This window comes from Scyliorhinus canicula, chromosome 2, assembly GCF_902713615.1.
Source record: "Scyliorhinus canicula chromosome 2, sScyCan1.1, whole genome shotgun sequence".
Classification (NCBI taxonomy): Eukaryota; Metazoa; Chordata; class Chondrichthyes; order Carcharhiniformes; family Scyliorhinidae; genus Scyliorhinus; species Scyliorhinus canicula.
Genome location: NC_052147.1, coordinates 153136393 through 154289825, shown reverse-complemented (window position 1 = coordinate 154289825; position 1153433 = coordinate 153136393). Strand labels below are relative to the sequence as shown.

Here is a 1153433-nt window from a genome sequence, read left to right as displayed (position 1 = left end):
TGTTTTGGTCGTGGGTTTGGAAGGTGATTGCAGATGGTACACACTGCTGCCACTGTTCGTCAGTGGTGGAGAGTTTGAGTGTTTGTGGAAGGAGGAACAATCAAGCAGGCTGCTTTTTCCTGGATGGTGTTGAGCTTCTTGGGTGTTGTTGGAGTTGCACTCATCCAGGCAAGTGGGGAGTATTCCATTACACTCCTGACTTGTGCCTTGTCAATGGCAGACAGGCTTTTGGGGGTCAGGAGGTGAGTTGCCAGTCTTTGACCTGCCTTGGAGCTAAGTATTAGTGTGGCTAGTTCAGCTTCTGATCAATGGTAACCCCCAGGACATTGATTGTGGGGGATTCAGCAATGGTAATGCCATTTAAGGACAAGGGGCGGTGGTTAGATCCTCTCTTGTAGGAGATGGTCATTGCCTGACACTTGTGTGATGCAAATGTAACTCTTGTGTGACGCAAAGTTAACTGTGAACTTAATTAATTTCCCACATTTCTATCAGTAAATAGTTCCAAGAGTCAATGAAGACTTGCAGTTAACCCCTATATGACTACGAAGACTTGTTCAGACCGACTAAATTGTATCCAACACCCTACAATACTTGCAACCCCTTCTGTATGCCCCCACACAGCCTCGCCTGCACCTACACCAGCCCAACCCCTCCCTAATACATCCTGCCTTCCCTCTCTGGCTTTGAACTCCTTCCCTCAAACTGAGACCTCCACTGAAATGCACCACAATCTCAGCTCATGTGATGGTTATGTTTGTGGTGGGGAGCAAGAATGAATTGAGAATCACCCGGTGGGGAAATTCCACCATCAACTTTGTTTCTGTTTCCCAGCTGGACCATAGAAACATACAAACTAGGAGTAGGGCATTCGGCCAACCACGCCTGTTCTGCCATTCAGTAAGGTCAAGGTTGGTCTGATTATGGTCTCAACTCCACTTTTCTGTTTACCCCCAAACCCTTTGAATCTCTTGTAAATCGAGACTTTGATTCAGTTGTTGTGTCCTGCTGCCCTCTGGGGAAGAGATTGCCACAGACTCATGACCCTCTGAGAGAAAAAAAACTCTGTTTAAACTGTTTAATTTGTCATCATTTTAAAACTGTGCCCCCTAGTTCTAGTCTGTCCCACAAAGGGAAATGTCCATTCAGCACCCACCCTGTCAAATCCTCACAGAAACTTTTCTGTTTCAAAATGGTCAACTCTCATTCTCCACGCCAATGGATACAGGCCTGACCAGTCCAAACTTTACTCATAACATAACCCCCTCGTTGCAGGAATCGGTCAAGTAAGCCTTCTCAGAACTGATTCTAGTGCAGTTATGTCCTTTCTTAAATAAGGAGACCAAAACTACCCAGTACTCTAGATGTAGTCTCACCAATGCCCTGCACAACTGAAGCAAAGCCCCCATCAACTGGGAAATGTCCCTGGGTCCAAAGACCAAGGCTTCCCCAGCCCTAATCCTCTTATTACTCATGATACACTGAGGTCCCTCACCCAGCCAAAGCCATTCCTCCGAGACTGGACAGTAACAGTGACGACTACAGTTGGGGGCCCAGTCACTCTTCGCCTCGCCCAATATCCACATTCTTGGATTTCCAGTGGGATGATCACCATCAGTGTTCCCACCGGCGGCTCAGCTGAGATCTGGTAACAGCGAGCAGAACAGAGTCCAGAGCTGGCACCATGCTGCGCTGAATGACTTTATGTCTTGCTACACGGATTGGGAGCAGGGCAGTGACTGATCCTTAGACCGAGTTGAGTTGACTTGTGAAGTTGAGGTGAGTCGTGGCAGAGCAGGAGCTAGGGTCCCGTGCCAGAGTCCACTTTCAATTTCAACTACGCCAGTGTCAAGTTCGATTTCCGGCTTGGGTCACTGTTTGTGTGGAGTCTGCATGTTCTCCCCGTGTCTACGTGGCTTTCCTCCGGGTGCTCTGGTTTCCTCCCCCAAGTCCTGAATGACGAGCTTTTCGGTAATTTGGACATTCTGAATTCTCCCTCTGTGTACCCGAACAGGCGCCGGAATGTGGCGACTAGGGGATTTTCACAGTAACTTCATTGCAGTGGTAATGTAAGGCTATTTGTGACAATAAAGATTATTATTATGTTCCAGCTTAGAGAGAGAGAGCTGCCAACTCTGGTTGCCGGTAATCCTGGAGGTTTCTGCTCCTACATCCAATCTGCTGATCCCTCCAACAGGCCACTTGTCAGACATTGTTCAGCCACATCTCCAATACTTTTGTAACTAAGTGTTCAGGAGGAAATGAACAGACCAACTCTGTATTAATGCCCCTACGATTCTGTTCTGCAGGTTTTATTTAAGTATTTTTATTAAGGCATTTATGAATATATACATAAAACACTATCCAAAACCAAGAAAAGGAGAACAAACAGGAAATCACATAGCCAATAAATGATATTATATTACTACTTCTGATAGTAATCTATTGCTTTCTGCAATATCTGATAATGACTTGCTTCTAGGATGATCTTTAACTCGATGTTGAATAACACTCGTAGTATTCCAATTAGAGCAAATTCCTCATTGAGTCACATTCATAAATTAACTGTGAGTTTGTTCTCTGTCCAATGCTTAAACTAGATGTTACATGAACATGATTAAATAAGAAATGCTTATGATTAGCTGCCTCTGTATGGACCCACTTAAGCCCTCACTTCCACCCTATCCCCGTAACCCAATAACCCCTTCTCACCTTTTTGGTCACGAAGGGTAATTTATCATGGCTAATCCACCTAACCCGCACGTCTTTGGACTGTGGGAGGAAACCGGAGCACCCGAAGGAAACCCACGCACACACGGGGAAAGCATGCAGACTCCTCACAGACAGTGACCCAGCAGGGAATAGAACCTGGGACCCTGCGCTGTGAAGCCACAGTGCTATCCACTTGTGTTACCGTGCTGCCCTGTCCATTATGGAGCCCTGTCCATTCCCTCGCTACCTGAATCCCGAAATATGGAAATCCTGTTCTGCAGATTTTGCTCCAAGCAGTAGTATCTCCGAGGAGATAGGAGAGGCGCTAAATTAATATTTTTATTCGGTATTCACACAGGAAAAAGACAATGTTGTCGAGGAGAATACTGTGATACAGGTTACTAGACTAGATGGGATTGAGGTTCATAAGGAGGAGGTATTAGTAATTCTGGAAAGTGTGAAAATAGATAAATCCCCTGGGCCGGATGGGATTTATCCTAGGATTCTCTGGGAAGCTAGGGAGGAGATTGCAGAGCCTTTGGCTTTGATCTTTATGTCGTCATTGTCTCCAGGAATAGTGCCAGAAGACTGGAGGATAGCAAATGTCCCCTTGTTCAAGAAGGGGAGTCAAGACAACCCCGGTAACTATAGACCAGTGAGCCTTACTTCTGTTGTGGGCAAAGTCTTGGAAATGATTATAAGAGATAGGATTTATAATCATCTGGAAAGGAATAATTTGATTAGGGATAGTCAGCACTGTTTTGTGAAGGGTAGGTCGTGCCTCACAAACCTTATTGAGTTCTTTGAGAAGGTGACCAAACAGGTGGATGAGGGTAAAGCAGTTGATGTGGTGTATATGGATTTCAGTAAAGCATTTGATCAGGTTCCCCATGGTAGGCTATCGCAGAAAATACAGAGGCAGGGGATTGAGGGTGATTTCGCGGTTTGTATCAGAAATTGGCTCGCTGTAAGAATACAGAGGGTGATGGGAAATGTTCAGCCTGGAGTTCAGTTATTAGTGGTGTACCATAAGGATCTGTTTTGGGGCCACTGCTGTTTGTCATTTTTATAAATGACCTGGAGGAGGGCGTAGAAGGATGGGTGAGTAAATTTGCGGATGACAGTAAAGTCGGTGGAGTTGTGGGCAGTGCGGAACGATGTTGCAGGTTACAGAGGGACATAGATAAGCTGCAGAGCTGGGCGGAGAAGTGGCAAACGGAGTTTAATGCAGAAAAGTGTGAGATGATTCATTTTGGAAGGAGTAACAGGAATACAGAGTACTGGGCTAATGGTAAAATTCTTGGTAGTGTGGGTGAGCAGAGAGATCTCGGTGTCCATGTACATAGATCCCTGAAAGTTGCCACACAGGTTGATAGGGTTGTTAAGAAGATGTACGGTATGTTAGCTTTTATTGGTAGAGGGATTGAGTTTCGGAGCCATGAGGTCATGTTGCAGCTGTACAAAACTCTGGTGCGGCCGCATTTGGAGTATTGCGTGCAGTTCTGGTCGCCGCATTATAGGAAGGCTGTGGAAGCATTGGAAAGGGTGCAGAGGAGATTTACCAGGATGTTGCCTGGTATGGAGGGAAGATCTTATGAGGAAAGGCTGAGGGACTTGAGGCTGTTTTCGTTAGAGAGAAGAAGGTTAAGAGGTGACTTAATAGAGGCATACAAGATGATCAGAGGATTAGATAGGGTGGACAGTGAGAGGCACTGTGAGGCAGAAGTGCTAACCACTGTGCCACTGTGCTGCCCTTCCAGTTAATGATTCATGATGCCTCTTTACTTAAGTGGGGAAAAAGAAAAGATAATTAAAGTACTAGCTTCCACAATTTATGGAATGCCACACTCCCCTTACATTTCATACCCGAGCTTAGTTTTGTTTATGTTACTTAGCTTGCCTTTGGAGTATTGCGTGCAGTTCTGGTCGCCGCATTATAGAAAGGATGTGGAAGCATTGGAAAGGGTACAGAGGAAATTTACCAGGTATGGAGGGAAGATCTTCTGAGGGACTGGAGGCTGTTTTCGTTAGAGAGAAGAAGGTTGAGGTGACTTAATAGAGGCATACAAGATGATCAGAGGATTAGATAGGGTGGACAGTGAGAGCCCTTTTCCTCGGATGGTGATGGCTAGCATGAAGGGACATAGCTTTAAATTGAGGGTAGATAGATATAGGACAGATGTCAAAGGTAGGTTCTTTACTCAGATAGCAGTAAGGGCGTGGAATGCCCTGCCTGCAACAGTAGTGGACTCAACATTAAAGGCATTTAAATGGTCATTGGATAAACATATGGAGGATAATGGAATCGTGTAGATGGGCTTTAGAGTGGTTTCACAGGTCGGCGCAACATCGAGTGCCGAAGGGCCTGTACTGCGCTGTAATGTTCTATCTGTCTATACAGTATTAGTGAGGGGGATGCAAGTTCATCTTTAATCCAGCAACTCCGATGTGGCTTCAGCCCTGCCCCTAATAGATATTCCCTCAACCAGGAGCGCCACAAGTCCCCAACATTCAGTCTAAAATGTCTGGATCCTGTGATTCTCGCGGTCACTGACGATGATGTCCCCTTCACAGAAAGCTACACCCTCAAGACCTTTGACCTGCCCATTCCCAGTCCCCCAGCTCCCAAATGCCTGCAGGAATGTTCCATCAGGCTGGAAGAGCTGAACCCGGTTGTTACCGCTGTCTCCCACCAGGATGTTCCCCTCGTGGTCCAGTGCCACACCGCGGGGGTACTTGAACTGTCCCAAGGCCGTGCCCTCAGAGCCAAACTTGCCAAGGAATCTGCCAGATGTGTCGAAGATCTGGATGCGGTGGTTGCCACTGTCGCTGACCACCACCCTGTTCAGTGGGCCAACGGCCACATAGTGGGGCTGGTCCAGCTGACCATCACCTGCGCCGCGACAGCCAAACTTACGGACAAATTGGCCACCTGGGGTGAAGAGCTGTATCCGGTTGTTGTCCTTGTCACAGACGTAGATGAGGCCCAGTTGATCAACTGCCACTCCCCAGGGGTAGCTCAACTGCCCATCTCCCGAACCTTCACGGCCAAAGTCCCGGACAAAGCGGCCGGAGCTATGGAAGAGCTGCAGCCGATGGTTGTAACGGTCAGCAGTTACAATCCAGCCCTGGTTACTGACAGCCACACCAGCCAGGCAATCAAACTCCCCCACGGCGCTACCGTACGACCCAAAACTTCGGAGGAAGCGGCCTCTCCTGTCAAATACCTGTTTGAGAGAATAACAAGAGATTCAAGCGTGACAACCATTCGGTTGAAGTGGCAGAGAGCTGCCCGGGGTGTGGGTTAGTTGGAGGGGGTGGCTTGGAATTATAAACAATCTCAAACTTTATTACAATACTTGATTTTTTTTGTCAAAAGATCACAGGCTAAAGGGCTACATAGTGGTGCAGTGGTTAGCACTGCTGCCTCACAGTGTCGAGGCCCCGGGTTTGATCCCAGCCCCGGGTCACTGTCCGTGTGGAGTTTGCACATTCTCCCCGTGTCTATGTGGGTCTCACCCCCACAACCCAAAGATGTGCAGGGTAGGTGGATTGGCCGCACTAAATTGGCCCTTAATGGGAAAAAATAAATTGGGTACTCAAAATTTATTTTAAAAAAGGATCACAAAATCAAATTCATGTCTGCAGGCTGAATTTCCATTGGATTACATGGAGGTATTTAAGAGGAAGCTGCCCAAGGCAGTGAGGGGGAAGATAATCACCAGTTATACAGGGAGGTTCAGATGAGAAAAGATGGGAGGGAGGCTCAAGTGACGCATAAACGGCAGTGTACCACATACTGGATTCACCGTGTGTACCACATACTGGATTCACCGTGTGTACCACTGATACTGGATTCAGCGTGTGTACCACTGATACTGGATTCACCGTGTGTACCACTGATACTGGATTCACCGTGTGTACCACTGATACTGGATTTACCGTGTGTACCACTGATACTGGATTCACCGTGTGGCCCACTGATACTGGATTCACCGTGTGGCCCACTGATGCTGGATTCACCCTGTGTACCACATACTGGATTCACCGTGTGTACCACTGATACTGGATTCAGCGTGTGTACCACTGAGACTGGATTCACCGTGTGTACCACTGATACTGGATTCACCGTGTGTACCACTGATACTAGGTTCACTGTGTGTGTACCATTGGGACTGGACACAAGGATGAGCCGGTTTTGTGGGACCAAGGACAGGTGCTCAGGGAGCCCAGCAAACCATGTCCACATGTTCTGGGCATGCCCACGCTGGTGGAATTTTGGAAGGGTGTAACAAGGACGGTATCGAGGGTGGTAGGATCCAGGGTCAATCCAGGCTGGGGACTCGCTATATTTGGGGTTGCAGTGGAGCCGAGAATGCAGGAGGTGAAAGAGGCCGGTGTTCTGGCCTTTGCGTCCCTAGTAGCCCGGTGGAGGATTCTTCTTCAGTGGAAGAATGCGAGGCCCCCAAGCGTGGAGGCCTGGGTCAACGATATGGTGGGGTTTATTAAATTGGAGAGGGTGAAATTTGCCCTAAGGAGGTCAGTGCAGGGTTTTTTCAGGTAAAAACAAAAGGTCAGCAGCAGCAGCAACCCGAGGGGGGGGGGGGGGGTTGTCTCTTTGTTTTTGTTTTGGGTTGAATATCTGTTTTTTGCCAATGACGGGCATTAATTTATTGTTTCCCTTTTGTGGGTGGGGGGGGGGGGGGGTTCTGGTTTTTTTTTTTCTTCTGTTCTTAGAATTTTCTGCTATTTTCTTTTTTGTGAAAATTTGAATTAAAATTATTTTTTTAAAAAACCATTGGGACTGGACTCACTGTGTGTACCACCAATTCTCAATTTACTCCGAATTCCATATCTCACATTATGTGATCATTGGGGCTGTTTAGCACAATGGGCTAAATCGCTGGCTTTGAAAGCAGACCAAGGCAGGCTAGCAGCACGGTTCAGTTCCCGTACCAGCCTCCCTGAACAGGTGTCGGAATGTGGCGACTAGGGGCTTTTCACAGTAACTTCATTTGAAGCCTACTTGTGACAATAAGCGATTTTCATTTCATTTCATTTCATTGTGAACCGTACGTCTCCATTCTACATATACGCAAGAACACAAGATATAGGATTCGGAATTGGCCATACATCCTTTCAAGTGAGCACCACCATTCAATAAGAATTGACCCTCCAAACCATCTCCTCTTGCCCACCCAGTCCCTTTAAGTGTCTGCCTCTGGTGTACAGTCTGCCAACTGGTTGTTTCACTGATTCCTTACCTGAACTCTGTGGTTACTGCTGTCTGCCACCACCAGCTCACCTTCCAGGGTTGCAGCCACCCCTCGGGGCCAGGTGAAATGTCCCACGTCACTCCCCTTCGATCCTATCTTGCGTTTCATGCAGCCTTTCTCTTGATAATGGAGCAGGAGGCTGCGGCCAGTCAGTCTGAAACCCGCCAGATTATTACAAATGTCCTGAGGTTCAATCACCAGAGTCGGGGTGTCTGTGGGGCAAAGAGTGTTGGGCCTTTGTCCTAACTGTGGCCTTGAGGTTACAATGTTAGTTGGTGCCTTGAGGAGGAGGCTAGATGAGTTGATAAGAGGCAGTGGGGGGTACATTTCAGTACTGTTTGGTGTTGAGGTGATTCTTGGGTATGACCTCTGAACCACCTGACCACTAGACAAAGGGGAAGAGATGATTGGCGATGGTGTGAAGTCTTTTATAACCCAGGTTACAGTTCCAAAGTTAATGCCATTATTGTAGATATCAGTGCTGGGCACAAACGTCAGAATTTGCGGCCGCTCCTGTTGGGGCTTCTCCAACTGTCTCACCTGGTCAATCAGCTCTTTGGACTGTTGGTACAGCTGCCAGAGTTTGGTGCTCGGAAGGCTACTGTTTTTGGCCAAGCTGCTATTGACGCAGTCACAGTGGCTGGACACAGTGGCCAACCCAAGTTCAAGGTCCTCCTGCTTGCTGCGGAGAGTCCTACCCGAGCTCCATATCATGCTCTCCACCTCCAGAAGTAATGCCTGTTCCCTCTCCTTTAACTCGGCCATGTGCCGTTCTGTACTGTGGCGAATCTTGGCTCGTACTGATTCTCCGTTCTCCCGGACTGACGCGGACCTCTGCTCGAGAGACCGGAGGGCATCGGAGAGTTTAGGGATGGACCTTCTCAACTGGGATACCAAACTCCTCAGGTCCCACCGCACTCGCTCCATGTGTATGCGGTGGCAGGAATTGCAAAGTTGATTCTGGCAGTGGTGGCATGTGCCAAGCTCTTTCTCCAGGCCGCACGAACCGCAGGTCAAACCGATATTGATTTGACCACTAATTTGCCCCATGGAGATGTCCAGAAAGCCGAGAATGGTTCTGTTGCTTGGGAACCCGGCGACGCCTTCCCTGGGGATGGCATGGAGCCCACGGCATTCAGGGCATTTCACCTCCCGGGCATCTTGGTCCACTAGGCTGCTCAAGCAGGGTTCTTGGCAGAAGGTGTGCTGGCAAGGCAGGAGTTTGGGCCTGGTGTAACGCTCGAGGCAAACTGAGCAGGACAGCAGCTGTTCCACCAGGTGAGGGTTCATTTCCTACTCTTTGCATCCTGTGGAGGACAGAAGCAGAGTTACAGAATCTTCGCCTCCCTTGCATTGTAACTCCCATCACACACACAATGTCCAATTGAACTGATAGACTGGGAGACACCCAGGAAGCTGTACCTAAGGAGCAGATCTCTTCCAGGTCAACAACTGGGGGCTGTATTTAATCTCAGCACCTTCAGGTTGGGTGAGGGACCTGCAAGGGTTCCTCCAGTGGATTGATACCCAAGAATCCAGATAATATAGGTGTACATATCAGCTGAGCACAGGATTGCATCAACTGCGATGCTCTCCTGGTTGAATATCTCAGTGAGAGCACTGTCAGTAGAGTCAGGGACTTGAACCCCAAGCAATGCCAGAACTTTCATGAGAGCAGACAACATTGCACAAAACTTGTTCTTCAAAACTTATTTTTTGTTTCTCGAGATTCCCATCAAACAGTCCCAGGACAGGTATGGCACAAATTGGGCGGCACGGTGGCGCAGTGGTTAGCACTGCTGCCAACGGCACTGAGGACCCGCGTTCAATCCCAGCCCCAGGTCACTGTCCGTGTGGAGTTTGCACATTCTCTCCGTGTCTGCGTGGATTTCATCCCCACAACCCAAAGATGTACAGGGAAGGTGGATTGGCCACACTAAATTGACCCTTAATTGGGAAAACAGTATTGGGTACTTAAAATTTATTTAAAAAAAAGGTATGGCACAGGTTAGATACAGAGTAAAGCTCACTCCACACTGATCCCATCAAACACTCCCAGGAGAGGTACAGCACAGGTTTAGATATAGAGTGATGCGACCATCAATTCACTCGAGACAAGAGTAGAATTAAACTGTGGCTTTAATCAACTTAGAACAGTGCCTGCCTGCGACTGATCCAATACTGAGAACCGCCGACAGGTCGACTGGTCTTTATACCTCCCTTCAAGGGGTGGAGCCATGGGCGGAGCCCATACATGCCCCAACATGTTACCCTATGGATAATGCCATACAATGGCCCATAGGAGGAGCCCACAAGGGCAACAGCATAGCACAGATACAAATACAAGGGCAACAGCACAGATACAAATACACTGGTAGATTATTGGCATGATACATTCACCACACAGAGTAAAGCTCCCTCTATACTGTCCCCATCAAACACTCCCAGGACAGGTACAGCACGGGGTTAGATACAGAGTAAAGCTCCCTCTACACTGTCCCCATCAAACACTCCCAGGACAGGTACAGCACGGGGTAAGATACAGAGTAAAGCTCCCTCTACACTGTCCCCATCAAACACTCCCAGGACAGGTACAGCACGGGGTTAGATACAGAGTAAAGCTCCCTCTACACTGTCCCCATCAAACACTCCCAGGACAGGTACAGCATGGGGTTAGATACAGAGTAAAGCTCCCTTTACACTGTCCCCATCAAACACTCCCAGGACAGGTACAGCACGGGGTAAGATACAGAGTAAAGCTCCCTCTACACTGTCCCCATCAAACACTCCCAGGACAGGTACAGCATGGGGTAGATACAGAGTAAATCTCCCTCTACACTGTCCCCATCAAACACTCCCAGGACAGGTACAGCACGGGGTTAGATACAGAGTAAAGCTCCCTCTACACTGTCCCCATCAAACACTCCCAGGACAGGTACAGCATGGGGTAGATACAGAGTAAAGCTCCCTCTACACTGTCCCCATCAAACACTCCCAGGACAGGTACAGCACGGGGTTAGATACAGAGTAAAGCTCCCTCTACACTGTCCCCATCAAACACTCCCAGGACAGGTACAGCATGGGGTAGATACAGAGTAAAGCTCCCACTACACTGTCCCCATCAAACACTCCCAGGACATGTGCAGGTACCTGGAATAAAACCTAATGAGAATGTTCTCATCCTTTGGTCTTCTGGGTTCTAATTGCCATTTCCCAGGTAAATCCTGAACTAAAGCATTGGAAAAACATGAAGCAGGAAATGAGGAACAATTAAAATTGTTCATTGGCCTTGAGCTTCACAATTTGACCCGAGTGGGTTTTAAACTCGCAGATTCTGAGCTACCGCTCCTGCTTTAGCCATGGGCCAGCCTCACAGGGTTACCCAATTGAACTTGTGGACTTCTGCAGCTTAAGGTGCAGCAGCCACATGGCTCAATGGGGTACCATAGGTCCATGCAGTACAAGCGGGCACAGACCCAGAGGTGTTCTACCATGGAAGGCGCACAGAAACACAGTGGTTGTCCCCATGTCTGCGTGGGTTTCCTCCAGGTGCTCCAGTTTCCTCCCACTAGACCTGAAAGACATGCTGTTAGGTAAATTGGACATTCTGAACTCTCCCTGTGTACCCGAACAGGCGTTGGAACGTGGTGACTAGGGGATTTTCACAGTAACTTCATTGCAGTGTTAATGTAAGCCTACTTGTGACAATAAAGATTATTACAATTTCGTCCATCAATCCAGCAAGGACTTGATTTTAAAACTCACATCCTTGTTTTCCAATCCCTCCAGGACCTCTCCCTCCTCTATCTCTGTAATCGCCTCCAAATCCACAACCCTAGGATATCTGTGCATCTCTATTCTGGTCTCTTAGCTTGTTCCTGAATTTAATGACTCCAGCATTGATGGCTGTGCATTCAGCTGCTGAGCCTGAAGCTGTGGAATTCCCTGCCTGAACATCTCTCCCTCTCTCTCACTTCCCTTCTTTAATACGCTCCTTAAAACCCCCCTCACTGACCTGGCGTTAGGCCATCTGCCCAAATGTCTCTTTACCAGACTCAGTGTCAAATTTCAGGCCTATGAAGCATCTTGAGATGCTTTATTATGTTAAAAACGCAATATAAATGCAAATTGTTGATGCTCATTCTCACCAGGAATTTAAATAATAGTCACTGGCATCTTTACCAGGCTGGCAGAGAGTAATTTCCTGGAGTTGTCACAGACAACAGAAAGTTGTTTGTCGTAGATACTGTAGAAGAGAGCTGTAAGCTCCAAAATGATAACGATGGGTTGGTGGAGGGGGGAGGAAAGTGGCAGGTGCCACATGACAGTGGCCCAGATAAGCAGATTCTTTGGGGTGGAAGACAGGTGTGCAAAGTGTGTGGGAGGACCAGTGAACCATATCCACATGTTCTGGGCATGTCCAAAGCTGAGGGGATTTTGTCAGGGGTTTGCTGATGTCATGTCCAAGGTATTAAAAACAAGGGTGGCGCTGTGTCCAGAGGTGGCGACTTTCGGGGTGTCGGAAGATCCGGGAATCCAGGAAGAGAAAGAGGCAGCTGTTCTGGCCTTTGCTTCCCTGGTAGCCCGGAGACGGATACTATTAGCTTGGAGGGACTCAAAGCCCCCGAAGTCGGAGACCTCGCTATCAGACATGGCTAGCTTTCTCTGTTTGGAGAAAATCAAGTTTGCCTTAGAACATAGAACATAGACCAGTACAGCACAGAACAGGCCCTTCGGCCCTCGATGTTGGGCCGAGCAATGATCACCCTACTCAAACCCACGTATCCACCCTATACCCGTAACCCAACAACCCCCCCTTAACCTTACTTTTAAGGACACTACGGGCAATTTAGCATGGCCAATCCACCTAACCCGCACATCTTTGGACTGTGGGAGGAAACCGGAGCACCCGGAGGAAACCCACGCACACAGGGGGACGACGTGCAGACTCCGCACAGACAGTGACCCAGCCGGGAACCGAACCTGGGACCCTGGAGCTGTGAAGCATTTATGCTAACCACCATGCTACCGTGCTGCCCCTAAGAGGGTCATTGTTAGGGTTCGTACCGAGGTGGCAACCGTTCGTCGACTTCTTCGCGGAAAATTAATCGTCAGCGGAGGGGGGGGGGGGGGGGGGGGGGGGATTAGGTTAGCATAGATTAGGGGCATTAATTAATGGTGGGACCTGTTAGAGAGGGAGGTGGTATTTACACTATGTTTATCGTCTCATGTACATTGTTTATTTTGCTGCTGTTACAATGCCAAAAAATACCTCAATAAAATTTTTATTAAAAAAAAAAGGAAAGTGGCAGATGGAGTTCAACCCTGATAAGTGTGAGGTAATGTATTTAGGGAGGTCAAAGGAAATACACAATAAATGGGAATATACTGAGAGGGTAGACCAAGTGTGAGATCTTGGAGTGCACATGCACAACTCCCTAAAGGTGGATAGGTTGTAAAAGAAGCGTATGGAATGCCCTCTTTCATTTTCAGAGTTGTAGAATACAAACGCAGGGAAATAATTTGGAATTGTATAAAACCCTGGTGAGGCCACAACTGGTGTATTGTGCACAGTTCTGGGCACATAGGAAGGATGTAATTGCTCTGAAGAGAGTGCAGAGAAGATTTACCAGAATGTTGCCGGGGCTGGAGAATTATAGCTGCGACGAGAGATCAGAGAGGTTGGGGCTGTTTTCCTTGAACAGAGAAGGCTGAGGGGCGACATGATTGAGGTGGACAAAATTGTCAGAGGGAGAGATAGAGAAATAGGAGAAACCTGTTTCCCTCAGCAAACAGTTCAAAAACCGTGGGTCATAGATTCAAGATAAGTGGCAGAAAGATTCAAGGGGACATGAGGAAAATCTTTTTTACGCAGAGGGTAGTGGGAGTCTGGAATTTGCTGCCTGAGTCCTTGGTGAGCAGATACCCTAAACTCTTTTAAGAAATACCTGGATCTGCACTTTAAATGCTGTACATTGCAGGGCGACAGGCCGTGCGCAGGAAGAGGATGGGCCGAACGACCCCATTCTGTGCTGTACCATTTCTATGGTTCATTGCCCCATTTGGGTGCAGTGGTGCTACGATTATGTTAAAAGGACTTGTGACCGGACTTCCGATGGCGGCCATGGAGTGAGCGGTCGCACATTTGGTGGCTCCCACTCAGAGTGGCATTTTTCGGGCCTCTCCACATCTGTAGGGTGAAGTTTTGGATGGAAGAGATGTAGGAGTACCTGGAGAAGGTGCAACTCCTCTGGTGGCTGGTGGATGGATACACAAACTAGGAATGGGTGGAGAAGAGAGGAGCTGTTGGTGCAGGAGAGTCTTCGTGGTTTGCCACAGGATAAGATGGCGGAGGGCAAAGGGCCTGGTCTTTCCACCCAGTGGTCAACGGAGCAGTTGGTGGAATTTCTGAATGTTAAGTTCAGCCAGCAGGGGAAGGAGGCCCTGGTCGACCTGGTCAAAATGATGGAGTTGGTTAAAGCAAGTATCGAGGGAGTGGATCAGAGGCTGGAGTCCCAGGGCCGGGTGATCCAGAAAGTGGAGGAGGCGATGCTGGAGCATGAGGAGCAGTTGGCCTCGTTGGTGATGAGGTGGGGGTGATGCAGGAGACCCAGAAGAGGCTGAAAGAAAAGGTGGAGGATCTGGAGAACCGCTCCAGAAGACAGAGTTTGAGGATTGTGGGGATGCCCGAGGCATCGAAGGTGCGGAGGCCGGCGTGTATGTGGCCAAAATGTTGGAGCAATTGATGGGGGAGGGGCCTTTGATCAGTCCCTGTAGATCGACCAAGCGCACAGGGCGCTGGTGAGGAGGCCACAAGTGGGCGAGCTGCCAAAAGCAATGGTGGTGCAGTCACACCGCTTTCTGGATAAGCAGAAGATCCTTCGGTGGGCGAAGCAGAAGAGGAGGTACACCTGGGAAGGGAGTTTGGGCGTAGAACTGGTGAAGAGGAGGGCCGGGTTTAATCAGGCTGCCCTCTTCAAGAAGTGGGTGAAGCTTGGAGTGATGTACCTCGCCAGCCTCTGGATGACTTTTCAGAATCGAGAATATTATTTTAGTACACCGGAGGAGATGGAGTTGATGAGAGACGCTGGACTCACAAGAGAAGGAGGACGTTGAGCTTTGGAGGTTTTCTGAGAAGGTTTCTTTGTTCTCAGGAACCATTTCCTCTTGAAATGCTATTTTGGATTTGATGGTGGGGTGTTTGGAGGGCAGGTGCCTCCGTTGGGGGGAATATCAAGGGTAATGGCACCTTTCCTGCTTTCTGGGAGAGTGTGGACGGGGGATGAGGTGGGGGCGGTGGTGGGGGGCTAAGGGGTTCGGAGGCCTTGGGCGGGGGCCACCATGCTAGCTGGGTGGGCTAGTTAACGGGAGTGCAGTGGGGTGATGTCAGGAGGTAGGGGAGGGGGATGGGGTTGTTGTATTTTGGGGAGGGGGGATAGGTTTGCTGTATTTTGGGGAGGGGTGATAGGGTTGTTGTATTTTGGGGAAGGGGATAGGGTTGTTGTATTTTGGGGAGGGGGATAGGGTTGTTGTATTTTGGGGAGGGGGATGGGGTTGTTGTATTTGGGGAGGGGGATGGGGTTGTTGTATTTTGGGAGGGGGATGGGGTTGTTGTATTTTGGGGGGATGGGCTTGTTGTATTTTGGGGAGGGGGGTGGGGTTGTTGTATTTTGGGGAGGGGGATAGGGTTGTAGTATTTTGGGGAGGGGGATGGGGTTGTTGTATTTTGGGGAGGGGGATGGGGTTGTTGTATTTTGGGGAGGGGGAGGGGTTGTTGTATTTTGGGGGGGATGGGCTTGTTGTATTTTGGGGAGGGGGATAGGGTTGTTGTATTTTGGGGAGGGGTGATAGGGTTGTTGTATTTTGGGGAAGGGGATAGGGTTGTTGTATTTTGGGGAGGGGGATAGGGTTGTTGTATTTTGGGGAGGGGGATGGGGTTGTTGTATTTGGGGAGGGGGATGGGGTTGTTGTATTTTGGGAGGGGGATGGGGTTGTTGTATTTTGGGGGGATGGGCTTGTTGTATTTTGGGGAGGGGGTGGGGTTGTTGTATTTTGGGGAGGGGGATAGGGTTGTAGTATTTTGGGGAGGGGGATGGGGTTGTTGTATTTCGGGGAGGGGGATGGGGTTGTTGTATTTTGGGGAGGGGGAGGGGTTGTTGTATTTTGGGGGGGATGGGCTTGTTGTATTTTGGGGAGGGGGATGGGGTTGTTGTATTTTGGGGAGGGGGATAGGGTTGTAGTATTTTGGGGAAGGGGATGGGGTTGTTGTATTTTGGGGAGGGGGATCGGGTTGTTGTATTTTGGGGAGGGGGATAGGGTTGTAGTATTTTGGGGAGGGGGAGGGGTTGTTGTATTTTGGGGAGGGGGATAGGGTTGTAGTATTTTGGGGAGGGGGGTGGGGTTGTTGTATTTTGGGGAGGGGGATGGGGTTGTTGTATTTTGGGGAGGGGGAGGGGTTGTTGTATTTTGGGGGGGATGGGCTTGCTGTATTTTGGGGAGGGGGATGGGGTTGTTGTATTTTGGGGAGGGGGAGGGGTTGTTGTATCTTGGGGAGGGGGGGTGGGGTTGTTGTATTTTAGGGAGGGGGATAGGGTTGTTGTATTTTGGGGGTGGGGGTGGGGTTGTTGTATTTTGGGGGGGATGGGTTGTTGTATTTTGGGGAGGGGGAGGGGTTGTTGTATTTTGGGGGGTTGGGGTTGTTGTATTTTGGGGAGGGGGATGGGGTTGTTGTATTTTGGGAGGGGGATGGGGTTGTTGTATTTTGGGGAGGGGGAGGGGTTGTTGTATTTTGGGGAGGGGGATGGGGTTGTTGTATTTTGGGAGGGTGATGGGGTTGTAGTATTTTGGGGAGGGGGATGGGGTTGTTGTATTTTGGGGAGGGGAGGGGTTGTTGTATTTTGGGGAGGAGGAGGGGTTGTTGTATTTTGGGGAGGGGAGGGGTTGTTGTATTTTGGGGAGGGGGATGGGGTTGTTGTATTTTGGGGAGGGGGATGGGGTTGTTGTATTTTGGGGTGGGGGATGGGGTTGTTGTATTTTGGGGAGGAGGAGGGGTTGTTGTATTTTGGGGAGGGGAGGGGTTGTATTTTGGGGAGGGGGATGGGGTTGTTGTATTTTGGGGTGGGGGGTGGGGTTGTTGTATTTTGGGGAGGGGAAGGGCTGTTGTATTGTTTGGGGGGGGGATGGGGTTGTTGTATTGTTTGGGGTGGGATGGGGTTGTTGTATTTTGGGGGGAGGGGGTTGTTGTATTTTGGGGAGGGGAGGGGTTGTTGTATTTTGGGGAGGGGGATGGTGTTGTTGTATTTTGGGGGGGGAGGGGGTTGTTGTATTTTGGGGAGGGGGACGGGTTGTTGTATTTTGGGGAGGGGGAGGGGTTGTTGTATTTTGGGGAGGGGGATCGGGTTGTTGTATTTTGGGGAGGGGGAAGGGTTGTTGTATTTTGGGGAGGGGGGTGGGGTTGTTGTATTGTTTGGGGTGGGATGGGGTTGTTGTATTTTGGGGGGGAGGGGGTTGTTGTATTTTGGGGAGGGGGAGGGGTTGTTGTATTTTGGGGAGGGGGATGGGGTTGTTGTATTGTTTGGGGGGGGGGGTGTTGCTGACAGGGGTGTGGTTGCTGATGTGCAGTTGGAAAGGGAGTGATGATGGTGGACATCCCGGGGTGGGTCTGGAGGGTCGCGTGACACGGGCCGGGGGCTGGCCGAAAAAGAGATACGGTTGATCGGCAGGGGAGGGGGCGGGGTGCCCCCTGACCAGGCTGGTCACATGGAACATGCGGGGGTTGAATGGGCCGGTCAAATGGTCACTTGTGTTCACGGTCCTGAGGAGTCTGAAGACAGAGTGGCCTTTTTTGCAGGAGACGCATCTAAAGATAGAGGACCAGACAAGGTTGAGGAAGGGATGGGTGGGTCAGGGGTTCCACTCGGGATTGGACATGAAGACGAGGGGCTGCTGGTGAATAAGCAGGCGGCGTTCGAGGTGGGGAGCATTGTGGCAGATCTGGGAGGAAGTTTGTGATGGTGCATGGGATGCTGGAGGGGATGCCGGTGGTCTTGGTAAACGTTTATTCCCCAATTTGGGATGGTATAGATTTCATGAGACGGGTTCTAGGGAGGATTCCTGACCAGGATTCGCACCAGTTGATCATGTGGGGGGGGTGTTAATACGGTTATAGAGCCAAGCTTGGACCAGTCAAGCCTGAGACTGGGGAAGGTGTCAGCAGTGGCAAAGGAGCTGAAGGGGTTTATGGAGCGTATGGGGGTGGTGGATCCGCAGAGGTTTGGGAGGCCGAGGGTGAAGGAATTTTCATATTTTTCCCATGTCCACCGGGTGTGCTCCCAGATTGATTTTTTTGTGGACAGGGCATTGTTGGCGGGGTTGGGCGATTCAGAGTATTCGGCGATCATGATCTCCGAAGTGGAGGCTGGTTGTGAGGTTCTTGGCGGATGAGGAGGTGTGCGAGTTGGTGAGGGCAGCCATTCAGGGGTATGTGGAGCTCAATGACACGGGGGAGGTGACGGTCACCACGCTGTGGGAGGCACTCAAGGTGGTGGTTCGGGGGGGAAGTTTATTTCAATTTGAGCGCGTAGGGAGAAGGAAGAATGGGCAGAGATGGCAAGGCTGCTAGATGAGATCATGAGGGTAGACAGGAGGTATTCAGAGGCAGGACTGTTGAAGGAGAAGCAGAGGCTCCAGCTGGAGTTTGGATTAGTGCCCATGGAGAAGGCAGTGGGGCAGTCGCGGAGGGCCAGTGTATGATTACGGTGAGAAGGCGAGCAGGATGCTGGCCCACCAACTGAGGAAGCAGGAAGGTGGTGAGGGGAATTAGCAGTAAAGGACGAGTCGGGAAGAGTGGTGTTGGACTCAACCTGGTGAGGATGAATGGGGTGTTTGAGGCTTTCTACAGAAGGTTGTATGAATCAGAGCCCCCGGCCGGTGGGGGAGTGGCGGTTCCTGGATGGGAGTTTCCCAGGGTGGATAAGGAGTTGGTGCAGGGATTGGGAGACCCTATCTGGTTGAGGGAGATAAGGGCTGCAGCACAGGAAGAGGCAGGGTGCCCGCTCTCCCCGTTGCTTTTTGCCTTGGCTGTAGAGCCATTGGCAATGGCGCTTAGAGCGTCGAGGGACTGGAAAAGGATTGTGCAGTGGTGTCAAGCACAGGGTTTCGCTGTACGTGGATAGCCTGTTGTTATATTGTTCAGACCTATTGGGTGGTATTGGGGGCATTATAGGGACTTTGGAGGAATTTGGCCGGTTCTCCGGGTACAAGTTGAATATGGGAAAGATTGAGAAGAGGTGAGGGGAGCTGCCGTTCAAAATAGTGGGGGCCAGTTTTACATACCTGGGCATCCAGGTGACGTGGGGTTGGGCACAGCTGCATAAGTTGAATTTGACTCGGTTGGTGGAGCAGATGAAGGGGGATTTTAAGAGGTGGGATGTGTTGCCATTGTCGCTGGCTGGACGGGTGCAGACAGTAAAGATGACGGTGCTGCCAAGGTTCCTGTTTATATTTCACAATCTCTCGATCTTTGTCCCAAATCCTTCTTTAAAAAGGTCAATGCGCTGATCTCTGGGTTTGTATGGGTGGGGAAGACTCCACGGGTCAAAAGAGCTTTTGCATAGCAATACTGCCTCACGGCACCAAGGTCCCAGGTTCGATCCCGGCTCTGGGTCACTGACTGTGTGGAGTTTGCACATTCTCCCCGTGCTTGCGTGGGTCTCACCCCCACAACCCAAAGATGTGCAGGCCAGGTGGATTGGCCAAGCTAAATTGCCCCTTAATTGGAAAATATGAATTGGGTGCTCTAAATTTACAAAGAAAAGAGCTTTTGCAGCGGGGGCGAGGAATGGGGGTGTTGGCCTTGTTGAACATAATGAACTACTACTGGGCAGCAAACATCACAATGGTTAGGAAATGGGTAGTGGGGGAGGGGTCGATGTGGGGCAGATGTAGGCAGCTTCTTGTAGGGGAACGAGCTTAAGGGCATTGTTAACAGCGTTTCTGCCATTCTCGCCAGCCAGGCACTCAGTGAGCCCAGTGGTGTCGGCCTTGAGGGTATGGGGGCAGAGGAGGCAGCATTTGGGACTGGAAGGTGCCTCAGTGTGGGCACCGATCCGTGATAATCACAGGTTTGCACCAGGGGCTGGGATGTGAGGTTTTGGGGGTGGCGGCAGGCAGGGATTGAGCGATTTGGAGACCTGTTTATAGGGGGTAGTTTCATAAAATTGGAGGACCTGGGGGAAGAGTATGAGCTGCCGAGGGGAAACGGTTTCAGGTACCTGCAGGTTTGGGATTTTGTGGAGAGAGAAGTACCATCCTTTCCTGGGTTACTGTCCTTGGGGTTGCAGGATAAGGTACTTCGAAGGAGGAGATGGGGGAGGGAAAGGTGTCTGAGGTATAATAATAATAATCTTTATTGTCACCATTAGGCTGACATTAACACTGCAATGTAACACCACTGTTTAAGAAGGGAGGGAAGCAGAAGACGGGAAATTATCGGCCGTTTAGCCTGACTTCGGTCATTGGTAAGATTTTAGAGTCTGTTATTAAAGATGAGATCGCGAAGCACTTGGAAGTGCATGATAACATAGGACTGAGTCAGCACGGCTTTGTCAAAGGGAGGTTGTGTCTGAAAATCTGTTAGAGTTCTTTGAGGAGGTAACAAGGAAGTTAGATAAAGGAGATCCAGTGGACATAATTTATTTAGATTTCCAGAAGGCCTTTGACAAGGTGCCGCATAGGAGACTGTTAAATAAGTTAAAAGCCCATGGTGTTAAGGGTAAAATCCTGGCACGGATAGAGGATTGGCTGACTGGCAGAAGGCAGAGAGTGGGGATAAAGGGGTATTTTTCAGGATGGCAGCCGGTGACTAGTGGTGTGCCTCAGGGTCTGTGCTGGGACCACAACTTTTCACAATATACATTAATGGTCTGGAAGAAGGAACTTAAGGCACTGTTGCTAAATTTGCAGATGATACAAAGATCTGTAGAGGGACAGGTAGTATTAAGGAAGCAAGGGGGCTGAAGAAGGATTTGGACAGGCTAGGAGAATGGGCAATGAAGTGCAAATGAAATACACTGTGGAAAAGTGTGAGGTTATGCACTTTGGAAGGAGGAATTTAGGCACTGACTATTTTCTAAATGGGGAAATGCTTAGGCAATCAGAAGCACAAAGGGACTTGGGAGTCCTTGTTCATGATTCTCGTGCAGGTTCACGTGCAGGTTCAGTTGGCAGTTAGGAAGGCAAATGCAATGTTAGCATTCATGTCAAGAGGACTAGAATACAAGAGCAGGGATGTACTTCTGAGGCTATATAAGGCTCTGGTCAGACCCCATTTAAAGTACTGTGAGCAGTTTTGGGCCCCGTATCTGAGGAAGGATGTGTTGGCCTTGGAAAGGGTCCAGAGGAGGTTCAGACCTGTGTGAAGGTGTGTAAGGGGCTGGTTTAGCACAGGGCTAAATAACTGGCTTTTAAAGCAGACCAAGGCAGGCCAGCAGTGCGGGTTCAATTCCCATACCAGCCTCCCCAAACAGGTGCCGGAATATGGCGACTAGGGGCTTTTTACACTAACTTCATTTAAAGCCTACTTGTGACAATAAGTGATTTTCATTTCCTTTCACAAGAATGATCCCTGGAATGAATAGCTTGTCGTTTGAGGAACGGTTGCGGACTCTGGGTCTGTGCTCGTTGGAGTTTAAAAGGATAAGGGGGGATCTTATTGAAACTTACAGGATACTGCGAGGCCTGGATAGAGTGGACGTGGAGAGGATGTTTCCACTTGTAGGAGAAACTAGAACCAGAGGATACCATTTCAGCCTAAAGGGACGATCCTTTAAAACAGAGATGAGGAGGAATTTCTTCAGCCAGAGAGTGATTAATCTGTGGAACTCATTGCTGCAAAAGGCTGTGGAGCCCAAATAACTGAGTGTCTTTAAGACAGAGATAGATAGGTTCTTGATTAAAAGGGGATCGGGGGTAATGGGGAGAAGGCAGGAGAATGGGGATGAGAAAATATCAGCCATGATTGAATGGTGGAGCAGACTTGAGGGGCAGAGTGGCCTAATTCTGCTCCTATGTCTTATGGTCTAATGAAGTTACTGTGAAAAGCCTCTAGTCGCCACATTCCGGCACCTGTTTGGGTACACTGGCCAGCACAGACACGATGGGCCGAAGGGCCTCTTTGTGTGCTGTGAAAATCTAAGGCTCTAGATGTCCACATTACCGAGGGTGAATTTAAGCAGAGTAAAAACCCATCTAAACAACTTCAGAGTGCTCAGCAGGGGCCCTGGTCCCTTTAAGAGCAAAACGAGGAGGTGTAATACAACAAGCTGCTCTGAAGAAAACAGACGTCAGCACATAACACCAGGCTCTAAATTAAAAGTGTGGAATCCAGCCGAACTCTGCTAATCCCTCCCACACACAGATACACATAAACATGAGTACAAAACCGACTCAGAAATGAATAATATATTCACCAACCGAAGGAAAAATCCTTTCTTCAAATTGAAATCTAAATGCCTCTCGCAGCTCCCCTCGGGCTGATTGTGCTGTTGCTCCAGGTGTCAGCTCCGGCACTGTAAGTGTGGGAGCGCCGAGGTTGCTCCAATGCTTTACCTCCTGCCTGTTGTTGCTGTTTACCATCACCTGCTCCCAATATCGAAGCACCGGTTGGTGAGCCTGCTCTGTAAAGAGAGAAGCTTTACACCTGATCCGACCAACAGATACTGGATCTGCTCCCTCCACGGATCACCTCCCCCGGAGAGGGGGCCAAGAGAAACAGAGGGCGAGGGAGGGCACACCGACACAGAAAGAGAGAGAGGAAATCAAGAAGGAACACACATAGATAGTGACACAGATAGAAAGACAGAGACACACAGATAGAAACACAGGAAGACTGAGACAGAGAGAGAGAGAAACACAGACAGATATGAAACAGAGAGAAATTCGTAGAAACACAGAATTGTAATGATGCAGAAGGAGGCTGTTTAGCCCCTTGTGCTTGTACCAGCTCTCCGAATGATAACTCACCTAGTATTTCCCCCCCACCTTCTCCTTGTAACCCTGCACATTAGAATATATAGAATCCCTATAGTGCAGAAGAAGGCCATTCAACTCATCGAGTCTGCACAACTCTGGTGACCTTTGTGAGGGGTTTCCACGATGGAAGGCGGAGTGATCACAAAGAGACACAAAACTCTTTTGAAGAACTAAACTAATTTTATTAACGCTACTAAATTTGGTTTGACACTTATTCTGAATAGCAAACATACATGTAGGAATTAAACTACACTCACTAACACTCTCTCTATCTATTAATTATAACTATTATATCTTAACTAACTCTGCAATACACTACGAATCTTATCTTCTTCAGCTCCAGTCTAATCTCCTCCCCTTAGCTTAAGAGCCAGTGCAATTTATAGTACTGTCCTTTAGCTCCCTCTAGTGGCTAGGCTTAACATAACATTAACTCTTCACATGCTGTACATTTTATAATGTCACATGGCCCTCCGAATGAGCACCACACCTAGGCCCATTCCCCTGTCCTATGCCCAGAGCCTAATCTAACCTACACATCTTTGGACACATAGGAGCAATTTTTTACAGCAAACCACCTAACCTGCACATCTTTCGACTGTGGGAGGAAACCGGAGAACCCAGATGAAATCCACACAGAGACGGAGTGAAAATGCAAACTCCACACAGACAGTCACCCAAGGTCGGAATATAAACCAGGTCCCTGGTGCAGTGAGGCAATAGTACTAACCACTGTGCCACAATGCCAGATAACACTCTAATTCTCTTTTGAAAGCCTCGATTGAACCTGCGTCCACCACACTCTCAGGCAGTGCATTCCAGACCCCAACCACTCGTGAGTAAAGGTTTTTCCTCATGTCACCATTGCTTCTTTTGCCAATTACTTTATATCGATGTATTCTCGGTCTTGATTCTTTCACAAGTGGGAATTTCTCCCTATTTATTCTGTCCAGACCCCTTATTATGTTGAACACCTCTATCAATTCCCCTTTCAGCCTTCTCTTTTCAAAAGGAAAACAGTCCTAACTTCAACAATCTATCTTCATAACTGAAGTTCCTCATTCCAGGAGCCATTCTCATGATTTTTTTCTGTACTCTTTCCACTCCCTACATATCCTTCCTAAAATGCGTTGCCCAGAACTGGACGCAATACTCCATCTGAGGCCAAACCAGTGAGTTTACAAGTTCAAGATAACCCCCTCGCTTTTGTAATCTGTGCCCCTATTAATTAAGCCAAGAATACTATATGTTTTATTAACTGCTTTATTAATCTGACCTGTAACCTTCAATGATTGATACACATCCACACATGGTCCCTCTGCTCCTGTACCCCTTTTAGAATTTACCCCTTTTTTATATTGTCTCTCCGTGTTCTTTCTACAAATTAAATCACCTCACATTTCTCTGTATTGAACTTCATCTGCCACCTATCCGCCATTCCACCAACGTGTCCATGTCCTTTTGAAGTTCGACACTGTCCTCCTTACAATTCACAATGCTTCCAAGCTTTGTATTGTCCACAGAGAGAAACACAGAAATACGGAGGGATTTACACAAAGAGAATGGCAGAGACACAAATAGAAATTTGGGATGGGTCAGGGGCCCAGGGAGCAAGTCTAACAAGCGATATCAGAGATTACAGAAAGAGGTACCATAGAGAAAGCTCGGAAATAGAGGAGTTCCCAAGAGGGATTGCAGAGTAAAATCTCAGAAACAATCAACCGATGTCCAAGGACCAGCTCTATTTATTGACATCAGGGCTATGAAAGGCTCTTGAATTCACAAGGGACAGAACAGTAGCACAGTGGTTAGCACTATGGCTTTTCAGCGGCAGGGTCCCAGGTTCGATTACTGACTTGGGTCACTGTCTGTACAGAGTTGGACGTTCTCCCCGTGTCTGCGTGGGTTTCCTCCGAGTACTCCGGTTTCCTCCCACAAGTCCCGAAAGACGTGCTGTTAGGTAAATTGGACATTCTGAATTTTCCCTGTGTAGCCGAACAGGCGCCGAAATGTGACGACTAGGGGCTTTTCACAGTAACTTCATTGCAGTGTTAATGTAAGCCTACATGTGACAATAAAGATTATCATTATTATACGTTTTTAAAAATAAATTTAAAGTGCCCAATTCATTTTTTGCAATTCAGGAATCATTTAGCATGTCAGAAGTCCTGGAAGGAAGGGTAACTCTGAGCCAAGGGGGCGAGGGAAGCCGATGTTCTGGCCTTCTCCTCCCTGGTGGCCTAGAGATGGACTTTGCTGGGATGGAGGGACTCGGAGCCCCCAAAGTCAGGAATGTGGGTCAGCGACATGGCAGGGTTTCTCAGTATGCAGAAAATCAAATTTGCTTTGAAAGGGTCAATTCAAGGGTTTGACCAGAGATGGCAGCCGTTCATAGACTACTTCAAGGAAAATTGAACGTCAGCAGTAAGGGGGGGGGGGGGGAAGGTGGGGTGGAGGAAAACAGGAGACATGGCAATGTTACAATGGGACAGAGAACTTAGTTAACGGGCAGTTAGGGAATAGAGCGGGGGGAGTAGGGGGAGTTGTTCTGTCGGGTGTTTTTTCTTTCTTTGCGTGTGTCGGCCCGTGAGGTTGTTGAAGAGACGTTAATGTTAAACTGTGAAAATGACAACTGCTTCAATAAAACATTTTCTAAAAAAAAAGGAGTAATTTAGCGTGGGCATCCACCTACCCTGCACATCATTGGGTTGTGGGGGCCAAACCCACACAAGCATGGGGAGAATGTGTAAACCCCACATGGACAGTGATCCAGGGCCGGGATCAAACCTGGCACCTCAGTGCCGTGAGGCAGCAGTGCTAAACACTACGCCACCGTGCTGCCCTATTATATGTTTTCTAATAGCTGTCCAAGGGTAGGGTCCTCCCAGTGTGGTAGTATGACTAGAGGTACTACGGTACCTGGGAGTGTGAGCTGCTATTGGTGTAGAAGGCTCGCTGCCCATTGGCCCAAGTGTTGTCTTCTCATTGGTTGAGAGGAAGGTAGCTCCGCCTATGAGGCGGAGTATAAGAACCTGTGTTTCCCAGCAGCCATCGTTCTTTCTGTACTCAAGCTGCTGGGCACACTTCCTGTAGATTAAAGCCTTCGATTCAGACTACTCCTTCGTTTCTGTGTTCATTGATCGCGCATCAATTTAATCAACAAGATTTTCAATATTGGAGCTCCGCATCAAGCCGGAGAGTTTACGACTCAGCTCCCACGCAGTGAATGCAACAGCCACATTCAAGCACTGGCTGGCTTGTTTCAACAGCTACTTCAGTACGGCGGAAAACGTACCGACGAAGGAGCAGAAACTACACATCCTCCACTCGTGCGTCGGCACCGCCATCTACACGCTCATCGAGGACATGACCGACTACGACTCGGCCATGGACCTGCTCAAAGGACACTTCATCCGGCCGGTAAATCAAATCTACGCTCTGCACTTACTGGCCACGAGGCAGCAGATCCCTGGTGAGTCACTGGACGATTTTTACCGTGCTCTCCTTGTACTGGGGAGGAACTGCGGCTGCCCACAAATGTCTGCTAATGAGCACACGGAACCTCTCATCCGAGATGCCTTTGTTGCGGGCATGGAGTCCCCACAGATCCGCCAGAGACTATTAGAAAGAGAAACCTTGAGCCTCACGGAGGCACGGGCCCTCACTACCTCCCTAGATGTCGCGAACAGAAACGCACGCTCATACGCCCCTGACCGCGCGGCGGCCCCCTGGGCAGCGTGGAACTCAGCGTCTCTCTCCCCCTCGGACTTGGACACCCCCAGGCCTGCACCGCAGGGCACCCCAAAAAACCCACGGGGCCCCGCTGCTATTTTTGCGGCCAGGCGAAGCACCCCCGTCAACGTTGCCCAGCCCATTCTGCAACCTGCAAGGGCTGCGGGAAGAAAGGCCACTTTGTGGGCATCTGCCAGGCCAAGGCGGTCGCTGCTGTCCCGGGCAGTGACCACGGGCTCCCTCTTCTCTCCCTCCAGGGGCCCCGTGCGGCCCGCGGACCTCGCTGCCCCCATTCCCCAACGCCACGTTCGTCCTCCGGGCGCCGCCACTTTACGCCTCTGACGCCACGTGCGACCCCGAGGTGCCGCCATTTTGTGCCTCCGATGCCACGTGCGGGGGACGAGCGCCGCCATTTTGTTCACCCCCCCCACCATGTGCGACTGAAAAGCGCCGCCATCTTGGATCAGCTCCGAGGACCCCGCGGGTGACTACTCACTGCCCGATGAAGACTCCGACTATCTGCCACGACTCGCTTCAGTCACTCTGGACCAGTCTCGACCCCGCACCCTCTCTACGGCAACAACAAGGATACTGCTCAACGGGCACGAGACGACCTGCCTGCTGGACTCCGGGAGCATGGAGAGTTTTGTCCACCCCACCACGGTAAGACGCTGCGCTCTCCCTGTCTACCCGGTCAACCAAAAAGCGCCCTGGCCTCTGGCTCCCATTCAGTGCAGATCACGGGGTGTTGTATAGCGTGTTGGAACCAACAATTCTACGGACACGTGCTTGTAGGTTTAGAATAGCGGTTTTAATATACTCACAACAGAGCCAGCCTATTAGCCATTGAACTTTCGGTGAACTGGCCGGCTGACCATGTGGCACTGACCTTTATACAGCAGCTTCCGGGGGAGGAGTCCTGGGCAGAGCCAAGGGAGAAGCCCCGTACAACTCGAGCATTCCCAGAGCCACTCCCCCTGGAGGACAGGTAGTGCAACTGCACTTACAATATAGACACATGTATATACAGATTAGAATCCGGTGTGAATCACATTCACCACATAGCGGACCTCACGGTCCAGGAGAGGGAGTTTAAAAATTACAGACTCTATGTCCTCCCCCACCTCTGCGCGGCCGCACTCCTGGGGTCAGACTTCCAATGTAACCTCCAGAGTCTAACATTTAAATTCAGCGGCCCTATGCCTCCCCTCACTGTCTGCAGCCTCACGACCCTCAAGGTCGATCCCCCGTCCTTGTTTGCAAACCTCACCCCGGACTGCAAACCTGTCGCCACCAGGAGCCGACAGTACAATGCCCAGGACCGGACCTTCATCAGGTCCGAGGTCCAACGGCTTATGAAGGAAGGGGTGATCGAGGCTAGTAACAGCCCCTGGCGAGCACAAGTTCTGGTGGTAAAGACCGGAGAGAAGAATAGGATAGTTATAGACTACAGTCAGACCATCAACAGGTTTACGCAGCTGGACGCGTACCCACTCCACCGTATATCCGACCTGGTCAACAGGATCGCAGAGTACAAAGTCTTCTCCACGGTGGACCTCAAGTCTGCCTACCACCAGCTCCCCATCCGCGCAAGCGATCGCAAGTACACTGCGTTCGAAGCGGACGGGCAGCTCTACCACTTTTTAAGGGTTCCCTTCGGTGTCACAAACGGGGTCTCGGTCTTTCAAAGGGAGATGGACCGAATGGTCGACAGATATGGTTTGCGGGCAACTTTCCCGTATCTCGATAATGTCACCATCTGCGGCCACGATCAGCAGGACCACGACACCAATCTCCGCAAATTCATCCAAACCGCAAAGCTCCTGAATCTGACTTACAACAAGGACAAATGCGTGTTTAGCACCGACTGCCTAGCCATCCTCGGCTACGTAGTGCGAAATGGAGTGATAGGTCGAGAGCGACGTGTCCGATGTAGCTCTGGCAGCCACCCTCAATCAAGCGGGCAGACCCGTGGCCTTCTTCACCCGTACCCTCCATGCTTCCGAAATCCGCCACCCCTCGGTCGAGAAGGAAGCTCAGGCCATAGTAGAAGCTGTGCGACACTGGAGGCACTATCTGGCCGGCAGGAGGTTCACCCTCCTCACAAACCAACGGTCGGTGGCCTTCATGTTTGACAATGCACAGAGGGGCAAGATAAAGAACAACAAGATCTTGTGGTGGAGGATCAAGTTGTCCACCTACAACTACGACTTCTTGTATCGTCCTGGGAAGCTGAACGAACCTCCTGACGCCCTGTCCCGCGGCACCTGTGCCAACGCACAAGTGGACCGCCTTCGAGCCCTCCACGTGGACCTCTGCCACCCGGGGGTCACCCGCTTCTTTCACTTTGTAATTACCCGCAACCTGCCCTACTCCATCGAGGAGGTCAGGACAGTCACTAGGGACTGCCACATCTGTGCGGAGTGCAAGCCGCACTTCTACCGTCTCGAAAAAGCACATCTGATAAAAGCTTCCCATCCCTTTGAATGCCTCAGCATGGATTTCAAAGGTCCCCTCCCCACTACCAACCGCAACACGTACTTCCTCAACGTGATTGACGAGTACTCCCGCTTCCCGTTCACCATCCCCTGCCCCGACATGACCACACCCACCATCATTAAAGCCCTCCACACCATTTCCTCCCTGTTCGGATTCCCCGCTTACATTCACAGCGATAGCGTCCTTTATAAGTGACGAACTGCGTCAATTCCTGCTCAGCAGGGGCATCGCCTCCAGCAGGACGACCAGTTACAACCCCCGGGGTAATGGACAGGTCGAGAGGGAGAACGGTACGGTCTGGAAGACCGTCCTGCTGGCCCTACGGTCCAGAAATCTCCCAGTCTCCCACTGGCAAGAGGTCCTCCCAGACGCCCTCCACTCCATCCGGTCACTACTTTGCACATCTACCAATCAAACACCTCATGAATGCCTTCTTGACTTCCCCAGGAAGTCTTCCTCAGGTACCCCGCTCCCGACCTGGCTGGCTGCCCCCGGGTCCATCCTGCTCTGGAAACACGTGCGGGCGTACAATTTGGACCCGTTGGTCGAGAGGGTCCAGCTGCTCCACGCGAACCCGCAATACGCATATGTGGAGTACCCCGACGGGCGACAGGGCACGGTCTCTCTACGGGACCTGGTGCCCGCCGGATTCCTGCCATCACCCCCAGCACCAGCCCAACCCTCCCCCCTCCAACCGCAGCTGTTCCCCGCAGGCGCTCCCTTCCCTGACCCGCCAACCCCCTCACCCGCGCCGCCTAGAGGACTAGACGCATCCCCCATGGCCCGGCCCTCACCAGCTTTGTCTAGGGGTATGGAAACATCCACGAGGACCGGATCATCGCTCCCGGAGTCATGGACGCCCGCATCTCCAATATCTCCAGCGAAGCTCCGCAGGTCACAGAGGATGGCCAAGGCCCCCGATTGAGTCAATATGAATTTTTAATGGACTGTTTTTGTTTGTTCTCTCATTTTCCAACTCTGTAAATAATTACCGTGTGCTAACACGTCCCTGTATATAGTTAGGGGCCAGTGGGCAGCCACCGTTGGAGAGGTATGATCCCATATCACTAGTCAGACTACCAGTATCTTATCCCACCCGCACGGGATGCCCCCCCCCCTTCCCCGGCTTCTCAAAAAGCACATGCCTTCCCCCCCCCCCCCCCCGGTTCCTTTCTCAACAAGGGGTGAATGTGGTAGTATGACTAGAGGTACTACGATACCTGAGAGTGTGAGCTGCTATTGGTGTAGAAGGCTCGCTGCCCATTGGCCCAAGTGTTGTCTTCTCATTGGTCGAGAGGAAGGTAGCGCCGCCTACGAGGCGGAGTATAAGAACCTGTGTTTCCCAGCAGCCATCGTTCTTTCTGTACTCCTGCTGCTGGGCACACTTCCTGTAGATTAAAGCCTTCAATTTGGACTACTCCTTCGTTTCTGTGTTCATTGATCGCGCATCACCCTGCATGCAGAGTCAGTGCATTGGATCAAACACTGGCCTCAACCCCAAACACCCCCCCCCCCCCCCCCCTCCCCATGCCCCTCCACCACCCCCGGGTCAGATAAATTCCCAGGCCTGAGGTTGTAGGGATTGTGCATGGACTGACACCTCAATGCAGCTCGGTGCTGCCTGCTGAGGCCTTGATCCACTCAGATTCAGAGTTCAGACCACTTCTCCATGGATTTCAACAGTGGGGCAGCAGAGATATATGTTGCTGACTTGGTCACCAGCCTATGTATGAGGCGTAGGCATGAGTGAAGATGGCTGTGCTCGAACACAATTGCAGAAACTTACTCAGAATCTAGTGTATGAAGATTAATTATGAGAGGAAGCAACTGACACACTGGACAGCAGTGTAACGCAATGCAGAACACTGAGGGGAAATAAAGATGCACAAATATTTTAAAGTAAAAACTAAAAGTGCTGGAAAAACTCAGTGGGTTGGTAGCGTCATTTTTAAAATTCATTTTTGGGACATTTTCGTCCGTGGTTGGGCCAGTATTTATTTCCCGTCCCTAACTGACTCCACTTCAGAATCAACCACATTGCTCTGGGCCAGACCAGTTCAGGCTTTGGGTGAAACGGTGGCAAAGTGGCACAGGAGTAAAGCTCCCCCTACACTGTCCCCATCAAACATTCCCAGACAGGTACAGCATGGGGTGAGATACAGAGTAAAGCTTCCTCTACACTGTCCTCATCAAACATTCCCAGACAGGTACAGCACAGGGTTAGATGCAGAGTAAAGTTCCCTCTACATTGTCCTCATCAAACACTCCCAGGACAGGTACAACATGGAGTTAGATACAGAGTAAAGCTCCCTCTACACTGTCCCCATCAAACACTCCCAGACAGGTACAGCACTGGGTTAGATACAGTGTAAAGCTCCCCCTACACTGTCCCCATCAAACACTCCCAGACAGGTACAGCACGGGGTTAGATACAGAGTAAAGCTCCCTCTACATTGGCCCCATCAAACATTCCCAGACAGGTACAGCATGGGGTTAGATACAGAGTAAAGCTTCCTCTACATTGTCCTCATCAAACACTCCCAGACAGGTACAGCACAGGGTTAGATACAGAGTAAAGTTCCCTCTACATTGTCCTCATCAAACACTCCCAGACAGGTACAGCACGGGGTTAGATACAGAGTAAAGCTCCCTCTACATTGTCCCCATCAAACATTCCCAGACAGGTACAGCATGGGGTTAGATACAGAGTAAAGCTCCCTCTACACTGTCCCCATCAAACACTCCCAGGACAGGTACAGCACAGTGTTAGATACAGAGTAAAGCTCCCTCTACACTGTCCCCATCAAACACTCCCAGGACAGGTACAGCACGGGGTTAGATACAGAGTAAAGCTCCCTCTACACTGTCCCCATCAAACCCTCCCAGGACAGGTACAGCACAGGGTTAGATACAGAGAAAGCTCCCTCTACACTGTCCCCATCAAACACTCCCAGGACAGGTACAGCACAGGGTTAGATACAGAGTAAAGCTCCCTCTACACTGTCCCCATCAAACACTCCCAGGACAGGTACAGCACAGTGTTAGATACAGAGCAAATCTCCCTCTACATTGTCCCCATCTAACATTCCCAGACAGATACAGTAAGAGGTTAGATACAGAGTAAAGCTGTATAATGATGCACTTTCACAGACTTCATTAAAACACAAAAGGTAATTATTATCAAGTCACTCTGCTCAGCAGGCACATTGCTACTCTAATCCCCTGTCATATTATTCACCCTGGGGTAAACCGACTGCAACACGATGCAGATAAACAATAACGCATACACCAAACGTAGGCATTGGTTCAAGAAGATTTATTGAACTTCTGTAACAAAACACACAGCTGTCTGTGGGCTAACTCTCTACTACTCTAAGAAAACTAACTCTAACTATCTAGACCAGGCTAGCTCTGATCCACGTGTAGAAGGCGTTGAATGATTTGTACACCCTGACTGTCACTACAGTTGTCACCAGTGGAAAGAGGTGGAGTGCTGATGCCTCGTGTGTTTTATAGTTGGAAGCCCCCGTCTGGTGTCCTGTCTGGTGATTGGTTGTGTTCTGTTCTGTATGTTGATTGGCTCACCTGGGGGTCTGCCACTGCCTGCTTTTACCTCATGATGTGCATGGGTGCATATTATGACATCCCCAACATGTCTTCTGCCTAAAAGAGGCCTTCAACCCCTGGGGTGGTTACCAACTCTCACTGCCAATTGGGCCCCCAAGCCAGTTGACCATTACTCTGCTCTGTTTCCCTAAAAGGGGCAATAACCACAAATCACCACTAGCTCGCTGAACACTGTCCCCATCTAACACTCCCAGGTTAAGTACAGGTTGGATGTTGTGTAACAATGGTACGGCTTGAACCTCAGCCATGGGGCTGTTCCTCATACTGCATTATAAACTTTAGAGTATTTATTCTCAGCATGCTGACCTCCCTTGTAGAATTAGAGTATAGGAGTCTGTTAGTTTTATGTTGTAATGACTTGCTGCGGGTCAATGTTGGATGCGTATTTGAGAAAGGATTGCTGAGGATCCTGAGAGCATTAAGGGATTACAGTATCCCTGCAGTAACTGGCAGCTGTGGTGAAAGCAGTGTGGAGGGACACTGCAAGTGAGCAACAGCAGATATGGAATGCTTCAGATTCCAGGCCTGATTCAATCAGGTTCACCTAACTAGGAGCCTGTCAGTGGTAAGTAAGCTCGAGCTTTCAGTCAAAAATCTGTGATGTGTGCGAAACGGAGAGAGTGTGGGGAGGGAACATCTCGATAATCTGATAGTCCAGCTGCTTCAGAGTTTGTTTGTCTCCGTATCCGTCTACTTATATTTTTCCTAATCTGGCACAATTAAATTGGTGGCAGTTTAACAGGAGAGGGGCAACAGTCTGGAAGTTTGAAGGGAAACTCCATCATAAATAGCTCTTGCGGTTATGTTTGGGGCAGCACGGTGGTGCAGTGCGTTAGCCCTGTTGCCTCACGGTGCCAAGATCCCAGGTTCGATCCCGGCTCTGGGTCATATCCGTGTGGAGTTGGCACATTCTCCCCGTGTTTGCGTGGGTTTTGCCACCACAACCCAAAGATGTGCAGGGTAGGTGGATTGGCCAGGCTAAATTGCCCCTTAATTGGAAAAAATGAATTGGGTACTCTAAATTTAAAAATATAAATAAATAGCTCTTGCTCTGCTCTCCACGTTAACTGATCTCTGTTAGCCAGGTTGGGGCTCTGTCTACTTTGGGAATGGAAGGATGTTCTTTGATGCCGGCGCTAGGGAGACGTTTGGGTGGATTGAGTGGCCTATTCTCGATATTGAATTGTCCTGATTCTCTTTCATTCCAGCTGCAGCTAAGAAAAAGACCCAGTCAGTACTGGCTGTGTCGCTCTCGTTGACAATTATCACCACCTCATTGCCCAGCCTTTTAAAGTCTGACTTATTTCTGATGTAAAACCCATTTTCCTGCTCTGATAGACTCTCATTTTCTGGTGTGTAATGATTTCCCCCAATGGAATTCCATGACTTCAGTAAAAGTTAGGAATTTGGTGAAAGAGATGGGGAGATACAATAGAAAAATCCTGAAAAAGAAACACAGAAGGGTGCAGGTTGTGATGGCAAAAGCAAGTGTATCTCTGCAGGGTGGAAACACACAGCAATACAACCGTGTAAAATGTCCTCCATCACCTCCGTCACACTACCTGATGTGCTTAATTCTATGTTGTGATGCTCCTTCCCTTCAAGACCAGCACTTTAATCCCAGATTCTTACACTGAATTCAGATTTTCAGATTGTTACAGTGAGATTTGAACCCGTGTAATGGTCCAGCAACACAACTACACTAACATAACCTCTAGATCAGAAGGTCTTGCACCCTTCACCATGTCAGTTTGCACTGTTTGCTGATTATATAATTCCTTTAGTCCGAGGGCTCTCTGGCAAGCATTGAACCACCTTAACACCCAGCGGCATTAGCTCATCGATGAGAGCCCTGAGAGATTGAGTTGATTAACTGAGTTGAGGCTGTGTCAGGATTAATTACTCAAAGGATTAGAGCAGATGCACTGTCAAACAGAGCTTGTACATGGTTGCTGTGGCAACTAGATTTCACCAACCTGGTTGGTCGGTGTTAGTCATCAGGGGTCGTCCTTCTGGTGTCACCGAATCAATGACAAAATGATTGATGCTCCCTCAAGAATGTACACTGAGCTGACCCATTCCACCCCTCATAGTACATTCATGGAGCCCAATCCCAACTCAACCTGTGACTGCTCAGTAGATCTCTGGGCCTTCCTTGAGAACCCTTAGGGATAAAGGGTCATGTTGGTGTAGTGTGAGTCATTAGGAATACATGTCCCAGCTTAGATGCCACTGATGACCACAAGGGGAATCATCCTCTCAGCATCCTCACTGTCAAGTCCCCTCAGGATCATATATATATATATTTTTTAAATTTAGATGATCCAATTATTTTTTCCAATTAAGGGGCAATTTAGCGTGGCCAATCCACCTATCCTGCACATTTTAGGGTTGTGGGGGCGAAACCCACGCAGACACGGGGAGAATGTGCAAACTCCACACGGACAGTGACCCAGAGCCGGGATCGAACCTGGGACCTCAGCGCCGTGGGGCAGCTGTGCTAACCACTAGGCCACCGTGCTGCCCCAGGATCATATATTTTTTAAATGCATTCATGGGAATGTGGATGCCACTCGCTAGGCCAGCATTTATTGCCCATCCCCAAATTCCCTTGAGAAGATGGTGGTGAGCTGCCTCCTTGACTGCGGCAGTCACTGTATTGTAGGTATACCCACAGTGCTGTTAGGGAGGGAGTTCCAGGATTTTCACCCCAGTGACAGTGAAGGAACGGCGATATATTTCCAGGTCAGGATGGTGAGTCACTTGGATGGGACCTTCCAGGTGGTGGTGTTCCCATGTGGCTGCTGCCCTTGGCCTTCAAGATGGTAGTGGTCATGGGTTTTGAAGGTGCTGCTAAGGAGCCTCAGTGAGTTCCTCTGCAGTGCATCTAGATGGTACACACTGCACCTACTGTGTGTTGGTGGTGGAGGGTGTGTATGTTTATGGATGGGGTGCCCATTAAGTGGGCTGCTTTATCCTCTATGGTGTCGAGCTTCTTGAGTTGTTGGAGCTGCACTCATCCAGGCAAGTGTGAGAGTATTCCATCACCCTCCTGACTTGTGCCTTGTGGATAAGGTTTCAATAAGATCACCTCCCCTTCGTCTAAACTCCAATGAGTACAGGCCCAACCTGCTCAACCTTTCCTCATAGGACAAATACCTTCATCCCAGGAATCAGCCCAGTGAACCTTCTCTGAAACGCTTTCAATGTAAATATATCTGTAGTGAATGTGATTCACACTATATACAGTAGTCCCCCTTTATAACGCGGGTGTTGGGGTCCAAGACAGCCACCCGCGTTGTATCCGAGCCGCGGATATCCATGATGGGGGTTTTAAATTTATTTAAAAATCTATGCTAGCGCTTCCCATTGAGAGTCTACGGGGGGCGGGGGGAGAGGTCAGACCCCCGTAGACTCACAATGGGAAGCGCTAGCATAGATTTTTAAATAAATTTAAAACCCCCATCGTGGATCCAATTAAAATTTCAGCGGCCGGCTCACTTTGATCCGGAGAAGGAAGCTGCTCTCACTGAAATCAGCCAGCCGCTGAAATTGACACTGCCCGCTGCTCTCTCCCTCCAATCCAACTTTTAAGTTTTAATGTTTCTGATTGGAGGGAGAGAGCAGCCGGCAGTGTCAATTTCTTTTTTTTCCCTCCGGCTTGCCCCCTCTCCCCCCACATCCTCCAACTAGACCCCTCTCCCCCCACACCCTCCGGCTCGCCCCCTCTCCCCCCACACCCTCCGGCTCGCCCCCTCTCCCCCCACACCCTCCGGCTCGCCCCCTCTCCCCCCACATCCTCCGGCTCGCCCCCTGTCCCCCCACACCCTCCGGCTCGCCCCCTCTCCCCCCACATCCTCCAACTAGACACCTCTCCCCCCCACACCCTCCAGCTCGCCCCCTCTCCCCCACACCCTCCGGCTCGCCCCCTCTCCCCCCACACCCTCCGGCTCGCCCCCTCTCCCCCCACATCCTCCGGCTCGCCCCCTCCCCACACCCTCCGGCTTGCCCCCTCTCCCTCCACATCCTCCAACTAGACCCCTCTCCCCCCTACACCCTCCGGCTCGCCCCCTCTCCCCCACACCCTCCTGCTCTCCCCCACAGCGTCCAGCTCGCCCCCTGTCCCCCCACACCCTCCGGCTCGCCCCCTCCCCACACCCTCCGGCTCGCCCCCTCCCCCCCCTCCTCCCCCCTCTCCTCCCCCGTCCCCCAACACCCACAGGGCCCCCCTCTCTCCCCCAACACCCGCCGGGCCCTCCTCTCTCCCCCAACACCCGCAGGTCCACCCTCTCTCCCCCACACCCCCAGGGGGGTCTCCCCCACACCCACAGGGGGGTCTCCCCCACACCCGCCCCCCTCCTCTCCCCCCCAACACCCGTCCCCCTCCTCTCCCCCCCAACACCTATCCCCCTCCTCTCCCCCCAACACCCGCTCCCCTCCTCTCCCCCCCCAACACCCGTCCCCCTCCTCTCCCCCCAACACCCGCCCCCCTCTTCTCCCCCCCCCAACACCCACCCCCCCTCTTCTCCCCCCCCCAACACCCGTCCCCCTCCTCTCCCCCCCAACACCCGCCCCCCTCTTCTCCCCCCCCCACCCCCCCCCCCCCTCTTCTCCCCCCCCCAACACCCGCCCCCCCTCTTCTCCCCCCCAACACCCACCCCCCCCTCGGCAGTGTCAATTTCAGCGGCCGGCTGATTTCAGTGAGAGAGCAGCTTCCCTCTCCGGATCAAAGTGAGCCGGCCGCTGAAATTGACACTGCCCGCTGCTCTCTCCCTCCAATCCAACTTTTAAGTTTTAATGTTTCTGATTGGAGGGAGAGAGCAGCCGGCAGTGTCAATTTCAGCGGCCGGCTCACTTTGATCCGGAGAGGGAAGCTGCTCTCTCACTGAAGCAATCAGCCGGCCGCTGAAATTGACACAACTGGCAGTTGGGGTCCATAAGCCCCCCCCGCGGTATATCGCGAACCGCGGTATTGCGGAGCGCGGTATAACGGGGGACTACTGTAGTTGCCAATATCACTCCATGTATATATGTTCGTTATCTACCCGTTGTAAGATCAATGCTGTATATAGTTGCCAATATAACTCCGTGTATATATGTTCATTATCCACCATTGTAAGTGCAATTGCACTATCCGAACACCAGGGGGAGTCGCTCTGGGAGTACGCGAGAGTTTGTACTGGGTTCCTCCCTTGGCTCCGCCCAGGAGTCCTCCCCCTGGGACCGATGTATAAAGATCAGTGCCTTAGAGCCAGCCTGCCAGTCATCTGGAGTTCAACGACGAATAGGCTGGCTCTGTTGTAAGTGTATTAAAGCCTCTGTTCAGATCCAACTACACGTGTTCGCTGAATTGATGGTTCCATCAATTTAATACACTTAAGAAGCTGCCGAAGTAAAGCATGGAATCCGCTCTAAAACCAGGATGTCTAGAACGCGATCTGCAGGATGCAGAGGCGAAAGAAACCTTCTGCCACTGGCTGAAATGTTTTAAGGCCTACCTGGCCGAAATCAGCACCGCTGAAACTACGGAGGAACAAAAGCTCAGCCTACTGCACGCGAGGGTAAGCCACAGAATTTCTACACAACTAAATCCAGCCGGTTCCTACACCGCAACGCTGGCGATTTTGGACAAAATGTATATTAGGCCCATGAACGAGGTCTTTGCCCGCCATGTGTTTGCGACTCGCCGACAACGGTCTACTGAAACTTTAGCTGAATTAGCACGCGAGTTGAACAATCTCTCAAATGACTGCAATTACCAGGCCGTAACCGCGGGCGAACATAGGGAGCTTGCTGTGCGGGATGTTTTTGTAGCGGGCCTTCGATCTAGCTATGTAGGCCAAAGACTATTAGAAAATGGGGCCCAGGGCTTAGAGACTACCGTAGAGGCTGCTATCACAATGGAAGTTCCCTTCCGCAGCCTCAACTCGTTTCCCGCGGACTCCGCTAACCCCGCATGGGCCCCTGACCTGAGGACCCCCCAAGCCTGTGCCGCAAGGCCCCCCCAGCTATCGCGCTGCCACAGCCGGCCGTCCTACTGTCCCAGTCAACTACTCAAACTATCCAGCTGCTCCAGCTAATTACTCAGCTCCCCCAGCCAGCTAATCAGCTCGCCAAACCAGTTATTCAACTGCTCCAGCCTGTCACTATTCAGCTCCCCAAACCATTATTCAACTGCTCCAGCCTGCCACTTCTGTGGACAAAGCCAGCACCAGCGGCAGCACTGCTCAGCCCGATCCGCGACCTGCAGCAGCTGCGGGAAGAAAGGCCACTAGGCTAAAGTGTGCCTCGGCAGAAGGGCCCCAGCCCTCAACACCCCAACAGTCCAAAAACATCGTCCCCAGCACCAGCAGGCCCGCGGGGCCCGAAACGCTGCGGCCTACGCTCAGGCTCCGCCCCCTCCCACCACGTACGATCCATGGGGGCCGCCATCTTGGCAAATCTCCACCATGCGGCCGGCCACGTGCGATTCATGGGGGCCGCCATCTTGGACGCCATCTTCATCACCACCCTCCACGTGCGATCCACGGGCCCTAGCTGCATCCCCAGACTCAAACAGCTCATCGGAGGAGTACGACCTCCCAGGGCAGTCACCACATGGCCCGCAACTCAGCGCAGTGTTCCTGCATCAAGCTCGCCAGAACGCAGCGGCATCTACTCGACAGGACGCCCGATCGGAAGAATTCGACTCCCCCGGGCACCACCACGCGGCCCGCAACTCAACACGGTCACCCTCGACCAATCTCTCCCCAAGCATCTGAGAAATTCGATGACGGAGGTCCAGATCAACGGGTACAACACGTTATGCCTCTTCGACTCCGGGAGCACAGAGAGCTTCATACACCCAGAGCTGGTAAGACGCTGTTCCCTCCCTATTTATCCCGTCAACCAAACTATCGCCCTCGCTTCGGGCTCCCATTCCATCCAAATCCCAGGCCGCACTACAGCAACACTAACGATTCGAGGCGCTAGCTATTCCAAATGTAAACTGTATGTCTTGCCCGACCTCTGCGCGCCACTCCTCTTAGGCTTGGATTTCTAATATAATCTCAAGAGTCTCACCCTCAGCTTCGGCGGGCCCCTGCCCCCACTCACTATCTGCAGCCTCGCCACGCTGCGCATCGCCCCCCCCCTCCTCTCTTCACCAACCTCACCCCGGATTGCAAACCGATAGCCACGCGCAGCAGGCGGTACAGCCTGCAGGATAGGGTATTTATCAGAACGGAGGTCCGAAGGTTGCACAGTGAGGGGATCATAGAGGCCAGTAACAGCCCCTGGAGAGCTCAGGTGGTGGTCGTCAAGACCGGGGAAATATTCCGCATGGTCGTCGATTATAGCCAGACCATCAATCGCTTTACGCTCCGAGATGCGTATCCCCTCCCCAGAATTGCAGACATGGTTAACCAGATCGCCCAATATCGGGTATTTTCCACGGTGGATCTGAAGTCTGCATACCACCAGCTCCCAATCCGCCCGGAGGACTGCCACTACACGGCGTTCGAGGCCGATGGCCGCCTCTTCCATTTCCTCCGGGTTCCCTTCGGCGTCACTAATGGGGTCTCGGTGTTCCAACGAACAATGGACCGAATGGTAGACCAGTACGGGCTGCGGCCACGTTTCCGTATCTGGATAATGTTACCATCTGCGGCTATGACCAGCAGGACCACGATGCCAACCTCCACCGTTTTCTCCAGACGGCCCAAAAATTAAACCTTACATATAACAAGGAGAAATGTGTGTTCCGCACAAACAGACTAGCCATCCTCGGCTACGTTGTGGAGAACGGAGTCCTGGGCCCAGACCCGGACCACATGCGCCCCCTCTTAGAACTCCCCCTCCCCCATGGCCCCAAGGCCCTCAAACGGTGCTTGGGGCTCTTTTTGTACTACGCCCAGTGGGTCCCCCAATATGCGGACAAAGCCCGCCCACTCTTCAAGGTCACACTATTTCCCCTGTCTGCTGAGGCGCGCCAGGCCTTCAGCTGCATCAGGGACGACATCGCCAAAGCAGCCATGCGGGCGGTGGATGAATCCACTCCCTTTCAGGTTGAGAGCAACACCTCAGAGGTAGCGCTAGCAGCCACTTTAAACCAAGCAGGGCGGCCCGTTGCATTTTTCTCCCGTACCCTATCCGCTTCAGAACTCCGACACTCCTCAGTCGAGAAGGAAGCACAAGCCATCGTGGAGGCTGTCCGACACTGGAGGCACTACCTCGCAGGTAGGAGGTTCACCCTCATTACCGACCAACGGTCGGTCACCTTCATGTTCGACAACTCGCAAAGGGGCAAAATTAAAAATGACAAAATTCTTCGGTGGAGGATTGAACTCTCCACCTACAATTACGATATCAAATATCGACGGGGAAGCTAAACGAGCCCTCGGATGCCCTATCCCGCGGGACATGCGCCAGCGCGCAAATCAGCCGCCTAAAAGCCATCCACGATGACCTCTACCACCCAGGGGTCACCCGGCTCGCCCACTACATCAGAGCCCGAAACCTGTCTTTCTCCAACGAGGAGGTAAAAGCGGTCACCAGGGACTGCCCGATCTGTGCGGAGTGCAAACCGCACTTCTATAGACCAGACAGGGCCCACCTAGTCAAGGCTTCTAGGCCCTTTGAACGCCTTGCGATCGATTTCAAAGGGCCACTCCCCTCCACTAACAAAAACATTTACTTCCTTAACATTATTGACGAGTTCTTCCGATTCCCCTTCGCCATCCCATGCCCCGATATGACCTCCCACACAGTCATTAGGGCCCTGCATAGTGTCTTCACCCTGTTCGGTTTCCCCAGCTACGTGCACAGCGACCGGGGTGCGTCCTTTATGAGTGACGAGCTGCGTCAGTACCCGCTCGACAAGGCCATCGCCTCGAGCAGGACTACCAGCTACAACCCCAGGGGGAACGGACAGGTGCAGAGGGAGAACACGACGGTCTGGAAGACCGTCCTACTGACCCTCAGGTCCAGAAAGCTCCAAGTTTGCCAATGGCAGGAAGTCCTCCCTGACGCACTCCATGCAATCAGATCCCTCCTGTGTACAGCTACCAACCAAACCCCTCACGAGCAGCTCTTCATTTTTTCCAGGGGCACTACCACAGGGGTCTCACTTCCGGCATGGCTGAGGACGCCAGGCCCGGTTCTCCTAAGGAAGCACGTCAGGGCGCACGGAACCGACCCCATTGTTGAAAAGGTGCACCTGCTTCATTCCAACCCACGGTACGCATTTGTTGAGTTCCCAGACGGTCGCCAGGACACAATATCCCTCCGGGACCTGGCACCCGCTGGATCCAGCCCCCCATCTACCCCACCGAGGAACTCCTTTCCCCGTTCCCTATGCAGCCACCCCCTTGCGCCCCCGATTCTGCGAGCTCACCCCACCAGTGCCGCCCCCTGCGCCCCAAGTCTCCATTCGACCAGGAGGTGTATGAGGCTCGGACAAGACTCGCCCCGGAGCCGGCAACCGTACCCCAGACCTCGACGCCCGCCCAGCCACCGCAAGAGGCTGCAACCCCGGTGCTCCGCAGATCAAAACGGACAATTCGTCCACCAGACAGACTGACTCTTTGAGCCATCACCCCCGCCGGACTTGATTTTTTTAACAGGGGGTGAATGTGGTGAATGTCATTCACACTATATATAGTTGCCAATATCACTCCATGTATATATGTTCGTTATCTACCCGTTGTAAGATCAATGCTGTATATAGTTGCCAATATAACTCCGTGTATATATGTTCACTATCCACCGTTGTAAGTGCAGTTGCACGATCCGATCACCAGGGGGAGTCGCTCTGGGAGTACGCGAGAGTTTGTACTGGGCTCCTCCCTTGGCTCCCCCCAGGACTCCTCCCCCTGGGACCGATGTATAATGATCAGTGCCTTAGAGCCAGCCTGCCAGTCATCTGGAGTTCAACGACGAATAGGCTGGCTCTGTTGTAAGTGTATTAAAGCCTCTGTTCAGATCCAACTACACGTGTTCGCTGAATTGATGGTTCCATCAATATCCTTCCTTAAATAAGGAGACCAAATCTGTACACAGTACTCCAGATGTGGTCTGGCTAATGGCCTGTACAGTTGGAAAATGACTTTCCTACTTTTATACTCCATTCCACCTTAAAACAAAAGCCTAATTACTTGCTGGACCTTTGAGCTGTATTTTACGCAGTGAGTTTTCGGAGTTCTGAATACTTCATCTCAGGGAGTGGATGGCGATGAGACTTGCATCTTTTAAGGGAATATTGACAACAACAAGAAATAGAAGCAGAGGCAGGTACGGGAATAGCAAGAGAACACGACTAATTTTGGATTTTTCTAGGATTGACACGATTGGCTGAATTATTTAATTAAGTTCCGTGAGAGGATAGAGGACTGTGTCCAGGGGTTGATAGGGGAAGACCAGACAGAATTTGCAAAGGGCAGGCAACTCAAGGCCAATGTTCGAAGGCTGCTCAATGTTATTATGATGCCCTCAGAAGGAGAGGAGGTGGAGGTGGTGGTAGCGATGGATGCGGAGAAGGCTTTTGATTGGGTGGAGTGGGATTATCTGTGGGAGGCGCTGGGAAGGTTTGGGTTTGGTGAGGGCTTTATTGACTGGGTGCGGTTGCTCTATCAGGCACCAGTAGCAAGTGTGTGTACGAACCGGCTGAGGCCGGCGTATTTTAAACGACACCGAGGGACGAGGAAAGGGTGCCCTCTCTCCCCATTGCTGTTTGCTCTGGCCGTAGAGCCATCGGCCATGGTGTTAAGAGCCTCCAGGAACTGGAAAGGGCTGGTTCGGGGAGGGGAGGGGGGGGGGGGGGGGAGCACTGGGTCTCGCTTTGCGCAGATGACCTGCTCTTGCATATTTCAGACCCGTTGGAGGGAATGGGGGAGGTAATGCGAATCTTGGGGGAATTTGGCAATTTTGGGGGGTTTAAGTTGAACATGGGGAAAAGCGAGATGTTCACGATCCAGGCAAGAGGACAGGAGAAGAGACTGGGAGAGCTGCAGCTTAGAATGGTCGGAAAGAGCTTTCGATATCTGGGAATCCAGGTGGCCCGGGAATGGGAGACACTGAACAAGTTAAACCTATCCCAGTTGGTAGAACAAATGGAAGGGGACTTTAAGAGATGGGACATGCTCCCGCTATCACTGGCGGGGAGGGTACAGACTGTGAAAATTATGGTCCTCCCTAGCTTTCTGTTTTTTTCCCAGTGCCTCCCCATCTTCATCCCTAAGGCATTTTTCAAGCGGGTGAATAAGGTTATTTCAGGCTTTGTGTGGGCAGGTAAAACCCCGCGAGTGAAGAAAGTGTCGCTGGAGCGCAGTCGGGGGGAGGGTGGGTTGGCGCTGCCGAACTTCTGCAATTACTACTGAGCGGCTAATATAGCCATGATTAGGAACTGGGTAGCGTGGGAGGGGTTGGTGTGGGAGCGGATGAAGGCGGCGCCATGCAAAGACACAAGTTTGGGAGCACTGATAACGGCACCTCTTCCGTTCTCAACAGCCCGATACTCCACAAGTCCGGTGGTGGTGGCGGCTCTGAGAATCTGGGAGCAGTGGAGGAGATATAAGAGAGTGGAGGGAGCATCGAATTGGACCCCGATTTATAATAATCATCAGTTTGTACCGGGTAGGCTGGATGGTGGGTTCCGGAGTTGACAAAGGGCAGGAATTAGAAGGATGGGGAATCTATTTATAGATGGGAGCTTTCCCAGCTTGAAAGCTTTGGAGGATAAATTTAAATTGCCAGCAGGGAATGGGTTTAGATATTTGCAGGTGCGAAACTTCCTGAGAGAACAGGTTCCAGCCTTCCCATTGCTGCTTCCACGGGGGATACAGGATAGAGTAGCTTCCAGTACCTGGGTGGGAGAGGGGAAGGTTTCAGATCTTTACCAGGAGTTTTTGGAGGCAGAGGAAACTCCGGTGGAGGATCTTAAGGGCAAGTTGGAGGACGAGCTAGGAGGAGAGATAGAGGCGGGTCTATGGGCGGAGGCCCTAAGTAGGGTTAATACACCCTCATCATGTGCCAGGCTTAGCCTGATACAGTTTAAGGTAGTCCACTGGGCACACATGACAGTGGCTCGGATGAGCAAGTTTTTCGAGGTAGAGGACAGGTGTGCGAGGTGCACGGGAAGCCCAGCAAATCATGTCCACATGTTTTGGGCATGCCCGAAGCTTAGAGGGTTTTGCTAAGGCAATGTCCACGGTACTAAAAAAACCTTTGCCTCCCTGGTAGCCCAGAGACGGATTTTGCTAATGTGGAGGGACTCGAAGCCCCCGAGTGAAGAGACCTGGGTTAGTGACCCAGGCTCTGACAGGGTTGGCTGGATTTCTCAGTCTCGAGAAGATAAAGTTCGCCTTAAGAGGGTCAATGGTCGGGTTCAGCCGTTCGTCGACTGTCTTGGTGGAAAATTAAAATGTCAGCAGAAGTAGTATTCCAAGCATGGGGGGGTGGGTGGGAGAGGGCTGGATTGTTGTTTTATGGTTGGGGTGTGTGAAGGTTGGATTGGGGGTGGTAATGTTTATTATACCATGTTTATGCCATTGTTATTGTTATTATTATAAAAATGTTCAAATACCTTAATAAAAATATTTTTAAAAATTAATTATCCGTGAGCTTGGCTTGAAGATTTAGCTGAACAGACTCATTGGGAAACTGTGATTGGTCACTGTCTCTTGAATGAAGTGGAAAGGCAGGAATGTTCAGGGAGGGATCCTGCCCCTTGTGCACTCCAACTGGAAAGTTCAAGAATTAGAAGAAGGTGAGATGTGGAAAATTGAGAATCAACACTACAAGCTAAATAATGGGAGCAAGTGGATGGTTAAACTGTGCTGTGAGGGTACAGTTATAATGTAGCCAAATCTAGACTTCCCGAAGCAGTTTTTATTTCTTGACTAGAAAGGTGATGCATTGACAAGCTAATGGTTGATGCTGCTCCTCGTTACCTGTATGCTCGCCAAGGCGATTGAACACCTGGCTGGTCAGATGTGCATCACTGACCTGCCAGGACTTTCTCCATGAACTCAGGAAGCTGCACAAACAGAAACCTATAATCTCCTATGATTTGGAAGTGGCTGAAGCTATCTTGCTGTTGTCTCTGCAACCTCTGGTTTTCCACTCGATCTTTGTAACCTCAGTGTGAGGGATAATTCCATAGAGAGGAACTGTTTCCCAATGAGGAAAGGTTCCGGGGTGAAAAACAGTTCCAGAATGAGAGATGATCCCATTGAAACATATCAAATTCTTAGTGGCTTTGACAGGGTAGATGCTTAGAGGCTGTATCCCCCTGACAGGGAAGTCTGGAACTTGGGTTTATAGCCTCAGAACATGGAGTCAGCCATTTCACACCGAGATGAAGAGAAATGTCTGTGGTTTTTGAATTCCCTTTTCCAGAGGAATGTGGCTGCATATTCATTGAATAAATTTGATCAGGGATTAATAGATTTTTAGACACTAAGGAATCGAAGAATATGGAGAAAGTGCAGGATTGGTGAGCTGGTGTCAATCAGTTATAATCCGATCACAATTATGAACCAACATTTTCTAGGATACGGAGCAGAAACCCCAATACTTTTTCTTAATTTGTAAGACTGTGAGGAAAGGATATTTCGTTCCAGAAGTGATTCCCTGCACAACCAGGGTTATGGTATATTCCAACAAACTTTATTATTAAAACTGTAAAGTCACTATAACCATAGTTCCCGATAACCATAGGCTGCTTTCCCCTTTGAGGGGAGAGCTGACTGGTGGTGATTTAACCTGAGGATCACCACACCTCAGGCGAGGAGCAAGGTTGAGAAGGTGGGGGCTTAATAAATAACCTCAACCAGTACGGGAATAGAACCCACGCTGCTGGCCTTGCTCTGAATCATGAACCAGCTGTCCAGCCAACTGAACTAAATCGATTAAAACTACCCTAACATTCCAGAAATAGAGCTTACAATTACCAGTTAAACAATGCTTAACAATAAATAGAAGCACTCAGGTCTGGATTCTTCGAGCCCTGCGCCGGGCCGGAGAATCAGCACAACCGCACCACGCCACACCGACGCCGGCACACGATTCTCCGAGGAGCGAAGAATCGGTGCAGTTTGCGCCGGCGCGTTTGGTGCGGCGCCAGTCGCGGGCCGCTGTCTGCGGCTGGGCCGCTGATTCTCCGGCCTTGATGGGCCGAGTAGCAGCGCGGAAACGGCAGAGACCCGCCGATCCTTCGTCGGGCTACTAGGGACGCAAAGGTCAGGACACCGGCCTCTTTCGCCTCCTGCACTCCCGGCTCTGCCGCAACTCCAAAAATCGCGAGTCCCCACCCTGGATTGACCCTGGATCCAACCACCCTCGACACCGTCCCCGCCACCCCCTTCCAGAATTCTTCCAGTGCTGGGCATGCCCAGAACATATGGGCATGACTCGCTGGACTCCCCGAACATCTGGTGCACCTGTCCTCACCCCCAAAGAACCTACTCATCCTAGTCGCGGACATGTGGGCCCGGTGCAGCACCTTAAATTGGATGAGACTAAGCCTCGCACATGAAGAGGAAGAGTTGACTCTCTCCAAGGCCTCCGCCCAAGTCCCGTCCTCTATCTGCTCCCCTAGTTCCCCCTCCCATTTAGCCTTCAGCTCCTCCACTGACGACTCCTCCACCTCCTGCATTACCTTATAAATGTCAGACACCTTCCCCTCTCCGACCCACACCCCCAAAAGCACTCTGTCCATCATCCCCCGCGAGGGCAGCAAAGGGAATCCCTCTACCTGTCGCCTAGCAAACGCCGTTACCTGCAGGTATCTGAACATGTTCCCTTGGGGAAGGCCAAATTTATCTTCCAGTTCCCCCAGGCCCGCAAACCTCCCTCCAATAAACAGGTCCCTCAATTTACTGATGCCCACCCTTTGCCACCCCCTAAATTCCCCATCACTGTTCACTGGGATGAACCGATGATTGCCACCCAATGGAGCCTCCATCGAGCCCCCTGTTTCCCCCCGATGCCGTCTCCACTGTCCCCAGATTCTTAGGGTCGCCGCCACCACCGGGCTCGTGGTAAACCTCTTAGGGGAGAGCGGCAACGGCGTCGTTACCATGGCACCCAGGCTCGTACCTCTGCATGACGCCATCTCCATTCTTTTCCACGCCGCCCCTCCCCCCTCCATCACCCATTTACGCACCATTGACACATTGGCCGCCCAATAGTACCCCAGAAGGTTGGGCAGCGCCAGCCCGCCTCTATCCCTCCCTCGCTCCAGGAACACCCTCTTCACTCTCGGAGTCCCATGTGCCCACACAAAGCTCAAAATACTGCTAGTCACTCTCCTAAAGAAGGCCCTGGGGATAAAGATGGGCAGGCGCTGAAAGAGGAACAAGAACCTCGGAAGCACCGTCATTTTGATGGACTGCACCCTCCCCGCCAACGACAATGGCAGCATGTCCCACCTCTTGAACTCCTCCTCCATCTGATCTACAAGTCTGGTGAAATTATGTTTGTGAAGAGTCCCCCAGTCCCTGGCCACCTGCACCCCCAGGTACCTAAAACTCTCCCCTGCCCGCCTAAGCGGGAGCCTACCAATTCCTTCCTCCTGGTCTCCAGGATGCACCACAAACACCTCACTCTTGCCTAAATTTAGTTTATAACCTGAAAAGGTCCCAAACTCAGCTAGCAACACCATCACCCCCGGCATCCCTCCCGCCGGGTCCGCCACATACAGTAACAGGTCATCGGCATACAACGACACCCTATGTTCCTCCCCACCTCGCACCAAACCTCTCCACCTCTCTGAATCCCTCAACGCCATCGCCAGCGGCTCGATTGCCAATGCAAACAACAAGGGGGACAGGGGGCAACCCTGCCTGGTCCTTCGGTAAAGCCGGAAGTACTCCGACCTCCTCCCATTCGTGGCCACGCACGCCATCGGGGCCTCATATAGCAGCCTTACCCATCTAATGAACCCTTCACCAAATCCAAACCTCCCCAACACCTCCCATAAGTACCCCCACTCCACTCTATCGAAGGCCTTCTCTGCATCCAGCGCCACCACTATCTCTGCCTCCCCTTCAATCGCCGGCATCATGGTGACATTCAGCAATCTCCGCACATTCGTGTTCAGCTGCCTTCCCTTCACAAAACCTGTCTAGTCATCGTGTACAGCCCCTGGCACACAGTCCTCTATCCTGGTGGCCAGGATCTTTGCCAGCACCTTGGCATCTACGTTGAGGAGAGATATGGGCCTGTATGAACCACACTGCTGGGGGTCCTTGTCCTTCTTTAAGATTAACGAGATCAGCGCCCGCGACATCGTCGGGGGCAAAGTCCCCCCTTCCCACGCTTCATTAAGTGTCCGCGCTAGCAAGGGGCCCAGTAGGTCCACAAACTTTTTATAAAATTCCACCGGGAATCCATCCGGCCCCGGTGCCTTCCCTGACTGCATCTGCCCGATCCCCTTAACTAGCTCCTCCAGCTCAATCGGCGCACCCAACCCCTCCACCTGCTCCTCCTGCACCTTCGGGAAAGAAAGCCCGTCGAGGAACCTCTCCATTCCCCTCCTCTCCCCCGTTGGCTCCGACCGGTACAGTTCCCCGTAAAAGTCCTTGAAGACCTCATTCACCTCTACCCCCTTCCGCACCACATTCCCACTCTTGTCTCTCACTCCAGCAATTTCCTTAGCCGCATCCCGCTTGCGGAGCTGATGAGCCAGCATCCTACTCGCCTTTTCACCATGTTCGTACACTGCCCCTTGTGCATTTCTCCACTGTGCCTCTGCCTTTCTAGTTGTCAGCAAATCAAATTTAGCCTGCAGGCTGCGCCTCTCCCCCAACAGTCCCTCCTCTGGTGCCTCTGCGTACCGCCTGTCTACCTCCAGCATCTTTCCCACCAGTCTATCCCTCTCATTCCTCTCGATCCTCTCCCTATGTGCCCTGATGGATATCAGCTCCCCACGAATCACTGCCTTCAGAGCTTCCCAGACCACCCCCACCTGAACCTCCCCCGTATCATTCACCTCGAGGTACCCCTCAATACTTGCCCGGACCCACCTACATACCTCCTCCTCCGCCAACAACCCCACATCCAACCGCCACAATGGGCGCTGGTCCCGCACCTCCCCCATCTCCAACTCTATCCAATGCGGAGCGTGGTCGGAGATTGCAATGGCCGAATACTCGGCCTCCTCCACTCTCAGAATCAGTCCCCTACTCACCACGAAGAAGTCTATCTGAGAGTAGACCCTATGTACGTGGGAGAAGAAAGAGTACTCCCGTGCCCTCGGCCTCACAAACCTCCATGGATCCACCCCACCCATCTGGTCCATAAACCCTCTCAATACCTTGGCCGCCGCCGGCCTCCTACCCGTCCTAGAGCTGGACTGATCCAGTGAAGGATCCAACACCGTATTGAAGTCCCCCCCCATAATCAGACCTCCCGCCTCCAGATCCGGGACCCGTCCCAACATACGCCTCATAAAGCCCGCATCATCCCAATTTGGGGCATACACACTAGCAAGTTCCACCTTCTCTCCTTGTAGCCTGCCCCTAACCATAACATACCTACCCCCCTCATCCGCCACCACCTCCGATGCCTCAAACAACACATTTTTCCCCACCAGAATCGCCACTCCCCGGTTCTTCACATCCAACCCAGAGTGGAAAACCTGCCCCACCCATCCCTTCCTCAGACGGACCTGGTCCGCCACCTTCAGGTGGGTCTCCTGAAGTATTGCCACATCTGCCTTTAGCCCCCTCAGATGAGCAAGTACCCTCGACCGCTTCACCGGTCCATTCAATCCTCTCGCATTCCAGGTGACCAACCGGATCAGAGGGCGCCCCGCCCCCCCCTCCCCCGTCGACTAGCCATAGCCCATCGACTGCCCGCCCCAGGCCAGCACCCCCTGCCCGACCCAGTCCCCACAGCGACAACACCTCTCCTCTGTCCCCTCAGCCCCCACCAGCTCCTTCCTGACCCTACCAGCAGCAACCCGGTATTCCCCTTTCCCCCCCTCCCTTCCCCCCCCAGGCTAGGAACCCTCCTAGCCGCGAACCATCCTCCATTGTACTTCTGTGGGTCAGCTCACTTTTTAAAAAAGTTAGCAAACATAAGTGGCGGGATTCTCCCATCGCAGGGCTATGTGTTGACGTTGGTGTAAAAACAGGAGTGTTTTACTCTGGCGTCAATAGGCCTTTTGACGCCCGATTCTCCGGACCACAGGGGGCCAGCACGGTGCTGGAGCAGCCAACGTATGCATGTGCAGTGGCTTCCTTCTCCGCGCCGGCCCCGACGCCAAATGGCGCAGGGCTACAGGGGCTGGCGTGGAAGAACGGAGGCCCCCAGCCCGTGAGGCCAGGCAACCGATTATTTAGCCCTGATTCCAGGCAGGCCACAACGGAGGCCCCCCTGGTGTCGGACAGCCCCCACCCTCCCCCCCCACCCCCCCACCCCCCCACCCCCCACAACCCCCCCCCCCCCACCCCCCCCCCCCCCCACCCCCCCCCCCCCCCCCCCCCACCACCACCACCCCCCCCCCCCCCCCCCCCCCCCCCCCCCCACAGGCCGCCCCGGACCCGTCAATGCCGAGGTCCCGCCGGCTCAGAGCATGTTAGAAATGCGCAGGCGTGACTCGGGTTTTTTGTCACGGCTGTAGTGATCCTTACATGGGTATGTACAGAAGGGGCTGATGGGTAATGGAAAGACCACCAGTGGGCAGCACTGGCATGTATAAAAGTGGGACGCAGACAGCCCTCCCCCTCTCTTTGGCTGACTTGACTGTGAGGAGAACAGGAACAGAAATTTAGCTCAGGGCTGCTAGTGTGGTCAGGCCTAGTTGCAGAGCATAGAAAAGTTGTAACCTTTTTACTCGTGCAGTTCTTTAAGTAAGAGCTCACGCAGTTATTTAAGTTGTGTTGCTCAATAAACCTTCTATAAAACTTCGGGACGACTTTGAGCCTTCTTCCAGAGCGTCTACTGTGACTGAGTTGAGCAGCACAGATTCCCGTCTCTACAGGTAACAAAACAACGGCCACTCAGCCCATCCTGGCAGGAGAATCGCCTCCCGGCATCAGGGCGCGATTCGCATAGCCCCCCGGTGATTCTCTGACCCGGCGTGTGGTCGGAGAATCCCGCCCAAGGTTACCCACTCTACACTTGAACAGGGAATTCCCTGGATTGGCAGTGACAGCGGGTCTGGTCCATGGGATGGAGGATGATGACAATGCGCTCTGCGATGGGCTCTGGTGCTCCACATCGTATGATGCGATCTGACTCCTACCCATGGTAACACTTCCACTATCTACCTGGGTAATCCCTGCATACCAGCTGGACATTCTGTCACACGGTCCCATCGGATCCCTGGGGTGACGGTGGTAGGAACGTCAGGGTGGGGGGGTGGGAGGGGGGGCAGTGAGGGTGGGGAGCACGGGTCACCCACAACGTCAACCCATTCCCTCCCAGCACCCCCTCTCTGACCAACCCTACCAGCCCACCCTCACACCCATCTGACAGAGCACTGAGGCAGGTTCTAACAGTGGTAACAGATGTGTAATGTGCACAAATATTTACAGATACGTGCCCCAGCCCCATAATTAAGTTGTACCCTGCACCCGTGCCATTTTGGTGTCTAACTTTCCGGCCTTATGGACCCCAACGCTGTGTCTAAGTGGATCCCCAGATGGTACAGCAGGGGTGGAGGCGGCCTGCTGTGATTCCCACCATGCAACCTGGATCCCCATTGGCAGCTGTCTCCTGGGGCGACCCGGCCTGGATGGGCCCGGCTGCTGGTCGGGTGTCCCAGGTAGCATGGTGCCACCCTGTTCCACCCGCTGCCCACCTGATGCACCAGGGACAGGAGGGGAAGGAGTCCGAGGTGATGCAGTGTTCCAGCATCGCCCCTGCAGGCGTCACCGACACGCGCCCCATCACCTTCTCCTCCCTTGTGTGTGTCCGATGGGCCCCGGGATACTCCATGGACGGGGGTGCGATTGGAGCTATCCCTGAGGCTCCCTTGCCACCTGGCGCTGCCAGTCCTGGAGGCCCGCTCTGGTCTTGGCCATGGAGCACAGGGAGTGGACCATCTCCGTCTGAGACTGCGCCACATCACCCATTGACTGTGCCACCACCTTCTGGGTTTGCATAACATCAGCCAGTGACTGCGCCAGCTCCCTCTGGGACTGGGCCACCTCCTTCTCTCCCTGCGCCATGTCCGCCAGCACCTGGGCAATGCCACCGACGTTCCTAGCCATGACCTGCTGTGACTGAGCCACGCTCAGGAGCGCCGCTATAATCTTTAGGTGGGGTGGCTCTGGCACATGGTTGCCTTTGAGGTGGCAACTTTGTCCTGGGCACAGAATGCCCCTGGCCTTGGATATGCTAATCCATAGCCAAAACCATTGCTGTCAATGCCTCCACCATGGATGCCACCCATGCCACCACGGATGTGGCACGCATTGTCGGCTCCACCTTCTGCTCCTGCACGTGGTTGGACTCCTCCAACTGCACCTGCAGGTGCTGGGTGCTCGTTGACATCCCCTCATGTAGTCCCTGGCTCTGAGACTGCATCTCCACAATCGATGGGACTCCGTTCCGGAAGCTCGGAACCAATCTGGATGGCAGCACGTCCCTGAGGTCGACCTGCCCTCCGACCATCGACCCCCTCGGGTGTTCCTACCTCCACCTGATGTACCAGATCAGCTGTGTGGCGAACACCAGATAGTGCCCCAAGAGCCTCTTCAGTAAAGTGCCAACCGAGGTGAATGTCTCTGGGATGGTGGACAATGTTGGAGACAGCTGTGACGGGATATCCGTGTCATCCTCCGACCTGAGCTCCGGGGTCTCCTGAGTCTCGGGCGAAGGGCTGGTGTCCGAGCTGCTCTCAGCGTCAGTGCTCAGTTCACGGGGGGGACGGGGGGGGGGGGGGGGGGGGGGGGGGGGGGGAACGGGGGACTCCAGCTGTGGCACTGGCCTGGGAGCAGGGGGCACCAAATGGACCCTCACCATCCCCAGCAGCTCCTGCAAGACATAAGACAAGACGCATGATTAGACCGTGGGCCGGGGCTGGTGGGGGTGAGGGTGGGGTGGTGTAGGGTGAGGGGCTGGTGTGGGGGTGAAGGTGGTGAGGGGCTGAGGGTGGTGGCAGGGTGAGTGGGGATGGTGTTGGGGAGATTTGACATGTGTCATGAGGAATTGCAACTCAGCAGGGTCTCATTTCCTCGCCTGTGTCTGAACTTCACCTCGGCAACCTCCCTTTGCTCCGGGCCGACGACCACATCCAGGGCGCTGTGCTCTGCCCTGGTGAGGGGCCGCGGGTCCAGTGGTCCCCTTCCTATCTTCTTCCGCTCACCGGTTGTGGGGGCTTTCTCCTGGGGGAGGGGGGGGGGGCGCAGACAGAAAATGACAGTGCTAGACAGTCCAACGCATACAGGGCAAGGGATGGGTAGCTGGTTCAGTGGCCATGATGGCTGGTAGGGGTTCCGACATGTGGTGCAGGGTGGGGGCTCGGACGCCCTTATGCGGGCGCCAAATGCGCAGTTGGGCCGCGTCATCCTGCGCATGCACAAGGAACTTCTTACGCGCGTCGGCCCCTCACCAACATGGCGCCGGGGTTCTGGGGCTCGCCGCGGAAGGAGGTAGGCCCAGGGGAGGAGAGGCCGGCCCGCCGATCAGTGGGCCCCGCGGGCCAGACCTCATCGGAGGCACCCCCGGTGAAGAAGCTCCCTCCCCCCCCCCCTTCCCAGCGTTCCCACATAATTCCTACCGGCAGCGACCAGGGGTGAACGGCGCCAGCAGGAGTGTCATTTTTTTCGCCGGCCGCTCGGCCCATCTGGGCCGGAGAATCACCGCTCACCGTTTGCGCCGATTCTCCGAGTGGCCCGGCAGGATTCTCGCGGCGCTGGTTTCGGGGGGGGGGGAGGGGGTGGGAGAATCACGCGCGGGTGTCGGGGCAGCGTGGCGCCCTGGCGATTCTCCCACCCGGCGTGGGGGGGGGGGGGGGGTAGAATACCCCCCAAAATCTATATATGAAATTCCTACACCAATCACTATCCTAATGTAAGTGGAGGAGGCTCGAAGGGTCTATGGCCTTCTCCTGTTCTCATTTCTTCTGATCTTATATTAATAAGAAACCTCCAAATATGGCAGAGACCAAGAGTAGCCAGACATCCGTCATTCTTGGGAGTGGGGGTCAGTCAGTCTCCCATCAGAGTTACAGTGGTAGTCCCTGTGTATGAAGAGTCCCTCTCGCTTACTGGCAGTCACAAAGGACAATGGAAACATCTGATTAAAGTGCATAAGGCAGAACAGTTAAAACAATACAAATTCGATCATCCAATGTCTCGACAATGAACATCAACTTGTTCCCTTTCAGATCCTTGTCTGCTCCTGAGGACAGAAGTTGAGAAACAAATCATATCTCTGGACAGTAACAATAGTGTAATGGATGTCTTGCACGGATTGCTAAACACACGATGGCTGCAGTCACTACTGAAGGTAAAAGATATACTGAAACACGGTGGGCGGGTTTCTCCGGCCCGCCAGCATCATTTTCCTGCTCCGCACCCTGCCAGCAGCAGGATTCTCTGTTCCCACAGGGCCAATGGAGTTTCCCATTGTGGCCGTCGGGAAACCCATAGGCATGGGTGCACTGCCAGCGAACTGGAGGGTCCCACCGACAGAGTTCCGCAGCATAGTTTTGGAGAATCTCTTTTGAGCTTCCCCACTTACACTGTCCCATTATCTGGGGGGGAGAGGGTGGCACAATGGTAATTTCGCTGGACTACAAGTGCAGAAGTCCAGGCTAATCTTCAAGGGGCATGGGATCAAATCGCACGTTATGATGAACCATCAATTGTTGTAAAAACCCATCTGGTTAACTAATGCCCTTTAGGGAAGGAATCTGCTGCCCTTACCCTGTCTGGCCTACATGTGACACAGCAATGTGGTTGACTCTTAACTGCCCTCTGAAATGGCCCAACAAGCCACTCAGTTTAAGGACAATTAGAGATGGGTAACAAATGCTGGCACAGCCATGATACCCACATGAAGGAATGATTTAAATAATGAGCAGCTCCACTGCAGAGTTAATGATGCTACCCCTTACCTGATCCAATAGATAATTTAATCATGTCACCATAAAACTTGCTATTGTTTTGAATGTTTACTTTAGTTTACACCCTCATCTTGGCTATATACTGGTTATATACTGAGAAAAAATAGCGGCTGACAAAATATTTCAGAAAGTACTTCTTTAGCGGTATAAGAGAATTCAAGCTGGACAACCTCAGTAATGTTTCAGAACTATTCACAGTTCTGAATACAAACTTGGCCAAGGGATATAAAGTTGTGAGTATGATAGGGCTGCCCTTCAGACTGAGGTGGGTAGACCGCAGAGTTCCCCACTGCTTTTCATTTTTTAAATTTAAAAAATATTCTCCTCCTTTTTAACATTTTCTCCCAAATTTACACCCAGTGGCGGACTGGGTTTAAAAATATTGGTTGCCAGGAGGCAAAGGGGGCCCACCCACAACTACAATGCTATCATTTAATTTTCATAACGAATAAATAACTTTTTCAAAAAATACATATGGAAAAAAGGGTACAATTAAAATTTTTGTGGAAAAAAATGTGTATTTCTTAGTAATTACAGTGTACATGTACTGTACATATTACTGGCAGTAGATACCAAATGTAAATACAGAATGTTATAATTGAATTTTTTACTTATTTTTATTTTAAGTAATTGGTTGATATTTTTAAATAGTTTACTGCACAATTTACACATTAACAGATAGTTCAAAAGCACAATAGAGCATTGCATGCAGTCCACTATATTAAGAGCAATCGTTTGTGTTCGCTAGATGATTGTGCGAATCTGCCAATAATTGCTTCTGCATCCAATTCATCTAACAATTCCTTTTCAATGGATAGCAACATGTATGATTCCAAATTCTCCTCAGACAGCGAATTTCTTAACCTTGTCTTTATGATCTTTAGGTTTGAAAATGTCCTCTCACATTGGACTTGAGTAACTGATAGTGTGCAGATGACTTTATAAAGTTCATAAAGGTTATCATATGCCTTGTCATGAAGTCTGTTGGATGCCAGAATTTTTAGTACACACGATAGGCAAGTGCTGCAAATTTTACAATTGTTGCAACTGGAATCCACATTCTCACCATCATTAAGCAATAGCTTTAATACATCAAAGTTTGAAGCAAAAGAAAACAATTCCAATATTACTTGATCTTTGCTGACTTGTGGAAACAGCTTAATAATAATACCTTCCAATGCTTCATCTTCAAGGCCCTTCTCTGCAATAGTTTTAAACTTTGCTGGGTCCAAGCAGGACAAATCTTTATACAACTGTTTGACATATAGAACATATAGAACAGTACAGCACAGAACAGGCCCTTCGGCCCTCAATGTTGTGCCGAGCCATGATCACCCTATTCAAACCCACGTATCCACCCTATACCCGTAACCCAACAACCACCCCCTTAACCTTAGGACACTACGGGCAATTTAGCATGGCCAATCCACCTAACCCGCACATCTTTGGACTTTGGGAGGAAACCGGAGCACCCGGAGGAAACCCACGCACACAGGGGGAGGACGTGCAGACTCCACGCAGACAGTGACCCAGCCGGGAATCGAACCTGGGACCCTGGTGCTGTGAAGCATTTATGCTAACCACCATGCTACCCTGCTGCCCCTTTGTGTTGTACAAAGCGTGACTCTAGTGACTGGACAATGCGATCCATTATTAGGTTAAACACATTTACTCGAAAATCAGCTAGAGAATCTGAGGAATTTCTTTCATCATCAATAAGCTCATCTGCCATTCTTTTCTTCTTCCTCTGCCTCTTAACTGGCAATGCTGTTTCCAACGCATCAATTTCCAATGTTTGATTTTCATCTATATTCATCTGTGAAATCCTGTCATTACATTTATTTACAAATTCCAAAGCCTTGCTGTGAACGTTATCAAATGTTCTTGTCTGTTCCTTCAACTTTGTTGTAGCTGAATCTACCAAACTCCATGCAGTAAACATATCTAAACCACTTGTCTGTAGATAACTTGATAACGGGATTTAGTTTCAAATATATACAAGTATGTAAATGCTGTCAATATGGTTTCAAACTTTAGAAGACTTTGAAGTAAAACATTTGCTTCATGTTTTGTTTTTGCTTCAAACTTTTCTGAATCTTGTATCATTGATAAGCATGTCAATAGATTTACGAAAGTACTGGCAGCGGCATCATCAAAACGTCCAAATATAGTTGTTGCCGCATTGGATTTTCCTGACCATCTGGTCTCACCAATTAGCTTTAATCGTTTCATTTTTTCTTGTCCTAGATGTTTTCCAACAACTTCTATCCATACAGCCATTCTCTTATATGATGCTTTCACAAAAGTTGCTATATTCTGGAGCAAATTGAAAAAAGAAACTTCAGTTATCACCAAATTCAAGACATGGGCATAGCACCATATATGAACATGTTGATCAGCCACATCAGCAATTTTACTTTGTAAACCATTATACTGGCCATGGTAGCTTGCAGCGCCATCTGTGCTATCAGATAAACATTTTTGGGGGTCAATTTTAAGATGCTGTAATGTTTCAATCAATAGATCAAAAAGTCCCTGTCCTGTACCATCATTACTTGGCACAACTGAAAGTAGTCGCTCACAGATAATACCTTTAAGCACATACCGAATAATAATGATAAACTGATCGATGGATGAATTATCTTGTGTTGAATCAACCTGAATAGAATAATATTTTGCTTGAGAAACTTCATGACTAATTCTTTCTTGTATCATATTCTTCATAATTTTGATTAACATGTTTATAGTTGTTTTACTCAGGTATGTAACAAGTCCACCACGGCCTTTACTTTGAGCCTTTCCTTGTTGCTCTAATCGTTTGATTCTTTGTTTAGACTTGTTTTGCACTGCAGAAACGTGAGCTGCCATAATGGGGTCATATTTTGCCATCAACTGCACTGTAGCTTAAAAATTGCCATGATTCAGAACCTCATTATCTAGAGTGTAGGCTGATTCATTTCTGTGACCTCGAAAAGGAAGAGCTTGCTTGCCTAACATCTTTATGATGTCTATAATCCTCATGACAATACTTCTCTGCTTCAATACTTCTTCTTTCCTTTTAATTAGTGATGCTGCAAAAAATGTATCTATGGTGCCATCATTAACAACACTGATATATTGCTGAGCATTTCTGACATGTGTTGTTGTCGATTCATGTAAAGTCAAGCTCTGGCTAATACGCCTGTAGTCACTAAAGCCATGTACAGAGGGTGATGGATTACAAGTGTTGGGAAACTCAAAGGCTAAGCAGTATGAACAATATAAGCATCTATTTTCTTTGTTATATGTTAGCCATTTTCTTGGAACTGAGTCATTCATAATTTTCCTCTCATACAAACGAGCATCAAATGGCAGATTATCAAGTGGCTGAAGTGGATGTTCAGCAAAAAACTGTTTTAGCTTTGCTCGTGATGGATATTGGAAGATTCCAGTAATTGATCTTTAATTTTCTTGCGTAGGTTCATTTACAGGATGTGCTTCAGAAACCAAGTCATTTATGCTTGAAGGAATATCTGATTCCCTGTCACTAGTTGAAGCTATGTGTTCAGATGTTGCAACTACAGGCAGTACAGATACCGGAACAAGGAAGCCAGAAGAAATATTGGGCCTTGCTTGATTAGTAATGGATGCACTTGTATTTGTCTCTACATTCAAAGTAGTTCTTCTCTGTTCTTGTAACTCGCATTTCATTGCATTATCACCATGAGCATTGTTTCTTGCTTCTTGATTATTTGTTGCAGAACTGGATATTGATGTGGATTGTGCTTGTGGTATTACAAACTCTGTAATAGGTCTGCATCGCTTGGCTGATTCCTTCCTTTCTGCTTCTTTTTGTTCTTTGCGTTTTAGTGACCCAGATTTATGCTTTTTCTTTTCCATGCTGGTAGGGGTAATATTCCTGAAATAAAAACTTAATTAAAAATAGCCCACATTGGGAAAAATGAATATTGATAATTGTAAGAATAACTTGAAGGAACGCCAGATAAACCCCTACTTGATAAAAAATATAAAATAACTTACTTACACTTCAATAGGCTATGTTCATTAGTCAATATTACTGTGGCCTATGCAGCTTCAGAAGAGGTGACAATCCACTGTCCAGTGTTCACACCAGCAAGCAACTGAGACAACTTTTGAAACTTAGAGTGACCTCACGACCCTATGTACTGCTTGATATCCTTTCAAGTTGCCGACCATCTCAAATCACGAACTGTAACTTTATCTTTAAATCCACACACTCTTGCTGAAAACGTGGATTTCCAACTATGTCCGACCCGGGTGAACCAGCCCCCCCCACTCCTTTTCACACCCGTTTAACACTGCTTCGTTCCTTCATACACTGAGTGATTATTTGTTTGTTTCTTTATTGCATTTTTATTTGGTATTGCTCTTTTTAAAAACAATTATATTTTATTAAGTTAGAATACAGATCTCAGGAAAGAAGTTGGAGATTTATTTATCTAATTAATTATAATTTTTAAGGGCCCTTCAGAGATTCACGGGCTTCTTCTTGGCTCTCCGGGCCCCGGACCGATGTACCGGCTGAACCAAGACTACTGCTTGATATCCTTTGAAGTTGCCGACCATCTCAAATCACGAATTGTAACTTTATCTTTAAATTCACACACTCTTGCTGAAAACATGGAATTTCCTTAATTATGCCCGACCCGGGCCCCTCTATTCCACATCCTTCCACTACCTCCCCTGCTTCGTTCCTTTTCATGCACTGCTTATTTGTGTCCTGTTCTCTTCTTTCTCTTATTCCTTTTTATTACTAAAACAGTTGTCTGTGTTTGTTTCTTTATTGCATTTTTATTTGATTTAGGGGGCCCACTTCATCAGGGGCCCACTTGCCATCAGGCAAGCTGACACCCTGGCCAGTCCGCCACTGTTTACACCCAACAATAAACAATAATCAGTAACGAATATAATGTCAATCCCATATCAATAACAACGATCCCATCCTCCCACCAAACCCCAAACATGAGCCCGCAAGTTAACATAAACAAATAACAAAAAGGAATCAGGAATGACCCATAGTCACCATTAACACACACAGCCCCCCCCCCCCCAACCCTCCCAACTCCACCCCCCCCCCCACTAATATTCAATGTTACCCAATTCTTGAAAGTGCATAATGAATAACACCCATGAATTGTAGAACCCCTCCAACCTTCCCCTCAGTTCAAACTTAACCTTCTCAAGAGTCAAGTATTTCAACGGGTCCCTCTGCCACGCCAGGGCACAGGGTGGAGAGGTTGCTCTTCATTCCAACAGGATCCACCTTTGGGCAATCAACGCAGCTGTGGTCAATCAGAATAGCATAATTCACACTGTTATCACACATGTTGTACCATGCCTCTGTAAGCTTGGCACACGAGCAGTTGCGCGGCTCTGCCCCTAGGGGGAGGGGTACTGGGAATGTATGGAAGTTTGTACTGGGTTCCACCCTTGGCTCCGACCATGACTCCTCCCCCCCACTGGTTGTATAAAGCTTGGCAGTCGGAGCCTGCCTGCCAGTTCATCTACAGTTCATCTCGTCACAGGCAGGCTCTGTTGTAAGACGATTAGAACCACTGTTCACTTCTAACCACGTGTCGCGTGAATTGATGGTCTCATCAATTTAATCGCCTTAAGAAACAGTAAGGAACGACTATGGAATCAGCCCTCAAGCCTGATCGACTGGAACTCGACCCACAAGATGCAGAGGCGAAATAATTCTTTTCACATTGGCTCCGATGTTTTAAGGCCTACCTGGCTGAAGCAAGCACCACAGAAACGACGGAGGAGCAGAAACTCAGCCTACTGCACGCAAGGGTGAGCCATCGTATATCTACTCAGTTAAATTGTACCGGCTCATATACAGAGGCCCTGGCCCTACTCGACAAAATGTACATGAGGCCCGTCAATGAGGTCTACGCGCGCCACGTTTTTACTACTCGCCGCCAGCGCCCCACAGAATCGCTAGAAGAATTTCTTTTGTTTTTAAATAATTTTTATTAAGGTTTTCACAAAATATAAACAACAAAACAATATTAACAGAATAACCATTGTAAAAACCCAAGAACAACACCCACCCCCCCTACAAAAGCAACTACTAAATCGGAAAAAAAAAGCAAACAACAGAAAGGAAAGAGAAAACACCCGCCACATCCCACAAACCCATGTACACACTTCTCGCTCCCCCCAAACCCAATCCCCCCTTCCCCCCGGTTGCTGCTGCTGCCGGCCTATTTCCCTACCGTTCCGCCAGGAAGTCCAGGAAAGGCTGCCACCGCCTAAAGAACCCTTGTACTGATCCCCTCAGGGCAAATTTCACCTTCTCCAATTTGATAAACCCCGCCATATCATTGATCCAGGCCTCCACGCTTGGGGACCTCGCATCCTTCCATTGAAGCAAGATCCTCTACCGGGCTACTAGGGACACAAAGGCCAGAACACCGGCCTCTTTCGCCTCCTGCACTCCCGGCTCCACTGCAACCCCAAAAATTGCGAGTCCCCAGCCTGGCTTGACCCTGGATCCCACCACCCTCGACACCATCCTTGCTACCCCCTTCCAAAATTCCCCCAGCGCTGGGCACGCCCAAAACATATGGGCGTGGTTCGCTGGGCTCCCCGAGCACCTAGCACACCTGCCTTCGCCCCCGAAAAACCTACTCATCCTCGTCCCAGTCATGTGGGCCCTATGTAGCATCTTGAACTGTATAAGAACAAAGAACAAAGAACAAAGAAAATTACAGCACAGGAACAGGCCCTTCGGCCCTCCCAGCTTGCGCCGATCCAGATCCTTTATCTAAACCTGTCTCCTATTTTCCAAGGTCTACTTCCCTCTGTTCCCACCCATTCATATACCTGTCTAGATGCTTCTTAAATGATGCTATCGTGCCCGCCTCTACCACCTCCGCTGGTAAAGCATTCCGGGCACCCACCAGCCTCTGCGTAAAAAACTTTCCACGCACATCTCCCTTAAACTTTCCCCCTCTCACTTTGAAATCGTGACCCCTTGTAACTGACACCCCCACTCTTGGGAAAAGCTTGTTGCCATCCACCCTGTCCATACCTCTCATAATTTAGTAGACCTCAATCAGGTCCCCCCTCAACCTCCGTCTTTCCAACAAAAACAATCCTAATCTACTCAACCTTTCTTCATAGCTAGCACCTTACATACCAGGCAACATCCTGGTGAACCTCCTCTGCACCCTCTCCAAGGCATCCACATCCTTCTGGTAATGTGGCGACCAGAACTGCACGCAGTATTCCAAATGTGGCCGAACCAAAGTCCTATACAACTGTAACATGACCTGCCAACTCTTGTACTCAATACCCCGTCTGATGAAGGCAAGCATGCTGTAAGCCTTCTTGACCACTCTATCAACCTGCGTTGCCACCTTCAGGGTACAATGGACCTGAACTCCCAGATCTCTCTGCACATCAATTTTCCCCAAGACCCTTCCATTGACCATATAGTCCGCTCTTGAATTTGATCTTCCAAAATGCATCACCTCGCATTTGCCTGGATTGAACTCCATCTGCCATTTCTCTGCCCAACTCTCCAATCTATCTATATTTTGTTGTATTCTCTGACAGTCCTCCTCGCTATCTGCAACTCCACAAATCTTAGTATCATCTGCAAACTTGCTAATCAGACCACCTATACCTTCCTCCAGGTCATTTATGTAGATCACAAACAACAGTGGTCCGAGCACGGATCCCTGTGGAACACCACTAGTCACCCTTCTCCATTTTGAGACACTCCCTTCCACCACTACTCTCTGTCTCCTGTTGCCCAACCAGTTCTTTATCCATCTGGCTAGTACACCCTGAACCCCATACGACTTCACTTTTTCCATCAACCTGCCATGGGAAACCTTATCAAACGCCTTACTAAAGTCCATGTATACGACATCTACAGCCCTTCCCTCATCAATTAACTTTGTCACTTCCTCAAAGAATTCTATTAGGTTTGTAAGACATGACCTTCCCTGCACAAAACCATGCTGCCTATCACTGATAAGTCTATTTTCTTCCAGATGTGAATAGATCCTATCCCTCAGCATCTTCTCCAACAGTTTGCCTACCACTGACGTCAAGCTCACAGTCTATAATTCCCTGGATTATCCCTGCTACCTTTCTTAAACAAAGGGACAACATTAGCAATTCTCCAGTCCTCCGGGACCTCACCCGTGCTCAAGGATGCTGCAAAGATATCTGTTAAGGCCGCAGCTATTTCGACCCTCGCTTCCCTCAGTAACCTGGGATAGATCCCATCCGGTCCTGGGGACTTGTCCACCTTAATGTCTTTTAGAATACCCAAAACTTCCCTCTTCCGTATGACAACTTGACCGAGAGTATTTAAACATCCATCCCTAGCCTCAACATCCGTCTTGTCCCTCTCCTTTGTGAATACCGATGCAAAGTACTCATTAAGAATCTCACCCATTTCCTCTGAGTCCACGCATAAATTTCCTCTTTTGTCTTTAAGTGGGCCAATCCTTTCTCTAGTTACCCTCTTGCTCCTTACATACGAATAAAAGGCCTTGGGATTTTCCTTAACCCTGTTAGCCAAAGATATTTCATGACCCCTTTTAGCCCTCTTTATTGCGCATTTGAGATTCGTCCTACTTTCCCGATATTCCTCCAAAGCTTCATCAGTTTTGAGTTGCCTCGATCCTATGTATGCTTCCTTTTTCATCTTAGCTAGTCTCACAATTTCACCCGTCATCCATGGTTCCCTAATCTTGCCATTTCTATCTTTCATTTTCACAGGAACATGTCTGTCCTGCACTCTAATCAACCTTTCCTTAAAAGACTTCCATATTTCAAATGTGGATTTACCCTTAAACAGCTGCTCCCAATCCACATTCCCGAGCTCCTGCCGAATTTTGTTATACTCTGCCTTTCCCCAATTTAGCACTCTTCCTTTCGGGCCCCTCCTGTCCTTGTCCATGAGTATTCTAAAACTTACGGAATTGTGATCGCTATTCCCAAAGTAATCACCGACTGAAACATCAACCACCTGGCCGGGATCATTCCCCAATACCAGGTCCAGTATGGCCCCTTCCCGAGTTGGACAATTTACATACTGATCTAAAAAGCTTTCCTGGATGCTCCTTACAAACTCTGCTCCGTCTACGCCTCCAACACTACACAAATCCCATTCAATGTTGGGGAAGTTAAAATCTCCCATCACAACCACCCTATTGCTCCTACATTTTTCTATAATCTGTCTGCATATTTGCACCTCTACTTCATGCTCGCTTTTGGGAGGCCTGTAGTAAAGTCCCAACAATGTTACTGCACCCTTCCTATTTCTCAGCTCCACCCATATTGCCTCAGTGCTCGAATCCTCCATCGTGCCCTCCTTAATCACAGCTGTGATATCATCTCTGACGAGTAATGCAACTCCTCCACCCCTTCTACCTCCCTCTCTATCCTTGCACAGGAAGAGGAGGAATTCACCTTTTCCAGGGCATCCGCCCACGTCCCCTCCTCCATCTCCTCACCCAGCTCCTCTTCCCATTTACCCTTTAGCTCCTCCACCGAGGCCTCGTCTACCTCCTGCATTACCCGGTATATGTCCGAAATCCTCCCTCCTCCAACCCACATCCCCGAGAGCACCCTGTCCCATACCCCACGTGGGGGCAGCAAGGGGAACCCCTCCACCTGCCGCCTGGCAAACGCCCTAACCTGCATGTACCTAAACATGTTCCCCGGGGGAGCCCAAACTTCCCTTCTAACTCCCCCAAGCTCGCGAACCTCCCATCCACAAACAGGTTCCTCAACCTCCCAATACCTACCCTGTGCCAGCCCAGAAATCCGCCATCGATGCTCCCTGGAACAAACCAATGGTCCCCCGTATCGGGGACTCCATCGAGCCCCCCACCTCTCCCCTATGCCATCTCCATTGCCCCCAAATTTTGAGGGTAGCCACCACCACCGGGCTCGTGGTATACCTCGTTGGAGGGAGCGGCAACGGCGCCGTTACCAGCGCCTCCAGGCTCGTGCCCACACAGGACGCCATCTCCATCCTCTTCCATGCTGCCCCTTCCCCGTCCATTACCCACTTACCCACCATCGCTGCATTGGCAGCCCAATAGTACCCACAGAGATAGGGCAGCGCCAGCCCCCTCCTATCCCTGCCCCGCTCCAAGAACACCCTTCTCACCCTCGGAGTCCCATGCGCCCACACAAATCCCGTAATACTCCTGTTAATTCGCCTAAAAAAGGCCTCAGGATAAGGATTGGAAGGCACTGGAACAGGAACAAAAACCTCGGGAGCACCGTCATCTTGACGGACTGCACCCTACCCGCCAGTGACAGTGGTAACATATCCCACCTTTTGAACTCCTCCTCCATCTGCTCCACCAACCTTGTGAGGTTAAGCTTATGCAGGGCCCCCCAACTCCTAGCCACCTGGACCCTAGGTACCTAAAGCTCCTCCCTGCCTGCTTCAGTGGAAGCCTACCAATCCCCTTCCCCTGATCCTCCGGGTGCACCACGAACAACTCGCTCTTGCCCAGGTTGAGCTTATACCCAGAGAAGCCCCCAAATTCGCTTAGAATCCTCATCAACTCCGGCATCCCTTCCACCGGGTCCGTCACATACAGCAACAGGTCGTCCGCATAAAGCGACACTCGATGCTCCTCCCCACCCCGCACCAGGCCCCTCCAGTTCCCTGACTCCCTCAACGCCATGGCCAGGGGCTCAATTGCCAACGCAAAGAGCAAGGGGGACAGGGGACACCCCTGTCTCATCCCCTGGTACAGCCGAAAGTACTCCAACCTCCTCCTATTGGTGGCTACACTCGCCATCGGGGCCTCATAAAGCAGCCTCACCCAACGGGCAAACCCCTCCCCAAACCCAAACCTTTCCACCACCTCCCACAAATACCCCCACTCAACCCTATCAAAGGCCTTCTCCGCATCTAATGCCACCACTATCTCCGCCTCTCCTTCCACAGCCAGCATCATAATGACATTGAGGAGCCTTCGTATGTTGGTGTTCAACTGCCTTCCCTTCACAAACCCCGTCTGGTCCTCATGAATGACCCCCGGCACACAATCCTCTATTCTTGTAGCTAAGATCTTTGCCAGCAGCTTGGCGTCGACATTTAGCAGCGAGGTCGGCCTATATGACCCGCACTGCTGAGGGTCCTTGTCCCGCTTAAGGATCAAGGAAATCAGCGCCCGTGACATAGTTGGGGGCAAAGCCCCCCCCCCCCCCCCCCCCCCCCTTGCCTCATTAAAGGTCCGGACCAACAGGGGGCCCAACAGGTCCGCATACCTTTTATAAAATTCGGCCGGAAACCCATCCGGCCCCGGCGCCTTCCCTGACTGCATGCTCCTTATCCCTTTAACCAGCTCCTCCAGCTCAATCGGCGCCCCCAGTCCCTCCACCTGCCCCTCCTCCACCTTCGGAAATTGCAACTTGTCCAAGAAGCGCCCCATTCCCCCCCCCCCCCCCCCCCTCCACCGGGGGTTCAGACCGGTACAGTTCCCCATAAAAGTCCCTAAAGACCCCATTAACGTCTACCCCCCTCCGCACCACCTTCCCAACTCTGTCCGTCACTCCCCCAATCTCCCTGGCCGCGTCTCGCTTTTGGAGCTGGTGTGCCAGCATCCTGCTCGCCTTCTCCCCATATTCATTCACTGCCCCCTGTGCTTTCCTCCACTGAGCTTCCGCCTTTCTGGTGGTCAGTAGATCGAACCTGGCCTGAAGGCTACGCCGCTCCCCCAGCAATCCCTCCTCCGGAGCCTCCGCATATCTCCTGTCCACCCTCACCATCTCCCCCACCAATCTCTCCCTCTGCTCTCCCCTCTCCCTATAGGTTCGGATGTAAATAAACTCCCCTCTAATCACAGCCTTCAATGCCTCCCAGACCGTCCCCACTCGGACCTCCCCGTTATCGTTGGCCTCAAGGTACCTCTCAATACACCCCGAACCCTCCCGGCCACCTCCTCGTCTGTCAGCATCCCCACCTCCAAGCGCCAGAGCGGGCGCTGGTCCCTCTCCTTCCCCCAGCCCGAGGTCCACCCAGTGCGGGGCATGATCCGAAATGGCTATGGCAGAGTATTCGGCATCCTCCACCCTCTCTACCAGCCCCCTGCTCAGGACAAAAAAATCAATTCTAGAATAGGCCTTATGTACGTGGGAGAAAAACGAGTATTCCCTAACCCTTGGCCTCGCAAACCTCCAGGGATCCACCCCTCCCATCTGATCCATAAACCCCCTCAACACCTTAGCCGCCGCCGGCCTCCTACCCATCCGGGACCTGGTTCGATCTAATGGGGGATCCAGCACCGTGTTGAAGTCGCCCCCCCACCTCCAGATCCGGAATGCGGCCCAACATGCGCCACACAAACCCCGCATCGTCCCAGTTTGGGGCGTAAACATTCACCAGCACCACCCGCTCCCCCTGCAGCTTACCACTCACCATCACGTACCTCCCGCCACTGTCAGCCACCACATTTAACGCCTCAAACGACACCTTCTTCCCCACCAGGATCGCCACCCCCCGATTCTTCTCATCCAGCCCAGAATTAAATACTTGGCCCACCCATCCCTTCCTCAGTCGAACCTGGTCCGCCACCTTCAGGTGCGTCTCTTGGAGCATGGCCACATCCGCCTTCAGCCCCTTCAAGTGCGCAAACACCCGGGCCCGCTTGCCCGTTCAGCCCCCTCACATTCCAGGTTATCAGCTGGATCAGAGGGCTCCCTGCCCCCCTCCCCTGCCGACTAGCCATAACCCATCCCCTGCCCGCCACTGGCCAGCATCCCCCGCTCGGCCTGTTCCCCACCGCGGCAAATCCCCCCCCCCCCCCCCCAGCACCCCCTGCATACTCCAGCTCCTTCCTGACCATTTCAGCAGCAACCCGGTACACCCCCCCCCCCCCCCCCCACCCCCCCCACCCCCCAGGCTAGGACCCCTCCTAGCTGCGCCCTCCCCTCTGCAACACTCCCGTGAGCCAGCTAACTTCTGCTGACCCCGGCGACTCCCGCCACACCTCTGACCCCTCCCCACGTGGGACTACTCCTCCTCCTTCGTGCCCATCAACTGGCCCTCCCCCCCCCCCAGCAAAGGCCCGCGCTTCTCAGCCCTGACCCCGCCCCCCATCATCCCGCAGCGTGGGAAATCAGAGAAAAGCCCGTGCTTTCACCCTGCCCAATCCCGCCTCCTCTAGGGCAACTCCCATTGCCAGTCCCCACCACCAGCTCCCCGCACTCCCAGTTTACCTCCCTGCCCGAACCCGTCCACCAGACCCATAGAAAAAGACATGAAGACATCGCCCCACCCACCCTAAAGCCAACACACGTCCTGCATTAAACAGAGAACCACCCCCTCCAGAGAAAAAGTTAAACACAGTTACATTTTCATACAAAACCCCATCCTTGACCCTCAGTTTGAGTCCAGTTTCTCGGCCTGCAAAAAGGCCCACGCCTCCTCTGGGGACTCAAAATAATGGAGACGGTCCTTGTAGGTGACCCACAGACGCACCGGCTGCAACATGCCAAACTTCACACACTGTCTGTGGAGAACCGCCTTCGTCCGGTTGTACCCGGCCGTCCGCTTAGCCACCTCCGCACTCCAGTCCTGGAAGATCCGCACCACCGTGTTCTCCTACTCGCTGCTCCGCTCCCTCTTGGCCCACTGGAGCATGCACTCCCGGTCAACGAACCGGTGAAACCGCACCAGCACCGCCCGCGGCGGCTCATTCGGCTTGGGCCTCCTAGCCAGTATTCTGTGGGCCCCCTCCAGCTCCAGGGGCCCCTGGAAGGACCCAGCTCCCATCAACAAGTTAAACAAAACGACCACATAGGCCGCCAGGTCTGACCCCTCCAGCCCCTCCGTGAGGCCCAGGATCTGTAAATTCTTCCACCTCGACCGGTTGTCCTGCTCCTCGAAACGCTCCTGCCACTTTTTATGGAGCGCCTCATGCATCTCCACCTTCCCCGCGACGGCCGCGGCCTCATCCTCCCTTTCGGAGGCCTGCTGCTGCAGCTCCCGGATTGCAGCCCCCTGGGCTGTCTGAGTCTCCATCAGCTCTCTGATGGTAGCCTTCAGCGACTCCAGCAGCTCCACCTTCAGCTCCTGGAAGCAGCGCAGAAGAGTCGCCTGTTGCTCCTGCGTCCACTGCCTCAACTCCTCGAAGGCTCCGCCGGCCGCCATTTTGTTTCCCTTCCCCCGCTTTTCCAGGGGCGCTGCCACCACTTTTCTGCTCACCCCTCCTGGTCCGGACCATAGAACCCTGGGGATCTACTGCAGACCCCTTCCCACGTCGGGAATCGTCGAAAAAGCTCCCTTGAAAAGAGCCCCAAAGTCCGTTTTTAGCGGGAGTTGCCGAACGTGCGGCTTAGCTCCACATAGCCGCAACCGGAAGTCGCTAGAAGAATTTCTAAGAGACTTAAAAGCCTTATCCCGGGACTGTAATTACCAGGCAGTAAATGCTGCTGAACATAGAGAACTTGCTGTCCGCGATGTCTTTGCTGCAAGCCTTAGATCGAATTACGTGCACCAGCGACTGCTGGAGAAAGGGGCTCAAAATTTAGAAGATACTGTTGAACTCACTACAACTATTGAGGTCTCGTTTCGTAGCCTCACCTCGTTTCCTGCGGACTCCGCGACCCCATCATGGGCCCCCGACCAGTGACTGCCCCAGGCCTGCGCTGCACGGCCGCCCAGCCACCATGCTGCCCCAGCCTGCCACTTTTGTGGCCAGTCCCAGCACCCGCAGCAGCACTGCCCGGCCCACAACGTGACCTGCAGCAGCTGCGGGCGAAAAGGTCACTACACCAGAGTGTGTCTGGCAAGGAACGCCCCAGCCCCTAACCCTCCCGCAGCACAAAGCAACCGCTCTCCGCACTCGCAGGCCCGCAGGCCCCGGAACGCTGAGGCCTATACCCCGACTCCGCCCCCACCCGCCACGTGCGACTCATGGGGGCCACCATCTTGGACGCCATCTTCCTCGCCGCCCGCCACGTGCGACCAACGGGGGCGGTCATCTTGGGCTCCATCCTCTCCAAACTCAGAAAGTTTGATTGAAGACTGCAACTTCAGCGGGCACTCATCGTGGGGCCACCTCAGCGCAGCCGACCGAGCCGCCGACTACCCGCAACTCAACGCAGTCACACTGGACCAATCGCGTCCAAAACATCTCCACAACTCTATGACGACAGTCCAAATCAACGGGTACAGTACACCGTGCCTTTTCGACTCCGGGAGCACCGAGAGCTTCGTACACCCAGATCTGGTAAGACGCTGTTCGCTCCCTGTTTTTCCTGCACGGCAAACTATCTCCCTCGCTTCGGGCTCCCACTCTGTCCACATCCAAGGACACACTGTCGCGACTCTAACGATCCAAGGCGCTAGTTACTCTAATTTTCAACTATACGTCCTGCCTGAACTCTGCGCCCCACTCTTACTGGGACTCGATTTTCAGTGTAATCTCAAGAGTCTCACCCTCAGCTTCGGCGGAACCCCTACCCCCACTCACTATCTGCAGCCTAGCCACGCTGCGAATCGCCCCTCCCCCCTCCTCTCTTTGCCAATCTCACTCCGGACAGTAAACCCGTAGCCACTCACAGCAGGCGGTACAGCCTGCAGGACAGGGTGTTCATTCGAACCGAGGTCCGGAGGCTCCTACGTGAGGGGATCATAGAGGCCAGTAACAGTCCCTGGAGAGCTCAGGTGGTGGTCGTAGACTATAGTCAGACTATTAATCGGTTTACGCTCCTCGATGCGTACCCTCTCCCCAGGATTGCAGACATGGTGAATCAGATAGCCCAGTATCGGATTTTCTCCACGGTGGATCTGAAGTCTGCATACCACCAGCTCCCAATCCGCCCGGAGGACCGCCACTTCACGGCGTTCGAGGCCGATGGCCGCCTCTTCCACTTTCCTCCGGGTTCCCTTTGGCGTCACTAATGGGGTTTCAGTGTTCCAATGAGCAATGGACTGAATGGTGGACCAGTACGGGCTGAGGGCCACGTTTCCGTACTTGGATAACGTCACCATCTGCGACTATGACCAGCAGGACCACGATGCCAACCTCCATCGATTTCTCCAGACGGCCCAGAAGCTTAATCTCACGTACAACAAGGGGAAATGCGTTTTCCGCACAACCAGACTAGCCATCCTCGGCTATGTCATGGAAAACGGAGTCCTGGGTCCCGACCTGGACTGTATGTGCCCCCTCTTAGAACTCCCTCTCCCTCATTGTCCCAGTGCCCTCAAACGGTGCCTGGGGTTCTTTTCATATTATGCCCAGTGGGTCCCTCAGTATGCAGACAAAGCCCGCCCACTATTTAAGGCCACACTTTTCCCCCTGTCAGCTGAGGCCCGTCAGGCCTTCAACTGCATCAAGGAGGACATCGCCAAAGCGGCCATGCGGGCGGTGGATGAATCCGTCCCCTTTCAGGTAGAGAGCGATGCCTCAGAGGTAGCTCTCGCAGCCACACTAAATCAGGCAGGGTGACCAGTCGCCTTTTTCTCCCGAACCCTCTCCGCTTCGGAACTTCGACACTCCTCGGTCGAAAAGGAAGCCCAAGCCATTGTGGAAGCTATACGTCACTGGAGGCACTACCTCGCAGGTAGGAGGTTCACCCTCATCACCGACCAAAGATCGGTTGCCTTCATGTTCGACAACTTGCAAAGGGGCAAAATTAAAAATGATAAAATTCTGAGGTGGAGGATCGAGCTCTCCACCTACAAATACGATATTATGTATCGACCGGGGAAGCTCAACGAGCCCCCAGATGCCCTGTCCCGCGGGACGTGCACCAGCACGCAGAGCGACTGCTTAAAAGCCATCCACAATGACCTCTGCCACCTGGGGGTCACCCGGCTCGCCCACTACATTAAAGCCCGAAATCTGCCTTTCTCCAACGAGGAGGTAAAAGCGGTCACCAGGGATTGCCCGATCTGCGCGGAGTGCAAACCGCACATCTACAGACCTGACAGGGCCCACCTGATCAACGCTTCTAGGCCCTTTGAACGCCTCGCTATCGATTTCAAAGGGCCACTCCCCTCGACTAACCGGAATGTGTACTTCCTAAATGTCATCGACGAGATCTCCCGATTCCCATTTGCTATCCCGTGCCCTGACATGACCTCCCACTCAGTCATCAGGGCCCTGCATAGTATCTTCACCCTGTTTGGTTTCCGCAGCTATGTACACAACGACCAGGGGTTCGTCCTTCATGAGCGACGAGCTGCGTCAGTACCTGCTCGACAAGGGCATCGCCTCGAGCAGGACTACCAGCTATAACCCCAGGGGGAACGGGCAGGTGGAGAGGGAGAATGCGACGGTCTGGAAGACCGTCCTACTGGCCCTCCGGTCCAGGAATCTCCCGATCTCCCATTGGCAAGAAGTCCTCCCAGACGCGCTCCACGCTATTAGGTCCCTCTTGTGTACCGCCACCAATCAGACCCCTCACGAGCGGCTCTTTACCTTTTCCAGGGGCACCACCACGGGGGCTTCACTCCCGGCATGGTTGAAGACACCGGGCCCAGTGCTCCTCAGGAAGCACGTCAGGGCACACAAAACTGACCCGCTTGTGGAAAACGTGCTCCCACTACACTCAAACCCCCAATACGCCTTCATAGAGTTCCCTGACGGCCGTCAGGACACCGTATCCCTCCAGGACCTAGCGCCTGCAGGATCAAACCCCACCACTACTACCGCCGAGGTACCCCTCACACTACACCCCATACAACTCGCAGCGCCCCACGCCCCCGCGCCTACCAGTTCACTACACATGTTCTGCACACCCGCACCCGCAAGCTCCCAGCGCCCCCACTCCCCAGTCGAACCAGACGGGTACGAAGCTCAGACAGAATCACCCCCGGAGTCCGCCATCGTACCCCAACCGACCGTGATCATTCAGCCACCAGAAGAGACTGCTACCCCGGTGCTCCGCCGATCACAACGGACAACTCGACCACCGGATAAGCTCAATCTGTAAACCATCACCCCCGCCGGACTTGATTTTTTTACAGGGGGTGAATGTGGTGAATCATAATAGCATAATTCACACTGTTATCACACATGTTGTACCATGCCTGTGTAAGCTCGGCACACGAGCAGTTGCGCGGCTCTGCCCCTAGGGTGAGGTGTACTGGGAATGTACGGAAGTTTGTACTGGGCTCCACCCTTAGCTCCGCCCATGACTCCTGCCCCCCACTGGTTGTATAAAGCTTGGCAGTCGGAGCCTGCCTGCCAGTTCATCTAGAGTTCATCTCATCACAGGCAGGCTCTGTTGTAAGACGATTAAAACCACTGTTCACTTCTAACCACGTGTCGCGTGAATTGTTGGTCTCATCAGCGGCGAAGGCTACAACATCTGCCCCCTCACCCGTTTCCAATCCCGGCTGGTCCGACACCCCGAATATGGCCTCCCGAGGCCCGGGTCCAGTTTCACGTGCACCACTTTTGTGATTACCCCAAACACCTCCTTCCAGTAATCCTCCAGCTTTAGACAGGACCAAAACACATGAACGTGATTTGTGGGGCCTCCCCCGCAATGTTCACACACATCTTCTACCCCTCAAAGAGCCGTGGATCTGGGGTCACATGTAGACCAGACCGAGTAAGGGTGGCTGATTTCCTTCCCCAAAGGGCATTTGTGAACCCGATGGAGTTTTACAGCAATCGATGATAGTTTCATAGTCACCGACACTGACATTAGTTTTATAATTCCAGATTTATTAATTTAATCCAAATTAGAACAGCTGCCATGGTGAGATTTTAACCCATGTCCCCAGGCCATTGGCCTCAAGATTAGTAGCCCAGTGACACGGCTGCCACGCCACCATCTCCCCCAGTGTAACAAACACTGGGGAGGATAGTGATCAACTTCAAGACGAAACTGAGAAGCTAGTGGAATGAATAGACACATGGCAGGTTAAATCAAAGCCGGAAATTGTGAGATGATATATTTGGTAGGAAGAACAAGGGGAGAAAGCACAGTAATGGCTGAACAAGACAATTTTAAAGAGATATGAGGCTGCTTGTACACAATTATTTGAAATCCTTGGAGATTCAATGGTTTCTGCTTGTTTATCCAGGTCTACGAGAGCCTGCATCAGTATCGGAGAAGGAAACCTCCCCCAGTCATGCCCCAGGCCTCTGTACTTTGTCGAGAGGTGAGGAAAAGTTCTCTTCATTCACAAAAAGGCCTGGATTCAAATGTCTTCATCTCATCAAATAAATTCTGTTGAACAAATTGCCCATGACTTCCACACAATGAAGCTACTGCCCAATATCACTGAATAATATTTCCATTTGGGGCAGTCACACACTACTAACTAAGGGTTAACTCACAGTGGAAACTGTGCCTGGTTTTGCACTATTGACAATAATCTCACTCAGACAGTCAAAGGTGGGGGAGTGGGGGATGGGAAATTGTCAGATTGATGATGCAGACGCTGAGGCATCATCATGGGACATTATAAGGGAGCTTTACTCTGTGTCTACTCTCCATGCTGAACCTGTCCTGGGAGTGTTTTATGAGACAGTGTAGAGGGAACTTTACTCTGCATCTAACTCCATGCTGTACCCGTCCTGGGAGTATTTGATGGGAACTGATGCACTATCAATTACGCAAAGCCGAGACTAGAATGTAATCGAGGCTTTATTACACTGAGATGTGTGGCCTCCTACAGCAGCTGACGAAATGGCTGCTGTACGGGGAGCACACATATTTATACTCCGCCTACTGGGCGGAGCCAGCAGGCAGGGATCTACCCCCGTATCTGTAGTACAGGGGCCTTACTGTAAAACACATATATATACAGTATATACATCAGTGGTGACTACCACAGGAACAATGTATTTTTGTATCTAATTTTAATTTGTGACCATGTGATCAGTATGTGTACATGTGTGCTTGTGTGTGTGTGTCTGCGTGAGTGTGCATGCGGTCAGTGTGCATGTAAGGGTCAGTGTTTGTGTATGTGTCTCAGTATGTATTTAGGTCAGTGTGCATTTATGGGTCAATGTGTGTTTGTTATGTGCGTGGGTGTGTGTGTGTGTACGTTTGAGTGTGTTTCAGGTCTGTGTGTTTGGGTCTGTGTATGTACAGATCTGTTTGGGTTTCTACATGTATCAGTTAGTGTCTGTGTTCACCTTTATAGGTGACAGAGATGCTTCGTGAAACGTCTCGTTCAATGGATTTCCGAGAACTACAGTGGCTACTTGGAAAACCTGATTTTCAGGCAAGAATTTTGGCATTAATTTGTTGTCTTTAAATGATTTATTATTCAACCAGTTTGGACCAAGCGGAATGACTCCTGTCAGTCATGGTGTATAGATTATTTTAATTCTCAATTATTCATTCTTGCACAAATTCACTTCCATACTCATGTACACTCTTAAACAAACTCACATCCATAGAATTACACAGAATTAAAACAGGGGGGGCGGGATTCTCTAATGGTGTCTAAGAGTGTCCATGCCGTCGTAAACACCGTCACGTTTTACGATGGCGTGAATGGGCCGCTCCGAGGACGGATTCTGGCCTGCAAATTGGGCCATCACGGGCCCTGCGGGAAACGCGGGGGGGTGTGGCACCAGACCAGCGTCAGATTCGCGCGACGCCCTGATGATGCGGCGCCGCGTCGCTCAAGGTGCACGAGCGGTGACAGCCCCGAGACCGGAGAGATAGCCGCCCTCCGCCTTACCGCCCCGAGGTACAGGGACCATGACCTCGACACGCTGCTGGACGCGGTCGAGAAGAGGAGGGCGATCCTGTGCCCTAGACGTGGCCACCGGCACCCGGGCAGCACAGTCCGACCTAATTGGAGGGAGGTGGGCAATGCCGTTAATTGCGGTGGGGCACACCCCACGGACCTGTGAACAGTGCTGGAAAAAGATGCACGACCTGACGAGGACAGCCAGGGTGAGTAAAAGAACAAACAAAGAACAAACAAAGAAAATTACAGCACAGGAACAGGCCCTTCGGCCTTCCCAGCCTGCGCCGATCCAGATCCTTTATCTAAACCTGTTGCCTATTTTCCAAGGATCTACTTCCCTCTGTTCCCCGCCCATTCATATATCTGTCTCGATGCATCTTTAATGATGCTATCGTGCCTGCCTCTACCACCTCCGCTGGCAAGGCGTTCCAGGCACCCACCACCCTCTGCGTAAAAAACTTTCCACGCACATCTCCCTTAAACTTTCCCCCTCTCACCTTGAAATCGTGACCCCTTGTAATTACATAGAATTTACAGTGCAGAAGGAGGCCATTCGGCCCATCGAGTCTGCGCCGGCTCTTGGAAAGAGCACCTTACTCCCTATCCAAGGTCAACACCTCCACCCTATCCCCATTACCCAGTAACCCCACCCAACACTAAGGGCAATTTTGGACACTAAGGGCAATTTATCATGGCCAATCCACCTAACCCGCACATCTTTGGACTGTGGGAGGAAACCGGAGCACCCGGAGGAAACCCACGCACACACGGGGAGGACGTGCAGACTCCGCACAGACAGTGACCCAAGCCGGAATCGAACCTGGGACCCTGGAGCTATGAAGCGATTGTGCTATCCACAATGCTACCATGCTGCCCTTTGACACCCCTACTCTTGGAAAAGAACAAAAAGTACACCAAGACGTGCCCCTGGCACCACCCACACATGTGACAGCCACCCCTCGCCCCCCAGGAGGGGGGCAAGACCCTGCACCTGACCCGCATGGGCTGCACACACCCCTGAGAGCCGCCTTGGCCGAGTGCCCAGTGCTCCCATGCCAGCATCCAGCCAACATCTGTGCGGAATGCTGCGGACCGCCTAACTCTGATGCTTTCACCCACCTGCAGGATAAGACCACCCACAACCACAGAGAGCGTGACAGAACTGGAGGGGGTCCACCTGTACTGCATCCCCTCACAGGCCACGAGCAGAGGGCACTGGACCTCGTTGGCAGAGCCAGGGACCTGGAGGTTGCCCCTTGCCAGATCGGAGGCACATCAGCAAGTGAGACTCCACTGCCTGGGTCCACACCCTCACACCAACCCCCCCCCTGCCCACACCATCACCCCATTCCCACCCCCACTCCACCCCCTCACCCCATTTCCCCCCCTGATCCACACCATCACCCCATTCCCACCCATTCCACACCTTCATCCCATTGCCCCCCCCACTCCACCCCCTCACCCCATTCCCCCCCAAATCCACACCATCACCCCATTCCCCCCCAAATCCACCCCCTCACCCCATTCCCCCCCCCACTCCACCCCCTCACCCCAGTCCGTATGCCTAACGATACATGTTGTCTTCTGTCTCCCAGGAGCTGCCGCCGGTCGTCCCAGCCCGTCTGGCGTACCTCGCCCATGACCAGGTCCAGAGGCCCCCAGGGATGCAGGACACGGCGGGGAGGGCAGACAGCAAGGAAGGCCTTCCATCAACACTGGGTCCCAGGACACGGACACACAGAGGACAGACACCCAGGACACTGATGAACAGAGGACGGACACCCAGGACAGCGACAGCCAGGGCACGGAGCCGCTGGATACTGATGCACCCAACAGCCAGGACAGTGACACACAGAGGACGGCGGCACTGTTGACGGACAGACCGAACAGTGGCCCTCAGATGGTGGTGACACAAGGAACAACGGGCCAAGGCTCGCGCAGGAGACCCCTGACTTTGGGTCCGATGAGGACATAGACTTGGCGTCACCCTCCACCATTGCAGAGACCCTCACCTCGGTTGGGCACGTCAGCGAAGAGGCTTCTGGGACACTGACTGGTGCACACCACACAGCCGCTCCAGTACAACAGGTGGAGGTAGGAGCAGCCGAGGGGCCAGGGCGGTTGGAGGGTGGCCCAGCCCCAGCAACCAACTGCCGCCCAGACGGTTCCTGTACTTTCCAGACCCACCAACAGATCCGATGCATTTGGACACCCAGGGACTAGACAACGGGATGACGGCCGACTTCCAGCAGTTGCAGACGCAGGTGGAGGAGTCCATCCGCGTCCAGGAGAAGGGAGTGGTGCCGGTCATGGCTGCCACCCACGGGTAGCATCCGCGGTGGAGGTCAGGGGTGCAACGGTTTCGGCCATTGGTCAGGTAATGCAAGGCTCGAGGCTTCATGTGCATGATCCGTGACCCAGGACAGGGCTGCCCTCTCACAGACAGCCATGTGCCAGAGCCAGTTGGACATCTCAGCCGTTTGTTTGGCCGAGTTTCAGCAGGCCATGGGCCAGTCTCAGTAGGCTATCGCCCAGTCTCAACAGGCTATCGCCCAGTCTCAGCAGGCTATCGCCCAGTCTCAGTAGGCTATCGCCCAGTCTCAGCAGGCTATCGCCCAGTCTCAGCAGGCTATCGCCCAGTCTCAGCAGGCTATCGCCCAGTCTCAGTAGGCTATCGCCCAGTCTCAGCAGGCCATCGCTGAGAGCATCGGCGGCCTTGCCCAGATGCTGGATGGCGTCACACAAGCCCAGAGGGAGGTGGCGCAGTCCCAGACTGGGATGGCCCACACCCTGAGCTCCATCGCTGCTAACTTTCAGACCCTGGTTGATACTACAGCGGGCCTCCAAGACTAGCAGTGCCAGGTGTCGATGGTGCATCGGGGCTGGTTTCCGCTCGCAGCCCCGTCCCATAGAGAGGCCCGGGGGCCACCAGGCACCCCGAGGGAGGTGGTGGTTCTGGGGCCCATCCCGGTGATTCCTGCAAGGGAGGTCCCGGAACACCGCGGATCCTCGGACTCCCCACGTTCCGTCCCTAGTGCTTCTGGTGGGCTGCAGGCAGAACGGGGTGGCACCACATCATCCAGCACTCCCGCGGCGCAGCCTGGCCCACCCAAGCTGGGCAGCCCCAGGAAACGTGTGCCAATGGGGAGCCAGGTCGCAGGGCAAGAATCTCAGCAGTCGGCCTCCACTCCTGCTGTACCGTCTAGGGAAACACCAAGATGTAGTGGTTGGGCCCGTAAGGTCAAGAGGTTTGACACCTAGTAAGTTGGCACGGGTGCAGGGCACAGTTTAGTTATAGGGGCTAGGGCCCTTGTATGTTCCCGTTCCAATTAAACTCACTGTTACACCAATGCAGGATGCCTCTGTGCTATGTCCGGTGCCTGTGGGGTGAAGGGGACTGAGTGGCACTCTGGTCGATGGTCGGTGGAACGGTGAGCTCAGGTGTGTGCAAATCCCCCCCCCCCCTCGTCCCCGTCCCCGGAACAACGCCGCCAGCTACTCAACATGGCCATGTGATGGAGTATCCATAAGGCATACAGGGACCAACCTGGTGGAGGGTGTAGCTGTGGCCATGAGTCAGACATTGGCTAACGATTTGGAGCTCACAGCTCATCGCAGAGCGGGTTGTCATCATTCACGATGGCATTGATCACATCCACTTCCACAAGCAATCGTGTGAGACCAGCCCATTGTGCCGCAGGTGGAGGGTGCTGTGCATGTGGTGGTGTGGGAGCTAAGGTTGTCGGGTGTTGTGGGAGGTGAGGGTGCTGGGTGGCGAGGTGGGGCGGTACGGTGGATAGGGGCCCCAGCTCAGAGAGCCCCTATCCTCCTAGTTGGTGAAACATGCGGCGATCAACGCCTCGCATGCTCGCTGTCCAAGCTGGTGGTGTCGTGCAGCCTCCCGTCCATATCCAGCCCCCATGCCGCATCTGTTGCCCCCCCCTCGTCCCCATCTTCCTCATCTGGAGAGGTGTACCCTTCTGCAGGCTCCCCCTCTGCCTCCTCCCCCTCCAGCACATCGCCCCTCTGCTGGGCTATATTGTGGAGGACGCAGCAGACAACAACAATGCGGCCGACCCTCTCGGAATTGTACTGGAGGGTCCCTCCAGAATGGTCCAGGCACCTGAAGCGCATCTTCAACAGACCAAAGCATCTGTCGATCACATCCCTGGTTGCTGTATGAGCCTCATTGTATCGGGTCTCCGCGTCAGTCTGTGCCCTCGAACATGGTGGGGATGAACGGTTGTGCCAGGATAAATGCGTCATGTACACTGCCCAGGTACTGGGCACAGACGTGCATGATCTTCATGCGGTAGTCACAGACCACCTGAATGTTCATGGAGTGGGTCCCCTTACTGTTCATGAACACATCCCTGTTCTCTGCTGGTGGCCGCATGGCGACGTGCGCCCCCTGTACCATGGGTATCCTGGCCACGGCTGTGAATCCCGCTGCCCGGGCATTCTGTTGGGCGCGGTCCACTGGGAACTGGATGTAGCGGTCCGCGATGTCATACAGGGCGTCCGTCACTGTACGGATGCACCAGTGCGCCGATGGCTGGGGGATGTCAGACAGGTCCCCACTCGGCGACTGGAATGACCCTGTTGCATAAAAGTTCAGAGCCACCGTAATCTTGATGGCTACCGGGATAGCATGTCCTCCCCCAGTGCCACGCGGTACCAGGTGTGCCATCAGGTGGCAGATATGAGCGACGGTTTTCCGACTCATCCCGAGTCTCCTCCTGCATGCCCTGTCCAGCAGGTCCTCGAAGGACATGCGGCGACGGTAAACATTAGGCCTCATGGGGCGCGTCCGGCGCCTTGGCACCACCACCACCTCCTCCCTCCTCCACCTCATCCACATTGGTATCCTCATCCTGTGCCTCCCCCTCGTTGTTATGGTCATTGTCCGCCTCCTCCTGCACCTGTCGAGCGGGCGGCCCTACAGCCTGAGCGGGTGCCACCTGCCCCTCTGCAGCTCGTTCCTCTGCTGCAGCCGCCGCTACCACAGCTGCTCTGAGCCACCTGCGCCAACGCTGCCACAGGGCCACATGTAGGGCAGCGGCTCCCGCCACTGCGGCCAACATCGCTGGTTGGTGCCCAAACATTCTAATCTGCAGGGGTGGGGGTATACAACATGTTTAGGGATGGCCCATGGCCCCCTCTACAGCCAGGTGCCATGGGCTACATGTCTTCCCCGGTTGACTGGTTGCGCCACAGCCACACATGCACCCAGACCCCTGCCCACACCCTCAATGCTCCGCCCACTATTGCCCGTGCCTCCTGATAGCGCCATCAATGGATGGCTATGCCCTCACAGGGGGCTGCCTGACAATAGTTGCTGTCTGCTGGGAGATCCAGCCCCTGGGGCGTCCGGCACCCATGGGCACGGCCCGGAGCCTTACGGGCAGCCAGCTACTGGAGTCAGTGTCCATCAGCCCCAACGCCCCCGAACATGGAGGCCCTCCCCCTCACACCCTCGACCCCCAGCCTCCCCCGAACATGGATGCCCCCCACCCCCCCCCGAACATGGAGGCCCTTGTCCCCCCTCTTCCCCCCCCACTCCCCAAACATGGATGCCCCCCCTCACCCCCCCAGCTACCCCTAACATGGAGGCCCTCCCCCACACATCCCCCCACCCCCCTGAACATGGAGGCCCTCGTCCCCCCTCTTCCCCCCCCACCCCCAAACATGGAGGCCCTCCCCCTCGCCCCTTTGCCCCCAGCACCGGTCGTGGCTGTCCCGACAGACGCAGGAACCCCCAAACGCCGGCTGCTCACCTCCTCTCCCGTATCGTCAGCCAGCACGACTGGCTGGCAATTTTTATTAGCACATGTGAACGCCACCAGCGTGAGTTCGGGTCACGCCGTCGGGACTTCGGCTCATCCGGGCCGCAGAATCCACGGGAGCCCGGAGAATCACGGAACTTGCCCCCTCGGGCGATTCTGCGGGCGGCGGAGCGCCGATCCCGATGATGTCGTTCTCGCTGGTTGAGGGAATGGTGGAACGCCGTTGGCCGGCGTTGCGTAAAAAAACGGTGTGATTGCCGATTCTCTGACCCAGCCCGGGGTGAGAGAATCCCACCCAGGCTCTTCCATTCAACCAGTCTCTGCTGATGTTAGATGTTTTTTGCTTATAGTTCTCGGTGTCTATCTTGATCGGTGGTCGCTAATTTTCCCTTTCATAGAGGGGTTAATAACCCGGGGGGGGGGGGGGGGGGCCATAGATTTAAGGAAAAGGGCAGGAGATTTTGAGGGGATTTGAGTAAAAACCTTTTTACCCAGAGGGTGGGAATCTGGAACTCACTACCTGAGAGGGTGGTAGAGGCTGGAACTCTCACAATATTTAAGGAGCATTTAGATGAACATTGGAAACGCCATAGCATACAAGGCTATAGATCAAGTGCTGGAAAATGGGAGTAGGATAGGTGTTGATGGCTGGAGCAGACATGCTGGGCCGAAGGGCCTCTGTTTGTGCTGTATGACTCTGTATAAGGGAACTGGGTTGGGAATCCTGGTATCGGATCTTGCCCACCATTTCTAAATAGCATCCCAATGCCTGAATCCATGAAAATCTGGGCCTTTGCATCCACACTATCAAAACTTTTCAGAATTTTAATGCTGTCAACTAGATTGTGCCTCAGCCTTCTCTTCTTGACAGAAAAGAGCCTCAACTATTCATCCCTTCCTAATTGGTATAAACTCATGGCTTTGGTATGATGGGGATATGATGGTGTAGTCGTAATGTCACTAAATCAGCAAGCGAGAGGCCTAGGTTAATGTTCTGGGGGCACAGGTTCAAATCCCATCTTTTTAAATTTTATTTCTATAAATTTAGAGTACTCAATTCTGTTTTCCAATTAAGGGGCAATTTAGCGTGGCCAATTCACCTACCCTGCAGATCTTTGGGTTGTGGGGGTGAGACCCACGCAGACGTGGGGAGAATGTGCAAACTCCACATGGACATTGACCTAGGGACTGGGATCGAACCTGGGTCTTGGCGCGTGAGGCAGCAGTGCCAACCAATGCGCCGCCATGCCGCTCAAATCCCATCTTCATAGAATTTGTTTGACGTTGTTCATAGAATTTACAGTGCAGAAGGAGGCCATTCGGCCCATCGCGTCTCCACCAGCTCTTGAAAAGAGCACCCTACCCAAGGTCAACACCTCCACCCTATCCCCCTAACCCAGTAACTCGACCCAACACTAAGGGCAATTTTGGACACTGAGGACAATTTATCATGGCCAATCCACCTAACCTGTACATCTTTGGACTGTGGGAGGAAACCGGAGCACCCGGAGGAAACCCACGCACACACGGGGAGGATGTGCAAACTCCACACAGACAGTGAACCAAGCCGGGAATCAAACCTGGGACCCTGAAGCTGTGAAGCAATTGTGCTACCCACTATGCTACCGTGCTGCAGCTTGTGGAATTTGAATTTAATTAATTAAATCTGGATTGTTGTAAAAATCCATCTGGCTCTCCAATGTCCTTCAGGGAAGGAAATCTGCCATCCTTACCCTGTCTGGCCTGCTTATGACTCCAGACCAACAGCAATGTGGTTGACTCTTAACTGCCCTCTGAAATGGCCTCGCCAGTTCAAGGACAATTAGGGATGGACAACAGATGCTATATTCTTTTTATAATACAGCGACCAGAACTGCATGCAGTACTCCAAGTATGGAAGTATGGTCAAATCGACGTTCAATACAAGTTTAACATGACCTCTTCTATGTTTCAATTCAATTCCTTGTGTTGAGCATGGTAGGGTATTGGTGATGTTGTTGGACGTGTAATAATATGAGTTTTATTCCCACCATGTTAGTTTGAGAAATTGAATATACTGGAAATAAAAGGCTGTTATCAGTAAAAATGGACAATTGGATTGTCGTAAAAGCTCACCTGGCTGACTAATGCCCTTCTAAGAGGAAAACCTGCCGTCCTTACCTGGTTTGGTCGCTATTTGATTCTAGCCCCCACCCCAGATTGGGTGGGCATTTAACATGACTCTATAGTGGTCCATTCTGTTTGCCCACAGCCTCCATTTTTGATTCCTCAGTTGGCAAGAGGAATGAGTTCACCCCAGATTCTCACCAACCAGGAATGAGGCATGAGGTATCAGAGTAGGATAGATGCCACAGTCTAAACTGATATGTTATTTTGACTCAGGGTGTTTGCCAATTGAACTGCAGATCTTGCACAGAACCAAATTCTCCAAAGGTGACAGATCAGTGCCTAAACCATTGCCATTCGTGCTGGCAAGAGGTCTTGCCGAAATAAAGGATATTATTAATAATATTATTATCACAATATATAGAAGGATACATGTGTACACGCACAAGAGCATTGCACAAAAGAACATATATAACACCAGCAAGGACTCATATTGATGTAATCAAGAACATGTATACACACATATGCACCTGTATGCACATAAGGGTGTGAATGTGTACAGAAACACATGTATTCAGAATTACGTATTATCACATTAGTCTAAGATGTTGATGTGACCATCAATTCACAAGACACGTGATTGGAAGTGAACAGTGGTTTTAATAGTCTTACAACTGAGCCTGCCTGCAACGAGATGAACTGGCAGCGGGTTCACAACTGTAGATCTTTATACTTCCGGTTAGTGGGAGGAGCCATGGGCAGAGCCATGGGCGGAGCCAAGGGTGGAGCCTAGTACAAACTCCTCATCTCCCCCTATGGGCAGAGCCGCGCAACTGCTCGTATACCGAGCTTACAAAGACACAACACATATAATATAACACCGTGTGAATTACTAGGATTATGATTCACCACAGATGTATAATCAGACAAAGACATGTACCTATGCACATGACATCTATGAGCACATATATATAAGCTCAGAAGAATACATGTGTTGTTTCACAAGAGTGTATGTGTACACACACAAGGCCATGTCTGAAGGTGCATGTGCATGTGCTTTCATACAGCCCACATACCACTTGAGGAGTTTAAATGGGTTCAACATTAAATCATCAAAATCTCCATTTTGCTGCAAGAGTTTAACAGCTGCTGGTTTGATGATTGACAGGCCCTCCTCTCTGCTCACGACAGTGTGGCCCAGAAAGACTATGAGCCTCTCCTGCCTCCATTGCCAGGTTACATCCCTGAAGATGAGGAAGCCTTGAGGATAGTGTGCCTGGTGAAAAACAAGCACCCTTTGGTAAGGTGATGTAAAGGACATACAGGACTGTGCTGCTTTCATTCATTGCTCTGTGCCAACAAGAACAAAATGTTTTTAAATGCTCAAATTCCATACTTTAAGTTCTCTTATTTTCCCACTCTGCTTTAATTACATGTATGGGATGTTACATGAATGTGTTATCCACATGTGTGGGTTAGTCACGTGATTGTTTTAATCATACGTATGTGTTAAGTCACATGTGTGGGTTAGTCACGTGATTGTTTTAATCATACGTATGTGTTAAGTCACATGTATGGGTTAGTCACGTGATTATTTTAATCATATGTATGTGTTAAGTCACATGTGTGGGTTTGTCACTGTCATGATATGCAAACATGCAACCAATGAACACTCAGAATAGGACACAACCAATGGGCAGTCAGGACACTCAGAGGTGGCATCACCACAAGGGGGCATGACATAAACACTATAAAAGGGATGAGGCACTCACACCCAGCCTCTTTCCACAGACAGACATTTAGAGGGTTAGACAGGGTTGATCAGCAGCATCATACCCCAGCACGTGGCTTAGAGCAAGCTGGTACAGTTAGACTGAGTTACTACAGTTAGATTAGCAGAGAGTCGAAGTCATTTGAGAACTGTGTTAATAGTTCAATAAACACGTTGAACTCATTTCAGAGTCTGGAGCATCCTTTAGTTAAGACTGCATCAAGTAGCAGCCTGTGTTATCTGAAGCAGCATAACACAACAATCAAATGTTTGGATTGGTCATGTGTGGGTTGGTTAATCGTAGGGCAGCCAGTTGTCTGGAACACAAAAGCCCATGATTTCTTCAGATTGGCAATCTCCATCGGATTTCCACTCTGGATGGGTTTATCCTCGTTAAAATTCCAAACCCCCTAACCCCTGTGTCACCCAACCTTCGCAACCTTCCTCACTCAGACTGGGTGAGACAGGAGCAGTGAAGTGTGACCCCGGCTGCTGAGGAATAACTGAGGTGCAGGGAAGAAAGGAATGCCCCAATTTTACTGTACAAGCTGCCATAAAGGAGACCTTTAAAGAGAGAGTTTAAAGGAGAAGGTGAGTTTCAATGTTAAGTGGTTCAGACAATCGGAGGGGAGGCTGGGAGGGGTTGAGGGGGGGGAGGGGGGGGTTGTGGGTGGGGGCGGGGAGGGAGGGGGCGGGTGGAGACCGGGAGGGAGGGTCAGGAGTGGGAGTGGCATAGGGGATCTGCGGGGGGAAGAGTGTGTGTGGGGGGGTGTCCCATCATAGGCTGGATCTGGATGTTTAAATAGTTACTCTGGAGTGTGAAGTGAATTTTTTTTTCTTCCAACTCTTTCAGAGCATCTATCAGGGTAAAATTGGCAGAACCATCTCAGGTTAGCAATTTAAATCGCCTCTGTCAGATGGTTTCCGGCCCGGTGCGAAAGTCCAGAGGAGGTTAGTGCTTCTGGTCAATTATTGGGTAAATCCTACATGGGAACTTCTGAGAGGGATTTCCAGCACATCTTTGGGGTATCCCCTAAAAGCAATGCTGGGAAACCAGGAAGTAATGGGCCAATGTGGTCTATCAAAGCCAGGCTGTTCCCCACCTGAGGTAGAGGTAGTGATAGGGAGAGTAGGCCAAAGCCTCAGCTATTCACGTACCCATTGTCTCAATGGGACTTTAGGGTATTGGCAAGATCCTGAGCAAAGGATGGCTCTTGGTATCTAGATATATGAGCAATCCACAGTGCTGTGATGCATCAGAGGCAGCAAGGTAGCAAAGCAAACTGGTTATTGATTTCATCCCGCTGTGCGTGATGTCACATCACTCACCCATCCCAAGCCTATATACTCAAACTTCATACTAAATCAAGAAGAGGCATGAGAGGCATGGATAGGGTGAATGCACTCAGTCTTTTTCCCAGGGTTGGGGAATTGAGAACTAGAGGGCATAGGTCTAAGTTAAGAGGGGAAATAATTAATGGGAACCTGAGGAGCAACACAGAGGGTGGTACATATGTGGAATGACCTGCCGGAAGAAGTGGTTGAGGCAGGGACACTGACAACATTTAAACGGCATTTAGACAGATACATGGGTAGGATAGGTTTAGAGAGATATGGGCCAAATGCAGGTAAATGGGGTTAGCTTAGATGGGCTTTTTGGTTGGCATGGACCAGTTTGAGCCGAAGGGCCTGTCGCCGTGCTGTCGATTCTATGAAGTGGCAGCTAAAGTCATTACGGAGCTCTTGATAATTGTACTGCTAATTAAGGCTGCCTTTTCATCCTGTACATTAGATATTACAACAACCGCATGGTGTTTTTTTTTAAAAAAAATTTTATTGAGATTTTTAAAAAATGTATAACAACAGAACAATAATAATAATAACAATAACAATAATAAACACCCCCCCCCGGCACCCATAACAACACATATAACGAACACCCCCACCCCCCCAAACCCAATAAACAACAAAATAGATTAACAATAAATTAAATTAACATAAACAATGCCCCCCTGAAACCCCCCCCCCTCCCCCCCGGGTTGCTGCTGCTGCTGACCTAGTTCCCTATCTTTGAGCCAGAAAGTCGAGGAAAGGCTGCCACCGCCTAAAGAACCCTTGTACCGACCTCCTCAGGGCGAATTTGACCTTCTCCAGCTTAATGAATCCCGCCATGTCATTGATCCAGGTCTCCACGCTTGGGGGTCTCGCATCTTTCCATTGCAACAAGATCCTCCGCCGGGCTACTAGGGACGCAAAGGCCAAAACACCGGTCTCTTTCACCTCCTGCACTCCCGGCTCCACCCCAACCCCAAATATCGCGAGCCCCCAGCCTGGCTTGACCCTGGATCCCACCACCCTCGACACCGTCCCTGCTACCCACTTCCAAAACTCCCCCAGCGCCGGGCATGCCCAAAACATATGGGCGTGGTTCGCTGGGCTCCCCGAGCACCTAGCACACCTGTCTTCGCCCCCGAAAAACCTACTCATCCTCGTCCCAGTCATGTGGGCCCTATGCAGCACCTTGAACTGTATGAGGTTAAGCATCGCACATGAAGAGGAGGAGTTCACCCTCTCCAGGGCATCCGCCCATGTCCCCTCCTCAAACTGCTCCCCCAGCTCCACTTCCCACTTAGCCTTCAGCTCCTCTACCGAGGCCTCCTCCACCTCCTGCATCACCTGGTAGATGTCAGACACCTTCCCATCCCCGACCCACACCCCCGAAAGCACCCTATCCCTTACCCCCCCGCGGGGGCAGCGAAGGGAACCCCTCCACCTGCCGCCTAGCAAACGCCTTGACCTGAACAACCGCATGGTGTTAATTGGCTACAGTGAAACTGGGAGAGATTCATAACAAGCACCAAATTTCTAACCTGTTTTCCTGAACGCAGGGTGCTACTATTAAACGTCATGAAGTGACAGGATCCATAGTAATAGCTCGAGTGATTCGTGGTGGTCTCGCTGATCGCAGTGGTGAGTAAATCCTGAGTGCTAGTGGGTGGAGGTCGGTTTATTGTTCGACAGTGTGCGGGCAGTGCAGAGGCTCGACAGCTGCCTGCGTCCTTCAGTGGGTGAGGGCCAACTACCAGCTCGTGAGGTGGAAATATTGATCATACAATATCCTGAGGGGAATTGACAGGGCAAATACTGAGAGGGGGCAGAGTTTAAAAATTAGGGATCTCCCAGTTAAGACTGAGATGAGAATTTTTTTCCCTCAGAGGGTTGTCAGTCTGTGGAATTCTCTTCCCCAGGGAGCAGTGGGGACTGGGCCAATGAATATATTCAAGGGTGAGTTAGACAGAGTTTTGATCAACAAGGGAGTTGAGGGTTATGGGAGTCAGGCAGGAAAGTGGAATTAAGGCCACAATCAGATCAGGCGTGATCTTACTGAATGATGGAGCAGGCCCAAGGTGTTGGTTGGCCTACTCCTGCTCCTATTTCTTGACTTCTTTATGGGTTTAGACATTGAGTTAGTTCACGGTTTCCCATCCCAGCAACAAGCAGGAGCCGGAATATTAATGCGTAGCCGGATCCAGGCGAGCAGAGGGAGTGAATGCTGAATACTCCAACTACCTGTCAGCTGACCCCCCCAATCCAAGGTAAGAGTGGAAGCTGAAGTGTAAAGATCTGGGGCGGGATTCTCCGACCCCCCGCCGGGTCGGAGAATCGGTAGGGGGCGGCGTGAATCCCGCCCCTGCCGGCCTCCTAATTCGGCGGCGCTAGAGAATTGGCGGGGACAGGAATCGCGCCGTGCCAGTCGGCGGCCGCTCGCAGCGCCCCCCCCCCCCCCCCCCCCCCGGTGATTCTCTGGCTCGCGATGGGCCGAAGACCCGCTCGTTCTATGCAGGTCCCACCGGCATAAATTGGACTAGGCCCCTTAACGGCAGGACCTGGCGGCATGGGCGGGCTCTGGGGTCCTGGGGCGGGCACGGGGCAATCTGGCCCCGGGGGGGTTCCCCCACGGTGGCCTGGCCCGCGATCGGGGCCCACCGATCCGCGGGGAGGGGGGGCGGCCTGTGCCATGGGGGCACTCTTTTCCTATAAGCCGGCCTTGTAGGCCTCTGCAATGGCCGGCGAGAAGATGAACCCCCCCTTGCGCATGCGCGGGGATGACGTCAGCAGCCGCTGCATGCGCGGATCCACGCCGGCCGGCGGGGCGCAAATCACTCCGGCGCTGGCCTAGCCCCTGAAGGTGCGGACGCCACTCTGTCCTGCCGGGACCCCCCGCCCCGCCGGGTACGGGAGAATCCCGCCCATGTTGTGTTGTGTTCTGTACCCAATTAATTTATTTCCAATTAAGGGGCAATTTAGTGTGGCCAATCCACCCATCCTGCACATCTTCGGGTTGTGGGGGCGAAACCCACGCAAACACGGGGAGAATTGACCTAGAGCCTGGATCGAACCTGGGACCTCGGTGCCGTGAGGCAGCAGTGCTAACCACTGCGCCACCGTGTTGCGCCCTGTGTCTGTTATCTAACTGCCTTTGCCTTTCATCAATAAATCCTTTTGTTGACTACTGGAAGCCTCCAGTGTATGTCTTCAACCATCACAACTACCTACACCTCCTACTGACATGTTAGTGCTTCCACTCTACCAGAAGATCAGAAGTGGAGATGTTCACTGATGATTGAGCAATCTTTGACATTCATAATTCCTCAGATACTGAAGCAGCTCATGCCCATATTCAGCAAGACCTGCACAATGTACAGGCTTGGGCTGACAAGTGACAAGTAACATTTGTGCCACATAAGTGTCAGGTAAGGACCTTCTCCAACAAGAGAGAGACTATCACCCCATGACATTCAATGGCATTATGTTAAGAACCCCACTGATGTTAAATGTGAGGGTATCCCAAAACCCAGAAGGGTAACTTGGAAAACCCGTTCTTTGTGGTGTGTGTATTCAATTTGGTAAAATGCGAGGAAAGTTTAAAAAATATATATTTATTCTCCTCATTTTCCGCTTTTTCATCAAATATACACCCAACAAAAGATAACCAACAATAACATAACAAATACAATTAAATCCGCCAACCAGCATCTCCTTCAACATTTAAACCCAAACCTCTCCCATACATCCAAAATACAAAATAAGAAAGACCAAAAGAGAATCCACGGTCATCCCATACATGGTAAACAATAAACAATATACTCAATACACTCCCCCAACCCCCCTAATGTTCGATGGCATGCAATTCTTGAAAGTGCAGGATAAACAATGCCCATGAATCGTAGAACAATTCCATCCTCCCCCTTAACTCAAACTTCACCTTCTCGAGCGTTAAATATTTTTAAAAAATAAATTTAGAGTACCCAATTAAATTTTTTTTTCAATTAAGGGGCAATTTAGAATGTTCAATCCACTATCTTGCACATCTTTGGGTTGTGGGAGCGAAACCCACGCAAACATGGGGAGAATGTGCAAACTCCACACAGACAGTGACCCAGAGCCGGGATTGAACCTGGGACCTCGGCGCCGAGATGCAGCAGTGCACCACCGTGCTGCCCTCCCGAACGTCAAATATTCCAGCAGGTCCCCCTGCCAAACCGAGGCACAGGGCGGAGAAACGGACCGCCACCCCAACAGGATCCACCTTTGTGTAATCAGCGAGGCGAAGGCTAAGACAACTGCCCCCGTACATGCCTGTAGCCCAAGCTGGTCTGACACCCCGAATATGGAAGGGGTGGGCGGGAGGGGGGGGGGGGCTCCTCATGGACCCTCTCCAGCTAAACAAACCCCCAACTGCACCCCCAGACCCTATCCAATTGAACAATTCCCCAACCTCTTCCCACGGACCCTATCCAGCTGAACAATTCCCCACCTCTCCCCACAGACCCTATCCAGCTGAACAATTCCCCACCGCTCCCTTGGATGTTCTCCAGCTGCTCCAGCTGAACAATCCTCCACCTACTCCCCTGGACCCTCTCCAGCTGAACAATCCCCTTCCCGCTCCCCATTGATCCTCTCTAGCTGTTTTCATCTGTCCCTGGGATAAGAGGTGAAGGTGTTTGTGTGGCTGATATTACTGACTGTTCGACAACAGCTCTGTTGGAGGGGTTGGAAGCAGGAGATGGTCTGAGATGGGGGCTGTGGTGTGAGGTGGGGCCCATGGTGTGATGTTAGCTGTAGCTACTTGGTACAGTGCTAATAAACTCAATCCACTGCAACACACTGATAGACATTCGTGATCTGTTGTTTCAGGGTTGCTGTTTGCTGGGGATCAACTGGTCGAAGTCAACGGGATGCCGGTCGCTGGGTTGGAGCCTGAACACATCATCCAGTTCCTGGTAACAGTTTCTTGCAAGTTGAACAGCCACTTCCTCTCTGTTTTGATGGCTATCCTTGCTGCTCCCAGAATGACTCCTACAAAAGGCACTTCCTGAACTCCCCATAGCACTGACTGTCATCACTCAGGCCTTCATATGTCGAACTAGTAAGGCTGGATTTACGACTGTAAAGACCCTGCCAATCCTCTCCTTATGCCACATCCACACATTTCCAACAGGCGTCACTGGGGAGGTGACCAGGAGTCCTGGCCCAGCCTGAGGCCTGTTAACTCCTCTGAGTTCTGCCCTTACTTTGCAGATAAATCATTGCAGTCCTACTGAGTATGGCCTGGTCTCCGTGTCTCAATGACCCACTACCTTAAAAATATACCTCACTGGGGTTGATTATAACACCTGTACCCACTAGGCACAACTCGAGCCGGGGTCGAGGGATTGGGGGAATTTATACTCAGTTCCCAAACCAATCTGGGCAAATTAAACCAAGGTCCAAGTCAACAAAGACCTCCTTCATCGTGTGGAACAAACACCTTTGGTGTAATCAGACTTTAATCTATCAGTTCAATCTGATTAATGAGTTAGGAAGCATTATCAGTTTCCCTGCCAAGCCAAATTTGTCATGAATGGCTTCCTGAGAGGCATAATGACACAGAAGAAGGCCACTCGGCCTATCAATTTCATGCTGTCTCTCTAACCTAATTAGTCCCATTCCCCTAACCTAATCCCACACCCTGTAAGTCTATTCACCTCAAGTGCCCATACGATCTCCTTTTGAAATTATTGATTGTCTCCACTTCCACAACTCTCGTGGGCAGCAAGTTCTCCACTGCCCCCTCGCTGCATCTCTGCGACTGTCCCCTGGTCCTTGTACCATCAGCCAATGGAAACAGCTTTTCTTTGTCTACTCAATTTGTCACAATCTATCAAATCTCCCCTCAATCTCCTTTGCTCCCAGGAGAATAACACCAGATTCTCCAACCTAACCTTGTAACTAAAATCCCCTTATCCCTGGAACCAGTCTGGTAAATCTCCAAACCTTCTCAAGGACCCTCACATCCTTCCTAAAGTGCTGTGACCAGACCTCAGCACAATACTCTAGCTTAACCACAGCTTTATAACATCCCTGCTTTTGTATTCAATACCTGAAGCCCAGATTCCATAAGCTTTGCTGACAGCTCTTTCGATATGTGCTGCCATCTTCAAAGATCCATGCATATGAACCCACAGGTTCCTCTGTTCCTGAACAGTCTTTAGGCCTGTGCCATTAAGTTTATATTGTCTCGCCCTATTCCTTCAGCCAAATGCATCACCTCACACTTTTTAAAATTCCATCTGCTGCTTGTCTGTCCATTCTGCAAGCCCTTGGCTTCAGGAAGAACTGTGCCCCAGTGAGTCAGCACCTTCAGGAGAGGAGGGGATACCTGTACCCCAATGAGAATCAGCACCTTCAGGAGCGGAGGGTGACTGGTACCCCAATGAGAGTCAGCACCTTCAGGAGAGTAGGGGTCCTGTACCCCAATGAGGGTCAGCACCTTCAGGAGAGGACGGGGACCGGTACCCCAATGAGAGTCAGCACCTTCAGGAGAGGAAGGGGTACCTGTACCCCAATGAGAGTCAGCACCTTCAGGAGAGGAGGGGGACTGGTAACCCAATGAGAGTCAGCACCTTCAGGAGAGGAGGGGGACTGGTACCCCAATGAGGGTCAGCACCTTCAGGCGAGGAGGGGGTACCTATACCCCAATGAGAGTCAGCACCTTCAGGAGAGGAGGGTACCAGAGACTGCTGTTTTGTTTTATTATCTGTTTGGGTGGAGGGTTGGGGTGAAAAACTGGAAAAGGAGGGTGGATGCCAAAGGGATGAGTGAGGGGTGTTTGTTGGATGTGGCTGATGTGGCTTTTGTACATCTTGGTTATGTATTTGGCTTTTTCAAAACTTTGCTCTAAACAGTGGGCGGCACGGTAGCACAGTGGTTAGCTCTGCTGCCTCACAGCCCCAGGGACCTGGGTTCAATTCCGGCCTCGGGTCACTGTCTGTGTGGAGTTTGCATGTTCTCCCCGTGCCTGCATGTGTTCCTCCGGGTGCTCCGGTTTCCTCCCACAGCCCAAAGGTGTGCAGGTCAGGTGGATTGGCCATGCTAAATTGCCCCTTAGCATCCAAAAGGTTAGTTGGGGTCACTGGGTTATGGGGCTAGGGTGGAGGTGTGGGCTTAAGTAGGTTGCTCTTTCCAATGGCTGGTGCAGACTTGATGGGCTTAGACTTAGAACAGTACAGCACAGAACAGGCCCTTCGGCCCTCGATGTTGTGCCGAGCAATGATCACCCTACTTAAACCCACGTAACCCAACAATCCCCCCATTAACCTTACACTACGGGCAATTTAGCATGGCCAATCCACCTAACCCGCACATCTTTGGACTGTGGGAGGAAACCGGAGCACCCGGAGGAAACCCACGCACACACAGGGAGGACGTGCAGACTCCACACAGACAGTGACCCAGCCGGGAATCGAACCTGGGACCCTGGAGCTGTGAAGCATTTATGCTAACCACCATGCTACCGTGAGGCCCTCCTTCTGCACTGTAAATTCTATGATTCTACAATATACCTGTACCAGCCTCCTCGAACAGGCGCCGGAATGTGGCGACTAGGGGCTTTTCACAGTAACTTCATTTGAAGCCTACTTGTGACAATAAGCGATTTTCATTTCATTTCATTTCATTCATATACCCAAGTGAGAATCAAAATCTTTGACGACTTGATGGGGGGGGGGGGGAGAGGTCTGAGTCGCCTAAGTAGTTGATCAGGGCACTGGAAACAAGAAAGTAGGCTTTATTTTACGCAGATAGATATTGTTGGTACTCGCTCTGCAGCTTAAGGTGAAGACTGGATAGCTGTGGCAGCTTCAGGTCTCCCTATCTATCTTAATCTGCCATCAGTTAGATTGTGGATCATCAAATGTTTAGATAAATGCTGGTTCGAGATTTTGCCAGAAAGGAGATACGGGGCTTCCCAGTGGAGCCGGCCTCTACATTGCTGGAGGAGGTGCTGACGATAGGGGGACTGGAGAAGGGGTAGTATCAGCAGTTTATGGGGCTATTTTGGAAGAGGAGAAGGCACCACCGGAAGGGATCAAAGCAAAGTGGGAGGAAGAGTTGGGAGAGTATATGGAGGAGGGGGTCTGGTGTGAGGTACTCCGGAGAGTGAATGCCTCCACCTCGTGCGCGAGGTTGGGGCTGATACAGCTGAAGGTGGGGTATAGAGCACACGTCACGAGGGCGAGGATGAGCCGATTCTTTGAAGGGGTAGAAGATGTGTGTGAACATTGCGGGGGGGGGGGGGACCCCGCTAATCACATTCATATGTTTTGGTCCTGTCCAAAGCTTGGGGAGTACTGGAAGGAGGTTTTTAGGATAATTTCTAAAGTGGTGCATGTGAAACAGGATCCGGGCCCCCGGGGGGCCATATTCGGGGTGTCGGACCAGCCGGGGTTGGAAACGGGTGCGGAGGCAGATATTGTAGCCTTCGCCTCGTTGATCGCCCGAAGGTGGATCCTGCTGGGATGGAGAGCAGCCTCTCCACCCTGTGCCATGGAGGGGCGGAGGGATCTGTTGGAATACTTGACTCTTGAGAAGGTTAAGTTTGAACTGAGGGGAAGGATGGAGGGGTTCTACAATTCATGGGCATTATTCATTATGCACTTTCAAGAACTGGATAACATCGAACATTAGTTGGGAGGGGGGCGGGTAGGAGAGTGGGGGGGTGGGGGGGCTGTGTGTGTTAATGGCGACTATGGGTGATTCCTGATTCCTTTTTGTCATTTGTTTATGTGAACATGCGGGCTACTGTTTGGGGTTTGGTGGGAGGATGGGATCGTTGTTATTGTGGGGATTGACATATTTGTTACTGATTATTGTTTATTGTTGGTGGGTGTAAATTTGGGAGAAAAAGTGAAAAAGGAGAATAAAAAATATTTAAAAAAAGAAGATTGTGGATCATCACAATATAGCCAAGCAACAGTTAGTTATACAGTGGGACCGGGACAGAAAGAAAGATTTGTATTTATATAGCACCCATCACATCCACTGGACATCCCAGAGCACTCTGCAGCCAATGAAGTATCTTTTATGCATAGTCACTACTGTAGTGTAGGAAACGTAGCAGCCAATGTACACAGCAATCTCCCACAGACAGCAATTTGATAATGACCAGATCATCTGTTCTGTGAGGTTTATGAAGGGATTAATATTGGCCAAGATAGAGGGGATAACTCTTCTGTGAGAGGATTTTTACACCCACCTGTAAGAGCAGATGGGGGCCTAATGTCTCATCTGAAGGGTGTTACCTCCAACAGTGCAGCACTCCCTCTGTAGTGTACCGGAGTGTCAGCCAAGATTTTTGTGCTCAGGTTTCTGGAGTGGGACCTGAACACACCTCCTCCTGTCTCAGAGGTGAGAGTGCTAACCACTGACCTCAGCTAATAGCAGCACTCAATTAGCAGATAGAGTTGGAAAATGTCCCCCCCTCCAAAACTCACTGAGGAACTGTTATGCTCATATTGTGTATTATTTGTACCATGTGTTTGATAAAAGTGACCATTAATCCATTGTCAATTCAAATAGGCCAAGTCTGAAGCCAGCGTTGTGTTCAAGCTTATTCCAGTGTCACATCGGCCAACAAGCTCCTCTCAAAACATGGTAAGGCCTCTGTCATACCGATTATCCCTCAGAGACGAGTTTATATTTCAGGGTAGCACGGTGGTGCAGTGGTTAGCATTGCTGTCTACGGCGCTGAGGACCCGGGTTCGATCCTGGCCCCGGGTCTGTGTGGAGTTCGCACGTTCTCCCCGTGTCTGCGTGGGTCTTACCCCCACAACCCAAAGATGTGCAGGGTAGGTGGATTGGCCACACTAAATTGCCCCTTAATTGGAAAAAAAAATAGTTGGGTACTATAATTTTTTAAAAAAGAGGCAAGTTTATTTTACCGTACCCAGTGTTGAGGTGGGATTTTCGTCATCCTTGACCCTATACCCTGAATCTTTGGCTGTCTGCTATCCGACGTCCACTGTATCCCAGCACCACACATAGTCCCTTCCCGTCCACACCAATAGCTACCTGCTTCCATGCCTTGTCTTTCGCTACCCAAACTCTCTGACACTTTCATGTCCACATATTCTCACTCTATGGGTGCAGTTCAGGGAGAATGGTTCTTTGGGGAGACGAGTAGTAGTTTTGTTATTTCTGTGTATACCATTAGCCCTGCTGCCTCACGGCGCCGAGGTCCCAGGTTCGATCCCGACTCTGGGTCACTGTCCGTGTGGAGTTTGCACATTCTCCCCGTGTTTGCGTGGGTTTCACCCCCACAACCTAAAAAAAATGTGCAAGCTAGGTGGATTGAACACGTTAAATTGTCCTTTAATTGGAAAAAATGAATTGGGTACTCTAAATTGAAAAAAAAACACATTTCTGTGTATACCATAATAAATCAGTTGTTCAATTCTACCCAACCATGTGTTCCTGTTATCTCTTCCATTCAGGTTCTTCAGAAGCATTAGAGGGAACATGAGGGAAATCCTTTTACCCAGAGGGTAGTGGGAGCCTTCCTAAGTTAGTGGTTGAAGCTGAAACACTCAACTCATTTAAAAAGTACCTGGGTCTGCATCTAAAGTGTGGTAACCAGCAAGGCCACGGACCAGGTTGATCCAGGGAAATGTGACGGAAATTTTCAGAGATGGGAGGAGAAAGGAATTAGGACACTAAAAGATTTGCTTATCGGGGGTCGGTTTGCAGGATTGAAGGAGATGGGAACGAAGTATGGGCTGGAGCAGGGGGAAATATTTTGATGCATTCAGGTTTGAGACTTTGCCAGAAAGGAGATACAGACCTTCCCAGTAGAGCCGGCTTCCACATTGCTGGAGGAGGTGCTGACGACAGATGGACTGGAGATGGGGATAGTATCGGCGGTTTACGGGGCTATTTTGGAGGAGGAGAAGGTGCCACTAGAAGGGATCAATGCAAAGTGGGAGAAAGAGTTGGGAGAGGATATGGAGGAGGGGTTCTGGTGTGAGGTGCTCCGGAGTGTGAACGCCTCCACCTTGTGTACGAGGTTGGGGCTGATACAGCTGAAGGTGGTGTATCGAGCGCACCTTACAAGGGCGAGGATGAGCCGGCTCTTTGAGGGGGTAGAAGATGAGTGTGAATGTTGCGGGGAGGCCCCGCAAACCACGTTTATTTGTTTTGGTCCTGTCCAAAGCTGGAGGATTACTGGAAGGAGGTGTTTAGGGTAATCGCTAAAGTGGTGCACGTGAAACTGGATGTGGGCCCTCAGGAGGCCATTTTCGGGTTGTCGGACCAGCCAGGGTTGGAAATGGGTGCGGAGGCAGATGTTGTAGCCTTCACCTCGTTGATCGCCCAAAGGCGGATCCTGTTGGGGTGGAGATCAACTTCTCCACCCTGTGCCCTGGCGTGGCGGGGGTCCTGCTGGAATTCTTGAGGCTTGAGAAGGTCAAATTTGAACTGAGGGGAAGGATGGAAGGGTTCTACAATTCATGGGCGTTATTCATTATGCACTTTCGAGAATTGGATTACTTCGAACATTTGGGGGGGCTACTGGGAGGGTTGGGGGAGGGGGACTATATGTGTTAATGGTGACTATGGGTGATTCCTTTTTGTCATTTGTTTATGTTAACATGCTGGCTAATGTTTGTGGGGTTTGGTGGGAGGATGGGATCATTGTTATTGTTTATTGTTGGGTGTAAATTGGAAGAAAAGGAGGAGAATAAAAATACTTTATAAAAAAAAGGCTACGGACCAAGTGCTGGAAAGTTGATTAAAAGGAGGGGCTAGTTTCTCATGGCGCAGACAGAATGGGCTGAACGGCTTCTTTCTGCACGATAATGTTTCCAAAGCTTTGTGGTTCCAGATGGAAGAAGACAGACTTTGTGAAGGAGATGATTTTTCAGAAGATAAGCTCAAGAATTCACAGAATTCCTACAGCACAGAGTCTCCAGAAAAGTACCTCACCCCTCCACTACCACGCCGTATCCCAGTAACCCCACCTAACCTGCACATCTTTGGACACGAAGGAGCAATTTAGCATGGCTAATCTACCTAACCTGCACATCTTGCACTGTGGGAGGAAACCGGAACACCCGGAGTAAATCCTCGCAGACACGGGGAGAAATTGCAAACTCCACACAGAATATATTCAAGGCTGAGTTAGACAGATTTTATTTTTATAAATTTAGAGTACCCAATTCATTTTTCCAATTAAGGGACAATTTAGTATGGCCAATCCATCTACCCTGAATATCTTTGGGTTGTGGGGGCAAAACCCACAGGAGAATGTGAAAACTCCACATGGACAGTGACCCAGAGCCGGGATTGAACCTGGGACCTCAGTGCCATGATACAGCAGTGCTAACCACTGCGTCACCGTGCTGCCCCAAGAGAGACAGATCTTTGATTGACAGGAAAGTCAATGTCTATGGTGGGGTGGAGGTGTATGGGGGATGTGGGAAAATGGAGTCAAGATCACAATCAGGTCAGTCGTGATCTTATTTAATTGTGGAGCAGGTTTGAAGGGCCAAATGCCATTTGAATCCAAGTCCCTGGTGCTGTGAGGCAGCAGTGCTAACCAATATGCCACCGTGCCATCTTAACGATATCACCAGGAACCAATAGTTAATTGATGGATAACGGGGCGGCATGTGGCGCAGTGGTTAGCACTGGGACTGCGGTCCCGAGGTCCCAGGTTTGAATCCCGGCCCTGGGTCACTGTCCGTGTGGAGTTTGCATATTCTCCCCGTGTCTGCGTGGGTTTCACCCCCACAACCCAAAGATGTGCTGGTTAGATGGATTGGCCATGCTAAATTGACGTTGCCCCTTAATTGGAAAAGAAAAATAATTGGCTACTCTAATATTTTTTAAAAAAGAAAGAAAATTATTATTTTAAAAAATTGATGATGATAACATCATCTGTCCTCCCTCCGGCTGTCTCGGCTCTGGAATTCCTGGGCTCTGAAATTTCTTCCCTCTCCATCTCTCTCTTCCTTTAAGACACTCCTCAAAACCTACTTCTGTGACCAAGTCTTCAAATTAGTTATTCTCCTAGGTTGGGATTATCCAGTCCCAATGCTGCAGGTCCCACATTGACCAAGTCAGCCAAACGTTTATTGACTTTGATGAGACCAAAAGATGCTCCCGGTGGACCGGGTCAGAAAATCCCATCCTTAGATATTCTTTTTTTTAAATAAATTTGGAGTGTCCAATTCATTTTCCCAATTAAGGGGCAATTTAGTGTGTTCAATCCACCTACCCTGCACATCTTTGGGTTGTGGGGGTGAAACCCACGCAAACACGGGGCGAATGTGCATACCCTTAGATATTTGGAGAGTTAACATGGCAACTCTAGTTTTTTTACTTACACTCAACATTATCTTCTTTCTCCAAATTATATTCGTTCCCTGGAATGGGTGGTGAACTCTGAAGTGCCAATCGCTGTTCAATAATCTCATGTCGTTATCTGAAGATTGTTCACGCAATTTACACAGTCAGTCTTCAAAAGTTAATGGCACAGAGGGAAGAAGAGAATGTCTGAGCATTGTATGTGATCTTGTTGGATGGGAATCATCGGTAACAGAAGAGGAAAGAGGGGAGTGCAAGATAGGGTTGTCTCTGGAATTTAATTTGTACATCATTGGTTGGTTCAGATGTGAACGTTTGTGCGATGGCTGATGACTTGGAACAACCTTTGTATTTCAGTCAATATTTTCCCCTTTGCTAAATACTCATTATCAATATTCTGCTTCTGTTGTTCCCCAGTTCGATCCAATACCCACCTTACCCACTACCAAAAGGGAGATCAACTGCCGCTATCTTTCCTAATTAAACTTAGGAACATAAATAAGAGCAGGCATAACCACAGATCTGAACCAGAGAAGTGGGACAGAAATTTTCGGAAATGGGAGGAGAAGGGGATTAAGACACTAAAAGATTTGTTTCTTCGGGGTCGGTTTGCAGGATTGACGGAGCTGGGAGGGAAGTTTGGGCTGGAGCAAGGAGAATGTTTAGATACATGCAGGTTCGAGATTTTGCCATGAAGAAGATACTGAGCTTCCCAGTGGAGCCGGCTTCCACATTGCTGGAGGAGGTGCTGACGACAGGGGAACTGGAGAAGGGGGTTGTGTCAGCGGTTTACGGGGCTCTTTTGGAAGAGGAGTAGGCACCACTGGAAAGGATCAAAGCAAAGTGGGAGGAAGAGTTGGGAGAGGGTATGGAGGAGGGGTGCTGGTGTGAGGTGCTCCGGAGAGTGAACGCCTCCACCCCGTGCACGAGGTGGGGGCTGATACAACTGAAGGTGGTGGATAGAGCACACCTCGCAAGGGCGAGGATGAGTCGGCTCTTTGAGGGGGTAGAAAATGTGTGTGAACGTTGAGGGCGGCCCCCCCGCAAATCACGTTCGGATGTTTTGGTCCTGCCCAAAGCTGGAGGATTACTGGAAGGAGGTTTTTAGGGTAATCTCTAAAGTGGTGAAACTGGACCCGGGCCCCGGGGAGGCCATATTCGGGGTGTCGGACCAGCTAGAGTTGGAAACGGGTGCGGGGGCAGATGTTGTAGTCTTTGCCTCGTTGTTCGCCCAAAGGCTGATCCTGTTGGGGTGCAGAACAACCTCTCCACCCTGTCCCTGGCGTGGCGGGGGGACGTGTTGGAATTCCTGACTCTTGAGAAGGTTACGTTTGAACTGAGGGGAGGAATGGAGGGGTTCTACAATTCATGGGCATTATTCATCATGCACTTTCAAGAATTGGATAACATCGAACATTAGTTGGGGGGGGGTGTTGGGAGTTGGGGTAGGGACTGTATGTGTTAATGGTGTCTATGGGGAATTCAGGATTCCTTTTTGTAATTTGTTTATGTTAACATACGGGCAGTTGTTTGGGGGTTTGATGGGAGGATGGGATTGTTGTTATTGATATGGGGATTGACATTATATTAGTTACTGCTTATTGTTTAATGTTGGTGGGTGCAAATTTGGGAGAAAATGTGAAAAAGGAGAATAAAAATGTTTTTAAAAAATAGGAGCAGGCATTTGGCCCTTCGAGCCTGCTCCACAGTTCAATAAGATCATGAGTGACCTGATTGTAGTCTTGACTCTATTTTCCCGCGTCCTCCATACACCCCCCCACCCCGCCATAAATCTTGACTCTCCTGTCAGTCAAAGATCTGTCTAACTCAGCCTTGAATATATTCTATGACGCACAGCCTCTACAGCTCAGGGTGTGAGAGAATTCCAAAGCCCAGCAACTCTGAGGGAGGAAATTCCTCCTCATCTCCATCTTTACATCTCCATCTTTAATGGGAGACCCCTTATTTTGGTACTGTGCTCCTGAGTTCTAGTTTCCCCCATAAGAGGAAACAATATCAGCATCTATCCTGTCAATAAGATCGCCTCCCATTCTTTCATTTAATTTCATTTCATTTTAATTTAATTTCGTTTCATTTTAAACTCCGATGAGTAAAGGCCCACCGCTAGACCTATGCTCAGAAGCTAACCGAGTATGAGCCATGACTGTCTCTTTTAGAATTCGACTGACCTGTTGTGTATTCCCAGCATCCTCTCTTTCTTGTTCAGATATAACAGTTTCTTCTATTTCATTCTTGGTATAATTTATTTTCAACCGTTGACTGCACACTATGCACAGTTGATAACACCTGATGTAGGGCTGTTTGCAATCCCTTCTTTCCTGCAGCTTTATGTCAGAGCCCTGGTGGATTACTGCCCGCAGTATGATCCTGCCATCCCCTGTTCGGAAGCCGGCCTGACCTTCAGGAGAGGAGACATCCTGCAGATTGTCGACCAGAATGATGCACAGTGGTGGCAGGCCAAGAATATCACAACCCTCTCGAGGTGCGCAGGACTGGTTCCCTCCAACAACCTGCTGAAGAGGTGAGACGACTGTCTTTGAATGTGTAGCAACAGGACTGTGTGAAGGCACAAGTGATGCAGTATGCAGGCCAGTCCCTCTCACTGAATTACTGATAAATATAAGCAGAGATGGAGATCTTGTGGCGCAATGGAGAACATACCTCTCTTTGAGCCAGAAATCCGAGGTCAAGTCCAACTCAGGATTTGATGGCCAAGGACCATAACAGGACCAAACAGATTGAGTAACACACTGATGGCAGACGGGAAGAGTGGGAAAGATTCCTGATCAGCTATGTGATGGAAATAAAATTGGAGCCTCTACCATCACTATCCATAGCTCCAGGCCACAACATGCATGTAAAAGCATGGGATTCCACAGCAACTTGTCGCTCATAAAGCAACATGCCCCATTCTGGCTGGAAGGATTTGGGACCTGCCTCCTTGCCCTCCCCATAACGCTGTGGGTCAGATAGGCCTTCGGACAGGGCACTCCAAAAGAAAAATGAGCAGAGATGGTGGTGGCTCCCTGTCAACCCTACGACCAGGATAAGAAGGGCTGACTCACAATATCCTATCTTTAAGATGCAACAAGGACCCACCTGCACTGGAAGGTGGACCTAAAACATCATGTGGCCCTATTTCAAAAAAGAGGTGGTGAGTTCTCCCCGGGTTCAGGGCAAATATTTATCTCTCAATCAATATTGCTCCAAAAAACTTTATCAGTCAGTAAAACATTGTTTTGTGGAGCTTGCAGTGCGCCAATTGGCATTTTCTACATTATTACAATAACTACATTTTATTGGATTTAAAATGCTTTTGGACATCCTGTGGTTGTGGAAGGTTATATCAGCTGCTTGTAATCAGGCAAACAAATATATAAATACCAAGCCAAAGAAGGACATATTGGGAAGGCATCTAAGTTTAGCTGAGAGACAATAGACAACAGAACATTACAGCGCAGTACAGGCCCTTCGGCCCTCGATGTTGCACCGACCTGTGAAACCAATCTAAAGCCCATCTACACTATTCCATTATCATCCATATGTTTATCCAATGACCATTTGAATGCGTTTAGTGTTGGCGAGTCCACTACTGTTGCAGGCAGGGCATTCCACGCCCTTACTACTCTCTGAGTAAAGAACCTACCTCTGACATCTGTCCTACATCTATCTCCCCTCAAGTTAAAGCTATGCCCCCTCATGTTAGCCATCACCATCCGAGGAAAAGGGCTCTCACTGTCCACCCTATCTAATCCTCTGATCATCTTGTATGCCTCTATTATGTCACCTCGAAATTAGGACGGGTCTTCAAGGAGTTTAGTTTGGGAATTCCAGAGAGTAGACTATTTTCATTTCAGCAACCATCAAAAGAAGACTTTGAGAACGTTAACTCTGTTTCTCTCTTCACAGGTGCTGCCAGACCTACTGTGTTTATTCAGCATTCTCTGTTTGGATTTCAGATTTGCAGCATCCACTATTCCACTGTATTTTGCTTTTATTATATTTTTAGAGCACTGCTCTCATCTCTCAGAAGTTGCCAAAAGTCTTTGGAATACAGACATTTCTTTGAAATGTAGTTACTACTTATTCAACTTCCATAGCAGCCGCTTTGCCAGATACCGACATTAGCAGGGTGATGAATGACCAGTTAATCTGGGTTTCCAGAGAGCGTGGCCAAGGAACTGGAGAACATGCTACTCTTCCTCACATCGGGCTGGGCTATCTTTAACACTCACCTAATCAAAGGAAATCATCGCAATGATGGTCTTATAGGATGAACCAAACTGGTGCAGTACGGTGTTAGATACAGAGTAAAGCTCCCTCTACACTGTCCCCATCAAACACTCCCAGGACAGGTACAACATGGGGTTAGATACAGAGTAAAGCTCCCTCTACACTGTCCCCATCAAACACTCCCAGGACAGGTACAGCACAGGGTCAGATGCAGAGTAAAGCTCCCTCTACACTGTCCCCATCAAACACTCCCAGGACAGGTACAGCACAGGGTTAGATACAGAGTAAAGCTCCCTCTACACTGTCCCCATCAAAACACTCCCAGGACAGGTACTGCACAGGGTTAGATACAGAGTAAAGCTCCCTTTACACTGTCCCCATCAAACACTCCCAGGGCAGGTACAGCACGGGGTTAGATACAGAGTAAAGCTCCCTCTACACTGTCCCCATCAAACACTCCCAGGGCAGGTACAGCACGGGGTTAGATACAGAGTAAAGCTCCCTCTACACTGTCCCCATCAAACACTCCCAGGGCAGGTTCAGCACGGGGTTAGATACAGAGTAAAGCTCCCACTGCACTGTCCCCAATGAACACTCCCAGGACAGGTGCAGTACGGGGTCAGATACAGAGTAAAGCTCCCTCTAAACTTTTCCCATCAAACACTCCCAGGACAGGTACAGCACGGGGTTAGATACAGAGAGAAGCTCCCTCTACACTGTCCCCATCAAACACTCCCAGGGCAGGTACAGCACAGGGTTAGATACAGATCTGGTAAAGCTCCCTCTACACTGTCCCCATCAAACACTCCCAGGACAGGTACAGCACGCGGTTAGATATAGAGTGAAGCTCCCTCTACACTGTCTCCATCAAACTTTCCCAGGACAGGGACAGCACGGGGTTAGATACAGAGTGAAGCTCCCTCTACGCTGTTCTCATCAAATACTTCCAGGACAGATACAGTATTGGGTTAGATACAGAGTGAAGCTCCCTCTTCACTGTCCCCATCAAACACTCCCAGGACAGGTACTGCACGGGGTTAGATACAGAGTAAAGCTCCTTCTACACTGTCCCCATCAAACACTCCCAGGACAGGTACAGCATGGGGTTAGATACATAGTAAATCTCCTTCTACTGTCATGAATCTGTCTAGCAAGAGCAGGAACAAAACAAAATAGGATGCGAGATATCCAGCAACAGGTAAAAATCTGCCTAGAGACAGCAGCAGACAGTATTCAAAAGGCCCCATTGATATGCGACCCTCCCAATAACGAGATTAGAAGACTGTTTCGATAATAATCATCATGTGGAGATGCCGGCGTTGGACTGGGGTGGGCACAGTAAGAAGTCTCACAAGATCAGGTTAAAGTCCAGCAGGTTTGTTTCGAATCACTGGCTTTCGGAGTGCAGCTAATGAAGGAGCTGCGCTCTGAAAGCTAGTGATTTGAAACAAACCTGTTGGACGTTAATCTGGTGTAAGATAATAATCAGGTGTTAATAGCTTATGAGGAGAAACATCTTATAGTTTGAGAAGATCACTGAGGTAGACACAAGTTAATATATAGTCAAGGAAGTTGATAAGGACAGACAGCCAAAGACATAGAAGGCCTAATCAAAGAGGAACAAAGTATAATGGGCTGCACAATCAGACACCAGGGAGGCAGTTAACAACGAGCAGGCTCAGAAACCAGACAGGCCAGTTTCCAGCCACCAAGCATGAAGGCCAAAGTTTTTCACCTAGCAGCCTACAGGTTAAGTTTACATGAAGCAAACCTCTAAGTCTTAGAGCCAAGGCAGTGGTGAAAAGTTCCATAAAGGCAGTTTTAAATATTTTTGCTGGACCAGGAAAGGTTGTTTCCCAGGCCTGAATAGCATCCCTTTATTGTGAGGTAACTATAAGCTGGTTATTTAATTTGGATGTTGTTTAGGGAAACGGGAAAGCCTTACAGAGTTCAGGTATCATGTATATATTTTGGAACAAAATACATACAAGGCTAAATTGCTGGCTTTTAAAGCAGACCAAGGCAGGCCAGCAGCACGGTTCAATTCCCGTACCAGCCTCCCAAACAGGCGCCAGAATGTGGCGACTCAGGGCTTTTCACAGTAACTTCATTTGAAGCTTACTTGTGACAATAAGCGATTTTCATTTCATTTCATACAGCCAATTCCATAAAAACTGGCTGTAAGTTTCGCAATTCATATATCTTAATTTTGTTTGTGTATATTTGTCTTTTCTTTACTTTAATAAATAGTCTTTAATAATTATAACACAATGACTGGGCTGTTTATTCTCACTGGAGTTTCACTTGTCTCCTCACACAAAAACAAAAAAAACTATACACCCCCACAAACTGCTATTCTAAGCTGGATACACTCACAGATCACATCAGCGTGCTTCTTAGGTTAGAGGGAGAAAGAAGGGATTGAAGAAGTCATTCAGTTGATTAAAGCCCATCCCTTTGGTACATTAACTCTCACATCAAAGCTCATCCTCTCTGACCTTCACTCGCCTGCAGTCGCCTGATGCTTAGGAGTTTGGAATTATTTTATAAAAGAATTTGCCTTACTTAGGTTTAACAGCTTGTTCATTTTCTAAAACTTCCACTGCTCTTCCCTATGTATGTTGAAATTCTGTTCTCCATCCATGAAGATATTTACTGTATGCACTGTCTTGTATCCCCAGGAAACAGAGGGAGCTCTGGTGGTCACATTCTTTCTCATTGCACACTTGTAACAAATCGACACTCCGTAAGTAACACCAGTGGAGGGATGCTACAGTCAGCATGAGAGTGTTATAGTCAGTGAGGGGATATTACAGTTCGATCGAGAATGTTACAGTGCAGGGATTTCATAGTCAGCACAAGGGTATTCCAGTCAGTGAGGGGATGTTAGTCAATGTAAGCGTGCTACAGCCAGTGTGAGGGTGTCACAGTCAGCATGAGGGTGTTACAGTCAGCAGAAGGGTGTTATAGTTAGTGTGAGGGTGTTACAGTCAATGAGGAGGTGTTACAGCCAGTGTGAGAATGTTGCAGTCAGTATCAGGGTGCTACAGTCAGTGCGAGGGTGTTACAATCAGTGTAAATTTGCTCCAGTAAGTGAGAGAATGTTACAGTCGGTGTGAATGTGTTACTGCAAGAATGTTACAGTCAGTGCGAGTGTGTTACTGCGAGGATGTTACGGTCAGCACAGGGATATTACAGTCAGCAGAGGGTGTTACAGTCAATATAAGGGTGTTCAAGTCAGTGCGAGGATATTACAGTCATTGCAGGAATGTTACAGTCTCAGTGTGACGGTGTTACAATCAGTGTGAGGGTGTTAGTCAGTGAGAGATATTACCATCAGTTAGGGGATGTCAGTGTGAGCGTGTTGCAGTCAGTACAAGTGTGTGTAGTTAGCACGAGCATGTTACAGTCAACCCAGGCATATTACAGTCAGCGCAAGGGTGTTATAGTCATGTTACAGTCAGTGCAATCATTTTACAGTCAGTGCAATCATTTTACAGTCAGTACAATCGTGTTGCAGTCAGTGTGGGATGCTACAATCAGTGCGGGATGTCACAGTCAGTGAGGGGATGTTGCAGTCAGTGCAAAAGTGCTGCAGTCAACGCTAGGGAGATACAGTCAGCACAAAGGTATTAGTCAGCACGAGGATATGACAGTCAACGTGAGGGTGTTACAGTCGACGTGAGGGCATTACCCTTGTGCTGACTGTAATATGCTTGGGTTGACTGTAACATGCTCACGCTGACTGTAACATGCTCGCGCTAACTAACACAGTTGTGCAAGGGTGTTACAGTCAGCATGAGGGCATTATAGTCAGTGCAAAAATGTTACAGTCTGTGAGGGGAAATTACAGTCAGTGAAGGGATGTTACAGTCAGTGCGAGGATGTCATCATAGTGCAAGGGTGTTACTGTCAGTTTGGGAATGTTACAGCACTGACTCTTACTTGTGCATTGGATTCTCTCCTGTCTATGATGAAGGACATTCCTATTGTGTCTGCTCTCACCTTCCATCTCTCGATTATACCCTGCCTTTGCTGTTTTCAGATATTTTGATCCCTACACAGACCTTGCACTGACCATAAAAATTTCCTTTAAGATTGAGGAGTGGGTCTTGGCTATAGCATCACCATCTCCTTTAAAGATGCTGAGGACAGTGTTGACTTTACACCTTGTTGTTCTCACTATCTGTAAAAAGTTGTGTACTGAATGTGAGCTCTTTAACTTTCTGCTGCTGACGGGGTTTGTGCAGTGAGTCCAGTGGAAGAGGGTGAGTACACCGATCACATGCTGACCTGTTACATTGTCATTGTGTTTCCTGACCTGAAGATCTCAACTGATTTATGTTTCATTTATGTGGTTTTCAGAAGAGGACATGGCAATTGCTGAGAAGTTTGTTGAAACAGGTAATAAAAAGATGGTTAGGTGGGGTTGAGGGAAATGGGGAGAATGTGAATTGGTGGGATTCATCTATGAAAAGGATTTGGATCTGGGGAACATTTCATATTCCATTTTGAGTGACGGAAGTGATGCTAAGTAGAGACTCCTGTTGAAAACTATCCACAAGATTTTAATGAGTTTTTCACGTCTGAGGAAGTTTATCTTAGATGTTTGCGAATGTGCTATCACACACCTCCAGGTCAGGGTGAACCAAAATAGGTATGCTTTGAGAGTATGGGGGTGTGGGGAGGGTGTTGTGGAGGGGGTGGCGCACACAGGCTGGCCATTTTACATCACAGAGGGGCAAGGTGTGATGACAGGAGAATGTCCAATCTCATTCATGCTCGAGTGTCAGCTCCTCGTGCTGTTCAGTATCGATAAGGTGAAAGGCGAACAAACCTGTAGGATGAGCCTGTGAGTCAATTGGGTGCCCACCTAATCGGAGGACCACCAGTTAAGAGCAGTTGGCCAATCATCGCAGTTGGGGGGGAAGAGTGAGTTGGGGTTTTTTCAGGCAGACTTTTCGACTTTGTGTTCCCCTGCATTGATTACTCTGTGGGTTTGAATATCAGAAACACAGGCATAAATTCCAAAGCTTCCAAGGCAGTCTTCTTGCCAGCAGCCCCTAGTTATAACATCATCAAAATATCTACATTTCCAAATGTTGTGTTAAGATTCTTTTTCTTATGTCCACAGATGAAGAAACCTTTGAATCAGGTAACTGAGCCTCCTGTGTTTAATTTATCCTGCAAACAATACTTCCTATAAACTGCAAACTTCTCAAATACCCAACATCCCCCATCATGGCCCATATTTTGAGGATGGGGGTGGGAGTTGCAGTTAGTGTCCCTATTTTATGGCCAGAAACCACACCAGATTCCCGACTCCTCTTCCCACTCTGTCCTCTCACCCTTCTTCGTTCTCCTCCTGTGCTACTGGCCCAGGGATAAGAAATAGAAGCAGGAGTAGGAGTCCATGCAGCCGCTAAAGCCCATTCCACCATTCAATCAGATCATGGCTGATCTGATTGTGGTCTTAATTCTATTTTCCTGCTTGCTTCCCCCACCCCCATAACCCTTGACCCCGAAAGACCTGCTTGTTAGGTGAATTGGACATTCTGAATTCTCCCTCCGTGTACCTGAACAGGCGCCGTAGTGTGGCGGTTGGGGGATTTTCAGTGACTTCATTGCAGTGTTAATGTAAGCCTACTTGTGACACTAATAAAGATTATTATTTTGATATAAAATCTGTCTAACTCAGCTTTGAATATATTTAGTGACCCAATCTGCACTTTTCCCTAGGGAGAAGAAATTCCTCCTCGACTCCATCTTAAATGGGAAACGTCTTGGGTGGGATTCTCTGTCCCGTGACACTCAGATGGCATTCCCCAAAGGAATGGAAAATCGGGTATCGGGGCAAAATGGGGATTGACACCGAGTACTGACCCAATCGTGATGCTTTGACACCCCCCGCTGGCGGTGGAATCGAGGTCCACGACCATGCACCAGCGGGAACATGCAAATGAATGTAAATGGGTCTTAATGATGCATTTGCATCCAATTAGCGGGCCCAACACCCTATGCTCCGGCCCTTCATGATTCTCCGGTCCCTGCAGCCGGGAATCACGTTGGTGCAAATCACTCGTGGTCTCTCCCAGCGTGGCCCTGATGTGCTCGACCTCACTGGGGGGTAAAGCTGAATTCTGCTGCTCATTGTAGTAACTGCCTGATCTCTCCATTGATAGTCTTTTACCATTAAGTGCTTGGAATAATTTAGTTCATTCACCAGAACTGAAAAACCACGACATTGAAATGTTTACATATGATCTACCCATGATAAAAAACTTATTGAGAATTCCATATAAATATTTGCATTGCAAGATTCCACCATAGATCTTAATATAAAAAGTGTTACAGGAAGTAATGATGAGCAAATAGGAAATGTGAATTGTGTGCAATATTATTAGCAAGAGCCAGCTTATTTTTGTGGGACCCAAACTAAATTGAAATCTTTTTCACATGTTCTCTGCTGCTCAATACTAAACATAAGTTACTCAAACCGTATGGCTACTGTTGATGCTGGGAAGGAACAGCATTTATAAATGGCCTTTGGTTGGTGGGCAGATGGCAGAAGAGGTACTGTCAACTAATTTATTATTTTTCCTAATTTTCTCCTCTTGTTTGCTTTCTGAAGAGGAACTAAGAGAAGGTAAATGTACAAAACTCTATCTGTGTCCTGTGGCCAAATCATAACCACACTCTCATTCCAAGAAGGTAAAAAACAGTAATGTTAAAGTTCCAATTCTGACAGCCATCACTGACCAGTCTGACACACAGAGGATCAGTTGCATGACTGCACGCGATAGGGTCCAATACCTATAGGAAGGGCAAGTGGGGGTAGTGGATGGAGAGGAGGTGGAGAGGTGACAGTGTGGCAATAGACCAAGAATAAAAACCTTTGGTTCCTTCGTGGAGCGAATCAATATTGAGATGGGGACAGCCGATCCGAACCTCTACAGTCCAAATTACTCATGTTGACTCTTGATTCTAGCTGAGTCACCACATATGTAATTTAGGTTCTTATATATGTAATTTGAGATCTAATTTAGTATCTGTGATTTAGTATCTAATTTAACGTTTATCTTGTTCTGTGCTCTCTCCTGGTGTTATCTCCCTGGTGTACAGAAGATGCTGAATTCAATGGATATAAACAAGGATTGTACATTGGTGGGTCCTAGCTCGCTCACTCCCCTCTGTGGCTGCTTTCTATTTGTTTCCCATTCTGCTCCCTGTCTTCAGTTCCCTCTTTCTGCAGCCGGACAGTGTGTTCCCGGCATAGGGATCAAACATTCACCCTGACCACTGGTCTTTCTCTCTTGCCTCAACATGCACACCCCAGTTTCTTCAACCAAAGCTTTTTTTAAATCTCAAATTTGCCCTTTCTCAACACAACCTCAAACAAATATTGGCTGGGAGAAGAAGCGGTGGTGGGAGAGAATGATGCCCCTCCCAAATATTGTCTGGGAAAGGTGCAGGAGGAGAACGGTTGGTGAGAGAATGATGCCCCTCCCAAATATTGTCTGGGAAAGGTGCGGGAGGAGGAATGGTGGGTGAGAGAATGATGCCCCTCCCAAATATTGTCTGGGAAAGGTGCGGGAGGAGGAATGGTGGGTGAGAGAATGATGCCCCTCCCAAATATTGTCTGGGAAAGGTGTGGGAGGAGGAATGGTGGGTGAGAGAATGATTCCCTCTCCCAAATATTGTCTGAGAAAGGGGAAAATGTGAAAGGAGACCATTTTCTCTGTCTCCCAAAATTCTGAGGGAAATGAAGTAGTGGTTATCATTCCATTGGCTGAGATTGGAGTTTGCAGTGGTGGATGTATGTTTGAGACTCACCCCATTACCTGGAGCTGTCACCAAAGATACGATGATTAACTTGTATTTCTAGCGAGTCTTTAACAACTTTCTGTTGGACTTATCCTCCTTCTCATCAATCCGTTGCTATCCCTACCTCACAGCTGGATTCAGGAGGAGCATGCGACTCTGCCGCAGGAAGTCAAGGAGCAGCCAGTTGGTGGGCTCCACTCGCTGCCCAAGCAGTTGTTACATAAGCACAGTGTCACCATATGAGGAGGTGATGAGATACCAGCGCAAACCCACTGACAGACACAGACTGATCATCCTGGTGGGTGAGTAACTGATCATTCAGATCAACCAGATTAAACCTTCTCAGGTGGCGGGTTCCTAAACCTATGCGGGCTGATGGCTAGCCACTTCCTCACAGACACTAGGTGCCAGGCCCAGTCCTAGTTGGAGGACACTGGGTAAAGGGCCCATTCCCACAGGGTATCAGGAGAAGGACACAGTCCCATTGGGCAAGGCACCAGAGGAAGGGCCCAGTCACAAAGGACACCAGGATAAAGGTCCAGGGTACAGATTGGACAAGGATGAAGGGTCAATACGTCATGATGTTGGATAGAATATGGGCAGCAGAGTTTTGGATGAGCTGCAATCCGTAGCGATTGGAGGACATGAAGCCAGCCAGGAGAGCTGGAATGGTTGAGGAGGTAACAAAGACATAAATGAGGGTTTCAGCAGTAGACAAGCTGAAGCACAGGTGGAGAAAGGCAATGTTACAGAGGTGGAAGCAGGTCATCATTCAAATGGAGAGGATATGGGGTCAGAGGCTCAGCTTTGAGTTGAATATGATGTTGAGGTAATGAACAATCTGATTCAGCCTGAGGCAACATCCAGAGACTATACATTGGATCAGTGGTGAAAGAACAGAACCTGCGATGGGGCCTGAAGGCAACTATCTTTTATCTTCCTAATGTTTAATTGGGGGAAATTGTGACTCATTGAAGACTGGATAAGCAGTGTGACAACTCTGAGGCAGAGATGGGCTGGAGAAAGACGGTGGAGTGAATGTTGTGAACATATAATGTGAAACCTGACTCCCATGTTCGAGTTGCTGTGACTAAAATTGGAAAGGCAAGAGTGGAACCAAGAGAGCCCAGTCCCATTAAGCTGGACAATGGAGAAGAAAGTAGTCGCTTGGCAGTACAGGACTTGAGAATTGCTGAAAAGAGAGACAAGCTGTCAAAGCTTTTTATCTTGCACTCACCAGGGCATACACAAGAATGCCAAATTTTGAAGAGAGCAACAATTTATACTGCATGAGAAACAGGAGCTGATTGGCTGGCAAGTCAACTCTGGTTGGCTGAGGTGTTCCAATGGAGAATGCATCAGGGGGTAGGTGTCCTCACGAGAATGCATCAGGGAACTATTGTCTCCCACACTTGTTTAATTCAAAAAAGCACTAATGCCTGAACATGTTCCTTTTGCCTGCACATTTTTAAAAAACAAATATTTTTATTAAGGCATTTATATAAACAGTAAATACATAAACAAGAGCCAGAACAAACAGAAACATCATAATAAATAACTAGCTAATCAACACACAAACCCCTTAACCCCCTGTCCTTCCCCTCCTCCCATCCTCCTTCCTCATTTTAACCCCTTTATCTGCCCCACCCCCATTCCTCCGCCGACAGCTCAATCCTCCTTGAAGAAGTCGATGGAGTTTAATCCGGACAAATGTGAGGTAATGCATTTTGGAAGGTCAAATACCAGGTAGGGAATATACAGTGAATGGTAGAACGCTCAAGGGTATTGACAGTCAGAGAGATCTAGGTGTACAGGTCCACAGGTCACTGAAAGGGGCAACACAGGTGGAGAAAGTAGTCAAGAAGGCACACGGCATGCTTGCCTTCATTGGCCGGGGCATTGGGTATAAAAATTGGCAAGTCATGTTGCAACTGTATAGAACCTTAGTTAGTCCACACTTGGAGTATGGTGTTCAATTCTGGTCACCACACTATCAGAAGGATGTGGAGGCTTTAGAGAGAGTGCAGAAGAGATTTACCAGGATGTTGCCTGGTATGGAGGGCATTAGCTATGAGGAGAGGTTGAATAAACTCGGTTTGTTCTCACTGTAACGGCACAGGTTGAGCGGCGACCTGATAGAGGTCTACAAAATTATGAGGGGCACAGACAGAGTGGATAGTCAGACTTTTACCCAGGGTAGAGGTGTAAATTACTCGGGGACATAGGTTTAAGGTGCAAGGGGCAAGGTTTAGAGATGTATGAGGCAGGTTTTTTACACAGAGGGTAGTGGGTGCCTGGAACTTGCTGCCAGAGGAGGTGGTGGGAGCAGGGACGATAGTGACATTTAAGGGGCATCTTGACAAATACATGAATAGGATGGGAATAGAGGGATACGGACCCTGGAAGTGTAGAAGATTTTAGTTTAGACGGGCAGCATGGTCGGCGCAGGCTTGGAGTTCCTGTGCTGTACTTTTCCTTTGTTCTTTGATTCCCCCAATGCCCCCCAGTGTGTCCGAGATAATCAGCAATAGGTTGTCTGCATACAGCGAGACCCTGTCCTCAATCACCCCTCCGCGCACAATCATTCTCCAACTCCTCGATGCTCTCAGCGCCATCGCCACTGTCTCTATTGCCAAGGCAAAAAGCAACGGGGAGAGTGGGCACCCCTGCCTTGTCCCACGATGTAGCCCAAAGTACTCCGAGCTCACCTGGTTTGTCTGCACGCTCGCTACTGCCGCCTTGTACAGCAGCTGGAGCCAGTCCACAAACCCCTGCCTGAACCCGAACTGCCCTAACATTTACCACAAATACTCCCACTCCACCCGATTGAAAGCCATCTCTGCATCCTCAGGGGGCATTATTATCACGCTCAATAACCTCCTAACATTCGCCGACAATTGTCTCCCCCTATCATCCCGGCACACAGTCCTCGAGGCCAGGATCTTCGCCAGCAACTTAGCGTCCACATTTAATAACAATATCAGGCGATAGACCCCGCACTGTTCCGGATCTTTACCTTTCTTCAGTATTAGGGAAATGGATGCTTGCGATAGTGTAGGGGGAGCTCGCCCTTATCCCTCACCAACAGAAGCCCTAGGTCCCCCCCAAACTTCTCCTAAAATTCTACAGGGAACCCATCCGGGCCAAGGCCTTCCCTACCTGCATCGCCCCCAAACTCTCCATCACCTCCACCAGTGCAATGGGGGCCACAGCCCCTCCACCAGCTCCTTCTCCACCCTGGGGAACTCCATCTCATCCAGGAACCACCACACTCCCTCCTTCCCTGACCGGGGGCTCCGATTCATAAAGTCTCCTGTACAACTCCGCAAAACCCCATTCACTCCCACCTGCATCCTGCTAGCCTTCTCCCCATACTCATACACTGCCCCTCTGGCCCTGCGCAGCTACTCGACTGCCTTCCCTGTGGACACCAGCCCGAACTCCATTTGGACCTTCTGCCTCTCCTTCAACAATCCTGCCTCCAGGGCCTCCGAGTACCTCCTGTCCACCCGCAGAATCTCGTCCTCCAGCTTTGCCATTTCTGCTCGTCCCTCCTTTTACCTGTGCACCCGGATCAAAATGAACTCCCCCCTAACCACTGCCTTGAGTGCCTCTCACAGCGTGGCGGCCGAGGTCTCCTCGGTATCATTAAGTTCTGCCCATCTCAAGATCTTTTCCTCATCGAGGAATCGGTGAAGACACACCACCATCACCCTCAGCAGCTCGTTCGCCTGTGCCCCCCCCCCCCCCCCCCCCCCAACCCACTGCTGACAGCTTAACCTTTCCCAAAGAAGTCAATAAACGGTTGCCACCTCCAGGCAAACCCTCGCACCGACCCCCTCAGGGTGAACTTGATGTTCTCAAGCCTGAGAAACCTAACCCTGTCACTAACCCACACCCCCGACTTTGGGGGCTCCGAGTCCCTCCATGCTAACGAGAGCCATCTCCGGGCTACCAGGGCAGAAAAGGCCAAGACATTGGCTTCTCTCGCCCTCTGAACTCCCGGGTCTTCTGACACACCAGAAATCGGAACCATCCTTACCTTCAGCACCTTCGACATGATGTCAGCAAACACCTGCCAGAATCCCCTAAGCTTCAGACATGCCAAAAACATATGGACATGATTTGCAGGCCCACCAGCACATCACCCACGCCTATCCACTCCCCCTTCAAAGAACCTGCTCATCCGGGCCACAGTCATGTGCGCCCTGTGGACCACCGTAAATTGTATTAGGCTGAGCCTGGCACATGATGAGGACGGATTGACTCACCTCAGGATGTCCTCACATAACCCAGCCTCCAACTCCCAACCCAACACTTCCTCCCACTTCCGCTTCACCTCCCCTATCAGGGCTCCCTCACAGTCCATAGCTTTTTATAGATTTCCGAAACTTTCCCCTTCCCCACTCTCGCTTTCCACACTACCTTACCCAGGGGCTGGTTTAGGTCGCTGAGCTAAATCGCTGGCTTTTAAAGCAGACCAAGCAGGCCGGCAGCACATTTCGATTCCCGTACCAGCCTCCCCGGACAGGCGCCGGAATGTGGCGACTAGGGGCTTTTCACAGTAACTTCATTGAAGCCTACTCGTAACAATAAGCGATTTTCTTTCTTTCTTTTCTTTCTTACCCTGTAGTCCCTGTAGGGCGGAAGGTGAGGGAAAGTCGATACCTGTTTCCGCACAAAGTCCCTCACCTGCAAGTAGCAAAACCCATTCCCACTGGGCAGCTCAAACTCCGCCTCTAACTCTTCCAAATACGGAAAACACCCATCTATAAACAAATCCCCAAACCGCTCAATCCCCGCCCGCTGTCATCCCCGAAACAACCCTCCGCCATCTTGACCTGTGGCGGACAAAAATTCTCTTGCTCCAACTGCTCCCTTCTTTTCGACCCACTTCTGGTCCATGGATCCATCCACGAGCCACATTTGTGGAGTTTCGCTTTCTCCAGTCACTCTTGTACCTTTTTCCACCAAATCGCCCATCCTATGAGAGGGGAAAAGGTCCAAAAGAAATGTTTCGAGCAGAGCTGCCAAATATGCGACCATTCACTCCATGGCCACCACCGGAAGTCCATTCCTGCATATCTTTTATAAGCAGAAGTGAGTCACATTGCAAGCCCAACTGATAATCTTAAATTTGTTGTTAGTGTAATTCCTTATGCACCAGGATTGTTCAGCAAGCAGAAAGAACATGCCCAAGCATTTCATTTTCTTTGAATTAAACAAAAGCACAGGGGACAATAGACCCTGGTACATTTTCCATGCCAACAACTTGACCAATCAGAGTCGACTTGCCATCAATTAGCACCTTTTTCTCATGCAGTATAAATTGTTGCTCCCTTTGAAATTTGGCATTCTGTCATGATGAGTGCAAGATGAAAAGCTTCAAAAGCATGCCTCTTTTTTCAGCAGTACTAGAGAAGAGAATTGTTTTTCCAGAGTTCTTGTGATTCTTTAACCAAAGTTATGATGATGAGCTGGAGTTTGAATGTTTTTCCCTAAGGCTTCTGAATTTCTGAAGGTAGTTGGAATAGTGTTCCTCAGCCAGTTCAAACAACTGGGGCAAAGGTCCTGTGATAATTGGGAACATTGCGTTGCGAACTAAGACCCAGAGACTAGCTTGGTTTCCTTGTTTTCCTGAAACTCTAGGTCCCTCAGGAGTTGGAGTGAATGAACTGAGAAGAAGACTGATTGAGTCCGATCCACGTCTCTTCCAAAGTCCAGTACCACGTAAGTCAGGATATCTCTTGTGGTAGCACAATCTGAAGCAGTTGTTAAGATCCCAGACCAGACCCCAACATTTCTTCAGATCTTCTATGTTTAATCTCATAATTATGCGCTGATAGGAGGGACCATCTCTGTAAACGACTTGCAGCTAGAGAGTGTATTCCTTTGTCTCGACCAAAAATCATTGTCAAAGGCCTGTGATCTGTTAACAAGGTAAAATGTCTTCCAAACAAGTAATGATGAAATTGTCTGATTCCAAATATTATACTCAAGGCTTCTTTTTCCAATTGAGCTTATGAGAGATAGCTGCACCCACCCCATAGGGTGACGCGTAACATGTGAGTTGTATTTTCAACTTAGGGTCAAAATGAACCAAGACATCCGGGGCAAGAAGTTATCTTCAAGGATCTTTGTTAATTCCTCGTAGGTTATTGTGTCAGGCTTTGCAGAATGGATAAGACTTTGTAATAAGTTGAAGGTTTTCCATCCGATTACACTCAAGAAAGTTGCTACTTTAATTTCATCCAGTATCTTGTTTGCAGCAAGGAAGTACCGGAATCTCCCTTCATAGCAACTCTATGATTCCACATTCTCATTGAATGATTTAGAAAAATGATGGGGGATCTCATAGAAGTCTGTAAAATTCAAACAGGACTAGTCAGGATTGATGCAGGAAGGATGTTCCTGATGGTGGGTGTGTCCAGTGTGGTGATTGTATATCTGGGTAGATGCAATACAAGTGAGCAAGCACTAGAGGGAGCACGGGAGAGATATAAATACACACGAACAGGAAGTCAGGACACTTCACAGGAACAGGAACTGGTAGCAAGACACAGACTAGCAGCATGGATGTAACCTTAAGTTAAGCACTGATGAGAGAACGAACTTACAATAAAGCATCTGCTTCAACTTTAAACTACGAGCTTTATTAAGACACAAGGAACAACACATTTTCCTTCAAAATTTACACCCCACCCACAGACAGTAAACGGTAACAAATACAAAATCAATCCCCTTAACAATAACAACAATCCCATCCTCCCACCACCCCAAACAATGCCCACCTGTCAATATATGCATCCAATAAAATAAACCCTCCCACGATGGAAACAAAAAACAAAGGAGAAAAGAAAAAGGAGTCCACGACCGCCCGTGGTCACAATAGAGTCCACTCCCACCACCACCCCCCTCCCAAACACTCAACGGCATCAAACTTCTGAAAGAGTACCGTACATGATACCCAAGAGTTGTAAACACCCTCCCCCTCCAACTCCACCCGCCCACTGCCTCTTGTAAAAACTCCTCCCCCCAACCTTGGTTCCTTCCCCCCAACATTCCACCCCGGCTAGACCACTCGGACCCTGTTCTGCCAGGCTCCGATGGTCGCAGCCCCTCCCCCCCACCTCACTCCCATTCACTGGCCGGCTTAAACCGGCCAGCATGGAGGCCCCCGTCCAGGTCCCTTGCTCCCTTGCCCGGCCCTAGGAAAGCCCAGAAATACCCTTTTAGCACACAAACCCCGCATATGTCAACGGGATTTCTCGGTGACAGCACCCCTCGTTGCCGGGAAACCCATGTACCAGCGTGGGACCCACCGAAGTGAACAACCAGCAAATCCCGCCCTGTATGTTTTCAAGAAGCAGATCGATACAGCACTGAGGGGAAGGGATTCAAAGATTATGGGAGGAAAGTGGGATTAGGCTACTGAGTTGGATGATCAACCATGATCATAATGAATAGCGGAGCGGGCTCCAAGGGCCAAATGGCCTCCTCCTGCTCCTATTTTCTATGTTTCCATTCCATAGCGCCTCCTTTTCCTGGCATCATAGTTACCGGTACTTAAGTTGTAGTACTTTCTTTAACTTTTCCTCCCCTCTAATTTCTTTCTCTTCCAATTTAAGTTGTATTATTTCTTTTGTTGTTTCTTTAAAAAACTTTTTTTTTCTTGATTGGATTGTGGCTTTAAGAATTTTTTTTAATACAAACACAAATGCTTTATCTTGGTTTCTATTGCATTATTTTTCCTTTTTGAGCAGCTGCTTCTCTCCGAGTTGAAGGATCTGACACTGCAGTCCGCCACATGTGAAGGTGTGCAGGTGGAAAGACTCCCCAGTGCGATAAATAACTTGTTTCTTCACAGCTTAACCCCTTATTTCCCATGTTTCTCTTTTCTAGATTCTTTTTTTTCTGAGCCCACCAATTGTGCAAATCTACTGGTACAACAGTCGATGATCTGGCTGAAAATATTTTCTCCTTTCCTGCCTCTTGACTCTCCGAGCACTTCCGGGTTGGTCGTGTAGAAAAAATTTAAGAACAGTCCTTAATGCTTTCTATCACTTCTAAAATTAACATGCATTCTTAGCAAAGACTAAAAACCCCGTTCCCGATGGCTGGTTTTACTGCACATTTATGGATGGTTGAGTGGTCTCCTGAAAATCGATCCTCACCTCGAGGTCCAGGTCTGAGTTGTTTTCTTTTCTCCTGACTATTTCACTGTGAAAATATCCTCATTGCCAGCTTTGTTTTATACTGACATGCTTTCTGGGGGTTTACTTTTACTCACAGTATAAACAAAGGATAACCAGGTTGCCACACTTAACCAGTTGTCAAGAGTTTATTTATAGAGGTGTTGCTTGCTCAAAGTCTAAAATGGAGGAGAGGGAAAATCTCCCAAGTGACTCTGCGATGTCACCACATAATCATATGACATACTACACAGAGAGGCATTGGTTACAGTACATAACACCCTCCAATATATGCCTCAGCCTGTACCCTTCCAAATTCCTTCAGTTCTCCTGTGGAAGGCAGCTGCAAAATGGCTGACCATCCACCTCGGAAAGACACCTCACTCCAACACCTCCAGCTTCCACAAGTTGGGGATCTGTCAGCTCGTGATAAACACTCACCACGCCACTCACTTGATCTCAAGCGGTGCATGCATCTGTTGAACAATCTTAATTGGCTTTCCATCATGTCCACACCAGTACACTACCTCCTCAGCCATTTAAATCGGACATCAGTTTTGGTTGTTGGGATTCCGACTTGTTTGCTCATGCACGTTCTGGATGGCCTCTCCCGCCCACGACTCCCACTTCAGCAGGTTGCAATAAATTCTGCCCAGCGGAGGGGGTTGGATAATGGGAGGTGGAAGACTATTAAATCAGTGAGCAGAATCTATGGTAGGGGACACTGTACCATGAATTGTGCAAGGAGGTTAAATGGGGGAGTAATGTCTAAGATGGGAGTGGGATGGACATGAGCTGTATGAGGAGATGAAGTGCATGGGTAGTTGAGGATAGCAGATGGGCGAAATGAAAATGTGTGGATTGGGGGCAACACAGCGGTGCAGTGGTTAGCACTGGGACTGCGGCGCTGAGGACCTGGGTTTGAATTGCGGCACTGGGTCACTGTCTGTGTGGATAAACATATGAGATAGAAAGGAATAGACCAATATGTTGGGGCTATGATGGGATTTTGTGCAAGATATATGGGCTACTCCAATTCTGACTAGTTGAGCATCTCTGATTTTAATCACCAAAACACAGGCAGCCGTGCCTTCAGCTGCCAAGCCCCTAAGCTCCAGAATTCCTTCCCTGACCCTCTCACCCTCTCTATCCAAGCTTTTAGTCAGCTGCTTCATGTGACTCAATGTCAAATTCTGCTTAAATTGTTCCTGTGGTTTCTTCGGGGTTGATTTGCAGGATTGAGGGAGCTGGAAGCAAACTATGGGCTGGAGCAGGGAGAAGTGTTTAGGTATATGCAGGTTCGGGACTTTGCCAGGATGGAGATACAGAGCTACCCAAAGGAACCGGCCTCCACGTTGTTGGAGGAGGTGCTGCCGGCAAGGGGACTGGAGAAGGGGACAGTGTCAGCGGTGTACGGAGCTATGTTGGAAAAGGATAAGGCACCACTGAAGGGGATCAAAGCAAAGTGGGAGGAAGAATTGGGAGAGGTTATAGAGGAGGGGGTCTGGTGTGAGGTGCCCCGGAGAGTGAATGCCTCCACCTCGTGTGCGAGGTTGGGGCTGATATAGCTGAAGGTGGTGTACAGAGCACACCTCACGAGGGCGAGGATGAGCCGATTCTTTGAAGGGGCAATGTGTGTGAACGTTGCGGGGGGGGGGGGGGGGGGGGGGGGGGGGCTAATCACGTTCATATGTTATGGTCCTGTCCAAAGCTTGGGGAGTACTGGAAGGAGGTGTTTAGGGTAATTTCCAAGGTGGTGATGTGAAGCTGGACCCGGGTCCCCGGGAGGCCATATTCGGGGTGTCGGACCAGCCAGGGTTGGAAACGGGTGCGGAGGCATTTATCGTAGCCTTCGCCTCGTTGATCGCCCGAAAGTGGATCCTGCTGGGATGGAGAGCGGCCTCTCCACCCTGCGCCCTGGCGTGGCGGGGGGACCTGTTGGAATACTTGACCCTTGAGAAGGTTAAGTTCAAACTGAGGGGCAGCTCGGAGGGGTTCTACAAGTCATGGGCACTATTTATTATGCACTTTCAGGAACTGGATAACATTGAACATTAGTTGGGGGGGATGGGTGGGTGGGTTGGGGGGGGAGGGGGCTATGTATGTTAAAGATGGCTATGGGTAATCCCTGATTCCTTTTTTGTCATTTGTTTATGTTAACATGTGGCTGATGTCTGGGCATGGTGGGAGGATGGGATCATTGTTATTGTTATGGGGTTTGAGATGTTTGTTGTTGGTTATTGGTTGCTGTTGGTGGGTGTAAATTCGGGAGAAAAATTGTGAAAAAGGAGGAAAATTTAAAAAAAAATTTTTTTTTAAATTGTTCCTGTGAAGCATTCTTTCTGGTTGTATCACAGTGTGAATAAAGTTGTTGTGGCTGGGAAAGAAACTCGTGTGGGCAATAAACACCTGCATTGTCCTGGAGGGGCCGAATGGCCTGTTTCTGTGCTGTAAATTACGTGGGGAAAAGGCAGCTTCAGAAAATTACTGAAACAGGCAATAAGAAACAGACGGTCAACAAATCTGTGAAGATTGTAACTGTCAGCGTGTAAAATATACTTGGACAGTTCTGATGATCTCCCGGATACATGTAAATGTTTATTTGTTTCTGTACGTGTCAGCAGATGGTTTATGCTGTGTCCTGAGATTATATTGTGGAGCTGTTTTGGTGTGTTGAGGTAATAATATTAAATTTGATGCCAAGAATGAAGATCTTGGTGGAAGTGGTGTGCTGGCCTATTACCTGGTTTTAAAAGCAAGGCTAGGGGCTGGTTTAGCACAGTGGGCTGAACAGCTGGCTTGTAATGCAGAATAAGGCCAGAAGCGCAGGTTCAATTCCCGTACTGGCCTTCCCAAACAGGTGCTGGACTGTGGTGACTAGGGGCTTTTCACAGTAACTTCATTGAAGCCTACTTGTGACAATAAGTGATTATTATTATTATTATTATTATTAAGTTGGAAGATGAGTGGAAGAGCAAACTGGAGAATGGTGAGCTCAATGACTGTGTCATGTGAAGCATGTCTTCACCCAGACTTTCATGAAAGGATTGACTTCACTTCTAGAAACTGGGTTCGGGGCTGGTTAAGGGGGTTTGTTTTTGCGATGGTGGGCTTGTTATTTTCTTCTTTCTTGTATTGTTGTTTGTTATTATTTATTATTCTGTTTTGGGGGGGGGGGGAGTTCTTTTCTTGTTTCGGTGCAGAACCACACCTGTGGGGAGAAAATTTGTTGTTGAAAAACTTGAATAAAAATTATTTTTAAAAAAGAAACCTCAGGTGAAATCTTGTGCCTTCCCCTGAGGCCAGTTTGGATGGGGGAGGGACTTTTAATCAGGCAGGAGGTCACAGTTGGGGGCCCCACCAGCTTTTAGCTCCACCCATGAACGATGTTCCCACCCATCTGGCAATTGAGACAAAGTGAGCAATCAATGCCCGCTTAAGGACCTTAACCTGTCTGTCGTGCTAACAATTATACTCAAAGCCGAGAGACTAGTATAATAGAGGCTTTATTGTTGTACGATGCTGTCCCTCCATCTTCAACTGTAGACTAGGGTCTGAGTGACTCACATGCATATTTATACACAAGCTCCCTGTGGGCGGAGCTAGCCGGCAGGGGCTGACCGGAGGAACCTGTATTACAGGTACAGGCATACATCCCCCTACTGCAAGTACGCATAACTACAGTGGTTATATCACCACATTCACCCCCTGTAAAAAAAATTAGTCCGGTGGGGGTGACATGTAACTCTAATACAAAGGATGCTATTTACAAGAGGGTCCAAACAAGGAAAAATCAAGAGTCCATCTGGTTAGCAGGTTACAGGTTGAGCCGAATCGGTGGTCGAACGTTCCGCTGTGATCGGCGTAGCTGTGGTGGTGACGTCAGCACAGGCGGTGATGGCAACGGTGGTGCAGGTGTTGGCGGTGTTGGTGCTGGCTGCTGGCGAGATGACTCCGAGAGCGAGCCGAAATCTTCCGTGTCCTCCAGGGTGGGCAGGGGGATGAGGGATGGACCTGGTGGGGACGAATAGGGGGGCGCTGGGGTTGGCGTGGGGGAGAAAGGGGCGTGGGCATGGGATCGGCACCTGAGGGAGCCAGGTCCCGGAGCGAGACTGTGTCCTGGCGGCCGTCGGGGAACTCCACGTAGGCATACTGAGGGTTGGCGTGGAGGAGGCGTACTTTGTCCACCAGGGGTTCCGCCTTGTGGTGCTGTACATGCCTACGGAGAAGGACCGGGCCCGGAGTCGTGAGCCACATCGGGAGCGACACCCCGGATGTGGACTTCCTAGGGAAGGCAAAAACATGTTCATGGGGTGTACTGTTAGTTGCGGTGCACAGTAGCGACCGAATGGAATGGAGCGCATCAGGGAGGACCTGCTGCCAGCGAGTGGCTGGGAGGTTCCTGGACTGTAGGGCCAGCTGGACGGCCCTCCATACCGTCCCGTTCTCCCTCTCCACCTGCCCGTTTCCCCGGGGGTTGTAGCTGGTCGTCCTGCTGGAGGCGATACCCCTGCTGAGCAGGAAATGACGCAGCTCATCGCTCATGAATGAGGATCCCCTGTCACTGTGGATGTAGTCTGGGAAACCGAACAGGGCGAAAATGGAATCCAGGGCCTTGATGACGGTGGCAGACGTCATATCGGGCATGGGATGGCGAATGGGAACCTAGAAAATTCATCGACCACACTAAGGATGTAGGTGTTGCGGTCGGTGGAGGGAAGGGGCCCTTTGAAGTCCACGCTGAAGCGTTCAAAGGGGCGGGACGCTTTCACCAGGCGCGCGCGATCTGGCCGGTAGAAGTGCGGCTTGCACTCGGCACAGATCTGGCAGTCTCTGGTGACTGTCCGTACTTCCTCGACGGAGTAGGGCGGATTGCGGGCTTTGATCAGATGGTACAAGCGAGTGACCCCCGGATGGCAAAGGCTCTCGTGCAAGGCACGGAGCTGGTTCACTTGTGCGCTGGCACATGTACCTCGGGAGAGGGCGTCTGGGGGCTCATTGAGCTTGCCGGGGCGATACAGGATCTCGTAGTTAAAGGTGGAGAGCTCGATTCTCCACCGCAAGATTTTGTCATTCTTGATCTTGCTCCGCAGCGTGTTGTTGAACATGAGGGCTACCGACCGTTGGTCAGTGAGGAGAGTGAATCTCCTGCTGGCCAGGCAATGCCTCCACTGCCGCACTGCTTCAACGATTGCCTGGGCCTCCTTTTCAACAGAGGAATGCCGACTTTCAGAGGCATGGAGGGTGCGGGAAAAGAATGCCACGGGTCTTCCTGCCTGATTCAGCGTGGCGGCAAGTGCAACATCTGAAGCGTCGCTTTCTACTTGGAAAGGCAGTGTCTCGTCTACTGCGTGCATCCCCGTCCTGGCTATGTCAGATCGAATGCGGGCGAAGGCCTGTTGTGCCTCGGCTGAGAGGGGAAAATGTGTGGACTGGATAAGAAGGCGGGCCTTGTCCGCATATTGTGGGACCCACTGGGCGTAATAAGAAAAAAAACCCAAGGCAGCGTTTGAGGCCCTGGGGCAGTGGGGGATTGGGAGCTCCATGAGGGGGCGCATGCGGTCAGGATCGGGCCCCAGTAGTTCGTTTTGGACTACGTAGCCAAGGATGGCTAAGCGGTCTGTGCGGAACACGTATTTCTCCTTGTTGTACGTGAGATTAAGGAGAGATGCGGTGTGGAGGAATTTATAAAGGTTGGCATCATGGTCCTGCTGGTCATGGCCGCAGATGGTGACATTGTCGAGGTACGGGAGGTGGCCTGCAGTCCGTACCGGTCAACCATTCGGTCTATTTCTCGCTGAAATACCGAGACTCCATTCGTGACGCCGAAGGGAACCCTAAGAAATTGGTACAGACGACCGTCTGCCTCGAAGGCAGTGTAGGGACGGTCTGATTTACGGATGGGGAGCTGGTGGTAGGCGGATTTCAGGTCAATAGTAGAGAAGATCCGGTACTGTGCAATCTGAGTGACCATCTCAGAAATGCGGGGGAGGGGGTACGCGTCGAGCTGCGTGTACCGGTTGATGGTCTGGCTGTAGTCCACGATCATCCTGTGCTTCTCCCCGGTCTTAACCACTACCACTTGGGCTCTCCAAGGGCTGTTGCTGGCCTCGATGATACCCTCCCGAAGCAGCCGCTGGACTTCGGACCCGATGAAGGCCTTATCCTGGGTGCTGTACCGTCTGCTCCTGGTGGCGACGGGCTTGCAATCTGTGGTCAGATTGGCAAAGAGTGAGGGAGGCTTGACCTTGAGGGTCGCGAGGCCGCAAACGGTGAGGGGAGGTAGGGGTCCGCCGAATTTGAGGGTGAGGCTCTGGAGATTGCACTGGAAATCCAGGCCTAGTAAAAGTGACGCACAGAGGTTGGGGAGAATGTACAGACGGAAACGGTTGAATTCCACGCCCTGTACAGTAATTTAACCAGGCAGAAACCCCTGATCGGGACAGAGTGGGACCCGGAGGCGAGAGAGATCTGCCGGTTGGCGGGATGGACCGCAAGGGAATAGCGCCTTACCGTGTCCGGGTGGACGAAGCTCTCGGTGCTACCAGAGTCGATGAGGCAAGAGGTCACGTGGCCGTTGACCAGCACCGATGTGGAAGAGGGTGCTAGGTTGCGAGGACGGGACTGGTCGAGTGTAACGGAGGCGAGCAGCGGTCGATCGGTGGTTGAGTCCGACAAGGAGCGGTAGTGACCCGTGTCCCGTGGCCCCCTCCCGGGGAGAGGACAAAATGGCGGCACCTGGAGACAAGATGGCGGCATCTGCAGTACCTGTGGGTAAAATGGCGGCGCCCATGGAGCGCACGTTGTGGGGTCGGAACAAAATGGCGGCGCCCATGGAACGCACATGGCGGTGGTGGATGAAGATGGCGGCGCCCATGGAGCGCACGTGGCGGGGGCAGCGAAAGATGCCGGCGCCCACTGATCGCATGTGGGGTCGGGGGAAGCGGACGGCGGGGCCCATTGAGCGAGCGGCTGAGGCGAGGGGACAAGGGGCGCGATAGCAGCGACCGTCCGGGACTGACACACCGCTGCAAAGTGACCTTTCTTGCCACAAGCTTTGCAGGTCGCGGTGCGGGCCGGGTAGCGTTGGCGGGGGTGCTTCGGCTGACCGCAGAAGTAACAGTGGGGACCCCCAGGGGGTGCGTTGCGGCGGGCAGCGCAGGCATAGTGCGCGGGGGCGGCTGCTGGGTGGGCCGTTTGCGTGGTCCACGGGGGGTAGGACGGGTGGGCCTGGGGGGCCATTTGCGGGGTCCACGAGGGGTAGGATGGGTGGGCCGAGTGGCTAGCGGAGTAAGTTCACGCACTACGGGAGGCGGCCGTCATGGAAAGCGCTAGGGCCTTTGCGGCCGCAAGGTCGGGGGCGGCCCCTTCCAGCAGTCGTTGCCGGATGGGGTCCGATGCAATGCCTGTAACAAAGGCATCGCGCATAAGTCAGAGTGTTCCGTGGCTGTGAGGGCCCGGCAGTCGCAGTCTCGTACCAGAGGTATAAGCGCCCTCCAGAAGTCCTCAATCGACTCACCCGGATGCTGGACGCGAGTAGAGAGTTGATGCCTCGCAAACAGGGTGTTCGCCGACTGTGCATAGTTCTCCTTGAGCAGTTCCATAGCTGTGGTGTAGTCAGTCGCATCTCAAATTAGCGGAAAGACACTGGAGCTAAGTCTGGAGTACAGGAGTTGCTTTTTCTGAGCCTCCGTCGGGGGAGGGTCCGCTGAAGAGATGTAGGCCTCGAAGACTGCAAGCCAGTGAACAAAGTCTTTCCTGGCGTGAGGCGACTGCGGATCCAGCTGCAGACGGTCAGGCTTGATTCTGATGGCCATGGTGAATGGGAAATCGTACAACAATAAATTGTAGCGCTAACAATTATACTCAAAGCCGAGAGACTAGTACAATAGAGGCTTTATTGTTGTACGATGCTGTCCCTCCATCTGCAACTGTAGTCTAAAGGTCTGAGTGGCTCACATGCATATTTATACACAAGCTCCCTGTGGGCGGAGCTATCCGCAGGGGCTTACTGGAGGAACCTGTATTACAGGTACAGGCATACATCCCCCTACTGCAAGTACACATAACTACAGTGGTTATATCACCACACTGTCGCTGCTGCTATTCACTCAGTGACGGACAGGGGAACTCACAAAGTGGGGAGCATGATAAGCCAACCCCAACGTGTTTACTTGAAGGTTCTCAGGGAGATGGGGGTGGGTGGCCCTTTTTCAAAAGGTTCAGTTTGGGCCCTGATCAAGGGACCTGACATTGTGAAGTGGGGGACCCACTGAGAGCCACCCTGTGCCCTTGCTATTGACTCCCAAGCCCCTCCTCCGCGACCCATCTCCCACCATCACTCACCTATGCTTGGGTCCCTGCTCGATCCAATTTTTGGGTGAGTGTAGTATCGGCAACAGCCACCACCTCCCCCGTTCTGCTGCTGATATACATAAGAGCCTCTTTCTGATTGGCTGGCAGCTCAGCCGGCAGGGCTTCTGCTTCGGGGGTCTTTGATCCCCGGGAAGGACCGCCACTTTCCTATTATTCTCCCTATTGGCACAAAATGTGGTGGGCTTTCTTGAAAAGAGGCAACACAAGGTACTCATTGGCTCTCCAACCAAGGGCTGAGACCCTATTGCCTCCACAAGATTCAACCCCTAGTTTCTGGTCGATTGACAAGGTACAAACTACATTTTCTAAATTGCATTATCGAGACGATGACACGTTTGGGATTTACAAATCTGTAGATTGTAGAAGGGGCCAACGTCCGAGTGAGGGGAGGAGAAGCACAGAGTTTAGGTCAGAACTAGGAACAGAAATAGGCCTTTCAAGTTCTTGAGCTGCTGAGCCATTCAGTAAGATCATGGCTGATCCTGTCCATTATTTTCCTACTCCCTCTCCATTTACATTGATTCTCTTAATACCCAAAGGACTAGCGACCTTAATCAAGCCAATATACTTGACAATTTAGCATCAGTTGCTTTGTGTTGTAGAGAATTACAAAATTGATGACCCCATAGGTGAAGAAATATCTCCTTATCTCATCCTAAATAGCCAACTCCTTACCCTGAGAATATAATCCCGAGTTCCAGTTTTTCGAGCTGAGGAGACTGCCTCTCAGCACCTATCCTGTCAGGCCCACTAGGAATTTTAGTTTCAATGAGATCACCCCCCATTCTTCTAAATAGAGGTTTACAAGATGATGAGGGGGTTAGATAGAGTAGACATTCAGAGACTATTTCTTCGGGTGGGTGTCGGACACTTTAGGAACTTTCAAGCTGTTATTGGATAGGCACATGGAGCACACCAGAATGACAGGGAATGGGATAGCTTGATCTTGGTTTCGGACAATGATCGGCACAACATTGAGGGCCGAAGGGCCTGTTCTGTGCTGTACTGTCCTATGTTCTAAACACTGGAGAATATCATTTCATTCTGCTCAATATCTCCTCACAGGGCAGTCGATAGACTATAGACCTTAAGACCAAAAGATGTAGGAGTCTGCTCTGCTATTCAAAGAGCTCATGACTGACCTGATATGACAATTCTCAACCCACTTTCCCTTCTTATCCCCATAACTCTTGATTCCCACACTGATTAAAAATCTGTCTATCTCAGCCTTGAACACACTTAACGACCCCGCCTTTACATCCCTCCGCAGTAAAGAATTCCAAAGATTCACTACACTCTGAGAGAAGAAATTCCTCCTCATCTCTGCCTTAAATGGGCGACCCCTGGGGGCGGGGGCTATTGTTTCATTGTTGGGGGTGCGAAGAACGTGATAGGAATGGAAATGTTTTATGTACCATGTTTATGTTGCTGTTATCGTTATTATTAGAAAAACTACTAATACCCTAATAAAATGTCTTATAAAAAAAAATGGGCGACCCCTTACTCTGAGATCACACCCTCTGGTCATAAACTCTCCCACAAGGGAAACAACCGCTTAGCATCAGCCCTGACAAACCCCCCTGAGAATCCTATATGTCTCAATAAGGTTGCCTCTCATTCTTCTAAACTCCAATGACTACAGGCCCAACCTACTCAACCTCTCCTCATAAGAAAATCCCTCCATACCCAGGATCCACCTTGAACCTTCCAGTGAATTACGTTCTCAGGAAAGTATATCCTTTGTGATGAAATTAAGAATTTCAGATATATTGTATTAAATGTATTTGGTGCTGTAAGGGTTAAAAGCCTGGGTTAGTGTGTGTGTAACTGCTGCAGTAACATTTTTTTGAAAGCCTGGTTCAAAAGGCAGACACTTTGGCTACAAGGAATAATTACACAGACCACAATCAGTAAGGATAGGCAACAACACCTCCTCCAGGATCATCCTCAATACGGGTGCCCCACAAGGCTGTGTCCTCAGCCCCCTACTGTACTCCTTATACACCTCTGACTGTGTGGCTAAATTCCCCTCCAACTGGATTTTCAAATTTGCTGATGACACCACCGTAGTGGGTCGGATTTCAAACAATGACGAGACACGAGTACAGGAATGAGATAGAGAATCTGGCGAACTGGTGCAACGACAATAATCTCTCCCTCAATGTCAACAAAACGAAGGAGTTTGTCATTGACTTCAAGAAGTGTAGAGGAGAACATGCCCCGGTCTGCATCAATGGGAACGAGTTTTTAGGTGTCAAGTTTTAAGGTGTCCAGATCACCAACAACCTATCCTGGTCCCCCCATGCCGACACTAGAGTTAAGAAAGCCCACCAACGACTACTTTCTCAAAAGACTAAGGAAATTTGGCATGTCAGCTACAACTCGCACCAACTTTTACAGATGCACCATTGAAAGCATTCTTTCTGGTTGTATCACAGCTTGGTGTGGTTCCTGCTCTGTCCAAGAGCGCAGGAAACTACAAACGGTCGTGAATGCAGCCCAGTCCATCACGCAAACCAGCCTCCCATCCATTGACTCTGTTTATAATTCCCGCTGCCTCGGAAAGGTAACCAGCATAATTAAGTACCCCACGCATCCCGGACATACTCTCTTCCACCTTCTTCCATCAGGAAAAAGATACAAAAGTTTGAGGTCATGTACCAACCGACTCAAGAACAGCTTCTTCTCTACTGCCATCAGACTTTTGAATGGACCTACCTCGTATTAAGTTGATCTTTTCTCTACACCCAGGTTATGACTGTAACATTACATTCAGTAGTCTCTCCTTTCTTCCCTATGTACGGTATGCATTGTCTGTACAGCATGCAAGAAATTATACTTTTCATTGTATACTAATACATATGACAATAATAAATCAAATCAAATCAAAGCAAATAATTAAAACATCGTAAAAGTTTGGGCTAATGGAATTTTGTTTATGTAAAGAAGGTTCCCTGGGGAGTTGTGTTTATACTTAAGTAAACAGGTAATGGAATTTGAGTGGGATAAGGGTGATGTAACTAATAGGAAGAGCTAGGGTTGTACCGGGTCTCCAGCAGGCAGGCAGAGTTAAGTTATTGGCTGGAAGGCGAACTGAGAAGCTGTTTCTGAAGAATCCAGCCAGAGATTCTGCATTATTCTGACAGCGTGTCAGGTCTCTCTCTTTCAAGAAGTCTCAAAAGATCTCTTTCTCTCAAAGTGATTTATCCAAGACATCTCTTTACAGCAAGTATTTCTGGATCCGCTAACTGTATTTAAAAGTATATTTTAAGCAGAGATGGGTTCTGCTTGAGTGGAGATAAAAGATAGCAGTTAGAATTTATTTTCTCATGTTATTGTTAAGCATTGCTTAATTGGTAATTGTAAGCTATTTTCTTTATGACATTGAAGTTAGTAATACTGTGTTAGTAATAAAGTTTGTAGCCTGAAAGGATGAATGCGAGGTTTCGGGGTTGGGAGGAACGAGGGCTGGTGGAAGCAAAGGATTTGTTTTTAGTAGGTCGATTTGTGACCTTGGAGGAGCTATGGACAAAGTATGGGGTCCGCTGGGGGGAGGGCTTCAGATATATGCAGGTGTGGGGTATTTTAATAAAGGTCTGCCTGACCTTTCTGGTGACACCACCCTCGTCTTGTTGGAGGGGGTGTTGTCGGTGGAGGGGTTGAAAGAGGGGGTTGTCTCGGGGATCCATGGGAGGATACTGGAGGAGGGCAGGACGTCTCTGGAGGGAGTCGAAGCCAAGTGGGAGAGTTGGGGATGGAGCTGGAGGATGGATTGTGGTATGAGGTGCTGTGCAGGGTGAATGCCTCAATCTCCAGGGAGCCATATTCGGGGCGCGGACTTGCCGGAGTTGCAGACGGGAGCGGGGGCAGATGTGTTAGCCCTCGCCTTGCTGATCACTCTCAGGCAGGTCCTATTGGGGTGGAGGTCAGCTTCTCTACCCTCTGCCCTGTGTATGAAAAGGTGAAATTCGTGTTGAGGGGGACAAGTGAGGGGTTCCACAAGTGATGGGGTCTGTTTATATTACATTTTGGAGAGCTAGTTGTCGCTATCAGGTAGAGAGAGGGAGTGGGTGGGGGGGGTTTGTGGAGTTGCTTTGAGGCTATTTCAGTTGTAAATGTTGTGTTGTGTAACTGTAAAAATTTGAATAAAAATATGTATTTTTTTAAAGTAATAAAGTTTGTTTTAATATACCATATCCTGATTTGTGCATGGAGTCCCTCCTGGAGTGAAGTATCCTTTCCTCAGTCTTATGAATTAAGTTTTTGTCCGGTATCCTGACAAATGTTGGGGTCTTATCCAGGATTGTAAGACCTTCCTTAGTTCAGGAGAGCAAGTTGGTCCACAATACTCCAGGTCCAGGTAAAGAATAAGTGAAAGCCAGAGGATGTGAGTCTGGGAGAGAGTGTCTGTGATGACTTTAGACAGATTCTGGGTTTACTAGTCCACCAGTGTACAACGTGAATCCTGCTCAAGAGGCTCTAGTTCAGCTTGGTGACTCACCTCCCTCTGTCCTTGCAGATACCACCCGGCCACCAAACAGCTACGAGGAAGATGGGCAGGAGTATTACTTTGTTTCCAGGGAAACGTTTGAAGCCATGGCACTGAGCCACAGGTGAGGTGACACATCAGTGATTGGGGTTGGGCTCAAAATGGAGGAGGGGTGGTGGTGAGGTGGGGGAATAGGTGCAATGCTGGTTCAAACAAAACATTTGCAGTCCTATTGGGTGACAACCAGTGGAATATATCAAGTCCATTGCAATTGCATCCAAAACAGGAGGGTGGCAGGGGTGGGGGAAAAACAGATGAAGTGGGCAAAATGATCACTCTTGGGGCTTACCGGTAGAGACAGGAGCGAAATTGATTGGTTAATACCCAGAGGGATAAACCTCAAAACTACCCAGAAGCAACAGTTTCAAAGTAGCGGCAGCTGATTGAGGCCGCCACTATGACGGTTTGGTTCCAGCTGTCCATCCTGGGGTGTAAGTTACGACAAATCCCCAGGATCCAAAGCTTTCCACCCCAGGGTTTAAAGGAAGCTTGTGAGCAAATTTCAGATTCTTCAGCAATAATCTTCTAAATCTCTCTTGAAGGCTGTGGAGTCTAAGTCACTGAGTGCCTTTAAGACAGAGATAAATAGGTTCTTGATTAATAATGGAGTCAAGGGTTATGGGGAGAAGGCAGGGGAATGGGGGATGAGAAACATATCAGCCATGTGTTATGGGCCAGGGTTTAGAGAACCCCAAAGTGTATCATGGAGTTCACCTGACCCACAACTTTTCATAGATTGTGGTATGGGAGAGCACACGGCCCACTCTACATGTGGTACAGCAGAAATGGAAATGTTTTTTTCAAAAAGCAAAACAATGGTTATTCTATGAACTCAAGTTAACCTTTCTAAAACATACAGTGAACATCTTAGCAACCATTAATTCAAATACAACCCCCAAAGAATACAACACAAGTAATCCTTTAAGCTTTCCTTTCAACATTCATAAGACTTAAAACACCGTTTACCAGAAGCACATCAGGTTAAAGTCACTACTGTTATTAGTTTTAAATCACCAAGATCAATTTACAGTCTTTAGATTACAAAGAGAAACTCATACACCTTCTGGCTGTGACTGCAGCTATCCAGCTCTGAAAACGAAACTAAAACACACCCTGCAGCCTGCTCAAAAACAAAAGTAAAAAGCTGACAGACAGCCCAACTCCACCCACTCTCTGACATCACTGCAGTAGTAAACACATATTTCTTAAAGGTACTCTCACTACAGAACTTTATATACACACCCATTTATAAACACCCATTTCTTAAAGGTACTCTCACATGACACATGATTGAATGGCGGAGCAGACACGATGGGCCGAATGGCCTAATTCTGCTCCTATGTCTTATGGTCCCTTTAGAATGGAAAATGTAACTTCCTATTTATGAAAGATGACAGAGAGAGAAATTGGACCTTTCAGTCCAACATCTGTTCAGGGAATGTGGTTGGAATCTATAATTAAGGACTCAGTGACTGAGCACTGAGAGGAATTTGAGTTTGTTAGAGTTAAAATGGGCCAGAATTTTACACACCCCCAACCCCCGGCGGATTTTGAGGCATGGGGGTGGGAGGAGCGTAAAATTGCATGGAAGGGTGCTGGTCACCCTGATGCAACTTTACAGTTGGGGGGGGGGGGGGGGGGGGGGGGGGATGGGAACCCCGCTCACGTCCCTATTAAAGTCCTTAAGTAGCCACATAATGGCCACTTGATGACCTTTTCCCATCCAGCCTCAATTTTTAGGCTGGTGGACGCCAGTTGTATCAGGTTGCCAACAGAGAAAGTTTTCACCCTTAATCTCGGATTGGAAGGGATAGCTCAATTTGAAGGCCCCTTCAGATTTGAGGCACCCTCCCTTCAGGGTCCTGCGAGCTCTGGCCCTCCCACCCACCCCACCTATCCCCTGGCATCGAGATCGCCCCCACACCCGACACCCGAACGCATACCCTACCCTCCCACCCCGAACCCTTGGTACTTACTTAAGGTGTGGTCCCGGGATTTTGGCTGAGGCACAGGACTGCAGTACCTCTTCCAGCCACCGCAGCACTGTGCCTGGTGTGCTGGAGAGCTGGAGGGAAGGTCCCCCTGCTCCCAATCAATGCTGAATTGAATGTAAAATGGCAGTGGACCTGTCAAAGTCAACGGGATTGCGTTCCCTCTAATTCTCAGGATGGCGGGGACCAAGCGCTCTCCATCCTGAAAATTCAGGCCATGGATTTGTAAATGGCTGATCATGTGCAACTCATCTAATTGAATTAAAGTATGTTGAATTGAATTGGCCTGGTTAGACGATTAGTTAGGCAGTAGAAGACGAAGCAGAGATGTTTTCTTTCTAAAGTTTTTTTCCAATTAAGGGTCAATTTAGCGTGGCCAATCCATCTATCCTGCACATCCTTTTGTGTTGTGGGGGTGAGACCCTCGCGGACACAAGGGGAATGTGCAAATTCCACATGGACAGTGACCTAGGGCCGGGATCGAACACAGGTCCTCGGCGCCATGAGTCAGCAGTGCTAACCACTGAGCCACAGTGCCGCCCTAAAACAGAGAAAATGGGTATGCACTGAAATTAGAAAGAAGTGATTAATTAGGTCCCACAAGGATCTATTCCAGGGACTCGATTACTCACTAGAACCTTCAAGTTCTAGTATACGCACCTTCTCCCAGCAGCTTCTCGAACATATGCGCCAAATATGCCCCTGCATCCGATCCCTCACTATCCTGCGGGAGGCCAACAATCCTCAGGTTCTGCCTGCACGACCTGTTCTCCAGATCCTCCACTTTCTCTCGCAGCCTTTTCTGGTGGTCCTCCATCAGCCCCATCACCGCCGCCATTGCGGTGAGCTGGTCATCATGCTCAGCAACCGCCTCTTCCACCTTCTGGATCGCCTGGCCCTGGGCTTCCATTCTCTGCTCCACCGGTCAATTCCCGACTTAATCGGATCTAGGTATTCTTTTCTTTGCTTAGCAAAGCTCTCCTAGAGAAAGTCCACCAGCTGTTCCGTTGACCACTGGGCCAGCAATTCAGGTCACTGAGCCCCCACCATATTTTTCTGTGCTGCAGACTCCATTCCCTTCTTCGACCAACGGTCTCTCCTTTTCAGACCACTTCTGGTCCACGAATCCATACACTGGTGGGGAATCCTTCTCCTCTACCTCCCCAATCTCCTGTTTTATCGATCAAATCCCCCATAAGCCAGGGAAAATAGGGCCCAAAGGTCCACCATGAGCGGGAGCTACCAAATAAGCAAACACTTACTCCATGGACGCCACTGGAAGTTGCATGCAAATTTAAAAAAAAAGATTCATGGAATGTTCTCCTTTATACCTAGAGGGCCAAAATATGAAAGGGAGGGCCTCTACTGCTTCCGAGTGCCAGCATTATCTCAAAATCCACTTCTGGCTCTGCAACACTAGGGCAATGACATTGAGCCCTTTAAAGAGCTCCAACTCAAGAGAGAGTGAGAATTACAGAGATCTTGATCTGGCATTTATTTCTTTTTGGAACAGGTCCTATCTAGACGTCTTGTAGTCTAGTGGGTAGCATCCCTGCCTCTGGGCCAGAAGCTCTAGGTTCAAGACGTACGTCAGGACTTGTTAGCCCATGGAAGGTGTGTGCATAGCATAGCCAAACAGACTGATTATCAAAAAAGGCTGGATAAGCTCAGCAGGTCTGACATCATCTGGCGAGAGAAGCAGAGTTAATGTTTTGAGTCTGTATGACTCTTCTACAGAGCTGAGGAGGGGTAGAAATGTGATGAATTATATAGTTGGAGAACGGGGTGGAGGAGGTGGGCAGAATAGAAGGTTGTGGAAAGGTCAGAGCTAAGGAGAAATTGACAAAGATGTTATGGACACAAGACAAAGGGAGTGTTAATGAATGGCAGCATTACGGATTAAAGAAGTGCTGACATAAAGGTAAGATACAGAATGTGTTACTAGGTGAACAAAGATCAGTGCTTCGTAAAAACAAAACTGAAGAACAAGTGACAGCTGGCTCTGAGGGGGAGGAGGGAGGTGGTGGGAGACAGCGGGGAGAGGGGGGGGGGGGGGGGGGGCTTGTTTGCATTGAGACAAACCAAAGGGGAAAAAAAGCAAAAAAGGGGGTCAAGGTTGAGGGGAAGGTTCACAGTCTAAAGTTGTTGAACTCAATGTTGCTTCCAGAAGGGTGTAACATGTCTAATTGGGAGATAAGATTTTGTTCCACCAGTTAGCCTTGAGCTTCACTGGAGCCCTCTTCAGTGGACAAAGAACAATGGAATATGGCAACCCAACACATGGGCAACAGTCAGCAAAATGTCTTGCAGGCCCACTCAGACCCCGATGAGCCACATGTGGCCCAAAGGACTCAACCTGCCTACCACTGTATCAGAGGGATAGGCTCCATTGGGAGTGTTAATGTACCAGAGGAAAGTGTTTCACTGGGAGGGTTGATGTACCAGAGGGATAGATTGAGTGCATCAAAGAGAAGAAGTCTCGGATCTCTTCCATTCTGGTTATCAGACATTGATTGTGAAAGATAAATGAAAGCTGAAACCGAAATCATTCTGTTTGTGAAGGATCTCCTTCTCACTGCAGGTTTCTGGAGTATGGGGAGTACAAAGGTCATCTATATGGTACCAGCAGGGAGGCTGTGCGCTTCATTCTGGACTTGGGGTTAAGTTGTGTCATTGACCTGGAAGCACAGGTAAGTGTTCATGTACCAATGGTAGGGCAGAGAACTACTGGATTATTCTGCAACAATCATCTTGGTCAGTTGGCCCTCTGATGGTCAAAACTTGAAATAAAAGCCCCCCTCCCCCCTTGGGGCAGAACGCGGCGCAGTGGTTAGCATTGCTGCCTCATGGCGCCGGGGTCCCAGGTTCAATCCCAGCTCTGGGTCACTGTCTGTGTGGAGTTTGCCCCTTCTCCCCGTGTTTGCGTGGGTTTCGCCCCCACAACCCAAAGATGCGCAGGGTAGGTGGATTGGCCACACTAAATTGCCACTTTATTGGAAAAAAATAATTGGGCACTCTAAGTTTATTAAAAAAAAGAAATAAAAGCCCCCAGTGTGAAGGACTTTACTGGAACTCATGAGTACTTCACAGCAATTTAATTACAATGACTATAAAAGCAGTCAAATACACAATCTACATGCCCACCCTTAACTTATGATGGGTGGTCTTATTTTTTATCACCAGGTCTCACATCAACTCACCCCCTTAATCTTCAGTTAGAATCTATATTTAAACCTTTACCTTTATATTGAATTACATTTTACCTATTTAGGGCACTTGGCTAGACAGCTGGTTAATGCAGAGTAAGGCCAGCAGCGCGGGTTCAATTAGAGTGATAGATGTTTGCAGCATGGAAACAGGCCCTTCGGCCCAACTTGTCCATGCCGCCCAGTTTTTATCACTAAGCCAGTCCCGCTTGCTCGCATTTGACCCATATCCCTCTATACCCACCCTGCCTATGTAACTGTCTAACTGCTTTTTCCTGTACCGGCTGAGGTTATTCATGAAATTCATCTCAACCTTGCCCCTCACCTGAGGTGTGGTGATCCTCAGATTAAATCACCACCAGTCAGATTTCTCTCTCAAAGGGGAAAGTAGCCATTGGTCATCTGGGACTATGGCGACTTTATCTTTACTTATAGAACAGACGGACCACTCAGCCCATTTGGTCCATGAGCCTCCTCCCAACCGTTTGATCAAATCTCTCCAACCTCCATTGGAGAGTTCTTGGGATCTTGAACTCAATCCGAAGCTGATGATGTGAATCATTTTTAAATGATTCATATAATCAGATACTTGAGGTTAAGAATTTGCAGGGTTATGGACAAAAAGTGAAGGTGTAAGATGAAGCACAATCATTCTTTCAAAGAGATAGCACAGGCCCGATGGGCCAAGTAGTCTCCTTCTGTGCTGTAAGCTTTTTTCACTCTATGAACATATCACTTCATTCCTTTCTCTCTCACGTGGTTATCTATGTTCCCCTTAAATTCATCTGTGCTACTTTCCTCAATTACCCCCTATGGCAAATTCCACATTCCCACTACTCTTTGGGAATATAGGTTTCTCCCGACTTCCTATTGGATTGATCGGCAACAAATCCTATATTTATGATCCCTTGTTCTAGTCTCTCCTGGGAGTGGAAACATCTTCTCTATGTCTACTTTATTATCAAACCCTTTAATAATCTTTTTTTAATGTATTTTATTCCAAACATATTCAAAAACGCAAAAACGTAAATAAATCGGAGAACATTCTCCACATCTCACAGTTTGTATATGTCCCCTGCAACCCCCCCCCCCCCCCCCCCCCCCCCCCCCACCCACCACACCCTCTCATAATCTTACAGGCCTCTGTCAGATCATCCTTTATCTTTGCTTTTCATAGAAATCATAGAATCCCTACAATGCAGGAAGCCATTCAGCCCATCTAGTCTGTAGCAGACCTTTGAATGAGCACTCTCATTCCCCCATCTATCCTGCCCTATCCCCGTAATATCGTACCCTAACCTGCACATCCCTGGTCATTAAGGATCAATTGATCATGGCCAATCCACCTAACCTGCGCATCTTTTATTCAGTTTTTCCTGGTGGTACTGGTGTCATTCCAGAAAATATTTTTTGTACCTTCTCCATTGCCTCTATACACTTTTTACAACATGTGGGTAGATGGTATTGAAGCAGTAATGACATTGGACTAGTAATTACCACTGTGTTCATACACTGAGGTTAATACTGTGGGGGACATGGGTTCAAATCCCACCATGGCAGCAAATCTGGAATTGAAAGCTAGTCTCAGTGGTGGTGACCATGAACTATCGTCGATTGTTGTAAAAACCCATCTGGTTCTCTGGTGCCATTTAAGGAAGGAAATCTGCCGTCCTTACCTGGTCTGGCCTACATGTAGCTCCAGACACACAGCAATGTGGTTGACTCTTAACTGTCTTGGCCTCTGAGCAAGCCTGTTGAAGGGCAGTTAGGGATGGAAAACAAATACTGGCCTTTACAGCATTGCTCACATCGCATGAAAGAATAAAGAAAATCAAGAAATGTTCATAGTGCTCCAAAAGTGTGCTGCGTTGAACAAAATGTTTTTTTAATGCTTTCCCCAAGGAATGAATGCCAGTGCTATGTTTGCTATTTTAAATGACCTTGTTAGAGGTGGCACAGTTCTTAGCACTGCTGCCTCAAGGCGCCGAGGACCCGGGTTCAATCCCAGCCCCAAGTCACTGTCCGTGTGGAGTTTGCACATTCTTCCCGTGTCTGCATGGGTCTTACCCCACAACCTAAAGATATGCAGAATAGGTGGATTGGCCACGCTAAATTGCCCCTTAATTGGAAACATTTTAAAAAACATTTGTTTATTGAATGACCTTGTTAAGTTGCTTCACTACTTTTGGTGATTTGTGTATCGACCCCCAAGATCAGTGATGGTCAACCTAGACTCATGAGTGGGCTGCATGAGTGGCTCTCTTTCATCTCAGTGGGCCGGAAGATTGAAATCAGGTTTGTTCACTCACCATGACCCCATCAATAAGATTGAATACATTTAATACACGTCACATATTTCATAACGAGTCACAGAAAATGCTTAATCGTCAACTTCAAATGGTGAAAACAAAACAAATATTTACACTGTGGTCACAGAGGGAGCGCATGGCTCTCACAGTCAATGTTGTGGACAATCAGCGCACAGCTCACTTCATTTGCCCTCACTTTACGTGTGAATCACTTCAGTCAAACCGGCAGGAAACAAACTACGTGAACAGGAATCAGCAGAATGTGGCAACCCCGCACGTGGGCAATGGTCAACAAAATGTCTTGTGGGCCACACTCAGAATCCTGATTGGCTGCAAGTAGATCCCAGGCTGGAGCCCTCTGCTCCTCCACCCTATTTACCAAAATTCACTGGACTCGAGGGTGGTCCCGGCGGATTGGAAAATAGCAAACGTGACACCGCTGTTTAAAAACGGAGGTAGGAAGAAAGCGGGTAATTATACATAAGAACTAGGAGCAGGAGTAGGCCATCTGGCCCCTCGAGCCTGCTCCGCCATTCAATTAGATCATGGCTGATCTTTTGTGGACTAGCTCCACTTTCCGGCCCGAACACCATAACCCTTAATCCCTTTATTCTTCAAAAAACTATCTATCTTTACCTTAAAAACATGTAATGAAGGAGCCTCAACTGCTTCACTGGGCAAGGAATTCCATAGATTCACAACCCTTTGGGTGAAGAAGTTCCTCCTAAACTCAGTTCTAAATCTACTTCCCCTTATTTTGAGGCTATGCCCCCTAGTTCTGCTGTCACCCGCCAGTGGAAACAACCTGCCCGCATCTATCCTATCTATTCCCTTCATAATTTTAAATGTTTCTATAAGATCCCCCCTCATCCTTCTAAATTCCAACGAGTACAGTCCCAGTCTACTCAACCTCTCCTCATAATCCAACCCCTTCAGCTCTGGGATTAACATAGTGAATCTCCTCTGCACACCCTCCAGCGCCAGTACGTCCTTTCTCAAGTAAGGAGACCAAAACTGAACACAATACTCCAGGTGTGGCCGCACTAACACCTTATACAATTGCAACATAACCTCCCTAGTCTTAAACTCCATCCCTCTAGCAATGAAGGACAAAATTCCATTTGCCTTCTTAATCACCTGTTGCACTTGTAAACCAACCTTCTGTGACTCATGCACTAGCACACCCAAGTCTCTCTGAACAGCGGCATGCTTTAATATTTTATCGTTTAAATAATAATCCCGTTTGCTGTTATTCCTACCAAAATGGATAACCTCACATTTGTCAACATTGTATTCCATCTGCCAGACCCGAGCCCATTCACTTAACCTATCCAAATCCCTCTGCAGACTTCCAGTATCCTCTGCACTTTTCGCTTTACCACTCATCTTAGTGTCATCTGCAAACTTGGACACATTGCCCTTGGTCCCCAACTCCAAATCATCAATGTAAATTGTGAACAATTGTGGGCCCAACACGGATCCCTGAGGGACACCACTAGCCACTGACTGCCAACCAGAGAAACACCCATTTATCCCAACTCTTTGCTTTCTATTAAATAACCAATCCTCTATCCATGCTACTACTTTACCCTTAATGCCATGCATCTTTATCTTATGCAGCAACCTTTTGTGTGGCACCTTGTCAAAGGCTTTCTGGAAATCCAGGTATACCACATCCATCGGCTCCCCGTTATCTACTGCACTGGTAATGTCCTCAAAAAATTCCACTAAATTAGTTAGGCACGACCTGCCTTTTACGAACCCATGCTGCGTCTGCCCAATGGGACAATTTCTATCCAGATGCCTCGCAATTTCTTCCTTGATGATAGATTCCAGCATCTTCCCTATTACCGAAGTTAAACTCACTGGCCTATAATTTCCTGCTTTCTGCCTACCTCCTTTTTTAAACAGTGGCGTCACGTTTGCTAATTTCCAATCCAACGGGACCACCCCAGAGTCTAGTGAATTTCGGTAAATTATCACTAGTGCATCTGCAATTTCCCTAGCCATCTCTTTTAGCACTCTGGGATGCATTCCATCAGGGCCAGGAGACTTGTCTACCTTTAGCCCCATTAGCTTGCCCATCACTCCCTCCTTAGTGATAACAATCCTCTCAAGGTCCTCACCTGTCATAGCCTCATTTCTATCAGTCGCTGGCATGTTATTTGTGTCTTCCACTGTGAAGACCGACCCAAAAAACCTGTTCAGTTCCTCAGCCATTTCCTCATTTCCCATTATTAAAACTCCCTTCTCATCCTCTAAAGGACAAATATTTACCTTAGCCACTCTTTTTTGTTTTATATATTTGTAAAAACTTTTACTTTCTGTTTTTATATTCTGAGCAAGTTTACTCTCATACTCTATCTTACTCTTCTTTATAGCTTTTTTAGTAGCTTTCTGTTGCCCCCTAAAGATTTCCCAGTCCTCTAATCTCCCAGCAATCTTTGCCACTTTATATGCTTTTTCCTTCAATTTGATACTCTCCCTTATTTCCTTAGATATCCACGGTCGATTTTCCCTCTTTCTTCCGTCCTTCCTTTTTGTTGGTATAAACCTTTGCTGAGCACTGTGAAAAATCGCTTGGAAGGTTCTCCACTGTTCCTCAACTGTTCCACCATAAAGCCTTAGCTCCCAGTCTACCTTAGCTAGTTCTTCTCTCATCCCCTTGTAATCTCCTTTGTTTAAACACAAAACACTAGTATTTGATTTTACTTTCTCACCCTCCATCTGTATTTTAAATTCCACCATATTGTGATCGCTCCTTCCGAGAGGATCCCTAACTATGAGATCATGAATCAATCCTGTCTCATTACACAGGACAAGATCTAGGACCGCTTGTTCCCTCGTAGGTTCCATTACATACTGTTCTAGGAAACTATCGCGGATACATTCTATAAACTCCTCCTCACGGTTGCCTTGACCGACCTGGTTAAACCAATCGACATGTAGATTAAAATCCCCCATGATAACTGCTGTACCATTTCTACGTGCATCAGTTATTTCTTTGTTTATTGCCTGCCCCACCATCTCTTTACTATTTGGTGGCCGATAGACTACTCCTATCAGTGACTTTTTCGCCTTACTATTCCTGATTTCCACCCAAATGGATTCAACCTTATCCTCCATAGCACCGATGTCATCCCTTACTATTGCCCGGATGTCATCCTTAAATAACAGAGCAACACCACCTCCCTTACCATCCACTCTGTCCTTCCGAATAGTTTGATACCCTCGGATATTTAACTCCCAGTCGTGACCATCCTTTAACCATGTTTCAGTAATGGCCACTAAATCATAGTCATTTACGATGATTTGTGCCACCAACTCATTTACTTTATTCCGAATACTACGAGCATTCAGGTAAAGTACACTTATGTTGGTTTTTTTACCTCTGTTTTGAATCTTAACATCTCCAGTTTTATTCCTTTTGTTATTACTGGGCCTATTCACTGTGCTCCCCTCAGTCACTGTACCTTGTACTGTCGCCCTTATGGATTTCTGACTATGTCTTCTCTGCCTTGCACTTTTCCCCTTACTTCCTTTTGTTTCTGTCCCTGTTTTACTACCTTCCAACTTCCAGCATTGGTTCCCATCCCCCTGCCACATTAGTTTAAACCCTCCCCAACAGCTCTAGAAAACACCCCCCCTAGGACATCGGTTCCAGTCCTGCCCAAGTGCAGACCGTCCGGTTTGTACTGGTCCCACCTCCCCCAGAAGCTGTCCCAATGCCCCAGGAATTTGAATCCCTCCCTCTTGCACCATCTCTCGAGCCACGCATTCATCCTATCTATCCTGACATTCCTACTCTGACTAGCTCGTGGCACTGGTAGCAATCCTGAGATTACTACCTTTGAGGTCCTACTTTTTAGTTTAACTCCTAACTCCCTGAATTCCGCTTGTAGGACCTCATCCCGTTTTTTACCTATATCGTTGGTGCCTATGTGCACCACGACAGCTGGCTGTTCACCCTCCCCCCCCAGAATGTCCTGCAGCCGCTCCGAGACATCCTTGACCCTTGCACCAGGGAGGCAACATACCATCCTGGAGTCTCGATTGCGTCCACAGAACCGCCTGTCTATTCCCCTTACGATCGAGTCCCCTATCACTATAGCCCTGCCATTTTTCTTCCTGCCCTGCTGTGCAGCAGAGCCAGCCACGGTGCCATGAACCTGGCTGCTGCTGCCTTCCTCTGGTGAGCCATCTTCCTCAACAGCATCCAAAGCGGTATATCTGTTTTGCAGGGAGATGACCGCAGGGGACACCTGCACTGCCTTCCTACTCTTGCTCTTTCTTTTGGTCACCCATTTTCTATCTCCCTCAGTAACCTTCACCTGCGGTGTGACCAACTCGCTAAACGTGCTATCCACGACCTCCTCAGCATCGCGGATGCTCCAAAGTGAGTCCATCCGCAGCTCCAGAGCCGTCAAGCGGTCTAACAAGAGCTGCAACTGAACACACTTCTTGCACGTGAAGGAGCCAGGGACAGTGGACGTGTCCCTGAGCTCCCACATCGCACACGAGGAGCATGACACGGGTCTGGGATCTCCTGCCATGTCTTAAACCCTTGGTAAACTTAAACAACTACAATTTCAAAATAAAATAAATAAATTAGACAATGAAAAGAAAAAAAAAGACTACTTACCAGTCACTTACCAGGGTTAAAAAGCACCTCCTCACACTCTGCACCGAATTACCTCACTGCACCAAATTACCAAGTTTCAATCCTCCACTCTGTATGAGTCTCACTCCGGATGAGTCTCCTGGAAAGTGCTCACTTATAGCTCAGTTAGCTTAACTTCGGTAGTAGGGAAGATGCTGGAATCTATCATCAAGGCAAAAATAGCGAGGCATCTGGATAGAAATTGTCCCATTGGGCAGACGCAGCATGGGTTCATAAAGGGCAGGTCGTGACGAACTAATTTTGTGGAATTTGTTGAGGACATTACTAGTGCTGTAGATAACGGGGAGACAATGGATGTGGTATATCTGGATTTCCAGAAAGCTTTTGACAAGGTGCCACACAAGAGGTTGCTGCATAAGATAAAGATGCATGGCATTAAGGGTAAAGTAGTAGCATGGATAGATGATTGGTTAATTAATAGAAAGCAAAGAGTGGGGATCAATGGGTGTTTCTCTGGTTGGCAATCAGTAGTTAGTGGTGTCCCTCAGGGATCAGTATTGGGCCTTCAATTGTTCACAATTTATATAGATGATTTGGAGTTGGGGACCAAGTGCAATATGTCCAAGTTTGCAGATGACACTAAGATGAGTGGTAAAGCAAAAAGTGCGGAGGATACCGGAAGTCTGCAGAGGGATTTGGATAGGTTAAGTGAATGGGCTAGGATCTGTCAGATGGAGTACAATGTTGACAAATGTGAGGTTATCCATTTTGGTAGGAATAACATCAAAAGAGATTATTATCTAAATGATAAAATATTAAAACATGCTGCTGTGCAGAGGGACCTGGGTGTCACAGTGCATGAATTGCAAAAAGTTGGTTTACAGGTGCAATAGGTGATTAATTGCTAGAGGGATGGAGTTTAAGACTGGGGAGGTAATGTTGCAACTGTATAAGGTGTTAGTGAGGCCACATCTGGAGTATTGTGTTCAGTTTTGGTCTCCTTACCTGAGAAATGATGTACTGGTGCTGGAGGGTGTGTAGATTCACTAGGTTAATCCCAGAGTTGAGGGGGTTGGATTACGAGGAGAGGTTGCGTAGTCTGGGACTGTACTCGTTGGAAATTTGAAGGATGCTAAATTCGTTGGGATCTTATAGAAATATATAAAATTATGAAGGGAATAGTTGGGTTAGAAGCATGAGGTTTTTTTCCACTGGCGGTTGAAAGCAGAACTAGGGGGCATAGCCTCAAAATAAGGGGAAGTAGATTTAGGTCTGAGTTTAGGAGGAACTTCTTCACCCAAAGGGTTGTGAATCTATGGAATTCCTTGCCCAGTGAAGCAGTTGAGGCTCCTTCATTACATGTTTTTAAGGTAAAGATTGATAGTTTTTTGAAGAATAAAGGGATTAAGGGTTATGGTGTTCGGGCCGGAAAGTGGAGCTGAGTCCACAAAAGATCAGCCATGATCTCATTGAATGGCGGAGCAGGCTCGAGGGGCCAGATGGCCTACTCCTGCTCCAAGTTCTAGCCTGTATCCCCCGTGGCGGCAGCAGCGGAAAGGCCGGCACCTGTTTTCTCAGGAAGTAGCGCATCTGCAAATATCTAAAACCATTCCCTGCTGGCAATTTAAATTTATCCTCCAAAGCTTTCAAGCTGGGAAAGCTCCCATCTATAAATAGATCCCCCACCCTTCTAATTCCTGCCCTTTGCCAACTCCGGAACCTGCCATTTAGCCTACCCGGTGGCTGTTATAAATCGGGGTCCAAATCGATGCTCCCTCCACTCTCTTATATCTCCTCCACTGCCCCCAGATCCTCTGAGCCGCCACTACCACCGGACTTGTGGAGTATTGGGCTGGCATGAATGGCAGTGGTGCCGTTACCAATGCTCCCAGACTGGTGTTTTTACATGACGCCGCCTCCATCTGCTCCCATGCCGACCCCTCCCCCAATACCCATTTCCTGATCATGGCTATATTAGCCCCCAGGAGTAATTGCAGAAGTTCGGCAGCGCCAACCCACCCTCTCCCAACTGTGCTCCAGCCACACCTTCCTCACTCGCGGGGTTTTACCCGCCCACACAAAGCCCAAAATAATCTTATTCACCCGCTTGAAAAAGGCCTTTAGGATGAAAATGGGGAGGCACTGAAAGACAAACAGAAATCTAGGGAGGACCATCGTTTTCACGATCTGTACCCTCCCTGCCAGTGATAGCGGGAGAATGTCCCATCTCTTAAAGTCCACTTCCATTCGTTCTACCAACCGGGATAGGTTTAACTTGTGCAGTGCCTCCCATTCTCGGGCCACCTGGATTCCCAGGTACTGAAAGCTCTTCCCTACCGTTCTAAGCGGCAGCTCTCCCAGTCTCTTCTCCTGTCCTCTTGCCTGGATCGCGAACATCTCCCTTTTCCCCATGTTCAACTTAAACCCCGAAAAATTGCCAAATTTCCCCAAGACTCGCATTACTTCCTCCATCCCCTCTAATGGGTCCGAAATGTACAAGAGCAGGTCATCTGCGTAGAGCGAGACCCGGTGCTCCACTCCCCCCCCCCCCCCCCCCCCCCCCACCTCCCTCCCGAACCAGCCCTTTCCAGTTCCCAGAGGCTCTTAACGCCATGGTCAATGGCTCTATGGCCAGAGCAAACAGTAACGGGGAGAGGGGGCACCCTTACCTCGGTGTAGTTCAAAATACCCCGACCTCAGCTGGTTCGTGCGCACATTCGCTACTGGTGCCTGATAGAGCAACCACACCCAGTCAATAAAACCCTCACCAAACCCAAACCTTCCCAGCACCTCCCACAGGTAATTCAACTCCACCTGATCAAACGCCTTCTCCGCATCCATTGTTACCACAACCTCCGCCTCCTCTCCTTCTGAGGGCATCATAATAACATTTAGAAGCCTTCGTACATTGGCCTTGAGTTGCCTGCTCTTAACAAATCCTGTCTGGTCTTCCCCTATCACCCCCGGGACACAGTCCTCTATCCTTGTGGCCAGTATCTTAGCCAGCAGTTTGGCATCCACATTCAGTAGACAAATTGGCGTGTATGACACGCATTACTCCGGATCCTTCTCCCGTTTCAGGATCAATGAAATCGAGGTCTGGGACATTGTTGGAGGGAGGACTCCCTTCTCTCTTGCTTTGTTAAATGTCCTCACCAGCAGTGGACTCAATATCTCTGAAAACGTCTTATAGAATACCACCGAGTAGCAGTCAGGCCCCGGGGCCTTGCCCGACTGCATGCCCTCCAGCCCGTTGATTATTTCCTCAATCTCAATTGGGGCTCCCAGCCCCTCCACCAGGTCCTCCTCCACCCTCGGGAACCTCAACTGATCCAGAAATTGCCTCATCCCCTCCACTCCAGCCGGGGGTTCCGACTCATATAATTGACTATAAAAGTCCTTAAATGCCTTGTTCACCCCCACTGGGGCCAGGACCGTATTACCGTCTCGACTCTTTACTTTACCCATCTCCGTAGCCGCCTCTCTTTTCCTGAGCTGGTGCGCCAACATTCTGCTTGCCTTTTCCCCGTACTCACAGATTGCCCCCCTTGCCTTCCTCAACTGTTCCACTGCTTTCCCTGTGGTCAACAGCCCAAACTCCACCTGTAACCTCTGCTACTTCCTCAGTAGCCCCGCAACCGGGGCCTCCGAGTATCTCCTGTCCACCTGGAGTATCTCCTCCACTAATCCATCCCTCTCAGCCACCTTTTCTCTGTGGGCCTGTATCGAGATTAATTCCCCTCTGACTACTGCCTTCAAATCTTCCCAGACTGTTGCTGCATAGACCTCCCCCGTATCATTTGTTTCCCGGTAGTTCCGGATGGACTTGTTAACCCGCCCACAGACCGCCTCGTCCACTAGCAGCCCCATATCCAGTCTCCAGAACGGGCGTTGCCCTCTCTTCACACTAACCCGTAGATCCACCCAATGCCGGGCATGATCCGACACTGCAATTGCCGAGTACTCAGTATCCACCACCTTCGGTATTAGCGACCTGCTCAGAACAAAAAAGTCGATACGAGAGTATACCTTGTGGACATGTGAAAAAAAGAAAACTCCATCGGCCTCTGCCGTGCGAACTTCCATGGGTCTACTCCCCCCATCTGTTCCATAAAACCCTTCAATTCCTTTGCCGCAGCCGGCCTCCTCCCTGTCCTGGATTTTGACCGGTCCAATTCCGGATCAATGACTGTGTTAAAGTCTCCTCCCATGATGAGGTTATGTGACTCTAAGTCTGGGATCTTACCTAACACCCGCCTCACAAATTCCACGTCGTCCCAATTCAGAGCATATATATATGTTCACGAGTACCACTCGCACCCCCTCCAGCTTCCTACTCACCATTATGTACCTATCCCACTTATCTGACACGATTCTCCCTGCCTCGAATGCCACTCGTTTGCTGATCAAGATCTTTCAGTCCAGTCCTGAGTGGAACACTTGGCTAATCCATCCATCCCTTCCTCAATCTCGTCTGGTCTGTAACCTTTAGGTGTGTCCCTTGTAGCATTGCTACATCCGCCTTCAGTTCCCTCAAATGCACAAACACGTGAGCCCTCTTGACCAGAACATTTAGTCCTCTCACGTTCCATGTAATCAGCCTGGATGGTGGGGTTCCAACCCCCCCCCCCCCCCCCCCCCCCCCCCCGACTAGCCATCACCCTTTTTAGGCCAGCCTCAAGCTCGCGCCCTCCACTTCCTCGAGTCTCCACTCGGGCTGTCGCGTTCCCGACCTCCCATTTGTCCCCTAGTAACAGTTCCTTCCCTGTCAGCAAAGCAGCTCCCCTCCTCCTCCCTGCCCCCTTAGCAACAACACTAAAAACCCAATCCCCCAAGTCAAGCTCCAGTTTAACACCTGTCCACCCCCTACTGCGCTTCCGAGTCAGCTGACCCATGCTGACTCGATAGCTCCCGCCCCTGGCACCAAGCAGTCTGTCTCCCTGTTGTACTCTCCTCTCCCCCCCACATGAATAAACATTTTTAAAGCATCACATTCCCCAGTAAACAAACAGGAAACAAAACAGTGAAGAAACAATCACTTTAGAAACATAGTCACCCAAAAAGCAGAACTAAATTCAAAGCCCATCCCCCCTCTCAAACAAGGTCCCTGCAAGACAGATCAACCTTTGACCGTCCACACAGCCCATTATTTCACATAGAGCTACTTAAATTTTTACAATCCAGCACCACAAATCGCTGCCACAGTACTTCTCCAAGGCTTAAGTGTCTTTTAATTCGCCTCCAGGTTCATTTCTTTAATAAAGGTCCATACTTCGTCTGACGTTTCAAAGTAGAAGTCCCGTTCCTCATGTGTGACCCACAGGCGGGCTGGGTACAGCATCCCAAACTTCACCCCCTTCTTAAAGAGGGTAATTTTTGCCCGATTGAACCCAGCTCGCCTCTTGGCCAAATCCGCTCCCAGGTCCTGATAAATGCGCAGCTCACAGTTCTCCCACTTGCTGCTCCGTTCTTTCTTGGCCCACCGTGTTCCTTGTCCATGAAACGGTGAAAATGTACCACCATGGCCCTCGGCGGCTCGTTCGCTCGGGGCTTCCTCGCGAGGGCTCTGTGCACTCAGTCCAATTCCAGGGGCCGAGGGAACGCCCCAGCCCCATCAACTTCTCCAACATGTCCATTACAAAGGCCCTCTTATCTGATCCCTCACTGCCTTCAGGGAGGCCAACAATTCTAAGATTCTGCTTCCTGGACCTATTCTTCAGGTCCTCCAGCTTCTCCTGCATTCTTTTCTGGCGGTCGTTCATCACCCCCACCTTGCTTTCCAGCACGGTTATATACTCCTCGTGCTCGGACAACTTTTGTTCGACTTCCTGGATCGCTCTCCCGTGGGTTTCCTGATTCTGAACCAATCGAAGCCTTAATCGGGTCCAGCATGTCCTTCTTCAGCTTGGCGAAGCAATCCTTGAAAAACTTCACCAGCTGCTCCGTCGATCACTGTGCCGTCTCCCCGCGGCCCTTGCCCTCCACCATGGTGTCCTGTGTTACCAGCTCTGCTTGCATCTCCCTTATAGGACTTTGTCGTCTCACACGGCCACTTCTGGTCCAATTCTCCATACACCGGAGGGGGATTTCTCCTTACTGTCTCACACTTCACCGATTTATCCCATAAAATCCAAAAAAACCGGGGGGAAAAGGTCCAAAAGTCCATTACAGGCGGGAGCTATCAAATGTGCGACCTACCCCTCCATGGCCACCACCGGAAACAGCTTTCAAAAGTTTTCAACTTGAAATGCAACTCCAGAAAAGGTGATAGAAACAGATCCAACCAGAAGTTTCAAAAGGGATTTGGATAAATACTTTAAAAGAAAAAAAATTTCAGGCTACAGAAAGCAGCAGATAATTGGACAGATCTTTCAAAGAGCTAGCACAGGCACAATGAGCTGAATGGCCTCCTTTTGTGCTGTATGATGTATCTAGAAAGAGCGCAATATAGTGCAGTGCAATTTGCAGAGGTTATGGTGAGGCTTTATAAAGCACAGACCTCACATGTGTTTCTATGTACAGTACGGTGTGAGTAAGATGGTGGGTTGATTGTGTCATTGGCAGGCTGCTTGTGTTGAGGTATTGATTTACCAGTACTGGGCTGTTTGCTGCTACATGGTAGATTCACCAGTACATTGATAAATGTTTTCTTCACAGAGAATTCCAGAAGCACGAACAAAGGAATTAAAACCCTTCATCATATTTATCAAACCTCCAAGCATCAGGCGCCTGCAGCAAACACGAGCAAAAAGCCACATCATCACCGAATATTATGTAAACAGGTCTTTCAAGGTAGGCTCTTCCAATATCCCTAGTGGTGTGACTACCGCAGCATTTAAATAAACTTTCCATGTTGCAAGTCCAATTAACCCTAATGATTAAGGGATAATGGGAGATTTTGAAACCAACTCTCCAAATATAGAAAATGATCCTGGGCATTTGACTATACTCAAAGATTAGGCCTTTACACACCCGACATTCAGTCAGCCAGGAAACCGAGACTGGGAATGTTAATTAAGGTCTGCAATTAAATTTGGCAGGACCTGGGGAATATCTATTCTTCCATGTTTCCAAATGCAAATTAAACCTTACCAGCAGCCCCCCCCCCCCCCCCCCCATGCCATCAACACTGCCATCCTGTAAATATCATTGCCACTGACTGTGGTGAATGTGATTCACACCGGATTGTAATCTGTATATACATGTGTCTGTATTGTAAGTGCAGTTGCACTACCTGTCCTCCAGGGGAGTAGCTCTGGGAATGCTCGAGTTGTATGGGGCTTCTCCCTTGGCTCTGCTCAGGACTCCTCCTCCGGAAGCTGCTGTATAAAAGCTCAGCGCCACATGGTCAGCCGGCCAGTTCACCGAAAGTTAACCGGCTGGCTCTGTTGTGAGTATATTAAAACCGCTATTCTAATCCTACAAGCATGTGTCCGTAGAATTGTTGGTTCCAACACTCTCTCTCAGTATTTATCTTTCGGTCTCTTTTGCACTCTCTCTCTCCATGTCTCTCCCTCTCTATAATCTTTCATTTCCCCCCAAAACTCCCTCTCTTCCTGTATAACTCTCAGTTGCTTTATATCTCTCCCCCTGTATCACTCTCGTGCTTTTTATCTCTCTCCCGCGCTCTCCATGTATCACTCTCCCTGTATCTCCTTCTCCCTCTCTTCCTGTATCACTCTCATTCTGTATCTGTCTCCCCCGCTCTTCCTATAGGTCCTCCCCCTCCCCCTTCTTATAACTGTTTTGCTCTCTCTCTATACCTATTATATACAGATATAGATAATATATCTTACTTTGTGTTGCCAGGAAGAAGAATTACAAGAGATGGAGGATATATCTGAGAAGATGCTGGACTACTTTGGACACCTGTTTGACTGTGTGATTGTGAATGATGAGCTTCAGGACACCCAAATGCAGCTACTCTGTGTTGTAAAGCGAGCTCAGGCTGAGCCACATTGGGTACCAGCAGCTTGGCTCGATTCAGACATGGGCGATTAATCCCTTCTCCATGAGATGTCAGGAGTGAATAAGTACTTTTGTAGAAAATAGACCGTACCTGCCATAGGAGTGTTTGATGGGGACAGTGTAGCGAGGAATTTACTCTGTATCTAACCCCGTGCTGTATCTGTCCTGGGAGTGTTTGATGGGACAGTGTAGAGGGAGCTTTACTCTGTATCTAACCCCGTGCTGTACCTGTCCTGGGAGTGTTTGATGGGATAGTGAAGAGGGAGCTTTACTCTGTACCTAACCTCATGCTAGTTTCTGCCCTGGGACGGTTTGATGGGGACAATGTAGCTCGAGATTAATTCTGTATTTAACCCTGCGCAGTATTTGATCTGGGAATGTTTAATGTGGACAGTTTAGAGGGAACTTTACTCTGTATCTAATGTTGTGCTGGACCTGCCCTGGGAGTGTTTGATGGGAACAGTGAAGAGGGAACTTTACTCTGTATCTAACCCCGTGCTGTACCTGACCTTTGGGTGTTTGATGGGGCAGTTTAGATGGAACTTTACTCTGTATCTAACCCTGTGCTGTACCTGCCCTGGCAGTGACTGGTGGGACAATGCAGCAGAAGCTTTACTCTTGGAACTTATTGATGGTGACACTGGTTGATCAAATGGAAATTTTCCAGAGCTGAGTGACCTTCCCTGATGAGTAAAAGAAAATTCAGACCAAAATGTAATGTAGAAACCTAGATGCAGAACATTGTTACAGAGAGCTGTATGTTATAATGAAAATGATCCTGTAAGTGTTAAAGATGCTGGATAAAAGTTGCATGGTAAATAACAAAGTTATGTTGTTGGTTGTCTGTTCTACTTGTGATGAGTTGTGGGTCTATAATTGTTGTTCTTTCCCCTTTCCTTCACTTCCAACAATCATCACTGTTTCACTGCTTTTCCTAGTGCTTTCCTTTCCCAAAGTCGCAGACCTTTACCGTAAGTGATCAAACAGAAATGATTGAGTGAACACCAGTCACAACACACGGGACTGAAATAAAAACAGAACATGCTGGAATACTCAGCAAGCCTGGCAGCATCTAAGGAGAAAGAAACAGGGTTACCATTCTGGAAGAAACATATTTGATTTGAAACATTAATGTTGTTTCTCCCTCCACAGATGCTGCCAGATCTGCGGATTATTTCCAGCAACAAAATGTTTTTATTTTGGGATTCCAGCATCTGCAGTATTTTGCTTTTATTATGTCTTCCATCTCGATGGCAGGAGGGGGGTGATCTTTCACCTCCTTTGCTCGGGGCTTTCTCTCAAGCGCGCTTGTTCTGGGTTTGGACAGGTGTAACGAACAGGGGAGCGACGTTTACGGGACTAATGCCTGGATGGTTACACTGTGTTTGGCCCGGCGGTCACTCTGGATCCTTTTCAACTATTGTTGGCAAAGTCTCCATTTCTTATTTTGTGTCGGATGAGTCGACCTCCTGCATTTACAAGTCGAGGGGCTCATCCGCCTCACTGGGTATCACAGGTGGCTGCTCCGGAGGAAGGGACACCACCGGTCGTGGGGCTTTGATCTGTCCTTGAGGACCTGTAGGGCACGACTGCGGAAAAGGTCCACGCGCCTGTTCAATTCTTTTCCCGTTATAAGTCTGGCCCTGATCACTTTACTTATGTCCCGTTGATCCACAACGCCGCTTTGGTGAAATTCCAGACGTACCTCGTCGGCCACTACAAATTCCCTGATGGGTCTGGATCGTCGTGTTTCAGCGTGTTCCTGCCGGTCACAAGGGGCTGTTTAGCACTGGGCTAAATCGCTGGCTTTAAAAGCAGACCAAGGCAGGCCAGCAGCACGGTTCAATTCCCGTACCAGCCTCCCTGAACAGGCGCCGGAATGTGGTGACTAGGGGCTTTTCACAGTAACTTCAGTTGAAGCCTACTTGTGACAATAAGCGATTTTCATTTCATTTCATGGACCTTTTCCCTGATATCTGGCAGGACAAGGCTCAACCGAATGTGTAGCCAACGACCCATTAACAATTCCAAGGGCGCCACTCCGGTTGTGGCCTGTGTCATGGTCTCGAAATAGAACAGGAAACGGGTGAGACGGGTCTCCAGGGAGCCGGAGGTTTGTTTTTGCATGCCGAGCTGAAACGTCAGTACTGCCATTTCAGCCAATCAATTAGATGATGGGTGGTAAGGTAAATAATAATAATCATTATTAGTGTCACAAGTAGGTTTACATTAACACTGCAATGACGTTACTGTGAAAATCTCCTAGTTCGTGTACACTGAGGGAGAATTCAGAATGTCCAATTCACCTAACAAGCATGTATTTCGAGAGGAAACCGGAGCACCCGGAGGAAACCCACATAGACACTGGGACAACGTGCAGACACCGCACAGACAGTAACCCAAGCCAGGAATTGACTCCGGCACCTGTTTTGGTACACTGAGGGAGAATTCAGAATGTCCAAATTACCTAACAGCACGTCTTTCGGGACATGTGGGAGAAACCGGAGCACCCGGAGAAAACCCACGCAGACACGGGGAGAATGTGCAGACTCCACAGACAGTGACCCAAGCCTTGAATTGAACCTGGGACCCCGACACTGTAAAGCAGCCCCACACTATCCTCCTGTGGCCTAGTCAAGGTGGGCATGGTCCAGAAAGTGGCGTCTCCTGCAGCTTTACTTTACTCTCATCACCAGTCTAAAATTCCAGGCGAGCAACCACATGGCAGTGATGACTGTTAGGAAAACTCAAGTTTATTTTACCTACTATATTACAACTCCAAGTCCCCAAAGGGTCTGCCATGCCGGTCTACACTTTGGCCAGGGTTTTTATGTCCCACGAGGCCCTTGGGAAAGGTTCTTCACCCAATCCTATGTAATACAGGGATTGGGCAGTAAATATGGTCATGTCAACAGAGTCCACATGCCAAGAAATGAAAATGAATATTCCAGGGCTTGAGATTATGGGTAAGTGCAACCCATTCCCAGTACTAATAGGAGGGCGATGTCTCCCTCAATCCTGATATTTAACAAAGGGGATACTGCACCATTGCAATGAAAGCTTTCACTCACCACATATATACAGCCAGACACATATTATGTTGAGAAATTCATAGACGATGTTGTGGTTCTCTGTGATTGATTCAGCCACAAAGGCAATTGGAGTTAAATGTATGGGTTTGTTCCTCCATCCTGTGGTTGACCGACTTGCATTAAGCAGGGGCACGGGCAAAAGTAGATCCTGAAATGGTCTGATATTTCCCAATTCCAGAGGGTGCGTTACATCCCATTCATTACAGTGCATTAACCCTCAAGAGATTACACCACATTAGTCCCAGTCTTTCCAGTGCTTTACACTCCAGGCATTAGACTAAATTATCCCCCAGCAATTACAATACATAACACAGTATGTTACTCTGAGAGATTAACCCAATCATTACAATATATTACCCCCAAATATTACAGTACATTGCTAAGATTTACAGTATATTCCCTAATCATTACAGTACATTACTCCCAGCGATTACAGGATATTACTCCCAAATATTACAGTACATTACCTCAAAGAATACAGTAAATTACTCCTAGAGATTACAGTACATTACCCCAGAGATTACACTAAATTACTCTCTGAGATTACAGTACATTATCACAGAGATTACAGTTCATTACTCCCAGAATTACAGTACATTACCGCAGATATTACAGTAAATTACTCCCAGGGATTACATTATATTACCACAGAGGTTACAGTAAATTACTCCCAGAGATTACAGTACATTACCATAGAGATTATAAAATATCACCCCAGAGATTACAGTAACCTACCCCCAGGGGTTACAGTACATTACCCCAGGTATTACAGTGCATTATTCTCAGAGATTGCAGTACATTACCCCAGAGATTACAGTAAATTACTCCCAGGGATTACAGTACATTACTCCCAGGAATTACAGTACATTACCCCAGAGATTGCAGTATGTTACCCCAGAAATTATAGTAAATTACTTTCAGAGATTACAGTACATTACCCCAGGGATTACAGTAAATTACACCCAGGGATTACAGTACATTAACCCAGGGATTACAGTGCTTTACTCCCTAAGATTGCACTAGATTACCCTCAAGATTACAATAAATCACTCACAGTAAATGACTCCCAAGGATTAAAGTACATTACTCCCAGGAATTACAGTACATTACCCCAGAGATTACAGTACATTATGCCCAGAAATTACAGTACATTACCCCAGAGATTACAGTGCATTACTCCCAGGAATTACAGTACATTACTCCCAGGAATTACAGTACATTACCCTTGGAGATTACAGTACATTACTCCCAGGAATTACAGTACATTACTCCCAGGGATTACAGTACATTACCCTGGAGATTACAGTACATTAGTCCCAGAGATAACAGTGCATTACCCCAGGAATTATAGTACATTTCCCCAGGAATGAAAGTGCATTAGTCCCAGCTATTACAGTACATTACGCCCAGGGATTACAGTACATTTCCCCAGGAATGAAAGTGCATTAGTCCCAGCTATTATAGTATATTACCCCGGAGATTACAGTACATTTCCCCAGGAATGAAAGTGCATTAGTCCCAGCTATTACAGTACATTAAGCCGGAGATTACAGTACATTTCCCCAGGAATGAAAGTGCATTAGTCCCAGCTATTACAGTACATTACCCCGGAGATTACAGTACATTAGTCCCAGAGATAACAGTACATTACCCCAGGAATTAGTACATTACACCAGAGATTACAGTATATTACTCCCAGGAATTACAGGACATCACCCCAGGGATTACAGTACATTACCCCAGAGATTACAGTACATTACCTCAGAGATTACAGTATATTACTCCCAGGAATTACAGGACATCACCCCAGGGATTACAGTACATTACCCCAGAGATTACAGTACATTTCCCCAGGAATGAAAGTGCATTAGTCTCAGCTATTACAGTACATTACTTCCAGAGATGACATTGCCTCAATCAGATGTAGACCCGCCCTGTCACAATGATTGACGTTCCATGGAGCAATCCGCGGCTCGGGGCCCGCCCCCTCCCGGTGATCGAATTGGCGATTGTGACCCGGAAGTGGACGGCGGTGACACTGACCTCGGGTGTCGGGGCTGCCACGGCAACGGGAAAGCCGAATGGCGAGCGGGGAGGAGGCGGTGAGTGGCCGGCACCCAGTTAGTGACTTTTCCTGGGTTTGCAGGGATTGATTTATACTATCCATATTGGCCTCAGTACTCTGGGGTGAGGGTATGAGGGCCGCACTCGGCCTTAATACCCGGGGTGAAGGGGCTGCTGTTGACCTCCCCTTTCCGTGCTATTGTTTGCATAACTTTGCTGTGCACCACTAAACCCCTCTCTCCGGTCTTCCTCAAATATTGCCATGAGGTCTTTCACATCCACCTAATGCAGATCTGCCTTCAGTTTAACATTTAATTTGAAAGACTGTGGGCGGATTCTCTGTTGGCTGACGCTGAAATCAGGAAACGCGATTGGACGGAGAATCGGTTCCAACGACAAAATCGCGGCAGACACCAATTTGATGTCAAATCGCGATTCTGCGTCACCTCGCAGCGTCAATACATTCCGGAAAGCATGTACAGTAAATACTGTTTGCATATCATTAGTGGGCCTGACCTGGTGTTCTTGGGGCCTCCATTAATCTCCGCCTCCGATGGGCCGAGTTCCCGACGGCGGGGTTCACTTGTGTTTTCAAAAATCATAAAACCGGCATCGTGGCTGAGGGAAAGAGAGAGGAGGTAGGACTTGGAGCGGTGTGACTGCGGGCTGACAGGTCGGACAGGCTGCGGCGGAGAGGGCACTGCAAGGACCGGGGGGGGGGGGGGGGGGGGGGCGGGAGGTGGAGGTGTCGGTACAGGCCGAGTGGCTGGGGTGATGCCCCCACAGTACTGGGGCGGTGTCAGGCACGGACTGCCATTGCTTCATCCTGCAAGGCAGCCATCTTGCTGTGCACCACACTGACCACTTGGCCCCTGGTTCAGCAGAGTGACACCGGCCGTATGGGTGCCCCCACCCTCGCATCCCACCCAGCCCACACCCATCAGCGGGGCATCAGATGGCCCACTGAGGACAACGTCCTCTAGTCCCTATGGAGGTGCTGTGTGGTGGCCATGGAGCTTACCGCTGGCAAGGGCACTGCCAGCCAATAGTACCTCTGGCATCAGGGATGGGCACCGGGACGAAGGCCCCACGATACCGGTCACAAATGGAGCTAGGGGTGTGGGAATGTGGGGGTTGGGGAAGGCATGAAGGTACAGAGTCCACAGTGCCAAAATAGGGCCACCATGTAGCCCGTTGGACCAGATTGGGCGCAGGGGTGTGCACCATGCCAACATGTCGGCCTTTCAGTCCCTGCAGACAATGGATATTGGAATTTAACCAGCAATGGTGGCCTTCCTGCTAGTTGCTGCAGCCCTGGGGAATGCTCTGTGGCTGTACGAGGCGGTGCTGCTTGAGGAGGAGGAGGAAGCTGCAGCAGCAGAGCACAGGGACAGGAGGCAGCCACTTAGGATGGACAGCTGCCTGCCCAACAGGCCGAGGAAGAGGAGGTGCTAAAGAGTCGCTGCATAAGGCCTCGTATGTATTGGCACCGCCTGTCATTTGAGGACCTGCCCGGACTGGGCATGCCGTCGAAGACTCAGGCTGAGCAGAGAGACAGTGCGACATATCTGACAGCTCATGGCATTCCTGGCACCGTGGGGATTTGGGAGAGGACACCCGCTCCCTGTGCCCGTCAAAGTGACGGTCGCCCTGAACTATTACACCACATGGTCCTCCCCGGCACCGAGTGGAGACCTGTCCAGGATCTCACAGACGTTGGTGCACAGGTTCATCCGCGCCGTCACGGAGGCCCTTTATGCCAGGCAGCTCAAGACATCCACTTCAATGTGGACTGAGCCCACCAGGATACCTGGGCAGTAGGGATCGTCACCATCGGGATGCTCCAGGGGGTGATCGACGGGATGCATGTCCCCATACAAGCACCTGAAGATGACTGCCCGCTCTACACAAACCAAAAGAGGTTCTACTTGATGAACGTGCAGCTGATATGTGACCATCAGCTGCGCATCATACACGTCTGCGCTGGATACTCGTGTTCGAGAGACCCACCTCCCCCCAGCTGTGGATTGGCTCCTGAGTGACGGGGGTTCTCCGCAGCGGGCTTGACTGATGACACCTATCCGGAGGCTGCATGCATCGACCAGGTTCATGATCGGTCGCCTGAAGATGCGGTTCAGGTGCCTGGAATACTGCCCCCTCAACAACGTCGCACACCAGAGGGGCGACGTGCTCTGGCGGAGAAGTAGGAAAGCCAGGCCTCATCCAACGAGGAGGATGTGGGGGAGGATGGGCAGGACATGGAGCCCAGGCAGCTACGGGAGGCCGCACGGCATGTGCATCAGGGCCAACGTGCACGGGAGACTCTGATTGCCTCCAAATTCACCAACTAGGGAGAGGGGAACAGGCCAGGGGCAAGGACACTGCAACCCCCCTCCACCCTCGCCTGCAACTCCCTCTGTGATTCACACTTGACATACTATGGGGGTGTCTGCACTGGGTTGGCAGTAACAGCGGGTCTGGTCCGTGAGATGGAGGATGTTGACAACACGATCTGCGATAAGCTCTGGTATGGCAAGGTCTGACACCTGCCCACGGTAGCACTTTCCACCATCCACCTGGGTAATCCCTGCATGCGAGCTGGTCATTCCATCACTCAGTCCCATCTGATTCCTGGGATGATGAAGGTGGAGGCGGGGTGTGGGGGGGGGGGGGGGGGGGCGGTGTGTGTGTGGAAGCACAGGCCACCAACAACGTCCACCCATCATTCCCTCCCCACACTCCCTCTCTGGCCAGCCCAGACCTGGGTCCCCGTTGACGGTCGTCTTCTGGGGTGACTGGGCTAATCCATGGGATGGAGTGACTGGGCTAATCCATGGGATGGAGGTCTGAGCAGAGCTAACCCCTGAGGTTCCCCTCCCACCAGGCACTTCCAGTCCTGGAGACCTGCTCTGGTCTCGACCAGGGTCTGCATGCTCGCGGCCATGGAGCACGATGTGTTGACCTTCTCCGCCTGGATCTGCGCCACATTGCCCATTGACAGTGCCACCACCTACTGGCCTACAACACACCAGCCAGTGACTGCCCCATCTCCCTCTGGAACTGGGCCACCTCCCTCTGCATCTGTGCCACATCGGCCAGCACCTGGACGTTCCCAGCCTGGCCTGCTGTGACTGGGCCACGCTTAAGAGCGCTGCTGCGATTTCCATTTGGCTCTGGCACATGGACGCCTGTGAGTCGGCAACCCTCCTGGGCCACGGCCAGCACCTGTACAGAATGCCTCCGGCCTTGGACATGCTGATCCATGGCCAAGGCATTTGTCCCCCCAAGGCCTCCATCGCGGAGATTCTCCCCCAGAGCACGTTGCCCCTCTGCTGTGCGACATTGTTGGTGGCCTGTGCTTCCCCACACACACCGTGCAGAGTTGCCCTTGGCAGCACACATTTTCGGCACCACCTCCTGCTGCTACATGTGGTTGGACGCCTCCAACTGCACCTGCAGGTACTGAATTCTCACCGAGCGGCATGATAGCACAGTGGTGAGCATTGTTGCTTCACAGCTCCAGGATCCTGGGTTCAGTTCCGGCTTGGTCACTGCATGGGTTTCCTCTGGGTGCTCTGGTTTCCTTCCAGATGTCCCGAAAGACATGCTGTTAGGTAATTTGGACATTCTGAGTTCTCCCTCTGTGTACCCGAACAGGTGCCGGAATGTGGCGACAAGGGAATTTTGACAGGAACTTCATTGCAGTGTGTGAATGTAAACTTATTTGTGTTAATAAAGATTGTAAAATTATCATGTAGTTCTTGGTTCTACGACTGCATCTCCACAATCGATGGGACTGCCTGTTCCAGAAGCCCAAAACCTGTCTGATGCAGTATATTGTTCTAGTTCCTGGGTTCGGCCAGCCCTCCAACCGTCCACTCCTTCGGGTGTTCATATCTCCACTTGCTGTACCCGATCAGCTGTTTGCTGCGCACGAGAGAGTGTCCCTGGAGCCTCTTCACTAAAGTGTCCAACTGAGGTGTGTGTCTCTCTCTCTGGGATGGTGGAGAGTGTAGGAGGCAGCTGTGACGGAATGTCAGTGTCATCCTCTGACTCAGGCTCCTGGGTGTCCTGAGACTCGGGTCGAAGGCTGCCATCCGAGCTGCTCTCCTCATCGCTGCTCGGTTCACATGGTGGCTCCGACTCTGGCACTGGCTGGGGGTGGGGGACACCAGATGGACAATGTCTATCTCCAGCAGCTCCTGCAAGACACAAGACAAGAAGCGTGATTAGACCGCGGGTCAGGCCGTGTTGGTGCTGGGTGAGGGTGGTGTAGGGTGAGGGTGTGTTGCAGGATGGGGAGGGGGGGTTGACACACGGATCATGGGGAACCTCAGCTAAGTGGGGTCTCACTTCCTTGCCCCCAGCCGAACCCCACCCCAGCGACCTTCCTTTCCTCCGGGCTGCCGACCACGTCCAGGACCTTCTGCTCTGATTTCCCCCGCTCTTGGTAGTTGCAGGCGGCCTTTTCCAGGAGAAGGGGACAGAAAACGACAAGTGTTAGACAGCCGTGACGCATGCAGCACAGGGGGTGGGTAGCTGGTGGCCTGTGTGACCAGGCCATCCCGCCATGGTGGCCAGCATGGGTGCTGGCCTGCGGTGCAGGGTGAGAGTTCGGCCGCCCTCCAATTGGGGGCATAGTGTCAGGTTACATGTGTATGGGACGGAATTCGGTGCCCGGGGTGCAGTGCTGCCTACTCAACCTGGCCGCCCTGAGGAGGTGGTGCCGTTTTTTTTCGGTACTGCTGGCCGGTCTGGACAGTAGTGCCATCGGCGCTGACTGCCTCTACCACCTGTGCCCAGGCACAGTGAATGGCAGCAGCTGGCAACCTCCTTCCCAGGCCGGAGTACAGGGTCATCCGCCTCTCCTCCAACGTGTCCAGCATGGTAACAAGCTCGGCGTCCGTGAAACGTGGGGTCGTGCGTCTTGCTGTGATCTTGTTGGCTGTGATGGTGTGTGTGGGGAGTGAAGTGTGTATATGCAGTTGCAGCTTGGCAGGCTCCTGAGTGTCAATCTCAAAACTGGTGAATCCCGCACTGTTTCTCATTGGAATTGATTGTGTTCCATGAGTCGCCAATGCTAGCTCCTAAATAGGAGCTGAATCGGTCCAGGTGGTTTTGCTGTCGTGGAAGTTCATGAGATCTGCATTGGCATCAACATTTAATCTCAGAAACGGAAGATCCCACCCAGTATCTTTGACAGTGCAGCACTCCCTCAGTCCTGCTGTCATGTGTCAACTCCGATTATGCATTCAAATCTTGCCTTTGTCAGCTTGAATTTAAAGTTCGGAGTGGGAACTACTAATGGCCACCACAATTAATTTCTTTGTTTTCTGTGGGAGCACGCTGTGTGGAAATTTGATTACCCGCATTGCAACAGTGTCTTCAATTGTAATTATTATTAGTTATAAAGCCTCTATCACAATGTCCTCCCCCAGCTGAATCGTCATCAATGTAATATTGTTCTGGAGGAAACAATTTCCTCCAAGGCAAGCTAGCTCTCTTGGAGCTTGAACCCAACACTTATCTGCTCCGACACCCAACCAGCTGAGCTGCCCAACCACTACTCATTACCTCTGGTTCATGCATCAAGGATTGGAACCCAAGTGATCTGCTGGAGGATTCTGATATGAAGAACAGCAGACTAACAAGGCTAGGGGGAGGCAAATCTTATGGGTATATATTACCATTCAATTTTCATTAAGATCTGTTGATCTGACCACCAACATGTTTATTTGGATCTTCCTGCGTTTTCTCCATTCCTGAACATAAGAACTAGGAGCAGGAGTAGGCCATCTGGCCCCTCGAGCCTGCTCCGCCATTCAATGAGATCATGGCTGATCTTTTGTGGACTCAGCTCCACTTTCCGGCCCGAACACCATAACCCTTAATCCCTTTATTCTTCAAAAAACTATCTATCTTTACCTTAAAAACATTTAATGAAGGAGCCTCAACTACTTCACTGGGCAAAGAATTCCATAGATTCACAACCCTTTGGGTGAAGAAGTTCCTCCTAAACTCAGTCCTAAATCTACTTCCCCTTATTTTGAGGCTATGTCCCCTAGTTCTGCTTTCACACGCCAGTGGAAAAAACCTGCCCGCATCTATCCTATCTATTCCCTTCATAATTTTAAATGTTTCTATAAGATCCCCCCCTCATCCTTCTAAATTCCAACGAGTACAGTCCCAGTCTACTCAACCTCTCCTCGTAATCCAACCCCTTCAGCTCTGGGATTAACCTAGTGAATCTCCTCTGCACACCCTCCAGTGCCAGTACGTCCTTTCTCAAGTAAGGAGACCAAAACTGAACACAATACTCCAGGTGTGGCCTCACTAACACCTTATACAATTGCAACATAACCTCCCTAGTCTTAAACTCCATCCCTCCAGCAATGGAGGACAAACTTCCATTTGCCTTCTTAATCACCTGTCGCACCTGTAAACCAACTTTCTGTGACTCATGCACTAGCACATCCAGGTCTCTCTGCACAGCGGCATGCTTTAATATTTTATCGTTTAAATAATAATTCTGTTTGTTGTTATTCCTACCAAAATGGATAACCTCACATTTGTCAACATTGTATTTCATCTGCCAGACCCTAGCCCATTCACTTAACCTATCCAAATCCCTCTGCAGACTTCCAGTATCCTCTGCACTTTTCGCTTTACCACTCATCTTAGTGTCATCTGCAAACTTGGACACATCGCCCTTGGTCCCCAACTCCAAATCATCTATGTAAATTGTGAACAATTGTGGGCCCAATACTGATCCCTGAGGGACACCACTAACTACTGATTGCCAACCAGAGAAACACCCATTGATCCCCACTCTTTGCTTTCTATTAATTAACCAATCATCTATCCATGCTACTACTTCACCCTTCACCCATGCATCTTTATCTTATGCAGCAACCTCTTGTGTGGCACCTTGTCAAAAGCTTTCTGGAAATCCAGATATACCACATCCATTGTCTCCCCGTTATCTACAGCACTGGTAATGTCCTCAACAAATTCCACAAAATTAGTTCGTCACGACCTGCCCTTTATGAACCCATGCTGCGTCTGCCCAATGGGACAATTTCTATTCAGATGCCTCGCTATTTCGTCCTTGATGATAGATTCCAGCATCTTCCCGACTACTGAAGTTAAGCTCACTGGCCTATAATTTCCTGCTCTCTGCCTACCTCCTTTTTTAAACAGTGGTGTCACGTTTGCTAATTTCCAATTCACCGGGACCACCCCAGAGTCTAGTGAATTTTGGTAAATCATCATTAGTGCATCTGCAATTTCCCTAGCCATCTCTTTCAGCACTCTGGGATGCATTCCATCAGGGCCAGGAGACTTGTCTACCTTTAGTCCCATTAGCTTGCCCATCGCTACCTCCTTAGTGATAACAATCCTCTCAAGGTCCTCACCTGTCATAGCCTAATTTCTATCAGTCGCTGGCATGTTATTTGTGTCTTCCACTGTGAAGACTGACCCAAAAAACCTGTTCAGTTCCTCAGCCATTTCCTCATCTCCCATTATTAAAACTCCCTTCTCATCCTCTAAAGGACTAATATTTACCTTAGCCACTCTTTTTTGTTTTATATATTTGTAAAAACTTTTACTGTCTTTTTATATTCTGAGCAAGTTTACTCTCATACTCTATCTTACTCTTCTTTATAGCTTTTTTAGTAGCTTTCTGTTGCCCCCTAAAGATTTCCCAGTCCTCTAGTCACCCACCAATCTTTGCCACTTTATATGCTTTTTCCTTCAATTTGATACTCTCCCTTATTTCCTTAGATATCCACGGTCGATTTTCCCTCTTTCTACCGTCCTTCCTTTTTGTTGGTATAAACCTTTGCTGAGCACTGTGAAAAATCGCTTGGAAGGTTCTCCACTGTTCCTCAACTGTTCCACCATAGAATTCCAATAAAAATTATATTTTAAAAAAAGGATAGTCACAGGTCTTTAGTTAAATCTAACATTGTGTTAACCTACAGTGAAAGTATGTTCAACAGTTTATTGTTTAATAAAATAGTGTTGTACTATTTTTAAAAAAAACTGTTCGACCATAAAGTCTTTGCTCCCAGTCTACCTTAGCTAGTTCTTCTCTCATCCTATTGTAATCTCCTTTGTTTAAACAGAAAACACTAGTATTTGATTACACCTTCTCACCCTCCATCTGTATTTTAAATTCCACCATATTGTGATCGCTCCTTCCGAGAGGATCCCTAACTGTGAGATCATTAATCAATCCTGTCTCATTACATAGGACAAGATCTAGGACCGCTTGTTCCCTCGTAGGTTCCATTACATACTGTTCTAGGAAACTATCGCGAATACATTCTATAAACTCCTCCTCAAGTTTGCCTTGACCGACCTGGTTAAACCAATCGACATGTAGATTAAAATCCCCCATGATAACTGCTGCACCATTTCTACATCCATCAGTTATTTCTTTGTTTATTGGATTGGATTGGATTTGTTTATTGTCACGTGTACCGAGGTACAGTGAAAAGTATTTTTCTACAAGCAGCTCAACAGATCATTCAGTACATGGGAAGAAAAGGGAATTAAACAGAATTCAAGAAAATACAAGAAACTACATGAGAATACATAATAGGGCAACACAATATATACAATGTAACTACATAAGCATTGGCATCGGATGAAGCATACATGGGTGTAGTGTTAATGAGGTCAGTCCATAAGAGGGTCATTTAGGAGTCTGGTGACAGTGGGGAAGAAGCTGTTTTTGAGTCTGTTTGTGCGTGTTCTCAGACTTCTGAATCTCCTGCCCGATGGAAGAAGTTGGAAAAGTGAGTAAGCCGGGTGGGGGGGATCCTTGATTATGCTGCCTGCTTTCCCCCGGCAGCGGGAGGTGTAGATGGAATCAATGGATGGGAGGCAGGTTTGTGTGATGGACTGGGCGGTATTCACGACTCTCTGAAGTTCCTTGCGGTCCTGGGCCGAGCAGTTGCCATACCAGGCTGTGATGCAGCCCGATAGGATTCTCTCTATAGTGCATCTGTAAAAGTTGGTAAGGGTTAATGTGGACATGCCGAATTTCCTTAGTTTCCTGAGGAAGTATAGGCGCTGTTGTGCTTTCTTGGTGATAGCGTCGACGTGAGTGGACCAGGATAGATTTTTGGTGATGTGCACCCCTAGGAATTTGAAACTGCTCACCATCTCTACCTCGGCTCCGTTGATGCTGACAGGGGTATGTACAGTACTTTGCTTCCTGAAGTCGATGACCAGCTCTTTAGTTTTGCTGACATTGAGGGAAAGATTATTGTTGTTACACCACTCCGCTAGGTTCTCTATCTCCCTCCTGTATTCGGACTCGTCGTTATTTGAGATCCGGTCCACTATGGTCGTATCGTCAGCAAACTTGTAGATGGAGTTGGAACCAAGTTTTGCCATGCAGTCGTGTGTGTACAGGGAGTAGAGTAGGGGGCTAAGTACGCAGCCTTGCGGGGCACCGGTATTGAGGACTATTGTGGAGGAGGTATTGGTGTTCATTCTTACTGACTGTCGTCTGTTGGTCAGAAAGTCAAGGATCCAGTTGCAGAGTGCAGAGCCAAGTCCTAGGTTTTGGAGCTTTGATATGAGCTTGGCTGGGATTATGGTGTTGAAGGCGGAGCTGTAGTCAATAAATAGGAGTCTGATGTAGGAGTCCTTGTTTTCGAGATGCTCTAGGGATGAGTGTAGGGCCAGGGAAATGGCGTCTGATGTGGACCGGTTGCGATGGTATGCGAATTGAAGTGGGTCAAGGCGTTCCCGGAGTATGGAGGTGATGCGCTTCATGGTCAGCGTCTCGAAGCACTTCATTACAACTGACGTCAGGGCCACCGGGCGGTAGTCATTGAGGCACGTTGCCTGGTTCTTCTTTGGTACCGGTATGATGGTGGTCTTCTTGAAGCAGATGGGGAACTCGGAGTGGAGTAGGGATAGGTTAAAGATGTCTGTGAATACCTCTGCCAGCTGGTATGCGCAGGCTCTGAGTGCACGACCAGGGATCCCATCCGGGCCCATCGCCTTCCGTGGGTTCACTTTCAGGAAGGCCGATCTGACTTCGGAAACTGTGATGGTGGGTATGGGTGAATTATGGGTTGCTGGGGCACTCGATAGCGGATTGTTGGTTACCTGCTCAAACCGAGCATAGAATGCATTAAGTTCATCGGGGAGGGGTGCGCTGCTGCCAGAGATACTGCTCGGCTTCGCTTTGTAACCCGTGATGTTGTTTAGTCCTTGCCACAACCGCCGAGAGTCTGTCTGTGACTCTAGCTTAGTTTGATATTCTCTCTTGGCATCTCAGATGGCTTTGCGGAGGTCGTACCTGGATTTCTTGTATAGGACAGGGTCGTCTGCCTTGAACGCCTCAGATCTGTCCTTCAGTAGGGAGTCAATCTTGCGGTTGAGCCATGGTTTCCGGTTGGGGAACATACGTACTGCTTTCTTTGGCACGCAGTCGTCCACACATTTGCTGATGAAGTCTGTGACGGTGGTGACATACTCATTTAAGTTAGTCGCTGAGTTCTTAAATATGGACCAGTCCACTGTCTCCAAGCAGTCACGTAAGAGCTCTTCTGTCTCCTCGGACCAGCACTGCACAACCTTCTTAGCTGGATTCTCCTGCTTGAGTTTCTGCTTGTAAGCCGGGAGAAGGAGCACAGTCTTATGGTCTGATTTCCCAAAGTGCGGTCGGGGGATGGAACGGTAGGCGCCCTTGATTTTTAAGTAGCAGTGGTCAAGAGTGTTGTCGCCCCTGGTGGGACAGGAGATGTGCTGGTGGAATTTTGGCAGTACACTCTTGAAGTTGGCTTTGTTGAAGTCTCCGGCCACAATGAACAAGGCCTCCGGGTGTTCTGTTTCATTGTTGTTTATGACTGTGCACAGTTCATCCAGCGCCTTCCTCACTTCTGCCTGGGGTGGGATGTAGACCGCTGTGATAATGGCTGAAGTGAACTCGCGTGGAAGATAGTATGGGCGGCACTTTACGGTCAAGTATTCCAGGTCTGGGGAGCAGTAGGTCGCCAGGGTCACCACATCCAAGCACCAGGAGGAGTTGATGAGGAGGCAAACCCCTCCACCCTTCGCTTTGCCTGAAGATGCTGTGCGGTCCACCCCGGTGAATAGAGAAGCCTTCAGGTTGTATGGCACAGTCCGGTGAGGCAGGGGTGAGCCATGTCTCTGTGAAACAGAGCACACAGCAGTCTCTTACTTCCCTCTGAGAGGTAAATCTGGCGTTAAGTTCATCCAGCTTGTTTTCAATCGCTTGCACGTTTGCCAGGAGTATGCTGGGGAGAGGGGTCTTGAAACCGCGTTCCTTCAGTCTAACCTGCAGACCGCTGCGTTTCCCTCGCTTTCTCGGTCGGCGGCTGCTGCTGGATGATCCTAGGATCCGATGAGAGATGTCCGCCCTTGTGGAAGGTAGGTGGTTGCATCTGGCGGGGTCCAGGATGCTGGCGGGGTCCAGGGCGCTAGCGAGGTCCAGGGCGCTGTTTACATTTCCGGGGTCGCGTCTGGCAGGGCCCCGGGCGCTGGTTGAGGTAGTGGGGTTGCTGGGGGGGTGAGTTTGCGATCCGGATGGGTCCCGGCGTTCTGCGGGCGCGGGAATACCTTGCAGCGTGTTTGGGTCCTCGCGCGCGGTCTCCGTTGTTTTTGGGGTCCTGGGTCGTGGGCAGGGGCTTCCTGGGGCAGATTGGGCTAGGTCCCATGGTCTGTTCCCTTCCTGGGCGCTCCTGGGATCGGATCTTGAAGTCAGCACGGTGGGGCCTCCATGTGGATTTTTCTTTCTTCCATCACCAGGTAGGTTGGGTTGCTGGGCGAGCCTCTCCGGGTCGGGTCGCTGGGCGGGTCTCTCGGGGTCACGTTGAGCCGTGTCTTGCCGTCGGGGGTCGGGTCGGGAGCTCCGGGGACAAGGCCGGGCGATCCGGGGGCTGGCGTCGGTTGTTAGGCCGAGTTTGGAGCTCCGAGGCCCGGGTCGGCTCCAAATCGAGGTCGGGGCTTCACTTCCGGTTTGGGCCCAATCTTCTTCCAGGTCACGGAGGTCAGGTCGGGTCGGGTCAAAAGGTCTCCAAGGGACTCGGAGGATCTTCAAGCCTGCAAGAGAAGATAAAAGAGAGAGGTTAGTAATAATGTTAGCTTTAGAATTAATTTTTAGAAGGTTAGAACGAGTATAAATAAAGTTAAAAGTGGATCCGTTGGGGAGAGCTTGCAGAGAGTCGCCTCGCTCCGGCGCCATCCTCTTGCAATCCCCACCATTGCCTGCCCCACCATAACGTTACTATTTAGTGGTCGATAGACTACTCCTATCAGTGACTTTTTCGCCTTACTATCCCTGATTTCCACCCAAATGGACTCAACCTTATCCTCCATAGCACCGATGTCATCCCTTACTATTGCCCGGATATCATCCTTAAATAACAGAGCAACACCACCTCCCTTACCATCCACTCTGTCCTTCCGAATAGTTTGATACCCTCGGATATTTAACTCCCAATCGTGACCATCCTTTAACCATGTTTCAGTAATGGCCACTAAATCATAGTCATTCACGATGATTTGTGCCATCAGCTCATTTACTTTATTCCGAATACTACGAGCATTCAGGTAAAGTACACTTATGTTGGTTTTTTTACCTCTGTTTTGAATCTTAACATCTCCAGTTTTATTCCTTTTAGTATTAATGGGTTCTATTCACTGAGCTCCCCTCAGTCACTGTACCTTGTACTGTCGCCCTTTTTGATTTTTGACTATGTCTTCTCTGCATTGCACTGTTCCCCATACTTCCTTTTGCTTCTGTCCCTGTTTTACTACCTTCCAACTTCCTGCATCGGTTCCCATCCCCCTGCCACATTAGTTTAAACCCTCCCCAACAGCTCTAGCAAACACTAGCTCTAGCCCCTAGGGGGGCTAGGACATCGGTTCCAGTCCTGCCCAGGTGCAGACCGTCCGGTTTGTACTGGTCCCACCTCCCCCAGAACCGCTCCCAATGCCCCAGGAATTTGAATCCCTCCCTCTTGCACCATCTCTCGAGCCACGCATTCATCCTATCTATCCTGACATTCCTACTCTGACTAGCTCGTGGCACTGGTAGTAATCCTGAGATTACAACCTTTGAGGTCCTACTTTTTAGTTTAACTCCTAACTCCCTGAATTCCGCTTGTAGGACCTCATCCCGTTTTTTACCTATATTGTTGGTGCCTATGTGCCCCTATGTCCCCCCCCCCAAGAATGTCCTGCAGCCGCTCACGACATCCTTGACCCTTGCACCAGGCAGGCAACATACCATCCTGGAGTCTCGATTGCGTCCACAGAACTGCCTGTCTATTCCCCTTACGATCGAGTCCCCTATGATTATAGCCCTGCCATTTTTCTTCCTGCCCTGCTGTGCAGCAGAGCCAGCCACGGTGCCATGAACCTTGCTGCTGCCTTCCCCTGGTGAACTATCTTCCCCAACAGTATCCAAAGCGGTATATCTGTTTTGCAGGGAGATGACTGCAGGGGACACCTGCTCTGCCTTCCTACTCTTGCTCTGTCTTTTGGTCACCCATTTGCTATCTCCCTCAGTAACTTTCACCTGCGGTGTGACCAACTCGCTAAACGTGCTATCCACGACCTTCTCAGCATCGCGGATGCTCCAAAGTGAGTCCATCCGCAGCTCCAGAGCCGTCAAGTGGTCTAACAGGAGCTGCAACTGAACACACTTCTTGCACGTGAAAGAGCCAGGGACAGTGGACGTGTCCCTGAGCTCCCACATCGCACACGAGGAGCATGACACAGGTCTGGGATCTCCTGCCAGGTCTTAAACCTTGGGTAAACTTATTCAACTACAATTTCAAAATAAAAATAAATAAATTAGACAATGAAAAGAAAAACTACTTACCAGTCACTTACCAGGATTAAAAAGCACCTCCGAAAAAGCACCTTCTCTCACTCTGCACCGAATTATCTCACTGCACCAAATTACCAAGTTGCAATTCCCACTCTGGATGTGCATCACTCACTCTGGCTGTGATTCCTTGAAAAGCACAAGCTTTTCTCGCACATGATTTCTCGCACAAATTGTTGCACTGGTCTGACAATTTAAATATTACTTATTCTAACTTTTATCGGGATCTGTGCACAAGTCATGGCCCTGAGCTAACTTCTAGGTCAATTGCACTGTTCGCAGTGTTAGGAGTTGAACTACTGCTATTGTCTGCTGCCCTGTGTTTTTTAAAAAAACGTGCATTTGTGCTGACACCGTTGGAGATCAGAGTGGACAGTCTGGTCACCAAGTAGCTCAAGAATCAGGAAAGCTATGGACCTGACAGTCAGAACAGTGAGGATTTTAATGAGAGTTTTAAATCATAGAATAGCATAGTACTTTAGGTGACCATTCAGCCCTTCAGATTTGTGCCATCTCTTTTGGAAAACAATCCCTGCTCTTTCCTCATATTCTATCACTGACAAAGATCAGTCCTGAACCCAATCTTGTCAGCGTCTCTAAAGTGGTGAGATTGCGACCAGAGAGCAGGAGGAAAGGAATGCAGGAGAGTTTGGCTATAACTGCAGTGTGAATACTCTTGTACCGCAGCTCAATAGTGAATTAAGGGGTTCCCGAGCCAGTTCTGTGCTGCTTTTAGTGTGATCCTATTCTGCCGCTCGCCAGCCCATGTGGGGTTTGGATTCCTGGACCTTTCTTCCCCTCTTTTTCGCCATTCATTTTCTGAAGAAATCAATTCATTCTCAACTCCACTCCCTGAGAGAGTGATTGCTCTGCTGCTCTGTGCTCCTGTGACCGTTCTTCACTGTTGATTCTATAATCAGTGAGCATTAACCGTCTCCCCCAGACAACCCAATCCAGTCGTCATCCCACGTTGAGTGGGAACCCTGACTGTTTCCCGCACTCCCAGATCCTCCCAATGCCAGGGGTGCTGAGGGCAAATGGAACCAACTGCTCTCCTGACTAAAATGACTAACGTCAACACCTGGGGGTCTGCAACTTTCTGGTCTCTAATTTGTAAATTATACCCTGTCATTACCAACTGAGTTACCAGGAAAGCAGCCCAAAACGCTCAACATGCCACTGGATTATGAAAGCGCCAGTGTAGCACTGCTGTCTCACAGCACCAGGGACCCCAGTTCGACTCCGACCTCAGGTGACTGTGTGGGGTTTGCGTGTTCTCCCCGAGTCTATGAAAGTGATCAGAATCAAATAAGAGTTGATTTTGGTGACCAAATCAATTTAGTATCATTAAGACCTTGGTGAGATTCTGACCACCTGGTAGGAGAATGGTTGTACACCTTTCTCCCTTAGAAGATATCTTTCAGTGGGCAGTGCCGTGCAGGCCCAAAAAGGGAGAATATGCAATGTGCTGCATTTTATGTTTAGTCACAAGATCTCCAAATCCCTCCGTCACAGATAGCTGTCACATGGATACTCACCCAGCTAATCCTGTGGGTCCAAATCTTTCTGAAGGTGGATTTAGCGGAGGATTAGTTTGAGGTAAGGTAGCTGCTGACCCACTTACCAAGGCTCGAGGATCACAGACACCATGAAGAAGAAACAAGTGGTGAGGAGGTAGAATTTAAGTTGAATCTGTTCGAAATAATGGGTACTGGGAATAAGCAGCAGGTCCACCTGCAGCAAGAAAGGGAAAGACAGGTTAATATTTTAATGCCACAGGAAATATTAACCTTTCTTTGCATGGTAATGGGGTTTCTATAGGTTCCTTTAGTATTTTTATTTCTATTGTTGGTGTGAGAAACATTTACAGCAGAAACTAGAGAGTTTGTATGAACAATATTCTGTAACCTATCCTTTTCACACCAGGAGATCCCAATCATTACCAGCACATTGCTGGAACCACAACTATCTAGTCTGCTAACTGGTCCATAAGATTAGTCATTCATTTCTTAAAAGGATTGTGAGATCACGGGCTAGTGGAATTGCTCAGCCAATGGTCTCACTAGTTAGATTTATTACAAGTCAGTCATTGTATAAACTGGGGTACAGTATGAGTGGGTACAAATTGTCGCTGTACAGCACGGGTGTAGTATTAGCAGGTGCAGGTCTGCCACTGTATAACTGGGATACAGTATTCTAGGGACCAGGGCTTTAATTTATGTGGTTCCTTTCATAACCAACTAACTATTGTACTTTTGAAATACAAGGTCCTGCAAACAACAGTAAGAGAGATGATCAGTTAAAATGCTTTTGGAGTGGTTGAGGGATAAATTTTGGTGAGAACATAAGGTGCTCTCTGTTCTTATTCAAATATTCCATCGAGTTATTTTAGTTCACCTAAGAGGGCAGACAAAGATGCTGTTTAAGGTTGCGTCTGAAAACAACACCCTCGACATTGTCAGCCCGAATAATTGTATCAGGAACTGTAACAGTATGTTCCTGCCACCCTACAGATGCCATAATGATGGTATCTATCAGGAACTGAGACTGGCATGCCAACAGCGTAACTGAGTCACCCTTGTGATAATGATTCTCTGTGATTTTCTTTCAGCGCCCGCCACGCGCCCTTCCACCAGTGCCAAGGTAAAACTGCTTAATCAGAAGCTCCAATTGTGTCAGAAGATACTGTAGTATATCACTGCACTGTGCTACTGGGGAGTAACAGACAATAACTGGGGCTGTGGTGGTAAATATTTGGAAAATCATGGATTAATGACTAGTGGCTAATGTGAGAGGAGCTTGAGTAGTGGGGTAGAATGCTAGTCCGATGAATGGTGATGCCAGTGGCTAGTGCTAGATTGTCTGAATGGTGGGCAGGTGGTTGGGCATGGCGCTGGGGGTTGGGTGTGGGTTGGTGGGGCTGGGTATCCGGCCTTTGTGTATTGGTGCAGGGTGTTGGATAGGTGGGTAGTGGGCTGGTATTGGAGAGGTGGGTGGCGGGCTGGTATTGGATAGGTGGGTAGTGGGCTGGTATTGGAGAGGTGGGTAGTGGGCTGGTATTGGAGAGGTGGGTAGTGGGCTGGTATTGGAGAGGTGGGAAGCAGGCTGGTATTGGATAGGTGGGTAGTGGGCTGGTATTGGAGAGATGGGTAGTGGGCTAGTATTGGAGAGGTGGGTAGTGGGCTGGTTTGGAGAGATGGGTAGTGGGCTGGTATTGGAGAGGTTGGTAGTGAGCTGGTATTGGATAGGTGGGTAGCGGGCTGGTGTTGGATAGGTGGGTAGTGGGCTGGTATTGGATAGGTGGGTAGCGGGCTGGTATTGGATAGGTGGGTAGCGGGCTGGTATTGGATATGTGGGTAGTGGGCTGGTATTGGATAGGTGGGTAGCGGGCTGGTATTGGATAGGTGGGTAGTGAGCTGGTATTGGATAGGTGGGTAGCGGGCTGGTATTGGATAGGTGGGTAGCGGGCTGGTATTGGATAGGTGGATAGTGGGCTGGTATTGAAGAGGTGGGAAGCGTGCTGGTATTGGAGAGGTGCATAGTGGGCTGGCATTGGAGAAGTGGGTGGTGGGCTGGTATCGGAGAGGTGGGTGGAGGGCCGGGTGTTGGAGAGGTGGGTGGCGGGCTGGGTATCGGAGAGGTGGGTGGCGCGTCCGGGAGGTGGGTGTCGGGCCGATTGTCAGGTAGTGGTGGAGGGGTGGGTCGGGGGCCGAGTGTGGGAGAGTTGGGCAGATGACCATTTGGCTGGACACCTGGCGTGGATTAGATTGCTTTGAACTGCATAGGTTCTGCCCCCGTTCCGGTAGGATTCACCTTTGCCTGCCCATAGAGGGAAAGGAACTGCAGAAGAATACAATAACCCATGGTTAATTAACAATGAATGAGGGGTCAATAATGACTGATTGTAGCACGTGTGAAGATTCTCTTTCCTTTTGCTATGGCTTCCTTTCAGATAAGTAATGTTATAGGCTACATTAGCAGAGACAGCAGGCAAATGTAAGGAGGGTAATATTGTTGTTTTGTAAGGTGCTGACCTGAATTCATTTGGGGCTTCTGTCTAATTCAGGAAATGGGCGGCACGGTAGCACAGTGGTTAGCACTGTTGCTTCACAGTGCCAGGGATCCAGGTTCAATTCCCGGCTTGGGTCACTGTCTATGCGGAGTCTGCACGTTCTCCCTATGTCTGTGTGGGTTTCCTCCAGGTGCTCCAATTTTATCCCACAAGTCCCGAAAGATGTACTTGTTAGATGAATTGGACATTCTGAATTCCCCCTCAGTGTACCCGAACAGGCGCCGGAATGTGGCAACTAGGGGATTTCCGCAATAACTTCATTGCAGTGTTCATGTAAGCTGACTTGTGACACTAATAAAGATTATTATTAAGTGGAGGGCAGCACGGTGGTGCAGTGGTTAGCACTGCTGCCTCACAGCACCAAGGTCCCAGGTTCGATCCCGGCTCTGGGTCACTGTCTGTGTGGAGTTTGAACATTTTCCCTAGGCTGGCATGTGGCGCAGTGGTTAGCACTGGGACTGCAGCGCTGAGGGCCCGGGTTTGAATCCCGGCCCTGGGTCACTGTCCATATGGAGTTTGCACATTCCCCCCATGTCTGCGTGGGTTTCACCCCCACAGCCCAAAGATGTGTAGGGTAGGTGGATTGGCCACGTTAAATCGACCCTTAATTGGAAAAAATGAATTGGGTACTCTAAATTTTTTTAAAAATATTATTAAGTGAAATATTACTTTTCAAAGGGGGCAGACAAAGAGTTTTGCAGATCTGAGCAATTTCAATTGTGAGGAATGTCAATCAAGTTGAACTTGATCTCTTTGCAAAAGAGAACATTTTGAGATGATCTGGTTGAAATTTTCAAGATTGTGAATGTAATTAAGAAAGGTGCTGGAAGGGAATTGTTCCCTATGCTGAAGGATTCAAATCCCAGAAGTCAGGTTAGAAAATGACTAAGTTAGAAGTAAGCAGAGAGTCAGGGGAGCTTGTTCACTCAGTGGAAGAGCATTGACCTGGTCAGTATAGGATGAGGTCAAGGACCAATTAGATGGGTGCCTGGAGGGAGGAGGGATTGAAGGATATGGAGAGGTTCTGGATAGTGGGGTTGAGGGATATGGTCAGAGTATGCTTGTGCTCTGATAAAGCAGGGGGCTTGTTGGTTCTTTTGTTGAACAATGTTTTACAATGTATGTTTACCTTGTTTATTTTTCCTTTTTTGGCCTGATTGGAATGAAGCACCACAACCAAAGGTAGGCCTTTGTTACAACTCATCCCTCCCAGTGACATCACAATTTATTGTATCTTCAGTCCTTACTTTTTAATTTTTCCAATTAAGAGGTAGTTTAGCATGGCCAGTCAGCCTACCCTGCACAACTTTGGGTTGTGGACGGTGGAAATCCACGCAGACACGGGGAGAACATGCAAACTCCACATGGACAGTGACCCGGGGCTGGGATTAAACCCAGGTCCTCGGCGCTGTGAGGCAGCAGGTCTAACCACTGCGCCACCGTGCTGCCCTATTTGCAGTCCTTGTTGAGTGAATTATTGATTTTAATTACTGGTGAACAAATTACCCTCGGAGGAGTTGGGGCCTCCTAGAACATTACAGCGCAGTACAGGCCCTTTGGCCCTCGATGTTGCGCCTCCTAACAGATGAAGAGATAAGTTGTTGACTGGAACTGCTGCTCCCATTTGCTGTCCAGTTTCTACATGGGCAACAAGAAGGAATAGAATTGGATGCAGCGGTCACGGTTGAAATGTTTACTTATGTTCATGGTCAGTTTATACATGATCTACCAGAGATCAGCTGGTATTTGTGTACCTGTACGCCAGCTAGTGGTCTCCTTGGTGAAGTAGGTGACAAATTGGCCAATAATAACATTTAGTGTGTTAGGTTAGAGATTTACTTGGGTCCAATTGCCGATTGTGGCACACATTGTACCCATTTTAAATAATTTATTTTCTCCCGTCTGATTTTCAGCTTCCTGCTTAAGACAACATCTGTTATGAATGAGTGCAATTTGAAGGTGTTAAAATGTAATTTTAAAGAAAATTGCTTTAAAAATATCCACGAGCTATGGTGGGGTTGTGCGGAATTCGGTGGGAGAGGAGAACTTTATTCTAATGTTGAAATGTTCGAATATTATACTTTTGTCCTCGATTGCTAAAGTCATTGTCCATTTTTAGATGGGTTGAGTCTTAAATTGTTCCTTTTGGTAGTTAGTAACTAGCTGCCTTGTTTTTGTGTTGCCTCCATTACAGATGTACCTATAAACAAACCTAGAAAGAAAAAATCCAGAACAAGCAATGGAGTAGGTAAGCTGCAACACATGTGCATCTTACATCTGGTCCGTCTGTATCACGGATTCAAACACCTAACTGGTTGTTCCAGTTTTTATTTCCAAGACCCAAGTCTCAATCTCATTCCTTCATTATTAGTGTTTTACCCAACCTATTACGTCTGTCTCTGTCAATCATTACTTTAAACCTTATTGGGTTGTGATCGCTACTACCTAGCTGTTCCCCTGTACTTACCCCCTTTATCTGCTGGGGTTCATTTCCCAATCCTAATTGAGCAATAATTCCTCCCTTGTTTGGCTTCTTACATACTGGGTGAAAAAGGAGTCCTCTTTGTGCTATAGAAGCTCCATTGCCGTTTCCTCTTTTTCTTCTTTCTCAATGTCATATTTTATCTTATTTTGGAAGAGTTGAAATCTCCAATGATTATCATGCTGGGTCTTGACGAATTTCATTTGCTTATATTTTTTTCACTGCAGTTACTATTCCGAAGTCCATTGTCTGCAGGAGGTGAAAGTCAGACGTGTTAGCGTGGTGCATACCCACATGCCCATCCAGGTCCATCAGGCTACACAGTGGCCCCAGTTTGCACTGCAACCCTTGGCCCTTTCGGTGTCCAGCACCGTGGGGGCCTCTGGCCCTGGTGCCCATCCCTGCTGCTAGGTGTACCATTAGCTGCTGCAACCCATGTCAGCAGTACGCTCCACGGCCCCTGCCGGGCTCCCTCCTTCAGCGGCTATAGTGGCCCAGGGTGGTCCGTGCGCTGCCCCACAGGCAGGTGACGGCCGTCGTTGGTTTGGGAGGATGGGTTGGGTTAGTTGGGGGGGGTGGTGAGGCAATGGCGGTCCGTGTATGGATGCCGGTCACATGGGGGAGTCACCCCGACCACACGGCCCATCCCCTGGTTATTCCCCATTGTCCCCCTGCCGTTTCTGGAGGAGCCCCCCCCCCCCCCCCCCCCAGACCCCCAAGGTCATGCTCCTGCTGGTCCTACCTCATTTCTCTCCCTCATCAGCCACTCCACCTGTCTCCCGATTTTTAAAACCGCAAGTGAAACTCGCCATCGGTAATTCCCCAGCGGCATATCGCGGAGGTCCTGGAGGATACCAGGTCGGGCATGCTAATGATATGCAAACTGCATTTACTGCATGTGCGGAGTAGAACGCATCGATGCCGCTTTTGAGGTACCGGAGCATGGCAATCTGGCGGCCGCCACAATTTTGGCTTCACGACCAATTCTCCACCCAATCACCGATTTGGCGAAGATGAAGACCACAAAACCATTGTCAGTTGTTGTGAGGGTGGCATGGTAATACAGTGGATAGCACTGTTGCTTCACAGCGCCAAGGAGCTGGGTTCGATTCCTGGCTTGGGTCACTATCTCTGTTGAGTCTGCACATTCTCCCCGTGTCTGCGTGGGTTTCCTCCGCAGGCTGTTTCCTCCAACAAGTCCCGAAAGAAGTTAGGTGAATTGGATATTCTGAATTCTCCCTCAGTGTACCTGAATAGCGCCGTAGTGTGCCGACTGGGGGATTTTCACAGTAACTTCATTGCAATGTTAATGTAAGCCTACTGTTAACACTAATAAAATTATTATTAAAACCCATGTGGTTCACTTTAATGTAGGAAATCTGCCATCCTTACCTGGTCTGGCCTACGTGTGACTCCAGATCCACAGCAATGTGGTTGACTCTTAAATGCCTTCTGGAATGGCCACTCCGTTCAAGGGCAGTTAGGGATGAGTAATAAATGCAGGCCAAGCCAGCAATGCCCATATTCCCATGAATGAATTTATTAAAACTGGCCAGTTCGCTGTCAAGCTGCATAGAGGAGGAGGTCCTAGATTTGATCCGTAGCCTATGCTGAGGTAGCTGATCTCTGGTGGGAACAGCATTGGCAACAGTAAATCCTTAAGGAGAAATTACCAGCTAGGATGGCCACACGTTGTCAGGAAGTGTACATGTGCAAATCTTGGGTGAAAACGTGGGTGTGATTTCCCAAAGTCGTGTCTTTGAACACAGTATTGCTGAAAAGAGACACGCTGCCATGTCTTGCACTTATCAGGACAAACGCAGTAATGCCAGATTTCAAAGAATCACAACAAGAGAAAAGGGTGCTGATTAGCCGGCAAGTCAACTTTGGTTGAGCATTGCCATGGAGAAAGCAACAGCAAGCTATATGCTGCCGGGTAATCCAAAAAGCATAAGGCTTGACCATATCCTTCTAATTTGTAGAGAACCAGTCTTGTGTATGAATGTATGTCGCTTATCGAAAGCATAAACGGGCAAGACTGATTATCTAAATTGATTGTTTGCATAGGTATTAATTTACTCAAGTTTGTTCCACAAGAGGGCAACACTGTTGCGCAGTGGGTTAGCCCTGAAGCCTCATGGCGCCGAGGTCCCAGGTTCGATCCCGACTCTGGGTCACTGACCGTGTGGAGTTTGCACATTCTCCATGTGCTTGCGTGGGTTTCGCCCCCACAACTCAAAGCTGTGCAGGGTAGGTGGATTGGCCATGCTAAATTGCCCCTTAATTGGAAAAAATGAATTGGGTACTCTAAATTTAAAAAAAAAGTTTGTTCCAGAAGTGCTGCCCAATCATGGGATCACATCTAACAGGAGATGTTTCGTTTTGGGCTGGTTGAGTACAGTCTGCACTCTGCCTATTAAGAACAGTCGAAGGAACATATTGTTTGATTCGGTCAGTAACAGATGAGCTGCTGAGGTGTTTCAATGGGTTTCTGGGGCACTGCAGAGGGCATTCGCTGAATAGTCCATAGACTTCACAGAACTGGCTGTAATGATGATTACTTGCATTACTTATTTTGTCTTTGAAATCTTCCTGCACTGGGGCGCTGAATCTTTCTGGAGGGGCGGTTTCATAGATACATGAAAGTCATCCATGCCGCCAACCCTATCCATTGTCCATCGGAGAGCATATGGGTACTCAGTTTTGGAGAGCTAAGCTCAATTCTGCTGACAGGAGCGAGGGCCCTGCCTGATTTGACTTCCCTTAGCTGAACTGAAGACAGTTGTTGAGCCCTCACTGTCATCACAGCTGAGAATGGATAATTCAGCACAGACCACAAGTCAATCTAGGCTTTCCTGATCTGTGCAACTCAGATACACGCTGCCCTACTGAACACAATCATCAGGTTGTGAAAAAGAGCTCTTGTATCTTCTTGACGCTTGTCTGTCACTCCTTGTCCCTCAGAGACGCTAGTGAGTTCAACAGGACGGCGCTATTCTGACAGCATAGAAAGCCTTACCCCAGATCTTCAGGATGCTGCTCCTCAGAAGAAAAAGAAGAAGAAGAAAAAACTACTGGCAGAAGCTGGTGAGTAGAGTCAAACTGCTCTGAACTGCAGGACATGTACGTTCTTGGAGCATAGAGTTTGGTTTGTGCTGAAACAATCCCTAATGTATAGAGACCCTAAAGAACAGGCTTCAAGCTGAGCATCGTGAAGTCCATGCCCATGCACCTGTTAATTGGACATCAGTGAAGTGCAGTTTTCCTGACTTTGTAGCTAACTCAACATTAAATCTATTCTAGCTTAAAACAAGAGCACAGATTTATTTTCAGAATATGACTGGTCCACTGTGCTATTCCACACAAACAAAATATTCCCAAGTAATGAGAACTAATCACTGTGGACATGCCCACCAAGATTTTGGTAATCATGAGCAAGTGTCCGATTAATCTGTCGCAACACCATTAGGTAACAGTCTGAGCAGTAGGTGCTGACCCTGATGCTTGCATCCTGTTATAAATTTCGATTGTTAAATCCAGGAGCTTACAGACAATCAAGATGGCCACTGCCACTCCATACTCCAATCACTTATGTTATTCCAAATGCATTTCCTTGTGTGGATACTTTGTTCTTTCTTGCAGCAAAGTGCTCGGGTTTGTTCTTAGGTGGATTGGCCATGCTAAATTGCCCGTAGTGTCCTAAAAGTAAGGTTAAGGGGAGATTGTTGGGTTACGGGTATAGGGTGGATACGTGGGTTTGAGTAGGGTGATCATTGCTCGGCACAACATCGAGGGCCGAAGGGCCTGTTCTGTGCTGTACTGTTCTATGTTCTATGTTCTAGGTGTTGAGCACGATAGGAACATAGGACTTAGGATAAAGAATAGGCCTTTTGGCTCTTTGAGTCTGCTCCACCATTCAATAAGTTCAAGGCTGATAAAATCTGTTCCATCTTTGCTCCTGTTTCAGTACTGTTTTTCTGTTCTGGGGGTCTGAGATGAAGTGAATATTGAGTGATTTCCCAATGGTTTCCCAAACCTAACTTCAGATTCATCAAAATGCTGGCTGTATGAAGGCTTGCTGAACAACCATTTAAAAAAAGTATAGGGTCACTTTGGCGTCTCTGCTTCCGAGGGGGTCACTTTGGTTCTCTGCTTCCGAGTGTCACTTTGGCGTTTCTGCTTCCGAGGGGTCACTTTGACCTCTCCACTCCCAAGGTTGTCACTCTGGCCTCTCTGCACCTGAGGGGCTCACTCTGAGCATTATAGCATTTTGCAACTCCTCTCCCAGAAAGGGAATGCCCTTCAACCAGGAACATGATGCCACTACCCAATCTGGCCTATATGTGACTTGAGTCCCAGACGATGTGATTGCTCAGTACCAACTCCTGATGAGCAACAAATGCTGCATCTCCAGAATTTCCTTCATTCCAAGATCAATTTTAAAAAATGTATTCATGGGATGTGGGTAGGCCAGCATTTATCGCCACCCCTAATTGCCTTTAAGTTGCCATCTTGAACCGCTGCAGTTCCTGTGATGTAGGTACACCCGTAGTGCTGTTCGGGAGGGAATTCCAGGATTTTGACCCAACAACAGTGAAAGAACGGAAATATAGTTCCAAGTCAGGATGGTGAGTGGCTTGGAGGGAAAGATGGTGGTGCCATTCACCTGTTGCCCTTGTCCTATATGGTAGCATTCGTGGGTTTGGAAGGTGCTGTATGGGGAGCCTTGCTGAGTTGCTGCAGTGCATCTTGTAGATGGTACATACTGCTGTCACTATAGTGGAAAGAGTGAATATTTAAGATGGTTGATAGGGTGCCAATCAAGTTAGCTGCTTTCTGGATGGTGTGGAGCATCTTGAGTGTTGTTGGAGCTGCACTAATCCAGGCAAGCGGGGAGTATTCCATCACACTCCTGATTTGTATCTTGTAGATGGTAGATAGGCTTTGGGGAGTCAGGCGATGAGTTACCCTCCACAAGTTTCCTAACCTGGAAGGCTACTGGAAGAACCTTTTTAAACTCAAGAATTAAACTCGCTCAACGCCCCCGCCTCCCCCCAACCAAAGGGGCAGCACGGTGGCAAAGTGGTTAACACTGCTGCCTCACAGGTTCGATTCCAACCCCGTGTGACTGTGGAGTTTGCACGCTCTCCCCATGTATGCGTGGGTTTCCTCCGGGTGCACCGGTTCCCTCCCACAGTCCAAAGATGTGCAAGTTAGGTGGATTGGATATGCTATATTGCCCCTAGGTGGGGTTACGGGGATATTGTGAGGGTTTGGGCCCAGGTAAGGTGCTCTTTCAGAGGGTTGGTACAGACCTGATGGGCCGAATGGCCTTCTTCTGCACTAAAGGGATTTTACGATAGTCCTAGAGGACCATAGCCTGCGCTTCCTTTGATAGAGAGCTTACTGGTGGTGGTTTAACCACCCCTCAGATGAGGGACAAAGTTGAGAAGGGCCTTCATGGTAACCTCAGCATGTGCAGCAATTGAACCCGCATTTTTGGCATCATTCTCATCATAAACCAGCATTCCAGCCAACTGGGCTAACCAAACGTCCTCTGACAAATCACAGCTGAATGTAAAGCCCAATTCAAGGGGTGTATTTAGCTGCCAATAAAGTCATGCATTTAAAAGCAACTCCATTTAAAGCAAATTCTCTGAAACAGTTAGAGTGAAGGCAATCAAGATATAGCTAAAGACAAAGTTAGATTATTTTCCCTGGGGAACATGAGACTTTGAAGTGATGCATTTGATCTCAAAATGGTAAAGGTACCTGATAAAACTGACAAGTGTGAACTGTTCCCTGTTGATTGACCTCAGACCCCAAAGGATGTGGGTTTAAAAAATGAGTAAAATATGAGCTCAAAGCAAAGCCTTGCAAGAAGTTGGGGAGGTGGGCGGTTATTCATCCAATTGGGATAGGGATGTGGAATAAGTTGCAATGGAAGGGTAGTGGCAGTGGAATGTAAAATTGGGCCATGAGATCTGCTGGAATGAAAGGGATATGTTCAGATGGTGGCAGGTGGTGTTGAAGGATGTAGTCAGAGGGTTGGCAGGTTAGGTGTTATCAGCTCTCTATCAAAGGAAGCACAGCCTATGGTCCCCTGGGACTATCGTAAAATCCCTTTAGTGCAGCAGAAGGCCATTTGGTCCATCAAGTCTGCACCAACCCTCTGAAAGAGCACCCTAAATGAGGTGAACTGGTTGGCTTGTGTGATATGAGGCGCGATTCTCCGATTTCACGCCGGTTGCAAGAACAGCGGGCCACACCAGTTTTTTCATGTGACGCCGGTCCAACGCGCTCCCGCTATTCTCCCAACCGGCCAAATTTGTCTCATCGTGTTTCGCGCGCAAAAACACAGAGAATTGCCCGATGCAGCCAAAATGGCGATTCTCCGGCACTCCTGCTATTCTCCGGCCCGTACCTGCTTTTTAAAGTCGCCAGCCGGGGGGGGGGGGGGGGGGGGGGGGGGGGGGAGAGCAAGAGAAGTCGGGGGGGGGGGGAGAAGTGGGAGGGGGGGGAGCGCGAGTAGTGGAGGGGAGAGGGAGTGAGTGGAGTGGGTTGTCCACCCCCGGATGCAACATCTCAGCCCCCGTGCCATGGCAGGACGGTCACGAGGACACGGCCGCTGGTTGCTCTGTGGCTGATGGGCACAGCCCACTGACGCACCGGTGAGGAGGACGTGTTGTTAACGGCCCGTTGGACGCAGAAAGTGACCAGGGGTTAGGCTGGCCGCGTGTCAGCAGCGCGACCAGGCCACCGGGACACACAGGTATCCCGTAGCAGGCGGCTACCGAGGTGTCGATTAACGTCCGTCTAACATGTCCCGTTTCTCTGCCCCCCACCACCCTTCTGTAGGTGACGATAATGTATTCTAACCGAACAGCTATGTTCTGCGCAGTGGTTGGGGCCGCTGCACTGCAGTTGGACATCCAGCAGCGTTCACAGCGACATCCCACAGTGGATGCAGGGGCAGCTGCAGCAGCAGAGGGAATGGCCGCGGAGTGGCCCGTCGTCGAGCAGCATGGGGGGGAGGAGGAGGAGGAGGAGGAGACATTGATGGTGGAGCGAGGGTGCCAGAGGCGACGACCGAGGCCTAGGGTGTACCGTGGCCGGATCTCATTCGAGACAATGCCCGACATCACCTGCAGGAGGAGACTCCGGTTGAGCAGAGAGACGGTGACACATATCTGTCACCTCGTGGTGCACCTCGCCCCACGTGGAACGGGAGGAGGACACGCGATCCCGGTTGCTGTCAAGGTGACGGTGGCACTTAACTTTTATGCTACCGGCTCCTTCCAGTCTCCGAGTGGGGACCTATCCAAGATCTTGCAGTCATCGGTGCACAGGTGCATCTGGGATGTGACCGACGCCCTGTATTCCATCGCCAACCGCTACCTCACCTTTCCCGAGGACAGAGCAAATCAAGAAGCACGAGCCCGTGGATTTGCCAACGTGGCCGGGATACCGATGGTCCAGGGGGGTCATTGATTGTGTTTACATCCCCATGCGCCCGCCTGCAGGCAACAGGGAAGTGTTCACAAACAGGAAGGGGACATACTCATGAACATCCAGGTGGTATGCGACCCCCACATGAAGATCATGCACGTGTGCGCAAGGGTCCCTGGAAGTGTGCATGATGCGTACATTCTTGCACAGTCATTCATCCCTGCTATGTTTGAGGGACGGCATCCCCGGCTGAGGGGCTGGTTGCTGGGCGACAGGGTTATCCACTGAGGTCTTGGCTGATGACTCCCATATGGAGGCCTCAGACCAACAATGAGGCCCATGCAGCAACCAGGGGTGTGGTGGAGCGCTGCTTTGGTCTGCTGAAAATGCGATTCAGGTGCCTGGACCGCTCCGGAGGGGCCCTGCAGTACCAGCCTGAGAGGGCCGCTCGCATTGTCGTGGTCTGCTGTGCGCTGCACAACATCGCGATGCAGAGGGGAGATGCCTTGGTGGAGGAGTCGGAGGGAGAAGCCACTGGCAGTGGTGCCAACACGGAAATGGTGGAGGAGGTTGGTGGTGTGTCGGGCGCAGCTCACAGACACGACCCGGGTGCTGGTAATATCCAGGAGGCTGCACGACGGCACCGACGAGGGACACTCCATCACGTGCCCGCGTGGGGTAGCTGTGGGAGGGGGTGGTGGGGAAGGGACTGCACACCCGGCACCGAAGTTTCACCGCTCGTCAACCCCAGCGACACTCGGTCACCATCACGATCCCCGTGGCAACGGAAAAATCACACAGTCTTACAAGTTAGGTGCAACAGTGAGTTTAATGGTGAATATTATGTACAGATGCCCTAGCCCCTACAGCTAAACTGTGCCATTCACCCGTGCCAACTTACTATGTGTCCCTCTTCATTGCCTTACGGACGCTACCACTACGTCTAAATGAATCCCCAGATGGTACAGCAGGAGTGGAGGCGGACTGCTGAGAATCACACCCTGCGACATGTCTCCCCGTCGGCACTCGTTTCCTGGGGCGACCCGGCCTTGATGGGCCAGGCTGCTCTGCGGGCGTTTCGGATGACGTGGTGCCACCCTGCTCTGCCCGCAGCCCACCCATAAGACCATAAGACATAGGAGTGGAAGTAAGGCCATTCGGCCCATCGAGTCCACTCCACCATTCAATCATGGTTGATTTCAACTCCATTTACCCGCTCTCTCCCCATAGCCCTTAATTCCTCGAGAAATCAAGATAAGACCATAAGTGCACGTGTCATCCGAGAGCGCTGCACCAGCGCTGCTCCCGATGCACCATGGATGGGACGGGGGGAGGCCGAGCATACAGGATGTCCCGTGATGGTCTTAATGGGACGGGCCCCAGAACCACCTCCTCCCTCGGGGAGCCCGGTGGCCCCCGGGCCTCACTGTGGGATGGAGGTGCGAGCGGGGAGGTACCCCTTCACCCCACCGACACCTGGCGCTGCCAGTCCTGGAGGCCTGCAACCGTATCGAACAGGGTCCGAAGGTTCGCTGAGATGGAGTCCAGGGAGTGAGACATTCCCACCAGGGACTGTGCGACCTCAACCTGTGAGTGCGTGATGCCATCCAGCACGTGTGCCAGGCGGTCGATGCTGTCCGCGACTGACTGCTGGGAGTGTGCCATGGCCTGCTGGGACTGTGCCATGGCGTGCTGGGACTGGGCCATGGCCTGATGAGACTCGGCCAGGGCCCGTAGCGCGCCGGCAATGTCATTTCTCCAGGGCCGAGGATGACACGTGCACATTAAGCCCAACGCCTTGCAGAACCTGACCCATGGCCGAAACCGTTTCACCCATTGCCTCGACTGCGGACGCCACCCGTGCGGTGTCGGCCTGGGTGGCTGCCATGAGCGGCACCACTCCCTGCTCCTGGACCGGTTTGACTCCTCTAACTGCATCTGCAGCTGCTGGAAGACGGCCCTCATCCCGTCATTGTGTCCCTGGGTTTCAAAATGCATCGGCTGTCCACGTGGGTCGAGTAAATCCAGGAACCCGGGAAACGTCTGGGAGCCAGCTGAATGCTGGGCCTGGGCTGCCCTCCGACCGTCCAGCCCCTCGGCTGCTCCGACTTCCACCTGCTGTACCGGCTCAGCTGTGTGGTGCACACCAGACCGTGACCCAGGAGCCTCATCACTTAATTGGCCAACCGAGGTGAGTGTTTCTGGGATGGTGGATGGTGTGGGAGACAGCAGTGCCGCAAGCTCTAGGTCCTCGTCTGTCATAAAACCAGCAGTGTCCTCGTCCCAGTCATATCCGAGCGCAGGGCGCACGTGGCCCATGTCTGGTTGTGTGTCAGGTGACTCTGTTGACTACGTCGACGTCCTTTGTGTGTCCTTCTCGACGGTCCCGGGTTGGGAGGATGGCACTCCTGGCTGACCTCCTGCCACCCTCTGGAGTGCGGCCCTGGGTGCAGTGGTTGTGGCAGATGGGCGCCTGGGAACAGAATAATACGGGGTTAGTTAGACACGCTCGGCCGGGCATAGGATGGTCCAGTGGGTAGAGTGTGAGGGGACAGAGGATGGGGGGTCCAGTGGTAGAGTGTGAGGGGACAGAGGATGGGGGGTCCAGTGGGTAGAGTGTGAGGGGACAGAGGATGGGGGGTCCAGTGGGTAGAGTGTGAGGGGACAGAGGATGGGGGGTCCAGTGGGTAGAGTGTGAGGGGACAGAGGATGGGGGGTCCAGTGGGTAGAGTGTGAGGGGACAGAGGATGGGGGGTCCAGTGGGCAGAGTGTGAGGGGACAGAGGATGACCTGGGGGGGAGGGGGGTCATGCAGGGTTGTCTCACTTGGTTCTGCACCTCCAACCTCGCATTGCGCGACCTCCCAGGTGGCAGATCCCCCAGCAAGGTCCAGTGCCCTCTGTTCAAAGACTGTCAGGGGGTGCAGAATGGGTGAATCCCCTCCGTTCCTGTTCCGCCCCAGGTTGTTGTGAGCAGTCTTGTCCTGTTTGGGGGGGGGGGGGGGGGGGGGGGCATGGATAGATCATCACAATTCGGCAGGGAACATCAGGGCGTTCAGATATTGGCACAGGTTGGGGGGAAAGTTGCAGCTACACCATGGCATTTCTCCAGGGGGTCGCAGCGCTCATGTGGGTCTGTGACAACTTCGTTAACCACCCTCCACTCACTCTTGCCCCCCCTCCCCCTCGTGCCCGGGGTGAGGTGGGTGATGAGGGCATGGGGGGCGATGGTTGTGACCCGGGGGCACCCTCTTGGCACTTACCCTGGCAGCCCTGGTGAGGTCGTGGAGCTTCTTGCGGCACTGCTCCCCAGACCGAGGGGTCTGTCCCACAGCACTGACTGCCGTGCCCACCTCATGCCAGGCCCATCGCACGGTGCTGGAAGGGTGGCAATGCCCTCGTCTTGGGCATACGATGCCCCTCCGCTGCTCCACCTCATCGAGGAGGGTCTCGAGGTCAGTCTCACCGAACCTCGGGGCGGCCCTCCGTGGCTCCGACATTTTCACCCCCTCCCTTGTTGTCGCCGCTCGCGCCCTTTTACGACGCGGAGCTCTAGTCGTCATCCCCCACGTGTTTCCCGCGGCCCCGCTCCTAGCCATTTCCGGGGCCGGAATCGATCGGGAACGGGGCCGTTTCGCGCCGTCGTGGAACTCGGCTGAGTTCACGACGGCCTTCCCGATGCCGCGCGGCATCAGAGAATTGCACCCATGGTGTGAAATTGGGGGTTGAGGACAGTAGATTGGGCCGATGTGGTTCAAAGATATGATGAAAAAGTGTTCCATTAGTTTCCTCTTATGGCTGTTCAAGGCGTAGGTTGCTGTATGCCTGTCTGTGCCCATGCCTGTTGCCACAATCCTGCCCATTCCTGTTTGTTTGCACATGTTCCTGCACCTCTGTGCCAGGTACAGGTTCTGATGACTATTCTGAACCCAAAACCTGCAACATATTTATTGGTGTTGCACCAGCCAGTGTCTTCCTCCACTCGGTCATCTGCTGGACTGGAACTGCTTCAGATTAGATGTGGAAAAATAAAACCAGGCCACAGCAACATCTAATTGTAAACCTACTGTTTGTTATAGAATTGGAAACCTCCTTCAGCCAACATAATGCCTCTGACGTGTGCAATTTATACAGTGGACCAGATGATGAAGTTTCCCGGAAAATCAAGAAGAAAACCAAGTGAGTTTCGATAATCGTAACAGGCCTGTGGCAGCACGGCTGCGCAGTGGTTAGCACTCCTGCCTCACAGCGCCGAGGTCCCAGGTTTGATCCCAGCCCTGGGTCGTTGTCTGTGTGGAGTTTGCACGTTCTTCCGTGTTTGCATGGGATTCGGCCCCACAAGCCAAAGATGTGCAGGATTGGCCACCCTGATGGGCCGAGTTCCCGACGGCAATAGTCACGTGTGGTACATATTTCGGGAACCTAGCATGGCGGTTGTGGACTGAGTCCAGCGCCGCTATAGTCAGAGGGGGAGCCGATCTGTGGGCAGGGGGTACATTGGTGAGGACACTGGTGGGGGGTGGTCCGGGGCTGGCGAGCCTGGCCAAAGAGGGTCACTATTTGGCAGGCCAGGCCCGCGAACGGCCGGCGCCACGTTGCACAGCGCGGCCATGGCAGTGCGCATGCGCATGCGTGGCCACGGACCCCACAATTCCCCGCCATATCCGCAGATAGAGCTGGAGGCTTTATTCTGCGTGCCTGCTAGTCCCCATCATATGGAGAATCGGTGGCCGTTTTGCGCCATTTTCTCAGTCGTAAAACACCACCGTTCCCACGCCGGCGTCAGCATTTAGTCTCAAAATCGGAGAATCCAGCCCCTTGTGTTTCAGCATGTTCCAGTACTGCTTAGTATCTGATAAATAGGCAGTTTAATCCTAAACTATTAGCATTTAAACCCCTTGCAATCAAACTTATTTTATATAATCGTAAAAAGGACTTGTGCCAAGAAAATGCTGTAATTCACACACAAGTGGATATACAGAGTAATGGTTACTTTATTCAGTTTTCGCTTCAGAAACCAGGAGCACTGTTGTGGACTGATTTACTTTTTTTTGTAAATTTAGAGTACCCAATTTCTTTTTTCCAATTAAGGGGCAATTAAGCGTGGCCAATCCTCCTAGCCTGCACATCTTTGGGTTGTGGGGGCGAAACCCATGCAAACACGGGGAGAATGTGCAAACTCCACACGGACAGTGACCCAGAGCTGGGATCGAACCTGGGACCTCAGTGCCGTGAGGCAGCAGGGCTAACCCACTGCGCCACCGTGCTGCCTATGGACTGATTTACTTTGATGTTCCATTACGTTTCTTGCTGGGCGACTACTAATTGTAAAAAAAAAACTGGCTTCCGGTATCTTAGCTTTCAGCTCCAATCATAGACCTGCACCTCACAGTTTCTGTATAAAACCTGCCTGCCCACTTTTTTATTCTCTCCATTTAATTTGGTACCATGTAGCAGAAGGGAGTATCCCAGGCTCATCAACCAAACCAAGAACCTGCTCTCCTCTTGAATGTAGTCTGATCAGACACCTCAAGCAGTGTCCATGCAAATCAGACTGCCCATGCAATAATGGATATGGTATTGGTTGGCCCTCTGTTATGAGATGACATGACTTTTTTTTAATATAATATATAATTTAATATAAACATTTTATTGAGATAAACAGAATAAACAATGTACATAAAAATATAAACATAGTGCAAAAGCCATCTTCCTCCCTTACAGGTCCCATTTTTACTAACCCCCTACTCTAAACTAAGCTAAACCCTAAACCCCCCCCCCCCCCCCCCCCCCCCCCCCCCTTCTGCTGACGGTTAATTTTCCCCAAAGAAGTTGAAGAACGGTTGCCACCTCCGGGCGAACCCTAACATTGACCCTCTCAAGGCGAACTTGATTTTATCCAAACAGAGAAAGCTAGCCATGTCCGATAGCCAGGACTCCGTCTTCGGGGCTCTGGATCCCTCCAAGCTAATAGTATCCGTCTCCGGGCTACCAGGGAAGCAAAGGCTAGAACATCTGCCTCTTTCTCCTCCTGGATTCCCGGGTCTTCCGACACTCTGAAAATTCCAACCTCTGGACTCGGTGCCACCCTTGTTTTCAACACTTTGGATATGACATCCGCAAACCCCTGCCAGAATCCGCTAAGCTTCGGACATGCTCAGAACATATGAATATGGTTCGCTGGTCCTCCCGCGCACCTTGCGCACCTATCTTCTAGCCCAAAGAACCTGCTCATCCGGGCCACTGTCATGTTAGCCCGGTGAACGACCTTAAACTCTATCAGGCTAAGCCTGGCAGATGATGTGGACGCATTGACTCTACTCAACCCGTCCGCCCAGAGACCGTTCTCTATCTCTCCTCCTAACTCTTCCCATTTGTTTTTCAGCTCCTCAGTTTGCGTCTCCTCTGACCCCCATAAGCTCCTTGTAAATGTCAGAAACGCGCCCTTCTCCCGCCCACATTCTGGAAACTACCCTGTCCTGTATCCCTTGGCGGCAGGAGCGGGAAGGTTGAGACCTGCCTGCGTAGGAAGTCCCGCGCCTGCAGGTACCTAAACTCATTTCTTCTCATCAATCCAATTTCTCCGCCAGCTCCCTCAGGCTAGAAAAGCTCCCCTCTATAAACATATCTCCCATCCTCTCAATCCCTGCTCTCTGCCATCTCCGGAACCCTCCATCCAGCCTTCCTGGGCCAAACCAGTGATTATTACAGATTGGAGACCAGATCTATGCTCCCTCTGCTCCCACATGTCTCCTGCATTACCCTCAGACTCTCAGGGCTGCCTCCACCTTGGTGGAGTACCTTGCCGGCGGGAACGTTACCAATTCCCCCAAACCAGTGCCCTTGCATGATGCCGCCTCCACACGCTACCACACCGACGCACCACCCACTTCCCAATCATGGCTATATTCGCCGCCCAGTAATAATTACTCACGTTCGGGAGTGCCAGCCCGCCCTCCTCCCCGGCTTCGCTCCAGCATCCCCTTTTTTTTTAACAAACAATTTTATTGAGGTATTTTTCGGCATTATAAACAGTTACAGATAACAAAAGAAGAAAAAAAGGCAAAAATGTGCAAACATCAACGTAAAATCAATACTTCAATCAAACCATACTGTACAAGCCCACTCCTCTTCCACAAACACTACCCGCCTATTTATCCCTCCTACTCTACGCTAATCCCCCCCCCCCCGCTGACGTTCACTCTCCCGGGAAGAAGTCGATGAATGGTTTCCACCTTCGGGCGAACCCCAGTACAGATCCCCTCAAGGCGAACTTAATTTTTTCCATACCCAGAAAACTTGACATGTCCAAGAGCCATAGTTCGGTCTTCGGGGGTTTTGAGTCCCTCCATGCCATCGGTATTCGCCGCCGGGCTATTAGGGAAGCAAAGGCCACAACATCAGCCTCTTTCTCCCCTTGTACTCCTGGGTCTTCCGAAACCCCGGAAATTGCCACCCCTGGACTCATCACCACCTTTGTTTTTAGCACCCGGGACATGATCCCCGTAAATCCCTCCAAGTACCCCCTAAGCTTAGGACATGCCCAAAACATGTGAACGTGGTTCGCTGGTCCTCCCGCGCATCTAGCGCATTTGTCCTCTACCCCAAAGAATTTGCTCATCCGAGCCACCGTCACGTGGGCCCGGTGAACGACCTTAAATTGAATCAGGCCGAGCCTGGCACATGTTGCGGTTGAGTTTACCCTACTCAGGGCTTCTGCCCACAGCCCATCCTCCATCTCCCCACCAAGCTTCTCCTCCCATTTGAGTTTCTGTTCCTCCGTCTGGGTCTCTTCCCCTTTCGTGAGCACCTTATAAATATCCGAGACTCTACCCTGTCCTCCTTCTCCTCTAGAGACTATTCTGTCCTGGATCCCTATTGGCGGGAGGCGTGGGAAAGATGGGACCTGTCTGCGGACAAAGTCCCGCATCTGCAAGTACCTAAAGTCGTTTCCCCTTACCAGCCCAAATTTCTCCTCCAAGCCCCTCAAACTCGCAAAGCTCCCCTCCAGGAACATATCGCCCACCCTCCTCACCCCCGCCCGCCACCATGTTCGAAACCCCCCCATCCATGTTCCGGGGGCAAATCGATGGTTATCACATATAGGAGCCCAGACAGACGCACCCACCTCCCCTACATGCCTCTTCCACTGGCCCCATATCCGCAGGGCGCCCCCACTACTGGCTGGTGGAGTACCTGGCCGGCGACAGCGGTAGAGGAGCCGTGACCAGGGCTTCCAAGCTGGTGCCCCTGCACGAAGCTGCCTCCACCCGCTCCCAGATAGACCCCGTACCCACCATCCACTTCCTTATCATGGCTATGTTAGCCGCCCAGTAGTAGTTAATCAGACTCGGCAATGCCAGCCCTCCGTCGCTGCGGCTCCTTTCAAGCATCGCCTTCTTCACCCGCGGGGATTTCCCGGCCCAGACAAAGCTCATGATGATTTTGCCAGTACTCTTGAAGAAGGACTGTGGGATAAAGATCGGGAGGCACTGGAAGATTAACAGGAATCTAGGGAGGATTGTCATCTTTACAGTCTGCACCCTCCCCGCCAGTGACAGCGGGAGTGCATCCCATCTCCGAAACTCCGTCTTCATTTGTTCCACCACTCTGGTCAAATTTAACTTGTGCAACCTGCCCCAGTCTCGTGCCACCTGTATCCCCAAGAACCGGAAACTTTCATCAACCAGCCTAAATGGCAGCTACTTCAGTCTGTTCTCTTGGCCCCTTGCCTGCACCACAAACATCCCGCGATGTAGTCTGAAATAATCTGACATTACCCTGTTCGTCCTAACGCTAGCTTTTGGGGCCTGGTACAATAGTCTGACCCAATTCACCAGTCCCTCCCCGAACCCAAACCGTCCAAGCACCTCCCACACCTCCGACTGCATGGCCTTTAGGCCCCCCAATACCTCCTCCACTCTAATCGGGGGCCCTAGCCCGTCCACTAGTCCCCCGCCTACTTTTGGGAATGTTAGCCCATCTAGGAACCTTTTCATCTCCTCCGGCGCTTCCGGGGGTTCTGAAGTACACAGCTTACTATAGAAGTCCCGGAATACCTTATTCAGTCCTGCCGGGCCCTCCACTCTGCTCCCCTCCCCATCAATCACTCTACTTATTTCCCTGGCCGCCTCCCTCTTCCTGAGTTGCTGCGCTGGCAATCTGCTGGCCTTCTCCCCGTACTCATACACCACTCCCCTCGCCTTCCTAAATTGTTCCACGGCCCTACTCGTGGATAGCACCCCCAGTTCCGCCTGTAATCCCCGTCTCTCCCTGAGTAGGTCCTCCCCCGGGGAACCCGCATGCTCCTCGTCTATCCGATAAATTTCCCTAACCAATCTGTCCATTTCTGCTCTGTCCGCCCTGACCCTGTGAGCCCTCCACCGCCTCTCCCAGCTCCTTAACTTTTTCGTCCTGGGCATCCAGCCTCTGGTTCAGCTGATCCACTGCCTTCTGAAGTGGGTCCAAGTTATCCCGCTTCAACGACTCAAAACTGCTCTTAATAACCTGCAGCATGTTTTCCAGCGATTGCTGGGTGTGAAGTCCGCAGGTCCGCCATCTTGGCTCCCGGGTCAGCTTCCCCTGCACCTTGTCTTTCCTTCCTCTCCTGTTTTCGCTGCTTCCTGCTCTCCCGCGGTTCCATGCAGCTCTGCCCGCTCCTGCGCAACTCCGTGGCCATCCTTTCTCTGCTCCACTGTCCCGCAAAACCGGGGAACCAGATCCTCCAGTCCCGCCAGAGTGAGAGCCCCCGAATGTGCGGCTCACTCACTCATTGCCGCAACTGGAACTCCAGCATCTCTTTTTTTTACTCGCAGGGTCTTACCCGCCCATACAAATCCAGTGATCACCTTATTGACCCGTTTAAAGAAGGACCGTGGAATAGAGATGGGGTGACATTGAAACACAAACAGGAATCTCGGCAGGACCGTCATTTTCACTGTCTGCACCCTCCCAACTAGTGACAACGGGAGCGCGTCCCACCTTCGGTCCAAAGGTCCGACCTGAGCAGGAGCAACCAAATGTGCGGCCTACTCCTTCATAGCCACCACCAGAAGTCAGAGATGACATTACTTAATATCCCTCGACACCCAGGCCTCCCTAGTTTTACTGCAGATTCACTGTTAATGAGTGTAATTTTGAATACAGAGTGTAAGTCTTTCTCCGATATAATTGTCTTTTTGGTGACTGTTGAGGGTTCTGAACATGTGAGGGCTTTTCATTCTGCAAGAGGGTGACCTGTAAGCAAGACCTGTTTTACCAGTGCCCTTGTTTCCGTGGTTATCACTATTACTATTTTGTTTGTGTCAAGCTTCATTATTTATTTATATAAAGAAATTCCTTCTTATAAACAATGCATTTGACTACCTTCTTTGTGGTCTCAGGTTACCACGTTCACCAATGACTGCAGCCTCTTTTTTTCTTTTAAACACATGATGAATGCCCGTTTAAACATATGCAGTCACACAATCCTTCTCTTGAAGGGAAAAAAAACTTACCAAAAATATGAAAATTTGCTGGAGAAATTAGTTAGAATGGGTAGCATCAGCTGAAGATGTTGCATTATGGATAGGCTATTGGCCTTCTGTGCCATAATTTATATTGTTATGGGCCAGGGTTTAGAGAACTCCAAAGTATATCATGGAGATCACCTGACCCACGACTTTTAATAGATTGTGGTATGGGGACCACATGGCCCACTCAACAGTTGTGGTGCAGCGGAAATTTAAAAGTAATTTTTAAAGCAAAACAATGTTTATTCTATGATTCAGGTAACCTTTTTAAAACATACAGTGAACATCTTAGCAACCATCTATTCAAATACATCCCCCAAAGAATAGAACACTATAAGTAATCCTTAAACATTCCTTTTAACATCCATAAGACAAAAACCCTTTTTTCAGAAGCACATCAGGTTTAAATTCTCTACTGAAAGCAGTTATCACTCTGAATTCACCAGAGTTCAGATGGCAGAGATGGCAGAGAGATCGAAATTACACCTTTTTTGGCTGGCTTCAGCTCCAACACTAAAACGAAACCAAAAAATACAGACACACCCAAGCTTTTCCTCAAAGCAAAACTAAAAAGCAGAGCCCGAGCTCAGCTCCACACCCACTCTGACATCAATGCAGCCACTTGAGCAGACAAACATATTTCTTAAAGCGACATTCCCATGACAATATTATCTCTAAACTAGCTTTCTTTTGTTTAAAGTAATCTGCCTTAGAAACTTTGTCAGAATCCAAATCTAAATTCCTTAACTCTACGCTTTTCTCTGACCCCCTTCGAAGTAACATTTAGCCCAGTAGCAACATTTTGAACCTATGCTATTACGAACATCAGCAATGATCGGATGGAATGGCAGAGCAGACTCGATGGTCAATATTGGCTGTTGCTCCTATTTTTTATATTCGGGGTCCTCCATGGAGACACAGTTCGAATGATGGTGTACCTAGATAGCCCAACCTCAACATCCTGCTTCCCTTAAAACCTGGATCGCTACACATGTAAGGATTCAAACGGATATTTCCCCAACTATTGTTTAGTCATTCTGGTTGCAAACCCTTTGCAAATGAAATAAAAGGATATGAAGAATACTCCAGAAATGACAAGAAGTCAAAACGTAACAAAAAACGCACCAGCTGAGAAAGCAGATAGCCATGAGGGAGATAGCACAGGTGAAGGACAGGAACGGTAAACTAGTCACGGCACCAGATAAGATCAATGAGGCCGTTGCAACCTTTTACCAGAAGCTGTACACCTCTGAGCACCTGGAAGGGGACTTGAAGATGAGGCATTTCTCAACTGGCTGAGACACTATCACTTCCACCATGCCATCTCTCTCAGACCCAGGCGGTCCACAACCTAGGCCTCAGCCGGGGGGAACAACCCCTCGACCATTCCCATCCCAGCCCCTCACGACAAGCATCGAGAACAGGGCAACAAGGGACCAGCAATCGATAGGCCAGACCAACCACCGGCCTCGAAGACGGGATATGTTGTGCTTCTTCGAATCTGATGCACCCAAGTTCCAAATCAGGATTAACAAAGCATGGCAGCTAATTCTCGAACATAATCAGGAACTTGCCTCTCACGTCTTGCCAGGTGCTGGGCTCTGCGACGCACCACGCCCGGCTCCCCTCTCCCAAACAGACAAGATGGACAGCATACCATAAAACAGGATTTCAACAACACACAGACGTACCCCTCACCAGGGAAAGTGATCTTCAAGTGTAAGAACCTTCCTGTGCGTCTCCATTGCTCTCATGAAAGTACCCCACAATTCCTCAAACTGAGTGATAACAATCTGCACCACAGAGCTGAGATCCTCAGCCAAGACAACAGGCTAGGAAGGGCTATGTCCCCACGCAGCGTGGAAACAGTGGCATTTAGGCCAGAAAAAATGGTGGCAAGTAGGCACCGATTTCCCCGTTTTGCTGGGGGCTAGAATGCCGGCAGCATAGAGCACCCGGCTCTAGCTGCCGATATGGCCCAGAGAATTGCCGAGTCCGTGGGCGCGAATGCGCACGGCGGCGGCATACAGCGGTCATGCTATGCAACATGACGGCGGCCGTTTGCAGACCCGGCACGCATAATATTCGCCCCCTTTGGCCGGCCGGCTCCGGACCCCCTTCGCCCCTCAGTGCCCCAGCCCCGATGAAGTGTCGTCCCCCCCCCCGCCCGCGGATCAGCCTTCCCACGACTGTGGCACCGCTGGACCGAGTCCGCAGCCGCCATGCCGAGTTCCCGACGGATGAGACCACACACGACCGACGCTGTTGGGAACTCGTTCAGTCGGGGCCGGACCATCAGGGCGAGCATCAGTCAATGTCCTGAGGCCGTCGATACATGGTGCGGCCTCCTAGAGTTCGCTGCTTTGGAGGGGGCGAAGCATCGCAAAAGCGGCACCGCCCCCAATTTGGTCGGGAACTATGATTCTCCGGCCGATCGGCAACTCTGATTCTCCGGCCGAACGCAATTTCGGTGTCGGTGACCAGAGAATCCAGCCTAACATCTTTGAATGCAACCATCATCCAGATACATGCAGCCCAATCACACCGAGACCCGGCTCAGCAACAACTATGCCACTGCAAACTAGGTCCCAACCCGGTCCTCTCCAAATACCACAAACAAATGAGGCTTTCTGTATTTTATCTTCTTACTACCTCACAGAAACACCATTCAGGAACTTCCAGCACGCGCTGTGTAACCTAGCAAAAGACAACTTGAACTATACACCAGGGTGAAAACACCCCTCAGGATCTTTAAGGTTTCAATCAAGTCGCCTCTTATCTTCTGAACTCCAGTGAATATATGCCTAACTTCTTCAACCTTTCCTCATAAGACAACTTGCCTATTCCTGGGGTTAGTCTAGTAAACCTTCTTTGAACTGCTAATGCATTTACACATTTCCTTATAAGGAGAAGAATACTGTACACAGTGCTCCAGATTCCAATGCCTTGTACTACTGAAGCATCACCTCCCTACTTTTATAATCTATCACAGTGGTTAGCCCTGTGGTCCCAGGGCCCCAGGTTCGATTCCCAGCTTGGTTCACTGTGCGGCGTCTGCACGTTCTCACCATGTCCATAGGTTTCCTCCAGGTTTTCCGGTTTCCTCCCACAAGTTCCGAAAGACATAGTTGTTAGGTGAATTGGACATTCTGAATTCTCCCGCAGTGTACCTTAAGAGGCGCCAGATGTGGCGACTGGGGGATTTTCACAGTAACTTCATTGCAGTGTTAATGTAGCCTACTTATGACAAAATAATAAAGATTATAATTATAATAATCAAGTCCTCTCACAAACAGTAACATTCGATTAGCTTCCCTAATTCTGTCTCCTTCCTTTTTTGAACAAAGGAGTTCGATTTCCTATTTTCCAATCTAATGGGACCTTCCCCGAATCTAAGGAATTTTGGAAAATTGAAATCACCTATCAACTACCTCCCTAGCCACTTCTTTCAAACCCTAAGATGAAGTCCATCCAGACCCAAAAATTTCTTAGCCCACAAACCAAACAATTTGCTTAATAGCTCTTCACTGGTGATTGTAATTTCTCTGAGTTCATCCTTCCCTCCCCCTTCAATTTCCTGATTTGCAGTTATTTCTGGGATGGTAGTTGTATCCTCTGTTGTGAAGATTGATGCAAAATAACTGTTCAATTCATCACCATCTCCTTACTTTCCATCATCAATTGTCCAGACGCAATTGTCAGATCAATGCTAACAATGCAGACCGGGTTGGGCCAAGACCTTCTGATCAATGTTGCTTGGCTCCTCGTTAACCAATTCATTTATTCTCACAAGTGATTGAGAAGTTGAAAACCTTTCATTAAATGATCTTCCCTTATGAGTTCAGATAATGGTTCTAACACCACTTAATTTTTTTTAAAAACAGAAGAACTCGGCTGGCTAATCACAGCAATGAGCTTGAAGTAGAGGAAGAGGACATTATCGGTGATGAGCAGGCTCCCCGACCCCAAGGCCCTATTTTTTCCATATCAGCTGGTTCCAGCCAGCCTGTGGACAAAGTGTTTCTTGAACGAAGTCGTAAGTAATTGCACTGGTTCTCAGTGGCATAGTATTGGTATTCAAGGAGAATGCGTTGTCATGGGAGGTTGCTGGGGGAGTTTAAGGAATCAAAGGCATTGCGGAGTGAGTCCAGAGAAGGAACAAGGTATTCGTAGTATTTAAGCACAGAAACAGGCCATTCAACCTAACTGGTCCATTTTGTTTAAACTCTACAGAACCCCACCCCACTTCTTCATCTAACCAGCATATACATAAATTCCTTTCTCCTCCGTGTTTTTTAAGTTGCCCCTTGAATGCATCTCTGCTCTTCACTTCAACCACTCCTTATGGTAGCAAATTCCACATTCTTACCGCTCTCTGGGAACATAGGAACGGGAGTAGGCCACCCATAGAATCCCTACAATGCAGAAGTAGGCCATTCGGCCCATTGAGTCTGCACTGACCCTCCGTAAGAGCACCCCACCAAGGCCCACCCCCACACTATCCCTGTAACCCCACTAACCTGCACATCTTTGAACACAAAGGGGAAATTTAGCATGGCTAATCCACCTAACTTGCACATCTTGGGACTTTTGTCATCCTCTTTGTGATTTGTATGATTCCTCCCATAATGATGTAGTAGATTGCAATATTGAGAACAGCAATACACAGGGCAACAGATCCAGTGAGGGATTAATTCATTAGTATTGTTATTAGAAAGAGCAGATCTTGAGAAAGGAATTCAAGGGACTGGTGGGCTTGAAGAGAGTATGTTTTTAAGTAGCCATATCCTATCTAGAGGAGTGAGTTTAATCCCATCCTTGTGTTTAACTCTCTCAATGGCCTAACATCTCCCTATTACTAACCTTCATTCCTTTGCATTCCTCCAACACTGGCCTCTTCATGTTCCTGGCTTCTGTTGTCTCCCCATTGGTGACAGTGCCTTCAGTTATCCAGCCTCTTAGCTTTGGAATTGCCTCTCTTTTTTTTATAGTCCTGAATTTTGTTTCCCCTCATACTTAAAGAAAAAGGGACTGTTTTAATCCCTCTTAAAAAGGAGGTGTACTCTCCTCTTCTCCTTTACGATGCACTTTAAAACCTATCACTTTGATACCCTCAGTGTTGATTTGTGTTAGAAAGCATTCATGTGAAACGCCTTGGGATGGTTTATTATGTTAAAGGTGCTATTAGCTCTTCACATCTGTATCACAGGGGGTAACTGGCATCAAAAACCTCTGTGCAATTAATGCAGTAGGTTATGGAATAAATCATGCTCTTGTTTGCCTATTTTGCCTAAAACCTCAGATTTATGCTGTGTATTCTCTGTGAGGCTGTCAACAGCTCCTCTGCCTCATTGTAACATTTCTTCCACAGGTCGCTTTCAGGCCACAGACAGGACAGAGATGCAGAAACTTCCCGAGCCGGTGGATGTGTACATGGAGGTCAAGTCCACCATAACAACCAGAGATGTTGCTTTGCAGGCACACCGTGGATTCAGGTAAGGAGAATTAACTCACAGTTCCTCATTCCCCGCAGCATGAGTTGTACTTGGAAATCAAAGCTCTGTTGTTGTAAATCCTTCCACCTATGATTATTTTAACTCTTTAGCTTAGGTCACTCTCACTGTCCCAATTGTCCAGACATTTCATAGTGTTTAACTTTACCTCAGTAGGTTTTTGATTGTGCCCAAGAAAATTAATGGCAGATCATGGTTGGCAATTGCCTTTAGGTACTGGATTATCTAATGCTTCCATCCATTCTTTAAAAAAAAGCTTGCATTTATATAGTGCCTTGCACAACCTCAGGATGTCCAAAGACTTTTGAAATGTAGTCACTGTTGTAACATCAGAAATGTGACATCCAATTTGCACACTGTTAGATCCCACAAGCAACGTGATAAATGATATGAATATAGTGGTTTAATGATTCGTTCGGAATTCAAGACCAATATATCCTTTCCAAAGTGTTGAACACAGAACTGAATGCAAAACCACAAATGAGGTCGGGCCAGAGCTCTATATGGCTGAAACATAATTTCCACCCGTTTGTATTCCAGCCCTCTTGAGATAAAGTCCAACATCTCATTAACCATTTTAATTGTTGATTTCAGCTGTCTATTAACTTTGAGATTTTCGGGGGCGGCATGGTGGCGCAGTGGTTAGCACTGCTGCCTCATGGCGCTGAGAACCTGGGTTCAATCCCTGTTCCGGGTCATTGTCTGTATGGAGTTTGCACATTCTCTCGGTGTCTGCGTGGGCCTCACCCCCACAACACAAAGATATGCAGAGTAGGTGGATTGGTCACACTAAATTGCCCCTTAATTGGAACAAAAAATGAATTGGGTACTCTAAATTTATAAAAATGAAACTTTGAGCTTTCCATACTTGTACCCCTAAATCTCTCTGATCCTCTACAGTTCCTAGCTCCCAAGCTCCCTCCCCATTTTGGAAAAAAAAAGAACCATGTATTTTACTTGGGTCCAGAGTGAATGGCTTTGTATTTCCCCATATTAAATTCCATCTGCCACAATATTTCACCCACACTGAATCCATCATGGGTTACATATAGACTAAAGCTCCCTTGACACTGCCCCATCAAATACGATGTGGAGATGCCGGCGTTGGACTGGGGTGAGCACAGTAAGAAGTCTTACAACACCAGGTTAAAGTCCAACAGGTTTGTTTCAAACACGAGCTTTCGGAGCACGGCTCCTTCTTCAGGTGAATGGAAAGGCTTGTTCCAGAAATGTTTATATAGACACAGTCAGAGATGCCCCGGAATGCGAGCACCTGCAGGCAATCAAATCATCAAAGATGCAGAGAGAGAGGTAACTCCAGGTTAAAGAGGTGTGAATTGTCCCAAGCCAGTTCAGTCGGTAGGCCTCTGCAAGTCCAGGCTTGTTGGTGGGGGCCGAATGTAATGCGACATGAATCCCAGATCCCGGTTGAGTCCGCATTCATGCATGCGGAACTTAGCTATAAGTTTTTGCTCAGCAATTTTGCATTGTCGCGTCTCCTGAAGGCCTCCTTGTAGAATGCTGACCCGGAGATCAGAGGCTGAATGTCCTTGACTGCTGAAGTGTTCCCCAACTGGAAGGGAACAGTCCTGCCTGTTGATAGTCGCACGATGCCCGTTTATTCGTTGTCGCAGTGTCTGCATGGTCTCGCCAATGTACCACGCTTCGGGACATCCTTTCCTGCAGCGTATGAGGTAGACTACATTGGTCGAGTCGCACGAGTATGCGCCGCGTACCTGGTGGGTGGTGTTTCCACGTGTAATGGTGGTGTCCATGTCGATGATCTGGCATGTCTTGCAGAGATTACCCTGGCAGGGTTTTGTGGTGTTGTGGTTGCTGTTCTGAAGGCTGGGTAATTTGCTGCAAACAATGGTTTGTTTGAGGTTGCGCGGTTGTTTGAAGGCCAGTAGTGGGGGTGTGGGGATGACCTTGGCAAGATGTCCATCCTCGCTGATGATGTGTTGGAGGCTGCGAAGAAGATGTCGTAGTTTCTCCGCCCCAGGAAAGTACTGGACGACGAAGGGTACTCTGTCAGTGGTGTCCCGTGTTTGTCTTCTGAGGAGGTCGGTGCGGTTTTTTGCTGTGGCGCGGTGGAACTGTCGATCAATGAGTCGAGCGCCATATCCCGTTCGTACGAGGGCATCTTTCAGCATCTGTAGGTGTCCATTCTTGGACACACTCGTCTCCATCAAGGACGGTCACCTCAGCACCTCGCTTTACCGCAAGCCCACAGATAATCTCACGATGCTCCACTTCTCCAGCTTTCACCCGAAACACATTAAAGAAGCCATCCCCTATGGACAAGCCCTCCGTATACACAGGATCTGCTCAGACAAGGAGGAGCGCAACAGACACCTACAGATGCTGAAAGATGCCCTCGTACGAACGGGATATGGCGCTCGACTCATTGATCGACAGTTCCACCGCGCCACAGCAAAAAACCGCACCGACCTCCTCAGAAGACAAACACGGGACACCACTGACAGAGTACCCTTCGTCGTCCAGTACTTTCCTGGGGCGGAGAAACTACGACATCTTCTTCGCAGCCTCCAACACATCATCAGCGAGGATGGACATCTTGCCAAGGTCATCCCCACACCCCCACTACTGGCCTTCAAACAACCGCGCAACCTCAAACAAACCATTGTTTGCAGCAAATTACCCAGCCTTCAGAACAGCAACCACAACACCACAAAACCCTGCCAGGGTAATCTCTGCAAGACATGCCAGATCATCGACATGGACACCACCATTACACGTGGAAACACCACCCACCAGGTACGCGGCGCATACTCGTGCGACTCGACCAATGTAGTCTACCTCATACGCTGCAGGAAAGGATGTCCCGAAGCGTGGTACATTGGCGAGACCATGCAGACACTGCGACAACGAATAAACGGGCATCGTGCGACTATCAACAGGCAGGACTGTTCCCTTCCAGTTGGGGAACACTTCAGCAGTCAAGGACATTCAGCCTCTGATCTCCGGGTCAGCATTCTACAAGGAGGCCTTCAGGAGACGCGACAACGCAAAATTGCTGAGCAAAAATTTATAGCTAAGTTCCGCACGCATGAATGCGGACTCAACCGGGATCTGGGATTCATGTCGCATTACATTCGGCCCCCACCAACAAGCCTGGACTTGCAGAGGCCTACCGACTGAACTGGCTTGGGACAATTCACACCTCTTTAACCTGGAGTTACCTCTCTCTCTGCATCTTTGATGATTTGATTGCCTGCAGGTGCTCGCATTCCGGGGCATCTCTGACTGTGTCTATATAAACATTTCTGGAACAAGCCTTTCCATTCACCTGAAGAAGGAGCCGTGCTCCGAAAGCTCGTGTTTGAAACAAACCTGTTGGACTTTAACCTGGTGTTGTAAGACTTCTTACTGCCATCAAATACATGCAGAGCAGGTACAACACTATGCAGTGTAAGGCTCCCCCTGTCTTGTTCCCAATGGTGGAAGAATGTTTAGAATTTTCAAGTTCCCACTTTGGGCACTCTAGCCTCTTTGATATTTGTAGTTAGGTCCGGATTTTGTGCCACATTCCCAACTTGTCAACAAAAGAAAAATACTGTAGGTGCTGGAAATCTGAAAAAAGAACAGAAAATACTAGAAATGCTCTGCAGATTTAGCAGCATCCGTCCTGAAGGTCATATTCTACTCAATGTAAACTGTTTCCTTCACCACAGATGCTGCCTGACCTGCTGAGTATTTCAGATATTTTCCGCTTGTATGCTCAAGCTGGAACTAGATCCCAAAATTCTGGAATGGAGATACCCACAATTTACCTGGAGAACACTGGCTCCATTCACTGGGCCATCTCAGTGTTTCTGATTTCTCTTTAATGATTTTTCTTCGAAATGTGATGAAGTCTTGCTGCATATGCAATGGAAGGCATCATATTGCAGATGGTCCATTTCTTGGAGCTAAACCCACTTTGTTCCCTCTTCTTTTCAGGATAATTGGGCTCTTCTCACAAGGGTTTCTGGCCGGATACACGGTGTGGAATATCATCGTAGTTTATGTGCTGTCTGGTAACGATTTCTCTATGCTGCCAAATCTACTGAAACAGTACACCATGCTAGTCTACCCAAGCCAGTGCCTCCTGTACATGCTGCTCACCATCAGCACTGTCTCTGCATTTGACAGGTAACCAGGGAAGGATAGATATTTGTCAGTAGTTAAAGGCACCCGAAGGATTCCCTGAAATATGGGCCCAACCGCATAGGGTTCAGCTTCCATTGCTGTATTTGTGCAATTCATTCATCGATTGTATGTCAGCTAAAATTTTGTTGGGTGGTTCAAATGCTGTCCGAGACAATGCTGCTAGGGTTTACTGAATAAAGAGGTACTTCCACTCCATTGTCTTCCTTCTGGCACCATCAGGACTGTTGCACCATTTGTGCATTGCAGAATGATAAAATGCGGGCCTACCTTTAATTTCCCCACACTGTGACCAGATCTGCAGAAAATTATTAGGAAAGCTATTAGAATGTCATAATTTATTACGAGAGGAATTGATTATAAATGTAGGAAGATTATACTTCAGTAGGGCACTAATGAGTCTACATTTAGAGTACTGTATACAGTGTTGGTCACCTTATTTAAAGAGGGATGGAAATGCTGAGGAAGCAGTTCAAAGAAAGTTTATCAGGTTATTACCAGTAATGGGTGGTTTGTCTCATGAAGAAACGTTGGACAGGCTAGACTTGCATCCATTGGAGTTTAGACGAATAAGAGGTGACTTTTAAGACAGAGATGAGGTGAAACTTTTTCGCTTGATCACCGTGAACCTTTGGAACGCTCCTCCTCATAAGGCAGTGGAAGCAGAGTCTTTGAATATATATATTTTTTAATGTTTTTATTCTCCATTTTCACATTTTCCTTCAAAATTTACACCCCACCAACAAGCAGTAAACGGTAACAGATATAAAGTCAATACCCTTAACATCAACAACGATCCCATCCTCCCACCACCCCAATCAACGGCCCACCTGTCAATATATGCATCAAATAAAACAAACCCTCCCACGGTGGAAATAAAAACAAAGGCGAAAAAGAGAAAGGAGTCCGGAATCGCCCATGGTCACCATTAACCTTTAGAGTCCGCCCCCCCCCCCCCATGACACTCAATGCCATCCAACCTCCAAAAGACTACCGTAAATGACACCTAAGAGTTGTAAACCCCCCCCAACTCCTCCCCTCCACTTCCTCTTGTAAAAATCCTCCCCCCCAAACCTCCGTTCCTTACCCCCAACTTTCCACCCCGGCTAGACCCCTCAGACCCTGTTTTGCCAGGCTCCGATAGCCGCAGCGCCGCCCCCCCCCACCACCTCACCCCCGTTCACTGGTCAGCTTAAACCGGCCAGCGTGGAGGCCCCCGCCCGGGTCTATTTCCCCCTTGCCCGGCCCCAGGAAAAACCCAGGAGCCCCCTTTAGCACACAAACCCCGCATACACATCCACACCCCAAAGAACCCTCATTACAACTGAAAGTCCCATTTCTTCCCTTGTCCAAATATATACAACGTTGGCTCCTATAGCCCATACACCAGCACGCAATGAAACGATAAAAAAAAGAAAAAATGCAGTCATGAGGCTACATTTACATGACCATTTCTCAATTCTGCCACAGTCCTTCTGCCGTCATAAACTCCTCTGCTGCTTCCGCCGTCCCAAAATAAAAGTCCTTGAGCTTGTAAGTCACCCTCAGCTTCGCTGGATATACAATGCCGCACTGCACCTTGATAATGAACAGTGCCCTCTTCACCTGGTTGAAGGTAGCCCGCTTCTCGCCAGCTCCACCGTAAAGTCCTGGTATACGCGTATACCAGCTCCAGCCCACTGCACTACCCACTTCTGCTTAGCCCAGCACAGGACCTTCTCCTTTACACTGTACCTACAGAAGCAGAGTCACTACCCGTGGCGGCTCACTCGCCTTTGGTACAGGCCTCCACGACCGATGAGCCCGATCCAGCTCATATCGGGAGGGATCCTCCCCCTCCCCCAATAGTTTCCCAACATCGCAGCAAAATACTCAGTCGGCCTCGGTCCTTCCACTCCTTCGGGCAGCCCCACAATCCTCAAATTCTGTCGCCTGGATCTGTTTTCCAGGTCTTCCATTTTGCCTCGCAGATCCTTGTTCATCTCTATCACCTTCCGCATCCCCTTTCCCATCCAGGTAAGTTGATCGCTGTGCTGCAGTAATGTCTCTTCCACTTCCTTCAGAGCCTCACCTTGCTCCCGCACCTCAGCCATTACGCTCGCCATCGCCGTCCTCACCGGGGTAATCGCCTCCTCCACCAGCGTTTTCAAATCTGCCCCCATCTCTTTCCTCATTGCCTCCGTTTTTTGTAAACTGCTTCTCGACTTCCACGGCCATCACCTTAGCTATTTCTTCAGCCGTAAGCAATTCAGCCTCCCCGGGTGCTCCAGCCTCCATTTTCTTTACTGACCCCGCGGTGACCTTTCCACTCTCCGACGGACTTTCAGCCGCTTTATTCACAGCCCTTTTTTTGCTGATCTTCGACATTTCCCCTCCTTGTGCTGTCTCCCGACTTTTGCTGCCTCCGCTGCCCTTAGGACCGTCTTTAAATATTTTTAAGGTAGAGATGGATAGATTCATGGTAAGCAAGGGGATGAGAGGTTATCGGGGTAGGCAGGGTGCAGAGTTGAGGTTTTAATTAACCATGATCTTATATAGCAGAGCAATCTCGAAGATCTGAATGCCTACTCCTGCTCCTTTTTCATATGTTGAATGTCCCTGTTGTTCCCATTCCTCAGTAACCGGATGTGCCTCAGTGTATTGTATCAGAGAATACATCCCTGCTGGTGAAGTGTCAGGTGATTTGTAGTGACGTCAGCAGTGAGTGTTTGCGCGTGCTTCAGTTCTCCATCTTGGGTTGTATGAGCAACATCCGTAATAAACCTCTCATCGTGTTTGTGGGAATTCTGAGGGTGGACACCTCCATACCTTTTCTCTTTGTTCAAACATTGAAAAATTCCATCAGGGTACCGAAGGACCAACATACATTGGCAAAAAGAGTAATCAAATTCTTAATGTCTGACCAGAACACCGCACACGCAACAACACAGAGTTCACCAGCAATGCGGCTGTTCAGAAGGAAGCTGCGCACATAGTTTGATTTGGTACTACCACCTGACACTTCAGCGATTGTCAAACAACAACAAGCACAGATTGCTAGCAGAGAGCAGAAGTATTCGATCAAGGGGAGAGAGTACTAGTAAAGACTACACCACCAACGAGAAATGGGCACCTGCTGTGATCCTAGCAAATGCAGGTCTAATATCATACACCGTACAGATAGATGATAAAAGAGTTTGGCAACGTCATGCTGACCAACCACTGGCTTCACAAAGTGAAATTGAGGAAAGTTCTCAAGACATATTTCCTTTGGACAACGAACAGCAATAGTTCAGAACAGAGGCCAGACTCAGATACAAGTTCAGATTTTGTTTCTGAGGACTTCCCAGCACTTATAGAGATTGACACGGGAGTAACTTCCCAGGAAGTACCACCTACTGAAGGAAAAGAGGACAGTTCCAAGGTCTTGAGTAGCCAGGTTCCAGAATGTCGAATACAACCTAAAAGGAATAGACATCCACCTGATCAACTGTCTTATTGATTTGTGTATATATGTACAGAGATAATGCATAGGTATGTTTGTAGTAAAAATGTTCAGCAGAGGGACAGCACGGTGGCACAATGGTTAGCACTGCTGCCTCACGGCGCCGAGGCCCCGGATTCGATCCCACCCCCGGGTCACTGTCCGTGTGGAGTTTGCACATTCTCCCCATATTTGTGTGGGTCTCACCCCCACAACCCAAAGATGTGCAGGCTAGGTGGATTGGCCACACTAAATTGCCCCTTAATTGGAAAAAATTAATTGGGTACTCTAAAAAATGTTTTTTTAAATGTTAAGCAGTTGTCATTGCACTAAAGAAGTAAGGGGGGAGAGGTGTTAGGATCAGAGAATATTACCCTGCTAGTGAAGTGTCACATGATCAATAGTAATGTTAACAGTTAGTGTTTGCACGGGCTTCAGTTCTCCATTTTAGATTGTGTGAGCAACATCCTTAATAAAACCTCTCATCGTGTTTGTAAGAATCCAGAGTGTGGGCATCTCCATACCTTTTCTCTTTGCGGAAAACTCAAAGATATAACCTTGTGGTTCCCACTTCAAGGTGACCGGATGTGCCTGTGGTTCCCAGCCCACGGTGACGGGACGTGCCTGTGGTTCCCACCCCACGTTGGCGGGACGTGCCTGTGGTTCCCACCCCATGGTGGCGAGACGTGCCTGTGGTTCCCACCCCACGGTGACGGGACATGCCTGTGGTTCCCACCCCACGGTGACGGGACATGCCTGTGGTTCCCACCATCACGGTGGCGGGACATGCCTGTGGTTCCCAGCCCACGGTGACGGGACAGGCCTGTGGTTCCCAGCCCACGGTGACGGGACATGCCTGTGGTTCCCACCCCACGGTGGTGGGACGTGCCTGTGGTTCCCACCATCACGGTGGCGGGACATGCCTGTGGTTCCCAGCCCACGGTGACGGGACATGCCTGTGGTTCCCAGCCCACGGTGACGGGACATGCCTGTGGTTCCCACCCCACGGTGGTGGGACGTGCCTGTGGTTCCCACCATCACGGTGGCGGGACGTGCCTGTGGTTCCCAGCCCACGGTGGCGGGACGTGCCTGTGGTTCCCACCCCACGGTGGTGGGACGTGCCTGTGGTTCCCACCCCACGGTGGTGGGACGTGCCTGTGGTTCCCACCATCACGGTGGCGGGACGTGCCTGTGGTTCCCAGCCCACGGTGGCGGGACGTGCCTGTGAGTTTGTCTATATTTTGGGAGCAAAACTCACAGAGGAGCACAGTTTAAATAGATTGAAATTGATCAATTCTGAGGGGTTGGAGTTTCCGAAGGTGAAGGAAGGGTTGGTGGAGGGGTTGGGAGCCTGGATCCGGATTGTAGAGGGATTGGAGGCCATGCAGTTGGGTAAGGTTCCAGGACCAGACGGCTACCCGGTGGAATATTGCAAGAAGTTTTCTGGGTTGCTGGGCCCGCTGCTGGTGAGGACATTTAATGAGGCAAGGGAGTGGGGTGTTCTTCCCCCAACAATGTCACCAAGCTTCGATCTCATTGATCCTGAAGCAGGAGAAGGATCTGGAGCAATGCGGGTCATACAGACCAATCTCCCTACTGAATTTTTACGCCAAATTGCTGTCCAAGATTTTGGCCTCAGGAACAGAGGACTGTGTTCCGGGGGTTCCGGGGCAGGCCAGACGGGGTTTGTCAAAGGCAGGCAGTTAACGGCCAACGCTAGCAAGCTCTTGAATGTAATCATGCCCTCTGAGGGGAGGGAGGTGGAGGTAGTGGTCGCTATGGACACGGAGAAGGCCTTTGACCAGATGGATTGGAATTATCTGTGGGAGGTCCTGGGTTTGGGCAGGGCTTTGTTGACTGGGTCCGGTTGCTGTACCAGGCACCAGTGACGCACATGTGGACGAACCGGGTGAGTTTGGGCTACTTTAGACTGCACCGGGGGACAAGGCAGGCATGTCCCCTCTCCCCACTGTTGTTTGTCTTGGCTATAGAGCCATTGGCGATGGCGCTGAGAGCATCGAATGACTGGAAGGGGCTAGTCCGTTGGGGTGGGGGGGGGGGGGGGGGGATGGAACACAGGGTCTCGTATGCAAACAACCTACTCCTGTATATTTCTGACCCGTTAGGGAGGATGAGAGAGATTATGCGGATATTAGGGGAATTTGGCCGGTTTTCGGAGTAAAAATTGAACATGGGCAAGAGCGAGGTTTTTGTGATCCAGGCGAGGGGGCAGGAGAGGAGACTGGGGGAGTTGCCGTTTAAAGTGGTGGGAGAAAGTTTTCCATACTTGGGTATCCAGGTGGCACGGAGATGGGAGCAGCTACATAAATTAAATTTGAGCTGGTTAGTTGAGCAAATGAAGGAAGACTTCGGGAGGTGGGACATGCTCCCATTGTCACTGGCAGGTAGGGTACAGACCGTAAAGATGACAGTTCTCCTGAGATTTTTGTTTGTTTTCCAGTGTCTCCCTATTCTTATACCAAAGGCCTTTTTTAAGCGGGTAAATGCGGTGATCTCTGGGTTTGTGTGGACGGGTGAAACCCGCGAGTAAGGGAAGTGCTGCTGGAGCGGAGTCGAGGGGAGGGATGGTTGACCCTGCTGAACTTTAGGAACTATTACTGGACGGCAAATATAGCCATGATCAGGAAGTGGGTAGTGGGGGAGGGGTCGGTGTGGGAGTGGGTAGAGGCACAAGTTTAGGAGCACTGGTAACGGCAACTCTGCCATTCTCGCCGGCCCGGTACTCTACAAGCCCGGTGGTCGTGGTGGCTCTGAGAGTTTGGGGGCAGTGGCTGAAGCATATGGGAGTGGAGGAAACGTCGGTGTGGCCTCCCAATTTGTTACAATCACAGGTTTGTGCCAGAGAGGTTAGATGGGGGGTTTTGGAGGTTGCGGAGAGCAGGTATTGGGAGGCTGGGGGATCTGTTTATTGATGGCAGCTTTCCCTGTTTGGAGGGTCTGGAAGAGGTGTTTGAATTGCCAGGAGGGAATGGGTTTTGTTATCTGCAGGTGAGGGATTTTGTGCAAAGGTTTTGACTTTTCTACTTCTACCGCCACAGGGGATGCAGGACAAGGTAGTTTCTACAACGGGAGTGGGGGAGGGGAAGGTGAAGGTATTGGAAATCTATAAAGAACTTATGGAGTGGGAGGAAACCCAGATAGGTAAGCTAAAGCGTCAATGGGAAGAAGAGTTGCGAAAGGAGTTGGAGGCGGGTCTGTGGGAGGATGCTCTGAGCACAGTCAACGCGTCCTCATCATGTGCCAGGCACAGCCTGACAGAATTCAAGGTGGTCCACTGAGCATACATGACGGTGGCCTGGATGAGCAGGTTTTTTGGGATGGAGGACAGTTGTGTGAGATGTGCAGGAGGGCTAGCAAACCATGTCCACATCTTTTGGTCATGTCCGAAGCTGGGGGATTCTGGCAGGGTGTCATGTCCACAGTGCTAAAAATGAGGGTGGCGGCGAGTCCAAAGGTGGCGATTTTTGGAGTGTCGGAAGAGCCGGGAGTCTAGGGAGCGAGAGAGGCCGATGTTTTGGCCTTTGCTTGGTAGCCTGGAGACGGATCTTATTTGTGTGGAGGTACTCGGAGCATCCGAAACCGGGGGTATGGGTTAGCGACATGGCTGGGTTTCTCAGGCTTGAGAAAATTAAGTTTGCCCTGAGAGGATCAATGTTAGGGTTCGTTCAGAGGTGGCAGCAGTTTATTGACTTCTTCGGGGAAAACTAAACTGTTAGTAGATTCAATAATGGGGGGGTTTCGGGGTTATGGGTGGCAGGGCGAGTTAGTTTAGTTTAGTTTAGGCAGGAAGAGTGAGAAGATATGGAGGGGGATGTTACGTACTGAATTATGTTTACATTTGTATTTGTAACTTTTGTTGTATTAAAACCATAAATGCCTTCATAAAATGTTTGTTTTTAAAAAAAAGAAATAGAGTGATTCTGGCTCAACCCCTGGAAAACTCAGGGAATCACTTTAACCTAACCTATACATCCCTGGACTCTAAGGGCAATTTAGCATGGCCAATCCACTTAACCTGCACACTTTTGGACTGTGGGAGGAAACTGGAGCACCCGGAGGAAATGCACGCAGATACGAGGAGAAAGTACAAATTCCACACAGTCACCCAAGATGGGAATTGAGCCCGCGTCCCTGGCGTTTAAGGCAGCAGTGCTAACCAGTGTGCCACAGTCTCCCCCCAAAACAATGGCACCCAATATGGGACCATATAAACTTGACCATCTCTGATCCAAAACAAAACTCTTGTGTCCATGAGGTTTCTGCCACCCTGCCCCCTCCCTGAAACTTGGCACAAGGTGGGGATAGTTCCAAAGGGGCAGAACACCCTCCCACCATAATGAAGCATTTAATGGGGCAGCACGGTAGCATTGTGGATAGCTCAATTGCTTCACAGTTCCAGGGTCTCAGGTTCGATTCCGGCTTGGGTCACTGTCTGTGGGGAGTCTGCACATCCTCCCCGTGTGTGCGTGGGTTTCCTCCGGGTGCTCCGGTTTCCTCCCACAGTCCAAAGATGTGCAGGTTAGGTGAATTGGCCCCGATAAATTGTCCTTAGTGTCCAAAATTGCCCTTAGTGTTGGGTGGGGTTACTGGGTTATGGGGATAGGGTGGAGGTGTTGACCTTGGGTGGGGTGCTCTTTCCAAGAGCCGGTGCAGACTCGATGGGCCGAATGGCCTCCTTCTGCACTGTAAATTCTATAATAATCTATGGTGCTCTTTCCAAGAGCGGGTGCAGACTCGATGGGCCGAATGGCCTCCTTCTGCACTGTAAATTCTATGATCTATCATCTATAATCAAAGGCAGCTTCATTTGGATTTGAGCTATTTTAAACCACCAGAAGTATCAAAGTCACAGATTCCCCATTTACCAAACTTTGCTTTCATTAGGTGCAAGATTGGATTGGGGAAGAGTAGATTTGAACAAAATAAAGCAGGATCTGGCCAAGGTAGATGGGAAAGAGTAACTTGTGGGGAAACCTACAGAATGACGGGGGGGGGGGGGGGGGGGGGTTTCAAACATCGAATGGGGAGGGTACAGGCCTAATATGTTCCATCTAGGTAAATACGGAGGTATAACAAACCCAGAGAACCATGGATGGCCAGAGATACAATGAGAAAGAAAAAATAAGCTTTTAACAAGTATAAGGGAGCAAGCCTGCAGAGGCATTAGTGGAGCACAGAAAGTGCAGGGTGGAACTTTAGAAATCTATTCGGAGAGCAAAGTGGGGACATGAGAAAGCTCTGGTTGGTAAAAGTAGAGAAAATACCAAGATAGTCTCTAAGTAAATGAATGGAAAGAGGATAACAAGGGAAAGAGTAGGGCCCATTAAGGATCAAGGGGTAAATCTGTGGGTGGACATTGGTCGGGTGTTGAATAAATATTTCATATCTGTCTTCACCCAAGAGAATTAGGAGGTAGTTATGGAACTCTGAGAGAGATATTGTGAGGTTCTTGAGCAAATTGACGTAAGGAGTGACGAGGTATTGGAGGTATTGGCGGGCTTAAAAGCAGACAAATCTCCAGGTCCTGATGAATTGTGTCCCAGGCTGCTGTGGGAGGTGAGGGAAGAGTTTGTCGGTGCTCTGACCCAAATTATTTATTTATTTTTAATAAATTTAGAATGCCCAATTCTTTTTTCCAATTAAGGGGCAATTTAGCATGGCCAATCCACCTAGATTGCGCATCTTTTTATTTGTTGTGGAATGAGGCCCACGCAGTAACGGGGAGAATGTGCAAACTCCACATGGACAGTGACCCGGGATTGAACCCGGGTCCTTGGTGCCATGAGGTATCAGTGCTAACTACTGCGCCACCGTACTGCCCCTGTAACCCAAATTATTAATTTCTCTATGGCCACGGTGGAGGTGCCAGAGGACTGGAGAACAGCTAATGTGGTCCCACTATTTAAGAAAGGTTATCGAGACAAGCCAGAGAACTACAGACTAGTGAGTCTCACGTCAGTGGTTGGGAAACTACAGAAGATTCTGAAGGAGAGAATCTATCTCCACTTGGACAGACAAGGTTTGATGAGGGATAGTTAGCATTAGTTTGTCAGAGGGAGGTCATGCCTAACAAATTTGATTGAATTTTTTGAGCATGTGACCAGGTGTATAGATGAAGGTAGTGCAGTTGATGTAGTTTACATGGATTTCAGCAAAGCCTTTGACGAGGTCCCACATGGGAGACTTATTAAGAGGGCAAATGCACATGGAATACAGGGTAATTTGATAAGGTGGATTCATAATTGGGTTAGCGGTAGGAGATAGACGGCTGCTTTCGTGATTGGAAGCCAGTGACCTGTGACGTATCACAGGGATCCATGCTGGGCCCCCTACTGTTTTTCAATTATATAAATGACATAGATGACTATGTGGGGGGTAGGAGCAGTAAGTTTGTGGATGTCACAAAGATTGGCCGCCTGGTAATAGTGAAGTTGAGTGTCTTGGGTTACAGGAAGATATAGCTGGGATGGTCAAATAGGCAGATAAGTGGCAGATGGAATTTAACCCTGAAAAGTGTGAGGTGATACACTTTGGAAAGAGTAATTTAACAAGGAAATATACTATAAAAGGTCTGACACTGGGAAGTTCCGAAGAACAAAGGGACCTTGGAATGTTTGTCCATAGATCTCGGAAGCCAGAAGGGCAGGTTAATAGAGTGGTGAAAAAGGCATATGGGACACTCACTTTTATCAATCGGGGCATAGATTACAAAAGCACAGAGGTCATGATGGAGCTGTATAGAACTTTGGTGAGGCCACAACTAGAGTCCTGTGTGCAAATCTGTTTGCCACATTATAGGAAGGATGTAATTGCACTGGAGGGGTTGAAGAGAAGATTCACCAGAATGTTGCCTGGGATGGAACATTTAAGTTATGAAGAGAGGTTGGATAGGCTTGGGTTGTTTTCTCTGGAGCAGAGAAGACTGAGGGGTGACCTGATTGAGGTGTACAAGATTATGACGGGCATGGACAGGGTGGATAGGGAGCAGCTGTTCCCCTTAGTTGAAGGGCCAGTTATGAGGGCCCCAAGTTCAAAGTGAGGGGTGGGAAGTTTACGGGTGATTTGAGGAAATCTTTTAACTTGGAGACAGTCTGAAATTCACTGCCTGGGAGGGTGGTAGAGGCGGGATGCCTAACACCCTTTCAAAAGTACCTGGATGAGTACTTGGCACGCCATAACATTCAAGGCCAAGTATTGGCAAGTGGGATTAGGTGGGAAGGTTAGGGCCTTACATGCGTTGGTGCAGACTCAATGGGCTGAGGGCCTTTTCGGCACTGTGGTATTCTGTGATCTGCAGAGTGCGGCTGCTTTGTGGATGTTTTCTCAATAATCTGCACTATATGCTCGACGGCCATTTGTGGATGATTTGAGGTTCAGCTCTGTCAGCTTATCTTGCTGTAGACATTGGTACCTACACCACATGACTGTAGCGGTTCAAGAGGGCAGTTCACCACGCCTTCTCAGTGGCCCACTGGTGGGGTTAATAAACACTGACTTAGCCAGTGACACTTGCATCGCAGGAATCAATAAGAAAGGTTGCTTGGTTAACATTGCCTGGTTGTCCAGTGCTGAAACCATGGACCCTGCTTTGATTGGTGACTCCACTGGAAAATGAAGGCAGATATGGAATAAGTTAAAGTCAAACCTGGTTGCAATGACCCTAATGGACAAATGACTTGCCAATATCAACTGCTTGGATAAATACAAAGAGAAGTGGCAAGAATCAAAGGGCGGCGACGCCCATTTGTCTGGATGCTGGGTTTAGAGAGGAAGGATGTAAGTTTTAATCTGGCCCTTGTAGTCAGTGGCGATTAGGGTCTGAGACTGGATGCTGCAGTTTGATTGAGCGTATAAACTGAACAATAATGAGATTCATTCATCGACATTTGGCTTTGTTTATCTTATTGTTCCGCTCTCTCCAGGTTTAACGTAGCTGATGCACCAATGGCAATGCGTAGAATTGTGACACTGGATCCTGCTGCACTGGCCTCTTTGTGTAAGTACTCACTACGCTCTCAGTTGGAAAAGCTCTTGTTTTCCCACATTTGTTGGTTTGCATGTTTTGTGTGTCAATATTTGTGCATCGATGACCCGTTGCCGTTCTGTGTCGCCGCCCCATTGCCTGCTGGTGTCGCTGGCCTATTGCCTGCCAGTGTCGCCAGCCTATTGGTATTGCCGACCTCTTGCCTGCCGGTGTCGCCAGCCTGTTGCCCACCGGTGACGTCGGCCCATTGCCCATTGGTGTCCCCAGTCCGCTACCCGCCAGTGCCATCAGCCCATTGGCCACCGGTGTCATCGGCCCATTGCCCACCTGTGTGGCCAGCCTGTTGCCCGCTAGCCCATTGCTCGCTGGTGTCGCTGGCCCATTGGTCACTGGTATCGCCGGCCTATTGCCTGCCGGTGTCGCCAGCCTTTTGCCTGCCTATGTCGTCAGCCTATTGCCTGCCGGTGTTGCCAGTCTATTGCCTGCCGGTGTCGTCGGCCTATTGCCTGCCGGTGTCGCCGGCCTATTGTCTGCCGGTGTCGCCGGCCTATTGTCTGCCGGTGTCGCCGGCCTATTGTCTGCCGGTGTCGCCGGCCTATTGTCTGCCGGTGTCGCCGGCCTATTGTCTGCCGGTGTCGCCGGCCTATTGTCTGCCGGTGTCGCCGGCCTATTGTCTGCCGGTGTCGCCGGCCTATTGTCTGCCGGTGTCGCCGGCCTATTGTCTGCCGGTGTCGCCGGCCCGTTGCTCGCCGGTGTCGCCGGCCTATTGTCTGCCGGTGTCGCCAGCCTATTGCCCGCAGGTGTCGCCGGCCTGTTGCTCGCCGGCCCGTTGCCCACTGGTGTCGCTGGCCCGCCAACTGCTGGTGTCATCGGTCCGCTGCCCACCAGTGTCATCGGCTCATTTCCCATCGGTGTCACCAATCCACTACCCGCCTGCTGGCCTATTGCACGCTGGTGTCGCCGGCCTGTTGCTCGCAGACCTGTTGCCCGCCGATTTTGCCAGCCCGTTGCCCACCGGTGTCACTGGCCTGCTACCCGCCGGTGCCATCGATCCATTGCCCACCGATGTCGTTGGCCCATTGCCCACATTGTTGTCGGCCCGCTAACCGCCAATGTCGTCAGCCCATTGCCCACCCGTGTCGCCGGCCCGCTACCCGCCGGTGTTGTCGGCCTTATGCCCACCAGTGTGGTCGGCCCGCTGCCCACCAGTGTCGCTGGCCCAGAAACTGGCTGGAAAATTCCGGCCGAAGTGTCCAGATTATTGTTTGAGAACAGGAGATCAGTTTAATGACTTGCTTTCCCCCTCCCACCCTGCTGCACAGGCATTGAGCTATTATAGACCTGATTACACACTGCCAGAGGTCAGCTAACTGAACACAGACTGAGAATCAAACCTGTCTTTCTTCCTTTTAAAAAAAATTTATGTTCCACAGTATCTGTAATGGTGAAGTTTGTTTTGTTTGATTGTTTACATTTATACTGTTCTCTGTCTGAGTGCAGTGTACTTCACAGCTCTGTTGCTGTCACTGAGCCAGCAAATGCCTAGTGACAGGCTTAACAGATACCGGTTCAAAAGTACAAAAGGCTCCAATGTCACCCTTTGGTAAGTTGCGGGCCATGCCTGTTCTATCGTAATAGGACTCTAATGAAATAATAAAATGCAAAGGAGTTTCACCCCAGATGTGCTATTTATATTTCAGTCCATGAGCAGCACTGTGCAAACCAGTAATTACCCTGTGTCTATCAGACTAGTCCTTATTATAATAATCTTTATTAGTCTCACAAGTAGACTTACGTTAACACTGTAATGAAGTTACTGTGAAAAGCCCCTAGTCGCCATACCACGGCACCTGTTCGGTACACTGAGGGAAAAATTCAGAATGTCCAATTCACCTAACAGTGCGTCTTTCGGGACTTGTGGGAGGAAACCGGAGCACACGGAGGAAACCCACGCAGACACTGGGAGAACGTACAGACTCCACATAGTGACCCATACGCACTGTCATATACGTACTGTACTTTTTTATTTCAAGCCTTATACTGTTTATGCCAGGCACTTGTGAAAGGAGGAGCGGTATCGGTGTGGAGTACTTTCGTGAGAGGGTTAATTTGTGCTCACCTCACTGAGCCTTGATCCATAAGTGTGAAACTTTGTACATTGTTGACAGCCCTAATGTGCTGGTGAGCTCCGCCTTTTGATAAAATATGGCTGATCGATTGGTGGCCTCAACTCTACTTTTCTGTCTGTCCCTCATAACTCTCGATTCCCTTGCTGACCATAAATCTATCTAACTCAGCCTCCTTATGTCCAGTGACCCAGTCTCCACTGCTCTCTGAGAAGAGAATTTCACAGACCAACAACCCTTTGAGAGAAACCAGCTAATTTGGCAGGAACTTTCTCATTCTTTCATTTGGGAAACAGGTGAAGGACAAACATGAGCAAGGACCTATTCCTGTAACTACATTTGGGTTGCAGTATTACAGCGCCTGTGTGAAGCATTGGACCTCCTGCACCTTTTGATGTTCAAGTCCACCTCCCTCCCTCGAGAGCAGCATTGGATCTCCAGCCCAAGTGCTGTAGTAGACCCGTCCTGGTCACTATTGGACCCCTAATAACAGCATTGATCTTCCTCCCAATTCAGAGGCAGACTCCCAGCCTTAAACGTACCATTGGATCTCCCAAAACATCAAATTGGTCTCCCACCAACCCCTTGTGATTTTTAGATGTGGTAACACTATAAATCTGCGTTTATTACCCAAGCTACTATGCCCCAAGAGCATTTGCAATCAACTGTGTAATGTAGGACTGGAGTCACTTGGAGGCCAGGCAGGATAAAGATGGCAGGCTGATCCTTGAGTATTTTCAACAATCCTTCAGATTTTAGCTATTTTTTTTGCAATATCAGAACCATATATCACATTTTGCAAGGCTGAAATAAACTCCTAACCTCTAGGATTTTAGTCCAGGACCATAACCACTGTCCATTAAGCGGAGCGCAGTGACCTCCTGAGTATTGATCTGAGTGCGTTTCAGTGTCTTGTTCCAGTTGCAGCGCAGAACCTGTGACTAAATGAGTCTCTGGCTCTCTCTCTCTAACAGGCCTTCCGGATCGGAGTTTCGGATTCTGCACCCTTGGATTGTAGTGAACCTTGTAGTGACCATTTTGGTTGGACTGGCCTGGTTCTTCCTGTCATATAACCCAATGCTTGACTACACAGAAGGTACATGAGCAAAGATTATGATTAATGGTAACAGACCGGTGAACGGCCAAGATTCATAATGCGGATTATCACCCCGTGGTGAGCAGGATAAAAGAGGAGAGAGGGGGGAGTAAATTGGAAAGTGGTGAATCAATAACTCTTGAGTTTGAATGTAGAATGGAGGGAAGATGTTATTTTTAAAATATTTTAATTCTCCTTTTTCACATTTTCTCCCAAATTAACACCCAACAATAAACAATAATCAGTAACTGCAGGGAAGATGTTTATTTGTATTTCCAAGTTCAGGAAATGTGGGGGGAAAAGCAAGATGCTTTATTAGGTCCTCATCATGTGAAAATAAAAGGCAAGATGGGTCCTTTCCACCATGCTGTCACTTCACTCTGTGGATGCTGATGGACTTGCTATGTATTAAGATTTCTCTGTCACATACTGGGTACATCTTGGTGAAGTGCAGACCTGTGTTCTGAAAGTAAAATAACATTGTAAACTGTTCCCTTCGGTGGAAGGATTGAAAATGAAAGGGCACTTGAAAAAAATTGAAAATGAAAGGTAATTGGCAAAAGAATAGCAATGGAGACACAAGGAGAAACATTTTAAAACAGTGAGTGGTGAGGATTTGGCATGCACTGGGAGTGTGGTGGCGACAGATTTATACAGCGAGTGGTTGGAGGAATGTACTGACTGTGAGTGTGGTGGAGACAGATTCACACAGCGAGCGGCTAGGATCTGGAATGTACTGTCTGTGAGTATGGTGGAGACAGATTCACACAGCGAGTGGTTATGATCTGGAACGTACTGTCTGTGAGTGTGGTGGAGGCAGATTCACACGGCGAGTGGTTAGGATCTGCGTTGTACTGTCTGAGAGTGTGGTGGCTACAGATTCACACAGCGAATGGTTTGGGGAATGTACTATCTGAGAGTGTGTTGGACAGTTTCACACGGCGAGTGGTGAGGATCTGCAGTGTACTGTCTGAGAGTGTGGTAGGGACAGAGTCACACAGCAAATGGTTAGGATCTGAAATGTACTTGAAATGTATCAAATGTTGCATTGCTCATTCAGAGATCTGACGCAGACATGATGGAACAAATGGCCTCCTATGCTGAACCGATTCTGTGAAGGTGGAACCTGTGATCGTTTTTCTATCTGTTTACTATGAGTGTGGGTTGTGTCCGTCCTGTTCCATTGAAGGTGCATTAGGCTGGAGTTGGTAATATTTGTGCTCATTATATTGTTGGTGGTACACTGGGCCAAAGAGCCTCACAGAACATTCCCTCAACATTAATTAATCATTGGCAGCGAATTACAAATTGTCTGTGGATACTTGATCTTATTTGACCCTGACTGAGCTTCAGATCCCATGTCCTCTCTCAGTGCTTGGTGATGCAATGCATAGTGCATTGAGCTTCTAATGAATCACTTTGTTAAAACGAGTTCAAATGTTGTGAGTTCAAATTCTACTGAAATTGGATTATTATCTGAAAATTAACAATATGCAGGGTTACAGAGAGAAGGCTAGGGAACGATACTAGTTGCATTGCTCACTCAAAGAGCTGGCACAGACACGATGGGCCAAAAGGCCTCCTGCACTGTAACAATTCTGTGATTTTGTGGGTTTGGCAATTATGGTACTGGAACTGGAAATTTTAGCGTGGCTTCCATGGTGTAATGGTGAGCACTCTGGACTCTGAATCCAACTTATACTAGCTGAAATCTCACTGGAACATATATTTTTAGAATGAGGGCCATAGTCTTGGGATTTAGTACTGAGATGAGAAAATCTTTCACTCAGAGACATGTGAATCTTCGCAACCCTCCAACCCAGAGGGCTGTGAAGCTCTATCATTGAATAAATTCAAGGACGAGATAGACAGATTTCAGTCTCTCTGAATCAAGGGAGTGAACATGCAAGGGAGTTGAGGCAAAGGATCAGCCATGGTTATATTGAACAGTTTGCAGGCCCGTGGGGCCTTACAGATTCATCTTGCTTAGATTTTTGCCTACTTCCACCACTATAATAATGCCCACCTCTGCACCCTGCCTTAGCCCATCGAATCCTGAAACAAAGGTCCATAATTTTCTTAACTCCAGACTGAATTATTCCAGTTTCTTCGATCTTCCACCCTCAGTAAACTTGAATTCAACCAAACGCAAATTCAACCCTTATCCTAACACGAACCAGGTCTTGTTCATCTATCACCCCGTGCTCAATGAACTACATTGGCTCCCAGTCAAGCAACGGTTCTAATTTGTCCACAGCCTCACCCCCCCCCCCCCCCCCCCCCCCCCCACCTTTGCTACAACCCGACAGTCCTCGAAGAATTTTGCATTCCTCCAATTTTGGCCTCTTGAGTGTTGCTGGCTTCCTTCGCTGCCCTATTGGCAAATTTAGGAATTCAGGAGAAACGCCTTTATCTGGAGAGCGTGACTTGCTGCCACAGGGTTGTGGTGATTAGTATAGATGCTTTAAGGGGAAGCTCGATAAAGATGTGAGGGAGAAAGGAATACAAGGATATATTGTTAGAATTGGATAAAGAGGATGAGAGGAGACGAGTGGAGCATAAATCCTGGCATTGGGCCACATGACCTGTTTCTGTGGTGTAGGTTTCCTCGACAGTCCAATGGATCGGCCCCACAGAAATGTAGATATCTATGGACAACATTTGTGTATTGCTTTAGCCCAAGCACTCAAAAAATCTGCAATTAAAAACTCGTGTACTGGAAAAACTCAGCAGACTCTGTGTAGAGAGAAGCAGTGAGTTAACGGTTCAAGCCAAATATGACTTCTTTGCCACTGAAGGCCGATAGAAATGCGATGGTTTTTATACTGTTTAAGTAATGGAACAAAAGGAAAGTTCTGGGATAGGTTAGAGAGCGGAGGAGATGAAATGATAAAGATGTCCTGAAACAAAAGACAAAGGGAGTGGTAGTAGTGAAGAGGCAAAGCTTAGGTCCAGAGTAAGCATTAATAGGAAAATAATGAACAGCTCAATCTGAAAAACATGAAAAAAAGGTACAGATTGCCCCTTAGCAAAGAAACAAATCAAAATGAAGGAAAGTGTTTGTGGTGTAAAGTTGTTGAATTCATTGTTGTGTGCAGAATCTGTAAAATGCCTAATCAAAGATTGAGGCACTGTTCATCCAGCTTGCGTTGAGCTGCACTGGAACATTACAACAGGACATTGACCAAAATGTGAGAGCAAGGATGTGAATTTAAATGGCAAGTGACTGGAAGGCTGGTGTTATGTTTGCAAACTGAGCAGAGGTGTTCTGTAAAGTGCTCACCACGTCTGCATTTGGTCTTCCCAATGTAGAGGAGAGCGCATTGTGAGCAGTAATACAGTAGACTAAATTGAAAGAAATGTACAAGTAAATCGCTGCTTCACCTAGAAAGAGTGTTTGGGATCATGGCCGATGAAGAGGTCAGAGGTAAATGGGCAGGTGCTACACCTCCTGTGATTGCACGGGAAGGTACTGTGGGTAGGGGGGACGAGATGTCGGGGGTGATAGAGGAGTGGACCAAGGTGTCGTGTAGGGAACGGGATTTTGGCATGCTGATGGGGGAGTGAGGGAAAGTTGTGTTTGGTGGTAGCATCATGAAATGAAATGAAAATCGCTTATTGTCACAAGTAGGCTTCAAATGAAGTTACTGTGAAAAGCCCCTAGTCACCACATTCCGGCGCCTGTTCGGGGAGGCTGTTACGGGAATCTAACCATGCTGCTGGCATATCTTGGTCTGCTTTCAAAGCCAGCTATTTAGCACAGTGTGCTAAACAGCCCAATATGCAGGTGGTGGCGGAAATAGCAGAGGATGAAACTTTGAATGGGGAGGCTGGTGAAGCCAAAAGTGAGGACACGTTGAACCCTATCGCTGTTCTAGGGGGGAGGAGAAGGATTGAGCACAGACATGCAAAAAATGGGCCGGACACAATTGAGGACCCTGTCAACCACTGTGGGAGGGAATTCCTCAGTTGAGGAAAAGTAAGACATTGTCAGAGGTGTCGTTGTGGAAGCTAGCATCATCAGAACAGATACAATGGAGACAGAAAAACTGGGAGACAGGAATAAAAATAATGACAAAGTCAATTCTAGAAATCACATTACCTTGAACTACCTAATGTTTCATAAATATGCTACAGGAATATTATGATATGAGGTTTGGGACTTTGCCTCCATAAAGTTTACTATAATCAATGAACAGAGGAAAATATAGCCCAGAATGTCAGGTTATCATCTGAGTCTTTGTTACTGAAATGGAAGCTCCTTGTGAGCAGCTCACATTGCACTAAAGTTCTCACTTTCCTTTGCAGAATCGGAGTTTGGATCACACATAAACGTCGTGATCGAACCTGATGAGAAAATCAAAGCACAAGCATAAAATGGTTTATGGAACATTAGATCTGAATGGTCTGGCTGCAGGGTTCCTTTTGTGTAGCTGTGCGTGATGAAATTATATAGTGCAGATGTCCATTCTTATATTTTGACCCGGAGACCATCTCCAGTCATGTTGGGCAAAAGTTGAAAGCATGTCCACATCAAACATTATGCCTCTGTTGTCTAATATGGGAAGTGGTATCTTAGATGTCCGGGTATAAGTCGATTTTTGAAGCCTCAAACAGTCACTCCAAAAAAGAGGTTGACATTTACGCCGAATATGAAAGAGAACAACTGACGTGGGTGCGGGTGGTCACCATCTTTGTTGTTCACTACGCGGTGTCTGTTGTGCGTGTGCGGCATGTCTTAAACTCCCACACATCTTTTCAACACAGTCTGTATCATATGCTTGATTCCTTACACCATTTAGTAAAATATTCATTTATGTTGAAGCATTGAGGCTGACTACTAATGCACGTACAGTATTTTGCTGAGAAGGGAGGGTAATCGACTGAAACTCTGAGTTTATGCAAAAACATGACTTTGGGGCTATCTTGTATGCTGGTCACCTTATACACTACGATTTATGGTAATATTATTGGCTTGGGTGTCAGGTAGAACCACTTGCTGTCATTAGTACCGAGCATTCAGGTTCAGATGCATCTCTGGATGCTTTTCTGGTAACAGTCCAATATCTTCCAGATCAGTGCTCCTATTCACATTGCCCCTGATTTAAGACCATTTGCCACCACCTTTTTAGCTTAGAGAAGATGTCAAAATGTCCCTGCACTGGGAGTGTTTCGTGGGCACAGTGCAGAGGGAGCTTTACTCTGTATCTAACCCTGTGCTGTACCTGTCCTGGGAGTGTTTGATGGGGACAGCGTAGAGGGAGCTTTACTCTGTATCTAACCCCGTGCTGCACCCGTCCTGGGACACTGTAGAGGGAGCTTTACCCTGTATCTAACCCCCCATGCTGTACCTGGTCTGGAAGTGTTTGTCAGCAAAGTTACCAGAAGATAGAACTCAATGCTGAGTGATAGTTTTTTTAGAAATTCCAATTAAGGGTCAATTTAGCATGGACAATCCACCTCCCCTGCACATCTTTGGTTGTGGAGGTGAGACCCACGTAGACATGGGGAGAATGCGCAAACTCCACAAGGACAGTGACTCAGGGCCATGATTGAACCCAGGTCCTTGGCACCATGAGGCAGCAGTGCTAACCACTATGCCACCATGCCGCCACATTAAAACCTAAGATGACCATGAAACCATTGTTGATTGTCATAAAAACCCATCTGATTCGTTATTGTACTTTAGGGAAGGAAATCTGCCATCCTTACTTGGTTTGGCCTACATGTAACTCCAGATCCACAGCAATATGGTTGCTCTTTCAAAGTCAGTCAGTTCGAGGGCAATTAGGGGGACAATAAATGCTGGCCTTGCCTGCGCCACCCACATCCCATGAAATATATTTTTTTAAATATCCCCATTCGTTCCCATATACCTCAAGTTACTGATATCAACAGTGCTTGTGATTCTAGAATTTATTCACCAGTGTTAGGAACAGCCCCTTCCAAACTTCCAAGATCACTAAACAATAGGACTCCAGCCATCTGGCTGAATAGTCTGTAGATTTAGTCCACAAGTTTCTCTAGGATTTCTGTTAAAAAGTGTTAGTTGTGGCTCGGTTCTTTGTACATTTGCCTCTGAGTCAGAGGCCATGGATTTGAATCTCACCCCAGAAACCTGAGTACAAAATTTAAGCTGACACTTTGGTGCAGTACTCCGAGATCACTGCACTGTCAGGGGTGCCTGTTTTTGGAATATATGTGAAACAGTCCTCTTAGGTGGACATGAAAGATCCCACGTACTACAGGAAGAGGAGCAGCAAGTTCTCCTGGTATCTCAGCCAGTATTTCCCTCCCAACTGACATCACTGAAATAGATTGATCATTTATCTTGTTGATTTTTGTGGATTCTTGCTGTGCACCAATTGCCTGTTGTATTTCTTCCACAACTACAGTGAATTCACTTCAAAAGTACTTCATTGGCTGTAAAGCTCTATGACTTCCTTAGACTAGAAATGCAAGTTCTCAAGTTTCTCCAATTTCTTTTTGAAATATGCACTGTTTCCCGCCTACATCCGTGATTCCTCCAATGTCCCTACATCGCGGTTATTGGATAGGCACGTGGAGCACACCAGAATGACAGGGAGTGGGATAGCTGGATCTTGATTTCGGACAAAGCTCGGCACAACATCGGGGGCCGAATGGCCTGTTCTGTGCTGTACTGTTCTTTGTTCTATGTTCTATGTACTATCATGATAAACCAAAATGTTTGAATTAAAATATTAGCCCTTTTTCTTTCTTCATGCTTCAAATGACTACTTCTTTCTCCAACATTCTCCCTCTTGTCCTGAACAAGAGATTAGAATTCTTGCCAGAGTTCAGTTCTGGGGTTGTTAGTAATATGCCACTATGTGAAAGAGGACACTCTGCATCTGTAAGCAGGACAGAGAGTGTCTGCACTCTGACCCTGATCCCGTCATCTGGGTCACTGTCTGAGCGGAGTCTGCATGTTCTCCCTGTATCTGCGTGGGTTTCCTCCCATAGTCGAAAGATGTGCGGGTTAGGTGGATTGGTCATGCTAAATTGCCCCGTAGTGTCCAAAAATTAGGTGGGGTTGCTGGGTTACGGGAATAGGGTGAAGGTATGGGCTTTGGTAGGGTGCTCTTTCAGGGGCCAGTGTAGACACGATGGGCTGAATGGCCTTTTTCTGCATTGTAGAATCTATGACATTATCTAAAAGGGGTCACCAGTAGAAATCCTAGTTCATCATTTAATTACAGAAGAGTGAGGGGTGACTTGATTGAAATATATAAGATCCTGAATGGTCTTGACAAGGTGGACTTGGAAAGGATGTTTCCCCTTGTGGGTAAGTCCAGAAACAGGGCACTGTTTTAAAATTAGGGCTCACCCTTTTAGACATTTTTTTCTCTCTGAGGATTGTTCAACTTTGGAACTCTCTCAGAAGGAGCTGGAGGCGGGGTCATTGAATATTTTTAAGGCGGAGGTAGATTGATTTGCTTGCCTAACAAGAATCTAGGTTATCGGGGGTAGATAGGATTGTAGAACTTGAAATACAAATGCATCAGTCACGATCTTATCGTATGACGGAACAGGCTCAAGGGGCCAAATGGCCTACTCCTGTTTTGTATGCCTGTAGCACAGTTGCAAAAGCCAATATTTGTCACCCATCCCTACCTGTCCCCAAGAAGGTGATGGTGAATCCAACTGAGTGGCTTGCTCAGCCATTTCATAGGGAAGTTAAGGGTTAACCACATTTCTGTGGATCTGGAGTCATAAGTTAAGGAATTTTCTTTGTTCTTTAAATTCTCTAGTGCAATGGTGGGATATGACCTCAACCCACTGGATCACTCATCCAGGCCTCTGAACTACCAGTTGAGTAACATATCGACTAAGCTACTTATACCCCAGTGCTGACACTAGTGGTGGCTCTCTGTGATTGCACTCTCATCTCTGGGTTATGGCTGTGGGTTGGTGACTTAGCCTAAAGCACAGAAGGAAGTAAGGTCAGAATAAAGGGATCATAATTTAAACAGAATGATCATAGAATCGTTACAGCACAGAAGGCAGCCATTGTGGCACGCCCTAGGAGAATGAACTGCTACTCCCTGCCCTCTCCCCCCACATCCCTGCACATTCCTCGTTTTAAGATGTTTAGAAAGTGTAGAAAGAATTATGACACAGAAGGAGGCCATTCTGCCCATCGTTGTATGCTAGACGAAAAATGAGCCACCCAGCCTAATACCATTTTCTGGCAGTTGGTCCATAGTCCTGCAGGTTACGGGACTGCAGGTGCAAATTCAGACACTTTTTAAAAATGAGTTGAGGGTTTCTGCCTTTACTACCCTTTTAGGCATTGAGTTCCAGACTCCTACAACCCTCTGAGTAAAGAAACCTTTTCCTCACCTCCCCTCTAATCCTTCCACCCGACACTTTAAACCTATGTGCCCCAGTCACTTACCTCTCTGCTGAGGGAAATTGTATTTCCCCACCCGCTCTCTCCATAGAATCATAGAATTTACAGTGCAGAACGAGGCTATTCAGCCCATCGAGACTGCACTGGCCCTTGGAAAGAGCACCTTCCACCCTATCCCCGTAACCCCACCCAACCCTTTTGGACACTAAGGTCAATTTAGCATGCCAATCCATCTAACCTGCACATATTTGGAGTGCGGGAGGAAACCGGAGCTTCCGGAGGAATTCCACGCCGACACGAGAACGTGCAGACTCCACACAGACAGTGACCCAAGCCGGGAATCGAACCTGGGACCTTGGAGCTGTGAAGCAACTGTGCTAACCACTGAGATACCGTGCTGCCCCCTCCAGACCCCTCAACCTATTACACCTCAGTCAAAGGTCCCCTCATCCTCTTCTGTTGCAAGGAAAACAGCCCCCGACTATCCAATCTTTCCTCCTAGCTGCAATTTTCCAGTTCTGGCAACATCTTCATAATTCCCTTCTGTATTCTCTCTGGGGCTTGCATGACCCTGTTTCAAAAACCTGTAATCACACCGACACGTGAACTGAATTCAGAACAAGAAAGCTTGCATCTCAAAATTAGAACTGGGCCGTTCAGAAGTGAAATCGGGAAGTATTTTTTCACAAAGGATGGAGGGATTCTGTAACCCACTGTCAATTGTAATTTTCAAGCCTGTGATCGGGTTGTGTCAGATGCAGTTGAGGTACAGATCAGCCGTGATCAGATTGAATGATAAATCAGGATCAAGGGGCTGAATATTTGACTCCTGTTCCTAATTTCCAGGAGCGGTGAAGTCACACAAAATGAAAAATATATTCTCCACTATGAGCCTGTCAAGAATATCGATATGAACAAGGAAATAAATCTGGAGAGGAGCCAATGCTGCTGAGTGACATTACAGATAAAAGGGAAAGCTTTCAGTGCCACCCACCCTGGGAATGAGGGTGTTCACAGAGGAGAGGTAAATGATGAAGATTATGCGGATTTTGGAGGCATAGAGGGGTGCTTTCACCCCACCCCACCCCATGGCCTTGGTGGACTTTCCATTCATTCACCTCTACTGTGTTGACATTCCCTCACCCCGAACCCACTTTGCCTACCAGCAACACTTCATAATAACTCACCAATTTTCACTGATGGGCTGGGCACCCGAGAGTGTGGGAATGGGAAATTGCCAGACTCGGATTGAGAAATGGATAGACATAGGATTGGGAAACTGGAAGAAGGGAGTTGGGATGTGGAGAGATATGATATTGAGACAGTGAGAAACTGAGATTGGGACATTATTATATTTTTACTGCAGATGCTGGAATCTGAACTAAAAATAGAAAATGCTGGGAAAGAAGGGTGCTGATGGTGGCACATTAAGCGATCAGATTGTGTTAATGGCAGATAAAGGTAAGTGGCATGTCAAAGGACAACCTGAACGGGGAACAAATGGCCCCAGTGGGGTAGGGCAGGGGAGATGGTGGGAAGGGAAAACCAATATAGAAAGCAGGATGAAGGGGGATGGAAAAATTAATCAATGGAAGAAATAAAATAAATTGAGAAACAAAATAGGGTGAAGGTGGAGGAGAGAATTCACAGTCTCAATGTTAAGTCCAGAAGGCTGTAACTGCCTAATCGGAAAATGAGGTGCTGTTCTTCCAGTTTATGTTGGGCTTCACCAGAACATTGCAGCAGGCCAAGAACGGACATGTGGACATGAGAGCAGGATGGTGTGTTAAAATGGCAAGCAACAAAAAGGTTGGGGTCCTGCTTACTGACGGACTAAAAGTGTTCTGCCAATCTACGATGAAGAGTCATCCAGACTGGAAACATTAGCTCTGTTATCCCTGCACAGATGCTGTCAGAGCTGCTGAGACCCAGCATTTTCTGTTTATGTTGCAAATATTTGGGCTGTGGAGAATTTCATAATCACCATCTCTGACCAAGTTCTGTGGCCACGACTCATCTTTCATTCTCACTCCACAGTATAAATATTTCCCACTTTATCTGCCTTTTAGCTTTGACAAAGGGTCATCTGGACTCGAAACGTTAGCTCTTTTCTCTCCCTACAGATGCTGCCAGACTTGCTGAGATTTTCCAGCATTTTCTCTTTGGTTTCAAATTCCAGCATCTGCAGTAATTTGCTTTTATCATAGGGTGATGCGCTGCAAGCGCATTATAACTACAGTCTGGGATTGTAATGAACCAATGGCGTTACTTCTTTTACCTCTTTATAAGCACTTACACATTCTTTTGTCCAGTACCATGCCTGTTTGGCCCATAACAAAGTGCGCAATGGCTTCAATAGCATTGCTAAATTTGGAACTAATTTACTGTAATAGTTTATTAATCCCAGAAACGACCTCCTTTGCGATACATTTTGAGGACTTGGCACTTCTAAGATTTGTGTACGAAAAGCCATCAGGAACGCCAAAAGACAATACAGGATCAAACTAGAGTCCCAGGCCAACAACACAAACCCACAATGTCTGTGGCAGGATTTACACGAGATCACAGGCTACAAAGCAAGGCCAGGCCGAATCTCTGGGGCTGGAGCATCCCTCAGCTTTGAGCAGTCAGCCAATCAATCAGTGCCACCTGCCCCAAAAGCCCTGGATACATCCCTACCCACTATTACAGCCTCGGAGGTAAGAACTGCCTTCTTGAAAGTGAACCCGCGGAAAGTGACAGGCCTGACGGATTTGCTGGGCGAGCACTCAGAGCCTGCACAGACCAGCTGGCGAGTGTATTCGCAGATATCTTCAACACCTCACTTCTCCGCTCCGAGGTCCCCACCTGCCTCATGAAGACCACCATAATACCAGTACCAAAGAAGAACAAGGTAGTGTGCCTCAACGACTACCGAGCGGTGGTCCTGATGTCTGTTATCATGAAATGTTTCGAGCGGCTAGTCATAAGACGGATCAACGGCAGTCTCCCAGATTGTCTTGATCCATTTCAGTTCCCTATCGCTGCAATCGGTCCACAGCAGATGCTATCTTCCTGGTCCTACAATCAACACTCAAACACCTCGACAAAAAGGACACTTACATCAGACTGCTGTTCATAGACTACAGCTCCGCCTTCAACACCATTATCCCAGTAAAACTAATAACCAAACTCTGCAATCTTGGACTTGACCCTCCCTGTGCAGCTGGATCCTTGACTTCCTCACTAACAGACCGCAATCTGTCAGGGTAATTAACAACACCTCCTCCACAATAGTCCTCAACGCCGGGGCTCAGTCCTCTACTGTACTCTTTATACACACACGACTGTGTGGCAAGATTTAACTCCAATTCGATCTCTAAGTTTGCGGATGATACGACTGTGATGAGTTGGATCTCAAACAATGATGAATCAGACTACAGAAGGGAGATAGATCACTTGGTTGCTTGGTGTACTGAAAACAACCTCTCTCTAAATGTCAGAACGAGCAACGATCATGGACTTCAGGAAGCATAGCACAACCCACCCCCCACACCGTCTACATCAATGGCTCCGGAGTGGAAATGATCGATAGCTTTAAGTTCCTCGAGGTCACAATCACCAACAGTCTGTCCTGGTCCACTCACATTGATGCAACAGTCAAGAAAGCCAAACAACAACTCTACTTCGGCATGTCTGCATCGACTCTCACAAACATCTACAGATGTGCCATAGAGAGCATCACAGCTTGGTATGGCAACCTCTCGGCCGGCCCAAGATCGCAAGAAACTGCAGAGTGTGGTGAACTCAACCCAACGCATCACACAAGCTTTCCACCCTCCCATTGATTCTGTATACACCTCCCGCTGCCTCAGGAAGGCAAATAGCATTGTCAGAGACCCTTCCCACCCAGGCTTTGTCCTCTTCCAGACCCTTCCATCAGGCAGAAGATACAGAAGTCTGAAGACCCACACATCCAGACAGAGGAACAGCTTCTTCCCCACAGCTACAAGACTCCTCAACGACTCCCCCTCGGACTGATTTGATCCCTGTAACATTATTCACGATGCCCTATGCTGCTCTTGCTCATGTATTTGCTTTGTTTGACCCTTGTTCCACACTGTTACCAATCACTATTTGTCGATGTACTATTTGTCAATGTACTCTGTTGATTATTCTTTTTGTTTATAATGTACAAACTGTGTACGTTCCCTTGGCCGCAGAAAAATACTTTACACTATACTTCGGTGCATGTGACAATAAATCAATAAAGATTTCTATCATCTTTTTTGGTTCCTTTGCAAGCCACCTTTATCAATGATGTGACCCAAGTAGTTTATGGATGTCTTGAAAAAAAATCACATTTTTCTTTTTTTACTCAGAGATTATCATTTTGTAGACGTTCCAGTGTAGCTTCCAAGTTTTTCAACTGTTCCTGTTCTGACATCTAGGTAACATTGTACACCATTTAGCCTATTCAGAATTTGACCTGTACACCTCTGAAATAGAGCAGGTGCAGATGTCATCCTAAATGGAAGTCTCCTGTATCAGAATAGTGCGACGTGATAGTGAGTAATGGTTGTAATTTTGCAGCCACATTTGTATGTACGCCTGTGATAGATCTATTTTACTGAATTTATGACAGAGAGGACATAGAGGGACCAGGATTGGGACATGCACAGACCTGGGATTGGGACAGGAACAGTCCAGGATTGGGCCACGGACAGTACAGGGTTGGGACATGGAGAGACAAGGATTGGAAGATGGAGAGTTTTGAGTTTGGGACAGGGACAGTCCGGGTTTGGGACATGGACAGTCTGGGATTAGGACTTGGACAGTATGGGATTTAGACATGGAGAGACCCGAGATTGGGAGATGGACAGTGCAGGATTGGGACATAGAGAGATCCGTGATTGGACATGGGGATACCTGGGACCCAAGAGTGAACATGGACAGTCCAGGATTGGGACTTTGGGAGATCGGGATTGGTATGTAGCCATCTAAGATGGCCACCTGCAAAGGACCATGGGAATTATAGCCAACCCAGGACTCAGACAGATACAGAGCCTATGTGTATGTGAAACACAGATAACCAGACCTGATCGAAACCCCTGCTCGTTTGCATTTTAATGGCCCATTTTCCCAGGACAATAGAACTCCAATCAAGCAACCGGTCCAGCCACAGACTGATCGGCACCACTCCCCTTACTCAGAAAGCCCAACTGTCAAGGTCAATGACCACCAAGGCACCCCACCCTATCTTGGCCGAAATCGAAGACAGTGATCAGAGCCCTGTCAAACTATTGGGTCCAAGGTTAAGGACCGTCCCTAAGAGCGCAAAATCCCAGAGGGATAAAAGAGGACACAGCCATGTGTTCTGTCTCTTTTGGATCCGGTCTGTGCCAACCCAATCGTAGCAGGAACAGCCAGTCAAGTTCAAGACCGCTACCTGACGGATGAGCCCAGCAGAGACAAAGCCACTCTCTTCGAACCAGCCAAGTGAAATCCAGATAAAGACCGTAACCATTTGCACAGTGCCAGTCGCCCTGAAGTTAAGTATAGGTTATTGTAGTTGATAGGTGTAGTTTAACTCATAGTAGATATTGTGTTTACATGTCGAGATAACTCTTGTGTATGTAAATAAACCATCTTTTGAACTAACTAACTGGTTGTGTGGTAATTTGATCGATATAAGAGAAGGCTTGTGGTTCACCAACATTATTAATAGAGCAACAGGTATATGGAGAGGCCCAAGATTGGGTCGCACCAGTCAAGGATTTGGACCTAAACAGTCCAGAACTGGGACATTGGGAGATCTGGGATTGGTACATGGACAGTCCATGATTGGGACATGGAGAGGCCTGGGATTGGGACAGGAATGGTCCGAGATTGGAACTTGGGGAGAGCCGATTTAGGACAGCGACAGTCTGGGACTAGGATATGGATTGGAACAAGGGCAGACTGAGATTGGGACATGGAGATACTCCAGATTGGGGCATGGACAGAGCAGTGCCAGGAACAGGAACAATTTGGGAATGGGACATGGAGAGACCTGGGATTGGGACATGGATGACCCAGGATTAGCACATGGATAATCTGGGATTGGGACATGGAGAGACCGGGATTGAGATTTGGAGAGACTGGGTTTGGGACAGGGACAATATGGGATTGGGACATGAAGCAACCTGGGATTGGGACATGGACAGAATGGGATTAGGACATTGAGGGACCTAGGATTGGGACATTGAGGGCCAAGATTGGGACATGTACAGTCCAGGATTGGTTAATGGAGATATCCGGGATTTGGCATGGACAGTCCAGGATTGGGACAGGGAGAAACTGGGTTTGAGATGGGGACAATATGCGATTGATACATAGACAACCCCAGATTGAGACAGGGACAGATCGGGATTGGGATATGTACAGACCCGGGATTGAAACAGGATCAGTCCGAGATTGGGACATGGCAAGATTGATAATTGAAACATGGAAAGCCCGAGATAGGGACATGGACAGATGGCGATACAAGGATGGGATTTGGAATGACTGGAAGTGGGACAGGGACAGTCCAGGATTTTGTACATGAAGAGAACAGGATTGGGACATGGACATTCCGGGATTGGGACAGTGATAGTTCGGGATTGGGACATGGAGAGACCGGTAATTGGGACATGGCAACACCGGAAATTGGGACATGGACAGACCTGGTATTGGATAGGAAAGATTGGGGCTTGGACAGAAGATAAAAGAAAATTACTGCGGATGCTGGAATCTGAAACCAGAGAAAATGCTGGAAAATCTCAGCAAGTCTGTCAGCATCTATAGGGCAAGAAAAGAGCTAACGTTTCGAGTCCAGATAACCCTTTGTCAAAGCTAAAGACAGAGAAAGTGGGAAATATTTGTACTCTGGAGTGAGAATGAAAGATGAGTCATAGCCACAGAAACTCAGGGAAATGGGGTGCTAATAGCCACAGAAAGCAAGGGGAAAGAGTGCTAATGGCCGTCCCCAGAGAGAACAAAAGGTGTGAAAGGCCAAACTGTAGAGAAACTAACATCAGAGGGTAAACTGTGACAGATGTAGATGTGGGGGAAGGGAAAGGGGAAGCAAAGGGGAGAAAGGAAAGGTGGATAAGATGGGGGGATGGTGGTAAATATATATAAAGAAAGGCCAGAGAGAAAGAAATGGTAAAAGACAGGTAAAATGAAATGGGATGAAAACAATTGGGTCGAGGTGAGGCTGATCATCTGAAGTTGTTGAATTCGATGTTCAGGCCGGAAGGCTGTAGTGTGCCTAACCGGAAGATGAGATGTTGTTCCTCCAGTTTGCGTTGAGCTTCACTGGAACATTGCAGCAGGCCAAGAACAGACATGTGGACATGGGAGCAGGGTCTTTTGTTAAAATGGCAAGCAACAGGAAGGTCAGGGTCCTGAATATGCATAGACCGAAGATGCTCAGCAACGATCACCCAGTCTGCGTTTGGTCTCTCCGATATAGAGGAGACCACATTGGGAGCAGCGAATGCAATAGACAAAATTGGAAGAGATGCAAGTGAAACGCTGCTTAACCTGGAGTGTTTTGGGCCTGGGATGTTAAGCATGGAAGAGGTAAAGGGGCAGGTGTTGCACCGTCTGCGATTGCATGGGAAGGTGCCATGGGTGATGGGAGAGGTGCTGGGTATGGTGGAGGAGTGGACTATATTATCTCAGAGGGAACGGCATCTGCGGAATTCTGACAGAGGGAGTGAAGGGAAGATATGTTTGGTAGTGACATCACACTGGAGTTGGCGAAAATGGGGGAGTAGTACAGAGACTACTGGGGTGAAATGTGAGAACAAGGGAGACTCTACCCTTGTTCTGGGCCTAAGGTGGGCAGTGGTGTTGATAAGTTGCTGAAGCTTGGGACAGTCCAGTATTGGGACAGGGACAGTTCGAGATTGGGTCAGGAACAGACCTGGGATTGGGACAGGGATAGTCCGGAATTGGGACATGGAGAGACAAGGATTGGAAGATGGAGACACTTGAGTTTGGGACAGGGATAGTCCGGGATTGGGACATGGACAGTCTGGGATTGGAATTTGGACAGTCTGGGATTAGGACATGGAGAGACCTGAGATTGAGAGATGGACAGTCCAGGATTGGGACATGGAGAGACCGTGATTGGACATGGAGATATCCGGGACCTGAGAGTGAATGTGGGCAGTCCAGGATTGGGACATTAACAGTTCAGGATTGGGACTTTGGGAGATCGGGATTGGAACATGGAGAGGCCCGAGATTGGGACGTGGACAGTCAGGGATTTGGACCTAAACAGCCCAGGACTGGGGCATTGGGAGATCTAGTATTGGTACATGGACAGTCCATGATTGGGGCATGGCGAGGCCTAGCATTGGGACATGGACAGTCCAGGATTGCCATGATGTGGAGATGCTGCCGTTGGACTGGGATGAGCACAGTAAGAAGTCTTACAACACCAGGTTAAAGTCCAACATGTTTGTTTCAAACACTAGCTTTCAGAGCACTGCTCCTTCCTCAGTTGAATGAAGAGGTTTGTTCCAGAAACATATATATATAGACAAATTCAAAGATGCCAGACAATGCTTAGAATGCGAGCATTTGCAGGTAATTGAATCTTTACAGATCCAGAGATAGGGGTAACCCCAGGTTAAAGAGGTGTGAATTGTCTCAAGCCAGGACAGTTGGTAGGATTTCGCAAGTCCAGGCCAGATGGTGGGGGCTGAATGTAATGCGACATGAATCCCAGATCCTGGTTTAGGCCGTACTCATGTGTGCGGAACTTGGCTATAAGTTTCTGCTCAGCGATTCTGCGTTGTCGCGCATCCTAAAGGCCGCCTTGGAGAACGCTTACCCGGAGATCAGAGGCTGAATGCCCTTGACTGCTAAAGTGTTCTCCGACTCGAAGGGAACATTCCTGCCTAGTGATTGTCGCACGATGCCCGTTCATTTATTGTCGCAATGTCTGCATGGTCTCGCCAATGTACCACGCTTCGGAACATCCTATCCTGCAGCGTATGAGGTAGACAACGTTGGCCGAGTCGCACGAGTATGTACCGTGTACCTGGTGGGTGGTGTTCTCACATTTAATGGTGGTCTCCGTGCCAATGATCTGGCATGTCTTGCAGAGATTGCCATGGCAGGGTTGTGTGGTGTCGTGGTTGTTCTTCTGAAGGCTGAGTAGTTTGTTTGAGGTTGCGCGGTTGTTTGAAGGAAAATAATGGGGGTGTGGGGATGACCTTGGCAAGATGTTCATCTTCATCAATGACGTGTTGGAGGCTGCGAAGAAGATGCCGTAGTTTCTCCGCTCCAGGAAAGTACTGGACGACGAAGGGTACTCTGACGGTTGTGTCCTGTGTTTGTCTTCTGAGGAGGTCGGTGCAGTTTTTTGCTGTGGCGCGTTGGAACTGTCGATCGACGAGTCGAGCGCCATATCCCGTTCGTACGAGGGCATCTTTCAGCGTCTGTAGATGTCTGTTACGCTCCTCCTCATCTGAGCAGATCCTGTGTATAGGGAGGGCTTGTCCATAGGGGATGGCTTCTTTAATGTGTTTAGGGTGGAAGCTGGAGAAGTGGAGTATCGTGAGGTTATCGTGGGCTTGCGGTAAAGCGAAGTGCTGAGGTGACGGTCCTTGATGGAGACGAGTGTGTCCAAGAATGCAACTGATTTTGGAGAGTGGTCCATGGTGAGTCTGATGTTGGGATGGAATTTATTGATGTCATCATGTAGTCGTTTCAGTGATTCTTCGCCATGGGTCCAAAGGAAAAAAATGTCATCGATGTATCTGGTGTATAACGTCAGTTGAAGGTCCTGTGCGGTGAGGAGGTCTTGTTCAAACTTGTGCATGAAGATGTTGGCGTATTGAGGTGCAAATTTGGTCCCCATGGCTGTTCCGTGCGTCTGGATGAAGGACTTGTTGTCGAAGGTGAAGACGTTGTGCTCCAGAATGAAGCGGAGGAGTTGCAGAATTGCATCTGGAGATTGGCAGTTGTCGGTGTTGAGTACTGAGGCTGTTGCAGCAATGCCGTCGTCATGGGGGATGCTGGTGTAGAGTGCCGAGACGTCCATTGTGACGAGGAATGTTCCTGGTTCAACGGGTCCATGGGTGCTGAGTTTCTGTAGGAAGTCTGTTGTGTCGCGACAGAAGATGGGCGTACCTTGAATGATGGGTTTTAAGATGCCCTCGATGTAGCCAGAGAGGTTCTCACACAGGGTCCCATTGCCTGAAACGATAGGAAGGCCTGGTGTGTTGGCCTTGTATATTTTCGGGAGGCAGTAGAGATCGCCAATGCGGGGAATACGTGGGATGAGAGCACGTTCCGCGCTCTCAAGACCGACCGCAACATCGTCATCAAACCAGCAAACCACCGTCATACTGAACAGAACAGACTACTGCAAAGAAGTATACTGACAACTCAACAACCAGGAACACTATAGACAGTTACCCGCAGATCCGACCAAGGAACACATTCGCCAACTCAACAGACTGATCAAGACCTTGGATCCTGTCCTTCAGAGCACCCTACGTGCTCTCATCCCACAGGACAATTCGGGATTGGGGCTCATAGAGACCTGGGTTTGGGACATGGAGAGACCCAGGATCAGGACATGGACAATCCAGGATTGGAACATGGAATGACTGGAATTGAGATTTGGAGATACCGGGATTGGGGCAGGGACACAACGGGATTAGGACTTTGAGAGACATGGGATTTGGACAAAATCAGTGCAAGATTGCGACATGGAGAGACCAGGATTGGTGCATGAACAGTCCAGAATTGGGATATGGAGAGACCAGGGATTGAGCATGGACAATCTGGGATTAGGACAGGGACAGTTTGGGATTGGAACATGGAGAGACCGTGATTGGACATGGAGATACCCGGGACCTGGAGGGAATGTGGGCAGTCCAGGATTGGGACATTAACAGTCCAGGATTGGGACTTTGGGAGATCGGAATTGGAACATGGAGCAGCCCGAGATTGGGACGTGAACAGTCAGGGATTTGGTCCTAAACAGTCCAGGACTGGGGCATTGAGAGATCTGGTATTGGTACATGGACAGTCCAGGATTGGGGCATGGACAGGCCTAGCATTGGGACATGGACAGTCCAGGATTGGACATAGGGAGACCGGGATTGGGACGGGGCAATCTGGGATTGGGACCTAGAGACACTCTGGATTGGGACAGAGACAGTCCGGGATTTGGGCATGGAGAGGTCTAGATCTGGGACAAGGACAGTCTGGGATTGGGACATGGGGAGAGCCGGATTTAGGACAGGGCCAGTCGGGAACAAGGACATGAACAGTCCCAGGCTTGGAACAAGGACAGACTGTGATTGGGACATGGAGAGACTCGGATTGGGGCCTAGACAAACCAATGGTTGTAACAGGGACTATTCGGGATTGGGATTCATAGAGTCCTGGGTTTGGGACATGGAGAGAACCAGGATCAGGACATGGACAATCCAGGATTGGGACATGGAATGACCAGAATTGAGATTTGGAGAAACCGGGATTGGGACAGGGACACATCGGGATTAGGACATTGAGAGACCAGGGATTGGGACAAAATCAGTGCAAGATTGGGACATGGAGAGACCAGGATTGGCACATGAACAATCCAGGATTGGGATATGGAGAGACCAGGGATTGAGCATTGACAGTCTGGGATTGGGACCTGGAGAGACTGGGATTGAGACAGGGGCAGTCTGGGATTGAGACAGGGACAATCCAGGATTAGGACATGGGCAGACCCTGGTTTGAAACAGGGCCAGTTCAGGATTGGGATATGGCAAAACTGGCAATTGGAACATAGACATGGACGGTCCGGGATTGGGACATGGCGAGACAAGGATTGAGACTTGGAGACACCGGGATTGGGACAGGGACAGTCTGGGATCGGGACAGGGTCATTCCGGTATTTGGGCAGGGTCAGTACGAGATTGGGTCAGTCAGGATATTGGATAGTCCGTGATTGAGACAGGATCAGTCTGGGATTGGGACAGGGTCATTCCGGATTGAGACAGTGACAGTCTGGAATTGGGTCAGTCCGGGATTGGGACAGCCTAGGATTGAGACAGGATCAATCCGGGATTGGGACATGATCAGTCCAGGATGGGGACAGTCCAGGATTGGCACAATCTAGAATTAGCACGGTCCGGAATTGGGACAGGATCAGTCAGGTATTGGGTTAAATCAGATTGGTTTAGTCCGGGATTAGGACGGGATCAATCCCCGACTGCGTCAGCCTGGGATTGGGAGAAGATCTGTCCGGGACTGGGTCAGTCCGGGTTTGGGACAAGATCTGTCCGGGACGGGGTCAATCCGGGTTTGGGACAAGATCTGTCCGGGATTTGGTCAATCTGGGAATGGGACAGGATCAATCCAGAATTGGGACTGGGTCAGTCTGGGATTGGGTCAGTCTGGGATTGGGACAGGGATAACCCGGGATTGGGACTGGGTCAGTCCGGGATTAGGTCAGTCTGGGATTGGGAGAGGGATAGTCCGGGATTGCGAGAGGGATAGTCCGGGATTGCGAGAGGGATAGTCCAGGATTGGGATTGGGTCAGTCCGGGATTGGGAGAGGGATAGTCCGGGATTGGGATTATGTCAACCCGGGATTGGGCCAGTCCGGGATTGGGATTGGGTTAGTCCGGGATTGGGATTGGGTTAGTCCGGGATTGGGATTGGGGTCCGGGATTGGGTCAATCTGGGAATGGGACAGGATCAATCCGGGATTTGGCGGTTGCTGTGGGGACGGTGCTGGGGGCGGGGCAGTGTCCAGGAGGGTGAGATCCGGGTCAGACCGGGACCGGGATCCGGATCCATCCCCAATCAGAAACCCGGCACCATGCTGGACTTCGCCATATTCGCCATCACCTTCGTGGTTTTCCTGATCGGGGCCGTGCTGTACCTGTACCCGGTAAGGGAAGCGGCTGGGCCCAGATCCTGGGACTGAGCCCCGGCCTTTCCTGCTCAGATCCCGGAGAGGCCGCAGCGGAAACGGCGCCTCCGTCCCGAGATTGGAGCCTGGGTCTGCGTCAGTAGCAGGGGCAGGAACCCTGACCCTCCTCCAAAGCCCTGCTCCCCATTCCCACCTCCCCCCAAAACACCCCCATTCCCACCTCCCCCCAAGACACCCCCATTCCCACCTCCCCCCAAAACACCCCCATTCCCACCTCCCCCTAAAACACCCCCATTCCCACCTCCCCCCAAAACACCCCCATTCCCACCTCCCCCCAAAACACCCCCATTCCCACCTCCCCCAAAACACCCCCATTCCCACCTCCCCCCAAAACACCCCCATTCCCACCTCCCCCCAAAGCACCCCCATTCCCACCTCCCCCCAAAGCACCCCCATTCCCACCTCCCCCCAAAACACCCCCATTCCCACCTCCCCCCAAAACACCCCCATTCCCACCTCCCCCCAAAACACCCCCATTCCCACCTCCCCCCAAAACACACCCTTTCCCACCTCCCCCCAAAACACCCCCATTCCCACCTCCCCCCAAAACACCCCCATTCCCACCTCCCCCCAAAACACCCCCATTCCCACCTCCCCCCAAAACACCCCCATTCCCACCTCCCCCCAAAACACCCCCATTCCCACCTCCCCCCAAAACACCCCCATTCCCACCTCCCCCCAAAACACCCCCATTCCCACCTCCCCCCAAAACACCCCCATTCCCACCTCCCCCCAAAACACCCCCATTCCCACCTCCCCCCAAAACACCCCCATTCCCACCTCCCCCCAAAACACCCCCATTCCCACCTCCCCCCAAAACACCCCCATTCCCACCTCCCCCCAAAACACCCCCATTCCACCTCCCCCCAAAACACCCCCATTCCCACCCTCTCCCCAAAACACCCCATTCCCCCCTCCCCCAAAACAACCCCATTCCCCCCTCCCCCAAAACACCCCCCATTTCCCCCTCCCCCAAAACACCCCCATTCCCCCTCCCCCAAAACACCCCCATTCCCCCTCCCCCAAAACACCCCACATTCCCCCTCCCCCAAATACCCCCATTCCCCCTCCCCCCAAATACCCCCATTCCCCCTCCCCCAAATACCCCCATTCCCCCTCCCCCCAAATACCCCCATTCCCCCAATACCCCCATTCCCCCAAATACCCCCATTCCCCCAAATACCCCAATTCCCCCAAATACCCCAAATCCCCCAAATACCCCCATTCCCCAAATACCCCCAATCCCCCAAATACCCCAATTCCCCCAAATACCCCCATACCCCCAAATACCCCCAAATACCCCAATTACCCCAAATACCCCAATTACCCCAAATACCCCAATTACCCCCAAATACCCCCATACTCTCCCTCCCCCAAAATACCCCCAACTCCCCCTCCCCCAAATACCCCAAACTCCCCCTCCCCCAAACTCCCCCTCCCCCAAACTCCCCCTCCCCCAAACTCCCCCTCCCCCAAACTCCCCCTCCCCCTAAAACACCCCCCATTCCCCCCCCCCCCCAAAACACCCCCATTCCCACCTCCCCCCAAAACACCCCCATTCCCACCTCCCCCAAAACACCCCCATTCCCACCTCCCCCCAAAACAACCCCCATTCCCACCTCCCCCAAAGCACCCCCCATTCCCACCTCCCCCAAAGCACCCCATTCCCACCTCCCCCCAAAACACCCCCATTCCCACCTCCCCCCAAAACACCCCCATTCCCACCTCCCCCCAAAACACCCCCATTCCCACCTCCCCCCAAAACACACCCTTTCCACCTCCCCCCAAAACACCCCCATTCCCACCTCCCCCCAAAACACCCCCATTCCCACCCCCCCCCCAAAACACCCCCATTCCCACCTCCCCCCAAAACCCCCCCATTCCCACCCCCCCCCAAAACACCCCCATTCCCACCTCCCCCCAAAACACCCCCATTCCCACCTCCCCCCAAAACACCCCCATTCCCACCTCCCCCCAAAACACCCCATTCCCACCTCCCCCCAAAACCCCCCCATTCCCACCTCCCCCCAAAACACCCCCATTCCCACCTCCCCCCAAAACACCCCCATTCCCACCTCCCCCCAAAACACCCCCATTCCCACCGCCCCCAAAACACCCCCATTCCCACCTCTCCCCAAAACACCCCCATTCCCCCCCCCCCCCAAAACACCCCATTCCCCCCTCCCCCAAAACACCCCCATTTCCCCCTCCCCCCAAAACACCCCCATTCCCCCTCCCCCAAAACACCCCCATTCCCCCTCCCCCAAAACACCCCCATTCCCCCTCCCCCAAAACACCCCCATTCCCCCTCCCCCCAAATACCCCCATTCCCCCTCCCCCCAAATACCCCCATTCCCCCTCCCCCCAAATACCCCCATTCCCCCTCCCCCCAAATACCCCCATTCCCCCAAATACCCCCATTCCCCCAAATACCCCCATTCCCCCAAATACCCCCATTCCCCCAAATACCCCCATTCCCCAAATACCCCCATTCCCCCAAATACCCCCATTCCCCCAAATACCCCAAATCCCCCAAATACCCCCAAATACCCCAATTACCCCAAATACCCCAATTACCCCAAATACCCCCATTCCCCCAAATACCCCCAAATCCCCCAAATACCCCCAAACTCCCCCTCCCCCAAACTCCCCCTCCCCCAAACTCCCCCTCCCCCAAACTCCCCCTCCCCCAAACTCCCCCTCCCCCCAAAACACCCCCATTCCCCCTCCCCAAAACACCCCCATTCCCACCGTCCCCAAACACCCCCATTCCCACCGCCCCCAAAACACCCCCATGCCCACCGCCACCCCAAAACACCCCCGTTCCCACCGCCCCCAAAACACCCCCGTTCCCACCACTGCCCCCAAAACGCTCCCATTCCCACCACTGCCCCCAATACAGCCCCATTCCCACCACCGCCCCCAAAATGCTCACATTCCCACCGCCCCCAAAACACCCCCATTCCCACCGCCCCCAAAACACCCCATTCCCACCGCCCCCAAAACACCCCCATGCCCACCACCCCCAAAACACCCCCATTCCCATCACCCCCAAAACACCCCCATTCCCACCGCCCCCAAAACACCCCCATTCCCACCACCCCCAAAACACCCCCATTCCCATCACCCCCAAAACACCCCCATTCCCACCACCCCCAAAACACCCCCATTCCCATCACCCCTAAAACACCCCCATTCCCACCGCCCCCAAAACACCCCCATTCCCACCACCCCCAAAACACCCCCATTCCCATCACCCCCAAAACACCCCCATTCCCACCACCGCCCCCAAAGCATCTCCATTCCCACTGCCCCCAAAACACCCCCGTTCCCACTGCCCCCAAAACACCCCCGTTCCCACTGCCCCCAAAACACCCCCATTCCCACCGCCCCCTAAACACCCCCATTCCCACCGCCCCCAAAACACCCCCATTCCCACCGCCCCCAAAACACCCCCATTCCCACTGCCCCCAAAACACCCCCATTCCCACTGCCCCCAAACACCCCCTCCCCACTGCCCCCAAAACACCCCCATCCCCAACACCCCCATTCCCACCACAGCCCCCAAAACACCCCCATTCCCACCGCCCCCAAAATACCCCCGTTCCCACCGCCCCCAGAGCACCCCCATTCCCACCACCCCCAAAACACCCCCGTTCCCACCGCCCCCAGAGCACCCCCATTCCCACCACCCACAAAACACCCCCATTCCCACCACCGCCCCCAAAACACCCCCATTCCCACCGCCCCCAAAACACCCCCATTCCCACCACCCCCAAAACACCCCCATTCCCACTGCCCCCAAAACACCCCCATTCGCTCCATTCCCAGAACACCCCATTCCCAACACCCCCATTCCCACCACTGCCTCCAAAACACCCCCCTTCCCACCGCCCCCAAAACACCCCCATTCCCACTGCCCCCAAAACACCCCCATTCCCACCGCCCCCAAAACACCCCCATTCCCACCGCCCCCAAAACACCCCCATTCCCACCGCCCCAAAACACCCCCATTCCCACCGCCCCCAAAACACCCCCATTCCCACCGCCCCCAAAACACCCCCATTCCCACCGCCCCCAAAACACCCCCATTCCCACCACCCCCAAAACACCCCCATTCCCACTGCCCCCAAAACACCCCCATTCGCACTGCCCCCAAAACACCCCCATTCGCACCGCCCCAAAACACCCCCATTCGCACTGCCCCCAAACACCCCCATTCGCACCGCCCCAAAACACCCCCATTCCCACCGCCCCCAAAACACCCCCATTCCCACCGCCCCCAAAACACCCCCATTCCCACCGCCCCCTAAACACCCCCATTCCCACTGCCCCCAAAACACCCCCATTCGCACTGCCCCCAAAACACCCCCATTCGCACCGCCCCAAAACACCCCCATTTCCACAGCCCCCAAAACACCCCCATTCCCACCGCCCCCAAAACACCCCCATTCGCACCGCCCCAAAACACCCCCATTTCCACAGCCCCCAAAACACTCCCGTTCCCACTGCCCCCAAAACACCCCCATGCCCACCACTGCCCCAAAACACCCCCATGCCCACCACTGCCCCAAAACACCCCCATTCCCACTGCCCCCAAAACACACCCATTCCCACTGCCCCCAAAACACCCCCATTCCCACTGCACCCAAAACACCCCCATGCCCACCACTGCCCCAAAACACCCCCATTCCCACTGCCCCCAAAACACACCCATTCCCACTGCCCCCAAAACACCCCCATTCCCACTGCACCCAAAACACCCCCATTCCCACCGCCCCCAAAATACCCCCGTTCCCACCGCCCCCAGAGCACCCCCATTCCCACCACCCCCAAAACACCCCCGTTCCCACCGCCCCCAGAGCACCCCCATTCCCACCACCCCCAAAACACCCCCATTCCCACCGCCCCCAAAGCACCCCCATTCCCACCACCCACAAAACACCCCCATTCCCACCACCGCCCCCAAAACACCCCCATTCCCACTGCCCCCAAAACACCCCCATTCCCACCACCCCCAAAACACCCCCATTCCCACTGCCCCCAAAACACCCCCATTCGCTCCATTCCCAGAACACCCCCATTCCCAACACCCCCATTCCCACCACTGCCTCCAAAACACCCCCATTCCCACCGCCCCCAAAACACCCCCATTCCCACTGCCCCCAAAACACCCCCATTCCCACCGCCCCCAAAACACCCCCATTCCCACCGCCCCCAAAACACCCCCATTCCCACCGCCCCCAAAACACCCCCATTCCCACCGCCCCCAAAACACCCCCATTCCCACCGCCCCCAAAACACCCCCATTCCCACCGCCCCCAAAACACCCCCATTCCCACCACCCCCAAAACACCCCCATTCCCACTGCCCCCAAAACACCCCCATTCGCACTGCCCCCAAAACACCCCCATTCGCACCGCCCCAAAACACCCCCATTCGCACTGCCCCCAAAACACCCCCATTCGCACCGCCCCAAAACACCCCCATTTCCACAGCCCCCAAAACACCCCCATTCCCACCGCCCCCAAAACACCCCCATTCCCACCGCCCCCTAAACACCCCCATTCCCACTGCCCCCAAAACACCCCCATTCGCACTGCCCCCAAAACACCCCCATTCGCACCGCCCCAAAACACCCCCATTTCCACAGCCCCCAAAACACCCCCATTCCCACCGCCCCCAAAACACCCCCATTCGCACCGCCCCAAAACACCCCCATTTCCACAGCCCCCAAAACACTCCCGTTCCCACTGCCCCCAAAACACCCCCATGCCCACCACTGCCCCAAAACACCCCCATGCCCACCACTGCCCCAAAACACCCCCATTCCCACTGCCCCCAAAACACACCCATTCCCACTGCCCCCAAAACACCCCCATTCCCACTGCACCCAAAACACCCCCATTCCCACCGCCCCCAAAACACTCGCATTCCCACTGCCCCCAAAGCACCCCCATTCCCACCGCCCCCAAAACACCTCCATTCGCACCATCCCCAGAACACCCCCATTCCCAACACCCCCAGTCACCTTGTTGGGAGTTTTCTATAGGCCCCCCAATAGCAGCAGAGATGTGGAGGAACAGATTGGGAAACAGATTTTGGAAAGGTGCACAAGTCACAGGGTAGTAGTCATGGGTGACTTCAACTTCCCAAACATTGAGTGGAAACTCTTTCGATCAAATAGTTTGGATGGGGTAGTGTTTGTGCAGTGTGTCCAGGAAGCTTTTCTAACACAGTATGTAGATTGTCTGACCAGAGGGGAGGCCATATTGGATTTAGTACTTGGTAATGAACCAGGGCAGGTGATAGATTTGTTCGTGGGGGAGCATTTTGGAGGTAGTGACCACAATTCTGTGACTTTCACTTTAGTTATGGAGAGGGATAGGTGCGTGCAACAGGGCAAGGTTTACAATTGGGGGAAGGGTAAATACAAAGCTGTCAGACAAGAATTGAAGTGCAGAAGTTGGGAACGTAGGCTGTCAGGGAAGGACACAAGTGAAATGTGGAACTTGTTCAAGGAACAGGTACTGCGTGTCTTTGATATGTATGTCCCTGTCGGGCAGGGAAGAGATGGTCGAGTGAGGGAACCATGGGTGACAAGAGAGGTTGAATGTCTTGTTAAGAGGAAGAAGGAGACTTGTGTAAGGCTGAAGAAACAAGGTTCAGACAGGGCGCTGGAGGGATACAAGATAGCCAGGAGGGAACTGAAGAAAGGGATTAGGAGAGCTAAGAGAGGTCATGAAAAATCTTTGGCAGGTAGGATCAAAGAAAACCCCAAGGCCTTTTACACATATGTGAGAAATATGAGAATGACTAGAGCAAGGGTAGGTCCGATCAAGGACAGTAGCGGGAGATTGTGCATTGAGTCTGAAGAGATAGGAGAGGTCTTGAACAAGTATTTTTCTTCAGTATTTACAAACAAGAGGGGCCATATTGTTGGAGAGGACAGTGTGAAACAGACTGATAATCTTGAGGAGATACTTGTCAGGAAGGAAGATGTGTTGCGCGTTTTGAAAAACTTGAGGATAGACAAGTCCCCCGGGCCTGACGGGATATATCCAAGGATTCTATGGGAAGCAAGAAATGAAATTGCAGAGCCGTTGGCAATGATCTTTTCGTCCTCACTGTCAACAGGGGTGGTACCAGAGGATTGGAGAGTGGCGAATGTCATGCCCCTGTTCAAAAAAGGGAATAGGGATAACCCTGGGAATTACAGGCCAGTTAGTCTTACTTCGGTGGTAGGCAAAGTAATGGAAAGGGTACTGAGGGATAGGATTTCTGAGCATCTGGAAACACACTGCTTGATTAGGGATAGTCAGCACAGATTTGTGAGGGGTAGGTCTTGCCTTACAAGTCTTATTGACTTCTTTGAGGAGGTGACCAAGCATGTGGATGAAGGTAAAGCAGTGGATGTAGTGTACATGGATTTTAGTAAGGCATTTGATAAGTTTCCCCATTGTAGGCTTGTGCAGAAAGTAAGGAGGCATGGGTAGTGGGAAATTTGGCCAGTTGGATAACAAACTGGCTAACCGATAGAAGACAGAGAGTGGTGGTGGATGGCAAATATTCAGCCTGGAGCCCAGTTATCAGTGGCGTACCGCAGGGATCAGTTCTGGGTCCTCTGCTGTTCGTGATTTTCATTAACGACTTGGATGAGGGAGTTGAAGGGTGGGTCAGTAAATTTGCAGATGATACGAAGATTGGCGGAGTTGTGGATAGTGAGGAGGGCTGTTGTCGGCTTCAAAGAGACATAGATAGGATGCAGAGCTGGGCTGAGAAGTGGCAGATGGAGTTTAAGCCTGACAAGTGTGAGGTTGTCCATTTTGGAAGGACAAATATGAATACAGGGTTAACGGTAGGGTTCTTGGAAATGTGGAGGAGCAGAGAGATCTTGGGGTCTATGATCATAGATCTTTGAAAGTTGCCACTCAAGTGGATAGAGCTGTGAAGAAGGCCTATGGTGTGCTAGCGTTCATTAGCAGAGGGATTGAATTTAAGAGCCGTGAGGTGATGATGCAGCTGTACAAAACCTTGGTCAGGCCACATTTGGAGTACTGTGTGCAGTTCTGGTCGCCTCATTTTAGGAAGGATGTGGAAGCTTTGGAAAAGGTGCAAAGGAGATTTACCAGGATGTTGCCTGGAATGGAGAGTAGGTCATACGAGGAAAGGTTGAGGGTGCTAGGCCTGTTCTCATTAGAACGGAGAAGGATGAGGGGCGACTTGATAGAGGTTTATAAGATGATCAGGGGAATAGATAGAATAGACAGTCAGAGACTTTTTCCCCGGGTGGAACACACCATTACAAGGGGAATAAATTTAAGATAAATGGTGGAAGATATAGAGGGCATGTCAGAGGTAGGTTATTTACCCAGAGAATAGTGGGGGCATGGAATGCACTGCCTGTGGAAGTAGTTGAGTCGGAAACGTTAGGGACCTTCAAGCGGCTATTGGGTAGGTACATGGATTAGGGTAGAATAATGGAGTGTAGGTTAACTTCTTCTTAAGGGCAGCACGGTAGCATTGTGGATAGTACAATTGCTTCACAGCTCCAGGATCCCAAGTTCGATTTCAACTTGGGTCACTGTCTGTGTGGAGTCTGCACATCCTCTCCGTGTGTGCGTGGGTTTCCTCCGGGTACTCCGGTTTCCTCCCACAGTCCAAAGATGTGCAGGTTGGGTAGATTGGCCATGAAAAATTGCCCTTAGTGTCCAAAATTCTATGATTAACCTAGGACAAAAGTTCGGCACAACATCGTGGGCTGAAGGGCCTGTTCTGTGCTGTATTTCTCTATAATGTGTGTCTGTGTGAATGCGGGTGCAAACTGTGTATGAACGATTGTATGTGAAGTGATTCTACATGTGTGGGAGCCTGTACCATGCCTGTGTATGCAAATATATCTGCCTGTGTGCACACTGCATGCAGATATATCTGCACATACAAAGAATCAGGTTTGTCTTGGATGCCTTCACATTTCTGCGCATGAATTAAACTGTATAGGTGCTGCGGCAGCAAAAGGCTGATATGCTGAGAGCAGTTCCCCATAGGTGAATTGCAGTAAATGCATCTAAATTATTGAATAATGGCTCCTTGTCTGCCTGCATAGGAAGTCATCAATTGCTATTGATTGATGAGCCACCTGACAAGGTTGGGCAATCGAAGATCAGTATCTAGCTTTTTACTACAAGAGCTGTAACAGAAATTTGCTTGTGGAGAAGGGCTATTCTCGTTGAAATGATCATCATTTAAAGAACACAGAAGTGGACCTTTCATCCTGCTGAGCCTGCTCCACCATTCAATTCGATCTTGGCTGACCATCTATCGCAATACCACTTTCCTGCGCTACTCCCACATATAACACCAAAGTACAGTTCAATGGGAACTGGTCTGACATTGTATAACAATAGGGTACAGTACTGCTGGGGACAAGGTCTGCCACTGTATAACACTGGGGTACAGTACTGGTGGGGACAGGTCTGTCACTGTATAACACTGGGGTACAGTACTGGTGGGTACAGGTCTGTCACTGTATAGCACTGGGGTATAATACTGGTGGGGACAGGTCTGTCACTGTATAACACTGAGGTACAGCACTGGTGGGTACAGGTCTGTCATTGCATAACACTGGGGTACAGTACTGGTGAGGACAGGTCTGTCACTGTATAACACTGGGGTACAGTACTGATGGGGACAGATCTGTTATTGTGTAACACGGGTACAGTACTGGTGGGGACAGGTCTGTCACTGTATAACTCTAGGGTACAGTACTGGTGGAGACAGGTCTATCATTGTATAACACTGGGGTACAGTACTGGTGGAGACAGGTCTATCATTGTATAACACCAGGGTGGGGACAGGTCTGTCATTGTATAACACTGAGGTACAGAACTGGTGGGGACACGTCTGTCACTGTATAACACTGGGGCACAGGACTGGTGGGGATGGATCTCACTGTGGAAAATACAGGTCCTGGGGATTTATCTGCCTTCAATCCCATCAATTTCTTCAGACTATTTCTCTACTAATACTGATTTCCTTCAGTTCCTCCGACTCACTAAACCCCGTGTTCCCCAACATTCCTGCAGCATTATTTGTGTCCTCTCTGAAGACAGAACCAGGCCTGTCACTGTGTAACATTGGGGGTATTATACTGGTGGGGGCAGGGATGGGTCTGTCCTGTATAACATTGGGGTGCAGTACTGGTGGAAACAGGTCTGTCACTGTATAGCAATGGGGTACAGTATTGGTGAGAATGGGCTTGTCGCTGTACAATACTGGTGTACAGTACTGGTGGAGACGGGTCTATCACTGTATAACACTGGGAAACAGTATTATTGGGTACCATTCACACTCCACTTATTAAAAATTGCTGCAGAAATATAAGTGCAACCAAAACAGAACTGCACCTCACACTTAGCAATTTGCTTCCATTATCTCCCAAATATGACTGCAATGCCTCTGATGTTTTATATTTGATTTTTTAGCAGGAACATTTCCAGTGCGGCAATAAATAACCTGTCGTAAACTTCAACAGTTGTCTGGTAAATGGGACACTGAGCCTGATAGCTATACAGGGATCACTACTGGATCACATGTGGTTGTCGAATGATAACCAGTTCCACCTGGCCTGCATCCGTATCTCAGGAAGAATTAAACCAAACATTTTTTAACATTTTCAATTAAGGAGCAATTTAGCTTGAGCAGGGTGCTTCGGGGTCGGACGGGACCTGAGAGGGCCCATTCCACCCAGTAATATTTAGCACCCGGACTTGTTCAATTTCTCAGGGGAGGGGGTCAGTGATAATCCCCTCCTTCTTCGGTTCTTCGCGGGTTATGGTTTGGAAAACCCTCTGTTTCAACCGCTGTCTTGGGGCACCTCTGTCACCATCCCGGGACTGTTTCCGGAGTTATTTTCAGGGCCTTCCGGTGACCAGGCAGCGGGGGCAGAGCAGGCATCTGCACCACCACCTCTCGCTGGCACAGGGCCCTAGGAGGAGCCTGAGGAGATCCCGCCTGTCGATGAGCCCGGTGGCGGGATCAAGGCAGCCCCTGGGTTGGTTGGTGGGACCGTGTCGCCCGCCGTACTCAGTGTGGTGGAGGATTCGGGCCCGGAGGGCGACTGTCTGAAGAGTGCCAGCCGGCCAGTGTCGGGAGCGCAAGGTGCACATGAAGCGCTCTGTAGCGGGGTGCGGGTCTCACTCGTGTCTGACACTGTGTCGCCCCTTACCCCCTCTGGGGAACTCCCAGAATCTGGAATATCATAATTGAAGGTTCTTTTGTTTTTCTGCCTCCTCCGTAGATAGTTCAAGCAATGCCCTGTTGCCGCCCCCCCTCCCCTCCACCAACACCGACTCCCTCCCTCCCCACCACCCTCCTTTCCCCTCTCTCCCCACCACCCCTCCATTCTCTTCTGTTGGTACAGAGGCAAGGGTATCCGGTTTAGTGCGTGCACTGTTTGTTTTTTATAGAAACGTGTTGTGAGCTGTTTTAAAGATCAGAGTATCCTGCACCTCCTCCCTGTACATTGGTACTGAGGGGGGGGGGTACCCTGTTTGACCTTATTTAGATGTTTTACTGTTTTAACAAAAAGATATGGCAATATGGGGTGTGGGGGTGAGACCCACGCAGACACTGGGAGAATGGGCAAACTCCACACGGACAGTGAACCAGGGCCGGGAGTCGAATCTGGGTCCTCTACTGCAGTCCCAGTGCTAACCACTGCGCCACATGTGGCCCTCTTAAATTATTTTTCCGTTCATTTAATCAGGTTTGACATGTGCTGGGAGAGTCGTGAGTGTTTGTCCTGTACAGTTTCTGTTCAGTTGCCTTCCTTTGGAAACTCATTCTGTGTTTCTTTTTCCCTAGGCATCCAGGCAAGCATCTGGAATCCCAGGGATGGCCCCCACGGAGGAAAAGTAAAGTCAGCCTAAGTCAATCTTTGTTCTGCTAGCCTGACATTTTGCTTATAAGAATAAAACAAAGACATCAGTGATGGGCAACCTGGGCCAGTGAGTGGACCGCATGAGTGGCCCTTCATCTCAGTGGGCCGCAAGATTGAAATCAGGCTTGTTCACTAACCGTGACCGCATGATACATGTTCAGTATCTCATGTTTTTGAAAATGCTTAATCATTTATATATTCGTAAAACTATCTTCAATTCAAATGATAAAAACAAAATGGTGAGCAACGGTCAACAGAACGTGTCATGAGCCACACTGAGAACCCAAATAGGCCACATGTGGCCCCCAGGCCACAGGTTTCCCATTACTGACTTGCATTTATATAGTGACCTTCATGACCTAAGATTACTCCAAACACTTTATAGCCAATGAAAGACTTTTGAAGTATTGCTACAGTGTAGGGAACGGGCACCCAATTTGTGCACAGCAAGGTGTCACAAACTTCAGTGAGATAATAAGCAGATAATCTGTACTAACGTTCTTTGCAAGATTTTTCAAAGCATTTTCAAGATGGCGCCGGAGCGAGGCAACTTTTTGCAAGCTGTGCCCAGCATACCCTCTAATTCTATCTTTTACTCTCGTTCTATGCTTCTTAACCTTCATTCTAACTCTTTTAAACTCTCTAACAATGTTCTTATTCAATTACCGCCATCAGACTTTTGAATGGACCTACCTTGTATTAAGTTGATCTTTTCTCTACACCTTGCTATAACTAACATTATATTCTGCAGTCTCTCCTTCCTTATGTATGGTATGCATTGTTTGTACAGCATGCAAGAAACTATACTTTTCACTGTATACTAATACATGTGACAATAATAAATCAAATCAAAAAGATAAATATTGACTGATCACCATGAAGAACTCCCCTTCTATCTGTGATTTTGCATCATAAAATTTTTTACATCTGACTTTTTTCCCTTTGTTCAGGGTGTGCGTTTAGCTGGCTAGTCCAACCTTTATTGTCCACTTCTAATTTCCCTGGGGGAGGTAGTGGCGAGATGCCTTCTTGAAGCACTGCAAACTGTTTGATGTAGGTCCACTCACTGCTGTTGGAAAGGGAGTTCCAGGATTTGAACCAAGTGACTGTGAGGGAATAATGGTATTGTTCTAAGTCAAGATGGTGAGTGGTTGGGAGGGGAACTTGCAGGTGGTGGGTATTCCCATGCATCTGCTGCCCTTGTCTTTGTAGGTGATGGAGGTCATGAATTTACGAGATGCTGTCAGAGAAACCATGTCAAGTTGCAGCAGTGGATCTTGTAGATGGTACACACTGTGCGCCAATCATGTGGACTGTTTTGTCCTGGATGGTGTTGAGCTTCTTGTGTTGCTGAAGGCAAGTGAAGAGTTTTCCAAGACAGTCCTGACTTATGCCTTTATTGCCTATCTCCAGTTCCCCTTGAGCAGGTGAAATGCCTTCTTGAGCTACTATCTCAGGCCAGCCAGTGGACAGGCTTTGTGGGGGGAGGGGTTACTCGCTGCAGAATTCCTAGCCTCTGACCTGCTCTTGTAGCCTCGGTATTTAGATGACTAGTCCAGTTCAGTTTCTGGTCAAAGGTAACTGCTAAGATGTTGATAGTGGGGGGATTCAGCAATGGGAATGCCATTGAATGTTAAGGGGTGATAGTTAGATTTTCATGTGGGAGAGTTGCCACTTGTGTGACATGAATTGAGTATTCTGTCTTAAGTTTTGCCTTGGAGATGGTGGATGAAGGTTTTGGAGAGTCAAGTGGTCACTTACTGAAGAATTCTGAGCGCCTGACCTGCTCTTATAGCCACTGTGCACATGGTTACTCCAATTATGTTTTTGGTCAAATGTCTCCCCGTGCTGCCCCTCCCAAAAGTCTGTATCCTCATTCGTCTGGCTGCGACTCTAACTGTAAGTCTCTGTTTTTACCCTGTAGGGATGGAAACCTCCCAGATATTGTGAGCACCGGGAGCCTTAATCAATTCCTAGTCAATCTCCATGAAAAATATGGATCACTGGCATCTTTCTGGTTCGGGCAGCGTCTGGTAGTCAGTTTGGGCTCCATAGATGTCCTGAAAGAACACATCAATCCAAACCGAACCTGTAAGTGCTGTTCATGTGTTATACAAAGTCTGGACAGACCATTGGATGAGAGCTGAATCCTGAATGAATATTCAGGAACCTGTCAACACTTGAAATCATTTAGCAGTTGAGTGATGGAAACCCCGACTCAGTTGCAGGCTGGATCTAATGAAGAGGTGTGGTGGGTTTATATTTAGAATAAAGATACCTAGCAGTGAGTTCTAGGGTTTGAGCGATTTATAAACATACACACTGCCTCAGACTGAACGGGCTTGGGAACATTACCCAGGGTCACCGAAGCCAGTTTTAATGGCCTGATCGCTGTCCTGGAGTTACCTGTTGTCACAGCACAGATCAGGGCTCAAACCATAACTCAGTCCTATAATGGTCTCTGATGAACTTTGGAAAAGCCAGTTTAACGCACCTACATTTTTTTATTCCCCCACCCCTGCTCCTGTCTAGCTGATCCATTTGAGACGATGCTGAAATCCTTACTGGAATATCAGTCTGGATTTGGAGGCAATGCTGCTGAGAGTCACGTGAGGAAGAAAGTTTATGAGACAGGAGTGGACAAAGCCATCCAAAGCAACTTCACTGTCATACTGAAGGTAACCTGCTGTGATCACACTGTCCTTCTCTCCACAGATGCTGCCAGGCCTGCTGAGATTGTCCAAATTTTCTGTTTTTGTTTCAGATTCCAGCATCCGCAGCAATTTGCTTTTACTCAAATGCATTCCTGGCTGGCCTCCCACGTTCCATCCTCTATAAACTTGAGCTGCAGCCTCTGTCCCACCTCTTGTACCAAGTTTGCTTCACCCAACAACCCTTTGCTCTCTGATCTACACCAGCTTCTGTTTTAAAAAAAAAAGTATGTCCAAAAAATGTATGACCTCCCTCAACTCAAATTGAATATTTTCCAACCGGAGAAAGTTGTACAGGCCCCCCAGCCAGGCCACTGTAACCGGCAGCGTAATCTGGCAGCGTAACCGACCTCCAATTCAGCATCTCTTAAAATCCCCCCCCCCCCACAATTGATATCCCATCTCTTAAAATCCCCCGCCCCCCGGGTCATATGTACCCTATGTAATACCATGAATTGAATCAAGCTCATCCTTGCGCAGGAGGAGGTTGAATTCATGCTTCGCATCACCTCACACCACAGTCCCAGCCTCTCTTCCTCCTCCCCCCCCCCCCCCCCCCCCTCCCCCAACCACCACCACACACCCAACTCCTCCTCCTCATTTCCCCTTGATCCTCACCGTTTGCAATTTCCCCCGACTCACCCGGGAGCAGCAGTTCCAACCTGGGAAACGTCCTCTACTCCTTTCTTGCAAAGTCCCTCATCTGCATATATCTAAATTTGCTCCCTCGGCAACTCAAACCTCTCCTGCAACTAATCCAGACCTGCAAACTGCCCTTCCAGATGCAAGTACCTCACCCTCACCTGTCTTGCCTCCCTCCATTTCCCATACATCCCATCCATCTCCCTGGGTTTAAACCTATGGTGCCCGCACAGTGGTGTCAACACTGACATCCTGTCCAATTTAAAGTGTCTCCGCAGCTAACTCTGGAACCTAAACCCTGTGCACCCAACATTCGCTGCCCAATAGCAGGTTCGGGAGCAGCCTATGTAACAGGGCCCTGCCTATGTGACAGGGCCCTGTTTACCCTCAGCATATTCCCTGCCCATATAAACTCCAAAATCACAGTCTCCAATTTCCGGAAGAAGGTCTTCGGGAGATAAATTGGGAGGGTCTGATAAACGAACAAGAACCTTGGCAGCACCTTCATTTTTACAACCTGCCGCTCCCTGCTAGTGTCAGATGTAATGTATCCCATCTCTTTAAAATCCCCCAAAATCTCCTCAACCAACGTTGTCAAATTCCCCCTGTGCATCGTAGCCCATTCCCTCATCACCTGAATCCCCAAGTACCTGAACCTTTCCCGAGCTACCTTAAATGGCAACATCACCAAGTTGACCCCAATCCCCCGCGCTCACCGGAAACACCTCATTCTACCCGACATTTAACTTGTACCTAAAGAGAGCTGCAAATCTCTACAATTTTCCCATGATCCTACCCATACTCTCCAACGTGTCTGACACGAACAACAAAAGGTCATCCACATACAGCGACACCCGGTGCTGCCTGCTCCCCTCACAATCCCCTGCCACACAGCAGACCCCCGAAGGGCCATCGCCAAGTGTTCAATCACCAGCGCGAACAACACTGGCGACAGTGGACACCCTTGTCTCGTACCTCTGTGCAGCCAAAAACTCCGTGAACTCATCTAATTTGTACATACACTTGCCGCCAGGGCTACTTATAACAAACGCACCCCTGCCACAAACATCGGGCTACACCCAAGCCTACCCAAGATTTCAAATAAATACCTTCACTCCACCTGATTAAAAGCCTTCTCTGCATCCAGAGAGACAATGACTTCCAGCACCCACCCCACTGATTGAGTCGAAACCATATTTAATAGTCTCATGATGATACTGGAGAGTTACCTACCCGTTAACGAAACCCCTTTGAATTTCAGCGACCACCCCTGCCACACACCCCCCCCCCCATCCTCTCTGCCACCAACTTAGCCAGCACTTTCACATCTCTGTTCAATAGCGAAATGGGTTGACATGACCCACACTCCCAACGGCTCCTTCCCCTTCTGGATTAGTGTAAATGACGCCTGCATCAATGTCTCTCGCAGCTCCCCCTTCTCCAATGCCTCAATAAACATCCCCAACAAATGCGGTGCCAACTCTGTCATGAATGCCTTCTGAAATTCCGCCCTAAAGCCATCCAGCCCTGGAGCCTCCCCTGACTTCACCCTCCTAATACTGTCAAGCATCTTCCTCAGCCCCAGCGGCTCCTCCAATGCCTGCCTCCTCTCTTCCTCCAACCTTGGAAACTCCATTCCGTCCAGGAACTGTCCCATATCCCCTTCCTTTCCACTCAGCTCCGCCCTGTGTAACTTCTCATAATACCCCCTGAACACCTCATTTATCCTCCCCGGCTCTGACACTACCTGCCCCTTCCCTTTTCGCACCGTAAAATTTCCCTGGACGCAGCCTGCCTCCTCAGCTGGTCGCCTTCTCCCCATATTCATACTGCACCCCCCTTCGCCCTCTGTAACTGTCCCACTGCCCTTCCTGTTGTCAACCTGTCGAACTGCCCCTGCAACCTCTTTCTCTCCGCCAGCAACTCTTTAGTGAGGGCTCCCACGTGTCTTTTGTCCACCTCGACTATCTCCTCCAACAATCATCCATGCTCCTCCCTCCGCCTTCTGTCCCTGTGTGCCTTGAACAAGATTTTTAACAAATAAATTTAGAGTCCCAATTATTTTTTTTCCAATTAAGGGACAATTTAGTGCGGCCAATCCACCTACCTGTACATCGTTTTGGGTTGTGGGGGTGAAACCCACACAGACACAGGAGAATGTTCAAACTCCACACGGACAGTGAACCGGGGCTGGGATCAAACTTGGGTCCTCAGTACCGTGAGGCAGCAGTGCTAACCACTGTGCTGCCCTGCCTTGAACGAGATGATGTCACCTAGGACCTACGCCTTTAATGCCTCCCAGAATGTGGCCGCTGACACCTCCCTGTTCTGATTAATCTCCACATACTCCCTAATCGACGACGCCACCTTTTCACATTGGGCTTCACTAGATTAGAACATTGTGGCAGGCTAAGGACAGAAATGTGAGCATGAGGGCATGATGTCGACTTGAAATGGTAATTGACCGGAAGGTCAAGGTTATGCTTGTTGATTGAGTGAAGGTGTTCTGCAAAGCAGTCACCCCATCTGCATTTGGTCTCTCCAACGTAGAGGAGACCACATCTGTACTGGCTCCTTTTCCCACTCCTGAGGTGTTGTCTGGAGTCCAGGATCTATCCTTGACTCCCTTATCTTTCTTATTTACATGCTTCCCCTTAGCAACATCATCTAAAACACAACATCAGGTGCCACATATATGCTGAAAACCCTCAGCTCGATCTCGCCGTCCTTTCTCTTAAACAGTGCACTGTCCCTGATCTGCCACCCTTCTTGGTTAACAATCCAGTCATGGCTGAGCAGCAATTCCTTCCAATGAAATATTTGGAAGATCTGAAGCCATTGTCTTTGGATCCTGCCAGTAACTTCACTCCCTCTCTTTGGGAGCTGTCTGAAGCATTAGTGTTGTGTCTGATTAACCTCTGAACGAACATCTGTCCCATCATCAGGACTACCTGCTTCCCTTTCCATGATGGAACCTGACTTCATCCTTGCCTCAACTCTCCTGCCACTGAAACACTTGTCCATGCCTGTGTTGCCTCTGGGCTTGACTCGTGCAATCCTCTCCTCTCCTCTCCAGCCTCCCACCTTTCACTCTACATAAACTTGTGGTCATCCAAAATTCCGCTGTGCGTATCTTAACTTGTGCCAAGTCTCATTCGCCCATCATCTTGCCGCATGCTGACCTAAGCTGCTTCTAGACAACAACAATTCCATTTTTAAATCCTCGTCTTTGATTTCAAATCCCTCTTGTTTTCGCCCCACTCAATTTCTGTAAACATCTGCAGGCTTGCAAGATCTCTACGCTCCTCCAATACTGGCATCTGATTTGAAACGCTCCACCATTGGCAACAGGACTAAGCTCTCACTAAGTCTCTCCATCTTTCCTCCTTTAAGATTCTCCTTGAAACATACCACTTTGACCTAGCTTTTGAGAATCTGTTTTTTTTTTTTTAAATTAGAGTTTTTTAAAAATTCATTTCCCCCCCCCCCCCCCCCCCAATTAAGGGGCAATTTAGCGTGGCCAATCCAGCTACCCTGTACATCTTTGGGTTGTGGGGGCGAGACCCATGCAAACACGGGGAGAATTGTCAAACTCCACATGGACAGTGACCCAGAGCCGGGATCAAACCTGGGATCTCGGTGCCATGAGGCAGCAGTGCTAACCACTGCACCACCGTGCTGCCCTTTTGAGAATCTGTTTAAAATACCTCTTTGTGTCTCGGTGTCAACATTTTCCTTGATGTTTCTTAAACTGCATGGGTCCTTTTGCCGCATTGGAGATTCAAAACAAACCAAAGCTGCTGTTGTCAGTTAGATAGGTGGGTTAAAGAAAATTGAATAAAGGTTTATGGGAGCCGGGTGGGCAATAGGACTGTTTGAGACCATCTCCTGATTGCATTTGCAGGAGGTGGAATTAATACCAAACAAGGTGATGTGAGAGCATCACAGAGACCTGTGAACAGGACTCTTTGCATCAATTCAGCAACTCTGCAAACCAGGGCTGAAACAGTATTGTCAGTCCCGCAGCTTCTGATTAACCAGTTGGAGCACAAATTCAGATGGAAACCAACCTTCTATCCATGCTGTTGCATTTCCTCTTGCACCATATGGCTGACTTTTTGTAACAAGCCTTCTGTGCGGTATTTTCGCGAATGTCGAAAATCCATATACGCCCACAACTATCTCATTTTCTTAATCTATCCAGTTGGCCACTTCTCTTGAGAAATGCTTATTAAACTGCGAAACAGTTTGCCATTAATCAATTTGTGCTGGCTTCTCTTGATCCTGCATTTTTTAAATGACCAATTTTATCTCGAACTAAGAATTGTAAGGGTTTGTCCATAAATGATGTCAGACTAGCAACAGCTATCCAGCCCATAGGTGCGAGGTTTATCCTAGTCTAACTCCTTAATCAAGCATCTCACATCATCTACTCCTCAGTCCCAAGGCACAATTTATATACTGAAAGCAAATTGAAAAAATTGTAGCCAGATGGACTTCAGCAGAAACACCACATAATGGCTCCTCGTACAGCTCCCAATCACTGTGCAGTAACCTGCATCAGACTGCACATTTTGAAAATAACAACATATAGCACAGGCGTTGGAAGTCTGACGCACCATCCAGGAGTGCTATTTTCAAAGTACGCCTGCACCTCACCTCACCCTGTAATCCTAAATGTATTGTTCAGTATTGTTCACCCAAACTTTATCATATAACTCCCTTTCCTAGTTCAGTTTAGTATTGATCTTTCACGGAATTCCTTAAATGCAACACATTTTATACTTGGGTTGTAATTTACCTGCCTTCCCAGTGATGTTTCTTTGTTCTGCCTGCTTGCAGAGCTGGTATCTGAGAATGAGATGTCTGTATGTGGGTGATGGAGGAACTGGTACCCGAGAGTAACTGAGGAATTGTAATTTGTTGGTGTTTGCTGTCTCACCATGTAGAAGTCTTAAAACCTTTCCACAACACATGAATCGGAAGGCAGCTGAGAACTTGAGCATATAATCCTCCTCTTTGACAAGTAATAATTTTTCCCTTCCAGGAAGGGAATAGATTAACCAGTAAGTATTATGAATGGAGAGCCTCACTGCTTGAACTGTTCGCAATCTGACAATTCTATTCATTGCTGAATAAGGCAGGCGTCATTTATAACTCCCTGTGTTTTTATGGAATATTTGACATTGAAATTTGATCATTCCCATTGCCATCTCTCCTGAAGTTCCTGGAGGGTAATTCCAAAGCTCCCCATTACCTCTCCCAAGCAGCAGATGGTGATGATTTAACGAAGACTCCGAGCTGTGGCTGAGGATTCAATCCAGGGCAACTGCTGTAGGTTCCAGACCCTATGGTTTCCAACTCATTGCTGCATTTAATTGATAACTGTACAGCCCTCCTTAAAATGTGCCAAATGAATAGTCAATACAAGAGCCAATTGTATCTCCTCTTAAACCAGAAGAGTCAACTAATCAACTACAATATTGTATTTATCAACTGTTTTAGTAAAGTTAGTGCCTATTAGTGGGCTTTCAGTGTAAGGGTCAAGGGCACTGGTGGGCAACCTGCGGCCCGGGGCCACCTCTGACTTCTGAGTGTGGCCCACAAGACATTTTGTTGACCATTGCCCACATACGGGGTTGCCACATTTCGCTGATATCCCTCCACGTAGGTTTTGTTCTTACCAGTATGACTGAAGTGAAATGCATGTAATGCCAGGGCAAGTGAAGTGAGGTGCATGCTGATTGTTCACGACATAGACTGAGAGCTGTGCACTCCTCTGTGTCCAAAGTGTAAATATTTATTTTGTTTTTAGCACCTGAGGTTGATGATTATTCTATTAATATATAAATTATTAAGCATTTTCAATAACTTGTTGCAAAATATTCATGTGTATTAAATGTATTCAATCTTATTCATGGGGTCATGTTGAGTGAACTGATTTCGATCATGCGGCCCACTGAGATGAAAGAGGGCCACTCATGCAGCCCACTCACAAGCCTAGGTTGACCATCACTGATCAAGAGGGGAGGTACAGAGTAACGCTCCCTCAACTCTTTCCCTTTAAACAATCCCAGGGCCGTTACAGTGGAAATTTGACACAGGGTATAGCTCCTTCTACAACAAATCATCCAACACTCCCAGATCAGGCACAGCATCAGTTCAATGAGCATGAAATGATAGTTGCACTGCCCAATCAGTGTAGAACAAAGAACAAAGAAAATTACAGCACAAGAACAGGCCCTTCGGCCTTCCTAGCCTGCGCCCATCCAAATCTTTTATCTAAACCTGTCTCCTATTTTCCAAGGTCTACTTCCCTCTGTTCCCGCCCATTCATATACCTGTCTAGACGCTTCTTAAATGATGCTATCGTGCCCGCCTCTACCGCCTCCACTGGTAAAGCGTTCCAGGCACTCACCACCCTCTGCGTAAAAAAACTTTCCACGTACATCTCCCTTAAACTTTCCCCCTCTCACTTTGAAATCGTGACCCCTTGTAACTGACACCCCCACTCTTGGGAAAAGCTTGTTGCTATCCACCCTGTCCATACCTCTCATAATTTTATAGACCTCAATCAGGTCCCCCCTCAACCTCCGTCTTTCCAACGAAAACAATCCTAATCTACTCAACCTTTCTTCATAGCTAGCCCCCTCCATACCAGGCAACATCCTGGTGAACCTCCTCTGCACCCTCTCCAAGGCATCCACATCCTTCTGGTAATGTGGCGACCAGAACTGCACGCAGTATTCCAAATGTGGCCCTGTGGAACACCACTAGTCACCCGTCTCCATTTTGAGACACTCCCTTCCACCACTACTCTCTGTCTCCTGTTGCCCAACCAGTTCTTTATCCATCTAGCTAGTACACCCTGAACCCCATACGACTTCACTTTTTCCATCAACCTGCCATGGGAAACCTTATCAAACGCCATACTAAAGTCCATGTATACGACATCTACAGCCCTTCCCTCATCAATTAACTTTGTCACTTCCTATAAGAATTCTATTAGGTTTGTAAGACATGACCTTCCCTGCACAAAACCATGCTGCCTATCACTGATAAGTCTATTTTCTTCCAGATGTGAATAGATCCTATCCCTCAGTATCTTCTCCAACAGTTTGCCTACCACTGACGTCAAGTTCACAGGTCTATAATTCCCTGGATTATCCCTGCTACCCTTCTTAAACAAAGGGACAACATTAGCTATTCTCCAGTCCTCCGGGACCTCACCCGTGCTCAAGGATGCTGCAAAGATATCTGTTAAGGCCCCAGCTATTTCGACCCTCACTTCCCTCAGTAACCTGGGATAGATCCCATCCGGTCCTGGGGACTTGTCCACTTTAATGTCTTTTAGAATACCCAAAACTTCCCCCTTCCGTATGACAACATGACCGAGGGTATTTAAACATCCATCCCTAGCCTCAACATCCGTCTTGTCCCTCTCCTTTGTGAATACCGATGCAAAGTACTCATGAAGAATCTCACCCATTGCCTCTGAGTCCACGCATAAATTTCCTCTTTTGTCTTTAAGTGGGCCAATCCTTTCTCTAGTTACCCTCTTGCTCCTTACATACGAATAAAATGCTTTGGGATTTTCCTTAACCCTGTTAGCCAAAGATATTTCATGACCCCTTTTAGCCCTCTTTATTGCGCGTTTGAGATTCGTCCTACTTTCCCGATATTCCTCCAAAGCTTCATCAGTTTTGAGTTGCCTCGATCCTATGTATGCTTCCTTTTTCATCTTAGCTAGTCTCACAATTTCACCCGTCATCCATGGTTCCCTAATCTTGCCATTTCTATCTTTCATTTTCACAGGAACATGTCTGTCCTGCACTCTAATCAACCTTTCCTTAAAAGACTTCCACATTTCAAATGTGGATTTACCCTTAAACAGCTGCTCCCAATCCACATTCCCTAGCTCCTGCCGAATTTTGTTATACTCTGCCTTTCCCCAATTTAGCACTCTTCCTTTCGGACCCCTCCTGTCCTTGTCCATGAGTATTCTAAAACTTACGGAATTGTGATCGCTATTCCCAAAGTAATCACCGACTGAAACATCAACCACCTGGCCGGGATCATTCCCCAATACCAGGTCCAGTATGGCCCCTTCCCGAGTTGGACTATTTACATACTGCTCTAAAAAGCTCTCCTGGATGCTCCTTACAAACTCTGCTCCATCTACGCCTCCAACACTACACAAATCCCATTCAATGTTGGGGAAGTTAAAATCTCCCATCACAACCACCCTATTGCTCCTACATTTTTCTATAATCTGTCTGCATATTTGCACCTCTACTTCATGCTCGCTTTTGGGAGGCCTGTAGTAAAGTCCCAACAATGTTACTGCACCCTTCCTATTTCTTAGCCCCACCCATATTGCCTCAGTGCTCGAATCCTCCATCGTGCCCTCCTTAATCACAGCTGCGATATCATCTCTGACGAGTAATGCAACTCCTCCACCCCTTCTACCTCCCTCTCTATCCCTCCTGAAGCATCTGTACCCTGGGATATTCAGTTGCCAGTCCTGCCCTTCCCTCAACCAAGTCTCAGTAATACCAATAACATCATATTCCCAGGTACTGATCCAAGCCCTAAGTTCATCTGCCTTACCTGCTACACTTCTCGCATTAAAACAAATGCACCTCAGATACCTATTTTTACATTTTGCACGCTGAGTTAAGTTTTATGAGCCAGGGATCTCGAGGAGCAGGCCTGTGCTCCCAGTCTTTAAGCAAACAATTTGATTCCTCCTGACCTTTTCCTTTCTCCTTTCCTTCAGCTGGCCGATGAGCTGGTCACTAAGTGGCTGTCATATCCTGAAGCTCAGCATGTCCCTCTGTGCCAGCACATGTTGGGTTTTGCTATGAAGTCTGTCACGCAGGCTGCAATGGGCCAGCGCTTCGAAAATGATCAAGAAGTAATCCGCTTCCGAAAGAATCATGAATTGGTGAGTGGGTTGGAGTGGAATACAGGGTTGAGCCGTCGCACGCAGTTTTCGGGGGGGAAAGTAATTTTCTACTATGTTGCTGTTGTCATCCTACATATTAATTGTATGCACAGTCACTTTCCATTGAAAGGGAACTGCTAACACAGGAAGTAGCTCTTCTCCAGGCATCGATTTGACCCAAACTGATCAGGAATGTGATGCTCATTTAGTTCTACTCTGCTAGCCTATGCTAGTTTGAAGCCTTCTACCTCAGCTTGGATGAATTAAGAGTCTAGTTAGGTCAAGCAAATCAGTGAGCTGCCTCACGGCGCCAAGGTCCCAGATTTGAACCCGTCTCTGGGTCACTCTCCGAGTGGAGTTTGCACATTCTCCCTGTGTTTGCGTGGGTTTCGCCCCCACAATCTGTAGCCACCGAAGTTGGCCACTTCCCGACCCAAAATGGTGATTTACAAAGCATGCAGGGAAAACTGGACAATTATAAAGAGACAAGCAGTTTGCAGAAGTTCATGTGTATTCTGCCTGCAAAGAAAGCAGACAGCACCGAAACCAGCAGTTTGCATACAAATGAAGCGATCCCCGGGAACAATGGATACAACGATTAGCTACAATTGGCACATTCTATGGCAGGTCAGACTTCCCGGCGCCAACGGGGTCTGAAACAAAAGGAAACAAACCAGTTAGGAAGAACCGCCCCGCGATCGAGGGACAGCCTCAGTATTGGGGGATTCATACGAATCGATTGGGATGAGACCCAATCGATTGACAGTAGGATCGGGGTCCGCCCAAAAGGGCGCAAAGTCTCTGGGACCTATAAAAGTCAGGTCCCAAGTTTAGTTCGCTCTCTCAGCCGGCCCTCCCAGCAGAACACCTTTGCAGCAGCTCTCTAAGAACTTGACTGTGAGAAGGAGAGGCCTGGCCAACAGCTACACCGACAAGTAAGTGTCCAACCAATGCATGCTACGAGAATAGACACTCCTGACCCATTAGCCCGTACTAACTGGGAAGCCTGCAGTCTCAGGACAGAACAAGAGGCCATTGTTCCCTGATCCAGTGCGTTTCCTTATCGAAGATAAGTATTGGCTTAAAGTGGTAGGAATAGTTTAGTCCGTTAGTATTAGTTACATGAGTATCGATTTACTGTGTAAATAATAAACGTGTTTGATTGAACCTTACTAACTGGTGTATTGAGTCATTGATCTGAACTTGAACCTCGTGGCAGTATAAGGATACCTGGCGACTCTAGAGCTAAAGAATAAAACAGAGCCAATTGAGTGTTAAGCACACTCACCAGAACGAGCAACAAATCCAAAGATGTGCAGGCTAGGTGGATTGACCACGCTAAATTGCCCCTTAATTGGAAAAAATGAATTGGGTACAATAAATTTATTTTAAAAAACAGCAGAACCAACAAACTTCTGGTTGTGTTGTTAAAAGAGCTAGAACCTCAAAGGACAGCGACTGCTTATAGCAGTGGATCATTCAGAATCATATACTTATTACTGTGCAGATGGAGGCCATTTGACCCATCGTGTCTGCACCAGCTCTCCAAACAAGCATCATGACTTAGTGCCATCCCCCTGCCTTTCCCCGTACCCTGCATAAACAGTTAATCATCTAATGCCCTCTTGAATGCCTCAATTGAACCTGCCTCCACCACACTTCCAGGCAGTGCATTCCAGACCCAAACCACTCGCTGTGTGAAAAAGTTTATTCTCACATCACATTTGCTTCTTTTGCAAATCACTTTAAATTTATGACCTCACGTTCTCAATCATTTTGCGAGTTGGAACAGCCCCCTCATGATTTTGAGCATCTCTATCAAATCTCCTCTTCAAGAAGAACAGTCCCAATCTGTCCAATCGGGAAGAGGATTTGTGTTTCCTCTTGGCACACATGAGGAAGACAATGGGAAACCACCTCATCGTCTTTTCATCAGTCATATGACTCATTGAATTTGAAGATGGGAGGTCTGAAGAGTGACTGAAGAAAGCACTGAGCCACGAGGCATGGAGAAATAAGCAGAGGACCGTTAGTCCTGGTATATTGAGATGTGTCGCATTACTCTGGTATTCTGAGATGTACACTGTTATCTCTGGTATTCTGAAGATCGGTTTAGCTCACTTAGTTAGCCAGCTGGTTCGTGACCTTATTTATGCCCCTCAGTATTTTATAGATTCTATAAGATCACTCCTAAGCCTCCTACACTCCAGGGAAAAAAGTCCTAATCTATCCAGCCTCTCCTTATAACTCAAACCACCAAGATCCGGGAGCATCCTAGTAAATCTTTTCTGCCCTCTTTCTAGTTTACTAGTATTCTTTCTATAATAGGGTGACCAGAGCTGTACACAATATTCCAAGTGTGGCCTGACAAATGTCTTGTACAACTTCAACAAGACATCCCAAATCCTGTATTCAATGTTCTGACCAATGAAACCAAGCATGCCAAATGCCTCCTTCACCACCATGTCCACTTTCAAGAAGCTATGAACCTGTACCCCTAGATCTCTTTGTTCTAAAACTCTCCCTAACACCCTCCCATTAACTGAGTAGGTCCTGCTCCGATTCGATCTACCAAAATGCATCACCTCACATTTATCTAAATTAAACTCCCATCTGCCATTCATCGGCCCACTGGTCTAATTGATCATGATCCTGTTGCAATCCGAGATAACCTTCTTCACTGCCCACTGTGCCACCAATCTTGGTGACATCTGCTAACTTACTAACCATTCCTCCTAATTTATCATCCAAATTATTAATATGCATAACAAATAACAGTGGACCCAGCACTGATCCCTGAGGCACACTGCTGGCCATAGGCCTCCAGTTTGAAAAGCAAACTGGCAGGGGTAGCATGGTGGTTAGCATAAATGCTTCACAGCTCCAGGGTCCCAGGTTCGATTCCCGGCTGGGTCACTGTCTGTGCGGAGTCTGCACGTCCTCCCCGTGTGTGCGTGGGTTTCCTCCGGTTTCCTCCCACAGTCCAAAGATGTGCGGGTTAGGTGGATTGGCCATGCTAAATTGCCCGTAGTGTCCTAAAAAGTAAGGTTAAGGGCGGGGTTGTTGGGTTACGGGTATAGGGTGGATATGTGGGTTTGAGTAGGGTGATCATTGCTCGGCACAACATCGAGGGCCGAAGGGCCTGTTCTGTGCTGTACTGTTCTATGTTCTATAACCCTCTACAACCAGCCTTTGCCTTAAGTCACCAAGCCAATTTTGTATCCAATTGGCTACCTCACCCTGGACCTTGTGAGATTTAACCTTATGCAACAGCCTACCATGCGGTACCTTGTCAAAGGCCTTGCTAATGTCTATGTAGACAAGGTCGACTGCACTGTCCTCATCTACCTTCTTGGTTACCCCTTCAAAAAACTCATTTTGTGAGACATGATTTTTCACTCACAAACCATGCTAACTGTCCCGAATCAGTCATTGCCTCTCTAAATGCCTGTAGATCCTGTCTCTCAGAATACCTTCTAACAACTTACCCATCACAGACGTTAGGCTCACCGGTCTGTAGTTCCCATGCTTTTCCTTGCGGCCCTTCTTAAACCAATGCACAACATTTGCCCCACTCCAAACTTCAGGCACTTCACCTGTGGCTATCACGATTCGAATATCTCTGTTAGGGGGTTCGCAATTTCCTCCCTAGCCTCCTACAATGTCCTGGGATACATTACATCAGGTCCCAAGGATTTATCTACCTCGATGTGCTTTAAGACTTCCAGAACTTCCTTCTCTGTAATATGTACACTCCTCAAGACATCACTATTTATTTCCCCAAGTTCCCTAACATCTATACCTTTCTCAACAGTAAATACCAATGAGAAATATTCATTTAGGATATCTCTTGTGGGTCAGCACTTAGATGACTTGTAGATCCTTAAGTGGCCCTACTCTCTTCCTAGTTACTCTTTTGCCCTTTATATATTTGTAGAATGTCTTTGGATTCTCCTTTGCCTTATCTCCCAAAGCAACCTCATGTCCCCTTTTTGCCCTCCTGATTTATCTTTTAACTCTAATCCGACAACCTCTATACTCTTCAAGGGATCCACTTGATCACAGTCCCCTATGCATGCCATATGCCGCTTCCTTCTTTTTGACCAAGGCCTCAATATCCCGAGTCACCCAGGGTTCCCTCCTTCTACCAGCCTTGCCCTTAACTCCAAAAGGAACGTGCTTACCCTAAACCCTGGCTAACGCACTTTAGAAAACCTCCCACTTACCAGCTGTCCCTTTGCCTGCCAACAGACCTCCCCAATCAACTTTAAAAGTTCCTGTCTAATACCATTAAAATTGACCTTGCCCCAATTTAGAACTTCTACTTTTGGGCCAGACCTATCATTCTCCATAGCAATCTGAAAACTAATGGAATTATAGCCATTGGTCCCAAAGTGATTCCTCACTAACACTTCTGTCACGTGCCCTTCCCAAGAGGAGGTCATGTTTTGTCCCCTCTCTAGTCGGGCCATCCACATACTAAATGAGAAATTCCTCCTGAATATGTTCAACAAATTTCTCTCCATCCAAGCCCCTAGTGCCATGACTGTCCCAGTCAATGTTGGGAAAGTTAAAGTCCCCCAACTGTTACTACCCTATTTTTCTTGCAGTTATCTGTAATCTCCTTACATATTTGCTCCTCAATTTCCCGCTGACTATTTGGGGGCCTGTAGTGCAATCCTATCAAAATGATATCTCCCTTTTTATTTTTCAGTTCTACCCATACAGGCTCAGTGGGCGAACCCTCAGATATATTCCCTCTCAGTACTGCCGTGATATTTCCCCAAATCAAAAACGCAACTCCTCCTGCTCTCTTACCTCCTGTTCTATATTTCCTATAGCATCTGCACCTGGACCATTGAGCTGCCAGTCCTGCCCCTCCCTTAGCCATGTTTCAGTAATAGCTATAATATCCCAGTCCCATGTACCCATCCATGCTCTGAGTTTATCTGCCTTGCCCATCAGGTCTCTTGCATTGAAATAAATGCTGCTTAATCTACACTTCCCTTGCTCTCTGCCCTGCTTTCTTAGACCATCTGTCCGGTCATATTTTGTACACTCTTCCTGTGTTTTATTTCTGTTAGCGTTACTGGACCCATTCACTGAGCTCTTCACAGTCTCTGTACTCTGTACTGCGGCCCTTTTTGATTTTTGACTTTGGTTTCTCTGCTTTTCATTTTTCCTCTTACTGCCTTTTGTTTCTGTCCCCATTTTACCTCCCTCCGACTTCCTGCACCGGTTCCCATCCCCCTGCCACCTTAGTTCAAATCCTCCCCAACAGCACTAGCAAACATCGGTTCCAGTCCTGCCCAGGTGCAGACCGTCTGGTTTGTACTAGTCCCACCTCACCCAGAACCGGTTCCAATGTTCCAGGAATTTGAACTCCTCCCTCTTGCACCATCTTTCAAGCCATGTAATCATCTTATCTCTCCAGACATTTCTGCTCTGACTAGCTCATGGCAATGGTGGCAATCCTGAGATTACTAACTTTGAGGTCCTGCTTTTTAGTCCAACTCCTAACTCCCTAAATTCAGCTTGTAGGACCTCATCCCGGTTTTTACCTATATTGTTGGTGCCTATATGCACCACGACAGCTGGTTGTTCCCCCTCCCCCTCCAGAATGTCCTGCAGCCGCTCCGAGGCATCCTTGACCGTTGCACCAAGGAGGCAACACACCATCCTGGAGTCTTGTTTGTGTCCACAAAAACACCTGTCTATTCCCTTTACCATTGAATCCCCAATCACTATCGCTCTGCCACTCTTTTACCTGCCCTCCGGTGCAGCAGAACCAGTCACGGTGCCATGAACCTCGCTGCTGCCGCCTTCCCCTAGTGAGCCATCTCTCCCAACAGTATCCAAAATGATATATCTGTTTTGGAGGGAGATGATCGCAGGGGACCCCTGCACTGTCTTCCTACTCTTCCTCTGTCTGATGGTCACCCATTCCCTATCTTCCTCAGTAATTTTAACCAGCAATGTGGCCAATTTACTGAACATGCTATCCATGATTTCCTCAGCATCACAGATGCTCCGAAGTGAATCCACCTGCAGTTCCAGAGCTGTCGAGCGGTCTGACAGGAGCTGCAGTTGGACACACTTCCTGCACGTGAAGGAGTCCGGGACACCGGAAGGGTCCCTGAATTCCCACATTGCACAGGGTGGGGGATGACACAGGTCTGGGATGTGTACCATTACCACGGTACATCGAGATGTGTACCATTGCCCAGCACACCGAACTGTGTACCATTACCTTGGTATTCTGAGATGGGTACAGTTTATCTGGCAGTCTGAGATGTGCACCAATTCTCCTCATATCCTGGAACCTGACCTGTCTTGTGTTTGCTTTCAGATTTGGTCAGAGATTGGAAAAGGATTTTTGGATGGATCTCTGGATAAAAGCTCTCCCAGGAAACAGCATTATGAAGAAGGTAACTTGGCATTGTCGCGGGTTTATGGTTGTTCTTGTTAATGGGAAGTTGCATAAGGAAACAAACTGGAGCATTTCCAAGAATAGGTCTCGGTTTGCTCGCTGGTGTGTGTGTGCACACGTGCATGCTTCGGGTTCTATGGTATAATGGTGTATGCACATGTGCATACTTGCTCGCTGGTGGAATATAAGTTCGATTAATTTTTTTAATTAATTTTACACGCTATGGGTTTCACTGGCTAGGTCAGCATTTATTGCCCATCCCTACTTAAACTTGAGAAAGTGGTGGCGAGATGCCTTTGTAAATCACTGCAGTCTCTGAGGTGTAGGCACCCATAGTGCTGTTAAGGAGGTGACCCAGCAACAGTGAAGGAATGCCGATATATTCCCAAGTCAGGATGGTGTGTGACTTGGAGGGGAACTTCCAGGTGGTGGTGTTCCCATGTATGTGTTGCTCTTGTCCTTCTAGATAGTAGTGGTTGTGGGTTAGGAAGGCACTGCCTAAGGAGCCTTTGTGAATTTCTGCAGTGCATCTTGTGGATGGTACAAATGGCTGCCACTATTCTCGGTGGTGGTGGGATGAATGTTTGTCGAAGGGGTAGCAATCAAGCGGGCTCCTTTGCTCTGGATGTTGTTTCAATTAAGGGGCAATTTAGTGCGGCTAATCCACCTACCCTGCACATCTTTGTGTTGTGAGGGTGAGACCCACACAGACACAGAAAGAATGTGGGTTTTGAGCTTCTTGAGCATTGTTGGAGCTGGAATCATCCAAGCAAGTGGAGAATATTCCATTACACTTCCTGATTTGTGCCTTGTCGATGGTGGATAGGCTTTTCTTTGGGGGGGGGGGGGGGGGGGGGGGCGTTTGTTCAGGAGATGTGTAACTCGCCACAGGATTCCTAGCATTTGACATGCTTTAGTAGCCACAGTATTATATGGCTTGTCCAGTTTAGTTTGTGGTTAGTGGTAATCCCCAGGATCTTGATCTTGATAGTGGGAGATTCAGTGATGGTAATGCCATTGAATGTCATAGGGTGATGGTTTGGTGTTCTCTTATTAGCGATGGTCATTGCCTGGCACTTGTTTGATTAATTAAACAAATCTAGAATAAGCCTGGTATCAGTAAAGGTGACTGTGAAATTACTAGATTGCTGTAGAAACCCATCTAGTTTATGAATGCCTTTTGGGAAGGAAATATTTCTTTACACGTTCTAGCCTAGACATGACTGCAGACCCACAGCAACTGGTTGATTCTTAACTACCCTCTGAAATGGACTAGCAAACCTCTTACGTTGTTATGGGGGCTCATCACCAGTTTTTGAAAGGCAAACGGGGATGGACAATAAATGGTGGCCTTGCCAGCCATGCCCCCATCCCAAGAATTAAGTTTTTTTTTAAAATCCTGACCACAGGGCAGCACAGTGACACAGAGGTTAGCACTTCTGCCTCACAGCGCCGAGGTCCCAGGTTCGAATCCTAGCTCTGGGTCACTGTCCATGTGGAGTTTGCACATTCTCCCCTGTAATTTATACATGTGCAGGGTAGATGGATTGGCCACGCTAAAAAAACTCTTAATTGGGGGGGGGGATAAATTGGATACCTTCCTGACCACGTTCTTTACACTTTTTGATGAGATCATTGGTAATTTTCCAAATCTCTAAGGAATCTAGGCCTTAACCAGTCAATCTCTCCTCATTTGGACAATCCCCTCATTCCAGGAATCAGCCTAGTGAATCTTTGTTCCGCACCCTCTTAAGGGAAGCATATCCTTCCTTGGGTAAGGAGACCAGCCCAGTATAAAGTACTTTCCGGTGTGGTCTCACCAAAACACTATATAATTGTTGGAGGATCCCTTTACTGTTGGACTCCAATTCCTTTGTGATAAATGCAAACATACCATTTGCATTCCTGATTGGTTGCTGTACCTGCAGCAAACTTTCTGTGATTTGTGCACAGGACACCTGGGTTCTTTGTGCTTAAATTCAGTATCAATCGGAAAACCTCAGAGGGGTCCAATTTGTCAATTTCTCATTACATTAAACACTTGTTCTATATCTACTCCCAGGATAGTCAATCTGTCTTGGATGTTGTTCCTTCAGATTCTGGGGATTAGCCGTGTAACCTTGAATAACTAAATATCAGCCTTGGAGAAACAGCTGCAGAAGGTTTCTATTCAAGATGATTTGGAATTCAGAAATGCTAAGGAGCAGCAGCATGGTGTGGAATTTTAGACTGATTCATGAAAAAAAAAGAACTTGCATTTATATTTCACTTTTCATAACCTCGGGACATAACCAAAATGCTTCCCAGTCCTAGTCACCACTCTTGCTGGGAAACTGGTTAAAATAATTAATTTGGGGTTTTGTTCAACTTTTCAATAAGGCACAAATAGATTTTCTTTAACTTGAGATGATTACTCAGGAACAATGTATTGAATAGGACAATGAGAGATGGAATTATTTTTTAAAATAAACTTTGAGTACCCAATTCATTTTTTCCCCCAATTGGATTGGATTGGATTTGTTTATTGTCACGTGTACCGAGGTACAGTGAAAAGTATTTTTCTGCAAGCAGCTCAACAGATCATTCAGTACATGGAAGAAAAGGGAATTAAACAAAATTCAAGAAAATACATGAGAATACATAATAGGGCAACACAAGATATACAATGTAACTACATAAGCATTGGCATCGGTTGAAGCATACATGGTGTAGTGTTAATGAGGTCAGTCAATAAGAGGGTCATTTAGGAGTCTGGTAACTGGGGAAGAAGCTGTTTTTGAGTCTGTTTGTGCGTGTTCTCAGACTTCTGTATCTCCTGCCTGATGGAAGAAGTTGGAAAAGTGAGTAAGCCGGGTAGGAGGGATCCTTGATTATGCTGCCCGCTTTCCCCCGGCAGCGGGAGGTGTCCATGGATGGGAGGCACGTTCGTGGGATGGACTGGGCGGCATTCACGACTCTCTGAAGTTCCTTGCAGTCCTGGGCCGAGCAGTTGCCATACCAGGCTGTGATGCAGCCCTATAGGATGCTTTCTATAGTGCATCTGTGAAATTATGTGACAATTTAGTGTGGCCAATCCATCTACGCTGTTGGGTTGTGGGGGTGAAACCCATGCAGACACGGGGATAATGTGCAAACTCCACATAGACAGTGACCCAGGGCCGGGATTGAACCCGGATCCTCGGTGCTGTGAGGCAGCAGTGCTAACCACTGCCACACTGTGCAGCTGCAATGAGAGATATAATTTGATGCAAGCCAGTTAATGGACATAGGGAAGAAAACTAAGCAGCACACATCTTCTATAAATGCTGTTGAAAGTGTGAGGTTGTAAAAGTCCTTGGCGTTTTAGCAAATGTGAAAGTTAACATGCTGAACCACAGCAGAGCAGCACTAGCAAACCCAACAGAGCGTTAATCTTCAAAGCCAGAATAGACATAATCAAACCACACAGTACCTTGGTCAGACCTGACCCAGACCACTGTCCAGTTTTCATAGATTTCATAGAATTTACAGTGCAGAAGGCGGCCATTCGGCCCGTCGAGTCTGCACTGGCTCTTGGAAAGAGCACCCTACCCAAGCCCATACCTCCACCCTATCCCCATAACCCAGAAACCCCATCTAACACTAAGGGCAATTTGGACCCTAAGGGCAATTTAGTATGGCCAATCCACCTAACCTGCACGTCTTTGGACTGTGGGAGGAAACCGGAGCACCCGGAGGAAACCCACGCACACACGGGGAGAATGTGCAGACTCCACACAGACAGTGACCGAAGCCGGGATTCGAACCTGGACCCTGGAGCTGTGAAGCATTTGTGCTAACCACTATGCTACCGTGCTGCCCTAGGAAACCGGAGCACCTAAGATCACCTAAGATGCAAGAGAGAGGTTCAATCGCAGGAGGCACAAGGAAGGATGCTCCCTGGTATTGTTGAAACTTGTGTGGGAAGGCTGGAGAATCCTGGGCTTTTCAACCTAAGAAGGCATCAACGTAGAAGCATGGAAAATAGGAGCAGGAGTAGTCCATTCCTGCCCATTGAGCCTGCCCAGCCATTCATTTTTTTTTTTGTTTTAGAAATTTAGAGTACCCAATTAATTTTTTCCAATTAAGGGGCAATTTAGTGTGGCCAATCCAGCCACCCTGCACATCTTTGGGTTGTGGGGGTGAAACCCACACAAACATGGGGAGAATGTGAAAACTCCACACGGACAGTGACCCAGAGCTGGGATCGAACTGGGACCTCGACGCCGTGAGGCAACCCTACTAACCACTTGCGCCACCGTGCTGCCCTTTGCTCTGCCATTCATTATGATCATGGCTGATCCTCTATCTCAACACCATACACCTGCGCTTTCCCCACACCGCTTGATGTATTTAGTGTGTAAAAATCTATTTCCTTCTTTAATATATTCAGTGACTACTCCAGTTTCCCGTGGTAGGGAATACCACAGGTTCACCACCCTCTTGAGTGAAGAAGTTTTCCCCATCTCAGTCCTAATAGGCCTACCCTGTATCCTGAGACTGTGACCCCTCGTTCTAGACCTGTCCAGCCCGAGGAAACAACATCCCTCCACCCAGTCTGTCCAGCCCTGTCAGAATTTTATACGTTTCAATGAGATCTCCTCACAGTCTTCTAAATTCCAGTGAATACAGGCCCAGTTGACACAATCTCCACATACGACAATCTGCCATCCCAGGAATAAGCCTGGTAAACCTTCCCTGCACTCCCTCTTTGGCAAGTATGTCCTTTTTTCAGAGAAGGAGAACAAGGCTGCACACACCCCTCCAGGTGTGGTTTCACCAAGGCCCTGTATAGCTGCAATAAAAAACACCCGTGCTCTTGTACTCAAGCCCTCTTTCAATGAAGGCCAACATACCATTTGTGATGTCATCGAAATGGTGATCTTGAAGAGGAATACCTGACAGGAAATAGTGTGGAAAAACATAAACAGGTTGGGGAGGGGGTGAGGGAGAGTGTGATGTTGGGGGGTGGGGGACGACGATGACTAGTAGTTATGGGGTATGGTGTTTGTTAAGAGGCAGAGTGGTCTTGAGACTGATGGTGAAGGGGGTATTATGGGGCAAGTGGCAATGTATGCTACACTACAATGGCAGAAAAATTGAAATCCCTTTACAAAAGGCACCAGTAGAGCTGAGAAAGATTTGAGCCAAGAGCTAACAAGGACTGCTGCTGGCTGTGCCTGCACTGCAATAGATGAATGTACCAGTAGATGGCACAATGCTGCATCTTGTTGTCTGCTGATCCCACCCTGTGCAGATTAATGCTTGACCACTCGTGCCTGCATGTTGTATTGATGGGGGCATGGGGGTGTGGTAGGAGGAGAGGGTGGAGGTGGCATTGTTTTTCCAACAGCTAACAGCTGCTGAAGGCACCTTGTGCTCAGCGGCTCTTCTGAAGTATCTCACTGACAGCATGTTATCCTTCACATAGAATAGCTTCAAGGATAGGCTGGCATGGTGGTAGTCAGCCTGCAAAGCCTGATTGACTGTCACCACCAAGATAGGAACAACCAGACTTTGTCCTTGCTGAAATGAGCAGATCAGGCTCCAGGGATTAAACGACCAACAGTTATTCCTGTCACCTCCAGGCTGCAGTTCTTGTCCTGTTTTACATGATCTGCCAATGTTACAGCTCTCAAGATAATTTTAAATCGGGGGGGTCATTGAATTAATTCCTCCAGAACGGCACCTACAGTTTCTTCTGCTCCATCAGCTACACCAGTTCTATTTTAAGTGATTCTGGGCAGAATGTTTCCATCAGTCTGAACCTTTGAAATGTTTTGCTTCATTATCAGGGGTACCAGCAAAATTCAAATTTATTGCATGTCTCGAGCAGTGGAGTGACCTTTTGAACCAGGTTAGAGGGCAGTTAAGAGTCGACCTTGTGACCTCGCCGTGTCGGTGTGGGTTTCGCCCCCCCCACAACCCAAAGATCAGCAGGGTAGGTGGATTGGCCACTCTAAATTGCCCCTTAATTGGAAAAAATTAATTAGATACTTTTTTAAAAACAATTTTTTTTAAAAAAGAATCAAGCTTGTTGATGTCGGGCTGAAGACACGCACATGTCAAACCATGTAAGGGTGGCAGGTTTTGTTCCTTAAAGGACCGTAAATCCATTGGGTTTGACCATCTGACAGTTTCTTAGAGACGTTTTGCAAATTTAAATCTCTAAACTCCTGTGAAACACTAACAGAACCACAATGATATTGGGAGCCCGTTTGGTGTTCTACGCATTTCTTGTGTGGAAAAACATCCTGACTTCTCTTTTACTTCCTTGAACTTTCACAATCTTTACAATTCAGTTTAATGTTCCATTCCCACAACCTGAAATTGGAAATTGCCCAAATTCAGGTCGGTGTGGATTTTATTTTCTTTGGACTTGTTCAAATTATTTTCCAAACTCGGTTCTCTCCCCAGCCCTCGGAGAAATGGAAGCCACGCTGAGGAGAGTGGCGAAGGAGCGCAAGGAGCAAGGCAACAGTCGGGAAGTGTTCATGGACTCCTTACTTCAGGGTGACCTCAGCGAGAAACAGGTACAGGTGGCTGGGTTGTGAGAGTGTGTGACTGTAGCTGGGCTGCGAGGGTGGCGCGGTAATTAGAACTGCTGCCTCGCGGCGCTGAGGACCCGGGTTCGATCCCTGCTTTGGGTCACTGTCAGTATGGAGTTAGCATTCTCTCCGTGTCTGTGTGGGTCTCGCCACCACAACCCAAAGATGTGCAGGGTAGGTGGATCGGCCACTCTAAATTGTCTCTTAATTGGAAAAACTAAATGTGCTACTGTAGTGATGGACAACCCAGGCGAATGAGAGGCCCTCCTTCATCACAGTGGGCCACAGATTGTAATCAGCTTGATCATGAACCTGACCCCATGAACAAGATTAAATACGTTAATACATGCCCAAAAAATCATAATAAGTTATAGAAAATGCTTAATCAATTATATATTAATAGAGGTATTGTCAACTTTAAATGGCAACACTAAAAAGATTTATGCAATGATTGGACCCAGAGGGCGCGCATGGTTCCTCACCGTCAATGTTGTGAGCGATCAGCATGCACCTCACTTTACTTGCTTTGCGTGCATATCACTTTAGTCAAGGACTTAGACTAAAACCAGTGAAATCTGGCAATCCTGCATGTGATCAGCGGACAAGAGCCGCAGACACGTGGGAACCCCACCACCTGGAGGTTCCGCTCTAAGTCACTCAACAACCTGACTTGGAAATATATCACTGTTCCTTCAATGTCACCGGGGCGATAAACTGCAGTAACTCACCAAGCTTCCTTAGACAGCAGCTTCCAAACCAACAACCACTACCATCTAGAACGACAAGTGCAGAGGATATCTGGGAACCCCACTATCTGGAGATTCCCCTCCAAGACACTCACCACCCTGATGTGGAAAGGTGTTCCCTAATTGTCGCTGGGCAAAATCCTGGAACTCCCTCCCCAACAGCACAGTGGGTGTACCTCCACCTCAAGGACTGCAGCCGTTCAAGAATGCAACTCACCACCACCTTCTGAAGGGCAACTAGGGTTGGGCAATAAATATTGGCCTAACCAGTGACACCCACATCCCGTAAATTATTAAAACAAATTTTAAAAAATGCCTTGTGGGCCGCACTCAGAACCTTGATGGTCTCCTGTGGTCTTGAATGTAGCCTAGATTACAAGCTCCTCTCCTGGAGTGAGGCACCTACATAGAACATAGAACAGTACAGCACAGAACAGGCCCTTCGGCCCTCAACATAGGCCCTTCGGCCCTCAATGTTGTGCCGAGCCATGATCACCCTACTCAAACCCACCTATCCACCCTATACCCGTAACCCAACAACCCCCCCCCCCACTTAACCTTACTTTTATTAGGACACTACGGGCAATTTAGCATGGCCAATCCACCTAACCCGCACATCTTTGGACTGTGGGAGGAAACCGGAGCACCCGGAGGAAACCCACGCACACAGGGGGAGGACGTGCAGACTCCACACAGACAGTGACTCAGCCGGGAATCGAACCTGGGACCCTGGAGCTGTGAAGCATTTATGCTAACCACCATGCTACCCTGCTGCCCCACCTGTTGTATCAGCTGAGTCCTGGACTCCTGTACGTGCAAGGCCACTGACTCTGATTGCTGTGTCCCAATATTCTGTTTACTGCATCCAAGTCCCTGAGCTAGGAGAGTCTTTCCTACCAGCTGAAGCCTGATTTCTATGTGAGGATTCTGGTGTAATCTTTGTTTTGCCAGGTTCTGGAGGACAGTATGATCTTCTCACTGGCTGGGTGTGTGATCACAGCAAATCGTAAGTACAGCTCATTCTAAACACCAAAGCAGTGGGAGCTACAATTATTTGTTCCCAGTTGTTATTCTGTAAATAAAATAAAATCACGATTTCCATTATATAGCACGATTAATGTGTCCAATGTCCCAAAGCCCTTTACAGTAATGTAGCTATTTTGAAAACATATGTGTACACTTATTTTAACCTTGCAAGTCAGTCAGTGAGGCACTCTCTCCCCCTGAAGGGAAGCTGATCCTTAACACTGGAGCCTGCGTAAACTTTGTTTGTACTAAGTCTGCAGTTTAGTTGTCGTAGGTTCTGAAATCCTCTTTAGCTATCATTAAACATTAGACAGTCAGTGCAAAGTCATGACTTGGTTATTACAGAACACATAAATACTGACTGCATAGCAACACTCACAAGCCCGTGACAATGAGCATTACACAGGATGCTCCGTTCCTTCCTTTACTCTGTTCCCACCATCCCCCAGCTCCTCTCCTTCCTCTTGTCACCACAAGCTCCTCTTTGGTATCTTTTCCCAAGCTCCCTTCTTCAGCACACTTCTCTCTCCCACCAGGCATCTGCCATCCACTGCTTCACAACCAAGGATCCTTGCTACGTTCACCCTGACACTGACCAAAGTCCAGCTGCAAATCATTCAGACCACACTGGCCACAACCAAAGAAAGATGACCAAACATGTGGCCAAAAGATGATCAAAGAGGCAGGTTTTGCGACACATCTTAAAAGTGGAGAGAATTAAGGAGGGAATTGCAGAGCTTAGGCCTGCCCAGATATCCCCACATCTCTCTTAGTATTGTGTTATTATTGTGGTTATTATTATTGGCTATCCCTCGCAAGCTAAGTAAGATTGACTTCCTTAAGTCCTAACATGGTTGATGATGAGGATTTAGGATCTCCAGACTGTATGGCTGCACAGTTTCCCCCTCACCGCTCCAGTGTTGCGCAGTTTCCCCCTCACCGCTGCGCTGCTGCACAGTTTCCCCCTCACCGCTGCACTGCTGCGCAGTTGCCCCCTCACCACTCCGCTGCTGCGCAGTTGCCTCCTCACCGCTCCGCTCCTGCGCAGTTGCCCTCTCACCGCTCCGCTCCTGCGCAGTTGCCGCCTTACTGCTCCGCTGCTGCGAAGTTGCCCTCTCGCTGCTGCGCAGTTGCCCTCTCACCACTCCGCTGCTGCGCAGTTGCCCCCTCACCGCTCCGCTGCTGCGCAGTTGCCCCCTCACCGCTCTGCTGCTGCGCAGTTGCCCCCTCACCGCTCCGCTGCTGCGCAGTTGCCTCCTCACCGCTCCGCTCCTGCGCAGTTGCCCCCTCACCGCTCCGCTGCTGCGCAGTTGCCCCCTCACCGCTCTGCTGCTGCGCAGTTGCCCCCTCACCGCTCCGCTGCTGCGCAGTTGCCTCCTCACCGCTCCGCTCCTGCGCAGTTGCCCCCTCACCGCTCCGCTGCTGCGCAGTTGCCCCCTCACCGCTCCGCTGCTGCGCAGTTGCCCCCTCACCGCTCCGCTGCTGCGCAGTTGCCTCCTCACCGCTCCACTCCTGCGCAGTTGCCCTCTCACCGCTCCGCTGCTGCGCAGTTGCCCCCTCACCGCTCCGCTGCTGCGCAGTTGCCTCCTCTCCGCTCCTGCGCAGTTGCCCTCTCACCGCTCCGCTCCTGCGCAGTTGCCGCCTTACTGCTCCGCTGCTGCGAAGTTGCCCTCTCGCCGCTGCGCAGTTGCCCTCTCACCACTCCGCTGCTGCGCAGTTGCCCTCTCACCGCTCCGCTGCTGCGTAGTTGCCCTCTCACCGCTCCGCTGCTGCGCAGTTGCCCCCTCACCGCTCCGCTACTGCGCAGTTGCCCTCTCACCGCTCCGCTGCTGCACAGTTGCACTCTCACCGCTCCGCTGCTGCACAGTTGCCCCTTCACCGCTCCGCTGCTGCACAGTTGCCCCTTCACCGCTCCGCTGCTGCACAGTTGCGCACTCACTGCTCCGCTGCTGCACAGTTGCGCACTCACTGCTCCGCTGCTGCACAGTTGCCCCTTCACCGCTCCGCTGCTGCACAGTTGCGCACTCACTGCTCCGCTGCTGCACAGTTGCGCACTCACTGCTCCGCTGCTGCGCAGTTGCACTCTCACTGCTCCGCTGCTGCACAGTTGCCCTCTCACCTCTCCGCTCCTGCGCCATTGACCTCTCACCTCTCCGCTGCTGCGCCCATATACCTCTATTCCCATTCTATTCATGTATTTGTCAATACACCCTTAAAAGTTACTTTTGTACCTGCTTCCACCACCACCTCCAGCAGCGAGTTTTCGGCACCCACTATCCTCTGTGTAAAAAAACTTCCTTACTGTTCTGTATAGTTATCTATTGTCATTAATGATCACATTTGACTGTGATTTCTCTTTTCCAGTGTGCATTTGGGCCACATATTTTTTGGCCACCTCGCGTTCAGTGCAGGAGAAGCTTTACCGAGAAGTAAACCTGGTTCTGGGAAGGAACTCACTCACTTTTGAGAAGCTGCAGGAACTCAGGTGAGGAATGGTTTTTGCAAGGGCTAAGGTGATTTACCAGCAGAGAAGAGACAGTGTTTCTAATCATGGAGCGCAGTGCGCTGCAAGAACTCTCGCTGTGTCCCCAGGACACACACACACTGTTCCTCAACAGATTCATCTTGTTTAATAATAATCCAAACAGAACAAGGAACTTGCGGACCCGGTCTCTGGTCTGTGCTGAGAAAGCTGAGCATAGCTGGGAATACAGTGCGTGGTGCTGCAGACCTCCCCACTGGCTGTTTGCCTCCTGGGGGCATCACAGCTGACCTCGCCCAACATTCAAGCAGCAATTACTAGACAGTGATTGGAAACAGAATCCCCTGTCGGCTTCCCCCCTTTCTCTCTGACCCATGGAGTCACTGGACAGCAATCAGGAGCAGGAACCACAGGTTATTTCTCGATTTGCTTTCCTCGCCCAAGATCACACACCAGACATTAAACCTGGGATCTCTCCTGTGCTGTGCTGGTTTACATTTACATTGGGTAGTCTCCTGCAGCTTTAGCCAATCTTGTTCTTCCCCGGCACAGGTACTGTCAGCAGGTTCTGAACGAGACCGTCCGAACAGCAAAGCTCACCCCGGTTGCAGCGCAACTTCAGGAGCTGGAAGGGAGTGTCAACCATCATATCATCCCAAAGGAGGTGAGACAGGAGACCTGGGACTGCTGCAGGTCTGTTCGGTCTCTTGCTTTTTATGCATTGATTATCACTCCCTGTGCATCGACAGTTGTCGCTTCACGTACAATTGAGACAATGTTCATATTTCCACACCTCACTTGTGGGACCATTTCATTGTGAGCTGGAATCAGTCGTTCTGGTTGTCCAAGAGAAAAGATTGGTGAAGACAAGTCTGAAACAGGGCAATGTATTATAGGGGACAAAGAAATGGCTGAGCGACTGAATACATACTTTGGTTCTGTCTTCACGAATGAGGACACATATCAGATACCAGAAAATAAAAGCAAATTACAGCAGATGCTGGAATCTGAAACAAAAACAGAAAATACTGGACAACTTCAGCAGGTCTGACAGCATCTGTTAAGAGAGAAGGGAGCTAACGTTGAGTCTGGATGACTGGGGAATGCAGGGTTTAGTGAGAGGGAGGAACTGAAGGAGATCAATATTAGTAGAGAAATTGTTTTGGGGAAATTGAAGGGATTGAAGGCCGATAAATCCCCAGGGCCTGATAATCTCAGGTGAGTCACCTGATGAAGGAGCTACGCTCCGAAAGCTAGTGATTCCAAATAAACTTACATAGAACAGTACAGCACAGAACAGGCCCTTCGGCCCTCAATGTTGTGCCGAGCCATGATCACCCTACTCAAACCCACATATCCACCCTATACCCGTAACCCAACAACCCCCCCCCCCCCCCCCCCCCCCCCCCCCCCCTACATTTATTAGGACACTACGGGCAATTTAGCATGGCCAATCCACCTAACCCGCACATCTTTGGACTGTGGGAGGAAACCGGAGCACCCGGAGGAAACCCACGCACACAGGGGGAGGACGTGCAGACTCCACACAGACAGTGACCCAGCCGGGAATCGAACCTGGGACCCTGTAGCTGTGAAGCATTTATGCTAACCACCATGCTACCCTGCTGGCCCAAACTTATTGGACTTTAACCTGGTGTTGTAAGACTTCTTAATGTGCCCACCCCAATCCAACGCCAGCATCTCCACATCCTGATAATCTACATCCCAGAGTTCTTAAGGAAGTGGATCTAGAAATAGTGGATGCATTGGTGGGCATCTTCTAGGATTCCATAGACTCTGGAACAGTTCGCACAGATTGGAGGGTAGCTAACGTAACCCCATTACTAAAAAGGTAGATGGAGAGAAAACAGGGGATTATAAACCAGAAAGCCTGATAATGTTAGTGAGGAAAACTTTAGAATCCATTATCAAAGATTTTATACCTGAGCACTTAGAGCACGGTAGCATAGTGGTTAGCACAAATGCTTCACAGCTCCAGGGTCCCAGGTTCAAATCCCGGTTTGGGTCACTGTCTGTGTGGAGTCTGCACGTTCTCCCCGTGTGTGCGTGGGTTTCCTCCGGATGCTCCGGTTTCCTCCCACAGTCCAAAGATGTGCAGGTTAGGTGAATTGGCCATGATAAATTGCCCTGAGTGTCCAAATTGCCCTTAGTGTTAGGTGGGGTTACTGGGATAGGGTGGAGGTATGGGCTTCGGTTTGCTCTTTCCAAGAGCCGGTGCAGACTCGATGGGCCGAATGGCCTCCTTCTGCACTGTAAATTCTATGATAATCTATGAAAAACAGTGGCAGGATTGGGCAGAGTCAGCATGCTTGACAAATCTATTGGAATACTTTGAGGATGTAACCAGTAGAGTTGGCGGGGGGGCAGCCAGTGGCATATTTGGACTTTCAGAAGTCTTACAACAAAATCGCACATAAGAGATTAGCGTGTAAAATTAAAATGCAAGGGATTAGGGGTAGTGTATTGAGCTGGATAAAAAACTGGTTGGCAGACAGGAAACAAAGTGTAGGAATTAATGGGTCTATTTCAAATTGGCAGGCAATGACTAGTGGGGTGCTGCAGGAATCGGTGCTAGGACCCCAGCTATTCGCAACATATATTTTGATGAGGGAACAAAATCTGAATGGCAATAAATTAGGAGAGGGGTATGTGCAACAAGACCTGGGTGTACTCATACGCCAGTCAGTGAAGTTAAGCATGCAGGTAAAAAGGTAAATGGTATGCTGGCTTCACTGTGAGAGGATTTGAGTACAGAAGCAGGGATCTCTTGCTGCAATTATACAGAGCCTGGTGAAGCCACACATGGAATATTGAGTGCAGTTTTGGTTCCTTATCTGAGGAAGGATGTTCTTGCTCTAGAGGGAGTGCAGTGAAGGGTTACCAGACTGATTCTTGGGATGGCTTCATAGAAACCTATAAAATTCTACAGGACTAGATAGGATTGGATTGGATTTGTTTATTGTCACGTGTACCCAGGTACAGTGAAAAGTATTTTTCTGTGTGCAGCTCAAACAAATCATTTGTACATGAAAAGAAGTTTTAATAGATTAGTACGGTTATAGGAGATGTAAAAAGAGGATCTGTATGAGAGGGCTAGCAGAAAGTCGCCACGCTCCGGCACCATCTTGGAATCAAGGTAAATCCAGGAAGGATGTTCCCGATGGGGGTGTGTGTCCAGAACCATGGGTCACAGTCTGAGGATACAGGGTAGACCATTTAGGACCGCGATGAGGAGAAATTTCTTCACCCAGGAGTGGTGAGCCTGTGGAATTCATTACCACAGGAAGTAGTTGAGGCCAAAATATTGTATGTTTTCAAGAAACAGTTAGATATAGGACTTAGAGTGAAACGGATCAAAGGATATGGGGGAAAACGGGATCAGACTATTGAATTGGATGATCAGCCATGATCATAATGCATGGCGGAGCAGGTTCGAAGGGCCAAATGGCTTCCTGCTCCTATTTTCTATGTTTCTATATCCAAGGAAGGTACTTCATTCACCCCAAGTGGAATCATTCAAACAATTCTATGACCCATCGACTATGTCATTCACATTCCCTTTTCCTTCTCTTCCTCAGACTCTGGTCATTTACGCCCTGGGTGTCGTGCTTCAGGATGAAACCTCTTGGCAGTTACCTTACAGGTATCTTTACTTCTTGTTTGTTCCTGTTTACTTATTGTTGCGAGATTCTTTGTCCTCAGAAAATTAAATTTCATGGAATTTAATTTCTTCCATGTCAGCAGCAATCGGTCCCAGGGCAGACGCATCACGGGTTAGATACAGAGTAAATCTCCCCGTCAAACACTCCTCGGGCCGGTACAGTACAGGGTAGCATACAGAGTGAAGCTCCTTCCATTATCAAAAATGAGAGAGTAATAATGTACCCAATTTATTTTTTTCTAATCAAGGGGCAATTTAGTGTGACCAATCACCAACCCTTCACATCCTTAGGTTGTGGGGGTGAGACCCTTGCAGACACTGGTGGCGGAATTCTCCGCTCCCGGGAAAAATCAGGAGGGCCGTCATGAACTCGGCCGAGTTTCACGAAGGCCTCGGAGGCCGCTCCTCGCCCCCTATTCTCCCCTCCCTGCAGGGCTAGGAGCAGCGCTCCGTAACACTCGGCTGCCGGGCGGCGCGCCGAGAGTGACGCGACGCGCCACCTATGTGACGTCAGCCGTGCATGCACAGGTTGGCCGGCTCCAACCCGCGCATGCGCAGCTGACGTCACGACGGCTGACAGCTCGAACCCGCGCATGCGTGGTGGCCGTCTTTCCCCTCGGCCGCCCCGCAAGATGTGGCGGCTTGATCTTGCGGGGCGGCGGAGGGGAAATAGTGCGTCCGATTGAGACGCCGGCCCGACGATCGGTGGGCACCGATTGCGGGCCTGTCCCCTCCCGAGCACAGTTGTGGTGCTCATTCCCCACCAGGCCCCCTACAAGCCCCAAAACGGGCATCTCACGGCGATTTCACGACGGCAGCGACCAGGTGTGGTTGCCGCCGTTGTGAAACGGTCGCGAACTGCAGGCCGCTCAGCCCATCTGGGTCGGAGAATCGCCGGTCGCCGTGAAAAACGGCGAGTGGCGATTCTTCGGAGCGGGGAGTGGGAGAATCGCGGGGGGGCGCCAGGGGGTCGTGAAATTAGTCGGAGGGCCCTCCCGCGATTCTCCCACCCGGCGTGGGGAGCGGAGAATCGCACCCTGGGAGAATGTGCAAACTCCTGACTTGGGCCACTGTCTGTCTGGAGTCTGCATGTTTTCCCTGTGTCTATGTGGGTTTCCTCCCACAGTCCAAAGATGTGCAGGTTAGGTGGATTGGCCATGCTAAATTGCTTTAGTGTCCAAAATGTTAGGTGGGGTTACTAGGTTACGGGGATAGGGTGGAGGTACGGCCTTAAGTGGTGTGCTCTTTCCAAGGGCCGGTGCAGACTCGATGGGCCGAACGGCCTCCTTCTGCAATGTAAATTCTATGATACTATGAAACTCCACATGGACAGTGACCTGGGGCCAGGATTGAACCCTGGTCTTCGGCGTCATGAGGCAGCAGTGCTAACCACTGTGCCACCATGCTGCCGCAATGAGAGAGTAATAATAATCTTTATTAGTGACACAAGTAGGCTTACATTAACACTGTAATTAAGTTACTGGGAATATCCCCCAGTCGCCACACTCTGGCGCCTGTTCAGGTACACTGAGGGAGAATTCAGAATGTCCAAATTACCTTTCAGGCACGTCTTTCAGGACTTGTGGGAGGAAATCAGAGCTCCTGGAGGAAACCCACGCAGATACGAGGAGAATGTGCAGACTCCGCACAGACAGTGCCCCAAGCCAGGAATCAAACCCTGGCCCCTGGCACAGTGAAGCAACTGTGCTAACCACTGAGTAGCTATTTGACTTGGGTTGGAAACTGTTTTAGATGTACAAGACGGAGATTGAGGATAAAGGATGTATGTTTACTTTGGCAGGGTGTGACAAGTGGTGTTCCTCAAAGATTTGTTCTGGAGATCAACTTTTAACATATTTATTAAATAATCTTTATTATCAGAAGTAGGCTTACATTAACTCTGCATGAAGTTACTGTGAAAAGTCGCTAGTCGTCACATTCCGGCGCCTGTTCAGGTTCACTGAGGTAGAATTCAGAATGTCCAAATTAACTAACAGCACGTCTTTCGGGACATGTGGGAGGAAACCGGAGCACCCGGAGGAAACCCACGCAGACGCAGGAAGAACATGCAGACTCTGCACAGACAGTGACCCAAGCCGGGAATTGAACCTGGGAGCCTGTCACTGTGAAGCAACTGTGCTAATCACTGTGCTACCGTGCCGCCTAATCAGACTATTAATGAAGGAATAGCGCATTATATATCGAAGTTTGAAGATCACACTAAAGACTAGCTATCCCTGGGAGGGGTAGTAAGTAAAGCAGATTGGGGCTATAAGCTGCAAAGAGACATAGGTTAAGAGAGCGAAGAAAACCATTACAAATGGAGTTCAATGTGGTTTTAAGTTTGAGACCATCCACTTTGGATCCAAAGAAGATAAATCCAATTATTTTCTAAATGGTTAGAAACTAGAGACTGTGGAAGAACAAAGAGATTGGGGAATCCAAATACACAAATCGTTAAAAACCAGTGGAAACTGCAAAAAGTAATCAAACGGGCTAATGGAATGTTTGTCTTTATCGCAAGGAGGCCAAATTACAAAGGGGTTGCAGTTATGCTTCAGTTGTATAGAGCCTTGGTGACAACCTATAAGAATCTTGGGGCAGAATACAGTGCAAAGTCATCAGAATGATACTGGGTTTAGGATTACTATTGCTGAAAAGAGATACACGTTGCCAAAGCTTTTTGTCTTGCACTCATAAGGACAAACGCAAGAATGTCGAAAAATGAAATGAAATGAAAATCGCTTATTGTCACAAGTCAGGCTTCAAATGACGTTACTGTGAAAAGCCCCTAGTTGCCATATTCCGGCGCCTGTTCGGGGAGGCTGGTACGGGAATTGAAACGTGCTGCTGGCTTGCCTGGGTCTGCTTTCAAAGCCAGCGATTTAGCCCTGTGCTAAACCAGCCCCTAAAGTCTACTGTTCGATGTGATTCTGTGATTAGGGAACACTTGCTGAACAATCCTGAGTGCACGAATAGCTACACTAACAATTAATTTCAGATAATCAGTTGAATCATAACGTGGCTCATTTATGCTTGCTGGAAGCGACTAAGTTGACACACAAAAATTCCTTCTCTGGAAATAAAAGGAAGATATTCAAGCCTTGTGCCTTTTTTGAATTACCCAGGAGCTTGGGGAGCCTATAGTTTCCTGGTGCTTTCTCTGTGGCAACTCTCAGCATATCAGAGTTGACTTGCCAACCAATCATCATCCTTTTCTCCTGTAGTATAAATTGCGATCATTTGAAATTTGGCATTCTTGCAATTGGTTTGATGAGCGCAGAACGAAAAACTGTTGACAATTTATCTCTCTTTTCAGCAATATTCAAGTTCTGTACGAACAAATCACTGGTTAAATCATTACATCAATTTTGCATAATTTTAATCTGTTTTCCTAAGAGTATGGGATATTAAAGGGTAATCTAATAGTGTTTAAAATGTTAAAAGTTTTGGACAGGGTGGTTATACAGAATCCATTTCATCTACTGGAGGAACAAGGGAGACATAAAATTAGAGCTAGGTCACTCAGGAGGGAAAGCAGGAGGCACTTCTTCACACAAGAAGAGCTAGTAACCTGGAATTCCTTTCCCCATAAGGATAACCTTCAGTCGCTGAAGGTAAGCGTGCAGGTGCAGCAGACGGTAAAGAAGGCTAATGGTATGTTGGCCTTCATTGCAAGAGATTTTAAGTGTAGAAGCAGGGATGTGTTGCTGCAATTATAGAGGACCTTGGTGAGGCCACACCTGGAGTATTGTGTGCAGTTTTGGTCTCCTTTGAGGAAGGATGTTCTTGCTCTCGAGGGCGTGCAGCAAAGGTTTACCAGACTGATTCCAGGGATGGCGGGACTGTCATCTGAGGAGAGATTGACTAGGTTGGGATTGTTCTCGCTGGAGTTCAGAAGAATGAGGGGGACTCTCACAGAGACTTATAAAATTCTAACAGGACTAGACAGGGTAGATGCAGGGAAGATGTTACCAATGATGGGTGTGTCCAGAACCAGGGTCACAGTCTGAGGATCCAGGATAAACCTTTTTGGACAGATATACGGAAACATTTCTTCACAAAGAGTGGTGAGCCTGTGGAATTCATTACCACAGGAAGTAGTTGATGCTAAAACTTTGAATATTTTCAAGAGGCGGCTAGATCTTGCTCTTGGGGAGAGTGGGATCAAAGGCTATGGGGTGAAAGCAGGATTAGGCTATTGAGTTGGATGATCAGCCATGATTGTGATGAATGGCGGAGCAGGCTCGAAGGGCCAAAAGGCCTCCTCCTGCTCCTATCTTCTATGTACCTATGATAATGGAAACAAATGGAGTTTTCACCACTGCAAGTAGTAGATTTTTATTGGGTATGGGTACCCAGGGACATGGATCAAAGGAGGGTGAATGGAATTGAGGTAGCGATCAGGCATAATCCAATCGAATGACAGAGCAAGTTTAAGGATCGAATGATCTCCTGATGTCCCTGTGTAGTGTTAAGTTAAACTCGTTCACACTAGCTAACCAAAACACATTCCGTCTATACTGGCTTTGAGCACGAGAGTAACAGGACATTACTACCTGGCCTGCTGTGGCCTGCACACTCACTTTCTGGTGTTGTGGCCATGGCCTTTGATGGGGCTTTTATGTTGAGAATTGTCACTATCCTCAAATGCATTGTTCTGACTTTTTAAATCTCAAACACCCTGCTCGCCACCCCACTTCTGTTCTTTTATTGGTGAAGATCCAGCCGAATGCATTTGCAGTGTGTTAAACTGCATGGCTACCTTCCACATTCAGTGCAAGTTGTACAAAAAAATGCTAAATGTATAAGAGTATGTCTGTATATGTCTCCATCCTCTACCTTAAGTTATAAACCTGCATCTAGAAGCATACAGTTTTGAGCCAAACAATATCCCAGTGACGGTAATGTACATTATTCTGACAGGAGATCTGTTTTAACTGAGACACTTGACTCCTTGCCCTGCAGGTTTGATCCCGAAAGGTTCAATGATGAAGCTGCTAGGAAGCAGTTTACATTGCTGGGGTTTTCTGGAAGCCAGGAATGCCCGGAGCTGAGGTAAAACATGTATGATTCCGTGGGTGCTTGACAGGATAGATGCTGGGTGGATGTTCCTCTTGTGAGAGAATTTAGAACTAAGGGGCGCAGTTTAAAAATAAGGGGTCTCCCATTTAAGTCGGAGAGGAGGAGGAATTTTTTCTTCTCGGGATCATTAGGCCGTAGCATTCACTTCCCAAGAGAGCAGTGGTAGCTGGGTCATTGAATATATTGAAGGCTGAGTTAGACAGATCTTCGATCGAAAAAGTAGTCGAGGATTATGGGGACAGACAGGAAAATGGCGTTAAGGCCGCAGTCAGATCAGCTATAATCATATGGAATGGCGGAGCAGGCTTGATGGGCCGAAAGCACTGCTGTTTTGTATGATCAAAGTTGTAAGAAAGATTTACGTGTCACCATTCTCCCCCTCTGATATTCTGTGTTGGGCTGCGAGTTTGTCCAAGTTCCTTATGAAAGATTTTGATTTTTCTGAAATTTCCTGTCAAACTGCATCTGAGAACTGTCTGTTTTTAAGATTTATTTTAGTGGGACCCTCTCTTAATTTGTTTTTGAGAGGGGAAATGTGCATTCAGGTGCTCTGGTCTTGAAGATTTAAAGCCTGCTCATCAATTTCCACGTTTGTGCATTGGAACAATCAAGCAGTGGCCACCAAGGTTTGGCCACGGACTGGTTCACGTTTGACTGTGATGCCCTCCTTAATAAATAGCTGACTGCTGTTCAGCGGCTGGGCTGTCTGTGGAGTATGTGTACTGAAGGGCACATGAGTGCTGGGAAACTCATTTACAGGTGCAAAATGGCTGTGGGCCACTGCAAGTTTCCTCTGCTCCTCTCTGGAATTCTGTAAAAATCCATCTAAGTGCAACTACCCCGCAGTGTCCACAATAAAAAATTCCGAGCAAAGTAAAAATATTGAGGGATGAGTCAAAAACCATTGACATTTGCATTGACACAAATGAATTGTTTCAAAAGCAACTAGTCACCACATGGAATTGTTAGGTTGAATGACATAGGTGTCTTTAGGGGACTTTGAATAGCACATGAGAAGAGGGGTGGGTGGAGGCTAATGTGGAGCATAAATACCAGCATGAACCATTTGGGCAGGATGACATGCTTCACTGCTTTAAAATGTTATTTCCCTCTCTATTTAATTCGCACCCTAGGTCAGGTGCTGCCGCGATGGGTTGGTGCAATTCATCGAGACTCCCATGGAGCATGTCTGCTTGATTGGTCTACTTCTGTCACTCGGTTTTGGGTGCTATTTTCTCCCAATTACCAGCTATGTAACAATAAGGGGAAACCAGCTCCATCTAGGAAAGGTTTTGGTCAGTAATATGGACAGCGCATGGGCTCAGTTAGTTTTTTAATGTTGCTGTACCCCACACCCCCCTCGCTCCCGGTCTCAGCTGTCTGTGTTTTCTTTCCCAATAGGTTTGCTTACACTGTGGCTACAATCATGCTGAGCACATTGATCAGGAAGCTGAGCCTGCATCCTGTGGCAGACCAGGTGGTGGAGATGAAGTATGACCTGGTAACCACCCCGAAAGAGGAGGCTTGGATCACTGTCAGCAAGAAAAGCTAGACCGACCCCAGCCAGCCAGCCTGGGCTGAGTGGGAGCTATGGCAGAGGGAGTCCTGTCAGTCGGACATGGCAATGATTATTCCAACAAGCCGGGCTTGTATTCTTCTCTTCCTCTGAAACAGGGATTCCTGTGGGTTTTGGCTACTCAGCTCCTCCCCCACTTGTTAAAACATGAAGCTAACGTCAAATGGGTGACCTCTCATCATCAGAAGTCTTCACAGCAAAACCTTTGTATGAGCTGAACCATTCCCTCATTGCAGTGACCAACACTGCAGCAATATTGAAATAGGGATGGCCGTTTTTGATTTTACCGGGAACTCAGACACACCCACATCCGTATTGCGAGATAGGCATAACAAGCAACAAACCCGACTTAGATAAAATGGGAGAATGTTTAGCGAGTGAAGGAGGAGAGGAAGTGGTGATAGAGTGAGATAAGAGATCATGGTGACTACAATAACGTCGAACAATGTTGAATTACTGCTCACCTGCTTTTGGGGTCATTGGTTTTGCGGCCTAAGCTTTTGGTGGGATTTTGTGTTGAGATTTGGGAACAAGTCTTGTCACCAGACCACTCCCCTTCAGAATTTGAATCCCACCCATCCCCACTGCTTCCGGTGATAAACCTATGCCTGGAAGCTGCCAAGTTGATCCCAGCCAGGATGACAAAGGGGGTGCTTCAGTATCACTCCCCTCCTTCCCGATGTTAGCTCAAGGAACAGCCAGACCAGGTTCCTACGCCCGATCCAAAACTTCCTGTGGATGCCATCTGAAGGCGGAATCAGAATATCTCGCTCGGCTCTTTGCATCTGCAAGAAGACCAGGCTGTCTCGACCCAGCCAGTTGCCACCATCTGAAAAGGAGAGGAGATTAGACTTTGTTCTTTAACCATTGTGTATGGAGGTTTGGTGCAGTTATCATGTATGAGAGCGGGACCAGTGGTTACCAGAGGCTCTGTAATTGTCATTTATCAATAAAATTTCTTGAAGGACAATGTTTAGGAGTATGTATCCACCTGTGGTTGCTGCTGAGAAATTAAGATGACCTTCAGAGTCTCCCTCAATGAGCCAGTTGTGGTACTTCCTTGCGGCATGGTGCCCTCGTCCAGTCTCAACAATGGATGACTCAGTCAGCATTCTGTTCAAGGATCATAAATCTCTGACCCCCCCACTGGAAATTGCAATGTGTGGATAATGGCCGAGGAAAGGGTCGTGCTTGGCTGTGATGTCTTCCCATTATCCAGACATGAACACAAAAACAGGCACCTGGAAAGGATCCCAGAGGTATAGATAGTCCCAGAGGGTGGGGGAGGATGGTCTCTGAGGGTGAGGGGAATTGTCTCGGAGAAAGGGGATTTTAAAAATACATCCAAACTCGCACTCAATTCAGAGAGCATTTGTAGGACAGACAGATTCAACATGCTTCAACTGGAGTTTACTCCATGTCTTACCTGTTGTGACTCACATCATCATGACCCCCTCAATTCAATTACAGCCTTGTACAATGTGACTCATTAACTAATTTCATTAGGGAGGTGGAATTGTACCTTGTTCATCATCGGCAGGCACAAAACAGAATAATATTCAGAGAAGATGTCAAATAAGCCTCCCCTCTCATAGAGAGTGCATCCCACCCTTTATCATTGTGTACATGCACCTCCTTGAATGTGTGTGCCACACAAACACCAGTACAGCCATGCACATCCACATACTCAAAAGAAAAATGGCACCACTGACAGGGCTGCACTAAAGTGCCGAGCTAGATTTTTGTGCTCCTTTTTTTGCCTCTGCAGATAATTATCCAACTCCCATTTGAAAGCTAGGATTGAATCTGGCTCCTCCACATTTTTGGAAGTGCATTCCAGATTCTAGCCACTTGCTGTGTAAAAATGTTTGTCCTCCTGTCGCTATTGGTTATTTTGTTATTCACCTTAACTGGTGGCCTTTGGTTTTATATCCTTCCATCAGTGGGAGCTGTTTCTCTCCATCTACTCTGTACAGCCCCATCATGATTTTGAACATCTCTTATCAAAATCTCTCGGCTTTCTGTTAAGGAGAACAATTTCATCTTCTCCAATCTATCCAAGTAACTGAAGTTCCTCATGCCCGAATCCATTCTCCTAAGTCTTTTCAGCATTCTCTTCAAAAGCCTCCTTCCTAAAGTGTGGCGCCCAGAATTGGACGCAATACTTCAGTTGAGGCTGGACCAGTGATTTATTAAGAGTCACCATAATTTCCTTCCTTTTGTACTCTATGCCTCTCTATTTATAAAACCCAGAATCATGTTTGCCTTGCTAATCACTTTCCCCAGCAGAGAGACCCAGGCGAATTGAATTTATTTTTGCTCAGTTTCCGAGGCATTAAACCCAGAGTCGGACTCGCCAAATAAGCCTTCTAACAGCACAGGTGAGGCTGGAACAGCTAATGCAATTGCAGTTTTCCATAGAAGCCTCCTTCCAAACATGAGGCTATGGGGGCCCTACTGCAAACCACAGTGCGGAGGGACAGGCAGAAGATATGGGACTGAATGCCGATATTCCCATGCCCACTTACTCAATCGCCTTGTGTAGTAGAAACAGCAGACTGTGTTCCTGCCTCACCTGGAGGATGTGAGGAAGGCATTTGGTAAGGCAAGGCCCAAATCTCATGATACCCCACACCTTCAGGGGGTGGTGGTGTACAATTGAACAACTACATTGCTGCGAATCTGGAGTCACATGTAGGCGAGACTTGATAAAGATGGCAGATTTCCTCCCCTAAGGTTGTTGCTTGGTATGGAGGGCATTAGCTATGAGGAGATGTTAGATAAACTCGGTCTGTTCTCACTGGAACGATGGAGGTGAGAGGTATCCAGATAGAGAGGTCTACAAGATTATGAGTGGCATGGACAGAGTGGATAGTCAGGTGCTCTTTCCTAGGGTAGGACAGTCAAGTACTAGGGGACATAGGGAAAAGTTTAGAATAGATGTGCGAGGCAAGTTTTTTACACAGGATGGTAAATATATGGAACGCGCTGCCTGGGGAGTTGGCAGCAGGTACGATTGCGGCATTTAAGGGGCATCTAGACAAATATATGAATAGGTTGGGTGAAAGGATACGGACTCCGTAAGTGCATGCGGTTTTAGTTTAGGTAGGTACCATGGTTGGCGCAGGCTTGGAGGGCCGAAGGGCCTGTTCCTGTGCTGTATTATTTGTTATGCCAGACCAGGTCTACATGCAGACTGATGCGGGAGCCAATTGAGGATAGCTTTTTGGATGGTTCCATAAATTGTGAATGCCAGTACCATTTGAGGCTACCCTTTCCTCACTGACACCCTAAATGTGCATTTATTCTGTTTTTCCTGAGTGTAAGTCATGAATCCCTATCCTGAGATGTTCTTCGTGCGGGGGGACTGAGGTGATCCTTCTTCCAAGGCATCTGGTCTTGGCAAGGGCCTGCTGTGGGCCATCTGGTCTCCTTTCTTAAGTACTGTCTGTGCAGACCTCTGAGGGAAAGGCTGGGTGTTGATCGTACACTGCAGCCTCCCTGAGAAACATGTTGGTCATTTCCAGTCAGCCATTCTGCTGAGCCTTGGGTCTGGGTGTCCATTGATCAGCAGGTTCAGATGCTGAGAGACACTTTCTGGCATCCGCCTCCTTGAGATCAAGACATATCAAGAGAAACCATTTTATGCAAACTAATTTCTGTTGCGGTGATACAAGTTTTATTTTTAGATTATTTCTGTCTTTTTTAAAAACTAAAATTGGAAGGCTGCGCAGAAGTTGAGATTGGGGTTTCCAGGCCAGATTACCCATTGTTTGCATTTAGATTGACTTTATCATCTTATCTGGAGATTCAGTTCCCTTTTTTTGCCTTGCTAACCACAACATGGATGCTTTATGTGCAGACTCCAGACATATGGAGCAGGCCTCGAGACACCTTGCTGGGAGTTAGAACTGAAAGTGGGCAAAGGCCATGGAACAGCACAGATTAGGAAAAGTGAGGGTGAAAGGGAAAGAGAGCTGGAAAGCTGTGCTGTAACAGACTATTCATATACAATCACAGTATTGGTTGTGAGTTCTTGTAACACTCCATTAACCCTGCAAGTGGTTTTGACAAAACATTTGAATTCATTATTATTACAGAGGACTGCAGCTTTTGACTTTATCAGCTATGACTATGATATACAGCTTTTGACTATATATTGAAGCAAAATACATTCCTAACAACATCCCAGAGGGGTCACAAGTTCTAGAGTGTTGCAAGTTTATTAACATTCCTCACATTGCAGGTTTTTTTTGTGTGCTTTATTCTGCACTAAGGGTATGGAAAATGCTATCAATAGAACTTTTACTGGGCAGAAGGAGGCCATTCGGCCCAGCAAGTCTTCACTGACCCTCCAGAAGTGCACCCTACCTAGACCCACTCCCCCGCCCTATCCCTGTAACCCTGTCTAACGTACATCTTTGGACACTTGAGGGGCAATTTACCATGGCCAATCCACCTAAAGTACACATCTTTGATGGAGAAATTCTTTTGATTGAGAAATATTGAAAGAAAGCATGTCTGTTCATGAGACAGGGCTGGGAAACAGTACTTTTTGCTTTAAAATGAGTTGAGTAAACCAAAATCTTGCCTCCCACAACAGACTTACATGTTGAGAGGTAACAGCAGTGATAATGTAAACAATCAAGCAACGTAAACAATCTACCAATGGCTTGTGGTTATTTTGTCAGATGTTCAATTCTGAAGGATGCAAGCTCCTCAGTTTTTGGTACCCTTCCATTTCTTTTGTCAGTGTACCTATGGTGCTGTCATTTAAAGTAGCAGTATTTGAAATGGAGGGGAAAATGGTGTGGTTTCGCTGGTGATGTTTGAAATTTGGCCTTTTACGTTATTAAAAAAAATGAAAAAATATCTAGTCTGCTCATTTGTTTTGATGTGGAGATGCCGGCGTTGGACTGGTCTATATGCGCAATCTTCCTGGAGATCCTCTCCACTTTGAGCCGGCAGTTTGCGGTGTCGATGGTAGCCATGATGTGGAGATGCCGGCATTGGACTGGCGTTGGAGAATGTTTCTGGAACATACCTCGCCATTCACCTGAGGAAGGAGCTGCGCTCCGAAAGCTCGTGTTTGAATCAAACCTGTTGGACTTTAACCTGGTGTTGTAAGACTTCTTACTGTGCTCATTTGTTTGACAGAGTTCAGACACATGATTGGGGCCAATCATATCCATGACTTTATTATGAATCATTATCTCTGCAAACTTTATAATACATGATGTTTTATAGCACCATTAAATGCACAGAGGTTTTTTAAAAAAGGTGAAGGGGAGTTTGGAGAATTACAGAGTTAGAGTCACAGGTTAATATCTTGAAATCACTGCTTTAAATTTATTTGTGTGCAACAAGTCTGAAACTATAGTTGAAGTAACTGGCTTTATCTCGTAAGGTCTCATTTTAAGGTTTGAACACCCAATACCACCTCCTTTTATTCTACCAAAGTTGTAAAGAATTTAACATCAGATCTTTTTTTTTAATTTTTTTTTTATTTTTAAATTTAGATTACCCAATTATTTTTTCCAATTAAGGGGCAATTTAGCGTGGCCAATCCACCTACTCTGCACATTTTTGGGTTGTGGGGGCGAAACCCACGCAGACACGGGGAGAATGTGCAAACTCCACACAGACAGTGACCCAGAGCCGGGATCGAACCTGGGACCTCAGCGCCGTGAGGCGGTTGTGCTAACCACTAGGCCACCGTGCTGCCCTAACATCAGATCTTAAGGCCTCCTTAAATACTTACTAAGTTTTCCAAGCAGTAGTGCTGCATGTAAATACATCATTTTGGAGGTATTTTTTAAGTTTCAGGACTCGAGTACTTAAAATTTCATTTTGGGCTGAAAATATATTTGTTTCTATAGGCATTGCAATAAAATAATCAAATGTCAAACAGGGATAAGGTGCAAAGCTTAACCATAAAAATACCCAGTTTTAACCCTTTCCACCTCCTTTAACTATCATAGAATTTACAGTGCAGAAGGAGGTCATTCGGCCCATCGAGTCTGCACCGGCCCTTGGAAAGAGCTCCCTACCCTACTCCATCCTATCCCAATAACCACACCTAACATTTTTGGACACTAAGGGCAATTTAGCATGGCCTATCCACCTCACCTGCATCTTTGGGCTGTGGGAGGAAACAGGAGCACCCGGAGGAAACCCACACAGACATGGGGAGAACGTATAGACTCCGCACAGACAGTGACCCAAGCCAGGAGTTGAACCTGGGATCCTGGAGCTGTGAAGCAACAGTGGTAACCACAATGCTACCGTGCTGCCCTGTCCTGACATGGTGGGCTGGCCAAGTTTCAGAGGCAACTTGCCAGTACTTCTGCTCCTGCTGTTAGTCAACTCAACCTGGACACCGGTTGTTTGAAAAGTAGTGTTAAACTAATAACATACAGTAACACAAGTACACTAAGAACACCATAACCTCTCAGAATCAATTATACGACCTGCATAACATATTGAGATGGGAGACTTGATTATGACGTGGATGATATTTTAATGTGGTCAGGGACGGGTTTAATAAGCAAATAAATTACATAGATAGTTCCCTCACAGTTAGATCCAAGCTTTTAATCTGGGAATTCACCTCAGGAAGGAGCTGTGCTCCGAAAGCTAGTGATTCGAAACAAACCTGTTGGACTTTAACCTGGTGTTTTAAGACTTCTTACTGTGCTCACCCCAGACCAACACTGGCATCTCCACATCATTGCAAAGTATGTCCACCCATTGAATTTTATTGTTGGCGAGGTCTCACTGGAATCTAACCCACATGAACGATGCAACTTTACTGTATTTTATAAACTGGCCATCATCTGCAACACTGGGTCCATGCAGGGAGAGATTTGAATCAAAGGCCTCCAGACATCTACCCCCATCCTCCCACCTTATCTTTTGATGGTTTGTATCTGGTGTGATGTGTGACATGACCTCAGGATAAAAGTGTGCACAGATGTGTGCTGCAGAAAACATAATGGCCAAAGACAAGTTGTTACGTTGACAACACCACAATATGAATTTTTTTCTTATTTGTTCATGGAATGTGGGATTTATTGCCCATCCCTGAGGGCATTGAAGAGTCAATCACATTGCTGTGGATCTGGAGTCACATGTAGGCTGGACCAGGTAAGGACAGCAGATTTCCTTCTCTGAAGGACATTAGTGAACCAGATGGGTTTTTACGACAATGGTTCATGGTGACTGCAGGTAAGGTGGGGTTACAGGGAAAGGTTGGGGGAGTGGGCCTAGGTAGGGTGCTCTTTAGGAGAGTTGCTGTAGACCTGATGGGCCGAATGGCCTCTTTCCGCACTTTAGGGATTCTATGGATTCTACCTTTTAGACTTTTAATTCCAGACTTTCATTGAATGATAATTTCACGATCTGGCAAGGCGGGATTTGAACCTGGGTCCCCAGAGCATGACTCTGGGTCTCTGGATTATTAGTCCAGCAATAATACCACTACTCCACTGCCTCCCTTGAAATGCAACATGTGACTCTAGATGGAGAGATTGGGCGGGATTCTCCCAGTCCCGTGCCGGGCCGGAGAATCCCTGCAACTGTGCCACGCTGCCCCGACGCCAGCACACGATTCTCCTTGGAGCGGGGAATTGGCGCCAGCGCATTTGGCACGGCGCCAGTCGCGGGCCGCTCTATTGTTCATCTGACAGATTGAAATGGAAATAGGGGAGGGCATAGAATTTGAAAGGCAAAATTTGATTGTTGGGTTCCCTTGAGTTAATGCTGAAATTGGAGCATTTGAAGGCTGAAGAGAAAAAAAATACTTATTCAGAATTATCCTCAAGGATAAAAGGATCTTCAAGTGCAGAGGATAATTTCTTGATATCATATTTCGAGGGGAGGGGAGTTTAGTTTTTGTTGCTTTCCCTATAATGTATTATGATTTTCCTTTGTCTGTGTCACGCTATCTTACATTAATTAAGAATAGAAGAGAAAATGGCTTGAAAAAGGATTGTGATGCTGAGAAGGTGAAATCTGGATCTTGGGACATTCATTCCCAAAATCCCACACGGGGAACTGATTGATTGAGAAATAGTTTTTTTTAACAAACACTTTATAAGATTGAGAAAGAGTTAACAATGTATTTTGCATGAAATAGTCACTTATATTGCTTTCAAATTATTAGTTTAGTTATGTCGTGGAAACGTTCGAGCTAAAAAACTAAATATAGCTTTTTTTAAAATAAATTTAGAGTACCCAATGCTTTTTTTTTCCAATTAAGGGGCAATTTAGCATGGCCAAGCCACCTGCACATCTTTGGGTTGTTGGGGTGAAACCCACGCAGTCATAGGGAAAACATGGACAGTGACCCAGGGCCGGGATTTGAACTTGGGTCCTCAGCGCCGTAGTTCCAGTGCTGACCACTGCGCCACGTGCCACCCTTAAAAAAAAAACTAAATATAGCTGACCGTGATACCAGTGAATATCAGCAAATCATAAGACCAGTACGATACAGAAGGAGGACCTTCTGTCCATCGTGTCTGTGCCAGCTCATTCAAAGGACAATGCAGTCAGTTCTACACATTATCCACATCCATGCAAATTTTCCTCCTTCAAGTATTTATTTAATTCCCTTTTCAAGGTGACTATTGAGTATGTATCCACCATCCTATTAGACAGTGCATTCCAAATCCTAACCGCGCATTGCGTAGAAATATTTTTCCTCATGTCACTTCTGATTTTGTTTGGCAATCACCTTGAATCTGCGTCCTCTTGTTATTCAACCTTTATCCATTGGAATGTTTCTCTTTATTTACTCTCTCTAAACCCTGCATGATTTTGAACACCTCTATCAAGTTTCCTCTTTAGCTGTCTGTGTCCGCAGGAGAACAATCCCGACCTCTCCAGTCCAGTCACGTTAACTGATCCCTAATGCCTGGAGCCATTTTAGCAAATATTTTTGTACCCTCTTCAAAGCCTTCCTAAAGTATGGTGCAAAGAATTAGATTCCAGCTGGCAACTAATAGTTCTTTTATTTAGGCTTACATAAATGTGTTGCCGGTCTTGTGGCACAGTGGGTAGCATCCCTGCTTCTGAGCCGGAAGTTCCAGGTTAGACTCAATTATCCTACAAAATAGATGGTTCTCATATTCCCAGTTGCATCTAAATCCTGTATGTGGAAGTAGATCATTCATGTTTTGTCCTGAGATATTGCAAAGCTGATTTGAGTCTTTGGTATATTAAGCTAACAGCATTGAATGTTAAACAGAGTGTGAAGATTATGCAGGGGGTGACATCATGGCATTTCAATCACAAAATTGTTACAGAATAGAAGTAGGCTCATCATGTCTGCACCTGGGCGGTACGGTGGCGCTGTGGTTAGCACTGCTGCCTCACTGCGCCAAGGACCCGGGTTCAATCCTGGTCCCAGCTCACTGTCCGTGCACGTGCACATTTTCCCCTTGTTGGAGTGGATCTCACCCTCACAACCCAAAGATGTGCTGGGTAGGTGGATTGGCCACACTAAGTTGCCCCTTAATTGGAAAACTTTTTTAAAAAGTCTGCACCTCTCTCAGAATGGTGAATTCACCAAGTACCATTCCTCTACCTCTCTCTGTAACCCTGCCCACACTTCCTTTTCAGATAACAATCTAAAAGCTTCGATTGAACCTGCCTCCACCACACACTTGGGCTATGCATTCCAGATCTCAACCACTTATTGCCTGAATTTCTTTCTCTCTCATGTCCTTCTTCAAAAACAAGACCATTGTAATGAGGACGGCAGACAATCTAGAACTTTGAGCTCACCAAATGGTAAAGTATTTAATTGCAGCAATAACATATCCTTTATAATCTTAGTGTTGGTTGCCAGTATGGAACATTTAGGTTTTCATAAACAGCGAAAACGTGACGCTGTGTCCAATCAGTTATCCTTGGCAGAGAGGCAAGGTTAATGTATGTCGATCTTTGAACTTATTGAGAGAGTGGTTAACAAAGCATGTGGCATCTTTGGCTTCATAAATAGAAGCACGGAGTACAAAAGCAGGGAAGTTATGATGAACCTTTATAAAATTCTGGTTTGGCCACAACTGTGTCCAGTCCTAGGCACCACACTTTAGGGAGGGTATAGAAGGGATTTACCTGCATGATTCCAGGCATGAGGGACAAGGTTAGGTTGGAGAAGCTGAGGTTGTTCTCCTTGAAACAAAGGAGATTGAGGGGAGATTGGATAGAGAGTGTGCAAGCTTCAGGTGTGACTAAAGTAGACAAAGAAAAGCCTTTCCCATTCACTGATGGCATAAGGACAAGGGGGCTGAGTATTTCGAGCACTTTCAGTTTCATTGCAAATTTATGGCTTTGAACAAGAGATGCATGGGGTGGAGGGGTGAGTGAATGTGAGGAAGAACGTTTTTTTGCAGTGAGTGATAATGACCAAAAACTTGCAGCCTACGAGCGTGGTGGAAGCAGAGAACTAAATGATTTGAAAAGGAAATTGGATGGTGGGCACTTGAAGGAAATAAACTTGCAGAGCAATGGGGATAGCATTGGATAATGGGACTGACTGGATTTCTCTATAGCAAGACAGCATAGATATGATGGGCCGAATGAACTCCTCTGTCTTAAGGACTACAATGATGTGAAGATGCCGGCGTTGGACTGGGGTGAGTACAGTAAGAAGTCTGACAACACCAGGTTAAAGTCCAACAGGTTTGTTTCAAACACGAGCTTTCGGAGCACTTGAGGAAGGAGCAGTGCTCCGAAAGCTCGTGTTTGAAACAAACCTGTTGGACTTTAACCTGGTGTTGTAAGACTTCTTACTTAAGGACTACAAAATTCACATTCACAGGAACATAGAAATGAAGAAAGACCAAGGTCTTCTAGTTTGTTTCCAACCACCTGGTGATCTTGGATGTTATAATGATATAATAGATTTGTCAGTAACCATGGCAATTAATCGCAATTGGTTAGTCTGCAATGGTCCAGTGGTGAAGAGCTTGGGGAATCACTGGTCCAAAGTTACTTTTACCCCAAACACGTGACACTTGTTACAGGTCATCTCGCAATTACTCACAAACCGCATCCCAAAATGTTATTTTCCAGAAAAACGTCTGTTCTACATTTGAATGAATCAATAGCAACTTCTTCCACTGACTTCCAAGGGAACCTATTCCATAAATTAACCAGTCACTCACTGAAATATTGTTTTCGCAGCATAGTTTTGAATTTATCCCCTTCAAGCTCAGGGTGCCTCTACTGTTTTGAGCAAGTTGAAACTGCTCACACAAATCCAGTCCCTTCTCTAATCCTTCTCACTGAAAACGCACCCATTCCTAAAATCACCTCTTCCTACTTGGTACTCGGTTCCATGGTTCCCCATTTCCCGCCCTGTGAACCTCACAGGCAATCTCTTCAGTTCAATTTCATCAGGGAGATTCTGGAAGTTGTGCGTCTGGAGCTTTCTCGACTCTTCTCCTACCACTGTTTTTTAGACCTTCTCTATGATCATTGGAGTGACAAGTAGTAGACGTGAAGACAGTTCGAGGAAAACACAACCTCCTTGGTTAACAAAAACACTAGCTAAACGTGGCAGCAGGAACAGCACGCCGCTACCTAAGAAACTGCTGATGTTTTAAATTGGACAAGTTCTCTGCGACCTGCATCTCCCGAATAACTTACTGCCCTATTACACTGGTGTTACATACCTGACCTTCCATGAATTCCAACAAATCCAAAGATGTGCAGAGATTTAGCATGGTGGATTGGCCATGCTAAATTACCCCTTCGTGTCCAAGAAGGTTAGATGGGGTTACTGGATTACGGCGATAGGGTGGAGGTGTGGCCTTAAGTAGGGTGCTCTTTTCGTTTGGGTGGCAAGACCCCGCGAGTAAGGATGGTAATACTTGAGCAGAGTTGGGGAGAGGGCAGGCTGGTTCTGCCAAATTTTAGTAACTATTACTGGGCGGCGAATATAACCATGATCAGGAAGTGGGTGGTGTGGGAGGGGTCGGCATGAGAGCGTATAGAGGCGGCTTCATGCAAGCGCACAGTCTGGGGCGTTGGTAACTGCGCCTCTGCCGTTCCCGCCAGCACGGTACTCCATCAGCCCCGTGGTGGCGGCCCTGAGAGTCTAGGGGCAATGGAGGAGACATGTGGGAGCAGAGGGAGCATCGGTCTGGTCCCCAATCTGTAATAATCACCGGTTTGTCCTGGGAAGTATGGCTGGGTGTTCCAGATATGGCGGAGAGCAGGGATTGAGAGGATGGGGTATATGTTTATGGAGGGGAGCCTTCCGAGTATGAGGGCGCTGGAGGAGAAGTTTGGGTTGGCGAGGGGAAACAAATTCAGGTATCTGCAGGTGCGTGACTTCCTACGTAAACAGGTGTCAACATTCCCGCTAAGGGGGATTCAGGACAGGGTAGATTCCAGTGGGTGGGTAGGAGAAGGGAGAGTCTCTGACATTTACAAGGAACTTATGGGGTCAGAGGAGACACAGACCGAGGAGCTGAAGCGTAAGTGGGAGGAGGAGCTGGGAGGAGAGATAGAGGATGGTCTTTGGGCGGGCGCATTGAGTAGAGTCAATGCGTCCGCAACATGTGCCAGGCTCAGCCTGATACAATTTAAGGTTGTTCACCGGGCTCACATGACAGTGGCCCGGATGAGCAGATTCTTTGGGGTGGAAGACAGGTGTGCAAAATGGGCGGGAGGACCAGCGAACCATGTCTACATGTTCTGGGCATGTCCAAACCTTAGGGGATTTTGGCAGGGGTTTGCTGATGTCATGTCCACGGTGTTAAAAATAAGGGTGGCACTGAGTCCAGAGGTAGCGATTTTCAGGGCGTCGGAAGACCCGGGAATCCAGGAGGAGAAAGAGGCTGACGTTCTAGCCTTTGCTTCCCTGGTAGCCCGTAGACAGATACTATTAGCTTGGAGGGACTCAAAGCCCCCGAAGTCGGAGACCTGACTATCGGACATGGCTAGCTTTCTTTGTTTGGAGTAAATCAAGTTCGCCTTGAGAGGGTCAATATTAGGGTTCGCCCGGAGGTGGCAACCGTTCGTCGACTTCTTCGGGGAAAATTAATCGTCAGCAGAAGGGGGTGGTGGGGGGGGGGGGGGGGGGGGGGGGGGGGGGGGTTTAGTTTAGCTTAGAGTAGGGGGTTAATAAAGGTGGGACCCGTAAGGAAGGGAGACGGCTTTTGCACTATGTTTATAGTTTCATGTACGTTGTTTATTTTGTTGTTGTTACAATACCAAAAATACCTCAATAAAATGTTTATTAAAAAATAGTAGGGTGCTCTTTCAATGGGCCGATGCAAACTCGATGGGACGAATGGCCTCCTGCACTGTAAATTCCATGATTTTAAGTTCAAAATTCAGCAGGGGGCAGATGCCCTGCCCTGGTGAAAAGCAAATTACTGCGGATGCTGGAATCTGAAACGAAAGGGAAAATGCTGGAAAATCTCAGCAAGCCTGGCAGCATCTGTCTAGAGAGAAAAGAGCTAACGTTTCGAGTCCAATGACGCTTTGTCAAAGCTTTGACAAAGGGTCATTGACAAAAAAAGGAGGTGGAGGACAGATGTGGGTGGTGTGGGGGTAGCCCGGCCAACCATGTTTATATTTTTGGGCATGTCCGAAACGGAGGGAATTCTGTCAGGGATTTGCGGATGTTATGTCAAAAGTGCTGGGAGGTAGGGTAACACCGAATCCAGAAGTGGCAATATTTGGGGCGTCGGAGGATCTGGGGGCAAAGGGTGGGGTGGGGGTGGGAGTGGGGGGGGGGGGGGGGGGGGGGGAGGGAGGCCGATATCTTGGCCTTCTCCTCCCTGGTGGCCCGGAGACGGATCTTGCTGAGATGGAGCGACTCGGAGCCCCCGAAGTGGGGGCACATCACAAGTGCTGTGATGGTGGCAGCCCTAAGAGTGTGGGGGCAATGGAGGTAGCATATGAGATTGGAGGGGGCGTCAGTGTGGTCACCGATCTGTGACAATCACCGGTTTGTCCTGGGGGGGCTGGATGGGGGCTTTAAGGTATGGCAGCGGGCAGGGATTGAGAGGTTTGGGGATCTATTCATCTAGGAGAGCTTTCCGATCTTGGAGACATTAAACACATCTGTCCTCCACCTCCTCGAAGAACCTACTCATCCAGGCTACCATTATGTGGACCTTATGGACTTCCTTGAACTGAATCAAGCTGAGCCTAGCACAGGACGAGGATGCATTCACCCTTTTCAAGGCTTTTTCCCACAGTTCAGTTTCCAGCTCCCCTCCTAGCTCCTCTTCCCACTTCCTCTTCACCTCTCTGATAGGGGCCGCTTCCCACTCTAACAATTCCCTGTATATCTCCGAAACCTTCCCTTCAGGATTGTGGGTCAGCGAAATGGTAGGTTTCTCAGTCTGGAGAAAATTAAGTTCGCTCTGAGAGGATCAATACAGGGACTTGCCCGGAGTTGGCGGCCATTCATCGATTTCTTCAACAGAAATTGAACGTCAGCAGTAAGGTGGGGGGGGAAAAGGGAAAAGGATGGGGGAGGAAAACAGGAGGCATGGTAATGTTAAATAACGACAGGGAATTTAGTATACGGGTAATTGGGGATAGGGCGGATAGAAGTGGGGTACGTGGTTTATTGTTTGTTGTTCTTTTAGGTGGTATTATGTGCGTCGACCCACGTGGTTGCTTTAGAAATGGCAAAATGTTATATTGTGAAAATTACAAATGCTTCAACAAAATATTTTCTAAAAGAAAAAAGAAGTGCTGAGTGGATGATCCACCTCGTTCTCCTCCGGAGGTCCCCAGCATCACAAATGTCAGTCTTCAGCCAATACGATTCACTTCACACGGTATCAAGAAATGGCTGTAGGCACTGGGTACTGCAATGGCTGTAGGCACTGGGTACTGCAATGGCTGTAGGCACTGGGTACTGCAATGGCTGTAGGCACTGGGTACTGCAATGGCTGTAGGCACTGGGTACTGCAATGGCTGTAGGCACTGGGTACTGCAATGGCTGTAGGCACTGGGTACTGCAATGGCTGTAGGCACTGGGTACTGCAATGGCTGTAGGCACTGGGTACTGCAATGGCTGTAGGCACTGGGTACTGCAATGGCTGTAGGCACTGGGTACTGCAATGGCTGTAGGCACTGGGTACTGCAATGGCTGTAGGCACTGGGTACTGCAATGGCTGTAGGCACTGGGTACTGCAATGGCTGTAGGCACTGACAATATTCCAGCAATAGTACTAAAGACTTGTGCTCCAGAACTTGCCACACCCCCTAACCAAGCTGTTCCAGTACAGCTACAACACTGGCATCTACCCGGCAACGTGGAAAATTGTCCAGGTGTGTTCTGTGCACAAGAAACAGGACAAATCCAACCCGGCCAATTCCCGCCTACCAGCCTCCTCTCTATCATCAGCAAAGTGATGGAAAGAGTCTTCAACAGTGCTATAAAGTGGCACTTACTCAGCAATAACCTGCTCACAGATGCTCAGGTTGCGTTTTGCCAGGGTCACTCAGCTCCTGACCTCAATACAGTCTTGGTTCAAATAAAGACAAAAGGCGCTGAATGCCAGGAGTGTGGTGAGAGTCACTGCCCTTGACATCAAGGCAGCATTTGACCTAATATGGCATCAAGGAGCCCTAGCTAAACTGGAGTCAATGGGAATCAAGAGAGAAACTCTCTACTGGTTGGAGTCAACCTGGCACAAAGGAAGATGGTTGTGGTGGTTGGAAGTCAATTATCTCAGCTCCAGGACACCATTGCAGGATAGTGTCATGGACCCAACCATCTTCAGCTGCTTCATCAATGACCTCCATTCCATCATAAGGTCGGAAGTGGGGATGACCGCACAGTTTAGCATCCTCAGATAATGAAGGAGTCCATGTCCAAATTCAGCAAGACCTGGATCATACCCAGGCTTGGGCTGACGAGTGGCTTGTATTATGGGCCACGGTTTAGAGAACACCAAAGTATATCATGGAGTTCACCTGGCCCATAACTTTTAATAGATTTTAGTTATGGGGAGCACGTCACAGGTGTGATGCAACAGAGATCTAAAGTATTTTTAAACAAAAACAATATTTATTCTATGAATCCAGTTAACATTTTATAAACACACAGTAAACATCTTATCAACTACCAACAGTGATAATCCCCACAGGTACAATAATCTATAGGTAACCCTTAATAACTTTCCTAGCAACATCCATAAGTCAAATACCCTTTTTAACAAAGACAGCACATTTGAATTCTCTACAGAAAGCAGGTATCACTTTTAAATTATCAAATGAGCTGAAGACATTCTTTAGATTGCAGAGAGAGAGAGAGAGAGAGAGAGATCAATACACCTTCTTGCTTGAATGCAGCTCCCAACTACCTAAAATGAAAGTAAAACACAAAGCAGCTTCCAGCTCAAAACGAAAGTAAAAGACAGAATCACATTCCAGCTCCACCCCCACAATAACATCACTGCAGCCACTTGAGAAGACAAACATTTCTTAAAGTGACATTCCCATGACACTTGGATCACTGTCTATGCAGAGTCTGGACATTCTCCCTGTGTCTGTGTGGGTTTCCTCCGGGTGCTCCAGTTTCCTCCCACAAATCCCCAAAAATGTGCGGTTTGGTGATTTGGACATTCTGAATTCTCCCTCAGTGTACCCGAACAGGCGCTGGAGTGTGGCGATCAGGCCATTTTCACAGTAACTTAATTTCAGTGTTAACGTAAGCCTACTTGTGAAACTAAAGATTATTATTACGCCAAGTGCCAGGCAATGACCAATGGCACAGTTGGCTAAACAGCTGGCTTGTAATGAAGAACAAGGCAGCAGCGCGGATTCAATTCCCAAGCCGGTCTCCCCGAACAGGCGCCGGAATTTTGCGACTGGGGCGACACAGTAATTTAATTGAAGCCAGGGCAGCACGGTGGCCTAGTGGTTAGCATAGCTGCCTCATGGCGCTGAGGTCCCAGGTTCGATCCCGGCTCTGGGTCACTGTCCGTGTGGAGTTTGCACATTCTCCCTGCGTCTGCGTGGGTTTCACCCCCACAACCCACAAATGTGCAGAGTAGGTGGATTGGCCACGTTAAATTGCCCCTTAATTGGAAAAAAATAATTGGGTGATCTAAAATTTAAAAAAAACTCAATTGAAGCCTACTTGTGACAATAAGTGATTATTATTATTATCTCCTACAAGAGAGGATCTAACCATCGCCCCTTGACATTCAATGGCATAACCATTGCTCAATCCCCTACAATCAACATCCTGGGGGTTACTATTGATCAGAAACTGAACTGGACGAGCCATATTAATACTGTGGCTACCAGGGCAGGTCAAAGACTAGGAATCCTACGGTGGGTAACTCACCTCCTGATCGCCCCAAAGCCTGTCCACCATCTACAAGGCACAAATCAGGAGTGTAATGGAATACTCTCCACTTGACTGGATGAGTGCAGCTCCAACAACACTTTAAAAGCTCAACACCATCCAGGACAAAGCAGCCCGCTTGATTGCTCCCCCTTCCACAAACATTCAAACCCTCCATCACCGAACAGTGGCAGCTGTGTGCATCATCTTCAAGGTGCACTGCAGTAACTCACCAAGGTTCCTTAGACAGCACCTTCCAAACCCACAACACCATCTAGAAGGACAAGAGCAGAGGACAACTGCGAACCCCACCACCTGGAGGTTCCCCTCCAAGTCACTCACCACCCAGATGTGGAACTATATCGTCGTTCCCTAACTCGCTGGGCAAAATCCTGGAACTCCCACCCCAACAGCACAGTGGGTATACTTACAACTCATGGACTACAGCGGGTCAAGAAGGCAACTCAACATCACCTTCTGAAGGGCAACTAGGGATGGGCAAAAATGCTGGTCTAACCAGCGACGCCCACATCCCATAAATGAATTTTTTTAAAGCCTACTTGTGACTCTAGCATGAGCCACCTAATGTGCAACCTCCACCTACATGTTGCCACCAAAAGTCTCCCATCATCCTACCTTTTAAACTAGTTTCTCTGTTCACTTTAGCCAACTCTGCCATCAAATTGTTATAATTACCTTTATTTAGGTTTAACACACTGGGCGTGATTCTCCACCCCCCACGCCGGGTGGGAGAATAGCGGGTGTTCAATATGGAGGAGTACTGATTAATCGGCTGATGGTGGCCGGTAGTTGATAATCAGCAGGAGGTTTCCTTGCCCATGTTTAACTTGAAACCATGAGACTTCATGGGATCCAGAGTCGATGTTGAGAACTCCCAGGGCAACCCCTTCCCCACTGTATACCACTGTGCCGCCATCCCATTGGGTCTGTCCTGCCAGTGAGACAGGACACCCAGGAATGGAAATAGTTGTGTCTGGGACATTGTCTGTAAGGTATGATTCTGTTTCCGGTTTCAGGGGTAATTTGTGAATGAGTTGATGTGGGAAGCCATAAGGAAGACGAGAAATGTTGAGGACCTAGAAGAAGGGTGCTGGAAAGAAGGGGGCAAGCGAAAGTCTGCCAACGAGTGAGGTTGAGAGTCCTGCAGGAAGAAAGATGGCGGGGCCTGGGTTGATAGTTGGGGCCGCTCCCCTCATGGTGGAAACTCTGACCAAGGTGATGCTGGTGGAGTTCGAGAGGCTGTATGCCAAGCATATGGAGGTGTTTCGGAGAGAGATGGTGACTGCAATTAAGGAGTGGGTGGAGGAGGCTCTGTGATGAAGATGTTGATCGAGGTGCGGGAACAAGGAGAGAAGTTGAGGGGGGTGGAGGAGGCTCTGTCACAGCACAGCGACCAGTTCACGTCAATGGGTGAGGAACTGTGGAGGGTGGCGGAGGTAAACAAAGGGCTCAGAGCCAAGGTGGAGGATCTGGAAAACAGGTCAAGGAGGCAAAATCTGAGAATTGTGGGCCTGCATGCGGGTGGGAGGGGGGGGGGGGGGGGGATTGAGGGCCGAGGCCGACCGAGTACTTTGCAAAAATGTTTGCGGCGTTGATGGGGGAGGGGGAAGAATCCTCCCACGGCGAGGGAGATGGTTCGGGTGCACGACAAGATGGGGGAGTTGGTGGAGGCTCCGGAACAGATTAATAAGGTGTTTGAGGAGTTTGATAGGGACCTGTATAAGTCAGAGCCACTGGAGGAGGAGCAGGAGATGAGGGAGTTTTTGAGTGGGCACGAGTGTCCAATGTTGGGGGAGGCGGAGAGGACAGGGCTGGATGAGTCGTTGGGGGAGGTGGAGGTGGAGGTGAAGGTGGTGTTTGGGAGGATGCATGCAGGGAAGGCGGCGGGGCCCGACGGGTTTCCGGTCAAGTTTTATAAATGATTTAAGGATAGGCTGGCGCTGTTGATGGTGGGATTGTTAGAGGACTCGATGGTTCGGGGTGTCTTGCTGCAAACAATGGGGCAGGCCTCCATCTCGCTGTTGCTAAAGGAGGACAAGGATCCGGTGGGGTGTGGGTCGTACAGGCCCATATCTCTGCTGAATGTAGATGCCAAGATACTGGCAAAGGTGTTGCCATTAACGTTGGAGGGGTGCCTCCCCAAGGTGATTGGGGAGGACCAGACGAGGTTCGGAAAGAGAAGGCACTTGTCCTCAAATGTGAGGAGGTTCTTGAACGTGCTGCGTTCTCCAGCCAGGGCAGGGAGGTGGACGTGGTGGTGGCGTTGGATGCGGAGAAGGTGTTCAATCAGATGGAGTGGAGTTATTTGATGGCTCTATTGGAGAAATTTGGGATATGGCCAAAGTTTGTGGCGTGGGTGCAGCTGCTATATAAGGAACCAGTGGCGAGCATGCGCACAAATAGTATGAACTCAGGATATTTAACATTACATGGGGTGTGAGGCAGGGATACACCATACCCCCCCCCCTTCTGTTTGCATTCGCTATTGAGCCCTTGACTATTGCGCTGAGGAGCTCAGGGTTGTGGAAGGGGATAATGAGGGGGGTGGGGGGGGAACATAAGATCTCCTTATATGCTGGTGAGCTGTTACTGGGCATCTAATTTTAGGTATTTGGGGATGCAGGTGGCCTGGGATTTGGAAGTTCAACTTCACTAATTTGGTGAGGAGGGTGAAGCAGATTTGTTGAGGTGGGACAATTTCCCTCTGTCGTTGGCAGCTCGGATGTAGGCAGTAAAGATGAATTTTTGCCGCGATTCCTGTTCTTGTTTCAAGGCCTGTCGGTCTTTTTGCTCGATGCATTTTTTAGTGGGGTGGACGTGCTGACCTTGTTTGTTTGGGTGGGGACGGTGGCTCAGATTAGGACGGTGATACTGCAGAGGGATGGCAGGCAGGGGGATGGGGATAGCGATCAGGGGGAATCATGGGTTCCAGGCGGGGAGGATGGATGAGAGGTTTCGGGGATGGGAAGAGAGGGGGATTAAGGCAATGAAGGATTTGTTTCTGAGAGGGCAATTTGCGAGTTTGGAGGAGTCGGGCGAGTCGTTTGGGCTGGTGTGGGCTAAAGCTTTAGGTCTCTGCAGGTACGGGGACTTTGCGAGGAAGGTCTCCCCGATAGTGCTTCATTGCTGGAGGCGGTGCTGCCAGCGGTGGGTTTGGAGAGTGGATTTGCCTCGGTGATTTACGGGAGGATCTTGGAGGAGGACGGGGTGTCCATGGAGGGGGTCCGGGCGAAATGGGAGCAAGAGTTGCGGACGGTGCTGGAAGAGCGTCTGTGGGGCGAGGTGCTGCGGAGGGTAAATGCTTCGACTTTGTGCGTGAGGCTGGGGCTGATACAGTTGAAGGGAGTGTACAGGACGCCCCTCACAAAGTCTAGGTTGAGCCAGCTGTTCAGAGGGTTGGAGAATGTTGGTGAGCGATATGGGCGGGTCCTGCGAATCATGTAGATGTGTTTTGGTCCTGCCTGAAGCTGGATAGGTTTTGGAGGATGGTGTTCACCACCATTTTGGGGGTTTTACATGTGGATATGGAGCCCGGTCCCCTAGAAGCCATATTCAGAGTGTTGGATGGGCTGGAGCTGCAGGCAGGTGTGGGGGCAGATGCTTTAGCCTTCGCCTTGTAGGCGGGTCTTGTTGGGGTGGAGGTCTGAGCCTCGGCATGGCAAGAGGACCTGCTGGGGTTACTGACCTTGGAAAAGGTGAAATTTGCTCTGAGGGGGCAAGTGATGGGTTCTACAATTGTTGAGCTTTGATCATCAGGGAGTTGGTTACCGTTGACATTTGGGGTGAGGGGCTTGGGAGGGCCTGGTTTTTTTTTGTGGGGTTGTTTTGTCTTGTAAAACTGTTGAAAAATACTTCTAATTCCCGGCTGGATCACTGTCTGTGTGGAGTCTGCACGTCCTCCCCGTGTGTGCGTGGGTTTCCTCCGGGTGCTCCGGTTTCCTCCCACAGTCCAAAGATGTGCGGGTTAGGTGGATTGGCCATGCTAAATTGCCCGTAGTGTAAGGTTAATGGGGGGATTGTTGGGTTGCGGGTATGGGGTGGATACGTGGGTTTGAGTAGGGTGATCATTGCTCGGCACAACATCGAGGGCCGAAGGGCCTGTTCTGTGCTGTACTGTTCTATGTTCTATGTTCTATGTAGGATAGTAGAGATTCAGTGGCAGATGTTTTAAGGAAATATTGAATAACTCTGAGCAAAGATTTATCGCAGTGAAAAAGAAAGGCTCTTTGAGAAGGATCCGTAATTGTCACGACACCCTGGGATAGTGCGCGGTCAATTCCAGCCCCACTTGACCCAGAGTTGCAACACGAGTGAAATTTAATGTCATTTTAAAATACCCAACAATAAACTGCAGTCACCAGGTTTGTAACATTAACACAAGTAAACTTTTATTATGTACAGTATTATAATTCAACTGAGAAAATGTAACTGACTACCTAATACTTCTTTCCAACCCCCACCCTCCCTTTCTAGCTACCTCCACTCTCTATATATATATATACACACACACACACAGACAAACAACACAGAGGTCAAAGGGTGGTGGAAAGATAAAGAACATATTAATAAAATAAAAGGGTGTTTGATGCACTGGTATGACTTTCAGTTAATGTGTTTCTGAAGTTCAGGCTTTCATTGGTGGTAATGGTGTAGTGGTATTGTCGCTAGATTAGTAAACCAGAGACTCGGTGTAATGCCTTGGGGATCCAGGTTCAAATCCTGTCACTGCGGATTGTGAAATTTAATTCAATAAAAAGTCTGGAATTGAAAATCTAATGATGACCATGAAACCATTGCCAATTGTCGCAAAAACCCATCTGGTTCGCTAAAGACCCTTAGGGAAGAAAATCTGCCGTCCTTGCCTTGTGTGGCCTACTGGACGGCAGGGTAGCACAGTGGTTAGCACTGTTGCTTCACAGCGCCAGGGTCACAGGTTCGATTCCCGGCCAGGGTCACTGTCTGTGTGGAGTCTGCACGTTCTCCCTGTGTCTGCGTGAGTTTCCTCCGGGTGCTCCGGTTTCCTCCCACAAGTCCAGAAAGACATGCTGTTAGGTGAATTGGATATTCTGAATTCTCCCTCAGTGTACCCATATAGGCGCTGGAATGTGGCGACTAGGGGATTTTCACAGTAACTTCATTGTAGTGTTAATGTAAACTAATGTTACTTGTGACAATGAAGATTATTATTATACATGTGACTCCAGACCCACAGCAATGTGGTTGACTCTTAACTGCCCCTCAAGGGCAATTAGGGATGGGCAATAAATGCTGGCCCAGCCTGAGACGCACACGTCCCATAAACAAATTTAAATTTAAAAAAATATATATACTTTTATTCAGATTTTAACATTTACATCACATGGACGGCACGGTGACTCAGTGATTAGCACCCGACCCCGGATTACAGTTTGTGAGAAGTTTGCACATTCTTGCAATGTCTGTGTGGGTCTCACGCCACAACCCAAAAAGATGTGCCGGGTAGTTGAATTGGTCATGCTAAATTGCCCCTTAATTGGGAAAAAAAAAGAATTGGGTACTCTACAACACATAACATTACAAAGTAAAACCAACACAAAAGACCGCCCCCCCCCCCCGCCCCCCCCCCCCCCCCCCCCCCCCCGCCCCCCCGCCCCCAGCAGTTGAGGGTAACCAGCTCCTTGAAATGTAATCAACAAACCCCATCTGCTTTGGAACCCCTCACTTGCCCCCATTGAGAGAAAATCTCACCTTTTCTAATTACAAGAACTCCATTAAATCCCTCAGCCACACCGAGGTACAGGGTGGACAAACTGACACCCCAAAATATGGCCCCAGGGGACTGGGCTCCAAATTCAACGTGTAAGATCGCCGACATGGTGCTGAAGAACAACCTCCAAAATTTCTCAATTTTCCTCAACTTCAGGCAGGACCAGAACATGTGTACATAATTGGCTGGGCCCCTTCCACACCTTTCACAAATATCCTCCACCCCCTCAAACAACCGGCTCATCCTCAACTTTATCAGGTGCACTCTGTGTACCACCTTGTTGCCTTCTTTACTTTGGGGTGAACCACAAGCTGTTTCTTATATCAACCAAATGACCACACTTGTAACCAGTATGTTACTTCGAAAACACAGTTTATTAATAACACAAGACTTGTATCTCTATGCAATAACACGCGGCTCCGTACAAAACTACACCTAACGACTAAGATTACCTTTACTTAACTTCGAGTGACCGGCACTGTGCGAGATAAGGCCTCTATTTGGGTCCATGTGGTCGGTTTGGAAGTGGTTGGGCTCGTCTCAGCTGGGCTTGTCTTTCAGGAATGGTCGCGGGTCCTTGAACTTGGTTGTCGCACACAGGCCGGTCCCAAAAGAGATTGATCTCTAGTGCGCAGGGCTTTTTATCCTTCGTCTCTTTTGCCCCCTTTTGGGCGGTCCTTACTCCAGGTCCAATGGATTGATAGGGTTTTCAATCACCCTCATCGATCTCAACCAATTAGGGGATAGATACCTCGATAGCTGGCGGGTCCTAGTGTAGCCACCGAAGTTGGCCATTTCCCTAAATACAAAATGGAGGAACGTAAAGCATACAGGATAAAATGGACAATGTTTGCAGCCCCAGCAGGCTGCACCTAGCAGGTGTGGATTCTGTCTGTTAAGAAAGCAGACAGCGCCGAAACGAACATTCCGCATACTAATGTGGCAATCACAGGGATAATTAGCATGTTAATGGAACGATTCCAGATACAATGGCCACAAATGGGGAAGCAACTGCAACATTGTAAAGGATACCAGACACTCAGGCACCAACAGGGTTCGAAAACAAAGAGCCTGAGAGCCCGCCCAGTAGCTAAGGAACAGCCTCAGTATTGGGGGGATTCAAACATATCGATTGGGAAGAGACCCAATCGATTCCAAGCAGGTAAGGGAGTCCGCCCAAAGGGGCGCGGATCCCTGGGACCTATAAAAGACAGGTCCCACACATGGGACTAGCACTCCTCCGTGGACCAGCACCTCAACCAGCTTTTGCCAAGAAGACACTGAAGGAGAGAGAGAGAGGTTCGGACAGCAGCCGCCAGCGAGTAAGTGTCTCACAACGATCGCTACCAGAGATAGACACTCCTGACCCCTTTTAACTTATACCAACCTGAAGTCTGCAGACCAGAGCAGAGCAAGAGGCCTTGTTCCCTGACCCGGCAGTTCCTTTGAGATAAGTATTAGTTTATTTAGCGGTAGGAATAGCTTAATCCTTTTAGCGTGTGCATGGGTAGTTATTATAATTGTATTATAATAAACTCAGTTGTTTGAACTTACTAATTGGTGTATGGTTTTATTGCTTTGAACTTCACCTTGAACTTGTGGCGGTATCTTAACAATACCTGGCGACTCCAGAGCTAAGTAAAGAAACAGAGCCAAATTGAGTGTTAAGCACACTCACCCAGAACGACCAACACTAGCTATCATTATCCCAGGCACGTAGGCCTTTCCAAATAAGGGGGGGGGGGGGGTGGCGCCAGTTAGACTGCTACCATTGTAACTCCTTGATTCAAACTCTATTGTCCAGCGGGAAATGATGATCAACTCTTAATGGATACACGTTTCAGCCAAGTCTGGTTTATTTGCGCAATACACAGAGGCTGTGTACCTGTTTGTGTCCCAAATTGCCCACAACTCCCATGGTCCTTTGCAGGTGGCCATTTTACATGGCTACAACCTTTAGCTGCATTAACCCCAGCCTCGCGCACGGGGCTGAGGCATTCACCCTCCGCAGTACCTCACACCACAACCCCTCCTCCAGTGACATCCCCAACTCCTCCTCCCAATTAGCTTTCACCCCCTCCTTGTCCTCCTCCAAAATCCTCTCATAAATTGCCGAGGTGACCCCCAACGCCATCACCGACAGCACCCCCTCTAACACCGTGGAGGGAGGTCCACCAGAAAAGTCGAGGGAACCTTTTTGTGAAATCCTGCACCTGCATGTACCTGAAAATCTCCCCTCGTGGGTCCCCAAACTTCTCCCCATCAGGGTCCCACACTTCTCCCCCGCGGGATCCTAAACTTCTCCCAGCGGGATCCCAAACCTCTCCCCTCGTGGGTCCCCAAACTTCTCCCCCGTAGAATCCCAAACTTCTCCCCTGGGGGATCCCAAACTTCTCCCAGCTTGATCCCAAACCTCTCCCTTCGTGGGTCCCCAAACTTCTCCCCCAACTCCTCCAAACTCTCAAACTGCCCTTCTAAAAATAAGTCCTAATTTCCATCATCCCGTGCTCCTCCCATCCCCAAAACCTTGAATCCATCCTCCCAGTGGGGGCTCACACCTATGGTTTCCTCGGATCGGCATCAACTTCGACCCTGCCGGGGGCAGCATGGTGGCTCAATTGCCAGCGCAAACAGGAGGGGGGATATGGGGTATCCCTGCCTCGTTCCCCAAGCAACAGAATGTACCTTGAATTCATCTCATTTGTACGCCCACCACCATCGGATCTTTATACAACAATTTCTTATTTTTTCAGAAAATATTTTATTGAGGCATTAATAATTTTAATAATTTTAAACATCAAATTTCAAAAAAAATCAAAACACAACAATATAACCAACAAACCTCCCCAGGCACAGACCCCAGCCAACATGGCTTACACAAAACAGTGCCACCTTCCCCAACCACCCATCCGTTTGTTCTCCTATCCTTACTTATCTCTCCCATGCCTCCCCCACCATCAATTTTAATACCTCTGACATGACATCACAAAACCCCTGCCAGAAACCCCTCAGCCTCATACATGCCCAAAACATACGGACATGGTTCGCAGGACCCCCCGCACAGCGCCCACACCTATCCTCCACCTCCTCAAAGAACCTGCTCATCTGGGCCACAGTCATGTGCGCCCTGTGGACCACCTTAAACTGTATCAGGTAAGGGTGGCGCAGTGGTTAGCACCAGGATTGCGGCACTGAGGACTCGGGTTCGAATCCCGGCCCTGGGTCACTGTCCGTGTGGAGTTTGCACATTCTCCCCATGTCTGCGTGGGTCTCACCCCTACAACCCAAAAGATGTGCAGGTTAGGTGGATTGGCCACACCAAATTGCCCCTTAATTGGAAAAATGATACTCAAGCTTTTTAGAAAAAAAAGATGTATCAGGCTGAGCCTGGCATACGACAAGGATGCATTAACTCTCCTCAGGGCCTCCTCCCATAACCCGGCTTCCAACTCCCACCCAACTCTTCTTCCCACTTTCTCTTCACCTCCCCTATCGGGGCCCCTCCCACTCCATCAGTTCCTTAGAAATTTCTCACCCCTCTCCTACTCCTGTTCTCGACATCACCTTATCCGTTAACCCCTGGGGCAGCTGGTGTGGGAAGATCGAAACCTGCCTCCGCACAAAGTCCCTCACCTATAGGTACCAGAGCCCATACCCACCTGGCAACTCAAACTCCTCCTCCAGCTCCTCCAAGCTCAGAAAACCCTCATCAATAAAGAGATCCCCAAATCTCTCGATCCCTGCCCCCTGCCACCTCCGAAACCCCCGTCCAGCCACCCCGGGGCGAACCGGTAGTTATCACATATCGATGCCCACACCGTCCCCACCCCCACCCCTTGTGCTGCCTCCACTGTCCCCACACTCTCAGGGCTGCCACTACTACTGGGCTTGTAGAGTACCGAACCGGCGAGAACGGCAGAGGTGCCGTTAACAGTGCCCCCTTTAGATAACAATTTCATCCATGCTACAAACTTAAGCCCGATCCCAAACCTCTCCAACACCGCAAACAAATAGCTCCACTCCACACGATCAAACACCTTCTCCACATCCAGCGCCACCTCCAACTCCCAACTCCCCCTCTTCTGCTGCGGAAAGCACCACATTCAACAGACACCGCACATTTGACGACAACTATCTGCCCTTTATGAACCAGTCTGATCCTCCCCAATCACCTCCAGGAGGCACTCCTCCAACCGGAGCGCCAGAACCTTCGTCATATTGGCCAATATTCGAGATATTGGCCAATGTGACCCACAGTCCACTGAGTACTTGTCCTTGTTAAGCAGCAATAAAATGGATGCCTGTCCCATTGTCTCTGACAACACCCCCTTAGCCACCGCGTTCTCAAACATCTCCACCAACAGCGGCGCCAACTTATCCAGAAATGTTTTATAAAAACCATCCATGATGAGTTACCCATCTGCATCTTCCCTATCGCCACGCACGCTTCTTACACTCCCACTGGCTCCTCCAACCCTACTCTCTCCTCCTCTTCTACTTCAGGACACTCCAACCGCCCCAAAAATTCCCTCATGTACTTAACTCTCTTTTTCCAATTAAGGGGCAATTTAGCATGACCAATCCACCTACCCTGCACATCTTCTGGATGTGGGGCTGAGACCCACGCGGACACTGGGAGAATGTGAAAACTCCACAGATAGTGATCCAGGGCCAGGATCAAACCCTGGTCCTCGGCGCCGTGAGAGAGCAATGCTAACCACTGCACCACCGTTGCGCCCCCAAATTCCCTCATGCCTGAAACATCCCCCGGAGGCTCTGACTTATACAAATTCTTCTCGAACACCTCAAATGTCTTGTTCACCTGCTCTGGTGCTACCACCAGCTGCCCTGTCTCATCCCAGGCCCGAACAATCTCTTTCTCGCAGCCCCTTGCTTGCAGAGCTGACCTGCCAGCAAGCCACTGGGCTTCTCCCCATACTCGTATACAACCCCCTTGCCCGCCTCAACTGCTGAACCACCTTTCCCGTGTACAGAAGGTCAAACCTCACCTGTCATTCTATCCTCCTCACCAGAAGAATTATAGTCGGAACCTCCGCATACCTTCCATCCACTTTCAGAATTTCCTCTACCAGCCGCTGCTGCTCCTCTCTTGCCTTTCTGTCCACCTGAGCCTTAAATGAGATGACCTGGCTCCTCACCACTGCTTTCAACGCCTCCCACACCACTGACAGTGAAACCTCCCTATCCTATGAAACCCTATATAATCCTCAATCACCATTGTGGGTCCACCAACCCCCCCCCCCCCCCCCCCGGGGCGGTCCAAACTCCACGCAGGCTTCTGTGCTAGACCCTTCTCCAAGACCGCATCCACCCAATGTGGAGCACTGCCCGAGATAACAATCGCTGAATATTCTGCTTTCCCCACCCTGGTCAAAAGTGCCATGACAAAAACGTAAATCCTTGAATACAATTGTGCACTGGGAGAAAGAACAAATACACCCTATCCCGTGAATGCAAAAACCTCCATGATCTGCCCCTCCCATCTCCCTCAGAAATGCTGCCACCCCCACCGCACCCCTGCGCCCTCCGAGGGGATCTGCAAACATAGCATCACCAACCTCGCCTCCAAAGCAACTGTCACTATTACGTACCTGCCCCCTGGTTAGCCACCCCCTTCTCCATCAGGAACCTCAACCTCTTACCCACCAGGGCCCTACTACCAAAGCCCGAGTGGAGCACCTGACTCACCCAGACCTTCTGAAGTGTCACCTGGTCTTTTACCCTCGGGTGGGTCACTTGCAACAACACCACGTCAGCTTTCAGGCTCTTCAAATAAAAGAGAAGACTCATGCTCGCTTCACTGGTTCCCCCACCCCTTGCACGTTCTAGGTCACCACCCAGACCAGGGGTCTCTCATTCCCCCCACCCCTCATATCCGTCATAACCGCTACTCCTGGCCCCACCCAACAGGCACGTTACTGCCCTACCTCTAGTTACTGTCAACCATCTATCGTCCCCTCTCTTTCCAGAAACCCCCCAGCCACTTCCTCTTGAAACCATCTCACCAGTATCACCCCCATCCCTCCACCCCCATCTCCCCACACCTCCCGCGCTCATCGAAGTCCATACAGGTTCCAATTACCGTAGCGTCCCCCCCACCCCCACCTCACTCCTGTTCACGAGCCAACTTGTGTTTGTCAGCAAGGTGGCCCCCTGCCAAAGCCACGTCCTCCACACAGAAAAAAACAACATCAACAACCTCTACACCCAAAGCTTCCAGACTCCCAAGCCCCAAATCACATCTCATCCCAAACACAATTTAAGAGAAAAAAAACACGAAAGCCGATCCAGGCTTAGAGGGCCGAAGTGCTGTTCCTGTGCTGTAATTGTTCTTTGTTCTTTCTAGAAAACAAAAGAAAAAAAGAAAAAGGTTAACACCAAACTGATTTCATTCCTAGTCCTTCAGCTTTCACAAATGCCTCTGCCTTCTCAAAGTAGTAGTCTCTGGAGTTGTGTGTGATCTCAGCTACGCCGGGTAGACCACACCACAGCTCTTGGTGGCTCATTCGCCTTTGGTTTCAGCCGGGGTGACCGATGAGCTCTGTCCACCTTGTACAGGGAGGGGTTGTCCTCCTCCTCCCCCATCAACTTGGCGAACATCTCTGCAAAGTACTCCAACAACCTCCGGTCCTCCAACACCTCAGGCAGCCCCACAATCTTTAGATAAAAGCAAGTTACTGCGGATGCTGGAATCTGAAACCAAAGAGAAAATGCTGGAAAATCACAGCAGGACTGGCAGCATCTGTAGGGAGAGAAAAGAGCTAACGTTTCGAGTCCAGATGACCGTTTGTCAAAGCTGTAAGACAGAGACAGTGGGAAAAATTTTTTTATTTATACTGTGGACTGAGAATGAAAGATGAGTAATGACCTAAGAATCGCAGGGAAACAGGGTGCTAATAGCCACAGAAACCACAGGGAAAGAGTGCTAATGGCAGTCCCTCAAGATAACAAAAGGTGTGAAAGGCCAAAAAGCAGAGAAACTAACATCAGAGGGTAAACTGTGACAGATGTAGACAACAACTTCAGATGATTAGCTCCACCCATTGTTTTCATCCTATTTAATTTAACTGTCTTTTATAATTTCTTTCTCTCTTGATTTTCTTTATATATATTTAACCCCATTCCATTTTATCCATCATTCCTTACCCTCCTCCCCTTTGCTCCCCCCCCCCCCCCCCCCCCTACATCTACATCTGTCAGATTTTACCCTCTGATGTTAGTTTCTCTGCAGTTTGGCCTTTCACACCTTTTGTTCTCTCTGGGGACTGCCATTAGCACTCGTTCTCCTTGGTTTCTGTGGCTATTAGCACCCCGTTTCCCTGGGTTTCTGTGGCTATGACTAATCTTTCATTCTCACGCCACAGTATAAATATTTCCCACTTTCTCTGTCTTACAGCTTTGATAAAGGGTCATCGGGACTTGAAACATTAGCTCTTTTCTCTCCCTACAGATGCTGCCAGACCTGCTGAGATTTTCCAGCATTTTCTCTTTGGTTCCATAATCCTTAGATTCTGCCTTTGTGGCCTGTTCTCGAAGTCCTCCACCTTGGCTTTCAGCCCTTTGTTACTTTCCACGACCCACCGCAGCTCCTCACCCATTGAGGTGAACTGGTCACTGTGCTGTGACACTGCCTTTTCCACTCCTTTCAACACCTCCTTGCTCCCGCATCTCTGTCAACATCTTTTCCAGAGTCTCCTTCATCAGGGGAAGAGTATCATCCATTCACTCCTTGCGATACTTGTCAAAGAAAACAGTCACTCAAACTCAACTGCGATCACATTTTAGCCAGCTTATCCACCGTGATGTGCATGGCCCCACATAGTGAGCCTGTTCCCACCATCTTTTCTCCCGCTGAACTCCGACCGCACTCGCCGCCAGACGTTCGTTCGCACCTTTTCCCCCAGATTCTGTTTCTGGGTTTTTGACACCTTTGGTTGCCTTAGACTTTCTAACAGATAATCATGCAAATTTCTCCTCAAAAACTGGGTGCAAAGGCCCAAAAAACAAAAGGAGCCACCTAACGTACGATCTCCAGCTACATGTCACCACTGGAAGTTCCAAATATAGGCTTTCATGTTGGTATATCTTCCTTCTAGGCTTGAGATTGTTTTCTCTGGCAAGGTTGTCTATTTTCTCTAGATTCAGGATTATTTCAATTTACAGAAAAGATGTGCCAGGCACTCACTGGTTTTAGAACATTAAAGCAGTTCTCCTACTTCAGTTATGGTCAACCATTTCTGCCAATTCCTCTCAAAAAGCATCATGCAGGAACCAACCACTGACTGTTGTCAGGCAGAACACTGTCCCTGGCTAACCCACAGGTTGCTAGTTGAATCGAACCAACTTCCTCCAAAGCTGGTTCCTAAGATTCACTCGATGCCAATGAGTTTGCATCTCCTCTCCAAAATACAAAATCTAGGAACACAATGTCCTGACATTCAGGCTGCTTCAGCTTGGGTCTTCTTCTTAAAGAGACATTCCGAGTATGGGTCCATGAACCTAAAATAAAAGAAATGGGAATAAAGGAAGTAAACAGGAAGGACTCTTATATCATCCATGGCTAAATATAGAAGTTAAGCATAGTTTCCAATTGAAACATAAATGGTACAATTCTATAAAGTTAGTGGTAGGTCAGAAGATTGGATGTAATTTAAAAAAAAAAAATCTTTTAGAGTACCCAACTTTTTTTTCCCAATTAAGGGGCAAGTTCATGTGGCCAATTCACCTCACCTGCACATCTTTGGGTTGTAGGGGTGAGACCCACGCAGACATAGGGAGAATGTGCAAACTCCACACGAACAGTGACCCGGGGCCGTGACCCAACCTGGGTCCTCGGTGCCGTGAGGCAGCAGTGCTAACCACTGCACCACCATGCTGCCCGATTGGACATAATTTAATAACCAGCAAAGAAAGACTAAAAAAAGGGAGAAATTAGAAAAGAAAGGGAAAAAATAAACTAGCTAGAAATATAAAAGTGGCTAATAGGAGTTTCTACAGTTATTTAAAAAGGAAAAGAGTTAACTAAAGTGAGTACTAGTCCTTGATAGAGAAAATCTGGACAATTAATGGAAAACAAGTAAATGATGAAGCATTGAACAGTTATTTGATGTTTGTCTTCACTGTGAAAGGCTTTGAAAACTTCCCAAAGGTACTTGAAGATCAAGAGATGAAAGGGAGAGAAGTATTAAACAGTCACCATCACCTGGGAATAGGTACTGAGAAAACTATTAGACCTGAAGGCTGACAAGTCCCCAGGACCTGATAGCTGCACCTTAGGGCCTTAAAAGAAGTTGTCGCAGCAATAGTAGAGGAACTGTTTATAATCTTGCAATATTCCTTAGATTCTGGAAGGGTTGCAGCAGATGGGAAAATAACAATCATAACACCTTTTTTCAAGAAAGGAGAGACAGAGAAAGCAGGAAATTATGGGCCAGTTAGTTAGCCTAACATCTGTTATAAGGAAATTGCTCGAATCCATTGTTAAGGGAATTATAGCAGGATACTTAAAAAATCATAATGGGATCAGGCAGAGCCTATGTGGTTTTGTGAAAGGAAATCATGCTTACATAATTTATTAGAGTTCTCTGAGGAAGAAAGAAGTAATGTGGTTGAAGGAGAACCTTTAGATGTGGTGTACTTGGATTTCCGAAAGGCATTTCAAGCTGCCATATCCAAGGATGTCACACAGAGTAAGAGCTCATAGGTATAAGGGGTAATTTATTCACATGGTGTGTTGCCCTTAAAGGGTCAATCACCACACATGGATAAAGGATTGGTTAGCTAATAGGAAGAGAGTAGGGGTAAATGGGTAATTTTTGGGTTGGCAAGCTGTAATTAGTGGGGTGCCACAGATCAGTGCTGGAGGCTCAGCTATTTACAATCTGTATCAATGAGTTGGATGAGGTAAATTAATGTATGATAGCTAAAGTTGCTGATGACACCAAGATTGATAGGAAAGTAAGTTGTGAAGAGGGCATAGTGTTAAATCAGTGGACAACAAATTGGCAGATTGAGTGTAATGTGGGGAAATGTGAACTTGTCCACTTTGGCAGGAAGAATAGAAAAGCGTGTAATATTTGAACGGAGAAAGATTGTAGAACTCGATGATGCAGAGGGAACTGAGTATCCTAGTACATGAATCACAACATCAAATGCAGGTACAGCAAGTGAAGATAAATAGAATGTTGACATTTATTACAAGGGGAAAGGAATAGAAAATTAGGGATGCTTTACTACTGCTGTACAGGACCTTTGTGCGATCACAACTCGAGTACTGTGTATAGTTTTTGTCTCGTTGTTTGAAAAAAGATGTAACTATATTAGAAGCAGGTCAGTGAAAATTTATTTGACTTGTTCCTTGAATGAAGGGCTTAGTTTATGAAAAACCGTTGAACAGATTAGAGGAAGAATGTGCAGGGCAGAAGGCAGGGGAATGGAAGTACGTGAACTTCTCATTTGGAGAGCTGGTGCAGGCATGATGGGGCTGAATGGCCTCCTTCTGCGCTGTAACAATTCTATGATTTTAATTCTGTTGAGTTGATACCCACTGGAGTTCAGAAGAATGAGAGGTGATCTTATTTTTTTTTTAATTTAGAGTACATAATTCATTTTCTTTCCACTTAAGGGGCAATTTAGGCCAATCCACCCACCCTGCACATCTTTGGGTTGTGGGAGTGAGACCCACGCAGACACAGGGAGAATGTGCACATGGACACTGATCCAGAGCTGGGATCAAACCCGGGTCCTCAGCGCTGTGAAGCAGCAGTGCTAGCCACCATGCCGCCCTGAGAGGTGATCTTATTGAAGCATACAAGATTTAGAGAAGATGTGACTGGGTGGATACCGGGAAGATTTTTCCTCTTGTGGGGGAGACTCGAACTAGGGAACAGATTTTTAAGAGAAGAGGTCTATTTTTTAAAGACTGAAATGAGAAGAATTGTTTTCTCTCAGAGGGCCATGGCTCTGTGGCATTCTCTTCCCAAGAAAGGAGTGGAGGCTGAGTCATTGAATTTATTCAAGGCTGAGTTAGATAGATTTTTGATAGACAATGGGGTTGAGGGTTTTGGGGAACAGACAGGAAAATTGAGTTGAGACCAGAATCAGATCAGCTATGTATGATCTTATCAAATGGCAGAGCTGGCTAGAACGGCAGAATGGCCCTCTCCTGCTGCTAATGCCTATGTAATGAGTAAGATAGAGTATGAGAGTAAACTTGCTCAGAATATAAAAACAGACAGTAAAAGTTTTTACAAATATATAAGACAAAAAAGAGTGGCTAAGGTAAATATTGGTCCTTTAGAGGATGAGAAGGGAGTTTTAATAATGGGAAATGGGGAAATGGCTGAGGAACTGAACAGGTTTTTTGGGTCGGTCTTCACAGTGGAAGACGCAAATAACATGCCAGCGACTGATAGAAATGAGGCTATGACAGGTGAGGACCTTGAGAGGATTGTTATCACTAAGGAGGGAGTGATGGGCAAGCTAATGGGGCTAAAGGTAGACAAGTCTCCTGGCCCTGATGGAATGCATCCCAGAGTGCTAAAAGAGATGGCTAGGGAAATTGCAGATGCACTAGTGATAATTTACCAAAATTCACTAGACTCTGGGGTGGTCCCGGTGGATTGGAAATTAGCAAACGTGACGCCACTGTTTAAAAAAGGAGGTAGGCAGAAAGCAGGAAATTATAGGCCAGTGAGTTTAACTTCGGTAATAGGGAAGATGCTGGAATCTATCATCAAGGAAGAAATTGCGAGGCATCTGGATAGAAATTGTCCCATTGGGCAGACGCAGCATGGGTTCGTAAAAGGCAGGTCGTGCCTAACTAATTTAGTGGAATTTTTTGAGGACATTACCAGTGCAGTAGATAACGGGGAGCCGATGGATGTGGTATATCTGGATTTCCAGAAAGCCTTTGACAAGGTGCCACACAAAAGGTTGCTGCATAAGATAAAGATGCATGGCATTAAGGGTAAAGTAGTAGCATGGATAGAGGATTGGTTAATTAATAGAAAGCAAAGAGTTGGAATAAATGGGTGTTTCTCTGGTTGGCAATCAGTAGCTAGTGGTGTCCCTCAGGGATCCGTGTTGGGCCCACAATTGTTCACAATTTACATTGATGATTTGGAGTTGGGGACCAAGGGCAATGTGTCCAAGTTTGCAGATGACACTAAGATGAGTGGTAAAGCGAAAAGTGCAGAGGATACTGGAAGTCTGCAGAGGGATTTGGATAGGTTAAGTGAATGGGCTAGGGTCTGGCAGATGGAATACAATGTTGACAAATGTGAGGTTATCCATTTTGGTAGGAATAACAGCAAACGGGATTATTATTTAAACGATAAAATATTAAAGCATGCCGCTGTTCAGAGAGACTTGGGTGTACTAGTGCATGAGTCACAGAAGGTTGGTTTACAAGTGCAACAGGTGATTAAGAAGGCAAATGGAATTTTGTTCTTCATTGCTAGAGGGATGGAGTTTAAGACTAGGGAGGTTATGTTGCAATTGTATAAGGTGTTAGTGCGGCCACACCTGGAGTATTGTGTTCAGTTTTGGTCTCCTTACTTGAGAAAGGACGTACTGGCGCTGGAGGGTGTGCAGAGGAGATTCACTAGGTTAATCCCAGAGCTGAAGGGGTTGGATTATGAGGAGAGGTTGAGTAGACTGGGACTGTACTCGTTGGAATTTAGAAGGATGAGGGGGGATCTTATAGAAACATTTAAAATTATGAAGGGAATAGATAGGATAGATGCGGGCAGGTTGTTTCCACTGGCGGGTGACAGCAGAACTAGGGGGCATAGCCTCAAAATAAGGGGAAGTAGATTTAGGACTGAGTTTAGGAGGAACTTCTTCACCCAAAGGATTGTGAATCTATGGAATTCCTTGCCCAGTGAAGCAGTTGAGGCTCCTTCATTACATGTTTTTAAGGTAAAGATAGATAGTTTTTTGAAGAATAAAGGGATTAAGGGTTATGGTGTTCGGGCCGGAAAGTGGAGCTGAGTCCACAAAAGATCAGCCATGATCTAATTGAATGGCGGAGCAGGCTCGAGGGGCCAGATGGCCTACTCCTGCTCCTAGTTCTTATGTTCTTATGTTCTTATGTTCCTATGGTGACTTTTTTTTAAAGGAAATAATTTTGTCAGTAATGCCATTGTTAAAACAAACTTTAACTTGAGATGTGTAGAATTAAGGAAACTTTTTTCAACTATTAATCTTTTTGATAAAAAAGTTGCTCCTGATAGCACATTCAGTGTTAGCAACATATTTTTTTTAATTTGGAGGATCCAATTCTTTTTTTTCCAATTAAGGGGTAATTTAGCGTGGCCAATTCACATACTTTGGCTTGTGGGGGTGAGACCCACGCAAACACGGGGATAATGTGCAAACTTCACGCATTCAGTGACCCGGGTCTGAGATTGTTTAAGCAATAATAGTTGCAACATAAAACCTGCTCCTCAAACCAAAGGTATCATCTATAATCATGCTGTAGATATACCACTCAATCAAGTTTATTTAGAGTCAGAGGATGTTTTTGTTAAAATAATACATTGAAGCCTTAAGTGCAACAAAATGATTAACCTTTTGGTCCTCTTGTAATAAAAACACGGCTCTTACTTTTCTTGACATCATTTGTTTTAAAGCTTTATTCACGTTAACATGATCCATTTGAAAAGGGCTGGAGGCCATTAAAGAACTGCATGTGTCTTCAGCGCTGAAGAGTGCAGACCCCTGACCTAACAAGCACAGTCAGCCTGTTATGAATGGCAATAGATATTACTGTACTGTGGTCTGTGCTTTGCTATTGATGCAGCTTCTCTCTCTATGTAAATTGACCATTTAAATTGCTGAATAATAATATGCTTCTTTCTTCCTGTGGATTAGATTGTGGTTATTTTAGCAGGATTCCTCTTTCACTTGTAGTTATTAGTAATTTATCAGCTTATGGTTGTACCTGTTATCTCAATATTCTAGTACTTGGTTCCTGGAGTGTGTGACTATTGTCAGGGTTTATGCTGGTATAGGTTGCTCAGGTGAGCAATGGTTTTTTGGGCATGTTGGTTGCTAGCGGGAATTATGATTGTTATGGTGAATATAGCTTGTTGGGTTTTGTGCTGGTTGCCAGGGTGCTGCGGGTTTGTCGGGGGATGATTGTTGTAGGGGTGAGTACTGTTTGCTGGGTTGTGTCTAGTTGCTGGGGAATGGTTGCGACGATGAGTGCAGGTTGCTGGGGCGGGGGGACTACGATTGCTGGAGTAATTGCTGGTTGCTAGTAGCTAGGGTGTAGTTACGGGGGAAGATGTTGGTTGCTATGGGGATGTCAGTTGCTAGGGGATGTCAGTTGCTAGGGGATGTCAGTTGCTTAGGGGGATACCGGTTGCTGGGCGATATGCTGGTTGCTGGAGGAGGTGCTGGTTGCTGGAGGAGGTGTTGGTTGCTAGGGGGCGATGCTGGTTGCTAGTGAGTGCCAGTTGCTGGGGGGATGCTGGTTGCTAGGGAAGGGATGCCAGTTGCCGGGGGGGGGGGGGCTGGCTGTCCGGAAGTGGTCCAGCCCCCTCCCCCTGGTCTCCGGTTTCCGGTTCCGCAACCCCAGAGTCGGAAGATGTGGGCAAGATGGCGGAGCTGCAGATGCTGCTGGAGGAGGAGATCCCCGCGGGCCGCCGTGCGCTGTTGGACAGTTACCACAACCTGGACCGGGTGGCCGAATACTGCGAGAGCAACTACATCCAGGTGAGAGGAGGCGATGCCGGGGAGAGGCCCCGCCCCGCCTGCTCGGGGGTCTGGGTGTGAGAGGAGGGAGAGGGGGGTCTCGGCTCGGTTCCCCCACCCCGGGCAGGCCGAGCCGGGGCTTCAGTCCGCTGCCTCTTCGCAGGCTGAGGCAAGCTCGCCGTTGCCCTCGGCCGTTTCCCCGCTGTTTGCTGTGTATCCGACGTCGGGCTGGGGGTCTTCCCGCTTCCCTGACCTGTTGTACCTCCACGAGCCGCTGCCACATTTGTGCTCAGTATTCAATCACTGCCTCTCACTCTTGTGCCTTGTCCTCTCCATCCAGTACCTGTCTCACATTCTCTTGCAGCTATTTTGACGTGTGTGTGTGTGTGTGTGTGTGTGTGTGTTTTTACATCTCTGACTGCGGTTAGATGCTGAATTCCGTGCCTTTTAATTCATGATTCTGAGCTTGGCGAATGATCTTGCAGACGTTCTTTGGTGGCTTTATCTTTTAAAACTGCTGCTGTTGTGCTGATGAGGAGGAATGTTCTGGTTGGCTGGGTTTAGCTTCTGGTCTGCTTGATGAAATCCTAATCCCTGTTTTTACATCTGTTGGAATGATTTGAGGCCAGATCTTTTGCTTGTTCACCCCCCACCCCCATTCTCTCTCTTTCACACACTCCCCAAATAAAGAATTTTGCAAAAAACAAAGAAATGATGGACCTAAAATATGCGGAGAGTGTGCGTGGGAGGCTGCCTGCCATGAACCTTCAAAGACAGCGACTGACCAGTTATGATTCTCATTGGGTGAAACTGGTGGGCACTGTGGGTGATAGCAAATGCCATGGCCGTTCATGCTGCTCCTGAACAGGAGAATGGAATCAAATACTGAACAGGAAACACAGAGCTTGGATTGCAGAAAAACAGCAGGAGAACACGAATGAGGGAGCTGAACAGTGGGAGCTGTTTGCTTTTGAACTTCTAGAGGAGTTCAGATGATTGTATTTAAGTACAAGAGAAGAAACTTTCATATTGGAGATGGATTAGGATGTTTTAATGGGGATTGTGATCAATAAGGCACAGTGATTGTGTCTCTGTTAAATGTTTTCAGGAGTTTGTTAAAAAACATATAGAAACTTCAGGGCAAAATGTTGCATTTACCCATTACAGATTTTGAATGGGCAGTATTGTGGCTGTTCCAGGAATTAAATCTGCCTGAAAATTATAGCTGTTGAATAAATTGTCTCTTTGTTTCCTTTTGAAATGGAGAATTATGTACATTCCGTTATCTCTCCCTGAAGCTGCTGTCTCTTTACCGCGTGAAAGCTCATTTGAATTATAGGTTAAAGGCAAGTAAATGGGTTCAAGGGCAGATCAGCTACGATCTAATTGAATGGGGCTGAATGGAAGTTCTGATGATGCAAGGAGAAGGGGATCAAAAACAATAATAACTTGCATGTATACAGCACCAATTGCATCATAAAGTGCAGGAGTTTTATGAATCAAAATTGGACACTGAGCCACATAACACACAGTTAGAGCAGATAGCTGAAAGCTTGGCCAAAGAAGTAGTTTTATCAGGTGACTTAAAGGAGGAAAGAGACGCGGAGTGATTTAAGAAGGGAATTCCTGAAATTTGGGTCCAGGCAGCTGAAGGCACAATGCCCCATTGTGGAACCATTAAAACCGGGATTTCTTAGGAGGTCGGAATTAGATACGAGGGTTGCGGAACTGGAGAAGATTAGAGATGGCAAATTGCAAGGCCTTGGAGGAATTTGAAAACAATGAAGAGAATTTTAAAATCGAAGTGTTGTTTACTGGGCGCCAATGTAGGCCAGACAACACAGGGATAATCAGATTTGGTGTGAGTAAGGCTATGGGCAGCAGATGCTTGGTTTACAGAGGGTGAAATATGAGACCCACAAAGGAGTGCATTGGAATACTGTAGTTGTGTCTAGAGATAACAAAGGCGTGAATGAGGGTGTCAGCAGCAAATGAGCTGAGGGAGGGGTGAAGTCAGATGATAGGGAGGTGGAAATACATAGATGATCTTCGTGGTGGTACAAATATGCTGTGGGATACTCATCTTAAGATCAACCATGAGCTCAGGTTGTGAGCTCTCTGGTTTAGCCTTGGCCAGTTGCCAGGGAAAGGAATGGGGTTGGTAGCCGAAGAATGGAGTTCATAGCAAGGACGGAAGACGATGGCTTCAGTCTTCCCAGTGTTGGAGGAAATTTCAACTCATCCAGCACTATGTCACTCAAACTGATAGTTTAGCAACAGTGAACGTATCAAGAAAGGTGGATGTGGGGTAGAGCTCAGTGCTATTGGCATACTTGTGAAAACTAATGCAGTTTTTGGATGATTTCACAGAGGACAGCATTAGATGAGAAATAGAGGGAGCCAAGGATAGATCTTTGGGGTAAAGGTGCAGGAGCAGGAAGAGAAGCTATTGCGGCTGATTCTCTGAATCAGATGAGAGCAATCCCACCCAGTGTGAATAAACTGCATATTGGTCGATAAAGTGGAGTGAAAACTTACCTTTGTCTCACACAGGATGTCATTTAGAGCTAAAGCTGAACTTCACAAGTTCACATGGATCACTGCATAGTGATGAATGGAAATTCCAAGAATTTATCTATTCTTCACATCTGTAATCCAAGGTTGCTGATCCTAACTACTGTTCCTAGCCAACAAAGAGACAGAGGATCTAACCTGTTGTGCATCAGTTACATTTTATTTAAACTCACCAACGAACCTGTCAAACGAATATTTCAGTCTGTTTTTAGAACCTTTATTTCAGTTACAAGGATTGGAATTTGCTGTTTGAATTTTTCATGAATATTTTTCTGCCTCAGTGTAATAATGTGCTTGCAGTTGGACTGGGCACTGGAACACATTTCCAATTGCAAAAGGATCCTGAAAGTCATAATCTGAAGTTCTAAGTCCACAAACCTTCAAGATGGCAGGTTACATCTTTTTCGGTGTCATGTTGATTATTTTACATCAATTTTGGGGGGAAATATAGAAAATAGAAGCAGGTGGAGGCCATTCAGCCCTTTGAGCCTGCCCCGTCATATAATATGATCATCGAGTTCAATACCCTGATCCCGTCTTCCCCCTCATGTCCCTTGATCCCTCCAGCCCCAAGAGCTATACCTAATTACTTCTTGAAATTACACAATGTTTTGGCCTCAACTACTTTCTGTGGTAGTGAATTCCACAGATTCACCACTCTCTGGGTGAAGAAATTTCTTCTCACCTCAGTCCTAAAAAGGTTTATCCCTTATCCTCTAACTATGACCCCTAGTTCTGGACTCCCCCATCACCGGGAACATTCTTTCTGCATCTACCCTGTCTAATCCTATTAGAATTTTATAAGTTCTATGAGATCCCCCCTCACTCTCCTAAACTCCAATGAGTATAATCCTCATATGCCTGTCTCACCATTCCAGAACTTTTCCACTAGCTTCAAACTGGGCAGTCTTCCAGCTTCTTCATGTAATCCAAACTGAGATTAAGCCCGACATGCATCTAGTGAATGATGAAGCTAGCCTTTTCTTTCAGTGCAGGCCTAACTAACTCATTTACTTTGTTGTCTTCTCTCAGTAAGCTGCACCACACAATGATTCTAATCTGCAACTACAAAAACTCAGCAAACACCCTAAATTCTATTTGCGTCCATGACAACTTGGCATGCTCTGGGATGTCCTCAAATAATCCTTTGAGTTAATTATCTCCTATAACATGTTTTGAGGAAGAATGAATGTTTTTTACAATCCTTTAGGGTTTACAAATTATTTTAAAACTAACTACCAAAACATCTCTCTAAGCTGCCCTTGCTGCAAGGATTGCAGACATATCTCTACTAAAAGGCCCACTGATTGGTTATCCATGGTTTAAGTTTCTTCATATGCTGTTCTATGACTGTACCTATATAGCTCTTAACCTCTAGTCAACATCGCCCAAACAGTTTAAGTGTAATTGACTCCTAGGTTTATTTGAATTGCATTTACATGAGGATTATCACAAAGTGCTCCACCAGATACCCCAGTTTTCACAGTTAAAATTTAAATCCTAGAACCAAAAGTTGTATTGTAAAACAAATAAATTATGAACTAAATATACCATCTACAGGGCACAAATCACCAGTATGATGGAATATTCTCCCACTTGCCTGGATGAAGGCAGCTCCAACGATACTCCAGAAGCTTGACACCATCCAGAACAAAGCAGTCCGTTTGATTTTCACCAAATCCTCCTTAAATGTTCTCCATCCACTGCCAACGCAGTGGCAGCAGTGTGTATCATCTACAAAATATATATATTTAATATAAATTGAGTACCCAATTCATTTTATTTCAATTAAGGAGCAATTTAGCATGGCCAACCCACCTACCTTGCACATCTTTGGGTTGTGGGGGTGAGACGCACACAGACTCGGGGAGAATGTGCAAACTCCAGATGGACAGTGACCCTGGGCCGGCATTGAATCCAGATCCTTGGCGTTATGAGGCAGCAGTGCATCACCGTGCCACCCTACTATCTACAAGTTAAACTGCAGCAACTCACAAAGACTGCTCAGACAGCATCTTCACCATCTAGAAGGACAATGGTGATATATGGAACAAAGAATAGTACAGCACAGGAAGGGCCCTTCAGCCCTTCAAGCCTGTACAGGTCATGATACCAACCTTTGCCAAAACCCTCAGCACCTCCTTGTGCCGTATCCCTCTATACCGATGCTATCCATGTGTTTGTCAGGATGCCTTTTGAATGCCGTTAATGCATCTGCTTCCGCAACCTCCCCTAGCAACGCGCTCCAGGCACTCACCACCCTATGCGTAAAAAGCCTGCCTCGCACATCTCTAAACTTTGCCCCACGAACCTGAAACCGATGCCCCCTGGTGACTGTCACCTCCACCCTGGGAAAGAGTGCCTGCCCATCCAATCTATTCATTCCCCTCATAATCATGTAGACCTCTATCAGGTCACCCCTCAACCTCTGTCATTCTAATGAAAACAGTGCAAGCCTATTCAGCCTCTCCACATAGCTAACACCCTCCAGACCTGGCAACATCCTGGTAAACCCTCTCTGCACCCTCTCCAAGGCATCCACATCCTTCTGGTATTTTGAGACCAGAATTGTGCGCAATATTCCAAGTACGGCTGTACCAAGCTTCTATACAACTGTAGCTTGATTTGCCAGTTTTTATACTCTAGGCCCGTCCAATGAAGGCAAGAATTCCATATACTTTCTTGACTACCTTGTCCACTTGTGCTGTCACTTTCAAAGATCTGTGGACTTGCATGCCCAGATCTTTCTGACTTTCTATATTCCTTTTTTTAGAAAATATTTTATTGAAGCATTTGTAATTTTCACAGTTTAACACATTAATATTTCTCAAACAACCGCGTGGGCCCACACCCGAAAACACCTAAATAAAAAAACAACCCCTACTACCTCTGCCCTCTTCCTTAATTACCCATATACTAAGTTCCCTGTCCTTATCTAACATTGCCATGCCTCCTATTTCCACTCCCCCCTCCCCCAACTGCTGACGTTCAATTTTCCTTGAAGAAATCGATGAACGGTTGCCATCTCTGGGCGAACCCCTGAATTGATCGACTTTCTATATTCCTAAGAGTTTTGCCATTTACGGTTTCCCCTCTATGTTAGACCTACCAACATGCATTACCTCACATTTGTGCGGATTTAACTCCATTTGCCATTTCTCTGCCCAAGTCTCCAACCTATCTATGTCCTGCTCTATCCTCTGACAATCCTCTACACCATCTGCCACTCACCAATCTTGGTGTAATCCACAAACTTACTAATCAGACCAACTACATTTTCCTCCAAATCATTTCTGTACACTACAAACAACAGAGGCCCCAGCACCGATCCCTGTGGGACACAACATTCCTTTCAGAAAAACATCCTTCTACTGCTACCCTTTGCCTTCTGTGACCGAGCCAGTTCTGTATCCATCTTACCACCTCCCCTCTGATCCCGTGTGACTTCAACTTTCTGCCATGAGGCACCTTGTCAATGGCTTTACTGAGGTCCATGTAAACAGCATCCACTGCCCTTGCCATTTCAATCACCTTTGTCACCTCCTCAAAATTATTTGATCAAGTTAGTGAGGCATGAACTCCCCTTCACAAAACCATGCTGTCTATCGCTAATGAGTGCATTTGTTTCTAAAAATCCTGTTCCTGAGAATTCTCTCCCAATAATTTACCTACTACCGACGTGAGGTTCAACAGCCTATAGTTACCAGGATTATCCCTGCTACCTTTCTTAAATAGCAGTACCACATTAGCTATTCTCCAGTCCTCTGGGATCTCACCTGTAGCCAATGAGGATGTAGAGATGTCAGGCAAGGCCCCAGCAATTTCCTCCCTTGCTTCCCTCAGTATTCTGGGGTAAATCCCATCTGGCTCAGGAGACTTAGCTGCCATAATATCTTTTAAAAGTCCCAGTATCTCCTCCTTTGCGATGTTAACATGATCCAGACTGTCCACACACCCTACCCAAGAATCAACTTCCGCAAAGTCCCTTTCTTTGGTGAACACTGATGCAAAGTACCAATTTAGTACCTCACCCATTTCCTCTGGCTCAACACATAGATTCCCCCCACTGTCCTCAAGTGGTCCAATCCTTTCCCTGGCATCCCTCTTGCTTTTTACATATGAATAAAAAGCTTTGGGCTTCACCTAAATCCTATTTGCCAAGGACTTTTCATGACCCCTCCCAGCCCTCCTAATTTCCCGCTTAAGTACCTTCCTACTTTCTTTATACTCCTCAAGGGTTTCGACTGTCCCCATTCTTCTAGACCGTACAAAAGCTCCTTTTTCTTTTTGACAATATCCCTCGTTAACTAAGGCTCCCTAAACTTCCCATACTTAACCTTTGTTCTCTCAGGACCGTAACTTTCCTGAATCCTAATTAACTGTCACTTGAAAGACTTCCGCATATCCGATGTTGATTTACCATCCAACAGCCGGACCCAATCCGAATTCTTCAATTCCTGTCTAAAGTTATCGTAATTTGCCTTTCCCTAGTTTAGCACCTTAACGCGAGGGTTACCCTCATCCCTATCCAAAAGTACCTTCAAACTTACAGACTTGTGGTCACTACTCACAAAATGTTCCCCATCTGAAATTTAAACCACCTGTCCAGGCTCATTCCCCAATACCAGGTCCAGTACTGTCCTTTCCCTAATTGGACTATCAATATATTGCATCAAGAAACCTTCCTGGATACACCGTACAAACTCTGGACCCCCCCCCCCCCCCCCCCCAAAAAAAACTAAAAACTAAAATGAGCACAAGGAACTGGTGTATACTGTGGACGACCATAGTGGAAAGGCCAAAGCTGATGTCCAAAAGATGTGAAAGTAGTAAAGTGGTGATAACAGGGGCGTCGACCTCTGATGGTGGTCATGGAGTGAGTGATCGCACATTTGGTGGCTCCCGTTAGAGGTAGAATTGCTTTTCACCCAATTTAAGAGATGTTTGCTGGTGTGAGGTGCAAGACCACTGAGAAATAGCCGTGCTCCATTGGTGAGGTTAGTTAAAGGCTTACCAGACATGGAGTGTAATGAGTAAGAGGCAGCAGCCTGGCTGAGAGACTATTTGAGATGCGTTAGAGGAAAAGATAGCGGTGGGTTCTGGGGTGGCATTGTGGTCTACTGAGCAACTGGTGGACCTTTTGAATGCTAAGTTCCAGCAGCAGAGGAGGGAAGCCTCCGAGGAAGGTGGTGGAGCTGCTTAGTGCGGCTATTGAAAGTGGTTCAGAGGCTGGAGGTTCAGGGTCTGGGCTCCAGAATGTAGAGATGGGGGCGGGAGAGCATGAGGACCGGCTGGCCTCGTTGGAGGCAGATATGGTGCTCCTGACACAGAGCCAGAAGAGGTGGAGGACCTGGAGAATCGTTCCAGGAGACATAATCTATGGTTTGTGGGGCAGCCTGAAGGGATTGAGGGAACGCAGGAACAGAGTATGTGGCAGACATGTTCGAGAAGTTGGTGGGGGACTGTCCTCCCGAGGTGGATCGAGTACAAAGGGTGTTGAGGAGGCCGAAGGGGGGGGGGGGGGGGGGGGGGGGGGGAAGAGAGCTGCCGAGGATGATGGCGATGTGTCTGCATCGCTTTCTCGACTAGAAGATACTGAGGTGGGCAAAGAAAACCATGCCTTGGGTACGGAGTTGGCCAAGAGGCGGGCTGGTTTCAGTCGGATCAAGGCGGTCCTCTACAATGAAGGAGTGAGGTTTGGGGTGCATCATGCTTGTCTGTGGGTCACTCACCAGAATCAAGAGTTGGATTTTGACATGCCAGAGAAGGCGAGTTAGTTTATGAGAGAAGGAATTTGTGAGAGTGGAGGTGTGGGCTTAAGTAGGGTGCTCTTTCTAAGGACTGGTGCAGACTTACCATAGAATCATAGAATTTACAGTGCAGAAGAATGCCATTCGGCCCTCGAATCTGCACCGGCCCTTGGAAAGAGCACCCTACTTAAGTCTTCATCCTATCCCCGTAACCCAGTAAACTCACCTAACCTTTTTTAGACACGGGCAATTTAGCATGGCTAATCCACCAAACCTGTACATCTTTGGCCTGTGGGATGAAACCCACGCAGACACCAGGAGAATGTGCAGACTCCGCACAGAGAGTGACCCAAGCCGGGAATCGAATCTGGGACCCTGGAGCTGTGATGCAACTCTGCTGACCACTGTGTTACCTTGCTGCCTGTAATGGACTTGATGGGCCGAGTGGCCTCATTCTGCACTGTAAATTCTATGATATATTGAAAATGCCTTCAATAAAATATTAAAAAAAAAAGATAATGGGGTTTCAATTATCCTAATGTAGAAAAACAATGTAAAGGAAGGGAATTTCAAAGTGCATGCAGAAGAATCTTCTTGACCACTATGTTTCGAATGCAGTGAAGGACCTGGTTTTGGCGAATACATAGAAACACACAAAGAAAATAGAAGCAGGAGGAGGCTAATTGGCTCTTCGAGCCTGTTCCGCCTTTCGTTATGGCTGATCATTGAGTTCAATACCCTGATCCAGTCTTCACTCCATATCCCTTGATCCCTTTAGCCCCAAGAGTTTCATGAAATTTTACAATGTTTTCACCTCAACTACTTTTTGTAGTAGTGAATTTTACAGATTCACCAGTCTCTAGGTGAAGAAATTTCTCCTCGTCTCATCTCAGTTCTAAAAGGTTTACCCCTCATCCTCAAACTAACTCCGATGAATATAATCCTAACTGATTTCATCTCTCCTCATATGACAGTCCCACCATCCCAGGAATCAGCCTGGTAAACCTTTGCTGCACTCCCTCTATAGCAAGAACATTCATCCTCAGACAACGACAGATAATTATGAGGGGCATAGACAGAGTGGATAGTCAGAGGCTTTTCCCCAGGGTAGAGGGGTCAATTACTAGGGGGCATAGGTTTAAGGTGCGAGGGGCAAGGTTTAGTGTAGATGTAAGAGGCAAGTTTTTTACACACAGGATAGTGGGTGCCTGGAACTCGCTGCCGGAGGAGGTTGTGGAAGCAGGGGCGATAGTGACATTTAAGGGGCATCTTGACAAATACATGAATAGGATGGGATTAGAGGGATACGGACCCAGGAAGTGTAGAAGATTGTAGTTTAGTCGGTCAGCATGGTCGGCACGGGCTTGGAGGGCCGAAGGGCCTGTTCCTGTGCTGTACTTTTCTTTGTTCCTTTGTTGTTCTATGACACCAAAACTGCACACAATACTCCAGGTGTGGCCTTAACCAATACCCTATTCAACTGCAGTACAACATCCTTATTCTGATACTCAAATCCTCTCGCTACGAAGGCCAACATACCATTTGGCCTCTTTACTGCCTGCTGTACCTGCTTCCTTACTTTCAACGACTGATGCATGAGGATACAAAGATCTCGCAGAGTATAACCTCTCTCAATTTACACTCATTCACCTAATAATCTACCTTCCTATTTTTGCTACTGAAGTGGATAACTGCACATTTATCCACATCAAAGTACATCTGCCATGCATATACCCACTCACTCTGGCTAAATCCTGCTGAAGCATCTGTGCATCCTCCTCACAGTTCACCCTCCCACCCAACTTTGTATCACCTGCAAATTTGGAAATACTACATTTATTTCCCACATCCAAATCATTGATATATAATATGCACAGCTGGGGGCCTAGCACAGGTCCCTGAGGTACCCCGATTGTCACTGCCTGCGAATCGAAAAAAATACCCACTTTTTCCCCAACTTTTTGCTTCCTGTCTGCGAACCAGCTTTCTTTCCATCACAAGACACAACCCACAATCCCGTGCACTTTAAATTTATAAAGTAATCAGAAGAGGGCTTCTAAGGTACGTTGGAGGCCGTTCATGAAGATATTTGAGGAGCTATTCGTCGTGGTGGGGGGTAGGAATGGGGAGGGAAGGAATTTAAAGGGAAAACATAAAAAGTGTTAACTTTTGTTTGAATGCGGTTTTGTTATTACTGTTTACTGAATCCTTGTTGAAAGCCTTCTGAAAGTCTAAACAAACCACATCCACAAGGTCTCCCGGGAGCGATGTCGCAGCCTTCGCCTCTCGGATTGCCCGGCAATGGATTAGAACATAAAACATAGTGCAGAAGGAGACCATTCGGCCCATTGAGTCTGCACTGACCCACTTAAGCCCTCACTTCCACCCTATCCCCATAATCCAATAACCCCATCTAACCTTTTGGTCTATAAGGGCAATTTATCATGGCCAATCCACCTAACCTGCACGTCTTTGGACTGGGAGGAAACCGGAGCACCCGGAGGAAACCCACGTAGACACGGGGAGAACGTGTAGACTCCGCACAGACAGTGACCCAGCGGGGAATCGAACCTGGGACCGTGGCGCTGTGAAGCCACAGTGCTATCCACTTGTGCTACTGTGCTTCTTTTGAAGTGGAGGTCAGATACGTCACCAGGGGTTGCGGCCTAGCTCGGAGACTTGTACGAGTTTCTCCCGTTGGAAAAGTTTAAGTTTGTTGTAAGAGGGCTTCTAAGGTACGTTGGAGGCCGTTCATGAAGATATTTGAGGAGCTATTCGTCGTGGTGGGGGGTAGGAATGGGGAGGGAAGGAATTTAAAGGGAAAACATAAAAAGTGTTAACTTTTGTTTGAATGCGGTTTTGTTATTACTGTTTACGTTTGTAATAAAATATCTTTTTAAAAAAAAAATGAATTCCCCCGTTTCTGACTGTAAGGGGCCTACATTTGTTTTTATCAATCTTTTTCACTTTACATACTTACAGAAACTTTTTTTTTTTTAAAAGTAATTTTTATTGAAAGAATTTTTTACATGAAGATATTTACCCCAACTAACTCTAAAATATTACAAAATGTTCCCTCTTAACAAATATCCCCCCCGCCCGAACTCGCGCACGCGTTGTCCCTCCCCCCCTCCCCCAAAAACAAACAAAGCAACAATCAACATCAAACATGAACTGCGAGCAAATTTGCCCGCATTTCAACCGTAAATAACCCACCACAACCGTTGTTGCCACCCCCCCCCCCCTCCCCCCCGGGTTGCTGCTGCTACGACCTCTGTACCCTATCTCTGAGCCAAAAAGTCGAGGAAAGGCTGCCACCGCCTGAAGAACCCTTGTACCGACCCTCTCAGGGCGAATTTGACCCTTTCCAACTGAATAAAGCTTGCCATGTCATTAATCCAAGTTTCCACGCTTGGAGGCCTCGCGTCCTTCCACTGTATTAGTATCCTTCTTCGAGCAACTAGGGACGCAAAGGCCAGTACTCCGGCCTCTCTCGCCTCCTGCACCCCCGGCTCCACCCCAACCCCAAAGATCGCAAGTCCCCATCCTGGTTTGACCCTGGATCCCACCACCCTCGACACCGTCCTTGCCACTCCCTTCCAGAACTCCTCCAGTGCCGGACATGCCCAAAACATATGGACATGGTTCGCTGGACTTCCCGAACACCTGACACATCTGTCCTCACCCCCAAAGAACCGACTCATCCTTGTCCCCGTCATATGGGCTCTATGTAGCACCTTAAATTGAATGAGGCTAAGCCTCGCACACGAGGAGGAAGAATTAACCCTCTCCAGGGCATCAGCCCATGTCCCATCCTCTATCTGTTCTCCCAGCTCCCCCTCCCACTTGGCTTTCAGCTCCTCTACTGATGCCTCCTCCGCCTCCTGCATTACTTTGTAGATGTCCGATATCCTCCCCCCTCCGACCCAGACCCCCGAGAGCACCCTATCACTCGCCCCCCTACTGGGGAGCAAGGGAAACCCTTCCACCTGGCGTCTAGCAAATGTCTTCACCTGCAAATGTCTAAACATGTTTCCCGGGGGGAGCCCGAATTTCTCCTCCAGCTCTCTCAGGCTCGCAAACCTCCCATCTACAAACAGATCCTTCAGCTGCCTGATGCCCACCCTGTGCCAGCTCTGAAATCCCCCGTCCATATTCCCCGGGATGAATCTATGGTTCCCTCTTAACGGTGCCTCCATCAGACCTCCCACTTCCCCCCTGTGTCGCCTCCACTGCCCCCAGATCTTGAGGGTGGCCGCCACCACCGGGCTCGTGGTGTACCTCGTGGGAGGGAGCGGCCATGGCGCCGTTACTAGGGCCCCCAGGCTTATGTTGCCACAGGACGCCCTCTCCATTCGTTTCCAAGCTGCCCCCCTCCCCTTCCATCATCCCACTTGCGCACCATCGATACATTTGCCGCCCAGTAATACCCCGAAAGATTGGGTAATGCCAGCCCTCCACTATCCCGACTCCGCTCCAAGAAGACCCTCCTCACCCTTGGGGTGCCGTGCGTCCACACGTAGCTCATGATGCTACTCGTCACCTTTTTGAAGAGGCCCTAGGGAGGAAGATGGGCAAGCACTGAAATAAAAACAAAAACCTCGGGAGGACCGTCATTTTAACGGACTGCACTCTGCCCGCCAGCGACAGCGGCACCATGTCCCACCTTTTTAAATTCCTCCTCCATCTGTTCCACCAGCCTGGAGAAGTTCAGCTTGTGGAGAGTCCCCCAGTTCCTTGCCACCTGCACCCCTAAATATCTAAAACTCTTTCCTGCTCTCTTAAACGGGAGTCTCCCGATTCCCTCTTCCTGGTCCCCTGGGTGTATCACAAATACCTCACTCTTGCCCAAGTTTAGCTTGTACCCCGAAAAGTCCCCAAATTCTGCTAGCAGTTCCATCACCTCCGGCATTCCCCCTTCTGGGTCTGCCACGTATAGCAGCAGGTCGTCCGCGTATAGCGATACCCGGTGCTCCTCCCCGCCCCTTGTCAGCCCTCTCCACCCCCCTGAGCCCCTCAGTGCCATCGCCAACGGTTCAATTGCCAGTGCGAAGAGCAGGGGGGACAAGGGGCACCCCTGTCTGGTCCCCCGGTGGAGCCCAAAATACTCCGATCTCCTACCATTCGTCACTACACTTGCCGTCGGGGCCGAATAGAGCAGCTTCACCCATTTAATAAATCCCTCCCCAAATCCAAACCGTTCCAGCGTCTCCCACAGGTACTTCCACTCCACCCTATCAAATGCTTTCTCCGCGTCCAATGCCACCACTATCTCCGCCTCACCCTCCACTGCCGGCATCATGATGACGTTTAGCAGTCTCCGCACGTTCGTATTAAGCTGCCGCCCTTTCACAAAACCCGTCTGGTCCTCGTGTATCACCCCTGGCACACAATCCTCTATCCTGGTAGCCAGGATCTTTGCCAGCAACTTGGCGTCCACATTCGGGAGCGAGATAGGCCTATATGACCCACACTGCACGGGGTCCTTGTCCCGCTTCAAGATCAGAGAGATCAGTGCCTGCGACATTGTCGGGGGCAGAGCCCCCCCCCTCCCATGCCTCGTTGAAGGCTCGTACCAGCACAGGGCCCACCAAATCCGCATATTTTTTGTAAAATTCCACCGGGAACCCGTCTGGCCCCGGCGCCTTCCCCGTCTGCATATGCCCAATCCCCTTGACTAGCTCCTCTAACCCTATCGGCGCCCCCAGCCCCTCTACCAGCTCCTCTGGACCTTGGGGAACCTCAATTTGTTCAAGAAGCCCTCCATCCCCCCCACCCCTCGTCGGCGGCTCTGACCGATACAGCTCCTTATAGAAGTCTCTGAAGACCCCATTTACTTCTGGCCCCTTCTGCACTACGTTCCCACCCCTCTCCCTCACTCCCCCAATTTCTCTAGCCGCATCCCGCTTGCGGAGCTGATGCGCCAACATCCTACTCGCCTTCTCCCCATATTCATAAATCGCGCCCTGCGCCCTTCTCCACTGTGTCTCTGCCTTTCTGGTGGTCAACAGGTCGAACTTAGCCTGCAAACTGCGCCGTTCCCCCAACAGCCCCTCCTCTGGTGCCTCCGCATATCTCCTATCCACGTCCAAAAGCTCCCCCACCAGCCTCTCCCTCTCCTGTCTCTCCCTCCTTTCCCTATGTGCCCGTATGGAGATCAGCTCCCCCCGGATCACCGCCTTCAGGGCCTCCCAGACCATCCCCACCTGCACCTCCCCCGTGTCATTAGTGTCCAGATATCTTTCAATGCTCTTCCGGACCCTCTTACACACCTCCTCATCCGCCAGCAACCCCACATCCAGGTGCCACAGCGGACGCTGGTCTCGCGCCTCCCCCATTTCCAAATCTACCCAGTGTGGCGCATGGTCTGAGACCGCTATGGCCGAGTACTCCACTTCCCGTACTTTCGGGATCAGTCCCCTGCTCAATACAAAAAAGTCAATTCTAGAATAGACTCTGTGGACATGGGAGAAAAAGGAATACTCCCTCGCCCTCGGCCTCCCAAACCTCCAGGGATCTACCCCTCCCATCTGCTCCATAAACCCCTTTAACACTTCTGCCGCTGCCGGCCTCCTACTCGTCCTTGAACTCGATCTGTCCAGCACGGGGTCCAGCACTGTGTTGAAGCCCCCCCCCCCATGATCAGGCCCCCTGCCTCCAGGTCCGGAATGAGGCCCAGTAGGTGCCTCGTAAAGCCAGCGTCGTCCCAATTCGGGGCATACACATTAACCATCACCACTTTCTCCCCCTGTAGCCTACCCTTCACCATGACATATCTACCCTCTTTATCCGCCACCACCTCCGCCGCCACGAACGGCACCCTCTTCCCTACCAGGATCGCCGCCCCCCGGTTCTTTGCGTCCAGTCCTGAGTGGAACACCTGTCCCACCCACCCCCCTTCTCAGGCGGACCTGGTCCGCCACCTTCAAATGGGTCTCTTGTAGCATTGCTACATCCGCCTTCAGTCCCTTCAAATGCGAGATTACTCTCGTTCTCTTGACCGGCCCATTCAGCCCCCTCACATTCCAAGTGATCAGCCGGGTCGAAGGACAGCCCGCCCCTCTCCCCTGCCGACTAGCCATATCCTGTCACCTGCTCGCCCCGAGTCAGCCCTCCCCTTCTGACCCGCTCCCCATGGCGATGGTGCCCTCCCCCCACCCCTCCGGTCCTCAACTTCTCCTCCCTGGCCTTTTCAGCAGCAACCCGGTAGCCCCCCCCTTCCCCCCCTCCCCCCCCCCCCACCCCCACCCCCCTCCCCCCCCAGGCTAGGACCCTTCCTAGCCGCGATGCACCCTCCATAGTACTTCCGTAAGTCAGCTGGTTTACGCTGACCCGGCTGCCCCTGCCACACTCCGGCTCCTCCCGGCATGGGGGACGTCCCCCCCCTTACCACCCCTCCTTGACCCCGCTCCAGCGTGGGAAAGGGAGCCATTGCTGACCACGCCCCTTCCTCCCACCCTCCTCCCTCCTCTGCCCCGTGCGCGGGAAACCGGAGGAAAGCCCGCGCTTTCGCCCTGCCACTCCCCACCCCTCCATCTTCAGTTCCACCCCCGTCCCCGATCCCACACCGATAAAAAAAAAAAAAACCCCCACAAGAAACACATACCCCCGGCACTCCCCCCCCACCCCGCCCCCCCAACATAACATTATAAATAACAGAAAAAGGAAAAAAAACTGGTAGAGAGAAAAAAAAAAGGGTCCAAAAATACAGCCAAGTGAAAATCCAACCAAAAGAAAGCCACGTGTCCAGCTTAAAGTACCAGAGCGGCAACGACCGCCAAGTATCCCCTGGTTCTAGTTCGAGTCCAGCTTTTCTTCCTGGACAAAGGCCCACGCCTCCTCCGGGGACTCGAAGTAGTGGTGCTGGTCCTTATAGGTCACCCACAAGCGCGCTGGCTGCAGCATCCCGAATCTGATTCTCTTGGCATGCAGCACCGCCTTCGTCCGGTTGAACCGGGCCCGCCGCTTTGCCACCTCCGCACTCCAGTCCTGGTAGATCCTCACCGTCGAGTTCTCCCATTTGCTGCTCCTCTCTCTTTTGGCCCACCTCAGCACCCTCTCCCGGTCACTGAATCGCTGGAACCGAACCAGCACCGCCCTCGGGGGTTCGTTTGCTCTTGGCTTCCTGGCCATTACTCTGTAGGCCTCCTCCAGTTCCAGGGGCGAAGGGACGGCCCCTGCCCCCATCAGTGAGCCCAGCATTTCTGCCACATACCTCGGGAGGTCCGACCCCTCCAGCCCTTCTGCCAGGCCCAGGATCCTCAGGTTTTTCCGCCTCATGCGGGTATCCATCTCCTCCAGTCGGTTTTGCCATTTCAGGTGGAGTGCCTCGTGCACCTCCACCTTTCCCACGAGGACCGTGGCCTCCTCCTCCCTCACAGCCATCTCCTGCTGCAGCTCCCGAATTGACGCCTCTTGGGTCGCCTGGGCTCCCATCAGCCTGGTGGTCGTCGCGTTCATCGACTCCAGCAGCTCCACTTTCAGCTCCGTGAAGAAGCGCAGGAGAACGGCCTGCTGCTCCTCCGCCCATTTCCTCCAGTCCTCGGGTGCGCCGCCGGCCGCCATTTTGGATTTCTTCCCCCGCTTTTTTCGGGGAGCTGCTGCCGCTTTTTTTTCTGCCCCACTTCGGGTGACGACCATAAATTTTGCAGGGTTCTCCTCTGGGAACCTTCCCCCACCGGGAATCGCCGTTCCAGCGCCGTTAGGGGCCCTCCAATCGGCCCGAAAACACCTTCCTCGCAGGAGCAGCCAAACGTGCGACTTAGCTGGTCATAGCCGCAACCGGAAGTCCCTTACAGAAACTTTTATAGTCTGTTTTTATGTTCTCTGCGAGCTTACTTTCATATTGTATTTTCCCCTTCTTAATCAATGTCCTTTTCTGCCTTTGCTGAATTTTAAACTGTTCCCAATCCTGAGGTTGTTTTTTTTGTATCCCTCTTCTTTGAATCTAATATTATCTCTAATATTCCTTGTATGCCATGGTTTGGCTACTGTTCCCTTTCTCTTTATTAAAATAAATTTAGTGTACCCAATTATTTTTTTTCCAATTAAGGGGCTAATTCACTTACCCTGCGCATCTTTGGGTTGTGGGGGTGAGACCCACACAGACCAGGGGGGAATGTGCAAACTCCACACGGCCAGTGACCTGGGGCTTGAATTGAACTCGGGTCCTTGGCACCGTGAGGCAGCAGTGCTAACCATTGCACCACCATGCTGCCCTGCCTTTCTACTCTTGCGCCAAATAGGAATAAACAACTTTGGAGTTCACCCATTTGTTACTTGAATGCCTGCCATTGCCTGTCCACTGTCCTTCCTTTCAGTAATGTTTCCCAATCTATCATAGCCAAACGAATGAAGTTGTTGAGTAGAGGATGCTTCAGTGGAAGAACATCCATGAAACGGTGATAATTAGTTTTAAGCCGTTTTGGAAAGGGATCAGGCGCCGGCACAATCTATGGTGAAGGCACTGGAGGTCTAATTTCAGTTAGCCAAGAAGAAATCTGGTCCAGCTGGATTGGAATCAAAGATTGGCAGGTAAAACAGTAAAGCAGTGCGAGACCTTCGAAGAGGAGATAACTCAGTTACAGACTAAACATGTTCTCGCAAAGGGAAAACAAAAGGCAGGCAAAGATCCCTGCATCACAAAACCATTGAATTTTAAAAAATTACCTGGAGTACTGTGTACAGATTTGGCTTTCTTACTTGAGAAACAATGTAGTGGCACTGGAGAGTGTGCAGAGGAGATTCAATAGGTTGATTCCGGAGTTGAGAGGATTAGACTGAGTAGACTGGGACTATACTCATTGGAACTTAGAAGAATGAGGGGGGGGATCTTATAGAAACGTATAAAATTATGAAAGGAATCGTTAGGGAGTTTGTTTCGATTGGCGGGTGAAACTAGAACTGAAATGAAATAAAATGAAAATCGCTTATTGTCACAAGTAGGCTTCCATGAAGTTACTGTGAAAAACCCCTCGTCACCACATTCCGGCGCCTGTTCGGGGAGACCAGTACGGGAATTGAACTGTGCTGCCTGCCTGCCCTGGTCTGCTTTAAAAGCCAGCTCTTTTTCCTGTGCTGAACCAGCCCCTGGGGGGGCATAGTCTCAAAATAAGGGGGAGCAGGTTTAGGACCGAGTTAAGGAGGAACTTCTTCACCCAAAGGGTCATGAATCTGTGGAATTCCCTGTCCAGTGAAGCAGTTGAGGCTACCTCGGTAAATGTTTTTAAGGCAAAGATAGATAAATTTTTGAACAGTACAGGAATAAAAATGAGCGGCCGGGTAAGTGGAGCTGAGTCGACAAAAAGATCAGCCATGATCTTAACGAATGGCGGAGCTATTCCTGCTCCTAATTCTTACGTTTTTATGTAAAAAGAGGTGTATAATGAACATCAGATTCGTAATAAAATAGAGAATGAGACTGATTAGAAAGAATGCAGAGAACTGAAAAAGGAAGTGGAGGAGATCACGCTTGAGAATAGCTTAGTGAATAACAAAAGGAACACTAAAGTATTTTATGAACATACAAAGAGGAAAAGGTTGCCAAAAGAAAGGTAGATTTGATTCGGGACTGAAAAGGATATCTTGTGGAAGCAGCACCTTCCAAACACTCAACCTCTACCAGCTCGATGGACAAAGCAGATGCATGGGAAGGCCACCACCTCATAGTTTCCCTCCACAGACTATCCTGAGTTGGAAATATATCAATGTTTATTTTTTTTAAATTAAAAAAAAAAAAATTTAGAGTACCCAATTCATTTTTTCCAATTAAGGGGCAATTTAGCGTGGCCAATCCACCTAGCCTGCACATCTTTGGGTTGTGGGGGTGAAACCCACGCAAACACGGGGAGAATGTGCAAACTCCACACGGACAGTGACCCAGAGCCGGGATCGAACCTGGGTCCTCAGCGCCGCAGGCAGCAGGGCTAACCCACTGTGCCACCGTGCTGCACTGGTTTTTTATTCTTTTTTGTAAAATTTGTTTTTATTCAAAATTTTACAAACCACTACAGAAAGAAAACAACAAAAAACATGATAATAAAGAAAAGCGAATTAACAACTTAACAAAGCAAGGTGGGGTATCTGCCCTTTACAAGCAAAATCTATCCACTACCCATAAACCTCCCCCCCCCCACCCCCCACTCCTCTCTGGTTTGCTGCTGCTGCTGACCTCCACTTAACGTTCTGCACGAAAGTCAAGGAACAGTTGCTACCGCCTGGAGAACCCCTGCAAGGACCCTCTTAAGGCAAACTTTATTCTTTCCAAACATAGAAACCCCGCCATGTCACTGACCCAAGTCTCCACTCTTGGGGGTTTTGCGTCCCTCCACATTAACAAGAGCTGCCTCCGGGAGGTAAAGGCCAAGACTCTGGCCTCTTTCGACTCCTGCACTCCCGGATGTCCAATCCACCTGCTCTGCACATCTTTGGGTTGTGGGGGCGAAACCCATGCAAACACGGGGAGAATGTGCAAACTCCACACGGACAGTGACCCGGAGCCGGGATCGAACCTGGGACCTCGGCGCCGTGAGACTGCAGTGCTACCACTGAGCCACCGAGATGCCCTATATCAATGTTTCTTCACTGTTGGGTCAAAATCCTGGCCTTTTTTAAAAATATAAATTTAGAGTACCCAATTAATTTTTTCCAATTAAGGGACAATTTAGCGTGTTCAATCCACCTACCTTGCACAACTTTGGGTTGTGGGGGCGACACCCACCCAAACACGGGGAGAATGTGCAAACTCCACACGGACAGTGACCGAGAGCCGGGATCGAACCTGGGACCTCGGCGCTGTGAGACTGAAGTGCTACCACTGTGCCACCATGCTGTTCTGCGCTCCTTTCCTTACAGCACTTTGGGTGTTCCAGCAGCAATTCAAGACGTTGGCTCATCACCACCTTCTCAAGGGCAATTACTGATAGGCAACTAATGCTGGCTTAGTTGGTGATTCCCACATCACGTAAAAGAGTTAAAAGAAGAAGCTGTGACGAGGTATTGAACGAGAACCCTGCATCTGTCTTTACAAAAGAGGAGGTTGATGCACCAGTGAAATGTAGGAGGTAGTCAGCTATACATAAATAAAGAATAGCAGCTTGTAACGTTAAAGATTCAAATGTCACCCAGTCCTGTTGGGATATATCCTCAATTGCTGAGGGAAGTATGGATGCAAATAGCAGTCTCCAACCATAATCTTATAGACTGCCTTGGATATGGAAGTAGTGCCAGAGGAATGGAGAATTGCAGATATTACACAAGAAAGAGAGGTGTTCATAACTCATAGAATTAATTTGCCAGTGCAACAAGAAATGAGCAAAATTAATAGTATATTAGCTTTTATGACAGCAAGATTGGAGTCTGTCCGTGTGGAGTTTGCACATTCTCCCCGTGTTTGCGTGGGTCTCACCGCCACAACCCAAAGATGTGCAGGCTCGGGAAACATCCACTTACCCAGCCCCTAGTTGCGAAATTCTGGCGCCTGTTCGGGTACACGGCAAGAGAATTCAGAATGTCCAATCCACCTAACAGCACGTCTTCCGGGACTTGTGGGAGGAAACCGGAAACCCACACAGACGCAACGTGCAGACTCCGCACAGACAGTGACCCAAGCCGAGAAACCTAGGACCCTCGCGCTGTGAAGCAACAGTGCTAACCACTGCGCCACTAAGTGTAACTGGCAGTGGAAGAAGGGGGGTATAAGTGTAAATGACCATATATGGGCATACTGTGCTCTCCTCACTGCAGAGCTGTACTAGAGAATGAATTGTACCTCTCATTGGCAGGTTCAGCTATCATAGATGCCCCAGTCTGTATTTGGTTAAACTTTTACTTACACAAGATTGTCTTTATCTCATCTGTCATTTGTGCGACTGTCCTCATTTACATCCACCATTACCTATCTGATTGTAGCCAGCAACTGCTTTTCAAAGTGCATTGAGTCAGCTTTCACCTGTACAGAGATCACATTTAGCTCTACCTCTCGAACCGTCACTGCCTCTGCCCTTTGTAGCATCAAGTCTTGGATGAGTTATAACTTTACAGTTACACATTGAATCCATTGCCCTTAGCCCTTACTGAAAACTCTACCCTCTCCAGTAATTTATTAAAAAAATTTTTTTTTTTTTTAAGAGTACCCAATTTTTTTTCCACTTAAGGGGCAATTTAGCGTGGCCAATCCACCTACCCTGCACATCTTTGGGTTGTGGGGTTGAGACTCACACTGACAAGGGGAGAATGTACAAACTCCACACGGACAGTAACCCGGGGCCGGGATCTGGAAGAAGGAACTGAAGGCACTGTTGCTAAGTTTGAAGATGATACAAAGATCTGTAGAGGGACAGGTAGTATTGAGGAAGCAAGGGGGCTGCAGAAGGATTTGGACAAGCTAGGAAAGTTGGCAATGAAGTGGCAGATGAAATGCAATGTGGAAAAGTGTGAGGTTATGCACTTTGGAAGGAGGAATTTAGGCATAGACTATTTTCTAAATGGAGAAATGCTTAGGAAAGTACAAAGTGACTTGGGTGTCCTTGTTCACGATTCTCTTAAGGTTAATTTGCAGGTTTGGTCGGCAGTTAGGGAGGCAAATGCAATGTTTTAAAAAAAATTTAGATTACCCAATTATTTTTTCCAATTAAGGGGCAATTCAGCATGGCCAATCCACCTACTCTGCACATTTTTGGGTTGTGGGGGCGAAACCCACGCAGACACGGGGAGAATGTGCAAACTCCACACGGGCAGTGACCCAGAGCCGGGATCGAACCTGGGATCTCAGCGCCGTGAGGCGGTTGTGCTAACCACTAGGTCGCCGTGCTGCCTCAAATGCAATGTTAGCATTCATGTCAAGAGGGCTAAAATACAAGACCAGGGATGTACTTCTAAGGCTGTATAAGGATCTGGTCAGACCCCACTTGGAGTATTGTGAGCAGTTTTGGGCCCCGCATCTAAGGAAAGATGTGCTTGCTTTGGAAAGGGTCCCGAGGAGGTTCACAAGAATGATCCCTGGAATGAAGAGCTTGTCGTATGAGGAACGGTTGAGGACTCTGGGTCTGTACTTATTGGAGTTGAGAAGGATGAGGGGGGAATCTTATTGAAAGTTACAGGATACTGCGAGGCCTGGATAGAGTGGACGTGAAGAGGATGTTTCCACTTATAGGAAAAACTAGAACCAGAGGACACAATCTCAGACAACTAAAGGGATGATCCTTTAAAACGGAGATGAGGAGGAATTTCTTCAGTCAGTGTAGTGAATCTGTGGACTATTTGCTGCAGAAGGCTGTGGATGCCAAATCACTGAGTGTCTTTAATACAGAGATAGACAGGTTCTTGATTAATAAGGGGATCAGGGGTTATGGGGAGAAGGCAGGAGAATAGGGATGAGAAAAATATCAGCCATGATTGAATGGCGGAGCAGACTCGATGGTTATAGTCTTATGGTCCTCAGTGCCCTGAGGCAGTAGTGTTAACCACTGTGCCACCCCCAAACTAATTTGATCTCATTCTCTGAACACTGTCCTAGGCTGAACCAGATTATTCATAACCTTCCACATTTCCACCTTCCGAACCTACCTGGCAAAACGACCACCTACCTCTAACTGCATAATATCTTCTTCCACTCCTATCTCAGTCCATCTGTTGCTGAAACTCTCCTTCATTTTCCACATAGCTAGCAAAAAAATCAATTAATAGCATGTTATCTTTTGACTTTTCTACTATGCCATTGGGGATTGCATTTAATGGAGAGAGAGAGAGAGACTTGAGAAGTTGGGCTCTTTCACTAAAGCAACAATGGTGAAGGGGTGAAAAAAAGCAAAAATACTGTAAATGCCAGAAATCTGTAATAACAAAAGAATATTTTGGAAATAATGAGTAAGTCAGGCAGCACTGCAAAGATTTTTTTAAAAAGTCTGTGACCTTACTTTGAAACATAATTAAGGGATAATTTGATTGCACTGTTCAAGGTTATGAAAGGCTATGTTAGAGTAAATAATGATAGATCATTTCCACTGGTCAGTGATAAATTAGAACGTCATTCTTTTCAAGATTTTCAAGGTTTATTACAATGTGGAATTCTCTGTCAAAATTCTTTTAAGAGAGAATTAGATAGTTGCTTGTGTAAGAAAATAATTGGTGGGTAAGAATTGGTGGGTATGTGGAGTGAGCAGGAGTGGGAATATAATTGATGGTTCAAACCTTACTTCAGAATCTTAGGTCCATAATATGAGCGGACACTCCAGTGTAGGTTTGAGGGAATGTTGCTCTTTCAGAGGGACGGTTTTTCAGACAAGATGTTAAACTGCTTTTCGATGGATTTAAAAGATTCCATGGCACTATTTGAAGAGGAGCAGTGAGTTCTGTGACTGATGGAAATGAGGCTATGACAGGTGAGGACCTTGAGATGATTGTTATCACTAAGGAGGTAGTGATGGGCAAGCTAATGGGGCTAAAGGTAGACAAATCTCCTGGCCCTGATGGAATGCACCTCAGAGTGCTAAAAGAGATGGCTAGGGAAATTGCAAATGCACTAGTGATAATTTACCAAAATTTACTAGACACTGGGGTGGTCCCAGCGGATTGGAAATTAGCAAACGTGACACCACTGTTTAAAAAAGGAGGGAGGTAGGCAGAAAGCGGGTAATTATAGGCCAGTGAGCTTAACTTCGGTAGTAGAGAAGATGCTGGAATCTGTCATCAAGGAAGAAATAGCGAGCCATCTGGATGGAAATTATCCCATTGGGCAGACGCAGCATGGGTTCATAAAGGGCAGGTCATGCCTCACTAATTTAGTGGAATGTTTTGAGGACATTACCAGTGCTGTAGATAACGGGGAGCAATGGATGTATATCTGGATTTCCAGAAAGCTTTTGACAAGGTGCCATACAAAAGGTTACTGCATTAGATAAAGATGCATGGCATTAAGGGTAAAGTAGTAGCATGGATAGAGGATTGGTTAATTAATAGAAAGCAAAGAGTGGGGATTAATGGGTGTTTCTCTGGTTGGCAATCAGTAGCTAGTGGTGTCCCTCAGGGATCCGTGTTGGGCCCACAATTGTTCACAATTTACATAGATGATTTGGAGTTGGGGACCAAGTACAATGCGTCCAGGTTTGCAGACAACACTAAGATGAGTGGTAAAGCAAAAAGTGCAGAGGATACCGGAAGTCTGCAGAGGGATTTGGCTAGGTTAAGTGAATGGGCTAGGGTCTGGCAGATGGAATACAATGTTGACAAATGTGAGGTTATCCATTTTGGTAGGATTAATAGCAAAAGGGATTATTATTTGAATGATAAAATATTAAAACATGCTGCTGTGCATAGAGACCTGGGTGTGCTACTGCATGAGTCGTAAAAAGTTGGTTTACAGGTGCAACAGGTGATTAAGAAGGCAAATGGAGTTTTGTCCTTCATTGCTAGCGGAATGGAGTTTAAGACTAGGGAGGTTATGCTGCAATTGTATAAGGTGTTTGTGAGGCCACACCTGGAGTATTGAGTTCAGTTTTGGTCTCCTTATCTGAGAAAGGGTGTACTGGTGCTGGAGGGTGTGCAGAGGAGATTCACAAGGTTAATTTCAGAGTTGAGCGGATTGGATTACGAGGAGAGGTTGAGTAGACTGGGACTGTACTCGTTGGGAATTTAGAAGAATGCGGGGGGATCTTATAGAAACATATAAAATTATGAAGGGAATAGATAGGATAGATGCGCGCAGGTTGTTTCCACTGGCGGGTGAAAGTGGAACTAGGGGGCGTAGCCTCAAAATAAGGGGAAGTAGATTTAGGACTGAGCTTAGGAGGAACTTCTTCACTCAAAGGGTTGTGAATTTATGGAATTCCTTGCCCAGTGAAGCAGTTGAGGCTCCTTCATTAAATGTTTGTAAGATAAAGATAGATCGTTTTTTTGAAGAATAAAGGTATTTAGGGTTATGGTGTTCGGGCCGGAAAGTGGAGCTGAGTCTACAAAAGATCAGCCATGATCTCATTGAATGGCGGAGCAGGCTCGAGGGGTCAGATGGCCTACTCCTGCTCCGAGTTCATATGTTCTTTTGGTGTCCTGGCCTATTTATTTCTCAGCTAATGTCCTGAGAACAATTTCTGATTGTTAAACTATTTGAAAGAAAAAGTGACTACCTTAGTTAGTGCTGCATAAAAACAAATTCTTTCCAACAAACATATTGGTATATTAATACAAGTTTGTTCTTTAATGGATAAAATCTTGATGAGAGTATCACTTTGCTAGAGGGATGGGCTTCATTGGGAGGGTCAGTGTACTAGAGGGATAGCTTTCATAAGAGAGTTTATGTAACAGGGATGAGCAAGCTGTATATCATGACTTTGCTCACCTCGTATTTTGAATTAGAAGGTGGCTGTATTTCTGCTGATGTTTCACAGAGCAGTGCAGATACTGAAGTTACAAAGGGTGCCTGATGCTGACTGTTGATTCACTGCTGTTTGGGCTGGGCCTTTCCACTGCTGATTAGTGACTTCTCTTTACATTATAGGATTACAGAATTAAGGGAGGATGAATAGCACAGTTTAATGCGGGCATTTTGATATCTGCATGTTTACAAAGGGCAGACTGAGTGAAGGGGGGGTTGCAGGCATGATCACTGATCTGTGCTGAGTTAGCTAGGATAACAGGCTGGAATTGACCTCTCGAACATGGGAGTGTAAAGATGGAGGCAGGTTATATCTCTGGATTTCTCATGCTAGTTTTAACTAATGCCTTGCATAAAAGTCTGTTTCTTCGTTTCTTAAATGAGAGTTCAAGCATAGTCACGCCTGAAAGGTTTAAAAATAAGAGGCCGCAACTGAAAAGTAGATAAGATATTTTGCCAGTAGGCCTGAACTCTTTGGTTATCACAGCTTTGAAAAGGCAGAGAACTCACAAACAGAATTATGGGAGTATTTGTGGGTTGGAGGCCAATTGGTGGTTTCTCGTAATTGAAGCATGTGTTTTTGCAGGAGTGTCCTGAATGAGCTGCATTTACCAGAGCTGTTAAAGGTAGAATTGAAGGCGTGTTTAGACTAGATGTGGAACAGGAAGTGGATTAGACTTTAATTATATATGGACAGAGCTTGAAGGGTGGTCAGGAAGGGCGGCAGACCAATAATCGGAAAACCTGGATTACATTAACAAGGAGACAAAAACTTGAAAGAAGCAATCACTGCAATTAAATGTTATGGTCAAATTCAAGATGCTTAAGAGGCTTTTGAAATTACCAAATGTAGCCTCTCTGTCTCTTGCATTCTCTCCTCCCACATGCTGCTTTTAAACACCTACCACTGCTTTTGATCTGATCCACATTGGTTGGTGAAATTAAAACTAAGACACAGCTGCTTTCTTTGCTGGAGGGTTTCTTGACTAAATTCACAATCAACACTAAAAATCCCAGTGTGCTAGCTATCCCCGTTTATATTATTTTGGGTAAAACAAATTAACAGTTAAATAGGACAAATTAACAAAAAATAAATGAATTCAAGGGGCAGCCCTTTTTTTTCCAAGAGGCAGCCCCTTAAAGGTGCACAAATAACCACCACCTGTTTAATAATGTGATTGCTATTAAACCGTAACAATTAATAATATACTGACATCTGCAATCAAGTCACTTATTCTAATATCTCCTTTTGTAGTTTGGTGTCAAATTTTGTTTGATAAACAGTCCTGTGAAGCCACCTTGGGACACTTTACTATGTTGAAGACTGTATAAAATTGGAATAAGTGTTTGTGTTTGTAGCAACTGGAAATTGATGGTATATACCTGACAAGGTTACAATGTCATCAGATTGCATGAATGTAGGGTGTTCAAGAATTCAAGGTCTGGAGAGTTGAGCAAGTGGCTTTACCTGTCCAGGAAAGGCAATTGAGCTAATGTAACAGGGGAAGGAATAAGTTTAGGTTGGCTGAAGGGCTAATTCTTACCATTGGCTTTTCTTGTATAAAGGAACATTAAGGTCAGTTGCCTTGTTATATTTTTTAGTTTGCTTACTCTTTGGCTGCTTGGGCAGCATCGCTTCCTGACATGATTGCTTTCCTTCCCTCTGTTAGTTGAGAGAGGGGTAGGATTGGCAGCTCAACATCCTGGGATATAGAATTTTCAGGCGTGACAGGAGGGGATAAAAGAGGAGGAGGCATTGCATTGGTAGTTAAGGAGTCAGTTATTGCAGTAAGGAGAGATGATACCTTGAAGGGGACATCAAATGAAGCTTTGTAGGTAGAGCTTATGAACAAAAAAAGGGACAGCTACATTGTGAGGTGTTTATTATAGACCCCCCAGATAGTCAGTGAGAAATTGAGGAGCAAATATGTGCGCAATTCGCAAGAGGTGAGTAAAAATAATAATAGGGTAATTATGTTAGTGATTTCTACTTTCCTAACATTAATTGGGATAGTCACTATGTTAGGGGCTTTGATGGGAGTGGAGTTCTTACAATGTATAAAGAAAGACCTTTTTAACTTTTTAGCAGAGGGTCCAACAAGGTGCAATGTTGAACCTAATTCTGGGGAATGAAGCCGGATGGATGGTTGATATGTTGGTGGGGGAGCATTTTGGTGATAGTGACTACAACATGGTACAATTTAAGTTTGTTATGGACAAAGAAATGGTCAAGTTGCAAAAAAGCCTGTGTGTGATTTCTTTGTCCAATTAAGGGACAATCCACCTGTGTGACCAATCCACCTACCGTGCATTTCGTTGCGTTGTGGGGGTGACACCCACACAGACACTGGGAGAATGAGCAAACTCCACATGGTCAGTGACCCAGGACCGGATCGAACCTGGGAATTCGGTGCCATGAGGCAGCAGTGCTGACCTTATTTATTTTAGTAAAATAAGGCAGGCTCTGCCAATGTAGACTGGAAACACTTGCAGATGGGGAAATCTACCGAAGAGCAGTGCAGGGGGTTCAAAAAGGAACATCAGACACATTCAGGATAAGTTGAGAAGGAAAAGAGAGGCTTTTAGCAAGTACAAGGGAAGCAAATCAACGGAGGCATTAGTGGAGAACAGAAAATTCAGGATGGAGTTTAGAAAGCAATTAGGACAGCAAAGAGTGGATAGAGAAAGCTCTGGCTGGTAAAAGTAGGGAAAATCCCAAGATATTCTAATGTATACCAATGGAAAGAGGATAACCGGGGAAAGATAATCGGGACCAACAGGGAAATCTGTGGGTGGAGCCAAACGACATTGGCAGGGTGTTGAACAAATACTTCATAGGGCAGCACGGTAGTACAGTGGTCAGCCATGTGGCTTCACAGCGGCAGGGTCCCAGGTTCAATTCCCGGCTAGGGTCACTGTCTGTGAGGAGTCTGCACGTTCTCACCCTGTCTGCACGGGTTTCCTCCGGATGCTCCAGTTTCCTCCCACTAATCCCGAAAGACGTGCTGTTAGGTAATTTGGACATTCTGAATTCTCCCTCTGTGTACCTGAACAGGTGCTGGAATGTGGCGACTAGCGACTTTTCACAGTAACTTCATTGCAATGTAAGCCTACTTGTGACAATAAAGAATGTTATTATTATTATATCTGTCTTTAGCCAAGAGAATGAGGTAGATATAGAATTGGGGGAGAGAGACTGTGAGGTTCTTGAGCAAATTGTCATGGGGAGTGACAAAGTATTAGAAAAAGAACAGAAGGGGACAGCAAGGTGGCACAGTGGTTAGCACTGCTGTTCATGACGCCAAAGTCCCAGGTTTGATCTCGGTCTATTCCCATCCTATTCCTGTATTTCTCAAGATGCCCCTTAAACATCATGTGTTGGCAGGCTTAAAAGTGGACAAATCTCCAGGTCTGGACGAATTGTGTCCCAGGATACTCTGGGAAGCAAGGGAGGAGATTGCAGGGCTCTGATCCAAATTTTTAATTCCTCTCTAGCCTCGGGGGAGATGCCAGAGGACTGAAAACCAGCTAATATGATCCCACTATTTAAGAAAGGTGGTAAAGATAAGTCAGGGACCTACAGACCATTGAGTCTCACGTCAGTGGTTGTTAAACTATTAGAGAAAATTCTGAAGGAGAGAATCTAACTCCAGGGGAGCCAGTAGCGTGGTGGTTTTGTCACTGGGTGAGTAATCCAGAGATCCAGGATAATTCTCCGGGGACCTGGGTTTGAATCCCACCAGGGCAGATGCTGGAATTTGAATTCAATAAAAATCTGGAATTAAAAGTCTAATGATGACCATGAAACCATTGTCAATTGTCGCAAAATCCCATCTAGTGTCCTTTACGAAGAAAATCTGCCATCCTTACCCGCTCTGGCCTACATGTGACTCCAGACCCACGGCAATGTGGTTGACTGTTAAATACCCTCCGGGATGGGCAATGAATGCTGGCCCAATCAGTGATGCCCACATCCCATGGACAAACAAAAAAAACTTGGAGAGGCAGGGTTTGATCAGGCATAGTCAGCATGCCGAACAAATTTTATTGAATTTTTTGAGCATGTGACCAGGTGTATAGATGAGGGTAGTGCAGTTGATGTAGTTTACATAGCTTTCAGCAAAGCCTTTGACAAGATCCCACTTGGGAGACTTATTAAGAAGGCAAATGCACATGGAATACAGGGTCATTTGATAAGGTGGATTCATAATTGGCTTAGCGGTAGGAGACAGAGGGTGAATATAGATGGCAGCTTTAGTATCTAAAAGCCAGTGGCTGGCAGGGATCCATACTAGGCAATGAATGTCAAAAAATGTAAAGATAGGTAGTCAGGAATAGAGTTAGGGAAGTTGCTGGAAATGATGAGTGCTCTCTTATTTCCGGAGAATAGAGCAAGTTTAAGTTACCTAGGTTTCCTTTAATGGCAAATTATAAACGTTAAAGCTTGAGTCAAATTACAGCTTAGAAATGCTGTGCTGTTGGAGATAGCTCCTTGTTGCTTTATGGCTATATTAGCTGGAAATTAAATTCTACATGTATAACTCTCTCTCTCCTTGCTGTGTTTCCTGAGACTACAACCCATCTGGGTACATGGATCTCCCAATGTCAACCTGGCCTGTTGAAAGCTCCAGTTTAATTATGACCTTGTTGTATCCTGCTGTGACTCAGAATGTGCCAAGCTGTACTTGGCTTTTCTTTCGTGGAAGTTGCTAATTTACAATTCTGGAAGGAAGTGTGAAAAATCTGAATGAAATTATTTGGAAGCAACAATATTCCTCTCCCAGAAGGGGTATTAAGCAATTATATGAAAGTTGCAATGCTCCCTGGATTGCCTGTGAGCTCTCGTATCTTACTGTGCACACAGATTTTCTAATGTCTTGGTTATTTAAATGTTTTCTTCATTCTTCCTCTTCTGTTTTCCTCTTCCCCTTCCCACTCCTCACTCCCTCCCACTTCTTATCTGTCTCCCCATTTATATACAGCCTGCACTTCTGAGTCCGTTATTCCACCAGTTGGTATATGTTCATATGTGCCTGAACTGATTTCCAATAAATGAAGTCATTTAAAGTCCAATCTTCGTTCTGGGCTGAAGTCCAGACTTCACTCCCATTATTCAGCACATGGTTCTTGGAGTTCTGAATTAGTTAAAATTTATGTGGGGTAGAACTCGGGAAGCTAGTGGGTGAAGCATATTGAGAAAAGTTGAGCAGTGAGATAATGTCAGTGTAGGTAAAGATTTCAACAGCAGAGAAGTTAGAAGTAGTTGGACTTAATGGATTGGGGCTTGGAAGTTCAGCTCAGGTTTGAGGAGAAAATGGAGGTTGTATTTGATTCAGCCTGACACAGCAGCTAGGGAGAGAATTAAGTTGGAACAAGAGATGAATTAGGTGGTTTTGGTTTCAATTGGAAAAATCTTGGCTCATTCTTAAATTTCAGATATTCAGTTGGATGAATGTGGTGATGGTGGGCAAAGAGGCAAATGGACTTTTTCCAAATCCCTTCAACATGGAGATGACGATGCAGGTGCTGGGAGTAGGGAGACTACTGTTTTCAGCGGCCGCTTTTGGTCATTTTCTCAAACAATCCTGGAGGTGTCAATGGAAGGGGCTATGATGTTGCTTAGCATAACACAGTCAAATTGGACGTGGGATAATGATGCCAACCCTGAACCAAGTGTGCTTGAGTTGCTGGCTTTTGGACTCCTTTCTGATCTTTGTCTTTTGCTCTCTCCCTTGGGTTTAACAATTGTAAATTGTGCTCTGTGATTGACATCATTCAACTACACCAGGTTAAAGTCCAACCGGTTTATTTGGAATCACTACCTTTCAGAGGATAGCTCCTTCAGGTGATCACCTGATGAAGGAGCTATGCTCCAAAAGCTAGTGATTTCAAATAAACCTGTTGGACTTTAACCTGGTGTTGTAACACTTATTACTGTACCCACCCCAGTCCAATGCCGAATTCTCCACAACATTCAACCAGACATCAGAAAATGTTGAATAATTAATACAGGCTAAAATTGCTTACCTTGACCTAAAAATGTTAGGCATTGGTAAATTGATGGAGGAAGTAATTCATTTGTCATCAAACAGTAAATAATCCCCAGTCACCTGCCCTACCCTCAGTTCAGATTGTATTCAAACTAGACCTTTCACAGTCGTAATGAGCAAGAATTGAATGCCAGAGGAGAGGTGCAAGGAGCTGTACTGAACTTCCAGGTAGCATTTGTTTACACATGGTACGTGGAGGCACCAGTCACGATCAAGGGGGAAAGGCTCCGGTGAACGGAATCGCACTTGCTACAGAGGTTTTCGAAACTATGTGCTTGGTCTAACCATATTCAGCTGTCTTGTCTATGGCCTTCCCTCAGTCATAAGGTCAGAAATAGGTCTGATTGGTGCTAATTACAAATGATCCAACTCCAGTTAAAACTCAGCTAATAATGAAGAAACCTCCAGCCTGTAGAAGGTCTTAAACTTGACTTGACAAATGACACAGCTCCAGGGTCTCGGGTTCTATTTCCGGCTTGGGTCACTGTCTGTGTAGAGTCTGCATGTTCTCCCCTTGTCTGCATGGGTTTACTCAGGGTGCTCCGGTTTCCTCCCACAAGTCCCGAAAGACATGCTGTTAGGTGAATTGGACATTCTGAATTCTCCCTCAGTGTACCCGAACAGGCGACAGAATGTGACGACTAGGGGCTTTTCACAGTAATTTCATTGCAGTGTTAATGTAAGCCCACCTGTGACAATAAATATTATTATTATTGTTCAAGTCATGTTGATACCAGTTGCAAGTGCGATGTAATGACGATCTTGTGCAAGAGATAGCTCCATCAACTCTGTGTTAACCAGACTCATTGACACCACCATCACCGGGTCTTTCCCATCAGTATATTGAGGGGATTCACCATTTACCAATTGTACAAAGCATTGGTGTTACTACAAGAACAAGGTAGAGTTCAGGTGACATGAAATTTCAAATCAGGAGTGAAATGGAATTCTCGCCGCTGGTCCAGTTGTGTGGAGACATAATAGCACACAAAACTCAACACCATCTAGGTCAGAGCAGTTTGCTTGATTGTACTTTATTCTCACTCCACCACTGTACACCACAGCAGCAGTATTCTGGATGTACTGAAGCAGCTTGCCAAGGTTACTTGGATAGTACCTCTCAGCCCTGCGACCTTTATCATTGAGATGTCTGACAAGAATATTATGGGAAAACAATCACCCTGAAGTCACCGATCATTCCCACGTGTCCTGCTATTTTGAAGAAGGGGTCCCACCTGACCATCCCATGTCAAATTGGGAAATAAATATGTGCTTGAGAGCATTGATTAAAGTCCAAATCAAATGGGGAAAAAATTATAACCCAGTTATCTTTTGCACTTAATTGCTCTATCCAGTCCGCAAAGTTTCTTGGGATGAAGCAGTCACTCGGGAGCAATTTTAGGTCCCATTGGCACAGTGGTTAGCACTGCTGCCTCACAGCACCAGGGACCTGGGTTCAATTCCGGCCTTGGGTGACTGGGTGAAATTTGCACATTGTCCCATGTCTCTGTGGGTTTCCTTCGGGTGCTCCAGTTTCCTCTCTCAGTCCAAAGATGTGCAGGTTAGGCGGATTGTCCATGCTATATTGCCCTAGTGCCTAAAGTGTTAGATGGGGTTACAGGGATAGGGTATTGGAGTGGGCCTAGGTAGGGTGCTCTTTTGGAGGGTTGGTATAGATTTGATTGGCTGAATGGCCTCCTGCCATTCTAGGGATTCTATATCTCAACATATGAATTTTTTTTGAAGAAATAAGTGGAACTCTTTATCCTGAATACTTAACAGAAATTTAGTAAAAACAAAAAAAAAGCAACAAGGTACTGACTAACGTTTCCATTAATTCCTCTGATGATTAAAGCAACAGTTACTTAGGCACGTGACAACTGCTCTACCCTTAATTATAATGAGGAAAATCTGCAATGCAAATGAGATAAATACAGACTTGAGCCGTAACACTTTGTCTTCAAAAACTGTGACTATTGAAAAGTCACAATGAAATTCTTAAATCTAGGATGTGTGGCTGTAAGGCAGGCAAATTGTCTCTGAACAACCATTAAAGATTTGCAGGCAAGCAAGTGGAATCCATTTTAAATTCAATTTGCCACAGTTCTGAATCATATATAAAAAGCAACAGGATTGAATTCCTCTACTTGTCACTTAGTTCAATGCACTTCAAGGTATGACATGCTTTTTATGTGGTGCATCAGTCAGGCCAAAGGGAAAAATGGCTGCAAGAATCAGCTTATAATCAGAGGGAATATAAAATTTAAAAAGTTCATTTGAAAGGCAAAGAGCTTGGATTGGGGTGAGTTTTCATTTAATCAAGTGACTCGGTAATTGTTGAGAATAATCTCTACCTAGCACCACTCAGGCTGAGTCCTGCAGAACTATACAAGGACCAGCAACTGTTTATACTGTATAGGAATTCTTACTACAGATGTTTACATGGCAAATTAACATTTAGAAGTTGATGTCGGCTTATTTATAATCACAACAACAGGAGAAGCCTTGTGGGTAAGAATTGTAACATTGGACTAGTGGTAGACACCTCACTATTCAAGTATTTCCAGGCTGTAAAAGATTTCATTGTCTTTTGAAGTCCTCTCATTTCTGAAGAGTCCAATATGAGATTGGCATGGACACCTACTGAACTGACAGTTCATGTTGTTGGTGCTTGGGAGGGATTTCTGCAGCTGTGCCACCCTGGGCACAGTGGATTGTGAGTTTGGCGTAAATGATCCTCAAAGCATGCTGAACCGTATTTCAGTGCTTGCCTCCACAATTGGCCAGTGGACTGCAGTGTTTTCCCCAGTGAGATGTTCTGCAATGCAGAAATTATAAAGCTCTTTCTTTTAAAGTGTCCTTGTGTCGTTTTATACTGACTGTCTTAATGTAATTTGTCCTGAGATAGTTCAGCATGGACATAGATTAGGAAATCTCAAGTATTGTTGTTCATGGTGGGTTAAAAAAGTGCTGTTTAGTGCAGTCCATCAAAATGACGGTTCTCCCGATGTTCTTGTTCCTCTTCCAGTGCTTGCCCATCTTTATCCCTAGGGCCTTTTTAAAAGGGTGACTAGCAGCATAATGGGCTTTGTTTGGGCGCATGGCACCCCGAGGGTGAAGAGGATCTTTTTGGAACGGGGTAGAGATAGGGGGGGGGCTGGCGTTGCCCAATCTCTCGGGGTACTACTGGGCGGCCAATGTGTCGATGGTGCGCAAGTGGGTGATGGAGGGGGAGGGGGCAGCATGGAAACTGATGGAGAGAGCGTCCTGTGGGGATACGAGCCTGGGGGCCCTGGTAACGGCGCAGTGGCTGCTCCCTCCCACAAGGTATACCACGAGTCCGGTGGTGGCGGCTACCCTCAAGATTTGAGGGCAGTGGAGGCGACATAGGGAAGAAGTGGGGGGCTCGATGGAGGCTCGTTGAGGGGGAACCATAGGTTTGTCCCGGGGAACATGGATAGGGGATTTCAGGGTTGGTACAGAGCGGGCATCAGACAGCTGAGGGACCTGTTTATCGACGGGAGGTTTGCGAGCCTGGGGGAGTTGGAGGAGAAATTTGGGCTCCCCCCGGGAAACATGTTCAGGTATCTGCAGGTAAAGGCATTTGCTAGACGGCAGGTGGAGGGATTCCTTTTGCTTCCCGCGAGGGGAGTGAGTGACAGGGTGCTTTCATGGGGTCTGGGTCGGAGAGGGGAAGATATCCGATATCTACAAGGTTATGCAGGAGGTGGAAGAGGCGTCAGTAGAGGAGCTGAAAACTAAGTGGGAAGGGGAACTGGGGGAACAGATCGAAGACGGGACATGGGCTGATGCCCTGGAGAGGGCTAATTCTTCCTCCTCGTGTGCGCGGCTTAGCCTCATTCAATTCAAGGTGCTGCACAGGGCCCACATGACTGGGACGAGGATGAGTAGATTCTTTGGGGGTGAAGATAGGTGTGTCAGGTGCTCGGGGAGTCCAGCGAACCATGCCCATATGTTCTGGGCATGCCTGGCACTGGAGGAGTTCTGGAAGGGGGTGGCGAGGACGGTGTCAAGGGTGGTGGGATCCAGGGTCAAGCCAGGATGGGGACTCGCGATTTTTGGGGTTGGGGTGGAGCCGGGAGTGCAGGAGGCGAAAGAGGCCGGTGTGCTGGCCTTTGCGTCCCTAGTAGCCCGGCGAAGGATTTTGCTACAATGGAAGGATGCGAGGCCCCCGAGTGTGGAGACCTGGATCAATGACATGGCGGGTTTTATTAGACCAGAGAAGGTCAAATTTGCCCTGAGAGGATCGGTACAAGGCGGGGGGGGGGGGGGGGGGGGGGGGGGGGCGCGAGGACTATGCTTGTTTATTTTATTTAAATTTGATTTATTTAATTTTAATTTATGGTTAAGTTCTGTTGTTGGGGTTGGGGGGGGGGGGTGGGGGGGATGGGATACATGTGTTGATACGGTTTGGGGGGGTGTTGCGGTTGTTATGGGGTAGTTTGTTGCATATTATTATTTGTTTTTTTTATATTTTCTGTAAAAAATTCCAATAAAAATTATTTTTTAAAAAAGTGCAGTTTAATAAATGGAACAGCCAGTCATCAAAATGTGACGTTAAAAGTGTTACAGGAAGCAAGTGTGACGTACAGTAAGTATACAAGATCTGTAGTACCGAAAATATAAATAAATGGCAAGTCTCTAGTTTATTCGCTATTTTTTTGGATAATTGAAATAATACCTAGTACTCCATAACCATTTGAAAAGGCTTTCCTCATTACATTGTAATTAATTGCAGAGAAACATTTTTTTTCTTATAAAATAAATTTCCCCAATTCTTTTTTTTCAATTAGCAATTTAGGGTGTCCAATCCACCTACCCTGCACATCTTTGTGTTGTGGAGGTGAGACCCATGCAGACATGGGGAGAATGTGCAGACTCCACACAGATAGTGACCTGGGGCCGGAATCGATCTCGGGTCCTCGGTGCCATGAGGCAGCAGTGCAAACCGATGAGCCACTGTGCCACCCCTAGTGTAGAGAAACATTGAGGGAATATGCATTTATCACAATATGATTTCCTTCAGTTGATATTTTACCTGTTATAAATTGGAACATCAAATCAATGCAACGGTGGCAAAATCATTTTTTTTAACCTGGCAAAATCCATTTTTCTTATTAACCATAAGAGCAGGAGAGTGGTGGAGGTTTGAAAAGAGAGCTGGAATTATTTGAAAATAATTAACTTTGAGGGTTGTGGAGATAGGGCTTGGCAATGGACCAGCTGGGTAGTTCTTTTGGGAGCAGGCGCAGACATGATTGGCCAAATGGCCTCCTCATAGATTCCCTACAGTCAGAAGGAAGCCATTCAGCCCATCAAGTCTGCACTGACCCTTCTAATAAGCACTCGACCTATGTCCATTTCCCCTGTCGACCCCGCCCTATCCCCATAACCTGACTCCTGAATACTATGGGGCAATTTATCATGGCAAAACCACTTAACCTGCACATCTTTTGACTGTGGGAGGAAACCCACGCAGACATGGAGAGAATGTGCAAACTCCACACGGGCAAGGACCCAAGCCCTGTATTGAACCCAGGTCCCTGGTGCTGTGAGGTAACAGTGCTAACTACTGTGCTGCCCAATTCTCTGATTCTAATGTAGACAGTCATAGCTTTATGTCTGATTGCAATGATGGTCAGCTTTTTAGTGTTGCTGTCTTTAAATAAAAAGCTAATTGTGGAGCTAAGACATACAAAGAAGATCCAGGTTCAATTGTGTGTGTGTGTGTGTGTGTGTGTGTGTGTGTGTGTGTGTGTGTGTGTGTGTGTGTGTGTGTAAGCCTACTCTGCCATTTATTATGCTTATTGCTAATCATCCAACTCAATAGCATAATCCCGCCTTTCCCCCATACCTTTTGATCTCCTTTGTCCCAAGTGCTATAACTTTCTTTGAATAAATTTACAGTATCCAATTCGTTTTTTCCACTGAAGGGTAAACTTAGCGTGGACAATTCACCTACCCTGCTCATCTTTTTGAGGGTGGGGGTGAGACATCTCAGACGTATGTACCAAGTTCACACGGACAGTGACCCGGGGCCAGGATCGAACCCAGTTCCTTGGCACTGTAAGGCAGCAGTGCTAACCACTGCACCACCGTGCTGCCCATCAAGTGCTATATCTAACTGCTTCTTGAAAAATTACAATGTTTTTGCCTCAACTACTTTCTGGTAACGAATTCCACAGACTCACCACTCTCGGTGAAGAAATTTTTCCCCATCTCAGTCCTAATTGGTCTGCCCCGTATCCTCTTCTGCACTCCAGTGAATGCAATCCAAACCTAGTCAATCTCTCCTCATGCGTCCTGTCATCCCAGGAAGCAATCTTGTAAAGCTTTGCTGCACACCCTCATGGCCAAGAGCATCTTTCCTCCGATAAGGAGACCAAAACTGCACACAATATTCCAATTGAGGCCTCACCAAGGCTCTATGTAATTGGAACAAGACTCCTGCTCCTGTACTCTAATGTTCTCGCTATAAAGGCCAACATACCATGTACCTTCTTTACCGCCTGTTGCACCGGCATGCTTACCTTCAGTGACTGGTGCACAAGGACACCCAGTCTCATTGCACATTCCCCTCTCCTAATTGATGGCCATTCAGAAAATCGTCAGTCTCACATTTATCCAAATTATACTGCATCTCCATTATTTTTTTCCCACATAAATTTAGTGTACCTAATTCTTTCTTTTCCCAATTTAGCGTGGCCAATCCACTTACCCTGCACATCTTTGGGTTGTGGGGTGAGACCCACGCAGACAAGAGGAGAATGTGCAATCTCCACACATCTAGTGATCTGGGCCTGGGATCGAACCTGGATTCTCAGCGCTATGAGGCAGAAGTGCTAGCCACTGTGCCGGAATGCATCTCCATTGATTTGCCCAATCACTCAACTTGTCTAAATCACGCTGAAGGTGAATAGCTGGGGTCCCAGCACTGATCCCTGTGGTACCCCACCAGTCACTGCCTGCCAGTTGGAAAAAGACCTGTTAATTCCTACTCTTTGTTTCCTGTCTGCCAACCAGTTTTCTTTTTTTTTTTTACAAACATGTTATTAAGTCATTTATGGTTTTAAAACAAATTATACAAATACAAATGTAAACATAGTTCAGTGCATAAACACATCCCTCCATCTCTCATTTTTCCCTCCTAATCTAGACAAAAAATAGCCTAATTCCCCCTACCCCCCACATACCCTCCTCTTATTCAATCTGCTGACAGTTTTGTTTTCTCCAAAGGAGTCGATAAACGGCTGCCACCTCCGAAAGAACCCTAACGTTGATCGTCTCAGGGTGAACTTAATTTTCTCAAGTCTGAGAAACCCAACCATGTCGCTACCCCTGGTTTTGGGGGCTTCGAGTCCCTCCACGCAATAAGATCCGGACTACCAAGGAGGCAAAGGCCAAAACGTTAGCCTCTCTCGCCGCCTGGGCTCCAGGGTCTTCCGACACTCCAAAATTCGCCCCCTCTGGATTCGGTGCCACCCTCGTATTTAGTACCGTGGACATGACATCCACAAATCCCTGCCAGAATCCCCTAAGCTTCGGGCATGCCCAAAACATGTGGACACGATTTGCGGGCGCTCCTGCACACATCACGCAGCTGTCCTCCATCCCAAAAAACCTGCTCTTCTGGGCTACCGTCATGTGTGCCCGTACTGCAACAGTAGTAGACTCGCCAACTTTAAGGGCATTTAAGTGGTCACTGGATAGACATATGGATGAAAATGGAATAGTGTAGGTCAGATAGGCTTCAGATGGTTTCACAGGTCGGCGCAACATCGAGGGCCGAAGGGCCCGTACTGCGCTGTAGTGTTCTATGTTCTATGTTCTATGGACCATCTTGAACTGTATCAGGCTGAGCCTGGCACATGATGAGGACGTGTTGACTCTGCTCAGAGTATCCTCCCACAAGCCCGCCTCTAACTCCTTACCCAGTTCATAAGACCATAAGTCGTAGGAGCAGAATTAGGCCACTCGGCCCATCGAGTCTGCTCCGCCATTCAATCATGGCTGATATTTTCTAATCCCCATTCTTCTACCTTCTCCCCATAACCCCTGATCCCCTTATTAATCAAGAACCCATCTATCTCTGTCTTAAAGACACTCCGTGATTTGGCATCCACAGCCTTCTGTGGCAAAGAGTTCCACAGATTCACCACTCTCTGGCTGAAGAAAGTCCTCCTCATCTCTGTTTTAAAGGATCGTCCCTTTAGTCTGAGATGGTGTCCTCTGGTTCTAGTTATTTCCCACAACTGGAAACATCTCTCCACGTCCACTCTAGCCAGGCCTCTCAGTATCCTGTAAGTTTCAATAAGATCCCCCCTCATTCTTTGAAACTCCAACGAGTACAGACCCAGAGTCCTCAACCACTCCTCCAACGACAAGTTCTTTATTCCAGGGATCATTCTTGTGAACCTCCTCTGGATCCTTTCCATCTTCCTTCATCTTCCTATTTACGTTTTATCTCACCATGACCACTCCATAAATTCTTTATAGATTTCCGATACATGCCCCTCTCCCACCCCCGTTCTAGAAATTACCTTGTCCTGTATCCCCTGTAGCAGTAGAAGCGGAAAAGTCGAAACCTGCTTTCTCACGGAATCCCTTACCTGCAGATACCGAAACCCATTCCCTCCCGGCAATTCAAATTCTCCAAATCCTCCAAAAAGGGAAAGCTCCCATCAATAAATAGATCCCCCAGCCTCTCAATCCCTGCTCCCTGCCACCTCCAAAACCCCACATCCATCCTCCCTGGGACAAACTGGTGGTTACCACAAATTAGAGCCCACACCAACACTCCCACCACTCCCATATGTTTCCGCCACTGTCCCCAAACTCTCAGGGTCGCCACTGCCACGGAACTTGTAGAGTACCCGGCCGGCGAGACGGCAGAAGAGCCGCTACCAATGCTCCCAAACTTGTGCCCTTACATGAGGCTACCTCCACCCGCTCTCACACCGATCTCAGTAATACTGAGATCATTACCTTTTGAGGTCTGACTTCTCAACTTTCTTCCTAACTCCCCATATTCTGCCATTAGGACCTCATCCCTGTTTTTAGTCTTTGTCATTTGTACCAATGTGTACCATGATGGTTGGCTGTTCACCCCCTTGCCCCACCCTCCAGAGTGCTGTGTAACCGCTCTGAGACCTCCTTGATCCAAGTGTTCCTCCAACGACAAGTTCTTTATTCCAGGGATCATTCTTGTGAACCTCCTCTGTATCCTTTCCATCTTCCTTCATCTTCCTATTTATGTTTTATCTCACCATGACCACTCCATAAATTCTTTATAGATTTCCGATACATGCCCCTCTGGAGCCTCGTTTGCGGTCACAGAAACACCTATCTAATCCCTTTACAATTGAATCCCCTGTAATTATTGCATCCCACATTTTTTTATTCCTCCGCTCTGCAGCAGAACCAACCATGGTGCAACAAATTTGTCTGTTGTAGTTTTCCCCTGAGAAGTCATTCCCCTCAACAGGATCCAAAGCGGTTAATCTGTTTTGCAGGGCATTGGCCACAGGAGATCCCTGCACTGTCTGCCTAGCTCTCTCGCTCTGCCTGCCTGTGGAGTCTGAGCCTGCAGTGTGACACTCTAAATGTGCTATCCACAACATACTCCATCTTGTTGATGCTCCACGGTGTCCCGAGCTGCTGCTCCAACTCCGAAGCCCGGGCTTCCAGGAGCTGTATCTAGCGACACTTCCTGAACACAGGCTGGCCCTGAGCACAGGAAATAATCCCAGTTTTCCACATTGAACAAGAGGTGCAAAAACGGCGTTGAGGTCTTCTGCCATGACTTACCCCTTTGAGTTAAACCTTTGGAAGGTGCTTGATATCGGATTATATCTAATTCTCTTGGGCTCATCTTTCCTGGTCCTCGTCATTACCAATTATGGACCTTGCAGATTATGGAACACAAGTATTTACAAACTATAAATGATAAACCTGACTTACCCGCTACTTACCAATCAGCTCTCTCCCTGGTAGCCTCAACTGCTGCAGCAGGGCAAGACCACCCACTGAAGATTTAAAAAGGTACAAAGCAAGGAGAAAAAGCAAAAAAACGAATTTCCACTCTGTTTCAAATTCCCGTTACCCACACTTACTCTGGCTGAGTCTCACTCAGGAACTGTTCTCTCCCACTGCTCGTGTGCAAAGTTCACTGATGCTGCCAATTTGGAGAAAATGTTTTTGGGCCTGTCCCTCGAACTGCTGCAGTCCTTTTCTGATAATGCAGCGAAGATTGTGTTGGGGAAAGGATATCGTCTAGGCAACAATAAAAGAATGGGCAGCACGGTAGCATTGTGGATAGCACAATTGCTTCACAGCTCCAGGGTCCCAGGTTCGATTCCGCTTTGGGTCACTGTCTGTGCGGAGTCTGCACATCCTCCCCGTGTGTGCGTGGGTTTCCTCCGGGTGCTCCGGTTTCCTCCCACAGTCCAAAGATGTGCAGGTTAGATGGATTGGCCATGATAAATTGCCCTTAGTGTCCAAAATTGCCCTTGGTGTTGGGTGGGGTTACTGGGTTATGGGGATAGGGTGGAGGTGTTGACCTTGGGTAGGGTGCTCTTTCCAAGAGCCGGTGCAGACTCGATGTGCCGAGTGGCCTCCTTCTGCACTGTAAATGCTACGACAATAATGGTTACATGAAGCCAAGACAAGATGGCGTGTGTTGTGGAGAAGAACATATAGATGGTATGTTTACATGACATTGCTTCTTGGTGATAGAGGTTGGGGAGGTGTGCATGCGTGTGTTTGTGTTCAAGGTAATAACTATGGTATATTTGTGCAAGTTTGGCTGATGTTTTAGTGTCTTCCTAAGAGAATGCACATTGTCTAAGGCTGAAGCCTTCACGCAGATATTCAATGATCCCCTGTGGGACTATTTTGAGTAACTTCTCACCTCCTGGCCAACATTGTTCCAGCACCTAATACACCAGCAACTAATTCAATCAGGTTCCTCCTATAACTGAAGCATCAGCAATTGATTAATCAGGAATTGGTCTTCCTTAATCGTGGCTTCCCACCCACTATGGTCGCCAGGGCTCTCAACCGTGTCGGACGGACCTCTGCCCTCACTCCCTCCCCTCCCTCCCAGAACCAAATACAGTCACACTTATCCTCAATTTTGACTCCTCCAGCCTCCACATTCAAAGAATCATCCTCTGCCAGTTTCACCCAGGATGATTCCACCACCAAGCATACCTTAACCCCATTACCCTGTCAGCATTTCGCAGGGACCGTTTCCTTTATGGGCAGCACGGTAGCATTGTGGATAGCACAAATGCTTCACAGCTCCAGGGTCCCAGGTTTAATTCCGGCTTGGGTCACTGTCTGTGCGGAGTCTGCACATCCTCCCCGTGTGTGCGTGGGTTTCCTCCAGGTGCTCTGGTTCCTCGCACAGTCCAAAGATGTGCAGGTTAGGTGGATTGGCCATGATAAATTGCCCTTAGTGTCCAAAATTGCCCTTGGTGTTGGGTGGGGTTATGGGGATAGGGTGGAGGTGTTGACCTTGGGTAGGGTGCTCTTTCCAAGAGCCGGTGCAGACTCGATGGGCCGAATGGCCTCCTTCGGCACTGTAAATTCTATGACTCCTCCATCAACCTCAATACCTCACCCTCTTCCCACGGCACCTTCCCATGCAATCGCAGAAGGTGTAACACATGCTTTTTACCTCCTCTCTGCTCACAGGCCCTAAACACACTTTTCAAGTGAGGCAGTGCTTCATGTGCACCTCCTTCAATCTGATCGATTGCATTCGCTGCCTCCAGTGCGGTCTACTCTACATTGTAGAGACTAAACGCTTTGCAGAACACCTCCGGCCCGTCCGCAAGCAGGAGCCAGATTTTTCTGCCACTTGCCATTTCAACTCATCATCCTACATGGGGCAGCGCTGTAGCACAGTGGCTAGCACCGTTGCTTCACCGCACCAGGATCCCAGGTCCGATTCCCCGCTTGCATCACTGTCTGTGTAGAGTTCTCCCTATGTCTGTGTGGGTTTCCTTCGGGTGCTCCGGTTTCCTCCCCCAAGTCCTGAAAGACATTCTGTTAGGTGAATTGGAGATTCTGTATTCTCCCTTAGTGTACCCAAACAGGTGTGGAAATTTGACTGGGGATTTTCACAGTAACTTCATTGCAGTGTTAATGTAAGCCTAATTGTGACAATAAAGATTATTATTATATAACCATCCTTGGCCTCTTGCAATATTCCAGTGAAGCCCAGCACAAACTGGAGGAATAGCATCTCATCTTCTGATTAGGCATGTTACAGCCTTTTGAACTTAACTTTGAGTTCAATAACTTCAAACTGTGAAATCTCTCCACCACCTTCACTCCATTTCTATTTGTCAATTTATTTTTGTTTTCATTTCTTCCACTTCACCATTGTTCCCCTACCCTGCCCCTAGTCCACTTGGGATAACTGTTCCTAGTTGCCCATTAAGAAGTCTTGCAACACCAGGTTAAAGTCCAACGCGTTCATTTGGAATCACTATCTTTCCGAGTGTAGCTCCTTCATCAGGTGAGTGATGAAAGCAACGGCACGGTGGTGCAGTGGTTAGCACTGCTACCTACGGCACTGAGGACCCTGGTTCGATCTCAGCCTTGGGTCACTTGCTTGTGTGGAGTTTGCACATTCTCCCCGAGTCTGCATGGGTTTCACCCCAAATGTGCAGCTTCGGTGGATAGGCCACAATAAATTGGAAAAAGAAGATAATTGGGTACTCTAAATTTATTTTTAAAAATGTGAGTGATGAAGTAGCCTGATGAAGGAGCTACGCTCCGAAAGCTAGTGATTCGGAATAAACTGGTTGCCCATTGCACACTGCTCAGCTTTATTCTGCCATTCACACATTTTAATCTGTTCATGCGCCACTATCAGCACCCTTCTTTGCCTTAATCACCCCCATTTACTTTCCTTTTATCTTTTGTCCTCGACATCTTTGTCTATCTCCACCTATTGCTAGCCCCCTATCCAGCCCCACCGCTACACCCCTCACTACAGTATAAATCTGACCACCAAAAATCTTTGGCGGGCAGGATCAAGGAAAACCCCAAGGCCTTTTACACATAAGTGAGAAATATGAGAATGACTAGAGCGAGGGTAGGTCCGATCAAGGACCGTAGTGGGAGATTGTGTATTGAGCCTGAAGAGATAGGAGAGGTCTTGAACGAGTACTTTTCTTCAGTATTTATAAACGAGAGGGGCCATATTGTTGGAGAGGACAGTGTGAAACAGACTGGTAAGCTCGAGGAGATACTTGTTAGGAAGGAAGATGTGATGGGCGTTTTGAAAAACTTGAGGATAGGCAAGTCCCCCGGGCCTGACGGGATATATCCAAGGATTCTATGGGAAGCAAGGAATTAAATTGCAGAGCCATTGGCAATGATCTTTTCGTCCTCACTGTCAACAGGGGTGGTACCAGGGGATTGGAGAGTGGCGAATGTCGTGCCCCTGTTCAAAAAAGGGAATAGGGATAACCCTGGGAATTACACGCCAGTTAGTCTTTCTTCGGTGGTAGGCAAAATAATGGAAAAGGTACTGAGGGATAGGATTTCTGAGCATCTGGAAAGACACTGCTTGATTAGGGATAGTCAGCACGAATTTGTGAGGGGTAGGTCTTGCCTTACAAATCTTATTAAATTCTTTGAGGAGGTGACCAAGCATGTGGATGAAGGTAAAGCAGTGGATGTAGTGTACATGGATTTTAGTAAGGCATTTGATAAGGTTCCCCATGGTAGACTTATGCAGAAAGTAAGGAGGCATGGGATAGTGGGAAATTTGGCCGGTTGGATAACGAACTGGCTAACCGATAGAAGTCAGAGAGTGGTGGTGGATGGCAAATATTCAGCCTGGAGCCCAGTTACCAGTGGCGTACCGCAGGGATCAGTTCTGGGTCCTCTGCTGTTTGTGATTTTTATTAATGACTTGGATGAGGGAGTTGAAGGGTGGGTCAGTAAATTTGCAGATGATACGAAGATTGGTGGAGTTGTGGATAGTGAGGAGGGCTATTGTATGGTAGCATGGTAGCATAGTGGTTAGCATCAATGCTTCACAGCTCCAGGGTCCCAGGTTCGGTTCCCGGCTGGGTCACTGTCTGTGCGGAGTCTGCACGTCCTCCCCGTGTGTGCGTGGGTTTCCTCCGGGTGCTCCGGTTTCCTCCCACAGTCCAAAGATGTGCGGGGTTAGGTGGATTGGCCATGCTAAATTGCCCGTAGTGTCCTAAAAGGTAAGGTTAAGGGGGAGTTGTTGGGTTACGGGTATAGGGTAGATACGTGAGTTTGAGTAGGGTGATCATTGCTCGGCACAACATCGAGGGCTGAAGGGCCTGTTCTGTGCTGTACTGTTCTAAATTCTAAATTGTCGGCTGCAAAGAGACATAGATAGGATGCAGAGCTGGGCTGAGAAGTGGCAGATGGAGTTTAACCCTGACAAATGTGAGGTTGTCCATTTTGGAAGGACAAATATGAATGCGGAATACAGGGTTAACGGTAGGGTTCTTGGCAATGTGGAGGAGCAGAGAGATCTTGGGGTCTATGTTCATAGATCTTTGAAAGTTGCCACTCAAGTGGATAGAGCTGTGAAGAAGGCCTATGGTATGCCCGCGTACATTAGCAGAGGGATTGAATTGAAGAGCCGTTGGGTGATGATGCAGCTGTACAAAACCTTGGTAAGACCACATTTGGAGTACTGTGTGCAGTTCTGGTCACCTCATTTCAGGAAGGATGTGGAAGCTTTGGAAAAGGTGCAAAGGAGATTTACCAGGATGTTGCCTGGAATGGAGAGTAGGTCTTACGAGGAAAGGTTGAGGGTGCTAGGCCTTTTCTCATTAGAACGGAGAAGGATGAGGGGCGACTTGATAGAGGTTTATAAGACGATCAGGGGAATAGATAGAGTAGACAGTCATAGATTTTTTCCCTGGGTGGAACAAACCATTACAAGGGACAGAAATTTAAGGTGAATGGTGGAAGATATAGGAGGGATGTCAGAGGTAGGTTCTTTACCCAGAGAGTAGTTGGGGCATGGAATGCACTGCCTGTGGAAGTAGTTGAGTCGGAAACATTAGGGACCTTCAGGTGGCTATTGGATAGGTACATGGATTATGGTAGAATAATGGAATGTAGATTAATTTGTTCATAAGGGCTGCACGGTAGCATTGTGGATAGCACAATTGCTTCACAGCTCCAGGGTCCCAGGTTCGATTCCAGCTTGGGTCACTGTCTGTGTGGAGTCTGCACATCCTCCCCGTGTGTGCGTGGGTTTCCTCCTGGTGCTCTGGTTTCCTCCCACAGTCCAAAGATGTGCAGGTTGGGTGGATTGGTCATGCTAAATTGCCCTTAGTGTCCAAAATTCTATGATAATCTATGATTAACCTAGGACAAAAGTTCGGCACAACATCGTGGGCCGAAGGGCCTGTTTTGTGCTGTATTTCTCTATGTTCTATTTACAGTTCTCTCTGCTTTGACAAAGAGTCATCCAGACTCGAAACGTTAGCTCCCTTTTCTCTCCACAGATGCTGTCAGACCTGCTGAGGTTGTCCAGTATTTTCTGTTTTTGTTTCAGATTCCAGCATCTGCAGTAATTTAGTTTCAGCAATTGATTGACATTCATTTCACATAACCACCGCCGTTCATTCACTCATGCCCTCTGCTTATGACGTTACTCTACGCAAAATTGTGGACTTCTGACTTGTGTCAAATAGTCACCATTTTAAAAACGAATTCATTCTCCACAAAGTATTTTGAGGTGATTTTGAGTGATGTGGCAAAACATAAAACACCAGGTTTATTTTGGCATTCCTGCAGTGTTGGCAGCTAGGGTTTCTCTCAGCTTGAATGAACATTGTGAAAACTCAATGCATCTATCCTTACACCAGAGTCTGTTGACATTCTCCCACTATGACCTGTAACTGATTACAATGTCCAGTCTTTTAAATCGGACTGGTTAGCTTCATAGCTCTTGTGAGCTGAGTAGTAAAGTAAGTCCCTACTTCCACTAGAAAAGGTGAATCAAGCACGTTACACAAATATTTTGGTACAGAATTGAAGTATATTCACTAAAATACTTAACAAAAATCTCTTGTGCACTGTGTTGGCACGAACATGTTCAAAACATCCAGAGAGGACACAGACGTTACTCAGTACTGGAATGTTGGACTCCACTTCCAGTTGAACGTTTGTACCATTGTGCATGCTCTGGCAGCCCTTGGGTACCCCACAGCAACGACTACATTTTGGTCAGAACCTAGACAAGGAAGGCATTGCGACCAAAGCCTGTTAAGAGTCCATGTGTGTTTTGTGGGAAGTGACAATTAACAGTTAACAAATCTTACCCTTGTAAAAATGTCATGTTCTCTCCACCCCTGCACTCCAGCCAATTGCAGTGTCTGTTCTTTTTGTCATTTGTTCTAAACTCAGCTCTTGTGCACATAGCTTTGAGAGTGAACCACTTACACACGTTACCAACACTTTTGTGACGTACAATATCTATTACATCAGATCAGTGTGACAGTGTCAAATCTCTCTGAGTGCCATGCGGCACGGTAGCCCAGTTATTAGTACTGCCGCTTCACAACGCTAGGGACCCGAGTTTGATTCCCGGCTTCGGTCACTGTCTGCGGAGTCTGCGCTTTCTCCCCTTGTCACTGTGTGTTTCCTCTGGGTGCTCCGGTTTCCTCCCGCAAGTCCCAAAAGATGCTTGTTAGATGAATTGGACATTCTGAATTCTCCCTCGAGTGTTCCTGAGCAGGCGCTGTAGTGTGGCGACTAGGGGATTTTCACAGTAACTTCATTGCAGTGTTAATGTAAGCCTACTTGTAACACGATTAAAGATTATTGTTATTAAACAAAATTAGCTCACTGCCTCCTTCCTCCTCTCTTGTTCCCATTCATTATTTTCCTGGACCGGAAACCTGTGAAATTTCTCCCTTCCCTCCTGCAGCCAGGGTGTCACCAGCCGGTTAATTTCTATTTGAAGTTTCCATATTGTCTGTGAGCCTTTGTGTCCACTTTCAGCTCTTAACCTTTTCCTGTGGACGACTGAAGCAGTAGTTTGGGGAAACCTAAAAAGTTGATTCGCGAAAGCTTGAAAACAACTCTTCCAGGACTTCTCTTTCACATGAAGTCTGATATAAGGACTCATGGGTTTTACCAACTTTGAAGTTCTTAAATTGAATTTTAATCAGTTTGCATCAATCTTTGTGGTGTGAGATCAATAAAAATTGCCTGTCAGTAGATGATGAGCAAGATGTTGTATTTTGCGAACACCATTCTTTGCCCTGAAATCGGATTACAAGGAATTAAAAGGATAATTTTTTTGGATTGAATCTCCTTGCAATATGGATGATGCAGCCTGCAGCATAGAATCAGATTGGAGCTCCTAGAGTGCTGAGATTCAAATCACAAGGTCTTAGTGCATAATTTATTACAACACCCTCAGCACACAAACCAGGTTGCCATTTTTTTTTAAACACACGGAATACCTGAGCAACTTTGGAGGTAGCTGCTACATTTCTCTCTACTGCACTCATTGCCCAGTTTTTTTATTTTCCAATGTCTCACATCATTCTTTTGCAAAGGGGAAGACATTGATGCTGCCTTACAAGCAGCTACTTTTCAGTAACTGAAACTGGCCTGTGGTCACTTCCGTCCGGTTCAGTCTTTTCCAAACACTGAAACCTGTGGAATTCCTCCCTTCCCTCCTGCAGTCAGGGTATTGCCAGTCTGTTACTTCCCATCTGAAGTTTGCAACTAGAGCAATAAGGTGCCAATCCTGAAGGAGGCTTCTCTTCCCCCATTCCTATGTCCAGTTTTGGTCTCCTTTTTTAAAGAGAGATAGACTTGCAATGGAAGCAGTTCATAGAAGGTCCTATTCCTTATTCCTGGGGTGAAAGGGTTGCATTATGAGGAAAGTTGGGCAGGTATGACCTTTATTCAGTGGAATTTAGAAGAATGAGAGGTGATCTCATATAATATTCTGAGGGCTGCTTGATGAAGTAGATGCTGAGAGGATGTTTAATCTCATGGAGGCATCTAAAACAAGGGCATAGTTTCAGAATAAGGAATCACCCCATTAAGATCGCAATAAGGAAGAATTTCTTCGGCGTCACGAGCCTTTGCATTTCTCTTCCACGGAAATAAATGGAGGCTGGGTCATTGGATATATTCAAGGTTGAGTGAGATATTTCCTTTTTTAAAAATAAATTTAGGGTACCCAATTTTTTTTTCCAATTAAGGGTTAATTTAGTGTGGTCAATTTACCTACCCTGGGGCAGCACGGTGGCCTAGTGGTTAGCACAACCGCCTCACGGCGCTGAGGTCCCAGGTTCGATCCCGGCTCTGGGTCACTGTCCGTGTGGAGTTTGCACGTTCTCCCCGTGTCTGCGTGGGTTTCGCCCCCACAACCCAAAAATGTGCAGAGTAGGTGGATTGGCCACGCTAAATTGCCCCTTAATTGGAAAAAATAATTGGCTAATCTAAATTTAAAAAAAAAATAAAATTTACCTACCCTGCACATCTTTTTGGGTTGTGGGGGTGAGATGTACGCAAACAAGGAAAGAATGTGCAAACTCCTCACAGAAAATGACCCGGGGCCAGGATCGAACCGAAGCCCTTGGCGCCGTGAGGCAGCAGTATTAACCACTGCGCCCCCTTTCTCTTGCTCTTTACACCCTCGTCCTTAAAGTTAGATGTTGATTAAGATTGTGGTTCAGCTTCATGGCCTGCCTTTCAACATCCCACTCGATGGCTAGCCTTTGAGTGTGGATGGTAAGTTTCTGTCAGTACTATTTGACCATGGGTCGATCACATCATAACCTGACCCTGCAAATATGTGCACACCATCTGCAGGCATCCTCACATAATGATGAGATGAATTGGAACGTAATGATTAGGCGACAAAGGGTTTCAGAAGCCTGAGGAATGTGGAAAGAAAAGAGCATTGATTTCAGCTGCTTTTTATTATTCTTATCCACTGTGTAAGAAATAGGGCAGCAGAGGAAGGAATGCACTTGGAATTAAAAAGGAAAGAGCTATTTTGCGCAGCAGCTTTTCACCTGAAGCTCAATTGTACATAACACTTGTCACCAAGTTCTCATCCTGTGCGCGTCAGATTCAATTTAGAAATCACCTCTCTCTGATCAGATCCCATGTTATGAGGAGCTCCGTGTGCTGTGCATTTATTGTATGCTGCATTTTCTTCCTGTTCCTCTCACATCTTGAAGGTGGTGTCTTACTGGGATGCAGTTTTGCAGGGACAGTCAGCTCAGTGGGATCTTCCCAAGCATGCATTTTTCATGTCAGCTGAGACATGTGAGGTTATTTAGGGAACAGGCAAGGTAAAACACAAAAACGCAGCATGGTATAATTTACAGATGTCAAATTCAGTGTTACTTTCTTTGCATCCGGGGTTTTTCAGCTAACTTTTAATATGTAGGTTATTTGAACAGTTCCACATGAGTGTCCTTCACTTTAATTGTTTTGTAATTATCTTAAAATTATGCCCTCACTTTAATGTCCCATTGACAAGTGGAAAGAACTTACTTGTATCTAATAATCTGTATGTCTGTGTCAGGCCATCCATTAAATTCTCTACTGTAATAATAAAAGTCCTCCAACTAATTAACTCTTTAACTAGAACCTTTCAGATCCCTGGTAGAATCACAATAAATCTATACGTAACCATATTTATCGCTTTTATACAGTTCCTGTAAGGTGGTGTCTATTACGGTCCCAGACCAGACCCCAACAGTGGCTAGCATATTGGGCCAAAACCCCAATCTTTTAATTCATTTTTAAGACTCTGCAGGAAGAATGATTCACTCCAGGAGTGATTGTATGAAAAAATAGGGCGTTGGTATTTCTAACCCTTCACACCTGAAAATAACAGCTTACAATTACCCCTTAACACTCGTACTCAATTTCCCATTAAACAAGAAATTAAACCTACAGTTCTCAATTTACCTTAAAATTAGCACAGCACAGAGTAATGCTTGCTTTATAAAACAGGTTTGGCTCCTGTTAGATCCCCTTCAGACTCTGGCTGAATATCTTCAAAAAGTTGGTTCACCTGCTTCTTCATGGTCCCCAGATGGGACTGCTTTGCTTTACATGTTATTTTTTATAAATATCCTACTGCAAGAGAATTGTGGATTCCGGGTCAGGCAGATCAGAATTCAGCTCCTCGGGGCAGCACGGTGGCCTAGTGGTTAGCACAACCGCCTCACGGCGCTGAGGTCCCAGGTTCGATCCCGGCTCTGGGTCACTGTCCGTGTGGAGTTTGCACATTCTCCCCGTGTCTGCGTGGGTTTCGCCCCCACAACCCAAAAATGTGCAGAGTAGGTGGATTGGCCACGCTAAATTGCCCCTTAATTGGAAAAAATAATTGGGTAATCTAAATTTATAAAAAAAAATAAAAACAAAAAAAGAAAGAATTCAGCTCCTCTTTCTCCCAAGAGAGAAGTGTGGATTCCGTCTCTCCTAAAGCTTCTCTAAAACCAAACTACCTCTCTGCATTCCTGAGCTCCACCCTGCAATGACCTCATCCCCCCCCAAACTGAAAAACAAATGATCTCTGCAGGCTGAAAAAGCACATGAACTCCCCAGGGGCATCCCCAGTCAAACCACATTATTCTGGTCAATTTGGCCTGCTGTTTCCCCAGAAGCAAAATTAAATTATTTTAAAAAACATAAACCACTGTAGTCAAACACACTATAACTCCAGGCTTTTAACCCTTGTCCCAACGTTTAGAAGCCAATATTTCTAAAATTGTCCATTCGTCAATTTGACAATGCTTCCTTTTGAAACTTGTTCTTTTGATATGCCAGTTAGGTCTAAGGATTATATCCAGGCTGTACAGTTGAGGCTTCTATAGGAAGAAAATGCACTTGTTAAGAAAGTCCTTAGAATATGTGCTCTTAAGTCTGGGTGTAGAATATGTGCTCTTACGTCTGGGTGTAGAATATGTGCTCTTACGTCTGGGTGTAGAATATGTGCTCTTAAGTCTGGGTGTAAGTTTTGTTGATGTTGGGAAACCTGGCATGAAATGGCTTCTTGTGTGAGGAGCGCAAATGGAAGAATTTGTGCTTAAAAGCATAGTCTTGAAAGTGTCAGACCGGAATAGACCAACTGAACCATCTTGTATTGTCATTGATTCCAAAACTCCCGTGAAGTCAATGTTGAGGATTCTGAGTGCCATTGCCACCCGACAGTATTCCACTATGCTTCCATCTCCGGTAAGTCTGTCCTAACAATGGATATACCATAATTCAGATGGACAAGTCTGATACTTGATAATGGATACAATGTTGTGAATATGAGAGCTAGGTTGTCGCTTAACTCAAACTTTGGCACCCAATCCCCAGATGTTAGTGAGGAGTATTTTGCAATGTTGACTTAAGCTGGTTTTCAGTGTCTAATGGCCTATCTAGTTTTATCCTTTGTAGCAGCTTAATTGGGGATTTCAGTTTGCTGACATTGGTATGGGACTGAAATCAACCTTAGGCCTGATTAGGTTTCCTTTCCTAAAGAATATTAATGAATCAGTTCAGATTTTACCACAAGCTTCAGGAACCACTTTCATAGCAAATATACGAAGGCAGATTGAATGGGTGTAAATTGAGAGAGGTGGATACTCAGTGAGACCTGGGTGTCCTTGTGCATCAGTCGCTGAAAGTAAGCGTGCAAGTCCAGAAGGCAGTAAAGAAGACAAATGGTATGTTGGCCTTCATAGTGAAAGAAGTTGAGTATAGGAGTAGGGATGTTTCACTGCAATTGTATAGGGCGTTGGTGAGGCCACACCTGGAGTATTAGAACATACAACATACAGTGCAGAAGGAGGCCATTTGGCCCATCTGGTCTGTACCAACCCACTTAAGCCCTCACTTCCATCCTATCCTCGGAACCCAATAACTCCTAACCTTTTTTGGTCACTCAGGGCAATTTTACCATGGCCAATCCACCTAACCTGCACGTCTTTGGACTGTGCGAGGAAACTAGAGCACCCAGAGGAAACCCACGCAGACATGGGGAGAACATACAGACTCCGCACAGACAGTGACCCAGCAGGGAATCGAACCTAGGACCCCGGCGCCGCGAAGCCACAGCGCCAACCACTTGTGCTACCATGCCGCTCCGCACTAGGCGAGTGTGCAGTCTTGTTGATTTATCTGAGGCAAGGTGTTCTTGCTATGGAGGGAGTGCAGCTAAAGGTTTACCAGCCTGATTGGGATGGTGAGATGGTCATATGAGGACAGACGAAGATGTTTAGAATTATATTCGTTGGAGTTTAGAAGAGTGAGAGGGAATCTCGTAGAAACATAAGATTCTAACAGGAGTAGATTCAGAAAAAATGTTCTCGATGGTGAGGGCAGCCAAAACTAGGAGTCATAGTTTGAGGTGAAGAGGTAAACCTTTTAGGAATGAGGTGAGGCTATGGGCCAACTGCTGGCAAATGGGATTAGGCAGGTCAGGTATTTTTCATGTTTCAGTGCAGACTCGATGGGACGAAGGGCCTCTTCTGCACTGTATTTTCTGTGGTTCTGAGGAGAAATGTCTTCACCCAGAGAGTGGTGAATCTGTTCACAGAAAGTAGTTGAGGGCAAAACATTGTGTGATTTCAAAGGAATTAGATAGCTCTTCGGGCTAAATGGATCAAGGGATAGGGGTTCATAATCATAATGAATGGTGGAGCAGGCTCGAAGGGCAAAATAGCCTTCACGTGCTCCTATTTTCTGTGTATGTTTCTATGTAAGCTGAAAATTCATGGTCACTTATGGAAGAATTCCTCTCCACAGTCTCTAGACCAGTGAATCTAATCCAGGAAACCACATTGACCCTGACCTTAATACAGCGTGTTTTCCTCATACAAGATGAGCCAGAAACAGTCCCCGTTCTCTATCTTTTGAACGGTTACAGTGAATCACTGTTCATGCAGGAGTCAGGAACCTGCCCCAAAGTACAGTATTCTCAGGGAGAAGAACTGCTGACTATCCAAACTAGTGTTCTGTCCTTGTGTAACTTGTAAGTGGGAAATCTGGTCATCTCTCAGTACTGTACCCCATAACCTACTCAGTTTTTAAAATCTGTGCATTATTTCATAAACCAGCATCAAATCACCCAGTCTGTGCTGCTCAAAGCCAGTTCCATAAGCTTATCTGTATAATGAAGGTATTTTAAACTGGGAAACAGTTCCCACCATCCAGTTTTGACCAAATACAAAGAAACTCCATGGTGCCTCATAATGTACAATAGCTCACAAAGCTATAGAAACCAGGAAGGTGCCAGGTTTGACTGCAACCCCCCAAAAAAAATTAGTGCTGAATTATAATTGATCTTGTGTGCAGTGGAGTTGCTTCCACATGCCTCTTGGCTGGCAGGGAGAAAGATTCAGCCAGGGTTTCCAAGTCTGTCTTTGCAATGACTTCTGTGTTCTCGGGTGTCAGGTGAAGACAGGATCAGGTTCAATTGTACTGCCTTGTATGATGGAACTTGCTGCTGGCACTTGCTGTCTCATTTCACAAGTGAAGAATGTTCAGCTGAAATAAGGCCCAGTGGCGCTGTTGCTTATGGAGCTGAATTTAATAAACCAGCATATCCCGGAGAGGAAGGAAAATGATGGGGGCTGAGGAACCAAATCTTTTCAGTTAAAATGAGACTAATCTTCAAAAACAAAGGTTTGATTTTCTGCCCTGTGTAATGTGCTGTGTATACTTGCATGAGTTTGTTTCCAAAGTACAGTATTACTTGAATTTTGACACTCCATAGCTAGTTCTGTACTTCTGAAAATCATAACTCTCTAAATATAAGATGGAATGCAAGTTATGAATTTGGACTTTGTGCAACTCCCTCCACAATTGTTTTTTAAAAAACTCGAATTTGGTATGACCCTTTTTAAAAGAAGAATCAAAGTTAGAATGCTTGAAGTCAGGATATTGATTAGATATACATATATATTATGGATGAGCAAAAGGGTGTGCAGCTATCAATAAAATTAACTTGGATGCCTTTGGTGGAAAGAACTGACCAGGAATGACAACCGTGGCATTTAGAAATAGGCCTGTGCTGGTCCAGTGGGTCTTATCCTTAACTAGAGCCTGCACTTGTTCAGCACCCACCATTTAATATTGCAGCTCTCTATATTGAAGCTACATTAGCCCCCCTGTGCACACAATGCAAATTTATCACAACAGAACGTTTGGATAAATTTGAAATTATTTACTTTTCTTTCCTATGCCAGTTTTGCTCGAACTTGTCAATCATGATATAATAATCCGGTGTGCTGCATGCAATGGGATTCGCATCAGTGAATTTTTATCGCAGGTAGACCAAAACCTGGGCATTTGAATTTCTGAATGACATTCCGAGAAAATACAGGACAAAATGAATTCAGCTCAGCCACAGGAATCACAATGCAAGAGCCGATTTGAAATTATCATTACAGGTCCGCCTTCTGGGTACTGGGCAGTCACTATATAGCACTGCAGTACAGAACTGTCATTATTTAAAACTGGGAGATGGCATTGATGAATACAGGTCTTTCGCTGTAAAATGCTGGAGTGCAGTACTAGTAGGGGCAGGCCTGACACTGTTTGACACTATTGGTGGGTGCAGGTCTACCACTATAACACTGGGGTTCAGCACTGGTGGGGACAGGTCTGTCACTGTATAACACTGGGGTATAATACTGGTGAGGACAGGTCTGTCACTGTATAACACTGGGGTATAATACTGGTGAGGACAGGTCTGTCACTGTATAACACTGGGGTACAGTACTGTTGGGGACAGGTCTGTCACTGTATAACACTGGGGTTCAGCACTGGTAGGGACAGGTCTGTCACTGTATAACACTGGGGGACAGTACTGGTGAGGACAGGTCTGTCACTGTATAACACTGGGGTACAGTACTGTTGGGGACAGGTCTGTCACTGTATAACACTGGGGTTCAGCACTGGTAGGGACAGGTCTGTCACTGTATAACACTGGGGGACAGTACTGGTGAGGACAGGTCTGTCACTGTATAACATTGGGGTACAGTACTGGTGAGGACAGGTCTGTCACTGTATAACACTGGGGGACAGTACCACAGAACCATAGAATTTACATTACAGAAGGAGGCCATTTGGTCTATCGAGTCTGCACCGGCCCTTGGAAAGAGCACCCTACTTAAGTCCACACCTTCACCCAATCCCAGTAACCCCGCCCAACCTTTTTTGGACACTAAGGGACAATTTAGCATGGCCAATCCACCTAACTTGCACATCTTTGGACAGTGTGAAACTGGAGCACCAGGAGGAAACCCACCGGTCTGTCATTGTATAACACTGGGGTACAGTACTAGTGGGACAAGTCTGTCACTGTGTAACACTGGGGTACAGCACTGGTGGGACAAGTCTGTCACTGTGTAACACTAGGGTACAGTACTGGTGGGGACAGGTCTGTCACTGTATAACACTGGGGTACAGTACGGGTGGGGACAGGTCTGTCACTGTATAACACTGGGGTACAGTACTGGTGGGGACTGGTCTGTCACTGTATAACAGTGTTGTACTATTGTTTTAGAAGCAAATATATGTGAAATGAATTGATATGCCTTGGTTTTTCATCTATAACTACTAGATACCTGGAATACTGCACATACGTAATATTAAAACAAGTGAAAGAAAGTCAGTTGTGATGGTGTTTCCTCTGACTGAGGCAACTGATCATTTTTACTGAATGATGCTGGCCAGCTTGTGTATTTCCAGCACTTCAGGGTTGTGGCTTTTGTCAGCTTCCTTTAAAATTGAACAATTGGGCCACTGTGAATATGTAAATACATTGGGATCTCTGGGTGGAATTACTGCTTGAAGATCTCACTAACGTGACTGCCCGCACTCAACGCTGAAAGATAGTTGGCATTTCGTTTGAGCTATGACTCAGCAATTTATTATTATATGTTCACTTGTAGGTATCAGTAACATCTCTAATTAATGAATACACATGAATAAATCTACAGCTGAAATATTACTTCTAATCTCCTTTCTTATTTGCAAGCCAATCACAGATCAGGAGGGTTCATATGAATTCTTCCACTCACAGACATTGCACAGCAGCATCTACATTTTTCTTGTTCCTGCTTTTTTCTTGCTTCTGTCTTATCTGGGGAAACTGTTCCACCTGTTGTCATTTTGTTTCGAGAAGAATTTTCTGACGTCACACCTAAAATTATCTTGTTCTAGTTTGTACCTGTGTCCCTTGTTCTGCTCCTGAAATTTAAAGCGATATTACTTTCTCCTAATTGTTTGCTGTATCTTATCGCTGAAGGTTGCCTCTCAGATACTCCCTGCCCAAGTTGAAAAGCCGAACTTTCTTGCTTAATTTTTATTATCAGGTGCCTCACATCATGTGACAAAAGGGGTGAATCCAACCTAGCCTGTAATGGGGGTACTATTTGGCATGTATAAGCAAATGAGCACAGACACTTTATCCTCCCACTCTGCGGCATAGTCAGTTGTTCCACAGCAACTCCTTGTTGCCAGAGTTAGGGTATCCTGTTTTGATCAGTACTGTGTATTGAATCAGCTGTTGATCTAAACCCGAGGCTGTGTGGGTCTATTGATTGGGCTGAGGGTTCAAGAGTACAGAGGGGAAAGTCCTGCACCTATCCAAGTCAGAATACAGGAGGGAGATAGAGAACCTAGTGGAGTGGTGCAGCGACACCAATCTCTCTCTCTCAATGCCAGGAAAACTAAAGAGCTGGTCATTGACTTCAGGAAGCAAAGTACTGTACACAGCCCTTCAGCATCAACGGGGCCCAGGTGGAGATGGTTAGCAGTTTCAAATTCCTAGGGGTGCACATCTCCAAAAATCTGTCCTGGTCCACCCACGTTGACGCTACCGCCAAGAAAGCCCAACAGCGCCTATACTTTCTCAGGAAACTAAGGAAATTCAGCATGTCCACATTAACCCGTACCAACTTTTACAGATGCACCATAGAAAGCATCCTATCTGGCTGCATCACAGCCTGGTATGGCAACTGCTCGGCCCAGGACCGCAAGAAACTACAGAGTCGTGAACACTGCCCAGTCCATCACACAAACCTGCCTCCCATCTATTGAGTCCATCTACACCTCCCGCTGCCTGGGAAAAGCGGGCAGCATAATTAAAGACCCCTCCCACCCGGTATACTCACTCTTCCATCGGGCAGGAGATACAGAAGTCTGAGAACACGCACGAACAGACTCAAAAACAGCTTCTTCCCCTCTGTTACCAGACTCCTAAATGACCCTCTTATTGACTGGCCTCATTAACACTAACTACACCCTGTATGCTTCATCTGGTGCCGGTGCTTATGTAGTTACATTGTATACCTTGTGTTGCCCTATTATGTATTTTCTTTTCTTCCCTTTTCTTCCCATGTACTTAATGATCTGCTGAGCTGCTCGCAGAAAAATACTTTTCACGGTACCTCGGTACACGTGACAATAAACAAATCCAATCCTGTTATCTGACCATGTACACAGTTGGTGATGAGCTTAACTAGCAAGTCTTGCCGACAGTCCTGTTCTGCCATTCTTTTCTAATGGAGCTGTTTAGTTATTGGGGTTTTGCCTTGGGCATGTCTGAGCCTAGATGGTAAGTGCTAATTGACGAGTCCACTGCAGAGGGTACCACAGCAGAACCCTAACCTGAACTTGTATAGTATCCACACAGGAACACATTTCCCGGGATCAGGAGTAGTCTCGGGGTGATGAAGGCTGGGAACTGAATGTTCAAGGGTATTCGACATTTAGGAGGAGGAGGCAAAAAAGAAAAGGTGGGATAGTGCCGTTATTGAAGTGTGAGATCAGTACATTTAATGAGAAAATATTTTAGATTGGAAAATCAAGCTATAGAATCAATTTGGGTGGAGTGATGCAAGGAGCAACAAACATTGGAAGAAGTTTTTATAGGCCACCATGAGGAGGCAGTGGCGCAATGGTATTGTCACTGGACTAATAATCCAGCGCTCCAGAATCATGCTGTGGGGACCTGGCTTCGTATCCCACCATGGCAGATGGTGAAATTTTAATATAAAATTACATCATTTTAAAGTCACTCTTCCCTACAGGTACTAATAAACCATTTATCATTGCACGACACAAAATCTAAAGTAGCCCAATCTCTGGTTGGTTCCACAACATACTGTTCTACCAAACCATCTTGTATACATTCAAACAATTCATCCTCCACTAATTTAGTGCAAATTAGGTTTACCCACTCTAAATGTAGATTGAATCCTCCATGATTACTGTATTACCCGTGGTTCATGCACCTCTAATTTTCTGATTTATACCATGGCCTACATCAATACTGTTTTAAAAAAAAAAAATTGTTCATGAGATGTGGGCGCCACTGGCTGGGCCAGCATTTACTGCCCATCCTGAATGCATTTAAGAGTCAACCACATTGCTGTGGGTCTGGAGTCACATGTAGGCCAGATCAAGTAAGGAATACAGATTTCCTTTCCTGAAGGGACGTTAGTGAACCAGAGTTTTTACGATAACCGACAATTTGAAAATGATGTAGTTCAAACTGAAAGGATGGTCTAAAATGTAAACCGAGCAAACCACGAAGGACTGAGGAGCAAGTTGGCTGAGGTAGATTGTAAAACAACATTAAAAGATAGGATGGTAGACTTGCAGTGGCTAGCATTTAAAGAATTCATACATGGTTTGCAACAGATTTGTATTCCTTATAGGCACAGAATTCCAGCAGCAAAGGTGATCCAACTATGGTTTATAAGTGATATTAAAGATTATATTATATTAAAAGAAGGAGAGGCTTCTAAAGTTGCCAAAAGTATGGTATGCTTGAGGATTGGGAGCTTAGTAGAATTCAGCAAAGTAAAACCAAGAAACTAATAAAGAAAGAGGAAATAGAATATCAAAGTGCAGTGGCAAGAAACATAAAAACAGACTATAAAAGCATTTTATAAAGCTTCTATAAAGACTTTATAAAACGGAGAAGAGTGACAAAGAAAAATGTGAGGCCATCATAGGCAGAGACAGGAGAATTTATCATGGGAAACAAGGAATGAACAAAAAACTGGACAAATAATCTGTGTTTGTCTTCATGGAGGAAGATACAGAACATATCTCAGGAATACTAGAGTGCCAAGAGACGAATAAGAATGGAATTGATATAAATTAGATTTAAAAAAAAAGTAATACTGTAAATATTAATGGACCTGAAAGTTGATAAATCCCCTGGACCTGATTATCTACATCCAAAGATATTAAAATAAGTGGCTGTAGAGATATTGGATGCATTGGTAGTCATCTTCCAAATTTTAATATATTCTGAAACGGTTCCTGCAGATCAGAAGGTAGCAGATGTAACCTCACTATTTAATAAAGGAGGGAGAGAGAAAATGGGAACTGTAGACCTGTTAGCCTGACGTCGTTTGGGGGAAAATGTCAAAATTTATTATGAAGGATATGATAACTGGACATTTAGAAAATAACGGTACGATTGGACAGAATCAACATGGATTTATGAAAGGGAAGTTGTGTTTGACAAACTTGTTTGAGCATTTTGAGAGTGTAATTAACATAATAGATAAGGGAGAACCAGTGGATGTGATGTATTTGGATTTTCGGAAAGCTGCCGTTAATGTCCCACAGAGGAGGTTAGTGTGTAAAATTAAATGGGATTGTGGGTAATATGTAGGTAATGTTTTTGAAGAGGTGAATGGACAGAAAATAAATATTCTCAGGTTGGTAGACAGTGACTGGAGGGATCAGTGCCTGGGTCCCAGCTATTCACAATCTATGTCAATGATTTGGATGTGGGAACCAAACGTAATATTTCCAAGTTTGTGGGTGACACAAAGCTAGGTGAGAATGTGAGTTGTGAAGAGGATGCAAAAAGACTTCAACGGAATTTAGACAGAATAAGTGGGATTGGGGGAAGTGTATTGAGGTGGATAGACAACTGGTTGGCAGAGATAAAACAAAGAGTAGAAATTAATGAGTCCGTTTAAAATTGGCAGGCAGTAACTATGTGGGGTGCCACAGGGATCGGTGCTGGGACCCTAGCTATTCACAATAGATATGAATGATTTGGATGAGGGAACAAAATGTAACATCTCAAAGTTTCCAGATGATACCAAGTTGGGTGGGAGTGTGAACTGTGACAAGAATGTAGTGATCCTACAGCATGATCTGGACAGGTTGCACGAGTGGGCAAATCAATGGGACTTGCAGTATGATTTGGATAAGTGTGAGGTCATTCACTTTGGAAGCAAAAACAGGAAGGCAGATTACTACCTAAACAGTTGTAAATTGGGAGAGGGGAGTGTACAGTGGGACCTGGGTGTCCTCGTACAGCAGTCGCTGAACATAAACATGCAGGTCCAGCAGGCGGTAAAGAAGGATAATGGTAAGTTGGCCTTCATTGTGAGAATTTTGAGAACAGAAGCAGGGATGTGTTGCTGCAATTAAACAGGGCCATGATGAGGCCACACCTAGAATATTGTGTGCAGTTTTAGGCACCTTTTCTGAGGAAAGATGTTCTTGCTCTCGAGGGAGTGCAACTAAGGTTTACCAGAGTGATTCCAGGGATGGTGGGACTGTCATATGAGGAGAGATTGACTAGGTTAGGATTGTTCTCGCTGGAGTTCAGAAAAATGAGGGGGGAGTCTCATAGAGACGTAGAAAATTCTTACAGGACTAGACGGGGTAGATGCAGGGAAAGTGTTCCCAATGGTGGGTATGTCCAGAACCAGGATCACAGTCTGAGGATTCAGGGTAAACTATTTCAGACCGAGATGAGGAGACATTTCACCCAAAGAGTGGTGAGCCTGTGGAATTAATTACCACAGGAAGTAGTTGATCCTAAAACATTGAATATATTCAAGAGGCGGCTGGATATAGCACTTGGGGCGAATGGGATCAAAGGTTATGGGGAGAAAGCAAGATTAGGCTATTGAGTTGGATGATCAGCCATGATTGTGATAAATGGCGGAGCAGACTCAAAGGGCCAAAAGGCCTCCTCCTGCTCCTATCTTCTATGTATCTATATATGTAGCAGGCAAATGGAATATAATGTGGAAAAACAAATGCAGTGTTTCTTAAATGGGGAGAGATTGGGAAGTGTAGACGTTCAAAGGGATTTGGTGCCCTTGTTCATAAGTCACTGAAAGCTAACATACAGGCGCAGCAAGCAATTAGGAAGGCAAATGGCATTGTGGCCTTTATTTAGAAGAGGATTGGAGTACAGCAACAAAGAAGTTTTTCTGCTATTGTATAGCGCCTTGGCGAGACCACACATGGAGTATTCTGTACAGCTTTGATCTCCTTATCTCAGGAAGGGTATACTTATCATAGGGAGAATGAAATGAAGGTTCACCAGACTGATTCCTGCGATGGCAGGATTGTCATGAGGAGAGACTGAGGAGACTGGGCCTGTATTCTCTGAGGTTTAAAAGAATGAGAGGTGACCTTATTAAAACATACAAAATTCTTCCAGGGATCAACAGGGTAGATGCAGGAAGGATGTTTCCTGTTACTGGGTGGTTTAGAACTAGGGACTCAGTTTCAAATTTATAAGTAAGCCATTTAAGATTGAGATGAGGGGAAATTTATTCACCCAGAGGTTGATGAATCTTTGGAATTCTCTATCCCAAAGGACTGTGGAGGCTTAGTTTTCAAGATGGAGATTGATAAATTCCCAGATATTAAAGATAGTGAGATCTATGGGGATAATGTGGAAAGGTTGCGTTGATGTGGAAGGTCAGCTGAATAGCGGAGCAGGCTGGAGGGGCTGAATGGCCTACTTCTCCAATTTTCTTTGTCCCTGTGAGCCAGAAATCTTCAGGTGTTCTGTGTATCCCCCGTGTGTCACCTATCACTGCCTTGGTTGAGATTTACCAATAGGGTTTGAACCTGCGATTTTCCTATTCTGGTTTGGTCACATAGTGCAGCTTTTACCAGAGTTACTGGGATGCATCAGTGTCCCCTTAAATACAAATTTAATAAGCAGTTTGAAATTGAACCTATTTTGTTATGTGTTTTATGATACTGCAGAATATGTCTTGAGAATATAGTTCGAGTACTATAGATGGGTCAGTTTTTGTGCAGTGTGTGCAGGAGGGCTTTCTGACACAGTATGTAGACAGGCCAACAAGGGGCGAGGCCACATTGGATTTGGTACTGGGTAATGAACCCGGCCAGGTGTTAGATTTAGATGTAGGTGAGCACTTTGGTGATAGTGATCACAACTCGGTTATGTTTACTTTAGCAATGGGCAGGGATAGGTATATACCGCAAGGCAAGAATTATAGCTGGGGGAAAGGCAATTATGATGCTATTCGGCAAGATTTAGGATGTATAGGATGGGGAAGGAAACTGCAGGGGATGGGTACAATCGAAATGTGGAGCTTTTTCAAGGAACAGCTACTGCCTGTCCTTGATAAGTATGTACCTGTCAGGCAGGGAGGAAGCTGTCGAGCAAGGGAATCGTGGTTTACTAAGGAAGTTGAAGCACTTGTCAAGAGGAAGAAGAAGGCTTATGTTAGGATGAGACATGAAGGCTCAGTTAGGGCACTTGAGAGTTACAAGTTAGCCAGGAAGGACCTAAAGGGAGAGTTAAGAAGAGCGAGGAGAGGACATGAAAAGACGTTGGCGGATAGGATCAAGGAAAACCCTAAGGCTTTCTATAGGTATATCAGGAACAAAAGAATGACTAGAGTAAGATTAGGGCCAATCAAGGATAGTAGTGGAAAGTTGTGTGTGGAATCAGAGGAGATAGGGGAAGCGTTAAATGGATATTTTTCGTCAGTGTTTACACTGGAGAAAGACAATGTTGTCGAGGAGAATACTCAGGTTCAGTCGACCAGGCTAGATGGAATTGAGGTTCACAAGGAGGAGGTGTTAGCAATTTTGGAAAATGGGAAAATAGATAAGTCCCCTGGGCCAGATGGGATTTATCCTAGGATTCTCTGGGAAGCCAAGGAGGAGATTGCAGAGCCTTTGTCCTTGATCTTTATGTCGTCTTTGTCGACAGGAATAGTGCCGGAAGACTGGAGGATAGCAAATGTTGTCCCCTTGTTCAAGAAGGGGAGTAGAGACAACCCTGGTAATTTTAGACCTGTGAGCCTTACTTCGGTTGTGGGTAAAATGTTGGAAAAGGTTATAAGAGATAGGGTTTATAATCATCTTGAAAAGAACAAGTTGATTAGCGATAGTCAGCATGGTTTTGTGAAGGGTAGGTCATGCCTCACAAAACTTATTGAGTTTTTTGAGAAGGTGACCAAACAGGTGGATGAGGGTAAAGCGGTTGATGTGGTGTATATGGATTTCAGTAAGGCGTTTGATAAGGTTCCCCACGGTAGGCTATTGCAGAAAATAAGGAAGTATGGGATTGAAGGTGATTTTGCGGTTTGGATCAGTAATTGGCTAGCTGAAAGAAGACAGAGGGTGGTGGTTGATGGCAAATGTTCATCCTGGAGTTCAGTTACTAGTGGTGTACTGCAAGGATCTGTTTTGGGGCCACTGCTGTTTGTCATTTTTATAAATGACCCGGAAGAGGGTGTAGAAGGATGGGTTAGTAAATTTGCAGATGACACGAAGGTCGGTGGAATTGTGGATAGTGCTGAAGGATGTTATAGGATACAGAGGGACATAGATAAGCTGCAGAGCTGGGCTGAGAGGTGGCAGATGGAGTTTAATGCGGAAAAGTGTGAGGTGGTTCACTTTGGAAGGAGTAACAGGAATGCAGAGTACTGGGCTAATGGCAGGATTCTTGGTAGTGTAGATGAACAGAGAGATCTCGGCATCCAGGTACATAAATCCCTGAAAGTTGCCACCCAGGTTAATAGGGCTGTTAAGAAGGCATATGGTGTGCTAGCCTTTATCAGTAGGGGGATTGAGTTTCGGAGCCACAAGGTCATGCTGCAGCTGTACATAACTCTGGTGCGGCCGCTCCTGGAGTACTGCGTGCAGTTCTGGTCACCACATTATAAGAAGGATGTGGAAGCTTTGAAAAGGGTTCAGAGGAAATTTACTAGGATGTTGCCTGGTATGGAGGGAAGGTCTTACGAGGAAAGGCTCAGGGACTTGAGGTTGTTTTCGTTAGAGAGGAGAAGGCTGAGAGGTGACTTAATAGAGACATATAAGATAGTCAGAGGGTTAGATAGGGTGGACAGTGAGAGTCTCTTTCCTCGGATGGTGATGACCAACACGAGGGGACATAGCTTTAAATTGAGGGGTGGTAGATATAGGACAGATGTCAGAGGCAGTTTCTTTACTCAGAGAGCAGTAGGAGTGTGGAATGCCCTGCCTGCACCAGTAGTAGACTCGCCAACTTTAAAGGCATTTAAGTGGTCACTGGATAGCCATGTGGATGAAAATGGAATAGTGTAGGTCAGATAGGCTTCAGATGGTTTCACAGGTCGGCGCAACATCGAGGGCCGAAGGGCCCATACTGCGCTGTAATGTTCTATATTCTATGTCTCGTGGTTAAACTGAGCAGGAAGAGCTTCTTAACTTCTGTTTCACTGTAAGGTTTGAATAATCTCACTCATTGACCAACCCGAGTTCGAAGCTGTGCCCTTTACTGATCAGTTAGCTGTCTTTCATTCTTTGTATCTCCGCTGCCTGTTCCTACATGCCATCAACGTTTTCAGCTTAACAAAAATAGTCAAAATCAATAGCACTGGAAGGAACTTAACTAGCGTATCTTTCTGATTTCCGCTTTCTCTTCTCTCCTGAAGGTGATGACCTGTGTTGGGATATTATTCAGGAGCCGATGTCACTGTCCCAACAAGCTATTATAAAATGTTTTTCTGCAGACTGTGTGGGGACAGATCAACTGAGCGTGTGAGGCATAATGATCAAACCTGATGCTGCCCTAATCTGACATCACATATTCTTTACAAGCTGGGGTGGAGGAGCAGGTACTGCAGCAGATCTCCTTCCTTTACCTTGTCCCAGCCCAGGAATTGTTGAGCAGTATGGGGCCGAAAATATGAATGAGGACTGCGGAGCCGAGGAACATAGCAACAGGAATAGACTCATCAACCCCAAGAGCCTGTTCTGCCATTCAACTAGATTTTGTTTCATCCTTTTCACAGGATGTGGCCATCATTGGTTAGGCCAGTATTTTTGCTACCCATCCCTAATTGTTCTTGAGAAGGATCCACCTTGAACCATTGCTGTCCAGGTGCTGTAGGAACACCCACAGTGCTGTTAGAGAGGGGGTTCCAGGATTTTGACCCAGTGATAGTGAAGGAACAGCGATATAATTCCAAGTCAGGATGTCAATTTAGATAAGTCATGTGTACAGAGGTACAGTGAAAGGTATTGTTCTGCGTACAGTCCAGGCAAATCGTTCCATGCGTGAAAAAATAGGACATACAATAAATACACGATGCAAGTTAAAAATAAAAGAGAAAGGCTAGAGTTAATATTAGTGAAAGAGTTGAAATTTAAAAGGTTAGTACGGTTATAAGAGATGTAGGAAGAGGATCTGGGGGAGAGAGCTCACAGAGTCGCCACGCTCCATCGCCAACTTGGATTGGATGTTGAGTGGAACTCGGAAGATGTTCCCAAGCATCGTGCATTGTGGATGATCTATATCTTTTTTTTAAATTTAGAGTACCCAATTCATTACTTTTTTCCAATTAAGGGGCAATTTAGTGTGGTCAATCCAGCTAGCCTGCACATCTTTGGGTTGTGGGGGCGAAACCCACACAGACACTAGGAGAATGTGCAAACTCCACATGGACAGTGACCCAGGGCTGGGATTGAAACTCAGGTCCTCGGTACTGTGAGGCAGAAGTGCTAACCACTGTGCCACTGTGCTGCCCTTCCAATTAACAATTCATGATGCCTCTTTAATTATCTTTTCTTTTTACCCACTTAAGTAAAGTACTAGCTTCCACATTTATGCAGTGCCACACTCCCCTTGCATTTCATATCCGAGCTTCATTTTGTTTATGTTACTTAGCTTGCCTTTGGAGTATTGCGTGCAGTTCTGGTCGCCGCATTATAGAAAGGATGTGGAAGCATTGGAAAGGGTACAGAGGAGATTTACCAGGTATGGAGGGAAGATCTTCTGAGGAAAGGCTGAGGGACTGGAGGCTGTTTTCGTTAGAGAGAAGAAGGTTGAGGTGACTTCATAGAGGCATACAAGATGATTAGAGGATTAGATAGGGTGGACAGTGAGAGCCCTTTTCCTCGGATGGTGATGGCTAACATGAGGGGGCATAGCTTTAAATTGAGGGGAGCTAGATATAGGACAGATGTCAGAGGTAGGTTCTTTACTCAGAGAGTAGTATGGGCGTGGAATGCCCTGCCTGCAACAGTAGTGGACTCGCCAACTTTAAGGGCATTTAAATGGTCATTGGATAAACATATGGATGATAATGGAATAGTGTAGATGTGCTTTAGATTGGTTTCACAGGTCGGTGCAACATCGAGGGCCGAAGGGCCTGTACTGCGCTGTAATAGAACATAGAACAGTACAGCACAGAACAGGCCCTTCGGCCCTCAATGTTGTGCCGAGCCATGATCACCCTACTCAAACCCACGTATCCACCCTATACCCGTAACACAACAACATCCCCATTAACCTTACTTTCATTAGGACACTACGGGCAATTTAGCATGGCCAATCCACCTAACCCGCACATCTTTGGACTGTGGGAGGAAACCGGAGCACCCGGAGGAAACCCACGCACACAGGGGGAGGACGTGCAGACTCCACACAGACAGTGACCCAGCCGGGAATCGAACCTGGGACCCTGGAGCTGTGAAGCATTTATGCTAACCACCATGCTACCCTGCTGCCCCAATGTTCTGTTGTCTATTGCCTTATGCCGGTTCTCAGCAATACCAGCACTCCACAGGGTGAGAGGGAAAATCAGAGCAGACACCCCAAAGGCTGCTATTTGACTTAACCAGATCGTGTGGAGCTGGCAGACATTTGCCATCTCATGCCTGGGAATCCGTGTTTAGTAATGGAGATGGAAAAGTAAGGGTAAAAATCTTCTGTAGTGCAGATGGTCCTAGGACCAAGCCCTGATCTTTGCTTATTTAACTGATTTTAAAATGCACCGCAGTTGGCCTTCTGGGCTAGGGATAGGGAAAACGAGCAAGGTTTCCAGTTCCTAACTGCGCTCCAATGAGTCGGGTCAGCAATGAGTTGCACATTTGAACTGTTACCAAAAAGAGTCAGTCACTTCCTTCAGAAAAAATATTGTTTCATGCCAATGTTAAAGTACTTCTATCTTATTCAGCTGCACAGCCTGCATTATGCCCCTCATTGAAATATTGTGAAGCCAAAATGTTGTGGGTTCAAGCCCCATTTGTCGAAGTTTTACATTTTAACAAATGATGCAACAAAACCACAGGAATGGTCCAATCCTACCAGAAAAAGTAACGGCTGAACATACATGATTACAGAGAGGGGAGCAGGAGAACAGCAGTACAGCTGGCTCAATACAATCATTAGACATAACTTGATACCTCTAAACACCCCACCAGAGAAAATGGGAGAAACCAGGTAAAACCATAAAAGCATGGTAAAATTGTGTACACCTTCCCACATAGCACTTGCTTGTAATTACCACCAGAGTTCAGCATAAATATTTAGTGTCATGTTCAGGCTGTGCACCAATATACAACCCTCAACTCCAGCACCAATGACACACCACCACCTCCTTCTCCCAGATACCATACCCTGTCTGTACCACCCGCAGGATCCAATCATGGATTCATTATCCCCACCAATAAAAAAACACAAAGAAAATTTGCAACAATCCTAGTTGTTATATAAGAGGAGTTACATTAATCAGAAAATGCACCACTACCTCACTCTCAGATCCAGTGCAGAACCAACATCACTCCATACATTCCTTCAGCGAGGACCAGCAGCTATTCTGGTTATGATCAATGCTGTCATCACCTCCTAGCAAAAGAGATAGAGAACTACCGAGAGTGGATAACAAAGGATCCGGACCCAATTATGGCTCCATATTTCCTTGTTCATGAAAAAAAAGGGAACAAAAACTGCTCCATTAAATAAGAAGTATACCGACCACAAGCGTAGGCAACAGGATATCAACTAAACTGCAGGACTCAGCCCAAAGCCCTGTGCACAGAAGAGTCCTCTAAGGCTGTCCCTAATAATTGCCTTCGAGAAGGAACATCCCAAGTTCCAGGAAGACAACAGGATACTAACAATAGTACTGGACATGTCCAAGCCTGGCACCCTCTGACGCACACAAATCGGCTCCCCCAAGACCCCCAGCACACCCCAACTGGCCCTGCATATTTTTAACCTACCTTCCCACTGAATAGCACACTGCTCACCAGGGTGAAAAGAAGAAGAAAAAGCTCTGAAGGAAAAAACTCCCAAGTTGGCCGAGTTCAATCAAAGATTTGCTGAACCCACCTTGGTGTGCGCCACTACTAATTTCCAAAGAACACCGACCTCAAAGAACAGTCAGAAGGAACCCTATTTTCACAGGATATATAATCTGCCCGGGTCATCGACGGAGATGGGCATGGATTCCAAAAATAACCAAAAGCTAAATAAAAACTCAATACGATTAGCTCTAACTGGTGGATCTGCAATCTCAGTGAGGACTTAACAAACCCAACTCCCCAACTCCCCACCAACCATCCACCCATCACCCTGCCACGGCTTCACTCATCCTCACTATCAACAAAATAAGGGACAGTCCAAAATACACTCCCCCTTCCCCCATATCCGCAAGCGAACAGTAGAGTGGACAAGGGTGAACCACTGGATATTGTGTATCTGGACTTTCAACAGGCTTGTGACAAATTCCCACACAAGTGATCAGCGAGAAAAATAAAAGCTCATGGTATTGGGGTAATGTATTGACATGGATAAACTGGTTGGCAGACAGGAATCATAGAATTTACAATGCAGAAGGAGGCCATTCGGCCCATCGAGTCTGCAATGGCCCTACTTGAGCCCCACACCTCACCCTATCCCCTTGATCCCAGTAACCCCACCTAACCTTTTTGGACACTAAGGGCAATTTACAATGGTCAATCCACCTAACCTGCACATCTCTGGACTGTGGGAGGAAACCGGAGTACCCAGAGGAAACCCACGTATACACGGGAAGAACATGCAGACTCCGCACATACAGTGACCCAAGCTGGGTATTGAACCTGGGACTCTGGAGCTGTGAAACAAATGTGCTAACCACTGTGCTAATGAGAGTTTAGCTCAAGATAGAATCAGAGCTTGATGGGAAATGGAATGTCAAGGTTTTGTGTGGAGTGACTCAAAAATCAAAAAGGGCGACAGTACAAGGTACAGTGACTGAAGGGAGCTCAGTGAAAAGGCCCAGTAATACTAAAAGGAATAAAACTGGAGATGTTAAGATTCAAAACAGAAGTAAAAAAACCAACATAAGTGTACTTTACCTGAATGCTTGTAGTATTCGGAATAAAGTAAATGAGTTGATGGCGCAAATCATCGTGAATGACTATGATTTAGTGGCCATTACTGAAACATGGTTAAAGGATGGTCACGACTGGGAGTTAAATATCCGAGGGTATCAAACTATTCAGAAGGACAGAGTGGATGGTAAGGGAGGTGGTGTAGCTCTGTTATTTAAGGATGACATCTGGGCAATAGTAAGGGATGACATCGGTGCTATGGAGGATAAGGTTGAATCCATTTGGGTGGAAATCAGGAATAGTAAGGCGAAAAAGTCACTGATAGGAGTAGTCTATCGGTCACCAAATACTAACGTTATGGTGGGGCAGGCAATAAACAAAGAAATAACTGATGCATGTAGAAATGGTACAGCAGTTATCATGGGGGATTTTAATCTACATGTCGATTGGTTTAACCAGGTCGGTCAAGGCAACCTTGAGGAAGAGTTTATAGAATGTATCCGCGATAGTTTCCCAGAACAGCATGTAATGGAACCTATGAGGGAACAAGGGGTCCTAGATCTTGTCCTGTGTAATGAGACAGGATTGATTCATGATCTCATAGTTAGGGATCCTCTCGGAAGGAGTGATCACAATATGGTGGAATTTAAAATACGGATGGAGGGTGAGAAGGTAAAATCAAATACTAGTGTTTTGTGTTTAAACAAAGGAGATTACAATGGGATGAGAGAAGAACTAGCTAAGGTAGACTGGGAGCAAAGACTTTATGGTGGAATAGTTGAGGAACAGTGGAGAACCTTCCAAGCGATTTTTCACAGTGCTCAGCAAAGGTTTATACCAACAAAAAGGAAGGACGGTAGAAAGAGGGAAAATCGACCGTGGATATCTAAGGAAATAAAGGAGAGTATCAAATTGAATGGAAAAGCATACAAAGTGGCAAAGATTGATGGGAGACTAGAGGACTGGGAAATCTTTAGGGGGCAACAGAAAGCTACTAAAAAAGCTATAAAGAAGAGTAAGATAGAGTATGAGAGTAAACTTGCTCAGAATATAAAAACAGACAGTAAAAGTTTTTACAAATATATAAAACAAAAAAGAGTGGCTACGGTAAATATTTGTCCTTTAGAGGACGAGAAGGGAGTTTTAATAATGGGAGATGAGGAAATGGCTGAGGAACTGAACAGGTTTTTTGGGTCGGTCTTTGCAGTGGAAGACACAAATAACATGCCAGTGACTGATAGAAATGAGGCAATGACAGGTGAGGACCTAGAGAGGATTGTTATCACTAAGGAAGTAGTGATGGGCAAGCTAATGGGGCTAAAGATAGACAAGTCTCCTGGCCCTGATGGAATGCATCCCAGAGTGCTAAAAGAGATGACCAGGGAAATTGCAGATGCACTAGTGATAATTTACCAAAATTCACTAGACTCTGGGGTGGTCCCGGTGGATTGGAAATTAGCAAACGTGACACCACTGTTTAAAAAAGGAGGTAGGCAGAGAGCAGGAAATTATAGGCCAGTGAGCTTAACTTCGGTAGTAGGGAAGATGCTGGAATCTATCATCAAGGAAGAAATAGTGAGGCATCTGGATAGAAATTGTCCCATTGGGCAGACACAGCATGGGTTCATAATGGGCAGGTCGTGCCTAACTAATTTAGTGGAATTTTTTGAGGACATTACCAGTGCAGTAGATAACGGGGAGCCAATGGATGTGGTATATCAGGATTTCCAGAAAGCCTTTGACAAGGTGCCACACAAAAGGTTGCTGCATAAGATAAAGATGCATGGCATTAAGGGTAAAGTAGTAGCATGGATAGAGGATTGGTTAATTAATAGAAAGCAAAGAGTGGGGATTAATGGGTGTTTCTCTGGTTGGCAATCAGTAGCTAGTGGTGTCCCTCAGGGATCCGTGTTGGGCCCACAATTGTTCACAATTTACATAGATGATTTGGAGTTGGGGACCAAGGGCAATGTGTCCAAGTTTGCAGATGACACTAATATGAGTGGTAAAGTGAAAAGTGCAGAGGATACTGGAAGTCTGCAGAGGGATTTGGATAGGTTAAGTGAATGGGCTAGGGTCTGGCAGATGGAATACAATGTTGACAAATGTGAGGTTATCCATTTTGGTAGGAATAACAGCAAACGGGATTATTATTTAAACGATAAAATATTAAAGCATGCTGCTGTGCAGAGAGACCTGGGTGTGCTAGTGCACGAGTCACAGAAAGTTGGTTTACAGGTGCAACAGGTGATTAAGAAGCCAAATGGAATTTTGTCCTTCATTGCTAGAGGGTTGGAGTTTAAGACTAGGGAGGTTATGTTGCAATTGTATAAGGTGTTAGTGAGGCCACACCTGGAGTATTGTGTTCAGTTTTGGTCTCCTTACTTGAGAAAGGATGTACTGGCACTGGAGGGTGTGCAGAGGAGATTCACTAGGTTAATCCCAGAGCTGAAGGGGTTGGATTACGAGGAGAGGTTGAGTAGACTGGGACTGTACTCGTTGGAATTTAGAAGGATGAGGGGGGATCTTATAGAAACATTAAAAATTATGAAGGGATAGATAGGATAGATGCGGGCAGGTTGTTTCCACTGGCGGGTGAAAGCAGAACTAGGGGACATAGCCTCAAAATAAGGGGAAGTAGATTTAGGACTGAGTTTAGGAGGAACTTCTTCACCCAAAGGGTTGTGAATCTATTGAATTCCTTGCCCAGTGAAGCAGTTGAGGCTCCTTCATTAAATGTTTTTAAGGTAAAGATAGATATTTCTTTGAAGAATAAAGGGATTAAGGGTTATGGTGTTCGGGCCGGAAAGTGGAGCTGAGTCCACAAAAGATCAGCCATGATCTCATTGAATGGCGGAGCAGGCTCGAGGGGCCAGATGGCCTACTCCTGCTCCAAGTTCTTATGTTCTTATAACTTCTGAGATGAATCGCTCCTGCTTTTGCACTCGGCTTAGTGCGGTCGCTATCGCTAAAAATCCATTCCTGGCAGCAACAGTTTGTAATAATAAGATGCAGCTGGGGGAATGGGTTCCTCCTTCTAAAGATAAAAATGCTGCGGTATATGACTAATGTATTAACTGTGTGATTTGTGCGACAAAGGGGTAAATGTATGGAGGAGGGGTTTGAAGGGTTTTGTACCAGTATATAATTAACTGTAAATAAAAGAAATTGCTTTTCACTTGCTGTAACTTAAGAGTTACTCTGGTGCAGCCCCGCGGTGAATAAAAGAATCATTGAAGTCATCTGGTGTTCAACTGATATTTGCATCCGGACTGAAGTTTAGGAACTCTCACTACCGGATTAAGCAGAGTGGGAATAAACGGTCCTTTTCAGAGTGGCAGGGAGTGATTAGTGGGGTACCGCATGGTTCAGTGCTAGGACCCCAGCTGTTCACAATATACAGTAATGATTTGGACCAAGGAATTGCATGCAATATCTCCAAATTTGCAGATGACACTAAGCTGGGAGGCAGTGCGTACTGTAAGGAGGATGCAAAGAGGCTGCAGGGTGACTTGGACAGGCTGGCTGAGTGGGCAAAGAATTGGGGACTCTAAATTTATAAAACAAAAAAAAAGTGTTCCTATTTGGTGCGAGAGTAGAATGGGAACAGTGGCCAAACTATGGTTCATAAGGGAAATTAGAGATAGTATTAGATACAAAGAAGAGGCATACAAATTAGCAACAAAAATCAATACACCTGGACTTCCGGTAGCGGCGATGATGGAGTGAGCCGCACATTCGGCGTGCTCTCACTCCGGCGGGGCTTTCGGGGTTGATTCCCCGCGATAGCGGGACTGAAGAGCAGCAAAAAGGCGGCCGCGGAAGTGCAGGAGAGCGGGCTGCAGTACATGGAACTGCGGGAGTCCAGGAAGCAGAGGAAGAGAGAGAGAATGGGACAGAGGCAAGGAGCAGAGGAAGCTGACCTTGAACATAAGATGGCGGACACACGGACCTCGGACTCAGCAATCCAGCAGGCACTGGATAACATGCTCCAGGTGATGAAGATCAGTGTTGAGTCGCTGAAGCGGGACAACTTGGACCCACTTCAGAAGGCAGTGGATCAGCTGAATCAGAGGCTGGATTCTCAAGATGTAAAAGTTAAGGAGCTGGGAGAGGCGGTGGACGAGCAGGCGGATGCGCAGACGATTGCGGCATTAGAAATCGACGGGCTGAAGGAGCGGCAAAGAAGATTGCTGGACAGAGTGGAGGAGTTGGAGAATAGAGCCCGCAGGAATAATCTGAGGATCATCGGCCTCCCGGAGGGGGCTGAGGGAGCTGATGCCGCAGCGTTTGTAGCAGAGTGCTGCGGTGGGTGAAGAGCGCCAGGAGCAGCACGTGGAACAACAGTGTTCTCTGTATATACCAGGACCTAAGCCAGGAGGTGGCTCGGCGGCAAGCAGCCTTTAAACAAGTCAAGGAGGTGCTGTTCAAGAAGCACGTGAAGTTTGGTCTGCTGTTCCCGGCCCATCTTTGGGTCACGCATCAGGGTCAACACCACTACTTCTCCGAGCCTGAAGAAGCAATGGACTTTGCGAGGGATCAGGGGCTGGTCCCGAAAGAGGTCCCACGGGCGCGAATTAGGACCCGAGAACCATCGTATGAAGGGACGCCGAATGTGCCTGGACCGCTGTTCAACGGTTTGCTGAGTTAAAGGTGCCAAGCGGGACATTTGGGACTCTTCCCTTTGTTTTTGGTTACTGGTTTTTTCTTTGGGTTATTTTTTGTTCTCCTTCCTCTTTTTTCTGTTTTTTCCTTTTCGTGTGGATTTTTAATTTTTGCGGGGCTTGCTGAATGCACTGGAGCCGGTATTGTAACTAAGAGTGGCCAGTCAGCGAGGGGGGTTAAGGACGTGGGTTGGGGGGTTTTTGTTTTACTGATGTTCATGTCTTCCTGTGCCAGTGAGTTTGCTCCAGCGGGTTGGAGAGGGGGATGGGGCGCCGGGGAGTGGGGATGAGTACGTGTGGAAACAATGGGAATGAGACAGGGGGGCGCCGGAGTGAGGAGTCACCGGGCTAGCAGATTCGCTAATCAAGGGAGTCAGGTGGTGGGGGGGGGGGGGGGGGGGGGGGGAGAGAATACAGCCAATGGGTGGCGGGGGTGGGTGGGGTTACTGGGGGATGTTGCTGGTGGGGGGTTGTTCTGCTGATGTGGGAGGGATTTGAAGTAGGAAGGAGGTTGAGGGTGGAGGCAGCCAAGAGGCGGGCCAAGAATGGCGTGACGCACGGGCCGGGGGCCGGCCCAAGAAAGGCTATGGCTGATCGGCGTTGGAATGGGTGGGTTGTGCCCCACAACCAGGCTGATCACCTGGAATGTCAGAGGACTGAATGGGTCAGTTAAGAGGGCACGGGTGTTCGCGCATTTGCAGGCTCTGAGGGTGGACATAATTATGTTGCAGGAGACACATCTGAAAGTAACTGACCAGACTAGGTTAAGGAAGGGCTGGTTTAGCCAGGTCTTCCACTCGGACTTGGAGTCGAAGTCCAGGGGTGTGGCAATCATGATCAACAAGCTGGTGCAATTTGAGGCGGAGGGTATAGCCGCGGACAGGGGGGGCAGATACCTGATGGTTAGGGGCATACTTGAGGGGAGAAGAATGATGCTGGTGAATATATATGCCCCGAACTGGGACGACGTGGACTTTATTAAAAGAGTGCTGGGGAATATCCTGGACCTGGACTCTCGTAGGCTAATAATGGGGGGGGGGATGAGCTGGGGGCCCTGATTAGAGTGGAAGAGGTATTGGGGGGCCTAAAGGCCATGCAGTCAGGGAAAGCCCCGTGGCCGGATGGATACCCAGTAGAGTTTTATAAGACGTTCTCTGAGTTAGTGGGTCCGGTCTTGGCGAGGGTTTTTAATGAGGCAAGGGACAGAGGGATCCTGCCGCCGCCGATGTCACAAGCTACTATATCACTGATATCGAAGTGGGGTAAGGACCCGGAAGCGTGCGGGCCAATCTCCCTGATCAATATAGATGCCAAGCTCCTGGCAAAGGTACTGGCAATTCGAATTGAGGACTGCGTACCGGAGGTGATTGGGGAGGACCAAACTGGGTTCGTGAAAGGCAGGCAGCTGTCGGCCAACTTGAGAAGATTACTCAATGTGATAATGATACCCCCGACGGGCAAGGAGGTGGAGGTAGTGGTGGCGATGGATGCCGAGAAGGCCTTCGACCGGGTGGTGTGGGGCTATCTATGGGAGGTGCTCGGACGGTTTGGGTTCGGGGAGGGACTGGTGAATTGGATCAAGCTATTATATCAGGCCCCAAAGGCCAGCGTCAGGACAAACAGAGAAGTGTCAGAGTATTTTAGACTATACCGCGGGACCAGACAGGGCTGTCCGCTCTCCCCCGCTGCTGTTTGCGCTGGCCATAGAGCCGCTGGCGATTGCGCTGAGAGCCGCAAAGGGATGGAAGAGGATGGTATGGGGCGGGGTGGAACACAGGGTTTCTCTTTATGCGGACGACCTGCTCCTGTACGTGACGGACCCATTGGCCGGGATGGGATGTATACTGGAAACATTGAGGAAGTTCGGCCAGTTCTCAGGGTACAAATTAAATATGGTGAAGAGTGAAATGTTTGTAGTGCAGGCAAGGGGCCAGGAGAACAGATTGAGAAGGCTACCATTTAGGCTGGTTGAGGAAAATTTTCGGTACTTGGGGATCCAGGTGGCGTGGGACTGGGGCAGGCTGCACAAGTAAAAACAAGGGTGGCGATGGGTCCAGGGGTGGCAATTTTTGGGGTTTCGGAGGACCCGGGAGTCCAGGGTGAGAAAGAGGCCAATGTTTTGGCCTGTGCTTCCCTGATAGCCCGGCGACGAATATTATTGGCATGGAGGGACTCAAAGCCCCCGAAGACTGAGTTGTGGCTTTCGGACATGTCGAGTTTTCTGGGGATGGAAAAAATTAAGTTTGCCTTGAGGGGATCTGTCCAGGGGATCGCCCGAAGGTGGCAACTATTCATTGACTTCTTTGCGGGAGATTGAGCGTCAGCAGGGGGGGAGGGGGGAGGGGGGTAGAGTAGAGTAGGAGAGATAAATTGGCGGGTAGTGCCAATGGGAGAGGAGCTTGCTTGTGCAGTATGTTACGATTGAAGTATTGAATGTACATGGATGTTTGCACATTTTTGCCTTTTTTGCTTTCTTTTTGTTGATGTCTGTAATTGTTTACAATGCCGAAAAACTACCTCAATAAAATTGTTTGTTTAAAAAAAAATCAATACACCTGAGGATTGCAAAAATTCAGCAAAGGCAGACCAAGGGATTGATTAAGAAGGGGGAAATACAATTTGAAAGTAAACTAGCGGGGAACATAAAAACTGACTAAAGGTTTCTAAAGAGAAAAAGACGATAAAAAATAATGTATGCCCCTCACAGTCAGAAACAGGGGAATTCATAACAGGGAACAAAGAAATGGCTGAGGAACTAAATTTGTACTGTGCTTCGGACTTCACAAAGGAAGGCATGAATAATGTATCAGAAGTTCTGCGAAACACAAGTTTTAGTGAGAATCTGAAGGAAATTAGTATTAGTAAAGAAATGGTTTTAGGGAAATTAATTTGATTGAAGGCAGACAAATCTCCAGGGCCTGATGATCTTCATCTCAGCGTACATCAGGAAATGGCCCAAAAAATATTGGATCCATTGGTGGTCATTTTCCAAAATTCTTTAGACTCTAGAATGGTTCCTCCAGTTGGAGGGTCACGAATGTAACCCCACTATTCAAAAAGGGCGGTAGAGAGTTAACAGGGAACTCTTGACCAATGGGAATGAGCCTAATGTCCGTAGTTGGGAAGTTGCTGGAGTCCATTATCAATGATTTCATAGGACAGCTTTGCGAAAGCAGCGGTGTAATCAGACAAAGTCAGAATGGATTTATGAAAGGAAAATCATGCTTTGACTAATCTACTAGCATTAGGATGTAACTGTTAGCGTTGACCAAGGGGAATTGGTGGATGTGGTTTATTTAGACTTTCAGAAGGCTTTCGACAAGGTCTCACATAGCAGGTTAATATGTAAAGTTAAAGCGCTTGAGGTTATTGTCTTGAGATGGATAGAAACTGGTTAGCAGAAAGGAAGCAAACATTTGGAATAAATAGGTCTTTTTCTGATTGGCAGGCAGTGACAAGTGGGATCCTGCAGGGATCTGTGCTGGGACCCCAACTGTTTGGAATGTATATTAATGATTTGGACAAGGGAACTAAATCTCCATATTTGTAGATGAAACAAAGTTGGGTGGGAGGGTGAGCTCTGAGGAGGATGCAGAGATGCTTCAGCAGGATTTGGATAGGGTGAGTGAGTGGGCATATGCTTGGCAGATGCAGTGGAATGTGGATAAATGCAAGGTTATCCACTTCGGTGGCAAAAATAGGAAGGTAGATTATTATTTGAATGAGTGTAAATTGAGAGAGGTTATACTCAGCATGATCTTGGTATTCTCATCCATCAATCGCTGAATGTTAGCGCGCAGGTACAGCAGGCAGTAAAGAAGGCACATGGTATGTTGGCCTTCATAGCGAGAGGATTTCAGTAACCTACAGGAAGAGCTTGAAGATGAAATTGGACTGGATTGTTTTTTTCAGCCAGCACATAGGCTGAATGCCATCCATTGGTCCTGTAAATCTTGGTTTCCAGATTAACTGATCACTTGTTTGTTTGAGGGACAATTTGCTGCTGTATTTACCCACAAAACAACAAAGACTGCACTTAAAGGTAATTGCCTGTAACTGAGAAGTGCTCATTTTAAATATTTACTCTTTTTAGAAACTTTATTTTTCTCCTTCGTGCCGAAGCAATAAAAGCTCTTAGGGATTCTCAACATAATGTTGACCCATGAAACTTGAAGCTAGAGTTACCTCTGCAGTGAGATGGGCTGTCTGATTACAATCTTAGCCCTGGTGGCCTCAGATTGACAAAGCTGAGTGCAGGCAGCCAAATAGAAGTCAATAATCGGAAACTAAAGTCTGAGCTGACCGTCAAAAGTCCTTCCCTATCTGACCACCTGAGCACCAATCACATGGGATTTTGAATTGAAAGGCTTGATCTGTGAGAGTTCCATTGACCTATTCCAATGACTTTGGCCAACCAGTGATTATGGGAAAAGAAACCTCCTCCAGAGCGCTATTAAGACTGTTGCTGGGTAAAGTGACACTAATAGCCCTGCTCTCAACAGAAATTAACATATTTAATTGTCCTTGCTATCGCTGATGCATGTTACTGGTGCTTCAGACTACAATCTATATTCTCTCAAACATGCAGAAAATGTTAGCAGTGAGTTAGCAGTTTTGACAGTGTGCATGGCCAGGAATGAATTTAATATTAATACAGCATAGGCAAAATGCTTGATCTTTGTTCCCTTTTAATCTGATTGTTATATTGTTTCAATTACTGAAACTGCTGCCTCCTCCTCCTCCTCTGTGGGTCCCACAGATGTCAGAGAATCTTTTAAAGAGAAAGTTGTCAGCAGGATATTTGAACAATTATGCTTTTGTTACCAAGTATTAGGTGGGAGGATAGGAAACTGTGATAATCATTCATAAACTACCACATTCTTGCAACATATTACTTACATTTCACAGTGTTCCTGTTTGAAATGAATGATTTTGCTAGCTGTACCTTTGTCCAAAAGTGAATGATGACGTAGTTTGTGTTCCAGAGCTGAATGTGGCTCCTTCTTGTCATCTGGAAGCGGCAAGAATGAAATTACCTGATTTGGATTTGTTGATTGTCATGTGTACCGAGGTACAGTGAAAAGTACTGTTCTGCGTACATAGGACAAATATAAAATACACAATGTAAATACATAGACACAGCCATCGGGTCATAGAATTTACAGTGCAGAAGGAGGCCATATGGCCCATGAAGTCTGCACCGGCTCTTTGAAAGAGCACCCTACCCAAGCACACACCTTCACCCTATCCCCATTACCCAGTAACCGCACCCAACACTAAGGGAAAGCATACAGGAGTGTAGTACTACTTTGTAGAGAAGATGTGTGAAGAGAATCAGATCAGTCCATCAGAGGGTCTTTTCGGAGTCTGGGAACAGCGGGGAAGAAGTTGTTTTTGAATCTATTAGTGCGTGTTCTCAGACTTTTGTATCTCCTGCCCGATGGAAGAAGTTGGAAGGGTGTATAAGGAGGGGTCTTTTATTATGCTGCCTGCTTTCCCAAGGCAGCGGGAGGTATAGACAGAGTTAATGGATGAGAGTGGGTTTGTGTGATGGACTAGGCGGTGTTCACGACTCTTTTTAGTTTCTTCCGGTTTTGGGTCGAGCAGTTGCCATACCAGGCTGTGATGCAGCCAGATAGGATGCTTTTTATGATGCATCTGTAAAAGTTGGTAAGAGTCAATGCCGAATTTCCTTTGTTCCTGAGAAAGTATAGGCGCTGTTGTCCTTTTTGGTTGTCATGTCGACGTGGGGGACCAGGACAGCTTGTTGGTGATGTGCACACCTAGGAATTTGAAGCTGTCAACCACCTCCACCTCGGCCCCGTTGATGCTGACAGGGTGAGGTACAATACTTTGCTTCCTGAAGTCAATGACCAACACGTTAGTTTTGCTGATATTGAGGGAGAGATTGTTATTGTTGTTACACCACCCCACTAGGTTCTCGATCTCCCTCCTGTATTCTGACTCGTCATTATTCGAGATCCGGCCCACTACGGTCGTGTCGTCAGCAAACACTGTAGATGGAGTTGGAACCAAATTTTGCCACACAGTCATGTGTCTATAAGAAGTATGGTAGGGAGATAAATATGCAGCCTTGCGGGGCCCCAGTATTGAAGTCTGTCGTGGAGTCTGTCGTGGAGGAGGTGTTGTTGTTTATCCTTACTCAGTGGTCTATGGATCAGGAAGTCGAGGATCCAGTTGCAGAGGGAGGAGCCAAATTCTAGGTTTTGGAGCTTTGATATGAGCTTGGCTGGGATTATGGTGTTGCAGGCGGAGCTCTAGACAATAAATAGGAGTTTGATGTCGGAGCCCTTGTTATCGAGATGCTCCAGGGATGAGTGTAGGGCCAGGGAGATGGCGTCTGCCGTGGACCACTTGTGGCGGAATGCGAATTACAGTGGATCTAGGCATTCTGGGAGTATGGAGTTGATGTGCCGCCTGACCAACCTCTCGAAGCACTTCATTATGATCGATGTCATGGCACGTTGTTGAGGCACGTTGCCTGGTTCTTTTTTGACACCAGTATGATGGTGGTCTTCTTGAAGCAGGTGGGGACCTCCGAAAGGAGCAGGGAGAGATTGAAGATGTCGGTGAACACGTCTGACAACTGGTCCGCACATGATCTGAGTGCATGACCAGGGACCCCGTCTGGACCCGTCGCCTTCCGAGGATTTACTTTCAAGAAGACCGATCTGACTTCGGAATCTGTGATGGTGGGTATGGGTGTGTTTCTGGGACAGTTGGCAGCAGTTTGATGGTTTCCTGCTTGAACCGAGCATAGAATGCGTCGAGTTAATCGAGGAGGGGTGTGCTGCTGAACACGAGTGTCTGTGACGCTAGTCTGTGACTCTAACTTGATCTGATATTCTCTCTTGGCACCCCTGATGACTTTGATGTGAAGAAGAGGATTCATATACGTGCCGAATCCAGGGATTTCAGATATATTGTGATGCATTTGGTGCAGTAAGGGTTAAAGGCCTGGGTTAGTATGTGAATGACTGCTGCAATAGTGTTTTTAAAAAATCCTGGTTTGCAAGACAGCTCGGCTTTTTGGAGCCGTAGGTGCAATTAAAGCATTGTCTTACAGTGTTTCACATACAATTAAGTAATTTTTGAAGTGCAGTTGCTATTCCCACCCACATTGTGGGTGTACCTACACCCCATGGACTGCAGCGGTTCAAGCAGGCAGCTCACCATCACCATCTCAAGGGCATTTAGGGATGGGCTGGTCTCGCCAGCTACATGCACATCCCATGAACTAATTTAAAAACTTCGGAACGATGGGCGGCATGGTGGCACAGTGGTTAGCACTGCAGCCTCACAGCACCAGGAGCACTGGTTTGAATCCTGCCTTGGGTGACTGTGTGGAGTTTGCATGTTCTCCCCTGTTTGCGTGGGTTTCTTCCAGGTGCCGGATTCTTCCAATCCGCCTAACCTGCATATCTTTGGTCTTTAGGAGGAAACTGGAGGACCCGGAGGAAAGCCACGCAGACACGAGAAGAATGTGCAGTTACCTGAGGTTGGAATCGAACCTGGGTCTCTGGTGTGTGAGGCAGCAGTGCTAACCACAGTTTCGCCCAAGTGTGGGATAAACGGGAGAAACTCTCCAAGGCCGGAGAAAAAGGGCTAAGTGCGGGTGAATATCGATCTGGATCTCACCCAAAATCCGTCGGGAAGCGCCCCGCCAAACTCTCCTAAACTGACACTTGGAAGGTTTTCGGTGGAATCGTGCCCAAAATCTAATCCCACAACAGCCACGATTACAGTTGTGTTTCAGAGTTCTTGCCTTGGCCAATACTCCACGCTCGGGCAATATTCCCCAAAATAAATATAGTGGGAACTGTTCTCTGTTACTGTTCTCTGTCACGTATGGATATATCGGCAAGCAGAAAATGTGGTCTACAATGAACAGAATTTAATTCTCCCAAGTGGTGCAAATGATTATTTTGAGCTCCACATCAATTTCTCCGATCCGTCTCCAATTTGCACAGGTTTATAATCATCTCTTGCCTTCATTGTTTTAGTATCTTTAATGATAGTACTTTTGCTTTCGTGTCAAGTGGCTATAAGTTGCATATGGCTCGAGTCCATTATCCAAACTGATATTCCAGTGCACTACTGAGGGAGTGATGATGAATGCCCTTCCAAGGAGAGATTTAAAAATGACCCACCCCCAGTCCCCCATTTGTCCAGTTTAGGTAGGCACTAATGATCTCATGTCGCGGCAGCACGGTGGCTGAGTGGTCAGCACTGCTGCATCACAATAGTGGAGGAGGAGGTGGATCAGGACCCTTTGGTGGCGATATTTGGGGTTTCAGAGAAGCCAGAGCTCATGGAGAGGAGGAAGGCCGATGTCGTGGCCGTTGCCTCTCTGATTGCACGGCGGTGAATTTTGCTGGAGTGGTTGTCAGCATCGCCACCGGGGTAGCAGTTTGGTTGGGTGACCTGTACGACTTCCTGCGGTTAGGGAAGATAAAGCATGAGTTAAGGGGCTTTTCAGGGGGGTTTGAGGAAATCCGGTGATGCTTGTGATTGTGTTTGAGGGGCTGTTCGTCGCGGAAAGGGGGGGGGGGTGAAAAGGGGAAAAATGTGTATAGACTGTATAGTTGATTGCTGGGAAGTATGTTTCCCGGAACGTTTATTCGCTGTAACCTGTTCTGATACATGTTTGTAATAAAATACATTTAAAAAGAGCACTGCTGCCTCACAGCGCCATGGTCCCAGGTTCGATTCTGGCACTGGGTCACTGTTCGTGTGGAGTTTGCGCATTCTCCCCGTGTTTGTGTGGGTTTCGTCCCACAACCCAAAGATGTGCAGATTAGGTGGATTGACCACGATAAATTGCCCCTTAATTGAAAAAATGAATTGGGTACTCTAAATTTATTTTAAAAAAGAAGGCTTCGCCGAGCCCCCGGAGGTGGATGGCGGCCATGGGTCGCTTCGACAGCGACTCAGAGCCGAGTGATAATTATGAAGTTCCAAAAATACAAGAGAAAGAACAGATCCTGAGATGGGCGAAAAGTGCGAGAGGGTGCAACTAGGAGGGTCTGCATCTGCAGATGCATGTACCAGGTCATTGGGGCGGACCTGGCCAAGCGCTAGACTGAACTTAACAGTGTGTCATGTGAGTGTACCTTTAAGAAAAGTGTGTTTTTCAAATAGCTGCAATGATGTCATTGTGTGGGTGGAGCTGAGTTTTGTTTCTGGCTTTTACTTTCATTTTGAACTGGAAGCTGTTTTGTTCTTGGTGTTTTAGTTTCATTTTCAGTTGGGAACTGCATTCAAACAAAGCAGGTGTATTTGATCTCTCTCTGCATGCTAAAGAATGTCTCCAGACTACTTGATAATTTAAAAGTTATAACTGTTCTCTGTAGAGAATTCAAACCGATTGTCTTTGTTAAGAAGGGTCTTTGGCTTATGGATGGATGCGGGGGGGGGGGGGGGGGGGGGTGCGGGAGACACGTAATGGTTAGCAGGATCCTGGAAGGGGTTCCAGTAATTTTGATAAATACATGTGCCCTGAACTGGGACGACACAGAGCTAATCAAGAAAGCGACAGTTGGAATCACAGATAGACTTTTTTGTGGCAGGGAAGAGAGCGCTTCCAGGGGCAACGAAGGCAGAATACTCTGCCATTGTAATCTCCAACCGTGTGCCACATTACATCGACGTGTGGTTGGAGAAGGGATCAGGATGCAGCTCTCCTCACTGATAAGGAATTCAACACTAAAATATCCCAAGCCATCAACGATTATATACCCTGCAAACAGAATGTGGAGGTCTTGCCCTCCACGTTCTGGGAGGCACTGAAGGCAGTGATCAGGGGGGATATCATCAATTATAGGGCCCTGAGGGACAGGAAGGAAAGGGAAACCAAGCAGTGGCTGATCGACTCCATATTGGAGGTGAATCGATAATACTCCACAGCCCCAACCATGGAACTGCCAGCGGAAAGGAAAAAGCGGCAGATGGAATTTGACCTGCTCTCCACACGGAAGGCAGACTACCAGCTCTGCCAGGCATGGGAGGGGGCTTTTTGCAAACATGGAAACAAAGCCAACCACATGCTGGCACAGCAGCTAAGAAAACAGGCTGCTGCGAAAGAGATAGCTCAGATCAGGGACAGTAACGGAAGGATGGTACGGAGCCTAATCAGACCAAGAAGGCCATTACAAGTTTTTAACAAAGGGTTATACAGAGATGGAACAGTTTCTTCAGGCTGGATATACCGGCAGTGGGGAAGGACAAAAAGACAGGTGCTGGAAGAGCCCCTAGTGCTGGGTGAAATTGTGGAGTCCATCAACTTCATGCAGTCAGGAAAGCGCCGGGATTGAATGGGTTCCCGACAGACCTTGATAAAAAATGTTCAGCAGTGCTGACCTGCACTTGCAGGAGATGTTCAATGACTCACTGTTGAAGGGGGCCCTGCCGCCCACGCTGGCACAGGCCTCCACTTCATTGGTCCCGAAGAACAACAAAGACTCAACAGAGTGTGTGTCATACAGACCCATCTCTGTCCTAAACACTGACACAAAACTCCTGGCGAAAGACTGGCAAGGCAACGGTAGGGCTGCCTACCAAATGTGATTGCGAAAGATCAGACGGGGTATGTGAAATGAAGACAACTAACACCGAACATCAGATACCTGCTGAACGTAATCATGGCCCTATCTATGGAGAGGACACCAGAAATGACCAACTCCCTGGACGCTGAGAAAGCCTTTGATCGAGTAGAATGGAGGTACCTCATGGAGGTGCTTGAAGAGTTTGGGTTCGGAAAGGGATTCACCACATGGGTGAAGCTCCTGTACAACGCTCCTATGGAGCATACGGGCAAACACCACAAACTCTGAATACTTTTGGCTGCGCAGGGGAACGAGGCAAGGGTCCCCACTATGCCCGCTCCTGTTTGCACTTGCAATTGAGCCACTGGCTATCACCCTTAGATCAATGGATTGGTGGATGGGTGTCGATGAGGGGCAGAGAGCATAGAGTCTCGCTGGAGGGGCCTGGCCCGATCACAACTTGTGTTCTACCACTGGGTGGCCAACGTGGGGAGGGTGAGGGGGTGGCAAAAGGAGGAGGCCACCTGCACGGGGACCTGTCCCTGCACGCTAATATCCTCCACCCCCGGTGCGCGTGCACACAGACATACTGACATACTCCAGGAGCCCGGTGGTAGTTGCCAACCTTGGGACGTGGAACCAGTTAAGACGTTATTTTGAAATGAGCAGGATGTCCATGGGGGCTCCCACCTGCAATAACCACAAGTTTGCACCGGCAGGGATGGACGCTATCTTTGGGATGTGGGGAGGGGTCTGAGGAATGCTGACAGTCTAGGGCATGTACGTGGACAACAGACTGGTGACCCTGGGGGAAACTCACTGAGAAGCCCCAACTCCTGAAACGGAACGTGCTCGGATATCTGCAGCTACCTAACTTTCTCTGCAAGGAGATGAAAGAGTTGCTCCAAAGGCGCACGCACACACCCTTGGACACGTTGGTGGGGCTGGATTGGTTAGAGGCTGACAAGTGCGGTGACATATACAGGAGACTTATGGAACAGGTTAGGACTCCATTGGACGAGACCAGACTAAAATGGGGACAGGAATTGGGCTCGGAGAAAGGGAGAGGACTCTGGATCTAGGCACTGCACAGAGTTAACTCCACCTCCTCCTGCACCGGGCTAAGCTTGATGCAGCTCAAGGTAGGTTAGTGTGGTGCCAGGCCAGTGGGTGGTGATATTTGGCGTAGCAGATGAGCCGGGAGTGCCGGAGGGGAGAAAGGCTGATGTGTTGGCCTTTGCCTTCTTGATAGCCTGGAGGAGGATTTTGCTAGGGTGGCGGGCTCTGGACCTGCCGATGGCGGGTGCGGGATATCTTCACAATTTCTGCATCTGGAGAAAAAGAAGTACGCCATTAGGGTGTCGGAAGGGGATTCTGTTCGAGGTAGAGGCTGTTTATCTCATTAGTTCAGTTGGCTGGACAGCTGGTTTGTGATGCAGAGCAAGGCCAATAGTGCGGTTCAATTCCTGTACCGGCTGAGGTTATTCATGAAGGCCCCGCCTTCTCAACCGTGCTCCTCGCCTGAGGTGCGGTGACTCTCGGTTTAAATCACCACCAGCCAGCTCTCCCACTCAAAGGGGAAAGTAGCTAGTGGTTATCTGGGACTATGGTGACTTTACTTACTTTACTTCATGTACACCAAGTGGAGAGATAGCTCCTCTGTTGTTCCTTAATTATACCTAAATGATTTTGTCTTTTGGGCGGCACAATGGTGCAGTGGTTAGCACTGCTGCCTCACAGTGCTGAAGACCCGGGTTAGATCCCGGCCCTGGGTCACTGTCCCTGTGGAGTTTGCACGTTCTCCCTGTGGGTCTCACCCTCACAATCCAAAGATGTGGAGAGAAGGTGGATTGGCCATGCTAAATTGCCCCTTAAATAGAAATAAAATGAATTGGGTGCCATGAACTTATTAAAGTAAAACTTGGGAGTTGTCAGCAAAGGGGGAGTTGCAAAACAGATAATGGGGCACAAGGTGGGATGGTGAGTTGTTTGTTTATTATGAAAATTGTGTAAAGTTATATATTGTAAAAATGGAAAATGTCATGAATAAAAATATTTTTAAAAAGATAATGGATATCAAGGGCCCTGTATGTAAGTACTTTTGGCGCCAAATCAGGAAAAGAGCTTCCATTTCCTAGCTAGCAATGCAAGAGGACTGTGAAGATGGATCATTTTCTTAAGTAAGAGGCGGCCAGAGACTCAAATAGGCAGAGTACCTATTGGCCAGGATCTCTCATCTGAATTTGCCAGAGAGAGAGAGAGAGAGCTGCGCAGGAGAATCCAGGGCAGGACAGAGTAGTGCTAGTGTTATCTCTGGACAGAGCTCCAGGGCCCCTGGTTGACAGTCTACAAAGATTAAACTTAACTTGAACAAAGGAGCATAAAATTGATTTCTTGAGATATGGTTTTGTTAATTGTGTTTATGCAAATAATGATGCAAAACCCATGTGTGTTATGTGCAGAGAAGTACTGGCAAATGAGAGATGTTTCAGCGTTTGAAAGAGAAGTGGTGGTTGAAAAATTCCTTTTGAGGTTGAGATCTCAGAGTCTATTATTAACTTAGATCTGACTCCAAATCTACATGGCTGCACTTGAGCTTTGACAGCACATTAAAATCATGCTAAAAACCCATGGGTGAGGTTGGATTTTCTGTTCACCGCAAAGATGAAGACGGCACAAATGAACTGGCTGAAGTCTGCACCTGATATACGCATTGCATCTCCTCCTGTGAACCTGATTGGAGTGAGATTGCGAGGACCAAGCAAGCTTCCCTTTTGTGTGGGACGCGAAGTTTGGCCGCCGTGGGTCGCGAAGGTTGGCCAGTTGCCAAAACTGGATCCCGGGGAAAAAGGTTTGATAAACACTGCTATAGCAGACAGAGTAAAAGTAGGTAAATGGTGATGAGATACAAGTAAGTCATGAACTAATTGAATGATGAAACAGGCTGTCAGAGTTGAATGGCCTGTTTCTGTTCCTATACTACAAACATTCAATGGTCAGGAATTGAGGAAACATCATTCGGCCTGTGTTCAAGGCAGTTTACATTAGTATTCCTACAGCAGATCAAGGAAAATTTAAATTTGCGATAATCTTGTCCACTTTCACAAAATCGGAAACCTGGAATATATTTGGCAACTGTCAGAGCATGTTACGGTGATAAATTGAATAGTCCATGTCTGTTGTGGCTGCTTATCTGAATTATTGATCAAAGCCCCAGTTCTGATAGAAGCTGTATGGATCCTTGAGAAGATGTAAATATCTGAACCTTAATAGACAGCTTGCAGCGAGTTTCATTGCTTTAATTCAACCATGTCCTCCTAATGAACCCATCAGAATCCCAGGGGTGAATAAGGTTGACTGACAGATCTTTGTTTTAAGTGTCAAATGGGCTGTTAATATTTTTCCCTTGTTGGGGCGCAGTTCCCTGGGTGCTACCCACACTCCATTTAGTGGCTGATCTTAATTTCTGACCTTGGTAATGAACCTTGACTGCGCTATTTTATTGTGTCTCCCAGCTGTGTGGCTGGACATGACCTCCCCTGATACTTACATCCAAATTTTGTCCAATGGGGGGGGGGGTGTGTCACTGAATAGCGATCAGCAGCAGCAATTCAGGGCAATTATCTCTTCACAAACCAAGTATCATGCTGCACTCAAGGGGCGATTATTTAATTCATAGACAATTTATTATCTCTACTAAAAGATTCTAACTCTTGTCTAACTAAAAGCAACTGTTGTATTGTTACACAATAATGGTGCAGATGAAGCGGAGATTGGTGTTGCCTTCAATTCTTTTTCCAGTAGATAAGCTCCATGCTGTAGAAAGTACACTGCATCCGATGTGCCTGAGGCTGTATCCAGTAAACTGGCGATGCACCTGATGTTGAAGCCATTTGTAGAACCAAACGCGAGCTGGAGGGAAATCTGAGGAAGAGAGACATTGTAACTTTGGTGGGTATGCTGGGATAGCTGAGAATGGAGCTGGGTGGTAACAATAAATTTAAAGTAACGAGACATTGAGTTGTTTCTGTACTGGGGACATAGAACATAGAAAAATACAGCACAGAACAGGCCCTTCGGCCCACGATGTTGTGCCGAACATTTGTCCTAGATTAAGAACAAATTAATCTACACCCCATCATTCTACCGTAATCCATGTACCTATCCAATAGCCGCTTGAAGGTCCCTAATTGATTGTATAGAGGGTCGGGGTCTTCTGAGGTTGGGATCACGTGCGATAAATCCAAGCATTTTCTTTAAATAAAGGAAATGGTGTTCACAGTAAACTAATTGAGGTAGAAGATTATATTCACCATCTGGGCAGTGCAAAATTGTCTGCTTTTTATAGAATCTCCCTGATTTTCATTACTTAATGGAATGATAAACTGATGGGTTCCGCAAAGGGTGGATGACTTACTGCACCGTGTTAGTGCCAAGGTGGTCGAAATGTAAATCTATTCCATCGTTTTTATTTTAGATCTCGATTCCTGTCAAGGCAATATTTATTGGCTCAACCACACGTAATTATCCTTAACATCGGCCAATGATGGATTGATGTCCTGGAGTGTTTCCTTTGATATTCCTTGTGAGAAATTAGGAATTCTAAAGAAAGCAACAGTTGCATTTTGCTGCCGCTTTTCATGACCATCTGGACGTCTCCAAGCCCTTGACCGCCACGAAGCACTTTTTGAAGTAACGTCGGACCTGTTGTGATGTAAGAACCATGGAAGATCATTCATGCACAGCTCAGGCAAACACCAACATGGACAATGGACTCTGCTTTCTTGTACATCTTTACCTCCCTTTATCTGGATTGAGCTCAGTTGATTTTGGGATGGAGAGACAAGCCAGGCTCTGCCTCTATAATTCTGCCCCATTTGTGGGATCTTGAATTTGAGAAATGGTTTTGGTTTCTTTTGATTTTTCTAGTGTTGTTTTTGTCAGTGGGCTGCTTATTGACATGGGAAACCTTGGTGGATTTGGGGAGTGTCACAAAGTTGGGCAGCATGGTAGCACAAGTGGATAGCACTGTGGCTTCATAGCGCCAAGGTCCCAGGTTCGATTCCCCGCTGGGTCACTGTCTGTGCAGAGTCTGCACGGTCTCCCTGTTTCTGCGTGGGTTTCCTCCGGGTGCTCCGATTTACTCCCACAGTCCAAAGACATGTGCAGGTTAGATGGATTGGCCATGATAAATTGCCCTGAGTGACCAAAAAGGTCAGGAGGGGTTAATGGGTTATGGGGCTAGGGTGGAAATGAGGGCTTAAGTGGGTCGGTGCAGACTCGATGGGCCAAATGGCCTCTCCTTCTGCACTGTATATTCTATGTTCTAAAATCAGGGAAGTTCAAATAATGCGCAAAGAAATGGGAGTGCGAGTGTGCTAACATCAAGCGGAAGTTCAACCTCTAAAAACTTCAGTCTATATTCCCATTAATTCTGACGGATCTCCAGCTGATGACAAACAGATGTGATTTAGCATTTATCTATCATTGAGGCAATAGAGCTGGGAACCGCCCTTCAGAAACTTTCAGGCCCATGAGGTTCTAACAGGAATAACTATAGAACCAAAGAAACACAAACAGAGCTGAGTTGCTTGAACTTCATGGATGGAAATGTTAAGGAAAAGCCAGTTGTATAAACATTATACAGCATCTGAGGAGGGAAAAGGCAGCATAATGCTTTGGATGTAAACCCTAGAAAGTTTTTCGGTATTGAAACTAAAACCTATTGCCTAGCTAGAATTCAGTTTGAGCCCTGACGTTAAATGATAAATGAGCCTTTTTCCTTGGGATCTTTGTGTGTGAACTGTCTGGTTGAATATTCTTGTGTTGGCAATTTTACCCCTCAAAATGGGGCCCCATGTGTGTGTGCGTGTGTGTGCATGTGGGGATAAAAGGCATCATTGTGAGACTGTCCGCATCCAATCAATTGCTCCTCTTTGTAAGAGAAGGGAAATAGAACCTCCCCCTGTAAACATGTTTACTGCGTGGAAGTATTTTTGAAAACACAAGGAAGGAATTATGTGGTGTTTAGTTTGACTAGGTCAGTGTTCCTAGACTGAGGAGCATTTGAAGTAGGCCAGCTCTCGAACTGGCATAGCGTTGTTCATGAATGTGACTGTTAACAGCTGCATTTCTTTCTTAAATTGGTACGTTTGTAGCCCATGTTAATATTCAGACATCTGGGTAGAATGACATGAACTGTATGCAAAGTGGCCAGCTCATGGACTTTGCATGACCAAACACCATGTGGGAAAGGCAGCAAGACACCAAGGTTTACATCTCTCAGAATAATGCACTAAATATGGTGCTTTACTGACTAATGCCTTTCTTTGAGATAATCACCTGATTTATGAAGCTGACCTTGAGCTCCCTTCATTGTTTTAAATGCATTATGTTCTTTCAACACTCAACTCGAGAAGTTAATCTAATTTGTATTCTTGGCTCATTTTCAGTATGGCGCACATGGTTTTGTGTTTACTGCTACCGGATTCCTTCTCAAGGATCTGTAGACAGATCAGGAGTAGATCAGGTTTGTCAATATTTGTCCCCGGTGTCCAAGTACACCAAAGATAGGCTCAAGTGAGGAATGGATGGGATGCTGCATGGTTACTACTGGCCACTCTGCCTTCTAGGGTGATGGTAACAAGAAAAGGTGACCTGCCTCTGCCTCAAGCAGCTGTACACTCCACTCTGCACTATCCGGTGTACCATCACCGTCTTGCTAAAATTCTTTCCACGTGTGTCTTTGAACAATTTGCTGTTGTTTTAGTGTTGCCTGTCTCCAAGCTCACTCAGTACCCAGTCACTGACAAGAATGAGATGCATACCTTTGGAAGAGCTGGTTGCAGTGATGTTGCTCAGTGAATGATTGTGTTTGGATAGCTTGATCTGACTGGTGACTAGAGCCTTTTGCTCAGAGTGCCTGCTGCAGGATGTGCAGTGAGAAGAATGAGAATTTAAATTTTGATTCAGCTGCAGCTGCCAGTTGAAAATAAAAAGTTCTTTGTTGAGCAGTGTCTGTACAAAAAGTGAACTTACGGAATATCTTCTTTGCTGTCTCCTTTTGCCTGCCTGTGTATCTCTGTCTCCGGCCCGCACTCCAGCTCTCTGACACGCCTGCTCTCTTTGTCTTGCCTTACTTCAGTGAAGGTAGAAGCTAGAAGAGTGCTAATATCAGTGAGTTGAGAAGGAATGTGTCCCAGGTGCATTTGAACCAAAGATTTGCAATAAAACAGTAAATGAACAATGGGGAAGAGCTTCAAAGAGAAAATAGCCCAGGTGCAAACTAGACACATCATATAAAAAGGAAAAGAAAGACATCCAAACTGAGCTTACTGAATGACTAAAGAAATAGAGATTGAAATGAAAATTAAAAATGAGTCTTGTGATAAATATTAGGCTCATAATACAGACTGAAACCGAATACAGAAAGCACAGAGGAGAAATTAAAAAGGAAATAAGGATGTATGAGAATGGATTAGCAGATAACATAAAAGTGGATATGTAACAGTATAATTAAAGGAAGGGTAGAGCCGATTAGGACAGCAGTGTCTGTACAGCAATGTGCACAGTGTCAGTAATAAAACGGGAGCTGAAGGCACACGTGCATCGGGAAGAGCCAGGCATAATGGGAATTACTAAAACTAGGGTGCAGAAAAATAACTGCGAGTTAAACATTGCAGGGTGTAACATATTTAGATTTTGAATACTTGGCAATAATCGTGCCAGATCATGCCCCGCACTGGGTGGACCTGCAGGTGAGCAAAGGGGGGAGGGAGGGCCAGCACTCACAATGGAGGTTGGACATGGGGTTGTTGGTGGAGGAAGAGGTGTGTGAACGGGTGAGGAAGCCCATCCGGGGATATGTGGAGATTAATGATACGGGGGAGGACTCGGCGGGTACAATCTGGGAGGCTCTGAAGGCAGTGGTCAGGGGGGAGTTTATATCAATTCGGGCACATAGAGAGAAGGCGGAGTGGGTGGAGATAGAACAGATAATGGAGGAAATCCCGCTAAAGGAGCGGCAGAGGCTACAGATGGAGTTTGGGCTACTATCTACTGGAAAGGCGGTGGGCAGTTGATAAGTGTGAGAGGGGCGGGGTGTATGAGTATGGTAAGAAGGCCAGCAGGATGCTAGTGCACCAGTTGAGAAAGCAGGAGGCTGTGAGGGAGATCAGGAAAATGATGGACGCAGGAGGGAATACAGTCTTGGACCCGGCAGGGGTGAATGGGGTGTTTAGGGACTATTACAGCAAGTTGTATGTCGGAACCCCCAGCTGGGGGTGGAGACGATGAGACGGTTTTTAGAGGAGTTAAGAGTTCCCTGTAGCCACCTAAAATGGATGCTGAGCTACAAAATAGGTCAACCGCTAAGACTGCTGGGAAACAGACAGTTTAGCCAGAACAGCAGTCTGCAAAGAGCAGTTTGCATTCTGCAGCAGCAGAAACCGGTTTGGGCTCAGGTGAGAAGGCCTTAGCTAGGTGCAAATGGCAAAACGCTTTGCATGCTAATGAGGCGATCAGACTTGAACACCCACACAATAGATACATTTGGTTCTGAATGGACACATTCTAATCAAGGCCCAGACATCGAGGCACCAGAAACCTCCAAACAAAAGGACATAAGAAACGCCCCCTCCATCACGGAGACCCCCTCGCATTGGGGAATTAATCCAGTATCGATAAGAAATTGATCCAATAGGTAGAGCCCGCCCGAGAAGAGGGAAGGACAATGGAACCCCTATAAAAGATAGGGACCTCGTGTTGTCCGGTCTGTTATTCCGTGCTCCGGCCCTGACCAAGAACTTTGAAGATCCACTGACTCCAGCCGTTGAGCACCAGCCGCCGAACCGTAAGTGCCAGTACGACGCTCGCTACGCGAACTAAGCCCGCTAGAACCCCCAGTGACCAGAACGCTTGCTGAAGGTTGCAGCCCAAGACCAGGACGAAGGCCTCGCTCCCTGACCTTGCCTGTTCCTGTTAGATAAGTATTCTGATTACTTTAGTTTAGTCATAGCTTAGTCTCTTAGTGTGTGCATGAATATTTATTATTACTGTATAATAAATATTATCGTTTGGACCTTACTAATCGGTGTATCGTCTTTATTACTTTGAACGTGACCTTGGAATACTAGTGACGTTGTCTATACGGCAACTGGCGACTCCTAAAGCTGAATAAATACATACAACAGAGCCTAGCGGTGTTAAGCACTTGGAAGTTAATACACCCCAATAAACGCGTTTTACGCCCATAGTAAAACGTGCAACATTTAGTGGCGACTTCCTGACGGGACACGGTTGTAAGTGGAAACCCCACACCGTCCAGGACCCTGAAATTTGAATTGGAACTCCAAATTACAGAGAAAGTAAGAAAGTAAAGAAAATCACAAGTATTCAAGGTGTTCAAACTAATAAGCGTAATTCGGAAGTGTGTTTTAGTGCATGCGTACTAACAGGGCTGTAAGGTAAAACTGAAAGCATTTTGTTGCGACAAACTTTCGGCAGTTTTTGAACGGAACATAGCGTAAGCCGTACCCGTTTCTTGAAACACAACCCCAGCAACCCCCTGTTCCAAATTAATAAAAGAGAGTCAGAGAAAATGGCCATGCAGGCAATGGAACGTCTGATGGATCCAGAAAAGTTTGTGGTCGCAGCGACCAGCAACAGCAGCAGGGTAGGCCAGTGTCCCACGTGGGAGCTGGAACTCCGCAAATATTTACAAGGAAAGGGATGGCCCCTTTGGAAAGAGTTTTGTTTGAATGAGGAGACAGGTCCCGGAAGTGTAGGACATACTTGGTGGGAGAACCTCTCTCAAATTCACAAAAAGACCCTCAGTAAAGCACGCAAGCCGATGGCGATTGTGTCCTGTTTGGCACAATTGCGAGGCACAGAGGAGGTCGTCAGGACGCTCCGGGCAGAATTAGAGGAAAGGAACCGCATGAGTAAGGTCGATGTCAGGGACATTGAGAAGGAAAATCTGGATCTAAGAGGGAAGTTGATGGAGAAAGGTAGAGAGGTGGATGATGCCAAGAGGGCACATCAGTCTTGTCTAGCCCATCTCAGCAGTTCCCAGACCCAGTACGAACAGGCTTATCAGGACGTGCAACGTGCCGTTCTGATAAGGGAGGAATCAGAGAAGCAGGTGGAGGCATTGCAGAGGCAATGCTCTGATCTCAAAGCAGCTTTGAGAGCACTCCATGCTGCAACCACAGAGCAAAGGCAAAGTACTGTGGATCAGTTGCAAGCTACGATCTCCCTCATTTTGAAGCGGGTAAAGGACCCGGAACAATGTGGGTCACATAAACTTATTTCCCTGCTAAATGTAGATGCCAAACTATTGGTTAATATCTTTGTCTCGAGAATAGAGGATTGTGTGCCGGGGAGATAGGGGAGTACCAGACAGGGTTCGTGAAGGGGAAGCATTTGGCGGGGCTGGTTTGAAAACCGGCGAGGAACCCTGCCCGGGTGACGGGTGGCTGGTGCTGAGGCGTCAGGCCTAGCGCACGCGGAGGTCGGAGCAGAGGGGGCGGAGCTAAACAGAGGTCAAGACGGCAGGCCCGAAGCCAGGCTGCAATGTGGGTGAGATGTCCCACATCGGATGGTTGAAAGTTTTTTCTTCTTTTTCTGAAGGAAGAATTTTTTGTTTTTCTACAAAAAAAGATTGAAGAAGGAAAGAATGGTGGGGAAAAAAAAGGAAAAAGAATAAGTCGTTAAAGGATGCGCAGCGTCGAAGAAGGGAGGCAACGTGGGCTTGTTGTTGAATGAGAGGACCAGCAAAAGCGCTGACAAGATGGCGGATGCCGAACCGCATGGTGGGGCTGCACTACTTACGGTGGAGAAGGTGACCGAGGTGATGGCGGTGCACCTGGAAAAGCAGTTTGCGAGGCACATGGGGGCTTTGAGGAAGGAGATGGCGGTCGCATTGAAGTCATTGGTGGAGGAGGCAATCGCCCCGGTGAGGGTAGCTGTGGCAAAGACATTGGCCGAGGTGAGAGAGCAGGGCGAGAAGATGAAGGAATTAGAGGAGGCCGTGTCGCAGCACAGAGACCAGTTGATCTCGATTGGGGGAGGGGGGTGAGTGAGCTGCAGAGGGTGGTGGAGGTCAACAGAGGACTCCGAGTAAAGCTTGAGGACTCGGAGAACCGCTCGAGGCGGCACAATCTGAGAATTGTGGGCTTGCCCGAAGGGACAAAGGGCCCAAGGCCAACAGAGTACTTCGCTAAGAAGTTGGCGGAATCGATGGGGGAGGGCGTGAACCCCTCCCGATACGAGCTGGACAGAGCTCATCGGTCATTAAGGCCGAAGCCCAAAGTGAATGAGCCACCAAGAGCAGTAATTATCTGCTTCCATAAGTACTGCATGAAGGAGAAGGTGTTAAGCTGGGCGAAGCAGAAGCGCGTGGTGCAGTGGGATGGTGCTGGAGTTCGAATCTACCAGGACCTGACGGTGAAGTTGGCAAAAAGACGAGCGGCGTTTGGGCGAGTGAAGGCGGCATTTTGGTATGGTATACCGGCGAAGCTGAGGGTGATGGATGATGCCAAAGACTTTTATTTTGATTCAGCGGAGGCGGCTGAGGCGTTCGTGAGGGCAGAAGGCTTGGGAGTGACGTGAGGAGCGGGGCTGGAAGAGAGACTGAACTGTGATTGGGGAGCTGGAAAATGTATAAATGCTATAACTTTCTACTGACGTGTATTTTACTGACTAGTTCAAGTTATTGGTTGGGTTGATTGGCATTCTGTGTTGCGACGGTTATATCTTATTTTAGTGAATCGTATGGGTTGGATTGTTGTTTTTTCTTTCTCTGGAATTCGGGTGGAGCCACCTGCGCAAGCTAACTAAAGTCGCTAGTGAATGGAGATGAGGTGAGAGGAGGGCTGCAGACATTGGAGCCTGGTTAGCAGGTTTCGATGGGCGTACGAGGCGAACGACGGTGGTGGGGGGAAGGGATTGATGCTGGGAGATGTTTTTTTGAGAGAAAATATAGGTGAGGGGGGGGGGGGGGGGGGAGGGGTTTGATGTTAATAATGGATAGGGGCTGTCAGGCTTATGGGGCAGGGCCCGGTGGTATGATGATGGTGGATAAGAAGGGTGGGGGGTTGGTGAGAGACCCCCAGTTAGGATAGTCACATGGAACGTGAGGGGGTTCAGAGGTCTGGTCCAGAGCTCAAGGGTGCTTGCGCATCTTAAAGGTTTGAAAGCCAATATGGCAATGCTGCAGGACACTCTGTTGAGGGTGAAGGACCAAATGAGACTAGGTTAGTCAGGTGTTTCACTCTGAATTTGACGGAAGGGCTCGAGTTGTAGCGGTAATGGTCAGCAAAAGGATACGCTTCCAGATGGAGAAGGTGGTGGCAGATCAGGGGGGTAGATATGTGATTGTGACAGGGGCGCTGGAGGGGAGGTTAGTGGCACTGTTAAGTGTATATGGCCGGAATTGGGACGATGTGGGATTCGCAAATAAGGTGTTTGGGGCCATCCCTGACTTGAACACGAACTGATAGTTGGGGGGGAGGGGGGGGGGGGGGTGATTGGAACTTGATGCAGGAGCCAAGGTTGGACAGGTCCCATCGGGGGGGGCCAAGGCGTTGCCTGAGCTAGGAGGGGTGGACCCTTGGAGGTTTCTGCACCCAAGGGAACGGGAGTACTCGTTTTTCTCAACAGTCCAATAAGGTATACTCGCGGATCGACGTTTTCGTGATGGGGAAGGCGTTGCTGGCTGGGGTTAAGGGGTCGGAATACTCTGCAATTGCAGTGTCAGATCATGCTCCGCATCGGGTGGATATGGTATGGAGAAGGGGGTAGTACAAACGCCGGGGTGTTTGGGATTTTGGGGGACTGAGAGTTCTGTAACCAAATTGAAAAGGTAATTGAGGAATATGTAGGTTTCAACTGTACGGGTGAGGTGTCGAAGGCAGTTGTCTGGGAGGCTCTAAAGGCGGTGGTGAGGGGTGAGGTGATTTAGTTTAAGGCCAGGGTGGACTAAGAGGAGAGGTTGGAGCGGCAGAAGTTGATAGATGAGATGTTGGAGGTAGATAGGAGCTATGCAGAAGGTGGGGACCCAACGAAGTTGGAAAAGAGGAAGGAACTACAGGCGAGCTTTGACCGACTATCTACCAGGAAGGCAGTGCGCCAACTGAGACGAGCAAGGGGTGCAGTTTACGAACATGGAGATAAGGCAGGTCAGCTCCGGAGGGAGGCAGTGGTTAGGGAAATTGTTCCGGTGAGGGATAGGGCAGGGAAGTTGGTGGTGGTTCCGGATCTGATTAACAAGGTCTTTGAGAGGTTGTACAGGTCAGAGCCACCTGAGGGAGACTGGGAGATGCAGGAATTTCTAGATGGGTTGGAGTACCTGAGGTTAGGGGAGGGGGACAGGGCCACATTAGAAGGAGCGATAGTGGCGCAGGAGATAAAGGATGTGATTGGGAGGAGGCAGTCGGGGAAGGTGGCAGGGCCGGATGGGTTGCCGGTGGAATATTATAAAAATTCAAGGATAAGCTGGCATCCCTGATGGTGGGGATGTTTGAAGAGGCGTTAGGGAAGGGGTGTTGCCACAAACCTTGGGGCAGGCATCGATCCCCCTGTTGCTAAAAAAAGAAAAGGATCCGACGGAGTGTGGGTCGTATAGGCCTATATCACTTTTGAATGTGGACGCAAAAGTATTAGTGAAAGTACTGGCGGTAGGCTGGAGGAGTGCCTCTCGAAGGTGAGAGGTGAAGATCAGTCGGGGATCGTGAGAGGGAGGCAGCTCTTTTCAAATGTTACAAGGGTATTGGATGTCATTATGGCACCGGCGGAGGGGAAGGAAACAGGTGGTTGTGGCATTGGACATTGAGAAGGCATTTGACCGAGTAGAATGGGGTACTGGATGGCAGTTCTGGAGCAGTTTGGAATTGGACCAAGATTTGTGATCTGGGTTAAGCTACTATACAAGGAGCCGAGGGTGAGTGTCTGCACAAATAACATCAGCTCCAGATACTTTTCTCTCCACCGTGGGACTAGGCAGCGATGTCCTATATCCCCTGTGCGATTGAGCCGTTGGCCATCGCATTAAGAAGTTCAGGGCATGGAAAGGAATAGTTTGGGGGGGGGAGAGGATAGAGCATAGGGTGTCCTTATATGCCGATGACTTGCTGTTATACGTCGGAACCGAGTGTGCTGATAGGGGGAATATTGGAGCTGCTTAGAGTGTTTGGGTCTTTCTCGGGGTACAAATTAAATCTAGCCAAGAGTGAGTATTTTAGGTGTCTCAGCCGGGGGGGGGGGGGGGGGGGGGGGGGGGGCTGCCATTCCGTAGGGCAGGGACTCACTTTAGGTACCTGGGGGGTGCAGGTTGCCCGGGGGGGGGGGGGGGGGGGGGGGGGGGGGGGGGGGGCTCTGCAGGTACAATATTTCTAGTTTGGTGGGGAGAGTGAAAGCTGATCTGGCAAGGTGGGATGGTCTCCCTCTGTCACTGGCGGGTCGGGTACAGGCGGTTAAACTGAATGTGTTGTTGCGATTTCTGTTTATATTTCAATGCCTGCCGATTGAGGGAAGGATTACTTCGTTCATATGGGGAGGGAAGATGGCCAGAGTTAGAAAGGTGCTGCTACAGAGGGAAAGGCAGGCAGGGGGTTCACGTCTTCCGAACCTGATGTATTACTACTGGGCGACGAATGTGGAGAAGGTGCGGAGCTGGGTAAGAGGGGTTGATTCCCAGTGGTCAGAATGGAGGAGAGTTTGTGCAGGGGGTCGGGATTGAAAGCACCAGCAACAGCACTGCTCCCGATAGCTCCGGGGAAATACTCAGGGGGTCCGGTAATAATAGCTTCATTGAGAATTTGGAGGCAGTTTCGCCAACACTTCGGGTTGGGGGCAGGGTCAGGGGAAATGCCGATTCGGGGGAACCACAGATTTGAGCCAGGGAAGTGGAATGGAAATTTTCGTAAATGGGAGGAGAAGGGAATTAAAGCACTAAAATATTTGTTTCTTTGGGGTCGGTTTGCAGGATTGAAGGAGCTGGAAGCAAAGTATGGGCTGGAGCAGGGAAAATATTTAGATACATGCAGGTTTGAGATTTTGCCAGAAAGAAGATACAGAGCTTCCCAGTGGAGCCAGCCTCCACATTGCTGGAGGTGGTGCTGACGACAGGGGGACTGGAGAAGGGGGTAGTGTCTTTGGTTTACGGAGCTATTTTGGAAGAGGTGAAGGCACCACTGGAAAGGATCAAAGCAAAGTGGGAGGAAGAGTTGGGAGAGGATATGGAGGAGGGGTTCTGGTGTGAGGTGACCCGGAGAGTGAATGCCTCCACCTCGTGTGTGAGGTTTGGGCTGATACAGCTGAAGGTGGTGTACAGAGCACACCTCACGAGGGCGAGGATGAGCCGATTCTTTGAAGAAGTAGAAGATGTGTGTGAACATTGCCGGGGGGGGGGGGGCTGCTAATCACGTTCATATGTTTTGGTCCTGTCCAAAGCTAGTGGATATTACTGGAAGGAGGTTTTTAGGGTGATTTCTAAAGTGGTGCACGTGAAACTGGACCCGGGCCCCCAGGAGCCCATATTCGGGGTGTCGGACCAGCCAGGGTTGGAAACGGGTGCAGAGGCAGATATTGTAGCCTTCGCCTCGTTGATCGCCCGAAGGCGGATCCTGATGGGTTGGAGAGCAACCTCTCCACCCTGTGCCCTGGCGTGGTGGGGGGACCTGTTGGAATTCTTGACTCTTGAGAAAGTTACGTTTGAACTGAGGGGAAGGATGGAGGGGTTCGACAATTCATGGGCATTATTCATTATGCACTTTCAAGAACTGGATAACATTGAACATTAATTGGGGGTGGTGGGTGGGAGGGTTGGGAGGAGGAGGGCTGTGTGTGTTAATGGCGACTATTGGTGCACCCTAATTCCTTTTTGTCATTTGTTTGTGTGAACATGTGGGCTAATGTTTGGGGTTTGGTGGGAGGATGGGATCGTTGTTATTGATATGGGGATTGACATATTTGTAACTGATTATTGTTTATTGTTGGTGGGTGTAAATTTGGGAGAAAATGTGAAAAAGGAGGAAAATAAAAAATATTTTACAAAAAAGAAAAAGAGGACTGGTGGATAGCTAAAATAATAGAGAAGATGTGTGAAGAGATCAGATCAGTCCATAAGAGGGTCATTCAGGAGTCTGGTAACAGTGGGAAATAAGCTGTTTTTGAACCTGTTTGTGCATGTTGTCAGACTTTTGTATCCCCTGCCTGGTGGAAGAAGTTGAAAGAGTGAATAACCTGGGTGGGAAGGGTCTTTGATTACTGCCTGCTTTCCCAAGGCAGCGGGAAGTGTAGACTGAGCCGATGGACAGGAGGCGGGCTTTCGTGATAGATTGGGCTGTATTCACGACTTTCTGTAGTCTCTTACAGTCTTTGGCCAAGCAGTTGCCATACCAGGCTGTGATGCAGCCAGTTAGGATGCTTTCAATGGTGCATCTGTAAAAATTGGTAAGATTCAGTGTGAACATGCTGAATTTCCTGAGTTTCCTGAGAAAGTATAGGCCCTGTTGTGCTTTCTTGGTCGAAGTGACAACATGGGTGGACCAGGACAAATTGTTGGTGATGTGCACACCTAGGAATTTGAAGCTGTCAACCATCTCCACCTCATCACCATTGATGCCGACATGTGTGTATGATACTTTGCTTCCTGAAGTCAGTGACCAGCTCTTTAGTTTTGCTGACATTAAGGGAGAGATTGTTGTCATTACACCACGCCACTAGGTTCTCTATCACCCTCCTGTATTCTGATTTATCGTTGTTCGAGATCTGACCCACTATGATCGTGTTGTCCGCAAACCTGTAGATGGAGTTGGAGTCAAGTTTTGACACACAGTAGCGGGTGTATAAGGAGTATCGTAGGGCACTAAGTATGCAGCCTTGCAGGGCCTCGGCATTGAGGACTATCGTGGAGGAGGTGTTGTTTATCCTTGCTGATTCTGGTCTATGGGTCAGGAAGTCAAGGATCCAGTTGCAGAGGGAGGAATCAAATCCTAGGTTTTGGAGCTTTGATATGAGATTGACTGGGATTATGGTGTTGAAGTAGTTGAAGTGAATGAATAAGTGTCCTACACAAAAGCAATTAACGCTTTTGCTATACTCCCCCGGGATCAGCGATCTCGGCCAAGAACGACCCACCCTTGGGTCTAGCACACAGTTCATGTCCCCATCTATAATAATTTTTTATTTCCAATTAAGAGGCAATTTAGATTGGCCAATCCACCTAACCACATCTTTGGGTCCTCAGCGCCTCAGGCCCAATGCTAACCACTGCGCCACATGATGCCCTAAACAATTGGGTGTTTGGTTTTTTTCTCATTTTGTTTTGATAAATTTAGAGTGCCCAATTATTTTTTTCTCCAATTAAGGGGCAATTTAGCGTGGCCAATCCACCTACCCTGCACATCTTTGGGTTGTGGGGGTGAAACCCACGCCAACACAGGCAGAATGTGCAAGCTCCACACGGACAGTGACCCAGGGTCGGGATTTGAACCTCAGCGCCGTAGTCCCAATGCTAACCACTGCGCCACGTGCCACCCCTCCCTCAATAAGTTGATGGGTGCCCTGATCCGGTTTCACTGCCAGCAGGCGTTCCATGAACATTGTATTGTTCCACTTCGGGGTGTAAACATTCATCAACACCACTTGTTTCCCTTCGAGTACCCCCGTTACTATATCATGCCTCCCATCCGCATCTGCTATTACCTTCTCCGAACAAAACCGGACCCACTTATTAACGAGGATCACCAACCCCCGTGCCTTGCTGTTGAACCCCAAATGGAAAAGAGGCTCACCCAAGTCTTCTGTTCTCGCTCATGCTTGTGGGTCTCCTGGAGAAACAGCGCATCAGCCCCCAGGTTCTTTAAATGATCAAAAACCCACGCTGTTTTGACTGGACTCCCCACCACCCACAAACCCTGCACATTCCAGCTGGTTTCCAGGCCGTAGGCCCACCTGGCGAGATCTAGTAATCTAGAGATCCAGGATAATTATCTGGGGATTGGCAGATCAGGTGCCTTTCATGCGGCGGTGGAGACTCAAAGGGCCTTATCTGCTCTGTATTTTTCTGTGATTCTGTGGCCCAGGTTCGAATTCCACTGCGGCTGGTGATGGAATTTAAACTCAATAAAATATCTGGAATTAAAAGTCTAATGGTGACCATGAATTCATTGTCGATTGTCGTAAAAAAAGGTTCACTAATGACCTTTGGGAAATAAACCTGCCATGCTTACCTGATCTGGCCTCCCAACCCAAAGCAATGTGTTTGATTCTTAAACGCCCCTGAAATGGCCTAGCAAGCCACTCAGTTGAATTCAACTGCTACGCAAACACAAAAAAGGAATGAAATCGGACGGACCAGTCGGCATCGAACCAGGCACCGGCAAGGACAATGGCAAACCTAGCCCTGCTGACCCTGCCAAGCCCTCCTTACTAACATCTGGGGGCTTGTGCCAAAATTGGGAGAGCTGTCTCACTGACTAGTTAAACAACAGCCTGACATAGTCCTGCTCACAGAACACACCTTTCAGACAATGTCCCAGACACCAGAATCACTTGGGTATGTCGTGTCTCACCGGCAGGACAGACCCAGCAGAGGCGGTGGCACAGTGGTATACAGTCAGGAGGGAGTTGCCCTGGGAGTCCTCAACATCAACTTTGTACTCCATGAAGTCTCATGGCACCGGGTCAAACATGGACAAGGAAGCCTCCTGCTGATTACCACATACTGGCCACCAACAGGTGATGAATCAGTACTCCTCCATGTTGAACACCACATGGAGGAAATACTGAGGGTGGCAAGGGTGCAGAATATGCTCTGGGTAGGGACTTCAGTGTCCATCACCAAGAGTGGCTTGGTAGTACCACCACAGACCAAACTGGCCAGGTCCTAAAGGACATAGCTGCTAGACTGGGACTGCAGCAGGTGGTGAGGGAAGCAACAAGAGGGAAAAACACTTTTTCCCCCCCCGTTTTTAAAATTTAGAGTACCCAATTTTATTGTCTCCCAATTAAGGGGCAATTTAGCGTGGCCAATCCACCTAACATGGCATACCTTTGGGTTGTGGGGGTGAAACCCACACAAGCACAGGGAGAATGTGCAAACTCCACGAACAGTGACCCAGGGCCAGGATTCGAACCCAGGCCCTCAGCGCCATAGGCAGCAGTGCTAACCACTGTGCCGCGTGTCACCAAGAGGGAAAAACACTTGACTTCATCCTCACCAATCTGCCTGCTGCAGATGCAGCTGTCCATGACTGTATCGGTAGAAGTGACCACCGCAAATGGGTGGCAGTGGTTAGCACTGCTGCCTCACGGCGTTGAGGAGGACCCAGGTTAGATCCCTGCCCGGGTCACTCTCCGCCTGGAGTTTGCACATTCTCCTCGTGTCTGCGTGGGTCGCACTCCCACAACCTAAAGATGTGCAGGTTAGGTGAATTGGCCACGCTAAATATTCCCTTAATTGGAAAAAAAAGAATTGGGCACTCTAAATTTAAAAAATAGAAGTGACCATCGCACATACCTTGTCGAGACAAACTCATGTCTTCACATTGAGGATACCCTCCACCGTGTTGTGTGGCATTACCACAGTGCTGAATGGGATGTGTTTGAACAGATCTAGCAACTTAAGACTGGGCATCCATGAGATGCTATAGGCCATTAGCAGCAGCAGAATTGTATTCAACCACAATCTGCAACCTTATGGCCCAGCATATCCCCCACTCTACCATTAACACCAAGCCAGGGGACCAACCCTGGTTTAATGAAGAGTGCAGGAGAGCATGCCAGGAGCAACATCAGTCATACCGAAAAATGGGGTGTCAACCTGGTGAAGCTACAACACAGGACTACTTGTGCGCCAAACAGCATAAGCAGCAAGTAACAGACAGAGCTAAGCGATTCCACAACGAACACATCAGATCTAAGCTCTGCAGTCCTGAGTCATCCAGCCGTGAATGATAGCTGACAATTAAACAACTCACTGGAGGAGGAGGCTGCACAAATATCCCCATCCTCAATGATGGAGGAGCCCAGCACATATGTGCAAAAGACAAGGCTGAGGCATTCGCAACAATCTTCAGCCAGAAGTGCCAAGTGGATGATCCACCTTGGTCTCCTCCTGAGGTCCCCGGCATTTCAGATGTCAGTCTACAACCAATACGATTCACTCCACGTGATATTAAGAAATGGCTGAAGGCATTGGATACTTCGAAGGCTATGGGCCCTGACGATATTCCAGCAATAATACTGAAGACTTGTGCTCCAGAATTAGCCACACCCCTAGCCAAGCTGTTCCATTACAGCTACAACACTGGCATATCCTCAGTAATGTGGAAAATTGCCCAAGTGTGTCTTGTGCACAAGAAACAGGACAAATCCAACCCAGCCAATTACCACCCTATCAATCTACTCCCTTCCATCATAAAGCATTTGGGCAGCATGGTGGTTACCATAAATGCTTCACAGCTCCAGGGTCCCAGGTTCGATTCCTGGCTGGGTCACTGTCTGTGCGGAGTCTGCACGTCCTCCCCGTGTGTGTGTGGGTTTCCTCCGGGTGCTCCGGTTTCCTCCCACAGTCCAAAGATGTGCGGGTTAGGTGGATTGGCCATGCTAAATTGCCCGTAGTGTCCTAAAAAAAGTAAGGTAAGGGGGGGGTTGTTGGGTTACAGGTATAGGGTGGATACGTGGGTTTGAGTAGGGTGATCATGGCTCGGCACAACATCGAGGGCCGAAGGGCCTGTTCTGTGCTGTACTGTTCTATGTTCTAAAGTCAAAAGTGGGGACGATTGCGGATGACTGCACAATATTCAGTGCCATTCACGACTCATCAGATAAAGGAACAGTCCATGTCCAATGCAGCAACACCTAGACAGTATCCAGGTTTGGACTGACAAATGGCAAGTTACATTCGTGCCACACAAGTGCCAGGCAATGACCATCTCCTGCGAGAGAGGATCTGACCACCACCCCTTGACATTCAATGGCATAACCATCGCTGAACCCCCACAATCAACATCCTGGGGGTTACTATTGAACAGAAACTGAACTGGACTAGCCATATTAATACTGTTGCTACCAGGGCAGGTCAAAGGCTAGGAACCCGACGATGAGTAACTCCCCACCTGACCCCCAAAGCCTGTTCAGCACCTACAAGGCACAAGCCAGGAGTGTAATGAATACTCTCCACTTGCCTGGATGAGTGCAGCTTCACAACATTCAAGAAGCTCGACACCATCCAGGACAAAGCAGCCCCGCTTCATTGTTCCCTTTCCACAAACATTCAAACCCTCCACCGCTGACGAACAGTGGCAGCCATGTGTACCATCTACAAGTTGCACAGTAGGGACTCACCAAGGTTCCTTAGACAGCACCTTCAAAACCCATGACCACTACCGTCTAGAAGGACAAGAGCAGCAGATACCTGGGAACCCCACGACCTTGAGGTTCCCCTGCAAATCACTGAGCACTCTGACCTGGAAATATATCGCCATTCCTTCACTGTCGCTGGGGTAACATCCTGGAACTCACTCCCTAACAGCACAGTGGGTGCACCTATGCCTCAAGGACTGCAGCAGTTCAAGAAGGCAACTCAACATCACCTTCTGAAGGGCATCTAGCAATGGGCAATAAATGCTGGCCTAACCAGCGACGCCCACATCTTGTAAAATGAATTATTAAAAAAAGATGGCGACCCGTTCCACCTAAATGATGGAATACAGAAAAATACCTGGTGACTGTCAGTGTTCCCCCCCCACCGCCCTCCCCAGACAGAGTCTGCCCTGTTGCTCAGAAGGGAAGGGAGAAGAGGAACAGAGCCCTTGTCATTGGGGACTCTACATTTAGAGGAACAGACAGGAGGTTCTGTGGGAACGAAAGAGACTCACGGTTGGTGTGTTGCCTCCCAGGTGCCAGGGTTCGTGATGTCTCTGATCGTGTTTTTGGGATCCTTAAGGGGGAGAGGGAGCAGCCCCAAGTCGTGGTCCACATAGGTACCAACGACATAGGTAGGAAGAGAGATGGAGATTTGAGAGAGAAATTCAGGGAGCTAGGGTGGAAGCTGAGAGCTAGAACAAACAGAGTTGTTATCTCTGGCTTGTTACCCGTGCCACGTGCTAGCGAAGTGAGAAATAAGGAGAGAGAGGAGTTGAACACGTGGCTACAGGGATGGTGCAGGAGGGAGGGTTTTGGTTTCCTGGATAATTGGGGCTCATTCTGGGGTAGGTGGGACCTCTACAAACAGAATGGTCTTCACCTGAACCAGAGGGGTACCAATATCCTGGGGGGGAGATTTGCTAGTGCTCTTCGGGGGGGTTTAAACTAATTCAGCAGGGGGATGGGAACCTAAATTGTAGTCCCAGTGTACAGGATGTTGAGAGTAGTGAGGTCAGGGATAGGGTTAAAAGTTCGAAAGCGGGCACCGGCAAGCAAGACGCTGGTTTGAAGTGTGTCTACTTCAACGCCAGGAGCATCCGGAATAAGGTGGGTGAGCTTGCAGCATGGGTTGGTACTTGGGATCTCGATGTTGTGGCGATTTCGGAGACATGGGTAGAGCAGGGACAGGAATGGTTGTTGCAGGTTCCAGGATTTAGATGTTTCTGTAAGAACAGAGAAGATGGTAAAAGAGGGGGGGGTGTGGTATTGTTAATCAAGGAAAGTATTACGGCGGTAGAAAGGACGTTTGAGGACTCGTCTACTGAGGTAGTATGGGCCGAGGTTAGGAACAGGAGAGGAGAGGTCACCCTGTTGGGAGTTGTCTATAGACCTCCGAATAGTTCCAGAGATGTAGAGGAAAGGATTGCAAAGATGATTCTTGACAGGAGCGAGAGTAACAGGGTAGTTGTTATGGGGGACTTTAACTTTCCAAATATTGACTGGAAATACTATAGTTCGAGTACTATAGATGGGTCAGTTTTGTACAGTGTGTGCAGGAGGGTTTTCTGACACAGTATGTAGACAGGCCAACAAGGGGCGAGGCCACATTGGATTTGGTACTGGGTAATGAACCCGGCCAGGTGTTAGATTTAGATGTAGGTGAGCACTTTGGTGATAGTGATCACAACTCGGTTATGTTTACTTTAGCAATGGGCAGGGATAGGTATATACTGCAAGGCAAGAATTATAGCTGGGGGAAAGGCAATTATGATGCTATTCGGCAAGATTTAGGATGTATAGGATGGGGAAGGAAACTGCAGGGGATGGGTACAATCGAAATGTGGAGCTTTTTCAAGGAACAGCTACTGCGTGTCCTTGATAAGTATGTACCTGTCAGGCAGGGAGGAAGTTGTCGAGCAAGGGAACCGTGGTTTACTAAGCAAGTTGAAGCACTTGTCAAGAGGAAGAAGAAGGCTTATGTTAGGATCAGACATGAAGGCTCAGTTAGGGCACTTGAGAGTTACAAGTTAGCCAGGAAGGACCTAAAGGGAGAGTTAAGAAGAGCGAGGAGAGGACACGAAAAGTCGTTGGCGGATAGGATCAAGGAAAACCCTAAAGCTTTCTATAGGTATATCAGGAACAAAAGAATGACTAGAGTAAGATTAGGGCCAATCAAGGATAGTAGTGGAAAGTTGTGTGTGGAATCAGAGGAGATAGGGGAAGCGTTAAATGGATATTTTTCGTCAGTGTTTACACTGGAGAAAGACAATGTTGTCGAGGAGAACACTCAGGTTCAGTCGACCAGGCTAGATGGAATTGAGGTTCAAAAGGAGGAGGTGTTAGCAATTTTGGAAAATGTCAAAATAGATAAGTCCCCTGGGCCAGATGGGATTTATCCTAGGATTCTCTGGGAAGCCAGGGAGGAGATTGCAGAGTCTTTGTCCTTGATCTTTATGTCGTCTTTGTCGACAGGAATAGTGCCGGAAGACTGGAGGATAGAAAATGTTGTCCCCTTGTTCAAGAAGGGGAGTAGAGACAACCCTGGTAATTATAGACCTGTGAGCCTTACTTCGGTTGTGGGTAAAATGTTGGAAAAGGTTATAAGAGATAGGGTTTATAATCATCTTGAAAAGAACAAGTTGATTAGCGATAGTCAACACGGTTTTGTGAAGGGTAGGTCATGCCTCACAAACCTTATTGAGTTTTTTGAGAAGGTGACCAAACAGGTGGATGAGGGTAAAGCGGTTGATGTGGTGTATATGGATTTCAGTAAGGCGTTTGGTAAGGTTCCGCACGGTAGGCTATTGCAGAAAATAAGGAAGTATGGGATTGAAGGTGATTTAGCGGTTTGGATCAGTAATTGGCTAGCTGAAAGAAGACAGAGGGTGGTGGTTGATGGCAAATGTTCATCCTGGAGTTCAGTTACTAGTGGTGTACCGCAAGGATCTGTTTTGGGGCCACTACTGTTTGTCATTTTTATAAATGACCCGGAAGAGGGTGTAGAAGGATGGGTTAGTAAATTTGCAGATGACACGAAGGTCGGTGGAGTTGTGGATAGTGCTGAAGGATGTTATAGGATACAGAGGGACATAGATAAGCTGCAGAGCTGGGCTGAGAGGTGGCAGATGGAGTTTAATGCGGAAAAGTATGAGGTGGTTCACTTTGGAAGGAGTAACAGGAATGCAGAGTACTGGGATAATGGCAAGATTCTTGGTAGTGTAGATGAACAGAGAGATCTCGGCATCCAGGTACATAAATCCCTGAAAGTTGCCACCCAGGTTAATAGGGCTGTTAAGAAGGCATATGGTGTGCTAGCCTTTATCAGCAGGGGGATTGAGTTTCGGAGCCACAAGGTCATGCTGCAGCTGTACATAACTCTGGTGCGGCCGCACCTGGAGTACTGCGTGCAGTTCTGGTCACCACATTATAAGAAGGATGTGGAAGCTTTGGAAAGGGTTCAGAGGAGATTTACTAGGATGTTGCCTGGTATGGAGGGAAGGTCTTTTTAGAATTAGAACAGTACAGCACAGAACAGGCCCTTCGGCCCTCAATGTTGTGCCGAGCAATGATCACCCTGCTCAAGCCCACGTATCCACCCTATACCAGTAACCCAACAACCCCCATTAACCTTATTTTTTAGGACACTATGGGCAATTTTAGCCTGGCCAATCCACCTAACCCGCACATCTTTGGACTGTGGGAGGAAACCGGAGCACCCGGAGGAAACCCACGCACACACGGGGAGGACGTGCAGACTCCACACAGACAGTGACCAGTGACTCCACACAGACGGGAATCGAACCTGGGACTCTGGAGCTGTGAAGCATTGATGCTAACCACCATGCTACCGTGCTGCCCTTTACGAGGAAAGGCTCAGGGACTTGAGGTTGTTTTCGTTAGAGAGGAGAAGGCTGAGAGGTGACTTAATAGAGACATATAAGATAGTCAGAGGGTTAGATAGGGTGGACAGTGAGAGTCTTTTTCCTCGGATGGTGATGACCAACACGAGGGGACATAGCTTTAAATTGAGGGGTGATAGATATAGGACAGATGTCAGAGGCAGTTTCTTTACTCAGAGAGTAGTAGGGGTGTGGAATGCCCTGCCTGCAACAGTAGTAGACTCGCCAACTTTAAAGGCATTTAAGTGGTCACTGGATAGACATATGGATGAAAATGGAATAGTGTAGGTCAGATAGGCTTCAGATGGTTTCACAGGTCGGCGCAACATCGAGGGCCGAAGGGCCCGTACTGCGCTGTAGTGTTCTATGTTCTATTGAGCTTAACCTAAATGGCTTGACGTCACAACCCCACACACCCTTGACTTGCATTAACTAGCCTACTTTTTAGTACTAGTAAGGTAGCCCCCCCACCTATTCCTTAACCATAACATTTGTTGCTGCCACAAGATCGTCCCTCCCAGCTGATCCACTTCCCCACCCATATTAAGCAAAAGCTTTAAACTAAGAGTGGACAATCCCCCAGCTATCCCAACTAAGCTATTACTATTAAGCTTGTACAGAAGGATAATCATGAAAATAGAACAGAGGAAACGCCCCCAATCCAAACATCTCTACCATTACCCCAACTCAACTCGTAACAACCTGAACAATAAAAGAGTAAAATAGTAAAACCCCAACCATCCAACAGCCCAACCGCATCCCTCAAACCCTGTCCAGTCTATGATCTCTGATAAAGTCCTCAGCCTGCTCCGGAGTTTCAAAAGAAAAGTGCTTTGAGTCAAATGTACACCACCCCAAACTGCACTCCTCAATTGAACAGGACCGTCTTCACCTTATTGAAGGCCGCCCTTTGCCTCACCAGTTCCATGCCGATGTCTTGGTAAATTCTTACCATATTACAGTTCCAGTTGATGTTTCGGGCTTTCTTGGCCCATTCCAGCCTCTGCTCCTTCCTTTGGAAGCTCTGAAACCGAATGATCGCCGCTCAAGGGCACCACGGTAGCACAAGTGGATAGCACTGTGGCTTCACAGCGCCAGGGTCCCAGGTTCGATTCCCCGCTGGGTCACTGTCTGTGCGGAGTCTGCAATTTCTCCCCGTGTCTGCGTGGTTTTCCTCCGGATGCTCCCCCACAGTTCAAAGACATGCAGGTTAGGTGGATTGGCCATGATAAATTGCCCTGTTTGACCAAAAAGGTTAGGAGGGGTTATTGGGTTACGGGGATAGGGCAGAAGTGAAGGCTTAAGTGGATTGGTGCAGGCTCGATGGGCCGAATGGTCTCCTTCTGCACTGTATGTTCTATGTTCAAGGTGGTTCATTTGGTGACAGTTTCTGCCTCAAAGCCTTGTGTGCCCTGTCCAGCTCCGGTGCAGCAAATACCTCATCACCACTCAACAGCTGAGAGAACTTCACAGCAAAGTATTCGGTCAGTCTTGAGCCCTCAACTTCCTCCGGTATACCCACCAGTCTCAGGTTCATGTACCTGGAGCTGTTCTCCATATCATCCAGTTTCGCCGTGAGGCCTTTATTCCTCTCACAAATGATGCCGTTTTGGCCTACAGTTTGCTTATGTTGGCTGGCTCAGCTGCTGCTTCCTGACCTGGCCCAAAGCTGCCTCCTCCATAGTTTTAAATAATGCCTTCAATTCACGGCCATGTCTCAGGCATCGTTTGTCCGTCAACCCTCGCGGCCCACGCCGGCCGAACTTCGCGACCCAACATTATCTCTTACCTTGTTTGCTTCTGACAAAATGGAGGAATCGCAATCGCGCCCAAAGCTCGTGATGTCAATGTTCGGGGGGCGTGACCTGCTCTCTGCCTCTCTTCAGGCAGGAATATTACATAGAACTTTTTAAAAAATCTGCGTAATCAGGAGCGCCGCAACGGACGGCTCTGTGATTCCCCCCGACACCCACCCGCAACCCACCTGCGGGTCGCGACCCGACTTTGAAAATGCATGGTCTAGAGAATTGTTGACCAGTCAGCTTAACATTGATGGTAGGAAAAATAATGGAATTCTTACTAATGGAGAGAAGAGAAGAACATCTAGAAATAATATAATAAATAGTCAGCAAGGAATTGCTTGCTTCTCTCTGTCCCCGTCCCTCTTGATGGATTTGCTATTTACACTAGTTCATTTGCAGATTTTATTTATTTTTTTATCTTCCTTGTGTCTGAATTAAAAACTTCACTTTAAGGTGCAGGCAACTTGTCTGATTAATTCTGAGCTATTTTTGTACCAAATTGCTAGAAGTGGTAATTGGACTGTAAGTGGATTGCAGTAAAAATGAATGTTCAATCAAATATTCAAATTAATGTAAAATGCATTCCGAACAGTGATTGAAGGCAGGCAACAGTCACATGCTAATTACATGATTTCATGCTCCGTAACTATACCTATTGCTACAGTTCATTGAGAGCATTACTACTTCATCAGAAGCTTATTTTCACTGTATTCAATTATATTTTCAGCTATATTCAATTATAGCTGTGGGGTATTCCTTCCAAAAACCTTTGTCTGTGTGCAATTATACTTAGATCTAATTCACAGTGTGTGCTCCTCGAACAACCTTGGTCATGTGTAAGCCTAATTTGTCTTCACCTGATGTGTACATATGCTTTCAGTGGTGTGGGAGCACAAACCCTGTCCTTGATTACCTTCCCATCTCTCTTTCTCTCTCTTCCTCCTCTTTCTTTTCCCCCCCACCTGCAACAGAGTAAACCAGGACCCTGAGACCAGTCAGTAGTACGCACTGAAACCTTCTGGCCTGACTGGCTATTTTTCACTTACAATCAGCTTATCAGATATATACTTGTTTCTGGTCTATTCTGTAAAACCCTCTTGTAGGGTGAGGATTTTCTGAAGCCAGGCATTCGATCTTGACTGGTAACGAGTACTTCGAAATTTATTGTGGTTGATGTTGGAGATATCCTGAAGGTACTGGAAAATCAGGCTGCCCTTTTCTTCCCCAGATGGTTGAAAGAGTAAACTTGGTGAGTTTTCTGACTTACAAATGAGGAAGGGGTCGAACAGCTTTCTGACCAAAAGACTTGAGCGTGTTTTATTTATATAATGATTTGGATATGGGCACAAGCAGAACTCTGTCAGAGATTGCTATGTTCATTTCAGATCATTGCAAACTATGGGGAAGCATGTAAAAGACTGAACATCAAAAAGTTTAGCAGTGTGCCAGGTGAGTGACAGATGAAGTTCAATGCAGAGAAATGTGAAGTAGGATTTTCTATAGCAGTATGCTTTCAGTCCAAAGTGAAAGGAGGCAGTGCTAGACTTGGTTCTCAGGAATAAACTGACCCAAGTGGATCATATGTTAGCAGGAGAACATTAAGGGACGGTGATCATTCTGTCATTTGGTTTAGGCTGATTATAAAAAGAGACAAAGACCAATTTGGAGCAGGATTGATTAACTTGAAGAAACCCAACTTCAGTGGAAAAGAATGGATTTGAACCGAATAAATTGGAGTCAAAGGTTGATAGAAAAAACTGTAGCTTTTTAAAAAATGTATTTGTTCATGGGATGTGGGCTTCGCTGACTGACCCAACATTTATTGCTCATCCCTAATTTCCCTTGAAAGGGCAGTTAAGAGACAACCACATTACTGTGCATCTGGAGTCACATGTAGGTCAGACCAGGTAAGGACAGCAGATTTCCTTCCTTAAAGGACATTAGTCAACCAGATGGATTTTTGATGACAATCGACAATGGTTTCATGGTCATCATGCGACATTTAATTCCAGATTTTTATTGAATTTAAATTTTGTCATATGCCGTGATGGAATTCGAACCTGGGTCTGTGGTACTAGTCCGCTGAACCATGGTGACCATCAAAGAAGAAGGTGTTCAGGCATAGTCAAGGTATATGCCCTTGAAAGGGAAAGCTCAGGCAAACAAAGCCATTGCTCTAAAGTAAAAGTCAAATACTATGGATGCTGGAGATATAAAATAAAAGCAGCAAGTGCAGGAAAAATTCAACAGGTTTTGGCAGCATCTGTGGGGAGAGAATCAGAGTTAACATTTTGAATGTAATCTGACTCTTCAGAACAGGTTGACATTCCTGAAGAAGCAGAATTCGGAGCTGTTCTGAAGAAGTCATATTGGGCTTAAAACATAACTTTGTTTCTCTCCCCTGGGGAAATACTCAGGGAGTCCGGTAGAAGTGGCGATATTGTAAATCTGGAGGCAGTTGAGCCAGCACTTTAGGTTGGGGGCGGGGTCAAGGGAAATGCCGATTCTGGTGAATCACAGATTTGAGCCAGGGAAGTGGGATGAGAGTTTTCGGAGAAGGGAGTCAGGGCATTGAAGGATTTGTTTCTGGGGGGTCGGTTTGCGGAATTGAAGGAGATGGGGGTGAAATATTGGTAGGGGAAATGTTTAGGTATATGCAGGTCCGAGATTTCGCTAAGAAGGAGAGAGAGAGCTTTCCAGTGGCGCCGGCCTCCACACTGTTGGGAGGAGGTGCTGACGGCAGGGGGAATGGAGAAGAGGGTGGTGTCGGCGATTTATGGAGTGATTCTGGGAGAAGAGAAGGCACCGCTAGAGGGCATTAAGGCAAAGTGGGAGGAAGAGTTGGGAGAGGGCATGGAGAAGGGGTGGTGGTGTGAGGTGCTCCGGAGGGTAAATGCCTCAACTTTGTGTGTGAGGTTGGGGCTGATACAGCTGAAGGTGGTGTGTAGGGCGCACCTCACAATGCGAGGATGACCTGACTCTCTGAGGGGGTAGAGGATGTTTGTGAATGTTGCGGGGAGGAGGCTCGCAAACCATGTTCATATGTTTTGGTTCTGTCCAAAGCTGGAGGGGTATTGGAGGGAAGTGTTCAGGGTAATTTTGAAGGTGGTACATGGTGAGGTTTGAGCCGGGTCCTCTGGAGGCCATATTTGGGGTATCGGATCAGCCGGGGTTGGAAGCGGGTGCGGAAGCAGATGTATTAGCCTTCGGCTAGCTGATCGCCCGAAGACGGATCCTGTTGGGGTAGAGGTCAGTTTCTCCACCCTGTACCCTGGTGTGGTGGGGGAATCTGTTGGGAGTTTTTAACACTCAAGAAGGTGAAGTTTGAGTTGAGGGGAAGTATGGAAGGGTTCTACAAATCATGGGCTTTGTTCATTACACACTTTCAAGAATTGGATGATATCGAACATATGGGGATGGGGGGGGGGGGGGGGGGGGGGGGGGTTGGGACTGTGTATGTTGGATTCCTGATTCCTTTTCTTTGATGTTTGTATTTAAAATGTTGGAGGTGACATTGTATTTGTTACCGTTGATTGTTTGTTGGTGGGTGTAAATTTGGATGAAATGTGAAAAAGGAGAATGAAAAATACTTTTTTAAAAAAAAAACTTTATTTCTCTCTCCATAGATGCTGCTAGAGCTGCTGCATTTTCCCGGCATTTTCTATCTTTATTCAAGCCAGAGCTCCCTAGGTGACAAAAAGATACAAATTAAGATGAGGAAGAAAAAGTGTGCTTGACAGATGTCTGATAGAAAATACAATTGAGAACCAAGCTGAAAATAGAATGTTCAGAAGAGAGGTGAGAAAGCAAGTAAGAGAAGAAAAGAAGGACAATTAAAAGAGACAGACAGTCAGCCTAAAATGGAAAGCCTTCACAGGCATAAAAGAATGGAAAAAGGATAAAAGGGAAGAAAATGTGTGGATTCCAAGGGGGTGGTGGAGGAATGGCACTAAAGGAATTCTTACTGAGTGTCCGTGCAGACACAATGGGCTGAATAATAATAATCTTCATTATTGTCACAAGTAGGCTTACATTAACACTGCAGTAAAAATCCCCTAGTCGCCACAGTCCTGCGCCAGTTTGTGTACACTGAGGGAGAATTCAGAATGTCCAAATTACCTAAAAAGCACATATTTTGGGACTTGTGGGAGGAAAAGGAGCACCCGGAAGAAACCCACGCAGACACGGGGGAAAACATACAAACTCCACACAAACAATAACCCAAGCCAGGAATCGAATCTGGGATCCTGGCGCTCTGAAACAACAGGTTTTTTCTTTAGAAAATATTTTATCGAAGCATTTGTAATTTTCACCATTTAACACATTAACATTTCTTAAACAATTGCGCGGGCTGACAAACGCAAAACGCTTAAAAGAAAAAAAAAACTGAAAATGAAATGAAAATCGCTTATTGCCACACGTAGGCTTCAAATGAAGTTACTGTGAAAAGCCCCTAGTTGCCATATTCCGGTGCTTGTTTCGGGAGGCTGGTACGGGAATTGAACCGGGCTGCTGGCCTGCCTTGGTCTGCTTTCAAAGCCAGCTCTTTAGCCCTGTGCTAAACCAGCCCCAAAACAACGTCCCCTACTACCCCCACCCTATTCCTTAATTACCTGTATACTAAGTTCTCTGTCTCTCTCTCTCTCTCTCTCTCTCTCTCTCTCTCTCTCTCTCTCTCTTTTCTCCCCCCCCCCCCCCACTGCTGATGTTCAATTTTCTTGAAGAAATCGATGAACGGTTGCTATCTCCGGGCGAACCCCTGAATTGATCCCCACTGTGCTACTGTGCCACCCTAGCCCCATCCTGCACGGTAATGATTCTATATTTTGGGATGATGGGCAGTGAAAGGAGGTGTATCCTAAAACCTCAGATTCTCGATTACGTGGAGGAACAGGTGGTAGAAGTATGCAGATCAGTAGCTATTCAAAGATGCAAATGCAGGTGGGTAAAGGATGTTTTGATAAAAGGTGGCTTTTATAGAATTTGTACTTCAGGTTATGTTGAATTTGTATAACACAGTTGAGTTTCTGTTAGTAATATTGTGCACAGATCGGGGCATCTCATTGTGTTCCATATGCCTAGTCAGTTCTCAACAGTGGCAGTGGTTAGCACTGCTGCCTCTTGGCACCGAGGATCCCAGCCCAGGGTCACTGTCCATGTGGAGTTTGCACACTCTCCCTTTGTCTGCGTGGGTCTCACCTCCATAACCCAAAAAGAGTAGGTCGATTGGTGATACTAAGTTGCCCCTTAATTGGAAAGAAAAGAATTGGGTACTCTAAATTTATTGTAAAAATAAGCTCTCAACAGTGGCCAAGAGACTAGACTAGCTGCCATAAGTTTTTAAGACGGTGCAGAAAGATCAATTTGTTCCAGGAGTGATACTATAAGAAATAGGGCGTGGTTATTTTATGAACAAACTTTATTAAAAGAAAAGAAAACAATGTTTAAACTTTTAAACTTCAACCCTAACAATAACAGATTACACGCAGTTTCTTAACCTTAACACACTAGTTCCCATTAAACAGAATATGCAGCTCTCATGCCACTTTCACAAGCAGACAAAGGTAATACTTGCATTTGTGAAGCAATTGTTCTTCTGGTAGGGACATTCATTCTGAACCCTTTTTCCAAAGTCTCCCTTGGTGGCAACCTTCATGACTTTCACGATCGATTTCCAAAGCTTTTTCCTGTACCTGTTCAACACAGCATTCTCTCTCTCTCTCTCTCTCAGCTCCGCGCAGCCCTTAAACAAAGATTGTCTGCTGGGGTTTCCAAGCTTAAAGCCATTAGCGTTATCTTGATTGTTCGATTGTCCACTCCAGTTGTACAAAAGAACAGAGCCATGATATCGATATTCCACTAACCTCCCATTGACGGACAAAGAGGCCATCAGCTAATAGCTGGTTGGACAGGAGTGTCCCAAAGAAAAATGGATTGGGGCGTTCTGCGTATTCCCACTAACGAGTTTAAATCTGACTGGGACAATAAAACTTTGCCAGGTGTGGACATATCCCTCTGACTCTGCTAGCCTGGTTTCCCCGCCTTCATTCTGTTTAACCCTTAAATTGACGGCCACATTGGAGTCTCATTTCTGGATCCAATTCCCTAATATTTCCCTCGTGTGACAATTGTAAGAAGGACATTAGCGGTCATGGAAAGGAGACAGTGAATATTCACTTGATCCTTTGGTCCTTTAGAGGATGAGAAGGGAGTTTTAATAATGGGAGATGAGGAAATGGCTGAGGAACTGAACAGGTTTTTTGGGTCGGTCTTCGCAGTGGAAGACACAAATAACATGCCAATGACTGATAGAAATGAGGCAATGACAGGTGAGGACCTTGAGAGGATTGTTATCACTAAGGAGGTAGTGATGGGCAAGGTAATGGGGCTAAAGGTAGACAAGTCTCCTGGCCCTGATGGAACGCATCCCAGAGTGCTGAAAGAGATGGCTAGGGAAATTACAAATGCACTAGTGATAATTTACCAAAATTCACTAGACTCTGGGGTGGTCCCGGTGGATTGGAAATTAGCAAACGTGACACCACTGTTTAAAAAAGGAGGTAGGCAGAGAGCGGGTAATTATAGGCCAGTGAGCTTAACTTCGGTAGTAGGGAAGATGCTGGAATCTATCGTCAAGGAAGAAATAGCGAGGCATCTGGATAGAAATTGTCCCATTGGGTAGACACAGCATTGGTTCATAAAGGGCATGTCGTGCCTAACTAATTTAGTGGAATTTTTTGAGGACATTACCAGTGCGGTAGATAACGGGGATCCAATGGATGTGGTATATCTGGATTTCCAGAAAGCTTTTGACAAGGTGCCACACAGGTTGCTGCATAAGATAAATATGCATGCCATTAAGGGTAAAGTAATAGCATGGATAGAGGATTGGTTAATTAATAGAAAGCAAAGAGTGGGGATTAATGGGTGTTTCTCTGGTTGGCAGTCAGTAGCTAGTGGTGTCCCTCAGGGATTAGTGTTGGGCCCACAATTGTTCACAATTTACATAGATGATTTGGAGTTGGGGACCAAGGGCAATGTGTCCAAGTTTGCAGACGACACTAAGATGAGTGGTAAAGCGAAAAGTACAGAGGATACTGGAAGTCTGCAGAGGGATTTGGATAGGTTAAGTGAATGGGCTAGGGTCTGGCAGATGGAATACAATGTTGACAAATGTGAGGTTATCCATTTTGGTAGGAATAACAGCAAACGGGATTATTATTTAAATGATAAAATATTAAAACAAGCTGCTGTGCAGAGAGACCTGGGTGTGCTACTGCATGAGTCGCAAAAAGATGGTTTACAGGTGCAACAGGTGATTAAGAAGGCAAATGGAATTTTGTCCTTCATTGCTAGAGGGATGGAGTTTAAGACTAGGGAGGTTATGTTGCAATTGTATAAGGTGTTATAAGACAGATAGTTTTTTGAAAAATAAAGGGATTAAGGGTTATGGTGTTCGTGCCGGAAAGTGGAGCTGAGTCCACAAAAGATCAGCCATGATCTCATTGAATGGCGGAGCAGGCTCGAGGGGCCAGATGGCCTACTCCTGCTCCTAGTTCTTATGTTCTTATGAGTGATACCAGGAATTGGTTAGAGGTTAGATTTATGATGAAAGATTTCACAAATCTTTTTCACTTGAAGGGAGTCTTAAAGAGAAATTTAATTCTAAACATAAAAGGCTTATAGAGAATGAATGGTTCAAAGATTTTTTTCCATTGGTTAGTGAGTCAGAGGGTCATTAAATAGAATACTTGACCACAAGTGCCCATTGAAGATGAAAGTGTAACATTTTTTCCAAAGTATTGGATTATGATTTAAAAAAGGAAGAATACAAAAGAATGTGAGGAAAGTGCAGGGAACTGAGATAGGAATAGTTGAAGACATTGCACCCTATATTTTAAAACGATTACAGTGTAGTGCAAGACTGGGCATGTGGGAAATTAAGCTACGAAAAGCACCTGGCATTACAAAGATACATTCCTTCCAAACTAGGATTATATTTGGAGAGATCAATTTGAACTGTAAATCATAGGGTACTGTACAGATAGATATAGATAGATCACAAGATAACAAAAGATAATTTGTTTTACGATCCCTTTGGGGAAATTAAACCAAAAGAACCAAATTTACTAAATGACACCCCCCCCCCCCCCAACAAAATTCCACTTTTTGTAACTTATGCTTGAAAACAACCAATGCAAATTACTTCTGACCTCTTGGCAAATTATACATCAAATAAAGAGATAAATTTCACTTTACATCGAAGCATAGAAAATAGGAGCAAGGGGGACCATTCGGCCCATCGAGCCTGCTCTGTCATTAATTGCGATCATGGCTCATCCTCTATCTCAACGCCATACTCCCGTGCTCTTCCCATACCCCCTTGATGCCTTTAGAGTCTAGAAATCTATTTCCTTCTAAAATATATTCAGTGACTTGACCTCCACAACCTTCTACGGTTGAGAATACCATAGGTTCACCACTCTGAGTGAAGCAGGTTCTCCTCATCTCAGTCCTAAATGGCCTACCCCGTATTCCGAGATTGTGACCCCTTGTTCTAGACCTGTCCAGCCCGAGGAAACAACATCCCTGCATCCAGTCTGTCCAGCTCTTACAGAATTTTATAAGTTTCCATGAGATCCCCTCTCATTCTTCTAAATTCCAGTGAATACAAGCCTACTTGACACCGCTCCTCATACGACAATCCTGCCATTCCAGGAATTATTGTGGTGAACCTTCGCTGTACTCTCCGTCATATCCTTAGGTAAGGAGACCAAAAGACGCACAGTACTCCAGGTGTGAACTTGCCAAGGCCCTGTACAGCTGCAGTGAGACATCCTTGCTCCTGCACACAACCTCATGTGGGGCCTTATGGGTGATACAAAGACACATTTAACGCCACCACAAGCATTCACAACACACTCTGAACAAATGTAGCACTAGGCAGATAACAGTTCCTGTTATTTATTCATGCAAGGTAGGCTGGAGTCCTATCGGACAATTTTTACCTTCAAGCTTCATGGGTACAATTATCCTCAGCAAGGTACACTTCCAGGAACTCCTCCTTCCTGTCCTGTTGGTGAGCTTTCCAGAATTCCTTTTCAACCAACTAACCAATAACACCCCTGTTTCCTGTTTGGCTTCTTCTGGGAAAACACCCATCTACTTACCATCTTCGAGAGATTCACATAGCTTTCCAGGTTTGAGACCTTTTTAATTCAGCCTCCACATCTTCCTCCTTTTCTCACAAACAAAAAAACGGACCTCTTGCTGAAGTAAAATAAAAACAAATATTGTGGATGCTGGAAATCGGGAATTATAAACAAAGTGCTGGAAAATCTCAGCCATCTCTCCTTATCTATCTCTTTGATCACTGGTGATATTCTGGTGAATCTATGCTTCACACTTTCCAATTTATGCTATCCATGCTGTGATGCCCAGAACTGTATACAGTTACTCCCGATATGGTCTAACCAAGGTTCCAATAAATCAAAGTTTATTTTGGTTGTGGCATGGATCCTCATCTCAAGATTCTCTGTAGTTTAGCAGAGTTGAATAATCTTAAATTAGGTTTCGGATACAAGCCCGTTGTGCCTTATGACCGATCTTGTAAGGGGCCACAAAACCGAGTCTTTGTTCTCGGCTAAGGCTATTTTGAGTGCACTCAAATACTAACATGTCTCCCCTCCTATCCAGGTTGCCTCCAGATCCCCACCACCAATTATAGCTAGAATTTGATGTTACTATGGTTAGTGTTCAGACCAGAGGTGCCCAAGTGAATAATCGAATGTTGCTTCTGGAGCTTGCTTTGTGTTTGGATTGGAACCAGTGAGAAGACTGTGTGGGATTGCTGGACAAGGGCAAGTTGCGAGAGGAGGGAAGACACAAAAGACCAAGTATGCTAAAACTCTGCAATTTTCAGTAAAAACAGTGAAACCTCTGGGTGAAGCCATTGTCTCAGTCAGATCTTTGGTTTGTTTTTTATCACTTCAACCCTCAACCCTCTTAAAGCTAACTTCATCCATTTCCACACCTTGTTTCAAGAACCATCCATCAGTGGAAAGGTAATTGCAGATCTGCTCTTGAGCATCAGCTGCTCTGTCTTCAGCAAGGTGCAAGGCTCACAGCCGTTGGTTTATCCCTGCTTCTGCTGAAGGTACAGGGCTAGATCTTGCTGGAGCAGTGCATCTTGGTGATGCGCCATTAGTTAGAATTTATTTTCTATACCTTCAACTTGAACAGTTTTTATGTTGGAACTCACTGGAAGGAAGTACGAGCTAATAATGATGTATCGAGGACAACTGGGACCGTAGTGATTAATGGGACCCACTGTATCTGTTTAAGCAATGAGAAAGAAACAGAAGAATGACGAAGAAGGCCTAAGTTAGTTGGTAAATTCAGTGTGAATGAGAGAGTGAAAAAGAGGCAGAGGGAACGTTTTATTTTAATGCTATTTTGAAATTTGGCTGCATCCAAGAATGAGACTCCACAGTTTACATTGTTACCCCTCTGGGTCAGAGAGGTTGATTAGTACTGTATTGCATTAACAATTAACACGTGATTTAAATAGGTACTTGCATTTTTAAGCTCCTACTACATTATCCAGAAAATGTAATAGATATTAACCCTCCAATCCAGCAAGTTCTTATGAAGGTTAGGCTAATGGGGAGGTACTATTTGTGTGAAAGCAGTGGTGGAGTTGCATCCTCTCAATTCTGGAGATTAGCAACTTTTACCATATCTCTTAATCTGAACTGTTGACCGTTTGCATATTTATATAGCATGTGTTCCATAGAATCCCGACAGTGCAGGAGGAGACCATTCGACCCATCAAGTCTTCACTGACCCTCAAAAAGAGCACCCCAGCTTCGCCCACTCCCCCGCCCTATCCCCATGCATTGATCATGGCCAATCGACTGAACCTGCACATCATTTAACACTAAGGGGCAATTTAATATGGCCAATCCACCTGACCTGCACATCTTTGGACTGTGTGAGGCAACTGGAGCACCTGGAGGAAATCAATGCAGATCTAGGGAGAACGTGCAAACTCCACAGAGACTGTCAGTCACCCAAGGCCAAGATTGGAGCCAGGTCCCTGGTGCTGTGAGGCAGCAGGGCTAGCCACTGTGTTATTAACATGTTATTTTTCCCAGCAAAATCTGGACTGCTCCCGGCCCTGGTTCACTGTCTAGGTGGAGTTTGCACATTCTTCCTGTGTCTGTGTGGGTCTCACTCCCACACCAAAGATGTGCATTGTAGGTGGATTGGACATGCTAAATTGCCCTTTAATTGGAAAAAAATAATTGGGTACTCCTAAGTTTAAAAAAAAAAGTTCTGGTCTGCAAACGATGTTGGAGTACAGTTCCATGGATGCTTCATCTGAGTGGTTAAGCAAGAGAACTTGAACACTACTCAAAGTATTGCTTTAGCTATTCAAGCTGTTACAGCCAAACCAGAATCTGCCTGTCCTGGTGTACTCCTGCATGTAGACTTCCCAAAAGGAGCTGCTGGGAAACAATCCTTGCTCTCTGGCCAATTTCCACATTTATCTTGCAGCCATTCTGACCTCACTCACTATCCTTTCAGACTAATATCAGATATGTTGGCCGGAACTGGGATTGAGCCTGTCCTGATGTTTCAATTCTACTCTGGATGGTGCAGCTGTCCATCCAACTTCACCCTGTTCACAGAATTCTCTAATTGGGAGCTCCAAGTGAAGGCATGTGTAATATGGTTTTTCCAGTGATACAGTTGTGAATCGTGTATACTGTGGTAAGTCAGCAGTGCGACCCAATGTTAAGCTCATTTTCCACAGACACAGTATTGATACCTGACCTTGCAGAGCAGATTACAGTTTCACCGCTCTCAAACCTCCACATACTGTTACAATGGACAGGGACTAAAGGGAGTTCTTAAAAATAGCTGATCACTGAAACTGATGTATTGCAGTCCTTTTTGGTGTGCTATAATTTGGAAGAATGCAGTGATGGTATAGACAACTGTAATAGATTCTAGAACATAGCATTCTTACAGTGGAGGCCAAGGAGACCATTTGGCCCTTCAAGTCTGCACCGACCATTTGGCCCGTCAAGAGCACCCTACCTAGGCCTACTCCCCCGCCCTATCCCAACAACCCCACCTAACCACATTTTTGTCCTGTGGGAGCTTCTGGGGCAGCTTGTGTCATTCTCTAATTATGTGCTACAAAGAGCCAAATCCACTGAGAATCGTGCCAAAGCAGCACATTTTCTGGGTGCGCCATTAGTTGAACCTTACCTTCTATAACTTTCAGCTTGAACATTTTTTGTGATGTAGCTTGTTACAAGTGTGAGCAAACAGTAGTGCAGCAAGGGCAACTGGGTCCTTCGTGAACAATAGGACCTACTGTATATCTACTTAAGCAATGAGGTTTAAGCATTGAGAAAGAAAAAGAGGGGCATCAGAGAAAGTAGCTAAGTTTTCAGGACTGGCTGCTACAATTTGTAGGGGCTTATTACCCTGCTGCAAAGCTGAACATAACATCAGAACTAGGAGCAGGAGTCGGTAATTCAGCCCCTCGAGCCTGCTCTGCCAGTCAATATGATCATGGCTGGTCACATCTCTGTCTAAAATCCTTTTCCTGCCCTTTACTCATAACCCTTCAACCTATTACTAATTAAAAATCCTCAAATTTATTCAATGTCCAGGCATCCACGACACTCCGGGATAGTGAATTCCACAGATTCCTTGCCCTTTGAGAGAAATTATTTCTTCTCGTCTGTTTTAAATCTGCTACCCCTTATCCTAAAACTATAAATCAAACTGAGAACTCAACGCTAGGAACTATTGATGTCCCTTGTGTATTCCAATGACCCAATATATGCACAACCTGCCTCTGACACTCACTGATGTTGTTGGAAGATTTGTGATTGGTATGATTTTTTTTTGATTTTTTAAAATATAAATTTAGAGTACCCAATTCATTTTTTCCAATTAAAGGGCATTTTGGCTTGGCTAATCCACCTAGCCTGCACATCTTTGGGTTGTGGGGGCGAAACCCACGCAAACACGGGGAGAATATGCAAACTCCACACGGACAGTGACCCAGAGCCGGGATCGAATCTGGGACCTCGGCGTCGTGAGGCAGCAGGGCTAACCCTCTGCAGCACCGTGCTGCCCGGCGACTGGTATGATTGACTGCCCTGGGACATCTGCATACCTTCGGCCTACTTGGACGCTAAGGATCAAAAAGCGCCTTCAAGAATTGGGAACTTGTTTTCTCATATTTAGGGTTATCTTTGAGGGCAGACTGAATGTCCCATCACAGATAATCAAGTATTCCATGCTTTAGTTACCTCTGGACCTGAATATTCCAGTACTTTTCTGGCCAGGCTCCCATCATACATAAACCTGAGAGTTCATCCAAAGTTCTAGCCTCTATCCAAAACAAGTCCTGGAATTCCGCCCGCCCATTGGCCCTGTTGCTGGGATTGCAGCATCTCACCACCACCTTCTGAAGGGCAATGATGGATGGGTAATAATTGCTGGCCTACCCAGCGATACTCACATCCTGTAAATGAATTTTTAAAAAAATCAACACATTGATTTTTAAAAATGTCATCTCCTGTGATCAAATCCCTCTGCTGTCTCGCCCTTCCGGAATGTTCTCCAACCCAACAACCCTCAGAACTCTTGTTCTAAAACTCTGGTCTCTTGTGCATTTCTCACATCCTTTGCCTCACTATCGTCAGCCCTAAGCTTTGGAATTCTATCCCTAAACTTCCCTACTCTCCAGATCACCTCCTTTTAATATCCTCTGTGAACCGTATTTTCTTCTTTGAGGTGCTGCTCGTCTGCACTATTACTTTCTGCTATTTTTGTCTAGTTGCGCCTCTGTGATGGGCCTCTGAATGTGATTAGATGCTATCTAAATGCAAGTCATTGTCCTAGTCCTTCTAGTTTATTTTTCCTCTTTCTCTGTTGCCTGACCTTGGCAATAGCCCGCAGATTTCACCTTGGGGATCCGTAGGCGTTGGCACACTGTTGTGAGTAATCTTTGGACATAAAAGAATAAGAATTACAGATGTTAGCCATAGAATTTGGCGAGTAAAGATATGAGGTGTGAATTGCAGTACACCTTCTTTGGGATTCTCATTCCAAACTCCAACCTGTCTCATCTTAGTGGACAACCCTTAAACCTGTTTCCTATTTTGTTCCACATTTCGAGTATCTGCACTCTTTCTGTATACCTGATATATTTTGATAGATTGATTAAATTGTCTTTTATTTTCCAAAAGGCGGCAGATAAACAAAGAGCTCTCGAGGAAACCAAAGCTTACACGACTCAGTCCTTAGCAAGTGTGGCCTACCTGATCAACACCTTAGCGAACAATGTGCTCCAGATGCTGGACATCCAGGCATCCCAGCTCCGACGCATGGAGTCGTCAATTAATCATATCTCACAGGTAGGCTCAAGTGTGCATTTCACAATCCTCTGATTAAGCCAGTGTTTAGTTGGTTATTCTGTGTGTAATGGGATCCTGACCTGTCTTTAAAAATGCATTTTACTCTTCAGTGTTGTTCACAATCCAAGACTTCAAACTAATCTCTTTTAATATGACTTCATTTTACTCCATTTAATTCACTCTTGCTTGGGGCGTGTTATATTCACGTGACTTGAGCCGGAGTTATGGTACAATCATACAAAACTTTATTCAGTCTTCAATGTTACATGTTGGTGTCACTTCATTCTCATCAATGCCCACAACTTTCGCAACTTTTATAACTCCTTTCAGAGGCGGGGCTAAGAGAGTGTCAGATTCCTACATGGATTGATTGTAATATGCCGTAGTAGGATGTTACCCGCACTGATTGGGCTTATCCTCCATTGATCGGCTTTATATCTTAATCATATGCAAGCTATTGTGTTTTTGGTGATGTCGGTTACTAAGTAATGAACTCGTGTTGTTTTTCTTTTTTTTTTAATATAATTTTTATTGGAATTTTTTACAGAAAATATAAAACATAACGACAAACAATGAAATGCAACAAAATAACCCATAATAACTGTGACACCCCCAGACCGTATCGGCGCTGCTGCTACTGTCCCAGTACCCTATCGTTGAGCCAGAAAGTCGAGAAAAGGCTGCCACCGTCTAAAGAACCCTTGTACCGATCCTCTCAGGGCGAATTTGACCTTCTCTAGCTTAATGAAACCCGCCATGTCATTGATCCAGGTCTCTACGCTTGGGGGCCTCGCATCCTTCCATTGTAGCAAGATCCTTCGCCGGGCTACTAGGGACGCAAAGGCCAGCACACCGGCCTCTTTCGCCTCCTGCACTCCCGGCTCCACCCCAACCCCAAAAACCGCGAGTCCCCATCCTGGCTTGACCCTGGATCCCACCACCCTCGACACCGTCCTCGCCACCCCCTTCCAGAACTCCTCCAGTGCCGGGCATGCCCAGAACATATGGGCATGGTTCGCTGGACTCCCCGAGCACCTGACACACCTGTCCTCACCCCCAAAGAACCTACTCATCCTCGTCCCAGTCATGTGGGCCCGGTGCAGCACCTTGAATTGGATGAGGCTAAGCCGCGCACACGAGGAGGAAGAATTAACCCTCTCCAGGGCATCAGCCCATGTCCCGTCTTCGATCTGTTCCCCCAGTTCCCCCTCCCACTTCGTTTTCAGCTCCTCTACTGACGCCTCCTCCGCCTCCTGCATAACCTTGTAGATATCAGATATCTTCCCCTCTCCAACCCAGACCCCCGAAAGCACCCTGTCGCTCACCCCCCTCGCGGGAAGCGAAGGGAATCCCTCCACCTGCCGCCTAGCAAATGCCTTTACCTGCAGATACCTGAACATGTTCCCCGGGGGGAGCCCAAATTTCTCCTCCAACTCCCCCAGGCTCACAAACCTCCCATCAATAAACAGGTCCCTCAGCTGTCTGATGCCCGCTCTGTGCCAACCCTGAAATCCCCCATCAATGTTCCCCGGGACGAACCTATGGTTCCCCCTTAACGGAGCCTCCATCGAGCCCCCCACTTCTCCCCTATGTCGCCTCCACTGCCCCCAAATCTTGAGGGTAGCCGCCACCACCGGACTCGTGGTATACCTCGTAGGAGGGAACGGCCACGGCGCCGTTACCAGGGCCCCCAGGCTTGTATCGCCACAGGACGCCCTCTCCATCCGTTTCCATGCTGCCCCCTCCCCCTCCATTACCCACTTGTGCACCATCGACACATTGGCCGCCCAATAATACCCCGAGAGATTGGGTAACGCCAGCCCCCCACCATCTCTACCCCGCTCCAAGAAGACCCTCTTCACCCTCGGGGTCCCATGCGCCCAAACAAAGCTCATGATGCTGCTAGTCACCCTTCTAAAAAAGGCCCTAGGGATAAAGATGGGCAAACACTGAAAAAGGAACAAGAACCTCGGGAGAACCGTCATTTTGACGGACTGCACTCTACCCGCCAACGATAGCGGCACCATGTCCCACCTTTTAAATTCCTCTTCCATCTGCTCCACCAGCCTGGTAAAATTATGCTTATGGAGAGTCCCCCAACTCCTGGCCACCTGCACCCCCAGGTATCTGAAACTCTTCACTGCCCTCTTAAATGGGAGTCTCCCAATTCCCTCCTCCTGATCACCCGGGTGTACTACAAATACCTCACTCTTGCCTAAATTTAACTTATAGCCCGAGAAGCCCCCAAATTCCGCTAACAGCTCCATCACCCCCGGCATTCCCCCCTCTGGATCCGCCACATACAACAGCAGGTCGTCCGCATACAGCGATACACGATGTTCCTCCCCACCCCGCACCAGACCCCTCCATCTCCCTGACTCCCTCAACGCCATAGCCAAAGGTTCAATCGCCAGTGCAAAGAGCAAGGGGGACAGGGGGCACCCCTGCCTGGTCCCACGGTAGAGCCTAAAGTACTCCGATCTCCTTCCATTGGTAACTACACTCGCCATCGGAGCCGCGTAGAGCAGCCTCACCCATTTGATGAATCCCTCCCCGAATCCGAACCGCTCCAGCACCTCCCACAGGTACCCCCACTCAACTCTATCAAATGCTTTCTCCGCATCCAGCGCCACCACTATCTCAGCCTCCCCCTCCACTGCCGGCATCATAATAACATTTAGTAGTCTCCGCACATTCGTGTTGAGCTGCCGTCCCTTGACAAATCCTGTCTGATCCTCATGTATCACCCCTGGCACACAGTCCTCTATCCTGGTGGCAAGGATCTTCGCCAGCAACTTGGCGTCAACATTGAGGAGCGAGATAGGCCTGTATGATCCACACTGCAAGGGGTCCTTATCCCGCTTCAGGATCAGAGAGATCAGTGCCCGCGACATCGTCGGGGGCAAAGCCCCCCCCTCCCATGCCTCATTGAAGGCTCGCACCAACAGGGGGCCCACCAGATCCGCATACTCGTGTTGTTTTTCATGTGCACTTTAACTTTGTTCCACAACATCTGCTGCTGACCACAGCAGTTATATACATTTATTTTTGGAAAATATTTTATTGAGGCATTTATAATTTTAACAATTTTCAACAGAAACAAAAACTCAACAATATAATCCGCAAACCCCCCGAGCACAAACCCCAGCCAACATGGCTTACACAAACAGTGCCACCTTCCTCAGCCATCCCTCCGTTGGTTCTCCTGTCCTTACTCGTCTCTCCCATGCAGTTGTATACATTAATAACCATCTACTCCTCCAGGCATAAGGCTCCACAGGTGCTGGATGTTTACAGAGCGGCGCATAACTAGCCGGTGTGAGGGGGGTGGCAGCACTGTCCCGGTTAGCCTCTCGTGTCCCACTGTTTATATTGCTGCTTTGCCTGCCTTGCATTGTTTATGTTGCAGCACTGCAACCATGGACCTGTATTCTGTCACCGTTTTATATTACAATGCTGTATCTATTGCCTTTATTCTTCACGTTTTTAAAAATAAATTTAGAGTACCCAATTATTTAAAAAAAATTTTATTTTCCAATTATGGGGCAATTTTGCGTGGCCAATCCATCTAACTACCACATCTTTGGGTTGTGGGGTGAAACCCACGCGGACACGGGGAGAATGTGCAAACTCCACGTGGGCAGTGACCCAGGGCAGGGATTTGAACCCAGGTCCTCACCGCCATAGGCAGCAATGCTAAGCACTGTGCCATGTGTCGCCCCCATTCTTCTCAATGTTGGCTATATATTGACTACAGCAGTGGTTTTTCAAACTCATTTCTTCCCGGGACCCACTTTTGCCAACCAATGGACCTTCGTGCCTCACGCCGGTCGACCTTCTCGATCTATGCCAAAAGTACCTACCTGGAGGGCGTTTGACGTCGAGTGTGCGTGCACAGCCTCATTTATTTCCATTTAAAAGGCGGCAGCGGCCGCCATTCTTGATGAAAAGGCGGGTAGTGGCTGTTGGCCGCTACTCCTGCGTTTGGGACTACCACAGAAATGGCGCGGCTGATCACTCCGCGACTCTCCTGACACCCATCTGCAGGTCACGACCCACACTTTGAAAAACTCTGCACTGTAGTATTCAAGTGCTGTTTCCAGTATTTATTTAGCCTGCTCCTTTTGGCTCATAACTTCATCATTCTGAAGTGAACAGCAAAGCTTCTAATTTCTGAATCTTTTGTGTTGCTTTAGCAGCTCCCCCTACCACTTCCCAAGATGTGATATCAGCATATGTTTTTAAGTAAACAGTGGAACTCTCTAACTGCTTGAGTTTGGGAGGGAAGGCACACTGTGGCCTTGAGTGGATCCTTGCTGAATGTGTCGAAGCCTGGATATCAGTGATCGCCCAACAATGGACGGGTTTGTCTGCTTTGCTGTTTAGACTTAGACTAGAAGAAGAGTCAATGTCGAGGTTGTGAATACCTTGGGTTCCAATCCAAAGTGCGATTGATTTTGCTCTGTTAGCGTTAACTCCTTTTGCCTGTGTAACTCAGCACCACGCCCCTTCAGTGCATTGACTCAACAAGAACCCAATTGTAATAAGTCCACGGAGGCACAAGTCCCGTCATCAGAATTCCTTTTATTTAAAAAAACAGCAGCTGAACAACCAGGTGTATTCAGCTTGCTGTCTACACAGGGAGTGCAGAGGATCTGACACTCCCTGTTATATACAGAGAAAGAGGTTCCCTGATTAGGCCATTCTTGATGAAAAGGCAGGTAGTGGCTGTTGGCCACTTCTCCCGAGTTGGCCAATCTCAAAGGCCTGAGCTAAGTCATTACACCATCGGAAGCCCTGTCCACTCACAGACTCAAAGAGAATCCGTCAGAAGTATTGACTCAGCAAGAATCTGTCAGAAAATGTGACTATACTTTCGCTTAGATGTTATTGCCTCACTGAGGTGTTATTTGGAAGCCTGTTCTGTGTAATGACTCGGTGCTACATCTGACGGAAGCCCGTTCAGCAGTCTTTAATCATCACTGCTTGTGACTGTTACTGTAAACATCTCTGAGCTTTCTAATCAACCAGGGGGTTTGTTGAGATAAACTGGGATTTCTTAAGGCATGCAAAATCCTCAAAACTATTTCAGGAAATGTCACCTAGTGGGAGTACTCAGTGTGTCATCAAATTTGTGGCGAAATGTACTCTAACCAGCAATGTTTGTGAAGCCTTTCCAGCTCTGGTTCCATTTAAGAAAGAAAATTCCTTTGTTTTAATCATTCTCAACCCAATCCATAAAATCCCTGCAGTGCCATTCTGCCCATCGGGTCTACAATGATCCTCCGCAAGAGCACCCTATTTAGGCCCACTCCCCTGCCCTATCTCCATAACACCCACTAACCGTTGGACACCAATGGGCAATTTAGCATGGCCAATCCACCTAACCTGGAACTGGGGTGGGGCTGGATAGGGGTCAGCGATAGGTGGAGATGCTGTAGGGGGATGGGGGGGGGGGGGGTGCGTGGAGGGTGGGGCTGGATAGGGGCCAGCGATAGGTGGAGATAAGTTTCTGCACCTATCGTTGGCCCCTATCCAGCCCCATCCCCCACTACAGTATAAATCTGACTCCATTTCCAGATCTCTAGCTTTGACAAAGAGTCATCCAGGTCTGCCAGACCTGCTGAGATTGTCCAGTATTTTCTGCTTTTGTTTTAGAGTCCATCATCCGCAGTTATTTGCTTTTATGTACATCTAGAGCACCTTTGCTCCACTTTTGAATTATATGAATCTAACAATATCCAATTGCACGAGTTCCACACCTGCTGCCCTTATCAGTGGCAGAATATCAGCCATCACGCCTCCAAACCCTGGAATTCAGTGCCTGTGAATTCTGCTTTGTGGAACCGTCACCACTTGTGAAAGTCTCCTAGACACCCACCTTTTCAACCATGCTTTATGTGAGCACGCTGAACTTTTCCTCAGTCTCCTGCTCGACCACTTTTGCAAAGCACTTAGGAATGTCTTTCTAGGCTAACTATGCTTCTAGGTGGAGGTTTCTTTATATAAAAATAGAGTGAATCCAACAGATATAATGAAAGCTCATAGGTCTGAAACGTTAACTCTTTTTGTCTCTCCATAGATCCTACAGACCTGCTGAGTGTTTATTTCATATTTCTAACAACTGCAGTATTTTGCTTGTTTTTTCTAACAGATAGGAATCTGTTTGACTAGCCGCATGGTAACCTGCAGCATTTTTTGGTAGTCTCAAACATGAAATATTTTACACCATCTCCATCCCTGCAGCAATGTAGTTCATCGATCTTGTGATTCTTTTATGTTTTGATGTGATGAGAAATGTTTCAGATGTTCAATTCATCAACAGCATCAGCACTAACATTGGCTGTTCTCTTGGGAAAGGGAAAATAGCTTGAACGGGTTCATTTTGAGCTGGGAGATGTCACATGAGAGACTTTTATATAGACTGCTTCTATGCTGTTGATTCTGTTTTCGCCCAACTGACTCTTGCCATGTTTATACTCGACACAAACCTTCTCCTACTAATTGGCTCTTTACAACCTGCTCCTATTCCCTTCTCCATCATGTATTCTTGCCTGCGAGAAAAAACAAACAACAAACCTCCTCTTAAAATGCACCTGCAACCCATTACCTTCACTGGTATTTTGGCCCCAATTGACTTGGTCACCTGGAGGTACTGAAGATAGCTGTACTCTCCAGAAATCTTTGCAGCTGATGAAGTATGGACATTGTTGTAATGTAGGAAATGCAGCCGTCAGTTCATACACAAATGTTCTACATGCAGCAATAGGATAAACATCTGTTTTGGGGGAGATAAATATTGCCCCCAAGACACTGGGAGAACTCTCATATTCTTCAAATGAAGCCATAGGATCTTTGACATCATCTGAGAAGGTAGAGGAGTCTTGAGTTCAGTGTCTCATCTGAAAGATGGCACCATTGACAGAGCAACAAGTCTGTTGTGAAGCTTGATCTCTGAGCCTTCTACCCACTGAAGCAAAGCATACATTTTGAAGTCATGCCTTGCAGTTGAACCAACAGAAGTTAATTGGTGTTGGGAACAAAATAATGGTGAAGTGCCATCTGCATTTAATAGTTTGGAGCCAGGCGTTTTAATAACTGTAATCAATATGTTTGGGCATATCTAGCATCTTTCACATGTAAATGCAATATCTATAAGCAGCCAGCATCACTTGCAAACTGAAGTCATTTTTTATTCTCTCTTCCGACCTAAAGATAGAGATAGAGAAATACAGCACAGAACAGGCCCTTCGGCCCACGATGTTGCGCCGAACTTTTGTCCTAGGTTAATCATAGAATTTTGGACAATTTGTCATGGCCAATCCACCCAACCTGCACATCTTTGGACTGTGGGAGGAAACCGGAGTACCCGGAGGAAACCCACGCAGTCACGGGGAGGATGTGCAGACTCCACACAGACAGTGACTCAAGTCGAAATCGAATTTGGGACCCTGGAGCTGTGAAGCAATTGTGCTATCCACAATGCTACCGTGCTGCCCTTAAGAAGTTAACCTACACTCCCTTATTCTAAAGTTACCCAATTCCACAGTAACACATTTGCTGAATAAATGTATGTCTCGAACATCTTGTGCCAGTTAGGAAAGTGGAAAATAATCACAATGTAGGGCAACATTTAAAAAAAAAAAAATTTTTATATCCTTTTTCACAATTTTTCTCCCGAATTTACACCCACCAACAACAAACAATATCAACAACAAATATATCAAACCCCATAACAATAACAACAATCCCATCCTCCCGCCAACCCCCAAACATCAGCCCGCATGTTAACATAAACAAATGACAAAAACGGAATCAGGGATTACCCATAGCCATCTTTAACATACATAGCCCCCCTCCCCCCAACCCCTCTGTCCCAACATTTGTGGGATGCGGTTTTTCCACTTGCAAACCCCAAATGTCCTACTGATCGTGTATTTGTGCTGAAACTAGAAACTGGCACTTCTCCGATCTCATGGGATGTTGAATAGTTTTTCAAGAAATCAGTTGAATGCTGGTAGGATGATCCAGGGCTGTTGCGTGTGCCACTGCCCATTCCTGTGTTTCCCTCCGACAGAACATGCAATCATAAACCAGAAGTAATTCTACCCCATCATACCACCGTGAACTCCAATAAAATGTTTCAGTGGAGAATCCCAGGAATGTTAACAACAGATAACCGCACATTGTAGGATCTCCAATGCTGGCAGACGTCCCAGTTCAAAATAATTAACAGAACTAGTCTAACACACACCTGGCAGAAAGAACATCTTGCACCTGTCTAGCATCCCATTACACCCCTGGGGCATTCCTGAAAGGCTCAGAACTAATCGCTTTCTTTTGAACTGTAGCTACTCATGATTGTGCTGCCAATATGTGTGTTTAGCAAGGTCCAGCAAACAGCAAATGAGATGACAAACGTAATGGTCAAGACACTCTGAGAACTGCTATTTGAATATTGCCATGCAATTTTACACAGGTGAGGGCCTCAGTTTAGTAGATTATCTGAAAGACAGGGCTTCGGACAATGTGTCACTCCTTTGATGTTTTACTGGTGTATCAATCCAGGTTATTTGCTCATACACTGCAGTGGCGCTTCAATCCTCAACCTTCTGACTTTGAGGTGCAAATGTGACTGACTGAACCAGAAAGCCACTAAGGGAATAAAGGCAAAATACTGCAGATGCTGGAAATCTGAAATAAAAACAGAAAATACTGAGAAACCTCAGGTCTGTCAGCATCTGTGGAGATAGAAAGAGTTAATGGTTCGTGTCTGTATGACTCTTGCTTAAGGCACAAAGGGAATTTCTTAATCTCAGTTTAAAACTACAAAAAAACACAAGGGAATATTTCAGTTCTTGGGTCAAAATTGAATGAAGCCATGCCCAAATGTGGCAATCTTCAGGGTATCAGACCAACCAGAACTACACATGGTGAAGAGGGCAGACTCCCTAGATTTCTCTTCCCTAATCGCACGCCGAAGAATCCTGTTCGGCTGGCGATCAACAGCACAGCTTCAGACTGGTTGGTAGACCTTTTGGAATTTCTCCACCTGATTAAGTGTGCTATCCGAGAGTCAGAGAAAGGCTTCCTAAATGCATAGGGGCAGTTTGTCGGCCTGTTCCAGAAACCGTTTGAGGCCAGCAACAACGAATAGATGGGGAAACTGGAAAGTTAGAAAGAAAAGGGAGAGGAAAAAGAAAAATAGGAACATCCAACCTGGGGGGGATAACCCCTCCCCCTCCCAATCACAGGGGAAACACAGCCAAAGTTGACGGGAGAAGAAAAGAAAGGGGAGAGGAAGGGGGCAACCCCTCCCCGCAAAGACTGGCCTGGGGGACACAAGGAGGGGGAGGGGGCAGGGAAGGGCCCACCGAGGGGAGTGGGGGTCCACACGCTGAGCCAGATGGCAGCTGAATGTAAATTGGGAAACTTAAGGGAAGGGAAAGACAAACCTCGCTGTATTGTACAGTGAATAAAGAAGGCCAACAAAGTATATAATTGTTAAAAAATTTTGAAAATGCCAATAAAACGATTTTTTTTTTCATTTTTAAATTTGATCTGATAAGTCTCGTAAATCAATCTTCCAATTAAACTACACAGTCGTACCAACCAGTACTGTACCCCAGTGTACAGACTTGTCACCACTACACAGTGACAGACCAGTGCTGTTAGCAGTAACAGATCTGTATCACAGTCTGTTACAGCACAGGAACAAACCATTGACTCATTGAGTTTTAAAGCACAAAAAGACCATTTAGTACATCAGTGTGTTTGTCTCCACATGAATTGCCCATTTTGTTCCCAATCTCCTAAATGCTCCAAATAAGTAACTACCTAATTCCCTTTTACAAGTTTTACTGGACTCGACTTCAGCAATTCTTTCTGACAAAATTGCACTTCACACCATCCTTAATCTGGAGAATGTTTTTCTAATCTCCCCTCCAATTCTTTCGTAATTACCTTGAGCCCCATTCTGTGCGAGAAAACCATTTACTTTTTCAAAACTCTCATCGGGTCATGAGTCATAGAATCCCGACAGTGCAGAAGGAGACCATTTGGCCCATCGAGTCTGCACTGACCCTCTGGAAGAGCACCCTACCTAGGCCCAATCCCCCGCCTTATCGCCGGAACCCCATAACCCCACCGAACCGTTGGACACTAAATGTTAATTTAGCATGGCCAATTCACCTAAACTGCACACCTTTGGACCATGGGAGGAAACCGGAGCACCCAGAGGGAACCCATGCAGACACGGGGAGAAAGTTCAAATTCCAAACTGTCACCCAAGGCCAGAATTGAGCCCAGGTCCCCGGCTCTGTAAGGCAGCAATGCTAACCACTGTGCCACCCTCAAACAGATTCAATGAGCTGATCTCGAGCAAAGTGGCGTTAGGAGAGATGCAAAATAAATTTGATTTGATTTATTGTCACGTGTACCGAGTACAGTGAAAAGTACTGTTCTCCATACAGTCCAGGCAGATCGTTCCGTATATTAAAATCATTGGACATACGAAAAATACACAATGTAAATGTATAGACATAATGTTAGAATTAATTTTTAAAAGGTTAGTGTGGTTATAAGAGATGTAAGAAGAGAATATGTGGGAAAGAGCTCGCAGAGAGTCGGCCACGCTTTGGTGGCATCTTGGCTGGGATCAATAGGGAAGGGGGAATGTTAGGGGTTGTGGGGTTAGTGGTTAGAGTATTATGGCTACTGAGTTTAATAGGGGCTTAGGGTTAGGCGATTAGGGTTGAGGTTTAGGATTGATGTTACAGTTAGGGGGTCAGATGGTTTAGGGTTAGGTTTTTAGGGGGTTTAGGGTTCAGGGGGTGTTAGAATTAGGTAGTTAGGCGAGTAGGGTTAGGCAGCGTTAAGATGTTAGGGATTTTAGGGGGGATTGTTACTGGACAATATCAGCAGCTCCAAAAGCATCTGGAAAGAGAAGGGAGCTAATGTTTTGAGTCTGGATGACTCTTCGTCAGAGCTACAGAGAACTGAAAATAGGATTAGATTTATACAGCTTGGGTGGGGCGGGGGAGGAATGGAACAATGGGGGTGACTAGAGGACCAGCGATATGTCGAGACTGACAAAGAGGTCGTGGACAAATCTAAAATCTTCCAGTGTTTTTCAAAGAACTTTGTTTACCCTCTTCCACATTTGGCTTGTATTTTTATGGTATCAGTATGAGTGAACACTGTGCCCACCACTCAATTAGGATCTTGCTCTGACTGAGCTGGACCGTCTGTCTCGGGATTGTCTTTAAGCAATCTGTTGGCATGATTTCAGAATGCATGGTTGCTGAGGACTTGGCAATCTAATTTCAATGGGTGAAACCCATCTTTGGTGATCTAGGCCTGCAGGGGAAGATTAGGGGACCAGCTTTATGTTAATTGACCAACAAGGCCATAAACGAGGGGCGGGCAAGTAACTGCTTTGCTCACTTCGCTAGGTGTGGGATAAAGAAAATGAAGACCTGTGTCTCCAGCAAGCATTTCTGTGCAAGATTTGACAGCAGTCTGAGCCAGGCTCCATCTGTGTTGCTTTGACAACACGTATGCCTGGATGAGCTCTGTGTTACAGAAGAGATGGCACTTCTAGTCTCCATAGTAGCGGAAGCAAATGAGAACAGGGTTTCAGCCAATGTTTGGGTTACTTCATTTTTTTTCTCCTGTATTCAAAGAGAACCTGCCCCCCACATCCCGTCAAAGTTCTTGTTGGCCAGAGAAGAGTACCAATTCTTCCTTGTGACTGCTGATGTTGAGAGCTTGTGGATTGGTCGGCTTCAGGGAACGTCACAACCAGCCTTGATGCTGTCTCCAATTCAGTTTAATACACGTGTGCCAGGTTCATATGGTGAAATATGAATCCAACAAAAATCTGGAATTAAAAGTCTAATGATGACCATGAAACAGGGTCGATTGTCGTAAAAACCCATCTGGTTCACTAATGTCATTTCGGGAAGGAAATCTGCCGTTCTTGCCTGGCCTATATGTGACTCCAGACACACAGCAAAGTCGTTGACTCTTAACTGCCCCATAACGGCAATTAGGAACGGGCAATAAATGCTGGTCCAGCTGGTCCACATCCCATGAACAAATAAAAAAAAATCTTGAACAACCATCCAGCAGGATGGTTAGCAGTTCAGACGAGGGACCCTAATTTGTTTTCTCCTTTTTTACCACCATGGATCTAGAGGCCAATTGTTGCTCTTCTCCTTCGCCATTGAGAGAAACCCAAGAACTTCCTTGCTTCACCATCAACTCCCAAAGAATCAAATATGCTTTTTCCCATGTGATTCACCAGTATAGAATGTCTGTAATTTGGGCCAGTGATGCTCAGATAATGTAGTTGGAGAGAGGCTCGATCAGGCTGTGGTTCACAGGCAGCTTCACAGAATAATTCTATGCTGTCAGGCTTGGAGTGCATATCTTGATTTACAATCTTTTAACAGCATCAATGGCTGTGTTTTAGTCTCACACACTGGCCTTTTCTCTTTCTCAGTTATTCCCACTCTCTGGCAATCTTACCACCCAACCGCTGGACAGCCCTTAAGCAGTATTGAAGTAGGATGGGGCACTTTATCCATCCAACCAAAATACATCACCTCATACTTATTTGTATTTAAAGTCTTTTGCCAAATATAAACACATTCTGCAAATTAGATTTTTTGTTAAATGTATTTTATTACAAACATGTATCAAAACAGGTTATTGCGAATAAACACCCCGGGAAACATACTTCCCAACAATCAACCGTACAAGCCCCCTCCGCGCGGGCGACGAACAGCCCCTCAAACACGGTCACAAGCACCCCCCACCTTTCCTCAAACCCCCCTGAAGAGCACTTTAACTCATACTTTGTCTTCTCTAATCGCAGGAAGTCGTACAGGTCCACCAACCAAGCCGCTACCCCCGGTGGCGATGCCGACCACCACTCCAGCAAGATTTGCCGCCGTGCAATTAGAGAGGCGAAGGCCAAGACATCGGCCTTCCTCCTCTCCACAGGCTCCGGCTTCTCTGAAACCCCAAATAACTCCACCAAAGGGTCCGGGTCCATCTCCTCCTCCACTATCTTGGCTAAGACTGCGAACATTCCCGCCCATAATCTTCCCAATTTTTCGCAACCTCAAAACATGTGCACGTGCTTCGCTGACTCCCGCTCACACCTCTCGCACTCATCTTCTACCCCCTGAAAGAACCCACTCATTCTCGCCCGAGTCATATGCACCCTGTGCACCACCTTAAACTGTATCAGACTCATCCTTGCACAAGAGGAGGTCCCGTTTACCCGTCACTGTGCCTGTCTCCATACTCCCCAATTGATCTCCCCACCCAACTCCGCTTCCCATTCCTCCTTAATCTTCACTCGCTTGCCTTCCTGCTCCCCCAACCACTTCTAAATATCCCCAATTCTTCCATCCCCTTCCACATCTGGAAGCAGCAGTCGCTCCAGCAGGGTGTATCCCGACAACCTAGGGAACCCCCTCCAGACCTTTTGTGCAAAGTCCCGAACCTGCAGATACCTGAACTAATTCCCCTCGGCAGCTCTACTCTCTCCCTTACCTCCTCCACACTGGCTAACCTTTCCTCCAAATACAGATCCCTCTCCTTGACCAGCCCCATTTCCCTCCAACTCCCTAATAGTATACACTATCCTGATACTATGCAGCACCTCCCTCGTCCCCAGGAGTTCCTCCAACGCCTGCCTCTTTGCCTCCTCCACCTGAGGAAATTCCAGCTTGTCCAGAAACAGCCCCATGTCCCCCTCCTCTCTTCTCAGCTGGTGCGCCAGCATGCAGCTCGCCTTCCCCCCCCATACTCATATTGCACCCCCCTTGCCCTACCGCCCTACCTGTTGTTAGCCTGTCAAACTGCCCCTACAACTTTTTCCTCCTTGGCAATCCCTCCACGGTGGGAACCCTTGAATATTCCCTGTCCACCTCCACTATCTTGCTCACAAGGCGGTCATGTTCCTCCCTCCTTTCCCTATCCGCATGAGCCTGAAAACAAAATAATTTCCCCCCCGGACCACTGCCTTCAGTGCTTCCCAAAAAATCGCTGCCTACACTTCCCCATTCTGATTCAACTCCACATACTCCTTAATCGCCACCCGCATCTTATCACAAAAACCTCCATCCGCCAACAACCCAGAGTCAAACCTCCACTCCGGCCTCTGCTCTCGTCCTGATCTAAACCGAATCTCCAGCCAGTGGGGCGCATGGTCCGAGATGACCATCCCCACATACTCTGCCCCTTCCACCTCAACCAAAATCTCCCGACTCACTACAAAATAATCAATCCTCAAATACACCTTATAGATGTGTGAAAAGAAGGAATACTCCCTTCCCCCTGGGTTCTGAAAGCGCCATGGATCCACCATATCCATCCTCTCCATACCCCACCCCCCCAGCTATTGTGCAAATTTGTTAATGTTACTCGGGTTTCTTCATGTTCTTCTTCTGTATTAATGTAATCACCATCAAAACAATTGAATTAAAGACATACTAAAGAGCATGTGCAATTTAAAATATGATGTTTCTTGTTGCCAACAAAGTGCAATATGTCTCGTGGCTCCCATCAGTGAAGCAATGAACCAGCAGGCACCATGTAATCCTGTTTCAGAGACTCTCAGACACACACCCAAGTCCTTCAAAGAGAAACATACAGCTATTAGTGACTGGATTGGGATTTGTGTTGGGTGGGGGTTTGTAGTTACACTGCTGACAAATATCACTGTCCTCTCACTGGTCAGGGATTGGTATGAAAATACATGGCAGAAAAGGCCAGCATTTCAGGAATAGGAAAGGGAAATAGAAAGTGGCATCTGTGAAAGGATGCCACTTGAACACAACAAAGAATGCATATTGGTTGGGTGTCTTCATTTGGTGCAGCTCTGCTGCTGACTGTGAAGGCCAATCCGATAGAGACAGGTTCTGCCACAAGCGCCGCACGTGAAGCTGCCAAGTGTCATTGTGGGTAGTTGTTTTTGGAGTTGGTGCTGTTGCCTAGCCACTGATCATCATGGTGATATATGTCAGCCCATAGTTGGTGTCGCATTTCCCTCTTTCACCAGCTGGAGTGTCCGAGGTGCAATGGTCAATGTTTTAGGACCTTTACGGTGCACTTGCAAGAATCCGTGATGCGGAGCTTGGGCATCCTACTGGTTGTCTGGATGCGGCTACCTCCCCATATAGCAGGCCTTGGGGTAGGCGACTGTCTTCCATTCAGTGGATGTATCTAATCCACTAAAGCTGCTTCCGATCGATTTAGCCCACACACTTGGGAGCTCTGCCTATGAGAACTGCTACATTTGTAAATTTGTCTTGCCAGAATATACCCATAATGCACCATGTATATCGGAGGTGAAAAATGCTGCACTTATTTGCTTGATAACTGTAAGTTGCTCATGTTTCATAGCCATATTGCAAGGTGTTGAGAAATCAGACTTTATAAACAGTAAGCTGGGCGAGGTGGTGGTGCAGTGGTATTGACAGTGGACTAGTAATCCAGAGACTCCAGATAATACTCTGAACACCCAGGCTTGAATCCCACCACAGCAGGTGGTGAAATTTGAATTCAATAAAAATCTGGAAAAAAACAAAAATCTCATGGTGACCACAATATTATTGCCGATTGTCATAAAAACCCATCTGTTTCACTCATGTCCTTTGGGGAAGGAAATCTGCTGTCCTTACTTGGTCTGGCCTACATGTAACTCCAGACCAACAGCAATATGGTTGACTCTTAAATGCCCTCTGAACAAGGGCAATTGGGGATGGGCAATAGATGCTGGCCTAGCCAGCCACTCCCACATCCCATGACCAAATAAATAAACCATCAGCTTGATTCTGAGGGGCAGCTTGGTGTTATCCCATATGTATTTCCCCAGTCAGATAAGGGTATTTGTTGCGTTTTTGTACATATCGAGCTCTACATCAAGGGACAGACTGTCTGTCACTGTAAATCCAAAGTAGCAGAATTTGTTAACTACTTCCAGTGGTGTGATTAGGGTTATTTATTCTTACGCATAGTTTTGCTACTTAATAAATGGAGATCTGCAGCACAGAAGGGGAGCATTCAGCTAGTTCATGGCTAGAGCAATTCGGAATTAATTTCAGTTGCCTTGCATCTTCCTTTGCTTCAGTTCTTGATTTGTCGATATTACTTTTTTTTTAACAGACAATTTTATTGAGGTATTTTTGGCATTGTAAATGGTAACAATATGCATTAGTGTGCAGATATCAATTACAAAAAAACATAGTGCAAATAACAGAACCACTCTCGCAAATAGACCCGCCTATTCTTCCCCCCTATTCTACACTATTCTACCCCCCCCCAACCCCCTCTGCTGACGTTTAGTTCCCTGTGAAGAAGTCGATGAATGGTTGCCACCTCTGGACGAACCCCGATGGTGATCCCCGTAAGGCGAACTTGATTTTTTTCCAAGCCAAGAAAGCTTGCCATGTCCGACAGCCAGACTTCGGTCTTTGGGGGCTTTGAGTCCCTCCAGGCCAACAGTATTCGTCGCCGGGCTATCAGGGAAGCAAAGGCCACAACGTCGGCCTCTATCCCCTCCTGTACACCCGGGTCTTCCGACACCCCAAAAATCGCCACCTCTGGACTGATCGCCACCCTTGTTTTCAGTACCCGGGACATGACGTCCGCAAATCCTTGCCAGTATCCCCTGAGTTTTGGACACGCCCGGAACATGTGGACATGGTTCGCTGGTCCTCCCCCACATCTAGCACACATGTCCTCCAGCCCAAAGAATTTGCTCATCCGGGCCACCGTCATGTGGGTCCGGTGAACCACCTTGAACTGAATCAGGCCGAGCCTGGCACATATTGCGGTTGCATTTACCTTCCTCAGAGCGTCTGCCCATACGCCTCCCACCAAGCTCCTCCTCCCACTTAAGTTTCAGTTCCTTGGTCCCTGTGTCCTCCGCTCCCATAAGTCCCGTATAAATATCTGAGACTCTCCCCTCTCCTACCTCACCCCTGGAAATTACCCTGTCCTGGATCCCCCTTGGTGGAAGGCGTGGAAAGGACGGGACCTGTCTACGTACGAAATCCCGCACCTGCAAGTACCGAAAGTCATTCCCCCTCGCCAGCCCGAACTTCTCCTCCAGCGCCCTCATGTTCGCGAAGCTCCCTTCCAGGAACAAGTCACCCATCCTTCCCACCTCCGCCACGCTCGAAACCCACCATCCATCTTCCCCGGAACAAATCGGTGGTTGTCACATATTGGGGAGCAGACCGATGCTCCCACTTCCCCCGCATGGTTCCTCCATTGGCCCCAAATCCGCAGAGCCGCCACCACTACAGGGCTGGTGGAGTACCTGGCCGGCGGGAACAGCAGGGGAGCCGTGACCAGGGCTGCCAAATTGGTGCCCCTGCACCCGCTCCCAAACTGACCCCGTACCTACCATCCATTTCCTTATCATGGCTATGTTAGTCGCCCAGTAGTAGTTGCTGAGGTTCGGCAATGCCAGCCCCCCCTCGCTATGGTTCCATTCCAGCATCCCCTTCTTTACCCACGGGGACTTCCCCGCCCAAACAAAACCCAGGATGATTTTATTGATTCTTTTAAAGAAGGACCGCGGATTGAGAATAGGGAGACACTGAAAAATAAACAGGAATCTCGGGAGGATCGTGTTCTTCACCGTCTGTACTCTCCCCGCTAGTGACAGCAGGAGTGCATCCCACCTCCGAAACTCGCTCCTCATTTGCTCCACCAGCCTGGACAAGTTCAACCTATGCATCTTACCCCAGTCGCGCGCCAGTTGTATCCATAGATATCTAAAACTTTCCCCAACCAGCCTAAATGGTAGCTCCTTCAGCCCATTCTCCTGACCCCTCGCCTGCACCACAAACATCTCGCTTTTTGCCATGTTCAACTTGTAGCATGAAAACCGGCCAAACTCCCCTAGGATTTCCATAATCCTAGGGGCTGGTTTAGCTCACCAGGCTAAATCACTGGCTTTTAAAGCAGACCAAGCAGGCCAGCAGCACGGTTCGATTCCCGTACCAGCCTCCCCGGACAGGCGCCGGAATGTGGTGACTAGGGGCTTTTCACAGTAACTTCATTGAAGCCTACTCGTGACAATAAGCGATTTTCATTTTTCATTTTCATTTCATAATCCCGTCCATCCCTGCCGCTGGATCTGACACATACAGAACAGGTCATCCGCGTTCTATCCCCCCCACGACCATTCCTTTCCATCTCCTTGTCGCTCTCAGAGCAATTGCCAGCGGTTCTATGGCCAACGCAAACAGCAGTGGAGAGAGGGGGCATCCCTGTCTTGTCCCGCGGTGTAGTCTAAAATACTCAGATGATGTCCTGTTCGTCCTTACACTAGCCTCCGGGGCCTGATATAGCAGTTTAACCCAGTCCACAAAGCCCTCTCCAAACCCAAACCATCCCAACACCTCCCATAAATAGTCCCACTCCACCCGGTCAAAAGCCTTTTCTGCATCCATTGCCACCACTACCTCCACCTCTCTGCCCTCCGGGGGCATCATAATCACATTGAGTAGCCTTCTTAGATTGGCTACCAGCTGCCTGCCCTTAACAAACCCCGTTTGGTCCTCCACAATCACGTCTGGTACGCAGTCTTCGATTCTGGACGCCAGGATCTTGGCCAGCAATTTAGCGTCTACATTAATCAGGGAGATTGGCCTATAGGATCCACAGACCTCCGGATCCTTATCCCGTTTTAATATCAACGGGTTGGTGGCTTGCGACATCGTCGGAGGTAACACCCCATTGTCCCTCGCCTCGTTAAACACCCTAACCAGCACCGGCCCCAGTATACCCGCAAACGTTTTGTAGAACTCCACTGGATATCCATCCGGCCCCGGGGCTTTACCCGACTGCATGGCCTTCAGGCCCCCCATTACTTCTTCAGCTCAAATCGGGGCCCCAGCCCCTCGCCCATCCCCCTGCCCACCTTTGGGAATGTCAGCCCATCTAAGAATCGCCTCATCCCCTCCGGCCCCGTGGGGGGGTTCCGAGGTATACAGCTTACTGTAAAATTCCCTGAATACCCTGTTCAGTCCTGCCGGGTCTCCCACCCGGTTCCCTGCCCCGTCCACTACCGTCCCTATCTCCCTGGCCGCCTCCCTCTTCTTAAGTTGCTGCGCAAGCATTCTGCTGGCTTTCTCCCCATACTCATACACCGTGCCCCTGGCCTTTCTGAGTTGCTCTACGGCCTTCCCAGTGGATAGCGCTCCCAGCTCCGCCTGCAGTCTCCGTCGTTCCCTAAGTAGCTCTGCCCTCGGGGAGTCCGCATATTCCCTATCCGTCCGTGTCATCTCCTGCACCAGTCTGTCCATCTCTGCCCTATCCGTTCTGTCCCTATGGGCTCGGATTGAGATCAGTTCCCCTCTCACCACCGCCTTCAGCGCCTCCCAGAGCACCGCTGCTGAGATTTCCCCTGTATCGTTGACCTGCAGGTAGTCCCGCATGCATTTCCCCACTCTCTCACACACCCTCTCCTTTGCCAACAATCCCATCTCTAACCTCCATTATGGGTGCTGATATGGGTTATGATTATGGGTTCTTTGCAGACCAGCAGGTCGACCCAATGTGGAGCATGGTCAGAAATAGTGATTGCTGAGTATTCTGTATCCCTCACCCCCTCCAAAAAGTCCCTACTGATAATAAAGAAGTCAATACGAGAATAAACCTTGTGAGCATGTGAATAGAACGAGAACTCCTTCCCCGTCGGCCGGCTGATTCTCCAGGGGTTCAACCCCCCCCCCCCCCCCCCCCCCCCCCCCCCCACCACCATTTGTTCCATGAACCCTCTCAGTTCTCTTGCCATTGCCGGGACCCTGCCCGTTCTGGAGCACGACCGGTCCAGGTCGGGGTCGAGGACTGTATTAAAGTCCCCACCCATAATCAACTTTTGCGAATCCAAGTCGGGGATTTTCTCCAGCAGCCTTTTGATGAAATCTACAGCATCCCAGTTTGGAGCGTAAACGCTCAGTAGGTCCACCTTCACCCCCTCAAGCTTGCCCCGGACCATAAGAAATCTACCACCCCCATCCGCAACTGTGCTGTCCGCCTCAAATTTAACCCGTTTGTTAATCATGATCGCGACCCCTCTGGTCTTAGCGTCAAGCCCCGAATGGAAGACCTGGCTAACCCAGCCCTTCCGTAATCTAATCTGGTCCGCCACTTTCAAATGTGTCTCCTGCAGTAACATTACATCCGCCTTCAGAGCCCGTTAATGTGCGAACACACGTTTCCTCTTGACCGGCCCGTTTAATCCTCTAACAATCCAGGTGTTCAGCCTGGTTGGAGGGCACCCCCCCCCCACGTCGATCAGCCATCCCCCTTCTTGGGCCCACCCCCTGCCCATATGCCGCGCCTCCCCTGGTCCACCTCTTGGCAGCTCCCACCCCCGACCCCTTCCCTGTTACCTGGTTCAGTTCCCTCCCTCGTCAGCAGATCATCCCCCCCCCCCCCCCCCCCCTCCCCCTCCCAGCAACAACCCCTTGTAACCTAACCCCTGCTATATACTGGCTGTATACACACCCCCCACCTCGCTCCCATTGACTAGCTCAAAGCAGCTAGCCTGGTGGCTCTCAACTCCGGCGCCACCATGTCTCACACCTATTGTCCCCCCGCTCCTCCCCAACCCCCCTGTCCCCCGTCCCCGTCCCCCTGCCCAGCAACACCACCTCCCCAGGACAGCCCTGTTCGAGCAATCTCTCTGGGACCGAGACAGAGAGAAAACAAACAAAGAACAAAGCAACATTCCCAGAAGAGAAAAAAAGGCAAAGAGAACCCGAACAGCCCCCCAGCACTCATCAACTTAAACTTTATATCACTCTAGCTTTAACTTTCAAACTTTCAAACAGGCAAACACAAACACAAGAACACCCCCAATTTTAAATAAAAGAGCATGCCGAACGACATTGCTAACACGAAGGGCAATCTGTGAACAACTGCAGACATCCCTTAGTACACTCAAACTTAAGTCCATGGGTCCTCAGTTCGGCACCAGTCCATGCCCCTTAGCGAAGTCCATCGCTTCCTCCGGGTTGTCAAAATAATGTTGCTGTTCCCGGTATGTGACCCAAAGCATCGCCGGGTAAAGTAGCCCAAACTTGACCTTTTTAAACAGAATCTCTTTAATTTGTCTGTAGGCTGCCCTCCTTCTGGCCACCTCCCTGCTCAGATCCTAGTAGATGCGCAGGACACTGTTGTTCCATGAGCAGCTCCTCGCGCTCTTGGCCCACTGTAGAACCCGCTCCATGTCCACGAACCTAGGGAACCTGACCACCATCACCCGGGACCCCCCCCCCCCCCCCCCCCGTGTGCCCTGTCCAGCTCCAACGGACGTGGGAAGAAATCATCCCCCACCAGCTTCTGCAGCATGTCTGCCACACATGCCGTGGCATCCACTCCCTTGGCCCCCTCCGGGAGCCCAATGATTCTCAGATTCTGCCAGCGAGACCTGTTTTCCAGGTCCTCCAGCTTGTCCATCAGCCTTGCTTGCTGCTCCTTCAACTTACTAATTTCCACGTCCGCTACCGTTTGGAAATCCGCCTGCTCTTCCACTGTCTTCTCCGGTGCCTGGACCTTCTTATCCTGAGCATCCAGCCTCTGGTCGTCTCTCCACTGCTTTCTGGAGTGGTTCCAAGTTATCCCGCTTCAGTGCTGCGAAGCTCTTTTGCAGCATGTTGTCCAGTGCTGCCTGGACCGTCCTTTCCATGGTCCGTTCATCGGCCATCTTTCCTCCCACTTGAGCTTCCACACCACCTTTGTTCAGCCCCTTCTTCGCCTGTTTTCACTCCCTTCTGCTCCTTAGGTCCATACAACTCTGTATGGATTCAGATCTAGAGTGCTATTGCTTTTCACTCCAGTGCTCAAAAGTTCAAAAAAGTCAGGGGAAAAGGTCTTAAAGTCAGCCACCAAATGTGCGACTTACTCCCGCCACTGGAAGTCCCCGTCGATATTCCTTTTTAAAGGTGCAATGATTCCTGCCTGAACTACTCCCTGTGGCAAAGTACCCCATGCTTCAGGAAATAAATTTCTCCCCAGCTCTGTCTCCACTTGCTGTCTGCTTTCCTTCTCCCTGCACCCCCAAACCTATTTTATCATTTTGCTGCTGATGCTCATTCTATTTGGCAGCTCTCTGATAGCTCACCACGTGGGAATTCTTTTTGAGTTGAACCCGGTGAGTGTTGACTGGCAATTTGTCCAAGGAGGGCATCTCTGCTAAGCCAATCCTAAGGTTTGCCCACATGCATTTTCTAATGGGACCATTTGATTGTGAGCATAGATGTGGACCTTGGCTTATATTTTTCTAAATGATTCCTCCCTCACACACGGGCATTAAGACGATCTATCTGCTGATCTGACTTTTATGAGATAACTGCACGGACAAAGAATGAATCTGGGACGTTCTAGATCTATATGGTTCTCTGCCTTGAACAATGAAACCATCCTCTGGTAGTGCAAAAACTATTCTTTCCACATGTGAAAGGAAAGGAGAAAAATAAGGACTTGCATTTATATAGCAAACTTCAAAACCTCAAGCGTAGTCACTCTTGTAATAATAGAAAATGTGACTTTCAAAATTGCACATATTAAGATCCCTTGAACAGACAAATAAATGGCCAAATATTATTAAATTTCTAAGTGATGTTTACTGAGGGATAAATATTTTCCAGACACCGGGGAGAACAGCTGCTTTTCAAATCGTGCCCATGGGATCTTTTGCATCCACATGAGAAGGATATTTGGTTAAACATCTCACCCAAAAGAGGACATCTAATTTAATAATCATCTGTATTTGTGTCACAAGTAGGCTTACATTAACACTGCAATGAAGTTACTGTGAAAATCCCACAGTCCCCACACTATGGCGCGTGTTCGGGTGCACTGAGGGAGAATTCAGAATGTCCAATTCACCTAAAAAGCATATTGTTCAGAAATTGTGGGAGGAGACGGGAGCATCCAGAGGAAACCCACGCAGACACGGGGAGAATGTGCAGACTCCGCACAGACAGTGACCCAAGCCGGGAATTGAACTGGGTCCCTGGTGCTGTGAAGCAACTCTGCTACCCACTGTGCTACCGTACACCTATCCTGTCATAATCTTAAAGCCATGTATCAGGTCACCCCTTGGTCTTCTCTTTTCTAGTCAGCTTAATCTTTCCTGCTCAATATATCTTCTCATTTCATGATATCATCTTTGTGAATTTTTTTTGCACCTTTTCTCGTGATTCTACACACTTTTTATAAAATGGAGACCAGAATTCCTCAGTGTTGCAAGTTGGTCCAACCAAGGTTAAATACAGGTTTAACATAATCTTTACTTTGTATTTCCATCCCTCTAGAAATAAACTCGTGCTGTATTTGCCTTTTTTCTGTTCACCTGCATTCCTAGTTTTATGATTTGTGTATCTGTACCTGTAAATTCCTTTGTGTCTTTTTAAATTAATTTGTCAATTAAATGCTTATTTTGCCAGTTTATTATGGGTGTCTTGAATTTTTCCCACCATCTTCTTTGCATGTTTTCCCATGCACATTTCTTAGTCATCACCAAACAACTCACATTCTAGAAAAATAAACATGGATCACCAAGCTATTAAGCAAGAACATAATTCAGTCAGGATAAGCTTGACAAAGGCAGAACCTGTCAGACACCACAAGTGACCTTTAGGTACATGTTGTAGAACTGTTCATTGTACATAGACAGTCTTCATAAAGGCAGACTGTCATTCAAATGTTTCATGCATATAAAGATTCAAAACTTAAAAATGTCCAAATTTGATAAGTCATTCCTCCTTCAGCAGGAATCCACACACAACAAGTAAAAAGGGCACTTGGTAGAGCACATACCTCCCCCACACTTTGTTACTCAATGTTATAATAATGATGCAGCTCTTCCTTGATGCTTTTCTCTGCTTGGTTGATGCTCCGCAATACAAAGCTGAAAAATATTTATTTTCATTAAGAGCTTCCATCTCACTGAGGAAGCTTCAGGTCAATCAAATAGTTGATTCATTCAATAACCTGCTCTGGAAGCTCTGTTCACACGTTTGACAGCTGTGACAATTTCCACAGCAGCAGCTGAGACAATCAGCAAGATTTCAATTAAAACAACCAACAATATTCTAATTGAAGTCAATTTTTAAAAATAAATTTAGAGTACCAAATTATATTTTTCCAATTAGGGGGCAATTTTAGTGTGGCCAATCTACCTAACCTCCACATCTTGGGACGGCACAGTAGCACAATGGTTAGCACTGTTGCTTCTCAGCACCAGGGACCTGGGTTCTATTCCCGGTTTGGGTCATTGTCTGTGTGGTCTGCACATTCTTCCCGTGTCTGCGTGGGTTTCCTCCAGGTGCTTCAGTTTCCTCCCACAGTCCGACGATGTGCAGGTTAGGTGGATTGGCTATTCTAAACTGTCCTTAGTATCCAAAAACGTTAGTGGGGTTACTGGGATAGGGTGGAGGTGTGGGCTTAGGTAGGCTGCTCTTTACAAGGGCCAGTGCAGATTCGGTGGGTGAAAGGCCTCTTTCTGCACTGTAAATTCTATGATCTTAGGGTTGTGGGGGTGAAATCGCGCAGACACGGAGAATGTGCGAACCAGGTGACCCAGGGCCAGGATCAAACCCGATCCTCACTACCGTTGGCAGCAATGCTAACTGCTGCACCACTGTGCCGCCCATTGAAAAGTCAATTTGTCCTATCTCTCAATATTTGATTTGATTTATTGTTATATGTACCGAAGTACAGTGAAAAGTTTTTTTCTGGACTTCTGGTGGCGGCAATGTTCGAGTGAGCCGCACATTCGGCGGGCTCTCACTCCGGCGGGGCTTTAGGGCTGATTCCCCGCGATAGCGGGGCCACGGAGCGGCAAAAAGGCAGCCGCGATAGTGCTGGAGAGCGGGCTGCAATCGATGGAACCGTTGGAGTCCAGGAAGTAGAGGAGGAGAGAGAGAAAGAGACAGAGGCAAGGAGCAGAGGAAGCTGACCTGGAACCTAAGATGGCGGACACACGGACCTTTCTTGCACCAAGAGAAGAAAAACAGTTTTGGAGTCGCTGAAGCAGGACAACTTGGACCCACTTCAGATGCTCAAGAGGTAAAAGTTAAGGAGCTGGGAGAAGGAAGGCGGCAGCGAAAGTGCTGAGGAGCGGGCTGCGGCACATGGAACAGCGGGAGTCCAGAAGGCAGGAGAAAAAGGGACAGGCAAGGACCTGAAGAAAATTACCTGGGACCTAAGATGGCGGACACACGGACCCTGGACTCAGCAATCCAGCAGGCGCTGGATAACATGCTCCAGGTAATGAAGTCCAGTTTTGAAGCTCTGAAGCGGGACAGCTTGGATCCAATCCAGAAAGCGGTGGATCAGCTGAACCAGAGGCTGGATGCGCAAGATGTTAAAGTTAAGGAGCTGAGAGAGGCGTTGGAGGAGCAGGCGGATGCGCAGACGGTTGCGGCGCTAGAGGTTGACGGGCTCAAAGAGCGGCAGAGAAGACTGCTGGACAGAGTGGAGGAGCTGGAGAATAGAGTCCGCAGGAACAACCTGAGGATGATCGGCCTCCCGGAGGGGGCTGAGGGAGCTGATGCCGCAGCGTTTGTAGCAGACCTATTGATGCAGCTGATGGGGGCCGAAGCCTTTCCGCGTCCGCCTGAGCTGGAGGGGACACAGAGTGCAGGCGAGGCAGGGGCGGCCGGGCGGACCCCCCCCCCCCCCCCCCCCCCCCCCCCCCCCCCCCCCCCGGCGCCAGGAGCAGCATGTGGAACAACAGTGTTCTCCGTATTTACCAGGACCTAAGGAGGTGGCTCGGCGGCGAGCAGCCTTTAAGAATGTCAAGGAGGTGCTGTTCAAGAAGCACGTGAAGTTTGGTCTGCTGTTCCCGGCTCGCCTATGGGTCACGCACCAGGGTCAACACCACTACTTCTCCGAGCCTGAAGAAGCGATGGATTTTGCGAGGGATCAGTGGCTGGTCCCGAAAAGAGGCCCCACGGACGCGAATTAGGGCCCGAGGATTACCGTGGGAGGGTACGCCGAATGGGCCTGGACTGCTGTTCAACGGTTTGCTGGGAACATTTGGGACTCTTTCCTTTGTTCATGGACTTTGGTTTGGGGGGTTTCTTTTTTTTCTCTTTTTTCTCATGGTTTTTTTTTTGGTTTTTTCCTCTTTTTTCTGTTTTTTCCTTTTTGGGCGGATTTGTACTTTTTGTGCAGCTCGCGGAGGACACTGGAGCCGGCTTGCTCCGGTGGGTTGGAGAGGGGGATGGGGCGCCGGGGAGTGGGGAGGGGGACGGGGAAACAATGGGAATGAGACAGGAAGGCGCCGGAGTGTTGAGTCACCGGGCTAGCAGATTGGCTAGTCAAGGGAGTCAGGTGGGGGGTGAGATCACAGCCAGTGGATGGCAGGGGGGGGGGGGGTTGTTCTGCTGACGTGGGAGGGACTTGAAATAGGCACTGGAAAGGAGGTCGAGGGTGGAGGCAGCCAACGGGCGGGCCAGGAATGGCGCGACGTACGGGCCGGGGGCCGGCCCGAGAAAGGCTATGGCTGACCGGTGTGGTGGTGGTGGGCTGATCACCTGGAACGTCAAAAGGACTGAATGGGCCGGTTAAGAGGGCGCGGGTGTTCGCGCACTTGCGGGCTCTGAGGGCGGATGTAATTATGTTGCAGGAGACACATCTGAAAGTGTCTGACCAGACCAGGCTAAGGAAGGGCTGGATTAGCCAGGTCTTCCACTCGGACTTGGACTCGAAGTCCAAGGGGGTGGCAATCATGATCAACAAGCGGGTGCAATTTGAGGCGGAGGGCATATCCGCAGACAGGGGGGGCAGATACCTGATGGTACGGGGAAGACTGGAGGGGAGAAGAGTGGTGCTGGTGAATATAGATGCCCCGAACTGGGATGACGTGGACTTCATTAAAAGAGTGCTGGGGAAGATCCCGGACCTGGACTCTCGCAGGCTAATAATGGGGGGGGGACTTTAACATGGTCCTTGACCCGGCTTTGGATCGGTCGTGTCCCAGAACGGGTAGACTCTCGGCAATGGCGAGGGAGCTGAAAGGGTTTATGGAGCAAATGGGGGCAGTGGACCCCTGGAGAGATAGACAGCCGACAGGAAGGGGCTACTCGTTTTACTCGCACGTCCATAAAGTATATTCTAGGATAGATTTCTTCCTACTAAGAAAGGAATTGTATAGGGGAGGTAAAGAACACGGAATACTCGGGAATTACTATCTCAGACCATGCCCTGCACTGGGTAGACCTGCAGATCGGGGGAGCGGGCTACCAACGGCCGCAATGGAGGCTAGACGTGGGACTGCTGTCGGAGGAGGGGATCTGTGAGAGGCTTCGGAGGTGTATGCAAAATTACTTGCAGGTGAATGACACGGGGGAGGTCTCAGCGGCGACCCTGTGGGAGGCGCTAAAGGCAGTAGTGCGGGGGGGAGCTGATTTCAATTGGGGCCCACAGAGCCAAGGCAGACAGGGCAGAGATGGATAGATTGGTCAGGGAAATGGGTCGGATAGATGAAGAGCACGCGGAGTCCCCGGGGGAGGTTTTACTCAGGGAGAGGCAGAGACTACAGGCGGAACTGGGGGCACTATCCACGAGTAGGGCCGTGGAACAGCTTAGGAAGGCGAGGGGAGCGGTGTACAAGCATGGGGAAAAGGCTAGCAGACTGTTAGCGCAGCAACTCAGGAGGAGGGAGGCGGCCAGGGAAATAGGTAGAGTGAGGGATGGGGAGGGGCGCAAAGTGGAGGACCCGGCAGGATTGAATAAGGTATTCCGGGACTTCTATCGCAAGCTGTATACTTCGGAGCCGCCGGAAGAACCGGAGGAGATGAAAAGGTTTCTGGACGGGTTAACCTTCCCAACAGTCGGTGGGGGGCGAGTGGATGAGCTGGGGGCCCTGATTAGAGTGGAAGAGGTATTGGGGGGCCTAAAGGCCATGCAGTCGGGGAAAGCCCCGGGGCCGGATGGATACCCAGTAGAGTTCTATAGGAAGTTTTCTGAGCTGGTGGGCCCGGTCTTGGCGAGGGTTTTCAATGAGGCAAGGGACAGAGGGACCCTGCCGCCGACAATGTCGCAAGCCACTATATCACTGATATTGAAGCGGGGTAAAGACCCAGAGGCGTGCGGGTCGTACAGGCCAATCTCCCTGATTAATGTTGACGTCAAGCTCCTGGCAAAGGTACTAGCGGTTAGAATGGAGGACTGTGTACCGGAGGTGATTGGGGAGGACCAAACTGGGTTCGTGAAAGGTAGGCAGCTGGCGGCCAACCTGAGAAGATTACTTAATGTGATAATGATGCCCCCACCGGGTAGGGAGGTGGAGGTAGTGGTGGTGACGGACGCCGAGAAGGCCTTTGACCGGGTGGAGTGGGAATATCTATGGGAGGTGCTCGGACGGTTTGGGTTCGGGGAGGGATTGGTGGATTGGATCAAATTATTATATCAGGCCCCGAGGGCCAGCGTCAGGACTAACAGAGAAGTGTCGGAGTACTTTAAGTTGTACCGAGGGACCAGACAGGGCTGCCCGCTCTCCCCGCTGCTGTTTACGCTGGCCATAGAGCCGCTGGCAATTGCGCTGAGAGCCGCAGAGGGATGGAAGGGGATGGTGAGGGGCGGGGTAGAACATAGGGTCTCTCTTTACGCAGACGACCTGCTCCTGTACGTGTCGGACCCAGTGGCCGGGATGGGAAGTATACTGGGAATGCTGAGGAAGTTCGGCCAGTTCTCAGGATACAAATTAAATATGGCCAAGAGTGAAATGTTTGTGGTACAGGCAAGGGGCCAGAGAACAGATTGAGAGGGCTACCATTTAGGCTGGTTGAGGAAAATTTCCGGTATTTGGGAATCCAGGCGGCACGAGACTGGGGCAGGCTGCACAAGTTACATTTGGCCAGGGTGGTGGAGCAAATGAAGGGAGAGTTTCGGAGATGGGATGCACTCCCGCTGTCGCTGGCAGGGAGGGTGCAGACTGTAAAGATGACAATCCTCCCTAGATTTCTGTTTACTTTTCAGTGCCTCCCGATCTTTATCCCACAGTCTTTCTTCAAAAGAGTTAACAGGATGATCATGAGCTTTGTCTGGGCGGGAAAATCCCCGCGGGTGAAGAAGGTGATGTTGGAGAGGAACCGCAGCGAGGGAGGGCTGGCTTTGCCGAGTCTGATTAATTATTACTGGGCGGCCAACATCGCTATGATAAGGAAGTGGATGGTGGGTACGGGGTCTATTTGGGAGCTGGTGGAGGCGGCTTCGTGCAGGGGCTCCAGCTTGGCAGCCCTGGTCACGGCTCCTCTACCGCTGCCGCCGGCCAAGTACACCACCAGCCCGGTAGTGGTGGCGACCCTGCGGATATGGGGCCAGTGGAGGAGGCATGTAGGGGAGATGGGGGCGTCTGTCTGGGTGCCAATCTGCGACAACCATCGGTTTGCCCCCGGGAGTATGGATGGGGGGGTTCCGAGTATGGCGGCAGGCGGGGGTGGGAAGGGTGGGTGATATGTTCCTGGAAGGGAGCTTTGCCAGTTTGAGGAGCTTGGAGGAGAAATTTGGGCTGGTAAGGGGAAATGATTTTAGGTACCTACAGTTGCGGGACTTTGTTCGTAGACAGGTCCCATCTTTCCCACGCCTCCCGCCAATGGGGATCCTAGACAGAATAGTCTCTAGGGGGGAAGAAGGGGAGGATAGAGTCTCGGGTATTTATAAGGTGCTCATGAGGGAGAAAGGGTCCCAGACAGAGGAACTGAAACTTAAATGGGAGGAGGAGCTAGGCGGGGAAATGGAGGATGGGCTGTGGGCAGAGGCCCTGAGTAGGGTAAATTCGACCGCGACATGTGCTAGGCTCGGGCTGATTCAATTTAAGGTCGTTCACCGGGCCCATATGACGGTGGCTCGGATGAGCAAATTCTTTGGGATAGAGGACAAATGCGCTAGGTGCGCGGGAGGGCCAGCGAATCACGTTCACATGTTTTGGGCATGCCCTAAGCTGAGGGGGTACTGGGAGGGATTTGCGGGGATCATGTCCCGGGTGCTAAAAACAAGGGTGGTGATGAGTCCAGGGGTGGCAATTTTTGGGTTTCGGAGTACCCGGGAGTCCAGGGGGAGAAAGAGGCCGATGTTTTGGTCTTTGCTTCCCTGATAGCCCGGCGACGAATACTATTGGCGTGGAGGGACTCAAAGCCCCCGAAGACTGAGTTGTGGCTTGCGGACATGTCGAGTTTCCTGGGTATGGAAAAAATTAAGTTTGCCTTGAGGGGATCTGTACAGGGGTTCGCCCGGAGGTGGCAACCATTTATTGACTTCTTTGCGGGAGAGTGAGCGTCAGCAGGGGGGGGGGGGGGGGGAGGGGGTAGAGTAGAGTAGGAGGGAGAAAATGGCGAGTAGTACCGGTGGGAGAGGAGCGGGCTTGTGCAGTATGTTACGATTGAAATATTGAAAGTACATGGATGTTTGCACATTTTTGCCTTTTTTGCTTTCTTTCTGTTGATGTTTGTAATTGTTTACAAAGCCAAAAACTACCTCAATAAAATTGTTTATTTAAAAAAAAAAGTATTTTTCTGCGGCCGAGGAACGAACACAGTACATACATAGTAGACACAAGAATAATCAACAGAGAACATCGACAAATGGTACATCGACAAAACAGTGATTGGTTACAGTGCGGAACAAGGGGCCAAACAAAGCAAATACATGAGCAATAGATGGTTTAAATAATTCCAGGTTCCGAAACTGCATACTTCTCAAAAATAAATCAGTTTTTCCTTGGGCCGTACCCTATCTATTTAGAAAGTTTTGTTGAAATCTGCGCCATTAGCTTTTGAGATATGTCGTTTGCAGGCTAACCGGGCTGAAAACATTACCTCTTCTGCCATGATCTCTCCTCTCTCCTCCCCCACCACCCCACTTCAGTGGCAGAGAAGACAACCAACAACATTCTTTAAGGAATAATCCATTTGTCCTGTCTCCAAATGTTAACTGATCCTTTTTTTAAAAATCCAGGATCTGGATGTGCATCTTCACCAAAAACTAATTTGTTCTTTTGTGTACCAGTTTCAATGAAATATATTGTTTCAATGCAAACCAGACTAACAAGTGGGTGAAAACATTACATCCACCCATATTCAGTGGCAGAGGTAATTACAAAAATGCTGTAATCGCTAGGGATCAAATAGCTGCTCCTTTTCTGAGTGTTTCAGGATTTTTCTGAAAGATCTGAACCAAAAGCCATTTGAGGGAAGTTAACTGACAGACAGACTGGGTTGTATGTCCCTTTGATAAACCTACTTCAGGAACTAACTGTTACTGCATCATTATGTGAATGACTTTATCCTTGAATAAGATTTGGCTGACAGAAAAGTGTACAGTGTGAATATCATTCTGAAATGACATGAGCACCTAATGGAAGCCCTATCTCAATAATGCTAAGTTCAATTACAGCCCCATTAAGCTGGCTTTCAATTTCACCCAGAGCACGTGATCTAAAATTAGTTGGTGCAGAGGCTCTCGTGTCAGTTTACAGGAAGTGTGAGCTGCTCTACAGGAGCTGACCTACATACAAGGAAACATTTTGCCTGCAAGATGGTACATTTGGCACTGTAGCCCCTCAGTAATGGCACACTGGCCAAGTCTGCAGGGGGACTTGAACCCCTGACAAATTGAGTCAAATTGGAATTTGGCTCCCATGTGTACACTGGATAATTTAGTGAACATTGATAGAAATATGGAGCAAAGTCACCAAGTTTAACAGATGAACTGTGCAGGGCATGAAGGTGTCAGGAATGCTACATTTGACCTCCGTGAGAAAGATCAGTTTGGATTCTTACCCCAGACCTCTTCTCAGTAACTCTTGCTGGGAAGATTGGTCATTGGGTGAGGGAAGGATGCCTTCCCTGATCTGAATGGTTGCTGACTCCTGAGCTTCAGACTCGAACTCAAAAGACTGGCTGCTTGGTTGAGGTTGTACTCCATGGAGAATCAGCACCTTCAGGAGAGTTGCTAGAGGGTGGTGATGTATGTTGGGCTTTATAGAGCAGTCTTCCTTTAAACAGACAACATTAAACCTTCTTAGTCAGGTCCTCAGGATCAAGGATGACTTGCTTCTAATCTGGTTCGATGGTTCTGAAATGGCTGGCAAGTCCAATGTGCAATCTGCCAGATTCTGCCATATGTGGGGCAACTGGTGCTTGAGCAGTTGGGTCGATGGTCTGTTTATAGGTTTGTCCATTCCCTCCAATGCTTAAACTCCACCTCCGCATATCCCTGACGAGAGTCTCCCAATGTGCTTGGTGCTCTCCCAAACGAGCCTTCTCCATTTAGGTCGGTCACAAGTCAGCGGCTCCCATGTGACAGCAGGTATGTTTGATAAAACAGTTGCCAGTCAAAACGTCAAATGGCATGGAACAAAGTCAAAGCATTGAAAAAGGATTTTTGAAGTAACAACAATTTATAGAACCATAGAATTTACAGTGCAGAAGGAGGCCATTCGGCCCATCGAGTCTGCACTGGCTCTTGGAAAGAGCACCCTACCCAAGGTCAACACCTCCACCCTATCCCCATAACCCAGTAACCCCACCCAACACTAAGGGCAATTTTGGATACTAAGGGCAATTTATCATGGCCAATCCACCTAACCTGCACATCTTTGGACTGTGGGAGGAAACCGGAGCACCCGGAGGAAACCCACGCACACACGGGGAGGATGTGCAGACTCCGCACAGACAGTGACCCAAGCCGGAATCGAACCTGGGACCCTGGAGCTGTGAAGCGATTGTGCTATCCACAATGCTCCCGTGCTGCCATGATATCCATATCATGCTTTTAACACAAAAGTCCCAAGGTGCTTCCACATAAAGAGGTATTAGATCAGACGACTAAAAGCTTGGTTGAAATTAGCTTTTAAGGAGTGCCTGATAGGAGGAAAGAGAGGTCAAAAGGTGTAGGGAGGGGAAATCCCAGAGCTTGGTGCCTCGGCAACTAACAACATGGCCTCTAATGGTTGAGCAATTAAAATTGAAGATGTGTAAGAGGCTGGAATTTAAGGTGCACAGATATCTCTGAGGTCAACAACCTATCTATGATTCCATTTCAAGAGCTTTTCAGTGAAGTTCATAGTGCTACAGGATGCTCAATGTAATGTGGCCATTGGGGACTCTTTGAAACCTGAGCTTTATGGACTAACTTTCAAATAATGAATAGGGGCAATAAATAGATAATGTCTGTTAAAAATATTACATTCCCAAACCAACCCCTTCAGATGAAAGGCAGGAGTGAAGCCTTTGAATTTGTGCATTTCAGTAAGCATTGACTAAGCACCTTGCGGCATGTTGTTTGCTCAAAAGAGGCTTCTGATTGAGGGCATGGGATGCGTTTGATCAGAAGTGTGACTTTTAATGAGTTAATTATTCTCTTCATCAGCAACTGCTTCTGAAAGGAAGGAAAGAAGCAAGATGCAGCCATTCTGTTCATAGAATTTACAGTGCAGAAGGAGACCATTCGGCCCATTGAGTCTGCACCGGCGCTTTGAAAGAGCACCCTCCTTGAGCCCACACCTCCCCGTAACCCAACCTAACCTTTTGGATGCTAAGGGGAATTTTAACATGGCCAATCCACCTGTCCTGCACATCTTTGGACTGTGGGAGGAAACAGGAGCACCCGGAGGAAACCCATGCAGACACGGGGAGAAAGTGCAAACTCCACACAGACAGTCACCCAAGGCCGGAATTGAATCTGAGTTTGGAGCGGTGAGGGTGCTGTGCTAACTATCGTGCCACCGTGTTGCAGCATAAACATTCATCGCATTTTCTTATTGCTTATTGCATTTTGAAGTCACTGATCTGTAGTATGGTTCAAGACGGTGCTTCATAACGTATGGAAAACCTTGGAGCAAGTCACACATTGCGGAGTCTATAAATTTGAGATAGGGATCCCATATTTTTTGGAATGCATCTGATTTAGAATGGAGTATGCAAGTTAGGAACTCCATAAGGATACATAATTTTATGCCAATTCTGAACTGAAGCATAATCCATGAGCAAAGAATATTGTTCTGTTCCACAACGGTTCGGAAGTTATACAACCTTTTTTCATTAGTATCAATTATTCTCCTATCTGGGAGACCCAAAATTAGGAAAAAGGACCAAATTCTAAGGCTGTGGGCAATAACTTTCTCAAGCTTTTTAAGTATACCAGACCAGTAGGGTTGAATTTTACGATTTGAAATCGGACCACACACAGTGAATGTATACACCCTTGACTACCGTGCGGTTTTGGCACAAGGATAGCAGGGTAAAACCTGTGTCTTAAGCTTAGTGGGAGATGCAGAAATATTTTCAATTGAATCTCTTTAATTCTATTTCACAATAAAACTTTATGAGCACATCCCTATATATGACCCGAGGTCTCCTCGTCAATACTGACTGCAAAGCATTTTTCCCAAGACCGTAATATACTCACACAGGATCCAGAGCACAGTGTCATAAAATGAACTAGTTAATTGCTTAGGTGGAGGGAATCTTTTTTTATGCAGTGCAAGATTCTAGTGCTGGGGTGTAGAAGGTTTTTCAACTTTGGTGTCCAGTATTGTGTGTCAGCACGCTATCAGTAGTTAGGTACAACCCTTGGTAGGAAATTCCCTCTGTCTTCACATTTAACTCCTGTTGCATTGCTGTCATATTTTCTTCTCTTGCACAAGCCAGCTCACTAATGTCCTTTAGGAAAGGAAATCTGCCATCCTTCCCTGGTCTGGCCTACATGTGACTCCAGACCCACAGCAATGTGGTTGGCTCTTAACTACACACTCAAGGGCAACTAGGAATGGGCAATAAATGCTGGCCCAGCCGGCAATGTCCACGTTCCGTGAATGAATAAAGAAAACCTTGACACCATAATAAAATGAATTATTGGAGACCGAGTGGTCACATGATGTGGCTACAAAAAAGGGTCATGTGTCAGGAGCGCAGGAGTTTTCCCAAGGAGCACGGAAAGAATACAAGCATGAAGTAGCTGCCGAAGCCCTAGTTTCACAGCTCGAAGAGCCAAGTGGACGCTAAGCGATAATTCTATTTTCCCTGTCCACAGACACTGCCAGACCTGCTGGGTTTTTCCAGCATTTTCTGTTTTTGTTTCCAATTCGGGTTTCTGCAGTGTTTTACTTTTATTTAGGAAAATATAGAGAGACTGGTGAAATGGGCAAACAAATGGCAGACATAATTTAGTACAGAGAAGTGTGAAGTGATGCATTTTGGTAGGAAGGATGAGGAGAGGCAATTTCAACCAAATTATACAATTTTAACAGTGTTGTAGAACACCTGGGGTGTACGTGTATTTGAAGTCGACAGGGTAAGCTGAAAAGTCAGTTCAAAAGGAAAATGATTCTTGGTAATGTGAAACAATTGGGAAGTGCGACTAATTGGACAGCTGCTTCAAAGCACATACCAGGCACAATGGACTGGTGACACGGTAGCACAGTGGTTAGCACTGTTGCTCCAAGCGCCAGGGACCCGAGTTCGATTCCCAGCTTGGGTCACTGTCTGTGTAGAGTCTGCATGTTCTCCGTGTCTGCGTGGATTTCCTCCGGGTGCTCCGGTTTCCTCCCACAAGTCCCGAAAGACATGCTGTTAGGTGAATTAGACATTCTGAATTCTCCCCCAGTGTACCCGAACAAGCGCCAGAATGTGGCGACTAGGGAATTTTCACAGTAACTTCATTGCAGTGTTAATATAAGCCTACTTGTGACACTATTAAAAATTATTATTATGTATGGCTTCTGTGCTGTGTCATTCCACGAGATAATGTTCTGTGATATTGATGCCAAATCGCTTCCATGCCCCTATTCTCATTGAGTTGATAACCACTGGCTCCTCATTGCTGTTGAATATCTGCCTTTTGGCACTGTGACCTACCCCTCATTCTTCCCCATAGTGATGGAACCTTGCCTGCTATTGTCTGTTCGTGCTGTGTAACTGTTGCCTCACTGACCATTGGTCAAGCTGTGCGATTTGCCCTGCACTGCCCACTTGCTTGGCAGTGCCACCAGCCCTTAGTTCCCATTAACTTAGCTCTGTCACCCTCTGGTCACTGGTACATGCCCTAGCGATGCTATTTCACTTGTGCCCATTATTTTATATTCAATGTGACACTTTGCTACTGATTTGACTGAGGCAATATTCCCTTTTCAGACTGTGGACATTCACAAGGAGAAGGTTGCCAGAAGAGAGATTGGTATCTTGACAACCAATAAGAACACCTCCAGGACTCATAAAATCATCGCCCCGTCCAACCCTGAGAGGCCTGTTAGGTACATCAGGAAGCCCATCGATTACGCCATCTTGGATGACATTGGTCATGGAGTGAAGGTATGCTTTGTAGGACTGGGTATTGGTAACAGAGCTCTGCTGGAGATGGAGTTACAGGAGCTACTTGGGTAGAGGCGGGTATATCGGGGCACTTACTGCAAATGCTGTAAATTGGAAATGGTTTGAAATTCATTGTGTTAAAGTAGGCATCACATTTAAGAAAACAATTCACTAATATGCACAAAAAAGCTTACTGGAGAGTTAATGTGTGATTTTATATAACAAATCACCAGTAAGCCATATTTTCAATCTCATTGGTGCACATTTCTGAAGGTAGGACTAATTAAATGGGCCTGGTATTCGGTTATAGAAAACCGCATTTGTAATGTTCTATTTAAGCCATCTCATGGCAGACATTAGCTATTAGAGGCAGCTATGCCTGCTGGCACAGAGATTTATATTGAAGTGTTTTTGTATAGGTGCATACCAGGAACAATATGCTGAAAGGGAAACCCAAGCATCGCTCATCCTCTTTCAGATGACATGTGAGATCTCCAGTTTTGGAAAGTTTGAAGTTTCACACTTTCAGCAACACCCATACTCTGGTTTTGGGTTGGGGTGTCTGTGAAAAATTTGCCCCCCCCCCCCTCAATATTATGAGGTGCATAAATCTGCAGAGGCGTGGCAGATTGTTGGGCCCCAGATCTGGTCTTCATTATGTACTGAGTCAGCTGATTTCCTCCCAGGATGCCAGGGGTCCTGCATTGCAAAAGAGGAAAAGAATGAGCCAGTGCTCCTGCTCTTGATCTGTATCCAGTGACTCCCACTGAGAAGTATATGTGTGGAGTCATGGGAGAACAAAAGGGTGGACTTGGTAAAGATGCTCCCTAATATCCTGCTGCTGCTCACTGTCCTGGTTCACGTTCATGAACAATGATTTATGTGAAAGGTTACCTGTGGAACTGTACCCAAATAAAAGCCATCTTCAGGAGATGAGGGGCAAAATAGGACAGTGATGTAGATATATTGACGAATCACTCGGATTGACACACACAAACTATTTTCTCAAAACAAGCAGGCACAATTTTCAAATTATAGCTAGGCCAGTGAAATCAGGAAGTGCATTTTCACAGAGAGTGGTGGAAATGTCAAACTCTGAATGGAATGAGGCAAGTGTGGAGGCAGTGGTGTTGGTATCGTCACTAGACTAATAACATAGAGACCCCACAGCAAGATCTGGGAACCCGCTTTCGAATCCCACCATGGCAGATGGTGAAATTTGAACTCAATAAAAATCTGGAATTAATGATGACCAATAAACCATTGTCGTAAAGATCCATCTGGCTCACTAATGTCCTTCAGGGAAGGAAGTTTGTTGTGTTACCTGGTCTGGCCTGCACGTGACAAGAGACCCACAGTAATGTGGTTGACTCTTCAGAGATGGGCAATAAATGCTGGCCCAGCCAGCGACACCCACATCCCATTAATAAATGAAAAAAGAACTCTCACTCAGCTGAGCAACAAACGAGATGGAGGAGGGTGGCATGGTTATGTTAAGGCTGCAGACCAGTCACAAAGTTTGAGGAGGGATATCTTACCTTTGTTACAATCACATAGGATGCCATTTGTCACTTGCATGAGATTCACTTCAATGCTGTGGCCTGGTGAACTTGGAAGGATTGAAATCTGGTGTTCCAGCAAAGATTGGTTTGGAATTGGGAGATAGCAACAATACATTCAATGACTTTAAGGAGTTAAGGGAGTTGGAAGTGGAATGGTTGCCTGCAAGGGCTGAGGAATAAAGGTTGGATTTTTTAATGGGTGGTAATGGTAAATGATTTCCTGGTCCCCGATCGCTCAGTATGCATATGCATCACCCACAGTAGCACCAAACGTTACAAGGGCCCAGATCCTATCCCTGATATCTTCTGAGTTAATGGCTGGCAGCCAGGGTTACAGCACCATCAGGTTGAGGGAAGTATAGTCAGCCAGCCGGCCTGTTCCTCATTACTGCCCAGTGGACCCCTATGGGAAGTGCACACTTAAACATCAGATCAGGATTGAGTTGGACAGACTGGCAATGTTTGTGCTAATGTCCCAGGTTCATATATGGCTACATTGTACCAGTGCAACTGCGGAACATCATCAAATCAGCACTCTCAAGACAGAGAGAGTGAAACAAGAGGAAACTGGTTGGTGATTGCTCAACCTGGTTTAGTTCTTGGTGAGTGCAAACCCTGCACCAAGATTTTGAAACTCTTTCAATGAGGGCAGCACGGTGGCACAATGGTTAACATTGCTGCCTCACAGCGCCGAGGTCCCAGGTTCGATCCCGGCTCTGGGTCACTGTCCATGTGGAGTTTGCACATTCTCCCCGTGTTTGCGTGGGTTTCACCCCCACAACCCAACGATGTGCAGAGTAGGTGGATTGATCAGAGTAAATTGCCCCTTAATTGAAAAAATGAATTGGGTACTCTTTCAATGAAAATTAGTCACTACACAAAAGTGGAATCTTGTCTGCATTCAGAATAAAGTTCCCGTACTTATGTCACCATAACAACATTGAAAAATCTCTGCGATATATTGACTCATAACACAACCTTTTATCTTGTAAGCTCTGTGATTTACAGTGCGGTAGATTAGTTAAACGGTTTCAGATTCCCAGTCTGGAGAAATGTCCCTCTGAATTCCCACTGCGAGCTCTGTGCAGGCTGCTGTTCTCAAAAGATTGAAATACTGCTTTATCTGTGATTATCTTGGGATCTCGTGATTGTAAGTTATCCTGGTGGTGAGTACCATCTACTGGCGTGTTTCTGAAATTGTTGTTTACTGTTGAGGTAAAGCTAAGTAGGTTGACCAATCCTGAACTGAAGTAGAATTTAGAAAGGGCATACTGAGTCACCAAGCAACTTCTATTCGTGCAGTGAAGCTCTGTGCATGTAACGAAGCCCTGTGCTATTTCCAAGATCAATACTGCAGTATTCAATAAAATGGCAGCTGGTTTACAAAGCCTGGCAAAGATTTTTGCTTCTGCCTGCCTTAACGTTGAGTCTTCTACAGCCAAGATCTGAAATTCTTGACATTAATCAGGTCTCCTGAGCTATCCTGACCGTGTTAACACAAACGTTGATTCCCTCAATCCGAGCCGACCCATAATCTCACCATATCCCGGGTTCTCATCAGCTGGCATTTCACTCTGTCCCTCAACCTCTCCTACCCACCTTCTCACCATATCGCTGAAACGCACCTTCTCAAAATATCCTTCCGTTTCATCTTCTTTTCGCTATATTCATCAAACCTACCTACCCTCTCACCATAAATACCTACCTTCATCCAGCCACCACCTCAACATATCCTTCAACCATTCCACACACCGTTAAACCATTTTGTTTATAAATTTAGAGTACCCAATTATTTTTTTCCCCAATTGGGGGAAAATCTAGCGTGACCAATCCATCAACCCTGCACACCTTTGGGATGTGGGGATGAAACCCATGCAAACATGGGGAGAATGTGCAAACTCCACACGGACAGTGATGCGGGGCCCGGATAGAACCTGGATCCTCAGCAGCGTGAAGCAGCAGTTCTGACCACTGCGCCACAGTGCCACCCACTCGCCTCCCCATATCCGTCACTCACCCTCTCACCATATCCCTCGCTCCCACCCTCTCACCATATCCCTTGCTCACACCGTCTCACCATATCCCTCGCTCCCACCCTCTCACCATATCCCTCGCTCACACCCTCTCACCATATCCATCGCTCACACCGTCTCACCATATCCCTTGCTCCCACCCTCTCACCATATCCCTCACTCTCACCCTCGCACCCTATCACCATATCCCTCGCTCCCACCCTCTCACCATACCCTCGTTCCCACCCTCGCCATACCCGTTGTTCTCACCCTTTCAGCATATCCTTCATCTCACCCTCTCTCTATAGCCGTCACTTTCACCATATCCTTCGCTCCCTCCCTCTCAACAACTCCCTCACTCCCACTCTCGCTATATCTCTTGCTCCTTCCCTCTCACCCTATCCCTCGCTCCTTCCCTCTCACAATATCCCTCGCTCCTACCCTCTCACCGTATCCCTCATTCCCTCCCTCGCCCCCACCCTCTAAGCATATCCTTCATCTCACCTTCTCACCATATCCCTCGCTCTCACCCTCTCCCCATATCCCTCACTCCCTCCTTCATATTCCTTGATCTCACCCTCTCACCATATTCCTTGGTCCCACTCTCTCATTTACCTCTGGCGGTGCCATTTGTAAGGATCTGCTCTCAGGCCCTGAATGCTGTGGCATTCTGCTCTGTTCAGAGTTTATCTAAGTCAAAGCCAACATGAGGATGGTGCAGGTCATAAAGGACAGGAAGAGGGAGGTTATCAAGCATTAGAAGACACAGGTGATTAGACTTGATTTATTGTCCATTTTCTTCTTCCTCTCCTGAAGATGTTGAACCTTACATTGTTATCCACAGGTAACTGGTCATTCTGCACAATGAGTTTCAGGCAGTTTGACTATGGACCCCCAGAACTGATTAACTTCTCACCAGGTGTATACAGGTGGACTTTCCAGGTGTGGCTGCTGGGTCCTGGTCTAACTCTGGAGGTCTGACCAATTTTCATTCTCTTCCTTAACTCAGGGGAGCTGAGGCCCAATACTTGTCCACCAGTACACCAACTTCCAACCAGTCTCACGCCATCCATCAATCGAGCCTAGTCTGTATGGTGTAAAAGGTTTCCTTACCCACTAAGCATTTGGGGAGAGCTTCCAAATTCAAATGGGGGTGCTGCTTTGTGTTCAGGATGTTTAAAGGCACAGTGTTTCATAAAGCAATCCTTTATCTGTGACCAGCATTAAAGTTTGCTTTTGTTCCCCCCCCCCCCCCCCCCCCAAAGTATTTTAAATAATTGTATGATATGTGGTATAATCATGTGATCCAGAAGGGAGCAAGAGACCCTTATAACAAACAGCCAATGGAGGATTTTGCAGCTGTCTTGATCAAAGTGATCTACACTCCCCCTTCCAACACCCCACCCCGCTCCCTCTCAGAACAGAATAGCGTGGAGAATTTGCACAGTACACATGCTGCACTGTTGCTGCAATCACTGAATTGGAGAACTGTAATCAGAAAACCAAGACTTTTAACACTGGATGATTGAATCACTTGCTATGCAGTTTTCAGCTTACAGTGTAAGTGCAGTGTGGTTAAAGATCTCCTCTTTTGATGGCCAGTCAGCACTTAATGTCTTCTGAGAGGGTGGATTATTCATTAATTCAGGCTGTGACTTGCGTTCTGCTTCACTTGAGAATTGATTTGTAATGTGACTTGGTATCAGATGCTTTAACATTGATTCCTTTTGTACTCCTATCCTGTGGTTTCGACTAACCTGTCAATGCTGTTTTTTTCTTACTTCTTTCATTTGCTTCATTTATGCATTAAGTGGTTGCTTAGATTTAAGGTAAGATATCTCAGTGCTTCTCTGCCATCCTATTGCTATGCTGAGGATATTACAGACTGGGTGGTTAAATACTGCAGAGTTTATGTCCTTTAAAGCAAAGATGTCCCATCAAACTTGAAGGTGTAGATTCAGCCTTTACAATGATTTGTAACATTACCAAAATTTACAGTCACCTCCAACCCTGTATTTTAATAACAATGCCTCTGTCTTAAAAGAGAGCGACAGATCCTGACTAAGGGCATGACCTAAAATCCGGGGTTCACAGAATGTACTCATTTATATATCTAGGCACTGGGGAGGCCAGACAGTGGGTAACCTGGAAATGTGGTGAAGCAGCCCAATAACAGTGACATTGTGCCTGAGTTGCAGACTTTATATAGCTTTCTCATTAACATATTCCTGCAGTCCAAGGCACCTTTGAAATGAGAGATTCCTTTGGACCTCTCAAGTGTACACATGCACAAACACTGGGAAGGGGCTGCCCGTTGATTGACCACAGGTCAACCTCTCAAAACACTGCCAACGAAATATCCTCTAGCACCACCTGATGTTGAAACCCTCCACGTCCATCCCTGAACTTTCTCTTCCTCTGAATCTCGACTCTTCTGTATCCTTTTTTTAAAAAGAATTTTTTTCGTCATATTTTCATCATTTTCAACATACAAAAGATAGACAAAAACAAAACAACCCCAACAATATAACAAGGAAGCGAGAAACCCCCCCCCCCCCCCCCCCCCCAAAAAACAATCAACAGCAACTCACTTGGGAAAGTGCACAATAAATAAATCCCAAGAATTGTAGAACCTCTCCTTCTCCCACCTCAGTTCAAACTTCACCTTCTCCAGGTCAAAAACTCCAGTTGGTTCCCCCGCCATGCTGAAGCACAGGAAGGAGAGACTTATCACCACCCCAGCAGGACCTGCCTGCGAACGATCAGCAAGACGAAGGCTAAAGCATCTGTCCCCGCATTCGCCTGCAGTTCGGGTTGGTCTGACACCCTGAAAATGATTTATAGGGGACCTGGCTCCACATCCATATGCAAGACCCCCGAGATTGTACTGAACACCATCCTCCAAAACCTTTCCAGCTTCGGGCATGACCAAAACATACAAACATGGTTAGCGGGGCCTCTCCCAGATTGCTCACAGACACCCTTCATCCCCTCAAACAGCCGGGACATCTTCGATTTTGTGAGGTCCGTCCTATGCACGACTTTGAGGCATTTCCCTCTGCAACACCCCACACCACAATCCCTCTTCCATTGCCCCCCAAGCTCCTCCTCCTTCTTCGCCTTAATCCCCTCCATAGACACCCTGTCTTCCTCCAAGATCCTCCCATAGATAGCAGAAACTACCCCCCTCTCCAGCCCTCCCACTGACAGCACCGCTCTAGCAACAAGGAGACTGGCACTATCAGGAAGGTCAGGAACACCTTCCTTGCAAAGTCCCAAGTCTGCAGGTACTTAAACTTTTCCCACTGTGCCAGTACATACTTCTCTTCCATCTCTCTCTCTCTCTCTCTCTCTCTCTCTCTCTCTTGCACTCTCTCTCTCTCTCTCCCCCCAAGGGCTCTATAGCCACTGCAAACAACAGGGGGACATAGGGCATCCCTGCCTCATAACCCATTGCATAATACAAGTGCAAACGCTCGCCATCGGCTCCTTGTACAACAGCCATATCCATGTCACATGCCTCCCTTTCAAATACTTTGTTGATCTGCTCCAGGGCCATCACCAGCTTTCCAATCTTATCCTGCACCTGAACTATCTCCCTCGTCACCACCTCATTCCGGAGCTGAGCACCAACATACGCCCTTCCTTCTCCCCGTGCTCATAGACCTCTCCCCTCACTCTTCTCAGCTGATGAACCACTTTCCCTGTGGACAACTGGTTGAACCTTGCCTGAAACGCCTTCCTCTTGGCCAAGAGGGCTGGGTCCGGGTTCCCTGCGTACCTCCCAGAATCTCTTCTATCAGTTTTTAGCATTCCTCCCTCTCCTCCTTATCCAACTTAGCCTTGAACTAAATCACCTACCCCCTCAATACTGCCTTCAGAGCCTCCCACAACACCAACTGCAAAACTTCCCCTGTGCAATTAAACCCCACATATTCCTCGATCACCCTCTCAATCATATCGCAAAAATTCAGGTCCCCTAACAGCCCCACATTGATTCTGCACCCTGGCCTCTGAGCCATTCCCTTATACAAAACCACATCCACCCAATGCTGAGCATGGTCCAGAATCACTATCGCGGAGTACTCCAACCTCCTGACCCCAGCCAATAGCGCCTGCCCCACCATGAATAAGTCTATCCCGAGAACACTTTTATGAACCAGGGAGAAAAATGAATACTCCCGTTCCCTCGGGAGCAAGAACCTCCACGATGCCACTCCTCCCATCACTCTCATGAGCTCAGCCAGCGCCTTTGCCCCTAGGCTGACTGGGCCAGCTAAGACTTGTCCAGATCTGGGATGACACCCAGCACCCTCTTCACAAACGCCTCATTGTCGTAGTTGGGGCCATATACACTCACTAGAGCCACCAACCTCTCCTCTAACGCTCCCCCCCCCCCCCCCCCCCCCCCCCAGTCTGCCACCACCGCCTCCATCTGAAACCTCACCCTCTTGCCCTTCAATACTGCTACCCCCGAGCCCTGCTATCAAATGCTGAATGGAAAACCTGACTCACCCAACCCTTTCTGAGTCTCATCTAATCCTTCACCCTCTGGTGGGTCTCCTGCAGCATCACCACATCGGCCTTTAAGCTCTTTAAATGTGTAAAAATCCTTGACCTCTTCACCGGCCCCACTAACCCGCTCAAGTCAGTTTGAAGGGGAATCTGGATTTATTTTCTCAATAAGCACAACAGTAGCCAGGAGGCCAACTGTTACCAGGATCCAATGATGACTGATAGCCAAGCCTGAATATTGCTATTTTAGCCCCACGAAACCTACTGCCAATATCTGCAATACTTCAGCTCTCAGCTCTTAATATTCACACTAAATACAGAGATAGACTGACAGTTTATTATTAACTTCAGAGATCAATAGGCAGCTTAGACCATTTCAGCCTTTAATCTCTGGCCACTGAAAATCTGGAATATTCAATATTGATAATGGAACTGCACCAAAAGGAAAGTAGCCTGAGTTCCTGGTACTGCTTCAAATCTAAACCTGTGGGGCAGCAGGGTAGCGCAGTGGTTAGCACCTCTGCTTCGCGGTGCTGAGGGCCTGGGTTCGATCCTGACCCGGGTCACTGTCCGTTTGGAGTTTGTACATTCTCCCCGTGTCTGCGTGGGTTTCACCCCCACAAACCCAAAGATGTGCAGAGTAGGTGAATTGGCCACGCTAAATTGCCTCTTAAGTGGGGGAAAAAAAGAGAATTGGATACTCTAAATTTATTTTTAAAAATCTAACCCTGAGACCCGAGCTGGCAAGTGTGCATGATGTCCCCAGATACCCCCTGTAGTTGATTAGTAGACTGCCAAGAGAGGGATTTTAGATACTGGGGTATTGTCCCAGAAGATAATTTTGAGATAGAACAGACCATTCAGCCCAACAACCCTGGACTATTTATAGAATTTACAGGGCAGAAGGAGGCCATTTGGCCCATCGAGTCTGCACCTGCTCTTGGAAAGAGCACCCTATCCAAGGTCAACACCTCCACCCTATCCCCATAACCCAGTAACCCCACCCAACACTAAGGGCAATTTATCATGGCCAACCCACCCAACCTGCACATCTTTGGACTGTGGGAGGAAGCCGGAGCACCCGGAGGAAACCCACGCACACACGGGGAGGATGTGCAGACTCCGCACAGACAGTGACCCAAGCCGGAATCGAACCTGGGACCCTGGAGCTGTGAAGCAATTGTGCTATCCACAACGCTACCGTGCTGCCCCCTCTAATGAGAGACCATGTCCAATTATTCTGTCATTGATTGTCCTTTGACCCCTGCCGTGCCCACCTATCAACTCTGCTTCATCAGCCATGTCCAATTATTCCATCATGGATTTCCCCTCTATTCCATCCCCACCTGCCCCAGTTAATCTCAATCCATTGAGAGCCCATGTCCAGTTATTTTATTGTTCCGTCATGGGCTTCCTGGTCTGCCTGGACTACTTATTATTCTTTAAAGTAGGGAATCAACAAGATCATTCCTTCCCTCAATGAAAATTAAACCAGCAATGCTCTTTGTGTTTTTCAACCTCTAACTCTGATCAGCTAGGGGCTTTTCACAGTATATTCATACTTGTGACAACAAAAGGTTATCATTATTATTATTATTAGATATGGATCCAACCCCTTTTAACGATGTCAGTATAGCTCCTATTCACACTAGTTGGATTGGCAGGAAATAATTACAATGGTGAGGCGTATTGGTCATAAACTAGCACATGAGAAAAAGCCTACAGTCATGAGCACGAGAAAAGGCTGCTGTTAATGTGCTTTCTCTGCTCCTTACTTCCCCCAGCGACCCAATCACGTACTCAGCCATTCATGCCCATCTTGACAATCGCTCTGTTTGAAAGCTCCTTGTGTTTTTGCCCAAAGAATTAAACCGCACAAGACAAAATTAACTTGGGTCATATTTTTTAGCTATGTGGTGTATGCTCATGGTCTGGAATCCCCAGTGTCAGCTGAGTTGGCAGGAATTTATCTCCCTGGTATGTGATATCCTGCTTATTCTATATATGTAAACTTTTATTTAAAAATTAAGTCGAGGTTGGACAATTTCTGCATCATTTCTTGAGTCATCCTGCCCAGCTCATTCTCAGGTATTATAAATAGGAAAGAAATTGTCAAATTAGTTTGGGGCAGCACCTACCCAGCTGCTTGTGAGCAGGGCCCCAGAGCACAGAACTGCTGATTTAGCAGTGAATTGGCAATTTTATTCAGAGATATGGAATAGCTGGTGTGAGAAACATTTAAATGTTACACTGGTGTAATGGGGAGTGTTGTATTAGAGCCAAGGTGGGTGCAAGTGCTTGAAACATTGTAAAGGGAGCTTTACTCTGTATATAACCCTGTTCTGTATCTGTCCTGGGAGTGTTTGATGGGGACAGTGTAGAGGGAGCTTTAATCTGTATCTAACCCCGTGCTGTCCCTGTCCTGGGAGTGTTTGATGGGGACAGTGTAGATGGAGCTTTACTCTGTATCTAACTCTGTGCTGTAGCTGTCCTGGGAGTGTTTGATGGGGACAGTGTCGAGGGAGCTTTACTCTGTATCTAACCCCGTGCTGTCCCTGTCCTGGGAGCGTTTGATGAGGACAGTGTAGAGGGAGCTCTACTCTGTATGTAACCTGTGCAATACCTGTCCTGGAATTGTTTGATGGGGACAGTGTAGATGGAGCTTTACTCTGTATCTAACCCCGTGCTGTACCTGTCCAGGGAGTGTTTGATGGGGATGGTGTAGAGGGAAATTCACTCCGTGTCCACCTATATGCTGTACCTGTCCTGGGAGTGTTTGATGGGGACAATGTAGAGGGAGCTTTATTCTGTATCTAACCCCATGCTGGATTTGTCCTGGGAGTGTTTGATGGGGACAGTGTTAGAGGGAGCTTTACTCTATGTCTAACCCTGTGCTGTACCTGCCCTGGGAGTGTTTGATGGGGACAGTGTAGAGGGAGCTTTACTCTGTATCTAACCCAGTGCTGGACCTGTCCTAGGAGTAAAACAAATTACTGCGGATGCTGGAATCTGAAACGAAAGGGAAAGTGCTGGAAAATCTCAGCAAGTCTGGCAGCATCTGTAGGGAGAGAAAAGAGCTAACGTTTAGAGTCCGATGACTCTTTGCCAAAGCTCAGATGCTGCCAGACTTGCTGAGATTTTCCAGCACTTTCCCTTTCGTTCCTGTTCGAGGAGTATCCGATACTACCAAAATTCTTCAGGATGTCCCTCAACCTGAACAATACAGAATCCACTGTAAGTGCATTTTGAAGTGCTCGTGCGTAAAAACCTTCAGCCCAACCGCACATTAGCACAGCCCTACAGCCCTGTGAGTGTAGCCACAAACCCTTTTTCCATAAATGAAACCCATCTTCCCAGCATTGGGGAGCTGCATACTGAGGCTAGGTGAAATATTATGTGCTCTCATGGAGTCAGTGCATCAGATTGGAGTGTTTAAAGCAGTTAGTACCAATTGAAATCTCCAGTAAGAAAATGTAAACACTGAAACAGACAGGATTGGCTGTGGAGAGCAGACTGAGCTGGTCATGAATAATGAAAGAAACCATTAGACTGTCCAACCTAAACAAATGCAGTTTCTGTGGGAGATAGTTTGATATTGATTAAGAGTGACGGTGTAATTTGACCATTGATCTCTGAAATGTGATTACATATATAGAATAAATCACTTCTTTTTTATCCTGCAAATGTAGTTGTGACCTCTGTAAGTATTACCGTTAGTTCAGTCACTTATAGGACGAGGTGCAAGGTTTGTGTAAATTTAAAATAGAGCTACGTGAGTTTGACACATAATAGGCAGTCACATATATTTTTGACATTGAACGACACAACAGTGTCGACTGTATACGGTCAATTTGCAGCTCCACTGATGACCTCCAAGTGGCATCACACTGTTTAATATGGCGTAAAAATGATGCAGATTTCATCATCGGAGTTTGCCCATTGCAGTTGATGCTTAGAGGATTAGGGTGGTCAGAAATGTTCTTGTTTCTACTCATTGCTCAATGCTTGTTTGTTTGTATGAGAGAATTGGCTGATCATGGGATTGGGTTTGTATGTGTCCTGTCCACAATCTGTTTTTGCAGTGGCTACGGGTAGTTACAGTGATTGACTTCAAAGAAGACTGTGAACACTGGTCTAAGTGTCCTGTCTGCATGGTAATTGGAAGTCACTTGGAGAAAACTGTCTAGATATCTTTCCTGGCTTTAATACTATTAGAATGACAACAATGCTGGTCCTAAACTCCAATTTACAAAATTCCCTTACTGTCCTCCCTGATGTAGGGGAGTCCCTGACCGCACTCCCTGATCCAGGAAAGTCCCTGACCATCCTCCCTGATGTAGGGGAGTCCCTGACCGTCCATCCTGATGTAGGGAGACCCTGACTGCACTCCCTGATGTAGGGGAATCCCTGACCACACTCCCTGATGTAGGGGAGTCCCTGACCATCCTCCCTGATGTAGGGGAATCCCTGACCGCACTCCCTGATGTAGGGGAGTCCCTGACCATCCTCCCTGATGTAGGGCAGCCCCTGACCGCACTCCCTGATGTAGGGGAGTCCCTGACCACACTCCCTGATGTAGGGGAGTCCCTGACCACACTCCCTGATGTAGGGGAGTCCCTGACCGCACTCCCTGATGTAGGGGAGTCCCTGACCACACTCCCTGATGTAGGGGAGTCCCTGACCACACTCCCTGATGTAGGGGAGTCCCTGGCTGCACTCCCTGATCTAGGGGAGTCCCTGGCTGCACTCCCTGATCTAGGGGAGTCCCTGGCCATCTTACCTGATGTAGGGGAGTCCCTGACCGAACTCCCTGATGTGGGGGAGTCCCTGGCTGCACTCCCTGATGTAGGGGAGTCCCTGACCGTCCTTCCTGATGTAGGGGAGTCCCTGACCGTCCTTCCTGATGTAGGGGAGTCCCTGACCACACACCCTGATGTAGGTGAGTCCCTGACCGCACTCCCTGATGTAGGGGAGTCCCTGACCATCCTCCCTGATGTAGGGGAGTCCCTGACTGCACTCTCTGATGTAGGAGAGTCCCTGACCACACACCCTGATGTAGGGGAGTCCCTGACCGTCCTACCTGATGTAGGGGAGTCCCTGACCGTCCTACCTGATGTAGGGGAGTCCCTGACCGCACTCCCTGATGTAGGGGAGTCCCTGACCGAACTCCCTGATGTAGGGGAGTCCCTGACCGAACTCCCTGATGTGGGGGAGTCCCTGACTACACTCCCTGATGTGGGGGAGTCCCTGACCGACCTACCTGATGTAGGGGAGTCCCTGACCGAACTCCCTGATGTAGGGGAGTCCCTGACCGAACTCCCTGATGTGGGGAGTCCCTGGCTGCACTCCCTGATGTAGGGGAGTCCCTGACCGTCCTTCCTGATGTAGGGGAGTCCCTGACCACACACCCTGATGTAGGGGAGTCCCTGACCGTCCTACCTGATGTAGGGGAGTCCCTGACCACACACCCTGATGTAGGGGAGTCCCTGACCGTCCTACCTGATGTAGGGGAATCCCTGACCGCACTCCCTGATGTGGGGGAGTCCCTGACTACACTCCCTGATGTAGGGGAGTCCCTGACCGTCCTACCTGATGTAGGGGAATCCCTGACCGCACTCCCTGATGTAGGGGAGTCCCTGACTACACTCCCTGATGTAGGGGAGTCCCTGACCGCACTCCCTGATGTAGGGGAGTCCCTGACTGCCCTACCTAATTCACTGTACTCTGTGGTGTAGGGGAGTCCCTAACGGTATAACTGGTGGGAGGGAGTGTCTGACCTTACTCTGCCTTGCCTTTGTACCGTCCGCAATACGTCCCCCATACACCATCCCCAGTATACTCTCCACACATTGCACACCTCTCTTTTTCATATCTCTCCATCACCACCTTTCACTTGAAGGAAGCGTGAATGAAGCTGCATAATTTGCTATTTTGACCATCCTTTTTATGATTTGTTTGTAGTTTTTACAATGTCTAATCATTTGGGTGGGAAAAATCTTTGCCATGAATTCTGTAAATCTGAAATGTAACAGCCAATATAGGGAAGACCCAGCAACTCAATCAACATGTCCCAAGAGAGATGAGTTGGTGTCTCAGGTGCAACCTGTTCCTATCATGATTATGGGCCACCAGCAAAAACAAGAGCCGCTGTTTCTCTGTCTATTGCCGAGAGACAATTGCATATTTGCAATTTTCTTGTATTTCTTTTTAAACAATTGCTTTCCTGTTATTTTAAATTGCAAACCCTGTATCTGTTCTGTAAGACAATAGATAATTTAGCCACCTAGAAAGCCTTTAGACAAACACTTTGCATGGCCTTGCTCCCCTTTCCGTTTCTTCCTTTTCTTCCTTCTCTCTTAGTCTAATTAAACCTCTGCATTAGCCTCCCATTGGTGTTGGTGTGATTGGTGCGCCAGCGCGATGTTTGCTGACGTATCCGTTTCTTGCTTGTCGCTTTCCAGGTGAGCACCCAGAATATGAAGATGGGTGGGCTTCCACGGAGCACCCCACCCACACAGAAACCTCCCAGCCCCCCGGTGCCAGGAAAGGGCACCCTCGGGTAAGTGGATAATGCAAGTTGGAATGGAGAGTGACTGGTTGGTCTGCAAGCCTTTTCAACCCATTTCTAACATTAGCCTTTGCTCCTTCAGGAGGTCATTGGGTGTGCGTTGATGGTTAAAGTATTAAATTAATCTCCTGCTATTGACTCACTCTCCTTCTCACTCCCCTGATAGACTGTCTCCAGGTATAGGCAATCTGTTGGCTGCTCCAAGCAGACAGCCATCATATCTGAATCTAGATGACGTGGGCGGCATGGTGACACAGTGATTAGCACTGCTGCCTCACAGCACTAGGTTTAATTCCAACCTTAGGTCACTGTGTGGAATTTGTACTTCTCCCCATGTCTGCGTGAGTTTCATCCGGGTGCACCAGTTTCCTCCCACAGTCCAAAGATGTATGGGGTAGGTGGATTGGCTATGCTAAATTTCCCCTTGGTGTCCAGGGATGTGCAGGTTAGGTTATAGGGTTGCAGGGATGGGGCAGGAGGAGTGCTCATTTGAAGGGTCGGTGCAGACTAGATGGGCCGAATGGCCTTCCTCTGCACTGTAGGGATTCTATGAGCACAGTAAGAAGTCTTACAACACCAGGTTAAAGTCGGCATCTCCACATCAGGGATTCTATGATTCTGAAACAAAGGGAGGATAGAGTCGCAGCTATACTTGATTCCCGTACCAGCCTCCCCGAACAGGCGACTAGGGCTTTTCACAGTAACTTCATTTGAAGCCTACTTGTGACAATAAGAGATTTTCATTTCATTTTTCATTCATACCAGGAGTGGCATGCAGACTTGATTTTTTCCCTACCCAGTGGTGCTTATAGCTTGGAGTCCTGGCTGCAGTGTAATACAGTGAACACAATTGTATCCAGTAGCAAGACTCAATTATATAATTACAATTCACAATGTTTGATCTGCCTGTGATGCTTTAGATGCAAAGTATGTTTTGAATATAAAAAATGGTTTAAAAATATTAGAATTTCCCCTCTGTAGCCCAATGGGTAGCGTGCCAAGTGAGGTTGCAGTTCAAGCCCCACACCAAAAGTTATTTAATAAATAAGCTGACATAGAATTTTTCAGCACAGAAAGAGGCCCTTCAGCCATGGTGTTTGCTCCAGCCATCAAGCACCTGTCTATTTTTAAAAAATTTACAGTGCGTCAATTCATTTTTTCCAATTAAGGGACAATTTAGCGTGGCCATTCCATCTAGCCTGCACATTTTTGGGTTGTGGGGGCGAAACCCACACAAACACGGGGAGAATGTGCAAACTCCACATGGACAGTGACCCAGAGCCGGGATTGAACCTGGGACCTCGGCGCCGTGAGGGAGCAGTGCTAACCCACTGTGCCACTGTTCTGCCCTAGCACCTGTCTATTCTAATCCCTTTTTCCAATACTTGTACGTGCCTTGTACGCTATGGCATTTCAAGTGTTTAGCTAAATGCTCCTTAAATGTTATAAGGGTTCCAGAGCACTGTATTGATGGAAGGGAACCTGTCTGATCAGGTTAAAGTCATAGAGTTTTGCAGCACAAAAAGAGGCCCTTTGGACCATCGTCTCTGCGCCAACCATCTATTCTAATACCATTTTACAGCGCTTGATCTGCCAGCGCTCTGTAGCCTTGTATGCTCTGGTGTTTCAGTGCTCATCTAAATGCTTCTTAAATATTGAAGGTTCCTGTCTCTATCACCCTTTCAGGGACTGAGCTCCAGATTCTCACCATCCTCTGCATTAAAAACCTTTTCCTCAATTCCCCTCTAAATCTCCTGCTCCTGCCCTTAAATTGGTATCTCTGGTCATTGGCCCCTCGACAAAGGGAAAAATTCCTTCCTATCTAACCCATCTCTGTCCCTCATAATTTTGTACAGCTCTGCCAGGCCCCCCTCAGCGTTTTCTGCTCTGAGGAAAACAACTCCAGCCTAACCAGCCTCTTGTCATATGTGTGTGTGTGTGTTGTGTGTGTGCGCGCGTGGGTGTGTGTGTGTACACAGTGTGATAGGTACAGGCTGCTCTGAACTAATTTGTCTTTCCATCTGCAGCCGGCACTCTCCTTATCGTACGCTGGAGCCTGTCCGCCCCCCAGTCGTCCCAAATGACTATGTACCAAGTCCAACTCGTAACATGAGCTCCTCACAGCAACAGAGCCCGGTGCGGACGGCTTCTGTAAATCAGAGAACAAGGACCTACAGGTATAGGGTTCTGCTGTAAAATCCTCCCAATCGAATAACCACTGGCAGGTCGCTTTTGAAAACCGCTTATTCAGAGCGGCCATTGAGCTCAAGCACTGGGAGGCAATTGGTGCCTGTGAGGTTCTACTCAGGCATGAGTTGATACTACCAGGAGGCGAGCAAAAACATTGATATAAATAATTAAATTATCATTTCTCATTTTGTTCCAGTAATGTAACATTCACATTTCGCAATGTTTCCCCTTCATTCTAAATGAATGAATAAAGGTATCAGGGGTTGCAGGGAGAAGGGCTGATAGGCCTGCTCCTGAGCTGTACATTCTAGAGACTTCCATGTAAGTCTTTCCGAAGTGTAGCAACTATTGTTTTGTGGAGGGAAAAACACTAAATTCTGTTCAATACAAGACTTGAAAAGGGAATAATTACACCTTCTTTGGTGCATTAACTGGCAACTGAATGGATCGCAAAGAGATGCAGTATAACTTTCTCAAATTCATTATGAAGCTCCTGCATGTTTGGACTGTGGGAGTAAAGTCAAATGGGGGAGATAAGATGGAAATCTCTTAAGGTCGGTCGGTCCCCACCACCTGTTTGGAGAGAAACAGAATTAACGTTTCGAGTGCTTTGTCAGAATTGAAGAGAGAGAGAAAATGTTAGAACTGTAGAAACTGCAACAAAAAGTAGCAACTTTCTTGTTGCGTTCAGGGAGGCTCTGACTCAACGTAGGTGAGGAACAGGAAGAGAGATGGCATGGGGGAAGCTGTGTGCGAGTGTTGACATATGCTGGGATTTGTGTATTGCAGCAGCAGTGGGAGCAGCGGAGGAAGCCACCCGAGTAGCCGCAGTAGCAGCAGAGAGAACAGCGGCAGTGGCAGTGTTGGGGTACCCATCGTTGTGCCAACTCCTTCTCCGCCCAGTGTCTATCCAGGTAAAGGCTGCACCAGGCGCAGTGCTCATCACTGAAATTCTGTCCAGACATGGCTTTATTTAATCCAGCGCCCAGATCTCACTAACACATCAGCTTCCTCCACATTTCACGACCCCTCCCTCATCTTTGTGATCCCTCAAAATTATCTTATTAACATTAAATACTTCAAAATGTTTATTCGGGGTATTGGCCTTGCTGTGGTTCAGCCAAAGGAAATGAGTTTGAATCCCACACTAGGCTGTTGTGAGGAAAATCTGTGCCAGCTATCTCAATCCAGTTTATAATGGGCATGGAACTACTCTTAATTGACCACGAAACTGGCCGTCTTACTCATTGTGGTCACAAAATGGCTGGTGTACAAAACAGAAAAATGTCATTTGGGATGGTGCGCATGTTTGGTACCAGAGAAAAATGATTGAAAAGTTTAGCTTTACTCTGTATCTAACCCCATGCTGTACCTGCCCTGGGAGTATTTGATGGGGACAGTGCAGAGGGAGCTTTACTCTGTATCTAACCCCGTGCTGTACCTGCCCTGGGAGTATTTGATGGGGACAGTGCAGAGGGAGGTTTACTCTGTATCTGACCCTGTGCTGTACCTGTCTTGGGAGTGTTTGATGGGGACAGTGTACAGGAAGCTTTACTCTGTATCTAACCCTGTGCTGTACCTGTCCTGGGAGTATTTGATGGGGACAGTGTAGAGGGAGCTTTACTCTGTATCTAACACCTGTGCTGTACCTGTCCTGGGAGTGTTTGATGGGGACAGTGTAGAGGGAGCTTTACTCTGTATCTAACCCCATGCTGTACCTGTCCTGGGAGTATTTGATGGGAACAGTGTAGGGGGAGCTTTACTCTGTATCTAACCCCATGCTGTACCTGTCCTGGGAGTGTTTTATGGGGACAGTGTAAAGGGAGCTTTACTCTGTATCCAACCTGTGATGTGGCGGCAGTGTAGCACAGTGGTTATCACTGTTGCTTCACCACGACAGGGACCTGGGTTCGATTCCAGGAGTGGGTCACTGTCTACGTGGACTCTGCACGCTCTCCCTGTGTCTGCGTGGGTTTCCTCCGGGTGCTCCTGTTTCCTTCCACATGTTCCAAAAAACGTTCTTGTTAGGTGAATTGGGCATTCTTAATTCTCCCTCAGTGTAACCAAACAGGCGCTGGAGTGTGGCGACTAGGGGGTTTTCACAGTAACTTCATTGCAGTGTTAATGTAAACCTACTTGTGACACTAATAAAGATTATTATTATTATATACCTGTCCTGGGAGTGTTTGATGGGGATAGTTTAGAGGGAGTTTCATTCTGTACCTAATCCGGTGCTGTATCTGTCCTGGGAGTGGTTGATGTGAACAGTGTAGAGGGAACTTTACTCTGTATCCAGCCCCGTGCTGTACCTGTCCTGGGATCGTTTGATGGGGACAGTTTAAAGGGAGCTTCACTCTTGTGTAATCCCGTGCTGTACCTGCCCTGCCCTCAGCCTTATAAGTGAAGAAAGGCAGCAGTCCTCTGGCACTTCACCCAAATGGCTCAAATCAGCAGAGCAGGAAAAAGCAACATGATATCTACTGCACAGGAGGAGACCCTTCAGGTCATTGCATCTGTGCCAGTAATTAATCATCACTCTTGTGCCCCTTTTTACCGATTCACCAAACAGTGTGACCAATCGTCCGAACCCCCTCAATCCTTTTGTGAAAAATTGGGAAATAAATTTTAACGGGTGAGGAAACATTATGGGTTCAATGATGCGATTATTATAAACTGATTTAAAGATCAACTTTCCTGAACATGCTATGTTTCTGATAAATACAAATTATAGTATCTATAAGATACTATAAGATTATATGTGGTATAAAATTTTATTGCAGTGGATTACCATGAGACAACCTTTGTAATGACCTAATGTAATGCATTTACCATTTCCCAAGATTGCTCCACAGTAGTTGAGTTAATCAAATTCTGTCCTTTTGCAGGGAATTCTGGTGAAAGCCAGTGGTTACACATAAACATCTCTTCCTTGTCACTGCTGGCCCAGGTGTAACCTCCAGCATTGTGGCCACAGCCCAGAAAAGTTGTAGATTTGATCCATGCTCTGTGCTGACGTTGCTGAGTTTGAAGGGGTATTACCGTCTGCCTCAGTCTTCCTTGAGCAGGAGTACAATAGCAGAGTCACAATGCTACAGGACTAGTAATCCAAAGGCCTGGACTAATAATCTGGGCAATTTACATTCAATTAATTGAATAAATATGGAATAAAATGCTAGAATTGGTAGTAGTGATAATGAAACTCGTGGAGTGTCGTAAAAATCCATTTGGTTCGCTAATGTCTTTTTGGGCAGGAGATCAGCCATCCTTAGTCAGTCTGACCTACATGTGACTCCAGACCCACAGTAATATGTTGCCTCTTAATGCACTTTAGAAGTGCAGTAAACCACTCAGTTGTATTCAAGGAGGCAGCTCAACGCCACTTTGTCAACGGCAATTTGGGAAGTGCAATATATGCTGGCCTTGTCAGCAATGGTCAGATCCCGAGGATGAATGAAACAAAGCAAAACAACGCTAGATAGGTGAGCTCCCCATTTCTGGTCATTATTCAGCAACCCTTTCTCGACTGAAAATGACTGTGGAGATCAGCTGATGGCAGGATGGAGTCTGGCTGTGATGCCCCAGCAGTTAAAGTGCATGTTCCTTGGTGTACTGAAGGAGAGCAACAGGCACCAGAAAAAAGATTTGACTGTGTCGAGAGATGGTAAAATATTGATTACTGATCGACATCTGTTTCCAGTTTGAAGCAGGCACTCTCTTGGCACACTCTTCAGATATTGTATCTGAGTTGGTGGTATAAATTCAGAGTGTCTGGACAATGCAGCTTTCACTCAGCTCGCGGCTATTCTCTCCTAGAGCCTTGTATTGCAATGTTATAAGCATTGATCTTGCGTGATTGGAACTTTAACTAACTGCTCAACAGGCTTTCTCGTCCCAGCTAACATTCTCGTTTGTGTTAATCCTTCTTTTACACCCTCCCCTAAGGCTCTGCTGGTACCCCTCCACCACCCACCACGCCTAATCCTCCTTCAGTTCCTGTTCCTCCTACTCCTGCCTCTGCTCCAGTTCCTGCTTCAACTCAAGGTCCTGTTCCTTCTGCAACCCCTACCCATGTTCCAACACTGACCCCAGACTCCGTAGCAGGAGCTCAGCCCTTTGCTGATGGCTTCATCTCACCATCTCTCCCTGCTGTCTCTTCCGCTCCTACTGCAGGTGAGTCTTTTCTTTCTCTCTGACTCTCGCTTTCTCAGCACAGTTGTTTCTCAGGCAGTCTTGCAATAAATTCTACATCTAACTGACTCCGACTTGGTTTAAAAAGGTAATGCAGCAACACCTATTACAAATGAAGATTTACTCGTGATTTATCTTATTCATATAAAATCAGCAAGGATGATTGGAGACAGCAATCAGGGGCCTTGACTTGAACCGTCCCAGTGGCAGTTCAGGTTTCACTGAGCATTAGTCTCTAGCGGTGCCTTCCAGTTCACTGGTTATTTGCACCAGTGTGACACATGGAAACCGTAATGGCCATAAACCAGTTCTGTCTTCATTTTCCCACACATTCCCTGCTCCACATTCATCTCGATTCTTTTGGCAGTGACTCTTGTTGGCCTGTGAATCCAACTTACAGAGCCTTGGCCTTACCCCCTCTGGCGAACTATATGGCTTCTCTAGTTCCTCCAGTTGCTAGAATAGGCATCTCCGTGTTTGAGCCTGTACTGGTGAGACGTCGCTGCCACTGTACAAAGGTCACTGAATGGTAATCAGGTGAGGGATTCATGCCTGATCATTTCCAGCTTAACGCAGGGGCACTGTGTCTGATGGTAAGGACTCGGCTAACTCTGCATTGGCGAGACCACATCTAAAATACTGCACATATTTTGGTCTCCGTATTTAAGGCATTGGAGGCAGTTCAGAAAAGGTTCACCAAGATGATTCCTGGGATGAAGAAGCTTTCTTCTGAGAAAAGGTTGAGCAGATTGGTCTGATACTGATTGGAGTTTAGAAGAATGAGAGGTAATCCTATTGCAACATGTAAGATCCTGAGGGGACTTAACAGGGCGGAGGTTAGGGATTGTTTCCCCTTGTGAGGGAATCGAGAACCAAGAGGCATGGTTTCAAAATAAGGGGTCTCCCAATTTAAGCTCAATGTGAGGAGGAATTTCTTCTCGAAGAGTTGCTAGTCTTTGGAATTCTCTTCCACAGGGAATAGTGGAGATAGGTCATTGAATAAACTCGAGGCTTGGTTAGACAGATTTATAACCTGCAAAGGGGATCAAGAGTTTTGGGGACAGGCAGGAAAGTGAAGTTAAGGCCATGATCAGATCAGACATAGGTTTATTGAATTTCTTAGGTTCTGCACAATCAAAGCTTGGGCCTTTTTGCTTTGTATCTCCGTAGGGGAGTGCATTTAATCACTGTGTGACAGGATGCAAAGGGAAAGCTGGACGTGGCCTGTCTCAGAAATGTTCATGAAAAGTAAAGTGGAAGCAAATTCCTGACCCACTGCAGGATATTTAACATTTAACATTATTTGGTGAATGGGAAGACTGGCGTCGTGGTAATGTCCCAGGACTAGAATTTCTAGAGGCCCAGACTAATCCTCTGGGGACATGGGTGCAAATCCCACCATGGCAGCTGGTGGAATCTACATTCAACTAATAAAATCTGGAATATAAAGTTAGTCTCAAAAATATCGTCAGTTGTTGTAAAAACCCATCTGTTCACTCATTCCTTTCGGGAAGGAAACTGCCAACAACAGTCACATCCCTCAGCAAGATTTTCAGTAATATCTTTCAAAAAGAGTGATAAAGGCTCCCTAATGGCTGAGATATTACTTTCTTCATCCTGAGTTATTCAGGGTAGAACCCTGGTTTTCATTCGATCCTTGGCCTGTGCTGATCTCAGCTGTGGTCACATTAAGGATGGAACAGATTACCGTGGGACAAGGAGGGAGGCACATCAGTCTGAGAACTTGGATTTACAAAACCCATTTTTGTAAGACCCCCTCCCCTCTGTTTAGCTTTCTCTCCATCCTCTCCCCATGCCACCAGTTGTGTGAAGCAGCTTTGGTTGTCTGCCTCACTTACACACGCAAGACCTTGGGGAGCTGCTTTATCATGTTCAATATCTTGAGGCTTGAGTTAGTCTATCATGTCAAAGCTGCCTGCGAAACACCTTTTCCATTGCCTTTATTTGGCTGCATTGCAATGAGTATGAATGAGGTGAGTCTTTCTAAGCAGGTGATAGATTTGCTCGTCTCGCGTGGGAATGCCTCTGTGTCCACCAGGACTTGTCCTCACCTCCATCTGGTGGAATTAGGGAAGGACCCATGTGACTCAGTCGTTTAGAGTCCCGTGAACAATTCAAATGCAGCAGAATAGCCATTCTTTCAGCTGTATTTGATATAACACAGGTTTTAGTTATTTATGTATATAGTGTAAATCAAGCTGATGCTTGGATCTGTTTTTTTCATGATGGGGTGATTAATCTCAGGGAAGGATTCACTTGGGTACGGGTTGATTTCTGAATCTCACTTGGTGTCTGATTGTTTTCTTTCCAGTCCTTGGATTTCCCTCCTGCGTTTGTTATTTATATAAATTATCTAATCAAAGTGGTTCCCAGTAGTGTAAAAATGGTGCATTATAAGCAGTTCCGTTAGAGTTGGTGTGATCATTCTGCATAGAGTGGCCCATTATTGGGCTTCTGCTGAAAAGTCACCCACCTTTCAGATGAGATGTTTAACCGAGGTCCTGTCTGTCCTCTCAGGTGGAACTAAAGTATCCAATGGCACCATTTGAAGAAGAGCAGTGGAGTTCTCTAAGTGTCCTGGCCAAGATTTATCCTTCAGCCAACATCACAAACAGATTACATATAATTTAGAGCAATGAAATAGGCTGTTCGGCACAGTTGCTTTGTGCCCAAAGTGGTGTCAGGCACAGTAATCTGACCAGCACACACTGGTCATTTATTCTTTACTGTTTGTGGAACCTCGCTGTATGTAAATTGGCTACTGTAGTTCCTACATTATAGCAGTGTCTACCTTTCAACGGTTCATTGACATTGTAAACGCGATATAAAGTATCGAGATTGCGAAAGACGCGCTAGAAATACGGGTTCTTATTCATCTATCGGGCTTTGTCGAAACACCACTTACTTATTCAATCTCTTTTTTTTCTCCCTCAAATGTTTCAGGACACACTCCTCAGTTCTACAGCATGAATCGGCCAGTGCAGCGGCAGAATCCTACCACTATAGGAGGATCACTACCTGGCTACAGACGCCCACCATCCATGACCTCACAGGGCAGTGTCCAGAATCAAGTCAACGGAGGCCCGTACTACAGTCAGAACCAGGCAACTGAATCGAGAGGTAAAGACGGCCTCGGCTAGTCCCATTTAAAGCCGTGACACGGGCGGCACAGTGGTTAGCACTGCTGCCTCACAGCTCCAGGGTCCCTGGTTCAATTCTGGCCTTAGGTGACTGTGGAGTTTGCACTTTCTCCCCTTGTCTGCATGGATTTCCTCCGGGTGCTCCGTTTCCTCCCACAGTCCAAAGACCATCAGGTTAGGTGGATTGGGCATGATAAATTGCCCTTAGTGTCCAAAACGTAAGGTGGGTTTACTGGGTTACGGGGATGGGGTGGAGGCATGGGCTTAAGTAGGGTGCTCTTTCCAAGGACAGATGGACTGAATGGCCTCCTTCTGCACTATAAATTCTACGATCCACCAAATGACTGGGAACTGCAATAATAAAGAAAAGTTTCTAAGAAACAGGTGTTCTCCCTCTCATTCCATTCTCAGTACTAGAACTGAATGTGCAAATGGATATTCTGTTCATATTCAGGAAGAACATAAATGTTTCAGAGTTAGTCAATTTAATGTTACGAGTCTCAAAAGTTTCCAATATTTTCCGCAGCTGGCCGCTAACAACCCAGTGGCCTTGCAAACAGGGCAGACAGGAGAGCTGTAATTCTTTTAACTGTTGCTTTGCATCCTCATCCTTATTGCGAAGCTGTTGCATAATCAACTAAACTGTACTTCTTTACAAAGTTGTTATAACTAGGGACGACCCAGAATCTAACTCGTCTTATTATAAAGCTTTGATGTAAACGGGAGCCCCGATATAGGCTGTAACCTATTATAAAGCTGTATAATGATCAAGAATCTAGAGCCTGGCATTACTTTCTTATAAAGTCGTTATAACTAGTGACACACGATTCAGCTGCACCTTATTATAAAGGTGTCACAATCGGAGGCCCCTTGAAATGGCTGTACCCCGACCTTGGCCATAGTCTTTCAATCTACCTTGGATTTGGGAGTGGTGTCAGAGAACTGGACGGTTGGGTGTCATAGAATCATGGATAACCTGCAGTGCAGGAGGCAATTTGGCCATCAAGTCTGCACAGACCCATGCTGTGACAAAGAGGAGAGCTAAGCCTGGTAACCACAGGCCAGTCAGCTGAACTGAGGTGCTGGAAAAACCTGAGGCAATAATCAGGGACAAAATGAATTGTCACTTGGAAAAGCACAGGTTAACAAATGACAACTAACAGCAAATCGTTAAAGGCAATTGATGTCTCACAAACTTAGTTAAGTTCATTCAGGAAATGGCTCAGAGGATGGATGAAGGTAATGTGATTGATGTTGCATAGATCGTTGTGTAGCAAAGAAACATGGTGGTTAGCACTGTTGCTTCGCAGCGCCAGGGACCCAGGTTCAATTCCCAACTTGGGTCACTGCGGAGTCTGCATTTTCTCCCCGTGCCTGCGTGGGTTTCCTCTGGATGCTCCGATTTCCACCCACAAGTCCCGAGAGACGTGCTGTTAGGTAATTTGGATATTCTGAATTCTCTCTGTGTACTCGAACAGGCGCTGGAGTGTGGCAACCAGGAGCTTTTCACAGTGACTTCATTGCAGTGTTAATATAAGCCTACTTGTGACAATAATAAAGATTATTATTATAATTTAACCATTGTAGTCCAGATATTTGCACGCCTGCGTTTCACTCCCTCCAAGACCAATATATAGAATCTTTCCAGAGAATCCCTGCAGTGCAGAAGGAGACCATTCGGTCCATCTAGTCTGCACGACCCTCTGAAAGAGCACCCTACTTAGACCCACTTCCCCGCCCTATCTCCGTGACTGTGCCTAACCTGCACATCTTTGGACACTATCATGGTCAATCCACCTAATCTGCACATCTTTAGACTGAGAGGAAATCGGAGTACCCAGAGTAAACCCATGTAGACACTGGGAGAATGGCAAACTCCACACAGACATCACACAAAGTCAGACATCTCACAAAGTTGAAATCAAACCCGGAATCCTGGCACAGTGAGGCAGTCGTGCTCATCACTGTGCCACCCAAATTTCCTTCCTAAGTTGTGCTGTCAAGAACTGCTCACAGCATTCCATGTGCGGTTTAACTTCCTCCTATCTTTTCCCATCTATATCTATCATCGCAATCCCCTGTTCCCTTCTCTCTCATATGCATGTTTAGTTTTCGTTTGCATCTGTTTGCTTCAACCACTGTTTGGCAGCAAGTTCCACATTTTCACAACTCTGTGAGTAAAGATTTTTCTGCTGAATTCCTGAGTGTATTTCTTGGTGATTATTTTATATTGATGCTACCTAGTTATGCTCTTTCCCACAAGTGTAAACATTCTTTCTAAATTCATGAAAACCTTTAAAAAATGTTCAGATCTCTGTTAGGTCACCCCTCAGCCTTATTGTTTTCAAGAGAAACGAGATCCAGTCTGTGAGAAGTGAGATACATGCCCTCAGAGTTCTGGCATCAATCTTATAAATCTACTTTGCACCCTCCAGTGCCTCTATATTTTTTTATAATATGCAACCAGAACTGCTTGCAGTAATCTTTGTGTAATCTAATTAAGGTTCAATACAGGTTTCAAATAACTTTCCTACTTTTCAATTCTATCTAAGTGCAATGCATGGTTTGCTTTTTTAATGGCCTTTCTAACCTGTGGTGCAACATTTAGTGATCCTTGTATTTGTACTTCAAGGCCCGTTTATTTATACCACTGTGCTCGAACCTTCCAAATAATAAGTGACTTCCCAACTTTTCCAAGGAGAATGTGCTACTTCATAATTATCTGTGCTGAACATAATTTCCCAAATAGTTACCCATTCTCCAAGTTTATTAATATCCTCCTGTAATTTGTTGCAGTCCTCTTCAGTGTTGATTTCTCACTTGCGCCACCCCCTGCCCCCTGCAAGTTTGGTGTGCTTTTGAAGTCCAGGTTGTTGATGTAAATTATGAACCGCAGTGGTCCCAGCACTAATCCTTGTGGAAATATACTATAAACCTAGCATATGGGGTCCTTAGCTGTCTCAACAGAGACATAGGGTACAAAAGTAAGAATATTATGGCTAACCCCTGCTAGGGTTTGGCCTCAGGTGGAATATTGTGTTCAATTCTGGGTATCTAACTTTAGATAGGGTGTAAAATGTTGTGAGGGTGCTGAGGAGATGTATGTGAATGATGCATGGATAAGGGACTTCAGTTAGGTGAAGAGAAGCAGGAGTTGTTCTCCTTGGAGCAAAGAAGGTTCAGGAAAGATTTAGTAGAGGCATTCAAAATCTCATGGTGTTTTGATAGAGTAGAATGTCCAAGGACCCGGGTTTAATTCCCGGCTTGGGTCTGTGCGGAGTCTGAGGTTTCCTCCCCCAAGTCCCGAAAGACGCGCTTGTTAGGTAAATTGGACATTCAAAATTCTCCCTCTGTGTACCCGAACAGGCGTCGGAGTGTGACAGCAGCACGGTAGCATTGTGGATTGCACAATTGCTTCACAGCTCCAGGGTCCCAGGTTCGATTCCGGCTTGGGTCACTGTCTGTGCGAAGTCTGCACATCCACCCCGTGTGTGCGTGGGTTTCCTCCGGGTGCTCCGGTTTTCTCCCACAGTCCAAAGATGTGAAGGTTTGGTGGATTAGCCATGATAAATTACCCGTAGTGTCCAAAATTGCCCTTAGTGTTGGGTGGGGTTACTGGGTTATGGGGATAGGGTGGAGGTGTTGACCTTGGGTAGGGTGCTCTTTCCAAGAGCCGGTGCAGACTGGATGGGCCGATTGGCCTCCTGCACTGTAAATTCTATGACAAAAATCTATGACTAGGGGATTTCCACAGTAACTTCATTGCCGTTTTAATGTAAGCTTACTTGTGACAATAATTTTAAAAAAAATTTAGAGTACCCAATTCATTTTTTTTTCCAATTAAGAGGCAATTTAACGTGTCCAATCCGCCTGCTCTGCACATCTTTGGGTTGTGGGGGCGAAACCCACGCAAACACGGGGAGAATGTGCAAACTCCACTCGGACAGTGACCCAGAGCCGGGATCGAACCTGGGACCTCGGCGCCGTGAGGCACTGTGTCACTGTGCTGCCTCACTTGTGACAATAATGAAGATTATTATAAAGATAGGCAGATAACCAAATGACACACCTCGAAGGAAATGGAGGCATATGAATTTTAATACAAATGGATATGGGCGGCACAGTAGCACAGTCGTTAGTACTGTTGCATCACAAGACCAGGGACCCGCGTTCGTGCTCCGGTTTCCTCCCACAAGTCCCGAAAGAAGTGTTGTTAGGTGAATTGGATATTCTGAATTCTCCCTCTGTGTAGCCGAACAGGCAGTATGTGGTGATGTTGGGATTTTCACAGTAACTTCATTGCAGTGTTAATGTAAGCCTACTTGTGACACTAATAAAGATTATTATTATTTAAACTTAGACACTTTCTGCTACCGTTTATTTTGGTTTATAAATTTAGAGTACCCAATTCGTTTTTTTCCAATTAGTGACAATTTAGCTTGGCCACCTACCATTGACATCTTTTTGGATTGTGTCTGTGAGACCCACACAGACACAAGGAGAATGTGCAAACTCTAAGCGTCGTAGTCCCGTGCTAACCACTGCGCTAGCGTGCCGTCCTGAGTCATCTAGACTTGAAACGTAGCTCCATTCTCTCTCCACAGACTCTGCCAGCCCTGCTGAGACTGTCCAGCATTTTCTGTTTATTGTTCCTTTGAGGTCATTGTTCATTGTACTGAGAAGTGTTGCAAACATTTTGGATGTCATTTAGATGCTAATCCCAATTGTTACTCGTTTCCCAAGATTGGGTGCAACTTTGCTCTGCTCCTCAACAACCCAAATTACCTCTGCTAGTTATTAGGTCATGATCGCCAGCAGACGGGCAGCACGGTGGCGCAATGGTTAGCACTGCTGCCTCATGGCGCTGAGGACCCGGGTTCGAATTCTGGCCTTGGGTCACTGTCCGTGAGGAGTTTGCACATTCTTCCCATGTCTGTATGGGTTTCAGCCCCACAACCCAAAGACGTGCTGGTTAGGTGAATTGGCCACGCTAAATTGCCCTTTAATTGGGAAAGAAAAAGAATTGGATACTCTAAATTTATATTTTTAAAAAGTCTGGATGACTGTCAAAACATTTAAGGGCCTAGCTAGCAAATAAACATTGCACCTCTGCTTCAGATTCCTGAATACCCACAGGGAACTCTGTGGGACATTGGCTAGTATGGAAATAAATGAGCCTATGGGAGGGTAAAGCTGAATTAATATCGCTCTTAAACAGTTGTGAAGTCACTCAGTCCAGGTGCAATGGTTTAATGTGCTCCTGCTCCTGACATTGATCAGTGTGTGTCTGTGAGCAGCATTTCCTTTTGATTACCCCTGGTCAAGAAAGCTTCGCTCTCCTCCTGGCTTTGTGCCTGATGTGGGTATATCGACACAGCTTCGCATTGCAGATGTGTTCTTGTTTTGCTTCTAAATGCTTTCTCTGCTGCTTCTCACTGGTGTTTGTTCCTCTCCTTTTCCTCGTTCCTATGTCTGCTCCTGTGTGCAGCACCACTCGCTCCACCCCCACCTTCTATTCTGCAGGTTACACCACAGCTGCCGTTGATGGGCTTCGTGGCCAGAGTTCAAGATAACAGTAAGTTAATGTTTTCCACGTTCTATCCTGGGCAATCGGGCTCTCTGTACCCACAGATGTTCTTTCATAGAATTTACAGTGCAGAAGGAGACCATTTGGCCTATTGAGTCTGCACCGGCTCTTGGAAAGAGCACCCTACCCAAGGTCAACACTGCCACCCTATCCCCATAAACCAGTAACCCGACCCAACACTAAGGGCAATTTTGGACACTAAGGGCAATTTATCAGGGCCAATCCACCTAACCTGCACATCTTTGGACTGTGGGAGGAAACCGGAGCACCCGGAGGAAACCCACGCACACACGGGGAGGATGTACAGACTCTGCACAGACCCAAGCCGGAATCGAACCTGGGACCCTGGAGCTGTTAAGCAATTGTGCTATCCACAATTTTGTAGATTTCAATGAGATCACCTCTCACTCTTCTAAACTCCAAAGAGTATGAACCCAATTTGCTCACCTGCTCATCAGAGGACAACCCCCTCATCCAGGGACCAATTTAACGAACCAATGCTGTACCACCTACAATGCAAGTACATCCTTTCTTAAATATGGAGACTATAACATCACACAGTATTCCAGGTGTGGTCTCACCAAAACTCTGTAGAACTGAAGCAATTTACTATTGTACTCCAATCTCCTTGCAATAAAGGCCAACATGTCATTTGCCTCCCTAAATTAGGAAGGTTCTTAACAGGACTGACCAAAATAAGGAGATTGGGTGGGGGAGGGTTCCCACCACAAAAAGTCAAGACCCAATATGCTGACCCCTGTCCTAGGGAGGTAGTTAATTATATTCTAAAAATATTTTTAAAAGTTGAAAACTGGTGCACCATGTACAAAGTAAGTGGGGCAATGGAGAGACACAGGAAGGATACAGAATAAAATGGAGAAGAAGGAACTGTATCAGTAGCTGAATGAAACAGGCAAGAAGGTAGGGGAGGTAGTTAACGTCTAATTTGTAGACGTTTATCTCCAGAGCAAAGTACTGCAGACTCAGGCGTTCAGGGGTTGCAGGGAGATTGGTTAGGAAAGTGTTGAAGGACAGAGGTACATGGATCAGAATGTGACCAGGAGAGGTAGTTAAAGAGACAAATCAGGGAGAGATCCCTGGACGGAAATTAAATGTTTTGGCAAAGCAGTAACTCGGAGTATATTATGCCCAACCAGTGTAGAAGAAATGGCACTGTGAATCCATTTAAATGAGATTGAAGCGAGCACTTACATATTATGAGTCACGCGGGCATGTGGGACCCTGGACATGGGATGCGAGAAGGATTGCACCTGTTAGTTTTTTTTTTATAAATGTTTTTTATTCAGTTTTCATGTTTTATATTGAACAAATTACAAATTGTTAGAGAGAGAGAAAAAAAGAACACGCAAAAATTAACATATATATTTACAGGTGAGCATCTTCGTAGTAATAACTGTGGCCTCCCCCTTTTCGCCGGCATACATATTTTACATTCCCCAACATGTTTATTGGCATTTATTTAGTTTGGTTTTGGGCCTTAGCTAGCCATCAAACCCCCGTAACGAGCCCGTAGCCCCCCCCCTCCCCGCCGGCTACCTTCCCCCCGACTATTCTTCCTCTTGTACGTTGGCCACAAACAGGTCCCGGAACAATTGCATGAATGGCTCCCACGTTCTGTGGAAGCCGTCGTCCGACCCTCGGATGGCGAATTTGATTTTCTCCATTTGGAGAGAATCCGAGAGGTCGGACAGCCAGTCTGCAGCTCTGGGCGGTGCTGCTGACCGCCAGCCAAACAGGATTCTACGGCGGGCGATCAGGGAGGCAAAGGCAAGAGCGTCCGCCCTCCTCCCCAGGAATAGATCTGGCTGGTCTGAAACCCCGAAGACCGCCACTATCGGGCATGGCTCCACCCTCACCCCCACCACTTTGGACATAGCCTCGAAGAAGGCTGTCCAGTACTCCACAAGTCTGGGGCAAGACCAGAACATGTGGGCGTGGTTGGCCGGGCCTCTTTGGCACCGCTCACATCTGTCCTCCACCTCCGGGAAGAACCTACTCATACGGTTTCTCGTGTGGGCTCTATGTACCACTTTTAGTTGCGTCAGGCTGAGCCTTGCGCACGTGGAGGTGGAGTTGACCCTATGCAGTGCTTCGCTCCAGAGTCCCCACCCTATCTCCACCCCCAGGTCGTCCTCCCATTTCCTTCTTGTTGCGTCCAGTACGGTGTCGTCCCTATCTACCAGTCGGCCATACATGTCACTACAGTTCCCTTTCTCTAGGATACTTGCGTCCAGTAGGTCTTCCAGTAGTGTCTGTCGTGGCGGTTGTGGGTACGTCCTTGTCTCCTTTCGTAGGAAGTTTTTGAGCTGCAGGTACCGTAGCTCGTTCCCCCCAGCTAGCTGAAATTTCTCTGTCAGTTCGTCCAGTGTTGCGATCCTGTCGTCCGTGTATAGGTCCCTGACTGTCAGTGTCCCCCCGTCCTGTCTCCACCTTTTGAAGGTGGCGTCAGTCAGTGCTGGTTTGAACCTATGGTTGTTGCAGATGGGAGCCTTGTCCGACATTTTGTTCAGGCCAAATTGCTGCCGCAGTTGGTTCCAGGATTGGAGGGTGGCTGTCACCACTGGGCTGCTGGAGTGTTTTTTGGGTGGGGATGGGAGTGCTGCCGTGGCGAGGGCCCGGAGGGAGGTCCCCATGCAGGAGGCCTCCTCCGCACGCACCCACTCGGCTTCTGGCTCCTGGATCCATCCCCTTACTCGCTCGGCTGTTGCCGCCCAGTGGTAGAATTGTAGATTCGGGAGGGCTAGCCCCCCCCCCTGGATTTTGTTTTCTGTAGGACCTTCTTTGGGATCCTAGCATTTTTACCCCCCCCATACGAACGCCATGATAAGTTTGTCCAGCGCTATGAAGAAGGCCTTGGGGATGTAGATCGGAATGGATCTAAACAGGAAGAGGAACCTGGGCAATACGTTCATTTTGATCGTCTGGACTCTTCCTGCGAGGGAGAGTGGGAGTGTGTTCCATCTTTGCAGGTCCTTTTTTACTTCCTCCGCCAGGCTGGTGAGGTTCCATTTGTGGATCCCTTTCCAGTCATGGGCTATTTGGATCCCCAGGTAGCGGAATTTATGTCGGGCTTGTTTGAACGGCAGCCCCTTTAGTGCTGCCCCCCCCCGCCTTGCTGGTGTACTGGGAAGATCTCGCTTTTGTTCATGTTGAGTTTGTAGCCCGAGAAGGCTCCAAACTCTTTCAGGAGCGCGATGATTCCGTCCATGCTGCTTTGTGGGTCCGAGATGTAGAGGAGCAGATCGTCTGCATAGAGTGAGACTCTGTGCTCTCTGCCTCCCCTTCGGATCGCCCTCCAATTTTTTGCTGCCCTGAGCGCAATTGCTAGCGGTTCGATTGCAAGTGCGAACAGCAGTGGGGACAGTGGGCATCCTTGTCTGGTGCCCCTGTGCAGCTGGAAGTATTGGGAGTTGGTATTGTTGGTCCGTACACTCGCCATGGGGGCGTTGTATAGGAGTTTTACCCACGCGGTGAACCCTGTTCCAAGCCCGAACCGCTCCAGTACCTCTATGAGGTATTTCCATTCGACTCTGTCGAAGGCCTTTTCTGCGTCCAGGGAGACGATCACCTCTTGTGTTCTCTCCCCGGAGGGGGTCATTATCACGTTCAGCAGGCGCCTGATGTTCGAGGTGAGCTGTCTACCTTTGACGAAGCCCGTCTGGTCCTCTGTGACCACCTCAGGTACAGTCTTCCAGCCTTTTGGCTAGGATTTTGGCCAGTATTTTGGCGTCTGCGTTCAGCAGAGATATGGGTCTGTATGACCCACATTCCGTTGGGTCTTTGTCTTTCTTAGGTATCAGCGAGATTGAGGCCTGTGCTAACGTGGGTGGCAGTGTGCCCCTAGCTAGCGAGTCTGCGAACATCTCCCGCAGGTGCGGGGCCAGCGCTGTCGCAAATTTTTTGTAGAAGTCCGCCGGGAATCCGTCCGGTCCCGGCGCCTTCCCCGTCTGCATGGAGCTGATACTGTCCATGATCTCTCCCAGTGCTAGTGGTGCTTCCAGGTCCCGTTTCCTGCCCTCTCCCACGACTGGTATGACCAGTCCATCAAGGAACCGGTTCATCCCAGCCTTCCCCGTTGGGGGCTCTGAGGTGTACAGCTCTTGGTAGAAGGCCTTGAAGGTTTTGTTAATCCTCTCTGGTTCTGTTTCCAACATGCCTCTGGTACCCCTGATTTGCCCAATTTCTCTGGTGGCTGCCTGCTTTCTCAGCTGGTGTGCCAACAGGCGGCTGGCTTTGTCTCTGTGTTCGTACAGGGTCCCGCGTGCCTGGCGGAGTTGGTGCACTGCTTTCCTGGTGGAGAGCAGGTCAAAGTTCCTTTGTAGTTCTTTTCTCTCCGCCAGGAGCTCTACGGTCGGGGCCTCGGAGTATTTACGGTCTACCTCCAGTATGGAGTCGACCAGCTTCTGCCCAGCCACCCTTTCCTCCCTATCTCTTTGCGCTTTGAAGGCAATGATTTCCCCTCTTAGTACGGCCTTAAGCGCTTCCCAGAACGTGGAGGATGATACCTCCCCGTTTTGGTTGTTCTCCGTGTACTCCGCTATGGCCCGCGCTATCCTTTCGCTGAAGGCCTTGTCAGCTAGTAAGGCACCATCCAACCTCCATGTGGTGCGCTGGGCCCTTCCCGTCTCCAGCCGCACGTCCATGTAGTGTGGGGCGTGGTCTGATATCACAATTGCGGAATATTCCACCTTGTCTATCCCTGGAAGCACCGTTTTCCCCACCACAAAGAAGTCAATTCTGGTGAACACGTTGTGTACTGGGGAGAAGAAGGAGAATTCTTTCTCCCCCGGGTGGGCGAACCTCCAGGGGTCCACAGCTCCCATCTGCTCCATAAAGTGACCGAGTTCCCTTGCCATGTTTGAGGTTTTCCCCGTTTTGGGGTTTGATCTGTCCGTCTTTGGGTCCTGTACACAGTTGAAGTCCCCTCCCATGATTAGTCGATGCGTCGCTATGTCCGGGATTTCTGCCATGGTCTTTTGGATGAAGCTCGTGTCGTCCCAGTTGGGCGCGTACACGTTGACTAGGACTACCGGCGCCCCATCCAGGACCCCGCTGACCATGACATATTGCCCCCCTGGGTCTGTAACCGTCTTTGTCGCCCTAAACATTGTCCTCTTGCCGATCAGTATCGCCACCCCCCTGGCCCTTGTCCCATAGCAGGAATGGTAGGATTGTCCCACCCAGCCCTTTCTTACCCGCAGTTGGTCCTGCTCCCTCAGATGCGTCTCTTGGAGGAAGACTATGTCGGCCCTCATATTTCTGAGGTGGGTGAGGACTCTGGATCTCTTCACTGGGCCGTTAAGTCCCCTTACGTTCCAGGTGATTATCCTGGTGGGGGGCTTCTGCCCCCTCGTTCCTGTGGGATTAACCATGTTTGTCTGGTGGACGAGCCCCTGCCCTCCGGGGTTTCCCTTTGTTAGGGGGCCGTCCAGGATGGCCGCTACCACTGCTCTCCCCATGCGTTCGGGTCTCTGCACTCCGGGGTTTCCCCTTGTCTTGGGGGCACCCGCCATGGCCATCCACTGTGTGTCCGCCACGCGGGTAGTCCCCTGCACTCTGGGGGGGGCCCCTTTGCCCACAGACCGTACTGGGTGGGTGCTTGCAGCGGTTCCTTGTTCCGAGCCCTTGGTTGTGGTACTTTGTAGCCCTGTTCCTTTTCTGGACTCGTTTGTCCCTTTGACCCTACCTTTCCCCTCCCTATGTGTCCCCCCTGGTCTCTCCCTCTACCCTCCTCCCCTGTATACCCCTCCTTTGCTCCTCTATACCCTATTCCTGTCCCCGTTTGCTCTCCCGACTTTGGTGGGTGATCTCCCCCCTCCCCTGCCTGGCGCCTTCCCCCCTGTTGGGGGTGCGCAGCGGCCCTGCTTTGTTGCGTGCCCCCGGCGCTAGCTTTCCTGCTATTACGGTGGCTCCCCTCTCGGAGGTTGTTGTCTCGCTTCTCCTCTACCTGGCCTCTACGGTTTTCTGCCTGCTCTTCCCCCATCCTACCCATTGGCGTGTCGTTGCTCCTTGCCAGGGGCCCCTCGTCCCTACTTCCCCTGCTGTTCTTCCAGCCCGTGCTCCTCGACGAATCTATTCGCCTCAGCAGGGGCTGTAAAGAAATATTCCTTGTTTTGGTATGTGACCCAGAGCTTCGCTGGGTACAGCATACCAAAACGCACTTTGTTCCTGTAGAGAGCCGCTTTCGCTCTGTTAAACTCAGCCCGTTTCTTAGATATATCCACTCCAAGGTCTTCATATATTCGGATGGTGTGCCCGTCCCATTTGCTGGCTCTATTTTCCTTGGCCCAGCGCAGGATTGCCTCCCTATCCCGGTACCGGTGCAGTTTGGCTATGACTGCTCTCGGTTGATCCCCTTCCTTGGGCTTCGGGCGCAGCGACCGATGTGCTCTGTCCAGATCCGGTGGGGTGGGGAAAGCTTTCCTGCCCACTAAGTTGCCCAGCATTGCAGCCACGTATTCTGTGGGGTTTCTACCCTCGGTCCCCTCTGGCAGGCCCACTATCCTAACATTTTGCCTTCTCGAGCTGTTTTCTTGGTCGTCTACCCTGCCCTTCAGGCTCCCCTGTGTTGCGCCCAGTCTCGCCACTTCCGTTTCTAGGGCCGTGACCCGGTCGCTCATGTCTGTCGCTGCTTTCTCTAGCTCCTTAATGGTTGCCTCATGGGCTTCCAGTTTCCCCCCCTTGAGCTTCCAGTTTCTTCCCTTGAGCTTCCAGTTTCTTCCCTTGGGCATCCACTTTCTCCTCCAATCTGGTCAGAGCCTGCTGCACCCCTGACATGGCCCTGGCCACTGCTGCCTGTACTGCGGCCTCTGCGTCTGCTTTCAACTCTGCCTTGATTGCCTGCAGCTGCTCCCTCACCACCTCAGGAAAGGCTTCCTTCCAATTCACGACCCCCTCTAACCCCAGGGGAGAGGGCACCTGTCTGTCCGGCTCTTTTTGATGCGGCGGTACATCCGTCCCGCCGCTTCGTGTGCTAAGCACCTGTTAGTTTGATTAGGAGCACCATCGGCAGGGCAACCAGAACTCAGTTAAGGAAGAATGAACAATGAGTGTTCAAGAGATAGTGGTCTATCCCAAAACATAGAAAAGAGGGAAAGATATTTGATCTTGTCAATGTGGTCACAAATGAGGATCTTGTGATCCTCATGAGGAGAAATGGAAATGAAGGCACGGGCAGATGAACCTCATGAACTATGACTGAAGTTAATGCAGAACCGAGCTTTGCCCACTCTGTCCCAATTGCACTTCAAACAACAGCACCATCTTGCACCAGTGTGACCGTTTTCTGTTTTTCACCCTTCTGGGGCTGGTTTCGCACAGGGCTAAATAGCTGGCTTTTAAAGCAGACTAAGGCAGGCCCGCAGAGCGGGTTCAATTCCCATACCAGCCTCCCCGAACAGGTGCCGGAATGTGGCGACAAGGGGCTTGTCACAGTAACTTCATTTGAAGCCTACTTGTGACGATAAGCGATTTTCATTTCATTTCATTTCATTTTGAGCTCAGTTGAACCAAGCACCTTTGCCGTTGATGCTGGCAGACAGGTGAGTTTTAGCCTATCGGTACGGGCTGGATTTGAATTAAGAACTGAAAATGAGATCCCCACATCTTGACCCACTGCATTACCTCTTGTGCCATGTGTGTGATTAATTGCATGCACCACAATGAGCTTCATTAATTCAAAATGGCACAAAGCTCAGGTGAAAGACAGTTTGAACCACTATCCATTCATTCGCTTTTTGTTTGATTGGCTCATTTGCGTCTTGTTGCTGAAATTCTGTCTGGCTCTGAAGGAGTGGATGGGTAATTGGAAACCCAGTCTGTCCCTGCGATGTCTTTGCAGCACCTAGACATGTGCAGAGGGTTATTTTTAAGACGTCATTTAGCACTCTTTTTGAGTGCATTGTCTCTGAAAACAAATCGCTGCTGGCAAGGTTGCGTTGTGCAGCACAAATATGCAGATTTTGAATGTTGTAGGGAACTGTAACGACAAAACTCCCCAATTCATAACCTCTTTGCCCAGATACCATTATCTTAACCCTTTTTCCCCTGTCCTTTCCTGAAATGCTCAATGGGCATAGTTGCATTGCCATCAATTATCTTTGAATACCTCACCCAAGAAGTCCTGTCAAATTACCTAACCAGCATTTGATTCAGCATGAAGGTCCATCTAGTCTGCTTCAAACATATGTCTCTGACACAAACTGGGAAGATGTCCTTGAGTGTGCAAGTATAAACTTTCACCATTTTCCCAAATCTAACACCTTCTTAGGTAAAATTACCAACTTAGTGTATTGCTGCCACTCATCCATACTCATTAAGAATTTTAATTGGAGGGCAGCACGGTGGTGCACTGGTAGCACTGCAGTCTCACGGCGCCGAGGTCCCAGGTTCGATCCCGACTTTGAGTAGAGTTTGCACATTCTCCCTGTGTTTGAGTGGGTTTCACCCCCACAACCCAAAGATGTGCAAGGTAGGTGGATTGAACACGCTAAAGTGTCCCTTAATGAATTGGGCACTCTAAAATTTTTTTTAAAGAATTTTAATTGGGGCTAATTAAACTCGTGTAAAATTCTAATTGCCAACAGCAAAGATTTCATCCCGTCAGTCAGTGAGGATTCCGTACCATATCCCATGGGTGTTTAAACACTGTACAATCACGTTCCCATAGCACTCGGCAATTTTGCCTCTCGTCTTCGATGGAAAATATGGCCACTTGACAAGGTTGTCACAAACTGGACACTATGCAGAGCAGTATTCTTTTTTTTTTATTATATAATTTTTATTGGAATTTTTTACAGAAAATATAAAACATAACGACAAACAATGAAATGCAACAAAATAACCCATAATAACTGTGACACCCCCAGACCGTATCGGCGCATGTATCACATCCCCCACCCCCCCCAACCCTAATGAACAACAAAAGAACTTAAAAAATATTAAAATTAAATAAACAAACATAGTCATTGTCGGCCCCCCCCCCCCCCCTTTTCCCTCCCCTTTTCCCTCCCCTTTTCCCTCCCGGGTTGCTGCTGCTGCTGTCCCCGTACCCTATCGTTGAGCCAGAAAGTCGAGAAAAGGCTGCCACCGCCTAAAGAACCCTTGTACCGACCCTCTCAGGGCGAATTTGACCTTCTCTAGCTTAATGAAACCCGCCATGTCATTGATCCAGGTCTCCACGCTTGGGGGCCTCGCATACTTCCATTGTAGCAAGATCCTTCGCCGGGCTACTAGGGACGCAAAGGCCAGCACACCGGCCTCTTTCGCCTCCTGCACTCCCGGCTCCACCCCAACCCCAAAAATCGTGAGTCCCCATCCTGGCTTGACCCTGGATCCCACCACCCTCGACACCTTCCTCGCCACCCCCTTCCAGAACTCCTCCAGTGCCGGGCATGCCCAGAACATATGGGCATGGTTCGCTGGACTCCCCGAGCACCTGACACACCTGTCCTCACCCCCAAAGAACCTACTCATCCTCGTCCCAGTCATGTGGGCCCGGTGCAGCACCTTGAATTGGATGAGGCTAAGCCGCGCACACGAGGAGGAAGAATTAACCCTCTCCAGGGCATCAGCCCATGTCCCGTCTTCGATCTGTTCCCCCAGTTCCCCCTCCCACTTCGTTTTCAGCTCCTCTACTGACGCCTCCTCCGCCTCCTGCATAACCTTGTAGATATCAGATATCTTCCCCTCTCCGACCCAGACCCCCGAAAGCACCCTGTCGCTCACCCCCCTCGCGGGAAGCGAAGGGAATCCCTCCACCTGCCGCCTAGCAAATGCCTTTACCTGCAGATACCTGAACATGTTCCCCGGGGGGAGCCCAAATTTCTCCTCCAACTCCCCCAGGCTCGCAAACCTCCCATCAATAAACAGGTCCCTCAGCTGTCTGATGCCCGCTCTGTGCCAACCCTGAAATCCCCCATCAATGTTCCCCGGGACGAACCTATGGTTCCCCCTTAACGGAGCCTCCATCGAGCCCCCCACTTCTCCCCTATGTCGCCTCCACTGCCCCCAAATCTTGAGGGTAGCCGCCACCACTGGACTCGTGGTATACCTCGTAGGAGGGAACGGCCACGGCGCCGTTACCAGGGCCCCCAGGCTTGTATCGCCACAGGACGCCCTCTCCATCCGTTTCCATGCTGCCCCCTCCCCCTCCATTACCCACTTGCGCACCATCGACACATTGGCCGCCCAATAATACCCCGAGAGATTGGGTAACGCCAGCCCCCCACCATCTCTACCCCGCTCCAAGAAGACCCTCTTCACCCTCGGGGTCCCATGCGCCCAAACAAAGCTCATGATGCTGCTAGTCACCCTTCTAAAAAAGGCCCTAGGGATAAAGATGGGCAAACACTGGAAAAGGAACAAGAACCTCGGGAGAACCGTCATTTTGACGGACTGCACTCTACCCGCCAACGATAGCGGCACCATGTCCCACCTTTTAAATTCCTCTTCCATCTGCTCCACCAGCCTGGTAAAATTAAGCTTATGGAGAGTCCCCCAACTCCTGGCCACCTGCACCCCCAGGTATCTGAAACTCTTCACTGCCCTCTTAAATGGGAGTCTCCCGATTCCCTCCTCCTGATCACCCGGGTGTACTACAAATACCTCACTCTTGCCTAAATTTAACTTATAGCCCGAGAAGCCCCCAAATTCCGCTAACAGCTCCATCACCCCCGGCATTCCCCCTTCTGGATCCGCCACATACAACAGCAGGTCGTCCGCATACAGCGATACACGATGTTCCTCCCCACCCCGCACCAGACCCCTCCATCTCCCTGACTCCCTCAACGCCATAGCCAAAGGTTCAATCGCCAGTGCAAAGAGCAAGGGGGACAGGGGGCACCCCTGCCTGGTCCCACGGTAGAGCCTAAAGTACTCCGATCTCCTTCCATTGGTAACTACACTCGCCATCGGAGCCGCGTAGCGCAGCCTCACCCATTTGATGAATCCCTCCCCGAATCCGAACCGCTCCAGCACCTCCCACAGGTACCCCCACTCAACTCTATCAAATGCTTTCTCCGCATCCAGCGCCACCACTATCTCAGCCTCCCCCTCCACTGCCGGCATCATAATAACATTTAGTAGTCTCCGCACATTTGTGTTGAGCTGCCGTCCCTTGACAAATCCTGTCTGATCCTCATGTATCACCCCTGGCGCACAGTCCTCTATCCTGGTGGCCAGGATCTTCGCCAGCAACTTAGCGTCAACATTGAGGAGCGAGATAGGCCTGTATGATCCACACTGCAAGGGGTCCTTATCCCGCTTCAGGATCAGAGAGATCAGTGCCCGCGACATCGTTGGGGGCAAAGCCCCCCCCCTCCCATGCCTCATTGAAGGCTCGCACCAACAGGGGGCCCACCAGATCCGCATACTTTTTATAAAATTCTACCGGGAACCCGTCCGGCCCCGGCGCCTTACCTGACTGCATTTGCCCGATCCCCCTGACTAGCTCCTCCAACTCTATCGGCGTCCCCAGCCCCTCTACCAGCTCCTCTGCAGAGCAGTATTCATGTTTCAGGATGTTCTGACCCATGTCACTGGAACTATTTTGAGACCAGGGACTTTTAAATTGACGGAAGCAAATTTGCTGTCCAGGTAAAACAAAAATTGCTGAAAATTAGGCATTTTGTTGAAGCTTTTTATCTTGCGCTCATCAGGACAAATGCAAGAATGTCAAATTCCAAATGATCACAAAAATTCATCCTACATAAGGAAAGGGTGCTGACTGGTAAGTAAATTCATTGGCTGAGGCATTGCCATGGAATAAGGCTTCCCAAGCTCCCGGATAATTTTTTAAAAGGCGCCAGGCTTTTTTAAAAAAGTATTTTTATTCAGCTTACAACACAACAAAACAATAACAAACGCCAGGACACCCGCCCATGCCTGCAGCCCTAGTAGATCCGACACCCCAAATATGGACCCTAAGGGACAGGGCTTCAGTTCAATTTGTAGAATCCCTGCTGAAGAAGGAGAGCCAGGACCCCGCAAACTTAGGTCACGACCAGAACGTATGCACATGATTTGCCGGCCCCCTCCCACAACATTCACACTCATCCTCTGCTCCCACAAACAACCTACTCATCCAAGACTTTGTCAAGTGGGCCCTATGCACTACCTTCAACTGTATCAATCCTAATCTCGCATATGAGGTTGTTGCATTCAACCTCCGTGGGCCTTGCACCTCATCCCATCCTTCAATTCCAACCCCAACTCTTCCTTCGACTTGGCCTTAACTCCCTCCATTCACACTGCATTCTTCACCATAATTCTACCATAAATCCCCAATTTCCACCCCTCCTTCATCCCTGCCAGTGACAGACCCTCTCCAAAAATTAGGATGGCAGCACCACAGGGAATGTCGGAAAGATCTATTTCATGAAATTATGAACCTATAGATAACTAAATGGTATCCCTCTGTGGAAGCCCAAATTTTTCCGACAGGCTCGCAAATCGCCCCTCCAAAAACAAATCCCTCATCCTTTCCACCCGTTTCTCCTCCCATCACCTCAACCTGACAACCAGCCCCCAAGGTTCAAACATGTGATTCGTTCAAATCGGCATCAGCTTCAATGTTTCCCCCAATTTAAAGTGCTGCTGAAATTGTCTCCATATCTTCAGTGTACAGACCACCACCAGGTTCGCTGAATGTACCCCAGAGAAAATGGCAGCGTGGCTGTCACAAAAGGCCTTAACCCTGACCCCCGACTCCATCTGCACTCATAGAGCCTCAGGATCCCCAGACCACCCCAATACCTTCTCCACATTCGCCGCCCAGTAATAATATGTCAAGTTCGGGGCAGCACGGTGGCATACTGGATAGCGCTGCTGCCTCACGGCGCCGAGGTCCCAGGTTCGATCCCGGCTCTGGATCACTGTCCGTGTGGAGTTTGCACAATCTCCCCATATCTGCATGGGTTTCACCCCCACAATCCAAAGATGTGTAGGGTCGGTGGATTGGCCACGCTAAATTGCCCCTTAATTGGAAAAATTAATTGGGTACTCGAAATTTAAAGAGAAAAAAAATATCAAGTTCGGCAATGCCAAGCCCCCTGACTGCCGCTCCCTCTGAAGGACCGTCCTCCGAATCCTAGACACTTTACCCACCCAAATAACGTCAATCTCTCCACTCTCCCAACGGAGGATTTTTGCAGAAAACCGGCAAACACTGGAACAGAAATAGAAACCGTGGTAAAACATTCATCTTCGCCAATTGAATTCTGTGCGCCAAGGACAGAGGGAGACTTTCTCACCTCTGTAAATCGGCCTTGACCCTACTCACCAAGGTCCTAAAATTCAATTTACGGAACCAGGCCCAATCCCAAGCTACCCGCACACCCAAGTACCTAAAATGAGAACCTGTTTACTGGAATGGTAAACCCCCCTCCTCCCAAATTAACTCCCCTCCACAGTGGACTGACCAAAAACACTCACTTTTCTCCCAGTTCAGTTTATACCTTGAAAAAGCCCCAAAACGCTTCAACACCCACGATAGCACCCATTGTATCCGTCACATACAAGAGAAGATCATCAGCACGCAAGCACACCCTTGTGTTCCACCCCCCCCGCCCCCAAAGTCCCCCATTATCCTCCTCCACCTATCCGAGGCCCTCGGGACAATCATTTGCCAACGCAAACAAGAGGGGGGTCATAGGGCACTCTTCCCTGTTCCCTTATGCAGCGAGAATATCCCAAATTCACATTATTGTACGGAAACTAGCCTTAAGCGCAATATATAATATCCGGGCCCACGACACAAAATTAGGCCATATCCCAAACCGTCCCAATACCGCAAACAAATACTCCCATTTACCCTATCAAAAAGCCTTCTCAGCATCCAATGCCACAATGACCTCCTGCTCTCTCCCTTCTGCCGGGAACAAAACCACTTTTAAAAGCCACTTCACTTTAGACAACAAATACCGACCCTTCACAAACCCTGACTGATCCTTCCCAATAACCTATGGGAGACACTCCTCCAACTGCAGCGCAAGAACCTCGGCCAAGATCTTCGCATCCATATTCAATAAGGAAAATGGACATATGACCCACACTCTACTGGATCCTTGTCCTTCTTTAGCAAGAGAGAAATAGACGCTCGCATCATTGTCTCCGGGAGAGACCACCGCTCCCGATTCCTCAAACGTTTCCACCAGTTGTGGCACCAGTCGATTGGCAAACTTTTTCTAACATTCCACCGGCAAACCGTCCGGTCCCGGCACCTTACCAGTCTGCATTCGCCCAGTAGCTGCTCACCCAGACCTCTCCACCCTCAACAGCACCTCCAACTCTTCCCGATCCTTCTCATCCACCTTAGGACACTAACCCCTCAGAAACTCTACTACATTCGACTCCTCCCCAGGCAGCTGCGACAGATATAGATTCTTATAAAATGCCTCAAACAGCCCATTAATTATATCCAGCGCAGACAGCCTTCTCCTATACTCATACATTAACCCCCCTCAAGTACCGCAACTGGCGCACTGCCTTATCAGTAAATAATAGTTCAAACTGTGACTGCAGCTTCTTTCTGCTCGCCAGGAGCTCTGGAGTCAGGTCATTCTAATACCATTTCCCTCCAAAATCTCATCCACTAACCGTTGGCGTTCCTCTCTTGCGCCCCTATCCACCTGCACCTTGTGCAAGATTATCTCCCCTCTCACCACCGCCTTCAGGGCCTCCGACAATACCGAGGGCGACACCTCCCCATCTTTATTGAACCCCACATAGTCATCAATCACCCTAGCTAGAACGGCACGGTGCTGCAATGGTTAGCACTGCTGTCTCAAGGTGCTGACGACCCGGGTTCGATCCCAGCCGTGAGTCACTGTCCATGTGGAGTTTGCACATTCTCCCCATGTCTGCGAGGGTCTCAGCCCCACAACCCAAAGATGTAGGAGGATTGGCCACGCTAAACTGCCCTTAATTGGGAAAAAAATGAATTGGGTACTTGAAAAAATGAATTGGGAAATCAACCACCTGGCCACCTTCACCCAAATCCTCAGTCCGCCAACAGCCCCCCATCCAAACTTCACGCAGGATGCTGAATCAGCCCCATCTCCAAAACTGCATCTACCGGGTACTGAGCATGATCCAAAATAACTATCACGGAATAGTCCTCATTCCTCACCGCTGGCAGCAGTGACCTCCTCTTCACAAAAAAATCAATACGCAAATACACGATATGCACCAGAGAAAAAAAGAATTCCCTGCCCCACGGTGCAAAAAACTGCCACAAATTTGCCCTACCCATATCCTTCAGTACCTTCGCTACCCCCGAGGGGGCCAACGGCTTTGGCTTACCGGTCTAACTTGGGAGAACACAATTCAAATCTCCAGCCAAATTCAACTGGTGCGTGTGCATGAATGGTATGGCCACCAACATCCTCTTCATAAACTCTACATCATCTCAATTTGGAGTGTACACACTCGCTAAAACCACCGACTTACCTTCCAACATTGTGTGACATGACATATCAACTGCCTTGGTCTGCTACCACTTTCCCCAACTGAAACCAGCATTTATTAATTAGTATCACCGCCATCCCTCAGGCCCAGCTGTCAAAGCCCGAGTGGAACACCTGGCTCACCCAACCCTTATGGAATCGATCTGGTCCCTCACCCGCAAGTGGATCTCCTGCAAAAGCATCACACCGGCCCTCAAACTCACCAAATGTGAGGAAACTCTTGTGCGCTTCATAGGCACCCCCCCCCCCCCCCCCCCCACCCCACACACACACACACACACACAAAGCCCGCACATTCCATGCAGCCAATCGAATCAGCGGTCTCTCACCACCCTCTTCCCCCCCCCCCCCCCCCCCCCCCCTCCCCTTGAGTCAGCCATTTCCACCGTGAGGGATTATCCCCTTCAATACCCCTGGCCCTGAAACTGGAGCCCACCCAAGATGGCAGCCAGCCCCATCCACCAGATGGGACAAAGAGCCATTCCCAGTCTCGGTTAGCATTCTACACCCTCCCCTATCCCAGAAATCCCCCAACCACTTCCTCTCGAATCGACACCGCTCTCCTCCCATTCCCCCAGCCATTCGCACCTCTAAGGCTCATCGAAACCTACCTAAAGAGGTTCGACAAGCCGCAGTCCATCCCCCCACCTCGCTCCCATTCACTAGCCAATCTCAGCCTGCTAGCGAGGTACCCCGCGAGAACCCGCAAGTAAACAACCAAAGAAAGAGATGAAAATCAGCCTTGCATTGGGATGTTTCAGTTGCTCAGTTCTGTGAAGGGAACAAGGCTCGTTGGAATCTCATTCTACTGAAATGAGCTTTCTGTGTGGTGAAGGCTCAATAGTGTAAAGTTGACTGCCTCTGTAAACATGCAGCTAGTGGTGTCTTTTACTCGAAGTGGATGAATTTTGGTTATAATCACTTTTAATAAATTCATATTAGATTTATTTGTGCCTTTTATAAATAAGTTGTTCTTGGTTTATTAGTTTTTAATTCCTAACAGCAGAGAATGGACACCTGAATACAAATGTATGTTATTTCTAGAAAGCATTACGAATGAGCCAAATTATGAGTTTGACTGATTATCTAAAATTGGTCATTAGTGTTGCCATTAGCACACTTGGAATTGTTCAGTAGGTGCAGCTTATTGCAGAATCACATCTAACAGTACATGTTTTGTTTTGGGTTTTACACGTATGGGCCGGTTGAGTGCAGTCTGTACTCTGCCTATTTATTGTGAACAATCAAAGGAACAAACTGTGTGATATGGCTAGACCATTTTTTAAAAATATATTTTTATTCTCCTCCTTTTTTCATATTTTCTCCCAAATTTACACCCAACAGTAAACAATAATCAGTAACGAATGTAATGTCAATCCCCATTTTCAAGCTTCAAGAACTCCAGCAGGTCCCCCCACCACACCAGGGCACAGGGTGGAGAGGTTGATCTCCATCCTAACAGGATCCGCCTTTGGGCGATCAACGAGGCGAAGGCCACATCTGCCTCCGCGCCCGTTTCCAGCCCCAGCTGGTCCGACACCCCGAATATGGCCTTCCGAGGCCCGGGTCCAGTTTCACGTGCACCACTTTAGAGATTACCCTAAAAACCTCCTTCCAGTAATCCTCCAGCTTTGGACAGGACCAAAACATATGAACGTGGTTTTTGCACCCCCCCCTACCGCAACATACAGACACATCTTCCACCCTCTCAAAGAACCGGCTCATCCTCACCCTTGTACGGTGTAGTCTATACACCACCTTCAGCTGTATCTGTCCCAACCTTGCACATGAGGTGGAGGCTTTCACCCTCCGGAGCACCTCACACCAGAACCCCTCCTCCATACCCTCTCCCAACTCTTCCTTCCACTTTGCCTTGATCCCTTTTCGTGGCGCCTTCTCCTCCTCCAAAATAGCCCCGTAACCGCCGATACTACCCTCTTCTCCAGTCCCCCTCGTATGACCAGCCAATTGTTGGTATGTCCGGCCTACATACCTGGCAAAACACCGGTACTGAAATTCATACACAATGTTGCTGAATTGTGTGGTAGGCAACACATCTTTTGGGGCTGATGGCAGCATTCTGTTTGTGGAAAATGTGAATTGTTGCCACAGCATAGCAACAGCCTGAAAAATCTTCCCTAACCTATTGTTCAAGGGTCATTTAAAATTTGGCATTCTTGCATTTGTCATGATGAGTATAAGATGGAAAACCTTTGGAAACACAACTCCTTTTTCAGCTGTAAAATAAAAATGACTCTGGCAGTGAGAATTTTAATTTCCTTGTTAACAATAGTAAAATATGGTTATGGGTATTGTTGGCTAGAGGATGAGGGAATTGTTGGCTAGGGGATTGCCATTGTATTTATTGTTATTATTAATTATTTGTTGTAAATATGATGAAAATGTGAAAAAGGAGAATAAAAATATTTATTAAAATAAAGTCCCGCCTGAAATTCCAGTTTAAGCACAATGCAGTTATTGTACTTTTAAAATGAAACCAAGTCAGGAATGGACGTACTTGGTTATCAGTGTTAGAAATTCCATTAGGTCTTATGAAAAAAAAACAGTAGTAAAATATTATTTTCTGTAAAACTTGCATTTCTTGGGAGTTGGCAGAGAGTTTAATGTAACAAAGATGCAAATATACAATTAGTACAACCTGTTGCAAAGTGTAGGCTTATTGCACGTTGTAGCCTTGGTTTACAGAGACTTGAGCGAATAATCTATTCCAATACTATAGTGTGCCGCAACGTTGGTGGTGCTGTTTTTTGGATGAGATATTAAACCAAGGTCCTATCTTCCTTCTGTTCTTAAACATATGACACTGCTTGAAGATCAAGGATTACTCTGGTCCCCCAGAACAATATTATCCTCAACCAGCACTTGAAACAGATCACAGAAATATACAGTGCAGAAAAGCCATTCGGCCCATCGAGTCTGCATTGCTGTATGAAAGGTACCTGACCTGCCAATCCTAATTCCATTTGCCAGCACTTGGCCCATATCTTCGAATGTTAAAATGTGCCAAGTGCTCATCCAGGTACTTTTTAAAGGATGTGAGGCAACCCACCTCTACCACCCTCCCAGGCAGTGCATTCCAGACAGTCACCACCCTCTGGGTAAAATGTTTTTTCCTCAAATCCCCCCTGAACCTCCTGCCCCTCACTGTGAACCCTTGTCCCCTTGTAACCCACACTTCAAATGATAAGGTCACTTACCTTATTGCTCTTTGTGGGAACTTTCTGCGGGCATATCGCTGCCACGTTTCTTTCATTACTAAACTTCATAAGTACTTATTTTGCCACGAACAGTACAGGACGTCCTGAGCTCATGAAAGGTGCTAAATAAATGCTAATCCCTTTCCTTTAATGTGACATTAACATTGTAGTTTCAGAGGACTCCACTCCACCACCACCTCCACCAACTGATGATGTGGTATTTGATGAATCACCCCCTCCTCCTCCGCCACCAGAGGATTATGAGGAAGAAGAGACCGCAGTGGTAGAGTATAGTGACCCATATGCAGAGGAGGATCCACCTTGGGCACCCAAGAACTATTTGGAAAAAGGTCAGTGGAACAGGTTACATGGAATTTATGGTTTTGTATTTGATTTTCCCGCAATCCCCTCCTCCCTCGCACCTCCACATCTTGCACTTACTGTGAATTTTCAATGATTCCTAACGCCGGCATGTTTCTCAATGCAAGATACTTTCCAGAATTCAGCTTTACTGATCATTCCCTATGGAGTCTTTTCTGGCCAGCTGTCTGGTTAACTGTTAGTGAGATCCCTGGATCCTTGCTGTGCATCATCACGGGGTGGTACATGCAACATGTCTCTTTGTAAAGTAGATTGAACGTGTTCTATTAAAAGACTGAATAGGCTGTAAACGAACATTTGACTTAATTTATTTCAGATAGGTGAATAAACAGCACACCTTTGTGCTCCTTGTTAAGTAAAATGATGAAAAGTGGCATTCACTTGCTCTAAAATAGTGATTCTCAACCATAAACTAATTTCCAATATCATGGACCAGGCTCCTGCTTGAAAACCAGTTGTTAGCAAATGAAATGTGACTGCTCTCAGGCTGCAGAACTGACTAATTTTTCATTCATTTACTTAAACACATTGAGCTCAACAGAATTTGGGTTGGGGGGGGGGGTCCACATGATGTGAACACAGTAGCGGCTGAGTTTTTGCAAGATCTGGCGATATTCATCCTTTTAAAAATAAATTTAGAGTACCCAATTAATTTTTCCCAATTAAAGGGCAATTTAGCGTGGCCAATCTACCTAACCTGCACATCTTTGGGTTGTGGGGGCAAAACCCACTCAAACACTGGGAGAATGTACAAACCACACGGGCAGTGACCCAGAGCCGGGATATAACCCGGGACCTCTGCGCCATGAGGCAGCAATGCTAACCACTGCACCACTGTGCTGCCCGTATTCATCTTTTAATCCCTTTTATAAAATCTGATGCACAACCCATATTTATTTGTTCCTGGTGTGTACGTCCTGTGTTATGTTCCTGGAAGATCCTCCTAGATTTCGGCGATGGGGAGCCAAGCTAAGCCAAAAAATATTTTTGTCTGATTGAGGTGGTTGCAGACAATCTTTTTGTCTGATTGAGGTGGAAGGCAGCTGGGATGGGGCCCAGTTCGCAGCAGCAGTTTTACTAGTGAGTGAGCCTGCATTTCAGTGATGCAGTCGGCATCTAGATGATGGCTGCCATTGTGAATGATGTTGTAGACAATAGTCTTGACTCCTTGACACGGGTTGTTGGTGCTCGCATTGATGGACTGCAAAATAGCCTTTTGAGAGTGGACAAAGCGGAGAGGAGAATCCTGGCGGTTGATAGGGCAGTCTCCTTTATGGGGACGCACCTCCAGCCCTTGGAAATCATGCAAAGTCAGTTGTGTGACATGAGGACTGCGCAGTTTTCGCCGAGTTTTGATTTTTTTTTGTGCTGTCATCCTTTTGTTGACAAGAAGGGAGTACATTTTACATACCCTTCACTTTGTTTATGAGAAGATGAGTAGCGCCACAGCAAGGTACGGGTAGGTGGTTTGGTGTGGAGGTTGTTGGTATTATGACATAAGTCCTCACTGTGGTTGGAGAATGCTCCCAGTTAGAACTATGTGTTGTCTTTTTCTTTTGTTATTTTGGTGTTATGGAATTCTTGCTTGTCTTCTATGAAGGTGCGGACAGATTATGTATCCCAGAGAGGACTATCTTCCTTCGGATTCTTCTTTGAAGTTGGCATCTCTGGTGTTGTTGGGGTAGGGGGAAATATGTAATGGCGCACGCCCAGGCAAGGTCTGTGCTCCTTCTCTGGATAGGGTTCCACTGGAAAGGTAGTAAGTCAGGTGAGTGTGAGTCTGGGTGCTTTGGATCAGCATTGTTGGCGTCTTTCTTCAATTGGCAGGTAGTCTGGATGGGGGAGTTAGACGCCCTCATCCAAGTGGTCTTAAATAGAGACTTCCAGATTGCCGCCCTCCTTGCACAGGGGAAATAGTGTCCAGTCAGTTTTTGGTGCACCTGTGATGTTCTACCCCAGTATCCTTTTTGCCAATGTATACGGTATTGGAGCTTGTCTGGCGTTCTTTGGTAATCCTGGTGTTCCTCTCTTTTTGGGGTTTCCTTTCTCGTCTTGGGCAAGTAGGGCACAGATCCAGGCTCTGATTTGGTATATTGTGTCTTACGGGGTTTCCCGTATCATGTCGGAGAATCATAACCCTCCCAAGACACCCAGTTGATGGGTGCCTTGACGATTCTTCTTTTCCTTGTGCATGGGGTTTCCTCAGTGGAGGAGGCTGCAAATCCTCTGGTATCGATGGGGCTGGAAAAGTGCCTCTGACGAGGTCTGTTGTGTGGCTAGTCTTGGCATGATGTAAGTATGCTTAGTTTACTGGCTCCTGTATACGGAAGCATACAATGCCAAGCCATGTCTTGTACTGAGGGCCACATCCTGTTGTTCCCCCTTGCTCGGATGTTCCTTCTTGGTCTGGATATCTTGGGAGGTTTTGAATGTGCAACTTTTTCCTTTTTTGTCTTGTGGTGGGGGGTGTGCATGGGACCATGTTTTCATGGCTATATCCTGGCATCCTGAGATCCTCTACTCTTGGTAGTATCTTTTTATCCTGTCATTGTCAGTGTGATGGGAGATGCCGACCACAATGATTACAATCTGAATCTGCCTTGGACTGCAGATTTTTTTTTGTTTTATTTTGGGGTTAAAGAATATTTAAAAAAATATATATATATTTAGAGTACCCAATTCTTTTTAGCACAGTGGGCTAAACAGCTGACTTGTAATGCAGATCAAGGCATCAGCGCGGGTTCAATTCCCGTACCGGCCTCCCTGAACAGGCGCCGGAATGTGGCGACTAGGGGCTTTTCAAAGTAACTTCATTGAAGCCTACTTGTGACAAAAAGCGATTATAGAACATACAGTGCAGAAGTAGGCCATTCGGCCCATCGAGTCTGCATCGACCCACTTAAGCCCTCACTTCCACCCTATTCCCAAAACCCAATACCTCCAAACCTTTTTTGTCATTAAGGGCAATTTATCATGGCCAATCCACATAACCTGCACGTCTTCGGACTGTGGGAGGAAACCGGAACACCCGGAGGAAACCCATGCAGACACGGGGAGAACGTGCAGACTCCGCACAGACAGTGACCCAGAGGGGAATCGAACCTGGGACCCTGGCGCTGTGAAGTCACAGTGCTATTCACTTGTGCTACGGTGCTGCAGTGATTATTATTAATCACTGGCTAGATTGATTGAGTTAAATAGCCTGTTTCCGAGTTTTACTTTCTACGTGTTGGTATACTGGATTTATGTGTGGAAGTTGAACAGGTGAAGAAGCATTGTGATATCCTGAGTGACCTGATATCTGTGATTCCCCTAATTGATTGCAAGATTTAAAAACAATCTCTTGTTTCAGTTCAGAGTTAGACAAATGATTTAAGGCTAACCAATACTGCATCATGCTCCGTCACTGGATGAGGTGTGTAACCCTGCCGGGCAGCATGATAGCATTGTGGATAGCACAATTGCTTCACAGCTCCAGGGTCCCAGGTTCGATTCCCGGCTGGGTCACTGTCTGTGTGGAGTCTGCACATCCTCCCCGTGTGTGCGCGGGTTTCCTCCGGGTGCTCCGGTTTCCTCCCACAGTCCAAAGATGTGCAGGTTGGGTGGATTGGCCATGATAAGTTGCCCTTGGTGTCTAAAATTCTATGATCTATGATTAACCGTGGACAAAAGTTCGGCACAACATCGTGGGCCGAAGGGCCTGTTCTGTGCTGTATTTCTCTATGTTCTCTCACTCCCTTTCGCAGTGAGTTCCTGGTTTCCTTACTTCTGGCCAAAGTTTAGCCACCACTGAAGCACTAACTAAACCCAGCTCCACCACCACACTCATTCCCTCTGTTGCCTCTATTCTGTCTACCTGCTCGTCTGATGCCAACTCTTGGATGAGTTGTAACTTCATCCAGCTCAACAATGGGAATCCCCACAGCCTTTTGTCATAAGTGCCCCCAGAAGACCCTCTCCCTTGCCACCAATTGCACACACCACCCTAGTTGCTCCTCTCTTAGATTGAACCTGGCCACCTGTACTCTTTGGCTTCCAGTTCAACCTGCGCTCAGCTTTAAACGGATAGGAACAGGAGTGAGCCAGCTATTCAATCCCTTTTGCCATTCACAATTGCTCTGTATCTCAACTCTTTATAGACCTGCCTTTGCTCAGTTTCTCCTTGACTTAGGTCATCACCATCTCCAGAAACAATTACTGCACAACGCACTGCTTTCCGGTGTCCCATCCTGCAGCTCTATAAACTTTAATTTGTCCAAAACTAAGACCCGACCTGAAACATACACTGTCCAGCTCACCACCGTCCTATTCCTTAACATATCGAATTTAAATTCCTTGCCCATGTCTATAAATCTGTCTGTGGCTTTACTCCACCCTACCTCTGCAATTCATCTCTTAGGCTATTATTTCCAGAGTGTTCTACTGCCTTGATTCTTCATTTCCCATTTTCTCCCCAATCCCCAGCTCTTTGCCCCACGAATGGTGACAGTGCTTTCATCTGCCTTGGTGCTGCTTATTGGAAAATCCTCCCTAAACCCTTTTCACCTTCACAACTCCATCCTCCTTTAAAAACCTGCTCAAGATCTATCTCTTTGACTACACCTTCAATTAATTCTCCCTGGGCAGTTTGGTGGTGTAGTGGTTATCACTGCTGCCTCACGGCGCCGAGGACCCGGGTTCCATCCCGACCCTGAGTCACTGTCTGTGTGGAGTTTGCACGTCGTCCCCCCCCCCCGTGTCTGCATGGTTCTCACCCCCACAACCCAAAGATGTGCAGCAGAGTGGATTAGCCACACTAAATTGCCCCTTAATTTAAAAAAAATACCTTTTCTTGTCTCTCTTCTCCAGGCTTGATATCCATTTTGTCTACATCTATTTGTGAAGTTCCTTGGGACAGTATTTTACATGACATCTACATTAATACTAATTTTGCATTAAACGCTATATAATGTGAGTTGCTTTCAGTTGGGAAGCTGTGGCCAACTCTAAGACAAAGGTTACAACATAGACGCCTCGTAGGTAAAGGGGAATGAGGGATGGGCAATAAATGCTGCCCTAGCCGCAATGCCCAGATCCTGTGAAAGAATAAAGAACAGAAAACAAAACTCCCTGTCCCAGTAGTTCTACACTAGGTTCATTTTAGTAGGATCCTCCAACTAACTACTGGGATAGCCCCCTCCCCTAAAGACAGGGCCCTCCCCCTCAGAGTAAGAACTGAGATAGCCCCCTCTCCTTATGACAAGACCCTCACTGTGAGAAGTGAGGTACCCCCCCTCCCCTAATGACAGGGTCCTACCCCTCATCATGGTCAGATGTAAAGAGTATCAGATGCAAAATTGACCCATGAGCTTAGGCCATGGCTGTTTAGATTGAACATCTAAGGGAGACCAGAGGCTGCTGAAGAGATCATTTTTCTTGGTTGTTCGCTGTCCAGATTGAACCACTGTGCCAGTGCTAGCTAATTGTTGCTGTTTTCTGTTCACAGTTGTTGCTATCTATGACTATTCAAAAGACAAAGAGGATGAATTGTCCTTCCAAGAGGGCGCCATCATTTATGTGTTGAAGAAGAATGACGATGGCTGGTACGAAGGAGTGATGAATGGCGTAACCGGTCTGTTTCCCGGCAATTACGTGGAATCCATCATGCATTATGCGGAGTGACCCGCTGAAGGCAGCCGACCGGCAGCTGCCTCCCCTCCCACTGGTGCACTGTCGCACTCTGTGACTTCCTGTTGTGCTAGAAAAGGCACAAGCTGAAATGAAGGATTTGAGTAAACGATACACACAAAAAAAACTTTTATTCAACTAGGATGGAGTGAAGTGGCATTGTCTCTCAGGAGTCTGTTATTCCTGCTGCCGGAGTAGGCTCCGATGATCGTTGAATTTGTTGTGAAATGAGCTCTCTGTATCTGTCTCTTACACACACCACACTGTCTATCTTCCTCTCACACAATCTCTCACACACATGCACACTTTCTCTCACGCACACAAACACACAACACAATTTCTCTCACCCACTCTCCATCTTTCACGCATGCACAGTCACACAAACATACCACTTTCTTTTTGCCTTTTTCATAAGCACTTCATACACCACTCTGACGCATGCATGCCCACACACAGTCTCTCACTCTCTCTCTCTCGTTTTCTTTCTTACTCACAAAATCATGTAATGCAGTCATTGAGGTGTTAAGGGTTGACCGATACCACCATTACTACAGGGCAAGTCCCTCGCCAGATAACGGTTCAAACAAAATGCCTTTGTGATGGTGCTTCCATATTCCGAATTAAGCTGTTCACCCACTCTGCATGATATGCAAGGAAAAATTCTCCAAGCAGCCATGCATTCGAGACTCGAGAAGAAAAGTCAGCTGGAGAGTGTATGTTGAAAGCAGTCATACTAGATTACTGTGTTGTGCAGAGTATCCTGGATCACAGTTCATAGCTGTACCCTGCCAATATGGGTACCAAGATTTCACTGAAATTTGGTTTTCATCTGTAACTGCGAGAAACAGCTGCAAGTATAATTCTAGGTTCTACCCTTCCAAATTTGGGTGGTGTCTGGAGAGAGAAATTTGAGCTGTATAATATTTGGATATCGTACTGGTGGGGAAAAGTATATCACTGTATAAACAGGTACGGGGCTGGTGGAGACAGGTCTGAAACTGTATAACACAGAGGAACAGTACTGGTGGGAACAGGTCTGTTACTGTATAACACTGGGGTACAGTACTGTTGGGGACAGGTCTGTCATTGTATAACACGGGTACAGTACTGTTGGGGACAGGTCTGTCATTGTATAACACGGGTACAGTACTGTTGGGGACAGGTCTGTCACTGTATAACACTGGGGTACAGTACTGGTGGGGACAGGTCTGTCACTAACACACTGGGGGACAGTACTATTGGGATAGATCTGCCACCGTATAACACTGGGGACTACTGGCGGGGGATGGGTCTGTCATTATATAACACTGGGGTGCAGTCCTTGAGAGGACAAGTCTGTCGTTGCATAACACTGAGATACAGTGCTGCTGGGAACTGATCTGTCATTGTATAGCACTGGGGTACAGTACTGGTGGGGACAGGTCTGTCACTGTATAACACTGGGGTATGATACTGGTGGGGCCTGGTCTGTCACTGTATAACACTGGGGTACAATACTGGTGGGGCCTGATCTGTCACTGTATAACACTGGGGTACAGTACTGGAGGGGACAGGTCTGTCACTGTATAACACGGGGATACAGTACTGGTGGGGACGGGTCTGACACTGTATAACACTGGGGTGCAGTACTGGTGGGGACAGGTCTGTTACTGTATAACACTGGGGTACAGTACTGGTGGGTACAGGTCTGTCACTGTATAACACTGGGGTACAGTACTGGTGGGGCCTGGCCTGTCACTGTATAACACTGGGGTACAGTACTGGAGGGGACAGGTCTGTCACTGTATAACACGGGGATACAGTACTGGTGGGGACGGGTCTGACACTGTATAACATGGGGGATACAGTACTGGTGGGGACGGGTCTGTCGCTGTATAACACGGGGATACAGTACTGGTGGATTTCAGGGATGAGAATCGTTGATTATGTGCATGGTTTGGAGAAACTTGAGATTGTTCTCCATGGAGAGGAGGGGTCTGAGGTTGAGATTTGTGGGAGGTGTTCAGGATCATGAGGGGTATGGAGAGAGTGGAATGAGAAAATCATTTCCTGTTGGTAGAGGGGTTGAGGCCCAAAAGAAGGCAGATTTGAAGTTTCTGACAAAAATAAAACAACGGCAACATAAGGCAGACGTTTTTTACAGAGATCTCAGGTGCAGAGCTTTGAGGGGATGGTGAAGGCAGATTCAACTGTGGCTTTCAAAACGGAATTGGATCAAAACCTGAAGGACTACATAGAAAGAACAGGGGAGAGGAGCTAATTAATTGTTCTTGCAGAAAACCAGCATGGACGCAGTGGACTGAATGGCCTCCTGTGCTGTGCCCCATTCTATGTTGATGGGATTTGTTCATCTTATGACTACAAGTAAAAAAATTAAACGGGAATTGTGTCTCATTAAGCTCCATCAGAACTTTAAGATAACATTTTTCCTCAGCGACATACTTTCATCTTAATACTAAACTAATACTTAACTAAATTAAGGTGAGTACTGGATGCATAACAGAGCAGTCAGTGATTTGGAAAACAGTGCACAATCACCTAGCTGGAAGGTGCCAGCCAGTGTTTTTGCTCTGTGCTGCTTTAACTGATCTCAGTCTGGTCAAGAATTGGGTGACTACAGTCAGAGGTTGCCGATCCTGATCAATATTTGTTGAAATTGGTGGAAAGGATGTTCTTGGATCTCAAGCACACATTAATGAGCAATCATGTAGCTGAGACAGATGGGCACCCCTTGGAACCTTGTTGGCAGAGGAAGGAAGGAATTTAAAATGGATAAATTGGACAATTTAAGCAAGGTGCATTGCAAAACAATGCAAGCTTGTGGGGATCCATGGAACAGCCATTACCAAATCGGGTTTCATCATTTTGCATCAAAGTAGCTAACTGGGGAATGGGGCCAAGGTTTTGTTAACTCCTGATTATAAATGGAAGTCGGAGTGGGTCCCTGGCCCTTTGAGGCAGCAGTGCTAACCACTGTGCTACCCCTGTTGTCCAGGAATCTCAGATTAACCTCCATTATTCTGCTGAGGGCAGTCCAGGAGCAAAATGAGAGTGGTGTTCAACATTTATTTTTCATTTTCTTTCAAAGCTGTCATGGATCATAATGAAAATATTGGAGATGGGGAAAGGTTGCTTCAAAGAGTCAAGATTAAATCAGTTGGGGAACAGAGACTGTTGCCTTTCCAGTCGGTGTTGGGAAAGCTGTGAGACTGCAGGATGGACCAGTGAGAGGGTGGGGTGGTTTAAGGAGCAAGATCACAAGATGGAACTCTGCATCCCCGGCAGTGCATTGTGCTGCCAAGGCACTCAATACAGGCGGTGGATTTTCTGGTAGAGCTCAACCATGTAAATGGTAACCTTGCAGTCTTAACTGGGGCACCACGGTGGCGCAATGGTTAGCACTGCAGCCTCACAGCGCCGAGATCCCAAATTCGATTCAGGCTCTGGGTCACTGTCCGTGGAGAGTTTGCACATGTTCCCCGTGTTTTGCCCCCACAACCCAAAGATGTGCAGGGTAGGCGGATTGGCCACGCTAAATTGCCCCTTAATTGGAAAATGAATTGGGGTACTCTGAAATGAAACACAATGGCCATGAATGCAATTTTCTCAAACATTTCTTGGCTTCAGAGGTCGCCCTGCCTCACTGGCGCCAGACACTTTGGCGCAATACTGTGGAGGTGCTGCACCATGAGACATATTAACGTTTGGGCAATATGCAGTAATCAAGATTCTATTCAGGTGGGAATATTAAAATGCCTTAATGGTAACTTTGGTATGGTTGATAATCTGTCAGAATGAACTAATGGGTGTTCTTCATCTGAACGGAGCTAATAAACTGTCTTTGACTTCCAAAATTGCTCTGTTTTTAAGCAGCAATTTTCAATTTACAGACTTCAGAATCAATATATTTGACGATAGGTGAAAATTGCCGAAGACACAGGTGTGTGTATAGTATGTGTGTTTATGTCTGTAGCACACCATAATAAATATAAAGGTATACTTCTGGGCAGTCGATGTGCATATTTGAGTAATAACATTTATACCTTAGCCTCATTTCTCAGGATATTAAAGATGTGAAACAGCTGCCTGAGGGTGTAACACCGCTAAAAACCCCAATGCTTTCTGAAGTGAATGTGGGTGCCTGGCCTTGTAGTATTGGTCCTTTTTGCTGTATCGGTCGACCCTTTGTTTTCTTTGAGTTTTATGCAGTACTAATGTGTAGATATCCTTACTCGTTTTAAGCACCATTTTGTAAGATTTTATTTCCTCTCTTCCTTTCCCTGGGTTGTCTAAGATGCTGTGCAAAGAATACTGACTAGAGCCTGATATACAAGAATCTGTGTCTGTGATGTTTGAGTAGACTGCATGCTGTAATTCCTGTCCCAGAGCTTGCTTTCATTTCTCACATTGTCCCCTTTTTAAGGCTAAACTTTGTAATTTCCTTTTACGGGTGGGCTAGGCATGTTTTGTTTTGTCCACCCCACTCTGGCACGGAAGTGCAGCGATTTCTCACTATATGATGGAGCACCAACTTGGGACACTGCCAAATGCCCTCATCGTTGTGCTGCCATATGCCCCTTCATTGAAGCGCGTACACATTCCAAGGCAATAAATCCAGAAGAAACTTGCACAGTAGCACTGATTTCTTCTTCCAAGTGAGCATTTTGTCTCGCTCCCATTTTATTTGCTGTTTTTTTCTGAGTCTCCCTTGTTGAACAACTTGGGTTTGCCTCTCCGCCCAACCTCCTTCCTTCTGTGTGTGATTTTGAGTGCATTGTTTGAAATGGGGTTAGAAAATTATTTGTCTGCCAGCCTGTTTCTTCATCCTGTGTTGCTCCCAGCACTCACCCTTCACTCAACCGACCCACTGCTCCAAGGGCTTTTATTCACTGCCTATTTTGTGTGGGGTGGGTGACTGAGCTCGCATTCAGGACTGTAATGGTGAGATTTCTGAAGTGTAATCAGTGACAGTGGCCACATGTGAGTCTGAAATGTATCCCTACAGTTTTTGACCAAGGTTGATGACACCTTGGTGTAATGCTTACTGAGCTGAGTATATAAAGGATTTTATTGCATTAATGCTGTAGCTGAGCTCATATGACTCAATTAATAAATGCACCAGCCAATTTTTAGTACAAAATGTGCATACACTATAAGCCCCCTGGAAATGGCCTCAAGCAGCACGTTAGCACAGTAGGTAACACTGTTGCTTCACAGCGCCAGGGTCCCAGGTTCGATTCCCCGCTTGGTTCACTGTCTGTGCGGAGTCTGCACATTCTCCGTGTCTGCGTGGATTTCTTCCGGCTGCTCCGGTTTCCTTCCACAAGTCCCGAAAGACGTGCTGTTAGGTGAATTGTACATCCTGAATTCTCCCTCAGTGTACCTGAACAGTCGCAGGAGCGCAGCAACTAGAGGATTTTCAAAGTAACCTCATTGCAGTGTTTTTTTTCCCCAAAAAGTTAGAGTACCCAATTATTTTTTCCAATTAAGGGGCAATTTAGCATGGCCAATTCACCTAACCTGCACATCTTTGGGTTGTGGAGGTGAAACCCACGCAGACACGGGGAGAATGTGCAAACTCCATACTGACAGTGACCCAGGGCCGGGATTTGAACCCGGGTCCTCAGCGCCGTAGGCAGCAATGCTATCCACTGTGCCACCGTGCTGCCCGCTCATTGCAGTGTTAATGTAAGCCTACTTGTGACAATAATAGATTATTGTTTAAAGGTGGAGTTAGGTACTGGAAGTGGCTGGGTGTCAATTCAATGCGGGCCCATGTCCCTCTACACAGGGAGCTGCTACAGCAACCAGCTCTGGGACCACCAAGTAGATAGAGTGGCACAGGTCTCGGCACTCGGGACAAGAAGGGGGATCTCCTCCATTAATCCCTGTCACCAGTTGTGCAGATTGGCTTTGGTGAAACCTGTGTTCACCCAATCTTGTCCCTGAGCTCTCAAATGATAATTGGCCCAACTGGGGTAAAGTGTTGGAAGTTGCCTGGTGGATCTACCCCCAGATTCAGCCATTTCAGGAGAGGAGAAATGGGGGTTCAAAAACCCAGTGTTTCTATCATTTTCCTCTGCACTGATCTTCCTAGGAAAGGGTAATGACTAATTTCTGTTTGATCCTTTGCCATCTAGTTTGTTCTGAGGTAGAAGGATTTCCCCAGTGTTTAGTGCAGTGTCACATCACTGAAAAGCATTGGGCGGATTCTCCGGTCCCGCAGCCGCATCTTTCCCGGCCGCATGTCATTCTCTGGTGGTTCGGTTCTATCTTCCTGCCGCTTGTCAGTGGGTCAATGGGATTTCCCATTGTAACCATCCTACACTGCCAGGAAACCCACCGGGGGGGGGGGGGGGGGGGGGCTGCTGCCGGCAGCACAAATAAATGGCAAAGTCTGGAGAATTCTGGCCATTGTGTCAGATACTAAAGTATAGTAAAGCATAGTTAGTGGAACTTGGAAATCTGTGAGGTTTAACCCCCACTGGCACTGGAGAGTTTAACCCAGAGACCGCAGTCCGCAGTTTCACCTGGAAGCATAGAACATGAGAGGTTTTCAGTTCGACTGTAATAGGATGCAATCCATTGGACACTTAAGTACAATTTTTTGTAAATTAGATTATTCCTCGTGCGAGATACCTGATCCTAGGTTGATGAAAACATATTATTATCCTATTGACACTGGCCCTCAATGGTTCAATCAGTTGGTGAGAGAAGAGCAGCAAGGTTGCTCCCTCATTCTGTGTGGAGTTCACCAGTTACAGCTGGGAAAACCCTCTTCTCAACTTGGGTTCCCAACAGTCACTACTGCCCAGGAACACCCCATTGGAAAGTGCACATCTGTACATGCGTTCGTATGCATGCATGATGGTAATCAGGCTCAGGTATGCAGCAATTCTTGGTTGAATAGCAGCTGCTGACGCACAAGGTGAGAAGTAGCCTCGGGTGGATTGAGGTATTGGAGGTGGCTGGGTGTCTGATGAAGTCAATCCAATGTGTGCCATGCCCCTCTGCACAGGGAGCAGCTGTAGCAACCAGCTCTGGGACCATCAAGTAGATGGAGTGAGCACAGCACTTCCCTTGAAACTATGCCTCAGTGTGTTTGAACTCCTTTTATCTTGAGACTGCAGTGGGAAGAGAAAAGAAAGAATCCCTCCTGAGGAAAAGTCTGTTCTCTTCTCATTGGAGAAATTGAAGAATTACACTAATTTTAAAAGAAATGTGATAGATTTAATGATTGATCAACAACTCTCGGTCATTGTATCATGCATATCAGGATAGCGGATGGACCTTTTGACCTGGTCTTTTTTCTCAATGCAATTCTGAGGAAAGCGATCACAGGAGTGAAAAGTACAGTAACTCTATCTGTTTTAAAGATGAAAATCCCTTCAGGACTTTTTTGAGACCCCCCCCCCCCCCGCCCCAACACTACAGGAGCTGAGGAGGTGTGCTTGGAATCCATTGCTCTATTTAGATCACCTGGAAATCAAAAGCCTTGACTGGGTGTGCTGGTAGCTGCTCAGACAAGGGTTAGGATGTCTGCCAGCCCAGGATTTGGTTCTGTTGTTGGGAAATTGTTGGTTGGTTTAATTGCTGGCACCAAATTCTGATCTTTTTCCCCTTCTAATGGGCGGGACACAGCTGTACATTTTCTGTGCCTGCAAGAATAAAGTTTTGTGAATTAATTGTATTCTGTGTATAAGAAAAGAACACATTTAAAGGCGTTGAGTCTTAAATAATAAAAAGATAAGTGACTGAATGTTTAAAGCATGTTTACAGTGACCTCCACAAATATTGTGATTTTTAAAAAATATCTCCCATGACTGGGCTCTGGTTGAAATGTGATGTGCCAGTTAGCAAGAATCAGTCATACACTTGCTACATGTGCTCAGGATTGTCCTAGCTCTGGAGGTGACCTGTTTTACATCAGTGTAAATAAGTGGCAAATTTGCTTGGATTGGTTTTACTATGATACATCTCAGAACTGAACCATCTGCATTAAAATTCCCAACTTCACCGCCATTGAGAAGTACCCTTCTCCAGAGGCCATCCAACCTTTGGGAATTGGAGGCTTATTTACTTGTTGCCTTATGGATATTAAGAGTCAACCAGGCAATCTTATTCGTTGCCTTATGGCTATTAAGAGTCAACCAGGCAGTTTGGAGCTGACCAAGTAAGAATGGTCCATCACTCCTGAAGAATATTAGGTTTTTTGCATAAAACATCTTTCAAGATAAAATATCTTTCCTTCGGGTACCAGTCCACGCTCAAATTTACAAAGTTTACTAGAATGTAAATGTATTGGAGATCAGAAATAAAAACTGAAAATGCTGGAAATACTCAGCAGGCGTAGAAACAGCTGCCTTTCACAAGAAAGAAGATCTACTGCTTCGTAACCTTTCATAGAATTCAAACTCGCCCTTCAGGTTGCTCACCCATTACCATACCAACAAAGTAACTGTACCTGGATATTGCAATTGGTGCTCTTTAGTTCAGTGGAATTCAAGAACCAGTTGAGACACTTAATCACTGCGGAATAGAACTTGAGTTTTTGACTCCGTATAGGTTTCTTTATCAAGACCACATACCCCAGTCCTTCAGCTCGTCTGCTAAAACCCTTCGCCATCCTTTTCTCACCATTCCAATACTTTCCTGGCTAGCCTCCCACATTGCATCCTTCCTTAGTTTTGTTGCCCTTATCCTAATTGGTTCCAAATCCCATTTGGCCATCATATCAAAGCTCACCGCTCTACATTGGCTCCTGATCTGGGAAGCGCTCCATTTGAAAATTCTCCTCCTCCTGTTCAAATCGTCTCCAAGGATCAAATCCACCTCCAGCCCTCCGATCGTCCAAGATCCTATGCTCAAATTCTGACATCTGTCACATTCCTATTTTTAATTGCAGCACCATTGGCAGCTGAGTCCTTAACTCTGGAATGCCCTCCCTAAACCTCTTGCCGTTCCTCCGAAGTTCCTCAAAACTTCTAGCTGGCAAAGCTAGTGGTCATGTGTCCTTTTAAATTTAGAGTACCCAATTCATTTTTTCCAATTAAGGGGCAATTTAGCATGGCCAATCCACCTACCCTGCACATCTTTGGGTTGTGGGGGTGAAACCCACGTGTACACGGGGAGAATGTGCAAACTCCACACGGATAGTGACCCAGGGCCAGGATTCGAACCTGGGACCTCGGTGCCAAGAGGCAGCAGGGCTAACCACTGCGCCACCGTGCTGCCCCGTGGTCATATGTCCTAATGTCTCTCGGTGACTTGGTGTCAGATTTTGTTTGAAAGCATTGCCTGTCGCTTGGGATATTTTACTTTGTTAAAGGCACTATATCAATGCAAATTGATGTTGATTGTGACTGAAATACGGACTGAATGTGAATGGTGTAACCAAGCAGTGAGTTCTCACTGGTCCAACCAGTCATTTGATGGATCCTTTGACGGCTTACAGTGGAATTTGGGGGATAGAACATATACCTAAACACATGTACATCACCCTCAGCACTAGCTCCCCCTGGGATTCATTTACCTTCTGGCACTTTGCGAGAAGTACTAAATTATCCTGAGTAAATTCATCCTCCAAAATATCACCCCAGTAGTAGCTTTTAAGGGATATCAGTCCTTCAATACTTTGCTTTGTCTTCTTCCTGGAATGTCAGAATCAGAGGTGTAGTGATATGCATTAACAAGTGTATGTGTAAATATGTATAGCCTCCGACCAGTAGGTGTTAGGTAAGTAGTAGCACATGACACTGTAGCCCGGGGGGTATCTTGAGGGGAACCATCGTGATCAGTCGAGTCTGCATTCCAGTTTTATAGTATTAGTGTCCTACCCACAGTTTATTATATTACAATAAAATTAACTAGTCTTGAACTAGATATTCTGTAGTACGCCGACTCATAGGACATAACATGGTACCAGGAGTGGTCAAAACCTAATAGATCAGAAGTGTGCAGATTTGAAGGACACAGTCTTCAGATTTGGTGAAACGGTGCTACCGAGGAACACCAAAGGTAATAGCAATCTCACTGGGGGGAAATCTCTGAAAATGCAACACCAGTGCAAGAAGAAGATGGATAGTTTAAAAACTCCAGAACAGCTGAAAGTAACCGGTAATGTTGACGGCAATTGGCGAACATTTCAACAACAGTTTACGCTGTATGTAGCAGCTCTAGCATTGCAGGAACAGCCAGACGAAAGATAGTGTTGTTGCTAACGGTAGCAGGCCCGCTGGCGATTGAGATTTACAACACCTTCGATATGAACAAGAGACGATAGTAAAAGCTTTGATGCCATCATTAAAAAAATTTATGAGCTTTGCATGGCAAAAAAGAATGAAACTTTGAATGATATATATTTAGAACGCGCATGCAGAAGACGGGCAAGTCCTTTGATAGCTTTCTTACCGACTTCAGGTTAAAAGCATAAACATGTAACTCACGACTTTAAAAGCCTCAATGATTTGGGATCAAATTGTCTTTGGAGTAAATGATGATCAGGTGCGTGAACGTTTCTTACAGGAGAATGAGAAGACACGATTTGCCACACTAGTGAATTAGTTGCACAACATATCCGCACATTCAATGCACCATGTTTTGGTGTGAAAATTGGTAGAGATGCCGACGTCATAATTGGGGCGGCACGGTAGCACAGTGGTTAGCACATTTGCTCAACAGCTCCAGAGTCCCAGGATTGATTCTCTGCTTGGGTCACTGTCTCTGCAGAGTCTGCATGTTCTCCTTGTATCTGCGTGGGTTTCTTCCAGGTGCTCCGGTTTCCTCCCACAGTCCAAAAGATGTGCAGATTAGGTGGATTGGCCATGCAAAAATTGCCCTTAGGTTAGGTAGGGTTGCTGGGTTGTGGGAAAAGGGTGGGCTTACGTCGGGTGCTCTTTCCAAGAGCTGGTGCAGACTTGATGGGCCAAATGGCCTCCTTCTGCACTCTAAATTCTATGTTGTGATGCACTCAAAACTAAAACATGGTCTCAGCAGTGGCAGCCATTTTAAATGCTCGAAGCAGCCATTACATGCAAAAGCTGTGGAAACAGCACCTACTGAGGTAATGTCCAGCTTATGGCAAAATTTGCACAAAGTGCAAAGGAAAAAATCATTTTGAAAAACAATCACAAGCAAAAACGTTAATGCAGGGAAGTCCATTAGTACAATTGATGCCATTAATTTGGAAGGCACATTTTTTGTAGTCTTGGAATAAGACAGAGCCACCACAGCCAAAAGGAAAAAAATGTTGGCCAAAAGTACAAAAAGTGATACTGGAATAGTAACAAAGACAAATGGACAGAATCTTTGTTCATGAATTGATCGCTTATCAGTGTCAAGTTAGATACAGGAGCAACAGCAAACCTCATAAGCATAAGTGATATGAAGATTATGCAATTAAAACCGAGAATATTGAATAAACCAGTTGTTGAAGGACTTTAATGGTCAGAAAATTGACATATTGTGAATGTGTGAATTGGACATACAAGTTTAAAATTAATGTGCACAAATTAAAATTCTCGATAGTTGCTGAAGGTTGTGAATCGTTGTTAGGCGATAAAGCGTGTGAAGCACTGGAGCTGATGAGAAGAGTGTACAGCAGTGACTGCACAGAGCACACACACATCAGCGGTGTCCATTGTGCGGGCTTTTCCAGAAACATTCCGGGATTTTGATGTTTTACCTTTGACTTAGAAGATTCAATTTAAAAAGCTTGCTCAGAGGACAGCCCGGTGGTGCAGTGGTTAGCACTGCTGCTTCACGCCGCCGAGGTCACAGGTTCGTTCCTGGCTGTGGGTCACTGTTCGTGTGGAGTTTGCACATTCTCCCCGCATTTGTGTGGGTTTCACCCCCACAACCCAAAGATGTGTAGGGTCAGTGGATTGGCCACGCTAAATTGCCCCTTAATTGGAAAAAATGAATTGGGTACGCTAAAAAGAAAATTATGCTCAAATGGTGATACATACTCTGGGAAGAGTTCCGGCACAAGTACATGACCGTCTAGAAGCTGCGCTAGATAGGATGACACATTTTGCCATTATAAAAAAAAGTGGAGGGCTGACAGATTGGGTCAATTCGATTGTATGTGTAAACAAAGAAGAAACAATGATCTTCGAATATGCATGAATCCTAAAGATTCAAATGCAAATATGAAAAAGGGAACACTATCCAATGCCTAAAAGAGAGGATGTGGATATGCCGGCATTGGACTGGGGTGAGAACAGTAAGAAGTCTTACAACACCAGGTTAAAGTCCAACATGTTGGTTTCAAACACTAGCTTTCGGAGCACTCCTCCTTCCTCAGGTGAATGAAGAGGTATGTTCCAAAAACATATATATAGACAAATTCAAAGATGCCAGACAATGCTTAGAATGCGAGCATTTGCAGATAATTGTGTCTTTACAGATCCAGAGATAGGGGTAACCCTAGGTTAAAGAGGTGTGAATTGTCTCAAGCCAGGACAGTTGGTAGTTGCGAAATCCGACCAACTGTGGCCGGGGGGGGGGGGGGGGGGGGGGGGGGGGGGGGGGGGGGGGGGGGGGGCTAGGAGGTGGGATTGGGGTGGGCAGGTAAGTGGTCCAGCACGGCCGACACTATGTTTTTCGGTGCGAGTGCAGGCGTGCTCAGTTGCAGCTTGTCAGTCCTGCACATGCACAGCCTGGGACCCGACGATTCTCTGGCCATTTTCCAAACGTTCTGCGGGTGTTCCACATGGCACCGGTGCTAGTCCCGCGGTACCAGAATTGGTGAGGGTTTCATGCCGATTGTCCCACCGCGGATTCTCCGTTGGGGTCGGCACTTAGCCTCAGAGACGGAGAATCCAGCCCAGCATGTCTTAGAGATATCCTGAAGAAAGTGAACAACTTCACTTGGACTGAGCAGCATAAACAAGAATAGATAAACTCTAACGACCACACCAGTATTAACATTTTTCGATCCAACAAAAAAAACAAGATTTCAACTGATGCATCGAAGGATGGTCTAGGTGCACTGTTGCTGCAACGAGAAAATGGTAGTGATTGGAAACCAGTCGCATATGCTTCAAGATCTATTACAGAATCCGAATGTCATTATGCACAAATAGAAAAACAATGTTTAGGGCTAGTGAATGGTTTGGAAAAATTCCATTGCTACATATATAGTCTACCTACATTCATTGTCGAGACAGATCATACATAGTTGGTTGCAATAATCAAGAAGAATCTTAATGAAAAATCTCCTCGTATTCAACATCTGATGATGAAACTTCAGAGACTTTGAATTAATCTTTACGGCTGGCAAGCATTTTGTGGTAGCAGATGCGTTGTCTAGAGCTACAACAGCACAAGATGACAATTCCATTGGAGATGTTGTGCAGGTTCATGTAGATATGATTACGGAAACACTAACAGTGTCTGATGCAAAGTCAAAACTAGTTGTTGAAGAAACAGAGAAAAGTGAAGTATTGCAAATGGTGACACACAATCTCAAAAATGGATAGCCGATAGCTTCATGTTCTAAATATCTTCATATACAGTCAGAGCTAAGTGTAGCAAATGGTTTGTTACTGAGGCAAGAGAGAATCGTAATTCCAGTCTCTGCGCAAGAAATTGCTACAAAAGATTCAAGAGGGTCATCTTGGAATCGAGAGATGCAAGCGAAGAGCGAGAGATACTGTATATTGGTCGAGAATAAACAAAGACATACAGAACATGGTGGAAAAGTGCACCACTTGTCAACGATATCAATATCGACAAGCAAAGGAACCGATGAAAATAAATAGGTGAAATTGTATCAGATCCTTGGCAAAAGGTTAGGATAGACTTATTCTACCTTAATGATAAAGGTAGATTAATGATAAAGGTTATAGTGGTAGATTATTACTCAAATTATCCAGCGATAGCACAATTGAAAATGAAAATCACTTATTGTCACAAGTAGGCTTCAATGAAGTTACTGTGAAAAGCCCCCTAGTCGCCACATTCCGATGCCTGTTCGGGGACCTCACTCATCAGTAAATTGTGTAATCATGCACACAAAAGCAATGTTTGCACGACATGGAATACCTGAGGTAGTAATCAGTGATAATGGAACATGCTTTAACAGTAAAGAATGGCAGGAATTTGCACGGCAATATGATTTTAAGCATGTAACGTCAAGTCCATTATACCCGCAATCAAATGGCAAAGCAGAAAAAGGGGTTCAGATAGTCGAGCAATTACTAAAGGAGGTTACGGACAGTAAAAATGATCCATATTTAGCACTGCTAAATTATCAAACATCTCCATTAAGTTGTGGTTTATCGCCAGCAGCAATGTTGATGAATCAGAAATTATGAACAACTCTGCCATGGCACATCAAGCAAAGGCTGAATTGAGAAGATTTGTAAGGCGGGTGACATAGAACCTTTACGCTGCATTAAGAGTGTCACCTTCGAGCTGTTAATTGGTTTGCACGGAGCGCGATTACTCCGTGATTTAAATTATAATCTCCTGCAGATGCGGATAACTCTGCTTAACAACACATAAACAGGGCAAAAACCGTGCGGACCCTGACATAAAACATCACACACGTAATTTCCTTAATCAATTGTTAAAATTGTAATCGGAAGGACCATCTGGCATCAGACAAAGGGTGCAATGGGTAAAACTTTAGATTCAACTTTTGAAAATGGCAGCGTACTGCAAACGCTGTGTGAACAATACTGGGGGGAACTAAAGACCTATCAACAGTCATAGAAGCTCAACAAGTGATTTGGGAAAATAATAGGGGGTCAACTGCTAAAACGTTAGTTGCTCTATGGAGGGAATATTGTCCAAAATTGAAGGATGCCTCCTTGTTAGCCAGCTGGCAGGATAAAGAATTAAAATTGGGCATAGAATTGACAGGTCTTGAAAACGGAATGCGCATATGGGAAAAGGACCAAGTTAGGCTATCCACCTTGGTTAGAAAGGGGCTAAAACACTCCATTAGTTTTTGTTCAGGAATATCTGAGGATAACAAATCTCCCAAAATGAAAAAAGGGGAGCAAAGTCAATACAAGATTAAGGTGAGGAATTTAACAATGGATTCTTGTCTAAAATAACTTCAGATCATTTCAGGCCGTCCAGATAGACTCGGCGGTGGTTCAGTTCATTTGAAATTTAAAAAATAATAAACATCCAGTAATGTCTCTTTCAAAAAAAACCTGGTTAAATAGCAAACATTGAAAATTGACTACTCATAGCCCTCTCCCAGGAAGGATGTACCTCAACTAACGACACCTGACCATATTACATAGAACATAGAACAGTACAGCACAGAACAGGCCCTTTGGCCCTAAATGTTGTGCCGAGCCATGATCACCCTACTCAAACCCACGTATCCACCCTATACCCGTAACCCAACAACCCCCCCCTTAACCTTACTTTTTATTAGGACACTACGGGCAATTTAGCATGGCCAATCCACCTAACCCACACATCTTTGGACTGTGGGAGGAAACCGGAGCACCCGGAGGAAACCCACGCACACAGGGGGAGGACGTGCAGACTCCACACAGACAGTGACCCAGCCGGGAATCGAACCTGGGACCCTGGAGCTGTGAAGCATTTATGCTAACCACCATGCTACCCTGCTGCCCAGGGCAGACATATTAGGCAGACACTGCAAATTCAGAGCGGTAATACAAGTGCATTGATAATGGAATGTTTATAGAACTGTCTCAAATACGAGGTCACCAGCTGCAGAATTTAATAACTTCTGAGCCTGCGCCTGATTGCTCTCTGTTCTATGCTGGCAGCTAACGTTAACCCTGAGTACCACTGTTTAAAAAAAATAAAAATCTAAAAACTGCAGGAAGTCTTACAAAAGATTAATGACCCTTGGGCACAGCTATTAAAACACCCGATAGAGTCCAGATGAGAGAATATAGTGACCCAAGCCTTGATAACGGCATTACCATATCACCTATCCCGCAGGCCCAGCTTCGAAACTTTCCCCTATTCACTACTCCACAGTGGTGGTCGATTGATTGTGATCCCTCACACTTTTCACCTCCCTTAGATATTCCCAATCCACATGTCACTCTTTGCTACGATCATACAGTAACCTCGCCCGATTTGGAGAGCATTTACCAAGACACAAAAAGGGTCTGCCTTTCTTGTCGATTTACCCCACAGCCTTGTGGCGTCAGTCGAGACTTATGTCACCCCACGTGACCCTTTCTGTCAACGAAGGCTACAGTGCCAAGTCCTTGGGATTTCTGGCAGCTGCACTAAGAGGACAAGCTGATCCTTTCCTTAATGGAAGTCCAACCCTTTTCTCACAGGCATTACACTCCCAGTTAGCGACATTAGCACCTCCTGGTGGCTCCACCATCATTCAATACGTTGATGACTTACTCCTTGCCAGCCCTGATTTCATCGCTAACCAGCGTGACACCTTTTAGCTGCTCATCCGTCTCCATTCATAGGGATATGTGATCCCGCCCGCTAAAGTTCATAAAGGTCAACGACAGGTCAAATTTTTGGGTGTCCTAATAAGTGCTACTGATCTCTCCCTTACTCAGGAACGCAGTACTCTTATACTGCAGACCCCATTTCCTACATCGCCCAAGCAGGTGCGAGCCTTTTTAGGATTAGTGAACTTTTGCAGACAATGGATTCCGAATGTTACTGTACATACTAAAGAATTAACTCCGTACTCCTCTCAAAATGCTCCTCTTAAGTTTGAACTACCTGATTCAGCAAAGCAATCTTTTATTACTCTGAAAAATGCCCTGGCTACCGCCCCAGCACACGACCTATGTATGACAGACCTTTTCAGCTGTACGTTAATGTTCTAAATAAATGCGCCACTGGTGTTCTTACACAAGAACACGGTGACCGGCGTCGTCCGGTCGCCTACTATTCTACCAAATTAGATCCTATAGCTTGCGGTCTATCTCCCTGCACCCAAATTCTTACTGCTGTCCATTTGTTAGCCCAGGCAGCCTCTAATCTGACCCTTCACCAGCCAGTACAAGTGCATACTTCACACTCTATCGTGGCTCTCCTAACGTCTCAGCAAACCCAACATCTGACTCAAGAGCGCTTGAGCCGCTATGAGGTTTCACTATTGCAAAACCCCGACCTCTCTTTTCATTATTGTTCAACCTTAAACCCTGCTGTGTTCCTCGAACAGCCCCCCGATAACCTTGCGGACCCACCACACGATTGTTTACTTCGGAATCACTTCCTTACCGCACCTCGCCCGGATTTAACAGACAGGCCTATTGATAATCCAGATCTAATTTTTTATGTTGATGGCAGTTCCTCCATTTCCCCATTTGGCATCCCACAGTCGGGATATGCCGTGGTAACCGACACTGACGTGCCGGAAGCAGCAGCCTTCCAGACCCCTGTCTCTGCACAAAAAGCCGAGCTATTCGCCCTTACTCGAGCATGTATTTTGGCCACAGACAAAAGTACTAATGTTTACACTGATTCTAGGTATGCCTTTGGCGTGACCCATTATTTCGGCCGCCTCTGGCAACAGCGAGGTTTTCTCACCTCTGTGGGAACTCCCATTCAAAATGCTCTTTGGGTTAAAAATCTCCTCGATGCTATTCAGCTTCCCCGTCAATTGGCAGTTATTAAATGCGTTGCGCGCACGAAGGGTGACACTCCTGTTCAATTAGGAAATGCCCGTGCTGATTCAGCTGCTAAAGCTGCAGCTTCATCAACCTCTTTAATTGTTCCCAGTGGGGCTAATCAGGCTCTAAACCAGGTACCTGCATTACGGACGAAGGGCATGCCAGAGATAGCTGAAGTTCAAAATTTACAGAGGGAGCCTCTGATTCTGAGCGAACACTATGGAAGTCAATGAGGTGTTCGCACTCCTTGACACGAGACCTCTGACTGACTCCAGTTGGTCAAGTTTGTATTCCGAATTCTTTATTGCCGGTACTTGTTGATTATTTGCATTCTTGTACCCATCTTGGCAAGGAGGGAGTGGTACAGCTACTCCTAAAAACTTGGTGGCCCCCAGATTTGAATACAGCAGCGCAAACGCGGCTGGATCGATACGTCATTTGCATGAAACATAATAAGGGTAAAGGTATTAAATGCCCTCCGGGAACCACCCCCTTGCCAGATGGTCCTTTTGCTTGTATACAGCTTGATTTTATCGAATTGCCAAAAGCACAGTGTTATAAATATTGTTTAGTAATAATCAATGTGTTTAGTAAATGGATTGAAGCCTTCCCCACAACTAATTGTATGGCACATACAGTAGTGAAGTTGTTGTTAACGGAAGCCATTCCTCGTTTTGGGGTACCCAAAATGGTGAGCTCAGACAATGGACCACATTTTGTAGCTCGGATCAATACTGAATTGTGCAAAGCACTCGTAATTAAACAGCAACTGCACTGCGCGTATCACCCGCAGGCAGCAGGAATTGTGGAAAGAGCCAACAGGACTTTAAAAGAAAAATTATCTAAATTAACTGAAGAAACTGTGTTAAATTGGCTAAAAGTATTACCCTTGGCACTGTTTCACATGTGAGTGACTCCCCATTCGCGGACCGGACTGTCAGCTGCAGAGATAGCCTATGGTCGGCCAATGAGGACTCCCTGGGATGCCCATGAAAAACCCCTGGAGGGAGTAGACCTCCATGTGATGGGGGAACAAATGCAGAACTATTTGAAGCAATTAACACTTTCTTTGAAGTTTCTCCACTCACAGGTAAAACAGGCACATCTCCCAGTAATGGCAGGGACAGCCATCCCTCGATATCCAGTGATCAAACCGGAGACCACGTGTTGATGAAAAACTGGGACAGAAAGAAACTAGGACAATGCTGGAGCGGACCCTTCCTCGTATTACTGACAACACCAACTTCGGTCAAGCTTGAAGGATGTTCCAGTTAGATACATCTGTCCGATTGCAAGACGATAGTCTCCAACCCAGACGAGAACACAGGATGGAGATCTTCAGTATAATTTTTGGACTTTCTGGACTATTTAGCCTTAATGGCCACTCGGTAGTAAAAATCGAACTAAACGAGACCTGCCTTCCAATACCTATTTACATCTGTCATATCTTTATGCCGAAAAAATTGAATATTAGCAAGTGTTGGGTTTGTACCCACATCCCCGTCCATTCGAGGGAAGGAATACCTCTCCAATCTCTTCCCTTTCATATCGCAGAGACAGCTGAATGGATTTTACAACAAAATCAAACAGGGATCGGGGAGATAGGGGGAATATGAAAATATGGAGATCTGCTGGCTATGACATGACTAAATTTTCAGCTTCGTATGAACCTACCCATAATCATGCCTTAACTCCACCCTCCCTCACTGTCCACTCGTATAATGTTCAAGGTTCCATATGTTTTAATAAATCGGAAAGGAAAGTTAATGGGGCAAAGTAGGTGCAACCTACCAATACAATCCCCTGGATGACATCAGCTGATGATTTTACAGCCTACAATGGAACCTATTTCATATGCAGCACTAAAGTATATCCGTGGATCCCCATTGATTGGACAGGATCCTGCTTTTGGGATATGTCGTACCCCAAATGCATCATCGACCCACCCTTAAGCACTCCCCCTCGCGAGCAAAAAGAACAAATTCTAAAATGGAACAATTCCTTATGATGGCCTTTCCCTTGTACGGAACAGGAAAGGCATCCAACGAACTGATCTACATGGCCTCAGCCTTGGAACATCTGGCAAACGTAACGGCAACAGAAGCCAGGGACACTGGACAGGCACTGGCCGAGGTCCCAGCTGAGCTAGTGGCTGTCCGGACCGTGGCATTACAAAATCGACTGGCTTTGGATTATCTGTTAGCCTCGCAGGGAGGAACGTGCGCTATTGTGGGCCAAGAGTGCTGTACTTACATTCCAGATGGCTCTGAAAATATCACTAACCTGGCCGACCATATTAAGAGACAGGCTGCTCAAATTTAAGAAATTGGCAGTGAATTTCACGACTATAACCCGCCGGGTTGGCTAGGGTGGTTGGGTAATGGATTATTTGATTGGATCTTTAAGGCCTTTATTCTACTACTACTAATGCCACTAGGGATAGGATTGCTTGCCTGCTTGTGTAAATGCATTTTCAAACGAATTATGGATATACCTATTTAGCTAGTTGTCATGATATGACAAAAGGGGGGAGTGTGGTATTGTGCGAAGCAAATAATGGCATGATGGGAAAACTAGTCAAGTCTTCTTGGTGCAATTGAATTTAAACTGACTTCACATAACCTAAGGCACAAATACAAACAGCCAAGGTCAACTTGACCTGAGAACTGGCTGACTCTAAAACTCGGATAAGGTGCGTTCGTCATGAGACCAGAGCAGTCTAAATACATACGATAAGCTAAAAAACTCTCTTCCTGTACTTAAACAAATGTGTCCATCTCTTAAAACAAAGACAAGATAATAATATGAGACCCCAGTCCCCTAAAGGTCAGCAAGGTGACGCCATTGTAATGATTATTACTTATGTTTTACTTTTGATCAAATTCCTGACCAAGCTGTATTCATGTTATCTTGATCCTATAATGTATAAAAATCATCTTATTCTTTTGTGATATTGCAGACTTGGGACAGACCCAGCAGTTTGTACTTGACTGCCTTCTGACTTCAAGTCTCAGCCATACTGCTAGCAGTTCTAATTCGTAAATAAAGCTTAGTTTTGCTTACCTAATGAATCATGTTTAAATCTTTCTATCACAGTCTAGAAGCGGGGAAAATATTGACTACGACACACCCACTGTTAGATCTTGGACCGACATCCTCCTGGGGAATGTGGTGAGATAGGAAGAGGAGGAGGAATAGGCTATTCAGCTCCCTGAAGCTGTTCTGATATTCTATTAGAACATGGTTGATCGTGTGGAGTTTGCACATTCTCCTGTGTTTGCATGGGTTTCGCCCCCACAACCCAACAATGTACTGGTTAGGTGAATTGGCCACGTTAAATTGGCCCTTAATTGGAAAAAAACAAATTGAGTACTCTAAAAATTTTTTTAGAAAAAGTGAAAAAAACATGGTTGATCTGTTTCTTAACTCAATTTACTTTGCTTCCATATCCCTTAATATCCTTAACCAACAAAAATCTATCAATTTGTATTTAGAAATTTTCAGTTGACCTTCCAGCCTCAAAAGCTTTTTGAAAGAGAGTTTTAGCTTTCCAGTGTTCCTTATATAAATAAATCTTGGCCTCTCCCCCAAATGGTTGTTCTAGCTCTAATCTTAAGGGTCTATGCCTTGGACTCCCCACCAGAGGAAATAATTTGTCTCTCTCTCCCTCTAGTCCCTTAACCCTGGGGAGCACCTCACCTTGCCCATCCCTCAACATTCTTTCCTCAAGGGGGTACAGATGATTCTAGTCTATGCAACTTGTCCTCATAACCTTTTGAGGACCACTATTAATCCGGTGAATCTGTGCTCCACTCCTCCAAACCCAATATAGCTTTCCTGAAGAACGTTGCCATTAAATGGTGGATTATCAGCACCTCATACAACTAACGTAGCTTCCATTGTAACCCAACCCTCTCGAATGAAGGCCAGCATTCCATTAGCCTTTATTACTTTTGTACCTATCCACTAGCTGTGTGAAAAGTTCCAAACTTCTTGCCATTAATCTTTCTTATGTTCAATGTGAATTATTCAGCACTTTCCCACATTGAACTTAATCTGTCAGTTTTACCTGCTCAGTTAATCCTCTCCATTTGTAACTTTGTGTTCCCATCCACACAAATTTCTACCACATAACAGTGAACTTCGGTATCAGATGTGCTATTTGCCATCTAAGTCATTTTCAAATAATACTAAAGAGCTGAGGCCCAGGTAGAGAGCTCTGCGGAAGACCACTGGCGAAATCCTACCAATTGAAATTAAAATGAAATTAAAATCGTTTATTGTCACGAGTAGGCTTCAATGAAGTTACTGTGAAAAGCCCCTAGTCACCACATTCCGGTGCCTGTTCGGGGAGGCTGGTACAGGAATTGAACCGTGCTGCTGGCCTGCCTTGGTCTGCTTTAAAAGCCAGCGATTTAGCCCAGTGTGCTAAACCAGCCCCAGCCCACAATTTGAGTATGTGTCCATTATTCCCACTTTCTTGTCTTCTGCATCCTTAGCCATTCCCTAAATCCTAGCCCCAGCCTCAAGTTTCTCCTGGGCTACATCTGTCCCTCACACCAAACCTTTTCATGTTCAACAGGATGACCTCCAGATGAGAAAAGCATAGACTTCCCAGCAAGTGTCACTAGCCAAGATGAGCAAGAAACCATGGCTATAAACTTCATCTCATTAGCTTAAGGTGTTGCGGCCAAAGGCATTATTCCTGGTGCATGAATGAGATCATACAACAGTGTACAGTCCAGAGGTCGAACCCAAACTACACTGTCTCAGGTGAGTACTGGCATGTCATATTATAAACTTTCAGTCAATGCTTTTAAAAATTTGGACACAAACTGTTAAGATGGCTACTGCAAATCATGTGACTTTTGGTAATTATACTACAGACAATCAAATCTCCAGGAATACCTAATTGAATATGGACATTGATTTTAAAAAAATTATATAAACAATTTTATTGAGGTATTTTTGGCATATAAAACAATGGCATTGTATAGTACCGCACAAAAGGAAAAGCAAATAACCCATAGTGCAAACCGCGACTCCATTCTCGCAAGGACCTGCCTAAACCACCCCCTACTCTACACTATCCTAGAAATCCCCCCCCCCCCCCCCCCCCCCCCCCCCGGCTGATGATTTATTCTCCGCGAAGAAGTCAATGAATGGCTGCCACCTCCGGGCGAACCCCGATAATGAACCTCTCAAGGCGAATTTAACCTTTTCTAGACCGAGATAGCTCGCCATGTCCAATAGCCATGCTTCGGTCTTCGGGGGCTTTGAGTCCCTCCATGCCAGCAGTATTCGTCGCCGGGCTACCAGGGAAGCAAAGGCCAAGTCATCGGCCTCCTTCTCCTCCTGGACTCCCGGGTCCTCTGACACCCCAAAGATTGCCACCTCAGGGCTCATTGCCACTCCAGTTTTCAATACCAGGGACATGATGTCCGTGCATCCACATGAGTCTAGGGCACGACCAGAACATATGATTAGCACACTTGTCCTCCAGCCCGAAACATTTACTCATCCGGACCACCGTCATGTGGGCCCAATGCACGACCTTAAACTGGATCAGACTGAGCCTGGCGCATGTTGCGGTCGTATTTACTCTGCTCAGAGCTTCTGCCCAACTAGCGTCCTCCATCTCCCCCCCCACCCCGAGCTCTTCTTCCCACTTAAGCTTCAGGTCATCAGTCTGTGTATCCTCTGCTCCCATTAGTTCTTTGTAAATATCTGAGACTCTACCCTCGCCTACCTCTCCCCTAGAAACTACCCTGTCCTGCCTCCCCTTTGGCAGGAGGCGTGGGAAGGACGGCACCAGTCTGCGCACGAAATCCCGCACCTGTAGTTGTCTAAAGTCATTCCCTCCTGCCAGCCCAAACTTCTCCTCCAGCGCCCTCATGCTCGGAAAGCTCCCTTCCAGGAACAGATCACCCACCCTCACAATCCCCGCTCTCCGCCACAGTCGATACCCACCGTCCATGTTCCCCGCGGCAAATCGGTGATTGCCACAGATTGGAGTCCACACTGATGCTCTCACGTCCCCTATATACCTCCTCCACTGGCCCCAGATCCGTTGGTGGAGTACCGTGCCAGCAGGAACGGCAGGGGCACCGTAACCAGGGCTGCCAAACTGGTGCCCCTGCACGAAGCAGCCTCCATCCGCTCCCAGACCGACCCCGTGCCCACCATCCATTTCCTTATCATCGCTATGTTGGCCGCCCAGTAGTAGTTGCTAAAGTTGGGCAACGCTAGCCCCCCTCCCCTCTGCTCCTTTCGAGCATGACCTTCCTCTTTTTTTTGAAATAATTTTTATTGAAAAATTTTGATTTTATACAACATTGACACACCTTAGTAAAATACCGAAAATAACAATAATATTAACAATCAAATGCATTCGCCCCACCTCCATGAACAACACAGCATTTTAACAACGCAAATTAACACACTATAAAGTTACAGAATAGACACTACAATAGTGCACCCCCCCCCTCCCCCCCCCCCGGGTTGCTGCTGCTATTGACCAAGTTACCTATCTCTGAGCTAGGAAGTCCAGAAAAGGCTGCCATCGTTTATAGAACCCTTGTATTGATCCTCTCAGGGCAAATTTGACCTTTTCCAATTTTATAAATCCCGCCATGTCACTGATCCAGGTCTCCACGCTTGGGGGCCTTGCATCCTTCCACTGTAGCAGAATCCTTCGGCGGGCTACTAGGGACGCAAAGGCCAGGACACCGGCCTCTTTCGCCTCCTGTACTCCCGGCTCTACCGCAACTCCAAAGATCGCGAGTCCCCACCCTGGTTTGACCCTGGATCCAGCCACCCTCGACACCGTCTCCGCCACCCCCTTCCAGAATTCTTCCAGTGCTGGGCATGCACAGAACATATGGGCGTGGTCCGCTGGACTCACCCCCAAAGAACTTACTCATCCTGGTCTCGGACATATGGGCCCGGTGCAGCACCTTAAATTGGATGAGACTAAGCCTCGCACATGAGGAGGAAGAGTTAACTCTCTCCAAGGTATCCGCCCAAGTCCCGTCCTCTATCTGCTGAGCATGACCTTCCTCACCCGCGGGGACTTCCCCACCCAGACAAATCCCAGGATAATTTCATTCAGCCTCTTAAAGAAGGACCTCGGGATGAAAATGGGGAGACACTGGAATATGAACAAGAATCTCGGGAGAATCGTCACCTTAACAGTCTGCACCCTCCCTGCTAGTGACAGCGGGAGAGCATTCCAACTCCGAACCTCCTCCCTCACTCGTTCCACCAATCGGGACAGGTTGAGCTTATGCAACTTGCCCCAGTCCCATGCCACCTGTATCCCCAAGTACCTAAAGCTTTCTCCTACCAGCCTGAACGGCAACCCCTTCAGCCTACTCTCCTGCTCCCTCGCCTGAATTATGAACAACTCGCTCTTAGCCATGTTCAATTTATATCCTGAAAACCGGCCAAGTTCCCTCAGGGTTTCCATGATGCCATCCATCCCCGTCATTGGGTCCGCTACCTATAACAGGTCATCCGCGGATAATGAGACTTTATGTTCCACTCCCCCCCCCCCGACCAGCCCTTTCCAGTCCTTTGAAGCTCTCAGAGCAATTGCCAGCGGCTCTATGGCCACCGCGAACAACAGTGGGGAGAGAGGGCAACCCTGTCTTGTTCCGCGGTGTAGTCTGAAGTAATCTGATGTCATCCTGTTCATCCTTACACTGGCCTCCGAGGCCTGGTATGAACCCCTCCCCGAACCCAAACCTTCCCAGCACCTCCCACAGATAGTCCCACTCGACCCGGTCAAAAGCCTTTTCCGCATCCATAGCTACCACTATCTCTGCCTCCCTGCTCTCCGGGGGCATCATGATCACATTAAGCAGACTTCTTAGATTGGCCGCCAGTTGCCCACCCCTTACGAACCCAGATTGGTCCTCCGCAATTACGTCCGGTACACAGTCCTTAATTCTAGTCGCCAAGATCTTGACCAGTAACTTAGCGGTTGCGTTGATCAAATAAATCGGCCTATAAGACCCACAGGCCCCTGGGTCTTTATCCTGTTTCAGAATAAGCGAAATAGTGGCCTGCGACATCGTCGGGGGTACAACCCCTCTGTCTCTTGCCTTGTTAAAAACCCTGACCAGCACCGGCCCCACTATCTCGCAAACGTTTTGTAAAACTCCACCGGATACCCATCCGGCCCCGGGGCTTTACCCGACTGCATGACCTTCAGGCCCCCCAGTACCTCCTCGATCCCAACTAGGGTCCCCTGTCCGTCTACAAACTCCGTACCCACTCTTGGGAATGTCAGTCCGTCCAGGAATCGTCTTATCCCCTCCGGTCCCCTGGGGGGTTCCGAAGTGTATAGCTTACTGTAAAAGCCCCTAAACACCTTGTTCAGTCCTGCCGGGCCCCACACCAGATTTCCCTCCCCATCCGCTATCCTTCCTATCTCCCTAGCCGCTTCTCCCTTCCTTAGTTGTTGCGTGAGCATTCTTCTGGCCTTTTCTCCATGCTCATATATCACGCCTTTTGCCTTTCTAAGCTGCTCTATAGCCTTGCCTGTAGTCAGCACCCTAAATTCGGCCTGCAGCCTCTGTCGTTTCATGAGTAACTCTGGCCTTGGGGACTCCGCGTAGCTCCTGTCCATCCGTAGAATTTCCTGAACCAGTCGGTCCGTTTCTGCCCTGTCTGCCCTGTCCCTATGGGCCCGGATTGAGATCAGCCCGTTTTTGAAGACGACCGATCCAGGCTCGGGTCCAGGACTGTGTTAAAGTCCCCACCCATGATCAGTTTGCGTGAGTCCAAGTCGGGGATCTTCCCTAGCAACCTGCTGATAAAATCCACATCGTCCCAATTAGGGGCATACACACTGACCAAGACTACTCTCACCCCTTCGAGCTTACCCCTCACAATAACAAACCTGCCGCTCCCGTCTGCAACTGTGCCCTCCGCCTCAAATTAATCCTTTTATTAATCAGGATCACAGCCCCCCTAGTCTTGGTGTTGAGCGCCGAATGAAAGACCTGACTGACCCAGCCCTTCCTCAACCTAACCTGATCTGCCACTTTCAGGTGCGTCTCCTGCAGCATGACTACGTCCGCCTTCAGAACCCGCAAATACGCAAACACACGTGCCCTCTTCACTGGCCCATTTAGCCCTCTAACATTCCAGGTGATCAGCCCGGTTGGGGGGCACTTCGCACCCCCCCATTTGCCGATCAGTCATCCCCTTTCCTTGGCCAGCCCCCCAGCTATGTGTCGCACTTCCTCTGGCCCGCCTCATGGCCGGCTCCACCCATGACCTCCTCACTGTTGCCATGTCCGGTTTCTATCCTCGTCAGAAGATCAACCCCCCCCCCCCAGTATACCACTTAACCCCTGCTCTAATCTAACTCTATGAAACCCCCACCTGGCTTCCGTTGACTAGCCCACTTTTAAAAAAAATTTTTAGAGTACCCAATTCATTTTTTACAATTAAGGGGCAATTTAGTGTGGCCAATCCATCTACTCTGCACATCTTTGGGTTGTGGGGGGTGAAACCCATGCAAACACAGGGAGAATGTGCAAACTCCACATGGACAGTGACCCAGAGTTAGAATTGAACCTGGGACCTCGGCGCTGTGAGGCAGCAGTGATAACCACTGTGCACCGTGCTGCCATCGTACTGTACATTGATGACAGTTCCTCGCAGCCATTTGTGAAATTCACACATCCCATTGTTTAAGGATGGGCCAATGCCTGAAGAGTTTCCAAACTGCCTGTTCTCACTGGACAAAAGGGAAGATCGAAACTCAATATTCTCAACATCCCATTGAATCACAAAGGCCTTTTCTGCCAAATTAGGCTACGTGAGCCTCAGAATTGTTAACCCAGCAGTCATGTGTTCAAAACTGGTTAACTGGTTTCAGGGACTGCATCCTTTTTAACCCAGGACTTGGGCAAATCCATTAGAGCCATCACCCATAACCAGTCTGAAAAATAGACCCTGAAATTAGCTGCAAGTCTTCAAGCAGCTAAAATACATAACCTGTTCCAGTTTCAAAGTTTAACTGAGGACCAGCCTCCTAGATATTTGACTACAAGAAACCTCGCAATCTTCTGTGAACCTTTTGCTTCACAAGACCCTCACTTCAACTTTAAATCTTCAAAGCCATTCAATAGACCATACAAGAGACCAGAAATTGGGGGCAGCACGGTGGCCTAGTGGTTAGCACAACCGCCTCACGGCGCCAAGGTCCCAGGTTCGATCCCGGCTCTGGGTCACTGTCCGTGTGGAGTTTGCACATTCTCCCCGTGTCTGCGTGGGTTTCGCCCCCACAACCCAAAAATGTGCAGAGTAGGTGGATTGGCCACGCTAAATTGCCCCTTAATAGAAAAAATTAATTGGGTAATCTAAATTTATAAAAAAAAAGAGACCAGAAATTGTAAATCAGAGACTGAATTAACTGTAATTTGTAGACATGCATTTTCTTTATCTAATCTTTGTGTATGTGCGTGAAAGCGTGAGACCGAATGTGTGATGTTGTGCTAATTTGAGATAAGTGGTGTGGCACAGTGGTTAGCACTGCTGCCTCATGCGCCGAGGACCTGGGTTTGATCCTGGCCCCGGGTCACTATTCATGTGAAGTTTGCACATTCTCCCCGTGTCTGCATCGGTCTCACCCCCACAACCCAAAGATGTGCAGGGTAGATGGATTGACCACGCTAAATTGCCCCTTAATTGATTTTTTAAACAAATTTGGGATAAGTATGTGAGAATAAACAGCCTTGTTTAGTTTAAATTCAGAAAAGCTTGCTGCTGAACTATTGTATGTAATTTAGTCTGTACATTATAACTGACTTACCCAAAGCTCAAAATAGGCCCCAGCGCCTCACCCAAGTGCAAGTCTAAGGGCGAAATTCTCTGCAACGGCCGACGCCGGCGTGAAACCCGGAGTGTTTCACGCCGGCGTCGGAGGCCGCTCCTCACCCCCTATTCTCTCCCCCCCCCCCCCCCCCCCCAGGGGGGCTAAGAGTGGCGTTGCGGGAAACTCGGTCGCCGGGCTTTGACGCTTGCGTCAAGGCGGCGCGCCGAAAATGACACGGCCGGCAATGCCTAAGTGACATCAGCCGCGCATGCGCAGGTTGCCGTCTTCCCCTCCGCTGCCCCGCAAGACATGGCGGCTTGATCTTGCGGGGCGGCGGGCCAGTCCCCTCCCGAGCACGGCCGTGGTGCTCGATCCCCCCGCAGGCCCCACACTTACCTGTCACGCACTGTTCACGCCGGCAGCGACCAGGTGTGGTTGCCGCCGGCGTGAACGGGTCTGGTATGTCAGGCCGCTCGGCCCATCGCAAAACGTGACACGCCATTTTGGGGGGGTGGGAGAATCGCGGGGGGTGCCAGAGCGGCCCTCCCTTGATTCTCCCACCCGGTCTGGGGAGCGGAGAATCACGCCGTAAGTATGTGATACCAAACAGAGATCATCTATTGGCTGCTGGAGCATCACTTCCCAAAATCCAATCACGCTCCTTCTCTTGCATCAGATGATGCAACAGATATGATTCCCAGTTTCCACCAAGCCTTTCGTCGACGAATGATGAGCCCTGGGTGTGATTGTTGTTTTTTTATACATACCATAATTGTCCTGTCTGAATGTCACTCTGTGGATGATGCTTGTGGTAGTATTGCAGATTCTTGTCGTAGTTGCTTTGAATATGATGCCGAGCAACATGTTAAAGCCACTGGAGGGAGCTCTCAGCGCAGATTCAGCAGCCAATATTGCCAGGTACTTGGTTCCCAGTCTGTCTGCCTTATCCTTTGGTTGCCTTTGCTTTCAGTTAAGCAGGTGGCAATGAGAAGATATACAGTTTGTTAATTAGTGGCAGCAGAACTCAATAAGGTCACAACAAGGATTTTTTTTCAAAAAATAAATTTAGAGTACCCAATTATTTTTTTCCCAAATAAGGGGCAATTTAGCGTGGCCAATCCACCTAGCCTGCACATTTTTGGGTTGTGGAGAGAATGTGCAAACTCCACACAGACAGTGACCCAGAGCCAGGATCGAACCTGGCACCTTGGCGCTGTGAGGCAGCAGGGCTAACCCACTAGGCCACCGTGCTGCCCTCAGAAAAACAATTTATGCTTGGTGGAGTGATATAAGAAGGCAGCCAGACTTTGGGCTGCAGTTAAAGCAAAACATGCATCCCAGGTCACTGCATGTGGAGTGTGGCGTTTGAACATTGTCCCCGTGTCTGTGTGGGTCTCACTCCCACAACCCAAAAATGTGCAGGCTAGGTGAAATGGCCACGCAAACATTGCTCCTTAATTGGAAAATAGAAATTGGTGCTCAAAATTTATTTTTAAAAACGTGCATCTCTATAGTGCCGTTTGCCACCACAGGAAATCCTTCGAGCTCTTTAAAGCCACAAATGTTTATCTGAAGTGGCGACACTGTTCTAACGTAGGAAACATGGCAGTCAATTTACACACAGCAAGCTCCCAGAAGCAGCAATGTGGTAGTGACCAGGCACTGTTTTTGTGACGCGAACTAGAGATAAATATTGTCCAGATCACCAGGGGAAACTGGCTTGCTCTTCAAAACCTTTCACTGGGATCTTTTACATCCACTTGAGAGAGTAGATGTGGCCTCTGTTTAACATTTTATTCAAAAGATGGCACCTCTGACAGTGCAGCACTCCTTCAATGATGAACCAAAGTATCAGCCTAGATTTTTCATCAAATTGTTGAATGTTTGTGCTCAAGCCCTGGAGTGGGGCTCAGAGGCAAGAATTGCTACCATTGCACTGTCATAATATACATCTTTGTATATAATGGAGTGCAGACAGGCACTGATTGACACATAGAATGACCAGTAAGCACACAGAACAGAGCAGCCAATCACCAGACAGGACACTACCACTATAAAGACAGAGGGCACCAGGTTTCCCGCTCTCTCGGGACCCAGCCTCTGAGACAGTCAGAGCTCGTGAGCTAGTCAGTGCAAACACCATGTGGTAGCTAGTAAGTCTGGTTAGGCTAGTATCAGGTCTCCAGTCAAGTCAGCATCGTGTCAACCCACAGTTGAACATGTATAATAGTTAAGACGTTAAATAACATTGTGTTGCATCTTATCAAATGTTGGGGGTCTGTCTCTTGCTACACTGCATCAAGTGCAGTCCACATCGACCCAGCCTGCCCAACACATCATGCACCTCATTGTAGCAACGTTATAAAAGTAATAAGAAAGAAACTGTGTACATTTGCAGGATTCTTACTGGATTCTTAGATGAGGGGATACAGTTTATAGAGGGCTACTTGAGAGGCTGGAGATTTTTCACTCAAGCAGAGAGAATCGAGGAGTGATCCAATAGTGCTCTGGAATATTATGATGGGTTACAGAAAGGTAAACCGAGAAAATTCATTTGCACTGATCATTGCCGCAAACCACTGAAGAGGATCTGTAAATACCTTTAAAAGGAATGTTTGCAGAGTGATATTTTGGGGTATGTGGAATGAGGGGTTAGATTTGTTGGGGAATGAAGAGAACAGTTGGTTGAGAATAAAATGAGTGCCTTGAAGATTGATGCAAGTGACACAATTTAAATTGCCGGACATGTCAGATACTTTGTAGCTGTCTTCACAGTGAGGATGTGATGTTTCTGGACTTACCCACAAGAGGAAACATCCTTTCCATGTCCACCTTCTCAAGACCATTCAGGATCTTAAATACTTACATATCTTTCAAAATTCTTGATTCAGGAATTGTCACCTTAGTTTGGATTGGAAAATTGCGCATGTCATTGTATTACTTAATAAGGGTAAAATAAATAAACAACAAAATGTTAAGCCTATTAGCCTCCACCTGTTGCAATGGAAAGCATGTATCTTACAGGTTTAGGGGTGCAAGCAGAGAATTCACCACACATTCATGGTCAGGTATCATAAAAAAAACATCCCTACGGCGCAGAAGGAGGCCATTCAGCCCATGAGGTCTGTGCCGATCCTCTGAAAGAGTACCCTACCGAGGCCCACGCCCAGCCCTATCCTTGTAACCCTATAACCCTACATATCCTTTAGACACTCAGGGACAAGTTTAGCATGGCCAATCCACCTAACCTGCAGTTCTTTGGACTGTGGGAGGAAACTGGAGCACCTGGAGGAAACCCACGCAGATATGGGGATAATGTGCAAACTAGAAAATATAATTTTAAAGATGAATGGAATATTAGCTCTAACCTTAAGAGAGCCGAGATACAAAGGAGTGGAAGTTATGCAGTTCTATGAAGATCTTGATAGGTCTCATCTGGAGTCTGGTACTCATTTCTTTTTTTTTTAATAAATTTAGATTACCCAATTATTTTTTCCAATTAAGGGGCAATTTAGCGTGGCCAATCCACCTACTCTGCACATTTTTGGGTTGTGGGGGCGAAACCCACGCAGACACGGGGAGAATGTGCAAACTCCACACGGACAGTGACCCAGAGCCGGGATCGAACCTGGGACCTCAGCGCCGTGAGGCGGTTGTGCTAACCACTAGGCCACCGTGCTGCCTTTTGGTACTCATTTCTGGCACCACACCTCATCATGAATGTACTGGCCTTGGAAGTGAAGACCTACAAACATCCGCCAGAATGCTATTGGGGTCGACAGGCTTAAACTATGAGAACAGATTACATTTATTCCCTTAAATACAAAAGATTAAAGGGGGATCTGACTGATGCGTTCAAGATGATTAACAGAATTAATAGGGTAGATCGAGGGAAACAATTCCTTATGTTGGGGAGTCCCGGACAAGGGGGCATAATCTTAAAATCAGAGTCAGGCCATTCAAGGGTGGTGTCGGGAATCACTACTTCGCACAAAGGACTGTTGAAATCTGGGACTTACTTCCCTCAAAGTGTTATTGTGGCTGGGAATCAGCTGAAGGCTAGATTTTTGGTAGTCAATGGTGATGTGTTATGTACTCTGGGATAACACAGGCTGCAACTCAATGCAGCTTTGACCAAAGACTTTGAAGTAAGTTCAATGTGATTCATTGAACCATTAGCACAGTTCTCTATGAGTTTGACTCTCCTGCTAATCTTGCTATGGTAACTCAGTCTAACTAACCAGTCTGCTCTAAGCCACGTGGTGGGTGTAATGCTTCTGATCTTCCCCTGTCCTACTCTCTAAGTGTTGCCTGTGGAAAGAGGCAGAGCATGTGTGCCCTGTCCTTTTATATATGGGTTGTGTAATGCCCCCTTCTGGTAGTGTCACCTCTGGGTGTCTTGACTGCTCATTGGTCGTGTCCTATTCTATGTGTTCATTAGCTGTATGTCTGTATGTCATGATGTCTCTGGTGCTCCCTCTAGTGTTTACTTAGTCGTAGTGTATTTACAGTGATGCATATCACCACAAATGATACTAAGGATTATGGAGCCTCAGTGGGTAAATGTAGTTTTGAGATAGAATCCTTACAGTGCAGAAGGAGGCCATATGGCCCATTGAGTCTGCACTGACCCTCCAAAAGAGCACCCTACTTAGGCCCTACACATCTTTGGATACTACGGGGCAATTTAGCATGGCCAATCCACCTAACCTGCACATCTTTGGACTGTGGGCGGAAACCGGAGCACAGAGAGAAAACCCACATAGACATGGGGAGAAAGTGCAAGCCCTACACAGTCACCCATGGCTGGAATTGAACCCGGGTCTCTTGTGCTCTGAGACAGCAGTGCTTAAGATACGGATCAGCCCTGATGGTCTTCTCCTGTTCCTATATTTAAAGCAATAGGGAGTGAATAAAGGATTAGACTGGGTGGGATAGGTGAAGCAAACAGGTGGGTCTGCATGGAATATTAACAGGTGATGGATTGCAAGCAGATGCGTGGGTGTGGTATTAATAGACCTGGGCAACGAGCAGGAAAGTAGGATTAGACTATCTGTGTGAGTAAAGGTTATGGGGAGCCAATGAGATTAAACTAGACAGGGAATGCAAAAAAAAAGTTATCTTCCCTTCTTGATCCAGCTGCCAATTCCTTCACTGTTACTTTGGGAATTTTCCAGTGCAGTTCTTGCTATGACCACTCAGAGGTGCTGATGAGTAGCCTGTGTATGACTTGCTTCAGGTTTAGCCTTCATGGCTGACAGGGCGCTGAGGTAGAACAAGATGCTTCAAATCTTTAGATCAGAGGTTCATTTAAATCACTTATCTTCCTTAGCCTACTTGCTTCCCTCTTGGAGCAGCCTGCAGCCGTTTACAGATTACGCTAATTATCCGGAGGGCCCAAGTCAGAGCTTGAAAGTAATTGCCACAGGTCCAACTGTGTGATTATTAAGTGGAACTGAGGGAAGGGTTTACCTGTTCACACCAAGAGAACGAGTGAGTGAGAATGGCACAGAGATAGGAAAGGGTAGGGACAGAGAGAGGGAGAATGTAGGGTAGAGTGAAAAATAGGGAGAGGGAACGAGAGCAATCGTGGTGACGCCAAGCTAGGCTTTAACATTCTGCCGGGCTCCGTTGGAAGGAAGAACAGGAATTCTCCAGTTTTGGCAAAAGACAATTTCTGCAGAATGGTTATTGCTGTTTTAACAGGACTTTAGAATCAGCAATGTAAATGTGTTTCAAAATTGGTTTCAGTTAGCTGTGAAGGCACTGTTGTTTTGTTGTAACGTTAGGAGAGAGACGGAATATATTAAGCTCTTTAAAGCAGTATTCTTCATACTTTCTTTCCGGGGACCCATTTTTAGCAACCGGCCAACCTTCAGGACCCAACCTAGCCGACCTTCGCGACCCACACCGGCCGACCTGCGCGACCCACCATTTTCTCTTACCTTGTTTGCTGCTGCCAAAAATGGAGGAAATGGTTTTGGGTCCCATTGGCCCGCGTAAACGCTCCTCCAATGGAAACTGTTGGATGAAGGTGAAGCCTTCCTGTGTCGGAAGTATGGAGTCTCCATCTGTCCAAAGTTCTGAATTTTTTTCCTGTAAAGTTTTATCAAATAAACCCCCGCCCCGAACTTGTAAATAAAATAAAAAATAAAATGAGTAAAATAAATGAAAAAAATTAATAAAACACCCCGAACTTGTAAAAAAAATAAAATGAATAAAAGAATGAAAAAAATGAATAAACCCCCCCCCCCCGAACTTGTAAAACAAATAAAATGAATAAAATAAATGAAAAAAATAAAAATCAAATGAATAAAATAAATGAATAAAAACCACTACAGAACTTGTAAAACAAAAAGCTGCAACCGTTCAAAAACATAGCCCCATTATCGACGCGCATGTGCAATGCGGCAAAATTTTTTAAGCATGTTCGTGGAATGCACATGCATGCCGATCATCGTGCACGCATGCGCAATGCGGCCAAATTTTTTTTTTAACATGCTCACGGCTGCTTGCAGCTGCCGTTATGAAAAGCCGGCTGCTGCGCGGGGATTTGCGCGATCGCGAGCGCCACGGACAACGGCTCCGTGACCCTCCTGACACCCGCCCGTGACCCACCCGCGGGTCGCGCCCCCGACTTTGAAGAACACTGCTTTAGAGATAGCTATTACTTTCTGAGGGTAGCTGCTGACTGTCCTGCCAGATTGGAAAGGGTGCTGGCCAAATTTGTTTAGTTTATCAGTTACATCATTGAAATGCTAGTGGTTGGGCATTTAGAATGGTTTCTGTTGTGGCCAGGTGTCTGAAACCAATGACTCAATAAATAACCAAGAGACATGATATCTGCATGAGTGTAGATATGATTCACCTAATTGTCAGACTCCTGGGAAATAATCCCTTTGATTTTTAGATAAAATCTCTGCTTTGGACATTTGGAAGAATTGTGCAATGGATTAGGGACTTTCCCTTGCTTTGCTGGTCTAAATTCACACTGATTTGCTGATTGAGAATCCTTGGGGATTGTTGCATTTGTCAGAGACCAGCTCCAAGATCTTGGAAGTGCTACAAGGAGTTTGGACTAACTGAGAGGGATTTTAACCCTTAACATTGGTGGTTTGGGAATGGGTTGGTGAAGTAAAGATTTGTGATTTACAGAGTGAATGCGCAATCGGGCCCCAGAGCATCCACCTCTGGATTTGGTTAGATGCTGTTGAGAAACTGATACATAGAAGACTGGTAGGTATTTAAATTTCACAGGATAGCAAGCAAAACTGGCCAGAGAAACTGAGGAGAGTTGGGGCAACAGTTCGACTGAGTATTTAAATTTCTCATTGTCCCATCTGAATAAAACCTCATTTATTGCAGCTGGTTTCTCAGTTCCCTCACGCACACATTGAGTGTTTGTGTGGGTACACCAGAGGAGTATTGCCTTGCCTGGGAACTATTGCACCTTTTGCCCCTCAATACTACACCCTTCAAACGTGAAAGACCAAAAAAATCCACCTTGTGTTGGAGCTACTAAATGTGCAACCACTCACTCCATGGCCCCCACTGGAAGTCCCAAGAAGCTGTCAAAACTTCTCAACTTGCACTCATCCGGAAAGATTCGCAAGAATGCCAAATCTCAAAGGGAACAGGGCAGCACGGTGGCGCAGTGGGTTAGCCCTGCTGCCTCACGGCGCCGAGGTCCCAGGTTCGATCCTGGCTCTGGGTCACTGTCCGCGTGGAGTTTGCACATTCTCCCCGTGTTTGCACGGGTTCCGCCCCCACAACCCAAAGATGTGCAGGGTAGGTGGATTGGCCACGCTAAATTGCCCCTGAATTGGAAAAAATTAATTGGGTACTCTAAATTTATGAAAAAAAAATCTCAAAGGGAACAACAATTTCTACTGTATGAGAAGAGAGCACTATAAACTGTTGTTCACCTTCGGATTTGATATTCTTGCAAATCTGTCCTGATGAGTGCAAGATAAGAATCTTCAGCACTATGTCTGTTTCTTCAACAATTAATTTTGACTAAGTCGTTAGGATTCCCAAAATGCACATTGGGTGTGATGCACACACACAGCAACAGTCCACAACTGAAAATTGGAGTTGTTCAGGATATATTTTAAAATTATTTATTCATGGAATGGTGGTAAGGTCAGAATTTATTGCACATCCCTAAGTGCCCTTGAGAAAGACACACGTAGGTCAAGTGTTGCAGCACATCCATGAGGACAATTCCTCACCGGACCTCATTCTTTCTGTCATCACAGGGGAAACTTTCATAATAGCCAGCCTTTAATAAAAAAAACCATTATTGGCTGACTGAATGCAGAAAATGTCTCTGGTGGTGTTCCAAAATCACCCAGAGGTGCAAAGCTTTGAGGGAAGTGGCCATTCTCAAAGCCACTGGTAATGCATGGCCAACCGATATAGCAGGCAGCAAGTCTTCTAGATATATGTCCTCATAAGAATGTAGGACTTAGGAGCCCTTCGACTTGCTCTGCCATTCAATAAGATCATGGTTGATCTAATTGTGATCTCAACTCTTCTTTCATATCTGCAAGGGTGGCACGTGGTGCTGTGGTTAGCACTGGGATCATATGTGTTCCATCCCCCCTGCCCCCCCCTACACCACCACCATTCAGTTTGAAGAGGAGAAGTGTGGGTCTATGACTAGTATTTTAAACATGAATAAAGGGTATGAAAGCAGAGGCTGCTAAAATGAACTTCAAAACTAGATTAAAAGGCAGGACAATAGAGAAGCAGTAGCAGAACTTTAAGGAGATATTTAAGAACTTTTAAATATTTAATCATCTGACTCGGAGGGCAGCACGGTGGGGCAATGGTTAGCATTGCTGCCTATAGTGCTGAGGACCCGGGTTCGAATCCCGGCCCTGGGTCACTGTCCGTGAGGAGTTTGCACATTCTGCCCGTGTCTGCGCGGGTTTCACCCCCACAACCCAAAAGATGTGCAGATGAGGTGGATTGGCCACGCTAAATTGCCCCTTAATTGGAAAAAATAATTGGGTACTTAAAATTTTTTTTTTTTAAATCATCTGACTCAGTTATCTCTGCCTGTTGGGCATTGTTCCTCCTGGAGATTAAGGAAGCCGAGTGTCTGCAAACCTTGTGATTGGATAATGCTTCCTAGAACCACAGCCTTGCTCCCCTTCTCCTCCCACTGTGTAACACTCACCTGTGTACATACTGATCCCACCCTATCTTAGGTCATTGCTGCTGTGGCTGGTGATGGTCTTCCTGGTTCAGTCAAACACATCCAAGGCTTCTTTGTCTTGACCGTGTCCATTTGAAATCCTCCAAGGTTGGAGAAAGCTGTACCCACACAAACACTCTGCGCCAAATGTGTGCCAGAGGGAACTGAGAAACCAGCTGGATTTTTTGTGGCCTTCACAAAAGGGGCCCAAACCGATGCTCCCACTGCTCCCACATGCTGCCTCACTGCCCTCAAACTCTCAGGGCCGTCACCACCACTGGACTTGTGGAGTACCGTGCCGCTGGGAACAGCAGAGGCGTAGTTACCAACGTTCCCAAACTGGTGCCCTTACATGAAGCCGCCTCCAGGCGCACCCATGCCGACCCCTTCCCCACCACCCGCTTCCTGATCATGGCTATATTAGTTACTAAAATTTGGCAGCGCCAGCCCGCCCTTTCCCCGACTCCGCTCAAGCATTACCTTCCTTACCTGCGGGGTCTTGCCCGCCCAAATGAAGCCAGTGATCACCCTGTTGACCTGTTTGAAAAAGGACTGCAGAATGAAAATGGGGAGACACTGACATACAAATAGGAATCTCGGGAGGACCATCATCTTCACTGTTTGCACCCTCCCAGCCAGAGACAACGGAAGCGCGTCCCACCTCCGAAAATCGTCCTTCATTTGGTCCATCAGCCAGGCCAGATTCAATTTATATAGCTGGTCCCATTCCGCACCACTTGAATGCCTAGGTACCTAAAGCTTCCCTTTACTAACCTGAAAGGCAGCTCTCTCAGTTGCCTCTCCTGTCCCCTTGCCTAGACCACAAACATCTCACTCTTTCCCATATTAAGCTTATACCCTGAAAACCGGCCAAATTCCCCGAAAGCCCTCATGATTTCTTCCATCCCCTCTATTGGGTCCGAATCGTACAGAAGCAAAACTCTGTGCTCCAACACACCCCCCCCCCCCCCCCCCCCCACACCGGCCCGAATATCCCAGAAATCGTTTTATAGAACTCCACTGGGTACCCGTCCAGCCCTGGGGCTTTACCCGACTGCATAGCCTTCAAACCATCCACTATCTCTTCCAACCCGATCGGAGCACCCAGTCCTTCTACCCGCTCCCCGTCCATCTTTGGGAAATTCTGCCCCTCCAAGAAGTGCCTCATCCCCTCCGGCCCTGCAGGGGACTCCGACCTGTACAGCCTGCTATAGAAATCCCTAAACGTCTTATTCACCCCCTACTGAATCACCAACCAGGTTCCCATGTCCGTCCTTTACTTTCCCTATCTCCCTAACTGCCTCCCTCTTCCTGTGCAAGCATTCTGCTGGCCTTCTCTCCATGTTCGTAGATCGCCCCCCTCGCCTTTCTCAGCTGCTCCACCGCCTTCCCTGTGGTCAGCAAGCTAAACTCCGCCTGTAACCTCCGCCGTTACCTTAAAAGCCCTGCCTCTGGGGTCTCCGCATACCTATCAATATGTAGTATCTCCTTTATCAGTCGGTCCGTTTCTGCCCTGTCCACCTTCTCCCTATGTACCCGGATCAAAATCAGCTCCCCCCCGACCACCGCCTTCAGTGCTTCCCACACCACCACTTCTGAAATTTCCCCCGTGTCATTGACCTGCAGTAGCTCTGAATATATTTCCTCAGCCGTTCGCACACCCCTTCATCCGCCAAAAGCCCCACATCTAACCTCCAGTGCGGGTGCTGATTACTGTCTTTACTAACCTGCATGTCAACCCAGTGCGGTGCATGGTCTGAGATTGTAATCGCCGAATACCCCGTGTCCACCACCGCAGCCAGCAACACCCTGCTCAAAATAAAGAAATCAATCCAGGAGTACACTTTATGCACGTGTGAGTGTAAGGAGAACTACTTCACCCTCGGCTGCCCAAACCTCCATGGATCCACCCCTCCCATCAGCTCCATGAACCCTCTTAGTTCCTTTGCAATTGCTGGCACCCTGCCCGTTTTCGAGCTTGACTGGTCCAAGCCAGGGTCCATAACTGTGTTGAAGTCCCCTCCCATGATCAACTTGTGCAAGTCCAGGTCTGGACTCCACATCATCCCAATTTGGCGCATATACATTTACTAACACCACCTGCACCCCCTCCAGTTTCCCACTGACCATAATATACCAACCTCCTGTGGTGAATGTAACATGATAATTCACACTATGTCTTTGTAAGTGCAGTAGCGTTATCCGACCACTAGGGGGAGTAGCTTTGGGAATGCTCAGGAGCTTGTACAGGGCTCCACCCTTGGCTCCGCCCACGACTCCTCCCCCCAGTGCTGCTGTATAAATACCCTTGTCCAGAGTCAGCCTGCAGTTCACTGAGAGTTCATCAACGGGTAACAGGCTGGCTCTGTAGTAAGTCGATTAAAGCCTATATTCATATCGGAAACACGTGTCTGGTGAATTGATGGTTCCATCAATTTAATCGACTTAAGAACAGTCAAGATCGATCATGGAATCAGCCCTCAAGCCTGGTCGCCTGGAACTCGACCCGCAGGATGCAGAGGCTAAAGAAATCTTCTCCCACTGGCTGCGGTGCTTCAAGGCCTACCTGGCAGAAGCGAGCACAGCCGAAACGACAGAGGAACAGAAGTTAAGTCTACTGCACGCGAGGGTGAGCCACAGAATCTCTACGCAACTAAACTCGGCCGGTTCGTATACTGCAGCGCTAGCAGTACTCGATAAGACATATGTAAGGCCCATTAACGAAGTTTACGCACGCCATGTGTTCACGACTCGCTGCCAGTGGCCTACAGAATCACTCGCTGAATTTCTAAGGGAACTCAATAAGTTGTCCAATGACTGTAATTATCAAGCGGTTACCGCAGCTGAACACAGAGAACTTGCTGTACGCGATGTGTTTGTAGCGGGCCTCAGGTCTAATTATGTGCGCCAATGAATGCTGGAAAAGGGGGCCCAAGACTTAGAAACGACTGTGGAAGCTGCGACCACGATGGAGGTCTCCTTCCGTAGCCTTAACTCGTTCCCCGCGGACCCCGCGACCCAATCATGGGCCCCCGACCAGCAACTCCCCCAGGCCTGTGCTACGCGGCAGCCCAGCCACCATGCTGCCCCAGCCAGCCACTATGCTGCTCCAGCCTGCCATTTCTGCGGCCAGACCAGCACCCGCGGTAGCACTGCCCGGCCCGCAACGAGACCTGCAGCAGCTGCGGGCAGAAAGGCCATTACGCAAGAGTGTGCCTCGCAAAAAGGGCCCCAGCTTCCAACTCCCCAGCGGCACGACCTGCTCCCCACACCCGCAGGCCCGCGGGCCCCGAAACGCTGCGGCCTATGCCCCGACTCCACCACCTCCAGCCACGTGCGATCCATGGGGGCCGCCATCTTGGCAAACCTCCACCACGCGGCCGGCCACGTGCGACTCATGGGGGCCGCCATCTTGGATGCCACCTTCCTCGCCGCCCGCCACGTGTGATCCACGGGCCTGACCTGCATCTCCGCGCTCGGACAACTCATCGGAAGAATACGACTATGAACTCAGAGGGCAGTCATCACGGGGCCACTCCAGCACAACTGATCGAGCTGCCGACTACCCGCAACTCAGCGCAGTCACTCTGGACCAATCACGCCCGAAGCATCTGCGAAATTCGATGGCAGAGGTCCAAATCAACGGGTACAAAACGCCATGCCTCTTCGACTCCAGGAGCACTGAGAGCTTCATACATCCAGACCTGGGAAGACGCTGTTCGCTCCCCGTTTTCCCCGCGCAGCAAACTATCTCGCTCGCTTCAGGCTCCCATTCGGTCCAGATCCAGGGGCGTACCGCCGCGACACTCACAATCCGAGGCGCTAGCTACTCAAAATTCAAACTCTACATTTTGCCCGACCTCTGCGCGCCACTCTTATTAGGCCTAGACTTTCAATGTAACCTCAAGAGCCTCACCCTCAGCTTCGGCGGGCCCCTGCCCCCACTCACTATCTGCAGCCTCGCTACGCTGCGAATCCCCCCTCCTCTCTTCGCCAATCCCACAAAGGACTGTAAACCCGTAGCCACTCGTAGCAGGCGGTATAGCCTGCAGGATAGGGTATTTATCAGAGCAGAGGTCCGAAAGTTTCTCAGTGAGGGGATTATAGAGGCCAGCAATAGTCCCTGGAGAGCTCAGGTGGTGGTCACTAAGACCGGGGAAAAATTCTGCATGGTTGTCGACTATAGTCAGACCATAGATTTACGCTCCTCAACGCGTATCCCCTCCCCAGGATTGCAGACATGGTAAACCAGATCGCCCAGTACCGGCTCTTTTCCACGGTGGATCAGAAGTCTGCATACCACCAGCTCCCAATCCGCCCGGAGGACCGCCACTACACGGCATTCGAGGCCGATGGCCGCCTCTTCCATTTCCTCCGGGTCCCTTTCGGCGTCACTAATGGGGTCTCGGTGTTCCAACAAGCAATGGACCGAATGGTGGACCAGTACAGGCTGCGGGCCACGTTTCCGTACTTGGACAATGTCACCATCTGCGGCTATGACCAGCAGGACCACAACGCCAACCTCCACCGTTTTCTCCAGACGGCACAGAAACTGAATCTCACGTATAACAAGGAGAAATGCGTTTTCCGCACAACCAGACTAGCCATCCTCGGCTATGTCGTGGAAAATGGAGTCCTGGGCCCAGACCCAGACTGTATGCGCCCCCTCTTAGAACTCCCCCTCCCCCATTGCCCCAAGGCCCTCAAACGGTGCTTGGGTTTCTTTTCCTACTACGCCCAGTGGGTCCCTCAATATGCGGACAAAGCCCGCCCACTCTTTAGGGCCACACAATTTCCCCTGTCAGCCGAGGCTCGCCAAGCCTTTGACGGCATCAAGGAGGACATCGCCAAAGCAGCCATGCAGGCGGTGGATGAATCCACTCCATTTCAAGTAGAGAGCGACGCCTCAGAGGTAGCTCTAGCAGCCACTTTAAATCAGGCAGGGAGACCAGTCGCATTTTTCTCCCGTACCCTCTCCGCTTCAGAACTCCGACACTCCTCAGTCGAGCAAGAAGCACAAGCCATTTTGGAGGCTATCCGTTACTGGAGGCACTACCTCGCAGGTAGGAGGTTCACCCTCATCACCGACCAAAGATTGGTTGCCTTCATATTCGACAACTTGCAAAAGGGCAAAATTAAAAACTACAATATTCTGAGGTGGAGGATCGAACTCTCCACCTACAATTACGACATTAAGTATCGACCCGGGAAGCACAACGAGCCTCCGGATGCCCTATCCCGCGGGACATGCGCTAGCGCGCAGATTGACCGATTGAAAGTCATCCACAATGACCTCTGCCACCCGGGGGTCACCCGGCTCGCCCAGTACATCAGGGTCCGAAACCTGCCTTTCTCCAACGAGGAGGTAAAAGCGGTCACCAGGGATTGCCCGATCTGTGCGGAGTGCAAACCGCACTTCTATAGACCAGACAGGGCCCACTTGGTCAAGGCTTCTAGGCCCTTTGAACGCCTCGCGATTGATTTCAAAGGGCCACTTCCCTCAACTAACAAGAACGTTTACTTTTTAAACGTCGTAGACGAGTTCTCCCGTTTCCCATTCGCTTTCCCGTGCCCCGACATGACCTCCCACACAGTCATTAGGGCCCTGCATAGCATCTTCACCCTGTTCGGTTTCCCCAGCTACGTACACAGCGACCGGGGTTCGTCCTTCATGAGCGACGAGCTGCGTCAGTACCTGCTCGACAAGGGCATTGCCTCGAGCAGGACTACCAGCTACAACCCCAGGGGGAACGGGCAGGTGGAGAGGGAGAATGCGACGGTCTGGAAGACCGTCCTACTGACCCTCCTGTCTAGAAAGCTCCAAGTCTCCTAGTGGCAGGAAGTCCTCCCAGACGCGCTTCACGCTATTAGGTCCCTTTTGTGCACAACGACCAATCAGACCCCTCACGAGAGGCTCTTCATTTTTTCCAGGGGCACTACCAGGGGTCTCACTTCCGGCATGGCTGAGGACACCGGGCCCCGTATTTCTGAGGAAACACGTCAGGGCACACAAAATCGACCCCCTTGTTGAAAAGGTGCGCCTACTCCACTCCAACCCCCAGTACGCATTCGTCGAGTTCCCTGACGGCTGTCAGGACACGGTATCCCTCCGGGATCTGGCACCCGCCGGATCCAGCGCCCACAGAAGAACCTCTCACCCTACACCCCATGCTGCCGCCCCCTCGCGCTCCCGAGCCCGCGAGCTCTCTCCACCAGTCCCCGGTCGAACCAGGAGAGTATGAAGCTCGGATACAACCCTCCCTGGAGTCCGCCATCGTACCCCAGCACACAACACCCATCCAGCCACCGCAAGAGGCTGCAACCCCGGTGCTCCGCAGCTCACAGCGGACAATTCGACCACCGGACAGACTGACGTTGTAGACCACCACCCCCGCCGGACTTGATTTTTTTTGCAGGGGGTGAATATGGTGAATGTAACATGATAATTCACACTACGTCTTTGTAAGCGCAGTAGCGTTATCCAACCACTAGGGGGAGTAGTTCTGGGAATGCTCAGGAGCTTGTACAGGGCTCCACCCTTGGCTCCGCCCACGACTCCTCCCCCTAGTGCTGCTGTATAAATACCCTTGTCCAGAGTCAGCCTGCAGTTCACTGAGAGTTCATCAACGGGTAACAGGCTGGCTCTGTAGTAAGTCAATTAAAGCCTATATTCATATCGGAAAAGACATTCACGTGTCTGGTGAATTGATGGTTCCATCACCTCCCGTGTCCGCGACTATTCTACCCGCCTCAAACACCACCCACTTATTGATCAGGATTGCGACCCCTCTAGTCTCTGAATCTAATCCAGAGTGAAAGACCTGACTGACCCAGCCTTTCCTCAGTCTAACCTGGTCCGTTACTCCAAGGTGCGTCTCCTGCAACATTACCACGTCCGCCTTCAGTCCCCTAAGATGCGCGAACACATGTGCCCTTTTGACCGGCCCATTTAACCCTTGAACATTCTAGGTGATCAGCATAGTTGGGGGGCTCATTGTCCCCTCCCCCCCTCCACCGATCAGCCATCCCCTTTTTTAGGCCCGCCTTCAGCCCGTGCTCTGCGCCTCCACTGGTCCATCCCAGGCAGCCCCCACCCCAACCTCTCTGTCCCTCAGCTCAAGTCCCTGCCCCGTCAGCAGAACATTCACCCCCCCAGCAACAACACCCTGAAACCCAACACCTTTACTAAACCAAGCATATGCGCACTCCTCACTGCGCTTTCATGAGCTAGCTCGCCCAGCTAGCTTGGTGGCCCCATCCCCGGCGCTGGGTAGTCTCCCATCTATTGTTCCCTCCCCCCTCCCCCCTGCTGATACAAACAAACTCCAGCATCAAACAATCCCCACACAATTGCCCAACAGAAAAAACACCAAGATCAAAAACAAGCACACCTCCATCCCCCAACAGTGCAAATGAAAACCATAACTCACTCAGCTCAACCGCTGGTTCCAAATTAATGCAAACGGCATCACAAACATCATCTATAAAATGCAAAACGAGAAACTTTTTACACAGAGAAACAAAAAGAAAAAAACCCCCAAAAACATGAATGTTGCAGCCAAGTTCAAAAGTTCTCAGTCATTCTCCAGCCCTTTCTTTTTCGCAAAATCCAACGCGTCCTCAGGCGACTCGAAGTAAAAGTGCTGATCCTCATGCGTGACCCAGAGACGGACTGGGTATAATAGTCCAAACTTCACCTTTTTCTTAAAAAGGGGATCGCCCTGATCTGGTTGAAGCCTGCTCTTCTCCTGGCCACCTCTACACTCAGGTTCTGGTAGACCCGCAGGATGCAATTGTCCCACTTACAGCTCCGTGTCTGCTTGGCCCACTGTAGAATGCGCTCCTTATCCGAGAACCTGTGGAATCTCACCACCGTTGCCCTCAGGGGGTCTCCCATTCATGGCTTCCTCACGAGTCCTATGAGCCCTATCCACCTCCAAGGGCCGGGAGAATGCCCCATCCCCCAGCAGCTTCAGAAATACGTCTGCAATGTATGCTCCAGCGTCCTTTCCTTCAGACCCCTCCGGGAGCCTGACGATGCTTAGGTTCTGCCGGCGGGTCCTATTTTCAAGGTCCTCCACCTTCTCCGGGAGCTTCTTCTGCTGGTCCCTTAGCATCCCCACCTCCAGCTCCACCGCAGTCTGGTGTTCCTCCTGCTCAGCCAGCGCCTTCTCCACCTTTTGGATCGCTCGCTCTTGGGCGTCCAATCTATGCTCCAACCGCTTAATCGCTTTTATCGGGTCCAAGCAGTCCCATTTCTGTGTAGCAAAGCCTTCCTGAATAACTTACATCAGCTGCTCCATAGACTGCTGGGTCGACAAACCAGAGGTCCGGTCCTCCGCCATGCTGTCTTCTGTTGCAGCTACAGCCCAAGCCTTCTCTGTCTTTTTGTTTCTGCCCTTACGAACTATTCTAGTCCTTCTCTCCACGCCCCGAAGTGGGAATTCAGTAAACAATTGCCACTAACATCCGTTTTACAATTCAAGTCCGGTAGAAAAACGGGGGAAAGGTCCAAAAGTCCGACCAGAGAGGGAGCCACCAAATGTGCGACTTACTCCTTCATAGCTGCCACTGGAAGTCAAAAGGGTTTGAAAGTTGAGAAACTGCGTGAACCATTCAAAGTATTAACTTATCACAGAACAGACTTTAACTTTATCCAAAAGTCAGCCTTGATTATTTTATTGACATTCCTCTCGCTTCCATGCCTGTTTCAAAGGATGGCAACACATTTGTGGGGAACACATGTGTGGACACCATCACATCCATTCAGATAGGACCATAAAATAGAACCATAAAATTCCTGCAGAAAGGAGGGCATTTGGCCCATTGAGTTTGCACTGACCTTCTGAAATAGCACTCCCCCGCCCCATCCCCACAACCCCACCCGGAGGAAAGCCATGCAGACGGGAGAACGTGCAAACTTCACACTGCCCTTTTTGCAGAAGACTCCTCTTATTTCTTGCAATCCACCTCGGAATAGGATTTCCATGATTGTCGCAAATGAACTGTAACAAATGATCATAGTAGAATCCAAGTATTAAAAATAGAAATGTATTTTTGTTCACTTCTATATTTGTTTGTCGAATCATTAATTTTTCAGTGTGTCTGATTTTATGTCCCAGAACCCCACTTCTTCTTGTTCCTGTTTGGACTTCAACAACAGCACTGCTTATCTTGTCTTTGTTGGGTTAATGCATGACCACCTGCTATGCAGATATCTTTGAGCAATTTATTGTTAAATATTATCATTGAGCTAACAGAAACCAATGTCATTGGGAAATCACATGGCTGATGTTCTTAATATCTTATTTCTGTAAATTGTTAAAATCATTTGGATTAGAAAACATTGGACATTCACCACAGCTCCATCAGAACTGAATGAGAGAGGGGGCAGCATGATGGTGCAGTGGTTAGCACTGCTGCCTCACAGGGCCCGGGTCACTGTCCGTTGATCTGCACAAAAAGATCTGCAGGGTAAGTGAATTGGACACGCTAGTCTGCACTGACCATTTGAAAGACCACCATACCTACGCCCACTCCCCTGTTCCTGCAATCCCACCCTAATGGGCAATTTAGCATGGCCAATCCACCTAACCTGTACATCTTTGGACTGTGGGAGGAAACCGGAGCACCTGGAGGAAACCCACGGAGTCACAGAAAGTGCAAACTCCACACAATCACCCGAGATCGAAATGGAACCCGGGTCCCTGGCGCTGTGAGGCAGCAGTACTAACTACTGTGTCGCCATGCTGCCCATTAATAGGTGGAGTGCCTATTCAGCAGTAGCCAGAACTTCTACAGTAATGGCTTCTATCTCCACTCCTGTACCACTACTTCCAGAGTTTCCCAATGGTTTATCCAGTGCCCTCTCCTCGCCTATAATGACTCTGGTCGATGACATCTGCAGAAATGGGATTAGCTTCCTCAAGTCGGCTGACGATATTATGCCTACCTCTCCACCATCTCTCTCACGAGCCCTTCATTGCCTCTGTCTTGTCAGGCTGTGTTCACGAATTCCAATTCTGGATGAACTACAGTTTTGTGTTTGTTACAGCCATGAAGCCATTGTTTTCAAACGTTGCCCACAAACTACAACCAGTCTTGGCCAGTTTCAAGTTGAATCACATTTTTCCATAGCCTCTGCAATGTGGTCTGACTACACTGCCACTCCATCACAACAATCACCCCCATCCCCACCTCTTTGACATTGCCAGCTCCTGCCTCAGCTTATTCGCTGTGGAAACCCTCATTCATACCTTTGCGACTATTCCAATGTTCTCATGGCTGGCTGCTCATCCTTATCCCGGAAAACTTCAGCCCATCTCAGATACTGCTCTGTTTATCACACCCACCCCCCTCCCCCGCCCCACCCCACACCAACCAAATCCTCTCATTCACATTCTCACTTTATTGGATTGGCTCCCAGTGTGTGCCGATATTTCAAAGTAAACATTTCTCATTCTTGTGGATAGACCTCCTCGTGTCCAGGTACCTTCAAAATGCGGCGGAGGCTTCTGCCTCCCCCCATGTCAAGAAGCAGGAGCTGTGTGGGCCCCACCGGTGTGCCAGTTGACGTTGCCGCTTAAAGAGCGGGAAGGGGGCGTGGCTGGGCGGCGCGCGGGGGGAGGGGCGGGGACCGGAAGTGGCTCCGCCGGCGCCGCCACACAATAAACGATCAGGGCCGGAGCGCGAGCGGAGCCGGGAGTGGGGTCGCGAGCTTGGCCCTTTCTTACAGGCAGCAGGCAGCCAGCAGGCGCGGCGGAGCGGCCACCCTCCCTCCCAGACACGGTGAGTGAGACCGGGAGGGGCAGCAGCAGCAGCAGCAGTAGCACGGCTTCAGGAGCAGAGACAGATCCTTCCAGTCTGTCCCAATCGGGTCTCATTCCCCTCATTGGATCCCCTGGAATCGGCCCCTCTGGATCTTGCATAGTCTGCACTGGATTCCACCCTTCCCACCGGATCTATATAATTGGATCTCCCCATCTCACTGGAGCTCCCTAGATTCCACCCCACTGGATCTTGCACAGTCTCCACTGGGTTCCCCCTCTCACTAGATTTCTCCATTTGATCAATATTGGATCTCCTTCCCTTCATTGGATCGTCTCCTCACTGGATCTTCCTAGATTCCATCCCACTGGATCTTGCATGGTCTCCACTGAGCCCCATTCTGATTGATTCCCCCCATTAACTTTCTTCCACCACTGCACCTATTCTTCTACTAGACTCATCATCCACACTGGATCCTCCGCCCCCTGTGTATCATACTGGGAATCCCTGTCCCTGGTTCCTCTTGCACACTGTGCCCTTTACCCGGGCCCCTATCCTTCCCTGGGGATCTCCTAAACCCTACCTTGGATTGTCTTTATTCCCCCTGCCCTTCCCTTACCCAATTGGAGGGATAGTCTGTCTGATTGGTGGAAATCATCCTGCTGCACATTGGTCCTGAGCCAGTTGGTGGGGAGATGGTCACCATACATTGACTGGGGTACACTGAAGTTGGGTGGGTTGGTAGTCTCTCCCTGCACACTAGCCTGAATCTCCCAGTGCTGCAACTGAGGCACAGTCTGCCTGGATACTGATGTAAAGCCCCTGTGACACAGAGAGTCTCCTTGAATTCATGGTAGTGAGTGGATATGGATTTTGTTTATTGTCACGTGTATCAAGGTGCAGTGCAAAGTATTTTTCTGCCACAACACAACAGATCATTAAATTCATGAAAAGGAAATAAAAGAAAATACATAATAGGGCAACACAAGGTACACAATGTAACTACATAGCATCGGGTGAAGCATATAGGAGGTGTAGTGTAGTTGTCATTATTAGAAATAATCTGGTTTGGAAAGAACATGGGTTGGGGGATTGTGATCTGTTCTGGAAGTGCTGGGTCTTGGGTAGAAATTTGCTCTACTGGCTGTGACTACAGTCGCACATCCAAAGCAATTCAAATTCAACAACATCTGGGTCTAAAAGCAAAAGAACAGTATCTCACTGTCAGGGAAAAGCTCAACTCTGGCAAGGTCTGATCCAAGTTTTTTTTGGGACTTGTTTTCCTGTTGGTTTGGCAGAACAATTGGTCTCTTGTGGTGATTGTGCACGGATGTCCTTCACATTCAAAGTAATGGAACATTAGCTTTATTCATTTGTTGTGTGTCCTTCAGGTTCTGAGTTTGACTTTTCATGTATTTAATAGACAATTTCTGGTTCTACTGTAGGTAATGGGTTTTAATACTCTGGACACAACTGGATGCAGTTTAAAAAAAAAAAAAATCCCTGCTAATTCTCCCTTGCTTAAAGTTACAGACTTGTGTTGTAGATTTTGGGTTCCTTGACTAAATGTGGTATCGGCAGGCTGTTGGGGCAGGGAGATGACATTCTGTTCTCACCACATAACCACCATTATTTTCCAGCAGGGGTGATTGGATATTGATCTGAAATTAATTAACCTCTCCCTTTTTCCCTCTTTCCCCCATTCCTATGTTTATCGCATCTGATCCCCAGATTTGTGCAGTTTATATTGTCATTAAACTATTTGGGAAAAAGTAATTAAATTCATTCATGCTATCTTTAACAATATGTTATTTAATGATGCCCTGTGCCAATATATAGTGGACGTTGACTGGATTGGGATTTGTATTCATTGGGGAGTTTCCACCTGGTTGTATCTAGTTTGCCACAAGTTTTTATAATGTATTTCTTGTGAATCATAGAATTCTAGTGCAGAAGGTTGTCATTCGGCCCACCGAGTCTGCACCGGCCCTGGAAAGAGCACCCTACTTAAGCACAGGCTTCCACCCTATCCCTGTAACCCTGCCTAACCTTTTTGGGCACTAAGGGGCAATTTAGCATGGCCATTCCACCGAACCTGCACATCTTTGTGAGAGGAAACCAGACCGGAGGTAACCCACACAGACATGGGGAGAAAATGCAAACTTCACACAGTCACCCAAGACTGGAATTGAACACAGGTCCCTGGAGCTGTGAGGCAGCAGTGCTAACCACTGTGCCACCATGCCGCCTGTTGTGGTTCTTTCTCTTTGCTCAGTTTGGTATAAATATATGAGGTTTGCGGTTTCGAGATAAGTTTCCCTTTTCTGACCGCAAAGCATGACTTAAAAAAAAATTCAGTCAGCATGGTGCAGTTTGTGTCTTTTTATGTGCTTGAGAAAGTTCTTTAATGTATTTCGCAGAAGGACAAGTTGCTGTCAGTTCTGATTGCTCTGCAGGGAGCCTGCATGGCTTCGATGGGCCAAATGGCTTTCTTCGTGTGCAATAAATAATACTGTGCTTAAGAATGGGCATTGCCAGACAGCATTCTGCAAATTGCATATATCCCTTTTTTATCTTTTAATTACCCTTCAACTTTTGCCCTTCCTGCTTCTGGAATGGCTGACTGCTGTTGGAGGATGGTCCCCTGGGTGTTGGTTTTTCTCTAGGTCTCTGCCCGAGTGATCATCCACTATGTATGAGGCTATGCATCAGCAAATGATATGTTGGCTTTCATTGCAATAGGACTTGAGTACAGGAGCAAGGGTGTCTTGCTGCAGCTGTACAGTACCTTGGTGAGACTACACCTGGTGTAGTGTGTGCAGTTTTGGCCACCTTGTCTAAGAGATTATATATTTGCCATACAGAGCGTGCAGCGAAGGTTCGCCAGACTGATTACTGGGATGGCAGGATTGTCTTATGAGGAGATATTGGGTTGACTGGGTCCGTATTTACTGGAATTTAGAAGAATGAGAGGAGATCTCATTGAAATTTGTAAAATTCTGATAGGGCTGGATAGACCTGGATGCAGGAATGTTATAATTTTTTCTGGTTGGGGAGGGGTGGTGGTTAGAACAAGGGGCCACAGTCACTGGATAGGTCTTTTAGGACTGAGATGGGGAAAGCCTCTTCACTCAGAGGGCGGTGAACCTGTGGAATTCTCTACCACAGAAGGCTGTGGACACTAAGTCACTGAATATATATTTAAGAAGGAAATAGATTTCTTTTTAAAAATAAATTTAGAGTGCCCAATTTATTTTTTCCAATTAAGGGGCAATTTAGTGTGGCCAGTCCACCTACCCTGCACGTCTTTGGGTTGTGGGGGCGAAACCCACGCAAACACGGTGAGAATGTGCAAACTCCACACGGACATTGACCCAGAGCCGGGATCGAACCTTGGACTGCGGCGCCGTGAGCAGCATGGCTAACCCACTGCGCCACTGTGCTGCCCGGAAATAGATTTCTTTAACCTAAAGGCGTCAAGGGTACGGGAAGAGCATGGGAGTATGACATTAAGATGGAGGATCAGCCATGATCATATTGAATGGTGGAGCAGGCTCGAAGGGCCGAATGACCTACTTCTAATTTCTATATTTGTGTCTAATGTATCTACGGATGACGAGTATCAGTGGGATGTTTGAAGGTCAAGGAGGAATGAGATATCACAGCATGGTCATGTCCTTGCCCAAGGCCCTAGTGATGCCCCTGGACATTGATCAGGCAAAACAGAAATAATGGCTGTTTTTTATTTTTTATTACCTTTTTTCTAGTCTTGTGGTACTGAGGTTCATTACTGAACCCCTGCCTGAAATAGGGGATCAAAACGGAGAAGTCGCTGGTCTGTGTTGCTCAAATGCTTGCTGTGTTCTTGGTACCAGAATAACTTTGTTATTTACAGCACTGTAGAAACACCAATCCTTACAGAAATTACAAATCGTCAAGCTACCTAATTCAGAAGCAGTGTGGCTGGAGCCTATTCTTTCAGTGCAACACATCCCAAAGGCAGACTCTAAATGTTGCATTGTACAGAATGGGCTCTGACTTTTCCAAATAGGTCCTATAATTGGGCACTGCAAAGACAGTAACATTTGAGACTGGTGCCAAAGGAGCTGGATGCCTAATGAGGTTAATAATGCTGATTTATGCAATGCTAATTAATTTATCCTGGTTTGGTTGTGACACGAGGAGTTGTATTGCTCTTATCTTCATTCTTAAACACAATTTTGAGGGGACTGGTGGCAGTTGGGATCTTGCAGTATGATATTCCCGGAATATAATTTATCAAGCCCATAGGGAATGGAGGGATGGGTGACAGATCACTTCAAGATGTACAAGAGGCATCATTATGTTTTGGAATGGAATTGCGTCTGTCATGAATGGTGAATAGCAAGTTTTCCTAAAAGGTATAGGGGCTGATTTTATTGACATTAAGTAGGATAGCTGGTTATGTTTGAGTGGACAGACCTACGAACATTTCATGTTGGATTTCTGGTAATAAGATCTGTGTTTGTTGGCAGTTCCCATTTAAGAATCACTGGCAGACCAGCAAAACAGACATTTTGTTAGCCACTCCCCTGCAGTATTCAGAAAGGTGCAATGCTTTGAAACGGTACTGAGAAGTTGTTTAGCATTGTCACGGAGATTTTGGCATTGATTTTGTCACAGATTTTAGCACAGCATAAAGTGAGTCTGTGAAATTTTCAGACCTTGTAAGCACTACAGCTGCAAAACCACCCCTCAGTAATTTAGAGATTTTGACTTTTCAGACTTGTTTGGAGAAAGCATTTTCAGCATTTGTCTTGCATTTGTATCCTCTCAAAGAACAATACAGCACAGGAAAAGGCCCTTCGGCCCTCCAAGCCTGTACCGGTTATGATACCACCCTTGGCCAAAACTCTCAGCACTTCTTAGTGCTGTATCCCTCTATACCCATCCTATCCATCTATTTGTCAAGATGCCTTGTGAATGCTGTTAATGTATCTGCTATCACAACCTCCCCTGGCAACACGTTCCAGGCACTCGCCACTCTCTGTAAAACACTTGCCTCGCACAGCTCCTCTAAACTTTGCCCCATGGACCTTAGACCTATGCCTCCTGGTGACTGACCCGTCCATCCTAGGAAAGAGTACCTGTCCATCCACTCTATCCATGCCTCTCAAATCTTGTAGACATCCATCTATCAGGTCGCCCCACAACCTCCATCGTTCTAATGAAAACAGTCCGAGTCTGTTCAGCCTCTCTGCATAGCCAACACCTTCCGGACCAGGCAACATCCTAGTAAACCTCCTCTGCGCCCTTTCCAAAGCCTCCACATCCTCCTGGTAGTGTGACGACCAGAATTGTGCGCAATATTCCAAGTACGGCTGTACCAAGGTTCTATACAACTGTAGCTTGATTTGCCAGTTGTAATACTTGATGACCCGTCCAATGAAGGCAAGCATTCCATATACTTTCTTGACTACCTTGTCCTCTTGTGTTGCCACTTTCAAAGATCTGTGGACCTGCATGCCCAGATCTCTCTGACTTTCTATGTTCCTAACAGTTTTGTCATTTACTGTATATTTCCCCTCTATGTTAGACCAACCAAATTACCTAATTATCTCACATTTGTCCGGATTAAACTCGATTCAACATTTCTCTGCCCAAGTCTCCAACCTATCTATGTCCTACTGTATCCTCTGACAATCTTCAACACTGTTTGTCCCTCCACCAACCTTGGTGTCATCTGCAAACTTACTAACAGACCAGCTACATTTTCCTCCAGATAGTTTATGTCTGCTACAAACAACCGAGGCCCCAGCACCGATCCCTGTGGAACACCACTAGTCGCAACCTTCCATTTAGAAAAACACCCTTCTACTGCTACCCTTTGCCTTCTGTGACTGAGCCAGTTCTGTATCCATCTTGCCACCTCATCTCTGATCCCGTGATTTCACCTTCTGTACCAGTCTGTTACGAAGCACCTTGTCAAAGGCATTACTGAAGTCCATGGAAACAACACCCATCGCCCTCCCCTCATCAATAATCTTTGTCACCTCCTCAAAAAACTCAATCAAGTTAGTGAGGCCTACCCTTCACAAAACCATGCTGTTTATCGCAAAACCACGCTGTTTATCGCTAATGAGTCCATTTGTTTTTAAAAATAAATGTAGAGTATCCAATTATTTTTTTTTCCAATTAAGGGGCAATTTTCTTAGTGTGGCCAATGCTCATACCCTGCACATCTTTGGATTGTGGGGGTGAAACCCATGCAGACACAGGAAGAATGTGCAAACTCCACACAGACAGTGACCCGGGCCACGGAAATGTAGTCAGCAATCCTAACCACTGCTCCATCGTGTCGCACATTAAATGGGTATAAACCCTGTCCTGAGAATTCTCTCCCAATAATTTACCTGCAACTGACATGAGGCTCACTGGCCTCATTGCATTCTCACCAAGCATGAGAAACTGTAATTGTTCACCACTATGAATATACCTTTGGTCACCCATTAACATGTGCTGGTGAGCGGTGGCGCAGTGGTTAGCTGCCTCACAATGCTGATGACCAAGTTCGATCTTGGCCCCGGGTCACTGTCCGTGTGGAGTTTGCATTCTCCCCATGTCTATTTGGGTTTCACCCCCACAACTCAAAGATGTGCAGGGTCGGTGGATTAGCCATATCTTTTTATTAAAACAGTAAAACATGGTACAAAAAAACAATTGTGTTGGCGAAACAGAGTACTCTAAATTGCCCCTTAATTGGAAAAAAATAAAAAAATATAACGTTGAGGTGTACTAGTGAGGTGGTGTGGGGAGCACCCACTGACCTGATACCACTCCACTGAATTGACTGTCCATCTTTTCAACTGTTTCAGTATTCTATATAATGGGGACCCAAACAACATCCAATGCTTGTAAGTACTATTAGGCCTTGTGATATTGGAAAGAAGATGAGACGATAATCCAGTGCACTGCACTCATTTTTCCATCAGATGCTGGATAGAAGCAATGCTGATGGCAATTGATAAAATCTCTGAAAGAGTGGACCTCTGCTGCCAGAACAGTCAGTTGGACAGTATATAATCTCCAAGTGCACTCCATAGCTCGAGAACCAGATGTTTGCCATTAGCTACAGCATCATTATGCACAAGTGCCTTTTATGTAAGCCTGGAGCACAAGTGCTTGGCCTGATATGTCTCTGTAAAGTGCCTTGGGAGTCAGGGGAGGAGACGGCATAATTAAATTAAAGGCGCTGTCTAAATGCAAGTTCTTGTAACAGTGACACTATCTCTTGCATTTCTCTCTCTGATCTGAGCCACTGCAGTATAATGGAAGAAGCATTTTGCAGATAGGTTGGTGGCAAAAGATGTCATAAAACATTGAAAAGTACAGCTGCAATCTGTTCACATTTGCTTGCGAAAGGTGAAGCACTGCCGTTAATCACTAAATAGAACCTCTTTGTTCTTCTCTCAGTCCCAAATATGCTGGTTTGTGGAATGTTGAAATTAATTCCACGATCCCTTAATCTAACCAGTTATTCCCAGGACCTGGAAAAATGGAAACATGTATATTCTTTAGTTTTCCTGTGCTTCAAGATTTAAAATTGAAGCTTGGTGTCTTAACTTTCACTTAATTTTCCTCTCAGTCTCCTATTCTTTTCAGCCATTTTCTTGGACTGAGGCTTGGCTACCCCACCTTCGTTTTTAAATAGCCAGGAGCACAATTCCAAATTTGAACCCTGTAGAATCAAAATAATTTGGCTCCAGGCTGTAATAAAGTCTTCCATATGGGTCCTCAGTTGTACCATCGCTGTTCACCGTAATAATAATACATCTGGTTCAATAATTTCCAGTAAGCAAAATAATAAAGTGTAAAACAAAAGGAATGCTGAGAGCTGGCTATTGTTGCTTGTACTTGGACCATTAGCTCTGAGCGTTGTTTCTTCGTGTGTCTTTGCAGTTAAGGTTTCTTTCTCTCGAATTTTAGGAAAACTGTGACATGTTATCTTGTTCTAGATTTTAAATCTGCTTCTGCCCTCTTTTGCCCAGTGGAGGGCTATTTAATTATTTGCAGAGCAAGTTTTGTGTTTTCTCTACACTTACAGAAGCAAAACCAAAGGTGCCATATTTGGCAAAAGATCGTTCGACCGAGAATAACCTGGAACTATGCTCTGTTGACCTGGCATTTTACTGAGTGCATCTGGTGGGTTTAGTGTCAGTTTTATTAGAGTAAAATAATTTTTGAGTCTTCTATTTTGATGTTTCTCGGTTTGAGTCTGCAATATTGTGCTATATTAAACCACCAGTGACCCTTCCTGGGACCACACTCAATTGCGTTGCAGTGGGGTGAGATTGAGTACTTTGTGATGCGTATATAATCTGAACCTGGCAGCCGGTCATTCTTTTATACTGACCAGAACCAACTGCAATTTTCGAATGCCAGGAGCTTCTCTTTCTGAAATTAAAATTTTAAATGTTCAGCCTTTGCACTATTTAAAAACATTTATACTTCAAGTCCAACTTTGTTTTTAAAAAGTGTGGCTCAATCCAAACACATTGCAACTTAGTTTTGACACTGTGCAGGAGCTTACACCTTATATGAAGCTACCTTTCCACTACTGGAGTCCTTGACTCTGGAGTTCTCCTAGAACACCTGAGTTGCTGTGAAGTGGAAACAGATGAAGTATTCCAAGCATCACAAATGCCATACTAAATATTGCATTTTGATCTCTTTAAAATTTACCAATTCAGGGGATGTGTATGCTGCTGGCTAGGCCAGCATTTATTACCTATTCCTAACTGTGTGGTGAGCTGCCGCCTTGAACTGCTACTGTCTATGTGCATAGGTGCATTGCCAGTGTTGTTAGGCAGTGAGTTTCAGGATTTTGATTCGGTGACAATGAAGGATATATTTCTAAGTTAGGATGGTGTGTGACTTGGATGGTAACAGGCAGGTAGTGGTGTTCCCATGCATCTGCTACCCTTACCCTTCTTAATGAGCAGGGTGCTGTTGAAGGAGCATCAGCAAGTTCCTGCTGTGCATCTTGTGGATGGTATACACTGCTGGCATAGTGCATTGGTAGTGCAAGGAGTGTATGTTTTAGGTGGTTGATGGGGTGACGATCAAGTGAGCAGCTTTATCCTAGATGATATTGAGCTCCTTAAGTGTTCATTGGAGTTGTGGAGGGTACCATCGCACACCTGACTTGTACCTTGTAGGTGGTGGAATATGTGAACTTTTACTTTACTATTCAAGCTGTTTTTTCCCCTCCACTCCTGAAGGCGCAGTTATCATTAATCTCGCACTTTTAAAACGAGTTAGATAAAGAAGAAGTAACCAAAGCCTCGGCCAGAGATTTGAGTTATAAGTATGGATCTTTAAAAGAACCTGATGGAAGTTAAGTGAAAAGAGAACTCCAGAGTATTGGATTAGAGTGCTGAGACAAGATGGTCAATACTGGGGCTAGGGAAGTAATGGCATACACAAGAGGGCGAATGTGATGGAACTAGAAGTTAGGAGAGGTGTGTACGATTGTTGGAGGATAGAGGTAGGGAGAGGTGAGGCCGTGATGGGCTTTAAACATGAGAATGCCTCTCATCTGGACTGCTGGGTTAAGGCAACACAAGTGTCATTCATCTATGAACCTAAGCATGTAGAGGCATTTTACTAATCCGTAGCCTGATGCTGCCTTATTTTGCTTTGTGCTACATAGAACAGTGAGTGGGGAAAAAACAAAGTGCAGTGAGGGGAGTTGAGTGTGCTGTGGATTCTTAGAAGTGAATGTTTTCCAGGAAATTGTATTTAGCAACTAAATCATGACTTCATTTGCACCTCTGATAGAAGCTTTAGTATTGATGCATGCTGATGCACCAATGCTGAGTGTAGGATGAAGAAATAAAACCTAGTGTGCTAATTTGTCAGGTCAATTTGTTTATTTAATTTTTTAAATTTAGTGTACCCTATTCTTTTTTCCAATTAAGGGGCAATTTTGCATGGCCAATCCACCTACCCTGCTCATCTTTGGGTTGTGGGGGTGAGACCCACGCAGACATGGGGAGAATGTGCAAACTCCACACGGACAGTGACGTGCGGCTGGGATCGGACCTGGGTCCTCGGTGCTGCGAGGCAGTGGTGCTAACCACTGCGTCACCGTGCCAGTCTCAATTTGTTTATTTCTTGTAACCAGTGTTTTGCTGCTTCATCAAGTGTAACCTGGTTAAATACCAGAGGCTGTTTTAGCACACTGGGCTAAATTGCTGGCTTTTAAAGCAGACCAAGGCAGGCCAGCAGCACGGTTCAATTCCCGTACCAGCCTCCCCGAACAGGCGCCGGAATGTGGCGACTAGGGGCTTTTCACAGTAACTTCATTGAAGCCTACTCTTGACAATAAGCGATTTTCATTTCATTTTTTCGTTTCAAATACACCCATTTTCCTTCTCCCAATGCTGTCCAGTTTTCTACCACTCCTTGCCTGCTCTTGTTGGGTTAGCATGCCATGGGCGTGCTGCTTGTTCTCCAGTACCTTGCTATGAAGTTTGTTATGTATGCAAGGTCTTGCATTTTTAGTTGCTTTGCATTGTATTTAATTAAAGAGCAAATCATGTCTGTTATATCAAAAATTCCAAGTGGCTTATATCATTGAATGGACCTACTTATTGTTTGTTTGCATAGTTTCATCAAATTTATTGGGAGCTGTTATTGGCTTTGTACCTTGTTGAATTCCAAGCTTGCAGAGTCCAGTTTGTATTTTTGTGCATTGTTCATTTAGATACAATAAATTTGTCTGAAAATCATATTGACTAGAACCAAGTACACTACTTACAAACTGCAGCATGCTTTAATTAAGCCATTCATTTGGAATCCTGTTATGCGCTGAGATCATGACTCCATTTGCACCTCTGATTGAAGCATTAGTATTAATGCATGCTGATGCACCAATGCTGAGTGTAGGATGAAGACATAAAACCTAGTGAGTTTTGCCACTTTTGAACCCAGAAGGAGATCTAAGAAAGGGTAATTGATCTACTATGGTCTTTGCTTGTTCTATTTATGGTCTAGATTTTGCTGAATTTTATGCTTCATGATTTTATTGATATATTTATTTTAGCCGTGGATCCTTTCTGTTTAGCATCCATCATCTAGAAGTGTTTTACTTCTGTAATGGTCAGTTTAGACAGCAAGATTGGCTGGTTAATCAATCATGGGCTGCACCATTAGCTGAGCAGCTCCTGTCTTCATGACATGTCCATTTAGTTTTTTCTACAGGGCATCACTGGAAGTAAAAAGCTAGTTGAATTTGCTACCTCCAAAGGGGTTGAGGCCAAGTCTAGTGCTTTTGCTGTTTTTCTGGCAGGGTTTAACCTGCCCCCCTGGTCTTCGTGGCCCAGTTGCCAACCAGGTCATTCATAGTGCTCCCAACACTTTCTGCCTGGGTGTAAAGCACCTGCCGATAGAGGTTGGGTATGAACTGTTCATTTGGAAGTTATTTACACAGTTAAACAATTGGTTTGAGCTGCTGAAAGTTAGAGACAACATTAAACAACCAAATTGAGTTTGAAAATTTGTGCATAGTTTTATAGTCTTGATTGTTGATCACATTGCTGAGTCTTGTGGTAATTTGTTCATTATATGGTTGAGTTGATCATCTGTCACTGAATTTGGGTATTGAAATACTTTTTGTTTCAGAAAAAAAGATGCCAAATTATCACCCACCTGCCCTTTATTTTTTTAAATTAATCTTTTTATTGCCATTTTCTAAATTATATACTAAATTATATTGCTGTTCATTTTTATTTATTGTACAGTCACAAAGATTTCTTCTTAGGTTTCACTGTTTACAGTCCGTCGCTGTCTGGCTCAGCATACAATCGTCTCTATCCCCCCTTCCAGCTCCCCTCTCCCAAACCCCCCCCCCCCCCCCATTTTCCTCCTTCTATCTTGCCCTGGCTCTTACCCCCTGGCTACTGTATTTATTTGTTTATGTGTTGGCCACAAACAGGTCCCGGAACAGACGGGTGAATGGCTCCCATGTTTTGTGAAAGCCCTCTTCCAACCCACGGATGGTGAATTTAATTTTCTCCATTTGGAGAAATTCCGACAGCCAGTCTACAGCTTTAGGTGCTGCTGCTGACCACCAGCCGAGCAGGATTCTACGATGGGTGATCAGGGAGGCAAAGGCAAGGGCGTCCGCCCTCCTCTCCATGAAGAGATCTGGCTGGTCTGATACTCCGTATTCCACCACTTTCGGGCATGGCTCCAACCTCATCCCCACCACTTTGGACATTGCCTCGAAGAAGGCTGTCCAGTCCCCAGCAAGTCTAGGGCAAGACCAGAACATGTGGGCGTGGTTGGCCAGGCCTCTTTGGTACCGTTCACATCTATCCTCCACCTCCGGAATGAACCTGCTCATTCGGGTTCTGGTCAAGTGGGCTCTATGTACCACTTTTATTAGCTGCGCTATGTTGAGCCTCGCACATGTGGAGGTGGAGTTGACCCTGTGCAATGCTTCACTCCAGAATCCCCACCCTATTTCAAACCCCAAGTCTCCCTCCCATTTCCTCCTTGTCGTGTCCAGTTCGGTGTCGGCCCTCTCTAGCAGTTCTTCATACATGTCACTACAGTTCCCTCTGCCTAGGATGTCTGCATCCTGTAGCTCTTCTAATAGTGTCTGCCATGGTGGTTGTGGGTATGCCCATGTCTCCTTCCGTAGGAAGTTTTTAAGCTGCAGGTATAAAAACCTTCATCTCAAAAACTCAGAACTTTGCAATTCTTTGTCTGGAGCCGAGTGATTGCTTTATCGGCAAGTCCAGCAGTTATTCTACAAATAACTTCTTTCAAACAGCAATAGGGTGAATGACCAGTTTTTGTTTTTTTTGTGTGGTAATAATTGAAGGAGAGATGTTGGCTGAGATTCTTGAAGAACTTCCTGTTCTTCAAGTAGTGCCGTGGAGCTTTAACGTCCACCTTGCCCTACTGAAACTTAGTTTACACCTCATCTTGAAAGATGATGATGCTCTCCCTCCATGTTGCACTAGTTCTCAGATTACTTATATGCACATTAACTCTGGTCTGGATCCCGCAACTATTTTGATCCAGAGGTAGGTATGCTACCATCTAATCCAGGCAATCCCATGCACCGAAATCCCCTGGTCACTATTCTTTTACTTGGAGTAATATTGCATTTTGCTAAACTTTCTCATCCTTATTTCAAATTCCTCAGTGTCTTGACTCCTACCTATCTCTACAACATCCTCTTGGAATGTCCGGAGATATCTGTGCTCCTCCAATTCCGGCCTCTTGCTCATTTATTTCTCATTGCTCCATCAATGGCTGTGCCTGCAGCTACCTGAGGCCTAAACTTCTCCTCCTCGCTACCGTTCCCCCTGTTCAGCAAGATTTGGATTATGTTCCTGTGAAGCACCTTGGGACACATTGCAATGTTAAAGTTGCTAGAAAGCAGATTGAAGTCCAGAATTTGTGTTGGGAAGGGGTCATTATCTTATTGGGTTCAGAATCCTGAAAGACTTCAAACTAAGCTGTGTTGACTGTTGCTTTTCTGGCAAATTGTGTTTAAACCTAAATTGAACTGTAAGGAGCACTTTTAGCAGATTTTGAGGAACTGTTGTGACCAACTCTAATTGTACAGTCATCTCATGCCATTTAAATGTGGAGCTTTTGTGCAATACTGCATGTTTGAGCGCAGTATTTATTCTTGTTATCTTAATCTTAAGGGCAGGGCCAGAAGTTACATTTTTGGCAAAGGGTGGCAAGCTTTTTTTTTAAACCTTTGATCTTTGCTGGATTTTTTGACTCTCTTTGGTCCATTGTTTCTTTATATTATTGGTAAATATCTGTTTCCGTTGGGTACAGTGTGATACAGAAAGATTTCAGGTTTGATTCTGAGTTAGCTGATCTCAATTCAGGACATTGGTTTGGAGGATTGTTAAAATGACCTCTCTGTGCACTCTAGGTCTAAGCCAGGGGGTGGGGGACAAACCCACCCGTGGCTTTAGAAACTTGAATTGAAACCGCAATCTTGTGGGGTCTGGCATTGCCCTATTATGCATACAGACCAGATTACTCTGCTAGCAGGGGGCCATTCAGACTAAAAGGAATCTTTAAAAAATATTTAGAGTACTCAATCCTTTTTTTCCAATTAAAGGGCAGTCCACGTACCCTGCACATCTTTGGGTTGTGGGGTTGAGACCTACGCAGACACTGGGAGAATGTGCAAATTCCACACGGACAGTGACCCAGAACCGGGATCGAACCCGGTTATTGGCACTTTGAGTGCTAACCTCTGCACCACCGTGCTGCCGCTACGAATCTTAACATGGACAAGGACTTCTCATCAATCTTGTGGTTGCAAAAATAGGTCCTTGGGTTTTCTCTTCAGATCAGAAACATTATTGTCCAAGACATAGTTGCAGTTTAAATGTAAATAATTGTGTAAATGCCAATTCAACCAAGCTGGAGGCCATGCCCTAGGGTGTCCCAGAGGGAGAGTAGGCCAAGGAACTGTTTTACAATGAAACTTGGGGAAGTCCAATCACAGTATCTATCCTGGTAACTAAAGACAATAATGTAATAATGCTAATGGTAAGTAAATGACAATATAGGGCCGGTTTAGTTCATTGGTTAGACAGCAGGTTTGTAATGCAGAACAAGGCCAGCAGCACGGGTTCAATTCCTGTACCGGCCTCCCTGAACAGGCGCCGGAACGTGGAGACCAGGGGCTTTTCACAGTAACTTCATGCTTGTGACAATAAAAGATTATTATATTATTCTGAACACGTGGTGTGTAAGATTGCCATTCTGTACTTGTACCTACAGTTCTATGGCCAAAGTCAGGTAGCCAGTTTTCAATATAAACACAAAATGTCCTGTAATTTGTAATGAACAAGGTCTTTTCAGTCTGCGTCTAGGCAGGACGTGTCGACAGCTTATTTGGCCTTGGGCCTGATCTTGTTCTCACTTAGTACGGGGCAGCACGGTAGCACAAGTGATTAACACTGTAGCTTCATAGCGCCAGGGTCCTAGGCTCGATTCCCTGCTGGATCACTGTCTGCGGAGTCTGCACGTTCTCCCCGTGTCTGCGTGGGTTTCCTCCGGGTGCTCCAGTTTCCTCCCACAGTCCAAAGACGTGCAGGTTAGGTGGATTGACCATGATAAAATTGCCCTTAGTGACCAAAAAAGGTTAGGAGGGGTTATTGGGTTCCGAGGATGGGGTGGAAGTGAGGGCTTAAGTGGGTCGGTGCAGACTCGATGGGCCGAATGGCCTCCTTCTGCACTATGTTCTATGTTCTAACCCAGTCTACGAATGTCTTTCAGTGAAGAGGATGGCCACTGGGGGTTGATATTTTTCCCTTTCCTTGGCAGTCTGGGGAGAATGAAGTGCGTTCTAGTACCATGTCCCTCCTCTATGTTGTTGATTGAGTAGAAAACTCAGGTTGAACATTGACCTACCTTTATTTGCCTTTGTTCCGTATCCACAATGTGTTTACCTGGCAAGCCATCAAGGGAGTCTTAATTGGTTTCTTATTTAATTGTTTTCTTCTTGAGGGCAAATAGACTGTGCCTGAGCTCTTCATATTTCTTTGTGATTTGATAAGGGAAGAATAAATTTCATTGCTTTTTATTTTAACAGTCTGCATATTATGAGCAGCCATGAAAGGGGACAGTGTTTTGTATTCTGAACATTGAATTGGCTGTGATCTTCACTAGTGGTCCTTTTAAATAGGATGTATTAGTGTCTAATTGTGATCTGCATTTTTTTTTTGTTTTGGCCCAAGTTATTGAATGAAAACTGTATGTAACCTTTTTGCAATCTCACCTTGTTCTAAAAGTGGCTGTGCCAAGAAATGCTTGGACAAGTTGGAACAGCAGAACTGTTGCAGCAAGTTCTCATATACTGCGGAGACGGGGCCTGGGCTGGATTCATTTCACCACCCAGTCAATGCTTCCTCTAATTTTTCATTGTGTGTGGCCTATTGTCACAAGGAGGCTTACATTAACAGTGCAATGAAGTTACTGTGAAAAGCCCCTGGTCGCCACAGTCCAGCGCCTATTCGGGTACACTGACGGAGAATTCAGAATGTCCAAATTACCTATGCATTCTGGATTCTGCTACACACTTGCACATTTGGAGGTAGCAATACTGCTGTGGAGTTATCTTGTCACAAAAAGGGATTGGGTTTGGGGAAGGAGAGGTCACCGATCCTTTAAATTTAGTGAAAAGCAAATTTAAAACATGCTAAAAATCATAAATAGGGGGTAAAAAACAATTAAATGCTCAAAACTTACAGCAACTCATTCAGCATCTGACAGTATTGCTGTGTTTCTCCACCACTGTGATGACCTTTTGTAATCTCTGACAATTTTCTGTTGGGTGGTTTGCAGATCGGCTCATTTACACCCACTCTCAGCTTCGGATACTCTTTGAAAGTTGTGGGTTCAAGCCTGACTCAAATGCAAAAAATCTAAACTGACACTACAGTATAGTACCAAATTGTGCGGTTGGATGTATGTGTTTTGGCTGAGATGTTAAACTGAGACCCTGTCTGTGCTGGAATCCCATGGCACAACTTCGAAGAAGAGCAGGTTGTCCTGGCCAAAATTTATCCCCAATTAACACCAAAAAGCAGATTATCTGGTCATTGTCACGTTGCTGGTGGGAGCTTGCTGTGCACAAAAATGGCTGCTGTGTATCCTGTGTTATAACATGACTGCACTTAAATACTTCATTTGCTCGAAGGTGCTTTAGTTCATCCTGAGGCTGTGAATGGCATTATATAAATGCACTTTTTTCTTTCTCTCTCTACCTGCTGACCATTTCCCTCCCTCTTTTTGTGTTTTTATTGGATTTTCACAATTCATAAGTTACACATAACAAAAGCGCGGCAAAAAGGAAAATAAAAAATACAAACCAAAATCAGCACATGTAATTTACAGGTAATTGTCTTCCCTCCTGCTGTGGCCATGACCCCCCCCCCCCGTTCGTCGGCATACGTATGTTATAATCCCCAGTATGGCCAGAACGCATATTTACAGACGTACAGATGTCTATTTACAGTTTAGTTTGGGCTTCAGCTTGCCCTTGGAGCAGACCCCTGCGGCTTTGCCCCTTGTCCCTCGCGGTTTCTTTGCATGCACCCTCCCTCCTTTTCCTCTTTGTCCTGTGGCTCATTTGTATCCCCCCACGTTGCCCTACTGATTGCTGGCTACGAACAGACCTTGGAACAAGTTGGTGAGCGGTTTCCACATCCTGTGGGAGCCCTCTTCCGACTCCTGGATGATAAATTTTATTTTCTCCAGCCTGAGAAATTCCGTCTGGTCAGACAGCCAGGGACGATAGTGTCGTTTAAGGGGGATCTTGACAAATACATGGATAGAGGGATACGGACCCCGGAAGTGTAGAAGATTTTAGTTTAGATAGGCAGCATGGTCAACGCAGGCTTGGAGGGCCGAAGGGCCTGTTCCTGTGCTGTACTTTTATTTGTTCTTTGTTCTTTGTCTGCAGTTTTGGGTGGTACTACCGATTGCCAGCTGGGCAGGGTTCTCCAACAGACAATCAGGGATGCAAAGGCTAGGGCGTCGGCCCTCCTCCCCATAAAGAGTTCTAGCTGATCTGAGACCACGAAGACTGCCACTTTTAGGCATGGATCCAACCTCCATCCCACAACTCTGAACATGGCCTTAAAAAGATCGTCCAGTACCTGACCAGTCTGGGGCAAGCCCAGAACATGTGGGCATGGTTGGCCAGGCCTTCCTGGCACGGTTCACATTTGTCCTCAACCTTGAAAGAACCCACTCATTCGGGTCCTGGTTGGTGCGCTCTGTGCACCACTTTTAGTTGTCTTAGGCGTAGCCCTGTGCATGTGAAGGGGAAGTTCGTCCTGTGCAGTGCTTCGATCCAGAGTTCTTCCCCTCTTTATGGCTAGTTCCTCCTCCCATTTCTTCCCTTTCTCATCCAGAGGGAGTGTACCTCCTCCAGTACAGGTAGTACTGCCCGTACAGATCCGCACAGTTTCCCTTCGCGAGGTCACCCGCATCCAGAGTTCTTCACTAACGAGTGTCTCATTCTCAGGTTAAGCTTGTAACCCGAGAAGGCTCCAAACCCCTTTTGAGTTTCATTATCTCTTCTATGCTGACGGGGAATTCAAGATGTAGAGGAGCAGGTCATCTGCGTAGAGTGAGGGCAGCAAGGTGGTGCAGTGGTTAGTATTGCTGCCTCACTGTGCCGAGGTCCCAGGTTCGATCCTGGCTCTGGGTCACTGTCCATGTGGAGTTTGCACATTCTCCCCATGTTTGTGTGGGTTTTGCCCCCACAACACAAAGATTTTTAAAAATAAATTTAGAGTACCCAGTTCATTTGTCCAATTAAGGGGCAATTTAGCGTGTTCATTCCACCTACCTTGCACATCTTTGGGTTGTGGGGTGAAACCCATGCAAACATGGGAGAATGTGCAAACTCCACACGGACAGTGACCCAGAGCCGGGATCGAACCTGGGACCTCAGTGCCGCGGGATTGCAGTGCTAACCACTGTGCCACCATGCTGCCCTATCCACAACCCAAAGATGTGCAGGCTAGGTGGATTGGCCATGCTAAATTGCCCCTTAATTGGAAAAAATGAATGGGGTACTCTAAATTTATATTAAAAAGAAAAAAATCTGTGTAGAGTGAGACGCTATGCTCTCTGCCTTTTGGATACCTCTCCACCCTATTGCCATTCTGAGGGTGATTACCAGTGGCTTGTTTGCCAGAGCAAGCAGCAGCAGAGATAGCGGGCACTCCTGACCCGTGCCTCTCTGCAGCCAGAAGTGTTCAGAGCTGGTGGTGTTTGTCCGTAAGCTCTGAACCCAAACCGTTTCAGTACCCCTTTGAGGTACTTCTGAGTTCAAGGAGATGATCACTTCTGATGTTCTCTCCCCAGATGCGGCCATTGTCACGTTCAGCAGGAGCCTGATGTTCGATGTTAGCTGCCTGCCCTTGACAAAGATCCTCTGCAACTAGCTCTGGTATGCAGCTTTCCAGCTGCCTTGCCAGGGTATTTGTGTCTGCGTTGAGCAGTGAGATGGGTCTGTAGCACCCACACTCATCTTTGTCCTTTTTGGGAATCAGTGATTTTGGGCTTGTGACTGTGTTGGTGGCAGGGTGCCCCTAACTAGCGATTCTGTGAACATCTCCGCAGGTGCTCCAAGGCAGCCTTCAGGACGCACGACAACGCAGAATCGCCGAGCAGAAACGTGTAGCCAAGTTCCACACATGAGTACGGCCTCAACCGGGATCTTGGATTCATGTCACATTACATTCACCCCCCCCACCATATGGCCTGGGTTTGCGCAATCCTACAAACTGTCCTAGCTTGAGACAACTCGCACCTCTTTAACCTGGGATTATCCCTCTCTCTGGATCTGTGAACACTTACTTTCGTCTTGCATCTTTGACTTTGTCTATATTTATATGTTTCTGGAACCTACCTCTTCATTCACCTGAGGAAGGAGCAGTGCTGTGAAAGCTAGTGATTCGAAACAAACCTGTTGGACTTTAACCTGGTGTTGTAAGACTTCTTACTGGACTTAAATAAGGACTGGACTGGTTTGACTGAAATGCAGGCCACAGTGAAATATCTTGACACACTCCAAGCTTGTGCACCCACTTGCTAGAAGGTGGAGGTGCTCTTAACTGGGATTATATTGTAGAACATGTGGGTGTCTGTGGGAGTAAAGATGTATCTAAGATGATTTTTGGTTTCACGAGTTCCAGCTGCACTCTGTTCCAGTGAGATTTTTTCCCCCATTGGTATCTACTCTTTGAAGTTGCAGGTATAAATGCCTGGATCGTGAGTTTCAGTTTGGTCAAGTTGGGATTGCAGATGCCTTTTCGGTAAATAATTCCAGTGGTGAGTATTCGAGGCAACACATTTCATCATAAAACATTGTGGGCATCAGTGGAATTTCTCCCCATCCAATTACGTATGTTACTAATGCAACCAGGAGTTTTATTTCTGGGTGTAAACAGTTGCACAGGGCGGTTTCAAATAGCTTAGTCTTGCATTAGGATGGTGAGAAATACCTTGGTTTAGTCTAATCACCAAAGCTGCAACACCCTGCAGCAAGTTTCACAGAAAGTCTTTTAGAATTAATCTATTATAATTGCAAAGAGGAAAAAAATTAGAACTGCATTTTTGGAAGCAAATGCTTGACATTTAATGTTGGAGACTCACTGAACTCGAGAGTCTGCAGGCAGTCATTATCAACATTGTGTTGACAACTATTCCCATTCCAAAACCATGCTTAACTGGGAATGGTTGGCATAAAAATTCCATACATTCTATTAATTCCTTGTGCGCTCCACAAGTTCTATCTCTTGCTTATTTATTTGTTTCCACTTGACACATCGTCCACGGCTGCAGATGCACTTGCAGATGTACGCTGATGCCTTCCTTGCCACCGTCACTTCACTTGACCTCTTTGGCGGCCTGTGTGCTGTTAGATTCCTTGTCCAATTTCAGTTTAGATTGAGTTGGAAGCTTTTGTAGTTAGTCGTTAGAAAAACCAAAAAGTCCAAAGATGTGCGGGTTAGGTGGATTGGCCATGATAAATTGCCCTTAGTGTCCAAAATTACCCTTAGTGTTGGGTGGGGTTACTGGGTTATGGGGATAGGGTGGAGGTGTTGACCTTGGGTAGGGTGCTCTTTCCAAGAGCCGGTGCAGACTCGATGGGCCGAATGGCCTCCTTCTGCACTGTATATTCTATGATAAGCTGCGATCTATGATGTTGTCTTCAGACCCTGTTGTAAATCCTGCTCTTTTGCCACCGATTCCATGTCAGCCAGAATGACCAGACTGTTCACAATATTGCTGTGTTGTTTGACTCTGGGCTAAACATTAAACCCCACATCTGATTCACCAGTGAGACTGCTTCCTTTTACATAGACTGCATTGCTCCACTACAACCTTGATATGGCCTATGACAATTGAAATACTTGCATTTTCTTTACCTGCAGACTTGACTATTCTGATCTGTCCTTTAAAAAAAAACCAAAAAAACAATTAAAGAGTACCCAATTATCTTTTTCCAATTAAGGGGCAACTTGGCATATTTATGGGCTGATTTTGTATAGTTGTACCAACATTCTATAATCCGCAATGTACGTTTCACATCAAATTACTCTGCCCAATGTCCAGTTTGCATTTCTCTGCACAAACTGAGACCTTGTTCATATTGTGCTGAAAACGGATTTTCCTGGCATTAGCAAATTGTGACAGTTTTACATTTGATTTCAGCCAATATTTCTTCCCAAGAAATTGTTACATTTCATATTAGTTGCTCTGTATTCTGCTAGACTCTGCTAGGTTGGATCTTGTAAGTAGAAAGGAACTGATGCTTCAGCTGCGTGACTCCTGTTGAGCTGATTCAGTGCTTGGAGCAGGAAGAGGTTATTCAGCACTACAATCCACTCAATTAGATCCTGGTCTCTCTATAGGGGCTGGTTTAGCACAGTGGGTTAAACAGCTGACTTGTAATGCAGAACAAGGCCAGCAGCGCGGGTTCAATTCCCGTACCGGCCTCCCCAACAGGTGCCGGAATGTGGCGACTAGGCTTTTCACAGTAATTGCATTGAAGCCTACTTGTGACAATTAGCGGTTATTATGATATCATAACTCCACCTACCCATCTTGGTTTTATAACCTGAAGACCCTAACCAAACATCCACTATCTGTTTTGAAATTTTCAACTGAGTTGGAGGGGAGAAGCAATTTATTTAAGTGTGTTTGCATGCAAAAGGCACAGCAAAAATGTAAGAAGTGTCCATCTTTGAAGAAGAGGTAAAAATACCAAAGCTTTTATTTTTATAATCTCACAAGCAAATCTGTATGTAACTCCTTTATTTAAAATGAGAGGGAGACAGAAAGCCGGGAACTGCAGGGCAGTTAGCTTTACATCTGCCTTGGGTAAAATGTTAGCTATTATTCGGGATGTTTTAGCAGGGCATTTGGGAGAAATATAAGGTAATCAAGCAAAGTCAACATAGTTTTCTGAAAGGGAAATCTCGATGAACCAATTTATTGGGAGTGTTTTTGGGAAGTCACATGTACTGTGGAGAAAGGGGAACCAGTGGATGTACTGTACTTCAATTTCCAGAAGGCATTTGATAAAGTGCCACATCAAGGGCTATTGCGGAAAATAAAAGCTCATGGCATGGGGGTAACATATTGACGTCGATAGACAATTGGTTGGCTAACGGGAAGCAAAGAGTAGGCATAAATGGGATATTTTCTGGTTGGCAAGATGTAATGAATGGTGTGCCACAAGCATCAGTCTAGGGCCTCAACCTTTTGCAATTTATATAAACGACTTGGCTGAAGGGACTACAGTTATGGTAGTTAAACTTGCTGATGACACAAAGGTAAGTAGGAAAGTAAATGTGAAGAGGACATGAGGAGATGATAAAGGGACATAGATAATAAAGTGAGTGGGCAAAATTTGGCAAACAGAGTATAATGTGGGGAAATTGGAAATTGTTCATTTTGGCAGGAAGAATAAAAGAAACATTGTCTATATGGTGAGAGAGTGCAGAGCTCTGAGATGCAATAGGATTTGTATGTCCTAGTGCTTGAATTGCAAAACGTCAATATGCAGGTACAGCAAATTATTTGGAAAGCAAATATAATGTTATTGTTTATTCTGATGGTGATTGAACACAAAAGTAGGGCAGTTTTGCTTCAGTTGTACAGGGAATTGGTGTGACCACAAGTGTATATATTAGTTAGGGGGTCGGTTAACTCAGTTGGTTGGATGGATAGTTTGTGATGCAAGCGACACCAACAACGCAGGTTCAATTCCCATACCAGCTGACGGTTATCCATGAAGGCCCTCCCTTCTCAACCTTTCCCCTTTCCTGAGGTGTGGTGACCCTCCGGTTAAATCATCACCAGGCAGCTCTCTCAAACTGGAAGAGCAGCCTATGATCCTCGGGTTCTCTGCCGACTTTCATTTCATTTTCATTTCACAGTATTGGTCTGCTTACTTGAGGAAGGATGTAAATGCATTGGAAGCATTTCAGAAAAGGTTTACTAGACAAATATCCGGAATGGGTGGGTTGTCCTTGCAATAATAATCTTTATTGTCACAAATGGGCTTGCATTTTCATTGGAGTGAAGTTGCTGTGGAAAAACCCCTAGTCGCCACATTCCGGCGCCTGTTCGGGTACACAGCGGGAGAATTCAGAATGTCCAAGTTATCTAACAGCACGTCTTTCGAGACTTGTGGGAGGAAACCGGACCACCCGGAGGAAACCCACGCAGACAATGGGGGGAACGTGCAGACTCCACGCAGACAGTGACCCAAGCTGGGGATCTAACCTGGGACCCTGGCACTGTGAAGCAACAGTGCTAATCACTGTGCTCCCGTGCTGCCCGCACAGTGTTGGGAAGGTTGGACAGGCTAGGCTTGTATCTGCTGGAATTTAAAAGAATAAGAGGTGACTTGATTGAAACCTTTAAGATCCTTGACAGTGTGGATATAGAAAGGATGGGAGAATTTAGAACTAGAGGTCATTGTTTAAAATAAGGGATCACCCATTTAAGACTGAGATGAGAATATTTTTTCTGAGGGTAGTCAGTCTTTGGAACTCATCCTCAAATTAATAATAATCTTTTATTGTCACAAGTATGAAGTTACTGTGAAAAGCCCCAAAGCAGTGAAATAGGGTTTTTAAATAATGTTAAGGCAGAGATGGATTATAACTTTGCACCAGTTGCTCATTAGGGGTAGGCAGGAATGTGAGGTTGAGGTTATAATCAGATCAGCCTTGATCTTACTGAACGATGCAGCCGGCTTGAGGGGCTGAGTGGCCTCCTCCTGCTCCTAAGTTGTATGTTCGGATGTAACTTGCATTTATGTATCGGTGTTAGATTTTATACTGCAACACAAAGTAAAGCTGCATTTAAATTTATGGTTTACTGCTGCAGAGGTTTGCTGTGTCACCTCTTGAGACCCACCAAGAAGTGCACAATGGTCTTGCCTTCTCTATGGTCTGTCAGTTGGAGCTGACTATATATCTAAAACCCAGTTATGTGATTTTCTTGTTTTGCCTCCAGCTTTGTAATTTGCAAATTGGTAACCTGACCAGTAAGGCAAGACAAACAGCTCACCAGCCACACGCACTTACACTGTTTTGGTAGTTGTTTGAATAAAGTTTGTGTCAGAAGTGCCCCATTTATGGATGAATTTGGCATTGGCATACATTTGCTGCTTCGAGCTGCTAAACTGTCCCTCCTTGTCTGAATCATTAGGAGTTATCTTTTTCCTCCTTCCTTGTAATACTTAGAACTCTGGTGTCATGACAATCATGAGCAAATATAAACTGTCTTAGAAAATGCTGATGTCAAATTTCACAATAAAGAGGTCTGCAAAACCACATACCAATACCTTACCCTCCAATTTAAGTGAACCTGCTGATCTTGTTGGCTTCTCAAAGGAAATGCAATAATTTGTGGGCCAGACTGTAAGTAGCTTTTGCCAATCATTGGGTTCCAGTGCAGAAGCCCTTTTTGGTGAAATTCTCTGTAGCAGTAAGAAAAATGATGAATTTAGCAGTGTAATGTTTTTACTGTTGAATTGCCAAAAACAACTAGTGATCCAATTATAGATTTTTTCCAAAGATGTACAGATTAGGTGGATTGGCCATGCTAAATTGTCCCTTGATGTCCAAAAGGTTAGGTGGGGTACACGGAGATAGGTTGGAGGCATGGGCTTCAGCTTAAATAGGGTGCCCTTTCCAAGGGTCGGTGCAGATGCGATGGGCCAAATGGCCTCCTTCTGCACTGTAGGGATTCTATGATTTTTACAAATATGGATCGTCTAGGGGAGAAGCCGGAGGCTATTTAAAATGGAAGTACACACGACTGGGTAGAAATCTGTCATCGTGAAAAACACAGGTAAAATACTGAGGGGCCAATCTGTCACAAGTTTTAATAAACATTTCAATTATTGGCTCAGATTTTTTTCCCCCATAGCATGTTGATTGCAGTAAATAGGACACCCTGGAGGTGGCATGAATATTATTTTTTTTTCATATAAATTTAGAGTACCCAATTCTCTCTCTCTTCCAGTAAAGGGGCAATTTAGTGAGGCCAATCCACCTAGCCTGCACATCTTTGGGTTGTGGGGGTGAGAACCACTCAGACATGAGGAGAATGTGAAAAGCCACACGGACAGTGACTTATGGCCGGGATCGAACCCGGGTCCTGAGTGCTGTGAGACAGCAGTGTTAACCATTGTGCCACCGTGCCGCCCTTATTTATTTTAAAAAATAAATTTAAAGTGCCCAATTGTTTTTTTCCCCAATTAAGGGGCAATTTAGCATGGTCAATCCACCTACCCTGCACATCTTTGAGTTGTGGGGGTGAGACCCACACGGACACTATTCTTATTTTTCTGATTTACAAAAACTCAGGATCAATATTTTCCTTTCAAACACTGTACTTCAATTTTCTGATGTAAGCAATGCTGAAATGTTAAGTTTTGAGTGATTCATCTACAATTGTGAAATACAAGCCAAGTAACATTTATATTCCGTCAGCATGGCTCAACAATAGAATTCTTGCTTGAGTCAGAAGGTTGTGGGTTTGCGCTGTGCTCCGGAAACAAGTCATAGAATCATAGAAACCCTACAGTGCAGAAGGAGGCCATTCGGCCCATTGAGTCTACACCGGCCCTCTGAAAGAGCACCTTACCTAAGCCCATTCCCTAACCTCACCTAACCATTGGATGTGAAGGGGCAATTTAGCACAGCCAATGCACCTAACCTGCACATCTTTAGACAGTGGGAGGAAACTGGAGCATCTGAAGGAAACCTCCACAGACAGCTAATGTGATCTTCTTCCCTGCCTTAACCCCTCCCCCCTAATTTAGTTTATAATAGATGTATTTATGAAGCATGTATGGGGTGTCTCATTATATGACCATTAAAAATGTGTTCAAATCAAGGTCAGTGGAAATACAATTTGGGATGTTTGTTGTGAAATTTCCTTTCATGTTGTTTCGTAGATACAGGACGGGTTGGAATTCTATGGGCCCATCATGAGACCTTAAAGTGGTTGTCATCGAGACTCTGGCAATTATTTAATTGCAATCCTCTGCTACCCGTCCTTTTGAACCAGTAGATGGTGTAGAATGAAGTGGATATTTTAAAATCTGATTCTTTTCGATGTGGAAGAGGCTGTTTTAGCACACTGGGCTAAATCGCTGGCTTTTAAAGCAGACCAAGGCAGGCCAGCAGCACGGTTCAATTCCCGTACCAGCCTCCCCGAACAGGCGCCGGAATGTGGCGACTAGGGGCTTTTCACAGTAACTTCATTGAAGCCTACTCTTGACAATAAGCGATTTTCATTTCATTTGGGGCCTCACGGTAGCATGGTGGTTAGCATCAATGCTTCACAGCTCCAGGGTCCCAGGTTCGATTCCCGGCTGGGTCACTGTCTGTGTGGAGTCTGCACGTCCTCCCCGTGTGTGCGTGGGTTTCCTCCGGGTGCTCCGGTTTCCTCCCACAGTCCAAAGATGTGCGGGTTAGGTGGATTGGCTATGCTAAATTGCCCGTAGTGTAAGGTTAATGGGGGGATTGTTGGGTTACGGGTATACGGGTTACGTGGGTTAAGTAGGGTAAGCATTGCTCGGCACAACATCGAGGGCCGAAGGGCCTGTTCTGTGCTGTACTGTTCTATGTTCTATGTTCTAAAGGAATTTGGGATCTATAAAATGTTACCCAAGCAGTGCTGAGTTTAAAATTAAGAAAGATGATGGTTAGGCACAGACATCAAATGGTAACATGCTTTGATCCAGTTAAGAAATGTGAGCAAAGGGGCAGCACAATGGTTAGCATTGTTGCCTATAGCTCTGATGACCCGGTTTCGAATCCCAGCCCTGGGTCACTGTCCGAGTGGAGTTTGCACATTCTCCCCGTGTCTGCATGGGTTCACTCCCACAACCCAAAAGATGTGCAGGCTAGGTGGATTGTCAACGCTAAATTGCTCCTTAATTGGAAAAATAATTGGGTACTCTAAATTTACAAAAAAAGAAATGTGAACATTGTGGCGTGTTCTTAACTGCTCTTTGACATATCCCTTAAAATTCCTGAATCAGTCCTTGAACAAATAAATTTGAAAAGCTGCATCTGCCGGAAGAACTTAACTATTTTATACCAAATGGTATCATTTGAGTTCAAATTTCTGCTCTTTGGTCCAGAATTTATAAGTTAACTGCAGTGAGTCCTTTTATCCAGCTGTAAAGAGACATTTGCAGTCTTCATTCCCATGTCTTTAACTAAAGACCTTTAACTGAACCTATGAATTGCTTGGAATCCTGAGTTAAGGGCTCATGCTTGTGGAATGATTATTCGTTTGTGATATTTTCATCCTTGAAGTAATTAAGCTGGAAGCACGAAACTGGTATTACTTCCTCTTTTGTAATTTCCTTTTCGATATAATACAGGATGTCATGTGTGAATATTATTCAGTACCTTGACTGCAGCAGCAACTGGTTCCATCATAAAAGGCATAATTAAACTCTAGGTGTTCACTAGCCAGATGTTCTAATGGGTGGGGGCAACCACTCTACCAGAAGGTCCAGAGTTTGATGCCTGTGATGTCCTGAATAAGTTGATCTCAGTTGACCCTCTGCCCCTTGGGGCTAGGGGTTGGGCAGGAGTAAAGAGTGGATATAGAATCAGCCTGCATTGATTTTAGTGACAGCAAAATAATTGATGAGAGTAAGAAAGAAAATTGAAGGATGTGAGAAAACTATTGAAGTCAATGTCTTTCTATGATTGTTGATAGAAACTTATTAGCTATTTCCTGCTGTTCTGTACTTCCCAAATATATTATCAAAATTATTGTAGTAAAATTAGCACACTTTATACACTTGTGATTTACAAGATATAATTCCAGCTTTAATAACAGAAGTCAGCACTGTGTAACTGAAATTTGTTGCTATATTTTGTCATTGTAACCAGCCTTGGTCGATTGGCTTTCACCCCACTTGATCCATTTTTGCATATGTTTCCTGGATCATAACTGCCAATTCATGGATCATAGTTCAGTGAAATACAGAATTGCACTAAAATGTAATTGACCTTTCAGTCATGCGGGTTGTTTCCCACTTTGCTCCCTAATTTTACTGAAATTGTGGCTTTTCTTTACACTTGACATCAGGGTGGCACGGTAGCAAAGTGGTTAGCACTGTTGCTTCACAGCACCAACTTCAATTCCCGGCTTGGGTCACTGGCTGTGTGGAGTCTGCACGTTCTCCCCGTGTCCGCATGACTTTCCTCCGGGTACTCCCAGTTTCCTCCCACAAGTCCCAGAAGATGTGCTTGTTAGGTAATTTAAACAATCTGAATTCTCCCTCAGTGTACCCGAACAGGTGCCAGAGTGTGGCGACTAGGGGATTTTCACAGTAACTTCATTGCAGTGTTAATGTAAACCTACTTGTGACAATAATAAAGATTATTGTTAAAGAGCCCAGCTAAACTGGAGTCGATTGGAATCGGGGGGGGGGGGAGGGGAACTCTCCATTGGTTGGAGTCATAACTGGCGCAAAGGAAGATGGTTGTGGTGTTGGAGGTCAATCATGGAGGCTCCAGGACATCAGTGCAGGAGTTCCTCAAGGGAGTGTCCTAGGCTCAACCATCTTCAGCTGCTTCATCAATGATCTCCCATCGTAAGTGGGAATGTTTGCGGATGACTGCACAATGTTCGGCACCATTCGCGACTCATCAGATAATGACTCCGTCCATGTCCAAATGCAACAAGATCTGGACGATATCCAGGCTTGGGCTGACAAGCGGCAAGTTACATTCGTGCCACACAAGCGTCAGACAATGACCATCTCCTACAAGAGAGGATCTAACCATCCCCTTGACATTCAATGTCATTACCATTGCTGAAACCCCCACAATCAACATCCTGAGGGTTACCATTGATCAGAAATTCAACTGGACTAGCCACATGGAATCCTACGACATGTAACTCATCTCCTGAGCCCCCCCCAAAGCCTGTCCACCATCTGCAAGGCACAAGTCAGGAGTGTAATGGAATACCCCCAAGTGCCTGGATGAGTGCAGTTCCAGCAACACTCAAGAAGCTCAACACCATCCAGGACAAAACAGCCCGCTTGATTGCTCCTCCTTCCACAAACATTCAAATCCTCCACCACTGACTAACCGTGGCATCCGTGTGTAACATCTACAAGATGCACTGCAGGAACTCACCAAGGTTCCTTAGACAACACCTTCCAAACTCACGGCCACTGCCACTAGAAGGACAAGAGCAGCTTGACTTGGAAATATATCACCGTTCCTTCACTGTCGTTGGGGCAACATCCTGAAACTCCTTCCCTGACAGCACAGTTGGTGTACCTACACCTCAAGGACTGCAGCGGTTCAAGAAGGCAACTCACCACCACCTTCTAAAGGGCAACTGGAGATGAGCAATAAATGCTGGCCTAACCAGTGATGCACACATCCCTGAAATGAATTTTTTAAAAAATCAGACTAACTTGCTGTTTATCATAACCCCTCTGGTGAAAATATCACAGTACTGTACCCAACATAGGCTTCTGTTTAATATCTATGGACTTAAATGCATCATCCAAATAAATCAGTGAATTTAACTTGGACAATTTTGAAGCTCCAAAACTGTGGTATTGCATGTGTGTCTGCTTAAATCAAGTACCAAGTGGTGTGCTAGGAGGGGTCAGTCACACTCAAACATCAGACGGGATCAAAGCTGGCGTTCCTGGCTTGAATGTCTCATCTGTTCACTCATTGATCTCCGGGGAGAGTATATCCAAACTATGTTCCATGAGCCATGGCAGTCTGGCCTACAAAGCCAAAGCACTGCAGTCCTTGTGTTTATATTTCTCTCTTGCCGTTTAACCCTGTTGTGAAATTTGTGAGCCTGGTAGTTTGTAAAGGACTTGACTCTGTTACCTGATTGATGAATAAATCTTGCATCAGTAGCTTGAGATCTCCACGAACCTCAATGGCACTTAGTTAGGCAGTCTAGGAAGACAAATGAATTGGACATTATTATTGTAAAAGAATTTAGGTGGGAGAGGAAAGTCTATTTAATTGAAAGAGCAAGTTTATTAATTTGCTAGGAAGTAACTGGAGATTGTAATTAAAACATTAGGAAGCAAAGAAAGACTTGTGTGGTGCCTTTTATAACCGTGTGATGTCCTAAATTGCTTTACAACTATTGAAACAGTTTTGAAGTGTAGTCACTACTGCAATTGAAGAAACACAACAGCCAGTTGTGCACAGCAAGTTCTCACAAGCACCAATGAAATAAATGACGATCATCTTTTTTAGTGATGTTGGATAAAGTAATGTAAACATTTAAAAAAAACATAAATTCAGAGTACCCAATTCATTTTTTCCAATTAAGGGGCAATTTAGCGTGGCCAATCCATCTACCCGGCACATCTTTGGGTCGTGGGAGCGAAACCCACGCAAACACGAGGAGAATGTGCAAACTCCACATGGACGGTGACCCAGGTCCGGGATCGAACCTGGGACCTCAGCGCTGTGAGTCAGCAGTCCTTACCATTGTGCCACCGTGCTGCCCTCAAAGGAATGTAAACATGGTTAATAAAGGGAAAATGTTGTTTTAAATCTAGGCAGCTGTGAGGTAGATCACTAACGACGTTCTAGGATGGATTTTAATTTTGGTTCGGGATGTATTTTCATCTGAGGATGTCTGGAGCTGTGGAGGCAAGAGGCAAATGATACTGGGAAAGCAGTGGCGTAACTGCATAAGAAGATTTTTTAAACCAAGGGTCTGTTTTCTCAAGTTAAGATTGATCTATCAGAAAAATCTTTAGCTTAAATTCTCTTTGTTTCGCTGAATGAGGCCATTGATTCTTTTCTGACTTTGCATCATTAAATTTTTTGCAAATTGTGAGCTGAAACTTGAGCATTTGAGCCACAGAAAATGACCAGTCTGTAAATAAACTTTTGCCTTTTAGATTTGAAATGTTATTGGTTTCTAACTGCTTTTAAGAATAATATTAATATTATCTTGCCACCACCCCATCAAATAAATTGCTCTCGACACCAGCTACCTTTGACTGAATCCACAGTTTTCACTGTGCAGAAGGATTAGGATTATCACAAACAGCCAAAGGTAATTTGGGATTGTGTGCACCTGATAAACTCTATTCTCCATCCATCTGAAAAGAATTATTTGCATGAGCTGACCATTGGAGAATGGTAAATAACCTAAACTCAAGCAGAAATATTATAGTACCGTATCATCAATCCCAGTTTTTTTTTAATATATAAATTTAGAGTACCCAATTCATTTTTCCAATTAAGGGGTAATTTAGCGTGGCCAATCAACCTAGCCTGCATATCTTTCGGTTGTGGGGGTGAAGCCCACGCAGACACGGGGAGAATGTGCAAACTCCACACGGACAGTGATCCAGGACCGGGATCGAACCTGGGATCTCGGTGCCGTGAGGCAGCAGTGCTAACCCACTGCACCACCGTGCTGCCCTCATCAATCCCAGTATGTTAACACTGTTGCTCAAATAATTCTCAGCTATTGAATTTATGATCATGTTATTTATGTTTTTAAACACCTGGTGCCTTGTTAGCAAATTCACCTCCATTATCAGTCAGAAAACTCTGTCCCAAGGCACCTATCTAGCCATTTTCCCATGATTGTATCGATAATGTTTTGTTCTTACTGCATGTTACTGTAAAAATACTAAATTTCATAGTCTGGTCAATGCCTTTAGATCCCATACATAGAACATAGAACAGTACAGCACAGAACAGGCCCTTCGGCCCTCAATGTTGTGCCGAGCCATGATCACCCTACTCAAACCCACGTATCCACCCTATACCCGTAACCCAACAACCCCCCCTTAACCTTACTTTTATTAGGACACTACGGGCAATTTAGCATGGCCAATCCACCTAACCCGCACATCTTTGGACTGTGGGAGGAAACCGGAGCACCCGGAGGAAACCCACGCACACAGGGGGAGGACGTGCAGACTCCACACAGACAGTGACCCAGCCGGGAATCGAACCTGGGACCCTGTAGCTATGAAGCATTTATGCTAACCACCATGCTACCCTGCTGCCCCTTTAGGTCCACCTTGTTAAAATCTGTGCCACTGGAAAGTTTACCAGAGGATCTGTAAAGTCCTTCAATACATTTTACAGATTTCATTATTCTCTTCCATTCTCCTCGTATTCCTCAACTACACCGGCACCTTTTAGCAAGATTTTTCACAAGGGTGGGAAAATTGTGCCTCAAACTTTTTAAGATATCTCTTTTCTCTTTTTCTTTTATCACCTGATGCTACTAATCTTTAACTAATGTTCTGATGGGAAACATCAGATTTTGTTCTGGGAACATAATATCCTGACCAACTAATTTCTGGAAAGAATTGCCTCATGTTTCATGCTCGCATTCATTTGTGCCTTTTTCATGAAAGATTTATTGAACAGCATAGGTTGCTAAACCTAAAGCAACAAGTATATTTATATTGCTTAACTAAGTAATCATCATCACTTAGAGAATCAAGATAACCTGTTAACCAATCAACTCCACTATTGTTGAAACACATGCACTATCTAAAACCTCATAATTAAATGAGTCAGCAACTAATACATTCATCACAGGATTAAAACTCGTTGTGACCAACATAGTCTACTCAGATTCATCATTGTCATTATCCTCTTCCTCAGAACTATTATTTGTGTGACATTTCACTCTTCTTGGTTAGTTTGCAAAAGATGATGCTTAGTCACGTCTGAAACATCTATTAACATGTCCTTGGACATTTCTGGAATTCATTTGTCCATTATTACTATTAGAGTTTTTAAGTGTTCTGATCCAACCAGATTTGAGAAACATGGCCTTCATCACATTTCTATCTGTCATTTAATCATTCTGTTCCATTGACGTTTGGGTCCAGGATCAGGAATATTTAGAAATCTGGGAGCCATTGAATTGTCTTCTTAGTAACCTAGTGGAATGCTTTATTTATTCCATGGAGGTTGAAGGGAGTGACTGGGTTTTCCCAGAAATGTTTTAAACCGAAAAATACATGATCCCAGAGAGTCTCCTTTTCCGAGAACTAGGGAGGCGGTGGCATAATGGTATTGTCACTGGGCTAATCCAGGGTAATGCTCCAGGGTTCTGGGTTCAAATCCCACCATGGCAGATGGTGAATTTTGAATTCAATAAAAAAAAATCTGGAATTAAAAGTTTAATGATGATCATGAAACCATTGTCGATTGTCTGAAAAGCCCATCTGGTTCACTAATATCCTTTAGGGAAGGAAATCTGTCATCCTTCCCTCGTCTGGCCAACATGTGACTCCAGACTCACAGCAATGTGGTTGACTTTTTAAATTGCCATTCAATTCAAGTGTAATTGGGGATGGGCAAAAAATGCTTGCAGCCTGCGCCGCCCATGTACCATGAACAAATTTTTTAAAAAGTTGCCTGTCCACATAAGACACCATGACGCAATCGAGCCATTTAAATGCTAGTGCCGACACTAAGATCCTCAACTTGAAATTTATCAACCTACACCACTTTGTTAAAGTCAGTGGTAAATTCTTTCATGGAATGACATCCTTTTCCAAAATCTCTCAAATTTTGACTGGACCTCGTAGCATGCAGCAGCTTATCCTTCTTGTCCAGGAATTGTATTAGAAAGTCAAAACCTTCATCACTATCTGACTGACAGATATCCATCACAGCAAATATCTTCCTTCTATTTTCACTTTGTGTTTGAACCGGCAACACCAAGGGCCACACCTTGTTTAGCCTTTGGTAGAATGGTGATCCATGTCTGTATATTGACCTGGTCATATGGTTCAGACGCCCAAGAACAGCAGAGGGTGATCATAGCCTGACTTTTGAAACTTGCTGCCATTTTCCACAATGACTGCTAGGATTTTAGTTTAATGTGTGGAAGAAAAAGATAATTTCAACCTCACTTTTAGGCATTCATCTCTCTGACCGTGTTACAGTCAGGCAGTGAAGGATAGAACACTGGAGCTGAGACTTTATACACTTAGAAGCTTTTATTTGCAGTGACACGCATTGTATGCACATTTTGCGTCCAACCAACAATCCCTCTTTCAGCCTGCTCCTATATATGTGAGGACAGCTGAGTTCCCACTTAATGGCCATCATGTCGGTCTGTGTGGAGTCTGCACGTGCTCCCTATGTCTGCGTGGGTTTCCTCCGGGTGCTCCGGTTTCCCCTCGAGTCCCAAAAGACGTGCTGTGAAGTGAATTAGACATTCTGAATTCTCCCTCTGTGTACCCGAATAGGCGCCATAGTGTGACTAGGGGATTTTCAGAGTAACTTCATTGCAGTGTTAATGTAACCCTTACTTGTGACAATAATGAAGATTATTATTACTTGCTCTCTTGCAGAGTACCTCTTTGAACAAGCTCTTCATGAGCCCAATTTCTGCCCTTATGACCCGGTGTCACATTTGCTGTCTGATGTTGAGGTGAAAAAGCCTTGGGAGGTTTTATTACATTTTAAAGGTGCTTTATAAATGCGAGCTGTTGTTGAACATTTAGCAGAAATTGTGAATAGTGAATCTGGGTTTAATTACTGTAACTTGTACCATGCAGTATTTTCACAATGGGAATTTGCAGAGTGTTTCAGTGGAGAAGTTGTTGGTTGAAAATATTGGTGATGCTGCTGTTGAGGACATGTGGTCCTAGGTTCAAGAAGGGTCATGTGAAAAAGTAGTGTAACTTCCATGGCTGGGGTGGAATGTCTAACCCCCAAAGAAGAATGCATTTTTTTTTCCAATATTTGTTGCTGGCAATATGATAACCATTTGTGTGGGACATGCTCCTGTTCCCCTGTAGCCTGTATCAAGTCCCAGTGGGCTTAGTATCCTGTTTCTTATTAAACAAGATTGGATCATCAGCCAAATACAGATGTCACACTCTTATCCTCCTTTGCTTTTGTACTCGAGGTACCCACAACATTTCATACAGGTTGGGAGAAGTTTTGTACCAGAATTTCAATTGCAAACGTAACGGGGAGCTTCCTGTATTCTGCCAATATTACTGGTTATGTTCGTGTCTGAAGTTTGTGTTTCTCTTGTTTTTTTTTTCTTACTCCACCCTCCGCATTCCATTATAAAATGCCTCTGGATACAAAATCTGACTGTTTGCAGTGCGGAATGTATTGCTGTAGGAAAGCTTAGTTTCATTATCCTACATACAGAAAACTACTGTTTTGAGACCTGTGATAGCATGAAAGACTTTTCTGACATGCAAAATCTCGAAGACTGAATCGTGGGAAGAAACAGTAAACCGGGGTATTATTAGAATTTTATGTCTACCATTGGATTAAGAAAGTGGGAGAAACCAAAGATTCCACTCCTGATCAATCTCCAGTGAAGTCTGCTCGAAACTGTCCAATTGCAGACTCCAATGTGAGCAGGAGTGGGCTACTCTGTGATGTCTCCTGCAGTTGAATAGGCTTTCAACATTTGCAGTTTAAACTGAAAAATGCATGTGGTACTTCAGGATCTGTGGAACTATATCTTCAACAAGAATGACTGGAGAGAACATTGACAAAATAGAAGGCTACTTGTATAGAAAACACTATAGGGCAAGCTCTTTGTCTGGGGCGTTGGAAACCATGGAATATCTAGCCATGGAATACCTAGAAATATTTGGCAGGTGGAGGTCGAGAGCTAAATTTTAAAAACAAAAAGTAAAACCGAACTTAGGAGCACAAGAGATAGGAGCAGGAGTAGACCACATGGCCCGTCAAGCCTGCTCCTCCATTCAATATGATCATGGGTGATCTATGGCCGTAACTCCACTTTCCCACTCACTCCCCATATGCCTTGATTCTCTTAGAGACCAAAACTCTGTCTGTTCCAGCCTTAATGTATTTAATGATGGAGCATCCACAACTCTCTGGGATGGGAATTTCAAAGATTCACAACCCTCAGAGTGGAGGCCAGAGGATGATGACCTGTCGGGTTCTGACTCTTTTTTTCGTGTACAGGAATTGAAGAGCCCAATTTCAAGTCTGGGCTGGATGTGGACCGTTACCTGTCGTCATTAATCTGGCCCATACGTTAGCCATCTAGCTAACTGCCCCTGCCCCCAATGTTTGACATCCAAGTCCAAATCATTCTAATTAAAAGGCAACCAAGTTAATTGGGGAAACTTTAGATTAAAAAAGGGCGTACATATATCTAAGCACTTTTCACAGCCACTGAATGTCTCAAAGCACTTTACAGCCAATGAGGAACTTCTGAAATATGATTAATGTTGTAATGTAGGTAATAGGATGGCCAATTTGTGCACAGCAATGGCTTTTTTTGTGATGTTGATTTTGGGGGAGGGGGGAATAAGTATTGACCAGGATACCGGGGTTATCTCTCCTACTCTGCTTCAAATATTGTCATGGGATCTTTTACATCCACCCAAACAGGCAGATGGGCCCCCCTGTTTACTGTCTCATCCAAAAAACAAAACTGCTCACAGTGAAGCTCTTCCTCCGTGCATGTTGTTGGCTTTCATTTTTGTACTGGACTCTGACCTAGGATCTTGTGACTCAGAGACGAGAGTGCTACTAACTGTCAAGGCTGAAACAGCTGATGGAAAGGAGATATGGGGATTTTATTGGTGTTAGAGGAAATGGGAATCAAAGAATGTTGAGTAAGAAATGGCAAAGAAAGAGGCATAAAATATCACGTTGATAGGGCGGCACAGTGGCTAGCCCTGCAGCCTCACGGCGCCGAGGTCTCGGGTTCGATCCCGGCCCCGGGTCATTGTCCCTGTGGAGTTTGCACATTCTCCCCGTGTCTGCGTGGGTTTCGCCCCCACAACCCAAAGATGTGCATGGTAGGTGGATTGGCCACAATAAATTGCCCCTTAATTGGAAAAAATGAATTGGGTGCACTAAATTTATAAAACAAAATATCACGTTGATAGCTGTGTCATAGCTTGTTATTCATCATCATTGAAAAGATCTGTAAAATGTGGTGGAGATTACAAACAAGTCATCTGATTTCTAAACTCAATCTTTTTAATTGTAAGTGCCACACAGTGGCAAGGTGGAAACTTTTTATATATAAAAAAAAAGCATGAGCCTGAAGCATTAAGATTATATGAGGAAAGGCGGGTCAACCTATTACTATGCCTGTGATTCAGTGCCTGCCAGGCATTGGTAAGGGAAGGGAGTGTTATTAATACAGGCTGGCTGCCAATGGCATGTCTGACAAATACCTAGAAAGTACCTGTACCTGATCTAATTTGTATGGAAACACTAAATGTTGACTCATCATGCATCTTGTCAGCCATCCTTAAAAAAAAATCTTTGAACCGTTCTTGTTTCACTTTGTTTACCATTTCCTACACACACGTCCTACAGTGATGAAAAGCAGGTGCAGTCACACTTGGAGTCATAATCTTCGACCTGCAAGTAGGCATTCCTTATTTAAATGATGGTCAGTCACTAGATGCTCCCAGAAGCAGATTGAGCATTAGGCAGGACTTTGAAGTCCCAGCTGCCCTCTTTAGGGGATGCACAGCGGGCCAGTTTTTGCTGGAGAGGCTGATCTTTTTTTAATAAACAATTTTATTGAGGTAGTTTTTGGCTTTATAAACAGTTACAGACATCATCAGAAAGAAAGCAAAAAGGGCAAAAATGTGCAGACATCCACGTACTTTCAATACTTCCATCGTAACATATTGCACAAGCCCGCTCCTCTCCCACTGGAGAGGCTGATTTTAAAAGAGGTATAAACAAAACCAACTTCTTGGGTTACTGAAGTAACTCCAGCTGGGAGCAACTCATTCCAGAGGCAAGAAACTACACAATGTCTTGAGGCAGAGGTTGGTTTCACCATCAGGAGAGATATTGTAATTGAAATTTTCAATGGGAAGGTTGTAGAGGGAAGCTCTGTCCCAAAAAAGCCCAAGTATTTGCTCGCCAACTAGATCATTGCATCTTTTGTTTGCACCCAAGTGCTTAATTTAAATGTTCCTGTGTCTCGTTTTTCTTTTTTTTTTAATTTATAAATTTAGAGCACCCAATTCTTTTTTTCCCAATTAAGGAGCAATTTGGTGTGCATCTTTGGAGGTGAGACCCACGCAGACACGGGGAAAATATGCAAGCTCAACACAAACAGTGATCCCGGGCTAGGATCGAACCTGGATCTTGGTGATGCCGTGAGGCAGTAGTGCTAACTACTGCACCACCATGCCGTCCTAAATGTTCCTGTGTCTATGTAGATTTCCCCAGTCCTGGATTTTGTATACCTTTCCCTTGGCTTGATGCGCAGTAGAAATAATGAGACAAAGTGCTACACGTGAGAAGAAACGTCCAGATGCAGCAAATTGTGGAAAATCAGTCAAACCCCAGGCATCCAAAAATCAGAATAATTTAAAAATGGAAACCAACCGTGAGTATAGGAACAGGAGTAAGCCATTCAGTACCACTGGCAGATGATTCACTTTGATGTCCCTTTTAAGTCATTGGTATTTCAAAACCTACCAGTCTGCACCTGCATCTTGCTGCCTGAAAATATATTTCTGTTGCACCTATTGAACAATTCTTGCCTAAAGTTTTTCCAAGACTTCCCACAAGTTTAAATTATTTTCATAGAATTGTGCACATAGAGGGAGGCTGTTCGGTCATTTTGGCAGAGATGGATTTCACCTTGTTCTGTGTATAAAGTTCCTGTTTATCAAGACTGTTTAACAAGGTTTAGTCTATAATTTTGGTGGGAAGTGACATGTTGTCTGCTGCAACCGCTGGCCTTCAAAGTAGTCAGGAGCTGGTGCTCTAAATGTTTGGCAAGCAGCTTCTTTGCAGGTGCGGTATTCCTAATTTTAAAGAGAAATTGAGGCATATAGTTTGCATTCAAAATGCCAGTTTAAAAAGAGCTGGGTCATCATACTGTGTTACAGTGGATGGATTTCACCTGAGAACATTGATTTATGACTGGGACCGTTTGTTGCCATGTACTGGTGTCGATCAGTTTGTTGTTGCCTGTGCAGTGTGGATGGACAGATGTAATAATTGGGGGTTGAAAGAAGTGTTGATGTTTGTTCCCGAGGAAATTATCCATTCAAAATGCACATGGAGTTCATTTGCCAGGGCCCATGAGTTTAACAATTAGAGAAGTAGAGTGACAGATGCTTTATCACTGTGGAGAGGATTTTTCCCCCCAATTAAGGGGCAATTTAGCGTGGCCAATCTACCTACACTGCACATCTTTGGGTTGTGGGGGCGAAACCCACGCAGACACGGGCAGAACGTGCAAACTCCACAGGGACAGTGACCCAGGGCCGGGATTCAAACCCGGGTCCTCAGCGCCATAGGCAGCAATGCTAACCATTGTGCCACCGTGCTGTCCTTGGATAGGAGTTTTGTGCAGCAGGCCTCTATTTACATTGTGTAAAAGAAACAAAAAAAACCCGTCTAATCCTGTTAAAATAATCATCAATGCACTTTTTCCTGTTTCAGTGGTATAATCTGATGAACGGATGGAGCTTGCCAATGATCTAAATTAAACAAGCACAACAATAAGCATACCAGAAGAAAGGAAGTTGGGTCTCCTTGATCTGTGAAGTAAGTTTTTTTTTCTTTTTCAATCAGTCAGTCAAAGGAAAATTGCAGGTGGAAGCACATACAAATGTGCTGTAGCTCAGTGTAGCTCTGCAGTTCTGGGAATTCTTTCTGGTCCTCATGACCACGAACAGGGCGGATCTTGAATGCTGCTGGAGCCAGCCTATTGAGTACAGGAACAAGAAGGGGCAAAGCTCTGCAGGAGAGTCTGATATCAGCAGGATATGGCTGGGATTTCCCCCTGCCTCCCAGTGATGTGGAAAACAATTTTAATGTGAATGAGACAAAGGCTGTTAGTGGTCATTTAAAGCTGCTGTCCCCATGAATGAATTTTCACTGTTGTACCATGGGTGAGATGTTCGTACAGCAGGCTGCTGTCTGTGTGAACTGGTTATCTACTTTTGGTAGGAGCTCGTAAAGGGGCAGCCCCATGATGTCAAGCAGCAGTAGGGAAGGAATATGGAAAATGTGGTGGGATGAAGAATGATGAGAGAGAATTGGGAAGCTGCTGGATCGACTGAGATTTTTCTCCATTTAGGGGATGGAGGTGGTGTATTGTCAGGAGGGGGATTTTTCTACTGTGATATGGAAACCGTTGTTACTGATTTAACGCAGGCCCAGGCGAATCACTCCTGTTTAAAGTGCCTCTTTGTCCTCAATCAGCCCCCTCACAAAAACAGTGGGGGATGCATATAAATAAAAGCTTTATGAGTATAAAATAGCAAAGACATTGTGAAAAATATCCTGAAGCAGACTGATTGCTAGTCAAAAATCAGCCTGACCATAAAATTGATGTACAGTTAGGTTGTTAAGGGCAGTTTTACTTTGACTCCTTTCTGTTACTATTATAAGAAATGTGGATGCAAAGTTTTCTGAATATGCTTTGGTGAAATTTGCATTGATTTCAAGTGTAGTCGCAGTGGAAGTTTGGGGCTGGGTTGTTCGGGAGTGAGGATTATCACCTCCTGCAGATAGGCTTATATTTAGAAGAGTGGAATAGGATTGCCTTTTTTTCCCTTCCAAAAAATACTCGAGTTCATGGACATTGAGGGGTTACAATTGTGTTTGAAAAGAAAATCTAATTTCCAATGTCTGAAATGCAGCGCACACTACTGATGAAGCGATGTAGTTTTCCTAAAACCTTATTTGAGTTTTGCTTTAAATTCAGTAACTTTCAACTTGCCAGCTGTATCTGAATCCCTTGCTTGTTACCTAAAAATAGCATCTGTGTCATTGTCTTCCTTGCTCACTGGCTCCATTCATTCGGTAGAAGAGTGTTCATAGCCAAGGTTGGTAATGGCACCACCAATGAGTGGCAGAGTAAAATCCTGTTTGGTAGCCAAGTATTCTGTCATTTCCTGTGAGACAGGACAGCATTGGGCAATGGGGAAAGGAACTGTGTGGTAGTGAGACTCATAGGAAGGGTGCGGTCTGTTAGGTCACTCATTCCTATTCAGGGTCTATATTTGACTAAAATACAGTGTAGCCTTTTTCAATCAGTTTCCATTAATCTAGTTGAGTCAGGAAACTCTCTCATCAAGTGGAAATGTGAGGCAAGTTGATTGGATGATGTGTCATTCAGCTATTTCCACCTTGACAATGGGAGGTATGATGTGGCCTGGTCAAAAACAGCAGATATTCAGAACAGGAAATTCGAAGCTCAAATATATTTGGGGGGGGGGGGGGGGTTTAAGACACTAAATTTAGGCCGGTACATTTTGTTGGAGGGGTGTGTGTGTGTGAGAGGGGAGAAAGGAGAAGAATCTCTTACTTGGTCAGGTGCCCCTGGCTGGTCAGGCTCTGGGCATTGGTAGCCTGGCACCACTGAATACACCCTGGCAGAGCCACTTAGGTGCCAGCTTGGCAGTGCCAGGCTGACAGGGACACAGCCAAGGTGTCGGGTTGGCAGTGCCTGATCACACCTGGCATCAGACATCACGTCTATATCGTGGATCAGGCCCGGGATTGCCCTGCCCTTCTGAGGTGGGGCTCAGGGGTGCTCGATTACCCCTTGGTGAGCTGGGCGTTTGGGTGGGGTGGGGGGGCCTGGAGATTGGAGAGCTATTTTTAGGGATTTGGGGAGCTCCACTCGTCAGTGCAGGAAACAGGACTAATTGCGACCTTGGCTGTCAGCGCCAGGAAACGCCTGACTAAACGTGCTTGACACCAGACTCAGTGTCATTTCTGTTAAATTGCGCCCATAGTATTTTAATCAGATTGCTGTTTATTGTTAGATACTCCTGTAAGGAAGGTTTAATGTATGTTCGCCTCTTTCAGAATATTTTACACAGCAATTCTGAATTTAATGCCAGATACAGCATATGTGCCTTGGGTAATAACTTGGCACATTGCAGTATTTACCAACAGCAAGTCCACCCTGCGAATTAAAGTTATCTTGAGCCTGAGGGCAGCACAGTGGCGCAGTGGTTAGCACTGCAGTCTCATGGCGCCTAGGTCCAGGTTCGAACCCGGCTCTGGTCGCTGTCCATGTGGAGTTTACAATTCTCTCCCTGTTTCTGTGGGTTTCGTCTCCACAACCCAAAATGTGCTGGGTAGGTGGATGGACCTTGCTAAATTGACCTTTAATTGTCTTGAGCCTTTCCCATGTCAATCCAGTAATGCATGTGTGATTGAAAGCAGTATTTAAAAATATGCTTTTAAGCCCTGCCGGTGGCAACCACGAGACGAGCGGCCACACAAAGGAGGACTCCCGTCCTGACCCGGTGAGAGAGAGTGGGAAGGGGAAAGAAAAGGGAGGGAACTAACCACAAATAACACTATCTGGATGTGAGGTTGGAGACAGACCGTGCCCAGCGTCCCACGTGGAGGCTGGACATGGACCGCCTGGCCGGCACGCCTTCTGCCAAGAAATATCGCGGGCGATTACGTTAGAAACAACCAAAACGGGGAGATCTCACCCTCCAGGTTTTGTGAGGCACTGAAGGCCGTGATCAGAGGAGAGATCATAGCTACAAGGCAAGCAGAGATAGGGAAGAGAGGGGGGCTAGGCAACAGCTAGTGGATTCCATTCTGGAAGTCGATAGAAAATACTCCGAGGCCCCGACCATAGGGCTGCTGGTGGAGAGGAAAAAGCTGCAAATGGACTTTAACCTGCTATCCACGAGGAAAGCAGTGAACCAAATCCGCCAGACGCGGTGGACCTTCTTCGGATACGGAGACAAGGCTGGCCGCCGATTGGCTCACCAGCTGAGAGAGCAGGCAGCCACGAGGGAAATAGCGCAGGTTAAGGATAGCAGAGGCAGACTGGTAACAGAGCCAAAGGAGGTCAATTGGGCATTTGAGACCTTCTACCGGGGACTGTTTACCTCCGAGCTCCCCAAAGGAAACGCGGGAATGAAACAGTTCCTAGACAGACTGAAATGACCAGCTGTGGGGGACGACAGAGGGAGGGGGGGGGGGGGGGGGGGGGGGGCTGGGGGGCTGGGGGGCTGGGGGGCTGGGCTGGAAGCACCAATAGACCTGGGAGAAATCATGGGGAGCATCAGCTCCATGCAGGCGGGGAAGGCACTGGGACCCGACGGGTTCCCTACAGACTTCTACAAAAAATTTGCAGCAGCCCTGACCCCAAACCTAAGGGACATGTTCGCGGACTCGCTAGCGCAGGCCACAATCTCACTGATACCCAAAAAAGATACAGACCTGACGGAATGTGGATCATGCAGAACCATTTCACTGCTGAACATGGATGCGAAAATACTCGCAAAGGTCCTGGCCAAAAGGCTAGAGGGCTGTGTACCAGAGGTGGTTGCAGAGGACCAAACGGGCTTTATCAAGGATAGGCAGCTCACAGCGAACATTAGGCGGCTAGCGATCTGGCGATAGCCCTGCGGGACACCACAAGCTGGAAGGGAATCCGGAGAGGAGACCGAGAACACAGTGTTTCACTCTATGCAGATGATCTGCTCTTCTATGTCTCAAAGTCACTGGAGGGACTGAAGGCAATACTGCAAATACTGAAAGAGTTTGGAACCTTCTCGGGCTACAAACCTAACCTGGGCAAAAGTGAGGCATTCTCAGTGAACCAAAAGGGGGAGGGACAGAGCTGGAGGGGCTCCTGTTTAAAACGACCCAGAACAGATTCCATTACTTGGGGATCCAAATAGCAGAGACTGGACACAGATCCACAGGTGGAACCTGACCAGCCTGGTGGAGGAAGTAAGAAAAGACCTTCAACGGTGGGGCTCACTCCCACTCTCCCTGGCGGGAAGAGTGCAGACGATCAAGATGAACGTACTGCCAAGGTTCCTCTTCCTGTTTAGATCCATCCCGATCTTCATCTCCAAGGCCTTTCTCCAAAACGTTAACAGTCTAATCATGACGTGCGTGCGTGCGTGCCCCATCTGTGGCGAGTACAGATTCCTCCCCTGCCATGCTAGATACCATCTTCAATAAATGGAGGCAGGACGGGGGCACATTGACGGCCGGGGACGCTTGCTGGGTTCTGGACAACCTTCTCCGAGGCAATGTCCAAGGTTGTGGGGGTGAGGGTGAAGCCATGCCCAATAGTGGCAATCTTCGGGGTATTGGAGCAGCCAGAGTTACATATAGGGAAGGGGGCTATCACTTCCCTAATCGCACGCCAGAGAATCCTGCTTGGCTGGCGATTGGCAGCACCACCCAAAGCTGCAGACTGTCTCGCTGACCTCTCGGAATTTCTCCACCTGGGGAAGATTAAGTCATCCAAGGGTCAGAGGCAGGCTTCCTGGATACTTGGGGGCAGTTTGTCGGCCTGTTCCAAAATCTGTTCGAGGCCAGCAACAAGGAGTAAGCTAAGAATTAAAAAGCAAGATAGATGAGGAACCAAAGGTTGCAACGGGCGGGAATTATAGATCAATCCAGAGAGCAACAAAATGTACATAGAGTTAGCTAAATGAAGCACAAAATAAACCTCTCTGTACAATAAAGTAAGCTAGCGCGGGCAAGTAAAGTGTCATGCATATACACGACAACTGTATATAAATATGAGAAAAGCCAATAAAAAGATCTTTTTTTATAAAAATGCTTTTAAATGCACTTATTGGTGTCTAGTAACTATACTAGATTTCAGCTACAATATCCCCCATGTGCTGCATCATAACAGAACATTGGTGAATATTATTTCAGCTTCCTCCTGTCTTCTGTATGCTTTATTTTTCAACAAGGGTCATTTGAGGGACTTGCACTCTGGAATCGTAGTTGTCTGTTTGCAGCTGAGGGCCCAGTGAGAGTGCCTTATACTTCATCTTGAATAGTCTGTAACATCTGAGGATCCTCTATCAATGCTCTGAGAACTCTGCTGCAAATAAAGTTACATAAAAATGCTTTTAGGTACCTGAATCTAAAGCGTTAAAGTCTTGTATATAAAAGTTTGATAACTACTAAGTTGGTAATGTATAAATTTGACTTTCTATTGACTCTTAACTTGAAAGTTAGATCACATAAAGGGCAGAAATGAACCATAAGTATTTAATGTATGGAGGCTTTGGCAAAGTGATATTGTCACTGGACTAGTAAACCAGAGACCCAGAGTAATGCTCTGGGGATCCAGGTTCAAATCCCACCACTGCAGATGGTGAAATTTGAATTCAATAAAAATCTGGAATTTAAAAACAATCTATTGATGACCATGAAACCATTGCCGATTGTCACAAAAACCCATCTGGTTCACTAGGGGCTGGTTTAGCACAGTGGGCTAAGATAGCTGGCTTGTCCTGGCCTCCCGAACAGGCGCCGGAATGTGACGACTCGGGGCTTGTCACAGTAACTTCATTGAAGCCTACTTGTGACAATAAATTATTATTATTATCATCGTCAACAGTTTTTGTCAAAATTGCACGTCACTAATTCTTCTTCAGCCCCTCTAGTCAACCTCGCCATCCTTCTCCAATTCTTCCCTCCTATTGTCTAGCTCAGTGAGGCAACCCTGGTTTGGTTCCACTCTTAGCTATCTGATTATAACCAAAACACCTTTGGTAATGACTTATCATTTTTTAAAAAAAGTACTCCATTTTCTTTCCAATTGAGGGACAATTTATGGTGGCCAATCCACCTACCCTGCACAGTTTTTGGGTTGTGGGGGTGAAACCCATACAGACATGGGGAGAATGTGCAAACTCCACATGGACAGTGACCTGGGGACCAGGATCGAACCCGGGTCCTTGGCATCGTGAAGCAGCAGTGCTAATCACTGTGCTACCCCATAATGACTTATCATTAACTGCCCATAGGCTGCAATGTTTAAATTCATACAAGGAGTTATTGTTGGTCAATTCCTGAAGCTTATCTACATCCTGCTGTTTATCGCATGCACACTTGGGTCAGTTTCCACATGTACACTGAAGCTATTCAGCTCAATCTTTCCACTACTGTATCTGTCCTTATCTCCAGTACTGCCTGTATTGTCAGAATGCTTTTCCGACATCTGGTCTTGGATAAGCTGCAGTTTTCTCCCATTTAAAAAAAAAAAATCATTTTTGCAGGGTGTGGGCACACTGGCTAAGCCAGTATTTATTGACCACCCCTAGTTGCCCTTCAGATGGTGTTGGTGAGCTGCCTTCCTGAACTTCTGCAGTGCCTGAGGTGTAGGTGCACCACAGTGCTGTTAGGGAGGGAATTCCAGGATTTTGACTCGACTACTGTGAAGGAATGGTGATATATTTCCAAGTCAGGATGATGTGTTATTTGGAGGGGTACCTCCAAATGGTGGTGTTCCTATGTGTCTGCAGCTCTTCTCCTTCTAGATGGTAGTGGTTGTGGGTTTGGAAGGTGCTATCTAAGGAACCTTGGTGAGCTGTTGTAGTGCATCTTGTAAATGGTACACACTATTGACACTGTGCTTCGGTGGTGGAGGATTTGAATGTTTGTGGAAGGGGGAGAAATCAAGCCGGCTGCTTTGGCCTGGGTGGTGTCGAGCTTCTTAAGTGATGTTGGAGCCGTACTCATCCAGGCAAGTGGAGAATATTCCATCACACACCTGACTTGTGTCTTGTAGATGATGGACAGGTTATGGAGGGGAGTTATTTGCCACAGGATTCCTAGCCTTTGACCTGCACTGGTAGCCACAGTATTTATATGGCTAGTCCAGTTCAGTTTCTGGTCAATGGTAACCCCCAGGATATTGATAGTCGGGGATTCAGCGATATTCCTGTCATGGAGTGACGAGGGTGATGGTTAAATCCTCTCGTTGCCTGGTACTTGCATGGCATGAATGTTAATTGCCACTTGTCAGCTCAAGCCTGGGTATTATTTAGGTCTTGCTGCATTTGGACATGAATTGCTTCAGTGTCTGTGAAGTTGCAAATGGTGCTGAACATTGTACAGTCATCAGTGAACATCCCCACTTTTGACCTTTTATAATGAAGCAGCTCAAAATGGTTGGGCCTAGGACACTTTGGGAATATTGAAGCTATTACTTTTGGTTCCTGCCACAAACTCCACACTCCTGACACCAATTCCATCCTATCATGGCCATTGTTTCAGGCCTGTTTGCAGAGTTGGTGTCCTATTTGGCTCCATTTTCTACCCATACTCTCTCCACCTTAAATACTGCCCATTTCCACTTCTGTCTCTACCTCTGCTGACCTACTGCTGAAATTTACATCTCTGCCGTTATTTTTTCTGTACTTAAGTATGCAATGAAGGGCAGCACAGTGGCGCAGTGTTTAGCACTGCTGCCTCATGGTGCCGAGGATCCAGGTTTGATCTCAGCCCCGGGTCACTACTGGGGCCGTTTGCACATTCCCCCTGCGTCTGCTTGGGTCTCACCCCCACAACCCAAAGATTTAAAAAAATAAATAAATCCAGAGTACCCAATTCATTTTTCCAATTAAGGGGCAATTTAGCGTGGCCAGTCCACCTAGCCTGCACATCTTTGGGTTGTGGGGGCGAAACCCACGCAGACATGGGGCGAATGTGCAAACTCCACACGGACAGTGACCCAGAGCCGGGTTAGAACCTGATATTGGTTCAGATCCCTCACATGTAACACTCACATCTTCAAGTTCAAATCACTTCATTTATTTGCTTTTCTCTTTCTGTAATCTTCTATTTCTATTTCTCCATATCTTTTCAAAATATTTGTTCCTCAGACTAGCTTCTCTACATCTTGCCAATGACAGCTGAGCTTTCAGCTGCCTGGACCCTGTACCTCAAACCCAAATCCCTGTACCATTCCACCTTGCTCTCCCTCGGTGACCCTAGCCTAAAACCCATCTCCATGGTCAAGCTTTTGGTCGCCTTTTTTAACATCTCTGTTGTCTCTGTTCATTCTTTCTGTGATTGCACCTTTGAAACTCCTTGGTGTGTTCTCTGTTAAAAGTGCTACTAAAATGGGGCGACATGTGATGCAGTGGTTAGCACTGGGACCGCAGCGCTGAGGACCCAGGTTCAAATCCCGGCCCTGGGTCACTGTCCGTGTGGACTTTACATATTCTCCCCATGTCTGCCTGGGTTTCATCCCCACAACCCAAAAGATGTGCAGGTTAGGTGGATTGGCCACGCTAAATTGCCCCTTAATTGGGGGAAAAAAATAATTGGATACTCTAAATGTATTTTTTAAAAAGTGCTTCTTAAATTCAGTTGTTAATGGTCAAAATTTTCACATAGAAACATAGGAAATAGAAGCAGAAGGAGACCGTTCGGCCCTTCGAGCCAGCTCTGTCATTCATTATGATCATGATCTAGCATCAAGTTCAATATCCTGATCCTGCCTCTCTTTCTCTCCGCCCCCCCCCCCCCCCCTCCCTCCAACATACCCTTTGATCCCTTTAGGCTCAAGAGCTTTATCTCATTTCTTCTTGAAATTACACTGTTTTTGCCTCAACTACTTTCTGTGGTAGGGAATTCCACAGATTCACCACACTCTGGGTGAAGAAATTTCTCTTCGCCTCAGTCCTAAAAGGTTTACCCCCTTATCCTCAAACTATGACCCCTAGTTCTGGACACCCCCACCATCCGGAATATTCTTTCTGAATCTACCCTGTCTAATCATGTTAGAATTTTATAATTTTCTATGAGATCCCCTCATTCTTCGAAACTCCAATGAATATAATCCTAACCGATTTAGTCGCTCCTCATATGACAGTCCAGCCATCCCAGGAATCAGCCTGGTGAACCTTCGCTGTACTACCTCCATAGCAAGAACATCCATCCTCTTCCGATAAGGGCACCAAAACGGCGCACAATACTTCAGGTGTGGTCTCACCAATACACTATACAATTGCAGTAAAACATCTCTATCCCTATACTCAAATCCTCTCGCTATGAAGGCCAACAGACCATTTGCCGCCTTTACTGCCTGTAGTACCTGCGCGCTTATTTTCAGCAACTGATGCACGAGGGTACCAAGGTCTCGCTGAGTGTCCACCTCTTTCCATTTACACCCATTCAAGTAATGATCTGCCTCCTTATTTTTGCTACCGAAGCGGATAACCTCCCATGTAAACTTATGACCTCGTTTAACAATTGGAAAATGCAATGCGATCTGTCTGGTTGAACTGGGACATCTCTTACCTTTCAGATAACCAATAGAATGATTAACATAAGAACAGAAGCTTACTAGAGGCAAGTGCACCATCTACAACACTTCACTTTTACATGGATTCCAAATAGAGGACCACATCTTGCTTGGCAGTACTGACAGGGACTTGGGACACGCAAATTTTTGACCTGAAATGTGAAGGAGGTAAATGTGTTGCCAACTGGAAGTGTGTGCAATTGGCATGATTTAAAAAAAATGTTATTTTTCGAAATTTAGGGTATACAATTTAGTGTGGCCAATCCACCTATCTGCACATCTTTGGGTTGTGGGGGTGAGATCCACGCAGACACTAGGAGAATGTGCAAACTCCACATGGACAGAGGACCGGGATTGAACCTGGGACCGTGGCACCGTGAGGCAGCTGTGCTAACCACTGCACCACCATGCCGCTGGTTGTCATGATTTCTAAAATAATTCATAGATACTACTGGCTTGATATTTCCAAGGATAAGTTGGATGCACGGCATCCATCTGGTCATTTTTCATTTCACCGTTTCCATCTTTTCCTGCTTTGTCTTCTTTCATTGTCTTTGGTTTGTTTATTATCTATCTCGCTGCCTGGCTCCCAACCGTACTCGCTCACTGTTTATGCTGATGTCCTCACTCCCAAACCACAACAGGGAAGTAGTCATTTGCTGGGCTTTTTCCCCCACCGTGATTGGCTGAAATTGAAAACCACAATACGGAAGGATCATAGATGCAAGTTCATCCTGTAGTGTGGTCTGCTGCGTTCCTGTATGATGTTCTAAAATGATTTGTGTTGCATGAATGAGTTAGTGATTTCCTCTCTTGTGGTCGTGTTGTTTGAATAATTTCCTTTTCAAACAGCATTTTTCTAGATTTGTCAATTTTCTCATCTTCTGGGGCAGCATGGTGGCACAGTGGTTAGCACTGCTGCCTCACAGCACCAGGGACCCGGTTCAATTCTGGCCATGGGTGACTGTGGAGTTTGCATGTTCTCCCCGTTTCTCTGTGGGTTTCCTCCGGGTGCTCCGGTTTCCTCCCATAGTCCATAGATGTGCAGGTTGAGTGGATTGGCCCTGCTAAATTGCTCCTTGGTGTCCAAAGACATGCAGGTTAGATAGGGTTATAGGGATAAGGAGGGGGGGGTGTCTAGATAGGGTGCTCTTTCAGAGTGTCGATTTAGAATTGATGAGCCAAGTGGCTTCCTTTTGCACTGTATGGATTCTATGATAGTTTCCAAAACACAAACGAAGCCAAGCAAGACTGTTTAACTAAATTGTTGATAATTATCAGGAGCGGGGCTAAGGTGAAATGCAGCATGTTGTGATAACCTCTGAATAACCAGCAATAGCTGCTGCATCAAAACGGATTTAAGATGCTTCAGAAAGGAATTGCCCAGACTGGTAATTTGTGAAGCATACATCAATTGTTGTAGCAAGAGTGTTCCTAACTTGTCCATGTGTTTGCAGACATTCCAGTTTCCAGCACTACCAGCTGTTGTTAGAACACTGCAGGAGATTTTGGCAACTATTTTGGATGGGGTTTTCCTGCCACATTTTACTCTTTTGTTCTATCACTACCCTTTTAAAAATTTTGGGTGGATGACTTCAGTGCTGGGAAGAGAAGTAATATTTTGGCATGTGGCATTAATAAGCACACATAGTCATTTATTTTTTTCTAGGGGACCATCCTAGATACACATTGGCACAACTGTTTGAGGGAAGAACTCAAATCGTAGAAATGAATAGTCAGTTTGTCAGCATTTAAAAGAAGGATAGACTAAAAGGGAATTCTCCTATTTGGAGCTAAGTCCTGTGGTTGGGGCAGAAACGGGGGATGTTTCCAGCTACGGAGGCTGGCCATGCCATTTCTTCTAGCCCCATGTTCATTAATTATGCACCTGGGGTGTGGATTCTGCCATCATAACTGGGTGCCATATTGAAAAGGTGCTCAACATCACTGACCCACTGTTGACGAAAGAAGATGGACCTCTTGAAAGAGAAGATGAATCTCCAGAAATACCATGAGGCTGCAAGATGGACCACTTCAGTGACACTGAATCTGGACAATCAACTTGTAGGTGCTCTCTCTTCCTCTCCTGTGAGGTCCAGGGTTGCTAGCAGCCTCCATCACGAATTCCCAAGGTAGCCCCAGGTATTGTTCAGGTGAGTCAGACTTCTTATCTCCGTATTGTCCCAAATGTTTTCTGGACTGGCATATTTTCCCACCGGTGTCATGAAGAATCAGACGTAGATGGAAACTATCGATTGGACCTTCTCCGTTTCACACTGGCCGTTGGCTTCTTGATCTGCCCTAGTGGGCATCAGCAGAAGATCCCGCGGGAAAATCACTGTGGCGTAAACACCCCCCCCCCCTCCCCTCCCCCAAAGTCAGACCAGTTTCCAACAGGTTTCTAAAATAGTGTTCCTCAATACTACTGTTTGAAGGAAAAGCTAGTGGCCATTTGATGCATTAACTACCGCGTGTTTACCAGTGATTAGAAATTACTGGAGCTCTGACTTCAGAAAATTTGGCAGAAATAAATCATCCTATTATATGAAAGCGGGTGATAAATACAGCTTTGGTTCCCAGCCGTCCTTGCAAGGTGTTGGATCTGACACAACACTCCTGCTTTCGAGGAATTGTTTAGATTGGACTTGACACCCTGTGGGTACCTCGTGACTCTCCGAGGAGTCCTTGAAACTTTACCCCAGCAACAGTTTCTATCTCCAAGAGGGTAAAAAGAACCAAACATCTGATGACTAGTTTTGATGCTGCAAGAGACAGCACTCTGTATATATTTGACAACTTCAGTTAATATTTTTTTAAATATTGGGCTAATTATCTGTAGAGCATACTTGTAAAGTCAAGTGACATTTTCCTGTGTTCCATTATTATGTAGGAATTCTGTACAGGGTTGAAGAATGTGAACTAAGCTCCCCTGTGAGACCATAGCTACATAAATATTCCAGATGCCAGCCAGCAATGTAATTATGGTTTTTGTACATTTTGATACTCTTTTCAATTCTTATCATTAATTTTGGCAGGTTGGGAATATTTATTTTCTAGATTCATTAAGTATGAGCTGAATGACCTGAGATTTGATGGTCTGGGTAGCGTTAATATTCCAGATGTCCCAGCGAACAACGTAATTCTGATTTTTGTACATTTTGTTGCTCTCTCTTTTCAATCCTTATCATGAACTTTGAGAAGTTGGGAATTGCTGTTTTTAATATTCATTAAGTGTGAGCTGAATGACCTGCGATTTGATGATCTGGTTATCATGTCTTCCTGCCTGAATAGCCAAGTACTTTGCAAAGAAGATGCAGTGCAACTCATTGAGTGTTGTACAATACTGAGTAAACAGGAAATCCATAAAGTTACGCAATAAGCACAGTGATTAATGCCGAAAATAAAGCATCATTCTGGGAAGCAACGTGTTGGACTGTATTGATAGTAATACGGTCAGTGCTCCTCTTGGCACTCCCTCTCATTCATTGAGCTAAAAATATATAGTTACACACAAATCTTGTCATATCTTCACAGTGCTTAGATCCAGATTAATTCCACAATCTCCTACTCTTAACTCACTCTTTCCTGATACCTGGAAAAGTGTGAAATTAATCTCCACATCTCAGTCTGACTGACCTACCGACTAATTTTAGACCTGCTAAATTGCAAGCTCCACCTCATCGCAACTTCCATCTTTTTTTCTTTCTTTTTTCCAATTAAAGGCAATTTAGTGTGGCCAATTCACCTACCCTGCACATCTTTTGGGTTGTGGGGACGAAGCCCACACAAACATGGGGAGAACGTGCAAACTCCACATGGACAGTGACCCAGAGCCGGGTTCGAACCTGGGACCTCTGTGCCGTGAGGCAGCAGCACTAACCACTGTGCCCCAATGCTGCCCGCAACTTCCATCTTGTTGTCTTACTTTTTCAACCTGGTTGCAGGCTTGTATTAAGGGTCTTGACCTCTCACTGGCCTTCACAATAAAAAAGGGACACACATCCAAGTGTACACCACTGATGGACTTTTAAGATATTTTTAAAAAATTTGTGGAGCAGTCCCTGCTGACCAGATTAATGATATGCAAATTATTATGAGGCCTGCTAATTTGTTTTGGGGAAAAGCAGTGATTTATGCTAATATTGAGGCTTATTTGTGCCGCTTGAAGAACATGAGGAAAATGGGGGTGGCACGGTGACACAGCGGTTAGCTCTGTTGCCTCTCGCGCCTCCTGGGGCTGCCCCTGGCTTATGACTGGTCAAAATGGAGAAGATTCATTCAGGAAGCCACCAAAGTTGAGACAATTCAGGAATGTTTAGACGTGAAGTCGAGGTGTCTGAGAGAGTGCATAAGTCTCCCAATAACCATCTATGTAATCCTCGTGTGGCAAAATCTTCAAATTGCGCTTTGGACTTATCAACTATCTCAGAACCAATCAAAACCTAGTAGAAGCAAATCATCCTCGATCCTGAGGGACTGCCGAAGAAGAAGACCGACAAAGAGAAAGAAAGAGACTTTCATTAAAAAAAATATATAAATTTGGAATACCCAATTATTTATTTTTCCAATTAAGGAGCAATTTAGCATAGCCAATCCACCTACCCTGCACAACACGGGTTGTGGGGAGTTAGACCCACACAGACACGGGGAGAATGTGCAAATTCCACACGGACAGTGACCTGGGGCCGGGATTGAACCCGGGTCCTCAGCGACGTGAGGCAGCAGTGCTAACCACTGCACCACCATGCCGCCCCCAAGACTGTCATTTATATAGTACTTTACGCAACCACAAGGCCCCAAAGCATTTTATGGCTCATGGAAATATAGTTGTTGTTACATGGAAAATAATAGTAAGAAGTCTTACAACACCAGGTTAAAGTCCAACAGGTTTGTTTCAAACACTGTTTCAAACTGCATCTTCATTCACCTGAAGAAGGAGCCGTGCTCCGAAGGCTCGTGTTTGAAACAAACCTGTTGGACTTTAACCTGGTGTTGTAAGACTTCTTACTGTGCTCACCCCAGTCCAACGCCGGCATCTCCACATCATGGAAAATAATGGCAGCACAAATTGTGCACAGCAAGCCTGCACAAACATTTATGTTACAATGACCAGATAATCTGTTTTTCTGATCATTATTGAGAAATAAATGTTGACCAGTGCGCTGTTCTTCTCTTGAAAGTGTTCCATGGGTTTATGTCCACCTTGCAGAGCAGATATTGGGCCTTTTGTTTAACATTGTGCCCAAAAGATGACACCCACAACGGTGTGGATTGGAGTGCTGAGATTTGTGTGCTCAAACGTCTGGACTGTTACTTGAACCCACAACCTTCTGACTTGGAGGCAAGAGCATTATCAATTGGGCCATTGCTGGCACCCTAGCCAGGCTGATGGGAATGGCGACATTTGACCTTTAACCCACTTAACTGTAGGAGAGGGAAAATCAACCAGGCATTCCTGTCCCTTTTGGCCGGTAGGCTGTGAGCCGTGCTGAGGGCAGGTAACGTAGGCGAGAGATTGAGTTTGACGTTATTCTATGGAGTCAAATGTTTGCTGACTAGCGTTCTGAACCTGAAGAATGGCCATAGGTGAACAATCAACCATCATCAGGTCTCTGGAGCTTCGACCTAGAGGGAATCAGTAGTATTCTTGGGAAAGGAAATGGGAGAATAAAAGTCCACTCACCTTTTTAACATGCCATGTGCAGTATCTTTATCTTTTTCTTTACGTTTGGGTGGCATTTCCTGCATAAGCAGGAAAGGATCGACTTCAGTGTATAAATTCGTTAGGGTAAATTGTAACCTTGTTTGCCTGTGTTTTTTTCACCTCCCCCACTCATCCCATAATCTTTGATCCAATTTTTTTTTGAGTGTCTCATTCTAAATTATTCCTGATAAGCGTTAAATTAATGCCCTTGATTTTTGGTACATCTACGGATCGGATGAGATTGTAGTGGTGCCAGCTGTATGGCAACAACTTGTTTAATTGCTCGATGGTTTTGCTGGGGTGCCTCTGGTACGTTCCAATATTTCTGTTGTGTAATGCTCTAAAGAAAACTGAAGACAAAACTGATTTTGGCACTGAATGTCTGGTTAATCAGTTTCATCTGTGGCCTTTGACTGCAACTGATTATAATGTGGAACTATTTGGCTGAATTAATGCATTGTAATAGCACTTGTGTATTGAGCTGTATTTAAGAGTAGGGGAGGGAATGAGGGGGATACAATTTTGTTCATAAAATGATTTTTGATAAGTAAGTAACCTTGTTAGAAGCATGCATTCCTACGTGTGAACTAAACATATGAGCTTGGATTGAGAACAAACTGCATACTGTGCTTGAGTTCTTGCTCCGGAAAGTTTAGGTGTATGCTTGTGTTGGACAAGAACAGAGTTGGACTTTGCATCTCAAGGCATCCACTATTGAATAGTTTGGACACACTGTCTTAAGCTTACAATTTAAGCCTGGACACTTGGGTGGAAGACTGCCAGTGCAGTAAAACCATCTTCCTGCGAGAGTTTGGGGTAGCGGTAAGAGAAGAATTCAAAAAAGAAATTGGGTTGCCCATTTTCCATTTGCGTGGCTTCAAATATGGTTTCTTTTGTTACTCTTCCAAATTGATTGTTAAAGCGAGTAGAGCGAATCAATACAAACAACTGGTGCCTTTCTCTGGCTGTTTCTGGTGTAGAAAATCTACCAACTTAACTGAATGTTCTATGTACATGGTTGTTAACTAAATAGCCAAACAGCTGAACAAGGTTAGTTTCAAACACAGTTTGAGGTGCTGAAAGCTAAATGTATTAAATACAGAAACTCACTGATCATAGTAGTCAGGAAGTTTGTTGAGGGGGGCAGATCCTCTTCTTGATTATGGGGATGATTCTTCTGTGCAATAATGGTGTGATACACAACATGTGTGTGCTGTTCTATTGTGCCTAGGGACTGGAGTGCAAAAGTACTCTTCCACAAGAGGTCTAGTGGGCAATTAGTAGTTCTGGTATCTAGTGTCACCATTGCCTGTTTAAGCATTAGGACAGATTTTGCTCTTGGACACTCACAACCAGTACGTTGGGAATTGGTGCACAGCCTTCAATCTTCTAAAATGCACTCCCTGTAATGCTGGAAATCTGAAAACAAAATAACTAAAGGAAGGATCTTAAAGCCTAAAACATTTGATTACTCCTTCACAGATACTGCCTGACCTTCAGTATATTTACAGACTTTTTCTATTGCGTCTGGAGTTTGGAATTAATTATACGGCGATTTTATTTATTTATTTTAAAACCGTTGTTTTTGAGGTTGCAACTGATATGTTTAAATATTTCTTTTGATCTTTTCCCCACTACTTTTGCAAAATTTCCCAGTTCTGAATAAAGGTCATCAACCTGAAATATAAACTATTCTGTCGTTATAGAACACTACAGCGCAGTACGGGCCCTTCGGCCCTCGATGTTGCGCCGACCTGTGAAACCATCTGAAGCCTATCTGACCTACACTATTCCATTTTCATCCATATGTCTATCCAGTGACCACTTAAATGCCATAGAACATAGAACAATGTTATAATGTTGCAGATGCTGCCAGGCCTGCTGAGTATTTCTTTTTAAAAAAAAATAAAAAAAATTTTATTCAAATTTTTCAACAACAAATCTCCCAACAATAAAATAAACAAGGCATGGAAAAAACGGAAAGAGAAGCCCCCCCCCCCCCCCCCCCCCCCCCCAATACAAAGCAATAAATTAATAACAGAAAAGGAAGTAGCAAACATATAGTCGCAAAAATAAACCCCCTTAACAGACCCATAACCCGCCCGCCCCCCCGGGTTGCTGCTGAAATTGACCACCCTCCAACACTCTGCCAGGAAATCAAGAAAAGGCTGCCACCGCCGGAAGAACCCTTGTACCGACCCCCTCAGGGCAAACTTGACCCTCTCCAGTTTGATGAACACGGCCATGTCGTTAATCTAGGATTCCAGGCTCGGGTGTTTTGCGTCCCTCCACTGTAAAAGAATCCTACGCCGGGCTACTAGAGACGCAAAGGCCAGGATACCGGTCTCTCTCGCCTCCTGCACTCCCGGCTCCGATGCTACCCCAAAGATAGCGAGCCCCCAGCCCGGTTCCACCCTGGAACCGACCACCTTGGACAAGGTCCTCGCCACCCCCTTCCAGAACCCCTCCAACGCCGGGCACACCCAGAACATGTGGGTGTGATTCGTCGGGCCTCCTGTCCTCACCCCCCAAAGAACCGGCTCAGCCCTGCCCCAGTCATGTGCGCCCTATGCAGCACCTTCAGCTGAATTAAGCTGAGCCGTGCGCAAGAAGAGGACAAATTCACCCTCCCCAGGGCGTCCGCTCACGTCCCCTCGTCGATCTCCTCCCCTAGCTCCTCCTCCCACTTTGCTTTCAGCTCCTCCACCGAGGCCTCCTCCCCCTCCTGCATCACCTGATAAATTGCCTGAGATCCTACCCTCACCGTCCCACGTCCCCGAGAGCACCCTATCCTGCACTCCCCTTGGTGGTAATTGCGGAAACTCTGCCACCTGCCGCTTAACAAACGCCCTAATCTGCATATACCTGAAAGTATTCCTGGGGGGAGACCCCACTTCCCCTCCAACTCCTCTAAAGTCGCAAACTTCCCATCGAGGAAAAGGTCCCCCATCCGCCTGATGCCTGCCCTATGCCAACTCAAAATCCCACCATCTATTCTCCCTGGTGCAAACCGGTGGTTGCCCCGTATCGGTGTCCAAACTGAGGCCTTCACTTCCCCCCTATGCCGCCTCCACTGCCCCCAAATTTTGAGGGAAGCTACCACTACTGGACTCGTAGAATACCTTGCCGGGGGGAGTGGAAGTGGGGCCGTCACCAGTGCCCACAGAGGACGCCACCTCCAACCTCTTCCATGCGGCACCCTCCCCCTCCATCACCCACCTACGAATCATTGCCACATTCGCAGCCCAGTAGTACCCACACAGGTTGGGCAACACCAAACCACCCGACTCCCTGCCTCGCTCCAGGAATACCCTCCTCACTCTCGGGGTCTTCTGCGCCCACACGAACCCCAGAATACTCTTATTAATCCTCTTTAAAAAAGCCTTCGGAATCAAGATGGGGAGACACTGGAAGAGAAACAAAAACCTCTGGAGAACCGTCATCTTAACCCACTGGACCCTGCCCGCCAAAGAGAGCGACAGTGCATCCCACCTCCTAATTTCCTCCTCCATCTGTTCCACCAGCCTCAAAGTTTAGCCTATGTAGGGCCCCCCAGCTCCTTGCTATCTGAACACCAAGATACCTAAAGCTCCTCTCCGCCCTCTTCAACGGGAGCTCCCCTATCTCCCTCTCCTAGTCCCCCAAGTGCAGCACAAACAGCTCACTCATCCCCACGTTGAGCTTATAGCCCAAAAAAACCCCCAAACTCCCCAAGTATCCTCAACACCTCTGGCATTCCCCCCCCGCCGGATCCGCGATATACAGCAGTAAATCATCATCCGCGTACAGCGACAACCGGTGCTCCCCCTCCAGTTCTTCGAATCCCTCAGCCCCATGGCCAGGGGTTCAATCGCTAACGTGAAGAGCAGGGGAGACAAGGGGCACCCCTGCCTCATCCCCTGGGACAGCCGAAAGTCCTCCGACCTCCTCCCATTCGTCACCACGCTCACTACCGGGGCACTATACAGCAGCCTCACCCAGCTAATGAATCCCTCACCAAACCCAAATCTCCTCAAAACTTCCCACCGGTAGCTGCACTCCACCCTATCGAAAGCTTTCTCCGCATTCATCGATTCTACTATTTCCGCCTCCCCATCCGCCGATGGCATCATCATAACATTAAGAAGCCGCCGCACATTAACATTCAGCTGGCTCCCCTTCACGAACCTCGTTTGGTCCTCATGGACAACCAGCGGGACCACATCTTCCACCCTCCTGGACAGTATCTTAGCCAATAACTTTGCGTCCACGTTGAGGAGCGAGATCGGCCTGTAAGACCCACACTGGAGGGGGTCCTTATCCTGCTTCAGAATCAGTGAGATTATTGCTCGAGATATCGTTCTCCTCGCCTCATTCAGGGTCCTCACTCTGCTGAGTATTTCTAACATTTTCTGTTTCTATTACAGATTTTTGAATGCTTAAATATTGCCTCTTTGTTCTGATACAGAAAGCCTTATGTAGTGTTTTCACTGCACTTATTTAACACACTTTTATTTGCAGTATTTTACATAAATGTTATATTCTCTGGCCTCCCCGTGGCGTGTTTCTAGGTGGCAGGTGGTGGCCAGCTGTTGGCCAGCGGCAGGATCTTCTGGTCCTGCCTCTGTCAATGGGATTTTCCATTGAATCCACCTCACATTGCAAGGAAATCCATGGCGGGGAGCGCGTCAGTGGAACTGGAACATCCTGCAGGTGTGAACAGCTGGAAGACCTTGCCCAACATTTCACTTAAGCCAGTCACCTTTAACCTGCCAATGTATTCCTGGCATGATGCTCTTCATTAATCTCATTGTTTCCAGCACAATGACTGATGAGTAATAATCAGTATTTCACATCAACTCTGAATGCTCTCTCCAGTCACAAACCCAAGTTTGGAAGGACTTCTCTGTGCCATTGAGTGTTGCATATGTGTGCACTTCCATTTCAGCTTCAATAACTTATTTTTGATCATTTGTTTATGGTGGATAGAGGATGCTCAAGACGGCAGTATTGAAGGAATGCGGTTGTGACACCCTGGGCTAATGTGCGGTCAATTCCAGCCCCACAGATCCCGGAGTTGCAACACAAGTTAGTTAACCAATAATTCATATAAGAATTCCTGAAATATTTGGCCCTTGGCTGCTCAATAAATACAGTCACCGCGTTTAGAAGTTGAAACATAATTACTGTTTATTTATAACGGGAATAGACAATAGAAAATAGAACATTACAGCGTGGTACAGGCCCTTCGGCCCTTGATGTTGCGGCGACCTGTGAAGCCAATCTAAAGCCCATCTACACTATTCCATTATCATCCATATTCAGCTGGATAATAAGCAAGCTAACTTATTACCCCCCCACCCCATAAATGTCCACCCTCTATATATACATACACACAGGACAGACAAACACCGATGGGTGGAAAAGGGTAGAAATAATGAGGCTTAAAGGCAAATAAAAATAAGAGTTCTTGCTTCCGATGATGAATTCTTTGCAGCAGGTTGGTTGGTTGAAGCCTCTGATTTACAGTTTGTGATGGTCTTCTTGCAGTCATTCATCCAGTACTCACAAGCAGTAGGTTTTCTTCTGGAGAGACACTCGTTTTTATTAAACAAGGCCTATTTCTTTTCTCAGACCCTTTGTCTCACATCAAACCCGGATTCCAGCCCGTGTCGAGAATCACATCCAGTCTTACTGGGGATAGAAAAAAGCTCTTGCACTGGACATTTAGCTAGAATACATCTGATTAGAGTGAGAGAGACTTGGAGCCTGCCCCTTTCAAGCTTCAGAACCAACAGTGAAACTAGAAACCCAGCCTTGTCTCTGAAAAATCATCTCGGTTAGATTAGAACCAATCCCCACTGGTCACCGAGCAAAGCACAACATTTTGAGCCAGTTCATTGGCCATCAGCCAAGTCAGTCAAAGCGTGTCATCACTGATCTCTCCTGCTACAATTACTGTTTAGCTCACTGAGTTAAATCGCTGGCTTTTAAAGTAAACCAAGCAGGCCAGCAGCATGGTTCGATTCCCGTACCAGCCTCCCCGGACAGGCGCCGGAATGTGGCGACTAGGGGCTTTTCACAGTAACTTCATTGAAGCCTACTCGTGACAATAAGCGATTTTCGTTTTTTCATTTCAACCCCGAATTAAAGACACAGGCCACGTACAAGCTGCTTTGCCTTAAAGTCACAGGTCCATTAATCATCCATGAGTCAAAATGGTAATTGCAAAAATAAAACTAAGGGAATAGCAGGAACAAACAGGAGGGTCCTTACAAGGCAGTGACCTCTGTTGCAGCACTGTAGGGAGGAATTGTTTTGGAAAAAAGGGAAAATACTGTGGATGCTGGAAATCTGAGGAAGCAATCAGCAGGTCTGGCAGCATCTGTGGAGGGAGAAACTGAGTTAAGGCTTCAGGGTGATGCCTCCTTGTCAGAATTGGAAAAGATAAGACATGCAGCAGGTTTTACGCAGGAACAGGGGCAGGGGAAGAATATCAAAAGGGAAAGACTGTGAAGCGAAAGGCTTTGGTTATTGAACAAAAGTTCAGTGGCAACAGTTTCTCCTTCTACCCCTCATAATTTTGACCATCTCTATTAAATCCTCAATTAAACTTCTGAGTGTAAGGAGTAATAATCCCAGTTTCTCTATAGTCTTACCCCATCACTGAAATCTCCAAGCACTGGCATCCTCTTCAAAACAATGACATCCACTTTAAAGTATGGTGCCTGGAATCAGGTGCAGCTGTTGAGTTGTTACCCCCAAGTAGGTTGTGCAATGATTTCTAAAATATTAACCAATTTCAAATGGATTAAACGGTTCCCAACAGCCTTGAGATGTTTAGCTGCGAACTATTCCTTTTAAAGATCTGACTTCTATCCAGGGCCGGCTCAAGGTACCGGCAACTCGGGCAGTCGCTGAAAGTTGCTGGCACCGCCTCTTCCGCGAGTGCATTCTAAAGTCAGAAATCCCTGCATGGAAAGCATTCTCAGCACACCCTCCCTCCAACCGCGCTGCTCCCTGCCAACCCCAAGTATCAATCCGCCCCTCTCCTTCTCTCTCTGACTGTCTACTTCAACATTCTTACCTGGGTTTCTGTGAGACACAAGCTGTTTGCGAGTTGTTTTCTCTCGGCTCCCACCACGCAGTGATTTTTCTCAAAGGCTCGCTCTAATTGCAGGAGCTGGGACGGGGAGAAGGCCGTTCGAATCCGCTTGGGTTTTCTGGTGAAGGGGCCGTGGAGAATCAAGCCCTCGTCTTGTAAGGGCGCCGAAGTTCAGCTTGCCCGGGGCGCCAGCAACCCTAGGGCTGTTCCTGCTTCCATCTCCTTGTGAAGAAGTAGACTGAGGGCAATCTGAACTGCATTGCTGTTCATATATTTTGCAGATTACCAGACACTTATCGGCTTCAGGTTAGAAACAATATATCAAACAAAAGTGCTTGAAAATCCAATTTATTTCACTTGATTTTGTTGATTTTGGTTACTTTGCTGTAAGGTGGAAGAAAGAAATCCGGGGCGGGGGGGGGGGGGGGGGGGGGGGGGGAGACGGACGGACGGACGACATGGTGGCACAGTGGTCAGCACTACTTCCTCACACCCCCTGGGAGCTGAGTTCAATTTTGACCTTGGTCGACTGTCTGTGTGTAGCTTGTTCTTTCTCCCCGTGTCTGCGTGAGTTTCCTCCAGGTGCTCCGGTTTCCTCCCACAGTCCGAAGATGTGCAGGTTAGGTGGATTGGCTATGCTAAATTGGCCCATAGTGTCCAAAGGTTAGGTGGGTTACGGGGATAGGGCACAGGAGTGAGCCTAGGTGTTAGGGTGCTCTTTCAAAAGATCGGTGCAGACTCAATGGGCCAAATCGCTTCCATCTGCACTGCAGGGATTCTATGAAAGCAGCGATGAATATTATTGAAAATGGGATTGAGAAGACTTGTTAAGGAATTACTTAGAGGGGAAAGGATGAGTAGATCGTTTCAATATAAATCGATTCTGTAATTTCTATAATCTCAGTTGTCAATTTTAGTTTTTTATTTGAACAGTGCACAAGGAAAAATTGGTAAAAGTTGTACTGAATTGAATTTAAAGTGAACAGAAGCTATTTAATAATGCATTTGGAACTAACTTCCAAGTGGCAGTTTTAAAAATGAACCGTTTCTGCACCTTCCCAGTTGGTGTGTGTAGTATACAATCTCCCGTCAGACGTCATTGTATGAAATGATTGAATGGGTTTTGGTCACTTCCTATGGGAAACTTGAGTGGCCATCTCGATCTTTTCGTTTGGATACCCTTGTTGGATGGATGCCCAGCTGATCAAAATTTGTGTCTGAAGTAACCAATATGACGAGCAACAATTGCAATAATATCTAAATGGTTGAGATATTTTAAACTTTTATTACTAAATTTGTTAATCAAGCTTTCCTTAAAAAGCACTCTGAAATTTGACCTTGTGAAAAGTGACAGCTGAGCTATAGGAGAATTGTCGGTCCAACAACTGCTGGGCTCTTTCAATTTCTCCGTTATTGCTCTCCTTGTGATCAGAATGTTCGAGTGTGACCGATTCTGTTTCAATCTTGAGGCACAATACTTCCTGCAGAATGAACTGTCTGCTCACTTTAGATCCCAATGCTTCTCTCTTGTTGAATGTAAGCTACAAGAAAATCCGACCACAGGCAGCTGTTAGTAATATTTTCCTCCATGACCCCCAAAAAATTGTAGGCTAAAGTTTCCAAATGTTTTTGAGAAAGCCTTTGAGAATTTTTTTTATACGAGCTATGATTTTACTCCTGTTTTATGATGAGCCACGAGGCACCATTTCTATGAACTCATCCATGTGATCAAAGGGGTTTATGCAATTCCAGTAGTGAACAGGCCACTGATTTGCTTTTGCCTACCTGGCAATGCAAGACCGAGGCTGATAGAGTTGACTTGGAGAGGGTGTTCCCGCAAGTAGGGAAAACTAGAACCGAGAGCACAGCCTCAGACTGAAGGGACGATCCTTTAAAACAGAGATGGGGAGTAATTTCTTCAGCCAGAGGGTGGTGAATCTGTGGAACTTGTTGCTGCAGAAGGCTGTGGAGGCCAAATCACTGAGTGTCTTTAAGTGTCTTTATTAATCTTGATTAATAAGGGGATCAGGGGTTATGGGGAGAAGGCAGGAGAATGGGAATAAGAAACATCAGGCATGATTGAATGGCGGAGCAGACCTGTTGGGCCGAATGGCCTAATTCTGCCCCCAGGTCTTATGGTCTTAACAATCCTGGCAAAGAGCCTCAATTTATCCATTTTCTCCCTGTGCAATTATTATTTTTAGCCATTTTTCATGAATAAACATGGGTCTTAGTCTAGATGGTATACTAGATTATAGGATGTGTTCATCTTCTAACTGGTTTTTACAGAGATAAAAGAAATCTTGATTTAAAGGTGAAATGCGTGACACGGTAGTACACTGGTTAGCACTGTTCCTTCACAATGCCAAGGACACTGGTTCGATTCCCAGCTGGATCATTGTCTGTGCGGAATCTGCACGTTCTCCCAGTGTCTGTGTGGGTTTCCTCCGGGTGCTCCGGTTTCCACCTCCCATAAGTCCGAAAAGGCATGCTTGTTCGGTGAATTGGACATTCAGAATTCTCCCTCCATGTACCTGAACTGACGCCCGAGTATGGTGACTAGGGGATTTTCACCGTAACTTCTTTGCAGTGTTAATGTACCCTTACTTATGACACTAATAAAGATTATTATTATGTGCATCACTATGTTTTACTATGTACAATTTCATGGCTTCACCTGCAGTTAGACTAGTGGTTTACATTGTTTAGTTTTGCAAAGAAACTGTTTGAGTTTTAGATGAATTGATCATTTGCATTCTTCTAATTGAAAATTAAGGAACTGTGGAAGGGATCACTTTCCTAAGGAGAAATATATTTAGATTATGTTCAACTTAAATGTCCTGAATAACCTCCCAAGTCTATATTTATCCCGTGACTGTGGAAGAGGAGCATAGTTTTTTACACAAATCACATTGTAGATCATGGCCTGTTTTATTCTGAAAAGTATTTTTTTTAAAATAAATTTTAGAGTGCCCAATTAATTTTTTTCCAATTAAAGGGCAATTTAGCGTGGCCAATCCACCTAACCTGCACATCTTTGGGTTATGGGGGCGGAACCCACGCAAACACTGGGAAAATGTGCAAATGACGAGTCAGAGTCAGAATACAGGAGGGAGATAGAGAACCTGGTGGAGTGGTGTAACGACAACCATCTCTCTCTCTCTCTCTCTCTCTCAATGCCAGCAAAACTAAAGAGCTGGTCATTGACTTCAGGAAGCAAAGTACTATACACACCCCTGTCAGCATCAACAGGGCCAAGGTGGAGATGGTTATCAGTTCAAATTCCTAGGGGTACACATCACCAAAAATCTGTCCTGGTCCACTCATGTCGAAGCGATGACCAAGAAAGCACAACAGCGCCTATACTTACTCAGGAAATTCGGCATGTCACATTAACCCGTACCAACTTTTACAGATGCACCATAGAAAGCATCCTATCTGGCTGCATCACAGCCTGGTATGGCAACTGCTCGGCCCAGGACCGCAAGAAACTTCAGAGAGTCGTGAACACTGCCCAGTCCATCATACAAACCTGCCTCCCATCCATTGACTTCATCTACAACCCCTGCTGCCTGGGGAAAGCGGGTAGCATAATCGAAGACCCCACCCGGCTTACTCACTCTTCCAACTTCTTCCATTGGGCAGGAGATCCAGAAGTCTGAGAACACGCACGAACAGGCTCAAAAACAGCTTCTTCCCTGCTGTTACCAGACTCCTAAAGGGCCCTGTTATGGACTGACCTGATTAACACTACACCCTGTATGCTTCATCCGATGCCGGTGTTATCTAGTTACATTGTGTACCTTGTGTTGCCCTATTATGTATTTTCTTTTATTTCCTTTCTTTTCATGTACTAATGATCTGTTGAGTTGCTCGCAGAAAAATACTTTTCACTGTACCTCGGTACACGTGACAACAAATCCAATCCAGTCCAAACTCCAGACGGACAGTGATCCAGAGGCGGGATCGAACCTAGGACCTCGGTGCCATGAGACAGGAGTGCTAACCACTGCGCCATTGTGCTGCCCTTTGAAAAGTGTTGGCAGGCACAAAGAAAGTGCCTAAAGCACGAGTTGGTGCTGACTGGCCACATGCCTTGACATCAATGGTGCTCTGTATTACATAGTTGATCAGTGCCTTTCCAGTTCACCGCAGAGCATCCTATAGATAGTTCACACTTCAACTGTGTGGAGGAGGCCAGTGTTTAGACTAGTAGGTGAAATGTTGATCGTGCAGGCTGCTTTTATTGTGGAAGCTGTTTTTTTTTGTTTTTTTAAAAGTGTTTCAGTAGTACTTGTTCAGACAAATGGAAAGCATTACATCCCGTTCCTGACTTGTGCCTTGTTGATGCTGGAGAACTTTTGGGAGCCAGGGTGGGTGAGCCTTTCCACCACCTACAAGGCACAAGTAAGGAGTGTGCTGAAAGAAACCGTCTTGTGTTATTTACCAGGGATTATCACTGGCAGACTTGACTTCGGGAGCATTGTTCCAGTATAGATAGGGAGCAAAGCTCTCTGCACGTGGAATACCGTATGAGGCTTGTCAGAAGATTGCCTTCAAAGGTACAGACAATAGCTGCAAACCATTCTTTCTTTCTGTTGATAAGCTTGTACCGGTTAAATTGTATTGACACTGGTATCAGCTCATCTGAAGTCTAACTTAAGGGGATTAGATGTGCCAGCAGCCAAAGCATAGACAGCCCGCTTGATCTGATTCTGCATTATATCAATTGGCTTTGTAGTAATTCTACTTGGTTAGAGTTCACTCCAAATCTGCCTTTGATTTCTCCCCATTTCTGCTGATAGCCCACTCGGGCCTTCTGCTCAGTCCTGCTCTTGTTACAAATTGGGGACAGCATCTTGCTGAGTCTGTTTGTGTGTCATAGGGTGGCACGGTGGCACAGTGGTTAGCACTGATGCCTGACAGCCCCAGGGACCCAGGTTCAATTCTGGCCTCCGATGACTGTGTAGAGTTTGCACTTCTCCCCGTGTCTGCGTGGGTTTCCTCCGGGTGCTCCGGTTTCCTCCTTTCGTCCAAAGCTGTGCAGGTTAGGTGGATTGGCCACGCTAAATTGCCCCTTCATGTCCAAAAAGGTGAGGTGGGGTTACGGGGTTAGGGTGGAGTAGAGTGCTCTTTCCAAGGGCCGGTGCAGACTCAATGGGCCAAATGGCGGCCTCCTGTGATTCTATGAACCATTGATACCATTGCACTGTCTGGAGGAACTTCTGATTTCCTCTCTGCCAGAGATACTTGGAATTTGGTGAGGGGGCATAAGCGGTGACAATGAAAAAGATCAGATTCTTAAATATGAAGAATTGCTCCCTTGTGATATATAACTGGAATTTTGAGCTAACTGTTAGCGCTCGGATATACCCATGGTTGGTGAGAACCAGCTATGGCATTTCCACAGACTAACTGATTACAAGGCAGAGGGTGAATTGTCCTTCTGTCATCTCAGTCTGAAAAGTAACTTTCTAACTTGTTCAGCAGCACTGTTAGAGGTCAGCATGAGGACTCTTTTTTTTTTGTTGCCTATGTGGCAACTTGGTGGAGAACATCCTTCTTTCTCCCTACCTTTCATCAGGCCAGTGAGCTTAACTTCGGTAGTAGGGAAGATGCCGGAATCTATCATCAAGGAAGAAATAGCGAGGCATCTGGATGGAAATTGTCCCATTGGGCAGACGCAGCATGGGTTCATAAAGGGCAGGTCGTGCCTCACTAATTTAGTGGAATGTTTTGAGGACATTACCAGTGCGATAGATAATGGGAGCCAATGGATGTGGTATATCTGGATTTCCAGAAAGCCTTTAACAAGGTGCCACACAAAAGGTTGCTGCATAAGATAAAGATGCATGGCATTAAGGGTAAAGTAGTAGCATGGATAGAGGATTGGTTAATTAATAGAAAGCAAAGAGTGGGGATTAATGGGTGTTTCTCTGGTTGGCAATCAGTAGCTAGTGGTGTCCCTCGGATCAGTGTTGGGCCCACAATTGTTCACAATTTACATAGATGAGTTGGGGACCAAGTGCAATGTGTCCAAGTTTGTAGACGACACTAAGATGAGTGGTAAAGCAAAAAGTGCAGAGGATACTGGAAGTCTGCAGAGGGATTTGGATAGGTTAAGTGAATGTGCTAGGGTCTGGCAGATGGAATACAATATTGACAAATGTGAGGTTATTCATTTTGGTAGGAATAACAGCAAAAGGCATTATTATTTAAATTATAAAATATTAAAACATGCTGCTGTGCAGAGAGACCTGGGTGTGCTAGTGCATAAGTCGCAAAATGTTGGTTTACAGGTGCAACAGGTAAATAAGAAGGCAAATGGAATTTTGTCCTTCATTGCTAGAGGGATGGAGTTTAAGACTAGGGAGGTTATGCTGCAATTGTATAAGGTGTTAGTGAGGCCACACCTGGAGTATTGTGTTCAGTTTTGGTTTCCTTACCTGAGAAAGGACGTACTGGCGCTGGAGGGTGTGCAGAGGAGGTTCACTAGGTTAATCCCAGAGCTGAAGGGGTTGGATTACGAGGAGAGGTTGAGTAGACTGGGATTGTACTCATTGGAATTTAGAAGGATGAGGAGGGATCTTATAGAAACATATAAAATTATGAAGGGAATAGATAGTATAGATGCGGGCAGGTTGTTTCCACTGGCGGGTGAAAGCAGAACTAGGGGGGCACAGCCTCAAAATAAGGGGAAGTAGATTTAGGACTGAGTTTAGGAGGAACTTCTTCACCCAAAGGGTTGTGAATCTATGGAATTCCTTGCCCAGTGAAGCAGTAGAGGCTCCTTCATTAAATTTTTTTAAGATCGAGATAGCTAGTTTTTTTTGAAGAATAAAGGGATTAAGGGTTATGGTGTTCGGGCCGGAAAGTGGAGCTGAGTCCACAAAAGATCAGCCATGATCTCATTGAATGGCGGAGCAGGCTCGAGGATCTGGCCTACTCCTGCTCCTAGTTCTTATGTTTTTACATCACTCAACAGCTCCAAGGGATTGAATAATATTGCACGCAGGTAGGTATTCCTGATCTTGTGACACTTTCCACCCACAACATACATTGGTATTCATTGTCTTGTAGCAGCAAACAGGGGTCAGGAGTCCCTGGAGGGGGGCTGTGGAGTGCTGCTGCTTTTTGTTTGAGGACCTGGGTAAATGGACAATGCCTGAATATTGCTGACTGCAAAATTTAGAGTACCCAATTCTTTTTTTTCCAATTAAGGGGCAATTTAGTGTGGACAATCCACCTACTCTGTACATCTTTGGGATGTGGGGGTGAGACCCACGCAGACACTGGGAGAATGTGGAAACTCCACACGGACAGTGACCCGGCGCCGGGATTGAATCTGGGTCCTCAGCACTGTGAGGCAGCAGTGCTAACCACTGCGCCACTGTGCTGCCGAACATCGGCATTTGTCATGTAGCTTTTTTAACTTGCTGATTTTTGAGGATCCATAAAGCTGTTTATGAATCATTGCATCATTTTGGTTTGGAAAACTAGAACAGCAAGTTGGCTTTGTTTTTTTTAACAAACAATTTTACTGAGGTAGTTTTTCGACATTGTAAACAGTTACAGACATCAACGAAAAGAAAGCAAAAAAGGCAAAAATGTGCAAACATCCATGTACATTCAATACTTCAATCGTACCATACTGCACATGCCCGCTCCTCTCCCATCGGCACTACCCGCCAATTTATCCCTCCTATTCTACTCTAACCTCCCCCCTGCTGACGCTCACTCTCCCGCAAAGAAGTCGATGAATGGTTGCCACCTTCGGGCGAACCCCAGTACAGATCCCCTCAAGGCAAACTTAATTTTTTCCATACCCAGAAAACTCGACATGTCCGAAAGCCACAGCTCAGTCTTCGGGGGTTTTGAGTCCCTCCATGCCAATAATATTCGTCGCCGGGCTATCAGGGAAGCAAAGGCCAACACATCGGCCTCTTTCTCACCCTGGACTCCTGGGTCCTCCAAAACCCCCAAAATTGCCACCCCTGGACCCATCGGCACCCTTGTTTTTGGCACCTGGGACATGATAACCGCAAATCCCTCCCAGTACCCCCGAAGCATCGGACATGCCCAAAACATGTGTACGTGGTTCGCTGGCTCTCCTGCACACCTAGCGCATTTGTCCTCTACCCCAAAGAATTTGCTCATCCGAGCCACCGTCATGTGGGCCCGGTGAACGGCCTTAAACTGAATCAGGCCAAGCCTGGCACATGTTGCGGTCGAATTTACCCTACTCAGTGCTTCTGCCCAGAGCCCGTCCTCCATTTCCCCGCCTAGCTCCTCCTCCCATTTGAGTTTCAGTTCCTCCGTCTGGGACCCTTCCCCCCTCATGAGCACTTCATAAATATCAGAGACTCTACCCTCCCCTCCTTCCCCCCTAGAGACTATTCTGTCTTGGATCCCCATTGGCGGGAGGCGTGGGAAAGATGGGACCTGTCTACGGACAAAGACCCGCAACTGTCAGTACATGAAATCGTTTCCCCTTACCAGACCAAATTTCTCCTCCAAGCTCCTCAAACTCTCAAAGCTCCCCTCCAGGAGCATATCGCCCTTCCTCCCCACTCCCTCCCGCCTCCATGCTCGAAACCCCCCATCCATACTACCGGGGGCAAACCGATGGTTGTCGCAGATTGGCGCCCAAACAGACGCCCCCACCTCCCCTACCTGCCCCCTCCACTGGCCCCATATCCGCATGGTCGCCATCACTACCGGGCTGGTGGAGTACCTGGCCGGCGGCAGCGGTAGAGGAGCCGTGACCAGGGCTGCCAAGCTGGTGCCCCTGCACAAAGCCGCCTCCACCCGCTCCCAGATAGACCCCGTACCCATCATCCACTTCCTTATCATAGCGATGTTGGCCGCCCAGTAATAGTTAATCAGACTCGGCAATGCCAGCCCTCCCTCGCTGCGGCTCCTCTCAAGCATTGCCTTCTTCAGTCGCGGGGCTTTTCCCCCCCAGACAAAGCTCATGATCATCTTGTTAACCCTTTTGAAGAAGGACTGCGGGATAAAGATTGGGAGGCACTGAAAAATGAACAGGAATCTAGGGAGGATTGTCATCTTTACAGTCTGCACCCTCCCTGCCAGCGACAGCGGGAGTGCATCCCATCTCCGAAACTCTCCCTTCATTTGCTCCACCACCCTGGTCAAATGTAACTTGTGCAGCCTGCCCCAGTCTCGCGCCACCTGGATCCCCAAGTACTGGACATTTTCCTCAACCAGCCTAAACGGTAGCCCTCTCAATCTGTTCTCCTGGCCCCTTCCTGTACCACAAACATTTCACTCTTGGCCATATTTAATTTGTACCCTGAGAACTGGCCGAACTTCCTCAATGTTTCCAGTATACTTTCCATCCCGGCCAATGGGTCCGACACGTACAGGAGCAGGTCGTCCGCATAGAGAGAGACCCTCTGTTCCACCCACCCCTAACCATCCCCTTCCATCCCTTTGCGGCTCTCAGCGCAACCGCCAGCGGCTCTATGGCCAGCGCAAACAGCAGCGGGGAGAGCGGACAGCCCTGTCTGGTCCCGCGGTATAGTCTAAAATACTCTGACACTTCTCTGTTTGTCCTGACGCTGGCCTTTGGGGCCTGATATAATAGCTTGATCCAATTCACCAGTCCCTCCCCGAACCCAAACCGTCCGAGCACCTCCCATAGATAGCCCTACTCCACCCGGTCGAAGGCCTTCTCGGCATCCATCGCCACCACTCCCTCCACCTCCTTGCCCGTCGGGGGCATCATTATCATATTAAGTAATCTTCTCAAGTTGGCCGACAGCTGCCTGCCTTTCACGAACCCAGTTTGGTCTCCTCCAATCACCTCTGGTACACAGTCCTCAATTCTAATCGCCAGGACCTTTGCCAGGAGCTTGGCATCTACATTGATCAGGGAGATTGGCCTGTATGACCCGCACGTTTCTGGGTCCTTACCCCGCTTCAATATCAGTGATATGGTGGCTTGCGACATTGGCGGCGGCAGGGTCCCTCTGTCCCTTGCCTCATTAAAACCCCTCGCTAAGACCGTACCCACTAACTCGGAGACTTCTTATAAAACTCTACTGGGCCCCGGGGCTTTCCCCGACTGCATGGCCTTTAGGCCCCCCAATACCTCTTCCACTCTAATCGGGGCCCCCAGCCCATCCACTCGCCTACTGTTGGGAATGTTAACCCGTCCAGAAACCTTTTCATCTCCTCCGGTTCTTCCGGGGGCTCCGAAGTGTACAGCTTGCTATAGAAGTCCCGGAATACGTTATTCAATCCTGCCGGGTCCTCCACTCTGCACCCCTCCCCATCCATCACTCTACTTATTTCCCTGGCCGCCTCCCTCTTTCTGAGTTGCTGCGCTAACAATCTACTGGCCTTTTCCCCATGCTCGTACACCACACCCCTCGCTTTCCTAAGCTGCTCCACGGCCCTACTCGTGGATAGCGCCCCCAGTTCCGCCTGTAGTCTCTGCCTCTCCCGGAGTCGATCCTCCCCCGGGGACTCCGCGTGTTCCTCATCTATCCGACCCATTTCCCTAACCAATCTGTCCATCTCTGCCCTGTCCGCCTTGGCCCTGTGGGCCCCAATTGAGATTAACTCTCCCCGCACTACTGAGTTTAGCGCCTGCCACAGGGTCGCCGCTGAGACCTCCCCCGTATCATTCACCGGCAAGTAGTTTTGCATACACCTCTGAAGCCTGTGACAGATCCCCTCCTCCGACAACAATCCCAAGTCTAGCCTCTATTGTGGGTGTTGGTGATTCGCCCCTCCGACCTGCAGGTCTACCCAGTGCGGGGCATGGTCCGAAATAGTGATTGCCGAATATTCTGTGTTCTTTACCTCCCCTATACAGTCCCTGCCATAGCCTTTCTCGGGCCGGCCCGCGGCCACTGCGTCGCGCCATTCTTGCTCCGCCTCTTGGCTGCCTCCACCCTCGACCTCCTTTCCATTGCCTACTTCAAGTCCCTCCCACATCAGCAGAACAACCCCCCCCCCCTAGCAACATCCCCAAGAAACCCACCCCTGCCACCCATTGGCTGTATCCCCCCCCACCTGACTCCCTTGACTAGCCAATCTGCTGGCCCGGTGACTCATCACTCCGGCGCCCCCCTGTCTCATTCCCATTGTTTTCCCGTCCTCATTCCCACTCCCCGGCGCCCCATCCCTCTCTCCAACCCGCTGGAGCAAACTCACTGGCACAGGAAGACATGAACATCAATACAACAAAAACCCCCCAACCCACGTCCTTAACCCCCCTCGCTGACAGGCCACCCTTGGTTACCGGCTCCAGTGTACTCAGCGAGCCCCACAAAAAGTAAAAATCCACACGAAAAGGAAAAAACAGAAAAAAGAGGAAGACAAAAAAAAAAACAGTAACCAAAAACAAAGGGAAGAGTCCCAACTGTCCCTCATAGCACCTTTAACCGAGCAAACCGTTGAACAGCGGTCCAGGCACATTCGACGTCCCTTCATACGATAGTTCTCGGGTCCTAATTCGCGCCCGTGGGACCTCTTTTCGGGACCAGCCCCTGATCCCTCGCAAAGTCCATTGCTTCTTCAGGCTCGGAGAAGTAGTGGTGTTGACCCTGTTGCGTGACCCAAAGACGGGCCGGGAACAGCAGACCAAACTTCACGTGCTTCTTGAACAGCACCTCCTTGACATTCTTAAAGGCTGCTCGCCGCCGAGCCACCTCCTGGCTTAGGTCCTGGTATATACGGAGAACACTGTTGTTCCACGTGCTGCTCCTGCCGCTCTTCGCCCACCGCAGCACCCGCTCCTTGTCCACGAACCTGTGGAACCTGATCACCATCGGATGGGGGTGCCCACCTGGCTGCCCCTGCCTCGCCTGCACTCTGTATGCCCCCTCCGGCGGTCGCGGAAATGCTTCAGCACCCATCAGCTGTATCAACAGGTCTGCCACAAACACTGCGGTGTCCGCTCCCTCAGCCCCCTCCGGGAGTCCAATGATCCTCAGATTATTCCTGCGAGCTCTATTCTCCAACTCCTCCACTCTGTCCAGCAGTCTTCTTTGCCGCTCCATCAGCCCGTCGATTTCTACTGCCGCAATCGTCTGCGCATCCGCCTGCTCCTCCACCGCCTCTCCCAGCTCCTTAACTTTTACATCTTGAGCATCCAAAAAACAGATCTGAGGCGTTCAAGGCAGACGACCCTGTCCTATACAAGAAATCCAGGTACGACCTCCGCAAAGCCATCCGAGATGCCAAGAGAGAATATCAAACTAAGCGAGAGTCACAGACAGACTCTCGGCGGTTGTGGCAAGGACTAAACAACATAACGGACTACAAAGCGAAGCCGAGCAGTATCTCTGGCAGCAGCGCATCCCTCCCCGATGAACTTAATGCATTCTGTGCTCGGTTTGAGCAGGTAACCAACAATCCGCTGTCGAGTGCCCCAGCAGCCCATAATTCACCCATACCCACCATCAGTTTCCGAAGTCAGATCGGCCTTCCTGAAAGTGAACCCACGGAAGGCGATGGGCCCGGACGGGATCCCTGGTCGTGCACTCAGAGCCTGCGCATACCAGCTGGCAGAGGTATTCACAGACATCTTTAACCTACTCCACTCCGAGGTCCCCACCTGCTTCAAGAAGACCACCATCATACCGGTACCAAAGAAGAACCAGGCAACATGCCTCAATGACTACCGCCCGGTGGCCCTGACGTCAGTTGTAATGAAGTGCTTCGAGAGGCTGATCATGAAGCGCATCACCTCCATACTCCCGGAACGCCTTGACCCACTTCAATTCGCATACCGTCGCAACCGGTCCACATCAGACGCCATTTCCCTGGCCCTACACTCATCCCTAGAGCATCTCGAAAACAAGGACTCCTACATCAGACTCCTATGTATTGACTACAGCTCCGCCTTCAACACCATAATCCCAGCCAAGCTCATATTAAAACTCCAAAACCTAGGACTTGGCTCTCCACTCTGCAACTGGATCCTTGACTTTCTGACCAACAGACCACAATCAGTAAGAATGAACACCAACATCTCCTCCACAATAGTCCTCAATACCGGTGCCCCGCAAGGCTGCGTACTTAGCTCCCTACTCTACTCCCTGTACACACACGACTGCGTGGCAAAACTTGGTTCCAACTCCATCTACAAGTTTGCTGATGACACACCCCTGTATACATCCCTGTCAGCATCAACGGGGCTGAGGTGGAGATGGTTAGCAGTTCCAAATTCCTAGGGGTGCACATCACCAAAAATCTGTCCTGGTCCACTCATGTCGACGCTATTACCAAGAAAGCACAACAGCGCCTATACTTCCTCAGGAAACTAAGGAAATTCGGCATGTCCACATTAACCCTTATCAACTTTTACAGATGCACTATAGAAAGCATCCTATCGGGCTGCATCACAGCCTGGTATGGCAACTGCTCGGCCCAGGACCGCAAGGAACTTCAGAGAGTCGTGAATACCGCCCAGTCCATCACACGAACCTGCCTCCCATCCATGGACTCCATCTACACCTCCCGCTGCCGGGGGAAAGCGGGCAGCATAATCAAGGATCCCTCCCAACCGGCTTACTCACTTTTCCAACTTCTTCCATCGGGCAGGAGATACAGAAGTCTGAGAACACGCACGAACAGACTCAAAAACAGCTTCTTCCCCACTGTCACCAGACTCTTAAATTACCCTCTTATTGACTGACCTCATTAACACTACACCCTGTATGCTTCATCCGATGCCAATGCTTATGTAGTTACATTGTATATCTTGTGTTGCCATATTATGTATTCTCATGTATTTTCTTGAATTTTGTTCAATTCCCTTTTCTTCCATGTACTGAATGATCTGTTGAGCTGCTTGCAGAAAAATACTTTTCACTGTACCTCGGTACACGTGACAATAAACAAATCCAATCCAATCCAATTCAGCTTCTGATTCAGCTGATCCCACTGCCTTCTGAAATGGGTCCAAGTTGTCCCGCTTCAGCGACTCAAAACTGCTCTTCATCACTTGCAGCATATTATTCAGCGCCTGCTGGATTGCTGAGTCCGAGGTCTGTGTGTCCGCCATCTTAGGTTCCAGGTCAGCTTCCCCTGCTCCTTGCCTTTGTCCCTTTCTCTCTCTCTTCCTCTGCTTCCTGGACTCTCGTGGTTCCATGCAGTGCAGCCCGCTCCCCCGCACTTCCGCGGCCGCCTTTCTGCCGCTCCGCAGTCCCGCTATCGCGGGGAATCAGCCCCTAAAGCCCCGCCGGAGTGAGAGCCCGCCGAATGTGCGGCTCACTCCATCATCGCCGCCACCGGAAGTCCTGAGGTTTGGCTTTGTTTTTAAGATCTTGCACCCAGAATCCATCATGTCATGTTACAGGCACATGATTGTCTTTCATGTATTCCGAGTTAAAGGGCATCTTTGGAAAAGTATATTTTTCAGTTTAAAGTTGGGCAGCAAGGCCCTGCCTTTTGTCTACTGGAGCTGTTGTGACATCAGGCTTGTACATTAATTGAAGCAAATGTAGTGAATGAAGTCAGGGGTGTGGTCTGTGGGTCATTGTGAATTCCTGTCAGTGCTGTTTATCTGCTTGTCAGGGTATGATTATAGCTGTGTCATGCCCTGAACTGGAATGCCGCTGGCCTTTGGTTCGTTGTCCCAGAAGAGAACACAGGAAGTCCATGATGATAACAGGGAGCTAGAATCTGAAATCATTTGGTGAGAGGGTGGGGGTGGGAAGTGGGGGAGAGGATAAGCTATTCATAAATCTTTCCTACGAGCATCCGTTTGTTTTGACTAATATAACTGATGATCTGACATGGATTCTAATGAATAGGTGTCACCCAAAATATTAACCATCTCGTCGGGATACTGACAGATCTGCTTTTATTTCAGATTTCCAACCGTCAGATTCTTTTTTTTGTAATCACTCTCTGCTTGTTTAATATTTGTTAGATGGCAGAAAGCAAGATGGTGACCGTTGACTTTTTATTGGCGGGGATATGTGTTGACAAAGCAGTGTTTTTGGTGTCGTGACACTCCTGCTCTCCTTCCTGTGATGATGTGATTGATACAGCTTTGCAAGCGCATTATAACCACAGCAGCTACCATATGTTCTGTGTGACTGCTGGTCCCTAGAGAATTTGAACAACAGCTAAATGGAATGCATCTTGAAGGAATGTCTCTGATATTCTCATGACTATTGGAAGTGTGCAGTGCTACCTTGGATTAATGTATGTAGTCCTCTTTCTGTCTCTCTCTTCCCCCCCCCCCCCCCCCCCCAATTAATCTTTTTAGGAAGATTCACAGAATTTATTAATCATCAGAAATGTGAAAATGATTTTGAGGCCATCTGTGCAACAGTAGTATCTTTGAGTCCCAAAAATGAATTCAGTTTTCTGACAGCTCTGGGAGTGCCGACGAACAGCCCATTGTCTGTCTGTCTGCTGGGTGAATGGAAGCTACTTCAGATCTGATACTGTGCAGTATAAACCTTGAAATATCATCTATTATCTTGCACCATGGTTAGCTTCAATGCTCTGCTGCATGTTTTGAATATTCGTTGTTGAAGCATTTCAACTGTAATCATTGTTTCGCACCAGTTTTAATTATCTCTTCCAATACTGTAATTACCTTCTGCTAAAGTTGCACTGGGTTTGCATCCCTGTATTTAGCTGTTTGATGGGAAATATCTGCTCCTAACATTGGCTTTAGTCCTTTGGGACTTCCTTTGCTGTTCGGAGTATTGATTAGCCATGTTAAATTGGATAGAGTGTCCACTTGCTGCAGCTACCCCTCCCTTGTGAGAGAACAAGATGTGCTTCACATGTGGTCCATTTTAAATTATGCATTGCTTGGTGAATACAAAATTGCTTGAGAGCTTGGTGACTCAATTAAAATATATATATATTTTTCACCAAAGTGGAGGCTCAATCTTTTTAAATGATTGTCCTCTGGTGAATCTTCCAGATAATTCATAGCTACATACTCCTGCAGTTGCAGGAACTGTTCTGCAATACTGTCCGGGGTCTCCAGCCTGCGAGTCCTGTCATTTTATATTGTGAGATATATTCCATGGCAGCTGGAGCAACAGGAAAACAAGTGTGCATGTATTGTCTTTGAAGTCTTCTGGTTGTATTTGTTGCTTCATGACAGGAAAGATATTTTGGTGATTGAGCACAGAAATACTGAACAGATCAGCAGGGCAAGAAACCTGACTGCCTGTGCCTCTGACAGCAGAGCTCACTTAGCCATTAGTGGTGATGATGCCTCTGGAGATAGTCAAAGAGAGCTCTCTTCTGGTTACACTTTTGACCCTTTGGCACCACTGTGCCTACTTTACATGCGGCGTCAGTATAGAAAAAATGTAGCACAACATGGCTTCACCTGCAATTCAAGTATGGTTCCGAGCTACCATAGTTTGGACTGTCCTATAAACTATACGTTTGCTTATAATTGCAACTGTACCTTTTGCAAAACCCATGTTCAACACCGAAAACAACGACAGTGGTTATCCTCGTTTCTGGAGTAGTGTGTGGCTTTGGAAAGGAAAATGAGGTACAATAATGTTTGATGCGGTCCAGCTCGATCTGCTGTTGGATAGCTGGCAGAGAATGGAGACTTTAAAAGAGCGATGGATGGAATTAGGTGAAAGTACTGGAGGAGTAGGAGCAAAAGCCAAAAGAGTGACACTGCTCTGAGTGGGGAGGTGGAAAATATAGCGGGCAAAGAGGCAGGGTGGTGCCACGTCGGGTTTGTCATAGTCTTGATGCCAGTGCAATTATCCACAAGGTAATTGATCGAAAGGGTCTTGTTCATGAGCCCTTGGACCTTCTGTCAGGAAATAGGCAATGATGATGGGTGGAATAAATAGATTACGAGGAGGTTTTCAAAATGAGGTCCAATACGCACTGTGTGCAAAGGACAGAGAGGGAGAAGGATTGTGAAAGTTAAGGTTGCTGCTCATAGTGAGGGAAATATTGGAGTAGGGGTGGGGGGTGGGTATGAATGAAGGCGCGATGGCTTGTAAATAGCCTCTGGGACATGCGGAGTATCCTGGCCTCCATCATAAATAATTTGTGTCTAATTTCAAAGATATGAGTAATTCAGAGCAGATGGAATGGGGAAAACATTTGTTGGGTCGGCCTAATCATGAAATTATCAATTATACTCCATGCGTAATGGTTGACTGTTACATGAAGTCAACATGTGTTAGCTATTATTTTTAAGTCCATTTCTTTGAGATGTGCACAGTTTATTTGGGATTGTTTAAATCATTGAGCAGGGCAAATTTTTCTTTAAAATTTTTTTTTTAGAATACCCAATTAATTTTTTCAAATTAAGGAGCAATTTAGTGTGGCCAATCTTTTGGGTTGTGGGGGTGAAACCCACGCAAACACTGGAAGAATATGCAAACTCCACACGGACAGAGACCCAGAGCCGGGATCGAACCTGGGACCTCGGCGCCGTGAGGCTGCAGGGCTAACCCACCCGAGCAGGGCAAAATTAAAATATTACATGACCGAGCTGGTACTGTAAGTAAAATCTGTGCTGGTGACCTTTCACATGTTTGATCTAGGACTTTACTGTTTGTTAAAATCCAGCCCGTGGGCGAAATGACTGAATTAAGGCCTTGGGGAAATGACTGGAGGGTGGAATTTGCATTCTAAATTAATCTATTGATTTTTTTTCTTGAGACCAAATAATCAACAATTAAAAGATTTAGTCTAATAGATCAGGGAGGCAGACCTGATGTGGCAATGAATTGAAGAATACAGGAAGAGATTAGAGTGACATATGGCAACAATTCAATTGAGATTCAGCCAGTGGTATCCAGTATTTCTAAAAGCACCTGTGAGTACTCCCCAGACAGAAGGTTCCTTTCCAGTAGACCAAGTGGGGTTTGCTACTGTGATGGTGAATATAAAAAGAGAAATGGCGATGAAGTGGTCATAGATTTTTACTTGCATGTATCAGTTAAAACTGCTATGGATATTTATCAATGTTGAAGCTGAATTCTTTGCTGCTCAGCCAGAATTTTGATTAGATTTAAGAAAAAAACCGTTGCTGACTTGTAGCCTCTGTTGTTGGATAGTAACAAAGGATCTCCAAATGTTGGTTTGGGTCCTTTTCTGCACAGTTATCCAACAATCGTTTTGTGACAGATGCACATAGAAACACACAAAGGTAGAAGACAGATACAGGCCTTTTGACTCATCTGTGTCCATGTTGGTGCTTATCCTCCACCTGAGCAATCGTTCTAATTGCATTTACCCACCATGTTTGCATCATCTACTCAACCCCATCCCTCCTTCAATCATCAATCTAATCTTAAATGTTAACACAGATTTTTGCCCCAGCCACTACCCGTTGGAAGGAAATTCCACAAACTCAATTCTCTGAAGAAGATATTGCTGTCCTCTGTTTTCATACCGTCTGCATGACCTCTCAATCTTGACCCCTCTACTCTTCGGATAGTCTGTTTCGGTCTACCCTCCCATCCTTCCATAATTTTCAAGTACTTCTGTCCTATTGCCTCAAAAGACCCAATTTCTTTTCATGATCGTTATATTTTTCTGTGCCAAACTGCATCCCAAAAAATGTTGTGTACCTATAATGTGGGGTTCAAACCTGCACTTGTATTTTGCTAATGTTTTATGTCGGCTCATTACCTCTTGTATTTTTACTGACTCTTTTGGATTTCATTATTTTTTTGCAGCCGTATCCACCTGAGGTGCTGCCTTTAATGAATAACCTGTGGGAACTTAAAAAAAACCCTCTGCTCGCTCTTTAGCATCACTGTGCCCATTTCCATTCAGAATATTCTGACATTTTACCAAAATGTCTGGTATTTAGTGACATTGGATTCCACCTGCCACTTTTAAAACCATTTCATCACAGCCTCCGCATATCCTTTGATGTTCCAAAGAATTAACTATACTGCCTAGTTTGTGGTCTCTGCAAACTTGGATCTACTCCCTCTCCATGTCCAAATTATTGATGTACACTTTACACTTTAGTGGCCCCAAAACTGTACCCTCTGGATATTGTTACTTATTTCCAACAACTCTGGGAAAACTGCCCCTCCAACTGTTTTCTCCCTTTTAACCAATTGTGAATCCAGTTTTCCACGCTGCAGTAAATTCCATATCAGTTAATCCAGTTATCTCTTGCCAAGGGGTTTCCTGAAGTCCACGTACGCTAACTACATCATTGTATTTCCTCCATTTATCAACATTACCTCCACAAAGATTTTGGAGGCCTGTCGAGCACAATCATCCCTGATAAAATATTACAACAGATGTTTGCGTCACATATTTTTATCCAGACAAGCACTAAAGTATAATTGAGACTCTGCCTGGAAACGTGTATATGGTTCGGGAAGAAAAAAAATCTCTTGATATGCAAATTGATTAAAGAACTTACTTTTTGCAGTGTGGTGGAAGGCTGTGCAGCTCTTTTGTCTTTACCTGAGTTGAGACTAAGATTCAGCAAGTTATCATTTTTGAAGGTATCCCAGCCCAGCCAAGCTCAAACAGTCTGTTTGAACCCAATGGACGTTTGAGGATAAAAAAATGTTACGACCTTCCCTGCCCATAGCCTAGGAACCTGGAGGTGTAATCTAGAATCCATATTGCTCCCCCGGATTGGACAATACATGAATTTGTCCTAATCTATGTGGCTCAATGCACGCAGCGTATCTAATACAGCGCATCTAATACAGCGCCATTGATTGACAGAAGCTTCCTTCTAGTGCTGCCAAGGATCTGCACGGATCCAAACTCGCACCACTGGGACACCAAATAGTACAGATGATATTTAATAGTCGTGGCAAACTTACAGGTGATAAGATATGGAGGTTTAGTCTTGGTCTGCTATCTGATGCTTGGCATGCAATGCAGATTCCATAAAAAGGGAAACACAAGTGTTGCAAAATCCAAAATGGAAACAGCAAACATTGGCTGCACAGAGCAAGTCTCTCTGAATGCAAAGCAACAGAGACAGTTGACCAAGCTTTACTCGTGCTGCTGGTCCTGCATTATATTTGCAGGTTTTTCTGTTCTAACAGTGGAATATTCAGTATGTGAATCATTACCATGTGCTTCAAACGTGGCTATTTTGATTCTCTTGGAAATATTAGAATAGTTGTATAAATGCGCAGCTGATATTGCTCCAAGCTGTTGTTCTAGCATTAGGTTTATTTCTTGTTTGCTGTAACCAGAACCTGTTTTCCTTTGGGATGAACCATCGGTTTTTAATTACTTAATTTAAATTGTCACAAACATTTTTTTATTCGTAGTTGTGATGCATTGTTTAGTAAATCGGATGGATATTTCCAGAGCATTCGGTCAACCTTTAAAAAAAAAAAATCAACGGAGGGATTATCAGAATATGGAACGTAGCTGACTCTTGAAGTTGAGCCAATTGCAGCATTTAAGGGGGAGGTGAATAAAAATAAATTATTAAAGATTCTGGGGAATTGGCAGGGATTCGGATCAGCTGTAATATCGAGTTGGCACCAGAAAAATAATTCTGTTCTATACTTAAATATGAGTTCCTCTGATTGTGACCAGGCATATTTAGAATTGCATGCTGGATTCACGCAGGGCATTAGTGGTGGTGTAGGGTGGCTAGATTTCTTTTTGTAGACTTCAAGTAATGTAAGTGAGCAGCTAGCTTGCTTTTTGGAGGAAGGGAGGCAAGCGGTATGGTGAGAAATTACAATAGTGACCAGTTATCATTGGGGGTAGAGAATGATTCCAGCATGTCCACCTCCATTTTTATACATTAAAGTCCTTTCCATGTGGCGTTCATTGTGTGAAAAACGTCCCAATATTAGTCCTAAATTTGCAGTTTGAGTTTGAATGCCCCCCCTTGTCCCAAGCTCTTTGTTTAGGTTTTCTGACTTGATGTTCCCATGTCTTTTACAAAATTAAGGATAGATGATGGTGTAGTGGTAATGTCACTGGACTAATAATCTAGAGGGTGGTGGAATTTAAATTTGATTAATAAACTCTGGAATTGAGAACTAGCCTCCGTTATGGTGACCGTAAAACTATCCTTGATTGGTGTAAAAATCCATCTGGTTCACTAATGTCCGTTAGAGAAGGAAATCTGCTGTCTTTACCTGGTCTGGCCACCATGTCACTCCAGGTTCACAATAATGTGGTTGACTCTTAACTGCTCTCTGAAATAGCAAGCCATTCAGTTCAAAGGCAGTTTGGGATGGGCACACAAGATGTCAACAAGAATAAATGGAAAAATCTTTTATAAGAATGCTTTGAGCCCGAACAGCCTGGGTTTCTCCCATTTCTCCTTGCAATGAATTTTAAAACTAGGGATACTTGTAGACCTTATGTTTCTCAGATGATCAGAGTTGGCAAAGTAACAGTGCAGAAGGGAGCCATTTGGCCCATTGAGTCTGCACCAACCCTCCTAAAGAGCACCTCACCCAAGCCCATTCCTGTCCTGTCCCCGTCACCCATACATTGATCATGGCCAATCCACCTAACCTGCACATATTTGGACTGAGGGGAAACCAGAGCACCCGGAGAAAACCCACGCAGATACTGGGGTGAATGTGCAAACTCATCCAAAGTTGTGCAAGTTAGATGGATTGACCATGTTAAATTGCCCCTGAGTGTCCAAAGATGTGCAGGTTAGGTGGGGTTGTGGGGTTATGGTGGAGTAGTGAGCCTAGGTAGGGTGCTCTTTCAAAGGATTGGTGCAGACTTAATGGGCTGAATGGCCTCTTTCTGCACTGTCGGGATTCTATGATTCGATGTTTCCACCCAAAGACTGAATTGAACCTGGGTCACTAGCGCTGTAGGCAGCAGTGCTAATCACTGTGTCACCAAGCACAGTTGTGTGACTTGATGAGTTTGGTCACCAATTCCTCTGACTCGTGCTGTTTTAGATCTATAGTTCAACATTCTGTAGAGCTTTGATTCTACGTTCCTTGATGTAGATGTTTTACAGATGATCGGTGTGAGTGCAGGATATAACAACAAATATTTTATTTTGTAATTTTATTTGCAAAATATAACAGTGGCTGTATTATTTTTCACTGATTTCCTCTGGCATGCCCCTGATGATGTCAGAATCACCAGAATCATTGAGCGCCAATGTGCACACTCTGTAGTATTTACCACAAGCTGCACCCTGTTCAATGTTGTTGCCATTGTTGTGATACACACCAGTTTTCGTTAACATAGCATAGTACTCAATTTCAGATTTCCTCACGGCTGGACAGTCGTTAGCAAAAATAACCAGCTTGACTTTGCCTTGATGAATCATTTTCAAAATCTGTTTGTAGCCCAGCACATAATTGCCACTTTTCATAACCGCCTGGAGTTGATGGACTCTAATGACTTTTTTGGCGTCTTCACTGCAACCATCTTGCCTGCTGTTGCCACCCCTGCAGCCTTAGCCTGAAGAACACAAGAAATTCGGAGCCCAGGATTTGTGAAGGATGCTACAGAGCAGCTTGAATGACCGCGGGAGGAGGAGCGACTCCGCTGGCGAGGCCAACACAAGATGGCTACAGAGGGGGAAAGGAGAACCCAAGTTAGCCACAGAGTAGTTCGAGCTGGTTTTCTTGCCCTAAATATCAGTGGTAGGATCCCTTTGTTAATGTTGCTGGTACCAGTTGAATCTTCAGCCTCAGTGCCAATTCATCACCAAAATGAGCATTCTGATATTATGGTTGTGCGAAAAGATTTGATGCCATTATAATGTGTCAGCTGCTCATTTCATTGCATGGTTTGAAAACAGTGTCCACAGTTTGTGCGTAGCAACTTGCAGTGCAATAAATTCTTTTTTTTAAAATGCAAATTTATTTTTTTCCAATTAAGGGCAATTTAGCATGACCAATCCACCTAACCTGCACATCTTTGGGTTGTGGGGGTGAAACCCACGCAGACAGGGGGAGAATGTGCAAACTCCACACGGGCAATGACCGGGGCTGGGATTAAACCGGGGTCCTCAGCGCTGTGAGGCAACAGTGCTAACCACTGCACCACCGTGTCCCCTTGCAGCACAGTGAATTCTACCCTATTGCAGAACAATTGGTATCTATGACAGTTGACCACATAATATTGCCTGTGGAACCACTTGTCAATTGTAAAGTTTAGATTTTTTTTGATAATACATACAAAGGCAACATGTCAGACTGCCAGGGGCAGTGGTAGAATTTTCTCTGACGAGGTACTGATGTTTCTGAGCTCCCATCATGTTTCAACTTGTAGAGAAGTTTTACTTTTTTTCATCGCTGGACCAGAATCCACAGTAATGGTTTTAAATTAAAGAAAAAAGCTGTTAATTACTTTCTAAAAGATTTCTCACCAACTCCTGCCAGTATGAACTGCTATGTTAATGAATCTTCGCAGCTGAATTTACAAGGCTACCAGTTCATTCATAAAAATTGTTGTATTGCATTTTCTAATTCGGACTCTTAGGCAACAGATTTCAGCTCAATACTGAGTGATCAGTGGTGTTGAAGCTGCTATCCTTGGGTGAGCTGCTGAGCCAATTTTGCTAGTTCTGTTCTTGAAGCATTATTCAAAAAGTTTTTTCTTCCAACATCATGGAATTCTTGCTTTTAAACAGCATCATCAAAACACAAAATAGCAGATCGTCTGGTTATCTCAACCAAAAATTAGAATGCTGTATACTGGCAATCTGGAATAAAATCAGAAAATGCTGCAAGTAACCAGCAGGTTGGCAATTTTGTTCCTTTGTTTAAAGAGGGAAACGAGGATAATCCAGGGAATTTCAGGCCAGTGAGCCTTGCATCAGTAGGGAAATTATTGGGTAGGATTCTTTGAGACATGATTTACTCCCATTTGGAAGCAAATGGACGTATTAGTGAGAGACAGCATAGTTTTGTGAAGGGGAGGTCGTGTCTCACTAACTTGATCGAGTTTTTCGAAGAGGTCACAAAGATGATTGATGCAGGTAGGGTCTACATGACGTTGTCTACATGGACTTCAGTAAGGTCTTTGACAAGGTCCCTCATGTCAGACTGTTACAAAAGTCACATGGGATCAGAGGTGAGCTGGCAAGATGGATAAAGAACTGGCTAGGTCATAGAAGGCAGAGTAGCATTGGAAGGGTGCTTTTCTGATTGGAGGGCTGTGACTAGTGGTGTTCTGCAGGGATCAGTGCTGGGAGCTTTGCTGTTTGTAGTATGTTTAGCACAGGGCTAAATCGCTGGCTTTGAAAGCAAACCAAGGCAGGCCAGCAGCATGGTTCAATTCCCGTACCAGCCTCCCCGAACAGGTGCCGGAATGTGGCAACTAGGGGCTTTTCACAGTAACTTCATTTGAAGCCTGCTTGTGATAATAAGTGATTTTCATTTCATTTTCAAAAGTGTAAAAGGTTTTTGGTTAGTCGGGCAGCATGGTGGTCAGAGGCTTGGAGTGCTTGTACTTTTCTTTGTTCTTTGTCAGGCAGCATCTGTGGAGAAAAGAACAGCGTTAATGTTTCAGGTTGATGACCTTTCACCTCAACTCTGGGTTCTAATGAAGGACATTGACCTAACGCTAACTCTTGTTTTTCCCTCCACACATGCTGCCTTACCTGCTAGGTGTTTCCAGCAGTCATTGTTTTAACATCTGGTCATCCCATTTGCAGCTTGTCGGATCTCGTTCATATGCTAAATTTTAATATATGAAAGTAATGCATTGGATTGGAAGCTCTTTTTCTGACTGGCATTCAAAATGCCCCATTTGCCCTCCTATTAAACAGCAATTTTTAATTTCAATGGAATGAAGGAAGAGCCCTGTCTTTCTGGGATCATGTACTCCAGCGTAGTCCAAGGATAAGGGGGTTGAGGCTGAGTGAATGCGTCTATATTCTCTGAAGTTTAGAAGAATGAAATTGAAACACACAGATTCTGAAGCGGCTTGAAAGGGTAGATACTGAGATGCTGTTTCCTCCTGGCTGGGGAATCTAAAACACTGGGTACAGCCTCAGGATAAAGGGCTGATCATTTAGGACTGAGATGAGGAGAAAATACTTCACTTGGTGGGTTGTGAATCTTTGGAATTCTCTCCCTAGAGGGTTGTGGATGTTCCATCAAGATGGAGACATATTTTTGGTATTGGGGAATCGAGGGATATAGAGTGGGCAGGAAAGTGGAGTTGAAAAACATAATTAGCTATAATCCTTTTGAATGGGGGGGGCAGTCTCAATGGGCCATGTGATTTATCCCTGCTCCTATTTCGTATGTTCTTATAATGGACTAGCATTATGTTAGAAAGGTCAATCACACAGTTCAGTCCCAAACTGGGAGAAATGCTACATGACCAGTGCAAGCAATTTGTGTAAAAATTAGTTCAAAATGACTGTTTAAAAAAACTTTAGGTAATGGTGTCATGGAAAGATGATAGAGATGTTAAACGTGATGAATTGAAGAATTTGAATAAGGTGTATGCACAGATACAGACTTGATTTTAAAAAAAAAAATGTTTCCAATTAAGGTGCAATTTAGCGTGGCCAATCCACCTGCCCTGCCCATCTTTTTGGACTGTGGGGTGAGACCCATGCAATCACGAGGAAAATGTGCAACCTCCACATGGACAGGGGTTCGCGATCGAACCTAGGTCCTCAGTGCTGTGAGGCGCAGTGCTAACCACTGCATCACCAAGCCGCCCTAGGTTTCCCAGTGTCCCGGGCAGCATTAATCCCCCAGCCAACGCATTGAATCAGTTGGTCACTTAGAATCCAAAGCATCCCTACAATGCAGAAGGAGGCCATTTGGCCAATTAACCTGCACCGACCCTCTGGAAGGCACCCTACCTAGGTCTATTCCCCCACCCTATCCCTGTAACATAGGAACATGAGTAGGCCATTCAACCCCTCGAGCCAGTCCCGCTATTCAATGAGATGATGGCTAATCCCCAGGTAACCTTTATCTTTAGACACTAAGGGGCAATTTAGCATGGTCAATCCACCTTAGCCAGTGTCTTTCAAACTTTTTTGCCCGGGACCCATTTTTACCAACTGGCCATCCTTCGCAACCCACGCCGGCTGACATTTGCAACCCACCATTTTCTCTTACTTTTAATGCAAGAGGTGAGCCTGAGTTTATATTCTATAGTCTAGAGTAGCGAAGAATGAGAAATGACCTCATTGAAACAGGCATTATTTTCTCAGGACTCTACAGAGCAGATGCAGAATGTAAGTTTTCCTCAGACGGGTGGGTGGTTTACAGCCTGGGGATATAGTCTGCAAATTACAATGCGACGATTTTAGACATGGATGAGGAGGAATTACTTAACTCCATGTATTGTGAATCTTTTTAATCTCTCAAATTCACGATCAAAGAGAGTTTTGCAGGCTCAGCCATTGAGTCCATTCAAGACAGATGCAGGAAGATTGAATTGAATTTTTAAAAAGTCTTCTCCTGGGTCAGTGCGTTGACGTCGGGTGGAGGCGGTGTTTTGCTCAGGGCATGCGTACTGATGAGTGGGCATGCAAGCACATTGTGCTGTCATTTTTAAAGCTACTCACACCAACGTTTTTAAAAGTTATGGCCCTTGCTCCTGAATTCTCACGATCGTGAACGTTACGATGGATGACTCCGCGACCCTCCCGACACCCATTGGGTTGTGACCCCCACTTTGAAAATGCCTGACCTGACCTGACCTGTACATCTTGCTGTCTTATATCCTGGCAGTTTCTGGAGACTGTTGTGTCCAAATTGACTAGTGTAATGTTCCCTTACACTATAAAGGTAATTACAATTTTAAAATGTACTTCATTCGCTTTGAAGCACTCCTGAGGCTGGTGAAAGGTGTTAAATAAAATGCAAGTTTCTTATTTTAAATATGTTTCTTGCTACCCTTTATTAAAATAATGGAAGTTTGTGCATATGGATCATTTTGCAAGTCTGGTCCGGGGGATGGAGGTGGTGGGTGGGGGTTGCAGAAGAAGTTTAGAAATAGTGGTGGATTTTCAAAGCTCTTTGAGTGACCAATGATCTACATTTGTTTCTTCCTCTGCAGGGAGTAATCCAGATACAAGATGCCATATGGAGTATTTTGAGACTCATTTGATAGCCTCTTGTAGCATCACTACTAATGGCCACTGCTGTTTTAGAATCTGTAATATCTTCGAGGTCTGGTGCTCGATAATGTTTTTCTGAACTGATAATTATTCCGCAGGGGGTTCTGTATGGGAATAATTAGTTACTTATGTACTAGACTGCCATCATTACAGCACTCATTACATGCCACTTCCTGAAATGCTTTCGCAGAATGCATAGGAGAGCACCGATAAATTAACTCACCTTTCTATTTCAGAGAGCAGTGCGAAATATTAACTTCCAGCAATTTAAATTGCAGTTTGCAATAATTTATAAAACCAGGGCCCCCCTCGGCCTTTGCTCCCTAGTACCTAACTCAGTGTGTGATCTGAGAAGAAATGTTAGCAGGTCGATTAACTGTAACAATGGCATAACCGTGTAAATAGAAAATCTTCCAGTTATGAAGCACCTTGCATGACTCTAGGCCGTTCCAAAATGTTTCCAGCCCCTGGCGTACTTTTCAAAGTACTGGTTTCTGTTGTAATGCAGGAAACATGAAAGCTAGTTTGGTGTACGTTAAAGTCAGACACTGCAATATGTTAATGGTACGATAGTCTGGTAGTGGTATTGGTCTTGGAGATAGAAATTAGCCAGAACTCCCCTGCTGCTCTACTAAATGCTACCATGGGATCTTTTTGCATCTGCCTGGGAGGAGAGACTGGGCCTCGGCCTTATCATCTCATCTGAAAGATGGTGCTTCCCACAGTGCAGTACTCCCTCAATACCACATTGAAATGCCAGCCTAGATTGTGTAGTCAAGTTTCTGGGGTAGGCGAGTGTCCTCCAACCTCTGACTTCAATGCGAGGGCGCAATCACTGAACTATGACTGACAATTATAATGCAACTATCTGAGCACAGACTGAGGAATGAACCTAGGTTCTCTGATCTGTATGGCTTTCTGTTGCAAAATTCTTCCAAAGCGCCACGGGTTGGATTCTCCGTTTCTGAGGCTAAGTGCCGGCGCCAACAGAGGATCCGTTTCACGACGGGAAAACCAGTGCGAACCCCTCACTGATTCTGGTACCAGTGAAGGGCGAACATCTGCGCCGTGAGAAACACCTGCGGAATGCGGGGAAAATGGCTGGACAAGCTGCAGCCGTGCGCGCACACGCACTGGTCACGCCAGAGAACATGTGCTGGACAGCATACCCGCCCATCCCAACCCCATAGGTGCACTGGCTGATGGCGCTCCCAACAGGGTTGTGACTGTGTGCGCCGCACATCCCGACGATGCTGATTTGGAGGGGGCGGAGAATCTCAAACCAGCACTTGTCCCGATTTCAGCGCGGGAGCCATATTCTGCCCAATTGCCGTTCTCGATTTCAGCGTCGTGCTACGGATAATCCCACCCCACATCATTTTCTGAGGGATTGTAGTGCGAAGATCCACAATACAAACGGATGCTGTTTTTTCACATGCCAGGCCCTAATCCAAGCATGAAAGTGATTATGTTGAAAATTATATGGTAAAGAGATCTAGATTATTGAGATTGTTGTGCGCTGATTAGGTTATTAGCCAGAAGGATATTAAATTATTTGCAGCAAGGAGTAAAGTATATTTGAACTTGGTCATTAAGAAGTTTTATCTGTCCTATTTCAAAAACTGAAGCGTGTACCATTCATTCTGAAGGAAGCACTGTGTCATTGACCATTTGTGTTGACTGTTCTCAGTTGAATTCGTAATTACAGATCCTGGCTTTAACTGCATTTGCTATATTTAGGGAAATATGCTATAACCATGCCCAGGGAGCATGGTTTTCAGTGCGGATAAAGAGTTATTTTTGCCTTGCGTAGTACAAATTTCTGTTTCTAAATGTGAACGGTGCTGCTTCTGTTTTAATTTTACAATGAAAAACGTGAACCTGGCGGAAGGGCTTCTGCAGGGAGCCGAGGAGGTAAGTAGCCATCTTTGCTCACAGGCAAAGGGCTCGGGGGCACTGGTCCTGCCACCCCAGTTCTCGGTGGGGTGTTAGAGGACCCTCCACAGGGGTGAGCTGCCATGGGAGGATTGGGGGGGGGGGGGGGGGGGGGCAACTGCTCGTAGCACAACTGTGTCAACGCCTGGATCTTGTACCCGTTCCAGGGGCAGCCCTTGTCCCTGCCCACCGACTACCTATCACCCCCACCGACTGTCGAGGCCTCTGGTCGTGTGGCTGAAGGCTATTGCTAATAGGGAATTGGCAGTCGTGTTAAGTGAGCACTTCACACAACCCAAGTGGACTCCCCTGGGTGGGTGGGCCATGTGGCATGTGGAAGTCATTGCCTAGCATTCCAATCACACCTTGATGCCTGGACTCTGTGCTTAAACACTGTGGGAGACAACATCATGCATGCACCAGGCAATATCAGAACAGCTCCAGGGGCATGTCCACAGCCAGAGGCTGGGTGAGTGCCACAGGAAGGGGTAGATGCCTGGAGATATGGGCCAAGAGTTTGGAAGTTGCCCCGCATTGCGGAAGAAAGTGACAGAGGCATCATGTTAGTTGTGCACAAAGGTGTTTATTGTGTAACAATACCCCACTCTCCCGATGGTGGTGCACCCCCCCCCCCCCAGCCCCGCCCTCAGTGATCCTTGATGTGCCTGGCCCCCCTACTCTACCACTATGTCTGTGTGTCCCCAGGATCAGAGTTGGAGGCAGCCAGCTGATTACCTCGTCCCATGGCCTTTGATGCCCCTGGTGGGTGTCTTCTGGGCCAAAGGGCCCCGGCTCACTTGCCGGCGGCACGTATCTCGTGTGCTGGCTTTGAGACCTCACCGGGGGGGTGGAACTTAGGGTAGCACAAGTGGATAGCACTGTTGCTTCACAGTGCCAGGGTCCCATGTTCCATTCCCCGCTGGGTCACTGTCTGTGAGGAGTCTGCACATTCTCCCTGTGTCTGCGTGGGCTTCCTCCGGGTGCTCTGGTTCTATCCCAAAGTCCAAAAATGTGCAGGTTAGGTGGATTGGCCATGCTAAATTGCCCTTAGTGTCCAAAACGGTTAGGAGGGGTTATTGGGTTATGGGGTTAGGGTAGAAGTGAAGGCTTAAGTGGGTCGGTGCAGACTGAATGGCCTCCTTCTGCACTGTATGTTCTATGTTCAGGTCTGGGTAGCCACCCAGCACCACCACCTCCCGGTCTGTGCCAATAGGGCCCTAGGGTTCATAAGAACATAAGAACATAAGAACTAGGAGCAGGAGTAGGCCATCTGGCCCCTCGAGCCTGCTCCGCCATTCAATTAGATCATGGCTGATCTTTTGTGGACTCAGCTCCACTTTCCGGCCCGAACACCATAACCCTTAATCCCTTTATTCTTCAAAAAACTATCTATCTTGACCTTAAAAACATGTAATGAAAGAGCCTCAACTGCTTCACTGGGCAAGGAATTCCATAGATTCACAACCCTTTGGGTGAAGAAGTTCCTCCTAAACTCAGACCTAAATCTACTTCCCCTTATTTTGAGGCTATGTCCCCTAGTTCTGCTGTCACCCGCCAGAGGAAACAACCTGCCCGCATCTATCCTATCTATTCCCTTCATAATTTTAAATGTTTCTATAAGATCCCCCCTCATCCTTCTAAATTCCAACGAGTACAGTCCCAGTCTACTCAACCTCTCCTCATAATCCAACCCCTTCAGCTCTGGGATTAACCTAGTGAATCTCCTCTGCACACCCTCCAGCGCCAGTACGTCCTTTCTCAAGTAAGGAGACCAAAACTGAACACAATACTCCAGGTGTGGCCGCACTAACACCTTATACAATTGCAACATAACCTCCCTAGTCTTAAACTCCATCCCTCTAGCAATGAAGGACAAAATTCCATTTGCCTTCTTAATCACCTGTTGCACTTGTAAACCAACCTTCTGTGACTCATGCACTAGCACACCCAAGTCTCTCTGAACAGCGGCATGCTTTAATATTTTATCGTTTAAATAATAATCCCGTTTGCTGTTATTCCTACCAAAATGGATAACCTCACATTTGTCAACATTGTATTCCATCTGCCAGACCCTAGCCCATTCACTTAACCTATCCAAATCCCTCTGCAGAATTCCAGTATCCTCTGCACTTTTCGCTTTACCACTCATCTTAGTGTCATCTGCAAACTTGGACATATTGCCCTTGGTCCCCAACTCCAAATCATCTATGTAAATTGTGAACAATTGTGGGCCCAACACGGATCCCTGAGGGACACCACTAGCTACTGATTGCCAACCAGAGAAACACCCATTTATCCCAACTCTTTGCTTTCTATTAATTAACCAATCCTCTATCCATGCTACTACTTTACCCTTAATGCCATGCATCTTTATCTTATGCAGCAACCTTTTGTGTGGCACCTTGTCAAAGGCTTTCTGGAAATCCAGATATACCACATCCATCGGCTCCCCGTTATCTACTGCACTGGTAATGTCCTCAAAAAATTCCACTAAATTAGTTAGGCATGACCTGCCCTTTACGAACCCATGCTGCGTCTGCCCAATGGGCAATTTCTATCCAGATGCCTCGCAATTTCTTCCTTGATGATAGATTCCAGCATCTTCCCTACTACCGAAGTTAAGCTCACTGGCCTATAATTTCCTGCTTTCTGCCTACCTCCTTTTTTAAACAGTGGCGTCACGTTTGCTAATTTCCAATCCACCGGGACCACCCCAGAGTCTAGTGAATTTCGGTAAATTATCACTAGTGCATCTGCAATTTCCTTAGCCATCTCTTTTAGCACTCTGGGATGCATTCCATCAGGGCCAGGAGACTTGTCTACCTTTAGCCCCATTAGCTTGCCCATCACTCCCTCCTTAGTGATAACAATCCTCTCAAGGTCCTCAGCTGTCATAGCCTCATTTCTATCAGTCGCTGGCATGTTATTTGTGTTCACCTTGGGATGGGGAGGGCATCTGGTTCAAGGAGGCCCTGCTGCCACTGCAACATCTTGCTCTGCCAGCCCTGGGAGCTCCCAGTGTCTGCATCATCGTGTCGACGACCCCAGCGATGCTTCTCAGCGACTGGCACATGCTCTGCAGCACCTGGGCAATTCCCATCTGAGAGCAGGACATGTCCCGCAGAACCTCATCAAGGTCAGCCTGCTACTGGATTATGTTTCCCAACGAGTCAGGCATTCTGCCGAGACCCTCAGCCATAGCCTTCACTGACTGCGCGATGCCTTGGATATCTTAACTAATGTTGCCGATCATGTGCCAGGGCTCGCCACTGCTGTCAACACCCTAGCAGTGTTGGCCTCGGTGCCACGCATCGCCGGCGACATCCCCTGCGCCCGTTACCTCTAGAACTCCTCCAAGTGGCTATGGACCTGGTGGAGTGTCGTTGACATTTCCCTCTGAATGTCATGGCCACTCCCTAATGTCTCCATCAGCTCCGGATGACACCTTCCACAGACAAGCTGGGTCCTGGGATCCACTAGAACTCTTAATTGCTGTCTCGCCTATGGCTTCCTGCCTCACCTGGTGTGCATCAGCAGCAGTGTGCCCCAGAAACCTGCCCACTAACATTTCCCACTGAGCTGAGCAGCCCTGGAGGGTAGGGATGACAGCTGATAGTGCTGTGACTATTATGATGGTATCCTCTGAGCTCTCCACCAAGGTGTTCTCCTGGGAGGCTGGAGAGGGGGAGCCAGTGATGGCAGGCACTATCGGCTGGAGGATCTGCGGGAGAATGGACATGTGGTCAGCAGGAGAGATGGGTCAGTGAGCAAGGCAATAACAATTCACGTTTGCCAGCTCCCTTGGCTGGGGCCCAGTGTTCCTCACCTCTGCGGTGTCCGCCAACCTCCACGTTGGTGACCTTTCTGTCCTTGGCCACTCCAGGCACCTCCAGGACCCGCTTCTCTAAGGTGGTGAGGATTCTGCACATCACTGCCAGTCTGGGCCCTCGTCCCGCCGATTGTGGGAGGAGACACAGAAGGCATCATTAGCGACACGCGTGGTTCACAGTGGTGTGAGGGGGGTGTGAAGGAAGTGTTGGGGGAGTTTGAAGGGAGAGGGAGATGTGACGGCAGGGTGGGAGGGGGGGGTGCTGAAGGGAAAGGGGGGTGTGCAAGAAGGGCTGGGGGGGATGAAGGGAGAAGGAGTATTGGTATTGGGGTCGCGGGGAAAGTTGAGGTGGATGGTCGGGGCGGGGGTGGGTGGGTGGGGAGGGGGCCTTGGTGTCTACCTCACTTGTGCTGCAGCATTGTTGCGAGCTGGCTAGGATTGGCTGAGTAAGTGCTGCTTGACGTTGTTGGCGAATTGGGGGGGGGGGGGACGAGCGCGGTGCCAAACCTGGCGAGCCATCATTTGTGGTGAGAAGCCCCTGGGCCTCGTTAAGTGGATAAATTAATGTTGAATAGCATTGCTGGCCTCACGAGGCCGAAAGCCGGGAGCTTGTGGCAATTCCCGCTCGCTACCATAAATCTTTCCGGAGAATCGCGCCATTGGTCTTTTTATGTGGATTTAGTATATTCAGCATAATCTATTCCTACCTGTATAGCTTTGTTTAAGAAAAATATCTATTGAGGAACATTTTTAAGTGCCTGCCTGCTATTGATACCAGTAAGATAGTGGAATTGAAGAAAACACCATGATCAAATGATTAGAGTTAAGAAGAGAATAGTTGATTTTAAAATCTACTTTTAAAATATATAACTGTCGTGTGTCACAACTTGTACTGGTAAGTGAATGTATTCCAGGCTGAAATGTTTCACCCCACGTTCAGGCTGATGTAATAATGTACTCTAGTTCTGGGATTTGAGCCAGTACTTTAGATGGAGGAAGTCATTTATCTCTGGGAGTAAAAGAATTTTAGGGAGCTCTGGCATGGTTTTTGGCAGAAATCTGTTGGATAGTTATGTTGAGCATTGAGCATAAGTGCTGGATAAACCTTATGCTGGGTTTCATATGAGGGACCTTGAGGGTGGAAGCTTAAAACAGAACATCGTCAGAGAATTGAGAGCGATCCAAAAATTCTGTAAAACCAATTTGTAAAACCAATTTAAAGCTCTACTAGTTCACCACTGCATCTGATGGGATTCTTTTGAGGTGCGTTTGGGTATGATATACTTAGAGATTTAGTTAAAACTTTCCCCCCTTTTTAGGGGTATTATTGGAACTACGTCAATGTCTCGCGAGCTGTATCTGTTGGCTGTGTTCTTTACATTAGTGTAATACTCAAGCAATGCCTTGATGGGACAAAGGAACAACCCACTACAGTGGTACCAATGTGCATATCTATTGCACTTCTCATGACTAATAATAATCTGTATTATTGTAACAAGTAGGCTTTACATTAGGCTTTACATTAACACTGCAATGAAGTTACTGTGAAAAGCCCCTAGTCGCCACATTCCGGCGCCTGTTCGGGTGCACGGAGGGAGATTTCGGAATGTCCAAATTTTTTTTTCTTCTTAAAATTTAGAATACCCAATTCATTTTTTCCAATTAAGGGGTAATTTAGTGTGGCCACATCTTTTGGGTTGTGGGGGTGAAACCTACGCAAACATGGGGGAGAAGTGCAAACTCCACACGGACAGTGACCCAGAGCCGGGATTGAACCTGGGACCTCGGCGCCGTGAGGCAGCAGTGCTAACCCACTGACCCACCATGCTGCCCTGAGAATGCCCAAGTTACCTAACAGCAGGTCTTTCGGGACTGGTGGGAAGAAACCGGAGCACCCAGAGGAAACCCACCCAAACACTGGGAGAACGCGCAGACTCCACACAGACAGTGATCCAAGCCGGGAATCGAACCTGGGACCCTGGCGCTGTGAAGCAACAGTGCTAACGATGCAGCACTAATGAGTAGTCACCAAGGCTTACATCACACTTTTTTGCAGTGTTAATGTAAGCCTTCTTGTGACAATAAAGATTATTATAAAAAGATCCTTTCAGTATCCACCTCGTGTATATGCCTTATGTAGATGGTCATCCATGTGTAAAGTGAACAGAGAAATTAGGTTTATAGGATAGGACGGTAGAGATGCAGATGGCAGACGTTTAAAGAGGTATTTCATAATCTCAGCAAAGATACATTCCACTGAGTGGGTGGAAGGAGTATTGGGGTTGCACGGAGAGTTGGGGTGGATGCTCTAGGAGAAGGATGCACCATCCATAGTTAACTGAGGAAGTAATCTATTGTAATAAATTAAAAGAAAAAGCATACAATTCTGAGAGTTCGTGGTAGGTGAGAAGATGAAGGCCAGGGCGCTCCGTGGCACTACTGCCTCACGGCGCTGAGGGCCGGGTTTGATCCTGGCCCCGGGTCACTATTCGTGTGGAATTGACACATTCTCCCCGTGCCTGCATGGGTCTCATCTCCACAAACCCAAGGTTGTGCAAGATAGTTAGATTGGCCACACTAAATTGCCCCTGAATTGGAAAAAGAGAATTAGGCACTCCTAAATTTATTTAAAAAAAGATCAAGTCCAAAGATGTGCAGGTTAGATGGATTGGTCATTCTAAATTGCCCCTTAGTGTCCAAAGGGTTAGGTGAGGGTTACTGGGATAGGGTGGCAGAATGGGGCTAGGTACAATTCACTTTCAGAGGGTTGGTGCAGACTCGATGGGCCGAATGGCCTCCACTGTAATGATTTTATGATTCTATTGGACAGGATTTAAAAACCAGCAAAGAATGACAAAGAAAAGGAGGGACAAATTTGATTGAGTGAGAACTAGCTAAAAATATAAAAACAGTGAGGTTCTGCAAATATTTAAAAAGGAAAAATGTAATTAACTGGAACATTAAGCATCCAGAGAGCGAGATTGGGGAATTGGTGTGAAACAGATATCTATCTTTGCTGCAGAAGAGAAATGCCACCCTTGAAGCACCTGTAAATCAAGAGCTGAAAGGGAGGGAGGAACTTGCAACAATTAGAATCGCCAGGGAAAGCGCACTGAGGAAACTATTAGAACTAAAGTCTGACAAGACCTAAGGATCTGATGGCCTACATTCTATAGTCTTAAATGGCTGCGGAGATACCAAATGTGTTAAATTGTAAATTTTCAAAATTTCCTAGAATCTGGAAAGGTGCCACCAGATTGGAAAATAGCAAATGCAGCCCCTCTTTTCAAGAAAGGAAGGAGACCAAAAGCAGGAGACTACCAGGCCAATAACATCTGTCAAATGTAGAATTTAAAAGGGGGTTATTACTGGACACTTTTAATGCAATCAGACAGTCAACAAAGTTTTGTGAAAGGGAAATCTTGTTTGACAAATTTGAGGAAATAACAGCTAACGTGGATAAAGGGGAACCTGAAGATGTGATTTACTTGGATTTCCAAAAGGCATTTGATAAATTAATGGTTCTTTCTCAAAATAAGAGCTCTTGGTGTGGTCAGTTACATGTTATCATGGATAGAGGATTGGTTATCTAATAGGAAGCAGAGATTAGGGATAAATGGTTCATTTTCAGGTTGGCAAGCTTGACCTGGATGAAGGATGCAATGTATGATTGCCACATTTGTTGATGACGCAAAGATAGGCAGGAGAGTAGGTTGTGAAGAGAACATGAGTCTGCAAAGGGATATAAATAGATTAAGTGAATGGGCATAAACTTGGCAGATGGAGTGTAATGTGGGAAAATATGAACTTGTCCACTTTGGCAGGAAAATAGACGAACAGCATCATATGAAGAAAATTTGCAAAACACTGATACAGAGGAATCGGGGTGTCCTGGTACATGCCACCAAAAATTGATATGCAGGCACAGCAAGTGATTAGAAAGTTAAATTAAATCTTGATGTTTGATGCAAGGGGAGTTGAGTGTAACAGTGTAACACCAGAGCCATGTTCAATACCCAGACTTTCCATTGAGTAATGGCAGGGAGTTCTGCCAGTGTATTAATATTTGTAGGAAAAGTAAAGTGATGTTCTGCATATGCCTTAATATCTTGCTAACGTTAAAAATTTAAAATCTTTGCTCAGAAACATTGTTGGATTTTACAATTGTGAAGAGTATCATAAGAATACTTTCAGCTGTAAGTTGATTTTATTTCTGTAACATCAGTTTTTATAAACGGCTACTGGTATAGAAATGGTCTGTATGGGGGCAGCATGGTGGCGGAGTTGTTAGCACTGCTGTCTCTCGGCGCCGAAGTCCTAGATTTGATCCCGGCTCTGGGTCACTGTTTGTGTGGAGTTTGCACATTCTCCCCGTGTTTGCGTGGGTTTTGCCCCCATAACCCAAAGATGTGCAGGGTAGGTGGATTGACCATGCTAAGTTGCCCCTTAATTGGAAAAAATGAATTAGGTACTCTAAATTTATGAAAACCAAAATTTTTTTTTAAAATTTAAAAAAGGAAATAGTCTGTATAGTGAAACATGAGACCAGTGTCCTGAAGATGAGGAAAATGCCTTCCAAAAACTTAGCTAGAATGTTGAAGATTATGGTGAATTTGAATATGGGGTGTTGAAGTTGGGTGTCAGCATGTTTCTCTCCAGTATACACACCTACGGGCAACACTTCTTTCAGACATTTAGAGTCAATCTCGTTATAGCATTGTCCATGCTATCTGTAGAGCAATTCAAATCCCATTTACAGGAGTTGAAAATTAGGGGAAAATAAATGTTCAATTCTGGATCTGATGTCTGTTGGCATCTGGACTTGCTGCACCTACATTGTAAAAGATTTGCAATGCAGGACGTTTTTAATCTGGACTGAAGCATTTATCAGGAGCTAGATGAAAATTGCTTTTTTTTTTACTATTGTGACTTGTGGTGAGTTTGTTGCTGGCTGGGGTGATGCAATTGGGCTGTGTACCTCTGCACCAGTGCGGATCATCTGCTAGGTTTCGTTCCCCTGTTGAATCCTGTTGAAAAGTCATTTACGGAGAATGTCAGTGAAGTGTAGGTTTCTGCTCATCCATAAGTGAATATATTACCAACAATTAAACTTGAGCCTCACGCTGAAGGAGAGATACTTGGGCTGGGTACCCTAAACTCTACTCCATTAAGATATATCCCCCTTCAGGAGATGAAGAAACTTTTGTGACATGACCATTTCCACACAATGGTAAAAGGTGACTAATTGCATTTCATTGAAAACTTTTCCCTTCGTTTCTGGCAAGTGATTGTTAAAATATTGAATATGGATTTTTTTTAGGCAGAAAAAAACGAATAACTGAACTGCCTTTCCTTTCTGACGCACAGTTGTGATGGATGCTGAAACCTGAACACATACTGATCTCCACATTTCAGCTTCTCAGAATTAGTACAATTCACCCGAGTTGAAATTTGCGGGTTCAAACCCTGCAGCCGAATCCAGTCAGATGCTCCATTACTGTACTGATAAGTGAATGACCCCTCTAGTTTCATGCTTTATCTAAATGGGAGAAAGTCTAATTAAGGTCACTGTGATTGTTTGGGTGGATGCAAATGGTGCCACAGCACTATTCATAAATGAGTTCTCTGAGTAACTTGTCCAACATTCTTCCTTCGACCAACCTGACTGCAATCTGATCATTCATTTGTTTGTCGTATCTGGCCTCATTCTGAAAACCGATTGCAAGCAGCGTTTGCCCGTAGAACAGTGACTGCACTGAAAAATGCTGATTGTTAATAAAACAGCTTGGGACCTCCTGACTACAATGAAGTCCTTAATCAATGCAAAAATAGCAGGGTGTCCTTCCGCCAACAATGTCACAGGCTTCAATCTCATTGATCCTGAAGCGGGAGAAGGACCCAGAGCAATGTGGGTCATACAGACCAATCTCCCTACTGAATGTTGACGTTAAATTGCTGGCCAAAACTCTGGCCTCGAGGATAGAGGATTATGTTCCACGGGAGGGGGACCAGACGAGACAGGCAGGCAGCTAACATTAGAAGGCCCTTAAATATAATCATGATGCCTTCCGAAGAGGAGGGAGGCAGAGCTGATGGTCGCTATGGACACGGAGAAGGCCTTTGACCGGGTGGAATGGAATTATCTGTAGGAGATCCTGGGACGGTTTGGGTTTGGGCAGGGCTTTATTGACTGGTTTTGGTGCTGTACCAGACACCGGTGGCGAGTGTGCGGGCGAACCGGGTGAGTTCGGACTACTTTAGACTGCGCCGGGGGACAAGGGGGGGATGTGCCCTCTCCCCACTGTTGTTTGTCTTGGCTATAAGAGCCATTGGTGATCGTACTAAGAGCGTCAAAGGACTGGAAGGGGCTAGTCCGGGGAGGGGGGTGTGGGTCTTGTTATTTGCAGACGACCTACTCCTGTATAATTCTGACCCGTTAGGGGAGATGGGGGAGATTATGCGGATCTTAGGAAAATTTGGCCGGTTCTCAGGGTACGAATTGAGTACGGGTAAAAGCAAAGTTTTTTGATCCGGGTGAGGGGACAGGAGAGGAGACTGGGGGAGTTGCCGTTTAAAGTGGTGAGAGTGAGTTTCCGATACTTGGGTATTCGGGAGGCACGAGGATGACAGCAGTTACATAAATTAAATTCAGGCCGGTTAATTGAGCAAACGATGGAGGACCTCCGGAGGTGGGACATGCTCCCGTTGTCACTGCCGGGGAGGGTGCAGACTGTAAAAATAACGGTTCTCCAGAGATTTTTGTTTGTTTTCCAGTGCCTCCCTATTTTTATACCAAAGGCCTTATTTAAGCGGGTTAAGAGGTGATCTCTGGGTTTGTGTGGGCGGGTAAAACCCCGTGCGTAAGGAAAGTGCTGCTGGACTGGAGGGGGGGGGGGGGGGGGGGGGAGAGAGAGCGAGAGCGAAGGGTTGACGGTGCCAAACGTTAGGAACTACTACTAGACGGCAAATATAGCCATGATCAGGAATTAGGGGATGGGTCAGTGTGGGAGCGGCTAGAGGTGGCCTCGTATAAGGGCACAAGTTTGGAGGCATTGGTAACGGCTCTTCTGCCGTTCTCGCCGGCCCAGTATTCCACAAGCCCAGTGGCAGAAGCATAATATGGAAGTGGAGGGAGCGTCTGTGTGGGCTCCAATGTGTGGTAAAATGTCCCGTTTTGTCCCGGGGAGGATGGATGGGGGGGCTTCAGGGGTGGCAGAGAGCAGGGATTGAGAGGCTGGGGGATCTGTTTATTGATGGGAGCTTTCCCTTTTTAGAGGATCTGGAAGAGGAGTTTGAATTGCTGGGAAGGAATGGATTTCATTATCTGCAGGTGAGGGATTTTGTGCAAAGGCAGGTTCCGACCTTTCCGCTTCTACCGCCACAGGGGATACAGGACAAGTTGGTCTCGAGGACGGGAGTAGGGGGACGGGAGTGAGGGGATAGGAGTATGGGAGGGGAAGGTATCCAAAATCTATTAAGGACTTATGGAGTGGGAGGAAACTCAGGCAGGTGAGCTAAAGCGTAAATGGGAAGATGAGTTGGGAAAGGAGTTAGAGGCAGGTCTGTGGGAGGATGCTCTGAGCAGAGTCAACACGTCCTCATCATGTGCCAGGCTCAGCCTGATAGAATTCAAGGTGGTTCACTGGGCACACATGACGGTGGCAGATTTTCTGGGGTAGAGGACACGTGTGAGGTGTGCAGGAGGGCCCGCTAATCATGTCCACATGTTCTGGGCATGTCTGAAGCTCGGGGGTTCTGGCAAGGATTTGCGGATGCCATATCCATGGTACTAAAAACAAGAGTCCAGAGGTGGCGATCTTTGGAGTGTTGGAAGACCTGGGTGTCCAGGGGCGCGAGAGACTGATGTTTTGGCCTTTGCCTCCTTGGTAGCAAAGGAGACAGGTCTTATTTGTGTGGAGGGACTCGGGAAATCAGGGGTATGAGTTAGTAACATGGCTGGTTTTCCCAGGCTTGAGAAAATCAAGTTTGCCCTAAGGAGATCGGTGTTGGGGTTCGTTCGGAGGTGGCAGCCGTTTATCAACTTCTTTGGGGAAAACAAAACTGTTAGCAGACTCAATGGGGGTGGGGGAGTGGTGAGTGGGTGTTAGCTTAGGCGGGAACGGTGAGAGATGGAGGGGGGTGTTACGCACGGAATTATGTTTACATTTGTATTTATATCCTGTTGTTCTAAAACTATAAATGCCTTAATAAAACATTTGTTAAAAAAAAAATAATGCAAAAATAGTCTCCTTTCCTCATTTGAAGGATATCCTGGAAGATTCAACATGTTAATAATAGAAAGCATGGAGAGTACAAGACTTGCAAAAAAAAAAAGTCCAGATATAAGTGCAACTTGTTGAGAGGAACCTTTCAATGAAAGCTGATCTTGAACAGTAATCAATTGTTGAGGTTTCTTTGACGTTGAAAGCATTCTTGCAACTGAGTGTAATGTCATAATCATTGATTCTTGTTTTAAGCAGAGATTGGTGAGTGCTGATCAGGTGAAGATGACTTTAGTGAAGCATAATGTATTTTTCCCATATCCCACATGCATAGATGCTTCACTTCCAAGACTTTGTGTACAAAACATTTTACTTCCGAAAGGACCGTGACATTTACCTTTGACTTGGAGCTGATTTTAAATGGATTGAGTTTGTTATCAAATAAAGATCAGAAGTATTTGTCCTATTCAGCCAACACATTTTGCTGTCTTTCTACATAGCTATCCTTATTCTATATTATTGTCTCTCTCCTGATGATCCACCAATCAAGCAGGTTAAGATAAAGTATTGAAAAAGGAAGTGAGAGGGGCAAAGAGTACATTAGGAAAGATTAAAGGGAACATTATTGTCTTCTATAAAATATATATATTATTTTTATATGTACGTCAAAGGAAGGATGACACTAATTTGAGAACAAAATGGCAAATGTATTGTGGAGGCAGAGAGACATGGCTAAGGTACTAAATGAGTACTTTGCATCTGTCTTCAGAAAAGAAGAGGATGCTAGCAAATCAATAAATTAGGCACAGGCAGAGACATTGAATGGGATAAAAACGAGTACTTTAATGATTGGTAACAATCTAAGTAGAAAAATGATTCATATGTGACATTTGACTGCAATCTTCTTTTGTGTATGGGGATAGTACCAGAGATTGGAGGACTCCAAATCTTTTTTTAAAATATAAATTTAGAGTGCCCAATTATTTTTTTCCAATTTAGTGTGGCCAATCCACCTAACTTGTACATCTTTTGGGTTGTGGGGGTGAAACCCACGCAGACTTGGCGGCGGGGGGAAGAGAATGTGCAAATTCCACACAGACAGTGACCCGGGGCTGGGATCGAACTGGGGTCCTCAGTGCAGTAGGCAGCGATGCTAACCACTGCGCCACCGTGCCGCCCAGAGGACTGCAAATCTCATCTTCCTATTCAAAAAAATGGGAGCACTAAAGGCCTCTAAATTTAACACCAGAGATGGGGCAACGTCCAGACCATAAAGCTGAGGAGAAAAAATTGCCACTTGGGAAAGCATAGGTTTGAAAATGATAACAGTGTGTATTTGTGCAGTAGGTAATGCCTGATAAACGTGATAGAATTCTTTTGAAGTAACAGATGGTAAATGAGGGAAGTGCAGTTGATGTTCTGCATATGGGCTTTCAGAAGGTGCTTTAAGTGCTATATAAGAAACCTATTAGCAAATTGAAGCCTGTGGGATTAAAGGGACAATGGCAATACAATTGGCTGAGGAACAGAAATCAGTTGTTCAGAGAAAAGTGAAGTGAACAGTGGTGTCCCTGTAGGGGTTAGCATGAGGACCACCGTTCTTTTGGTGTATATTAATAACTTGGACTTGGCCATAAGAGGGCAATATTTCAATGATTGTAGGTGAGTTAAAACACAAATGTAATGAATACTCAGGAGGTAGCAAACTTCATGAGGACATGAACAGTAACATATCAAATTTATTGTAGGGAAGTATGGTGTTACATTTTGGCATGGAGTACTAAAGCAAGGAATGTGTGGTATTACTGGTTAGACTTCAGCTGGAATATTCTGTCCAGTTTGAGGCACCATACTTTAGGAAGAATGTTAAAATCTTGGAGAGGGTGTAGTGGAGATCTATTAGAATGGTAGTGGGAATGAGAGGTTTGAGTTATGGGGAGATACTGGAGAAGTTGGGATTGATCTCCCTCATCATTTTATTTCTGGAGCAATAATGGTTAAGGGAGGATTCAATAGAGGCATAGAAGGCTTTTGATAGGGTAAACAAGGTACATAGGAACATATGAATCAGGAGCAGGAATAGGCTATTGGGTCCTTCGAGCCTGCTCCGCCATTCAATCAGATCATGGCTGATCTAGTTGTAACCTCAGCTCCACATTCCTGCCCACCCTGATAACCTTTCACCCCTTGTTAATCAAGAATCGATCTACCCCTGCCGTAAAATCTTTCAAAGACTCTGCATTTTGAGGAAGAGTTCCAAAGACCCTCGGAGAAAGAGAATTCCTCCTCCACTCTGCCTTAAATGAGTGAGCCCTTACTTTTAAACTGTGACCCCTAGTTCTAGATTGTCCCACAAGGTGAAACACCCTCTCCACATCTACCCTGTCAAGACCCCAATTCGCTCTTACTCTTCTAAACTCCAGCTTGTCCAGCGATTTCCTCCATAAGACAACCCAACCATTCCATGTATTAGTATAGTAAACCCTCTCTGAACTATTTCTCTCAACAGATTACATCTTTTAACTGTTTCGCTGGCAGGAGAGTTAGTATCCAACAGGCACCACCTTAAATTAATTGGCAAATATATTTTCTGCAATGGGTTGTTGTGATCTGGAACGCACAGCCTGGCAGATTCAGCAGTAACTTTCAAAAGGAAGTTGGATAAATGCTTGAAATGGAAAAAATGACATTGCTCTGGACACAGAAATGGAAAACATTACAGTGCTTTGGACATAGAGGAACTAATTGGATAACTCTTTCCAAGTGCTGGGACAGGCATGATGGGCCAAGTGGCCTCTTGTGTTGTATGATTCTATGAAATACTGTGATCTATTTGTTATTTAATATGGAGGCCAAATTGCCTTCTCCTGTGCTACAATGATCTAATAGCTCGAAGATCCTCCCTGATGACTCCTATATGCTCTGGGTTCCAGCTGGTAAACAATGTCCTTGAATTCCATGTGGTGATTTAAATTGCAGTCTGGAGGAAAATGTGGATTAAATTTGTTTGTATTTATGTAGATCCTAGTTCCTGGTCGGTCAGAGCCAGTAATGCAGTGGTTTGCCTCTAAAGGGACCATGAATGCATTGAAATAGATTTGGGAGGAAACCACAAGGGGAAATGCTTCTGATGGACTATCTTTAGCCAAGGAGTGAGATGAGATATGGTGTAGTTTTTAAAAGCTGAAAATAAATAAAAATAGAAACTGGTAAATTATTTTTAAAAATGGAGTTGGTCGGATAGGAGGACCAGTTTCAAAGCAGAAGCAAATAAGTTCATACTGATATGACACAGGATTTCCAAATTTAAAGATATATCTCTCCCTAATGCCTTGAGTGCAAGATGTGTAAGCTTTGAAAATTGAATGGAACAAACTCTATACTTTGCACAGAGGGCATGGCAAAGCCATGGTTGGAATTGTTCAGACTGCATACATGTTTCCTTGAAATGGAAAAGTTGAAACTCTGAGCCATGTGAAACAGCATCTAATCTCATCTGGATTCAGGGGGTTTTATTTGCTCCAAACTGGGCATCTGGATTCAGCAAGGAGCTCTGGTACAAGAGAAGTATACATCGTCCATAGACTGTGGGTGTAGATAGCCTGGGACACTGACTGACTGACTCCCTTATCCCTTCCTATATGCCTTCACCAAGCAGATAGAGCTGCTTGGTGAAGCCATATAGGTTTTAAAAATGGACCAGATGATTCGAATGCATAATTAAGTGATGGTGGAATTTTTGCTGTTTGTAGAATGAGATGCAGTGTAAAAATATTTGGAATAGTTTTGGGAAAGGAGAAAGCATGGAGTTTCCTGCTGAATGACTATTTGGAAATCTTTCCTGGAATGGGGAAAACAAGCATATCAACATTTAATTGGCATGATTGGGAATGCAGTGCTTGTGTGTGAATTTCTTCTATTTACATCTTTACCGATTTCCAGCAATTTGGACTCTAACTCCATTCTGATCTGTGACTGATCGCTCAGGCTGAACCTGGTGATGTGCAGCCTTTGTGTTCTGTCTAATCTTGAACTAGCTGAAAGTCCCCACATCCTGACTACTATTGTCTCTGCAGTGTCACCTGCCTCTGTCCCTATTTTACCACCATTCTTACTGAAGCCCTAACATATGCAGTTGTTAATTTAAGTCTCTGTTGCTGCAGTGCTTTCAGTGTCTTTGTATAATGTCTTTGATGGAATTCCCTTTTGAGATGGGGCTAATTTAAATTAGTTCAGTGGGACTTGGTGCGAGATAGAAGGAAAGACTGACTTCCATTTATCGGGCATTACTCAAAACCTGGGATGTTTATAGCCTAAGTATATTTGACATGTAGTCACTGTTATAATGTAGAAAATGTAGCACCAACTTGAGTGCAGCAAGGTCCCATAATCAGCATAATAAATGTGACCAGGTGATCTGTTTCCAAAAGAGAAAATGCTGGAAAATCTCAGCAGGTCTGGCAGCAACTGTAAGGAGAGAAAAGCGCTAACATATTGAGTCCAGATTGTTGTGTTATGCTGCTTCGGATAACAGGCTGCTACTTGATGCAGTCTTAGCTAAAGGATGCTCCAGACTCTGAAATGAGTTCAACGTGTTTATTGAACTATTAGCACAGTTCTCAAATGAGTTCGACTCTCTGCTAATCTAACTGCACCAGCTTGCTCTAAGCCACATGCTGGGGTGTGATGCTGCTGATCAACCCTGTCTAACTCTCTAGACGTCTGTCTGTGGAAAGAGGCAGGGTGTGAGTGCCTCATCCTTTTTATAGTGTTTATGTCATGCCCCCTTGTGGTGATGCCACCTCTGAGTATCCTGACTTGCCATTGGCTGTGTCCTATTCTGAGTGTTCATTGGTTGCATGTTTGCATATCATGACATCTCCCCCCCTTTTTTTTTAGATGCATGTGAATGTACATACATGTGAATGTCTGTCTAATGTGACTGACTGAGGAATACAGAACAGAACAAACAAAACAAATGCTCATAAGTCCAGTCTCTGAGGCTTGTGTCTGATCCTCGTCGACCGCCAGAGAGGTGGTGGAGGGGATGACTGTGTCCTGACAGGCGAGTGGGAAGCACGACTGGTGGCCTCGTGGTTTGAGGTGTCTGGAGGTGGCAATTCGACAAGTGGAAATGGAGGGGAAAGTGGTTGTGGGTGAGCAACTTTTCGCAGTGCCCCTCGATTACTTCACACAATGGAGCCATCAGTCATACGTATGACATAGGATCTGGGCGCTGCCTGTCGAACAACGTCAGCCGGAGCAGACCAACCACCATCTGGTATCTTGATCCTGACCGTGTCTGCCAGGGATAGCATGTCCAGATCGGTGGCATGTGCGTCATAGCCCTGCTTCTGGCTGTCGTGAAGCTGCTGCATCTTCTTCAGCACCAGGAGGTGATCAAGGTTGGGCAGGTGTATGGCTGGAAGCGTCGTCCGCAGGTCCCTGTTCATCAGCAGTTGAGCTGGCGACATGCCAGTGGACGAGGGAGTCGCCCAGTACGCAAGTAGTGCAAGGTGTATGTTGGAAGCAGTGTCTGAGGCCTTGTGGATGAGCTGCTTAATGATGTGCGCCCCTTTTTCAACTTTGCCATTGGACTGCGGATAGTGCGGATTGGAGGTGACGTGCCTGAAATTGTAGCACTTGGCAAACGTGGACCATTCTCGACTGTGGAAGCACGGGCCATTGTCGCTCATGACTATGTTCAGGATGCCATGCCATGAGAATGTCTCTTTACACGCTTTGATGACTGTCCGTGAGGTGAGGTCTGGCAGCTTCAGCACCTCAGGATAGTTCAAAACGTAATCGATGATTAAGATATAGTCGCGACCATTCGGGTGGAATAGGTCAATGCCAACCTTGGACCAATGAGAGATCTCTAGGTCATGTGGTTGAAGCGTCTCCTTGCTCTGCGCTGGTTGGAACCTCTGACAGGTTTCACAGTTCTGGACCATGTCCGTGATGTCCTGGTTGATACCTTCAAGGGGGAGCAGCCATGGGCGGAGCCCATACATGCCCCAACATGTTCCCCTATGGATAATGCTATACAAGTGCGACAACACAGATACAAATACACTGGTGGATTATTAGTATAATATATTCACCACACTGTGCATGGTCATAAAATCGATAGCCCAAGCATAATTCAGAAACTGTTAAAACCGATACAGTTTAAATTATATTTCAATAAACAGAAATATGAACACATACTCCCTATTTCAAAGGCAACAAAACCAGACTAGGTAGCTGCAATCTTATTAATTCCATATCTGTAATTACCAAAGTAATGATTTTTAAAAAAAAATTTGAGCAAAAGTGAAGATTGCTGGTGATCAACTTCAGAATTGGTAGCCAAAGCATCTCTTTTTAGTTTTAGAAAAAGGGTTGGAAGAAGGGAAGTCCTGCCTGACAGCCCAGGGAGATTTTGAGAGCCTAATAATGGTGTGTAACTAATCTTTGAGAGCCCCTTCAGTAAAGTTCTGTACACCAGCTTAAGGCACTGGATATTCCAGATAAAACTTGGGATACGAGTGAGCAGTTGGCTGAAATGGAATAACAAGAGTGTACTTGTTGGAGTCATTTCATAGAAAAGAGATGCCAAGATCTCAGATGGGCCCACTGCTGCTCATAAAGCTCAACTGAGAGGTAAGTTGGTCAAATTTACAGATACTACCAAATTGGGGAGGTGAGGATAAGGCAATACAATAAAGTAGCAGGGAGTTTCATAAAGCCTGAGCCAATATTTTCAATTTATCAGAACTGCAGTAGATAAAATTCAATAAAGGAAACAGCAAGAATTAACATAGAAGAAAAATGGTGATGTACTTGATGATTATGATTAAAGATGTAAGGGAAGAAGCTAAGAGATGAGAGTGGTAATGGACTGACCACTTCAGTCATCCAGAGACCAGTCATCAACAAAGCCAACATAATAGTGAGCAATACTGCCAAATGAGTAGGGAATGAAGGTGTCCTTCTGAATGAATCTCTGCAGTGTTGTTACTGGGTCACCAGTTGAATGTTGCACCCATTTCAAGCCACTGAAGCTTTGAGATGCAGAGAAAGAGAGTGCTTAATCCCGAAACTATTCAGTCTTAAATCGAGACAAGGGAGAGAGTGATAAGAGATATGTGTGATGTACTAAATGGAATAGAAAGCGTTAATTCTGAGCACTATTTCAAGTGAATGCATGTCTTCAGGGCAAATGTTGTTGGGATAAACTAAGGAATAGCAAGTTCAGGACTTGTGCTAGGAAGTACTTTGCACAAAGTCTTAATACCTGTGATGACATCTAGCTGCAACAGTGAAGGTTAAAAAACTCTAGACTCATTCACAAGGCCTTTAGGTGCTGTGATGGGGGTGTTATAAGTTTCTGTGAATGGGTGGAGGAGGTGGACCGTATGACCTCCCTCGTGTACTTTGAGTCTGTTCAAAAGCATAAGCTGTCATTGATGATTGAAAGAAAATAAGTGTTTGTGAACTCTGCAAGACACTAATGGAGGAGAATATTAAGCATTGTGCAGGTAACTATCACAAAGTAATCTTTATATGGACTGTGCTGTTAGACAAACCTATTCGATGGTGTTGCGCACAATTAACAAGCCATCTTGAAGATGAATTACATAAGTTGTTAATAGTTTCCTACATTTAGTATTCAATGGAAATATGGTGCATATAGTGTGATGAATGTTGAAATTGTTATACAAAGGGGGCAGCACAGTGGCGCAGTGGTTAGATTGCTGCCTCACGGCGCAGAGGTCCCAGGTTCGATCCCGGCTCTGGGTCACTGTCCGTGTGGAGTTCACACATTCTCCCTGTGTTTGTGTGGGTTCGCCCCCACAACCCAAAAGATGTGCAGGGTAGGTGGATTGGCCACACTAAATTGCCCCTTAATTGGAAAAAATGAATTGGGTATTCTAAATTTATTTTAAAAATATATTATATTTTGTGGCAGTTAAGTTATTAAAAACTCTGGTTTAAAATACACAGTATATCTTTTTTTTTACAATTTTGAGTACCCAATTATTTTTCCAATTAAGGGACATTTTATTTATTTATTTTTTTGAATTTAGAGTAGCCAATTATTTTTCTTTTCCATTTAAGGGGCAATTTAGCGTGGCCAATCCACGTAACCACATCTCTTTAGGTTGTGGAGGTGAAACCCACGCAGACATGGGGAGAATGTGCAAACTCCATGCGGACAGTGACCCAAGGCCAGGATTCGAATCCAGGTCCTCAGCGCTGCAGTCCCAGTGCTAACTACTGCGCCACATTCCACCCAAAAGGGGCAATTTAGCATGGCCTATCACCTACTCTGCACATATTTTAGGTTGTGGGGATGAGACCCACTCAGACACGGGGAGAATGTGCAAACATACAGGCAGTATATCTGCTAAAGCTGCAATTAAGAGTCGTAAAAGGTGTGGTAATCATTCATTCCAACCACTTGGTTACAAGGGCTAATGGAATCATGTTTTGATTTCTGGAGATTCCCTGGTGTGTAGATAATTTGAGGGATTGTATTGGTCCTAGCTAAGCAGGTCATGGAACTTAGTGGGATACAGATAATGCAGTTACTGGGAGGGGCCAGGTCTGTTTGTAGTTTTGCAGTCTGTTTAAGATTTAGGACTGGATTCTTTGCCCATGCCTGCCGCAAGATCGGCAAGGACGGGTCGCGGACCATGTAAAGATCCATTGACCTCGGTCAGGCGTTTCCGGTTGCTGGGCATGCGTGGCCGAAGAATCTCTCCTTTTAAATTGAACAGCGGTTTGCCATAGGATTTGAGTTTGACAAGACTGAAGTGTATTGGATCTGGTCTTGAAAGGATCTCTGCGAAAACCTCTGCACAGCTAAGCAAGTAACCTGTTCTGTTTACTTTATTTATAAGTGGTGTTTGAACTGTATTGGGTTGGCTTATTTGGCATTAGTAGCAGGTAAAGATAGTGAGTTTAAGTATTTCCTTTTTGTTTAAGGACTGTTTAACTGATGATGAATTTTTTTTTTGATAATGTGATTGATTCTGTGTTTAAGTTAACATTTGTTTGTTTTAACATTAAAAATACCCATTAGTCTGAGTAATCACTCAGGGGTTAAATATCCTTTCCTCAGTTTTACAAATTTAAAACAAAAAAACTGATTTGGGGTTATTGACCGGAAGAACAAATTTTGGGCTCTGATCCAGAATCCAACCAATAGCCTCACTTAATCTCAGATGGGCATTTTTCAAAAAACACTTGACTACTTGAGTCCCACTGAAGTTTGAATCAAGACCTTTAAAAAAGGAGGGTGTGGTGTTGCTTATACGTGGGATAGATCTGTAGCGTACACAAAGACTACAAAAAGCGAAGTCAAATAACAAGCTAATATTTATTACACTACTTATTATACAGTTCGGTCACTATTCCTGAAGCAAGCGATATTCTAACTAAGTTACAATCTACATATACTAACATGCACACCATCTTAAATTGTGCTTTGCTCTGCTCCTTGTCTATCTAACCTTCTCTCTCCTTCTCTACACTCTCTTCCAGAAGCCTGAGAGGCATTCCCTTTTGTAGGTCTGCTCCCAGCTCCATCTAGTGGTAGAGTAAAATATTACATTAACTCTTAATGTGCCAGACATTACACACAATGTCACAAAGGGGAGAAAAACCTTTAATATTTGATAAGAAAAAAGCTTGTGACCTGAGGAAATATTCAGGACTTTAACCAACACACATTCAATCTGATGGGAGCTTTACTACTGTCCCATCTCTGTTCCTCAAGTCCCATTTTTCTCTGCAACTGTCCACATGTTCCCCTCCCCTGCAGCTACTGATCCACACGTGTTAAAATTTCATGGTCACGGCATCCCTGCACCCCTTCTAAACTTTTCATTCTTTATCTGAGCTTATGCAGAAATTATTGGCAAGGTATTAGGCCATGGGAAGGCTCACAGTCCAACCCAATCTTGACCGCACCCAATGTTCATACTCATGGAAGCAAAGACATCACTAGACATCAGAACAAAACCCTGACTGATCCTTTTTTTCCCCCCAAAGAGCTTGTCCCCAACTGAGGTGTTGTGATAAAACTGTGTAACATACTTGCATGGTGTTCAGACACTAAAGGAGGATGAGATGCTAGAACCGTAATATGAAGGGCCTCTTGCTGTGCTGTAAAACTCTGACTATAACTATGTCCCAACAATAATCTGTGCCTTGATGAAAGAATAAGATGAAAATGACAAAACATACTGTGTAAATTCAATATTTTATTGCATTGTTAATGTAAGCCTACTTGTGACAATAATAATAATTAAATAATGGCAAATACACAGAACTAATACATTAATACTGACCTACGATAGCACAGTGGGGGCAGCACGGTAGCACAATGGTTAGCACAGTTGCTTCACAGCTTCAGGGTACCAGGTTCAATTCCCGACTGGGTCACTGTCTGTGTGGAGTCTGCCCGTTCTCCCCATGTCTGCGTGGGTTTCCTCCGGGTGCTCTGGTTTTGTCCCACAGTCCAAAGATGTGCAGGTTAGGTGGATGGCCATGCTAAATTGTCAGTAGTGTTCAAAAGGTTGGGTGGGGTTACTGGGTTGTGGGGATAGGGTCGAGGTGTGGGCTTAAGTGGGTTGGTCTTTCTGGTGCGGATTCAATGGACCAAATGGCCTCCTTCTGCACTGTAAATTCTGTGTCTATGTCTACTTTGGTAACTTATTGCCACATCTCTTGCTGTAAGTTTCTTCAAATTACTTTTGGAGAAATTCTCTGGTGTGTGATCTTGATTTTAATATATCTGAATAAAATTTGATGAAAAGTCATTTGTGATTGGCTTTTAAAAATGAATTGGCTGTGTTGGCTGGTTCAAAGAGTGGAAGACACCACCAGTGCAGTGATATGAAATCTTTACGTCCCCTTCCAAACTCTCTCAAGGCTCTTGTTAAGTCCCTGCCAACTTGCTAATGTGCTGCATTGTGCGTAAGGAACCTGCTGTGCGTCAATGCAAGTGGGTGATGATCTTGCTGTACGTCAGGCTACACCCTCCACACCACCACAACACTCTTTCTCTCTCTCTCTTTCTCTCTTCCCCCAACGCCTTCTGACACACCCTTGATTTAGAAATGTTCAAAGCAAGATCATTGCTGTGCTGGCAGTTGAATGTTGGTTGAAACAGACGATCATGAGTTTGAACAAGAGCCTTGTGTGCTGGTTTGGCTGGTTTGTGATACAGGCATTGATTTATGCTTTACAGCTGCTACAGGGCCAGGCAACTGGCAGTCAGCCGCAAGTTGAGCATGCTTCTGCTTCAAGGCTAGAGTGAGTAGGATCTGTGCCTTGTTCTGAATAATGCCTCACTGCTTTGCTGCTTCTCTCCCATTGCTCAGTTTCAGGGCACTGAAAGGCTTTTATGCAATATTTTGCAACATGCTGCTTCTTTGGTAATCAAAGAGGAAATTGGATCCTCTTCTGTCTCAAATTTTTGAAAATAATGTATTTGCATTCATATAGTGCCTTTCAGATACTCAGGACATCACAAAATGCATCATGACCAATACTGTACTTCTGAAGTGTATTCTCTGTTTTAACGAGAAATTCACGTGCCAATTTGTCCCATTAAGGGTACTGCAATTCATGACCAGCTCATCTATTGCAGAGATGATAAGGGATGAGCAAAATTCTTGAGCAAATTGTCATAGGGAGTAACAAGGTATTGGAAGTGTTGGCAGGTTTAAAAGTTGTGAAATATCCAGGTCCGGATGAATTGTGTCCCAGGATGCCGTGGGAAGTGAGGGGGGAGATTGCAGGGTCTCTGACCCATATATTTAACCCCTCTTTGGCCTCTGGGGAGATGCTAGAGGACTGAAAAACAGCTAATGTGGTCCCACTATTTAAGAAATAAGCCAGGGAACTACAATCTTTATTATAATAATAATCTTTATAATCTTCATAATCTTTATTATGTCACAAGTAGGCTTACATTAACACTGCAGTGAAGTTACTGTGAAAAGCCCCTAGTCACCGCACTCCGGTGCCTGTTCGGGTATACTTGAGGGAGAATTCAGAATGTCCAGTTCACCCAACAAGCACGTCTTTCGGGACTTATGGGAGGAAACCGGAGCACACGGAGGAAACCCACGCAAACACTGGGCTAAGGTGCAGACGCCGCAGACATTGACCTAAGCCGGGAATCGAACCCAGGTCGAAGCAACAGTGCTAACCAGTGTCTCCCGTGCCACCCTATAGCCAGTAAGTCTCACTTCAGTGGTAGGGAAACTATTGGAAAAAATTCTGAAGGAGAGTATCTATTTCCACATGGAGAGACAAGATTTGATCAAGAAAAGTCACCATGGCTTTGTCAGAGGGAGGTCTGCCTAACAAATTTAATTGAATTTTAAAAAATGTACCCAATTCATTTTGGGGTGGCACGGTGTCGCAGTGGTTAGCACTGCTGCCTCATGGCACCGAGGATCCGGATTCCGTCCAGGTCCCGGGTCACTGTCCGTGTGGAGTTTGCACATTCTCAGTGTTTGCGTGGATCTCAACTCCACAACCCAAAGATGTGCAGGGTAGGTGCATTGACCACGCTAAATTGCCTCTTCATTGGAAAAAAATATAATAATTGGGTACTCTAAATTTATTTTAAAAAAATGAATTGGGTACTTTAAATTTATATAATTTAACGTGTCTTTGGGTTGTCTGGGTGAGACCCATACAGACACTGGGAGAATGTGCAAACTCCACACGGACAGTGACCCAGGACCATGATTGAATCCGGATCCTCGGTGCAACGAGGCAGTAATGCTAGCCACTGCACCACCTAGCCGCCCCTTGATTGAATGTTTTGAGCATGTGACCAGGTGTGTAGATGAGGGTAGAGCAGTTAATGTAGTTTACATGGATTTAGCAAACCCTTTGACAGGGTCCCACAGTGGAGACTTATAAAGAAAGCAAATACACATGGGATACCGGGGGGGGGGGGGGGGGTAGGATCAGTAGGTTTGCGGATGACACAAAGATTGGCCATGTGGTTAACAGGTGTCTTGGGTTAGAGGAAGATAATAGCTGGAATAGTCAAATGGGCACAAAAGTAGATGATGGAATTTAACCCTGAAGAGTGTGAGGTGATACACTTTGGAAGGAGTAATGTGACAAGGAAGTATTCAGTAAATGGCCTGACACTGGGAGGTTCTGAGGAACAATCTGTTTGTCCATAGATCTCTGAAGGCAGAAGGACAAAGTAGTGAAAACAGCAGATGGGAAACTTCATAATAATAATCTTTATTTATTGTCACAAGTAGGCTTACATTAACAATGCAATGAAGCTACTGTGAAAATCCCCTAGTCGCCACACTCCGGCGCCTGTTCGGGTACACCGAGGGAGAATTCACCTAACAAGCATGTCTTTCAGGACTTGTTTATCAATCAAGACATAGATTACAAAAGCAGGGACGTCATGTTGGAATTGTATAGAGTTTTGGTGAGGCCGCAGCTGGAGTACTGTGCAATTCTGGCCTCCACGTTATAAGAAGGATGTGCAGAGGCGATTCGCCAGGATGTTGCTCGGGATCAAACATTTGTAGTTATGAAGAGAGGCTGGAAAGGCTTTGGTTGTTTTCGCTGGAGCACCGAAGATTGAGGGGTGACCTGATCAAGGTGTACAAGATTGAGGTGCCTTGACAGGGTGGATAGGTTGTTCTCTTGGTTCAAGGGTCAGTTACGAGGGGACATCAGTTCAAGGTTTGGGCAGTCGGGTTAGGGGGGATTTGAGGAAATAAATGTTACCCTGAGGATGGTGTTGGCCTGGAATGCACTGCCTGGGAGGGTGATAGAGGTGGTTTGCCTCGCATCCTTTAAAAAGTACCTGGATGAGCACTTGGCACATCATAACATTCAAGGCTAGGGGCCAAGTGCTGGCAAATGGAATTGGGTAGGCAGGTCAGGTATTTTTCATGCGTCGGTACAGACTCGATGGGTCTAATGGCCTCTTCTGTGCTTTATTATTCTGTGATAAGTATTGGTCCAGGCATCAGTCTTTGGATTAGACAACAGCATCTCTTACTTTATTCTGAGGGCAGACAGAGCCTCGGTTTAATGTCTTATATAACAGCACTTCTGGCAGGGCAGTACTGCACTGGAGTCATTCTAGATCAGCCTTTTGCAAACTTTTTTGCCGGCCGGCCCTTGCGAATCATGCCGGCTGGCCCTTGCGAATCATGCCGGCCGGCCCTTGCGAATCATGCCGGCTGGCCCTTGCGACCCACGCTGGCCGTCCTTCGTGACTCACCATTTTCACTTATGTGACAGGTGCACATGCTTGGTCCTCAAGATCTCACTTGTTACATTTCTGATCATGACTTCAGCTGATATTTATGATCTCACTGCATCGTTGAACAAAATGGAGAAGTTAAGAAGTTTGCCCTCTGGGGTTTCCCTCCCGCAATCAGCAACGCTGCGACCAAGGGGCGCAACACGGGTTGTGACCCTGAGTTAGAAAACCCCTGTTCTAGATTATGTTCAAATCCTGGAACTGGACTGCAACCTTCCATCAACTTGTGACTTGGAGGCACGAGTTGTCACTACTGAGTGAAGGCCGAAGACAAATTTTAACTTCAGAAGCAATTCTCTACCATTGTCCAATGTATTCAGGTAGCAGTTATTTTCTCAGTAATACCCTTGGGAAGTCAAAGAATAGTTGGATTAAATGTCTTCTGATACTCCTCACTCAGTTTGTCATAAATGGTGTTGCAAATATTTGATGCTTGAATTGATGCAGTTTTACTTTTACCTTCTACCCTCTCAATCCAAGGCATTTATTATGCTGGGGATTGCATCCGTGGGCATTGGGTCTCTTCATATTCCCTCAGGAAATTGGTTATTTACCCATGGAGATTGGGAGAGGCATCTAGTTGGCTGGTTGTTGATGCCATCTTCCAAACCAGTCTTCACCCATTGGCCACAAACATATATAATTTCCAACGGCCGTTCGGCGACTGCCATTAAAAGCAGGAACACTGGGTGATTTTCCCCTCTTTTTTTTCTTCTACGGTGCCCTCTCTGGCCCTATCCCATTGACTCCGATGCCAGTTTTAGCATTCCGGCTACCTTTCTGGATACAATCTGGTCACCGCTCACACTACAGATTGAAAGTGGGACCACCTTGGTTTTATTACTCCATCCATACCAGGTGCTATCTTTTCTCACTCCGTGACTAGAACAGCGTATTGAGCATAGTATTGTTACATTTATTATGTCTCGCATTTCACTGTACCGCCCTTTCACTATCTCTATGTCGCTAGCTCCAGTACAGTTAGTGTTTTAGTTTGCGCAAAGAGCTGCAATATGCTTCAAATCTAGGATTTTAATTTAGAAAAGAAAATCATTTGAAGGAAAGATCAGACAGAACCACAAAGTTGTGATCCTTTAATTCTAATCTCAAGTGTATGCTTCTCCTTAATCACAGCTGAAGATAAAATGAGTCTGGTAGTAAAAGACTTGACCTTTCAGTCTGTTATTTCTGAAGCCTCCCAATTGTATCTATCATTTTAATGAGATTTTCCGAATTTGAGCAGGGACGTCTTATCTTCCAATCACGCCTATATTTAATAAACTGTTTCCTTTATTTATTTGCTCCTTTTGGAAGTGAGCCAAAAACTGTACTAAAATTCCTATTGCAAATGAGCATAATAATCTTTATTGTCACAAATAGGCTTAATTAACACTGCAATTAAGCTACTGTGAAAAGCCCCCAGTCGCCACATTCCGGCGTTTGTTCTGGTGCACGGAGGAGAATTCAGAATGTCCAAATTACCTAACAGCATGTCTTTCGGGACTTGTGGGAGGAAACCAGAGCACCCGGAGGAAACCCACGCAGACACGGGGAGAATGTGTAGACTCCGCACAGACAGTGACCCATGCCGGGACTCGAACCTGGGACCTTGGCGCTGTGAAGCAACAGTGCTATCAACTGTGCCACCAGTCTGCCCCAACAAACTAGGATTGATCAGCACCTTTTTCATGCTTGCAGGTTGTTCCAAACTACATTGCAAGCAAATAATTATTTTTGAAATCGAGGGCGGGATTCTCTGACCTCCTGCCGGGTTGGAGAATCACTGGGGGTCGACGCGAATCCCGCCGTCGTCCGAATTCTCCGGCCCGCCAAAAGTCGGCGAGGTGTGAATAGCGCCGCCCGCCTTGGAGAATGGCAAGGACCGGCGCGACTCAATGGGCCCCTGGGCTGCCCGAATTCTCCAGCCTGCGATGGGCCGAAGTCCCGCTGTTTTTTTTACCGGTCCTGCCGGCGTGGATCAGACTAGGTCCCTTTCCAGCGGGACCTGGCGGCTTGGATGGGTTCCGGTGTCCTTTTGTGGGGGGGGCACAGTGGCCTGTCCCGCGATCGGGGCCCACCGATCCACGGGCGGGCCTGTACATTGGGGGCACTCTTTTCCTACGCACAGCCGAGTAAGCCTCCGCGGTGGCCGACGTGTAGGTGATCCCCCCCCCCCCCCCCCCCCCGCATGCGTGGGGATGACGTCAGCAGCCGCTGATGCTCCCGCGCATGCGCCGACTTGCATTGGCCAGCGGAGTCCCTTCAGCCCCGGCTGGCGTGGCGCGAAAGACCTTCCACGCCAGCCAGTGGGGCGCAAACCACTCTGCCGCCGGCCTAGCCCCTCCTCCGCACCTTTTGGGCGGGCCGATGCCGGAGTGGTTCACGCCACTCCATCCCGCCGGGACCCCCCGCCCCACCGGGTACGGGAGAATCCCGCCCCTAGTCTTTGTTATTTTTTTTTCTTTTTTTTAAATTTAAATTTAGATTACCCAATTATTTTTTCCAATTAAGGGGCAATTTAGCATGGCCAATCCACCTACTCTGCACATTTTTGGGTTGTGGGGGTGAAACCCACGCAGACACGGGGAGAATGTGCAAACTCCACACGGACAGTGACCCAGAGCCGGGATCGAACCTGGGACCTCACGCCGTGAGGCGGTTGTGCTAACCACTAGGCCACCCTAGTCTTTGTTATTGAGGCAAATATGTCAACCGGTTGGCGCATGGGTTCGATACGTGCAGCAGCTGTGGTAGTTCATGGAGGCCTGCTTCCTGGCCTTGCCCCACACTTGATTTGGAGTGGTGCATCGCAAGATCTGTAACCAGTTCTGTCTCTCTAATGGAGAGAGGTGCCTCTGGTCCTTTACTCACAAACCAATTTGTGCACAGCAATATCCCACTAACAGCAAATTATTAACTAATTATCTATTTTATGTTGTTTTATGTGTAAATGTTTAAGACACTGGAAGAATTGTTTCGCATTTGCGGTACACCTGATCAGGCAGACAGTGTCAGTTTAATAACTCATTGAATGACAGCACCTTTAACAAAGCAGCACCATTTCACTCCTGTACTGAAGATTATAGGGTCTTTTCACAGTAACTTCATTGAAGCCTACTTGTGACAATAAGATTATTATTATTATTATTATTATTATTATTATATGCTCAAGTCTTTGGAATAGGGTTTAAATACAAGAGCTACTGCCCACAGGAGTGTGACCAGAGTAAAGACTGATATTTAGCAGTGAAATGTCTGAAATTCTTGATTGCGGTGTGGTAAGCACAGTAGCAAAGTTTAATTTCCTTGGCATCTTCAAAATGGTGTCCAGATTGGACCCAATGTGCATTCTGTCCATTAAGTGAGGTTTGCAGTTAGTTGCTACTATGACCAATGTTATGAGTAATGGTCTCCTGTTTCCAGAAGATGAACCAGGTGGGCTGTACTGAGTTAACTGATCTCTCCGCTATGAGAGCGGTAGCAGTGTCACAATCAAACATGGCGCTCCTGAGCTAAAGCAGAAAAGGTTAGCTGCCCTTTTAGCTGCATGGAAGTCAATATCTGGTGAGTACAAGATTAGCATTAGTTGCATTGTTTCCATTCTTGCCTCTCTGCCTCAAAGCCCCTTGATTTAACTGCCTGCTGACTGATTAGCTAGGCTAGAGATGGGCCAGTTTAGAGCTCTGCACCCGTAAGCAATTAGGAGAGATTTTGATTTGGATAATTTTAAGATCTTTCTCCTTCGTCTTATTAGTCCAAGGTACTGACTATATCATTCTTTGTAGCTGCTTCTTTGCCCGTTTTGTCTGTCCCTCTCTCTTCCCTTTAACCTGCTGATAATTTGTTGCTCCTATATTGTGGGCTGCAGCAGAAAACTATCTCAATCTCTCTTGCTTTCAAGGCTATGTTTGCATAAGGATCAATAGTGAAGTCTAAACATTGAAAAGGGTCAGGAACAATGTCTTGTGGTTCCATGTGGTCCATGTAAAGTGACCAGAATGTGAATTTAATATTGGGTGAGAGGTAATTGCTATGGTTTATAGGATCAGAAATGCTCTTCACTGCTGATGTATCTTGAAACCCTTATCAATCCCCACGAAGCAGAGGTGATCCATGTTTAACACCTTCTAAAGCAGGGGCCTTTTTAACAGACCTGCACTGAGTGCTTTCCTGAGAAAGGTGGGTGTTGAAACTAGCTTCAGCAGTATGTCTCTCCAACTGAGCTGGATGGCAGGAATATGCCCATAGCCTAGATCAAATGGAACTCCCATCACTATTCTGCCTTTGTGTGTTTACATAACTGTTGAAGTCAAACTACGTCCTGCACCAGGTAAGCTTTAGTCAAGAATGTTAAAACCTGAATAGTTTTGAATATCTATGTTCAAATATTGCCATGGGTTATTAAGCTGTTTTACTTTTTCACACCAGCCAAAAAAAATATCTCATTGTTTAAAATTGTTGTAGTCTCCTCTAGTGAACAACTGCATGATGAATGTTTTTGAGTTCACAGAAAATCCCAAGTTTTTCCATCCATATGCATTGTGTTTAACTCTGTTAACTGAATATTTTTTTGGGTGAGTTCCATTTAAGGTTAGGCTCTTCATGCTTTGTGTTACAGCCAGTATTGTACTGTGCACCTGTTCCACCATTTCAGCAATCTGTCAAGTGATGGCCAGTTGAGTGCACTGTGATATTTCATTTCTCTTTTGTACCAGCGTTACAAATTTAATATATTTGAAAAGGTGTTGGTGGCTGGGAGAAAGTGGGTGGATGGGGTGAGTGAAGGGAAGTGTATGAACAGAGCAGACTGGGCTCGCTGCTTCAGTGGAATTGCTCGTCACCATTACTGGGTGTGGAGGGAAAAGTGTGCAACACTGTTTTGAATGTTAAACTTGAGTATTTAACCCAGTTACTATAGAGTTAATGGACTGGGGAACAAATGGCGATATCTCAAAACCGCAGTGATGACATTTTGGATTGAGTCAAAAGCAAGTTTTGTACAGCTCTTGAGACTTCTGCAGCTTTTTCCATTCTGTGTGAATGTAAAGAGGAAAGTTGGATGTCAGTGAAAGAGCCTCAGATGTAAGCTGAAGCTTTGACCAAATCTGCTCTGTAATTTCCTGTCTTGGATTCTTTGGCTGAGAGCAGAATATGGAGCACGTAGCACAGCCAGCCCCTTTGGAATGGGTTTGGAAGGAAGGAGGCCGTCTTTTTTCATGAATGCTGTGGTGCAGGCCGAATTTGTGTCTCCCAAATGTCTGATATATATCCACAACTATACAGCCGAAGAGTTGATCAGGAGTGTTTCAGAGCTGCAGGCAAGCCTGGATGATGTCATTAGCTGTGAGATTGAAGCCACTGTCAGTTTATGTAAATCAAACACCCAGAGGTTGTGCTGCAGCTTGGAACTCAATTTGGGTTAACTGCTTTTATAATATGTGCAGAACTTGAACTTTTTTTTAATAAATGTTTTTATTGGGTTTTTGAACAAAGTATATTTATCGTTATGTACACAGAATAAGATGTGAGTGTGTGTGTATAAAGAGAAGGGCACACCCAAACATAACAAAAAAATAAGTAATAATAAAAACTAAAATAGAATAACTGGTAGGGTATTGTGCACCAGCTCAGCAGCAACTCTGTACAACTGGCAAAATTATTTACAACACATAAGTAGGCAACTGTTTGTGGGGCGGGGGGGGAAGGGAAGAGAGAGTGGAGACTGGGAGGTAAATATACATTTGGGTGCCGGAGAAACCATTACAGTGGGCAATAGTCGAATGGGTTTGGGGTTGATGTTGTCACTTGCTTCTCCCGGACGGATCTCGCTGCCGTTGTCGTCTCGCGCTCATCTCTGCTTCAGGCGTTCCTCCCGTCTTTCGCCTGTATTCTCCTTGTTCTCTGTTCTTGGTGATGCCAAGTTTGTTATTGTATCCCGTGCTCTCTGACCGGCTGTCATCTCCCCCTTCTGTGAAAGTTTAAAAGGGTATTTTACATGGGCTTCCTGACACTGTTACTAAACAACTTCGCATCCAGCCTATTAGCACAAATTTCAGGAGTAAGGGCCTTGCAGGCAACAAGATTCTTTGTTTTTAAACGTTTTTTCCTGTCTCCTTCAGAGTCAGCAATCCGAAGTAGCCACAGTGTCTGACCATTTGACCGGCAATGTAGTTTTCAAATCTTCCTCCGCCTTCAGAGAAGGCAGGGTCTTAGAAGTGTTAGGAATTGTCACTTTTGAATTGGTGACGGTAAGACTTTTGAGTCCTTCAGTTGCAGCAATTTGCACCCCATTGTGGATCCAGCTCATTGCAATGCTCCATGTTTAGAGCATTGTCATCAGATTGTTCAACACCACTGAAGGTATGGGTAATGGCCTTTGCAGAATGTGTTGACTGGCCTGTCAGCAGTTCTTAGCTGACTTGCACACGTGCTTCTACTGTGTCACAATGCAAGAATCGCAGTGTTTTATCACATCTGTGTGACTTGATCCCTTGTGTGAATCGTATGACAGTACAATTCCACAGCACCCAGTGTTACATTTGTTTGCAGGCATCAAACTTGCACAGTTCTCTTGCGGATGTAATTTAATGTCCATAGACTGACCATGTAGGACATCGAGAGGTATCCCTGGATGCTCCCGTGACTAATTACTAAGAATTTGGAAGCAAAAACAGGAAGGCAGATTACTACCAGAACGGTTGTAAATTGGGAGAGGGGATTGTACAGTGGGACCTTGGTGTCCTCTTACACCAGTCGCTGAACATAAACATGCAGGTGCAGCAGGTGGTAAAGAAGGCTAATGGTATGTTAGCCTTCATTGCGAGAGGCTTCGAGTACAGGAGCAGGGGTGTGCTATTGCAATTATACAGGGCCTTGGTGAGGCCACACCTAGAATATTGTGTGCAGTTTTGGTCTCCTTTTCTGAGGAAGGATGTTCTTGCCCTCGAGGGAGTGCAGATAAGGTTTACCAGACTGATTCCAGGAATGGCGGGACTGTAATATGAGGAGAGATTGTCTAGGTTAGGATTGTCTTTGCTGGAGTTCAGAAGAATGAGGGGGGAATCTCGTAGAAACGTATAAAATTCTAACAGGACTAGACAGGGTAGATGCAGGAAAGGTGTTCCCAATGGTTGATGTGACCAGAGGTCACAGTCTGAGAATTCAGGGTAAACCATTTCGGACATAGATGAGGAGACATTTCTTCACCCGCAGAGTGGTGAACCTGTGGAATTCATTACCACAGGAAGTAGTTGATTCTAAAACATTGAATATATTCAAGAGGCGGCTAGATATAGCATTTGGGGCAAATGGAATCAAACGTTATGGGGAGAAAGAAGGATTAGGCTATTGAGTTGGGTGATCAGCCATGATTGTGATAAATGGCGGAGCAGGCTCGAAGGGCCAAAAGGCCTCTTGCTCCTATCTTCTATGCATCTATGTATCTATACCCCGCCCAAACTTATCCTATAGTGATCGATTGACATTGTAGCTTTTCCTTCAGATAGGAACTGGATACTAGTGAAGTGACCACTGTTTGACTGTGGCATTCCCCACAGATGGACGAGTTCCAGTTTTCACCCGATGTCCCATAGGAGCATGGATAGCTGGAGTGGGAGCTATGATGCATTTGCTTTTTATGTGCCCCCTCATCCACACTCTTTCCCTGATGTTGGAGTCAATTGTTATGTTTCAACCATGTTGACAGAGATCACGGACGAGTAATTGAGCCTCAGATTGGTGTCTGTGCGTTCTCATGCTACCCTGGTTATAAATATTCTAGATAGTCTATTATAGGTGACTGCTTTGATTTCTATAGTGAAGTTCCAATTAACATAATTCTCTGTGGGTTCCGAAAGTCATTTCTAAATGTACCTCATTTGGCTTTTATTTAAATTCAAAACCAAAGATGTATGTGGATAAGGTGGGGGAGGGGTAATGATACACAGCTCCAGACTGTGCATGATTTATAAATGGACCATGTTTAATAGTGTAAGTGGCTCTGATGCTCTCTGATCTGAATGACATTCTGTGGCCAATAACCTAGAGCAGTGTCAATTACATTACAGACCCAGCCTGCTGCACTTGGTTAAACTGGTACAAATAATTGTTGGGGATACGTATAAAATTGTAGAATTTAAAACAAAATCTAATAGAAGTATGTGGTCACATCTGCCTTTGGGTACCTTCTTGTTCATTATCTATAGTAATTTGATACCTTTTCAGTAATGGAGATCACAGTCCTTGAGTGCAACCCAGCAGGCAGAGGTCTACAGGTTAATATAAGCTGTCTATTATACTTCTGCAAGAATTAATTTTTTGCTTAACACCTGCAAATTTCACATGTCACAAAGCATACTTGAAGGACATGATGCATTTTCTCTGCAAATTGGCTGTGATATATGCCTTGGGGAGTTGGGTCTTATCGCACCTACCTTTATCCAGGAGGGAAACACTGTCAAAGGTTTGTCCAGTTTTCTTCAATGCTGATGGCTGAATTCAAAGGAATTAAAGTGAACTCATAGAATTGCCAAGCATGTTGCCTTTGAAGTTGGAGGTAGTTTGGATGTGATGCATTTGAACAATAGCAAGACACAGATTTTCACATCACTCTCTGTACTGGTTTCTTTTAAAGCTGGGACTTCTTGCCCAAAGGATATGTTGCGTTGAATTTCTGTTTAAATTGCTACTTCTGTTGTCTGATTTTAAATGGTTTACATTAGTGGATTGGCTGTTGCACACCCGTGGGAACTAACCACACTTTTCCACAAGGTCAGTGCGGGAGATCTAAAATACAGAGTATGCTGGAAGTGCAGAGCATCTGAAAGGAAAAGAGTTAATGTTTCAAATGGGACTCTTTAATCACATTGGTTTTGATAGAAGGTCCCATATGAAACATGAATCTGGGTGCCCTTCTTTCCAACTATGCATTTTCCATGTTTAACGTTTTACCTTGTTAGGGTTACAGTTCCTTTCGGAGCTCACCAGCTGTAACATGGCCTTCATGTTGGAACCCCTTGTTCCTGTTGTGCTCCAGGGCTTATCATATTTTTTATCTGTCTTTATTACCATGCAATGGTCTAGGCTGATTGCTATTTATTGCTTCTTCCCCTGTTTGTGATAATGGGACAGATTTAGACTATACACTACAGATTAAAGAATCAGGAATGCTGCCCATTTGATCAGGATGTGTTTTTGTTTATTCATTATCAAGGTCTATTTGTTGCTCATTCCCAGTTGCCCTGAGAAGGTGGTGGTGAGTCCCCTTGACTCAACTGAGAGGCTGCTCAGCCAATTTAGACTATCATAAAAACAGAAAATGCTGGAAAGACTCAGCAGGTTTGGCAGCATCTGGAGGGAAGCAGAGATAAGGGGCGGAATTCTCCACCCCCCCCCCCCCCCCCGGGAATTGGCGGGAGCGGGAATAACGCCGCGCTGGTCGGCGGGCCCCACGCGGCGATTCTCCGGCCGGCGATGGGCCGAAGTCCCGCCGCTGACAGGCCGTTCCCGCCGGCGGGAATCAAAGCACGTCCGGTGCGGCGGGATTGGCGGCGCGAGTGGGCCCCGGGGTCCTGGGGGTGGGGGGGTGCCCCCACGGTGGCCTGGCCCGCGATCAGGGCCCACCAATCGGCCGGCGGGCCTGTGTCGTGGGGGCACTCTTTTTTTTCTTCCACTGCCGCCACGGCCTTCACCATGGCAGAGGCAGAAGAGAACCCCCTACCGCGCATGCGCCGGGGTGACGTCAGCAGCCAAAGGCCGTTGGTGCCGGAGCCACTCCAGTGTGGGCCTAGCCCCTAATGGAATTCCGCACCTTTGGGGTGGCCCGACGCCGGAGTGGTTCACGCCACTCCGCCCCGCCGGGTACGGGAGAGTCCTGGCCAAGGTTTCTGATCTGTGACTTTTCATCAGAACTTCTGATGTCCCTTCATGGTCCATCTGCTTGTCTGGCATCCAGTACTGAATGAAGTGAGGTTTTCTCAATTTAAAAGGTGAGGAGACTGATTCAAAGGCTGCCACAAGTTGCAGTCCTGCGTGTGCGCGCACACTCACCCGTGTGCACACACACACGCACGCAGACACCCACAGCACATCGGTCCCATATTGATTCACGCTTTAGCTGACCTGAACTGAGCTTCTGACCCTGTGTCCTCTCCATCGCCAAGTCCTACTTCCACATCCACCTTTGTAATACCTCCCATCCGCTGCTGAAATCCTCATTCAGGCTTGCCTATTCCAATGATTTTGTGGCCTGCCTCCTATCTTTCATCCTTAAATGAAAGCTCATAATCACTGGACCCATATACCAACTCACGGCAACTCCCGTTTTCCCCATTATCCTCGTGCGCATTGATCTACAATGGTTTCCAGAGCGATCCAATGTCTCAAGTTAAAAAAATTTCATCCAAGGCCGGCGCAGTGGTGCACTGCTGCGTCATGCCGAGGACCCAGGTTCGATCCCGGCCCCGGGTCACTATCTGTGTGGAGTTTGTACCTTCTCCCAGCCTCTGCGTGGGTTTCACCCCCACAACCCAAAGATGTGCAGGGTAGGTGGATTGGCCATGCTAATTTACCCTCTAATTGGAAAAGTTATTTTTTAAAATTCTCATCATTGCTCTAATCTTTTTATGCCACATCACTCCCTGCCCCACTCCAATTCTGGATTCTTGCACATCATCAAATTCCTACAGCTCACCAGGGTTCCAGGTAAATTTCTCGAAATCGATTGCTCGAAAGCTAATTGCTCGAAGTCGATTGCTCATAAAATCATTTCTCGAACTATCAATTGATCGAAAGATAGATTGCTCGAAAGCCGACATTCATTCTTTAAACGATCACTAATAAATATTTAAACGTTAATTACTAGCGAGTGAAAAAGGAAAGAAGAAATTGTGTTTGGATGGTCACCTATATATTAAGGACAAAGCGGTGAACAATAAGATATATTGGAAATGTGAAATGTCCAAAACAAGAAAATGTTGTGCGCGTGTTATCACTATTGATGAAAGTATCACGAAACAAAGTGGGAATCACAACCATGCAGGAGACGCTGCTGGAATTGAAGCTACTAAAGAAATGGAGAAAGTGAAAGAACATGCGATGAATAGTCGTGATACACCGCAATATATTGTATCATGTGCCTCAATAGAGGTAAGTGGTGCTGCAGCTGTGAAACTCCCTTCAGTAGAAAATATGAAAAGAACCATACGCAATACACGCGCAAGAAAGAATGTTGGACATGCTTTGCCTAATAGTTACCTCGATCTTGATATCCCTGAAGAGTTTACAAAAACCAGCAAAGGAGATTTATTCCTTATTTATGACTCTGGTGCCCTCGACACAACCGTAGACGTACTCCTATATTTAAACATGAAATGTGGAACTGTTTCGATTACGTCAAAGAAGGATTGCCGAAAACGAACAATTCTATTGAGGGATGGCACAACAGTTTCCAACATCAACTAAGTGCTTGTCATCCGTCGATTTGGAAGTTTATAGATGGCTTAAAGCGAGAGCAAAGTTGACACGAGTTGCAAATCGAACAATTTGTGGGAGGTGTGAGTACAGCTGGGAGCAGAAAAAAATACCGTGACTGCGCACAACGATTACAGGATATTGTATCAAAATATAACGAAACGGGAAATGTAGAAGAATATTTAAGAAGTGTTGCACACAATATTGCATACTAATGGAGTAACCAACATATATTGGCAAGCCTGAATTTTAACTTTATTTTTTTCTTACTAAGATCTTTTAAACTTTTTATAAATTGTAAAGACTAATAAAATTATGAATTGTAATTGTTGGTATTATTTATTGAACCAATTAGTTGTTTTTATTTTCTTACAAAAATTAGTTGCTTTTTTATGTAATGAACCTTGTTCATCTTGGGTATTCCTTTTTTGAAGTACTGCTTTTCGAGCAATCTATCATTCGATCAATTGATAGTTCGAGAAATAATTTTTCGAGCAACTGACTTCGAGCAACTAGCTTTCGAGCAATTGATTTCGAGAAATTTACCGGATACCGCTCACCAGAGGGTGTAGGGTCTAACCCATGGCCTTCTCTCCCTAAAGCTCAATGCCTTGCTATCTCTCTTTCCTCCTTTACATTCCCCCTTTTAAACATTTGTTCACCTGGTGCCTATTTTATATTTGGCTGATTTTAAACTGTATAAAGGCAAATTGCAGTTGCAAGTTCATGAATTGAATCGTGAGTACCAAAGGATGATTCTATCCATGGAATGATCCCCCAGCAGTAATCTGTGCCTGAGAGGAGGAGGATTGGGGGCAGGGATTAGCACTGGAATGAGACAGTTGTGACATTGGCTCTGAGGGTTTTCTCGCAGCTGTTGCCTGAAATTTGCTGTTGCATCGCATCTCTTGTCAAGTATTTTAGTTTGCAAAATTATTTGTGAAGTGTTTTGTTGAACTCCAAAAATAAAGTGCTGATGTAAACAGAATCCCAGCGTAATGTGGCCATTCCAAACTCATCTGAACTGAAGAGGGGCCGCCCCAAATCTATTTGGCCTGCTGCTATTGGTCACATTCTCTCTCTCTCGAACCTCCTCAGTTAATTTTAAGTGAATTGGTCAGCCCTTGTTGGCATACCTGAAGCACCCCAGAGCAGGTGTTTTTGTGCTGATGCCCCTCGACCTCATCATTTAATTCCCTCTATCCCTGACAAACTGCATCTTTTTTGAATACAGTAAACTGAAAATTGAGCCTGTTGATTGATGTCTTCAAGTGGACCATTGTTTTTTAAAATTAAAAAAAAATAAATTTAGAGTACCCAATTCATTTTTTCCAATTAAGGGGCAATTTAGCGCTGCCAATCCACCTAGCCTGCACATTATTTAGGTTTTTTTGGGGGGGGGGAGAGAATGTGCAAACTCCACATGGATAGTGACCCAGAGCCGGGATCGAACCTGGGACCTTGGCGTCGTGAGGCAACAGTGCTACCCACTGTGCTGCTGTGCTGCCCAATTGGATCATTGTTAAGATCGTTACAGAGCATTGTCCCTTCACTGCAATGTTTCTTGGCTTGGATCAAAATTTCCACCGAAAGCAGGCCGCTATTGAGGCAACTCGGGCAGCTGCCTCAGTGACTTTGTCTTGAATTTGAGATGCCAGATGGAAAACCTCACTCACTGCCTGTGTACAGTAAAGACACACCAACTGTGGCAGCCACATTTGATGAAGGACAGATTTGTACCTAGCTACAGCATTGACTTAAAAGGGGCTTTGCAGGGATTAGAGATCAGAATGAAGGGTGACTTTGGAGCCGGGTGCAGTGACAGAATCAAATGAGGAATGTTTGCCTTCTAAGTCGATGTCCCCTTTGCCAAAATGGGTTAAAAGTTTTGTGGGAGAAACATCAATTTATTGAGTTTCAGCTGTTGGCTTGGTTGCCTCATGTTTCAGCTGCTAACTCTTTAGGTCACTGGGAATAATGGTTGCTGCTGGTTGGTAAAGGTAGTGTTTAACCGAAGGTGCCAGGATCACAAGGCTGATCTGTGCCAGGGTGGAAGGAGGTGGCTTCAGTCTTCCTGGGCTAGAGAGGAGATTAATCAGCTCCAGTTCCGTTCCCCGATTGCAATTAACTGTCTGCTCCATTCATCCCTTTTGTTACCTCTGAGCTTGACTATTCCAATACTGGTCTCCACGACCCTCCATAAACTTGAACTAAAACGCTGTGTCTTAACTTGGACCCAGTAAGAAGTCTTACAACACCAGGTTAAAGTCCAACAGGTTTGTTTCAAACACGAGCTTTCGGAGCACGGCTCCTTCTTCAGGTGAATGGAAAGGCAACAAGCCTTTCCATTCACCTGAAGAAGGAGCCGTGCTCCGAAAGCTCGTGTTTGAAACAAACCTGTTGGACTTTAACCTGGTATTGTAAGACTTCTTACTGTGCTCACCCCAGTCCAACGCCGGCATCTCCACATCATGGTTAACTTGGACCAAGTTCTGTTTCTCCACTCTGCTCGCTGCCCTACGTTGGCTCCGGGTATATTGGGTCGCCCATTTAAAGATTATTATTACTATTTAAAACAGATGAGGAAAAATATTTTCTCTGTGGGTTGAGACACTTGTATATTCTCTTCCTCAAAAGGTGGTTGAGGCAGAGTCTTTGAATATCTTTAAGACAGGATTCCTGTGGTGAAAGGTTATTGGGGGTATGCAGGGATGTGAAGTTGAGGTTAAAATTTTTTATCAAACTGTAAGTACTTGATTTTGTGCTATGATGAAGTATTTTGAGTGTGTTTGGAATAAAATATATTTTAAAAAGTTGATCTTATTGACTGGTGGAGCAGACTCAAGGGGCTCAAGTGGCCTACTCATGCTCTTAATTTGTATGTTCGTATAAAAATGCTCCAAGATGGATATACTCATCTAGTTCTGGCCACTCGTGCCACCCCAAGTTTATTTGCTTGTTGGTGGTCACGCCATCAGTTGCCCAGCTGTGGAATTCTGTTCCTACACTCCTGTCTGTATTTCTATCTATCTTCCTCTTTAAGACACTCCTTACAACTGTTTGACCATGTCTTTGGTCATCTGACCTATTCTGCTTATTTAGCTCTGTCCTATTTTGTTTTGTAGTGCGCCTGTGAAATGCCTTTGGACATTTCACGACATTGAACGTGATGTATAAATCTACTTTGCTGTTGCTACTGGGAAGGTATGAGGGAACAAAATCAAATTAGGTTGCTCCCGACGCTGAACAGCCTTCTGTCACTCATCTCTGTTCAGAACACTAGCTGCATGTAAGCCAGCATCTTCTGGAGAGGACAACAATGTGAGTCTGCTTTGTTCTGCTCCGATTGGGATCCAGAAGAATGAACTAGAGCCCAGTTTTACTAATGAAGTGGAGATTGTCCTGTAATGTGATGCAGGTTAATAGAGTTGCCCTTTGAAATCTTCACTGTTCAACCTCCGAACTACAAGGATGGGCTGGAAATTTGCTTTTGGCTGTGTGGTGTTTCAGCCAGGGGTTGGGTCTCTGTTGCTTAACCTTTAGTTCTGAAGCTTGCAGTGTGTTTGCTTATAGCTAATGGAGATGTGTTACAATCAAATGTCTATTAAAGCCTAAAACGTCCATCTCTATGAAGTACATGGGTTGAGTAACAACCAGCTCTTTCCTGAGGGAGAAAGGTTCTATGGGTGTCTGTCACCTGGAACTTTGCCCAAGTGGTAACTAATTTCTCAGGTATAAGCTTAGGCAGTATTTGCTAACGGGGAACTCACTCATAACCTAGCCAGAAACATAAGTCAAGCGTGTTTTCAGTTACTTGTGCTGCTATTGAGGGTGCTTGATATTTCAGAATTATTCTTTGTGTGGGGCAACAGCAATAGGCAATAACAGTTGCACACTCCTTGGCTTAAGTTGGCAAAGGTAGCATATAACAGAGCCTAATTTGGGATGCTGAGGCCTGTTGTAGCAATCCTACTGCTGAACAGGTACACATCGAGCATGTAACCGGGCCAAACCTGCAACCTTCCAGTCTGTACAGCTCCGTTATATAATCGGCGAAAGGTTCAGTTACAAACAACAACGGGTTGATTGTGGAACTGTTGAGATTAGGTATAACTACAGTGTTGAACCTATCCTGTTGCTACACTTGGCACAGGCAGCTCTCTTGAAAGCTTGCCAGCAGTGCACAGGTGAAAGCAAACACTGCATAGGAGTGAACAAAATGTGGAAAGCCGATATTCAATTTGAGTGTAATCCAGTTGGCTGATCATAGTTTACACAAGCTGGTGCCTCCACAATTGAGTGGGTGCTGAAAATCTGAAATACAAATGGAAAACGTTAGAAATATTCAGCAGGTCTGGCAGCATCTGTGGAGAAAGAGAAACAGAGTAAACGTTTCAGATCTGTTCTGACATGGCATTATCGACCTGAAAAGTGAACTCTTGTGGAGAGAGATTTAAAACAGGTACCACCAGACCTGCTAGTGATTATATCTGAGTTAAGAGGCCAGTCATTTCAAGTGGTCGGCTGCTTAAAACCCAAATATTGACCTATTGTGTCCAGGGCAGCCCTGGTAGTAATCAGAATGTTTGTTTGTTGTTGATTAAGCCAATAACTAAAAGCATCCTAATTGGCGGAGTCTAGAGAAATTACTTGTGTGAAAACAATGCTGATTCTGGAGAATTGAGTGTTTTCTATGGAAGCGAAGAATGGAAATGCCGAATGAGCTGGACCTTACTTGAGTGTCGCATCTTATATGCCCTGTTAGACTTTTAGTGACACACTTCAGATCCATGTTTTTACACTGTAATTTGCCAGAGGTGTGAGCTGATAGCTCAGCTAGGATAGTGGGGCAACTGGGACCTGTCGTTTACTATCTCCTTAACCAATGAGATTTTGAGGGCAAGGTGGAAACAGAAGGATGACAAAGAAGTATGTGAATTGGTCAAATCCAGCGCACCAAGGGAAATAAAGATTGTATTTGGAGTGAACGAGAAATGAAGGAAAAATAAGAAAAGCAAATTAAAATGTTGGGTTTTTATTTAAATCTCAGAATAATTTACCACTTGAAGGAATGAAATTCTAAAGTGTAAATTGTTCAATTTCTGGGCCAGAGAGGCTGATTAGCAGCGTAATAATAATAATATTGCGTAAAGGGTTTCAGACTATTGATTGCCAAACTTAATCTCCTGTGGTTCGTTTAATGGCAAATTAATGTGAAAATCTAGCAAGCTGTCAAAAATAATAGGGAGGCCGTGGGTGGGTTGTCATTTGTGCAAGATCAATGACAGAACAGTGTAAATTGGCCAGCAAATTTTCCCAACTCGTGTATTACTTAGCACCTAAACCTGTTGACCAATTTCCATAAACGCATTTATTTTTCCAGCAAAATACTGCCCGATGTATCAGAACTCGATTTATAGTCGGATTTTCTACTGGATGTTAATCTGGATCACAGGCGAGCACTTCTGCACTGGGGCTGCACTTCTCGTTCATAGTTCAGCTCCAGCTATTATTGATTTGTCTATTAAATTCTCTATGTAGAAATGAAAGTCGCAAAAATCCCAGAGGACTATAGGCTGCTCTCCCATTTTGAGCGAGAGCTGACTGGTGTTGATTTAATCTGAGGATCACCACCTCTCAGGCGAGGAACAAGGTTGAAGGGGGGGCCTTCATAGATGACCTCAAACGGCACAGGAAATTAACCCACTCTGTTGGTGTCACTCTGTATCATGAATCAGCCCCCAGCCAACTGAGCTAACCACCCTTGTCTCCGTGTGGAACAGTATACTGGACTGCATGTTGTGCCCATGCTCCAAATAGTTGTGTCCTGAAAATACAATCTAAAAGCAATATGATTTGAAATGTAGAGGGGGCACTAGTGTTGGGAGCTGTAAGACAACATGGAGGCAGTTTGTTTATTTTTTATTTTTATTTCAGGGCACCTGTGTGACATTACGCATTGTGTAGTCTTAATTGTGTGTTAAGGCAATAAAGCTGTATATAAGGAAACTGTTTCAGGTGTATGTACTGTAAATTTCAGGTGTGTGTACTGTAAATTCTGTGTTTATGAATGTGTGATATTGTCAATGATGTGTCGCTTGACTATTGCACACTCTGAACTGGCAGAGATGGAAGCCGTTATATCGGATTGTGCTCGCTCAGCAAGAATCCTTTTAATTCATTCATCTTTATATCTTTTACATTCCTCCTTCAATTATTTAGTCTCTGGCTTAAAAGGTATTTGTAGAAAAACATCTATTTTGTGATAACCCTCTGTGCAAAATTATACCTTCATTTATCCTTCATTCAGTTCATATCATCATGTTGCCCATTTGCCAGCCAATAGAAGCAACCCTTTCATTTATTTACTCCAAGTTCCAATAGAATCTTGATTTTTCAGATAGTACATTTCAGATCTCAAACAAACCTCTAAAGGGGAAGAAAATGTCTCCTCATCTTCCCTCTGGTCCATTTGCCAATTATTTTAAATCAGTGTCCTCTGGTTACCAACCCTCATACCAGTGGAAATGGTTTCTCCTTACCTGCTGAACAAAATCCCTCTCCATTTTGATAGCTCCATTGGGTGTCTCTCCTCTCTTTTCTCTCTCCCCCCCCCCCCCCCCCCCCCCCAAAACCTTCTGTGCCTGAGGAGAACAATCCTAGATTCATAGGGATTTTGTGAAACTATGCAATTGACAAATTGGCTGCCATGCTTCCAGCAAACCTGACTACACCTGAGGGAATGGTGGGGGCAGGTAGTGATTAATGAGTTTAGAAGAGCTATATCAATGCAAGTTCTTTCAGCCCCTAAAGCTAATTTCACCTCGTTACTGCTCCAGTGATTCTATTTTTTAGGTTTCTTTAAACCAGCACCCCCTTTTTGAAATGACCCATTTTGACCTCAACTGCTTTGTGCCAAACCCCCCCCCCCCCCCACCACCACCATCGGGAACATTCTTTCTGAATCAACTCTGTCTAATCCTGTTAGAGTTTTTAAAAATATGTATTTCTATTAAGACATTTGTATATACATTAGGATGCCATCTCCGGGCAAACCCATCAACCAACCCTCTTAAAGCGAACTTAATCTCTTCTCCAGTCTCAGGAACTCTGCCAGGTCGCTAACCCACACCTCCGCCTTCGGCGGCACAGAGTCCCTCCACTCCAGCAAAATCCATCTCCGGGCTACCAGGGAGGTAAAGGCCAAAACGTCAGCCTCTCTCGCCCCCTGGACTTCCAGGTCTTCCGACACCCCAAATATCGCCACTTCTGGCTTCACCTTCAGCACCTCGGACATTACGTCTGCAAACCCCTGCCAGAACCTCTTCAACTTTAGACATGGCCAAAACATGTGGACGTGGTTCGTGGGCCTCCTCACGCACCACCCACACCTGTCCTCTACCACCTCAAAGAACTTGATCATCCTGGCCACTGTCATATGCGCCCTATGGACTACCTTAAACTGAATAATCCTGTTAAAATTTTATACGTTTCTATGAGATCCCTTCTCACTCTTCTAAATTCCAATGAAATATAATCCTAACTGACTTAGTCTCTCCTCCTATGACAGTCTCGCCATCCCAGGAATCAGCTTGGTAAACCTTCACTGCATTCCCTCCATACCAAGGCTATTCTGGGATAGCGGTGTTATTGTCGCTTGTAATCTAGAGACCCAGGGTAATGCTTGGGGACCTGGTTCGAATCCTGCCATGGCAGATGGTGAAATTTGAATTCAATACAAATCTGGAATTAAAGGTCTATGCATTAAAAGATGACCATGAAACCATTGTTGATTGTCGTAAAAACCCATCTGGTTTACTAATGTCCTTTTAGGGAAGGAAATCTGCCATCCTTACCTGGTTCGGTCTACATGTGACTCCAGATCCACAGCAATGTGATTGACTCTTAAAGTAATGCCATTCAGTTCGAGGGTAATTAGGGACGAGCAACAAATGCTGGCCTTGCCTGTGATGCCCACATTCCATGAAAGAATTGAAAAAGAAAAATCCTTCCTCAGCTAAGGGCACCAAAACTGCACACAATACTCCAGGTGTGGCCTCACCGGCACCCTGTACAATTGCAGTAAAACGTCCCTATTCCTGTACTCCAATCCTCTCGCTATGAAGGCCAACATACCATTTGTCGTCTTTACTGCCTGCAGTACCTGCTTCCTTACTTTCAGCAACTGATGCACGAGGATTCCAATGAGTATCCACCTCTCTCAATTTACACCCTTTCAAATGATAACTTGCCTTCCTATTTTTGCTACTAAAGTGGATAACCTCCCATTTATCCACATTATACTGCATCTGACATGTATATGCCCACTCACTCAGCCTGCCCAAATCCTGCTGAAGCATCTCTGCATCCTCCTCGGAGATCACCCTCCAACAAATTTTGTATCATCTGCAAATTTAAAAATACCACATTTAGTTCCCTCATCAAAATAATTAATAAAGAATGTGAACAGTTGGAGTCCTAGCACAGATCCCTGCGGTACCCCACTAGTGACTAGCCTGCCAATCGGAAAAGACCCATTTATTCCAACTTTGTGCTTCCTGTTTGCTAACCAGCTTTCTATCCATCTCGAGACACTAGCTGTAATCCCATGCACTTTAACTTTACATATTAATCTGCTATGCGGGACCTTGTCAAAAGCCTTCTGAAAGTCTAAATAAACCACATCCACTGGACCTCCCTGGTCATCTTTACTTGTTACGTTTTTAAAGAATTTTGTCAAGCATTATTTTCCTTTCATAAATCCGTGCTGACTTTGTCTGATTACGCCACTGCTTTCCCAATGCTGTGCCATGAAATCCTTGATGATGGACTCCAGCAACCTCCCGACTAGAACGTAGAACATAGATCATACAGTGCAGAAGGAAGCCATTCAGCCCAGCCCATTGAGTCTGCACTGACCCACTTAAGCCCTCACTTCCACCCTATCTTTGTAACCCAATAACCCCATCTAACCTTTTTTGGGTCACTAAGGGCAATTTTATCATGGCCAATCCACCTAACCTGCACATCTTTGGACTGTGGGAGGAAACCGGAGGAAACCCACGCAGAAACGGGGAGAACGTGCAGACTCCGCACAGACAGTGATCCAGCAGGGAATCGAACCTAGGAGCCTGGCGCTGTGAAGCCACAATGCTAATCACTTGTGCTACTGTGCTGCCCCGTACTAGGTGAGAACAAGTGCAGGCCCAAGACCAAATAAGCTGCCGACACGTCCTGCCTAGACGCAGACTGAAAAGACCATGTTCATTACAGATTACAGGACATTTTGTATTTACATTGAAAACTGGCTACCTGACTTTGGCCATAGAACTGTAGGTACAAGTACAGAATGGCAATCTTACACACCATGTGTTCAGAATAATATAATAATAATCTTTTATTGTCACAAGTAGCCTCACTAGTCTATAGTTCCTGGTTTTCTCTCTACCTCCCTTTTTGAATAGTGGGGTTATATTCGCTATCCTCTAATCTGTAGGAACCATTCCAGAGTCCAAAGAATTTTGGAAAATCATCACCAATGAATCTACTATTTCTGGGCTATTTCCTTAAATACGCTGGGATGAAGATTATCAGGCCCTGGAGATTTATCTGCTTTCAGTCCAATTAATATCCCCAAAACCATTTCCCTGCTGATGGTAATTTCCTTCAGATCCTCACTAAAACTTGTGTTTCTCAGAATTTCCAGTGCCTTTATGTTGAGTGTTGGCAAGCAATTAAGCAGTTAAAGTGTCAAAACGGAGCCTAATCTTTCCACTTGCACATTGCCCATTGACCAGCCAGAGCCACTGAATAGTGATCAGGAGCAGATTGATTTCTCCGACCATCCCTCCTTTTCAACCGGGTGACATTTTGACTGAATGTAATTCTTAGATTGTGTCACCAGCTGAGATTAGCCAGCCCTGCAGACGAGTGACCAGACCGATCACCGTCCCAAACTGTGCTTCAAAAAAATACACTGACTGTTCCTTGTACCATCCAGTAAGTAGCCATACAGCAATAAGGCAGCGGTTTTGTTCTAAATATTGAGTGAAATATGCTGCTGCCAGTAAAGGCTGCTTGTGATTAATATATGGTGCTCATTTTCAATTTATACACTGGATTTTTCACTCACTGCAAACTGTCTCTTCTTGTGCAAAACTATTCCTTCTCCACACTTGTCCCAATACTAAATCTTGATTGCAGAGATTTGAGTTGCTTGGTATGTTTCTGCTGAGAGCTCCTTATTTACTTCAGAATAGTTTATAATTTGTAGATTGCAGGAGGAAATTAAGCTTGATGAGAGGGAGCACGGTCATTAATACAAATTTTACAGTGTTCGTAAGTGATGAGCGGAGGCATAGAACAGTACAGCACAGAACAGGCCCTTCGGCCCTCGATGTTGTGCTGAGCATTGTCCGAAACTAAGATCAAGCTATCCCACTTCCTGTCATTCTGGTGTGCTCCATGTGCCTATCCAATAACCGCTTGAAAGTTCCTAAAGTTTCCGACTCCACTTGTCTGAGAGTAACAGAATAACTTGAGATGCAATGCGAACTCAGACATGAGAAAGATGGAACTCATTCTGGTTCCTCCCGCTGTTTCATCAATCACATCATCCCCAGGGTGGTCTTCAGACTCCAAGCTCTTGACTAGCTGTGCTAATGCTGTCTGCTGCCACCTGTTTGCAACATGTGTGGGTACATTCTTTTGGATATTTATTTTTACAGTGAAAACCACATGGGGAATTGCAGAAGTGGACGTGTCCTGTGTGAATACAATAAAATTGAGTCTCTAGAGCCTTGTGTTCTCTTGCTGACAATGTTCTTTGGAGTGTATTTTGCACCTGAGATTTGTTCCCTTTAATCGCTGGTGTGCGTTTGTGTGTATGTGTAGTGATTGTTGACTCACACCATGTCCACAATAAGGTACAGTGTCTCTTCATACCAACTGGCTTGAAACAGCTACTTAATTCCATTCTATTATTATAACTTTTTCTCCAATTAAGGGGCAATTTATTGTGGCCAATCCACCTACCCTGCACATCTTTGGGTTGTGGGGGCGAGACCCACGCAGACATGGGGAGAATCCCGGAAAGTGACCCAGAGCCGGGATCACGCCCAGGTCCTCGGTGCCGTGAGGCAGCAGTGCTAACCACTGCGCCACCGTGCCGCCCTAATTCCGGTTAGTTATAATGATGATGTATACAATACTGGTGGGTACAGATCTCCTGCTGTGCAGCACTGGCGTACATAACAGATGGGGACAGGTCTGTCACTGTGTAGCACTGGGGTGCAGTACTGGTGTGGACGGATCTGCCATTGTGTAACAGTGGAACAGCATTGGTGAACACAGGTCTGTCACTGTATAAAACTGGGATACAGTGCTATTGGATACAGGTCTATTATTGGTGATGGGACAAATTTAAGGGTGTATATAAAGAGTGTTGAATACTGAATTACATTGACACATTACAATGTATTGGCTGAAATAAATCTGACGACTATTGATTGTTCCTTTGGTGACAGATGGATCAGATCTCTGATGAAGATGTGGACCATGCTGCAGAGGAGGACAGTGATAAGGAGGACCAGGACTTGGATAAGATGTTTGGTGCCTGGCTGGGCGAGCTCGACAAACTCACTCAGGTATGTAGTTGTAACCTGACTTGCAGTTAGAAGGCTTCCAAAGCTTGCAGGGAGTGGTCTGTTGATTGTCTTCATTGCTCAGATGCGCAAGTATTTGGAACTGGATTGTGTATTCTGTTCAGGTGGCTCATGTCCGAGTTTCTCGTTGCCTGTGTTAGTGACTGATGTAAACATATGATTACAGGTCAAGGTATAATGAATGAAATGAAATGAAAATCGCTTATTGTCGCAAGTAGGCTTCAAATGAAGTTACTGTGAAAAGCCCCTATTCGCCACATTCCGGTGCCTGTTCGGGGAGGCTGGTATAGGTGTGCGAGACTCGAACTGTTCTGTCCACCTTAATAAAAATTATGGTTAAAAAGCTTTGCTGGGAAAAGGCACTAGGTGTCTCCTTATGCCAAGGAATAAAAGATCGAGAGTTTGATCTGTTTCTGTACCAAGTTAATTTCAGCATCACACTCATGGGATGGGAAATGTCAGCATGTGCTGTTCCAGAAGCAAAAGAAATTCCAAACTCCGGGTTCTAGGGAATAGTCTGCTCAAGATTTTGTTCGTTAAATACATGTCAATTGGTCATTGGTTGCATTAATCACAATTCCACTCCCAAGAATACCAGTGATGTGAAATACCTGTTTTGAAGAGCCAGCTGTTCTAATTATAGCTAAATGCACAAAATTTAAGGGTGATCCTTCTTAATCAGTTGGGGAATAGCAGTATAGTATAATGCTACATGTTTATACTTGTAATGGTGTCTCTGTGTGTCTGTGTCAGTGTGACATCGAGTTGTATGTATGCATCAATTGGTATTTATGTTTTAAGAGGGGTTTCCAGAGGTGAGAACTGATTTAGTTGAATGATCTGCAACCAATGATGGTGATGAAGTTATGGGATGGAAAGTTGTGAGGGGGAAGGGAAAACAGGCCTGCAGTGGTTGCAGAGATTCTCCTGGTTTTTAATATCAATAGCAACAAGTAAGAACAGAAATATTTGATGAACTGGAAGTGCCAAACATCCTGGTGTGGTGATCTCTATATGTGCACAAGAGGTTAATGTGTAATCAGTAGCACCACATGATCACTCGAGGGCCAGACCAACAGGGGTATAAAAGGCAGCCACATTGTGTCTCTCTCTTGGGTGCACTGTGATCAAAGCAACAGCAGACTTGTATAGATAGCCAGTGGAGTTATGTATAGTTACCATAGTTAGATCTTGTTAACCGTATCACTAGTATCAAAGTTAAAGTAAAGAACTCATGTAAATATTGTTGTAGTTACTGAATAAACCTTTTGTTACTACTGGAAGAGTTCGGGATTCAGAATACCTCATCACTAACCAAGGATTGAGTAGCACATGTTACCTACCACACAGGTAACAAAACACCTGGGGCGGGATTCTCCGACCCCCCGCCGGTCGGAGAATCGGTGGGGGGGGGGGGGGAAACGGACGGCGTGAATCCTGCCCCCGCTGTCTGCCGAATTCTCCGGCACCGGAGATTTGGCGGGGGCAGGAATCGCGCCGGCCGGCGGCCGCTCGCAGCCGCCCCCCCCCCCCCCCCCCCCCCCCCCCCGGCCCCTATTCTCCGACCAGCGAATGGTCGAAGTCCCGCTGTTTTTTTGCTAGTTCCGCCGGCGTAGATTAGACTAGGTCCCTTACCAGCGGGACCTGCGCGGCACAGGCGGGCTCCGGGGTCCTGGGGTGGGCGCAGGGCGATCTGGCCCTGGGGGTGCCCCCATAGTAGCCTGGCCCACGATCGGGGTTCACTGATCCGCAGACGGGCCTGTGCCGTGGGGGCACTCTTTTCCTGCGCGTCGGCAGTGTCAGCCTCCGCGATGGTCGACGCGTAAGTGAACCCCCCGCGCGCATGAAGTCAGCAGCCGCTGACACTCCCGCGCATGCGTGGACACGTGCCGGCCGGCGGAGTCCCTTCATCTCCGGCTGGCGTGGCGCCAAAGGTCTTCCACGCCAGCCGGCGAGGCGCAAACCACTCCGGCGCCGGCCTAGCCCCTGAAGGTGCGGAGGATTCCGCACCATTGGGGCGGGCCAACACCGGAGTGGTTCATGCCACTCTGTCCCGCCGGGAACTCTGCCCTGCCCTGCCGGGTACGGGAAGAATCCCGCCCCACGTCTCAGTAAATCAAACCTTCTATTTCTTATTTTGCATCACAGGAGGTCGACAGCACAGAAAAGCCCCTTCGGCCTATTGTGTCTGTGCCATTAAAAAAACAATCGCCTAAGTATTCTAATCCCATTTCCAGCACTTGGGCCAATAGCCTTGTATGCCATGGCATTGCAAGTGCACAAATAAATACTTCTTAAATGTGACGAGGGTCTCTGCCTCCACCACCTTACAGGCAATGAGTTCCAGACTCCCACCACCGTCTCGATGAAAATGTTTTTCCTCACATGCCATCTAAATCTCCTGCCCTTCCTAATTTTATATGGATCAATCATGTTCCCCCCCCCCCCCCCCCCCCCCCACCCCATGGTTTCCCCTGTTCCAAGGAACACAACCCCACTCTATCCAATCTCTCTTCATAGCTAAAACTCTCCAGCACAGGCTATATCTTGGTGAATCTCCTCTGCACCCTTTCCAGTGCTATCACATCCCTCCTGTAATTTGGATTCCAGAACTGCTCAATACTCCAGCTGTGGCCTAACCTACATTTTATATAGTTCCAGCATAACCTCCCTGCTCTTAAACTCTATGCCTCAGCTAATAAAGGCAAGTATGCCATATGCCTTCTTAACCACTGTGTCCACCGGCTCTGCTATCTTAGGGGAACGATTTGATTTGATTTAATTTATTATTGTCACGTATATTAGTATACAAGTATTGTTTCTTGCATGCTGTACAAACAATGCATACCGTACATAGGGAAGGAAGGAGAGATTGCAGAATATAACGTTACAGTTATAGCAAGGTGTAGAGAAAAGATCAACTTCATACGAGGTAGGTCCATTCAAAAGTCTGATGGCAATAGGGAAGAAGCTGTTCTTGAGTCAGGTGGTATGTGACCTCAAACTTTGGTATATTTTTCCTGACGGAAGAAGGTGGAACAGAGTATGTCCGGGATGCGTGGGGTCCTTAATTATGCTGGCTGCCTTTCCGAGGCATTGGGAATTGTGATGGATCGCCGGACCTTTTGTAGTTTCCTGTGGTCTTGGGCAGAGCAGGGTCCATACCAAGTTGTGATACAACCAGAAAGAATGTTTTCTATGGTGCATCTGTAGAAGTTGGTGAGGGTCGTAGGTGACATGCCAAATTTCCAAAGACAGAAGTATATGGTTATTAGGAACTGAAAGAGCCCAACATGTCAAAGATTTCTATGTTCTATAGTGTAGGTCAGATAGGCTTCAGATGGTTTCACAGGTCGGCGCAACATCGAGGGCCGAAGGGCCCGTACTGCGCTGTAGTGTTCTATGTTCTATGTTCTATGTTCTATGTACGTGCGCACCAAGGTCCCTCTGATCAGTGCTTCCCAGGGTCCTCCAGTTTATCATGTATTCCCTTTCCTTGTTTGTCCTACCCAAGTGCATCACCTCACACTTATCCGATTGAATTCCATTTGCCACTGGTCAGCCCATCTGACCAGCCTGTCTAAACTCTCCTCCAATCTAAAGCTATCCTCCTCACTATTTACCACTATTCGTATCATCTGAGAACTTGCTGATCAACCCTCCTAAATTCATGTCAAATCATTTATACAAATCACAACAGCAAGGAACCCAACACTGATCCCTGCGGGTCACCACTGGACACCAACAGTCAGAAAAACACCCCTGGAACCTCGCCCTCTGCTTCCTGCCGCTCAGCCAATTCTGGATCCAATTTGCCATATTTCCTTGGATCCCATGGGCTCTTACCTTCGCGATCACTCTCCCATGTGGGACTTTATCAAAAACCTTGCTGAGGTCCAAGTAGACTACGTCAAATGCATTTCCCTCATCTACACACCTGATCACCTCTTCATAAGATTCAATCAAGTTGGTCAGACATCACCTGCCCTTAACAAACCATACTGACTGTTCCTGATTAAACCCTGCCTCTCCAAATCTAAACTCATTTTTTTTTTGTCCTTTCCCAATCTCCCATCTTTTACTTTAAATTTCCAGCCTTCTGGCTTCTATAATTTACCTGAGAACATTTCAAACCTCTTCCTTCAGTGAAACCTTTTTTACCTACCTGTACTTGCAATTTGACCTGGGACTCATTTTTCTTCACTAACAGAGTGACAGGTTTTAATTGGCTTCAGAGGTGTCTTTCTCCCTCAGTGGTCCTGCTATAGTTTGGCCTGATTGTCTAATAACGGGCAGTGTGTCAGCCTGATGCTTCATTGAAAGAGGGATGCCGAGACTGATTCATCTTTGTGGATGTAACTCAACCGTGTAAAAGTCTGCATGAGTTGCCGTTCCATGGGTACCGGGATTCATCCTGTAACGTGTGAGACTGTTGTGGACAGACTGTTCACACATGACTGTTGCCATGCCTGAGCCTGCTGCTACTGTCGGATCAGTGTCTGCACTTTGCAGCTACGATCACTGAATAATGACCAGGAATAAGAACATTGGCACTGTTGAACTGAACTTCGAGGTACTAAAAGTTAATTTATGTATATTATGATTTTGTGTGTGTGTGTGTGTGTGTGAATTGTTATCCCTTTTCAGAAATGAAAGTTAAATGTTTATCTTTCCAAAGCTGTGTGCCAAGTCCTTTCAAAATTATTATACCTTTTATGAAATTGTGAGTAGTCTTTTCTTTTGTTCCTCCATTCAGAGTTTGGACACTGGGAAACCCGAAGAGCTGAAGAAGTCCCCCCTTCGACAAGAAACCAATCTTGCAAACTTCTCCTATCGCTTCTCAATGTACAATCTGAATGGTAAGGGCTGTGATTGCTGTGTCTGGAAGCAGTTTGAGATGGAGTCACTGTCTTGGTTTTGTTCACCATTGAGCATTTTTCAGGCCCTATTTGTCACTGGATAATTCTGACCCTTGTTACTTTTGTTAATTAATTTCAACATTCCTGTCTGAGAATGGGTGAGGTCTTCCATGCTAGAATCCAGACAGCACAGGCCTGCTATAGTATGCTGTCTGCATGAGCACTTCAGGATAATGCATACCAGGGTACTTGCTCACTGGTACTTTTTGGATATCCTGTCTCTTGCATGCTGGTGAAGTTAAACTGCCACCTCCACATCTGGATTGGTTTCATATTCCTTGAGAATGGGCAGTCGGAAAACATAAATCTCATGTGGTTTGATGTCTGGTTGGCGGAGCTTGGACAGTGATTAGCAGTGTGTGTAATTTGAGAGAATATTGTATTTGGTAAACAATGGTAACGTTTTAATGTTTCACGTTATGTAAATAAGGCAACATTGTTCACACTTGTAAAAGGATCTAGACTGAGAGGATACAGATTTAAAAGTAATTGGCAAAAGAAGCAGAAATGACATGAGAACAAGCGTTTTCACACAGCGAGTGGTTAAGGTTTGGAAGGCACTGCCCGAGCGTGGTAGAGGCAGATTCAATCGAAGCTTTCAAAAGAGAATCGGACTATTATCTGGAAAGGAAGAATATGCAGGATTACAGGGAGAAGGCGAGGGAATGGCACCAGGTAGATTACTCATTGTCAAAAGTGCATGCTGGATGTGGACAGGGCGCGGTTCGGCATTCATCTTGCCTTATATTCCAGTAGTTGAACATTCAGTGGATATGAAGAATGATGCTTAGGACAAGTACTGGTGAATAATCCTGCTCTGCTTTCATAGCTGCTGTGGAGTTGCTTTTAAAGGTCACTCTTTTTTATTTCATCACAATTGAATTTTTCTGCTATTCAAACCTTTTGAGCAATAGTTTTGCTGGTTAATTCCTCCCACTTATACTAAAGAGGTGATTTTGTGTGTGCCAGGAAATATTTTCATGGCCCAATCCATCTCCTGAATTTTCATATTTCTTGTGAGGACTAGGGTGTCATTGAGAGGCTGTTTCTTTGTGGACTGAGCCAGAGCTAGGTTTGGAAGGTCCGTGCATGTGCACTTAGGAATAGGGATCCTGAAAGCCACTTGATATTGACTTTCTACTGTCCCACAAACTTGAGCCTATTCAAAACTCCGCTGCTCAAGTCCTAACTTGCACCAAACTCCGTTTACCCATCACCGCCGTGCTATCTGGCCTACATTGGACCCCAGTTAAGCAGTACCTCAATTTTTAAATTCTCAGTCGTGTTTTCGCGTCCTGCGGCAATCTCCCTACTCCCTAACTCTGTAACCACCTCCAGCATCCAATCCTCATATCTGCAATCTCCCGCTCCCTAACTCCGTGACCTCCTTAGCCCTCCAACCATCATATCTGTAAACTTTCGCTCCCTAACTCAGTGACCTCCTCTAGCTGCCAACCCTCGTATGTGCGATCTCTCAACTCCCTAACTCCGTAACCTCCTCCATCCCTCGCACATATGCACTCCTCCAATTCTGGCCCATTGAGCATACCCGATTTTAATCACTGCACCATTGGCTGCCGTGCCTTCAGCTGGCAAAGACCTAAGCTCTGGAATTCCACTCATTAATTTCCCTTGATTAATTTTTCCTCCTTTGAGATGCTCCTTAAAACGGACCTCTTTGACCACCTTATTGTCACTGTATGTGACTTGGTGTCAGTGTCCTGTGAAGTGTCTGGGGTCATTTTACAGTGTAAAACTCATGATTTTAAAAATTCAATTCTACTTGTCATTGCTGCACCTGCAAAGGGCAATTGCAGCACCCCTTAAGTGTCACTGTGGCTTCACATTTTCATTATAAGTCATGCTTTTCTATCCAGAGAGAAAAGCATGACTTGTAATGAAAATGCTACAAAAATTGTTTCAGTCTTAAACTGGGAATAATGGGACCAACCATTTATCCTGAGGATCAATTCACTTGGGAAGAAATTTAAAGCAGCCGGAGTTCAATGTTCAATTGTTTATATCTGAATGAACACTGTCTCACAGTTTGTAATGTAGATCCATCTCCCTTTTTTATTTATTTTCTTTCATTCCGTTCCTTCCATTTTGCGAATGCCCAATTTTAACCTGCTGCAAGATGCATGTTGCTATCTTGCACCTGCCAGGATCTGGGATGATGTCTTAACCCTGTTCTGTGGTGGCTTGTTGAATGGCGATTGGAGTGTTACCATTGGGTGTGGTGTCCCTGGGCTGGAAAGTGAGAAATTGATTGGGGTTCCAGCTTCTGACAGCCACCTGGTGACCTCTGCTGGAAGCTACTTGTATGTACACCTCCTGCGAGGATAGGCTGGGCTCAATTCTTGAACCTATTTAGAAGTGAAATTCTTGCCAGCATTTTAGTGTCCAAGGTCACGCATAAAGCTTGGCCATTTGGTTGAGGTGCCAGAATTTGATCAGCTCCCGTAAAACCATGCCCCATCAAAAGTTAGCACCTTCAAGGGTGAGACAAGAAAAGTATTAACATCATATTCTTGAGATCTTTGCCTGAAGGCTGGCCTGACCCACAGCACCATAACCTTCACCACAGGCAGGGTGAGGAGGCAGAGATCCCAAATCAACCCCACCCGAAATGGGGATTGAACACCCCTACACTTTTTATATGCATGTTGTAGCCCGCAGCAATGATAGTGATGGCAGATGCTGCAGGCGATCACATAGCTGAGCAGGAATCCCTCCCACTCTTACTGCCTTCCATTGGTGCTTGTTGGAGGGATTTACCTGTTTGGCTATGTTATGAACGAACCTTACAGAGCTATCAAGTCCCAGAGTGGGATTTGAACTCTGAGGCAAGGACACTACCAACTGCGCCACAAGACCTCCACTATTCGTATATTAGCATCATAGAGAAAACAGCAAGAGGCACTGTAGCTCAACAGATCTTCAGTTAAAGTGAGTACGAGATGGCACGAAACAGTAGGTGCACCGTGTAGACTTTGCATCTCAGGTTGTAAACAAACCAGTAGTTCTGCTAGAATTACTGAATGGAATCGAAATTTACTCCAAATTAAAGTGTAATATCTGAGGATTTTGCACACTGTGGTCCAATGAAGACTGGATCACTCACTTTTCCTTCCCTAAAAGATTCTCTAACTGAGATCCAGTTCTCACTGGAATTTAATAGCAAACTTGTTGAATTGCTGGAAATGGATAAAAGTTTTGTTAATGCAATTATAGTTCAAGGCATGTTGTGGAATGGAGTAAAGAAGCTTAACTCTAATCTGTACCTGTCCTGGGAGTGTTTGATGGGGACAGTGTAGAGGGAGCTTTCCTCTGTATCTAACCCCGTGCTGTACCTATCCTGGTAGTGTTTGATGGGGACAGTGTAGAGGGAGCTTTACTCTGTATCTAACCCGTGCTGTACCTGTCCTGGGAGTGTTCAATGGGGACAGTGTATAGGGAGCTTTACTCTGAATCTAACCCCGTGCTGTACCTGTCCTGGTAGTGTTTGATGGGGACAGTGTAGAGGGAGCTTTACTCTGTATCTAACCCGTGCTGTACCTGTCCTGGGAGTGTTTGATTGGGACAGTGTAGAAGGAGATTTACTCTGTATCTAACCCCGTGCTGTACCTGTCCAGGGAGTGTTTGATGGGGACACTGTAGAGGGAGCTTTACCCTCAATCTAACTACATTAGCAACACCTTTTTCCATTTCCAGCAAGTTTGATCTTGGATAATATTTTGGGGAAGGAAAAATCTTGGATAATATTTTGGGGAAGGAAAAATGAGCCGATGAGCAATGGTGGCTGGATGCTTCTCTAAACTCCGTCACTGACCCTGACCTCGGCTTCTTCCACACAGTATTGTATCCACCCTTGTATCATGGTATGGGCTATTTATTAGTGCACAAATGGTAAATCACGTCCGATATCTCGCAGGTAACTGCTTTTAATAGATATCTGCTTTTAATAATTCATGTTAAAAATTGATGGGGTCTATTTTACCTCCAACCCAGTTACAGCATAGCACTCTGTTCATTCAGTGAGAGATTGGATACTGTTAACAGACCCCCATGTCTGAACCACAATGCCCGAGTGTTAAATGCTCTACTTGCTATTACTGACTCCATAAAAGTACTGGCTGTTGGAGGAATGTAGTTCTAAGAACAGGATGGGTGAATTGTGTGGCCTTTCCAACTCCAGTTAAATTTTTGAATCCTGTCCAGAGATTAACTGTCTGCCTTCATTGAGCAATGCTGAGGTTCAGAGTGATTTCTGATGGACATTAGGACACACCACTGACACTAATCTTTTCCTTCTCTCTCTCTTTAATTTTGTATGTGATGCATGTTACAGAGGCGTTGAGCCAGGGAGATGGAGTGGATCTGGATGCTCTCATGGCAGATCTCTGCTCCATGGAACAGGAACTCAGTAACATCAGTAAGGAACCTGCCAGGCAAGACAGTGTTGTGAGAAAATTTCACAAAGAGGAGGTACCTGCCAAGATGCCTGGCAAAGAATCCAAATCTGCTCAGAAACAATCAGCCACTCGGGCATCCTCCAAGCAGGGCAGCTTGAAGGGCTCCTCTTCAGTGAGAAGCCCAAAATCTTTGCACACCAACCTTTCACTGGACGATATCACTGCCCAACTGGAACAGGCCTCCCTCAGTATGGATGAAGCAGCACGACAGACTGGCGCCATGATGCATGACACCAAGCCCTCTGTATCCAGTCAGCATCGAAGGACTGGATCAGCGGGAACTGTCAGCGATGCAGATATCCGCTCAACCAGTACCTCATCTCGATCCAGTGTTACCTCTGCCACATCGAGCCAGGATTCTTTGGACATTGACAAGGTCATCCGACCGCAGGATCTCGATTTAAACCAGAAAGGTCAACCCGCTTCAGAGGTATGATTTCTGTATAGCCTGTCTCATGCCTGTGTGTGCAGTGCAGGTTTTGAAATGTGTGCCAGATGGAGAAGTAAATGCCATCATTAGCACTGAGGTGGTAGACTGCAAGTTGAGAGCTCAGTAACATGTTCTGCTTTTGCTGTTGTGATCACTTGTTGCAACTGCTGTTCCAGCTGTTACCCTGCTTTTCCCTCTTTCCTTCCTGGATCTCAGAGATCCCTATCAAGGAATTACAATTAAAGAGAATTCTCTTTGTTAGATTGTTGAGGGATCATGTGTTGTAAAGCCTGATGAGTCTGGGGTGAGCAGAACAAACCAAGAATTGTAGGAAATCTGAAGCAATGTTGGAAATGCTCAAGGCCACATCTAGACTGTCGTCTATCACTTTTTGAAAATGTATTTTATTCCAAACTCCAACCAATTATTATTGTTACAGAGAACATCCATACATACCATTAATATACACAGTTTATACAAATGATTCCCCACCCGCCCATTCCACCTAATTGCTGGTCACAAGCATGTCCTTAAAGAAAATGATGAACTGCATCCATCTATTCTAGAATATAACTTTTCTTCCAACCCCGTCAGGGTACATTTAATCTATTCCAGTCGCAGGAATTCTGCTAGGTCACCCAACCATGCCGAGGCCCTGAGTGGCACCATCCAAGCAGACTCTCCTCTGGGCCACCAAGGAGACAAAGGCCAAGACGTGGCCCCTCCCCCACCTCAACGAGCTCTGAGGAGTCTGGCACCCCAAAGATCGCCACCAGTGGACCCGGCTCAAGTTTGACCCCAATGATATCGCTATGATCTCAAAAAATGAGATCCAGAATCCAACTAGCTTGGGGCAGGACTAGAACATGTGTGAGTGATTCGCAGGCCCACCTGAACAACGCTCACATCTGTCCTGCACCCCAGGGAAGACCCACTCATACGAGTCTTAGTTAAGTGCACTCAATGTATTACTTTCAACTATATCAGGCTCAACCTAGCGAAGGAAAAGGAAAGGTTAGCCCTATGCAGGATCTCACTCCGCAGCACTCCCTCCAGCCCTAGGCCCAGCTCTTCTTCCCGCTTCCCCTTCACCTCTTCTAGTGATGGTTTTCCTGTCTCCAGCAAACATTCATATATATTGGAGATCTTCCCTTGATTTGATTTGATTTGATTTAAAAAAAAATATAAATTTAGAGTGCCCAATTAATTTTTTCCAATTCGGGGGCAATTTAGCGTGGCCAATCCACCTACCCTGAACATTTTTGGGTTGTGGGCCGAAACCCACGCAGGCACGGGGAGAATGTGCAAACACCACACGGACAGTAACCGGGATCGAACCTGGGACCTCGGTGCCGTGAGGCAGCAGTGCCAGCCACTGTGTCACCGTGCTGCCCCTGATTTGATTTATTGTCACGTGTGCCAAGGTACAGAGAAAAATATTGTTCTGCGTACAGTCCAGACAGATTGTTTCATACATGAGAAAACATAGGACATACCATGAATACACAATGTAAATACATAGTCACAGGTGAAGCATACGGAGTGTAGTACTACTCAGTAGAGAAGATGTGTGAAGAGATCAGTTCAGTCCATAGCAGGTTCATTCAAGTATCTGGTAACAGCACGGAAGAATGTTTTTGAACCTGTTAGTCTTTTGTTAAGTCTCCTGACCGAGGCAAGAGGTTGGAAGAGAGAATAACCCGGGTGAGAGGGGTCTTTGATTATGCTGCCCGCTTTCCCAAGGCAGCGGGCGGTGTACACAGTGTCAATGGCTGAGAGGCAGGTTTGCGTGATGGACTGGGCAGTGTTCACGACTCTGTAGTTTCTTGTGGTCTTTGGCTGAGCAGTTGCCATACCAGGCTGTAATGCAGCCAGATAGGATGCTTTCTATGGTGCATCTGTAAAAGTTGGTAAAAGTCGATGTGGACATGCCGAATTTCCTTGGTTTCCTGAGGAATTATAGGTGCTGTTGTGCTTTCTTGGTGCTAGTGTTTTTATTTTTATTTTTAATTTTTAAAATAAATTTAGAGTACCCAATTATTTTTTCCAATTAAGGGGCAATTTAGCGTGGCCAATCCACCTACTCTGCACATCTTTGGGTTGTGGGGGTGAAACCCACGCAGACACGGGGAGAATGTGCAAACTTCACACGGACAGTGACCCAGGGCTGGGATTCGAACCCAGGTCCTCAGCTATGTAGGCAGCAATGCTAACCACTGTGCCACCCCGCTGCCCCCTCTTGGTGCTAGTGTTGACGTGGGTGGACCAGGACAGATAGTTGGTGATATGCATACCTCGGAATTTGAAACTGTCAACCGTCTCTACCTTGGCACCATTGATGCAGGCAGGTGATAGTTTGCTTCCTGAAGTCAATGACCAGCTGTTTAGTTTTGCTGACATTGAGGGAGAGATTATTGTCGTTACACAACATCACTAGGTTCTCTATCTCCCTCCTGTACTCTGACTCATTGTTGTTTGAGATCCGACCCATCAGCAAACTTGTAGATGGAGTTGGAGTTACATTTTGCCATAGAGGGTATAATAGGCGGCTAAGTACACAGTCTTGCAGGGCATTGGTATTGCGAACTATCGTGGAGGAGGTGTTTTTTTAATCCTTGCTCATTGTGGTCTATGGATCAGGAAGCCGAGGATCCAGTTGCGGAGGGAGGCGCCAGGTCCTAGATTTTGGAGTTTTGATACGAGCGTGGCTGGTATTATGGTGTTAAAGGCGGAGCTGTAGTCAATGAATAGAAGTCTGACGTAGGAGTGCGTGTCGTCAAGATGCTCCAGGGATGAGTGTAGGGCCAGGGAGATGGCGTCTGCTGTGGACGGTTGTGGCGGTATTCAACCATTGGCTATTGCGCTTAGATTGTCAGGCGAATGGAAAGGTATTGAGGGGAGGGGGTGAAGAACATAGCATGTCCCATTACCCAGATGATTTGTTGCCTCATCTCATCCCGTGATAACATCCTATCTATCAGTGTGGGTCTCTGCAACTGGGAGAACGAAGACAGCTTTTTATGAATAAAGTTCCTCACCTGCAAATACCTAAATGCACTCTCCCTTGCAAGTTGAAAATTCTCCTCCATCTCCTCTAAACCCACAAACCTACCTTCCACAATCAAATCCCTGAATCTCTCAACCCCTTTTCTCTTCTGTATCTTGTACATTGCATCCAGCCCTGACGGTGCAAACCTATGATTATCACAAATTGGCGACAATAAAGACATGTCCCCCAGTCCAAAATGTCTGAACTGGTTCCAAATTCTTAAAGATACCACTGCCACCGGGCTTCTCGAGAGCCTGGTCAGGGAAAACGGAAGAGGGCCGTAACCAACTCTCTTAGACACAAACCTACACAAGAGGCCTCCTCCATCCAACCCCACCCCAAACCCGGTTCTTCAAATCATATTTATACTTTCCCAATGTTCACCACATAGTAATAGAGCATCAGGCTTGGCAACACCACCCATCCGATTGTCGCTCTCTCTGCAGGAAGGCATTTAAGTCCTGAGAGTCTTTCCTGCCCAGACAAAGGCAAAGAGGAATATATCAACCCAAGTGAAAAAAGATTTGGGAAGGAAGATCAGAAGACTCTGGAACACGAATAGAAACCTCGGTAAAACATTCATTTTGACCCGCCAAGGTTAGTGGGAGGCCATCCCACCTCCTCGGGTCCCCCTTCATCTTCTCCACCAGACTGGTCAGGTTCAGCTTGTGTAACAGTGTCCAATCGTGCGCCACCTAAATCTCTAAGTACTTAAACTTTGCCTTGGCCAGATAAAAGGAAATCTCCCCAGATCAGTCCTCTTCCCCAGGGAATTTACCGGGAAGATTTTGATCTTTCTCATATTCGATCTGTACCCTGAAAAGGATCCAAATATTTTCAACAGTTCCATAATTTCTCCCATACAGTGAGAGGATCAGAAACTTAAAACACCAAATCATCTACGTAAAGGGACACTATGTTCTTCATCCTCCATCACCCAATACCTTTCCCAGTACCTGACGATCTAAGCACAATGGCCAATGGTTCAATCGCTAATGCAAACAGTAGTGGAGTCAACGGGAAACCCTCATAGAATCATAGAATTTACAGTGCAGAAGGAGGGTATTCGGCCCATTGAGTCTGCAGCAGCCCTTGGAAAGAACATCCTATCTAAGCCCATACCTCCACCCTAACCCCTTAACCCCAACTAACCTTTTTAGACACAAAGGGCAATTTAGCATGGCCAATCCACCTAACTTGCACATCTTTGGACTGTGGGAGGAAACCGGAGCACCTGGAGGAAATCCACGCAAACACTGGGATAACGTGCAGACTCCACGCAGACAGTGACGCAAGCTGGGAATCGAACCTGGGACCCTGGAGCTATGAAGCTGGAGCTGTGAAGCAACTGTGCTAACCACTATGCTACCGTGCTGCATCTCATGCCCCTGTGTAGCCGGAAATATCCTGGGTTCACAGCATTAGTCCGGATACTAGCCGTGGGGACATTATCTAGCAGTTTCACCTAGGAAATAAAAGTGGGACCAAACCCAAATCGCCCGAGAACTCGAAGAAATCGCTCCACTCTGTACGGACAAAGGCCTTGTCTGCATCCATGGTGATGATTACCTCTGGCACCTGCTCCACAGGGCGACATGACCACATTCAAAAGCCTCCTGATGTTGGACGACAACTGTCGGCCCCATATGAATCCTGTCTGATCCTCTGTTCACTTCTGGTCAGCATCCCTTCAAATGTTTCGCCAAAACCTTAGTTAGTATTTTCATATCAGTGTTTAATAGTGAAATATGACCCATACTTAAGGGCTCTTTGTTCTTTTTGGGATTAGAGAAGTAGAGGTCTGCGTCAGTGTGACTGGCAGCACCCCTCTCATCAGAGTGGTTGGAACATTCCCTGCAAGTGCGGTGCAACAAGACCACAAACTGTAAAATTCTGCTAGAAAACGATCCGGCCCCTGTATCCTCCCCGATTGGGACCAATGCAGTCTATAACATTTTCCAGTCCCTCCCCCTTCACCCTTTCTACCACTGGGAAGTCCAGTCTGTCCAAAAATTGCTACATCTCTGAGTCATCCTCCGGCAGTTCAGACTTTCATAGCCCTCAATAAAAAAAACCTCAAAAGCTCTATTAATCTTATCTGGGGCAGGAACCAGCTCTCCCCCCTCATCTTTAACCTGAGCTATTTCTTGTGTGGGACCGCAAACCAGTCCACCCTCTGGTCTAATACACACTGAAACCTCCCCTCATAATCAATTGGTGTGAGCCCAGATCAGGAATGGCTTTTGAGAAAATCTGCGTTGTTCCAATTTGGTGAAAAATGTTCGCTGATACCACTGGTGCACCCACCAGCACCCCACTCACCATATCATATTGTCCCGCAGGGATGTCAAAATTCTAGTTGCCGTAAATGCCACCCTCCTGTTGATCAAGATTGCAAATCCTCTCGACCTGGAATCAAAATTTGAGTGTAACACCTGCCCCATCCACCCTTTCCTCAGACTCGTCTGATTACTAATTTGCAAATGTGTCTCCTGCAAGAAGACTACCTCTGCGTTCAAAGTCCTCAAGACTTTTAACTGGGCTATTAAGTCTCCTAATATTCAAGGTGGCATGGTGGTGCCGTGGTTAGCACTGCTACCTCATGGCGGTGAGATCCCAGGTTCGATCCCGGCCCGGGCCACTGTCCATGTGGAGTTTACACATTCTCCCCGTGTTTGCGTGGGACTCACCCCCACAACCCAAAAAGATGTGCAGGCCTAGGTGGATTGTCCATTCTATATTGCCCCTTAATTGGAAAACAAAAAATTGGGTACTCTAAATTTATTTACAACATTTAAAAAAAAAAAGTCTCCTAATGTTTCACGTCACTAACCTAGTTTTGGTGGTGGTGGTGGGGGGGTTGGGGGGGGGGGGGGGGGGGGGGGGGATGCCGCTTCCACCCACACATAGGCCCATATGTAAAGAGACCCTCATCGCTAGCATTTTATTGACCCCCCCCCCCCACCACCACCCACCCTTCCAAACATCTGCTAACCATCCCTCCCAGCTCAAACAGGCACCCACTCTCCTCCCTTCCCACTCCAGCACAGAAAACCCAACCCACCTAAACCTTAGCCAACAAACAAGTCAACAAATCTACTATGTGGTACTTTGATATCTTTATACACAACATCAACCACACTACCCTGATCAACGTCATCAAATAACTAATGAAATAAAAAATGAAATGAAAATCGCTTATTGTCACGAGTAGGCTTCAATGAAGTTACTGTGAAAAGCCCCTAGTCGCCACATTCCGGCACCTGTCCGGGGAGGCTGGTACGGGAATCGAACCGTGCTGTTGGTCTGCTTTAGAAGCCAGCGATTTAACCCAGTGAGCTAATATGAGCAGTGCCGCAAATTCTCTGCCTGATTTAAGATCTTTGGGGGGGGGGGGGGGGGGGGATACTTAGAAAATTGCTGAATGGCCTAGCTCCAATTTTGAGGTTACACCCCTTGTTCTGGACCAGTGAATTGTTGCTTCTTTATCTACTCTGTTAATGCCTTTCAACATCTTAAACATACCACCTGTGACCTCTGCCCCCCAGAAGGAGATGGGCAGCAAGTTCCCCTCCAAGCCACATATCATCTTGACTTGAAACTATATTGCCTTTCCTTTACTGTCACCGGGTCTGAATCCTGAACTCCCTAACAGCATCTTGGATGTACCTACACATGGACTGCAAAGCTTCAGGAAGGCAGCTCACCATCACCACCTTGAGGGCAATTAGAGGTGGGCAACAAATGCTCGCATTGCCAGCGAGACACTCATCCAGTGAATGAATTAAAATCAAACTCCTTTAGGTCATCTCTTAATCTTGTTCACCCAAGGGAAAATAGACTATGAAACCTGTTTTCATAATTGTATCCGTTTTGACCCAGTGTCATTGTGGAGAACCTGTGTTATGTCTTCCTGAGGTGTTCATTTTTTAAAAAAGTATTTTTATTAAGGTTTTGCAGAATTTTTCATAATAAAACAGTAGTAACCATAATAACACAACAAACTAGAGTGAACATTAACGTAGTGTAAAAAGAGAATATACAATAACAATTAAATAGACATTACCCCACGCGACCCAGTCTTCCCACTCCATCCAATGAAGCACCCCCCCCCCCCCCCCAGATTGCTGCTGCTGCTGACATTTTAATTTTCCCCGAGAAAGTCGACGAACGGCTGCCACCTCCGAGAGAACCCAAGCGTAGACCCTCTGAAGGCAAACTTTATTTTCTCAAGGCTGAGACACCCAGCCATGTTGTTAACCCAAGTCTCTACACTCGGGGGCTTTGAGTCCCTTCACATTAATAAAATCTGTCTCCGGGCTACGAGGGAGGCAAAGGCCAAGACGTCAGCCTCTTTCGGCCCCTGAACTCCCGGGTCTTCTGACACTCCAAAGATCGCTATCTCTGGACTCGACACCACCCGTGTGTTAAGCACCTTGGACATTGCCCTCGCGAACCCTTGCCAGAACACTCTAAGCTCTGGGCATGCCCAAAACATGTGGACATGGTTTGCAGGGCTTCCCTTGCACCTCATACAACTGTCTTCTACCCCAAAAAACTTGCTCATTCTCGCTGCCGTCATGTGTGCCTGGTGGACCACCTTAAATTGAATTAAACTGAGCCTGGCACATGATGAGGAGGAATTAACCCTACCCAGGACCTCTGCCCACAGACCCGCTTCCAACTCCTCACCTAGCTCCTCCTCCCACTTGCCCTTGAGCTCCTCCACCGGGGTTTCCTCCGCCTCCTGTAGTCCCTGATAGATATCCGACACCCTCCCCTCCCCCACCCAGGTGCCGGAGACCACCCTGTCCTGTATCATCAGTGGCAGCAGTGTCAGAAAGGCCACTACCTGTTTTTTCAGGAAGGCTTGTACTTGCAGATATTTAAAGGCATTTCCTGGCAGCAGATTAAATTTGTCCACGAGCACTTTCAAACTGGGAAAGCCTCTGTCGATGAACAGATCTCCCATCCTTCTGATGCCTGCCCTCTGCCAGCTCTGGAACCCACCATCCATCCTACCCGGGACAAACCTGTGGTTGTTGCATATCTGAGTCCAGACCGACGCTCCCTCCACCTTCTTGTACCTCCTCCACTGTCCCCAGATCCGCAGTGTCACCACCACCACCGGATGTGTGGAGTAACGGGTCGGCGAGAACGGCAAAGGAGCTGTCATTAAAGCTCCCAGACAAGTATCTTTACGTGACGCCGCCTCCAACTGCTCTCATGCCGTGCGCGCCCCCCCCCCCCCAATTGCCCACTTCCTAATCATAGCTGTATTGGCCGCCCAGTAGTAGTTGCGAAAGTTCGGCAGCGCCAACCCACCACTTGACTGCACTCCAACAGCGATGTCCTTACCCGCGGGGTCTTATTCACCCACACAAAGTCCGTAATGATCCTACTCGCCCGCTTAAAAAAGGCCTTGGGGATGAAGATGGGGAGGCACTGAAAGACGAACAAAAATCTGGGGAGGACTGTCATTTTCACGATCTGCACCCTCCCTGCCAGTGACAGCAGGAGCATGTCCCACCTTTTAAAGTCCCCTTCCATTTACTCCATCAACCGGATCAGTTGAGCATTTGCAGGGCATCCCATTTCCTGGCCACCTGTATACCCAGGTAACGAAAACTTTTCTCTACCATCCTGAGCGGCAGCTCTTTCAGTCTCTCCTCCTGCCCCTTGGCTTGGATCACAAACAACTCGCTCTTTCCCATGTTCAGCTCGTACCCTGAAAAACTACCAAAATCCCTCAGGATCCGCAGAGCCTCCCCCATCCTCTCCATAGGGTCCGAAATGTACAGGAGCAAATCATCCGCGTATAGCGAGACCCGAGGCTCTCAGTGCCATAGCTAGTGGTTCTATAGCTAGGGCAAATAGTAACGGGGAGAGGGGACACCCCTGCCTCGTTCCCCGGTGAAGCTCGAAGTACCCCGACCTCAGCCGGTTTGTACATACACTTGCTACAGGTGCCTGGTACAGCAATTTCACCAAGCCAATAAAGTCCTCACCAAACCCGAACTTCCCCAGCGTTTCCCAGAGGTACTCCCACTCCGCCCGGTCAAAGGCTTTCTCTGCGTCCATCGCTGTTACCACCTACGCCTCCTCTCTCCCCCCCCCCCCCCGAGGGCATCATAATAATATTCAAAAATCTCCCGACATTGGTATTGGTTGAGGTGTTCATAACTGAATACAGTACTCCATCAGAACCCTGCCTCAAATCAATACATTAAGAAGAGGGGAGAAAGCCAATGTGAAAATGCACAGAAACACTTGAATATTAATGCAACATTTTGTGTAAAGGAAGCAGTGGCATATCAGGCTCCTATCTAGGGCTTGTTTTCTTTTGAGCTCTCCTTTGTTTTCTCCCATGGGTGTAATTGGAAAGTCTCTTTCCTTTTTCCAATTCATGTTTGCAATGTTCACCTTCAGAGTAACAAAACAGATGGCACAAACTCCTCTAAGTGAAGACGAGCTAGCGAACAGCTGGGAGGTAATGTGTAAACCTGATTCCCTCATGAGCAGTGAAACTGAAATGAGAAACTCGCTGTGGAGGTGTTCCATCGTCTCCTTTGGTGCATTGCACTGAGAAACCAAGTTGAAAGTCCTATTGATTGGAGCTGCAAGCAGTTTTGAATCCTGTCATGGCGAGAGTTGCATGCTGTTAGTCAAGATTGATGTTTGTTGCAGTTCTCAGTTCGATCAGAAGATCAAGCCTAGGGGTTTATAAAAAAATAAATAAAACTATGTATGGTGTATTTGTACCTTTCATCATGTCCTTCCACTTCCCAAATATTACCTTCAGCCGAGAATGCAGCCAATCTGCTGCTGGTTTGCAGAGCTGCTATGGACCAAGTGATCTGTTCATTTTTCTATTTTGAAGCGAGGAAGGAAATACTTGGCATATCTAGTTATTCTTTGAAAGAAATGTATTGTACTTGTGCACTAATAATAATAATCATTATTAGTGTCACAAATAGGCTTACATTAACATTGCAATGAAGTTACTGTGAAAATCTCCTAGTCTCCACACTCCAGCGCCTGTTCAGATACACAGAGGGAGAATTCGGAACGTGCAATTCATATAATAGCACGTCTTTCGTGACTTGTGGGAGGAAACCGGAGCACCTGGAGGAAACCCACGCAGACACTGGGAGAACGTCAGACTCCGCACAGACAGTTACCCAAGCCGGGAATCGAACCTGGATCCCTGGCACTGTGAAGCCCTTACCAGGACTTTGTATAGCTGTTAGAAAACTTTCTCCCCTTGTATTCATGCACTTTACTTTAAAGGGGTGACATATGTCTACATGATCCCTATATCCCCATTGGACCTGTTCCTAGGTTTTCATCATTTAAAAAAACATCTAGCCATTTTACATTGCTGTTTGTGGACCTTGTTTTGTGCAAATTATCTGCTATTTTTCTGTGTTCATATGTGAATGTTAAGTGCACCTGATGGGGCTCATCTGAGTGAGATGTAGACCACAATTGCAGGCACTTTGGTTGAATTCTTACATTCTTAAGAATGTGACTAAAAAGCTAGTTTCTCAAGCTCGTGTTGCATAGAAAAACGTAAGAGATTGTATAATAGAAAAGGCTTTTTGTTCCAGCCTGTGTGTCAATATGTCTTCTCCACTCACAGTAGTCCTAATCACTTTATCTCCTACCCTTTAACAACCTATTTAATGTTTCCCTGTTACTAGACAAGTCATCCAGAGGAAATTAGCTCAAATCTCGACATGGGGAGTTTGAGAAGGTGAATTAATTGAAACTTTTTTTTAAATCGGGGAAATATTTTTTTAAAAACTGGTATCTGTTAGAGTGGCTGTGACGCTGTTGGATTGTCATAAAAGTCCAGCTGGTTTACTATTATCCTTTATAGAAGGAATCTTGCTCCCGTTGCCCAGCCTGGCCTATGTGACTGCAGTCACACATTGCAGACTCTGAAGCCCTCTTGGGTTGCATCAACCTCTACATCAATTGTTCACGAAGGCCACCCATCATCAACACGTCAGTACCACTAAATGGCTAATAAGTAGGCTGATAATATCCTGAGTATGGATTTTTTTTAAATGTCTGTTTTAAAAAGAAACCCCTGACACTGGAACAACCTCAAGTTGGCCCAAAGTGTTTTACATCCATTGAGGTATTTTTTGAAGTGTAGATGCTGTTGCAATGTAAAAAAAACACAGCCAATTTATACACATCAAGCTTCGACTAACAACAATGTGATAATCTGAGATTGTCAGGTATATGATTGTTTAGTGGTGTTTATTGTGTAATAAAAAATTGACCAGGGTGAAGGAGATGGCTCCTCTTCAAAATAGTACCGTGGGATCTTTTCTATGTCTACCTGAAAGAGTTGATGTTTCATCTGAAAGGCAGCATCTGACTGTCTAACATTCCCTTGGTACTACACTCGGAGTGACGACCTAGATTCCTATGCTCAAGTCTCTGAAGTAGGCTTGAATGCACAAACTTTCAACTTAGAGATGAGAATGCTACCCATTGAGCCATAGCTGTCACAACTTGGTGAGGCACGGTGGGGGTATCTTGCTAAATGGGTGAGTTCACTAGCACCTTGATGTGTAAGCAATAAATCCCAAGCCTTTGTTTTATCACAAGGTTTGTTGATTCAATACAAATAAATGAACGGAGGCAGTGAATCTAACTTGACACTTAAGGTACAGTTGCAAAGCATTACCTGTTGGGGTATGATCCTGCAGTGCCCCACCCAACAGATGAACCAAGGTGGTGAATATTGGTTGGTATTTGACTGCAAAAGACATCACTACCTTGTCTTGTCCTCACCTGATGTCCCTATTGTCATCCATATTGGGTGTTCTTAGTAGCTTTCTTCCTTGCCCACTCTAGGGGTTGTGCCACTCGGGGAGGGGGCTATGATCGGTATTACATGATGCAGATCAGAAACTAAATCTGGGATCTTTTGTGGTCATTATGGCTCAGTTACTGCATATAATTGCCATCTGATCTATCAGGGGAGGCACGGAATTGAAGTGCATGAAGACCAGTTGGGATGCGAAGTGAGAATGAAGCTTCTTGGATTCAGCTGGATTATGTGGTTGCTGTGACTTGCTGACTTTACCATGAGAAGCACACATTGGAAAAGTTAAAAAGGGGTCTGGGTTTTGTGCTATTTAAGTCTTGAATATTTCTAATTAGAGGATTAGAATGTTGCATTGGACATGTCTGTTTAGAAACTTTTCACCACTCTGTCCAAAGATTATGCTGCTGCTCCATTCTTCAAAGTTAGAAATGAGAATTTTCACTGTTTATTTACTTTCACTTGCCTGTCACTCCTCCCCTCAATTTGCCTGCAAATAGTTATCCTCGCACTCTTACGCCCTTATTAGTTTTGAGGGTGGCCAATCTCTGTCGCCAGTGCAGTTATGAAATGCGACTCCAAAATTGAAGTTTCTGCCTCCTTGATGTGAGGTACAGTAGGCCCCCCTCGAATGTACTTGAAATGTGGAAGAAACAGCTGTAACTTAATAGCTTACCCTAGCTCTAAAGAGATGCATACCAAGTTTCGAGAGAAACTATACTGATACCTCACTTGAACATCTGCGATGAGGAGAGTTTGGGGAGCTTGGGATTCTTCACTCTGGGAAAGTGAAGTTTCGGGTCCCTGCGACAAACAGCTCCTCAAACACGGTCACAAACATCCCCCACCTTTCCTCAAATCCCCCTGCAGAGCCCCTTAGCTCATACATTATCATCTCCAACTGTAGGAATGCAGGAAGTCATACAGGTCACCCAACCAAGCTGCGACCGCCAACTGCCACTCCAGCAAAATTCGCCACCGAGCAATCAGAGCGGCGAAGGCCACAACATCGGCCTTCCTCATCTCCATGAGCTCCGACTTCTCTGAAACCCCAAATATTGCCACCAGAGAGTCGGGGTCCTCCCATCTCCTCCACTATCCTGGCTAAGACCGCAAACGCTCCTACCCAGAATCGTCCCAATTTTTCACAACCCCAAAACATGTGCATGTGGTTTGCTCGCCACACCTCTCACACTCATCTGCTACCCCCTGAAAGAAGCCACTCATTCTCGCCCGAGTCATACGCACCCTGTGCACCACGTTAAACTGTGTCAGGCTCATCCTTGCACAAGAGAAGGCCCCGTTTACCTTTCGCAGTGCCTCATTCCATACTCCACAACTGAAGCCACTCCGCATTCTTGGGGGCTAAAAGAATCCAGATACTCAACAAGACAGCTTCAAACCTGAAGACACTGGCGATGGGTTCAAGTTCAGAGAGGCCCAGACAGTTTGTTCAGTGGGTGGTGAAGAATAGAAGACTGGGCAGTCCAGGGGGCAATGAGAGGGGGTGTGTTGGAAAAGCTGAGGAAGAATTGGTTACATATTGAATGGGTATATGGAATTAAAGTTTTGACCGTAAACACCATCAACTTGCTTCTAAGTTCAAAACCCTCTTATTCTTTTCTCCTACCCCTTTCCCGCAAAAGTTATAACTTGCTCTCTGTGCTGTCAATGCCCTGTCGCGATCTTGCTCACCCCTCTGAACCTGTGGCTCCCTCGTTCATTCCCCTTTTCTTGTTCTCTGTTGTATGATGAGACGCAGATATGCTGGCCGTCCTCGCTTATATTGAGGGAATTTTCTTTTGCTACTTTGAATCCCATACCAAATATTTTGATCATTAAACTTCTCACCTGTTATCTGTTTTTTTTTCAACCCATCAAAATCTTCGAATGTCAAGGTGAGTAATGATAATTGAAATTGACTACAAGAATCATCATCTGCCTTTCTTAAACAGTCTCCTCAACATTGATATTGCTGAGATGTTCAAAATGTTGCTTTTAAAGCATGAATAGATGTGACTATTGTAGCTGTTACTTTTATTCAGGAATAAATAATGCCAATGGCTTTTTGTCTCTAAGGAGTCCCTAGAGTGATGAGCACTTAAATGCTTTGTTTAGCAATGGCATTGAATCATAGGTTCATGAATGATCGTGAGTTCATTTGCAGGCCCACAAATACATTGAACTGCTCACATGCCACCCAGTGTGTCTAGGAAGCAATCTGGGAAGGCACGGATGCTGTAGTTTGTGATGACCACTGACATCAGGGATCCAAGATTCAAAATTATGGAGGGGCATTCTGATGCATGAATGGGCCATTGTACCATGAGGTCCAAGTGGACAGACAAGATCGCGCATATCAAACTGCAGAAGCATTAAACTTTTGTATCCGCAAGTCTGTTGTATTAGAGTATGGTCTGCACCGAATGAGTTTGAAAAAGCAAAGTAATTGGACTTTGATACTTTGCTTTTGGGATCTTTTCGATGTGTACTGTAAAATCTAATCAAGGATTTCTAGGTAGGTTTCCCCAATTTAATTAATATTTAATTTGACCTGTGGCTCTTAACCTTCCCATACAAATGCACGCTGGTGGAAAGAGCATCTGGCAAGGGCAGTAACCATCCTTTTCCCTTCTCATCTATAGCCTCAGCGTAAAGAGTCTTGTTTTTTTTTTTCCTTCTGCATGATTTTAAATGGGTCTTCCTTCACACCCTTTTTGCATTCCTTTACCCTTGCACCTCCACAGCATGTTCCCTCGAGTCGTCACAGTAGACAGGTCAGACGGCACCTTGACTTTGCGGAGGAGGACTTGGAGCTGAGGACTGTAAGTCACTATCGTGGTGTGTTTGTGCTTGATTGCATGTATTTACTTGTTTCCACACTGTCCCTTGCTTGCATGTGTTTGCTGGTTTTACCCTGCCTAAAGCTTGTGTTACTCGAGTTTTCCACACTCTCCCTTTCACATCAGGTTATGGTTCTCATTAAATCAGAAAATGGGCAATGGATCGATCAGCATCTGAAAAACAAGTTCACAACTCTGATGTAAAAGGGATTCCTTTGAGGAAGTGGCATGCATACCACTGAGATAGATGGCTCGAGAAAATGGAATATGTGCTTCTAGATGCAGCTGTTTTCTTGACAGCAATGCTGTGTCTTCTGAGCCAGATAGACCCCTTTTGTTTATTCTATGGGAGCTCTTTCCGATGTTGTTTGCTGTTGAAGAAGCTTCTATCATGTAAATTGGACAAAGTATGAGGCTAATGCAATCAGCATCTTTTTGTTGAAGAAATGTGTAATGACTTGTTGGAAGTCTACACTTGGCAGGAGCTAAATTTGGCTGAAGGGATCCTTGACAAGGCACTATTAACAGAGTTTTACAAATGCTTGTAATGTAGAGTAGATGTGTATTGCAGTATTTGAGAAGGAACTAAATTTAGCTTTCAAAGGTGCTTAAGGAAGCAATTTCTTCTGGAACTGATATCCATGTTCTTGGCAGGTTTCCTATAATTCACAACTTAACCTGTGAGGAGCCATTCTGAAAAGTCCCAACGGTTTCATTAAATGCTCGGTGGCCTGTATCCCATAAAACTTAACAGCCCCATCAACTATTGATCTGTGATATAAATTGAATTGGTCCCGTTTCAAAAGTCTTAAATTATTACAGCAACAGTAACTTCCAGTAAAGCTAAATGCCCTTTCCTTTACAAGATGTCTCTGCATCCCTTTTGGGCACCTCAACCAAGTGGTTATTCTTCACGTGTGAAGTTAGATTTTAATTGCTAGAAAACTGTCATGGAGTGGTTGCTGTTTATCCGCACAGGGGTCTTACAAGTGCAATCATTCTCTGGCAGCTTGTCCAATTGGCTGTTTTCCTTGGGATTTGATGGAGTCAGTCAGCTCAATTGGCTAGATGGCTGGCGTGGGTTTCAAATAATGCCCACAGCAATTCCCATTGGCTAAGTTAGAGATAGACTTGGGACCTGCCTTCTTGGTCTGCCCCAAGAGTGGAAGGCAATGGCAGCACTGACAACTGCTAAGAAAATAGCACAGGATGAATCATCTGCAGACAGTGAGCCAAAGAGTTGCCTTCAGGCGAAGTATGAATGAATGAATGACCCAGTGAGTATAGTCAAGCTTCGGAGTATCATAGCCGGGAGAGAATACTACATGTTATCAAAAGAGGTCCTTGTTTCTCCAATTTGAAGTCAATGAGGCCTTCTCTCTCTCTTTGGATGGGGTTGGTTTTAATAAGAGTCGACGGTTGCTTAATAAGAACAGTTTTGCAAAATAAATTATTTCTTGTCAAGCATTCGGTAAAATTGATCTGCCTGGTTTCATTTAGTGAAAACCGTACCCTGTGCATCTCTGGTTTCACCTCTCCCAAACTACTTCTGTTAATTAAGCGCTCCTATATTCATGTTCTAAGGTAAGTGTTTTGTGCTTGTTCTGCTTTGTAGAGTGGTGAAATCCTTGTATTGTAAGTGGCAGCATTGTATCTGTTATGTTCAGCTGAGCAACTTCACTACATCCCAACTCAACCAGCAAGTCTCGAATAAAAACAAATGACGGCGGATACTGGAATCTGAAACAAAAACAGAAAATACTGGACCATCTCAGCAGGTCTGACAGCATCTTTGGAGAGGGGAAGCTAACGTTTTGAGTCTGGATGCTCAAAGCTTTGACAAAGAGTCACCCAGACTCAAAACGTTAACTCCCTTCTCTCTCCAGAGATACTGTCAGACCTGCTGAGATTGTCTAATATTTTCTATTTTTGTAACCAGTCTCAAAGCTGTGATCAGGGTTAATCTGCCAGTCTGTATTAAGACTAATTGGTCAGTTTATTACATCTACTTCACTTGCATGGGCTATAAGCAATGAAAGTAAGTAATTGGCCAGAGCCCACAAAAAACCGCAGGCATCTCTGTTCATTTGCGCTTATCAAACTCCAATATAAACTAAGGGAAAAATTCACAAAATTCATCATGAGAAGTTGGAGCTAGGGTTTTGTGCCCTTTTCATCGAACTAAATAAAACCGATTTAGTGATCGAGTATGTTTAAGTATTGTTTTAAAGCAATGAATTTATTTAACTTTAAAATAACAGGCTGAAGGCATTGAAGGTGTGTATTAAAATAATCTTTATTGTCGCAAGTAGTCTTACATTAACACTACAATGAAATTACTGTGAAAATCCCCTAGTCGCCACATCCTGCCGCCTGTTCGGGGACACTGAGGGAGAATTCAGAATGTCCAATTCACTTAACATCAAGTCTTTTGGTGAAAACCCATGTAGACACTGGGAGAAAGTGCAAACTCCGCACAGTGACCCAAGCTGGGAATCGAACCCAGGTACTGGTGCTGTGAAGCATCAGTGCTAACCACTGTGCTACCGTGCTGCCTTAACACAATTGTCGAATGTCTCTGTTTATAATTTGATTCAAATTCAAACATTTGAAGTGTGCTTTCTCATCAGCTTGCCCCCTGTTTGTTTTGAAATGCTTTCATTAAGCTCCTATCCCAAGGGAAACCATGGTTTTCTGATTATTTAAAAAAATGAATTGTGTCCTGCCATATCACTGAGGAGTTAGTATCACAGCACACCATTAGCTGGGATCAGAAAAAAAAGACACTTAGACAGCTGATATTTTAAACAACAGATTGTGAGCTACGATCTTGAGCTTGACCTGGAGTGTAAATGAAAACCAGCATTTGTAATTTGAAGTCTTAAGGCCAAAAACCAAGTAAGCGTGTCCACAAACTTGACTGGCTGAAATTTAGCTGAGTAAGTGGAACTTACTTTTGACTATTATTTATACATTCACTCATTCACAAAAATCAGAACCAATTGAAATAACCACAGAAGACATGGCAATTAGCTTGGGTTACCACTCCAGGTCGCTAAAACTCCTGCATGCACTCAGCATTGTAAATCTTAGAAATTGGCTTACAGATGAAGAATGACTATTTAAGAAGTATATGAATCCCCAGCAAAAAGTGATGCTTTCAGCAAGGGAACAGAAGTAGCACCCCCGACCCAATGCCCGGGAAAAATGTAAATTTTCACCAGTTCCAGATTGACACATTTGAAGAAACAACAAGTATTACCTGCGTTTCTGATATCCAACTAAGGATGTGAATATTCTTGTGCTGCAAGGTATGAATGATAAATGAGTTGATATTGTGATTTACCATCCGTATCAGTCAAATTCAAAATATCTCTGCCGCTTTATTGGTCAGTACCCCATACATGCTGTCAGAGGTGCAATTTTACAAAAATATTGGTGATTCCCATCAGTCTGCAGCTTTGCTGTCTCTTTCTCACAACCCGTTTGACAGTGATACTGAGTTCCTCCATTCTTTCGGGAAGTATTTAGCCTAAAGAGTTGCAATTCACTAATTTTGAAACATTCAGTCCTATGCAGCTTGATATAGCAATGGAAATGAAGCATTCACTGAGTGCTGTGTGCAATCTTCCACCTAATGTGTCCTCTCAATTTACTCCAAATGTAATGACAGTCTTCACCTACTACTACATCACCCTGGTGTTACACAATTCAAAGGTTTAGTTGGACAGTGTAGATCTGACTATCTTTCAGTGCAATGGACACAATGACATTTCCACACCCACTGTTGCACAAGTAAAATCCAAGCGATGGTGCTGATATGTTGCATTAATATAGTAAGAAGTCTTACAACACCAGGTTAAAGTCCAACAGGTTTGTTTCAAACACGAGCTTTCGGAGCACGGCTCCTTCTTCAGGTGAATGGAAAGGCTTGTTCCAGAAATGTTTATATAGACACAGTCAGAGATGCCCCGGAATGCGAGCACCTGCAGGCAATCAAATCATCAAAGATGCAGAGAGAGAGGTAACTCCAGGTTAAAGAGGTGTGAATTGTCCCAAGCCAGTTCAGTCGGTAGGCCTCTGCAAGTCCAGGCTTGTTGGTGGGGGCCGAATGTAATGGCATCTCCACATCATGGCATTAATATAGAGCATTGTTTCATTCAGATGAACGTTCTCCTTTTGTAGTTTAAACTGTTAAGGAGAGTATTCTCATCAGTAGTCTTTGGTTTCTGTGAGATGATTCGAGAACTAGATTTAAATTGAGAGAAAAATTACAGATTTTGTAGAATTTCTGTTAAGAGCATACCAACTGCTGTGTAAACGTCAAGTTGAAACTTCCTCCAAACCTGGTAGTATAGCCTTCTGGATATTGAATGCAAATTCATATTGCAGATCTAAAGCATACAGAGGCTAATCTACCTTTAGCTGTATTGGCTATTGATCCAGCCAGTGCATTATTCAAATCCTGTCTTGTTCGGAGTTGAGCATTTTAACAAAGGGCCATCTGGACTCAAAACGTTAGCTCTTTTCTCTTCTGACAGACCTGAGATTTTCCAGCATTTTCTCTTTAGTTTGAGCATTTTAAATATTTATAATCAATAGTTTTTAATATACCATGAAAATATGATCGTAAACTTGGTCATAGTTGGCAGAGTATTTTCAGCACAGTAGCATTGCAAATATTTGTACATCACATGAGCCTCTTCCATTTCTTCTTCATCCAACCCCATGAAGTATCCTTCTAAGCCCTTGTCCTAATGTGCTTACTTAACTTCTCCAGAGATACAGCTATACTTTTCACCTCAGCTATTCCTGTGGTACTGAGTTCCACATTCTCACCACTCAATACGTAAAGAAGCTTCTCTGAATTCCCAATTGAATTTCTTTTCTTGGCTGTCTCCTTTTTCTGTCCTCTAGTTTTAGTCTCACTAACACCTGGAAACATCTTCTCTAAGTCTTACCATATAAAATTCTTTCATAATCGTCAGGACCTCTGAGATTACCTGTCAGCAATTCCTTTTTCAAGAGAAGAAAACTTCAGCCTGTTCAACTGTTGTTTGTGTGTGTACCCCAGATCCTGGCTCCATAGCTCCATTTAGATAACTTATTTTCCAAGGAGTCTGTGATCTTCTTAGCCATTTGACCAAAATGCAGTACATTGTCGTAATTATCTTGGGGCGTGTAACTGACAAATAGACTTCAACATTTTCAAATTTATCTCTATCTTTTCATTGAGAATTGTCGACAGGACATTGGCCGTCTTAATTTTTCTGCCCCCCCTCACCTATTTCAACCTCTCTCCTTCTGAACTTTCTGTTCTTCACTCCTTCAGGTCTAACCCCGATTTTGTCATCAAGCCTGTTGACAAAGGGGGTGCTGTTGTCTGGCATACTGACCTCTTACTCGCAGAGGCTGAGTGCCAACTCTCAGATACTTCCTCTTACCTCCCCCTGGACCATGACCAGACCACAACATCAAGCCATTATCTCCAACACCGTTAGTGACCTCATTTTCTCCGGATGCCGTCCCCCTACGGCTTCCAACCTCATAGTCTCCCAACCCCGACAGCCCACTTTTACCTACTTCCCAAAATCCACTAAAAGGACTGTTCGTGGGCCCTAACCGCCTTCTATTCACCATGGATGTGCAATCTCTTTACATCTCCATCCCACACCAAGGTAGTCTCTGGGCTCTTTGCTACTTTCTCAAAAAGGACCTGGACAATTCCCATCCACCACCACCCTCCTCTGCCTGGCTGAACTTGTTTTATCTCTCAATAACTTCTCCTTTAACTCATCCCATTTTCTCCAAATCAAAGGTGTCGCAATGGGTACCCGCATGGGTCCTACCTATGCTTGCCTTTTTATGGAGTATGTGGAAGATTCCTTGTTCCAGGCATATCCGGGTCTGCTCCCACAACTCCTTTACCGGTACATTGATGACAATTTTGGTGCTGCTTCATGCTCTCGTCCGGACCTGGAAAAATTCATCAACTTCGCTTCCAGTTTCCACCCCTCCATCACTTTCACCTGCTCCATCTCAGACACTTCCCTTCACTTCCTTGATGTTTCTGTCTCCATTTCTGGCAATAATCAGTCTACTAATATCCACTACACGCCCACTGATTCCCACAGCTATCTGGACTACAGCTCTGCACCCTACACTCTGTAAGGACCCCATCCCTTTCTCTCAACACCATCGCCTCCGTCGCATTTGTTCCGATGATGCCACTTTCTAAAATGGTGCTTCAAAAATGTGTTCCTTCTTCCTCGACTGTGATTTCCTGCCTACAGTTGTTGACTGGACCCTCAAGAGTGTGCCGTACATCTCCCGCGCCATTACCTTTGCCCCTTACCCCCTCCCAGAACAAGGATAGAGTCCCCCTCGTTCTCGCATTTCACTCCACCAGCCTCTGTATGCAAAGCATAATTCTCCGCCATTTTCGCTAATTGCAGCATGATGCCACCACCAAACACATCTTCCCTTCACTCCCTCTGTCAGCATTCCGCAGAGTCCATTCCCTCCGAGATAATCCAGTCCACTCCTCCACCATACCCAACACCTCTCCCATCACCCACAGCACCTTCCCATGCAATCGCATAAGGTGTAACACCTCTAACACTATTACCTCTTCCATGCTTAACATCCCAAGCCCAAAACACACATTTCCAGGTTGAGCAGCGTTTCACTTACACCTTGTCCAATCTGGTCTATTGCATTTGCTGCTCCCAATGTGGTCGTCTCTATATCAGAGAGACCAAACGCAGACTGGGTGATCGCTTTGCTGAGCACCTTCGGTCTGTGCGCATTCAGGACCGTGACCTTCCTGTTGCTTGCCATTTTAATACTAGACCCTGCTCCCAAGCCCACATGTCTGTCCTTGGCCTGCAGCAATGTTCCAGTGAAGCTCAACGCAAACTGGAAGAACAACAACTCATCTTCCAGTTCGGCATACTACACCCTTCCGGTCTCAACATCGAATTCAACAACTTCAGATGATTAGATCTACCCCACCTCGATGCATTTGTTTTCATCCCATTTCATTTTAACTGTCTTTTACCATTTCTTTCTCGCTTGTCTTTCTTTATATATATTCACCACCCATTTTATCCACCTTTTTTTACCGTTTCTCCCCTTTGCTTACCCTTTCCCCTCCCCCAGATTTACCTCTGTCACAGATTACCCTCTGATGTTAGTTTCTCTACTGTCTGGCCTTTCACACCTTTTGTTCTTGGGGGGGGGGGGGGAGAGAGAAAGAGACTGCCATTAGCACTCTTTCCCCCTTGGTTTCTGTGGCTATGACTCATCTTTCAGTCTCACTCCACAGTATAAATATTTTCCACTTTCTCTGTCTTTAGCTTTGACAAAGGGTCATCTGGACTCGAAACGTTAGCTCTTTTCTCTCCCAACAGATGCTGCCAGACCTGCTGAGATTTTCCAGCATTTTCTTTTTGTTTTCAAATTTATTAATGTCTTCCTATATTTTGCTGGTCTCACCTGTCTTATCTGAACCCCAATTTGGTGTCATCTGTACAATTTGAAATTGTACTTTAAATTCCAGAGTCCAAATTGTTTACATAAATGACTAACGGCAATGGTTCCCATCACTGATCCTTGTGGAAAAGCATTTCCAGCAATTACCAATCTGAGTAACTGCCTTTTAATTCATACTCTTATTTTGTAGCCAGCTTACTATTCGTTTGGCTGCTTCTCCCCTGACTCCACATGTTTTGATCTTAGTTGTGAGTCTACCTAACCAGTTCACTTTGACAGAGGAGGACACTGGGCCTTTCAAGAGTGCAAGTGTGCACATCCTGTTTCAGATAAACCTATTCTCATACATGCTTTTCTGTTGTGTATTCTGGCAATTGCACAGTGACAAGTTAAGTACCGAGTATTCTCAACCACGGAAGATGTCATGTTCTAGCACTTCTGCTAGATTTTCCTGCCCTGCTCCCTGCTTCTGATGGTACCAACTTTTAATTACATTATTCCACCTTGCCTGAATGAGAGCTTGAGTTTCAACTCGGTCCTGTTCTTAACCAGTCCACCATGCTGAATTGAACACTGAATTACATTAGTGCAATGAGCCAAGTGCAATTAGTGCAGGTGAGTTGTTTTTTAGGTGCTAGTGATGTTCCTTTTCAGTTTAACTGCAGGCCGTTTCCTGATTAGTTCACTGCCAGGGAGCAATGCTGTTGTCGTTAAAACAGCTTCTTACTATGTTACATTGTGAAAATTTTTTAAAAAAACACAGCACAATACTTAATTTGTCATTCACTATTTGTATAAAATATTGTGGAGCAAATAAAACATCTCAGTTTGCACAACATATGCTCCATTTCATAAATGTTGAGATTTAAAGATACAATTTGGAGCAAATCCCAAGGTCCCTTCTTTTTTTAAAATTACTTTTATCAGAGTTAGAAAGCCAGAGCTCAGAGTGTGGACAGGGGCAAACCCCTAATCCAGCCTGCTCCAAAAACCAATTCAAATTGAATCCAATTCACAGTCCCCACAAGAGAGACATCCAGACATTGACCTCACGCTCATCTTAGCCAAAAGGCCGATAAGCGATCCGAGGTCCCTTCTAAAAGGCAGGTTCTGTAGAGATTGTTCTCCCTGGTCTCTAATAATTCAGCTCAAAACAGTGATGAAAAGCACCATCTGTTGCTTAGCAACAGCTTGTAATCATGAAGGAAACCGTTTAACATGTAAAGAATTTTCATAACTCCTTTCTGATGAGGGAGAACCCAGGTTCTCTCCAAAGATAAATTCCATTTGCACAAATCAAAATTAGCTGTCAGCACTTATCGGGTAATGTCTGCCTTTTTTCTGCTTGTTCTTCTACAATGGCGACTGCACTTTATTGTTCACCTGACACACTGCCCCTTTTGAGTACCCGACCAAAGCAGTTAGGTTTCATGTGTTAGCCTTCACACCGATGACTACTTCAAATTGGGAACCTTAGGGCCAAAGCTGAAAACTTGACTAAACTTGTATTACAATCCTGGACCAGACCCCGACCCCAACAGTTGCCAGGATACCGGACATAAACCCCAATTTATTTATTTTGTAAGACTGTGAGAAAAGGATACTTTGCACCAGGAGTGACTCCATGCAAAAATAGAATATGGTAGATTAAAACAAACTTAATTACGAACGCAGGACTAAAATATCTTTAACATCATACAAGAAAATAGCTTAAAATTACCCGTTAACAATAACATTAAACATTAAATCCTGACTGCAATCTTTTATCTCCACTCGAGCAAAGCCCATCTTGGGTCAAAGTTTACTTGTAAATTCAGTTAGCAGACCCAGGAATACTTTCTCTAAAGAGATGTCTTGGATAAACCACTTTGAGAGAAAGATCCATCAGGAACCAGCTTGCAGATTCTTGCCTGTGTCCAATTACTGTCTTAACTTCCCAATATTTGGCAAAAAGCTGCTTGTCTGTTCACATCCCCAATCTAAACTGCTTTTTTCCAGAAACTGAAACCCAACACCTGACTGCTTCAGCCCCTGGCTACTCCCATTAACTGCATAACCTTGCCAAACAAAGCTAAACACAATGGGCTGGATTCTCCATAGCCTGATTCCGAAATCATGTTTGCCAATTTGGCGAAGAATGGTTTTTCGTGCCGAAATCGGGGCTGGTGCTGGTTTGACGCCGATCAGCCCCTCCAAACTGCCATCATTGTGCCACGCGCCCCCAATGAGCTGAGTTCCCGACAGCGCGGGACACATTTGGTCCCAACCTTGCAGGAACCCGGCGTGACAGCTGTGGACTGTGTCCAGCGCCGCCACAGTCGGCCGAAATCCGTGCTGCTGGCCGGAGGGGCTTCTGCAAGCGCTGGAGGAACTGGTGGGGGTGGGCTTTGGAGTCACAGTTAGCAGGTTGGGGGTGCGCATGGCCGGCACCATGTTGTACGGTGCGACTGGTGCGGGTTGTCAGCCGTGCTCATGGGTGGCCTGGGACCCGGCCATTTTCGGCGACGGCGGCGGGGGATTCAGTCGGTGCCAGTGTTAGACCCTCACCAGTGCCGTGATCGGTGAGGGTTGCATGCCAATATTTTGGTCGCAAAGGACCACACATGCTCTACTGGCGCTGGCACTTGACCGCTGAAACGGAGAATCCAGCCCAATGTCCCTAATTATATACTCCCCAGGGTGCCTAAAATTCCATTACCCCAAGCTTTACGACGTTTTAATTATGTTTGTAGCCACAAAGCCTGGCTGCCTTTCAAGCCAGAATTTAAAAAAGTCATAAACTAACTCAGGCTTTTAATCTTACTGCGCTAAATACATACAATACAATATATCTGAAATTCATACATTCATCACGGGCGCATTGATATAACACCTTTAACGTAACAAAGCTTCAGTAGAGTAAGCAAACAAAAGATGACACCAAGCAAAAGGAGGCACTATTAGAGCAGGTTACTAAAATAAAAGCAAAATTCAGCATGTGTTGCAAATGTGAAATAAAACAAGAAATGCTGAAAAGTCTCAGCAGGTCTGGCAGTGTCTGTGGAGAGAGAAACCGAAATGTTTCGGGTTCCTATGACTCTTCAGAGCTGAAGAGAGGTAGAAATATGATGAATTTTATACGTTTGAAAAGATACCAAAGACGAAGGGAGTGGCACTGATAGTGTTAAAGACTAAGTTTAGTGTGGCATAAAGATCAGACCACAGAATGTGTTTATAGCAGAACAAAGGTTGGCATCTTCTGGAAGCAAAAAATAAGCACAAGTTAACAGACTGACATTAGGCTTCACTGGAACATTGTACCGGCTAGGACAGAGAGTCTGATGCCACAACCAACCGCAGCTTCTCCCCACCTCTTCAGCATTCTGAAGGGACCATTCCTCTGGGAACCCTGGTCCATTTCACTTACCCGTCTTCCAATTTAGCCGCTATATTCACCGCTCACAACACAGTCTTGTGTACATTGGGGGGATTAAAGGCAGGCTGGTGATTGCTTTGTGGAACACCTTTGCTCAGTCTACAAGCATGACCCTAACCTTCCTGTTGCTTGCCATTTTAATTCACCATCTTGCTCCCCTGTTTAGGGGTGCCATTTAAAGCCACGCTGTGCCTGAAAGGCAGCTCGCTGCAGCGCAGTGTGGCCGATAGAAGCCGGGAGACCCCGGGACCCCCCCCCCCCCCCCCCCCCCCCCCCCCCCCCCCCCCGCAACGGATTGCTGCTGCTGACATTTTAATTTTCCCCGAGAAAGTCGACAAACGGCTGCCACCTCCGTGAGAACCCTAGGGTAGACCCTCTGAAGGCAAACTTTATTTTCTCGAGGCTGAGAAACCCAGCCATGTTGTTAACCCAAGTCTCTACACTCGGTGGGGGGGGGGGGGGGGGGGGGGGGTGGCTTTGAGTCCCTCCACATTAATAAAATCAGTCTCTGGGCTACTAGGGAGGCAAAGGCCAAGACGTTGGCCTCTTTCGGCCCCTGATCTCCCGGGTCTTCTGACACTCCAAAGATTGCTATCTCTGGACTCGACACCACCCGTGTGTTACGCACCTTGGACATTGCCCTCGCGAACCCTTGCCAGAACACTCTAAGCTCTGGGCATGCCCAAAACATGTGGACATGGTTTGCAGGGCTGCCCTTGCACCTCATATCAAGTGTCTTCTACCCCAAAAAACTAGCTTATTCTCGCTGCCGTCATGTGTGCCTGGTGGACCATCTTAAATTGAATTAGACTGAGCCTGGCACATGATGAGGAGGAATTAACCCTACCCAGGACCTCTGCCCACAGACCCGCTTCCAACTCCTCACCTAGCTCCTCCTCCCACTTGCCCTTGAGCTCCTCCATCGGGGTTTCCTCCGCCTCCTGTAGTTCCTGGTAGATATCCGACACCTTCCCCTCCCACACCCAGGTGCCGGAGACCACCCTGTCCTGTATCCTCAGTGGCGGCAGCGTCAGGAAGGCTCGTACTTGCAGATATTTAAAGGCATTTCCTGGCAGCAGATTAAACTTGTCCTCTAGTGCCTTCAAACTGGGACAGCTTCCATCTATGAACAGATCTCCAATCCTTCTGATGCCTGCCCTCTGCCAGCTCTAGAACCCACCATCCATCCTACCCGGGACAATCCTATGGTTGTTGCATATCAGAGTCCAGACCGATTCGCCCTCTAACATCTTGTACCTCCTCCACTGTACCCAGTCTACCTTGCTTTTAATGCCTCGCAAGATCTAACGCGATCTCACGAGATGTTGCGAGAACCCACCCATTGTGGACGGGATCACTTTTAGCAAATCTGTATATTAAAGCGAGACAGCTAGTCTCACTTAATGTGCAGGTACCCGAGGCATGGGATCTAACTCTTTCGCCTCGGTGGGGGCGAGGACCATTCAATACTGACCGGGACCAGACGGATTGGCACACTTCGGGGTGTCCTAGGAGATCGGAGGCTCCCAGTTGCATGCCCTTTTGGCAGGCTGGCACTGCTGGTGCCACTCAGGCACCCTAAAACTGCCAACCTGGCACCCTGGCAGTGCTACCTGGGTGCCAGCCTGTCAAACGCCAAGATGCACACACTTTTTGCGTGGTGGTGATCCAGCTGGTGGTGCCCTACACAGGTGTTTGGAGGGGGAAGGATGGGGAGAAACTCTCCCATAATGCGTTGTGGCGGGGACAAGACGGGGTTCGTGGGTCGCTTTGTGGGCTCCAGAAATCGGGATGCCAGTTTTAAAGGCGACCTGATCTCTTGCTACACAGGAGTTGCAGCGAGCAGAGCTCTCCTGTGTATAAAACATGGTTATGTGCGGCCTCAACCATGTGCTCCCTGCTGAGGCCCCCTATCTAATGTGAGTGACATTTTACAGAGTTTTACGGCGCTGTGAGCACCGGGAAACACACGGCTCAATGTGCTCGTTATGGGACTTTGTTCCAATTCAGTTAAATCCTGCCCCACATGTCTGCCCTCTGCCTGCCATAATGCTCCAGTGAAGCCCAGTGCAAACTGGAGAACAGCACCTCTTCTTCTGATTAGGCACTTTGCAGTCTTATGCACTGTCAGACTATGAATTCTGACCTCTATTTTGATTTTTTTTCCAGCACCGCCCCCTCTCTCAGAAAATCAGACCAGTCTTGTTTTGTTCCAGAAAGTGCTGACCCCTGTTCTGTTATTAACATGTCCTGTTATCTGACTTTTATTCCACTATTAACACCTGTCATTGTCTATCAGTGCCAGTGCCACTCCCTTGTGTCTAATTTGCTCCACCCCCTTCTCTTTCACGGCCTAAAGCCCATCATATTTCTACTTCCCTTCAGCTCTGAAGAAGTCATAAGGACTCGAAGGTTTTCTCCAGAGATGCTCCTCCAGACTTGCTGGGTTTTTCTGGCAGTTTGTGTTTTTATTTCTGGTGGCTAAACTGCTTGATCAAAGAGGTAGGTTTTAAGGAACAGTTTAAGGGGGGAGAGGGAAGCAGGGAGGTTTAGGGAGGAAATTCCCAAGCTTGGGGCTTAGACAGCTCAAGACATATCTGTGAATATTTGAAAAATGGGGGGATGTACAAAAGACCAGATTTGCAGTGTCAATGTACTTGAGTTGGGTTGATTGGAGATGGTGGCGGTTACATAAATATCATGGAGGTATTTGAACATAAGAGTTTTAAAGTTAATCTCTTTGTGGACCAGGAGCCACTGTCGCTCAGTGAGTGCACTAGTAATGGGTGAGCCGAACTTGGTGTGAGTGAGAATATGGACAGCAGAGTTTAAGTGTTTATTTATGTAGGGTACAAGTTAATAATTGAGCCGGTAAGGTATCCCCAGGTAATTATCATTAGTGGGAATCTTGACTTGGTTTTATTCCCCTAGCTCAGGGACACAGATGCTAAATGTTCTAGCTGAGGTGAATTAACTGGATATAGATCAGGAATCAATCTTGGAACCTTTTTGGTTTGTAGTTCAGTGCAGCCTATTATGCACTTTGTAACTGAGTGTGTGGACAAAAGTTTTGGTTTGGAATCTGTTTGTACTTGTGTAAAATAGACCCTCTCCACACATGCCTTTGGAACAAATTATACTCTGGGCCTATAGAACTGAGGGTCAATTCATTTTCTGCTAGTGCCAAATAATGCAGCAGAAGCAAGTGGATCAAGGAAGGCTTGCAGTCGATACGAAGGAAAATGGCAATTACTTTCATTAGCAAATAAAAAGGATGGTCAGAGTAAACGCGAAACTGTTGGAGATGCTCAAGAATGTGGTCTTAGTTTTTGGAGGAATTTGGAAACTGAATTGTAGGTGTGCCTGAAGAGGATTTGGAAGGGCTACACTGGAGACAAATATTCAAAAGAAAATAATTTTGATCACTCGGGCTGTAAGTAGTGAACTCTCTAGATTATATCACAACCTGAATAAAGAAATGAACAGTGCCTGATTGTTTTCCAATAGTCTTTGAAAATGGGAATTGTCACTGGACAGCAGAGTCGGGTGGGGGAGTGGATAACACTAGGAATTACAGATCAGTTGATCTCTGATGGGTTGCGGATAAACTTCTCAAGTCCATAATGTAAAATCAAACTAGTATATATTTTAAGGGTTGCCTAATCACACACAATCAGCATGATTTTGTAAAGGGCTTGCTGTGCTTGATTGGATTAATTTAATTTATTGAATAAATTGCAGCATGTGTGGGCTGTGCATTTGATAAAATGCCACAAGATTTATGCAAATTACCAGACCAGGAAAGAATGGCACGTTTCTTTGGATAAAGATTATTATTGAAGCTACTGGATTTTTTTACAACAATCTGCCAGCTGATTTTTGAAAAAAAATTAAATTCATATTCTTAAGTTGCCACAATGGGATTTGAACTTGTGCTCCGCTTTCTGTATTCATTCCAGCAAAATAACAACTATGCTGCCATGCCGCTTTATTAAACAGCAAGTGTTACACTGTATATGACCTGTGTTGGCACGAGGTGACTAAAACAGGAAATCTTCTGTCCGTCAACACACAAATTGCCTCACCTTGGACGGATGCAAAACTCACCCAGAGAAGCTCCAAAGCCTCTGTTTCCACACATTGGAGTTTCCACCGGCGACCTGTGAATACTGATCCTGATCCCTTCCCAGTGATAGGGTGGCCAGTTGCTGAAACCAGTTAACTCTGCCCAGGCTGGAAATCTAAGCTGGAATTTAGCTGGTCAGCTTTACTAGAATTCCACATTTGGTGCACACTCAGCCTTCAGGTGACCCGAGATGAAAACACGGTGTTTCTCGCCGCTTACACTTGAGGACCTGGATGTATGATGGTTATTCAAAGGTCTCGTTTGGGAAGATGCACAGTGCTACATCATAGTATAACAATACTAAGATGTGTGTTTGAGTATATATGATCTTTGAGGAATATATATGAATTGTGTCTTGTGAAGAGTTGGTATCAAGTGGTTTGCTGCTGAAATGCTTTTCTTAAATGACTAGGTTGCTTTTTTATTCTATGCCTGCACACTTCAATTTTATTTTATCACTGCACTGATTTATTTCTCTTTTTCTTTATTTCCTGCACCAAGCATTCCTATCTGGACAGGGAAACGTCAATCATTTTGAGAAACATAGCTGGGAAACCTTCTCATTTGCTGACCAAGGTGAAGCGTATCTTCCAACCTGCATGTGATGAAACCCTGTAGGTAGAATGAGTAACCCTGTGACTTGTTGCCAATCCCATATCCTCGTTAATATTTATATACCAAGGAACAATTTTGGTTTCCCTTTTCCTCCATCCCTGCAGTATTTTGACCAAGCTGTTGGGACTGGTCATACTCAGGTTGTATTACTGTGTCTCCTCTAGTAATTGGCTTGTTTGTTAACTCTTCGTGCTTGTGACCAACCCCTCTCCCTGATGATGAGTGAAAAGTAGACTTTGTTTTGAGCTCTTTTTATATTTGTGCATTTCAGAAACTTGCTATTTAATCAGATATCTGCATGAGAGCATGACTCGAGCCTGCATGCTATCCCTTGTCACACCCTTTCAGTGCACTTCCTGGGTAACTCGGAAGAGGAGCTTTGCTCAGTTTTTGCAATCACTTCAGTCTTTGTTTTGTCATTCTGTCAACGTGTTTTGAATTGTGTGCATGTTCGTTTACACATCAAAATACTAAGAAAATGACAACAGGCAGCATGCCCGGAGAAAAATCAATACCCCATTATTATTTTGCTGCAGCATTTGAGTTTAAAATATGTTTAACTGAATGTTAATAGACACAAAAATATTCTGTGAAATGTATTGGTACCAACAAATTAACAGCACGCCATTTAGCGAAGTTCCAACTTCTTGACATCCAGAGAGTTTTAAAAGACTGAGCACTGTACAGAGACTGATTTGGTCCACAGTGAGTTCTCCAACGCTTAAAATACTGAAAGAAACAAAGTTGTATCAAAACGTCACTGATGGCTGCAATAGCTATAAACCAAATATCTGAGAACTTCCAACGGCTGACATGTTTGCCATTTCCACACTAATATCCCAAATGATGATTGCCATAGGTCGGAAATGTGGCCTCAGTTGGTCCTAGAACAGCATAAAGATTAAACTCACTTGTGTGATTGCACCATTCTACTGTGCCAGTTCTTGTTTAATAGGATTCCACTTGTGAAATTCTTAGTGGCAGGGCACCATGAGACAGATTTGGTGACACAAATTTTCATTGATTCAAAGTTTTAATTCAGAACTAGCTGGAAAGTCTAGATCAGGTGCTTCATTTCTTGTTTAATAAATTGACGTGGTTTTTTTGTAGACCTTTTGAGGTATTTATTATTCCTGTTGAGCTTGGTTATATAGACCCAACGACTGAGGTTCAGTTCCTGATGTGTGAAGATTCAGCTGATCTAAGATGAGGGGGACCAGTTCTGATGAGACTATCAGTTCTATCTGGACCAAAGGGGTGAAGACCTATTTGTTCTCCTACTCTTACTGGAAGGTTTGTGTGTGGGGAAAGTTAGGTGTCAAGATTCGGCGCAGCTGTCAGTCTGTCAGTTGAGCCTCAGCTGTCAAATGGTCTTTTGGGATGAGGTGTTAGAAGATGACCAGGGCCTGTGGACACCTGCAGCAAGGTGTGTGTGTGTGAACATGGAATGGAGTAAATTAGATGAGGAAATTGATTGAAGGCAAGAGATCCAGAGGAATTTCATCACGCCACGTTAAAATAATCCATGATTTCATTTATTTATAAAAAAACCTTTTTGTTCTCTTCCCGAATGTTGTATCATTTTCTCCTACTTCCTTAGGCTCCCTTCTCCCCTCCGCACCACACACAAGCCATTCCTTAAGCAAGATGGCAGTCAGCAACTTATTCCCAAGCTTCTGCCGCGTATGCTCTTGAATCTGTTGCTAAAAGGCAACTTGCGTTGGTAAGTGGGCTCTGCTTTTCTCTCTGTCTTGCAATAGTGTCTTTCCCTATGCCTGGTGGCTCACTTGACTACAACACCAGAAGCAATAGACCTAAAACTTATATTCTGACCCCAGAGTAATATTCAACTAGGAATTAGTGTGAAAGCACTGAGGGGAAGCCTGCTGGAGCAACCTACCCATTTGTTGAAAATGGTTTTCCTCGATCAGCGTAGTTCATAGATCTGGTCAATAACTCTGTCCGTAGCATCCTATTGAGCCAGTTCACTAGAACTGGAACAATCTTACTATATATTCAGTTTATTAATTGGATTATATTATTAATTTGTGGGAATAGAAATAGAATGTTGTGGATCTTCGATTTTTTTTTCCCCCCATTTGTTTAGGGAATATGGACATTGCTGTCAAGACCAGTATGTTTTGCTCATCCTTGAAGGTGGTCATGTGCAGCCTTCCTGAGCCATTATACTCCATGTGGTGAAGGTGGTCCCACAATGCTGTGAGGCAGAGTTACAGCATTTTGACCGAGCAATGATGAAGAAGAGACAATATGTTTCTAAGTCAGGATAGTGTGTGACTTAGATAGTAATTGCAGGTAGTGCTGTTCCCATGCACCTTTTGCCCTTGTCTTTTAGTTAGTAAAGGTCGTGGGTTTGGAAGGTGCTGTTGAAGAAGCCTTGGCTAGTTACTGCCGTATATTGTCTAGAGATAATACACACTTCAGCCATGGTACGGTGGTGTGGAAGGAATTAATGTTGAATGTGGTGCCAATCAAACGGGCTGCTTTGTCCTTGATCAATCTTTTTGAGTGTTATTGGAGCTGCACTATCCAGACAGGTGGGGAGTATTCCATTGCATTCCTGACTTGAGTCTTGTAGATGGTGGACAGGTTTTCGGGAGTCAAGAGGTGAATTACACACGGGCAAATTCCCAGCTGTGACCCGCTCTTTTAGCTACTCTAATTATGTGGCTGGTCCAGTTCTGTTTCTGGTCAATGTTGACCCCTAGAATGGAGGGTGGAATTGATGATCGTGATCCCGTTGAATGTTAGCAGGAGGTAGTTAGATTTTCTCCTGTTGGAGATGGTTAACAGTCATTGTCCAGTGCAGGTCTGGCACAGATGTTGCTTGCCACCTATCAACTGAGCGTAAGTGCATGTGAGCACAGATGCTTCATTATCTGACAGGTTTCAGGAATTGAGAACTGAATGCTGTGCAATTGTAAGCGAACATTTTGACATATTTTTGATATTTTCTTGGATCTATTTTGAGCCCCTGCCTTTTTTTGAGCAGCTGTCAGGTGTGAGAGGAGCTCCCAAGGGACTCCGCTTTCCTTTTTCCCTTCGCCTTCCTGTGAGGAAGTGTTGACTGGCTGAGATTGGAGACTTCAGACATGGAGAATTTAAAACAAAAGAGTTGAAGAAAAATTGCTGCTGAAAAGTACCTAACTAGGTCAGTAGAGCTCTTCCCGTTTGTACATTAGGCTGGTCTGTAGAACAGCTAGGCTTCTGTCATTAAGCTCATTGACCTTGGGTAACAAAGAGGTGGGCATGGTAGAGAATTTGCAGGACTTGTCATTCTTAATCACTGTCCAATGTTCCCTACTTTCATTAGAATCCATAAATTCCTACAGTGCAGAAAGAGGCCCAGCGAGTCTGCATTGACCCTCTGAAAGAGCACCCTACCTATGCCCACTCCCCTACTCTATTCCCGTAACCCCACCTAACCTGCACATCTTTGGACTTTGGGAGGAAACCGGAGCACCTGGAGGAAACCCAGGCAGCCACTGGGAGAAAGTGTAAACTCTTCACAGACAGAGAAGGCCGGAATCGTCACCTGGGTCCCTGGTGCTGTGAGGCAGCAGCGTTAACCACTGTGATGCACTGCCGCTGTGTGGTTGTCTTTAAGAGCTCACCTGGGTTCGACTATTCTCATTACTCTTGACCCATGTCAATATTGGTCACTTGGATGAGAAACCAGCACCTGTGATCTATTTTATCAGGAGTTGAATATCTTCCAGTGAGCTGGAGACAACTGGTTAGAGATGCACTACCTGAGTTCTCCCTGCTCAGAATTGGCCTTATTTTCTCCATCCCCAAGCAGGGGGTAACCTGATCAATCCCTGCAGCTTTTGCTTTGTTAAGCAGGCTGGTCACCTTGCTGTTAGAAGGAATGGCCGCCAGCATTAAGCAGACAAAACACATTATTCACTACTTTTCCAATGAAATGAGAATGTTGGTAACAGATTTTGGAAGGTTATAGACAGATTGGTGAAATGGGCAGACACACAGCAGGTGAAATTTAGTGCAGGGGTCTGAAGTGATTCACTCCGGTAGGAAAAATGAGGAGAAGCAAAATAAACAAAATGATGCAATTTTATAAGAAGTGCAGAAACAGGGAGACCTGGGAGTTTACATACTCACATTGCTGAAGGTGGCAGGACCGTAATGGGAGGTCAGCTGAGCCAGGATTGGAGCCTGCCCCCAACCATGCACAATGCGTGAGTGTACAATGCCGTATAAGTCAGAGTTAAATGCCTTGGGAAAGAAAGTGAGACCAGTGCTTTGCATAGATTCTTCCTTTCTGTTAGCTCAGCAGGATGTTAACTGGACATCTGGGTTTTCTTGGCTGGGATTGATTCAGATTCTGTATACTGTGTCTCCACTGTCTGAGGTAAATTTAAACAGAAAATCGGATTATTTTAAATTTTGACTGCAGTCAGCTGTGTGTTTGCACCAGCTGTTTGACTTGTTAACATTTGCAGGTGGCTAGTTGTTACACGCCATGAACAGGACTCTATGCCAGATACATGCTGATTTTAGAATAAGCTGTCATTTTTCATGCAAACATTTTTGACCCCATCAACTATCCTGTTGACAAGCCTTGGATTTACAGCCCTGGCTCAGTAGTAAGCTTCATGATGTTTTAACTAAATCTTTCCAGGAAACACATACCCCCAATTACTGAGTCCAAAGCTTTTATCTTTAAATATGATCAAATTCAGAAAAAGGAGAATGGATACTCCGGTGGATTAGTTGAAGAAATCCGTGAACTATGCAAATTAAGTTAATTCTCATCTTGTGTTCGGTATATTGATTCGACTGGTGGCAGTAGTTGATAAAATTGGCTTTGCAGTCCACAAACTCGCTGTCAAATAACACTGTCTGGGGAGAGGGGATATGGAAGCTGATGAACAGCAGGCTCAGTTATGATCCACCCCATGGTTAAAGAGCTTTCTAATACACAAAGCTTCATATTGCAGGGTATTGGACATTGATTGGTGCCAGTGAAACTGTACCCTAGCAAGAATCAGTGCCTTCAGAAGGAAAGGGGGGATGTTTACCAAACAAAATTCATAGTGGAGAACTTTTGACCTATGGTCACTTTTTCGCAGGCAATTTCTCTGAACTGAGCAATCTGAGAGCTTGATGGTTCCACTGAGCAGGAAATCAGAAATGTATCTTTTAAATATGCCACATAAAATGTCATTACATTCTGTTAACCGTTCATTTTGCATTTGTTTTAAATGATGGAATTGCATTTCCTCTTTTTTCTTGCCACTCAATCTCTCACCTGTTCTTTAAGCTCTTGTCTGGTCCTCCCCCAGGGCTCCTGGCTGTGCAGCTTGCCTGGTGGTTGGTCCCTTCAGGAGATATGTCTTAAGGGAAGAGAGAGCCCACCTTTTTTCCCGTGCACACAATAAGCTTGCTAGCACCAGCAGATGCTTTCGATTTATACACCTCGAGCAAGGACAGACTGTAGTCTGAAGACCATTTACAGATATGGATAAGGATACCTATATTAAAACATTGGACTTCTGGTTCTGCTTACTGGTTCAGTAACTTGTTGACACACATTAGTTAATTCCCTTTGAGATTTGAAACTGGGATTCCCAAGAGGCCTCTGATTTTGAGCAATAATGCACAGAAGTTGGTGGTTTGCAAAATCAAAATGATAAAAATCCCATTGTGTTCATAAGTGCCTGCACCTGCTGTGCCTGATATTATCTAACTGGTGTGTGATGAATGAACGTCACTGGTTTTGAGCCACATATAATGTAAAATTAAAAAGGGAGGTGGGAAGAATTGGTAATTTCCCTAAAAGCAGCAGTGTTGGCACAGGGGCCTGCTGCTGAGGTGCTTTTTGCTCTTTGCTTAATTAGGTTCTCAGCCAATAGCTTGGGCACGTCATCACGTTAGCAAGTCTTTTGTGGTGTGGAATTATATTTATGATGGGTCTATCCCTCAACTATCCCAGCTGTTGCTGTCAGTTGTGCACAACACAGGCCTTGTTCAAACCAAAGCTTTGTCAGGATTCCACTTTGTGCCATATTGGAGCATGCAGGTAAAATAATATGACCTGTTTTAAAGCAAGGTTTTTATGGATGATTTTTTGAAGTAGGAATGACGACAACTGAAACCAAGTTTACCTTTTCAACTCGCTCATTTGCCCCTTATAAATATGCCTTTCATTGCAGATTTTTTAAAAAATGGGCGTATAAATCTTGCAATTTACTGGTGCCTTGAATGCAGTTAAATGTGAACAGTCTGGTCAACAGCAAATTTAGTTTGTTCCCTTGAGAGATTAGGTAAAACAAAGGGAAATCCGTTGCAAAATTCTAATGGTTGTGTGATTTTTATTTCCCAGTTAATTTTATTCCATAAACAGGAGGAAGGCTAAAAGCAGATGTAGTGAAGGATATTTGAGCGAAACCTATTCTTTAGTGACATCTAATTAAAGGTCCTGTGCGATATAGCAAGACTTGGGGATGTTGATTGAAATGTGCCTGAGCTTACTGTGCAATGGTGGTTGGTCAGATGAAGCTGCTTTCCCATGCTTTGTCTGTAAGGTGTATTCCCCTGGTGCACTACAGTGTACTGATTCATCTTAATTTGCTCACTATGTATCGACAGGAGGAGCAGGCTGCCAGACAGAAAGCAGAAAAAATAAGGGTGGCATTGGAGAAGATCAAAGAGGCACAAATCAAAAAGGTAAGAGTTTGCAAACAGCAAAGGAGAAATAATTTACAGTGCAAGAAATCAAACAAGAACAAAAACTACCAGTATTCCTGTCAGCACCTGTGGAGAAATGTTCCAACAATGGGGCCACATCTGACTTTATTTTATTTATTCACGGAATATGGCATTCCAGGCTAGGCCAGCGTTTATTGCCCATCCCTTTCAGAAGGTGGTGGTGAGCTGATTCTTGAACTGCTGCAGTCCATGTGGTGTAGGAACACGCATGGTGCAATTAGGGCAGCAGTTCCAGGATTTTGACCCAACTACAGTGAATATATTTCCAAGTCAGGCTGGTGAGTGGATTGGAGGGGAACTTCCAGGTGGTGTATGCTATCCGTGTCCTTCTAGATGGTAGAGGTCGTGGTTTTGGAAGGTGCTGTTGAAGGAACCTTGACAGATTGACACCATGCATCTTGTAGATGGTACACACTCCTGCCACTGTGCATTGGAGGGAGTGAATGTATAAGTTATGGATAGGTATGTCTGTAATAACAGGCTGCTTTGTTTTGGATGATATTGAGCTTCCATGACCAGAATAATGCTGAATCCACCCTGCCTAAAGTATAAGCAGCATAAATTCAGCACCATGGAAACAAGGCCCTATTACAGAGCAATCTGTAATCTGAGCAGCGACTCTCTTACTAAGTGGCAGCACAAATGTAATTGCTCGCCAATTCCCCATTCACACCACCGGGCCTCAGCTTGAAACATATCCTGTGAACTGAACTCTGGACAAAATTTAATAGTTTTTTAAAGTCGGTACAACCCAAAATTTTCTCCCCCACTGTACAATTCATAGCAACTGCAACCAACAGGTGCCTGGCCTGGTAGCCTGGAGGTTGGGAAGAAGCTTGGTGATCCCGCCTGCAAACCTACAGGCAACAGAAAACACACTGGTGCTCATATTCCACAACGTGGGATTCAGATGGCAGTATAGAGCGTTGATTGATAATTCAGACAATATGAATTTATTATCCATACACATTTAGACAATTATCTGGCACGTGACCCATCTGCATGTCCACCATGCATCATCAAATGTCTTATTGTTTCCATTTACTAGCACACGGGTAGCAAACATTTGGCCTGTGGAATGGTTTTATTTCCCCCTGCAGTAAGGCCTGAAATGTGACACAAATATCTCCGGACTATTCAAAATATTAACATTTAAATCTGAGAAAAGGTGAGTAGTGTAGCCATGTTTCCAGGTGATTCAGCTCAGAACTTTGTTATTTTTAACCCTTCTTTATTCTGGTTGATACAAAATTACAAGTTAACTACTGAGTGTTTATTACTACTTAAAAGTTTGGGTCATTAAATATTAGGCTGCTACTCTGGAAATCGGGTAAATTACAAGATACAAATACTGTATTAGTGCCACTATAGGGTTGCACAGTTTTCTTCTGGAAAGTTAGCTCAGGAGAACTGATAGATGTTAATATTTGTAGGCAATGAAGAAGAAAGTCCAGCTGCCTGATTAACCGTCTAATTCTGCCCTTCTAGCTGGTGATACGGGTCCATATGTCTGATGAGAGCTCCAAAACGATGATGGTTGATGAAAGACAAACAGTCAGGCAGGTGCTGGACAATCTCATGGATAAGTCCCACTGTGGATTCAGCTCAGATTGGTCACTGGTGGAGACAATCCCAGAACTTCAAATGGGTAAGTTGGTGGGGCTGAGCAACCAGTTATATAATAATAATTATTGCTATATGTCGGGTATTGTAACGTCCTGGAAGTTGTCGCCTGAGTAGGCATGTTCACAAAATATTTCCAGACCATGTTTTCTTTTTCCCTTTCCTCCTATCAACTATGTTTGGTTGACCATTTCTGTAGACTTTATGGGTGCGAATCTCCGGCTGCGTTGGGCTCTTGCTTGAGTGCAACGTGATCGGAGAATGCCAGGAGAGGCCTCCAGCAAGCCGCCCGACGGGCTCTGCGGCCTCCTAGGATTCTCCGAAGTCCCGCGAGACATCGGAGTCGGAACCCCGTCCCAAATAGGCGGGACTGAATGATGTTGGCGGAAGCAGCTCGTAAACTACCTACCTTCATGGGATCCAACAGCCTCCCCTGCGAGGCTGCAACTGGACGCCAATCAGTGCTGGTCCCCATAAACGACCAGGCGGAACGTCACCGGGAGATTCTCCCGGGCCACTGGAGATTGCAGGATGGTCAGGAATAGTGCAGGATGGCTCCCTGGCCCTCCCCCCTGGAATGTGGGCACCTTGGCACTGCCACCCTGGCACTGTCAAGGAGCCCACATGGCACTGCCAAGCCAGCATGAGCTGGGTGGCAGTGCCAAGGATCTGGGGCCAAGGGGGTCCATGCCCATAAAATAAGGGCGGGAGGTTGAAGGGTGTGGGGAGTGCATGGCAGGTACGTAGGGGTCTCCGGGAGGTGAGGTGGGGTGGGTGATGGGTGGGGTTCCTAGAAGAAAGGGCGTGCTGTAGGGGGCTTAGGAGGGGCCTGAAGAGGGGGGACCCCAAATCGGGATGTCTCCTCTTGAAGGCTGTGGGGTAGTGTCCATGTGTGTTGGGGATGACATTGCCCATGGGTGGGGGTGTGGGGCCCCACAGGCCTACTTGGAGATCTGGGCAATCTTTCAAAATGGTGGCCCGATCGGAGTTCAGCTTCCCAGTGCTAAAAGAAAATTCAAAATGTGGGCTAAACCGGTGAGAAACTCCCCAGGGCCCAAAAAAGTGACCAAGTGTCAGTTGAATAGCGGTGGGGAACTCGCAAGTAGAGAAGGTGGGAAACTCCCTGAAAACCTTGCCACAAATTAACTTTGAAATTTTTGGGGAGAATTGGACCCTTACATGTTCCTTGATACTGTCACCAGGTATCTTTGTTATGTTGCTGTCAATGTACTACAAGAATTGCACCTAGGCCAATACATTTTGATGTTGTATGATGTGTTTTAATTAATTACCTTAAATTGCTCTTGCTGCTAGAACTAGTGACAAACCTACACCCTAGTGTTACAAGCTGAAAATGCTCTTTTCCAGGCCAAACCAGTTTGAATTATAGAATCTAAAATTGTACACAGTTGAAGTTGACAGAATGTGAAAATTCCATAACACCCATCATTATACTCTAATTCAGTAACAGGCCGTATTGAAAGCAGCGATGACTTGTGGGTGTCCTATCTCAGCCAGGCCCACCTGTTATTGAATGTTATTGAAATGCAGTATGTAAAGCCACTCTGTGACTCTCAAACCTTGACCCAATGCCAGCTGAGTGAAACCGCAGTTTAGATCAGCATATTGTGAAAAGCAATGGATTTTTAAAAGTATCATACATTTAAAATTCAGAGGCAGGATCTACCCGCCGCGTTGTGCCTGAAAGGCATCATGGCGCAACATAACCGGTAGAAGCCGGGAGGTCCCACTTCCGAAATCTACTTGGCTTGCCATGCCTCACGAGATTTGTAAGTGGGATCATTTTCTGGCAAATTTTCACATTAGAGTGAGACAGCTAATGTCACTCCAATATGCATTTATTAGATTTAACCAAGTCGTGGGATCTAATTCCTTTGGAGACATCGGGTGAGCGCCGTTCAGTGCTGGTGTCCACAAACAGGGGCCAGTCTTGGAACGGCACTCGTGAGCTCTCCCAGGGGATTCAAGGACCCCATGTGCATGCACTCTGGGCACTGCCTAGGTGCTGGGTGGCACTTAGTGACAGGGGCATTGCCAAGGTGGCAAGCTGGCAGTGGTGAGCGGGCCGTGGGTATCATGTGGGGACCCACTTGTACTGATTTGGGGCTGGGGAGGGGGTTTGGACATCACGTTGGGGGCTCACGTGATCGGGCGCCATTTAAAAATGGCGTCCTGATCTCTCGTTGCACTGAGTTCCGGCGAGTCAAGCTCCTCAGTGCAGTACAAGGGGCTAAGTGCGGCCTCGTCGTGGAGTTCCCCGCTGAGGCCACCAATCTACTCGGATGGGCATTAGATGGCAGGGTGTTTCTTGGCGCTCCGAGTGCTGGGAAACACCTGGCTAATCTCGCATGCTACGGGACTCTGTCCCCATTTGGGTGCTCCCCAGACTTCAACTAATTAACAGTACGTCCTTTCATGTACATTATCAGGTCAAGCTAATTGGTTTCTTAGAATTATTTACATTGGAGAGCCCCATGTGGAAAAAAATTATACTTCATCTAGGTCACAGGGCTGTTCTTCTACAGTTTTGCAATTCAGGTCTTGGGATGTACCTTTAAGCCCCACTACAGGATTTGAATATTAAAAATAATGGTGGACCCTCCATGGCAGTACCGAGATAGGGCAGCACTGTCTGAGATGCTGTCTTTCAGATGAGGCATTAAACTGAGTCCCTGTCTGCTCTCAACTGTGCGTAAAAAATTCCATGCCAAATTTTGAAGAGTAAGGGAATTCCTTATTGTTCTGCCTATAATTCGTCCTTAAATCAACACGTATCTGGTAATTATCACATTGCTGAAAATGGGAGCTTGCTCTGTAAATTGGCTGCAGTGTTCCTACATTCCAATCGTGACCACCCTTCAATAGGTACTCTGTTGGTTGTAAAGTGTTTTGGGACATACACTATTGTATGATTTAGATATTGGGCAGTAAGGGTGTCGCAGTGGTTAGCACTGCTGCCTCATGTCGCCGAGGATCTGGGTTTGATTCTGGCCCCGGGTCACTATCCGTGCGGAGTTTGCACATTCTTCCTGTGTCTGCCTGGGTCTCACCCCCACAACCCAAAGATGTGCAGGGTAGGTAGATTTGCTGTGCTAAAATTGCCCCCCTAATTTAAAAAAAAAATTGTGTACTCTAAATTTATTAAAAATAAGATATTGGGCAGTACAGGTGCACCCCCTCAACACAAGCTGTTCAGACCATTTACAGGAGTGCTGAACTCCAATACAAGTTCGAGAATTTCCAAAGCAGCCAATCTTGTGAGACATCTTGTGAGACAATTCAATTTCATTCCGGAGACACAGGAATTAGAAATGTTTGCTGGACAGTTTCTAAGGGATAAAAATTGCCACCATTGTAGACTGAGGGTGTGCTGCCTTCCTGCACTTTTTAAACAATTCATTGCTGTGCTCTGAAGGCAAAAATGCACTCCAGCATTAGACTAGCAGGAGTGCTCCATTGTGTGTATGTGAGATACAGATAGTAATTACAAAGAGATGAGGAAAATTAAAATTTAAAACATTCATTTTTTAATACAATTGTAATAAACCAAATTAATATACCTACCCTGAGGCCATTCTTTGTGGATCACCCATGGAAATATATCTCATTACATGGCATATTTCTGTCTGTTGAGGGATATTCCTGATTCATTCTGCTGTATGTGATGGATGGTCATTTCCCAGCTACATTCTTCCAATTGCCCATGATCTAATTAAAAGATCCAGTGTTTTTGTTTTTGCAAACTGGCATCTTTGTGTCGGGTAAATCTTGGGTTATCCATAGAAGAGGGATGGTCTCAATATACCACATAAATGTTGTATTATGGATAGAAAACATCTAAGGAGTATTTATACTTCAACTGTAGCGTCATTCAAAGTGGCTTTGTGCCAACAATGAGCAGTTGTGTGAATCAGAAGTCTGGGTCTGCCCTAAGCTTGGACCAATGTAGAGGGAGATTTCCCCCAAAATCTTTCACCTGTGATCATAGTCTATGATTTGGCCATGACTGTTTTTGGGGATTCGCACCTCCATTAGGTCTTTGGATTTAAAGCTCCATGAATTCCGGTAATCTATTTTATTCTATAAGACACCTTATCCTAATTACAGATTGCTCTGTTGTGACATTATCTCTTTTTATATGCACCCATTCTCTTTGAGGCCAGGTACATTGTCACTGGACAGATCTTGGCTCCTTGTTTGCTGAACAAGTTAATTCAGTGCCTGAAATACTGACCCAGGTAGAAGAGAATGTCCACGATTTATCTACTGATATGTACTGAATTAACCAACCTCTGCTGGAATGGCCATTCAGGTTCTTTTGTGTTCATGGGCTAGAAAGAGTAGAATCGTTCAGCTTTCCTGCTACTCCGACTCGAGTGTGTTCATCTTTGGATGCAGTGAGGCCAGGATCAGAGCTGGCTTCATGCCCTACCAGGTCAGGTACTGACACTCGATGTTAACTCAGCCGAGCTGTCACTCTTCCTCCATTTATCTAGCAGGCTACAAATGGCTGCAGAGAGAACAAATGGGGAGGGGGAGGGTGGCAGGAGGTAGACCGTTGTCCTCTTTTTCTGTTATGGTTTCAGCTGTGTTATAGACCAAATTGTCATGCGGCCCCATTGTTCAGACAATCCAAATGTTTGGATCTTCAGAGTCCTATAATCCATTCTCTTCTATCCCAGCAGAATGTTGGTGTCCATTTAAAATGGATTGTCATGTTTCAAAACTTTTCTTTCAATGGCTGGGATTTGCGATTAAATTATATTTTGTATTGCGCTGGAGTAATTGATTAGTGAATTTTTTTGTGTTTTTATTGGCATTTCATTATTTACATTAGTGTACACAATACATGCTGGGAAAGCATGGTGATATAATAACTGAGAAAAACATAAACTAGCCATAAATAACAATGTAAAAAAAAAAGCACATGAAATAAGCTAGTAAGTTAACACACAAATATCAATACAACTACTACAGCAAAGAGTAACCAGTGATCTACTTGTGTTGCCTCGATTGGTTATGATGCAAGAGTAGGCCGATGGCTTTATTCTGTGAGCCCCTTTTCGTTTCTCAGTGTTTCCTGGGCCAACCTCCCATTTCCATGTTCTCCCGGTCTTTCATGTGCGGGATGAGTGAATTTACAGCACCAAGAAGCAGAGGTCTGTGAGCTGCTCATGAGCATGGGAATGGAAAAGTCTTTAGAGTGACCATGAACATTAAGCAATTGGTCATCTCATCTCGTGGTTAGCAAATATTTGCATTGAATACCAAGAGGACAATTCTGTTTCTGACACAACATGAGATGTCTATAGAGTATATAGCCCTGTAGGGGGTTGACCGGCAAGTTGGTGATTCCCTCCTTTCAGAAGGTGTCTGAAGCACACTTCCTACTCTCCAAGTCCCACCCTGGGGTCAGAATTAATAAACTTAAGGGCAGTCAACTTTTAACAAAGGATTACAAAAACTGATCTTTCACCTGGAAGTAAAAATGCAGGAAGGTCCGTTGTTGCAGTTGGAAATTTTCCAGAAATAAAGAATTCCAATAATGTGTCTTGTTATTTTTCCTAATTTTTACAGAGGAGAAAATTTGGATTAAGTAGGCCAAATTTGTTCACAAACTGTTACTCCTGTTTTCTTACTTCTGTCTGTAAAATAAAACCGTTTCGCAAATTTGACCTACTTGTTTCATGTCGGTATTTCTCATTCAAGACTATGGAGAAAGTGCACGCGATGGGACTTGTGCAAAAGCATGATATTGTGTTGTGCTGTCATGTAACTAGGTATTAGGTAGGATATTGCTGCAAGTACTCAGCAGGTCAGTTGGCATCCATGTGGAGTGAAGCAGTTAAAATTTCAACTGTTGTGATCTTGAATCGGAAAAGAATAATGTTATTGGTGTAACAGGTTTTAAGTAACTGCAGAGACAGAAAGAGGAGGAAAAAAACACCAGGGAACATCTGAGAGAGGTAGAATGTAGGAGAGAATAAATACAAAAGGGACAATGGTGTAAGGGAAAAAACAGGGTGGTGATGGGGTCAGTAAATAAAATGTATTTCGAGAAGGTGTGACTGGAAATAGTGGAATCACTGCTAATATATGCTGGAAGTGATTATGATCTGAAATTGGTGAACTTAATTTTGAATCTGGAAGGTTGATCAAATTATGAGGTGCTGTTTCTCCATCTTACAGTGGGTTTCAATAGAGCAGTGTGGGTGATAGAGGGGTCAGAATGGAGCAGGGCAGGGAATTCAAATGGCAGGTGGTCAGAAGTTTGATGTGCTTGTGCTGAGCAGAAGTAATCTACAAAGCAGTCACCCAATATGCATTTTGTCGCCCCAGTGTGGAGAAGACTGTGTTGACACAAAGACAAGAAGTCAAAGTAAATTGCTGATTCACCTGAAAGGAATATTCAGGAAGGTCTTGCAAGGGATCTCCTGCATTTACATGGAAAAGTGTTATGGGAAGGAGAGGAGGTGATTGAATAGGAAACAGGGTGTTGCAAAAGGAATGGTCCCTTCAGAATGTTGGAAAGTAAGGGAGAATGTGTTTGATGGCGACATCACACTGGAGGTAGCAGAAATGGTGGAGAATGATCTGTTAGTTGTGGAGGCAGGTGGTCTGGAAAATGAAAATAAGGGAACCAAGATTACGGTTTTAGGAGGAAGTTGATGGGATGAGAGTAGAAATGTTGGGAATGGAACAAACCCAGTCAAGGGTCCTGTCAGCCATGGAGGGGAAAAGTTGGTTGAGGAAAAAGGAAAATGCATCGGAAGCACAGCTATGGGAATGAACTAGGGTCCTTCCAGGAGATGGGTGAGAATAATTGTGGTCTAAATAGCTATGAGTCATTGGCTTCATAGTGGTTGATAGCCTACCTTCAGAAGACAGAAATCGAAAAGTGAAGGGGCGAGTGATAGACCAGTTAAACACAGGTGAAAGGTGGAAATTGAAATCCAAGTTGTAGAAATTTTTTGAGCTCAGGCCAAGTGCTACAAGCAGCACTGATACAATAACAGAAATAATACAATAGCAGAAACTGATACAGCAGCAGAATAGCAGATGGTGGCCTTAATTGCGAGAGGATTTGAGTACAGGAGCAGGATGTCTTGCTGCAATTATACAGGGCATTGGTGAGGCCACACCTGTTATTGTGTGCAGTTTTGGTGGTCTTATCTGAGGAAGGATGTTCTAATAGAGGGAGTGCAGCGAAGGTTTACCAGACTAATTTCTGGGATAGCAGGACTGACGTTCAAGAAGAGATTGAATCGGCTAGGATTGTATTTGTTGGAGTTCAGAAGAATGAGGGGGGGGATCTCATAGAAACCTATTAAATTCTAACGGGACTGGACAGGGTAGATGCAGGAAGGATATTTCCGATGGTGGGTGTCCAGAACCAGGGGTCACAGTCTGAGGTGGACCATTTAGGACAGAGATGAGAAATTTCATCACCCAGAGAGTGGTGAGCCTGTGGAATTCATTACCACAGGAAGTAGTTGAGGCCAAAACATTGTATTGTTTCAAGAAGCAGATAGATATTGCACTTAGGGCGAAGGGGATTAAAGGGGGAAAGCAGGATTAGGTTATTGAGTTGGATGATCAGCCGTGATCATAATGAATGGCGGAGCGGGCTTGAAGGGTTGAATGCTCCTATTTTTTTCTATGTTTCTAGAAACAGGTGAGGGAGGGGTCCTGAGTAGGACTGGAACAAATAATGTTCCCCATATCCCAAGAGAAGGCAAACTAATAGCTAGGGCTCAGAGGTTTCCATTGCAACACCTATGATTTGTAGGAAGTGAGTGGATTCAAAGGAGTTCCGACAGTCAGATGGTGAACTGTGGTGGTTGATGAGGGCTTAGAGAACTATTTGGCTGGAGACTTTGGAGGAAAGATCTCTTAATCAGTGACAGTCTTGGAACTGATGGTTTGAGATGGATGATGCCATTCCTGCAGTTGGTTGCCAATGAAAACATCTAGAGAGTGTAAAGAAGGGGGGTCCAAATGAAATAAGAATCATGAGGCAGCACGGTAGCATTGTGGATAGCACAAATGCTTCACAGCTCCAGGGTCCCAGGTTCGATTCCGCCTTGGGTCACTGTCTGTGCGGAGTCTGCACATCCTCCCCGTGTGTGTGTGGGTTTCCTCCGGGTGCTCCGGTTTCCTCCCACAGTCCAAAGATGTGCAGGTTAGGTGGATTGGCCATGATAAATTGCCCTTGGTGTCCAAAATTGCCCTTAGTGTTGGGTGGGGTTACTGGGTTATGGGGATAGGGTGGAGGTGTTGACCTTGGGTAGGGTGCTCTTTCCAAGAGCTGGTGCAGACTTGATGGGCCGAATGGCCTCCTTCTGCACTGTAAATTGTGTGTGACATGAAGACTAGAGAAAAGGGTCCACTGCATGAGAAAAAAGTAGGCGTGGAGGCAAAGGAGAATAGGGAAGATCAGAAAGGGTTAGTGAAAATATGGTAAATGGTAAGATTGGTAGAAGGAATGGGACCAGAGGAAAGTAAAGGAGAGGAAGGATTCAGGGAGACATTACGTTCAAGAATTGTTGAAGCTATAGATCCTTACTAGTTGAAAGGAGGAGGAAAAGCTTTTCAGTCAAGCTCCAGATCAAGCAAAGGATGATTGGAGCTGCAGCGATGGTGAGCCTGTACTGCTGAAGAGAGGGATTGAGAGCATGCATGTAGCAGTGCATGGTTCTCGGGATGCAGTGGTTTGAGGAATGCTAAATATCTTGGTAATGTTTGTAGTCATGGGTGGAACAGGAACATGAAGGGTGGAATTCCGATTGCAATCCATGTGGGATAAGTTGAAGCCAGAGACATTTACTGAGCAAAGGGATGTGACTGTGAAAGTGAATTTTGATAGATACCTGATAAACACAAGAAGGGAAATGGACAAAAAAGACAAAAAAAACAATGAAGATGTAGAAGGTAAAAGAGACAGGTGGAAATCCTGTCTGAGAGAAGAGCAGTACATCAAAGTGAGCATTTCTGGAAGGGAAGTGGCAATGAGTTAAACACAAAACACTGCAGATTCTGGAAATCTGAAATAAAAATAAAGTGCTGGAAATGCTCCGCTTATAAAGCACCATCTATGAAGAGAGAAAGAGTTGATGTTTCAGGTCTGTGACCTTTCACCTAGGTCAATTTCCTTTGAATTCTGTCTGGCTCACTAGGATCTGAAGTGGGTCTGGTCTGATAGTCCCTGACACACACTGATAAATTATTCTGCAGTACTCTGGTAAAAAAATTGTTCCTGAAAACTGTAGAGATGAAGTTGGTAGTTTATGGACAAACTGTAGAGGGGATCAAAACTACTCTGGAGTGGGATGAGGGACTTATACTTTCTCCAGAACCTGAACATGAACTTAAATTTAAAAAAATAGGCTACTTATCATAATCAGCAAGTGGCATGCCCAAACCAATAGTTCAAGAACCACTGTTCTAAATTATATAAATTGCAGAAGGACTAGATCCTCCCATAATATAACTACTGGCTATCAACGACATTTGATAATTTCACTAGTTCTTGACTGTTTAATTTTCTTTCTCTTCGTTTTCTTTTAATTTCAGAGCGAATTTTTGAAGATCACGAAAATCTGGTGGAGAACTTGCTGAACTGGACTCGAGACAGTCAGAATAAGCTCATGTTTACTGAACGCATTGAGAAATACGCACTTTTTAAAAATCCACAGGTATGTGAAGCTTCTGACAAACGGTAGACCTCAACAATGATGTAGAATTACTTTCTTATTGTCATCCCGCAGGCTACTTGCATTTATTATTCACTGGTACCTTAATCAATTGAACTGTCTTACATTATTTCCACACTGCATACAACTACTACCTAACTGTTTCATTTTATTGTAATGCAGATTCCAAGATGTGGACTGTGGAGATGTCAGTTCACATGACATCTGCAAGACACAAGGGTTTTGTGCTCATATTTCACAAGACACATTATGATCTTTCATTGAATTGCTGGTTTAACACTCATGGTTGGACTGTTATACTTGATTCATTTAAAACCTAGATAAGTTCTGTGCTCCCTTGCCTGGAGCCCAGGAATCAGCAGTTAGAATTGAATATTGGAGTATAATGGAAGTTGTGACGTATTGTAGTTGCCAGGACCAATGGCTAGTCCAGTTGTTCAGGTTCTTGCTTCACAAATCTTTGTGCTCTGAGGTTCAAAGTCCTCACCTAAATGTCAGGCACACAGTAAGCTTTTTGTATTACATGTTGGAAACAGTAGGAATGCAGAATACTTCAGTTCCCTTGGCACAATGTCATTAATTTTAGCTTGAGTGTTAGTTTTTGTTGTTTTTAATCAAAGCCAGCTTCACGTTTTTCTGTTATCTTTGGGTTCCTCTATGAAATACGTTTGGGAGAGTACCAAATCAGTTTGTAGCAAACATGCTGCCACAGCATAAACTGCCTCTTGTATAGTATTAATTGGCAATTAGATTCAGGAGCTGTGGGATGGCTGGTGTGGGAAATGGCAAGGTATTGCAATAAGAAACACTCCATTGATGTTGGGATGAGGTATCTAACTGAACAATGCAGAGGGAACGAAGTCCACAACTAACCCCTGTTGTGCTCCCTGTACTGGAAGTGTTTGATGGGGACAGTTGAAGAAGGAACTTTGCTCTGTATCTAACACCATGCTGTACCTGCCCTGGGAGGGGGACAGTGTAGAGGGAGCTTCGCTCTGTATCCAACCCTGTGCTTTATCTGCCCTAGGAGTGTTTGATAGGATCTGGGTAGAGGGGGAGCTTTACTATGTATCTAATCCATGCTGCCAAACGGTGGGAGTATAATGGTTGATGTGTTTGTTGGTGATGCCAGAATAATAACTTAATGGTAGGAAGGGCAATCGGCGATGTGCAGCAAATACTGGCATTACCAGTAACGCCCCTCGACTCATGAATGAATTTTTAAAAAAATAGGTTAAAAAGGCCATTGGAAAAAATAAGCAAGGCACCGGGGTTAATTGCCAAAGGGATAGATTGAAAAGCAGGACAGTTTTATTAAACATCTATAGAGCCTTATTTAGACTACGTTTGGGCTGGAGGAGATTACAGCGATTGGGGAAGTGAGGCTAAGGAGGGATTTGAAAACGAGATGAAAATTTAAAAATCGAGGCGTTGCTTGACTACTGTGACTTGTTCCAGGATGCTGAGCAGTGCCGAAGCCGTGGTGTTCTGTCACTGGCTTTCCCAGAGCAGGTTGCATCCAGCTGAAAATGAAAATAGCTTTGTATGCAGTAAGACCAAAATGTCAGCTGATCTTAGCTTCGGGACAGCAGCAAGCAATGAATCTCTGGGTTAATGTACAGATGTTTCAAATATGTAATTAACTGCACTAATGTGCTTTTATGTATCACAGAATTACCTGCTGGGGAAGAGAGAGAATTCTGAGATGGGAGATAGAAACAAAGAAGCATTACTCGAGGTAAGTCAGGTGCACAAGCTCAATTTCTGAGATAATTGAAGCTCAATGGGTATCTAACAATTGCGAGGGTCAGCTTTTCTCATTGGCTTTCAGACGAGTGATTGTCCCAAAGAGGACTGAACTTGAGGTTAAAAAAAAAAACACTTTGAGGACAGCACGGTGGCATAGAGGTTAGCACTGCTTCCTCTTGGCGCCGAGGTCCCAGGTTCGATCCCGGCTCTAGGTCACTGTGTGGAGTTTACACATTCTCCCCGTGTTTGCGTGGGTGTCACCCCCACAAACCAAAGATGTGCAGGCTAGGTGGGTTGGCCAAGCTAAATTCCCCCTTAATTGGAAAAAATGAATTGGGTACTCTAAATTTGTAAAAAAAAACACTTCCAATCTGAAACAAAATCCATAAATACTCATGCTGTAAAATGAAATGGGCGTTGGATATTCATTGCCTTAAGCCTACTCCACCATTTGGTAGTATCATGGCTGAACCACCTCAGCTGTACTTTCCTGTATTATCCCCATCCCTTGATTCACTTAGTATCCAAAATCTTGGCAATTTGTGACTTGTACTCAATGACGGAGCATCCACAGCTTCCTGTGGTAGAGAATTCCAAAATGATTCTCAACCCTTTGAGTGAGGGGATTTGTCCTCGTCACATCATTTAAACTGAGAGGAACCAAGTCAGGTATAAGTGAAAATAACAAACCAATGGGGAAAATGCTTGGATTTTAAAACCTTTTTATTTGCATAAAAAGAACTGAAAATATTTGCCGTTTAATACCAAGGTGGAATAAAATTCAGTTTCCATGCATGCAATCCTCAAAAGACAAGAGATTGCTTCAAATAAATTAATTCTGAAGTAAATGCAAGTATTTGAAATAAATTGTGGTTTTGCCTGCAGTGTGTGGGGTAAAAGCTAGCATCTTGGGGAGCTGGTCCCAATACCAGCACAAAAAGAGCAAAATCTCAAAAGAGCCCTACATGCTTTATTTTTGGCATATTTATTTACGATTTCCTCAACTGTTCCCAACCTCAGTGACGGATCTCTAACTTTCGCTCCCATGTTAAATCAGTTTCAGATGTAAGCCAAGTTTGGAAAGATAAAATCACTAATCGCCCAGCTAGATGCTTGTCGTTGCCCAGGTGGACTGTTAAAGTGGGCCCCATTCCCGTATCAAATCAATAAGTAACACTGACTCAAGTTTATTCGATTTCCATGTCTTCAGTATTCCCTTTGAATATCTCTTCTGCTCCCCCACCCCCCATTTTCTTCAATAGGAATTTATTTATTTGTGCGGGTCAGGACACTGCTCTGTATTTCAGGAATTAATTATTTTTGGAAATGATTTTTAAATTTCAGGAGTTGATTAAGTAAATCTGGCATTAATCAGATGAGCAGTTTGGTTTATCATGGTAACTTTGAACTTGAACATTTCTGCATCCCAGATATTTAGCAATCAGGAAAGGACAAGTACTTGCATCTAAAATGTGATAAATGCGCTTGCTTCAAAGGTAGCATTCTAATATGGATTGAGTATATAATGAAATGAAAATCGCTTATTGTCACGAGTAGGCTTCAATGAAGTTACTGTGAAAAGCCCCTAGTCGCCACATTCCGGCGCCTGTTCGGGGAGGCTGGTACGGGAATTGAACCATGCTGCTGGCCTGCCTGGGTCTGCTTTAAAAGCCAGCGATTTAGCCCAGTGTGCTAAACTAGCCCCTGGTTGATGTTAACAGCAAATATCATGCTTGCATTCTATAATTCCAAACATCAGGCATGTTGATAATGAGAAGCCCCCCCCATGTCTGCGTGGGTCTCACCCCCATAACCCAAAGATGTATATGGTAGGTGCAGTGGCCACACTAAATTACCTCTTAATTGGAAAAAAAGAATTTGGCATTTTAAATTTATTTTTTTTAAATGAGAAGCTAGTTCTGGTTAGTACAGAATTTTTTAATTTTGAAACATTAAGAAATCTCTCTTGAGGAGGAAGGACTACCCTGAAAATGTCCCTCTGATAGGATTTTGTATTTGCCCCAATTTCTCCTCTGCTCCCGCCTTCTCTCCTGAAGACACTATTGCAGTTTTGGCAGCCCCTGCAGCCCCCTCAGGCCATCTTGAGTATGGAAGAGAATCAACTGCCATTTACATGTGCAGGTTATTGAGTCTAAACTAAAACGTACTGTCAACAGTTCACCTCAAAGAACCAAAAGAACAAAGAAAAGTGCAGCACAGGAACAGGCCCATTGGCCCTCCAAGCCTGAGCCGACCTTGCTGCCCATCCAAACTAAAATCTTCTCAACTTCCGGGGTTCGTATCCCTCTATTCCCATCCTATTCATGTATTTGTCAAGATGACCCATAAACGTCACAATCGTCCCTGCTTCCACCACCCCCTCCGGCAGTGAGTTCCAGGCACCCACTACCCTCTGTGTAAAAAAAACTTGCCTCGTACATCTCCTCTAAACCTTGCCCCTCGCACCTTAAACCTATGCTCCCTAGTAATTGACCCTTCTACCCTGGGAAAAAGCCTCTGACTATCCACTGTCTATGCCCCTCATAATTTTGTAGACCTATATCAGGTCGCCCCTCAACCTCCGTTGTTCCAGTAAGAACAAACCGAGTTTATTCAATCTCTCCTCATAGCTAATGCTCTCCATACCAGGTAACATCCTGGAAAATCTCTTCTGCACCCTCTCTAAAGCCTTCACATCCTTCTGATAGTGTGGTAACCAGAATTGAACACTATACTGCAAGTGTGGCCTAACTAAGGTTCTGTACAGCTGCAACATGACTTGCCAATTTTTATGCTCAATGCCCCGGCCAATGAAGACAAGCATGCCGTATGCCTTCTTGACTACCTTCTCCACCTGTATTGCCCCTTTCAGTGACCTGTGGACCTGTACACCTAGATCTCTCTTGACTGTTAATACCTCCTCTCCAAACCCCAACTTTCTAATGAGGGATCAGTGAATAGTGAGCCAAAGCTGGATATTTCTCTTTTACCCATCCCTGGTATACCAAAACCAAGTTCTAGCTGTACCCTCTACTCAGTTTGCGTCTGCTGATTTCACATTAACAGCTGCTCTCTGTTAAAAGTCTGAAAGAATGAACCAGTCAACTTGCTATACCTTTTCCTTTCTGCAAAGAACACCAACTCCTGTGTGCCAGCACACAGTGTGCTTATGGTCTTCCCAGTGTTAATACACACAGTCACTTTCCACCAGTATACTGCAAAATATGTTATTGTTGGAAAGTTTTATAAAAGAGGCTTTCATATGAGGACCCTATCTATATTGAGCTCAAATCTGCAAAAAATGTAATCATTACACTTTGTGAGTTGTTAAAGTTTAAAAATATTTAACAGTTATTCCTAACAAAATATATTTTAAAAGGCAGTTAAGTCCAACGGTAGTACTGTTTTAAAAAAAAAAGCCTGCCTCGAAGATAGAGTTCTCAAATGGGTTGAGCCGTACCTTTCTGGCAAAGCTATAATATCAACTATGGAATGTTTGGGTATCCTGGCTCATCTCCACTTTAAATACTGTGGTTGTAACATTTGCCTGGCTGGTGACCTGGAACTCTGTCCCATTGACTAATCAAGGATCTTGGACATAGGTATTTTTAAACTTTGATGACAAAAGAATTATTGTTTCTGGAGGGTGTTTCCCATTTAAATCAGCCACCATAACTCTGCCTGGTTTATCACTCTCTAAATCAGTGATCAGCAACATAGGCTAGTGAGTGGGCCGCATGAGTGGACTTCCTTTATCTCAGTGGGCTGCAAGATTGAAATCCGATTTGTTCACTAACCATGATCCCATGAATAAGATTGAATACCTTTAATACATGTCAGATATTTCAGTGAGTTATAGAAAATGTTTAATCATTTATACGTTCATAGAACTGTCATCAATTTCAAATGGTAAAATCAAAAGAAATATTTACACTTTGGACACCGAGGGAGTGCACAACTTTCACAGTCAATGTTGTGAGCAATTAGCACACATCTCACTTCACTTGCCCTGGCTTTACGTGTGTATCACGTCAGTCATACTGGTGGGGAAAGAAAACTACCCAGATAGAAATCAGTGGAATGTGTTGACCTTGCGCGTGAGCAACGGGAGTACAGAATGTCTCATGGGCTGCACTCATGGGCCGCATATGGCTTCTGAGCTACAGATTGTCCACCACTGCTCTAAATGGTACTGAAAGAGAATCAAAATGGTCCTTGAAAGAAGGGTAAAAAATCTGGAGGGAGTTTATTGTGATTTTGAAAAAAAACCCAAATGCTGGGCACAGGGTGGGGCTGGCCTAGGCAAAATCTCTCATGAAAAATCTGAGCAGTGCCTTATCAAAATGTGTTGTACATGGAGCTGGCTTCTGCATTATTGCCTGTCCAGGAGCGGTGCTGAAATAAGAAACAAAAACAATAACGGATCAGAAAAATGAGGTATGCTATTGAATAATTGTTAACTGAAATTTATATTAGCCCTTCTCCAAGTTGCAAAGTTAATGGATATGTCTGCAGAAAACTTGGGGCCTATGTTCCCTACCTAATTTTCTCCCTGCCCCTCTATATTCAAAATACTGAGTCAAGCATTAGATTATGGGTGTACTTTCTCCTAAATGCTGGATCTAAATGCTTCTCACAACTGGGGCCAATTTATTCAATAACCTTATACTCTGGTCTCTGCTGTGTGTGAATTACAGAATTACGAATATTGACAGCCCAGAAGGTGGAAATTCGGCCCACTGAGGTTGCTCTCTGAAAGGGCATTTAACTTGGTCCCGTTCCCCTGCCTTAATTGTTCTGTTCTGTGCTTTTGCTGCAGGAGTTTTTTTGTGGCAGTTCTGTGACTGTTCCAGAAATTGAGGGGTTGCTTTGGTTGAAGGAGGATGGCAAAAAATCCTGGAAGAAGCGCTACTTCCTACTCCGAGCCTCTGGAATCTATTACGTGCCTAAGGGCAAGACAAAGGTATGGTTCAGTAGGTCCTTTTTTATCAAATAAATCATATAGCAACTGTAATGGCAGAAAATGTAATTGCTTTTGAGAATACTTCTGAAAATACTGCAGTGACTTCAGCCATACCTCAAGCCCTATTTTGTGATGTTCTTCATTACTTTTCATTGTCATCACTGTCATTCTTGCTATCCAAAACAGTTGGCTGCATTGATAACTTTGCATGGGTCTGATCCAGTAGCTATGTCAAACATACTATGGCATGGACAGAATTGTCAACTTAAATATTCCTCACACAAATGCTTTTAAGAAAGGTGGAGAGTTATATGCTATGCGTATGGAGTTGAGGAATTGCAATGATTCTTAATGTGGATACAAATGGTGACAAATTAAACCCAATGCCACTTAATGCTGCACCAGATTGTAACTTAATCTCTGAGGCCATTTGCTGGTTAGGGTTTGCCAGTGTTCTTGAACCAGTTTATAAGAGATCTGACAGACTGCTGTTACAATTAAGAGATATATAAGATTGTTTTGGGACTGTGTCTTTAAAGTAAAAAGATAGGGATCATGTGACCTGCTCTGAAGTCTGCCTAACAACAAACTTGGATGCTTGTGAGATTAAAGAAGAGGTCAGATTGTTTGTTTTACTGAGAGGAAGGTGCAAGCTTCATGGAGACGATGGCAACAGCCAGTGTACTAACAGTGGATTGACTGAAAGTCTCGAGTTCCAAAATATTGGGTTGGAAACAATTTTGCTTTCAAAAAGCAGTCCATTTACTTTCAAGTTAAAAAGAGAGTTGGGGTCTCCAGGATAGATGAGCAGCCTTTTTACCCGAGTAATAATCCATGTAATTTATGTTGTCATGGAGATGGGCTTGAGAAGGGAAGGGTCCAAGAAATCCCTGATAACTCTCTGCCACAGTTAGTCTGCCAGGGTGCAGGGGCGAGCAAGAGCAGCTAGAGGCTAAAAGTCTTCAGTTCACTGCACAGGAATGCAGGTGGGAGCTCACACTCATTGGAAAGACCAAATTTGTGTGGAGGTAAAAAGAACCTGGAAGATTTGTCTAGCTTTAGCTAGAGTGCGAGTCTCCAGGAAAAATCACATTTTCAAATATAGTTCTGGGGTTAAGTTCCTAGGTTGAGAAAATAATAAGTTAACTCTTGGAAGTTAAGTCACTGTGAAAGAAAGTGTAAAGCAGATCTGAAGTGTGTTTTCGATTGTGCTAAAAGAAAAAGGTAATGTTCTTTAAAGTATAAAGTTACTAACAAAATACTGTTGAGTCAATAGTGCTTTGAGTCTTTTGTTGCAGTAAAAGTCTTAAAATGTGAAATCTTGTCACAGCATCCTTTCAGTTATTAAAGTTCAAATTTCTTTTTGAAGGTTATTTGTTTCTACAGAGATCATATCACTACTTGGTAACAAACTGACATTCCTCCCTTTCCTCTACTCAAGTTGAGATCTGCGAGGGCACTGGTTGTAGGGTAGCATCCTGCTGGTACAACTGCTTTGTGGCAGCTTTCTACGGGCACAGGCAGAAGCTCCCATGAAATACATAGCCGGTCAGGCAAGGATGGATAGCTTTAGACCTGGTCGAAGGACGGTATGGGACAATTGGGCGCAGCCAATTTGGCGCGGCCGTTTGGACGCAGACGACAGAATTTTTTTTAGTTTTTGTGGCTAGTAAATTGTTGCAAGTAAATTTAAAAACCTTAAATTAGTTCATTTAGTTTAGTTCATTTGGTAATTATGAGCAAGGCTCCTCAAGTACTCGATAGCATCCATGTTTTCAAATTTAAGAACAGTTTCATGTATTCTTTTATCTGCATATCTATACTTTTTTAGTTTTTGTGGTGGTTCATGGCCGGCTAGTAACCTTTCATAGGGTTAGGTACGTTTGGGCGCGGCCGTTTTGGCGCCAGCCGTTTTGGCGCCGGCTGTTTTGGCGCCAAAATAACATTTCTTTATTTGTAAATTAGCCTCAGTTGAGTTGGCTGCTGGTGCGGGTCCACTGTCACAAGTGTTTCGTTCTATCACCATCTTTTTATATATTTTTTAACTAAACCAATTCGCATACCCATATGATGGCTGAGGAAGTATCAACGAAACGTGGTAAAGAAAAATTTGTTCATAAGAGCATAAACCGTAGGAGTAGCTCCTCCGTGTTTTTTTTTTAACCATAATTACATAAATCTGAGAAAAGAGGCTGGGAGCAATACTGAATGTGCCATCTGCAAACCACATATCAGATGTCAATAAGTGTTGTAGCCAGCTCTGTCTTCCGAAGATTAATATCCGGTCGTGACCTGGTCCGCTATCACAAAGTAAAAAAATTTCTTCCACTCCTGGTTGAGGGACATATATCCTGTAGCATTCTGGCACAATCAATTGTTGTAAATCACTTGGATTGGTGGGGGCGTTCAATACATAATTACGCTTTCTGCTTATCATTCTCCTCAAAGCAGACTAGCTTGGGATATGTCTGTCAAACATTCATTAACAACTACAGTCGGTGCCTCAAGGGTTTCCTGTGCTCTCTTTTTTATTTTAGTTTTCACGATTGCAACCTCTACTTGTGCAGCAGAAGCATCATGCGAATGGCTGTTCAGCTGCCTCACCACGTTTGCAGCTTTAGTATGGAGCCGTGCTTTGCACCGGTTTTTTTGCTCACAACGCCAAAATTTCACTTCGCTGTCACCTTTGCTTGTTTTGTCAAAGACGTAAAGGAATCCGTTATGAACAAATTTTTCTTTACCACGTTTCGTTGATACTTCCTCAGCCATCATATGGGTATGCGAATTGGTTTAGTTAAAAAATATATTAAAAGATGGTGATAGAACGAAACACTTGTGACAGCGGACCCGCACCAGCAGCCAACTCAACTGAGGCTAATTTACAAATAAATAAATGTTATTTTGGCGCCACAACGGCTGCGCCACAACGGCCGCTCCCAAATGGCACCTAACCCGTCCAAGGATGTAGTGGAATGGCCCTTCTGTAAGCTTCAGCAAAGCAGAGTGGAAAGTGATTGCTAAATTCCACAGTTAGAGATTGGAGATATTTACAAAAAAAACATCTATTTACTGGATTTGATCTGTCTGATCAGTCTGATAACTGATTTTTAAACGCTGGATTAAACTACCACGGCTGTTCAACATAGCCCTTTGGCGGTCTCTTTGAGGAGGCTGAAATGGCTGCACCAGCAGAGGGAGGTTGATGTGACACATGGGCAACATCTCCTTACCTCTATCAAAAAATCTTTATTCTTACTTGTCTACCACTACCAGCCCCCTTTTATTGTAAAAGCATTTCTCACTCTTCTTCCCCTTCTTGCCCACAACCAAGTTGTAGGAGTGTTTTCAGAGACTAAATATTAAGCTGTCTTTCACATGAGGGATTTCCCTTCTTAATTATAGAACATAGAACAGTACAGCACAGAACAGGCCCTTCGGCCCTCGATGTTGTGCCGAGCAATGATCACCCTACTCAAACCCACGTATCCACCCTATACCCGTAACCCAACCTTACTTTTTTAGGACACTACGGGCAATTTAGCATGGCCAATCCACCTAACCCGCACATCTTTGGACTGTGGGAGGAAACCGGAGCACCCGGAGGAAACCCACGCACACACGGGGAGGACGTGCAGACTCCGCACAGACAGTGACCCAGCCGGGAATCGAACCTGGGACCCTGGAGCTGTGAAGCATTTATGCTAACCACCATGCTACCGTGCTGCCCCTAATTATGGCTCAGCTAACACAAAGACTCATGGAGACAGCAACTCTGGTTAAAGACGTTTTTATTTTCCAAAAGACATGGGCGAGTGATCTGGGGCAGTTCCAAATCGACTCTAAATTTACATTGTTCTGAGTTCAGTAATTATACAATTTTCAGAAGGTTAGTAGCCCACCTTGGCTGGACATAGTCCAATCATTATGGCTATAGATTACATACACTGACCAATGAAATTTAATTTTGGGCAACATGGGACTGTGTGACCAGCTCGTTGATCTTTAGGGTCTTACTCATAGTGTCCTGATGTTTTCCAGATCCGTTATTCACTATCCTTGGCTCTTTGTATATACAATCCTCCTTATCTTAATCTGGTTCCTGACTGGAACCATTTCTTTATTCGCAACGGGTGCCTGGGGTTGCTGATCAGAAATGTTTTCTGCTGAACAGGCTGAATTCTTTGTGAATCCTCTTTTCTAAAGAATGTGGTTAAGTTTTGTTGGCTAAGTCCCATTTTACCTTGCGAGCACTTCACTGTGAACAAGGATTTCTATGCTTTATTACTATTATGCTTTAAGAATACACATTTAATTGTTAATAATTGCTACAGGTGTCTTTGCCCAGGGAATACATTATCTACTATTTGTTTTGTCGTCTTTTTCTAGAAAATTAACCTTTTATGTCTTAATCTTGTCCTAGCTACCGTGATCTAACGGTCTTTCGTCTGAGCCCCCTTTCACACGTTTAAATAATATCAGCATATTTGCATTTTCTCTTTATGATGAAAGGCTGTTGATTACACTGACCTAGGACAATTTCGTTTTTCAGACCTCTCGGGACCTGGCCTGTTTCATTCAGCTGGACCACATGAATGTGTATTATGGGCAGGATTACCGTAGCAAGTACAAGGCTCCCACCGACTACTGCTGTGCACTCAAGGTATGAATAGTGCTTAGTTCAGAAGGGTTTTAGTATTGCAGCATTGTGAGCTTGTACCTGCAATCAATGGGATCAATCCTGACCTGTAATTCAACACCTGAGAACAATCGACACTTTTTCCCAGGCTGTAAGAGTCAATTACAAGGGGACATAGGTTTAAGATGCGAGGGGCAAAGTTTAGGGGAGATGTGTGAGGCAGGTTTTTTTTACACAGAGGATGGTGAGTGCCTGGAACTCTCTGCCAGGGGAGATAGTGACATTTAAGAAGCATCTTGACAAATACATGAATAGGATGGGAATAGAGGGATACGGATACTAGAAGTGCAGATTAACTCCACACAAATTTGGTTAGACAGGCATCATGATCGGCACAGGCTTGGAGGGCCAAATGGCCTATTCCTGTGCTGTACTGTTCTTTGTTTCTTGTAGTACTCTGACCAGGGTTCCATTTCCCTCTTCCAGTGTACTTCTGGTTATTTGGACCATTAATATTAAGTACAGTTCTGGTCGCCTCATTATAGGAAGGACGTGGAAGCTTTGGAACGGGTGCAGAGGAGATTTACCAGGATGTTGCCTGGTATGGAGGGAAAATCTTATGAGGAAAGGCTGATGGACTTGAGGTTGTTTTCGTTAGAGAGAAGAAGGTTAAGAGGTGACTTAATAGAGGCATACAAAATGATCAGAGGGTTAGATAGGGTGGACAGCGAGAGCCTTCTCCCGCTGATGGAGGTGGCTAGCACGAGGGGACATAGCCTTAAATTGAGGGGTAATAGATATAGGACAGAGGTCAGAGGTGGGTTTTTTACGCAAAGAGTGGTGAGGCCGTGGAATGCCCTACCTGCAACAGTAGTGAACACGCCAACATTGAGGGCATTTAAAAATTTATTGGATAAGCATATGGATGATAAGGGCATAGTGTAGGTTAGATGGCCTTTAGATTTTTTCCATGTCGGTGCAACATCGAGGGCCGAAGGGCCTGTACTGCGCTGTATCGTTCTATGTTCTATGTTCTAAGTCCCAAACTGTCAGAGGTGCTGAACTTGCCTCTTTTACACACTATTTTCATAATCAATATAAACACACTTAAATGTTTCAGACTGCAGCTTCATGTGAACTTTAATCCGAATTGTTGGCTGCCCCAGCTACATGTGTACATCCAATTGCAATAATTAAGGTTGTGTACATCACTCCTGTCTATTTTATTCTTCTGAATATAAATAGGACTATTCGTTTTGGCCTCATCGACTTTTGCAGCCTTGGATGATCTATTTATCTGCACAGCAAAGTCTCGCTGCTTCTCTTTAATCTTTCCATATTTCTGATATTTTCCAATGTTGAATTACTGTCTGCATGCTGTGCAGCCTTTCATGATTTCCCATATCCATTGTTTGCAGTTATTTGTAAATTTCAAAATTGTTCTTGAGTTTAGATCAATTATGCATCCAATAATTCCAAGTTTTCCAAACAAAGCAGAAGTGGAACCAGTATATTCCACTGCCTCAGATGAATATTGGCCATCTCTGGCACGACAGAATGATGCATAATGAAGTACGCAGGGATTCCCAGCATATTTGCCCTCTTGAGTCAGAGGTGACTCCGTTGGCCTGGGTCAAGTGAGTTGAATTGATGACAGCCACAACCCCAAAGATGTGCTCGATGGTGAACTTACTATTGGCACAATACCAACAGGTCGCCTGCCTCTGCGATACAAAGATGTCTGCAAGCAAGACTTCAAGTTGACCAGGATCAGAGTTGATGCATGGGAAATCCTCGATGTTGACCAGAGTGGAGATCAACAGTTAGGAAGGGTACAGAAAAAGCAGAGGACCAAAATAAATGTATGACGACAAGGAAATGACCAGATGGAAGAAAAGAAAAAACATCAGTCGACATCAGACCAAAGCTATTCCTCTGTGTCAGTTGCAGAATGGACAGAAGCTCACTAATCGGCCTCTACAGCCACAGCAGATGATGGTCAAAAGTGACATACACCCTGGACACAGTCCATCGTCTCCAGAGATGGACAGATGACCTAACACAGATTCTGTTGGCTACCACTTGCTGCATCCTTGTAGTACGAACAAGCTCCCTTTACCCTTTCCCTTCGGCTTTTTGCCCATCTCTATTGATGTGTCCACGTTCCTTTTCATTCTATATGCATTTTTAAAATTATTTATTCTTTCATTGGATGTGAGTATCACTAGCTAGGTCAGTAGTAATTCCCCATCCCTTGCTGCCCTTGAAAGGTTGCTTTCTTGAATTGCTTTAGTTCATGTGGTGTAGGTACATGCACAGAGCTGTTATGAAGGCAATCGCTATGTTTTGACATCTCACTGTTTTTCGTGTGACCTTTGGTGTGTTGCTAAAGCCACTTGTCTGAAGGAGAATTGAGTTGTATTGGATAACATAATCTGGGAAAGTAATCTGTTGAGAAATTGTAGTATATCAAAACATAAAAATCTGCCCAAGAATCTCTGGCCGTGGGACTCTACTGAGCAGTAGCAGTATTTTAATGGAGGCTGCAGTTTATATTAATCAGTTTGCTTATTTATTTTTCTCCTTCCAAAAGTCCCCAGAGTTACAGAAGAATTTCCTGCAGATCAGAGGCTAGAGCTGCAATCACCGTAAATCTTTCCATTGAATAAAATACTAACTTTTGCTGGCTAGAATATTTGGGATGATTGTGGGAAAACTAGTTCACAGCTGGCTCGGCACCGCTGGCTCACGTGAACCAGTGACCCGTTTGTCCCATGGCTATCAACATCAGGAGGCAAGACGTAGGCTGATATTTGTACAAAATAGTCACCTGGGAACATTGGGGCAGGATTGCAGGCTACAGTACAGCCTGTTAGTTGCTTATCACAGAGGAGATGCCCTTCTGTAAATCCAGATGGACTTGTGAATCTCTCTTTACTGCTGGAGCATTTTCAGTGCCATTTTCTAAATGGGAGCTGCTATTTGGCAGCCAGTTTGACCTGTGGTCTTTAAGTGACTTGAGTGGTATCACTTCAGTGGTTAATGCATTCTATAAGGGGGTGTGGGGGGGACACAGGGCAGACACGGACACAGATGCACAGTGGTCAGCATCAGGGACCAGGTTCGATTCTGGCCTTGGGTGACTGTGGAGTTTGCATGTTCTCCCAGTGTCTGCATGGGTTTTCATCGGGTGCTCCAGTTTCCTCCCACAGTCTAAAGATGTGCCGGTTAAGTGGGGGTACAGGGATAGGGCGGGGCATGGGTCGAGGTAAGGTGCTCTTCAGAGGGTCGGTGCAGACTCGATGGGCTGAATGCACTGTAGGGATTCTATGGACACACACAATCAGGAGCAAGATCCCTTCAGGCAAAGACTAGGAATCAAACCTAGAATTGTCTGATCTGTATGCTGTTGCACATGAAACAGGATGGTTCTTTTATGCACCAGCCACTGTTAATATGCAGCTCACAGGGTGGCATGGTGGCACAGTGGTTAGCACTGCTGCGTCACGGTGCCGAGGACCCAGGCTCTATCCCAGCCCTGGGTCACTGTCCGTGTAGAGTTTACACATTCTCCCTGTGTCTGCATGCGTCTCACCCCCACAACCCAAAAAGATGTGTTGGGTCGGTGAATTGGCCACACTAAATTGCCCCTTAATTGGGAAAAAAAGAATTGGGTATTCTAAATTTATTTATTTTTTTAAATGTGCAATTTACTAACCAAGCAATACTAGCCCTTGGAGCCGAGGAGGCCAGTTAACAGAATTGGGAAATCGTCAGCAGCTTTGCCAGTGACACACTGTATTGCAAGCCAGGTGTACAGATAACATTGATAAATGGTTGAAATATATATGGGGCTGAAGATTTTAAATTCTGTTCACAGCATATGGAACTGTCTGGTGATACTGTGTTCAGCGACGGTACTGCAGAGTATCAAAGACATTATACAGAGTGTTTGGTTTTCCAAAATGACTGTCTGCCATCAATTATTTTTTAAAAGCCCAGCTAAAGAAAGCCACAGGCTGTGTGGGCAGTGGCTGTTTTGAATACGTCATGTGCGAGATGTTGCTGCTGAACTACTTTCTGCCAGTACTAGGCATGTGAGGGCTGGAAAAAAACATTTCAATCTATTTGTGAGGTCTCGAGTTCAAAAGCAGATGGCATTGCTCGTTAATATCTCTGTTTGATTTTTCTCACTAAATGACTGTCCTACTCCCTCTTAACTTGATTAAGTTTATTGGCCGTAGTCCACAATACATTCCCATACCATCTGTGAAGGATCTGATTGATGCATTCACTTCCTTCTGAGCTTCAATCAGGGTTATGAGTGAATGGTTTCTCAGGGTTCAATTTATCACCAAGGCTCTTGAATACCTCTGGAAAGGCCCGTTCGTTTGAATTGCATCTTTTTCTATCTTTGACCAACAGATCCGAATGGCTAAGACCCACAGGATAGGACACTATCCAACTTGTTAAGAGATGGAGGTCAACCAGGAAGTGGTGGTTAGCAAACATAGCAAACACCAAGCTCGAGTTATATGTAGTAAAGAGGGCAGAAGAGAAATCCAAGACCTTCTGACTCATCCAGCTGTCCCAATCAAGTCAATGGTACAATCTCACACAAAAATACAAGGTGGGAGCAGGGTTTGATCATACACCCCATCGAGCCTATTCCACCAGTCAATACAATCCGGGCAGATTTTAGTTCAGATTTTTTGGAAAATCTTCAAACTCCATTCCCCTCCCTAGCCACTATCTTGGGGTGAACCAGACTCTGCAACTTTGGTGTCACATTTGACTTTGAGCTGAGCTTAAAATGCTGTATGCTCTTCATAACCAAGATTGCTCACTTTCCCCTGTGAAATGTCTCTAATCTGTACTTTGAGCTCAGGCAATTGCCTGCTGAAACACTTCCCCCATCATGTCTTTGTTACCTCCAGACTTGACTATACTTGTAAGTAAAAGCAAATTACTGTGGATGCTGGAAACTGAAACAAAACAGAAAATACTGGACAACCTAAACAAATCTGATGGCATTTGTGGAGAGAGAGGGAGCTAATGTTTCAAGTCTGAATGACCCAAAGCTGGAGAGAACTGAAAATAGGGTGGGGGGGGGGGGTAGTGGGGCTGGGTAGAATTGGAGATTGACAAAGATGTCACGGACAGAAAGACAAAGAGAATATAAATAATTGGGTACTCTAAATTAATTTTTTTTTTTTTAAAGTAATATGCAATCCACTGCAGCCCTCGGTCAAATCCAACACACCGCACTGAAGGAGAGTAATTTAAGCGAGAGGAGTTTTTTTGGGAGGAAAAAAAATATTAAGAGGGTGTCCACTGTGGAGGGCTGGCTGGTTTTATGGGGTTGATTTTGGGGGGGGGGGGGGTCTGATTAACAAACAAATGCATTCCTCCCGAAACATTTCGCTATTAATAGAACATGGAACATACAGTGCAGAAGGAGGCCACTCGGCCCATCGAGTCTGCACCGACCCACTTAAACCCTCACTTCCACCCTTTCGCCATAACCCAATAACCCCATCTAACCGTTTTTGGTCACTAAGTGCAATTTATCATGGCAAATCCACCTAACCTCCCACTTTGGACTGTGGGAGGAAACCAGAGCACCCAGAGGAAACCCACGCAGACACTGGGAGAACGTTCAGACTCCACACAGTAAAAAGGGAGTATTCGATGCTCCCTTCGATTGTTTTCCTTGGTGTCTGCTGCTGGAAGGCAGGGCTCCACGCAGAGACCCCATCCCCTCCCATCTCCACCCTGCCCCTCACACGATACAGTGCATGCGTGTCATGCAGTCTCCCATCATGGTGCCTGTATACTTTCTTGGGATAAAAAAAATCAAGTCCATGGTCGACTGCACAATCACCTGTGTAGATCATACATTATCAAAGGTCTGTACAGCATTGGAAATTGTATGGTGTGATGTGATGCAATTTTAAAATGTATGGTCGTTGCCTTTTGTTCTATTGTGTTCTCTGGGAATCAGGATTCCATCCTTAATAATTTAAAAAAAATAGATGGGTAATTTAAACCCTGCTGTATTGTTCTCTCTGCAGGTTATAAAATAATTTTTCTAGTGCTTTCCATTATCTACCAGTTCCAGCTGTTTCTGTTTTGACTTAGTCATGTGGGGAGGAATCAAACTACAGTCGGGATGTTTGTAAAAGAGTTACCAGTAGGCCTCAGTTCATGCCTGTTAGTCTCTTGTACTGACGGCATAGTCAAGTTGGAAGAAAACCCATGGAAATGTTGAGTAAGTAGCGATCATGACTTCGTTATCTGGTGCTAAATCTAGAAAACAGACTTTCACCTGGAAGGACTACACATCAAGATGGTCCTTTATTGTACAATCGATAAAGGATGAATACTCTGCTCGTCGGACTTCAGCATCACTCACGGAGGAGCAAATGACATACAGGCACATGTGATCCAAGAAACATCATGCTATGGCACAAGTTTCGGAAAGCACCCGTGACATAAAACCTTTCATGCAACAGAAAGACTACTCTGACATAAGAGCAGGAACTTTGACACATTTCTTGATTGAGGACAATGTGGCGTTTTCTGCCGCTGATCATTTGACTGATGTTGTGAAAGTGATGTTCCTGGATAGCTCGATTGCTTCTACGTTTGCTTCACGCCAGACCTGACAACAGCAATTGCCAAGATTCTAGGCCAAAAGACGAAAGGTGACTTCCTCGGGAAAATCAGGCAAATCCCGTTCTCCATCTCTGGGAGTTCTGACCGTGGTGCGGAGGAACAACTCTATCCTATCATTGTTTGGTTCTTTGATGCAGATGTGAACAGGGTGATCAATGTGCTACTTGAAATAGTGACACTGAAAGAGAGATCAAGCGGCAAAAACATTTTCCAACTTCTGGACCATGTTCTTAAGGAAGCCAACATTCCTTGGAAAAACATGATATGCTTTTCTGCAGAAAACGCAGCAGTGATGATGGGAGTCCACAAGGGTGTCGCTTCCTTTGTGAAGAAACAAAACCCAGATATTTTCATTCTTGGATGTCCAATGCACCTTCTTTATCTGGCTGCAGAGAAAGGGGCAAGTCAGTTACCATTCTCTCCAGTGGACTTGCTTGTACCAGTCTATTACTACCTTGAGAAGTCTAGCAAGTGCCACAAAGAGTTCAAGGAAATACAAACATTGTGCAATTTTGAAAATCACAGAATACTCAAAACGTGTCTGCATGACATGGTTATCCCTGGAAAGAGCACTAAACAGATTTCTGGAATAATGGTCTGCGTTACAAGAATACTTCTCCCAAGAAGCAGAATTAGGGAAAGGAAAAAGAAAGAATGATGGGAGCTTGAGAAATGCTAAGTGACTGAAGGTTCTGGAAAGACCTCTACCAAGGCTCCAGCAGCAGAGACCATCACCAAGGAGATTGCTCAACCTCCACACACACAGGGTATGTCACATGTAGCACATAATCTACATCAAGAACATTATATGCAGGAACAAAAACCAGCTTTCACGTTGCAAAATCAAAGAGTGGTTGCCTGGTTTCAGCCGCTGTCAGGAAACAGGCCCCTACAACGGTGATACCAAAAAGACCAGTGCAGGATTTGTTCAGAAAACTGCTGTTCTTGTGCATGGTAGTAAGAAAGATGGAAAAAGCAGCAGTTCCAAGTGCTGGAAGCAGGAAGAAATCTCTCCCAGTTAGCAACCCTCTTGCTAATACAACAGTAGAGCCATCTCGAGGAACAGTTGCTGGGAATTATGCAAAGGTTTGTGACAGAAACAAACTGTATTGTATTTCTTCAATATACACTTCCTTTGTTCAACAGGCCCAATCTAGAGCTCCAAAATGAACTCCCAAGATATCGATTCTACAAGGGCCTGGTTTAGCACAGTGGGCTAAACAGCTGGCTTGTAATGCAGAACAAGGCCAGCAGCGCGGGTTCAATTCCTGTACCAGCCTCCCCAAACAGGCGCCGGAATGTGGCGACTAGGGGCTTTTCACGGTAACTTCATTGAAGCCTACTTGTGACAAGAAGCATTTATTATTATTATTATTATTATCAAACATTGCTTGGCTTTCTTCAGGACCTGTTGTGAAACCTGCTGCAATTGCCAGTGTCCCATTGCCTGCTAGCTGCATGTACAAGGACAAATGCAACCAGAAGTCCGATGAAGACCTCGTCGTTGGTGAACAAGCCAGGCAGTTTCTCAAGACGGGACACCACCTCTCGCAAGATAGGAGTAACTTCTACTCATCAGTACGAAAGTACTATGTTGCAGTGTGTGACTATGTGAACACCAAATTTCCCTCTCGGGACGAATTTCTGCTACATGCAAGAGTGGCAAATCCAGGGGGGAAGATAGAGGGAAGCTTTACATCAGTTTCTAACTTTGCAAAGAGATCCCATATCATGGAAGATGTGCTGGATGATTTAGAAGTGGAATTTGCTCAATTCCAGGTTGACTCATTGGAAGGTATTGCATTAGACAGACGATCAGACAAAGTTTGGGTAGATATCTCCTAGCTGAGGGGAAAAATCAACCAAGATGAACAAATCTTTAGTCTGGTCAGGAAGAAATCCACTGAGTTTCGACCCAGTTTAGCAACCGAGACACTTTCTGGCTTCCTAACCCAGAAAGTCTACACTCAAGTCAAAGGACAGCGCTGTCATAAAATGCAATTCAATGCAAAACTGCTTGATAAGTGTTCAAGAGCTACATGTATATCCCTAAGTAAGCCTGAGATAAACTCTGAAATTAAGATGTGTAGTTTGAAGGACTATTTCACATGAAAGGTGATTGCAGCACTGTCTTGACAAATGCAAAGAGCTGCATCTGTAAGGTTGAACTGAGCTCTGATACAGTGTAAGGATAATTTTGAACTTCATTTAAAAAGGTGAATGCTTTGTGTACATTTTTCATTCTTAGGTTTAATGAATGTTTGAAACTTAATTTGAGAAAACACACTCATGATGGACATGTATGTAAAAGCATTAGAATTGCATTTTTAATTTGTGTTTTAGATTTGTGCAATAAAGGTGTACGGCTGTACTTCCGATTGGTGGGCATTTTTTCTTTGAAATGAAACTACTGATTTTACTGCCAGAATACTGATTTTTTTGGTGTCTGGAACACTGAATTATGTTGGGAAAGATTGGCAGCTCTGTAAATGGAGGTGATCAAGGCTGAGAAGGATGCTGATAGTGTCACATTAAGAGATCCGAATGTGTTAATGGCTAAATATGTGCCCTCTTGGCTGTCCTCCTCTCTTTCATCTTCCATAAATCTGTGAATGTAGGAATACATGGTGGAAGATATTGATGCAAAGTGTGATGAAAGGAAGTAAAGTGATACACACACAAAAGTGCATTGTATGTTGAATAATGATGTAAAGTCAAATGCACCTTGAGAGGGGTTCACCAGTTTGGGCTTACATTTTTAAATTTCTAGCCTGACCACAGCAAAATGGTAAGGTTTTTTTTAATGCCTCGATGCCTATCGTGTCATGAATAACAGTTTATTCTACTATTTGTGGTTTTCTTTTGCAGCACCCTCAAATCCAGAAGAAATCTCAATATATCAAATACCTCTGCTGCGATGATGTCAGAACTCTTCACCAGTGGGTGAATGGCATTCGCATCGCCAAGGTAACTAGCTGGTCGAGCAGTGAGTTTCAATCAGTTGCTAGCCTGTGCTTTTTTAAATTCATTTTTTACTGGATGTCGGCTAGTCTGGCTAGGCCAGCATTTGCTGCTAATCCCTAATTTCCTTTGAGAAGGTGGTGGTGAGTTGCCTTCTTGAACCGCTGCAGTCCCTGTGGTGTTGGTACATCCACACTGCTATTGGGAAGGGAGCTCCAGGATTCTGACTCAGCAATCCTTAAAGGAAGGAAGGATGATATATTTCCGAGTCAGGATGGTGGTGCTCCCATGGATCTGCTTCCCTTGTCCTTCTAGATAGCAGTGATCGTGGGTCTGTAAGGAACCTTGGTGAGTTCCTGCTGTGCATGCTGTAGGTGGTACACACGGCTGCTACTGTTGGTGGTGGAGGGAGTGAATGCTTGTGGAAGGGGCGCCAATCAAACGGGCTGCTTTGTGCTGGATGGTGTTGAACTTCTTGAGAGCGTTTGGAACTGCACTCATCTCGGCAAGTGGGGAGTATTCCATCACACTCCTGACTTGTGCCTTGTCGTCAGTGGATAGGCTTTGGGGAGAAATTCCTGGCCTCTGACCTCGTATAGCCACCGTATTTATACAGCGAGGCCAGTTCATTTTGTGGTCAATGGTAACCCCCAGGATGTTGATAGTGGGGGAATTCAGTGATGGTAATGTCATTGAATGTTAAGGGGTGATGGTTTGAGTCTCTTTGCACATGGACGTCTTCGGTGTCCAAGGAGTCGCAAAGGGTGCTGAACATCATGCAATCGTCAGTAAACATCCCCACATCTAACCTTATGTTGGAAGGGAGGTCTCCTGCCTTTGGTTCATAGAAATCCTGCTGCATGGTGCGTCGCCTATCCTGGCTGACTCAAAGTGGAGGCGAGACGAGGAGTGTTCATGAGCCATGTTTCTTGCGAGATGTGGGAGGAGAGTTCCTGATTGAGTTTGAAAACTGGTTGCCATGCTTTAGCCATCTTGATTTGGAGGCTGGTGCATCGGGTTTGAGGCAATACCTTGCATCCGGTCTCGGGCCTGGAATTGGTTGGGACCCCAGACCACTAGTCTTGTATTATTCTGTTCTCAATGCTCGTCTTGAGAGGCTGCAGGTGGTTGGTTGTGTCGAGTAATTTCCCCCGGTCGGGGCCTAAACTCCGAGTTGCCTGGGCATCGGGGTGACGGCATGGCGGATGTGAAGCCGTTTCGTTTGATAGAATTTTTGAGAGATCCTGATGGTTGTTCGACGATCCTGTCATGTACTCAGCCTCTCCAACCGACATAGATTATGTTATTATCCAGCAATTCATCAATAATCCTGGACTTTGCTCCCTTAGATTATGCTGGTGATTTCTTGTTATTGTCTTTTATAAGAACATAAGATCAGACGAGATCGGGTGTTTTTCAGACTAGTATGGCCGTAGGCTTATAAGGACATAAGAACTAGGAGCAGGCCATCTGGCCCCTCGAGCCTGCTCCATTATTGAATAAGATCATGACTGATCTTTTTGTGGACTCAGCTCCACTTGCCTGCCTGCTCACCATAACCCTTAATTCTTTTACTGTTCAAATGTCTATCTGTCTTTGCCTTAAAAGCATTCAACGAGGTAGCCTCAACTGCTTCACTGGGCAGGGAATTTCACAGATTCATAACCTTTGGGTGAAGAAGTTCCTCCTCAATTCGGTCCTAAATCTGCTTCTCCTTATTTTGAGGCCATTGCCCCTAGTACTAGTTTCACCCACCAATGGAAACCACCTCCCTGCTTCTATCTTATATATTCCCTCCATAATTTTATGATCCCTCCCTCGTTCTTCTAAGTTCTATTGAGTATAGTCCCAGTCTACTCAGTCTGTTCTCATAAGCTAATCCTCTCAACTCTAGAATCAACCTAGTGAATCTCCTCTGCACAACCTCCAGTGCCAGCACATCCTTTCTCAAATAAGGAGACCAAAACTGTACACAGTACTCCAGGTGTGGCCTCACCAGCACCCTATACAGCTGCAACATAACCGTATTGTTTTTAAACACCATCCCTCTAGCAATGAAGGACAACATTCCATTTGCCTCCTTAATTACCTGCTGCACCTGCAAACCAACTTTTTGTGATTCATGCACAAGGACACCCAGGTCCCTCTGCACAGCAGCATGCTGCAGTTTTTTACCATTTAAATAATAGTCCATTTTGCTGTCATTCCTTCCAAAAGGATGACCTCAGATTTTCCAACATTGAACTCCCATCTGCCAGACCCTTGCCTACTCACTCACCCTATCTATATTCCTCTGCAGACTTTCAGTGTCCTCTGCACACTTTGCTCTGTCACTCATCTAGTGTTTTCTGTGAACTTTCTCCCAGCAAGGGTGGGCGAAGTGGGAACATGAGGTCGAGGGTCGTTTGCTATCCTGTTTTTGCAAAAATCATATCGAGTCATTGTGATGTATGGTTTGTGCTGTAATCCTTGCAGTTCTGAGAAGGGAGCACGTTTTGCGCACCCATTATCTTGTTTATAGTGAAGATGAGTGGAGTCACGTGGGGTGATGGGAGGATGGTTGGTGTGGAGCTGGGTGGTAGGGTTAGTTAAGTCCTCACTAGGGTTGCGGAAAGCCCCCAGTTAAAGCTAATTGAATTGGGTTTCTAGTTTGCCTTTTTTTTATTACTTTGAATTTTAAGAATCCATGCTTATCTGCTTCGAAGGCTTGGTCAGATCATGTATCCTGGAGAGGACTTCTCATTCATCCCTTTGGTTGTTGTTTATATCTTTAAGCTATTAGAGTAGGGATGCACGGTTAATCCTTTTTTGAATTGTTGGTGAGGGCCTGTATACTGGGCCTCTGCGTTGTTGAAGCCTTTCGGCCTCTGGGTGGGCTTGATTGGGGTGGGGGAGTTATGCACATTCCTCCAAGTGGTCTTGTACAGTGGTTTCCTGAGTGTCATCTTCGTTATGTTTGAGCCTTCCATGGGGCGGCATTACCCATGTCTCTGTTGAGACAGTGCTGTCTTGCCTGCTGGTATCCTCTTTAAACTGGCATACAGTGCTGGTCTGTGGCTAAAATTCCTGGGTTAGCTCGGGCGTTCCACCCTGGTGTGGGGGGGGGGGATTTCTTCTCCACATGGGTAAGCAGTGTACTGTTACAAACCTGGTTTGGTTCAGTGGGTTATGGGACGGGTTACCCTTCTTGTTCCAGGTAGGGCAGGGAGGGAATCGGTCCTCCTGCCAAGATACCCAATTATTGAGTGTCTTAATGATTCTTCTTCTCTTCAGTGGTGGGGCCTCCATGGTTGAGGTTGGTGTGATTTTTCTAGTGTTAATAGGGTTGGTGCACTGCCCTGGGTGTGGTCGGTGTGGTACAGGGCCTGCTGAGTGATAGGTCTTGTGGTGTGCTGGGTGTCCTGGGGATACTGCCTTCTGTGTGGCAGTGTGCTGGACTAGGCCAGGTCCGGTGTTGTGGTTGGTATCCTGTTGCCCCCTTATGTTTGGGACGTCCCTTCTCGAAGGCACTTATTAGGGATATCCTGAGATTTCTTTTGATGTGTTTAAATTTCGCTGGTTGACAGGCTCTTTGTGCACGAGGGTCTGGAGTTGAGCTGAGTCATGTACTAAGGTTGATGCCCTGTTGTCTCCCTGTATAGTTGTGACGTTTCCTTGTCCACACAAGTCGTTTTTCTCTTCATTAATAGGTGGGGAGGGGGTGCGTGCCAGAAGAATACAGACTCATGTCTGGGCCCTGTTCCTCTTTTATCCTGTGACCTTCTGCTCCAGGTAGCTCTCCCTCTCTTCCTTGTTTCGATTAGGTTGTTGGGAGGCGCTGACGGTAATCCAAATTTATAGCAGCTGGTACTCTCTGTAGAGATATGTGAAATGATTATCGTTCTGTCCTGCGCCTGAGGTTGGGATTATGTTTCATTGCGTGGTATATGTATAACATCCTTTTATAACTGGGTTCTCCTGTATTTTCTTTCTACTTTTCCTTTTTTGTTATGGTGGGTTTAAAAAAAAGTCCATGATTCTGGAGGGGTAGATGGGTCTGGCACCCAGGGAAGAAGGTTGTGGTGTGTCATTGATGCCTCTGGTGCTGCTGGTGTTGGGGGAGATGTGTGCCGGTACACACCCGAATATCGTGCAAAAAATGTATCCTGAACTCAATGGTTGTTGAGAGCAGTCAACACATGGGAAGGTGTGCACCATTTTACCATGTTTCATGGTCTTATCCTTCTCTCCCTTGTTATCTGGTGGTGTGTGAGACATAAGGTTGAGTCTAATTGTATTGAGCCAGCTATATTGCTGTTCCCCTCTACATCCATGTATGCTTGTCGGGCGGTATGGTGGTGCAGTGGTTAGCACTGCTGCCTCACAGTACTGAGAACCCGGGTCATTGTCAGTGTGGAGTTTGTACATTTTCCCCGTGTCTGCATGGGTCTCGCCCTCGCCACCCAAAATGTGCAGGGTAGGTGGGTTGGCCATGCTACACTGCCCCTTAATTTAAAAAGAAAAATTGTCTTACTGAGCTATACCATTCCTGTGGTTATGTTATTTGTTAAAAAGTAAAACTTTTTTCCGGGATGTGAGCTAGGTCCCATATTTAAGAATGGATATACTCTCATTGAAGGCGGTAGAGTGAAGGTTCACTGGATTGATTCCTGGGATGAGGGGCTCATCGTATGAAAGGCTGAGTAAATTAGACTTTTATTCTCTGATGTTTAGAAAATGAGATGATCTATTATGATTTCAGTTGGTGTTATACCTGAATGGGAAGATCCCAGAATGGAGCCCTGGGTTGAGAGACCATAACTTAACATTTTTTTTTAGAAAACGTGGAGGAACCAAGTCACAGGACCGGCAATTAGTTTTAACAACAAGAAAAAAAAATGTTTATTAAACCTGAAAGGTTTGATTGTGATACAATACTTTATACCCCCCTTAGCCTTAAAATCTGTATATATTTGTGAAGCTAACACGGGTCACAATGTGTATCTCGGGCTATAATGGTCTCCGTAACACACAGCCTCTTGTGGTCAGACGCAAACCATTCTGAACCCAGGTGATTTCCGGAGATCACTCCTGAAAATCCTCCCAGATGATTTTTATAATCTGAGCCGCTTGTGTCACTGAACTCCGGCTTCCATACGAGTGATTTCAAATTCTGCTTTCAAAAGACATACTTTCAAATCTTCTTCTAAACAATGCTTTCTCTGAGCTGCTCACATCAAAGTTTCACTTTCAAGTTTTATACATCCCTCTTCAGGATTTATTTCTCTTGATTGTTGTGTAAGTTGTTCACAATTGCTTTAACTATCGAATCCCAGACTGTATTAAGATGGCACCAAACTTTTGATTTGCCTCTCAAGTCTGCTTTCCCACTTGAAATATGGTTACTACAGCTGTCTCTTTAACTCAGAACCCTTGTCTGCTTTCCCTTGAATTCTCTTGAACAACACCTTGTCTTGTTCAATGTCTTGGTCTCTATTCTCTTAACTTCAGTCTTCCTAATACATCTGTCCCATTTTCCTGATTATCTGAACTTTATCTGGTTCTTTGGGAAGTCTGCCTTTTTCCAGACCTCTTTATCCAGATGTCCACTCCCCAGCATCCTATCACCAACTGCCCTGGCTTCCAGTTAAACTAAGAACAAAGGAAATCTCTTCCCTCTGGAATTTGGCCCCTGATTACTCAGCAACAACTCTTGCTTCTGCCACAGCTTTTATTTACCCATCATGCCATAACTTCGTGAGGCACAACTGAAGCAGTTTGCATTGAAACCAATTCCCCTCCCCGCCAACATATAAACCTCTTTGTTTAGCATGAGTCTAACTATAAGTTCACTCTTCCTTACACAAGAACAATAAATTAAATCTACTTAAAACTATACCTCATCTCTAATATTTACCAATACAAATATAAAACCCTTAAAACTACCTTTGTTTTCCTGACATGATCTCATTGAAACCTACAAGATTCTGAGGGAGCTTGATGGGGCAGACTAGAGATTGTTCCCGCGGGTTGGGGAAATTAAAATGAGGCCACAGTCTCGGGATAAGGAGCCCATCATTCAGGACTGAGATGGGGAGAAGTTACTTCACTCAAAGGTTGTGAATCTTTGGAATTCTCTACCTCAGAGGATTGTGGATGCTCCATTGGTGAATATATTTAAGATCAGCCATTATCGTATTGATTGGTGGAGCAGGCTCAATGGGCCACATGATCCATTTTTCCTGTGTCTTGTTTACTATCAAATCTATTTCCACCACTATTTTTCAGGCTGTGATTCCTGATGATCATAGCTCCTTGACTAAAAAAATACGTCTAATTTTCCCACTGGTTCTTTTGCTAATTATCTTAACCCCATGTTCTGTGGTTTTCGACCCTCCAAATAGAAACAGTTTCTACTTGTCCACTCTATCAAACGGCATCATAATTTTAAATGCTATTAAAACTCTCCTTAACTTTCCCTGCCGTAAGGGCAACATTCCCGGTTTCTCTAGTTTCTCCAAATAACTGAAGAACCTTATCTCAAGTACCATTTTGGTAAATACTCTCTACCCCATTTCAAGGCCTTGAGCTCTTCCTAAAGTGTGCACAATTGGTTACAATTCTCCAGCTGAGGTCCAGCCAGTGATTTGTAAAGGTTTAGCATGACTTACTGATTGTTGTACTCAACAACAACTTCTATTTCTATTGTGCCTTTATAATAATGAAATGCCTTGTTTCATAGGAGCATTATGGGACAAAGCATGGCATCAAGTATGAGATGATGTTGGGTCAGATGACCAAAAGGAGATTTTGTGTCACTTGGAATCTTTGAAATTGTACTTCCAAGTCCAGATGATTAATTTGAACTAAAAAGAACAATGGTCCTGTACTGAGTTCTGGGCACACCACTATATACCACCTTGGAGTCTGAAAACAACTGTTCGTTCATTGTCTCTCAGCCAGTTTTGTATCCAGGCTGTCACTTCCCTTTTAATGCCATGGGCTTCAATTTTTCTAACAAAACTATCATTGTGTGAACGAACATTTAAAAAGAAAGAAGTGGGGTTTTAGTTCAGGTGGACGGCATGGCCGGTGCAGGCTTGGAGGGCAGAAGGTCCTGTTCCTGTGTAATTTTTTTTGTTCTTTAACACTATATCAACTACTGCCATGCTTATTGCAAGGTACCAGACCTAATGTATGTTAGGAAAATGGATGAGAAACCCCAACAATTTTTCAATTTGCAAACTATGAGGAAAAGATACTTCACCCTCAGGACTAATTCCACTGACAAACAGGGATATTTTATGTTAAAACAAACTTTACTCTCAACACAGGACCATCACAGAAAATAGCTTAAAATTAGCAGTTGAACAATTCTTAACAATAAAAGAAAATACTTTAACTTTTAACTTGTACTTTTTCTATCTCCAATTAAGCTAAGCTGAGCTTTGACAAAGAATCACCAGACTCAAAACATTAGCTCTTTTCTCTCCTTCCAGATGCTGCCAGACCTGCTGAGATTTTCCAGCATTTTCTCTTTCGTTACGCTAAGTCCATTACAGGTCAAAAGCCACTTGTAAATAAAATTACCAAACACATAGATACTTGCTGTCCTTAAAGAGTTGGTTCCAGCAAAGGAGAGAGACCCTTTTAGACGAGAGCTGCAAGTCCATGGGTGGTATTCTCTCCCGCTGCACCCGTTTTCAGTGCGATGGGCCCCTGCCGGCAGTGGGGTTATCCATCCCGGAAGCCAGCCAATGGAGTTTCCATTGTGGGCACTCCCATGCCATTAGGAAATACGTGGGCGTGAGTGCGCAGCCAGTGGAAGAGAAGGTCCCACCGACGGAGAATCAAGCCCCATGTCTACAGCAGACTTAAAGCTAAACTGCTTGCTACAGCCTCCTCCCATTAATTACATCATCTCTATCCCATGAACTGCCTTGTGACCATCATGACCATCTTACTAAGGCTCAAGTAAGAGCCTCAATTATCTAAACCCCAGGAAACCTTCTTTCCATAAGCAAAAGCCCATTAGCCCTATACAGGCAAACAATTAAATGGTTATAATCAATGAATATTCAACTTTAACAACATGTTAATTGCATCTTTTGCAAACTCATTGCCCGTCTGTATGTTAAACCAGGATTTATAAAATATTACTGCAACAGATTTCTAATATAATATGTCACAATTTCCTACATTCATCATATTCACTTCCTAAGTCAGGATGCATACCCATTTGAATGAGATGACTTGTCTACTTTGAGCACTGCACCCACTTTTCTGAAGACCTATATTAATCCCTGTTTTATTGCCATAGCCATGCCGTCTACCTTTGCAAGTTTTTGATCTCTGACCAAATTTTGCTGGTATGCTACCCACTAACCTCTGATCATTTTGCAAGCGTGTATTTGTACAGGCCTGTCACCGTCTAACATTGGGTGTTACTGGTGGCTACTGGTCTGTCACTATCTTGAATTTTGAGGAAGTTGTCACACTCACTCTCTCACTCTCTCGCGCTCTCTCTCTCTCACACACTCTCTCACACACCCCGTCCACTATATACATCACCGGCTCCTTTAGCCCATACACCCGCACCCAGTGAAACAAACAAACAAAAAAAAGATTATACAGCCATGACGTTACATCGGCACATGGCCATTTCTCCATTTCTCACTTCTGCCACAGTCCTTCTGCCTTCGCAAACTCCTCCGCTGCTCCAAAAGAAAAGTCCTTGAACTTGTAAGTCACCCTCAACTTCGCTGGATATACAATGCCGCACTGCACCTTGCTAATGTACAGTGCCCTCTTCACCCGGTTGAAAGCAGCCCGCCTCCTCGCCAGCTCCACCGTAAAGTCCTGGTGTACAAGTATACCAGCTCCAGCCCACTGCACCACCCGCTTCTGCTTGGCCCAGCACAGGACCTTCTCCTTCACACTGCACTTACGGAAGCACAGAGTCACTACCCTTGGCGGCTCACTCGCCTTTGGTACAGGCTTCCACGACCGATGAGCCCGATCCAGTTCATATCGGGAGGAATCATCCCCCTCCCCAAGTAGTTCCGCCAGCATCGCAGCAAAATACTCAGTCAGTCTCGGCCCTTCAACTCCTTCGGGCAGCCCCACAATCCTCAAATTCTGGCGCCTGGACCTGTTTTCCAGGTCTTCCATTTTTCCTCGCAGATCCTTGTTCACCCCCAACACCTTCTGCATCTCCTTCCCCATCGACGTAAGTTGATCAACGTGCTGCAATAATGTCTCCTCCACTTCCATCAGCGCCTCCCCTTGCTCCCACACCTCCGCCACTGCACTTGCCACCGCCGTTGTCACTGGGGAAATCGCCTCCTTCACCAGCACACTCAAAACCTCCCTCATCTCCTCCCTCATTGTCTCCATGTATTTTGTAAACTACCTTTCGAATTCCGCAGCCATTGCCGTAGTTATTTCTTCAGCCGTAAGCAATGCGGCCTCCCCTGATGCTCCAGCCTCCATTTTCCTTGGTGACCTTTCTACTCCCCGATGAACTTTCAGCTGTTTTCACAGCCGTTTTCTTACTGGACCTCGACATGTCCCTTCCCTGTACTTTCTCCTGGCCTTCACCGCCTTCGCTGCCCCTAGGACCGGGCGTCAGTCTCCGACAATGCCATTCCCGAACGGGAGCCCTCCAACGCGCGGCTGCCTCCCGCCCGCCGTCACCGGAAGTCAGCCGTCACCGCTTCTTCAATGGCCTTGGTGAGATCTTTTCACAGTTGTTCCCTCCTGCTGCTAAAATTCAGCTTTCATAAAGGCCCTCAAGTCAGCTTGAGGCCTTTAAGCTCGCCCTTCCCCCGCCTGCATGCTGGAAGAGGCTTTTGTCTCTGCTGTAGCTTCAGCCAAATCTTTCACTCTTTCTGCGGGTCTGGTAACTAAGAAACATACCATTTCTGGGGGAAAGTACTTCTCCAACATTCACCTACGCCTTTTCATCAAAATTCTACCCTATATTGCTTAAAAAAGAGCTATTTTCTGTAACCTTGGGCAGGAGCTGCCTTGTGTGTGACCACTTACTCCATGGTGCACACCGGAAGCCGGTGAGGCCACATCTTGAGCATTACTCAGGTTTTTGTCTCCTTAAGTGGGGAAGAATATGACAGATTTAATGTGATTTGCAAAAGAAGCTAATGTGATGTGAGAAAAAACGTTTTCATGCAGCGAGTGGTTCAGGTCTGGAATGCACTGCCTGGAAGTGTGGTGGAGGCAGGTTCAATTGAGGCATTCAAGAGGGCATTAGATGATAACTTCAATAGAAACAATGTGCAGGGGCACATGAGAACGGCACTCATTTGATAGCCGGCACAGACAGGATGGGCCAAATGGCCTCCTTTGGCGCTGAACAGTTCTGTGATTCTGTCAAGTGGATTGGCCAACACTGAGGCGAATTGGCATCTAGAACAATACAGCACAGAACAGGCCCTTCGGCCCTCAATGTTGTGCCGAGCAATGATCACCCTACTCAAGCCCACGTATCCACCCTATACCAGTAACCCAACAACCCCCATTAACATTATTTTTTAGGACACTAAGGGCAATTTAGCCTGGCCAATCCACCTAACCCGCACATCTTTGGACTGTGGGAGGAAACCGGAGCACCCGGAGGAAACCCACGCACACACTGGGAGGACGTGCAGACTCCGCACAGACAGTGACCCAGCCGGGAATCGAACCTGGGACCCTGGAGCTGTGAAGCATTGATGCTAACCACCATGCTACCGTGCTGCCCTGTGGAATGTTTCTCACAGCATTTTCATGCTCATACATAACATAAGAAATACTAGGGTTGGGCCATTCTGCCCTTCGATCCCTAATCTGCCATTCAACTCGATCATTCAACTAGAACCCCTGAACCTTTGTTGCATTCCCAGCAGGTAAGCATACTTTTCCCCAGCCAAGGAGACCAAAACTTTATGCAATGCTCGTGGTGTGATCTCACCAAGGCCCTCTACAATTGCAATACGACTACAGCAAACAATCTGATTTAGTTGGCTTAGAGCTGTATGAAAACCACTGCAATTACATCCTTTTTTCCTATACAAATATATATAGAAGTCAAAACCTTAATAATCAAATGATATCCTTTTGATCTTTGTTAACTAGTATGGGAAGCAACTATATGACAACTACCAGGATGCTGTGAAGCGGGCGGAAGCTGCATATGAATGGTCATCCCTGTCCAGTGCTAGTATGAAATCCGGGTCCAGCTCTTCCAGTTTGCCAGGTAAAGTGGCCAAGTTTTTTTTGTCCTCTTTTCCCCCCTTTCCCAATTTTCTTCAACTTTCCCTCTACTTTTTTTGCCGAGGTGGTGACTCTCTTTAGGGTGTGGATGTTCAGGCAGGGGTTGCCAACCAGGAACCTCTTCCTGCTTGTGTGTAAATATCAGCAGGAAATTCCAGTATTGGCGGCAACACAACTGATTCTGTTTGCCCTCTACTGTTCTGTATTGCTAGATGGATTGAAGGAAATAGAAACTGAATTCTAATAAATGCAGAACAAGTTTGCTTAAGGTGTGTTGAGCATTGGATATACATTTACTGAGGAGCTGCAGTTACGAGGCAAAATTATGAGTATCACTTGGAAAAGGAATTCTGGAGGGAAGGAATTAGTAATGATGTACAAATCATTATGGAACTTTTTTATCCATTAACATAATTTGATGAGCTCACTTGATGGCCCACTTTGATTACACAACTGAGTGCCACATATCAATCGGGACAACTCCCAATCTGTACAATTAGCTGTTCTCAAATCGAGTGATGGTGTGTTGCAGTTGTCCCCCCAGTGCCTTTGGGAATAACCATTCAGTGCCTTGTCGTCTCATTTTGCTACTTGCTGAGTCTTCCTGAAATATGGGCAGGAGCATGCTTGGCTGTGATGCTTTCTATGGTTGGTAATCTACCAATGCTTGCAGTCCAAACGTACGTGGAAAATGACCACTTAGATGAGGTACTGAGACCGTGTAACTTAATCCCAGCAAATGCCAGCTAACTTGGAGAGGAGGGAGAAAATTAGGAGGAAAAATGTAAGAAACCATTGTTGTCAGTCGATGGATGGGTTGGGGTGCATGTTTTCACTGAAATCCGATTGCTCGTATGGGTCTCCTGGCTACAGCTCTGATTGAAAGTTTTCATAAGTCTAGGAGCTGTACTGAGACCTGGTTGGTTGCTTTTCCCGAGTCATTTCCCAAATGGTGTGAGCATTAACTGTTGACTGTAGATTGGGAAGTGTGACATCTGTAGTTGGGAAACATTCTGTATTATATACTCACTTCTATTAGATGCAATTGATCATTCAAAGAGAGAAACCCATTAGATGTAAGGTGCTTAAATTTTCAGAAGCCATTTGATAAGGTTCCTCAGTTGAGTGCTTTAAGAAAGATACATTATGGTTTTTCTAGTAAATAGATAGTGATTGGCTAAGCAGTAGAAGGCATCAGATGATAAACAGATCTTAGGACTGGCAATAAGTGGAATTCCACAGTCTTTTATTTTGTTTACACGTTATAAATAGTATGCGAATGGGCCCAACCAGTAAGAGTGCTGTAGAATTTCCTCATCAAACTATATAATCAGATATCCAGCGATGTTCCTTCTCGACTGCTTGACCGTGCAGCAATGCAGAGGTTCCCCGAGGTCATGTAAAAGTCAGCTCCTTTTAAATTACCACATGACTGTGCAAAAAATTTGAATGGCCCATGCAGTTAACTCAATAGGTCACTCACTGCACAAAAAAAATAGAAGGAGCATTAGTGGTCCAGTATAAAGAGATCATGTTTACATAGACCTGAAGGATGAGCATGTAGGCTAATTTGGCAAAGTGTATTGTAATGTATATAATAAATTGTTATACTTCATAGTTTGTATTTTTACAGTAATATTATTAAAACCTAGGTTAGAATGCATACAGACAGTATGTCTGCTAGAGCTGTGATTAAAAGCTATTTTACCAGTTTGCAGATAGAGAGTTGATGTAATGTTGCAACAGTTTGAGCCTGGCTAAACAAATAAAGGCACATCTTGGAACAATGCTGTGTGCTTTGAGTGTAGCTAATGGGAGGGGCCATGTCTGTCTGGACAAAGGAGATGCTTCCAGGGCTCTTAAGCTGAGCATACTGTTTTCAGCTTGGTCCTTAAAAGAAGGTTTATCTTTCCACGGACTCTGCACCAAGATAAGCAAGTAAAACCTGATTGTCAACTTTATACTTAAGTGGTATTTGAAATATGTGATGCTTAATTAGAATGTAGAGGCAGATTTCATGAAGCAAGTTGAGATATTGTACCTGTTAACTGTAAAGCAATTTTTTGCTGCTGTGTTCAAATTTAAGTTTGTTTTGATATAAAAGCTGTCTACTGGTCAGTATTATCACTCCTGTGGTGCAGTAACATTTCCTCACAGTTTTACAAAATGCAAATAGTTGGGTTCTAATCCAGGATCTTAACCAAAATTGGGGTTCTGGTCCGGACCCATAACACTATAGTAATGTAAGTTGGTACAGGAACAAGGACTGCGGCGTGTGTGTGAAAGTACCTTGGACAGAAGGGGTTTTTGATGTACTATATTTGTACAACCTTTTCTAGTAGTGTGGTTTGTTCTGGTGGAAGCTTTCCAGCAGTGGGCACAGAAAGCAGAAGGAAATGAGAGAAAATATATTGTCGGAGTTGAGATCGTCAGAAATTCTCGAACTTTGCAACAGTATTTGCTTTACAAAGTCAGGAAGAAATGGGAGTTTGGTAACCTTTATTTGTCAGGTTTGGGGTGCCAGTGCGTTGACTTTTGGTCTTGTTCAAAGTGGATTTTAATTCTGAAAGGAAATATCAATGCACTTGCACCCAGATCAGACGGAAACAAGACTTTGCCGAGTTTCATCAAGATGTTCAGTAGAAAATGCGATTAGTTTAAGGCCGAACTTTGCTGTCAGGAAATAAAAATGCCACAAAAAGAGCAGGAAGATAAAGTTTAAAACAATATATGGCATGTCTTTCAACACTTGAAGGTTACTGCATTGGTGATAATCCTTTATCAGAATTCATAATCCAAAGAATCTTCATCTAAAATGTTCAGATGTTGACTGACATAATGTGTATTTGCAGTATTTTATTGTTTGTCAAATTTTTAACGTACATCTTGTTTCAAGTAAAATTTTGAGCATTTTGCATACTAGGAACTGAATAAAGGTAGTTTGATGCATGGGATTTACTTTCACTTGCTTTGTGCAGAATCCCACTCAAACCATTCGAACCAGTCAGACAGTGGTGTGTCTGACTTGCAGTCTACGGGTCATGTTCGCTCGCAAAGTATCGTCAGCTCCATTTTTTCAGAGGCTTGGAAAAGAGGTACACAATTGGAGGAGCAGCAGCAGCATTCCAAGGTAAGAGAAAGAACAATGTACCCTCTTGATGCACAAAGAAAAGTACCCAGCTTCAACTTTTGTCCTATTGATGAGCCTGTTTGTATTTCATCACTGGATTGCTCAAGAACACAAGAATTAGGAGCAGGAGTAGTCCATTTGGCCTCTGGTGGCAGCTCCTGCCATTTGGATGATCATGGCTCATTTTAATATGGCTTCAACTTCACTTTGCACACTCCTGTATGCCTTGACTTCTTTGTCGATCATAAATCTACCTTGCTCAACCTCAGATATATTCAATGGTCCAACCTCCACATCTCATATGTTTCGAGAAGATCACCTCTCAATCTTTTAAACTCCCATGGTTATAGAACATAAGAACTAGGAGCAGGAGTAGGCCATCTGGCCCCTCGAGCCTGCTCCACCATTCAATGAGATCATGGCTGATCTTTTGTGGACTCTGCTCCACTTTCCGGCCTGAACACCATAACCCTTAATCCCTTTCTTCTTCGAAAAACTATCTATCTTTATCTTAGAAACATTTAATGAAGGAGCCTCTACTGCTTCACTGGGCAAGGAATTCCATAGATTCACAACCCTTTGGGTGAAGGAGTTCCTCCTAAACTCAGTCCTAAATCTACTGCCCCTTATTTTGAGGCTATGCCCCCTAGTTCTGCTTTCAGCTGCCAGTGGAAACAACCTGCCCGCATCTATCCTATCTATTCCCTTCATAATTTTAAATGTTTCTATAAGATCCCCCCTCATCCTTCTAAATTCCAACGGGTACAGTCCCAGTCTACTCGACCTCCTCGTAATCCAACCCCTTCAGCTCTGGGATTAACCTAGTGAATACCCTCTGCACACCCTCCAGCGCCAGTCTGTCCTTTCTCAGGTAAGAAGACCAAAACTGAACACAATACTCCAGGTGTGGCCTCACTAACACCGTATACAATTGCAGCATAACCTCCCTAGTCTTAAACCCCATCCCTCTAGCATTGAAGGACAAAATTCTATTTGCCTTCTTAATCACCTGTTGCACCTGTAAACCAACTTTGTGTGCCTCACTATAGGCCCAGCTTGCTCAGCTTTTGCTCATAAGCTCACGCCTTCATCCCAGGAATCAGTCGAGTGACCCTTCTCTGAACTGTTTCTAATGCACAAATTCACATATCCTGTCTTAAGTAAACAGACCAAAACTGTACACGGTACTCCAGATGTAGGTTCACTATGGCCCTGTACAGCAGTACTTCACTATTTTTATACTAGATTCCCCTTGCAATAAAAGTCAACATTCCATTTGCCGCCTTAATCACTTGTGTATCTGCAAACTAACTTGTGATTCATCTTCCAGGACACTCAGATTCCTCTGTACTGTAGAATTCTTAAATCTCTCTCTCTCTCTCTATTCTGCCTGCCAATAAGCACAAATTCACATTTTCCCACATTATACTCCCATTTGCCAAATTTTTTGCCTATTCACTTCACCAATCTAAAGCTCTTTGTACACGACTTTCCGGCCCTGCACAGTGGGATGAGAAATTCAACGGACCTTTTGCTGGACTGTCACATTTTTCGTCATGGCCACAATCAACATCCTGGGGGTTACCATTGATCAGAAACTGAACTGGACTAGCCATATTAATAGTGTGGCTACCAGGGCAGGTCAAAGGCTATGAATTCTATGGGGAGCAACTCCCCACCTGACCCCCCCAAAGCTTGTCCACCATCTACACTGCACAGGTCAGGAGTGTAATGGAATACTCCTCTCTTGCCTGGATGAGCGCAGCTCCAACAAAACTCAAGAAGCTCGACACCATCCAGGACAAAGCTTGATTGCTCCCCTTTCCACAAACATTCAAACCCTTCACCACCTATGAACAGTGGCAGCCAAGTGTACTGTCTACACGATGCACTGCGTAACTTCCCAAGGTTCCTTAGACAGCACCTTCTAAACCCACAACCACTACCATCTAGGAGGACAAGAGCAGAACAAAGGTTAATGCTCTGAAAGCCAAATCTTTCATTATCTTTCTTTCATTTCCACTGTTCTTGATCTGCTGCAATATTCCAGTGAAGTTCAGTGAAACCCAACAAAAACTGAGTTCAACAACTTCAGACCATGAACTCTCTCCTCCATCTTGGCATGCATGTCTACCTTTTTCTTAAATTTTGCTTTTGCAGAGCGCTGACCTTTGTTTGAACCAGCACCTTCTTTATTATTTAACACAATTATTAACACTCCTCGTGTCTTGTGATAGCTTCTTTGTCAACTCTCTCCCAAGTTCCCATCTATCCCTGACCTACTCTACTTCACCCCCTCTTAAAGTTGTCCAAAATCCATCACTTTTCTCCCTTTCTTTAGCTCTGAAGAAATCAAACCGTCTCAAAACGTTAATTCTGTTCTTCTCTCTGCAGATGCTGCCAAACTTACTGCGTATTTCCAGCTTTTATCTTAGATTCCCAGCATCTACAGTATTTTGTTTACTTTAGCGGTATAATTAGCCTACAATTCTGCACATACCATCAGAGCTGCTACTTCACTGACTCAGTATGTGGTCAGTTTGACTGATGCCGATTACGATTTTCCTCCCAACCACTGTTCAAGCTGTTTCTTTCTGATCCTGATGGTTTCTGCCTGTATTGGAGAGATTAGTCCCTCTGGTGGTTAATCTGTGAAAGACCAACAATTTAGTTGAAATAATTCTAACTGTTCTCTCCCAGAGTAGTTGAGCCCAAGACATTGATTTTTCAATCAGTGGACTGACACTTATCCAATTTTATAGCAAGTGAAAAATACACCTAAGAAATGCCATACTAGCATTTACTTTTCAAAAAGGTTTTCTGGTCTCCTCTGAAGCATTAGTGTTTTCAGTGTGGATTAGGTTGGTAGGGAGGTTCTTGTGCTGCTTATTTTTGGTCTTGATGCATCATGGGTTTTTATAATCCAATGACCTCTGATCACCTCCAGTTTAAGTGGAGTTATTTCACATCAATTGTGATTGTTGTTAACTGTTTTTCAGTTATCCAGTGAGAAAATGTCCTTTCTTATTTTACGTTTTCTTATGTTAGAGCGTCCAGGGACTAGGAAATTGGAATGATGGGAAAGGAAATGTATTTGGAAGTATTTGCCTGTACAAAAGTTCAATTTAAATATTTATATTGTGTACTATAGAGTTCAAATTCAATGTGGAGCTATTTGAGTACAGTATCATTACTGTGTCTGTAACTTGCAGTGCTTCTTACTACAGTAGGACATTGTGCAGTGCAATAGACCTGATTCCAAAAGGCATTTGATAAAGTTCCAGTTAAATTTAATTTGGGTAGGAATTCAAAAATCCTGGGATCAAAACTTGGCTAAAAGGTATGAAGCATTGGATACTTGTTAGGGTTATGTCATTGTCATAGAGAGGTTGAGTGATGTAACCCTGGAGATCAGTGTTGGGAACTATTTTGTTCCGATAGTAAATTGGATTCAGAATCTCTGTCCCAAAGGCACCCGGGACCCATGGGTGGTCAGGGTAAGTGCAACGTGGCTCCCTGGCCCTCCCTCCCGAACACGGACACCTTGGCACTGCCCAGCTGGAACCTTGTCACCCTGACACTGCCACACTACCAAACCAGCAGGAGCACTGTCAGGGTGGCATGCAAGGGTGCCTGAGTGCCAGGGTGGCACTGCCAAGAGTCAGGGGGCGATGGGGGCCATGCCCATGAAATGAGGGTAGAGGGGGGTTTGAAGTGTGGGGGAGTGCAGGGCAGGTAAGTAACGGCCTTTGGGTGGGTGATGGGTGGAGGTCCTGGAGGGGGAGGGGGGGTGGGTGGTGCGGATCCCCAGGGACCCCACAGCGAATGTCCTCAGTTGGGGGTGTGGGGTAGTGACCATGTGTGTGGGGTTGACATTGCCCGTGTGGGGGGTATGGAGGACCACAAACTCACTTAGCGATCGGGGCACCCTTTCAAAATGGGGGTCCGATCTCTGGGTTTAGCTCCCCAGTGCTAAAAGAAATTCTAAATGTGGGCTAAACCAGTGAGAAACTCCCCAGCGCCCAAAAAAGTGACCAAATGTCATTGAATAGAGGTGGAAAACTCACTGCAGAAAACCCCCCACAAATTAAGTTAGACATTTTTGGGGATAATGGCACTCTGTAGATGCCACTAATGGTGAAAAGAGAAGACCAATTAATTTGAAAAGTAGTGGCAAAGTGACTCGAAGCTTGAGTTTTCAAAATCAAATAATTGTGAGGAAGTGAGGCTGAACTAGATGAACACATGGGGCTGGATTCTCCGATTTTGGGACTATGTCCCCATGCCGTTGTAAAAACTCTGGCCAGTCACGACAGAAAAACTGGCGTGAAAGGGCCACATATTCATAGCCCTGTCAGGGACCCGGCGTGAAACTAGCAGCTTTTGCTGCAGATACGGACCCTCGCACATCTGGGTCGGAGGCCACGCATGTGCACGGTGGCAGCCTCCAGCGGCCGCGCTGTGCTCCATGCGGACTCGGACCACGGAGCTGCACCTTACAAATAGTGTCCCCGATCGGCCGCACGCCCGACCTGGACCGCCTGCCCAAAATTCGTCCGGTGCCATAAGGCACCCCCTCCCTCCGATTGGCCCACCCCTGACCATGGCGGCCATAGACCGAGTCGTTAGTATCCCGACCAGCAGGACCATATTAGATCCACGCCGTCGGGACTTCAGCCGGTCTGGGGCGGAGAATAGCGGAGCGGGTCTCCAGCAATGGCTGCAGGTTGGTGATCTGCGGCGCAAGGGGCCTGGAGAATCGGGGAACCGGCGCCAGTCCCGATTTTGCGTGCCGAAATGGATTCTCCGCCTCGGCGCCGGCTGCGATTTCTGCATCGGGGTGCGGGGAATCCAGCCCATGGTCTTCTGACTCAGCTGAGAGTACTGTCACGCCATCCATATTAAACAGAGGCCAAATAATTGTCAGCATATTGCTGCTTTGAGTCCCCCCTCTTGAAGGTGATGTGTGTCCTTTGTGTTTGTATGTTTCTGGTGTTTTCCAGAAAGTCAGAAAATTATGTGAACACTAACTGTAGTGAATGCCCTCAGTGAAGAGTATCACTGAAGCTGAAGACACGTTTTTAATTGAGAGCTGTTACTCTAGTGGGGTTACAATGCCTGCGACTTGATTCAATTCCCATACATCAAATAGAAGAGGGAAAAGAAAACTTTTAAATCCCACAGCTAGGTAGGATGTGAAAAGCAAGAGAGGGTTGTGCAATAAGCCATGGAAAGAAACAAAAAAGAGAGACTTGGGGTTTCAAGGGAAACGATAAGAGGGAACAGTACATCAATGCTAAGTGACCAATCCTATGGCTATAACCGATTTCTCGGAGGCTGAACTGGACCCAGAACACTCTCATTCTTACAAAATGAATTTCTGACAGGCCCTGCACTTTCACTAAAACTGCTTATTTCCATAATAACATCAACCAACTGCGCATCTGCCTCAACTCGTGCTGCTGATGCCTTTGTTACGTCTGGGACTTGATTATTCCAATTAGCACCTGGTCAACCTCACATTTTCCATAGAATAGAATTGAATTTTTATAGTGAAGAAGGAGGCCAATCAACCCATCGTGTCTGCACAATATGTCTGAAATTCCTACATTCATCACATCTATTTTAAAGTACCACTTAAAGAAGAGCGTGAGAGAGTTGGAGAGAAATCGTTTAGGAAGGGAATTATAGAACTTAGGATCTAGGAATCTGAAGCTGAAGACACGGCCACCAATGGTGGAGCAAAGGAAATCTGGGAGTTGTAGTTTTCTGAATGGGATAAGCTTTTTTTTTTTTAAGAGTACCCAATTCATTTTTTCCAATTAAGGGGCAATTTAGTGTGGCCAATCCACCTACCCTACACTTCTTTCGGTTGTGGGGGTGAAACCCGTGCAAACTCCACATGGACAGTGACCCAGAGCCGGGATCGAACCTGGGGCCTCAGCACTGTGAGGCAGCAATAAGCTAACTCAACGAAAACTGGGAATCAAACCTATGAGCTCCTTGTTGTGGGTCAGCTTCTTGCTGCTTTAACCAGCAGCAGCATCGAGGGAGCTGTGTGGGTACAGTGCAAATTTTTAAAATCCGTTAATACTTGGGCTTGTGGTGCAACGGGAGCGCACCTGACTCCAGATCAGAAAGTTGCTTGTTCAAATCATGTCAGTTTGTTGTGTGGCGATATTCTCGAAATGACTACGTTCAAAAGCATGATGTAAATAATATTTGGGGTGGCACTGTGGTTAGCATTTCTGCCTCACAGCACCAGGGTACCGAGTTCAATTCCGGTCTTTGGTGACTGTCTGAGAAGTTTGCACGTTCTCCCCGTGTCTGCATGGGTTTCCTCCCACAGTCCAACGATGTGCAGGTTAGTTGGATAAATTACCATTTAGCCCCTTACTTGTCCAAAAGGTTAGGTTGGGTTATGGGGGTAGGGTGGAGGCCTGGGCTTATGGTAGGGTGCTCTTTCCAAGGGCCGTTGCAGGCCTCCTTCTGCAGTGTAGGTTCTATGAAACTAAATACATTTAAATTGCCTGTGAACAGATCAGCTGTCCTATTTAATTACAGACAGATTGCTCAGGGTAGCAGAGTAATTATCTCTTACACAGCACCATGCGAGGCACAGCCTTGAATTATGTGTTCTTGTATTGGAGGTACATTGAAGTGGAACATTCTATTCCAGTATCAAAATGCAATATTAATTGACATGAGGAATAATCCATTTTGGGGTGTTTTGCAGGGAATCCTGGCAATGCTTCACTGCAACCCTTAAAGTAATATTTATAAAATGCAGAGGCTTCACTAGTTTTCCAAGATGGGAGTCCTGTTCACAAGACCACCATTAGATAGTCACTGATCTCTCACCTCAGTTCAAATCCAGCCCAGGTTAATGGAATCGGAATCTCTTTTCTTTGCTGCTGTATTGATGTGAAATGAGTTTGGGGCAGACGTTAGTAAGTCACTAACAGCTGCTGTAATGGAGGTTGTGGTCCATTGCAATATGTGATGTTGGCAGATCATTTATCTGAAAGGGATATACTGATTACAGTTGAATGCTACTAATCTTTTTCTAAAATTTAGAGTACCCAATTTTTTTTTCCCCAATTAACGGGCAATTTAGCATGGCCAATCCATCTAACCTGCACATCTTTGGGTTGTGGGGGTGAAACCCACGCAGACACGGGAAGAATGTGCAAAGTCCACACGGACAGTGACCCAGTGCCGGAATTCGAACCCGGGTGCTCTGTGCTGTAGGCAAAAGTGCTAACCACTGTGCCACATGCTGCCCGAATGCTACTAATCTGAGCATCTTCCTGGAAATATGATTGCTGGTTCTCAGACTGTCCATAACTGAATTTTTCCTGACAAAACCTTCAGCAGCCCAGTGGATTTTGGGCGTGACATAGAACATACAGTGCAGAAGGAGGCCATTCGGTCCATCGAGTCTGCACCGACCCACTTAAGCTCTCACTTCCACCCACTTAAGCTCTCACTTCCACCCTATCCCCGTAACCCAATAACCCCTCCTAACCTTTTTAGACACTAAGGGCAATTTATCATGACCAATCCACCTAACCTGCACGACATTGGACTGTGGGAGGAAACGAGCAACCGGAGGAAACCCACGCAGACACGGGGAGACTCCGCACAGACAGTGACCAAGTGGGGAGTCAAACCCACAGTGCTATCCACTTGTGCTACTCTTCTGCCCTGACAGAACACAGCTTAATTATTGTGTTCATGAAAATATTATTTCTGAGACTTCCGCTTGTGACCATGGAGTGATTGGTCATATGTTTGGGTGGGGTAAGGTAAGGCCAGCAGGAGGCCTTCTTCTTTGAACTGAGGAGTGGGGAGGGGGTCATTAGGATGTGCCTTTGGGCAGGGGTAGCTGCGCTAGCAGGTTATGCTGGTGAATGGAAGTGAGGTGGTGGGGGAGAAGGCCAAGAGGGGGGGTCGGGGGGGAAGGGAAGGGGAAAAGCTGGGGGGGACGAGGGTGGTTTCTGCGACGCGGCAGGAGGTGAGAGATGGCCATGGTCAAGGGCGAAGAAAGGGGCTATCTGGATGGGCTATGTACAGAATGGAATTATAGGGGCAGGAGTTATGTGGGGAAGATGATAGATGGTAGAGGGGATTGGAGGCGCAAGCCTCTGTTAAGGTTGGTATCGTGGAACGTCAGGGGACTAAATGGGCCAGTTAAAAGGTCGCGGGTGTTCACGCACCTCAGGAGCTTGAAAGCGGGGGTTGTCTTTTTGCAGGAGACACACCGCCGTGTGAAGGACCAGGCTAGGTTAAGGAAGGGGTGGGTTGGGCAGGTTTTTTACTCGGGGTTTGATTTGAAATCGAGGGGAGTGGCAATTTTAATGAGCAAGAAAATGGGATTCGTGAGTGCGAAGGAGGTGAGGGATCCAGGTGGGAGATATGTGATTGTGAGTGGGGTATTGGAAGGGGCACCGGTAGTGTTGGTAAATGTGTATGCCCCAAATTGGGATGATGTGGGTTTTATGACAGGGTTGCTGGCAGCAATCCCGGATTTAGCCACGTACCAGTTGATCATGGGAGGAGATTTTAACTGTATCCTGGTGCCGAGGGCAGATAGATCGAGCCCCAGGTTGATGGGTAGGGGACGAATGGCATGGGAGCTGGGGGGGTTTATAGAGAGGATGGGTATGGTGGATCCATGGCACTTTCAGAACCCAGGGAGAACGGAGTATTCCTTCTTTTCACATGTCTATAAGGTGTATTCGAGTATTGATTAGTTTGTAGTGAGTCGGAAGATTTTGGTTGGGGTGGAGGGGGCAGAGTATGCGGGGATAGTTATCTCGGACCATGCACTCCACTGGCTAGATATTCAGTTCAGTACGGGACCAGAGCAGAGGCCGGGGTGGAGGTTTGACTCGGGGTTGTTGGCGGATGGAGGTTTTTGTGATGAGGTGCAGTTGACGATTAGGGATTATGTGGAGTTCAATCAGAATGGGGAGGTGTTGGCGGGCATTTTTTGGGAAGCACTGAAGGCAGTGGTCCGGGGAGAAATTATCTCATTTACGGTTTGTGCGAATAAGGAAAGGATGGTGGAATGTGACCGTGTAGTGAGTGAGATCGTGGAGGTGGATATAATATTAGAGGGTGTCCACTGTGGAGGGATTAGCGAGGAGGAAAATGTTGCAGAGGCAATTTGACAGGCTTACAACAGGGAGGGCGGTAGGGCAACTGCGTAGGGCAAGTGGGGTGCAATACAAGTATGGGGAGAAGGCGCACTGCATGCTGGCGCACCAGCTGCGGAAGCAGGCTGTGTCCAGGGAAATATTGAAGATTCGGACTGGGGCTGGGGATGTGGTGTCAGAGCCAGGGAAGATAAATGAGGCATTTAGAAAGTACTACCAGGGACTTTATGAGGCAGACCCAGGAGGAGAGGAAGGGGCTTTGGGGTGGTTTCTGGACGAGCTGGAATTTCCCCAGGTGGAGGTAGCAAGAGGCAGGCATTGGAGGAGCCCCGGGGGCTGAGGGTGGTGCTGGATAGTATCAGGGGTATGAAGTCGGGGACGGCCCCTGGGCTGGATGGGTACCCGGCAGAATTTTATAAGAAATTTGCGGCGGACCTGGCACCACATCTGTTGTGTGCGTTTAATGAAGCACTGGAGAAGGGGGAGTTGCCGGAAACAATGAAGCAGGCGGTAATCACACTAATCCCAAAAAAAGAGAAGGATCCGGTGGAAAGTGGGTCGTATAGACCCATATCGCTATTGAACACAGATGTGAAAGTATTGGCTAAGTTGTTGGCGGGGAGGATGGAGGAGTGTGTACCGGGGGGTGGTTGGTGAAGATCAAACCGGCTTTGTGAAGGACAGGCAGCTCGCGAGTAATATGGCAGTTGAATGTGGTGATGAATCCGTCGAGAGCTCTGGTACCGGAGGTGGTGGTGTCCATGGACGCGGAGAAAGCATTTGATCGGGTGGAGTGGCGGTACTTGTTCGAAGTTTTTGGAACGTTTGGGTATGGGCTGAGATTTGTGGTATGGGTGCGGTTGCTGTATGTGGCATCAAGAGCGAGGGTGAGGACGAATGATATGCGTTCACGAAGCTTTGACTTACACAGGGGTACAAGGCAGGGGGGCCCGCTGTCGCCGCTGCTGTTTGCGCTGGCCATAGAGCCATTGGCGATGGCTCTCGGGGTTGGCAGAGTGGCAGGGGATAATGAGGGGACAGAGGGAGCATCGGGTGTCGCTCTATGCCGATGACCTCTTGCTGTATGTTTCGGATCCGTTGGAGAGTATGGGAAGGATTATGGGCCTGCTGGGGAGGTTTGGAGGGTTCTCGGGATACAAGCTGAATGTAGGGAAAAGCGAATTCCCGCTGAATGAGCTGGCACAGCGGGTTAATTTAGGGGGGTTGACATTTACGGTAGCGAGGGATAGGTTTAGGTACTTGGGGATTCAAGTAGTGAGGGAATGGACGGGGTTCCATAAGTGGAAATTAATGAAGCTGGTTCAGGAGGCCAGGGAGGATCTTAAGAGGTGGGATACACTGCACTTAACGTTGGCGGAGAAGGTCCAAGTGGTGAAAATGAATATTCTGCCGAGGTTCTTGGTTATCTTTCAGGCTCTCCCGATCTTTATACCAAAGGCCTTTTTTCGGAAAGTTGACACAATCATCTCTGACTTTGTATGGGTGGGGAAGGTGCCGAGGGTGGGGAGGACCCTGCTACAGAGGCAGAGGCAGCAGGGGGGAGGCGGGGGGTGGTTGGCGTTGCCAAACTTGCTTCATTATTATTGGGTGGCTAATGTGGACAAGGTGCGGCGGTGGTGGGAAGGAGAAGGGGTAGAGTGGGTTAGGATGGAGGAGGAACCTTGTAAGGGGTCTAATTTGAGGGCTATGGTGACGGCGGCGTTGCCAATGGCTCAGAGTAGGTATTCAGGGAGCCCAGTGGTGCAATCCATGGGGAAGATATGGAATCAACTGAGGAGGCATTTTCGGGTGGAAGGGACGTCGGTGCTGATGCCGCTGTGCGAGAATCATGGGTTTGAGTGGGGGGGGGGGTGTGGATAGTGTATACAGGAGGTGGAAGGAAGAAGGAAGTGGGGCTGGACAAGGTGAGGGATTTGTATTTTGAGGAAGGGTTCGCCAGTCTGGAGGAGCTAAGGGGTAGAGTAGAGCTGCCGAGCTGTAGTGAGTTCAAGTATCTGCAGGTTAGGGACTTTGCACGAAAGGTCTGGAAGGGGTTCCTTAGATTGCCAGAATACACCCTGCTGGAGTGACTGCTGCTTCTGGATGTGGACGGGGAGTGAAGAATTGGGGATATATACAAGTGGCTGGGGGAGCAGGAAGGCGAGCGAGTGGTGAAGATCAAGGAGAAATGGGAAGTGGAGTTGGGAATGCAGATCAATTGGGGAGTATGGAGTGAGGCACTGCGAAGGGTAAACGGGACCTCCTCTTGTGCAAGGATGAGCCTGATACAGTTTAAGGTGGTGCACAGGGTGCATATGACTCGGGCAAGAATGAGTGGGTTCTTTCAGGGGGTAGCAGATGACTGAGGTATGGGCAGGGGCCAGCGAATCATGCGCACATGTTTTGGGGTTGTGAAAAATTGGGAAGGTGGGAGTGTTCACGGTCTTAGCCAGGATAGTGGAGGAGGTAGACCCCGGACCCTTTGGTGGCGATATTTGGGGTTGCAGAGAAGCCGGAGCTCATGGAGAGGAGGAAGGCCGATGTCTTGACCTTCGCCTCTCTGATTGCACGGTGACGAATTTTGCTGGAGTGGCGGTTGGCATCACCGCGGGGGTAGCAGCATGGTTGGGTGACCTGTACGACTTCCTGCGGTTAGAGAAGATAAAGTATGAGTTAAGGGGTTCAGCAGGGGAGTTTGAGAAAAGGTGGAGGGTGTTTGTGACCATGTTTGAGGAGCTGTTCATCACAGGGGGGGTGGGTGATTTGGGGGGTGGGGGGGTGAAAAAGAGAAAAATCTGTACAAACTGTATAGTTGATTTTTGGGAAGAATGTTTCCCGGGGTGTTTATTTGCTGTAACCTACTTTGATACAAGTTTGAATACAATGCATTTTCTAAAAAACAGAAAATATTATTTCTATTCTTCCCAGTCCCATTTGGGTTAATGTTTGAACAGTTGCCACTCTCTGGTCCTTCTGCCAAGTGACCACTCTTCACTTGCACCTTGCCAGTGAATGTCATCAGGCTGAATTGTAGGTGGGACCACTTTCTAACCCAAGCCTTCATTCGAAGCACTGTGATGGGCTCTTCTTAGAAGTCTGGTATTATTGGATGGGAATCAGGAAAGGGAGCCTTGGTTTTTCTCCCTTGGAGTTCCAGGGCATGGAAACCAGTTGTAACATCCTAGTCCCTGAACCAGCTGAGTTCAGCTACCTGGAGACAAACAAGGAATTGCATTGGTTATCACTGCACTCCATGACTGAGCTACTCACTAACTGACCCAGTGAAATAGAGTGATTTCCCTACATGCTTCTGAGCAGCAGCGAAAGTTAAGATGGAGGAAGGGTAGACAATCTTCCATTTGTTAGGAATTTATATAAATTTTTGATAACTTCCAGCTGCTCTTAAAAAAAATATGGAGTTGGGATAAAGGGTTAATATCCAAGGGGATGGTCTGTATGAACTGCTGTGCTCGGGAGAATTTTGGCAACTTTTTCTATTTACTCTTTTTTTCCTCTACAGATCAGGACGGAATCGGTCAGATCTTACCCTTCATCTGTCGCACCCACTTCCCCTCAGACCAGGATCAACGTGCCTCATGTAGCACCACAACCCTCCCCTCCCCCACCTCCTCCTCCACCACTTGCTGTCCCCTTTAGTAAATACAGCACCATCAGCAAACAGCAGCCAAGCAAACAGCCAGCTGCACCTTCCATTGTAACCCTACTTGTGGGAGCGCAGGCTATCCCTCCACCCCCACCCTCACAGCTGGTGAAGCCCCAATTGCTGGTAGAAAGTGATGGGCAGTATATTCCTCCACCAGCTCCCTCAACCCCACCACCCCCGTTACCTCTTCAGGCGATCCCTGCTCTGTCTGCATTGAAATCAGCACCACCCAGCCCTTCCCCCTTGGTGCCTGCCTTCACACCCCCACCTCCCCCACATAAATTACAGCAGCAAAGCATTCCATCCCCTGTCCAGTTCTTGGCTCCTCCTGCTCCTCCTCCTCCTCCCCCTCCCCCATTGCCACCCCTACTGCAGGGTATTGCCACTAAAAAGGTTGGGGCTCCATTTGGGACCTCACTAAACCATCCACCCCAAACAGCTCCCAAACCATCAGTGCCTAGTGTTGTTCAAATGGAACCCCCTCCAGCACCTCCCCCTCCACCAACATCGGCAAAACCTCCTAAATTCTCGGTTACACAGATCCCATTGCCCCCACCACCACCCTCTCTTCCTCCTGCCCCTCTTCCTCCTTCCCCTCATACAGCTACACTAAATCAGCTGGCCGGAGCTGCAGAACAGATGCCCATTCCTCCACCGCCTGCAGTTTCTATTGTAAAGCAGTCAATAAACCAGTTCCAGCCTCCGTCTGCACCCTCAACTGCAAAGCCATCGCCAGTCTCTCTTCAAGCCCCCATATCTCCCCCAGCTGTGAAGGCAAAACCCAAATGGCAGCCTAGTTCCCTCCCATCACCTGAATTTCCCCCTCCACCTCCTGAAAGCAGTTTACCCCAACCTCCCCCTCCGAACACCACTCCTCCTCCCACCCCAGTCAAATCAGCCTCAGTCAAAAAGCCTAAAAAAACGTCCAGCCCTGGTGGTAAGAAGCCACCGCCCACTCCCCAGAGACATTCCAGTATGAAAGGATCCAGTTGTTCAGAGGAGAAGGAGTCCAGAAAACCCATGGAAACCCTTGGCAATAAGTTTGAACAAACAACAGTTCCTTCAGCATCTCCAACATCAGATGCCACCACCTCACCACCTGCTCCTTCGAAGCCTGGTAAATTAAATTTGGCTGCGGTTAACTTGATGTTCCCACCGGGAGGGCCGCCGAGCAGAGGGCCAGGAGTTCCAGCTGTTTCCAAGGAGCCTGTTTCCGAGTTTCCCTCGCCTCCATCAGATTCAGACTTTCCACCCCCGCCTCCGGATTTAGATCTTCTACCCCCTCCTCCACTGGAGATGGCAGTTCCTGGTTTTTCCAATGCTGTCCCACCTAAAGTAGCTGTGGTGAATCCTCAGCCACAAACATGGTCTAAATCTTCAGTGAAGAAAGCGCCACCGCCAGTACTTCCTAAAAGGAGCGATAGCACCCGCTTGACACAAGGGGAGTCTACAGAACACCAGTCTCCTCCCATTAATCCAGTGCCAGTGTCTCCTAAGCCAGCCTTGTCCGTGCAGCCTCATTTTCTGGCTGACCTCAATAGGACTCTGCAGAGAAAGTCCTTCACTCGACACAGCTCACTAACGTCTGCACGTCTCTCCAAATCAGAGCCCATCACTACTATGGATGACATGGTGCTTCCACCCCCACCTCCGGAGTTCCTTTTTGACCAGGAATCTAGCAGCGCGTATGCATCTGGCAACATCTCAGGCTATGCAACGTTACGGCGTGGACCACCTCCAGCTCCACCCAAACGGGGAGACAACACCAAGTTAAGTAGGGACTGTTGATGAACCAGCCGCCTATGTGCTGTTTACATGCTGCTCCATATACTCATCGTCTGCAGTATTCAGAGTGATACATTAATTGCCTTTCTTAAAACTCTGGCTGCATACATCTTCCAACAAAATTAGATCGCGTTACTCTTAGTAGGAATCTCATCCTTGGATCAGTGGAGTGTTGTGTTTCACTTGTAAAGTCAAATCGCTCTACTTGTGTAAATATAGATGCTTTGATATATAATGGAACCTAGTTGGGGTTGGGTGCTGGGGTTTGTGTTTCATCAGAAAGTTTCCCAGTGGGCTCAATGGGGACGGGTTGAGGGTTTGTAGAGGTGGACCTAGAGGAAATTAATGTTTTCCTCTCAGTCAGATTAAATGTTGTTGGTGATTTGATTTTAAAGGAGTTTTGTCATTGGATGACTTCTTAATTAGCACATTCCCAGCTTGTGATAATTTGTAGCTTTTTGTTGTAGGGAACACGGGTTTGAAGTATGCTCTGAATTAATTGAGGAAGGGACTGTCGTTTCCCAACATTCTGTTGGTTTTCAGCAGCATGTTCCTCGTGGAAAGAAATTGTACAGTATCCCGACCAATTGAGCTTCTAAATTCTCACATGTTTTGAGCACAGGGCAGAATGATGGAACTGCTGCTAGCAGCTATCAGTCAACTGTTGGTTACTGATTTTAAAACTAATCGCAAAGCAGATTGGGAATTATTCAACCATGTTTGGACTGCAATTTCAGTGCAATTAAATGGGTCACCAGTTAACTGACAGAACCTTCTCCAGGCCAAAGCTTTGACCCATGTAAGCATTGGAACTACAGGAGACTTTAAGCTGCTATTTTGAAGGGTGAGAAATCCATGAGTTATTCAAGGAATTTATTTAGCTAAAATGTTGGGTGTTTTTGATTGAATGCAGAAAGATACTAAAGTGTAGACCTAGATTCTCGCTGTACAGGTCACAGAATAAGATTGTAAACCTCACTACTGCTTTTACAGTTGTCTTATTTGTGTCCACTGATGGTGTAGTTGATAGAGCTGATTTTCCCAGGTATTCCCAGGTTTGATTTTTTTTTTTACTTTCCACCGAGTTAGTTCAGCAAGGTAGCAGCTGGGTGATACGGTTAGCCAGTACTTGGGAAGCTACTACCACATGGGGCCGGTTTAGCTCAGGGCTAGGCCTGTGATGCAGAATAAGGCCAATAGTGTGAGTTCAATTCCCATACCGGCTGAGGTTATTCATGAAGGCCCGCTTTCTCCACCTTCCCCTGCTTATGGGCAGCACGGTAGCACAGTGGTTAGCACTGTTGCTTCACAGCTTCAGGGTCCCAGGTTCAATTACCGGCTTGGGTCACTGTCTGTGTGGAGTCTGCCCGTCTTTCAGGACTTGTGGGAGGAAACCGGAGCACCCGAAGGAAACCGACGCAGACACTGGGAGAAAGTGCAGAATCCACACAGACAGTGACCCAAGCAGGAATCAAACCTGAGACCCTGGTGCTGTGAAGCAATAGCGCTATCCACTGTGGGACTATGGCAACTTTACCATAACTATCACTGACCCCACTGGCAAGGAAATGTGTGCTGGTGAAGTAAAACTCACCTTGGTTGTGAAGCCGCAACCCCAGTCAAATTCCTTCCTGCCTCACAGCACCAGAGACTCTGGTTCAATTCCGGCCTTGGGTGACGATCTGTGTGACGTTTGCACGTTCGCCCCATATCTGCAAGGGTTCCCTCCCACAGTCCAAAAATGTGCGGGTTAGGTGGGGTTGTGGGGATAGGGTGGGGAGAGTGGGCCCAGGAGGGTTGGGCAGACTGAATGGGCCTCCTTTTGCACTAGGGATTTTTGGATTTTATGGATTTACTGAAGGCCAGACACTTACAGCAGCCAGGTAACCCAGCAAGCGTTACTGCTTGGAGAGAGGGGATGTCTGTGGCAGATCTGTGAATAAATTACCTTGTATGTTTAAGGGAAAAGGATCTAATGTCAGGATTGACTCTGAACATTTTCTTTCCAAACTTGTTGGTTGGATGTTCCCATGTGGAAATGTTGGCTAGTTCACAGAGTCAAAAAACGAAATGAAATCAATTTTTTCAATTGCCGCTCTGATTATGATAATACTGGTCTAAAACTGTGGGCGCGATTCTCCGCTCCCCAGGCCGGGTGGGAGAATCGTGGGAGAGCCGCTCTGGCCCCTCCCCCCCCCCCCCCCCCCCCAAAAATGGCGTGAAGCGTTTTGCGATTCTCCGGCCCAGATGGGTCAAGCGGCCTGACGTTCCCGACCTGTTCACGCCGGCGGCAACCACACCTGGTCGCTGCCGGCATGAACATCGCACGAAAGGTAAGTTTGGGGCCTGTGGGGGGCGGAGAGGGGATCGAGTACCACAGACGTGCTCTGGAGGGGACTGGCTCGCGATCGGTGCCCACCGATCGTTGGGCTGGCGTCTCTAAGAGACGCACTCTTTCCCCTCCGCCGCCCCGGAAGATCAAGCCGCCACGTCTTGCGGGTCAGCGGAGGGGAAGACGACAACCGCGCATGTGTGGGTTGGAGCCGGCGAACCTGCGCATGCGCAGCTGATGTCACTTAGCGCCGCCGGCTGCGTCATTATCGGCGCACCGCCTTGATGCCAGCATCAAGGCCTGGTGGCCAAGTTCCCCGCAACGCCGCTCCTAGCCCCCGGTGGGGGGGAGAATAGGGGGCGAGGAGCGGCCTCTGACGCCGTTGTAAAACACTCCAGGTGTGTGACCAACCAGCCAATAGTATCTGGATGCAAGTAGGCAACAAAGCAATATTCTGAAAGAACAGCTGCATTTGTCAGTGCAGGAACCTTGTTGCTCTGAAACGTGTAGGAATGAAAGTCTGAAGAGGTAACATGTGAAATAAGTAAGTACATAGGATCACAGCAGGAAGTTTGTGGTCGCTGTTTGTGTCAGGTTATAGGTATCAAAATGATGGGCAACTGCTTGTGTTTAAAAGATCGTGAAAGTGCGAGATTGCATTTTATGAACGTCAGATCACATTTTGTGGAGTCTTGCAGCTGAGAGGAGCCAAATTCCACCTACCCTTTCCTCACACCGTTGCAATTTTTTTCCATTTTGAGTATATATATATATATCCAATTGCTTTTTGAAAGTTACAATTGAATCTGCTTCAGCCTCCCTTTCCAAATCATCATTATTTACTGCAAAAGCCAAAATTCACTTTGCCTCTAATTACTTTGCAGGGTTACCTGAAATCTGTGTCCTTTAGTTACCAGCTGTCCTTCTGCTGGAATCAACTTTACTCTTACCAAAGCCCTTCATAATTTTGAACGTCTATATGATGTCGTTGCCTAAACCTCGCTTTTTAAAAAAAATGTTATTGAGGCAATCAAACACAACCATAAAGCAAGCAAACAAGGCTGCACATAATCAAAACAAATAAATATCTAACACCCCACCATCCCGCTCCACAACCTACTGCTGACATCTTAACTATTTTGAAGACTATTACTGATGAACGGCTGCCACCTCTGGGCAAACCCCTCCACAGACCCTCTCAAGGTGAATTTTATATGCTGCAGCCTCAGGAACTCTGCTAGGTCGTTCACCCAAACCCCTGGTTTCGGCAGTCCCGAGTCCCGCCATTCAAATAAGACCCGTCTCTGGGCGACCAGGGAGGCAAAAGCATCTCTCACTCCCTGGACTGCCGGGCCTTCTGACATTCCAAAGATCACCACTTCTGGACTCGGGACCACCTTCACCCCCAAGACCTCCAACATAACATCAGCAAACCCCCGCCAGAATCCCTCCAGCTTTGGACAGGCTGAAAACATGTGAACATGATTAGGGCCCCCTGTGCACCGCCCACACCTATCCTAAACCCCTTCAAAAAACCTGTTTATCCTGGCCACAGTCATATGTACCCTGTGGACTACTTTGAACTGAATATGGCTAAGCCAAGCACACAAAGAGGATGCGTTCACCCGCCTCAAAGCCTCCTCCCAAAACCCAACTTCCACCTCCCACTTACGCTTCACTACCTCAATCGGCGCTCCCTCCCAAACCATGAATTCCGTATAAATGTCCGATGCCCTACCCCCGTTTTTGACACCAACTTGTCCTTTAGTCCCTGGGGCTGCACGTGTGGAAAGGTCGGTACATGCTTCCTGACAAAATAAATACTGGAAACTATTCCCAGCAGGCAACTCTAGTTCTTCCACCAACCCCTCCAAGCACGAGAAGATGCCCCCAACGAATAGATCTCCAAACCACTCAATCCCCACCCATTGCCACCCCTGATGCCCCCCCCCCCCGAAGCAAACCTATGATTCCCGCAGATAGGTGCCCAAACTGAGGTCCCCCCTCCAGCCTCAGGGCCACCACCGCTACCAGGCTTGTAGAGTACCTGGCTAGTGAGAACGGTAGCGGCGCCGTCAACAGTGCCCACAAACCCGAGTCCTTACAAGAGGCTGCCTCCATCTGCTCCCATACCGACCCGACCCCCTTCCCCACTTCCTAACCATGGCTATATTCACCACCCAATAATAATTTATGAAGTTTGGAAGAGTGGCCGTAGTACCTTCCTAACCCGCAGGGCTTTACCCGCCCAAACAAGCCCCAATATCAGTGCATTCACCCTCCTTAAAAAAAGCCTTTGGAATGAAGATCGGGAGATTCTGGAACACAAATAAAAACCTCGGGAGAACCGTTATCTTCACCGATTGCACCCATCCCGACGGCGGGAGCACGTCCTACCTTCTAAAGTCCCCTTCATTTGTTCCACTAACCGAGCCAGATTCAGCTAGTGCAGCTGCTCCCACCCCTGCGCCATCTGAATGCTCAAATACCTAAAGCTCACTCCCACTATCCTAAACGGCAACGCCCCAAACCTCCTCTTCTGCCTCCTCGCTTGGATTTGGAAAACCTCACTCTTCCCCATATTCAATTTGTACCGTGAGAACTGACCGAGAACTGACCGAATTCTTCCAATATGTTCGTAATCCCCACAATAACTTTCAACGGGTTTGATATATGAAGCAGTAAATTGTCCGCATATAGCGAGACCCTAGGCTCAACCCCCCCCCCCCCCCCCCCGCAGTATCCCCAAACAATCCATTGACGCAATAACGGCATTGCCAATGGCTCTATCGCCAAAGAAAAGAGGAGAGAGTGGGCATCCCTGCCTCGTCCCATGGTGCAACTTGAAATTCTCCAAGCTCACCTGGTTCGTTTGCACTCTCGCCCGATATAACAGCCGGATCCAATCTACAAACCATTGCCCAAACCCAAACCGCCCCAACACCTCCCAAAGAGTCCCACTCCACCCGGTCGAAGGCCTTCTCTGCATCCATGGTGACCACCACCTCCATACATCGTCCCACCGGGGTCATCATTATAACATTCAACAGCTGCCTGATGTTAGCCAACTGATGCCTCCCCTTTACAAGCCCCATCTGAACCTCCCTTATCACCCCGGCACACAGTCCTCAATACACGAGGCCAGGATCTTGGCCAGTAACTTAGCGTCCACATTTAGTAATGAAGTTGGCCGATAAGACCACACTGCTCTGGATCCTTATCCCCCTTCAAAATTAAGGAGATTGAGGCCTGCAATAACGTAGTGGGGAGCACCCTCTTCTTCCTTGCCTCATTGAACACCCTTAGCAGCAGGGGCCCCACGTCCCATGAAAACCTTGTATAAAATTCCATTGGGAACCCACCCAGGTCCTTCCCTGCCTGCAACACCCCCGCACCCTTCAACACCTCCACCAGCCGAATAGGGACTCCCAGCCCCTCCACCAGATCCTCCTCCACTTTCGGGAACTCTAGCCAATCCAAGAAACGGCTCATTCCCTCCACCCCAGCTTGGGGTTCTGACTTGTATAGTCTCTTATGTCCCTGAATATCACATTCACCCCCACTGGGTCCAAGACCATCTTCCCTCTCCTGTCCTTCACCTTTCCGACCTCCCTCGCCGCCTCCTGCTTCCTCAATTGGTGTGCTAACACTCTGTGCGTACTGAGTATTCCCATTCACTCCACGTACTGTGCGTGCACCGAATATTCCCATTCACTGCACGTACCAAGTATTCCCATTCACTACACGTTGTGTGTGCATACCGAGTATTCACATTCACTACACGTACTGTGCGCGTACCGAGTATTCCCATTCACTACACGTACTGTGCGCGTACCGAGTATTCCCATTCACTACATGTACTGCGCGCGTACCGAGTATTCCCATTCACTACACGTACTGTGCGCGTACCGAGTATTCCCATTCACTACACATATTGTGCGCGTATCGAGTATTCGCATTCACTACATTTACTGTGCGCGTACCGAGTATTCGCATTCACTACACGTACTGTGCGCATACCGAGTATTCCCATTCACTACACGTACTGTGCGCGTACCGAGTATTCCCATTCACTACACATATTGTGCGCGTATCGAGTATTCGCATTCACTACATTTACTGTGCGCGTACCGAGTATTCCCATTCACTACACGTACTGTGCGCGTACCGAGTATTCCCATTCACTACAGCACTCCCCGAGGTTCTGTTAATATTTTGAGAGTGAGTCAGTGGTGAAAGATGTGACAATGACCAGAAATTCAGTGGAGGGTTTTGAAGAATCAGTGGTGCTTGATGTTTGGTACAAAATTAAGCATCCATTGGGGATGGATGTTTGTAAAACACACCCACCATAGCCAAATGGACCGTAGTACTTCACATTTGCTTGTTAAGTGCGCAATATGTGAGCTGAATCCAGTTTATTCACAAATTTGTATATTTATTTTTGTCTCGTCCTCTTTCAGTTTACATATGGTCCAGCCAGGATTTGATGATCAACCTCCCACTATCCTGGGTTTTTATAGCCCAATAAATAATAATGATGCTGGTTTGGAAACCTTTTCAACCAAGAACTTAGAGAAAATATCGTGAAAAGTAGTTTTTGCCTCATGCCAGGTACCATGATGCATAGCTCTGGTAAAAGTGGGCTAGATTAAGAGATTCCTGAGTATTTACCCTATAATTGGCCCATTAGAATCTGACAATGGCACAGTGGTTAGCACTGCTGCCTCACAGGGCCAGGGTTGAATTCTGGCATTTGGTGACCGTCTGTATGGAGTTTGCACATTCTCCCCATGTCTGCGTGGGTTTCCTCCGGGTGCTCTGGTTTCCTTCCACAGCCCAAAGATGTTAAGGTTAGGTGGATTGGTCATGCTAGAATTGTCCCTTGGTGTCCAAAGATGTTCAGGTTAGGTGGAGTTCTGGGGATAGGGCAGGGGATTGAGCCTAGGTAGGTGCTCTTTCTGAGGGTCGATGCAGACCTGATGGGCCGGATGGCCTCCTTCTGCACTGTAGGAGTTCTATGTTGTGTGGTGAGACTTGTGACACGATTTATATTGTTTCCTCTTCGCTTCAGAGTGATTTATTTTCTTAAACATTGAAAGGATCATACATCAGGCAATTCAATCTGGGACCTTTTGACCTGTTCAAAGTTGGGTAAAATTTACAACCTATCATTCGCCTCATTCTGAAAGATGGAAAAATTTATTGTATTTGAATTTTTATTCATTCAAAGAAGTCAGTTTTGTCAAAGTTGGCAGCCTATTTAACAAAGAGACCTAAAAGAAGGGTCTTCCTTTCTACTCTTATCAATGCCCCACCTGATTTTAAACACCTGTTAAATTTCCACTTAAACAATCCCAGCCTCTATAGTACCTCCACATAACTAAAGTCCTCCAACCCTAATACCATTCTAGTAAATCTTTGCACCTTTGCCACAGCCTTGACGTCCGTCCTGAAATGTGGAGCACAGAATTGGATGTTGCAACCTACCTGAGACCTAACTGGTACTCTGTCTCTGTGAAGCCATGGATGTCATTAGCTGTTTTATTAGTGTTCTCTACTTGCCCTGCCACCTTCAAAGATTTATATCTGTAAACTCTTCATTTTCTCTGCTCCTGCACCAATATAAAATTAGTTTATATTGCCTCTCATTTTTACTTCCAAAATGCATCCCACTTCTCCGCATTATACTTAATCTGCCATGTCTGTCCATTTGAAGGGTCTGCAACTGTATTTTTCCCTGGTTACTATTTTTCTTAGTTTCAAGTAAAGTTTGAAATTATGCCTTGTACGTTCAAATCCAGATTATTAATGTATCAAAAAGAGCAATGATCCTGATACAACACTGTATACTTTCTTCCTCTCCGAAACACAACCTTTCACTACTCTGTGCTTTCTTTGCCTTCACAGTTTAGTATGTCCAGGTAATCAGTTTCTACTTTTGGCCAAAGGATAAATAGCGACTGGAACACTGGGAATTCTTTGAGGGCTGCGTAGTGATCTTAAAGTGCTAACGGCACAGTGGATAGCACTGCTGCCTCACGGCACCATGATTGAATGGCGGAGCAGACTCGATGGGCCGAGTTGCCTAATTCTGCTCCTCTGTCTTATGGTTCGATCCCAGCCCTGGGTCACTGTCTGTGTGGAGTTTGCACATTCTCCCATTGTCTGCCTGGGTCTCACCCCCACAACCCAAAGATGTGCAGGGTAGGTGGATTGGCCACACTAAATTGCCCCTTAATTGGGAGGAAAAAAAACTGGACACCTTAAATTAAAAAAAATAATAAAATACTTAATAATCTTCTTGCATGAGCATCTGGAGCACTAATTGCCAAAAGTCCAAATTATTTCTGAGTTCCCTTTCAACCTACAGATCGTAAACTGCCCAGAATCTGTGTCCCAGACCAGAATAGAAAGGGAAGAATTTGAATACATGTTGAACACATTTCCCACATCTGGCCTGAGGGAACTTGAACTTCATTCTGATTGCTTTGGTGAAATGGCGATGAAACAGGGAACCCACTGCAAGTATAAACATTTTAGGTAAATGGTAACCAGGCTATGAATTGGTGATTAGATCCTGAAGGGATGACCTGGAACTCGCTTCCATCGCCCTCCTGGGGAGCAGAAACAATTAGTGATTTCATAATAAAATGGGATGGGCACTTCAAGGAAACAAACTTGCAGGGATCGCGTGGGGCTGCCTGGATTGCTCTGTGGGGAATCGGTATGGACTCGATGAGCTGAATGGTCTCCTGCTGTGTCTTAAATAACCAAATGCAACACAGAATGCTGTTGTAGAATTCTGGCATCTTTGCACAAATTAACAATCTCAGATTGTTTTGTTCCTGATCATGCAGATGTTGAATTCTTCCACTAACCTCCGGCCTCAAAACAGATGACGTAGTTTCACAGATGAAATTCCCCTCTATTTTATGGTTTTTAAGTGTCTGCAGTGGGGACTGTGCTGCATCTATTTAGTAACTCTTTTTGGGGAAGAGAGTGTGAGCTTTTGTTGTGACACTCTAGCCCTCTGATAATAGTCTGTACTCCCGCTTGTCATGAATATTGACAAGCCGATTGAGCGCATGTCTGAATATCTCCTGTTATGTTGATAGCGACAGGAGCTAGTTCATGTCAAATAATTTCAAAAGATAATTATTTCTTAAGGCACATTGTCAAATGATCAGGAGGTCTAAGACCATGAGATATAGAAGCAGAATTAGGCCACTCGGCCCATCCAGTCTGCTCCGCCATTCAATCATGGCTGATATTTTTCTCATCCCCATTCTCCTGCCTTCTCCCCATAACCCCTGATCCCCTTATTAATCAAGAACCTATCTATCTCTGTATTAAAGACACCCAGTGATTTGGCCTCCACAGCCTTCTGTGGCAAAGAGTTCCACAGATACACCACCGTCTGGCTGAAGAAATTCCTCCCCATCTCTGTTTTAAAGGATCGTCCCTTTAGTCTGAGATTGTGTCCTCTGGTTCTAGTTTTTCCCACAAGTGGAAACATCCTCTCCACGTCCACTCTATCCAGGCCTCGCAGTATCCTGTAAGTTTCAATAAGATTTCCCGCCCCCCCATCCTTCTGAACTCCAACGAGTACTGACCCAGAGTCCTCCACTGTTCCTCATACAACAAGCTTTTTATTCTACGGATCATTCTTGTGAACCTCCACTGGACCCTTACCAACGCCAGAACATCTTTCAGTAGATATGGGGTCCAAAACCACTCACAATACTCCAAATGGCGTCTGACCAGAGCCTTATACAACCTCAAAAGTACATCCCTGAACATTCTCCCCGTGTTTGCATTGGTTTTTCCCCCATAATCTAAATATGTGCAGGGTAGATGGATTGGTCATGCTAAATTGCCCCTTAATTGGAAAAAATTAATTGGGTACTCTAAATTTAAAAAAAGTACACCCCTGCTCTTGTATTCTAATCCTCTTGATATGCATGCTAACATTGCATTTGCCTTCCAAACTGCCGCCTGAACCTGCACGTTGATGTGGGAAATAACTCACTTCTTGTACTTTGGAATGATATACATTGTAGTTTATCAGGCTACTGTATAAATATCCCATAATCGTTATAAGTATCACCTTGTGCCCCTCCACACACACACGCACACTCTTGTCCACTTCTATTCTACAGAAGCTCTCTGAAACAATCACAGAATTGTTCAGATGCAAAAGGAAGCCATTCATCAGATGATGTCTGCACCCCCTTTCCAAATGTGCATTATGACTTAATGCCGTTTTCATGCTTTTTCCCGGTAGCCTTGCACATTGTTTCTTTTCAAATAATCATCTAATGTCCTCTTCAAAGCCTCAATTGAACCTGCCTCCACCACACTTCCAAGCAGTGCATTCCAGACCCCAACCACTGTGTGAAAAAGTTTTTCATATATCACATTTATTTCTTTTGCAAATCACTTCAACTCTGCCCTTTCATGCTGCTTTTGAATGGGAGCAGTTTTCCCTGTCTATTCTGTCCAGTCCCCTCATGCTTCTCTCTCAAATCTCCTTGGCCTTAACTCCGTTCTCTCTCCACTGATGCTGTCAGATCTGCTCAGATTGGCCAGTATTTTGTTTTTGTTTCAGATTCCAGCATCCGCAATAATTTGTTTTTATCTGTTCTTAGCCTTCTTCTCTCCAAGGAGAACAGTCCCAACTTCTCCAACCTATTCTCAAAACTGAAGTTTCTCATCCTGGGAACCATTCTTGTGAACCTCTTCTGCACACTCTCCTATGCTTTCATATCCTTCCGTGCAGCACTGTACACAATATTCCGCTGAGGTCTAGTGTCTTGAACAAATTCAGCCTTAACCTCCTTGCTCTTGTACTGTATACCCTTATTACTAAAGCCCAGGATACTATATGCTTTATTAACTACTCTCTCCACCTGTCCTGCCACATTCAATGATCTATGCACCTACACACTCTGCTCCAGTACCCCCTTAAGAATTCTACCTTTGAATCAGGCAGTAACATAATGCACCCAAGTGTTAGAATCAATGTGGTGCAGACAATCCAGGACCTCTTAACTGCAGTTTATTTTGATTTTGTTCATTCTCAGGATGTGGATGTCGCTGATGAGGCCAGCATTTACACGCTCTTGTCCTTGGAGGGTAAGGGTAGGCTGCGTGGTGAAGGCTCTCCCATAGTGCTGTTAGGAAAGAGTTCCAGGTCTTGATACAAGCATAATGAATTAATAGCGACATATCTCTAAGTCAGGATGATGTATGGCTTAGAGGGGATCTTAGAATGTTTCCATGCATCTGCTTCCCTTGTTCTAGGTAATGGAGGTTGCAGCTATGGGAGGTGCCACTAAAGAAAGCTTGACATTTTGCTACAGTGCATTCTGTAAATTGTACAAACTTCAGACATTTTGTGTTGGAGGTCATAGATGTCTAAGGTGGTGGATGGAATGCCAATCAAATGTTTTTGAGTGCTTAAACTGCACTAAGGGTTCAGGCCTGAAACTGTAGTCAGGCATAGGAAGCTTGTGTGAACAGTGCATATTTTTGTTGATGCGACTTTGTTGCTACCCCTTTTGCACTTGCTCAATATTGTGAGTGGTATTTCCCCATGACAAATCCTCGCCCCAGCACTTCCTTTCAGGGTCCTGCGAATGGATATTAAAGTAGGAGTGTTGATAGTATTTTTATTATTGATTCTGAGGTTGGAGTGAAGCAAAGGATCCTGCTCTTTTCTCTTTCCTCCTCCTCTCCCCCCCCCCCCCCCCCCCCCCCCAAAACCCCTTCCGTTGCATTTTCTTCCACTTCCCAACAGCTTCCCCAGGAATGCCGGAATTGGAAAATTGTCTGATCTCTACTCTCAAATACCAACTGCACAGTCGGTGTAAAAAACATCCTTAAAGGGTACTACTGGAACAGATATCAATAAGTAAATGGGCAAGAAATTATTGTCCAGCTGTTGAGTGTAACACAAATTTAAAGATCCTGGTGCGTTTTTCCCTTTCTGAATTGGATTTTTTATGAATCTCTTTTTATCATCTCGCAATGAAACAGCTTGAGGGTTTTTCACCAAGGCTTCAATGGCCAATTGGCCTTTCTCAATCCAGATGACTTTTGAAAGAGTGCTGATATGGTTGCAGAAATAGGGGTCGAGGGAAGGAGGAAGACAGGAACGGGGTGAATGTGGGAGAGGAAAGTTTGTACCAAAGAAAAACACATGATTTATTTTTTGCCAAAGAATCAGTTGTCGATGCTGGAAGTATAAATGGTGCACTGGATTTGGGTCGGATGAGAGAGTTCACAGACTCTTAGTACTGAACACACTGGGAGGGGTAAGTCAACAATGTAATGGTAAAGCAATGAGAGAGACCCTGTCAATAAACGACTGAGGTACTGTTTACAGTCACTGCAGCGGGTTGGAGTGGTCTGGTGCTGTTTGTCATAGTTTAGTGATCTCTCTGCACCGTTTCATATTATTTGCATGTCTTGCCCTCGTGTTGAGTTCAGATTCAGCAGCAATTGGGGCTGCTGAGTTATTTAGGAGAGCAGCTCAATTTTCTGTTACGTTCATAAGCCGAAGACTGGGAGCGTTGTTCCAGTGCCACTATTTCTGTAATCAGGAACCATACAGGCCAACCTTTTAACTGAGAAGCATGAGCTACAAGTCTGTCGAGGGCCAATGTCACTGGTGCTTCTGCATATCTTCTCTTGGAAGCTATGAAGCATCCTTACCTTGCATTACATAGTTCAGATACATTCTTACCATAAGAACGCAGTCAGAACCATGGCTCAGCCCTGTATCACCTGTTGTGCCATCATGTGTGGGATGGGGGGAGAGGGGGTGTCATGATGGGTGTGAGGACCACAATATATGTAATTAACTGATAAATCTCACAGCATGGGCCAAGCTGGTGTCTGTGCAGATTGGGGAATGTTTTGCCTTAAATTGGACACATGAGAAATGTCAGCCTGTAACTGGAGAAGGCTAAAAAATCATAGCCATTCTCAACTTGTCACAATGGGTAGAAAGTCAAGTTTTATGTGTTTAGTTTTGGTATTTTTTGCTGTACAGTTGTTTTTGAATGCTGCTGGTTAAATGCAGAGAATGTTGGCTCATGATCTGACTAAAACATAATGCTGTAGCATGTGGTAAAGGCCATCCTCGTACCCCTTCTCTGGGAGTGACTGGCTTCAGTACGGGAAAGATCACTGTCAAAGTTGGAGAATAATGTATATAATTTTTGCCCCTTCCACCCCTATGTTCACTCTAAGAGAAGAACATATGCAAGTTCCTTTTTTAAAAAAATGTAAACTCTGAAATGTATTAATACTGGAGACTGTAATTAATGCATGGCAAACATATAACAGTTTTTATGACAATAAATTGATTTCAAGTTAAGTGTGGACCTCTTGATCTGTGTAATCTCAGTCACACTACCATATCAGACTGTGTAGGGTTTGCTGGATACCGGTTAATCCCAGAATTACTTTACTAGCCCCTGGGAGAGTTAATGCTGCAGCATTGATTCATTGGAAAGGGAGTGTTCCCCACCCTCCCAGAATACTCCCATGATAAGCTCATGGAAAATAGGACACGATAGATGCCACGTATTTCAAGGACAAGTGAAAATAATTTCAATGACTGAGCATAACAATTCTGAGAAAATATATTGAGGCTGTATCAACAGTCTCTCACTGCTGTGTGCTGCAGAATCTGAGCTGATTATCAGTTATTTATATATATATATATATTCCATTCATGCCCTGAAGTTCTAAATGAACCCGAACACCACTTTCAATTCTTCTTTGTCTACTTCATAAACAATTTCACATAAAACCCTGAAGTTTTTGTACAAATGAAGCTCTATTCTACATGCCTCTGATCTCAACCACGACAAGTGTTCTCAAACAAGCGTCAGCACTATGGCCAAAGGGTAAGAAAAGCAACTTCTTGTCAATGTGATGTAAAAAGCAATCACCGTTTAGCCACATTGGACTTCAGGTATGATGTGATTGCCCTTGAGAGGGTTGGCAATGATGGGAGATGGTGGGGTACTTTTTCCTCTTTGTCCCCACCTCTCGGGTGTCGACAACAAGATTGTCTTTTAGAGGGAGGGTTTTAAAACCCTTTTTAGAGTTGTGACTTTGATTAATGAACAAGGAAGCTGACTTTCGGATGAGTTTCAATCAGAAGATCATGTTTGTTCACAACAACACCAAATGTAAATACAATGAAAAACATTCCATCACGCACACAGACACACACACACACTTGAGTGAGTAAAGATTGATTCCAGATGCAAAGCATATATATTTACGTCATAAACAGGAATAGAAGAAGCAAATCACATGTTTAAATGTAGTCCTTTAAGATGCATACATTGCAGGCTTGGACAGGCTCTCTAACTCTCATGGTTCTTTAGAAGAAGTTCTGGGTTTCCAAAGACATGGCCAAATTTCTGTAGAAACAAATCTTTGCCGGCGAAGACAAAATAATCCATTTCTCAATGCCTGGGTTGACTGATTGTTCAGGCAGGATTCTTGTCGTCTTGCTGGAGGAATGGTCCATCCTGCCCGAAGAGACATAGAAAGAATCTTTTTCCCATAGTGGAGGGATCAATAACCCGGGACCATAGATTTAAGGTAAAGGATTTTAGAAGTTGAGGTGAAGCCAAACTTTATGGTGATGATCTTTGGGGTGCTAGAGCTGCCGAAGGGGAAGGGGGCCGATGTTGTGGGCTTTGCCTCTCTGATTGCCCGGCAACAGATACATTTGAATTGGAGATCGGCTACACCACCGGGGGTTGTGGCATGGCTGGGGGATCTGTATGAATTTCTCAGGTTGGAGAAAATCAAATTTGCCTCAAGGTCAGAGAAGGCCATTCATGGCTATTTAAGGACCTGTTTGTCAAGGGGGTGGTGATTAAAAGGGGAAAAATGTATAACCTTGCTTGTGTAGATTATTCCCCTATTAAAGCATTAAAATGTGCATTTCACCATCATTCTCAACTTGCCCTGCCATTTCAAACATACATTTATGTACACCCACAGGGTCTCTCGAATCCTGTAACCCCTTCAACGTTGTACTATTTAATTCCTATTGCCTCTCTGCACTCTTCCTAGCGAAAGGTTTCACCTGATATTCTCTGTTTAAATTCCATCTACCAGGTGTCTGCCTATTTTCACCAGTCTGCTGATGCCTCCTGAAATAAAAATCAAAGTGCTGGAAAAGCTGGGCAAGTCTGGCAGCATCTGCGGAGAGAGCGACAAGGGTTAATGTTTTGAGTCCAATCTGACTCTCCTTTGGGAACTGATGTTTTATTTTAGATTTCCAGCATTTGCAGTATTTTGCTTTTGTTTTCCCGACTTCCTGAAGTCTATTATTATCCTCCTCGCTATTTACCGCAGTTGAGTTTCATATCATGTGCAAGTTTTGAAATGATGTCTTGTATCACCAAGTTCAGGTGATTAGTATATATGAAGAAGGGCAGTGGTCCTAGTTGAAGAGATGGTAGTTCTGAAAATATTATAAAATTACCACAAATTATAATTGCAGAAGAAATGCTCTGAAGAAGAATCATGGGGCCTTGAAATATTAATTCTATTTTGCCTTTTCACAGATGCTGCCGATCTGCTGAATTTTTCTAGCATTTTGTTTCTTTTTCAGGTTCCAGTATCCTCAGCATTTTGCTTTTATATTATTGTGGAAAAAATGCTGGAGCCAAGGCTTTTTACCATTAAGTTTCTCTCCTGTTTAAAGAAATTCTGTAGTTGCCTGCTAGAGATAGCAAACAGTAGATTGTGTGTTCAAGAGGGTGGTTATCTCGGTCACCTAGCCACAGGCCTTTATGAAGACATTGAGGCTTCATGTCCACTTATCTAAACGACTGTCTGGTGAAGATCACAAGATGCTCTTAGAAGAGATGAGCAATAATGTAACTTCATCGACTAGGGGACTGGAACAGGAGAGTTTTACATCGGGCATCTGTCCTTTGGTTATCGGACAATTGGATGAGAATAAGTGATCAGCAAGTGAGACCCATCAGCCAAGAGAGTTTTCTGAAGTGCATGGATCAATGCTGGCTTTGCACTAACACTCTGCTTAACTCAAAAAAGACAGGCTTTCACTACTAGCTACAGAGATCACAAGGCTTCATCCATCCGTCTGTCCAACATGGGATCAGTAAACTGTTCTCACCTCCTGTAACCGGAACTCTCCTTTTTGGATAATCTGCGACCCCTGGGCCAAATCTTGCACTACCTTTGCTAGTGTTACATCCATATTGCCACTGTCCCTTTAATCCCATGGATTTTAATTTTATCAACATATCTATTAAGTGGTACTTCATCAAACACCTTTTGAAAGTCAATATGCAAATCGTCAACTGCAATGACCTCCTTCACCTTCACGACTAATTCATCAATGATCTGGAACAACTCAGTCAGGCACAACCTGCCTTAATCAAATCCATTCTTTCATTTATCAGACAATTAGTTTCCTCCCGATTACTGTCTCTAAATGTTTTCTCACCACCAGTAATAGACTGGCCTTGTCACTCTTCCCCTTTTTTGAACATTTGTAATCCTCCAGTCCTCTAGAAACACCCCCATATTGAAAGAGGATTGGAAAATTGTGGCCAGTCTACATCCTTCCCTCAGCAACCTAGGATGCATCCCAATGAGACCAGGTAACTTTTTTTACTTAGAGCACCGCAACTTTTTAATTTAATTATCTCCTCTTTATCTACTTTTATCCTATTCAATATTCACTACTGCCTTCTCCTTTCCTGTAAAATTGGCCTTCGGTGGACTACTCATTGTATCCCAGCCCTTCCATATGCCTCCACAAGAGGTAATTTTTGGTCCCTATTTCATAGAACTTACAGGGCAGACTGAGATAATTTGGCCAATCGAGCCTGCACCAGAACTTGGAAAGAGCACCCTACTTAAACCCACATCTCCACCCTATCCTAGTAACCCCACCTATCATTTTTGGACATAAAGGGCAATTTAGCATGGCCAAACCACCTAACTGGCACATCTTTGGACTGTGGGAGGAAACCAGAGCACCTGGAGGAAATCCACGCAGACACAGGGAGAAAGTGCAAACTCCTCATCACAGAGGCCGGAATTGAACCCGGGTCCCTGGAGCTGTATGGCAGCAGTGCTAACCACTGTGCTACCATACCGTCCCAACCTTGCTCAGACTACCCTTTCTTTATCGATGTGTTTCTAGACTTGGGTTCCCTTTATATCAGCTGCTAATCCACTCTTAACTCCCAAACAGCACTGTGGATGTACAGAAAATAAACTATGCAAAGGAATCAGCGAGAATGTGAATTAGTGCAGTTGCTGATTGAACGCAATGTGAAAGTACGCAGTTGAGAGCACCCTCTAGTGGAAAGAAAAGGTGACTACAATTGACATTTATAGTCTCCCTCAGTCCAGTACTAACTAAACCTGCACTGGCTTCCAATTAGGTGCAATCCAAGCACCGTAGAAGTACAATACAGGAACAGACCATTCAGCTCAACTGGTCGTACTGGGGTTTATGCTCCACAAGAGCTTCCTCCCACTCCTCTTCATCCAAACACTGTTAGTATTACCTTTTTTAAATTTGAGAGTACCCAAATCATTTTTTCCAATTTAAGGGGGAATTTAGCGTGGTCAATCCACCTAGCCTGCACATCTTTGGGTTGTGGGGGTGAAACCCACACAAGCATGGGGAGAATGTGCAAACCACACACGGACAGTGACACAGAGATGGGATCGAACCTGGGACCTTGGTGCCCTGAGGCGGCAATTCTAACTACTGCGCCACCGTGCTGCCCTAACTGTCAGTATTATCTAATGTTCCTTTCTGCCTCCTAATGTAGAGTGGAATGAATTGGTACCCATGGGTGTACCTATACCTCAGGCACTGCAGCTGGTCAAGGAGGCAGCTCACCACCACCTGCTTAGCCAATGACGCTCACATCCTGCAAAATAAAGAAAACTCTTTGACCCTTGTTATTTTTGAGATTTCTTCCATGACTGTGGATTGATTATTCTAAAAGGAATTTAATACAGTACAGCTATTTTTTAAGCCATTCAATAGATTTATATATGTCCTAAGAAACAATCAGTACTTTAATTCGGTAGCTAATAATTAATAAAAGGATGATTGTATGATACTACAGATTAACACAAATGCTGTTAATTTTTATTTTTGTGCTAAACAGCTGGCAAAATAATGTGAACATTTCATTACACTATGGAAACAGTTGTAAATGTAATTATAATTATCTTTATTATTGTCACAAGTAGGCTTACATTAACACTGCAATGAAGTTACTGTGAAAATCCCCTAATCACCACATTCCAGTGCCTGTTCGGGTACACGGAGGGAGAATTTAGAATGTCCAAATTACTGAACAGTACGTCTTGTGGGAGGAAACTGGAGCACCTGGAGGAGAGACACGGGAGAATGTACAGACTCCGCACAGTGCCCCAAGCTCGGAATTGAACCTGGGACCCTGGTGCTGTGAAGCAACAGTGCTAACCACACTGTGCCGCCATGTCTAATTAAGGGCTATGGGGAGAGAGCGGGTAAATGGAGTTGAAATCAACCATGATTGAATGGTGGAGTGGACTCGATGGGCCGAATGGCCTTACTTCCGCTCCTATGTCTTATGGTCTTATGGTCTTAATTTTAAAAAAGCAAAAAAAAAATGTCTGATAGAAGTTCCAGGCTATCCTTGGAAGCTAAGCAGAGATAGTTTGTCCTTGGCTGGGAGACTGTAAAAAGATCAAGTGCAGAGTGTTCCCCTGCCACCAGATGGTGGGTGTCAGCCCTGCACCACCACGCTGCCTTCAGCAAGCTAGCTGCCTTCTTGCTGTGCTTAATTGTACTTGCTCACCCGCTCACACTTTCCTTTACTGTACATTTTCCTGTTGGCTTCCATTTGGGGATCAGAGAGCAGCACCAGCACAGAGTATTTGTGGGGGGGGGGGGGGGGGGGCAGGACCAAAAAATGTTCAGCATACCCCATGAAGTAGACAGGCACAGTATTCCCCAGAAAAGATCATTAGTGGTGAGCTGCAGGCACAGAATTCCAAGTGGCATTATTATATAGTGCTATCAATGGGAGGCCAGGCTCAAACAACAGCAGGATTGGGAACTTTGTATTCCTGGCTACAATATATTTGGGAAAGAAAGAAAATAAGGGGGAGTGGAGTAATTGATCAGAAATGCTTTTGCAGCACTGGAAAGGGCTTGAAAGGCAGATTATATTTGGCTCGCGATGTGGAGCAGAATAGAAGTATTGCTGAAAAAAAAGAGGCTTACAATTAAATCAACAAACACTGACAGGGGAAAGGGTCCCCCCATTACAATTGGAAAATTCTTGTGTGCTGCCCTGATAAGTGCGACATGAAAAGCTTTGGCAGGATCTCTTTCCCTCACCCGCACCCCCAGTAAAAGTCAAGTTCTGTACTCCCAAACAGATCAGCTATGATCTTATCGAACGGCGGCGCAGGCTCAAGGGCGTTTTATTTTGCGTGTTCATATTTGTATACTCTAGAATAGAAGTTGTTACACTGTTGGCTGTAAAATATAGGCCACCAACTAGTGGCAAGTAGATGGAGGAGCGAATCTGCAAGCACATTTTACAAAAATGTAAATGCAATTGAGCACTGATATCTTGGGGCAGCTTCAATTATTGTCATATAGGAAAAGTGTAAAGGGCACGGGAGCAAAATTCCTAAAATGTGTACAGGAGGACTTTCTGGATTAGCATGTTTTATGTCCAATGTGGGAGGAGGCAGTGCTGGATTCACTTCTGGGCCTGAAGTAGGGGAGGTGGGACACATTTCTGTGGGGAGCGTTGGGGAACAGTGATCACAATATTATCATGTTTAGAGTGGTTATGGAGAAGGACAAGGAACAATCCAAGGTGAATGTATCTAACCAGAAGGATAATTTGGAGTTGGCCCAGGTGGATTAGTATCAAAGACTGGCAGGTAAAACAGTCAAAAAGAGGAGATGGTTCGGGTACAGACTGACACATTTCAAAGCGAAGTCATCCAAAGTTAGAACGAATGACCAAATACATTAAAATCAAACCATGAAAGGAGGCTTAGAATTAGAATTAGAACAGTACAGCACAGAACAGGCCCTTCGGCCCTCAATGTTGTGCCGAGCAATGATCACCCTACTCAAGCCCACGTATCCACCCTATACCAGTAACCCAACAACCCCCATTAACATAAATGCCAGATTCACAAAAGAGAATCAAACAGAATACAGACTTGACAAAGCGTCATCCAGACGCAAAACATTACCTCCGTTTTCTCTCCACAGATGCTGTGAGCATTTTCTGTTTTGTTTCAGAGTCCAGCATCTGCAGTAATTTGCTTTTATCTTAGAATATAGAATATTCTCAGAGCTCAGAAGTCTCTTACTTCACTACCTTAAGTCTAGTATTTGTATTTTATCTTTACTTCTTGTAGCTTATTTTATAAATCTAGAAAAACATCTCTGGGCAAAAATGCTTTTGTTTTCAGGTATGGAGTGGTGCTTTGCGATCTGCCCACATCCAATCTCTCAAACTTTGTGTTGCCACCTCACTTTCCCGATTGTAGTGTGTAACTGAGTGCGACACGTGCTGCGGACTGACTAAACGCTCAGCAAGGGGCCAAGCACCATGTAAGGCCGCATATATTTCAGTTGGGCTTCAAATAAGTGCCACTCTGAAACGGCACTACACTGACCATTCGGAATAATCATAGAATTTACAGTGCAGAAGGAGGCCATTTGGCCCATCGAGTCTGCACCGGCCCTTGGAAAGAGCACCCCACTTAAGCCCATACTTCCAATCTATCACCGTAACCAGTAACCCCAACTAACCTTTTTTTGGACATGAAGGGCAATTTAGCATAGCCAATCCACTTAACCTGCACATCTTTGGACTGTGGGAGGAAACCCACAGACACTGGGAGAACGTGCAGACTCCGCACAGACAGTGACCCAAGCTGGGAATCGAGCCTGGCACTCTGGAGCTGCAAAGCAATTGTGCTAACCACTACCCATGTTGTTGGATGAAGATGCAATGAAAGGTTATTGCTGGTGGCTTTTATTGCAGGAACGTGGCCAAATGGATGGAGAAATGGGTCATTCCATCAATATGACAATGTGTAGCTATGCTGGTGAGGTGGGGTGAAGTCCGAACAGGGTTTTCAGACATCCCTCCTGGAGTGAAGGGATCCCAGATGCATCCTCTGTGCTTCTTCCTCCCCCACCCTGCAAGGTGGTCTCTGGCTGCCTGGTGGCAAAGTCTGCATCTTCGTGATGTGATGCTGTGGAGCATGCAGCAGACTACTGTGAAATTGCACATGCGTTCTGACGTGTACTGGAGGACATACCCCGAGCAGTACAAGCATCATTGGCGTTGCTTTAGCATGATGATGTCTGCTCCTTGGTGTTTCTTATGGCTGCATGGCTTCCATTATAATCATTGTCCGCACAAAGTGGGAGGGGGGGGGAGTATCCCTCGTCTCCAAGCAGCCATCTGGTTCTTCTTCAAAGTGCAGACAACAAAAATGTCAGAATGCCTTAAGATTGAGACCCAGAGACACTGCAACTACGACCCCCCCCCCCCCCCCCCCCCAACGTTTGCAGACACGAGTGTGTACAAGTGAGCAAATCTTCCTGAACAGATGCAGCAATGCACCATAAATAAATGCAATAAAATGAGTCACAGCACTTACACAAAATTTTGCCAGGGATAAGGCAATAGCACAACACCCACAAATTAACTTCCTTGTCCTTTAAAGCAGTCAAGGGGGTGGTGCTTGTGGGGAGCTCAACACGTTTGGCTGAGAGTGTTTGGCAGCACAGTTGAAGTTTGAAGAAAGTGCATCAAATCAGCCAGAACAACTAAAGAAAAGTCAAATGAACCTGAAAAGTTAACTCTTGCACTTCCACAGGTACTGCCAGACTTGCTGGGTTTTCCCAGCATTTTGTTTTTTTTTATTATTTATGGTTGATGGCTCCTGATGCTTCAGGCAGGACATGTGTGCATTAGTGTCCTTCCCAAACTGTGGAACATGCCAGAAAAAGCTAGAAGGGTATACAGGACAATTTTGGGGCTTCCACAGCACCGACACCTGCGGGTGTTACAAACCCAATTTTGTGGCCATACATTTTGTACAGGACTTTCTCTAGTCATTGAGTAAGAAAGGTTGAATTACTCCTTTACTCTTACCAAACCCTAACTGCATCAACCTTCACTCATATTTTTTCCCATTGTGTGTCTAAATTTTGAGATTTCCTAATTCCCTGAAGCCGGCCCACCATCCACAAGTCCAGGATGGTGATGGAATATTTCCTACTTGCCCGGATGAGTGCAGCTCCACCAACACTGAAGAAGCTCGACACCCTCCAGAACAAAACGGCACCCCTCACCCCCTTTCAGGGAGGGAAATCTGCCGTCCTCACACGGTCTGGCCGACACCGGACAGCGATGTAGTTGGCTCTGAACCATCCCCTGGAATGGCCCAGCACAGTTCAATTCAAGGGGCAATTAGGAATGGGCGACAAGTGCTGGCGATGAAAGAACAACTTTAAGATACTATTCCAGGTTTGTGAATGGAATTTGGAGGCGGCCGTGGTGGAATTTTAAACCCCCTCCCTTCCCCTGGGGTCTCTGAATTACTAAACCCAGTGACATAGCCACTCGGTCGCCATGTTAAGAGGCTAAAAACACCGACATGGGCCGAGGGGATAAAGTTTGACAAACAGCCCATTTACCCTCATCTTCCAGCAGCTTCCCCTCGGTGCCGGGAACCTCCAGCCCATTGTTTTCACTCGACGGCGGTACCTTGGGCCTGTTGTTCCCGGACCGCCGAGCGTCGGGACGGAGAAAGACGGCGGAGCCGGAAATGGCGGAGGTGTTTAGCGGTGGGACCGGGGGGCGATTTCCGGGAGCGGCCTGTCGGCGCGGCCGGAGCCGGCGGCGGGGGTGGAGGGGAGAGAGAGAAACGGGGCAGCCGCCAGGCGGCCACCGGGAATGGTGCGGGAGCGCTCGGCGCTGTCAGCGGCAGAGAGAGAGAGCAGAGGTAAGGACCATCTAACTTCACCACGGCTCCCCGCTCCCGGAAATAATTTGAGCTGAAGGAGTGCGGGCCCGCTGCCGTAAAGTGTGGGAAGGAGGGCACAGCATGATCCCACAAATGCCGTGAGTCGGTGACCTGGCTAACATGTGCTTTTTGTGATGTTGATTGAGGGATAACTATTTGCTCTTTCGAGGGAGGGGAGGAGAGGGGAGTTGCCTCGGTTTAACGTCTCATTTAGAAAGTTGGCACCTCCGACAGTGCAGCACCTCCCTAGAGCATCAGTTGAATCACCAGCTCAACTCCAGGGTGGGGGTTTAACCCATTGGCTGCCGGGCAGGAAATGGACACGTTGGTGAGGATGGTGTCTACATTCCGCAGCATTTTGTAGCGTGCAGGTGTGACATCTGGAATTTGAATGAATGAGGGAATCTCATTGAAATATATAAAATTCTGACGGGTTGGACAGACTGGATGCATGGATGATGTTTCCTCTGGCCGGAATGGGAGGGGGGGGGGGGGGGGTTATAGATTATAGATCAAGGGTGTTATGGTATCAAAATGTGGGGTAATAATCTTTTTAGTGTCACAAGTGGGCTTACATTAACACTGCAATGAAGTTACTGTGGAAATCCCCTCGTCGCCACACAGAGTGCACAGAGGGAGAATTCAGAATGTCGAATTCACCAGTATGCTCGCCACAGGAGCCTGATACAGCAACCTGACCCAGTCAATAAAGTCCTGCCCAAATCTGAACCGTCCCAGTACCTCCCACAGATATTCCCATTCTACTCGATCATAAGCCTTCTTGCGACCATTGGGACCATTACCTCCACCTCCCTACCTTCCGGGGGCATCATCATCACGTTTAACAACCTTCTTACATTGGACACCAACTGCTTTCCCTTAACAAACCCCGTCTGGTCCTCCCCAGTCACGTCCGGAACAGTCTTCAATCCTAGAGGGCAAACTTTTGGCCAGCAGTTTGGCGTCCAAATTTAGTAGGGATATCGGCCTGTAGGACCCACACAGCTCCGGATCCTTATCCCGCTTCAGTATCAGCGAGATCGTGGCCTGTGACATCGTCGGGGGAAGTACCCCTCTTTCCCTTGCCTCACTGAATGTCCACATCAACACCGGCCCAAATATCCCAGAGAACGTTTTATAAAACTCGGCTGGGTAGCCATCCGGCCCCGGGGCTTTATCCGACTGCATGGCCATCAGCCCCTCCACTATCTCTTCGATCTCGATCGGGGCCCCCAGCCCGTCTACCAGCTCCCCATCCACCTTCGGGAAATTCAGCCACCCCAGAAAGTGCCTCATCCCCTCCGGCCCCGGTAGGGGTTCCGACCTGTACAGCCGACTATAAAACTCCCTAAACACATTGGCCCCTGCTGAGTCACCCACCAGGTTCCCGTCTCCATCCTTTACTTTCCCTATCTCCCTGGCTGCCTCCTTCTTTCTAAGCTGCTGTGCAAGCATTCGGCTGGTCTTCTCTCCATGCTCATAGATCGCCCCCCTCGCCTTTCTCAGCTGCTCTGCCGCCCTCCCTGTGGTTAACAAGCCGAACCCTGCCTGTAGCCTCTGCCGTTCCCTTAAAAGCCCTGCCTCACGGGTCTCCGCATACCTCCTGTCGACCTGTAGTATCTCCTTTACCAGTCGGTCCGTCTCTGTCCTGTCTACCTTCTCCCTATGAGCCTGGATCGAGATCAGCTCCCCTCTAACCACCGCCTTCAATGCTTCCCGGACCACCGCTGCTGAAATGCCCCCGTGTCATTGACCTCCAGGTAATTCTGAATACATTTCCTCAACCGCTCGCACACCTCCTCGTCCGCTAAAAGCCCCATGGCTAACCTCCATTGCGGGCGCTGATTACTGTCTTTACTAACCTGCAGGTCAACCCAGTGCGGGGCATGGTCTGAGATTGTAATCGGCGAGTACCCCGTGTCCACCATCCCTGTCAGTAGAGCCCTGCTCAGAATAAAAAATTGGTCCAGGAGTACACTTTATGCACGAGTGAGTAGAAGGAAGACTCCTTTACTCTTGACTGCCCAAATCTCCGTGGGTCCACAACACCCCCCCCCCCCCCCCCCCCTCATCTGCTCCATGAACCCTTTTAGCTCCTTGGCCATTAACAAACAAAGAACAAAGAAAAGTACAGCACAGGAACAGGCCCTTCAGCCCTCCCAAGTCTGCATTGACCATGCAGCCCGTCTAAACTAAAATCTTCTGCACTTCCTGGGTCCGTATCCCTCTATTCCCATCCTATTCGTGTATTTGTCAAGATGCCCCTCAAATGTCACTATCGTCCCTGCTTCCACCACCTCCTCCGGCAGCGAGTTCCAGGCACCCACTACCCTCTGTGTAAAAAAACTTGCCTCGTACATCTCCTCTAAACCTTGCCCCTCACACCTTAAACCTGTGCCCCCTAGTAATTGGCCCCTCTACCCTGGGGAAAAGCCTCTGACTATCCACTGTCTATGCCCCTCATAATTTTGTAGACCTCTATCAGGTCCCCCTCAACCTCTGTCATTCCAGTGAGAACAAACCGAGTTTATTCAACCGCTCCTCATAACTAATGCCCTCCATACCAGGCACATCCTGGTAAATCTCTTCTGCACCCTCTCTAAAGCTTCCACATCCTTCTGGTAGTGTGGCAACCAGAATTGAACACTATACTCCAAGTGTGGCCTAACTAAGATTGCATACAGCTGCAACATGACTTGCCAATTCTTATACTCAATGCCCCAGCCAATGAAGGCAAGCATGCCGTATCCCTTCTTTACTACCTTCTCCACCTGTGTTGCCCCTTTCAGTGACCTGTGGACCTGTACACCTAGATCTCTCTAAGTTTCAATACTCTTGAGGGATCTACCATTCACTGTATATTCCCTACCTGCATTAGACGTTCCAAAATGCATTACCTCTCATTTGTCCGGATTAAACTCCATCTGCCATCTCTCCGCCCAAGTTTCCAAATGATCTAAATCCTGCTGTATCCTCTTGACAGTCCTCATCGCTATCCGCAATTCCGCCTACCTTTGTGTCGTCTGCAAACTTACTAATCAGAGAAGTTACATTTTCCTCCAAATCATTTATATATACTATGAACAACAAAGGTCCCAGCACTGATCCCTGCCGAATACCACTAGTCACAGCCCTCCAATTAGAAAAGCACCCTTCCATTGCTACTCTGCCTTCTATGAGCTGGCCAGTTCTGTATCCATCTTGCCAGTTCACCCCTGATCCCGTGTGACTTCACCTTTTGTATCAGTCTACTATGAGGGACCTTGTCAAAGTCCTTACTGAAGTACATATAGCCAACATCCACTGCCCTACCTGCATCAATCATCTTTTGACCTCTTTGAAAAACTCTATCAAGTTAGTGAGACACGACCTCCCCTTCACAAAATCATTTTGCCTCTCACTAATAGGTCCATTTGCTTCCAAATGGGAGTAGATCCTGTCTCGAAGAATTCTCTCCAGTAATTTCCCTACCACTGACGTAAGGCTCACAGGTCTGTAGTTCCCTGGATTATCCTTGCTCCCCTTCTTAAACAAAGGAACAACATTGGCTATTCTCCAGTCCACCGGGACATCACCTGAAGACAGTGAGGATCCAAAGATTTCTGTCAAGGCCTCAGCAATTTCCTCTCTAGCCTCCTTCAGTATTCTGGGGTAGATCCCATCTGGCCCTGGGGACTTATCTACCTTAATATTTTTCAAGACACCCAAAATCTCGTTTTTTTGGAACTCATTGTGACTCAGGCTATCTACACTCCCTTCTCCAGACTCAACATTCAACAATTCCTTCTCTTTGGTGAATACTGATGCAAAGTATTCATTTAGTACCTCGCCCATTTCCTCTGGCTCCACACATAGATTCCCTCCCCTGTCCTTCAGTGGGCCAACCCTTTCCCTCTTGCTTTTTATGTACGTGTAAAAAGCCTTGGGATTTTCCTTAACCCTATTTGCCAATGACTTTTCGTCACCTGTTCTAGCCCTCCTGACTCCTTGCTTAAGTTCCTTCCTACTTTCCTTATATTCCACACAGGCTTCGTCTGTTCCCAGCCTTCTAGCCCTGACAAATGCCTCCTTTCTCTTTTTGACGACGGGACCTATTCTCTCGGTCCTCCACCTTCTCCAGGATCCTTTTCTGCTGGTCTCTTAGCATCTCCAACTCCACCGCTGTTTGATGTTCCTCGTGGTCAGCCAGCGCCTTCTCTCCTTTCTGGATTGCCCGATCTTGGGCATCCAGTCTAAGTTCCAGCTGTGAAATTGCCTCTTTAATCGGATCCAAACAGTCCTGCTTCTGCTTGGCGAAGCCCTCCTGGATCACTTGCATCAACTGCTCCGTTGACCGCTGGGTCGACAAGCCAGAGGTCCGGTCCACCGCCATGCTTCCTCCCGGTGCTGTTCAGCCCACGCCTTCTCTGTCCTTCTGTTTCTGCCTTTATGAGCAGTTCTAGTCCTCCTCCCCATGCACCAATGTGGGAATTTAGTTCACAATTGCCTCTGTCATCAATTTTTCAACTCGAGTCCGGTATAAAATCGGGGGAAATGGTCCAATAGTCCGTCCCGAGCGGGAGCCACCAAATGTGCGACTTACTCCTTCATAGCCGCCACCAGAAGTACTCCCACTTTTATATCTCTAGGAAATATTACTGAGACTTCCATCTTGCACTGTCAGAGGCTTTTTCTGTAGTTCACAATCATTTTCAGGATTCACTATCCGTACTTGCACTCTGCATCTGTACTTTCTGCTCTTTCACTCCATTCTGCTAGTCCATAGTCCTCACTTCCTGGCCGTTATCCAGAGCATTCAACCAACGTTGAAACTTACCAACAGTTTTTGTTACACGTTCCGCGGTTCATTCAAACCGGCTCCTCTGTACCCATTGTGAGTATTTGTCCTCTGGGTGCGATAACTGACATAGAATTTCATAGAATTTACAGTGCAGAAGGAGGCCATTAGGCCCATCGAGTCTGCACCGGCTCCTGGAAAGAGCACCCTACCCAAGGTTAACACCTCCACCCTATCCCCATAACCCAGTAACCCCACCCAACACTAAGGGCAATTTTGGACACTAAGGGCAATTTATCATGACCAATCGACCTAACCTGCACATCTTTGGACTATGGGAGGAAACCGGAGCACCCGGAGGAAACCCACGCACACACGGGGAGGATGTGCAGACTCCACACAGACAGTGACCCAAGCCGGAATCGAACCTAGGACCCTGGAGCTGTGAAGCGATTGTGCTACCCACAATGCGTCATGTGTCATGACCACTCACCCTTTCAACTATTTGGGTCCAATTGGTCTGAATTAATTACCAATTGATTGTTCTGTTTTCAGGATCCTTCAAAATACAACAAACATTCAAGATACAAGGTGTTATTAGCTACTTATGAGTGTAAAATTTTATAATTAATTCTGGTTAATTATGAAGAATGAACCTGATCAGTTTGATTGCTATGTCTGAAATGCATTTCCTGTGACGCCCCTCTTGTGTAGTTCATCAAACCTCTTGAATTGAACCTTGCCTTGGATGGTCTAGCACAGTGTCTCTGCTCTGATACCTCAGCCTTGATAAAAGCCTGTTTCCCTGTACACAAAGCACTAGAGCAGGTGGACTATCACAAAGAACAGACCATCTGAAAGGAATTTGTGAACTGTCCACACCAGGATAGTTGACAATTTACAGTCTGGCCAATCAGCCAAAATTTTACACACCATGCCATCAACTACATCGACTACTTTCACAAAGATCATAGCTATAAGGACTCTAGACTATTGCATTCATGACCCTGGATATTCATGTTTTCACTTGTCTCTCTGAATTGCTCATCAGCAAATTCACTCCCAACACCAGTCAAGCATTTTGCTGGTGTCCATTTTTTCATAATTTTATCAATAATAACTTTCTTGTATTTATATATTTGCGTAGAAATATGAAATCTCATAGCCAGGTCAATAAAATGCCAGATGAAAATATTTCTGTCTTTCTTTCAAAATTGCAAACTGCAGATCAACCAATTTCCCCAAAATAATTGCCTCGTGGTGCTCCATGTCAAGTTTCATTTGTGCTTTTTTTTTCCACATAACGTTTACTCAACAGCATTGGTATCTCACGAGGGACTACATCAGTACTTACAAAATGGCTGACTCCAGCTAATCCAACTAATGTACATGGAATTATCACTCTTGAGTGACTTCATCGTGTTGTTATCACCAAACTTAAAGCAATGGTTATTGTTGGAGCTAATTATCTCAGTCCCAGGACATCACTGCAGGGGTTCCTATGCCCAACCATATTCAGCTGCTTCATCAATGACCCTTCCATCATTAGGTCCAAAGTAGGGAAGATCACTGATGATTGTACAGTGTTCAGCAACGTTCGCAACTCCTCAGATCTTGAAGCTGTCCGTGCCCTTAAGCAACAAATCTGGATAACATTCAGGCTTGGGCTGATAATTGGCAAGTAACATTCACACCACAAAAGTGGCAGACAATGACCATTTCCAACAGGACAGGATCTAACCATCTCCCCATGACATTTAACAACATTACTATCACTGAATTCCCCCACAATCCGCATACTAGGGATTACTGTTGACTGGAGTCTGACCTGAAACAGACAAATAAATACTCTGGATACAAAAGCAGGTCACTGGCGAGGAATTCTGCAATGAATAATTCACTTGACTCTCCACTTGCCTAGGTGAGTGTAGTTCCAACAACATTTGAAGCTTGACGCCATCCAGGACAAAGCAACTCGTTTGATTGGGGCCACATTCAACAGCCTAAACATTCACTCCCTTCACCACCAGAACACAATGGCAGCAGTAAATACCATCTACAAGATGCACTGTAGCAACTGACAGAAGCTCGTTTGACAGCAGCTTCCAACCCTCTGACCTCTACCATTTAGAAGGACAAGGGCAACAGACATAGGCGAACCATCACCTGCAAGTTCCTCTCAAAATCACTCACCATCCTGACTTGGAAATATATCGCCGTTCCTTCACTGTCGCTGGGTCAAAATCCTGGAACTCCCTCCCAAACAGCACTATAGCTGTACTTACATGACATGGACTGCAACGGGTCAAGAAGGTTCCTCACCCCACCTCCAGGGCAATTAGGAATGAGCAATAAATGGGTCACTTGTCAGTGGCGCTCAGCCCATGAAAGAATAAAAAAACTTAAACCATGCACTGTCTGTGCTGTTTAAGTGCATAAACTACTGCTGCACAACTAAATGAGTTTGCAACTATATGTTTATCAGAGCATCCGTTCAAATTCATTTTGATCTTCATCCTCTTAGAAGTAGTTTTTTCTCATGTCATTTCAAAGACTCTGCCTCTTCAATCTGCATGGACATTTGCCATGACAAATGTTTAGTCATCAAGAAACGTTCAATGACCTTGGGCATTTCTGGAATCCATTCGTCCATTATTAGTATTACAGTTTAAGTGTTCTGATACGGGGCAAAAAACTGCTCACAGTACTCCAAATGGGGTCTGACCAGAGCCTTATATAGCCTGTCTCTTGTATTCTAGCCCTCTCGGCATGAATGCTAACATTGCATTTGCCTTCCTAACTGCCGACTGAACTTTCACATTAACTTTAAGAGAATCTTGAACAACGACTCCCAAAATTCTTTGTGCTTCTGATTTCCTAAGCATTTCCCCATTTCTCCTTCCAAAGTGCATAACCTAACACTTTTCCACATTGTATTCCATCTGTCACTTCTTTGCCCACTCTCCCAGCCTATCCAAATCCTTCTGCAGCCCCCTTGCTTCCTCAATACTACCTGTCCGTCTACATATCTTGGTATCATCTGTAAACTTAGCAACAGTGCCTTCAGTTCCTTCTTCCAAATCGTTAATGAATATTGTGAAATGTTGTGGCCCCAGCACCGATCGCTGAGGCACACCACTAGTCACCTGCTGCTATCCTGAAAAAGACCCCTTTCTCCCCACTCTCTGCCTTCTGCCAGTCAGCCAATCCTCTTCCATTCCAGGATCTTAGCCTGAACACCATGGGCTCTTAACTTATTTAACAGTCTCCTATGCGGCACCTTGTCAAAGGCCTTCTGGAAATCTAAATAAATCATGTCCACTGGGTCTCCTTTGCTCACTTCCTTGTTACTTCTTCAAGAACTCTAACAGATTTGTCAGACATGACCTCCCTTTACAAAGCCGTGTTGACTCAGTCCTATTTTATCATGCACTTCCAAGTACTCCGCGATCTCATCTTTAATAATGAAATCTTGTCAATGGCTGAAGTCAGGCTAACCGGCCTATAATTTCCCCTCTTCTGTCTCCCTCCCTCCCTTAAACAGCAGTGTTAAATTAGCCACTTTCCACTTCTCTGGGACCCTTCTTGTCTCCAGTGATTCCTGAAAGATCACCACCAATCCCTCCACAATCTCCTCAGTTATCTCCTTCAGCACCCAGGGATGTAGTCCATCCGGTCCAGGTGATTTATCCACCTTCAGACTTTTTAGTTTCCCCAGTATCTTCTCCTTAGTGATGGCCACTACACTCACCTCTGCCCCCTGATTCTCCTGGAGCTCTGGCATCCCACTGGTGTCTTCCACCGTGAAGACTGATGCAAAGTAACTATTCAGTTCCTCTGCCATTTCTTTGTTTCCTATTATTACTTCTCCAGCCTCATTTTGCAGTAGTCCAATGTCTAATTTTGCCTCTCTTACCTTTTATATATTGAAAAAAATCTCTTCCTATCTTCTTTTATACAATAATAATAATAATCACTTATTGTTACAAGTAGGCTTCAAATTAAGTTACTTTGAAAAGCCCCTAGTCACCACATACCGGTGCATGTTCGGGGAGGCCGGTACGGGAATTGAACCCGCGCTGCTGCCTTGTTCTGCATTACAAGCCAGCTGCTTAGCCCACTGTACTAAACAAGCCCCTATATTACTTATATTATATTACTTACTAATATATTACTTATATTACTATATTAGTCCTTGTATTACTAGCTAGCTTACACCAGTATTTCATCTTCTCCCCCCGTATTGCTTTTTTAATTGTCCTCTACTCGCTTTTTAAAAAAAGTATTTTTATTAAGGTATTTGAAATTTTTAATTTTCCCCGAGAAAGTTGACGAACGGCTGCCACCTCCTGATGAACCCTAACATTGACCCTCTTAAGGCGAACTTAATTTTCTCGAGACTGAGAAACCCAGCCATGTCACTAACCCAGGTCTCTACACTCGGGGGCTTTCAGTCCCTGCACATTAACAAGATCCATCTACGGGCTACCAGGGAGGCAAAGGCCAAGACGTCGGCCTCTTTCGCCCCCTGAACTTCCGACACTCCAAAAATCGCTACCTCCGGACTCGACACCACCCGTGTTTTTAATACCGTGGACATTGCCAAAACCCTCTAAGCTTCGGACATGCCCAAAACATGTGGACATGATTTGCTGGGCTCCCCACTCACCTCGCACACCTATCCTCCACGCCGAAAAACTTGCTCATCCGAGCCGCTGTCTTGTGTTCCCGGTGGACTACCTTAAATTGTATCAGGCTGAGCCTGGCACATGATAAGGTATTAATCCTGCTTAGGGCATCCGCCCGTAGACCCGCCTCTATCTGTCCTCCTAGCTTGTTCCCCCACTTGCCCTTCAGCTCCTCCACCGGAGTTTCCTCCACCTCCGAAAGCTCCTGGTAAATATCTGAAACCTTCCCCTCTCCCACCCAGGTACTGGACACTACTCTATTCTGTATCCCCTGTGGCGACAGCAGCGGAAAGGCCGGCACCTGTTCTCTCAGGAAGTCTCGCACCTGCAAATACCTAAACCTGTTCCCAGCTGGCAATTCAAATTTATCCTTCAAGGCTTTCAAGCTGGGAAAGCTCCCATCTATAAATAGATGCCCCGTCCTTCTAATTCCTGCCCGTTGCCATCTCCGGAACCCACCATCCAGCCTACCCGGTACAAACTGATGATTATTATAAATCGGGGTCCAAACCGATGCTCCCTCCAATCTCTTATAACTCCTCCATTGCCCCAAGAGTCTCAGCCACCACCACCACCGGACTTGTAGAGTATCTGGCCAGTGAGAACGGAAGAGGTGCCGTTATCAGTGCTCCCAAACTGGTGTCTTTATATGACGCCGCCTCCATCCACTCCCATGCCAACCCCTCCCCCAATACCCACTTCCTAATCATGGCTATATTAGCTGCCCAGTAGTAATTGCAGAAGTTCGGCAGCGTCAACCCACCCTCCCCCCAACTGCACTCCAGCAACACTTACTTCACAAAGCCTAAATAACCTTATTCATCCCCTTGAAAAAGGCCTTTGGGATGAAGATAGGGAGGCACTGAAACACAAACAGAAATCTGGGGAGGATCATCATTTTCACGGTTTGTACCCTCGCTGCCAGTGATAGCGGGAGCATGTTCCATCTCTTAAAGTCCCCTTCAGTTTGTTCTACCAACCGGGATAGGTTTAACTTGTTCAGTGCCTCCCATTCCAGGGGCTCCTGGATTCCCAGATATAGAAAGCTCTTCCCTACCATTCTAAGCGGTAGCTCTCCCAGTCTCTTCTCCTGTCCTCTTGCCTGGATCGCGAACATCTCGCTTTTCCCCATGTTCAGTTTATACCCCGAAAATTGCCAAATTCCCCAGGATTCGCATTACTTCCCCCATCCCCTCCAACGGGTCTGAAATATACAAGAGCAGTTCATCTGCATAAAGCGAGACCCGGTGCTCCACCTCCTCCCGAACCAGCCCTTTCCAGTTCCCAGAGGCTCTTAACGCCATGGCCAATGGCTCTATGGCCAGAGCAAACAGTAATGGGGAGAGGGGGCGCCCTTGTCTTGTCCCTCGGTGCAGTTTAAAGTACCCCGACCTCAGCAGGTTCGTACGCACACTCGCTACTGGTGCCTGATAGAGCAACCGCACCCAGTCAATAAAGCCCTCACCAAACCCAATCCTTCCCAGTGCCTCCCACAGGTAATTCCACTCCACCCGATCAAAAGCCTTCTCCGTATCCATCGCTACCTCCACCTTCCCTCCTTCTGAGGGCATCATAATAACATTTAAAAGCCTTCGAACATTGGCCTTGAGTTGCCTGCCCGTTACAAATCCCGGCAGGTCTTCCCCTATCACCCCCGGGACACAGTCCCCTATCCTTGTGGCCAGTATCTTAGCCAGCAGTTTGGCTTCCACATTCAGTAGAGAAATTGGCCTGTAAGACCCGCATTGCTCCGGATCCTACTCCCGTTTCAGGATCAATGAAATCGAGGCCTGCAACATTGTTGGAGGGAGGACTCCCTTCTCCCAGGGGCTGGTTTAGCTCACTGGGCTAAATCGCTGGCTTTTAAAACAGACCAAGCAGGCCAGCAGCACGGTTCGATTCCCGTACCAGCCTCCCCGGACAGGCGCCAGAATGTGGCGACTAGGGGCTTTTCACAGTAACTTAATTGAAGCCTACTCATGACAATAAGCGATTTTCATTTCATTCATTTCATTTCATTTCATTCTTGCTTCATTAAATGTCCTCACCAGTAGAGGGCTCAGTATCTCTGAAAACGTCTTATAGAATTCCACCGGGTAGCCGTCAGGCCCCAGGGCCTTGCCCGACTGCAAGCCCTCCAGCCCCTTGATTATTTCCTCAATCTCAATTGGGGCTCCCAGCCCCTCCACCAGGTCTTCCTCCACCCTCGGGAACCTCAACTGATCCAAAAACTGCCTCAGCCCCTCCACCCCAGCCGGGGTTTCAGACTCATATAATTTACTATAGAAGTCATTAAACACCCCGTTCACGCCCGCTGGGTCCAGGACAGTATTCCCGCCTCTACTCTTTACTTTACCTATTTTCCAGGCCGTCTCCCTTTTCCTGAGCTAGTGTGCCAATGTTCTGCTTGCCTTTTCCCCATACTCATAAATCCCACCTCTTGCCTTCATCAACTGTTCCACTGCTTTCCCTGTGGTTAACAGCCCAAACTCCGCCGGTAACCTCTGCCACTCCCTCAGTAGCCCCGCGTCCGGCGCCTCCGAGTATCTAATGTAGACCTGGAGTATCTCCTCCACTAATCTATCCTTCTCAGCCCATTCCGCCTTTTCTCTGTTGGCCCATATTGAGATTAATTCCCCTCTGACCACTGCCTTCAGATCTTCCCAAACTGTTGCTGCGGAGACCTCTCCCGTATCATTTGTTTCCAGGTAGTTCTGGATGGACTTGTTAACCAGCCCACTGATCACTTCGTCCGCCAGCAACCACACATCCAGCCTCCATAGCGGACATTGCCCTCTCTCCACACTAACCCATAGATCCACCCAATGCGGGGCATGATCCGACACTGTGATTGCCGAGTACTCAGTATCCACCACGTCCGGTATTAGCGCCCTGCTCAGAACAAAAGAAGTCGATGCGAGAGTATACCTTGTGGACATGTGAGAAAAAGGAAAACTCCTTCGCTCTTGGCCATGCAAACCTCCATGGGTCTACTCCCCCCGTCTGTTCCATAAACCCCATCAATTCCGTTGCCTCAGCTGGCCTCCTCCCTGTCCTGGATTTTGACCAGTCCAATTCCGGATCAATGACTGTGTTAAAGTCTCCCCCCAAAATCATGATCAGGTTATGTGACTCTAAGTCTGGGATCTTACCCGCCTCATAAATTCCACATCGTCCCAATTCGGAGCATATATGTTCACGAGTACCACCCGCACCCCCTCCAGCTTCCCACTCACCATTATGTACCTACCCCCCTTGCCTGACACAATTCTCCCTGCCTTGAATCGTTTGTTGATCAAGATCGCTACCACCCTGGTCTTTGAGTCCAGTCCAGAGTGGAATACTTGGCTGACCCACTCCTTTCTCAATCTGGACTGCAACCTTTCGGTGTGTCTCTTGTAGCATTGCTACGTCCGCCTTCAGCCGCCTCAAATGAACAAACATGCGAGCCTCTTGACCGGCCCATTCAGCCCTCTGACGTTCCATGTAATCAGCCTGGTCAGGGGGCTTCCAAACCCCCCCCCCCCCCGCTCCCTGCCGACCAGCCATCACCCTTTTTAGGCCAGCCTCTAGCTCGTGCCCTCCGCTTCCTCGAGCCCCCCCCTCAGGCAGTCGCTGTTCCCGTCCTCCCATCCCATTTGTCCCCTAGTAACAGTTTCTCCCCTGTCAGCAAAGCAGCTCCCCCACCTCCTCTCCTCCTAGCAACAACACTAGAAACCCAACGCCCCAAGTCAAGCTCCAGCTTAACACCTGCTCACCCCCCAGTAAGCTTCCGAGAGTCAGCTGATCCATGTTGAATTAATAGCGCCCGCCCCTGGCACCAAGCAGTCTGTCTCCCCATTGTTCTCGCCCATCTCCCCCCACATGGACAAACATTTTAAAAGCATCACATTTCCCAGTAAACAAACATTTTTAAAAAACACTGACGAAACAGCCACTTTAGAAAAATAATCACCCAGAAAACAGAACCAACCCCAAAGCCCATCCTCCCCTCTAACCAGCTCCCTGCAAGACAAAGTTACCGTAAGCCATCCAAACAGCCCCTTATTACACATAGCACTACTTATATTTATACAGCCCAGCACAACAAATCGCCACCACAGTACTTCTCCAACGCTTCAGTGTCTTTTAATTCGCCTCCAACCTCTTTTCTTTAATAAAAGTCCATACTTCGTCTGGTGTTTCAAAGTAGAATTCACCCACAGACGGGCTGGGTACAGCATTCCAAACTTCACCCCCTTCTTAAAGAGGGCTGTTTTTGCCCGATTAAACCTATCTCGCCTCTTGGCCGGATCCGTGCCCAGGTCCTGATCAATGCACAGCTCACAGTTCTCCCATTTTCTGCTCCGTTCCTTCTTGGCCCACCACAGAACGTGTTCCATGTCCAGGAATCGGTGAAAGCGTACCACCGTGGCCCTTGGCGGCTTGTTCGCTCTGGGCTTCTTCGCGAGGACTCTGTGCACTCGATCCACTTCCAGGGGGCGTGGGAACGGCTCAGCCCCCATCAACTTCTCCAGCATGTCCGTCACATAGGTCCTCGCATCCGATCCCTCACTGCTTTTAGGGAGGCCGACAATTCTAAGATTCTGCCTCCTGGACATGTTCTCCAGGTCCGCCAGCTTCTGTTGCATTCTTTTCTGGCTGTCGTTCATCATCTCCACCTGGTCTGCAGCACGGTTATGTATTCCTCGTGCTCGGACACCTTTTTCTCCACCTCCTGGATCGCTCTCCTGTGGGTCTCTTGATTCTGCACAACTTGATCAATCAAAGCCTTAATCGGGTCCAGCATGTCCTTCTTCAGCTTGGCGAAGCAATCTTCAAAAAACTTCACCGGCTGCTCCGTTGACCACTGTGCCATCTCCCCGTGGCCCTGCTTCTAGAACATAGAACATTACAGCGCAGTACAGGCCCTTCGGCCCTCGATGTTGTGCCGACCTGTGAAACCACTCTAAAGCCCATCTACACTATTTCCTTATCGTTCATATGTCTGTCGAATGACCATTTGAATGCGTTTAGTGTTGGCGAGTCCACTACTGTTGCTGGCAGGGCATTCCACGCCCTTACTACTCTCTGAGTAAAGAGCCTACCTCTGACATCTGTCCTATATCTATCTCCCCTCAATTTAAAGCTATGTCCCCTCGTGCTAGACATCACCATCCGAGGAAAAAGGCTCTCACTGTCCACCCTATCTAATCCTCTGATATCTTGTATGCCTCAATTAAGTCACCTTTTAACCTTCTTCTCTCTAACGAAAACAGCCTTAAGTCCCTCAGCCTTTCCTCGTCCCTCAGCCTTTCCTCATAAGATCTTCCCTCCATACCAGGCAACATCCTGGTAAATCTCCTCTGCACCCTTTCCAATGCTTCCACATCCTTCCTATAATGCGGCGACCAGAACTGCACGCAATACTCCAAATGCGGCCACACCAGAGTTTTGTACAACTGCAACATGACCTCATGGCTCCGAAACTCAATCCCTCTACCAATAAAAGCTAACACACCGTACGTCTTCTTAACAAACCTCTCAACCTGGGTGGCAACTTTCAGGGATCTATGTACATGGACACCGAGATCTCTCTGCTCATCCACACTACCAAGAATCTTACCATTAGCCCAGTACTCTGTCTTCCTGTTATTCCTTCCAAAATGAATCACCTCACACTTTTCTGCATTAAACTCCATTTGCCACCTGTCAGCCCAGCTCTGCAGCTTATCTATGTTCTGCAGTTTATCTGCAGCTTATTCTCCGCCATGCTTTCTCGTGTTACCAGTTCTGCTTGCGTCTTCCTTATCGCACTGTTCTTGAAACTTTTTTCCAGGGATCCATTTTTACCAACCGGCCAACCGTCGGGACCCAACCCAGCCGACCTTCGCGACCCACGCCGGCCGACCTGCGCGACCCACCATTTTCTCTTACCTTGTTTGCTGCTGCCAAAAATGGAGGAAATGGTTTTGGGTCCCTTTGGCCCACGTGCACGCTCCTCCAATGGAACCTGTTGGATGAAGGTGAAGCCTTCCTGTGTCGGAAGTATGGAGTCTCCATCTGTCCAAAGTTGTGATTTTTTTTCCCTGTAAAGCTTTATCAAATAAACCCCCGCCCGGAACTTGTAAAACAAAATAAATAAAATGAGTAAAATAAATGAAAAAAATGAATAAACCCCCCCCCCCCCCCCCCCCAAACTTGTAAAATGAATAAAATAAATGAAAAAAATGAATAAACCCCCCCCCCCCCACAAACTTGTAAAACAAATAAAATGAATGAATAAAAACCAGTACAGAACTTGTAACCACTACAGAACATGAACACACGCGCGATGGGCTGAATTTTTTTTTTAACGTGTCGCGGCCGCTTGCATCCGGCGTTATGAAAAGCGGGCTGCTGCGATTTGCGCGATCGGGAGCGCCGCGGACAACAGCTCTGTGGCCCTCCCGACACCCGCCCGCGACCCACCCGCGGGTCGCGCCCCCGACTTTGAAGAACACTGCCTCATAGGACTTTGTCTTCTCACACGGCCACTTCTGGTCCAATTCTCCATGCACCGGAGGGGAATTTCTCCTTCCTGTCTCACACTTCACTGATTTATCCTATAAAATCCGTTTAAAAAAACGGGGGGAAAAGGTCCAAAAGTCCGTCACAGGCGGGAGCTATCAAATATACGACCTACTCCTCCATGGCCACCACCGGAACTCCTCTACTCGCTTTTAAAGGTTTCCCAATCCTCTGGCTTCCCACTAAACCTCGCCACTTTGTATGCTTTTCTTTTGCTTTTATGCTGTCCTCGACTTCCCTGGTCAGCCATGGATGCCTTGTCCTCCCCTTGGCATGTTTTCTCCTCTTTGGGGTGAATTTCTGTTGTGCCTCCTGAATAGCTCCCAAAAACTCCTGCAATTGCTGTTCCACTGTCTTTCCTGCTAGGCTCCTTTTCCAATCAACTCTGGCCAGCTCCTCCCTCATGTCTTTGTAGTTACCCATATTTAATTGTAATACCGTTACATCTGATTGCAGCTTCACCCTCTCAAACTGCAGGGTAAATTCTATCATATTGTGGTCATTGCTCGATAAGGGTTCCTCCACTTTAGTTCCCTAATCAAGTCTGCCTCATTACACATCACCAAATCCAGAATTGCCTGTTCCCTAGTAGGCTCTGTCACAAGCTGCTCCAAAAAGCCATGTTAGATATTTCACTAATTCCTTTTCTTGGGATCCATTACCAACCTGATTTTCCTACTCAACCTGCATATTGAAGTCCCCCACGATTATTGCATATTGCTTTTGTTATATGCCTTTTCTATCTCCTGATTTATTTTCTGCCCCACAATCTGACTACTGCAGGCAAATAAAACATTTGTAAAAAAAATAATCAGTTTCTGATCGGAGAGACAGCCTAGTCTGTGCTGAACCAGTTGATAGGGACAGTGTAGTCTGTATGAACCAGTTTAGAGGGACAGTCTAGCCTGAGCTGAAGCAGTACATAACTCCCATCAGGGTCTTTTTACCGTTGCGATTCCTGAACTCTACCCACAGAAATTCTATGCCTACTGATCCTATATCGCTTCTTGCTATCGATTTAACTTAATTCCTCACTAACAATGCAACCCCGCCCATTTTTGCCCATCAGCTGTTCTTTCAATAGGACACATATCCTTGTATACTTAGATCCCAGCCTTGATCCTCTTACAGCCATATCTCTGTGATGCCCATAACATTGTACCGGACAATTTCAATGTGCGCAACAAGCTAATTTACCTTGTTCTGTATACTGCTCCCCCCCAACCCACTATTTAGTACCATTGGCCTCCTCTGGAGTTTTGAAATAGCAATCCCGACCTTCAAAAGTCACCTACAGATTCACTGGGTACAGCACCCCAAACTTGATTTGCCTTCGATAGAGAGCCATCTGGGCCCTGCTGAACCCATCACGCCTTTTCGGCAACTTCTCTTCAATGGCCTGATAAATTTGGATCTTGTTCCCCTCCCATTCACAGTTCTGCTTCTCCCTAGCTCACCGCAGGATCTTCTCCTTCTCCGCAAACTTGTGGAGTCTCACAATCACTGCCTGTGGCAGCTCCCCCACTCTTGGCTTCAGCCTTGGAGACCTGTGCACTCTATCCACCTCTGGGGCCTTGCCCAACACCCCCACCACCATCAGCCCCGCCAGCATCCTCGAGATGTATCTCGTAGCAGTCGTGCCTTCCACACCTTCAGGCAGGCCAAAGATAAGCAGGTTCTGCCTTCTAGATCTATTCTCCTGCTCCTCTACCTTTGTCCTTATTGACTTGCAAAGGTCTCCCTGGAGCCCCACCTCCATTTCCAATGCCACCACCTGATCAATGTGATCAGACATCACCCTCTCCATTTCCCGGACCTGCGACCCCTGTTCCTCCAAGCACTTCTCGAATCTCCATCGAGCCTTTCAAGGGTGCTACCGCTCCTTTGGCCTTCGATCGGTCTTCCTACATCTCCTTGCGCTGCTGACGGAACTCCTCTCTGATGAACGCCATGAACTGCTCCAACTGGGGTTTTCCAGCATACGACAACCCTTCCCCCTCCGCCATCTTTCCAATTGTTGCTGGTGTCTTCCAGTTCCTTGGCCAAGCCTTTAACTTTCTGCCGGGTCTGATAACCAGCAGACATGCCACTCTGGGAGAAGCTTCTTCTCCACACTTTCGGCTCCATTTTCCCATCAAAATTTACCCGTTTTCAGGGGAAAAGAGCTCAAATCCACACCTTCGAGCCGGAGCTGCCCTGTATGCAACCACCCACTTCATGGCCGCCTCCGGAAGTCCAAATAATTCCATTTCATTGACGTTTGGAATATTTCGAAACCTGAGTTGTCTTTTGTTCGTATCCTAGCGGAATGCTTTATTTATTCCATGGAGATTGAAGGGAGTGGCTGAGTTTCCCCTGAAATGTTTTAAACCGGAAGATACATGGTCCCAGAGAGTCTCCTTTTCCAGGCATCAGTTGCCTGGACATATAAGACCTTGACACAATCTAGTCATTTAAATGCTAGTGCTGACCCTAAGATCCTCATTTGAATTTTTGTCAACCTTTTGACCACTTTGTTAAAGTCCATGATAAATTCTTTCATGGAACGACATCCTTTTCCAACATCTCTCAAATTTTGACTGGACCTCGTAGCATGCAGCAGCTTATCCTTCTTGTCCAGGAATTGTATTAGAAAGTCAAAACCTTCATCACTATCTGACTGACAGATATCCATCACAGCAAATATCTTCCTTCTATTTTCACTTTGTGTTTGAACCGGCAACACCAAGGGCCACACCTTGTTTAGCCTTTGGTAGAATGGTGATCCATGTCTGTATATTGACCTGGTCATATGGTTCAGACGCCCAAGAACAGCAGAGGGTGATCATAGCCTGACTTTTGAAACTTGCTGCCATTTTCCACAATGACTGCTAGGATTTTAGTTTAATGTGTGGAAGAAAAAGATAATTTCAACCTCACTTTTAGGCATTCATCTCTCTGACCGTGTTACAAACAAAGTCAGGCAGTGAAGGATAGAACACTGGAGCTGAGACTTTATACACTTAGAAACTTTTATTTACAGGGACACGCATTGTATGCACATTTCACCTCCAACCAACAATCCCTCTTTAAGCCTGCTATATATCTGAGGCCATAGCTCCACATAACTGAATACACCCTAATATACATTGCTATACAATTAACATTGGATCAGGAGTATACAGTGTTAGTGCAGGATTACATGATGATGCAGAATAGGAATACAGGCTACTGTAATGACTGCAGGATTACAAGGCAGTGCTGGATACGTTATTACGACGTGTCAATGCAGGTGTATATTTGAGTAGTTTGGCATTAGATTAGAGTTTTAATAACCCCCCCCCCCCCCCCCCCATCCCCACACGATCAGTACAGGTTAAAAACAATTGTTTGAACTCTGACAAAATGATTCTACAGGTAAGGGCTGGTTTAGCTCAGTGGAGTAGACAGCTGGTTTGTACTGCAGAACAAGGCCAGCAGCACGGGTTCAATTCCCATACCAGTTTACCGAACAGGCACCGGAATGTGGTGACAAGGGGCTTTTCACAGTAACTTCATACTTGTGATAATAAAAGATTATATTATATTATATGTGAGGCTAAAGAATGTTAAGTGCCAAGGCAAAGCACCTTTGTGGTGTTTAATCTCGAGCATCTTGAGATATTTTTTTTGCACGAATACTCCGGGAATGTAATGATCACAAGCATTCTGAGTATATATGAAGAAAAAGCACCTGTTACAACTGCAAAGGTTTGTGCATATATGATTGGCCAGTCTCAGAATTTTTGTTTAATCTTAATCTCACTCTCTGTGGAAGGACCTTTCCCCTTGTATGCACATATTGTGTATGTAAAAATCTGTTTTAGGGAGATTAATGGTGGGCATGCTGTGATAAATGAACACACTGCCTTTGAGATTACAAGATGTGTGGTGACACAGCCTTGCTGGATGGAGGTGATTGGATGAAAATGCTTTAGCATAGACTGAATTTCTGATTCTCAGCTCATTGCCTAATCCTAAATGTCAAATACAAAGATACCAACAAATGCCTGCTGGATGAAATGAAGTGATATTTAGCTCCACAATACAAATGATCTCGTTTGTGCTGCCTCAATCATTTTTAGTCTTGACATTTGGTGAACGAGGCCGAGAAGGTTTATGTAACACAGCTGAGTGATGATGATTTGCTCTGTATATTTTTAGTCAGATTAAAATTTATTTTAAATTGCAAGCAATAATTTCACAGCCTGCAGTGGGTGAGCTAAAATTGGGCGCGTTGAGTTTGCAAGTGGCAATTTTTACAAAGCCTTCTGGCACAAGATCCTTCGAGCCTCATCCTTGAAATGTTGATAACTCGTCTGCGAGCTCATCAATGTGCTTTGAAGAATGTTCATGAGGCCACAGCTTTGCGATGACTTTCAAAATGATTCATCTCTGCACCTCCTACCTGCCTCAGAGGGAGCCCTGCAATTGCAAAGAGGCAACCAGGGTTGAGGGAAAGGTGGTAGTAGGAGGTGAGAAAGTGTTGGTCTTTGACAGACTTCAGGTGTGTAACTGAAGCTGGAAGCCTGATCTATGTGCATGGGATGAGAATTTGGCTTTGCAGTTTGTGCCCTATTTTGAAAGGCAGAGTGGGACAGTATATTTCCATCGGCATTTGATCTGAAGGAAAGGTGCTGTGAAAGAAGGCAGTTCATCTGTAAATACCATAGTCCTGTGGCACTAGATTTGGAGGATAGGCTTTCTACATTAATACTAGTCAGAAACGTGTCAGTATTTGTTTGGATTCCACATCTCGTGTGTCTCAACCTTGCAAACTGTCACAGGCAAAGATGTGCTGGATCTGATTGCACACCACTAGAAGCAGTATTTCCTCATGTGTGCCCTAGCAATGCCACACTGGAGCAAGAGAGGTGCTGTACTTCTACGTTGCAAATTCCGTAAGACTTGAGGTTCAGACTGCCTCTGTTTGACTATTCTGTTACTAAACCTGAGGCCTGAAGTCTCCTGGATTGACATGGGTGAGTTTCCTGCGTGTTTCTGTGTGCGTGCTATGCCTATGTGCACAGATGTTTCTGTACCCTACCCATCCAGAAGGAAAGATCATTATTGATTGTCCATGTGAGATTGACACGAGAGAACCAGTGGCTAAATCAATTCATATAATGATTACAGCACTGGGGCTGGTTTAGCTCACTGGGCTAAATCGCTGGCTTTTAAAGCAAACCAAGCAGGCCAGCAGCACGGTTCGATTCCCATACCAGCCTCCCCGGACAGGTGCCGGAATGTGGTGACTGGGGGCTTTTCACAGTAACTTCATTGAAGCCTACTCGTGACAATAAGCGATTTTCATTTCAGAAGGAGATCGTTTGGCTAATCATCTCTCTGCAACAGCAGTTCACCTAGTACTATTCCCCTGCCTTTTCCCAGCCAAATTTTCCTTTTCAGATAATGATCCAATTCTGTTTTGAAACCCATGAATGTGTGTGCCTCCATCTCACATTCTGTGCATTCCAGATCCTAACTGTGTGCTGCATAAAAAGCTTTTCATTGTGTTGCGGTTACTTCTTTTGCCAGTGTGGTGTTTTTTCCTCACAGCAGTTTGTTCATCCTGCTCCAGACTGCCAGCGACAGTATCCTTAATTTCATTGAAGTGTGTGTATAGCCTGAATGACCCCTGTCAGGAATTTCAATCAGGGTCTCCCAAGTTGTGGTCTTGTCAGTCATCAGTCAATGGTTTTGTCTTTTTACAGGCTACCCGTGTGGGTTTGCTGAACATACTTGGATCTTGATTTGATTTATTGTCACGTGTACCGAGGTACAGTGAAAAGTATTGTTCTGCGTGCAGTCCAGACAGATTATTCCATACATGCTATATTAGTTTAGATTTATATTGGATTTTGAAGCCAATTTGGTGCTGGAACAGTCAACAACTTGTTCAGTTAAAAGCCCAACAGCTGATAAGCGTACAAATTTATTCTGTTCTAATGAAATTGATCTCAAGCAGGCCTGTGTTGTGCAACAATCTCGGTGGACCAGGCAGCTGGATAATAAATTGAATGTCTTGATGGAAGATTGTAGTTAGTGGTACCATTGTTCTGTGCAAGAAGGAACAAGTGGTGCAGGAAGGCTAGCAGGATGGCGTCTGTAGCTTTTCAGTCTTTAGTGTCTTCTTCTGACACCGGTCCCCTTGGCAAGGAAGACCATTCAGGTTTATGGCATGCGATCACCCAGTGCCTACTGTTCCTAAGGTGACAATTCACTGGTATATACCAGATAAACTCTGCATCTCCGGCTGGATTTGAGAAGCTGCAAACTGGATCAAATGAGTGTCTGTGTTTGGGTGGGAGGAAGTGGTGCTAACTGGAACACGGGCACAATTTGTCCTGTAAATACAAACATGTAGGAACACACATTGATCACATGTGCAAAAAAATACGGATAATTTCTGGAGGAATTGAAGAGAAAAGCTTGGTGAGGTTAAACAAGCATCAACTGGCAAAACACCTTGTGGTGAAATTAGTGGGCGCGATTGAGCCATCTCAAGTTGAAGTCCGCTGAGCGGTGCGTTTAGTGTTTCTCGCCACCCCCGCTTTTCAAAGGCGTATTGCTGTTTTTTTTGGCCTCGGCGAGGAACTCCCCGTCAAAGCCACTTTAAGTCTCAATTTTTAGAAGACTACTCGCGGATCAGGGCGCCATTTCTAAAGGCAGCCCCGATCTTTCAACCTCCCTCAGCACCCCACCGCAGACTCAAGGACCCCCCCCTTCACCCAAATTATCTCTTCCGGGGTCCTCGAGTCCCCTCATCCCACCTCATATGGGCAAGGCCCCCTGGGCCCGATCCCTGGCACAGGCAATCTGGCAGTGCCTCTGCCAGCCTGGCAGTGCCAGGGTGACGCTTCCAGGGTGTCAGGCTGGCAGTGCCTGGGTTCCAAGCGGAGTGTCAGGGTATCACCCTGCTCAGTGCCAGACCACCCAGGGGCCTCAGCTCCCCAGTTATGCCACCCCTCACCTCCGAGATGCCATCACGACTTTGTGAAACAGTACCAAACGGCACACAGTTGATGCCTCGCTGGTGAGGCCGGTGAACCCCGGCCCTGGGTGAATTAGGCGAGTGCATATTTAAATGAGCCTAATGGCATGGGCAGTCTTGGTCTTGATTGATGTTGAACGGTGTCTCAGGACAGTTGTCACCACAGGAGCAATGGTGTCACTCTGCTAACGATGTCTTGAAACTTTGGATGCTTATCCTTAATTCTGTCCGTTCTTGTGCCATATTTGGCTATAGCTTGTATCAACCCTTTTAATTGGTTAAAAGTGAGGCCACTTGCTTTCTCGCTCCACCTAGGTGGCTAGAGCCATGTCGCCAGTAATTGAAACACAGACGTTCATCCTCTGTACTTAATGATATCTCTGGATGTTTGATGAATTAGAAATACAAATAACATTTCCATAGACCATATTGCATCCCTATCTCAAAATATAGCGCGTGTCCTTCTCAAGTTGTTTTCACTTTCACATGGGAACCGGTCACACCATGTCCTGAAAGCCATTCGTACCACATGTTAAGTGGTGTCTCACAGGGTGAAACAGGAAAGATAAGCAAAGAAGATGTCTTAAATGGCTTACTTGAATTGTATAATTAAATGATCAATGTGTCAGAAGACTATTCTAATTAAACGTATGTGTGTTGTACTAACCCTGATCACTATAGAGAGGACTTCATGCTGAGGAAAGAACTATTAGGACTTTAGCTGGTTTGTACTATGACTATTAAAAGAAAGGGTGCTATGAGCATCCCTAATCAATCAGGCACCTAACTCTTATCAGCAAGCCAGCTCTTCATAGTGCTGACTGTTTGATCTGATTTAAGCTGCCTCACAGCTGCAAATTGCTGACAGTGTGTCTTAACTGTTTAATCACCTCCCTTCTCAGCAAGCAAGAAATTAAACTAGTCTTATTTAAATTGTGATTGATATAAGATCCTTCCAAAATGTTAATCCTAATTAATATAAAATCTTAAAATTAGTATATTAATGAAATCCTTTACACGACATCAGAACAGCTACACCTCCAAACAGTAACTTCACATAAAAGTAAAGCTTGATTTCTTGAGGAAGGAAGTCCAAAGATGTGCGGGTTAGGTGGATTGGCCATGCTAAATTGCCCGTAGTGTCCTAATAAATGTAAGGTTAAGGGGGGGGGTTGTTGGGTTAGGGGTATAGGGTGGATATGTGGGTTTGCGTAGGGTGATCATGGCTCGGCACAACATTGAGGGCCGAAGGGCCTGTTCTGTGCTGTACTGTTCTATGTTCTATGAAGGTCTGTCAAAGAGCATGTAGGCAGACACAGCTTCGAGCCCAGCCCCTCACACTTCCTGATCTCTCAATCTGACCTACTTTCATCAGAAGAAGTTGTTTCCCATCTGCAGTACCGCAGGGGTGGAGAGGGAGCAGGGAAAGAGAAACATCAGGTGTATCTAATAATAATCTTTATTATTGTCACAAATAGGCTTACATTAACACTGCAATGAAGTTACTGTGAAAATCTCCTAGTCGCCACATTCCCAGTACACTGAGGGAGAATTCAGAATGTCCAATTCACCTAACAGCACGTCTTTTGGGACTTGTGGGAGGAAACCCAGGCAGACATGGGGAGAATGTGCAGACTCTGCACAGACAGTGGCCCAAGCCGGGAATCGAACCTGGGTCCCTGGCACTGTGAAGAACGGTGCTAGCTACTGTGCCGTGTTTGCTTGTTACACTATTATATCTTTACAGGACAGAAAAGAGACTGTGTGCCACATGTGAAGTTAAGTACCAATTGAAACTAGTTTAATCTGATTTGACTATGAATGCATATACACACACACACAAATGGCCACGAGGGGGGCACTATTGCACTATGTTCAAAATCTGTATAAATTATATGCATTTCTTGTTTTTCATTTATTTCCAAATCCAACTTAAACTATTGCTTCCTTATTCTTACTGCTTCCTTGACCCATTCTTTCTGAACTTGGGGAGAGGCCTTGACCCACTTTGACCTACCCGAGAAGTTTTCGCCAACAAAGATTAATTTTGCCCTTGACCTTCAACTGAAATTTCCATTTCATCAGACATGTCTACCTAACTCTGACTTTGATCTGAACTGGTTTCAGGCATAACTTCTTTTGGAGTAACTTTTAGTACTCTTATCCTAATTACCAATTCATCAGATTTATTTGATTCTTCCCTACTTCTTCCTTTTTTGTGGACCTTTGAAGGTAAGATATGACCTATGTGTACAAACCTAACCTTTCCATTCCACCACCAAACACCTTTCATGACTATTCCCTGAAGCCACTTCAACCTTTTCTGGTGTTCTTTCATCTTAATCTTCTGGTTCAACAGAACAACCTTCCTTGAGTTTATTTAATGGATGCAATAAGGTTGCCACATTTGATGTGAATTTATTGTAGTAATTCACCAAGTCCAAAGATAATCTGAGCTCAAAGATATTCTAAGTTTGAGGCACATTTCTTATTGCTTGAACCTTTCCCTTGGTAAAATGTAAGTTATCTTTGTCTCCCTGTGACCCACGGTTTTGAAACATTTCACATTTTTGTGCCTTTGCCCAAACTCCATGCTTTTCCAAACGTCGCTGCTCGTTTTCAGCCCGTCACCATGGGTCTGCCTGTTTGAAACGTGGTACAGGAAGCTATTTAATTGGGAGGAACAAAAAGGAATCTAGTGGTAGTAGGGGACGGTATACAGAGGGGAATTAACACTGTTCTCTGCAGCAAAGAGCGAGTCCAGATGGCTGTGTTACCTGCCTGGTGCCAGGGATCGGGACATCTGCTTGGGGCTGGAGAAGAACTTGCATTGGGAGGGGGAGTATCCCGTTGTTAGGTCCAAGCAGGCACCAACAACATAGGTAAAACTACAAAAGCAGTTCTGCAGAGAGAGTATAAGCAGTTGGGCATTAAATTAGAAAGCAGAACCTCAAAGGTTATACTCTCTGGATTATTACCAGAGCCACGTGTGACTAGGCATAGGGTGCATAAAATTAGAGATTTTAATATGTTGCTCAAAGACGGTGTGGGAAAAGTTGGTTTCAGTTTATAGGACACTGACGCCAGTCCTGGGGAAATTGGGGGCCGTATAGTTGGGATGGTCTACAAATGAGCCATGCTGGGGCCAGTATTCTTGTGACCCATGTAACAAGGGAAGTAGAGAGGGTTTTAAACTATAAAGTGGGGCAAGTGATCAAGTGTGGGTAGATGTGGGGTATCAAAGAGTAGAGACCAGGGAAGAGACAACGGTATTAATATGGGAAATGACGAACAGACTGCGACAGGAGGGACAGAGCATGTACAAACCTAATAGTAAATCAACAGATATGGGTAGAGATTTACAAAGATAATAAGACAAAACTTGAGTGCTCTGAATGCATATTACACTTGAAATAAAATAGATGAGTGCAAAAAATGATAAATAACTACAAACGAATAGCCATTGCAGAGACTTGGCTGGAGGATGGCATAGATTGGGAGGCAGGTCAGAAGATTCCATGGAATATAAAAAACAGCAAAGAGTGACTAAAATATTAATAAGGAGGTAAAAATCAAAAGAGGTAACCAAGTGAACATTGGCCCTATAGAAAGTGGGTTTGGGGAATGAGTAGTGGAAAATAAGAAGATGGCAGATAAGTTGAACAGGAATTTTGAGTCAGTTTTCACTCTAGAGAATACAGGATACATCCCAGAAATTTGCTGTAAATCAGGAAATGGAGATGACTTCCGGGTGTGCATTATGGAGTGAATGTGCACACAGAGGCAGCTCCTGCCTAAGTTTGCAGAAAAGAGCTCTTTTTTGGGCAGCACGGGTTGGAATTTCGATGAAAAGGCATGGGGGAAGGTTCAAGGAGTATTTTCCCCCAGGAATAGGATGTTTCTTGGTTATCAGACCCTTAGAAACAGTGCAGGATTTGTCTGAACAGCAACAAACAAAAGCAAGCATGCTAGCGGGGGAAGGGCCAGCTTATAGGTCTCAAGCTGACCTGAGGGCCTTTATGAAAGCTGAATTCCAGCAGCAGAGGGAAGAACTGTGAAAAGATCTCACCAAGGCCATTGAAGAAGCGGAGACGGACTTCCGGTAGCGGTGATGCGGAGCTAAGCCGCACGTTCAGTGGCTCCCACTATTTTTGGACTTTGGGGCTCTTTTAAGGGCTCGCAGTGGTGCTGTTTGGGCTTTTCCCCGTGGGGGAACACTCCTTCTCAGATTCTCCACCGGTGGATGGCCTGGACTAGGAGTGGAGCGGTCAGAAAATCGGCTTTGTAGGTGCGGCACCGCAGCTCCCGCTACTTAAGGACTTTTGGGCCGATTTGAGGGCCTCAAACAGTGCTGTCTCAACGAATCCCGGTGGGGGAAGGTGTCTAGAGGCGCATTCCCCATAAATTATGGTGCTCACCCGGAGTGGGGCAAAAGAAAAAGCTGCAGCAGCTCCCCAAGAAAAGCGGAGGAAGCAGGACAAAATGGCGGCCGGCGGAACACCCAAGGACTGGTGGAAGTGGGCGCAGGAGCAGCAGGCCTCTCTTCTGCGCTGTTTTGCGGAGCTGAAGGCTGGGTTGCTGGACTCCCTGAATGCGACTACCAACAAGCTGCTTGGGACCCAGGCGGCCCAGGAGGCGTCTATTCGGGAATTGCAGCAGCAGGCCGCTGAGAGGGAGGAGGAGGCCGTGGTCCTCGTGGGGAAAGTGGAGTTGCACGAGGCACTTCACAAAAAGTGGCAAGACCGCTTGGAGGAGCTGGACGTTCGCACGAGGCGAAAGAATTTGAGGATCCTGGGCCTGGCGGAGGGGCTGGAAGGGTCGGATCTCCCGTCGTACGTGACCACGATGTTGAGCTCGTTGATGGGAGCGGGGTCCTTCAATTTGCCCCTGGAGCTGGAGGGAGCTCACAGAGTGCTGGCCAGGAGGCCTAAGGCAAATGAACCCCCGCGGGCGGTGCTGGTGCGGTTCCATCGATTTAGTGACCGGGAGTGTGTGCTGCGCTGGGCCAAGAAAGAGAGGAGCAGCAAGTGGGAGAATTCGATAGTGCGAATCTACCAGGACTGGAGTGCGGAGGTGGCAAAGCGGCGGGCCGGGTTCAACCGGACGAAGGCGGTGCTGCATGCCAAGCAGGTCAGATTTGGAATGCTGCAGCCTGCGCGTCTGTGGGTGACATACAAGGACCGGCACCATTACTTCGAGTCCCTGGAGGAGGCGTGGGCCTTTGTACAGGCGGAGAAGCTGGACTCGAACTAGGGTCTGGGGACACGCTATGGCCGTTGCTGTTTTTGCTGTTGCTGTTCTTCAATTTTGACACGTGTTTTTTTTTATGCTGGTTTTCTTTTTGCTCTGTTTCCGGGTGGGTTTGTCTGTTGGGTATGGGTGTGGGGTAAGTGGGGAACGTTGGGGGCATGTGCTTTATATGTTCTCTTCGGTACGGGGCTGGGGGTTGGGGTGAAACTGGATTTTGAGGAGCTGCGTCAGAAGGGTGGGGTGTGGCAGTGTGAAAGCGCGGGCTTTCCTCTGGTTGTCCGCGCTGCGGGGCGGGGGGGCGGAGCTGGAGGTGGGGGCGTGGCCTCTACTGGTTTTCTTTCCCGCGCTGAAGCGGGGCCAAGGAGGTGTGGCAAGAGGGGGATGACCCCATGCCGGGAGGAGATGGGTTTTGGCAGGAGCAGCCGGGTCAGCAGAAGTCAGCTGACTCACGGAAGTACCATGGAGGGTGCGTCGCGGCTAGGAGGGGTCCTAGCCTGGGGGGGTGGGGGGGGATACCGGGTTGCTGCTGGAATGGCCAGGAAGGAGCTGGCATGGGCCGGGGAGGTAGAGGAGAGGCGTTATCGCCATGGGGAACGGGTCAGGCGGGGCGAGCTGGCCTGGGGCGAGCAGTCGATAAGCTATGGCTAGCCTGCGGGGGAGAGGGGCAGGTTGCCCTCTGATCCGTCTGATTACCTGGAACGTGAGGGGGCTGAATGGGCCGGTTAAGAGAACTAGGGAAATTTCTCATCTGAAGGGGCTGAAGGCAGACGTGGCTATGCTTCAGGAGACCCACTTGAAGGTGGCGGACCAGGTTCGTCTGAGGAAGGGGTGGGTGGGGCAGGTTTTTCACTCAGGATTGGACGCGAAGAACCGGGGGGTGGCGATTCTGGTGGGGAAGAGGGTGGCGTTCGAGGCGGCTGAGGTGGTGTCGGACAAGGAGGGCAGATATATTATGGTGAAGGGTAGGCTGCAGGGAGAGAAGGTGGTGCTGGTTAATGTATATGCCCCGAATTGGGATGATGCCGGCTTCATGAGGCGCTTGTTGGGCCGCATTCCGGACCTAGAGGCAGGGGGCCTGATCATGGGGGGAGACTTTAACACAGTGCTGGATCCCCCACTGGACCGGTCCAGTTCAAGGACGGGTAGGAGACCGGCGGCGGCCAAAGTACTGAGGGGGTTTATGGACCAGATGGGAGGGGTGGATCCCTGGAGGTTTGGGAGGCCGAGAGCGCGGGAGTATTCTTTTTTCTCCCATGTCCATAGGGTCTATTCCCGAATAGATTTTTTCATCCTGAGCAGGGGATTGATCCCGAAGGTGCAGGATGCAGAGTATTCGGCCATAGCAATTTCAGACCATGCTCCGCACTGGGTTGATCTGGAGATGGGGGAGGCGCGGGACCAGCGCCCGCTCTGGCGCCTGGATGTGGGGCTGCTGGCTGATGAGGAGGTGTGTAGGAGGGTCCGGGGAAGTATTGAGGGGTATCTTGATACCAACGACACAGGGGAGGTCCGGGTGGGGATGGTCTGGGAGGCTCTGAAAGCAGTGATCCGGGGGGAGCTGATCTCCATACGGACCCATAGGGAAAGGAGGGAGAGGAAGGAGAGGGAGAGACTGGTGGGGGAGCTCCTGGATGTGGACAGGAGATACGCGGAGGCACCGGAGGAGGGGTTGCTGGGGGAACGGCGTAGTTTGCAGGCCAAATTTGACTTGTTGACCACCAGAAAGGCAGAGACACAGTGGAGGAGGTCGCAGGGCGCGGTATATGAGTATGGGGAGAAGGCGAGCAGGATGTTGGCGCATCAGCTCCGCAGGCGGGATGCGGCTAGGGAAATTGGTGGAGTGACGGATAGGGGTGGGAATGTAATGCAGAAGGGGACAGAAGTAAATGGGGTCTTTAGGGACTTCTACGAGGAACTGTACCGGTCAGAACCTCCGATAGGGAGAGGGGGGATGGAGAGCTTCATGAACAGGCTATGCTTCCCAAGGGTTCAAGAGGAGCTGATAGAGGGGCTGGGGGCGCCGATAGAGTTGGAGGAGCTAGTCAGGGGGATCGGGCAAATACAGTCAGGTAAGGCGCCGGGGCCGGACGGGTTCCCGGTGGAATTTTATAAAAAGTATGCGGATCTGGTGGGCCCCCTGTTGGTGCGAGCCTTCAATGAGGCATGGGAGGGGGGGGCTTTGCCCCCGACGATGTCGCGGGCACTGATCTCTCTGATCCTGAAGCGGGATAAGGACCCCTTGCAGTGTGGATCATACAGGCCTATCTCGCTCCTCAATGTTGACGCTAAGTTGCTGGCGAAGATCCTGGCCACCAGGATAGAGGACTGTGTGCCAGGGGTGATACATGAGGATCAGACAGGATTTGTCAAGGGACGGCAGCTCAACACGAATGTGCGGAGACTACTAAATGTTATTATGATGCCGGCAGTGGAGGGGGAGGCTGAGATAGTGGTTGCGCTGGATGCGGAGAAAGCATTTGATAGAGTTGAGTGGGGGTACCTGTGGGAGGTGCTGGAGCGGTTCGGATTCGGGGAGGGATTCATCAAATGGGTGAGGCTGCTCTACGCGGCTCCGATGGCGAGTGTAGTTACCAATGGAAGGAGATCGGAGTACTTTAGGCTCTACCGTGGGACCAGGCAGGGGTGCCCCCTGTCCCCCTTGCTCTTTGCACTGGCGATTGAACCTTTGGCTATGGCGTTGAGGGAGTCAGGGAGATGGAGGGGTCTGGTGCGGGGTGGGGAGGAACATCGTGTATCGCTGTATGCGGACGACCTGCTGTTGTATGTGGCGGATCCAGAAGGGGGAATGCCGGAGGTGATGGAGCTGTTAGCGGAATTTGGGGGCTTCTCGGGCTATAAGTTAAATTTAGGCAAGAGTGAGGTATTTGTAGTACACCCGGGTGATCAGGAGGAGGGAATCGGGAGACTCCCATTTAAGAGGGCAGTGAAGAGTTTCAGATACCTGGGGGTGCAGGTGGCCAGGAGTTGGGGGACTGTCCATAAGCTTAATTTTACCAGGCTGGTGGAGCAGATGGAAGAGGAATTTAAAAGGTGGGACATGGTGCCGCTATCGCTGGCGGGTAGAGTGCAGTCCGTCAAAATGACGGTTCTCCCGAGGTTCTTGTTCCTTTTTCAGTGTTTGCCCATCTTCATCCCTAGGGTCTTTTTTAGAAGGGTGACTAGCAGCATCATGAGCTTTGTTTGGGCGCATGGGACCCCGAGGGTGAAGAGGGTCTTCTTGGAGCGGGGTAGAGATGGTGGGGGGCTGGCGTTACCCAATCTCTCAGGGTATTATTGGGCGGCCAATGTGTCGATGGTGCGCAAGTGGGTAATGGAGGGGGAGGGGGCAGCATGGAAACAGATGGAGAGGGCGTCCTGTGGCGAAACAAGCCTGGGGGCCCTGGTAACGGCGCCGTGGCCGTTCCCTCCTACGAGGTATACCACGAGTCCGGTGGTGGCGGCTACCCTCAAGATTTGGGGGCAGTGGAGGCGACATAGGGGAGAAGTGGGGGGCTCGATGGAGGCTCCGTTAAGGGGGAACCATAGGATCGTCCCGGGGAACATTGATGGGGGATTTCAGGGTTGGCACAGAGCGGGCATCAGACAGCTGAGGGACCTGTTTATTGATGGGAGGTTTGCGAGCCTGGGGGAGTTGGAGGAGAAATTTGGGCTCCCCCCGGGGAACATGTTCAGGTATCTGCAGGTAAAGGCATTTGCTAGGCGGCAGGTGGAGGGATTCCCTTCGCTTCCCGCGAGGGGGGTGAGCGACAGGGTGCTTTCGGGGGTCTGGGTCGGAGAGGGGAAGATATCTGATATCTACAAGGTTATGCAGGAGGCGGAGGAGGCGTCAGTAGAGGAGCTGAAAACGAAGTGGGAGGGGGAACTGGGGGAACAGATCGAAGATGGGACATGGGCTGATGCCCTGGAGAGGGTTAATTCTTCCTCCTCGTGTGCGCGGCTTAGCCTCATCCAATTCAAGGTGCTGCACCGGGCCCACATGACTGGGACGAGGATGAGTAGGTTCTTTGGGGGTGAGGACAGGTGTGTCAGGTGCTCGGGGAGTCCAGCGAACCATGCCCATATGTTCTGGGCATGCCCGGCACTGGAGGAGTTCTGGAAGGGGGTGGCGAGGACGGTGTCGAGGGTGGTGGGATCCAGGGTCAAGCCAGGATGGGGACTCGCGATTTTTGGGGTCGGGGTGGAGCCGGGAGTGCAGGAGGCGAAAGAGGCCGGTGTGCTGGCCTTTGCGTCCCTAGTAGCCCGGCGAAGGATCTTGCTACAATGGAAGGATGCGAGGCCCCCAAGCGTGGAGACCTGGATCAATGACATGGCGGGTTTCATTAAGCTAGAGAAGGTCAAATTCGCCCTGAGAGGGTCGGTACAAGGGTTCTTTAGGCGGTGGCAGCCTTTTCTCGACTTTCTGGCTCAACGATAGGGTTCCGGGACAGCAGCAGCAGCAACCCGGGGAGGGAAAAGGGGGGGGGTCGACAATGACTATGTTTGTTTATTTAATTTTAATATTTTTTAAGTTCTTTTGTTGTTCATTAGGGTTGGGGGGGGGGGGATGGGGGGATGTGATACATGCGCCGATACGGTCTGGGGGTGTCACAGTTATTATGGATTATTTTGTTGCATTTCATTGTTTGTCGTTATGTTTTATATTTTCTGTAAAAAATTCCAATAAAAATTATATATAAAAAAAAAATCAGGAAATGGAAGGGAGGGAGGAACTCAAAATTAACAATCACAAAGTAAGTCGTAACTGCAGATTGACAAGTCCCCGGGTACCAATGAATTTCATCCCAGGGTCTTAAAAGAAGTGGCTAGTGAGACAGTTGATGTGTTGGTTTTAGTTTTTCAAAATTCACGAGATTCATTAGATCTCATTCCATTAGATTGGAAAATAAATAATGTAACTTCTTTATTCAGAAAGGGAGGGAGACAGACAGTAGGAAACTGGCAGATGTTATTATTATAGATTTAATAACAGGGCACTTAGATAAATTCAAGGTAATCAGGCAGAGTCAACATGTTTTTGTGAAAGGGAAATTATGTTTAACAAATTTATTGGAGTTCTTTGAAGAAGTAACATGCTGTGGATAAAGGGGAACTAGTGAATGTATTGTACTTAAATTTTCAGAAGACATTTGATAAGGTGCCTCATCAAAGGTTATTGTGGAAAATAAAAGCTCATGGTGTAGGGACTAACATATTGACATGGATAGAAGACTGGCTGGCTAACAGGAACCAGTCGCTATAAATGGATCATGTTCTGGTTGGCAGGATGTGAAGAGTGGTGTGCCACAGGGATCAGTGTTGGGACCTCATCACTTTACAATTGTTATAAATGAGTTGGATGAAGAGATGTGAGGAAACCCAAATGAAAATCCCAAACATTTTCAATTTGTAGGACCGAAGTGAGCACTAAACCACGTGAGTCATAACACTGATCAATAAGTATATTTTATGTTAAAACAAATATAATTTAAACACAGAATCAATCACATTAGCAACACTGTAATAGCTGTCCAATTCACAGTTAAAACAGTTTTTAAATAAAAGGGGGAAAAAAGCTTCAACTCCCTATCTATGCCTGCCACTGTATATTCCAATTAAGCAACCAAATACAATTCAAATGCCACTTATACATAAAGTTAACAATCGGGATACTTGCTTCTCTGTGCAGGTTTTTGGAGAGCATCCCTTTCAGAAACAACTTGAAAATCATTGTCTTGTCAGACTCAAATACTATGGCAAACTGCAAAATTACAGACAGACCTTGCTCCTCCCATTAATTACATCATCTGTATCCCAAACATAAGGAATCCTCCAGTCCCCTCCCACTAAGATGTCCCATGATTTGCCAAGCTAGGACTAAACATAATCCCTCAAATTATCTGCACCCCTGGGAACCTCCTAAACATAAACAATATTCCATCAGCCATCTCTCTGTAAACAAGTAAATGGTTAAAATCAATAATTACCTCATGTTTATGACTCCTTAATCACAGTTTTAGCAGACATACTGCCTGTTTTAAACCAGGGATTTTAATAACATTACTGCAACAAATATTAAAATATAAGTAACAACAATTTCTTGCATTCATCACAGGCACTAACGGTATGGTTGCTAAATTTGGCGATGACAGAAAGATAAGTGAGAAAGTGAATTGTGAAGAGGACATGCTAGCACAGTGGTTAGCACAGTTGCTTCACAGCACCAGGGTCCCAGGTTCGATACCTGGCTTGGGTCACTCTCTGTGCGGAGCCTGCATGTTCTCCCCGTGTCTGCGTGGGTTTCCTCCGGGTCTCTCCCACAGTCCAAAGATGTGCAGGTTAGATGGATTGGCCATGTTAAATTGCCCTTCGTGTCCAAAAAGCTCAGGTGGGGTTACTGGGTTACAGGTGGGGCTTAAGTGGGGTGCTCTTTCCGAGGGCCGGTGCAGACTTGATGGGCTGAATGGCCTCATTCTGCACTGTAAATTCTATGATGATTCTATGACATGAGGCTACAAATGGATATAGATAGATTGAGTGGACAAAGATCTGGCAAATGGCATATAGTGTGGGAAAATGTGAGCTTGTCTATTTTGGCAAGAAGAATAAAAAGTAGACATATTATACAAATGATGAGAGATTGCAATCTGAATTGCAGAGGGATCTGGATGTGCTAATGCATGAATCACAAAAAGATAGTATGTAGGTACAGCAAGTAATTAGTAAAGCTAATAGAATGTTATTGTTAATTGTACGGGGAATTGAATGCAAGAAGGGTATGATTTAGTTATACAGGGTATTGATGAGACCACATCAGGAGTATTATGTACAGTGTTGTACCCTTATTTAAAGAAGTATGAAAATGCATTGGAGGCAGATCAGAAAAGGTTTACTCGCAGTTGTCATATGAGGAAAGGTTGGGCAGGCTCGGCTTGTACTCACTGGAATTTAGAAGAGTTAAGAGGCAACTTGATTGAAACGCTAAAGGATCCTGAGGGGACTTTAACAGGGTGGATATGGTAAGGATGTTTCTTCTTGTGGGAGAACCTAGAACTAGGGACCACTGTTTGAAATAAGGGGTTGACTATTTAAGCCCGAGATGATGAATAATAACTTCTGAGGGTTGTGAGACTTCAGAATTCACTTCCTCAATAGGTGGCTGAGGCAGGCAGAGGTAGATAGATTCTTGATAATCAACGGGGTGAAAGGTTACCTGGGTAGACAGGAATGAAAAGTTAAGGTTAAAATATTTTGTGGAGGAACAGGTTCAAGGAGCCGAGTGGCCTACTTACTCCTCCTACTCCTTGTTTGTATGAAACAGGTCTGAAGTCTTTTCAGTTCTTACATTCTAAGGGAGAAAGTAGAGAACGGTAAAAGTAAAGTTGCCATAGTCCCAGATGACCATAGGCTGCTTTCCCCTTTGAGGGGAGAACTGACTGGTGGTGATTTAACCTGAGGATCACCACACCTCAGGCAAGGGGCAAGGTTGAGAAGACGGGTCTCCATGAATAACCTTGTAGTACTGGATGAGCTATTTCTATATTGGGACTAAAGGAATCAAGGGATATGGGGGGGAGGTGGGATCTGGGTATTGAACTTGATGATCAGCCACGATCATAATGAATGACGGAGCAGACTCAAAGGACCGAATGGCCTTCTCCTGCTTCTATTTTCTATGTATGTTTCTATGAAGCCTGCAATAAACTGGCCCTGCAAACCTCTGGACCCATATGTTGGGCCTGTATCCTTGTATTGGTTTGCAGCTGTCACTAAACACCTGAGGATACTTGGTGATCACATTGCCTTGATTTGCAAATTATACGTGTTCTTAATCAGTTTCTTCCTAACATGGCTGTTTTTTCACTCTTCAATACAACAGTGTTTTGCTTCTTGTTTGTGACAGGAACTGACACAGCTTTTGGGTGGCACAGTGGTTAGCACTGCTGCCTCACAGCTCCAGGGTCCCAGGTTCAATTCTGGCCTCGGGTTACTGTCTGTGTGGAGTTTGACGTTCTCCCCGTGTGTGCATGGGTTTCCTCCGGATGCTCCAGTTTCCTCCCACTGTCCAAAGATGTGCAGGTCAGATGAATTGGCCATGCTGAATTGCTCTTAGCATCCAATGGGTTAGGTGGGAGTACAGGGATAGGGTGGAGGTGTGGGCTTAAGTAGGGTGCTCTTTCCAATTGCTGGTGCAGATTCGATGGGCCAAATGGCCTCCTCCACTGTAAATTCTATGATTCTATGACTTTGCATTTTTAAAAATAAATTTAGTGTACCCAATTCTTCTTTTTTCCCAATTAAGGGGCAATTTAGTATGGTTAATCCACCTACCCTGCACATCTTTGGGTTGTGGCGGTGAGACATAGGGAGAATATGCAATCTGCACACGGACAGTACCCTGGACCGGGATCGAACCCATGTCCTTGGCACCGTGATGGAGTAATGCTAACCACTGCACCAACGTGCCGCCCTACACACACTTTCATAACTCTATGCATGATTACTCCAATGGATGCAGAGCTCAGCTTTCTTTTTCGGAATATCTTTATTCAAGTCTTATTACATATATACACAACAATGCCAGAGGACCAAAACATCAATCTGAACAAACAACCTCAAATCCCCAACCTCCTCCGATACCAACACACCATCTCATCCCGCCTTCCTACTTTTTACCCCCAATGAACGGTTTCCACCTCCGGGTGAACCCCTCCTCCAACCCTTGCAAAATGAACTTAACTTTCTCCAACTGCAAGAATTCTGCAAGGTCACTCACCCATAACCTGCCAAGACACCAAAATCCACCTCCAGGCTATCAGGGAGGCCAAGGCCAAAAGATATGCCTCTCTCCACACCTCTGGCACTCCGATTATCGCCACCTCCAGACTCGGGGCCACACCCACACCCAGAATCTCGGACATAACATCCGAGAAACCCTGCCAGAATCCCCCTCAGCTTTGGACACGCCAAAAACATGTGGACGCCTATTTCCTTACTGTTGCAATGTTCGCTATTATAATAATTTCGCTGTTCATTTTCACCGTCTGCACGCACCTAGGCATGGGTCCACCCCCCACCTCTCCATGCACTCCTATAATCCTCTCAACTCTCCAACCACCTCCGACACCCTTGACAACTTTGGACTCGACCGATCCAAACTTGGAATTCGGACGGCATTGAAATCTCCCCCCATGATCAACTGATGCGCGTCCAGGTCTGGGACTTTCCCTAACACCCGCTTCATAAAAGTCCACGTTGTTCCAATTTGGGGCATAACTATTCACCAGGACCACCGGCATCCTCTCCACCTTCCCACTGGCCATCACACATCTACCCCCTGGATCGACCACAATGCTCCCCCTTGTCTTCATGTCTAAACCTGAGTGGAACACCTGCCCCTCCCATCCCTTCCTCAACCTCGTCTGATCTCCCAACTTCAAGTGCGTCCCCTGCAAAAACACCATGTTCGCCTTCAAACGCCTTAGATGCACGAAGACACACAACCATTTAACCGGCCCATTCAACTCCTGTATTCCACGTGACCAGCCTGGCAACTTCCAACTCCAATTTCTCTTGAGTCACATTCCTCTGTGTTCATGAACAATGCTGTTTGACAGGCTGTGTTGAAAGTTAACTTTGCAAATATCAGCAACTTACTTTGAATGTGTTTGCTTTTTAGGGCAGCATGGTGGAGCAGTAATTAGCACTACTGCCTACGGCACTGAGGACCCATGTTCGAGTCACTGTCCGAGTGGTGTTTACATATTCTCCCCGTGTCTGCATGGGTCTCACCCCCCACAACTCAAAAATGTGCAGGGTAGGTGGAGAGGCCACGCTAAATTGCCCCTTAATTGGAGTTGCCCCTGAATTGGATTTTTTTTAAAGAATGTGTTTGCTTTTTAAACAGTACACACATGTCTCACAATGCTCTCTCTTGAAATGCTCCAAAATTACAACAGATGGACAGACTTTTCAAAGCCACAATAAAGTCTCCAGTGTCTTCACTGCGCGATTGATTCATTGGGTTCCAAACCAATAGCTTTCAGCATTCTCCAATGGCTTGGGATTGAAGTGTCGCTCAAGCATAAGCAAAATAGCTTGAAATGACTTTACTGGGGCAAGTAAATACTTGAGTGTTTAATTCTCATTTCCCTTTCCCCCCACTGCTGTATTAACTGCCGGATTATGAGAAACGTTGAGGACATTCTTAGTGGTGCAAAATATCTCTAGCTGCTCCACAGATTCTTTGGTCATGATTTGGTCGCATTTGCCCAATAATGCCTGTTAATGTAGCCATCTCCGAAGGTCAGTCCACCCACCCCATCCACATGTACAAAATAGCCTTTTCACTAAGACTGGATTTTAAAAGCTATTTTAAAACTAGTTCTCTGCAAATAAAACCTCGCATTCCTTCACTCCAGCCGAATTTCAGCTATTATATACACATATATATACATCCACACACACACATACATAAATACACAAATGGCCCTAAGAGGGTACCTTACACTTTTCTAATTCAGTACACATGGTACCTTAGTATTGCAGTAAAATATTAAAATATCCATTTAGCTGACTGGAGAGATAATAATCTTTATTGTCACAAGTAGGCTTACATTAACACAACAATGAAGTTGCTGTGAAAATCCTGTAGTCGCCACATTCCGGCACCTGTTCGGGTATACCGAGGGAGCACGTCTTTTGGGACTTGTGTGAGGAAACCGAAGCACCCAGAGGAAAGCACGCAGACACAGGGAGAATGTGCAGACTGCGCACAGACAGTGCCCCAAGCCGGGAATTGAACCTGGGACCCTGGTGCTGTGCAGCAACAGTGCTACCCACTGCGGTACTGTGCCACCAGATGGTGGTATAGTGGTAATGTCACTGGACTAGAAATCCAGAGCGCCAGGCTAATGTTTTGGGGATGTGGGTTCAAATCCCACAATGGCAGCTGATGGAATTAATATTTGTTAACATGTGAAATTGACAAGTATTTGGATTGGATTCGGATTTGTTTTATTGTCACGAGTACCGAGATATGGTGAAAAATATTGTTCTGCATACAGTTCAGACAGATCATTCCATACATGAAAAAAAACATAGGATGCACATAAATATGTAATGTAAATACAAATATTCAGACATCAGGTGAAGCATACGGAGTGTAGTACTACTCAGTATAGAAGATGTGTGAAGAGATCAGATCAGTCTATAAGAGAATCATTCAGGTGTCTGGTAACAGAGGGGAAGAAGCTGTTTTTGAACCTGCTAGTGCATGTTGTCAGTCTTTTGTATCTCCTGCCGGATGGAAGAAGTTGGAAGAGTGAATAACCTGGCTGGGAGGGGTTTTTGATTATGCTGCCCGCTTTCCCAAGGCAGCAGGAGGTGTAGACAGAGTGAATGGATGAGAAGCGGGTTTGTGTGATGGACTAGGCTGTGTTCACGATTCTCTGTAGTTTCTTACTGTCTTGGGCCAAGCAATTGCCATTCCAGGCTGTGATGCAGCCAAATAGGATGCTTTTTATGGTGCATCTGTAAAAATTGGTAAGTGCCAATGTGGACATGCCGAATTCCTATAGTTTCCTGCAAAATTATAGGCGCTGTTGTGCTTTATTGGTCGTAGCGACAACATGGGTGGACCAGGACATATTGTTGGTGATGTGCACACCTAGGAATTTGAAGCTGTCAACCATCTCCACCTCTGCACCATTTGGTGAAGACAGGGGTGTGTACAATACTTTGCTTCCTGAAGTCAATGACCAGCTCTTTAGTTTTGCTAACATTAGGGGAGCGATTGTTGTCATTACACCATGCCACTAAGTTCTCTATTTCCTTCCTGTACTCTGACGCATCACTGTTCGAGATCCGACCCACTACGTCGTGTCATCAGTAAACTTGTAGTTGAAGCCAAATTTTGGCACGCGGTCATCTGTGTATAGGGCAGTGTTCTTCAAAGTCGGGGGCGCGACCCGCAGGTGGGTCGCGGGTGGGTGTCTTGAGGGTCGCGAAGCCGTTGTCCGCAGCGCTCCCGAACGCGCAAATCCCCGCGCAGCAGCCGGCTTTTCATAACGCTGGCTGCAAGCAGCCGCGAACATGTTAAAAAAAATAAATTCGGCCGCATTGCGCATGTACGCTGGTAATCGGGCACGCATGCGCAGTGCGGCCACTATTTTTTTAAACGGTTGCAGCTTTTTGTTTTACAAGTTCTGTAGTTGTTTTTATTCATTTATTCATTTATTTTATTCATTTTATTTTTTTTACGAGTTCGGGGGGGTTTATTAATTTTTTTCATTTATTTTATTCATTTTATTTTACAAGTTTGGGGGGGGGTTTATTAATTTTTTTCATTTATTTTACTCATTTTATTTATTTATTTATTTACAAGTTCGGGGGGCGGGTTATTTGATACAATTTTACAGGAAAAAATTCAGAACTTTGGACAGATGGAGACTCCATACCTTCCGACACCGGAAGGCTTCACCTTCATCTAACAGGTTCTATTGGAGGAGCATGTACGAGGGCCAAAGGGACCCAAACCATTTCCTCTATTTTTGTAAGCAGCAAACAAGGTAAGAGAAAATGGTGGGTCGCGCAGGTCGGCTGGCGTGGGTCGCGCAGGTCGGCCGGGTTGGGTCCTGACGGTTGGCCGGGTGGTAAAAATGGGTCCCCGGAAAAAAAGTTTGAAGAGCACTGGTATAGGGAGTATAGTAAGGGGCTAAAGTACGCAGCCTTGCGGGGCACAGGTATTGAGGACTATCGTGGAGGAGGTGTTGTTTAATCCTTACTGATTGTGGTTTATGGGTCAGGAAGTCAAGGATCCAGTTACGAGTAATGGGGACCAAGAAACTATCATTGATTGTAAATTTTGGAAAAAAAACCCTCCTTTTCACTTTTAGGGAAGGAAACCTTCCATCCGTATCTGGTCTGGTCGACATATGATTGTAGACCCACAACAGTAGGTTGACTCTGATAGCTGCCCTTCAAAACGGCCTAGGAAGACACTAGGTTCAAGAGCAATTAGAGATGGACACCAAATGCTGGCATTGCCAGCAATGTCCACATCCCATGAAAGAATAAATAAAAACAGTGCCCCCCGGGTTAACTGGCCTAGCCCAGTCAAAACCACACCCAGGGTTAACTGGCCCAGTCAACCCCCTCCCCAGGGTTAACCGGGCCTGTCAAAACAGTCCGGACAGACAATCTTGGTTAGACTGCACATGGGGTTCTGTATGCAATTCTCTATATTGCAAAAAGTGTATTCAAACACTCAAGCGAGTGCAGAAAAGATCTAGTGCATATTGCCAGAGGATGCAGCTGTTGGGAAAGATTAAACAGGTTGGGGCTCTTTTCCCGGGAATAGTGAAAGATTAGGAGGGGACCTGATCCAGGCCTTTAACATAACAAAGGGGATTTGATCAGTGAATGAGAAGAAACTGTTTCCTCGAGGGTTAAATCCAGAATGAGGGAGCACAGCTAACGGGGGGGGGAGGATCTCGTGCACCTACTCCTGGGCCTGGCCAAACTCGCCACCAACAGGTCCAGGCAGCGGGTAATCGTGGGGGTTTGTCTATGCTGACTGACTGCTCCTCTACCGCAGCTATGATCGTCGCTGGGTGTCCTGGAGTGGGAGGACGTGATGTCTGTTGGAACCGTTGAGGCATTCCATGCCGTGTGGGCACACAGCGATTGGAGTGCTTTATTGACCCCTTTAATCACATTTTTGATTGATGTTTTAATTTTCCTTTTGTGATTTGTTATTGTTATTTGCTCCAGTATCCCTTGAAGGGGCTGTTCTTTTAATTTGTCTCTCAATTTAATTGATTTAGATTAATTAGTTATTTTGTTTAACTCAAAAGGTAACTCAAAATGTAAGTGTTGCCACTTGGGCTGAAAAACCGGTTCCTATGCTGTAGCCATCTATGTAATTTGAACTGGTATCTGCTCTTGTGTATTGCGAGCTGTGTGCGTCTGATGTGACCATCAATTCACTCGGAACACGATTGGAAGTAAACTGTGGTTTTAATAGTCTTACAACTGAGCCTGCCTGCGACCAGAAAAACTGAGGGCAGGCTCACACGGATGTAGCACTTTATACTTCCGGTAGTGGGAGAGGCCATGGGCGGAGCCCTGTACAAGCTCCTCATCTCCCCCTATGGGCAGAGCCGCGCAACGGCTCATAGACAGAGCCCACAAGGACACAATACCATATAATACAATACAGTGTGAATTACATTCACCACAGCGTCAAAAACTCATTTTCCAGCACTGCTTTAGGGAACAGAACTATACTGATCATTTGGGTCAGCGTGGAGTTTATGTTCTGCGCATAGGAGGGGGAGCATGTTTGTCTAAGTGCCCAACTTCTGTCTTTTGTGTCATGCAGGCATTGAGATAGCATAATTTTCCATGCTAATGGAGTGCCAGAGAGTTTAGATGGCTGAGATCAAGTATGAATAGAGTGCTTGGGTCAAAAGCGTGGGAGTCAGAGGAGACCACTCATAGTAATTTAGAGCTTTTAAAGATTTGGAGTAAGTACAGTTGCAGCTTAATGTCTGCCAAAGATGTATCCTTTAAATTGGTGACCAGAAGCCAAATCCTGCAATATTTTAGATAAAGGCCAGCATTTCACTTGCATCTTTGATTACTTTTTGTAAAGGTGCTCTAGCTTTCAGTGATTTCTATGTGTGGATACATATTCCTTTGCTGCTTTACAGCTCTGATCTCTTGTCGTTGAAGGAAAACAGTTCAACTTGTCTTTCTTGGAACCAAAGTGATTGATCACGCTCATTCCAACATTTAACTCTATCCGTCACAGGCCATTCATTAGTCTATCCACGGACCTTGGTAATCTCTTTCTCCCATCTACCATCTTCCTCCCAGCAGTATCTCCTGAAACATTGATTTACAGCTCTCCCTTTTGTCATCCAGAACATAGATATAAAATGAGGATCAATACAGAGCCCCTCAGGAGCGTTATGTGCCACATTATGCTAATCGGGGCACATTCCCTTCATCCCTACTGTCCCATTTCCTATCTTCAAATCAGTTGCTAAACCACATCACAAGGTGACCTCCAATTCTATGTATTCTTATTTTCCTATTAACCTCTTGTGCAAAACCTTATTAGTTGCCTTCAGGACGTCCATATAGACAGCATAGAATTTACAGTGCAGAAGGAGGCCATTCGGCCCATCGAGTCTGCACCGGCTCTTGGAAAGAGCACCCTACCCAAGCCCACACCCCCGCCCTATCCCCATAACCCAGTAACCCCACCCAACACTAAGGGCAATTTTGGACCCTAAGGGCAATTTCTCATGGCCAATCCACCTAACCTGCACATCTTTGGACTGTGGGAGGAAACCGGAGCACCCGGAGGAAACCCATGCACAAACGGGGAGAACGTGCAGACTCCGCACAGACAGTGACCCAAGCCGAGAATCGAACTTGGGACCCTGGAGCTGTGGAGCAATCGTGCTAACTATTATGGTACTGTGCTGCCCTGATCTGTAGACCCACCCCGTCAACCATGTTTGTGACTTTTTATTAAAAAAAAATCAACTCCATGATGACATTCGTTGATCAGCGTATTCTTACCTGCGTGCTCATTCACTGTCTGTGATTAAAGATTCCAGTAATTTCCCCGTTTTTGTTTTTACTTTAGAGTACCCAATTCTTTTTTTTTCCAATTCAGGGGCAATTTAGCGTGGCCAATTCACCTATCCTGCACATTTCTTTGGATTGGTTTATTGTCATATGTACCAAGGTACAGTGAAAAGTATTGTTCGGCGTGCAGCTCAAACAGATCATTCCGTACATGAAAAGAAAATATATAACAGGACAAACATAAAATACACAATGTAAATACATAGACACAAGCATCGGGTGAAGCATGCAGGAGCGTAGTACTAAGTGGAGAAAATGTGTGAAGAGATGAGATCAGTCCATAAGAGAGTTGTAACAGAATCTGGTAACAGTGGGGAAGAAGCTGTTTTTGAATCTGTTAGTCCGTGTTCTCAGATTTTTGTATCTCCTGCCCGATGGGAGAAGTTGGAAGAGTGAGTAAGCCGGGTGGGAGGGGCCTTTGATTATGCTGCCCGCTTTCCCAAAGCAGCAGGGAGTGTAGACAGTCAATGGATGGATGGAGGTTTTGTGTGATAGACTGTGCTGCGTTCACGACTCTCTGTAGTTTCTTCCGGTCTTGGGCTGAGCAGTTGCCATACCAGGCTGTGATGCAGTCAGATAGGGTGCTTTCTATGGTGCATCTGTAAAAGTTGGTAAGAGTCAATGTGGGCATGCCGAATTCTCTTAGTTTCCTGAGGAAGTATAGGCGCTGTTGTGATTTCTTGGTCATAGCGTCAACATGGGTGGGCCAGGACAGATCTTTGGTGATGTGCACACCTAGGAATTTGAAGCTGTCAATCATCTTGGACAATACGGTAGCACAAGTGGCTAGCACTGTGGCTTCACAGCGCCAGGGTCCCAGGTTTGATTCTCTGCTGGGTCACTGTCTGTGCGGAGTCTGCACGTTCTCCCTGTGTCTGCATGGGTTTCCTCTGGGTGCTCCGGTTTCCTCCCACAGCCCAAAGATGTGCAGGTTAGGTGGATTGGCCATGATAAATTACCCTTAGTGACCAAAAAGGTTAGAAGGGGTTACTGGGTTACAGGGATAGGGTGGAAGTGAGGGCTTAAGTGGGTTGGTGAAAACTCGATGGGCCGAATGCCCTCCTTCTGCACTGTATGTTCTATGTTCTATCTCCACCTCGGCCCTGTTGATGCAGACAGGGGTGTGTACAGTGCCTTGCTTCCTGAAGTCAATGACCAGCTCTTTAGTTTTGCTGACATTGAGGGAGAGATTGTTGTCGCTGCACCACTCCACTAGGTTCTCTATCTCCCTCCTGTACTCTGACTTATTATTGTTCGAGATCCAACCCACTACAGTCGTGTCGTCAGCAAACTTGCAGATGGAGCCAAAATTTGGCTCGCAATCGTGTGTGCACAGGGAGTATAGTAGGGGGCTAAGTATGTAGCCTTGCTGTGCCCCGGTATTGAGGACTACTGTGGCGGAGGTTTACTGCTGTTTATCCTTACTGATTGTGATCTATGGGTCAGGAAGTCGAGGATCCAGTTGCAGAGGGAGGAGCCAAGTCCTAGGTTTTGGAGCTTTGAAATGAGCTTGGCTGGGATTATGATGTTGAAGGTGGTTGTGTTTGTGGGTTTGGGTTGTAGGGGTGAGACTCACGCAGACAATTTCCCCATTAATGATGTTAAGCTGACAATCTGCACTTATCTGGGTCCCCTCTCCATCCTGTCTTTAAAAAAATAGTGATATTTGCAATTTTCATCTTCAAGATTTAAAATTATGAGGGACATGGGCAGGGTGGAAAGGGAACAGCTGTTCCCCTTAGTTGAAGGGTCGGTTATGAGGGGGACACAAGTTCAAAATTTAAAAATGAAATGAAATGAAAATCGCTTATTGTCACAAGTAGGCTTCAAATGAAGTTACTGTGAAAAGCCCCTAGTCGCCACTTTCCGGCACCTGTTCGGGGAGGCTGGTACAGGAATTGAACCGTGCTGCTGGCCTGCCTTGGTCTGCTTTAAAAGCCAGCGATTTAGCCCTGTGCTGAACCAGCCCCTAGGTGAGGTGTGGGAGATTCAGGGGGGATTTGAGAAAAAACCTTTTTACCCAGAGGGTGCTGACGGTCTGGAATGCACTGGCTGGGAGGGCAGTAGAGGCGGGTTGCCTTACATCCTTTAAAAGGTACCTGGAGAAGTACTTGGACGTCTTAACATTCGAGGCTATAGACCAAGTGCTGGCAAATGGGATTAGGATTGGCAGATCAGGTGTCTTTCCTGCGGCGGTGCAGCCTCGATGGGCCGAAGGACCTTTCCTGCTCTATTTTTCTGTGATTCTGTGAAGAGCAAAATTCCCAAATCTAATGCATTGGAAAATTAGGATTTATGTATCCATTGTTATGGTACCCGGACCAGACCCCAATTTATAACCGGATGGCAAACCCCAACAATGTTTAGCTTTGCAGACTGTAGTCTGTGCACATTCAGGACCCTGACCTACCCATTGCTTGCCATTTTAACACAAGATCCTGCTCCCATGCCCACATGTCTGTCCTTTGCCTGCTACAATAGAACATAGAACATTACAGCGCAGTACAGGCCCTTCAGCACTCGATGTTGCACCGACCTGTGAAACCACTCTAAAGCCCATCTACACTATTCCCTTATCCTCCATATGTTTATCCAATGACCATTTAAATGCCCTTAATGTTGGCAAGTCCACTACTGTTGAAGGCAGGGCATTCCACGCCCTTACTACTCTCTGAGTAAAGAACATACCTCTGACATCTGTCCTATATCTATCTCCCCTCAATTTAAAGCTATGTCCCTTCATGCTAGCCATCACCATCCGAGGAAAAAGGCTCTCACTGTCCACCCTATTTAATCCTCTGATCATCTTGTATGCCTCTATTAAGTCACCTCTTAACCTTCTTCTCTCTAACGAAAAAAGCCTCAAGTCCATCAGCCTTTCCTCATAAGATCTTCCCTCCATACCAGGCAACATCCTGGTAAATCTCCTCTGCACCCTTTCCAATGCTTCCGCATCATTCCTATAATGCGGCGACCAGAACTGCACGCAATACTCCAAATGCGGCCGCACCAGAGATTTGTACAGCTGCAACATGACCTCATGGCTCCAAAACTCAATCCCTCTACCAGTAAAAGCTAACACACCGTACGCCTTCTTAACAACCCTATCACCCTGGGTGGCAACTTTCAGGGATCTATGTACATGGACACCGAGATCTCTTTACTCATCCACACTACCAAGAATCTTACCATTAGCCCAGTACTCTGTCTTCCTGTTATTCCTTCCAAAATGAATCACCTCACACTTTTCTGCATTAAACCCCATTTGCCACCTCTCAGCCCAGCTCTGCAGCTTATCTATGTCCCTCTGTAACCTGCAACATCCTTCCACACTGTCCACAACTCCACCGACTTTAGTGTCATCCGCAAATTTACCCACCCATCCTTCTACGCCCTCCTCCAGGTCATTTATAAAAATGACAAACAGCAGTGGCCCCAAAACAGATCCTTGTGGTACACCACTAGTAACTGAACTCCAGGCTGAACATTTCCCATCAACCTCCACCCTCTGCTCTCTTACAGCTAACCAATTTCTGATCCAAACCGCTAAATCACCCTCAATCCCATGCCTCTGCAATAGCCTACCGTGGGAAACCTGATCAAACGCTTTACTGAAATCCATATACATCACATCACCTGCTTTACCCTCATCCACCTGTTTGGTCACCTTCTCAAAGAACTCAATGAGGTTTGTGAGGCCCGACCTACCCTTCACAAAACCGTGTTGACTATCCCTTATCAAATTATTCCTTTCTCGATTATTACAAATCCTATCTCTTATAATTCTTTCCAAGACTTTGCCCGCAACAGAAGTAAGGCTCACTGGTCTATAATTACCGGGGTTGTCTTTACTCCCTTTCTTGAACAAGGGGACAACATTTGCTATCCTCCAGTCTTCTGGCACTATTCCTGTAGACAATGATGACATAAAGATCAAAGGCAAAGGCTCTGCAATCTCCTCACTTGCTTCCCAGGGAATCCTAGGATAAATCCCATCTAGCCCAGGAGACTTATTTATTTTGACACTTTCCAGAATTGCTAACACCTCCTCCTTATGAACCTCAATCCTGTCTATTCTAGTAGCCTGTATCTCAGTATTCTCCTCAAAAACATAGTCTTTTTCCTGTGTGAATACTGACGAAAAGTATTCATTTAGCACCTCCTATCTCCTCGGACTCCACGCATAACTTCCAACTACTGTCCTTGACTGGCCCTACTCTTACCCTAGTCATTCTTTTATTCCTGACATACCTATAGAAAGCTTTAGGGTTTTCCTTGATCCTACCTGCCAAATACTTCTCATGTCCCTTCTTAGCTCTCTCTTTAGGTCCTTCTTGGCTAACTTGTAACTCTCAAGCGCCCTAACTGAACCTTCACATCTCATCGTGTCGTTTCCTCACAGTTTTACAAATTGTTTGGAATTCTCATCTGGTATCCTCGAATCATAGAATCCCGACAGTGTAGAAGGAGGCCATTCGACCAACGAGTCTGCACCAGCCCTTGAAAAGAGTACCCTACTTAAGCTAACAAACAGTGGGATATGGTCTGTTATCATAAAAAGAGCCTCCATGGAGGACCACGGAAAGGCTTTTGGGATGTCTTCAAAGCATCCCTGACAAGGTCAGACATGCCCGCCAACGCGTGAGAGTCCTTGGTTTGTGGCTGACCAAAATGGAGAAGGTTTATTCAGGAAATACTATCAAGACAATTTGGCAGGAACATGCAGAGGTGAAGTCAAGACTTTGGAGAGCGCGCACAAAACTCCAACCAACTGTCATGAGAGCACCTTTAAGAAATCGGTGTTTAAGAAATGCACCTTTAAGAAATCGGTGTTTATCAATTATGTCAGTGTGGGTGGAGCTGAGCTGTCTGTCAGCTTTTTACTTTTGGTTTAGGCTGTTTGCTACAGGGTGTGTTTTAGTTTTGTTTTCAGAGTAGGATAGCTGCAGTCACAGCTCTAATGTAAAAACTGTAAACCGATCCTTTGGTGATTTAAAACTAATAACTGCTCTCAGTTGTGACTTTAACCTGATGTGCTTCTGTTAAAAGTTCTTTTTTAAGTCTTATGGATGTATGCTGGAACACATACTAGGCTTTATGTTTGCACTGCCAATTTATTTTCACCTCCCCCATTCTGGTTCCCGTTTCAGTTTTGAAATGCACCTCGGCCAAATATGACACCAAGGTTGCAAACAGTCTTGTTTAGCTTCAGACAATTGTCAGGGAGAGGGATGGAGTCCGTGGCTCGGGAAATTTCAGTTACTGGATGTTGGACAAGCAATCTGACAGCTTAGTGATGGAGGGGTCTGGAGACATGGTGGTGAGGTAGATCTTGGTGTCATCAGCATACATGTGGAACCTGATGCTGTGTTTTCCGACACTGTCACTGAGGAGCAGCCATGTAGATAAGAAACAGGAGGGGATTAAGGATAAATCCTTGGGGGACATCAGAGGTAGTGGTGCAAGTGCAGGAAGTGAAGCCATTGCAGGCAGTTTTTAAGTAGTGCTCTTTCCCTTGACATATGCAGCATGGCCATCTATTGCAGCTCTGTAAGCCTTCCCAGAAATTGCAGTGCAAGATGGTAAATTCACATACCAAACTAATCAGATTATCAAAGGGAGGAATAAAATATTTCACAACATCTAGCATGCTCTCTTGGAGTGAGAATAACTAAAACTGAAAAGTATTGCTGCTCTCATTCCTTTGGTAGCACAGAAAGGCCTTTTAAAAAATAATCTTTATTTGTGTCACAAGTAGACTTGCATTGACAATGCAATGAAGTTAATATGAAAATCGTTACATAACTGCCCAACCCATCTAGGTCTGGTTTCCCTGTGATACTATAGTAATGGCACCAGATTGCTGAATAGGCTTCATTTCTGAAGCTAAATATGCAGATAGAAGGAAAAGATTTGAAAATGTTGTGACTCAGCACTGTTCTGGCTCATATTCTGCTCAGCACAGTGTTGTATTTAATACAATCCCTTTGTTCACAACAAAAGCAGATTGCTTATGCTGCATCTTCAACTGTTTATTGTATGTGGTGAGGTGGGGGCAGAAGGCACAGTGCTCCAAATGTGTCAGATAGAACTGATTACCTAATTCATCAGTGTGAATTACTCATTGTGTCTCTGGGTGAACAGAAATTGTGAGCAAGTGCAGGCTTGATTGTTTCTAGTGGCCATTCTACTTGACAGACAGTAACCGATCCTGATATGCAGCTGAAACTTGTATTGATTTCATAGATACCCTATAGTGCAGAAGGAGGCCATTCGGCCCATCGAGTCTGCAACAACCCTCTGAAAGAGAACCCTACGTAGACCCACTCCCCACCCTATCCCTGTAACCCCATAATCCCTCCTAACCTTTGGACACTAAGGAGCAATTTAGAATGGCCAATCTAACTAACCAACACATCTTTGGATTATGGGAGGAAACTACAGCACCCAGAGAAAACCCACTCGGACACTGGGTGAATGTACAAACTCCACACGGACAGTCACTCGAGGTGGGGATCAAACCTGGGTCCCTGGGGCTATAAGGCAGCAATGCTAGCCACTGAGCCGCCCAAACTCCTGCATATGTTTTTCTCCTTTTTTACCCATGTCTCCACAGGAGTATGATCCCATGGGCATGAACCAGTGCTCTGGTGCCGTCCCCAAGTGGCTGTCTCTCCACTCCGTCTGCATGGTGTCGGCAGGGCATTTGATGTTGCAACTGATTTCGGTTCTCCCCTCTCACAAAAATAATTGGCATTAAAACTGCTGTCCCGCTGAGGTCAAACTTGAGGCATAGTTTGGAGGTAGAACCTCAAACCTCCCAACCAGGCTGATGAGTGGTACCTGTACCCATCAATACGCTCTGAGTGCAGTCTGCATCATGAAATGCAATATACACAGGCATCAGGTTCCATTTCAGCTGCCAGGAAACTGACACAAGGCACTAGAATGGACTTCGTGCGTCCCCAAATGGGTATGAGTGCATGTACGTGGTCGTGTGTACATGAGTATACGTATGTGTGGGCGTGTGATCGAGTATATGCGCGGATGTGTGCAGGTATGCATTTTGTGTGCTTGCGCATGTATGTTCGTGCGTGTGCACAAGGTTGTGTTCGCGGATGGGTAGGTGTGCACAGCTTTATGTGTGCATGTATGGAAGTCATGTGTGAATGCAAGTATGTGTTTACGCATACACATGTATGCAAGTGTGTGTGCATGCATGCGTATGCGCACATGTTTGTGTGTATGCACCTAGACTGTGTGTGCGCGCGCATGCTCATATGTGTATGTTCGTGTGTGATTGTCCTATTATAGCAGGAATACGTGTTCTTCTGATAAGTGTTCCACGGTATTTTATAGCTAATTTTTGAAGAGCTAGACTTTTAAAGTATAGTCACTGCTATGATGTGCAGAGTGCCATGGATGAGAAACTTCAGTTATGAGGATAGATTGGAGAGGTTGGGACTGTTATCCTTCGAGAGAAGGCCAAGAGGAGATTTGATAGCAATGTTCAAAATCATGAAGGAGCTAGACAGAGCAGACAGGGAGAAACTATTCCCACTCGTAAAAGGATTGAGTAAGAGGGCACAGATTTAAAATGATTTGTAAAAGCAGCAAGTGTGATGTGAGAAAAAACTTTTTCACACAGCGAGTGGTTCGGGTCTGGAATGCTCTGCCTGGAAGTGTGGTGGAGCAGGTTCTGTCATGCATTCAAGAGGACATTAGATATTTAAGTAATGTGCAGGGGTACGGGGAATGGCACTAAGTCATGATGCACATTTGAAGAGCCGGTGCAAACACGATGAGCTGAATGGCCTCCTGCACTGTAACAATTCTGTGTGGGAAACACAACAGCTAATTTTTAGACACCAAGATCCCACAAAACAATGTAATCGGTAATTGCTAATGTTGGTTGAAGGATAAATATGGGCCCCAATTCCAGGCAAACCTATCTTCATAGAGTGGTATAGGACCTTGTATGTGCATCCACCTCAGAGGTTAGATGGGGACTTGGATTAACACCTGATCAGAAAGACAATGTGTCCGATGGTGCAGCTGTCTTTCAGTCTTGCAATGGGATGTCAGCCGGGGTTTTCCCCTCTCGTTTCTGGATTGGACTTAAACCCATGACTTTTGCCTTGGGTGAGGGTTATACCATGGCTGATATCTGACTGGATAGAACAGCATAGGGGAGAGCCACGGGTGGGTACAGTGCAACTGGATTCTGGTAATGTAGCCAATAACTTCAGCAGGAAAACTGAAGCTGCAAGTCTTTTAGCATGGATCACCCAGGTTGAGTACATATATATTTGAAAAAGAACAGTAAGACCAATTAGTCTAATGTCAGGTGTAGGCAAACTTTTAAAATCTGACATTCAAGATAAGGTCAGCAAGCATTCAGCAATACGTAATTTAGTCAAGGATACCCATTCATAATTTTATATGAGCAATGTGTAGGTGACAAATTTAATAGTGTTTTGAAGAACTGACCAATTGGATAGATAAAGGAAGTAAACGTATTAGGGTTCTCGATTTTCGGAAGTTATTTGGCAAGTGTCGCACAGATGGCTACCTAGGAACATTTAAGTATCCAAGAGGAAATCATTGTCTTGGGCTGTCTCGGGGTCTACCCAGGATCTACTCATGGTCACGAGTCTGTGCCATGGGTCTTTGTGTAACTGAACAGGCTGTTTTTCGGCCTACAGATCTTTAGGCAGATGAGATTAGACATCCCACAAGGTAGTGAGATCCAGAGTGCAGGACTGGCTTCCTTTTCTTTCCGCTCTGTTTTATAAGACGTGTCTCAAAAGTGTGATGCAGCTTGATGGACAAATTGTCACCAGTTTGAATGAGTGTTGCAAGCTCCTCCCATTCATTGATGGCAATGCTGCCGTGCTTTAAGGGGAGCTTCTGAGTGTCTTTGAAACATTCTCTTTCTCCACCCCTGGAATTTTGGTCATTTGAGATCTGAGAAACCAGGACCTGGCGGAGGGAACAGTTTTTGGCCTTCGGGACACGGTGTCCAGTCCATCGAAGTTGACTTGGAGGAGTTTTGCCTGAATGCTTGTGGGTTTGGCTTCAACAAGGACACTAGTGTTTGTTTGATGGTCCTCCGGTTGAATCTGGAGAATGGGGTGGAAGTGCTGTTGATGGAATTTCCCCAGCGTTGTTATATGTCACTGATGCACAGTGCAAGTCTCAGTGCAAAGGAGAAGACAGTTGCTCTGTACAGTAGGACTTTGGGGACTTGCAGAGCTCTTTGTTGTCAATCATTCAGTACTGTGGTTTATCGAAGGCTGAGCTGCCGCAGCTGATCCGGTATTGGGTCTCCTCATCAGTGGTGACCTCTTGAGGGAGGTGGCTGCCATGGAATTGGAAATACTCAACTTATTCCAGAGCCACTCCTTCATCATACATGGGAGGGTGAGTATTTAACTGACCGGGTGTGGGTTGATATGAGTTTTGCAAGGGGAAATGTAACAGCACTGATGAAGCTATGCTGCTTTAAGGGGTGAGCACTCATGATTCCAACAGAATACAGTCACCGTTGCAGTCGTGATTTGACACAAATGTCACTGTAAACATCCTTAAAGAGTTACAGCTTGTTGAGTGAGGAGTAACTGGATTTTTAATGGTGTACCCAACTTCAGAATTACTGTTAATACCCTCATTGGCCCTGAAAGGTTATATAATTGTGGATTGTCAAATTTCATGATAAAAACTACATTATCTTTTGTAAAACCTCAACTGACGTTTGCTTATCTTAATCCAATCATCATTTATTTCATAATCTAAAAAATTAAGCTAAAAGTGAAGGATATTAAGTGCTTTTAGCTTCATAGTTTCCTCTGTGTGATGGGAAACTTTGGTTATACGAAGAGTGTCATGTGAGAGTACCGTTAAGAAATGGGCATTTATAAACGGGTGTGTATATAAATATCTGTAGTAAGAGTACCTTAAGAAATGGGTGTTTATTACTGCAGTGATGTCAGAGAGTGGGTGGAGCTGGGCTGTCTGTCAACTTTTTACTTTCGTTTTAGGCTGTTTGCTGCAAGGTGTGTTTTTGTTTAGTTTTTCAGAGCTGGATACCTGCAGTCATATCCAGAAGGTGATTTGATGATTTAAAACTAATAACTGCTCTCAGTGACTTTAACCTGATGTGCTTCTGTTAAAAAAATTTTTTAAGGTCTTATGGATGTGAAAAGGAAAGCTGAAAGGATTACTTAGTGTTGTATTCTTTGGGGGGGTGTTTTTGAATTAATGGTTGCTAAGATGTTCACTGTATGTTTTAAACTTGAGTTCATAGAATAAACATTGTTTTGCTTTACAAAATACTTCTCCATTTCTGCTGCACCACACCTGTAGAGTGGGCCGTGTGCTCCCCATACCACAATCTATTAAACGTTGTGGGTCAGGTGAACTCCATGATACACTTTGGGGTTCTCTAAACTCTGGGTCATAACAAATTCGGGGCTCGACGGGGATAAAAGTCTATCTATTGGATTGGCTTAGTGAACGTAAAGACAGTGATGGGTGAGCATATTGTGGTTGCTTTTCAAGTGTGGTATTCCAGTTTAAATGGGGAATGTGTTGTGGACAATGGCTCTTTCAGAGGCTCTGAAGTTTTTGGGGGTGGAGACGGTCACACGCAGTATCTTACGGACAGAGACTAAAAGCAGACTGTTAGATTTGGCAAAGACATTGCAGTTACCATTACCTGACAAAATGCGAAAAGATTAGGTAATTATGGCAGTGGCTAAGCATTTAAAGTTGCCTGAGATACAGTTTGACTCAATGGAAATAACAAATGGAACATGAGAAAGAATTAAAGCAGCTTGAATACGAAAGAGAGCGAGAGGAAAAAGAAAGGGAGAAAGAGATAGAGTGGAAAAAGAAAAGGAGAGAGAGGAAATGAGAAAAGAAAGAACAGCCCTAGCAGAACAAAAAGAAAGAGAAAGGGAGATACAGATCAGGGAAAAAGGTAAAGAGAGAGAGTTTGAACTTCAGAAAATGGCCATGAAACATGACAGTCAGTTAAAATTGGCGGATTTAAAGTGAAATGTACAGTTTGAGGATGGTGATGAGATAGTGAGAAAGAGCTTCAAAGGCTTGGTGGGGATCTATTTAAATATGTCCAAGCATTGCCACGGTTTGATGAGAAGGAGGTAGAAGCCTTTTTAATTTCATTTGAGAAGGTAGCTAAACAAATGAAATGGCCACAGGACATGTGGATAATACTGATTCAAACAAAGCTGGTAGGTAGGGCTAGTGAAGTGTTTGCATCACTACCGGAAGAGGTATCTGGGACGTATGAGGAGGTGAAAAAATCCATCTTGGGTGCATATGAACTAGTGCCTGAAGCTTACAGACAAAGATTTTGAAATTTAAGGAAAGTATTTGGTCAAACATACATTGTAGCCACCTGGGGTGGCCACGTCCCGATTCCAAAATGGACATTCGCAAAAAGTACAATGAAAATTGGACAGTACTAGGAAAACAAGCAGGTGCAAGGTTTGCCTGTGGATTGGAACTTGCAGGTCCCAGACAGAACTGATACTACAAGCCATTAGCATAGTAATGAACTATCTCCGGGGTCAAAAGAGAAACATTTAAGCAATCGGTACCAGGGCAGACTCCCCGGCGCCAGTGGAGACTAAAACAAAGGCAGGCCAACGGTTACCTAGGCCCGCCCAGCGATCGAGGAACGACCCCCTTATTGGAGAGGATCAATACAAACGATTGGGACATGGTCCAATTAATTAGGGCCAAGTTCAGGAACCGCCCAGAAGGGCGCAAAACCCTTTGAGGTATAAAGAAGAGTCCCCAAGGTCAGAGCGCTCTCTTTCCTCTTCTTCTTCACCTTCACCTTGGTCTTTGGCTCTCAGCGACGAGAGGCCCGCCAAGCACCAGCCAAGTAAGTCTAAGGTCAACGCACGCAACGAGATAGGCGCTTCTAGCTACTATTCTATACCAGTTCGAAGCCGGACAACGGCCATTGTTCCTCTGACTGAGTGGGTGCCCAAAGCTAAGTATAGGCTTTTAGTAGTAGTTGTAGTTTAGTGAGTAGAGTTTGTGCATGAGTAATAATTGACTGTGTGTGTAAAATAAATGTGCATTGATTTCAAACTTACTAACTGGTGTATCGAGTCATTGATCAGTATTCGGTTTTGAACCTTGTGGTGGTATCAGAAAGATACCTGGCGACTCTTGAGCAAAGGTAATTAAAACAGAGCAAATTAAAGAAAGCATAACGAGCAACAACATGGAGTTTGAAAGGATCAAACAGAGTAATTTTGATAGGTGGATAACGCCTTTGAAAATAGACCAAACATATGAAGCTCTCAGAGAAATTATACTTTTAGAGGAGTTTAAAAATTCAATTCCTGATGTAATGAGAACTCATGCGGAATAGCAGAGGGTCAAAACTGCGTGGTTAGCAGCAGAAATGGCAGATGATTACGAATTAGTTCATAAATCAAACTTGGTTTCCGACATCAGTTTCAGCCTGCGAGGGATAGAAACTGGGGAAGAGAGAAATACTCAAGTGGTAGAGGTAAAGGATATTTGATGGGAGATATTAAGGAGTGTCCCTCCGATTAAAAAAAGAAATCCAGGAGGGTGGAAAAGAAATGAAAAGTTTCAAATGTTTTCACTGTACTAAACTAGGCCATTTAAAGTCACAGTGTTGGTGGTTGAAGAAAAGCACTGGGAAGGCTGATGTGATAAAACAGGGTAAGACAGTGGGATTTGTTAGAGTGGTAAAGGAAAGCCCAAGAGAAGCGAAGGAGGTGCAAAAGATTGTACAGCCTGATCAAGAGGTGATTGATAAGAAGGTGCCATATCTCTTTCAAGAATTTACTTGTGTGGGTAAAGTTTACTCATGTACCAGAAGGAGTAGGTAAAGAAGTCACAATTTTAAGAGATATGGGAGCTAGTCAATCTTCGATGTTAAGAGATGAGGAGTTATGTAGCTTGGGAGGAATATTGCCAGAAAAGGTAGTATTATGTCGAATTCGGGGTGAGAAGAGTAGTGTTCCATTATATAAAGTAAGGTTGGAAAGTCCAATGAAGAGTGGTGAAGTGATAGTAGGAGTAATAGAGAAACTATCTTGTCCAGGAATACAGTTTATTTTGGGTAATGATATAGCTGGATCGCAGGTGGCAGTGATGCCTACTGTGGTTGATAAGCCAGTGGAAAATCAGACAACTGAAGTGTTGAAGGACGAATATCCTGGGATTTTTCCGATTGTGTAGTAACAAGGTCACAAAGTCACATGTTAAGACAAGAGGAGAAATCAAAGAGTGAAGATAAAGTTGAAGTTTAATTATCAGAAACAATTTTTTTTCTGTATTTAGTGTACCCAATTAATGTTTTCCAATTAAGGGACAATTTAGCATGGCCAATCCACCTAGCCTGCACGTCTTTGGGTTGTGGGGGTGAAACCCATGCAAACACAGGGAGAATGTGCAAACTCCACACGGACAGTGACCCAGAGCTGGGATCGAACCTGGGACCTCGGCGCCATGAGGCTGCAGGGCTAACCCACTGCGCCACCGCGCTGCCCTTCCAGAAACGATTTTTGATCAGATGGTTGGAAAAGAAAAAGAATAGGTGGAGGATGCGGTGGATATTTTTAGTTCAGGAAAATTGGCGGAGTTACAACAGAAAGATGTAGAAATAAACCGGATGTGTCAGAAAGCATACACTGAAGAGGAATCTGAGTGTACACCAGAGTGTTATTACCGTAAAAATGATGTCTTGATGAGAAAATGGAGACCTTTACATATGCAGGTGGATGAAAAGTGGTCAGAAGTTCATCAAGTAGTATTGCTGGAGATAATACTAAATTTTTGCAGTCCAGAGGTAATCAGCAGTCGAACACCAGATAACTTAAAAGAGCCATTTATTTACCGCGGGGCTGTAGCACAAGTGTAACTGAGTTACAGCAAGTGAAAAAGCAAATTTCTCTTAGTTACAGTTGACTATATATTCTTACAAAACCCCTCAAGCCTTTCAATCATTAATCATACAATTAGCTCATTACGCCCCTCCTTCATGTAATTATTTTCTTCTCATCATTAGTATACAGTTAGTTTCATAGCATAGCAATTCTTTATCAAAAGTCCTGAGGAGTGAATCTTCCCCCGGCTGCGTTTTGTTCCCACCTCAGATTCTCACAGACAGTCAAGGTCGTGATAACGCCTTCTCACAGGAACAATTCATTTCACAAAGCTGGTATGCAAACTTGACATTCCATTTCCCATCAAGCTCTGATTTAACTTGACCAAACTCTCATTCCATTTCCCATCATGCTCTGATTCTAACTTGAGCCAAACTCTCATTCCCCCCTTTTATCATTTCATGATAACTTCTTATCCATAGCCACTTGCCTCAGTCTCAGGGGCTGGTTTAGCTCACCAGGCTAAATCGCTGGCTTTTAAAGCAGACCCAGGCAGGCCAGCAGCACGGTTCCATTCCCATACCAGCCTCCCCGAACAGGCGCCGGAATGTGGCGACTAGGGGCTTTTCACAGTAACTTCATTTGAAGCCTACTCGTGACAATAAGCAATTTTCATTTTCATTCCATTTAATTTCATTTCATTTCATTTCATTCATTTCTTTCCCATTCTAACTGCACTTCTATCATTTTCCTCCTTCCCTCTGCATCTTCTTTCTCATCCATTAGGCTTACTTCATGTTGCTGTATTAACTGTTGAGGAATTACTGCAGCACTGACACTTTTACACAAGCATTTCATTAGGACGCTAAATATGGTTATTACAAGTATTACCACTCCCAGGATCATTAATCAATGCACCAGGTAAGACCCCTATGATCCGCCCAGATACGTGTTTATATGTAATTCCCTTTTCTGCCTTTCGTTTACGTTACGCCTTGTCCTTTGAGGGTTAATGTTTGATCCCTTTCACTTTCCTGCCTATAAGGGTTGTCCTTCACTAACACATCTCTCCCTTATACTTTTGTCTTGGCGGTGCTATGCCTGTTTTTGCAACTATAGTCCCAACTACATCCAATCCGATGGCAGGGCAATCTTCCTTCAGTTCTTCCATCAAGGAGCAAGGTTTTGTGCGGTCATCGCATGTAGGCCGAACATCTGTCCACCGGGGTCACGTTCCAGGATCCTCCTTCCTCAGGGTCGTTGTTGATGCAGTGTAAAGTGTCGTCCCGACACAGGTGATGGACTCGTTTTCCGCTGCCTCCACAGGTTCTTTTCTTGGCCTTCCCATTTGTCTCTAAGAGTCCCAGCAAGACTACGGTGATAAGTAGGTACTTCATCCTACAGGTTGGGTGGAACTGTAACCTAGGGCTTGGAAACAAAAACGTTACTTTTCATTTTACTTTAAGGCCTTACAATGATGGATGTGGGTCCAGGCATTTTTCCCCAGTCCTTTCCTAATCCAATTACGAATCAGGACATACTCTCCCGGATTAATAGTGACGGAAGGGAGGTATTTCCTCATACGCAGCTCGCACCCGTGAATGGAGGCCTTTCAACACCTTAGTTAAGGTTATCACATAGTTGGCCATTTCAGTAGTAATGTGGTGGAGTTGGACATCTTGGGGTTTTCTTGATCCCAGGGAGTGCGAAAGTATCTGTCATATAGAATTTTGGCGGGACTCAGTCGTGTCTTCCCGGCCAGAGTTGCACGTATCTGGAAGAGTGCAATGGGCAATAATTTGAGCCAAGTGGCTCCAGTCTCTAGTCTCTGCCTGTAGTTTTGCCAGTTTTGTTTTTAATGTCTGATTAGCTCTTTCTACCATTCTCGCTGCCTGGGGTCGGTATGCCCAATGTAATTGTTGTTTTATTTCCAGCTGAGTACAAAATTCCTTATTGATCTGTCCCACAAAATGAGGTCCATTATCAGAGCTTAATCGATGTGGAATCCCAAATCTAGGAACAATTTCTTGCATCAAAACCTTTACTACCATGGAAGCTTTGTTATCTACAGTGGGGTAAGCTTCTATCCACTTACTAAATACATCAACAATAACCAATACATGTTTATAACATTGGCATCTTTCCAACTCAATGTAATCCATCTGGAGTGTCTCAAAGGGACCTTCCGGTAATGGGGTTTTACCCATTTCTCAGGGTATTGCTTTTCCAGGGTTATATTGCTGACATACCAGGCAACGACTGCTAATGTTTTGTACTATTTCCTGCAGCTTGGATGCCACCAAGTCTTCAGCAATATATCACCCGTAGCTCGTGCACCACAATGAGTTGCAAAGTGAACACATTCGGTGACCCAGGCTGCCAAGGCGTCGGTCAGACAAGTTTGTCCTGCCGGGGTGACCCACAACTTAGTTACGTGATCATAATGACACCCCAATTCTTCCCACAACTCTTTCATACTTTTAGGAGCGTCCTGCAACTTAACGACGTCGGTAATAGTTGGCTTTGGCTTTTCCGAGGGAGACTGACTTGGTGATGTTTTTAGTCTGACTCATAATTTTTTGGCACGACCATCTCCTTCCATTAGGAAGCTTCTTTGGCTTGGTGGTCTGCCTGTCTATTTCCTATATCTGTTGGGGGTTTTACCCGATGTATGGGCAGTGCATTTTATAACCGCCATTTGTTTGGGCAGCATCAGGGCATGTAGCAAGTGAGAAACTAATGCCTTGTGTGAAATTTGTTTGCCGGCGGATGTCAAAAAGTCTCTATTTTTCCCTTATACTTGGCCAAAGTCATGCGTGACTCCAAAGGCATATCTAGAGTCTGTATAAATAGTCACCCTTCAATCCCTTCTGAGGACACAGGCGCGAATTAGGGCAAATAACTCGGCTTGTTGGGCTGAGAACGAGGTTTCAAAGGCTGCTACCTCCAAGGCTTTCCCGTCCTGATTTACTATCGCATATCCTGATAACCGCTCCCCCCTTTCACCGATGGAAGCACTTCATCTGTGAACATGGTCAGGTCTGGGTCGTTAAGAGGGGCATCCGATAGGTCCTCCCTGACAGATGAATCGTCCTTTATAAGTGACATGCAATCGTGTCCAGGGTGTTCTTGCTCAAGGGGTGGATTGGTGAGAAAATTTGCAGGATTAATAGTGGTGCAATGGTGGAATTGGAGCTTCGGATTGTTCAAGAGATAAATCTCATACTTATTCTGTCGAGCCATGGTGAGATGCTGAGTTTGGAGCTTGCCTAGTAATGCCGTGACTGAATGAGAGCCCAGGCTGGGAAAAGCTTGTTGTTTTAGCGGATACTGCCTGTACATACCCATGCTTGGGTCTCATAAGACAGTTTACAGGGAATGTGGCTTGTTCAGCCATTTTGTGTCATTAATATCTAAGTTGTTCTACCTTCGCATTCAACCTTTGCATGTCTAGCGAATTTACCATAGAAGTTTCTGTCTTAAATCAAGTCACTACATTATTGATTATACCTCTTCTAACTCTGTGTAGGTCGTCATGCCCTCAAAATCTAGTGGCACCCGTGTCATTGGCAGCCTGCTTCATAACAACCTTACTTAAAACACTGTACATATTTAATTCATATTATAAACAATACCGGACTGCGCGAGAAGCAGAGACAAGTTGTTTACGCATCCGATGTCTGTCCCCGAATGTAGCTGTAATCAAGCATTAAAATAAGCTATATCCTTATTCCAGTCTCTGACTGCTGGGATGCATATCCCATTAATAAAATTATATAAAGCCGCATAGTTCATGTAGCTACGTGCATCCTGTGTGCGTGAAGTCAATGATGTTCAAGCGCCTTGAAGTGCTCGTAGTGGTTCTGAGATCTCAAGAGTCATCACAAATCTCCACAGGTGCTGCTGTCATGCCAGCCTTTCCTAAATGTTTAACCTAAAAATTTAAAGGATAAGTGTCCTGGTCGTCACCAGGTGTTAGATGTTGTCCGTATGAAACTTTTCCTGCATGGGCCGAACATTTGTGTTAAGCAGGGGTTAGTTGTCCTTATATATATATATATATATATATGCCAAACCTTTCATATCCATTTTATAATAACTCAACTGTCTCAAATTCCTGAAGCTTCTGCAAATATCGTGGCACCTATAGTTACTTGTAATTATCTGCACTATACGTCCTATGTTCTAACACCAAAGATCCATTCTGCATGGGACAGAGTGGCTTAATTAATCTGAAAAAAATCTGAAAATTCAAAATTTAAGATTTGTAAATTCCAATTAAAATGCATCTTCAGCTGTGTGGGCTTTTCATTACTTTATCGGAATTAAAAAGGCCAGAGCTCACAGGCAAACCCAGCATGGGAGTGTCAAGACATCTTCTGGATTATACACAAAAGCTTGTTGAAAGGGTTAATTTTCTTGCAGAGACAAAAAGGGGCGTATAGTGGGTGGATAAATTGGAATGATGCCATTCGCATCTCTAAACGTTTTAAAAATATTTTTCACTCAAATGGACTGGGAGTAAAAGTTGGATTGCTGCCAAATTCCCGTTATCAAGTCTCTCAGAACGATATGTGCTCTCTATGGCGTTGCTTTAATCAGAGTTACTTTTCTGAAGTTTTAATTTCCAAACTGATTTTGAACAATTATTTTAAAATATCAAACACAATATGTTATTGAATCTCTGACTGAACCAATTTTGCGCTGTATCGTGGTTCTTTCCCAGACGAACATGATCATGGACATATTTCATTTACCCATCTGTTCTTTATACTTAATTCTGCAATCTCATAATTAAAACATCTATGTTGTGAGACAGGTTAGTTTTACCCTACTGATGATTATTTGTGTCAGGGAAGTTTTAACCCTGAACTAATGAAACACCGGCTTGATCATATTTGTCATATGTATTTCAACTATCCTAACCTCCACTGAACACCATAAAACTAATATTTTCTTATTCTTACATATGTGATTTTGCACCCTGATTAAAATTCCTTGTGTATCAAAATTACCTTGGAAATGCCAATGATAGCCTTTGAAAAGAAAAAATTGTTAACTATAATCTTTAACGGCAATGCGTAGGCAATTTGAAGCTTTTAACTGTACTCAAACTATAATCTTTAAAGGCAATGCGTAGACAATTTGAAGCTTTCAAATAATCACAGCTCGTAACAAAACTTTTAAAAGTCAAAGTCTGAAGTCAAAGTCTGAAAATGAAACATGAATACAGAGACAGTGAATAGTTCAGAACAAAGTTTAGATGCCTAAAACTCCCTCTCTATAAGATGCCTAAAACTCCCCCTCTCTCTCTCTCTCTGTCTATCTCTCTACGTAACTCTGTCTGTCTCTGGAACTCTTGTCGCTCTTTCTCTTTATCTAACTACCTCTTCGTCTCTGTCTCTCTCTGATTCGCTCTCTCAACTTTCGTCGTCTCTATCAGTCCCTCTCTCTGTCTCTGGCTCTCTCTCTCTCTAACCCTCTCTCTCTTTCTCTAAAATGGCGGCAAAATCGTCAATGGTAGAAATACCTGGCTTCTACAGTTAAGTAAAAATCCTTCTGGAGCCTATTCTAGAATTCCAGATTATAAACCCATGGTTACTTTCTCAGAAGATGAATCATAACAGAGAGATATCAACATTCACAGACCAAGCATACACATTCTCACAGGTCACAAATATCAGAGTAAAGAGACAGAATTTTCACAATAGCTCAATTAAAATACTGAACAAAATTTTTCATTCTCCTTCGAAAACTTTATCTGTGTTATTCCATTTAAGTCAATTTCCACTGATTAATTTTAGCGGCATTAGCTATTCTTAGAAACGTATATTTCTTTGCGCAGATGACCTGCTTGCTGAAATGGTTAAATTTTTGTACAGAATCGAAAGTGGTGGAGAACTTGGCATGATGCCATCTCCATCCGCTACGTGACCTCCGACATTATCCATCCTTTGTTTCAATTTTCAATGTTCGTTATTTAACTGGTTTTTGGAAAGAGACATTACTGGATGTTTATTTTTCTTTTATTTCAAATGAATTGAATTACTGCCGAATTTATCTGGACGGCTTGAAATGATCTGAAGTTATTCTCGACATGTATCCATTGTTAAGTTTCTAACCATAATCTTGTATAGATTTTCTCCCCATTTTTTCGTTTTGGGAGGGGGATTAGTCATCCTCACATATTCCTGAACAAAACTAATTGAGTGTTTTAGCCCCTTTCTGATCTTTTGGACTTCACTTAATTTGATTTTTTTTTTCTCTCCTTGAGACATTCCGGGACAGTCATTAGCCGTAATTGTTGGCAGTTTTGTGATGTCTTTTGCTAGTTTGCACAATCTGTACTGCCGCTATCTTTACCTGCTTTATTGCTATGCTTAAAGGAGTCAGAGCTCAATTCCTTTAAACTAGCCTGTCTTCCAAATGGTGTGAAGGTTTAATTTATGTCATTTGTGCTTCTAACTTTATTTGTCTTATCTTTACTTCTGTGTATCTCACCATTTTTCTCTGTTCCACAGAAATCACACCCATCTTTGATCATTGTTTTTTTTTTGTCAGAATATTTTGCCCTTCAAAAACCCAAAGAAAATTTTAACTGACTCTTTTACTCATTTGGCCTTGATACCAGATTTGTTCGATGTTACCTCACCGTCTGTCCGCCTTGCCAAGTAACTCTAATTTTTGGCGGTCAAAGGTTTGACTACTCGCCTTGTCCACCGGCTCGAGCGGCGTCCAGCTCAGCAACATCCTTCCAGACTTACACTAAATGTTACGGGTGAAAATATTCACACGAAGGCCTGAGTATCAGTAACAAAGCAGTTTATTATGTCAGAATTCTGGGAGATAAGATCTGTGAACTCCGCAGTCCCTGACAGCACCTTATCCCACTTAAGCTTAAACTTACATGGATTAATATACAGATTCAAGGCGGATAGCCTAATGACTTGGTTCTTTTCCCATATGCGCATCCCTTTTTTTAAGACCATGGCTGTTTTAACTATTCCTTTCTCTGTCAATTTTATACCCAATTTTAATGCATTTGTTTTCCCCCAGTGGCCATTTTTCTTCTCCTAAATTTTTATGCAATTCCCCCCATAATAATCTCAGCTTCTTAGAGTGTTCCGGATACTGTTCACAAAGCGTTTGCAGTGCACTGCCACTTTCAAAAGTGGTGTCTAACGTATTACCCATTATACCCCTTATCTGATGCCAGATGGTCCTTCTGATTACAATTTTAATAGAGATCCTAGATCACTAATTCAATTTTGAATTTATTACAGGGTTATCCTGCCCCGTTTTCCAATTGGTTAAGGAAATTACGCGTGTGCTGTTTTATGCCAGGGTCCGCACGCTTTTTGCCCTGTTTATGTGTTGTTAAGCAGACTTATCCGCATCTGCAGGAGATTATAATTTAAATCACGGAGTAATCGTGCTCCGTACAAGTCAATTAACAGCTCGAAGGTGACACCGTAAAGATTCTATGTCACCCGCCTTACAAAGTTAACGGGAACCTTTTATCGCAAAGGTTTCAGGTAATAACAAAGACCATGTTGGCATTGATATCTCTTTACCTCCTTTAACTATTTCTTAGGGACTCCAACCCGGTTCTTTTGAGGAATTTTAACCTCAGGGACTCCAACCCGGTTCTTTTGAGGAATTTTAGCCTCAGGGACTCCAATCCGGTTCTTTTGAGGAATTTTAGCCTCAGGGACTCCAACCCGGTTCTTTTGAGGAATTTTGGCCTCAGGGACTCCAACCCGGTTCTTTTGAGGAATTTTAGCCTCAGGGACTCCAACCCGTAGCTTTTTTAAGTTTCTGGGGTTCACCGGACTGACCTGAATCTCGTAGGGACGCCTCCAGCAGCAGGCAGTAGGACAGGCTCACGACCGGGACAGCGAAGGGGGAAAACCAAAGTGAAAAAATACTCACAATTGGGGGCCCTATTTTCCCCTATGCATCCGGAGGCGATCAGCTGCTTACACCGTCTGCTTCTGTCGACGCACTAGAGATGCCCGCATCCTCCACCAAATGATAATACTAAATTTCTGCAGTCCAGAGGTAATCAGCAGTCGAACACCAGATAACTTAAAAGAGCCGTTTATTTACCGCGGGGCTGTAGCACAAGTGTAACTGAGTTACAGCAAGTGAAAAAGTAAATTTCTCTTAGTTACAGTTGACTATATATTCTTACAAAACCCCTCAAGCCTTTCAATCATTAATCATACAATTAGCTCATTGCGCCCCTCCTTCATGTAATTATTTTCTTCTCATCATTAGTAATACAGTTAGTTTCATAGCATAGCAATTCTTTATCAAAAGTCCTGAGGAGTGAATCTTCCCCCGGCTGCGTTTCGTTCCCACCACAGATTCTCACAGACAGTCACGGTCGTGATAACGCCTTCTCACAGGAACAATTCATTTCACAAAGCTGGTATACAAACTTGACATTCCATTTCCCATCAAGCTCTAATTTAACTTGACCAAACTCTCATTCCATTTCCCATCATGCTCTGATTCTAACTTGAGCCAAACTCTCACCGGTAAGGTATAGAAAAGAGGTGTTGCGAGTTGCACATGAGGTACCAGTGGGAGGTCATTTGGGAGTAAGGAAAACTCAAGCTAAAATCCAAAAACATTTTTATCGGCTTGGACTATATAAAGATGTAGTTAAATTTTGTTGATCATGTCACAAATGTCAAGTGATAGGGAAACCTCAAGCAGTGATAAAACCAGCGCCTTTAATACCCATTTTAGCTTTTGAGGAACCTTCTACAAGCGTCTTAATTGATTGCATAGGACCGCTTCCTAAAACGAAAAGTGGGAATCAATATCTTTTGACTATAATGGATGTGTCTACCAGGTTTCCAGAGGCCATTTCTGTACGCAATATTACAGGTAGAAAGATTGTGGAGCAGTTACTTAAATTCTTTACTAGATATGGACTACCCACAGAAATACAATTGGATCAGGGATCAAATTTTACCTCAAGATTATTCAAATAAGTTATGGATAGTTTAGGAATAAAACAATTTAAATCAACTGCGTATCATCCAGAATCACAGGGAGCATTAGAGAGGTGGCATCAGACCTTAAAGACAATGTTGAGGGCTTATTGTCACGATTAACCAGAGGATTGGGATAAAGGAATTCTATTCGTACTGTTTGCAATTATGGATGCACCTAATGAGTCAACCAAATTCCGTCCTTTTGAACTAATTTTTGGTCATGATGTAAGAGGACCACTTAAATAGATTAAGGAAAAATTGGTGAATGAGCAGTCTGAACTTACATTATTGGATTACGTGTCAAATTTTAGTGAACGATTAAATAGTGCAGGGGAATTGGCTAGGCAACATTTAAAAGTTGCACAACATGTGATGAAACGGGTAGCGGACAAGAAAGCAAAAGTTCGTAGTGTTGCCAGTGGAGATAAAGTTTTAGTATTGTTACGAGTGGTAGGTGAACCTTTAAAATCAAGGTTTTGTGGATCTTATCAGATTGAAAGGAATTAAGTGAGGTGAATTATGTGGTAAAAACACCAGATAGAAGGAAGACTCACTGAGTGTGTCATGTGAATATGCTTAAAAGGTACTTTGAAAGGGAAAGAGAGGAAAAGGAGGAGGTTTTAATGAGTCTAACTCAAAGTGACAAACCAAATCCAGATGACTGTGTGAATTTGACATCCCACAAATTAAATTGGAAAACGAGGATGTTCTAAAAAATTGGGATAAATTGTTGAATCACCTTCCAGAGGAAAAATGGACTGACCTGAAAGAGTTATTGATATCACATGGGCAAGTTTGTAGTGATAAGTTGGGAAGCACTGAGATGGCAATACATGATGTAGATGTGGGAAATGCTGTTCCAATTAAACAACATCCATATAGACGTAACCCTTTAAAATTGGCACAGGTTAACAAGGAAATTGAAAGTATGCTTAAAAAGGGCATAATTGAAGTGGGTTGCAGCCAATGGAGCTCACCATGATTGTACTGAAACCAGACAGTACCCAGTGGTTGTGTGTGGACTATAGAAAGGTTAATGCAGTTACAAGAATGGACTGTTATCCTATCTCACATTTGGAGGATTGCATTGATAATGTGGGACAATCAGCTTTTATTTCCAAACTGGATTTACTTGAAGGTTACTTGTAGGTACCTTTATCCGAAAGGGCGAAGGGGATGTCAGCTTTTGTGACTCCAGATGGTATACCAATTCAAAGTTATGCCATTTGGCATGAAAAACGCCCCAGCCCCATTTCAACGGTTAACTTGGGCAGCATGGTAGCATAGTGGTTAGCACTGTGGCTTCACAGCGCCAGAGTTCCAGGTTCGATTCCTGGCTTGGGTCACTGTCTGTGCAGAGTCTGCCCATTCTCCCCGTGTCTGCATGGGTTCTCTCTGGGTGCTTCAGTTTCCTCCCACAGTCCAAAGATGTGCAGGTTAGGTGGATTGACCATGCCAAATTGCCCTTAACTAACAAAGTCGTTTCAGGATTACCCAATTCGGCAGTATACATCGACGATCTGGTCATTTTCAGTCAGACATGGAAAGAACATTTAAAGCATCTGGTGGAATTATTCGATTAGCTTCAGGAGGCATGTTTGGTAATAAATTAGCCAAAAGTGAATTTGGAAAAGCTCAAGTCACTTTCCTTGGCCAAACAAACGGACAGGGTCGAATGGTCCCACGGCATGTGAAAACAAAAGTTATTGGGGAGTTTCTAATGCCATCGACACAAAGGGAAATAATGTGATTTCTTGGCCTGAGTGGATTCTGCCGGAAATTTGTGCCAAATTCCAGCAGCGTGGTTGCTCCACTGACTGACTTGCTGAAGAAATGTAGCAAATGTAAGTGGACAACGGCGTGTCAACAGGCATTTGACTGACTGAAGGCTGTGTTAACAAATGCTCCTGTGTTGGAGAATTACAAGGGGCTCTGTGATCGGATTGAACTGAAGTATCTGACTTTAAAGAGAAATGCCGAGGTGTAGAGAAATGGATGGATCATGCAGAGACCTTTTTGTCCAAAGACTCTGTCAATCAAAAGGGATTCCAGTTGGAGGAAGAAGAACTAAAATGGACTATGTTATTACACCTATTTGCATGTTTTGGTTTGTGAAACGAAAAAGTACTTTACTGTCAGTATTGCTTAAAGGAAAGTGAAATGGTGAAAAATGAAACCATGTTGAAGTTGATGGGGTTTTTTTTCTTGGGGGGGGGGGGGGGGGTGTCAGGTGGATGTACCTTTAAGATGTACCACTTCCCTGGCTCAAATCTATGGTTCCCCCAAATCGGAATTTCCCTTGACCCTGCCCCCAACCCGAAGTGCTGGCAAAACTGCCTCCAAATTCTCAACAAAGCTATTACTACTGTACTCCCTGAGTATTTCCCCAGGGCTGTTGGGAGCGGCGCTGTTGCTAGCGCCTTCAATCCCGACCATCTACACAAACGCACAGTAACTTGTGTTAATGTAAAATTCTGGAACACAAGTCTTCAGTACTGTCAGGTGGATGTACCTTTAAGAAATGGGTGCTTTTCAAATAGCTGTAGTGATGTCATTGTGTGGGTTTAGCTGAGCTCTGGCTCTGCTTTTACTTTTGTTTTGAGCTGGCAGCAGTAGTATGTTTAGTTTTGTTTTCAGAGTTGGAGAGCTGCATTCAAAGCAATCAGCTGTGTAATGATCTCTCTCTTTCTACAAGCTAAAGAATATCTTCAGCTCATTGATGATTTCAACGTAATACCTGTTTCTGTAGAGAAATTAAACCTGCTGTCTTTGTTTAAAAAGGTTTTAACTTATGGATGTTGTTTGGAAAGTTATTAAGGGTTATCTGTAGTGCACTGTATCTTTTGGGGGGTGGTCAGGGTTGGTAGTTGATAAACTGTTTATTGTGTGTTTATAAATGTTAACTGAATTCATAGAATAAACATTGTTTTTGTTTTAAAATACTTTTAGTTCTCTGTTGCATCACACCTATAAAGTGGGCCTTTGTGCTCCCCATAACCAAAATCTATTAAAAGTTGTGGGTCAGGTGAACTCCACGATATACTTTGGGGTTCTCTAAACCCCGGCCCGTGATAGTACTATTGCTGGGATATTGTCAGAGCCCAAAGCCCTTGCAGCCGTTTCTTGATATCACGTGGGGTGAATCAAATTGGCTGAAGATTGGCATCTGTGATGCTGGGGACTCTGGAGGAGGCTGAGATAGATCATCCTGTTTGTGCATTGCTTCTCACATTCTCTTTATGGGAACGGTCCTCTGTTTGAAAGTAGGCAGAAGGATTACTAAAACCACATTAAAGTGTGAGGTTAAGACCTACAAAAGACCTCTGGGACATTGAATGTTAGTAGGTCAGAGGCATATATCTGTATATAAAAGCAAATTATATGTAATTCTGCGTTCTGTAAATAAACTAACTATCAAGAAAGGATTTGTGACTAGTTTCAAACTTCACTGTCTGCCTTAGGAACCATTTAACAGAGAATATTGGCTGATAGCCTGGATGGATGCACACTCTGGGTGTACTCAGGATGAACCATTTAAGCTTAGTGAGTACCTGGGTTTCTGTCCCTACTTAACCAGGCCCTGAGTTATCAATAATGGAGGAGACAATAACCTGCAAGCTACCCAACAAATATTTGTGTAATTATTGCCCAGGTTACTTCTTGGACAGACAGCAGGAACATTGAGTATATTCCTGCTCGACACTGGGTTAACCAAAGAAAATCCCACTTCCATCTGAATCAATCTCTGCCTGCTGAGGAAGTCGGAAAGAATTAGTTCAACAAGAGCAGAGCCCACCATTTCTCAACAGTACTATTAGGTTTTAGAGAAACTAGGAATAGCACTGAGTGTGGTGTGAATATCAAATATCTCTGCACCATTCTATGGCAGCACTGCAATTATTGAGCAGCGAGATCCATGTGAAATTGATACAGATCCAAGCTGAAGAGGTCAGGCGAGCCCAAGTGATGTATAATTCTACTTGTCTGAAAAATTGAAAAAAAACTCAGCCAGGAGTTTGAAGTTCTTCTAAAATCAGCCTGTATTGTGCAGAATGTACACCTCACCAAGTGTATAATTTCCCCACTATTTTCAAGTGAATAGACTTCTAACCCAGGTCAACTGTGCTGAATATCATGACGCACATTCTTGCTTCGGTAAGGAGGGAGAGAGAATTTGTTGTCAATGTACAGTCGAAGTAAACACTCGCATTATGTTATGAGTGCTGCATTAGAGAGGAAGCCAGTTCCACTGTGGAAAACAATGTCTATCTTCCAGCTCACAGTGCTCTGCTTGTCGTCACTGTTCAGGTACCCCTAGTCTCACAGGTACCACGAGATTAATCACTCAAGTGATTTCATGTCTGCTTACTTGCCTTTAGTGAGTGCTAGAAGTTGTTGTGGGAATTAAGTATTTTTGGCATGAAGGCAGTCAGCTAAGCCTCTTGAGGGAGCTTTGACGTGGGAGTCAACAAGTGATTTGTATTTGAAGTCTGAGCCCAGGAGGAGCTCCAGGCAATGTATGACTTTAATAGTAATAATTTTTATTATTGTCACAAGTAGGCTTACATTAACACTGCAATGAAGTTACTGCGAAAAGCCCCTAGTCGCCACACTCCAGCGCCTGTTCGGGTACGCAGAGGGAGAATTCAGAATGTCCAATTCACCTAACAAGCACGTCTTTCGGGATTTGTGGAAGGAAACTGGAGCACTCGGAGGAAACCCACGCAGGCATGGGGAGAACATGCAGAATGCGCACCGATAGTGACCCAAGTGGGAATCGAACCTGGGATCCTGGCGTGGTGAAGCAACAGTGCTGACCACTGTGTACCTGTGCCGCCCAGTATTGCTTTGCGTCCTTAAACACCAAGGAATGAAATGTACATTTATTTACACAGGAGATTGTGGGACATGGAATGCTTTATTGAAGGGAGTGGCCTAGGTACAGCGCTTTGTATCTTTTAGGGGAAAATCAGATGTGTATTGGAGGCAGAGTACAACAGTGATCTGGGTATTAGGGTTAATTTTGGAGTGACCTATCAAGTGTAGGCACAGAGGGCAGCATAGTGGCACAATGGTTAGCACTGCTGCCTCACGACGCCGAGGTCCCAGGTTCGATCCCGGCTGTGTGTGGAGTTTGCATGTTCTCCCTGTATTTGCGTGGGTTTCGCCCCCACAACCTAAATGTGCAGGGTAGGTGAATTGGCCACACTAAATTGCCCCTTAATTGGAAAAAAATGAATTGGATACTCTAAATTTATATTAAATAAAAAGAGTAGACACAGAGATAATGGGCCGAATGGACTTCTTCTATGATGTAAGCTTGTATAGTTATAAGGATCAGGGCTGGTTCCTTTTTTTTGTTTCAATTGCCATTTATTAATCATAGTCTCTTCCATCATATTTCAGTTTTCTCTGTTACTTTCACCAGTTCCTGCAATAATGCTCAAATCAGTAAAGTGCTTTACTCTCCTGCCACTTTGGTTTTAGTGTTATTAGCTTCAAGAAAAATAGAATAACAGATCTCTGAGACTGAGTTACTGGCTGGAAAAGAGTTCAGGGATCAAGTGGTTTATATATAGAACAACATTCCTGAGAGTGAGTTACTGGCTGGAACGTAGTCCAGGGGGGTCAGGATTTTTATATATAGAATGACATTCCTGAGAGTAAGTTATTGGCTGGAATCCAGTTGAGTCATTCAGGTACTGGCTGGAATTCAATTTTGTTTACATTTTGTATCTGATCTATCGAATCAGTGGGAGAAATAAAGATATCTATATGTAGGTAGGACATGAGAGATTCCATCATACGAGACTTGACTAATGACGACAAAACTATCGCGGGTATACTGAACAAATTCTTTGTATCAAGAGATATTAACCAATGTCCCAGTGACGTGCAGGAGTTCCTTTAGTACACAGGCTGAGATGCTATTCTGAGGTGCAAGAGTACAGCAATAGACAGGGATATGAAAATGCAGTGTGATAAGTTTACACAAGTACTTGACATTGTACTAATTCAGGAAGTAATGAATAGGTGTCATGAGGATTGGGTCTTCAAAACTTGTCAATTGTAGGAGTAAGGGAAAACAGAAGGAGACCAGGTAAAGTTTGAGGCTCTTTGAACCCACGAGCTGGAGTAGAGATGGGGCAAAGGCCTTTTGGAATCTGCTACAGGAGGGTATAGTTTAACACAACGGAGTTTAGGATTTCACAGAGGAGAATTTAGAAGAGCATTGATTGTAGTTCTCAATAACGTACATAGAAACGAGAAAAGTTGTAATGGGGAGAAAAGTCAAGAGGTCAAGATGATGAAGGAGTCTCATGTCAAATAATTGTTCTTGTATGTTCTGTTCTGCGGACGAGAGGGATTAATGTCCCAGATATGGAGCTGTGAAACCAAGACTGAATAGGAACTCTTGATGTATGGGTGTGAAAGTATATTTAGGTAAACATTCCTAAGTATTTGAGCAGTGTTCAGAGATTTGGCCTTTAGCGAGAGTTGGGATCTGTTATGGGAATTAAATATTTGGCACAAAGTGGGTTAGCTAAACCTCTTGAAAGTAACTTTGGTGTTGGAGTAGATAAGAGATTTACGTTTGAGGTCAGTCCAGGAGGAGCTATATGCAATAAATGGCTTGTCTGGTGTGGGACCCCTGAACACTGAGGAATTCAATGTTCATTTTAAGTAGCCTCTCCGTGACTTGGAGGAGTCTGACTGTAACTGAGAGCAGTGAATCCCCACTTGCCCATTTGTGGTACAATGTACTTACTGTATAGTGGCTGGATTCATGATGAGGATAGTTAATATATGAATGTCATTTTATTATTTATTTGTTGGATGAGAGTATCACTGGGTAGGCTAACATTTGTTACGCAGTCCCAATTGCTGTTCAGATGGTGTTTGTGAATCATCTTCTGGAACCACTGCAGTCCCCGTGCTGTCAATAGACCCACACGCCATTTGGAAGGGAGTTTCAGGAGACAGTGAAAGAATGGCAATATATTTGCACGTCAGGATGGTGTGTGATGAGGAGAACTTACGCGTGACCATGTTTCCATACATCAGCTCCTTGGTTCCTTTGGGCAATAGAGGTGACAGGTTTAGAAGATGGTGAACTGTTTCCAATATCTAGACATTTGATCTCGAAAATTGTTCTTGTAAACGGTCCATGTTTTTAGAGCAGTACACTTATAAAACATTTCATAGGAACGTAGGACAAATATAACAGACTGCAATGCGATGGCTTGTTTCTGTACTGTTACAGATTGTCAAATGATGGCCTGTTCTGTACTGTAATAGTCTGCCATTTGATGGCCTGTTCTGTACTGTAACAGACTGCAATGCGATGGCTTGTTTCTGTACTGTTACAGATTGTCAAATGATGGCCTGTTCTGTACTGTAATAGTCTGCCATTTGATGGCCTGTTCTGTACTGTAACAGACTGCAATGCGATGGCTTGTTTCTGTACTGTTACAGATTGTCAAATGATGGCCTGTTCTGTACTGTAATAGGCTGCCATTTGATGGCCTGTTCTGTACTGTAACAGACTGCAATGCGATGGCTTGTTTCTGTACTGTAACAGATTGTCAAATGATGGCCTGTTCTGTAACAGTCTGCCATTTGATGGCCTGTTCTGTACTGTAACAGACTGCAATACGATGGCTTGTTTCTGTACTGTAACAGATTATCAAATGATGGCCTGTTCTGTACTGTAACAGATTGTCAAATGATGGCCTGTTCTGTACTGTAACTGACTGCATTGCAATGGTCTGTTTCTGTACTGTGACAGACTGTGATGCGATGGTCTGTTTCTGTACTGTAACAGACTGCAATGCAGTGATCTGTTTCTGTACTGTAACTGACTGCGATGCATGGATCTGTTCTGTACTGTAACAGACTGCAATGTGATGGTCTGTTCCTGTACTGTGACAGACTGCGATGTGATGGTCTGTTTCTGTACTGTAACAGACTGCCAATTGATGGACTGTTCTGTACTGTAACAGACTGCAATGCGATGGCTTGTTTCTGTACTGTTACAGATTGTCAAATGATGGCCTGTTCTGTACTGTAATAGGCTGCCATTTGATGGCCTGTTCTGTACTGTAACAGACTGCAATGCGATGGCTTGTTTCTGTACTGTAACAGATTGTCAAATGATGGCCTGTTCTGTAACAGTCTGCCATTTGATGGCCTGTTCTGTACTGTAACAGACTGCAATACGATGGCTTGTTTCTGTACTGTAACAGATTATCAAATGATGGCCTGTTCTGTACTGTAACAGATTGTCAAATGATGGCCTGTTCTGTACTGTAACTGACTGCATTGCAATGGCCTGTTTCTGTACTGTGACAGACTGTGATGCGATGGTCTGTTTCTGTACTGTAACAGACTGCAATGCAGTGATCTGTTTCTGTACTGTAACTGACTGCGATGCATGGATCTGTTCTGTACTGTAACAGACTGCAATGTGATGGTCTGTTCCTGTACTGTGACAGACTGCGATGTGATGGTCTGTTTCTGTACTGTAACAGACTGCCAATTGATGGACTGTTCTGTACTGTAACGTATAGCTTTGTAATGGCCTGTTTCTGTACTATAACAGACTATCAAATGATGACCTGTTCTGTATTCTAACTGACTGTGAAATGATGGCCTGGTCTGTACTGTAACAGGCTGCCATTTGATGGCCTGCTCTGTACTGTGAGAGACTGCCATTTGATGGTCTGTTTCTGTACTGTAACAGACTGCATAGCAATGGCTGTTTCTGTACTCTTACAGACATCCATTTGATCTGTACTGTAGCAGACTGTTACAATGGCCTGTTTCTATACTGTTACAGACTGTTGCCATGGTCTGGTCCTGTACTGTAGCAGACTGCCATTTGATGACCTGTTCTGTATTATAACAGACTGCGATGGCCTGTTTTCTGTACAGTAACATCCTGCAGTGAGTTGGTCTGTTTTTGTATAGTAACAGACTGCGACGCGATGGCTTGTTCTGTACTGAAACAGACTGCTTTGTGTCTGCTGTAACAGACTGATTTGATAGATTATTTCTACTTTAGCAGACTTTAATCTGTTTCTGTACTGTATCAGGTGGTGTTTCAGTTGGCTGTTTTTGTAATCTTGTGTAAAAGGAAAATGATTATCAAATTTTTTTAAACTCACTTTCAGGTTCAAGAACGTGCATCAGCCATGTTGACTTTAGCAAAAAAGCTGAAGCGTGAAGAGGGTATGACAGGGAGAGGCAACACAAATCCAGGGACAGACTCATCCCGTCGTGTGTCCATTAGAGATAAGCTGCTCATCAAAGGTGCGTGACTCCTCTCTGCTGCTCTGACTTTCTGGTTTATCTAATGCCCCTTGGCTAAATCTACTCCAACCCACACTTTAGTGGGGGAGAGGTGGGGTTTTTGTCAACAAGGTTGTCATTTTTTAAAAAATTGAGTACCCAATTCATTTTTTCTAATTAAGGAGCAATTTAGCGTGGCCAATCCACCTAATCTGCACATCATTGAGTTGTGGGGGTGACTCCCACGCAGGTGAATGTGCAAACTCCACACAAACAGTGGCCCAGGGCCAGGATCGAACCCGGGTCCTCAGCGTCATAAGCAGCAGTGTTAAGCACTGTGTCACCGTGCCGCCCAAGAGGTTGAAATTAATTCAAAGATTTTGTATGGTTTTCTAAAAAGACGCTGCAGTGAACATCCTCGCCTCAGAGTCACAGAATAATACAGTGCAAAAGAGGCCCTTCGGCTCATCGAGTCTGCACCAACACATGAAAAACACCTGACCTACCTGCCGAAGCTACTTGTGGCAATAAAGATTATTTTTTTTAAATGAAAACTATTTGCCAGTACTTGGCCTATAGCCTTAAATGTTATCATAGAATCATAGAATTTGCAATGCAGAAGGAGGCCATTCGGCCCATCGAGTCTGCACTGGCCCTTGGAAAGAGCGCCCCACTTAAGCCCACTCTTCCACTCTATCCCAGAAACCCCACCCAATCTTTTTGGACACTAAGGGCAATTTAGCATGGGCAGTGCACCTAACCTGCACATCTTTGGACTGTAGGAAGAAACCGGAGCACCCGGAGGAAACCCACGCAGACACGGGGAGAGCGTGCAGGCTCTGCACAGACAGTGACCCAAGCCAAGAATCAAACTTGGGACCCTGGCGTTGTGAAGCAACTGTGCTAACCACAGTGCCAAGTGCTCATCCAGGTACTTTTTAAAGGATGTGAGGCAACCCACCTCTACTACCCTCCCAAGTAGTTCATTCCAGACTGTCACCACCCTCTGGATAACAATGGTTTTCCTCAAATCCCCCCCGAAACCTTATGCCCCTCATCTTGAACTTGTGACCCCTTGTAACTGAAGCTGCTGTTGCAATTATTTTTGTATGATGGAGGGGGCGGTGGGGTGAATGTTCACATGTTTCTACAAATCTTATAATAGGAGAGTTACTGTAGCAGCGGGATGGTGAATGGTTCTGTGGTGGTGGTGGTGAGGGATGGCAGACAGGTTTGTTGAGCATCCCAAAGCATAATTGAGTTTTTTTTGCAATGAGTAGCAGGATTTAACTCCTGATTTGTATTGAATACGCTGACCTCAGCTGGGAAGGATGGGCAGCCACAGGATTGTAGGTTACGAATGTGAAAATCAGACTGGGTTCCAGCCCTTGATCTCTCCTGCGTGCATGTGTGTGTAACCCCATTGCTTTTCAGAACATTACATAGGAAATAGGGGCAAGAGTAGACCATATGACCTGTCAAGCCTTCTCCACCATTCAATACAATCATGGCTGATCTATGGTTTCAACTACATTTTCCTCCCCTCACTCCATTGCCCTTGATTCTCTGAGAGACCAAAAGTCTGTCCAGCTCAGCCTTAAATATATTCAACGAAGGAGCATATACAACCCTCTGGGCAATTTTAAGGATTCAGAATCCTTTCAGCAAAGAAATTTCTCCTCCTCCCAATCCAAAATGATTACCCCCTTATCCTGAGGCTGTTCTAGATTCTGCTGCCAGGGAAAACAACCTCTGAGAATCCACTGTGTCAAGTTCCTTCACAATCCTGTGTTTCAATGAAATAACCACTCATTCTTCTGAACTTCAGAGAGTGTAGGCTCAATCAATTCATCTCTCATCATACAACCCTCTCATTCCAGGGACTTGTCTTGGAACTAAATGCAAGCTCATCTCTGAGCTGGTTTCACAGTTTGCTGCCTGGACCATTTTATAAACTCTCTGTAATTATCCAGTCTCTAACAGAATGCTCTAAGCCCTTTATTTCCGATCATCACTTGTTCTAAACATTTTACATTCCAAGTATCCTCTCTGGAGGGTTCCTTTTTAATCCCCATTTCTTTTTTTTTTCAATAGATTTATAGTACCCAATTCATTTTTTTCCAATTAAGGGGCGATTTAATGTGGCCAATCCACCTAACCTGCACATCTTTGGGTTGTGGGGGCGAAACCCACGCAAACACGGGGAGAATGTGCAAACTCCACATGGATAGTGACCCAGAGCCGGGATCGAACCTGGGACCTTGGCGTGGTGAGACAGCCATGCTAACCACTGCGCCACCGTGCTGCCCTCATTAAACCCTATTTCTTTTTTTTAATATAAATTTAGAGTATCCAATTATTTGTTTTCCAATTAAGGGGCAATTTAGTGTGGCCGACGTCCGGTGACGTAGGGCAGGAGGAAGCCGCACACTGGAGGGCTCCCGCTCAGGAATAGAAATTTCGGGGTTTTAACGCCCGGTGCTGGGGGCAACGGAGGCTGAAAAAGCTGTAAGAAGGCACAGGGAGGAGAAATGTCCAAGTTTGGGAAAAAGGGGGTTAATGAAAGTCCGCCGGTGAGTGGAAAAGTCAGCGCAGGAACTGTAAGGAAAACGGAGGCTGGAGCACCAGGGGAGGTGGCATTGCTCACAGCAGAAGAAGTGACCAAGGTGATGGCTGTGGAACTTGAGAAACAGTTCACAAAGCACGTGGAAGCAATGAAGAAGGAGATGGGGGTGGTATTGAAAGTGCTGGTGGAGGAGGCGATCGCCCCGGTGAGGGCGGTGGTATCAAGTGCAGCGGCGGAGGTACTGGAGCAAGGTGAAACACTGAAGAAAGTGGAAGAGGCATTATCGCAGCACAATGATCAACTCACCTCGATGGGGAAGGAGTTGCGGAGGGTGATAGAGACCAACAAGGGTCTGCGAGCCAAAATGGAAGACCTGGAAAACAGATCCAGGCGGCAGAATCTGAGGAACGTTGGTCTGCCCGAAGGGATGGAAGGCCCAAAGCCGACGGAATATTTTGCCACGATGTTGGCGAAGCTATTGGGGGAGGGGGAACGATCCCTCTTGATATGAACTGGGATCGGGCTCATCGGTCGTGGAGGCTGATACCAAAGGTGAGTGAGCCACCAAGAGTAGTAGCTGTTTGTTTCCGTAGGTATAGCGTGAAGGAGAAAGTTCTGTGCTGGGGAAAGCAGAAACGGGTGAGGCAGTAGGCTGGAGCTGGTATACGCATATACCAGGACTTTACGGTGGAGCTGGCGAAGACGTGGGCTGCCTTCAGACGGGTGAAGAGGGCACTGTACATCAGCAAGGTGTTGTGCAGCATAGTATATCCAGCTAAGTTGAGGGTGACCTACAAATCCAAGGACTTTTATTTTGGGATGGCGGAAGCCGTGGAAGAGTTTGTGAAGGCAGACGGACTGTGACAGAATTGAGAAATGGGACTGAGAGCGGGTTGTGTACCGATGTAGCCTCATGTAACTTTAATTTTATACTGCGTGTTGGTGTATATACTAAATGAGTCGACACTGTATATTTGGACAAGGGAGGAGTTGCAATGATGGTTCTTTGGGGCTTGGGTGTGTATGCTGGAGTTGTGTGCTAAAGAGGATTTCTTGGTTTTCTTGGGACTGGGCAGACCCGGGCGGGGGCCTCCATGCTGGCCGGTTTAAGCCGGCCAGTGAACGGGAGTGAGGTGGGGGGAGAGGCTGCAGCCATCGTAGTCTGGTAGAACAGGTTTCGGTGAGTCTAGCCAGGGTGAAAAGTTGGGGGAAGGAGCCGAGGTTGGGGGAAGGAGTTTACAGGAGGAAGTGGAGGGGAGAAGTGTTTACAATTCATGGGTGTCATTCGTGGCACTCTTTAGGGGATTGGATGGTGTTGAATATTAGGGGGGGGTTGGGGGGTGGACTATGTACGTCAATGGTTACCATAGGTGAGTCCTTTTTCTTTTTTTCCACCTTGGGAGGTTTTGTTTTATTTGATGCTTATATTGTCAGATGGGCCGTTGTTTGGGGGGTGGATGGGATCGTTGTTGTTGATAGGGAGATTGACATTGTATTCATTTTTTAAAATAAATTTAGAGTACCCAATTAATTTTTTCCAATTAAGGGGCAATTTAGCGTGGCCAATCCACCTACTCTGCACATCTTTGGGTTGTGGGGGCGAAACCCATGCAAACACGGGGAGAATGTGCAAACTCCACACAGACAGTGACCCAGAGCCGGGATCGAACCTGGGACCTCGGCGCCGTGAGGCGACAGGGCTAACCCACTGGGCCACCGTGCTGCCCTGACATTGTATTCATTACCGTTTACTGTTTGTTGGTGGGGTGTAAATTCTGAAGAAAATATGAAAATGGAGAATAAAAATATTTTAAAAAAAAATTAGTGTGGCCAATCCACCTAATCAGCACATCTTTGGGTTGTGGGTGTGAAACCCATGCAGACACGGGGAGAATGTGCAAACCCCACACGGACAGTGACCCAGGGTTGAGATTCGACCCCGGGTCCTCAGTGCTGCAGTCCCAGTGCTAACCACTGCACCATGTGCCACCCTCCCTATTTCTGTATATGACTCTTAAGCCTTGTGTTTCTGATTTTCCGGGGAAATAACTTGTCACTGTTTACAATGTGTCTTCCTTTTACTTAGCGGAAATTCCCCATAATGGTCAGTTGGAGAGTGCTCAGCGTTTGTTTCAAGCCCTCTTAAAGTGCAATAAATCTGTATGTTCTCAAAACTAAATTTGAAAGGACAGTGTAATGATGGATAAGGAACTGCTGTTTGGCTCACAAGCTTGATCAGTATGGTAGCTTTCCAATTAATCCTTTAATCTAATAAATTGGTTCTGGCCCTGCACACAGAAGGCTAGCCAATGTTCTTGATGTTTAGATTGTGCCTGAATTGTTTGTGTTTTCCAGCTCATTGAGCACATTTGAAGGTGGCCCTTTCCATTGCTGGTGGCTGCTGTAGTTTACTGTGGGGGATCTGTGTTTACAGATCCTTTAGGAAAGAGGTTGATAGATCAGCAGATGGCCAGGCCTATAGCAGCCTTTGTGCAATGCTCTGTTAAACCCTGGATTCATGGGAACGCTTTCACCTCGAGCCAGAGGGTCATAGGTTCAAGCCACATTCCAGTTCAGCTAATTATCTGCGGGTGTTGCAGCACTGTTGGAGGTGCTCTCCTTTGCATGAATCTGGACCTAAATAAGAATGGCAACAATTATAATGTTACCTGAATTGAGAGATTACAACAGTCAGGAAGATGGAACAGATTGGGGCTTTTTTCTTTGACTTGGAGGTGACCTGGTAGAGGTCTTTAAGATTATCAGTGAGTTGGACAGGTTAGATGTGGAACGAATCTTTGTTTGCAGGAGCATCCAAAACAAAGGGGACACATTTACAAATTAGTTACTAATAAACCCAATCGGGAGTAAAATGATTTCTCATTTCCTGAGTTTTTGGAATGAGGAAGTCCGCCTCTTAGGAAATGGCTGAGGCAAATCACTTTGATGCTTTCATATGGGAACTAAACAAGTTGATGAGGTAAAAAGGAATAGAAAGATATGTTGAAAAACTGAGTTGACGTAGAGAGAACACGCGGAGATTCAGATATAAATGCCAGCACCAATTAATTGGGCCAAATGGCCTGCTCCTGTGCTGTACATTATCTATAACTTGAAGAATTCAAGGAGTCCCCAGTGATTTGGCTGATAGTAATTCCTGAGGGGAGACTGCAATGATGATAATATCAGTGGACTCTCTGGAGACACGGGTTTAAATCTCGCCACAGCAACTGGGGGAATTTAAAACCAGTTAATGAATCTGGAATTATAAAGCTAGTCTCAGTAATGGTGAGCTTCTCCTTTATTTCATAATTACATTGCCCAGCATCGTACTGACATAGCAATCTGCCAGCTTCGCCTCCTCCTCCTCAGTTCTATCCAATGACTATTGCTGAATTGAACGCGATTTTGAGTGAGTGCCCATCTTTACTACATTCTCGTTTCAGACTTGGGTGGTTAAAGCCTGTGCAAAATCCCCCAGCAAGGCATAGTCTCTCTGCAGTGGGTGGTAGGAGTTTAGAATCCACTGGGGAAAAGCTGTGGGAGCCTTGAGGCCTGAGAAAGTGTTTCTCTGTTTTCGCTGGGAAAAATATCCATCTGGTGAGCCAAATGACACAAATACTAAACTGCTGTATGCCCATCTATCACTGCTCAGTTTCACGTAGCTTATGGATAAATTTTGAGAAAGGGCTCCAAAGCCTGGCTCTGTGTCAAAAAGGCAGATCGGAATTTGTCCAGTTACTTTGGTGACCTCGCACAAGATCATTTCCAGGGACAGAGCGGGGTAAGAATTTGTAACTCTAGACTCTCCATGGAGCTTTCCTGGATTGGATTCTGTTTGAGCCACATGGCCTCAGTGTCCCAGAGCACAGCTGGATTTCTGACCATGTAAAAAGGGATGCAGTTGAAATTAAAAATTGGCGGGGCTTTCACTGCTACGACTGGCTCAAGGTGGTTTTAATAGAAAATAGGAGGAGACCATTCGGCCCTTCGAGCCTGCTCGCTATTTATTATGACCATGGCTGATCATCCAACTTAATAGCCTAATCACGCTTTCCGCCGTATCCTTTGATCCCCTACGCCCTAAGTGCTATATTTATCATGAAGTACGGCCTCAACTACTTCCTGCGGTAACAAGTTCCACAGGCTCACCACTCTCTGGGTGAAGAAATTTCTCCCCATCCCTATCCTAAATGGTCTACCCTCAGACTGTGACCTCTGGTTCTGCACATACCCACCATCGGAACACCCATCCTGAATCTACCCTGTCTGGTCCTATTAGAATTTTGATTTCTATGCAGGCTCTAAGGGCCGAATGGTCTCCTCCTATTTTCTATTTTTCTATGAAAACCACCGTGAGCCATTCGTAGTAGTGAAAGCCCCGCCAATTTTTAATTTCAACTGCATCCCTTTTTACATGGACAGAAATCCAGCTGTGCTCTGGGACACTGAGGCCACGTGGCTCAAACAGAATCCAATTCAGGACAGCTCCATGGAGAGTCTAGAGTTTCTATGAGATCCCCCTCCCCTCCCCTCATTCTTCTGAACTCCAGCAAATACAACTCTAACCAACCCAATCTCTCCTCATGCGTCAGTGCTGCCAACTTTGGAATCAGTCTGGTAAACCTTGTTGCACGTTTTACTTGAGTGTAATTCGCGTTTATTGGAGTGTATTAACACGCCTCCGTTTAAAAGCCGTGTGCTTAACACTGCTAGGCTCTATATGTGTATTTTCAGCTCGGGAGTCGCCAGGTGTCGTATAAACACCTCACAAATATTCCAAGGTCAGGTTCAAAGTAATAAAACGATACACCAATTAGTAAGTTCCAAACGATTAGTATTTATTATTACAAATATAATAAATACGCATGCACACGCTAAGGGACTAAGCTACAACTAAACTAAGCGATCAGAATACTTAACTAAACAGGAACAGGCAAGGTCAGGGAGCGAGGCCTTCGTTTCGATCTTGGTCTGTAACCTTCAGAGAGTGTGCTGGTCGCTGGGGGTCTAGTGGGGCTGGTTCGCGTAGCGAGCGTCGTATTGTCACTTACGGCTCGGTGGCTGGTGCTCAACGGCTGGAGTCAGGATACAAGTCAAAGTTCTGGGTCGAAGTCAAAGCCGGAGCACAAAAACAGACAGGACCATGTGTGGGGGTCTATCTTTATAGTGGGCCCCAATGTCCATGCCTTTTTGGGGTGGGCTTTTACCTTCAGGTATCGATTGGATCAGCTCCCAATCGATATCTTTTGAATCCCCCAATGTGAGGGTCTCTCCTCGATGGAGGGGGCGGTCTCTTGTGGTGGATACCTTTGGTGCCGCTCTGTCTGGACATCCACTTAAAGTATCTATTCAAACCCAAATGTTGCCATTGTGTGTGCCCAGATCTGGATTGCCTCATTAATATGCAAAGCGTTTTGCTATTAACACCTTTGGTTGAGATCTTCCACCTGGCCAGAAACTAGTTTTGCTGCGTGCAAAATGCTAATCAGTCTTTGCAGACTGCTTGTCTTGGCTAAACTGCTTTTTCCCTGCAGTCTTAGCAGTTCTCCATCTTGTTAGCCCAGTGTCCATCTTAGGTGGCTACAACCTTCACTGCACTCCCTCTGGAGCAAGAAACTCCCTCCTCAGATAAGGAGACGAAAACTGCACACAATATTTCAGGTGCCTCACTAAAGCCGTTATAATTGCAGCAAGACGTCCCTGTTCTTGTACTCTAATTCTCTCGCAATGAAGGCCAGCATACCATTTCCTTCTTTACCCCCTGCTGTACCTGCATGCTTATCTTCAGTGACTGGTATACGAGGACACCCAGATCTCGTTGCACATTCCCCTTTCCTAATTCATAGCCATTCCGATAATAGTCTGTCTTCTCGTTTTTGCTACCAAAGTGGATAATCTTGCATTTATCCAAATTGTACTGCATCTCCATTCATTTGCCCATTCACTCAGCTTGTCCAAATACACTGAAGGATCTCTGCATCTTCCTCGCAGCTCGCTCTCCCACCCAACTTGGTGTCATTTGAAGATATGATATTTTGTTCCCTCATTTAAATCATGAATATATATTGTGAATAGTTGGGGTCCCAGCACCAATCTCTGCGGCACCCCACTGCCAATTTGCCAAAGACCCGATAATTCCTTTAATTCTGCACGCAGTATTCTGCAGGGCTTTGTCAAAAGCCTTCTGAAAGTTTGCTAATGACATGCATATTGGGTGCTCTGCAAGCCAGTGGTGTAAAGGATGAGGAACATAAATTTTACACGAGAGTGTAAGCACTGAGTTGTGGCTTCATGTAAAGTTGCAGATTGTAAGACACGGATAAATCAATTTTGGCTGATTTTAATATTCTGAGCAAGCTTTCAAACTTGGGGTTATAAGAATACCTGGAATGTGTAGATCAAAGCAAATTATTGCAGATACTGGAATCTGAAACAAAAACAGAAAATACTGGACAATCTCAGCAGGTCTGTGGAGAGAAAAGGGAGCTAACGTTGAGTCTTGATGACTCTTTGTCAAAGCAGAGAGACCTGTAAATGGGATAAGATTTATACTGTTGGAGGGCATCACGGCGGCGCTGAGGACCCGGGTTTGAATCCCAGACGTGGGTCACTGTCCGTGTGGAGATTGCACATTCTACCCGTGTCTCTGTGGGTTTCACACCCACAAACCAAAGATGTGCAAGTTAGGTGGATTGGCCACAAAATTGCCCCTTAATTGGAAAAAATGAATTGGGTACTCTAAGTATTAAAAAAAAAAGATTTTACTGTTGAGTGGAAGGGGGGTTGTAGAGCAGTGGGGCTGGATAGAGAGCCAGCGATAGGTGGAGATTACCAAGATGCGATGGACAAATAGACCAAGGGATGTAAATGGTGGTGATCAAGGCCAAAAAGGGTACTGACAGTGGCACATTAAGAAATCTTAATATATTGATGGCAGAACAAAGGTCAGCAGTGTGTCAAAGGACAACCTGGAACAGGGAACAGATGGCCCAAGTGGTGGGGGAGGGGGGCACAGTGGTGAGGGGAAAGGGATTGATAGAAAAAATTAAAATGAATTGATAGAAATAACACGCGGTGAAGGTTAAGGAGAGAGTTCACAGTCTGAAGTTGTTGAACTCAATGTTAAGTCTGGAAGGCTGTAAAGTGCCTAATAGGTAGATGAGGTGCTGTTCCTTCGGTTTGCGCTGGGCGTCACTGGAACATTGCAGCTGGTCAAGGATGGACATGTGGGCGTGAGAGCAGGACGGTGAATTGAAATGGTAAGCGAGAGGAAGGTCGGGGGGTCCTGCTTTTGGGTGGACCAACGGTGTTCTTCAAAGCAGTCACCCGCTTTGTCTATGTTTAGTCTCCCCAATGTAGAGTAGACCCCATTGGGAGCAGCGAATGCAACAGACCAGATTGAAGCAGGTGTACGTGAAGCACCTGGAAAGTGTGTTTAGGCCCTTGGATGGTGAGCAGGGAGGAGGTAAAGGGGCAGGTGTTACACCTTCTGTGATTGCATTGGAAGGAGCCATGGGAAGAGTGTGAGGCTTTGGGGGTGATGGAGAAATCGACCAAGATATCCTGGAGGGAATGGTCCCTGCGGAATGCTGACAAGAGAAGTGAGGGGAAGATGTGTTTGGTGGCGGCATCATGCTGTAGTTAGCAGAACAGGCCGAGGATGATTCTTTGAATGCAGAGACTGGTGGGGTGAACAGTGCGGCCAGGGAAGGGAGGGAGGGAGCGGGCCCAATCCTGGTTATGGAGGGAGGGGAAGGGGTGAGAGCAGAGGTGTGGGAGATGGGTCGGACACAGATGAGGACCCTGTTGACCACAGTGGATGGGAAGCCACGATTAAGGAAGAATGAAAACATATCAGCAGCACTGTTTTGAAAGTGGCATCATTGGAACAGATGCAGCAGAGACAAAGGAACTGGGAGAATGGGATGGAGGCCTTGCAGGATGTGGGGTGTGAAGGGTTGTAGTTGAGGTAGCTATGTGAGTCGGTGGGCTTGTAATGGATACTAATGAACAGTCTATTCCCAGAAATGGAGATAGAGAGGGCATGGAAGGGAAGTGTTGGAGATGGACCATGCAAAGGTAATAGAGGGATAGATTTGGATGTAAAATTAATACATTTTCCCAAGTTCAGATGGGAACAAGGAGGCACCGAAACTGTTGTCTATGTACTGATAAAAGAGTTGTGGGATGGGGCCGGAGTAGGAATGGAACAGGGAATATTCCACAAATCCAATAAAGAAACAGGGAAAACTGGGACCCATGCAGGCACCCATAGCCACATCTTTGGTTTGGAGGAAGTGAGATATGTTGAAGGAGAAATTGTTAAGTGAGAGAACAGTTCAGCCAGATGGAGGAGAGTGGTGGTGGATGGAGAAAGTTCAGAACTCTGTACACGAAGATAAAAGCAAATAACTGCAAATGCTGGAAACTGAAACAAAACAGAACCTGTTGTCCAGTCCCTTCTCATTTACATCCGTGATTTCTCTGAACCCCTAAATCATATCAACAACTTCCAGTTCCCTGGCCCGAACCGCCTCCCCTTTATCATGGATATTCAATCCCTCTGTACCTCCGTTCCCACCAGGATGTCTGAGTGAGGGCTCTGAGCTTCTTCATGCATTATGCCAGTGCAGGAAACACATTAGCTGGAAGGGCTTTTGGTAGAGATGAGAACTGATACAAAATCCTCTGGGACAAAAGTGAGGAGAAATTCCTTCACACAGGAGGTTGTTAGAGCATATAACACTCTGCCATAGGTTGCATCCTTCCAAGGAAAACTGGATAAATATTCAAAGCAAAGGAAAATAAAGTCATGAGGATTGTGCAGGGAGTGAAATTAGTTTTAAACTACAGTACAGATAGAATGGCTTTCTTTAAGCTGTGAAATATAGAAAATATGAGCAGGTGTAGGACATTCAGCCCTTTGAATTTGCTCCGCAATTCAGTATGATAATGGTCGGATCTATCTTCACGCCATACTCCTGTGCTCTCCCCATACTCCTGTGCTCTCCCCATACACCTGTGCTCTCCCCATACACCATGACACCTTTAGAGTTGAGAAATGTACTATTCCCTTCTTAAATTTCCTTTGGCCTCGACAACCTTCTGTGGTAGAGAATTCCACAGGTTCACCACCTCCGGGTGAAGACATTTCTCCTCACCTCAGTCCTAAATGGCCTTCCCCGTATCCCAAGACTTTGACCTTCTTGTTCTAGGACCAAGACTTTGACCTTCTTGTTCTAGGACCCCCCCCCCCCCCCCCGCCAGAGGAATCATCCCTGCAGGTCTTTTACTGAACTCCAAAATGAAACTTAACATGGGGCTGCTTTAGCACAGGGCTGAATCGCTGGCTTTGAAAGCAGGCCAGCAGCACAGTTCAATTCCCGTACCAGCCTCCCCGAACAGGCGCCGGAATGTGGCGACTAGGGGCTTTTCACAGTAACTTCATTTGAAGCCTACTTGTGACAGTAAGCAATTTTCACATCTGACTGCATCAGCCCTCATTAAGTACACCATCTTACTATGGCCAAACCCAATGTCTAATTATCTACTCCCCAAGGAACCTTCTTTATATAAACAAAATTCCATTAATACCTTACTTTTACAAGGCTTTAATTGCACTCCTTTAGCCAAAGGATCTGGCATCTTGTAAACCAGAATCTTTTTTGAAACCTTATTATCGGAGTCACATACAAACCCAGGTTTTTAATCTTACTGCACCAACTAAAATAATAAAATATATCTGAAATTCCTACATTCATCACATAAGACACAAGTCATAAGAGAGAGATGGAATGCCCTTAACTTGCCCTGATGGGTGGGCTCCAACAACACTTAAAAAGCTCAATACCATCCAAGCTAAAGCAACCCATTTGATTGACACAGCGTCCACCACCTTAAACACAAACTCCTCCATCACAGACATACCATACAGTGGCAGCAGTATGTTTCATGTACAAGATGAACTGCAGTGACTTACCAAACGTCCTGCGATAGCACTTTTCAAACCCGCGACCTCTACCACCTCTTAGGACAAGGGCTGCTGATACCAGGGAGAACCACCTGGAGATCCCCCTCCAAGTCACACACCATCCTGACTTGGCAATATATTGCTGTTCCTTCACTGAATTGGGCAAAATCCTGGAACTCCCTCCCTAACAGCACTGTGGAAGTACCTACACCACATGGACTGCAGCAGTTCATGGCAGCGGCTCACCACCACCTTCCCGAAGGCAATAAGGGATAAACAATAAATGCTGGAGTTGCCAGCACGCCCACACCCTATGAAAGAATAAAATAAATTTAGGACAGTTCAATTTCCTGCCCACAATGGTTCTAGTGTTTTTAAAATCTATCAGACTTTCAGATTCTGTAACATTTCAGTTTGAATGCCTCTGGCAGTATAATCTGTGTCATTTTGAAGTAAATTGTTATTCGTTCTGATGCTGAATGCTGCCTTTAGCTTGTGCAGGAGTCAAAGAATTCAAAAAACAAATTGGGACGCTTTAGTCACCAAATTGCTAATGACCTGACTCCAGTGATGTGACTCACTCACTCTGGAACAGTGCTGATATTGATGCATGATGCCCTTTTAAGGAAGTCATGATGTATTCTCATTTTGAAAGATGCAAACCATTAAAGAATAGCTTTAATCTGTGCTTTCTGGATATGTACAGTGATTTTGATTCAGTGGGAGGGTTTTATCTGAACAGTTTGGCAAATGTCTCTCTGTGACAAGTGATCAGTCTGGTAACAAGGTATTATTTATATTGTTATAATAAATTAGTTTGAAATAGGGATTGAATGCAATAAATAAAGATAGAAGTGAAGGAAGCTCAAGTTTGCATTACGGGGGGGTGGGGGGAGTTGAGTCATGAGACAGAGATATTTGTAGGATAAATAGTTTGCATGGATCACAATACCTGTTCAGGACTGTTAGATTAAACCAGACACTGCATTTCCTGATCCCAGACTGCCAATAATGCTAAGAAGTTAACACATTTGAAACCATTTGCAGGCCAGGATTATAAACCAAATGGTTTGTGTGCAGTTTACTAAAAGGAGCTCAGTTAATTGTTGAATGTAACCTTTAGGTAAGGGGCTTGCTAACATGAGAATGAAAGCAGATCGTTAGCCACTGCCCAGTATGAGGGGTGTGATGAGCAGCCTTGTTGCGTGCGAGGGAGATGACGTTGGGGAGGATGGTGATCAAGTGGAAAATGTCAGCCACAGGCCGGGAGAACATGAAAGTATTCTGTTTGATTAAATTATTCGACCTGGAAGCACAGCTTCCTGCTGGTTGACTGAGAGAGCTGTGCCATCCATTTGCTGAACCAGCTAACAGACCTGGTCTTTGAGTGGCTGGCAGTGCGTTAAAGAACTCTAGCTTTGCTTTGCTTCTTTCTGAAATTATATCGTGGACATCTGATTACAAGTATAATCTCCTTTTTAATAATGCTATGCACAGCATTATGTAATATCCCAATGCAGCTTCCTGGCTGCTCTTTTGTGCTCATTAGCTGACACTTTCAATGTGATATCCTAGCCCTGAATCATGTAACGTAAATGTCACCCACTGTCCACACTGGATATGAGACATTTTCTACAGGAAGACGGAGGAAGCAGCAAGTGTTGATTCATTTCAAATATATATTAAATTCTATAATATAACCTTTTGGAATACAGTATGAACAATGTGAGACATGGTATCCTAATTATAGCATAAAACAGGTAACATTCCACCTATATTTCCCGAAGCTTCACAGTGTTAAACTTGGGAAAGCCAGTTAGTGAAGATAACTAACATAAATCAATTTTTACTGTCTTATATTTACTCACAAAGTGAAATGTTACAGTGTATATCTCTTAACACTACAACAATAGTGTCAATAATTGTCGATTACTTGAGCATACATAATCCTCCATCTTAATTTATGCAATAAACACCTCAGTGAAGTTTACTCACCTCATGTCTGGGTCTGTTGTAGAATAATTGGGAGAGCTATAATTAATTAACTACTATTCTTGTTGTATCATGCAACTATCAGGATGGCAGAAGTTGAACGAGATGGACTTTGATCTTTTTCATCTTGCATTTCTATATACAGGAACAGAATGAAAGGTGTATGCGGAGAGCTCAGACAATAAACTGTTCTTGTGTTTTATGATTCCTGATTAGTTTCAAGCCTGGACCTCAGTCCTATGTTTTAGGTTTTCTTTGTATAAACATTCAAATAATAATCTTTACTTGTGTCACAAGAAGGTTTACATTAACACAGCAATGAGGTTACTGTGAAAATTCCTTGATTAAATTCTGACCTGTAGCTTCACCCTAATTGGCCATTACTTTATATATTCCTGGTTATATAACAAAAGCCAAATACTGAGATCTGAAATAAAAACAGAAAATCTGTGGCGAGAAAAACAGTTAATGGGCGCAATCTAATGGCCGCTTCGAGCCAGGTGCGACTCCAAGCGAGCCGGTTAGATCACGGGAGAGTCCAAAATTGGGAACCACGCTGGGAGCCGATTTGTTTACCGATCTAACCGGCCCGCTCCTGTTGGTGCGATCCAGATCCCATCTCGGCGTAGCAAGAAGCAAATAATCACCAATTAAGGCCAATTCCATCCCATTAACGGAAAGGACCCCTATCAAGCGGCCTCCCGTGATCTAACTGGTTCCCCAATGAGCGGTTATGTGGGAATCCTATAGCACATCTATTTAAAAACGTGAAGCGAGTGAAATGGCTGCTGTGGGGATTGGAGGAGGTGAGTAGCCATCTTGGAAATTGAGCACTCACAACTTCCGGGGTGGACCACAAAGTGAGTGGTCACACACAGGGCAGCTCTTGCTCAAGGTCACAGAAAAGAGCCCTTGTCAACCAATACTGGGTTGAATTTTGATGAAAAGACGTGGGTGAATGTTGGAGGAGTACTTTCCTCCGGGAATGGTATGTCTACTGGTCACCAGACCCGGCAGAAAATAGTGAAAGACTTGGCTGAAAAACTGGAGCAGACATGCCACAGCAACAACAAAAGCCACTTTAAGCATGCAGGCGGGGGAAGGGCTGATGCAAGCTGGAAGGCGTCAACTTCACTTGATGGCCTTTATTAAAGCTGAATTCCAGCAGCAGAGGGAACAAATGAGGGAAGCTCTCGCAAAGGCCATTGAAGAAGCGGTGATACCCCTGGAGAGTTCTTTAGAACGGGTAGAGATGTGTTTGGGGATGTAGGGGTCATAGATTCAGGAGATTGAAGGAGTGATCTCTGACCACAGCGATCGTGTGGTGACTCTTTAGGCGGAGATGGGGCTCCTAGGAGACCTTTGTAAAACGTTCAAGGCAAAGGTGGAGGAGCAGGAGAATTCCTCGAGAAGACAGAACCTGCGACTAGTGGGCCTGCCTGAAGGAGTGGAAGGTGTGAGTGCCACGAAGTACGTCGCGAAGATGCTGGCGGGGCTGGTGGCAGAAGGGGTGCTCGATAAGGGTTCTGAAGTGGACCAAGCGCATAGGTCCCTGAGGCAGAAGTCTAGAGCTGGGGAGCCGCCGCAGGCGGAGATGGTGAGGCTCCACAAATTTGACAAGAAAGAGAAGATTCTACGGTGGGCCAGGGAGAAGCATATCTGCGACTGGAAGGGGAATAGGGTCCGAATTTATCAGGACGTTGGAGCTGAATTAGCGAAACGACGGGCAAGCTTCAACAAGGCCAAATGGGGTGCTGTACCGGCAGCAGATCAGGTTTGGGGTGCTCGACCCGGCAAAATTACGGGTGACGTTTGGAGGCCAGCAGTATTGTTTAGAGACCCCAGAAGCGGCCGAAGACTTCATTAAGGAGCAAAAACTGGGGGAGAAATGCTTGGGAACCGGGGTGCTGGCACTTTGTAATGGTTGGGAACATGTTTGAAGTGGAGGTAGGGATTGGGGAATGTTCATCTTTTTTTGGAAGGGGGTTCCTGTTTACTGTTGGGATTATAAGGGGTGGAAAGTTTATGTGGGGATGAAAGTTCCCGTCCCCCCCTCCTGTTTTATGGGACTGTTTATGTTTAACATTCGTTTGTTTGCTTTTGGAGAAGGCTGCCTGGAGTTCAGGCAAAGGCTTTATTTGGGTGGGGGAGGGTAAGGTCAACAGGGAGTCTTCCTCCTTGAGCTGAGGAGTGAGGGGGGGAGGTCATTGGTAAGAGCCTTTGAGCAGGGGCTGCTGCGCTAGCAGGTTATGCTGGTGAACAGAAGTGAGGTGGTGGGGGAGAAGCCCAAGTGGGGTGGCCGGGGGGGGGGGGGGTTGTTGTCGCGACGTGGCAAGGGTTGAGAGATGACATGGTCAAGGGTGGAGAAAGGGGCCATTTGGGATGGGCTAGGTACAGAGTGGAATTAAAGAGGCGGGAGTTACGTGGGGAAGATGACAGACCGTTGAGGGGATTGAAGGGCCTCCAGTAAAGCTGGTAACGTGGAATGTCTGGGGACTGAATGGGCTGGTTAAAAGGTCGCTGGTGTTTGCGCACCTCAGGAACCTGACCCAGGTTATATTAAAGAAGGGGTGGACCGGGCAGGTTTTTCACTCAGGATTTGATTCGAAATCAAGGGGGGTGGCAATTTAATGAGCAAAAAAATGGGATTCGTGAGTACGAAGGAAGCGAGGGATCCGAATGGGGGATATATGATTGTGAGTGGGATATTGGAATGGGCACCGGTGGTGTTGGTAAATGTGTATGCCCCAAATTGGGATGATGTGGGTTTTGTGAGGGGGTTGCTGGCAGCGATCCCAGATTTGGCCACGCGCCAGTTAATCATGGGAGAAGATTTTAACTGTGTCCTGGAGCCGAGGGTAGATAGGTCAAGCCCCGGAATGATGGGTAGGGTACGAATGGCATGGGAGCAGGGGGGGGTTATGGAGAGGATAAGTATGCTGGATCCATGGTGCTTTCAGAACCCAGGGTGAAGGGAGTATTCCTTCTTTTCACAAGGTGTGCACAGTAAGAAGCCTTACACCAGGTTAAAATCCAACATGTTTGTTTCAAACAGTAGCTTTCGGAGCACTACTCCTTCCTCGGGTGAATGAGGAAGGAGCAGTGCGCCGAAAGCTAGTGATTTGAAACAAACCTGTTGGACTTTAACCTGGTGTTGTAAGACTTCTTACTGAGCTCACCCCAGTCTAACGCCGGCATCTCCACATCCTGTTTATAAGGTGTATTCGAGTATTGATTAGTTTGTAGTGAGTCGGGAGATTTTGGTTGGGGTGGAGGGGGCAGAGTATGCAGGGATAGTTATCTCAGACCATGCACTCCACTGGCTGGATATTCAGTTCAGTACGGGACCAGAGCAGAGGCCGGGGTGGAGGTTTGACTCGGGGTTGTTGACGGATGGAGGTTTTTGTGATACGGTGCGGGTGGTGATTAAGGAGTATATGGACTTGAATCAGAATGGGAGGTGTCGGCGGCCTTCTTCTGGGAAGCATTGAAGGCAGTGGTCCAGGGGGAGATTATTTTGTTTTCAGGCTCATGCGGATAGGGAAAGGAGGGAGGAACATGACCGCCTCGTGAGCAAGAGTGGAGGTGAACAGGGAATTTTCGAGGGTGCCCCCATGGAGGAACTAGCGAGCAGGAAAAAATTGCATGGGCAGTTTGACAGGCTGACAATCGGGAGGGCGGTAGGGCAACTGAATAGGGCAAGGGGGGTGCAATACGAGTATGGGGAGAAGACGAGCATTGCTCCACCAGCTGCGGAGGCAGGCTGCAGCCCGGGGAAATATTGAAGATACAGACTGGGGCTGGGGATGTGGTGTCAGAGCCAAGGAAGATAAATGAGACATTTCGCGAGTACTACCAGGGACTTCATGAGACGGACCCAGGAGGAGAGGAGGGGGACATGGGCAGTTTCTGGAGGAAGCAAAGAGGCAGGAGTTGGAGGAGCCCTGGGGCTGATGGAGGAGCTGGATCCTATCAGGGGTATGAAGTTGGGGAAAGGCCCTGGGCCGGATGGATACCCAGCGGAATTTTATAAGGAATTTACGATGGACCTGGCAGCACATCTGTTGGAGGTGTTTAATGAAGCACTGGAGAAGGGGGTGCCCACTAGTAATCACACTAATCCTGAAAAGGGGAAAGACCCGGTGGAATGTGGGTCGTAAAGGCCCATATCACTATTGAACACGGATGTTAAAGTATTGGCTGAGTTTTTTGTTAAATTTAGATTACCCAATTATTTTTTCCTATTAAGGGTCAATTTAGTGTGGCCAATCCACCTACTCTGCACATTTTTTGGGTTGTGGGGGCGAAACCCACGCAGACACGGGGAGAATGTGCAAACTCCACATGGACAGTGACCCAGAACCGGGATCGAACCTGGGACCTCAGCGCCGTGAGGCAGCTGTGCTAACCACTAGGCCGCCGTGCTGCCCTAAATATTGGCTAAGTTGTTGGTCGGGAGGAAGGAGGAGTGTGCCCCTGGGGTGATGGCAGAAGATCGAACAGGCTTCGTGAAGGGCAGGCATCTCGCGAGTAATATAAGATCGCTGTTAAATGTGATGAATCCGTCAGGGGATCTGATACGGGAGCTGGTGGCATCCATGGATCGGGTGGAGTGGTGGTACTTGTTTGAGGTTTTGGGAAGGTTTGAGTTTGGGCCAAGATTTGTGGCATGGGTACGGTTGCTGTATGTGGCACCAAGGGCGAGGGTGAGGACGAATGATATGAGCTCACAAAGCTTTGACTTACACAGGGGTACAGGGCAGGGGTGCCCACTGTCACCGCTGCAGTTTGCACTGGCCATAGAACCATTGGCGATGGCTCTCGGGGTCGGCAGAAGGGCGGGGGATTATGAGGGGACAGAGGGAACATCGGGTGTCACTCTATGCCAATGACCTCTTGCAGTATGATTCGGATCCGTTGAAGAGTATGGGAAGGATTATGGGCCTGCTGGGGAGGGTTTTCGGGGTACAAGCTGAATGCAGGGAAAAGCGAGGTATTCCCGGTGAATCAGCTGGCACAGCTGGATAATTTAGGGGGATGCCATTTACAGTAGTGAGGGATAGGTTTAGGTAGTTGGGGATTCAGGTAGCGAGGGAATGGACAGGGCTCCATAAGTGGAACTTAATGAAGCTGGTGGAAGAGGCTAGAGAGGACCTTAAGAGGTGAGCTAGACTGCACTTAACGTTGACGGGGAGGGTCCAAGTGGTGAAAATGAATATTCTGCCGAGGTTCTTGTTTATCTTTCAAGCTCTCCCGATCTTCATACCAACGGCCTTTCTTCTGAAAGTGGATACGATCATTTCTGACTTTGTATGGGTGGGGAAGGTGCCGAGGGTGGGGAGGACCCTGCTACAGAGGCAGAGGCAGCAGGGGTTGGGTGGCATTGCCGAACTTGCTTCATTATTATTGGGCGGTGAAGGTGGACAAGGTGCAGCGGTAGTTGGAAGGAGAAGGGGTAGAGTGGGTTAGGATGGAGGAGGAATCTTGTAAGGGGCCTAGTTTGAGGGCTCCGAGCAGGTATTCAAGGAGCCCGGTGGTGCAGTGCACAGTGAAGATTTGGGGTGGGATTCTCCAACCCTCCGCACCAGAATCGCGACTGGCGCGGGGGCGGAGAGTAGCTGTTCACGCCGGAAAACCGGCGCTTCCGCAATTCTTCGCGGTACCGCGCGTACGGTTTACATGTGGTACCACCCGGCGGGAACAGGCCCCCGCGGCGATTCTCCGCGATCGACCAGCCAAAGTCCCGGCTGCATGGTTTACAGGTGGTACCACCCGGCGGGAGCTGGGACCCACGGCCGCCGACCTGGTAGGGGGTGGGCGATATCTGACTCCGGGGGGGGGGGCCTCAACAGTGGCCAGGCCTGCGATCGGGGACCACCGATCAGCGGGCCATCGCGATCTGGGAGGGACTTACCTTCCTCCGCACGGGCCCGCTGTGTGGCTCCGCCTTGTAGGCGGCGCCCGTGCCGGGGTGGGCCGCCGTACGCATGTGCGGACCCGCTAGCAGCTGCTGTGCCCATGCGTGGCCCTCGGTCTGACTAGCAGGTCCCACCGGCAGCCAGAGCTGCGGGACGCACGCCGGGACTCTGCTAGCCCCCTGGAAAACGGAGAATCACCCCGGACCTTCGAGAAAATGTCCGGAGTGATTCTCGCCCGTTTTCCGGCGGGCATAGGGACTTAGTTCCCAGGAAGGAGAATACAGCCCATGGAATCAGTTGAGAAGGCATATTTTATTTTATAAATTTAGAGTACCCAATTCATTTTTTCCAATTAAGGGGCAGATTAGCATGGCCAGTCCACCTAGCCTGCACATCTTTGGGGTGTGGTAGTCGCCACTCTATAGATTGTATATAGAGGATGTCGATGTAGGTGCTTTATGGTAAGGCCCCTGTACTACAGGTACGGGGGTACTTCCCTGCCTGCTGGCTCTGCCCAGTAGGTGGAGTATAAATAGATGTGTTCCCCGTACAGCAGCCATTTCGCCAGCTGCTGAAGGAGGCCACACATCTTAGTGTAATAAAGCCTCGATTACATCCAACTCTCGTCTTTGTGTAATTGATCGTTCATCAATTTATTACACTAAGTTTTCAGAAGATGGACCTCCGCATCAAGCCGGATCGCCTGCAGCTGCATCCGCAAGCAGACAACGCCAAAAGGACTTTGAACATTGGCTAGCCTGATTCGAAGCGTACATCAGGTCTGTGCCAGACCCAATCCCAGAAGCGCAGAAGTTCCAGATCCTTTACATGCGGCTGAGCTCCAACATCTTTCCACTTATCCAGGACGCGCTGACCTACGCAGAAGCCATGGCGCTACTGAAGGAAAATTACGCCCCGCGGACTAACACACTCTACGCCAGGCACCTCCTCTCCACGCGGCGCCAACTTCCTGGTGAGTCTGGAAGATTTCTGGCGTGCCCTGGTTCCCCTAGTTAGAGACTGTGACTGTCAGGCCGTTTCGGCCACGGAACACTCGAATATGCTCATGAGAGATGCATTTGTTACGGGCATAGGGTCCGATTACATCCACCAGCGCCTCTTAGAAGGGGCCACGCTCGATTTCGCGGAAACCAAAACGTTAGCGCTCTCACTTACGGTCGCTTCACACAACATCCAGGTCTATGCCCCCAACCGCGCGGCCCACCCCCCCTGTGCATCGTGGACTCCGCAGATGGCCGCCCCATCGTGGACCCCATCAGCAACCGCTCTCAGCCAACCAACCCCGGGGGACCCAAATGTTACTTCTGTGGGCAGTCCAAACACCCCCGACAGCCCTGGCCGGCCCGGAGCGCCCTCTACAAGGCCTGTGGCAAGAAGGGACACTTCGCTGCGGTGTGCCAGGCTCGCTCAGTCGCCGCTACTGTTCCGGCACCTCCCACATGCGGCCTGAGGGCGCCGCCATCTTCCCCTCCTCGGACCACGTGCGGCCCGTGGGCACCGCCATCTTGTTTTCCTCACGACACGTGCAGCCAGTGGGCACCGCCATCTTACCCGACCCAGGACCCATGCTCCCCCGGGCACCTCACCCAGCCACTCGTCGCTTGCAACCGCCGATGACCAGCCGCGTCTCGCCTTGGTCACAGTTGACTAGTCTCGTCCACACAACCTTGCAACTGCTTCAATCAAAGTGAAGGTTGATGGGCACAAGATTTCCTGCCTGCTGGACTCCGGGAGCACCGAGGGCTTCATTCACCCCGATACGATAAGGTGCTGCTCCCTTGTGGTACACTCCACTAACCAGAGAATCTCCCTGGCCTCCGGGTCCCACTCCATGGCGATCCGGGGATATTGCATCGCCACTCTCGCTGTCCAAGGCTTGGAGTTCAGCAGCTTCCGCCCCTACGTCCTTCTGAACCTCTGCGCTGCCCTGCTACTCGGCCTGGACTTCCAGTGCAACCTCCAGAGCCTAACCCTGAAATTTGGCAGGCCACTACCACCCCTTACTGTGTGCGGCCTCGCAACCCTAAAGGTTGACCCACCTTCGCTATTTGAAAACCTAACCCCGGATTGCAAACCCGTCGCCACCAGGAGGAGACGTTACAGCACCCAGGACAAGACCTTCATCAGGTCCGAAGTCCAGCGACTGCTTCAGGAAGGCATCATCGAGGCCAGCAACAGCCCCTGGAGAGCCCAAGTGGTAGTTGTGAAAACTGGGAAGAAACACAGGATGGTCGTTGACTGCAGTCCGGCCATCAATCGGTACACGCAGCTTGACGCGAACCCCCTCCCACGCATATCTGATATGGTCAATCAGATTGCACAGTACCGGGTCTTCTCGACAGTGGACCTGAAATCTGCCTACCACCAGCTCCCCATCCGCAAGGCGGACAGCCCATACACTGCCTTCGAGGCAGATGGCCGCCTTTACCACTTTCTTCGGGTTCCCTTTGGCGTCACCAAAGGGGTCTCGGTCTTCCAACGGGAGATTGACTGAATGGTTGATCAGTACGGACTACAGGCCACCTTCCCGTACCTGGACAATGTCACCATCTGCAGCCACGATCAGCAGGACCATGACACCAACCTTGCCAAATTTCTCCACACCGCCACTCTCCTCAACCTGACCTACAACAAGGAAAAGTGCGTGTTCAGCACGAACCGCTTAGTCATCCTCGGCTATGTGGTCCAAAACGGAGTTCTGGGGCCCGATCCCGACCGCATGCAGCCCCTCATGGAACTCGCCCTTCCCCACTGCTCCAAGGCCCTCAAACAATGCCTGGGGTTCTTTTCTTATTACGCTCAGTGGATCCCAAACTACGCGGACAAGGCCCGCCCACTCATTCAATCCACTGTTTTTCCCCTGATGGCTGAGGCTCACCAGGCCTTCAACCGTATCAAGGCCGACATCGCCACGGCCGCGATGCTCGCGGTCGACGGGACGTTACCATTCCAAGTGGAGAGCAATGCATCAGACGATGTTCTGGCCGCCACCCTCAACCAGGCAGACAGGCCCGTGTCATTCTTTTCCTGCACCCTACGTGTCTCTGAAATTCGGCATTCCTCCATCGAAAAAGAGGCCCAAGCCATCGTTGAAGCTGTGCGGCATTGGAGGCATACCTGGCCGGCAAGAGATTCACTCTCCTCACTGATCAACGGTCAGTTGCCTTCATGTTTAATAACAAACAGCGGGGCAAGATCAAAAACGATAAAATCTTGAGGTGGAGGATCGAGCTCTCCACCTACAATTACGAAATTTTGTATCGCCCCGGTAAGCCCCTGATGCCCTATCCCGAGTTACATGTGCCGGCGCACAGGTGGAACGACTCCGGACTCTGCAAGACAACCTCTGTCACTCGGGGATCACACGATTTTACCATTTCATCAAGGCCCGCAACCTGCCCTACTCCATCGAGGAAGTCAGGGCAATCACCAGAGACTGCCAGGTCTGCGTGGAGTGTAAGCTGCACTTCTACCGGCCAGACTGTGCGCGCCTGGTGAAGGCCTCCCGCCCCTTTGAACGCCTCAGTGTGGACTTCAAAGGGCCCCTCCCCACCCCTCCACCGACCGTAACACATACTTTCTCAGTGTGGTTGATGAATACTCCAGATTCCCCTTCGCTATCCCATGCCCCGATATGACGTCTGCCACCGTCATCAAAGCACTCAACACCATCTTCGCTCTGTTCGGCTTCCCCGCCTATGTCCACAGCGACAGGGGATCCTCATTCATGAGCGATGAGCTGCGCCAGTTCCTGCTCAAAAGGGTTATTGCCTCAAGCAGGACTACCAGCTACAATCCCTGGGGAAACGGGCAGGTGGAGCGGGAGAATGGGACGGTCTGGAAGGCCGTCCAACTGGCCCTACGGTCCAGAAATCTCCCGGGCTCCCGCTGGCAGGAGTCCTCCCCGACGCCCTTCACTCCATTCGGTCGCTCCTGTGCACCGCAACTAATGAAACACCCATGGTCGTCTCTTTTCCTTCCCTAGGAAGTACACCTCCGGGGTTTCGCTCCCGACATGGCTGGCAGCTCCAGGACCCGTTCTCCTCCGTAGGCACCGTCGACTGCACAAGGCGGACTCGTTGGTTGAGAGGTGACAGCTACTTCACGCCAACCCGCAGTACGCCTACGTAGCGTACCCCGACGGCCGCCAAGACACAGTCTCCCTCAGGGACCTGGCACCAGCTGGTTCCCCACACACCCCCCTCTGACCCGTCGCCACCCTCCCCTCCCCCGGTGCGCCCCACCACAGCCCCCGCTCCAGGACAATCCGTCTTCCCCCTGCTCACATCCGGGGATGAAGAGGATTTCGACACGCTCCTGGAGTCACCGAAGACCAAACCGACGCCGGAGTCACCGCCAGCACTGCGGCGCTCTCAACAACAGATCAAGACAGACCGCCTGAATTTGTAATATTATCTGTACTTTTAAACACATCTTTCTGTATATAGTTCTCCACCACCCCCGGCGGACTCAATTTTTTAACAGGGGTGAATGTGGTAGTCACCACTCTATATATTGTAAATAGAGGATGTCGATGGAGGTGCTTTATGGTAAGGCCCTGTACTACAGGTACGGGGGTAGTTCCCTGCCTGCTGGCTCTGCCCAGTAGGTGGAGTATAAATATGTGTGCTCCCCGTACAGCAGCCATTTCGCCAGCTGCTGTAGGAGGCCACACATCTTAGTGTAATAAAGCCTCGATTACATCCAACTCTCGTCTTTGTGTAATTGATCGTGCATCAGGGGGTGAAACCCACACAAACACAGGGAGAATATGCAAACTCCACACGGACAGTGACCCAGAGCCGGGATTGAACCTGGAACCTCGGCGCCGTAGACAGCAGGGCTAACCCACTGCGCCACCGAGCTGCCCTGAGGAGGCATTTTAGGGTGGAAGGGATGTTGGTGCTAACGCGCTGTGCGAAAATCATGGGTTTGGGTGGGGAGGAGGGGTGGATAGTATATACAGGAGGTGGAAGGAGTGGGGCAGGTCAAGGTGAGGGATCTGTATTTGGAGGAAGGGTTCACCAGTCTGGAGGAGCCAAGGGAGAGGGTAGAGCTGCCGAAGGGGAGTGAGTTCAGGTATCTGCAGATTAGAGACTTTGCACAAAAGATCTGGAGGGGGTTCCTTCGGTTGCCGGGAAACACCCTGCTGGAGCGAATGCTGCTTCCGGATGTGGAAGAGGAGGGAAGAATTGGGGATATATACAACTGGCGGAGGGACCAGGGAGGTGAGCGGGTGGTGAAGATCCAGGAGAAATGGGAAGCGGAGTTGAGAGGGGAGATCAATTGGGGAGTATAGAGTGAGGCATTGCATAGGGTAAACGGGACCTCCTCTTGTGCAAGGGTGAGCCTGATACAGTTTAAGGTGGAGCACAGGGTGCATATGACTCAGGTGAGAATGAGTGGGTTCTTTCAGGGGGTAGCAGATGAGTGTGAGAGGTGTGGGGGGGGGGGGGGGGCAGCGAATCATGCGCACATGCTTTGCGGTTGCGAAAAATTGGGAAGATTGTGGGCTGGAGTGCTCGCGGCCTTAGCCAGGGTACTAGAGGAGGAGGTGGACCCAGACTCTTTGGTGGCGATATTTGGGGTTTCAGAGAAGCCGGAGCTCATGGAGAGGAGGAAGACTGATGTCTTGGCCTTCACCTCTCTGATTGCATGGCGGCGAATTTCACTGGAGTGGCGATCGGCATCGCACCAGGGGTAGCGGCTTGGTTGGGTGACCTCTACGACTTCCTGCGATTAGAGAAGATGAAGTATGATTTCAGGGGCTCTGCAGAGGGGTTTAAGGAAAGGTGGGGGATGTTTTGACCGTGTATGAGGAGCTGTTCAATGCTTGGGGATCGGGGGGGGGCAGTGAAAAAGGGGAGAAATCTGTACAGACGGTATAGTTGATTGTAGTGAAGCATGATTCCCGGGGTGTTTATTTGCTGTCACCTGTTTTGATACGTTTGTAATAAAATACATTTTGAAAAAAAGGAAATTGAGCAATCAGCCCGTGGGCACCGAGGATGTTGCCCCAATGCTCAATGGGGTTGGGGGAGCCCGGGGGGAGGTTTGCCTGTCTATCCCGACAAACACTCCCAGAACAGAGCCCCATCCGTGGTAATATGGTGTAGGTCACTTTAACTCCCACTGACCATGTTCTCTGTCCACATAGCTGAATAAAGAATAATCCAGCAACAGACCTTTCGGCCCTCCAAGCCTTTACCGGTCATGATACCACCCTTGGCCAAACCCCTCAGCACTTCCTAGTGCCGTATCCCTCTATGCTCATGCTATCCATGTATTACCTCACATTTGTGTGGATAAACTACATTTGCCATTTCTCTGTCCAAGTCTCCAAACTATCTATGTCCTGCTGTGTCCTCTCACAATCCTCAACACTGTTTGCCACTCCACCAATCTTGGTGCCATCCGCAAACTTACTAATCAGACCAGCTACATTTTCCTCCAAATAATTTATGTACACCACAAACAACAGAGGTCCCAGCACCGATCCCTGTGGGACACCACTGGTCACAACCTTCCATTCATAAAATCTCCTTTTTTACTGTTACCCTTTGCCTTTTGACGATCATGCACGTGTGTGCACATTTCCCCGGTAGTGAGCACAACAGCTATATCCTGGGGCTGTCAGAGAATCTTGCGTTTGAGTGTCACCCCAGGACGACTGGTTGGCTCTTGGGGATATGGGATACCCGCTTAGGTACTGGATAATGACACCAGTGCAGAAGTCAGAGACCTATGCAGAAACACGCGTATCGAGGCCCATGTGGCCACCAGCTGTCATTGAACGGTGCATGACTGCTTAAAATGCATTTCCGATGCCTCGACCCCTTTGGTGGTGCACTGAATTACACCCCCTGGAGGGTTTCCCGCTTTGTGGTGAGCAGCTGGGCGACGTGCTGCGGAGGCAGAGGAGGAGGAACGTGCGGCCTCATCAGAGGAGGTGGACGAGGTGGAGCCAAACCAGGAGAGGCTAGGGGAGAAGCCCGGGAGGACCTACGGGAGCAGCTGGAGGATGGACAGGTGCTGGAGGCCATGGGGCCCCTCATCCTCACCCACTTCTCATGGGACGTGGCTTCTTCCATCATCTCACACCCTTCTCCCGCTACCCCCCTCCCCCTCAATTGCCCTGTTCCACCCTCCCAGGGTCATTGTTATGTCACTCCAGGGTAACGGGCCTGTGTCGGCACTGTCAGTGGGTCAATATACAAGTAGAGAGGGTGATGATAACCCGCTGTGAGGTGAGCTCTGGGGCTACTCAATCTATGCCATAGTCTGACTCCTGTCTGTCTGCTGACAGCACACTCACACCCATCACCTACACGTGGTATGCCAGTGTGGGGAGGAGGGGAGAACGTCGGGGAGACCAGATCAAGGAGCACCGTACCCGGGGGACTGGGGCTGGAGGAAGGCAAACCGAGGATTGGGGTGCGGGCCTGCCCGCAGTACGGAATAACATAACACAGGCTTCATTTGTTTCATGTGTAACGTGTTTTAATGATGTACAATCATGACCCTAACTCTCCCTAGCTACCGATGGTGCCACCTCCACCCCTCCTCCCCCCAGTGCCCTCTGATTCTCAATCTTCTTAGCCTTCCACACTCTGTCTCTACGTCTAGTTGTGTCGACAGGGTGCACATCAGAGGTGGAGGCAGCCTGCTGCTTACCGCGCCCTGTGGCCTTTGATGTTCCTGGCGGGTATACTCGCCATGGCCTCACCACTGACCCCAACTGACTTCCGCCTACTGACCCCAAGATGCGCCATTGTCAGGAGGTAGGCGGACCCGGGACAGATGGTAACAACTGTCATCTCCTGTAGGGAGGCTACAGGTTGGCCTCCAGCACTCCTTCCTCCCGGTTGGCGCCTGTAGGGCCCTGAGGGTCACCTTGGGATGGAAGGGCTGCTGTATTGAGCTCTGGGGGCCCCAATGTCACCTGGCTCTGCCAGCACTGGCAGCTCCCCATTGTCTGCACCATGGTGTTAACACCCTCAGCGATGTCTCTCTGTGACTGTTCCGCGCCCTGCGGTGCTTCGCCACCTTGTGCGCACTGGGTGATCCGGCAGTGCATCTGGGATGCAGTCCTCAGTGACTGGACCATGCTCGAGAGCACCTCGTTAATGCCCACCTGAGACTGGGACACTGTCCTCAGCGACAGGGACATGCTCCAGATTTGCCGTGCTAAATTGCCCCTTGGTGTCCGAAAGGTTAGGTGGGGTTACTGGGTTACAGGGATAGGATGGAGGCGTGGGCTGAAGTAAGGTGCTCTTTCCAAGGGCGGTGCAGCCTCGATGGACCGAATGGCCTCCTTCTGCACTGTAAATTCTATGAATGTCGCGGTTCAAAAAAACAAGTATCATGAAAGGAAAGTTAGCATGAATAGAAAAGGAATATTTGGGGTTAATACATTTTGTATTATACTGTATAGGGGAAAACCAGCCCCTTTCTCTCCTACGATGTGAACCTTCAATGGTCTTATTTATGGGGGATCCTCTGATTAGTGGCTCATACCTGACCAGAGTGCAAGTGAGGACAGAGAAGAGCTGGAATCGCTGACCGATGACTTCAGAGCAGATGGAGGTGGTGACAAACAGAAATCGGACAAAGAATTAAACTGGGAGCCAAAATCTGATAACGGGATCGAAGCTGGTTGATGAAGACACATTGGGTTTCTTGACTTGTGCAGTCTTACAACTCTCCTTTCATTTACTCCAGTGTCCCAGCTCTCTCCTGTTTATGTGCTCAATTAATACCCATCACCGGTTTATCTTAACCATTACAATGGAATTAACAAGCCTTTAACAATGGTTTGACAATACATTAAGAAAATCCGGAGAGGGATTGGTGACCAATTCATCTGTCTTGTTGTTGGTTGTGCTGTTAACTAATATTTTTATATATGGACAGCACGGTAACATAGTGGTTAGCACTATGGCTTCACAGTGCCAGGGTCCCAGGTTCGATTCCCGCTTGGGTCACTGTCTGTCTGGAGTCTGCACATTCTCCCTGTGTCTGTGTGTGCTTTCTCCCACCGTCCAAAGATGTGCGGGTTAGGTGGATTGGCCATGCTAAATTGCCCTTAGGTTAGATGGGGTTGCAGGGTTACGGGGATAGGGTTGAGGTGTGGGGTTAAGTAGGGTGCTCTTTCCAAGAGCCGGTGCAGACTCGATGGGCCGAATGGCCTCCTTCTGCACTGTAAATTCTATGAAATTTCATTTCACCTTGATATTAATCCTGTGTCTCTCTCTCTCTTCCACTAGAGGTTGCAGAACTTGAAGCAAACCTACCCAGTAAGTAAATTGATTTCTTATATTCTTGACCTTAAAGTAGTATTAAGACATTCACTGTGTTATATAAGCAGAACTTTTTGTTGGATGGAAAAAGACATTGTGGAGAATGTTTTGGAGGTCTACTGGTTACATACGGACAAGGAGCAGGATTAGGCCATTCAGCGCCATGAACCTGCTCCGCTATTGAAGATCTAGGCATGGAAGGAGGTGAGGTACTCTGGATTGAAGCACTAAACAGGGTGAACTCCATCTCCACATGCGCAGGGCTCAGCCTTTGGGTTGTTGGGGCTAAACCCACGCAAACATGTGGAGAATGTGCAAACTCCACATGGACAGTGACCCAGAGCCGGAATCGAACCTGGGACCTGAGCGCTGTGAGGCAGCAATGCTAACCACTGCGCCACCGTGCAGCCCTCTATGGAGGAAGTTCTTGACGAGTATATACACCTCATTCCCTTTTGGTAGTTGGAAACTCTCCGTGAGTTCCGCCAGGTTCGTTATTGCAATCTTGTGAATTCAAAGTAAGAACTTGAATGTGCAACATAAAAATGTGAAACTAATAAAAACATTTAGAAAAAAGATCATGGCTGATCTGCCAGTAACCTCAAATCTGCATCCTGCCTACCCCGATAACCTATTACACCCACCCCCTTACCAAGAATCTATCCATCTCTACCTGAAAAATCTTCAGAGATTCTGCTTCCACTGCCTTTTCAGGATGAGAGTTTAAGAGACTCACAACCCCTCTGAGAGAATTTTCTTTTACCTGCTCTCCGTTTTAAAGGATGACCCCTTACTTTTAAACAGTGACCCCTAGTTCCAGATTCTCCCACAAGAGGAAACATCTTTTCCATATCCACCCTGTCGATACTCTTCAGGGTCTTGTATGTTTCAATCAAGTTGCCTTTTACTCTTCTGAACTCCAGTGAATATAAGCTGAGCCTGTCCAACCATTCCCCATTAGACAACCCGCCCATTCCAGGTTATTAGTTTAGTAAACCTTCTCTGAAATGCATTTAACACATTTATATCCTTCCTTAAATGTGGTGACCAATACTGCACACAATACTCCAGATATGGTCTCAACAGTGCTCTGTACAACTGAAGCATTACCTCACTACTTTTCTGTTCCATTCCCTTTGCCGTAAATAATGACATTCTATTAGCTTTCCTAATCACTTGTGCACCAGTATACTAGCGAGGATACCTTGATCCCTCTTCATCTCAGAACTCTGCAATCTCTCACTATTTGGATAATAAGATTATTTTTTATTCTTCCTGCCAAAATGGACAATTTCACAAAATTCCACATCATTATACACCATTTGCCAAATCTTTTCCCACTCACTTAACCTGTCAATATCTTTGTAGCCTACTTATGTCCTCTTCACAGCTTACTTTCCTACCTATTTTTGTGTTATCAGCAAATTGGCCCGTCAATCCCATCATCCAAGTCATTGTATAAATTGCAAACTGTTGAGGTCCCAGCACTGATCCCACACCATTTATCACATCTCGCCAACCTGAAAAAGACTATTCTCTGCTCCTCGCACCTGGCAAAACAACATAACCAGGAAGGCAAAGAGGAGAGCTCATCAATTAGCTATGGCGGAGGTACAAAGAAGAAGCAGGGAAACCATGAACCAATGGTGGACTGAGAAAGCTAAGGAGCTGCAGCTCTTTGCTGACAAGCACGACACTCGGGGCTTCTTCAGCGCCACCAAAGCAATATATGGATCCAATACCCTAGACCTCAAACCGGTGCGGAGCAAGGACGGGAACCGTCTTGAAAGACACAAACCATTGGCCTTCAATGGAGAGAACACTTCAAAGAACTCCTAAACCGTGATACAACCATAGATGAGGACCTGTTGAAGGAAATCCCCCCCCCCAACTCCACATCAAAGCTGATCTTCGATTCCCACCAGCGTGGATGAAGTCGAAGCTGCCATTAAAGACATGGAGAATTGTAAAGCCTCAGGAGTGGATGGGATCCCAGTGGAGATTTTTAAACTTGAAGGAGCTGTTACTGAAAGTCTGGGACAGAAAATAAATTCCTGCCGACCAGTACTACTCCCCTAATGCCTATAATTTTCCTGAGTTCCTGCCTCCCTTCAATTTGCTGATTTATAGCTTCTTGTGGAATGTTACTTATATCCTCCAAAGTGGTTGCAAGCTTTGATGTAGCATTTGAGTATTTGGCTGTTTTTTGTTGATTATTAGTTTTGGGTACATTTTTCATGACTGCGGGTTTGCATCTGGATTTGTCCAGGGCGTGTTATAGGCTGAGATATTTGATGGTGAGGTTTGGGGTGGATTTGGATCTAAGTTTGTGTGGGGGGTGGGGTGAGGTCAGGCACTGTGTTTGTGGGGGTGTGAGGTTAGAGGATGAGTTTATGAACTGGGATTCCTGGGGGTGGGTTTGGGGCTGGAAGGCTGAGTAGAGAGATTCAAGTTATAGGAACGATGGGCACAAATTTGGAGAGGAAGATAAAGGACAGAATTTAACAAGGCAGAGGTGGCCGACTGCAAAGGCAGCTGGAAGTTAATGTGTCGCTACCGGCTGTCCCATTAATTAGCCAGAGGCAGTGTTTCCACCGCTCACTCAGACATAAGTCCTGCCTCGGAGAGCTGCTCGTCCATCTGATTGGCTGGCAGCTCTGTAGTCCTAGCAGCACCACCAGGAGATGAAATCGCTGCTGGGACTCCAAGGAGTCCCCAGAAACTAAGTTCCGGAGCCCAGATTGGCGTAAATACAGGGGTTTTGGAACGAGGATGGGAAGGGAGACCCAGGGCTAGTGGGGAGAGGTGATGGGAGTCGTGATGGCAGGGTCAGGTGGTGAGGGAGTACTTGGGAAGGAGGTGGGGTGGACCTTGCAGGTGGGGAGTGTCTCAATCTTGAAAGGGACCCTGTAATGAAGAAACTCTACCCCATCACCACCACCACCTCTCCTGCCTAAGGCTCAAGCGGGATGACCAACGGGGCTTCTCTAAGCCGTCCCTGAACTCCCCCTGCCTGCTGAATAATTGCAGCCGGCTGGAAAGCAACTCTTAAGTGGCCATTAATTAGCTATTTAAAAACCTCTGGAGTGAGAATGGGCCATGCTAAGCCTCACCCGCCCTTTGCCCTCCGCTGTAAAATTGAAGGCAGATTGAGGGTGGGGTGGGATGAGAAAGGGGAAAGGGCACCTGTGGAATTTTATGCCCCATGACTCCCCACACACCCTGCCCTCCTGCAAACCTAAAAATTCTAGCCGGTGCCGAGGTCCCAGGTTCGATTCCGGCTCTGGGTCACTGTCCTTGTACAGTTTGCACATTCTCCCCGTGTTTGCGTAGGTTTCGTCCCCACAAACCCAAAGATGTGCAGGGTAGGTGGATTGGCCGCCTAAATTGCCCCTTAATTGGAAAAAATGAATTGGGTACTCGAAAAAAAAATTTAGAATTTGGGTTATTTGGAGAAAGGATGGTTGTTGCAGCTTTGAAAGGTTCACTCCCTGAAGCGAGGAAGTCATTTGCAATGTCAGCTAGCATAATGGCCAGGAAGGAAATGATTTGTGAGCAGGTTAGTGGGATTGGGATCAAGGAGCAGGCTATTGGCAAGATGAACTTGGACGGGAAGATGAACTAAGAGTGAAACTACAGGGCAAGGGCATCAAAGGATGGTTTTGGGGAAACACATTCTTAGCTGCAGAAGTATGGTTATGAATGAAGAGACCAAAGATTACAAAGCTAGCAACTTGAAAGTGCAACTGTAAGCGTCTTGGAGTAAAGCTTTTATGGGGTGGACACAGAACAAGGAGAGCTTGTAAAGGAGATAAGGGAATGTGGGTGGTGAGGAGCTTTTCACAGTAACTTCATTATAGTGTTAATGTCAGCCTACTTGTGACAATAAAGATTATTATTATCAGGGATTGCCTCATCTGCAACTGAGACAGACCATGGCAATAGAGAGGGCATATGAGTTGGCAGGGTTGAAGGGATTGAATAGGAGTAGGAAATAAAGTTGAGCGAAATATATTTATTCAGCTTGGCTAAATGCCTATCTGCTTCAAAGACAAACCACAGAACTCTGTGTTGGCATGATGGTTGTATTTTCATACAGTAAATAATATGCTTGAATATTTGAGGTGGCGTATTTTGCTCCAGCTAGTTTCCGTCATCCTGTGCCATCTGGACTCGTATGGTGTGACCACTGCCCATGGCAAATGGGTTTTATGTCATGCGTTCTTCAAATTTACAAAGGACTAATCTGAATTTGATTAAATGGAAATAATCCGTGCAGTGTGCGTGTGTTTGATCCATCAGAGTTTCAAAGTTACTGAGATCAAGATTACCTCTGGGTCATGAAATGCCTCACTGAGCCTCCCTATCCCATGGATTTCCTGTGGTAATACAATAAAGTCCTCGCTAATTTCCACATGAGCTTTCCTACAAACATCTGATTGCAGTTTCAGAATAATTAGCTGCTGTCCTCCTCGGTGTCTTCCGTCATTTGAACAGATGGAAACTATTAGTCGCTTTCACAACCCACCCTCGACAAATATACTTCTTATAGTTTCTGTGTAATTGTGTTCATCTGCATGTACTTTACATAATTATTCACAATGGTATTTGGAAAATACCTAATCTAAATCTCCTTGTGGGCATGGCACAGTGACATAGTGGTTGGCACTGCAGCCTCCCGGCGTAAAGGAGCCGAATACGATTCCAGCCCCGGGTCACTGTCCGAGTGGAGTTTGTACATTCTCCCCATGTCTGTATGGGTTTCACCCCCACAACCCAAAGATGTGCAGGGTAGGTGGCTTGGCCACGCTACATTGCCCCTTAATTGAATTTCTTTCTTTTAATCCAAATCTCCTTGTTGCACCAGGCTATAGATTTCCCTTCTAAATTTTGACCATTAATATGCTGAAGGTTCTGACACATGCTGGGGCACAAGTCTCTTAGCTGGGGCTGTCTTCCAATATGTCAGAAGGGTCACCAATCTTCATTTAGAAGTATAGATAGTCGCAGTCGATGAGATATTCCACTACAGAGAGACCCACAGTTGTGTTTGAGTCTGCTGTTTATTGGTGTCGACACATGCATACCCCTGTCTGGTCACTGGACAGTAGCAGAAGACTAGCTGTGATATCTTTTCTCTTTACCCCAGGGGACGGTGATGCCACTTCAAACTTCACGGCTGTCCGAGCAGAGATCAGCTGGGTTAGGAAGGTTAATCTAGCACCATGCTGGACTATTCATCTCACAGGTTCCTTCAGATGCGCTGAATGCATTCAGTTCAGGGCAATTGTCTCCGGTTAAGCACCATGATGCCTGGGCATGTCATTACAGCCAGTGTAGGCTGCGTGTTGATAGATGTATCTATATGGACGCAATGCATAATCCCTGGGACCTCGGCAATACACAAAGTTCTACAACTCCGTCCAGTGGCTGATTGTCCATGGGAAAAATAGAATTATTTGTTTGGTCAAACTAATCATCAGCATTGAATGAATATAGCAAAGCTGCAAATTATGACAATTGGAAGGCCAACTATGAGATATTTGGGAGATTTAAAGGGCTGTAGAGTTGCATTGGATAGTTAACATTCAGGAGTTTACTGGGACAGAAACATTGGCTACCCAGTGAATTAGCAAGAGAGTGGGAGGTAGAAGTGATTGTATTGTAGTGTGCACTGAACAAGGACCTGCAGTGAATTTTAACAACGCACTTAGAACCATTTGCCAATGAGTCAGTGTGAGTGGAATGTCAGAGCAGGTAAATAGTGATGACTAATTTCCATTGATCATTGAATAAAAGTCACAAATTCAAGATACAAATTCAAGATAAAAGTATTAAAGACGAGGCTAGAAAAAAAATCTTTATTCCGATGGAGGTTAAAATGTAGAAATCAGAATGCGTGATTGCTTCCACAAGAGAGAGAATTGGTGGGAAAGAAACTATTAAAGGCGACTGGGAGCAAGCAGAATATTGGAAAAGACCAAGTAGCTGATGTGGAGATAGATACCAGTGCAACCTTGATGAGCCTTAAAACCTGTTTTGTACTGGAGCAGACTGTGATTTGATGGGGTGTTTCCCTGCTATAACATATTGTGAACGGTTTACGCGCTGTAGTAGACTGAACGGTTTCCATGTTGTCACAGGTTCTGAACGGTTTCCGCACTGTAACAAATTGTGAACAGTTTCTGCGTTGTAACAGATTGTGAATTTCTGCGCTGTAGTAGACTGTGAACGGTTTCCGCATTGTAACTGAATGGTTTCTGCGTTGTAACAGATTGTGAATTTCTGCGCTGTAGTAGACTGTGAACGGTTTCCGCATTGTAACTGAATGGTTTCTGCGTTGTAACAGATTGTGAACGGTTTCTGCATTGTAACAGATTGTGAGCGGTTTCCGCACTGTAAAAGACTGTGAACGGTTTCTGCGTCGTAACAGACTGAATGGTCTCTGCGCTGTAACAGATTGTGAACGGTTCCCACGCTGTAACAGATTGTGAACAGTTTCCAAGCTGTAACAGACTGAACGGTTTCTGCATTGTAACAGATTGTAAACGGTTTCCAAGCTGTAACAGACTGAACGGTTTCCACGCTGTAACAGATTGTAAACGGTTTCCAAGCTGTAACAGACTGAGCGGTTTCCACGCTATAACAGACTGAACGGTTTCCACGCTGTAACAGACTGAACGGTTTCCACGCTGTAACAGACTGAACGGTTTCCACGCTGTAACAGACTGAACGGTTTCCACGCTGTAACAGACTGAACGGTTTCCACGCTGTAACAGACGGAACGGTTTCCACGCTGTAACAGACTGAACGGTTTCCACGCTGTAACAGACTGAACGGTTTCCACGCTGTAACAGACTGAACGGTTTCCACGCTGTAACAGACTGAACGGTTTCCACGCTGTAACAGACTGAACGGTTTCCACGCTGTAACAGACTGAACGGTTTCCACGCTGTAACAGACTGAACGGTTTCCACGCTGTAACAGACTGAACGGTTTCCACGCTGTAACAGACTGAACGGTTTCCAAGCTGTAACAGACTGAACGGTTTCCACGCTGTAACAGACTGAACGGTTTCCACGCTGTAACAGACTGAACGGTTTCCACGCTGTAACAGACTGAACGGTTTCCACGCTGTAACAGACTGAACGGTTTCCACGCTGTAACAGACGGAATGGTTTCCACGCTGTAACAGACTGAATGGTTTCCACGCTGTAACAGACTGAACGGTTTCCACGCTGTAACAGACTGAACGGTTTCCACGCTGTAACAGACTGAACGGTTTCCACGCTGTAACAGACTGAACGGTTTCCACGCTGTAACAGACTGAACGGTTTCCACGCTGTAACAGACTGAACGGTTTCCACGCTGTAACAGACTGAACGGTTTCCACGCTGTAACAGACTGATGGCCTATTTCTCTGTTATTACATTGCGCCCATGGCCAGTTGATTGTGTAACTCAATATTTGAGGGTTTTTAAAAAAATAGATTTTTTTTCCCCCTGTGATGTTTCGTTCTTTTGGTTTCTCCTTTATTTATGATCTAAAGTTAATTTAATTCAGAGAACAGGTCCACCTTGTTTTAGTACAGATCGATCCCAGCTCAAACATGTCTACATCAGGCACGCAAGGAAAGGGACAAAACTATTCAAGTCAAATGCAAGTATTGTCTGTATATGTGTTTCACACTTTTTTAGATTTAAGGTATATATTTAAATTGTCTGCATTTCAACCATTCCCAAAGGAAAACGTTTCTTAGACGTTTTATTCAGATTGACTATCATCTGGCTGTCAGTGGAGAGAAGATCCACAGGGACCCTTGTGGATAGTAGAAATGCCATATCCACTTCAGTTTACAATGAAACTTTAATCATTATTTTGTAATGGCTATTTAAGCTGTTACTGAAATCCCAGGCTCTGTAATTCTTCCTTCCTTTTTTGATTTTCTGGCTATTTACAGCCTCAGCCTAGAGATGAATGCTACCCTCCGAAGTTGAAGACAATCATTTGATTGTGTGTGAGAGATTCACTACTAGTCACAATACAGCCATTAGGGTTTGCCCTCTGGCCTCGCTAATAATGACCAAGGTATTGAGCGGGGCAAAGATGTGTTAGGGAAAGATTGATTCTCTGAGAAAGAGGTTCGAGCCCAGGCAATGTGCCTGGAATAAAAATCCAAAAACAAGATGAATTTTCTTTCCTGAGAACAATGGCGCAGCAAAGTGACAGGGTTATAGAAACATTTAAAATTATGAAGGGAATAGATAGGATAGATGCGGACAGGTTGCTTCCACTGGCGGGTGAAAGCAGAACTAGGGGACATAGCCTCAAAATAAGGGGAAGTAGATTTAGGACTGAGTTTAGGAGGAACTTCTTCACCCAAAGGGTTGTGAATCTATGGAATTCCTTGCCCGGTGAAGCAGTTGAGGCTGCTTCATTAAATGTTTTTAAGGTAAAGATAGATAGTTTTTTGAAGAATAAAGGGATTAAGGGTTATGGTGTTCGGGCCGGAAAGTGGAGCTGAGTCCACAAAAGATCAGCCATGATCTCATTGAATGGCGGAGCAGGCTCGAGGGGCCAGATGGCCTACTCCTGCTCCTAGTTCTCAGGTTCTTATGTTAGCACTGCTGCCTCACAGCATCAGAGGCCCGGGTTCGATTCCGACCTTGAGTGACTGTGTGGAGTCTGCACATTCTTCTCGTATCTGCGTGTATTTCCTCCGGTGTAGCCACCTGGGGTGGCCACGTCCCGATTCCAAAATGGACATTCACAAAGAGTACAGGGAAAATTGGACAGTACTAGAAAAACAAGCAGGTGCAAGGTTTGCCTGTGGATTGGAACTTGCAGATCCCAGACAGAACTGATACTACAAGCCATTAGCATAGCAATGAGCTATCTCCGGGGACAAAAGAGAAACATTTAAGCAATCAGTACCAGGGCAGACTCCCCGGCGCCAGTGGAGACTAAGACAAAGGCAGGCCAACGGTTACCTAGGCCCGTTCAGCGATCGAGGAACGACCCCTTTATTGGAGAGAATCGATACAAATGATTGGGACATGGTCCAATTAATTGGGACCAAGTCCAGGATCCGCCCAGAAAGGCACGAAACCCTTTGGGGTATAAAACAGAGTCCCCAAGGTCAGAGCGCTCTTTTAAGAACTCTTGAACTCGTCTTCTTCACCTTGGTCTTTGGCTCTCAGTGACGAGAGGCCCGCCAAGCACCAGCCAAGTAAGTCTAAGGTCAATGCACGCTCCTAGCTACTATTCTATACCAGTTCGAAGCCAGCAGCATCAGAACCGGACAACGCCCATTGTTCCTCTGACTGAGTGGGCGCCCGAAGCTAAGTATAGGCTTTTAGTAGTAGTTGTAGTTTAGTGACTAGAGTTTGTGCATGAGTAATAATTGACTGTGTGTGTAAAATAAATGTGCATTGATTTCAAACTTACTAACTGGTGTATCGAGTCATTGATCAGTATTCGGTTTTGAACCCTGTGGTGGTATCAGAAAGATACCTGGCAACTCTTGAGCAAAGGTAATTAAAACAGAGTAAATTAAGGAAAGCATAACGAGCAACACCGGGTACTACGGTTTGCTCCCACGGTCCAAAGATGAGCAGGTTAGCTCGATTGGCCATGCTAAATTATCCTTAGTACCCAAAGATGTGCAAGTTAGGTGGTGTTACAGGGTTATGGGGATAGGACAGGGGAGTGGGCCTCGGGAGGCTGCTCTTTCACAGGGTCAGTGCAGACTCGATGGACTGAATAGCCTCCTGCATTGTAGGGATTCTTTGGATCAATGGATATGGATCTATGGATCTCTTAAAAGGGACTAAGGAATTTAGTGATTGGTATGTACTAGAAGAGGAGCAGCCTCCAAGTTGACAGTAGCAAGTTACTGAGTTCCTAATGTTGGTTTGACTGTAGACAGTGAATGGCAGGCTGAATCTCCTGGGGTTACTGACTAAGATCTGGGCAGGTCATCTTGCTGTAGTCTGCTGGGGAATGATATCTGTTATTGAATGGCAGGGAGTTGAGTCATATATAAGGGATTGAGACAGAATTTTAAAGGGAAAAACATTGATGGCATGTCTTACTAACCTGGCCACCTACAGCTATGAGTGCGCTGTTAGCATCCATATTCCAGCTAGCCTGAGCTAATGTAGAGCAAAGAATTTGAGGACGAGCTCCAGCATGCAGATTACATTGATCCCAGGAATGCTGCAGTGATTAAACTGAGTCAGGGCTCGGTCATTCTTCAGTGCTCTGCATATTGCTTTTGGTGACAGTATATAATGCCCTCTTGTCTTTGCTAACCCACTGGGTACAGCGTTGAGCACATAAGAAGCTGTAAAACACAGAGGAAATACTGTCATTGATCAGTGAGGGAGATTGATTCCAAACCCATTTTCTTAATGTAGCTGTTATTTTTAGCGTTAAATAGCAGAACAGATGGACTTTTAGAAACAGGGAAAAGCCATCTGGTGGGACAAGTCAGACTATTGCACATGGATCAGTCTCAACCACTCACGTTTTGCATCACAAACAAATTTAACTCTCCCTTGATCCCATTTACACTGTTATCTTTAATTTCCTTCTTCAGTAACTGAAACTCACAGCTCAATTCACATTTGATGCAAATTTCTGACACATTACTCCCATGATGTTGTGCATGAAAATAAGCTGTGATTTGAACCGGACTGAGTTCCACTTGGTGAGAGTTGGGTTACCCAAGTTGAGTTGCCAATGGAAATGGCTGAGCCATTAATAATTTTTCATGATCTTGTTCCCCTTCCTCACTCTGAACCCAGTGATGTACTGTGAAGTCCTATCGTCATGCTTCATGGGTAGGTATGAACTGCTTCCCTATAGGCACCGGCCAGTAAGATCCAGTGGGCATCTGACTTGGTGCAACAGGCAATGTAGGCGAAAAGTGCCATTGTTGAGCTGTAAAACCCAGGATCAATTTTAACCTCACCTGCCCTGTGGACACTTCAGATTCACGGGTGGGGTGCAACATTCACAGCTTGTGTAGAAGGTGAGCAGTTAAAATCAAGCATTTTCTTTACTCTCTGGGCACTCCACCCTCATTGCGCCATCCTAACCTGCAGTTAGATGAGGAGAGAAATGCAGGGTTAACCTTTCAAGTTGATGACTGGTGTTCTGACAGAAGGCGATGGACCCGTAACATTTTTTTTGAAGTATTTTTATTCAAAATGTTTAATATTTTAAAATTTATAGCACATAACAGTAAAACATAAAACCAACACTAAACCCCAAGACCCCCCCCCCCCCCCCCGTAGCTGACGATAACCAGTTCCTTGAAATGTAGTATAAACAAACTTCATCTCTTATAGAACCCCTCATTCACACCACCCCCCCCCACCCCCCGTCAGAGCAAACATCACCAGCCAACCCCCCACTATCCCTTTCCAACTCCTTGACGTTCGAAGCGCCATTGCCAATGGCTCTTATCACCAAGGTGAAACAAAACAGGCATAGTGGGCATCCCTGCCTTGCCCCTCGATGCAATCCAGGATACCCCAAACCCACCTAATTCGTCGTAACGCTCACTGGACCCAATCCACAGACCGCTGCCCAAACCCGAGCCATCCCAGTATTTCCCACAGATATTCCAAGTGCAAGAACACCATTAAATTCCCCAGCCACACCGAGGCACTGGGTGGAGGAATTGACTCCCTCAGTGTACCTGAACAGGCGCCGGAATGTGGAAACTCAAGGATTTTCACATTAACTTAATTGCAGTGTTAATGTAAGCCTACTTGTGACAATAATAAAGATTATTCTTATAAAATTTCTGTCAAGGCCCCAACAATTTCTTCCCTTGCCTCCTTCAGTATTCCCAGTCCCCCAGCCTCCGCGCATTCAACGTCATCCCTCGGACCAGGGGTGTCTCACCCCACGCATTCCCCTCCGAACCATCATAGCAGCTATTCCTGGGCTCGCCCAACAGATGGGACCCAGCCCTAGCCCTGAATTCCTAACAACTGACATTTGAAAGCCACCCACATGCCAGATGTTTATTTACCCTCAAATATTCATCCCCAATCTAGATTCTTCAGTTCCTGCCTAATATTTTTATAATTAGCCTTCCCCCAATTTAGCACCTTCACCCGAGGATTGCTCTTATCTTTAATAAGAGTAGTAAGGGCGTGGAATGCCCTGCCTGCAACAGTAGTGGACTCGCCAACATTAAGGGCATTTAATTGTCATTGGATAAACATATGGATGATAATGGAATAGTGTTGATGGGCTTTAGAGTGGTTTCACAGGTCGGCGCAACATCGAGGGCCGAAGGGCCTGCACTGCGCTGTTATGTTCTATGTTAATCAACAGTACCTTAAAACTTACTGAATTATGGTCACTGTTCCCAAACTGCTCTCCTACTGCAATTTCGGTCACCTGGCTGGGCTCATTCCCCAGTTCCAGGTCCAGTACTGACCCTGCCTTGGTTGGACTATTTACATATTGTTTGAAGCCCTCCTGGATGCTCCTTACAAACTCTGCCCCATCCAAGCCCCTATCACTATGCGCGTCCCAGTCAATATAGGGGAAGTTAAAATCACCCACCGCAACAACCCTGTTGCTTTTACACATTTCCAGAATCTGCCTACATATCTGTTCCTCTATCTCCCGCTGGCAACATTGTGACTGCGCCCTTCCTATTCCTGAACTCTACCCATATTGCCTCGCTGCACGAGCCCTCTGAGGTGTCCTCCCGTAGCACAGATGTGGTATACTCCTTAACCGGTAGTGTATCTCCCCAAACCTTTCACGTCCCCCGCTATCCTGCCTGAAACATCTAAAGACGGAATGTTAGCTGCCAATCCTGTCACTCCCTCAACCAAGTCTCAGTAATGGCACAGTTCCAAGTACTAACCAAGTACTAAGTACATCTGCCTTACCTGTTATACTTCTCGCATTGAAACAAATGCACTTCAGACCACCAGTTCTGCTGTGTTCAGCAACATCTCCCTGTCTGCTCTTCCTCTGTGTCTTACTGACCCTATTCTCTAGTTCCCCCTTAGTTATTCCACCTTCTGAGCTATTGCTCCGGTTCCCACCCACACTCTCCTCCAACCCTGCCCGCTCCTCTTCTCCTACTTCAGGACACTCCAAACTCCCCCCAAATTCCCTCATGCCTGACTTATCCTCCAGAGGCTCTGACTTATACAAATTCTTATCGAACTCCTAAAATGCATTGTTCACCTGCTTCGATGCCACCACCAGCTCCCCTGTCCCATCCCAGACCCGAATAATCTCTCCCGCCGCCGCCTGCCAGCGGAGCTGGCCTTCCCCCATACTCGTAAAGGGGCCCCATCGCCTGCCTCAGCTACCGAACTGCTTTTCCTATGGACAGAAGATCAAACCTCGCCTGTAATTCCTTCCTCCTCACCAGAAGATCCTCCGCATACCTTCCATCCACCTTCAGAATTTCACCTCCCGAAGGTGATAGGTGAAGATCAGACGGGGTTCGTGAGAGGGAGGCAGATCTTTTCAAACATTAGAAGGATATTGAACATCATTATGGCACCGGCAGAAGGGAAGGAAACAGAGGAAGTTGTGGTATTGGACGCTGAGAAGGTGTTCGACCGGGTAGAATGGGGGTACTTTATGGCAGTTCTGGAGCGGTTTGGGATTGGATCAAGATTTGTGAACTGGGTAAAGCTATATAAGGAGCCGAGGGCGAGTGTCCGCACAAATAACATCAGCTCGAGATACTTTTCTCTCCACCGTGGGACTAGACAGGGATGGCCTATGTCCCCCCTGCTGTTTGCACTTGCGATTGAGCGGTTGCCCATCACATTAAGAAGTTCGGGAGTGTGGAAAGGAATACTGCGGGGGGGGGGGGGGGGGGGGGGGGGGGGATAGAGCATAGGGTGTCCTTGTATGCCGATGACTTGCTGTTATACGTGTCGGAACCGAGTGTGTCGATAGGAGGAATATTGGAGCTGCTTCAAGTGTTTGGGTCTTTCTTGGGGTACAAACTAAATCTAGACAAGGGTGAGTATTTTGTGGTGTCTCGGCCGGGGGTGGGAGCAGAGGTGGGGGGGGCTGCCATTCCGTAGGGCAGGGACTCACTTTAGGTACCTGGGGGTGCAGGTTGCCCGGGAGTGGGGGGGGGGGGGGGGGGGCTCCGCAGGTACAACATTTCTAGTTTGGTGGGGAGAGTGAAAGCTGATCTGGCAAGGTGGGATGGTCTCCCTCTGTCACTGGCGGGTTGGGTACAGGTGGTTAAAATGAACGTGTTGCCGCGATTTCTGTTTATTTTTCAATGTCTGCTGATTTTCCTGCCAAAGGCTTTTTTCAGAGAGATTGAGGGAAGGATTACGCCGTTTTTATGGGGAGGAAGGTGGCCAGAGTTAGAAAGGTGCTACTACAGAGGGGAAGGCAGGCAGGGGATTTGGGTCTTCCGAACCTGATGTATTACTACTGGGCAGCGAATGTGGAGAAGGTGCGGAGCTGAGTAAGTGGGGTGGATTCCCAGTGGGTCAGAATGGAGGAGAGTTTGTGCAGGGGGTCGGGATTGAAAGCACCAGCAACAGCACTGCTCCCGATAGCCCCGGGGAAATACTCAGGGAGTCCGGTAATAATAGCTTCATTGAGAATTTGGAGGCAGTTTCGCCAACACTTCGGGTTGGGGGCAGGGTCAAGGGAAATGCCGATTCAGGGAACCACAGATTTGATCCAGGGAGGTGGGATGGAAATTTTTGGAAATGGGAGGAGTAGGGGATTAAGACTCTGAAAGATTTGTTTCTTAGGGGTCGGTTTGCAGGATTGAAGGAGCTGGAAGCGAAGTATGGGCTGGAGCAGGGGGAAATGTTTAGATACATGCAGGTTCGGGATTTTGCCAGAAAGGAGATACAGAACTTCCCGGAGGAACAGGTGTTATTGATAGGGGGACTGGAGAAGGGGTTAGTGTCAGCGGTTTACGGAGCTATTTTGGAAGAGGAGAAGGCACCACTGGAAGGGATCAAAGCAAACCTGTCCACCCCCCACGGCGCTTCCGAGCCAGCTGACCCATGCTGACTCGATAGCTCCCACCCCTGGGACCAAGCAGTCTGTCTCCCTGTTCTACTCTCCTCTCTCCCCCCACATGAATAAACATTTTAAAAGCATCACATTCCCCAGTAAACAAACAACAGAAAACAAAACAGTGAAGAAACAATCACTTTAGAAAAATAGTCACCCAAAAAGCAGAACTAAATTCAAAGCCCATCCCCCCCAACAAGGTCCCTGCAAGACAGATCAACCTTTAACCATCCACACAGGCCATTATTTCACATAGAGCTACTTAAATTTATATAATCCAGCACCACAAATCGCTGCCACAGTACTTCTCCAAGGCATAAGTGTCTTTTAATTCGCCTTCAGCTTCATTTCTTTAATAAAGGTCAATACTTCGTCTCGTGTTTCAAAGTAGAAGTCCCGTTCTTCATGTGTGACCCACAGGCGGGCTGGGTACAGCATCCCAAACTTCACCCCCTTCTTAAAGAGGGTCGTTTTTGCCCGATTGAGCCCAGCTCGCCTCTTGGCCAAATCCGCTCCCAGGTCCTGATAAATGCGCAACTCACAGTTCTCCCACTTGCTGCTCCGTTCCTTCTTGGCCCACCGCAAAACGTGTTCCTTGTCCATGAAACGGTGAAAACGTACCACCTTGTCCCTCGGCGGTTCGTTCACCCTGGGCTTCCTCGCTCGGGCTCTGTGCGCTCTGTCCAATTCCAGGGGCCGAGGGAACGCCCCAACCCCCATCAACTTCTCCAACATGTCTGTCACATAGGCCCTCGCATCTGATCCCTCACTGCCTTCCGGGAGGCCAACAATTCTGAGATTCTGCCTCCTGGACCTATTCTCCAGGTCCTCCAGCTTCTCCTGCATTCTTTCCTGGCGGTCATACATCATCCCCACCTTGGTTTCCAGCACGGTTAGGTACTCCTCGTGCAGGGACAACTTTTGTTCGACCTCCTGGATCGCTCTCCCGTGGGTTTCCTGATTCTGAACCACTTGATCAATCAAAGCCTTAATTGGGTCCAGCATGTCCTCCTTCAGTTTGGTGAAGCAATCCTCGAAAAACTTCACCAGCTGCTCCGTCGACCACTTCCTTGCCCTCCACCATGGTGTCCTGTGTTACCAGCTCTGCTTGCATCTCCCTTATCGGATTTTGTCGTCTCATACGGACACTTCTAGTCTAATTCTCCATACACCGGGGGGGGTTTCTCCTTAATGTCTCACTCTTCACTGCTGTATCCCATAAAATCCCCCCCAAAAAACGGGGGAGAAAAGGCCCAAAAGTCCATTCCAGGCGGGAGCTATCAAATGTGCGACCTACCCCTCCATATCTGTCACCGGAAGTCTCGTTTCCAACAACTGTTAGTGTACAATAATATCTTTGCCTGACATTATGCTCTTCTCATTTTAAAATGTGCATTTTGTTTCTGCTGATGTCTTCAGGAGTGGGCCTGGTGACGTCTTGCCACATCTATTACATTTGGGAATGGTCCTTTTGAATCAGAAAGGCCTCACCATTTCCTCGTCATGAGTTTTACAAGCACGAGAAGGAAAGTCGTGGGATAGACGAGTTTTGCAAGCGTTCTCATCGGCTTCTTAGCAAAAGCAGTGGACACCTCCCAGAGGGATTCCCAGAGCAATCAGTTACACCACTTAATTCCTGGGAAAATGCTGAACACCATTTTCACACCAGATATTACTGGCTACTGTTCTTCTTACTAATAAAGAAATCTCATCCAACAGAATATTGTGTCTTTCCGAACACAGCATTTCCATTTTGTTCAAGGTATTTTTCACAGAAAGGCAGAAGTGATCTGCAGGTAATGGCTTTTGCCATGGCCTCTCCTAGATTTGCTTGCTCTTTCAGTTTGTTTTCTCTGTTTAATACTGTAAATGATCCAACAGCCTTTACTAGAAGTGTTCTTGCAAGATTATGTGTGTGTGTGGTCATAATGTCCTCTTTCAAATCAGACAGGTTTCAATGCAAAGAATGAAAGAAATCAATTCTTTCACATCCTTATTTACAAAACACAGCACATTTGGAGTACTGTGTGCAGTTCTGGTCGCCTCATTTTAGGAAGGATGTGGAAGCTTTGGAAAAGGTGCAAAGGAGATTTACCAGGATGTTGCCTGGAATGGGGAGTAGGTCTTACAAGGAAAGATTGAGGGTGCTAGGCCTTTTCTCATTAGAACGGAGAAGGATGAGGGGAGACTTGATAGAGGTTTATAAGATGATATGGGGAATAGATAGACTAGACAGTCAGAGACTTTTTCCCGCGAGTGGAACAAACCATTACAAGGGGACATAAATTTAAGGTGAATGGTGGAAGAAAAAAGGGGGGATGTCAGAGGTAGGTTCTTTCCCCAGAGAGTAGTGGGGGGGATGGAATGCACTGCCTGTGGAAGTAGTTGAGTCGGAAACATTAGGGACATTCAAGCGACTATTGGATAGGTCCATGGATTACGGTAGAATGATGGGGTGTAGATTAATTTGTTCTTAATCTAGGACAAAAGTTCGGCACAACATCGTGGGCCGAAGGGCCTGTTCTGTGCTCTATTTTTCTATGTTCTATGTTCATTTTACAACCTTTTCTATCTGCATCGAGCATGTATTTGACATAAAACAGAAAATGCTGGAAATATTCAGCCGGTCTGGCAGCAACTGAGGAAGGAAAAGCAGAGTTAATGTTTCTGGTCAAAGACCTTTCTTCAGAACTGGGATGTATTTGATCCCTTAGTTCATTCTGTTCATCCACACCCTTTAGTGTCTAATCATGAAGTGTGCATACTACTGATCCCTTGTATTTCCTCCCAAAATATGTTTACCTCAGACTCATCCATTTACTCATCCCTGCCTTACAGTTCTTCTCGCTGTTAGCCAGATCTCCTTTCCTGTCAAGAGTATACTTTGAAATTGTGTTCCTTATACTCAAATACAATTTTTCCCAACAAATCTCCTGTGAGACTCTTTATGAAAATGAAATGAAAATCGCTTATTGTCATGAGTAGACTTCAATGAAGTTACTGTGAAAAGCCCCTCGTCGCCACATTCCGGCGCCTGTTCGGGGAGGCTGGTACGGGAATTGAACCGTGCTGCTGGCCTGCCTTAAAGAATTAATGTCATCAAATTAGACTCCCCTGAGCGGCATGGTGGCTCAGTGGTTAGCTCTGCTGCCTCATGGCGCCAAGGACCCGGGTTCGATCCCGGTCCCGGGTCATTGTCCGTGTGGAGTTTGCACATTCTTATCGCGTGTGCGTGGGTCTCACCACCACAACCCAAAGATGTGCAGGGTAGATGGATATGGCCACACTAAATTGATCCTTAATTGGAAAAATCTAAAGAATAATTAGACTCCCCTTTACAAATCAATGCTATCTACTGTTAATTCATCCATGTATTTCCAAACACTCACTAATTTTACGTTTAGTTATGGATTTTAAGAGTCTATCCCAGATGTTAGGCTGTCTTGATCTGGAATTAATCTGGCCATCTTTTCCCTTTTTGAAGGAAACTTTCATCAACGCCTTGCATACTTAAGGAGAGATACTAGGACCTCTGTTCTCACTTCCTTTCAGCAGCGAGGGTGCAGCCATCAGGGTGGCAGCACGGTAGCACAAGTGGATAGCACTGTGGCTTCACAGCGCCAGGGTCCCAGGTTTGATTCCCCGTTGGGTCACTGTTTGTGCGTAGTCTGCACTTTCTCCCCATGTCTGCATGGGTTTCCTCCGGATGCTCCGGTTTCCTCCCACAGTCCAAAGACTTGCAGGTTAGGTGGATTGGCCATGATAAATTGCCCTTCGTGACCAAAAAGATTATATGGGGTTATTGGGTTGCGGGGACAGGGCGGATGTGAGGGCTTACGTGGGTCGGCGCAGACTCGATGGGCCGAATGGCCGCCTTCTGTTCTGTGTTCTAACTCAATGGCTGATCCATTCAGAGTTCTAACATATTCAGAACCAATTTCTATTCGATTGACTCTAATAATTGTTCATACCTTGTCTAGTAAATCTACACATCCAACATCATCTGTAACTTAAAAGAAATTAATGTAAAGTTTTTGTTTAAGTCCCCTCCCATGCCAATCATCTCCTCCCCCCCCCCCCCCCCCCCCCCTCAGTCCCTGGAGCTTTTCACTTTTTAACTCTCTTTGATCTGCCTTTCTACCTTTCACCATTTTTTCCATGTTCCTCGTGGTTTATTTTAGTATTGATGTGGAGATGCCAGCGTTGGACTGGGGTGGGCACAGTAAGAAGTCTTACAACACCAGGTTAAAGTCCAACATTTTTGTTTCTAATCATTAGCTTCCAGAGTGCAGCTCTTTCCTCAAGTGAATCTTAGTAGTCATGGCTAGGCTACTTTATCATGTGCCTCCCTTTTAATCTCACAGGAGAGAACAGGAGGGAGATAGACAACCTAGTGGAGTGGTGCAATGCCAACAATCTATCCCTCAATGCCAGCAAAACTAAAGAGCCTGTCATTGACTTCAGGACGCAAAGTACTGTTCACACCCCTGTCTGCATCAACAGGGCTGAGGTGGAGATGGTTGACAGCTTCAAATTCCTAGGTGTGCACATCACCAAAAATCTGTCCTGTTCCACCCCGCCGACGCTATCACCAAGAAAGCACAACAGCACCTATGCTTCCTCAGGAAACTAAGGAAATTCGGCATGTCCACACTGACTCTTACCAACTTTTACAGATGCACCATAGAAAGCATCATAGCCTAGTATGGCAACTGCTCGGCCCCAAGACCACAAGAAACTTCAGAGCCATGAACACAGCCCAGTCCATCCGACGAACCTGCCTCCCATCCATTGACTCTGTCTATACCTCCCGCTGCCATGGGAAAGCAGGTAGCATAATCAAAGACCCCTCCCATCCGGCTTCTAACTTCTTCCATCGGGCAGGAGATACAAAAGTCTGAGAACACACACGAACAGATACAAAAACAGTTTCTTCCCCGCTGTTACCAGACTCCTAAACGACCCTCTTATGGACTGACCTGATTAATACTCCACTCCTGTATGCTTCACACAATACCGGTGTCAATGTATTTACATTGTGTACCTTGTGTTGCCCTATTATGTATTTCCATTTTTATTTTATTTTCTTCTCATGTATTAAATGATCTGTTTGAACTGCTCCAGAGAAATACTTTTCACTGTACCTTTGTATGAATCCTCAATCCAATCCAAGACTAGTTTTGATCTTTATTTATTTCTTCCCCTCTGTTCTTTAATGCCCCTTCAGAATATATTTTGGGTGAGATCTGTTCATGCCAGCCAGATTTTCTGGTCCCGCCGACAGCACATCCCTGCCGCTAGCTCCCCGGTGGTATGGGGTGGTTTCAATGGGATATCCCTTTGACAGCAGCGAGACCAGAAGGTCCCAAAGGCAGGCCGTCTCCCGCTGCCGCAAAACACGCTACGCGGGGAGGCCAGAGAATCTCGTCCATTATCTTAGCCATTCCTTCTCGTGTTTAAAAATTCTCCATTGACAATTTGTCATCTAACTATTCTACTGGGTTAATTTGGAACAGACCATTTCTACCTTTCAACAGCCCAGTATGTTGATTATTGACACTTTCGCCTCTTCTAGTCTTAAATGTCGTGGTCAAAAATTCCCTATTGTTTGCTTTTTGTCTTGGGTTATTCATCCCACCTGATTTCCCAGAAATAAATGGCTATGATCTATATGGTTATAGTTACCCCTGTGCATGGCCTCACTGTCAGGACCTGGCCTGTCAGGTTTATATTAGATTGGTTGACAACGGTCTACTTTGTAAGTAATGCTCTGGTGGTTTAAACTCATTATAGTGCAGTCTGTTGCTTATAATTTCTGTGTTCTGTCTTTATCAAAATTTAGATAAATAGTAGAACAAGACAGATTTTTCTGTTTTTAATCAAAATTTAGATGATGAGTAGTACAAAACAAGACCGATTTTAAAAACATATTTTCTCAAAGAATAATCTCTCCGCCCAGGAATGGAGACAAGCGGATTGAGATCATACAATGAAAGTGCAACTGGATCCTACAATTGGGAGGTTTAAATGTGCCAGAGGGATGGACTTGGATGGAAAGTTAATGTATCAGAGGAATGGGTTGAGTGGTCTTTTGTGCTCTTGTCTTTACTAGTTTGTTGTGCTGACTCTATTTGCATTCACTCCATTTATTGGTTTTATCTCTGCAGGCACGTGTAAATTGGATTTCCCTGATGCAAACAAACTTTATTCCTTCCAGCTGAATGTCATGCCAGGTAATCTTTACTAACCTGATTATTGAATTGCTTGACCGTGGTCGAGAAACCATTAAAACCGCATGAATTTTGTGGTGTTATTGCGGAACAAATCCTGGCCCGTGTGTTCGAGCAGCAATTAGCCTGCTTTGCTGCCATAAATTATGCTGTAAGTCATGGTGCATAATTGAAAAGGGAAGCTGATTTATTCAAGATAATAGAACTTACACCATCGATTCCGAAGGTTGTGGATTCAAGCTCTACTCCAGAGACTTCTGCACATAAAACTAGGCAGATACTCTCCATGCAGTACTGAGGGACTGCCACACTGTCAGAGAGGCCGTCTTTCAGATGAGACATTAAAGCAAGCCCCATCTTCCCGCTCGGGTGGATGTAAACAATCCCTTGACAGTACCGAAAAAAAAACACGGGGGTTCTCCTGATATCCAGGCCAATGTTTATGCCTCAACACCACGACAAATTGAATAATGATTGCATTTCAAAAGATGACGGCTGTAAAAACGTTATGGTGCGTTCTGGTATTTTGAAAGTTGCTACACAGTTGTGAGTTCTTCTTTTGGTAAACCCTTTTTGAAAAGACTCTTGATAGTTAAATGTGCTGCCAAAACTTTGTGTTTGTATCCCAATTTTACACTGGTTTGCTGATTTCAGGCTGTGACAGTCTGGACACAACATTCTCTGGTGCTCCAGAACCTGTGCTCTGACAGAACTCTAGCAGCTTCAGAAGAGGACAGAAAAGAAAGATTGTGTTGCTGGATGTTGCATCTGGTAAAAGGGATTGAGAAACTGACCCAACGATCGGGAACTGGCCCAGGAATTGAGAGTTTTCTGGGCATTTAATGCCTTGGTGTTGATGCTGGTTCCTGCATCTGGCTGTAGATGGTGTTTACTTTCTCTAGCTTGTCGCAAGAAGGCTGTACATTTTTTCAAGGTCTTCTGCCAATAGTCACCTTGGAATGAGAGGCATTCAGCAAAGATTCCCACGTGCTTTTACCAGACAGACTGAACATGATATCCCAGTACCTTGGAGAGCAAAATGTTTATGAGCCAGTATACATCAGTCCTGGGGTCAGGGCAATTGTTGATTGATATGTGCTAAGTATTGGCTCATTGTTCTTGCAGTGAATGATAATATAACATTGCACATGGGTGTAGGTTGATTGTAACAGCAGAGCTGTCCTCACTGGCTGTGTGTAGGAGATTTAGTATCCGGATCACTGCTGTGAAATTGTTGCCATGATTGTGCCAGAAAACTTTCATTAAACATTGATTTCTTGCCTTGTTAATATTATTCCAGCTGTGGCTATTGCTATTCTTGTAATTAACTAACAGTAATCGGTGCTGATCTTGGAGGGATGCGAGGAGCTGTGTCTATGTCTGTAGATTAGGGGGGAGGTGTGTTTGTGCTTTAGAATGGGAAGAAATTGATTATTTTTGGTTGGGAAGTCCATGTTTCTGGTTTGAGAAGATGTGGTCTTGTGTTTTTTGTTTGGGTGTAATGTTCCCTCTGAATTTCTCTTCTACTGGGCAGGTAACAAATTCCTCAGAGCATCACATTTTTGTCCACAGGCACATTGCATTTATACAATTCCCTATCTTTAACAGTCCTGTACAATTTCCACCTCTTAATCGTCCCAATCCTCCGTCACTCTTAGCAGTTAATATCATAATTCTGCTTTTTCACATGTTCCAAACTGCCTGTGCTCTCTGTGATGCCAATCTCTGTTTCCTCCCCCACTTCCCAGTCCACCCCATCCCGCTCGTCCTGGTCCACCCCAACCCACGCAGGTCCCCATTCTTGCTGATTGTTTCCAAGGGTGGAAACCTGATGCTTCATGGGCCCAGAACTTGAACATGCCTCAGTCCCTCCCTTCACAGGCCAGCAGCTACTGGGGAAATTCCAGGTCTCTGCCCTTCGCGCAACCCTTGACCAATGAATCTGGCATGCTCTTGCCTTCTGAAACTATATCTCTGTCAAGGCTCTGAGGCTTTGTCTCGCCCTTCTCACTTCACGTTGCCCCCACCCTTTGTATCTGTTAAGAACCCCGTTGATGTTAAATGTGAAGGTAACTTGGAACACCGGTTCTTAGCGGTGTACATATTCAATTTTGTATATATGTGAACCAAGAAAAATATGTGAACCAAGGAAGAAGTAGTCCAGTCATGTGAACAATTAATAAAGAATATTTATTAACGTAAAAGGGGGGGAAAAACACAAGACAATAATACACTACAACATGTAAGTACACTAATGGCTATGCACACTATTGCATGAAATTACCCCTTGGTGTGCAACTACCTACAATCCTGGAACTCTGCAGATGCCCCTTTGTTCCCCATATTATGTCGTTCTATGAGCTAAATTCTGCAAATAAAAACCATCTTCAGTTTCAATGAAGGCAAAACCTGCTCCTTTTTGGGAGACTGTTTTGCAGCTGGCTGCGAGTGTGATGTTAGCAGTGAGTGCCTGTCTCCACTTTAACCCAGTCATTGTGCTATGGACATACCATTGTTTCCCTTTGATCTTTTCCACCCTGTGGAGTCGACCTTTGGCATTTAATATGTCAATTTCCTTATCCACTTTGACGTTACCATTTCCACACCCCCATTATTTTCCTCTAGTCACATAGGTAAACACTGGCCTTTCTCAATGATATGATAATTCACATCTCAACATCGCTTCAGACATCTTCCACTTTTATTTTCTATTATCCCAGTTTCATATTTTAATCTTAATTTTCACCAATTCTTAACAGTACCATATTTGACTCTAAGCTGAGGTTCTGTACAGTTATCCACACCATGGCCAAGACTGCCAATTTCCACCTCTGCAATGTTGCCCGATTTGCCCCCTGCCTCAGCCATCTGCTGAAACCCTCATGCCTGCCGTTGTTACCTGTGACTTGAATATTACAACGTACTCCAAGCCAGTCTCCTGCCTTCTATCCTCCTTCCCAAAACTTGAGCGTATCCAAATCTCTGCAGCCCATATCCTAACTCATATCAAATCCTGTTCACATGTCACCCCTGTGCTCACTGGCCTCACTGCGCCGAGGACCGTGGTTTGATCCCGGCCTCGGGTCACTGTCTGTGAGGAGTTTGTACATTCTATCCATGTCTGCGTGGGTCTCACCCCCACAAGCCAAAGATGTGCAGGATAGGTGGATTGGCCACACTAAATTGCCCCTTAATTCGGGAAAAGAAAGGAATTGGGTTCTCTAAATTAAAAAAAAACCTTTGCTCACTGATCTGCATTAGCTTTAGATCTAACCATTCCATGATTTGAACATTCAAACCTCTTCTTAAAATCCATCAATAGTCTTACTCCTTTCTACCCTGTAACCTCCTCCAGCCCTACAACCCTCCAAGAACTCTGCATTCCTCCAAACCTTGTGCATCCACTACATCCTTTGCCTCACTGTTCATGCCCCACTCATCTGAAGAATTTCTTCCGCCCCTCTTGAGGTATCTTTGCTCCACCATCAGAGGCCTTCAGCTGTCAGGACTTTGAGTTCTGTAATTCCTACCTAAACCCCTCCACCTCTTTCTTTAAGACACCCCCTAGAATCCAGCTCTTTGACTAAGCTTTTGGTCCCATGCTTCGATATCTCCTCCTGTAACTCAGTGTCAAATGTTGTTTGATGCTCTTCAGAATGTTTTCCTATATTAAAGAGTCTGTATAAACACAAGTTGTTGTTGCTGAACTCTCAGACCAACACCTGGGCGGTATTCTCCAGTCCCCCAATCCCGTGTTTCTCGGTGGCACGCCATTCGCTGGCAGTGGAATTCTCTACTGCTCCCACTTATCAATGGGATTCCCATTGAAGCCATCCCACACCGCTCGGAAACCCGGGGGCACGGGTGCGCTGCTGGCGGGAAAAGAGAATCCCAATGGCTGAAGAATTCCGGCCTTGGTGTGCTGCCCTGGGGCGTTCCCGAATACACCGTGCAAGCATTCCTGTCTCTAATTGTATATTATGAGCATTTCTATGGGGTCAAAGCATGAACTACATACAGCTACCTCACAAGCCGCACTATCCCAGCATGGTTTACAGATCTCCATCCAGCTTTCTAGAAACTGAATGCTTCCCGTACCAGCCTCCCTGGACAGGCGCCGGAATGTGGCGACTAGGGGCTTTTCACAGTAACTTCATTGAAGCCTACTCGTGACGATAAGCGATTTTCATTTCAAATTTTCATTTTCATATTGCCGATTTAATAGTGACAAATGGAAGGTCCTGCATTTTAGTGAATGACGAGCTCATCTAGATGCACACCAATGGGATACTAATTAAAATGCAGCCAGCAAAGGATCTATGCGTACATGTTTGAAATGCGAAGATGCAAATACATTATGTGGGTGTGTGACTCACTCAACATAGTGAAAGGCTAGGAGGCTGGCAAAATGATCCACACTGGGAGTGCTGCACAATTTGCTTAACTATCTTACTGGCACTAGAAAGGGTACCAGCAAGGGTAGCGGGGAGTTAGCGGTAAAATAATCTGCAAAGACTAGGGCTAAGTGATGCAAAGATTCAACAACAACTATTATTTGTACCGCACCTTTAACGTAATAAAACTTGCGCAAAGTATTTCCCCGATGTCAGCTTGAAGTAAGTTGCAAGTCGTACTAAATAAGAGGGTTAAATTATTAAAACCCTCTCCTGTCAGTTCAAAGTTGCTTTCTGCTTTTAAACTCGAACTTGTGCAGTCACTTTCATTACACATTACAAATAAAACAGCACAAGGCAGTTTTCGCTTAATTTCAATTCAGTTTGTCAGATCTTGGATATTGTGCATGGATTTTCAATCCACATGCACAGCTGCTGCAGAAACTATGAATGTGCAATGCACAGAAGCCGTATACATTCACAAGAAGGCCAAAACTTTGGCCTTGTATTAAACTCCAGAGGCTTGAGCACAACAATCTAGGCTGACACTCAGTACAGCATTGAGGGAGTACTGCATCACGAGAGGTGCCACCCTTCAGACACAATATTAATATGATGCCCCACCCGTCGTCTCAATGGATGTGCCTTCTCCCCATAACCCCTGACCCCTAATTAATCAAGAACCTATCTATCTTTGCCTTAAAGAGGCTCAGTGATTTGGCAAAGCGTTCCACAGATTCACCACCCTCTGGCTGAAAAAATTCCTCCTCATCTCAGGTTTAAAGGATTGTCTCTCCAGCCTGAGACTGTGGCCTCGGGTTCTAGTTTTTCCTACTACGAGTAGAAAAGTCCTCTCCACAACCACACTATCTAGGACTCTCAGTATACTGTAAGCTTCAATAAGATCCTCCCTCATCCTTCTAAACTCCAAAGAATACAGATCCAGAGTCCGCAACCGCTCCTCATATGACAAGCTCTCCATTCCAGTAAATAGTCTTGTTAACCTCCTCTGGGCCCTTTCTTAGGCCAGCACATCCTTCAGACCCATAAGACTGCGTACTTAGCCCCCTACTATGCTCCCTATACACACACGACTGTGTGGCAAAATTTGGCTCCAACTTCTTCCACAATTTTGCTGATGACATGACCATAGTGGGTCGAATCTCGAACAACGATGAGTCAGAGTACAGGAGGGAGATAGAGAAACTAATGGAGTGAAAACAATCTATCCCCCAATGTCAGCAAAACTAAAGAGCTGGTAATTGACTTCGGGAAGCAAAGTATCGTACACACCCCTGTCTGCATCAATGGTGTCAAGGTGGAGATGATTGACAGCTTTAAATTCCTAGGTATGCAGGTCACCAACAATCTGTCCTGGTGCACCCACACCGACTCTACCACCAAGAAAGCACAACAGTGCTATACTTCCTCAGGAAACAAAGGAAATTCAACATGTCCACACTGACTCTTACCAACGTTTACAGATGCACCATAGAAAGCATCCTATCTGGCTGCATAACAGCCTAGTATGGCAACTGTCGGCCCATGACCATAAGAAACAACGTCATGAACGCAGCCCAGTCCATCATGTGAACCCACCTCCCATCCATTGTCTGCACCTCCCGCTGTCTTGGGAAAGCGGGCAGCATAATCAAAGACCCCTCCCACCCAGGGTATTCACTCTTCCAACTTCTTCCATCGGGCAGAAGATACGAAAGTCTGAGAACATGCACTAACAGATTCAAAAACAGCTTTTTGCCCGCTGTTACCAGACCATAAGAAACTACAGTTACCAAACTCCTGAATGATCCTCTTTTGGAGTTACTAGACTCCTGAATGACCCTCTTATGGACTGATCTGATCTCTTCACATCTCTACTGGTTGCACTCCTGTATGCACTCTACTGATTGCAGTCCTGAGTATTGCACTCCTGTATGCATCACCCAATGCCTGTGTCATGTATTTACATTGTGTATTTATGTATGCCCTATGTTTTTTTAATGTATGGAGTGATCTGTCAGGACTGTACACAGAACAATACTTTTCACTGTACCTCAGTACACGTGACAATAAAACAAATATAAATACCTTAGATGCAGGGTCCAAAACTGCATACAATACTCCAAATGGGGTCTGACCAGAGCCTTATACAGCCTCAGAAGTACATCCCTGCTCTTTTATTCTAGCCTTCTCGACATGATGCATTTGCCTTTCTAAGTGCTGACTAAATCTGTGCGTTAACCTTAAGAGAATCTTGAACTAGGACACCTAATGTATCTGATCTCCTAAGCCTTTCACCATTTAGAAAATAGTCTGAGCCTCCATGCTTCCTACCAAAGTGTGATCACGTCCACTGGTTCTCCTTTGTCTAACTTCCTTGTTACCTCCCAAAGAATTCAAACAGATTTGTCAGATATGACCTCCCCTTGACTAAGCCGTGCTTACTCAGTCCTATTTTATCATGCACTTCCAAAAACTCCACGATCTCATCTTTAATAATGGACTCTAAAATCTTAACAACGACCAAAGTCAGGCTAACCGGCCTATAATTTCCCATCTTCTGCCTCCCTCCCTTCTTAAACAGCGGTGTTACATTAGCCACTTTCCAGTCCTCTGGGACCCTCTCTGCCCCCAGTGATTCCTGAAAGATCATCACCAATGCCTCCACAATCTCCTCAGCTATCTCTTTTAGAACCCTGGGGTGTAGTCCATCCGGTCCAGGTGATTTATCCACCTTCAGACCTTCCAGTTTCCCCAGAATCTTCTCCTTAGTGATGGCCACTCCACTCACCTCTGCCCCCTATTCTCCTGAAGTTCTGGTATCCCACTGGTGTCTTCCACCGTGAAGACTGATGAAAAGCAACTATTCAGTTCATCTGCCATTTCTTTATTTCCTATTACTGCTTCTCCAGCCTCATTTTCCAATGATCTATTGCCTATTCTTGCTCCTCTCTTACCTTTTATATATATTTTTAAAACTCTTGCTATCTTCTTTTATATTACTAGCTAGCTTAGACTCATATTTCAACTTTTCCCCGTTATTGCTTTTTTAGTTGACTTCTGCTCGCTTTTAAAGGCTTCCCAATCCTCTGGCTTCCCACTAATCCCTGCCACCTTGTATGCTTTTTCTTTTGATTTAAGCTGTACTTGACTTCCCTTATCAGCCATGGATGCCCCTTAGCATGTTTCCTCCTCCTTGGGATGAATTTCCCCCAAATAACCCCCCAAAACTCCTGCCATTGCTGTTCCATTGTCTTCCCTGCTGGGCACTCTTTCCAATCAACCCTGGCCAGCTCCTACCTCATGTCTTTGCAGTTACTTTACTCAATTGTAATACGTTACATCTGATTCCAGCTTCTCCCTCATAAACTGCAGGTTAAATTCTATCATATTGTGGTCACTGCTCCCTAAGGGTTCCTTCACCTTAAGTTCCCTAACCAAGTCTGCCTCATGACGCGTCATCAAATCCAGAATTGCTTGTTCCCTAGTGGGCTCTGTCACAAGCTCCAAAAAATCATTAGACATTCCACAAATTATTTTTCTTGGGATTCGGTATGAACTTGATTTTCCCACTCCACCTGCACATTGAAGTCCCCCATGATTATTGTCATATTGCCTTTCTTATATGCCTTTTCTATCTCCTGTTTAATTTTCTGCCCCACATCCTGACCACTTTAGTGGGCCTGTACATAACTCCCATCAGGGTCTATTTTCCTTTGCGATTCCTCACCTCTACCCACAGAGATTCTATGCCTTCTGATCCTATATCGCTTCTTGTTATCAATTTAATTTCATTCCTTAATGAAAATGCAACCCCACCACCTCTGCCGATCAGTCTGTCCTTTTGATAGGACACACATTCTTGGATATTTCGATCCCTGCCCTGATCCCCTTGCAGCCATGTCTCTGTGATGCCCACAATATTGTACCAGCCAATTTCAATGTGCACAATGGGCTAATTTACCATGTTGTGTATACTGTGCACATTTAGGTACAACACCCCAGTCCTGCATTGACCGCCTCCTTTCTCATATTTATCCCCGTTTTTGCTCTGCCTGAAGTTAGATTCTTTGTGAGGGCGAGATCCAGATCGCGGCATTCTGTTGAATCTCTTGAGACGTTTCAAGCATTGTGAATCTCGTGAGAAGTCCAGCCACCAAGTCGGGTGCGACTGTGGCCGCTGAATCACGCAGCAAGTCTTTAATTGTAGCCGTGGATTTGAGGTTTGTTCAATAATGCCACACTGGAGTTATAATTTCCATTAATATTAATGGAAGATCCAGGATGTTGTTGCTTTTGGATCGTCACCTCTAGACTCAACTATTTCAACCTGCCGGTCTCCCACATTCTGCCCTCGATAAACTAGAGTCACCCAAAACTTTGCTGCCCGGGTCTTTAAATTAGCAAATTCCATTCCCCCCTCACCCCCTGTGCTTTCTGACCTACATCGTGATTTTAAAATTCTTATCCTCATTTTCAAAGTCCTCTGTGGCTTTGCTTCTCCATGTCCTTGTATTCTCCTCCAGCCCCACTACCCTCCGATATCTCTCCGCATCTGTAATTGCACCTCTTGGGTATCCCTGATTTTAATTTCTCCACCATTGGTTTCCATGCCTTAAAATTTCCACGGCCCCAAGCTCCTTAGCATCTTCCCTAGATCTCTCTACCTCATATCTCTCTATCCTCTCTTAAGACCTATTTCACCAAGCTTTTGGTCATCTGATCATGTATTTCCTGATGTATTTGTTTTATAATACTCTTAATATGCCTTGGGATGTTTAATTGCGTTAAAGGTGCTGTGTAAATATAAAACCATGGATGAGGGAACAGCAAAGCTTTATTAAAGTGACACGGGGGATGTGAGGGTAGAATTAGAGTGAGGCTGTAAAAATTGGGGCTTTTCTCACTTGAAGGTTTAGTGAAGGTTAAGGGGGAATCAACTAATTGAGAGTTTCAAACTTATTAAAATAGTGACAGATTATCATTGATGAACGAAGGGCAAGTTAGAAGAAATGCTTTCACGCAGAATTACTACCATACAAGGAGCCATTGAGACAGACTGACATTGTTTAAAAGAGAATTGTATAGGGACATGGAAAGGAAGAATCTTTAAAGATACGGTGAAGGGGCAGAGAAATGGGATCAAGAGCCATGAAAGTCAGCTGTGAGGCTATGATTGATGAAATCACAAGAGGCTGAATGGTCCCAGTGTAATTTCCATCTGTGGCACAAGTACAGAGCTAGAAAATGCTTTGATAATCGCTCTCTCTGCTCATATTATCCAGTTTCACCATGCCATTCCAACAGACTGAGCTCACACGTACAGTTGGTTCTGCATACTGGCCTTGAATTCGGCTCCCTGTTGGGTTGAGCTGTTGTTTGATTCCAGGGAGTGGATTTTTGTTGCAAATGAGCGGCCGAGCGGTGAAAGAATTCTAATTGACACACTTATTTTTCCACTCTGCCAAACAAATGCTTGCAAAGTTTATATGCTCTGTTATAACGCTGCAGTACTGCTATCACCGAGATCCTCAGTTCGGAGAATTCCAAATCATCTTCAACATACCCACACTGGAGTAGAATAACTACATGCACCCACCAACTGCGAATCAGGTGTTTCTAAACTCCATGGGCTGAGACATAGAGTATGAGAGAAAGACATATTTATATAGTACCATTCATGAACACAGTTGTGATATAGAAAATGCAGCAGACTATTTGCACACAGGAATATCCCACAAACAATATGATAATGACCAGATGATCCGTTTTTGTGGCAATGATGGAGGGATGAATATTGACCAGGACACCAATGATAACTCCTTAATTCTTTTTAACATAGCACCCTGGTATCTTTTGCTACCACCCAATAGGGCAGTCATTACATCCAAAAGACAGCATCTGCAACAGTACAGCGCTCCCTCGGTACTGTGCAGGTTTTTAAAAAAAAAATTTAGAGTACCCAATTCTCTTTTTCCAATTAAGGGGCAATTTAGCATGACCAATTCACCTACCCTGCACATCTTTTTGGCTTGTGGGGGTGAGACTCATGCAGACACGGGGAGATTGTGCAACACAGGTGTGTCACCATAGAATTTATGCTCAAGTCCTGGACTGCGACTTGAACCCACAACCATCAGCCACTGGGGTGAAAGTGCGACCAACTGAACCATAACTGACTTGCGTTTGGGTTTGACGCAAGGCGATTGAAGGATCGGGGCAAGGGAATTAGTTTGGGATTAACACTGAGAAATAAAAATAGGGCAGTGAAATTAATTTGAGATAGTTACAGGGTGAAAGAGAGAATGGGGCAAAGCAAGTTGGTTGGAATTGGTACAGGGACATGGAGAGTAGAGAAGTAGGATTAGTTTGGAATTGACACAGGGAAATAGCTGCAGCTATACAAAACGCTGGTTAGACCCCACTTGGGAGTACTGTGAGCAGTTCTGGCCACCATACTGTAGGAAGGATATTTTGGCCTTGGAGGGAGTGCAACGCAGGGTTACAAAAATGATACCTGGACTTCAGGGGTTAAGTTACAAGGACAGATTACACAAATTAGGTCTGTTTCCATTATAATTGAAAAGGTTATGGGGTGATCTGATCAAAGTATTTAAGATATTAACAGGGAAAGACAGGGTAGATAAAGGTAAACTATTCCCACTGGTTGGAGTTTCTAAAGCTAACAGGGCATAGTCTAAAAAGTAGGGCTAGATCGTTCAGGAGAGATGTTAAGAAGAATGTCTTCACTCAAAGGGTGGTGGAGGTTTGGAACTCTCCCACAAACAGCAGTTGAAGCTGGAACAGTTGTTAATTTTAAACCTGAGATAGATTTTTGTTAAGCAAAGATATTAAGGGATATGGGCCAAAGGCAGGAGGTGTTTGGGTTAGGCCACATATCAGCCATGGTCTCATTGAATGGTGGGACAGGCTGGAGGGGCTGAATGGCCTCATCCTGTTCCTATGTTTCTATGAAGTGCAAAGGAGGATGGTGTGGGATGCATTTGGCATCGATACAGAGAATGCGGAGCAGTGGAACTTGTTTGGGATTACTAAAAGGCTTGGAAAGAGAATGGGATTAAGGTTGGATGTTGGGGCAACAGGGAAAATAATGTAGGGCAATGGAATTAATTATGAGATAGGTGTAGCTGTAGCAAAGAACTGGCACACCGATGGGCTGAATGGCCTCTTATGCTATGTGCCTTTACTTCTATCGTCCCTGGGTGATTAGAAAGTGATTACAAATATTCCTTCAGGAAAGTGCGGGGCAGGGATGGACTAAATATTCCATGTCTTGCCACAAGAGTGTTCAAGGCTGCAGAGATACCAGCATCAAGGATGTGGTGAATTCTGAGAAAAACATTGCGCTTTGTGATTAATGTAACCATTAATGCAAGTGCTTCAAAACCCAGGGCTGTGAAATGCCAGAAATCCTACAATAAATCACAGTGAAAGACTTTAATTATGAATAAAATTGTATTATACATCAATTGAGGTTTTATTTGCAGGTTAGTATGGTTTCCATTTTTCAAATTAGCAACAGGTTGTCATAGCTAATAAAATCAACACTGAGACACAACAAACTTATCCCAGGAGAAATCTAATATGTTTCTTTCTCTCTGTTTCGCCCTCTCTCCTTTCCTGGCCCCTGCCTGTTGACCAGATTTGTTTTGACGTACTTTCTGCAGCTCATTCCCCAATATTCCAGTGATATTTGAATTCTAACCCTAGCCCTAACCCTAATCCCCAGAGTCTATCTTAGTCTCTGTATGTATTGGCTCCATACACTCATTCACAATTCTAGAGTTAAGTATCTCCCTGATCTGTTTCTTATTTTTTTTGCATGTGTTTTGCTGAACTATTTATGTCAGTAGTGGGTACTGTGCACTTTATTTAGTAAGCTATTTATTTGAGATGGTGTCTGTTATGTTTAAGATTTATTTAGATGCTGCCTTTTTCCCTGACATTTTGTCTGGTGCCCACTTTCAGCTGAATTTTCATGTCGGTAGACTCTAGCTGGGCCTCTCCAGCTCTCTCCTTGCACCAGTGAATATTCCCCTGCTTGTAGCTAATTTAACTGAAGTGACTTGGTACATTCCCCTCCATCTGGATTGCACTTCATTGAGCACTTCCAGCTCTTGCTGTGTTTTGCTGTTAACTTCCAGGCCTTACTGGTGATGACGCTGAATTTCTTTTTGGTACCAGAGAGAACATTTCAAATGGATCTGCCTTCGATATTTTAATCAGAAACGCCCATGGATAGAAAAGGTTGAAAACTGGACAAAATAACTCTTGCTGCCTGATTTAATTAACAATTAAAATATCAGTAGCTGGCATCCTGGCCCAAAGCTGAGTAACATGTCTAGCTATCCATACCCCAGGCTTATATTATTACGTGAATAGTTCGGGGTAGTGGGCCCAGATAGGCTACTCTTTCAGAGGGTCTTTGCGGACTCGATGACCTCCTTCTGCACAGTAGGAGTTCTATGGTTCTAAAACTCTCAGCTATTTCTCCTCCACTCCCCAAGACTGCTTTTGACACATGATTAAACACGTTTAACAAAATATTCCCCTCCCCTATCCTGTCCCCAATATGCTCCAAATTCCTACCGTGGGGGCAGCATGGTAGCGCAGTGGTTAGCACAGTTGCTTCACAGCTCCAGGATCCCAGGTTCGATTCCCGGCTTGGGTCACTGTCTGTCCGGAGTTGCACGTTCTCCCCGTGTCTTTGTGGGTTTCCTCCAGGTGCTCCGGTTTCCTCCCACAGACCAAAGATGTGCGGGTTAGGTGGATTGACCATGCTAAATTGCCCCTTAGTGTCCTAAAAGGTTAGGTGGGGTTACTGGGTTATGGGTGTGGGCTTAAGTGGGGTGCTATTTCCAAGGGCCGGTGCAACTCGATGGGCCGACCGGCCTCTTTCTGCACTGTAAATTCTACGATAGATATCACATGCTGAATAGAATAGCTCTCCTATCTTCAGTAGTTGCATATGCTGAGCATATAATCAGAATCCATCTGCAATTTCCAACATCTGTAATCCCTGGGTGTGAGATGTCACAAAGTCTTTGACTCTGTGGAAAGAAGGTGCTCTTCATTGAAATCAAACCCATGTTTCCAAGGGTAAAGAACGTAGGGTGGAATCACTGATTTTAGGTGAAGGAATGAGTTAAATTTAGGTTTTCATTCATGTGCCTTTGGGTTTGTTCCTGGATATTGGGTTCTATTATTCCATCTGACGTTTTATTCCTTCAAAAATTGTATTAGTGGACTAGGAAATGGTATCCCTTGCAAACATTATTGCAACTCTTTAGGGAGGGATCCAGATCAAGTGAGAACCAGAGCCAGGAAAGGTGATCCTACAGATGAAATATTTCTGGTCGGATTGTGAATTGGTTGTGCTATAGGAGCCAATATAGGTAATGCAATCTGAATGCTCTGACTGGGTTGCTCATGGATGGATGGGGTGGATACTTGCCACAGGGGGAGTGCAGCGAAGGATCGCCAGACTGATTCCCGGAATGGCAGGATTGTCATCTGAGGAGAGTTTGGGTTGACTGGGCCTGTATTGACTGGAATTTAGAAGAATTGAGAGGGAATCTCATTGAAATGTGTAAAATAGACAGGGCTGGACAGACTGGATGCAGGGATGTTGTTTCCTCGGGCTGGGGGGGGGGGGGGTCCACAATCTCAGGATACAGGGTGGGCCATTTAGGACTGAGATGGGGAAAACTTCTTCATTCAGAAGGTGGTGAACCTGTGGTATTCCCTACCACAGAAGCCATGGAGGCCAAGTCACAGAACATATTTCAGAAGGAAATGGGTTTCTAGAAACTAAAGGCATGAATGGGTATGGGGAGAGAGAGCGGGCATATGACATTGAGATTGTGTATCAGTCATGATCATATTGAATGGTGGGGCAGATTCGAAGGGCTGGATGGCCTATTCCTATTTTCTATGCTTCTGTGGACAATCCATGTTCGACAGTCCATGTTCAATATAGAATTGCAGCTGATGTTACTGCACCAGCAACTCTGATGTTGTGAATTCCGCTATAAATTCTGACATTGAGTTAGCAAACTTGGTCATTTATGAGCTAGCTCGGAAAAATAGCCATGAAAGCCACTGCGCTGTTGCAAAAACCCAACTGATTCCACAAAAATCTTCAGGATACCTTGCCACCCTGGTGCAGTTTAGTCAACATAACAAATCCTGTTCCACAAAACCTGGTTGCCAATTAGCCCCACACTGACCATCTCCCAAACATCAATAAAATGAAAGACGGAGTCATTAATCATGTGATGCCTGGTTGCCCACTAATCTACCACTGAGACTCACCACATGGGACTGCAGCACCTTATGAGGAATAAAGGATGGGTGATGAATGCCAATCATGTCAGTGCATCCAGTTAAGTTAAGCAAAAAAAAAAGGAGCAGAGAAATATATTCCAAGTTAAAAAAAGATTTGCAGTGAGCAGACTTGAAGTGAAGTAAGTTTGAGAGAACCCCTGATGATCCTAGAAAGCAGCTGATGGTTGTGACTCCATGTTGTGGTATTGGGAGAAAAAGTACCTATTTGAACTAGTGATGTTCTGCTTAGTAAACCAAAGATCAGAAATTATGCTTGGAACGGGACACTCAAGCGTTTTGGAAATCCAGGGGAAAGGAATCTGAGAAGGCAAAATTGAAACCCTGCAAGTTGGGACACTTTTAGATCATAATCTTCAAGGGCAATAATTAGTAGTTCGGAGAACAAGTAAAGAAGTGCTCTTGAGAATTGGATATAATCTGATATTAAGCATCTTCTAAAGGTTTAATTTAAAAGGTTACGTCATGGCAAGCCTGGGTTTGCTCCTCTTGCTGCATGTGGGAAGACGCAAACATTTCCAGTGCCCGGGAACAGCATGCGTGCAGGAAGTGTCTCCAGCTGCAGCTCCTGAAAGCCCGGGTTTCGGAGCTGGAGCGGCGGCTGGAGACACTGTGGAGCATTCGCGAAGCTGAGAGTGTCGTGGATAGTACGTATGGAGAGGTGGTCACTCCACTTGCAGGAGGGGAATGGGTAACCACCAGGCAAAACAAGAGAGCTAGGCAGGCAGTGTAGGAAACGCCTGTGGCCATTCTCCTGCAAAATAGAGATACCGCTTTGAATACTGTTGAGGGGAATGAACTCTCCGGGGAAAGCAGCAACAGCCAAATTTGCTGCACCATGATTGGTTCTGCTGCAGAGGGGAGGAATGAAAAGTGTAAGAATGCAATAGTTATGGGCAGCACGGTGGTGCAGTGGTTAGCACTGCTGCCTCACGGTGCTGAGTACCCAGGTTAAATCCCGGTCCTGAGTCACTGTCTGTGTGGAGTTTGTATGTTCTCCCTGTGCTTGCATGGGTTTCACCCCCACAACCCAAAGATGTGCAGGCTAGGTGGATTGGCCACGCTAAATCGCCCCTTAGTTGGAAAAAAACGATTTGGGTACTCTAAATTTATATTTTAAAAAATAATGCAATAGTTATAGGGGTTTCAATTGTAAGGGGAATAGAAAGGCGTTTCTGTGGCCTCAAACAAGACTTCAGGGTGGTATGTTGCCTCCCTGGTGTTAGGGTCAAGGATGTTTCAGAGCGGTTACAGGACATTCTGGAGGGGGAGGGTGAATAGCCAGGGTCGTGGTGCACATTGGTACCAGCAACACAGGTAAAAAAGGGATGAGGTCCCAAAAGCAGAATATAGGGAGTTAGGAATGAAGTTGAGAAGTTGGACCTCCAAGGTAGCGATTTCAGGATTACTACCAGTGCCACGTGCTAATCAGAGTAGAAATAGCAGGAAACATCAGATAAATACGTGGCTAAAGACATGCGTGAGGGGGAGGGTTTCAGATTCCTGGGGCATTGAAAAATGAAAATCGCTTATTGTCACGAGTAGGCTTCAATGAAGTTACTGTGAAAAGCCCCTAGTCGCCACATTCCGGCGCCTGTCCGGGGAGGCTGGTACGGGAATCGAACCGTGCTGCTGGCCTGCTTGGTCTGCTTTAAAAGCCAGCGATTTAGCTGTGTGAGCTAAACCAGCCATTCCAACCATTGGAACTGGTTCTGGGGGAGGTGGGACCTGTACGAACTGTACAGGTTACACTTGGGCAAAACCACGATTGATGCCCTGGGAGAGTATTTGTTAGAGTGGTTGGGGATGGTTTAAACTAGTGTGGCAGGAGGATGTGAACCTGTGCAAGGAGTCCGAGGAAGAGGAAATACGGACAAAAACAAAAGATAAAAAGGGGAATAAGAAAAGTGACAGGCAGATAAACCAAGAGCCAGATTCAAACAGGGCCACAATGAAAAATATTGGGTGCAGGACTAGTAACGTTAAAAAGACAAGCTTCAAACCTTTGTGCTTTAACGTACGGAGTATTTGCTTTAAAGTGGATGAACTAACCAGACAAATAGACGTAAACGGGTATGATATAGTCGGGATTACAGATACATGGCTGCAGGGTAACCAGAGATGGGAACTGAATGTCCAGGGATACTCAGTATTTAGGAAAGACAGACACAAAGGAAAAGGAGGTGCTTAGAATTCAGCAAAGAAGGACCAAGGGATTGATTCTGAATGGGGAAAATAGAGTACGAAAGTAAGCTTACAGGGAACATAAAAACTGACTGTAAAAGTTTCTACAGGTACATGAATAGAAAGGTGAGGATCTGGTTAGAGAGGGGGACTCCCAGTGGGTTAGAATGGACGAGAGTCTGTCCAGGGGGTTGGGGTGAAGGCGTTGGTAACAGCACCACACCCGATGGCCCCGGGGAAATACTTGGGGAGTCTGGTGGTGGTAGTGACGTCTGAAATCTGGAGGCAGTTGCAACAACACTTTAGGCTGGGGGCAGAGACATGGGAAGTCGACTTGGGAGAATAACAGATCTGAGCTAGGGAAGTGGGATGGGGATTTTTGGAGATGGGAGTCAGGGCATTAAAGGATTTGTTTCTAGGAGGCCGGTTTGCAGGACTGGAGGAGCTGGGGGCAAAATATGGGTTGGAGCAGGGGGAAATGTTTCGATATATGCAGGTCTGAGATTTCATTAGCAAGGAGGTACAGAGCTTTCCGGTGGCGGCAGCCCCCACACCGGGTCCCCTGGAAGTCATATTCGGGGTATCGGATCAGCCGGGTTGGAAGCGGGTGCGGAAGCAGATGTTTTAGCCTTCATCTCGTTGATCGCCCGAATGTGGGTCCTGCTGGGGTGGAGGTCAGTCTCGCCACCCTGTGCCCTGGCGTGGCGGGGGGACCAGCTGGAGTTTTTAACACTTGTGAAAGTGAAGTTTGAATTGAGGGGAAGGATGGAAGGGTTCTACAATTCATGAGCTTTGTTCATTATGCACTTTCAAGAGTAGGATGACATCGAACATTAGGGGGAGGGGTTGGGACAGGGGGGGGCTTTGGACTGTGTATGTTGTTGGTGACTATATAGGGGTGACGGTGGATTCCAGATTCCTTTTATTTGATGTTTGTATTTAAAATGTTGAGGGTTGTTTGGGGGTTGGTGGGAGGAAGGGATTGTTGGCTGGGGGATTGACATTGTGTTTGTTACCGTTTAATGTTGGTGGGCTTAAATTTGGACGAAAATGTGAAAAACAAGAAGAATTTTTTTAAAAATTTTTTTTAAAGATACGTGAAGAGAGAAAGATTGGTGATGACAAATGTAGGTCCCTTACAGTCAGAAACAGGGGACAAAGAAATGGCTGAGCAACTGAATACATACTTTAATAATAATAATCACTATTGTCACAAGGAGGCTTCAATGAAGTTACTGTGAAAAGCCCCTCGCCGCCACATTCTGGTGGCTGTTCGGGGAGGCCGGTACGGGAATTGAACCCGCGCTGATGCCTTGTTCTGCATTACAAACCAGCTGTCTAGCACAGTGTGCTAAACTAGCCCCTGGTTCTGTCTTCACAAAAGAGGACACAAATATGATACCATCTTGGGGAATGCAGGGTTTAGTGAGTGGGAGGAACTGAAGGTGATCAATATCAGTAGAAATGGTGTTGGGGAAATTGATGGGATTGAAGGCTGATAAATCCCAGGGCCTGATAATCTACATCCTTGGGTACTGAAGGAGATGGCTCTGGAAGTAGTGGATGCATTGCTGGTCGTCTTCCAGGAGCCTATAGACTGTGAAACAATTCCTGCAGATTGGAGGGTGGCTACTGTAACTGCACTAATTAAAAAGGGAGGTCAAGAGAAGGCAGGGAATTATAGTCCAGTAAGCCCGATGTCAGTAGTGGGGAAAATTCTGGAATTCATTATCAAAGATTTTATAGCAGGGCACTTCGAAAACAGTGGCAGGATCGGAAGAGTCAGCATGGATTTATGAAGGGAAAATTGTGCTTGACAAATCTACTGGAATTCTTCGAGGATGTAACTAGTAGACTTGATGAAGTGGGGGACCAGTGGATGTGGTGGATTTGGACTTTCAGAAGGCTTTTGACAAAGTCCCACATAAAATCTTAGCGTGTAAAATTAAAGCCCATGGGATTGGGGATAGTGTATTGAGATGGATAGAAAACTGGTTAGCAGACAGGAAACAAAGAGTAGGAATAAACGGGTCTTTTTCAAATTGGCAGGCAGTGACTAGTGTGGTACCGCTGGGATCAGTGCTAGGACCCCAGCTATTCACAATATATATAAATGATTTAGAGGAGGGAACAAAATGTAATATCTCCAAATTTGCAGATAACACCAAGTTGAGTGGGAGGGTGAGTTGTGAGGAGAATGCAGAGATCCTTTAGTGTGATTTGGACAGGTTGAGTGAGTGGCAAATGAATGGCAGATTCAGTATAATTTGGATAAATTTGAGGTCATCCGCTTTGGTAGCAAAATCAAGGTGGCAACTATTATCTGAATGGCCATAAATTAGGAGAGGGAACTTGCAACAGACCTGGGTGTCTGACTTAGACAGCATCAACACTTAGTCTCAGGAACAGAGAATCCAGCCCAGGGATTTTAAATTCGGGGAAGCAAAACGACAAAGCTATTGGGACAGCGGTTAACTGAATAATCAGTTATAAGACTCAGTCAAGTGATCGGTTTAGCAGGGGTGTGACTAGAATTCTGAGTTTAGGGAAATTGTTTGTTTCTTCTGCAGTTGAAGGAACAGTGAGTTGTGAGTGCAGTTTTTGGATGTCTCTGCAAGAGATGCGGGTTGGGTGTGAAACATCAAGTGACTGCTTAAGAATTCATCAGAAGAAAACCAGCTGCAACTGCGTCAGTCCCAAGCTGGTGGTAACTCTTCACTGGTTTATGTGTCTGTAAAGATATTGCTAGGATAAAGGAATAGTGGGAATTTGAATCATCGTCTTATTTTTATATTGAGCTCTTTCCAACCTTTTTGTCTGGTGTAATATCATTCACGTTTGTTCTAAAAAATTTATTCTTTGTAGTAAAAGTTTTCATCAGACTCCTGTGAATTTGTTCATGAACCAACCTCCACTAAAAATAAGTTAGGATCTATCAAACCAGGATCCGTTCCGGAATCTGACTTTTCCAGTATTAACAGCAGTTGAGATTGTAACAGTGTATTTGTGGCAAATGGTGTTTGTCATATGTTGGAATTGCTGATGATGTTCCATCCGAACTTATTTCCTGTCTGTTAACAGATGAAGGGTATTACCAGGGTGGCAAGTTCCAGTTTGAAACTGATGTTCCAGAAGCCTACAATATGGTGGTGAGTAGAGGATCTCTGCTGATTTTCTTTTTTTTAATCACTTGTATAGCCTGAAGGGCAAAACAGGCAGACCTGGAACCAGAATGTTCTGTCTGAGTTTGTCTTGTTTATATGGAAATCTTTCTGCATATCAAGGTGAAGAATCTTTATGCAGGTGAAATGGTTATTTTGTTCTTTTTTGCCTTTCATTTTAAGTGGGCATTGCTGAAAAATGCCCACCTTGCCAGTGACGCACACATCCGATGAAAGATAAACATTTTCCATTAATATAAAACCAATGAAAGTATTGAGGGGTACCTCGAGGTGAATGATACGGGGGAGGTCCAGGTGGGGATGGTCTGGGAAGCCTTGAAGGCAGTGATTCGTGGGGAGCTGATATCCATCCGGGCACACAGGGAGAGGAGTGAGAGGGATAGACTGGTGGGAAAGATGCTGGAGGTAGACCGGAGGTACGCAGAGGCACCAGAGGAGGGACTGTTGGGGGAGAGGTGCAGCCTACAGGCTAAATTTGATTTGCTGACCACTAGAAAGGCGGAGGCACAGTGGAGGAAGGCACAAGGGGCAGTGTACGAACATGGTGAAAAGGCGAGTAGGATGCTGGCTCATCAGCTCCGCAAGCGGGATGCGGCTAAGGAAATTGCTGGAGTGAGAGACAAGAGTGGGAATGTGGTGCGGAAGGGGGTAGAGGTGAATGAGGTCTTCAAGGACTTTTACGGGGAACTGTACCAGTCGGAGCCAACGGTGGAGAGGAGGGGAATGGAGAGGTTCCTCGACGGGCTTTCTTTCCCGAAGGTGCAGGAGGAGCAGGTGGATGGGTTGGGGGCGCCGATTGAGCTGGAGGAGCTAGTTAAGGGGATCGGGCAGATGCAGTCAGGGAAGGGGCTGGATGGGTTCCCGATGGAATTTTACAAAACGTTTGTGGACCTAGTGGGCCCCTTGCTGGTGCGGACACTTAATGAAGCGTGGGAAGGGGGGACTTTGCCCCCGACAATGTCGCGGGCGCTGATTTCGTTAATCTTAAAGAGGGACAAGGACCCCCAGCAGTGTGGTTCATACAGGCCCATATCTCTCCTCAACGTGGATGCCACGGTGCTGGCAAAAATCCTGGCCACCAGGATAGAGGACTGTGTGCTAGGGGTTGTACACAAGGACCAGACAGGGTTTGTGAAGGGAAGGCAGCTGAACACGAATATGCGGAGATTGTTGAATGTCATCATGATTCCGGCGATTGAGGGGGAGGCTGAGATAGTGGTGGCGCTGGATGCAGAGAAGGCCTTCGGTAGAGTGGAGTGGGGGTACTTATGGGAGGTGTTGGGGAGGTTTGGATTTGGTGACGGGTTTATTAGATGGGTGAGGCTGCTATATGAGGCCCCGATAGCGTGTGTGGCCACGAATGGGAGGAGGTCGGAGTACTTCCGGCTTTATCGAAGGACCAGGCAGGGTTGCCCCCTGTCCCCCTTGTTGTTTGCATTGGCAATCGAGCCGTTGGCGATGGCGTTGAGGGATTCAGGGAGGTGGAGAGGTTTGGTGCGAGGTGGGGAGGAACATAGGGTGTTGTTGTATGCCGATGACCTGTTACTGTATGTGGCGGACCCGGTGGGAGGGATGCCGGGGGTGATGGAGCTGCTAGCTGAGTTTGGGACCTTTTCAGGCTATAAACTAAATTTAGGCAAGAGTGAGGTGTTTGTGTTGCACCCTGGAGACCAGGAGGAAGGAATTGGTAGGCTCCCGCTCAGGCGGGCAGGGGAGAGCTTTAGGTACCTGGGGGTGCAGGTGGCCAGGGACTGGGGGACTCTTCACAAGCATAATTTCACCAGGCTTGTAGATCAGATGGAGGAGGAGTTCAAAAGGTGGGACATGCTGCCATTGTCGTTGGCTGGGAGGGTGCAGTCCGTCAAAATGACGTTGCTTCCGAGGTTCTTGTTCCTCTTTCAGTGCCTGCCCATCTTCATCCCCAGGGCCTTCTTTAGGAGAGTGACTAGCAGTATCTTGAGCTTTGTGTGGGCACATGGGACTCCGAGAGTGAAGAGGGTTTTCCTGGAGCGAGGGAGGGATAGAGGCGGGCTGGCGCTGCCCAACCTTCTGGGGTACTATTGGGCGGCCAATGTGTCAATGGTGCGTAAATGGGTGATGGAGGGGGGAGGGACAGCGTGGAAAAGAATGGAGATGGCGTCATGTAGAGGTACGAGCCTGGGTGCCCTGGTAACGGCGCCGTTGCCACTCTCACCTAAGAGGTATACCACGAGCCCGGTGGTGGCGGCTCCATTGGGTGGAAATCATCGGTTCATCCCGGGGAACAATGATGGGGGATTTAGGGGGTGGCAAAGGTTGGGCATCAGTAAATTGAGGGACCTGTTTATTGGCGGGAGGTTTGCGGGCCTGGGGGAATTGGTAGATAAATTTGGGCTCCCCCAAGGGAACATGTTCAGATACTTGCAGGTAAAGGCGTTTGCTAGGTGACAGGTAGAGGAGTTCCCTTTGCTGCCCTCGTGGGGGGTGATGGACAGAGTGCTTTCGGGGGTGTGGGTCGGAGAGGGGAAGGTGTCTGACATTTATAAGGTAATGCAGGAGGTGGAGGAGTCATCAGTGGAGGAGCTGAAGGCTAAATGGGAGGGGGAACTTGGGGAGCCGATAGAGGACGGGACTTGGGTGGATGCCTTGGAGAGAGTCAACTCTTCCTCTTCATGTGCGAGGCTTAGTCTCATCCAGTTTAAGGTGCTGCACCGGGCCCACATGTCCGGGACTAGGATGAGTAGGTTCTTTGGGGGTGAGGACAGGTGCACCAGATGTTCGGGGAGTCCAGCGAATCATGCCCATATGTTCTGGGCATGCCCAGCACTGGAAGAATTCTGGAAGTGGGTGGCGGGGACGGTGTCGAGGGTGGTTGGATCCAGGGTCAAACCAGGGTGGGGACTCGCGATTTTCGGAGTTGCGGTGGAGCCGGGAGTGCAGGAGGTGAAAGAGGCCGGTGTCCTGGCCTTTGCGTCCCTAGTAGCCCGGCGGAGGATCTTGCTGCAGTGGAAGGATGCGAGGCGCCCAAGTGTGGAGACCTGGATCAGTGACATGGCGAGATTTATAAAATTGGAAAGGGTCAAATTTGCCCTGAGAGGATCAATACAAGGGTTCTATAAACGATGGCAGCCTTTTCTGGACTTCCTGGCTCAAAGATAGGTATCTTGTTTTTCTTTTTCTACGGTTATGTAACTTAACATTGTGTTAATTTAAGTTGTTAATATGTTGTGTTGTTCATTGAGGAGGGGTGAATGTTTATGATTGCTATCATTATTGTTATTGTTGGTATTTTATTATGGCTCGATGTTGTTGTACAAATTCAAAATTTTTCAATAAAAATTATTTTTTTAAAAAATATATAAAACCAATTAAACAAAGTGTCACAGACTCAGCATGCAGCATAGCACGGGCTTAGATACAGAGTAAAGCCCCCTCGACGCTGTCCCCGTCACATACTCCCAGGGCAGGTACAGCAAAGGGTTGGATACAGAGTAAAGCTCCCTCTACATTGTCCCCATCAAACACTCCCAGGACAGGTACAGCACGGGGTTAGATACAGAGTAGAGCTCCCTCTACACTGTCCCCATCAAACACTCCCAGGGCAGGTACAGCACGGGGTTAGATACAGAGTAAAGCTCCCTCTACACTGTCCCCATCAAACACTCCCAGGAAAGGTGTAGCATGGGGTTCGATACAGAGTAAAGCTCCCTCTACACTGTCCCCATCAAACACCCCCAGGAAAGGTGTAGCATGGGGTTAGATACAGGGGAAAGTTCCCTCGACACTGTCCCCATAAAACGCTCCCAGGGCAGGTACAGCACAGGGTTAAATATAGAACGAAGTTCCCTCTACTCTGTTACTCTGTCCCCATCAAAGGTAGAGTCACATGGCTGTAGATGGAACAGAGTTGTTTGGAGAGACATGTGTAGAAGTCAGCATGAAATGAGCTACTAGACTGGGCTATACTTTGCACATATGTAAATAGTTATGTTACCAATAAGCACTACTTACTGTTCAAAACTATAATCCTCTGTGAGACTGACCGAACAAAACTTAAAACATGGTGGTAGCAAAGATGGAAACAAGAAGCACAGAGCAGCTGGAGTATATAAGAACATAAGAATTAGGAGCAGGAGTGGGCCATCTGGCCTCTCGAGCCTGCTCCGCCATTCAATGAGATCATGGCTGATCTTTTGTGGACTCAGCTCCACTTTCCGGCCCGTACGGCCCGATTTCAGTAAGACCCTGAAATCTCATGGCATGAAAAACTGAAGAAACTGAATTTCTAATCTGAGCTCAGCAAATCTGAATTGAAGACCGCTGAAGATCACCTAAAAAGACGTCCTTGCAGACATGGAGGCTGATGGGCAGGGGAAAAATCCACCATTCAGCTGAAGGACTCCACCAAAGCACATGGAGACCCATTGTGCGTCTGATTGGATTCAGGGTCAGAGGACCAAGAGATTGGGAAGTTCAGAGGATCACAGAACAGTCTGCGAGACTGAGATACCACACCTGGAAGACACCCAACCATGCTTCTTTGGTGAGATGGAAGATCTTCGATTCTCCTTTCAGAATGCTGACATCTCAGTAAATGGTCACCTCGCCAATTTCAAATTAGAGCCAGTGTTACAGTCCTCTCAGATAAGGAACCATGGCTGAAAGATCTATGGCTATGAACGACAGGCATACCACAATATGGCCTTGGTGGAATCCAACTGATATAGTCCTAAAACCAATCCAGTACAATGACAAACAAATATTCAAAATTTCCTACATCTTTCAAAACCAATTCTTTTCTCACTACAGCAGAGATATCTGGGTTGCCTTTGACCTCAAAATGACAGAAGCCATCCAAACAGCCTCTGTCGTCAACTACACAGAACAGACAGGAGGTTCCCACGAGATCTACCAGTGAAGATATTCTCGACTGGAACTTCAGCTCTGAATTGTCTTCACTCTTCGCAGAGCCAGTTTGTCCAATTCCTTTGCAGATAGCAGGAAAAGCTCCTCTTTGGCCAGACCAGCCAAAATAAGCTCCACCACACTTCAAGCGTGAACGGATAGCAGCAAAACCATGTGCTCCAATCTGTGGCCCCAACGGTTGTTGTCACAGAACCCGGGAACACTGGCAACCAAACTGCAATTTCCAGCTGAAATGCACAGCAGCAAGGTGACGTTGGAGCAGGAGAGAAGTGATCATCAACTTACCAGGGCCACATGGGCACAGGAAACATTTGGAAGTCAAACTCCAGGTTGAGGAACATTCAGATGTAAAGAAGGTATAACTCCAACAAACAGGAATACCACAACGGATCCCATGGGAAAGGAAATCTTGAGTCCATTCTGTCAATGAACGGAGTGAACATTCTCTACAGGAGGAATGGGAGAATCCCATGAGTCCGAACAAAGCAGGTGGGTTGTTGATAGATTCAACTCGAAGGGCAGCATAATGGCACATTAGTTAGCACTGCTGCCTCACAGCGCAAGGTATCCGGGTTCAATCACAGCCTCGGGTGACTATCTGTCTGTGTGGAGTTTGCACTTTCTCCCGTGTCTGCTTGGGTTTCCTCCACATGTTGCGGTTTCCTCCCACAGTCCAAAGATGTGCAGGTTAGGTGGATTGGCCATGCCTCTTAATGTCCAAAAAGGTTAAATGAGGTTACGGGGATAGGATGGAGGTGTGGGTCAAGGTAGGGTATACTTTTCTCGGGTCAGTGCAACTTGATGGGCCGAATGGCCTCCTTCTGCACTGTATGAATGCAAATGCAACAAAGCAAACACTCCCAGGACAACTACAGCACGGAGTTAGGTACAGGGTAAAGCTCCCATACACTGTCCACATCAAATACTCCCAGGACAGGTAAAACACAGGGTTAGATACAGTGTAAAGCTTCCTCTACACTGTCCCCATCAAACACTCCCAGGACAGGTATAGCACGGGGTTAGATACAGTGTAAAGCTCCCTCTACACTGTCCCCATCAAACACTCCCAGGACAGGTACAGCACGGGGTTAGATACAGTGTAAAGCTTCCTCTACACTGTCCCCATCAAACACTCCCAGGACAGGTATAGCACGGGGTTAGATACAATGTAAAGCTCCCTCGACACTGACTCCATCAAATACTCCCAGGACAAGTATTGCACCGGGTTAGAGAGTAAGGAAAGCTACCTCTACACTGCACAAGGGGCAACGTTACGAGAGGTGGAGAAGGTGGTGACCGACCAGAGCGATTCAGATTGTGCCCTTGGAGGCAGAGGTGGGGGTACTGGGGGACCTATTCAAGTCGTTGAGGGTGACGGTGGAGCAGCAGGAAAACGGGTCCAGGCAGCAGAACCTGCAGATTGTGGGGTTGCTAGAGGGTGTGGAAGGAACAAGCACCACAAAATATCTGTAAAGGATGCTGGCCAGGTTGGTAGAGGAGTGGGTGCAGGATAAGGCCCCAGAGGTGGACAGGGCCCACCTGCTGTTCATAGACTACAGCTCCACATTCAACACCATTATCCAGACAAAACCTATAACCAGACTCTGCAATCTAGGACTTGACCCCTCCCTGTGCAGCTGGGGACTTCCTCACTAACAGACCGCAATCTGTCAAGATAGGTAACAGCACCTCCTCCACAGTAGTCCTGAACACCGGGGCCCCACGAGGATGTGTGCTCAGCCCTCTACTGTACTCCCTATACACACATGACTGTGTGGCAAGATTTAACTCCAACTCAATCTATAAGTTTGCAGATGATACGACTGTGGTGGGTCGTATCTCAAACAACGACAAATCAGACTACAGAAGGGAGATAAATCACTTGATTGCATGGTGTACCAAAAACAACCTGTCTCTAAGACCAAGAAACTGATCATCGACTTCAGGAAACATAACACGACCCCCCCCCACCCACCCACCCCATCTGCATCAATGGCTCCGAAGTGGAGATGGTCGCTAGCTTTCAGCTCCTGTGGGCCACCATCACCAACAGTCTGTCCTGGTCCACTTATGTTGATGCAACAGTCAAGAAAGCCCAACAATAACTCTACCTCCTGCAGAAGCTAAAGAAATTCGGCCTGTCTGCATTGACTCTCACAAACATCTACAGATGTGCCATAGAAAGCATCCTATCTGGCTACATCACAGTTTGGTATGGCAACTGCTCGGCCCAAGATTCCAGGAAACTGCAGAGTGTGGTGAACTCAGCCCAACACATCACACAAGCTTGCCACCCCCACATTGATTCTGTATACACTTCCCGCTGCCGCAGGAAGGCAGACAGCATTGTCAGAGACCCCTCCCAATCAGGCTTTGCCCTTTCCAGACCCTTCCATCAGGCAGAAGGTACAGACGTCTGAAGACCCACACATCCAGACATCGGAACAGCTTCTTCCCTACAGCTACAAGACTCCTCAACGACTCCCCCTCTGACAGATCTGTTCACTGTAAGACCACTATTCACAACGCCCTATGCTGCTCTTGCTCATGTATTTGTTTTGTTTGGCCCCTTGTTCCACTCTGTAACCAATCATGGCTCGGCACAACATTGAGGGCCGAAGGGCCTGTTCTGTGCTGTACTGTTCTATGTTCTACTGTTTGTCGATGTATCATTTGTCAATGTACTCTGTTGATTATTCTTAGAGGCCAAGAGCGGGGGAGCCACCACGGGCAGTGTTTGTGTGGTTACGCAAATTTTTGAGAAGGAGATGATTCTACGATGGGCCAGGGAGAAGCAAGACTGTGAAAGGGAAGGGAATCATGTCTGAATATATCAGGGTATTGGTGCGGAGCTGGTGAAGAGGTGTGCTGGGTTCAACAGAGCCAATCCGGTGTCCTACCGAAGAAGATTGGGTTCGGGGTGCTGTGCCAGATGAAACTGTGGTTCACTTTTGAAGGGGGGAATACTATTTTGAAACGCCAAAGTAGACCAATGATTTTTTTAAGGGACCACAAACTGGGGGAGGGTGGGAGGCGGCTGTCTGTGGTGTTTTTCTTTTTGGATGGGGCAACTTGCGATTTTGGGTGTTTTCTCTTTACAGATAAGGGGTGTGTATGGTGGGGCACGCTGGGTGAGTTGCCGGCTGAGGGGCATTGAGGTTGGTAGAGATGCCATTTGCACAGCCTAAGGAGGGACCAGTGGAAGGGGGGGGGGGCAGAGGGGTGTGTGGGGGGTCCCAGAGGGGTGTGTGGGGGGAAACTTAGAGCAGGAGCTGCCATGCTGGCAGGTAATGCTGGTGAATGGTGAATGTAGGTGAGGTGGGGGAGGAGCCTCGAGTGGTGGCCAGGCGGGGGAGGGTGGGGAAGGGGGATTGCAAAGTGATAGAGTTGGAGATTGAGCGTGGTCAAGGACGGAGAGGGGGGCCATCTTGGATGGGCTCAATTTAGGGTGCTATTAGAGGAGGCAGAGCCAGAGGGGGATGATGGCAGATGGTCAAGGCGAGTGGAGGCGGAGCCTCCGGTAATAATTGTAGCGTGGAACGTCTGTGGATTGAATGGGTCGATTAAGTAGTTTTTGCACACATGAGGAGTTGGAAGGCAGAGGTGATCTTTTTACAAGGGACACATCTCTGGGTGAAGGATCAGGTTAGGTTGAGGAAGGGCCGGGTGGGATAAGTATTTCAGTCTGGGTTTGACTCGAAGTCGCCGGGGGGGGGGGGCCATTTTGTTGAACAAAATAATTGGGTTTATGGGGGCCAAGGAAATGTGGGACCCAGGGTGGGAAGGTATGTGATAGTGAATGGAGTGCTGGAGGGGATGCCGGTGGTGCTAGTCAACATATATGTGCAGAATCTGGACGATGTGGGGTTTGTGAGGGGTTTACTGGGAATGATCCCAGGCCTGGATACACACCAGTTAATTATGGGTGTAAATTTTAATTGATGGAACAAAGAGTGAACAGATCGGCTCGAAATCAGGTCAATCGGAAGGTTCAGGATGGCAAAGGAGTTGGGAGGATTGATGGAGTGTATGGGAGTGGTTGATCCTGGAGGTTTAAGAACCCGGGGCAGTACTCCTCACACGTGTATCTTTTAAAAAATAAATTAGAGTACCCAATTATTTTTTCCAATTAAGGGGCAATTTAGCGTGACCAGTGCACATATTCTGCACATCTTTGGGTTGTGGGGGTGAAACGCACGCAAACACGGGGAGAATCTGCAAACTCCACACGGACATTGATCTAGAGCCGGGATTGAACCCGGGTCCTCAAGGCCGTGAGGCTGCAGTGCTAACCACTGTGTCACCATGCTGCCCGCTCACAGGTGTATAAGGTGTACATGAGAATTGATTTCTTTGTGGTGAGTCAAGCGGTGTTGTTGGGGCTGTTGGGAGTGGAGTCTGCGGGGATTGTGATATCTGACCATGCACTGCATTTCCTGGAGGTAAGGCTTTGCGCTGGGCAGGTGTAGAGGCCGGGATAGATGCTAGAAGGGCGGCACGGTAGCATAGTGGTTAGCACACTTGCTTCACAGCTCCAGGGTCCCAGGTTCGATTCCCGGCTTGGGTCACTGTCTGTGCGGAGTCTGCACGTTCTCCCCGTGTCTGCGTGGGTTTCCTCCCACAGTCCAAAAATGTGCAGGTTAGGTGGATTGGCCATGATAAATTGTGGGATTAGGTAGGGTGCCCTTTCCAAGGGCTGGTGCAGATTCGATGGGCCGAATGGCCGCCTCCTGCACTGTAAATTCTATGAAATTTGGGTCTTTTGGTGGTTATGGGGTTTTGTGAAAAGGTGATGTTGGTGCTTGGGGAGTATGTGGAGACAAACCAGAACGGTGAGGTGTCAGCGGCCACATTCTGGGAGGTGTTGAAGCCAGTGGTCCGAGGGGAGGTTATCTTGTTCAAGGCACACAGGGACAGGAGGAGGAGGGAGGAGCATGGACGTTTGCTGGATGAGATAGCCGAGGTGGACCGGATTTACGCAGGGATCCTCACCAAAGAGTTGTTGGCGGAGAGAAAGAGGTTGCAGGGAGCAGTTCGATAGGTTGACAACGAGAAGGGCAGTGGGACAGTTACGGAGGGCGAGGGGGGTGCAATATGAATGTGGGGAGAAGGCGAGCCGTGTGCTGGCCCACCAGCTGCAGGGGCAGGCTGCGTCCAGGGAAATTTTATGGGTATGAACAGAGAAGGGGGAGATAGTGTCAGAGATGGGGAGGTTAAATAAGGTGTTTAGGGGGTAATATGAGAAGCTGTACAGGGCCGAGCAAGATGGAGAGGAAGGGGCTATGGGATGTTTTCTGGATGGGTTGGAGTTTCCCTGGTTGGAGGAAGAGGAAGAGAGGAGGCAGGCTTGGGGGAGCCGCTGGGGCTGAGAGAGGTGATTGACAGCATTAGGGGATGAAGTAGGGGAAGGCTTCGGGCCGGATGGCCTTCTGGCAGAGTTTTATAAGGTGCTTGCGACATAGTTGGCACCGCATTTGTTGGGGATGTTGAGTGAGGCATTGGAGAAGGTGGAGCTGCCAGAGACACTGTCACAGGCGTCAAACACGCTAATACCGAAGAAGGGAAAGGATCCGTTGGAGTGTGGGTCATATAGGCTCATTTTGTTTATTAAACACAGACATGAACGTGCTGGCTAAGTTGATGGCGGGGAGGATGGAGGGATGTGTGCCAGGGGTAGTCGCTGACGATCAAACGGGTTTCATAAAGGGCAGCTAACTCTCCATTAGCATCAGAAGGCTGATAAATGTGTTTATGACTCCGTCAGTGGGGCAGGTGTCGGAGGACATTGTTTCTATGGATGCAGAGAAGGCTTGTAATCGGGTGGAGTGGAGGTATTTATTTGAGATCTTGGTAGGTTTGGGTTTGGCCCAAAGTTTGTGGTGTTGGTGTGCATGTTATATGTAGCGGCGGTGGCAAGTGTACGTACAAATGGGATGAGTTCACAGGGTTTTGGACTGCACAGAGGTACGAGGCAGGGGTGTCCGCTGTCGCTGGTGTTGTTCGCGCTGGTGATTGAACACTTGGCAATGACCCTGAGGGGTTCTGTGGAGTGGCAGGGGATTGTGAAGGGGAGCAGGCAGCATTGGGCGTCGCTGTATGCAGACAATCTGTTATTGTTCGCGCTGTACCCGTTGGAGAGTAGGGGTAAGATCATGGGAATATTAGAGAGGTTTCGCGACCTTCGCTGAGTATAAGTTAAATGTCGGGAAGAGTGAGGTGTTTCCGGTGAATGCGGCGGGGCGGGGAGGCATCTTGGGGGCGTTGTCACTTAATGAAACTAGAGAACGGTTCAAGTATTTGGGGATTCAGGTGATGAGGGAAAAGGCTACGATGCACAAGTGGAATTTGAGAACATTGGTGGAGGAGATTAGAGCGGATTTTAAGAGATGGGATACATACACCTGACACTGAAAGGGAGGGTGCGGGTGGTAAAAAAAATGTTTTTAAATTTAGAGTACCCAATCATTTTTTTTTTCCAATTAAGGGCAATTTAGCGTGGCCAATCCACCTACCCTGCACATCTTTGGCTTGTGGGGGTGAAACCCTCGCAGACACAGGGAGAATGTGCAAACTCCACACATACAGTGACCCAGGGCCAGGATCTAACCCGGGTCCTCAGCGCCGTAGGCAGCAATGCTAACCACTGCACCACTGTGCCGCCCAGCAGGTGGTAAAAATGAATGTGCTGTCAAGGGTCTTGTTCGTTTACCAGACCCTACCGATCTTTCTCCCTAAGGCCTTCTTCCAGAAAGACAGTGATTTCTTGGAAGGTCTCGCCTCTCTGTTCTGTGAAGAAGGCTCCCCGCCGACCTCACCCTCTCCCATCCAAACAAAGATTCATCTCGAACACAGGTCACCTCTCCCGAAGACAAACAAAAAGAAAAAGCACAGCCCCAGGCAGCAGGAGGGGTGGGGACAGTCGTCCCCTTACAGATTTTTCATCCCTGCTACCCTTTGTCTACCCGACAGTGAAAAGAAGAAAAAACTCTCTCCATCAGAGGAAACGGAGAAAAAAACTCCCTCCAACCCCCACTCTACCCGTGTTCACAATTAATTCAAAGTGCCAGCACCTCTGACTCCCAAACCTGTTCAGTTCAGTTCTCCCCCAGTTTACGCTCCTTGATAAAGTTGTTGGCACTTCTGGGGTCTCAAAATAGTATTCTCAGCCTTCATAGGGCACCCATAGTTTCGCCAGGTAGAGCACTCCAAACCTGATCCGCTGTATACAGCACTGCCTTGGCCCTGTTGAACCTCGCACGCCGTTTTGCCAGTTCAGCTTCAATGTCCTGGTATATTCGGACCTTGTTCCCCTCCCATTCGCAGTTGCGCTTCTCCCTGGTCCACTGCAGAATCTTCTCCCTCTCCACAAACTTGTGGAGTCTCACAATCACCACCCGCGGCGGCTCCCCTGCACTTGGTTTCTGCCTCAGAGACCTGTGTGCTCGGTGCACCTCAGGGACCTTGTCCAGCCCCGCCAGCATCCTTGAAATGTACCTCGTGGAACTCGCACCTTCCACTCCTTCAGGCAGGCCCATTATCCGCAGATTCTGCTTTTTCGACCTATTTTCCTGCTCCTCCACCTTTGCTCTCAACGTCCTGAAAAGAGCCACACCTTCACCTTCAATGCCATCCAATCGCTGTTGTCCGACATCACCTTCTCAATCTCTCGCATCTGCGGCCCTGTGCCTCCAAACATTTCTCCACCCTCTCCGATCCCTTCAGGGGTGCAACATCACCTCCGATGGCCTTCGAACAATCCTCCTGCATCTCCTTCCTCTGATGGCAGAACTCTTCCTGAGGGACTTGTATTTGGAAGGGAAGTTTGGGTGAGTTGTGGGAGGTGAGTTGCTGAGGGGGAGCGAAATTAGATATATGCAGGTGAGGGACTTTGCACAAAAGGAGTGGAGGACATTTCCCAGGTTGCCGGAGTACACCCGATTGGACCAACTACAGCTCCTGGATGAATTAGGAAAGGGTAGGACTGGGGACATGTATGGGTGGTTGGGGGAGGTCAGCGGAGGGCTTCAAGACATGGTGGGAGTTGTTCATGACAGTGTTTGAGAAACTGTTCTTCGAGGGTAGGGGTATAAGGGGGGGAAACTGTACAAACTGTGGACTGTGAGGTTGTGGAGGGTGTTGTATATGTTATTGTTTTCTACATGTTTGGAACCAAATACATTTTTTTAAAAGGACAGGTCCAGCACAGGGTTGGATACAAGGTAAAGCTCCGTCTACACTGTCCCCATCAAACACTCCCAGGACAGGTACAGCACGGGGTAGATATGGAGTAAAGTTTCCTGTGTACTATCATTCCTTTGGGTGTTTCACAGGAATGAGACTGAATAAATCTGTTTGCATGAACATAGGAACAGGAGTAGGCCATTCAGTCCATCGAGCCTGCTCTGCCATTGAAACGAACACGGCTAATCGGCCACGTCAGTGCCTTTTAGAGTCAATATCTCCATAACCCTTAACATTGTTAATCAGAAATGTATCAGTCTCTGCTTTAAACATGTGACTGAGCTTCCACAGTCCTCTGAGGTAAAGAATGCCAAAGATTCACAACCTTCTGTGAAAGAGATTCCTCATCAACTCGGTCATAAGTGGCATCGCCCTTATTTTAAAGTCGTGTCCCCTGGTTCTAGATTCCCAAACCAGGGGAAACATTTTATTGCATCTACCCTGTCTATTCCTGAAAGTATTTTGTAGATTTGAATGAGAGAATCGCTCATTCTTTGAAACTTGAACACAGGCCCAGTTTACCCAATTCCTCTTCATAAGGGTGTTCCACCATCCCGAGAACAAGTCTAGTGAACAAACAAATTAATTAATCCTACACTCTTCACCAGGTCAGAGAGAGTGAAGAGAATAATTAGCTTTTTGGTGCGTACTCTTCATCAGAACTGAAAGCAGCATATTTGGAAATAGAGAGGGAGCAGGGGATGATGAACCAAATTGAATCCTCGTACGCTGTGGGTTAAATTACCTGCAAACTGTTTGGACGAAAACTATTGGGCGACATGAATGATCACCAGTGAAATAATACCGAGACACTTGATCATTTGAAAATATAAAAGTAGCTTGGACTTGAATGATGATGCGAGAGGTAGACCCAACTAAAACTGAGAAATATAAGCTGTAAATGCAGCAAAATTAATGAATTATTGTGGGACTACATTGCCACCAGGGCAAGAAGCATTTCTGGTTGTTTCAAGTGGGAAATGTTGGTACGATTTAGCAGTTTGCCCTGTGGGCTTCACTTTGTTGGAGAGGAACTGAGGAGTGAATATAAAGATGCCAGGCTGCGTACCCTGTCTGCTGTGGTGTTTGTCATCTGTGTTTGCAATTTTCAGCTTTTGCCTGTTTTGTTTTGTTTCCTCTTTATGAATTTGGTACGGTTTCTGCTGAAGAAGGGTCAGTTAGGTAACTTCAGTTGAAAGACTGCAGCTGAAGTAGGGGATCTGCAAATATTGCATCAGCAGTTCTTTGCCCTTTCTTAGATGAGGGAAATGCTGATGGATATTTTTGCAGTTAGATATTAGCCTTGGCCAAAGCTGATGTAATGAGCTGTCAGCTGCAGCTGTCCAGTTCTCCGGTGTGCTCACTACCAAGGGCAGTGCCTGCTGCCTCAGAGTGCTCGCAGTCACATTGTGCGCCCGCTGCCAAATAGTAACGGTGAGAGAGAGCCAGCAAGATGAAAAATAATCAAAAAATACCCTTAATCGTTGGACTTTATTGGCCTTGAATAAACCTGTTTAAATAAGCTGACAAACTTGTAGCACTAAATACAGATTTCAACTGTATAAATCTGAGAAATCATTTATCGGCAAAGCAAATAAATCTTGGAACGGATTGAAGCCAATTTATAAAAAGGACAGCATCTGACAATTCAAAGTCAAGAGGTCGAGCTAAATAAAATTTAAACTCTTTGATGGCAGCACCTGGGCAAAGGAGCCAACATGACTGGCCAGTGTTAAAAAGGAGCACATTTTTAAGGGTAAAGGGATGTAACTGGAGCACCGGAGAGAATTGAAAGGTCATAGAAGAAAAGATAGCTAGAAAAGGGCATTGGAAGAGATTCAGCTTGTAGATCTAGAGAGCTGGTAATTGTGGAGATGGGCAAAGCAAAGCCTCCTGTACAACGATATTACTCAGGGTATTTATTCCGTATTCCAATATTGAGATTTTGTCATTGGGTCTGTACCCAGTCCTGTAATGCATGAGAAACGGTGTGTTGTACAGATAGGACCAACAGAATGGATATCTTGAGTTGCAAGTGTCCACATTGAGAAAGGTTAGAAGAGGCACCTCAGGGCACAGTAAAAATCAGTGGTGGTGGTCTCTACGTTGAGATAAATAATGTGGTGAAAAATAACTTGCACTAGTTTAGTCCGAAACTAAATAAGAGTAGCATAATGGCTTTTTGAAAAACAGCGGAGGCTCCAAGAGAACCAAAATCACTCTTACAAAATTAGTGACTTTGATACAAATGAGTCGAAAGCATTCGACAAGGACACTGTATTAGAATGGGACTAGTGAGATGCTCATATACAAGCGTACACACTCACTCCACACTGCAGGCATGATCTGAATCCCTTATTGTACTGCCATCTCTGTGCTTGATGCACATTCTCAGTATTGTCTTAATGAGCAGATTGATTTTTTTTAAAAACCCCTTCCAGCTTGAATGCGATTGGAAAATCATCTTGGCATTGGCCAATAATATAAATTCTTGGATTTGCAGCTTTAAACTGCAAAATTATACTGTATTTTGACCCAACGTTGCTTATATATTTCTAGTTTGTGAGTGGGTTTGCCACAAGACTAAGACCAGTTGTAATGGTAGGGCTGGAACTCTGATTGCATGATGCCCAGCAGTCAGACTAGTTCACATACTGCTTCCAATAGCCCAGTGGAATGACTGTCATACATCAGGCTAAAGGTGGGAAGCATTACTGCAGTGGATGCTATAATGCTTTCTCTCTCGCTCTACTGTTTCTAATGAGTAATGGACTGGACACAAACCTTTTTTTAAAAAATAGTTTTATTCAAATTTTTCACTTTATATAATATCAAAAAAAAAGAATAACCCACAAATACACACATAAACGCCCCAAGACATAAACGAACCCCTCACACCCCAGTCCATCCCCATTAACTTATCACCCTCCCTGCGCTGGGTCTCACTCTATACCTCATCATCTAATATGGGCCCAAACTCCTCCTCCCACCTATCCTTAACCCCCTCCACCGACACTGAATCCTCCAACATAATCCTTCCATTAATACCGGAAATGCTCCCTTCCTCTGGCCCTGTGAGTGAAAGTGGAATGTCTTCAAAGTGGAAACAACCACTGGATTTGCCGAATACTTTGTCGGTGAGAACGGGAGTGTGACCGTCGCGAGGCCGTCGTTAAGCCCTCTGACAAGACCCTCTTCACGGCTTCTACTCCATCTGCACCCACGTGGCTCCTGGACCACACCACCAACCCAACACCTTCTCCGCATTAGCTGCCCAGTAATAAAATATCAGGTTCGGCAACGCCAAGCCTCCTGACTGTCTATCCCTTTGAAGGACTGCCCTATGAATCCTCACGTTCTTGCCCACCCAAATTAAGGACGTAATCAACTTCCCAACTCCCCCAAAAAATGATTTGGGGAGAAAGGCCAGCAAATGCTGAAACTAAAACAAAACTCTTGGAAAAATGTTCATCTTAGTGACTGGACCCTGACCGCCATGGACAGAGGACGATTATTCCACCTTTGCAGATTGGTCTTGATCCCAACTACCAAGCTCGTGTAGTTCAGTTTATGGAGGTGGGCCCAGTCCCGGGCCACTTGGACCCCTAGATACCTAAAGCTGTAACCAGCCTAGATTGACTCCCCTCCCCGGGGGGTTAACTGGAAAGCACTCACTCTTTCCAAGTTTAGCTTGTATCCTGAAAAAGAGCCAAAGCACCTCAGCAGTTCCATGATATCGCCCATGGTGGTGACCGGATCCGTCACATAAAGTAAAAGATTGTCAACATACAGGGACACCCTCTGCTCCACCCCTTCCTTCATTATCCCTCTTCACTTACTGATTCTCTCAAGGCGGTGGCCAAAGGCTTCTATTACCAATGCAAACCAGAGGAGGGACATGGGGCACTCCTGTCTCGTTCTCCTATTTAATTGGAAGTGCCCTGAACTCATGGTATTGGTGCGGATACTAGCTGATGGGGCCTTGTACAGCAGTCCTATCCAAGACACAAACTTGGGCCCCAACCCGAACCTCTCCCAAGACCACAAAAAGATTCCCCCATTCTACCCTATCAAATGCCTTTTCAGCATCCATTGAGACTGTTACCTCTGGTTCGGGCCCTCAGATGGGGGGAAACAGCACATGGAGCAATTGCTGTACATTAGACGACTGGCCTTTGACAAAACCCGTCTGATCCTCCCCAATAACCAGAGGACGCCATGGTTCCAACCTCAGTGCTCACACCTTGGCTAGTATCTTGGCATCCACATTAAGTAGGGAAATAGGATGGTGCGACCCACATTCCACAGGGTCCTTTACCTTTTTTAATAGAAGCGAATCAGCGTCTCAAGCAGGGAACCCCATGTTACCGAGTCCTCGAACATCCCCACCAAAAACAGCACCAGCTGTCCTGCAAACATCTTGTAAAATTCCACTGGGAACTTATCTGGTCCCAGGACCGTTCCTGTCTGCATCTGCCATATTGCTGTCAAGTCCTCCTCTGTGCCCAAAGGTTCCTCCAACCCTCATGCTCTTCCCTACTTCCTGCTTGCCAGGAGCTCTGGGATGGGGTCATTCGAGTACCTGCGGTCTACTTCCAAGATGTACCAACTTTTTGTTGATACAACCATCTACCAACTTTTGGCATTACTCCCTATCTATATGCGCTTTGTGCAAAATGATCTCAATTCTAATCACTGCTTTTAGGGACTCCCATAGAACCGAGGCCAAGACCGACCCATTCCCATTAAACCCCCCGCACTCGTCTATTGTCCTTGATGTCCGTCTACAAAACCCCACATCCAGCCTCCATGCTGGTGCTGAACCAAACCTCCCTCTAATACCAGATGTACAAGAAGTGGAGCATGGTCCAAGATGACTATCTTGAGTACTCCGCTTTCCTCACCCTAGGCAGAAGCGACCTTCCCATCATAAAAATATTATCATCGAATATACTTCATGTGCTAGGGAGAAAAATGAAACTTCCTTACCCTCAGGGTACATTAACCACCATAGATCTGTGCAACCCCTCCCTCCCCATCTCCTCCATAAACGGCAGCAACATCTTTGCCACCTCCGAAGAGGTCAATTACTTTGGCTTAGACCTGTCCAGTTTCGGTTCAAAACACAATTCAAGTCTACTCCTGGAATCAACTGATAAAACCATAGAATCCCTACAGTGCAGAAGGAGCCCATTCACCCCCATCGCGTCTGTACCAACCCTCTGAAAGAGCACCTTACCTAGATCCACTCCCCTGCCCCAACCCCACAACCCCACCAAAACTACACATCTTTGGACACTAAGGGGAATGTGTCTGCGTAGGTTTCCTCCGGGTACTCCAGTTTCCTCCCACAAGTCCCGAAAGACGTGCTGTTAGGTCAATTGGACATTGAATTCTCCCTCTGTGTAAATCGGGGGGTGGCAATCCTGGTGGGGAAGAGGGTGTCGTTTGAGGCGTCAAATGTGGTGGCAGACAGCGGCGGGAGGTATGTGATGGTAAGCTGCATGGGGAGCGGGTGGTGATGGTCAATGTATACGCCCCGAATTGGGTCCACTCTATCCAGGCCACGTAATATCCTGTAAGTTTCAATAAGACCACCCCCCCTCATCCTTTTAAACTCCAACCAGTACTGACCCAGAGTCCTCGACCGTTCCTCATACAACAAGCTCTTTATTCCAGCGATCATTCTTGTGAAGCACCTGTGGACCCTTTCCAAGGCCAGCACATCCTTCCTTAGATATGGGTTCAAAACTGCTCACATTACTCCAAATGGGGTCTGACCAGAGCCTTATATAGCCTCAGAAGTACATCCCTGCTCTTGTATTCTAGCCCTCTCGACATGAATGCTAACATTGCATTTACCTTCCTAACTGCCGACTGAACCGGCACGTTAACCTTAAGAGAATTGTGAACAAGGAATCCCAAGTCCCTTTGTGCTTCTGATTTCCTTATCATCTTCCCATTTAGAAAATAGTCTATGCCTCCACACACTGGCACCTGTGGGGGGCGGAGAATTTGGGACACAGCAGGGGCGGGCTTGACGCACGCCCCGGGCGATTCTTCGACCCAGCGGGGGGTCGGAGAATCCTGCCCCGGTTCTTTACACAGAGTGGTGGGTGCGTGGAATGCACTGCCAGCAGAGGTGGTGGAGTCAGGAGTCATTAGGGACATTTAAGCGACTCTTGGACAGGCACATGAACAGCAGTAAATTGAAGGGGTGTAGGTTAGGTTGATCTTGGATTAGGATAAGTGGTTGGCACAACATCGTGGGCCGAAGGGCCTGTGCTGTACTGTTCTGTGTTCTATGCCTGAGAGAAACACCTGGTTCACTCAGCCCTTTTGGAGCTCAGCAGGACTCACCTGCAGGTGGGTCTCCTGCAGAAGCACCACATCGGCCCTTAAATTCTTTAGATGCGAGAAAACACTCGATCTTTCCTCCGGATCCCCCAAACCTGTAACATTCCAACAAGTGACTAATCTGTTTGGAGGTCTCTGATCCCCCCCCCCCCCCCCCTCCCCTTCACTCCCTCTCAAGTCAGCCATTTCCACTGCAAGGAATTATCCCCTTCTTCCTCCCAAGTTCCTACAACCAAGGCCCACCCAAGATGGCAAACCTATAAGGTGGGACAAAGAAAAACCGTCATCAATCTACACCCCCCCCCCCCCCCCTCAACTTTCAACTCAAAAACCTGCCAACTACCCCCTATCGAACAATGTTCCCTCCTTACCATCCCCCAACAAACAACCCCTCTCGGCACATCGAAACCTGTCCAAGGGGCTGCCGCGCTCCCCCAACCCCACTCCTATTCACTGGCTAAAATCTAACAGCTAGTGAGGTAGCCCTCCCTCACCCCGAGCCAGTGCCAACACACCCCCAGCCAGGACCCACACCGAAAGAACAATGAAAAGAGTCAGAAACTTCCCCACCCACCCCGCTACAAAAGAATAACAGAAAGCAAAGCCTTTACAATTCTCAACCTTCTACCATGGGCCATATATTATCCACATTGCTGCACACTGGGCTAAATCACTGGCTTTTAAAGCAGACCAAGGCAGGCCAGCAGCACAGTTAAATTCCCGTACTAGCCTCCGGAACAGGCGGCGGCGGAATGTGGCGACTAGGGGCTTTTCACAGTAACTTCATTGAAGCCTACTCGTGACAATAAACGATTTTCATTTCATTTAACCAATACCCCCAACTTCTTTGGCCATCACTCCCCAGCAACATATACACTCCAATACACAACAGTAAATTGCAGTTAACCAAACATATATACAAAAATATTAAAACATCCCCAAACAATTCCATCCCTTCAAAGTCTGATTCAAACCCTCTTGATTCAGTAGGCCTTGTCCTTTGACGAAAGCCTCCGCCATCTCGAAAAAGTTATCCTTTGAGTTATGCCTGATTCAATCTCACCACGTACAATACATCAAAACGTACTCAGCTTTTGTCCAATGCCAACTTCGCTCTATTAAATGCCGCATGCCTCTTTTCTAACTCTGCTCCAACACCTTGATAAATTTGGATGCTGCTTCCTTCCCACTTCATATCCCGGTTTTCTTCAGTCCATTTCAGGACCTGCTCCTTTTTCTGGGAGATGTGGAAACAAACTATCAGAGCCATGACGGCTCATTCGCCCGTGGCCTCAGTCGGAGTGTTCGGTGGCCCTATCCAGATCAGGAAGAGGACATTTGTTCATTCCCGTCTCCCCCAACAACTTTGCAAACATCTGGACAAAGTACTTGGTCGGTCTTGGGGCCCTCCACCCCCTCTGCCAACCCCACGATCCTGAGGTTCTGCCTCCTCGACCTGTTCTCCGGGCCCTCAACTTTTGCCCTCAGAGCCTTATCCCTCTCATTCACCACCAGCATTTCAGCTTCCAGCGAGGCTAGTCGGTCGCTATGCCGTAACAATGTCTCCTGCACTGCCTTCAGCACCTCTCTATGCTCTTTCACTGCCTCCGAAATCCTTCCCAATCTCTCTCTCTTACCGGGCCCAGCGTGCCTTCAACAGATTTTTTGAGGGTCTCCATCATCTCCCTCCCTTGCCTTTCAAAGTGCTTGCCACATTGTCTCTTGAACTTGAGTGCCATTACCTCAGTCAGCATTTCTACTGTGATAGGTCCCACCCGTCGAGATCGCCTCCGCCATCTTTCCTCCCAATGAGCTTCACACCTTCTCTGTCTCCCCAAAGGGCTACCACTTGTACCCTTCATTCCAACAATCTTTTTCATAGCTTTTGACATATTTCCGTCAAATACAGTTAGATGAGCCGCGTTTGTCAACCAATTTTCCCCTGGAACCAGGCTAAAAGGACCAATAAACAAGGACTCTGGCAGGAGCTACCTGCCAGAATCATAGAATTTACAGTGCAGAAGGAGTCCATTCGGCCCATCGAGTCTGCACCGGCTCTTGGAAAGAGCACCCTACTTAAGCCCACGCCTCCACCCTATCCCCGTAACCCAGTAATCCCATCTCATCTTTTTGGACACTAAGGGCAATGTATCATGACCAATCCACCTAGCCTGCACATCTTTGGACTGTGGGAGGAAACTGGAGCACCCGGAGGAAACCCACGCAGACACGGGGAGAACGTGCAGACTCCGCACAGATAGTGATTAGATGTGTGGGCCAACGTGTGTGAATGAGCTGTAATTGCCAGTTAAACCTGTCGCCATTAATTTTGCAACAATGGCACTCTCCAGAAGGCCTTATTGAATAGCGGCAGATTAGGTCCCTGAATTTAATAAGACTGCCCAACAATTTAATTACAGGAAAATTGTCGGCACTTTCAAAAAGATCTGGAGAAACTAATGATGGAAGATGGGAGGGAATTGTTCAAGCTGCAAGAGGATAATGAAGCTGGGAGAGAGCAGATTGTGTGGGAAGAGGAGGGGAGACTGTGACTGAATTGAATGAGAGGGAGGAGCAGGGTCTTGTAGGGATTAGGGAGAGATTGTGGGGAGGGCGTTTAGGGACTGGGCATGAATAAATTGTTCAAAGAGAGAAGGGGTGACTAAGGCTTGAGGGAAGAGGTAGTGAGTGGAGAACAAGAGGGAGGATTGTGAGTTGAATAGCTTGTTGGGGCGGATTGGGGGTTGAACTTTGAGTGATTCTGCAAAGGTAATCCTGACAGCGATCTTGGGACCCGAGTGAACTGAACCAATATTGAACTGTGTTAACAAATCAGTACAAAACAAGTCCGAGAAAGTCATTATCAAACCCTACAGAAATGGGTTTAAAGTAATGTTTTGGGCAGAAGGCACGGGGTAGTAGAATCTTCAATTTGAAGAATGTTACAGGTCCCTCTGGGCGACCCCACAAGTGACCAGATTTGGTTCATTCAATTTCTTAATTTTTAACGCTGGAATTTAAACGACGGGGATAGAATTCGACAGGATCATCAGGGCCCCGAATTGAGCTCAATTCTGGGTTGGGGACCTATGGCAAAACATCACTTGCGATCTTCCCATTGACTGGCAATTAAGAAGTGGCAGATCAAGGAAGTGGAAGGGCTTATGCGATATCCGGCTAGCAGCCCCATTGGGAAAGGTGGTTGCTGCTGAGGCAGGCGAGAGACCACAGGAACACTTCAAAATGGAGGTACTCTCTGCAGGATTGTAAAAGGTTTTAAATCTCTCACGGTCACAGCTTTCTGTCACACCACACACACGCCAAACACACTCACATACACACCACACACACCATACACTTCGAACATAATAATAATCTTTATTAGTGTCACAAGTAGGCTTATGTTAACACTGCAATGAAGTTACTGTGAAAATCCCCCAGTCGCCACACCTGTTCGGGTACACAGAGGGAGAATTCAGAATGTTTAATTCACCTCACAAGCACGTCTTTCGGGACTTGTGGGAGGAAACTGGAGCACCCGGAGTAAACCCACGCAGACACAGGGAGAACTTGCAAACTCCACACAGCTAGTGACCCAAGCCGGGAATCGAACCTGGGACCCTGGCGCTGTGAAGCTAATCACCGTGCTACTGTGAAACCCAATATATACAGTAAGAAGTCTTACAACACCAGGGGTTAAAGTCCAACGGGTTTATTTGGAATCACTAGCTTTCGGAGACAGCTCCTTCTTCAGGTAAGTGATGAAAGGAGCTGTGCTCCGAAAGCTAGTGATTCCAAATAAAGCTGTTGGTCTTTAACCTGGTGTTGTAATACTTCTTACTGTGCTCACCCCAGTCCAATGCCGGCATCTCCACATCATGGCTACCCAATATATACACATGATACACACAGCAACCACACGAATACCAACCACACGCGTGCACAAACTAAACATGCACACACACCAACCAACCAGGCGCGCGCGCGCACACACACCAACTCACGCACACACACCAACTCACACACACACAAGCTAACCATGCGCACACATACACACCAACCAACCACACGTGCACACCCACCCACTCACACAAACACACACACCCACCCGAGCAGCCCAGATGCTGCCTCTCAGCTGGAGCTTTTTAAACCTTTATGTACCATTACTTAATTCAAATTGCCAAAGCTAAATATTAGACAAAATTACTTATTGTTTTGCCACATCAATTCCCCCTTTCTGTTTTTGTACCAGATGAGCTTTTGACAACACACCAGACTAACCACCTCAGTAATCAGTGTTGACACATTCTTCATCGTCACAGCTTTTGCCATATGTTTACAATCCCACAATAAGGCACACACAAACTGAACACTGTAGGCTGTCCTTAAGTTTGAAGATGTAGGTTAAAGATTTTCTTTCAGTTGCTGAATAAGAAATATCACCTGTCAGTAGCAGTGAAACATGGGTACTTCGTCCTACCCAGAAGCATTTATCTAGCTCAGTATAACATCAGTGCTGAGACTAATTTATCCTTATCAACTGTGAAAGGTCAGAGATGATTGAGAACAAACTCTTAACAGGGCCTGCACATTCTTCAGCTTTACAAAGGCATCATTGGCTCCAATCACTTGGATGGGTTTTGTGGACTGGATTAGCTGTATTACTGTAAATCCAGGAATTAAGGTGCGGTCAGTCTTTTTAGGAGCCTGGTTGGGCTTCCATTTCTCTGACTAGACTATGACCTAATTACAATCTGGGCTTTGTAGGTGTTACTTGTTTCAACTTGTTTTACTTAACCGGGTCATAGGTGAGGTGTGTCTTCCATTAGCAAGTTTATTGCTCCAGTGACTACACCTGAAAAGCAATTAGTTGGTAGTGAAGCTATTTTGAATGGCCTGAGGGGGCTGCAAAGCTTTGCATAAATGGTGATAGCATCATTATCTGTACAGGTGTCATCCTACAACTGGCGGAAAGGAATCAACTGCTGAGTTGTGCTGGTCTTCAATCCAGTGCAGAGCTTCACACTGCTGGCTGTATTAGATGTAGAGCATGACTGGGTTTGTGCACTAACCAGTATCTGCCAAGAACCTTTGGTCAGGTTGACCGATACCAGATAATTCTCCAGACTTCCTGTTAAAGAGGCAGTGAGTAATTATTGACTTCCCTCATTATTTTGTTTCCAGTGGTTTATAGTCACATTGGCCATGTCCTTCTTTGGGCCCAATGACTTGGGAGTGACTCTAGATCGTGGGGAAGGCTCTGGCAGTGACCCAGGTTTGTGATGTCAGGAAGGCTCTGCGAGTGACCCAGGATTGTGATGTGGGAAAGGGTCTGAGAGTGACCCAGGATTGTGATGTGGGAAAGGGTCTGAGAGTGACCCAGGATTGTGATGTGGGAAAGGGTCTGAGAGTGACGCTGGATTGTGATGTCGGGAAGGCTCTGCGAGTGACCCAGGATTGTGATGTCGGGAAGTCTCTGCGAGTGACCCAGGATTGTGATGTGGAGAAGGCTCTGTGAGTGACCCAGGATTGTGATGTGGAGAAGGCTCTGTGAGTGACCCAGGATTGTGATGTCGGGAAGGCTCTGCGAGTGACCCAGGGATTGTGATGTCGGGAAGGCTCTGTGAGTGACCCAGGATTGTGATGTCGGGAAGGCTCTGCGAGTGACCCAGGATTGTGATGTGGAGAAGGCTCTGCGAGTGACCCAGGATTGTGATGTCGGGAAGGCTCTGCGAGTGACCCAGGGATTGTGATGTCGGGAAGGCTCTGTGAGTGACCCAGGATTGTGATGTCGGGAAGGCTCTGCGAGTGACCCAGGATTGTGATGTCGGGAAGGCTCTGCGAGTGACCCAGGGATTGTGATGTCGGGAAGGCTCTGCGAGTGACCCAGGGATTGTGATGTCGGGAAGGCTCTGTGAGTGACCCAGGATTGTGATGTCGGGAAAGGGTCTGCGAATGACCTGGATTGTGATGTGGGGAAAGGGTCTGGGAGTGACCCTGGATTATGATGTGGGGAAGGGTCTGGGAGTGACCCTGGATTATGATGTGGGGAAGGGTCTGGGAGTGACCCTGGATTGTGATGTGGGGAAGGGTCTGGGAGTGACCCTGGATTGTGATGTGGGGAAGGCTCTGCAAGTGATCCAGGATTGTGATGTGGGGAAGGGTCTGGGAGTGACCCTGGATTGTGATGTGGGGAAGGCTCTGGGAGTGACCCTGGATTGTGATGTGGGGAAGGCTCTGCGAGTGACCCAGGATTGTTATGTGGGGAAAGGGTCTGGGAGTGACCCTGGATTGTGATGTGGGGAAGGGTCTGCGAATGACCTGGATTGTGATGTGGGGAAGGGTCTGGGAGTGACCCTGGATTGTGATGTGGGGAAGGGTCTGCGAATGACCTGGATTGTGATGTGGGGAAAGGGTCTGGGAGTGACCCTGGATTGTGATGTGGGGAAAGGGTCTGGGAGTGACCCTGGATTGTGATGTGGGGAAAGGGTCTGGGAGTGACCCTGGATTGTGATGTGGGGAAGGGTCTGGGAGTGACCCTGGATTGTGATGTGGGGAAAGGGTCTGGGAGTGACCCTGGATTGTGATGTGGGGAAGGGTCTGCGAATGACCTGGATTGTGATAAGGCCATAAGACATTGAAGCAGAATTAGACTACTCGCCCATCGAGTCTAATCTGCCATTCAATCATGGCTGATATTTTCTCATCCCCATTCTCCTGCCTTCTCCCCATAACCCCTGATCTCCTTATTGATCAAAAACCTATCCAGATCTGTCTTAAAGACACTCAGTGATTTGGCCTCCACAGCCTTCTGCGGCAAAGAGCTCCACAGATACACCACCCTCTGGCTGAAGAAATTCCTCCTCATCTCTGTTTTAAAGGATCGTCCTTTTAGTCTGAGATGGTGTCCTCTCGTTCTAGTTTTCCCTACAAGTGGAAACATCCTCTCCACGTCCACTCTATCCAGGCCACACAGTATCCTGTAAGTTTCAATAAGATCCCCCCTCATCCTTCTAAACTCTAATGAATACAGACCCAGAGACCTCAACCGTTCCTCATATGACAAGCTCTTCATTTTAGGGATCATTCTTTTGTACCTCCTCTGGACCCTTGCCAAGGCCAGAACATCCTTCCTTTGATAAGGGGTCCAAAACTGCTCACAATACTCCAAATAGGGTCTGACCAGAGCCTTGTATAGCTTCAGAAGTACATCCCTGGTCTTATATTCTAGACCTCTCGACATGAATGCTAACATTGCATTTGCCTTCCTAACTTGTCGTCTGAACCTACACGTTAACCTTAAGAGAATCATGAACAAGGACTCCCAAGTCCCTCTGTGCTTTAGAAAACAGTCTGTGCCTCCATTTCTCCGTCCAAAGTGCATAACCTCACGCTTTTCCACATTGTATTCCATCTGCCACTTCTCTGCCCACTCTCCTAGCCTGTCCCAGTCCTTCTGCAACCCACCTGCTTCCTCAATACTACCTGCCCCTTGACAGATCTTTGTATCATCTGCAAACTTAGCAACAGTGCCTTCAGTACCTTCTTCCAGATCATTTATTAGGGGCAGCACGGTAGCATGGTGGTTAGCATAAAATGCTTCACAGCTCCAGGGTCCCAGGTTCGATTTCCGGCTGGGTCACTGTCTGTGCGGAGTCTGCACGTCCTCCCCGTGTGTGCGTGGGTTTCCTCCCGGGTGCTCCGGTTTCCTCCCACAGTCCAAAGATGTGCGGGTTAGGTGGATTGGCCATGCTAAATTGCCCTTAGTGTCCTAAAAAATAAGGTTAATGGGGGGGGTTGTTGGGTTACTGGAATAGGATGGATACATTGGCTTGTAGGGTGATCATTGCTCGGCACAACATCGAGGGCCGAAGGGCCTGTTCTGTGCTGTACTGTTCTATGTTCTATATATTGTGAAAAGTTGTGGTCACAGCACCGACCCCTGAGGCACACCACTAGTCACCGGCTGCCATCCTGAAAAAGACCCCTTTATCCCCACTCTCTGCCTTCTGCCAGTCAGCCAATCCTCTATCCATGCCAGGATCTTATTCTTAACACCATGGGCTCTTAACTTATTTAACAGTCTCCTATGCGGCACCTTGTCAAATCTAACTAAACCATGTCCATTGGTTCTCCTTTGTCTAATTTCCTTGTTACTTCCTCAAAGAACTCTAACAGATTTGTCAGACATGACCTCGCCATGACGAAGCTGTGCTGACTCAGTCCTATTTTATCATGCACTTCCAAGTACTCCATGATCTCATTTTTAATAATGGACTCTAAAATATTACCAATGACTGGAGTCAGGCTAACCGGCCTATAATTTCCTGTCTTCTGCCTCCCTCCCTTCTTAAACAGCGGTGTTACATTAGCCCCTTTCCAGTCCTCTGGGATCCTTCCTGCCTCCAGTGATTCCTGAAAGATCATCACCATTGCCTCCACAATCTCCTGAGCTATCTCTTTTAGAACCCTGGAGTTTAGTCCATCCGGTCCAGGTGATTTATCCACCTTCAGACTTTTCAGTTTCCCCAGAACCTTCTCCTTAGTAATGGTCACTGTACTCACCTCTGCCGCCTGGTTCTCCTGGAGCACTGGCATCCCACTGGTGTCTTCCACCGTGAAGACTGATGCAAAGTAACTGTTCAGTTCGTCTGCCATTTCTTTGTTTCCTATTATTACTTCTCCAGCCACATTTTCCAATGGCCCAATGTCTATTTTTGCCTCTCTCTTACCTTTTATATATTGAAAAAAAACTCTTCCTATCTGCCTTTATATTACCAGCTAGCTTGCACTCATATTTCACCTTCTCCCCCTTGCAGCTTTTTTAGTTGTCCTCTGTTCGCTTTTAAAGGCTTCCCAATCCTCTGGCTTCCCAATAATCCTTGCCACTTTGTATGCTTTTTCTTTAGCTTTTATGCTGTCCTTGACTTCCCTCGTCAACCATGGATGCCTTGTCGTCCCCTTAGCATGTTTCCTGCTCCTTGGGATGAATTTCTTGTTGTGCCTCCCGAATAACCCCCAAAAACTCCTGCCATTGCTGTTCCACTGTCTTCCCGGCTGGCTCCTTTTCCAATCAACTCTGGCCAGCTCCTCCCTCATGTCTTTGTAGTTACTTTACTCAATTGTAATATGTCACATCTGGGGCGGGATTCTCCGACCCCACGCAGGGTCCGAGAATTGGCGGGAAGCGGCGTTATTTCCGCTCCCGCAGGTTTTCGAATTCTCCCGCCGGTAAAAAACCGGCGTTGTGCAAATCCCGTCGGCAGCCTGTGAAAACAGCTGGCGCCGGCGGGATTTCATTTTATTTGCACTGACCTTAAATCTCCGGCCCGAATGGGCCGAAGTCCCGCCGACGTGGCCACGGGTCACGTCGGCGAAAATCACAGTTGATTTAAAACGGCGTCAACCATTGATGATGGTTGACGCCGTTCAGTGTCGGGGGTGGGGTGCGGCATTGGGGGGGGGGGGGGGTGGGTTGCGGCATTGGGGGGGGGGGTGGGTTGCGGCATTGGGGGGGGGTGGGTTGCGGCATTGGGGGGGGGTGGGTTGCGGCATTGGGGGGGGGTGGGTTGCGGCATGGGGGGGGTGGGTTGCGGCATGGGGGGGGTTGCGGCCATCGGGGGAGTGGGTTGCGGCCATCGGGTGGGGTTGCGGCCATCGGGGGGGGTTGCGGCCATCGGGGGAGTGGGTTGCGGCCATCGGGGGGGTTGCGGCTATCGGGGGAGTGGGTTGCGGCCATCGGGGGGGTTGCGGCCATCGGGGGAGTGGGTTGCGGCCATCGGGGGGGGTTGCGGCCATCGGGGGGGTTGCGGCCATCGGGGGGGTTGCGGCCATCGGGGGGGTTGCGGCCATCGGGGGAGTGGGTTGCGGCCATCGGGGGAGTGGGTTGCGGCCATCGGGGGGTTGCGGCCATCGGGGGGGGTGGGTTGCGGCATCGGGGGGGTTTGGGGGCAGCGGCGGGCAGAGAGGGGGGGGCAGCGGCGGGCAGAGAGGGGGGCACCGGCGGGCAGAGAGGGGGGGGCGACGGATGCCCGGGGCCAACGCACCGTCGCCCCCCCCCCCCTGTACGCCGCTGCCCCCTACCCTAACCACCCCCCCCCTCACCACCCCTACCTCCCTCCAACGCCCCTACCCCCCTCCCCACCACCCCTACCCCCCTCCAACGCCGCCCCCCATCTCTCGCAACGCCGCAACCCCCCCCCCCTCAACGCCGGGTCCCCCCCCCCCCCTCAACGCCGGGTCCCCCCCCCCCCCCCAACGCCGGGCCCCCCCCCCCCCTCAACGCCGGGTCCCCCCCCCCCCCTCAACGCCGGGTCCCCCCCCCCCCCTCAACGCCGGGTCCCCCCCCCCCCTCAACGCCGGGTCCCCCCCCCCCCCTCAACGCCGGGTCCCCCCCCCTCAACGCCCCCCCACCCTCAACGCCACAACCCACACCCCGTCCCCCTCCCTCTGAAGGCCGGTACCCACACCCCCCCCTCTCTCCTCCTCCCCCCCTTCCTTCCTCCTCCCCCCCTTCCTTCCTCCTCCCCCCCTTCCTTCCTCCGTTAGTGGGGGGGGGTGCGGCGTTAGTGGGGGGGGTGGGTGCGGCGTTGGAGTGGGGTAGGGGTGGTGAAGGGGGTAGGGGTGGTGAGGGGGGGGGTTGGGGTAGGGGGCAGCGGCGGACAGAGGGGGGGGGGGCGACGGTGCGTTGGCCCGGGCATCCGTCGCCCCCCCTCTCTGCCCGCCGCTGCCCCCAAACCCCCCCCCCCCCCAAATGCCGGAACACACCCCCCCCCCCCCCAAATGCCGGAACACAACCCCCCCCCCCCCCAAATGCCGGAACACACCCCCCCCCCCCCAAATGCCGGAACACCCCCCCCCCCCCCCAATGCCGGAACACACACACCACCCCCCCCCCCAATGCCGGAACACAACACCCCCCCCCAATGCCGGAACACACACCCCCCCCCCCCCCCATGCCGGAACACACCCCCCCCCCCCAATGCCGGAACACACACCCCCCCCCCCCCCCAAAATGCCGGAACACCCCCCCCCCAAATGCCGGAACACACCCCCCCCCCCCCAAATGCCGGAACACACACACCCCCCCCCAATGCCGGAACACACCCCCCCCCCAATGCCGGAACACACCCCCCCCCCCCCCAAATGCCGGAACACACCCCCCCCCAATGCCGGAACACACACCCCCCCCCCCAAATGCCGTAACACACCCCCCCCCCCCCCCAAATGCCGGAACACACACCCCCCAAATGCCGGAACACACCCCCCCCCAAATGCCGGAACACACCCCCCACCCCCCAAATGCCGGAACACACACCCCCACCCCCCCAAATGCCGGAACACACACCCCCCCCCCAAATGCCGGAACACACACCACCCCCCCCCCCGCCCCCCCCCCCCCCCCCCCCCCCCCCCCCCGTCTCTCTCCTCCTTATCCTCCAAAAAACGCCGGGTCTCACCACTTCCGCAGCTGGTGAAACTGACGCGTATCGCGTCAGTCAGCTGCTAGCCCCTCCGGGAACGGAGAATAGCGGCCTTAAAGAAGGCCCCGGCGCCGGAGTGATTAACACCGATTTTTTTCGCAGGCAACCCGCGTTACGAAGGGTTACGGAGAATCCCGCCCCTGATTCCAGTTTATCCCTCTCAAACTGCAGGGTAAATTCTATCATATTGTGGTCACTGCTCCCTCAGGGTTCCTTCACCATAAGTTCCCTAATCAAGTCTGCCTCATTACACATCACCAAATCCAAAATTATCTGGGAAAGGGTCTACGGGTGACCCAGGATTGTGATTTGGGAAGGGTCTGGTAGCGACTCCGGGTTGTGATTTTCGGAAGAGTCTGGGAGTGACTCAGGATTGTGGGGAAATCTCTGGAAGTGATTCAGGATTGTGCAGAATGGTCTGGGAGTGACTCTGGATTGTGGGGAAGTGTTTGGGAGTGACGGGATATTGGGAAAATATCTGGGAGTTACTCTGGATTTTGGGAAAAGAGTGTGGGAGTGACTGGATTGTGGGAAAGGCTCTGGGAGTGACTGGATTGTGGGAAAGGCTCTGGGAGTGACTGGATAGTGGGAAAGGCTCTGGGAGTGACACTGGACTATGAAGTGCGGAAGCTCTGCGAGTGACTCTGGATTATGATATGGGAAGGGTCTGGGAGTAACCCTGGTTTGTGATTTGCAAAAGTGTCTTGGAATGTCTCTGGATATTGTGGGGAAGGGTAATGGAAGTGACTGGATTGTAGGGAAGCGTCTGGGAATGACTCTGAATTGTGAGGAAGGGCCTGGGATTGACTCAACAACATGGCTGGCGTTTAATGCTAGTGAATCCTGGGGGGACTGCATTGATCCTGTGGATGATTATTTCCATGACAGTATATCTGGATCAGAATGGAGTTGTGCCATTGTATTCTGATAAAGGCACTGGTCTCTGGGTGGGTATGTGGCATCTGTAGGGATATTATAGAGAAGCCATTAACTCTCGGAACAATCCTCAGTAGGGCAGCACGGTAGCACATTGGTTAGCACAGTTGTTTCACAGGGTCCCAGGTTCGATTCCGGCTTGGATCACTGTCTGTGCGGAGTCTGCATGTTCTCCCCGTGTCTGTGTGGGTTTCCTCCGGGTGCTCCGGATTCCTCCCACAGTCCAAAGATGTGCAGGTTAGGTGCATTGGCCATGCTAAATTGCCCTCAGTCCAAAAAGGTTAGGTGGGGTTACGGGAATAGGGTGGAGGTATGGGCTTAAGTGGGGTGCTCTTTCCAAGGACCGGTGCAGATTCGATGGGCCGAATGCTCTTTCCAAGGACCGGTGCAAATTCGATGGGCTGAATGGCCTCCTTCTGCACTCTAAATTCTATGATACGATTCTCAGATAAACCAAGCCCCTTCCTACCCACACAAACTGAAGTTCAGGCTGTCATCAATAAAGCAGGTTCCTGCTGATGGATGAAGGTTGCAGATCCTGTGCAGCATACTAAACTGCAGAACCATTCGTGTGTATCTGAACTGGCTGATATTACTTTCCTTTTATCAATATAAGAATCTGCTAAATAACTGTCTTTGTTTAGCTGGGAGGAAATTTGTTACAGAATGGCCATCTTTCTTAGCCTTTTGGAGGCTTGCAGGACAGACGGTGCTGCAGCTTTTCACAGCGTAACAGCTTTATTATTTTGTCAGCAAATGTCACTCTGCAGTCTTAGCGTGTTAAAATCCTCAGTTTCCCCACAAATCCTCATCCTATCAGATAAACTCTGCACCTCATCCAACTCCCCACCCTCACACACACACACTACCCCATCCAACTCCCCACCCTCACACGCCGTACCCCATCCAACTCCCCACCCTCACACACACTGTATCCCATCCAACTCCCCACCCTCACACACACACACACACTGTACCCCATCCAACTCCCCACCCTCACACACACTGTACCCCATCCAACTCCTCACCCTCACACACACTGTACCCCATCCAACTCCCCACCCTCACACACACTGTACCCCATCCAACTCCCCACCCTCACACACACTGTACCCCATCCAACTCCCCACCCTCACACACACACACTGTACCCCATCCAACTCCCCACCTCACACACACTGTACCCCATCCAACTCCCCACCCTCACACACTCTGTGCCCCATCCAACTCCCCACCCTCACACACACTGTGCCCCATTCAACTCCCCACCCTCTCACACACTGTGCCCCATCCAACTCCCCACCCTCTCACACACTGTGCCCCATCCAACTCCCCACCCTCACACACGCCGTACCCCATCCAACTCCCCACCCTCACACACACTGTACCCCATCCAACTCCCCACCCTCACACACACACACTGTACCCCATCCAACTCCCCACCCTCACACACACTGTACCCCATCCAACTCCCCACCCTCACACACACTGTACCCCATCCAACTCCCCACCCTCACACACACACACTGTACCCCATCCAACTCCCCACCTCACACAAACTGTACCCCATCCAACTCCCTACCCTCACACACTCTGTGCCCCATCCAACTCCCCACCCTCACACACACTGTGCCCCATTCAACTCCCCACCCTCACACACACTGTACCCCATCCAACTCCCCACCCTCACACACACTGTACCCCATCCAACTCCCCACCCTCACACACACTGTACCCCATCCAACTCCCCACCCTCACACACACTGTACCCCATCCAACTCCCCACCCTCACACACACACACTGTACCCCATCCAACTCCCCACCTCACACACACTGTACCCCATCCAACTCCCTACCCTCACACACTCTGTGCCCCATCCAACTCCCCACCCTCACACACACTGTGCCCCATCCAACTCCCCACCCTCACACACACTGTACCCCATCCAACTCCCCACCCTCACACACACTGTACCCCATTCAACTCCCCACCCTCTCACACACTGTGCCCCATCCAACTCCCCACCCTCACAAACGCCGTACCCCATCCAACTCCCCACCCTCACACACACACACTGTACCTCATCCAACTCCCCACCCTCACACACACTGTGCCACATCCAACTCCCCACCCTCACACACGCCGTACCCCATCCAACTCCCCACCCTCACACACACTGTAGCCCATCCAACTCCCCACCCTCACACACACTGTAGCCCATCCAACTCCCCACCCTCACACACACTGTACCCCATCCAACCCCTCACACACACTGTACCCCATCCAACTCCCCACTCTCACACACACTGTACCCCATCCAGCTCCCCACCCTCTCACACACACACACACACACACACACACACACTGTACCCCATCCAACTCCCCAACCTCACACACACTGTACCCCATCCAACTCCCCCACCCTCACACACACACATTGTACCCCATCCAACTCCCCACCCTCACACACAAACTCTGCACCCCTTCCAACACCCCACTCTCTCTCTCTCTCTCTCACATACACACACACACACACACACACACAGTGCCCCATCCAACTCCCCACTCTCTCTCTCACACACACACACATACACACACTGTGCCCCATCCAACGCCCCACCCTCACACACGCTGTACCCCATCCAACTCCCCACCCTCACACACACTGTACCCCATCCAACTCCCCACCCTCACACACACTGTGCCCCATTCAACTCCCCACCCTCACACACGCTGTACCCCATCCAACTCCCCACCCTCACACACACTGTACCCCATCCAGCTCCCCACCCTCTCACACACACACACACACACACACACACACACACTGTACCCCATCCAACTCCCCAACCTCACACACACTGTACCCCATCCAACTCCCCCACCCTCACACACACACATTGTACCCCATCCAACTCCCCACCCTCACACACAAACTCTGCACCCCTTCCAACACCCCACTCTCTCTCTCTCTCTCACATATACACACACACACACACACACACACACACAGTGCCCCATCCAACTCCCCACTCTCTCTCTCACACACACACACATACACACACTGTGCCCCATCCAACTCCCCACCCTCACACACGCTGTACCCCATCCAACTCCCCACCCTCACACACGCTGTACCCCATCTAACTCCCCACCTCACCCACACTGTACCACACACAAATCCCCACCGTCACAGACACTGAACCCCACGCAAATCCCCACCCTTACACACACTGTACCCCACGCAAATCCCCACCCTCACACACACACAGTGTACCCCATCCAGCTCCCTACCCTCACACACACACACTGTACCCCATCCATTTCCCCAACTCTCACAAACACACTGTACCCCATTCAACCCCCACCCTTCTCACATACACACAAAACCTCGTCCAGCCCCTCACACACACACACAAGGTACCGCGTCCAACCCCTCAGCCTCATTCTCTCACTCTCACACACGGACACTGTATCTCACTACAACTGTGATCCTTCCCTTTTAGTTTGACAATGGACCTTTCCTTGTGTCTAGGTGGGACGTGTGGAGTTTGGATAGTGGAGGTTCACACGTGCCAACCATGGTTAAAGCAACATAGCAAGCCTGCAACTGCTATCGGAAGCATATGGGTATCAATGAAATTGGTACACCCTCATCATTTCCCCAGTTGGCCGGTTAATACAGTATCTGACATGCAAGTGTAGGCCGAGATGTCTCAACACCTGAAACTGCAATTCATTGGTTGTTTAGCAAAATGCCTCTGAATATGTTGGGAAACACATGCTGTTGAGTTGATTTTTTCTGCTTGGTTTTTGGGGATCTGAAGCATTATTTTCAGCTTGTCTCTTCTCTTGCGTCAGTAAAACCACATCTCCGTTTGGGAAGTTGTGACTTGAAAGTTTGTTGTTGAACCGGGGCTTTCCTCTGAATGACTTTGCAAATGTATCACGCACAACTCCCATTTTGCTCATGGTCATGGTAACCAGTTATCATCCATATCATCACAACTTGGAACTTGAAATCTATCTTGTGTTCTTTCTCTGCAGCCTCCCAAGGTGAAATGTTTGACCAGAATTTGGCACCCCAATATCACCGAGACGGGAGAAATCTGTTTAAGGTATTGCATTTGTTCTCAGATTTTGTTCAGTTACAGCAGGTTTATGGATTTTATGCACATTTTTTAATGAAGAGGTACACATGAAGTGGCCCTTGGGCACTGACCATGTTTGAGCTGACTCCCTGGTTTCCATGGCAGTAACTGTGGAGCTTGCAAACTCAGACGTGGCAGTACGTTTGAGCCTTTTGACTGATCCATTCATCACTGGGGTTAGACGCCTGACTCCTGAGATGGGTTCCAACTGCTGGAAAGCTTTGACAATCTGATCTCCTGTATGGCTTCAAACTTTAAACAAGAAAGCTTTACAGACCATTGAATGATCTGCATTTGACTGCACTCTTACAATCCCTTAGTCTCTTAAGGAAAAGGACAATATAATCAAACGCATAGATGCATTCAATATTTCCATAGGACAGAAATGTATTCTGAGCTTAGAAATGTTAAATTCAGAAATTCCAGACATCAGTCGAATGATCCAGGGTTGTTCCTGAACTCAATCTGATTTAATGATTCATCTTTCGAAAAGCAGTGGGTGTTTATTTGTATATTCCAATTACATAGGAAAGTAGGAATAGATCTTCTCCTTCTTGGGCAGTCCCTCAGGATCAAGGATTACTTGCTTCCATGCTGGTTCAACGTGTTCTGAAAAGATTGATAAGCCTGATCTAATTACATCGTCCCTGGGTGGGTTTAGACCTCTCTGAAGAAGGGATATTTAGAACATAGAACAGTACCGCACAGAACAGGCCCTTCGGCCCTCGATGTTGTGCCGAGCCATGATCACCCTACTCAAACCCACGTATCCACCCTATACCCATAACCCAACAACCCCCCCCTTAACCTTACATTTTAGGACACTACGGGCAATTTAGCATGGCCAATCCACCTAACCCGCACATCTTTGGACTGTGGGAGGAAACCGGAGCACCCGGAGGAAACCCACGCACACACGGGGAGGACGTGCAGACTCCACACAGACAGTGACCCAGCCGGGAATCGAACCTGGGACCCTGGAGCATTGAAGCATTTATGCTAACCACCATGCTACCGTGCTGCCTCATTTGAATGAAGCGTTAATTCTGTTTCTCTCTCCACAGATGCTGTCAGACCTGCTGAGTATTTCCAACACTTTTGGTTTTCATTCTTGGGCTGTGTCCCCTCGGATCAGATTCCCCCACTAGTAGAAATAGGGTAGATTGGGAGAATCTATCTGTTCCCATGATTATCTTAAACTTCAAATACATTACCTCTTAACCTTCTGAATTCCATGGAATACAACTGCAGTTTGTCTAATCTCTTCTTGTAATATAAACTTTGGAGACCAGTTATCTACACGACTCCCTCCAAAATCAATAGGCTGGATTTTATTCTCTCCCTGCTGGGGGCGGGGAAGGGACAACCATCACTTACCCACCTGCATCAATTGGTCTGAAATTTTGATTGGCTCAGGGAGGCGTTGGACAACTTGTCCATCCTTAGGCCTATTGAAGACCTTAGTGGCCAATTAATAGTCCAAAGATGTGCAGGTTAGGTGAATTAGCCATGCTAAATTGCCGCTTAGTGGCCAAATATGTGCCGGTTATGGGGCTACAGGGATAGGACGAACAAGTGGGCCTAAGTAGGGTTCATAGAACATACAGTTCAGAACGAGGCCATTCGGCCCATCGAGTCTGCGCCGACCCACTTAAGCTCTCACTTCCACCCTATCCCCATAACGCAATAACCCCTCCTAACCTTTTTGGACACTAAGGGCAGTTTAGCATGGCCAATCTACCTAACATGCACGTCTTTGGACTGTGGGAGGAAACCGGAGCACCCGGAGGAAACCCATGCAGATATGGGGAGAACGTGCAGACTCTGCACAGACAGTGACCCAGCGGGGAATTAAACCTGGGACCCTGGCGCTGTGAAGCCACAGTGCTAGCCACTTGTGCTACCGTGCTTTCAGAGTCAGTGTGGGCCTAGGTAGGGTTCAAGGTCTGTGGGCCAATGGACTCCTCTGCACGAGAAATTCTATGGTAACGAAGGGTCTTATCCCACCTTTATTGCCAGAGATATTTTACTCATGGTGTGAGGAAGCACAATGCAGGAAGCCTGACAGCTGTAACTGCACAGGGTGGTGTTTGTTGAGAGGAGATCTCCTTACCTGGGCCGATCGGAGGCTCTCTCGCCCCGCCCAAAGTCAACACCATTCCTCGTGTCTCTTGAAACATCCCCCATAACGAGACCCCTGACTCTGGACTTACCCAGATTCTTTGGCTTGGTGGACCAGCCTGTGGTCCTAGCAGCGACCACCACTCCTGGAGATGCTGCTAGGATTGGCTGGCATCCCTCTAAGGAGGGATTTCCTCCTGAGAGAAGAATGGAAGTTTTGCACCCAGCTTTAAATTGCTGCGGGGCAGCCAGCTGTCCGATTCGTAGGCAAACCTTTTAGCCGGTGGGGTGGTCAGGTATTGGGACAGGGTGAATGGAGTGAGAACACGGTAAAATTCAGCCCATTATATCCTTCCAGACGTGTGGTTGCAGTCCTTGGGAAGAATTGGTTCTGATGCTGACAATTGTGAAATGATGTGAGATCAATTCATTGTCACTAGTTTGAACACCAGGGTTTCTTAGAAGGAAGATAGTTAATGTCTCACGTTTCTCATATTATGGACAGAAAAGACTTATTTTGAAATAAAAACAATGCATTGCTAATCTTTCTCTGGTAAGTGTTCAAAGTAAGCATGCAGGTTTTCAGCATTCTTTAATAAATTTATTTTCCAATTAAGAGGCAATTTAGCAGGGCTCACTCGTGCCTGATGCTGTGTCGCCCTTCACTCGCTCTGGGGGATTCCCAGAATCTGGCACATTGTAATTGAAAGTTCTTTTGTTTTTCTGCCTCCATAGATGTTTCAGGCAGTGTCCTATTGGGCCTCCGCCAACACCCCGACTCCCTCCCTCGCCACCACCCTCCTTTCCCCTCTCTCCCACTGCCACTCCTTCCTTTCCCTTCTGTTGGTACAGAGGCGAGACCAGGTGCATTGGTTCTCTTCCCCCCCCCCCCCCCCCCCCCTGTACGTTGGCACTGAGGGGAGGGTACGCTGTTTCACAAAAAATTAGTGTTTGTACCGTTTGGCCTTGTATATATATTTTACTGTTTTAATAAAAAGATATGGCCAATCCACCTACCCTGCACAACTTTGGGTTGTGAGGGAAAACCCACGCAAACACATGGAGAATGGGAAAACTCCACGCAGACAGTGACCCAGAGCCAGGATCGAACCTGGGACCTCAGCACTGTGAGGCAGCAGTGCTAACCACTGCGCCACCGTGCTGTGCTGCCTTTATTCTTTAAATTATTAGAATTGATTTTTAGACCCCCATGTGGTAGACAAAAATATTCCCTTTACACATGTATAAACATTACGTCAGGAATGCCTGTGTCCCCTAAAGTCATCTAAACAATTGGACTCAGTAAGAAATCTATACTGATTAAGATCATTTAAACTCTTGTGGACAAATTCAGTAGTTGATTTCTAAGTATTTGTACTGTCAGTTTTTTCTTGTATTATTTAGTTAATTTCAATTGCTGTAAGTAAATTTGATTTTTAGTTTTAACCTAAAACATACACTGTTGACAGTGGAGTACTTTCACCCTTTGGAGGTATGTGACTGCACCACATTCTGATCAAAATATCTGCAAATTACTGCCATAACAATATTGCACCCATAAGAAAGAGGCAGAAAATCTGCATTTACGTAGCGCCTTTCACAACCTTATGACATACCAAAGTGCTTTACAGCCAATGAAGTGCCTTTTGAAGGGTAGTACGAGGGAAGGTTGCCATTGAGGGGAAATTATACAGCTATTCGACTATTCACCCTCACACTCACGAGAGACCAGACAAAGACTCTTGGAGTTATGAACGAGGTCTTTATTACAGCTATAGCTGGGCTAATGACATTCTAAGCTGGCACGCCAGAGAGTCCTGATTCAAGGGTTACATCGACAGTTATACTCAAACTTTGATTATGATAAATCATTTGTTACTAGTTATCGATGTCCAATCATGACTATCGATTAGGTCTCCATCATACATAGTATATGAAAACAATTAACCAATCATAACACAGGCATGTCTACTTAATTATAATATCCAATCAACACAAAGATGTACATGCCGCCCTCTAATATTTATCACCGATTTCTGTTATCAACCCTGTGGTTGTCAAACAACTGTTTGTCTGACTCTTCTAACTTACTATGCCCGTTTTCCAAGGTATATATTTTACAACAATGACCAATTCTGAATGATTACGTCTCTCTTCCCAGAGAACATGGCACCAGTACGAATGGTGAAAAGGTCCTACAATGTTCATTGCCATCCTTGATGATGGCCATCTTGTCTTTCCTGGGGCCCCATCACCAGCAGTATGTGTCCTTGGGCTCGTTTCCTATAGCTAACAACTTGAGCTGAACAGCTTATATGTGTAATTGATACAGGAGAGTTTTAACCCCTTCAGCACTTAGTGAATAATTAAAGTTTTTAAAACTAATTCCAATATAATATTTTTCCCTCATCAAGCGCACAACTTGGGTCTGTACTCAATGGTGTTTAGAATAATGAGTTAAGGTGTACAATAATCTGAGGGGGGCCTGACAGGGTTGATACAGAGGTATTTCTGGCCTCATGGGGAAATGTAGAACTAGGGGCCACAGTTTAAAATAAGTGGGGGGTGGGTCTGATTCAAGCTGGAGATGAGAAATAATTTGTTTTTGAGGGTCGTTAGTCTTTGGAATTCACTATCCCAGAGAGCAGTGGGGGCTGCGTCACTGAATAGATTAAAGGCTGAGTTAGACAGAGTTTTGATCTACATGAGAATCAAGGGTTATTGGGGCAGTTAGGAAAGTGGAGTTGAGACCATAATCAGATCGGCCATGATCTTATTGAATGGTAAAACAGGCTTGAGGTGCCAAATGGCCTCCTACACCTCCTAAGGCATATGTTCTTAGTATTCCTATGTCACTGTTGTCATCTGAGAAATAGGACAACCAATTTGCCCACAGCAAGCTCTTGCACGCAGAAGCAAGATAAATAACCAATTGAACAGTTTTAATGATGTTGGTTGAGGAATAAATGGTGTGCTAGATACTTGGGAGAACAGTCCAAAGATGTGCGGGTTAGGTGGATTGGCCATGCTAAATTGCCCGTAGTGTCCTAAAAAGGTTAAGGGGGGAGTTGATCATGGCTCGGCACAACATCGAGGGCCGAAGGGCCTGTTCTGTGCTGTACTGTTCTATGTTCTATGTTCTATTCCTGCTCTTCTCTGAAGTAAAGCTGGGATCATTTACATTCTCAGCATGACCTCAGTTTGATGTTGCATCCAAATAGGGTTATCAATAAATCAAATTATATGTTGTGAATTGTGAGAGATGAAGATATACTTCTGTAAACTGGTTTTCCCTGAACAGGGAGGAGAATTAGGACAGAACTTAATCTGGGACCACGTGCATTCACTGTGTGTGGTAGAGAACCAGAAGTTTGTGATGAAAAGAGCTGCGGAAAGTCTTAGTTCAAATCAAATGCATTTTTTAACATATATGTTTAGGATTATGGTAATTTGATTACTGTTGAATAGGCATAGCCAGGATATATGTAATTAAAAATCACCTCAACCAAGATTGTCACGATATTGATTCAAAGCTGTACAGACCGAGCACGGCTCTAGCTGAATGCAGGCGAAAGAGACTCTGGATATGCACAATCTGGCTTCATGCATTTTGAAGGCATTCTGGCTACGTGCGGTCCAAATGTGTGCAGGTCAGACATGCTCTGGGTGTCTGCAGTCTGACTGTGCACATGTTAAAACTGTCAAGTGCTGCTTCTGGTGTAACAATTCCAAACACTTTGGCTGTTTTGGCGGAACCTCGACGAGCATTTGATAGTGAAAATAAAACAAGACAAATTATCCGGTAACAAGTTTAAAGGGTGCATTGAGGCTGCTTTTTTGTGTTTGAATCATTTGGAAACAGGAGTTTAACCATTAGGAAGTGTAGCCAGTTGGTTCATGGCAAAGCCTCAATACAGTCATTCATTTTCAGGGGTTTTGGCGTTGGCAACTCCTCCGGGCAAAACACCATTAACGTCCTGCCTGCTGAAATTTTCCTTTTGTGTTTACAGCTTGCTGAGGGAACACTCCATCGATGGCACAGGCTGGGCTCCAACTAGAACGCTAAAGGTAATTTCCGTTGAAAAAACAAAAACGACCTTGCCCTTTCCATTCCTCTTCCCGCCCTATGAATTTTCAGAAGAATATGTTCTGAGTATTCAGGAATGCAGGATAGCAATGGGTGCCATGCAGTGTCTGTAGAATCCCCAGTGAACATGGTGTCACCAGCTCAGGTGGTGTATATCCTGGGATTCTGAAGCAGACTGTGAGGAATGTTTGCAGTAGCACTATCACTTCCCTGCACAGGACTGCAAACCGAAAGCTCAGTCCCTAATCTGAGAGAGGACAACATCTCTGACCCAATGATGAACCAGCCTTTTGACGTCACATCAGTGGAAATAACATTGGAATTTGTTCTATTCTGAACTAGAACCTGTATAGCAATATTCAGCTGAGATTAGGCAGAATCATGTTGCCCCACAAATCGCCTTGAATCGAAGGATAAACAAAGACCTGGCTGCATTCTACGAGAAATAGGTCTAACAAAACTAGAAGCCGCAAGAATCACGGATAGAGACTGAGCAAGAGGTCAGACTGGCAGGTGAGGTTGAGTGGGGTCACCTAGAATCACTGACTCCATAAAGAAATCAACTGCAGACTTTGCATTTGATCGATGAAACTGAAATAAGTCAGTGAAGGAGTGGATGCAGCTAGAAATTTACATGATTGAGGTTAGGCAGGTGAACAAAATATAAAATTGGATACTTTGGATCATAAATATCATACAGTGAATGGAATAAAGTAAGGAGAGACTCTGGATATCACTATAGTCTCATCTTCCCATTCCCTCACTGCCTCTAACACCCATAGACAGCCTTCTTCAGCTGTCTACTTTTAAGGGTCACCATCACAGTTACCATTGCAAATGCAGTGACAAATCTTGTAATATAGAACCTTACGGCTCTTGGGTTGCCAATTCAGCGAAAACACCTGATGAAGGTATTGATTGAAAACTATGCTCAATTAGAATGTGAACCTGTCTCCACGGTGATGCTAAATGACTTATCTGTCTTTGTGAAAAACCTATGTAAGCTGAAGCAATCTTCATGGTGAGACCATCAATTCAGCAGCCCTCTGCCCTTTACCTGCTAACTGAGCTGTCCCCTTCCCAACCTTGCCCTGGCTCTGTATTACTCTGGTTTCCCCAGCAGGCTGGGAGGGCCGAAGGGTCTGTTTCTGTGCTGTAATTTTCTTTGTTCTACAGAGTATTGGGCTGATGGTAAGATTCTTGGTAGTGTGGATGAGCAGAGAGATCTCGGTGTCCATGTACATAGATCCCTGAAAGTTGCCACGCAGGTTGATAGGGTTGTTAAGAAGACGTACGGTGTGTTAGCTTTTATTGGTAGAGGGATGAGTTTCGGAGCCATGAGGTTATTTTGCAGCTGTACAAAACTCTGGTGCGGCCGCATTTGGAGTATTACGTGCAGTTCTGGTCACCGCATTATAGGAAGGATGTGGAAGCATTGGAAAGGGTGCTGAGGAGATTTACCAGGATGTTGCCTGGTATAGAGGGAAGATCTTATGTTGAAAGGCTGTTTTCGTTCGAGAGAAGGTTAAGAGGTGACTTAATAGAGGCATACAAGATGATCAGAGGATTAGATAGGGTGGACAGTGAGAGCCTTTTTTCTCGTATGGTGATGGCTCGTACAAGGGGACATAGCTTTAAATTGAGGGGAGATAGATATAGGACAGATGTCAGAGGTAGGTTCTTTACTCAGAGAGTAGTATGGGCGTGGAATGCCCTGCCTGCAACCTGTAGTGGACTCGCCAACATTAAGGGCATTTAAATGGTCATTGGATAAACATGTGGATGATAATTGAATAGTGTAGATGGGCTTTAGATTGGTTTCACAGGTCAGCGCAACATCGAGGGCCGAAGGGCCTGTACTGCGGTGTATTGTTTTAACGTTCTATCATACCTCCTCTGAGCTCACCTTGTCCATGAGACCCACTACTGACATCCTTGACCCAATTCCCACTAGCCCACTGCCGCCACCCACTAATCTGACTAACATTGTATGTGGGTTCCTCTCGGGCCCTGTGCTGCTGCTTCTAAATAAAACATCCTTAACAGCTCTACCCTTTGGGACCGATACTCCCATCTCCGATGTCATCAAATAATTTGTTGCTTCCTAAATCTGTGGCTTTCTTTACTGCATATTTAGGATCATTCCACTTCACTGAAACCGCTCAATAAAAGTCACAAATGACATTCTCTGTGTCTGTTATGATGGTAAAATATCCCCCCTCATCCCGCTCGACTTGTTTGCAAGACGGATCAAACCAAGCTCTTATAATGCCTCTTATCTTTTATTTGACTCAGTGGAATTTCATCACTTGGTTCAGCTTCTACCCATCCAGCCATAGCTGTCATATCTATCTCTCGCAATGGATGCTCTGCTTGCTCCTGAACCATTACCTCTGGAGTCCTCTTCTACACACTGGCAACTTCATTCAAAGACATGGACAGCACGGTGGCACAGTGGTTATCAGTGCTGCCTCACAGTGCCAGGGACCCAGGTTCAATCCTGGCATTGGGCCACTGTCTGTGTGGAGTTTGCACTTTCTTCCCGTGTCTGCGTGGGTTTCCTCCCACAATTCAAAGATGTGTGGGTTAGGTGGATTGTCCATAATAAGTTGGCCCTTAATGCCCAGGGATGTGCAAGTTCGGTTATGGGGTGATGATGATAGGGCGGGATGGAAGGAGAGTGGACTTGGGTAGAGTGCTCGTTCAAAGGGTTGGTGCAGACCCGATGGACCCAATGGCCTCCATCTGCACTGTAGGGATTCTATGATGTCAGATTCCACGTAAAGGTGTACTATATACATCCTGTAGGTGGTTAAACACATTTGGGATTTGTCCACTGTTATCATGGGCAAACTTTTTTTAAAAATATTTTTATTGAAGTATTCGCAAAATTTTTGAAGCATTAACAAAAGCAATAATAATAACATAAACATCAACATGGTAAAATAGACATTTCCCACCCAACCCCTTCTATACATCCCTCAACCATATTGCACCTACCCGCCCCCCCCCCCCCCCCCCCCATCGGAATGCAGCTTCTGCCAACATTTTAATTTTCCCCTAGAAAGTCGACGAACGGCTTCCACCTCCGAGAGAACCTCAGCATTGACCCTCTTAAGGCAAACTTTATTTTCTCCAGCCTGAGAAACCCAGCCATATCACTGACTCAAGTCTCCACACTCGGAGGCTTCAAATCCCTCCACATTAATATGATCCGTCTCCGGGCTACCAGGGAGGCCAGAACATAAGAACTAGGAGCAGGAGTAGGCCATCTGGCCCCTCGAGCCTGCTCCGCCATTCAATTAGATCATGGCTGATCTTTTGTGGACTCAGCTCCACTTTCCGGCCCGAACACCATAACCCTTAATCCCTTTATTCTTCAAAAAACTATCTATCTTTACCTTAAAAACATGTAATGAAGGAGCCTCAACTGCTTCACTGGGCAAGGAATTCCATAGATTCACAACCCTTTGGGTGAAGAAGTTCCTCCTAAACTCAGTCCTAAATCTACTTCCCCTTATTTTGAGGCTATGCCCCCTAGTTCTGCTGTCACCCGCCAGTGGAAACAACCTGCCCGCATCTATCCTATCTATTCCCTTCATAATTTTAAATGTTTCTATAAGATCCCCCCTCATCCTTCTAAATTCCAACGAGTACAGTCCCAGTCTACTCAACCTCTCCTCATAATCCAACCCCTTCAGCTCTGGGATTAACCTAGTGAATCTCCTCTGCACACCCTCCAGTGCCAGTACGTCCTTTCTCAAGTAAGAACGTCAGCCTCTTTCACCCCTTGAACTTCTGGATCTGCTGACACTCCAAAGATCGCTACCTCTGGACACGGCACCACCTGCGTGTCTAGCACCCTGGACATTGCTTCAGCAAAACCCTGTCAAAACCCTCTAAGCTTCGTGCATGCCCAAAACATGTGGACATCGTTTTCTGGGCTTCCATCGCACTTCGCACATCTATCTTCTACCCCGAAAAAATAGCTCATCCTCGCCGCCGTCAAGTGTGCCCGGTGTACCACTTTAAACTGTATTAGACTTAGCCTGGCAAATGATGAACAGGAATTAACCCTGCTTAGGGCGTCTGCCCACAGACCCGCCTCTAACTCTCCACCTAACTCCTCCTCCCATTTGCCCTTCAGTTCCTCCACCGTGTGTTTCCTCTGCCTCCAACAACTCCTGATAGATATCTGACACCTTCCCCTCCCCCACCCAGATACCAGAGACTGCTCTATCCTATATCCCCCGTGGCGGCAACAGCGGGAAAGCCAACACCTGTTTCCTCAGAAAGTCCCGCACTTGCAAATATCTGAAACCATTCCCCAGCGGCAGCTTGAACTTGTCCTCCAGCGCCTTCAGATTGGGAAAACTCCCGCCTATGAATAGATCACCCATCCTTCTAATTCCTTCTCTCTGCCAGTTCCGGAACTCGCCATCTATCCTGCCCGGTGCGAACCTGTGGTTATTGCAAATCGGGGTCCAGACCAACGCACCGTTCAATCGTGGGCAAACTCTTGTGTGCGCCGTCTCAAACATTACTTGATGTTGAATGTCACGTTATTCTGTTGCTGTTTCTGAATATTGTGATCAGTTCTGAGCTGACAGACTGGTGTAATCCTTGCTGTTCTGGGAGATATCACATGCCAGATGCAGAGCACATGGGCTGTTGGCAGTTCACTTATTTTTCAAATTGTCATGGAGCAGAGGCTTAACAAGTTGCAATTATTCTGCATGTTAAACGACCATACCAAGTGGGCCAAACAGATTGAAACATCTGCTGTGATATATGATACAGTGCCTGGAATAACTTGCACCACATTCTGTTGCAGACGCATACATATGCAGTTCGTGGGTTCATTACAAAATGTTTCTACCTTTTTAAAAGCTGTCCTTTGAGAAATAATCCTAAATGCATCTTCATGCAACAAGCTAGCACAACATTTCTGTTTATGTAACTCCTTCGCCTTGCATTAATCCTACATGTTCGCTGCCCTGTCACTCCCCTCTGCTCGCTGACCGTGACCCTGTCACTCCCCTCTGCTCGCTGACCGTGACCCTGTCACTCCCCTCTGCTCGCTGACCATGACCCTGTCACACCCCTCTGCTCGCTGACCGTGACCCTGTCACTCCCCTCTGCTCGCTGACCGTGACCCTGTCACTCCCCTCTGCTCGCTGACCGTGACCCTGTCACTCCCCTCTGCTCGCTGACCGTGACCCTGTCACTCCCCTCTGCTCGCTGACCGTGACCCTGTCACTCCCCTCTGCTCGCTGACCGTGACCCTGTCACTCCCCTCTGCTCGCTGACCGTGACCCTGTCACTCCCCTCTGCTCGCTGACCGTGATCCTGTCACTCCCCTCTGCTCTCTGACCGTGATCCTGTCACTCCCCGCTGCTCGCTGACCGTGACCCTGTCACTCCCCGCTGCTCGCTGACCGTGACCCTGTCACTCCCCTCTGCTCGCTGACCGTGACCCTGTCACTCCCCTCTGCTCGCTGACCGTGACCCTGTCACTCCCCTCTGCTCGCTGACCGTGACCCTGTCACTCCCCTCTGCTCGCTGACCGTGACCCTGTCACTCCCCTCTGCTCGCTGACCGTGACCCTGTCACTCCCCTCTGCTCGCTGACCGTGACCCTGTCACTCCCCTCTGCTCGCTGACCGTGACCCTGTCACTCCCCTCTGCTCGCTGACCGTGACCCTGTCACACCCCTCTGCTCGCTGACCGTGACCCTGTCACTCCCCTCTGCTCGCTGACCGTGACCCTGTCACTCCCCTCTGCTCGCTGACCGTGACCCTGTCACTCCCCTCTGCTCGCTGACCGTGACCCTGTCACTCCCCTCTGCTCGCTGACCGTGACCCTGTCACTCCCCTCTGCTCGCTGACCGTGATCCTGTCACTCCCCTCTGCTCGCTGACCGTGACCCTGTCACTCCCCTCTGCTCGCTGACCGTGACCCTGTCACTCCCCTCTGCTCGCTGACCGTGACCCTGTCACTCCCCTCTGCTCGCTGACCGTGACCCTGTCACTCCCCTCTGCTCGCTGACCGTGACCCTGTCACTCCCCTCTGCTCGCTGACCGTGACCATGTCACTCCCCTCTGCTCGCTGACCGTGACCATGTCACTCCCCTCTGCTCGCTGACCGTGACCCTGTCACTCCCCTCTGTTCGCTGATCGTGACCCTGTCACTCCCCTCTGCTCGCTGACCGTGACCGTCACTCCCCTCTGCTCGCTGATCCGTGACCCTGTCACTCCCCTCTGCTCGCTGACCGTGATCCTGTCACTCCCCGCTGCTCGCTGACTGTGACCATGTCACTCCCCTCTGCTCGCTGACCGTGACCATGTCACTCCCCTCTGCTCGCTGACCGTGACCCTATCACTCCCCTCTGCTCGCTGACCGTGACCCTATCACTCCCCTCTGCTCGCTGACCGTGACCCTGTCACTCCCCTCTGCTCGCTGACCGTGACCCTGTCACTCCCCTCTGCTCGCTGACCGTGACCCTGTCACTCCCCTCTGCTCGCTGACCGTGACCCTGTCACTCCCCTCTGCTCGCTGACCGTGACCCTGTCACTCCCCTCTGCTCGCTGACCGTGATCCTGTCACTCCCCTCTGCTCTCTGACCGTGATCCTGTCACTCCCCGCTGCTCGCTGACCGTGACCCTGTCACTCCCCGCTGCTCGCTGACCGTGACCCTGTCACTCCCCTCTGCTCGCTGACCGTGACCCTGTCACTCCCCTCTGCTCGCTGACCGTGACCCTGTCACTCCCCTCTGCTCGCTGACCGTGACCCTGTCACTCCCTCTGCTCGCTGACTGTGACCCTGTCACTCCCCTCTGCTCGCTGACCGTGACCCTGTCACTCCCCTCTGCTCGCTGACCGTGACCCTGTCACTCCCCTCTGCTCGCTGACCGTGACCCTGTCACTCCCCTCTGCTCGCTGACCGTGACCCTGTCACACCCCTCTGCTCGCTGACCGTGACCCTGTCACTCCCCTCTGCTCGCTGACCGTGACCCTGTCACTCCCCTCTGCTCGCTGACCGTGACCCTGTCACTCCCCTCTGCTCGCTGACCGTGACCCTGTCACTCCCCTCTGCTCGCTGACCGTGACCCTGTCACTCCCCTCTGCTCGCTGACCGTGATCCTGTCACTCCCCTCTGCTCGCTGACCGTGACCCTGTCACTCCCCTCTGCTCGCTGACCGTGACCATGTCACTCCCCTCTGCTCGCTGACCGTGACCCTGTCACTCCCCTCTGTTCGCTGATCATGACCCTGTCACTCCCCTCTGCTCGCTGACCGTGACCGTCACTCCCCTCTGCTCGCTGATCCGTGACCCTGTCACTCCCCTCTGCTCGCTGACCGTGATCCTGTCACTCCCCGCTGCTCGCTGACTGTGACCATGTCACTCCCCTCTGCTCGCTGACCGTGACCATGTCACTCCCCTCTGCTCGCTGACCATGACCCTATCACTCCCCTCTGCTCGCTGACCGTGACCCTATCACTCCCCTCTGCTCGCTGACCGTGACCCTGTCACTCCCCTCTGCTCGCTGACCGTGATCCTGTCACTCCCCTCTGCTCGCTGACCGTGAACCTGTCACTCCTTTCTTGTTAACTGATCGTCCCTCTGCTCACTGATCTAGGACCCAATGCTCCCTTTCTGTTTATTGATCGAGACCCAGTGACGTCCCTCTGCTCACTGATCCACGACCCAGCGACGTCCCTCTGCTCACTGATCCACGTCCCAGTGACATCCCTCTGCTCACTGATCCACGACCCAGTGACGTCCCTCTGCTCACTGATCCACGACCCAGTGACGTCCCTCTGCTCACTGATCCACGACCCAGCGACGTCCCTCTGCTCACTGATCCACGACCCAGTGACGTCCCTCTGCTCACTGATCCACGACCCAGTGACATCCCTCTGCTCACTGATCCGGGACCCAGTGACGTCCCTCTGCTCACTGATCCACGACCCAGTGACGTCCCTCTGCTCACTGATCCACGACCCAGCGATGTCCCTCTGCTCACTGATCCACGTCCCAGTGACGTCCCTCTGCTCACTGATCCGGGACCCAGTGACGTCCCTCTGCTCACTGATCCGGGACCCAGTGACGTCCCTCTGCTCACTGATCCGGGACCCAGTGACATCCCTCTGCTCACTGATCCATGACCCAGTGACGTCCCTCTGCTCACTGATCCGGGACCCAGTGACGTCCCTCTGCTCGCTGATCCACGACCCAGGGACATCCCTCTGCTCACTGATCCGCGACCCAGTGACGTCCCTCTGCTCACTGATCCGCGACCCAGTGACGTCCCTCTGCTCGCTGACCGTGACCCTGTCACTCCCCTCTGCTCGCTGACCATGACCCTGTCACTCCCCTCTGCTCGCTGACCGTGACCCTGTCACTCCCCTCTGCTCGCTGACCGTGACCCTGTCACTCCCCTCTGCTCGCTGACCGTGATCCTGTCACTCCCCTCTGCTCGCTGACCGTGACCATGTCACTCCCCTCTGCTCGCTGACCGTGACCATGTCACTCCCCTCTGCTCGCTGACCGTGACCATGTCACTCCCCTCTGCTCGCTGACCGTGACCCTGTCACTCCCCTCTGTTCGCTGATCGTGACCCTGTCACTCCCCTCTGCTCGCTGACCGTGACCGTCACTCCCCTCTACTCGCTGATCCGTGACCCTGTCACTCCCCTCTGCTCGCTGACCGTGATCCTGTCACTCCCCGCTGCTCGCTGACTGTGATCCTGTCACTCCCCGCTGCTCGCTGACTGTGACCATGTCACTCCCCTCTGCTCGCTGACCGTGACCATGTCACTCCCCTCTGCTCGCTGACCGTGACCCTATCACTCCCCTCTGCTCGCTGACCGTGACCCTATCACTCCCCTCTGCTCGCTGACCGTGACCCTATCACTCCCCTCTGCTCGCTGACCGTGACCCTATCACTCCCCTCTGCTCGCTGACCGTGACCCTGTCACTCCCCTCTGCTCGCTGACCGTGATCCTGTCACTCCCCTCTGCTCGCTGACCGTGAACCTGTCACTCCTTTCTTGTTAACTGATCGTCCCTCTGCTCACTGATCTAGGACCCAATGCTCCCTTTCTGTTCATTGATCGAGACCCAGTGACGTCCCTCTGCTCACTGATCCACGACCCAGCGACGTCCCTCTGCTCACTGATCCACGTCCCAGCGACGTCCCTCTGCTCACTGATCCACGTCCCAGTGACATCCCTCTGCTCACTGATCCGGGACCCAGCGACGTCCCTCTGCTCACTGATCCACGTCCCAGTGACATCCCTCTGCTCACTGATCCGGGACCCAGTGACGTCCCTCTGCTCACTGATCCACGTCCCAGCGACGTCCCTCTGCTCACTGATCCACGTCCCAGTGACATCCCTCTGCTCACTGATCCGGGACCCAGTGACGTCCCTCTGCTCACTGATCCGGGACCCAGTGACATCCCTCTGCTCACTGATCCGGGACCCAGTGACATCCCTCTACTCACTGATCCACGACCCAGTGACATCCCTCTGCTCACTGATCCACGTCCCAGCGACGTCCCTCTGCTCACTGATCCACGTCCCAGTGACATCCCTCTGCTCACTGATCCGGGACCCAGTGACGTCCCTCTGCTCACTGATCCGGGACCCAGTGACATCCCTCTGCTCACTGATCCGGGACCCAGTGACATCCCTCTGCTCACTGATCCGGGACCCAGTGACGTCCCTCTGCTCACTGATCCGCGACCCAGTGACGTCCCTCTGCTCGCTGACCGTGACCCTGTCACTCCCCTCTGCTCGCTGACCATGACCCTGTCACTCCCCTCTGCTCGCTGACCGTGACCCTGTCACTCCCCTCTGCTCGCTGACCGTGACCCTGTCACTCCCCTCTGCTCGCTGACCGTGACCATGTCACTCCCCTCTGCTCGCTGACCGTGACCCTGTCACACCCCTCTGCTCGCTGACCGTGACCCAGTCACTCCCCTCTGCTCGCTGACCGTGACCCTGTCACTCCCCTTTGCTCGCTGACCGTGACCCTGTCACTCCCCTCTGCTCGCTGACCGTGACCCTGTCACTCCCCTCTGCTCGCTGACCGTGACCCTGTCACTCCCCTCTGCTCGCTGACCGTGACCCTGTCACTCCCCTCTGCTCGCTGACCGTGACCCTGTCACTCCCCTCTGCTCGCTGACCGTGACCCTGTCACTGCCCTCTGCTCGCTGACCGTGACCCTGTCACTCCCCTCTGCTCGCTGACCGTGATCCTGTCACTCCCCTCTGCTCGCTGACCGTGATCCTGTCACTCCCCTCTGCTCGCTGACCGTGACCCTGTCACTCCCCTCTGCTCGCTGACCGTGACCCTGTCACTCCCCTCTGCTCGCTGACCGTGACCCTGTCACTCCCCTCTGCTCGCTGACCGTGACCCTGTCACTCCCCTCTGCTCGCTGACCGTGACCCTGTCACTCCCCTCTGCTCGCTGACCGTGACCATGTCACTCCCCTCTGCTCGCTGACCGTGACCATGTCACTCCCCTCTGCTCGCTGACCGTGACCATGTCACTCCCCTCTGCTCGCTGACCGTGACCCTGTCACTCCCCTCTGTTCGCTGATCGTGACCCTGTCACTCCCCTCTGCTCGCTGACCGTGACCGTCACTCCCCTCTACTCGCTGATCCGTGACCCTGTCACTCCCCTCTGCTCGCTGACCGTGATCCTGTCACTCCCCGCTGCTCGCTGACTGTGATCCTGTCACTCCCCGCTGCTCGCTGACTGTGACCATGTCACTCCCCTCTGCTCGCTGACCGTGACCATGTCACTCCCCTCTGCTCGCTGACCGTGACCCTATCACTCCCCTCTGCTCGCTGACCGTGACCCTATCACTCCCCTCTGCTCGCTGACCGTGACCCTTTCACTCCCCTCTGCTCGCTGACCGTGACCCTATCACTCCCCTCTGCTCGCTGACCGTGACCCTGTCACTCCCCTCTGCTCGCTGACCGTGATCCTGTCACTCCCCTCTGCTCGCTGACCGTGAACCTGTCACTCCTTTCTTGTTAACTGATCGTCCCTCTGCTCACTGATCTAGGACCCAATGCTCCCTTTCTGTTCATTGATCGAGACCCAGTGACGTCCCTCTGCTCACTGATCCACGACCCAGCGACGTCCCTCTGCTCACTGATCCACGTCCCAGTGACATCCCTCTGCTCACTGATCCGGGACCCAGTGACGTCCCTCTGCTCACTGATCCACGACCCAGTGACATCCCTCTGCTCACTGATCCGGGACCCAGTGACGTCCCTCTGCTCACTGATCCACGACCCAGTGACATCCCTCTGCTCACTGATCCACGACCCAGTGACATCCCTCTGCTCACTGATCCACGTCCCAGCGACGTCCCTCTGCTCACTGATCCACGTCCCAGTGACATCCCTCTGCTCACTGATCCGGGACCCAGTGACGTCCCTCTGCTCACTGATCCACGTCCCAGCGACGTCCCTCTGCTCACTGATCCACGTCCCAGTGACATCCCTCTGCTCACTGATCCGGGACCCAGTGACGTCCCTCTGCTCACTGATCCGGGACCCAGTGACATCCCTCTGCTCACTGATCCGGGACCCAGTGACATCCCTCTACTCACTGATCCACGACCCAGTGACATCCCTCTGCTCACTGATCCACGTCCCAGCGACGTCCCTCTGCTCACTGATCCACGTCCCAGTGACATCCCTCTGCTCACTGATCCGGGACCCAGTGACGTCCCTCTGCTCACTGATCCGGGACCCAGTGACATCCCTCTGCTCACTGATCCGGGACCCAGTGACATCCCTCTGCTCACTGATCCGGGACCCAGTGACGTCCCTCTGCTCACTGATCCGCGACCCAGTGACGTCCCTCTGCTCGCTGACCGTGACCCTGTCACTCCCCTCTGCTCGCTGACCATGACCCTGTCACTCCCCTCTGCTCGCTGACCGTGACCCTGTCACTCCCCTCTGCTCGCTGACCGTGACCCTGTCACTCCCCTCTGCTCGCTGACCGTGACCATGTCACTCCCCTCTGCTCGCTGACCGTGACCCTGTCACACCCCTCTGCTCGCTGACCGTGACCCAGTCACTCCCCTCTGCTCGCTGACCGTGACCCTGTCACTCCCCTTTGCTCGCTGACCGTGACCCTGTCACTCCCCTCTGCTCGCTGACCGTGACCCTGTCACTCCCCTCTGCTCGCTGACCGTGACCCTGTCACTCCCCTCTGCTCGCTGACCGTGACCCTGTCACTCCCCTCTGCTCGCTGACCGTGACCCTGTCACTCCCCTCTGCTCGCTGACCGTGACCCTGTCACTGCCCTCTGCTCGCTGACCGTGACCATGTCACTCCCCTCTGCTCGCTGACCGTGACCCTGTCACTCCCCTCTGCTCGCTGACCGTGACCGTCATTCCCCTCTGCTCGCTGATCCGTGACCCTGTCACTCCCCTCTGCTCGCTGACCGTGACCCTGTCACTCCCCTCTGCTCGCTGACCGTGATCCTGTCACTCCCCTCTGCTCGCTGACCGTGAACCTGTCACTCCTTTCTTGTTAACTGATCGTGCCTCTGCTCACTGATCTAGGACCCAATGCTCCCTTTCTGTTCATTGATCGAGACCCAGTGACGTCCCTCTGCTCACTGATCCACGACCCAGCGATGTCCCTCTGCTCACTGATCCACGTCCCAGTGACATCCCTCTGCTCACTGATCCGGGACCCAGTGACGTCCCTCTGCTCACTGATCCACGTCCCAGTGACATCCCTCTGCTCACTGATCCGGGACCCAGTGACGTCCCTCTGCTCACTGATCCACGACCCAGTGACATCCCTCTGCTCACTGATCCGGGACCCAGTGACGTCCCTCTGCTCACTGATCCACGACCCAGTGACATCCCTCTGCTCACTGATCCACGACCCAGTGACATCCCTCTGCTCACTGATCCGGGACCCAGTGACGTCCCTCTGCTCACTGATCCGGGACCCAGTGACGTCCCTCTGCTCACTGATCCATGACCCAGTGACGTCCCTCTGCTCACTGATCCATGACCCAGTGACGTCCCTCTGCTCACTGATCCACGACCCAGTGACATCCCTCTGCTCGCTGACCGTGACCCTGTCACTCCCCTCTGCTCGCTGACCATGACCCTGTCACTCCCCTCTGCTCGCTGACCATGACCCTGTCACTCCCCTCTGCTCGCTGACCGTGACCCTGTCACTCCCCTCTGCTCGCTGACCGTGACCCTGTCACTCCCCTCTGCTCGCTGACCGTGACCATGTCACTCCCCTCTGCTCGCTGACCGTGACCCTGTCACACCCCTCTGCTCGCTGACCGTGACCCTGTCACTCCCCTCTGCTCGCTGACCGTGACCCTGTCACTCCCCTTTGCTCGCTGACCGTGACCCTGTCACTCCCCTCTGCTCGCTGACCGTGACCCTGTCACTCCCCTCTGCTCGCTGACCGTGACCCTGTCACTCCCCTCTGCTCGCTGACCGTGACCCTGTCACACCCCTCTGCTCGCTGACCGTGACCCTGTCACTCCCCTCTGCTGACCCTGTCACTCCCCTCTGCTCGCTGACCGTGACCCTGTCACACCCCTCTGCTCGCTGACCGTGACCCTGTCACTCCCCTCTGCTCGCTGACCGTGACCCTGTCACTCCCCTCTGCTCGCTGACCGTGACCCTGTCACTCCCCTCTGCTCGCTGACCGTGACCCTGTCACTCCCCTCTGCTCGCTGACCGTGACCCTGTCACTCCCCTCTGCTCGCTGACCGTGACCCTGTCACTCCCTCTGCTCGCTGACCGTGACCCTGTCACTCCACTCTGCTCGCTGACCGTGATCCTGTCACTCCCCTCTGCTCTCTGACCGTGATCCTGTCACTCCCCTCTGCTCGCTGACCGTGACCCTGTCACTCCCCCTCTGCTCGCTGACCGTGACCCTGTCACTCCCCTCTGCTCGCTGACCGTGACCCTGTCACTCCCCTCTGCTCGCTGACCGTGACCCTGTCACTCCCCTCTGCTCGCTGACCGTGACCCTGTCACTCCCCTCTGCTCGCTGACCGTGATCCTGTCACTCTCCTCTGCTCGCTGACCGTGACCCTGTCACTCCCCTCTGCTCGCTGACCGTGACCCTGTCACTCCCCTCTGCTCGCTGACCGTGACCCTGTCACTCCCCTCTGCTCGCTGACCGTGACCCTGTCACTGCCCTCTGCTCGCTGACCGTGACCATGTCACTCCCCTCTGCTCGCTGACTGTGACCCTGTCACTCCCCTCTGTTCGCTGATCGTGACCCTGTCACTCCCCTCTGCTCGCTGACCGTGACCGTCACTCCCCTCTGCTCGCTGATCCGTGACCCTGTCACTCCCCTCTGCTCGCTGACCGTGACCCTGTCACTCCCCTCTGCTCGCTGACCGTGATCCTGTCACTCCCCTCTGCTCGCTGACCGTGAACCTGTCACTCCTTTCTTGTTAACTGATCGTGCCTCTGCTCACTGATCTAGGACCCAATGCTCCCTTTCTGTTCATTGATCGAGACCCAGTGACGTCCCTCTGCTCACTGATCCACGACCCAGCGACGTCCCTCTGCTCACTGATCCACGACCCAGCGATGTCCCTCTGCTCACTGATCCACGTCCCAGTGACATCCCTCTGCTCACTGATCCGGGACCCAGTGACGTCCCTCTGCTCACTGATCCACGACCCAGTGACATCCCTCTGCTCACTGATCCGGGACCCAGTGACGTCCCTCTGCTCACTGATCCACGTCCCAGTGACGTCCCTCTGCTCACTGATCCGGGACCCAGTGACATCCCTCTGCTCACTGATCCGGGACCCAGTGACATCCCTCTGCTCACTGATCCGGGACCCAGTGACGTCCCTCTGCTCACTGATCCACGACCCAGTGACATCCCTCTGCTCACTGATCCGGGACCCAGTGACATCCCTCTGCTCACTGATCCGGGACCCAGTGACGTCCCTCTGCTCACTGATCCACGTCCCAGTGACGTCCCTCTGCTCACTGATCCACGACCCAGTGACATCCCTCTGCTCACTGATCCGGGACCCAGTGACATCCCTCTGCTCGCTGACCGTGACCCTGTCACTCCCCTCTGCTCGCTGACCATGACCCTGTCACTCCCCTCTGCTCGCTGACCGTGACCCTGTCACTCCCCTCTGCTCGCTGACCGTGACCCTGTCACTCCCCTCTGCTCGCTGACCGTGACCATGTCACTCCCCTCTGCTCGCTGACCGTGATCCTGTCACTCCCCTCTGCTCGCTGACCGTGGCCCTGTCACTCCCCTCTGCTCGCTGACCGTGACCCTGTCACTCCCCTCTGCTCGCTGACCGTGACCCTGTCACTCCCATCTGCTCGCTGACCGTGACCCTGTCACTCCCCTCTGCTCGCTGACCGTGACCATGTCACTCCCCTCTGCTCGTTGACCGTGACCATGTCACTCCCCTCTGCTCGCTGACCGTGACCATGTCACTCCCCTCTGCTCGCTGACCGTGACCCTGTCACTCCCCTCTGTTCGCTGATCGTGACCCTGTCACTCCCCTCTGCTCGCTGACCGTGACCGTCACTCCCCTCTGCTCGCTGATCCGTGACCCTGTCACTCCCCTCTGCTCGCTGACCGTGATCCTGTCACTCCCCGCTGCTCGCTGACTGTGACCATGTCACTCCCCTCTGCTCGCTGACCGTGACCATGTCACTCCCCTCTGCTCGCTGACCGTGACCCTATCACTCCCCTCTGCTCGCTGACCGTGACCCTATCACTCCCCTCTGCTCGCTGACCGTGACCCTATCACTCCCCTCTGCTCGCTGACCGTGACCCTGTCACTCCCCTCTGCTCGCTGACCGTGATCCTGTCACTCCCCTCTGCTCGCTGACCGTGAACCTGTCACTCCTTTCTTGTTAACTGATCGTCCCTCTGCTCACTGATCTAGGACCCAATGCTCCCTTTCTGTTCATTGATCGAGACCCAGTGACGTCCCTTTGCTCACTGATCCACGACCCAGCGATGTCCCTCTGCTCACTGATCCACGACCCAGCGACGTCCCTCTGCTCACTGATCCACGTCCCAGTGACATCCCTCTGCTCACTGATCCACGACCCAGCGACGTCCCTCTGCTCACTGATCCGCGACCCAGTGACATCCCTCTGCTCACTGATCCGCGACCCAGTGACGTCCCTCTGCTCGCTGACCGTGACCCTGTCACTCCCCTCTGCTCGCTGACCATGACCCTGTCACTCCCCTCTGCTCGCTGACCGTGACCCTGTCACTCCCCTCTGCTCGCTGACCGTGACCCTGTCACTCCCCTCTGCTCGCTGACCGTGACCATGTCACTCCCCTCTGCTCGCTGACCGTGACCCTGTCACACCCCTCTGCTCGCTGACCGTGACCCTGTCACTCCCCTCTGCTCGCTGACCGTGACCCTGTCACTCCCCTTTGCTCGCTGACCGTGACCCTGTCACTCCCCTCTGCTCGCTGACCGTGACCCTGTCACTCCCCTCTGCTCGCTGACCGTGACCCTGTCACTCCCCTCTGCTCGCTGACCGTGACCCTGTCACTCCCCTCTGCTCGCTGACCGTGACCCTGTCACTCCCCTCTGCTCGCTGACCGTGATCCTGTCACTCTCCTCTGCTCGCTGACCATGACCCTGTCACTCCCCTCTGCTCGCTGACCGTGACCCTGTCACTCCCCTCTGCTCGCTGACCGTGACCCTGTCACTCCCCTCTGCTCGCTGACCGTGACCCTGTCACTGCCCTCTGCTCGCTGACCGTGACCATGTCACTCCCCTCTGCTCGCTGACCGTGACCCTGTCACTCCCCTCTGTTCGCTGATCGTGACCCTGTCACTCCCCTCTGCTCGCTGACCGTGACCGTCACTTCCCTCTGCTCGCTGATCCGTGACCCTGTCACTCCCCTCTGCTCGCTGACCGTGACCCTGTCACTCCCCTCTGCTCGCTGACCGTGATCCTGTCACTCCCCTCTGCTCGCTGACCGTGAACCTGTCACTCCTTTCTTGTTAACTGATCGTGCCTCTGCTCACTGATCTAGGACCCAATGCTCCCTTTCTGTTCATTGATCGAGACCCAGTGACGTCCCTCTGCTCACTGATCCACGACCCAGCGATGTCCCTCTGCTCACTGATCCATGACCCAGCGACGTCCCTCTGCTCACTGATCCATGACCCAGCGACGTCCCTCTGCTCACTGATCCACGTCCCAGCGACGTCCCTCTGCTCACTGATCCGGGACCCAGCGACGTCCCTCTGCTCACTGATCCACGACCCAGTGACATCCCTCTGCTCACTGATCCGGGACCCAGTGACATCCCTCTGCTCACTGATCCGGGACCCAGTGACGTCCCTCTGCTCACTGATCCGGGACCCAGTGACATCCCTCTGCTCACTGATCCGGGACCCAGTGACGTCCCTCTGCTCACTGATCCATGACCCAGTGACATCCCTCTGCTCACTGATCCATGACCCAGTGACGTCCCTCTGCTCACTGATCCATGACCCAGTGACGTCCCTCTGCTCACTGATCCACGACCCAGTGACATCCCTCTGCTCACTGATCCATGACCCAGCGATGTCCCTCTGCTCACTGATCCATGACCCAGCGACGTCCCTCTGCTCACTGATCCGGGACCCAGCGACGTCCCTCTGCTCACTGATCCACGTCCCAGCGACGTCCCTCTGCTCACTGATCCACGACCCAGTGACATCCCTCTGCTCACTGATCCGGGACCCAGTGACGTCCCTCTGCTCACTGATCCATGACCCAGTGACGTCCCTCTGCTCACTGATCCACGACCCAGTGACATCCCTCTGCTCACTGATCCGGGACCCAGTGACGTCCCTCTGCTCACTGATCCGGGACCCAGTGACGTCCCTCTGCTCACTGATCCGGGACCCAGTGACGTCCCTCTGCTCACTGATCCGCGACCCAGTGACGTCCCTCTGCTCGTCGCCGGCCTCTTGCCCGTCCTGGACTTCGAGCGATCCAGAGCCGGATCCAGCACTGTATTAAAATCCCCTCCCAAGATCAAGCCCCCCATCTCCAGATCCGGGATCCGGCTCAACATTCGCCGCATGAAGCCTGCATCGTCCCAGTTGGGGGCGTACACATTGACCAGGACCACCCGCTCCCCCTGAAGTCTACCACTCACCATTACGTATCTACCTACACTGTCCGCCACCACATTGGACGCAACGAACGACAAGCTTTTACCGACCAAGATTGCCACCCCTCGATTCTTCGCATCGAGTCCCGAGTGAAACACCTATCCCACCCAGCCGTTTCTTAGCCTCTCCTGATCCTCCACCTTAAGGTGAGTCTCCTGGAGCATAGCCACATCCGCTCCCAGCCCCTTCAAATGCGCCAAGACCCGGGACCGCTTCACCGGTCCATTAAGCCCCCTCACGTTCCATATGACCAGCCGAATCTGGGGGGTCCTCCGCGCCGATCAGCCATAGCTCTCCCTCAACCCACCACGTGCCCACGGAACCCCCCAAGCCCATTCCCCACGGTGGCAGACCCCGAATTCCCTTTTTTTTTTAAATAATTTTTATTGAAATTTTTGAAAAATGTATAACAACAAAACAATAATAATAACAATAATAAACACCCCCGGACCCGTAACAATGCATATAACGAGCCCCCCCCCCCCCCCCAAACCCGATGAACAACAAAATAAATTAAAAATAAATTAAATTAAATTAACATAAACAATACCCTCCCCCCGGGTTGCCACTGCTGCTGACCTAGTTCCCTATCGTTGAGCCAGAAAGTCGAGGAAAGGCTGCCACCGCCTAAAGAACCCTTGTACCAACCCCCTCAGGGCGAATTTGACCTTCTCCAGCTTAATGAATCCCGCCATGTCATTAATCCAGGTCTCCACGCTCTGAGGTCTCGCATCTTTCCATTGCAACAAGATCCTCCGCCGGGCTACTAGGGACGCAAAGGCCAAAATACCGGCCTCTTTCGCCTCCTGCACTCCCGGCTCCACCCCAACCCCAAATATCGCAAATCCCCAGCCTGGCTTGACACTGGACCCTAGCACCCTCGACACTGTCCTCGCCGCCCCCTGCCAGAATTCCCCCAGTGCCAGGCATGCCCAAAACATATGGGCATGGTTCGCTGGGCTCCCCGAACACCTAATGCACCTGTCCTCACCCCCAAAAAACCTGCTCATCCTCGTCCCGGACATATGAGCCCTGTGCAGTACCTTGAACTGGATGAGGCTAAGCCTCGCACATGAAGAGGAGTTCACCCTCTCCAGGGCGTTCGCCCATGTCCCCTCCTCAATCTGCTCCCCCAGCTCCACTTCCCACTTAGCCTTCAGCTCCTCTACCGACGCCTCCTCCACCTCCTGCATCACCTGGTAGATGTCAGACACCTTCCCATCCCCGACCCACACCCCCGAAAGCACCCTATCCATTACCCCCAGCAAAGGGAACCCCTCCACCTGCCGCCTAGCAAACGCCTTGACCTGAAGGTACCTGAACATATTCCCCGGGGGGAGCTCAAACTTCTCCTTCAGCTCACCCAGGCTCGCAAACCTCCCGTCAATGAACAGGTCTCCCAACTTCCTAATACCCGCCCTGTGCCACCCCAGGAACCCGCCATCAATGTTCCCTGGGACAAACCGGTGGTTCCCCTGCAGCAGAGCCTCCACCGAGCCCCCCACTTCCTCCCTGTGTCGCCTCCGCTGCCCCCAAATCTTGAGGGTAGCCGCCACCACCGGGCTCGTAGTGTACCTCGTTGGAGGGAAAGGCAACGGCGCCGTTACCAGTGCCTTCAGGCTCGTGCCTCCACAGGACGCCACCTCCATCCGTTTCCATGCTGCCCCCTCCCCATCCATTACCCACTTGCGTACCATTGAGACATTAGCCGCCCAATAGTACCCAGAGAGGTTGGGCAGCGCCAGCCCCCCTCTATCCCTGCCCCGCTCCAAAAAGACCCTCCTCACCATCGGAGTCCCGTGCGCCTAAGCAAATCCCGTGATGCTGCTGTTCACCCTCCTAAAAAAGGTCCTCGGAATAAGAATGGGGAGGCACTGGAACAAAAACAAAAACCTCGGGAGCACCGTCATTTTGACGGACTGTCCTCTACCCGCCAACGACAGCGGCAGCATGTCGCACCTTTTAAACTCCTCCTCCAACTGCTCCACCAACCTAGTAAAATTAAGCTTATGCAAAGTCCCCCAACTCCTAGCCACCTGAACCCCCAGGTACCTAAAACTCCTCACTGCCCTTTTTAGCGGGAGCCTACCAATCCCCTCCTCCTGATCACCTGGGTGTACAACAAACAGCTCGCTCTTGCCCAGGTTCAACTTGTAGCCCGAGAAACTCCCAAACTCAGCAAGAATCTCCATCACCTCCCACATTCCCCCCCACCGGGTCTGCTACATACAGCAACAAGTCAACTGCATAAAGTGACACTCGGTGCTCCTCCCCACCCCGCACCAGACCCCTCCACCTCCCCGACTCCCTTAGCGCCATGGCCAGAGGCTCAATTGCCAACGCAAAAAGCAAGGGGGACAGGGGGGCACCCCTGGCTCGTCCCACGGTAGAGCCTGAAGTACCCGGACCTCCTCCCATTTGTCGCTACACTCGCCATCGGGGCCTCGTACAGCAACCTCACCCATTTAATAAACCCCTCCCCAAACCCGAACCTCTCTAACACCTCCCACAAGTACCTCCACTCATCCCTATCAAAGGCCTTCTCCACATCTAATGCCACCACAATCTCCGCCTCTCCTTCTGCCGCCGGCATCATTATCACCCCGAATTCCATTTTAAGCAGCCAAGATAACTGTGGTCAAATACACACAAACCGTTCTGAACCCTAGTTCGTGTCTGTGTATTTCTCTTCAGAATCCCCACAGATGACTGTCACGGGTGAGTTTCCAAACTCCACTCCCAAAAACACGCTTTGATTGATTGATTTATTGTCAGATGTACCGAAGTACAGTGAAAAGTATTTTTCTGCGGCCAAGGGGACATACACAATAAATACACAGTAGATGAAAAGAATAATCGATATAAAGTACATTGACAAATAAGTAATTGTTCCAGTGCGGAACAAGGGCAAACAAAGCAAATACAACATGAGCAAGAGAAGTATAGAGCGCCGTGAATAGTGTCTGACAGAGAACATACCAGTCTGAGGGAGTGTCGTTGAGGAGCGGCTTGCATTCACAAATCCAGACCAGGTTTTACAAATGACACTTTTTTAAAAATTTGAGTACCCAATTCATTTTTTCCAATTCGGGAGCAATTTAGCGTGGCCAATCCACCTACTCTGCATATCTTTGGGTTGGGGGGAGGGGGGGGGGGGTGAGACCCACACAGACATGTGGAGAATATGCAAACTCTTTACGGACAGTGACCCGGAGCCAGGATCGAACCTGGGACCTTGGCGCCATGAGGCAGCAGGGCTAACCCACTGCCACCATGCTGCCACAAGTGACATTTTAAACACTTTTAACAGAAAATCCAATCCAGGATTTTACACTGACAAAGGATTTCTTTGTCTTGATTGCTGTGCAAATTGCTCACAATTGCTTTAACTCTTGGTTCCCAGAATGCATTAAATCTGGTTACTGCAATTGTTTCTTTAACTCACAACACTTTGTTTATTCTTCTGAACCATACCTTGGTCTCTGTTCATTTAACTCCAGACTTCTTGGGCATTTCTCTTCATTTCTCTAATTTCTTTAACTAGCTGGACTTTAAATTTCTGACATCAGTTTTTTTAACTATTGTTCCATTGTATGGCTTTTCTTCTAGCAAGTTTGAGAGAAATATTCACTTTTTTTTCTTCTAGAGTACCCAATTCATTTTTTCCAATTAGGGGGCAATTTAGCATGGCCAATCCACCTACCCTGCACATCTTTGGGTTGTGGAGGCGAAACCCACGCAGACACAGGGAGAATGTGCAAACTCCATTCCACAGTGACCCAGAGCCGGGATCAAATCTGGGACCTTGGCAACATGAGGCAGCAGTGTTAACCACTGCACCATCGTGCTGCCCTGAAATATTCCCTTTTAACCTTCTAAAACCAACTGCTTCTAGCAGAGCAGTGAGGGCTGTCTTCTCTCCCACTACCTCCCTAGCATCTCAATACCAAGGATACCTATGTCAGACTCCTGTTCATTGCCTACAGCCAGCCAATCTCATATCCAAGCACCAAAACCTCGGACTCGGCTCCTCCCTCTGCAACTGGATCCTCGACTTCCTGACCCACAGACCACAATCAGTAAGATTAAACAACGACACCACCCCCACGATAGTCCTCAATACCGTACCAATACTGTACTCCCTAATCACACATGACTGTGTGGAACAATTCGGCTCCAACTCCATCTACAAGTTTACTGATGACACGACTGTAGTGGGTTGGAGTTCAAACACCAACGAGTCGGAGTACAGGAGGGAGATAGAGAATTTGGCATGGTGCAATGACAACAACCTCTCCCTCAATGTCAGCAAAACAAAGGAGCTGGTCATCAACCCAGGGAAGCAAAGTATCATCCACACCCCTGCCTGTATCAATGGTGCCGAGGTGGAGATGGTTGACGCCTTCAAATTCCTAGGTGTAAGCATCACCAACAATCTGTCCTGATCCACACATGTTGACGCTATGACCAAGAAGTGCCTATACTTGCTCAGGAAATAATTTTTTAAAATTTGTTTTTATTAAAGTTTTTTTCGAACAAAATTTTTACATAACTAATAACAGAAAAATAAACAAAAAATATTTAACAAAACCAGGTGGCTGTTATCATTGTACAAAAAGAAAATGTACATTGAATAAACAGTTCCCCCACCTGAGTCGCGGACTTGGAGGTATCTGAAGGCATTTCCTGGGCGCAGGCTGAATTTCTCCTCCACCGCCTTCAAGCTAGGGAAAGTTCCATCTATAAACAGGTCTCCCATCCTTCTAATGCCTGTCCTATGTCAGCCTTGAAACCCCCCGTCTATCCTGCCCGGAGCAAATCTATGGTTGTTCCGTATCGGGGTCCAAGCTGACGCCCCCTCCTCCTTCCTGTGCCTTCTCCACTGACCCCAGACCCTTAGTGCCACCGTCATCACCGGGCTTGTGGTGTATCGTGCCGGCGAGAACGGCAGCGGTGCCATTACTAGTGCCCCTAGGCTGGTGCCTTTGCATGACGCCGTCACTAGCCGCCCCCACGCCGACCCCTCCTCCGTTACCCATTTCCTAATCATGGCCACATTAGCCGCCCAATAGTAGCTACAGAAGTTCGGAAGCACCAACCCCCTCCCCCGACTGCCCTCCAAAAACAGTCTTTTAACTCACGGGATCTTGTTTGCCCACACAAATCCCGTGATAATCCTGTTCACCCGCTTGAAGAAGGATTTGGGGATGAAGATGGGAAGGCACTGGAAAACGAACAAGAATCTGGGGAGGACCGTCACCTTCACGGTCTGCACCCTGCCCGCCAGGGAAAGTGGGAGCATGTCCCACCTTTTAAAGTCTCCCTGCATCTGCTCTACAAGCCAAGATAGATTGAGCCTGTGTAAGGCATCCCAGTTCCTAGCCACCTGTATACCTAGGTACCGGAAATGTCTCTCCACCATCTTGAACGGGAGCTCCCCCAGTCTCTCATCCTGACCCCTAGCATGGATTACAAACGGCTCACTTTTCCCCACCTTCAACTTGTACCCCGAGAAGCTCCCAAAGTCCCTTAGGATCCGCATGACCTCCCCCATCCCCTCTCGCGGGTCCGAAATATACAATAGCAGGATAGGGGGCACCCCTACCTTGTCGCTCGGTGCAGCCTAAAATATTCAGACCTCAGCCACCGTGGATACACTTGCTACGGGGGCCTGATACAGTAGCTTGACCCACCCTATGAATTCCTCACCGAATCCAAACTTACCTCACACTTCCCACCTATCTGATCCTCATCAATCACTCCCGGGACGCAGTCCTCTATTCTGGTAGCCAAAAGTTTAGCCAGCAGTTTGGCATCCAAATTCAGGAGCGATATCAGCCTGTTGGGCCCACATTGAAGTGGATCCTTCTCCCTCTTCAAAATGAGCGAGATCAATGCCTGCGACATCGTCGGGGGGAGGGTTCCTCTCTCCTTTGCCTTGTTAAAGGTTCTGAGCAGGAGTGGGCTCAGTAGCTCCGAGAATTTCTTATAAAATTCTACAGGGAAGCCGTCTGGTCCCGGGGCCTTGCCCGACTGCAAACTTTCTAGGCCCTTAACTATCTCCTCCAACTCAATTGGGGCCCCCAGTCCCTCCACCAGATCTTCATCCACCCTTGGGAACCTCAATTGATCCATAAATTGCTTCATCCCTTCCCCTCCCCTCAGGGGTTCTGACTCGTACAGCTTCCCATAAAACTCCTTGAAGACTTCATTGATCTTCTCTTGGCCCAAGACTGTATTACCTTCCTTATCCCTCACTCCCTCGATCTCCCTGGCCACCTCTCGCCTGCGAAGTTGGTGCACCAGCATCCTACTTGCTTTTTCTCCATACTAGTAGACTGCCCCTTTCACCTTCCTCAGCTGTGCCTCCACCGTCCCAGTGGTCAGCAAATCAAATTCCGCCTGCAATCTCCGGCACTCCTTTAGCAGCCCCTCCTCGGGGTCTCCCCATACTTCCTGTCTACTCTAAGTATCTCTCCCACCAGCCTCTCCGTCTCTGCCCTCTCCCTCTTCTCTCTGTGGGACCTAATAGAAATTAACTCCCCTCTAATAACCGCCTACATAGCCTCCCAAACCGTTGTTGCTGTTACCTCCCCTGTGTCATTTGTTGTCACATAATTTTGGATGCTCTTCCTTACTTCCTCAGGAAATTCGGCACGTCCACAACAACTCTTAGCAATTTCTACAGATGTACTATAGAAAGCATCCTATCTGACTGCATCACAGCCTGGTATAGCAACTACTCGACCCAAAACAGTAAAAAACTACAGAGAGTCATGAACACTGCCCAGTCCATCACGTGAACCCACCTCCCATCCATTGACTCTGTCGACACCTCCCGCTGCCTTGGGAAAACTGACAGCATAATCAAAGACATATCCCAACCAGGCTATTTTCTTCCAACTTCTTCCATCAGGCAGAAGATACAAAAGTTTGAGAACACACACCAATAGATTCACAACAGCTTCTTCCCCGCTGTTACCAGACTCCTAAACAACCCTCTTAGGGTCTGAACTGATCTTATGGACCGAGCTGATCTTTCTACACATCTTCTCCATAGTTGAAGCACTGTATACCGTATACTTCACCCACTGTCTATGTTTATGTATTTTCATTATGTATCCTCATGTGTTTATCATATGTTCTGTGTTTTCATGCATGGAACGATCTGCCTGGACTGTATGCAGAACAATACTTTTCACTGTACCTTGATACACGTGACAAATCTAAATCGACCTCCAACTGCAAACAAATCAGCTAAACTAAGAACAAAAAACCTATATACTTTAAAGGGGACTCCAGTTGCCTAGCGACGCCCGCATCCTTCAGCTGGCTTATTTACTCTTCACGCCATAGCCTTCTCTTAGCACAGTAGAATCACAGCTGGAGCTTAACCAACCCCCACACATACAAACACCTTTGTCCAACACAAATCTAACTGGAGGTTTTACCCTTCCAGAGAAACATTAAATTAAATCCATTTGAAACTATACTTTATTTCTAATGTTAACAAATACAAATATAAATCTTTTAAAGCTACCTTCATTTTTCTAACACTATGTACATCCATAACCTGTCACTTCTTTCTCCAGAATCTGGCTGTGTGTTTCCTTTGTTCTCTTTTTAGTGCCAAGATCTGCCATGCTTTAGTTTTACTTTCTGTTGAGTGTTGCACCAGAGGCTCTGTCACTTGTCAGAACATCATTATAGTTTGCACATTCTCCCCATGTTTGCATGGGTTTTGTCCCCATAACCCAAAGATGTAAAGGGTAGGTGGATTGGCCACGCAATTTAGCAATTGCCCCTTAATTGAAAAAAAATGAATTGAGTAAATGAAGTTAGTACGATTACACTGGCCATCTCTGAAGAGCTTCCTCACACTGCTCTGACATGGTATGTATGAGCACTAGCTTAAGGAACTCTCCACTCTCATTAACTAGCACTTGCCTGAAGGAATACCTGTCAACAGAAATAGGCTGGTTTCATTAATAATGCAGCACTGACCACAAAATGCAGTTCTCACATGACTGTGTGTGGAGGGAGGGATTTAGAGCAGCGACATCCTTTTGCACCCAATTTTTAAAAATAAATTTGGAGTACCCACTTCATTTTTTTTCCAATTAAGGGGCAATTTAGCATGGTCAATCCACCTAACCTGTACATCTTTTGGTTGTGGAGGTGAGACCCACGCAGGCACGGGGGAGAATGTGCAAACTCCACACAGACAGTGACCCAGGGCCGGGATCAAACCGGGGTCCTCAGCGCCGAGAGAGAGCAGTGCTAACCACTGCACCTCCGTGCCTACCTTTTGCAGCCAATTTTAACTGCAGGTAATCAGGTAATCTTCCCCCATAGTGAGCATTTCTAATAACCTAAAAATTATATGCAAAACTTATGCAGCATTGAGTTAGACAGTTTTGCAGTTATACCATGTAAAATTTGCTTTGAGTAGTTGTTACCTGAAAAAGACTTCCTTCAAAGAACTGAGGGGCAGAGTATGTTACATAGAGGCCTTTCATCAGCACCTGTGAAAAACACAGCACATATATACACATGTTGGCCACTGTTCATCATGGTCACCATACAAACAGTCCCACTTCAAATTATATCCCAGTTCCAAGTTATTCAAGATGTGGAGATGCCACTGTTGGCTGGGGTGAGCACAGTTAGATGTCTTACAACAACAGGTTAACGTCCAACAGGTGGAAGTTTCTCAGACTTGAGGAAGGAGCAGTGCTCCGAAAGCTAGTGATTCGAAATAAACCTGTTGTACTTTAACCTGGTGTAGTAAGACTTCTTACCAAGTTATTCAAGGTCTCATTAACAGGCTTTGTGTATTTAATACAATCACTACCACTCCCTCTGCCTGTGTTCCACGACACCTTTGTCATTTAATCTCCCCCTCGACCTCCAATCTATCGCTGACCTTCTCTTTTCCACCACCCGCCCTACTCCCCTTTTTCAACTGTATAAAACCCATTGCATCCTGCCTTTCTTCAGTTCCAAAGAAAAGTTGTATTGGATTCGACATGCTAACTCTGTTTCTCTCTCCGAAGATGCTGCACGACCTGCTGAGTTTTCCCGACAGTTTCTGGTTTTATTCCAATCCTCATGACACCTGTGCCCCTGCTGATTATATAATGACATTTGAGGAGTCACCAGCCAGAGTTTCTTCTCTGCAGTTAGCGATCTTAATGCATTGATGATAGATTAGCAAAGTACATACAGGGTCTTGGCAGCAATTGGAGACCAAGCTTTGAGGTGCAAAATTGTTAACTGATGTCAGCCCCTCTGTGCATTAACTGAAAGGAATGTGTGCCAGTTTATAAATGGCACAGGAAAGCCATTGTGTACCTGTGGCAATTCTCTAAAAATGGACTCATTGCTGATTGACTGAGGTCACCCAAGACTTTGCATCAAGATTTAGGGCTGTAGTCACTATGACTTCCAGTGTTAAAGTTCTGCTTCCTATTCAGTTATACTCCCTGTTGATGCGTGATACAAGTCATTAGCTAGTACATAACCTGGATGAGTGAACTCTCACAACAGTCAAGAAGTTTGACACCATCCAGAACAAAGTACCCCATTTGATCGATACCCCATCCACCACCTTAAATATTCACACCGCCCAACACATTGCAGCAGCAGTGTGTATACCATGTATAAGATACAGTGCAGTAACTCATGGGCAGCACCACAGGGGCTGTAACCGTTCAAGAAGGCAGCTTGCCACCACCTTCTCAAGGACAAATAAAGATGGGTTACAAGTGCTGGCCTTTCCAGTGATGCTCACACCTTATAGAATTTACAGTGCAGAAGGAGGCCGTTCAGCCCATCGAGTCTGCACCGACCCTTGGAAAGAAACCCTACTTAAGCCCACACTTCCACCCTGTCCCAGTAACCCACCTATCCCTTTGGACACTAAGGGCAATTTAGCATGGCCAATCCATTAAACTGTACATCTTTGAACTGTGGGAGGAAACCGGAGCACCCGTAGGGAACCCATGCAGACACGGGGAGAAAATGCAAATCCCACACAGTCACCCGAGGCCGGAATTGAACCCGGGATCTGGAGCTGTGAGGCAGCAGTGCTAACCACTGTGCCACCATGCTGCCCAATGAAAGAATAAAAACAAAGCTTGCCTAATCCCTAATGCTAGTTTTTTTTTCTAATTAAGGGGCAATTAAGCTTGGCCAATTCACCTACCCTGAACATCTTTTTGGGTTGTGGGGGTGAGACCCACGCAGACACAGGGAGAATGTGCAAATCCCACACGGACAGTGATCCGGGGCCGGGATTTAACCTGGGTCCTTAGCACCGTGAGGTAGCAGTGCTAACCACTGCGTCAGCGTGCTTGCCCTCCCTAATTCTAGTCTTGGTTAATGCAGAAAAACCTAATATAATCCTGGTGACCTTTCACTCTTCCAGCTTCAACCCTTAGCTTTTCCAAATCTCATCATCCTCCTCTACATAATATGGAACTAAGGGCATCCCAGGGGGGGAAATCAATTGCTTTTCACAAAATGACGCTTTTTCATGCATTTACTTAAGTTTCAGAAGTACTATTAAATGCCTCTCCCAAGGGCCTGCTATTAAGAGTATTCTGTATCTGGTGGTCTCCAGTCAGCTGTTCCTCTTCTGTGACACCATCCACAACATTAGCTGGGCAGTATAGAGTCAGAAACATTGAGCGATATTGAGATCTAATAAGCTAAACCAACCTTAGCATCTTTTCCCAGGAGCAAACTGCTGATGGTCTGTTTTTCTGGAAGTGAAACAAAATGCCTGCTGCCTTAGTTTACCCCTGCCAAATCACCCAAATACTGAGGAAAATCCAGTCCTGTATTGTTACAATGCTGCTATTGTAAAAATGTTTGTTATCCAGTGTGCGCTGGTTAACGGGGAGTTGCATGTGATTGATGAACTTAGGGCAGTTCAAGATTTGCTCCGGAATCAACTCCAGTCACTGCCAGCTTCATTAAATCTGAACAAAAAGCCCGAATGAAATAAAGTTGTTTTGAAAGATTTTGTGTTTTGCAAAGTTGAACGAAAATGTGGACGAGGCAAATGTTAGACACGGGTCTTTAGGAGCAGATTTGTCTAACTGCTCTGCTGATGAGACACCGTTACACATTGGGGGGCAATTCGAGACGAGGAGTCAAAAATCTTCTATTTTAGATAGGTGCACGGAAGAGGAAAACAAAACCGGGGGATAAAACATGGTAAAAATCAGGGATCGCCCTCAAGATAACAGCTGGGCAGAGACAGGCATCTCTGGCTAAATTCTGAATAGCTTCTGGCTGGTAAAATGACAATTCTCATTGGGAGATAGCAGAACTTTCTGTTAGCAGAGCAATTGTTTGGTACTGTGCCAAATAACTCAATTTACTGCTGCAAGCCTCGCTGTATCCTATCCTCAATCTCTTTCCACTATACCATAATCTCCAGATATTTGACTTGGTCCCTTATTATTCCTTAACTCAACCCAGATATTCTGGTTGAAACAGTGTGTGGCAGCAATCATTAACTAATGAGCAACTCTACTTTTTGCCAATTCTGAAGATTTTATTTTTGCACATATGTAGTTCCCAGAATTAGTTGGGCTGAAGTCAAATATTTGCCAATATTGCATCATCGTTTGCCACTGTAATAACTAGTGTTTCTACTTCCCTCATTGTAGTTTTAATTCTCATTTTTGCACATTAGATATAAGTACTGCAACCACAATCTTTGTGTGCTCCTCAGTATCATTTTTTTGGTTATTGCTTCATCTACTATCCTGCTGCTGAACCACCCTCCTGTCTGTACAGGTATTCCTCTCCGTCCTGGATGGCTTCGGTTGGTTTGCTCTCTTGATATTTCTGAGTGAGTTACAAGCTGGCTAGTGTCTGAATCACCTCATTTACCTGGGATAAAGTGAGCATAAGTACCACTTGAGCCACATCTCAGTGGTTCCCACCTGCCAATAACAGCTGCAATCCATGGGAGTGGCATGGTGGCACAGTGGTTAGCATTGCTGCCTCACGGCACTGAGGTCCAAGGTTCGATCCAGGCCCTGGGTCACTGTCCGTGTGGAGTTTGCACATTCTCCCTGTGTCTGTGAGAGTCTTGCCCCCACAACCCAAAGATGTGCAGGTTAGGTGAATTGGCCATGCTGAATTGCCCCTTAATTGGAAAAAAATTGGGTACCCTAAATTTATAAAAAAAACATCTGCAATCCATGGATAACCTGCCCTTGGCAGGGAATGGTGTGCAAACTCCTCGCAAACCTTTGTACGTGTGCATATTGTAAAAGTGGTACTCAGTGACACTGTAATCGTGTACACAGTTTATTGTGCCTGGCGAGGTGTATAGATTGCTTATTGTGTATAAAATATAGATTTTAATGAATAATTAACTTCTACATTACAGTTATGATCCCACCTGGTGTTACTACTGGACAAATCAGATCTAAGGGTGGAATTTGGCCTGATAGACCCTGGGCGGGATTCTCCGTGAGCTTATGGCAAAATCAGGAAACGCAATTGGGCAGAGAATAGGTTCCGCCGCCAAAATCGTGGAGACGCGATTTAACGCTAAATCGCAATTCTCCGTCACCTCAACAGCGGCGTCAATGCAGTCCGAAACATGCGTACAGTAAACACCGTTTTCATATTATTAGCAGGCCTGACCCGGTATTCTCCGGGCCTCCACGATTCTCCGCCTCCGATGGGCCGAGTTCCTGATGGCGCAGTTCACTTGTGCTTTTAAAAATCGTGAAACCGGTGTCGTGGCTGCTGAGGGAGAGAGAGGAGGTATGGAACGTGTCCAACATGGCCATAGTGTGCTAACAGTTGTGCTGCTGGCTAGGGGGCCTTTGGGGTCGGGGTTGATGGGCACGGAACACCATTGCCGCAGCCGGAAAGGCAGCCATGCAGCTGCACAAGCTGCTGACTGCCTACTGTGAACTTAGGGGCACGGATTGTATAGGTATCCCCCCAGCGCATCCTACTAGGTGCCCTCTGGTCCCAGCCAACCCATCAGCTGTATGGGCACGCTCTAGCACAACCAGTGCCATCTTGTTGGCTGGGATGGGTGGGTGTGGGAATTGTAATGTGTATGTGCGGCTACAACTTGTCAGCTTCCCAAGTGTCAATCACCGACCCGCCGAATCCCACACAGTTTTTCATTTGAATCGATTGCGTTCCACGTGGCACAGGTGCTAGCCCCTAGCCCCTCAACAGTAGCGGAGTCGGTTCAGGTGCGGCGCCAGTTTTGCTGTCGTGAAAGTCCACAAATCCTGCCCCGGTGTCAACACTCAGGAACGGAGAATCCAGCCCCCTAACTTTTATTTTCTGTTTTGGAGTGTGGGGAGCGCAGCTGAACAGAGGCGCAATCAGCTGATGAACTTTTAACAACAGAATACAACGTTTATTGAACAAGAAAAGATTAACTTTATTACACTACTCTTTCATGTACGACTATATCTTTACAGATATATGCAGATTCAGAAGCCTAACACACGTTGCAAAATCTCTCTCGCTCTCTAATGTTCACAGAAAGTATACAGTCTATCTAAACCAGTCAGTGACTTGTGGTCAGACCCCACCCACACTCTGAACCCAAGTGACAGATACCACCCCAAACAGATGTTATGAATTTTTCATCAACTTCCCTCAGGCACTAGTCACACTGTGAGTCAACTGGCCTCACTGGACCTCTGTCTTTCACATGAGGGTTTCCATTCTCCGGATGAGGATTTCCGGGTTTCCATTTCTCCACATGAGAATTTCCAATCTCCGCTCTCGAGGAACACCTCTTGGAATCTTCTTCCAAAGTATGCTTTTTCTCAGATCTCTTCAATAAGGATCCACCTCCAGGGTTTCAACATCTCGTTCCAATGTTCCTCTTGCCTGCATCACCACGTGCATTCAAGCTTCACCTTCCACGCAATCTCTACGATACTTAGCCATACCAACAGAACGCTACTGCTTCACAGACCCATAATAAAAAGTTGCAGGCGTTTGGCTGTCTCCTTGGATCTCTGGCTTCTCACAGACCTATTTTCCTTAAGCCTGCTTGCTACAGCTTTCTCACTTTAAACTTGGAGCCTTCCTCTGCTCCTCCCTCTTGACTTCACTGAACAGGATCAGTTTCAGATGCCCTGTCCTTGACCTTTAACTTAGTTTAAAGGTCTTATTAAGACATTTTTATTTTAGGCTCTGCTCCCTGCAGTTCCCAGTACACTGCTGACAACACGGTATCTCGCTAGAGATGCAGAACCCATCAACATTTACTGGTACTTTAACTTGAGAGCAACTAATTTAAGATTCTTAGACTTATTTTCCTCAGCAATCTGCTCAAATGTCCAACTATAGAGGACTTCAGCTGCTCCCTTCACCTTAGAGCATAATCACAAAGTGAACTAAAATCTGCTGCTTTGTCTCTGTGGGTTCTCCTCTCTGGACCCCCGTTGCTAGGCAACAGCACAGTTTTTTCTCTACTTTGTTTTTCAACTTCCCTAAACTCATAAAACCTCATTAAAATTGCAGGCATACGGCGGCATCGTGTCACAGTGGTTAGCGCTGCTGCCTCATGGCGCCGAGGACCCGTCTCTGGGTCACTGTCCGTGTGGAGTTTGCACATTCTCCCCGTATCTGCGTGGGTCTCACCCCCACAACCCAAAAAAATGTGCTGGGTAGGTGGATTGGCCACGCTAAATTGGCCCTTAATTGGACAAAGAATTGAGTTTTTAAAAATTGCAAGCAGCCCAGACCTGCTGTCTCCACTCTAAAATTAAACTAGACCCAGGTTTAACCTTTTTTACCCACAAAAAATATAAATTAAAATTAAGTTTAAAACTTATTCCTAATACCAACAAATGCAGTTTACTTAACTATCTTTTATTTCCGAACAGTTACAATGTGTATATGTTTTCTGTATTCTTCCTCAAACACTTTACTTTGTTCCTCTGAGCCCATGCAGGGTAGTGGGTTAGAGAAACTAAGTCTTTAAATGGATTAGGAAGGATACTTTTTAAAAAACACATTGCAAAGTATAATTATTCATTGTCAACTAAACCAGTGTAACCTACATGGGAAAATTAATGATTTCTCATTTTATATTTACCCAGTTGTGTTTGCGGTGTTTCCAAAAACAATGAGACTGAATGTTCCTGAGTCATGGAGCGGGATTTACTGACTGTTCACGCCGGCGGGATATTCTGGATATTCCAGTCCCACCAATGGCGCACAGGTTTCCTATAGCGACGAGAGGCCCAGTCAACGGGAAATCCCGTTGACAACAGCAGGACCAGAAAATCCTGCTGGAGGAGGCCTGAACTGGAAAACACGTGGCAGGGTTGTGCAGTAAATCCCGCCCATGGTATATAGTTGGGTGTTTTTCCAATAAATGCCTGATTGGTCTTTCACTAGCCTCTGTAGATCTGATATCACCCAGAACTCTGCAGCCTGTGTCCTAACGCAGTCAGTCCTGGTCACCCATTTCATCTGTGCTCCCCTGACCTATTTTGGCTCCTGGATAAGCAGTGCCTCGATTTTAAAATTCTCATCCTCGTTTTCAAATCCCACCATGGCCTCTCCCCCATCAATCTCTGTAATCTCCGGTGCCACAACAATCTGAAATCTCTGTGCTCCCCCAATTCTGACCTCTCCAGCATCCCCAATTTTAATCGCTCCACCATTGGGAACTGTGCCATTAGCTGTCAAGGCACCAAGCTCTGGAATTCCCTCACTAAATCTCTTGCCCCTCTCCCTCCCCCTTTAATATTATCCTTAAGACCTACCCTTTTTTGATAAAGATTTTAGTCTTCTGCTGTAATCATTCCTCCTGTGGCTCAGTGTCACATTTTGATTCATAACACTCTTGTGAAGCACACGGACATGTCTACTACATGCGTGTGGTGTACAGCCTATTAAACTTTCAATTGCTGGCAGAGTCAACTAACTTGCTTAAAACACACGACTGCTTTTGGCATATGCTGTCTTGATTTGAAAGTCAATTTTAAATACTAGCTTTCAGCCAAAAGCGATGCCAAGTTCTAGACTTGAAGCTGAGATATGCCATCCTATGCCGTAAGCACTGCTTGCCGTGATACTCCAACTAGGGGAACTTTTCCACACTTCCCTCCTCCCTCTAAATTTAAATTTAGAGTACCCAATTATTTTCTCCAATTAAGGGGCAATTTAGCGTGGCCAATTCACCTAACCTGCACATCTTTGGGTTGTGGGGGTGAAACCCACGCAGACATGGGGAGAACGTGCAAACTCCACACGGACAGTGACCCAGGGCCAGGATTCGAACCCGGGTCCTCAGCGCCCTCTCTCTTTCTCTTGCTGCTCTCTTGCTCACCCCTTTCTCACTCCCTCGTTTCCTGTCCTCCCCTCTCTTGATCAGGCCCTCCCCCTCACTCACACACGCCCTCCCCCTCTCTGGCTCGCGCCCTCCCCCTCTCTGGCTCGCGCCCTCCCCCTCTCTGGCTCGAGCCCTCCCCCTCTCTGGCTCGCGCCTTCCCCCTCTCTGGCTCACGCCCTCCCCCTCTCTGGCTCGGCCCTCCCCCTCTCTGGCTCACCTCCCCCTCGCTCGCGCCCTCCTCCCCATCGCTCGGGCCCTCCTCCCCCTCGCTCGCGCCCTCCTCCCCCTCGCTCGTGCCCTCCTCCCCCTCGCTTGCGCCCTCCTCCCCCTCGCCCGCGCCCTCCTCCCCCTCGCTCGCGCCCTCCTCCCCCTCGCTCGCGCCCTCCTCCCCCTCGCTCGCGCCCTCCTCCCCCTCGCTCGCGCCCTCCTCCACCTCGCTCGCGCCCTCCTTCCCCTCGCTCGCGCCCTCCTTCCCCCTCGCTCGCGCCCTCCTTCCCCCTCGCTCGCGCCCTCCTTCCCCCTCGCTCGCGCCCTCCTTCCCCCTCGCTCGCGCCCTCCTTCCCCCTCGCTCGCGCCCTCCTTCCCCCTCGCTCGCGCCCTCCTTCCCCCTCGCTCGCGCCCTCCTTCCCCCTCGCTCGCGCCCTCCTTCCCCCTCGCTCGCGCCCTCCTTCCCCCTCGCTCGCGCCCTCCTTCCCCCTCGCTCGCGCCCTCCTTCCCCCTCGCTCGCGCCCTCCTCCCCCCTCGCTCGCGCCCTCCTTCCCCCTCGCTCGCGCCCTCCTTCCCCCTCGCTCGCTCCCTCCTTCCCCCTCGCTCGCGCCCTCCTTCCCCCTCGCTCGCGCCCTCCTTCCCCCTCGCTCGCGCCCCCCCTCGCTCGCGCCCTCCTTCCCCCTCGCTCGCGCCCCCCTCGCTCGCGCCCTCCCCCCTCGCTCGCGCCCTCCCCTCCCCCTCGCTCGCGCCCTCCCCTCCCCCTCGCTCGCGCCCTCCTTCCCCCTCGCTCGCGCCCCCGTCGCTCGCGCCCCCGTCGCTCGCGCCCCCCTCGCTCGCGCCCCCCCTCGCTCGCGCCCTCCTTCCCCCTCGCTCGCGCCCTCCTTCCCCCTCGCTCGCGCCCTCCTTCCCCCTCGCTCGCGCCCTCCTTCCCCCTCGCTTGCGCCCTCCTTCCCCCTCGCTCGCGCCCTCCTTCCCCCTCGCTCGCGCCCTCCTTCCCCCTCGCTAGCGCTCCCCTCCCCCCTCGCTCGCGCCCTCCTTCCCCTCACTCCCTCCCCCCTCCCGTTTTGCTCACTCCCGCCCCCTCCCATTTCGCTCACTCCCTCCCCCCTCCCGTTTTGCTCGCTCCCGCCCCCCCCCCATTTCACTTACTCCCTCCCCCCTCTTGCTCACACGCTCCCCCCTCTCGCTCGCTCTCTTGTGTGTGCCGCCTCTTGCTCACTCACACGCTTCCCTCTCTCGCTCGCGCCCTCCCTCTCTCTCGTGCTGACGGCGCTCCTTGTTCTTGCCCTTGACTGCTCTCACTGTGCTGATAACTGTCTCTTGCTGTTTCCATTCCTGTGGTATTTTTAAAAGATAAGTTTACAGGCCACGTCGGTACAAACAAACAAGAGCTTTATTGAAAAGGTATTTACAGGCTGTTAGGATAGACTGTCCATTTGACCGTGCAAACAGCCAATGATGTCATCAATAAGTCACATGATTGGATTCTTAAAGTGACTTTGTTTCAACTAGAAACAAACATGAATACACAACACTTTCCTGCCCCTTACATTAGAGGTTCCTGCAATGAAACGCAGTATTACATTAACAATCAAAATTTATAATATGAGCAATTTATAAACACAACAGTCAATAAGTTAGATGTTTTGGAGGATGTCGAGTCCTGTGTAATTACCCGCAAATCTCAGGCGTCTGCATTTTGTATTGACTGCAACCTGTGGTATTTTTGGTTTACTTTGGACGTTGTCCATAGTTGACTCAACTGGAGTCGACTTAGTATTCGGTGTTGAATTGTCCTCAACTGAGATACGGGTCTGGATTCTCCGTCAGCGGGATCCTCCACATCACCAGTAGCGCACTCACGCCCGCGGATTTCCCGACAACGTGGGGGTGCCCACAATGGGAAACCCCATTGGCCGGCTGCTGCTGCAATGGAGGATCCCGCTTCTGATGGGGTGCGCCGCACCAGAAAACAGTGCGGCGGGACGGAGAATCATTGTCTTTCACAGTTATTTCTGGTATTGTCAGGTTCTCAGGAATGTCTAGGTCTTCACATGTCTCAGTTTGTTGCTGACTTTTGGTTAATTCTCTGGCAAACTAGTTCTAGTTGCTATAAGTTGATCGGCGTGTCTCCATAAAACATTGTCGCGAGTATGAAAGGCGTTTGAAAGGAGATCAGTCCTGCCCATGCTAAGACGATGGAAGGTATCCACTTCTCATTGGTGATACAGTTTCTTGCCAATACTTCCTTTTTTTTACAAACTTAGAGTACCCAATTATTTTTTTTCCAGTTAAGGGACATTTAGTGCGGCCAATCCACCTACCCTGCACATTTTTGGGTTGTGGGGGTGAGACCCATGCAGGCATGGGGAGAATGTGCAAACTCCACATGGACAGTGATCCAGGGCCAGGATCGAACCCGTGTCCTCAGCACTGTTATTGGGACAATTCACACCTCTTTAACCTGGAGTTACCTCTCTCTCTGCATCTTTGATGATTTGATTGCCTGCAGGTGCTCGCATTCCGGGGCATCTCTGACTGTGTCTATATAAACATTTCTGGAACAAGCCTTTCCATTCACCTGAAGAAGGAGCCGTGCTCCGAAAGCTCGTGTTTGAAACAAACCTGTTGGACTTTAACCTGGTGTTGTAAGACTTCTTACTGTGCTCAGCACTGTAGGCAGCAATGCTAACCACTGTGCCACCGTGCTGCTCACATCTTGCCAATACTTCCTGACCTTTCTGAAAAACACATTTAGCCCTGTTCTCATGTCGCAAAACCTGACTTTGATGTTTCCTCTCAACGATTTCTCTGGTCTCAGGCAGCTTCAGCAAATCACATGCTGTGTGTAACTGACATTTTACCATGAGTAATGCCGGAGAACTTTGGGTTGTTGAATGTGTCGTAGTCCTGTATGTCATCAGGTATTGGCTAAGTAGAGCAGCACAGTTGGGCAGTGGTTAACACTGATGCCTCACGGCGCCGAGGTCCCAGGTTCGATCCCGGCCCTGGGTCACTGTCGTGTGGGGTTTGCACATTCTCCCCATGTCTGCGTGGGTTTCACCCCACAACCCAAAAAGATGTACTGGGTAGGTGGGTTGAACACGCTAAATTGTCCGTTAATTGGAAAAAATGAATTTGGGTAATCTAAAAAAAAAATTTAATCTTTGGGTTTTGTGGGGGTGAGGCCCACGCAAACAAGGGGAGATGTGCAAACTCCACACAGACAGTGTCCTGGGGCCAGGATCAAACCCGTGTCCTCAGCGCCATGAGGCAGCTGTACTAACCACTGCACCACCGTGCCGCCCCCAAACCATTTTTCGTAATCACGGGTACTATAGGCGTGGGCCACTCACTTACATTAATGGGTTCAAGGACCCCGATCTTGATCAGCATCTCTAGTCTGTCTCGACCTTAGGCCTGATGACGTACAGCACTGACCAAGCCGTTAAGCATCTTGCTTGGCATTCATCCTTGACCTTTATCTTAATTGAGATATCTTTCATGCTTCCCAGCTCTCCTTTAAAGACAATGCCATTTTTCTTTAAAAGCTTCAGTAGACCTTCTTTAGACTACGACGTGAGATTCACCTCGGCCCAGTTTAGCTTGATTTTCTGCAGCCAGGTTCTCCCCATTGGGGCTGAATAGTTACCTTGAACGACGTGCAGGGGCAAGTCTATGGTCTGTCTGTTTGGCTGCACAATTATACTGATACAGCCCCTCAACGGAACTGCTTTCCCAGTATAGGTTTTTAGTATTATCTTTGAGGGCTTTACGGCGATATGTCATAGTTTCTCTTGGTAAACAGTTTCTGGTACAAAGAAACTGCTGCTCCACCTCCATTTTCACCGAGTGGCCCAGTAAAGGTTTGTTGCGGCCACAATGGCCAGTACGTTCAAGGATAGTTTGTCATCTGACTGTGATTCTGGTCCTTTTTCACGTCCTTTTTGTACCATATGGATCATTTTCCCTCTATCAGGTTTTCCATTTGATACTCTTGTTTCTTTCTTTTTATAGTTCTTGTTTGGAACCTGCTGTTTTTTTCTCCAACACGCATGTTACATATGCCCCTTTTTACCACATTCCTGCATTTTGCATCTTTGCACCAGCAGTCTGCTGCTGTGTGCAGTTTTTGCACATCGGTGGTAATTTTCAACGTGCATCTGTTCGGGTCTCAGCTGAAATTTTATGGATTCTAGTGCTCAAACTTAATTGTTAGGCCTCCTTAGCTGCGAATTCCAGAGATTATGACTTCTAAAAGCTTCTTCAGGTTTAAGTTGCTTTCTATTAACAGCCTTTTTTTGGGTAGCTTTGCTTCTTAACCCACCCACTAGTCTGTCTCTAATAGTGTCAGTCAAGACATCTCTAAATTCACAGTAATTTCTTCAAAGTAGCTACGGACTGTGTGATTGATTCACCTTATTGGTAACGTTTATTGAACCTGAACCTCTTGGCAATGACCAATGGTTTAGATAAGAAGTGGCCCTGCAATATCTCCACAATCTCACCATAGGTTTTCGAGCTTGTTTTTTCTGGCTGCACCAGACTTCGCAGGATGTCTCTATCTGCCACAATTTTATTTGCTTGTACAAAAAAAAAAATCAAACCTTTCAGTATATGAACTCCACTGCTCGGTGTTCTCATCATACCATCCCACGGCGCCAAAAATTTCTGCCATTTTTACTATGGAAACGGCTTGCGTTGCACGATGTGCCGTGAAATATTCAGGACTGGATGGGAAAGTAAAGAGGCTTTGAGCTGGTACAAAGGGAGTTGATTGGCAGGGGCCTTAGTGGACTACAGAAAGTGCCGGGAGGAACTTACGAAAGCAATTAAGAATGCAAAAAGGGGGCATGAAAAAGTATTAGCGGGTAAGATTAGGGAGAATCCCATTGATATTCTAGAACTATATTAAGTGGGAGAGGATAACCAGGGAAAGAGAAGGGCACATTAAGGACAATGGGGACAATCTGTGATTGGAGCTGGAGGACATTGGTATGGTGTTAAACGAGTACTTCACATCTGTCTTCACTCGGGAGAAGAAGGCTATAGGTACAGAATTGGGGAGAGGGACTGTGAGGTTCTTGAATAGTTTAACACAGGGAGTGAGGAGGTATTGAAGGTTTTGGCGGGCTTAAAAGTAGACAAATCCCCACGTCCGGATGAGTTGTCGCCCAGGCTGCTGTTGGAGGCAAGGGAGGAAATTACAGGGGCTCTGGCCAAATGTTCAAGAAGGGTGGTGGAGATAAACCAGGGAATTTCAGACCAGTGAGTCTCACATCAATGGTAGCTACTGGAGAAAATTCTGTAGGGAGGCAAGGCTTGCTTGATCAGGGATAGTCAGTGTGACTTTGTCAGAGGGAGGTCATGCCGACCACATCTGATTGAATTTTTTTCAAGGAGGTGATTGGGTGTGTAGGTGAGGGTAATGCGGTTGATGTAGTTTATATGAATTTTAGCAAAGCCTTTGACAAGGTTCCACATGGGAGACTGATGATGAAGATAAAAGCACATGGGATTCAGGATAACTTGTCAAGTTGGATCCAAAACTGGTTTAGTGGTAGAAGACAGAGGATGATGGTAGAAGGCTGTTTGTGTGACTGGAGGCCAATGTCCAGTGGCGTACCGCAGGAAACAATGCAGGGTCCCTTATTGTTTATGATTGATATAAACTATGTAAATGAGAATTGTGTGGGGGATGATGAGTAATTTTGCGGATGACCAAAGATTGACATGGTGGTTAAGAGTGAGGAAGAAGGTCTTGGGTTGCAAGAAGATATAGACAGGTTGATCAGGTGGCAGATCAGTGGCAGATGGAATTTAACCCTAAAGTCCGAGGTGATGTACTTTGGAAGGGCTAACAAGTCAAGGGAGTACTCAATGAATGGCTGGACACTAGGAAGTTCAGAGGGATCATGAGGTGCTTGTCCACAGATTCCTGAAGGCAGTAGAACATGTTAATAGGGTAGTTAAGAAGGCATATGGTACACTTGCCTTTATGAGTCATGGCATAGTTTATAGGAGCGGCATAGGAAACATAGGCATGGTGGCACAGTGGTTAGCACTGCTGCTTCACAGCGCCAGGGGCTGTGGTTCAATTCCGGCCAGGGGTGAATTTTCTCCCCGTGTCTGCGGTGTTTCCTCCAGGTGCTCCAGTTTCCTCCCACAGTCCGAGATGTGCACGTTAGGTGGATTGGCCATGCTAAATTGCCCCTTAGTGTTAAAAGATGTGGTTATGTGGGTTTACGGGGATAGGATGGGGGAGTAGGCCTAGGTCGGGTGCTTTATCAGACAGTCGGTGCAGACGCGATGGGCCGAATGGCATCCTTCTGCACTGTAGGAATTCTATAAGGGGACAGAGATTATGTTGGAACTGTATTAAACTTTAGTTAGGCCACAACTGAAGTACTTTGTACAGTTCTGGTCGCCTCACTTTCGGGTGTGATTGCATTGGAGAGGCTGCAGAGGAGATTCACCAAGATAATGCCTGAGATAGAGCATTTGAGCTATAAAGAGAGGCATGGTAGGCTTGGGTTGTTTTAGAACGTACAACATACAGTGCAGAAGGAGACCATTCAGCCCATTGAGTCTGCACCGATCCACTTTAAGTCCTCACTTCCACCCTATCCCCATAACCCAATAACCCCTCCTAACATTTTTTGGACACTAAGGGCAATTTATCATGGCCAATCCACCTAACCTGCACATCTTTGGATTGTGGGAGGTAACCAGAGCACCCAGAGGAAACCCATGCAGACAGGGAGAACGTGCAGACTCCGCTCAGACAGTGACCCAGCGGGGAATCGAACCTGGGGCCCTGGCGCTGTGAAACCACAGTGCTAACCACTGTGCTACTGTGCTGCCTTAGAACGCTGAGGGGAACCTGATTGAGGTGTATAAGATTATGACGGGTATGGGCAGAGTGGATAGGAAGCCGATGCTCCCCTTAGTTAAAGGGTCAATAGCGAAGGGGCATGATAAGGACAGCACGGAAGCACAATGGTTAGCACTGTTGCTTCACAGCACCAGGGACCCGGTTTCAATTCCCGACTTGGGTCACTGTCTCTGTGTGGAGTCTGCACGTTCTCCCCGTGTCTTCGTAGGTTTCCGCCGGGTGCTCCGGTTTCCTCTCACAAGTACTGACGGTGTTTGTTAGGTGAATTGGACACTGAATTCTGCCTCAGTGTACTCAAACAGGCGCCGTGGTGTGGCGACGGGATTTTCACAGTAATTTCATTGCAGTGTTAATGTAAGCATACCTGTGACACTAAGAAAGATTATTATTATTATGGTGAGGGGCAGGAGGTTCAGAAGGGATTTGAGGAAAACATTTTTGGGAGTCTGGAATACTCTGCCAGGGAGAGTAGTAGCGGCAGAAAACCTCACAACCTTTAGAAAGTACGTGGAAGAGCACTTGAATTGTCATAACATTCAAGGCTATGGGCCAAATGCTGGAACGTGGGATTAGTGTACATTTAGTGTATTTTTTTTTGGTACAGACTCAATGGGCTGGAGCGCCTCTTCTGAAATGTATAACCATGACACTGCCTTGCTTGTTTTTTTCAAATAAAGTACCCCTGAACTCAGCCCATTTCCCTCTGAGTTTTGGAATACCCCCAACTCTAAACTTTTGTTGCAGGGTACTTGCTACTCGGGGTGCTTCCTGTACTGTTTCAGATCTTTCCAGGCAGAGCATGTGGCAACTTTCTTTTCAGTGTTTCCTCTGAAATCTATGTTTAAATTCCAGTTCCTTCAATAGGTGCTACCGATATTTGGCACCCCTCCATTGCCAGCTTTGATGCCGCAAAGTTTTAGGTTAATCTTTTTTGGATGGCTGCCCATGGATCGACAGTTTTTCTGTATTGAATATATAGATTGGAAAGCCTTCATAGAATGGAAAGCCTAGCCCGCTGAAGGCAATGTGGGGTGAAATGAGGGAGGGGGTACAAGAGGGCACTGCTGGAACTAAGGAGAGCTCAAAAAAGTTGTAGGGATTGTAGGCAGCACTGAGATGTGGAGGAGCAAGATTGACAATCTCGCCGATTGATTCTGACTGCAGTGGTTAATGTCAATTTTTTCCCAATAGCAATTAATTTACTGTTCCGCATGCCCACAAGTTCTGTGCAACTGGATGCAGATGGAAAATCGCTGATGTTCAACTTACTATAATCACAGCCTGTAATGGTCACTGTGGTGATAAGGTACTGACTGTATTGAACACTGCTGACAGAGAGCAGAGACTCGCATTGATAAAATCACCGTGGGAGGACACATTTTCTCTGAGATACTTGCAGTCATGGATAGGGTTCTCTGAGACTTAGAGGTAAAAGTGTAAGATGAGATGTTCAGAGAGCTGCTTACTGCGAAGCTATCTTCCTCTAACTTGACGCACTGTTAAATCGCAATGCATTTCACCTCCTGTATTTTTCCTCATAGGATGTGGTCTGGGGATTGAATTCATTATTTACTGTAAGTATTTATACTGACCAAAAATTATGTACAGTTACAGTTTTAAACAAGGTTTTTTCCCTGCTTTGGATCATTCATATGTGGTGTCCATCTAAGTGAAACAGGAGATAATTAAGTACCCAATTCTTTTTTTTTCAATTAAGGGGCAATTTAGCGTGGCCAATTGACCTACTTCTGCACTTCTTTTTGGGTTGTGGTGGTGAGACTCACGCAGACACGGGGAGACTGTGCAAGCAGATAAGGATTTCTTCTGTTTCACGTACTATTAACCTGTTCAGTGGCAACCACTATGAAACTTTTGGAAGGGGGTGGCGGGGACTTTGTCCAAGGTGGTCAGTTCCAGGGTGGAGCCAGGCTGGGGGCTCGCGATCTTTGGGGTAGCATCGGAGGAGGCGAGAGAGGCCGGTATCCTGGCTTTTGCGTCTCTAGTAGCCCGGCGTTGGATTCTCTTACAGTGGATGGACGCGAAGCCCCCGAGCCCGGAGGCCTGGATTAACGACATGGCCGGATTCATCAGGCTGGAGAAGGTCAAGTTTGCCCTGAGGGGGTCGGTACAAGGGTTCTTCTGGCAGTGGCAGCCCTTTCTCGATTTTCTGGCGGAGGGTTAGAGGGTGGTCAATCTCAGCAGCAATCCGGTGGGGGGGTGTGTTTGCTATTTTCTTCTTTTTTGTATTGTTATTAATTTATTGCTTTGTATTGGGGGGGGGGGGGGGGGGGGGTCCTTCTTTCTGTTTATTTCTACACCTTGTTTACTTTATTGTTGGGAGAAAATTTGTTGTTGAAAAAATTGAATAAAAATTGTTTTTTTTTAAACCACTATGAAACACTTTGTAATTAAGTCTACAATGTCCCCTGCTAAACCCCTCCTAAAACATGTTCAAAGGTGCAATTCATACAAATCTCTCAACGTGATGCAACAGATACCTGTGAGTGAGTTACAGGTTGTAATCTAATCGAGGGGTCCCGAGTGATTGCCATGAGTTAATACATAGAATAATAGATACCTGGGAGTGAGTTACATCTGGAATTGAATAAAGGGGTCCCGGGGGATTGGCAGGAGTTAATACATAGAATAATAGATACCTGGGAGTGAATTACAGCAGGAGTTAAAACATAGAATAATAGATACCTGGGAGTGAATTACATCTGGAATTGAATCAAGGGATGGCTGAGATAGATTGCCAGGATGTGATGCTGCAGATACCCCTGTAACATAACTATGATAATTCTGGATATGCCCACCCAGTGAACGAGTGTGGGCTAGTGATGACAAGTGGCAACGTATCATCCAAGCCTGATCCCATTTTAACCCAACATGTGTACTTTTCCATCATCCATGGACAAGTATCCCATAGTAACTTAAGGTGCTGGATCTAGTTATAGCCCTTGTTAGCATTCCAGCTGAGAGCAGCTGACTCAGCACAGTAGACAGATGAATGGACACTCTCCTGCTCTACATGGTGCAATGGTGCTTCACTTACTCAGAGAATCCCACTCCCTGCTATTGGAGCAGTGCCCCAAAGTACTTTGAGTTTAGGTTTTATGAATGGCCTTAAAAGAGCTCCTAGCTTTGACCATTGCTCTCTCCATCTGCCACAGGATCTCCTGAATTTTGACGATCCCCTGAATATTGAAGCTGCAGAGCAACATCTGCGTGACAAGGTGGGTCAGTCTGTGTGCTAATGAGACATGTTCTGCACGCAACACCAAAGGCTACAAAGTGTGATCTCTTTCTGCATGGGTCTGTGTGGTGTTTTGGTGGGGAATGGAGGGAAGGTGTCTTGTGTGGTACTACAAAGGTGGGGGGGGGGCAATCATCTGTGCAGTATTTCAGGTGTCATATTATGGTGGGACGTTGCTATGTGTGCCGTTACTTGAGCCAACGCCTCCGCCCTATCCCCGTAACCCCACCTACCCTTTTGGACACTAAGAGGCAATTTAGTCAATCCACCTAACCTGCACATCTTTGGACTGTGGGAGGAAACCGGAGCACCTGGAGGAAACCACGCAGATACAGGGAGAAAGTGCAAACTCCACACAGACAGCCACCAGAGGCTGGAGTTGAACCTGGGACCATGGAGCTGTGAGGCAGCAGTGCGTGCCACTGTGCCGCCCTGATCAGCCTGCCCTGCGTGTGCCAGCTCTTTGATAGAGTTAACCAATTAATCCCACTTCCCTGCTGTCATCGTAGGACTGTTAGGTTTTTTTCCCCTTTTAAGCATTTGTCCAATTGCTTTGGAAGGTTGCTATTAATCAGATTCTCCTACCAGGTAGTGCATTCCAGTTAGCAAGTTTCTCCTTAATTACTCTCTCTAAATCATTCATGATTTTGACCATCTCTATCAAATCTACAAGCCTTCTCTGCTCTAAGGAGAACAATCTCAGCTTCTCCAACCTCTCCACATAACAAGTTCCTCATCCCTAAACCCAATCTGTCAAATCTCTTCTGTACTGTCTCCAAGGCCTGATTTCCTTCTTAATGTGTAGTGCCGAGAACTGATCACAATACCCCAGCAGAGGCCTAACCAATCTTTTTCAAGGGCGAGCTTTTCCTTACTTTTGTATTGAGTGCCTCTATTTGTAAAGTCAGAGATCCGACATGCTCTCTTTGCCTCACCAACTTGTCCTATCATCTTCGAAGATTTGTGGACATCAATCACTGGATCTCTATGCCTAACAACCCTGGAAAATTCTAACATTTAGTTTCTATTGACTCTCCTTGTTGTTCTTACCAAAATGTATTAATTCTCACTTCCTGCATTAAATACTGCATTACATTTCATCTACCATCTCTCTCCCCATTTCAGTAATCTGTCTATGCGCTCCTGAAATGTGTTACTATCCTCCTCAATGTTTATTACATTTCCAAGTTTTGCAAATTCTGCAAACTTTGCAGTTATATCCAAGTCCAGGTCATGAATACACATTGAAAAAAGAGCAGTGGTCCTAATAATGTTTGGCGAACATCACTATACACTTCCCTTCTGTCTGAAACACAACCAATCACCACTATCCATAGAATTCCTACAGTGGAGAAGGAGGCCATTCGGCCCATTGAGTCTTCACCGACCCTGCAAAAGAGCACCCTACTTAGGCCCACTCCCCCGCCCTATCCCCTTAACCCCATCTAACCTGCATATCTTTGGACACTACGGGACAATTTAGCATGGCCAATCCACCTAAACTGCACATTTTGTACTGTGGGAGGAAACCGGAGCACCCTGAGGAAACCCACGCAGACAAGGGGAGAAAGTGCAAACTGCACACAGTCACTCAAGGCCGGAATTGAACCCAGGTCCCTGGCACTGAGACAGAAGTGGTAACCACTGTGTTGCCACTACACTGTCCTCTGCCCCTTAACCACTTTGGTATCCATGTTGTCATTGTCTCTTTAATCCTTTGTGCTTTAATTTTGCCAACAAATCTATCATGTGGCACTCTGTTATGTGTAACATCAACTGCAATGCTCTCGTCAAACCTCCCCATTACTTTATCAAGAAACTGGAACAAGTTAGCCAAATGTGGCCTTTAACAAATCATTTGAACTTTCATTTTTTAGTAAACAGTTTGTTAAATAGCAATTCATTTTTTCAGGAATATTGTCTTTGCAAGTTTCTCCACCACTGACATTAGGCTGACGACCCCGTGGTTGCCCAGTTTATTCCCCCCCCCCCCCCAACCTTTACAATGGGACTGGTACACTAAGGATGAGCACCTGACTGTCACCCAATGTCCTGGATGTCTGACTGTTTCTGTATTGTTCCTGCAGGACGACTTTCGGAGTAAAGTGCAAGATTATATTAAACGTTTTGCGAGATGATCACACGAGCTGCCTTATGGGACACTTTACTTCAAGCTGTGGAAGCCCAGTCTTCTGTCTTGAGATGTTGATCATCGATTAAACACTGGATTGAGGCAGTCCAGTGACAGTGTTGTTATGAAGAAGAGAGGCTGTTGGTGCGACTTTGAATTCTGCGTCAGTACAATACAGCAAGTGATGGGCAACTTTGGGCTAAGATTCAAGAATAATTACACTTATTGTGGCAAAATAGTCGAGTTTTCTTCAATTATAAGGATTGTGCAGAGCATCTGGAGTCTGTCTCTTTACTGATTGGATCACAAAGGACAGTTTTTCTAGTGCCACCTGCTGTGGTTTGGAAACCACTATATTTTGCAACAAAATGTCTTATGACAGAAGGTGTTTGATTAAAGCATTAACAGCATGTGGCTTGTAAATATTAAACAACTGTGTGTGGGGGAAACCCAGTGAGCAATACTTGAGCCAGTTCTCTATCCTTGGGTGGTGCACTGCCTTAAATAAATTGAACATGTTACTTGGCCCCCACTGCTTGGTCAGTCTGTTGGTGCAGATGTGAATCAAATCTGTTTGAGAATTGTAATCCCTGAGCTGAAACTAAGGTTTATATGAGTGTGATATATATATATATATATATGTATATATGTGGCATACCTATAAGTACATATATTACTAAATATGAAAAATATGTTGTGTACTTGTATGCATGTGTGTATATATATATATATGCTTTGTGTGTATTTAATATACTTGTGTATATGGATATATTACCATGTGTAGCGTTTACAGTGCTCCTATGAGTGTTGATCTCTCTCCTCACACTGAAGTGTTGAGCAATGGAAAGTGTCTTGCAGTGCACTTTTCTCCAACAGCTGATGACTATCTACTCCACCATTCAAATTACCTCTCGCATTTACCATTAATGCCACCTAAATCCATCCCCACAGAGTAGTGAGGAACCGCAACACACTGACAAACATCAGTGAACAGAGCCAACTCCCACCCCCCCTCCAGCATCTTCTGTCACTGACTATATTAGGACTGATTTTAAGCCACCCCCCTCATGCTTACACTTAGTAGCCTCCCCCAACACCATGTTACTGACCATATCTCTCCTCCTTCCTTCAGGTACCATGCCCTAAGAGAGCATTGGCAACCATGGATTTGTCTATGATGATGCTTGGCAAAGTGTTTCAGTGGTTTGCTGTTGCATCCTGCAGTGCGGCTGACCAGGAAACTCTCCCGCTCTTGCTGCCTGCCATCAGGGGTATCAGAAGGATTTGCAGGTTGATAATTAGCCTTCTGTGGCCATCAGGCCCTGCAGTGGGACTTGAATCCGGAGTTTCTGGTTCAGAGGCCTCCCATTGCACCAGAGTATCACCTAACACTACTCTCTACTGTTAATCTAGCTGCCTCACACCATCACTCAGTGATTCCTCTCCCTCAACATTTTATGTTACTGACTATACCTCTACTTACAATTTAGTTCCCTCACACTGTCACTCAGTAACGCCGCCCCAACTCCAGCACCCCATGTTACTGACTGTATCTCTTCTGATGTTAATTCAGTTCCTCACACCTTTGGACTGTGTTTATAGGGGAATTAGCATGTGTTTGGAAAGTAAGGATGCTGATGGACATGGAAACAGGATGAAAGAGCTATCATTTCTAATAAACTGGCAACGGTGGGCACAATGAACTGAGTGGTTAGCCCCTATCCATACTCCTGTAAGTGCCCTGTAAGCGATGTAACCCGCTGTGTGAAGCTTTTGCTTGTAAATGAAGGCACCCAATCCATGTACAGTTTCAAAAAACAGCTAGCCTGCATCCACCAAACTCATGTATCTGGAAAGAGACCTGTTACTGGAAGCTGATGGTGTTTCTGTCTGGCTCCCTTGCAGGCTAACTAACCAAGCAGCAAGGTGCCAGTGATTTGTGTAAATGATATTTAAACGTGCCAAACCTGAAGGCAGTTAAGCTAATGGAGGCATCAAATTTGCAATCATCCTCAACCTTATCCCTCTGAGCAACGTAGCTTTCCCAGGTTATCTTTGCCTGCAGCTGCTTATGTCTGATCAGTATAACCTTTCCCCGCCACTTTTATCTAACCATATAAAAATGACACACAAATCCTGCATCTCTCTGAAGTTAGACGATGAATGGGCTAAAAGATGCTGTGTTGTTTATGTACCTCATTGGACCTCAAAAGGCTTGTTACAAATTTGTTATATCAAAGGACTAATCACACCGATTGTGAGATCAGCTACCATTGAAAAGTCAGGAATCAATAGCTATCCCACCAGGCTAACCATTTGCTAAAACTTTCCTCAACTATAAACTTATTTCATTAGCACCATGATCTATCTCAATCTGCTAACATGCAAATGACAGACAGAGTTGTCATCTCTGGTTTGTTGCCAGTGCCACGTGATAGCGAGGCTAAGAATAGGGAGAGAGTGCAGTTGAACACGTGGCTGCAGGAATGGTGTAGGAGGGAGGGCTTCAGGTATTTGGATAATTGGAGCGCATTCTGGGGAAGGTGGGACCTGTACAAGCAGGACGGGTTGCATCTGAACCAGAGGGGCACCAATATCCTGGGGGGAGGTTTTCTAGTACTCTTCGGGAGGGTTTAAACTAATTTGGCTGGGGAATGGGAACCGGAGTTGTAGTCCAGCAACTAAGGTAGCCGATGTTCAGGACGTCAAAGCGTGTAGTGAGGCAGTGGGGAAGGTAACACTGACAAAGGAGAGTACTTGCAGGCACGGAGATGGGTTGAAGTGTGTGAAGCATCAGGAATAAGGTGGGTGAACTTAAGGCATGGATCCGTACTTGGGACTACGATGTGGTGGCCATCACAGAAACGTGGATAGAAGAGGGGCAGAAATGGTTGTTGGAGGTTCCTGGTTATAGATGTTTCAATAAGATTAGAGAGGGTGGTAAAAGACATGGGGGTGGCATTGTTAATTAGAGATAGTATAACAGCTGCAGAAAGGCAGTTCGAGGAGGATCTGCCTACTGAGGTAGTATGGATTGAAGTCAGAAATGGGAAAGGAGCAGTCACCTTGTTGGGAGTTTTCTATAGGCCCCCCAATAGCAGCAGAGATGTGGAGGAACAGATTGGGAAACAGATTTTGGAAAGGCGCAGAAGTCACAGGGTAGTAGTCATGGGTGACTTCAACTTCCCAAATATTGAGTGGAAACTCTTTAGATCAAATAGTTTGGATGGGTTGGTGTTTGTGAAGTGTGTCCAGGAAGCTTTTCTAACACAGTATGTAGATTGTCCGACCAGAGGGGAGGCCTTATTGGATTTGGTACTTGGTAATGAACCAGGGCAAGTGATAGATTTGTTAGTGGGGAGCATTTTGGAGATAGTGACCACAATTCTGTGACTTTCACTTTAGAAGTGCATAAGTTGGGAACATAGGCTGTCAGGGAAGGACACAATTGAAATGTGGAACTTGTTCAAGGAGCAGATACTACGTGTCCTTGATATGTATGTCCCTGTCAGGCAGGGAAGAGATGGTTGAGTGAGGAAACCATGATTGACAAGAGAGGTTGAATGTCTTGTTAAGAGGAAGAAGGAAACCTATGTAAGGTTGAGAAAACCAGGTTCAGACAGGGCGCTGGAGGGATACAAAATAGCCAGGAGGGAATTGAAGAAAGGGATTAGGAGAGCTAAGAGAGGGCATGAAAATTCTTTGGCAGGTAGGATCAAGGAAAACCCCAAGGCCTTTTACACATATGTGAGAAATGTGAGAGTGACTAGAGCGAGGGTAGTTCCAATCAAGGACAGTAGCGGGAGATTATGTATCGAGTCTGAAGAGATAGGAGAGGTCTTGAACGAGTACTTTTCTTCAGTATTTACAAATGAGAGGGGCCATATTGTTGGAGAGGACAGTGTGAAACAGACTGGTAAGCTCGAGGAGATACTTGTTCGGAAGGAAGATGTGTTGGGCATTTTGAAAAACTTGAGGACTGACAAGTCCCCCAGGCCTGACGGGATATATCCAAGGATTCTATGGGAAGCAAGAGATGGAATTGCACAGCCGTTGGCAATGATCTTTTCATCCTCACTGTCAACAAGGGTGGTACCAGGGGATTGGAGAGTGGTGAATGTCATGCCCCTGTTCAAAAAAGGGAATAGGGATAACCCTGGGAATTACAGGCCAGTTAGTCTTACTTCGGTGGTAGGCAAAGTAATAGAAAGGGTACTGAGGGATAGGATTTCTGAGCATCTGGAAAGACACTGCTTGACTAGGGGTAGTCAGTGCGGATTTGTGAGGGGTAGGTCTTGCCTCACAAATCTTATTGAATTTTTTGAGGAGGTGACCAAGCACGTGGATGAAGGTAAAGCAATGGATTTGGTGTACATAGATTTTAGTACGGCATTTGATAAAGTTCCCCATGGTAGGCTTATGCAGAAAGTAAGGAGGCATGGGATAGTGGGGAATTTGGCCAGTTGGGTAACAAACTGGCTAACCGATAGAAGTCAGAGAGTGGTGGTGGATGGCAAATGTTCAGCCTGGAGCCCAGTTACCAGTGGCGTACCGCAGGGATCAGTTCTGGGTCCAATGCTGTTTGTGATTTTCATTAATGACTTGGATGAGGGAGTTGAAGGGTGGGTCATTAAATTTGCAGACAATACGAAGATTGGTGGAGTTGTGGATAGTGAGGAGGGCTGTTGTCGGCTGGAAAGAGACATAGATAGGATACAGAGGTGGGCTGAGTAATGGCAGATGGAGTTTAACCCTGAAAAGTATGAGGTTGTCCATTTTGGAAGGACAAATATGAATGTGGAATACAAAGTTAACGGTAAGGTTCTTGGCAATGTGGAGGAGCAGAGAAATCTTGGAGTCTATGTTCATAGATCTTTGAAAGTTGCCACTCAAGTGGATAGAGCTGTGAAGAAGGCCTATGGTGTGCTAGCGTTCATTAGTAGAGGGATTGAATTTAAGAGCCGTGAGGTGATGATGCAACTTTACAAAACCTTGGTAAGGCCACATTTGGAGTACTGTGTGCAGTTCTGGTCGCCTCATTTTAGGAAGGATGTGGAAGCTTTGGAAAAAGTGCAAAGGAGATTTACCAGGATGTTGCCTGGAATGGAGAGTAGGTCTTACGAGGAAAGGTTGAGGGTGCTAGGCCTTTTCTCATTGGAACGGAGAAGGATGAGGGGAGACTTGATAGAGGTTTATAAGATGATCAGGGGAATAGAGTAGACAGAGACTTTTTCCCCGGGTAGAACAAACCATTACAGGGGGACATAAATTGAAGGTGAATGGTGGAAGATATAGGAGGGATGTCAGAGGTAGGTTCTTTACCCAGAGAGTAGTTGGGGCATGGAATGCACAGCCTGTGGAAGTAGTTGAGTCGGAAACATTAGGGACCTTCAAGCGGCTATTGGATAGGTACATGGATTGCGGTAGAATGATGAGAATTTGTTCTTAATCTAGGACAAATGTTCGGTACAACATCGTAGGCCGAAGGGCCTGTTCTGTGCTGTATTTTCTATGTCCTATGTTCCTACCATTTGTTTTACATGGTGACATTTTGCTGACATATTATCATTGGGTAAAGCTCCCAGATGTGAAAAAGTCGTTCCTTGGTGTGGCAACACCACTGAGTTCAAATCAGCTGAAACCAGCCATCTTCCTGCTTAAACAACCTTAATATCGGGACAAATAATCAACAGGTATAAGAAACAATATGCAATAAAGGAAGCTTCAATAAGTATTAAACAGCAACAGAAAGTGAACCCCAATATTCGCTATAAAGTAACTCCAGTGTAAACATCTCCAATACACACTGGGCATCTCCAATTTCAAACCAGCAGCAACATGGGCTCAAACAGCTCCAATGTACACGGTAAAACCATGCCAATGTACACGTTACTCCAATGTAAAATTCCAATATGCTCTCAACATTTCCAACGTACATTAGAATCTCTGAAATATTGAACAATTCCAATGTACGATAAAACAACAACTAACATGACTTGAAATAACTCCAATATATGCTGTAAATACAGCAACGTGCACAAAGCAAATAGCATGGATTAATATGTTTAATGTACACTGTAAAATATCTCGTACACTAAATAATCTCCAATATACACTGTAAACATCTCCAAAGCATACTAATAGCAACATGGACTAAAACACTTCCAATGATAGTCCATGACATGTGATGTGAAATTTTTATTTATTTTAAAAATAATTTTTATTCAAGTTTTCTAATAACAATAACATTTTTCCCGCAAATTAAAACATACATTTTTTTTTATAAATTTAGATTAGCCAATTATTTTTTCTAATTAAGGGGCAATTTAGCATGGCCAATCCACCTACTCTGCACATTTTTTGGGTTGTGGGGGCGAAACCCACGCAGACACGGGGAGAATGTGCAAACTCCACACGGACAGTGACCCAGAGCCGGGATCGAACCTGGGACCTCAGCGCCGTGAGGCGGTTGTGCTAACCACTAGGCCACCGTGCTGCCCAAATTAAAACATACATATTGTGCTTCCACACCGAAGCTAGAGCAGAACCCCCCCCCCCCCCCCCCCCCAATACATAGTAACAAATAGCAAATGGGATGTGGAATTTTTATTTGCTACATGTGATGCTTCATGTTCAGTTACTGGTACATGAGACAGGTATCGTATCGAAGTAGTTATATTACTGGACCAGTAATCCAGGAAACATGAGTTCAAATCCTGTTGTGGCAGTTTGGAATATAAATTCTTTTTTTTTAAACAAAAACACAAACCTAAATAAACCTGGAATAAAAGGTTGGTATCAGTAAAGTAACCATGAAGCTGTCAGTTTGTTGCAAAATTCTAACTGGTTAACTTTAATGTCCTCAATTGATATGATAAGTAGGCCTTTTTTGCCTGGTCTGATCTATATGTGACTCCAATTCCCACATCAATGTTGATGACTCCTATATTCCGTTTGCGATTAAGAATGAAACCTACCAATCTTTGTGAAGTGGATCACAATGAAGGGACAGCCCAGGCCACAGGCTTCTCCTCATTAACATTTGGGGCCTGGTGTCAAAATTGTGAGGGCAGTCCATCGAACTGGGCCAGGAAACAACCAGACGAGGTCCTACTGTAAGAGTAAGGAGAGTGCTTAATTATAGGTTTCTCCTCAAAATAATAAGGCTTACAGTATTGGAGGTGGATGTCCACAGATGTATTCAGCATATAATAACTCCTTATTATTGAAAATAATTACACTGAAGAGCAGCATTTGTGGCAAAAATCCTGAGTGTCAGCAGACATTATCAGTTTCAAAATTGAAAGTTATGAAAGCCCCACAATCTGCCCAATAGCACTCATATTTTTATTTGTTCTTCAATCCTGGTATTTACAGCATTCCAATCATCCCTTCATGGTCTTTATCATTTATTTAAAATAAATTTAGAGTACCCAATTATTTTTTTCCAATTGAGGGGCAATTTAGCGTGGCCAATCCACCTACCCTGCACATCTTTTTGGGTTGTGGGGGTTAAAACCCATGCAGACACAGGGAGAATGTGCAAACCCCACACGGGCAGTGACCTGAGGCCCAGTTCGTACCTGGGACCTCAGCACTGTGAGACAACAGTGCTAGCCATTGTGCCATCATGCTGCTTTGGTCTTTATAATTTCTGCAAATCTTGATGGAACTGTCAATCAAATTGTTAGGCTGAAGATGATTGCAGAAATATTTAAGTTAGCAGAGGCCTCCAAACATCTATAATCATCCTAAACTCTGTCACCCTGACAGGTGGAGCTGTCTGAAGTTGCCTTTGCTTGTTGCTATTTATGGCTGATCAGTCTTTCTCTTCCTGCCATTTTCATCTAACTATCATAAGAATGTCACGGAGGTCTCTGAGAATTTGGAGGATGAATAGGCTTAAAAGCCTACGCACCCAGCCAAGCTTCAAGCACTGAAGGGCTTGTTACAAATTGGTTACAGGACTTGTTTATATCAGAGGGGCAACCACATTGCTAATGATATCAGCCACGATTGAAAAGTTAGAAAGCAAGTAGCGGTTACAATCTGGTTAACCATTTCTTAATATCTTCCATCTTGTTGGTCTGGAGAAGTTTACGGCCAACTCGAAACATTATTACAGTATGTATTATTCTGCAAACTTCTACCAATTCATTTAACATCAGCAAAAATATGATCTTCTAGACAAGGTGGGAAAGGAGTTGAGGGTTATCAGATCAGTCATGATCTCATTCAATGGTGGAGCAGACTTGATGGGCTGAATGGCCTACTTCTGTTCCTACATCTTATGGTCTTACATCCTATGGTCTTATGACTATTATTGTGCATTTAATGGTGAGCGAGGCTGAAAATCAATTTCTCCCTATGCGTCAAAAGGTCCCCCCCAGACTAATTAGTCTCCTAGGTTTGTATCCATGTTGTGAACAAACTTAATCAGATGATACTTTTTCATGACCATCAGCTGTTTCAATTCTAGTGTCAGCTTGGGGAATCCACCTTTATTTTGGAATTTCTAAATTTGTATCTTAGGCTCAATTATTTCTCCATCCTTCAGACAAGTACCACTATGTTTCGACCTATCTTAGCTGTTTTCCGTACCAGCCTCCCCGAACAAGGGCCGGAATGTGGCGACTCGGGGCTTTTCACAGTAACTTCATTTGAAGTCTACTTGTGACAATAAGCGATTTTCAGTTCATTTTCATTCTCATTTCATTTCATTTCCATTCATCGAGATGCAGCTGGTTTGTTTCCTTCAGGGTGCTTTTTGTACACTGTGAGTCAGAAGAGATAGGAGAGGTCTTGAAAGAGTACTTTTCTTCAGTATTTACGAATAAGAGGGGCCATATTGTTGGAGAGGACAGTGTGAAACAGACTGGTAAGCTCAAGGAGATACTTGTTCGGAAGGAAGATGTGTTGGGCATTTTGAAAAACTTGAGGATAGACAAGTCCCCCGGGCCTGACGGGATATATCCAAGGATTCTATGGGAAGCAAGAGATGAAATTGCAGAGCTGTTGGCAATGATCTTTTCGTCCTCACTGTCAACAGGGGTGGTACCAGGGGATTGGAGAGTGGCGAATATCGTGCCCCTGTTCAAAAAAGGGAATAGGGATAACCCTGGGAATTACAGGCCAGTTAGTCTTACTTCAGTGGTAGGCAATGGGTAGTGAGGGATAGGATTTCTGAGCATCTGGAAAGACACTGCTTGATTAGGGGTAGTCAGCACGGATATGTGAGGGGTAGGCCTTGCCTCACAAGTCTTATTGAATTCTTTGAGGAAGTGACCTTAGCCTCATCCAATTCAAGGTGCTGTACCAGGCCCACATGACTGGGACGAGGATGAGTAGGTTCTTTGGGGGTGAAGACAGGTGTGTCAGGTGCTCGGGGAGTCCAGCGAACCATGCCCATATGTTCTGGGCATGCCCGGCACTGGAGGAGTTCTGGAAGGGGGTGGCGAGGACGGTGTCGAGGGTGGTGGGATCCAGGATCAAGCCAGGATGGGGACTCGTGATTTTTGGGGTTGGGGTGGAGCCGGGAGTGCAGGAGGCAAAAGAGGCCGGTGTGCTGGCCTTTGCGTCCCTAGTAGCCCGGCGAAGGATCTTGCTACAATGGAAGGGTGCGAGGCCCCCAAGCGTGGAGACCTAGATCAATGACATGGCGGGTTTCATTAAGCTAGAAAAGGTCAAATTTGCCCTGAGAGGGTCGGTACAGGGGTTCTTTAGGCGGTGGCAACCTTTTCTCGACTTTCTGGCTCAACGATAGGGTACGGGGACAGTAGCAGCAGCAACCCGGGGGGGGGGGGGAGGGAGAAAAGGAGGGAGGGGGGGACAATGACTTTGTTTATTTAATTTTAATTTATTTTTAAGTTCTTTTGTTGTTCATTGGGGTTGGGGGGATGTGATACATGCGTCGATACGGTCTGGGGGTGTTAGTTATTATGGGTTATTTTGCTGCATTTCATTGTTTGTCGTTATGTTTTATATTTTCTGTAAAAAATTCCAATAAAAATTATACAAAAAAAGAGGAGGTGACCAAGCACGTGGATGAAGGTAAAGCAGTGGATGTGGTGTACGTAGATTTTAGTAAGGCATTTGATAAGGTTCCCCATGGTAGGCTTATGCAGAAAGTAAGGAGGCATGGGATAGTGGGAAATTTGGCCAGTTGGATAACGAACTGGCTAACCGATAGAAGTCAGAGTGGTGGTGGATGGCAAATATTCAGCCTGGAGCCCAGTTACCAGTGGTGTACCGCAGGGATCAGTTCTGGGTCCTCTGCTGTTTGTGATTTTCATTAATGACTTGGATGAGGGAGTTGAAGAGTGGGTCAGTAAATTTGCAGACTGATACGAAGATTGGCGGAGTTGTGGATAGTGAGGAGGGCTGTTGTCGGTTGCAAAGAGACATAGATAGGATGCAGAGCTGGGCTGAGAAGTGGCAGAGAGAGTTTAACCCTGAAAAGTGTGAGGTTGTCCATTTTGGAAGGACAAATATGAATGCGGAATACAGGATTAACGGTAGGGTTCTTGGAAATGTGGAGGAGCAGAGATTTCTTGGCAGTCTATGTTCATAGATCTTTGAAAGTTGCCACTCAAGTGGATAGAGCTGTGAAGAAGGCCTATGGTGTGCTAGCGTTCATTAGCAGAGGGATTGAATTTAAGAGCTGTGAGGTGATGATGCAGCTGTACAAAACCTTGGTAAGACCACATTTGGAGTACTGTGTGCAGTTCTGGTCGCCTCGTTTTAGGAAGGATGTGGAAGCTTTGGAAAAGGTGCAAAGGAAATTTACCAGGATGTTGCCTGGAATGGAGAGTAGGTCTTATGAGGAAAGGTTGAGTGTGCTCAGCCTTTTCTCATTGGAACGGAGAAGGATGAGGGTGACTTGATAGAGGTTTATAAGATGATCAGGGGAATAGATAGAGTAGACAGTCGGAGACTTTTTCCCCGGGTGGAACAAACCATTACAAGGGGACATAAATTTAAGGTGAATGGTGGAAGATATAGGGGGGATGTCAGAGGTAGGTTCTTTACCCAGAGAGCAGTGGGGGCATGGAATGCACTGCCTGTGGAAGTAGCTGAGTCGGAAACATTAGGCACCTTCATGCGACGATTGGATAGGTACATGGATTACGGTAGAATGATGGGGTGTAGATTAATTTGTTCTTAATTTAGGATCAAAGTTCAGCACAACATCGTGGGTCGAAGGACCTTTTCTGTGCTGTATTTTTCTATGTTCTATGAAAGTACTCAAATTTATACAATAAGTATTCCTGCTTCTTTGAACCACATTTACCATGCTATATTGTACTCGCCAATGTGACTGTGCATGACAAGGACCCTTTCTTCATTTCATTTTTCATCTTGCACTCTGTTCATTAACTGACTCATTTAGATCTCTCACCCCTGTGCACATCACATGTATTACAAGGTTATGCAACGTGATGTATCTGGTTCGAACAACTCTTCCTGACTATAGACCAACCGGTCAAGTGTAGAGGTGTTTCTGAATGGTCCTTATATTGTGGAAGCCATTGCTTCATTTAAACACTGGGAGTGAAATGTTTTTAAGAAAAAAATTGTTATGTTATTACCTGGCATTTCCCTCCCTCCTCATCACCTTCAAGCCAGATGACCATCCCTGGTTCAACGGGAAATATGGAAGCACTTTGCAGGAGCAGCACCAAACATACCTGAAAATGAGATCCAACATGGTGAAGTAGTATACACTTGTGGAAAAAGTAGTCGCAGCATGCAGTAGAGCAAAGTGATTCTCACAACAAACGGATCAGATCAAAGCTCTGCGATCCTGCTACATCCAGTGATGAATGATAGAGGACAGGTAAGCATTTAATGGGAAGAGGAAATCATCCCCATCGTCACTGTTAGAATCCAGCACATGAATGCAAAACATAGAAACTAGATGCAGGAGTAGGTCATTCGGCCAGGCTGTAACGCTCAGAACTATCTGAAGCCAGAGGGGCCAAATAATTGATGCTTCTCTGCTTCCTAGATGTTTCCACCATCACAGATACCAGTCTTCAGCCAATGTGAATCATTCTAGGTGCTAGTAAGAAACAGACTAGTGCAGTGGATGTAGCAAAAGCTATGAGTCCCCACAACATGCTGGCTTCCCACTGAAGACTTATGTTCCCGAATTAGCCAAGCTGTTCAAGCACTGACAGCCACCCTATGATGTGGGCAATCGTTTCAGCCTTTGGCTGTCACTGCAGGGTAATATCTTAGGCCCAACTACCTTCAGCTGCTTCATCAATGACCTTCCCTCTGTCTTAAGGTTAGAAAAAATAAATAATCTTTATTGTCACAAGTAGGCTTATATTAACACTACAACAAAGTTACTGCAGAAAGCCCCTAGTCTCGGGCAGCACGGTGGCGCAGTGGGATAGCCCTGCTGCCTCACGGCACCAAGGTCCCAGGTTCGATCCCGGCTCCGTGTGGAGTTTGCACATTCTCCCTGTGTTTTGTGGGTTTCGCCCCCACAACCCAAAAAGATGTGCAGGGTAGATGGATTAGCCACGCTAAATTTCCCCTTAATTGGAAAAAATGAATTGGGTAAGTTTTTTTTTTTAAAAGCCCCTAGCGCCTATTCGGGTACGCAGAGAATTCCGAATTCTCAACTGGTGCGGGAATGGAACCCGTGCTGTTGGCCTTATTCTGCATCACAACCCAGCTGTCACTGAGCTGAAGCATAGCTATTCTCATGTAAGAAGCATAGGAAGTTCAGAAACAAGACACAGTAAACAATTAAGAAAGTAAATGGCATGTTGGTCATTATTGCAAGGGGATTGGAGTACAAAAGTAATATTACGATCCCAGACCAGACTCCAACAGTGGCTGTAAGACTGGACAGAAACCCCAATATTTAATTTTAATTTTGTAAGACTGAGTGATTGATTGCATGAAGAAATAGGGATATGCTATTTTAAAACAAAACTTCATTACTAACACAGTATTAAAATATCGTTAACATCACACTAGAAAACAGCTTACTACCCCTTAAACAATACTACTCAACACACTGAACATAATAGCCTTAACTGCTATCTTTATTCCCACTTAAACAACAAGAAAATGAACCATCTCAGCTCTCAATCCACCCTAAATACCAATGGCACAGTGAACTACTTGCTTTACAGAGTTATTCTTTGAGAAAGAGATCTCTTGATGCTGCTTTACAGAACAGATCTGACTCCGGTGCAAACCCCTGCAGAAAGGCTGGCTGGATGTCTTCAAAAGCTGTTTAAACTGGCTTGTTTCAGCTCTCCCTTGTCCTCAGACAAGTCTGCACTGCTTTAAATACAGTTACTCTCTTTTAACTAACTTACAGTGAGAGCAGAACTGTTTCACTGTGCACACATAGAACATGGAAAATACAGCATACACTCCACGATGTTGTGCAGAACCTTTGTCCTAGGTTAAGAACAAATTAATCTACACCCCATCATTCTACCGTAATCCAAGTACCTATCCAATAGCCGCTTGAAGGTCCCCAATGTTTCCGACTCGTCTACTTCCACAGGCAGTGCATTCCATGCCCCCACTGCTCTCTGGGTAAAGAACCTACCTCTGAAATCCCCCCATATCTTCCACCATTCACCTTAAATTTATGTCCCCTTGTAATGGTTTGTTCTACCCAGGGAAAAGTCTCTGACTGTCTATCTATTCCCCTGATCATCTTATAAACTTTTATCACCTTCACCAGATCAGGACAGAAACTGAAAAATGATTTAAAATGTCTGATTCCTTAACTCCACCTGGTAATGACATCATCTTCAAAAAATGGAGACAGGGCATGGGGACACTGGCGGCTAGGGACATGTACAAGGATGATACAGTAGTGATCCTGGTGGAACTCACAGAGTGGTTCCAGTTATCAAGAGGAAATTACTTTAGATAAATTCAGGTTAAAAACTTTCTCCATAAGGAAACAACATACCCCCAGATACCAGGACACTTGTTAATGGAAGAGCTACTGAACGTTGGTGACCTAGGGAAGGGAAACTGTGTGGACCTGTATGAGTGACTGTTGGAGGAGGTACTCTCCCCCTGGATGAGACAAGGGAAAAATGGGAGGAGGAACTAGGCGTAGAGATAGGGGAGGAGTCTGGATCAAAGCATTACACAGGACGCACTTCACCTCCACATGCACAGAGCTAAGCCTAACGCAGCTAAAGGTGATGCACAGAGGGCACCTAACCAGAACCGGAATGAGTGGGTTCTATCTGGAGATGGAGGTCAAATGTGAACAGTGCAGGGATGGTTGGCCAACCACACCCGCACTTATCGAGTACTGTACAACCTTCTTTGAAGCAATGTGCAGGGTTGTAGGAGCGAAGGAGCCATTCCAAAAAGTGGCGGCCTTATGGGTTCCAGATCAGCCAGAACTCTTAATGGAAAGGGGGGCTGACGCCTTAGCCTTTGCTTCCCTGATTGCCCGCCGGAGAATCCTGCTCGGCTGATGATCGGCAGCACCTCCGAAAGCTGCAGACTGGGTGTCTGACACGGCAGAATTTCTCAGGCTGGAGAAAATATAATTTGTCATCCGGGGGTCAGAAGAGGGTTTCCACAGGACGTGGAAGCCGTTCAGCAACTTATTTCAAGATCTGTTTGCAGCCAACAACCAGTAGGGTAAAGTGGGGAGGGGGGGACAAATTTGAGTTAAACACCTGTAAATATGTGCTCTGGCCATACTGGGCATTGTAACAGATGTATGCTGACTAACAGGGGGTCACGGCCACAGCGGGAGGGAAGACAATTGTCTGTAAATATATGTGCTAAGTTCTGTTAATCTTATTAACTTTGGTAATATGTAAATTATGAACTGTGAAATATAAAATGTGAAAACCCAATTAAAAACACTTTTTAAAAAAAATTAAAAAGCAATAACATCATCTCACCAAGCTGAAAACTAATTAACTCCCTAGGAAACCCCTTAATCAAAACAAAATTGCAATAGCCTAGGTTTTTTACAGTGGTTAATTGTACCTCAGGCTCCTAAAAGCTTTGCTGTCTTTCAAACCAAGATCCTTTGAAAAACATGACTGCAGCAGTCAAACATACTCTAACCCAGGCATTTAACCCTTCAGCAAATACGTATTATCCAATATATGTAAAATCCTATATTCATCACAGTAAGGAAGTCTTGCTACAATTATACAGGATTTCTGGTGAGGCTACAACAGTGCATAGTTTTCACCTGATCTTATGAAGGGGATACTTACCTTAGGGGTGGTGCAGCGAAGGTTTGCTAGATTGATACTGGGCTGAGAGTGTTGTTCTTTGAGGTTAAATTGAGTTGAATGAACTTATACTCTATTTTTTGGCGAGTTGATCTCATTGCAATATATAAGATTCTGAGGGGGTTTGTTGGTAAACATTGACAGTTGTTTCCTTGGTTAGAGAGTCCAGAGCTAGAGAACATAATCTCAGGATAAAGGGTTGAAAGTTTAACACTGAGATGAGGAAGAATTTATTCATTCAGAGAGTTGTGATTTTTTGGAATTCTCTGACCCAAAGAGCTGTGAATGTTTACTCTAATGTAGAGTACAGTCAAAGCTGCTGAGGCAGATATATTTTCAACTTTCGTAGAATCCAGGCATGTGGGGTATGTGAGGGGAAAGTGGAATTGAAATTGAAGATCAACCATAATTGTACTGAATGGTGGAGCAGGCACGAAGGGCTATATGGCCTTCTTCAACCCCTATTTCTCATCTTTATATACTGCATGTCTAGTTGTTGGTCTGTGGCATGTGACAGTGCATGTCCATTTAGTCCAGGGCAAGTATTTCTGCATTCCCAATCACAGGGAATATGACACATATAACTGCATGTCGAGTGACTATTCCATTATTGAGGCAAAGAGAGAGTATGAAAAGAGACTGGTAACCAGCATATAATGGGTTCCAAAAGTCTTCTTTCGGCATATAAAAAGTGATGGGTAGCAAGAGGAGAGGTAGAGTCAAATAAGGACCAAAAATTCTGATCTAAACATAAGACGTAGGAGCAGAATTAGGCCACTTGGCCCATCAAGTCTGCCCACCATTCAATCATGCCTAATATTTTTTCTCATCCCCATTCTCCTGCCTTCTCCCCATAATCCCTGATTCCCTTATTAATCAAGAACCTATCTAGCTCTGTCTTAAAGACACTCAGGGATTTGCCCCCCACAGCCTGGAAACATGGAGGCAGAAGGCATGGCTGAGGTACCAGATGAGTACTTAGCCCCTGTCTTTACCAAGGAAGAAGATGCTACCAATGTCATTGTGAAAGAGGACGTAAGTGAGACTTATCTCAAAATTAATACCGAGAAAGTAATTGAAAGGCTGGTTGTATTTACAAAGTTGATAAATCACCAAATGGGATGCATCCAAGGATACTAAGGGAGGGCAGCACAGTGGCGCAGTGGTTAGCATTGCTGCCTCACGGCGCCAAGGTTCCAGGTTCGATCCCGGCTCTGGGTCACTGTCCGTGTGGAGTTTGCACATTCTCCCCATGTTTGCGTGGGTTTCGCCCCACAACCCAAAGATGTGCAGGGTAGGTGGATTGGCCACGCTAAATTGCCCCTTAATTGGAAAAACTGAATTGGGCAATCTAAATTTATGAGAAAAAAAAGGATACTAAGGGAAATTAGAGGTGTGGGCCATTACCTTCCAATCCCCCTGAGATACAGGGGTAATGCCAGAGGAGGACTGATTAATTGCAAATGTCACACCCATGTTTAAGCCCAGCAACTCAAAGCCATTCAATTTAACCTTGTTGATGAAATATTGTAGAAACAATAATCGGGGACAAAATTTACAGTCACTTGGACAAGTGTGAAAGCTAGCATGGATTTATTAATGGCAAATCATGTTTGACTATGAGGACCTGGTCCTGGGTCACTGTCCGTGTGGAGTTTGCACATTCTCCCCTTGTCTGCGTGGGTTTCACCCCCACAACCCAAAGATGTACTGGTTAGGTGGATTGTCCACGCTAAATTGCCCCTTAAATGGAAAAGAAAAATAATTGGCTACTCTTTAAAAAAAAAAATTTAAATCATGTTTAACTGAAATCAAACCAAAAGTGCTGAACATCATATTGGACTCGAAAGATTAAGTCTGTTTCTCCCTCCACAGACACAGCCAGACCTGCTGACACTTTTTGTTTTCAAGTTCTCCAGCATCTACAAAATTGTAATTTTATGTTAACTAACTTTGTTGGTTAACAGTGAGATTAATGTGGTTGATGCAGTGTATATGGATTTCCAAAAGACATTTGAAAAGTGGCACATAAAAAGTTTACCAGAAACTTGATATCCAGTTATAAGCCCATGACAAGCAATACATGATCCTGTGTGTCCATTTACTGATCCATGCGTCAGAGCTTAATACTTGTTGACAAGGTTACACTGCCCTCTGGCATTACTGACACCCCCATCATGCTGCCACCACTAAACACATCACTCTGTGCCCCTCATAATATTATACATCTCAATCATGTCCTCCCTTCAGTCTCCCCTGCTTCAAATAAAGCAACCCAGTAACACCCTTCATCAAAAAGGGAGGGAGGCATAAAGTAGGAAATTATAGATCAGTTAGTTTAACATCTGTATTTGGGAAATTGTTAGAATCCATGATTTAGGAAGTAATAACTGGACATTTAATAATAATCGTTTATTGTCACAAGTCGGCTTCAATGAAGTTATTGTGAAAAGCCCCTAGTCGCCACATTCCGGCGCCTGTTCGGGGAGGCCGGTACGGGAATTGAACCGTGCTGCTGGCCTTGTTCTGCATTACAAGCCAGCTGCTTAGCCCACTGTGCTGATTGATTTAGAAAATCAAAACCCAATCCATCAGAGTCAGCATGGTTTTAAGAAGGGTAAATCATGTTTTATTAATTAGCTAAAGTTTTTTGGTGATGTAACAAGCCCAAGTGGATAATGGGGATCCGGTAGATGAAGTATATCTGGACTTCCGGAAGGCGTTTGATAAGGTGTTGCACAAAAGTTTTTGAAAATATTTTTATTGATGCATTTATACATATATATATATATATATACATGAAGCACAACCAAAAGCAAAAAAGAAAACAAACAGAAAGTCTCATAACAAATAAATGAAACCCCACCGCCCTCCCTCCCTGCCACACTCCACCCACCCTGCCTGCCTCCCACAATTTTGCCCCCTCCCCCCCCCCCCCCCCAACTAGCTGACGTCACAACTAACCTTGAACAAGTCAATAAATGGCTTCCATCTCTGGACAACCCCCCCCCCCCCCCCCCCCCACACACACACCCTCTGAAGGCAAACTTGATTTTTTTTCTATCTTAAGGAATTTCACGAGGTTGCTGACCAACACCCTCCCGGTTTCGGCGACCCCCAGTCCCTCCACTCCAGCAAAACCATCTCCGAGCTACAAGCAAAGGCCAAAACAGTTGCTTCTCTCACCCCCTGGGTCTTCCGGCACTCCAGAAATCACCACTTCTGGATTTGGGGCTGTTGCTCGTTCTGTGTGAGTGTGCTTTACACTCAATTGGCTCTTTTATTCCTTAGCTCTAGAGTCGCCAGGTATCGTTATGATACCGGCACAAGATTCAAGTTCAAGTTCAGACCAATGACTCAATACACTAGTTAGTAAGTTCAAAACAAGACACGTTTATTATAACAGTTATTTACTACTCATGCATATAACACTAAAAGACTAGGCTATTCCTACCACTAACAGGCCAATACTTATCTGGAATAAGGGAACTGCCGGATCAGGGAACAATGGCCTCTTGCTTTGTCCTGGATCCGCAGGCTTCCAGTCGGTGTGGACTAAAGGGGTCAGGAGTGTCTACTCTCGTAGCGTGCGTTGTGTGACACTTACTTGATGGCGGCTACTGACCAGGCCTCTCCTTCTCAAGGTCTTCTGCTGCAAAGCTGTTCTGCTGGGAGGGCCGGCTGGTCAAGAAGAAAGAATCAGTCCTGGGACCTGAATTTTATAGGCCCCAGGGGCTTCGTGCCCTTCTGGCCGGACCCTCTCTAAACCTGCAATTGATTGGGTCTCTTCCCAATCGATTGATTTGAATTTCCCCAATAATGGGGCTGTCCCTCGATCACTGGGTGGTTCCTTCCACCTTATTTGTGTCCTTTGTTTCAGACTCCACTGGCGCCGGGATGTCTGACCTTCTATAGAATGTTTCAATCTCTTCTAATTGTTGTGTCCATTGTGCCTGGGAATCATCGGGAATCGCTCACTTAATATGCACAGCTCGTTAGTTACAATGCTGTCTGGTTTCTTTAGCAGCTAGAATACATGGGGATTTAGCAAACTGCTTGTCTCTTTGCAACTGTCCATTTTTCTCTGTAACCTTTGCGTTCTTCCATTTTGTGTGAGGAAGTGGCCAACCCAGGTGGCTGCAGGGCAAACTTCACCTTCAGTACCTTGGACATAATGTCAGCGAACCCCCTCCACTTCCCTCCCCAACTCTTCCTCCCACTTCCGTTTAACTTCTCCAATCAGGGCTCCCTCCCAATCCATTACTTCCTTATAAATCTCCACCACCCTATCCTCACCAACTCCTGTTTTCGACACCACCTTGTCCTGCAGCCCCGGGGGCGGAATGTCGGGAAAGGAGGGCTGCTCCTCACAAATTGGTCCCCAAACCATTCAATTCCCACCTGCCACCACCCCCAGAACCCCGCATCCAGCCCCCCTCCTCCAGAGCAAATCTATGATTTCCACAGATGGCTGCTGAGACTGAGGCTGCCGCCACCTCTATTGGGCTCGGGGAGCACCTGGCCGGCAAGAACAGTCGAGGTGCCATCAACAGTGCCCCTAAACTTGCAAGAAGCTTGCCAGCATGATGGTGCAGTGGGTTAGCCCTGCTACCTCACGGCGCTGAGGCCCCAGGTTTGAATCCCGGCTCTGGGTCACTGTCTGTGTGGAGTTTGTACATTCTCCCCGTGTCTGCGTGGATTTCACCCCCACAACCCAAAGATGTGCAGGGTAGGTGGATTGGCCACGCTAAATTGCCCCTTCATTGGAAAAAATGAATTGGGTACTCTAAAAAAAAGTTTTTTTAATTACAAGAAGCTGCCTCCACCTACTCCCATCCTCACCCCTCCCCCACTACCCAATTCCTAACCTTGGCTGTATTTTCTGCCCAGTAATAGTTCATTAAATTTGGCAGGGCCCACCCTCCCTCCAATGTCCCCACTCCAGCAACACCTTCTTTACCTGGGGGGAATTCCCCGTCCACACAAACCCCAAATCAGGGCATCAACTTTACTAAAAAAAAGGCCTTTGGGATAAAAATCGGGCGGGCCTGAATAACGAATAGGAACCTCGGATGCACCGTCATTTTCACGGTTTGCACCCGCCCTGCCAGTGACAGCGGGAGAATATCCCACCCCTTAAAATCCCCCTTCATCTGCTCAACCAGCCGTGCCTGGTTCAATTTGATCAAATGTTCCCATCCCCGCGCCACCTGAATGCCCAAGTATCTAAAGTTCGTCCCCACCACTTTAAATGGCAGCTCGCCCAGCCTCCCCTCCTGTCCCCTTGCTTGGATCGGGAAGAGCTCACTCTTTATACCCATAAAACCTGATAAATTCCTCTAAGATGTTCATAACCCCACCCCCGATACCTCCCAACATGTCCGAAATGTAAAGCAGCAAAACGTCTGCGTATAACGAACCCTATGTTCCACCAACTCCCTACTATCCCTTTCCAACTCCTTGACGTTCAAAGCGCCATTGCCAATGGCTCTTATCACCAAGGTGAAACAAAACAGGCATAGTGGGCATCCCTGCCTTGCCCCTCGATGCAATCCAGGATACCCCAAACCCACCTAATTCGTCCTAACGCTCACTGGACCCAATCCACAGACCGCTGCCCAAACCCGAGCCATCCCAGTATTTCCCACAGATATTCCCATTCTACCCGATCAAAGGCCTTCTCTGCGTCCATAGGTTTGCCCTCGGATGTCCACTGTCACCAACTTCCTCCTTATTGCACATCAACCACCCCAGACCCCCCCCCCCCCCTAAACAACACAACAATCCCATCCCTCTCTACAACTCTAACCACCTGATCACCCCCACTGTGCTCCCGTGAACTAACTCGCCCATCGAGCCTGGCAGCTCCTGCCCACAGTGCCAAACATCCTGACCACCACTGATTTCCCCCCCCCCCCCCCCCCCCCCCGCTAGCATCATTATCATTGTGCAAACAACAATAACAATGAAAAGAAAAAAGGTACACTCACCCTCCACCATCCTCCCCCCAAAGAACCCCATGAGAAAGCTAAACAGACCATAAGAGAAGAGAAGTTCTCTCCTGACCCTCACCCAAAAGAACCCAGCACAGTACAGCAAAAAGAGGGGCAGGGAAAACACCACCTCACCATTCCCTCCACAGTTCAATGTCCTCCCTCTCCTGCCAGCTGATTGTCTCTCAAGAATCCATTGCCTCCTCCGGTGTTCCAAAGTAGTATTCACGGCCGTTGTGGTCACCCAAAGGCCGGCCGGGTGCAGCATCCCAAACTTCACCCCCTTCTTAAAGAGGGCAACCTTGACCGGTTGAATCCGACTCTCTTCTTTGCCAGTTCTGTGCCCAGGTCCTGATATACACGAAGCTCGTTGTCTTCCCAGGTACATCTCCTCGTCTGCCTGGCCCATCGCAAGGTCTTCTCTTAGTCCAGAAACTGTTGTATCCTCACCACCATTGCCTTCGCCGGCTCATTCACCTGCGGCTTCCTTGTAAGCGCCCTATGTGTCTGGTCGACTTCCAGGGGCCGGTCGAAGGTTCCCATCCCCATTTGCTTCTCTAACATCTTGACGTCATAAGAGCCGGCGTCCACTTTCTCACTGCCCTCCGGCATCCCCAATATCCTCAGATTCTGCCTCCGGGGGCGTTCCTCCAAATGTTCCACTTTCTCCTTGAGCCACTTCGGAGTCTCCCTCAGCGTTCCAACTTCGGCCACCAACGAGGTAAGCTTCTCCTCCTGCTGCCCCACTGCCTTCTCCACCTTCTGGATCACTTGGCTCTGGGTCTCCAGCCTCACCTCCACATGGTCAATCCCCGCTTTCAGCAGGTCTCCACCTTTGCCAGGTCCTCCTGAGCCTCCCTACTCTGTTGGCTGAACTTCTCATTCAGAAAGTCCACCAACTGCTCCGTCGACCATTGGGCTGGTAGGTCCGACCCTTTACCTCCACCATCTTCCGCTGTGTCGCATGAAGCGTTTCTAGCTTCTGCAGCTCCTTCCTTCTAGACCCACTTCTGGTGCATTGATCCATCCACTGGCCTCACTAGTGGAGTATAGCTTTCTTCCACCACCTCTGCACCTTTTTCCTCCAAAACATCCACCCGGCAACCGGGAAAAAGGATCGAAAAAAACACCTGGTGCGGGTGCTGGCAAATGTGAGACCACTCACATCATGGTCACCACTGGAAGTCCACAAAAGGTTAATACACTAGGGTGACAAAGTGGTTAGCACTGCTGCTTCAGCACTAGGAAGCTGGATGTGATTCCAACCTTGGTTACTGGAGTTTGCACATTCTCCCCGTGTCTACATGGGTTTCCTCCGGGTGCTCCGATTTCCTCCCACAATCCAAAGATGTGCAGGTTAGGTGGATTGGCCATGCTAAATTGTCCCTTAGTTTCCACAGATGTGTAGGTTAGATTACAGGGTTGCGGGGATAGGGCGGGGGATTGGGCCTAGGTAGGGTGCTCTCTCGGAGGGTTGGCGAAGACACAGTGGGTCCAATGGCCTCCTTCTGCACTGTAGGGATTCTATGATAAAATGACATGGGGTATGGGGTAATTTGTTAGCTTGGATAGAAGACTGCCCAATGGACAGAAGGCAGAGAGACAGGATAACTGGGTCTTTTTCTGGTTGGCAAGATGTAACTGTGGGAGGCGGCACGGTGGCGTAGTCTTTAGCACTGCTGCCTCACGGCGCTGACGACTCAGGTTCGATCCTGGCCCTGGGTCACTGTCCGTGTGGAGTTTGCACATTCTCCCCGTGTCTGCGTGGGTCTTACCCCCACAACCCACAAAATATGTGCAGGGTAGGTGGATTGGCCACACTAAACTGCCCCTTAATTGGGAAAAAAGAATTGGGTACTCTAAATTTATTTTTTAAAAGATGTAACTGGTGGGATGCTACAGGGTTCAGTCCTCGGGGCCCCAACTATTTACGATATATGTTGATGATGTGGCTGCAGGGGTAGAAGGCACTATAGGCAAATTGGCAGATGACACTAAAATAGGGGGATTTGTAAGTTTCAATGAGGAAATGAGAAACTTACAAATGGATATAGACAGGTTAGGTGAGTGGGCCAAAATTTGGCAGATGGAGTTTAATGTGGATAAGTGTGCGGTTATCCATTTTGGTTGGAAAAATGGAAAGACAACTTATTACCTAAATGGGGAGAAACTTCAGAGTGCTTCAGTGCAGAGGGATCTGGGTGTCCTTGTGCATGAATCTCAGAAAACTAGTATTCAGGTACAGCAGGTAATAAGGTAGGCAAATGGGATTTGGGCCTTTACAGCTAAATGAATAGAGTATGAAGGTAAGAAATATGTTGCTGCAACTGTACAAGGCATTGGTGAGACTGCACCTTGAGTATTGTGCACAGTTTTGGTCCCTATATTTGAGGAAAGATGTAGTGGCATTGGAGGCAGTTCAGAGGAGGTTCACTAGGTTGATTCTAGAGATGAGGGGTTTGTCATATGAAGAGAGATTGACCAGTTTAAATCTATACACTCTCAAGTTTAGAAGTATTTTTTTCTTTTGTTTTATTTTATTTTTTCAAATTAAGGGGCGATCTAGCGTGGCCAATCCGCCTACCCTGCACACCTTTGGGTTGTTGGAGTGAGACCCACACTGACACGGGCAGAATGTGCAAATTCCACACGGACAGTAACCCGGGGCCGGGATCGAACCCAGGTCCTCGGCGCCATGAGGCAGCAGTGATTACCAGGGCACCACCATGTTGCCCTTCAGTTTAGAAGAATGAGGAGATCTAATTGACATATATAAGATGATAAAAGGTACCGACAAAGTAGATGTAGAGTGGATGTTACCTCTTGTTGGGCAATCTAGAATGAGAAGTCATAGTTTTAGGATAAGGGAAAGCAAATTGGGAAAAAAAAGGATCTGGAATCTGTGGACCCCAGAGGGCGATGGAAGCAGGGATATTGATTAAATTTAAGGAAAAGATAGACAGATTTTTAATTGGTAATGGGTTGAAGGGTTATGGAGAACAGGCAGGAAAGTGGAGTTGAGGCCAAGGTGAGATCAGGCAGGATTGTATTGAATGGCGGAGCAGGCTTGAGGGGCTGAATTGCCAACTCCTGCTTCTAGTTCTTATGTTCAAATCCCTCTGTGCTGCAGCTTTCTGCAGTCTTTTTCCATTTAAATAATTTCAGCTCCTTTATTCTTCCTACCAAAGTGCCTAACTTTTCATTTTCCAACTGAAGCTCTGTTGCATTCTGGTGTTTTTTTTAAATGTATCTTTAATCACTGTGTGACAGTTGGACATGTTCCTTAATGATACAATTTTTATGAAGATAATCCCTTCCGATTTTCTCTCGCTCTCTCCATTCTTGGAGGTGCTGAAGCTTTTTGAAAAGCAGTTCTATTCTTTATGTGCTAGTCCCCACAGTGAGTGCTAGAGAGATTGGTAAAGCCTTATCCAATTCTGACCTGAAAGAACATCCAAACTTGTGCTTTCTAGATGATGGACAGTCAGTAACAGCAGAAATCACTGTCAATTGTCCACTCCTGCTGAAAGGCATTGGAAGCAATTGTAGCTCCCATTGTCATCCTGAGCGAGGTCCAATTTTAGCTGAGATCAACTGAAAGCAGTCATTGAGTGATACAGCTCAGAAGGAAGCTATTCGGCCCCTCAAAGAGCCAGTACAGGCATGAAAGAACTATCCAATTAGTCCTGGCCACCTGCTCTTTCACCTTAGTTTGACAGAATCTACCCCTTCAAATATTTATTCAGTTTCCTTTTGAAAATTATTATTTAATCTGCTTCCACCGAAGATTGGATGTTACATATGAACATACAAAATAAGAGCAGAGGCAAACCATTCGGCCCCTCGAGCCTTCTCCATCATTGAATAAAGTAACGGCTGATTTCTTTGAGTTTTAAATTCCATGTTCCCATCTACCCCCGATAACCTTTGTTCCAGATTTGAACGGCTTCACTACCATCCCAGAACCTCACCTACCAACTCTCTTTACATCTAACAATCTATGTAACATTTTACCTTTAGAGAATAGAACAGGCTGCTCTGCAGGTTGGGTTTATAGGAGCAATGTGAACATCCAAAATAATAAAAAGCCATTGATAACAAGATTAACAAACTTTTGGGGTTAATATAAAAGTAACATTTAGTGGTTCTTTGTCTATATTTTCTTGGCCGACCCCCTTCTCTCCTTGGATTATTCTTGTTGGCCACTTATTGGGGTTGATTACATTACTTATTACTTTAAATTGTACAAACAATGACCAATTCATTCACTCATCAGAAAGGACAATTCCATGGAGCAACATTGACAGACTTTTCAGGAGTACATCAATGGGTTTTACACAAATGCATTGCTGAGAATTTTTTTTAAAGGCATGAATGTTAACACACTGAGCATCTGGTACAGTTTCCAGAGTTTAGTCCTTAGCTTGGTTTGACCCAACAGATACTTTACAAGATTTGTCAAACTCATCAACACTTAAGTCACAAACATTTAATGGCCAGGGTGCAGATGATTTAAACGTTACTGTGCCTTTACTGTACTGTACTGTTTTAAGGTTTGAAAGATAATACATATATTGTGGAACAATTTATTAAATATAAGCAATATCCCTGAATAGGACCAGTGGATGCCTAGAATGTCTTAAGTTTTCCACTTGCTGTTAACACACTGGAGGACAATTCAACAGTGAGTTTGGATTCAACTTCAGGCTCTGCAGTTCAATTTGCTGTTGATGCTCTCCAATGTAAAGTTGGCTGAAATGGTATAATTGCTTTAACAGATCAAGGTTAAAACCCATGATGCCCACTACCACTCAAAGGGATAGCTTTAGACAATGCCTTCATTCCGTTTGCTTCTCCAGACCACAAGTGCCGTCATCAGTAGCGTGATCATCACAGGGATCACAATGAAGGGCCCTATGATGTTGTTTGGCGGATCTCCCAGGGCTCTCCCAGAGACAGAGCAGTTTACAAAGTATTCCGTGTGGATGGTGACAAAGAATTGGTCCACCGCATGGTTTGGCCAAAAACAGTCCATCTTGTTAGCGATCAAGTAGGTGCAGTTGGTGAGATCTCCATAAGAACTGCAAAGAAAGGAAGAGCATTCATTAGCTAAGATGGGTACAATGGGCAATACTGAAATCGATAGAGTGGAGAGGAACAATCACTGTCCGTGTGGAGTTTGCACATTCTCCCCATGTCAGCGTGGGTCTCACCCTCACAACCCAAAGATGTGCAGGGTAGGTGAATTCGCCATGCTAAATTGCCCCTTAATTGGAGAAAAAATAATTGGGTACTCTAAATTTATTTAAAAAGTGTAGAGGAAAACAATGCTCATTAAACAAATGATGCACCATGAAGAAAAATAGAATTGACAAAGACTAGAATGAAGAGCAGGCCTGTAATAATCAGCAGCAGAGTGCTTAGCACTGCTGCCTCTGCTCCAGGGTCACAGGTTCAATTCCGGCCTCTGGTGACTGTCTGTGTGGAGTTTGCACGTTCTCCCTGTGTCTGTGTGGGTTTCCTCTGGGTGCTAATGTTTCCTCCCATTATCAAAAGTGCAGGTGGATTGGCCATGCTAAATTGTCCCTTAGTGACCAAGAGGTTAGGTGGGGTTACTGGGTTACAGGGATAGGGTGGAGGTGAAGGCTTAAGTAGGGTGCTCCTGCCAAGGATCGCTGCAGACTCGATGGGCCGAATGGCCTCCTTCTGCACTGTAGATTGTATGTCATTCGGCTACCTGTACAGGGTTGTGTTCACCTGAAACATTAACAAGTATCTTTCAAGAACTCATGAGCCTGTGCATTTGGAAGATGTTTTTATTAACCTTTGTATTTTTCATTAAAAACTGGAGATGAACATGGGGGCGAAGGGTCCTTAATAAAATTTATGGGATATTTGCAGCGCAATGAAAATGAACATGAAATAATGTCATCAGATAACCAAAAGCGAGAGACCCTATAAAGGGGTATGTGACATTGAATGGGATAAAGTAAACATCAAAAAGAGGCTGAACTTTCAATCCACATTTCCTACATACCACAACAATTATTTTTCAAAACCAGTTTATTGGCTGTAAAGTGCTTTGCGTCACCCTAAGCTATAGAAATATTCTTTCCTTCTTTATTGTCAGTGTTTATTTGAAGTAATGATAGTCACAGACCTAAGTCACTCTTTTTTTTATTTGTTCATGGGACGTGGGCATCGCAGACTGTGCTGACATTATTACCCATCCCTAATTGCCTTTGAGGGGCAGTTAAGAGTCAATCACATTGCTGTGGGCCTGGAGTCACATGTAGGCCAGACCAGGTAAGGACGGCAGATTCCCTTCCCTCAAGGACATTAGTGAACCAAATGGGTTTTTCCGACAATTAATAAGGGTTTCATGGTCATCATTAGACTTTTAATTCCAGATTTTATTGAATTCATATTTCACCATCTGTAGGATTCGAACCCGGGACCCCAGAGCATTACTCTGGGTTTCTGGCTTACTAGTCCAGTGACAATACCACTATGCCATCACCTCCCCAACTCTGTTGAACTGCAGCCAATGACTGACAAATGTTATAGAAGTAAATAATTTATGATCTGTGTTCCTCCCCACTCCAGGTCCCAAGCTTCAGCCCTTAAAATGGTTCAATTGCACATCGCCAAACCACACAAAACTGGACCGTCTCTGCTGATGCTGATTTTACTGATCTCAACCAGGACAATGGTTAGGGTTAAATGCACATACATAGAACATAGAACATAGAACAGTACAGCACAGAACAGGCCCTTCAGCCCTCAATGTTGTGCCGAGCAATGATCACCCTACTCAAACCCACGTATCCACCCTATACCCGTAACCCAACAACCTCCCCTTAACCTTACTTTTATTAGGACACTACGGGCAATTTAGCATGGCCAATCCACCTAACCTGCACATCTTTGGACTGTGGGAGGAAACCGGAGCACCCGGAGGAAACCCACGCACACAGGGGGAGGACGTGCCGACTCCACACAGACAGTGACCCAGCCCGGAATTGAACCTGGGACCCTGGAGCTGTGAAGCATTTATGCTAACCACCATGCTACCCTGCTGCCCCAACTTGTCAATGCTTTATCAATTACATTGTTACGGTTTATTAATGTCAATGCATTTTAAGAGAAACAGGTGATGGTATTATTTGTCTTTGAGCACATATAAAAAGAGGATTGATGGGACACTGGGTTGAGTGGGAAGAGAGCTGTGAGACTGCAGCGGGGAGAATGTGCAAACTCCACACAGACAGTGATCCGGAGCCGGAATCAAACCCGGGTCCTTGGCGCCGTGAGGCAGCAGTGTTAACCACTGCGCCACTGTGTCGTTTACACTTAAATGCACATAGATGCATGCATATCCACATGCATGCATGGAAGTGCACAAATGCTTTCCAAAATTAATTAATTGTACTGTAATCGGGAGTCGGAATGTCAATTGATTTTTTTAAAAGGTTTTGCTTCCCTATTATAGAGATCTGGGACATATGTAGTGCTGCACTGATTAACTCAACACAGACTGGGAACGAAAGCTGAGAGCTCCTTAAGTTATAGAACAAGACAGACCCTTAAGCTTCACTGCTCATGAAACAAGCCCAGAAATATTTGACAGGACTACAATAATGAAAACGATGTCGAAGTAAAAAAAAAAGGGTTCCAATTATTTTCTATTTATTACCAAGTTTTAAAAATAATTCCCAAAGTACCTTAATGTCGCTTCCCAGTCGCACCAGAACCTCTGTCCAATATCAGTCATCTGAAATTTGTAAGCCTCCAAGCAAATATGTTGGATAAGATAGGAGTAATAAGCTTCATTGCAGGCAGTGAGCAGGATCAGGTGATCTGCTGTAAAGAGACATTGATAACAATTTTAGTAGAACATTAACAAGTTCATAACTCTCGCTATGGAGTCAGAAGGTTGTGAGTTCAAAACAGAGTCCAGAGACAACCAAAGCATAATACTGTGGATGCTGGAAATCTGAAATAAGAACAGAGAAAGCTGGAAATATACACAGTTATCAATGCTAACTCGGTTTCTCTCTCTCTCCACAGATGCTATCTGACCATTTACAGAATTTTCTAGTTTAACTTGCCCACATAATCGAGGCTCACATTTCATTGCAGTAGTGTGGGAGAGCTGGACTGTCAGAGGTGCAGTCTGTTGAATTATATATTAAACATCTGTTCTTTCAGATGAAGGGTTTTAAAAAATAAATTTATATGGGCAGCACGGTGGCGCAGTGGGTTAGCCCTCCTGCCTCAGGGCGCCGAGGTCCCAGGTTCGATCCCGGCCCCGGGTCACTGTCCGTGTGGAGTTTGCACATTCTCCCCGTGTTTGCGTGGGTTTTGCCCCCACAACCCAAAGATGTGCAAAGTCAGTGGATTGGCCACACTAAAATTGCCCCTTAATTGGAAAAAATGAATTGGGTGTTCTAAATTAGAAACAAAATAAAATAAATAAATTTATAGTACCTGATTCTTTTTTTTAAATTAAGCGGCAATTTAGCATGGCCAATCCACTTATCTGTACATCTTTTGAGTTGTGGGGATGAGACCCACGCAGACACGGAAAGTGCAAACTCCACACGGACAGTGACCCAGGGCCGGGATCGAACCTGGGACCTCGGCGCCGTGAGGCAGCGGTGCTAACCACTGCACCACCGTGCTGCCCTTCAGATGAAGGTTAAAGATCCATGGCAGCACAGGAAAGGATGGTGATGTGTCACTCCTTCAAGGCTTGGGAATAGGGGCATCGGTCACAGGCAGAAACATTGAGAGGAAACAGCAGCAACCCACATTAACCCAGCTCAAAATCCCAGAGGTTGAGAAGGAGGTGGAGTCATTCTGGCACAACAGGGAGAAGGAACAGCTCCAGGAGAAAGAGTTTGAGAGAGTAGTCACACCAAAGAGCAGACAGTGAAGACGATCAGATGAGTGACTGATCAAGAGGTGGGAAAGGCAGGAATGAAAGGTTTCACCAGGATTACCCAGAGCAATTGATGCTTTGTGAACAGATTTGCGTTCTCGGTTCCTATGTGGAAAATTATATCTATGCAACGGACCTTCCCAGAGTCTTCAGTAACACTAACAGGAACTGACTCAAGGTTCAGATCAGCAGCATAGGTGAAACTGCAGTAGATGCAGTGGATTCAAAGTCAGAGGGGCCGGCACAATCACTTACTGCAGAACGGCAGATTAGGCTTGTCCAACGCATCGCCCACTGGCCGCAATGCGTCCTAGCAATCCTTCAGGACTTGGCCTGCCAGATTTGTCGGACATTCAACTGATATTTTCACTGGACTAGTGAACCAGAAACCCAGGGTAATGCTCCAGGGATCCGGTTCAAACCCCACCAGGGCAGATGGTGAAATTTGAATTCAATAAAAAAATCTGGAATTAAAAGTCTAATGATGACCTTGAATCCATTGGCGATTGTCATAAAAGCCCATCTGGTTGACTAATGTCCTTGAGGGAAGGAAATCTGCCGTCCTTACCTGGTCTAGCCTACATGTGACTCCAGACCCACAACAATGTGGTTGATTCTTAACTGCCCCCTCAAGGGCAATTAGGAATGGGCAATAAATACTGGCACCGCCTGCGGTGCCCACATTCCATGAACGAATAAAAAAAGAACCTCCTTCTCCCTCAGGATGCCCCATGGGGCTATGGCCGGAGCGAACTCCTGGGACTCCCCTGCCACACGACGCCACCAGTCCTGGAGGCTGGCTCTTGTCTCAACATGGCGCATCATGCTCATGGCCAAGGAGCACAGGGACTGGGGCACCTCCCTCTGGGACTGTGCCACGTCACTCAGTGACTCGCTCCGGGTCTGGCTCAGGTCAGCCAGCCCCCAGACAACACCCTCACCCATTACCCGTTGTGACTGGGCCAAGCTCTGGAGCGCTGCTGAAATATCCAGGAGGCCCTGGTACATAGCTGCCTCCTGTGCCTCAGCCACCACCCGCACAGAGTGCCCCAGACCTCGGACATCCTGCCCCATGGCCGATACCTTCGCCCCCCCCCCCCCCCCCCCCCAAGACCCGTCTGGACAGTAGCTAGTCCCTAGGGTCAGGCTGACCTCTGACCATCTGTCACCTCGGGGGTTCCTACCTCCACCTGCTGTACCGCAGCACATGTGTAGTGAGCACCAGATAGTGTCCCAGGAGCTTGTTCACTAAAGTATCTGATATGTTGGGTAAGCTGGGTCTGCGAGGACTGCGTTTACCATAGCAGTGAGAGAGACAGGCTTTCAACACTTGAATAAATGCAACTCTATTTTATTGAACTCTTAACTATGAAACATACTTTAACTGTGGATTGACACTATGCTGAGTTGACTGGAGAACTGAGGCTAACCTGACCAGACTATCTTGCTACCACATGGTGGATGTTTGTGTTGTTGCTCACGGGCTCTGACTGTCTCAGAGGCTGCATCCCGAGAGAGCGGGAAAACTAGTGCCCTCTGGCTTTATAGTGGCCGTGTCCTGTCTGGTGATTGGCTGCTGTGTTCTGTGTGTTCATTGGTCATCATGTGTGTCAATCAATGTCTGTCTGTGCACCATCATATATTTGTGTGTATATTATGACATCTCCCCCTTTAAAAAAAAATGTATGTATGTCAATAAATAGTGAGTGTGTGTATGAGCCTGACTATGTACAAAGTATGTGAGCGTATTTACATGAGTAGGAGCCTGACTATATACAAAATACGTGAACGTATTTACATGGGAAGGTGTCTAGTGCAGATAGAGTGACTACAACAAATTAGGAAGAAACAATATGTACAGATGTGTAAAAGAGGCACAAGGCAATGAAACATTCAGTCTATAAATTCAGTCTCTGTGGCGGGCGACAAATTCTGGTTGACCGTCTCAAGGGAGGGTCAGGGGCCGCCTGCACTGGAATGGGCAGAGCTGCATCCAATGTAGAGGGTGGCAAAAGAAGCGGCAGATCGGTGACCTCTTGGAAGGGTGTGTCCTGAGGAATCAGCAGGTGAGGCGGTTCACATCACATTCAGGTGGCGACCGTGGAAGCAGCCGCAGTGCCCGCCTATTACACCGAAGAAAAGAGCCATCATGCATGCGAACGAGAAATGATCCGGGGGCCACTTGCTTGACCACCACAGCTGTGGCAGACCAGCCACCGTCAGATAGCTGAACACGAACTCGGTCGGCAGGGACGAGAACAGGGAGATCTGTGGCGTGGGCATCATACGCCGACTCGAATTGGGCCCGAGACAAATGCATTCTTTGCAGGACCGGAAAATTGTCGAGGTCCTGGATGCCGATTGCTGGCACCATCGTCCGTAGTGTGCGGTTCATTAGCAGCTGTGCTGGGAACAGGCCAGCGGACAAAGGAGTCACCCTGTAGGCTAGCCTGCTCCACCATTCAATGTGGTCGTGGCTGATTATCCAACTCAGTAACCTGTTCCACACATCGTTTGAGGGGTAGTGGGTGAGAAGGGAAAAGAGAGAATAAGGTGGATGGGGGTGGGGGTGGTTTGCAGGGTGTGCGAGAGTGTGAGGGGACAGTGTACATTTTTTAAAATAAATTTAGAGTACCCAATTATTTTTTTTCCCCAATTTAGCAGCAATTTAGCCTGTCCAATCCACCTAGCCTGCACATCTTTAGGTTGTGAGAGTGAGACCCATGCAGACATGGGGAGAATATGTAAATTCCACACGGACAGAGACCCGGGGCCGGCATCGAACCTGGGGCCTCGGGGCCGTAGTGCTAACCACTGCGCCACTGGGGCAATGTATATTAGTCTGGCTCACACCCAATCTCAGTGTGAGGGGAGGGAGGGGGGGGAGGGGAGAGAGGGGGGGAGGGGAGGGGGGAGGGGGAGGGGGAGGGGGGGAGGGGGAGGGGGAGGGGGGGAGGGGGAGGGGGAGGGGGGAGGGGGAGGGGAGGGGGGGGAGGGGGAGGGGGAGGGGGGGAGGGGAGGGGGGGAGGGGGGAGGAGGGGGGAGGGGAGGGGGGGGAGGGGGGAGGAGGGGGGAGGGGAGGGGGGAGGAGAGGGGAGGGGGGAGGAGGGGGGAGGGGAGGGAGGAGGGGGGAGGGGAGGGAGGAGGGGGGAGGGGAGGGAGGAGGGGGGAGGGGAGGGAGGGTAGGGGGGGAGGGAAAAGGGGGGGCGGACGATGACTATGTTTGTTTGTTTATTTAATTTTAATTTATTTTTAAGTTCTTTTGTTGTTCATTGGGGTTGGGGGGGTGAGGGGATGTGATACATGCGTCAATACGGTCTGGGGGTGTTACAGTTATTATGGGTTATTTTGTTGCATTTCATTGTTTGTCGTTATGTTTTATATTTTCTGTAAAAAATTCCAATAAAAACTATATTAAAAAAAAAGAACTTCACAGGGTGGGATTTACGTAGGATTAAGTTTTCCCTCTCCATAAAATGGTCATTTCAGGATTACTTCTCTGGTCACATCAAAGAATAGGGGTTGACAGCATCATTAGGGAAATTGCAATGCCTAGCTAAGGGAGACAGTTTAGATAGTGAGATTCAACTTTGTATGGATTCAGCATTATTCTGGGATGGTTAGGATGTATTCCATAAGTGTGGCTGCACCTGGACAGGGAGATTACCAATGTAATTGCTCAATGGTTAAATTATAAATAAGGGAGCTGGAAACAGTCACTAACGGATAGAGAACTTGAATATTGCTGTAAAGAGAGACGTGTTGCCGAAGTTTTTTGCCTTACACTCATCGGGAATAATGCAAGAATACAACATTTCAAACGGTCACAACTTAAATTTTTGTATTGTTGGAAAAAAAGAGACAGGTGATCAAAGTTTTTCATCTTGCACTCATCAGGATAGCTCGCAATAAATCATCAAATTGCAACAGGGGAGCAACAATTTATACTGCATGGGAAGAGAGTGCTAAAGTGTTGCTGTTCCACTGTTTGAAATTTGAAATTTTTGCATTTGTCCTGACCCGTGCAAGATGAGGAGCTGGGAATCAAAAATGAACTGGAACCATCCAATGATGAAGGGAAAATTAAATGATGATGATAGAGGGGCTGGTTTAGCACAGTGGGCTAAAAAGCTGACTTGTAATGCAGAACAAGGCCAGTAGCGTGGGTTCAATTCCCGTATCGAGGGCAGCACAGTGGAGGGCAGCATGGTGGCGCAGTGGGTTAGCCCTGTTGCCTCACGGCGCCGAGGTCCCAGGTTCGATCCCGGCTCTGGGTCACTGTCTGTGTGGAGTTTGCACATTCTCCCCGTGTTTGCGTGGGTTTCGCCCCCACAACCCAAAGATGTGCAGAGCAGGTGGATTGGCCATGCTAAATTGCCCCTTAATTGAAAAAAATTAATTGGGTATTCTAAATTTATTTTTTAAAAAATAAAAAATTCCCGTATCGGCCTCCCCGAACAGGCGCCGGAATGTGGTGACTAGGGGCTTTTCACAGTAACTTCACTGAAGCCTACTTGTGACAATAAGCGATTATTATTATTATATTATTATTATGATATGCATTCATAAAAACAGTTTGGCAGAAGGAATCTATGGGTAGAAAATTAAAATCAAATCAACAAATTATTTTTTGGGAAAAGACTGGAGTAAATGGTTTATATAGGCGGTACGGTAGCTGAATTTATCTGATATGAATTAGGAGCAGGAGTCGGCCACTCGCCCTTCTACCTGTTTCATCACACATAACCAGATCTAACCAATGCTCCACCCTTGAAGATTGTCTGATACATTGTTCACGGAAGGAACGGAATTCAATATAGATTAGGATTCCATTCACCTTTCTCCATTTACTTCTTCATGGTCTCAATTGCTAATTAAAATATTTCAGAACGTTGATTTTTGAAATTCTCATGCCTGTATTTAGTCTGACTGCAGATTCCTTTTCTATGTCTTTCTCACAATTTCTCTTCCAGGAATTGTTCCTCTTCTTGTGTCTTTTTTTTTTGGTTATATAAACCATTTATTTATTTTTTATGAATTTAGAGTACCCAAGTTTTTTTTTTCCAATTAACAGGCAATTTAACATGGCCAATCCACCTAACCTGCACATCTTTAGGGTTGTGGGGGTGAGACCCACGCAGACACGGGGAGAATGTGCAAACTCCACACGGACAGTGATCCGGGACTGGGATCGAACCTGGGTCCTGAGTACCGTGAGGCAGCAGTGCTAACCACTGCACCACTGTGCTGCCACCAGATTGACAAAGCTGAGTGCAGGCAGCCAAATAAAAGTCAATAATCAGAAAGTACAGTCTGAGCTGACCGTTTACACTTATCGCAAATGTGGTAGCTCGAGGCAATACTAGGGAGGTTTCCAGTATAACTGAACAGGGGTTTATTGGTAACAAGTAAAGGTAAACTATACACAGGCACAGAGTTACTAAACAGATCTTCACTCTCTGGCTCCAGTGTCCACTCTGTCCAAGACCCCACTGCCAGGGCCCCGCGCTTTTTCCCCATTGGTCGAGGCTCACGCGCTCCCACGTGGACCGTGAGGGCTCGCTCCTTAAAGGGGTCACCCTACCAAACATGGAGCTATTGCTATTTATTGCTCTGCCAGACCTACCCATTTTTCCCTTCTTGCCAGGTAACACGTGCCGCAGTATTAGTACATTCCATTCTCTTTGGGAAGAATTTATCTTGGTGTTGACCGGTAACAGGAAATATCAAACTGGTTTTGACATCGAATTGGTAGCAGTGTGAAGTGATTTACTCATTCTCGCCAGTGCTCGGCAAAACAGACTTTATCCCCAATTGTTTATTTCTTCCCTGCTAGTGTTTACTTTTACAACTTTCTTTTCAATTTAAAAACATAAGAAATAGGAGTAGAAGAAGGCCACTCGGTCCCCGGAGGCTGCTCTGTCAATAAGATAATTTCTTCTCTCTTTATTCTTTCCATGGAAATGCTGTGCCAGTATTTGTTGCCCATCCCTAATTGCCCTTGAACAGAGTGGCTCGCTAGCCCATTGCAGACAGCAGTTAACGGGTCTGGGTCTAGAAACATATGTAGACCACACCAGGTTAGGGCGACAGATTTCCTTCCCTGAAGGACATTAGTGAATCAGTTGGGTTTTGACAACGATCAGCAATGGTTTTATGGCCACCATTACTGGGACTATTTTTGAGTTCCAGATTTATGTATTAAATTAAATGCTATGGTGGGATTTGAGCGCATGCTTGCAGAGAATATTCCTGGGCCTCTGAATTACTAGTCCAGTGACATTAACACTTCAGTACCATCTCCTCATTATGGCCCCATGATGGCTAATCTTTGACTTTATTCCAATAAGTGCTTTGGAAATCTGTGACCAGCTTAATTTATTGCATAATTCTTCACACAATGCATCTTACAGATATTGTTCATGATTTGGAGAATGGAAAATATGTTAATTAAACTAAAGGAGGATAGACCTGGGTACATACGAGGATCCTGGAGGGAGGGCTGGGAAGAAATTCCAGAAACTCAAGCAATTATATTTGAGAGTTCATTGTATAATCTATTTTTCAAAAGGGGAACTGAGTAATTCAGGATAATTACAAAGTTGGTTAGATTAACATCTGTGATTGGGTTTTCTTATAAAATTGAGATTTTAAAAAAATATTGAATTGTCTCTTAACAAAATAGGAAGCCATGATGTGGTGATGCCGGCGTTGGACTGGGGTGAGCACAGTAAGAAGTCTTACAACACCAGGTTAAAGTCCAACATGTTTGTTTCAAACACTAGCTTTCGGAGCACTGTTCCTTCCTCAGGTGAATGAAGAGGTATGTTCCAGAAACATACATATAGACAAAATCAAAGATGCAAGACAATGCTTTGAATGTGAGCACTTGCAGGTAATTAAGTCTTTACAGATCCAGAGATGGGGGTAACCCCAGGTTAAAGGGGTGTGAATTGTCTCAAGCCAGGACAGTTGGTAGGATTTCGCAAGCCCAGGCCAGATGGTGGGGAATTAATGTAATGCAACATGAATCCAAGTTCCCGGTTGAGGCCGTACTCATGTGTACGGAACTTGGCTATAAGTTTCTGCTCGGCGATTTTGCTTTGTCGCGCTTCCTGAAGGCCGACTTGGAGAACGCTTACCCGGAGATCAGAGGCTGAATGCCCTTGACTGCTGAAGTGTTCCGCGACTGGAAGAGAACGTTCCTGTCTGGCGATTGTCGCGTGATGTCTATTCATTCGTTGTCACAGCGTCTGCATGGTCTCGCCAACGTACCACACTTCGGGTCATCCTTTCCTGCAGCGTATGAGGTAGACAACGTTGGCCGAGTCGCACGAGTATGTACCGCGTACCTGGTGCGTGGTGTTCTCACGTGTAATGGTGGTACCCATGTCGATGATCTGGCCCGTCTTGCAGAGATTGCCATGGCAGGGTTGTGTGGTGTTGTGGTCGCTGTTCTGAAGACTGGGTAGTTTGCTGGAAACAATGATTTGTTTAAGGTTGCGCGGTTGTTTGAAGACAAGTAGTGGAGTTGTGGGTATGACCTTGGCAAGATGTTCATCTTCATCGATGACGTGTGGAAGGCTGCGCAAAGATGTCCTAATTTCTCTGCTCCAGGGAAGTACTGGACGACGAAGAGTACTCTGTCGGTTGTGCCCCATGTTTGTCTTCTGAGGAGGTCGGTGTGGTTTTTTGCTGTGGCATGTTGGAACTGTAGGTCGATGAGTTGAGCACCATATCCCATTCATACTTTGACTTTGTCTATATATATGTTTCTGGAACATACCTCTTCATTCACCTGAGGAATGAGCAGTGCTCCAAAATAGGAAGCAGTTAGGAAAAGCCAAAATGGGGATATTTGTGCTGGAGAAACCACACAGAATTCTTTGAAGAGGCAACAGGTGTGGTAGGCAGTTGTATTATGTGATGACACTCTGGGCTAGTGCGCAGTCAACTCCAGCCCCACAGGCCTCAAAGTCCTAACATGTGCGAATTAACCAATAATTTGTATGTTTTCCTGAGATCTTTGACTGCTCCAATGACCTATGGGCACCAGATTTGTAAGTAAAACATTTAAAAACTGTTTATTTATAATGAGAGAAGAGATAAACATGTAATGGTAATAATAGAACAATGGTCTGCTGATCTAATTTTTTTTTCTTTATTTTATAAATTTAGAGTATCCAATTATATTTTTCCAATTAAGGTGCAATTTAGCATGACAAATCCACCTACCCTACACATCTTTGGATTTTGGGGGGAACCCACGCAGACTTCACACAGACAGTGACTCGTGGCTGGGATCAAACCCGGGTCCACAGCACTGTAGGCAGCAGTGCTAACCACTGCACCACCATGCCGCCCTGCAGTCTCCTAATCTAATGAGTCCCCAAACCCAGCTCCACTCTCCGCACAGACACACACAAGACAGACACATGGAAGGGGTAGAAATAGCATAGAAAATAAGAATTAAAAGAGTGTGAGATGAATCTTTATTGCTGAGGTTGTAGTCTTGGTAGCTGTCGGTCTTTAAATCAACGGTTGATTTGGATCTTTTAGGATCTACCTTCAATTAGACGCTGTGGGCTGCAGGAACTCCTCTGGAGAGTCATCTTCACTTGTACTGGCCTCCACCAGATTGACGTTTGGTCTCACTGAGATAGAACTATAATTCTCTACCTGAGAGCTTGCAGCAGGTTCACCATTCAGCCTGCCTTTCAACTGCTTGTCTGGTCTTTGTGCAAGGTTTCCGGTTGTAGTATAGAGAGAGAGACAGAGAGAAAAGGGCCTGGTCTTCCGGACCTTTGCAGGTTCTCAGGAGGGAAATATCAGTCTGGGTTTTTCCCAAACGCAGAGGTTTAAACCTTGGCAGGCCTGACTGGAGAGAATGCTTGCAGCATTTAAATCAGGAGTTGAACCTTCACAGGCTTGGCTGGAGAGTGATAAAATTATCAGCAGCCCCAGCTGAGAGATGTTGTTCTTCCTAAGGTGTAATTAGTACCGAATTAAAATTGAACCGGCGCTTCCTCTCCCCAGAACCTCTGGGGCGCTCCACTAACCAAAATTGAGAATAGAGTATGTCCCAGAATCCCAGAAGAATCGATTGGTTGCTAGCCCAGTCCATCAAAATTACATCATGCACACTGCACAGAGAGGAATTCCCTTGGGTCAGTTCAACTAGCAGCTTGCAGTAGGGGGAGGGGAGTTCAAAAGTCTGTAGTTTAACAGCAGCCAGCGAAAAAGACAGCAAAAAGCAGCCAACAAGACGGAGATTTAAAAAGGATATAAGGATCAGATAAGGATTTAAAAAGGTTCCTTGCAGTTATGACACCCTGGGCTCGGGCACACACCTTGACCCGGAGTCGCAACACAATTGAATTAACCAGTAAAAATACCCAAAGTCTTTGGCTCTTAGCTGTCAAATAATTCTAGTCACCATTAAACACAATTAAGTTTATTAATAACAATAATTATAATTAAATATGCAGCAAATACAACAGGTTAACTATTATCCAATTCCTAACCCCCAACTTTAACTTATCCCTACCCTCTACACACACAAGCCAAACAAACATAGAGGTGAAGAGAGGGGTAATAAGTATAAGTAAAAGATAAGCGTCTTTGTTTCAGATGATTGTTTCTAGCACTCTTCAAACCAGACTTTCAGGTCGCGATTTCTGCTTTCCAGTTTGTAATATATTCATTCAGGTCTGCAGTTTCAGATATATCACAGCATTTCTGGAGAAAACACAAGAGAGAGAGCAGATCCTTTCCCCTGACTGTCCAGGGACCGACTCTGCTTTCCGTGAGTCTGTGGAAATCATCCCACTTGTACTACCCTGCATTGGGCAGCACGGTAGCACAGTGATTAGCACTGTAGCTTCACAGCACCAGGGTCCCAGATTAGATTCCCCGCTTGGTCACTGTCTGTGCGGAGTCTGCACGTTCTCCCCGTGTCTGCGTGGGTTTCCTCCGGATGCTCCAGTTTCCTCCCGCAGTCCAAAGACGTGCAGGTTAGGTGGATTGGCCATGATAAATTACCCTTAGTGACCAAAAAGGGTAGGAGAGGGTTATTGGGTTACGGGGATAGGGTGGAAGTGAAAGCTTAAGTGGGTCAGTGCAGAATCAATGGGCCAAATAGCCTCCTTCTGCACTGTATGTTCTATGCTCTACGAGTAGAACCCAATCAACACCTGTTGCCAGGGAGAATACGACTTTTTAGCCAATTCATTGGCCACCAGCCAACCAATCGAACTGAGACCCACCCCATTTATCTGGTGCCACAAAGTCTGAGTTCTATCGCTCGAATACTAGAACCATATACTATATTTGCAACTTTTTAAATTCCTCATTCTCTCTGCTCCTTGACTTAAAGATAGATGTCCATTAAGCATCCATAGATCAAAAATGATAACGGCAAAAAGAAAGGAATAAGGGAATCATCAGGAAGGACCCTTACAGTTGATACAGGACTCGGACTTCAGGGACACAGAGATGTAGGTGCACAGATTTGAAGTAATTGGTGGAAGGGTTAGAGGGGAGTTGAGTGATTATTTCAGCCAGAGGGTGGCAGGGCCTGCGACTCACTGCTTGAGAAGGTGGTAGAGGCAGAAACCTTCAATCAGATTTCAAAAACACTTAAATTTACACTTCAGGCAACAGGTTATAGACCAAGATCTTGAAGATGGGATTAGAATGGAAATCTATTTTTCAGCCAACATTGACCTAATGGATCAAATAGCCTCCTTCACTACTTCCTATCATGTCATGTATTCCTTGATTCCCCTAGAGTCCACCAACAAGAACAGGTGATCTTTGTTTATCTCTTGGGAATTAAGTTTGTCTCCTCCATCAAATCGTATTGGAGAGCTCAGAAATACTGATCCTGGGGCCGGGCAAGGGGAAAAAAGACCCGGGCAGGGGCCTCCAAGCTGGCTGGTTTAAGCCGGCCAGTGAATGGGGGTGAGGTGGGAGGGGGGCTGCGGCTATCGGAGCCTGGCAGAACAGGGTCCGAGGGGTCTAGCCGGGGTGGAAAGTTGGGGGGAAGGAACCGAGGTTGGGGGGGGGGGGGAGGATTTTTACACGAGAAAGTGGAGGGGAGGAGTTGGGGGGAGTTTACAACTCTTGGGTGTCATTTACTGTAGTCTTTCGGAGGTTGGATGGCATTGAGTGTCGTCCGGGGGGTGGGGACTCTAAAGGTTAATGGTGACCATGGGCAATTCCAGACTCCTTTCCCTTTTTCGCCTTTGTTTTTTTTTCCACCGTGGAAGGGTTTGTTTTATTTGATGCATATATTGACAGGTGGGCCGTTGATTGGGGTGATGGGAGGATGGGATCGTTGTTGATGTTAAGGGGATTGACTTTATATCTTTTACCGTTTACTGCTTGTTGGTGGGGTGTAAATTTTGAAGGAAAATGTGAAAATGGAGAATAAAAACTATTTAAAAAAGAAATTATTTAAAAAAAGAAATACTTGGCTTGAATTCTGGATTTGAATTAGACCTGACAAGCTGTTTGAAATGAAATTTAAATCATTGTTGAATTAGATTGATCAATGTCAGGCGTGAGGAGATTCTGTGTCATGTCCGGACCGACTGATATCTCATGGGAAAGAATGTCCACGTGTTGTCATCACGATGTGAAATAATAGCCAATTTTGCGATACAATCAACCACCACTTTCATTTATTTATATCATACCTTTAATACAGTAAAATATCTGAAGGTGCCTTATGGAGTAGAATTTGACACCAAATCACAGAGTCATTGGGACAAGCAGCCAAAATCTTAAACAGGAAGGTAGGTGTCAAACATTGTTGAGAAGTGTAGAGGCAGAGAGGTTCAGGAAGGGAATTCCAGAGCATGGGACAAATACAACTGAAGGCATGGCCACTACTGGTGGGCATGATTAAAATTGAAGATGTGCTGGAGGAGCACGGAGGTCTCGGAGGGATGTAAGGGCTAGAGGAGGGACATAGCAGTTTACAGCAGGGGAGCATATGGAGTCCATTGTGTCTTTGCCAGGCCATTATTCGAGCAATGTAAAACTATCCCATTGCCCTGCTCCCCCAACAATCCTCCCAATCTTCATGTGTGCTTCACTGCTCCAGGGTTCCAGGTTCGATTCCCGGCTTGGGTCACTGTCTGTGCGGGGTCTGCACGTTCTCCCCGTGCGGGGTCTGCACGTTCTCCCCGTGTCTGCATGGGTTTCCTCCGGTGCTCCGGTTTCCTCCCACAGTCCAAAGTAGTGCAGGTTAGGTGGATTGGCCATGCTAAATTGCCCTTAGTGTCCAAAAAGGTTAGGTGGGGTTACTGGGATAGGGTGGAGACGTGGGCTTAAGTGGGATGCTCTTTCCAAGGGCCAGTGCAGACCCAATGGGCCCAATGGCCTCCTTCGGCACTGTAAATTTTATGATTCTATAAGTCTATGAAGATGCAATAACCTATGTGGAGGTGGTGGTGTAGCCACTGCACTATTTATCCACAGGCTCAGGATAATGCTCTGCGGACCCGAGTTTGAATCCCACCACGGCAGAGAGTGAAATTTGAATTCAATAACAATTTGGAATTAAATGTCTAATTACGAATCGCAAAGCCATTGTTGCTCGTTGTTAAAACCCATCTAATTCACGGAAGCCCTCTAGGGAAAGAAATCTGCCATCTTTACCCCGTCTGACCTACATGTGACTTCGGACCCAAAGCAACGCCGTTGACTCTTAAATGCCCTCTGAAATGGTCAAGCAAAATACTCAGTTCAAGGGTAACTCGGGATGGGCAACAAATGCTGGTCCAGCCAGTGACGCCCACATCCCATCAATGAATAACACTAAACACCCACTCCTTTGACAATGCATTCCAAGCAGCAACAACCTTACACGTAAATACATTTTTCTTCCTTATCCACAATGTTAATATCAAAATGGATGACCCCTCAATATTCACTCTCCATCCATAGGAAGCAGCACTTCCACATTCAGACCCTCTGACTCCAGAGACACAGAAGGCAGTCAAAGTGTGTGTTTCCTGTAGCTTGCTTTTCCTAAAAGTCACTAGCCTGAAGCCAGAGGTTGAGCGGTGCCACTCTGCAGCAAGCATGGCTGACTCGTAGCCTCTCCCACAGGTGGCACGGTAGCACAGTGGTTAGCACTGAGGCTTCACAGCTCCAGGGTCCCAGGTTCGCTTCCCGGCTTGGGTCACTGTCTGTGCAGAGTCTGCACGTTCTCCCCGTGTCTGCGTGGGTTTCCTCCGGGTGCTCTAGTTTCCTCCCAAAGATGTGCAGGTTAGGTGGATTGGCCATGTTAAATTGTCCTTAGTGTCCAAAAAAGTTAGGAGGGGTTAAGGGTTTGCAATCAACTTTTTGGCCACATTATGAGCACACGTCCTGTGGTCAGTAGGTCAGGGACTTTACCTACTGCTGCACAAGAACCTCCGTTGTACCTTAATTGAAGGATAAGCTCCTCTCTGGAAAGGTAGAGAAAGCTATAAACAAATTCATTCTTAGAGACACATGATAAAGTTGGTGCTAACAGTGCAAAAGATCGTTACAATGAGTGTAAAATGTTTAATGGTATGAGGAGAGGGAGATCTAGGATTACGAGTGAATGTGAAAAAGGTTAGCTGATCAAATAAAAAGAAATAATGAGGACTTTTATAAGCACATTTAAAAAAGGCTATAACTTTTTATTTACTTAAAAAAAACCTTACAATTTCCTTTAATGTTACCTGCTGCTTGGCTTTATCTATATTCCCTTTACAGCCTTTCCCAATGACCTTTTATTCATCATTTTCTTTAGTCCAAACAGTTTGATTTATATTTTCTCCAGTTATTCCTTGTCTTATAGATCTACTTCATACTCTGTCCTATATTTGAAGCTTTTCATTGCCAACACATAAAACTCTTGGCTAACATTTTTGTTTGGCTAATTTGTCCTAGATCCCTCCTAATCTTTTTTTAAAAATACATTTAGAGTACCCAATTCATTTTTTCCAATTAAGGGGCAATTTACTATTGCCAATCCACCTAACCTGCACATCTTTGGGTCGTGGGGGTGAAACCCACGCAGACACAGGGAGAATGTGCAAACTCCACACAGACAGTGACCCAGA

General features: G+C 47.1%; 8 protein-coding genes, 1 long non-coding RNA gene and 1 pseudogene across 32 annotated transcripts; 6 read left to right on the top strand and 4 right to left on the bottom strand.

Annotated features, from left to right (window-relative positions):
- Positions 1–5082: 5082 nt before the first annotated feature.
- On the bottom strand, positions 5083–22780 carry LOC119960228 (RING finger protein nhl-1-like). Its single transcript, XM_038787991.1, has 3 exons — positions 22461–22780; positions 7977–9295; positions 5083–5939 (listed from the first exon to the last, which is right to left on the bottom strand). Exons 2-3 carry the CDS (start codon positions 9276–9278, stop codon positions 5229–5231), a joined length of 2013 nt encoding a protein of 670 aa, XP_038643919.1. The 5' UTR covers positions 9279–9295; positions 22461–22780; the 3' UTR covers positions 5083–5228.
- Positions 22781–33289: 10509 nt separating this feature from the next.
- mpp4b (membrane protein, palmitoylated 4b (MAGUK p55 subfamily member 4)) lies at positions 33290–155085 on the top strand. Of its 6 annotated transcripts, none has more exons than XM_038787978.1 (21): positions 33290–33441; positions 55195–55316; positions 74999–75076; positions 76067–76147; positions 85685–85816; positions 89176–89257; positions 92486–92571; positions 97187–97261; positions 103315–103511; positions 107905–107969; positions 109474–109491; positions 109589–109627; positions 110358–110378; positions 111855–111869; positions 112349–112387; positions 113179–113349; positions 118697–118777; positions 134135–134228; positions 138737–138845; positions 152949–153083; positions 154101–155085. In XM_038787978.1, exons 2-21 carry the CDS (start codon positions 55263–55265, stop codon positions 154290–154292), a joined length of 1764 nt encoding a protein of 587 aa, XP_038643906.1. In that variant the 5' UTR covers positions 33290–33441; positions 55195–55262; the 3' UTR covers positions 154293–155085. The 6 variants fall into 6 exon arrangements, with proteins under 6 accessions (XP_038643906.1, XP_038643905.1, XP_038643907.1 ...); XM_038787977.1 differs by having other exon boundaries at positions 112346–112387; XM_038787979.1 differs by lacking the exon at positions 111855–111869 and having other exon boundaries at positions 112346–112387.
- A 4263-nt stretch (positions 155086–159348) lies between these two features.
- On the top strand, positions 159349–227010 carry LOC119960158 (transmembrane protein 237-like). Of its 2 annotated transcripts, none has more exons than XM_038787971.1 (13): positions 159349–159453; positions 175909–175940; positions 178538–178551; positions 179564–179617; positions 182816–182938; positions 191378–191477; positions 201694–201845; positions 203181–203304; positions 207286–207477; positions 218899–218972; positions 220461–220563; positions 222061–222182; positions 226491–227010. In XM_038787971.1, exons 1-13 carry the CDS (start codon positions 159433–159435, stop codon positions 226556–226558), a joined length of 1179 nt encoding a protein of 392 aa, XP_038643899.1. In that variant the 5' UTR covers positions 159349–159432; the 3' UTR covers positions 226559–227010. The 2 variants fall into 2 exon arrangements, with proteins under 2 accessions (XP_038643899.1, XP_038643904.1); XM_038787976.1 differs by lacking the exon at positions 159349–159453 and adding an exon at positions 173611–174963.
- A 16255-nt stretch (positions 227011–243265) lies between these two features.
- Positions 243266–296318, top strand: LOC119960136 (cytochrome P450 20A1). Of its 2 annotated transcripts, none has more exons than XM_038787963.1 (13): positions 243266–243472; positions 255380–255429; positions 257380–257546; positions 257988–258133; positions 267588–267755; positions 274105–274183; positions 280621–280736; positions 282449–282503; positions 284888–285008; positions 285558–285669; positions 288605–288669; positions 293656–293745; positions 295174–296318. In XM_038787963.1, the coding sequence occupies exons 1-13, from the start codon at positions 243266–243268 to the stop codon at positions 295322–295324; spliced, it is 1527 nt and encodes a 508-aa protein (XP_038643891.1). In that variant the 3' UTR covers positions 295325–296318. The 2 variants fall into 2 exon arrangements, with proteins under 2 accessions (XP_038643891.1, XP_038643893.1); XM_038787965.1 differs by having other exon boundaries at positions 255380–255434.
- A 36700-nt stretch (positions 296319–333018) lies between these two features.
- LOC119960046 (abl interactor 2) lies at positions 333019–553084 on the top strand. Of its 10 annotated transcripts, XM_038787957.1 has the most exons (13): positions 333105–333192; positions 450268–450439; positions 460921–461088; positions 497274–497450; positions 502836–502853; positions 512001–512098; positions 514135–514284; positions 515087–515211; positions 518240–518467; positions 521450–521626; positions 527135–527221; positions 546107–546286; positions 551803–553084. In XM_038787957.1, the coding sequence occupies exons 2-13, from the start codon at positions 450425–450427 to the stop codon at positions 551976–551978; spliced, it is 1599 nt and encodes a 532-aa protein (XP_038643885.1). In that variant the 5' UTR covers positions 333105–333192; positions 450268–450424; the 3' UTR covers positions 551979–553084. The 10 variants fall into 10 exon arrangements, with proteins under 10 accessions (XP_038643872.1, XP_038643884.1, XP_038643882.1 ...); XM_038787944.1 differs by lacking the exon at positions 450268–450439 and having other exon boundaries at positions 333019–333192; positions 515090–515211; XM_038787943.1 differs by lacking the exon at positions 450268–450439 and having other exon boundaries at positions 333021–333192.
- A 47181-nt stretch (positions 553085–600265) lies between these two features.
- raph1a (Ras association (RalGDS/AF-6) and pleckstrin homology domains 1a) lies at positions 600266–850344 on the top strand. Of its 4 annotated transcripts, XM_038787922.1 has the most exons (17): positions 600266–600399; positions 639912–640016; positions 740638–740757; positions 745532–745634; positions 750046–750599; positions 765241–765318; positions 780873–780947; positions 787620–787697; positions 789228–789387; positions 798957–799078; positions 800769–800834; positions 805665–805808; positions 810358–810468; positions 819991–820089; positions 831196–831316; positions 834312–834463; positions 847145–850344. In XM_038787922.1, the coding sequence occupies exons 3-17, from the start codon at positions 740638–740640 to the stop codon at positions 849074–849076; spliced, it is 3915 nt and encodes a 1304-aa protein (XP_038643850.1). In that variant the 5' UTR covers positions 600266–600399; positions 639912–640016; the 3' UTR covers positions 849077–850344. The 4 variants fall into 4 exon arrangements, with proteins under 4 accessions (XP_038643850.1, XP_038643858.1, XP_038643860.1 ...); XM_038787930.1 differs by lacking the exon at positions 765241–765318; XM_038787926.1 differs by lacking the exons at positions 600266–600399; positions 639912–640016 and adding an exon at positions 732412–732433.
- On the bottom strand, positions 684328–684668 carry LOC119960021 (annotated as a pseudogene).
- Positions 804695–872363, bottom strand: LOC119960037. The gene is made up of 3 exons (XR_005459315.1): positions 872182–872363; positions 836964–837112; positions 804695–805791 (listed from the first exon to the last, which is right to left on the bottom strand). It is a non-coding gene; the product is annotated as an uncharacterized LOC119960037 (long non-coding RNA).
- ube2f (ubiquitin-conjugating enzyme E2F (putative)) lies at positions 871207–1109666 on the top strand. Of its 5 annotated transcripts, none has more exons than XM_038787936.1 (10): positions 871215–871358; positions 948529–948667; positions 978383–978412; positions 999634–999699; positions 1019721–1019788; positions 1055793–1055863; positions 1062028–1062085; positions 1105292–1105324; positions 1106924–1106986; positions 1109094–1109666. In XM_038787936.1, the coding sequence occupies exons 2-10, from the start codon at positions 948550–948552 to the stop codon at positions 1109142–1109144; spliced, it is 558 nt and encodes a 185-aa protein (XP_038643864.1). In that variant the 5' UTR covers positions 871215–871358; positions 948529–948549; the 3' UTR covers positions 1109145–1109666. The 5 variants fall into 5 exon arrangements, with proteins under 5 accessions (XP_038643865.1, XP_038643864.1, XP_038643863.1 ...); XM_038787934.1 differs by lacking the exon at positions 871215–871358 and adding an exon at positions 872336–872489; XM_038787937.1 differs by lacking the exon at positions 978383–978412 and having other exon boundaries at positions 871207–871358.
- A 24464-nt stretch (positions 1109667–1134130) lies between these two features.
- ramp1 (receptor activity modifying protein 1) lies at positions 1134131–1138257 on the bottom strand (the record flags this gene model as incomplete). Its single annotated transcript, XM_038790272.1, has 2 exons — positions 1134131–1135465; positions 1138109–1138257. Coding segments are annotated over 2 exons (405 nt in total), but the record flags the coding sequence as incomplete, so codon positions are not given.
- Between the last annotated feature and the right edge of the window lie 15176 nt (positions 1138258–1153433).

What these genes read in the sequence shown, in the direction of transcription:
- raph1a (XM_038787922.1), top strand. Translation starts at nt 740,638, where the DNA reads ATGGATCAGATCTCTGATGAAGATGTGGACCATGCTGCAGAGGAGGAC. An exon ending in CTTCTCATTTGCTGACCAAG is followed by an intron (nt 780,948 to 787,619) that starts GTGAAGCGTATC and finishes ATGTATCGACAG; the next exon opens with GAGGAGCAGGCTGCCAGACA. An exon ending in CACTTTTTAAAAATCCACAG is followed by an intron (nt 799,079 to 800,768) that starts GTATGTGAAGCT and finishes TATGTATCACAG; the next exon opens with AATTACCTGCTGGGGAAGAG.
- ube2f (XM_038787936.1), top strand. Translation starts at nt 948,550, where the DNA reads ATGTTGACTTTAGCAAAAAAGCTGAAGCGTGAAGAGGGTATGACAGGG. An exon ending in CAGAAGCCTACAATATGGTG is followed by an intron (nt 1,019,789 to 1,055,792) that starts GTGAGTAGAGGA and finishes CTTTCTCTGCAG; the next exon opens with CCTCCCAAGGTGAAATGTTT. An exon ending in GATTGAATTCATTATTTACT is followed by an intron (nt 1,105,325 to 1,106,923) that starts GTAAGTATTTAT and finishes CATCTGCCACAG; the next exon opens with GATCTCCTGAATTTTGACGA.
- LOC119960228 (XM_038787991.1), bottom strand. Translation starts at nt 9,278, where the DNA reads ATGAACCCTCACCTGGTGGAACAGCTGCTGTCCTGCTCAGTTTGCCTC. An exon ending in GCAGTAACCACAGAGTTCAG is followed by an intron (nt 5,940 to 7,976) that starts GTAAGGAATCAG and finishes TCTCTCAAACAG; the next exon opens with GTATTTGACAGGAGAGGCCG.
- LOC119960136 (XM_038787963.1), top strand. Translation starts at nt 243,266, where the DNA reads ATGGGACAGGATCAATCCGGGATTTGGCGGTTGCTGTGGGGACGGTGC. An exon ending in TCTTGGCAGTTACCTTACAG is followed by an intron (nt 288,670 to 293,655) that starts GTATCTTTACTT and finishes CTTGCCCTGCAG; the next exon opens with GTTTGATCCCGAAAGGTTCA. An exon ending in CAGGAATGCCCGGAGCTGAG is followed by an intron (nt 293,746 to 295,173) that starts GTAAAACATGTA and finishes CTTTCCCAATAG; the next exon opens with GTTTGCTTACACTGTGGCTA.
- LOC119960046 (XM_038787943.1), top strand. Translation starts at nt 333,076, where the DNA reads ATGGCGGAGCTGCAGATGCTGCTGGAGGAGGAGATCCCCGCGGGCCGC. An exon ending in CTCTTCCGCTCCTACTGCAG is followed by an intron (nt 518,468 to 521,449) that starts GTGAGTCTTTTC and finishes CAAATGTTTCAG; the next exon opens with GACACACTCCTCAGTTCTAC. An exon ending in CCAGGCAACTGAATCGAGAG is followed by an intron (nt 521,627 to 527,134) that starts GTAAAGACGGCC and finishes TCCTGTGTGCAG; the next exon opens with CACCACTCGCTCCACCCCCA.
- LOC119960158 (XM_038787971.1), top strand. Translation starts at nt 159,433, where the DNA reads ATGGCGAGCGGGGAGGAGGCG. An exon ending in CAGAACAAGCAATGGAGTAG is followed by an intron (nt 179,618 to 182,815) that starts GTAAGCTGCAAC and finishes CTTGTCCCTCAG; the next exon opens with AGACGCTAGTGAGTTCAACA. An exon ending in AAAACTACTGGCAGAAGCTG is followed by an intron (nt 182,939 to 191,377) that starts GTGAGTAGAGTC and finishes TGTTTGTTATAG; the next exon opens with AATTGGAAACCTCCTTCAGC.
- mpp4b (XM_038787977.1), top strand. Translation starts at nt 55,263, where the DNA reads ATGGATGTCTTGCACGGATTGCTAAACACACGATGGCTGCAGTCACTA. An exon ending in TGAAAAACAAGCACCCTTTG is followed by an intron (nt 85,817 to 89,175) that starts GTAAGGTGATGT and finishes TCCTGAACGCAG; the next exon opens with GGTGCTACTATTAAACGTCA. An exon ending in TCATTGACCTGGAAGCACAG is followed by an intron (nt 138,846 to 152,948) that starts GTAAGTGTTCAT and finishes TTTTCTTCACAG; the next exon opens with AGAATTCCAGAAGCACGAAC.